The 1,153,433-nt window shown below is 35.2% G+C and overlaps 4 protein-coding genes and 1 long non-coding RNA gene across 9 annotated transcripts; 1 reads left to right on the top strand and 4 right to left on the bottom strand.

Moving 5' to 3' along the window:
* Positions 1-182,417: 182,417 nt before the first annotated feature.
* Positions 182,418-222,058, bottom strand: LOC145686370 (BRISC and BRCA1-A complex member 2-like). 3 transcript variants are annotated; one of them, XM_081759635.1, is made up of 5 exons: positions 221,460-221,898; positions 212,425-212,510; positions 207,879-208,024; positions 193,896-194,209; positions 182,418-183,548 (listed from the first exon to the last, which is right to left on the bottom strand). In XM_081759635.1, exons 3-5 carry the CDS (start codon positions 207,970-207,972, stop codon positions 182,799-182,801), a joined length of 1,158 nt encoding a protein of 385 aa, XP_081615761.1. In that variant the 5' UTR covers positions 207,973-208,024; positions 212,425-212,510; positions 221,460-221,898; the 3' UTR covers positions 182,418-182,798. The 3 variants fall into 3 exon arrangements, with proteins under 3 accessions (XP_081615761.1, XP_081615762.1, XP_081615760.1); XM_081759636.1 differs by lacking the exons at positions 212,425-212,510; positions 221,460-221,898 and adding an exon at positions 221,928-222,058; XM_081759634.1 differs by lacking the exon at positions 212,425-212,510 and having other exon boundaries at positions 221,460-221,896.
* Positions 222,059-254,242: 32,184 nt separating this feature from the next.
* On the bottom strand, positions 254,243-945,085 carry LOC145686367 (follistatin-related protein 5-like). The gene is made up of 17 exons (XM_081759633.1): positions 944,917-945,085; positions 793,154-793,235; positions 438,124-438,226; positions 362,545-362,778; positions 356,053-356,240; positions 347,884-348,024; positions 340,168-340,300; positions 336,965-337,249; positions 333,774-333,871; positions 302,112-302,307; positions 298,037-298,158; positions 292,340-292,477; positions 290,759-290,974; positions 283,854-284,004; positions 272,951-273,151; positions 271,219-271,365; positions 254,243-258,854 (listed from the first exon to the last, which is right to left on the bottom strand). Exons 2-17 carry the CDS (start codon positions 793,226-793,228, stop codon positions 258,625-258,627), a joined length of 2,658 nt encoding a protein of 885 aa, XP_081615759.1. The 5' UTR covers positions 793,229-793,235; positions 944,917-945,085; the 3' UTR covers positions 254,243-258,624.
* On the top strand, positions 447,976-1,134,531 carry LOC145686369 (uncharacterized). Its single transcript, XR_014131597.1, has 5 exons — positions 447,976-448,094; positions 506,733-506,813; positions 670,995-671,224; positions 810,779-810,951; positions 1,133,561-1,134,531. It is a non-coding gene; the product is annotated as an uncharacterized LOC145686369 (long non-coding RNA).
* Positions 1,008,715-1,083,597, bottom strand: ppan (Brix domain-containing protein peter pan). 3 transcript variants are annotated; one of them, XM_081759632.1, is made up of 9 exons: positions 1,083,580-1,083,597; positions 1,063,170-1,063,244; positions 1,058,693-1,058,854; positions 1,042,503-1,042,826; positions 1,037,034-1,037,218; positions 1,032,080-1,032,224; positions 1,027,962-1,028,071; positions 1,016,991-1,017,217; positions 1,008,715-1,009,118 (listed from the first exon to the last, which is right to left on the bottom strand). In XM_081759632.1, the coding sequence occupies exons 2-9, from the start codon at positions 1,063,191-1,063,193 to the stop codon at positions 1,009,027-1,009,029; spliced, it is 1,269 nt and encodes a 422-aa protein (XP_081615758.1). In that variant the 5' UTR covers positions 1,063,194-1,063,244; positions 1,083,580-1,083,597; the 3' UTR covers positions 1,008,715-1,009,026. The 3 variants fall into 3 exon arrangements, with proteins under 3 accessions (XP_081615758.1, XP_081615757.1, XP_081615756.1); XM_081759631.1 differs by lacking the exon at positions 1,083,580-1,083,597 and adding an exon at positions 1,083,113-1,083,433 and having other exon boundaries at positions 1,063,170-1,063,238; XM_081759630.1 differs by lacking the exon at positions 1,083,580-1,083,597 and adding an exon at positions 1,083,113-1,083,431.
* A 13,116-nt stretch (positions 1,134,532-1,147,647) lies between the features above and the next one.
* LOC145685373 (uncharacterized) lies at positions 1,147,648-1,148,406 on the bottom strand. Its single transcript, XM_081757762.1, has one exon. It carries the CDS (start codon positions 1,148,404-1,148,406, stop codon positions 1,147,648-1,147,650), a length of 759 nt encoding a protein of 252 aa, XP_081613888.1.
* Positions 1,148,407-1,153,433: the final 5,027 nt, after the last annotated feature.

Genomic DNA, 1,153,433 nt, shown 5'->3' with positions numbered 1-1,153,433 from the left:
TTGTTTTGTTCATTTGCTTTTTCCTTCTATTTCTTTTACTTTTTCCTTCACTGTTTTTCAAAGCAAAAATTCACATAAATACACCCAGCAAAAGATGAATACAAATTATACTCCTTTGAACATACACACACATATTATTGCATTTATATTGGTTCATTTCTGAAGAACAAAGAGAAGTTTAAACATTTATATTGATCAATCAGTCTGCGCGAGAATTTTCCTGGATTTCCTGTTAATTCGAAAAGATGTCCTTTTTTTCCTAAATTTACCTACGAAATGTCTATAAATTAGTGAAACTTCCATCAAACTAAAGACACTGATTGGTATATGTCTAGCATTTTAGGTGATTTTTTCGTGTTAGGATTTTATGATCCAAGGTCCTAACAAAATTCTTCTGAACGCAGAATTGTCCCGTAATATTTGGATTTATCTTTAACATTCTTAAATTTAAAAAAATGTAATTGTCAAGAAATCGATGACTATCATCATAAAAATGTCATACCATTGGCAATATTGTGTTCCAAGAATAGTGCCACTTGCGCACACGGTTATAGCTAAGCACGATTTACTTGATATAACACTAATCTCTTATAAATGGAAATTACTTTCATTCATGCGCCTTTTAAATTACGAAAAGAATATGTGTTTCCACAGAAATTCTGCAGATACATTTCCACAGAAGGTATAACACGCCACCGTCGGGTGGCGCTAGCAGACAACAGCTGAGTTTTGCATGGGAATGGATTACATCACTGTTTCTGGGATGAGCAATTTATAAACTAAGCACAACTTTTTGCGGTTTTCAGCGTTCAAAGTTACTCACATCCCTTGTGAGTGAAAGTAATAAGTGGGAAAGTTTCCTGCATTGGTTGATCACTTTTGATGAAAAATTAATCTCATGTGGCAATCGTAATCAGTTAGGCGATAACATGAAATATTTCTATGTACTAAAGATTAAATCCGTTTGGTGCGTTCAGTGGCATCAATGCCACATATGAACTTGCACAAAACAACATGACGCTTTTTTTCTTTTTTCTTAACACTACCATAACAAATCGAAATTATGATTCACCGAATACATTCACTTTATCTTTCCATTCGTTCTGTATTACAACTAAGGAACAATAAAAAGTTTGGTCGGGTAGAACACAAAGAACTTTCATATTGTTTTATCAGTGGCGTATTTAGGGGGTGGTTATCGGGCTCAATCCCCTCCAGAATTATTTTTGGCATTATATGTACAACACAGGTTATCAGGTTATCACTCCGCCCCCCCCCGAAACAAGATTCTAAATACGCCACTCTATTTTATAAACCCACGTCATAAATGACCTAGCATCTAGCTTTTCGCTGTAATAGTAGTTTAACTGAGTACACGAGCAGAGGTGCCGTAAGCCAACTGGAACCGGAAGCAAGTAAAAATTTTCGAAATCAGCATGCGATAGGAAGTTCAGCGCACACTGCCACTATTTGTCGGAATTTTTATTTTACACTAACAATTATCAACACGTAAAAATAGTCATATTTTGACGTGCATTTATTTTTTAGTATAATTATTTATTTTTATATAAGAAGTCTTTACTTTAATTTGTCTAATAAGTACTCTACTAGGTTTGCTGCTTTAGTTCCGATGCTATCGCTTAAGCAGAATACGCCAGAATGCTGTAAAATATGTTCATAATAATCTCAGTGTTTTGACTCCTACCACACTTCAAAATCTTCTCTCTCTTGTTACGTATATGTAGACCACCTATGCATGGGTATACACACACACCGATGATTCCTATTATTTATGGATTCATTTCCCTGGTTTGCAACCACATATTTTTGAAGCCGCAACGTGATTAGAGCGCCATCAATTGGGACTAGTCTCAACTAGCTGTAAATCTGGATTCCCTTGCCAGCGATCTCCCATTCAACACCACACAATCTCTGCTTTTCACTTTACGCTTTCCCTCCCTCCCACTTACAGCAATTTGGAAATGATTAATTTACTTTTTTTATATTATTATTTATTTCCACAAGTGGATATACCCTACAAGGAAGAATGCGCAAGGTCGAAACAAAGATAACAAACAAGGAACGCGAATACACAGTTGGTCAGACAACGTTTCCCTATTGTAGTAATTTTAGCACCACCAAACTGTGTTGTTTATACAGTATCACCCCTTACCCTATTAAACTTTTTCGTCGACACTTTAGTGACGGTAAAATGCGTATGTAAAATACGTTTTTATTTCCAATACATATTCATACGTGAGGATCTGCACACATGGTCAAAGAGCCTACCATTTATACAGAGTTTTAAATGCTGATGGAAGTCAGAATCGTAAATTTTACAATGTGAATAAAAACTCATTTTGTTAGGCAATTCTCTAGCTATTATTGAGACCAAATGATCATATTCTGGTTATAGGTTGCTAAACAACACCAATTTCATTCTGCCACAAACAGTGAAGAGCTTGTGGGTGATGTTACGTGTTGTTTTTCAAGTTTAATAGGAAAGCCGAAAGAAAAACAAATTACGCTCACACGAATTTGTGGAGGTGTAAATTTTTTCCATTAAAACACAACACTATAAATGTTTGTATAACGTCATTTTAAATCTACACAATGGGAGAAACCAATATTCATGGTAGCTTTACAAACAAAATGTGGGTGAAGATAACAACACATGTCAGATAAATGTTTTGTTCTATTTGTAAATTTTAAAAATAATCTTCTTTTTAAGCAATGTTATTATTGATTTAATTTATATCTATATAACGAAAATAGGAATTCTTCAAATGTATTTTGTTCTTTATTCTTTTTTTTAAAAAATGTCAAAAATTAAGATAAAAATTATGAAGACCAAAATTCATGCATTGTCTACTCCTATGAAACGTTATCCAATTACTCAGTATAGATGTACTACTACTATTATTACTATTACTATTACAATAATAACAATAATAATAATAATAATAAACGTTGATTACTTGGTGAGAACAGCTGTGAGCACAAATTTAGCGAAAATAAAGCACTTTGTCATATACACAGCCTTAAAAATTATTGTAACACTATAATGTAGGAAAAAAAGATAAATAATAATAAAAAGGTTCTCTCATAGTTTAGCCTGTGTCAATTCATAAAACACTGATATGTCAAAAATTAAAAGTAAAGACGAAAACACATCCCCGACTTACGCGTATTAAGTTATATCCTAACTATATTTAAAACTACATAAACTGACATAAATTAAAGGGGTACTTCTGGTTGACGTGAAAAGTTGAAATTTTGTATGATTGTAGCTTTCTGGGCTAATCTACAGGAAACTTGCCCAAAGTATACATATATATATATTTAATTTTTAGGGGGTCTAAAGGGGGAATGAAGAATTTCCCCATGTTACTTAAATGGGTCGTTTTTGGACCTATAATCTCATGTTTTAGGTACTTGGAATTAGAATAAAAACTTGAAATGCGGTAAGCTCGTATGTTTTCGTTAGCATTCATAAGTAAATCAGTAAAAATAAAAATTTTCCAACTTTAGAATGGTTTTATGGGAAACAGAAAATTTTTCCCGTGTTATTTATATGGGACACCTTTTACACCTCTAAATTATTGGGTACTTCCTGTAGAGCTACAATGATTAAATTTGATATGATCGTAGCTTTTCGGAATTAACCAACAGAAAAATTGCCAAAAGTGAATCTTTCTCATTTTTAGGGCGTCTAAAAGGGAGATGAATAAATTCCCCATGTTATTTAAATTGACCTTTTTTAGACCTACAATCTCACATTTTAGGTACTTGGAATTGGAATACAAACGTCAAAATCCATATGTTTGTACGTTTTCGTTATCGTTACCTAAGTAAATCAGTAAAAATAAAAATTTCCTACTTTTATGGGGAACTGAAAAATCCCATGTTATTTATATGGAACGTCTTCTACACCCCAAAATGTTTGGGCACTTCCAGCAGGATTAGAATGATGAAATTTGGCATGATTGTAGCCTTCAAGGAGTAACTTGCAGAAAAAATGCTAAAAGTTAATATTTTTAATTTTAAGAGGTCTAAAGGGGGATGAAAAAATCCCCATGTTAATTAAATAGGCGTTTGATTGGGGTACAACATCTTATCTTTTAGATAGTTGAAATAGTCAAAGAAACTTGAAATTCGGTAGAATTGAGGATTTGAGAGGTGCGAGGCCGTAGACCGAGCAAAGTCGGGGATGTGGTTGCGAAGTCCCCAGTAGGGAACATTCAGTAAATATGAAGAGCACATCAACGAAATTCACTGTTGATGCAAAGGTTGATGCGTAAGTGACGCGAGGCCGTAGGCCGAGCGAACTCGGGAGCTTGGGGGCAGAGTCCACAGCTAGCCAAGGGCTAGTTATAAATTATAAAGTCACATTCTAACAAAGAAGGAAACACAATTATCCTAGGCCTAACTCGGTGGGTAGGTAGGCCTTTACTCCAAACACTATAATCCTTTGAAATATTTTGCAACTTTTGCCTTGGACTGGAGTTTTAATTTATTATCGCGAAATTACTTAAGAGGTATTCCGATTGTTTACCTACAGGTGATTTTCAGTGACCCTGGGGTCAATGATTCTTAAGATACAGAATTCCAATATCTTATATGGGTTTTTATAAGTGGCGTTGCCTTGTGCAGTTCGCAACAGCACGTGAACCACCACGTATCCTGGGGTGTTTGTTGCTCCTTAAGATATTTAATAATATTTAGAATTGTATTATATTGTCTTCCGTTTCTATTCCTCGCTTGCTTTGCCCCTTGCGTATATGCACTCCATCATTACACGACCACGTTCAGAACAGAAAAGCGAGCGTGACAGGCTGCTCTGTGTGTAGTACGCAAGGGAAACGCGGGCAGCTGAGGGAAGGAACTGACGTTCAAATCAAGATTAATGATATATATATAAGAAATATGTTTTTTATTTTGTAAATTAAAATGAAATTACTTGTTGCTTTTAGAACGCAGCGCTAATAGTGCTGCTTTTCATGTTTCTTTTATTATTTTATTGGAAGAACAAATACACAAATCAGCTTCCTTATTAGTTATATTTTACTTTCTCTTCTGAATGAATATATGAATAAATAAATGTTTATTTCCAGAAAATGGTCAGTATTTGCTTTCATGAGTTACTTAAACTCGAATTTTGGGTAGTCAAAAATTTACAATAGGAACTTTATATCTACTTATTTATAAATGTTGCAGTATGTAAATCTATAATAGTAGTAAATCTTTGAGAAAACCGTCTCATGCGTATTAAACTGACGATATCTAATATTGTAACATCAAAGGTGGATTCTGAGGGAAGAACACATTGAAGTTTCTGAAACATTCTTGAAATTAAGAATCGTTAGATTTTCACTTCATGAAAATTTTTAAGACAATATTTATTACCAATAAATTTTACGGCTAAACAACGATGTAGGAATAAGTGGAGTATGTTTTTATGAATCGGAAAATATTCATGACTTTTAACAAATTGAAATTTTAAATAATAGAATGGGATATTTGTACTCTACGAACTCAATGTGTTTTCTGCACTTTGCATACACATGCACGCACACACACACACACACACAGAGAGAGAGAGAACGTTCCTTTCAGCAGCGAGACTATATAAGACGGGACCAACTGATTAACGTGCAATTCGAACTACATGAGCTCCTGCTGGGAATCGAAGCCAGATCTTCCATTCCAAAGGCGCGTATGCTAACCGCTTAGCAACGAAGGAGCTCGCAGAGGAAGAGAGAGAGAGAAAAACACTATGTAAAATTTTACTTCCCAACTTGAAATATTAGAAAATTTTCCGGTTGCCGAAAGCTAATTGGAAAATTATAATTTGTTGCTGACTAACTTTCCTCTACAGAAATTCAATTTTGTAGCTGAATGTGCTGTTAAATATAGTGGAAAATTTTCCACCTAACATCATTATACATAATATCCAAAATTGGCCAGATTATGAAAAGTTTTTTCCACTTGTTTCTACATCGTGATGAAAATTTTCCGATCTATGAAAATTCCTTTCACTTGTTTCTACAGAGCAATAAAACTTTCCGTTTGACAAAAAGTTGTTATACTTTTTGTTTCAAAATGATGACAATTTTTCGACTCATAAAAAGTTCTTCAATTTTTCCATATAAGACAGAAAATATTTCGATTCATGAAAAATTGTTTAACTTGTTCCTACATAGTACTGAAAATTGTCTGAGCCATAAAAATTTTCAGATTCTGTGTGGCCCTTGGTATACTTTTAGTTGTAGGTGCCAAATACTTTATATGGGATTCATTATTAGATCACAGCAGAGGCCAATCCGGAACCATATTTTGGCCTTTCTAGCTGAGTTGTCATTTTCTTCTATGGCACGGTTTCTAGTCCTCTATGCATTGTGTGGCGTCCCAAACAATTCTCCTGTGTCAAAGAATCTATTTTTTAACATCTCGATCCAGAATATTAACATGCCCTTTGAAAAAAAAGACCCTCATCTACAACATCCAACTTACAATTATATCCCACAACATGAAATTTACACCGCCGTATTTTACTATATAATGGTGGAATTGTTGTGATATATAATCTGTCGATGGCTGTCCGAAAATTGACAAAATTGGCTTCATCGGAAAACAAAACATGATTACAAAAGATTGTAGCTTGTTGAACATGACAATGGCTGAATTTGTCTCAGTGTCATGTATGATTTTGTAAACAGATTGCCTTTTGGGAACACATCGGTACATTTTCGACCTATGAAAATACCAATGAACGGTTTGCAATGACGTGCCAACCTAGGTTAATTAGCTGGATCCTTGCTCTCCTGACGATCTCACTTTCAGGTGTAAATGGACCCGATCTTGGTATTACTCATGCATTTCTGTCTTGTTTTTAAAGTGCACACTCTACTAAAGTAAAAAGAACGAAATTGTTAAGGCATTTGCTGCTAAAAATGTCACCGTCTGCAGTATAGCCCAAACCTAATATGATCAGAGATCATCTCGAGAAAATAAAATTTTCCCTCCCTTTTCAACTACTCTACTGACTTCTGGGTCAATCTATTCTTAGTGATCGTGAAAAAAGGAAAATTACCACACGACCTTTTCAAATAAATCTAATTTGGTGCTTCAAAACAACAATTAATTATTTTTTACAACATCGAATTGTGATGCAGCTGCTGCCGCCATTTTGCGTTTTCTCGATTTCAGACGTTTACATTATTTTGAATATCTCAGCATGTATTTATTATACCAAGCTGAAAATTGCTTGATGTCCCCAACTTGTGCAGAGCTAAAACTTTGATCTCTTAACATTTTTTATCTAAAACCACTTGAAAGGGGGGTCATTCCATATCAAATAATCTAATTTTAAAACATGACCGTGCTTCAATGTATGATTCTCTTCAATTTTTTTCATACATTAATACCAATGAAATTATGCTAAATTAATTTTTTCCGATTTTTTGGATGAGAAATGGGCAGGGGAGAAATTTTTGAAAAACTGCATTTTTCTTCAATTTCACTTTCCGGCACTCAGCATCATGGAACTAAAATTACCATTACTTTTGAAACTTTTTAAATAGAAATATCTCAGCTCATAAATGATATGATTAAAAAGTAAAAAGGGTGTTTTTGGTATTTTTTGTATTTCTTTTATTTTGCGTGTCGGGAAATATACAGTTTTAAGTTTTGTTAAAAATTGTATCATTGCTCATAAGTTACAACTATGACACTCTTGAAGCTTCTTTTTATAGAATCATTTTATCACATACATGATAGTCTTAAAAAATAAAAAGGGTGTTTTTGGTATTTTTGCAATTATTATTATTATTATTTCTGTTTTAAATGTACAGAAATATACAGATTTACTGTTGTTAACAGATTATGCCTTTCCTCCGAAGTAGTGATGGCCGATTCCGGAATTTTTACTTTCCGGATTCCGGAAAGTAAAATCGGAAAATTTTCGGAATGCGGAAAATTCCGATTTGGGAAAAATCTAGAATTCGGAAAAATTCTGAAAAGTAAAATTTCCGATTTCGGAAAATTTTGGCCATCCTTACTCGGAAGTGAACTGTCGCACTTTAAAACTTTTTCAAATAATCATCTTAGTAAATATTAGGTATGCTTAAAAATAGAATTGGTGTAATATGTAGTTTTGGTATTACCATAATATTATATTTTTGTACTTTAACTATGACTTTCAATTTTTTTCCCAATTGTACCATCCCTTACATCTATTAAAATTTTGTAAATTTTTATAGAATTAGTGTGCATTTACTAGGTATGATTAAATAACCAAAAGGGATATTTTTTTGTAATAAACTTGCGGTTTTATGAGTGGAAAATGTAAGGGTTTGAGTGATTATTACAAATCCTATCAACAGAAATAAGAAATAATAGACTAATGTACATAGATGAAAACAATAAACATACATACCAGTAACACTTCTTAAACTACATAGATTTACATACAAAATGTTGTGTCCTATATTTCACAGCTCATTCTTTTCATTGATGATATGATGTCTTCTTTTAATTTTTCTTGAGTTGCGTAAGTCCGGGCTGATTGGCTTGTAAGAGACGGAACAGAAACTTCCCAGATGATATTTTCAAAAGGTATCCAACAAAGATCTTCATTTTCTGGCCAGTAGAATATAGAAGGACCAGAGCGATTCATGAATTACACTATGACGTACAAAAATAATTATCACAAAAATACCAAGAGCACCCTTTTTATACTTTAATCATATCATGTATATGCTAAAATGACCCTATAAAAAAGGTTTCAAGAATTTCGCAGTTGTAATTTACGAGCATTAACACAATTTGAAACAAAACTTAAAACTGTATATTTCCGTATATGTAAAACACGAAAAAAATAATAATTACAAAAATACCAAAAGCACCCTTTTTATTTTTTTAACCGTATCATGTATGTGCTAAGATGATTCTATTTTAAAAGTTTCAAAAGTTTCATAGCTGTAACTTACGAGCAATGACAGAATTTGTAACAAAACATAAAACTGTATATTTCCATACATATAAAGTACCAAAAAAATAATAATTATAAAAATACCAAAAGCACTCTTTTTATTTTTTTAACCTTATCATGTATGTGCTAAGATGATTCTATTTAAAAAGTTTCAAAAGTTTCATAGTTGTAACTTACGAGCAATGACACAATTTGTAACAAAACTTAAAACTGTATATTTCCGTACATAAAAAATAATTACAAAAATACAAAAAACACCCTCTTTATTTTTAACCATACCATGTACGTGTTAAGATGAATGTACAAAAAATTTTCAAAAGTTTCGTAGTTCTAACTTTTGAGTAATGGCACAATTTGTAAAAATCCTAAAATTTGCTTCGTATGCCCAATAATGGGTGACATCAATAAAAAATAAATAACTACTACTGAGAAGTCTTGCTCGAGAATCGGAGTAACTAAGTAGATTCATATACACTTTTCGCCCATATTAATGAGGCAGTTTGGGCGATATTTCTGACATTTTAGCAGTTCCTAATGCACGTTTGAAAAATGGATACACCCTTTTCCGCATACTAATGACACATAATGTATGCAGGTGCGGCCGGAGGTAACATGACACATAATAAATGTTTCCGGTTAAAAGAAATGTTAATTGGATAAGCAGAATACAGAAAAGACCTTTCGGAAATAAAATATGCAGATCACACACGTAGAACAAGGTAATTCATTAATATGCAGCACATGTAACGCGGCAGCTGCTGCTGGAGAATATTCTAGAAATTTGGATCGTTGGAATGGGATATCACGTGATGGACGAAGCATATTAAATACCCAGTGTTTTTTAGTGAAAAGTAGTTATAGATTGGTTTTAAAGCATGGATTTACCGAAACCTTTGAATTTTAGTACAAGAGGTGAAAGTGATCTCGCAGAATCGTCATCTTTGCCGGGGGCAGAGGTTTTATCCCAACCGGTGGTGATTCCGCAACTTCCGCCACTGGAAACAGAAGTTACTCCGGCCAACTTGGATGTATTACCGGGAACAGAATTTTCATCCCAACCGGTGGTGAGCCCGCAATCTCCGCCACTGGAAACAGAAGTTACCCCGGCCAACTCGGATGTATTGACGTCTTTATCGGGGACATCCCAACCGGTGGTAAGCCCGCAACCTCCACCACTGGAAACAGAAGTTTTCCCGTTACTTGATGTGGATCATGAAATAGAAGAATATCCCCCTACACCTTCACCAACAGTGAGTAATTCCCCGGTGGAGAATTGGGAGTTGGAAGAATTTTTGAAGTTACTATGTGAGTGTACTGTGGAACGTACATCATTGGATTGTATAAAAGACTGTATAATATACTGGAAACCAGACGATATATGTATTTGTTTTGCTTGCGGGTTCGGAGACGGCAGTCAATGGACACACGATTGTTTGGTGTTGGATACGGAATCTCTTGAACGGAAAGCTATAGATGCTGTAACGAAATTTGAAGTTCGTGAAGAATTATTATCAATTTACAGAAAAAAGCATGGACAGCCTTTTGCGATGATATGGAATTTCATTGAACGTTTCCGAGATCTTGTGTGGGACTTTGAATACAGACCCATTCTATTAAAAATTTTACTGGAAAAAGATTATGGGAGATACGTGGACATATGGTAAATTGTGTATTGTTTGATTTCCTTTTATTAGTAATCATGTATTGTGATAGTGAGAATTGTGGACAAAACATTAGTGAAAATTGTGTGTTAGAAACGATAACTGTATACTTACGCTCAAATGGAATAAGTGGTATGCAGCATAATCCTGGAACTTTTCTTGAAAAGCACTTGTTGAATGATAAGACTTTAGTAGAACTCTTTGAAATTTTTCATGAACGGCATCGTGAAATTTCAATCACAAACTTTATGTTAAAAACTGGTGAATGTTTAAAAAATACTGAATTTATTGGACAACTTATTCCAGTTGTCATGGAACGTTCGTGTGAAATTTCAGTTTGCCATAAAATGTATATTGTAGACATACAGGGATTTAAGATTTCCCCGAATGAATTTGTGATACGTGAATTTTGTCTTACTGCGTGTGATGATACTTTAAATTTTCATTGTTTAGTAAAAGTACCATGTGAATTTAACGATTTACCAATAGGTTGCCAAAAACAAATCGATTGGCTTACAAACCACTTGCATGGCTTGTCATGGTCTAGTAAGACTGGCTATCTCGTATCACATATTCGGAATATTATGTATGATTTTTGTGCACCAGATGCAACTTTCCTTTGTAAAGGTGGGGAAAAATCCATTTGGATAAAGAAAATCTTTGCGTTAGCAAACGTTGTGGATCTGGAAACAAAAGGTTGTCCACCATTAACAGAATTACAAGGTACCGTTTGTAATGAAATTTGTTCATTTCATAAGCAAGTAGAATCAAAATCGGCATGTGCATATCGAAATGCACAACAATTGAATTATTGGTGGAAAAATGAGCGATCCACAACCCTTACTAAGGGCATAGCAAGTTTAATGTTTTCATTGTAATCTTAAAATTATTGTAAGGAAGATATATTTTATGGAGAAATAAAAATATAAAAGTTTAAGAAATTGGTATTTATTTATTTCTAAAAATCTACAAACATCTACTTTTTTTCTTTTTCATTATGTTTCCTACATGTTTTTTGACAAGCTTATCATTATTTTTTAATTTTTTATGATTAAACATTGCAATACATTTGTCAAATGAAACACCACGTATCATATAATACAGAAAATATAATACAAAATATCCACACATGATAGAATGATTATCTTGAACTTGTACAGTATTTACAAAATAGAGTTTACAATTCCTTTGTAGGAACTGTTGAATTAGTTTAGGCACACCCTGTGCCAGAGAATCAAAATAGTATCCATGTTTATTGTTATTGATATAGATCGCTACCCAATGGCTACCAGGTAAATCAGACTTGTCCAAATTAATAATCAGTCCTACAGGGTGTTGAACAAGTATAGGTAAACGATCAATGGGATAAATTCCAGTCACATTTGCAGCGGTAATACAGTCCTTTAGTAACACTTGTAATAATTGATCACTATACATGTTTATTAGTCTATTTCATCCTTACTTTCCTCCTCTTGTTTTATTTTTGATGGAGCATACGTTGCACTATTTGGATTTACGTATAAAACATAACCATAGACTTTTAAGTATTCGGCATATAATAAAGCTTCACGCACACAACACTTAAATTGTCCAAATCTATGTTTTAAATAAGCACAAGAGTAAACATGAAATCCCAAGGAAGACGCTTTTGGGCACTGTAAATCTTCTAAATTCACAACAGTCAGTTCCAATAGTTGCTGCAGATAGTCCTAACGTGTTTTACCATAAGTATACAAGGTACAGGTATTAGCACAATATTGTTTCAATATAGTAGGTAACAATGAGTAATCTACATCGCCATTGCACCAGTCAATACCATAATCATGTTGTACTAGATGTTTATTCGAAAGTATGAGCGGTACACGTAATTCATGTAATGGATATGGTGGTTTAAAAATCCAGCTTTGTACAAAGGGGATATCAGGATTTACAATTGCAAGTTCCTTAATAATAATATGATCATCATTATCGTTGAACGCGGAGAAGTGAACAATAACCCTCATGGCACTCAAATGACGAAATTTTACATTGTATGATCAGTATATACATTCCTGTCTTTATCGATTTGAATGAGAGAGTCAAATTGAGCGTACACAATACATGTAATGGAATTTTGTAGAGGTTGAGAAAATGATAATTTTAAATTGACAGGGGAATCACGTATGACATCCCACGTAGAATCATCTAATGTTCCTGTTGGAGATAGAATGAACGGGTACAAAGTGTATCCATGTCGAAATTCTTTACGGGAAATTGTATGTGAATGATCTTGATAATATATACCGGTACCGGAAAACAGAGTGGAATATGTTTGAACATATAATCCATTTTCAAAATTAGGAGTGAGGGGTGTCGGTGGAAATGATTTTGAACCAACTTGTAATTGCAGTTTGTTAACGTTAAAATGTTGAAATTCAAAAGGATTTACATGTGGTTGACCATTAAATGCAGCGTTTGATACAAAACCTATAACAACACCTTTTGGTACTTTACCCAAAAATAAATTATCGAGATTATATGAACTTACTTCTGCGGGAATGGTATAGGTACGAGTTTCAACACGAGTAAGAGGTATGCTGGCTGGAATGTGTTCCATGCCAGCATTGATTTGCATAGCTAAGTCGGCAGCAATATCTAGACGCCGCACGTGAAGTGTTACGTCTTCAAGTTTGACTTTATATGCTGTATTTTCAGCAGACATTAAACAAAACGTATCTTTTGTACGATGTAATTTTACACGTAAGCTTACTTTATTAGGAAGCATACATCCCACACCGGCAATATCAGCATGGATACGGCCATACATATCGAATGATGCACTATTTCTAACATACTGGGCACGATTTGTAAATCCAGTATTTGCATTACCTAATACAATAAATTGGTTTGCAGTATCTTTATACCATAATCCTCCAGTTAAATGGGTTCGAGCGGCATCACTACCAGAATTTAATAATGTTTCGATATAAGCCCGGTACGGATATGAACCAGATGATGAACTAATTAATTTATCGTTTAATAAAACATCAACTTGACTAAATAACGAATGAAGAAAATTATTTACAGGTGCAACAATATCCGCCGCAACTAAATTTGTATTATCGTTTTTTGTAATTTTACATTTTACATAGAGATACAAGTATGCAGTGTGAATAAAATCACCAGTTTCACCAGGTACAACAAATTCAATTGGTCCTTCTGACGATAAAGTAGAAACCGGACGATATTCAACAGTGGAAGATGACTCAATAGCAGTTTGAGTCATTGGAATAGTAAACAAATCAAGTTCACTTGTACAACATTCAGGACTACTTCCACTGAGTAAAGCCATGATTAACTAAATATATCACCGGAGTATTTTCGATTACGTTTGACCGGAGGACCGAATTGTACAATAGCAGGAGCCTTACGTTTTCGTGGACGTCTCTTACCACTACCGGTTAACAACTGACTAAGTTTATTTGCAGCTTTAGTTTTTAATGTTTCTCCAGCTTCTTCTACGCGAGCACGAACGGATTCTTTAAATGGACGGTCTTCTAGTACATCACCTGCAACTTGTATTCCTGTTTGTAACGCTTGCCGGCCTACAGCTTTGGCACCTTGTTTTAATAAAGGCAAGGCAAAACGAAATAAACCTTTAAAGAAACTACCAATCCCATGACCCCGTTGATAAACTGGACCTGAAAAGAAGGGAAGGCCACGTCCCCGCTGATAATACGTATGTTGCTTTTTCATTTTCCAGGAGAACGTTTAAAATGAAGTGTCACTGTCAATGTCCCGGAACGAAATGGTAAATTTCGTCCTGTGTGGTCCTTTAGTAGTATTTCAACACTGTTAAAGCAAAATTTAGAGAGTGGTATATAGTGAATATCTTGATATCGTAACGTTTGAACTTTTCCATAACTCATATTGCCAACAGTTGCAATACGTAGTAAGGGAGCTTGCGTATCTCCCACCAATTGATATTCAATAAGATCAGTATACACAAAAATTTGAAAAGGATATCCAATATCTAAGTATGGTTGTTTAAATCCCTGTTTTTGAATAATGAGATCATTTTTTTCATGAAAACCTAGTTGTATAGCCAAAGTAGGTGAAAGTGTTATAAATTCAACGTTTGGTTCAGAAGTAACATGAATAATATTGGAAGCGTTAAATCGTATAAATTCTGAAACTTTATTTAATTCTTCCAGTATGTGTTCAATGTTTGCATAATATCCAGGAGTAATTTTACTTTTCATAATTTCATGACCTTCTAATTTGTACCAAACGATATTTTCATCTTCGGTGACATTATGACACGTTAAAGGAATATGTATTTCACTTAATCCGACACACCAATCCGTATCTGTTAAACGTACAGTATTTTTCAAATTATTAATGAAATGGGTTGGACTATTTTTAGGATAAACGTCTGTACTTGCATTTGAAACCAGTGTAATGTAGAAACTGTCTTCGATGCTTTCAGAAATCATTTTCGTTTAAAGTGAAGTGTCAAGTTCGAAGTTCCAAAACGAAATGGTAAGTTTATACCGAGTTCATCTTTTAAGTTTACTTCTATCGTATCAAAATATTTCTTTTCAACTTTCACGTACTGCGGGTTATGAAATAAAATATTTTTGATTCGTCCATACCGCTCGTAAAATATACTAATTTTACGAAGTAAAGGTCCAATTTCTTCTTGTTGTTTTACAATATCCACACATACGTTAACTTCTGTTGGAATATTATAATCAAGGATACAGGGATATTTTCCCTGAGGAGCCAGAAATTGTTCCCTATGTTGATCTTTTATATACACCACTGAATTATAAAAATTTGAATTTTCATTCATAAAACCGAGTATATGTTGTAAACCTTTTGTTATGTCTAGAATACACCGATCACGTGACCGGAAGGAATGTTGAATATACACTTGATTCTTAAAATAATTATATTTTATTATACGTACTTTCTCGGGAATTAGATTTAAGATGGCTTTAATGGATGCATAATATCCCTCCGTTACTTTAACAGGATATCGAATATATTCACCATCAATAAATGTATCGATTGTAATTTGTTCACCCGGACCAACATTATAAAAACTCCACGGTATATTAATTTGTGTTAAGCCCACAACGCACTCTCCGTCCGTTAAATCTATGGCCCTTGCAAGTTTTACTCGAAATCAGGATGTTGTATTATCAAAAAGTGTACTACTTGCGTTGGAAGGTAACGTCACGTAAAATCCGTGTTTCAATGAATTCATTATGCAGACTGAATACTAGATACTCGAATCCACGAATTCATACTTTCTGGGTAGCCTAACCATTTTACGAAAACCCACCCCTTCTTACGTTGAAGAACTTTTTCAATTAAATAGGTTTTGTTTGAGCTTAGAAATATTTTTTGTAATTCTTCAGCATAAAATATTCCTTTAATTTCATCACCATTCCAGTCTTTTAATTTATAAGTTACAGGATTTGATTTTATACATTTATCAACAAGAAATATTTCTCGAGACCAATTTGGTAAATATCCTTTTTCAAGCTTATGTTTATATTTAGTAATACGAACATAATCTCCTGCTTGAAATTTACAAGTTAATTTCTTCTTATGTACAGTCTTTCCGTACAGCGTATTCCACACTTGATTGATATTTGAATCATTTACTTCTGCGGGTGCCATTTTAATAGTTGAATGATAACTATGATTATAATTGTGTACAATTTGATCCAACACATCAATGTACCGATACGTATTTTCTGCAGTAAAATAACGATATATTTTACTTTTAATGGTACGAATTACTCTTTCTACTAACGCACATTTCATTTCCGAATGTACACTATAATGATTAATCCCAAAATCTTTAAACACTTTCTTTACATGGCGATTATAAAATTCTGACCCTAAATCAGTTTGAACGTGAACCAATAATGGCACTTGATTTAAAATTGAAGTTATTGCATTAGCCATTTCAGGCCCTTTCTTTGTTTTCACAGGAATGCAATACAAGTACCGCGAAAAAATGTCAATTGCACATAAAATTTAGCGATATCCGTCATTATACTTTGCAATATTTTGCATGTCCGCCAAATCGCATTGTAATGTTTCATTAGGACCACTAACATAATATTGTTTCCGTGGAAATGTTTTTCGTATTGGAGCGTGCATTGTATATGCATCTTGTGATGCTAACCATTTTTTAATTTTCTCTCGGGATAATTTTGTTTTACGTTCTAATGTACTAACACTGGATAAAGATGCAGGATCTGAATACTTGTAATAGATTTTTGATAATTTTGTCATTTCTTATTTTACATTTTATATTCTTTCCAATACCGAAATACGTTAGCTGCAATTGCGGGAGATACTGCAGTCGAAGAAGAATGCCGTTTTCGAATTTTACTGCCAGTCACTTTCGGGGTTGTAAAAGCAGGTGAAGGCGGTCCTGGTGTACGTGAACTAATAAATTCCCGAGGAACATTAATATCATCCAATAACGTTTTAAATGACTGTAATCCTACTGGTTGTGTTGAATATTTCCGTGTACGAACGACATCATTTACTAAATCGATAATATTGGAACCGGGAATGATATTTCCATTGATAGCTACTGTACCTGTTTGATCCCACGAGATTTTCTGTGAATTAATGAGTTGTTTAAGTAATAAATCCGTTTTCCTTCGAAGTGTTTTTGGTACTGATTGTAATATGTCGGGTACAAGAGTTAAAATACCACTATCTGTACGACTACTTGCATTTTCTGAGTCAACAATGGGTAAGGCAATAGGATTTTCCGGTGTGGGACCCGATTTATAATGTAAATATTGATGTAATACTTGCTGATACAATTTCCATTTTTGTTCTCTACTCAAATCTGTACGATGTAAAATTTCGCTCATATCTTTATCTAGTCTTGATTGATGTGCTTCATGCGTCTTTAAATTAGATTGTATTCTATGAAGTGCATTTTCTGGAACTAATAGCATTTTACGTAATTCCGACATGTTATCTTCCAAAAATTGTTGAGGCTAAGGCACCAATGAGTGGCCCGAGAATTAATGGAAGTAATGCACCACCTTTCTGTAGTAATAATTTCTTTTTCTTTTTAAGAGAAAGTTTTGAGGAGAGAGCACGTAAGATCTTCTTATGTCTACGGAGCCTTTGCTTCTGAATTAATGATATGGGGATATTTCCTTTTATAGTATTTTTTGCTACTTGTGATATGGTACGAATCAAATCACCCGGTGCGTTTTGAAGAATAACTTTCCGATCGGATGGCTTGCATTTCGCAAGCGTGCAGAGCGTATTATAATGATGTTTTACCTTCAACATCTTGATGCTAACTAAACATAAAACGGTGTGGCCGCGTTTTTAACACTACTGTACACATGCATTATTTCTCCGGGAAATATATTTGTTCTCAGTCGTAGGGCATCATGTGTTTGTTGTGTAAGATCAAACAATAAATACGTGTGTGGTTTTTGTGTAATTTCCTCAAAGACATTTACGAGTTGTTTGCTTTCACGAGGCATAATTTGTCTTGCTAAATATTCAATTTGTAACTTATCACGTGGATTCTTAAATACCACTATATAATGTGCATTTAAACTAATATCTCGAGCATGACGGTTTTTTGGAAATAAATTTTGAACAATAAATATTACGGTTAATTTCTTGTGGTGAGCGTACTTGGTAAATAATTTGGCCACATCGTCATTTGTTTCTGACATTAAATCATCTAATATGAGTAATGAATTTTCACTTATATCAAAAGTATTTATATCGGGGATTCCTTCCAGAAAACGTATTTTTGCATCAACGTCCAAGTTTGGTATAACTGCGCCATAACACCATACAATTTCTTTAAAGGAAACATTAAACATATCATTTCTTTCTTTGATTAATCGATTCACAAAGTGAGTTTTACCAGCACGGGAAGGACCAGGTATGAGAATAGTGCACGGATGTTTAAAACGTAACATCTTCGTTGCAAATGACACAATGTGATAGAAACTCTGCTTTTTATTCCCCAAAAAACGAGTCTCTGGCCAATCATTTATGAGATCTATAGCCATACGGAACAGTAACATTTCTTGGTACGTCAGTCACAATGTCAGCGTCTATTCGTCTGCGTTTACTGGTCACCATTCGATGTGTCTTTAGTTCTCTTCGAGAAAAGATGCGCAAATCTGGTTTCCGAACAATTTTGGATGGCATTTCGATTACAGTTGCCTCCCGATTCCCCGTCACTAAATCATAAAAACTATCAAAATTAATTTTATCACTTGTTCTGTGATTTAATGTTATTCCACGTATTTTATAGACATATTTCATTTCCCCACTAGCATTGCGTAAAGCGTAGGCGTAATTCTTTGCACCTAATGCTATTACTTTACGTATTTCCCAACCTTCGGGAACTTCATTTGTTAACCCACCCAAATACGAACTTAATTTTAATGGGAGTTGCTCATCTTTTCTTTGTATAAACATGATACTGTCCGTATCGCAATAGATTACATTCTGTTCTCCAACACTTGCTAGTAGATCATACAGCCACAGTCGTGCCCATGAGGTTATAAATGCTGCCAGCACAACATTTGAAAATGCTAATGGGATATTTTCACTCTCACAGTCTTTATATTGAACAATTAAATGAGTTTCACCAACTGGTGTTACAGCTTGAATTTCATATTTAGGATCTGTTAAAATTTTCAAAAAATCCTCTGCTGTATCAACCATTGTGCACTGTGAAAGGTCTGTTCTTTGTCCCCATTTCCCATAGAGCGAATTCAAAAACAGTTTCGCTGTACTGCGCAGGCCTGGATTATATTCTATGTTCTCATAATTTAACTGTATTCCCTCATGCCTGAAATATTCTTGAATGTACTTTTCCTGCTCTTCTTTTGTACTGCATTCTGCAGGAAAGCCTGAAGCTTCTTGTTTCATTTGTAAAAAGGATTTCACATATGACCCAAATAATCCTTCACAAACATCTTTTTCCGGGACTAATAAATCAAACTCCCATATTTCATGAATTTCAATTAGCTCATATCCATTGTCTAATGCTTTGTGCAGTTCGGGGGTACAAAACGTACCGGTAATGATACGTTCAAGATCTATGTGCGTACATTCATCATCATTTTGTTCATCCATGCACGATTTACACAATCCAAAGATTAATCTTCCTCCCGTAACATAAGGGAGGATTGGAAAATATAAATCGGAGGGTGGAAGAACACTGCATTTTACAAGTCCATGAATGTTTCGCACATTGGGGAAATTGGGACCATTGTGTACTTTAGGTACATTCACAGGCATGCCTCGTTTACACATTGTTGCGGGATAAAGCGAGGTGACATCTACGTAAACTACGTATTCGTCCTCTGCACAGTCTACATATAACTTAAAATTTTCTGTTCTACCTCCTTGATAGGCAGATTTTGGAATGAGAGGATCACGAATATGTTTGCACCGTTGTTCGAGGATCTTCTGTATACGTTTATCACGTTTTACCATTGCATCCCATTCACATTCCCAAATTTCTATTAAATTATAACCTAATTTTTTCAAATAGTTGCGGCAGTGCACTGTTTGTTCGTATCTCTTTTCAAAAGTGTTGTACGCACCATTTTCTTTGCATAAAATGCTATTTCTATTATCTTTATAACAGTTTTTACAGGAATGCCAGTAACATCCCATGAACTGATATATAGTGTTTGTTTTAGCGTCAAAACCATCGACTTTATATCTGCCAAACCGTTCCTCCAACGCATTATTCGAAGTAACAATAGATCTCTTTGTTACGTGTTCCATATACTTCAACCATTTTAATGCTTTAATACTCTGTTGTTGAGTAAGTTGGAACCCGTTTGGAGGAATAACTGGAATTGTGTTTTCAATCAGGTGATGACACCGGTACGTCAACATTGCTAGACTAGCGATCGTCGTGCTGGAAATAAAACATTGAATACCATTTGTTTTCTCTTCAATCATGGAGGTAAATTTAATTACTGCCTCCGCCAATATACGCACATCGTTCCGGCAGTACTCCATCAATTCTTTCTGAAAATCAAAAATATCACCATTCCGTACTCGCTCTTCATGCCACAGCATAAGTTCTGCCCGGTCTGCCGTACTACGTGAGTCTGGGTCATAATAATACAATGCCGGCCATTGTCCAACATAATTTTGATGTTCCTCTGTATTAAAGAGGTATGGAAAATCTCCTTTTTTCAATTCCACATTCAATCCTAAGGTTTTCGGTAATTTGGATAATTTTACACCAAGATAAAGAAAAGTGTCCCGAAAATAAAAACGATTACTAATACTAATTTGAAATATCTTTTGACCGTGCATAAGAACATGTGGAGTTATTTGTTTCTCAATAAGTGTCCGCACACAAAATAGACCATCATATCGCGAATTATTGTGAGCAAGTGCCACAATAATCTGATACTCTGGTCTTTCCATAAGCACATGTTCAATAAACGCCTCCATGGTTGTGAAAGAAAACATACGGTTCCCGGATATTTTATCTCCGCACTTGAAACACAAACTATCTACTCCAGTATTTATGCAGTGAAAACATACATTCAAACAACAACATAAATTTACGGCATGCTCTCGTTCACCATTCTCATTTGGTGCTAATAGCATGGTTTCCACATCAAATATAATATACAAAAACCGTTCAGTGCGTTTTAGCTTACACTTTTGAACGAAACATTGATGGCCAACAGTTACGTGCACTTTACAAAGACTACAATAGTAGTCGCCGCATACATGAGCTGATTTTCTTTTTCTCACATCATAAATTACACCACATGAGTTACACAATTTTACGTAATCACATGTGGATTTCTTTACTTTATTTAGTGTTAAATGGTTATTAAAGCAAGTGCCTTCAGCAAAGTTTCTATTACATTGTGTACAATGTACCAATTTCGCGGTAGTTTCTTCATTATGAAAATGTTCACAGTACGAACATCTTATCAATCATTGATGAGTCGTACCTGATGCATTATATCCTTCCAAGCACGAAAAGCAAAAACTTGTCTTACCCATAAAGGAAGTAATATTCTTAATGGGCTGGAAATGGCCCACAGTATCCCCTCTCTGATACAGAATAAATATATTTTTCTCCGCATTTATTCCTGGGTAGCGTACCACAGGTGTTCTGGAATTTTCCGGTAGTTCGTATACTACAATTTGATAATTCTTTTTCACTAAATAATTTTGAAAAGCAACTACATCTTCTAAATCAAATCCCTGTTTCCGTTCAACGTACATTTTCGCATCGTTACACAATTTTTTGTGCTTTATTTCCCCAGGTTTTGCGTGTAGGCAGGGTCATATTGTATAGTACATCCTTACTCTCTTCATGTTTCGTAATCCAATATACTATGGATTTTGGCAGACAAAGAAAATCGCTAGCCTTTGTGGCCACCACATGATCCTTGAGAAAAGTACTCATTTCTGCATATTTTCTTACCGCTGCGCGTTTAGGTATACCCTGTCCGTGTAATCCATCAACGATGTCAAACCGGAATTCTAATTGATTCCCTAAAAGAAATGATTCATTGCTATTTAATACGTTTTCCACCGTTCTAAGAACCACATCGGTATTCAAATTTTGACGTTTTCTCCATGGAACAAACACTTCTTTATTCAGGAGATCTCGGTCGGAATTTATTCTTAAACCGACAAAATCGTGGGGACGTGTATCCCTCAGAACGGTAGAAAGCGCATAATCCATCATGGATGTAATATAATCCATGGGATTTGTAATTATATGTTGCACCGTTGGTTTTACAATAATTTCCACCCCTTTCATATTGAAACGCGGGTACTCTCTCACATTTCTCCCCACAATTTCAAACATATTACACTCTCTTTCATTCCCTCCATACCCTCGCAATGGAGGGTGCTGAGAAGTTGTGGGTCGCATATCTTCTGAATAATGTTCATTATTCAGAAGATCAACACGCGCATTTTCTTCCTCAATTTCTTGCAATTTTTGCCACAACATCTCTGTAAAGTCAGTTTCGGAATTTTGAATTTCTACTGGTTCATCCAAATTAATTTCATTTAATAGTGCCCAATCAATATGTAATGAGTCATCATCATCATCAACATCATTATGTTCTGATTGAACATTTTCTCGATTTGCCGTAAATGAAAAGAACGCGGATACACTTTTGTCACTCACTCGCTCTAACTGCCCCTTCTCAGTGGCCATATAATTTAAATATGACATAAATGCCGCATCATACAGTCGATCTTCACGGAAAAATCCGTGGTCAAAAAGCTCTATAATGTCCGCTGCTGAGCGAACATTATTCAGTATGATATATTGATTATTTTTATAATATAGGTACAAAAGCGATAGTAGATCACTTACAATTTCAGACGATCCAATATACCCTGCTGCTTGCAGGTCCACTACTTGTTGCCAAGTCTGTAAAACACGTTCAGCAGTATTCATGCCTCTCAGTCTTCCCTGGAAAATGGTTTCATCAATCACGTTAAATTCCTCAAAGTAAAACTCCATTTTTTCTGTAAAATACAAGACAAAAAGTGCAATCAATATATGTATACAATGACTAAAAAACCTGAAAACAAACAAAATTTTGAAAATAATAATAATAATAATAATAATAATAATAATACTTACCGAATATTAGTTTATCTCTGTTTAAGTGATAATCCAATTGAAATCCACGTCGCTCTCTGCTTTTTTCACGATTCTATCACTTATATGCTTCAGCACCTAAAACAGAAAAGAAAAAAAGTGTACTTAGTTACTGTATTACGACTTTTCAAATTACAAAATATGATATTCAACGTAACACTAACGCTCAACCATATTGGCTTTGCATGTAAGAGAGCCATGGTTCGATTCGCGGTGCAGATTCTGTTAACTACCTATCCAATATAAGTTTGTAAAATATACCATTTATAACTGAGAAAGGTCTACAGTACAAGCAAGCGTACGGTTCTCCACGTGGGACAGTCTTGGTTCGAGTTCCGGCAGTATCATGGCTCCCTGCTCAATAAAACTTCCCATATACTTTCTAAATACCAGTTATACGTCTTACACAATTCATAGCTACATATAAGTAACAATATCTGCTAAGCAAAATGTTTATCGTACGGCTTTTCACGTGGGAGAATACTCATTCGATTCCCGGTGCAATCATTAATGTTGATTCCCTACATATTACATTATACTATATCTTAGTCAAGTTATAATTCCATAAAAGTACACCGAGTCATATCATTTTTCAATGCCGGAAAATCCGCAATCAATTTCCGATAAAACCAAACACTTCCGTCCCCTTATACTTCCAACAATTACAATATGTCCCTTTCCCATATAAAAATGAACAAGTATAATACAAGAAAACTACAACGTTAGTACTTACCAATCTTCCAATCTCTCCTAGTAATAAAATATCTTCTTCGCAAAGTTAACACTTGTTCTTGGTGCCCTCTTCTTTCTAAATGTACACATCATGCAAATGCATCAGTATTTATATGCCCTTCAATCTTTCTAGAAGTTTCGAGTGTGTTCTTTCCCCTATTCCAACAATAATAAATTTAAAAAAAGATCTGGAAGTTTCCACTGCTTTCTTTCACTCATTCCAACGATCAAAAAATTTCTAGAATATTCTCCAGCAGCTGCCGCGTTACATGTGCTGCATATTAATGAATTACCTTGTTCTACGTGTGTGATCTGCATATTTTATTTCCGAAAGGTCTTTTCTGTATTCTGCTTATCCAATTAACATTTCTTTTAACCGGAAACATTTATTATGTGTCATGTTACCTCCGGCCGCACCTGCATACATTATGTGTCATTAGTATGCGGAAAAGGGTGTATCCATTTTTCAAACGTGCATTAGGAACTGCTAAAATGTCAGAAATATCGCCCAAACTGCCTCATTAATATGGGCGAAAAGTGTATATGAATCTACTTAACTACACCTGGAGTAATCTCCTCCCTCAATTTCGTATCAATAAAACAAGCCATTACTCAGGTCTAGACTACTTCAGATTTCAACGTTCACTCGTGTTTCCTCTGCGCGTGGCAGTGAGTCGTATCAATAAAAGAAGTGATTACTCATTTCTCTCATCCTTCGCGCTGTCACTTCGTTGTTTTTAACCTATGGTGTAGTATCCTAAACACCATGAAACGGGCAAGTAGCAACGACAGCTTCAATCAAAGTGCATTTGTGGATGTTATAAAAGAGTTTCCAGTGGTACTTTCAAAGTCACAGTTACCAGAAATAATCGAAGGAAAGCCGAAGCTTTGAAGGCAATTACGGTGAAATGCAACAAAATATCAAATACATCTACGACTGAGACACAAATCCAAAAGAGCATCTTTAATATTCGAGCGAGAATAAAACAAACAAAAAAAGAAAGAAAGAAAGAAAAAAGAAAAAGAAAAAACGAGAAAGTAACACTGAAACCATGAAAACGAACCTATTGGAACTAATGGGTGTTGATTCGAATTCAGCAATATCAAGATTAACACGATAAGCGCATATACCGTGTTGTTCAAGGTCTTTGTAGATTGTTTGGCTTGAAGAACGAAATCAGACACTTGGCCCCTTTGTTTCGTTTAAAAGTCCAGCCAGTCACATCATAAAGCACGTCCATCTGATTGCGTTTTCCACACCATGCGTGTCCGCTTTCGCCTTGGCATAAAAAAATACATTCTCATGCATACACCCTTCCTATCAACGTTGAGTTGAGTTGTTTTTGAGTTTGTCCTTTTCAGTAGCGAGGCTATATGAGACGGGACCCACTGATTAACGTGGAATCCGAGCCATATGCGCTCCTGCCGGGAATCGAACGCGGGTCTCTCATGCCAACGGCATGTACGCTAACCGCTTATCCACGAAGGAGGTCTTCCTATTAGCGTATTCGTCTCCAAAATACTAGTTTTTTTATTGCCACGTGTGTATAATCAAGTGCTCCGATAGCACTCGGAAATCTATATTGTTCTTGCCACTTTGCCTTCTGCTGTTTGAATATTACTCACACTTCCGGAAACAATCAATTTTCAGATTTCGCAATAATCGCATCCATTACACTTGTAGTAGTCATAGACACAGTACTTTGAGCCACACCAGAATCCCTTGACATTCCGACCTAGAATCCCGGATCACTCACGTAACGCAAGAAAACCCTCATCTTTTCGTCATTACGTAGTGCACCACCCCAAATTTCAGTTGATTCTCGTAAAAAAAATGTTGAGCTAACCACTCTACATTTTCTTTCATGAACCTATGTTTTTTGTAACCTCCATTTGCAACATTTCTATGCAGTTTATAAGTTTTGCTACGTAGCAAAACAATCATATACTCTGCCATATTTCGCACGGAGCACCTATTTAGCTTGCTCCACAAATTTGGAGAAGTTACTAGCATCACAGAGCAGTCTTTGATTTTTATTGACATCAAACACGGAGTAGTTACTAAGCTCGAGAATAGAAGTGTGGTTACTTCAAAAGGGCGGGGCTTCTCCGAGGTCAACCGAGACGATTAGTGTTCAGTTCTCTTTTTATTGATACCAATGCGAGTAACTACTACAAAATTGGGAATAATGAGTAACTTCTCCGTTTTATTGATATTACCCAATATTTAACAGTGTAATATTTTGCAAGGTTACTTAAAATCCACTGAAAGAGCAAAAATTAAGCTTTCATTTGACACCTGGGTGAGCCCAATAACTTCAAAAATAAGGAAGTTATAGTAATTTAGTTCCATGATGCTGGGTGCCAAAAAGTGAAATTGAAGCAAAATTCACATTTTCTCAAAAATTCTCCCCGGTCCATTTCTAATCCAAAAAATCGGAAAAATTAATTTAGCACAACTTCATTGGTAATTATGTATGAAAAAAGTTTGAAGATAATCTGAGATATTGAAGCACAGTGCTCTAGATGATTTGACATGGAATGACCCAGGGATGAAATCAAGACCTACAGTAGCAACTTTTTTGGACATTGAAGACATGTTTGGAAGAAGTAAACAACTGACGTAGAGGTCTGAATTTGAGTGTGCATATAGTCCGGAGTCATATAATTATACAGAAAATTTTGCAGACCTGTACTTGCTCCCGAAGGCCTGAAAAAATCGTACAGTTGGGGAATTACGTCAATTTGGTATATTTCGCTGTCGAATATCTCCAAAGGGCCTGGATTAAAAAATCTGAAATTTTGGGTATAGTTACTCCTTTAGTATGCCATAACACACAACAAAGCGCGTTTTGTGTTTTTGAGCAGGAGGAGGTCAAAGTATTAAAGAATGACGTCATACTCTAGGAGGTGTTTCGTTCACAAATTCAACTCGAAATTCGTTGTTGTGCCGTAAAATAAAGTAGATTGAATGGCTAGTCCAGTCAATTTTCTCAAGATCGTTTCTTTCCTCTAGTTGTGACTCACTGTCTTATCACACCCAGGTGAAGAATGCCGCTATAAACAGTAGGCGAGAAAAGTCAAAATGCACACTTGACAAAAAGTCCGTAAGTACTCATTGCTCTTGCTATATCAATGATATTCAATCATGTTTACAGCGTCAGTGAGCAGTGTTTACAGCGAGTGTGTGTTCACGGACTGGGGAATGTAGATCAAAGGAAAGGACAACCGTCTCCTGCATGAGTTGACATTTAAAACAAGAATAAACATGATTGAATATCAATGATATAGTAAGCAGCAAGAGCAGTGAGCACATCCGGACTTTCTGTTAAGTGTGCATTTTGAATTTTCTCACTTCCTGCTGATAGCGGCATTCTTCATTAGTGCTCCTGTGGGTGTGCAAAGACAGTGAGTCACAACTAGAGGAAAGAAACGAGCTTGAGAACCTTGACTGGACTAACCATTCATCCTACTTTATTTTACGGCACAACAACGAATTTCCAGTTGAATTTGTGAACAAAACACCTCCTATATTACGACGTCATTCCATAATACTTTGGCTCCCTTGTGCTCAAAAACACGAAACACGCTTTGTTGTGTGTTATGGTAAACTAAAGGAGTAACTATTCCCAAATTTCAGATTTTTTAATCCAGGCCCATTAGAGATATTGGACAGTAAAATATACCAAATTTTTATGATTCACCAACTTTACTATTGATATTTTTAGGCATTTGGGAGTAGGTACAGGTCTGCAAATTTTTTAGTATAAACGTATGACCGCAGGCTACATGCAAGCACAAATTCAAACCTCTACATAAGTTGTTTCGTCTTCCCAAACATGTCTTCATTGTACAAAAATGTTGCTACTGTAGGCTCTGATTTCTTCCCAATCAAGTGGTTTTAGGCAAAAATATTAAGAGGACAAAGTTTTAGTTTTGCAAAAGTTGGAGACGTCCAGGAATTTTCATTTCAGTAAGACTAACTCCTGTGGAGATACTGAATAATCCGTAAATGCCTCAAATCGAGAAATCGCAAAATTGCGGCAGCGGCTGCGTAGCTACGAGATGTTTCAAAAATACATTCATCATGGTTTTGAAGTATAATGATATAGGATAAACATGCATGAAAAAATTAGATTTTTTGGAGATGGTCGAGCTTCACGTACCTGATCACTTAGAATGGATTGACTCTTCTGGTTTCCAGGATATCCAATCAAGAATCAAAATAGAGGACCCGGCAGTAGTAGGCCCCCCCGTATGGCTCGCCGAGTCAGCAAAAATTTTAGTGACGTCATAGGTCAAAGGTCAATGACCTTGGCCCGGGGTCAATGACCTAGGGGTACATAGGACCACCCCCTCTAAATTCTGGCAGGGGTACCATGGCCCACCCCCTAAATTTTGGCAGGGGTACATAGGACCACCCCCCTTAAATTTTGGAAAAAAATTTGGTATGGTAGCCTAGGACCATAGTATGTACCTTTATCAGTATTGGGTGTCTATGTCGTTCCCTTTCATGGGTAAAAAATTGCCAAAAATTCAAATTTCGGGGTTTTTGACCTAATTTATCCCCTTGGATGAGGTGTTATTACCCTATATGGTTATATGGGCGTATACAGGGGTCCATTACCTTTCATAAGACATGGGTATATTAATGCACCCCTTGAAAAATTTGGGAGGGGTACCTTGGCCCACCCCTTAAATTTTGGAAATTGACCAATTTATATATTTGGTGTACAGGACCCTAATATGTATTATGATAAATTTGGGTGGTCCACCTCGTTCCCTTTTAGGGGTACAAAATTGCCAAAATATAAACGTAAGCAATACGTAGTACCACGTGTTTGGTTTTTGGTCGATTTTATTCTCTTTGATGAGGTGTTATTACCTTATATGTTCACATGAGCGTATACAGGAGTCTATTACCTTTCATAATGGCCCACCCCCTAAATTTTGGCAGGGGTACCTAGGACCCCCCCTTAAATTTTGGAAATTGCCAAATCTAAAAATTTGGTATGGTAGCCTAGGACCATAGTATGTACCCCTATCAGTATTGGGTGTCTATGTCGTTCCCTTTTATGGGTAAAAAATTGCCAAAAATTCAAATTTCGGGGGTTTTTGACCCAATTTATTCCCTTTGATGAGGTATTATTACCCTATATAGTTATATGGGCGTATACAGGGGTCTATTACCTTTCATAACATATGGGTATATTAATGAACCCATTGAAAATTTTGGGAGGGGTACCTTGGCCCACCCCTTAAATTTTAGAAATTGCCCAATTTCAACATTTGGTATTATAGTACTGGATCCTAACATGTATTATGATAAATTTGGGTGGTCCACCTCATTCCGTTTTAGGGGTACAAAATTTCCAAAATATAAACGTAAGCAATACGTAGTACCACGTGTTTGGTTTTGACCTAATTTATCCCCTAGGATGAGGTCCTATTACCTTATATGTTTATATGAGCGTATACAAGAGTCTATTACCTTTCATAAGACATGGGCATATTGGTGCACCCCTTTAAAAATTTGGGAGGGGTACCTTGGCCCACCCCTTTAATTTTAGAAATTGCCCAATTTAAACATTTGGTAAAATAGTATAGAACCCTATTATGTATCATTATAAATTTGAGTGGTCCACCTCGTTCCCTTTCATGGGTACACAATTGCCAAATTTTAGTACAACCACGTGTTTGGTCTTTTGACCTAATTTATCACCTTTGATGAGGTCTTATTATCTTTTATCGTTATATGGGCGTATACAGGGGTTCATTACCTTTCATAAGACATGGATATATTAATGCACCCCTTGAAAAATTTGGGAGAGGTACCTTGGACCACCCCTTAAATTTTGGAAATTGCCCAATTTAAACATTTGGTATTATAGTATAGGACCCTAATATGTATTATGATAAATTTTAATGGTCCACCTCGTTCCCTTTTAGGGGTACAAAATTGCCAAAATATAAACGTAAGCAATACGTAGTACAACCTGTTTGGTTTTGACCTAATTTATCCCCTTGGATGAGGTCCTATTACCTTATATGTTTATATGAGCGTATACAAGAGTCTATTACCTTTCATAAGACATGGGTATATTGGTGCACCCCGGGAGGGGTACCTTGGCCCACCCCTTTAATTTTAGAAAGTGCCCAATTTAAACATTTGGTATAATAGTATAGAACCCTAATATATATTACTATAACCTCGTTCCCTTTTAGGGGTACAAAATTGCCAAAATATAAATGTAAGCAATACGTTGTACCACGTGTTTCGTTTTTTACCTAATCTATTCCATTGGATGAGGTCCTATTACCTTATATGTTATATGGTCACGTATGGGAATTCATTTCCTATCATAAGACATAGGTACATTTGTGCACCCGGGAGGGGTACTTTGACCCACCCCTTTAATTTTGGAAATTGTCCCTTTTATATGTTTGGTATTATAGTATAGGACCCTAATATAAATTACTATAAATTTTGGTGGTTCACCTCGTTTCCTTTCATGGGTACGAAATTGCCAAATTTTAGTACAACCACGTGTTTGGTTTTGGCTCAATTTATCCCCTTTGATGAGGTTCTATTACCTTATATGGTTATATGGTCATGTATAAGGGTTCATTTCCTATCATAAGACATAGGTACATTGACGCACCCTTTAAAAATTTGGGAGGGGTATCTTGGCTCATCCACTCGGTTTTAGAAATTGTTTAATATAAGCATTTGGTATCATAGTACAGGACTTCAATATGTACCACTATAAATTTGGATGGTCCACATCGTTCCCTTTCATGGGTAAAGAACTACCAAAAATCAAATTTCGGAAGTTATTGACCCCTATTTAGCACGTTATATGGTTTATTACCTTTATATATTTATGTTCCCTTTTAAATTTGGGAATTATCAAATAACAAAATTCGGTAAACGTTTTCTAGGACCCATTGGTATTTCTCTTATGGCCAAGTATTCAAAATTTAAAGGTTATTGACCGGCTTTATTATTGAATAAGTACAGGATTTATTACTTTTTCATAAGACACAGGTATATTTGTGTACCAATCTTAAATTTTGGGAGGGGGTACATTTCTTATTGTCATATCAATAATTGGTAATTGTTCTTTGGGTAAATCATTGTGAAATATTAGTATGATCACGTGATCAGTTATTGACCTATGATGGGATTAGGAGTCCAGGACATTGGTACATTTAAACTTTGTAGGATAATTTGAGAATGCGTCATTGGTATTGATTATTACAGCCAAATATAAACGTAAGCAATACGATGTACCACGTGATTGACCTTGATGAGGTAGTGTACAGGGATACATAGCTAACCTTATTGAATCTTATGACTCATAGTCTTAAGGGAATACATGCTACAACACTGGCAAAGTTATTGTTGATGTAATTTGATTGGTTGATCACTATCTTTCGTGAAATCTGATTGGCTGATCACTATCTTTCGTGCAATCTGATTGGCTGATCACTATTTTTCGTGCAATCTGATTGGTTGCTGATTTTCAAATCTTTGCTGTATTCAGTTTTAAGTTTTGTTTAACATTTAAAAATCTTGGTTTCGTTCAACATTTTGGACTCACTGATAAATATGATCAAAACCGTTTATTTGTTAATCGAATAGTTAAAAACCGGATAAAGTTTGACGGTTAACCGTGAAACGTAAAATTTTTTGAAACTTTTTGTTTGAAAATTCTTGCTTTCAAATTTTTGTTTGAATTTTTTGTTTCAAAATTTTGTTTGACATTTTTTTGACAACTTTTGTTTCAAAATTTTTTTGTTTAAAAATTTTTCGTTTGAAATTTTTTCGTTTCAAAATTTTGTTTAAAATTTTTTTGTTTGAAATTTTTCGTTTCCAAATTTTTTGTTTGAAAATTTTTGTTCGAAAATTTTGTTTAAAATTTTTTGTTTGAAATTTTTCGTTTCCAAATTTTTTGTTTGAAATTTTTTGTTTCAAAATTTTGTTTGAAATTTTTTTCGCTTCAAAATTTTGTTTGAATTTTTTCGTTTCAAAAATTTTGTTTCAAAGTTTGGTTTGACATTTTTAAAAGTTTGTGCACTTATTAGTAAAGAACCGGAACTGTTTAGAACAAAAACCTTTGACAACATTGTGGTGCAATAGTACACGTCAGAACCTGGGGTTGTACTTGAAATGAAAAAACACAATTCATTGAAATGGATCATTTTATTACACTCCACATACATCCATACCAGATAGTTTTTCTGGATATTGTCGATACAATGTATTTTGAACTTCTTGCACTAGTTTATCTTTAGCATATAATTTTAATTCCAATTGAAGTCTTTTAAGGTCTATTGCAATATCAATTGGTGGAAACTCAATGTCCATTTGATCACAAATAAACTGTTTATCAATACAGGTATGCACCCACGAACGATGTTGACAACCATCACAATATCTAGATACATGTTGTACAATATGCATGATACATTTTTCAAAATAGTACTTTTTCAGGAATATACTTGTTTTGTTGCACACTTCCCCTGCATGTTTCGCACACTGAAATACGCTGATGAATTTGTTCCATCCCGTTTGTGTTAGATACACCATGTTGCGAGGGACATGGAATGTACTCTTTTTACGTAACCGCACCATCTTCTCTTCGAGGACTGTACGCAGCACCACTTCATGATTTGAGCCTAATGATTTGACTATGGTCACATTTAGCTCATCATGGAAATAATCGTTCATTTGGTCGATTCGTGCCATTCTTCACAGGTCAGTTGTACACCAAATTGTTCTGCTTTGCCCAATCGAATCACAGGTTCAAATGTTCTAGCACTGATACCAATCATCACATGTTTTGTTTGAAATATATTTATTGGATAATAGCTTGCGAAGAGGAATTCTTTATCGTTAGAAGTACACATCTTTCCTCCTGAAATGCACTTGCTCAAATGATTTCATGAGCTGACACTGTATTTGCTGGTTTATAGTTATTGCTGACGTCATTGGAAAGAAATGTGCTGACGTTTGAATTCATGGTTTCATCACAGTTGCTGACGTCATGCTGCCGAACCAAATTCATACAACAATGTCTGACGTGCTGACGTTTGAATTACAATTGCTGGCGAATCTGGCTGTGTACTAAATTCAAATTGATGACTTCGACCCAAGAATCCTTTGTAACATAAAGATACAGATCCAGTATTTAAGAAACGCAGCAGTTCTTCTTGTTTTGATGCTTCCATGGGTAAATATCTTGCTGGTAAAATTATATTCTTATCATTTTCAAGCTTCACTACGATTCTTAATCCAAACTTTGTAGGGATTTTTTGGCTAGCTAAGATTCTATAAGGTACATTCTGTTGTAAATCAGTAATCTTGGTAAATGATTTCATCACATCATGCGTGTTTAGAAACTGCAGACAAGTAGCCATGATGATGTTATCATGAATACTAACGCGAACGATGATGCAAAACTGATGACGTTGCATTATCATGTTCTGACGTGTACTATTGCACCACAATGTTGCCAGAGGTTTTTGTTCTAAACAGTTCCGGTTCTTTACTAATAAGTGCACAAACTTTTAAAAATGTCAAACCAAACTTTGAAACAAAATTTTTGAAACGAAAAAATTCAAACAAAATTTTGAAGCGAAAAAAATTTCAAACAAAATTTTGAAACAAAAAATTTCAAACAAAAAATTTGGAAACGAAACATTTCAAACAAAAAATTTTAAACAAAATTTTCGAACAAAAATTTTCAAACAAAAAATTTGGAAACGAAAAATTTCAAACAAAAAAATTTTAAACAAAACTTTGAAACGAAAAAATTTCAAACGAAAAATTTTTAAACAAAAAATTTTTGAAACAAAAGTTGTCAAAAAATGTCAAACAAAATTTTGAAACAAAAAATTCAAACAAAAATTTGAAAGCAAGAATTTTCAAACAAAAAGTTTCAAAAAATTTTACGTTTCACGGTTAACCGTCAAACTTTATCCGGTTTTTAACTATTCGATTAACAAATAAACGGTTTTGATCATATTTATCAGTGAGTCCAAAATGTTGAACGAAACCAAGATTTTTAAATGTTAAACAAAACTTAAAACTGAATACAGCAAAGATTTGAAAATCAGCAACCAATCAGATTGCACGAAAAATAGTGATCAGCCAATCAGATTGCACGAAAGATAGTGATCAGCCAATCAGATTGCACGAAAGATAGTGATCAACCAATCAAATTACATCAACAATAACTTTGCCAGTGTTGTAGCATGTATTCCCTTAAGACTATGAGTCATAAGATTCAATAAGGTTAGCTATGTATCCCTGTACACTACCTCATCAAGGTCAATCACGTGGTACATCGTATTGCTTACGTTTATATTTGGCTGTAATAATCAATACCAATGACGCATTCTCAAATTATCCTACAAAGTTTAAATGTACCAATGTCCTGGACTCCTAATCCCATCATAGGTCAATAACTGATCACGTGATCATACTAATATTTCACAATGATTTACCCAAAGAACAATTACCAATTATTGATATGACAATAAGAAATGTACCCCCTCCCAAAATTTAAGATTGGTACACAAATACACCTGTGTCTTATGAAAAAGTAATAAATCCTGTACTTATTCAATAATAAAGCCGGTCAATAACCTTTAAATTTTGAATATTTGGTCATAAGAGGAATACCAATGGGTCCTAGAAAACGTTTACCGAATTTTGTTATTTGATAATTCCCAAATTTAAAAGGGAACATAAATATATAAAGGTTATAAACCATATAACGTGCTAAATAGGGGTCAATAACTTCCGAAATTTGATTTTTGGTAGTTCTTTACCCATGAAAGGGAACGATGTAGACCATCCAAATTTATAGTGGTACATATTGAAGTCCTGTACTATGATACCAAATGCTTATATTAAACAATTTCTAAAACCGAGTGGATGAGCCAAGATACCCCTCCCAAATTTTTAAAGGGTGCGTCAATGTACCCATGTCTTATGATAGGAAATGAACCCTTATACATGACCATATAACCATATAAGGTAATAGAACCTCATCAAAGGGGAGAAATTGGGCCAAAAACCAAACACATGGTACAACATATTGCTTATGTTTATATTTTAGCAATTTTTACCCATGAAAGGGAACAAGATGGACCACCCAAATTTATCATGATACATGTTGAGGCATGTACTATGATACCGAATGCTCAAATTGGAAAATTTCCAAAATTTAAGGGGTTGGCCATGGTACCCCTTCCAAAAATTTAAAGGGTGCATCAATGTACCCATGTCTTATAATAGGAAATGTACCAATATATACATGACAATATAACCATATAAGGTAATAGGACCTCATCCAAGGGGATAAATTGAGCCAAAACCAAACACGTGGTTGTACTAAAATTTGGCAATTTCGTACCCATGAAAGGAAACGAGGTGAACCACCAAAATTTATAGTAATTTATATTAGGGTCCTATACTATAATACCAAATATAAAAAGGGACAATTTCCAAAATTAAAGGGGTGGGTCAAAGTACCCCTCCCGGGTGCACAAATGTACCTATGTCTTATGATAGGAAATGAATTCACATACGTGACCATATAACATATAAGGTAATAGGACCTCATCCAATGGAATAAATTAGGTAAAAAACGAAACACGTGGTACAACGTATTGCTTACATTTATATTTTGGCAATTTTGTACCCCTAAAAGGGAACGAGGTTATAGTAATATATATTAGGGTTCTATACTATTATACCAAATGTTTAAATTGGGCACTTTCTAAAATTAAAGGGGTGGGCCAAGGTACCCCTCCCGGGGTGCACAAATATACCCATGTCTTATGAAAGGTAATAGACTCTTGTATACGCTCATATAAACATATAAGGTAATAGGACCTCATCCAAGGGGATAAATTAGGTCAAAACCAAACAGGTTGTACTACGTATTGCTTACGTTTATATTTTGGCAATTTTGTACCCCTAAAAGGGAACGAGGTGGACCATTAAAATTTATCATAATACATATTAGGGTCCTATACTATAATACCAAATGTTTAAATTGGGCAATTTCCAAAATTTAAGGGGTGGTCCAAGGTACCTCTCCCAAATTTTTCAAGGGGTGCATTAATATATCCATGTCTTATGAAAGGTAATGAACCCCTGTATACGCCCATATAACGATATAAGATAATAAGACCTCATCAAAGGTGATAAATTAGGTCAAAAGACCAAACACGTGGTTGTACTAAAATTTGGCAATTGTGTACCCATGAAAGGGAACGAGGTGGACCACTCAAATTTATAATGATACATAATAGGGTTCTATACTATTTTACCAAATGTTTAAATTGGGCAATTTCTAAAATTAAAGGGGTGGGCCAAGGTACCCCTCCCAAATTTTTAAAGGGGTGCACCCATATGCCCATGTCTTATGAAAGGTAATAGACTCTTGTATACGCTCATATAAACATATAAGGTAATAGGACCTCATCCTAGGGGATAAATTAGGTCAAAACCAAACACGTGGTACTACGTATTGCTTACGTTTATATTTTGGAAATTTTGTACCCCTAAAACGGAATGAGGTGGACCACCCAAATTTATCATAATACATGTTAGGATCCAGTACTATAATACCAAATGTTGAAATTGGGCAATTTCTAAAATTTAAGGGGTGGGCCAAGGTACCCCTCCCAAAATTTTCAATGGGTTCATTAATATACCCATATGTTATGAAAGGTAATAGACCCCTGTATACGCCCATATAACTATATAGGGTAATAATACCTCATCAAAGGGAATAAATTAGGTCAAAAACCCCCGAAATTTGAATTTTTGGCAATTTTTTACCCATAAAAGGGAACGACATAGACACCCAATACTGATAGGGGTACATACTATGGTCCTAGGCTACCATACCAAATTTTTAGATTTGGCAATTTCCAAAATTTAAGGGGGGGTCCTAGGTATCCCTGCCAAAATTTAGGGGGTGGGCCATTATGAAAGGTAATAGACTCCTGTATACGCTCATGTGAACATATAAGGTAATAACACCTCACCAAAGAGAACAAAATCGACCAAAAACCAAACACGTGGTACTACGTATTGCTTACGTTTATATTTTGGCAATTTTGTACCCCTAAAAGGGAACGAGGTGGACCACCCAAATTTATCATAATACATATTAGGGTCCTGTACTATAATACCAAATATTGGTCAATTTCCAAAATTTAAGGGGTGGGCCAAGGTACCCCTCCCAAATTTTTCAAGGGGTGCATTAATATACCCATGTCTTATGAAAGGTAATGGACCCCTGTATACGCCCATATAACCATATAGGGTAATAACACCTCATCCAAGGGGATAAATTGGGTCAAAAACCCCGAAATATGAATTTTTGGCAATTTTTTACCCATGAAAGGGAACGACATAGACACCCAATACTGATAAAGGTACATACTATGGTCCTAGGCTACCATACCAAATTTTTAGATTTGGCAATTTCCAAAATTTAAGGGGGGTGGTCCTATGTACCCCTGCCAAAATTTAGGGGGTGGGCCATGGTACCCTTGCCAAAATTTAGAGGGGGTGGTCCTATGTACCCCTAGGTCATTGACCCCGGGCCAAGGTCATTGACCTTTGACCTATGACGTCACTAAAATTTTTGCTGACTCGGCAAGCCATACGGGGGGGCCTACTACTCCGGCCGACTAAAAAACGAAAAGATATGTTCAAATGGTCCTTGTCAGGTTTAAAGAGAGGCTAAGAATATTATGCTGACAGGAAACAGTTTCAATTGGCGAATAATACACAATGTCCCAAATCTAATTTTTCAACAATACACATTAAAATATTCAACAACTGTAACGCCCTTTCGGATAACGATTGAGACAATATGGAAATTAGCTCTACTTCTGTCAAAGAAGAATTTGCAAAAAAATACACTCACACTTGGATTTACATCTACATATTGTGCTCATAAGCAAACATATGAGGTATCTCAACTAATCGAGAAGGGCTTCCACTAAGCGCCAACGTTCATGTTTATGAAAAGATTGATCAAGATTAAGTGCCAAAGTGTATCAGATTATGATCAAGTTATTAAATTACGTGACCTCAATAAACTTACACAAATAGGAAAGCGGATCAGGTTCTGAGAAAAGTTACTAGTAATTTACCCATAGATATCTCGGGAAAAGACATCCTTGAAGTACACAGTATTCTCAGTGAAAACTACTGACGAGGAAGTTCCTTATCCAGAACTTTTTTTAAAGAAAGAAAAAAACACTATTGCTCTTGTTCTTACTTTAAGATGTATTACTTGTCACAAAAATAATGTACGTTTTTCGTGGAGTAGTAGCTCTTCTCTTTTACTACGAGGGTCACTACGAAAGTTTTGAGATGTGAAACAACTTACATACTTAAAATCAATTTAACACTTACATTTTCTCAAGGTACACTGTACACACTTCTGCATCCTCGAAAACCACTTTTGGAAACAGTGTTGCCAGTCTTTTTCTTCAAGTGTTGAAAGTTCATTCTCGTAGGCCACTACAACTTCTTCAGGGCTGCAAAATATCTTCCCATGCATGAGATCTTTGATCCTGGGGAACAGAAAAAAGTCACACAGGGCCAGGTCGGGGCTATACGGCGGACGAGTCATAAGTTTGCCGCTCGTAGATTCTAGATTCTAAAAACTGAATCGTGATGTTGGCCGTGTGTGAGGACGCTTTGTCATGATTAAGCAGGATCCCACGCAATCCAGTTCTTGGACGCCGTTCCCGAAGCTTTTGGAACACTTTTGTTAGGCAAACAGTAATGTACCACTGAGCAGTAACAGTCCTTTGTTCTTCAAGTGGAACAGTTGCAACATGGCCAGATTTGTAGAAAGAAAGTTGCGACCATCTTCTTCCCCACACTTCGCGGTTGCTTCACTTTCGTGGATGGATTTTCGTCTGGAAAGATCCAAACTGTAGACTGGCGTTTATTTTCAGGGTCAAATTGATAGATCCAAGCCTCATCGCCAGTAACAATGTTAGAGATGCGTCGAGAATTGCCTCCATCAAATCTTGCAAGCATTTCTTCACACCATTCCACACGCATGCGCTCTGTTGTTCAGTCAAAGTGTGAGGCACCCAACGAGATGAAACCTTCCTGAGCCAAAGATGATCATGAAGAATATTTGTTACTACTGGCGATCCAATGTTCACTGTAGATTCAATATCCTTGAAAGTTGTTCGAGGATTTTCTCGAATCATTTGTTCCACAGCGGCAATGTTTTCATCTGACACAGCTGTTGCCAGACGTCCAGCTCTCTCTTCATCTTTAAGCGATGTCCAGCCTCTTCTGAATTCACCAAACCACCGAAAAATTGTCGCACGGGAAGAAGCAAGGTCCCCAAATACCCCGTGCAAACGGTCAAGGCTTTGTGTCTCATTCAAACAATTTTTGAAATCGTAAAGGATCATTGCCCAAAAGTGTTCCCTTTCGAGCTCCATTTTAGACAGCCGAATACTCTCAGATCAACAAACAAGTGAAGGCGATACGGTCACGCCGATAAGCGAGGCGAGTTGAAACTTGCTTCGCTTCTTCGCTCTGGATACCACTACCGAACGCAATTGTTGGAATTCAAATACTGTGCCACAACAATATGCGTATCTCAGAAGTTTCATAGTGACCCTCGTATGAGTATAAAATTGGTGCGCGTATCTTTCTACCACCTGGCGATTTAATTAAATGTTTTAAAGGTTTTAAACAACCTACAGTATCACTAACAAAATCGATAAATGTATTAGCTTTCACTTTTCATACAAGACACTATAGAAATATCATAAAACTTAATAATAAGAAGAAAATTAAGAGCTCTTTCACTACTTGAAACTTACGGCTATTAGGCACATATTTACAGAGTGCATGAGCTCTGCTACATGTTAGCCGTGGTACAGGACTCACGTCCATAAACCGCTGTTCAAATCTTCATTGCGCTTTGCTTTTGTTTATTCATTGATCAGGTAGGACAACACAAAAAACAAAAATATGATTACAATTTTAGGTGTACTTCGACATTCTACAATTCCTTTTTCTACAATAAAAACAATGAACAGTTTACAACTGGAAATTAAATTGGGTTATCTTCAATAATAGTCCCGGCTATGATCAGCGAGATTGATTTCGGTTATTTTGTGTATGGTTAGCACGTTGACTTCCATCATCTTTAATTCTGGTACTAAATAATCTAAAATATAGTTTATCTTTGGAAATAAAATACTCATCCTTAGTTCTAAACAACACAGAGACCATAGATCAACATGTCACTACGCCATTACATTTTGCCACATAAATAAGAGGAGTAAATGAATACATTTGTACTTGAAAATGTCGAAAATAAACAAGTGCAAGGAATTGGAAGTTAGCAAAAATATTTGTTCTTGTATGTTGAAACACAAGTTTCTTGAATAGATACGGGAACTACATCTTGAACTCGATTCTCGAGAGAATCTGAAACATAAAGGTAACCAAGAAAGTACTGTCGTTTTTCCATCCATTACCTTCGAACATCGATGTGTCCCCTAAGACGTACCTGGAAAATTAAATATAGTCCCCAACAGCATCGACGACCTTCTGACAACGTTCTGGAAGGCCATGGATTCCATGGCGGTAGATCTTAATGGGCCATGAAGCGAAGAAGCTACTCATCTACTAGGGATTTGAAGTTTAGTCCTCTAAGCTGATTGTCCAAGAAATGGGACAAGTGATAATCGGACGGTGCAATGTCCGGGGAATATAGTGGATTAATAGTTTTCCCATCCAAGATATAGAATAGTGTCCCGGGTCATCCTAGCCACGTGGGGCTTAGAATTGTTCTGTAACAGAAGGACCCTTTTGCGATTCAGAAGTGCTGACTCCAGAGTTTTGAGTTTTTCTTGAACATGGCTCAAATGCTTACAGTACACAGTTGCGTTGATGCTCTGACCAGCTGGTAGCAGTTCTCGATGCACGATGCCGCGAGCACTCTACTAAACACACAGGAGGACCTTCTTCTGGTGCAGTGCTGATTTCGGCTGTTTTGGAACTAGTTCATGGGATGCTAACCAAAGATGACAGCGCTGTGGAGCTTTGTACAGGTGCCAATTCTTATAACATGTCAACACCCTGTCCAGAAATTTCTCCTTCCTCAGACGGGACAGCAAAGAAACACAGGTGTCTGCTCGCATTGCCTTCTGGCCCGGAGTTAAATCAATTGGGACCCATTGACCCAACTTGTAGTGCTTCCCAAGTTGATGGAGATGCTGCAGAATGGTTTCTCCACTAACACTGAATTGTAGTCCCAGTTCCTCACATGTCTGGCCACTGTTCGCCTCAATTCCTGCCTGAAGATCTTCGTTTTTTATATGTGTTGGTCTTCCGGCGCGTGATGCCTCATTGAGTGTTTCGTCACCATCCTTAAACTTGTCCAATCACCGCTGCAGTGACCACGTAATCAGGACACTCTCACCAAATGCTTGACATATCTTCCGCCCCGCTGCAGCGGCGTTTGATCCCAGTTTGAACTCATACAGCATACACGCCCTTATGACGCTCTGTGGAGGTCCCATGTTCACTCTTTCCCTATTCAAGTTCATGGAGTTAATGAACTGCCAGAACCAGGTAGTATGTTGGATATACTCACACCAACAACTGACCTTCACCTTATCTTCATTCTCATTCAACTCACGGTGTGAGGGCCAATTGAACACAGAAATCTACAAAAAGTAACAGAACTTTCTTAGTCACCTTTATATACAACGAACTTTAAACCTTGAGAAATCCAACACAAGCTTGACGTTTCATAACTAAAATATTGTCTTTAAAAACTGACTGAACTAGCGATAAATCTAGGGATAAAGTCAGTGAACCAACTCCTGTTTCCCGATTTCTTTATAAATTAACATAACTAATTACATTATTACTGCATATCGGATATTAGGTAAAAGTATATTTTTTCATTTGCATATATTTCAGGATGAACAAGTAACATCTGTTTCATTAGCAATTGTAGCAACTGATCAAATTTAATAATGTCAAAAATAGCCCCTTTGCTTGTTAGAACATATTTTTTGTAAAATCCTAATATATCGATCTCTTTCTTAAGGTTTTTGAATATTTCTGAAGTTTTGCGTTATATTTGTTGTCATATATAGATATTTATTCTGTTTGATACGAATAAAATTTTGTTATAAAGAAAATGGTCAGCAGAGTCCTTTCTAGAATAGTTTTTATTAGTTATTGTAGTTGATTTGAGCTTAGCGTCCCATTCAACAGCAAGGCTATATAAAATATGGACCTACAGTTCAATGTAGGATCCGAACCACATGAGTTTTTTCCTGGAATTGAACTTCGTTTTTTGGAAAAAAAATGTATCTGATCACAGTCAGTTATTAGGCGTTGGAATTGAAACACATTTGTATCATAGTTGGTATTGGAAAGCAGTGATGAAACTTTTTTCCTAATTTCATGGCCTGAAAGCAGTCAGACCCGTGAACCAATATGCCCCGAACAGACCTGGAGACGACGAAACAATGTCATACACACGGAGAATTCGTATGACCTATTAATGTACTTCTGACACTTTCTGTTGGTCTAGTGGCTAGCGCGTGCTTCTTTGGTGTATGTGGTCCCAGGTTCGATTCCCATTAGGGCATTACTATAAGTTTACTTTAACTAGCATTTATTTCCATTAATCATCTGTCTCCTCTAGCCTAAAGGGATTAACTGTGATGCGTTAAACTAATTGTTCACTAAAAACGTTCATTTAATTTTTAAATGTAGTTCTAGCAAATACGATTCTGTCCTCTTTTCTCACTAAATCTGTAATTCTCTCTCTCTCTCTCTCTCTCTCTCTCTCTCTCTCTCTTCCTCTCTCTCTCTCTTGATGTGTTCGTCTGTGTGTCAAAACATTGCAGTGAAAGATAACTATAAGTTCTATAAGAGTGTAAACACTTGAGAATTACTGAAAAGATAAGACATATGATTTTCTTATAAGGGATTATCAAAATTTAATCAAACAAGCCCTTGAAACTTGTCATGTAGAATATGAGAGTTACCGCTGAGAAAACTTTTTTTTTGCGTAGCACGTGTTTAAAACCGCTGCTGTTTGTATAAGAAAACAAACAAATGTAAAATTATATTTGAAATAGTGAAGACTTGGTAGAATATAAAATGTCACACTGGAATTCAAACATGTGAATATTCGAGCTAGGAATAGTGGCCATCATTAATCCTATAAAATGCTGTAGTGCTGACACTTCGGTTACTTCCAGCCTATCGGGTCTGTCCGAATAGCTAGGTTAGTTTGGGCTACCGAATCTATCTGAGTAAGACCGTGTCTGGAAAGTAACCCCAGACTCGCTAATGTGGATCCCCAAAGGATCCAAGTTGCAGCAATAGCAAATAATTTACTAAGAAATCAGAAAGTATGATAACGATGACAAAGAAGTTTTGCAAGATAAACAATCTAAAGTTTCCTTTTTATCAGAAATATTTTTCAAGTTATGTGCTAATGATACATTATTACATGAACAATTTTTAGTACTGAAAAGGTGATGATAAAAATATTGAACTAAATCTGAGAAAGTTGAGAAAGAAGTATGTAAAAAGTGTTGAAAGCTATGGCTGCTAAAAGCTTGGTTCCATTGTTTTGTAAGCTATTGACAAAATAATGACTGGTCAGGAAAGAAAATCTCTTGAGAAATTAAACTAAACAATGTTCCAGTATTCAAGTTTAAATGGATACTAGTGTGATAAATTATATTCAATAATCTTACAGACAGAGATAAATCTTACAGACAAAATTCACACCTTGACTGTTGATAAATGCAAAATGTTATATATTGTTCATCACATTAAACATAACAAATCATTTTTGTTATCAATAAATACCTTACGCATACAAGACAGTATTAATACCATCAATCTATATCTATATTATTTAAATGAAAACGACGTTGGCTATCATAACGAAAAATGGTTGAACCGCTTGAAAAGAATTTTTTTAACATAGTTAACACCTACCTTAAACTAGATTGTTGTCACGTCATTTTTGTTAAAATGTGTATCCTAATGGAGGAGACAGGGTTAAAATAAATGCCAAAAATAGAGTATGTCATGTTAGGGAGATGAAACTTGCTACATAAAATCCTTATTAAAAACGAATGAGAACGTGTCCAAGCGTTTTTAGAAATTTGTGTATTAAATTGAGAATAGGGGTCATTTCTAAAACTTTCTAACTTTTGTTCAATATTTAAGAATGATGAAATCTAAGTTATATGTCTTGTCATCACAGCAAAATGGATGAACCATTGAAATTCATTTTTTAGTGTATTATATTTAGCATTTGGCTCCTGTCTGTTTATCACGTTACATCAATTAATATGTGTATTGTAAGAGGAAGAGGTATTTAAAAGTTATGCCGAAAATAGAGTATGTCTCGAGCCCTTATATTAAACTAGGTATATAAAACACGTTTAAAAAAAATACTTCTATTTCCAAAAGTTGATCTAGTGGTTTGAAAGTTCATTGTCATTGTCTCACACTCTTAACTGTACACATTAACAATTTTGTAGGCATACATTTTATGAATGTAATGAATGTCCATTCTATTGCACTACGCTATAAATACAGAACTTTCTGCAACAAAGAGCTTTTCATGCCATTCTTTAAAAAAATGTGCTGTACACATTAGCAATTGATCATCACACATGCTATAAGATTTCGTATTATATAGTGTTTTTACTGTTTCGCTATATTTACACAAAGAAAATGCATTCATGGTCACTGCGGTGATTTGGAGCTGAAGAAAGCGATAACAGAGACAGACTACAGTAGTAGTACAGATGCTTAGGCTACCGAAAGAGCATCATGAACAAGAACAGTACTCGATTTTTTTTCTGACCTAGGCGTCAGTTTTCAAAACTAGGCACCGTATACAAATACAATTCGATACATGAGTCTTAATGTCTTGGATTTAAATTATGTGGGCGCCAAACTCGTATTTTCAGTCGCAACAGCTACCTGACGCCGGAGAGTTTTCGAGCCTGAACAGGGGAACATTAGCAGAAATTAATTATATATTGTATGTGTTATTACTTTGAAACTGTTTTCTTTTCAACATCATCATACGAAATAATATTGTAAGTATATAAACATATTTACATTTTTTCTCTCGTCACCTCCGGATTATGTTGGAATATGATGGTATACTTGCAAAGATTCAATGGTAAAGATATTGAGCTTTTTACGTTTTCTGAAGTTCAGAAAGGAAAAAATTAGGAAAGCAAATGCTTGAAGGATTTAAACCGTTTGTTTAAGTTTCGTTAGTGTGGATTGGTTTTCCTTATATTTCCTTAGTCACTGAAACAGAATATTGTGTATATTGCTCGTCATATCACAAGCGTTCGTACTTATTCGGTAATCATAGAACACGGTGGATAAGTAATGGAGTGCTCACCTCTGGTGTGAGGAGTTCCTGGTTCGATTCCAGGCCATTCAAGTTTATAATGGGCTAGTTTCGACTAGTTAGAATTAACACATAAGCGAAAGGAAGTGTTTTTCGTAATCAGCTATAACACAATAAATAACACAATAAATAATTCAGTGGAAATGTCCATTGTGTATTATGATCTTGTGTAAGTGTTCTTTCAAGGCTGATCATTTTTTCACACTATATACCTAAATAAAGTAAATATCTTGTTTCTATTTTTTGGAGCTAGAATTCGAAATATTATTTGACACAAGATAAACTGACTTGACTATTAATTTTGTTTACAATCAACTTTACAATCGATGAACATTGCGTTGTTATATTGGCTTACGGTTAGAGTCATAGTATATAGTTATATGTTCTAGTCATAGTAAAGACAATACAGTTTCAGATATTATTACAAGTAGCTAATAAACCATCCTTCTACTCTTCTTCATGTTGAAATTGGACAGTTTTTAAAAATCTATCCCATGACTATTAACGCTCTGAAAGTTAGTTTGTCTTATATTCCAAGGTCATTTATATGTTTCACTTTCTTAACCATCTTGTTCTGTAACCTGTAAGTTGTTACAGACTACTATTCTTCTTAAGTATTTCTTAAGAAGAATATGTGTTTACATTTATTAATGCTTAGGTTCATTCCGTTATTTATAGACCAGTAACTTATTATGCCCAGTCCCCTCTGCAAGATCTTTCAATCATCATCGCATCAATCTTTCATTGAACAGTGATGGATCTAAGGGAGGCTATACGGGCTATAGTCCCCCCCTTGACACTGAACAAAATGGGTTTCAATCCTGCTTTACACTGGATAAAACCGCAAACTATGTTTTAGCCTTTCCCTTGATCATATCCTGGATCTGCCACTGTTCTTGAATATATATATATATAATCAGCATACAAGTGAATTTCTATGTGATGTAAATTATAAACTAGATCACCCATAAAAATTGGAAACAATAATGGACCTAATCCTGATCCTTGGAATATCTTTTTCTACAAAACCTTCTATTGATAGAACATTACTTACTTTCTCTGTAAAACATCTATTAGGAAGAAAACTGCTGAGCCAGTTGATGAATTTAAAAGGTAGTCTACCGTTGGATAGTTAACAATAATGAGATCTCTACTGTGTCAAAAGGTTTAGTACAGTGTCAATGTATATCACACCTGCTTGATTCTTAGTTTGTATGGCACAGCTTATATATTTCGTAAATCCAACAAGATTTATGATGACTGACTTTTGTTTAACAATCTCATGTTGATTCATAATTATGTTGTAGTTGAAATACGAAGTATTCACGAACTTTAAAAAATTTTGCTAGGTAAGTTTAAATTTGTAATAGGCTTATACGTATTAAATTTATTCCTTTCTCCCCATTTAAATATTGGAATCATGGAAGACTATTTCCATGCTTCTGGAGAAATACCTGTTTTCAAAGAATTGTTGAATATATTTGCTAAAATAAGTGCAAGATGATATAACCATACGTTAATTACATAATTTAGAATATCGTCTGTATCTGGATTGTGGTTTAAGATTCTTTATAGCTTTCTAAACGTCAGAAGTAGTGATGAGTGCAATTACAATTATTATTATTATTATACATAGATGGCTTATATGATATCTATAGATCCTGAAAAGACTGTTCGGAAATGATCCACAAATAATATACAGTACATATTTTGCTTGTTAAAATATAAAGAATCTTCATATAGAATATTATCAACATTATTATTTGGATTCTTATTTTTAGGTTGTAACCAGAAGTACTGCAAATCACTTTGAAGACTTTTTTCTAGACCTGGATAATAGAGTTTGATGTACAACTTCTTTTTATTTTTTCTGTTTGATGTACAACTTCTATTCTGTACTCTAAGAATAGAATATACCTCTTTAGTTTATTATAGCAAGGAAAGCAAGTGTCAGTATATATGATAGCATTTTCAAAACTTGACAAAATAAATCAGGTAGGTTTGTTTGAATTTTGATATTGTCAGGGTGATAGTATTACTCATAATCTATAACGTAACATAGTTCTAAGATTTTTCTGTTTTAGAATATAACATTGTGAAATGCGTCATAAACAACAACAACAACAACAACAACAACAATAATAATAATAATAATAATAATAATAATAATAATATAAATAATAATAATATAGTTCTAAGTAATTCAAATTAATTTCTTGTTTTAATTAAATATTATAAAATCACTGACCTTTGATTGATTTAACAGTTCTGAAACTTTCAGATAGAAAATACAAATATCTAGAAAAACGTTACATATTACATACTTCCATACTATGGTTTTATGTATTAATGTTCCTAAATCGCTTTATCTCGGAAACTAACTACACATAGAAAAAAATTTGATATCGTTATTTTCGAATAAGTTCTATTTGTGAAAAACTCTCGGGCCCTAAATTAGACCTATAAGATTAGCATATTCAATCCTCCAAAGTCCTCATTTGACTTCGCTACAACCCATGTTAAAATTTTGAATGGCAATATTGCTTATGGTGAATATTGTTTAAAAGACGTTGCTTCCCTTTTAGTAAAAATATTTATTTAAATAAATGATTAGGTATTTAGATATCACGTCTCAAAAATTTTAAGCCTTTTAATCATCGTAACTTTATATGAGCTGAAAGAAGCATCTTATTCTGCAGGATAAGAGACATGGTGATTCGTTGGTAGAGCTTTCACTTTTGGTGCGAGGGATTCTTAGTTCGATTCCAGATTAAATGAGTTTGTAATGGACAGCATCGTGTACATGAAATTTCTCGAAGTTCTTTCGTTTTCTCCCACTTTCTCCTTCTACCAATTCCTACAGAATCATTCACTTTCCTTAACCATATGTCTCCTATTACCTAAAAGGCATAATGGTGGAATGTTAAATTCTATGTTTCTTTTTTTTCTTTCATTCTAGAGTATAAACTTTCAGCATTAAATATTACAATTTTGTACACCAATAAAAGAAGATTCAGTATTTCCCCAAGATTTAACTCTGTCATAAAGGAGATCATACCATATATAAAGTATTGTGCCAAACTTAAAATACTTGAAGTGCGTTCTCTCAGAAATTACTGCATATATTTCCAACAAATTAATAATTTCAGAAAGAGAAAAATATTATCATCTTTTAAATACATGTCACATGACCTAACTCGACCAGTATTTTAGAGAGGTTCACATTTATTGACGTCAAAAATACTCTAGAGATGAAATAACCTGCGTGTACTTATTCTTCAAAAATATAAATGAGTTGAGTTTAAATTTAGCGTTCCTTTCGACAGCGAAGCTATATGAGACGTGGACCTGTTAATCAACGTGAAATTCGAACCACATGATCTTCCGCTGGGAATCGAACCCGAGTCTCCCACATCAAAAATATGATATATATATATATATATATATATATATATATATATATATATATATATATATATATATATATATATAACTCAATTTAAACAATTTAACTTACTATAAGCTATATAGTCATTTGTGTTGATTCATGAATAAATCCTTAATTAGTCGAATAATAGTAGTAGCTTGTTTTCAGTCTTTTTTTCTTTCATGTTATTCAAATAGGGAGAAAATCGTGGGTCAAGGAAGCACGTCATATGTTTTGCAACACTGAAGAAATAAGTGTGATAATCGCAGAGGGAGTTAGCAGAAAGTTAGTATCTCCACCCAGTAGAAAACACGCCCATGGAAATCACAAGTGGGCGTGGTTTCACACAACAAGAGCCAAATTCTCCTCCTACGGGGAGGAGGAAGATGTGTTTGTTTTGCCCGGCGCAGTGGCTTCCGTACGAAATACCTACGCACACCTTCATCGAAGGAATAAGAAAGATACAGGTAAAAGGAACTGAGAAAGTAAACATTCGCAAGAAATTATTTGCTTAGTTAAATTAATCCTACAAAAGACATAAGCAATTTTATCTCTAATTTTATAATTTTTTTATCATTTTCGTTTTTCTTTACTCAGAAAATCGAAGCAAATCAATGTTTAATATTGTAGTGTTTCCGGCATATATATATATATATACAACCTGGTGTGTAAAACTTAAGGACTACATAAATAAAGTAACATAAAATATAGTCGCTGACAGGAGCGATTCCTGTGTAAGTTCATACTCGCATGTGCACATTCATATTAATTTCATTGATGTGCAATGCATTTCAAAATAATTTTCAAAAAATATTACTTTTGTTCAAAGGAATCATAACGCGTTTCTACGCGCAACGAGGGACGTTGCAAACACTGTTTGTTCGTTTAGACTATGTTTCCAAACTATGTTTTTCCCGTCTGTTGAGAGGTATCAGAGCAAAATTGGCAAGAGATATCGAGATGTGGTTTTCTGTAATCGATTCAATGTTGCAAGGATAATAATAATAATAATAATAATAATAATAATAATAATAATAATAATAATAATAATAATAATAATAATAGTAATAGTAATAATAATAATAATAAATTTTATTGCAGAAACATCTGAGAACATCAGATGTATTACAATCGTCAGAAATACATAGAAGTTGAAAATTTTAGGGTTACATATATAACATACCATAATATAAACAAAGATCATTGCATAACAGGCGCAAATACTTTAACTATCAATTTTGAGTTCAAAAAATTCTTCAACACTATATATACAATTATTAATAAGTAAATTCTGTACTTATTTTTTAATAGCCAGAAATGGAAGTTCAATTAAAAATAAAGGAAGAAAATTATAAAATGTAACTCACATATAGTAAAAGATCTTTTGTGTCTTACTATATTTACATCTACATAATTCTAAACAGTTTCTACTTTCATAAGTATGAGAGTACCCTAATTCATTGTAAATATGATTGTTTTCCTTGATGTAAAGCAAACATTGGTATATGAAAATTGCAGGTACTGTCATAATTCCTAATTTAACGAAGCTTGGCCTACAGTGTGCACAACTAGCGAGACCGAGCATCAATCTTACACATATCTTTTGTATTTTCAATAGGCACACCGATGGAGGACTGATGACCCCAAAGAATCGTGCCATAGCTTAAATGGCTGTGAATTTGCGCATAATAAACAGTTTTAAGTAGCTTTAAACTTCCTTAAAATCTTAATCTACGTATTAGATAAACTCCTTTACTAGCTCTAGATTCCACCTTAAGGATATGGTCGTCCCAGTTCAAATGATTATCAATTAAAAACTCCAAAAAAGGAGCGGAACATTTTTTAAGTTCTGCATTCGAATTTTTGTTATTGTAGATAAGCACCAAGTCTTTGATCTTATCAGAGTTAATACAAAGCAAGTTGGAAATACACCAGTCTTTAATAATATCTGAGGTGATGTTTAATATAGACTGAGCTGACTCTTTTTGTCGTGAGTTAACACAAATATTGAGATCATCAGCAAATAAATAACTATTAACGACGGGTGAAGCGACGTTGTATGGAAGGTCATTAATATAAATAATAGAAAGAATCGGACCAAGAATAAATCCCGGAGGTACTCCGTGTCTAATACGCGACAGGTTAGACTCTTTCCCTTCATAAACAACTCTCTGATATCGTCCATTTAAATACAAATGAAGAAGTGACAGAGCTGCATTATCAAAACCATAGAATTCTATATAGAACTAGAATGTTATATTCTAGTTTTTGTAACAAAATATCATGAGACAGTGTATCAAGTGCTTTCGACAGATCATATAGTTTTACATGAACAAAGTTTTTACTGCCCAACCCAGAAATACAATTTACCAAAAATGAGACAGCAGCCTTAACAGTACCTAGTCCGGATCTATAGCCAAATTGAGAATTACTAAATAAATTATTATATTCAAAATAGCCAACAATCTGTTCATTCAAAACAATCTCAAAAACTTTAGATATAAGTGGAGCCAGTGAAATCGGTCTACAGTTATCAAGAGAAGACTTATTTGCTTTTTTCATTATAGGTACTACTATCACTAATTTAAAGCATTCAGGAAAATAACAGTCTAATATACAAGAGTTTATAATATGAGTTAACGGTTCCTTTATGAAATTTACCCCATATTTTAACATAAAAGGACTCAGATTATAAATATCCTCACATCTACTGCTACTCATTTTAATAATATCTTTCTCAATATCTTTTACTTCAACTGGATAAAAATTAAACGTAGTAGTAGTTTAGTTTTGGACAATTTGTTTAAATAAAAAACTTGATTCATTATTATGAGGATATGATGAAACTTTCCTCAGTATCTCTTCAATTTTGTTAACAAAAAAGTTAATAAATTCAGAGGCATTCAGCTGGTTATCAGAGTTTTTTATGTTATTGTATATAGGGTTTTTTTTTTTTTTTTACAATATTCCTCATTGCTTTAGACTTATTGCCAGAGTTGTTGATGGTTTTATCATTAACCTTAATTCTAGTTTCTCTCACTGGTTTATATAACTTTTTCTTAGTAATTTTATATAAATTCTTTATGACACTTGAGTCAGTACTACTGTAATAGTCATAATAAAATTCACATTTTGTTTTGAGTCTATCAATTTCTTTACTCTTAACTTTAATAGGTTTCGGTTTAGTTGGCTTACCTATAACGTATTTCACAGGAAACGCACTTTCAGTTGAGAACGACATTACAAACATAAAAAATTCTAGTTTATCCTTAGCATCGTGCAAGGAGCTATACATAAAGTTTCAATCAAGTAATGATAGTACCTCTTGAAATCTTGTTATGTTTTCTTCTCTCATTAAGCCAACCCTTAACCTACATTTATTGTTACTAGTCTTATCTGTTACCTTGAGAAAATACACCTCAGATTTAAATAAGACCGCTCAGTGGTCAGAGACAGCAGTTTTTACGATTGAACTGTCAATAGACCTGTCGATAACAGTGATTATATTGTTAATACAACTACCACCTCCAATTTTAGGCCTGGTGAAATCAGTAGTAACAATAGCTAGATTGAATGAAGAGAACACATTATTTAACGTAATACTTTCTTTGTTCTCTAACTTAAAATCAACATTAAAATCACCACATAAAATAATATTGGAGTTAAAAGTATTTAAATGTTCTAGAAGATTATTCATTCTGTCAATAAATAACTTAAAATCTTTACATTCAACATTTGGTCTGTATACAGCTGCAACAATAGTGTTAACATCAGGCAAGTATGATGCTGTAACCTCAAAGACCATTTCAATATACATGGTATTTACACTAAGGATAGGCCTATGAGAATATATATTTTTTAATAAAGATAGCACATCCCCCATGTTTCCTTATGGGTCTACAGTAGCTGTTACTCAATTCATATCCCTTGAGGACGTAAAAATTAATTTCACTAGGATGAAGCCAATGCTCAACAAGACATAAAAATCAACATTCAGATTAGAAACATAATCAACTATAGCGAATTTATTAGATAACCCTTGCATATTCCATGAAAAAGTTACTACTTCATTAGGCCTAGATTGATTACTAATATTACAACTTTCTATATGTACAGACGTACTGAATGAATTTACATTTTGATCTAGATTTATCCTAAAAAGAATTGATTTCAACATTCAGAGGAATAGGGTCAGATTCACATTTGGCAATTTTGTTAACCGCCTCTAAGATCTTATCACTAACAAATCTTTTACCCAATCTATTAAGATGAAATCCATGGACAGTATCCAAGTTACTAATATATATGTAGGTAACATTTCTAAAGTGTTTACAAATTTTATGCATTTCATTATTTGCTTTGTCTACCTCTTTATTGATTATGGACCACGACGGCAAATCGTGCTGTCGAGGCACAGAAAAAAAACATACTAGCTTGGCATTTCTAAGTTCATACAATTTCCTTCTCAAAGAAGACAAAAGATCTTTAGTTTCATTTTTAGCAACATCGTTGGTTCCTGCAAGTAGTACTGGAATATCCGTTATATTCTGTATATTTGGATAGGTTCCGTCTTCTTTGTTAGTTCTCTTTTCAAAGAGGATATGCTTCAAATTTGTCATTTCCCGTTTCAACTTTATGGTCATAAAACGAAAATAGTAATAGATAGCGAGAAGAAGTAGCTCACCGAGCGAAGTAGCTCAAGTGGTAGAGCGTTGGCTTCGCAATCGGGAGGTCGTGGGTTCGAATCCCACTGCCGACCATCCTGACTGAGCTTTACCAGGGTTTCCCTCAGTCCTACCAGGCAAATGCCGGGATGGTACCTACTAAACAGGCCCTGGCTGATAGCTTCCTAAATCCTTTCCATTGGTATTGTTGTTGTTGGATATCCAGTGTAAAATAGCCTCTGAGCTGTATCTGGTGATTGTTAAATAAATAAAGAAAGAAAGAAAGAAATAATTTTCTCTGCAAACAATTCAGTATCCCAAAGCAACGTACCGTAACTACCTAACACACTCTACCAAAACCGGAAGTGATTCAAATATAATATTACTTCCGGTTCCAATACTTATTTCCGTAGAGCAAGACAGCAAATCCTATCAATATGCGGTCTTTTGCAATCAATTTAGCGTTCCAAGACTGCTCCGTTACCCTCTATTCAAACCGGAAGTGGTTTAAATCAGTAATTTCTGGCTTCAACGTTTGTCAGAATAGAACAAAAACAGCAATAGATAGTAGGAAGCAGTTTTCTGCAAAGGATTCAGTGTCTCAAGGCAACATATGGATATCCACAACACTCTATCGAAACGGAAAAAGTTTCAAGTTTACTATTACTTCTGGTATCAATACTGATTTCCGTAGAGCAAAAACGGTAGATGCTATCAAGATATGGTTTTTCAATCAAATTAGCTTCTCAAGGATACGTTTTATCTTCTCCGTTTAAGCTCTATTCAAACCGAAAGTCTTTAAAATTAGCCATTTCCGGTTTCAGTATTTATCATCACCTTTCAAACACGGTAATAAATAGCGAGAAGCGTTTCTGTGCCAATGATTCAGCGTCTCAAGACAACATATCATGACTACCCACAACACTCTACCAAAACCAGAAGTGGTTCAAATTTATTATTATTTCCAGTTTCAATACTAATTTACGTAAAGCAAAAATATAAAACATTTCAAGAAGCAGCTTTTCCAATCGACTCAATGCCCCCCTCTCTCAATGCCCCCCACTCAATCTCCTAGCTTAACCCTCTATTCAAACCTAAGTGGTTGATTTAAACAATTTTTGGTTTCAACCTTTATCGCCATAGATCAGAAACAGTAAAGGACAGCGAGTAATGGCTTTTTGACATGGATTCAGCGTCCGAGAAACAGGTTCTATCGTTGATGTTTTACTCGATTGCAAGCAGTACTTATGCATGCACTATTACAAGTTTGAGTATTGAATTCGTATAGTACGTAGTCTTAGTTTCACAGTGTGAAACAATACTCACTTTTTTATATTATGAATCAGCAAACTCTCAGCCTTGTGAACGAGTAATGAAATCTTGTTGATATCTAAGGGAATGGAGGAGCACACGCGTATACATTTCAATGCAAGCTACTCGCATAAGGTAAATTTTGCGAAACCTACTATACATCTGCGGTGGAGTTTATGTCGTCTTCCTTGTATTTCTGCAGTGAATGTTGCCATGTATTTGTTAATCTGTTCTAAAAAAGAGATGAAACCTGGATTTATAAGTGATTTGGGGACTTAAGTGTCTGAAGTAAAGGACACTTGTTTGGAGGGACATTTAAAAAATTGGAAATGGTATATTGCAGTGCATGTTGGTCGTGTATCATGATCCTATTAAAGAGGAAATAGAAGAAGCTGATTATGTTAGCGGATGAAACTTCCGATATAAGTTCTATTTTCCAAATGGTGATAGTGTTCCGATATGTGCGGTAGGAACATTTTTGGATTTTCACAAGTCGAAACAGCCAGGTGCATAGCTACTTGCAAAGGGTGATAATTACCCACCCTCAGACTCTCAAAGGGGTTAAGTTCTCCAAAATAGATATTAAAACAGATTTGTTGACTCTCTCAATATGGTATTGATCAGTAGCGTCATTTCAGATTTAGCCATGGGGGGAACAAGATTGCCCACCAACATAGGAGTACTTTTCAATCTCCTGGCTGAGGGTATTCCTGGTGACGGTTTGTGACTATGTGTGTGTGTGAGAGAGAGAGAGAGAGAGAGCTATGAGAGTGAAGAAGAAACTAAATTAATGGGTTTGCTTCCGAATATGAAGCATTTGGATGAAAGGGGCGAGGCAGTGTGTAACTATGAAGAATGCAAGGTATTCGTTCTCATGCTCCACACTGGCGCATCGACAGCATGGAAGCTGTCCTTTTGCTCTACAGCTATTATGTTGTATTGACACGTTGCTGCGGTGATATCCGCAAATTGGCGGCACCACTTGCAGTAGTGCCAAGAACGTCAGGACTGGACTGAGGAGAAGTGTGTCGCATTCTCTTCTCAGACAAAAGCAGATTCGGTTTGAGTATGATTCTAGACTACACTAATCAGACAGGAGGTGTGAATACACAATGAATGCAGGAACATTATGTACTTTTTGCTCAGATTTTTGCAACGTTCCCTCTCGATTTGATCTTCAAATGACCTTGAAACTGACACGATGGAGGTTAGTTGACCTCGGATTCGGAATCAGTGACCCCAAAAACCCTAGTATATCCTAGTGAGACTTGTTCATACATCATAGATAAAATGTCGTGCTAATTACTATTTTCAGTTTACGAATGAGCATATGCCTTTAAGTGATGATAATAATCAGCGGATATCTATAAAAAAAAATGTGGTTTTCGGATTTCGAGCCCATTGAGACTTTTCATCAGGGGGCCAAAATACACAACGTACTCCAATACCAAGCAAATTTAACTGAAACCGGATTTCCATAAGCTCTGAGCGAGGTCCTTTCTATCTTTTCCGAAGGAGTTGTATCCAAACAAAAGTAACTGCACCCAACCAATATCGTGAATATCGCTTCTTCGATATTATTGAGTTCAAATGTAATTGAACTCTCCAATATTTCTAATACTTTTAATAATTATTGCGGCATGAATTATTATTTTATGGATAGTAACTATTAAACAATATTAGCTATTGTGGTTCTATGTAGTTTTGCTTTGAGTGTAGTTAAGGGCAAAGTTGGCAAAAATTTTAACAGAGAAACGTATGTGTGTGTGACACAATTTATTTATTTACTTATTTATAATTTTAATTTTTCTTGAAGCTATGTTCAATCGAGGAGTGGTACAAATATGATTTAAAAGGAACAGAATGAGTAATAAACTGAGATATAGGTCTAACTTTTTCGAAGTCACAGGCGATTACTTTGTACGTGCTGAATGATGGAGCAGAGAAATCGATATAATAATATCATCCACTTTTATTTAAAAAAAAATCGTAACTATTAGTCCCTTAAAACTATGCTGTAATATTTTTAGTATTGTAAAGCAATGTTACTAACATTTCCGTGTTCCCAAAATCAAAATCATATTTATTTCATTTGAAGAAAAAAGGAACAATCAGAAAGAAATATAAAGTTGCTAATATTTTAAAGAATCGGAGCTTATGAGAGTCGTTCTGACACGTGATTAGAGCCATACTAAAGAGTTTGACTAACATATGTTTTCTGCAGTAGTCAAGCCTTTAGTATGACGCTAATCATACCTCGAAACGACTCTGCATAAAGCCCATCGTGTCCAGCATGATGAATGATGTGATTTAAATAATACAGGTAATAATAATGATGTTTTTACATATGACGCGTTGGACTGAAATTCTGTTAAAATAACAAACATTATTAATTTGAAATCATGGACAGTGAATTTTTATTATCAGATCGATTTTAAAATTATATTTTAATTTCTACTTGTTTCAGTATGACTTACAGTTCATTTACACGTTTAGACATAAAAGAGTTTCTATTTGTGTATTTCTTAATGAATAAACATACAGATTGTTCCTTTGTCCTCATTCCTAAAGATCACCTTATCTGATGTCAAACTACACATTTTGCATTTCATCAACCTGCCTTTGATTAATTGAATTAGGCATTCAATAATAGACAAAAGTACCAAGAGAAGATGTCGTTAGACGGACTTGACCAACGGCGGCGACGAGGTAGATACGAATTCTCCGCAATACTTGATTTTTGGTACCTAAACTTCACCCATGTTTATAAGGGTAAGTATATACTTGCGTACTCCTCTGTTTAGGCTGTCTAGCCATCCGTAATCAGACTTATTATACCTGAAGATGGACAACAGTATATCAAAAGAATCATCAATAGAGGATCGCCGAATGTTCCAGGCAAGTGGTGTGTATACTTTTATCTATCCTAAGTTCATTTTTTCTCTTTCACCTTCTTACATAACAATCTGTTTCAAATTGAGAACCCATTACTTATGCAGTATAAGTTATGCTCTGCAGTGATTCTCAAAGTGGGGATCCGCAGGACCTTGCCAGGGAGTCGCGACGCCTAAAAATTGAAATTTGTTGTAATAAAATGGAACTCACAGCTGTTATACAAGAAGTAAGTTTAAGATTAAGACACTTTAGCTGTGCGCAATACGGGTACAAAACAATAAGTATTCATCATTTCCAGTGCTCAAGGATTTCATTGATTCCTCAGCTGAAAAACCCTTTGATGCAATGCACAAAACACTCGTAGGACACTTGAGATCATTAGCTGCAAGTTTTCGATCACATTTCCCTGTCCCACAAGCTGGTAATGGTTGGAATAAAAATTCTTTCACTAATGTAGAAATACATGACATACAAGCTATGATTCTCTATAACACAGAACAAAAACAGCTATTGAAATTATCATGGAAAAATGTTTTCAAAGAAAATAAACTTTGTACCTTTTTGTTCCGTGTGAGTTGTGAGTACGAAGAGTTGTCTAAGAAGGCATTGCAACATTTGATATCTTTCCCTACCACTTACTTATGTGAGTAGACCTTTTCTGCTCTTTACAGTAATAAAACCTTAAAGCGAAATCGTTTTAATATGGAATCGGACCTGATTCATGGTGACAAAACATGGTGACATGGTGACATTTCAATGCAATTATGAGAACACAAAGAATTTCACTCCTCACATTAGTGACCTCACATTTGAGAACATTGTTTATCAAGTGGATTTCCTTTTTTAAAAAAAAGACAATGATTTTCAGTCCTTAAGGTTACTGTATTTTCAATTGAAATTTCGTTCATTAAGAAACAGTTCATCTTCAGAATAATTTACTTATTGCATTATTTTTCTTGACCTTTTTCTTGTAGCTGGTAATTGTAATAGTATACTTTTTTTAATGCCATATGAAATTTCAGATAATATTGCAAGGGGGCCCGCAGATGACTTTCCGAATGAACTGGGGGGTCCACGTTATCGGAAAGTTTGAGAACCACTGCTCTAAAGAGTTTAGTTTACAAAATCCTGGGATGGGCTTGTCAGTTCTAAATCCCAAAATTCTTAATTTTACTTCTGTTAATCTGCGTCGTCTTAATTTTACGTCAAGTTGCAAGAACAGATGACACTTTACTGCACAATAGAAATCTATTACAGTGGATATTTATTTCAATGTTGCTTCCAATATTTATATTCGTTAACTCACATATTTTGATCGTCATTATCTTCTGCAAAATTACTGCCAGATCACCTCAAAACCTTCGGCCATAGGCTTAGAACTTGAAAACATTATTCCATCATATACATTTAAAATAATTTAAAAATTATTTTCAATCAAATATAACTAACACAATAGCAGAATTAAAAAAGAAACATGTACTCTATTTTCCTAGATCCAGCTAGATATTACTCTGCTAGTTTGTCATGATGTTCGTATTTACGTACATCGTATTTACGATGTTTCCACCCTTGCAGAATGTCTCAGTCTGCTTTCGAACCTGAAATTTCCTTTAACATACTTCGAGAATTCAGTAAACCCAATTTGTAAAATAGCAACACTGTTCCACTAGAACAATATATTAGTTCATAAATTGAATAAAATACACTGAATTACAGAAGAGACTGTATACTGGATTATACAAGAGTCAATTATAAGATTACGAATTACATTGTTCGGTTCTAGAACATCTAACATACGGTTCTCATATTGTTACATGATACTCATCAGTAAGGCTCAGTAGAGCTTGAACTTTCAACATATAGAGCTTCAAGTGTTCCAACTTGCTAACTTATGTGGCGGACGGCGTATATCAGAGCAGTGGATTTCGTTTGGAGAGAGGATTAAACTTAAAAAGAAGTAAACTGATAAAAATGATTAGAACAAATATTGTATAATATTCATCATCAGTGTTCACCATTCTTGGGGTTTTCTCTTTATCCCTCTGAGTTTTGATGGGCGATATTTACCAAAAATTTACATATAAAATGATCGGCAGTAGTTTATTCAGTATTATTCATAAAACTGGAAAGTCGCAAAAAGAAGCAAACTGTATGTGCTCACTGGATATGTAATGAATCAGAATCGGTGTGGTGAGAAAATTCTATATTTTCTTAAAACTCAGCAACGCGGAAAGAATCCATGGATGAAACATCACAACTCCTGAGTTCCTGGTAAGCTAAAAATCTGGCAAATTTCAACTAAGGTCAAACAGACGAGAAGAACAACGCAACTGCCATGTAAAACTAGTTAAAAGTGGGTAATTTGACCAATTTCTAAAATAATTTGAAGTTCAAGTAATTTCTGACAAAATCGAGAAAAATCCTTGACATATCGCCGAAAATAATCTACACTCGACTGAGGTCAACGCTTGCGTTTGTCCGCTTAAGGCAACAAGCAATTCTTGATGAACCTGTATCGTGTAGCAGTCCAAGTTCTGCTTTTATCTTGCTGCGCTTGATACTCTTCAGTAACGGCAAGTGAAGCAGCTCTGGTTAGAAGAGTGACCCTATTGAATTTCACTAAAATTGTTCTGTTGTTCGCCAGAGAATATTATTGTCGAAAAAGAGCAAAAGTCAAAATAATTCTATCAAAACTAGTTAGCAAACCTCAAATTCCTGATCTCGTGGTATGTTCCAGCGGCTAAGTTCAACAACCAAGCTGGTTACATGATTGCAGAAAAGTCCTATTTCCGAGAACCGGCTTACACACTCACACTACAATGAATCTTCTGTGTCAACATTCAGAACAGATATTTTACCGAAGTTGATCACCAGAATATCTTGGGAGGCGAGGGTTCAACTTTTAAAAAGCTCCTACTTCCGGATCCACCCAAGAGGGGATTGTGACACATGCACTAGACTTGTGGACTATTTGGACGTCAATGTGTGAAACTGTATTGATTGATCTTATATTGATCATAGACGTTGACAGACGTTTGCAGCAAGAGATGGATCAACATCAAAACCAGAATAATTTTTAACATTCTGTCTTGGCCATACCATTAACTCGAAATGCACGAACATTGGTCAAATTGTAGTTCAGGCATTAAATATTGTTGTGATATGGTCCAGGATTTAAAGCTTGACCTAGAATTATCGTAATTTATTATTTAATTACAAGTTTCTTACCTGTTCCTGTCATAATGTTATTGCCATTGTCATACAATTTATACTCTTTATTAATTCTTATTACTCTCAAATTAGGCCCCAGAACCCTGCACCTGTATAGTCTTCTTACAAATGTCTTTTATATCAAGGTAACCAATAGGAGACTTGGAGAGAAATTAAAGAATTCTTAGAGATTCCCCATCGATTTCAAACACAATTTTCCCATCAGATTTACTGCAGAATTAAAGACGAGCCACAGATTTGGTAAGAAACTCATCCACACCGAGCTTGCAAATATATTAGTTCCTCAGTAGAGGATCGAGCCCACAAATTCCACCTTAGATCAACAGTTTCAACCTGAAGATACTAAGTTCATATGTAAATCAAAAGGCTTTTGCTTTCCGTTTCTGTGCTGTTTTTCTTCTTTATCCGCACATTTCCGTATCCGTGAATGCAGACTTTGACTTCCGTCTGTTCGTTCTACTTGTCTGTGAATTAAAATTCATGTCCAGGAGGTTCTAAAATGCTATTTTTTATGAGCGGCTCAGGGAAAGACAATAGTAAGTCACATTCTCTAAATTTCGAGTAAACTGCAAAATAAAGTTGAACATTCCCTATCCATGCAATTTAATGCAGTGACACATACCGAACAAGCATCCCCTGCCATCTGCAGGTACATTTCCGAAATTAAACTACCTACATACTACTCTGTGGTTCAATCCCAACCCATTCCACTTAATAACTCAATTTCACAAAAAGTGGTGTCGTTTATCATTGTCTTTATCCGAGGGAAAGCTTTAACCAGAAGCTAAATTAACCCTCATTGGGATAAATTCATTCTTCACTGATTCCTCATTCATCCTAAACAGTAAGGTTTGTGCAAAATTCTCAAAGAACACATGCACTACGTTATATTAAAAAGAATAGTTTTTATGGAAGTTATCAAGGGATGTTTTAGAATGAAAAATCGCTATTATCATGTGGGGAAAATTCAATTCTTCATTCTTGACTGATTTTAACAATATGCGGTAGAGATAATTCGGTGATGTCCTCTCATCATCCTTAGCGGTTTGTCGGACACTGATTTCTTTAAGATAAAAATTTCTGCCATTTTAGACGAGATGAGAATTTCTTGGTGGCGCGGGAATTTCTGTGCTAGATTATTAACCATTGTCACTAAAAATTGTGAACTCATAAAGCGAAATCATAATCATTCGATGTCCTTCCCGTTACCGATGATGAAATATCGCATACAAACCATAATTAAATAATTCAAATAAAGAATGTAACTCTTCGTGGAGCTAGCCCCCATGCTACCATTAATTAAAAAGTAAGTGCATGTAAAAAAAATTCACAATCTACAAAAACAACGCAACATTTTTAGTAGCCAAAAGGAACGTAGTTAAAATAATTACAGTTACAGGAAGTAATTATAATTGGACATATCAGTTAAGGTTTTTAAGTGCATAATACCAATTTACCTTATGAGAAACTCATTAATTGCGCTTGAAATTGTTCAACGATAAATTATTACAAGGATAAGTGGTATAGGACTAGCGATTATGTCCAACTTACTGTTTCTGAACTGTTTCTGAACTTACAAATTTCATATTTAAAAAGCAAAAGAACATCTAAGATATACAATTAGATATACTCTGACAATTACATACAATGAATTCTAATTTTAAAAATTAGGAAGTTTAAATGCAAAATTAACGCATCTACTGAATTTTAAAGTTAAATATTACATGAAATGAAATCTTTAAGTTATGCATCCTATGCTTATGCCGGTTAGGATAAAGGAGATGGTGATGATGAGAAATGAATGAATGGTGGAATGAAGAAAGCTGGAGGAAACGGGAGAACCCAGAGAAAACTCACGCACACATCAGAGGTGAAAGCACTACCACTGAGCCACCGCGGCCCCGCCAAATATTAATATATGGAAATCTGACCAAAGATTGTTCTATTATTTATGAAAGAAAGAGCATAGTTCTGATAAGTAATTGTAAATAAATAAGGCAAAATATTGTAAATAAGTAATCAAGTCTAGATATATAAAAATTAAAGTGACTATGTTTGTGACTTAATAACTCTTGAATCACAAGATCGATCTCAATCAAATTTTCAACATAGATGAGGTTCGGGCCTGTGATAGTTTTTAACATTTTACTTTAATAGTATAACTTAGGGGAGGGGGATAAAATGATCGAAAATGGCCGATATTAGTGTCGAATCAATAGTTTTCAGTGTTGCAGAGGTAATCACTACAACTTCCGATGCCGTTTAAATCCAAACTTCCCGCAACTTGGGGAGAGGGAGAGATACATAAAAATGATCGAAAATTAACGATATTAGTGTTGAATCCATAATTTTCGGGACCGCTAAGATGAACATACTCGTAACAAGTGAGAGGAGAGGCGTAAACGTAACGACAGAGGAGGAAGGCGGGTAAGCGTGGCGTATAGCGTAGGGGGAAAGTTCCATAGAAGGTATTAACACATACGAACCGGACTTGAGGGGAATAGCATGGGGCAACGGAATAGCAAGGGGCAAGGGGCAACGGCCCCCCACCTTCCTGAATTGATCTTTCAATGTATAGTGGTGTACTGGACGTTGCAGTGCATTCACACAGGGGCGTATATTGTTGTCTCACTTTTGTGTCATCATCATCATCGTCATAAACATATGAAAATGAATGCCTACATGTATACAACAGTCTATACACATCGGACGTTACGAGGGGAGGAGGTCCGGATCCTACGGACAATCCCCTCCATAGTTCTTTCTTTCATTTCTGCTTCACTGTGTCGTCTACAGGCTGTTTTATAGTTTATGATTGATTACTTGACCATGTATTATTACTGTACCATTCCCTGACGTCTTGCTTCTCCGTTTTCCTCAATTACCTAGGTATATGACAATTTTTACTTGCACTTACCCTCTCCCTCCTCTTTCGTTATGTGCTACGCCTCTGTCCCTACTTGTCAGAGTGTTGTCGAATATAATGTCACATTGTAGTATATGTTGTGCTTCTACGCATATTTTCATCGAAGTCGCTCCATATTTTATCTCATTATCCACAACGTCTTGTGTTACCAGTGCCCCTACTACCACCCATAAGTAAGAGACTGCGATCGAGGACCTATGGATTTTTCCCGCCTATGGATTTTCTTGTTCACTAACGCAAATCGATTCACCATAGTCTCGTTCCACATTTCGTGTGACACCAGAAAAGGTCCCTTATGAGGCAATTTTGAAATATGGGGGGTGCGGTGGCTCAGTGGTAGAGCGTTCACCTCCGGTGCCTGGGGTCCCTGGTTCGATCCCAGCTCGCGCCGTGTGGACTTTGTGGTGGACAAACACCGTGCTCGTGGGTTTTCTAGGGTTTTCTCCCGTTTCCTCCCACTTTCTTCATTCCACGAATTCACTCATCTCTCATCATCACCGTCTCCTTTAGCCTAACCGGCCTAATCGTGGGACGTAAAATTTAAAGATTTCATTTCATTTTTTTCAATTTTGAATTATAAATATAAGAAAAGAAATTTTATAAGGAAATAATATAATTTAATAGCATAGTCTACGAATCAGATAATATTTATGGAATATAAATAATGATCAATAATTGAGCCCTCGGAGGAAAACAATGGTAAGCCCCATTCCGGTGAAATTTTGTTATTTGATGGAATGGGTTTTGATCAAACAACAGAAGAGTATGTAGGTAGTTTAAATTCAGAAATGGGCCTGCAAATGGCAGGGGAAGAGCTTGTTAGTTATGTGTCATTGCATTGTATTGCTTGGGAATTTTGAACTTTCATTTTCAGTGTATTCAAAAGTTAGAAAATGTCACTTACTATTACCATCTCCTAAGCCATTCAGTTATAAGTAGCAAACAACTATTAGAATAATAATAATAATAATAATAATAATAATAATAATAATAATAATAATAATAATAATAATAATAATAATAATAATAATAAAAATAAAAATAATAAATGATGACAATATAATGCAATATGATGTCTAGGATAAAATAAAGGGAGAAAGGCCTTATTGGTAAGCAAATATGAAAACACTAAGCCCTATACCTAAGTTTCACGAAAGGTATGTGAGAAATATTTCTTATGAGTCTACATTAAATACATTAAGCAGAACGTCTATAGCAACTATACACACCAAAGGAAACTACATAATACAAATTACATGCGACTGATCTCGGAAGAGCGAATTTCTTCTGTGGTCCCTTTAAATTCTCCACGGGCATTAAATATTTTTCGTAAACAAAGAGTATCACTTTTAAGCTTACTCAATAATTCTGATAATTCATGGAGCGACCTTGTTAAAAGTGCTTTTGTTGTATAGGCTAATATATACAGTATTTATACAAATTTTTAGTTTATGACTGGTTTAAAATATTTCATGTATTTTTTTTTCATTCCCCTAAAATTTCAATGATCTACTTTGCCTCATGACCTACTCTTGTGACCATCCTTGATCAGGACAAGAGATTACACATGCCTAACACCACAGGAAACTTTTACGTTCATATTTGGTCTAGGAATTAATTCGTGGGGGTGGACAAGAGATGGCGCAACGAACGGAGCGTCCCACAGTTCCGTGTATCCACACATGTGTTGCAAACCCCTGTCATCGCGTATCGTTCGTAGTATAGGGCAGTGGATTAAAGCGTCAACAACACCAATTTGTAGTTAAGTGAACATGGCGCAATTTGTGCCTGATAAAGTGTTTTGCGGGGTGTCCTGCTGCATTACTTTAACATGCAGAAAAGTGCGACTGAAAGTCATCGTATTTTGGTGGAAGTGTATGGTGACCATGCTCTAGCTGAGCGAACGTGTCAGAAGTGGTTTGCACGGTTTAGAAGTGGTGATTTCGGCTTGGCAGACCAAGAGCGAGCTGGACAGCCAAAAAAATTTCAAGACGAAGAATTGACAGCATTGCTCGAGCAGGATTCGTGTCAAACGCAGGAACAACTTGCAGCAGCATTAGGCGTTGATCAAACAACAGTCTCCAAACGCTTGAAAGCCATGGGAATGATTCAAAAGATGTCACATTGGGTTCCACATGAATTGAAAGACAGAGACGTTGAAAGACGAAAAACCATTTGCGAATTGCTGCTTCAACGACAGAGCAGAAAGGGGTTTCTGCATCGAATTATTACGGGTGATGAGAAGTGGATCCATTACGAGAACCCTAAACGAAAAAAGGCCTGGGTGAAACCAGGTGAACCAGGTCCATCACAACCAAAACGAGATATTCACTGTGCAAAGGTTATGCTGTGCATATGGTGGGATATGAAAGGTGTGGTGTACTATGAGCTGCTGCAACCGGGTGAAACTATGAATGGAGAACGTTATCGACGACAATTAATGCGTTTGAAGCAAGCTCTGGCCAGAACACGACCAGAATGGGAGAACAGACATGATAAACTTATTGTTCAACATGATAACGCTCGCCCACATGTCGCAAAACCGGTCAAAACCTATTTAGAAAATGTCGGATGGGAAGTTTTACCCCACCCGCCGTATTCACCAGACGTTGCTCCTTCGGACTACTACTTGTTCGATTGCATGAACAACGATTTGATTGGACAGCGGTTTACTTCTTCAGAAGATATCGAAACATGGGTCTCTGACTGGATCGCTTCCAAGGATGAGGACTTCTTTCGCCACGGAATCCGTACATTGCCTGACAGATGGGCGAAAGTGGTGGCTAGCGATGGACAATATTTTTCTTAAGGTATTTATGTATTTTGTGTTTGTACTACAGCTTCAATGTGTGCGTACCAACCGCACGAATTAATTCCTAGACCAAATACATAAATTTAATATCTTACATTAAACGTTACATTTTTCTATATGAGAACTTAAGACATTCATGAAGTACGGTTACCCACGAAACGAGATGTTACAGAATTTTCGTGACAACATACAAGACTAGACGTTCTTTCACTAGGAAAGATACACTTTCCTAGACGAGGCAGCATCAACTGTTGTTTCTTAATTAAAGCTACTTATCTATTAATCAATACAGGTAATTATTCAATATACGTATTAAACTAGCTAAATAAATACTTACCTGTCAAGCAAGCTAACCAGGATGTTTCCCAAACGAAAAGCTGCTTCTACATTACCTGCATAGCTACGAAACCTACAACTAAAAGGAAATAGATGTTCTTACTCCCCTGGTTACTGGAACCTCATCATCATATGGAATTGGAATCTGCTTCTGAAAGAAAAGAAATAATATTCATGTACAAATGATATTCTAATGTTAAAACTTCTATACACTATGTACTAATGTATTTTTGTTTCTGATTTGATTTATAATATATCATACATTGTTTCAAAGTATTGTTTTAATCATTTGTAACTATTATTCTAACAATGTAAGTCAAATTAGCCCCTCTTCGCTCCAAAACTGGACATTTTGAATACAATTATAGCGCGTATTTTCCTGGTGGCGACTCGAGTGTATATTGCATATCACCGGGACGTTCTAACTGTCATCAAAGAGTGTCATTTTGTAAATATTACATATTTCTACACTTACTGTTCGTTGAAGTCTTCTACGTTTTCGAATCAGTCTTTCTGCAATCAAGGGCTGGACAAATTATTGCCGTTGCAGGTCTTGTCAATTTTTTATTTATTTCCAAGTGAATGTTACTGATAAGTTTTATTACGAAACAACAGTTGATGCTGCCTCGTCTCGAAAACGTGTGAAAATGACGTTTCCTCTCGGAAAATGTATCTCTTCCTATTTGAAGAACGTCTACTGTCGTCACAAAAATTCTGTTACGTCTCGTCTAGTGAGTAATCCTATTCATGAATCTCTTAAATTATCATATAGAAAAATGTAACGTTTTTTATAAAATATTAAATTTATGTATAAACGTAAAAGGCATAGGCGTAAGGCATTTGTAATCTTTTGCTGATCAAGGATGGCCACAAAAGTAGGCCAAGAAGCAAAGTGTCACTGAAATTTTAGGTGAATGAAAAAAATACATGAAATATTTTAAACCAGTCATAAACTAAACAATTGTATGAAAACTGTAGACATTATACAAGAAAAATACTTTCAAATAAAGCCGCATCGTGAAGAGGTCAGAACTATTGAGTAAGCTTAGAAGTGATACTACTTGATTATGGGAAAGGTTATACGTGCGTAAAAAATTGAAAAGGGCGTGTGACATAGACGAGAAAAAATCGCTCTTCTGAGATTACTAACATATTTCCAAAATGCTATCTGCTAAGATTAATATTCCTAACTATAATGAAATTTACAAATTAGCTTACAAAATTACTACTTTTGCAAATCCTCCATGATCAGGTACCTGGAATCAAAGACTAGAGACATCATACCAAATATCAAAACAAGGAATTAGAACTTCAAATGTTGTTATCTTAAAATTAATGTCTTTGAGGTTCGAAAATGTCAAAACGTATGCTCCACATTTGACAAAGGTTTTAAAATGAACACTTTTGGAAATGTAAAAGAATTACACTTGGGTATGGGGAAAGAAGAAGAATTGAATAACACAAGTGAAAAAGTTGAACGTAAAAGATCTATGATGAGCATAACTTTCAACAATAACAATAATAATATAAATAATGTTTTTGTTTCAGTGGCGTATGTGGTGATCTACTTAGAGAAAGCTGTTATTTTTAAAGCATAATTCTTAACATAGCATTATCCTCAAATCATTATTGCATTATTTATTATGAATTATTGTGTTTGTTCAAAGAAAGTGGTGCTTTCACAGCTTCCATGGACACTGCACCCCTGATCTATTTGCTTTCCGAATACGTTAAAAAAAAAGTTATTTTCCTCTTTCCAAGCAGATTCAAAACCCTTGATCCAAAACAAAATTCCACCATCTGCAACTGTTATTCACTTTTCTTACGTATGTATCAATCCCTAATTTAAATAGACTCATAGTGTAAATTAAAATATTGAATTTGATTTATAATTGAAATCTTTTTTTTTTAATATATTCTTGTGTGTCTGTCCTCCCCAAAGGTAGTTTCTAGTCTATTTCTTTAATTCAATTAGCTGGGGGCACAGAGTTACTAGAGCAGGGAATAGAAGAGTTGATTCTTTTCCTTTAAGGTTCAAAACTGTATGTAGGAAATGATAAGTTTGAAAGTTGAAATAAAGAAATAGATTAAGAATTAATATAAAGAATTCGGTATACAGACTAAGTAATTATGGCTTCATTCCTATTATATTCCTGCACAGAGAGAAAAATGCCCTTTTATGTTCTAGAAAACCAGGAGAGACGAGAGACGAAACATGGTTCTGTATCACACACAAGATTTTCTGTACCAGGTTACATACAGGTTTGTTGCTTAGCGAGGACAAATCTGTACAGCCGCAAATAGACGGAAATCTTATGTGTCTTCCGTCGGCACGTGCAAGATACAGAAAATCATGGTGATATACTTTGATAAACATTATCTGGTTGTTTACGGAACAGTACGAAGTCCAGAAAATCTGCATCACAACACGGATTGTATAGTTCTCTTATCGTCTTAGGAGCAGGGCCACGAAAACCGCCTGTAGCAGGAACCTGCAGGTTTTCTTGTAAATGCGCTCGATTTTTCTTTCCGTCTGAGATGTGTAATATTCTGACTTTCTATATGTGCCAAAACCTTGGCTGCAGTTTTCAAACTTATAAAAATTTCACAACAACTAGTAGACTAATGTATGCTACGTATACTACTAATGTATATATATATATATATATATATATATATATATATATATATATATATATATATATATATATATATATATATATATATATATATATATGAATTCAGGAGCTAAGGAGAGACTTCATTCTAGTTTTAATTCTTCTATTGGAACTTGAAGTTATAATTTATTAGATCTACTGCTTCTGGATTTTTTAAGTGTTGAATTCATATGATTTGGAAATTGCCATAGTTTCTAAACACAAGACGAAACTCACTTTTCATCAAAAACCCTAACAGAAGGAACCATTTATGGAAATAAACCAAAAATTTTACTTTACAAGTCATTAGGAGTCAATGCATTTATAAATTGAAAACTATGTTTTTGTTTAAATTATGACTATTTTATACTATCACTTCCTTGCTACGCATTTCACTTGAATTTTTCTTTATTTGTTGGTGAGATGCATGGGAGAGGTGCTTCGTTTCCTCCAGTTTTTGCAAACAAAACACCTTCCACATGAGCTTTACAACAAGCTTAATCTTGTCAAAGTCTCCTTCTTCCTTTGCTTTTTCCTCTATTCCTTTTGCATTTTCTCTGTTTTTCATTTCCTTCAGGCTTTCCAGTTCTTCCTTTCTATATTTTTTTATTTTCCCTTTTATTTTTCAGCAGCAACCAAACAAATTTAATCTTCGGCTAGGGACCTCCCAAAGCATTACGCTTGCTGCATCGAATTAGATTCAAGCTTATGATCAAAAGAAGACAGAGTGGGATTCAGTTTTGTATTGTTATTGGATTATGTCTGAGGGAGCCAAAGAAGAAGGTGATAGAAGGAAAAGATCATGATGATGGTTAGAGAAGTCAAGGCGAGAGACATGTATTGGGAGGCACTCGAAAAAAATTCAACTAAAACAACGAGGAATCCCTCCAAGACAAATTGCATGTTTAACTTCTCTCACAAACACACAAATGCATACATACAAATAACTTACTTTTTTGTGAATGATGAAAGGTGAATTGTGGCGTTAGAGAGTTGGGAAAAAGAACAAAGGAATATGAACTTTAATTTTCGAGTATTCTAATGTAAATAGAATGGGATTTGGATAGTAAAATCCAGCAACCTTTGTATTTGCTTTATTTTATTTATTTTTTGGGGAAGGCTTTTCGTTGCTTGTTAGCACAGTCAAGATATCAAAGGAAAAAGTGATGAAAGTTTTAGGGGAAAAAAGTCAGCCTTCTGCTTGTACATCCAAATAGGTTAGAAACAAATGACACTCTCAACTCACTTACACCTTTTGATCTTACGGAAGGAAAAAAAAAAGAGATGATAATGGAACGTAGCATATCCAAATGAGATGATTGCTTATCCTGTGCCACAATGTACAACGTATCTTCAATAATACCATTACACATATTGCTTTGGACAGAGGTTTTCCAGCTGGATATAGTTGCGAAGTTTCGAATAAACACAGAGTAGCAGTGAAATTCAAATGAGATTGATGAATTTACTGGAAACAAAGCCTATACTTTTGTTTTGGGGGTTTTGAAATTGTTCCAAATGCATGCAAAGAGTTTGAGGCATACACGACTCTTAAACAGGATTCCTGGACAGGTTAAAGCGCAAATTAGGAATTCGTATACACAGACCAAAGGGCTTTTTTTATTGATGAAACACTCTATTATAACAATCTGGAATAGAAAGATTAATTTATAAAAATGTAGTATTTTTTTAAACGTACAACACCACACGGTAAATTTCAACTCAGTGATGATGTACAATTTCAGTAAGAATTATAGTATACTGATGCTATAAATTGAAATGTACTTAATATAGTTTCATATTACCAGCATAGTTTGTATTCTTGTAGTTTAATATTGCCAGCACTTACTTTTATCAAATGTATACCTAAGTAGATACGCTTTAAGATTTTCAGAAAAACTGCAATGATTCAGTGTCAAACGGGCATCCATGACATAATTAAATAAACATATAATCATGCGTAACACAAAGAATTTAGATTATGTTGAATTAAACAATGAGTATTACTATTATTTACTATACTGTATATTCGGGTAAGCACTGAGGATATGTTCACCGACTGTAGTGGTAGTAAGAGTTTTATCTCTGCGTCGCATTGTCTCGCTTCTGTTAGTAATGAACGTAAATTGTGTACAGTTGTGTTGTATAGTATTCTTGCTGTCGATATTAATTGTGTTGATGTAAAAAAGTAGGATTTTTGGGGATGAAGGTTTCTTCATAAAAATCCAGCTTCTTTTGAACTGGATGGGACACGGAATTTTGTTTATATATATTGTAATGTACCGGGTGCTTGTGTTTATAAACACTACACGTGCTCCTGTTTGTAAACAACAACCATATGTATTTTACGATGGAGTACTACACCTCATGTTGGATTACTACAGAAGCAGACAAGGACCACCAGCATCATCTAAACTCACATGACGACAAGAGAGCAACAGCACCACCAACACCCGGAGCGCCTATATAAAAGAAGAATTCAACAGACAACCCCAATTTGCGATTGGTCACCCCTCTAGCTTGTCTGGAGTTCTAGAAGAAACTCAACCAAAACACATCTAGTTTCCTGCGATACTCTACACTTCCCTTCCCCCCGCCTTAGCTTGCACGACGGAGCTCTTTGGGATTCTGCCACGTTTCCTCTACCTAGCTTTACCTTCCCCTACAATGGGTAGAATTTTACAATATATATATAATTTTCTTATTCAAATATAATCTTTGATTTCCTTCAGTGGATAGTACATTTTACAAAATATCTTTAGAACATTCACTACTTAAGAGTTTTATGTTCGTTCTGGCTATATTAATTGGCTTTCGAACTGAAATTTAATTAGTGGCCAGCAAGTATTATGAACCTAATATATCACAACAATCATATTGGTTTTCGAACAATCTTATCAAGTTCCTGAAAGTTGTACATCTAGTCACATGTGAGATACGGGTTGCCTAAATTCCAACAGATAAACAAGAAAAGAATTCATAATTCAAGAAACATACAAGCACATACTTGTTTTTGTTCTTACATCTCGTTCTTCTTACACGAAACACTTCATTCTGAGCTTCAGGTATTCTATTAAAACCTAACATACGTTCTAAGACATCATATAAGATCAGTTTACAAAATTAAAGCCATAAATGGTCGTTTTGAGCATGGTGTTAGTTTAACTGTAGTAAAAGTTTATTATTTACAGAATGTATTCTTTCTTTGCTTATATCGTGTCAATATATCTCAATAGCAAATTGGGGTGAGTCATTTTAACCTTCTCCTACTCAAATTTTAACAGCCTCAATAAATGCTATTTATACAGATAAGTACAGTACATATGTTCTGCGTAATCTCCTGCATAAAAGATGTTTTCACCTGCAAAAAAGCTGGAGTTGTAAAAATGATTTAGTTTGTGCATAAATTCTAAATGATAATTTTGTTACTTCTACTATACTTCTACTGTTATTGCTAACATTATGAAATTTTCACTAAAATATTTCTGTTGTAGAACATTACTCTAATAATAACCGTACAAATAAATCGTTCAAACTAGAAAACCCATTGTGTTCTGCGATTTGCTCTGTTTCTTACCTATCGAGTGATCGATTAACTTTGAATATCTAATTTGTTCTTCAGAATACATAAATTAAATTATTTTTCGTGTTATAATGGGAAAAGAAAGGCGGAACTTACTGTAATTTCTTCACTAAAGGTAAGGTTGCCATATGTCCGTATTTTGTACGGCCTGTTTTGTTTTTGGATCCGTGTAAGGGTCCGTATCGTATAAAGCATGAAATAGGAAAATGTTCGTATTTGACAGTTTTTGGAGATGCCCGAAAATTCCCGAGTCGGGAATCGTTAAAATCTCGGGTGAAATTTATTTTTTTACTGTTGACGTTGTGGCAACACCGTTACCGTGACAGATCAGAACCGCTGTAGAGCCGTACGACCGCTTGTCATTTGTTTGTTGTTTGTGTAGGGCGCTCGCTCCCTTTTCCTGAGGTCGCGAGTATCGCTGTTTATATGGTAGCAGACGGTATTTTGCAGAGTTGTCAACGGCTTAAAGCCTTAGGAAATTAAACGTACTAGAGACAAAACCAGAAAGTAATCAAAAGGGAGAGGTAGTATTGATAGCAGATAATGCATGTTGTTAGTGCTCGGTATCTTATCTTTCTTAAACGATGAGCATACGAACAACATAAACAATGATTATTTCAGAAATGGTAAAAACTTGTGCTTTCTTCTAATATTAAACAAGGCGACATAACCATTTGAAAATAATTTATTATTATTATTTAATAGTTAATTTAATGACATGAAATGCGAACGTGAAATAAAAGCAAGGATAGGAATGGCGAAAGAAGCCTTTAAAAGATAGAAAAGTCTGTTTTGTGGAACTTGAACAACGAGTTGAGAAAAAGACCCATAAAATGCTTCGTGTGGAGTGTTGTACTGTATGGGGCGGAAACGTGGACATTACGTAAAGATGACGAAAATCGACTAGAAGCCTTCGAAATGTGGCTGTGGAGAAGAATGGAAAGAATTAGTTGGGTCGAGCGGGAAACGAATGAGAGAGTGTTAGAAATGATGGGTAAGAAAAGAACACTTTTGGATATTATTAGGAAGAGGAAGAGAAACTGGTTGGGACATTGCCTAAGAAGAGATTGTATCATGAGGGACGTCCTAGAGGGTATGGTGGCGGGAAAGAGAGGGAGGGCGAAGGAGACTACAGTTAATGGATGATATTAAAACAGAAAGATCATACGCGAAGACGAAAAGGTTAGCGGAGGACCGTGGAGCATGGAAGCTTCTCAGCTGCGGCAAGTGACCTGTCAATAAAGGCAGAATACCTATGATGATGATGATGATTTAATAGTTATGATGCATTTGTTGTGTCAGTGGCGTCGCAAGCGGTGGGTGATGATTCAGGGCCTCACGCTTTCAGAGACCTCACAAAACCAAAGAGCCTAAATACAACTTGACACAGATTTTATAAAGACCCATCAATATAATTTAAATACAAACAATAATGAATTCGAATTTGTTTACATAAAGCATTATACAATGGTGGCTTGAAACAGACTTATCACCTCTTCTTGGGATATTAGGCCACTAACATAGAAGACAAGCAGTGACCTTCCTTTAACATTACAATAGTGAAGCAATAGTTCATTTCTTTAGCACCGATAACTTCGTTGAAATTAATTGATTTCGAGAATTTATTATTATTATTAGCTATTTGAAAAAATGGAGGCGTTAGAAAATGTTCGTGCCCAGGGATCGGCGAACATTTCTCACCAAGGTCATCGTAAAACTTTACTACCACTTTAGCTGTATGTTGCGATAATAAATTGGAATTAATTTCTTTATAATAAGCAGCGTTGGAAAAATGCTTTTGTTCAAAGCAAGCGTAATGTTATACTGCAGTGTATCATTTTTGTAAACCTCTCAGATTTTACTATGATTTGATTGCCGACTAATTTTCTTTTCCTTTCTGGTTCATTAGGAAGCAAAGGAGATATCTGGGGTATATAAGACATGAAGCAGAGGTTGAAGGAAATGTTCAGGTAGTGAGGTCAATGGTTGAACCCCGCAGATTTTGGTAAACTAGAAACACCTGACAACTCCTTGTCATACTTTTCGTGGAAACATTCGAAATTCCAATACGATCAATCGGTTCGCACATTGTCATACTAGTGACAGAGTGTGAAACTACACGAGTGATTAAGCGGAACGGGTCGTCTGGTCTTAGTGAACTCTGAATATATATCATTAGTGTCCGTAATAGGTATCGAGTTGTGTTTTGTGTACTCGGTGTACTTGGTAGAACAAGTTAGCATTTAGCATTCTGGTTTCAAAGTCGCTGAAATTTCGGGCTCAAATCCTAGGATCGTCTATTTATAGTAAGAACTATTGTCCCGCGAACCACGGATTAAAATCAGTGTTTCTGGCAAAAAATCCAATTATTCAATTGTCCATCAATCACCAGTCATCCAAATAAATTTACCAAATTCCCTCTAAACACAGTATTAAATAATATTGCATAACATTATTAAATTAATAATGTCCTGAATACTATTTCAAAATTCTCGTACGTTTCACATGACATTCGATCAAACAAAAATGCGTGGATGGTATTTTTCTTGGGACGCAGATTACTGAAACATATTCTGTAGTTGGTAACCCTGCTGGCAAGGGATATTTTGATGTTAGTTTTACTTGTGGCCACGACCCGCTCACCGCTCTGTCGACCTATACATCAAGTTGGTTGTTATCATCTTATATATATCATGACAAATAAGCAGACGAGAAAGCGTAGTTTCAATGAAGATTTGAAGGAGTTTAATTTTATTAAAAAGGCTCGGCAGGAGAATGAACATGACAAAGAAGTGTATTGCACGATTTGTTATTATGAGTTTTCAATTGCATTTGGTGGTCATCGAGATTTAAGTAAACACGTCAAAATCAAAATTTATTCTTTCTTTAGGGACCTTATATTTGATCGATCGTCATTTTAATGCTTGTCCGTATTTTGGATCAAAAAATTATTGCAACCCTAACTAAATGTGAAATGTTTCCCAAAAAAATCCAAAATTTGTTAGGCTAAATAGTCGTGAAAAAACTTCATTTTTCTTTTCTTCTTCTTTTTTTTAAAGCCAGATTTCTCGAGCTCTTGCATCTGTTGATGCAAATGTAAATGGTACAGAATTGTATTGTAGGTTCTCCTGTCGACGAAAAAAGTATAAATAGTCGAGAGTAAGACTCTCTTTTATTCATTTTAATATAGACTGTATTCCTTGTGTCATATTGGATTGTAATTTAATAACAATACAAAGTCAGCATATTTGTCAGTCATACATTGCACTTTCACTAAATTCTTATAATAGAAAAAAAAAGCAGAATAAACTTAAAGAAAGTTACGCACTGTATAATTACTTAATATTTCTTGACGTATTCAGTGAAATGAAATGAAATCTTACAGTTTAACATTCTGTGATTACGCCTGTTAGGCTAAGGAAGATGATGATTAAAGCAAGTGAATGGTGATGAAGAATCGGTGCAATGAGAAAGTGAGAGGAAACGGTTTGCATCCCGAGAAAACCCACGGACACGATGTTGTCCAACACAAACTTACTTGGCCGGAAATCTTGACGTATTCAAGTTATCATCCTAGCTATTACGTAATGCGATCGATGAGAACAGAGTAAACCTCAAAATATACGGCGCTGAAGATCGAATTCAGAACCTCTAAGTTACAAGGGAAGTACGCTACTCAATGCTCGAAATTTTCGTTAATTTTTGAGGATGCATTGAAGTCTATTTAATGAATATTTTTACAAATCTTAACTCTGAATCCAATTTACGCAGACTCTTAAGAATAATAATTCTGAAAAAAAAAAGCATCTAAAGGATAAAATATCACTATTTTCTTACACTCAGAAGCAGGCCGGTAGCCAGCCCAAAAATGTAGGCGGTGCGGGTAGAAGTTAGGGGGGCCGATCCAACCATAGTCATAGTTCATCACCATATTATAGTTCATTTGCAAGCCTATTATTAAAATTTAAGGTGGCCTGGCCCCTCTAGACCCCCCTTGGATACGGGCCTGCTCGGAAGGTATTGACTTTGAATCGACAAGGGAGTAGAAATACTTCATATTTCAAGTTCAATATGATAGGGTTATTGTTAAATTTGTTGTGACAGTGCGCCTTTTGTGGAGCGCATATCAAAACGTGGAAAAAGCGTATCTCCACTCCATAATGTTGAAAACACAATTCAAAAGTGACAATCAATACTTTCATTACAACTGGTATCATTCTAGCTAATCGATTCTAATGTGATCTGAAAGAAGTCTTGTTTTCACAGAGATCTTATGAGTTAGTATTCAGTGAGTTAAACAGAGATTTTTGAGGGAGAAAGTGACTCATAAGAATAATGAGAATTGTATACGATTTTGATTTCGAAAGAAATTAAACACTTTTCGTTACTTGAAATTATGAGAAAATAATTATATTAAACAGAACTAAATTTCAATTTTCATATTTTTAAATTTTATTTCTATTTATTTATCATTGGAAATAAGTGATGAAACTAAGAATTATAGCTAAATCTGTTTTATTTATTCATTTATTTCTCATGTTACGAGGATATTTTATCTAGAGTAATTCCTTATTTACAAAAGACTATTAAACAGTTTGTGTTTGCCATTAGTATTTAAAAGAATCAGAATTTTATAACGTTGTAATATGCATTTTCTAAGGTGACTAAATTTTAACGTACTTTGTAAACGTGTTGTTATCGCTTTGAGATCTCCTATGGTGTAACATCCGGGTTAAGTATGAACATTCCTGAAATTCTCAAGTTATCATGGACTGATATGTGCATTTTAATCAACTTCAATAATGTGAAAACAAAATTAACAACACATAATTTCTGTATTTAATAAACGTTGTGTTACTATAAGATTGATAAATATTTTGAACCGTGATATAATTTCATACATTGGTATATATTTTCATTAAAACTAGAAAGGATCTTCTTTCTCATCGCATCACGGGAAAATAGGGTTGCCATATTTTAAAATTAGAAAAGCGAGGGATTCTAAAACGTAAGACTATTGACTTTGTGTGTTACAAATTCTGACTTGGGATTCTTCGGAATTTTTTTTAAAGTAATTTCTTTGTAAAGTGACACTTTCATTATACTTTTCTAACGAAACTAAAGTAACGCAAATTTAGTTTTTGCTTTTAATGTTTTATTAAGTTCAATAAATGTGAGTCTAGAATTGTAAAGTAAGAATAACAGTAAGATATCTGTAATTGTAACTATATATGTAAGGCAAGTTTCTCATCCCCCAAAAAAGAAAAAAGGAAAATGCAAGCGATATATGACAGATATTGTTCATAGGGTTTTCTCTAAGAAACACAAAATAATTTCTATTTTCTTTTCATAAGAAAGGTAAAACATATTTAGGAGTCTTGATTCATATCTTATAAAATTTCTAATCATTATCAAAGATTGCTAGTTGAAATCGTACTAACATACAAAATTACCATGGTTTCATAATGTATAGAATACAGCATAAAGTGAGGACTTGATGAGGACCACCCCTCAACAATTTCTCGAATTCGAAATAGGGCCTCTTGAAATTTAGCTTTTTCGTGATTTTGGACGGCTCTAGCTCTGAAACTATGCACTTTTTCCCACAGGTCCATATGAACTTTTTGACTTATTTTGATGTTAGGAATCTCCTCTTACAGTTTGTCGGTATAGTTCATTAACACCCTATATAAACTTTAGATTTTCAAGTAACCTAATACAAATACATGCGGTATAACCTGCTCTTCAATGTTATTCTGCCTGACCGACAAGAATATAGAATCTATCAATTCTTCTAGGTCAGTTTCATAAATATACATTACAATTTAGTTTGACAGTGAGATATTTACAATAGACATAAAAGAACCAACTAAATATTCATTTATTAAAATTTAAGCATCGAGCTCTACTTTGTAGATAATCATGGTCGCTCAGGGTGTTTACTTCTTCAAATACATTTCATGTTAATCACTTATAGAGACTTATTGAATGAACTGGATTTAGAGACATGATTTACAAAATTAAATTGTTTCGAAATATACCACCATTACGCAGAATGTCACTGTTCATTTGAATAAAAGTAGGTGGGCCACAAAATACTCTTTATTATTTAATGTGGGTCGCAGCAACAGCAAGTTTGAGAACAACTGTTCTAGCTAGTAATAAATTGTATTTACAAACTCCAATATATATTGAAGCTAATGTTTAGCAGGGGAGGTCTAGCAATTGTTTCTATAAAAAAAAAAAAAAAGTTACAGTTTCCTTAATTTCTGTTCCTTTTAGGTTAGGTTAGGTTAGTTTGATGAGTTTGGGTTAGTTTAGATGAGTTTTGGTTAGTTTAGTTTAGTTCATGTTAGATTATGTTAGTGTAAGAGTCCAGCATAATTTTCCAAAAACTCATAGAATTTCGTTAATTTCTGCTTATATTAGGTTAGTTCAGGTTAGCTTAAGTTAGTTTAGGTTAGATTTGGTTATGTTATGTTAGGTCTAAGTGCTTAGTTGCGCCATCCATTTCTCCTGTAAATTTTGTATTTTTTACGTGCTTCTGGGCCCCTTCTGCTAAACATAACCAGTGGTGCCCACCCCCCTTATGTCCATGACGCACTCCCCCCCCCCAATTGTCTACCCATAGGTGTTCTTCCATGAAAAAAAAAATCTTCTTTTCGATTAATTTTTACACTCCCTCAAACATGTTTATACAGATTTTTACCCCCCCCCAAATATTTCAATGACGCACTCTTCGTCATAGCCCCCCCTTGTGGGCACCCCTGACATAACCGTATATTGACAAATGAAATATGCTTTATGAGATGGGTAATTTGAGCATACTTAATATAGCTATAAAGATTAGTATATACTTATGAATATTTAACTTTGTTCTTAATTATTGTAGTGTAGAATTACTTACTGCTGAGTTTATGAAATGAAACTTCTTTTATGGTTCTTGTAATTCCTCACCTCTAGATCATTCTAAATCTTTATGCAGACTTCAGAAGCAGGTAGGAATTCATTTCTAGACTTATTTAACTTATTTAACATTGTGTTAGATATTATTTACAATTTAAATTCAGCTGATGCGCAACTGCAACAATAAAGTTTAAATTCATTTGATGAGCAACCGCAAAAATCAAACAATAAACGTCAAAATATAAACAATCGCAAAACAATTTATTTACGTTTTGAAATTTTTGAAGTGAAATAAATTTTAATATTAATGGTATTAATGAATTGTTACTGAAATATGACCAGAAATAAATTATGCCAATTGAGAGCTATTAATGAAATACTTATAAAGAATGATTAAAATTCTTAGTGCCAATTTCAAGAAAAGTATCTAAATAAAACCTACACTAACCACCAAATATCTCTTTTCGAAGTCTTACAAAAAATTTGATGTAAGAATTATTAATTGTTAATTATATACTTCATTATGAAAGATGATGCAATTACTTGGGGCCACTTTTGACAAATTAGCGTGATTAAAATCTGTCTCCATTATCGTAACTAGGATATTTCGTTAGGTGAGCATGATCCTTTACTTCTGAGAATTGAAAGAATCTTACCTGTGGTCCAACAATATTCTAGGGGAAGCTAACAATGTTCTAGGATGTCTTTCTGTAACCCTCCAATTACGCTTACGCCTGCCTTCACCACCATCGGAAAGCTTTTATTTCTGGATCTTTTTTATAGGAATTAATTATGACATAGTGTAGAATATTTAACCCTTAGATTCACTTGGCATTTTTCCTACGTAATTACACTTGGTGGGTCAAAATGACCCGGTGCTCTTTTTGATGTTTAATCCTTAGGAAATTGGAGATTTTGCTTCGGAAATGATGTTTGCTATATCCCTAGTTTCTCACATGGTTCTAATGTGCTTGAAGTTTGTACAAGGGTTTATGTGTACAAGAACTTATTTGTACAAGGGCATATGTGTACCTGTTCACAGGTTTACTGTTGTAATCAAAGAAGTTGGATTTTTTGTTTCAGAATTGATGTTTTCTTCATTGCTATTTCCTCACACGGTTGTAATGTACTTGAAGTTTGTACAAGGGCTTATGTGTACAAGAACTTATTTGTACAAGAGCATATGTGTACCTGTTCACATGTTTACTATTGTAATCAAAGAAGTTGTAATTTTTATTCAGAATTTATGTTTGCTTCATCGCTATTTTCTCACACGGTCGTAATGCGCTTGAAGGTTGTACAAGAGATTATGTGTACAAGGAAATTTCTAATTGTTCACAGGCATGCTATTGTAGTAAAAATACACTATTGATTGCAATTCAGAATAATATTTCATTATTCATATCGTAACATTTTGTACAAAGGTGAATTTTAATGCTATTAGAAATTATTAGCAACAAGTAATAACGTACTTTCACTACAGAAGTACTCTACATTCTCACCCTACGCACATTCTTCACACAAAGACACAGTATGAACTGTGCAGATGAATCTTTAACATTTATAGCAGACAGTAGACATTTTCTTATCCGCTGACGTAGGCCAAACTGAGCGTCCCTTCCTTTTCCTTGATTTTCTTATTGTTGTCCTCGTGTTATAACACATCTTCTCAAAGCATCCACTACACTCCTCTTCAAGTCAGGAATCAGCACACGCCTTTCCATCTGAGGTTCCAACATGTCATGCACAAGCTCTTTCAGGAATTTTCTGCGGCGGTCAGTAGCATTTTTTTCGTAGTCAGGATTGCAAGCTATGTACGTTATATATGCGTTATTTCCTCCGACATCTAGCATGTTGAAAAACAAGGTCACAGGCCACCGTGTGGTTTGCCTCTTTGTTGTGTATGTGCGTATCAATTTATCCATAGTATCGACACCAACCTTGGTTTTGTTATAAAATGTTATTATTTCTGGCTTTTTTTGGCACTATCAGAATCTATTGAAGCATCTCCATGCATAGAAGATAATAAAATAACAGCTTAATTTTTCTTCGTTACAAAACTGACCATTGTCGCTTGTGGAATGAAAACAAATTCAGACGAATAAATTTGTTGATTTTTAGCTGGTAGCATAATTGTAGGCACTTCCCTACTGTGTTTCCTAATTGTTCCAACTAAAGAAATCTTATTATGTATCAACTCTTTAGCAAGAGATAAGCTTGTGAAATGATTGTCTGTTGTAATATTTCTCCCTGGAAAGTTCTTCAAAGATTCAGATAGCTTTAGAACAACATATTGTGATAGGTTAGTTTGTACTTGCTGCCCAGGTTTGCGACCTGTGTACACCATTCCAATGTATGCATAACCAGATTTAGCAGAACACATCCAGAATATTTTGATTCCGTATTTCCCTCGCTTTAGGAGCATATACTGAATAAAACTACATCGACCTCTGTATGGCAGCAACTGTTCATCAATGGTTAGATAAATGGAATCATAGCTTCGGAACAATTCTTCACGAACATATCCCATACGAAACTTATGGCAGCAAGGCGGTCAGTTTTTAGCCTAGTATCCCGTGTACGCTTGTCATCAAATCTCATTACTCGCAGTATATTCAAGAATCTGTTTACCAACATGGTAGCTCGATAAAGTGGATTTGCATACATGTCAAAAAACAATTCTTTTACCGGTACATCCCAATTTCTTTCTAGGCCAGCAAGAAGAAGTAATCCAAGAAAAGCAGTAAGTTCCACCATATCAACTTCTTTCCACGTAGTTCTTTTTTCTCGAGCAACGCGTTTGCCTTCTAGATTTGTACACAGTCTAATTTCTTCCAACAAGTCTGGTGAAAAGAACATATCAAACGCAGCTTTAGGTGAAGTAAGATGAATGTTTTTGACAGGTCCAGGATTATGTCTTACAACATTATGTACAAGGGTTTGACTTGAAGTACGGGGATTCGTGTTCCAAATAGTACCGTCTTTAGAAATATATCGACCGTTTATATCATGACTACAAGAGGGAATGGGCACATCGTTAGTAGTTTCACTTTCACTGTCGTACGTAGATTCACTTTCATTATAGGAATCCTCTTCATTACTCTCGGGAATAACAGTTACTCTTTCTGCCTGAAGCTGTCCAGTATCTTCCGTGTCACTATCGCCATCCTCACTTGCATCTAACAGAAGTTCATCTCTTATAGCCTCATCTGAAAGTCCGCTCATTTTCGCAGTCTAAATTTCACCTCACAAATAGACGCACTAATACACAAGCTGACAACAATTTTCAATAAATCAAATTCACAGAAAAATATTTTCTTCTTCTTTTTCTTCTTTCTTCTTTTTCTTCTTCTTCTTCTTCTTCTTCTTCGTCTCTTCATTTCCGCATTTTTGACCTTATGTTGCTTTAGAGAATACAAGTGTTCGAAACTGAAATATATTACTGAAAATAAAGCAAACTAAATTACGGGGCAATTTGACCCACCAAATGTAATTACGGAGCAAAGAGAGAAATCAGTTTTCCCCCGCTCCATATTTGGTGATACTTAAAAACTAAATATCAGGTATAGTAGACAAAAGATGAATATGAGATGTCACAAAGTCTGGTTTTATAAAAACATCATTGACTCGTTTAGAAAAACAAAAGAAACAGGTACCGGGTCAATTTGACCCACCAAGTGTATCTAAAGGTTAATAAAATATTCGTTTATATTATAAAATATGAATGAATTTTTTCGAGAAAATTGTGCGAAAATACTCTCCTGAACTACATTTTTATTTTCCTAAGAGAAGATATTAATACCATAATATAAAGCTGATATTGATATACTTAATTACAAAATATGAAGAAAATCATTAGAGTCGTTTGAAACAGTGAGAGTTCATCGTCGAGACCGGTATATAGCTTTACACCTGTCTCACTCAGTATCGCTATTTATCCAGTTACAGTTTCCATTCCAATAGGGCTGATATTGCATATACAGTAAAAGCTCCTTATTCGCGCTCCCTTCATTCGCGTTTTCACTATTCGCGGATTAAACAAATGCGACCCAATTCCTATATTCGCGGCTAAAGATTTCTTTATTCGCTGATCTAATCAGTACGTACATACATAATAATAAAAAGGATTCCAATTGGTATCCAACCCAATACCCTTTGTAAACGCCGTCAAATGGACTAATACAATGTAAAATAGACCTTATTACAACTTTGCCTAAAGTATGTTGTTAAATGATATCGCCGCTGTATTAGTTCGGACTTTGACATAAGCCGCCTTCGCCGCGATCGGTGTTTTAGAGAATGTAAACAAACAGAATGAAAGCAACCTTATTACTCAATGAATAAAGTATATTTTAAAATGCCGCCACATTATTAGACGTTCCGTCCTTTGGTAAGAGCCGTTTTGTGTGTTTTATTGTTTCGTCTTTCCATCTGTTACAAAAATTGTGATCGAGTAACACGTCTTTAACGCTGTCTTCCTAATTTATATAGTAATGTCAACTAAAAAAAAAAGAGAGAGAAACGAGTTTCGACACAAAAAAATCTCTGTTACCGCTTAAAGTGAAAATAGAAATGCTTGATCGTTTACGCCTTGAAGAGTCGTTTGCATCCATATCACGCTCATTCAATGTCAACGAATCAACTGTACGATCGATAAAAAAAAAAAAATCCGAAGATAAAATAAGGTCGTCTGTAGCATCAACTTCACTGTCAGCGAAAATTGTTCGTGATTCAGCAATAGAAAAAATGGTACCATTCCGTATTCACGGTTTCTGTATTCGCGGCATATTTATGGAACATATGCCCCGCGAATAAAGAGCTTTTGCTGTACTAAAAGGGACTTTTCGTACATGGTACAGTCACCAGCATACGCATTCCCCTTCCTTTTACTCCTGTAACTCCATTAGCTCGTATCCAGCACATTTGTTCGTATCATAAACGCTTGGACAGATGCAACTCGACTTACACATAGCATTTCTCAACAGACGAAAGGGTTGGTGAACCTGCCTGAATCATGTCTTTACGCTGTACAGTTGATTATACATGTAGCATTTTGTTGTTCTAAGAAGAATCTCTATTGTTGGGAGTAGAGATGCAAAAAAGCCGGCTTTTTTGAATCGATGGTTTTTTTTCACATAAAAAGCCGGCTTTTTTGGAAAATAACCGAGAATTTTGGAAATTTTGGCTTATTTCATTTTCATGATTTTTCTATTTAAATAGCTTTCTTATAGTATATTCTATAGTTAGATAAGAATTCCATGACCTAAATGACATATTTCTATCTGAAATTCACCATCAAGATGGATGGAACACATGTTTTACGAATTAAAGCTAACATGAAGAATGTAGTATTTGAGGGCAATTTTAGAGGTTATTTAACTTTATTTTAACTTTTGAGTTATCGACATTTTTTTCTCTAGATCATTATAGTTTGTCATCCGTGTTTCACTTCTAAGAGCTTAGTACTCTAGCTTCTGCGCAAAAGTTAAACTTACGTTTCTTTATATATCCGTCAAAGCGTACGTTTTTCAATACACCCGTCAAACCGTACTTCCACATTTCTGTTATACTGTAGCTGTGCAACGATTTAGCAACAATTTTTCGGATACAACCTTGAATACTAATTTATACAAATAATCAGTAGCGGATTGAGAAAAGTACTTTGGGAGGGGTTTCTCTGATTGTTTCGTTTTCTAAAATGTCCTAATTTTATCTGGGAGGTGCTTCAAGTTTATGAGTACCGGCATAAAAGTTCGTTTCGTTTATATATTTAGAGATAATTTTCAGAATACAACCTTGAAGATCATTTTATACTGAGAATCAGTGGTGGATTTAGAAGAGTATTTTAGGAGGGTTTATCTTACTAATGTTTAGTTTTTCTAAACATTCGTAATTTTTATTTGATGGGAGCTTAAAGTTTATGAGTAAAGGCATAACTAATAGATATTTCATTTGTTTTAGACATTCCGTAATTTTGGGGAACAGACTTCAGTCCGAAAGACCGCCCCTCTAACCTTCGCAAATCGTCACTGCTGGTAATTAGTAATAATAACGATTTAAAAACAATAAGAAGGGAAGTCGGCCAACTCACAGTACACGCACTATTTCTACTTCACAGATGGAATGAAGAAAAGCTTTGTCAGAATGGTCGAATGCTGGGTTGATTCCCGAACTTCCCGATAGAAGTGCAAAAGCTCCACTCAGTCATGTTTGTTGTGCAGTTGTATTTATCTTAACTTAAATATATTCCGTAGTCCTTTTTTTTTTTTGTGGTGGTGGGGTGGGGAGAGTTCGGTAATGATATGAAGCTGGGTTGGCTGGTTTAAACAAAGGTGATTTAAACCGTGGTTTAAAACGGCTGTTTAAAAAAAAAACTGGTTCAAACAAAAAAAAAGAACGAAAAATGCTTTAAATCGTGTGAATTTCATGGTGATGTTTTCACATATCATACCACCCGCATTACGTTTATCTACTTTTCACCTTTTAATCAAGGGGTTCCGTGTTTAATTCTCGGTCGAACCACAACTCATCTTTCAAGTGTAAACCAAGTAGCGATTCGGATTCAAGGTGTCCCTCTAAGCGAAAGTCTTCTCCGTGATAACCTTGGTATTTCATAAGTATGTTAAGCTTAAACATACGAAATGAAACCAAATTATATATTTCTACTTGAATGAATGCCTGTTGTTTTATAAAGAAGCCAAGGTTACTTAGATATATTGGTAGAAATTGGCAAAATTTATCAACTGCCCACGTAGCTTCCAACATCACTTGGATTTGACTTGGTTTTTATTTTATTGAATGATATCTACATACCAAGTTTGTAATTTAATACCTCAGTTTTAGTGTAGTGATTATGATAGGTTGACCTTAAAATTTTACATACAAATACATTTAAAGTAATAGCAGGATTTTTCCAATGGCTAAGGCGGGAGTTTCCCGATTTGTATATAATTCTGTATAATGTTTTTACTTGTGTAACTGTTTATGTTTTTGTCCTTCTGAAATGACTCTTGACAATTATATTAACAAGTAGGCCTATGCAAAGATCAGTACAACGTATTTTTATCAGGAATCCCTCTTGAATGAGTCGGCGATAGCATTTGTGACCAAATAGTCCCAGTTTCGTGTCCAAATGGACAATTTCTTTTGGATGTAAGCCGAGAAACAATTTGGATTCCGCTTTAAGCTTATGTGACCCCTTTCAGCATAACCTTGTTGTTGCATAATAACACCAAGGCGAAACAAACAAATTTCTGTCCATATCTAATATAAATACATAGAGTGAATTATTTAAACCAAAAAAAAAAAACCATTTTTTTTTCAATAAGAACCATGGTTTTTGCTAACCCTGATATGAAGGGTGTGAGCCAAGAACATGGTAACCAACAAATTTTCAATTGCTGAGTTATGCAGCAGGTAGACAGCAACGCATACCGCTTCGTTTAGTCCTTCATGTATAGTCTTATGTGAAAAATCAGCTTTCCGACTTTCAAAATGGATTGTGCAGCAGAAAATCTCTAATTTCTTAAAATAGTAAAATTGTGGCTTACCATGTTCTTATCTCACACCCTTCATGTTCAATCCCTCTTGTTAAAAATACAGAAAACTTGAGGACTGAATAAACCGTGATGGTGGTTATACAAAACTATAGAATTTCAAGAATATACAGAACCAAAAGCTCTAGATGTGCAGCCTGTAAGTGTATTATATAAATCTAAGTATTTCTCTTATGTTTTATTTTAATTTTATTTTGTTCCAAAAAGAGGGTATGGAATATTTTGAAGTAAAAATACTACATAGAATTATGCTAGTTATTTGTGTATTTTATTTAAAGAAGTATTTACTTTTAGGGTTGGCTCGTTTACACTAGCTGTTTTTTTTAAATAAACAACTGGTTTAAAAAAAATAAATAAATAAAAAGAACGAAAAATGCGAATCGTGTGAACTTCATGGTAACGTTTCCACACATCAAACAATCTGCAGTAGTTTTATTTCCTTTTCATCTTTTGATCAAGGTGTCCCATATTCAATTCTCGGTTGAACCACAACCCTTCTTTTATGCGTAAACAAAGTAGCGGTTCCCGGTTCGGATGTAACTTTAGGCGAAAGTCTTCTCCTTGATAACCTCGGTATTACGTAAGGATATTAAGCCTGAACATACGAAACGAAACCAAATTGTATATTTCTGCATGCCTGAATGCCTGTTGTTTTATAAAGAAGCCAAGGTTGCTTAAATATATTGATAGAAATTGGCATAATTTATCGATTGCCTACGTAGCTTCCAACATTAGCTTGGACTAAACTTTCAATGATATGTACGTACTAAATTTGAATTTAATACCTCAATTTTAGCGTACTGATTATGATATGTTGACCTTTAAATTTTACATGCAAAGCAATAACAGGATTTTTTCGTTATTGTTTTACATTTAGAGTAATGACGGGATTTTCCCGATGGCTAGGGCGGGAGTTTCCCAATTTAAGAAATTTACTGACCGGACTTCTTTAAGCTTATGTGACCTCTTCCAGCATAACCCCGTTGTTGCATAATAACACCAAGGCGAAAGAAACTTATTTCCGTCAATAAGTAATATAAATACATAAAGCAAAATAACTAAACCCAAAAAAACCTGGTTTAACCCAAAAAAGCCTAGTTTAAACTCCCTCCCAGAAAACGAGTTTTTGGCATTTTCAAAAACAACCATGGTTCTTCTCAACCCTGCTTACTTTTGTATATAGGAGGTTAAAAAAATCTAATTATATACATTGGTTAATGCTTTGGAATTCATAATGTAAATATGTTGAAGTAAAATTGTATGAAATATCTTTTCGAAATTCATGGTTTATTTTCGAGGTTTTATATTATTATCGGCATCAACTACTAATTAAATGACTTTTTGTGTTATAGAGAAGCGAAAGAAAATCTGATTTATCAATTTAAAGCAGAATTTTGAAAAAAGCCCAAAATTTCCCAAGGAAAAAAGCGAAGCAGAAAAAACCGAGTTTTTTTTTTTCAAAAAAGCCGGGTTTTTTCCGAGCCCTTGCATCTCTAGTTGGGAGTGTGTTGTCCAATGAGCGTCAAAAATCAATGACATTATCACTTGTTGTGTGTATAATATATTATTTCACTACATACTGCATGTGAGAAGAAAGTGACAACACTGATCATATATGAGTTAGAAAATGGTTGAAATAAACTTAATAAAATTTGGAACAATTGAAGAAAATAAATGTGTAAATCCATATCTCTTTTCATTGACTTATTCCAATTTTCCATCATTCTCGTATCTCTTCCTCTCTCCACGAGAGATCTTTCTTATCACACTAAGTATGGATTGAAGTATGCTAAACAGTCACGACCAGAAGAATTCAAAACCAGGCCTTCTGAGAGAAATCCAACAAGTAACCATTTACCTTCTCCTGGCTTTCATTGGAACAATTCGAGACGATACAAAGTACTCTCTTCACAATAATATACAATTAGTACTTTACGAGTTTAAATATAAATCTCACAAAATTTGAGTAAAATTACATGAAGTGATACAAACAATAAGAAGATCATAAGAAATGCATCATGCAGGTTGAGGGGCTGAGGCAAAATTCCAGCACCATTTTTTATTTTTGAAACGGCTAGAGGAAAGACAACGAAACTTTTCATGTGGGTAATTGGAGTGGAGGTGCACCAGATGATACTATCAGCATCATGGTGAGCATCTTTAAATCTGCCATTTAGAATTCAAGTCCAATATTTTAAATGGGAAGGGAGCATGTGACACATAACACTATCCAGTATTTTAAAAAACACACAGAAAAAAATTGTAGGTAAATTTGTGTTTACTTAAAAAGGTAGATTACATGCGTAATTTCTGCAGTTTTTGGACTTAACATACAGCAGACGTATAATTCAAATGCATATTTTATAATGCTTTCCGTATTAAATGTTCCATCTTTACGTACTTTCCGGATAAAACAATATAGGCAGTCAGGATTTCACGTACAAATGGACGTATATAACATATAGCTGAGGAATGTAACATAAGTATATGCATGTGATATACGGAAAACTGTTAGATATCAGACATCCTCCAAAGGCATGATGTAACATCTAACAGCAGTGCGTATGTAGCATATGGATATCGTATACTCCATACTGATTTCTGTAGAAGCAAAAGGATTCCATATATTTGTACAATATACCGCTGTCTGGAGAACTGATTTTTCTCAGTGCATTTTCTGCGACAAGAGATGTGATACGAGTATGTAATCTTAACTAATTTGGGGTCACTGAACACGAATCCGTTGTTCGTTTCTACTTATCATGTCAGGTTTTCTCGTAATATATACACCAAGATAAGAAATATTGCCTATTATAATAAAAGGTACTGACTAAATATAAGTTTGGAAATATTTACAGAGAAACACAATGAAACGTTTAAACAGTCCCTGCATATGTATTCCATGTTGTGGATGTGGGTCAATAAAAAAGAGTTTCATGTATTATAATTTCCATATCTAGAATCGAACCCCAGTACCTGGAAATATACGTGACATTCGTGATTTCTGTGCTCTAGCAACCAAGTCTAAGCAAATAATTTACCAAAAAGCTAATTTATATGTAAAATAACACCTTGATAAAAGAGAAACTTGTACTCACCCTAATTTGAGCAGTCCTAGTTGTCCCCTTGGAATGAACGCTTGGTTGCCTAGCGTCTGACTGTTGTATGTTTGCTATCTCTTTTTAAACACCAATAGTAGTTGACCATCATGGATACATCCCATCTTCCTTGGTATCTTCTTTCTGCTTCCTTGATGGCTTGGTGAAACGTCTCTCCCATCTCTTCACTAACACCTCCAAAACCGGAAAATGATCGAGATGGGAATGAAGAAACTGTAGTTTGAGGCTCATTTTACACCCCAAAACTTTCATGTGATCCAACATAGTGTTCACTATTGTTTCATACTGCTCATCCTTGACATTTCCTAGGAACTTTGTCATGAATTACCTCATTGAATTCCATGCAGCATGCTCTACGGCATTCATCGCCTCTTCAAAGTTTCGGTGTTTCAAAAGTTTCCTAATTTGTGGTCCATCAAAAATACCTTCATTACCCTTTGGAAACTTGCTTTGCAATATATTGAAAACATCTTTGTCCAAGGTCTTCACAAACTGCTTTATGATTCTCAATTTGATGTGTAGCGGTGGCAGAATAACTTTTCGAGGATCAACTAAGACAACATTTGTAACATTTTTCACTGTCAACGCTTGTCTCTCCGACCAGGCAGGTGTAGTCCACTGTTTGTCTCTAGCCCTGCTGTCCCATTCACATAAATCACGAGGAAATTTAGTATAGCCTGATTGTTGTCCTAATAGAATACCACACACCTTCAAGTCTGTACACGTATCCAACTTGTACTCATGATATTTAATTTTGTCCGAAACAGTTTGCATTGTGATGTAATTTTCTTTCAGTGAAACAGAATGTGCAGCAGGTATCGAAGCTAGAATGTTTCCGTTAAGAAGTAGTACAGCCCTTAAGCTCGTTTTAGAGGAATCCACGAACAGTCTACAATCCTCCTGCTTATAATCACTCCCAGCTGTTCTATTAGTTTCGGAATGTCACAGCAGTAGGTCAAATTATTTTCCTTCCTTATCTCTATGCCTATACCAAAAAGTTAACGGATGCAAAGGAAATTTTGTAGGCTACACATAAAGAATTGTTTTAAATTAAAACGGGTTGTTTTAAATAATATTTTCCTCATATTACACGCACCAAAAGATTTTAAACTAGGTTAGGTAAGTTTAATTTTTGCGGGTACCACGGACTACAGAAACGCTGGACCTGGCGAGTGAAAAGTTAAATTGGCAACACTGTATTTCAGATGGTAGCAATTCAAAAAATAGACTGATACCGGACGAATTTGATGGATCGGGCAAATTTGGTGGAGAAATGTTGGATTGACAAACATGCCCAATAATAATACTAGTACGGTGGCCATACTAGTGACTGTCGATTCGAGTTACTGGAAAATAATACTTATATCCACAATGACAAGTTTGGAGACAGTAAATGGCGATTATTACGAAAGATAGACGTGATACAAGAAAACTAATGATACTTCTGAAATCAGGAGACCTTATTTAATTAAAAGTGCTTATCAGATGCTTTGCCACAAAAATCTTGCTGGGTAGTGTAATTTTAGACTAGAATTTCACCAAAAATACTAATCTGAAGTTTTTACGTTAATCAGTAATGAAAGTTTGTGAAACAAACATTGCATGTGGTATCCTACAAGATATGTTCTATGTGTTCTTCGTTGTGTGATACCTATAATGCAAGACGTTTTTTTCAGTTCTCATGAACACGTAATAACACAGAGTCACAACGTTCCTGATTCGTTGTTCCAGGTGTCGGAGATCAGTGATTTTTTTCTTGATAAACAAATGCTTTGACTTGGCTCCAGAAATAAAAGTCTAAGAGTCTATAAAAAGGACTTACTTTAAAATGCAATTCGAAACAGTACTCGAATTTTAATACGCCCGTCCGCCAAAATCAATATCATGCATGATATTTATAATAGGAACAACGAATTCTGCATTCGTTTCCACGAAAGTTATGATTTTGCCGTTTTAAAATGTATAACGAGAAACAAATTAAATATTGTAGAAAATTTTCGGAAAGATTTTATGTTACGAATCAGAAGATAATAGTTGGTTAATTGGAGGGTTGGATGCAAGAACCAGGTAAGTCCACTTTTAGAAAGCTTTCTGGAACTGCCTGTTTCTTGCTCTAACTTCACGATGAACACTGTAAGTAGGTACCTCCTTTGCATTATAACACTGAATATAGTCATCGGATCCACATGATTCTTGCACACAATATAGAGATATTTTTTTCTTCTGGAACGTGTAAAAATCTCAAATTCGCTAAAAATTGGACCTAGCTGGTTCTTGTATCCAACTCTTCAATTACAGTAGAGCGTCCCTTTCAGGAGCAAGCCTGTGTGAGACATAGATCCATAACTCAACGTGGGATTCTTTTGATTTTAGATGAATATGTTTTTGGTAGGTTGGCGATAAAGTTCATAAAGCTCATAAAATGTTGCACTGTCCTAATTGTGAAATGATAACTAGCGTTCAGATTTAGTCTAGTCATTTAACGAGAAAAAGAGGCCCAACCTAGAAAAAATTCCTAACAAACTAAAAGTGATGTCATTCGGTGCTATGTAATGTGCTTAATAACATACTAAAACTCCACCGTAATCCACCTTGGGGAAACTTCTACAGATACAGGTTCAAAAGTCACTGATAATGACAAGTTTGTTTTACACGAACGCTGAATGAAAATATTTTAACAGCCTATAGACATAGAAACCTGGAAATGGGGTAATTCGATTCACGGTAAAATACTAAATAATATAGTAAAACCCCACCGAAATCCACCTTGGGAAAACTTCTACAGGGTGGTTCAAAAGTTATTGATATAATCAAATGTAACTACATAGTCACTGACCAAAAACCAATATTCCCAAAACCCAGAAACAAGACCTAGAATGCTGGAAATAGCGGCATTCGATTTATATTGTTTTGCTAAATAACATATTAAAATTCCACCAAAATCCATCTTGGCAAAAATTGTACAGGGTGATTCAACATTTTGTGAAATCGAAAAACTATTACTTACGCTCGCGCTGACAAAATGGAATGAATAATCTAGAGATAAATTGTTAAACGCTAGAGATGATATGATTTTAGGATTTCTATTATGCTGGGTAATATATTGAAACGTATAGTCACCGAATCCATCTTGGTGAAGATCGTAGAGGGTGGTGCAAAAATAACTGAAATTGAAAAATTGGGCATATTTCGTATTTATTCATAAGCTAATTATAGTACAATAGTCTTATTTTTAAGGTTATTCTGCTTAAATTTTCATTTTATAATTTCTATTTGTAATACAGATAAATCTACTACGTAATATTAGTGTTGATGATATGTCTGATGCGTTTTATGCTACTATGTCGATGCTAATGCAACCATTCTTATTTGTTTTATATAAAACCATTATGAATGAAGTGTGAGACTCCCCACCATGGATACATTCAACTGAGACAATTCTAACCGAAGCAAGGATGTGTGCATAATTTGCAAGAATCAGAGTGATAAGACCAAGGATTGTCTCGTCACTGTCAGAGAAAAAGGACTTAGAACTATGAAATCATTTGCACAAGAACGAAATGACGTCAAGCTCCTGCATCAATTGGAATGGATGTCACAGTCAGAACTGCAAGTTAAAGTCCATGAGTCTTATAGAACGGATTATACTAACTCTTGACGAATGCGTAGTCCTGGAAGCTATTCTAAAGAAACTAACTCTCCAATTTAAAAGCTGTTGCGCTCAGAAGGTGAATCATTCAACTGGGAAACTGACTGCTTCTTTTGTTGTGAATCTTGTGTTAATCTTTGGCATTCAAATCATGTAAATTTTCGCAAAGCTTAAACCATACTTTATCGTGATCACATACTTGAAGTATGTACAGAAAGGGGAGACAAATGGGCAACCGAAGTTGCAGGAAGAGTCAATCAATTTGTAGATTTCATAGCCGCTGATGCTGTGTATCACAAAAATTGTCATGTAATATTTCTTGCGGAGCTACAAGCACAAAATCAAACAGGGACCCGTAAAGTGCCACCGACAACATGTACTAACCGTAAGCAGGAAAATGAACTTCCAGATGGCCAGAAATATTCAGAAATGATGAGTGCCTTTGAAGATCTGTGTGATTGGATGGAAAGTGATACTGAATGGCATTATATGACTATAAATGATATTCACGTAAAGATGTGTGAAACAGTGAGAAATACAAACGTTTATCCCCCTAAAAGACTGAAACAAAAGCTATTAGAGCATTATAAAGAACATATTCTAGTCAGTTCCAGACAGGGAAAGCCATACATAGTATGCTTGCGAGATATGACAACATTTATCGTAAATTAAATGTGGCATACGAGAAAACAAGATAGTCATGAAGACGATACCAGACGTATAATAATCACGACAGCAAAGATCATTAAGGCTGACATCCGGAAAATGAAATTTGACCTATTCATGTACTCAATTAATGAAGATATTAGAAAAACGGAAAAAGGAACTCAATACTGACCCCAATCATTGCATACCTTTCTGAAGTCAAAGTGAAAGAAGAGTCGATTGGCCTGCCATAGTGTACGCAAGCAGACCACGTTCTGTAATACCGTCAAAATGTTTGACTTCGGTGTGGAAGTGGACCATGTTTTGGGGTCAAAGTGGCTTATCAATGAATTGAATAAGCTGAGATTCTCTGTTCCTTATTCTGAAGTTATGAAATACAAGCAGTGTGTGTTGGCATCTATTCGTGAGGAGAGCACTGTGAATGAGTTCTTTCCTCCAGATGTTGTGCAGTGGTCAGCGGATAACATAGACCACAATATCCAAACACTTGATGGGAAAACACCTTTCATGGGATGGGTATAGTCGCAGCCTCAATTCCGTCTGCGACGTGCTTCAAAAAGCGTGAGATAGCAATAAAAAAGATTCTCAGGGCGCTTTCCAATTCAAGAATTAAGCAAAACCTTGGGAAGTCCAATAGAACAATATTCAGTCCGTGAAGTGTCTTCACGCAGTCCCTTAAGTTAGTTCCAGTCGTTACTCTTAATTTGGCTCAAACACTACCTCCATCAATAAATCTTGACATCATATGGTATATCAGCAGAGTAATTCGCGGTCCTTCACACCAAAGGCCTAGTTGGTATGGATACATGCAAGATCTTTATGCAACAAAACGAGCTCCTAAAGGTAACATCCATCTTTTGCCCATAATTGATTTGGCACCTTCTGATGAGACCTGCATATACTCAACACTTGTTTATGTAGAAAAGCAAGTACGTATGCTCAAAATTGACACACCATGCATTACTTTCGACCAGCCTTTATGGCTGAAAGTATTCGAAATTATAAAGTAAAATAACATGAAAATTGAATTTTGGTTTGGTAGATTCCATACACTAATGAGCTTTATGGGAAGCATAGGTGCAGTAATGAATGGTGCAGGTTTACAAAAAGCTTTTCAGATCAATTATGCAGAAAACGCACTAATCCACATTCTGAGTGGAAAATCTTTCTTCTGAGTGTCGAGAGCACATTTTCTGACAGAAGGCGCCCTGATGAACATACTGATTTGTAAGATATTGTCTCCATCACCTCAGATTCCTGATATCAATGAACAAGATACAGTGACTCAACAGGCAGCTCACAATATTCTCAAAGCAACCTGACAAAAATATTTCAACGCGAACCAAATCCAACAGAGACATTATTTCTCGAATCCATGCCTGTACAAATATCATCAAGAGCATCCTTGTCAGTCCCCCAGCTCACGGCTCTCTCCAACTCTGTCTCGCCATCCACATCCATATCGGACCACTTACTGTGCCTAACAGATGAAGATGTGAACGATCCTTCTTCATCGTGTGCCTTGATCGAATCCAAGGAAGTCAACCTTGAAGATGCATACCAAAGTCCCTCTTTTAAAAAAGTAAATGAGGTATTGAATGCGCTTATGTCACATTTGTCAGTTGCATCGAGGACAGCTAAGCTCCAGTATCTTAACTACTATGTTCAAATCATGAAAGTGTTTATCAGGGCCAAACGAATTAGGACTGGAATCTCCATCTTTATGCGATATCGCGAATGCTAAATCTTTTCGCTGCCACTGGTAATAATAATTATCTAAGTGCTGTCGACTGTACTTAAAACAATGATGCAGCTGCAGGAGGAACATCCATGGCTTCATAATCAGTTCACAGTCAATGGGCACCATGCAGTTGGTGACTTTGACGATTTAAGATTTTGGAATAATTTCTTTGTTCAACGTGAGTTTTCTAATATCAATGACTTTTGAGTCACCCTGTAGAAGTTTCCTCAATGCAGATTTCGGTGGGATTTTACTATGTTATTCAATATTATAAAATGAATCGAATTACCCCATTTCCAGCTTTCTATGATGTGTCTATAGACTGTAAAATTATTTTCATTCAGCGTCCGAGTAAAACAAATTTGTCATTATCATTGACTTTTGAACCACCCTGTAGAAGTTTCCCCAATGTGGATTTCGGTGAGGTTTTACTACATTATTCAGTATTTTACAATGAATCGAATGACACCATTTCCAGCTTGGTAGGAATATTTTCTACGTCAAAATGTAAATTTCCGACACTATTTATATACTGTATTATATAGTGCTTGGGTACTAAATTGTAATCTATTCGATTTAAATGAATAATATGTGGATTTATACTATGTTAATATTATAATTAAATTTCATTTAAACAATAAATAATGACGAATACCTTTTAAAAAGACTCTGCGTTCAAATGTTTTGAAAATTAAGTACCTAGTTTACAGTATATAGAAGTAGTTGTATTATACTTTTGATACATTTTGCGAACTGGTCATACCACAAAGCCAAAGTAGCCATATAAACTACAAGCAGTGATGGATGTATTAGTTTTCAAGATTTATTATATTTTTATCTAGTTTATGAGCTTTGATTTTACATGTTTCCGTTATGTTTTAAGAAGCATTATTACAAATACTTTCGACACGCTTAATCTTTAAACGCCCATTGACGCAACTGTTGCGTCAATGCTTAAACCTCAATAGTTCAACTTTTAATTAAGGTAAGAAGATAATTTTGGTATCAGTGTGTTCCTGAAGAATGCTTTTTGCTTTCTGCATTAGGTTTTGGAGGGAGGCATTTCCCTTAGGAGTACACTCATAAAATTTGGTATGTGAAGCAATGAAGTAGTCCACTACATGGTAATACCCTATATGTGTAATTGTTGCTTATATGGTGAAGAGGGGAGAAAAGTTAGTCATTTTTTAAAAAAATAGTTTTTTGACGTAAATTACATTCAGGGCCGTTCCATATAAGACAAGATATCTTTCCACAACTATGTATCAATCATGAATATGTGATAATTAGGGGAGTCATTAGGGTCCGGAACGCAAAGTTCTGCTACAGCACTTCGACTATGATATACAGGACATTTTCATAGGAATTTCGTTCTGAATTTTTATCTCGCTTTGTATTGCAGCAATGGCTACCAATTTTTCAACGTAACCAATCTAATTTTAAAATCAAATTAAATCAAATTAAAATTCAGTCAAATTTTTTTAACATAAGATTTTTATCTGATACTCCAGGGAAGCTTTTTGAATTTTCTTCCTATCCCTAAAAATAAGGGTAGTTTACTTAAGGGTAATAGTATAAAAATATGATTTTCTCACAAAACGGCTGTAATGATTTTGTTTATACTTCATAAATCAATTTTCCAAAAGCAAGCCCATCAAGTGTTATAAGTCATATCTCTGGTTAAAATAGAGAGAGGATAGCTTATTCTTGGGGATGAGTTTTCTTTCGGTCGATTTTATAAAAAAAAAATGAGATGATTTAGTTCACATTTCACAAGTAAATATTTCATTAATAACCTGACAATATAACATGTATTGAAAAAACGTTCGAGGGATAGTTTATTCTTGAAGAAGATTTTTTTCGGAAGATTATTTTTTCAAAAAGGACTCAGACGATTATGTTCATACTTTATGAATAAATATTTCATTAATGACTTGACAATATGACATAACTTACTTAATCTGAATAATGTACGAGGAATAGTGTATTCATGAAGGTATGTTTTCTTTGGACAATTTTCTCAAAAACAGCTCAGATGATTTTATTCATACTTCATAAATAAATACTTTGTTAATAACCTGACAATATGACATAACTCATTTATCCTTAAAAAATATACGACGGGTAGTTTATTCTAGAAGGATGAGTATTTTCCGGACGATTTTCTCAAAAACGACTGAGGCGATTTTCTTCATATTTCACAAATAATATTTAATTAATAACCTGACAATATGACAATATGGTATAACTCATTTGACCTGAAAAGATCTATGAGAAGTAGTTTATTGGGTGTGAGTGTTTCAGACGATTTTCTGAAAAATGACGCAGGGATTTTCTTCGCATTTCCTAAACAAATGTTTCATTAATATTCTGACAATATTACATAACTGATTTGTATTGAAAAAGAATGTGCAGAGGTAGTATTCTGGAGGTGATGTTGTCGGATGCTTTTCCCAAAAATGACGCCATGTTGTTCATATCTCATAATTAAATATTTCATTACTAACTCTATAGCATTGTGTAAATTATTCTTTACGAAAGCAAGAACTACAAAGGGTAGTTTGTTCTTGAAAGTGAGTTTCTTTACAGACTACTTTCTCAACAAAGACTCAGGGATTTTGGTCATATTTCATAAATACATATTTCATTATTATATTTATGATGTAGCATAAATGACTTTAATTATAATGTCCACAAGGATAGTTTAAACTTCTGGTGAATTTTTTTAACAATTTCTGTAAAATAGCACTCATGCGATTTTGTTATTATTTTATAAACAATATTTCATTAATTACCCTGAGATATAACATAAGTGATTTCTTATGGAAAAAATTTACAAAAGATAGTTTACTTTTGGAGTTGAGTTTTCTTTCGATGAAGTTTACGAAAACGCCTTATTATTTTGTTCGTATTTCAAAGAAAATATTTCATTGATAAGTGTAGCACAACATGATTTAGTTTAATGAATGAGAGGAAAAAAGTTTACTGTGGTGGCCTGTACCTTTTATTTTCTTATGTCACAATAACATGCAAAATAGGTTGAATCTGTGAAATGATAGGAGTATAATAATAATAATAATAATAATAATAATAATAATAATAATAATAATAATAATAATAATAATAATAATAATAATAATAATAATAATAATAATAATAATAGAATTGTAATTACAATTACCTAAACAATAAAATTTGGTGAAGAAAATTAAGTAATGATCATCTCATACGGACCTTAGTATGTTGTCTAGACTTACGTGAAAAGTTTGTAACTAGCTCAAAGTTGTTGTGCAACATCAAGTAACTGATTGGTGTAGGTAAGTGATTACTGCACTGTATTTTTATCCAGGAGGCTCGGATTTGAATCTTGGCAAATTGAAACTTTTTAACATGCTTCAATTTCAATTACAATCCATACTCAATGTGATAAGCAAGGGTTTTTTCTCGTGGTAAAGAAAAGAGAAATTCGAATGTTGAGAATGACGTGAAATTGGAATAGATCAACGAACGGAGATAAAGATTTACGAACTCGTCACCTCCTTCAATTGTTCTAGATTTGATATTTTCAGCTTATTTCAATTATTTTCTAACTCGTTTTTTCTTTCCTCTCGCATAATATATTGCACACAACGAGTGATAGTGTCGTTGATATATGGCGCTCATTGGACAACACATTCCAATTAATAGAGATGCATCATCAACTGTACAGCATGAAGATCTAGTTATTGAAGCCCTGAAACGCTTTTGTCGAAGAGAAATGTTAGCTTACATTAGTAACACCAGAAAGCACGCTGGATAGAGTCTAATGGAGATATGACAATCAAGGGTGGAGATACTTATGATGTTGACTTTAGAGTAATTCCAAAGGAATTTCACTCAAAAGTTTTGTAACATAATTAGCTTAGAACTGTGTGCATGTGTTACTTATGGAACTTGAAGTTTTGCACTCGTTGAAAACTTTAAGATTGGATTGCATGTTTTACTGATATTTTATAAACAAATATCTCGTTAGAACTCCTACAGTATGATACTATTTATTTCTCTCGAAAAACGTAGAAGTAATATTTTGTTAATTTGGTTAGTTTTGTTCGATGTTTTTTTCTTTTCTCGAAAATGGTTCTAGCAATTTTGCTCTATCACCTCTACTAGCTGGCGTAACTAATTTCTATCTAGAAAAGCTATTTAGTGAAAGAGTTAAGTTCTTGTTTGAACTTTTTAAATAATTGTACCGATTTCATTCATATGATATGAATAAAATTTTTCATTAATAATCGTATTGGTCTATCGTGGTTATTATATGGTGAAAAATAATTTACTGATAGAGAAGCTACTTGTAATTCCTAGGAACATTTTTTAAATCAGTAATAAAAGTTTGTTCATTAATAACAAGTTTGTTCACGATATTGCAGGACAAATGATTCAATTTAAAAATCTGAGCAAGACAGTAAATTCGTTTTAATTTTTTTAAAATAGTTTTCATACTAAATTTTCCTGTTTATAATATTGTGGTATATTCTCACTATTAGGCTATATATTGCATACTTGATTAGAAAGATATGTTTATAGGTTCCAATGTAGCTTTCTTAATAATAAATAGGTTTAAATAATTACATTTATTTTGTTGAAGCAAATCTTATATTATCATGCTACAATGCATTAGTTATTCTTTCAGGACAAACATATTACGAGTAATTATGATTATCGGTAATGTAACTACAGACACGTAGGCACCAGATATGCTTCAAAATTGATAAACAGATATGTCGCAAATATTTTAAGAAAATTAATTAAGTTAGAGTAATTAAGAAATTAAAACTATGTACGAATATACTGCTTGATATACGACCAGACGAAATTGTTATAAGGTAAAACCATATAAATGTGGCTCAATACCAATTCTTGTTAAAATTCACGATCTAAAAAAATATTACTGTGACAAGGGACTGGAAAGAATTATACAATGTAGAGTCATTTTCAAAAGTCTTGTACGACTCTTATTCCTCTTGTTCAGAAAATTATCCTCTTTGGGTACAGCTCTTACCTTGATTAAGGATGGCCAAAATTATCCGGATTCCGGAAAATTTATTTTCCGGAATTTTTTTCGATTGTACTTTCTGGATTCCAGAAAGTAAAATTTCCGGAATTGGCCATTCCCAACCGAGATTTAATACGCCTAGTGTCTCCGCAACCCTAAAATGTTAGATGACTTGTGGGTTGCATATACGTATGGGACTCAGATATTTCTTGGGGAAAAGTCTGAAAACATTGGAAATGTGCTAATCAGGATATAGAAATCCTATGTGGTTGAAATTCAGAAAAACAGTTGAGAAGAAAAGAGGAAGAGAAAATGAAATGAAATGAAATCTTAAGTTTTACGTCCCACAGTTACGCCGGTTAGGCCAAAGGAGACGGTGATGATGAGAGATGGGTGAAATGATGGAATGAAGAAAGTGGGAGGAAACGGGAGAACCCCGAGAAAACCCACGAGCACGGTGTTTGGCCAAAAAGAGGAAGAGAGAGGGAGAAAATACAATAACCAGCCAAGTCGTTATTATTATCCGCTACTTTTTAAACGAAGTTGCTCTAAGAATGAAGTCGATGTAAGAGTCACGGAGCTCAGCAGTCGCTCGCCAAACGGTGACAGATCTCACTCGACAAGTTAATGTGGTGTTTGTGGGTAGAAAAAAGAAGAGTGGCGAAATATCTAGTTTGATAGGGGCCAGAGTTTGATGACCGCATTGTTCTAGGAAAGAGCACAACTTATTGGGTTCGCGGACTGTGTGGTTAGCGTCCTCAAAAGGTGAAAAAAGGATGGTAAAATTAGCACCAAACAACAAAATGTGTAGTGGCCAAAGCTCATGAAGAATGTTGGACGTCATTCACAGTCGAGATTGCTAAAAGGGCTAGGCTTAACAGTGACACAACTAACAGCAGACTTAGTAGTGGACAAAGTACGGGTGTGTCTGAGTACATAGTCTTTAAAGGGAATAGCTGTCTGAAACAAGCACAGTGGGACGACGACATGTCGGTGGTGGCTAGATTATGATTATGATTTAGAAATGACGATAACGTACCGCCTTATCTTAGTGGATAGTAGTTTTGGAGATAAGCGTTGCAAGTAATAAATTGTAATGGCTTGGAATATATATGAAACATATCGAAAATGCTTGGAATTTATTCTCAGATCTGCGCCCTCGGCTGAAGAAAATTCTGAATATGCCCTAATCACATCGACTTGGCATTAATGAGACTATGTATGGAATCAGCTTAATTAATACACTGTGCTCTTTAATATCGTTATTCAAGAATAGTAAACAAAGACGGTAATCATTCTTCAACTTAAAAAATGACATTGTCACGTCACGCGGATCCGGCAGAAAATTCAAGCCTGAGATCCAACTTAGTGCCTAAACATTACACTATTCAATTTTCATCGATATTTTTTTCATGGTACTTCTTGCAATACTAAAAGTTTATATGTATGGGGAAGCTGAATATATACATAAAAGATATTTTGCCTCAAAGACTGTCATCCAGCGTAGCCAAAGGATTACATCACTAATGGGACGTTGAATGAAGACCATAAGCTCCACTGGACCCTCCAAACGTGACATCATAGTTAAGTATTTTCCTATCCTTTGTGACTGACGACACACTTTACTGAAAGCTAGCGATTTCGCGAAACACTTGTTAGACTTTTATTAATAATAATGTAAATTGTAATAATCTAAGATTATAAGTTTCCATTAGGTAGTGACTCACTTAATCTTTAAATGCTTCATGATTTTTAAATTCCAAAATTTTTCGACACATCTTATGGAACTGCGCGACACACAAGTGTGTTGCGACACGTTAGTTAAGAACCACTACCATAATTTATAATATAATCATGTCTTAGAGCGATAAATCTTTATCTCAAAACGCAATGGATTATGACTCATCGCGATATTTAAGTGCGATTTTTTTTAAAGCATAATTCATACGCTTTGTAATGGATTTTGACCTCTCTTACTACTAGGTTCTTGCGTTCTGACCGGTGGAGTTATAGGGATAACAACTCATGGCTGTTCAAGCTAACATTTCCTGCGATATTCATTATATTGTATATTATTAATTACTGTTTTATTGTTTCATGAGTATGTTATTTATTAAGTGACGATTTGTTTCTGCATTGATTTATTCTGTATGACAAAATCGTAAATTATTATGGTATCTTTAAATGCATTGGGTCTAATATAGAATAAGTAAGACAGGACAGTTTTTTTTTTCGTGTCTTGTTATTTCCGTGCCCTGAGTATTCATGAGACTTGAAAAAGGAGCACTGCTCAAAGTAAACACATACACTGTAAAGCATATCCTCGAAATTTATTTGTTTAGGATATATGGTCTGTAATTGGAAGAAAATTCCATTTCCCGAGCAATTTCGTGACTCTGATAGTTTCTTGATAATTACAAAGTTGACGATTACGAATTTATTCTGACAACAAGACGAGGGCAAATGGATTTTTATAGAGGATTGATTTTAGTTCATGTAATGGAAACCATGAAACGATAAAAGCTCTCTGATTAATTTTGAAGAAATTAATTCAACAGATAACATTATTATCATGTAATGCAAAGAACAAAGAGCAGTCTTCTTTTTTCGAGTAAATGATTTTGCGTTTGGAAGAATTTGTGTGTGCAATAATCTAAAATGTAAGTGAAAGAACCATAGTTTCAATTTATTTACAAGGTGCGTCTAGAAGGTTCGGTAAATGGTCTCCGAAAATAAAGAAATAAGTGTAACAAACACATTCCCCTAATTGACCTTCAAAGTAATCACCATTAGCAACAACACACTTCTGACATCGGTTATAAAGCTGTTGCAAAATGTCAGAAAACGCTTCTTGTGGATTTGCTAGAAGCACCGTGGTCACGCGTTGTTGGATGTCTGCAACGTCTGAGAAGCATAAGCCTTTCAGGGAAGCATAATTAAGGCAGGAAAACAAACAGAAGTCTGCTAGCGCCAAATATGTAGAATAAGGAGAGTGTCAAAAGACAGTCACCTTTCGTTGAAAAAGTTGAGCATGCGGATCGCAGTGTGCTGATGGGCGTTGTCGTAGAGGAAATTCGACTGTCCACTTCAGCACAGTTCTGTCCAAAGAAGTAATCAATATCGTATTAATCTTGAATTTTGTCAACGACTTTTTTGGGGGGTAGGCGGGGAGGACGATGAATACTATGCCATTGCCTGTCACTTGGTCTCCGTATCGTATTGATAGCACCAGGCCTCATCTCCTGTAATGATGGTTTCCAAAAATTATGGATTCCGGTCAAACATGTTGATGACATCTCCAGATGTTTCCATCTCCCGATGAGTTCGCTCCTGCTCGTCTGTCAGCGTGTACGGTGCAAACCGGCCACAAATCTTCCGCTTTTTAAATGTTCTTGAACAATAGTGCTTACAATGTCTTTGCTTATTGTCAGCTCTTCTGCTATAATTCTTAAAGACAGCCGTCAATCATCCCTAAGCATCCGTCGCACTCGTTTGATGTTGTCTGGGATTGTGCTTGTTGACGGGTCGACCCGAACGCGGTTCGTCCTCAACACTTTCCTTTCCGTTTTCAGCTTCAAACACACACCTTTTACTCACTGCTTCAACCCCATACACAGTCTAAGATTGCTTTAGCTAACTTGTTTTCTATTAATACTGGCAATAGAACAACATTTTGGTCATTAATTATAATGGAAAATTTTATCCCTATTCCTTTTCATGTGTTCTTGGTGTCTATGAACGAAATCCCTACATTCACAAATTTTACATATTTAAAGGACGTTTCGTTATCCTTATACTGACAAAAGTGACCACAGAAAGAGCATACAGGAATAGATGTTTCCTGAGATGGATAAGGTTGGTATTGTTGAGGCTGATTTACTGGAATGTAAGACGCTTCTTGAGTTTTAGGGAAGGATGTTTGAGGATGATAATTATAATTTCTGGAGACTGAATTCTTCTGATGAAAGGTTTTAGGACTATGGGTCACGTTCTTTACTCTTATAATTATAATATTGCTTGTTACGATAATATTTTCTATTGCCTTTTGAGTTTCTAAAATGTTTACTTCTGTTTTGTTTGTTTTTGTTGTCACAAGACTTATTTCCAATTCCTGTGCTTCATTAACCTTAGCTATTTGCAATGTTAATTTCTCTACTTCTTGCTCTAATTGTTCAATCTTAATTGTATTGCTAGTGTCTGAAACATATTGCCTGGTATTTTGTGTTGATTTTTTCTTTACTTTTGTGTTACTTTTCTTACTGGCGCCTACTTTTTCCATCTGCGTCATCAATCGAATCGGAATCTGAAGATTCAATTTCTTCCTTTTTCTTAACTTTTGAATTACACATTTCCAAGATTATAAATTGTTTGCTTCTCGTTATTTTACCTTTGCTTCAGTTTTCTTCCATTTTTACCAAAGCCCGAAGTAATTCTTTAACATTTTTAAACGTTTGCATTCTTACCTGTTCTAAAATATGACTGTAAGGCGAAAACAATAAGAGTGACAAATTTCTCCTCTGTTAAAGTGTAATCAAAACGTTTGATTAATAACATATCGCAAACAAAATTAGTCACAGATTCATCTGGACTTTGAACACGTTTCCTTGATTGATTTCTTATATCAAAGTAAATATTGGATTTTCCAAACTCTTCAATGATACAAGACCTTAACTGATCATACGACAACTGAGAAATGTCTCTATGCTCAAAAATATCTTCAACCATTTTTGAAAGTCTTTCCTAAAACCTAATGATAACATAACCTTCTTTCCCTTATCGTCCAAAGAACTGATACTGGCAATATCACCATATTCAACAAGAAAGTTTCTAGTATAATCCCCTGTTTTTACAAGAAGTGAACATGTTTCTCTAGGAATTTGAACTTCAATGTTTCTTGCTATGTTATAACTTCCGTGACAGTCAGCTATCTGACTTTGCGCTGATGTAGTGTTTGAGATCATCCTTGTGTTCCAATGCGTGCCGTGTTTGTGTAAGAGCATGTTTCTTCTTCTTTATCTTTAAAGCTTTGATTTTAATATTATCCAAAAATTGACCTAATTCATCAACCGGCAGGAAAAATAGTCTAATAAATCTTAAATGCTAAACATGTCAAAAAAAAACTAAGCACACACTTCTTATAGCCTAATGCAATAAAGCAATAAATGTGTATCAACCGTTTCGTGACCAGAAAAACACACATACACGGGAAAGAAAAAGCATCAAAGGAAAATGTGCCTAACTATCCATTAATTCTAAAAATTCCGTAGCTCAGAATCGTACCCAGAACACTACAAGTTCATTAAGACTCTTCCACCATGTTATTCTGTGAAGAACACTAAATACTTGAGTGTCAACTGAGAATCGAACCTTTGAATGTAGGTTCTCATTCTATCTAAATCTTAGGTTGATTTCTCACAGAATATTGCTAGAAATAGAGACAAAAATTATTTGAAAAGAATAGGAAACTGATAATTCAGTGATAAAGAGATTTTAATTTCATAATTTGTTCTCATAACGTGTATAAAGGCTGTGCTTTAGATACAAAGCAAGGAATCGGAAAAAATCAGAAAAGGTTAATATGGAAAGACACTTACATTGTGAACCATGTGGTAGTTGAAATAAACTTCGAAGTTTTCGTCTCTTCTTGACTTACATACTTATAGATGAATGGCAAGGTCCTTTTTGTATAAAACTGCGGAATGCAATCCGCATCCCCTTCATGTTTAGTTGTTTGGAAGTTCCACGTGTATATCTGATAAAATAAAATATGTTTTGGGCTTGCCTCAATTAACCGGATTAGATTTTGGAAACAACCCTGACTTAATTCATTCAATTTAGACAGTTGGTATTTGTACTTAGCCAGCCTTGAATAGTTCACCTAAATTTACAAAAATTTAAATATTGTAAAATTTTTGCCTAAACAAGTAAAAGGTAGAGCAAATATACAAGGAAATTGATATTTTCCATAATCAGTTTTATTATAAAACTTTTTGTATAAAACTGTATAATACAGTTTTACTAAACAATTGCTAAGTTTACTAATGATTAGGATAAGTAGGTATTTTAAGGTCTAGGAAACTAAGGGAAGGATTCCTCACAAAGCTCTACTACAAACTGAGTGGGATAGAATAGGATTTTTAGTGCTCCTCTGCGAACAAAGAGGGGTTGAAATCCCGCAGAGCTCTGCTGCAAGCTAAGCTGGAAAGGAAACCACGAAGCTCTAAAACTGTGTGGTTCATGAAAAGGAATTTTTAGAGCTCCGGTGCAAGCAAAGAGAGACGTTAAGTTTCTAACAGAGCTCCGCTGCAAGCTAAGTTGGAAAGGAAACCTCAGAGCTCCACTGCAAACTAACAGGTTTGGATTAGAATATTGCTCTTTTAGAGCTCCACTACAAGCTAAGAGAGAGAAGTTGACTAGCCAGAGGCATTTTATTTATTAATTTGTCAAACACAACATTCATAAGCTCATTATAGAGTTGATATATTACAAAATAAATTTATAATAGTTTTCTTTAGCTCATATTACATATGTCAATCTCTTTGTGTTCGAGACATGTATTATTATAAGAAGAGCATATTCCGAGATTGATGATTTCAATAATACGTTGGTCCTTGCATTTTTGAAATAGAATATGCCACAGTTATCAGCATGATTTTTAAGTGTTGTGACATGAATATTTAGTATCGATATCAGTGGTTTAGTATGCTACAGTTTGATTTGGTTTTAATTTTGTATACTACAATATATACGTAAGTCCCTAGCTATACAAAAATTGTACAGTGATAGACTAACCAGACTCACAAATAAAGGGTTCATACGTAAAAGTGTAATATGGTAATTAAACAAAGTTTATGTGAAAGTCCATCATATACAACAAAGGAGTGCCAAATACTAATCTTGGGTTCTAACTGTAAAACGTTTTATTTACATTGTGTCACAAAGGTATCATAGCGAAAAAATTGAAAGTTGTAATTTTAGTCGGGATCGGTTATCTACTTATTCAACTCTAACCTAATCGGCAGTAATCCAGTTATCCGACTTTCTTAGAAGCAAGATAATATGAAAAAGAGGCTGTTCTGTTTGAAATTATCTTCTATGATATACTGTTCAGCCATCGACTGCACCGAATTCAAGTTTGGCGTGGTTCCATAAAACTAATAGAAATAATAGGTGTTGTGCTCCTTAAGTTCTGTGTTGTATAATAGTGTACAATAAAAGCAATCAACCAAATCAGCTGCAACCGAGTTACAAGTAAATTACACATAAATGGTTATATGACGGAGCGATCATAACGGAAAAGTTCCTCATGAGGGCCCCGAGTCATGACGCAGAAGTGGTACAAGGAAGATCCAATGTAACAACGTAGCATTAAACTGGAGTGAAGAAAGTAGTAGATTCAATCGCTGATATAGGTGTCTTTCTAGAATACATCCCTAATCATATGACTGGATTGTTGTATATTGCAATTGCTTTCCAACGGTAAAATCGTGACTCCATATATATAGTCTTAGATCCGAAAATAAGACTCTGAAACCATAGGTTTTATATAAGGTATCATCAGGCCCGCAATTAGAAACTAGGGATAGACAAAACCAGTTTTTATCAAAACTGGATCGGTTTAGAAAATCAGGTGTTTTGGAAGTCATCATCACTTTGAAGTTACTACCATCTAAAGATGAAAACAAAAACTGTTCTTGTACCCACCACTATTAGAAATTCAAGGGTCCTAGTCAGTTAACAACACTAAGGCCTCCTTTTCAGTAATTTAGTAACAAAAACTACTTTTATGTATTTAACGTGTTTTGACTTTAGAAAATAGACAAGTAGACTTAGGAACGAAATAGAGAAGTACCAGCTTTAATTATTTCCACATTTGTAATTTTTACACTTACAATTGCAAGATTAAGTTGCTATGCATAGAACTTCCTTCTATGCAAAGGAACGGATGACCTCACAGTAGTTCACAGACTACAGAGTGTGACAGGTACTTGAGGACATATTATAAGTGGCACAATATCCGTACATCATAGCTACAAATACTTTCTTTTACAGGTAAGCATCGTGTCATTATCTCCTTGCCTGCAGACCGCTACGATTCAGAGATTACTGCATTACTGTATTTCTTCAAAGTTCGGAGTAAACTGGTAATGTGATCACCTTTCCTCACGAGAAACATCATCGGTGTTCAGGACTCCGACCTTTCATCGATGAGGATCCTGGGAAGTCCAAGCAAGCACACATCAGGTTGACGAGGACATCATTTCATGAGAACCTTAGTTACAAGTCGGATATGATGCGGAGATCTTTGTTGACCCAGTGAACAGGTCGAACTGACTGACCAGAGCGAGCGCCTTCCGAACAGCAATTTAGAGGAGCCAGGAATGCTTTGGTTTATGTACGATGAGAAAACCTTTGTCCAGAACCAGAAGGTGAACAGTGTAAAAGCCATGAGGAAGTTTCGAATGTACAGCAAACCAAATTTCCAACCTCAGAGATGGTTCTGGGTATCGTGAACAGTAAACGCTACCTGATGCTTCTACATTTTTCTTCAAGGCGCCAGGTGTTGAACACGGATCTGAAGCCTTGGATTACTGCTGTAGAGCGTGGGAGGTCATATGTTTTTCACCAAGACTCCGCTCCATCTCATATAGATCATACTCCCAAATAATGACTGGCCAACAAATATACCATGGCATTTTTATTTATTAGTTACGAACGCATTAAATCATTCTGAGGGGGCCGGGTGGCTCATTGGTAAAGCGCTTACCCCTGGTGTGTGGGGTCGGTGGTTGGATCCCCGGCCAAGTAACTTTATAGTGGACAACATCGTGTCCACGGGTTTTCTCGGGATACTTCCGTTTCCTCTCACTTTCTCATTTCACCAATTCTTCCTTCATCATTCACTTGCTTTAATCATCATCCCCCTTAGCCTAAAGGGCATAATCGTCCGACGTTCAACTGAAAGATTTCTTTTCATTTTTTGAAAACATTTTGTCGAAAAACCTTGGCTGCGACATACATTATACAATTATAAAGGTGACCAAATTAACTCTATACTTCCAAAATAAAATTGTTGCCACCCTACAGCAAGGAGAAGAATAGAGTAAACAGGTCAATCTTTTTAAAATCTAAGTTTAAAATATTCTACTACAAAACGACAAGTTTATCTCGAAAAAGTTTAGCGGCAAATTTCATTGCTGGGCAATAGATTTTGTTTCGCTGTTAATGATTAAGTAACGATTTTTTGGAAGATTTTGCACAAAGCAAAGTTTACCTAAGGGAATTTTCTTAATTGAAGTAATAGGAATTCCATTCCCATCATAACCCTTTCATATATCTAATACGCACACTAATTATCGTGATATTTCATGTACAAATTCGCGCCCTTGTACATTCTGTAGAACATATTGCTGATTCGATTTTTAATAATATCCGTATATAATGAAACAGAGAAGGGAGAAAAACACTTAGAACTTTCATCAAAAAGTATTGTAAAGACATGCAACTACAATGGAGATATTTTACATTGACTCACAAATGAAATGGTTGTACATAAAGACCAAAGCAAATGCCGACTTAAAAAAAATCAACAACTAAACTGAACATCTTATCCACACCTCCCAGTCAACAAATACTTCCTTCATTGCTTTTATTGTGATTCTCCTGTAGGTCTCCATCTGTTGGATTCCCATCTACTTGTGTATAAAACAGCATCCCAATAACGCTAGAAGTCAACCCTCTTGCTCCGCCTCTTTTGCGAAATGAATCCTTCTCGTAGTTTAGAAATTGACCTCAAGGAAGGTGCCCCACACCCTTCTGCAGCCACGCCTCACCTTACAGCATTATTCCACTCGCCTTAATTCCGAGCCCTATTCCGTGGAGATATCAGTAATATTGCTAATTCCAGATTTTACAAAGAGTATCGGATCTCTTTTATCCAGAAGAGTTTCAAAAGGCAATACAGCAGGCTTTGCGCCCAGAAATAAGAGCGTGCGATTAGGGTCTCTTTGTGTGCCCAGTGAGGTGTGAAGCCTTGTTACAATGTCAGATACAGTCTTGAGGCGGACTTGAATCTCATGCTGAGTGTTCTTTTTTTTCTCTCTCTCTCTCTCTCTTTCTTTTTCTATCTTCTATGCAGAGAGGAAAGCCCAAATGAAAATGCTTCTCCGCCAAAGGATAAAGAAAAAAACGGCGACGGTTGGAAAAGAGGTTCTTGTAAGTACAAAGAGTTGATAAATGAAAGAGAAAAAAGGAGAATAAAAAACAAACCAAGTGATGAGGCCCTAAAGGATTATGAATCCTTTGTATGCGTCAAATGCCTGTGATTACTCGCCGCTTCTTTTCCAAAAAAAGAGGAAAAGGAGAAAAGATTTGTAGAGAAGCTGTTTGATTTTCCTTTCCTTGCTGCCTGCCATCTCTTGGTTTGGCCTCCGAAACAGCTTCAGGGACCACACAATCAACCACTCCGCAGATTATTTTTTCCTCCACTCAAACACACGGGTGCGATTCAAACTCAGCAATTCGGCTTGTTCGCTTCCAGAACTCTACGAAGAAGAAGTTACTCCCAACTAAAAGAAATGCTGTTGGCCCTTTCGAGAGCTTCACAACCATCAAAGAACTAAGAAACGATTCCGTTCTCTGTAGAAAAAAAAAAGTTAGGATAAGAGTGGAAAACGATTGTGTGATGGTGTTGGAAAGCTGCATTTGATTGCTGTGAAGATCTTCACGGGCGGAGGAACTTCAGAGAGTCAAAATCCCCGGTTATGAATGACCAAAGCTCTCATTTCATCTTCTACCACTAACTTTGATCTCTTCATTTCATTTATGGACGATAACATCGTAACGATCAATACGCTGAATCATAGTACTCTAAGTTTTTCCTTATATTCAACGGTGCATTATACTCAACACCTTCATCAGGTTAAGTATTGATGTAAAGTGTAATCTAAAGTGTGTATAACTCCGTTCCTGGCAACATTGTGAGCTGTTTGTTCACTAATAATAGGTCATGGAGACTGAACTTCGTAGTCTTCCTTTTGTATTGCAGATAAGAAGTATGGTATACTTAATTTGAAATCTAATTAGTTCATCGCGAAATTAAATTTCAGAACTTCATTGAATTGAAGTTATGTTTATGTTTAAAAAAATGAATACTTGCCTTTCTGACAACTTCTCTCTTTCATTTGTGAAAACTATTGTATCTAGCAAAGGTATGTTTCAAATGATACAGGTATTTAGATAATTATATTCTTTGTCGCTGTGGATCACTTCTTGCAAATATGCACATCAAAATACATCTCCATGGACACAAAGAAAAAAGTTATTAAATATAATTTTTGATGGAAAAGTTATTAAATATCACTTTCTTTCTTTGCCAAAGTTATCAGCAGCTTACAACAAGCGCGTTGTCTGGCGCTATCTTCTACTTTCGAGTTCGATCAGAGTATATGGATGTTACATCTAATTATTCTGCTTTAGATAGTCGTGCTTCAGGCTTGAAGTAGAGGTCTGCACGGGCTCGGGCGCTGGACTCGGGCCTACAAAGCATATATCAATTCGGATCCGAGTCTTAAATTTTTAAATATGCAACCATATTTGTCGGACCTTTTCGGGCCTAAATTTGTAAATATACTGTACAACGATATGTATTAGACCGTTCTGTCTGGAGAACTTTGAAAGCACAACTGCAAAATTAAATCTCTAAGTGCTGTAAATAAAAATAATAAAAATAAGAGTAAGGGAAATAATATTGAGTTCTTAATAATTTTTAAATTTCTGTAATTCGGGCTCATTATGACACGAGCTCAGGCCGGGCTCGGGCATAAATGCTAAAACATACTTCGGACTCGGGTCGGACCTCACATTATGAATTCACGGGCCGAGCCTCGGCTAAAAGTTCTGGCCCGTGCAGACCTCTAGCTTGAAGAAAGGCTCATACAGCAACACTATTATAATTTTCACGACGTTGGTTGTTTAGCAAATTCAATGTCCATTATTAAGAAGTTAGGACTCTATAAAAATTGCTATGCTCGTAAAGATGGATCTGAATAGATCCACACCGTTTCATAGTATACAGAGTGGCCCAAAAGTAGGTATACACCCCTGCATTGATCAAGAATAACATTCTAGTTTATGGGTTTATTTCCTTCGGCTTTTCCAAGCTTAAGATGTAAGTAAAAACATATTAAGAACAAATAATAAAGAAACTAAGTCTACCTGATAGCTAACAATAAGAAATGATATCAAATGCAATGAGCTGATCAGTACAGCATTAGATACCTACTTTTGGACCACCCTGTATAATCTTCAAATTGCAGATGGTATTTTTTTTTTCTACAAATTAAGATACAATATCCCATAGTTTGCCCCTATTTCTTTCAAGCTTATGGATATCAATCCATAGCTGTTTTGCTGTTGGTTGACAGTATTAAGTTATGCGAAAAGTTATAGGGCTGCATATCTTCATTTGCTCTGGATTTTAAGATTCTGTATGTATGGCAAGTATGCACATAAACTTTATTGTAGAGTTTTATGTAAACAAAATCACTGGCCATTTACTTTCTTTAAAAGGTGAGGGAAATTTAATTACCATACTCAAATCCCGAGTTAGAAAAATCAAACAACAGCCCTACACTCGAGTGATCTGCATTTTCCCTTGGTGGAAAATGTCGCCCTTAGCTTTAATACTATAATCAGAAGGATGTTATTAACTTTAAACTGAAGATGTTATTAATTTTCAAATAAATGAATAACGGAGATTATAGATTCTGAGCGTAGAACATGTCAAGGTCAGTGGACATTAAGAAAGAAATATGAGCCATGCTATAAAATAGAATTCAAATGTCTTACTGATGAAAGAATGGCAATGAACAACTGCTGGTTAGTTGTGCTGTACTATCTATAGCACTTGTTAACAAGATTTCTATTTAAATGCCTAATTTGTTCATTTGTAATATATGCGTACAACATTTCGTGTTATAATTATGTTTTATGCATGTTGGCCGAACCAATACTTTCTATTATTGTGGCTAAAAAGGTCAATTTAATGGTTGTTATCTGATGGTTCTCTCAATAACTTTTGAATGTTTATTTTAAAACTTATAGATAGATAATTTGAACTTTAATCACTAAATATATTTTTGATAGAGAAACACAAGACAACTGAAAAGAGAAAAAGAAAAAAACGTTCACATCATTCTGCCCCCACACGGAAAGCTAAACACGAAAACGTCTTGAACCAACCACTATTTTAAGTACATATTTTCTATCACATAAATTATATTTATCAGAGTGGGTTATGCCCTGTAGAACCACCACTTTAATATGTATTTTCGGTCATCTAAACTATACTCAATATACTTGATTACGTCTTGTAGAACAACTACTATATGTTTTACATAACCTAATTCAACTGATTAATAAATTATTAAACTACATTCAACTTACTTAGTAGTTATACATTGTAGAACTGTTGTTGAGCACTATATTAAGACTGTCTCTCACTGTCAGTGTCTCTCTCAGGAAGTACATAGTCGCAAATGCGCCCCTGGTCCAATAAGAAGTGCAGTAAAGAACTCCTTGTATTTATTCCAGAAGGAAGCTTAAACTATCCAATCAGCATCAGGCATCCAATTTGCCTAGTCGTGATTCCCTGAGTATATCCAGTCAAGCTACGAAGAGTGTTGCTTCAATGAATACCATGAAGTAGAGAACTCTATGGGATAAAAGTGAAGATCATTTGATAGTTGATTAACCTGTCGCTATGGTAAACACATAGTGCAACTAGATTCAAGAAAGTGAAACAACAAAATCATATAAGTTATTTGAAAAATTTTGCACACTGTCTGTATAAATGGACAATTCCTGTAACGGAGCAAAACGGTCCGCTACATCATTACTTTAAGTATTTCTGTCACTTTAACTACATTCAGTAAATTGGGTTTGTCTTGTAAACCACTATTTTAAGTATATATATTTTTTGTATCACTTAAACTACATTCAGCACAATGTGTTATACCTTATACAGGCTGTCCAATATACAACGTAACCCGGAGTTTGGGATAGTAGAACTTTTGAACCTAAAGCGATACACAAATAATGGTTATACCAAAATGAAGCCTTGTTCATGCATATGTTTTGAAACTAGAAAGCAACGATTGAACTACACAAGGAAACAAACAGTGTTGCCAGATGTAACCAAAGGTGTAAATCAATTTTGTGCAAAATATGTAAATTGACTCATAACTCATACATATGGATGTTCTGTCATTAATTTTCAGTTTGTTTAGTTGTAGGAGGTTGGAAACTTTTCACCGATAACTAATCGCAAGATGCCTCTGTAAGGCAGAAATAAGAAAATCATAGTTTTCATGAATTAACACTCTGAATTGACAACTGTGCTGATGTTTCAATGCATCAAAAGGTGCGTTAAGGATCTGTCTACATTATGCAATTCTTGAAAACAACGAAGAAGAAACTTTGAAATTTGTAACCAACAGGAGTTCTGTTCGCTGTTCGGGCAGCCATTTATCTGTAATCGCCCTCAGTTCGTGGTCCATGTTCGGGCTGTCATTTATTTGTAACCGCCTGGATAATCTGTTCGTTGTCCTCGGCTCGTGGTATTACCAATAAGTATACTCCTGATACTTTAACTTACCTGGACAGGACGACGAAGACCTCTCCAAGAAAGGTTACAAACTGTTTCCCAAAAAGCTCGTCGGTCTCAATAATGAGATGAGCATTAGGCGCCGAGAGGTTCGGGTGTCTCGTCTCGAAAACCTCACGGACGATCAGACGGTCATCCAGACCATAACGCACACAAACATCACTCATACAAACAACGAAAACACACTGGATTAAATGACACTATACTTATTTATTAGAACACTATTTTGAAAAAAAAAATAACGAAGAGAAATGAACACAACACTGGACACTAATAAATTTTGCCGCTGAAATTACGTTTTGCCCTTTACGGGAAATATAGCCCTTTCTATATATAAGGTATCACTATAAATACTTTGCTCACACCATTAACACACTTGGGGGATTCGCACTGGGGAAAAGTTGTCTGGATCGTCCCACGATTAATCCAGTTGTTACGCTGAACAGTCCTGCAGCGTAAAGGTGAATCTTCAGCAAACACACAAAAGAAGATCTCCACAATGGAATACAGATATTGGAGGGCGCGTATGTAACATTTTAAACGCACAAGGTCTGAGGACCTGGGATTTCACTGATTGGGGCTAGCCGTAAGAAATCGTCCTTCACCGGCTAAATAGCTTGTGCCCCTTAACACAACTTATGTTTGAAGTTCAACGCGAGATGCGTGGTTGCATCTTCCAGACCTGGAGTCAAACTCCTCGAGCATCCAAGCTCAAGCTACGGGTTGCAATGGTCAACGGAAAAGTGTTGGCAGTTCATTTCAAAATTCACTCAGTTACTCACCTGTATGCACATACAAACAAAATATAGAAAACAATTTATGTTAATTTTAGTCAACTGCCTATAATGCACTAGACACGGCGATAACACTGGCGTGAGAAAGTACAGATAACGAACTACGAAAATTGTGAGGCTGGTGCCACTTTGGCTACTGGGACATCTGGTCAGCCCGTATTTCTCTAATCTATTGTAATGTTTCCATAAGCGATTAACGAAAGCACTTAATTCAGTTCCAAATAACTGCAGAATATATACTGTGCATATAATGAGTCAGGGAGAAACACTGAAATGGTTAGTCACTAACTGAAATGTTCTCACTAAAAGCAACGTTTTAAATATATATATGAAAAAACGATGAAAGACTTCTTTGTCCAATTGTGTGGGAAAGAAGCAATTCCCACCAAAGAAAGAACTTATATGCGTTGCAGAATAAAGTATAAATTGAAAATAATAATCACCGTCTTTACGAAATATACAGAGTGTCCACAAAAAATCCTTCTATAACCTGGTAGCGGTTATATATGGTGTCCGAAAGTGGAACGACCTGTCAAGTGCATACGTAGACAGGTTGAGAACCCTTGGCCGTATGACGAAATATGAATAAAATTAGGTTTTTCACCTGAAAATTTAAAATAAGTTAGTTGGCAACACTGTCATATGGTGTGAGACTTACGTGTATGAACGTTGAATGGTTTTTCACCTGAAAAAGGGCTATTTAAAATAGTTAAAGAACTGGCTCACTCACTACATGATGAGGTTTCTGCATGAGCAATGTCCAATCCAAGTGTTCCATGAAGTAATAAGATCCTCTTGAACAATTGGTGCAGTTGGGTTTCCTTATCTTCCGTTTCTTCACATGTTGAAACCATACTGTCTTCCTGTCTGAGTATCCTCCATTCCTCCATGGTTCTCCAACGAGGAGTTGATAAGGGGAGAAGGGGAGATTTTTTTTTAACACTGGTGTGAGAAACGAAGTACGGTTACAACACCTGTATGATAACTTTTTTTTTTAAGTTCGCAGAAAGCGTTTATAGGGCTATTAAAATTCTTATTTTTTTTAAAAAAAAAACAAATACTTTTTGTAAAATGTTTAAGTGTTCCGTTTCGATCACTTTATTTGATATAATATGAAGTAAATACGTTATAGGGCTATTTAAATGCTTTTTTTTTTTAAAAAAAAAGCACTAATAAATTCTTTTTCGTAAAATGTTTAAGTGTTCCGTTTCGATCACTTTATTTTGTGCAATATGAAATAAATATACACACACAATAACTATTCATGAAAACATCGACTTAAAGAATTATCAAATATCTCAATAAAAATTAGTAAATATACTGATATCTGTATTTAAAATATCAAAATGTGAATGAATAAGCAAATAGCAAAACATGTTAAAGGTACTAAAATATTAAAATTATTGTTAAAGTTTCGATATCACTCTAATATATTTGAAAAATATGAAAATCATTGAAAAAGTAAAATGAATGGAAATGTAAACACATGATAAACTGACAATATATAAACAAAAATAAGATTTTCACCTGTATGTCCTTTTTTCTTAACTGTGCCTCGTGTTGTTTGGCAGAAAAGAACGAAAAATCGTTTTTCAAAAATAAAAAAAAATAAACTTAAGTGTCAAAGATGACGTTCATAGTAATTCCAAGAAATAAGCATGATTCTGCATATCAAAGAAAAAGATTGTGATTTCGTTGACATGTATGAAGAAAATTTGGCACGCCATAAGATCAAATGCCATCTGCTCGTCGAGACTTTAGTTCGATAATGCTCAATACAACTAATGATTTTCGTTCTGAAACAAAGTTATTATTAGCGTTGGCCTAGAATAATGGTCGTTGTTCACTTCCATAAACGTAAACATTGTAGGGTTACCAGAATAGATGGGTATTATCTGCAAAAAATTTATTAATAAAGTGTTGAAAACTATTCAATATTGATCCAAGTTTTTCGAAGGTCTGAATCAAGGAAGTTGACTCGCTAGTCCAAACATTCCTGAAAATAAATGGTCATTATGCCATGAATTGACCAAAACCATAGGTGGGAAAAATGTGTAATACTACACGTACTTACACACACAATATGCCATCGACACCTGCGAGGCAAAAAAACTAGAAACGTGGAAAGGCCTGCGACCACAGGCACTTACAAAATGTTTCTATACATAACTGAAATATCAACACTAATATTCAGTAAAATACACGTATGTTCCCTGGAACATAACGTACATCATCCACCTGGAAAAAGATGTGTAAACACACGAAATACAAATGTTCTCCTAGCATCGTAAAGATATGTCTCTATAAGACAAAATACATGAGACCGGTGAAAAGAAAAACATGGGATACAAACAAGAGTATAGTCAACAACATTATAATTTTCTGGTCGATCTGAAACATCAAGATTAAATTCCCTACAAAACGGTTATGTAATTTCACGACAGTTAAACTTTCTTAGGCATCTTCACTACAAAATATTCAAACTGGTATTATTAACGCATTAAAATTCAGTCATCGAGCATATGAAATAATTGACAAAGTAATTTTTCATAAAACATTATGGCTTTATGCTGTTGGAAAGAAAATAAGTTTATTATTCGAGATCTATATCAATATCTCTAAGACGGCTGAAACCTCATAAATAATGGGCCATGTCGATTTTTGAAGAAAATCATCCGTCATTGGTAGTATGGCTGAAACCTAAAGATTTATATTCCAAAACCCTTGGCCATGTTGATTTAAAAAATCCTCCATAACAAAAACAATTTTACTAAAAAATTCCAAATAGTTTTGGGACATACTGTGACTAAAATATAACTTTCTCAGAATTAATGTATAAACTAAACATTATAGCACATTAGCATACAAGTACACAATATAGTTACGATTCATAAACATTAAAATATTCACTAGAATATTACTAGACAATAAAATATACTGAAAATATTTAACCTAAGAATACGCATACTTAGTTACGGATACCATAAAGGAAGAAGGGAAATGAAAACTATATTTTACGATTGATGGCGAAAATACAGTTAGCTATGGAATATCCAATGGATTAGCCACATCCATTTTTGCAACAGATCTGCAATTCCAGGAAAAATTGCCTCCCTGAAAAAAATATTTATCTTTATCCCCATAAAATATCCTACCCGAAGAAGTTCCCCTACGGTCGTTCAGTGGTCTAGAGAAGACGAAAAAAAAAATGTTAATTAGAAATTACAAGAAAATATAGAAGTTAAACATATTTCCGCATATATATTAATATGAGGGGAAAAACGACCGTTCACCATCAGAATATCTGTTCATATAGTTCCTTCTAAAATAAAAAGATTACTGCTTTCGTTCGGAGAATTATACTATTCACACGACATTCCTACACATTCTATTACCAACAAGGAAATGTCTGTTATCACTTGTTTAAGGCTTAGCCTACTTTCCGTTCTAAACTTTTCTCTTCGAACAAAATATATCATGTCACATCCTGGAAATTCAAATAAGTCAAAATCGGGTAAATGACGTAAATGAGGTTCAATAAAATTACAGTAAACACTTCAAAATGAAAACGAAAATCTAAGATTAACACTGAAAAATAAATTTAACATTGATTATAAATGTAAAGTTTCATATTCTACGCATGAGATTACATACTAAGTTTTAATCATAAATATACAAGTGTACATATAATGAATAACTAAAAAATTTCTCTTCCTGGGCATCTCGATGCATTATTTTAAAAAAAATCTAAAAGAAAATCAAACATTAATTGTGAGTTATACGTATGATAACATGTTTAAGGATTTGGAAAGTGGGAAGGGATTCTTAAAAGGAATTTTCTTAAAATTTTAAAACACAATAAAAATATATATTATAACGTCAAAACATCTTCCCACTAGCTAGGAATACGGAACTGCGCCACTAGTTCAAAATTGCTTTTGGATAAATGCAATCTCCCTACGTATGTGATTACATACTAAATTTTAATTATAAACATATAGCTATACACATATATATTAGTAACAACTAAAATATTCTGATTCTGCACATCTGGATACATTCTTCTTCTTTTTTTCTAAAAGAAAATCAAATATTTATTGTAAATAACATGTAGTAACATATTTGAGAATTTCGAAAGTGGGAAAGGATCCTAAAAAGGGATTTAAAATTTAAAACATTTAATAAAAATATGTTATAAGGCCAAAATATCTTCCCACTGGCTGGGGATACGGAAATCGCGCCAAGATTTCAAATTGCTTTTAAAATGCAATTCCCCTACGTATGGGATACTTTAATTATTTACTAAAAGATCTAAATTCAAACATCTGAAATGAAAACAAGAAAAAATTAATGACATTAAACTAATAGTAAGTCAGTGATAAGGTTTGCAACACAAATGCACAGCTGACTGAGGTACGAACTGCTACACGGAGCAAAGACAGAAAAAGAAAAGAATGAATCAGCTGTATACCGTCCGTTATTCGTCGACATTAACAGGTGATCGAAAATGCAGCGATTATCTTATCAAAATAAAGAAAGAAAAACGTGTTATCTGCTCATTGCCGAACAGTTAAAAGCTAGAAGCAAAAATAAGTTTGAGAGAAATGCGTAGTTCTTCTTTTCGCATCCAGGTGTTCTATCAAAAACTAAAAGCAAAAAGGAAGAAAAATGAATGAATGTTTATTGCCTAGAAATGAGTCGCTAATCCTGGGAGAAAAATTTGTATCAACATACAAAGTCTTGGTTACCTTTTTTTTCCTATGATTACTGTTTCTACTTTGATAATTACGGTTTGTTCGTCTATTCCTACAATGATAACTACTACGTACAAATCTATGCTTCATGTTGTCACACAAGTTGCGATTCCTGTCTAGTTTGTAATAATTCAGGTTACGTGGCCGTGATTTACGACTCCTTCTGTTTCTGTTACTACCTTTTCGAGAGTGGTCTTGGTTCTGATTCCCTTTAAATTTTGTATTGTTTAACATCTGATCTTCGTATCGTTGCCTACTGCTATAACTGTAACCTCGTTTGCGCTTTTTTACTCTGTGGTTAGTGGTAGTTATTCTTGTGCGCTTACGACCTCTGTCGTCTACAATCATATGTTCGTGGATTTCACTACTTCTACTACAAGCGGCGTCACTAGATACTGAATGAATAAAATCATTATCGGATTTGTTACGAGGTTGGTTGAGGCTACCTGTATCTGGTTGGAATTCAGATGTCTGCGTTTCCTTTTCATTAGGAATATTAGTCTCTAGCTCAGGTTTCAATTCCAATGTTTTGTTTACACTAGGAATATCAGTCGCTAACTGAGGTTCAATTTCCGGTGTTTCGTATCCAGTAGGAACATCTGACTGTAACTGGGGTTCACATTTCAGTATTTTGTTTTCAGCGCTCTCTGTTTCTTGGCTGTTTTCAGTATTTACTGTTTGCTGACTATTTTCACGAAACACATCCCGTAAAGCGTCTATCTTTTGACCTAATCCACTCTTTGACTCAACGAGGTTCTCTTTCAAGCGAGCACAATTCTCTTTAAACTCAGCACGGCACTCTTTACTTTGCTTTAATAATTTAGCAAAGTTAGCGTGATTTTGTTGCAAAAGTAAATCTAATTTCTCATTAAGTAAAGCTAGTTCTGCTTGCGTGTATGGCATTTTGAACAAAATAACCTAGACTATCACAAAAACATGATTAAAATCACCTGAAAGAGATTTTTTTAAAAAAAAATTCCTGGTACTGAGCTGAAAAAGAAATGATATATTAAAATATTGATTTTACAAGTATATTCGAGCACCAACGGTCTCAATTCGGGTCGGTAGTTCGGGCGTCATTTATTTGTAACCACTAGAGGTTGGGTCACTGTTCGGGCTTCCATTTATTTATAATCGCCTGGAGTTAAGTCGCTGTTCGGGCAGCCATTTATTTATAATCGCCTGGAGTTAAGTCCCTGTTCGGGCGCCATTTATTTGTAACCAACAGGAGTTCTGTTCGCTGTTCGGGCAGCCATTTATCTGTAATCGCCCTCAGTTCGTGGTCCATGTTCGGGCTGTCATTTATTTGTAACCGCCTGGATAATCTGTTCGTTGTCCTCGGCTCGTGGTATTACCAATAAGTATACTCCTGATACTTTAACTTACCTGGACAGGACGACGAAGACCTCTCCAAGAAAGGTTACAAACTGTTTCCCAAAAAGCTCGTCGGTCTCAATAATGAGATGAGCATTAGGCGCCGAGAGGTTCGGGTGTCTCGTCTCGAAAACCCCACGGACGATCAGACGGTCATCCAGACCATAACGCACACAAACATCACTCATACAAACAACGAAAACACACTGGATTAAATGACACTATACTTATTTATTAGAACACTATTTTGAAAAAAAAAATAACGAAGAGAAATGAACACAACACTGGACACTAATAAATTTTGCCGCTGAAATTACGTTTTGCCCTTTACGGGAAATATAGCCCTTTCTATATATAAGGTATCACTATAAATACTTTGCTCACACCATTAACACACTTGGGGGATTCGCACTGGGGAAAAGTTGTCTGGATCGTCCCACGATTAATCCAGTTGTTACGCTGAACAGTCCTGCAGCGTAAAGGTGAATCTTCAGCAAACACACAAAAGAAGATCTCCACAATGGAATACAGATATTGGAGGGCGCGTATGTAACATTTTAAACGCACAAGGTCTGAGGACCTGGGATTTCACTGATTGGGGCTAGCCGTAAGAAATCGTCCTTCACCGGCTAAATAGCTTGTGCCCCTTAACACAACTTATGTTTGAAGTTCAACGCGAGATGCGTGGTTGCATCTTCCAGACCTGGAGTCAAACTCCTCGAGCATCCAAGCTCAAGCTACGGGTTGCAATGGTCAACGGAAAAGTGTTGGCAGTTCATTTCAAAATTCACTCAGTTACTCACCTGTATGCACATACAAACAAAATATAGAAAACAATTTATGTTAATTTTAGTCAACTGCCTATAATGCACTAGACACGGCGATAACACTGGCGTGAGAAAGTACAGATAACGAACTACGAAAATTGTGAGGCTGGTGCCACTTTGGCTACTGGGACATCTGGTCAGCCCGTATTTCTCTAATCTATTGTAATGTTTCCATAAGCGATTAACGAAAGCACTTAATTCAGTTCCAAATAACTGCAGAATATATACTGTGCATATAATGAGTCAGGGAGAAACACTGAAATGGTTAGTCACTAACTGAAATGTTCTCACTAAAAGCAACGTTTTAAATATATATATATGAAAAAACGATGAAAGACTTCTTTGTCCAATTGTGTGGGAAAGAAGCAATTCCCACCAAAGAAAGAACTTATATGCGTTGCAGAATAAAGTATAAATTGAAAATAATAATCACCGTCTTTACGAAATATACAGAGTGTCCACAAAAAATCCTTCTATAACCTGGTAGCGGTTATAAATTATCATGATAAAACTGTTACTTACATGCACCCGGCAACACTGCTATTACCTCACAATGAGTTATCAACTCTACAACAGGTGCTGAAAGTATTCCCTGGATTGATTCAAATACAGGTTCACACGTTTCACCATGTTGGCAGCAACTTTACAAAGAGTAGAAGTGTTAGTGTTCTCAATAGTACTGCGAATGTTCGTTTCCAGGTCTTGTATAGTTCGAGGATTGTTCTCGTATACCTGTTGCTTTAAGTATCCCCATAGAAATGAATAGCAGTGTTGTCAGTGCATGTAAGTCAAAGTTTTTCGTGGTAATTTCAAAGTTTCTTTTTATTGTTTTCAGGAATTGCATAATGTAGACAGATCCTTAACACATCTTTTGATGCGCTGAAACATCAGCACAGTTGCCAATTCAGAGTGTTAATTCATGAAAACTATGATTTTCCTAGTTTTCCCTTACAGAGGCCTGATCCGATTAGTTATCGGTGGAAATTAAAAATTCTTTTTCTTCTTCATAGTTCCCAACCTCCTACAACAAAACAAACTGAAAATTAATGACAGAACATCCATACGTAGGAGTTATGAGTCAATTTACATGTTTTGCACACAATTGATTTACACCTTTGGTTACATCTGGCAACACTGTGTGGTTCCTAGTGTAGTTCAATCGTTGCTTCCTAGTTTAGAAAACATATGCATGAACAAAGCTTCATTTTGGTCCATTATTTGTGTATCGCTTCAGGTTCAAAAGTTCTGCCACTTAAACTACACTCAGCACACTTCGTAATGTATTGTAAAAACACTACCTTAAAATATATATTTTGTCATCTAAACTATATTTAGCACGACTCGCGTAACGGAAACTACTGGGATCCGACTGCTATAAGAAATCTCGGATTTCCTAAAATTATAATAAAAACTTACAGGATCTTAATGAATTATAGTTAGTTAATGATATCAGATATCATCATCATCATCATCATAGGTATTCTGTCAGTATTGACAGGTCACTTGCCGCAACTGAGAAACTTCCATGCTACACGGTGTTCCGCTAACCTCTTCATTTTCACGTACGATTTTTCTCTTTTGATATCGTCCATTAATTGTAGTCTCTTTGGAACTCTCCCTCTCTTTCCTGCCACTATACCCCTTAGCACGTCCCTCATGATACAGTTCCTTCTTAGCCAATGTCTCAACCAGTTTCTCTTCCTCTTCTTAATAACATCTAAAATTGTTCTTTTCTCCCCCACCATTTCAAAGACTCTCTCATTCTTTTTCTGCTAGACGCAGTTAATTCTCTCCATTCTTCACCACATCCACATTTGGAAAGCTTTTAGTCGTATTTCATCACTCTTGTCCAAGTTTCTGACCAAGCAGCAGACATAAAGGTAAGTTAATGCAGTGATTGATATTACTAGGTTATATTATTTGTGAGGTGTATTGAATTATTAAGCAGCTCTCACCTTTGGTGCGAGCAGTCCCGGGTTCGATTCCTTGTGGGAGCATTCGGTCGAAATAGTGTAAAACGCTTTTTCAGGCCAGTTACCCTGAATGAGGTTTTCCTGGGCTTTCCTCATTCACACCAGGCAAATGCCGGGGTGGTACCTAACTTAAAGGCCCCAGGCCGCTTCCTTCCTTCCCTTTCCCCGGATAGTGTGCTCGCCGAGGGACGTCATTCCTCAAAATGTGAAGGGCTAAGTGGCCTTAGATGCCGAAAGCCCAGAAATCTAAATCCTAAGTCCTAAATTGTTAAGCAAATAAATTATTAATATTTTATATTAATATATAAAATAGAAATTCAAATTACTTAATTTTAGAAGTACAATCTTGCTCAAAAGATCCTAGCCTTTTAAAAGATTCTAAGGATCCACCTCTCCTTAAAAAGTCTTGTGTCAGAGACGTACCTTGTGTCAGGGAGTGGGTTCCTTAGGCTCAGATCCCCGAAGTCCCGACTTTTCCATAAATTTAGGGATGATTTTAGAGATTCTAATTTTAGGGATGATTTTACAAATTTTAATATAATTCTTCCTTATATTGAATTTGGAGCCTCCTTTCCAAAAAAGAAAACAGAAAAGAAAAGAAAAAGAAAGATAGAAAGAAAGAAAAGAAAAAAGAAAAACTTTGGATCTCTCCCGAAATATATTCCTGGTACGTGCCTGCTGATAGATAAACGTCAAATTCACGTGTGTAATTTGAGGCTACTATATTATCCGATTCAATGCAGTTTTGCTGCCATGCGTCGTGTTGTTGTCTGTTAAGTGAATTGAATGAAATGAATTCACATTGTTTTTCCTTTTGATTTCAATAAATTCTAACGTTTGATTTATTGATTGCAGTTTAATGTCTCTTTCAGAACCGAGACTATATAAGATGAAACCTACTGCTTAAAGTAGAATCCATAAAAGTTCTTTTTTTTTTAATTAGAATCTTCGTACCTCCAGTAGGATCGAATCCTAAGTTAGACGAAGAGGAAACAACTGTGCTAACAGTTAGTCTTGAAATACAGTCAAAGAATAAAGTGAAAATTGAAGAAAGGATACAATAGGTAATAAGGCAATACTACAGTACTTATACATGCTTGGCTTTCTACAAGCACCGAGTTCGAGACGAGACAAGCTTCTGCAAGCCAAGATGATATGGAAATACAACTGACACAAAGACAGGTTCCTGTGAATAGAGTGCAACACTACATGGATATCGAGGATCTGCTCTTCGTTTTCTAAGAGCTTGAGAAAATCGGCAAGGAAACAAATGTTTCAATTGTCCATTTTCCTGTTTATTTCAGGGTGCGTTTTGTCAAACACTTGATAAAATTGAATCATGCTTTTTAGAACAACTTTCCATGCATGCCAAAGCACTAGACATCACTGAAAATGCAAAAGCAACAAAGTAGAAAAAGCTACTCACAGAGGATTCCTAGCTCTTTGGAAAGATGGTGATCAACATCATCTCACTTGATGGACTTATTGAGGCATTTTGAAAGCTTCAAAAATAATGTCAAAAGTCAATGATAACCATGATAGACATAGAGCGTGTGAAGAAAAAAAACTGTCATACAGCGTCTTACTTTAATGGAAAAAGGACCTCATCCTGGTGGACTAGAAGAAGGATTGCTCAATAACGATAATGCTGCAAGTGATGCATAATATGACCCATCTCATTTTGGCTTGGGAGCTCTTCCCCAAAGACGTGCTGTCAACTCCCTTGTCCCCACTAACAAGTAAGAGGTGCTGTTCCCCAATAAGGAGTGAAATGATTTTGAGTTGCAAAGAATTTATTTCCGAAAGACTTCATGATGAACAACAAGGCATTCTGAATTCAATAAATGCAGTCATCGAGGCAAAAAGCGTGAATGAAGTAGTTCAAGCAGCACGCGTCCAAATTGAAAATTCATTTTGAAAAAGTGCAGTTTCTTTGACAGACGATATTGTAAGTTTACTTGCTGCTGAAAAAACTTTCTGTTCCTTTGAATTTTAGTAACTTCACGGCAAAATTATATCATTATTTAAAGGTGTCTAGACTCCACTCTGTATTTTAAAAATTGGTGACCTCATATAGCGCTGGGCCCGAGAGTGCAGTATCAGTTCATACAATATTGAAAACAAGTCAGTAGTAGAGTTATTCAAGGGAAGCTTTAAATTCAAGAATGCATATTGCTAGGGATGAGCAAGAGACGAGTCGAGACAGGATTTTCCTGACAAAATTCGAGTCGAGACATGGCTCTTCCAATAAAGAAATATACATTTTTCGAGTTGAGCCATCACTTTTACAGCACATTTTCGAGACGAGACAGCCACAAATCTTGTCTCGTGCACATCCCTACATATTGCTCTTAATGGTGTTGGAACAGCATTTTATGATCGTAGACCTGCTGTGCAAAGCTGCTTCATACTTGTAAAATATGTGTTGTATGCAAAAAGCTTTGTATATTTTCTTACAAAAAATACAAAACTATATGTATCTGATATATCAAAGAGTGAATTCAAAATTTTGTTATGCAATCAAAGTATGAAAGAACAATAGGTAGACCATGTAGAAAAAATTCAGTGTTGTATTATATGTTATTTCGAAATATTTATTTGGTAAATAAAATTTTTGAATTTGATTTATGTGCGAATCATTGTTTTAATCATTACTTCTCTTTCAGCATTTGTTTCGACCCGTCGTGATTACTTTTGGTACTTTATACTGTTGGTTACCTTTAGATTAAGATTTTGACATAGTTAGTTAAAACTTAGTTAAGGGGATCCTAATTAGATAGTGTATCGTTGGCGATGCTTAAATTCGCCATGTTTTCCGTGTCATTTAGACCAGGGCTGTCCGATTACAACAATTCCGAAAACAATAACAATGTTAACCGAAAATACGAAGGGAGACAAATCGTTAAACTCTTCAACAAAAGTAATAAATTAAAGTGTCAATAAAATGTAATATTATATTAAATAACAAACCTTTGTGAGCCACACAAAATTGCTTGGCCTTCGGACCGATTATTGGACAGCCCTGATTTAGATCGTTGTTTTGTCTTCCACTGATTTCAAGATCCATCCTTGAATCTTCTAGTATTTTCTTCACTCTCGGACAAATGTGTGTTAACGCATTCTAATGCTAATATTTCATTACCCAATTGATTATTTTTAAGTTACTGTAGTTCCTGTTTCTACTATGCTAGTGTTTCATTGTTTCATTACAATTCCTTAAAAATTCCGAAATTCATTCTCGTTGGATTTCATACAAAAATTAGTCAACTTCATAGATAAAAATATGGAACATCCAAGCACTAAGGTTTTAATACGACAGAACCATTAAATGATTAACCTCCTTAAAGAAGTCACTTATACTTTATAAAATATATTACAGAAAGTGTAATACTAAATGTGACATTCACTGTTCACATATTCCTTCTAGGCGATGCGACTTGAATGTGTGACACAAAAAGTTAGCGTGTAATGGGCCCTTACGGAGACCTTTAATTTGATACATCAAATCATGATGCAAGTTGTTCTTAAGTTCTGTCGCCTAATGAAAATGTCTTAAAATATGCACTGGCATGGAATCTTATTTCGTCCCTATTCATACTGCACTGCATGGATTCTATATATTAAATGTGAATTGGAAAATTTTGGGAGTGTAGTGCTACCCTATACACCTTAAATATTTTGTGTTTTGTTATTAGTTTTAAAAAAGTATTTTTGTTAGTTAGAGCGTTGGACTCACGTTCGTGTTGTCCCAGGTTCGATTCCCGGCCGGTGTTTCCCAATTTTCGGTGTCCACCCAGCGTCGTGAGGCAAACTAGGGAGTCACGTAAAAATAAGACGTAATACCACTAGGTCTAGAAAGCTCCAGACACACCTGTTAGAAACGGGGCGTCGCAGCGCGCTAACCACTTGCTCGCCGCTGAGTTGGACGTAGTTCAGCCGGTCACTAACAGGTGGCGAACGCTCGAGTAGGCTTAGGCTCATAAAATGGGCTGTTACGTCAAGTGCTTTGATTTTGTTTATTTTTGTAGAAAACATTTTACAATCCTTCCTAACATATATCTGTTAAAAGTCTAACAACTTTAAACCTCGCGTATGTAGAAAATATAATTTTTGTTGTTTTGTTTTTTACGGATGTCTAAAAAACAAACTTTAATCTTAAAATTATCAGTGGAACTAGTATTCATGTAATGAAACATTCGAGAAAAGTTGTATGTTGTGTATAATGTACCTGAATGAGTGGGGAAAGAATCAATTTTGAAATCTTCAACTCAGCTGCTTAAATCAACAAATATTGTGAAGACGCATTTGCAATTAAGAGAAGAAAAGACTATTAACCTTTCCCATTTTCTTGAAAATCTTTTATCATAATTTGTTTTGTCATTTACGCCCTCATTATCCTTTCATTCCTCGTTGCTAATTATTATGAAGATCCTTCTCTAAATATTTGGTTTAATGTCGTTTTTCCTAAGAAAATCCAGCTTTGCAGAGAACTTGCTCCACACTAATAGAAATCGACTCTAAAACCAACTGACTCCCCTGTGCTGGAGCAAACAATGAATTCAAGTATAAAATACGACCACTCTTGAAATATAGTACACTTGTAGCAGTTTTCCTTGCCTTATCAGTAGCTAGGCTACTGCCGCACTAAAGTCCACATATATATTTAATAATCGTAATATCAAGTTTCCTCTCGCCGCAAATCAACAGAACGATAAGCAAAAATGTTAGGAACCTGTTTCACAAGAGGGAGGGAAGAAGCGGTAGGCGCCATGTGCAATTTCGGTTGGTAATTGCACGTCTTCAAACAAGGAAATTAGCAAACCTAATGCAGTAATATTCTCAGTTTATGAGGACAATATCAGTCAAGGACAATTTAAAAATAATTTACGCGAACATCGTAGTAATCGGGTGAATATAAAGGACTAGAGAAGTGGGGTGTAAAAATGGGTGGGAATAAAAAGGGCTGCTGCTGCTGCTGCGGTAGAAAAGCAACGGACTTGTACGCTATGATTGTTTTAAAATGCGTGTTATCTCTATTGCCTGGGATTAGAATAAAAGCCTAAGTTGTGGCATCACGTACCCTCCTCCCACTCACACATTTTCCAATAGAATATCAACCCCTTCTTCGCACCCCTTCCAAAACTATAACGTCATGAAATACTGACGTAATTTCAGTTCCGTGAAAATAATCCTGGAATATCGGCCGTTATGGAGACTCTTTGCATAGTAATGTTGCTGCATTTTCCAGAGCTGAAGAATGGGTTGAGAAAGAATGGGGGAAGAAAGAGAGAAAGAGAAATCTGGCGCATGGTAGTGGGGAGCGAGGGAGGGAGGACAGAAAAGTGGGGGCCAAAGTTGCAAAGCTTAACGAAGCCGAGCTGCCACCTCATAAATTCCTTGGTCTTCCAAGTGCAGCTCTCGCAACCGAGATCCCACACTTTTGTCAAACCCAGCGAGAAAATATGAGACAAAATGATTTAGACTCAGCCCCCTTTTCGTGTCGGCAAAGGAAATCTACGACCGCGCCACTTCCTACTTAAAAGCTCTTTCTCCTTAAAACTTACGTCTCTCTCTCTTCCCCTCCTGCCGAGACATTGAGTACGCCCGCAGGCATAATATAATATAATGCCTCTCTCTCTCTTCTTTCTTTTACTTCTTAATTTATTTCCGCGAAATGGTATCCATTTAGCACCGGACTACCACCAGAACTGGAACCGCCAAATCTTTGCTTTTCTATTTTTTTTTTCAAAAACAAAAGAATGGGGAAGAAAGATTTCTTAGAAAATACGTAGGCGAAATTCATTTCTGAATCATATATCACATTCTCTCCTTATTCAACATTGTCTTTAATATTTCTCTCCCCATTACGAAATGGTTTACTTCATAAACTTAACTCTCTCACACATTAAGTGCATACAGCATACATTTCAATTTAAATGATGAGGTTGCAATCAAGATGGAATAAATTTACTTTTTAATCACGCAATCTCAATCCAGGAAGTAAGCTAAGCTTACATCTGACAAAAAAAGTTAAAGGTCGGCTAAGTTGGACTTGACATAATATTTACTTAAGTTTTACTCATCTTTAGCTATATTGTCATTGATGCAATTTTTCTTCTTCTCAGCCTTTTTCCCACTTGGGGTAAAGACATACCGAAGAGACCTCGCAATCGAAGTCGAGGTTTAAGTCGCGGTCGCTACCTCGATGTCTAGGTCGCGATGGATGAAGGGAGGAGGTCGCACCCTCGCTGTAAGTTCTCAAGTTTGAGAAGAAACATTACTGTGACGCGTGTTAAATTATTCCGTCAGTGTATAAAAATTACTGCGAAACTACATTTTGAAATTGAAAGGACCAAACAGTTTATAAATAGGGATGGACTCGAGGCGAGACATGAGAAATGCCAAAGTCTCGTCTCTTATTTCGCAAAAATATTCGAGTCTTATCTTTTGTCCATCTCTATCAACAAATCAAAGACTTTTACCTTTTTTTCAACTTTCTGTGAAAAAATGCCCTCTTTTAGCACTCAGGCGAGAAATCATTTCCCAATAAACTTTTTTTAAAAAAGCAGGCGTCTTCAGATTTCGAGGTGAAGGGGGTATTAGCTTCAGCAAATGAAGTTTCATCACTGCAATTCCATTATTCGACGTTTCCTCCCTATCGACACATGTGTCTTTACAAGTATTTCTTTACCTTATATCAGTAACGAATTTAGAAGAAATCCTTCCTTATTAATCTCGGAATTGGAGGGGAGCGCGGCGTTTTTAAGTATAGATATGATTAAATATTTAAGCAAAAGTTTTGAAACACTTTTTTATGTAAACAAAGATTTAAAAGAATAAGTTTTCAGCAATGGCCATACCATTAGACTATAGTTGTGATTTAAGTTCAAAGTGTGAACAAAAATTAACAAATCAAATCTCACCAACGATATCATTCTACTAATTATCAACGCTCTGTTCCATGTTTTAAAATTTCAAATGAACACTTGAAGTTCATAACTAGAGACCGGATGTTTAGGCACTAAAAACCTAGAAAATAGGCAGGCAAATAGGCACTAAAAATTTAAAAAATAGGCAGTAAAATAGGCAATAAAATGTAGCTCGAAATAATGAAGATAAATACTCAATACCATTAAAAAATAGATCCAAGTCATAAATAATGCTCAAAGAATATAGAAACATACTTCTTTGTCAATATCTTCTTTTATTGCATATATAAAAACGAAGCTTGTTATGCATTCCATATATACTGGGTGAGCCTGAAAGATGTGCACATACTTCGGGAGGTGATTCGTGACATCAAAAGAATACAAAATCCTCTTGCATGTTGTGGAATTCCGCGTCGTATATGAGTGACAGGGGGACCAACTTGGAATCGAAAATCGAATCCTGACAATTGGAGCGAGACATAAAAGTGTGTACATACTTTGGGAGGTGATTCGTGACATTGAAGAGGACTTTTTATCTTCTTTTCATGTCACGAATCACCTACTAACGTGTGTGCACATCTATCTTTTCCGTTCCAATTGTTAGGATTCGATTTTCGATTCCAAGTTGGCACCCCTGTCAATCGTACACGATGCGGAATTCCACATACAACAGGATTTTTTATCTTCTCTTCATGTCACGAATCACCTCCCAACGTATGTGCACATTTGTCTGTTCCAGTCCAATTGTCAATATTCGATTTTCGATTCCAAGTTGGCATTATTATCACTCGCACACGACACGGGATTCGACAAACTACAAAAACCTAATATACGTATATATGTATGTATTATTTATGCTATATAAATTATATATTTTTCCAATGAAGGCTTATTTTGAACATTAGGCACTAAAGCAATTATTTAGGCATTAAAGGTCGAAATAGGCAAAATAGGCAAAATAAAATTGGCTTAAATCGAAACTATAACCTCCTATATAAACTTTAAAACATTATTTTTGATCATATCTTTAATATTAAAGAATAGGCATTTTGCCTAACATCCGGTCTCTATTCATAACACTTTAAATTCATGCAAAATAAATGGTGCTGATGTTGATTGAATAAAATAAAACTTTGAACATTCCTCTATCTATTGATGTATTGTATGTCTCTCTATCTATAGTCGTTCATTAGAAAAAGCTCCTTCGTGGCTAAGCGGTTAGCGCATGCGCCTTTGGCGTGGGAGACCCGGGTTCGATTCCCGGCGGGAGCTCACGTGGTTCGGATTGCACGTTAATCAGTAGGTCTACGTCTCATATAGCCTCGCTGCTGAACGGGACGTTAAACTCAAAATCAACTCAACTCAACTCGATCATTAGAAATAAATGTTCAATCTGTTTCTTCTTTTTGAATAGCCCTGTATACATATATAACAACGTTCATTACTTGGCGGGTGTCTGTCGCCAGATTTTTGCATAAAAACCACCTAGAGCCACCACATTTTGTATACAACTACATTTTCATCAAGTTTAATTGCAAATGAAGCCAATTTTCGGTTCTCAACTTGAAGGGAGATTGCGGATCAAAATTTAAAGTACGTATATGTACAATAAACCATATTGTTTTGTGAGGCACGAAACCCAACTTTTTTTTTTTTTTTTTTTTTTTTACATACAGGTTGCTGATCCGATATTGTTCGTCGTTATATATTTCATATAAGATGAAACCAAATCATTTGGAAGGGCGGTTTATGAAAATATGAAATGGGGAACTAAATTAATACAGCAATTTTCTACCCCATTAAAATTTTGACGTCTTGTACGGTAATAGCACTGGTTGGCTCTACATACGTACGGATTGGTTGTATTACTACAAATAAACAAAAATTAAAAAGATTCCAAAACTATAAACAATTCTAAGCTATGACATTTACCAATTGAAAGAAAAGAATGTTTTAAAATCTAAATTTATAACCAGTAATATTCCTCATGTGTTTTACAATCCTGTCGAATATAAAGGATATAAATAATTATTTATGGATATAAATAATTCACGCAATATTGAATATATGTTTACTTCTATCAATACACAAATCATATCAACAGAACGGAATTAAATTCAACGCATCTTTCATCTTTTGGAGACAAATGTATATCCTTTTCCTCTCCCATGCAATTTTGAATGTAAATGTTCTTCATCTCCCTTTTTGTTCGAGGGAATATTAGAGATCACAGCCTTTCCCTAGCAATTAACATGATTTATGAAGAGGTTGGAGTGGAGCCCTGACGTCAGGAGGGAAGAGTTATGAAGCCTCAGACAACGTATCAATATTCCTTTCCATCATAATCTAATTACAAGCTATTTGATAAATTACGCTCATTACTCTACCAACTTCTCAGAGAGGCACCGTTACTTGCTTTTAAAATGATCTGCCGCAATATTTATACAATGCTTCCCACGAAAACAATGAGAAGTGTTTTTACCTCAAGAATGTAGCCCAACTCCTGCAAATATGTTTAAAAAAAAAAAAAACGCTTTCCTATTGATGCATTCATCCATCAATCCAATAATAAAAGTCGAATACACATTTCAGCTATAGATTTTTATTCAATTTTCTAATTAATTTTATTTTTTCAAACAGGAAATCCATGCTTTAATCTACAGGACATTCACGCGTGGTTTGTCCCACTTTCAACAGCGCCAATTCACAAAATCAGATGATACAGACTTTACTGACATATTGAATAACACGTGAAGTATGCATAACACACAGTATATATACACATGGCCTCCAGTAATAGACCAAATGTGCATAAAATTTATGTACATAGCGTCTCAAATGTTAAATAGATATAGGTATTGTTGGAATGAATAATAATGCATTAACATAATTAAGTGTAAATGCGATGTTATATCTGGGGAAGTCATTTACAGCTACATGATGCACTGGAAGTATCAAATCGTGTAGGCATCATCTTGTCCATTCTCTTCAGACACTATCATGTTTGTTTCGTGTCAAGATATGGACCTTGACATGTCTATATCTATATTATTTACACTTCAGCTGTGACTAGGTGGCTTTCTTCCATAAAATCTTGTCTGGAAGTGGTCAGATCAAAATGTGAGAGAGCTTCACTAGGGCACCATTTGCTAAAGGGCGTGCTCTGTGCAAGAATGACATAATCGCAATTTATTTTAGATCCGGAAGGAGAGTAGTTGGGCAACTCCAGGGAGAGGAAAATTCCCTGAAACTATACTTGGAAGGAACACAGACCGAAGGAACACAGATGTTTATTCGAAAGTCCTGGATAGTACGTGGCTAGTATCTGTAGTTTCTGTCTCTGAGGTACCCTTACGAAAATTAATACACTGAAAATAATTAGGGGAACGAACAGGGCCGTGCCGTGGCAAATCAGCGCCCGGGGCGAGAGTATACGACGGTGCCCCCCATACATATATTCCAAGCAATTTTTCCTATCTTTTTTTTCTCCCGAATTTTTCGTCCCCTTCACTTCGGCGACCGGGGCCGTCGCCCCGCTACCCCCCTCCCCCTCCCGGCACGGCCCTGGGAACGAAGTAATCTTTCCCGAACATATAGGCTATACGTTATGGCACAAATGACGGTGCATTGTTCTTTCCTTTCTTACAGATTAATATATCAGTTGTTTTCAGCTTTTTCACTAAAATTAGAATTGCCAAGACCATCACGAGCACCTTACTCATCTCGGTAAACCATTTGTACGGAGGTAACATAGTTGGTCAGGAAAATCTTAACAATAAATTCACGCTGTAGAATTGTGTACTCCTTTTTAATTGTTACGTAACAACAAGGAACAATGATCGATCTGCGCAATATCGATAGCTCTATGTATTGAAATTAAAGCTCCTGACCGTGCATCATTTGAAGGACTATATATTTTACATTCCCATTATGGACGCTGAGTTATAGGCCTATTTAAAAAGTGACACACTCTGTATTATATAGATGGAGTTAAGCATAAATCACAACAAGTAGAAAATATGCTGAATAAGCACCTACCTATATACACTAGCGGATCCAGAAGGATCGTTTGGAGGGGGCGGTTCGCTTCCTGGAAAATGAGTATAGAATCAAGGTGACCATAATTTTAATTTGCAAGAATGGAACGCTTATGAATCCGGGGCTGAGGGGGGGTGTAAACCTGATTCCCAGATTTAATTTGGGAAACGAATTTGTAAGTTTTTTAAATGAAAGTATATTCTTTCCGAAGATTTAAAGTAAATATGCACTTCCGTTTCGGAGGCGTGGAGGTGTCATGATTCACTTCACAGATAGTCACAGCCATGTTATCAGATGCGCTGTCTTGCACAGTACTTGTACAAAACAAAATACTCTATTGACGATGGCATTCATTTTAACGAAAGAGTGTACAATTTACTCTAATCATTTATATTTTGAATAACAATTGCGGGACAACAGTTGGAAAAAAGAGGGATCGGTCTACGCAAAAATAGATAACGGTATACAAGCATAAAGAATAATACAAAATGTTAACAAATTACAAAAGACTTATGGTATTTCTATACATTTCTTGGTAACTTAAAAATAATACAATAATTAATTATAAAGTGATGTTCAGTAGTATATGGTACACAGTGTTCCAAGTGGGCCAAAACATAGGGGAGCAAACTTTATACTCGTATATTGCTTTCATTTCTATTTATATCACTAAACAATTCAGAGATTGAAAATTGAAAAGAAAAAAAATATAATATTCAAACTGAACTCCAATGATGTATTACACTGGTCGGCAAAATGAAACTTTTTTCGCTCCCACGAACAAAAATAGGTGATTTCGATAGGTTGCGACCTCCTGAGTTCGAATCCGTAACCCGTTTTTCTCCAGGACGTACCAGTTTTTAGGCAAGAGGGAGGGTGTTTCAATATCCGCCCAAAGATGCTATTCTTCACCCATAATAATTTGCACATTATAATTTAAATAATATAAATCATGCAGATAAAATTGCATAAAAAGTTAAACACTTACGATTTCCCTTGGATTTCCTACCCCTCTTGTAATTATTACAGGGTGTGTCTCGTGTCACATTCCAACAGAAGTCTGCCACCATATTCACTTTCCATTTACCACTGTAGCGCCTCTCCATGGTAGCTATTTGCTGGTGAAACTTTTCCCCGTGTTCGTCAGAGACCTTCCCCAAGCTGTACATTTCAGAGAAGAAGTCCAGGTGGCAATGCAGGAAATGTAACTTTAGGAGCATATTACATCCTATGTTACGAAATGAAGTAATTAACCTGCCCACACTGTCTTTGTAATCAGGTGATTTATGATTCCCTAGAAAGTTACTGCACACTTCTCGAAAGGCCTCCCAAGCCTCACTGTCCACTTCATTAAGCTTAGAAGAAAATGTAGTATCCTTAAAAGCGTCTCTGATTTGAGGTCCCGTAAAAACACCTCCTTTCAGCTTGGCATCGCTGAGTCTTGGGAATAGTTTTCTGAAATGATTAAATGCTTCACCATCCCGGTTCAGGGCCTTGAAGAAGACCTTCATGAACCCTAATTTGATATGAAGGGATGGTAAGAATATTTTCTCCGGATCCACAAGACGTTCGTTAGCCACGTTCGTCTCCCCCGGGACCAGTTGCTTCCTTGGCGGCCATTTTGTGATGATGTACTGATCTTTGGCTCGACTATCCCAATGACACAAGAAGCAGCAGTGATTCGTGTAACCTCCTTGTAAACCGGTGAGGATGGCAATAACCTTAAGGTCAGCGCATACAGACCACTGGAACTGTTCGTACTTTATTTTGTGCAATAGGTTTCGCATGTTCTTGTATGTTTCTTTCATATGTACAGCATGAGCAATAGGGATGGCTGGCTTTTCATTGCAATTGTGTAGTAACACTGCCTTGAGACTTATCCTAGAGGAATCTACGAATAGCCTCCAATCTTCAGTGTTGTAGTTCAACTTCAGTTGTCCCATAAGCGATGGAATGTCACTGCAATGCACCAAATCACCATCCTTTGTAAAATTAAGAACTAGGCTCACCTCTCTTTTCCTATATATCGATATATTCACATCTTGGTTTAGTAGATTCCACTGTTGAAGTCGTGATGCAAGCAACAGGGCCTTAGACTTGGGAAGGTTTAAGTCTCTGATCAGATCATTTAGCTCTTCCTGACTTATCACATGTGGTTAATTAGTGTCAGGCACTGGAGCATAATTGGGATCTGACTGTGTACTCGAAGATTGTGCAACATTCTCACAAGCAGCAGGTTCTTCATCGGATGAAACACTGCACAGGGTGTATGAGTCTGGTGGTACGGGTACAGGCAGACAAACATCATGTTTCACACGTCTCCTCGCGGAATCCAAGTTAGGATGCTGTATTTTATGCTTCATGCTTTTTGAGAAACCTTTTATATTAGACAGGCAGAAGTAACAGTCTTAAACATGATCACGGGGCTCGCGCCAAACCATAGGTACGACGAACGGCATCGATTTACGTGTATCTTTCAACCATCCTGTGAGAGTACGCGCACACGAGTTACAACTTTGTTTCGGTGCCCAAACGCGATTCTGGTCGCCGATTTTACACCCGAAGTACAGATAGTAGGCTGTCTTCAGGAACGGTGACAATGGCCTACTTTGTCCCTTGAAAATCACTACCCCACATATGTAGCAGAATGAATCTGTGGAATTTTTGCAAGTTCTCGGCATGTTCGTTTAACACAAACGTCAATATTTCACGCAGAAATATTTTTCACCTACGGTATACACAATCACAGCGTAACACCACCTTCTAACACGAAGATCAACTCGAAACTGAAATATTTGTTTCACGCGACAACGTGGTGTATGTCTTGGCGCCTTTTTCAACAATCCGTCTGTCGTCTAGACAAAATGGAGCAGACGAATGATCGCAAGTTGATTACGAAACCTTTCTTCGTCAATAACGCCTAGGTTTTAGTGTATGTAGTGTGGAACAACAATAAATCTTTGCAACCCAAGGGGAGGGGGTACGTTTCCGGAGGGTCGTGAGCTAGAGAAAAGAATGTTCCTGGGATATAGCCTAGTAACAGTTCTTGGGTTAAGATAAAAATTCAGAATTACGCACTCCAAACACGGAAAACACATATTAAATACGAAAAATAAGATTTTTCTGTCAATTATGGGAACAGCACCCCGCAAAAGAAAACCTTACGTGCTGGAACTTTCTCGATGAGATATTCGTAATCAGCTTCTCGAAATCTATCCGGTACACCCTTTCAACCTCGTAAAAATTCAGTATTATGCACTCCAAACACGGAAAACACATATTAAATACGAAAAATATAATATTTCTGTCAATTATGGAAACAGCACCCCGCCAGAAAAACACCTTACGTGCTGGAACTTTCTCGATGAAATATTCGTAATCAGCTTCTCGAAATTATCCGGTACACCCTTTCACCCTCGTGGGAGGATTTTCACGCCGACAAGTGTTAGTAGCACCGTGATTATTCCATTTGGCGATTGCTCGAACATGAATTTCGTGGTTTTTCCCGGAAATAATAATGTTATGGTTTCTCCCTTAAAAGAACTAGCCTGCTCACACAAGGAAACAGATCAAGTACAGGAGAGTGAAATGGATACATTGCATTTAAACACTACTGTACACTACTGTACTACTAACAGGAGCCCAGAGCGACAGTTTGAAGTCAAACTACAGCAGTAACATATAAAGAAATGAATTGTGAATATATATATAATTCATTTCTTTATATGAATATATTGCAGAACTTCTTAACCATATAAATTGCTAGTTACTACGAAGGTAAGTACATAATTTACTCAATAAAATACTGTAAATAATGTAATAACAAAAATATCAATACTACGTGTTCTCTTATAGAAACGCAACAGAAATTTTGTCAATCTAGCACGAAATGTGAATTAAAATTATACAGAATCACAATATAAGCCATTATAATGCATAAATTGTAAAAATAATGAAACCCTCTGAAAGATTAGCAAAGCCTGTAATAAAATCAACGAAAGATCAGAAATGTAAAACCAAAATGATGTTTCCGTTCATTACTGCGCACAAACCATACTTCTTTTAACATACAGACTGGTGATATTATTTGATAATGTCAGATATTTGAAAATATGCAAATTAAAATTTAATATAAAAAAAAATCACCTTTAAACGAAATTACAAATGGAGAATAAAGTACGTATAACTTGGTTTTCTTTCATCTCAGATAAAATATGAACTCCGTTCGGCCTAATGGCTAACACGCTTACCTTTGGTGCACGTGGTCCCGAGTTCGATTCCCGGTGGGAGTACAGTTAAACGAAAAAAATGTGGTTTGGATTCCATTATAATCAGTAGGTTCACGTCTCCTTTAGCGTCCTCGCACAATGGTGGGACGTTAAACAAACAAAACAAATATCATATGCATAATATATAAATGCTTATTAAAAATATACTATATAAACACGTCTTTTTACGATTGTAGTTGTGCTCTTTTGTTTCACTTAAAAATTTAAAAAAGATTCGTTCATCTTTCTTGATTTTCTTCTTCGATTCAGATCACAAGTTGAAAATAATTATGGGCAAAAACTACAACGGGCGGAAACCCACCGATCGGTCTTAGTCACCTTGCAGTTCATCTCTGTAAAAATTACAGCACAAAATCAAATCTACGTCCTTTCTTGTTCCTGGCAAACTCCATGTTTCTAACCTTCAAAGATTCTTAGATATTGATATCATATTATAATAATTGTAATCCTCGTCCCTTTTTTTTCCACCTCTTTTTCCCCATTTTATTAAAATATCAAAAAACGTTGAAACGCGTGTCAAATAATTTTAAATGAGAAATCCAAATATCAAATTTCAAGTCTCTAACCTTAAGTGATTCGGAGAGATGGCCATCTTATTAAAATAATTTCCATTCCATCGCCCCTTCCTTTCTTCGAATTTCCAAAAAATCCTTTCTTAGTGATACCCTACGTCACAAATCTTTTCTACTGTCCGAATTTTTCTAGCTTAAGCAGTTTGGCCTGTGCGAAGATTATTTATTCACTCAGGACTTCGTCTTTTATATATGAATTACAATAACAGCTAGCTTATGTTAGTTCCCAAGGAAAGATGAAATGCCATTTAAAGTCACAATGAATACCTGATCCCTTCCTAATGTTTCCGTGTTGAACCCCAAGAGTCACTGCTCTCTTTGTTGATCTAGTAGCTAGCAAAGCTATCTTTGATGCATGAGGTTCTGTTGTTTGATTAACAGTGAGTATGCATCGAACGCACTATAGTGGTTCAGATTCAACTTTAAGTACTATTAAGTACCACACATTTTGATTAGACTCTGCTAGGCTTGTCACACAGATTGGATCGGTCGGGAAAAGACCATATTTATATTTCTTAGCAATAAATGCTGAAAGTAAAATCAAAAACACCTTTGGGGGGGCGGTCGCCCCCTCCGCCCCCCACGTGGATCCGCCAGTGCCTATATAGACACATTATCAAGAGTTAATTATCTTGTAATTTTCTCCTTTAAGACTCAGGTGTCTTCCCTAAAGATTCAAACGTAAAATGGTACCTGGATTCATACCACTGGCGGATCCAGGGGATGATGACTGGGGTGACTGCCTCCCAAAAGATAACCATAAAAATATTGCACTATCATATTTTTGAACGCGACCTACCCCCTCCAAAAAACACTTCTGGATCCGCTAGTAATTCATACTGGGCTCCAACTTCAAACTATTAAAATTGAAAACTCATTTTAAACTTCGCTTCAATAATTTGCTTTCTTTTAGCCCTGTCTTTTAATCCTTCACGTATGAGGGATATTGCCTCAGCAATCACACTATCTGGAGAAGTGGGGAAGGAAAGAAGAAGCTTTGGACCTTTCTATTAGGTACCATACTGGCATTTGTCTGGTGTTAATGCGGAAAGCTCAGGAAAATCTCATTCAAGGTAGCTGGCTTGAAAAGGTTTTTACATTTTTCTGATCGAGTGCCCCTATTGTCAATCGAACCCGGGACTGCTCACACCAAAGGCGAGAGCGTTAGCGATTACAGTACGCTACGAGAGGCCATTTATTGTTTTCATGTTTGTCAAATTAAAGTATAAAAACTGCATGAAAATGTAAAATATTATTGTCAATTACAAATAAAAAAATCGATATCAATATTTGACAAGAAGATAGTTGTCATTTACCTTGTATGATGTGCTACCCGATTCACAGGGAGAAAGTACCAAAACTATGAAAGACCTCGTATCATTATGAATACTATATCACTAATCTCAGTGAATATATTATAAAAGTAAACAAGAATGTTCTGTCGCTTTTTGTGGAGGTCTGTGTTCCATTGGCCCTCACACCGTGAGTTGAATGCGAATGGAGAATAGGTTAAGGTCAGTTGTTGGTGTGGGTATCCAACATACGTACTTCCTGGTTGTGGCAGTTCAGTTACACCATGAACTTGCGTAAGAACAGAGTGAACATGAGACCTCCACAGAGCGTCATAAGGAAGTGTAAGAAGTGTATACTGTACGATTCAAAGTGCAATAAAACGCCACTGCAGCGGGGCGGAAGAATGCCAGTCTTTTGGTGAGAGTGTTGTGACTACGTGGACAGTGCAGCTGTGGTTTAACAAATTTAAGGACGGTGACGAAACTCGAAGACATACCACCAGCAAATGAGGCAAACAGTGGCCAGACATGTGAGGAACTCGGGCTATAATTCAGTGTGAGTGGAGAAACCATTCGGCAGCTTCTCTATCAACTTACGAAGCACTACAAGTTGGGTCGATGAGCCGCACATGGCATAACTCCAGGCCATAAGGCAACGCGAGCAGACATCTGTGTTTCTTTGCTGTCTCGTCTGAGAAAGGAGAAATTTCTGGACAGGGTGTTGACATGTGATAAGAAGTGGCTCCTGTACAAAGCTCCACAGCGCCGTCATCTTTGGTTAGCATCCCACGAACTAGTTCCAAAACAGCCGAAATCAGCACTGCACCAGAAGAAGGTCCTCCTGTGTGTTTGGTGGACTACTCACAGCATAGTGCATCAGAAACTGCTACCAGCTGGTCATATCATCAATGCAACTGTGTATTGTAAACAGTTGAGTCGTGTTCAAGAAAAAACTCAAAACTCTGGAACCAGCACTTCTGAATCGCAAAGAGGTCCTACTGTTACAGGACAACGCTAAGCACCACGTGGAGAGACTATTCTACGCCCGGAATGGGAAACCCTATTGCATCCGGCATACTCCCCGGACATTGCACTGTCCGATTATCACCTATTCTATTCCTTGGACAATCACCTTACAGGACCCCAGTTCAAACCCCTAGTAGAGGTGCAAACTGCACTTGATACCTTCTTCGCTTCAAGGCCCACCAAGTTCTACCGCGATGGAATCCATGGCCTTCCAGAACGTTGGAAGAAGGTCGTCGAAGCTGATGAGGACTATTTTTGATCTTCCAGGTATCGATGTACGAAGGTGGTGGGTGAAAGAGCAACAGAACCTTCTTGGTTACCTTTATATTCCAATGATTTTATAAGTAGAAACTAAATGACGGTCCGGGCGAGTCTTTTCAGTTTGCCAATTTTATTACAAAGTTTTAATTACAAATGTCTTTGATTACAAAGAGTAAATAGTGTCTATCTTCTTATTGACCACACGAAGGGAGACTGGAGTTTTGCACGGTGCCCCTTCTCTCAAACCAGTCTCCAAGACACCTGCAAGGTTCTGGTGAGTCTTGAAGTAAAGCCCTCTCAGCCCAAGGCAGCTTCGTGAAGCTTGGTTGTAGTGAGGATTCCTAGTCCAATGCGACCTCGGGTTAAGGAAAGGTGTACCCCTAGTCCAATGCAACCTCAAATCAGGTGTTGGTTAGTTGATCAGTTGGTCGACAGATACCAGGTCCCTCCGTGGTTGCGCTTTTATGTGTCCTCTTGGGGTCCTTTCGTGAGGTCCGTCTCCTTTCGTCTTCCTCCGGTGTCTTCCGTGTTGACTTCTCGTCTGCTTCATTGTTTGTAATCAATAACACGTGTTTTATTGGCATGTGCTTCTGTTATGACGTGGGGATTCGTACACCCCTACACTGGAAAAAAAAATCTGCAAGATTATTTTTGAGAAAAATACATAATTGTTATTAAGGAAAGTTATTTGCACCACAACACTTACACATTTGGAGACACTGTATAGACACTATGAAACATTATAAACACTATGATACACTAGAAAATCACTATCATTTCCCTCACTGTAATAATAAATGTATACCAGTTCACTAATTGTTGGTATTCGTCGAGTATGTTGGTCATTAAAATCGGTATTTATATTGACGTCACATCCAGTATTTGTATTCTGTATTTTTTGAATTTCGATTTCAGTAGTAGGCGCCTGTGAATTGAGTCTTTCTAATGATAAAGATAATTGTAGCCGATTGGTTAGGTTTTTGTTTTTGTAACGGGACTTATAAAAGATTAGGCACAAATAGATTATTATTGTTATTAGAACCAAGAAAAGGAGAATTATCGGTATTAGGATCTGGAACATTTTTCTGAAAAGGAAATTGTGTTATTAGTGTTGGCGTTCTCTCAAACGTTTACATAAGAAATGTAGAGTTATTCCAATAGCAAGTAGAACAAATAGAATACAAGAAATAATGAGAATAGTCCATGGAAAAGAGTGATGTAAATGTAATTCGGAAAAAATGATTTGGTAAATTGCTTCGTTCTTGCTGAAGTAAAGCTTGAAGAGATGTCACAGTTTGTTGAACATTTTGTAGGTTGAAAGTAAAATTGAAGTTATAGTTTGTAGGGAGTGTGCGATATTCTATAGTGAAGTTAGCTGTATATAGAGTAGGTAAACTGAGTGTCTCTGTTTTAATATATTCATAACATTCATATGGGAAAAAATAAGTTAGAGAGTGATCCATTTCATCTGTGACAACTATATGATTTCTTTGGTGAGCTATTCTTACTATTTTTCTTGTTGTGAGTAGAAGTCCCGTTGTAGTATACAAATAAAATAATTCTGCTTTTGATAATGTGGGTTTAATATGGCAAGTTGTTGTTATATTTCGAAAAATAAGATCATACAAACAATCCGTTTTCTGGGATCTAGCTTGAGCTTGAAATTTACAGATTTCCATCATACAATGTACTTGGCAAAGTGAAACATCAATTCAAAGATCCCTGATGATGTCCATATTGCGAATTCGGGTGTTTGTAAGCGAAGATATGAAGAATCCGTCAGAAATTCATTGTTTAATATTCTATAAAGAAAGTGATAATTACCGTCCCTTATGATAGGGATTTGTAATATAATATCTAAATTTGCTTTGTTTGAATCAAATGATACAAAATATGCCTTGGAACATTGATTTTAAAAAATCCCTCAGTCTTGTTCCATTAAAGTGCCTCTTAAATTTGCGTTACCCTATGTAATATTTTTAGCAAGTGTTGGCTTTATAAGTACATCATTGATTCTATTATCTAATATACCTTGTATTATTAAGTCGAAATGCTGCTCTATGAGCTGAAAGTTTAAAAGAGTTATCAAAAATTGCTCATTTGTTGCTGTAGTACACATTAGTTGTAAAATCTCATGATGTGTCTGAGAAACCAATTTTTCGATTGCTACTGTGAAATTTGAGACAATATGGGTTAGTCGAAAATTACTAGGTAATTCCACGGGAATGTACACCAAAAGTGTATTTTCTAAACTTGTTTGTTTCGCTTGTTTTTGTCACCCATATCTTTGATTGAGGCCTAAAATTGTGAATGCTATATAATTTACTGCAGTTTGTAAAGTGCTGTACTGACAACAGTGCTGATTCAATATGGCCACTCTGTGAGACAAGCTGAAAGGCATATCGAGTGGCATTTAATTGTCGATCATTCATTTTGTTGGGAAGAGAAGAAAAAGATGTTTACAATTTTGAGTACAGAATACTGTACTGCATATCACTGCATATGCGAATGTTGTCTACTTTCAGCTGTCTAAGTGATATTTCATATTAGGAAACTGGTCTTGTGCTGTAGTGTGCGTCGCGAAAAAAAAAAAATCCTGCTGAAAGTTAGTTATTGCATGTAATGGATTAATACTTTCAATTTTCCTTCTAGGTACATAAAGCAACGATTTGCCGTGTTATTGATTTGGAAATTGAAATAAACACAGACTTATAATTACTGAAGTGTATGTAGTGTGCGTCACGTGTGGTGTGTGTCACGTTCAAGCATGGCGAAAACTGCTGCACAACGTAAAGCAGAGCAAAGGGAAAGGCTCCTTACGTCCGGAAATTATGACGAATTTCAAAGAAAAGAGACTCAGAAACAGAGACTTAGACGTGAAAGGAGAAAGAAAAATATTACAATTGCAGAGAAGAAGCATATGCGAAAGAAGAGGGAAGGAATGAGACAATACCGTCAGAAGAAGAAATTATGCACAGCTACTGATGCTATGTTAAATAAACAAATATCAGTGCATCTTCACCTATCTAAGTGTTTTCATCTCGGAGTTTATATGGGAAAGCTATGGCTAAAGTTAAAAGAAGCCTACCTCATAGTCTCAATAAGCGTAAGGTTGTTGTTAAACAATTGTTTGAACAGTTTGTACTCGACAATACGAAGCCAGCCAAGACACTACATCAAAGTTCATCAAAAACGGCAACTGAAGAAGTAGTTATTCAGTTTTACTTAAGCGATGCAATATCCTACCAGACACTAGGACTTCGAGATTGTTTAATCATCAAAGATTCATTCGAGAAACAAAAAGTTCAAAAACAGTACTTGTTCCTAACATTCGGTGAAACAGTTCAAGAAATAGGATCCCGACATAGAGATTGGAAGATGTAAATTCTGTGAACTTCGGCCGAAACACGTCTGCTGAAGATCGCAAACATCACCAAATCTGCCTGTGTATCAATCATGAGAATGCTTGATTACTGTTAAATTCATGTTCATTTCTGTCAAACAGCACAAATGATCTGATTCGTCTCGTAGTGTGTGACGATGAATCTGAGACCTGTAGTTTCATACTTGTCAAGAATGTGGTGAATTATCAAAGTTCGTTTCGCTTCTCAACTCTACTCAACCGATGGACACGAATATGGAAATCACCTATTAACAATAGACTACTGATGAGACTGGCAAGTGCCAAAAGACAAAATGTCAGGAACATTAAAGGACGTGATGAAAAAACTATAGAATGAACTACCCCGTATTTTATAGCATGCATTTATACAGCGTCACCAGGCAAATTATTTTAAAATCCTGAAAGAAAATTTTTGGTTGATTTAGTTTAACGTCCCATGTTATGCCTGCTAGGCTAAAGGAGACGTGGACCTACTGATTATAGTGGAATCCTAACCACTTTGGTCGTTCAACTGTACCCTCACCGGAAATCGAACCCGAACCCGGGACCACGCTAACCGAAGTCAAGCGTGCTAGCCACTAGGCCAAGCAGGGGTTTCCTGAAAGAAAATGTACCAGAAAACACAATCATGCAAATAGATTTTAGTGAAAGCTCCACATTTCTAAAACATGCTAAATCCTTTTTCGTCGCTCAATAAGTATACTTGAGTTTGCTCTTTCATTTTTCGAATGTTTCGATATATACCTCAGTTACCTAATTTAAAAAAAAGTGTGTTTTGGTTTCTAACAAACATTATTGAAACGAAACTACTGCAGGCATCGATAAGCATTTGAAAAAATAAAAGAAACAATATGCTCATTGAATCACCAAAATGCGTTTATTTATTTAACGAACACCAGAAATGGCTCAAAGGCCATTTTACAATGGATACATAATAATAACAAACGAAAGTATTTGGGAAAGTGTCGGCCAGAGTGGATTTGCTAGGTACCATCCCGGCATTTGCCTGGTAGGACTGGAGGAGGCTCAGGAAGGCCCGTCAGGATGGTCGTCAGCGGGTATCGAACCCTCGACCTCCCTATTGCGAAGCCAACGCTCTACCAACTCAGCTACCTCAGTAGCATGTTTTGGAAATACATTTCACAGTTGTACGAGGTACGATGAATAACAAATTCAAAGAATCAATAAGATTCCAAACAATACAAAAATTTCAGTGTTGTCATTGAAGGAAGTGTAGTGTGCGACACAAGTGAAATGTAGTGTGCGTCACAGAGAAATTCCATTGTCATATGTTTACTACAGTGAAGTGCGAATGAAACGGTGGTTGTGAGAACACTGCATTCCTTCTGGAAAATGTTCATGTATATTTACATTTTGTAAAGTCATACGGAGGAAGATTTTCTGAATTCAAAATATGAGTAAAATTTTACTTCCCTTTCTGTAGTGTGAGTCACGTTTTAGTGTATAAATATAACTTGGTATTTTAATAATTAAATACAAAAATACCCATATGTAGAAATTATAATATGTCCTTTCCATAATCAAATTTAGTGATTTGTATTTAAAAATAATTACATTTATTACCATAGTTAAGGTTTGAAATATACGAGCATGTTCCCTTGTAGAGTGCGTCACGCGTGGAAATAGCCTACTTTCTTTGATTTCCTGAATCTGAGTATTAAAGTATTCCGTCTGGTCTTTAACAAGGTTTATAGAGTTCTTAAATTTATGTACTTCATATAGCGAAAAGCCACTAAATGCCAAATTCGTGAGTCGCATTAGAAGGCTTAATATCATTCTTTTATGCCTATGAGAACATCCTTGCCTAAAATCACATGGAATTATAGTATTAATTTTAAAAATAAATTGCACCCCTTTTTCATATAATAAATTAATCAAATCTTCATATCCAGAACATGATTCATTTTTGAGTCGGACTGCGGAAAAGTCTAAGTGTAGACAATAAGGTACGAATTAGGTGTCACCATAATTGATGATTAGTTTGTACCTAGCAAGTGTGAGTCCCAGCTGTCGAAATATAAGTTAATTCACATAGGTTGTAGAACTTAAAAGTATGCAAATGTAAATCGCTGATCTGGCTATTTGGTACATCCTACGAAAGAGAGAAGAAGCAATATTTTATTATATTGATTTAGTATTGCGAGAAAAATTGTCGAAGTGACTGCTCGTCTTACAAAAAAAGGTATAAAGGCTTTGAAAAAAAAACAAAGTAAAAAAATTAATCACAAAAAAATCATAAGTGGTTTGAGATACCTTAAAAACATAAAACAGGGAAAATTAGAAAAGTTATTGTCCAACTTTGCGAGGGAATATAGACGGGCTACTCGTGATAAAAGAAGGAGCCATTAACGGTTTGGCTTAATAAGAAGTTCCTAAACGGAAAAAGAGTTATCCATTTTAGTATTTATTAGATAAGTACTTAGAAGTCTGTTACACTGTTCTTCTTGTATTTGTGTCTCTGTCTTCTTAGTTCTGTATTCCCTCATTTTGGTCCTCATAGAATGGCTTCAAGCAGTCCACCGCAATTTCTTGAATTCTGTTCCGAAATTTAGGAGGTAATTCCACACGATATAAATTTGGATTAAGCTTCTCTAAGATTCTTGTTGGTCCTTCGTAATAAATGGTAAAGTGCTCAGCTAAACCGATCTTTCTTGTAGAGTAATATGCTAAAACAAGGTCCCCTAGATTATAAGATGTCTGTTTACAGCATTTGTCATAAAATTCTTTTGTTTAAGATATGCCTGTTCCAGATTATTTTGTACTTTCTTCCTGAAGGCTGCTAATTTAGCCCTATCACCTTGTATATGTTGTTTAGATTCGAACGTACATTCTGTCGGAATCCTAGGTTCGTATCCAAATAATAAGAAACTTGCTGAATATTTGGTCCCACCTTGTATGTAAGTATTAATGACAAAATTAACGTGTGATAGCCATTTTTCCCAATTCGTATGGTGTTCCTGTACAAAAAATTGAGACAATTTTGTATAATTTTATTGGTTTGATCTAATAATCCATCGAACCATGATTATATGCTGGCGAATATTTATATCTGAAATCGTATTTCTGCGCTAAATGTTGCAAACGAACCGCTCCATGCACTGGATGTTGGTCCCAATATAGTGTTGTAAATGCTTCAAATTTTGAATGATGTTGTATTCTAAAAATTTCTCTATATTTTCGGCATTTATTACGTCCACTGTCTTTGAAGTAGCATAACGTGTAGCTAATTCTGTGGCTACTAATATGTATTTACTTTGTCCCTCTGCTTGGGAATGGCCCCAGTTCATCATATACCCATGTTGTTGCTATATCCTCTATGGGGTGATGTAGTAATTCGGCCTGTTTCTTTTGTGGTAGCTTCTTTAGACGTTGACAGTCCTGGCACGTGCTTATTTTGTGGACAACATATTTTTTTAGATGCGGCATATAAAATTTCTTTATGGAGGTTTTATAGGATTTTGAGAAACCAAAATGAGGGTTGGTTGCTTGAACGATTTGGATATGCATAGAAGATATAATAAACCATAATCAGGATGGTTTTGTTTCCTATATAATATGCCGTTTCTAAGACAAAAATCTTGCTGATCTAACCGTGGGGATCTTGTCCGGTTCTTTCTCTTCTAAAACAGGAATGATGTTCTTCTAATTGTCGTCCTTACGTTGCTCTCTTGCGATGTTTGGTAGAAGGTTGTTATTTTCTACTTCTATACTATAACTTGAAGACTATTTGACCTAAATGCATTAATCTTCGCTATTTTCTTCTTTTTCTTCTTCCTTCTTGATATCTTGTGTTTGTTCAAACCTACTAATTATATATGCTGGATGTTTGGACCCAGGTAAATACTGTATATTGAAATCATAATCGGCTAAGAATAGTATGTATCTGCTATATTTCCCGACTTTATCAGGTTGTGTGTTCATCGCTGCTATGCATTTAGCGTATACGTAAAGATTGAATTTTCTATTTAGTAGAAAGAAGCGAAATTTTCGCAAGGTATAATGAGCGCGTATAATTCCTTTTACCAAATACTAGCTTTCTGTTCACTTTTTGTCAATTTTCGAGAACAATAAGCAACTACCTTCTCAGTATGTTTTTGGGTCATAGCAAGCGAGTATTTCAACTAGTTGCATTTGACTACTGTCGCTATATACGTGAATTTTTAGGGAGTTGTCAAAATGAGCGAATGAAGGAGCTTTTAGTATGTTTTCTTTCAATTATTCGAAAAGAACATCATGCTCCTCTGTCCATTTAAATTTAGTTGTAGAGGTTACTAATTGCTGGAAAGGTTCGATTTTTGTGAAATCTTTGATATGCGCTCCAAGATATGAACATAACCCGATAAAACTTTTGAGAATCCGCTTTGTAGTTGGCTTTTTGAAATTTCTTATTTTCTTGGCTATCTTTGGAGATATTTTAATAGATTCTCCACTAGTGAGGTGTCCTAACACGTTACGCTCTTGGTAACCTATGTGTGTCTTTTTGGGAGATGCCCGAAAATCGTGTTTTCTAAACTTCTTAAATAGTAATTCTAAATAATGTAACTGTTGTGGAAAGCTGTAAGCGCTAGAAATCATATCATTTGCAAAACTTGTAATCCTATCGGGTAACCCTTCCAAAATCATCCTCGTTGCTATACTTAGACTGACTTGAAGTACGATGGCCCATCGTGCACCTAAAAAATTCGTATGACTTTCTGTTCTGATTGAGCTCGAAGGTCATATATTTTCGGCTCTTAGGATGCAGCAAAATTTGGAAGTAAGAACTTGAAAGATCAATAATTGTTATGAAGGTTTTTCCGTTTATAGAAGTTAGAACATCTTCTGTAGATTGAAATGGGACTGATAAATACTTGGTTTAGCTGTTACACTTCTGTAAATTGAGAGCTATTCTAAATTCTTGTTTCCGGAGCACGAGAAGCGGAGAGCAAAATTCATTGATATCTGTGGGTCCAATTATTTTTGCCTTGATAAGTTCATGAATCTGCTTGTATACCTGGTTCATGATATGTAATGGAATTGATGGGAAACGGTCGTGAAATACAGCACTTTAAAATCCTAATTTTATGAACATGCCCCTAAAATTTCCGATGTCATTAGGGGCATACGTAAAAACATCCCTATATTTGAACAATAATTCATAAACTGCTTGTTTTTGCTTTTCGTCTAAATTGGGGTTGACGTCCTGATTTGGTTCTAATTGTTAAATATGACCTGTTATTTTCGTCTTCTAGTGACGTTTTCACTTCTTTCTGTCAATTGTTCTGATTGCTTTTCTATCACAGGAATTTCGGAAGTTATGTCATTGTGCTTGCTAGTTTCTCTTTGGTCTTCCTGTTTCGGATGCTCATGGTTGTCGCCCCCCTTGCCAAGGGGCGGCCTTACACGTTTTTTGGACACTTATAACAAATGGATGCACCGTGTCCCCGCTTCCGGCATATCGCGCATACTAAAATTTCATCTTCCCTCGATGTAGCCTGCTGACTGTTCTCGGCTTGTCCCAGTTTTTTCCTTCCTTTATTATTGTCATTTCTCTTCCTATATCCCTGATTTCTATTCTTCAGTTGGATTGTATAACTTGTCTGCGCTATCACTAGCGACGATTCTGGCATTTTATTGATTGAGGTGGATAGATCATGCTGTGGAGGATTTTGCTCGTGGTGGGGAACGATCTTTGGTTCTTGAGTCGTGGTTTCATATTCTTGAGGATTAAGTACTGATGGTTGAGAAGTCATAAATGATGGATTCGATTGATAGGTATTAAATTGTTGTTGGGATGCAGGTACATAATTGTTCATTGGTTGTGTGACAGATTGTGTCTGTATAGGATAGGTATGGTGGTATGACTGTTGTAACGGAAAATTCCCTTTGGCTCAGTTGGTAATGTATATGATATATTCTGTGGGTTAGGTATAGGATTTTGGTCGTATAGCATGTGCAGTTTTTGTGATAGCTCTGCATGCTCTCTTTTTCTTCAAAGCTCATTGTTGTCTTCCAATGTGTTCAATTTAATCTATAAGGCATCTACTGTTGCAAACCTTTCTAACGCTATCTTGTTAAGGAAATCCCTCTGTAATCCCAAGGATAAATGATGGGTCTTTTGTTCTTCTGTCGCCCCCGATAGTAACTGCCTGATTGCTCGGAGTTTATACAAAAAATATGAATCTATGAACTCATCTATTCCTTGTTGGACTTCGAATAAGCCCTGTTCCGACATATACAATGGGACCTTCGGTTTACTTAGTGCAACTAATTTAGATTTTAAAGCTTCACAATAGGACATCGTGCGGAATTGATTTTGGTTTTTAAGCTGCAACATGAGATCTAATGCCGTCTCCTGTAAGTATATAGGTAAAATTTTCTTCTTTTTATCTGGAGACCGTGATTGCAAGGTTGCCATATGATCAAATAGCATGAAAAATCTTTCCGGGTCCTCATACACGTGTCCCGAATATTTCGTCGAATGAGGCATGTTAAAAGATATAGTAGATGCACCCTCTGTCATATTTGTATTATTTCATTCTGACTTATATGTGTGTTTACCTGACATAGTTCCCGGCATAAAATTTCACTCGGGGAAGGTAAGAAGGGAAGGATAGTGAAACTTAGATGGATTTTTATACTGACCTCATCAGTCCCTGCTAAAAACTTAATAAAAAGACGGCCCCGTACAAAACTCTGGTGCCTACACTACGCAATGATTTTATAGGTAGAGACTAAATGACGGTCCGAGCGAGTCTTTTCCCTTCACCAATTTTATTACCAAGTTTTAATTACAAATGTCTTTGATTACAAAGAGTAAATAGTGTCTATCTTCTTATTGACCACACGAAGGAAGACTGGAGTTTTGCACGGTGCCCCTTCTCTCAAACCAGTCTCCAAGGCACTTGCAAGGTTCTGGTGAGTCTTGAAGTAAAGCCCCCTCAGCCCAAGGCAGCATCGTGAGGCTTGGTTGTAGTGAGGATCCCTAGTCCAATGCGACCTCGGGTTAAGGAAAGGTGTACCCCTAGTCCAATGCAACCTCAAATCAGGTGTTGGTTAGTTGATCAGTTGGTCGACAGATACCAGGTCCCTCCGTGGTTGCGCTTTTATGTGTCCTCTTCGTGTCCTTTCGTGAGGTCCGTCTCCTTTCGTCTTCCTCCGGTGTCTTCCGTGTTGACTTCTCGTCTGCTTCATTGTTTGTAATCAATAACACGTGTTTTATTGACATGTGCTTCTGTTATGAAGTGGGGATCTGTACACCCCCCGCACTGGAAAAAAATCTGCAAGATTATTTTTGAGAAAAATACATAATTGTTATTAATGAAAGTTATTTGCACCACAACACTTATACATTTGGAGAAATTTATTGCTTGTACACTTACAACAGGTGTTCCAAATTTGGCCACGTCAAAACGACGTACCATTTGTTGTCTTACAATGGGAATTAGTAAACCCTTACCTCGCATAGTGTCAAATACTCTTGACGCTCTGAGTGAGCTTATCTAAAGTGTTCACAGGTGTTTTGTATACAAGGCAATTCACATACTACCACAGAAAAATGTCTAGAGGAGACAAGTCCAGAGAGCGCGGAGATCAAGGTACAAGGATCACCCTTCCAATCAATCGCTCCTAGAAGAATATCAGGAGACACCCGCGAGCTTGGCGATATAAGTGTGGAGAAGACGCCGTCATGTTGGAACCACATGCTAGCTCGCACTGGCAGAGAAATGTCTTCAAGAAGTTGTAATAAGACATCTTGCAACATTGTAATGTCGCAGTATTTGTGCGAGCCAAGAAGGTAATTCCCGACAATTCCTGCCCAAACATTTACGGAGATTCGCTTTTAGTATCTTTGCTGCCAGACACTGTGGGACTATCCACGGCCCACACATGACTATTGCCGGAGTTAAATATACCCTCCCGCGTGAGATGTGTCATATCGTTAAACTAGATATGATACTTATCTTATAGCATTTTTTCGAAATAAAGCCTTTTGAAAAAAATAAATATTCAAGCCCTTGTAACTTCGTTGCTATTCATTCAAAACAAGTCATATCATGACGATAGTGTCCAACGATAAGGTACTTTCGATGTGCATTGTATTCTCCATTAAGTTGTGCTCTATGTGTGATAGAGGCTTCTAAACTTTGGATGTTTGTGATATTTTACTTCCTTCCTTTGCAACACTGAATAATAAATGTGATATTTTAAGTTTTCGTTTAACATGTTGATTTGAAATATGTAATAATTTGACGTAGTGCCATTTGAAATAATATAACTTTATACTGTGATGACAACACTTCACCGGGTGGTGTTGTCTAATACGTAAAACGACGTACCCCTTCTTATAGTTGCTTCATGCGAAGTTTCGCTTTTCTCCCTCTTCTGGTTTCTCCGTTATCACGAATGTTCCAGATAAATTGTCCACCCATATACCCTTAGCAAGCAGAACTAGATTCATAAGCACACTTCTCATAAGTTACTAAATAAACACGTCGGAGATACATATTTCTGATTGGAGTTCATAGAGATATGACGACAGTTAGTTGCTTGGAGCAGAATCAGTTAAAATTAGCAACTCACATTAACGTAATTCATAGCTACAATCAAGGGCGCCCATGTTGTGGTTTCCAAGGGGGGCAAGTATAAGCGACATTTCAAATGTAGCCTCAAATTTTGCGGTAACTATTCTAAAATATCTATTAGGTTTTCGATCTTCCGAAGCACAATTTCCTCTAAAGAGGGGGTGATCGCCCCACCTTGACCCCTCCTGATGGGCGCCCTTGGCTACAATATTAAACATTAAACATACGTGCTCCAAAATTGCTAATTATATTAGAATATCGTGACAAACTATAACAAATAAATTATTATCATCTTCGATAAACCAGAATCAATTATTGACGACGAGTAAATCGTCATAAAATTATTTAACTTCTATCTTCATGAAAATCACGGAGTAAAATCATATCAACAACATTTTTTATTTTTTTTAAAAAAAAAGAACGAAAATGGCTAAGAATTTTAAGTAATTCTTGGTCAATACCTTGAAACAATGTGCAGATAAAGTATATGGAGGTCAAACCGAATTTGTGAAAGATCATAATAATCCAATTCAAACATGAATAGACAAGGAATCAATCGAAACAAAAGACAATCTGCAACGTCCCATTACAATTAGACCCATTTGTTTACACGATGTTAAAAAGAATCACAGCTCTTTGCACGAAAGACACCACCAAAGATTACATTGGACTGCCGAAGGTAAACTGGGTGTGATGTATCGGACTCCACTCTAATACCGTGTTTCTTCCTCTACTCGCTCCCATTACTCGAAAATGTTATCTCTACACCACCAGAGTTCTCGCATGTCGTAGTGCTTTAGCTGTATATCCTTCCAAAAATATGTCCGTTCCACTAGATGAATTCCTGATTGATACGACTCTGGTTGTTACGTTCTTCCACCAGTGAGCCCATAGATGTCAGGTAGTCATATAGCAAATTAAAACCGCTATTTTCACAACATGAAACTGGTTATAAATTATCATCAACAAAGATATTCTACCATTATTGGCAGATCACTTTCAGCAACTGAGAAGCAGACACGCTTCACATTCTTTAGCTAATCTCACGGTCTTCGCATACGAACTTTCTGTTTTGATACCGTCCATCAATATTCTTCTTCGCCCCTCTATCTCTTTCCTACTACCACGTCTCTCATGATACAGTTCCTTCTTAGCCAATATCCCAAACAGTTCCTCTTTCCAATAATATCTAAAATTGATCTTTTCTCCCCCACTATTTCTACAATTCTCTCATTCGCTTTCCGCTCGACTCAGCTAATTGTCTTCATTCTTCTCCACACCCACATTCCGAAAGCTCCCAGTCATTTTTAATCCCTTTTGCGGAAAGTCATGTTTCTGTCCTATGTAGCACAATACTCCACAAGAAGCATTTTATGATTCTTTTTCTCAACTCTTTATTCAAGGTCCTACAAATACATTTTTCTTCGATATAAAGAATTCTTCGCTATACATATCCTTGCTTTTGTTTCATAGCACTGCATATCATTACTAATAATACTACCCAGGTATCGAAAACTAGTCACCTCTTCTAAATTATTGTCTTTTCACATTCCGCAACAAGCGCCATATCATCTTCAAACCGTATATACCTAATCATTCTACTTCCTACCGAAATTCCGTCTTCGTTATGTAGGCTCTTTTTCACTATCTCTTCTAGATAGATATTAAAGAGGTTATAAAAACATAGCTAAAATATCGATAATTCGTTGTGCCTGAAATTATATTTTCTCTGTGTTGAAACTCAGGTTTCGAAAAGGAAGTAGAAATATCTAGTTTATGTCCCAGTTATGCACTTTAGGTTAAAGGAGATGGATGATATTTGAAAATGACACTCAGTCATTGTGTCCCTCCCGAAATCCAGCTTCAGTTCCAGGATAAAAATCAATTGCAGTACTTAACATTTCTTTCCTCTCTTCATTAACTCACTAGGCGCTGGTTGCTCAAGTGCAGACTTTCCATCGAGGTTATGGGACTTAAAATTCCCCTGTTAGCTTCCTGATGGACATTGTCTACTAGATGTCTGAAGAGCGGGTTGCATAACGTGTTCGTACAATAACTAAGGTTCTAGTGCTCAATCACTACATTTTGGCACCTATAACTTTGCCCAGGGATGGCATACTGACGCCTAATGACAAACAAACGGCACAAATATCTAACAAGCCATGAAGTTACACCATGCTCCCTAAATGATCTCTATCTTATCCATGAGATTCATTGCATCTCCAAAACAGGCATCTCTTGTTGTTATGCAACCACGCAGAACATTGGAAATTTAGCTATGTTGAATCTTATTGCAATATCGGTTTGTCAACAACGAATTCTTATATCCCATTGATGCAGACTTCTGTTCATGTTTATTTCTACCCGTCTTTACTTCAGACTTTTGGGTAATCCTTCACGTCCTGTGGGGGAATTCCTTTCGTAGTAATTGTGCACGCTTTGGTTTTAGATAGTACAGGGTTACTTTCTATAACGAAATCCTAGACCATCAGGTGTATGTTGATGGCTAGTCGGAAAACTCCGTTCTAAAGATGCTTTTCTCTCGTTTTTGGCAGCCCCTCACTCTGAAACTGCAGTTTTTAGACATACGTTTATATGAACTTCTTACGTTTTTGGTATTTTGCTGTGCAGAATCAACTCCCGAATGTGGGACACTGAGTTCACAAATAGCTGTAAAGTATCCTTGAATTTTTAGGGAAAATCGACAGACGAAAGAGATTTGAAGTTGGATTTGCCTAAAAAGAATCAACGGTACGTATTAATGATTCTAATCATGAAAATGCCAGGCCCCATGCAGCTGCGAAAACACAACAACTTCTGCAGCTATTCAACTGGGAAACCTTCGTCCATCCACCGTATAGCCTGGACTTGGCCCCTTCGGATTTTCATCTGTTTACGAAGCTTAAAGACTTTCTGGCGGGAAAAAAGATTTGACAGCGATGAAGAACTTAAACGAGGCGTGACTACGTATCTCAATACGCTGGCGGCGGAGGACTATGACGCTGGAATACAAAAACTCGTCACACGGTATGACAAATACCTCAATTTACTTGGTGATTATGTGGAGATGTAGTGTAAAGTATGCTCTTTCCAATAAAAATGTGTATATTTGTTAATATGTACTACTGTGTCTTTATTGCACAAACGGGTACCACTTTCCGGATGGCCCTCGTACAAGAAACAAAAAATTAACAAACATGGGAACATGGGGAACAATTGTATGTAAAAGTCACATAGGAGGAGACCATAACTTATATAATTCAGGTGAAAAACCACAGACAGCAGTTATAAATAGGAACAAAAATATATATTAAATATTACGCAATTCGGAGATAATAGGACTATGTGTTTAGAGTTAAGATCTACTTTAGGAAATTTCAAACTAGTACACTGTTACTGCCAATATAGCATGGATATAGAGCCCTTTTTAAACAATATTGATGACTTCTGTCAGATTTACCAGGGAGACAGTATTTTAATATGCATGGACTCGAATACAAAATCAAATTTATGGCATAATAATAAAACAGATAAAAGAGGAGAAAGAGTGGAGGATCTAATAATGAACAATAATTTAATAATAATCAACGAAGAAGGAAACCCTCCCACTTATAGAAGCAGTCAAAGAGAGTCAAATATAGATCTAACAATAGCATCAACGAAGATGTATAGCCTAATAAAAAAAAATGGAAAGTTTTAGATGCGACTACTGAAAGTGATTACAATATAATAATCTTCGGCATAATAAAAACACACACTCAAGAAATAGTCAGAAACGAAGGAGAAGAAAGATTTCTATATAACCCAGATAAAATAAATTTGGAAAAATTTTGGAACGAAATAAAATTACCAAAAATAGAAGATGGGAGCAACCTAGATTAACTAGCCCAACAGATAGAGGAAGCAACAAAAAGTGCAATTAAAAAATAAACTCAAACTAAAACAACAAAATTAGAAATAAATAATAATATATTTTGAACAAACGAATTACAAAATTTAAAGAGGAAGACAAGAAAAGCGAGAAAATTATACCAAAATACTATAGATAATAATCTGAGAGAGAGAGAAGGTTAAACAAGTACAGAAATTTAAAACAAAACTATCAAAATAAAATAACAGAAAGTAAGAAAAGAAGCTGGCAATCTTATATTGAAAAAAAATTGAATATAGATCCTTGGGGAGAGTCATATAAAATAATAAGCAAAAAAATAAAAACACCTACCACTCTTTCAACCTTCAGAAAACAGGACGGGACGTACACAAAAAACTGGAAGAAAACAGTGGAATACCTGATGAACATCTTGCTGCCAAAAGACGATCAGCGGGAAGACAATGAAACACAGACACAACTACGAAATTTAATGACGGCAACTCCAATAAAAAATTTTTTAAAAAAAGTTGAGAATGAAGAAATAATAAATCACATTAAAAGATTAAAAAATAAAAGGCACCAGGTCCAGACTGCATAAAACCAGAAATTTATAAGAAAAACGCGGATAACTGGGCACCATACTTGTCAAAGCTGTTTAATCTATGTTTTAAAAAAGGACAAATACCCAGAAGATGGAAACAGGCTAACTTAGTAATTTTTAAGAAATCTGACGATAAAAATGACGACGATCCGAAATCCTATAGACCTATATGTTTACTAAATATTATAAGCAAACTGTTTGAAAGAACAATAACGGAAAGGATTGATCGGACGAAAGTTTTAGAAAATGACTTATTACAATATGGTTTTAGGAAAGAAAAAAACACAGAAAGAGCTATTAAAAGAATGATAAACCTGATAGAAGAGGGAAAAGTAGAAAAATATCAAGTAGTGATTTACGCTGACATAAGTGGAGCATTTGATAATTTATGGTGGCTAGCTTTCTTCAACGAATTAAAAAAATGAACATCAGTAAAACACTGTATAATATAATGTTAGATTATTGTAGCGGAAGACAAATACAAATACAAGCACCAGGAGAAACCATTAAAACAATAAGCACAAAAGGCTGGCCACAAGGCTCGATACTCGGGCCCTTAATGTGGGATGTTACACCACAGCCATATTTAAATCATTTAAATAATAAACAAGAAACAATCGGTGGTGTGGGTTATGCTGATGATCTGACAGTTGTATTTTCAGCATCATCAAGAAATGAATAGAAACAAAAGGGAAAATAGTATTAACAGAGTTAGATAATTGGTGCAAAGAAAATAAGTTAAATTTATCAGCAAGTAAAACTAAATACACCGTATACGGTCTTCGATCAAACTTTAAAGAGGGATTCAATAATAAAAATTAATGATAGAAAAATTGAACACGTAAATGAATTCAAATATCTTGGAGTATGGATCGATAAAAAATTAAACTTTCATAAACGTATAACAGAAATAACAGAAAAAGCAAAAAAGGTAGCCAACAAATTACTAACAGTTGCAACAAAGGACTTTAGATTGGACAAGAAGATTTTCAAGTTATATAACAAGACAATTTTAATGACAATCTTACAGTACTGCGTAGGCATATGGGGACACCGAATTTTTATGAATATTAAACTAAAAGAAACATTGACAAGAGTACAGAGACTTATTTTAATAAGGATAAATAACATAAGACAATCCCAGCCGAAGCACTGCAATTACTTACATATGAAGAACCGATACATCTCCAAATATTAAGAAAATGTATCAAGACCTGGATCCAAAATAAAGAAATGACGAAGATACTAGAAATCACAGGAGAAATATCAAGCTTCGATGAAGATATTGAAAGAATCATCCGAACAAAATGGAAAGAGAATGGAAAAATTCCAGGAAAGGTGCCAGGACTAGAAATATCATACCAGGTTTAAAAACAGGAGAAAGGATGGGAAATATAAGTAAAGATGTGATAAAATATATATCAGGACATGGACCATTTAAAACACATTTTAAACGATTAAACTTACGAAATGACGATAAATGCTTTTGTGGCGATCTTCACACTCCGGAGCATGTTTTCTGGTCTTGCGACAGATATATAACAAACGATACAATAAAAGAAATAAGAAATGAACTGAAACAAGATATTATAAAAACGATCATAAAAGAAGAACAAAAACTAGAAAAATTTAGTACTCTGGCTAGGCACGTTGTAGAAAACCGTTAAGTATAAGTAAAACCTTTTTTTTTTTTTTTTTTTGAAACGGCAGAAACTCGTAATTTCCCTTCATCACCAAATTAACACAACAAGCACCACAATATACAAATAATGCAAATGGCTGTCTGGTTTTAATTATAGATTGCACTCCATTCTAGATACCACTAATATTGGAAGCTCCATCTAATACTAATAATATTCATCTAACACTAACCTAGGCCAATCTGTTTATTATCTTCGATTCAATTTGTTACCTGTAATCTTACCTTCACGGACCGTCTGAAACATATCAAGAACTCTGTTATAATCGTTTTACAGTCTGAATATTATATTCCAAATGAATGTAATGATTATTATTTATATGTTATTCTGTCGTTAGTACGAGGGGCACACTGAAAGTCGCGAGCAACATTTTTTCATAATCGTGCGAAATGAAATATATTATCTCAATCTAGAGACCTTTCTTTCACTTTTTCACAGTCTCCGTTTTCTTACACACATATTCCCCATCGTTCTGCAAGTTTTAAAATATCCTTGCGATAGAATTCCGTTCCAGCTGCCCGTAGACACTGTAGCGATGGCCTCGCATCTGTTCCTTCACAAAATCGAAAAGATTGTAGTCAGAGAATGCCATGTCGGGGTTGTAGGGAGGATGTGGAAGTGTTTCCCACCCGAATCTGCTCCATAGTGGCACGTGCAGTATGCGAACGCACATTATCCTTTTGAAGGATGATCTTCTTTGCAGGACGTTTATCACGCAAGCAACGACGGAGCTTCGAAAGTGTCTGGATGTAGCGGGCAGAATTTGTTTGTTCAGGCTCAAGAAAGTCAACCAGAATGCAACCCTGTGCATCCCAGGAGACGCTCCACATAACTTTCCCTACCGATTGCACTGTCTTCGCTTTCTTCTTTGGTGGCGAATTCAAGGGGTGCCATTCCATACTCTGTCATTTTGTTTCAAATTCATAATGATGGACCCAGCTTTCATCTCCAGTCACAATACTCGTTAAACAGTCATCACCATCATGTCGAAACCTGAAGAAGAGTTTGGGCAATGGTTAGTCTCTGCGGTTTGTGATCCTCGGTTAATAAATGTGAGACCCAACGTTTACAAACCTTCCGATAAATTAAGCTGTGCATCATTTCTTGCGCCGCAGTATGTCCAACACCAAGTTTTACAGCGATTTCACTCAAAGTGATACGTCTATCTCTCCTAATCAGCTCATCAACTCTTACCTTGTAACGTTCCGTGGAGGCAGTTCAAGGGAGCCCACTGCGAGGCTCATCTTTGATACTCGTGTTTCTATCCTTAAAATGTTTCACCCACCTCCTAACACTGCTGGCACAAATGCACATATCTTCAATAGGCATGTTGCAGTCTGTGGTGAATTTCAGAAGCAGATTGGTCCTCTTTAACAAGGAATTCAATCACAGCACGCTGTCGAAACGAAACATCGCTGCCTGTCATTTTAGAAATGCTACCTGTGGTCACGTACTAGCAACAGTGTCAATGTCTGGAAAGAAAGAAAAAAGAAAGGTCTGTAGATTGAGATGATATACTTGGTTTCACTTACATCTAAAGATTACGGTTGTGAAAACATGTTGCTAACGACTTTCAGTAAACCCCTCATAAATAAATGAAATTAAATTAAATTATTGAATATTTTGTACTTCAAAATATTGGGGGGACGCGTCCCCCTCGTCAGACACGCCCGTGCTATCCACTACACCAAGAACGCATAACTGATTCTCCTTCATTTGTTTCTATTACTGCTTTGTTGACGGTGTACCCTCTACAGCCTTGTACGAGTATCTGCCATCATGCGGTATGCCAGTTTTGACTTTTATCTCCTTTTTTGCCATACATGCTATTTGTATATTTACTTTTTTAGTAGCAATGTCCAGATTGTTTATTTCTATTGCTTTATGACAGAATGAAGGGAAAATAGATTTGCCTTGTAAGCAGACTCAATGGACGTAAATGTCTACGTTCAATTTTTTGGAATTAGTCTTTGGAAAGTAGTCTAGATTTTTGTGAACAGAAGTGTAAAAATAAGATGACACTCCCAACTCAGAAGGTACTGGCTAGTTTTCCAGATTCACAAAGCCATAACTCTTCCTAATATTAAAGTGGACTTGGCCATCTGCATATGACTTTTACTTTTCACATGACTTGCTACTGCTTGCCATCCCATTTAATCAGCGAAAAGACGCTCCGGCAAATGTTGCAGCGAGCAAAGAATTTGTCACCTCGTACTTCCAGAATCCATGATTAAGCACCATCTAACAACCAGAAAGGATTAACCGTGTGCTTGGGTTTTCTCGGGGTTCTTCGGCTTCCTTCCATTTTCTTCATTCCACCATTTCGTTTATTTCTTATCATCACCGTCTTCTTTAGTCTAGTTGGCATAATAGTGGGACATAAAACTTAAATTTCATTTCATTTCATTTCAGAAAGGATTGAGCTTCGTCCTGGAATACTTGGAAACTGACATTCTTGTCATCTACACAGGAACATAGGATACAACGCACATCACAGCTACAACACCTCTTCACTTTCGATCTTCCTCCTATATCTTGAAAAACCACGCTAAATCACATGAAGCTGTTACTATGCCTCCTCCCCTTACCGCGTCTCGACTGCCATTTTATACAACAATGTACTGTAATAAATAAAAGCCTGTTGTTGACGACTGCATTAAATATTTTTCTTCTGCCAACCCGTAAAGTACACTGCCCCGATGCACTACATAAAGCAACTTGCATTTGCTATTTCTTTTCCTTTCTGGGACAAAACCAGCCTTTGCGTTTAGACCAGGCGTTCAAGCATTGTCAAGTTTCTAACAAAATACTGAATTCAAACATATAAACAATGACACACGATCGCGCAATTAACACAGGATTATAAAGCGTATACACTCATTCTCATGTTGCTATTTATTTATTTATTTATTTGGAATTTCTTGCAATTACGTCTATTACTTTGTATTAACTATTAGGTTCTCAGATTTGGGTCTTTACGAAATTTTATTTTCCAGCAACGCATACTATCGGGAAGGTTAATCAAATTCCCACACCAAAAAGGGAGTAGAGAACAGCTTAGTCCTGAAAAAAAAAAAATAATAATAAATCTTGTCGGAACATTATTTACATGGATGAAAGAATGAAAGAAGTCAATCAATACAAATTCGTAATTACACCATTCTCAAAGGCGTCCTACGGTTATGGACAGACGAAAACTGATTGCTTAACATTTATGCTTCACACTAAAGCAGTAGTCTAACATCCACAAACGAGATAGTAATTATTGAGTTAATGATGTAAGAACGAAAGGAATGAATAGGAGGAGAAACGAGAAAAAAAAACATCATGCACCCATGCTTGGATCAGTATTTTTCATTCGATGTAATACGTGGTAATGAATCGTCAATAAAAAGGAACCTATTTGCTCCTCTAGTTCCAAAACCTAAGGATTTTGGCGAAAAACAAGGTATAGAACAACAATATAGGACCATGATGGAGATCCCATTTACGAGTTTTTTTTTCTACAGTAAAATGAAGATGTCAAAATTAAAACAAGAATCACATATCATGAACTCTGTTACTTCCATAGTGTACTAGAAACAAATTAATATTATTTTACGATAATTCTGACAGTCCGTTTTTCGTGTCTTTCATTTCACTGTGAATTGCTAAATAATGAAGTTTAATCTTAGAGAGAAATTGAAACTATTCGAACTTATGTACCACAAATATTGTTCAAAACTGCTGCATCGTTTTTAATGTCAGAATGCTTTTAAAATAAGAATAAACAATATTTTTTTAAAAAAATCTTCTGAGATGAATCATAATAATTAAATTATTATAAATGTATAATTATTATTGATGGAAAATGATTAAATATGTACCTATAAATGTGTAACAATGAATATTGCAATAAAAGTACAAAGTAGAAAGTACGCCTTGGTATCTGTAGGCGTTTCCATATTTCTCAGACAACACGTATGTGTACGGCACATGTGCACTATCCATGCGTAAGCCGTACATGTGCACATGTGCATTTGTGTGGATGATGCATACATACATAACCCGTGCTTAAGTCGTACATGTGAATTTGCGTGGATGAAGCATAAATATATAACCCGTATATATGCACTGCAAAAGAAAAATGGTAAATTTTGTATTATTTTTAGTATGTCAGACTCTCAAAATCACAAATTAGCACCCATGCAGGACAGGATTGCATTTGCATGGATGAAGCAGACATTTATATAACCCGTGCTTAAGCCTTTATGTGCACATGTGCATTTGCATAGATGAAGCACACATTTATATAACCCGTGCTTAAGCCGTGCATGTACACATGTTCATTTGCGTGGATGAAACACATTTAAATAGGCTACTGCACATGTGTATGACACGTCCATAATACCGTGCAAGTATATAGTTTTACTTTCATTCTCCTAGTATTTAAAACATGCAATATGGCTATAGTATTTTTAATTGAAAGTTGTCGTTTTTCCTCCAGGTGGTGTTATACTTTTCGACGAATGACAGCTGAATGACTGTAAAAACTCCGTAACGTCCGCTGAGCTAAGGATATAAGATCAACAGTTGGCAGCACTGTACTGATGTAAATACTGTCAGACAGTTCATAGGTTTACAAAATTATTTTCGTGGCCAATTACAGCAGATTAATGTTGCTTTATTTGTTACTTAACAAACATGTCAAATATACTACCTAAAGCTTTGCTCATTGCAAATAATAAACTCCAAAAGTAAAATTCTCACTGACAATTATTAGTTACTTCTGATATACTTGGAAGGTGATGTCTTTGGTGTGAACTGGCCACCTGGAGCTCTAACCAGGTTTAAAAATAGGGTATCCGTAGCTGGCTGAGAAAAATAAGCTAGTCACTTAGGTATTCCATCCCAATTTGTGGAATCGAATCGCGATCTTCGTATATACGGTTGGATTACTTGCCTCTATGAGGTTAAGGAAACAACCATCGAATTGTTTTCTAAACCTCAACGGAGGTTGACACCCTGATTTGGTCTTAACTGTTGACAACCTTGCTATTCTCTAGGCTTAACGATTTATTTTGATACTCTCCTCTTCGGAGGTAGAGGTACCTAAAACTAGTTGACGACTTTGGCATCTCTACCGGCGAACGATTACTTTTTGGGCTTCCTCTCCGGAGGAAAAGGCGGCTTTCTAAATTGTAGACTTAGAGCACTGTTCTAAGAACATATCATTTATCGTAAACGTCACTGTCATCCTTTGTGGTACGCTGGCGCCATCTCCCACTCTAGCAATAAAGACGGCTTCTCAGAAGACATCAAATCTGAGAAAAAGACACAATCAACCAAGATTCCCGGCATCAGGGACAAAATAATAAGAGCAACATACAAACCAGAAGACTTCCTTATGCCTTTAGCTAAAAACAAGCAAACGACCGCCCCACCAAAGTCAAAATTGAAAACACCAACAGTTAAACAGACAAGTATTTCGCAGCCATCAACGTCGAATAACACTGAAGACATGGATTTTGCAGTAGTGGGAACACTTAAGCGGCGTAGTTCTTCTTTGGAAAATCTCAACAAGGCAGACAAACTATTTAATAGCACCCAAGAATATCCACCCCTTCCCACTAGCAATAAGTTCGCTATTTTGTCATCCGAACAAACAGACAATGCTAGTGCCAGTAACAACACTGCGCCGACTAACAAGCCTCAAGTTTCAAGCCTCCTCCAATTTTCATATACGGAATTACAAACACATATACCTTTATAAAGATCTCGTCACGAGCATTGAAGGAGTCTCCCTTAGCACAGCCCAATAAGGAGCGCATTGGACTTCAAGCAGTTAACAAAGATGATTACAACTCTATCAAGACTTATTGCGAACAAACAAAGACTGAATATGCCACAGGAGTAGCAAAAAATGAAAGGCCCATTAAGGTAGTTGTTCGAAAACTACCTACTGGCACTGAACTAGACGATCTGAAGGATGAATTTATCCGACTGGGCTATAAACCAACAAGTGTCCACCAAATGTCTCGCAAGAGTAAAAGGGATAACACGAAAGTAGTGATGCCACTGTTCTTGGTTGCCTTAGAACGAACTGCAGCTGTTAAAGAAATATACGCTATAAACAACTTGCTTCATTACCAGGTTCAAATTGAACCTTACAAGCCTCTCTCAGTCCTGAAATGTTATAGATGTCAACGCTTGGGGCATTCGCAAGACACCTGCCAAGCCCACCCGAGGTGTCTCAAATGTGGGCAATCACAGTTCACCCAGTCATGCAGCAAATCAGACACATCCATACCCGCCACCTGCGCAAATTGTCAGGGAGATCACCCAGCAAATTACCGTGGCTGTTCGGTATTTAAATAGTGCTCAGAAGCTCTCAAATTGCATGTTCAACAACCGAAGAAACACCCAGATATACCTAAGAAAAATTTCCACACACCATTCTCAGAGAAAACTTCCATTCCCACTGCTGATAATATACAACCCATGACTACGGATAACGAAGACGTTGAAGCTCCCACTTCTTATCACACTCAGCCAGTTACTGCCGTCCAACAAGAGAACTCTAACGAAGACCTTGATTTAAAGTCAGTTCTTTCATTATTCAAGGGCTTACATTTCTGTAAAATACACACATTAAACGTGCTATTACACGTTTTCGACAAGCTGCAAACTCAGCTTCCAAGGCTGCAGCTGTTAGAGCCCCTGTTAGAGAAATTCTAGGCATCTCTATCATAAGTTCTGGCATACTTTACCAAGACATGTTAATCCAGCTATAGCTACCATCGGCACCGAATGCGCTCTACGGAATGTTCATCGCACGCCACGTATTTAATATCTTTCCATAGCTCGTAATAACATCATCAGCTACTCTGCGACAGTTGCAGATGTAGACTTCCAGACATAACAAAACAATAGTAATAACCAACAAGCCACGTACACATCTGTATATATTCTTTATGCTATCTTACTCATGGAGTCAGGGGCTTCGGCCCGATACTCTTCACAAAACTTCAACATTACCGTGACCGTAGTGTTATAGATGATGTTACTGCGTAAGACACCAAATGTATGTTGCATCTCGAATATGCTTTTACATCCCTCTGCACTACGAGAAAAACACCTGTGTCCTACATGTAAGTCATCTGGGTACTGCGTATAAATCACCTATGTGCTACATGTAAATTATCTCTGTCCTACATGTAAATCACCTGGGTACTGCGTGCAAATCACATGTGAGCTACGTGTAAATCACCTCCATCCTACATGTAAATCCCTGTGTACTACACGTAAACCGAATACGTGCTACGTGTAAATCAACTGTGCGGGAGGTGTAAATCACTTGTGCAGGACGTGTACATTACACATGTACTGCGCACGTGAAGATGTTGAATAGGACCTGTGACGCTTATGTGCATCACATGTACAGGCGTGCATTTATACAGATGATGCACATGTTGCATCCGTGCAATTGTATATGTACTATACGGGTACTGTCTGGGTTAAGGATTATGGGTCCGATGAAATTACCTAGTAGTCCAATTATATATATTGACCATGACCCTATAACTATTTTTGTGAACTCATAAGCACTTCCAAAATAAACAAACCTCTCTGCGAATTAAAAGTACATTACAAAGAAAATACAAAAGCTCAAATACGAGTAACTGTATTCCAAAATCCTTTCATTTTTATTATAAGCTACTCTCCCTTAATACAGGACAGGAAAGTCTAATAACATCATAACTAGTAGTAACTAGTGGTAACAGGAAAATCTAATAACATAATAACTAGTGGTAACAAAATAGAAAAAAGGGTTGGAATTATACGTGCATCGAAAATGTATTTTCATTGGATCGATGATCCAACTAAATTTTGTGGAGGACTCGCTATGATATTCCACTGCACAGGCGAAAGCAAAAGATAATGCGTACAACTACAGAACGTAGTTACCCATCGTTTGACACACATTGTTAGTGGAAAAGACAGATAAATTTCTAATACGGGAGGGTCACGAAGTTGCTCCGCTGAGATCCGAACGAGACAATTGTGTTTGAATTTGATAAGTTATAACTAGACGAATCCTAAAGTTATACGTGCCACCGGGAAGGAAGTCGAGAGTTACAACAACATTTTGTAAAGTAAAAGCTACAAAAAATTACCTGGCAGAATAGTTTGAATCAAGTCATTTCTTCGGAAACGGTTGGATAAATGAAAAACTATGCGAACATAATCCCCATCATTTTCAAGAACATGCTTTTCAGGGTAAAAAAAACTTTGCCCCAGGGTCCCTCGCAGGCTCCCAGACGGGGTCCAACTAAAAATTTTTAAATGGCAAGGGGTTAAACAACACATCATTTGAAAGCTGTTATAAAATGAAAGAAAATGAAGCAATTCTCAACATTCTATGACAACCCCGTGCAAAATGGCGGCGGGTCAAAATGTAAACAAAAACTTAATTGAAAAATCCATGGCCATCCCTATAAACCGGAAACGATGAGACAAATGTGAAAACAAGAAAGGAAGTGTGGTATTATTTTCAAAGTACAACGATTTAAGTTAAAACGTCTTGTCCCAGGGCCCCCACAGAGTCCCAAGTGGGATCCAACTAAAAAGTTTTAAACGGCAAGACGGGTTAAGTAGCATATCGTTTGAAAGCTGTTGTTAAATGAAAGAAGATGGAGCAAATCTCGACTTTCTACGACAACCCTGTGCAAAATGACGGTGGGTCAAAATGTAAACAAAAGCTTAATTGAAAATCTATGGCCACCTTGAATCCAAAAAGGCCGCTTAAAACCTATATCGAAAGGATAGGAATACAAAACTGCTGAAGCTAGGAAATCGAAATTTGACATGAATGTTATCAGTAGATGACGAAAACATGGGAAATGTTCAAAAACGCGACATCTTGAGTTCAAACTACCGCACTATGTATCGAAGCCATGTCCAGCTCAAACCACTGGTGTTGTAGAAGCGAAATGTGGTATTTACGTTTATGGTTAATAGCAGATATCCTCAATATATCAAAGAGTATTATCATCTGTAATCCAAACTGGCTGCCAGCGTGAAAAACGAGTTTGTATATAAATATGCTATTTCTTGGAATATTGTGACAAACCAACATTTTTTTTTTTTTTTTTTTTTTTTTGTATATTTGGTATTGCTTGAAATATTGCGATCAAACCAACGAATGGCAAAGGTAACCACTACAAACACGTTACAATAGAGTCCCCAACCTGTCTGATGCAGCAAGTCCTTTATGTATGAACTACGTATGACAAAATCAGAAAAATACCCGAAGATATTCAACTTTTGCTTAGCAGTATGAATATAGGAAGTCAGAGTTGTGTTAATCGCATATTCGTTATATTCACGTAAAAGTGACGAACATGTATTAGGAACAAAACATATATGTGTTGTTACGGAATGAAATAATAGTTAAATTGAGTCGAAATTCAATTGTTCTTTAATCTTCCTATTGTTTTTAAATACATAATAGAGAAATTAGAGATTTAGACTTGTACTAGTATGAATGACAGGTTTTAAGCGGCCATCTTGGATTCAAGGTGGCCATAGATTTTTAATTAAGTTTTTGTTTATATTTTGACCCACCGCCATTTTGCACAGAGTTTTCGTAGAAAGTTGAGACTTGCTCCATCTTCTTTCATTTAACAACAGCTTTCAAACGATGTGCTACTTAACCCGTCTTGCCATTTAAAACTTTTTAGATGCACAAACCTGGGGCCCTGGGATAAGACGTTTTAACTTAAATCGTTGTACTTTGAAAATGATACCACATTCCTTTTCTGTTTTCACATTTGTCTCACCGTTTCCGATTTATAGGGGTGACCATGGACTTTTCAATTAACGTTTTGTTTAGTTTTCCTTAGCTGGCGTGTTTACCTGATCTCTTGTCAATTGAACATTTCTGGCCTGTACACTACACCAATGTTTACCTATAGATAAGGAAGTATGGAACTTAAGTTGGGAAAAAGAATGTCGTCCACTATCTTTGCACAAGTGTCCAAAATCTGAGAGAATGATCGAACATCTCTGTTCTGAGTCTGGAACACGAGGCAGATTTTACAATATCAAAAACAAAAATTTGACTGGTGGTTTGAAAAATTATAAAATTTGTTTATGTCTTCCCCTTCTTCAAAGTTTCCAGAGAAACACCTGGAAAAACGACCAATATAAGAAAGTAAATTACACATTTCAAGAAAAGAACACCTTTTATCATGTACCAGAAACTTTCCACCTGATTTTAACCCTACAAAAAGAAAGGTGATAAAAAGATATACCTATAAAATCAACAATGATCCCATCGGCAGCAACAACTTCTCTCCAATGCACGAACAGATTTCGGATCCCATGGTGTTAGAACTCAATGAATCTTGAATAAAGAAGTCATCAGTGTGTTACTAACCTTTCTTGAGGACTGAGAATCGTCATTCGTGCAAATCGTTGTTTAACAAATAGCAATACGACGCTGGAATGTCTGGGAAATATGGGGAATATACCGGCACTTCCGAGCAGGTTGGATAATGATGTCATGAATGATCTTAGTATGTGGATACGTATTGTCCTGGAGCAGAGTAACACCTCGCCGATTCATCAGCACAGATTCCACGGTTTTCAGTTTTCCATGCACACATTTCAATTGCTGCGAGCTTAAAGTTGCACTGATCGCCTGCCCAAGTAACAATTCACAATTCACAGTACTCCAAGCAGTCCAATAAATACGTACATAATCTTCTGCTAATGTATTGGCATTTTTAGTTCTTTTGGTTGCGTATAGTGCTAATCTATGGCAACAGTGCTATCAGATATCGGAAAGAACTGACTTACTGCATGTCAGCCCTGTTAAGAAACGGATATTTCTTCTGACGAGACAGTAGAAACACAGGCACTCACAGGTACTTCTGTCTCTTTCTTACCCGAAGAAATATGTAGGACTCATGTCCATTTTATACTCTATCTCAAGATGGTGGAGGTGTTGGCGACGAACAAATTCAGCGTTACAATTAAGCATTTCTCACAATGTATAACAAGTTTAGTCATTACCAACAATAACAGCTTCCCTGAAATCTTCGTTGTCATACATGGTGCACTCTGAGGGATCCATTGCCGTTCTTAAATTTGTTAAGCCCCATTGTATTCTCATCTCATTTACCACATTCCCTCCAAATGCTTGGTATATTTTCCTTAACTTTTTTAAAAGTAATTTCGATAACGTATTTGTGGAGTTCACATGTTTGACATATTCGATGTCTCTTCTGCGGACCAATTGTTGGATGGCGACTAAAGTATCATACTGTATACTAAACCAATACAATCCTTTTTGAGAAAATTGAATAGATACATAACTAAAGCGTGCGATCAGTCATTTTAAATGTACGCTTTGAAATCCGCACCATCAATTTTCAAAACTTATTAACTTCCATATACTTTGACAAATTCAGCTACACATCGTACATATTGTACATATATACAAGCAATGGAAAGAAAGTCTGGCATAACACTGTTTCCACATTGCGTTTAAACATGCAATGACGTTGCAGTTGTCTGCACGCATGTATTATTACCTAAATGTATTACTTGATCTTAGTGTTGCTCATCCTCGCTTAACTGAGGCAAACACAATGACTACAATAGTAAACACTCGCTAACAGGTTACTCTCTTTCTTCTTACCTCAAAATAAAAGTTGTAAAAAGTGATAGAAGTTCCACCACATAAAAACCCGTCGGAACTATTCTGGATACCTAATAAGTTCAGATGTATTTCTTTCTGTTGCGTTGCGTTGACTGAACTACTACTATTCGTCAACCTGTTTAAGATATTACAAATTACGAGGCTCCTTCGTAACAATCTGCGTTTTAGTTTACGATAATCGTAAGCAGTTGTTAACAGCTTTTTGCATGTCTTGTGTTGCGTACAGTACCTTAATTTGTCAAAGACCGTTTCGGAATGAACCCATGTATTTCCAATTGCCTTCAAATAAATTAATGTGTCCAAAACTAATTAAATAAATATTTGCTCTTTGCAAATAACAAGCAATACTACTAACTTATCAACTCCACTAATGAAGAATGAGGTGAAGGAGAAACTTAACAGAATAAGAAAAAGAAATACGTAGACGAAGAAATGTACGTGAGTAAAATAAAAATAAACGTACGTAGAAGACATGCAGATTAAAACTAGTAGACTTCAGCAGCTAGTTAAGTGTATCTGATGGTTACGATCTTTTCTGAGGGTCAAGTTTGAAAAGATTAGCCGAATTTGATGCAACCAAAATGTTTGTGACAAATTTGTAGCAAGAAGAGGGTTAGGAAGTGCATATATATCTAAAAATGTTTCTTTATGAAACTTTGTATGTTTCAGCGTGAACTGTACTATATTGTATACAATACTTAAGCCAGAAATCATGCAGAAGGCGAGAATGTTAACAATTTAAGAGATCAGCATGTCTGAAAAATTGACTAAAATCAATATACAGAACATGGTCCTTAAAACATATTCAGGCGTATTCAGATATGTTTTACCTTTTCAGGCGTATTCTTCTTGTACAGTGTTATTACAATGTTATAGACAGTAAAAAATTCCGATGAAATAAATGTATTTCAAACCATTATAAATATTTAACAAGATCACGAACTGATAGTCAAACTCCCAATGTACACATTTGCGAGCGGTAATATTTAGATTTACGGAAACAAAGAATGAGAAAAAGGTATGTTTAAACAGAGAACATATTACATATAATTATCTGAAAACTTCCACAGATAGGCAACACTTCACATTCACTAAAAGAAACACTGAAAGAACTTTTTTTCTTCTTCGTACTGTGCTACTTAGACAGTGATGTAATTTTTAACACTTTTAATCCTAGTTCAATTCCGGAACGACAGAGTGTAAACTTACGTTAAATCCAAGTGTCGTTCGGGAACGACACGCCATTTAAAATTTAAAATAACCAAAAATGAATTTTGTATGCTGTTTTATTTGAGAAAGTAACTTTGGGTGTTTTGTGAATTATCTAGTGGCAAAACTGATCCAAAAATGCCTTTCAGTCATTGTAGAAAGAGAAATATATTAGGCGTTATCATTATTACTCACAACACTGAAGTGCTTTGTGTTGCACAAGCAGCGAGGAGCTGAAGTAGAGGATGCTTATTGCACATTTGTACAATGTGCTTGTAAGAGCGCAAGGTCTATTTCCAAGCAGAAGCTGCCATGCATTTGGGTTGTACCCTGTCAGGTTTCCGAACATAATTATGCCTGAAATAGTGCCTTATACAAGCCCATTCTTTTGAATAGTAGACATGGCTCTTCCATCAATGAATAGGTACAGTTCCCCTTTTGATTTTTTTTTTTTTTTTTTAACGATATATTCGCATTCATAAGAAGTATGACAAAGAGGTATGCAAATTGCAAAGAAAAAGATACGTCACTTGAAATCAAATTCAACATTTACAAAATGGAAACCAGTTACTTAGCAAAAAAAAAAAAAAAAAAAATTTTTTTTTTTTTGCAATGATTATTTACATATTCGCATTCATAACAGATGAGACAAACAGATATCCACGACAGCAAATTGCAAAGAAAAAGATAGGTCACTTGAAATCAAATTCGACATTTGCAAAATGGAAACCAGTTACTTTGCAAAAAATAGTTATTTTTTGCAATGATTATTTACATGTGTCTTGTACGGAAGCCAGCACAGAAGTACTACTGGAATACAGAACCCATTTTGCACAATGCATATTCAACAGCAATTGGCATATCAAGGGTTGGATTTTTCTTTTAATTTTTTGCCATGGTGCATGTAAATAATAATAATAATGACACCCAAGTAACTAGGGATCAACAACATTATGACGTCCTCGATAAAATTCGATCATTATTGAACGATATTGGGGACAAAATGTCGGGAAATGTATATGCCAAAGCAAACTTTTACAATAGATGAGAAAATGTGTTGAGTTTCATTCAGTGTTTATATGAACGGGAAACTTCATAAATACAACAACAAAATATTTGAAGTTTGTGAGTCAAGCAATGGATTTGTTTGCAATCTGGAGGTGTATTCGGACCGCGAGAGATTACGTACAGGAAAAGGTAGTGAAAAACAGATCACAAATTACTGTACCAAATGTGACGTGGACCTTTGTATTGAAAGATATTCCAACGTTCTTCACACAAAAGACAAATATTTGGATAATTAAGGGTCGTGTGGTTAAAACACAGAACAAATTTGCATATGTTGAGTAATTTTTTAACAATTGTGAAGTGTTTATAGCATTTAAGTGCACATACATGTGTAGTAATTCAATATCTGAAGAAGTGGAAAATAATTTGTCAAATAGGGTTGTTGCTACGTGGTACAGAAAACCAGTACGTACATAGTATCTTTATCCTTTGGCAGATTGGTACTGCTACTTTCATTTCTGGAAGTTTTAACTGTTAAGAGTAAAAGCTTAGGATGATATGATTTTTTAGAATAATCCTTATTTTCTTCAGGACACAGGGCTTTGACAATTTGAATACCTCTAGGGTCGAAAAGTGTCAACTGTGAGTTGTGAACATCGTTTTCACTTTAACCATTTACTCATTGTCTTCAAAAAACACGTGCTTCGCTTGCTTCTAGGTATCGACCCTACATTACATTATAAAATTATAAACCAAGGTATAAGTTTCAAATGGCCATTTCCTTGCCCATATAAATGCGGATCCGATAAGAATCCTATATTTATCACATTCTACTCATGACTTCCAAATTTACTTCTACAAATGCTACAATAGTCTTCCATGAAACAGCCATTTTCACGATAGAGCCACAAGCTCCCTACATACACACATACTTTCGATGTGCCTATCTTTAATATGTTCAGGATGAAACGCAGTATAAGACAAATATCTACATACACACATACTTTCGGTGTGCCAATCTTTAACGTGTTTAGGATAAAACATGGTATAAGACAAATATGTTGTGACATGGTATTAGGGACACTAAATAAGCAGAAATACAGAACTGGAAAGCAAATGGACCAGATCGGACGAAATAGAAGCAGATTCTGACGGAAGTAAAGGCACGAATAATAGCTGTGATGTCGTAGATGAAACATAGTATGCAACGAAAAGCACTCTAATTAATCATGGTAGTCCACAAGATTATGTGATGATTGTATGTTAGAAAGATCTTGTACCTTGTACAAAACTGCCCAGGAGTACTCGTACAAATCGTAAGTTCTATGTAGAGCACTGGGCAAACAAATGCTTACACACTGTTAAAATTAAATGATGATGATGGTACTCATTCATACGGATGATAGTATTGTTAAACGTACGTAGTTCGTGCAGTGGCGGTATATGACGGAGTAAATGTAAATTAGTGTAATATCTAATGAATGAGATGTGAGGAGTTCGTTGTCTTGTTGCAGCAGGTGTATGTGTTATGATACTTTCAATGAAATGTTGCGCGGTGTGTTGTTATGAACACGAAAACAAAACACCGAGTAGCAATCAAATTTTGGATTAAACTTGGTAAACGTGCAGCAAAAACGGTGAAAATGATTAATAGTGCATACGGAGATGAAGCTCTTTTTGGGACCTTGTTTCTAAGTGGTATGTTCGGTTCCGTGATGGTCTCGAGGATGCCACAGACTTCCCTAGGAGTGGGCGGCCGACAACTTTAAACTGTATTGGTGAAACAGAAATTGTTTGAAAGTTGGTGCCAGTCACTAAGGATAACTAATAACCTGAACACTGGAAAATATACTGTTAGGAAAATTGTGGAACAGGATCTCCAAAAAGGACAACACTATGTCCGATTCGTGCTACACACACTGGCTGACGAAGTGAACAGAGTGGAGAGTTCCGCAAGTCGTCAATTGAAAGAAATGACAGACCCAGATTAGTTTTAAAAAAATCACAACTGGTGACAAGTCACTGTTTCACATGTACGAGCATTCCACAAAGCATCAATTAGAAGGTTGAGTCGGTAAAGTTTCTTCGCAGCCGAAGAAAACGTGCCTTCGGAAGTCATGCATTATGAAAATATTGATGGTGTTCTTCGACCAGAATGGTGTCGTTCACAAAGAATTCACATCATCACAGCACTAGTTAGAACGTAATTATGGATCGGTTGTTCAAGAGACTTCGATGTATGAAACCGGAAGTTCTTGATTCTCACGAGTAGCTCGTCCTCCATGATATTGCCAAGACGCTTCTTGTTGAGCAATTTTTGGTCAAGAGACAAGCTGCCTGCATAAATCAGCCCTTTTCTCTCGACCTAGCTCCAACACTTTTTTTTTTTTGTGATCACCAAGGTTCAGACTTTTTTTGTGATCCACTCTACCCCTGCCAACAGAAGAGGCAGAGGTTTGACTTATTTCTGATATCCACTGAACAAGGTCATACAAAGACTTCCAGAAGATCTTACACCTTTATGCCTGTAGTACTACTTGAATCCAGAGAGAAGGGTGTTGTTATTTCAAACATCCGAAATGCAGTTGTGCTCATTCTGTCTTGTATTTCATTTTTATGCCACCGATCTCGAAATTCAGTAGACAGACTGTGAATAAATGAATAATTAACCTCCAATATTATATAGTCCTTAAGGAAAACTAACGTAATATTATCCGTTGCAGAATTTCACTTAAGATGTTTGACAATACTGTAAGGGAGTAATAATATTAACCCTTTAATTGGCAAGCAATGATAGCATTGCCATTAAAATATTTAGTTTGCTTTTATGGTTGAACCACGTCTTCCTGATTATAATTTCATAATTTTTCAACCTAATTTCAAAATTTTCCTGTGTTTTGGTTACAAAATACAGGGTGTTTATTTCAAAGCAACATTACCATAAAATAGGTATGTGTAGCTACTGAGCAGCATTGCCCTATTATGGTCAAATATCATAAGAATACTCTCAGTAATTAGCAATAGTTTCGTTGAAATATTTTCCTACACTGCAAGAAACCACAAAAAAATAAATAAATAAATAAATAAATTAATTAATAATAATAATAATAATAATAAATTTCGCGGAACGCAGGAGAAAAAGCTTCTATAATACTAAATTTGAATGTCCCCTATTGACGAAGATTCGAAGTATCTAAAGAAGCGACCCGCAAATCCTGTATATGAATATTGTATGACAGCAATAATGCCAATTAAATGATCGCTGAAGTTATAATTCGTGCGGATAACATAATAGAATGCGATGTTGCTTGAGAGCAACAGTGCCAAATAAAGGGTTAAAGTCAGTAGATAAATATGCATTGCTGGAAGTAGTTGCATCACAAATATATTCACTGATAGAATACATCTCAACACGTTCAGTATCTTTTCGCTCTCTTTAACACCTGGCAACAATGTATCTACCTAAAATAATAGGTAAATCCAGTACCGGAAGTCTGAAATAAAGTTCATCTTATGTCTATACCTAGGTACACTCATGTCCAAAATTATTGTCGCATGTCTATAAATATGTTGTTGTAGGAATATAATTTGATAACGAATTCGCCCGATATTTTTATGTTAGTATATGTGTAATCGGCAAAGACATGTATGTGGAAAATTTCATGTCAAAAGAGCAATAAATAATAACAATAAAATGATAATAAAACTTTCTTGTCCATTTAGCAATATTTTGTTTCACTCATTCTAATTTTCGTATTTATAATTCTTTTCCTACGAAATTTACCACAAATATACATTTCCCGATTATACACATAGTATCAGTATTAAAAGTACCCTGCAAAATCATTATCAAATTATATCTTGCAAGAAGAGTTATAGATATCCGACAATCATTTTGGACATGAGTGTACATATTTATACTTTTTTTAACAACTAAATAAGCTTCCTTTTAATTCTACCTAATAAAGGTTTAGTTCCAAACCTCGTTTCTAGCATACAACTCGAAAAAAGTATCAGCCTCAGCTACCAAAAAATCAAGCTTGCATGTTCATATAAGAGGAAATTTGAAAGAGACAATTTTTTTTATGTTTAAAATTGTGTCATACGCATTCTTTTAAAAGAGAGCAATACTGGATACATTTGCTTAACTTTCTGCACAAGATTGACAATATCATGCAATCATTTTTAATTTTTATTTGAAATTTTAAAACATTCTATAACACTCAATGATATTTTTCTAGATTAAAAACAAAATTTCATTTGAAGCTTAACTGTTCGCCATATTCCGTTTCACAAATTGTTTCCACTATATCAAGTCTAGAAGGTTCTTCACTAAGGTCTAAACCACATGAAAAATGAGTGTTGGGAGCACCTCTCTTAATCATACGTTTTTAATGTCATTTTTGTTTCATGGGCCTAATTAATCATAAAATAGTACAGATTCTTGCTTACAAATCAAGAAAAACCTTAAAATTTTGTACTCTATTAGCCATTTCTTTTACATACATAGTGTAAGAAACAAGTTTTTGAAAAAATTGAAAAGTAGGTACGATACCTTGATCTTTAAATTGACTTGAAAATTTATTTGAAAATGAATTCTTTTAAGATATTTGTCTAGAATTTGGGTGCTGCTGTATAATATTTTTCATTCCTCTCAATTTATTTCTTATTTTGTACGGTTTGAAATCACAACGGAACATATTTTAAGTAGCGTTTTTTTTTTTTTTTTTTTTTTTTTTTTCAAGAAAAACGTTCTTACACCACGAAACCTGACTAACCAATATTACAAATTCTCCAGTGTGCTATGGATACGAACGTAAAAAGCTTCAAAATCTGCTGAAATACAGCCTCGCACATAAATCCAAGTATCCTTTTGAATCTCAGTTTAAAACGTCGCGTTCTTAATAACCCCGGCGTTGCACAATCACAATTACATTACCAATTAAATTAATTGCATCACCATTTAGCAGGAATTAATTTGTATCACATGTTGCTCAGTATTTTTGGTACAGATTTAACTTTTAGTGTATTTATTATCTTTATTTACAACCTCATTTATTATATTTACAACCTCTGCTTTTTATTTTAAAACGATGCATCTTTCACTACTATTTCTTTCCCCTCCTTCCCATTTTCCTTTCATTTTTCTACACATATAACCATCTATTTCATCGCTATCGCACTGAATTACAGTGACAGCAAAATATAATTATCTTGCCCTTGCTTTATTTATTTATCTTCGAAACTTCAACGTCGTAATGTTTCTACTTTGAAAATACTCTTTTTTTCTTTTCTTTTTGTATTGTCAACGCTATTCAATTCTTAATTCCATTACTTCTTGTTTTGTCATACCAAGTGAGACATAAGTATGGAAATGCGCTTATATTTTTGAAACCTTTGGGAAATGACTATGTCTGATGATGTCTAGTCTACATGATTAAATACAGAACAATTTTATTTTAACATTTCATTTTATTTTGAACTCTGCCCATGATTGATGTTAAATAATCCGTTATCGCTTTAAAAATCAGGCTGAGTTTATGAGGCTTTCACACATTACCTTCCCCAAAGTTTGAATTCGATTTCTGTTGAATATATCTCACGTGTCTCATCCTGTGTTACATATGAAAAGCATGGAGTTAGTATCTCAGTAAATATTATGTAATGTACGCTGTACATATGAGTACCAAAATAACTTTCCATATAAAATTTATTACATACTATAATTCTTTATACACAAAAACACACACTTGTATTTATATGAATTAATACGCCAGTAATCTCTTAAGTTTTAAATGCACAATTCACTTCATGTACACCGTTTTACAGCATATTAAATCTGACTGCTACGAATCGAGTTCCTTTGGAAAGTTTCGATATAATCTAAGATGAACAAATTAACTCGTTCTGCCATTTCTGTCATGTTCCAACGGGGACTATACGGATAATCATCACATTTCATACAATAAGGTTTTCCATACGACGCATGATATATTGATTGGAAAACAAATGTAGGTTTCTCCTGTGGGAAATATAACGGAAGTGATATATGAAAAATGAAATAAAAATCGTGCCATTCAAACATGAATGCAATTTTAGAAAACGTTTTCGTATCATATTCTAAAACACTTTTTCCAAACTGGCTTAAGAAAATAGATATATACTCTTTCTTCTTTTGGAAACCGGTGGACACAGCTTCTACTTTGTCCTGAAGTAGGTCAATAACACCGGGCACATAATCCATTAAACATCTTCCACTTGGGAACGCAGGGATATGAAGCACTGAGGAACCGCCTAATGCGTTTTCTACTCGAGGAGAAAGATACAGTTGCGGAGTTATTCTACTACCTTCTGGTGGATAAAATGTTACCAGCAACACAGCTGAATCTTCTCCTGGATTATCTCCTGTCAACACAGGAGGTAATTTACTGAAATCGATGGGAAGCTTTATCAGAAAGTTTACGGGATTACTTCTGGCTTTACATCTTAACTGAACTTCCACATCTTTCTCTTCTACTTTTGTCTGCTGTACTAAGGATGAATATTCAAACTGCAACCTTGAGAACTCTTCCAAAAGGGAGATCTGAAATGAACAAAAGACTAATAATTATAAATATTATATTGGCATTGATAAACACAAATTTTAAACATAATGAATGCGTATATATTTAACCATTATTTACAGTAAGATTTACATTCGCCACACTCTACAAAAATGTTGGTTTTTAATTTTGAAGTTTAATTTGTTACTAAAAAAATTTAAAAATTAAGAACTAAGTAATGGGCGCAAGCTAGAGTCACACTGTATACCGAAACCAGGGTGTCTACTAAAATTCCACAATGAAATATCGTGATTTTTCGTGACCTTTTCTTTACCAAATCATAAAATTTCCTAACATTTTCAAGAGCGAATTTGGGTGCGAATTAGGCCGAATTTTCATCCATGCAACAGAAACGTACTTTGCTTGCGATTTGGTAGCGTGTAAACCCAACCATGTATATTTTTGGTGGTGAATTTTGACATTTTATAGAACAAAATTTTCCAATCTGTACCTACATTTGTACAGTTAAAAAAAAATCGTGACCCCAAAGCTAAATTTCGTGACTTTCATGACCGTTTTCTGATTTCGTGACTTTTTCGTAACATTCGTGACTTTCGTTACCGATAGACACCCTGGAAACAATATAATACAATAGAAAAAAAAAATGAAATGGACTACAAATTGATACAACACTGAAAGCGAACAAAGTCTCCACAATCAAGTCTCAAAAATATTAGCTTTTATACACTTCGACAGTTTCAACGAATCGCGTTAAATACATGTATAATTTACAGATTCAGAATAACAGACTTTGTTCTGGGGAAACTTCCAAAGTACCCATAGTAGACGAGAAAAAATATTTTTGTTTACCTTACAACTCTCTTTACTCTAGGCTGAACATAGATTTCGGGGTACAATTAGGGATGTGTGTGAAAAAGAAACGTGAAATGCAGTGAGTCAATTCTAGTATATATTTAATGGTTTTAATGCAAACCACATACTACACACATATACTTAATAGAAATTCCTGAACAAGGCATGAAATTGAACAATTTCCCTAAAACTTGAATCTGACGTTAATCAAATGATGAAAGTTTTGTCACATATGAAAGGAAGAAGTCACAGTGAGATACTAACAGAAAAAGGGGCGGGTATACGTACATAAACTGGATATTCTATATTGACAACATATCTTTAGGACAAAAAATAAAATCAATAGTATTATGTAATTCATTTCACTTCTCCAAACGCTTTATTTTCTCATCAATATTGTGTATACTTTCCGTTATTTTAGTCTTTATAGCTTCAAGCTCGTCCAGAATGATCTTTATTTTTCTGTCTTCAGCTTCTTTTACTTTCTTCTCTTCCTCTCATCATTGATATGGCCGCTCTTCAAGGGGGCCCGGGGCCAAACTTTAAAATGTTAAAAAGAAACATGGGGCGACTGACACCTCGTTTGACAGATCTTTAAAAACTAAAAAGCGATATAGCAAAAGATTTTTCATATCGGTCACCGTATTCAAAATGGTCGTCAAGATATGTTACCTGTATCGGATAAACGTCCAGTACCAATAATATGAAAACGGCTGAACAGAAATAAACCAAACAAAAACTCAAGTAGGAAAGCCATGGAGCAAATCGAATGATGTCGCAGTGCCCCCCAGGGCCGCCTTTCATGGGGGCCCAGGTCCAACTTAGAAATTTTAAACGAAAATATGGGTCAAGTGATACCTCGTTCGATAGATCTTCATACACTAAACAGTGTTGTAGCAAAAGATTGTTCATATGGGTCAATGTTTTCAAAATGGCCGCCAAGACATGGTGCCTTTATCAGATAAAACGTCCAGTACCACTAATATGAAAACGTTTGGAGATAAATGAACAGGATAAAATTAGTACAGGAAATCACAGAGGATATTTATCATTCCACACCTCGAGAATAATCCAATGGAGAAAAAGATTATTAAAGTATAAGTGACATAATGCTAAAGAGGAAATCTAATTGTTAGAAAATTATCTTTCCGATCTCCCTCCGTAAGTGGGTGAAGCGGGAATGAAAGGTAAACTCTCAAATGAGGACCTCACTTTTACTTGCAATAGGTATGGTTTATCTGAATCACTTGGGTGTACAAGTGACTGGTACTGTAATGAACCAATATTGTGCAGACGACATTTGAACAAAACCAATGTTTGTACACATTGTTCTAAAATTGCATTGTTCAACAAATTGGTTTCGCATTTCAGTTGATTCATTTTTGTACAAATCATTGCCTGCAATCAAAATGGAAGGTACCACTTAACAAGAATTTTACCTATTTTTTTCCATTACAGACATCTCTCTCTTATGAAAACACAACTGAGATAATTTTGTTGTGTAGATACAATTTGCAAAAGCTAAGGTTCTTATTTGCAATTTCACCGTTCCTCGTTCCCATTTAAAATTTTAAAGTTGGGCCCTGGGGTGCACCGTAACATCACCATTCGATTTGCCCCATGGTATCTTCTATTTGAGTTTTTGTTCAGTTCATTTATGTTCAACCGTTAGAACCGTTCCATAGAAAGATTAAAATGGGCCACCCTGGATATACATATATATATAACGAATTTTTGATTCGCAAAACATGATAATGAAAAGAAGTCTGGCATCTAAGAAAGGTTTAATAGACATTTGTATAATATAAATTGTGGTAATGTAATCTATTTATCGTATATTTACAATCAAAAATGTACGGATTTGTCTGCACATCAACCTATCAGACACGCAGAAACTCAAAGATTCCTATGTAAATAGCACATTGTGTTTTGTTGTAAATTATAAGTATGCAACATAGATACAAGTTATTTTCCAAATTTTAATTTATACTATGCACATCTGCAAATCATTTTTGCAAATCGCTTTTTTGTGTTTCGAGTCTAGTAGATTGATTTGCTGGTGATAAAACTTAGGTATTCTTTGCTTTTAAACGTATTTGCAACAGTGCTTCCCTCAATTGTCTTTCTAATTGCGATTTCTCCTATTTTCAGATTAAAAAATGTCATTCAAAAATAAAAGATCAAAATTAGCAGTTGAATGAGCTGGAAATAAGTGGACACAGAATCTAACGACATATAGAAAACGTCGTCCCAGCATACCAGAAATGAAAACGGACATGAGTGAAATGTGTAAAATGTCTACAAATAGAGACATAGTTGGTAGATATTTGGGGTTGTACGATGAACTGAAAGGACAGTCGGACAAAATAAAGAAGATCTCTCAAGAACTGTGTACACTGCGAAAAGCTGAACTTTCTTTTGCTTTCTATTCAGCAAATTTCAGCAAAAGTTGACAAACTGATACAGTTGTTCGTAAAATATAGAAAAGGAGGAATGAGGTATTTGAAAAATCTCTCACTAGTGTCTTCGATATTACAAAAGTAAAAGGAAATTGGCTTTGCAGTGAAGACAAAGAATTGTATAGAAAACAAGTTGAATCCGGAGGCCGAGTCGGATACACTTACAGAGAAAGTTGCCTCTATATCAGCGATCCATCCCTCAAAAAGGCGAAGTAACTCAATTGGTCTGTGTACAAGCCAAGTGCAGCATGTGAGTATCAGTGATACTGAAGAAGGTAAGATCAACAGTGATTCTGAATTTTCTGAAGAGCCTCCCCCTATGAAACGCAAATACCAAGCAACAAAATCTGCAACCAAGCTCGTGTCAAAACTGTCTCTGTCTACAAGAAAAGCAGCGAAAGTTCTTCAGAACTCGGCAGAGGAAGAAATAAATGTACCCACACCTTCACAATCGGGGATTTGGCGTCGAGTGATCAAGCTAAAAAAAGTGAAGGACGGGCTGAAAGAAATTATCGGTGAAGAGGAATTCTGCTTGCATTTTGATGGGAAGAGAATAGGAAGTAAAGATTATCAAGTAGTCTGTCTGCAGAATTGTGCAAGAAGTCTTCGCCTTGGAGTTTTGGTTTGTGAAAGCGAATCTGCCGAGGACATCTATATCTTACTGCAAGCCTTGTTGGATGAGTATAATGCATGGAGGAGTATGAAAATGATAATTTCTGACACCACAGCGGTGAATATAGGGCACAAAACTGGTGCTGTTGTTCGACTCCAGAGACATTTTAAACAAATGGGTCTCGATGAGCCTGTTTATAGGATATCAGCACCATATTCTTGACCTGGTTTTGCGACACTGGATGGATTCAGTGTTTCCAATAAAATCACGATCACCCAACTTCAGCCATCAATTCATTGAAGATGTTTTGGATGGGTATGAGGACTTACAAGAAAACTATTCTAGCACAGGAAAGGTACCGTCACGTGAAAACCCAGGATGCAGAAATGATTTCCGGTTTCTATTTGAACTTTGTGAAGGATATAATTTCTACCGGGAGGAGAACAAGTGGCCTCAGTTGAACTGGCAGAAACAATACTAGATGGAATTCACGTGCAATCTATGCATTGGTTGCCTTTTTTCTCCTTCCAAAATGGAAGATCAACTACAACGTACTTGCGATTTCATCGCAACTACATGTGCAAAGGTATGGTTTTCAAATGAGCACTATACAGAGGGCACATACAATGAGCTGCAAGCAGCTATCTCCGACCTAAAGTGTCCTAAAGCTTTAAAGTGTTTTTCCGCTCACTGGATAAAACAACGTTCTGTGTTGGATGTGCCGCACTCAAATATGGTAGCCGAGAGAGCTGTGAAAGTGATGCAAGTTCATTCACAGTCACAACACTTGCAAAAGTGACAAATATCTCAACAGCAAGTTCATTCACAGTAATTTACAAATTTAAAAACCTTTTGCTAATGTACTGTATAAAATATTCAGTGCCAAATGCAGACTGTGTAAGTAGACGAATTTTCTTTTAATGCTAAAACATCAATGTAGGTGCGGGAGCTTTTTTTTTTTTTTTTTTTTTTTTACAATTAAACAAAATCAAAGACATTTTTGAGGTTTGCAATCAAATATTCATTGTTTACCACCCCAGGCTTTTAAATTTGAAAAAAAGTAATATACCTAATGTATACATGTTTATACAGTACCTAAGAAGATACGTTTTCTAACAACTGATCTGACATTAATGCTAACTCTACAGATCATTCCGAGAATTTATCAACTCTAATTATTATTATTATTATTATTATTATTATTATTATTATTATTATTATTATTATTATTATTATTATTATTATTATTACTACTACTACTACTACTACTACTACTACTACTACTACTACTACTACTACTACTACTACTACTACTACTACTACTACTACTACTACTACTACTACTACTACTACTACTACTACTACTACTACTACTACTACTACTACTACTACTACTACTACTACTACTACTACTACTACTACTACTACTACTACTACTACTACTACTACTACTACTACTACTACTACTACTACTACTACTACTACTACTACTACTACTACTACTACTACTACTACTACTACTACTACTACTACTACTACTACTACTACTACTACTACTACTAAATAATAATAATAATAATATGAAATAAAACAAATTTTCCGTAATATAAAGAATGTGAAATTATGCTTTGTAAAAAAAATTCGAAAATGTTAAAAATGATTATGATTTTTTTCTGATTTTCATACAAGTTCTACTGATTTTATCAGGATGACCACTGAAACGGTAAGATAAAATTCACGCATATTTCCAGGTTTTCCAGCATCATAGTAACATTTTTCAAGGACTTTTGTATGGAAGTTATTTCATAGATTCCACATTACTCTAGGGTCTGAACAGGTACATATATATAATGGCCCAAAAGTAGGTATACACCAATGTATTGATTAAGTATAACATTCTAGTTTATGGATTTATTTGCTTCGACTGTTCCGGGCTTAAGTTATAAGTAAAAATATGTTAACCATTTATATATATTACACCAAACGTATAAGACAGATTTAACAAAATCACATAACTACTAGAATATTCTGTCACATACACAAACAGAGAGAGAGACAAACAGACAGAAAGTTATTTCATGAGTTCCACATTACTATAGGCTCTGAATAAATAAAAAAAAAAAATTAAAAAAAATGCACTATTTATATCTATATAGGGTAACTGTCCCAGTAATTGACAGTGCACCAGTAATTGACACTGTCGTCTTTTTCTCGCCACAACAAGACTGCGGGGCTAGGTACGAGCAAATGCTGTCATCTTTTATTCCTTTGTAGTGTTGTCAATCCTACACTACTGCTAATATTTGCCACTCGGTAGTAGTACTTCAAAAGTAGCAGAACATTGATGGAAAGTGAGAAATGAACTGTTTTTTCAGACTTCTAGTGACGGTTTATTTTAAGGTAGGTTGTTTCTGTATCTGGTGCATATCAAAATGATCATAATAAAAACTGACGAGTTAAAGATGTTTAGAGGTAATTGAAGAACTAAGAAATCAGACTACACCAATAAATATAGCTTTTTGAAAGTAAAACCAAGTTTTCAGGGTGTGTGTGTGTCAATTATTGGTCACAGGTTATCTGCAATAACCAGTAATTGACATCCCCTGTCAATTACTAGTGATTTGCCTAAGTTCAATAAATATCAGTAGAAATTTGTATACCGCGTATTTCCTTGGAGTTAAGTTGACTAATAAAGTTAAAAACACTATTTCTTATAAAATCCCAGTAGTTGACAAGGGGTGTCAATTACTAGGCTACTGCAGAAGAATTGTACGAACTATTTACCAAGGCACACCTGAGTTGTTAGTGTGATTTGTTATAATTCGAAAGGTCCTTGGTTGACACCTTTGTGATTAATAGAGAACCGACCTTGCTTTTTAATTTTTTTCTGGAAGTGGTAAATACCTCTTGGTACGGGGTTAAGTCACCCTACGTCTTTTTCTTTATTTTTCTTTGTCTGTTTGAGCGTTAAGTGTGACTTTTAAGCAAGTGCCTTCCCTTAATTTGCATTACTCTTACTTGGCACGTTGCCACGGGTAGAGTAGCCTACAGTAACCATTAAGTTTAAAAAAATCTATGCATACTGTAAATGGTTTACACTGATTAAACTAAAGAAAGTTTCTACTTTGTTTCTTTACAATTGCCAACCATGGATAAGCCTAGAAGACGAAACCATCAAATGTAATTCCACGTAAATCGAAACCTTTCTTCGAATACTCAAAGTGCAACGTCGAAGGCAATCGCAACAGAGAGAGTAGAATGTCATATGCAACTGCAAGAAAACAGTTCGAGGTTCCTAGAACAACCTTATTAATACAAGTGTTCAGGAAGGACTCCAGAGGGTAGGAAAATGAGGCAACAGACAGTAGTTACTGAGACCGAAGAAAACCGTATTGTTGATTGGGTACTTTCGATTGCAAAGCGTGGTTTCCCGTTAACGAATGATCTTCTAGTAACAGTGCAGAAAATTGTCTTGAATTCTAAACGTCAAAATCTATTCATGAAAACCTGGCCGTCATTGGTATGAATCATTTATGGGGCGTCACCTCGAATTAGCTAAATGAATACCTGCGCAGCTCACAAGCCAGCGTGTGAATGTCTCCGAACAGCAAATTCGTAACTAGTGTAACGAAATACAACCATAAATGGAAGACAGAAAGCTGACTGAAGTTCTTCAGGGTTCCTCTAGTGTTTTCAACAGCGACGAAGCCGCATTCCAGTTGAATCCAGAGACTATTAAAGTGATTGAACCACGAGGAGAAAAAAACAGGTATAACATAATTTAAGATTCAGATAAAGACTGCATCACCGTATCTCTCATTGTGTGTACCAATGGTACTGTCCTGCCATTTATAGTGTTCCCGTATGCTCGCATTCCAGGTGAGTTGTGCAAAATGTGCCTGACGACTGGCCAATAAGAAAAACTTCGTCGGGATGAATGACTGGAGAACCCTTTTACGAATATATAACCAATGTGCCTCTGTAGACCCACAGACCCTGTGACGTGTGTAGCAGGACTGACAAAATAGACTCCAGTTGTGTATCCAGCGCAATGGAGGTCATATTGAGTATATGCTGTAATGCCGACTCTGACAAGTGTCCCAAATTTTAACAGGTCATAACTCCTACACAAATAAAGATTTCGCAAAACGGATTGCACAGGTCTATTCCCCAGAAAAAGACAATGTCAAATGATATTTGACATGACCCTCTCCCCATTTCAAAAACGTAACCCAAATCCAAGATGGCCGCCGCTGTCGCCATAACCCCTATAAGTTGTGGCTCCAATTATAGACACCCCATACCAAACGACATTATGATTCCTCATACCGTCTGACTTTTATAAGGGTGTATCCAAACTTTTGCCTGACTCTGTATTTTACCCATGGCTTCTTAGTCATAAAGTGAATTTTTCAGTAAATTTTCTTTTTCTGTGCTATGAATATTTGTATTATTTCAGTATTAACATCCGCTGTATACAAAAATACTGTAATAGCTCTATTAGAGAAAGAAATAAACATATGTTTATGTAAATATAAACTTATAAATCAGCTTGGAAAGTTAGTAGAAAATTATATGGTTCATTGGAATAAGATATTAAGAGATGTCAATTACTGGGTCACGATGTGTCAATTACTGGTGATTCTCTCAAATCACAGTGTCAATTTCTGGTACAATGAACAACCTTTCATATACATATATTAAAAAATAATAATTATCCGTCTATTATTTTCATGGCGGTGTGTATGCCTGAAGGAAGGATGCCTTCGTAACTATACGAGAGATCAGTAAGACAGGCCCATTTAAAGGGTGAAAGAACATGCAATTTGTCAAAGATTGTTCTTATACTGTCAATTAATGGGACAGTTGCCCTACTGTACCTTGAGGGCAGTATAACGAAGGTTTTTCTGTTTCTTTTCATAGGAAGATTTACTTCCCGAAATTTGTCGACTGACCTTTTTTTTTCTTCTTTCTTTCTGTTTTTCTTTCTTGACACCCGATATATCATGTCCATTCACAGTCTGATGATATGCTTATAGTTACACCAAATAAAACAATGTTTCATTTTCCACAATTTAAACAAAACGAAACAAACAAATACTGAATAGATTGCTTTCAGTGTTCCATGTATAGTTAAATTTATTATCAAATGAATATGCACAGATTCAACGAATTGCGTAACTACTAGATTCACACTCAAAAAAAAAAAAAAAAAATGTATTCTCGTAATAAAGGGAAGAATTGTAGAAAATAATGTCACTGAAACTTCTTTGACTGATCCATACACCTAAAATTCATGTTATGTGAGTTTTGAATAGGCCTTTTCAAGTTCAGTGTGAGTATCACTTTCAGCTTTCCTTGCATCTGCTTCTATCTCAGCCTTTTTACTTTCTGGCTCTTTGATTAACAACTTCGTTCTTTTCCTGTTCATGTCTTTTTTCATCTTCACACACTTTCTTCTTCCTTTTCTCATCCAAAGCAGCTTGATAATTCTGTCTAGCAGAACGGACAGCATTCAGAAGAGATTTTGTGATTTTTAAGTTCCTGACTTCCCCATTGTATCTGATGGTGTCATACACAGTTCCCTGTGCATCCAAAGTCTCTTTCCACATTTGCATTTCCGTGAGAGAGTATTAATGTAGAATGGAGAATCTTCATCAAGGCATCTGTCTCTCCTTTGTGGACAGAAATGACATTAGACCACAATCTGTCAAGCCTGTAACACTTTTTATCAAAAGATTCAAGACGTGTTCTGGTATTTGGATCACTGATTACAGAACAATACTGCCGAGCAGCGACATCAGCTGTGTGGTCATCAAACCAATTGCTTTCAACCAATATAGTTAAAAGTTCCTTGAAGCGGATCACCCCTTCCTCACATGCAGCAACCTCTGGAATCCAGCAAGTTATAGCTTTTGTCAACTTAAATTTCAGTCGTAATCGTTATTACACGTTGTCATTACTACACCGTATTACACGGTGAATTATGTAACACCGCTGTCATTACTTTTCTTATTCAAACTTTCATTCCCTATAATAGGTTTGAAAATATCTTCTCGCCCTACCTTTGCACTGAAATCCCCTAATAGAATTTTCATATAGTATTGTGAGAGTTGGTCAAATACTCTCTCAAATATCTCTTAGTCAACTAAACTGAATAAAATGTAAATATATTAAATAAAATGTGCTGGTTGTCGAAGGAACAGAATTGGCATCCGAAATTATTAGAAATATAAATGATTAGGATTCCCATGGCACATAACCTTAAATGTGCCAGATTGTATCCTTATCCAGATGTTAAGCCAAATCATGTTCTCTACCTTGCTATTACAAAACTAAACCTATTAAATACTTTGAATCCTATTTGCTTTCTTCTGGTAATTACATTCGAGAGAGGCATGCATGCTAAGCGAAACTAATGAAATGAAAAGGAAAAGTTTTACCTGGTGCTTTCTGTATAAAGTGAGCAATTCTCTTATCACTCGTACAAGAGACTTTGGATCTTCTGGATCCCAGTTTGCTAGGCTTGGAACATGTTCTTCCAAAATTTCTGGTTCTGGATCAGCTAAAAATGAGCTATCATCAAAGCAAAAATCTGGTGGAACCTGAGGCATATGACTGTTGAACAATACTTCCCAAGTGACAGACTGTCCAGCAAATGGTATAATAACCTTGAAACGATCACCATTTTGTACTCTCTCTAAAGTAGTCCTTCCTGTATATATGTCAACCATTCTGATGTTCCCAGCACAAATTCCTGAAAATATAGCAAAGTTAGTTTGAACTTTGGATAATTCGAACGAAAGGCTATTCACCTTAAAAATTATATTGAAAACAATGGCAAAAAAATAAATAAATAAATAAATAAATAAAAATAAAATAAAAATATCTTGGGCAAATGAAACTTCTGAAAATCTTGTTTGGATAATTCGAAGTGATACAATACAAGAATTTTCAGTGTTGGGCTGACTGCAAACGCAAAAAATGCTGAAATTGGTTTTCAATTATACAGAGACAGCCGTGGGGAAGAGTGACGTAAAAACACAGTCTCTCTGATGATTAAGAGGATAAAGGCGAGATCAGCGATGAAGCAAAGAAGCCGTGTGCCAACCTCGTCTGAAATATCCGAAATCGTTGAAAATTTTGGATGTGATGATCTACTGAATGTCACCAAATGTCACTCATAACGTAATACATGCAATAAATGAAATTTAAAGTTTTGTTGGTAGTGTAAAAGCAATCAATTCAAACCAATCGAAGATCACGGAATTCTTACGAGGCCTCATCGCAGCGAAATTAAAATATCGCTAATTTTACAGTAATTATGTGCTATCTTCAAATAGATAAAAGATCATTGAAATGTGGAACAAGAGCGCCCTGGACAATATTATTTTGCGTGAGGTACCGTTATCACGACTCACTTATCTGCTTTCGATTTCGAGCCATTTTGAAAATCGGCATTTATTTTCGCGTTTCCAAACGACTGAAAACGGAAAGCCACTAGGTGACTTGTGATAACGGTTCCTCACACAAAATAATATTGTCTAGGGCGCTCTTGTTCCACATTTCGATTATCTTTTTATCTATTTCAAGATATCACATAATTACTGTAAAATAAGCGGTATTTTAATTTCGCCGGGATGAGGCCTCTTAAAGTGAGAGCACACAAAGTCATTATTCGTGTATGTATTATATGTTTGTGTGTTAATTTAAGGTATGTGCTACTGCATTTTTCCATGGTACGTATGTCTTAATCTATGTACGAATACATGCCATTTGTTTGCTTGCGGTATTATTTCACGCAAATAATATGTTCCCTTAAAGCTAAACTGTACTGAATATTACTTTTATACGTAGGTACAATAGTTTTGTTCGCTAGGTATTTAATAATGTATATTTTTGGGTAATTCGAATTATTTTTCGTGTCGTCTTGAACTTCGAATTTAAAAGACTGTGCTGAATATGCCAATTCAATTAACTGAGTTTGAAAGTTTACATGAAAATAAACACTCACTGATCTTGTAGGGAAAAAAGCATTACAAGCAAAGTAAGTAAACTCACACAAAAATGACTTTTCACTTTCTCTTCTACTAGAACAAGCCCAAAGAAAATTATCAAAAGTAGCTGATAGACACTGTTCCATATGGAAGTAATAAAAAGGACATTTGAATATGAAATGAGACTTTAAACAGTAATTGATCATCCTTTCCAATCAAATATGTAAATGGTGAAATAGAACAAATACATATATTAATTTCCTACTTAATTACATGAAAACGTACATTTATTGCACCAGCACTAGTTATATTACAAAGTGAAAATAGCAGGTGGTTATTATAGTTTTCCGCGAAGACGTAGAGAAGCACAAAATTTACGAACAGCAACAACACAGAATACTTTTCGTTGCAATTTCTCGGCTTCCTTCTAAGTTCGAAGATGGCAGTCCCTTCTAAAATTTAGGCCCTCACTTTCTTATTTTCTCTCTCTTCGAATTTGCAAACCATTCCACGAGTTTGATAAATTCTCGTGTATCAAGTTTGTCGTCAGATAAGTTTCCACTTGATCCATCTTGGTTTCGAAATAAATTAGTACCTTTCATGGTTGATTCTTAAACTTTCTCTTTCTCCTAGCACGAGCTTCATTACCGTAATTCTGTCGCTTGCTCTTTTCACGTTCATCAATTTCTCCTCCATATTCTTATTCAAGACAATTCAAACGCCATTCTTTCTGTTGTTGTTCCCCGTGTATATAAGCTTGTATTTATTTCCTATTTCCTTTGATTTTGAACCCTTTCATTTAGTCTCCTGGATGCATGCTATGCTTATTCTTCTTGTCAGTGTTTCCGATAACTCGTAACTCCTACATGTAAAGGTCCCAACATTCCACGGGTTTTCTACTGTTTCTGGACTCGCTTCTTTAGGCCCTTCCATCCATTGTTAAGGAGTAGCCCTTGCTAACTTCTCACGGCCTTAAGACGATCGGGCTGCGCGTCCTTCTGTGGTACGCCCCAGCCTTTTTCTCACTCAAATTCCTTTTTCGATCCATATTTGATTTGACAATTGTTTTTACAACCGGTTGCCAACCTGACGTTAGGTCTCAACTTAGAGGACCAGTATTTTCTGTTGGGGTTTTCTCCTCTCATTTGAAACTACTGCTAAAATTTATCGAACTACTGTTAAAATTACAAAACTACTACTACAAGTTACAAAGTTAGTACTACATTCACTGATCTACTATTTAAATTTACTGAACTACTACTTGACTCAAATATATAGAATATAAAATCATCGTATAACAATATATTCATGATAATTATAATCCTCAGTGTTTACATTAAAGTTCGTAACAGATGCACTCAATCCTCATTTTAAATGAAATTTACTAAACTACTACTTGATTCAAGTATACAGAATATAAAATCTTAGTACAACAATATAATCATAATGTTCTGAATGCTTACATTGAAATTTACACCAGATGCACTTAATCCTTGTTTTAAAGGCTAAATAGGGGTTTGTAGTATTTACTACGGTTGTTTCAATGGATTAAAGTACAACCTAAGTGTTAAATAGCTATCAGGAATATTTTATTATTATTATAATTGTCAATATCTAAATGCACTTCACTACAAAATCCCGGAACTACGATTTTTCTCTTTCATGAAGCGGATCCTCCCTTGTGTACGAGGAAGTTCCAGTGAATTCAAACTTCCAAATGCAATTACAAAGCATTTTACACTAGAAAATATTAGCAATGATGCAAGGGAGAGAATTTTACAAGGAAGATATCCAATGATTATATATAAAGAGAAATCTCGTAAATACCTTAACCAGAATAGGCAGTCGCGGGATCCAAATGAGTGATCTGCGGATTGCTGTAAATTCTGCGGAGGGGGTCTATGAGCTCGGATATTTAAAAACAAAATCAATAGTATTATGTAATTCATTTCACTTCACCAAATGCTTTATTTTCTCATAAATATTGCGAACTGCATTGACTCATTTTTTTTTTTTTTTTTCTGAGCAATATGATCAAAGTTACTTCTCATTATTCGTGACACGAGGGTGGGAGAGATAAAATTAAGACGTGATGTGGACATATCCCCATGAATTCAAACATTCGGATATATAACACACACAAAAACACAAATGAGAAAAAATCCTTCGAAGCTATCAAATCGTAGGTGCTGAGCCGGTTTACTCTGATACGCTTGCCATTCTTCTAGGTTCGATTCCTTGTGAAGATTGATTTATTCATCTCCACGGCATAATCATGAGACGCAAAAACAATACACTATATAAATTACGAGTACGTTTTGTCTTGTAATTAGCGGTGCTCACGAGCGGATTCACAATGCAAAGTGGTCACTGAATCTTTAGGGGCGTTGAAAAACCAAACAAGCAGATGAAACATTTGAAGCATTTTACAGCTAAAAAGTATAAATTACATTCTGTATAATTTATACACGAAAACACTTTTAAATCATAGACGTACCAAGGAGAGGAGAGGTACTGGAGATCAGACCCATTTAGTAACCTTAAAAATTGTAATAACTTTTTTGTAGGGCATGTAAATAAGAATTTTTGTTAAGGAATTGCCTTATGGATCTTGCGGAAGAAGGGGAGATCTCTGTTATCATGATTAAAACAGTTGAAAAGCACAATTATGGTTAAAAATAAGTACGTTTAATCTCTTCAAAGATCATATTTCAAATTGGGGTACACACTGTATGTATTTGTGTGTGTGCTCTGTGCACCAGTGTAACACTCCTTAACGGACTCGACCTTGCTCCAACGCTATCTATAGCAACTGATGGAATTAAGTCTAACCTAGCAACGAACGCGTAATCACTGCGTTGCGTTGCGCTGCTCTCCTTCTAATAGGTGCATCAGGAGCTTCCAGACAGTGACTGTCACGTTTTTCAATCACGTGACTTCCCAGTTTGCCTCACGACGCTGAGCGGACACCAAAAATTGGAATATTGACCGAGAATCTAACCTGAGGTCACGCGAATATGAGTCCAATGATCTAATTACTAGGCTATGGAGTTGGGATACACACTATATTTGATTACACTGCATAATATCTGCAGATTTTAAAGAATGAAATGAAATCTTTGAGTTTTACGTCCCACGATTATGCCGGTTAGGCTAAAGGAGACGGTGATGATGAGAAATGAATGAAATGGTGGAATGAAGAAAGTGGAAGGAAACGGGAGAACCCCGAGAAAACCCACGAGCACGGTGTTTGTCCACCACAAAGTCCACACGGCGCGAGCTGGGGCAGATATTAAAGAGTTGCTTGTGTTCTTAAGATTATCATTTTTACGGCACAGGAGGTAAAATTCACACTCTTGTTTCTAACAGTTTATTATTATTAATTTCTTTGTTCATTTACAATTTCTATTTTTTAGTTATTGTTTGTTTATCTTCTATTATCACACACAACTGCACAATTTCCGTTATTTATTTTAGTTTCCTCGTGGCTATATGGTTAATGTACGCGCTTTCGGCGCGGAAACCGGGGTTCGATTCCTGGTGGAGCTCATGTGGTTTGTATCCCACGTTAAGTTGTAGGTCCACGTCTCATATGGCCTTGGTGCCGAATGGGAGGCTAAACTCCAAATTAACCAATGTGGACAAACACCGTGCTCGTGGGTTTTCTCGGGGTTCTCCCACTTCCTTCATTCCACCTTTTCATTCATTTCTCATCACCACTATCTCCTTTAGCCTAACCGAGATAACAGTGGGACGTAAAATTCAAAGATTTGATTTCATTTCATTTCCAAATCACCCAACCAACCAATATTTTTATCTCATACTCAATCATTGTGCCACCTGTACTTCTATCAATAATCCGTTCTACTAATTTTATGCTGCTTCACTAAAATAACTTCACTATCAACCTAGGTAGCACTCTCATATTCTGCATTTTAGCCGAACTGGACGCTTTGCACCTATTTTTCTATTCTTTAATTTTTCATCTTTTCCTACTTCTCTTCCTCCTTATTTCATTGGTTTGTTGATTGATTGGTCGTGGTTTAACAACAACGTTAGCAGCTAAGGTATTTCTGACCGTCACGATAAAGCTAATGGCCGACACTGCTGCACATTAAAAATTCGTATCACAAGTTCGACAAAGAAGTAGTTCATATAAACTCTATAAATTAAGATATTAAAAAAATAAAAGACTATAAAAATTGAAATAAAAGACTATAAAAATTAACGCAAAGGTGGTTAAAAAGGCTTAAAGAATGAAAAACTAAACAGAAAATACATAATAACAAAATAATTATTCAAAAGAAGCTCGAATAAAAAAAATATAGAACGTTAACTATGCCAATCTCATGAATAAAGGTAAAAATATGGTCAATAACGATACCATTGCCCCCAGATAACATTACGATTCTTATACGTTCTCTGTGGTTTGAGTATTCTCGACATTCTGCTAGTGTGTGTCGAATATTTGGTGGGCCATTCACAATACGGATGATTAGCGTCATGAGCTAAATAGGAATGTATGAACTGAGAATGTGTATACGCAATCAAATCAGGATTACTTTGTGGCCACGTCTGCCAGTTGCCAAAAGGTTTCAGAGAATGGAGCTTATTTTCGTTGGCCTGGTTCTAATTTGCTAGTAAGTAAGAGTACATCCGTTAACTGAAACAGTTACGGAGATCCGAGCAAGGAAAAGGGTGCTCCGTAGCATCATCTGCCAATGCACTGTGCTTGACTGCTGTGGCAGCACGCTCATATCCTCAAATGCCGATGTTTCTTGGCATTCAGCAAACAACAAGTGCTAGCTGTAGCTGATGACATATCACAAAAATGTCTTTCACTAGGGGATTTTAGAAAAAGAAATTTTGCAGGCTTATAATAACTCTTTGTGAGTCTGCGCGGATACGTACATGATGCAACAAAAACTAAAGCGCGTGATCGAGAAGCTTAACTGATGTTAATTCAGCAGTTCTCATCTGTGAAAAATAAGAACAGAAGAAGCTGAGAACCGTCCGGTTTGGCGCTATGTTAAAATGCAGGGTCACATTGTCATATGGTAGTATTACCATGCTGTAAGTAGATTAAATTTAGTGGAGGAATATTAACCTAATGTGGCAGATCAATCGGTAGGAGCCACGAAAGTGAAGTAGTAATAAATGAAAAGAAAAATGACTATAAGGGGGAAAGGATTGTAAATTAATTAAAAAAAAAAAAAAATGTTTAAGAACAACGCGCCAACCAGCCCTGGTTTTCTAATTTATTTTATTACTGTTTACAGTATTTCTTCTTAACGCTTTCCATTCCGCTTTAATTTCCATCTTTTATTTATTATATTTTCTTATTTTTTTTAACACCAACTTTTTGTCGCATGTGACAATCTGTTTCAAGAAACGCCTAGGTAAGCTGGTATAAACCAGATATTTTTTATAATACTTTAAGCCAAAATAAATAAATTTAAAATTAAAGATGTCACAAATCATGTGTAGTTCATAGTGAAATTTCCTCATATCTCAAACCATCTAGAAGGTCTACAAGAGAACTCACGAAACATGAATGTAAATGACAATTACAATTGTATGGGCGCATGAGAGGGTGATTCAAATTAACAAAAAATTGGCTATTTACTAACGAATACTCCCTTGGAAAGCCTAAATATTTTTCAGACGTTTCGGAACTCAAAGATGGTTCCATCATCAGTGGCAAGGTGAAAAGGATTAAAACGGATAGGAGATAAAAGGTGTGAAACAAGGAACACATACCACTAGATTCTGAAATGTGACGAGCAGAGCGAAGTGCAAAAGGAGTGATGAATCGAGATAACGCGGTGCCTATGTTACGTCACTCTTGCCAGACTCAAAATATGCATCAAAGGTAGGTAACCAAATTCTATCAATTTTGCCAGTATCCAGATTTAAAGCAGGTTTGTATTTATGAATAAAGAATGATGAATATATGATGAAGATATTAATGAAAGATGAATTATATTCCTTGTTTTACACCTTTTAACTCCTACCCGTTTTAATCCTTTTCACCTTGCCACTGAGGACGGAACCAGCTTTGAGTTCCGAAACGTACGAAAAATATTTAGGTTATCTAAGGGAGGATTCATTGGTAAGTAGCCATTTTTTTTTTTTTTTTTTTTTTTAAATATGAATGTACGTAAATCTTTTATTAAAATCAAAAGTATTTTCTGCATATGTGTATGTACGAATGACTGAAAACCAGAGTCAATTTAAATGACTTGTATCTCTATTCATTTCTTTTACTTATTTTTTAAATAAATAAATAGATAGATTTTCAAAAAACAGTCTCTCTACTTCATTTCAATCTTCTACCCTGTGTTGCGTTTTTATATATATAAACCTGATACCGGATTTTCCGCCTTCGAATCTCTAATGTGTTCCTTTACTCAGACTTTTAAATTTCTTTTCGTTTTGTCTATGTGACTCTCTTGGCAAATGCATTTTATTTCATAAATACCCGATTGCTCATTGGGTTCTGTGTAATAACTCTTAAATTGGGTTATATTCTTTTCTAAAGTTTTAGGTGGTTTTAAAGGGGTACGTAAACCGTATTGTGTGTAAATTCTATTTAATGCATTTGTCAATCTAGGAAAAATAGGTAATCCTATCTATCTTTTATCCTTGATGTCGGTTTCGGTTTATCAGAACTTACATTTCTTTTAACCCGATTATATCAATTATTTAATAATGAAGCTGGGTATCCGTACAGACTGCCCCGCTTCATCAGGTATTCAATCTCTGTGTGTAAATCTGGTTTTTAAGGAAGTAAGACGTATGGCTCGCTCAAAGAAACTCTTGAAATTATTTGCTTTATACCTGCTGAATATGTAGATTTATAATGAATGTACTGAGTACCTACTGTTGGCTTGTTGTGGACACTTGTAATGAATTTGTTGTTATACCTTCTTATATTAAGGTCTAGACATGTAAAATTGCCGTCCTTTTCTTTCTCAACAGTGAATTTCAAATTCTTATGAATGTTATTTAATTCTTATAATAAGTAATCCAGTTGTGAATCGTTCTTGTACAAGAAAAGTACATCATCAACATATCTATAATATCGTATCGAACCAAGTTTCCGTTCTTTCAAAATTTGCTTACAACCATATGAAGTACAAGATTAGCTAACAAAATGGTGATAATGGGTTTCCCATAGCCAAACCTACAGCTTGCTGATATATATTGCCTTCGAATGAGAAAATACTGTATTTTAGGCAACATTCAAGAAGGTTAAGAATTTCATTCGCTTCTGGAGTACTGAGGTTTTTACTGTACAGGATGTTAGTAACCGATTCATAAACTAATCGCAAAAGAATAGACGGATACATGTCAACTACATTAATTGATGCCATTTTTATGTTATTTGCGTTAACTAAATTACAAATTTGTTGTTTAACCTCAATTTTTTTTTTTTTTTTTTTTTTTTTTTTTTTTTACGCAATAAGCGAGGGGAATATTCAAGCACTTAAAATAATTTACAAACCATTTAGCTAATTTACACGTGGGATGGCGTTGACCTGATATAATAGGCCTAACAGAACTTCTACCTTACGTATTTTTGGCAGGCCGTATATAATAAATATTCCGGGATTAGATATTTTAAGAGTTGTCCTTGTTGAATCATCTAAAATTAAAGATGTGGTGATGGTCTTATTGGTATGAGCTGTAACTTTTTGCAAGGGATTAGACTGCAATCGGACAAAATCACTTCCTTGCACTTTGTCAAAGATTTCTTTCCTTGTACATATCTTTTGGGATAATGACGTATTTATTCCCTTTATCTGCCTTAATACACCAGTTGTTATGTTCTGAAAGCCAGTTCTTGAAATCTTTCATAAGTCTATTGTAAAAATTCTTTTCCTTTTCTGCTTTACGGGAACTAGGAGTATTTAAACCTGTATGTATAGCGGCTATACAGTCAAATCTGAATTGTTGCCTGAAATTTTAGTCTAACATTTTAGCACCTATTTCAATGGATGCAATGAATTTCCCTATTGGAGGTTTGTTCAGATTGAGGCTAAACCTAAGACCTATTCTAAACAGAATTCGAATTTCAGGGTACTGAGCTTAAATTTTGAACGTACATATCAATGTCTTTACTTCCGTTTTATTTTTGTTTTTAGGATTCGTGTTCCAATTACTGCCCAATTTCTCCATTTTCTTTTTTAGCCTAAATTCTTTTCCTTTAATTACTCTATCCACTTTATATTGAAAAACTGTAAAATTTTGTCCAAAAAGAAGTTTGGACACATCTTATTAATCTTCACCCAAAGCTTGTAACATTCCTGATTCAAACGGTTTACTAGGACTTGTTTTTCTCTGATTGTTTCTCTTATCAATTTCTTTTGGGCTTGCTGTACAAACTTAGTCAGTCGTTACTCGTGATAGTGTAGCAAGCTTTCACTTAGCGAAGTTTGGAACGACTTTCGACTTTATACAAGATTTAAGAAAAATAATATCGCGAATTGATATTTCGAACCTTATCCCCTTGCTTTCATATTTGCGTGTTTCCACTTTTATTAGTGGTACGTCGAATTCAGACATTGTAAAACCACGCTCAGGAATTGTAACTGACTTTTTTATATAACCATTTTTGATAGTAAATAAGCTGGATGATTGAAACCTGATATGTTAGCAGTTATAATAGTGGTTTTAAATATGTTGTAAAAAACAGTCTTGACGTAAAACAACAATTATCATCATTTCTAAATGCCAATACCATTTTACTTGCCTCCATAGACGTTGTTGATATGTATCCGTCCATACCACTGGAACTTACTATCAATAGTACTCGATCCTGGTTATTACAAAATGGCGTTTCTACCTATGAAACTAATTTTTTATTACAATTACTTGAGGTTTGTTTAACAACTAATATATTCCAATTTGAAGATCATTACTTTTCTCAGAATGATAGCTTAGCCATGAGTAACACATTATCCCCAATATTGTCAAATATCGTTTTAAATCAGATTGAAACATCTATTTTACGGCAGGACACATTTAAATACGTTAGATATTTCCGTTATGCTGATGATATTCTACTACTTGTTCGCAACGAAAATACACTTACACAAATATTTGAACAATTCAATAATCAAGCATCCTAGGCTGAAGTTCACCCTTGAACGTGAATCTGATAACGGCCTTCCATTTCTAGACCTATTGATTACCCGATCACATAATAAATTTATTACAAAAGTATACCGAAAACCCAATGCAGGCACTACTTACATACATCAACAGTCAGCTCATCCGCCAATGTACAAGGCCAATATTTGGAAGAACTTCTTTTGTAGAGCATTATTAATTTGTGACGGTCAAAAAGATCTCAACAAAAAAAATACAGTTTTTATATAAAATAGGACAAGAAAACGGTTATAAGCTGTGTACTTTACAAAAATGGTTTAATCAAACACGTAGATCGCTGCAAGTCCCCAAAACAGTAACTTCCAAAGAAGCAAAAACTTGGATTGGAATTCCTTATTTTCCACAACTTTCAACAAAAATTCAATGTATTTTTGCAAAGTATAACATATCTGCTTCAAGTATTCCCCCCAAAAGTTTACAAAAACATCTCACTGGATTTAAAAGCTATTTTGTCGATCCATTAAATAAGGCAGGTATTTACCGCGTCCATTGCGAATGTCATTCCTCATACATTGGTCAAACTAAACATAACATTAACCCGCGTGTGAAGGGACATGTTAGACAATCAAAAAAGTCACATGAAGAAGGCATGTCGGGTTTAGCGCTTCATCTAAAACAACATTCACATAATATAAAACAGGTTAAGGTAATAGGTTCAGAAAATAAAATAATAAAAAAAAGGGGGGGAAATTAAAGAATCGTTCTTTATTCATAAATACAAACCTGCATTGAACCTTGATACTGGCAACATTGATCGAACTTGGGTACCTACTTTTGATGCATACTTTGGATCTGGCAATAGTGGCCTAACATAGACACCACGTTCTTTTTTATTCAGTTCATTCTTTTATCATTCTGCTCTATTCATCTCAGGATCTTTTTTGTACGTTACTTTTATATAGTACTTTTGTATAGTATTACTGGTTTTATTTCTTTTTTCTCCTTTCCGTATTAATCCTTTTTACCTTGCCACTGAGGACGGAACCAGCTGAGAGTTCCGAAACGTCAAAACCTTTAAATTTTTCAAGGGAGGATTCATTGGTAAGTAGCCAATTTTTTGTTAATATTCTCTAACTAGTTCACAGCAGCTTCTGTTCTTCTCATCAGTGTATCATGATCGATCGAAACTGGGATATAATCGTGACGATAAAACCAAAATATTCTTTATCATAAAATTGAAGTGCCGACTAGATAGAAAGTAAAAACGCTACCTGTTGTATTTTTTCCCTAAATACTAACTTACATCGCTGGGTTGAGTTGTTTACAGTGTGTGAGAACCTAGTTTCTATAGTTAAAAAAATCACACTAACAAAATCATACATTTTTTTTTAATGTTCAAGACTATAATTGTCTTTATTTTTTAAACAAACGAAACAAATCGTTTTATAGAGAAAATAAAAAAGTATAACGTGCCAGAAAAGCGCAAAACTGGCAACCCTATTTGAGTTGTAGATTCCGTTCTTCATAACTATGTTGTTATATATATATAAGGATGTTAAAGACAAACAAACTTTTTGTATCCATATATAAACTACATAGGTAAAGTAAATGCAAACAAAAAAAAAGTGCCAATCCTATGAGACGTACATCACGTGGATTTTGTAGGTACACAGACACTTTCCTTTTGGCAATGAGCTGTGGTTAACTGATGTAGCACAATGCGGCAGCTTCTGATGGTTTTCCCAATTCGTGAAGGTGATACACTGGACATACCGAATTGGTTCGTGAAGATGGATGTATGACCTCAGAATCTGGTACTATGGGGAGGCGGATCTTGGCTGATTTTGGACGCTTTTCAAACCTGCAGGAAATTTCTAGAAGCAACGAGTTGTTGTGCTGCGCTTTATTACATATTCCCCTTTCGCATGACAAATGTTTTGGGTTGCTGCCGCAGCGTTATGTCCCAGTTCGAGCTTATAGAATAAAAGTTAAAATATCACATATTTTTGAACACTCATCGTCATTGCCACTAAAAACTGACTAAAGATACTGACAAAGTGGCGGCCTTCGTGTTAAATAGTCTGCTTGCCACACTACCTCTTTGGTCAGTTTGACGTACTTACGGTCGGTCACGGCGTATACATGCGCCTGTTGTTTGGGTTGAGAAAATATTACGAGTCTTATGATTCACTTTTGCATAAATATTTCAACACCTGGAATCTAGGATAACCATTTTGGTTCAACAAAAATGCACCTGAATCGTTATGAAAATATTGAAATATTTGTGATTGAAAAGGAGGATTTATTTTTAACAACATGATTTTTCTACTAAGAAGTAGAAGTATGACTACTTGAATCTCTGATAGTAGCCGTTCGTACCACATTAAGTACTTGACATGCACAATTTGTCTAGTGAGAACTAAACATATACGAGCACATATTACAAAATCAGTAGAAAATTAAGTACTATTTACATCTGAGCATTTTACTATAAAATCTACAAAAGAAAGCTATACAATCGGTCAAGAAGCAATAAAAACTCTTTTCTTCAATCTCAATGTTTAAAATTAATCAGAAGTTGGCTACATTGCAGAAGAAATATATACGCAGGTATTTCCTCTTCAGTAACTAAGGTCCGTTTCAAACTGGCACTCAGTACCTAGTTCAACAGCGAGGAGAAAATCTATACCAAGACTCTCTCTCTTGTAATTGTGTTTACTGTGACGTCTTCCATAAATCTTTCTGGCCTTAACTACAGGATCGCAATATTTTAAAGTAAATATTACCACACTAAATTATCGAACTTGAGGAGTTTGATGGAATAAGGGCATAAGCGAGTTTACGTCCTTTTTGCATCAAACGCATTTGTGGCTTTTGCCATGCTTGTTTAGCCTCCTGGTAACATTTCAATTCAATATCGGAATAAAATGCTGCATATTACATTGTTTTATGTAAGAAAAAAAAAAAAAAACACTACTTAAATTGTCAACATCGTTTTTCTCCAACTGCATGTTTCCGACTTACGCCCTTATTGCATCAAACTCCTCAATTGTCTCTTGTGAAATTTAAAGTTCGCATTTTTTTTAACGTATTTTAGTACGGAATTGTAGTATGTTGATAAAGGAAAAGTATTATGTGAATGTATTTTAGTACACAGGACGAGTTTCACATACCGTACCTAAAGAGCCACTTACGTTACACAGGCATTTAGATAAGTACTTTGTTTATATAAAATGTGTCTATCGACATTGTAATCTATTTCTACTTACAATGAATATGTCTGCACAGTATTGTAGTACATGATATAATACATACCAACTTTACCATCTCGAAGGATTTCCTTAACATATGGCTGTACACTTGTATGAAAAGCGCTCAGTAAGTCTTCATTTCTTACGAATTCATTCATTGTTCTGAAATATGCTCTTCACGAAAGTCTAAACTCCTTATAGAGTGAAAACCTGAAAAGGAAATAAAGGAAGTTTGAAATATCGTTTTTATAAATACTAAATAATTTAAAATCTTACGTCAATAAAAAAATCTAAATGTATGAAAATATAATGCAGATGTACTGAAATCATTAACATTATTTTTCTTAGCCACATACAGATTAGAGATACACTGAATATTAAATATTTCATACCATCAAAGGATGATCAAGGAGTATGGTATTGCGGAACAGGCCAAATTTTCGATACAGTCTTATTCTGTTTATGTTCATTCAGCAACTTAACTATGACAAGTACAATTTAAAACGGGTTACAAGCCATTGTATTAAATGCACCCCTAGCATTGATAGAATCCAGGACCTGCAAACAATTCAAGATACAAAGTTCCTTGAAATGAACGCAAGCATTATAATGCTGCCAACCATGTCACTTCCGTAACTACTGTAATGTCAGATTATTTAACTTAGTCAGTGTTCTTGCTTGAAAACTATGTGAGGAATAGGAGCCTATAACACAAACGAAGGTACATCTTCGATTCATCCAAAAGGGAACAAATCGTGATGATAAAGTTAAACGGAAACGTAGTGTTGCGACTCTCTCTTTTACGGCCCATTATATTTTGCATTTGAACGGTCTTTCCGTGTTACGGCAGTCCCCACTATTTCTCTTGCTATTTTAATCTCTCTATTATTCGCTTTATTCTCTGCCTCTTTTAGACGTGCGAATGCCTCAAAAGACTGAGATAAGAGAGCCATACTCGTTTTAAGGCGAATCCAGGATCACTATGTGTAACCATGGTACTTAAAACAATCGGAAATCAAGAAGGACAATGTCCTTAGGCAACATTCTGGTTGCGTATTCTTTGTGGCTGTGTAAAGAGCATGTTTCGACATCCTCATGATTCGCCTTTGTTAATGTTACGTACCCCTATTCAACTGATTAAACATTTAATCTAACTCAGATTAAGTGTAGACAGGTATGGACATATAATACTAACTACTACGTTATATTTTTCTACCAAGAACGATGTAACAAGTAATATTACGTAATAAAAATGGAGAAATTTTCACCGTCAAGTTAAAATAATAATAATTGCATAAAATGTACCAACTCCTCAACTGGTGAACTGGTGAACTCACATGCCATGTTAAAGAGTGAGAAGTAAATTACACATGGGAGATTAAAAGATAAAAGACAAAATTGAGACACTAGCATCTGTAGGACTTAAGAATGTGCAATATCTAGCTGTCACGGTTCGCATAGTCCCATGTAAGCTCAATATATATTTTTTAACGAAACTTCCATCAGCATTACTTTTCTTCCCACGCTAATCTCACATGGCCAAACCATTTCAGTCGTGTCTCTTGTAACTTTTCCTCCATGTTTACAACTTTTACTGTACCTCTTATTCGCTCACTCCTGATTCTATCTTTAGTTAATCCACACATCCATCTAAGCATTCTCATTTCGTCATCTTCTGTTTGTATGGCATACACCACTCCTGGTTTGACCATGTCTTAAATTTCCTTTCAGCTTAACTGCGATCTTATTACAAAAGTCTCCTGCCATTTACTTCCAATATTTCCACTGAATTATTACTAATTTCTCTATCTACATTCCTCATTAATCTACGATCGATCCTAGGTATTTCATATAGTCTACTCTTATAATGTGTTTTCTCCGGGTATTCAGGTCAGGTGCTACTTTTCTCTGTATTACACTTCATATACTATCCTTCTTTTGATTAGTTTTAATATTCTTTACTCTCGAGTTTTAGACCATTGTTCTTCTCGGTTTTCATTCTTAGCAAGGATGGCCAAAACTTTCAGGAATCGGAAATTTCACTTTCCGGAATTCGGAAAAATTCAGGATTTTTTCCGACATCGGAATTTTCCGAAATCCGGATTTTATCCGAATTCCGGGATTTTTCCGGTTTTACTTTAAGGATTCTGGAAAGTAAAAAATTCAGGAATTGGCCATCCCTACTCTTCGCACACAGAACAATGTCATCTGTGTAATAATACATCATGATGTTTCTTCTCTTATTTATCTTATTACATCAATCAACATACTGAATAAACATGGGCTCAAAGCTGAGCCTTGCCCTTCAAAATGTTCTGATTCCTCCACCACTGCTTCTAAGGCTTGCTCTTAAGACTCTGCACATTTCGTTTATTAATCTTCTTTTTTTATGCTTTTCTCTAAGGTTTCTTCATACTTCTTACCTTGAGACTCTTATCGTGCGCTTCCCACGTGTATAAATATCAGATGCAATTCCTTCTGCTTTTCTCCGTTATTTGCCTTCATTCAAAGATGGTATCGGTTTTCTTTTATCTGGCACAAAGCCAAACTGATCTTTTATTACCGCAGCTTCACCTCTTGAACCTCCCTTTATAACTCTTTCCAACATTTTCATAGTATGTAGAATTAGCTGTGTGTCTGTAATTCTTGCAAAACTGAGCACCTCGTTTTCCTTCATGAACTGGTACAATTGTACCTCACCATTTATCCGGAATTATCTTCTGAGCATATATATTCATCGCCAAGTGTCGTACTATTTCAACGCAATCTTCACCGAAAGCCTTCCAAGCGTCCACTAAGATTCAACTTAGCCACTAAATTTCCCGTTCTTTACTTTCCTTAAGGCTTTCTGAACCTTCCAGGTATCTCAAATAGTTCTACTTTGCCATCTTTACTCTTCTTTATTATTTACTTCCTTTGTTCTCTCTTTGCAATATTCCTCTATTTTTTCTCTTGATCTGCTTCAGTTGAGTATATGTCTTGTTGTGTTTCGACGTCTTGCGAAGTTACTGTATATATTTCTTCAGTCATTTCTTAGTTTTCAAATCTACCGTGTTAATTTGTTTCAATGCAGTATTTCAAACGCATGCAATAGATCAGGGGGAAATATTAAAGACTAAGCATACATGCATGGCAGTGCAGATAGTAATGTACATATGATTTATAACCACAATTAGTAATAAACTAAATCACTAATATGCTTTTGATTAGCTTTCTATTTTGTTTTCTTCTTTACCAGGTAGTTACGTGGTGCTTAAAATTTCGCACAAGATACATACGCATTGCCAAAAGAACAGTGAAAAGTGTAAGCATATGAAGTGAAATAAAAATGAAATTAAGTTTAAGTTCAATCTTCCACGATTATGACCTTTAGGCTAAAGGAGACAGATGATTAATTAAAGTAAATGCTCGTGAAATTAAACTTTTTGTGTTCTCCCACTAGGAATAGAACTCGGCACCACGTGCACCATTGACGCACGCACTAGCTACAAGAACAGTAGGGAGGACTAAGCATAAGAAGTATACACGAAGAAAGTGTCAACAAACATTCCCAAGATATAAAAATTCCGTAGTGTAAAGTAGATGCTAGTGTTGACATTGTAAAATGGACAAAATGTTTGTAAACTAAAACTTCGTGCTGGACAGGACGCTAAGCTCCAAATCAACACATACCCAGTAGAAGTGGAATGTAGAAACGTAAATCATAGTTTTTATGGAATGTAAATTTCCAAACATATGAAAATCTGTGCGTATTTGATGATCAGGCGCCAAGAAAATAAATGTACAGAAGATATTAGGATACTATTTTCACTAAGAAACGTGATGACGAAGTGTTGTATTAACACTCCCCTCCCCCCTCGTTCCATTCTTATTGTGCACGAAAAGGAGTGTTTACTTTCTTACTTCTAGTCGCTACCCTGTTCTTTCAAAAGTGGAAGGGTTCCAAGACTGAAAAAACAAAAAAAAGCGCAAAACAGTTGTAAAATCCATCATTGCAAATCTTTTCCAAAAGGTACACAGATAATTAGAGAAACTGTATTTATCCATCTCTTCTGGTGTGAGATCGTGTAAGTTCCGCACAGTTTAAAAATGCAAGGCAAATGTGTACAACAATGAAACCAAGGTGAATACAAAAGTTACGGGAAAGAATTTCCTGCTTATCCAGAACATATTTTCCCTGATATGTAGTTAGTCACAGATGTTAATGAAAAAGCAAGGCCAAGACAAAGTTACAACAATAATACATAAGTAAAATATATTTTTCCTGATCAATTAGAATTATGAATAGCCTGAAACCAAATACAACATATTTTATTATGGAATTACAGAACACTGACCTAATAAAAATTTCAGCACAAAGCACGAAATTAAACATCTTTTCCTGAAACTTTAATGCATAATATTAGTAGCATATGAAAACAAAAGGACATAGTGAAACACTTATCGAAAAAGGGTGTATGTATGTACATAAAAGTGGATGCAGTATATTAATGACAATCTTCAAAAAAGAAATCAACAATATTGTGTAATTCAGTTCACTTCGTCAAATGTTTTATTTTTTCGTCAATACTGTACGCCCAAATTCTATTATTTTAATCATCTTAACTCACTCAGAATGATTCTTATTTTCGTCTCTTCAGTTTTCTTCTTCTTCTTTTCCTCTTCCTCTCGTTGTTGATTTGTTGTTTCTGCAAAACTAATACAAGCATTTCGTGCATAATGAATAATGGATTTCCTTATGAACAGTTTCTTAAGGCCAGTAGAAGCAGCTACTGAATCGTACATAAATTTGAGTGCTAATAAAGGTTGTTCACTTAAACTATCTGCTACACATTCCGCAATTCGACTGAAAATCCTCTTTCTACATTTGAATTTTCATGAGAGAAAATGAAAATTTTAACCTAATCTCTTAAATCATTATATTTATTCTGAAGTACCCAAATTCTTTAGCCAAGAGTCATTCAAACATTGACATTCACTCCAACAGCAGATTCTGCAGAAACTTAAGATCCAAACACGAAAGACAGAAGTCAATTTACAATTTAAAGGCGACTTCTTCAGAAGTTTACGAACAAATTCCTGAAGATAATGTTTGCAATTTTGGTAAAAACCCAAAATATATACAGCCGTTATTGGTTGACATTTCTTAAAGGCTGTGTGTGTAGCGAACTTAATGTTTTTTTTTTTTTTTTTTTATTTTCTTTCTTTAAATACACGATCAGGATTTTCTTTATTTTTCACACCAATTTGTATATATGAATTCGAAGAACTAAAGCTGATTTTACAACCTTATATTGTGTCACACATTTTATCACGTCCAATAAAATGTTTCAAAGAAATGTACTAAGAGGAGAGTCAATCTGAAATCTGTAAGCCAGCAGGAAGCAAGGAAAGTCCTTCAGTCAGTAAGGAAAGGCTCTACTTCTGAAACAAGTGCTATTAAACAAACAAAAAGAAAGAAAAAAAAACTTTCTTCCAACTTATCTGATACGATTTGAGAACTCGAAGAGCTGGAAGCCTTCTTATCGTCTTTCCTGGCATCTTGAATACAAAACGGAAGATGAATATAAAACATATATAAATATCAATGACTCGCTCGGTAACACTACTAGTCACAAACAAACACAGAGCACTACTACAAAATTTTCCGAGCTTTTATACGATTGTACTCAGCAAAATGTGCTGGAACATCCTTAAAAAGCTATGCACGGCTCATAGATATTCAACGATACTTTCAGATCTTCACCAGCAGTGCGCATTCATGTCAATAAACTTTGAATACACCACAGTGTATTTTGTAGTGCCATCTTTTACTACGAATGACTGAAAACTATTTTGTTTTGTTCCCGAACTCGTATCCACTTGAATCGTAGAATCCAGATTTGAGCACGCAACATCACCAGAATCTTTAAATTATGTATAGATGAGGTACAAATAGTATGGCACTCCACGTCATAAGGTACTGGCATTTTTTGATGATTCACAAAGGCATAACTGTTCCTCATATTAAAGTCGCGGCTATCTGCATATGCCTTTTACCTTTCATGTCACTTATTAATGCTTACCATACAATGTTACTAAGCGAAAAGATGCTCCGGCAAATATCACTGGGAGCAGAAAATTCGTAACCTGATACTTCCTGAATCTATGATTAAGAATTATCTAACAACCAGGAAGGATCTTGGAATACTTGGGAACTTTCACCCATGTTATTTGCACAGAAATACTAGATACAGCGAGGACCACAATTACAACATCTTTTCACTTTCTACTCTGCCTCTGGAACTTGAACAACAATGCCAAACCCGCAGAAGGCTGTAACTATGTAGTCCGCTCCTCGACTGCCTTCCGATTTAACAACATGCTGTCATAAATAAAAGCCTGTTGTTAACGATTATATTAAATATTTTTCTTCTGCCACGTACAGCGCTTCGATTTACTGCATCAAGTTGCAGTTGCTACTTCTTTTCCTTTTTGGGGCACAACTAGTTTTTGTATTTAGTCTAAGCGTATTAGCACTGTTATGTTTCGAAGATACAAAATGAAAATCATGAACTAAAACACAAAACAGTGAAAATGATCACGCGCTTAATACACTAATTATAAAGTTGCTATTTATTCATTTGGAATTTCTTGTAATACTATTTTTATTACTGTGTATTAACTATTAGTTTCACACAGTTGGGTATTTTCAAAACTCTATTTTCCAGCAACGAATACTATTGCGAAAATAAATTAAATTCCTCACGAGAGAGAGCGAGCAGAGAACAGCTTATTCTGAGAAAATTAAAATTGCATCCCTAAACATTACACGGGTGAAGAAGTCAATCATTGCAAATTCATAGCTTCACAATTCCCGAAGGCGTTTTACGATTATTGATAGACGAAAACTAAATGTTTAACATACATACTTTACATCAAAGCATTAGTTCAATGTCCCACAGACGAGATAGTAATATCTGAGTTAATGATGTAAGAACGAAAGGAATGTGAGGAGGAAACGGAAGAAATCCGAGAAAACCCACCCATTCGGCGTTCATTTACCATAAAATCCATATCGTCCATCCATACTAGTAATTTGAATACATAAATGAAATATGAAATCTTTGAGTTTTACGTCCCACAGTTATGCCGGTTAGGCTAAAGGAGACGGTGATTATGAGAAATGAGTGAAAATGATGGAATGAAGAAAGTGGGAGGAAACGGGAGAACCCCGAGAAAACCCACGATCACGGCGTTTGTCCACCACAAAGTCCACACGGCGCAAGCTGGGATCGAACCAGGGATCCCAAGCACCGGAGGTGAACGCTCTACCACTGAGCCCCCGCGTCCCCAATTTGAATACAGAAACTCTGTTTCCAGACATGAACGCTCTACCGACTACACATAGGAATTCCGTGCCACAGAATTTGTTTTAGCATCAACACGCAAAATATTTCAAACGCCACTCTGTCGCCACTTTGAATATTAAATTAAAAAAAAAACATTGTTTTACCTAGGTTTTATTGCACTTTACCGCTGTAGTTCTTGATCTAACTTTCTTAGGCGTATATAAGGTTAGTATAGCTTAAGTAGCTTAGGTTAGCTCATCATATAGCACCGAGACTAGATATCGGGATATTCATCAGACGTTCCTGGATATCTTACGGAAATCCAGATATACACCCCAGATATATAATCCCTAAAGAACTTTCTGCTGAATTCCTGGAGAATATTTTTGTTCTTCTTGCGGGATAATAACAATACGAATTTTAAATTGCGTGGATATTTCCATTAGCCTTAAAGATTCTACTCTGATTCTGAATAGCCTGGGCAGATATGGGACCTGTAGAACATCCCATGGACATCTTGTACCATGCAAGGTAGCTTTGTTAAACCAAAAACTATCGTGCAGCTTCTCGAATACGACTTTTCAAAGTAATAACAATTTTTTTATTCGAAAATACGTCAATTATAGTTGTTATACTTGTGCATACATAAAGTAAATCTGAACCATAACTAGTTTACATACAACTTTGGCTTAAATCAAATTTAAAATTTCCTCCCTTATTACTAGATATGCGTACATTTTAATTAATAAAGCAGTGAGCTTTCAAGCCTGACAAAACGTACTGTACCGTTAGTGCACCCACTATGACCTCACTACGAGTTGAGTATGTCCCAACATTAAAGCTTGTAATTACTAAATCTACAGTGATTATTGTTAGTCTCATGCCTACATTTTCTATAATTCTGTTAATTCTCTGTAATTTTTTCTTGCCATTTGCGGTACTTAACCTTATATCATTTCTGGAATATGGTTGCATGCACATTATAAATTTGTAATACGTAATCGTTGGGTAGCATCCCTGTAAAGGTACAATCCGCGGCAAAAAACCTGCAACATGAGCATATAAGTTTATTGTGAAATGACGAAGTCTTTTGCTTCAAAATAAGTGTGCACGGGAGGAGGCCGACGTTTATCCTGGCGTGATTCGTTCCACTTAGACGTTATGTTCATTCTCTGTGCTGTTAGGCGTGGTTTCACAATAAACTTACAACCTCATGTTGCAGGTTTTTTGCCGCGGATTGTACAATCTTGTTATTAAAAAAAAGAAAAAATGGAACCCTATAATCTGGCAACTGTTCTTAGAAAGTTCTAACATGTTCACTCCAAATACAGACCTCAACTAGCCAAAGAAAATCCACATTTTTCTAATTTGATTCCAACTGTAGATGTAAGTACAGGGACTTTTAAAGAAAGACTGGTGGCTATGTTTACCTGAACAAAACCTTATAAATATATAAAATATATACAAGGGAGTCGATTTTGTGAAAAAGACAGAATGCATGTCATGAAATTCTAATAGGTCCCTTATTGTACATCCACACACGGAGATTTACAAGAGGGGTTCAACTGTAAATTTATTGCACATACTGTCTTTATCATTAAATCTACTCTATATATATCTAAGACTGAAGAAATAGGGTACATTCATAAGAAACGTGATTTACCTTATACTTTAATTGTATATTTCCATCCGAGCTAGATTTTTTTTTCTGCGTTACCGAACCCTTACCTTCTTACCTTTACATCTCCAATTATGGTTCCTATAAAACACAACTTTACGCAGATTATTCCGTAACTTTATTCTGGTTATTAAATTTTACCTATTGACTAGTTTTTTTTTCCCCGACATAGTGAGTAAACTGCTAAAATTTACAATGACAATCAATACGCGAAACTTCATAATCGAAATCAAACTATGGAATACTCTGTGCAAAATTATATTTTGTAAGAACGCAATTGGAAGTATAAAGGAGCTGGTGACTCTGAAAGAATTAATGAAAGAAAAAAAATGATGAATATGATCCCAGGGTGCCTGTAAGTCCTATTCTTACAATGTTTAAGATTCGCCTTTTATACAGGTGGTGTTCCATTTGGTGCAAGTTAATTTCATGACGATTTAAAGGTTATAGCTATAAATATAATGCTTCCTCAGTAAAATTAGACCTTACACATCCTTTAGAAAAACTGTTATCCCCTTTTACAAAATGCTACGCACCAATTGAGTATTAATTTACACTTGGGAACGTAGACCAAACAACGACAAGTACGAAAGAACAGGCACAGGCACCAACCTGTGCTGGGCAATCAATATAACCAAAAAATCAATCTATTCCAATGCAAGGCAAGGCGAAGCTGGTGAGCTGTCGCTAATTCAGGGGTGCGTCCATAGGCAGCAGACGCAAAGTGACAGTGGGTATTCGCATAAACGACGACAAGTGCGAACAATTCATGTTAGAAGACAAGTAAGACTTCATAAACCTGGTTCTGAAAGGACGAAGTTCGTGGGGCTTCCGGACAGTGCAGTAGCAAAGCGACCGTGGATATGTGCGTAAACTAAAATTTCTTTACAAACTACAATATATGTCTCCTCATTCCGCAAATAACTTCATGAAGCTATACACGATATCTCTTAGCTTGGTTTTATTCCCACATTCACTACTTGCAAACACAATCTTCAGGCAATATATGTGTAAATACCGCTTGGACATTTCTATGGTTCCGGTTCATGAGTTAACACAACTCCTCCAAGTTTATATACTATGTATAATAAGTTATCATATGGAAAATTCTTGGTGCTGGTCAAGGTTAGGCACGCCACATTTTGGAAAATTTTTAAAACTCAGTATGGGAAGACATATTTATAAGGAAATTACTGCAGGCAGCAGAATTAAAGACAAGGTATTAAAATAAAAACCGACATATGAACATACTTAAAATCTTGTTTCACTGTAGCGTCATCATGTACTTTATGACAACACTAAAACTCGCATCGGCACTGAATTCGAACACAACACGAAACATTGTGGGAAAAAATGCGGAACGAATTCAACAATTCTTCGCTGGATAGGGAGAGAATTAGGGCACAACATTACGAATTATGAGAAAGCAAATGGTAAACAAACTCAAACGTTTCGGATGTTAAGAGCAGGGTTGGCTGGTTTAAACCAAGGTGGTTTAAACCAGCTGGTTTTTTCAAAAAAAAAAAAAAAAAAAACTGGTTTAAACCAAAAAACAAAAAAATGTTCGTAAAAGTGTAAATGTTTGTAAAATCTTGATGAACACACATTTGTGGGTTATCACGTTTCACTCCCGTATATTATTCGTATTATATTCAGACCTAAATTCCCCATTCATTACTCAAAAAGATTATACATACAAAAGCAACTTTTTTTTATAAGTTTATAAATGTTTATTTTGTGATTTTTTTGTAGTTGTTATTATTATGTAATTGCAATCGAAGAAAAATTCTAAATATTGTTTCGTTTCAATGTTTACTATTGATAAAATACATCGAAAATGCCGTACTTTTTTTGTATGTGTGTGTGTGGGGGGGGTCATACAGATTCCACGAGAGGCATTTAGTGAAATAAGTATCTTTGGTATCTATTTATGTATAAATGAGTCTGAGCCAAAGTGGACTCAAATAATTCGTATCTTTATTCACTTTTCTTATTAATATGCAGATTAAGTCGGTGTATTTCTTTAATTTGGACCAATAAAAGTCGTTGTTAACTAACTTGAACTAAATTAGTTCTTCTGTACTCCGTAGTACTTTGAAATTGTTCATATGTAATTCTGTGTAATGGTTTCACTTGTGCAACTGTTTATCTTTTGTCCTTCTGAAATGATTCTTGACAGTTATATTAAGAAGCATGTAAAGATCAGTACAACGTTTTTTTTTTTTTTTTTTATCAGGATTCCTTCGTGAGTGAGTCGGCAGACGTATCGCATTTGTGGCCAATTAGTCCTGGTTCCGAGTTCAAATGGAGGACAATTTCTCTCGGATGTAACTCGAGAAGAGGTTTTTATTCCGCTTTAAGCTTATGTGACCCCTTCCAGCGTAACCCGGTTGTTGCATAATAACATCAAGGCAAAGCAAACTTATTTCTGTCCATATATGATATGAATATATAGAGCAAATTTTTTAAACCATAAAAACCTGGTTTAAACAAAAAAGAACGTTTTTTTTGTTTTTTGTTTTAATAAAAACCATGGTTTTTGCCAACCCTGGTTAAGAGTGCAGTGTTTGCGCAAAATTGAATACTAGAAAATTTAAAAAATGAACTAGTTAGCTGATATTAGCCTAGTTTCCATTAACATGTAAAATTAAAAGAAAACTTGTATTTTTCAAATGTTGAATAAAGCAAGTCCATGGGGAAGGCATTATCATAAAGTTTCTCAACACCGCACGAACCAAAGACTGGTAGGAAAAAGCTGCCATTCACAAAAGGAATAGGAGGGAAAAGGAGGCACTGACAAAGTATATAATTCTGACAGTGGCATTCGCACTGTATCGCCAGACCACACTTAAATTAAAAGAAAAAAAGTAACAAAATGTATTACATTTGGTTAGATTACATTACATTACTTTACGGTAGGTTAGCTTCAATTACAAGTCAGTTACCTTCAAAACAGAAGCGTGTAAACTTTGACAATTTGGAATAGAAAATTACTATTTGCGTATAAATATGTGTTCGGATGTATGACAAAAACAACAATGGAAAAAAATCAAACCAATATGTGCTAGTTGGACATTAAAAAGCACGAATGACTACTCTAAACGAGTCAGAGTAGTGCAAAGACAGAGTGCGTCAGAAGGAAGCAAACGAGTGAACAACGGTAGTGAAAAAATGTGGGATTTGACAATGATACGAGTTTCAATAGGACTTGTCATGGTTTCATACTAGTAACGCTCCACCTCTAAACAGTACACCGTGTCTTTCACACAATTTCAACAACCGACGTCACGATATGGCAATCTTGACCTAATGTGCCATTTTCGTAATGCCTTTCCTGCCAGTATCATAAATGAAGTGTACCTCTACGCCAAATAGTCCCATCCGCGTCCACATACAGTGCTGCGTACATCAAAAATAGCCTACAACAAACCACTTTCTTAACTTGGAACTATATCCCTCACCTGATTTCACTCACTTTTTCTTACAAATCAAAATAAATCCTCCAATTCATCCGGTAAATTTCCAAAAATTGGTCCGGCGATACAGCCATGTTCCGTTAAGGGGGTCCAGAACTAATCTAACCTAACCTGAACCCTCTTAAACTAATCTAACCTAACCTGACCTGACCTAACCTAACCTAATATGACGTTATATTATGTAATCAAACGAAAATCAATAGAAAGAAGTGGTGTCAAAGACACTGGACCCCCTTAACGGAACATTGACCCAGTATTTAACGGCAAGGTTCTAGAATACAGGTCCCCCTTCGCATTTAGCTGTAATAAAGACAGAAATAACGAGCCCTGCAGGGCTCTAAGCCGCCTTCAATCGCTGACGCTCGCTCGGCAATATATGAATTTATAAATATTAATCTTTGGTACAGAAAGGAACCAACCTAGCTACTAACCTATATGGGTGGGGAAACCTATGTTCTAGAACAAAAATGAAATGAAATCTTTGAGTTTTACGTCCCAGGGTTATGCCAGTTAGGCTAAAGGAGACGGTGGTGATATGTGATGAATGAAACGGGATGTTCTAGATCCTTCTCGTACGGTACTTAACCCTCTGATAGTAGTCATCTAGCAAACGTTGTCTTTTCGTATACCCACCTTCCACCATGCCCTTACTCTCTACGGACATAGGGGTGCACCCGTTTCTCTCTGACCTGCCTGATAGATATCCTTTGTGCATCTTAGGGCCCCCTTGAATTTCTTCTATGCTAAGTGGGTTATTGTAATGTCACCCACGAAAATATTTTGAAGGTCAATAAAAAGGAAATTTAGAAAAAGATATAATTTTTCAACAATTATTTCGAGTGGCGTGTCTAACCCTAACCTGCACAGGATTCCATTGATAATATCTTCATTTTTCTTCTCCTGTGTATTGGTAACTTCAAATATAATATTTTCAGATATTTATTTTACACAATGTTGTATCAAATTAATATTACAAATAGCTGGAAAAGTCAATGCTCCAATACCCGTCCTATTGTAATTAAACAAGAGCAAGTGCTTTACTTGGCCCCACAAAAGGAAAGCTGAACGTCATTTAATATACTGCAGCGTAAAATGATCATGGATATAATACATTAGATGTTAAATAATCTTATATAGAAATCACTTATTTAAATCCTTACCGGGACAAACTCATCAAAATACCATATTAATTCATTGAGCCATTTTCCTCATACTTCTTCCTCCTTTTCTTCTACTTCTTCTTCTATGAAACACCCAATATTTCTCTTACTAACTTGTATAAAATTGAGCAGTTCTACGTTTGCATAATCATACAAGCTACAACGTTTAAGGAAAAACTTATAACCTTGTAAATATATTAAGAAACCACCCACAAAACAGACACTGAAAAGCAGAAAAAACGTAATAAAACGCAGACGACTAACGTACTTATATAGCACACAATAATTTAATACTATTATATATTTTACAAATCTTGATGTCGTGCCAAGCTGAAAGCATTAATGGCTAATATAGAATTATTTTGTTGCAAACAAGAGAAGTACTAGAAATGATACGCGGTGATCTACATGTGTTAGCCTATATATAATTGAAAAGGAGACAGCAAGTACACTACACATGTGAAATACCTCACTTGAATGGCCTCTGTAGGAGGCGTGGCGATCATTTGTAGATCAGAACATAACACGCTCCGAAACACCAGAAAACGTAGACAAAATGGGAAGCTATCATGTAATTGCATTGAGGCGTGATATATATATATAGATTTAAAAAGTAGCAGAATACGAATCTGACATCAAATGTTTGAATATCAAAATGGCGAATCCAACATGGCGGTTACAAAAAAAAAACTAAGGATTTGAAATTGGGTATGTAGAGATATTTGGCGTCGCTAAGTATGAATCGGATACCAAAAGTGTAAAGTTCAAATTGGAGGATCAAGATGGCGGACAAAATGAAAAACACTGCTGGAGCAACACAACTGAAAAATTACAATGGCAGCGAAAAGGTGTGGGTCCTGGAGTGACAATATGTGTTATGCTTCGACGTATGTCTTTCCGGTATCACCTTAAGCAGTTTACACTTGTAGCCTCTAGGTATGTACTGGTGTGGGTAACATGCATGTAAGAGGATGAGAGAAAGAGTGTACAATGATTAATGATAATGGTATAGGGAAAAGGAACAGGTGTAACAGAGGATTTTACGACAAAATACATAAGAACATGCAATTCAGGATTCTTTCTGTTTGCAGTTATGGCGAATGGGCTCGTCAAAAGAAAAATTAATGTCCTTGACACCTTGAAATGGAACGTATGGTACATCAAAACCCACTTTGTACCAGGCGTGCCTAAACAAGAGGCCATAATAGGTCGACAGAAATTGACTTAACATGAAGCTATGAATTTTCAAGACGTTTCAAGAAGTGCTTCGTTTCCTGTAGGAAGGCATGTTCAGTGAACCGTTTCAAAAAAATCTTTCCACTTATGGAAGAAAAACACATCCAGTGGTTGGATGAAAGCAGTAGAAACTGGTGGAAGGATTTTTAATGTAATCGCAACGCTATCATCTTGGTACAGTGTTACTGACGTTTGAGCACTCCAGCCATCTGCAGTAAGAACAGCCTTCTTTGCTGTAAATCTCTCTAGACAATACGTTAGGTATGAGGACATTACGGAAGAAATCGCGAAGTTCCTTGTTTAACTTCCCGGAATGCGAATGCATCGAATGACAAGATTCTGGTAATTGGGAACTATTATGGTGGGAGGAAACTGTCCCCCAATTTCTTGCAAGCAAACAACATTAGAGATAACAACTCCTCTCCACAGACAGAACTGGTTGTAGTGTACGAATGCGTGCGAGTATTTAGCTGCGCAACTAATGCCGTTATTTTTGCACTTGTGTGCGATAATGTGCGGTTCAATAGTAAAGTATAATTAAACCCGGATTGATCGGTATTCAAAATCTAATTTGGACCAAAGTTTAGGTAAATGATATCCACAAAATCTAGATGAAATTCTATGCCCTGTTCGACAATGTCTTCTGTTTCGAGAAACACCTTTGTAGATGTGAAGACACAGATTCTTGTAGATGACGAAAGAAACCGTTTCTTAAATGTTCGTATTCTAGTATGTGAAGCTTTAAATCCCGTCAAACCAATAAGCTCGGCTTGATAATGGCCATAGAGGCTCGGTTCGTGAACTGATATCTCTCACTCTCCTGGTAGAATGAACTCTTGAAAACGGTATTTGGTCATCAACGAATACTTATCATACTGTTTCCTATTAGTCAACATAATTTTGATATCTACGTAAATACGTACGACTGTTTATTTTCGGAAACCTTGCCCTGATGGTAGAAAACGACCACTGAGGATATTCCCTCTGCGCCTGTACTACACGTTGTGCATAGTGCAAAAGTGCATTTGCAGAAGCCTGTGACTGTTTTGAAGCATCCATGTTGTCATAAGTTACATCAATGTCGTCACTATCGAAAGCATCATCAGTGTATTTCATCAATCATTTCGTAATCGAATTTATCCTCGTTGTCCATCGAATTGACCATAGAAATTATTCTCTCTACTGATTGTATCTTTTTCCGAAATGCATTGCCTTCAACAGTGAGGAAAGTTTCAAGTTTCTTTAAAAGCTGAAACACTTTCAATGCCCTAATTTTCATTTCAAACAATAAATCGCAGACCTGTAATTTTACACGTGAACAGAATGGAACGAAAATATAGCAAGTGCTGCAGAACCATGTCCTGTAAAAACGTACTTCTACAGGAAATTATGTACGAAATCTGCAATTATATACCAAATAAAACGTAACCACGACAGAATTTGTACAAATATTTACATCATACTAATGTGTACAAACTATAATATGTCAAACAAGTATTCTATACGTATACACGGTGAAACACATCTTGCTGTTTGCACCTTTAACCCTCTGGTAGATTATCCGAATGAAAAATGTGATTGTACAATTTAACACTCACTGTCTCGAGTATCGTAATAATAACACCGTGAAAGCACTCGTTCCCAAGGTGTGACTGCACAAATAATAGTTGCTGTGAAAATAACAAACTGATTTACTTTCCCATGGCTGCTACTGCCATATCCTTCCTACAGACCACAACGTACACACAGAACCATAGACGCGTTAGTTAACACAAAAATGCATAACTTTTGTGATTTCAGCAAAACGTTTAGATGCATAATTTTTAAGCATGCAAATAAATGCATAATGAAAACTGTGTTAATTGATTAACTTCTGTGCATAAAATTCATTATGCAGGTAAACGTTTTGCTGAAATCACAAAATGTTAAGCATTTTTTGTCTCCTATTGAAGCATATGTATGTATTAATTGAAACAGTGGTTTGTATCGCTGGTTGCATATTCCTTAATATATACAGGATTTCCAAGGGTGTGGAAACAATTTTTTTTAAAAAAATTAGAACACTACTAAAAAATGTGAAATCGAGGATTTTTGGTGTGATGAAGGACAGATTGCAAATATTCCATATTACATGAAAGCCTCTATGGCCATTTTGGAAGTTGCCATGCTGAATTTGAGTTAATTCAGTGAAATATGGACTCTACGATATACTACTATCTTTGAAATAAAGTGCGATTTTTTAAAGACATTAATAAGATTGTTTTTATATTCTTTGTTAACGAAATTTTGATCACATAGGTCTAGAACATATACAAAAACTTGTTATTGTAAATTCATGATCATAATTTCGTTCAGGATACAAACAGAGACAAAACTACCATATTGTCGTCACGAAATCACACTCTATTTCAAAAATAGTATCGGATCGTAAAGTTCCCATTTCACTGAATTAATTAAAATCCAGTATGATACCTTCCAAAATGGTCGCAGAGGCTCTCATGTAAAGTGGAATACTTTCACTCTGTCACGTATCACACCAATAAACCTCGAATTCATAGTTTTCGTAGTATTCTAAATTCATTAAATCGTTTTCCACTCTTGACAATCCTGTATATCAGATGTGCAATATACGTTTTAGGCCACTCAATTCATGACACCCATCTAAACTACGTCCCAACAATTATGAGAAAATAGTTACAAAGGCCTTCAAATAATATATCGTGCAAATCAAAAAAGGAAAAGAACTCAATTTATTATACATAGCTTTTTGTTTTACAGGTTGCTCTAGAAGAGCAGTTTTGTCATTTTCACTAAAGATAAAACCCCAAATTAGCTTTGGTAAAATAAAAGAGCTTGGGGCTAATGTTAGAAAAATCTCACCGATAGCAAATCAAGCGATGGGAGAGAAAAAAAACTATACAGAGTAAAATAAATGGAAGGTACCAACTCAGATTTTATTGTGTATTATAAATCAAACTTTGTATGTCTATGTTTTCTGAATCTTTCTGTCGCTTTTTATATGGATGTATTTTAGTATACTAATTTATGTCCGTTTGGCCTTTTCCCGTTTCGCCATATGCCCTCAAAACATTTTGACATACAATCAAGAAGGATGTTATCTTAACGTGGAACGGAAATTCCCGTTTGGCCTTTTCCTATTTGCCCTTATAACATACAAGGGGATTTTCATTCTGATTCTGTAACAAAGAGAGATTTATCTTATTCTCAAACGCAACGTTTCTTCTATTCCAGACAAATTAAACTCAAATATCTTACAAGAACATAAATGTTATTATCACACCCGAAATAGCATATCAAGTTTCTATGTGGATATAACATGAAACAGCATCAATATATGAAATTACATCAATTTGACTGTTCTTAAGTCTATCTTTTAGGCGGTGAATCCATAGTAAAAGTAGTAGTAGTAGCAGTAGTAGTAGGAGGAGGAACCGGTTAGAAGACCCGCAGAAGTTGCTTGGGTTCTGTTCTGGACATGAAATGGGCAAATTAAAGACTTACTCAAATTTTTCTGTACATTTTACAATCCATGGATCCGATAGTAAAACTTCACCAAAACTACTTGTCATATTGTACTTGATGATTACTCTGGTAGAAGAATGATGTCAGTAAATGATGAAACTTTTCTCTCTTTAGAGGTAGGGCTTAAGGGGTTTGCTCGTTAAGGCTGTTGCTACCTCTTTGTCAAGTCGAGTTTTCCCCTATCTAATAACATTGGAACTTTTCTCGAATTTTTCTCAGTAACCAATGAACAAATCCCTACAAAAATTTGCATGGAGTCAGGTCAATAATAAATGATTCCTTATATGAGCTTATTATTTTACTAAAAGCCTCCAATTAAGTTATTCATTCCCTCCCTTTTTTTTCATGTGAAGATTTGCAACAGTGCGATCTCTCTTTCTTCCTGTTTGTGTTAGCAGCGTGCGAGAAATTCGGGCTAGCCATTTAAAACAGGTTTTAAAACTGTCCATAACGCATCTGCGGAATGAATGTTTCTACCCCTGTCGCCTTTTTCGAGGACAGATTTATGGCACTTAGAAGAGTGGGCGCTCTTTATTTTCTTTGCTGAACCTATTGCTTTTAGTATATTCGTCCAGTCTTATTGGAAGTTTTTGTGGTTACTTTCAAATCTAGCAAGGTGCCTCTTGCATCTCGTGTATTTCATAGTCTTAGATTTAGTTATTGGTTATATAAATATAAATTAACAGACGGCTGTGATACCAGATCAATAATAATAATAATAATAATAATAATAATAATAATAATAATAATAATAATAATAATAATAATAATTAATATTATTATTATTATTATTATTATTATTATTATTATTATTATTATTATTATTATTATTATTATTATTATTATTATTATTATTATTATTATTATAGGGAATCCGTGGAACAAGAGCCTGTAAGGAGCAGGGAATCTCGGTGCGGCTTTGACAGTAGTAACCTAGTTAAAATGTGAGGTCACCACATTGGTTCTCCCTTGCCGGTAATGCTCGTTTCCCTTCCGCCTTTAGCGTAGGAGATCCTTATTCGATTCCCGGCGGGAGCTCATGTGGTTCGGAATCCACGTTAATCAAATCAGTAGTCTCGTTTCACATAACCTCGCTGCTGAAAGGGACGTTAAAATCAATTTATTGTTTCAGTGCCGACACCAGCTGGGTTTTCACATTGAATACACTAGCGCTCTTTCACTTTTGTAACCTCACGGAAACAGGTAAACCAGTTAAGGTAGCATTTTGGACTAATAATTATAATTGTAATATGTTTCGCTTTAACAACTTTGAATACTATTATAGAATTTTTATGCTAAATAGTAATATTTTTTTTTTTTTTTTACCACATGCGAAGAAAATTTAGAAATAAACCTTCTTTGTTACACAAATTTGTTCTTAGCGTGAATGCTGTCGAATTCTATTTCTAGTGATGATAAATTTTTCGGTATTGATTCAGTATCGCGAATCAATTGGGAAATTGAGGAACTGACCACACATTACCCTTATTACAGAGCGCATTTGTAGGAGAAAGTGAACTGTAGTATCAGGGATTCTTTTATTACACAAGAAAGACATATCTATACATAATGAAATAGGCTCCACTAGACAATGTACATACAAATATCATTTTCTATTATTATAACTTTTCGAAATATGAATAGGGATTTATTTCTTGGTTACAGGATATAGTGTAACCTGATAATAATAACCTTGAAACTTACGCATTCTACACATGGAATATTTATTTCCAAACGGTGGAAGTGAAATTTCATATATGGCTACAACACATACAGTATTATACTAATAGTACAACATATATTATTAATAGAATAATTTTAATTTTATACATTATCTTTTTGATGCTTCATTTTAAAATACAGACCTTACTTTTTATTGAAGTACACCCGTTTGTCAATGTCATACTTATTCAACTAAAACATTTTCGCATGAGTATAAAAATATGTGATGGAATACTGTTTCATCAAGCTACCACATTAATGAAATTCGAGTCGAGACAAAAAAATATACAAGTTAAAATATACACACACATCAGCGAGAACATTATGACTATCTACCTAATTGTCAGTATGTTCACCTTTGGCACGGATAACAACGGCGACACGTCTTGGTATGGACGCAATGATCCTTTGTAAATCGCTGGAGAGAATTGGTACCACATATGCACACAGGTCAACTGATTCCCGTAAATTCCGGGAAAGGGGCGATGCGCTCTGACGTCACGTTCAATCACATCCCAGATGTGTTCGATTAGGTTCAGATCCAACGAGTTGGACGGCTAGCACATCACTTGGACGGCTAGCACGCCACTGTGATCTTCGAACCACTCTATCCCACTCCCGACCTTGTGGCATGGTGCATTATCTTGTCGAAAAATGTCACTACCGTTGGGAAACATGGTCGTCATGAAGGGGTGTACGTAGTCTGCAAACAGTTTGACGCCTGGGCCGTTGTGGTGCCTTGCTCGAGCTCCACTAGACACATGGATGCTCCCAGAAATTGGTTTCAAAACTGTTTCTGAGTGAATACTTTCTTCAAAATAATATTACAAATTATAGAAAGATTTTCGAGACATTAGAGTCGAGTCGAGATTTTTACGAGTAGTCTCGAATCGAAAATTCGAGTCGAGAAATAAGTTTGTCTCGACTCGTCTCGAATTTTACAAAGTGTGTCTCGACTCGAATTCGAGTCGAGATTCGAGACATGTCTCGACTCGTGCGCATCCCTAGCTAGTGCCGTTTAAGTTTGTTTCGAGTGTTATTTATGAATACAGTTAGGGTTAACTTTCTGTTTAACTACAAGGAAGCCCGTTGGGGATGATTTGAACGTGGCAAGTATATAGCATCATGCTATTACCCAGAAATCACATCTATGGTACATCCTTTTTTCAAAGTTTCATTTCTTCCACGTATAACGCTACATGCAAATAAGATCTCTGGTTCAAGGAAAATTCCAAACAACATCTAAGTAGCAAAGTACGTAAAGCAGCGATCCCTACTGTGAAACATTTAAACTTTTGATAGATAACCAACAAGGAGCTATGCTGTTAATTTTTTTTTTATTTCGTTTTGCAATATGAACTGGCCCTTATTTGTTATAAATTTCCTGAGTTTTCCAGACGGAATTGTCTTCCAATAAGAAAATAATAGGTTATCTAAAGCTCAATAAATCCATTTCAACTGGAATACAAAATTATTTGCAATGTCGTATAATATTGGTAACGTTATCTTCAAAAATCACTTACAGTTGACATAGAAACCAAGGAACACTACTAACGTCTCTCGTATTTTTGGGAGAATTAGTTTTAATCAGCAGCTTTTCCCTCTTTCTACCTTTGATTTATTGACCTTTGAAAACAACAGTAATAGATGTTCTTCTCGTACAAGGTTTTTAAGAGATGAAGAAAATATTACAACGTGTGCCCAATATAAACGTAAATAGGAGCCCAAAGGTAAGGAATACCCGAAAATGAGACTGCTTCAATGCGGCCGAATCCCAAGATAGATAGATAATCAATTTACACGGTAGCATGTAATGCATGTCTTGATCAATGAGAAAATGAAACTTCTACAAAACTAAGGTCAAGTTGGGCAAATGGCCAATTTTAGGATTACCATATTCTGAAATGTCAAAATGTGAGCATACTTCTACGTGTACTCCCCTCCTTACCTGGGTAATATGCAGAAAGCTTATACTAAACACAATAGTAAGAAGTAGAGTCCCGGTGTGACTAGATTTAGCCATGTTCAAGACAACGAAACAATTTGGTCAGGAAATGTATGTGGATGGAAATTTTAACTCTCAAAATGCGGTCATGTCTGTAAAAATGCTAATGTATGGTAACCATACCCAACGTACTTTGAGATGTCGGCAAATTAACGGTTTTATTTCTGAAATATGAAATCTATGGTAGTTTCCATTAAGTTTCTTGGAGTTTAATTAGTATAAAAATGCGAACTTTTTTTTTTTTTTTTTGCTTTTAAAATAGTATACGAAGTTATGACTATAACTGCAAAGGCAGTTATTTATACATATGCAGTAATTTATATTATGCATGAAATATGATAATAATGCATTTGAAATTTGTTTCAGGTGGAAAGAAAAGACAAAGAACAGTTACCGGATATAGATATAGTGATTTTACATAAAAATCTGCTCCTAGAAACGCTTTAGTAAATAACGTTGTTCAATATAGATTTTCTAATGGAGTTATGAATAACCATTTTTGGACAATTTTAGAGTGCTAAACATGAAAATAGCACTGAAAAAGCGAGATTAGTTTTTGTTTTGAATTGTCGCGGAGAAAAGGGTGAATCTAAAAATTACACTATTCTCCAAATTTTAGTAGGTATTGTGTAACGGAGACATAAGCAGACATTATTGGATAAGGGTGCTGAAGACGAAAATGGCAAAGGGGTTTCTTGCTTTGATGTTACAGAGAAAAGGGAGGAAATGGAAGGTTTATGTATTTTTCCCACTTTCATGTGGGAACTTCACAAATTCTGCACATTTTTCAAAGCCACGCATATTATGGCCTTTGTATTATTTTTATATGTTTTGTATGCCACTTTATTCAAAAAAGTTATAATTATAATAATAATAAAGAGGTATTCGCTTTCATATACACTAAAAGTATCTTTATTCAATAGAGACAGTTCGCTTCTAATTGCTTACAACTGTCTATCCATGAACGGGGGAAAAGCTAATGTAAAAGAAGAATGGATTTGTTCTCATTGTTTTTATTTCTTTTTTTCTGCTTTCAGCAAAGAAAAAGTACTCCAACGCCTCCTCACTGAAATGCCATAAATATGTCATTCTTGAAAAGGGTCCCCTCGCAGCTGTGGACAATGTTCAACCTCAAAGTAACCCTCCGCAACCTGCTAGAACCGAGTGTCGTCAATGCGTTGTTGCGAATCTTCACATGATAAAAAAGGGGGGAATGAATAACTTAATTGGAGGCTTTTAGTAAAATTATAAGCTCATATAAGGAATCCTTTATTATTGACCTGACTCCGTGCAAATTTTTGTAGGGATTTGTTCATTGGTTACTGAGAAAAATTCGAAAAAAGTTCCAATGTTATCAGATAGGGGAAAACTCGACTTGACAAAGAGGTAGCAACAGCCTTAATGATTAGAATTGTCATCATTCGTTAGACCGAGATTTCCTCACGACAGTAAATGCAAAAATAGATTTTGCTCAGAAAATCACTTTATTGGGCCATAGCTGTAATGTCGTTAGCGTCTCTATGAAGAAAAATATTGACAGAGTAGATTATGACGCATCCTCTCTTTTTGGAAGAAGTAAAAAATTCTAGATAAAAAGGAAGAATCAGAAATTTGAATTAGTAAATAAAGTTAGAGTTAAAAACCTTAGTAATTTTGATGTGTTTAGCGAAAATGAGTGTGAAGACAGTTGTGTTCCACTAGAAACAGAAAAAAAAATCTAATAAAAAAGGATTAACTCCTTGACGCCGAAATTACTTAAAATAGTTCGAAAAAATATTAAGTTAACTATTTTACATAATTCAGGGTTACTAAAGTTGAATCAACTGATAAATATGTGGAAAATAATTTTTTTACTGTATATTTCCGGTATGTAGCGAATTCGAAATGTTCGACAGGTAGGTTACGTTTCTCTTTGCACACAGAAAATGACAATGCTTATACATTTTACATTTAGAATATTACAAACTAGCAGCGTTCACCCCGCTTCGCTGCGGTCACCCCGGAACGCAATAAACTTTGTTACTTAGATAATTTTTACTTTTTCGCTTTCAAATTGCAGTAAATGTTAACATTATAGCGCCTGTCATTTATGTTAACCCGCCGAGTGACACGGTCATGCGGGTTGCATATAAATACGTTTATTTTTATACCTATGATGAACTAACAAAGGATTTGTACGTTATGAAAACTTGAATGGTCAATTATCTCAAGACACTGGTAATTAAAAATTAAAGTGATATGATAAAAACCATCTAGGGTCCAAATCCTAATAACCCCCCAAAAATGAAAGAAATTGGTTCAGCCGTATTAGCGTGATGAGCTAACAAAGGATTTGTGCGTTCTCTTTTATATAATAGATTATTTGTAAATTACTTAGTCAGTTTTTGTCTGACTTCACAACTTTGTGTCATATTTACCACAATTGTATTTTCAACTGCTCATGGAGTTCCAGGAAACATTTTTTGATCTTGTTCAGACAAAGATGAACATTACATTTGGAACACTTATCACTGTAAGTCTCTTCCAGTTTGACTTCTTGCAACGCTGCCTTAATTTCATAACAAGATACTAGTGCGCTACTGCATTTGTGCGCACTTCAGTGGATGGAATTGCTTGCACTGGACCACGATGCCTCTTCTGTTGGGATTTTCTATCAATGGATGAGGATGTGTGCCCTCTTTTTCATTTGGCTAGGTCTTTTCCTTCCACACAAAGAGATGCTGCAACTGCTGTTCTGATGAAAAGGCCATCTTTCTACTTCTTCTTCGAGATCCCTAGGAATTCACAGTCACGACGGTACAGTAACCTGAAAGAAATTTTACGTTTTCAAAAATAATTCCCAAAATATACAAACAACCCACTAATCCTCCTTCAATCAGTGTACGAAATTGTTGGCGAGGGAAGCAACAACATACACATGTACAAGAAAATAGTTACTTATAGGGATTTGTAAGAAAAAAGCTTAAAGCGTGAGGAATCCTCTTTCTCTAGTGCTTCTCACCTTCCTCTCCCTCGGTATATTTTTTAAAACTTTTCTGTAGTATGGGCATGCAGTACAAGCTATTACTATGTGCGTATTATTGTATTTATCAAACATAAACATCATTAGTGATATTTATCAGGACCATCTAAAAATGTTAGTTATTACTGCCGAATGTCGCGATAAAAGCGACCTACCACATTTTTGTAATATGTCGAGAAACATTTCTTCCAAAATGGACATTTAACGTCCCTGTAACCGTTGAATATTCATAAGTGTTAGACACTTTTTTATATTACGAACACGTACCTGTTTTGCAATAGAGCAAAAGATGAAAACAGCAAAAAACACAAAAACACGTTGTTCTGCTACCGCCAAAACCCTCCCAATCAGAAGTACATAAAATCGTCGGTAGATGGTCTACTAAGCAAGGATAAGTTGATCGGTACGTCGCGTATTCGTTGCAATTGGCATCTGCGGCCACAGCCCCTCATAGGCTCGTAGAAGCACGCATAAGAAGTCGCGGATTCGTGACAGACGTCCAAAATGGGTTAAGCACAAGGAGCAGTGTGCAACTGAATCGTTGAATGAGATAAATGAAAGAAACAAAATATATAAGCATTTACGTAGTAAGTACCAAAATCAGGTAGTTAATGTTGAATCTTTAAAAGAATTAAATTTTAATATAGCACAACAAAAAAATTTTGCATGTGTTGTATGGAAAACACATAAATTACAAAATGAAATAAAAGAATACTATGGCATGTATAAAATAAACCTTGTTAACCAAATTAATCCAAAGTTTGTAGTAGAAAACGGAAGTTCAAAATTTGGATATTTCCCTTCTGCAAATTACATTAGTGAAAAGGTAGCTGAAATACACGATCCTAATTATCAACAAAAACAACAACTTTATGATTTATTGAAACATAGTAGTGATGTACAATCCGCGGCAAAAAACTTGCAACATGAGAATTAAAGTTTATTGTGAAACTACGCCTAACAACACAGGGAATGAACATAACGTCTAAGTGGAACGAATCACGCCAGGATAAACCTCGACCTCCTCCCGTGAACACTTATTTTAGAGCAAAAGACTTCGTCATTTCACAATAAACTTATATTCTCATGTTGCAGGTTTTTTGCCGCGGATTGTACCAGGCAAATGTAATAAAGTTGAGTATAATATAGGAGTAGATACTAACAAAGCAATTGTTAAAAGACAGTATCCATTACCGTTTAAATTTAAAGAAATCATTGAAAAACAAACAAATAAATAAATAAATAAATGGTTCGGATGTGAAATTATAAAAGAATATATATATATATATATATATATATATATATATATATGGCAGACATGGCAGACATATCAAAATTTACACTGACCACCATTCTTCGAAAACTTCCATAACATATGGAATTAAAACTCGAGATTAGCAACATGGAGCCTAGAAATACAGGGTCGCGATGTAGAAGTAATTTATATTCAAGGAAAACACAATCAAGGTAGTGATGTTCTCTCGTTAATTATGCTGCAGTTCGAAAAAGAAAAGCAGGAAATGAATAAAATTGAAGTTTTACTTTCATGCTTTGGAAATCTTACTGTTGAAGAACTTATAAATAAACAAAAGGAATATCCACAGTCTGAAAAGATAATCAAGTTATTGGAAACTTCTAATTATCCTACCTAAAGATGAAAGAGAGGAACATTGAAAATTTTAATAACAAATTAGGTAATGGCATTTTGTTTTAAAAAATATCATTTCCTAAATTCTTGGAAAATTTGTAAAAAATGAAATGAAATCTTTGAGTTTTACATCCCACGCTTATGCCGGTTAGGCTAAAGGAGACGGTGATTATGAGAAATGAGTGAAATGGTGGAATGAAGAAAGTGGGAGGAAACGGGAGAACCCCGAGAAAATCCACGCACACGGTGTTTGTCCACCACAAAGTTCACTTGGCGGGAGCAGGGTTTGAACCCGGGACCCCATGCACCAGAGGTGAACGCTTTACCACTGAGCCACCGCGGCCCCTTGGAAAATTTGTGTACCACCTTCTTTGGTATAGGAATTTGTTAAAAATTTTCATGAGCAGGAGCATTTTGGTTCGAAAAAACTCGCCTTTATTAAAGAATGTTGTTATTGGAGAGAGAAGAAGTGTTACTGATTATATTAGAGACTGTACAGATTGTAAGTTAACAAAAGTTAAAAAAAAAAACTTCTCCACCAGCTAAACCAACACAAACTACAGCAGGAAAAATATATGATATATATGCTTTCTTTAGATATTGTAGATCTGTACCCTGCTTCTCACAATAGAAATAAGTTTGCGTTGTCAGTGTTAGATGTTTTCGGTACATATGTAATGTTTCCCATCGGAAGTGTTATTGCCAGGTGTGTTCTAAAATGTCTAGAACAATATTATTTTCCGCTTCTCGGAGTTCACACTTTTTGTTTTGGTTGATCTTCAACCTAGTTTAAGGTGGATACTTAAATTAGCTGTGGATTTCATATTTCTTTTATTCACGTAAAAACTAAAGCAAAATTACATTCGTGGTATTCCTGTCACGACTTCCGACATGCAAGTTAACAACAGATAACTAACATAGACTATCAAATTTCAATCTGTTGTACTTCTCCTCTTCAGTAATCAGTCAGAACCGTTTACAACTGTTAAGAAACAACTTAAACACATCATAAATGTATATCGACTAGTACGGTGAGCTTATACTTCAAAGGTTAATAATGGTAGTTCTTTTATTTCTAACAAATTCAAAGGAAAAATAAAAGAATATAAAATTAAAATTCATTATGTTAGCTCATATCACCCAAAGAGCTCGGGAGTGGAAAGATCTATAGAGAAACGAATCGTTTGTTTAAATGGTTGTGAACGACGATCATGTATTGTGGGAAAAGTATACCCCTCAAATTATCATATTATTGAGTTACTCTTTTATGTGGTAGTTTAGGTGTAAGCCCAATATAAATTCATATTAATGTAAAACCGCAATATTCTGTATTTCGGCATTTTGAGATTGTAATAATTGACAAATATGATGAAAATGAACATTTAAATTGAGAAAATAAATTTATTATGAAAGACTTTCCTAGAAAGAAAAAACAATTCAAAAACATAATTAAAAGTACAATACGTCGCAAGAAAGTAAATATGTCATAAAAGGAAATGATTTGGTATTTTTACTTCAAAGACATCTTAGTTCAGCGAAGGATAAGAAAATTAGTAAAATCTTTCATTTATATAAAGGATCGTTGATTTGTAAACAAAAGGCCGACATACTATTTGCATTGGTAAATCCACTTACAGGTGATTCCTGCGGAATTTAGTCAATAGATCGTATCAAAGTTTGGAAACTTTCTTATAAAAGTAGACAATTATGGTTAGAAGTTGCTTAAAAAGATGTTCATGTTAAGAATTTAGGTCGGTAAGCCAAAACTGTCAAAAGACAGATTTACGTGAACCCGAAACAAATAGTCAATGTGAATTTCAGTCATACTATAAACATTATTTTTTATATAATCAACTGTCATAAGGAAAAGTCATAAGGAAAATCCTAAAATGTTTTAATGCAATTTTCAGATAGTGATCCACATTTGAAATACTTTATAGACGAGCTTAATTGTTCTAGTTATACGTTGCATTTTGTTTTAAATCATCTTGAACATTCCAAAGTTAGCAAACTGGGATGAAAAAAAGCCTTCATAGTGAAATTAACAATATGTGTTTTTTACTATTGATTTGAAATATATGACAAGAATGACTTTTATGTAATAGTAATGTTATCTCACTTATACCGCAAGCTATCGCAGCTGTTATTAATACCTTACACCACCCATTGTTAAGGGAGTCGTTAAATGCATAGTAAAAGAAAACATATCAAATATGTGAAAATAGTATGTAAAGTAAATGTTTTATATCGTTATATCATAATATTTTATATACCAAAAGAAGTTTTTGTTATAGAAGATGGAAACAAATTAAAAATGCTTTCCGCGGCAAAAGAGAACTCCTCCAAATTTTAAGTTTCAATGTCAAAGGTTTTCTTTTTTGGATCAAAAGATCCAATACATTTCAATCAATCATTTTCTTGTAGGCCTTATATCTGTAGAACTGCATATAGTGTAGCCCAACCCAAACTATCAGTTAACTCAGTATGGTGTGTTTATTCCATAGAAAATACGAAAATCGATTTAGGGTCCGTTCAAAAATTTTTTAGGCCCTGATCCAATTTGCCCAAAAAATCCAATGTTTCACTCAAAAATTTTCTTGTACGCCTTATATCTGAAGAACTACATATAGTGTAGCTAAACCCAAACTACCAGTTAACTTAGAATGATGTGCTTATTCCGTAGAGGATACGAAAACTCGATTTAGGTGCCGTTCAAAAGTTTTGCGACCCCTGATCCAGAAACTAATTGTAAAAATCGCAATCTTTGGATCCATTTTTGTTTTTTCTAAAATTCTTTTATATTATTTCTTTTTATAAAGACACCGCTCTTTAAGTATTGTTGCCATTTTCTAAGGGATAGAGAGTCAAGGATGTTAATATAGGTGGTTGACTTCTTGATGTAGGGAGTCACTCAATGACTGTAGTGGTATGACAACAGGAATGTTTGTAAGATATAATATGTGATTAAATTTTATCTATCTATCTGTCTGTCTATCAACTTATCTATCTATATCTATATATATTATATAGTTTGATGACCAATTCATTTTGCGTGATTTGTTATCATATAGTGTTAGTAATACATTACTAATAGAGTCTTTTTTAAATTCTATCTGACAATTTGATTGGATTTGTTAGGGTTTCTAACATAATATTATGAATGTTTTGTAATGAACAGTATTGTTGTATTGCTCATGGTATCATGCCGGATATCCTAGAATGTACTTAGAAGTAATTTTAAAAACAAATGATGTGATAATTTATATTAGTTATTCAGAAATTATATCTATATCTATCTATCTATCTATCTATCTATATCTATATCTATATATATATATACAGTATATATATGTCTTCAAGAATTGTGCATTTGGAATTATTGCTTAGTATAAATTTAGTAAAAACATTTTTCTTCCCATATAATTGTAGAATTTGAATTTTTTATTTAGTCATATGTTTTATTGATATTGTAACAATATCATATTCCAGTTATTTTAAATAACAGCAATGGTATAATGGCGTTCAATAATCATAAAATAAAAATGTTGAATACTGAAACGCAATTTTACTTTTAAAAATCTAAAGAAAAAGCAAGCGTAGCTCCAAAGGTTTTCTTATTATTACTATTATATGATTTATGTATTATTTACTTGTTTAGTATTATAATTTTTACAAATAACATCAATCCCTAATAGATTTGATAATAGATTTTTATCCTGGAAGAAATTACAAATCATTGGATGAAGTATCTAGTGAAAGTATCCTTTTAGTCAACTTCGATATCTTTCAGAAGTATTTGTGTGAATAGCGTTTTCCAAGATTTACTTCTAGTAAATATTGATATGTAAAACAGTGACGACCAATACCAAATTTTAAACTTTGAGTTAATTTCAATGCTTTGTGTTTTGTGACATAGTGGTTACCAATCACAGTAAATTTTAAATAATCATAAAATTGGTGGACCACAGTTCTTGAAAATTTTTTATAACTGAAAAAACCCTTCAGTCCTTACGACCGCCTATGTAACACTTTAGTTTTTCAACCATTATCAAAATAGTAAATTTTACACTCAGTTTCATGATTCTTTTACTCGTCCCTTGACTAGTGGTTCCATTTAGACTGTGCAAACGAAAACATGAAACTGTAAAATCGTGTGTTAGAGTTGGTAACTGTAAAGTAAAAAATGAAATGGTCATATATGGGAAACTGTGCAGTGAAATGGTCTCAGACGCGATCTACTACGCAATATCTGGAGAGGATAAATCAAAGTAGTGGACACGTTAAACGCGTACCTTAGTTAAACTTTAGATGAACATTATCTAATATTTTTTGTAAATTATGGAGTGCTAACAGGAAAAACTACGATTACAAATTTCTAGTAGTATAATATGTACTATTTTTGTTGACTAGATAATATTAAACCTTAGCATAAATTTCTCTCGTTCTGTCGTTCTCTCCCGCTGCGTTTAAACGAAATTGATCAACTATCGACCAAATATTTACCATTCGCCAAATACTCGAAAAAAAGTGGGAATACAATACCCCGGTACATCAACTATTTATGAATTTTAGAAAGGCGTACGACTCGGTTAGGAGAGAAACATTATACAACGTTCTTACAGAACTTGGAATACCGAGAAAGCTAATTGGATTAATTAAGATATGTTTAAATGAATCCCAAAGTAAAGTCCGGGTAGGAAAATTTTTGTCCAAAAGCTTTCAGGTCGAAAATGGCCTGAAACAAGAAGATGCGTTGTCGCCATTATTATTTAACTTTGTTCTGGAACACGCTATAAGGAAAATCAAAGATAAAAACCAGTGCCTAGAGTTGAACGGTATTCACCAGGTTATGGCATATGTTGATGATGTAAATTTAATAGGGGATGATAGGAGAACAATAGAAATAAATGCAGAGATCTTATTAAACGCTTGCTGAGACATGGGTTTAGAAGTAAATGCAGAGAAAGCTAAATACATGGAAGTGCGTCGGGACCGTAATACGGCAAATTATGGATGCGTTAAAATATTAAATAATACTTTTGATAAAGTGGATAGTTTCAAATATCTAGGATCAGTACTAACAGAGGAAAATCATATTCACGAAGAAATTAAATGTCGACTAAAAGCAGGGAATTCGTGTTACTATTCGGTTCAAAATCTCTTGTCGCCGTCAATTCTGTCGAGGAATGTGAAGCTTAAAATATACAAAACGATAATCATGCCTGTTGTTCTGTATGGTTGCGAAACATGATTGCTTACTCCGAGGGAAGAACATAGACTAAAAGTATTTGAGAACAAGATCCTGAGACAAATATTCGGACCCAAGAGGAACGGGAATGGCTAATGGCGGAAATTTCATAACGAAGTACAACATAATTTATATGGTTTGCCCAACATTGTTAGAGTCGTCAAGTCTAGGAGGCTTAGGTGGGTGGGTTATGTAGAAACGCTTTTAATGGAAGAAAGTAGAAACGCTTTTAAAGTCTTGACTGGAAGACCAATCGGAAAACGACCATTACGAAGACCTTGGCGCAGATGAGAGGATAATATTAAGATGTATATCGCAGAGATTGGAATACAAAGTAGAAACTGGATGCAGTTAGCTAAGGATAGAAGTCAGTGGAGAGCTTTTGTGAACGCGGTATTGAACCTCCGGGTTCCATAAGCCATAGAGTTAGTTAGTTAGTTAGTTAGTATCCGATTTTGTTAGATGTCGTAAGAAAAATATTTCAGTTGCCGGTTGGAAACATTTTGCTACATTGATAGTAAAAGCCAATATCCCCTTAGAGTACATCGGTATTCCTCAACGAATAAAATATATTAGAAAACTCACACAAGTAGAAAGGGAAGAGGATAAGAAGGTCGAAGAGGAGGGTCCTTCAACCCCGTAAACTTAAAGCTATCAACAAATGGCGTGCTTATAAACAATAAAATAATTTTACATAGTACTAATATAGTATTGTAAGCTATTGATATATTTGAGTATATAGAAAAAAAAGAAAAAATGAATGATCCTTATTTGCAATATTACAGTCTTATTATATTAGAGGTACACCATACCAAGATTCTGGCATTGGTAGTTTTCTAGGAGGTTTATTCCGTAGTGTATTTTCATTATTAAAACAAGGTGCAAAAACTGTTGGTAAAGAGTTGGTACGTACAGGAATTAATGTAGCAGGAGATGTACTAGATAATAATAGACCTATTGAAGAGGCTTTACAAAATCGGTGGCAAGAAGCTAAAACAAATTTAAAAAATAAAGCTCAAAGTAAATTAAATCAAGTATTCGTAGCATCGGGAAGAAAAAGAAAAGTTCATTTGCATTAACAATTTGTGGTGTGAAGCTGATAAAAAAATCTAGACATATTTTGATTAGATTAATTATGGAGCAAAGTGATAATTTTTACCTCACATTTCCTAGCAACAGTTCTATGGAATATTTTCCTCAAAATAATCTTGCCTGTTATACTACTAAATTATTTCATAATATTGTACTGGAGAAGGGAGTGTGGGAAACAGCTGTTGCTGAAGTACATAATACAAGTTCATTTCAGAATGTTTCCAAATATACTAATAATATTTATTACCGTATCATGAATAAAGACAACTGGAACATAACTAAAATCTTACCAGGATACTATTATCGTGTTGACGATATTTTATCTCAAATTAATCATAAGTGATATATTAAATTTACAATTAAAAGTTAAAGCATCGGTAAATCGAATTAAGGTGAGTAGAGTAAGAAAAGAGCAGGAAAAGCATGTAAAAGTATCTCCCGAACTAGCCAGAATACTAGGTTTTGATCATATACAGCAAGAAGATATTGCAGTTGTGCATCATACTCGTTATTCATCAGATTTACAAAAATCGCTACCCACACTTATGTATATTTATAGTGATATTGTAGAATCACAACTGGTAGGTGATACTATAGCTCCATTGTTACGTATTATAAATACAAATATTAAAGAGTATGGTATTAATAATGTACATATTTTTGAAAATCCTCATTATTGAGTTGAGTTGGTTTTGGGTTTATCGTCCCTTTCAGCAGCGAGGCTATATGAGATGGAACCTACTGATTAACGTGGAATCCGAACCACATGAGCTATCGCCGGGAATCAAACCCGGGTCTCCCATAGGCGCATGAATCCTCATTATATCTCGGTGCAACGTAAACAGTTTGATCAAATTATTATTGATTTAAGAGATAGTACAGGTAACCAACTTCCTTTCCAATATGGCAGTGTATGTGTAAAATTACATTTTCGCAGACGTAATACGGTATTCTAAAATTAACTTGTGTGAATATTAATAGTAAGAAAAAATGCAGTGTGAGTGTATGAAATCAGAATTGGATTTATTTGCGGGTTTACCCACTCAAACAAGCATTATAGGCAATAAAATAGTTCCATATAAGCCTGTGGCTTCAATATCTGATAATGCGCCAATAGAGTTTGTAGTCCCCGGTCATGGAGACGACTATATTGATTTACCTCATAAAATGTTACATATTAAAGGTAAAATTACTAAAACTGATGGTTCTAATGGTTCTAATTTAACTTCTGTCGAAGAAAATTGATCCTGTAAATTATTTTGTCAATGCAATGTTCAGCGAGGTGCAAATGTGTTAGAATAATCAACTTATTTCCTACTCCTCACATACATATCCATATCGATCGTATATTGAAAAACTACTAAATTATAGTGCTAATACTAAATCAACGCATCTTCAAACATATATGTGGTTTAAAGATACTGCAGGTCATATGGACAGTGCGGCCGACAGTAATTTAGGATTTAAACAATGTTTTCTACTCACTATTCTAAGTCATTCATTTGAATTATTGGGTTATACTCATGCTGATATTTTCAATAAGGAGAAATTTCTACTGAATGGTGTTCAACTGCGTATTAAGCTAATTCCAGCTAAACCTGCATTTTGTCTAATGGGTGAAGCAGTGAAGCAGATGCTGATGGAAAAGTTGTAATTACAGATGCAACATTGCTTGTGAAAAAAAGTTGATGTATCACCCGCGGTTAAAATAGGACAAAATAAAGTATTACAAAATTCTAAATTTAGAATAAAATATCCTATAACAAAATTGCAGGTGAAGACAGAAACTTTACCACAAGGAATTATGGATTGCACACTTTCAGATCTGTTTTCTGACATAGTGCCTAAACGTATTATTATTGGACTTGTTACTAATACTGCTTTCAATGGTACTTATCAGAAAAATCCTTTTAACTTTAAGCATTTTAGTATGTTATTTTTTACACTGTATGTTGATGGAACGCCTGCACCATGCAAACCACTACAACCAGATTTTGATAATAAGCTGTATATACAAGCATATTTTAATTTATTTACAGGTTTTGGTATTTATTATTCTAATCGATATTTCACTTGTCGAATATCCTAATGGTTATACTCTACTGGTGTTTGATTTAGCACCCGATTTTAGTGCTAGTGCTGCATTTCATACTAGTCCACAACGTCAAGGAAGTGTACGATTAGAGGTTCATTTTAAAGAAGCACTTCCATCTCCTGTAACAGCAATTATTTACGGTGAATTCTCCTCAGAACTAGAAATTGATTTCCAGAGAGAAATATATACGAATTAATTAAAAATGTTAAATACCCTTGAACTTTATAAGGCTCTACAACAAAATTTGCCTAAAAATCATTTTATAGGTGTATATGCTGCAGATAAGCAACTGCTGTTTATTCACACATTTCCGCCAGGCATAATTATAGATACTTATTCTAGTAATAAGCCTGGTGAACATTGAGGGGGTGCGGTGGCTCAGTGGTAGAGCGTTCATCTCCGGTGCTTGGGGTCCCTGGTTCGATCCCAGCTCGCGCCGTGTGAACTTTGTGGTGGACAAACACCGTGCTCGTGGGTTTTCTCGGGGCTCTCCCGTTTCCTCCCACTTTCTTCGTTCCACCATTTCACTCATTTCTCATTATCACCGTCTCCTTTAGGCTAACCGGCATAACCGTGGGACGTTAAACTTAAAGATTTCATTTCATTTTGATTTCCTGGTGAACATTGGGTTGCAATTTATATATCTAATATGCGTGTGGGAGAGTATTTCGTTAGCTATGGTATACCCCCCCTATATACAATATCATATAAGTTTTTTAAAACGAAACTGTTTGTATTATACATGGAATAATAGACGAATTCAAGGTGACTTATTTTGTGGACATTACTGTTTTCTATATCTAGCATGTCGTGCATCTGGTTATTTACTAGGCGATTTCTTAAACAAACTCTCACTCACCACTACTGATGCTAATAATATTATGCTTTATTCGTTTATGAGAATGTGATGGTCACTTGCGCGAGATGAAGTTCTCCGTAAACCATGTATGTGTGTTATGTTAAGGGTATTGTTATTTTTTAATATCTGCTCTACTATGCGATAGTCTATGCTTTTAACTCCGCCATTGCCGGTTCCAAGTCCTGGATGCGAAAGGAAGAGGATTGGGGGCAGCTACCCCATAAAAGAAAAAAAGGCTATGTTACATAAGGGTTGAAAAAGTGAACATAAAAGAGAACGAGTACACCCCTCCTATTGGTTCATAGTCTTATGTAATATATGCTGTGTTAAATAGGCAGTTGAAAAATAAGCCATACTTCTTTATCAGCTCTGCTATGTTACATACTATTATGTAATTTCTGCTATGTTAAAATAGGGGTTGAAAAAGTGCTCATAAAAGAGAACGAATACACCCCTAAAAAGTGGTCATAAAAGAGAATTAGTTTTCCATTTGTTCAATTTTCCATGGTTGGGTGGTCCGTGGGTCATGGCATATCGTGTGACATTGAGAAATTGAGTACATGCTATCGGAAATCACTATGAAAAAACGCAAAAACGTCAGACACTAGTCCAAATCGGGAATTTTTTCACTACTAACGTCGCCTGAATTATTCTGATTTATACTTTAATATTACTAATCTTTAACTTCAGCAATATAACTCAACTACTTGTTCAAAACAACATCCCTATATTATTCTCATAGACAATCTATTTAACCAGAAATTTGAATTATTCCTAGACACCAAATGCTTATCATCATTAAACATCCAACATGATAAAGTGAGAATATATACAAGCTATACACTTTTTAATAGCTGACTACTATTTTGATGTTTGTCATATAGAAGCTAAAAAGCATCCAGCCACATTAGTAGCCGTTTAGAACTACATGAAAATATTAAGAAGGATAAAAACAACCAAGATGACACGAACGCAAACGAAGCACCTGATAATTTGTATGCTTATTCCTCAAATATGTTGGAAAATCCCATTCTACAGATACATCACCAACAACTGTTACAACATTTGGGGGAAGAGCAACGCAAGTATGACTCATACGACGATATAATTTCAGCTTTAGAAAAGAAAGAACCTACAAAAAACTCTACGTTAAGAGCTGCTAAATATTTTCGCTTAAAAAACAACTTGCTTTACCATACCCAAAAATATCCAGAATTAGGATTACTCCATCTCTTATGTATACTAAAAAGTTCAGCAGGTAACTGTTATAGTTCACAAACATCCCTCATCATCCTATTTTGGCTTTAGTAAAACAAAACTATTCTCAATAAATATACCATAAACTTAAGCTTCAAAAATTAAGATGGTTCGGACATGAGAGAATGACGGACTACAGACTGCCAACGAAAGTCCTACACGAAAGAATGTATACAGATAGAGGTAGAGGAAGACCCAAGTTACAATGGATGGACGACGGAAGGAGGATCTGGAGCAGATGAAGATAAAAGGATGGGCTAACAAATTAAAGAACCGAGACGAATGGAGGCTAATTGTTGAGGAGGCCAAAGCCTATATAGGGTTGTAGCGCCGTGTGTTAAGGTAAGGTCCCCATGTGCAATTGTCCGCCGCACATCGGGCCGATCGCTACTATGGCGGTATATAAGCGGATTTCGAGCGGGAAAAGCCGTGACATTGACTCGGTTGAATAATTCCAACCACTGGCGGACCGATGACGGTTTTGTCGGAGTAACCCAAACGCGGTACTGGGACGGATGTAGCCATCGGACCATACACTTATCGTGGCAGCTTTCCCTGCTTACGGTCGTGTGGCGGGAACAGATCGACTTTGCATTACTTACAATTCTTCATTCTTCTCGTGGTGAAAGTCATTTGTTCTGGTTTTCATATGAACAGAAGATAACTCGGTAACGTCTGCTTACCTAGGATATAAGAGAAACAGGTGGCAGCACTGTACTCATGTAACTATTGTCAGACAGTTCGTTGGCTTACAAAACTATTTTCGTGAACGGTTACAGCAGAACATGTACGTTATTTGTTACTTGGCAAAAATGTCAAATATGCTGCCTAAAGCTTTGCTCATTGCAAAGAATCAACTTCAAAATTAAAATTTTCACTGACAATTACGAGATACTTCAGATATGCTTGGAAGGTATTGCCTTCTACAGCTGGCCAGCTGGAGCTCTAACCAGGTTAAAAAATAGGGTATCCGTAGCTGGCGGAGAAAAATAAGCGAGTCATTTAGGCATTCCATCCCCATTGGTTGAATTTAGTCGCGATCTTCGTATATACGGTTGGATTTCTTACCTCATCGAGGTGAAGGAAACAACCGTCGAATTATTTTTAAAGCCTTCGAGGAGCTTGGCACACCATATTGATATTCTGTTGACGACCTTGCTATTTCTCTTGGCTAAACGATTTATTATGTTACTCTCCTTTTCGGAGGGTAGCTTATATTTTTGACATATCATTTTCACTCATCATCTCAGCTAATATGATGGCTACGCCAACCCAGTCATCTCAAAAAAGAAGACAAAAATACCCACGAAGAAAGTCAGCAGATCTCAATACCGACTGCTGGGGCGGCCCACCACCTCCGGCGCGACTGCCGAGCCACGACCATCTTCAACTAACCTGTCAGCGCCTGACGATCCATCCATTCCTAGACCACAGGACGACAATGCCATGGACTTTACCCTGGTTACTACACCAGAGCGACGTCGCTCGTCGTTGGAGTCCACACTCGGCCAACAACATTCATCAGACTTCCCTAATTTAGCAATGAGCAACAAATTTGAGCCTCTCTCTACTCTCACAGCTTACGGGTCCCCTGTGATAGAACCACGACCCAAGCCCACCAAAGAGGTTAAACCACCTCCTATTTACATTTACGGCATCCAAAACATTTACAACTTTACAAAAAGCCTTTGCAAGACCCTCAGAGAATCGCCTCAGGTTCGGCATAACAAAGAACGTATCGTGATTCAGGTATCTTTTAGGGACGATTTCACAACTATAAAAACTACTGCGAACAGACGAAAACTGAATACGCTACTGGCATCGCCAAAAGTAACCGACCCGTAAAGGTTGTCATTCGCATATTACCCATCGATAGAGACGTCGCTGATATTCAGTCTGAAATATTCACTTTAGGCTTTAAGCCACTCACGATTCATCAAATGTCTCGTCGGGCCCCACTGGTGGAGATAGAGTTCTCATGCCACTTTTTCTCATCTACCTCGAGAAAACTCCAAATATACAGGAGATCTACAACATATCAGGATTGCTTCATTATAAAGCTACATTTGAGCCGTATCGGCCGCCGAGTGTTCCGCAGTGTTACCTCTGCCAACGTCTTGGTCATTCACAGGACACTTGCACAGCTCAACCTAAGTGTGTCAAGTGTGGGCAAAGTCATTTTACGAAAGCCTGTGCCAAACCAGATGCATCCACGCCAGCAACCTGTGCAAACTGCGGAGGGGACCATCCAGCCAATTATCGCGGTTGTCCCGTCTTTCGCTCCTACTCAGATGCTCTCAAGAAATCAACTCCTTCTGGTCGTCCTAATGGAACAACTTCAATGGACAATAAGGTATCCCGCAGCGACCGTCCTCCACCACCAAATCAGGATGCTCCCTCTACGTCCAGAGCACCAGATAGTGCGTGTACACCATCCTCCAACGACTTCAATCTACATTCACTCCTCACTTACATCAAAACCTTCAACTTTGGCCGCATTATCTCTCATCTCAAAAAAAGGATTTACTAGACTTTGGGAAGCCACAGATCTTGCGTCCAAGGCTGCTGTCGTCATAGAGACATTTGCTGACATGATTGCTGATGGCTGCTTCTAACCAACCACTCATTCATCACACTATAAGTATTGTAACCTGGAATGCAGATGGTCTTATCGACCAGAAGCGTCTCCTAGTTCGTTTCCTAGCTGAACATCACGTCAACATCATGCTTATACAGGAAACTCACTTCACTGCCCAGCTTACAGACTGGAGCTCGCCAACTACCAATTATTTCGCCTCGATCGAGTTCAACGACGAAAAGGAGGATTACTGATTGCCCTGAAACGAACTTTCAAAGCTAGAAAACTCATTTTACCCCCGTTACACACACTAGAAGGTCTTGCTATACAAGTTTTCCTCCCCGGGATTCCTCTCATATTGGTTACGGGCTACCATTCTCCAGCACATGACTTAGATCCCAATGATTTCGACGCAATCTCGACTTTGGGCCCCAAAATCATATTGGCAGGGGACTTCAATGCCAAACATGGGGAATGGCACTCCAGACGTTCCAACGAAAACGGACGAATATCACACCGGTATCTGCACACATCTCCGTTCATCGCTTATGGCCATCTGATCCAACTCACCATCCTAAAGCAGGCGGAGAACCGGATGTGCTGGACATAGTCCTAAGCAAAGATACCATCTTAGCTACACGTCCTTACGTGATCTCAGCACTTGACTCAGATCATGATCCGGTCCTTTTCAAAATTTCGCATCATCACATCTCCCGCCCTGCACCCGCTCATATCTCCCGAACTACGAACTAGGATGTTTATAAGCTGGAATTAAATTCTTTACTCGACATAGCCGCTCGTCCAAATTCTCCTGCGGAAATTGATCAAGCGGTCGCCTATCTTACGCTTGCTCTACGTACGACTGACTCCCTCAGCACATCAATAATTCCTGACTCGCAGTCCGATCCACACTGTGACTCTCCATTACTTCATCTGTATATCCATCTCTAACGCTGAACTCGAAGTAGTTGGCAGCGCACCAGACATCCACTCTACAAAACGCTATGGAATACCTTAAGCCGCAAAATCAAGACCATCACTCGACGACAAGCCCAGCAGTACTGGGAGACAGTTTTTCGTGGAGTCACACTTCATGACACTAAAATTTGGCAGTATCCCGCCTTTTCCAGCACCGAGAGACTTCTCGACACACTCAAATACTGCAAGCTCCGCATGGAGACATACATGACGAGCAAGGGCAAGCAGACTTATTTGCTGCATATCTAGAGCGCCAGTTTACACCTAATGCGACTCCTGTCGTTCCTCACATTCGGCAGGACGTTCGGGCCACTATGTGCATGCTTTATTTTCAACCAATACTTTCCCTGCCTGAGGTCGTAACACCAAGGGAAGTTGAACGTCAGATTTGTCACCTGTCCAACAACAAAGCACCTGGAGTTGATCACATCCGCTCGGAACTACTGAAACATGGAACACGGAAGCTACTCCTCTATCTTGCTGCTTTATTTACAGGCATCCTTCAGGTCTGCTACTTTCCCCGTGCTTGGAAAGAAGCGAAAGTCATTCTTCTCCCTAAACCAGGTAAAAATCCGACTCTGTCAGAAAAATATAGACCAATTAGCCTGTTCTCATGTGAGCAAATTCTTCGAACGAGTGCTTCTTGCCCGCCTTCACGAACACGTCACCACTTATGATGTACTCCCCCACCATCAATTTGGTTTTCGTGCTAACCACAGCACAATAAGCTAATTAGTGAGGGTAGTCGACCACCTGACTACCTGTTTCAGTCGACGACAATATGTTGTGGGTGTATACCTTGATATCTCGAAGGCGTTTGATAAAGTGTGGTTACCAGGCCTCATTTATAAACTTCGCTTACAAGGCTTCTCTTTACCTTATTTCAAACTCCTTGCTTCATACCTCTATCATCGTTTTTTCCATGTCTCTGTGGGACGAGCCAAGTCTGCCCCCAAAGCAATTCAAGCTGGTGTACCTCAAGGCGTGGTTCTTTCACCTCTGCTTTACACCTTATACACCGCAGACTTACCCATTGTGCCACACTGTTTTCCTGCAACATACGCCGATGACACTGCTTTCTTCACGAACAGCAGCAATCTTCGTCTTTCCTACCACTACATGCAACGCCAACTCAATGTCTTTCAACGCTGGACTACCAGCTGGCCCCTAAAAATCAACGCGGATAAGAGCGTTGCAGTCTGTTATAGCAAAAGATGCAGCAGAGCCATACATCGTTTATACTATGACAACATTGAACTTCCACACCGTCTGCATGCAAAATACTTGGGAGTTATCTTAGATCGAGGCCTTACCTTTGGTCTTCATATCAGGGACATTAAACACCGAGCCCTTCGAAAAATGTCTGTCCTCTCTACCATTCTGCGTTGCAGTGCCTTAAGTCATGAAACAAGACTCCACGTCTTTAAAATGGTAATTTTGTCCACAATCACTTACGCATGTCCAGCATGGCAACATGCGGCACTCAGTCACTTGCGCACGGTCGAGAGTGTAGCTCGTATCATAACAGGCCATGACCGATATACGCGTGATCGTCAACTTTTAGAGGACTTAAACATATATCCTATCCGGGACGTGTTACATCAATACCATACTCGTTTTGGGCCAACCTCCCCCACCACGCGAACCCCGCTATCGCAACAATTGGCACAGCGCATACACACCGACGAACTTACAGGACGCCAAGGTTGTAGCATAACTCTTTACCCACACTCTACCCTCTCACTGCGACAGTTGCAGCTGAAGGCCACATGACGTCGTTGTATCTCATATCCTAGGTCTAATCATCTTCTTTTCTGTAGCTGTCATCGAGTCAGGGACTTTTGTCCGATACTCGACAGAAAACCTCATTTTCAAGCTGAGCTGAAATCTACAGCCCACCGATCTCCGGATGGGAATGGAATTCTTGAAAAAACAAAAATGCAGTTACATCTTTGTATTTCAATCATGTATTGGTATAAAGGTTTCAGCGCTTAAGTGCCAATACGTTGTTGCTAAAATTGAGAGTAGATGATTAAAGGCGACATGAAGAGAAATTTTGGGGGGCAATCCGCCGTGGTTTGTGGTAGATCCGATTACGTCTTGCACATGGGGAAATACGTGAGGGGATATCAGCGGCTGGGTATCGGCTAAAGGCGGGGGAGCAACAGAATTATGGCGGATACCCCGCCGGCGGGACGAAGGCGTAATTAGTGTAATCGAGCAGTGCCCGGCGGCGACGTCCGCCACCGGCCCGCCATTCGCACGTCAATGGGCCTACGGCGGCCCTCATGGACTTATTATACCACTGATATGAAGTCATAGGGCCTTATGCAGAGTCGTTCTGACGCATTGTTAGTGCCATACTAAAGAGTTCGAGCAACATATGTTTCCTGCAGTAGTCATTCTGTTAGTATAACGCTAATCATACGACAAAACGACTCTGCATAAGGCTATAGTGTTTAAAATCAAAAAGTGTCAAGAGTGTCATCTACAAAAAAAAAAAAAAAAAAAATAAGAAAACCACAAGAAGTGTTGCACCACCCTGCCGATCTTATAGGTAAACAACGTATCTTTGTTGCCCTAGGGCCATTTCATACTAAGGAAGGAAAGTCAAAGTATGTTTTAGTAGCTATATAATGACGAAACCTGTTAATAACATGACAGATAAAATTGAAAAATTTTTACTCGAAGACATTATATTACGTTTTGGTGCCCTCCGTTACTTACATCTGGACCAACACCCAGTAAATAAAGCGAAGAATCTTCAAAACTTAGCAAAAATATACAATTTTGAATTCAAATTCTGCTCTGCTTTTAATCACCAAGACATAGCCTCGTGGAAGTCTCTAACAGAACTCATTAAAATACTTTGTTCAGCAGAATCACGAAATATGACCAAAACTATTGACGCATGCCATATTTGCTCTAAATACATTTGTACAGTCAGGGACGAAGAATTCAAACTTCTTTTTACTACATAGGCAAGAGCTACGCTCAATTTCAGATTGCTACCTACAAGTAACTTCTCAACTACATATTGTGTTTCATTGTCTTTTATCCTAGTTCGACATAAAAGGCAAATATGAACAATGCCCAAACCGTTATTATGGTTTCGCGACCGTAATCTTAAGATGAAACAAGAACCAATACAGAATTCAAATGTATGAAAATTTTAGAGACAAAATACATCTCAGTTGACAGAATAAAGCCTTACTATGATGACAACGAACAAACATCAGAAAAAGAGAAATAAGATGATCAACATAGCAGAAAGAAAGACGAAGAAAAAAGAGAAAAAGGAAGATGGTGCCTATGGAAATGATAAAGTGGCAACACGCGGTAACTATATTTTCCATGTTCACCGGCATCGAAAAACAACTGAGAAAAGGAGAGAACAGGATAAAACTGAAAGAAATTAAATATATGATATGGCTAACCCTTAACGTGATAAAAATCTTGTACTTAAACTAGTATACACAAAAACGTATATGCTCTTCCCATCTGCAGAAATAAATTTTTCATAACGAATAGTAATTTCATTCCTTGTCAGGGGCTCCCTATAAATATTCACTATGTTTTCTAACTGTTTCTACAGTTTAGCTTCATTCACACTTTTCAGAAATGTATATATTTTAAGAACTTTTCTCTTTTTAACAATTCTAATCCACGACGTTCTAAATGCTTCTCAATTTTCGATAATATATCGCTGTTCGTGGATAAACGAACCATTTCTCTTCTTTAATGATAGAAACTAAAGTAATATTTGTTTAATGAATTAAAATATAACAGCATTTTTCTTCTTATATGAACTGTAAGATCAACTAGTGAAATATGAATTCAGCATTTATTCTCTTGATGATGTTCAGTGCTTTCAACTGGACAAGTTAATGAACTCATCTTTAAACAGTATGGGCTGTCTATAGCAAAATTCAAACATATAATTAATTATGAAGCTCCCGAAATAAAAATTATTGCAGAATACAGTCTCCACCTCGACTTTTCGGCAGTACAACTTAAGGATCAATCTTGCGTTGGATATGAAAACCTCATCATATTACTACACGAAAAAACAACACAATTCATTAACATGGTTAAGGATATACCATGCGATTTTCAGGCAGGATGTTCTAAACAACTTATACGTTTTATTTTTACTTTGCTGCTCGGACTAGCAAATTTCAGCCTCGATGATTTGAACCTACACGAAATTCATAGATTGAAATCGGAAGTTCATTGATTGTTAACCAAATCCAAACACAAAATTAGTATTTAAATATTCAAGAGGTTCTCAGGCATCTTGGTAGCAGTACATTTCCATAAACTTCTTTTACAATCCGTTACTGTTCCAGAGGATAAAGCTAGACTTCTTGTTGCGTCATCCCCCCATGCTGGGGCATGGTTAAATGCGTTACCTTCCCCCCAATTAGGTCTTCACATGTCTAATGAAACCTTTCGAATCGCAGTAGCCCTAAGACTAGGTTCAGCTGTTTGTGAGCCACATCGCTGTCCAGCTTGCGGGGATCAAGTTACCCAACGCGGCCTGCATGGTCTCTCATGCATGAAGAGCATAGACAGAAACACCAGACATTCATCTGTTAATGACATCATTTTGCGAGCCCTCACGACGGCAGGAATTCCTTCGATTCGTGAACCGTCAGGCTGTTGTCGTTCCGATGGTAAACGACCTGATGGCATGACATTAATACCTTAGATGAGAGGCAAATCACTAGTATGGGATTTTACATGTTCGGACACATTTGCCCATTCAAGCCTCCCATTGACTGTTGTGAATGCTTGGGAAGTTGCTAGACGTAGAGAGGCAGAAAAGGAAAGGAAATACAATAATCTCCTCCATAAATTTATATTTGCTCCAATAGCCATCGAGACCAGTGGAGCATGGGGTTCTAGAAGCCTTGATTTTATCAGAGAGGTAGGCAGGCGCATATCTATCGTTTCTCGATATGTTCGTTCACCATCCTTCTTATTCCAACGTATATCCATTGCGGTCCAACGTGGCAACGTTTCATCAATTCTTGGTACGTTGCCACCTGGAAGGGAACTGGAGGAGGTGTTTCTTCTCTAGTACAACAGAAACAAGCGAACAATAGATTAATAAAAATAATATATCAACGTTCAGAGAAATTTAACAGTATTTTAGGTTTAAACTTTAAATGTCGATCCATCCACCTGTAACATAATATTTATTCAAATTGCGTTCGCTCCTTAGAAATCACGTTTAAATTTCATTGTTGTTATTGTTATAAAATATTAATATAGAGACTTAAATATAACAATGAAATTTAATCATTAAAAATATTAAATGGAAGGAATAAATTACTTTAAAAATTTTACTAATTGTTATGTAGGTTTGCACAAATAAAAATTTACAATTCCTCCACATAATACCTGCTATTCCTTTTCTCTGTCCTAATCCTGATAGAAACAAAGGTTAATTACACATTAAGCAGATAATGTTGGTACTGATAATAAAATACACGTAATTTTAATAGAGCTTTATTCAAACCAGTGGCTTGTTTTCAAAGGTACATAAATGTGTCAAAAGAAAATCTTTTTATTTAAAATCATGACCTTCTACATTCTTTTCGCGCTTTGAAAAATTTCACACAACCTTATATTATTAAATACATATTTAATTTTATATTAGAATAGCATGTTTTGGTTTTCAGTTCTTTTTGTTTCGTTTTAAGTCAAGACTTTGTTTTCCTATTACAATACATTATTAACTATTAAGAAAAGCATGATTTTGCGTTGCTAATTCTCAATTTTGAGTACTTAAATATTGTCACGCAAAACAAGGAGAAAAATCCAAGATTGCTTAAATTTTTTCTTGTAATAAACAATGGACTTAAATTAAACAAAACCTGATGCTTTATAGTTTTTTTTTTTTTTTTTTTTAAATATCCACAACCTTTCGGTAAGAACGCTTTTTATAAAAGAAATACAAAGTGAAATAATAATAATGAAAACACGTTCTTCAGTTTACAGTGAACTAGTTCGGTAACAATGTGACTAGACATATTTTAGGACATATTAAATTGATATAGGTTGTATAAGAAACGAATATTTTTGCTAGTTTTCTTTGCTTTTTGTGAGAGTAGAAGTGGCCAAGAATTATCAAGGAAAGCCATTGCATCAATCATTAATAGTGATTATAGAAGTTTACTTCAACATTCATTACTAGTAAAAAAATATATGTGGCTTAATGGTGAAGCCCTCTTAAGGGTAAAGTGTTAAAAGAGATTATAATAATTAAACAAGTTATACATTTCATATTATCTGATTGAATACTATAAATATTATCTGACTAGATTCCACTACAGTAGACTATATGTTGTGCTACATGCTATCTTTCTGGCCGCTCTCAATGTTTCAACAGGTAACATACCAATATCACTTTTGTGAGTGTTAGCAGAAATAAATATGTATATTTAAAAAAAAAAAGTTACTATGTCGGTCTGAATTTGCTTCATGAATTCTACTTACTTTAGGGCTAACTATAAACACAATCGTAAATTCATTGATAAATACATTAATTGTATCAAAGTTGCAACATCATAACAATAGATAACCTTCAATAATCGCAAACTGTGAGATCGCCTTGAGCAAACAAAACCGTTATATAAATATAAAAAAATTAAATATTATACAAAAGCTATTATCATACTCAACAGAAACAGCTTTAAATATTAAATTATGTATATCTGTCAATTCTGTAGTTCACCGTAGTTTAAATTAAAAAGTATGATGTAAATATTAGTCAGGTGACACTCAGAAATCCTACGAGATATACTTTCCTCAGTAATTCAGGCACGACACTCTGACTCACTGAGTTAGAACAATTTCTTTGTCTTATTTTGTTATAAAAAAGAAAATGTTAAATTTACTTCATAAATTAAGAAAAACATATTTCACTAACTAACATAACTTAGCTTTACATAATAATCAACTCCAGTTTAAAATAGTACGTCTTGTTTTAAATTGATTTTTTTCTTACCACATTTATGCTTTATATTTTATAAATAGCTTATAAATAGTTACATGTCAGCTGAAAGGCACAAAAAATGTAAAAAAAGTAGCTACGAGCATTGGCATTGGGATTGACAATTTCAAACTACACTTGAAAATCTGTCTACAAGAAATGACAAAACAATATTCTCACATTGAAGTTGGATAATAATTATACATGTTTATATACAATTTCACTGTTTTCTAACGAGTAAATTGCAGAAATTGCTTCATACTTACGATAACAACATATTTTAAGGTTGTTCTGTGCAATAAGACAAGATTTCAATACCTCTACAGTTTTGGTTTCTTGAATATGAATGTAAGAATCTTCAAGACTTCATATAAAGTAGTTTCCTAATACTATTTTTTCTCTTTTTAAGGTGATTAGATGAGTACAGAAAATAGTTTTTATTTCTTTTAATGAGATTTAATATTCCAATTCACTTCTAGGCAATGATCCGATGATTTGTTCAAAATTTTACAAAGTATTAGACACAATAAATTGGTTATTGAAAAGCTGATCCTTCTCACTTGTTATTAACCATACAGTTACAGTTTTAAAAACGATATTAAATAAAAAAAAAAAAAATAGAGATCAAAACTTTCATTATGCAACAGACAAAATTTAGCTTCATTGTCATCATAAGTTTTATTCACGAATGATAATCTCCTCTTTGGTACGTCTATGAACAGTAAATCAAATGATGAATGGTTATGTACACTATTTTATGTAATCTTCGAATGATTTTGTATCATATTCTTGTATTATTTCTCAACAGAATCGAAATGACCAAACGAATATTTAAGATTTTTCGGAGATTTGTTATATTACTGTATTAATTATTGCAAAGGAAATAAATTATTATACTACTTGAATTATATTCATATCTTAAATGAATAACTTAATTTATTGGAAGAAAAAGGAATATAGCATATATTAAAATTAACATATGCCTCATCAATTATATTGAAAACAAAAATGGCCTACGAAAATAGAGAAATAAAGTCAGAAATGTTAATGAAGAGAAATGTACATGGTATAATAAATGAGGTACAGAAGTCGTAAAGAACAGAAGCATCTGCATTATGTAATTAAAATAACGATGATTTCAAAACAATAATTGGTTGAAAATTACTTTTTTGAAAGAAAAAAAGCTATGATGTTCGTTACGAAGATATTACATCAAAAGAAGTAGAGAGGAAAAGGATATGACAATATTTTGAATGAGTTTTTCAACTTTTGATCAAAAAGAAACAATATCAGAAAACTGCTAAATCATTCAAATGGCAAAATAATGGAAAACTTATTAGAGAGAACCAAAACACAGAGAATGCAAACAATCTTTTGAAAAGCTAGATGAGGAATTTAGAACGAAGAGGATCTAAGAAGGAAAGAAATTAGTGTAAATATCGTTTTGTACCTTATTTCTTAGGAGTTCATTCGACAATTTATTGCAGTTCTTAAAAAATCATTGACCATGATACAACAACTTCATAAAATTCAAATGAAAATAATGTGACCAATCTAGATGTAATGTATTATCTAGATTAAAACTTTATGGATTCGATGCGATATTGTACCAAGTTACAAAACTATCTATTTCTATCCTAATGTCTGATGCATAACTCAAGAAATTTACTGGCAATGAACAAAGTTAAAATAACCTTAATAATAATAATTAGTTTACACAGTTATTGGCAATATAAATGTACATTTCACAATCCTTCAATACCTAGCATTCATTCTTGAACTTACCTGTATACGATACATTGCACTTACACTATTGTGCACCACAAAATACATCTTCAAGAACCAGCCCACCAGCACTTCCATTATGCAAAACATGGACAAGAGAAAGACAATTATCACCATTTAAGATAAATATTTGGCTTTCTTTTCATATCAAATTACCATAATATTTTTTTCTTTTTAACTTCAGGTTTTTTTTCTTTCTACACGAAGTGCTGCAAAGGCCTGGTTTGATTTGGTACGGACACATGCATAAACGATACAAAATCTGTACAAAAAATTTATTGTATATGTATGTATGTATGTATACACGTAAGAATTCTTACAATATATTAGCAAAGACTAAACACTTTATTTTATTTTATTTTCTTTGTCCAAACACACAACTCAGTTACGTGTTATGTCAAGTTGCAAACACATCAACCAACAAGCGTGCCCCATTCAGAATTGTACTTGCAACCTAAAAGGTCCAACGACATTTTTATTTATTCAGCTTTTGACTGCAATGGGAATTCATTCTGATATGTTCCTTTTTATATCAATTTTTATTATTAATATTACATTTCTGTCATAGAATCTTGCACGCTAGGCACAATTTGAAGAAAACACTTCTACTTTGCTACTTTATTTCTCAGAAAATTAAATATATAATGTGTATATATTCGTATTTGAAACAGACCCTGCAAACAATGCAGTCAAGAGCCAAATTGTTTTCTTATTAAATATGAGAACTGCCCGTATTTAGTTATACTTTCAAATTTTGGTATATTGAATTAAATAAGTTACTGCTTCACAGATTCAAATATTCTTAAAACTTTCGTGACACGTACAATGCTAAGCGGTTCTGTGATGTGTATTTAAAGCATGAACACTGTAAAAACAAGTAAATTATTCATACAGGTGCAGACTTATATGTCCTAAGATGGGCACCTATTAGGTGAAGACACATATCATATATATTATATATATGATTACAATAATCGTAATGTTGGGAGATATTCCTTCTGCTTTAACAGTACGTCTGTCATTTTTTGTTTTGTTTTATCCACTACCACTCTAAGGCTTCATGAGTAAACTCAATAATTCCTGAGTCTCGCATTTCTTCATTGCAACTGCATGGTCACCCACACTACAGTGCGTGGATGAACAAGTCCTCCAATTTCACAGTTCACAGTTCGTGTCTCTCCGTTCACAACAAACAAGGCCTCGTTGGCTGGAGTTACCATGTAATGGCCGAATATTCCAGATGCTGCGATTGGTCGATTGGGATTATCCCATTGAGCAAGGGATGGATGCATTGCTCTTCCAACTCCAGTGATCATTTCCACTTTTCCTACAAATAGGCAATTAAAAATTATCATATATTTTACACTTTAAAACAATATTAATTCATTTTTCCTAGAACTAAGAAGAGTACAGTTCTCTTGCATTGTCCTATTCTTTCAAACATTATTTCTCTCTCTCGATTATATTTGATTTAAATTATATGCTTTTAATGTTCACTCCAAATATAATATGATTCTCACTTTTCCAACTCATAGACCAAACTACTTCTTACATCCTTTACTATCCATCCACTTAGATTGAAATTCTGTACAACATACGAGATTCAAAATTTTCCTTTCCTCTTCTTTCTTTCTTTTGATAAGCATTAAATTTAGAATAACAGATCGCCTATTCTATCACTAATTATATTTCCTGTGCTATTTGCAATACTTGTATTTATTATAGGGCTACTATTATTTATTTTTTGATTCTACTTAGTTTCGTTGTTAGATTCTTTCATTTTAGAGCTCTCTCATGACTATGTGGATAGTGGACGCACCTTTGGCGCGGGAGACCCGGGATCGATCCCTGGCGAGAGCTCAGCTGGTTCGAATCTCAGGTTAAGCTATAGGTCCAGGTCTAATATAGTCTCGGTGCTGAATGAGACGTTAAGCTTAAATGCAATCCAATCTTTCATTGGAATTATTAATTTACATTGCATGTGATTAAGTTATACAAAAAAGTCATTCCACAGAAAAATAAATAAATGAACAATTATAAATACTCTGTCTACAGATATTTCAAGTAAGGAAAGAGTACAACGTAATTCTGGTAATCGTTTGAAGGAAAAGGAAAAAGAAAAATTTAGGGATAAATATTTTACTAGGTAAATAATATTTTCCAGGTAAAGTAATGTGAAAGAAGCCCTCAGTTTACTATTCACCTGTTTATCTGAAACATTATCTCAACAAAAGTAATATGTAGTAAATATTAATTGAGCATACAATGCAGAATGTTAGTAACTTTATGTGATTTTTCTATTTTTACTTTTGAGTAACAACAGGAACAGGAAAAAGATAGTGATCATTTAAAAAAAAAATCGAATTCTACGAATTTAACAAATTTAAACACTTTATCGCCCCTACATACCTAAAAAGCTATTTTTGGATATCTATACATTTGTTTGTCTATTTCTCCGTTCATGACAATGTAAACACATTCACTCACCTAGAGGCTATACCACTCAACATATCCATATTCATAATCATATTCATAATTATTTTCCTGTTCATAACTTACAATATGAGGATATTCCCCAGTTAAGCCTTACAGTTGTCAAATATGGTTACATTTTCTGTATGTTATCAGTAAGATAATTTCCAACATTTTTTTTTTTTTTTTTTTTTTTTTGTTAATGTTCTTACACTTTGTCGGTAATTTGTTATACAATTTTATACAATTCATATAGACAGTTTTACTAAAATTTGCCATGTTCTGCTGGCTGATATACATAGTACAATTCCATCTAATATTGTATGAGTGAATCGTATTTGCAAATCGATGCCAAATTTTAAAGTTAAGATTTTTTATATGATTTTTTAGTTTTTTTTTCGCCCAATTTTCTCCCTACTCCTAAAAATAAGAGTAGTTTACTGAAGGGTAATTTTTTTTTTTTAAAAAATGAAATTTTCTCAAAAAACGGTTCTAACGATTTTGTTTATATTTCATACATTAATATTTCACTAACAACCCTGTATCGTGGTTTAAGTAATTTCTTTTGAAAAAAATTCAGAAGGGGTAGGGCGAGTACTCTTAAGGGCGAGTTCTTTTCGGACGGTTTTCTCAAAAACGACTCGAACGATGTTGTTCATTTTTCATAAATAAATATTTAACTAATAACCTAATAATATGGTATAGCTTGTTTGTCCTAAAGGAGTCCACAAGGAGTAGTTCACTCTTGAAGGTGAGTTTCTTCACGGATGATTTTCTCAAAATCAACTCAATGATTTTGTTCATATTTCTTACCTAAATATTTCATTAATAACTCTAAAATAGGGCATAAAAATATTCTCAGTAAAAGTCCTTAAGGGATAGTTTACTCTCAGGGAGTGAGTTCTTACCAGACAATTTCCTCAAATGGGACTTAGGCGATTTAGTTAATATTTCATATATAAATATTTCAGTAAACACCCTAATGTATGGTGTAAATAATTTCTTATTAAAAGAAAAATCCAAGAAGTGTAGTTTACTTTTGTGAGTGAGTATTCTTCAGATGAAATTTTCCGAAAATGCCTTATAATAATTTTGTTCATATTCACAAATAAATCTTTCAGTAATAACTGCAGCAAAACGTGATTTAGTTTAAGAAATTCGAGCAAGCCATTTTAGTGCAATAGCTCATACATTTTATTCAACTTGAATGAATACATAGTTCAATGTCGTAAACAATGACATCGAAAACGCAACGGTACTTAATTAATTCTTTCTAAAACCAAAGACTACAACTTCAACTATGAAGTAAACATTTCTGGTATTTAGTTGAGTATTCGGTAAATAATAGCACATATCAGGAAATATTTTTAACATTATTGTTGAAATAATCCCGAAATAAACGGCACACGTGTCAGCATTGTTTACATCGCAATCCTGTGTTTTTTCTTCCTAATTGAGAAAACATTTGTGATGAATTGGCGATTACAGAACCGATTTTCCTCAATGACCTCAGAATCTAAGAATAATTTAGTTTTCCATGTTTGTGAATCACTTCCTTAGACAGAAGTGGATTTTGTTGTGCTCACGTTGCCATTCTATCTTTCTAAGAAAGCACAAACAAAGGATACGTGGAATGATACACTGAACATATGCTTATTTTTTTCATAGTCACACTGACACTCCTTTGTACAGTTATTCATTCATCAGATTATATTTGAGTCTCGCGACAGCCAGTTTCATCTTGCCACAGTCCAGAATGGCAACTATCATTAAAACGGTATATTCGTAAGTCTTTACCTTACACTCATTCACAAAGATATTACATTTTGAGAGTACATGAATAAGTCTTTTATAATGACTATTAACTTCGTTCTTCAAATTGGGAGGCATGTAGCTCAGTGGTAGAGCGCTCATTTCTGGTGCTTGGGTTCCCTGGTTCGATTCCCGGCCAAGTAAGTTCGTGGTGGACAACATCGTGTCCATGGACTCTCGGGGTACACCCGTTCCTCCCACACTTTCATTCCACCAATTTTTCCATCATCCTTAGTCGGAGTTCCCTCGTGGTTAAGTGGCTAGCGTATTCGCCTTCGGCGTGGGAGACCCGGTTTCGATTCCCAGCGGAAGCTCATGTGGTTCGTATCCCACGTAACGCTTTAGATCCACGTCTCACATAGAATCGCTGTTGAAAGAGACGCTAAACTAAAAATCAAATCATATCAAGTTGCCTTAATCATTCGTCTTCCTTAGCCTAAACTGGGCGTTAAACTGAAAGATTTCATTTCATTTCGTTTTTTAAATTAATCTCCCATTAACCCCATACGCTCTGTTATAAATTAGAGTAAGTGTCTACCCCTATGAAGCTATAAGATACGCACTTTTACCAGAAAATTTAAATTGTTAGTTTACTACAACTTACAAGGCAAGAACAAGAATCAAATAAATTTCTTTTTCGTACGTACTTCAAGAACGGAATAAAAGTATCTGTTGCTGGACTGGTGAAAAGTCAAACCCACCTCTTCCGTTTATCTGTTGAGTGCTCTGCACCGAGCTTTGGATGACACAGACTACGATTGTGTATATGATTAAGACAAATATAACACGCAGCATCAATTATCCTTTAGACTTTTACCTGTTCGAAAGGTACCATTATAAAGTTTAATAGAGCGAAAATAACTCGGATTACAAATATCCTAAAGACATAAATTATATTGAATTTTAAATTGCTCATACTGCCTATGAGCTGGTCTAGGAGAGGACAATATTATAAAACAATTATCAGCGCAATAGAAGACTTCACAGTGTTACGAATCTTTTTTCAGCACCTCATTAAGAAATATTTATTTTATTTAATCGGTGCAGATCTTGACCTTAATCATTCATATCATTATAGTTTTATATATATAAAACTTTGTATTTGCTTCCTTCGATTTTTCCTATTCTTCTATTTGTTTGACGAGTGTTGAAATCATTTCAAAAAGATTTCTTCAGATGATGATAATTATCTTGTTATAATTGTTACTAGTTGGATATTTTATTTATTTTTTTCCATAAAACGATGTTTTTCTTCAGTTGTTTTGGTTATATTATGTATACATATACATATATAAACTTGATGAATACTTGATAATGTCAAGGTTGTTCGAAGTTAATATTTGTTTTACACTGTAAGGACCTAATCTGTACTGAGTTAATAACATTTTGTATATTTTCGTTTTGTTTTAGCTTGAATAATGAGCATTGAAATGTTGTGCAATTAATAATTCCTTCTTCCTCATTGTACTAGCAAAAATCTAAATATGTACGCTTAATTTATATGGAGTAAGCACTATGTTTAGAAAAATTTTGTACAGTGTTATAATATTTAGGTGGGCAGTGAATGAGTACAATTCCATGAAATATAGCTGTAACAATAGGTTATAATAATAATGATTGTTGACAATTTTATGTCTCTATGGAAAATGTAAACCACCTTTAGAATGTGTGTCAGTGGATTATACTAGTGAAATTGTTCACAAAAATCAGTTTGGCAAATATGAAATGAACAGGAATGGTGTGACAAATGTCTTATCGTATTTTGGATTTATGGTATGTTATATTACTTCAGCGAAATAGTAATAATAATTATAATAATAACTGCTTTGGAAATTCATATGTAAAATATATTTCGCGATTTTCATTATATATTTTCTGAACATTAGGTACATCCATGATTTGGTGGGCCAAGAAATTTATTTATCGTCTATTTATTTATCGTTGAATAGAAAATGCATACTTCTATATATATTTATTTGATGCGGCACACTTCGTTGGAACTAGGGAATGTAACTCAGATTAAATGGCTAAATTGAAAATTAAGATTGTGCATGAAGTAATTCATTCTATATTGAATTTCTGATGTTGTGATCGAAATAGTGGAAGAAACGAAAGTTTCAAGATTATGTGACTCTTGCATTGACAGATCTATGTTCTAATACCAGATCAATGAAGTTAAGCATGCTTGAGCATAGATGTTTGAGGGGGGAAAAGAAATAGAAGGTAAAAATACAAAATAAGTCGAGAAACAATGAAAGTTCCTCCCGAAAGTGAATTTATCGTAAGTACTATGCTTGAGTAAAACCAGATAGAACATATATGTGTTTATGTGAACGTGGGAAACCAGACGAAAGTGTATCAAGCCATTCTAAAAAATTCATATTTTTCTTATTACAAGAAACGAATATCTCGTATTTTTTTTCATCTTGTTGTTGTAGATGTGTGACTACGCTAATTTAAATTCTGGGATTATGATTGACAATATTTAATAATTTTTATATGTATTTTATAATTTGTATTTAATTTTTATTTAAAGTATCGATTTGTGTTAAATTTTCTATATAATTTGAAGAAATATCATACGAAAACAACTTGATAGAATTAAGATTAGTTTTTAGATTAATTAGGTTGAGAATTTGGTGTATTTTGCAGTTATGTTTTATTTCTGTTGTTTTCAAGTATATTTTATTCCTAAGTGCTATATTTAAAATTTCTAATAATTTGAAATTATATTAATACATTTAAAGTTTTTAATTCGGTGATATTTTAGTAGTTCCAACTTTTAGAATCTTCTAAAGTTTTATTGGTTGAGATTTATCTTGACGGCTTCTCATTCTCTTACTGTTTATTATTATTATTATTGGGTGGTGTTTTTTGTGCCATCTCTGTCCATTTTTGGATTGGTCCTTACTTCTTGATTTCATCCATTCTTGGATCTCCATTTTCTTATTTAGTAGTTTAGCAGATCTCATTATTAATACTAGGCGACAATACACCATATAATGACGATGCTGACATTTATGCTGACGACGACATTTGTGCTGATCATATTTAAGTTTAACCAAACCCAAACCAAACCATTTGGCGTAACATCCCATTTTGTGGAACCAAGCCTGCTCCAGCGCCACCCGCTAGCGACCGGCTGAATTACATCCAGCTAGCGGCGAGCACGTGGTCGACGCGCTGCGACGCCCTGTCCTTAACAGGGGCATCAGAACTCAGAAGCTTTCTAGACCTAGTGGCCGCTACGTTTTGTTTTCACATAATTCTCCATTTTGCCTCACGATGCTGGGTGGACACAGAAAATTGGGAAGCGTCGGTCGGGAATCGAACCCGAGACCACGCGGACATGAGTCCAACGCTCTTGCCAATAGACTGCGGTGTCTCCTATTTAAGTTTAATAGTGTTCGAAAATCAAAATTTTACCGTATGAGTGACATAGTGATGAGAAACCAGTCTGCAACAGTGAAACAAACAACCAGTCTGCAACAGTTAACAGTCAGTCTGTTCCGAAACTTAGTGAAATATCGTTTGAGCCGAAGCATTGACTCTAAGCTTGATATGCTGTGGTTACGCACTAAAGGTAGCCATCCTATCCTGTGATTTAAATAAGAAATAAGCAGCACTTTTATGCTTCCATCCAGATGTGATATTCCAGCAACTTAGAGGTATTCCCGGAACGATATCTTAGGTGCAACTTCTATCAGTAACATATGAGGAAGATGTCACTCGTAGAATAGCTGTGTTTACTGACTGAAGGTAGTAGAATGGCTGTGAACAGTTTCGACACCGAATGTGAGTGAACTATTTTGGATATACGTAATTGGTGTACAAGGAAAGGGGCTGACTGTGGCAGTCCATTCGATTCCAGGCACTATGTAGAGAAAGGCATGATTTTCTTCTCCATTGTGGTGGGAAAGGATAACTGGATTTCCTTCCAAGTTTCATCTTCTATATTTCCCACTTCCTGCGTTTTTTCTATAGTAACTCTCTGCTCCTTTCAGAGGGGAAACAGTAGGGAGGGGAAAAGATACGACATTTTTCCTTCTTTCCTTTTTTACTTCTCTTCTCTCTCTCTCTCTCTCTCTTTACAGTCAAATAGGAAGAAAAATAAAATGAAATATTTCAGTTTTACATGCCACGATTATGTCATGTAGGTTGAACGAGACAGTGACGATAAGAATGAATGAAATGGTGAAATGAAGTAGGAGGGAACGGAAGAACCACAAGAAAACCCACTCATCGGTATTTGCCCACCACAAAGCTCATTTGGCGCGAGCTGGATCGAACCAAGGACCCCATGAACCAGAGGTGAACGCTCTACCACTGAGCCACCGCGACCCCGCCTTAGTTAGTTTATATAGAAATATTTTAATGTTTTTTTCAGCATGTTACTTACTATCCTGATTGAGCATATTGCCCAACCCTGAATACATGGCCTCTTGACTCATCGAGATAGAAATAAGACTAGAGGAAAATGGAAGTAAGCAGAGGCATATGATAGGAAGAAAGTTGGTAACCCATTTTATTAGCCCTTTTGGCCATTTGAACTTGATCTTTGTGGTCCTAACGGGAATCACGAGCGCGAAAAACCAGTTTTACGTATTGATTTTATCATAGACCTAGCTGAGTTAGCATGTGAAGAGAATTGGGCGCACGGGCTATCAGGGTTCCCAGCGCCATTATCAACGTAATTTATTTTAGGTTATTTCTATTTTCATTATGTGCCTGTCTCTCTATATATTGTAACATCCTCCCGTACCAGAATTCTATTTGTGACTTTTCAAAATTTTTAACAGCTAGATATTAAATAATTCTTAATTAGGAATTATATTTATATAATAAAGCTCCAATTACACAGAAGAGAACTTGTCAACTAAACATTGTCCTGTTGCAAAGCAAAACTACGAATACGTGGGCAAGAAAGACATAAGCATTTCGTACGTGTTCGTGTGTATTAACAGAAAGATGTAGTGAAAGGACTGTAATGATATCTCAAAATGATATATCAATATTATAAAAATGAAAAAGACCCCTCTCAGGTTAGAGAAAGGAGACTCGGTGTAAAAATTTCCCATTAAAAATAATCGAAAATGTGTCCCAGTGTTTTCGAGAATTTCCTATTAATGGGGGAAGGAGGGGGGAATTCTATATTTTTTTTATTCATATTCAGATCAACATTGTCTGTCTCATCATAACGGGAAAATGGATCGATCATTTAAAACGAACTTCTGAACATAGTATCGCTATCCTTGACCCGAGTTTTACCATGTCACTTCCATTAAAATGTGTATCCTAAGGAGACTGGAGGTCAATTTAAAATGTATATCAAAAATAGAATATCTCACAAGCCGCTAATGTTAAGGAGACAAAACTTGGTATATAAATTCCTCATTAAAAGCATGTGAATATCTTCTACATCGTTTTACAAAATTCCACTTTTAAGGGAGAAAAGGAGGACAAATTCCATAATCTTTTTTTTTTTTTATTTTAAATATAAAAATGGCATTGAGATTGTCTCTTTCATCATCACGAGAAAACGGAAAAACAGTTTAAAATGAATTTTTATTTATTTATTTATTTATTTGTTTATTGAACAAATTCCCAGTTGCAGCACAACTTTGCCATTTTACACAGGGAAATGTTAACAAAAGAAAGAAAAAACGAGACAACAATAACAACAACAACATAGAACAGTGTTAAAAAAAAGAGTGTAAAAGTAAAATTATTCCGTCAAAACTCGTTTAATTGCTCTTTCAAACACTGGGTAGCTCGAAAAAATGTTCACATCAGTTGTTACTTGATTATGACAGTTTGGTATTCTGTAAAAAAGAGACCTCTGTACAATAGCCAACCTAGGACGGGCAAAATGGAATAGGTGTTTAATCCGGGTGATGCGGGAAGGAACACGTAAGGATAGTTCCTGTAGTAATATTTCCGGTCTTAAGTTTCAGTTAACTATTTTATGAAGATATTTCAGGTCAGAGATAATTCTGCGTACTTCAGGAGTCTGAATATTAAGATGTCGCAAGAGCTCCTTCTTAGATAATATTCGAAGTGCAGGAACACGAAAACGGACTACAGCAATGAAGAAATTGAGGATAGAATCAAGTTTGGAGAGATGTGTAGGTGCTGCCATGGCCCATATAGGAGAGCAGTATTCGATCTTGGGCGCTATTAAAGTTTTATAAAAAGTTGCTAATGTAGAAACAGTGCGTAGTTCAGTGAATCGATAAAGAAGTCCCAACATGCGCATTTAATTCTTTAATATTCAGGAGATGTGGTCAGAGAATGTGAGTTTTGAATCAAAGATGGCACCAAGATCATTATAACTAGCAGAATGTGTGATAGGGGAATCGTTGACATGGTATGTGGAGGGAACAGGAGACTGTTTCAAAGTAATAGCAATACTGTCACATTTCTTACTGTTGAGTTTCAAGTGCCACATTTCACAGCAACCTATAAGGTAATTTATGTCTTCTTCTTGTAGAGCAATTGTGTCATGGAGATACGATATTTCTCTGTATAACTTACAATCGTCAGCAAAAAGCAGAAGGCCACTAGGTTGAGCTGATAAGTGCGCGTAGAGATCATTCATATATCCATATACAGACAAATAGCAGAGGCCCAAGTACACTCCCCTGAGGCAACCCTGAGATCACGGGTTGGGGGTTAGAAGTCGCCCCTGAAAGAACAACTCTCTGTTTACGGTCCTTCAAGTAGCTTGTGATTAAAAAGAGAAATTTGCCATGTACATTAAATCTATTGGAGAACTTATGAAGAAGATGAATGTGACTGACAGAATGAAAGGACTTCGAGAGATCAAAGTAGATAACATCTAATTGAGTATTGTTATTCATACATTTGACTGCACAGGAGAGAAGAGTACTTAAGTTTGAGAGACTTAAGCTTTTCGGTAGAAAGCCGTGCTGAGAACTGTGGATGTAAGGTGAGGTGAATTTAAGTAGCCTGTCTTTGATTATTTTTTCGCAGGTAATTGATATCAGAAAGAAGAGATATTGGCCTATAGGAGGATACATGATCTTTAAGTCCTGATTTATATATTGGGGTCACGTGAGCTAGTTTCCAACTGGTGGGATAATACCCTTCCTTGAAGCCTCTATTGAATAAGATAGATAGAGGAACCGCAATAACTGAAGCAGTTTTGTTGAGAAAGAGGGGACTAATGTTATCAGGTCCAAGTGATCTATGTGGAGATAACGATAGCAAGAGAGCCAGAACATCGTCCGGGGTGGTAGAGAGGTTGGATAAGGTGTCTGAACAGATGGGGTGAAGAGGGGGAAGATGGGTTGTAGAGGTAAGGGAAGTAAATGTTTTGCAGAAGTAGTTATTGAAGAGGTCGGGTCTTTGATCATCACTCGCTTCAGTATTTTCATCTTGAACTGCTGCCAGTATGCCCGGAGATTTTGATCTAGATTTAATTACAGACCAAAAGAGTTTAGGGTTACTAACAGTAAAATCACCAATTGAGTCCATGTATTCAAAGTACTTATGCCGCTGTACCTTCTTGGCAAGACTTCTAATTTTAGGAAAGTTTTTTGTATGTGTAGTCACTCGGATGTGATTCCCATAGAGTTCAGGCAAGCTTTTTTTAAAATATAATTACCAGTTTGCTCTGGCTGGGTTTCCATCACGTTAATTTCATTAAAATGCGTATACTAAGGGGAAAGAGGGATTCAAAATTTGTCAAAAATAAAGTATCTCATTAAGTTGGAAGATAAAACTCGGTACATAAACTCCTTATTAAAGGCAAGTGGGCACGTGCACAATCACTTTTAAAAATCTTGCATTTAAGGGAAGGAACGAGGGCTATTTCCAAAATATCTTAATTTTGCATTTTGTATTATAAAATGGTCAAAGTGAGGAAATATTTCAATCCTTTAAAATAAATCTTTTGAACATGGCACTTGAGTCGATCTGGAATTTTATCATTACAGTTTGATTGAAATGTATATCGTAGGGTAGGGAAGGATATAGATTTTTCGCAAAGAATAGTTCCATAAATGTATTCTTCCGTGCAAAAACGGATATTTCAGTTAGTATTTATCTAAATACAAGGAAATATCTACGATACGTTTAATTTGTCGAAAATATGTCATTAAGTACATTCAATTGCCTTTTGTAATTGAATTTTGTTTTGTTTTATTGTTCATAAACTTAATTAATGTACTATCATCATATTTTTCAATTGACTTTCTTTAAAATAAAGTACTTTGTTTTGTTTTACTGTTCATAAAATTAATTAATGTACTATCATCATGTTTTCCAACTGACTTTCTTTAAAATAAAGTACTGTCATATGTATGGACGGACCGCTGATGACGCTTGTCATGGTGTTCATTTAGCTTCATAGTATGGCATATGGCTTACATATTCAGATGCTTCCATATAAAGATAGCTTACATATTCTGATATTCAGATGAAGAAGACTAACGAAAACATAAATATAAGAATGAATATTTGCTATTTCTAAAATTCAATTAAGGATGCTTTGCCTAATGGTATGATAGTTTGGAAATGGCTTTTGAAAGTGTTATAACGCCAAAGGTCAATATAATCTACGCTATTTTTTAAAAAGAAGTTTTATAATGTACTTTGTAACAATTAATAACCAATGCGTGATGTGTATAAAAGATGTTGCATAGAGTGTATGCTAGACCTGATGGACAAGACAAGATATTAATAAAAAAGTATTTCATACGCCCACCAACATTCTCAACATATTCCCCCAGACGTTGCATTCTTCATGGCCACATGACTCGAGTCAAATTCCAGATGGAGATGCTTATCTTAAATACAAAGTCGAGTAATTATTTCCAATTTCATTTTAAGCAGTAAGTTCCGTCTCATATAGCCTTAGTGATGAAGAGAGGCATTAAATTCTAATCTAACTTAAATGCTGCATCATTTTTCTTCGAATTCCTTTTAATACAAAATACAGTATATTATTATTGTTAATTAACAACACCCGTACATTAAGATTGGGAGTTGTGTTGTTAAATGTAATACAAATTTTGTTACTACTAGTAACTAGCAACTAGGAAAGGTCATTCTTCGATTTTGAAGTTCAATGTAATCCTTTCTCATATTTAACCAGTTAGCGAAGTGGGGTTACCTTTCAGATGTTCAAACAATATTCAGGCAATGTTCACGATTTTTGAAAACTGGCCATAACTTGCGAAAAACCTATCAACGCCACCTATCAAGACAAGGTTACATAATACTACAAGGACAATTGAATTTTTATTATAACCAGCACGTCGTAATTTTGTAGTATCAAAAAACTGAAACTAAATTATGTGCAAATTATATGCATTTAAAATAAATACAAGAATAATACTCTTCCGTAACTAGTTATTATTATTTATAATGCAAAAAATCCATACCAGTAACTAGGTTAAGAAACAGAATGTCTTCTTTGTCTGTAGCGCTGGCATATAAATCATATCCATGAGTTGTTTGTGAAGGATAAAAAGTGATATCACTGATGTTAAGAGTCGTCTTCACATCGAATGAAAACTTAAGCCCACTCTCTGTAAAAAATAGCAAATGTCTTTATCATTCACTGTCAATATTGATACAGTAACAAATATCTTGTTTCTTTACCATTCCTTTTTCTATACTTACATGCACTAAAAAAGTCAGTAAAAAAGTATTACATTAATTTTAATCTAATATGTAAAGAGTAATATTCCACAAATGTTGAAAGCTTACACCACTGGAAAATATTGGCATTTAATCATTCCCTTTCTTCAAAACTTTGACTTTGTGAAGGGAAGGTTTGATATAAATGGTTGGAAGTTTAATAGTGGCAACACTGCTTTACAGAGCCTGTCAAATGTGGAAGACATGTAAGGGCCTGGTCGTCTATGTGTCAGTAAAAAAAGACATGAATGCTGTTACTGCGTTACTGAACACTGGTCGATACCATACTATTCGTGAGCTGGCCCACACAATTGAAAAGCCAATCAAACGAATGGCGTCATTATGGGTCACCATGAAAATTCATAACTTTGGCAAGCAATGTAAAAGTTACATTGATTCTCGTGTACGACTGGGATGATGTAATCTTCCTCATATCAGACTGTCAATGCACTGTAATTTTGTTCCTTTCTGGAACACAATTTGCGACCAGCCGTAAGAAAGAAGCTGTGAGATTTTTTTTTTTTTTCAGGGCTCACTCATCATTTTGGTGAACAATGCTCGGGTGCATACAGCGCAAGGTGTGATTGATTCCTCGATCGATGGGGGTGCTGTGCCATCCAACCTATTCCCTGAATTTAAGCCCTTATGAGTTTGACTTAATTCCTAAGATGAAGAAATCTCTTTGTGGTATTAGTTTCAGAATTGTTCAAGAGTTTATTCAAGCAGTAGACCGGGCCATTAGAACTATTAACACAACAGGTGCTGCTACAGGTACCCAATAACTTCAACTTCACTGGCAACGTGTTATGCTCGTGATAACAATGCTCGTGACTACATTGAAGAATTGTAAACCTTTGTACCATGTAAACATGTGCCTATTGTTATCATGGGCTGTAAACATGTATCTATTTTGTATCAGTTGTAAATCAATAGTTTGCCACCATTAAAGTTCCGACCTTCGAAAAGTAAAATAATCTTATTTAAATTCAGAAAATAAAATTTCGGCTAACAACAGACTTTACAAACCCTTTTCTCTTTCAATTTCTGCATGTAGAGTTCTGCAAGGTTAAAAATTATCAGAAAACTTAGAAGTATGACTGAACTTCCACGCTGTAATAGGATTTATGTGAATTCTCCAAGAAGAGACACTGGTATGACTTATAGAGCTAGAAGCGTAGAGCTTATTTTAAATATAATTCACAGGTAACATGTTCAAATTCTATCCTGAATAAACTATCAATAGTTACTATAGCTCGAAATTGACTTTAATATTAGAAGAAAACTACATACATACAAAATTATAGCATTGCAATAAGAATACGTGTCGTTTCTCTTGGATGAGAAGAATAGATTTCAATTAACTAATGTTTTCGATAAGCATTACCAACATTCTATTTTGCTTTTCGTTATTTTTCTTCAACAAACTACAAGTAGTTTCTCAAACGTAAAATCAAACCTTTTATAATAACCTACCTACTACTTCCTGAACGACCAGTGTAACTCCATCTTGTCCTCTGTCAAGAGTGACTACAGCTCTGCTATTGGGTGATACTCTTGGCTTTCCAAACAGATTGCTTTTGTGGCTAATGACAGTGTCAGTTAAATAGTCGAGCAGTATCTGTCCTGTAGGTCTTCCAGTTACGGGCTCTTCACACTCCATTATAACAAAACCATCTGTAGAAGTACGACAGAGTAAATTTAGAAAATAATTAATTCAAAATATAATGTTATATTTAGCACAGTACACAGATCAAATTTTACTCTTCTGTTAAACACTAATTGTACACGATAATCTATTTTTTTTATTTTGAATAAAGGAGACCACACAGTAGCAGCCCCTAAGCGTGTGACTTGGGCAGTGACCAATTTGTTTTTTTAAGAAAAATATTTATCAATTGTAACATTACTTACTTTATTATATATATATAATATATATAATAATAAAGTAAGTAAAGTATATATATATATATATATATATATATATATATATATATATATATATATATAAAGTAAGTAATATTACAATTGATAAACATTTTTAGATTATCGTGTACAATTAATGTTTAACAGAAGAGTAAAATTTGATCTGTGTACTGTGCTAAATATAACATTAAATTTTGAATATATATCAAAGATTTTCGTAGAATAAATAACTCCTATGATCGTTGCAAATATCGTGCAAGAACCTAATTTGTATACAACTTAGAACTGACGCAAATGTTAAATCTGCTTTTCCATATACCAATTGTTATGGAATCTTAACATTGCAGACTGAATTCAGCATCATAGTTTCCTGCAACCAAGACAGACACACACTTTGTAGTACCAATATGTATTGGAGCAAGCAGTGTACATCTTTTAATAGTAACAAAATAGTACATGTGTATCTGAGTGTCTGTCATAAGTTTTTCGCAAAGAATGCAGTGTCCTAGAGTTGTCAAGTTTGGTACACGGATACATCTTCACCAGATCTAATCACGTAAGAAGCTCTTTTTTCATTTTCAGTTCGGGGAGGGGAACTTTGGAAGGTAAAAATGTCTGTGAACACATATGCACAGTTTCTCGCAGTTTCTAATAATGCACTTGTGTATATGAAACCTTAACGTGGATTCCTGTCACCACAGCATGGCGCGTCCTCAGATTGCAGATTGAAAAGAAGGCTTCTAGATATAGAGGTTATCTATGAATATGTTGAGTAAGCAGTCGCAGACAGACAACAAGGGGTGGTCCTCAACTTTGGCCGTTTGGCACGAGGCTGGCTACCACATACTCTAAAACAGACACTTGTTCAGAAACATTCACATAAGAATAGGACCAGAGCTGATAACTTGGCACAACTTCAGCAAAGTAAAATGGACATGAGATTTGAAACATGGAATATAAGAAGTCTCTATAGGGCAGACGCATTCCGTAAAAAATGAGTTAGAGAATTATAGGATGGACCTGGTAGGAATTCAGGAAGTTAGATGGAAATGAAAGGGAACAGTGCACACAGGAAACCATGCGTTCTTTTTTATGGGAAAGGAAATAAAAATTACCACCTAAGAACAAGGTTTTTCGTTCGCAAACTAATATTATCAGCTGTTGAATTTGTTAATGATAGATATTTTTTAAAAATAACTTTTGAAGGTCAGTGATGTGATATTATTGTTCTCAATGTATACGTCCCAGCGAAGATAAGGATGATGATATAAAGGACAATTTTTACGAAGAAGTATAGTGGATATTTGACCGACTCTCACGATACCATGTGAAAATTCTATTAGGGGATTTTAATGCTAAATCTGCATAAAGTAATGACCACGGCGTTAGACTCATGAACTAAATATAACATTAAAACCTTATCGTGAAGAGTACAAAATTCCTCACATCGCGACATTCATAAATATACTTAGACCTCACTAGATGGAGAAGCATATAACCAAATTGATCACGTTTTAGTAGACTTAAATCCGATTTAAACTACTCGCTGAGCAAAACAATAAGTTTGTTGTAAAAATTATTAACCTGTAACAGTTTCACCAACTATCCAGTTGGCTTCATCAGACACTATAAATACACAGGTAATGATAGATTATATATATAAGAGATAGCTAAACAATTCCTGAATGCTGATTGGTTATTACAGGCTACTTTAGCCAACCCCCTTCAATCACAAAACCAGAATATAAATCAGAAACAAAATTCGCTAATTCCCTTGCCCCCCTGTTGACACCATATACATACATATCTAATATACAAAAAAAAAAAAAAAAAAAAAAAAACTTAAATATGAACAAATAAATAGTGAAGAATAAATAAATAATACTAAAATTTACAAAAATAGCTGTATAATTAACATTCAGTCTTTAAGGCTCCTTAACAGTTTATTCCACTGTTCATCAATTTTAAGTCCTGAATTCTAGTTCATGATCCTATCATCTTCTAATTCAATGAATCTTCTTTCCTTCCATTTTCTCACTAACCTTCTCTCCTCTCGGCCCAGCACTTTCAATTGACTTCAATTAATTGAATGTCCCGTCTTTTTTATGTGCTTATACACTGCATTTCTCTCTCCCTCTCCAATCTAACGTCGTCCTTATGTTGTTTTATTCGCTCCTTTAACCGCTTTCCCGTTTCCCCAATATAGCGCATATCGCACTCACTGCACTGGATCTTATATATTACTCTTTCTTTCTCCATCATTCTTTCCTCCTCTTCTTCTCCCCTCTTTCTTCGCTTCTCCCTTATTCTAGTAATCTCTTGCTTCCTTTTCTGTACGTGGAAATACCTCCTATCTTCTTCATTCTTTTAATGGCCTCTGTCTCTTTCCGCATACTCTCTATGTCCCTAACCACATCAGGTATGTATGTAGGGAGAGGGAAGGGAATTGCGAATTTTGTTTCTGTTTTATAATCTGATTTTGTGATTGAAGGGGATTGGCTGAAGCCAATCAGCATTCAGGAATTGTTTCGCTCTCTCTCTTATATATATATATATATATATAATCTATCATTGTTTTTCCCAGCGAGTAGTTTAAATCGGATTTAAGTCTACTAAAGCAAAGCACGTACAATGGAAAATATTACGTTCTAGTAGATAGAAGACAGTCTAGTGATGTTCGGTCATTTAGAAAAGCTGATGAAACACTGACCACTACCTGGTAACATCAATAATAAGAGCGAGAGAGATTATCGCTTTAAAAAAAAAAAAAAAAAAAAAAAAAAAACTGAAAATGGAAAAGTTTAATTTAAAGCAAATAGAGCAGTATCAGACGAGAGGGGAATACCAGACTGAAGTGTCGAAGAGATTTCCACTTTTAAAAAGTTCGGAATGCACTAGTGTTGAGAATTTTGGGGTTAAAATTAGAAATAGCGTTAACATTTCAGCAAAGGAAAAATTAGAACGCGCGGATATACGTAAGAACAAACCATAGTTCGACCGAATGCACTAAACTAGCAGGAAAAAGAAAACAGGCAAAATAGGCGTTGGCTACAAAATCCGAACGATAGAACTAAATAAAATATCATTGACATCAGGTGGAAAACTTAAAAATTTTCAGCAGAGAGAAACATAATATTTTGACAGCTAAAATCGTTGAGCTTGAATATAATAATAAAAACAAAAATATTCAGAACATGTGTAAAGACATCAATAAATTTGAGAAATTCTATCAATGTCGCACGTATATGGTAGAGAAAATGGACGTCATAACTCTCACTAAACGGATAGTATTTTGAATAGATGAAAAGATTTCTTTGACAATTTGCTCAACACGCAAATGTAGGTGGGGAAAGTAAAATGCATAAAACAGAACCGTATATACCAGAACGGAAATAGGAAATGCTATAAAGAAATTAAGAAAGACAAATCTGCGGGTATAGACAAAATTTTTGCTGAGTTAATTTTAGTTGGAGGTGAAAAATTGTGGAATGAGATATGCAAACTCATTCTTCACATCTGGAAGGAGTAATTGCTACAAGAATGTGGAAAATCAATCATTGTTCCAATTCACAAGAAAGGCTACAGAACAGATTATAATAACTAAAAAGGCACCTTTCTTTTGTCAGCATCCTCTCGAACATTCTGCTGGCAAGATTGATTCCGTACGCAGATGAAATTATTGGAGATTTCAGTGTAGATTGAGGCAAAATGATCAACTATAGACCAGATATTCACCATTCGTCAAACACTTGAAAAGAAATGGGAGAACAATACTCCGATACATGACTCATTTATTGATTTTAGAAAGGTCTACAACTCTGTTATGAGGGAAATATTGTACAACATACTTACCGAATTCGGAATATCGAAAAAGCTAGTTAGATTAATTAAAACGTCTTCTCAACATAAAGTCCGAGTAGGAAAATATTTTTCCACGAACTTTCACGTGGAGTATTTATAACTTCCATAGTCACATCGAGTATTTATAATAAGAGAAAATAAAATTAAGTACCATTGAAAAGTTTCTCTATTAAAGTACCGATACAATTGCGAAGTTTCAGTTTAAGGGGATCTTCTACCATCTCCGCTTAGGTTTCTAACTCTCCATTTGATAACATGTAAAATTTAATATGGTAATTTCTAACAAAGTATTGCAGGTAATAACTTAAAATTTTTAATACAAATACACAAGACCCATATAAATCCAACCACGGTCTCCAATTTACGTTACATACGTTAGATTAATTGCAATATATTCTTCAGTAAGTTTGGCAACAGAGAATAAAAAGTATGCTGCAGAGGAGAGAGGGCTGACCATCTGTTTGCTTGTTAGCTGCTTTTAAAAGGACGCTCTTACCAGAAAATTCACGTTGTGATTCTCACTTCTCAGTGGTTAGAATGGTCTGGACTGGAAGAGCCCAAAACCTCTTCTTTCTTCCTTTCACGGTTTGTTTGTTTCTTCCACCCCCTGCTGTCACAAGAAGACAACTTGTTTCGGAAAGCACTTTGAATTAGTAGCGAAAAGCCAAACTGAATGACACCACGGACGAATTAAAGGGAGGGGCGGTCACTTCCTCCGAGAACATTTGAATACTTTGAATAATCGGAGTAAGAAACTAGAAATTGCGTAATCTAATAAGAAAAGTTTGTTGAAGTATACAAATCAAGACGCATTTTAAGTGTCACAGCATTGTACTCTCATCCCCTCCCCTCCCAATTCCCTTCTGAAGAAGTTATCTTTTGTTTCTCTGTTCCATATTAGCCTTTACACTTACACTTTCATTATCCAGTATTGATTTTTACCATACCATCTGCACAGAAGGCGAATAAGGTTTACGAGTCCTTCCTGCCCCTTTTTTTAAAAATTGCTAATTATAATAAAATTTATCGAAAACAATTCATCTCAACGATAAAGACTTATACACATTCATTATTGCAATTTTAAAATAAACTCGCCGCCTGTCGCGTATGCTAGCGATCTAATATATACGAATAGATGAAAAGTTAGTTTGAAGCGTATTGTTTTTCTGTAATTAAGTCCGAATTCATATTTGTTTCTATTGTTGCATCGACAAAAGTGATTGCTAAATCGATTTAGGCTCGTTGGTCTTTGCGAGGTCCCTCAAGATGCAAGGCCGTGGGCAGTCGCCCACCACTTGAAACGCCTCTGCACTAGATGTCTGCACGTGCTCGGGCCTACAAAGAATGTATCACTTCGGGCCCGGGAGGGGTTCGGGCAGTAGCGTCATTTCAGATTTGGCTTGGGGGGCTAAGACCCCTTGATATATGTAAAATTTTGCGTTTTTCACTGATTTACTACTATGCTATTGATAAAATTATATAAATCTCAAGCTCGGGAGGGGGGCAAATGCCTCTCCCTGTCCTCCTAAATGACGCCCCTGGGTTCGGGCTGTGAATTTTTAAATATACAACCATATTTCTCGGACTTTTTCGGGCCTAACTTTGTAAATATAGTGTAAAACGATACAAATTGCACCGTTCTTTCTGGAGGACTTTTAAAACACAACTGCAAAATCAAACCTCGAATTGCTGTAAATAAAAATACAATTTTGCATTAATAATTAAGTTTCTGCAATTCGGGCTTATTTCGGGCTCATTTGATTATCACAGAGCTCAGTCCGGGCTAGGGCCTAAATGCTAAGACATATTTTGGACTCGGGTCGGGCCTCACATTGTAAATTCACAGGCCGGGCCCGGGCTGAAAATTCCGGCCCGTGCAGACCTCTGCTCTGCACCCGCACACATTCCTTCCTAGTCCAGAAAATCTCCTCCCCTCCGCATCGTCAATAATGGTAAATTTGTTCCTCGTATATTTGCTTATTATTGTAAGAGAAGTTCAAACCAGAACTCTAAAATTTGTTCGTTCTCTGGGGTAATGTGAGTAATGCAAATTAAGAAAGATATGCGTAATATACAAATGTCAGAAAAACTTGATATCAATTTGAATAACCTTTTACGTAATGTTTATTTTAGAAATAATAAACTTATGCAAGTATATCGAGGCATCTGTAATTTAATGTTAAATAGTGGCGAGTGAGCCAGAAGGGGCGTGTACTATTCAGTTAGTCAAAGAACTCATATATGTAGCTTGAAAACTAATACTATTTAAACCAATATCGAATTAGACAAATTTGATCACTCTGGCCACAGAAAAGGCGTCACCTTCTATGGCCCACCCATCGCATGATGGGAATGAAAGACAGAGGAAAAAAAAAAGACAAATTTGTAAAAAGTAGGATAACCATAATTGGAAATAGTGTGTGTATTTTTTAAGGAGGAAACCCAGAAGTACATTCTCGATATAATAATAATAATAATAATAATAATAATAATAATAATAATAATAATAATAATAATAATAATAATAATAATAATAATAATAATAATAATAATAATAATAATAATAATCTTTCTCACTTCAATCATAGGTTGATGCGCAAGAAGGAAATTTAAAACTTTTCTCTCCCCTGGGAGAGCTGTTTTATAATTTGATAAGGTCTCTTCTTCGTAACTGCATCTATCCCTGATCGGGCCGCGGTGAGTCAGTGGTAGAGCGTTCACCTCTAATGCATGGCGTCCTTAGTTCGATCTCAGCTCGCACCAAGTGAACTTTGTGGAGGACAAACACCATGTGTGGGGGTTTTCTCGGGGTTCTCCCGTTTCCTTCCACTTTCTGCATTCCAGCATTTCCTTCTTTTCACAACATCACTAGCTCCTTTAACCTACCAGGCATAACTGTGGGACGTAAAACTTATAGATTTTTCTATCCTTGATCTTCCACTTCCTGGTTTTTCTTCTGCCTTTTCCCCTATCAACATGGTGATCCAATCGGAGTGCCGAATAAGATGTCCAAGCATGCTGTTTCTTTTTTTTTTTCCTATTATCTTCATGATCTGTCGTCCTTCATTAGCTTCCTTTAGTACGTCTTCATTCCTTTTCCTTATACAGTATTATTATTATTATTACACAACCACACAAAATAAATAAAAATTCTGTGCACTGGACCCCAGGGTATTGATTCGATGTATTTTGGTACCCAGAACCCAAATTTCGAAACTCCAGGACGATTTGACCATGTCAACTTTGTTTTATGGGCGAAGAACATAAGTGCTGTTTTACGTTTGCTTATGTTTATCGCCCATTTAAAAAAATATCACGGTCAATCGTCCTGGGGTTTCGAAATTTGGATTCTGGGTACCAAAATATTTTGAATCCATACCCTGGGGTCTGGTGCACAGAACTTTTATTCTTTTTGTGTAGCTGTGTTATTATTATTATTATTATTATTATTATTATTATTATTATTATTATTATTACTATTATTATTATTATTATTTTCCATGCGTACATTTTCTCGAAAATATCCTCCCCCTAAGAGATGATCAACAATTCATTCCTGAATAGTACTCAGCTTCTTTTCCTACTAATGACTATTTAGGAGTTTTTCCTTAGCTGAATCTCGTTATATTGTGTCTCCATTGTACGTAGAATAGGATTCGATTGCCAGTGTAAGCTCACAACTTCCGAAGTTGAGTCAGCATCGTGAAAGAAATGGAGAACTATCCGAATAAAGTGGTAGCGATCTCTGGCCAAGAAAGACGAAAGGATTGTTTGATGTCATTGCACTGATCACGATCTTCTAGGTTGTGAATGTTTACCAGCTGGCATGTCCAGGCCCCTATGGGCTGTATTGCTGAGTTTAGATTTTAGACTAATAAACAGCTGTCTTTAGAAAATAACCTTGTAACACAAATATGATAGTCATGAGTTCCGAACCATAGTGTCAAGTGGTATAAATCTCACTTGGGTGGTAAAATTTGTTATTAGACGTTCGTGGAAATCAACTGCTCTGTTAAAATATTTCAGTTTTCTAACATTGTTATGCCTAATTATTATTAAGCATTAATAATTAATTATTATTAAGAAGAAGCTGAAAATCGAGAAACATGGAAGAAATATTTCAAGGTCCAAACTGAAAATTAAGAAGAAACGAAAAAAATCTCATCAGTCCCAGGACCGGCCAAAAGGCAGAATACTTAATAATAATAATAAGAAGAAGAAAAATTTTAAAATTTCGTTCTTGATTATAAGAATACATTATACATTATAAAAGTCGTATACAAAGAAATGTATACATCCTAGAAATAGTATATACATATCAACGAAATACCTTACTACTGTCAAACAACATTTGTACTGTGTATACATTTATATTAATTCTATAGACTGTCACGTCTTTTAATCACGTGGCTCCCCAGCTTGCCTCACAACGATGAGCAAACGCCAATGATTTGAGTATTCTAGTAGGGAATCGAACCTAGAATCACGCGAACAGGAGTCAAAAGTTCTAACCACAAGACTATGGAACCCCTTAGTATGACGTTATGCTTGAAATTCAAATGATTCTACCAAAAACAATTATCAACGAAATAGTTTATTACATCTCTAACACATTACATTTATACTGTGCATACATCTATATTAATTACATTATGAAAAGGAGTAGAATAACTATATGCCTGAAATTAAAATGATCCTACAAAAAGCATATTTTTCAACGAAATACCTTCCTATTGCCATGTATACGGGTAATTTTATTCGTGGGTGGAAGGAGGAGTCGCCCGAAGTAAGGAAGAAATACAATACTCTCCTATCTGATAATTGAAATCATGAATAAATTTTATTATTATTATTCTTTCTGTATATGTTCATTTTCGAGTTAATCATTCCATATCGTACTCCCGAAGAAAAAAAAAAAAACCTATCGAAACAACTTATTGATCGTGCTGATAGCGACTACTCCCCGTCACGACACCGTTTTTCAGTTTTGTTAGTGTTAGGAAAAAGAAGAGTGAGAAAGAAGAGTAGCAGAGGGAGGCAGAGAAGAAAAGAAAAAGAGAAAGAATGAAGAAAGATAAAGGATTGGAGGAGAAAGGATTACTGGATAATTCAGGAAATATAGTAATGAACTTGAATGGTTATTAACGAAGGATCAATTCCGAAATGATCCGGAAATAGACACATGTCCATAAATACGAGCCTGATCTGGGTCCAGGCGACTGCACAAGAGGGAGTTGCCCAAACCCAGCCCAAGCTAGGTGAAAATGGAATTTAATTGGTTGTAAGGTAATCCTGAATGGTAAATATTAACTATCCAGTCTCTGAACTCCATACTCTGAGATCGACCACACATATGAATTAGCTTGGCGAGACTTCTTTTTTGGAAGGAGAGAGTACCAAATTCTTTTCCTCTTTGATTCCTTCATTTTGTCACACTTCTTGCAACACAGATATTATAGCACAACGACAGTAGAATTTCCAGTAAGTGCACTATGCAGTTCGTTTCAAGACTATTCTAAAACTCAAGGGTCACAAAATCACCCTCCCCTCTTTTCCTTTTCGAAGGGATCTTTCGGGGGGAAAGGTAAAAAATGTGGAAACAATTGGATACAATTACTAAGAACATTTTCCTTCTTCCTTCACAAGTCTCTTGTTTATGGTCATTTCGTCTTGTGTGATAAGGCGGACTTCAGAACACAAAATTGCAACGCTCCAGATTCCCTACCCAAATTGTCACGCGGTTCGTATGTCAGTCTTCGAGTTTCTTCAAAGAATGTTACATTATCTGCTATGAGATCTGCAAACGATCTCCATTGTATAACTGCTATCTCGATAGAGGCAGTGGACAAAACTGAGGATAAAGCTTCCCAAAACAAGTTTTTGACCAAAAAAAAAAAAAAAGGAAGAAACAGAGACAACATTTGTTTTTAGCCAGAAGCGCTCATAAATCACTACCACGTGACGCGAAGACTATTAGGGCTAGAGGTTCAGCAGAGAGCTCTCAATTCCTGGAGAAATTCTATCCTCTACGTTGCCAAGTGTAAACGGAAGTATACATTATAATTAATCTAAATTGATCTGGGGCATTAAATCAAAAACAGAAACCATGAACATATAGGTATTGCTGTTGGAAAATATCATGGAAAATTTTGAGACGGTATCTTGTTAAATATTCACATAGAAATATCTACGTGTTATCTTATAGGGATCCTGAAACACTTGCAAGTGGGTAGACATCCCCTTAATTTCAGTCATAAAAAACCACAACACATTAGTTTCATTTATATGGAACAATGAAATTGGATTTATATTTTAATCATATGGAATAATGCTTAATTTAGATTTTCTCATATGAAATACGATGTACAATTTTTATCAAAAATTCCTTATCTATATATATAATGAAAGACGAAAAAACTACTAAATGAATTAGTCAATATTGTCAAAATACACATAGTTTAGTAACGTTCCCCCCCCCCCCCCCCAATTCTTTGTTTATTTCAGTACTTGCATTGTACAAGTTTCATACTACAGGCAACACTTAATACATGAAATTCGAGTGCAATCTACTATGATAAGATTTGTGACTTACAGAGCGCTGAAAATTGAATTTCCCGAGGCACACAATTATATGGAGTCAAATCGATACTTCGTATGTATCTCATGTTGGCCAAATCCAGTTTGTACAGTCCTCGCTGGTTGGTATGTGTCACGTAGCCATATTTAAATCTGTGACTTAGGTCCTGTAAAAACGAATAAAATACCTATATTTTTATATCCAAAGGTTAAAAAAGAAAAAAAAAATCATCTCTATTATTTATTGGTTTACAATTATCTAATTAACAAAAGTGCATGAATACATGATCTACATGAAGATAACATTTAAATAAGAGCAAAAAATTCCAAATTCTGCAATGCATTTTTTCTCTAAATCGTGATACTTTTAATTTATTTACTGAACAAGTGAGTCTTAAATTCCACAATCATGCTCATCCCCAGCCATTCGACAAATGTTTCGCAATTCCGCTACGCGTCGGATGTATAATTTCACGGTTCTTCTGAAATTTGAAAAGTGTTTCAGAGAATCCAGCTCGACAGACAAAATTTTGCGGACTACCTTGTAGAACGTTTTCTAAATACAATTCTTTGAAAAGACGTTCCAAAGAATATTTCTTCTTCTACTTGCTTAGGAATGTTTCACAAGTCATTAACTATTCGAAAAATGTCTCGATAACAATCAACTCATTAGAAAAATATACCATGTATCTATTGAAGCTTTCCTGGCGACGTATTGTGAACAGGTCTTCTCGGGCTAGCAGCCAGGTAAATACTGTTGTATCTTGCGACGTTTGGAGGGCTGACATCGTCCTCATCTTCAGGCGAATATGATGGTGCAATCAATCAATCAATCAAAATAATAACTTTACTCTGCCAAGCAGGCAGAGACGGGCCTCTATCAATTGTTGCTATTTTGCCCATGGCTTCTTCTCACTTTTATGGCAGGTTGAATTATGATGAAACCGAAACAACTCACACTGGAATTCTGTTCTTGATGTTCTTTGAGTGCGTTACCGATGTTGTGTTATGCCGATGTTCATGAATCCTCTTCTGGGGAAGTGGTCCTGTACCTGGGCTGATGATGTCTTCTGCCGTTGATCTGATTGTGATGCACTGACATCCGAGGAGATTGCCAAAGAAGGAAGCACTTGATATTCAGTTCAAAAACATTGAGTATGAATTGTATTAATGCTGAATGTGTTATTTGCTGGTTGGTATTTATGGCGTAAAATGCGTTTAAGTGATGGTAGGTGTAGGGTGATCAGAAGTGTTAGGTGCTGTAGTGTTCTTCTTTGTATTTTTGGTGGGAGTGAAGTTAGAACAGTTGATGTGAAGGTTACCTTTTGTAGTGGTTAGGATGTTAAGCTCCTTCCGGAAGATCTGACGGGTGACTTTAGAGATAGTTTGCTGAAGGGTTTTCTGGTTATGGGAATCAGTAATTGTGAAAAGGATAGAGGCTGCCCATATGAGGATGCATTCAGTGGCGTTATCGATGGCTTCTGAGATCTTGGCATCTATTTCTGCGTCATAGTTTTCTGGTTCGGATGATTCTGTGTCCTCTTCTTTACTTGTTTCTTCATTTTCTTTTCCTTCTATGGGTCCTGTTTCCTGCGTCTGACAAGGGCCGGAATCTGGGAGCGGTGGATATTCAAACTGGTTGAGGAGGTTAGGAATGGTCTGCTTGAGTTGGTTTATGTGAGGCCGCTGGAGACAATCACTGCTGCCCGTACGATGTCCGACACTTTTACAAGTGGCACAGAACCATCTGTTAATTGGTTTGTTGCAAGGCGTGCTGTGACTTTCTCCACATCGGAAGCATACTCTTGGACGTGTACAGGTCTGAGTGCGATGATCGTAGCCGTAACAATTATGGTATTGCGTAGGTCTGGCTGTCGAACGTGAAACTTCTACTTTATGCAGCTTGTCTTGGATACAAATGCCGTCAGCGATGAGCTTGTTGACCGTGGCAAAACTGTTTGTGAAAAGCCGAATCATGGGCAGTGGTCCTGTGGAATTCTTGATGCGAGTGATGTTGCAGAAGTTCACATTTTGATTGTCTAGATCGTCTTCAATGGACTATCTAGGTTCTTGTCAACGCCCTTGATCACACATGTGTATGTATGTTTTCTATTATGTGTGTTCTATTGCTTTCCGAGAGGAGGTAGCTTGCCATCAGCTCTGTCTATGTCTTCTTGAGTTGAGTTGGTAGTTAATCTAACTTTCGGTCCAAAATCTCGTGGTGAGAACTTCTTAGTGAAAGCTTCTATAGCTTCTTGGGTTTGGATAATGATATGAAAGCCTTCTCCGTTGTGTGTTGGTCGGCCACGCAGATATCGACGATATTCAGGTATGCCGTTCTTGATGTGATTAAAGAAAGCATCAGGTTCGTAGAAGTGGGCAGCGAGGTTAGTAAGGACATAGTGACGAGTGGGTGAAGCGGGGGTTTCGGAAGAGTCGGTGCAGGGGTCTGTCTTGGAATTAGGGGTGCAAGTAGTGGTTGTGTCTGTGGTAGTGCAACAAGTATTCTTCTCTGTTTCTGTAGGTGAAGAACTGGAAACTGGTTCTGTTTGCTGTGTTATTGTTAGTTTTCTTGAGTGTGGTTTTTCTTATTCACTTATGAAGCACCATGATGGCTGAGTCCACACACGTTCACTGTACGCGGTCTTCTTCTCGAATGAATTGCCGAATTGGTTGGTGCAATAGAGTATATGGAATATATATACTCATGTATTTATGATTGGACTCTTCTGATTGGTGCTTGAAATGGCGGGATATTATTGGTGTCCATGTTTCACTTAGTTGGAATCCTGTGTCTCTGTTAAGGTTCGTTTTTTCTTGTGTGATTGCAACAGCTTCTTTTATCCCCTGTCCCAAACTCTTGAGCATTTTGCTATTATTTTGGTATCTGTGAACAAAATCTTACGTTGCTGTTTGATGCTATGTTCAGCCAGCCCGGATTTTTCTGGTTGGTTTAGTCTGATGTAACTGTTGTGTTCTTTGCATCTGGCTTCAATGGTTCGTCCTGTTTGTCCAATATATGACTTACCACATTCACATGGAATGCGGTAAACGCCAGGAGTTCGGAGGCCCAGGTCGTCTTTGGTTGGTCGTATTAAGTTTTTTATTTTTGCTGGAGGTTTGTGTATTGTCTGATGTTGTACCTGGCAAATAGTCTGCTGAGCTTTCCAGAAGTGTTCCGGGTGTATGGGAGGCAGATTGTGTTCTTCCGTTCTTCATCACAGTTTCTTCTGCACTTTCTATGGTACAAGTCATGTGGTCCGAGTAAAAGAACACCGACTCAAGAGTGAGAGAGTGTATAGCTATTCAGGAAACAATCTGAGTAGTGTAATGGTTAACGCATCAGCACGGTACAGGTCCTGGGTTCGAATTCCGATCCAATCATGCATTTTTTTTTTTTTACTCTTTGTGTATCATTGAATTTTCATTTATGGAAGGGTTAGTGTATTAAAGATTGGTTCTTCCTTCCATTCAGATCCGGAAGAGAAAGATACTTGCACATTTGCTAATTGTAGATTGGTTGAATCGATTTACTATTTTTTTCTCTCTACGATAGTTTTGTTTCTATACAAACGATATTTTTTTGTTAGCATTCATTTACGAACAAGAGTTATGAAAGAATTATAAGTGATAACCAGATTGCTTTTATTAACCATGTGTTAAAGGGGAACGAGTATTCATAACGAGTACAAGAGAACAAATCAATAAAATATGTTAAAGAAACAACAAAAATGCATTACTACGTAGTGCAGATATCATTCAGACTGAACCAAAAACTTGAAATACATTATATATATTTTAAACAACAATGTGTGCTCTTCAATCAGTTTTACTCCATTCCTTTTACACTTGGGGAGGAATGTCAGGATCCCTTTTCAAGCCCTTCGAGAAGAAACTGAGGTGTTAAATAATGATTATACTAAATTACCACAATTTGCCGTAGAACGAACAGGAAGTGAGAAAAAGAAATTGATAGGGCAAACATATCCCTTCCCCCCCTAAGAAGAAAGAAAAAAATAGTTATCTTAAAAGGCTATAACAAAGTGACGAATCTCACTATTTTCCAGTAGGACAAGCTATATAACTCTGGGCAATCAAATTGTTAAATGTTCCGAAAAGATTCTCTTTTAGTTTATGTTGGGCAAAAGTGTATTGGAAAAGTGCACATCCTAATGTTAACTGTGTTGTCAGAGATGAGCCTATGCAAATAAAATATAGATTGTATTCTCTCAGTATAGATGGATATATAGACTAAAGTAACAAGATTTTACAATACAGATCCAGATACAATATCTGGATAAGATAAGTATGTCGCAAGGACACTGAATTACTATCAGTAAGAATATATAATATTAAATAGAATATCGGGTTTTTATTAAACGAAGAAAGCCAACTGAAATATTGTTTATATTTACTATAGAACATGATAGTTCAGAATATACTATTCTATTTATCAGTGTATAGGATTAAGTAAGTGACAATACAGAACTGGAACCGACTCCTCGACTAGAGAAAGCACCAACAGATATACTGATTATTATTATCACAGTTTATTACCTAAATATTATGATTCTTCTATAATAAAAGAAAGGCTGGTAGAAGACGCCTTTGAGGTGAAACATGTTGCAATTTAAAATAGAAAGAAATGCTGATCAAATTAAATCTATATTCAAACATCTTGCTTTCGCAAGAGATATTGGCGATAAACAACAAATTCCATGTTTAGTTCGCAATTAGTGATAATTAAAACGAAAGTTACCCATATGTAGTGTGTAATGGACATAAGCATTGACTAACAAGAGTGTTTTCAGAAGAAATAAAGGTAGAAGTTAGTAGAATTAATATTTCATCTATCACAAGGCACTACTTACAAATATTATTGAGTTTAAAAATTAAATTTCAGAATGATTTGTGTCTTCAAGAAGAGAAGCAACCTGAAAGGTGAGTATTCTGTGGAGCTAGGCCCAAGCAATAATACCTATAGAACGAGAACCGAAATTCAACAGCGAAATAATAGGGAAGATAGTGAGATTCCTAAAAACTTCAAGGCAGGAAAGAGTTCCTGCAGACATGTAGCTTCCTATGAAGAGGGATTTTTACTTTTCTATTGTTGAGCTTGTATTTTACAATTGATTATCTATTACAAAATTCGTTTACTTCTGACTCATATAAAGGAAGATAGATTTCATAGATGCATATTGAAATACACTTCAAGTTATGGAAGGATTCGCATTTAAGAGGAGAGAGAAGAACTACTTATTTGATCTCAAGAAAGTGTGGAATCTCAGATCGATGGAGTACCTCACCGTATGTGAGTCGAGAATTTACACACTCCCTAAAATGCCCTCTAGCCATCAGTAAATTCTTTTTTATTCTTACTTGGTGTCTACTGAAGGAAAGACGTAAGGTTCTAGAGTAGGATGAAATGTTTAAAAGCCGCTCTTCAGTTTAATTTTATTAGATCCTCAATTAGACTCTGTCATCAAACAGGACGGAATAAAAAAAAATCGGTAACCCAGAAGAAAGCTTATAGATTATTTCGTTCTTCAACCTTGAATGACAGACTCATCAGTCAAGATTTGTTTTGTGTTACTTAATAGAGAAAGTCTTCCACTCTTCATTGTTGGGAGTTTGGAACACCAGTCAGGACATATTCTGTTGGATTACATCGGATTATGAATACCGAAATTAAATTAAGAAGAAGAACAGAGAAAATTATAGGTGATCCTAGTGGTGAGTTTCCCCGCGAGATCTTTTACTATAAACCTTTGTTTTACTGAAAGTACTTCTAGCCTAAAAATCTTCCACCATGTGGTAAAGATAGACCTTCTAGGTATCTCTGAATTTTACCTAGAAGAGGGCACTACTACAAGAGAAATAATTCCCTCGAGTTCGCCGAAATGTAAATATGAATTATGGATACTTCTTTGTGTGGTCACGAACCTAAATGTGTAGGAATTAATTCCATTTTAAATTTAGTTCTTAATAGATTTGCTTTTAAGTAACTAATTGATGAGATGGAGCTATCATTCATACCTGTAATTGGTTAATGATCTAATAAAATCTGAACCAGTAAAGGCCCTTGAATTCAGTGTATCTTCTATTTAGGAGTAGAACAAACCTGAGTTTACATCGCGTACAATTGTTGCCTTGCCGTTGCTTAAGATCTCATACGGGAAATATATAAGACTAATCTTATTTTAAATATAGTTCCTTATAGATTTGTTTTTATGTAATTAATTAATGATATGAAGGTCTCATTTATACCTGTAATTCGTTAATGATCTAATAAAACTTGAACAACTAAAGGGACTTAAACTCAGTGTACCTTCTCTTAGGGATAGAACAGACTTGAGTTTATATCGCGTATAGTTGAAACCTTGTCGGTGGCCTACATCATCGTAAGGAAAATTATTATCTAACAGGAATTTAAATTGGGACTACTATATGAATTAGAGTTCCGTTTAAGGATTTATAATCATTAAAAATTCGAGCTAAGTATTACATGTCAATTTGAGTTTTAATAGCATTGGCATGTAAAACTAAAATATTCGTAACGATGTACAAGTAGAAATTTAAAAAGGTTAGGCAGTGTCTAGAATGAGCGGGTCTATTTTGATTCATGATTTTGTTTTTTACATACAATAAATAAGACGTAAAAGATGTGAGTATATAGGATTTTGTCGCAATATTTTAGAATGGATATAATACTGCCCAAATTTCAAGAACTTGGAAAAAGATTTTGAGTTAAGTATTCATTTAGTTTTAATGACATATCAACGTAAAAGATCAATTTTAATAGTTGGAGGAGTACCTAATTGTAATAACAATAAAAAAAAAAAACATTTCAAGTATTTTTGATGTCACTTACGAGAAAACTAAAAATAATTACTAAACTATTTCTTTAATCTGTTTACTTACTTCAACAGGTGGGATAAAAAGTCCTTTAACTAAATCAAATTGACCATCAATAGGTTCTGGATGTACAGTGTGATGTTTCCTCTTTTCAGAAGCGTTCCTTATAATTTGAATTGTCTTGATTCCTTTGTTGACCTCACTCCTCCAGTTGAGGACCCACACTTGGTCTAAATGTGGAACATAATGCAATTCTACGGGATACTTATCGGTTACTACAACCTGAAACAACAAATAATCGTATTGATGTTAGAAATTTTTTTCCCCTATTACTTGTAATTCTAGTTGAATTAATATTTTGTTGTTTCTTAACAAAAGATTTAGAGAAAAACTACATTAAAAATACTTCTACCACTGTTATTTATTCATATTGAGTTTAATCATAGACTAAGTACACGATTGGATATATTGTTCAATGAATCTGAAACATACATACATGATAACATTCTAATTTATAAAGACCGTGAATATTAAGTAAGATACAATAAGCTTTTTTTTTTTTCATTTCTATGTTTACGAATTATTTAGATATTATGCAAATATGAATTTTTATTAAAGGTACGATTTATCCATGGTCTTTTATTTGTGATCATCCAAAATACATTCTCATTGAAATGACAACTGAAACTTAAATAAACATAAAATCTGATTAAAGCAAAAAATTGATATTACTAATCTGTATTATAATTTCGGCATTGGCATGTTGCCGAAACTATAACACAAATTGCTATAATTTCGGTAATGACGTGTTGACGAAACTATAACACAGATTGATAATATTAAGTGTTTGCTTTGGTCAGACTTTATTTTTAATTAAGTTTTACGTAGTTCCAAAGCTAGAGTGAGCATCATTCTGACAGCTGAAGCGTATAAATTTTTGACTAAATAGTTACAGTAAGATCTTTATTTTTTTTAATGGAGTTAGAAATAAATTTAACATACTGAGAGTTTAATTGGTATATAGAAATTATGACTTTCAACATAAAATGAAATTTACATTTTGCAACTTCCGAATAGTATAAAGTAGGACAATTGCATTTGTAGCACTAGTGGTCAGTAGACTTTTACTATGCGTATGCATTGTTAAAGAGAGAGAGAGAAGGAAGAGAGTAATTCATATCTCCTCGAAGCTTGTTCGAAACCATACCAACACACACATTATGTTTAACATAAGCACACATCTTTCATGTTTAACTTCCACAGGGATTGTTGTCAGAGATATATTACTGCAGATCAAGACTCTTTTGAATGTATCAGCCACTAAGTTTTCTCCATTGAAAGCCAATAGTGAGTGCAATAAGGTAACTAATTATATCCGAACAATCCGATAGAAAATTTATTTCATAAAATACATTTCATTGAAGAAAATTTATCCCTGCACAACAATGCAACATTGTCCCTAGGACCTATGATTTGCGGATAAAAAATACTTCACATTCTGTAAATTTCATGTTATATTAACCTCGGAAAGATTCGTGTAATTTCTTCCACAACGTACAGTCAATTTTCAATTTACTGCAATTCGATACATGTACTTTTATTAACAAAACAATTTTCCTTAAAATAACAAGGACAAGAAGTACTTACATCAACAACAACCATTTGAATTTTGCTGATGACTAACACTCTGTCTTTTCGTGGCTGCGTAACATACACATAACGATTGGCAACATTAATGGCTTGTCCCCAACTGCAGTTTACTCCCTTGTCTCCGCAAACGTACTCCTGAAAAATAGATGAATTTACAATAATTGAAATATGCATTAAATATTTCCGAAACTGATATTGAAACTGTAGAATTGTAACTTAAGAAGATTTAATTTTGGAGACTGCTGAACATTAGGGTAATAAATTCTTAATTCTAATTAAGGTTTATATTTCAATAAGATCTTGCTCAAGGGGCAATTAAAACTCTGAACCCCCTCCCCTTGCCTACGGCACTGAAGCAGATTAACATATTAGCCATAAATTGGAAAAACAAATGAAAATGAAATGAAATCTTTCAGTCTCACGTCACACGGTTATGCAGGCTAGGCTAAAGGAGAGGGTGATGATGAGAAAAGAATGCAATGGTGGAATGAATTAAGTAGAAGGAAACGGAACCCCGAGAAAACCCCCACACACGGTGTTTGTTCACCATAAAGTTCACTTGGTGCGAACCGGGATCGAACCAAGCACCCCACGCAGGAGAAGTAAACGCTCTACCACTGAGCCACCGCGGCCCGTAGCCCTAAATTGGTTTTGATTTAATTGGTGGATATAACGTTCATTCCGTTTTCAATATGTAGATTTTCGTTTGAAACACATTATTGTATATTTACAGTTTCTAATAACTTACAGTACTTCAGTTGGAAATGTATTTTCAATACTGGAATGTTAACTACTTAAAAACTTAATAAGAAACGAATATGTTATGGAATATTATCTATAATTCATATTTAGTATTACTTATCCTTATCTTGGGAAAGGCAACATAAAATAGGTTTATATAAATTTCACACGATAGTAAAAGTTTTCTAAAATATAAGCTTTCGATTAAGACAATTTCAATTACATCAATACAGGTTTCATTACCTTTGCTTACATGAATCTTCTACAAGAAAATCACAATGACCCTTAATAAGACATTTATGTTATTTAATTCAATAATTGTACAAGTATATTGTTATTGACAAGAAGGTTACTATTAGAACTATATGTGTCACTACAATCTGCTACATAACAGAAAACTTTTTTTAAAAAACATTTACAGTACATAAATAAATAATCTGTTCCGGGAGAATGAAAACAATCAAACGGCATATTTTTAATGTCAAATAAAAATCCTCTTTCTCTAAAACTACTACTGAAACTGTTACAGGTATACCCTCATAAACTTTTCATTGTGATACCAGCAAAAATGACAGTTCACAGTATGCTTACGAGATATAGTCAAAACTGTGATAAAGTATTAAAATTTAATTTTTGTATAACTATAATAATTTCCATCTTATATATATATATATATATATATATATATATATATATACAGGGTGTTAAATGAACTGTACCGACAAACTATAAGACCTATGGCAAAAAGTGCATATTTTCAGAGCTAGGGCTGTCCAAAATCGCGAAAAAGCCAAATTTCAAGAGGACCTATTTCGAATTCTAGAAACTGTGGATGGTGGTCCTTATCAGTGTGAAGGAAGTCGCGCATACGCAATTCAAAAATGCATATTTCATTAATGTTCAATGGGTGTACAGAGTATTCCATACAGGGTGAAATTCCCAGACATGCCATCTACCGAATTTTGAGATATGCTCTGACTTTATGATTGATCCGAAGTAGGCAAACGATAGGCCCTGATAGCAGTGAACATGGAATCCTTTGGCGCGATGTCGGAAGTGTTAAGGATCGTCAGCAGTATGGTTTCTCGTACTCAGGAGAACGCATTCTTCAATGTTTTCTTCCATGATTATAAGTGAAGGAAACGTGAAATATACCGTCACGAAATACATCGCATCACACGTTATTCAGAATACGAAAATACATGAAGCTGCCGGTTTCTAACACTTCCGACTTCCATCCGAAGCATTGGATGTCCATAGTTGTGAAGGCTTACCTCCTGCCTACTTTGGGCCCTCGTTGAAATCAGGGTATATCTGAAAACCCTATTGAGGGCATATGTGAGAATTAAACCCTGTAGGGAATACCCTGTACACTTATTGAAAATTTACGAAATATACCCTTTCGGATTGTGTATGCGTGGCTTCCTTTACGCTGCTAAGGACCACCATCCACAGTATCTGGAATTCGAAATAGGACTTTTTGATATTTGTCTTTTTCGCGAGTTTGGACAGCCTTAGCTCTGAAACTATGCACTTTTCGCCATAGGTCCATATGAACATTTTCTGTTATATATAGGGTGTCCAGAAGAAAGCGGAAATACTTCGAAAAATAGTAGTATGGATGATTCTAAGCAAAAAAGTTCATATAAACATGGGTCCTAATCTCAACGGTTTTAGAGCTACAGGTTGTGAACCATTTTTGACTTCATGTTGCGTTTTGCTCACCCTGTATTTATTCTAAAGAGGTGAGACATAACGGATTTGTAAGGTGATGGAATGACCTTTCCAACGGTGTGCAACATGTGACAGTGGTGTCTTTGGAAGAAAAGTTATTGAGGGATATTTTTGAATTAGGGTTGCCATCCATTTTCTTTAAATGACCTTAACTTTTCCAAATTTCCCTTAATAGCTTCCCTTCCAAAGACACCACTGCTGCATGCTGCATACCGTTGCAAAGGTCATTCCATCACCTTTCAAGTCCGTTATGTATCACCTCTGTAGAATAAATACAAGATGAGGAATAAGCAACATGAAGTCAAAAATGGTTCACAACCTGTAGCTCTCAAACCGTTGAGATTAGGATCCATGTTCATATGAACGTTTTTGCTTAGAATCATTCATACTACTATTTTTCGAAGTATTGCCCCTTCCTCCTGGGACACTCTACATATACATATATATGAAAATTATTATAGTTATACAAAAATTAAACTTTAATATTTTATCACAGTTTTGACTATATCTCATAACTATACTGTGAACTGCCATTTTTGCTAGTATCACAGTGAAAAGTTTGATATGTAAGAGTATACTTCTGTAAGAGTTTTCTCTTAATAAGTGACGTATCTTCGCATAGCAACTTTTAACTTAACTTTTAGGTTTAGAAGACAGAAAAAAGAAGAAAAACTGCATGAAGATTTACACACACCCATATCATTTTCTTCAGTTTAATGAGCTCTATTAACGTTTTCTGTTTAAACCCTAATATTGTAGAATATACCATCGTCGTTCTGCCAGTAATAACGAAACCCAAAATTATTTAGTTTTAAGATATAGCTGTTTTAAAGTTTGAAACAATTGCTAAAATCGGCTTGCTAATATTAATAATATCAATATCAATATGTTTATGATCTTATTAATCTTACGTTACGGTCTTACATCTACGCATAATTTCACTTCTCTTAAGTGACTTCTGCTAGAACGACGACGATATTACCTAATATGGCAATTACTTTTTAACATCTATTAATGCTACAATGTATCATGTCAGTTTTCTTTGTTAACATATCTCTTTCATTTAAATGATTGTTAAGAATTAAAATCATAAGAATTACGGATTGCATAGCAACATTTAATTTGAAAAACAATTTCATTGATATTCAGAATTCCTGTGAAGTACTGCGAAATAACTAAACACAACATCTACTATATGAATGTAAGTTTTCCTATTTTTATTCCTTTGTGATTACTGTAAAAAGTAATAGAAGTTACTTAAGAGTTATGTCTTACATTAGTGGTTATTGGTGTTGATTAGACATGGATAGACGGGGAAAAGAAAAGTAAGGCAGGCAAGCAAGCCATAGCGCAGATAGTAAAGGGAAGGTAGGTAAGGCGTAGTAAAGAAAGCGACATATTAGTGTGGCTGTTTATTATTAGGAATTACTGTGATGCAATGAGACGTTTAAGTGTTATGGCTCAGTGATAAATGCATGTGAATAAGTAAGTACGGCATGGCTAAGGTTGCCACAACTTAGAAGAGATAGTACAATGAAGAGATAGTAAAAGCTGGCTCTGAAATCCTGACTATAATATATTTCTTCTTGAAATCTTTAGTATATAGTACTAACATCAAGTCTGATAATATTCTTTTCATCTCAGCGATAAAATATACAGGACATTAAAAAAAATAATTACTGATATAAGATATACAAAATACAGACAACCATTAGCAACTGAATATATTTTAGAGTTTCACGAGACCTGATGTATTTGTCATCGACATATTTCACATGTGAATATCGGTTTAGGTAACTTTAAACGGCTTCATTGACAAAAAAAAAAAGTTATTTCTTTAGATAATAACATAGCCTTACTTTTAGATGATGTTACTTCTACCTAACTTTTACTTCCATGTAAAATACAGACTTACCTTTAGTAAAATACTGTATAATACATGTCGATAGAATTATCCACATTTGGAAAACAATTTATATTTTATACTTATGAACAAGAACAATGGCAACTCCAGGGTCATATAAGAAGGAAATTACATTGGTAGTGACAGTGAAACCGGATTCCCCTCCCTGCAACATCCCCGGCTCTGATACCTATAGTGATTATTCACTTTGAAGGTATTCTTTATATTCAGATATGAGGTACAAATATTACAGAAGAAGTAACAACGTATTTGGTATGTATATAATTATGTATCCAATATGTGTCTTAGAGGACGAATATTAAACTTCATTTTTCGTACATTGCTCAGCACGAGGAATTCAATCTATTCAAGAAATGGAAAACAATTGATAGTGCCTACACTGCTGAGCTTACTTCTTCGGTTTGAATTTCTTAATAGAATGAAAAAAGATAAAATACAATTTTAGTTTAACGTTTCCCGATTTTTTTTTTCCTAAAGGAGATGGATCATTAATGAAAGTGAATAATTGTGAAATTAAATTTTTGTGCTCTCCCACCGGGAATTCAGCCTGGGATCACTACCATAGGCGGACGCACTAATCACTAGATTTGCGGAAAGAGCATTTAATTTCTTAATCGATTCTATAAAAATGGCTCGGTTACACTTTATTAATACACAAACTTATTAACAGTGTAACTGGGAACGCATTGATAAAACTAACTAATTATGAAAAGTTAACTAGCTTCATTTCTCGTATTTACAATTTTTATTAAATTGTAAAAAAGGGTATGATAATATTTACATAATACATTGAAATTCAGGTATGCATTTGATTTAGATCGTTCCTAAAGTAAATAAACATTTCATTCGACCATTCATTTTCAGCACTAAGATGTAGACCTAATGTTTAACGTAGAATCTGAATCACTCGTCCTCTTATCGGTACTGAACCCTGGTATCTCTTACTGAAGGCAACTTTGCTAATCATATATCCACGAGAAAGCTCCAAAACATGCACGAAGTTCCGCAAGCGTAGAGGGGACCGGATTCGCTGACCTCTGTGAGTATTCTCCCGGTTGCATATTAAAATAACTTAATAGCCATATGAATTCCATATTACAATAACTAAAATTTTTGTTGGGCCGTTCCTCATTTGTAAACAGGAATAAATGTCCATAATAGTTTCTTTTTTAAATATTTTTTCTCGAATTAATTTGGAAAACACGTGACTTTGCGATTACATTACAAGGCCGCCACTGAAGAAGGGGAATATAATTCAAATGGAAAGAAAATAAGAAATATACAAAATGTTGTACCTGAGTCCCTGGTATAATGTCAGTTGCTTGGATCTGATGATATAATCTACATGCAGTAGGCTCGTACACTGATACACCCCAGTCGTGAAATGAAAAGAAACGGCGTTCCTCATTTGGCGTGTCTGTAAAATGAAACATATATGATAAAAACGATATGATCCAACACAAACGAAACATCATATTATTTTAAAATTTTGCTGATTGTGGGATAAAAATAAAAGCTGAAAGGAATTGAATTTACATGTTTCATTGTTCCATTTTGTCCCTGTTTTAATACCATGACCATATTATAAACAATGGAAATTTATAGATTTACGAAGATTGCGCTCCATGTTTACCTTAAATGCCATTAGCAAATGAGAATGTTCCAGTGTTTCACGAGACCTGATGTATTTTTATCGACATAATTTTCATATGTGAATATATCACGTTCTGGAGTTACTATCGGCTTAGTTAACTTTAAACGGCTTCTTGACAAAAAATGATGTTATTCGTTTAGTTGATAATATAGCTTTACTTTTAGATGATGTTACTTCAACCTAACTTTTACTTCCATATAAATTACAAGTAATTATATTATTATTATTATTATTATTATTATTATCGTTTAAAGTTTAATAAAATAAGACTTTCAATGTACAGAAATGCTCAGATATGACAGGAAACATAATACACCGTATTTAGGGACGTTTTCGTTTTAACGATAACATCGAAAACTTGAAAAAGGCAAAGAAAAGTATATAGATATACCTAAATATCTGACAGAAGACCTTTTTTGGTGTTTTTAAATCGCAAAATAACGCGAATTTGGTACTTTTTTCAAAATAACACCGAAATACATTGCATAAAGCGATAGATTCGCGAAACCTCCATGTTGGCTGGTAATCTAATAAAATATCACAAGTTTCCTTTGCAACAAAATGTGATTCACAGATCATCATCAGTCCTGTTATTTTTATGCCGGTTGGTTAGTGAAAGTTTGCCCCTGAGATTTTGCTGCCTGTGCTCTTGATTCTGAAATATATTTTTCAGAATACAACTCCGTAGTTACGGTAAGGAGGCAAAACCTTAAAGAAGAAAATGTGGAAATATTGACAATTTTCTCCTTTGGAAAATAAAAAACATTGAAGAAACTATGAACTCGCCATTAAGTGAAAATGTGTGTTGGTAATATGAAATGCATTTTAAATAAATATATTATAGATTTTTTTTTTTGAAGAAACACTGTGCTATGACTTGCATCTTAGATAAGTGTATTGTAATAATTTTTTTAAGTGAAGAAATTGTTAAGATACCCTGCAGTGGGGTTTTAAGTCGATATATGTATTCAAATCATACATTAAATAAATCCAAGTTTCGGAGGAATATCGAGCCATTTTCTCTCAGATGGTAAGTCCAAAAATATAATTCATTCTTTTAAACTTAAAATGTCAAAATTTAAAACTATTCGTTTAATTTTAAAATTATACTTTATTTTAATTATCAATAGCTTTCACAGACCATTTTCTCTATGTTTACAATATACTTGCTTTTCAAATCCATTACAAAATAAAAAAAAAAACTATTTGCTTATATTAAATCGCGAAAAATAACGCCGATTTTAGGGATAAAATAAAACGTAAACTTCACGTCCCTAACAATATTTGATCTTGGGTGTTTGTTTCAGAATCACGAACACAATTGATTATTTTATATCACTCATACTTGGGTTAATTTACGTCCGCGATAATCTTAACACGGAAATTTTGGTTGAATTAGTACTATGCAACTATATTAATTCTCCAATTTTCAACTTCAGCAATTTTCGGTAATAATTCACTAGCGCTCATTCACAGAAAATTTAAGTGACGAAATAAATCCTAAAAGTTTGTTTTTTTCTCTTGATTTCAACCAACTCTATATCCACTGTTTTTCGAGGTTCCTCGTTAACTCCTTCAGTCCCTATATAAAACATTTCATAAGTCATGATTATTATAATTCGTCAATTTTAACCTTAAAAATTGTTCTTATACTTTCTATACGCGTTTATGACACAGCACAAATATAATTCAACTCAACAACAAATAACATTTCTTTTGTACTGGAGAAATTTTAAAAAAATGCGTTACAAGATCCGTTCTACTAACAAATATGCCACACAATATCAGTCTGGACTAAATTATGGCATTATTTTTAGGATATTATAATGAATGCATCAGTAAGTACTCTATAAATTCAAAATGATAATACGTTTCGGTCGTACTCTTTGTAAGGACTACTAACAAGCACTGAATTCCAACTAAATTTTACGTCTTCTCTAATCATGTTTGTATAGTGTAATATGTCAGGTTATTTATTATAATTATTCAAATTTCTTACTACTTTTCGGGTGAAAAATGTTTATAAAATTGAGTTCCCTTACTATAATTGTGTTATTTATGAGTTTAGTTATTCTATAATCGGGTGAAAAATGGTCGGGTTTATTTTCTTTTGAGCACGATTCTGTACTTAGAAAATAAGATTATGCATGTAAATATTTTTTTTAATACCATGATAATCAGCTGTTTTTAAAAAATGTTCAGTTTATATCATTTTTCAAAGATTACTATCTCAAATTTTATACAACATGACTGCATCTTTATACGTAAACAAGTATTAAATTTGAGTGCTGTGAAATTTATTAATATCCAGCGAGAATTTCTTATAGACATTTTGAATTTTAGTATGTCATTGCTCCAATTTAAAATGTGTAACTAAATATCAACCATTGTTTCCAACCTCTACATAATTTTTCAAATATAAATGTTAATTTAAGAAAATTCTCTGTAATTATGAAATCGATTGTCTTTTAATTATGTTATCAATCAAGGAAATGTAATGTTATACTGAATGTATTCTCCAAATGTTCTTATAGATATAAGTATATATATATATATATATATATATATATATATATATATATGAAATATTTATCTTTGCTTGACCCGCATTCATCGCGTACTTATTTTATCAATCTTGTGAAGAACTAGAAAATTTTGTTGTAATCGTTGAGTTTGAAATATAGGTAAACAAACATTACGTTACACTTGGACTTAAGTAATACGTATTGGAAAATAATTAAAATAATCATTTTGCTAAAATAATATTGGGAGAATGTCAATAGGACACAAAACTAATACATTAAAAACGAAAACTGATGACTTTCCCCATACTCGTTTGGTTTATTATTTTTATTATGTTGTTGCGCCTACTATAAATTGAATATCTGCAACGGGGATTATAAAATATCCTAGACAGTTTCTTATCTTTTTATTATTTCTGTTGATAAAGATGATGAAAGCCACCACAAAATTTTACACTCCCCTCGTTAGTTTTATTTAATTCACAATAAATAAAAAACATCTATTTTACTGAAAACAATAACATCATAAACTAGATCGGAAGTCTAATAGCATACATACTCCAGCAGAAAATTATCTTTTACTATTAAAGAAATTAATAAAAATTCATGAAAGAAAGAGAAGGAAAAACTTCCAGTTTGTAGTAGAAGCTTAACAAATTTACTATTTATATTGTGTTCATATATTTATAATTTTCTTCCCTCGCAAAACCTTTTCTCATATTTGACTAATTTACTTCATTATCCTTAAAATCTCTAACGATGATAATCATAACAAAGATCTTAAAAACGAAGCATGATACGAATCAGAAATATTCTTTTTAGAAAATACCTTAAGCTTGTATGCATTCTCTAAACAATAATAAAAATATATATTTATTATACTACTGTTGGAAAACTTTTGGTTCCTGTTTTTTACTTTATTATTTGTAATTTAATTCCATGTTTTACAATTTTTTCATCTGATTTCTAGTAACTTACAAAATACGTTTAAAAACAAAATATTTGTTTTGCAAATTGTAATATATAATTTTAGTAGCAAGTGTTACTAATACTATAATGTTTCTATAAATGACACCTTCAGGTCCAATGGATTACTAAATCATATTTCTCTTGATATATTAACACTATTCGTTAATTATAAGAGTTGGGATATACTGAGAAGAAGTAAACAGAATTGAAATGAAGAATTCTTACTTGGCGTCGGATCCTCTTGAACCACTAACGATGATATGTCGCGAGTCATTCCTCCAATATTCGCAGCTTGACACATGTAAGCACCAGTATCAGCATATGCAATATTATTAATTCTGAGTTCTGTTCCATTGCCAATTATTTCGTACTTGTTTACAAGATCGAGTTTAAGGGATTCTTCATTCTTCAGCCACTCGACCTAAAAACAAGAAAATAAAGAAAACTTGTTAGTTTATTAGTTACGAAAATTAATAAGTAATTAGATCAACAAACAGTCATTCGTTTAAATGATTTTGTTACACAATTAAGGATGCTGTTTACCATGACTAACTTCATATTGTCCTCTAGTTTTGTATAGTTGAAGGCTAATATTACATTCTGACACACACAAAACAATAGTAGAAGATTACAGGTATAAAGAGTTAATTATTAAGCTGCCGTGGAATTAAAAAAATGACTGTATCTGAACTCCGCTTTTGTAAGACTGAAACTGAAAATATTTCAACTATTTAGAAGCCTTATAGACAGTCTAAATAATACAATAAATATCTTTTGTTCTTACAATTGAAACATTCCATTCTACTTCTATTGTGGAGTTATTAACATTCTTCTTAAGAAATCCTAATATGATGTTTCTATGACACTATATTGTCATAGCATAGAGAGTTATAACGTGATTGTTATTGTAATAATTTGTTTACTCGATATTGTTGGCTTCTAATTATCAATTTGGATTTTCTTTAACATTTATAAACAACTTGTTCATAATCACAATGGAACAGAATAATTTTAATAGATTTTAATTACGAAAACCAAAACAGGCGGATTTTGGAGTACACTGAATCTGTAAGAGACTTTCTAAATTCCAGCAAAATATAATACCGTAAAAAAAAGGGAAATGAGGCCATTATCCACGCTACCAGAACATTCATAAAAGCAAATAAAGATTCAAACAAGGTAGTCCTCAAAATAGATTACAAAAATGCTTTTAACTCAGTCGAAAGAGACTCCATGTTAAAGGAAGTGAAACTAATTCTACCTCAACTATATCCATATTTATGGCAGAGCTATTCTAGCCCATCATTGTTATTTTATGGAAATAGAACTATTTCATCACAAGTAGGATGCCAGCAAGGTGACCCTGCTGGACCGATGATTTTTAGCTTAGCAATCCACCCAATAGTGCGCTTGCTTTCTTCTGAAATAAATCTATTTTATTTAGACGATGGCACATTAGGGGGCTCACCAGATACGGTTATACAAGATCTAAAGTTCTTATTGACAGAATCTAAGAAGATAGGTCTGCAAGTTAATCCTTCTAAGTGCGAACTGTTCTTCACGTCGGGTAAATCAGATCCAATTACAGAAGCCCAGTTTCAGAATTTGTTGCCTGGAATTCGGACAACACAAACTCACGAGCTATCGTTATTAGGAACACCACAACTTGAAGATAGCTATGAAAGTTATTTTGAAGACCATTTGAACAGTTTAAAAATGATAACACATAGATTAAAAGGACTGCCATCACATATAGCCTTCTTTCTCCTAAAAAATTGTCTAGGTGTCCCCAAATTAACTTACTTTTTGCGAACCACTCCGACATGGCTTCTCCCATCAAAAATTCTTCAGTTGGATAACTCCCTGAAAACATCTTTACAAACAATAATAAATCAAGTTTTAAATGAAAGTCAATGGGCTCAGGCAAGTTTACCAATACGATTCGGTGGTTTAAATATTCGAAGAGCATCCGATTTGAGCCTTCCTGCGTTTCTGTCTTCTTGCTGTGGGGTGTTGTCACTAGTCTCCAACATTTTGAAAATTTCAGTTGACGAAGTGAAAATCCCTCATCTGTCAGAAGCATTGGAATTATGGAAAGGCATCTATAACAATACCATTCCGGAGGCCAAGGAATCACAAAGAAAATGGGATGAAATCCTACTAAACGAGATAGCTGGGAAGGAGGTAATTTCACAAAATAGTTTTGACGTTGCCCGCCTAAAAGCACTTCAGAAAAAAGAGTCTGGCGCTTGGTTAGAAGCTACACCTTCAAAAAACATCGGAACTTTTTTAGACGATAATATTTTCAAAATATGTGTAGCATTACGCTTGGGACTAAATGTTTGCCACCCATTCACATGTGCGTGTCAAGATCGAGTGGACGAGAAAGGTTTACATGCTTTGAGCTGCATTAGAAGTGGTGGTAGAATTACACGACACACGGAATTAAACCAAATAATCAAACGAGCACTCGCCAGCATCGATGTTCCTAGCATCATTGAGCCACAAGGATTGTATCGAAATGATGGTAAAAGACCGGACGGAGTAACTTTAATCCCTTGGAAAATGGGCCAGAGTCTTGTATGGGATGTAACATGTGTTGATACTTTCGCTCCTTCATACATAACACTAACATGTTATAACACAATTGGATTGTGTTAGGTTCGGTTCCAGTTCGGGGCAGGTATTCTTACGACCTGTGGGACTCGTGTCTTGATCGGTACGCCTGTATTATGATTTCAATAAGTGCAATTATTTTATTTAGACACTGATAATTCCCATTTGTAATGAATGTGAATGATGGAACGGAGTGTAAGATCCTCTTTTGTGCAGTAGTGGTTAGAGATTGTGGGATGAATTGCATGTAGTCATTAATTAAGATGGGTTCGATCCAAATCAGTTTATCCGCGTACCCACGCTCAGTGACACGCCCGATGCACATCCGTACAATTTCTACACCAACCAAATATTCTTACCGTTCCAGTAGTGATTTGCGTGAGAAACTGGTATGGAGCAACTGAAACATAATGCATGTATGATATTGATTTACTTAAACACAAGTATTATACATACAACATACATACTTACTTCAACGTTTTAGTTTGATACCTCTGTAAATTTTATATTTTAGGATTTTCATTTGTCATTTACCATATTGAATACAAGCCCATGAATTTTATTGGCAAATTAAAAATAGTAAAAAAAAAGGTATTTAGAACACTTGAATTTGAATTTTACACTGTAACGACGAAGCCGGCAAATTACTTATCAAATCACCAATTCACACACGCACTGGGGCTTTGGAGATTTTGAAAAAGGGAAGGGGGAGGCCAATAGATGTATTGGAGGGCAGTTTTCTAGAATCTTCTTCCCATTTTTCTCCGAAGGGATGTCCTATTTTCCAACTTAGTTTCTATTTTCATTATTCAGCTGCGTAGTTGGCAATGTACTTGCTTATGTTTCCACTGATTGACAATTTACAAAATATATTGATCTCTTATTTTACCTATGTTCCTTTATCATAACATGAGTGAAACTCAACGTTAAACTTGTTATTTAGAGCTGAACAACAACGCTGTCACAAAACTAAAAAGGTGTGCTCGTACTTAGTTTGAGCTGATTTGAGGCATTTTGTATTATTTTCGTAGAACTTCACTGAAACTTACGTGAATTATAAAATAACACAATTTCTGCAGTTCACTCCGACTTATATTGATGCGATTTCACAAAGGATTAGTGAATTAACTTAGGATTTTGATGCTGTGCCATGTACCTCTTCTATTCATTACTGCATCCATTTTCGCGCACCCCGTTCCCGCCTTCTTCCTCTAGCGTCGGTTAGCTTACTCCAATCACACCAAAGAATTATTTTAAAAAAATATCCATAAGCAGTATTGTTAACAAAAAAATATGGATCACGGGTGTTAAATAATCTTGCCATTAACATATTATACTTAAAATTCTGAAATCAATTAAAACAACTTAGGATGACTTTTGAAACTGCGGCACTATTTTTTGGAACATCACCACATCACGTCCTTTTTGTTCGGTCAACCGGAAATACAAGTTACTGCTCACAGCACTGCCAACTCATAAAGAAGGATAAAACTAACACAAAGTTTGCGTCGACGTATAATCCATGCGGCCTCATTCCAATTCAGCCAAGGAAAACTGGGAGAATTTAAAATGGAATGGGAGTGAGGGGGGCCACACGCTCACAAATGGCGTGCGAGATGGACGATGATCTTCTTTGAAGATTATCAGAACCCTGGGACCTTGGGTTTCCTCTTCTTAGAGTTATTTTTCCGGTTATTATTCCTCTTCTTTCTTCCGTTATTAATATTTGATCCATTATGGTTCACTAACATTTTACACAAACGTAGATGGGCTTTTATTTCATGGGCTATATACTTTAAATGGGCTTTCCTTTTATATGTGTAAATATAAGATTACATGTGTTTTCATAATATAATATTTCTATACAAGTTGAATAATATTGATTATATATTACATTTTCATTTTATATTATATCCTATTCATATTCTATTTATTAACATCAAACCAATATATTTCTTACACTATTACTTAAATCATAAAATTTTCAATTTTTTTTTTTTTTTTTTTTTTTTGTAAGTATCTGACTCGTGTTTTAACATCTTACACTAAAGATAATTATCATACTGAATACATAAAACTTTCAATATTTTGAGAAAAATGACACATGAAATGCAAAAATAACCTTTTCATTAATATATGCTTCCTTATAACTAATTCTCAAAATAACTCCTAATAATGTAATATTTCCATTCTTCAAACCTTTAAACTACAACATTTAAACAACACTATTAATTAGTTAATTAACTTTAAACACAATGCAATAATACAGTAACACGAATATATGAAATGAAATCTTTCATTCGTAAACAAATTTTCAAAACATATTACATATTAAAAACTTTATTTCACACCCTATTGAGTAATATACGTTTTGTCGAGATTTAATTAAATTTATCGGCGCCTTAAAGATTCACAGCTAAATTTTTACAACGTAATAATTCAGTTATGACTCTCTCTGATCACTCGACGAGATCTGCCTGGCTAAATTTCGAAGGAACCTACCCACAATGAATTATTTGTTCTACCTCCCCGAGATGAGGCCGAATTAAAGAATACAAGGTTAAAAACTTAAAATAATAAAGAATGGGATTTACCAAAATAGCTTACTCCGAGCATTAAAAACATGTTACATTACCCAATACACATAAGGGGGGGGGGGACCTCATCTCCATGACTTGGCATATTTCTTTGCTGGTTTTTCCATTGCTTTGGAAAGGAAATATCAACGGCCATCTGGAACTCGCATAGCGGGTCACAGATGCCTGCATATATCATATGAAACGACTTTTTTTTTTTTTTTTTTTTTTTTACATTCCTTGCACTTGTTCATTTAGTGCCACATAAGGATTCTGTAAATTTACTAACACAAATTCCAATACATCAGATGAGCATAAATTTTTACAGTACAGAAAATTCAAATACTTATCAATATCTAGCAATTTCTCCAATATTTTATGTATTCGTTGGTTATTACTTCTGGATTGAACACTTTGAGATAAACATACTGGTGTTGTAGTTAATGCATTGCAAAGAACAGTTTCAACACTGCTTTCTAGATCTGAATTTTTAAATTCGTTTGAAATTACATCATGGTATTTCTCAGAACTATGTTTTACTGCTAAATCTAACCAGATTTTACGAGTTTGTTTCGTAGGTTTCCACACCTTGAGTCTATCCACTGAATGTGAACCAATTGATTTACCAGTTAAAGGATCTAACAATTCGAACACCTTTTCTGAATTGGAGGGTTTGTTAACACAAAGATAGGGTCCTTTGAACACATTGAAAAATTTGGAAATTTTCTTGTCTGTTGCGGAACTTAAGTTTGTCTGTTTCAAAAAAACCAAATCATTCACCTGTATTTTGTGTTTACTCTCCTGTTGTGAGTTATACCTTTCATTTCGCTTTCGGATCACTTCTTTTCTTTTAAAATCTGCCATTACCAATTTATTGTCCCAACTTTCATTATCGTTTTCGTTCGTATCATTCGTAAAAATGCCAAAATGTTCGAAGATAGGTTTTTCAGCCTGTATGTTCAAATGTAAACTAGCTGGACTCGCGCCAAGACTGCTAGATATAGAATAGTTCAGCAACACAACGACTTGTGGTATAAATTTCTCTCAAGACCCATGATCATCTTTACAAAATAGTCTAAACAACCTGTTCGTCTCCCGATGGATTCTCTCCACTGCGTTCGACGCCGGATGGTAAGGCGTTGAATAAAATATCTTAACACCATATTCCTCCATTTTCTGTTTGAAGTTTTTAGAGATAAAACAACTACCATTGTCCGCCAATATAGCTGAAGGTATTCCCAAGTGCACAAAGTACAATGTCTCCAAACATTTAACTACGCACTTCGTAGTAGCGTTCCGGATCGGATAAAGAACAAGGTAGCGAGTAAAGACGTCCAGAACTGAAAGTATAAATTTACACTTTGAGGGAGATGGCACAAGAGGTCCGATAATGTCAATCGAAATTAATCTCCTAGGGCCTTTCACCTGTATGGTTTCTAAAGGTCTCGCCGGGGGTCGAGTATCGACTTTAGTTCGTTTACACTCGAGACAATCGTTAATATAGTTCATCACGTCTCGCCGCATAGATTTCCAATAACAAATCTCACTGATGAAACTTACTGTTCTTTCGCACCCGAAATGTCCACGGTTATTATGCATTTCTTCAATTACCAGATTCACTAAAGATGGTGGGATGCAAATTCTCCAACTATTAGGAAAGTGAAAGTTCTTATACAACAATACACCATTTTCTAGTTTGTAAAATTTTTCTACATTTCTGTTTTGCATCTTACTATAGGGATCATTTGGTTTCTCTAGGAATTTAATGATTTTACTGTACTCAGGATGTTCCTTTTGTTTTTCGGTTAACTCTCCTAGTGTGAGATTTCTGAAGAATGATGGAAGTACTTCTAAATTGTTTATGTCCAAAATTTCACTAGGAGGAGCTAAAACTATCCTGGATAATGCATCACTAGCCACATTTTCACTACCTGAAATGTGCGTTATTTCTAAATCAAATCCCTGTAGTTCAAGGCTCCACCGAGCCAAACGAGAGTTCCAATGGCGAATTTTATTCAAAAACACTAATGAGTTATGGTCTGTGTAAACTTTCACGTGATGGCCATATAATAAATGTCCCCATTTACGTACGGCTGTAACGATTGCATACGCCTCTAATTCTGTAATAGTGAAATTTCGCTGTGCACTATTCAAAGTTTTACTGTAGAAACCAAGTATGTGTTTTTCACCGTTAACTTCTTGAAATAATATACTCCCCACTGCTACCAAGGAACTGTCTGTCACTAAACAAAAATCGTGATCTAACAGCGGATGATTTAACAACACTTCTTCAGCTAACGATGCTTTTAACTGAGTAAAACTTTGCTCACATTCGTCAGTCCAAACCCATTTTTTATTCTTTTTCAGAAGTTCAAACAATGGATTGGCTAAATGAGCGAAATGATATACAAATTTAGAACACCACTCGAACAAACCTAACACTCGCTTAAGTTCCTTTACATTTTTGGGACGAGGCAATGTTCGAATTGTTTCTACATACGACGGATCCTTTTTCACGCCTTCAGGTGTGACTACGAAACCAAGAAATTGAAAACTCGTATTGCAAAATGAAGATTTCTTTAAATTTACAGTCATATTGGCTTCTTCTAATTTTGTAAACAACAAATTTAAAATTTCTAACTGTTCATCAAAAGAAAATGTTGGTACAGAAATGTCATCGATGTATGTGACTAATTTATCAAATAATGCATGACCTAAAACAACCAAAAGACAAGCCATTAATCCTACACCTCCATTTGCATATCCAAAAGGGATAGATGTAAATCTATACATTTTGCCATTCCACGAGAATGCCGTATAATCTCTACAATTTTCAGAAATTGGAACTTGTGTGTAACTTCCTACTAAATCAATGTTTGATACGTATTTAGCACCCTGAAACTTTAACAACAGATCATCAATTTTATTTACCTTTAATTGTTTTATTTTTACATGCTTGTTCAAAACAGTTAAATCTACCACTACTCGCATTTTACTAGTGTTTTTCTTTGGCACGCAAAAGATTGGGTGTGAGTGGATTGACACACAAGGTTCTATTACGCCACATTGTAACCACTCATCGATTTGCGAATCAATATGCTCTTTAAATTTATATGGTAATGTATACTGCCTTTTAACCAAAGGTTGATCAGTGTCTACCTCAATTTCATATTCAAATTTGGTACAACGTCCGGGAATATTTTTAAAAATTTTCCTATGTTTCAACAACAATTTGAACAATTTCTCTTTCTCAAAATCAGACAATTGTGCTTCCATAACCCTTTCCCGTATTTCTGAAATTGGAACAAATTCACTTTCGATTTTACTATCAAATGTATTACAAACTGCAGCTCTATCTAACGATTTACAATGCGATTTTTCGATCTCACAGTCTATTTCTGAAATTTGCTGTGAATAGTAATCAAACAAAAATTTATCTTCGCTAGCAACTTCTAGATTTAACACTTTCATTTCTTTTTCATTACTACAAGAATTACGAACTTTATTATAAGCTTGATCAGAAAGAACAACATGATTAACCCATTCTTTTTCTAATTTTTGTTTTTCACTGACCAAATTATTTACTATGGGACACTCTACATTTACCTTTCCAATCTCAAATAAAATTTCTGATTCATCATCGCTGTCGCTAGTAACATTCATTTTAGTATCAATACCAACTTGAGATACAAAATTTACCTTCTTCTGTACATCACCTTTAGTCAGAATTTTTGTAACTTTTACGTTGTCAGCTTGACCACCTAGCATAGGTACGTTAACAATCTCTCCTTCCTTTTCAACCGTAATAGAATTATCACCAAAATCTATCTTTGCCTTGGATTGTGTGAGAAAATTTCTACCCAATAAGCATTCAGTATTCAAATCAGAGACAACTAGCACACGTACATCAAAACTAACTTTCCCTATTTCAATACACAATATTGTTTCACCTTGCACCTGTTTCTTTTTCTTACCTGAAAAATCCACCAACAAAATGTGTGGAGCTGGTCGCAAGTGAGGGTGTGATATGATTGACGCTATACGTTTCCATGTCTCTAACGACAAAATACTAACCGAAGCTCCAGAGTCACACAAGGCTACTACTGGTTGATTTAAGATCTGTACTTTTATTTCAGCTGACCTAGCTTGACTATTAAATTTCTGTTCTTCATCACTACTTTCAGATGAATCAGTGTCCCAGCTTACAACATTCACTACATTTTTTCCAATTACAACAAGCTCGCATTGCGAATCATTGAGTGCATTTTGACTTTCAGTACCAAACTTACCATTTACATTACCAACTCTGCCAACCGCACTCGCGTTGGAGAGCAACTTTAGTTTAAATGTTGATCTTTGTTTTGTGGAAACATAACTCTTGGGCTATAATACGGAAATTGTGGTGCCGATTGAGTATATGTAGACATTGGCTGTGTTCGGTTCATACCTTCATCATGGTTACTATTTACAAAACTCACTCTTTCGTTTTGATTTGAATTTTCATACTCGTGATCATCTTCGTAATTACTACGATTATTACCCTGACCTTCATTGCGATCATTATTCCTTCTGTGATTATTCTTACCTTTGTTCCAATGGAACTTTCTCTTATTCGGAGTTCCCTTTCTTCTGGGTCCGTCAAACTTACCTTTACCTGAGTTTTTGTGGTTTTCATTACCATAATTTCCCCTCTTATTAAAATTCTCGTAATTCCCTTGCACTTCGTCTACCTGATTGACACGTACAGTTCTACCATGAAAGTTGTTTCTATCGTTAGTATTTCTGCTGTCATAATACAGTGCTTCAAGATTTTGTATAGCGGTTAAAAATGAACTGAAGTCTAAATTCGGGAACAATGCTAACTGTCGTCGGTAAGAGATAGGGATTAACTGTTTAATCGTATTTACAATGAAAGTATCCGGTATATTAGGTGACAAACCCCGTATCTTATTGAACCTTTTGTGAACAAAGTCGGTAACAGTACCATCAGTTTTTGGGTTGAACGCTTGCGATTGCAACACTGAGAGTTTGCTTGCGATGACTTGTTCAGAACCAAATTGAGCTTTGAATTCTTTAGTGAAATCTTTAAATGAACGAAATGTACCTAATTTTGACTTGTACCATTCACGAGCGTTACCGGTAAAAATAAACCCTAATACATCTAAATATTGGGATTCAGGTACGTCTACAGCGTGCGCTGCGATCTTAAACTGCTCTAAAAACGAAGTTGGTGACTCATCATCTTCTAAACCAGAAAATTTCGGGAACATTTCGATGTCACCGTGACGCAATATTCGTCGTTTAGCCCTTTTTACGTCACCCCTATCTGATTTTCTTACTTTAATACGCTTCTTTAGTTTTGTTGTCTCACTAGCTGTCGAAGAACTACAATCTGTTTGGTTGTCACTACTAATTTCTTCCTTACTGCTGTATTTTGACTTATGGCTACTCCTATCATCACCGGATGTACTTAATCTACGCCAGTTACGTTCACTCCCCTCTCTGCTAGCATGTTCAGTCAATGAGGTTAACTTCGTTTGGGTTTCATCTACCTTAATTTCTAACCCTGACAACCTGTCACCTATCAAAGCAATATTTTGGTTCATGCTAACGATATCAATACCAGGAGGGATAGCGTTCTGTGACAAAATATCAACCCTACTGTGCAATACAACGATATTTCTTTCTAACTTGTGGGTCGTATCACTTAATCCCACTAGCATTTTTTCTTTATTTTCTAAATTATCTTCAATTTTATTTACTGACACCTCGATTGCTTCAATTTTTTCAAAAGCTCGGTCCGCCTTTTCTTCACATTTACCCAAATCAACCGTAATGTTCTCAAGTTCTTGATAATTCTGAAGTGTTTTCCCCCATATTTTCTCACATTTATCATTTACCTTCTCACATTTCTCGTCTATTTCTTTCGATATTTGTTCATACCTACCTACGCATTCTTTTTTGAATATTTCTAATTGCACCTCAAGTTTATCGTCGATCTGCTGTTTTGTTGCCTCTGAAATTTCTAACATCTTGTTTTCTAAGGAATCATTGATCTCAGCAATTTTGCTTTCTAAAGACTCATTAACTTTTTCAATTTTGTGTTCTAAAGATATATTACTTTTTTCTATTTTATTTTCTAACGATTCACGTAAATTTTGCATTTCTTTATTAGAAGCAACACTTTTAGTTTCTAACGACTCGTGCAAAGTTTGCATTTCAGCTTCAATTGCTTCTAAAAGTGACTTAACGTTACTTGCATCCATTTTTCACAATTCCAAAAAAATTTCTAAGTACGAGTCAGATACTTTATACCTTTACGTTTCTACACATAAATCACTACTTTTTACATAAACGGTGAAGGAGTTCTGTTCCTGTTTCGGAGCGCCATTTTTATAACACAATTGGATTGTGTTAGGTTCGGTTCCAGTTCGGGGCAGGTATTCTTACGACCTGTGGGACTCGTGTCTTGATCGGTACGCCTGTATTATGATTTCAATAAGTGCAATTATTTTATTTAGACACTGATAATTCCCATTTGTAATGAATGTGAATGATGGAACGGAGTGTAAGATCCTCTTTTGTGCAGTAGTGGTTAGAGATTGTGGGATGAATTGCATGTAGTCATTAATTAAGATGGGTTCGATCCAAATCAGTTTATCCGCGTACCCACGCTCAGTGACACGCCCGATGCACATCCGTACAATTTCTACACCAACCAAATATTCTTACCGTTCCAGTAGTGATTTGCGTGAGAAACTGGTATGGAGCAACTGAAACATAATGCATGTATGATATTGATTTACTTAAACACAAGTATTATACATACAACATACATACTTACTTCAACGTTTTAGTTTGATACCTCTGTAAATTTTATATTTTAGGATTTTCATTTGTCATTTACCATATTGAATACAAGCCCATGAATTTTATTGGCAAATTAAAAATAGTAAAAAAAAAAGGTATTTAGAACACTTGAATTTGAATTTTACACTGTAACGACGAAGCCGGCAAATTACTTATCAAATCACCAATTCACACACGCACTGGGGCTTTGGAGATTTTGAAAAAGGGAAGGGGGAGGCCAATAGATGTATTGGAGGGCAGTTTTCTAGAATCTTCTTCCCATTTTTCTCCGAAGGGATGTCCTATTTTCCAACTTAGTTTCTATTTTCATTATTCAGCTGCGTAGTTGGCAATGTACTTGCTTATGTTTCCACTGATTGACAATTTACAAAATATATTGATCTCTTATTTTACCTATGTTCCTTTATCATAACATGAGTGAAACTCAACGTTAAACTTGTTATTTAGAGCTGAACAACAACGCTGTCACAAAACTAAAAAGGTGTGCTCGTACTTAGTTTGAGCTGATTTGAGGCATTTTGTATTATTTTCGTAGAACTTCACTGAAACTTACGTGAATTATAAAATAACACAATTTCTGCAGTTCACTCCGACTTATATTGATGCGATTTCACAAAGGATTAGTGAATTAACTTAGGATTTTGATGCTGTGCCATGTACCTCTTCTATTCATTACTGCATCCATTTTCGCGCACCCCGTTCCCGCCTTCTTCCTCTAGCGTCGGTTAGCTTACTCCAATCACACCAAAGAATTATTTTAAAAAAATATCCATAAGCAGTATTGTTAACAAAAAAATATGGATCACGGGTGTTAAATAATCTTGCCATTAACATATTATACTTAAAATTCTGAAATCAATTAAAACAACTTAGGATGACTTTTGAAACTGCGGCACTATTTTTTGGAACATCACCACATCACGTCCTTTTTGTTCGGTCAACCGGAAATACAAGTTACTGCTCACAGCACTGCCAACTCATAAAGAAGGATAAAACTAACACAAAGTTTGCGTCGACGTATAATCCATGCGGCCTCATTCCAATTCAGCCAAGGAAAACTGGGAGAATTTAAAATGGAATGGGAGTGAGGGGGGCCACACGCTCACAAATGGCGTGCGAGATGGACGATGATCTTCTTTGAAGATTATCAGAACCCTGGGACCTTGGGTTTCCTCTTCTTAGAGTTATTTTTCCGGTTATTATTCCTCTTCTTTCTTCCGTTATTAATATTTGATCCATTATGGTTCACTAACATTTTACACAAACGTAGATGGGCTTTTATTTCATGGGCTATATACTTTAAATGGGCTTTCCTTTTATATGTGTAAATATAAGATTACATGTGTTTTCATAATATAATATTTCTATACAAGTTGAATAATATTGATTATATATTACATTTTCATTTTATATTATATCCTATTCATATTCTATTTATTAACATCAAACCAATATATTTCTTACACTATTACTTAAATCATAAAATTTTCAATTTTTTTTTTTTTTTTGTAAGTATCTGACTCGTGTTTTAACATCTTACACTAAAGATAATTATCATACTGAATACATAAAACTTTCAATATTTTGAGAAAAATGACACATGAAATGCAAAAATAACCTTTTCATTAATATATGCTTCCTTATAACTAATTCTCAAAATAACTCCTAATAATGTAATATTTCCATTCTTCAAACCTTTAAACTACAACATTTAAACAACACTATTAATTAGTTAATTAACTTTAAACACAATGCAATAATACAGTAACACGAATATATGAAATGAAATCTTTCATTCGTAAACAAATTTTCAAAACATATTACATATTAAAAACTTTATTTCACACCCTATTGAGTAATATACGTTTTGTCGAGATTTAATTAAATTTATCGGCGCCTTAAAGATTCACAGCTAAATTTTTACAACGTAATAATTCAGTTATGACTCTCTCTGATCACTCGACGAGATCTGCCTGGCTAAATTTCGAAGGAACCTACCCACAATGAATTATTTGTTCTACCTCCCCGAGATGAGGCCGAATTAAAGAATACAAGGTTAAAAACTTAAAATAATAAAGAATGGGATTTACCAAAATAGCTTACTCCGAGCATTAAAAACATGTTACATTACCCAATACACATAAGGGGGGGGGGGACCTCATCTCCATGACTTGGCATATTTCTTTGCTGGTTTTTCCATTGCTTTGGAAAGGAAATATCAACGGCCATCTGGAACTCGCATAGCGGGTCACAGATGCCTGCATATATCATATGAAACGACTTTTTTTTTTTTTTTTTTTTTTTTACATTCCTTGCACTTGTTCATTTAGTGCCACATAAGGATTCTGTAAATTTACTAACACAAATTCCAATACATCAGATGAGCATAAATTTTTACAGTACAGAAAATTCAAATACTTATCAATATCTAGCAATTTCTCCAATATTTTATGTATTCGTTGGTTATTACTTCTGGATTGAACACTTTGAGATAAACATACTGGTGTTGTAGTTAATGCATTGCAAAGAACAGTTTCAACACTGCTTTCTAGATCTGAATTTTTAAATTCGTTTGAAATTACATCATGGTATTTCTCAGAACTATGTTTTACTGCTAAATCTAACCAGATTTTACGAGTTTGTTTCGTAGGTTTCCACACCTTGAGTCTATCCACTGAATGTGAACCAATTGATTTACCAGTTAAAGGATCTAACAATTCGAACACCTTTTCTGAATTGGAGGGTTTGTTAACACAAAGATAGGGTCCTTTGAACACATTGAAAAATTTGGAAATTTTCTTGTCTGTTGCGGAACTTAAGTTTGTCTGTTTCAAAAAAACCAAATCATTCACCTGTATTTTGTGTTTACTCTCCTGTTGTGAGTTATACCTTTCATTTCGCTTTCGGATCACTTCTTTTCTTTTAAAATCTGCCATTACCAATTTATTGTCCCAACTTTCATTATCGTTTTCGTTCGTATCATTCGTAAAAATGCCAAAATGTTCGAAGATAGGTTTTTCAGCCTGTATGTTCAAATGTAAACTAGCTGGACTCGCGCCAAGACTGCTAGATATAGAATAGTTCAGCAACACAACGACTTGTGGTATAAATTTCTCTCAAGACCCATGATCATCTTTACAAAATAGTCTAAACAACCTGTTCGTCTCCCGATGGATTCTCTCCACTGCGTTCGACGCCGGATGGTAAGGCGTTGAATAAAATATCTTAACACCATATTCCTCCATTTTCTGTTTGAAGTTTTTAGAGATAAAACAACTACCATTGTCCGCCAATATAGCTGAAGGTATTCCCAAGTGCACAAAGTACAATGTCTCCAAACATTTAACTACGCACTTCGTAGTAGCGTTCCGGATCGGATAAAGAACAAGGTAGCGAGTAAAGACGTCCAGAACTGAAAGTATAAATTTACACTTTGAGGGAGATGGCACAAGAGGTCCGATAATGTCAATCGAAATTAATCTCCTAGGGCCTTTCACCTGTATGGTTTCTAAAGGTCTCGCCGGGGGTCGAGTATCGACTTTAGTTCGTTTACACTCGAGACAATCGTTAATATAGTTCATCACGTCTCGCCGCATAGATTTCCAATAACAAATCTCACTGATGAAACTTACTGTTCTTTCGCACCCGAAATGTCCACGGTTATTATGCATTTCTTCAATTACCAGATTCACTAAAGATGGTGGGATGCAAATTCTCCAACTATTAGGAAAGTGAAAGTTCTTATACAACAATACACCATTTTCTAGTTTGTAAAATTTTTCTACATTTCTGTTTTGCATCTTACTATAGGGATCATTTGGTTTCTCTAGGAATTTAATGATTTTACTGTACTCAGGATGTTCCTTTTGTTTTTCGGTTAACTCTCCTAGTGTGAGATTTCTGAAGAATGATGGAAGTACTTCTAAATTGTTTATGTCCAAAATTTCACTAGGAGGAGCTAAAACTATCCTGGATAATGCATCACTAGCCACATTTTCACTACCTGAAATGTGCGTTATTTCTAAATCAAATCCCTGTAGTTCAAGGCTCCACCGAGCCAAACGAGAGTTCCAATGGCGAATTTTATTCAAAAACACTAATGAGTTATGGTCTGTGTAAACTTTCACGTGATGGCCATATAATAAATGTCCCCATTTACGTACGGCTGTAACGATTGCATACGCCTCTAATTCTGTAATAGTGAAATTTCGCTGTGCACTATTCAAAGTTTTACTGTAGAAACCAAGTATGTGTTTTTCACCGTTAACTTCTTGAAATAATATACTCCCCACTGCTACCAAGGAACTGTCTGTCACTAAACAAAAATCGTGATCTAACAGCGGATGATTTAACAACACTTCTTCAGCTAACGATGCTTTTAACTGAGTAAAACTTTGCTCACATTCGTCAGTCCAAACCCATTTTTTATTCTTTTTCAGAAGTTCAAACAATGGATTGGCTAAATGAGCGAAATGATATACAAATTTAGAACACCACTCGAACAAACCTAACACTCGCTTAAGTTCCTTTACATTTTTGGGACGAGGCAATGTTCGAATTGTTTCTACATACGACGGATCCTTTTTCACGCCTTCAGGTGTGACTACGAAACCAAGAAATTGAAAACTCGTATTGCAAAATGAAGATTTCTTTAAATTTACAGTCATATTGGCTTCTTCTAATTTTGTAAACAACAAATTTAAAATTTCTAACTGTTCATCAAAAGAAAATGTTGGTACAGAAATGTCATCGATGTATGTGACTAATTTATCAAATAATGCATGACCTAAAACAACCAAAAGACAAGCCATTAATCCTACACCTCCATTTGCATATCCAAAAGGGATAGATGTAAATCTATACATTTTGCCATTCCACGAGAATGCCGTATAATCTCTACAATTTTCAGAAATTGGAACTTGTGTGTAACTTCCTACTAAATCAATGTTTGATACGTATTTAGCACCCTGAAACTTTAACAACAGATCATCAATTTTATTTACCTTTAATTGTTTTATTTTTACATGCTTGTTCAAAACAGTTAAATCTACCACTACTCGCATTTTACTAGTGTTTTTCTTTGGCACGCAAAAGATTGGGTGTGAGTGGATTGACACACAAGGTTCTATTACGCCACATTGTAACCACTCATCGATTTGCGAATCAATATGCTCTTTAAATTTATATGGTAATGTATACTGCCTTTTAACCAAAGGTTGATCAGTGTCTACCTCAATTTCATATTCAAATTTGGTACAACGTCCGGGAATATTTTTAAAAATTTTCCTATGTTTCAACAACAATTTGAACAATTTCTCTTTCTCAAAATCAGACAATTGTGCTTCCATAACCCTTTCCCGTATTTCTGAAATTGGAACAAATTCACTTTCGATTTTACTATCAAATGTATTACAAACTGCAGCTCTATCTAACGATTTACAATGCGATTTTTCGATCTCACAGTCTATTTCTGAAATTTGCTGTGAATAGTAATCAAACAAAAATTTATCTTCGCTAGCAACTTCTAGATTTAACACTTTCATTTCTTTTTCATTACTACAAGAATTACGAACTTTATTATAAGCTTGATCAGAAAGAACAACATGATTAACCCATTCTTTTTCTAATTTTTGTTTTTCACTGACCAAATTATTTACTATGGGACACTCTACATTTACCTTTCCAATCTCAAATAAAATTTCTGATTCATCATCGCTGTCGCTAGTAACATTCATTTTAGTATCAATACCAACTTGAGATACAAAATTTACCTTCTTCTGTACATCACCTTTAGTCAGAATTTTTGTAACTTTTACGTTGTCAGCTTGACCACCTAGCATAGGTACGTTAACAATCTCTCCTTCCTTTTCAACCGTAATAGAATTATCACCAAAATCTATCTTTGCCTTGGATTGTGTGAGAAAATTTCTACCCAATAAGCATTCAGTATTCAAATCAGAGACAACTAGCACACGTACATCAAAACTAACTTTCCCTATTTCAATACACAATATTGTTTCACCTTGCACCTGTTTCTTTTTCTTACCTGAAAAATCCACCAACAAAATGTGTGGAGCTGGTCGCAAGTGAGGGTGTGATATGATTGACGCTATACGTTTCCATGTCTCTAACGACAAAATACTAACCGAAGCTCCAGAGTCACACAAGGCTACTACTGGTTGATTTAAGATCTGTACTTTTATTTCAGCTGACCTAGCTTGACTATTAAATTTCTGTTCTTCATCACTACTTTCAGATGAATCAGTGTCCCAGCTTACAACATTCACTACATTTTTTCCAATTACAACAAGCTCGCATTGCGAATCATTGAGTGCATTTTGACTTTCAGTACCAAACTTACCATTTACATTACCAACTCTGCCAACCGCACTCGCGTTGGAGAGCAACTTTAGTTTAAATGTTGATCTTTGTTTTGTGGAAACATAACTCTTGGGCTATAATACGGAAATTGTGGTGCCGATTGAGTATATGTAGACATTGGCTGTGTTCGGTTCATACCTTCATCATGGTTACTATTTACAAAACTCACTCTTTCGTTTTGATTTGAATTTTCATACTCGTGATCATCTTCGTAATTACTACGATTATTACCCTGACCTTCATTGCGATCATTATTCCTTCTGTGATTATTCTTACCTTTGTTCCAATGGAACTTTCTCTTATTCGGAGTTCCCTTTCTTCTGGGTCCGTCAAACTTACCTTTACCTGAGTTTTTGTGGTTTTCATTACCATAATTTCCCCTCTTATTAAAATTCTCGTAATTCCCTTGCACTTCGTCTACCTGATTGACACGTACAGTTCTACCATGAAAGTTGTTTCTATCGTTAGTATTTCTGCTGTCATAATACAGTGCTTCAAGATTTTGTATAGCGGTTAAAAATGAACTGAAGTCTAAATTCGGGAACAATGCTAACTGTCGTCGGTAAGAGATAGGGATTAACTGTTTAATCGTATTTACAATGAAAGTATCCGGTATATTAGGTGACAAACCCCGTATCTTATTGAACCTTTTGTGAACAAAGTCGGTAACAGTACCATCAGTTTTTGGGTTGAACGCTTGCGATTGCAACACTGAGAGTTTGCTTGCGATGACTTGTTCAGAACCAAATTGAGCTTTGAATTCTTTAGTGAAATCTTTAAATGAACGAAATGTACCTAATTTTGACTTGTACCATTCACGAGCGTTACCGGTAAAAATAAACCCTAATACATCTAAATATTGGGATTCAGGTACGTCTACAGCGTGCGCTGCGATCTTAAACTGCTCTAAAAACGAAGTTGGTGACTCATCATCTTCTAAACCAGAAAATTTCGGGAACATTTCGATGTCACCGTGACGCAATATTCGTCGTTTAGCCCTTTTTACGTCACCCCTATCTGATTTTCTTACTTTAATACGCTTCTTTAGTTTTGTTGTCTCACTAGCTGTCGAAGAACTACAATCTGTTTGGTTGTCACTACTAATTTCTTCCTTACTGCTGTATTTTGACTTATGGCTACTCCTATCATCACCGGATGTACTTAATCTACGCCAGTTACGTTCACTCCCCTCTCTGCTAGCATGTTCAGTCAATGAGGTTAACTTCGTTTGGGTTTCATCTACCTTAATTTCTAACCCTGACAACCTGTCACCTATCAAAGCAATATTTTGGTTCATGCTAACGATATCAATACCAGGAGGGATAGCGTTCTGTGACAAAATATCAACCCTACTGTGCAATACAACGATATTTCTTTCTAACTTGTGGGTCGTATCACTTAATCCCACTAGCATTTTTTCTTTATTTTCTAAATTATCTTCAATTTTATTTACTGACACCTCGATTGCTTCAATTTTTTCAAAAGCTCGGTCCGCCTTTTCTTCACATTTACCCAAATCAACCGTAATGTTCTCAAGTTCTTGATAATTCTGAAGTGTTTTCCCCCATATTTTCTCACATTTATCATTTACCTTCTCACATTTCTCGTCTATTTCTTTCGATATTTGTTCATACCTACCTACGCATTCTTTTTTGAATATTTCTAATTGCACCTCAAGTTTATCGTCGATCTGCTGTTTTGTTGCCTCTGAAATTTCTAACATCTTGTTTTCTAAGGAATCATTGATCTCAGCAATTTTGCTTTCTAAAGACTCATTAACTTTTTCAATTTTGTGTTCTAAAGATATATTACTTTTTTCTATTTTATTTTCTAACGATTCACGTAAATTTTGCATTTCTTTATTAGAAGCAACACTTTTAGTTTCTAACGACTCGTGCAAAGTTTGCATTTCAGCTTCAATTGCTTCTAAAAGTGACTTAACGTTACTTGCATCCATTTTTCACAATTCCAAAAAAATTTCTAAGTACGAGTCAGATACTTTATACCTTTACGTTTCTACACATAAATCACTACTTTTTACATAAACGGTGAAGGAGTTCTGTTCCTGTTTCGGAGCGCCATTTTTATAACACAATTGGATTGTGTTAGGTTCGGTTCCAGTTCGGGGCAGGTATTCTTACGACCTGTGGGACTCGTGTCTTGATCGGTACGCCTGTATTATGATTTCAATAAGTGCAATTATTTTATTTAGACACTGATAATTCCCATTTGTAATGAATGTGAATGATGGAACGGAGTGTAAGATCCTCTTTTGTGCAGTAGTGGTTAGAGATTGTGGGATGAATTGCATGTAGTCATTAATTAAGATGGGTTCGATCCAAATCAGTTTATCCGCGTACCCACGCTCAGTGACACGCCCGATGCACATCCGTACAATTTCTACACCAACCAAATATTCTTACCGTTCCAGTAGTGATTTGCGTGAGAAACTGGTATGGAGCAACTGAAACATAATGCATGTATGATATTGATTTACTTAAACACAAGTATTATACATACAACATACATACTTACTTCAACGTTTTAGTTTGATACCTCTGTAAATTTTATATTTTAGGATTTTCATTTGTCATTTACCATATTGAATACAAGCCCATGAATTTTATTGGCAAATTAAAAATAGTAAAAAAAAAAGGTATTTAGAACACTTGAATTTGAATTTTACACTGTAACGACGAAGCCGGCAAATTACTTATCAAATCACCAATTCACACACGCACTGGGGCTTTGGAGATTTTGAAAAAGGGAAGGGGGAGGCCAATAGATGTATTGGAGGGCAGTTTTCTAGAATCTTCTTCCCATTTTTCTCCGAAGGGATGTCCTATTTTCCAACTTAGTTTCTATTTTCATTATTCAGCTGCGTAGTTGGCAATGTACTTGCTTATGTTTCCACTGATTGACAATTTACAAAATATATTGATCTCTTATTTTACCTATGTTCCTTTATCATAACATGAGTGAAACTCAACGTTAAACTTGTTATTTAGAGCTGAACAACAACGCTGTCACAAAACTAAAAAGGTGTGCTCGTACTTAGTTTGAGCTGATTTGAGGCATTTTGTATTATTTTCGTAGAACTTCACTGAAACTTACGTGAATTATAAAATAACACAATTTCTGCAGTTCACTCCGACTTATATTGATGCGATTTCACAAAGGATTAGTGAATTAACTTAGGATTTTGATGCTGTGCCATGTACCTCTTCTATTCATTACTGCATCCATTTTCGCGCACCCCGTTCCCGCCTTCTTCCTCTAGCGTCGGTTAGCTTACTCCAATCACACCAAAGAATTATTTTAAAAAAATATCCATAAGCAGTATTGTTAACAAAAAAATATGGATCACGGGTGTTAAATAATCTTGCCATTAACATATTATACTTAAAATTCTGAAATCAATTAAAACAACTTAGGATGACTTTTGAAACTGCGGCACTATTTTTTGGAACATCACCACATCACGTCCTTTTTGTTCGGTCAACCGGAAATACAAGTTACTGCTCACAGCACTGCCAACTCATAAAGAAGGATAAAACTAACACAAAGTTTGCGTCGACGTATAATCCATGCGGCCTCATTCCAATTCAGCCAAGGAAAACTGGGAGAATTTAAAATGGAATGGGAGTGAGGGGGGCCACACGCTCACAATGTGAGGAAGCAGAAAATGCAGCAGAAGCAGCGGTTAAACGTAAACATACAAAGTACGCCAGACTGAAAGAAGACCATCTTTTTGTTGCCTTTGCTACAGAAACGATGGGAGTTTTTAGCAAAGAAGCCAGTGAATTTTTGAATGAGTTAGGATCAACTTTAATTAAGAAGTCAGGTGACCCAAGAAGCAAACACTATTTAATACAACGAATAAGCCTAGCAATACAGAGAGGAAATGCAGTCAGCATTTTAAAATCCTTCCCATCAACACAAGAACTGGATGAATTTTTTTACTTAAAATAAGTAGTATAAACATGGTGATGGACAGCGATTTGCTTTCTAAGTTTATTTAGTAAATCCGTTCTATTACCCTTTATATTTCTTCGCTGGGATGATATTCTTATTTCAATTTTTTATCACTAATTCCGAAAAGATTTGCCTAAGATATTGAACTTAGACGGACTTCTTTCTTTTTAAAAAAATTATGGTGCTAAACTGTGGTCTCCAGTTCCTGTTCTGTGTTCTGGTAACATTGAATGTTTTTGTCGTTGTCGACAATGGAGTGCTAGGTGTAGAAGTGTGTAATTTTAATTGTTGTTTTTATATACAGTATATAAAATTTTAAATTTGTAATATGTAACAATATTATATAATTACATTGTTAATACATGTTAATTGTCGATTGTCATTGTTGGTTATAAATCATTGTAATTGTAAAATAAGTTATTGTTGAGTAAATTCAATAAAATAAGTAATAAATTTGTTAAATACCGTAAAATAAATAAATAAAAAATTCTTACTATTTTTCGTATATTTTCACGATATTTAATTGTGTGTACTGTGAGGAAAAACCAATAAATGAAAAATAGTTCATTGAGTTAACCGTCATTAAATGCTAAATGCTTACTTACAGATTCTGAATTCCAAAAATGTGCTTACTTCCCATCACTAACGATGCCAGCTTTAATTTCTTAGGGGAAGAGGCAGAGAAATTTGGAGGGGGAAATATTTTTTTTTGATATACTTAAAAGCAGTGGTAAAAGTGGATCTGAAAAGGTACGCGGACGGTAGGTAGTGGCATGAAGTCACACCGTCTCCCTTCCTATTTTTGCCCATTGTAATTTTTATGAACTGGGAAGACGCCGTATATATTTTTTGGATTCTCCTCATTTTTACCCTTGCTTAAAAGAAGAGCTTTATACTATTTGACCTACCTTACAATATATGTCTGGTTATGGAGGGGAGGGGAGTTAAAGGAGTAGAGTAGGCCGGGAGAATGTTTGTTCCCTTATGCCCCCCCCCCCCAACTTCTGGTGATGTTACTGTTTTCCACAAAAATGTTGTGTATTGTTGTTTACTGGCTATGGCTTCATTTTCTATCGTAGAGCTGATTTTTATAATAAGGATTAAGCAATTGCATCTAGATAATTATCTATGGAATGTTTTATACAATAATTTTTTATAGCACAACGACAGTATCAAGATTAAAATGTTGTCAGCTCTATGCATCTGTGTGAATATTGTACCAGTCATCATGGAGTCGTACATGGGTTCAGAGCATGTGCAGTGTTATTTGTGGTTTTATGAGTCCTGATCGGCTACAACCGTACAAAAAAAAAAAAAAAAAAAAAAAAAAAACTTTGGAACACATTATCATAGAGAGCCAACCCAAAAGGCTGTTAGTGCATAGTAGAATCCTTTTATCAATACCAGTTGTGTCACACATGACGAAGAGTCAAGATAAATCTGCAGTTTCTTAAGAGACAACCGAACAAGTGAGGCAGAGATTTCTGTGTAGTTCACGGAAATCAACTAGGTGTGTCAGCTTAGAGATGAACATTCTTAAACTTACATTATGAAAGGTATTGCATAAGCAGCTGAAATTTAAACCATATAAATTATAACTTTCGCAAGTTTTCAGAGATCATAACAAAGATAAAGTTAAATGTTTTGGGGAAATGGTGAAGGGTTGAAGACTGATAATAATTTTCTGAACAGAACTGTGTTTAGTGACGAGGCTACACTCCACACCAACAGGAAGACCAAGGAGTGAGACAATGTGTGGACAAGAGGTGAGAAGAATCCACATTAGGTGGTCGAACATGCATGGAACTTACCAAAGATAAATGTGTTTTGTGCCTTAAGTGTGAACAAAGTTTATGGCTCTTTCTTTTTATACTGAGTCAACTGGGATACGGACAAAATCTCGCGGCCGAAACATCGCCGCCCAAAATCTCGCCGGCCAAAACCTAGCGGGACAAAATCTCGCCGAGCCAAAACCTCGCGTTGCCAAAACCTCGTCGCCCAAATATATATATATATATCCCACTCCCCCCCCCCCTTTTGTTGTGCCGACAAAGTGAAATTATAAAAGACATCCTAGGCTCGAACCTCATCTATGTTGAAAATTTGATTGAGATCGGTAGGATGGCTCAAGAGGTATGATGTAACAAACATACTCATTTAATTTATATATATATATATATATATATATATATATATATATATATATATATATATATATATATATATATATATATATATATATATATTTCCAAAGCATGCATTAGAATTTTTCTTGTCATTATTTTAATGTAATTATGTGTTTTTACTAAATATATACATATAGTAATATATAGAACATTCTACATTGAGGTTTTATCCTGACGACACTCCTCGTCTCACTTAATTTAGACCAGGCGAGATTCTGTGTCGCGAGATCATTACAACGAGGTTTTGGTCAGGCGAGATTTTGGGTATGGCGATATTTTGGGGCGCGAGGTTTTGGAAGACGAGGTTTTGGCAAGGCGAGGTTTTGGCCCGGCGAGATTTTGGCCCGCGAGGTTTTGGGTGGCGAGGTTTTGGCCAGGCAAGGTTTTGGCCCCGCGAGATTTTGGCCCGCGAGGTTTTGGGTGGCGAGGTTTTGGCCAGGCAAGGTTTTGGCCCCGCGAGATTTTGGCCCGCGACGTTACAGGCGGCGAGGTTTTGCCCAGGTGAGATTTTGTCCCGCGAGGTTTTGGGCGGTGAGGTTTTGGCCAGGCGAGGTTTCGGCCCGGCGAGATTTTGGGCCGCGAGGTTTTGGCCAGGCGAGGTTTTGGTCCGCGAGGTTCTGGCCGCGAGGTTTTGTACCCAAACCAACATGCTTGTTTTCCCCTTTCCCAGAAATGTGGATGATTCTACGGGATCGGATAACACAGGCAATTGCCATCGTCGATGCAGACATGATTCAATGGATTTGGCAGGCAATGGATTACCGTTAAAATATCTGCCGTGTGATGAAAGGAGCCCATATTAAACACTTGTCATACAAAGATATGGTGATTTCAGTGCTGTATGAAACATTTCTGTAATTAATACACTTTCTTTACAATTAGCGGTTACTTTTATATAACCAATATATAGCCACCATGTATTATATAATAAGCAATAAAATAATAATAGTGTAAAAATAACGGAAGTAGCAAGGTAACAGCAAAGAAAAAAATACAGACCAAAATTAGGAGAAAAAGATCATAAATAGAAAACAAACAGCTCAAGCAAATGATTTCATCTATTATTTCACTTTAAATTCTAATTTCTGAAAAGGCACTTCCAACCTTTCAGCTCTCCCCTGGAGCCTTATTCGTGAAGTGTAACAAGGCACGTTGTAAAAGTTCGACTCAAATTGTGCATTCTTTTGTTCAGGCAGAAAAGGTTATCAATTCATGTTTCGTTTTTGTTGTTGTGTCTATATTGAATGTCTTCTTAATTACCATCTCTCATTCCTTACTTAACTTCCTTATATAAGTTTTTTTTTTAATTTTTTAAAGAATAAACAGATTTTTAAAAATAAGTCATACCATTTCTTTCTTGGCTCTAAATAAATTGTTGTGTCTGTAACAGTATTTTATCTTACAGACTTTAGATTTCTTATTAAGACTGGTGTAATAGACCTTAAATTCAGCAATATTCTTTTCCTAAGTTTTGGGGTTTTTAATGCTGTGTGTAAACCATATTAAGTAAAAATCATATTCAGTGAAGTTGTCAATCTAAAAGTTACATCTGTGACTTTTATTTCATTTCTATCGGAATGCAAATTACTTTTAATCTAATTATACCAACGTGGGTTCCTGTCACCACGGCATGGCGCGTCCTCAGGTTGCGGATCGAGGAGAAGGCCTCTAGATATAGAGGTTAGCTGCGAATATACTGAATAAGCAGTCGCGGACAGACGACTAGGAGTGGTCCTCCAGCTTGGGGGTTTGGGTAAGGCTAACACCCTCATCCTGTAAAAAAAAGGTACTTGTTCAGAAACATTCACAAAAGCCTCGGACAAGAACTGATAACTTGGCACGACATCAGCAAAAGGAAATGGACATGAGATTTGGAACATGGAATATTAGAAGTCTTTATAGGGCAGGCGCGTTAAAATCTGTAACGAGTGAGTTAGAGAAATACAGGATGGACTTAGTAGGAGTTCAGGAAGTTAGGTGGGAAGGAAATGGATCTGAGAATTCCGGAAATTTTACGTTCTTTTACGGGGAAGGAAATAAAAATCACCAGTTAGGAACAGGGTTTTTCGTTCACAAACGAATATTACCAGCAATTAAACGGGTTGAATTTGTTACTGACAGACTCTCTTTTATTACTCTTGAGGGACGGTGGTGTGATATTATTGTTTTAAATGTACATGCTCCAACTGAAGATAAGGGTGACGATATAAAAGATAGTTTTTACGAAGAAGTGGAACGGATATTTGACCAACTCCCGCGATATCATATGAAGATTCTATTAGGGGATTTCAATGCGAAGGTAGGACGAGAGGATATTTTCAAACCGATTATAGGGAACGAAAGTTTGCATAAGGAAAGTAATGACAACGGTGTTAGACTCGTGAACTTTGCAACATCCAAAAACCTAATCGTGAAGAGTACAAAGTTCCCACATCGCGACGTTCATAAATACACTTGGACATCACCAGACGGAAAAACACATAATCAAATTGATCACGTTTTAGTAGATAGAAGAAGACAATCTAGCATAATTGACGTCCGGTCGTTTAGAGGGGCTGATTGTGACACTGATCACTACCTGGTAGTAGCGATAATACGGGAGAGATTATCGTTGAATAAAGGTAATATTCAATGTCCGAAAACGGAGAGATTTAATTTAAAGAAATTAGAAGAGAGCCATGTAAGAAAGGAATACCAGATTGAAGTTTCGAATAGATTCGCGGTTTTAGAAGACTCAGAGTGCACTAGTGTTGAGGATACTTGGATTGAAATTAGAGATAGCATTAAAAGTTCAGCAATAGAAAAATTGGGACACGCGGAAATATGTAGGAACAAACCATGGTTCGACCAAGAATGCATTAAACTAGCAGAGAAGAGAAAACAGGCAAAATTACGGTGGCTACAAAATCCGAATGAAACAACTACACAAAATTTCGCAGATATCAGGCGGGAAACTTCCAAAGCTTTTAGAACAAAGAAACGGGATTTTTTGAAAGCTAAAATTAAGGAACTTGAAGATAATAGTAAAAATAAAAATATTCGGGACATGTATAAGGGGATCAGCGAATTTAAGAAAGGCTATCAACCTCGTGCTTATATATTAAAGAAATCTGACGGAACAGTTCTCACCGATACGGATAGCCTCTTAAATAGATGGAAAGATTTCTTTGACGATTTGCTGAACACGCAGTCAAAAACTAATGTGCGTGGAGAAAAGGAGATACACACCGCAGAACCGTATGTTCCAGAGCCCAATCTAATAGAAGTGGAAGCCGCTATAAAGAAATTGAAGAAACACAAATCTCCGGGTGTAGATGAAATTCCGGCTGAGTTAATTTTAGCTGGAGGCGAAAAATTGTGGAACAAGATACACAAACTCATTCTCCTTATTTGGAACAAGGAAGAATTGCCACAAGAGTGGAAAGAATCAATCATTGTTCCCATTCACAAGAAAGGCGACAAAACTGACTGTAATAATTATCGAGGCATTTCTCTTCTGTCAACATCCTATAAAATCCTTTCAAATATTCTGTTAGCAAGATTGACCCCATACGCAGGTGAAATTATTGGAGATTATCAGTGCGGATTTAGACGAAATCGATCAACTATCGACCAAATATTTACCATTCGCCAAATACTCGAAAAGAAGTGGGAATACAATACCCCGGTACATCAACTATTTATTGATTTTAGAAAGGCCTACGACTCGGTTAGGAGAGAAACATTATACAACGTTCTTACAGAACTTGGAATACCGAGAAAGCTAATTAGATTAATTAAGATATGTTTAAATGAATCCCAAAGTAAAGTCCGGGTAGGAAAATTTTTGTCCACGAGCTTCCACGTCGAAAATGGCCTGAAACAAGGAGATGCGTTGTCGCCATTATTATTTAACTTTGTGCTGGAATACGCCATAAGGAAAATCAAAGATAGCAACCAGGGCCTAGAGTTGAACGGCATTCACCAGGTTATGGCATATGCTGATGATGTAAATTTAATAGGGGATGATAGGAGAACAGTAGAAATAAATGCAGAGATCTTATTAAACGCTTGCAGGGACATGGGTTTAGAAGTAAATACATGGAAGTGCGTCGGGACCGGAATACGGCAAATTGTGGAGACGTTAAAATATTAAATAATGCTTTTGATAAAGTGGATACTTTCAAATATTTAGGATCAATATTAACAGACGAAAATCATATTCACGAAGAAATTAAATGTCGACTAAAAGCAGGGAATTCGTGTTACTATTCGGTTCAAAATCTCTTGTCGTCGCGAATTCTGTCGAGGAATTTGAAGCTTAAAATATATAAAACGATAATCATGCCTGTTGTTCTGTATGGTTGTGAAACATGGTCGCTTACTCTGAGGGAAGAACATAGACTGAAAGTATTTGAGAACAGGATCCTGAGAAGAATATTCGGACCCAAGAGGAACGAGAATGGGGAATGGCGGAAGCTTCATAACGAGGAACTACATAGTTTATACGGTTTACCCAACATTGTTAGGGTCGTCAAGTCTAGGAGGCTTAGGTGGGCAGGTCATGTAGCTAGAATGGAAGAAAGTAGAAACGCTTTCAAAGTCTTGACTGGTAGACCCATAGGAAAACGACCATTAGGAAGACCGAGGCGCAGATGGGAGGACAATATTAAGATGGATCTCGCAGAGATAGGAATACAAAGTAGAAACTGGATGCAATTAGCTAAGGATAGAAGTCAGTGGAGAGCTTTTGTGAACGCGGCACTGAACCTCCGGGTTCCATAGGCCATAGAGTTAGTTAGAGTTAGTTAGTTAGTTATACCAATTTAATAAAGTTGAAGTAGAATGTCCATTCAGGCAACCTAGTTTCAATAACTAATCGATTTCTGTCTATAAATCTGACTCAAATGAAGAAACTCTCATAGTACGAAGAAAAATGTTTTTCCGTATATGTGCTTTGGTCACTAATCAATGTGAATATCTATAGTATATAAACATTGTGTACTTGTATGTATCTCTATGAACTTGTGGTGAACAAACTTGTAATTATGACTTCTAATGTTAAATCTAAGTGCGGAGTTTATCCTGCTTTTCATGTTCCATGGTGAACTCAAAGTTAGAGTGATCTCATTTAGTTTATTAATTAAAAAATCCAGTTTCGAATGCTTTCTCACAAAAACAGTATGTCATTAACATATTTACAGTACGACACAGTACATGATTCTTGTTCTTTGAAAAGTGTGAAGAACTAAAATATCGAAGAACATAAAGGCAAAGATAAAGGATTGCCTATGGCTAATCCTCCACTTGATGAAATATAATGACTTCGAAAGAAAAATTTGTTATATATTAAACAGCATTCAAGTAATTCAATACTTGGTTAATCTTAGCGGTGTTAGCGGTCAGATACAAGGTGCAGCTTACGGATAGACCAGTTCAACTGAGACAGAAGACTACATATCCACTATGTCGATTGAAGCCAGTTTGATATGGTTAACATTGAATAAATTGTAAATTTGATGTTTTATTTCGTAATCATCCTTTGCGCAGAGCGAAAAGGAAGATTTAATCCCTGGAAAACTAGCCATTCTACCTTGTAAGTAGAATGGCAATGTCCCGATATGATAAATTTTAAAGGATCAGTCCTTTATGGACTCTTCGGAGACCATAGATTATAGGTAAACAAGGATCTGTGATTTTAAGTGACGACCTAGAACAGAATCATTCAGTATCTGACTAAGCTACAGTTCGATTTGTAATGTTACTACTTTTTGTAGAAGTTCAGTTGTTAAATTTCAATAAGAACTGCTTTGTCTTTTTGCAAAATCTTCCCCTTTATATTTCCTTGATGTTTTTATTACTTTTACCCTAATTTTATTTTTCGTGAACAAGAGTCTAGGAAAAATCTAAAAGTTTGAAATGAAAAGAATTTTCTCAGTATTTAAGGTAAGTAAATGTTAAAATTCCTTTGAGTATTATTTATCTGTTAAAATAATGATGTTCTTTTTCTAATTTTCTTAACTGACGAAACATAAAGATTTGCATCTTAAAAATCGTAACTATTATGCAAGGTTAAATTCCTTATCTGCTTGCAGCTGAATACGCTTATTACCAATTAACCAACCTTACACAGTTGTATTACAAAAGTGTATACCTGTTCAACATGTCTCTTGTCAAAAATTTTGAAAAGGTTTACTATTTAAAGACGGTTTTCGGTAGTCATTGAACAATTCACGATCTGGTAATCACTAATAAAAATGAATAAACGAAAGCAAAATACTCATGTGGTGGAAACAACGAAACTACAAGATCAAAACTACTGCAATAAATAAGTAAATAAATAATGAAATAAAATAAATAATATATAAAAATAAAAATAAAAATATAAATAAATAAAATATTTCAGTAAGGTAAGAGTATTTCCTTTTTACATAAATTTATCTTTTGAATGGCTCAAATTTCATAATTCATCCTTTTCAAGTTCTCTGATGAAGGTGAAAACTTAGTAAATCATTAAAATTATCCGCAAGATATACTGAATACAATGCAACTAAGTAAGTTCATATTGTCTTAGAATTAGAATTGTGTTTTTTGCTTATAGTAGCCTATTACAAATTTGCTGGAAGTATGGACATTCAAAGAGTTTTAAAAATCTGAGATTGACTGGGTATCAAACCTTGTCGTCGGCTTACCGCGCTAACCACTATGGTACCCAGTCACCTTCTGAACAACCACATATTTATCACTCTTGCGAATGTCCATACTCTCAGATTACAGTGAACCGTAACAGAGCTCCTGTTATGCTGGGACTAGTCCGTGTCAATATTAACAAATACCTATCAGGCTCTATGTCTATATTATATGAGAAGATGAAAAGAAACCAAAACGCAGAGAGTTCCGTTACATACTGATAATGTAAGCTGGGTTCTCAAGTTTGATTGTCGACCTAATTCTGCACTCTTTTATTCTTCGAATTGTCACTGAATTTGTACCTATAGAGAATACTTAAGGAAAATCGATTGATTCCCCCAATTCTCTTGTATGATTCCAATAATTTCCTGAAGTAATTTGACTAGTTTGATCTGCCTATTAATTTAACGTAAGCAATCATGACTAACTCACTCAAGACATATTCGATTGATTCTACTGTACGCATGTTTTAAATTCTACTTCATTTTTTTTTTTTTTTTTCATGAAACAACTTTAGCTTTCAGTAAGTTTGTTTACAATTATTTTTTTTCAAGCAACTGTGTTTTGTTTTGAAGTGATGCATATATAACACTATAATAATACGGCATACATACCTTAGGAAAAGGCTCTCCTACTACATGGCAGAACATCGATGCCTCTTCTCCAGGACGTCTGGACTGGATTTTTGGTGTTACTTTAACTCGAGGAATAGCTAAAAGTGAAACAAATCACTGGTAGATTAATATAAGAGTGATAAAGTAATATACTATAGGTCTAATTTTAAATTTAATAATAATAATAAATCTCTTAATAGAATATTTCTTGTTAAGAAAACAATTTTGGTAGTTGGGTTGCCAGTTATATAAGTAAAAGAAAGTATTTAATACAACAGGTGATCAATCTTATTGTTATTAGTGAAGATCTTAAATGAACAACAAAGGCAAGATTAGGAACCACACAAGAAGTCTCGAAAAAAAGATAAGCATATTTGTAGGTCTCTAAATAGAGTCAAGTAAAAGAATCGAGATTGTCCTCTGACACATAGATGTGGAGAAGCACATAGACAATTAGCTGGACAGAACGAGAAAATAAAATAGATAATAAAAGTTGGAAAAATAGAAGATAAAAGAACAATGTTAAATATAATTAGACTGAAATTAAGGATTGGCATTAAAGAGGACAATTCAAGAAAGAAAAAAATATAACTGGGGCTATATGAAAAATTACTAGCTTGAGAAGCGAGTAATCCGTCAGTATGACAGAATATTAATGATGCTATCACTTGTACATATTATCTTGAAACACATGAAAGAATAAACTTTAAGTTAATTTTCCAAAATGTGTACTACAATTTGATTTATTAATAACAAAAATCCAAACTAATTTCCACATTGTTCTAATTTGTATTTTTGTCTTCTTTTTCTGTAGAAACAAACAATTGATCTTTGGTTTCCCTTCAAAGAAACAGTAAAACAAATAAGTTTTGTATATACAGAAATGTAATGTAACGATATGTAATAACAAATGTAATTATTTTAGCAAATAATAAATGCAGATCAATTCAGGCCAATATTTTGATAAATAATATCAAAGAAGTTTATTTTTGTTTCTCTTTAAAGAAGGTGAATATGTGAAATTGCTTCTGGTACGGAAATAACTTAGGAGCAGAAATCAGGAATCAACCTCTGTAGCTGACTTCGTTAAATTAAAATCACTACGAAATGAACATCGCCGGAACTCGGCAGCAATTCCTTCCTCGTCCGACCCCTTTATCTTCTGTAGATTTTAGCATTACTTTTGATGATTGATTTTTCTTCCTACGACACAATTTCCACAGCTTGTATTTTTTGGGTACACCCAGGTTAGAATCAAGAATATTGACACCAACTATGAGCAAGCCACAAGGCGAAAACAAATGAAGCAGCAGCTTTGTCATTACCACGAGGAGACTCCGATTTTAATAGAGGCCACTGACTGGATCAGTTGGAATGAGAATAGTTTGTTACGCTAGGTGCCAACACAATAGAGTTTCAAAGAGTTCCAAGCCTGCGTTTTTGGCCGAGGACATGAGAACACTGGAGAAAGACCACAGGAGAAAGAAGTAGCGTGGACGTGTACTAGAAAAAGTTATACAAATCTTTTGCACTCGTAACTCCTGATCACTTGATCAATACAGCAAATCAGATTGTGATTATCATTTCATTGAAGTATTTCGTCAAATTGTTCTTGGTCAATCACTTTATCTTTTCACCATGGCCATTCTCTCAAAAGTCTGGAGTAGGATTTAATCGTGTAAGTGATGGACAGCTAGATACCCAAAAGCTTTAGCATCGAGTGTCTGCATGTGAATGGAACCAATAAGGAAAGAGGACTACGACAGAAAAGATATCTACATAGTTTTAACTGACAACATTTATTCTTAACCTCGTTCCAATGTTGATGCCGAAACTTTATAAAATCGAATGCGAGTCATGTTTCATTTCAAGAGTATTATTTACGGTCTACCATCTGTTGATATAAGTCAAGCGAGTTAATCTAAGCTGTCTAAAAATATAAATCAGGTTAAGTTTTTGATGTATTAATACCTAAGATTATTTTTTATTTATTTATTTGCAGGCACTCTTATGCCACAAAAGTGAAGGTTAAATTTTTGTTGTAATTCCTATTTTTATTTATTTATTTATTTATTTATTTATTGCAGGCACTTTTATGCCACAAGAGTGACATTTTAGATGATATCAATTCTGATTTAGCGTCCCTCTCTTCCATAATTTAATAATTTTACACCCTCACCTCTCTATTATAGTTTTAGTTTTCCCGACCCACCACCCGAATTGTTATATTTTTGGGTGCTCTTTTTAGTAGAGATGTAATTTGTACTTTCGGTTATTATTGAGAGTGTAATTTTCTTTTCTTTGTTGTTTGGTTGTTGATTTTCACTTTTTGAGTTAGACTGTAATAATGAGCAGTTGTTCTCATTACCCAATTGTCCGTCGAAATAGACGCCCTTATCGCACAATTTAATGTGCAAATACTTTCACATGGACCAATGTATTTTTGGTCGTTTTATACAATATGCCCTACATTATTACAGCATTACAGAAAGCCTGGCTAAATGCAAATATTTAATAGCGAGGCAGGCCAAATATTTTCTTGTTGAATTTGCGAGACGATCTGTTGATCAGAACGAATCTTTGTTACAGGACATTAAGTGTGACTTCTTGAGTATTATGACTGAGGTTGTTAAGCGTAGCTCTTTATTCAAACTAGGAGTTAGTTGCTTAAGTGGCGAACAGTTAAACACAATAGAATTTCATAACAAGTGGGTGCTTGTGAGTGGAACGATCAGAGCATATTTGGAGGAATGAGGACTACACACAGTTTTAGCTGACATTTTTTTCTAACCTTCATCCCAATATTGATACCAAAATTTTATAAAATCGCATGCGAGTCATATTTCATTTTTAGAATATAATTTACGCTCTATCATCTACTGATTTAAGCCAAGCAAGTTAGTCTGAGTTCTTACATTAGTATAAGACAGATTAAATTTTTCTTGTTTCAGTCTCTAAGTTTTATCTCTTTTGTTCGTGATTTTATACCACAAAGGTCTCGTTTACAAGATATTGATTCTGTTTTAACGTCATTATCTCCTACAATTTTGTCAATAGTAACTTTTTCTAAAGAAAACTGTGAAATTTGATTATTTTAATTTGACTATTTAATGAATTCTATATTATAATAATAATAAACTATAATATAAGGACAAAATTTAAGTAAAGAATGTATAGAATACATTACTTACTGTGCACTGTCAAGACGTGAGTTTGAACTACGTCTTTATTTCTCTGCGCATGGCATGTGTAATTGCCTGCATGGATAAGCTGAATTCTTGTCAAATACAGGGAACCATCAGAAAACACTTTAATTTCTTCTTCATTCAGTGTGGCCAAGTCAATATCGTATCTTCTCCAAACAATTGGTGGTGGTGGTGTACCAGTGACATCACATTTAATTTCCACATTATCTCCGACACGGGCAGATAAATGGTTAACCTCAAGAGCTTTGTCCAGCGACACTACTGAAACACCTACGACCAAAAAATTTCGATTACTACTATTGTTATTTGCACTTCACTTTACAAAATAACAGAAAAAGGAAATCGCCAACGAAGCTCGTGCGTTATTAGTACAAAGAACAAACAAATATTACAAACAACAGATTTCGTTTAATAGACAGATATAAAGAAGTAATACAAGTAACTTTATTAATAACTTCAAGCAGTTAATGATTAATCTTAAATGCTAACTGAGCTTATCTTAACATGTTATAATAAACCAAAGCAAAACGATATTATAATATCTTATATTGACATAAATAAAACTATGAACCTCACATGTTGTAAATAACACGCGCTTCATTTCTATATGTAGAGTATTAATTAGTTTTAATATTTCCCGTTCTCTTAAAAGTAATGCAATTACCAAGAAATACCAGTGAAGATGGAATTTAATAAAGATGAGAAACAAACTGTTTTTATGTTGCGTTCAAAGGAAAAGGGAATGGAAATAAAGAAATGATGAAGAAGAAATATCAGTTTCATAGTTTCACGTTCCGCTCCCTAAAATGAATTTGAATCTTGCACTACTTCCTTTATTTTGGTTATTTCTGCTTTTAATAATTTTATTTAATCTTATTGTTACTCACCTAATAAGATCTCAAAGAATGGGGTGAAAGTTTTGAGAAGTTATCAATGCAACAGAAAAGTGACAAGTATGTCACGGATTTATGCCCCGTTCAGGGCAATATTGTATATTTTTCTTCCCCCATTCATTTCATTGTAATCGTTCATTTCTCATCGTTTCCTTTAACTGAAACGACAGAACACTGGGACGTAAAACTAATTAGACGAGAATCATTCCATAAATAATGCACACTAATTTTTGTTTACTTACATGCTTATTTTTCATATCTCTTTACAAGCCTTTAATCTAGTCTCTCTGTTTTTCACTGACAAAGTCCCAACGCCCAGGAAACTTCAATATTTCATTCAAGATGCCATCAGTTGTCGAATGGCTCGGATAACAGCGGCAGAAGGCTCTTCTAGAGATGGAAAACGACGTCCACACACAGGTTGTTTCAACTTTGGGAATAGGTCGAGATCTGATTGACTCATGTCCGGACTATAGGGAACATGAGGTAACATCTACCAGCCGTGTTCAGGTAGCTTTTTACTTACGACATTCGTGACGTGCAAGCGTGTATTGCCATCAAGAATGAGTGGCCTAGCCTCGAGCAACTCAGATGTATTTTGTGCATTTCTCTGCTCATTTTTTAAAAAATGAGTCACGATAATACACTGCTTTGATACATGGAATTCTGCCTGTTATAATGATTCTTTGGTGATCGTTAGCAAACTCATAATTTGTTTGACATTATATTGAATTCTTTGAGTTTTACGTCCTACAGTTATGCCGGTTAGGCTAAAGGAGACGGTGATTATGAGAAATGCATGAAATGGTGGAATGAATAAAGTGGGAGGAAACGGGAGAACCCCGAGAAAACCCACGCACACGGTGTTTGTCCACCACAAAGTTCACTTGGCGGGGGCTGGGATCGAACCCGGGACCCCAAGCACCAGAGGTGAACGCTCTACCACTTGACATTATATTGAGTTTATCGACATTTTATTGGCTGTGATAAAATGGAGCTCTCCATTCATTGCACTGTGATTTCAACTCTACCTCTAAGACTCCGATCCACGTTTTATCAACAGCAATAATATTATTAAACAATGCCTCACTTTCAATATGGAATCTTTGTTTGAGCAGGGTAGCATTGTTCAGGCGTGTATGCTTCTGTTCAGCAGTCAACAAGAGGTAGATCCATCGAGCACAATTTTTACTTATCTTTAGATCATTTATCAGAATTTGGTATACTGATTAGGTGGAATCTCTGTGGTTTTACTCGCATGTCGAACGATCTTCTTCAAGAGCATCTGCCATAAGATGTATATCTTGTTCATCAGTTGATGATTTTGACTTTAATTTTAGTGCATCATCTTTTATGCTCACATGACCACTACGGAAATGAGTAACTGAACAAGAAACTGTTCTATGGTCTACTGTTAACTCAGTATAAACTTCACGTAAAGCACTATGGATTTTTATCGGGCTTTTGCCACGTAAAGCTTCAACCTTAATGTACGACCTTTGATTGTCAACATACACAGTACTCGAAAAATCAACTTGCAGCCTCCATTTCTAACACTTGTCACGGTCAAGTTGTGCACACTACAGAGCTCATAGGTTGAAGTTTTGCTGTCCCATGAACTGAAGTTTAAATGACGAAAGGTTTACTTGCGAATGCATCATCTACTACACTATACTGCCAAACTGCACATTATTTATAAAATCACCCTAATAATAATAATAATAATAATAATAATAATAATAATAATAATAATAATAATAATAATAATAATAATAATAATAATAATAATAATAATAATAATAATAATAATAATAATAATAATGTGTAACTTATAAACGAAATACCAAAATTAAATAAAAGTTTACAAAGTCTGATAATTTTTTGTTATATTCAGCGTTGCAAGGACAGGAGCAATCCATTGGTGGGAGAGTACCCTAATATATAGTCTTTTCTATTTACTTTTTGTAATAAAAAGAAATATCCAAATGTGAGATCTCCTTATTAATTTAAAGGAAACACCAAAATGCGAGACTTTCTCATTTCATTAAAAGGACTATCAAAATGCAAGACTTTCTTATTTAAATTGAAAATCAAGATGCGAGATTTTTATTTAATTAAAGGGGTAATCAAAATGTAAAACTTTTTTATTTGATTAGAGGAAAAATCAAAATAAAGGGCTTTCTTGTTCAATTAAAAGAAAAATGAAAATGTGAGACATAATATTTACAAAAGTGTAGATTTAACATAACGACTTCCATATTACTCATTAATATATATTTAAAAAGATAAACTTACTGTAAAGCTTGCTGAATGCCATATAAAATTCGTTTATATTTAATTTTCCGTCTTTGTCGGAATCGTCATATATTATCATATCCCCAAGACTACAACCTTTGGCCAATTGATTTAAATTCTCCTTCTCAGCAATCTGAAATTTAAAATAATAACATCATCAAAAGAATTCTGTTTATTAAAAGAAAATTTAATTAAATCCTACGTACAACTATAGAACACAGTACAGACCATACTACTTTAGTTATGAGTAACTCATTTTCGGTATGTTAAGTGAAAAGGATAACTTTGTTGTGCAAATTATATTAAGAAAGACGTATTATTATTTTTTTTTTAATTTAGTAGAATAAAAATGATTAATTTTAGATTGGATTGTATCAATATTTACGAAATACAAACTTAAAACATCTTTCCACACACAGATAACCTCACCTGCTAAAAACAAATTTCACAGAAAAGAGGTAAAACAAAAAAAAAAATATATTACGTTTAACATGTTTATTCTGCGAGAATCCAGAAAAATTTATTCAAGAGAAGAAATTTGAATACTGTCATCTCTATAATTTCTCCTATGTATTGCTTTCTTCAATGCTTTTACTTGAAGTAAATTAATTAATCAAGAAATTATATGCATTGTTTCTGATATTTTCTATGTGATCTAATTTTATTTGTAAATTAAAATAGATTTATAAAACAAGCATTCAATTTTAGTGCAGTATACTCAACTGTATCTAGAATTACAGGTAGTTTGATGCAAGGCAAAAATATATTCTATTCTAATAGTGAAACTACATACGTAGAGCAGCTTAATTTACAATAAGATAAAAAATAATCAATTATATTGTTATTAGCGTGAGTAGGTTATTTCACAGATGAACATATAGTTCTGTAAAATAATTACTTCAAACATATGTCTGAAATTAGCAGATTAATTATCGTAAATTGCAAAAGTATATTATTTATTGTTTCATCTTTAGAATGAAGTTCAGTATAAATAAATTCTTCCTATATTATGTAATGCAAATTCTTCCTATATTATGTAATGCAACATAATTCTCATGCAACAGAAACTATTACTCCCAATTGATTCAGAAGCATGAACAATAACAGTGCATCATACTGTACATAAATTAGGCGGAACTACTTCTATAACGTAGTCACAAAGTGACGTGGTAAATCTCAATTAATATATATATTTCTGTATATAAATGAGGAAAGTAAAACTAACCCACACTATGATTTACGGAACCCGAAGGTCCAATGCTGCATTCACAAACGCTTTTCATTGACGTGTGTCCTTAGCCAATTGGATTTAGTTTCTACTTTCTATTCCTACTTTTATGAGATCCATCTTAATATTATCCTCCCATCTGTGCCTAGGTCTTCCTAATGTTCTTCCAATTAGGTTTCCAGTTAAAATTTTGAAAGTGTTCATATTTTCTTTCATTTTGGCTACATAACTTGCCTACTCCAGCTTCCTAGATTTAATGACCTTAACAAAATTAGTTAACCGTATAAATTGTGCAGTTCCTCGTTATGAAGATTACACCGTTCTCCATTCCTGTCCCTCTTGGATCCGAATATTCGTCCTAGGATTTTATTTTCAAGTGTTTTCAACGACCATATTTCACAATTATATAGCATAACAGATATAATTATCGTTTTATATATTTCAAACTTAACTTCTTCGACTGAATTCGAAAAGACAAAAGAATTTAGACTGAATAATAACTTAATTTCTTTGCTTTCAGTCCGCATTAATTTCTTTGTGGGTATAGTATTGGTTTGTTTATATTGATTCTAGATATTTGAAGTATCTACTTTGATATTACCTGATATTTTAACGTATTCATAGTTTGTAGGATTACGGTCACGGCGAATTTTCATGTATTTAGTTTTATCTGCAATTACTTCTAAAGAACAAAATTAAATAATAATGTCGTCAACATATCTCTTTGTTTCAGGCTAACACGAAAGCTCGTAGACGAGTATTTCACTATTCAGATTTACTTTGGGTTTCATTTAAATAGATCTTTATTAGTATAACTAGCTTTTTTATATATCAAATTCGACAAGGATGTTGTAAACTGCTTCCCTCCTAGCAGAGTCGTAGGCCTTTCTAAAGTCAATTAAAATATTGATGTAGCGGGGTGTTGTACTCTCATTTTTTCGATTATTTGATAACTGGTAAATACCTGGTCGATAGTTGATCGATTTTGTCTAATTTGAATTGATAATCTCCAATGATTTCAACTACGTATGGATCAATTTTGCTAACAGAGATTTTGTAGATGTTGACAATTGAGAGATGTCTTAATAATTATAATTTGCATTGATAATCTTCAATGATTTCAACTACGTATGGATCAATTTTGCTAACAGAGATTTTGTAGATGTTAACAATAGAAAGATGCCTTAATAACTAGGTGTATCTATCAGTTTTGTCGCCTTTCTTGTGAATTTGAACAATGAGTGATTCTTTCCACTTTTGTCGCAATTCCTCCTTGTTCCAGGTTAGCAAAATAAGTGTGTATCTCGTTTCATAATTCTTTATCTTATATGTAAAATTAACTCAACTGAAAATTCGTCTACACCAGATTTGTGTTTATTTCTTTATAACAATTACTATTTCTGTTTGGTTAGGCTCTGGAATACCAGGTTCTGCTTGCTGCATGCATTTCACTTTCACCGTCAACATTATTTTTTAGCTGCGTGTTTAGCAAATTGTCAAAGTAATCTTTCCATCTTTTAAAATACTATCCATATCCATGAGAATTGTACTGTCCTCTTTCCTTAATGTATAACCGCGAGGTTCATATCCTTCCTTAACTTTATTCGGCCTTTATACATGTCCCAAATAATTTTTTTTTTTTTTTTTTTTTTTTTGCTTTTACGTCAAGCTCAATAATTTTACCTTAAAAAATCATGTTTGTTTGTTGTAGAAGCTTTGGAAATTTATCACCTGATACCAATTTAAGGAATAAATGTCAATAAGATGCAATAAATATTATAATCGGACAGTAGAAGACAGTGTTTACTCTTTTGATGGAGTGTAAATCCGATTAGGCACTGATTAGGCATCAAAAGAGTAGCATCGATGCAACTCTCGTCCTTGTGTCAACAGTGAATATAGGTCAACGGCAGTAAGAGTGTGGTAGGTTTACATTGCAAGTACTAAGTCATCTGATGATTACAGACGAACGTATAACTAGTGTCTGGTATTGCGACATCCTGGTTGACTGAGTAAATCCTAGCATGTTGCATTTCTTTCTCCATGCCGAAGGCATTTTCCAACACGACTACAAACCTAGCCATGTCGCATGTCCTCTTCAGGAATGATCCAAGGAACATAGTACAGACTTCGGTATCTTGCATGGACTCTGAACTCCACGGATCTCAACCACATTAAGAACCTGTGGGACACCATGCAATGAAACGCCCAATCTCTCGAGACATTCCCCAATCTCTCGAGACATTCCATTCTGGATATTGAAGATGCATTATATACAGCTTGGTTGTCCATACTAGCTGATAACAACCGACATCTTATTAAATCCCTGTCAAGTCAGATTGCTGCTGTACAAAGGACGAAAGGATACCCCACAACCTACATCGTCACAATTTAGTGATCGGTCGATGTCTATAGAAACATAAAAAAAAAAAAAAAAAAAAAAAACAATGAGTGAATTTGAACAATGAGTGATTCTTTCCACTTTTGTCGCAATTCCTCCTTGTTCCAGGTTAGCAAAATAAGTGTGTATCTCGTTTCATAATTCTTTATCTTATATGTAAAATTAACTCTACTGAAAATTCGTCTACACCAGATTTGTGTTTATTTCTTTATAACAATTACTATTTCTGTTTGGTTAGGCTCTGGAATACCAGGTTCTGCTTGCTGCATGCATTTCACTTTCACCGTCAACATTATTTTTTAGCTGCGTGTTTAGCAAATTGTCAAAGTAATCTTTCCATCTTTTAAAATACTATCCATATCCATGAGAATTGTACTGTCCTCTTTCCTTAATGTATAACCGCGAGGTTCATATCCTTCCTTAACTTTATTCGGCCTTTATACATGTCCCAAATAATTTTTTTTTTTTTTTTTGCTTTTACGTCAAGCTCAATAATTTTACCTTAAAAAATCATGTTTGTTTGTTGTAGAAGCTTTGGAAATTTATCACCTGATACCAATTTAAGGAATAAATGTCAATAAGATGCAATAAATATTATAATCGGACAGTAGAAGACAGTGTTTACTCTTTTGATGGAGTGTAAATCCGATTAGGCACTGATTAGGCATCAAAAGAGTAGCATCGATGCAACTCTCGTCCTTGTGTCAACAGTGAATATAGGTCAACGGCAGTAAGAGTGTGGTAGGTTTACATTGCAAGTACTAAGTCATCTGATGATTACAGACGAACGTATAACTAGTGTCTGGTATTGCGACATCCTGGTTGACTGAGTAAATCCTAGCATGTTGCATTTCTTTCTCCATGCCGAAGGCATTTTCCAACACGACTACAAACCTAGCCATGTCGCATGTCCTCTTCAGGAATGATCCAAGGAACATAGTACAGACTTCGGTATCTTGCATGGACTCTGAACTCCACGGATCTCAACCACATTAAGAACCTGTGGGACACCATGCAATGAAACGCCCAATCTCTCGAGACATTCCCCAATCTCTCGAGACATTCCATTCTGGATATTGAAGATGCATTATATACAGCTTGGTTGTCCATACTAGCTGATAACAACCGACATCTTATTAAATCCCTGTCAAGTCAGATTGCTGCTGTACAAAGGACGAAAGGATACCCCACAACCTACATCGTCACAATTTAGTGATCGGTCGATGTCTATAGAAACATATATATATATATATATATATAAAAAAAAAAAAAAAAAACTGGATTAAGACTTTCCAAAGGATTAGAGTTATTGATATTGGAAGTTAGATATTAGCAAACAGGAATCCAGGAATGGAATCTGAGGCCCAAACTGACATTTCACATGTAGAAGCTCTGAGATCCACTGCAATGAAACATTTATTTTGTACTTTGAAGCTAGTGGTAAAGAAAATGTATATTATTAATGTGAAGTTATTGAACTTGTAAAATTCGACAATAAATAAAGGTCTCATTTTTTCCTTCTTTTTTGCGCAGATTGTTGTACATCAAATATACAGGTATATGTAATCAATGAGCCCCTTCTCCCTATGACTTGCTAGGTTAACTATTCAGTTAACTGTTGCTACGAAATCGGAGCTGCTGTTTTATCTAAAGTGCGTTGAAGTCGAAGAAAGATGTAAAAGTGTTTCAAATAGTCTGTTGGATGCAACATTGATCAAAGTTTACGCATTATTTGTGTATCTATGTGTTTGCGCTTGTTTGTTTATTAGGAGAATGGAAAATTAAGTGCAGTAGTTTGGTTACTCTTGACTCCTACGAGTTGTTTAAAATGTTTAAACTCAAATAATGTTACATTTAAATTCTCAACCGACTCCTAAAACTGAAACAACCTTGAAATGATCTAATAAAGAAACATCAATACTTATTTCTAATTATTTAATCGATAATATTAAAATCGAATAATTAGTTAATTTAAACGTTACCTAAGATAAACAATAGTAGAGATTTCAAACCACGTTGCTCTAGTAACATAACAATGGACAGTTAATATATTGATATAAGAAAAGAAATTGTTTTTTTATATTTCATACTGTAATTTTTGTTTCTATTCCTACAAAAGCCCTCTTTGCTCAGTTTCAATGAAATCCAGAAACTAATAATAATAATAATAATAATAATAATAATAATAATAATAATAATAATAATAATAATAATAATAATAATAATAATAATAATATAAAAGTAACCAATAAAGTTCTGTTGCTTTTTCACCCACCACCTTCGAACAGAGATATGTCACCTAAGCCGTATCTGGAAGATCAAAACTAGTCCCCATCAGCATCGACGACCTTCTGCCAACGTTCTGGAAGGCCATAGATTCCATCGCGGTAGAATTTGGTGGGCCGTGAAGCGAAGAAATTATCGAGTGCATTTTGCACTTTTACTAGGGATTTGAACTGGCGTTCTCTAAGGTGATTGTCCAAGGAATGGAACAGGTGATAACCGGACGGTGCCATGTCCGGAGAATATGGCGGATGCAATAGTGTTTCCCATCCAAGGTGTAGAATGATGTCCCGGGTCATTCTAGCCAGGTCGGGCTTAGCGTTGTTCTGTAGCAGGAGGACTTCTTTGTGATTTGGGGCTTAGCGTTGTCTGTAGCAGGAGGATTTCTTTGTGATTCAGAAGTGTTGGCTCCAGAGTTTTGAGTTTTCCTTGAACACCGCTGACAGTACGCAGTTGCATTTATGCTCTGACCAGCTGGTAGCAGGTCGCGACGCACGATGCCGCGAGCACTCCCATCAAACACACAGGAGGACCATCTTGTGGTGCAGTGCTACTTTTGGCTGTATTGGAACCAGATCATGGAATGGTAACCAATGAGGACGGCGCCATGGAGCTTCGTATAAGATCAACTTCTTATCACATGTTAACACGCTGTCCAGAAATGGCTCCTTTCTCAGATAAGACCAAAAAAAAAAAAAAAAAAAAACACTCACGCACACACAATTGTCTGCTTGCACTGCTTTCTGGCCCGGAGTCGAATCATGTGGGACCCATCGACCTAACTTGTAGTGCTTCCAAAGTTGGTGGAGGTGCTGCCGAATGGTTTCCCCACTCACACTGAATTGTAGTCCCAGTTCCTCACATGTCTAGCCACTGTTTGCCTAAATTGCTATCTGCAGATCTTCATTTTGTACATGAGAGCTCCTTCGTGGCTAAGCAGTTAGCATACGCGTCTTTGGCGTGGGAGATCTGGGTTCGATTCCCGGCGGGAGCTCATGTGGTTCGGATTCCACGTTAATCAGTAGGTCCACGTTTCATATAGCCTCGCTGCTGAACGGGACGTAAAACTCAAAGTCAACTCAACTCAACTCATTTTGTACATGTGTTGGTCTTCCGACACGTGGTGCATCTTCGAGTGTTTCATCACCGTTCTTAAACTTATTAAACCACCGATGCACTGTGCGCGTAGTCACGACACACTCACCAAAGGCCTGGCATATCTTCCAGCCCGCTGCAGTGGCGTTTGACCGTAGTTTGAACTCGTACAGCTTACATGCCCTTATGACGCTCTGTGGAGGTCCCATGTTCACTCTGTCCTTACGCAAATTCACGGTGTAACTGAACTGTCACAACTAAGTAGTATGTTGGATATACCCACACCGCCAACTGAACTTCGCCTTATTTTCGTTTGTATTCAACTCACAAACCACCACAAAAAGCGACAGAACTTTCTTAGTTACCTTCATAATAATAATAATAATAATAATAATAATAATAATAATAATAATAATAATAATAAGCTTAACTTACACTAGTTTGAGTACTAAGATCTGAATTGTAACTATTATTTTAAACATTAAAATGAGTATTTTAGATTTCAATAGTGAAAGTAATAGCAAACACAATGTATTCTAAAATCACGAGGAAACAGGTGAAGGCATATACTTGGTTCATTGATTTTCTTGTTGCTTAGATGTTTAATCCTAACTATTAAGCTCCTAACTTCTTGGAACATTGTATATGTAGAAACTTTATTGTCACTCATTGTTAAAGAGTCTGAAAAGCTGAAACTTTGGCTTCATACCTCCTCTAGCTCATCTCCTTCCAGAGCTCCATTGTTATTTTGGTCATAATGGCTGAACATGATGCTCACTAAATACTCTTTTCCAGAACTATGGTTGTCTTCAGCCATCAACTTAGCATGGTTATACAGTAGCAAATTATCCTACAACACAAAGGAAACATTATTTTAGTTTGTTCATTTGCACACATATAAACAGTTAAACATAATGAGGTGAAGAATCAAAAAATTAAATTAAAATAGAAGAAATGTAAAACGTGTAAGATTGATTCTGTCTGATCATAAATATTGATATAAAAATCATCATAATATTACTATATACATTGATTAATTTTGTTTAACTTATAATTTCTAGGAATAATAATGATTTTAAAAGTCACTAAAGCACTTTCTACATAAAATTCTGTTCACAATATATATATTGTGAGCTAAGAACCAAAAATGTCTTTAGGGTAAATTTTAAAAAACATGTAGTTAATGTCAGAAATGTAACATTAAATGAAAAGGTAAAATTACTGGTTCGTGGCATGGAAACATAATTATTTTATTTTCATGCTTTACAGTTTAAGAAGAGCTGTTGCCAATTATATAGTCAGCGCATCAGCTCTAATGAACGTTTTATCTGGCTTTCTAGACAGAACTATATAATTATAGTTTTATTTTTGTAACAATACTAGCAGAATTGTCATTTGTCCCACGGAAAGAATTAGGATTATAGAAAATATTTGAAAGGTAACATATACAATTTTGTCTGTTAAAAAAAAAAAAAAAAAAACTTATTAACGAAAGTGCAATCAGAAGTTACATAACTTAAGAGTATATGAAGCATATTTATACACAGTTTCAAGGTCTTATGACTAATAGTTTCAGAGATCTGGTGAACGGCGAAAGAGAAAGTAATCCTCTTCTCCAACTTTTAACCCTTAAGAGTCATATTTCGCAATATCCCATCTTATCTACAGCCTAGGGTGCAAGGAAAACGTTCATTCAAAATTTAAAGATTTTACGCCTAATAGTATCGGAGATTTGTTGATGAGTAAATCAGTAAGTCAGCCAGTGCATTTACTCTTTTATAGATTATTCGTATCAGCCAAAGGGAAAATATTGTAAAAGTACTTTGCTGAGGCAGATTCGGTACAGTAATAACGTACACGGGATTGAACTCTCTCCCACAACTTTTTTTATTAAAAAGTTCCGTTATGTACAATATAACAGAAGTATTTTTACAATTGTAGTCTAGGTACTAAAATAATGTGCTCTAATGACTTGTTGGTTAATGGAGGTTCCTAAGGCCCAAGCAAGCTAAGGAAAAGGAAAATCCAGAACCTGAGAAAGCTAAGGAGTTGCGATGAAGTTCCCAATGCCCACACAAGCAAAGAAAATGTGGTTAAGTATTCACAAAGCTCAGGCAAGCTAAGTGAGCGAGATAATCTCAGAATTCAGGCAAGCTAAGAGGTTTCAGGACGGGTAAATCCCTGAGAACCCAAGTAAGCTGAGAGGGAAATGTACTGTAGGTGTGACCAACCAATGACTGTTAAATTCTGTACTGCAGTAGCCGTTTTTAAAGCCAATCCTCTGTGATCCTCGGCGGTCCTCCTGTAGAGTGATGTAGAGGGTCCTTTTCGTGTCAAGTTGATGGCGGTGTCACCCCTTGTCTAGTTGCCTGCAGTAATAGCAGAGCAACACGTGGCTTTGTTGACAAATGTGAGGCACGTGTAGAATATCACTCCTCTGACCCGTTAAAAAATAAGTCAGAGCAGTACTTTATTTGTGAAATTGCACTGTAAAGGAGTGATCTGCTCTGAGAAGATGCACTTAAAAAATATTTCGTTGAACACTAAAAAAAAAAGTAGCAGTATTATGATTGCAGCACTGGATAAACACTAACATAGTTGCGATAAATGAAGTCAGTTATATTGTGATGAGGGATGGGGGAGAAGTACACATAACTAGTATACATAACTAACCCACTGATGGTGATATGAGGAGTACTTGTTCGTGATATTTAAACATCAGTAGTGGTACTGTTATTAAAAATTTCCAATGGAACTGGCCCGGATATATCAAATTTCAGACATATTTTCTCTAGCCGTCGTGAATATTATCGACGATAAAGCACATATAGAAATATTAAAGATAAAATCACTACGAGGGTTGCCAAGGTGACTGATATTATTAGCCTATACATACTGGAAGAGATAAAGTTTCTCAAATATAGTTTTTGTTAAGCACTGTTATTAATTACATATTTATAGATAATATTTAAAATGATTCCAATGCCAGTTGATAAGAGAATAATTAAAATAACAATTGCAATCACAATCCATGGGAAAGTATAAGAAAAACGAAAGTCTTGAAATTTATATGGTAGGAAATTTTCTTCGTGTTTTTGCAATGAATTAATTGATATAATTATTTTTGTGTGTGTGTATTTTGCACGTTAAAGGCAAATTTAAGGTTTGGATTGTTAGCCAGTTGCCGTAATTTAATTGAGTTCACTGATAATCTTGTCGAGAAATTCAAAGTATCGGTGATTACTCTTTCAAAATTGTCATATTCGAAGAAATAAATCATAGAATGATTATGCCATCAGTTGTCAAAATATGATTCGTTTTTCTTGTAATTTAGGCCTATACAGATTTTCGTGTATGTTAGGTACAAACCGATGGGTGAATATAAATAAAATTAATCTGTTTTCGAAAGAGTGAATTTTATTGACCTTATAGTTGACAAAATTATATAAGTAATCTGTTTCTTGTGAACGTGCTTGATCCTGTATTTACATGTTGAATACATATTATGTGACTGGCATATAGATAGATCAAATTCATATATTCCTTCACTGGTCCAGATTGTATAATCAGGCGTTTTAAGACAAACGTATGTAGTTTCTGTTAGGAATCTCTTTTATAAAAAGAATAACATATCATCGTATCAAGAAAAAATATCTTATAAAACCCTGTAATTGGAATTCTATTATGATAGTTTACACAATGGAAGGAAAATTGATTAATCACACGTTTGTCTACAAAATAGTTAATGGTTTGCTTGATAGTCAGGAACTCTTACGTCCATAAAATTTTAATATTAGGAAACACATTCTACGATTACAATTACCTTTCCACTGTTGTAAATCTAATATTCTTTTACATGAAAACTCGCCAAAATTAAAGATTACTAAAAGGCATAACCTGTTAGTAAAAAATGTTGTGAGTCGACTTTGCGATAAAGATTAAACATTACAACTATAGTTAAAAAATATACATTAACAAATGAGATAATGTATTTCTTTAAATAATGTTGAACTACTAATTTACAAGGAAGAGTGTGCACTATTCAACTGTACACTTCATAAAAGTACGTAATTAAAAATAAATATCAATTGTTATATACGTAGAGCAACGGTTTATACTTTATTCGTAAATTATTTACAGTACTTGAAATGAAACTATGCATTTATTCATTATTATGTAATGTTTGAATGTACGGTCATCAGAAGTATGATATACTGATTTTCAGAATTTTCCAAACAAAATACAATGTATCCATACAAACCCTTGCAAAATAAACATAACTGACCACATAAGAAAATAAAAATACATTGTCCTGTTTCCATTGAGACAAATTAATTGAGGAAGTTTGCGTTCATGGAAGTGCTGATCCTTAATCTTAATAAGAGCTTTACAAATCTCAAGTATTTGATCAATTTATCCAAATTTTGTGAAGCTATCAGACTTCACAGCTTTGAAGAGCCTTCAGTATTCGTTAGCATGTGTTCACGGACTGTTGTGTAAAGTCCATCCCACAAGAACACGATGGGTGATAACTCCTGAGCCTCTGACGGCTATTCCATTTTTGTGATGAAATGAGCTTTATAGATAATTACTGCATAACTTGGGAGAATGTTTAGGATCATTGTAATACAAAGTTACGGCTCAAACTCCGTGATCCTAATGGAATTGCATGCCTCACTTAAAGTTGTGATACATGTTTTCTCTATTATTCTGTTCATTTGAACTAAATCACTGATTATCTGTAAAAACATCACCACACAGTGCGTACTACAGGTATTGCATATCGGGATAAAAGCGCTTTTTTTGGAAGGGCGACGCACAAACTTCTGGCGTTGGGAACCGAGAAGTTGAAATTTAGATTCTTCGCTGCAGAGTACCCTCTTCTATTGTCCATCAGTTCAGTATTTATGTTATGGCACAATAGTACCTTTTTGCAATATTTCATGCTGGAGGGATTAGTTTCTTTGCTTCAACCGTATCCCCAAGACCATAAATCTGCAGACTTAGGACCACTGTCCTAGCTGATACTGACTAAGAACGGCTCTTCTGTACTGAGCTATTAAACGTCTACGCCGTTTGCATGTAGCTCTAATGAACTTGTCTTTACGAGAAGCTATTATTTCAGGATGACCAGTTTGTTTCCGTGCAATATTTACACCAGGTTGTGAATGTCTTTCAAGAGTCCGACGTATTGCCGCAACATATCTGCAACCACTGAACGATTTTTCACACAAAGAGCTCTCTTCTTTCAAAACAACAACTTAAGCACGTGATTCAACACTTAGTTCATAGTTTTTCTTCTGCATTTTACAGTACTTGCACGTTCTTTATACTAATTTATGCGAGTGAAAGCAGCACGATCATATACAACATACTCGCAGTCAACTTGACCTACATACAACACGATTGAATAACACACATAAACAACTGTTCGTTGTAACAAACGGGAAACTAGTGATAAAGGTTCGTACAAACACCAGTAGATGTCGTTAAAACAATGCACCACCAGACAAAGCATGACGTTAGTTATCTGCTCGTTATTTATCTGTTTACTGCAAAGTAGTTTCCCTCATTAAATGTATCTTAATGTAAGAAAAGTATGCACTTTTTTAATGCTTATATGAAACCTGTTGTTTATTTTATAAAACAGTACCAATAAACACGGTTTTGTATTGTTTGGAAAATTCAGTAATGTGCTCAGTTCTTTGGCAAAGACTGTATATACGATTTTGTTTCATTTTTCTGTATTGTTTTCTTTTCTTTATTGTTTGTTCTTATTAAATTAACTATGTAATATTACCAAAATAACGTTAACATTTAACTGTCATTTCTATTGTAAAGAGAGCAATAAAACTCTGTAATAAGTAATAATGATAAATAAATAATCCATTCCAGATCTTTGGACTTATGCCAAAAAGGACGTATACCAAACGAAATTTTCCCGTAAGAAATAAAGGACATGTGATTGATTCCCATGAAAAAAAAAAAAAAATATTGTTATTGGCATTTTATACATCGATGGGTTTGTATAAAATACATTTAAACATCGTTTAATACTAAAATGCATAAATACAAAAGCAATTAGATGAAATAACTGAAAATTTAATCTCACTTTATCTTACTGACAATTAGTCGAGTACCTACTAAGATGGCGCTGAGAAGGAAGGAGGAGGAGATGTTATTGTTTGGAAGGAGAGTTCTCTTTCAATAAAACTTCAGGAATATGATATTCTGGGGTTTTTCTTTTTCTCTTTTCTGTCTCTTCTCCCTACTTGGACTTAGTTGAGGCTCACTAAGCTTGGGTTTTACTAAAAATTTGTCCAGAGATCATTTTGTCTGCCTTCTCCTTAGTATATTTCAGAAATATGACATTATGTAGTCATTCATGAAAATGTTGTTATGGCTGGTTTGGCTTTTTGTTGGGGTAATACTTCTCTTTAGTATTTTTGATACCCATGCATTTGGCAAAGATTTCCTTGATTAATGAAGTAGGGGTATTTGAGTCGTATTCGAAACAAAGGTCGTACATCAAGAAAACTTTTTAGTGTTTAAACAGGACGTACCAAGTTGCACTTATTCCAAAGTGAACGCATATATAGGAACCACTGTATAGTAAATTTCTTTGACTTTCAGCATATTTTGAAACATTTCCCTGACTCATTTTAATTTCCCTAATTTTCCTAATCTACCCTGACCTTCAAGGCTAGTGTGAACCCTGTTATATGTTCTGGTCTTCTGGAGTAACACGTTATGTAACTTTCTCCATGAACGCGTTTGATCGTCCCTTTCTGGCTCCACAATTTTTCCTTTAAACTTTCTGAATAACTTATGAGTAGTTTTTGTTCATTATGTCGTGTTTATGACTTGGGTTAAAGAGACGAACTAGACAAAATTTTTTTGACGAGATACGAGATGAGATTAGACGATTTTTTTTTATGAAATAACAGACAAACCAGAATAAATAAAAAATAGTTATATTTTTTGAGAAGAGACATTATTTTATTTTTTTCGAGAGAGTGAGTCTCAACTCTTTTTTTTTTTTTTTTTTTTCGTAAGTAACTTTATTTATGACCAGCTTTCACATCCATAGAGAACTATAGGCAAAACAATGCTCTTATAGATTTTCAGTTGTACACATTACGTTCGTTGATGCACATTACTGTAACGAGATACAGTTTAAGGACCCGTCGATCTTTATTCATCGTTTGGGAAACATTTGGCTTGCACAGTGAGCCTGCCTGTATGGACAGTAACAACTGCCATTCGCCTTTGACGTCATTTGAACCCATCAACATTGTGATATCAAGGAAATAAGTTAGTTTTCTATTCAATGTTTATTATCTACAAGGAAATCCTTGTAATTGCAATGAATTTGTGTAATAAACTGTGATAGCAGTTTCTAACTTTTCGCTTCTGCCTTTTACCTTCCACTTTACATCGTCAAGCTTTACAAATTTTCACATGTACCGCTTCGAAGTTTAATTGTTATGAGATTAGGCGCTTTCTCAATGGATTTGTATCTTACTGGTTTCTCGCAATCACATGTCAACATCCAGACTCGTCACATCTACAAGGAAGCATTGGTGGTCATAAACAGGAATTTTGACTAAGATGAATATCTGGGTTCCTGGGTTTCGGTATTTGACAAGTATGATTACATCTAGCAACGCCAGCAGCTTCGTTCTTAAGGGCTGGCCCGTTTATGTCGGGTAAGTGGGAGGTTGTGGTAAGGATTTTGTCTGCTTCGACTTTGGGTAATTGACCACCTCTGTGTGAGGTAGGTGCACATAGTCATTTTGTGTACACGTCTATGGCGTCAAATGGACAGTGAAATAAAAACAATTGAGAACGCATGATCGGGGCTTTTTGATCAGAGACTTTTAATCGAAACCATGCGTCGGAGCCGGATTGCTCCTCGTTCTTCAAGACGTGGATGCTATTCTCCAAGACCAACCTGAGGGAGGATCCCGCCCATGGACAGCTGATATACGGTGAGACCGTTTCTCAAAATTAAGTTGCTTTTCCTAGCTCTACCTACATCTCTATTGCTACCTGTAACTTAATAATCTGAATAATGCTTTTCTTTTAACGAATTTACACTTACAGCTCTTCCTCATACTTTTTCTTCTGCCCTGTCATTATCGCTAAGGTAATATTGTGACGTCAAACAACAATGTCTGAAATATTAGATCCGTAATTGATATTTTGGAAAATTATCATCGTGGATTTTTGAGTTCAGTCACAGCATTCAAACAGAAACATGTAACACCACATCTGTCTAAATATTTCAAGATCTTTGGATAAGTTGAAATGAGGATCTTAAGAAGCCATTGCTGCAATTTATAACGCAGGGCGTATTACTGTTTATGACAATGTAGGAAAGAAAAACAAATTCAATAATACGCAAGCCGAAACCCATGACACATGCCCCTATTTTCCCTATTTCAAGACGCATGTACTAGATTAAAAAAAAAAAAAAAAAAACATCAACATTTTCGGTACGTTATTTTGTGCTACATTTATCTGTGTTCAGTTTGAGTTACTGAGTTGAAATTTGTTATTAAATCTGTATTGTGTCGTGTGTTAAATTGTATTTGCACTATGATGTAAGACATGTAATACAAAATGTAAATACAAAAACTTGAAGTACTCTCAGTAATTCGGTACTTTTTGCACTAATTTGGCACCTCTTTTTGTAAGAAATAGCCGGATTACCCACAGTGTAATGTACCATATTTGTTGCGAAGAGTATTTGTATTGAATAATATAAATATTTGCATTTTTAAACATTCTGTATAGTTATAAATTTTTCCTTACAGATGGAAAAGTAAACATTCCGAAATGATTAACAAATTCTTACATTAGAAGATAAACTTACCTTCATTATTTCGTATTCTTGGATAGAGCAATCTGTTTTGTCTTTAGTCATGTAATCGTCCTCTTCTTTCTGGGCGAAATTCTCATCTATCTTCTCTTCATATGCCAGTGGAGGAAGAGTAGCACTAGAAACTGTTAGTGGCGAAGTATCTGGAGGTGTAGGCTCAGTTGTGTATCTTGCCAGTTTCTCTACATTAAAAAGTTTATGTTATACGACATCAAACTCAGACAAATAACATTAGAAACTCAATATACTTAATTTTAAACACAATAAGTTACAATCACTATTTTCTGTCAGCTGTTATACCAGTACTAGTAAATAACTCGCTCCTAAACGCCTAATTTCAACTATTAAGTAGGTGTGAATGAAATATCTGCATTGTTATCTGGTGAGAAACTCACCTCAGTAATACAACACGGGGATGGACTAAGGTCACGCGTCCAGCTAACAGGCTGGGGTATTCAGATAGTCATTAGATAATGTCTTGCGGCGTCTCGATCACTTCTTGGAGGGAAGACTTTCCTTAATGATTGGGTGGTGTAACGTACAGTCGAAGACTTCTTCACATTGCAGACTCCAGATTTCTTTCGACAGGGAATCTAATTTTCTGGATAAGCGACAGAAAAAGTGTGTGGATGCAGACGGCCACTATTTTGATTAACCGAGTACTGTACTTTTCGTTTATGGTCTTTGGAAATGACGCATTTTTCGACATCTCATTCGCACCAACTTAATACAAAAACTTGTCTTATCAAATAACTGAAATACAATCCTAAGTGACAAGGATTTTACATGCAGTCCCGTACTTTCTACGTACTTTTATTAAGCAATAACAATATACAGAATAATTCATTTAAGTTCAAAAGATGGATGTTGAGACTTTACCGAAAGAAAGCTAAACTATCATCAGGATACTTTGTTGTAATTTTAAATTATTTTGTTTCTTACATTGTTGAAAGAGCTTTATTTCACTCCTAGGCGACATGCTTTTAATATATAATTGAAAAGAACGAACAGTTACAGTGTGAAGAAATAGTTAAATTCAATCTTACGGTAGGGACATGCCGAAGATACCTCGCGATCGAGGTTGAGGTTTAAGTCGCGGTCGCTACCTCGATGTCTAGTCGCGATGGATGAAAAGCGCACATACACTGAGAAAAAAACATTGTAGGTGTCATACTTAAAAAGATAGGTTACATGCGTAATTCCTGTAGTTTTTGGACTTATCGTACAGAAGACGTATAACTGAAAACGCATGTTTTATAATGCTTTCTGTATAAGTGTTCCATCTATACGTACTTTCCGTATGAAACAATGTAGGTGGTCAGGGTCTCACATACAAATGAACGTATATAACATATAGCTGACGAAGGTAACGCAAGTATATGCATGTGATATACGGGCAACGGCATGATGTAACTTCTAAGGGTAGTACCTATGTAGCATACGGATAACGTATGCTCCGTACTGATTTCTATAGTAAGCAAGAGGATACCGTATATTTGTACAATAGGCTATACCGCTGTCCGGAGAACGGATTTTTCTCTGTGTAGCGAGAAGGTCACACCCTCGCTGTTAAGTTCTCAGTTTAAGGAGAAACATTGCTGTGACGCATGTGAAATTATTCTGTCAGTGCATAAAAATCTCTGCGAAACCACATTTTGAAATTGAGAGGACCAGTTTATAAATAGGGATGGACGCGAGACGAGATATGAGAAATACCAAAGTCTTGTCTCTTGTGTCTTATCTCTTGTTCATCTCTATCAATATTCTTGATAAATGACTTTTGCCTTTTATTCAATTTTCTGTGAAGAAAATGCCCTCTTTCAACACTCAGGCGAGAAATCGTTTCCCAGTAAAATTTAATAAATAAATCAGGTATGTCTTAAGGTTTTGAGGTAGAGGGGGTATTAACTGCAGCAAATGAAGTTTCAGCACTGCAATTCCTTTATTCGACGTTTCCTTCCTATGGATACGTGCCTGTCTTTACAGGTATTTCTTTACCTTATGTCAATAACGAATTTAGAAGAAACCCTTTTTATTAATCACGGAATTGGGAGGTGGGTGGAGTTTTTAAGCATAGATATGATTAACAGTAGCTTCTTTTTTTCTTTAAAAATTCTACAATTTACGGACTTAAGTCCAAAAGCCCCTTCCCTGTGACCGCCACTGCCTTATATAATACTAAGCTACAGTATAATTCTCAAATAAATAACTTATCTGACATTCCCATTTCAGTTGCTATTTTCTTCCATTCTCTATTTAAAACGTGTCTGTTATGATGTTGTTTGTTTCTTATTCCATATTGCTGGAACATTCGCAATTAGTTCTATTAATATGTCTTTCATAATCAAATATAATAGTGCAACAAAACCTCTCGAGCATAGACACACACAATCCTCTGCAGACGATATTCTACACAAATGAAGACTTTATTCCGTGTAACGTTTCAGGGAGAGCCAATGAGAACACGAGCTACAGCGATGCTTCCGCGCGACCACTAATTCACCCTCGCGGTCGACGTCTAGGTCGCGATGTAGCGTACATCTTCGGCATACGCTTACACATTTGAATACATGGGTTTGTGCCAGTATCGAGGGTGCGACCGTGACTTAAACCTCGACCTCGATTGCGAGGTATCTTCGGCATGTCCCTATCCTTAGGCTTACGAAAATTTCCACTAGTCCCCTTTCTTGTGTGTGTGGCCCTGGCGGTGAATGATTAACATGGCACACAATTGCTGCCAAAGAATTTTCCAAAATTCTATATGGAATATCTTCAGAAGAAAGAAATACCCATACATCTCCGATAGCCATATTTTAAGGAAGTTTTAAATCATTATCATATCAGTGATAATAATAATAATAAGAATAATAAGAATAAGAATAAGAATAAGAATAAGAATAAGAATAAGAATACGTATGGAAGAGTTACTATGCACAAGAACTTAAATTTCATTGCACATATTTTCTACGTATATCGATAGAGTTAACACACAACAGACTTTTAAAAACATATATTGCACGAAAACATTTAGTATATTTGTTACAAATACCTTGATAGCATAGCGAGAAAATATAATTTATAAAACTCAACTTTTACTATATTGATTATAGATAAGAATTTCAACACTTTTTTTTAAACATTTACTAGTTTCAACTGTCAGCTGTCAAGTTACATTAGCCTTGACCCGTCTCCGACTCATATACTCTGAGATAGTGCTCTCAACTGGTCGGATCGGGTCGGGTTGAAGACCGACTCGACCCGTGACCCGACCCGATGATCCGACCCAACCCAACTGACCCGACCCGTTATCCGACCTGATTGACCTGACCCGACAACCCGACCCAAGTTGACCCGATTGACCCGACCCGAATAACCCGATCCGAGCTGACCCGATTGATCCGACCCGACCCGACAACCCGACCGAGCTGACCCGACTGACCCGGCCCGAACTGACACGATCCGAGTCGGGTCGGTTCAGGTCAACCCGACCCGTTTGAGAGCACTATAGTCACGACACTGGGTGAACGCCAAAATGCACTCCCATTGGGAATTAAACCAGGACCACGTGTACCGAAGTCTTACACGTTAACCAAGTAGCTAGATCAAGCGGGGGATTTCTATATGCATCTTAATGAATATTTGGTACTTTTGAGATTTGGTTATTTCTTTTTATAACTGATACCAATGTCCGACGTGGGAGAAATTTATTTTTTTCTTGCTTTAGTTCTATGTGACGAAATTTTTCTTCAAGGTCAGTGTTCTCACCTGCTTGGACGGCAGGGGGTCTTCTCGGAAGGCAGTAGCAAGAGTTTCTTGGCAGAGACAAAAGGAAATCGTTTAACTACAATGATAAGGATTGAGGAAACAGGAGAACACGTGTGATTTTTTTCCAACCCTTCAACTTTCATTCCAAAATAGGTTCCTATGATTCCGAGACCCGTACCACTTTCATTTTTCTTTCTCGGTAATTAAAACATCTTTTATAGTATATACAGTTGCAAGTAAGAAGATACATAATATGAATTTTGTAATTTAAAATTTAAAAATACAGTATGACAATTAATTATAAAGTACTAATTTTATTTCATCATTTTCAGCCCAACAAATGGAATTCAAACAATTCGTACCCTGGGTCTTGATCATCAATACTGCGTCTTATTCTTTGTCTTGCAGTCAAGTCTTGGTCCTGCATTTCGTAGTCTTGGTGGTCTTTCATGCTATACAAGAGCCAAGAATGCTCGCCTCATCGGTACAAATGAAGACCAAGTGTGATTTTTATTATAGTCTTTCATAATATACGGAAAGCAAGAAAATACGCTCATCGCTACTTGGTGATCACCAAAACAAGGCCGAGAGCAAGATTACTATGCACTTCGTTTTGCATATCCAATCTTTACCTTGTTCTTGTATCGATGTCCTTGGGCTTGGTGAAATAAAATGAAATATTCAGTTTAAGGTCCCTCGATTCTGCACCGACACTAAGGGATATGGTGACCATGAAAAATGAATGAAATGGTGGAGTGAAGAAATTGGGAGGAAACAGGAGAACCCCGAGAAAACCCACTACACGGCGTTTCTCAACCACAAAGAACACTTAGCACAAGCTGGGATCGAACCATGGACACCATGCACCAGAGATGAATTCTCTACCACTGAGCCACCGCGGCCCTGCTTGGGCTTGGTCGTCCATATCCAATCTTTCTTTTGGCCTTGCTTAAACAACTTCTAGTTTTGTTCTAAATCCAGACTCTATATTGGCGTAGATATTAATATTACAGTCAATTGGTAAAATCAATCTTCCACATTTAAAAATTAAAGTACACAAAAGTACAAAAATAAGCATTTACCATGAAAACACTAGCTGCAAGTGTTCAAAATAGATTTATGGTTTCTATAAAATCAATTGAAAATTGCTATTTTTAATTAGACAGCTAGTGAAAAACAGCAGCTTTCGACTCCAGCCGAGTTTAAGCTCAACCTAAACTCAGTTGATCAAAGTGAACTGACCCGACTGACCCGACCCAACAACCCGACCCGAGCTGACCGGACTGACCCGACCCGACAACCCAACCCGTTTGAGAGCACTACTCTGAGATTTGAGACACTAACACCGTCTTATTCGCCAACGGTACAATACCTTTTAGATTCTTCACTATACAGCTACTTATCAGTTTAGCAGAAGCACCTGCGATTTGAAACATGTCAGATGTCTGCGTGTCTTGGTTGGCAACGGTCAGGCGGAGACCGCAGCACCGAGCTGTAGGTGGTGAAGTACGGCAAACTCTCTACAACATGAAGAACAGTAGAACGAAAGTATGTAGTGAACTGACCAGATGGTGATGATAGTGTCAAGTGGGCAAAATCTCTGATTTCCATCGAGGGCAAATTGTGTGTGTTGTATGTGTCACGAAAGGCAGTGCCCAAGTTGATGACGGCATACAAAACTCACGGAAAAACCACACTGGAGAAGAGAAACAGTAGTCGGAAGAAAACTCTGAATGACAGGCCCGTCAAACATTCAGAACCATTGTGCGACTACGATGCAAGTGACGGAGAAACTTAAGTAAAACCTCCCACAATTTGTATGGGCAATCACAGTCCGCCGCAAGTTTCATGACATGGAAGTATGGGGTTAGATTGATGTGCGAAGCACCTGATAAGGGTCCGTAACGCTTTTGTACGATGTCAATGGTACCAAGAACATCTGGAAAGTGCGATATGGTCGTGCCATTGTTTACCTTATTTCAAACCATGGGCCGTATTTATGTGTGGCGGACGCCCAAAGAATTGTGATGTGAAATGTCTCCGCCCAACCGTGAAACATGGCGGCAATTCTGTGATGCCGTGGGCAGCAATATTCTGGTTTTCAGTGGGTCCAGTGCTGATGCTTACCGATTGCGTCACTACCCGAGATTATTTTGCCATATTAGATTACCATGTGCACCATATGTTCCAGATGATGTTTCCCGGCAATGACATCGTAGACGATAATGTGCCATTTCTACAGCTGGAGCTGGAGTGGTATGAGTTGAGGAACATCACAATGAAGTTTAACACCATGACTACTACCGAGTACGTGGGCTATTGGGAGGTCAAGATTTCGAGCAGTGGGGCCTAACTCCCAGGCCCTTTATAGCTCTAACACTGCCGAAATAATATAAACTTGGGACTTGAATCCTCTCTTGATGCACACGGTATTGTTGCAACTTACTTAAACTCACTTCTCTAATTATGCAGTATGGTCAAAGGTATAAGTTCTCTTTACACCACAAATAATACTTTAAATGTAGACTTGATTATGAAAATACATTCTTATAATAGATAATAAGTAAATTTTCCGCTTTAAGTTTTCTATAGATACGAGAAATTCAAGAATTCCATTATAACTGTCTATGTTGAGTTTGGAAATTTGCCAGTCTGCAATTTCTGTTCTGAAATCGTTTTTATGCATAAAACTTTATGAAATGTAGAACTATATAAACTTACCTTCTTTGCTCCTTGTCTTCTTCATACAGCTGTACGTGTGATCCACTGTGATGCTCTTCTCTGAAAGACAGGCCGTGCGGTGAAGTTCGCAGTGATTTGTATACAATTGACCGTCAGAGCCACACACTAACTTCTGATGTTTCTTGCAGCGACTTTGGCAAACACACTGAGCGTTTCCCTCATCCGTTACTTTACATTCTCGGCCTTTGCCACAATATTTTGCTAGGCAAGGATCTGTAATAAAGAAGTATTAAATAGCAATTGTTCTTTAAATAATGAAAGCTATACATAATCATTGTTTTATCATCTGAATATTCCTAGAAGTTTTTCTTAATATTCCTAGAGCACCGTCAAATATGAGTTAATTGTGACGAATTTTCTCTGTGTTGAGTTACACTGAAACAAAGAAAAACGAAGTTGGGGACAGAGCTTCTAAATTCACTTTTATTTATAAATTCATTCTCGAGTAGAGATGCAAGGGCTCGGAAAAAAACCGGCTTTTTTGGAAAAAACTCGTTTTTTTCTGCTTTGCTTTTTTGCTTGGGAAATTTTGGGCTTTTTTCAAAATACTGCTTTAAATTGATAAAACAGACTTTGTATCGCTTCTCTATAACACAAAAAATCATTTAATTAGTGGTTGATGCTGATAATAATATAAAACATCGAAAATAAACTATGAATTTCAAAAAAATATTTCAAACAATTTTTCTTCAACATATTTACATTATGAATTCCACAGGATTAACCAATGTATATAATAAGAATTTTTTAACCTCCTATATACAAAAGTAAGCAGAGTTGGCGAGAACCGTGATTGTTTTTGAAAATGCCAAAAACCCGTTTTTTGGAGGATGTTTAGACCAGGCTTTTTTGGTTTAAACCAGGCTTTTTTGGTTTAAACCAGGCTTTTTTGACTTAGATTTTTTGCTTTATGTATTTATATTACATATTCACAGAAATAAGTTTGTTTCGCCTTGATGTTATTATGCAACAGCGGGGTTATGCCGGAAGAACTCCCATAAGCTTAAAGAAGTGCGGTCAGTAAATTTCTTAAGTTGAGAATCTCCCGCCCTAGCCATTGGGAAAATCCCGTCATTACTTGAAATATAAGACAATAACGGGAAAATCCTGTTATTGCTTTGCATGTAAAATTTAAAGGTCAACGTACCATAATCAGTACGCTAAAACTGAGGTATTAAATTACAAATTTAGTACAGGTACGTAGATATCATGGAAAGTCCAATCCAAGCTAATGTTGGAAGCTACGTAGGCAATCGATAAATTTTGCCAATTTCTATCAATATATTTAAGCAATATTGCCTTCTTTATAAAACAACACGCATTTAGGCATGCAAAAATATACAATTTGGTTTGTTTCGTATATTTAGGCTTAACATCCTTACAAAATACCGAGGTTATCAAGGAGAAGACTTTCGCTTAAACTGACATCCGAACCGCTACTTGGGTTACGCATGAAAGAAGGTTTGTGGTTCGACCGAGAATTGAACATGGGACACCTTGATTAAAAGGTGAAAGGGAAATAAAACTATTGCAGGTGGTTTGATATCTGGAAACGTCACCATGAAGTTCACATTCGCATTTTTCATTCTTTTTATTTTTGTGGTTTAAACCAGTTATTAAAAAAAAAAGTTGGTGTAAACCAGCCAACCCTAAAAGTAAACACTTCTTTTTAAAGAATACACAAATAACTAGCAAAATAGTATGTAGTATTTTTACTTCAATATATTCCATACCCTCTTTTTGAAACAAAATAAAATTAAAATAAAACATAAGAGAAATACTTAGATTTATATGATACACTTAAAGGCTGCACATCTAGAGCTTTTGGTTCTGTATATTCTTGAAATTCTACAGTTAAGTTTTATAGAACCACCATCACAGTTTACCCAATCCTCAAGTTTTCTGAATTTTTAACAAGAGGGATTCAACATATCATTACGGAACTCCCCCCTCCCCCCAAAAAAGACTACGGAATATATTTAAGTTAAGCTAAATACAACTGCACAACAAACATGACTGAGTGATTAGCTTTTGAGCTTCTATCGGGGAGTCCGGGATTCAACCAGCATTCGACCATTCTGACAAAGCTTTTCTTTATTCCATCTGTGAATGTAGAAATAGTGCGTATACTGTGAGTTGGCCAACTTCCTTTCTTATTGTTTTTAAATAGTTATTATTACTAATTACCAGCAGTGACGGTTATGCAAAGGTTAGGGGGGCTGTCTTTCGGACTGAAGCCCGTTCCCCAAAGTTACGGAATGTCTGCAACAAACGAAATATCTATTATTTATGCCTTTACTCATAAACTTTAAGCTCCCGTCAAATAAAAATTACGAATGTTTAAAAAAACTAAACATTAGTAAGAAACCCTTCCCAAAATACTTTTCTAAATCCGCCACTGATTCTCAGTATAAAATGATTTTTAAAGTTGTATCCGGAAGATTATTGCTAAATCACTTCAGAGCTACAGTATAACAGAAATGTGGAAGTACGGTTTGACGGATATATTGAAAAACGTACGCTTTGACGGATAAATAGAAAAACGGGCAAGTTTAACTTTTGCGCTAGAAGCTAGAGTACTAAAAGCCCTTAGAAATGAAACACGGATGACAAACTAAAGAAGAAAAAAGATGTCGATAACTCAAAAGTTAAAATAAAGTTAAATAGCCTCTAAAATTACCCTCAAATTCTACATTCTTCATGTTAGCTTTAATTCGTAAAACATGTGCTCCATCCATCTTGATGGTGAATTTCAGAGCGAAATATCACATTCAGGTCATGGAATTCTTACCTAACTATAGAATATACTATAAGAAAGCTATTTAGATAGAAAAATCATGAAGTTGAAAAAAGCCAAAATTTCCAAAATTCTCGTTTTTTTCCCAAAAAAGCCGGCTTTTTATGTGAAAAAAACCATCGATTCAAAAAAGCCGGCTTTTTTGCATCTCTATTCTCGAGGGAACAAGAAAGAGGCTGTAGAATTTTCGACATAACGGATCAGCACATATTTCTCCAAAACCAAAGTATTATACAGGGTACTTGTTCTTCCAGTGGTACTGGAAGAGATTATGTAAAATGTGAGATGTCTTTCAATGTTTTTTTCTTTTTAAACATAATGAACAGGAGAACATCAGCATGCAAAAAATTAAAAGATTTCTGGTGAGTAAGTACATATTAAGTAATTTTATGTAACAAAGTTATGTATTGTAATGCGCGGCCATATATTCAATATTAATATTGGAGCTTAATTTTCTCCGCAGAGACTTTTCAGTGAAAAGTAAGGACATTTTAATTTAGTTGTAGAAACTTAGCCAAAATACTGCTGACAACACCGGAGCAGGGCGCGAATGAAGCTCGACTTGCAGCTATTTGTGGTAAGATCTGGATCATTTTAACAAGAATTATTTTACGAAATAAGCGAAGAGCTACAAGCTAATGCTTTCATTTCAAATTTGAATATTTAAGATCACTCTCAAAGAAATAAATGACATGACGATTAATAAAAATGTCTTAACGTCCCTACATACAGGGACATGTCCCTACAATTGGAAACATTATCCTACTCAAATATCCAACCATTCAGAGTTTGCTATATTATTATGTCGAATGGTTGGAGTTTAGCATTCCTTTCAGCACCGAGACTATATGAGACGTGGACTTACAGCTTAATGTGAGATCCGAGCCACATGAGCTCCCACCGGAATCGAACGGGGTCCACCACACTGAAGGCACGTATGCTAACCATATAGTCACGAAGGAGCTCTTAAATCATGTTACTTCACCATTATCAGTCAAGGGCGTCATCATGAAATCGGATTTCTGGAAGATTTTAGGCATCAAAGAGTATAATGTTGTTCTAATATAATCATCTTTGTTACCTTGTCCGCACAGTTTTCCAGCGGATTTTTTTTTTTTTTTTTTTTTTTTTTTTTTACATATCTATCCACTGTTTGTATGTGACAGAGTAAATTTATAAGTTCAAACTCAGAGTTTTATTTGCCATAAATGATAAAATATTTTCTGTTGTTCAGCTTTCTATTATTGGAGAAGATAACAGCTTACATTCCGCCGAAGCAACCAGCTCAACGTAGTCCTTGGTTTCAAAATGTAGGCCTATTGTGGGAGGCGTAAAGGTCCCTATAGATTTTCCCTTCGTCTGTTGATTTCTAGCTGTCAGTATTCTACTATAACCCAACGCTCGTGTATAATCTCTCTCAGCCACTATTATCACCAACGACATGTTCTCAGAATGACAGAAGAATGCGTTTCTCCTAATCCCTGGATCAATGGTTTCTTTGACACTCTTCGACATATTCCTCGTGGTTCGCAAGACCTTAAAGATGTGCTTTCTACCGTATTTCACTGAGTGATACCCTTTAATCCCTCAAGCCGGAATACTACCTACTTCCTTACACTACTGGCAGTAAAACTCCATAGCTTGCCCCTCCTTTTTTTATTATTAATATTCTGCATTGAGCGAATCCGTTCCCGGGATCCCACCCATAGGGTAGGCATTTAATAACGAGTACATACTTAAGCTTTTGGCATGAACGGTTAATATTGAATCAATCAGCAGTACATATCTTCACAATGTAAGTGGCTAATATCCTCAATTCATTCATAGGACTCGTTTGAGAAATAAATATTTGTAAGACTTAGTGCACATGTCAACCATCGAAACGATTGGACCCATCAGTTCAGTACGAGAAAAACGTCATCTTGAGAATATATTGTTTGACGATGATGGTGGCTGACAGACATTATACACGAGAGTTGGGTGACTTGAAAATACCGAAATCTAGGAATCAACAGACGAAGGAGAAGTCTCTAAGAACTTATATGTTTCCCTTAATATATATTGATATCAAGGACTACATTGGGCTGATTTATTGGACGAAATGCAAACTGTCATCCCATCAACGATAGAAAGAAAGATTGCCAACATAAAATATTTTACATATTTATTAAAAATAAAACTCTGAGTTTGAGTTTATAAATTTCGCTGTCACACGAAAATAGTACAAAGACCTGTTAAACTTGTGACAGAGTCCGCCGGAAAAGTTTGCATACAAGGTAACTGAAATGACTATGTTAGAGCAATATTAAAATCTTTGATGTCTAAATTAGATCGGAAATCTGATTTCAAGATGATACTCTTGATAGATAATAATGAAACAACATAACTTAGCATGTCTTGAACGGTTGGATGGTTGCATAGGGCGTCGATGGAGCTCGAATTGCAGCCATGTCCCCGTGGTGAGGTTTGGGTCATTTTAGCAAGAATGATTTTATTAAATGGGCGAAGAGCTGCAAGTTAATGTTTTCATTTCAAATTTGAATACATAAAATCACTCTCTAGAAAAAAGGAGGTAAAAATGTCCTTGTATATATTTTAATAGAAAAGTGTCTCTCTTTGCAAAGCCTTTTTTTAAAAAGAAAATTTTCACAGAAATTATCTAATTTTACACCGTATACGCAAACTCTAAATGAATCACTGTAATTTAAAAATATTTTTATTTGCCATTATTAAAAACTAAAATAAAGCAATTCATTCTATTAGAAGTCGGAGAACTAAATCTTTAAAATTTGAGCGTTAAAGGAATAATTGACGTTTTTAGTATTTTTTTAAACTTTGGCACGGTGGCTGAGTGGTAAAGTGCTTACTTCTGGTGCGTGGAGTCGTCCCTGGTTCGATCTCAGTAAAGTAAGTTTGTGGTGGGCAACATTGTGTCCGTGGGTTTTCTCAGGGTACTCCGTCTTCTCGCACATTCTCATTTTACTCATTCTTCCATCATCATTCATTTGCCTTAATCATCTGCCTCCCTTTAACGGGTATAACTGTTGGACGTTAAACTGGAAAATTTCATTAATTTTATTGATGTCATCATAATTCTAACGATATTCCCATTAGACAGATAATTATTTATTTCTAATTATTTATTATTTTCCCTTTACTACAAACATAATCACGAAAACAGCAGTCAACTGTTTCCGCTCCTCCTCTTGGGTCTCTACCTTCAGTTTGTTATCAAAATAAGCGTTATTCCAATATAATTGTATTAGTTTTTAACTACAGTACAATTTTTATCAGTAGCACCGCAGCCAAACCTAATTACCAAATTGGCAACTCGTAGCAATTAGAAATAATTTTATAATAAGCAGAATTAGTCTTAGAAAACAACTTGTATCCTTCGATGTCATTTACCTGTTGCCGTTAGTAGAGTGGACATTCAAGTTTTATTGCAAAATTGTGCTGAACGTTTTATCTTAAAATTAAATAATAATAATAATAATAATAATAATAATAATAATAATAATAATAATAATAATAATAATAATAATAATAATAATAATAAATCAATTTGCTATTCCATTCTCTTGTTCATTTTGTTTTTCTCTCTCTAATTTTTCTATTGCTTTCCTATTTTCACAATGGCGTGCTGCTATACAAGGTATATAATATTGTTTTTGTTGTTCATATTCAGCAAAATTTCAATTTACTAGGTACTTAATTTGATTTCTATATTTATTATTCAACTTCTATCGCAGCTTCCTCGAAACTCAATTTTCGGTGGTTTGTATCTCACGTTAAGATGTAGGTTTACATCTCATATAGCCTCGATTCTAAAAAAAAAAGAATGTTAAACTCCAAATTAAAATGAAATCTTTGAGTTTTACGTCCCACGGTTATGCCAGTTAGGCTAAAGGAGACGGTGATTATGAGAAATGAGTGAAATGGTGGAATGAAGAAAGTGGGAGGAAACGGGAGAATCCCGAGAAAACCCACGAGCACGGTGTTTGTCCACCACAAAGTCCACACGGCGCGAGCTGGGATCGAACCAGGGACCCCAAGCACCGGAGGTGAACGCTCTACCACTGAGCCACCGCGCCCCCAAACTCTAAATTAACTAAGCCAAGACAACTTTTAGAATTACTGCAGCTAAGGAAGAATTGCTCCGTGTTCTATACTATACTTGGACGGTTCCTTTCCATGTTCTACTTCCTTCAGTGCTTCAAGTACAGAAAGTCTTGCTTGCAGATTTTTTCCCCTTTGTATGTTCTTTCAAGTATTCAGACTCACGAGGTCACGAAATAAAACCTCCAATTTTACATCAATCTTTACATTTTGTTATATAATTTATTATTAACATTATTTTAACCTTTTCTTTATAATGAAAGATTAACAAACCTCAAAATTCTAGTAACTTCTCTTCCAATAACAAAATGTAAAATGTAGCATGTAGAAAATAAATAATAAATAAATAAATAAATAAAAATAAACTAGTTGGGGGTAAATTTTACAACCACGCGCCTACTTACGGGCTAATGATGACGACTTGTACAAGTGTAACAGCCAAGTTTTGAGCTGTTACAAATCTTAAAAAAGTGTTTGCAAATATTGAGAAAATTGGGTCCTAATCATTTCATTTTTTTAATTAAAAAAGGCATGTTTATTATTTTCCCATGTTTGTTATTACTTACATTTAGGATCACGCAAATAGGTTTTATAATACTGTAATGGTAATATATCTGTTCATTGTTTCTCGCGATAACTCTTGAGCGGAAAAGAATAACTGGATTTTTTCTTTCTTTTTTTTTTTTTTTTTGCAATAGATAGGTAGAATGATTATCTCTGCAGAATTCGTAAATGGAGTCTATCCGTTATTATCTTAACGGGTAACGGCGATTCACGTCCGTCCGTTAGCCCACATGATAACTCTTAGGCGAAAGTGAAGTTTTAAATTCTATTTGTAGCAATAGATAACTAGAGAGCGATTCTACCTCAACCGAGTTCGTGAATGGAGTCAATCTATTAACATATTAATGGTTAATGGTGACTTACGACTCTCCGTTACTCTACACCTTAACTCTTGAACAAATGCGAATTTTTGAATTCTGTTTTCTACAATAGCTAGCTAGAGCGATTACTTCGATTCAGTTTGTTATGAGGTCCATCCGTTAATATCTTAACGGACATAGGCGACGTACATCCGTTAGTTAGTTTACCGATAACTGTTAAACGAAAGCAAATTTCAGAAATATGTTCTCTGCAAACATAGTTGGAGCGATTATCTCAACCGAGTTCTTTAATGAAGTCAATCTTTTAACATCTTAAGGAGTGAAGATGACTTACGTCCGTCTGTTACTCCACATAACTTTTGAATGAAAGTTTAACTTTTGAATTAATATTACTTCTTTTTTTAAACAATAGATGGCTACTTCGATTACCACTGCCAAGTTCGTTAATGAAGCCAATCAGAAACACGGAATAAGAACCAATCTGCCATGGCAATTACTATAGGAAATCCTGGTTACTTCGAATATTTCTGGTTGTAACCCAGCAATTTATGCCAAAGATATCTCAAAGGACTTGAAACTGTTATGATGTCAATTAAAGAAAAATAAACATCTTGAAGCAACCGAAAACACAATGACGGCACGAGGATTAAAGTGAAAGGAGATGATGGAAAGTTAACTTGCAAAGAATATGAGTAACTGACATTAGTCCGTACCATGTGATAATGTTGCACGTTCCTATGAGGACGTTAAAATAAAGGTAGCTCGATATTGGGTCAATCCATCTGAAGTGGTCCAAAGATGGGGAAAATGGTTGCTCAAACATCTCCGAAAATTATAGAAATTGGAGTGTGATGAACCTTGTGCATGAGAAGGTCAATAATATCATTCACGTTGTTGTATGTAGTTCCTGAATGGCGGCCATGTTAGTTGTCGATGGAGTACCATTTTTTGCATTTGCAAGCGTTTACGGAAACTACAGTTGCTCAGGATGTGAGATGAATTCCAAATGAAAACGGATGTTTAGAGGAGAGACTGAGGTATACGGAGAATATATACTCTTGCTTCTAAATAAATATACAAGGTTGCAAAATCAATACATGAAATCATTACAAAAAGTACAGAAAATTACACTTTTAAAGGGCTGTATTTTGGAATGGCATAAAGTGGGGAGTTCATAAGTTTTGTGCTGAATACTATTACGTGTAAAGAGCCTGCACAAATATCCACAGCTATGATACTACTGGCACCATAAATTTATGGGAGTCCGAAATTTGAAGTTTCTGATTTTGATGCCATGTTTGGGGCGTAATATCTCAGGAGGGCAAAGTGCTTAAAAAAAAAAAACATTGTTGCTTAGGCCACAAAGAGATGCTGTATGTGAATAAACTATTGCAAAAAAAAAAAAAAAAAAAATCGTAATTGATATTACGTGGAGAAAAAAGTGAGGACATGTTAAGAACGCGAAGAAAGTACGCGCGTAACAATGGTCGTAGCCTGAAATATTTAAATGTTTTAACGCGTTTTTAACATGTCTTAAGCAAGAGTGTGTTCTTCGTGTACCTCAGTCTCTCCCCTAAACATCAGTTTTTGTTTGGAGTTCGTCTGATACGTACGTCTTGAGCAACTGTAGTTTTCGTAAACGCTTGCAAATGCAAAAATGGCACTCTGCCGACAACAAAGATGGCTGCCATTCAGGAACACTTGTACATACGGCACTTGTGTATGTTATTGACCTTCTCATACACAAGGTTCGTCACACTCAAAGTTTTATAATTTTCGGAGATGGTCGAACAGCCATTTTCCCCATCTTTGGACCACTTCGTATAGACTGACCCTATTATATTTAGTCTATGAGTATCGTAGGTCGAATGTGTGAATAATTTCCAAATTTCTAACAGGAGAGATAAAAGTGACGAGAGAAGAACTGAAAGCAGATATGGAACGGGAAGTAAACTTGTGGATGGCGAAACAAGTTCAGACCAAAAATTGATGAAATAGGGAAAAGGAAAAGAGTGATACCAGTGAATGTATGGAAGAGGAAAAAGAAAGTCAAAGGAACAGAGGAAAAGAAAATAATCAGAACTGAAATGGTGTAAGGAACGTAAAAGAAGACAAAAGTCGTAAACCCTGTAACCGGAGTCAATGGAGTCCCCGTTCGATCCAACCACCAAATGGGCTTTGTGGTGGACAAACACCTTGTGTATGGGTTTTCTCATAGTTCTCCTGTATTCTACCACTTTCGTAACCCACTTTCGTAATTCATCTCATCATCTCCGTCTCCTTTAGCCTCGTTGAATCATCGTGGGTCGTTAAACTTTAAAAAAGCGAGGAACATATATTGTGAAAGAAAGACTAACGGAACATAAGAAGTGACAAGGAAGAATTGAAAGAAGAAGCTACGGACGAAATAAAGGAATGGCTTAGCCAACGATGGAAGAAAGGAACGGAAGGAAAACGAATAAATGAAAATAGAAAACATTTTTGACCAGAGAAAAGTTAGGGATTGCGTACCATAAAACGAGAAGTTAAACATATTGTAAAAAAGAAAGAATGAATGAAAAGAATATGTTCATCTTGCTTTTGATATTGTGATCTCTAACGCTACAATTGCTGTTATGTTGTGTAATTCGTGTTTCAATTTTATTTTTTCTTTTCTTCTTCTTCTTCTTCTTCTTATTATTATTATTATAATATAAAGACTGGGAAATAGGTAGGTTAAAGTACGTTCTAAATTTAGGATATAAATTAATTTCTCTGGATGAGCGGAATCCGAGGAATTTAGATTAAAGACGTTTAAGTTGTTCAAGTATGTTTTTGTGTGTTCAGATTCCTTTGCCTCCTTCATTCCACCTACTTCCTTTCTCTGTCACACCTGGTTGCTTTGATTTCCTTTTACCCATTTACAGTGGAAGAAGTTACGTCTCTTCTCATCATCTTGCCTATTTTTGAAGAGCTTTATCTTCGTACAACAAATATACAATATTTCCCCGAAACACTGCTACCTTTAAGGTGTATCGTTATCACAGTTATCAAACATAGTTTCTTCTTGAAAACAGATCTGGTAATACAAAAGAAAAAAATCCTCTTATATAGAGCAAATCCATATGAACATTTTTATCAACTGTCTGCAAGATAATAATAATCAAACACTGAATTTTCAACTCCACCTCATTTTATATTAATTTAGTGCAACATAGGTTTTTTCCTGGTAGTTCTTGCTCAACAAATTTATTAAGTTTTACTCTCTCACGCTGTTTTTGTATATCAAGTAATACCACATGCATATAAAGTGTATATCTAGATAAGCAAAGCATTTGATTCCTTTGTATAAAGACACTCACTTCCTTTGTATAAATTATTGACAATTTAATATACAGGTCACATTAGTATAGTTTATTGCAAGCTATCTTTATAATAGAAAACGTGTAATTATTTCTGGCGATACATCCGTTTTTTTTTTTTTTTTTTTTTTACTTTTTCGGCAAAACCTGGTGTTCCACAAGGGTGTGTCTCTGGTTCTTAAATTTTCCTCTTGTTCATAAATTACCTTATCGATTACCTTCAATCCACATCTAGTAACATTCCTTTATTTGCTGACGATTGTAAACTCTCCATACGAACCTCGATACAATAAGGCTTTGCTTTTCTTCAAAATGAATATTCATGGCTTATTTATTGGTGTGAAATGTCGAAATTGGCAATTTAAATTAAATCCCAATAAATGCACTTCCCTTACAATTTATTTCAAGAAAAATGTACTAAACAAGATTACACTAATGGCAATTTAGTTGTTCAAAATGTACGAACAAACTTAACATGATTTTGGTGTTGCGAGATCATTGATGACAACCATAGTTTCAGTGAACATATTGTTGCTATTACAATATATATGATTCTATCCAAATAATAGAAACACTTGACGTTGAAATTACTTCAGATGTCTTGGTTGGTAACGGTCATTCGGTGACAACAGCGCCGAACTGTTTGTGGTTGTGTGTTAGGGCAAATTCTATACTAATGAGAAGCAGTAGAATGGCAGTGTACGGTGAACTTAGCATACGATGATAGCGTCAAATGGGTGACCTCTACGATTTCTAAAGACGGCAAATTATTAGCACTTGGTTATATGTGGTGGGAGCGTGACGAAAGTAGCAAATGTGTTGGGTGTGTCACGAAGGACGTGTCGAAGGTGATTACAGCTTACAAAACTTATGGCAAAACTACATTGGTGAAAAGGAACAACGGTCGGAAGAACCCCTCAGTAACAGATCCCGCCGAGCATTAAAGTGCATTGTCACTTAGAACAGTCGCGGGACTGCGGTGCAAGTGATGGAAGAATTTAAGCAGCACTTCTAACACCCTCTGTTGACAATCACAGTCAGCCACGAATTACGTGACATGGACTAACGAGATAGGGTTGCACGGACGGAACCGGTGATATGTAATCATCGTCCATTTGCTGATAACTACCTGAGCAGTACCTGAGCATAAATGAACATCTATGTTCTATTTTGATGACATGAATCTGGCGCAATTTCTGCCTTCATACTCTCGCACGGAACTGACATGATTGATGCATCGCACGCAGAATGGTCCAATATTCCATTTGCTGTCATTCCTTATCTTTATGACTTCATTCTACCTCACACCACAGCCTACTAAGGGCGAAAGTTGGTTCAATGCCATAGTAATATAGTAAGTTGCACTTTTCTAAGGCATTTCTATTATTTTGATAACATCTATATATGCGAATGTTAGGAGTCTTGTGTATATTTACAGAATTAAGAATTTGACAGCATTAGCAGATTATTACAAAGCCTTGCTTTCTCCAGTAGTGGAATACTGTTCTGCTGTTTGCTCTATGGCCTGTCATACCCAAGTCAGACACTGTTCTCAACTCGTTTTTAGTTATTCTTCGTTACATAGCTTCGTATCATAGATGTTTCTACCATGAGAAAATTTACCAATACTCATTGTGCAAAATTTGATTTGATTTTGAGTTTAGCGTTCCTTTCAGCACCGAGGCTATACAAGACGTGGACCTACAGCTTAACACGAGATAGGAACACCATGAGCTTCCACCGAGAGTTAAATCCGTGTGTCCCGTCCAAAGGCGCGCGAGGGAGCTCTCATTTATTATGCAAAATGATATCGTAAATATTAGTAGTGGCGGCGCTACATGGGGGCAAGGAGGGACGATCGCCACTCCAAAAAATTTTCTCGCTCCCCTTCGCCCCCAATTTTTCTATGTACAACCAGTGAACTCATGATCACGAACTGCTGCTGTCAAATTTGCCACTGAAATGCATATGACGTTGAAATCTTTGTTGTTCATTGACATGATTACAGATAGGCCTGTAGAAGCTACCTTTTTTTTTAATTAACGCATTCTTTAAAGCTAATTCTGATCCCTAATTAACTAAGCTCTTCTGAGCATGATTAACCACCGACTTTTTCCCATGTTTTAAGTTGAACAATTTACAATCTTTTTGTACTTCTACCTATTGATAACTATTGATAAACTGCTGCCACATGTGTGTTATAAAGTTAAATAAACACAATATTTATATTTCTGCAAATAACAGAAGTTCATGATTGGTTTTATGTATAGCAAAAAGAATCATGAAAATATTTGTTATATATTACAAAAAAAGTTACAGTGTAACTCACTTAACACGTGTTCTGCGACGTTCTTGACACCCTGAAGATCCTATCAGATTACCTGCAAAAGTCAGACTGTGATCTAGCAACAACAATCCCGCTTGTTGAAACTCAAGTTTCCAGTTCAGTGATCTCAGAAAAAATATCACGATTATACAATTGCGGAATATAATGGCATGTTTCGGGCAAAGAGCGTCCTGCTGATCGTGCTTGAAAACTCTCCAAGAAGTTTGAAACCTTTATTACGGAGCTGGTAAGCAGTGAAAAAAGAAAAGTGAGTACTGACGACGATCTGAAAACAAGGATTTATTTTCCCGTATTAGACAGAACAATTAGTGAACTAAAAGCCAAGTTCACTGATAATGGTTCGATTTTGAAAGGAGTAAGTGCTTTGAATCCCGATAGTGACTATTTTTTAAAACTTGTGATCCTTTTGCCGTTAGCAGCACACTATAAATGCGACATAGAGACTTTGGAAACGGAGGTCAAATTGCTTCCAAAAGTAATCGAAAAATATGAAAAGGAAATCCAAATCAAAGTTTCCACCTTGTTGAAACTGCTGCTTATGCTGAAATCCTATTAGCTCGCCTTCAGTAAAATTCACAAACTGTGCATAAGATTCCGTGCATTTTCACACGGTGCAATTTCGCATGGTCCTCATTATCGAGCAATTTCACACGGTCTTATTTATCGGATTAATCATTCTGCAGGTGTCTTGCATTTTCACACGGGTACACCTGTCAATTACGTGATTCACCCTGAAACTGCTTTCACTATAAGGGGAGGGAGGACAGCAAATATGAACTAAGTAAGAACAGAAAAAAGAACAAACACAAGTTAAAATAAATACTAACAATTGCAATTCATATTTGAGAAGCTAGGAAAAAGAAAAAATAGCAACTGCCATTACCATTTCAACCAGAGCATCTGGCGGAAGGTTCAGAGTATAGGTCTTGTCGAAGAATGCCTCCACAATGAAGGTGTACGCCGTCATGTTCGTATGTGTAGTGCATTAACATTAATACCGGCAAGCAGAATCGATGAAAATTGGCTCATCGTCATGAAGGACTGTCCATCTGGCCAGAAAATCGAAGAGTTCAACGATTATTTCATTGAACAATGGATAGACAATCCAAACATTCCAAGAGAAATATGGAAGTGCAATGGTCAAAAGACACAGAACAACCCAGTAGAGGGTTGGCACAATAAGTTAAACCACAGCGTACACCACATATCTTGAAGCTTGTGAGTGTACTAAAAGCAGATGTTTTCATTCGTTTACGAGATAGAGCTTATATTGTAATCCAGAGAAGTGTAGAAAATCCACTTACACCTGTCTTGACGGAAGTTTGCAATTAGTCCTGGAGGAACTAGGAAATGGCGGAACTTTAAAAAATGCTTGAGAAGCGTTACATTTCTTCAAAAGCTGGAATAGTGAGCTATGAATTTTATAAAATGGATTGACGATGTACAGAAGTATGAATATTGCATCATAACGACGACGTGCTATTCGCTCGGAGAATAAAAAGATGACAAGGTTGTTCCTAGAACCGCCTTGGAGTGTGGAGCTAATGTTGTGTTTCACAAATCAGAACGTTTGTTTATGCTCTGAAGTGGGCATATTTTTATTCGATTTTTAAACTTCGTGACTGAATCCTCTGATGTGCAGCTTATTTTATTCTTTATTTGATTTAATTTGTGATTATTCTATTTGCTGTTCCTAATTATTTTGTTTTTTTATTATTCTTTTTCTGTTCGATTTATTTTCATTTGCTATTCTTTCTTATCTATTTCAATTTGCAATAGTTTTTTGTTATTTTTCACTTATTTATTCCAATTTCCCATTCATTATGTTATTATTTTTCTCTTCTTTACTATAACATTTGTTTGCTCATTTTTTGTTCTTTGTTACTTTAATTTCTGGTTATTTTCATTATTATTCTTTTTGTGAAAGTGAAACATTTTCCAAGCTCTCCTCTAGTATTAATTGCAATTGTTACCATTTATTTTAACTTATGTTTGCTCTGTTTCTATTCTTACTTAGTTCACATTTGTTCTGTATCATTCCTCTCTCTATAGTGAAAGCATATTCAGGATTAATCAGGTGATTGACAGGTGGATCGTGTGAAAATGCACGACACCTGCACAATGATTAATTCGATAAACAAGATCGTGTAAAATTGCTCGATAATGAGCACCGTGTGAAATTGCACCGTGAGAAACTGCACGTCACCGTACATAATCTCAATGGGCATTTCTCCATCAATAGTAGGGTGCGAAAGGACTTTATCTTGTCTAAGAATCCTGAAGTCATATTTGAGAAACACGATTGATGATATTAAGCTAAATTCACATGCTGTTCTTTCAATTGAAAAAATAATTTCTAAAGTTCTGGATTTGCAAAAAGTTGTAAAAGAATTCGCTGCTGTATATAAAAGCAGAATTTGGTTTGTAGCAAAGGTCCATACCAATTTTTAGATATGTTGTGAGTTTTTATTTTTTAAATTTCCCATTACAATGAACAGAACATTATGTAAAAACTGGAAAACTCTCACAGTAGTGGACATTAATGTTTCTTTAAATGTAATTGCTTTCATAATACTGTTACATCATGCCTTTATAAAATCCATATATGTTACTTCATGTTTCATGTAGAGCCATGTCCAAAATGATTGTCGTATATCTATAACTGTCTTGTTGTGGGTATATAATTTGATAACGATTTTGCAGGATACTTTTAATACTGTTACTATGTGTATAATCGAGAAATGTATATTTATGGTAAATTTCATACGAAAGGAATTACAAATACGAAAATTAGAATGAGTAAAACAAAATGTTTCTAAATGAACAAGAAAGTTTTTCTCGTTATATCGTTTTTATTTACTACTCTTTTGAAATGCAATTTACCACATACATGTCTTTGCCGATTAAACGCATACTAACATTGTAAGAAATCGTTATCAAATTATATTCTTACAACAACATATTTATAGACATGTGACAATCATTTTGGACATGACCATGCATTTTTAAAGCATTGTAGGCTGTAGGCATACGTGCTTCTAACATTTACAACTCACTTTACTGTATTTGTGGGATAGTGTGATATGCTTCTTTCAATATTTGTTGTAAGTTTATGTTCCTGTGTTGTGCTTACACTGAAGTGTGTCCACAAACGTGCCGATGTTCATTTGTTACCCACAAGCATAAAACTGCACAGTAAAAAATGGTTGTGTTAATTCAACTCAATTTTAACACAGGGCAGTGGTTCCAGCGTGACTACCACTATGCGGTGTTAGTTCAACACAGACCACGCGGTGTTGACGTTTAACACATGGGGGTGTTACATCTTTAACACACAACCGGTGTTGAGCGGTGTTGAATTCGGATAAGTGTGAGTATTTTCGGTGTTGATTCGACACCATGTCAGAGTCGTTAGTGTGGAGAAAAGTGTTGAGTGTTACATGTGGCGGTGTTGCACCAACACGAAGATAGTAACACAGTGTGTAGTGTGTTAATTATTTTGTGTTAATATTACACCATGTCAAGTGTCAATATAACACGGCCCCTGTGTTACTTCAACATAATTTTCTGGTTATTTCAACACACAATCTGTGTCGTAATTCAAGGTCAAAGCCGTTAAGTAACACCGTTTTGGTGTTAATTCAACACTTCCTGTGTTAAAATTCAAGGTCAAACCGGTAGATTAACACCATTTCTGGTGTTAGTTCGACTCCACTTCTGTGTTACTACGACACCTATTTCGGTGTTGAAATAACTCCGTGTGTGGTATTGATGTAACCATTTTTCTGTGTTGGAAAACCATGTAGTATGCATGTTTACGCTTACTGAAGATTCTAATTTTAAAATAAGAATAGTAAACTACAGAACACTTCATATACGTAGAAAATCTTCATAAAAATTTTTGTCGTCCTCTCAAACACTTATTGTGAAGTATTTCTTGATGGCGCGAAACACAACCTTCACCAACATATTGTTCAAGAATGATAGAAAACTCTTACCTATATCCTTATAATATGTTTGACCCTTAATCGTTATTTTACTTGTTTTCCGCCATTTTTGAAGCAGTCCTCGGTGCTGAATGGTGAGGTCTAGCGCAGTGTAGAAGTGACATAGTAATACGATGTTGTTTCTCGCTGTTGACATATTTCTTCAGTAACATTATGTAAAACAATTGAAAACACATCGCGCGGTTTGCACGTTGAAAATTTGCGTATACCCGGATTTGTTTAAGTATTTCTTTTTATTGTGTTTGTTTGTAGCTTCAATTCATAAGCCTTTATAATTAGACGCCCAACATATTTGATAAACACGTAGAAAACAACACCGAAGATTCTACACTCGTGTTAATTTAACACACAGGCTCTGTGTCATTTCAACTACCGGTATTTGACACACAACTCCAAATGGAGAGTGAGTTGTTCTAACCACCTGTTTTTGTTATAGTTTAACACAATCGTGTTAACACATAGACATGTCCTTGAAATAACACAACGATTTTTTACAGTGTACGTTTACAACTTGTTATTTACACTTTTTTCTGGAAATTACGAGATAGAAAACTACCACTTACTCAAGTTTTTCATGAGCGTGATAGTGGATATATATTTTTTGTCTAAAAGACTGCATAAAATTAGAAAATAAAATCATACTAGGTTGCAAAATTTGTTAACCCTTTACAAAAGTTACAAATATTATCTGCGCCTAGAAGAAATAGTACACAGTAAAAAATGGTTGTGTTAATTCAACTCAATTTTAACACAGGACAGTGGTTCCAGCGTGACTACCACTATGCGGTGTTAATTCAACACAGGCCCCGCAGTGTTGACGGTTAACACAGGGTGTGTGTTACGTTTCTGACACACAACCGGTGTTGAGCGGTTAAATTCAGATCAGTGTTGATTCGACACCATATGAGAGTCGGTAATGTGGGGAAAAGTATTCAGTGTTACTTGTGGTGGTGTGGCACCAACACGAAGAAAGTAACACAGCGTGTAGTGTGTTAATTATTTTGTGTTAATATTACACCATGTCAAGTATCAATATAACACAGTCCCTGTGTTATTTCAACATCATTTTCTTATTTCAACACACAATCTGTGTCATAATTCAAGGTCAAAGCCGTTTAAGTAACAACATTTTGGTGTTGATTCAACACTCCGCTGTGTTAAAATTCAAGGTCAGACCACTATATAAACACCGTTTTTGGTATTTGTCCGATTCCACTTCTGTGTTACTACGACAACTATTTAGGTGTTGAAATAACTCCATGTGCGATGTTGATGTAACCATTTTTCGGTGTTGGAAATGCTTGGGGTGTGCATGCTTACACTTACAGAAGATTCTAATTTTAAAACAAGAATAGTAAACTAGAGAACACTTCATTTAGAAAATCTTCATAAACCTTTTTGTAGTCCTTCCCAACATTTTCTGTGAAGTATTTTTTGATAGTGCAAACACAACCTTCATCAATATCTTGTTCAAGAATGATGGGAAACTCTTACCTATGTCCTTATAGTATGTTTGCCCCTTAATCGTGTTTTTACTTGTTTTCCGCCATTTTTGAAACAATACCCGGTGTTGACTGGTGAGCTTTAGTACATTGTAGAAGTGCCACAGTAATGCGATGTTGTTTCTCGCTGTTGACATATTTCTTCAGAAATATTATGTAAAATAATTGAGTTGAGTTGATTTTGAGTTTAACGTCCCTTTTCAGCACCGAGGCTATATGAGACGTGGACCTACTGATTAACGTGGAATCCGAACCACATGAGCTCCCGCCGGGAATCGAATCCGGGCCTCCCACGCTAAAGGCGCGTACGCTAACCGCTTAGCCACGGGGGAGCCCTGCAAAATAATTGAGACCACATCTTACGGTTTGCAGGTTGAAATTTTGCGAATACCTAGATTTGTTTAAGTATTTCTTTCTTATGTGTTTGTCTATAGCTTCAGTATATAAGCCTTTATAATTAATGCCCAATATATTAGGCAATCACGCAGAAAACAACACCAAAAATTCTACACTTGTGTTAATTTAACACACAGGCTCTGTGTCATTTCAACTACCGGCATTTGACACACAACGCCAAATGGAGAGTGAGTTGCTCTAACCACCTCTTTGTGTTATATTTTAACACAATCGTGTTAACACATAGGCATGTCGTTGAAATAACACAACGACTTTTTACAGTGTAGTCATATGAGACAGGCTATCAGATCTGATATATGCTTCATAAATTTTGTTGAAAACATGCAAATCTTAGTATAAATAAATATTTTAAGAAGGACCTCTAATCTTAAAACATTCTCAGTACTGCTGAAGAGTATACGCTACAATTGTGAAGACATTCGATTAGTCCCGCCATATGCGTAATTTCGTTACTTCACTTTCAAGAACTTTTGGAAAACGTTTATTTAATTTGTTCAAGACAATTACTTCAATTTCGAAATTTTTTATCTCCGCTGTACCCAGACAGCTAAAGAACATAAAATCATTCTTCATTTAATCAAATTATAGAAAATCAGAAATAAAATATCAGACTGACCTCTTTCTCTTCCGAAATTGGATTCTGTTGAAATACACGTCAATTCTACCCAGACGCAGACCTCTGAAAGGTAATTGAACATCGACACCACCAGGGGCGGGTCCAGGGGGAGGAGGGCGATCGGGACGGTCGCCCGGCCAGAAGAGGAAACTTTCTTATTTTATATATAAATACAACCCATCTCAGAGTTTGGAGCTCTTAAAAGTAGCTTTAATTAGCAGTTTTACAACCCACCGCCCCCCCAGAAGTCCGTCCTGGATCCGCCCCTGGACACCACACGGATAGCCAAATAAAGCCAATGGACTCAAGCAGTCGCGGCTGAATAAGGACTATTCATTAGATGCACAAATGCACCATTTGGAGACAAGTAGTTATCTCCAGGCTGAGGAACAGTGGACCATCTGTTTTAATAAGAACTTATAATTTTTAAACTAATGGACAAAAACGCTGAAATTTTGTACCATTCAAATATCGAAAAAGGGATGTCGTCTGACATACCATACCACAAGGTGAGCAAGTTGTCAACTCAACCCAACATAAATTTATATTTTTTCAAATGATACTACGTCAGGTTGCTACATGTTTCAAATCCGCATGTTACGACGCTACAGTACCACAAATATCCAAATTTGGAGGCCTCTACAACATTTATAACGCAAGTGAGACAAACGCGACAATGCACATCCAAAGTACTTTAGTGTTTAATACTATGATCCACGAATTTCGGATGGATACGAATGAAGTAACAAGGGATTACAACATCAAGCCTTTATGCTGAAAATCTGCTTAGATAACTAATGGTTAGACTCAGGTCAGATTCTAACCAACATTTATTTTTTTAAATAGAAGATTTTCCGAAGACGAAATAGTATTTACCAGTGACAAAGCCTCAACTATGATTCTGGAAGAATATTTTGTTTTGACCTGTAACTTATCTCATGAAATTCCAGAGTTCATAAGTGAAGAGAACGAAGATGAGATAGACTGATATATTTTTATATTAGGAAGAATTTTGTCAAATTTTTGAGTCATGTTTTGTTCTTTCATACTTAATAAAGTCATATATAAATTCAAAACATTTTAGGTTTCGCCAGAGACGCAAGAATGTCCACCAACACCATCATTAATATATTAGTATACAATTTATGTATCTCTAATTCAGGGTAGCAATTGCTCCCTGCCCACCCCAAATGATGCCCTTGATTGAAAAGCTTATTTATTTTTATTTTAAACTTTAATTCGCTAAAATAATATAAATCATTATCTGTGGAGACTTAATTTCAACATGATTAGGAGAAACTCGTCTAGTCCATTTTTAAAACAAAAATTTGTGTATTACAAACAAAAGGAAATCATTTAATTTAATCAAAGGACTTCAATAGCCTCCTATTCAAAGGCATTGGCGAAGCGTAATCCAACAAGTAGAGTAGGCTCGACAAACTAATAACACAAATAACATTTAATGTATCATAAAATGTTTAAAATTGCAGTCAGAATTCTATTTTCCTTATTGCGTTAAATAATAAAAAAGTTACCAAATTTATTTATTTTAAAGAACGTTTCTAGCTGTATTTCTAACACTGTTTAGGGTTGAATTTATGTGCGTGTATACGTAGTAATTTTTGTTGTTGTTTAATTTAACAAGAAAGAGTAAATATATATGCAAAAGTGGACAGAAAGTAGTATTTTTTATTATTATTATTATTATTATTGTTATTATTATTATTATTATTATTATTATTATTATTATGCAACAAATATTAATATGAGGAAAACACGCAATATGTATTAATGGAATATTCCCATTTAGCTCCACTACAAATATTTTGAAGTGCAGTTCATATTTTATTTTGCCTCAGAGGGGGATGAAGGAAATTTTTCTCCTCAGTTGCTATTTTCATTTCCAGAATACTTGAAAATGAAGGGAGAGAAAAAGAGAATACATTCTTACAGTTAGCTGTCAAATTTCTTGGAAAAGCCTTTGTTAGTTGCATCTCTCACTTTAAAGTAAGTACAATACTGTATTTAATTAATGCATTACGTGATAATGACTTCACTAGAAATATTAATTCTCAGAAAGAACTTTATTTGAAACAACGCAAGATATTTAATATTGTATTCTATGGAGTGGCATATTTAAGGGGGCGGCTTCCGGACTTAAGCACTCGAAATTTTATCGCAACTTTATATTGTTATATATATATGGCAGAATATTCACTTTTCCAGGAACAAAGTTAGCAAAGTCCCTCTCGAAACAAGCAAAGTCCCCCAAAACAAAATCGTAAATACCCCACTGATTCTATGAAATGTAAACTCGACTAAAATTAGACACAAATATAATTATTTTATCCCGTACGGTAGCGTTTGGTAAATTTATACATGTGTTTAATGTATCTGACTTATACTCAAGTTATTATAGACCAGGCCCTATAGGGAGGAAAACATCTATTCTGAATAACACCTGAGAGTATATACCTAAATTAAACAAGTTATCACTAATAGAAATACATAATTCTACATAGAAACTTTTTGCTCTGTGTTAAGTAAATTATTTTATAACATTAGCATTGAAATATGTCTTCAACGCTAAAACTAAACTCCCAGAGGTGAGCCTTCGCACCTTCTCAAGAATGCATGCAATCCCTAGCGATAATAGCTTCGCTCCCTGAGCAGCATAGCCCGTAAACCTGTCTATAGTGCGCCACAGACGACAAGATAGATGGAAATATACGAACTAAAAACAGTGTTGCAAATTTATGAACTCTAGATACTTATACTGTTGTTATAAGAATTATATTGTGCTATTAATGTAGAAAGAAAAAATGTTTAATTTTCTTTTGTTCATGTTATCCCTTTCCATTTCATTGTCGAGTCGTACTCGAGAAATATGCCCTTTTCTTTGTATATAATAAATATAAATACAATTGGTTATGATATGATTTTTTTTTTTAGTTTAGCGTCCGTTTCAGCAGCAAGAGTATGTGGGCCGTGGACCTACAGCTTAACTTGAGATCCGAACCACATGAGCTCCTGCCGGGATTCGAACCAGGGTCTCCCGCGCCACAGGCGCGTACACTATCCACATAGACACGAGGATGTTCTACAGTGAGTTATGAATAAAACTAATTCCTAAACTTTTTTAAACCCTCTTAATCTATAGGTAACTTTTTATTTTCATTTAGTATGCTTCAGCAAGATCTGTTTTTTAGCTACAGAAGGAACTGACCGAGCGTTATAGCAAAGGAAGGCAAGCGAGTATTATCAAGCAGCTGAACTTAGAATTGAAAACTTAAGCTCCCTTAAGGAGTCAACCCATTACCTATTAAAACAATGGACAATCCTTTAACCACGATGGAGTATATTGCTTCTCTGGAATAGTTATTTAAGTAAGTGCATTATATTACACCACAATTGAATGATTCTGCAAACAATAGGATTTTGTTATGTCAAAATAAAGACGCTGTGGTTATAGTAATTTAAGATTTAAGTTGATTTGAATTTCGTGTTTCTGTGTAGCTACCTATCTTCCACTCTGTGTTTTATTGTTTTTGTAAGATAAAATGAAAGAATGTCCTACATGATAAAGGATTACCCACAATCTGCACTCACAACGAAAATACGATTTTTCATTAAAATAATAATTATATATATTATAGAGGTAGTAGCTACGTCGTGCCTAAGCGGTTATCGGCGGGAGCACATGTAGTTCGGATTCTTCATTAGCCTGTAGCTTTACGTCCCATATTGTCTCGCTGCTGAAAGAGACGCTAAACATCAAATTAAAAAAAAAAACACATCAAAAATGTAGGCTAGTGTTAGCGATCTTCTTTTGTGATGATCCCAGGTACAAATCCGAAGACTATTTATCCTGTCTGAGGTTCCTCCAAATGCTTTCCTCAAGTTCCATCAAGCAAATAAACTATATTTTGCAGTGCAGCCACTGGCCAGCTTCCTTCAACTTTGTCTTATATTGTTATAGATTGTTTCTGTTTTCAGTATAAATTGGCGTCTCAGGCTGTATCACGAAGTTGGTTAGCGTTCTAATACATGCTCAATATACACTAGTTTAAAACATATGAAGCATTCCGGGTAATAATGGTGAACTCAACAAAGAGTTACTTCGGGGAAGACGCATTTTAAACTTTCTTCACAATGAAGAACTCTACAGAACTTTCTTCTTTCAATTAGTTATTATTATTACTATTATTGTTGAAATTTCTGTTATGATTATTATCCTTTGGGTAAATAAAAAAAGTTGGTCAGATGTTGAGTTTGTCCTTACTATTTGAAATGCCTCATACTGTATGTACTAAATTTGTATGAAATTAAAATAGTTGTTGAAAATAATCTAGTCTTTCTTCGATTCTCAAAGATTATTTGTAAATGCTATGTTTTCTTAAAAAACACGCAATGCTCCGAATATGTTCTGAAATTCAGAGTAAACTTGCTTTATAATATTGTAGTTCTATCCTCATCACTCCGTCAACGTAGAGAAATGTTCTCAACTTTGCAACACTATTTTTCGGACTACAAGAAGGTGTCAACCAATAGGAGTTGCAAACACACTACCCACCCCAACACGACTATCAACAAGAGGTAAGTTGCCACATTTAACATTATGATACTCTACACGGGACGGTTGCCGACGAAAGAACAAACTATGTGCGTGGTGTTTCTCAGTTTCTCTTCGAAGTCCGTGGTGCTCAGATGACACGTTTACCTCAAACGTGTACGATTCATTTTGTCCTTCTCAACAAAGAAAGAGAGGGGAAAGAAAGGAACTCCGTGGTGTATATATAAGTTATTGCAAAGAATATTAATATAAATATATTACTATGATTATGTGAATATGTGTCGCTAAGATACAAATGAACACGTAATTAACATACAATTATTAATATTAATATTAATATTATTATTACTAAATAGAGAAAAATAACCATGGCGGAAAACTTATTTGATGTACAGAACATAATATTCGTTCCCCCTATCTCATCATCATTGACTCCTAACGGTATAATAAGAATGTTGACAGTTTTTGAAAATCCTGCCTTTAGTCCAGGCCTTTTGTATTATATCACATGCATATTTCACTATAGATCCCTATTATTTGATATTAAAATAGCCCTTCCCTCTGGTCTAGTAGTTACCGCGTGTGGCTTTGTTGCACATAGTCCCGGGTTCGATTTCCAGTGAAAGCACAAAACTACATGTAATTTTGTAATTCACTTTTATCGATCATCCGTTTCATTTAGCCTAAAGGACAGTCGTGGGACATTTTTTTTTTCATAATAAATTGTCCACTTTGTCTATTGCGAGGTTTCTCAACCTTGGACTCACTAGAATATGAAGGTTAAAAAAAAATGAAATCTTAAGTTTACGTCCTACGATCATACCGGCTACACTAAATGAAACGGTGATGATGAGAAAACAATTAAATGGTGAAATGAAGTAGGAGGAAACGGGAGAACCTCGGGGAAACACATGCACACGATGTTTGTCCACCACAAAGCTCACTTGGCCCGAGCTGGGATCGAACCAAGGACCCAATGCACCATAGGTGAACGCTCTACCACCTTTTGTATTTTTAAAGTTCGTCCCAACCGGAATACTGTTCGCCATAGACAGTTCGTGTAATTTCTGCTTAATCCAAACACGACAGGGACGCGAACACAAAAAGGTCCAGGACAGTTAAAAAGCCGACCACGCTCTTCCAGAGGATATGAAGCCGAACGCCCGAGACCGCTCGACTATTGCCATCGGCTTACCACTGAGCCACCGAGGGCCGATATGAGGGTGCGAAGGAGATGTAAATGATAAATGTAATTAGGGTTTAGTAGCAGACAAATATTTTTAAAAAATATTTTGAACTTCTTTTGATAGACATATTTTTATTTGTGCACTTGTTTCCAAATACAAAAAAGCATATTGAGGGATTACGAGAATCGTTTTAAAAACAACTGGAATAAAAGAGGAATGAAACTCGTGAAAATCTGCAGATTTAAATACAAGAAAAATACAAATAGAACTTACAATTGTAAGTGATGAACAGCAATAATCAAAAAACTTATAAACAGGAAATTAATTGTGAGGCTCGCAGCAAGAAGGCGTGATAGAAGGGGGTCGTGATATAAAATAAATAAATTGAGGAAGCTCAAGGGCGCCGATTTCTCTGTAAATTTGGGGGGGGGGGGGAGCATTCAGATGCAGAAGGTATATATATGAGGATTTTAAGATAATTTGCATTCAAATTATGCCAAATATTGAATATTCATAAATACAATAGGGGGCCCACATGAGCTTTGGGGGGGCCCGGGCTTCCCTCGGATCGGCGCCCTTGAGGAAGCCTAGTCTATTGCATCATTATATAGTAAGTCTTTCGTAGTCTTTTATCTTCCGTTTTAACGAAGTGCAAGAGAATTTACGTAAATCAATTATATTAATGGAACGGCAGAATGCATACCTAAACGAAAACGTGCCGATATATAGGCCTAAAACGAGTAAAGAACTCATACAAATGCCTACACGGAAGCTAGATACTAACAGACACGTGGTAGTCTGAAAATAGTTTAACAAAATAAGGAAATTTTGTATCCACTAAAAACACACTTAAATAATCCTGAGTAAAAAAGACTTTTTCGTCCTACATTTTGACGTTTAGGTAAAATGAAGAAGTAAGGGGCGGGGAAGAGGGGTATTGTGAGAACGTGACAACAACGACTTGTCAAACAGAAAGTGGAATGTGTTCTGACTGCCTAGTTGCTCCTAGCGCCACCACTGAAATTGGAGTTCAGATATCACGTTATCTGTGTCTTGCTATAGCAAGCTGGTGAGGCTCAGACGGAAGGGGCTCCGAGTGTTTCCAACCTACTATTTTGTTAAGGAAAAAAAAAAACGAAATGTTGAAGTATTGACTTTATTTTATAAGAAACCAAAGATAAAGAAAATATACGGTAGAAAACAGAGTAGGCCCGACCTCAGAGCCTAATAGTATCCTTGGCCACCGTTCAAAGCCTCAAATCACTTAAATGACGAAAAATACGATTCAGCGAACATGAAACTTTTTTTTTTCATTTTACCAAAAAAAAAAAGATCTTTATGGACAAATCGGATTCTCAAACGATTGTTCCAATTATTAGATTATACAGCACATTCTTCCAAGTAATAACACTCGATTTAATATATTCAATGACTACGTAAATAAGTGTAGTTTAGTTTGGACTATCATCTAGTATACATAACAGATTATTATTTTTTTAATAATAGCTAGTAAATTTGCTTGACACCAGTTTTGTGTATTGTTTTAATTTGTCTGTATAAAGCCACAATTTTCCAATGGGTTTATCTCTTTAGAACTTGAGATCAATCACGTAAATACCAAATAGTAAATATCTGCAGATCAATAATGAACATGTTACACAGGAGTTGTCCAAGGTTGTCCAAGGAATTTTATAAATCATATTAGGTCACTAATTATAATCGCATACTGATTGTCTATGCTTGCCCAGGTTTAATGTACACAATGTGTTGGTAAGTACAAGTATGAAGAAATTGCATGATGACGTTGACTAAGGTTATTTTCTAAATTTTATCATAATATTCTCTTTTCAGCTGATTTTACTAGTAAAATTTAGCTTTCATTTAGTAATGTGCTACAAGTCCTTATTAAAGATTTCTCTTTCAACCTTTCTGAAAACAAACTCCTGGATATATTCCTACATATGTGTACCGTCAGAGAAAGAATTCCTTATTCAAAATAAGAGAACTACCAGTAAGAACTACCAGTACATTACTTAGTAAAACGCCACTGGGCACTGTATTATTTGATCACTATGAACGCTTATATTTTCATATTAAGAATTAAATCTTATTTACTAAAATATTTAACATATAGAAATAACCCTTATTCCCGACAGCAGCAAATATTGTGTAAAACAATGCAAAAATGAGTATGTGTCGATATTGTAGTCTATCAATATCAAAGATGGTATTGTATCAATATATGTGTGAAAAGAAACACAAGTGATTCTGGAAGTTAAGGATAAATAATTAGGTGTATACCGTATATAACATATGACTTTTAGAGGCAAGAGAACTAATAAACTCTATTACACACAGTTTCCAGTTCAGCGCCCCCTGGGTTATATCTCAATCACCCCACAAGTTTAAGAGCTATCGTTCATGGGCCTCATTCCGTAACGATTTGCGTAAACGTAACCCAAATTTTGCGTTTTAGTTGGCGAAAGCCGTCATAGCAGTTATAATTATTTTCATTGTGGGGAGGAGTGGGCGCGGTGGCTCGTGTTAGTGCGTTTACCTCTGGTGCGAGGGGTCCCTGGTTCGACCTCCGTCAAAATATGTCTGTGGTGGACAACATCGTGTCCGTGGATTTTCTCGGTGAATTTTCGTTTCCTCTCATATTCTCATTCCACTAATTCTTCCATCATCAGTTACTTACTTTAATCATCCGTTTCCCTTAGCCTAATGGGCATAATCGTTGGGCGTTAAACTGAAATAAATGTTTTCGTTGCGTTGCGATTGACAAATTTTGCGAAGATAGATAGGAATGAGGCTTCATGTCAAAATGAGTTGAGTTGATTTTGAGTTTAACGTCCCTCTCAGCAGCGAGGCTATTTGAGACGGACCTACTGATTAACGTGAAATCCGAACAACATGGGCTCCCGCCGGAAATCGAACCCGGGTCTCCCACGCCAAAGGTGGCCTCATATCATATTATCAAGTCTGGTTTTAACAATATTTGGTACATATACAATAGTTCACTATTCGAACACATTGAACTTGCTTAGTGAAACTATACACTGTATATTCGAAATTGAATTCTACAATATTATTAAGGTCTAAAGAAAAAGCTGTCCAAAAATGGGCTATATCAATCGATAGAGTAGGTTGAGCTAAACAAAATTATATGCTTGAGTGCAAAACCTTAGGAGTAGTTTTCGAAAAAAAAAAAGACAGAAATTAATTTTTTTATATGTTTAAACATGCATGCGATACGTGAGTTATTCCACTTCTTAAGGAGAAATTGATACTGAAATACACTCTCACTGAGTTCTTCATGCTGATACTAGACAGACATAGTACATAGGGCCATAGTATGGTTAATCAGATATATAGATTAAAATTAGGATCAACCCTTTAATTTTAATTTCTGTTTAACTAAAATATCGTCCAAAGAGAGTACATTATCTACACAAGTCGATACAAGGTTTGTCCCAGAAGTAATGCGTCACACAATTCCCTGACGCGAAAATCCGACGCAGACAGTTTCCGCCAGATTGGGTGTAAGCTGGAGGACTTTAGGAACACAATGCACTGAGTGGCATTTGGCTTTTGGTTTCTGGAACGTAATTGCAGGCAATAGAGTGAACCTGTGTTTGGAAGTGCCATCGAAGTCGTGATGGACCGATACGCTAAAAAAAATTTACGTCAAACTGGAAAAGATCTCTGGCGAACTATTGCATTCGGATCATTTACTAGGCCTTCAGCTATGATTTTTGACTAAATTCCAATTGGAGAGATGGCAAAAGATGTTACGAGAAGGCCGAGGAGAACCTCACTGATGAGGTCTGCTCTGAACTTCCTGCAACATAACGTGACAACACTCCCTGACTTTGTCGTGCGCGACTACTTGACCCGAATAGGGATTAAAACGGTCCCGCTTGGCCCCACCAGACTTCTTGCTGTTTCCGAAAGTAAAAACAAAATCCCTGACGTCATTTGGACACCATTGGCAACATCAAAACAACTTCGATGAGGCTTTTAAGACATCACCGTTGAGAACTTCCAGGGGGGCGTACACCACAAGGGAATGTCAATGGCAAAAATCTATTGACGTAAGGACAACTGGGTTGCTTTGAGTTTAACGTCCCTTTCAGCAGCAAGGCTATATGAGACGGAACCTACTGATTAACTTGAAATCCGAACTACATGAAGTCATACTTTGAAGATTTTTAATTGATCATACCAATCTAATCAATAAACACTGAAGATAACGTTCCGTCTCATTACTTCTGGGACTAACTGAATAAAATAACATGTTTAAGGCTAAACTTTCATGCGTAGTTTTCGAAAAAAAAATAGAAGGAAATGAATTTATGTGACGCTAAAAAAATTACATGTCGTTTGTTGCAAGTAATAACTAATACGAAATTTCAGTTTTCATTTTGCAAAAGAAATTCCTATTTATTTATGTACTGCATAGTAGCAAAATGCACTGTTCATTAGCATATTGTTTCTGTTGTTGTTGTTTGTGGTTTCCTCATGGTGATACACACATACTCTTTTACGCACATACTACTAACCATGGTATAAAACAAATGGTCGGATTTCATAAATAAAACAGACAGAGAACAGTAAAGATAAAATATTTGACTGAAATTAAAGTATCTTCATTCACATAGAGCCTACATTAGCCACAAAAGTAGATAGACAGAACATTCTATTTGAATTCTTAAGAATTAGATTTATCTTCTCTCCAGTTATTAATTGGCGAATAGGTCTGTATGAAATTTCAGTACACTTTGTACTTCAAGCACAACATAATTTAAGTTGCATGCATGTAAACAAAAGTTGAACTCGGAAGATACTTAGCTAATTTCCTTGTAATAAAGCGTTTTCTATTCACATGGATTATTTTGATATTTAATTATCAGCATTTAATGAATCAAATCTTTGAAATGTCCAACCCATGTTATTTGCATGACATTAGTTGCAAGCCTTATTGCGAAGCACAATTTTGTTGGACACCCTGTTTCAAATCTGACTTTATTTTAATTGTTAAAACAATCAGTGTTTCAGACAATCAAAAATTAAAGTTACAAGGAATTAAAAGTTTGACTTTTTTCAAAGGACTTTATTTCTAAAAAGTGTTGATATAACTGTCACATCCAATTACATATATGGTTTCCAACAGACATAAAGATTATAATGCTGTTTACAACAATTTGATATCTCAAACCATTTGGGTCATGCTACTTCCAAAGATGAGGAAGATGGATTTACTCGATCTTCTCAATTATGAAGTTAATTGTTCTACCTAATTTTGTTTTTAATTTTTATTTATTCGAGAAAAAAATAGTAAGTTGATCGTGTTAAGGTATTGAAACAGTTACACTAATAGCGAACGTTACCTGATGTAATATATAGCAGTAATATGATGACAGAATCGTTCAATTCATTCGTTAACTACGATATTTACATAGTACGTCCAGAAAGTAAGTTCCGTTTCAATTTATCTCCCTACAGTGCTGCGATCGCAGTTTCGCACATGCGCGGTAGACGCTCTGTATCAAGGAGAAGAAACCTGCGCCATTTGGAGATCTCTGTCAGTCATGTACGCTTTGTTGTGCTTGTTTACAATGTCGGTGTTGATTGAAAATCCCGCCGCTTGTGAAATCAGAGCGGTGATTCGTTTTCTGAATGCGAGGAAAGTGAAACCTAGTGAAATTTATCGGCAAATTTGCGATGTTTACGGACAAAATGCGATGAGTGATTCAATGGTGAGAAGATGGGTCCGACAATTCAATGAAGGACGTAGAGACGTGCACTATGAAGAACGAAGTGGGCGTCCATCTTTGGTTACAGAAGAACTGGTTCATGCGATTGATGACAAGATCCAGGAAAACCGCAGGTTTACAATTAGACTTTCATCTGTTCTTACATCTCAAGTCTTTCCTTGGCGGTCAACACTTCAACAGCTGAAAGAAACTGTTTCCAATTGGTTGAAGACACAGGCGGCAAACTTCTATGAAGAAGGTATACAAAACCTTGTGCCACGCTATGACAAATGCCTGTAAAATTTCGGCAGTTATGTGGAAAAGTAGTTTAAGAATTGTAGAATTTTGTGCAATAAATATTTTTTCTGTATCTGTACACAATTTAATTTTATTACCAAACGGAACTTACTTTCTGGACGTGCCTCGTATTTACGTATTTTCTTTTATAAATTTGACGAAATATTAATTGAATTGTAATCTTTCTGAATTTATTGTCACTTTTAATGGTTTGAAATTCTGTGCTGCTTTCAAAGAATTTTTATTATTTATTTATTTATTGCTATATTTTTCTTGTGTGACAGTCAATTTTAATGTGTTGTAGTATCATGTTCAGTGACTATAGAACAGCTCTGACAATATCTGTAAGTATTATTAGTGTGATTGAATGCTGGCTCGCTGTAAAATAATAATAATAATACACTTATAAATTAGTAAAAACACAAATTTGGAAGATATACGTACAAAAAAACGAAGGTAAAATTTTATATATTATTTAAAATAGTATTTATGGAAACTTTCTGAAACAATTTTTTATTTACTTTGTTTCTATGACATTATAACAATACCTATTGATAAGTGTAATTATAATAACTTCTCGAGATTACACAATTTTAAGCAGTTGTAAACTTTAACCGTTTTTACCATATTTCCAGAACGGCTTGAGTTATCACATTGCTGTAAATGGCATTGTGATCTTCACATCTATATTGAAAACGGTTAACTTTGAAATCGATGCAATTGGATAAGAAGCAATTTTCAAAATAAAGGCTTTTGAAAAAAAAAAGTCAAAATTTCAATCCCTTGTAACTTTGTTCCTACTCATTCGAAACCCGTCATATCATGATTATAGTGATAGACACTAAACTACTTTGGATGTGTATTGCCACTCGGGTATTTCGTTAAAACTTCTATAAAGGCTACGAAAATTTGAATGTTGGTGATACTGTAACACCTTTAGGTTACAACACTGAATAACAAATGTAACATTTTTTTTTTCATTTGACATGCAATTTGATTTGATTTTGAGTTTAGTGTTCCTTTCAGCAGCGAGGCTGTGAGATGTGGACCTATAGCTTAAGGTGGAATCCGAAGCACATGAGCCCATGCCAAAGGCGCGTACGCTAACCGCTTATCCACAAGGGAGCTCTCATTGGACACGCAAAATTTCAAATGTATAATAAGCTTACGTAGTGCCATTTAAAATAAATACATCTTCATGTTCCGTTGAGAACACTCCTAACCTTGTGGTATCACAGAGTAATCCAAACAATGTCCCCCTGTCGATATTTGAATGACACTAAATTTTAGCGTTTTTTGTTTATTTTAAAAGTTACAAGGGCATTATTAAGATGGATGGTCCACCTTTTAGCTGAGCTAAGGCACCTTGTAAGTTTGGAACGACTAGAGGGAGTAACACAATACCTTGAAAACGACTAATGGAGGTAGAATCATATTTGTTGCTGTATACTACCATCATGGCCACCATCCTGAAGTCTACCATCTTGGTTTCAGGTCCAAAATTTGTAATAGCAAGGGGGTCATGTGATATATCATTTTGAGATTTTCTTGCACCACAAACACACATTTGATGTTATTTCCAGTCAGAGCCGTAGCTATGGGGTATGGAGATGGAGCGGGGCCTCCGCCCCGGGCGCTGATATAGAGAGGGTGCCGAACGAGCAACAAGAAAGAAAAATGTTGAAAAAGAGTAAACGACGTGGTGCTTCGTAAAAGTACGGTATTGGTGCCTTTGTGAGCTCCGCTCGCAACCCAAACGCTTTAATAAGTCACAACAAGTTTTTACTGATTAGTCGAAAAATAAGGACCATATTATTTATATATATATATATATATATATATATATATATATATATATATATATATATATATATATATATATATATATAATGTGTACCTCTGTGTGTGTGTGTGTGCAAGTTTTCTTATACAAATTTTCCGTCATTCGTGCAGGAACTTTGAAAAGACACCAATAGATTTATAGAGAATGCATTTGCATATAAAAGTACACTCGAGTAATCATTATATTATGACCAGTGTAGCATGAAATATGAAAACGGACCGAAAGTGGCTTATGTAATGGCAGGATTCCAATATTTCATAAAGAAAAAGTCCAAATTAAAAAAAAAAATCATTTTTGTACAATAAATTTAAATGCAAATTCCGCCTCCTCTCTCTCTTTATAAATCATGCTTCTTCTCATTCTTTTGAATTTAACTATTTAATTTTGTTTTAACGGTTTCGATTTTCTTTTTTTCTCTTTCTTAAGTTGTGATTTGTTTCTTACAGCACAACATACGAAACGGAGAAAGAAGATCAAATGAATTGTAGTGAATCTTGAGAGCAGACATGATTAAGCTACTCAGAGGCTAAAGGAGGAGGATCAGAAAGAGAAGAAACATCTTTATTTGTGCTCATATACAGGATTTTATTTTGGGGTGGTCAAAAGCTGTTAGTGAGGTACAAATTCAATAGGAGGATGAATTATACTAAAATTTGTAAAATAACATCTAAAATTAGACTAAATTTACAGAAAAGTCTGAATTTCAGAGGGTATACAGACCCCCAAGATCCATCCTTAATACATCCCTGCTCATATAAATTGGATTACGTTGTATTCAATCTTCACTATAGCCCTCCGCCTATTAGTCAACATAAGTATAAAGGAAACTATTTTTCCCTCCAGCAGTTCTATAGAAAATTTCGAAAAATCTTGCACTCGAAAAAACTCACTATTTTTCCTCCAGCAGTTCTATAGAAAATTTGAAAAATATTGCACTCGAATTAAATTCTGTTTGACATCCATTTTATTGTAGAAAAAAACGATCTTTCTACGTGAATAGTACCGTGTTTTATGTTTATTTCTGTGTAATGAGATGAGGTTCATATCTTTTGAACAGGTTGATAACAACATCTAAAGGTTGCACAATATCTACCTTGGTGCACTGTATACACCATACGAAGATAACTCTAAAGACAAAAAGAGAGATTTTAAGCGATTTTCTTTACTAAGGTTCAGATAGGAAGAAGAAAGTCTCTTGACTTCTTTATTATAATTTTTCGTTATTTGTACGTATATTTGAGTTTTCTAGCAATTCCCAGGTTATCAACTTTCTAAAGGATGTTTGTAAAGTTCTTTAATAATTTTCGCAACTAACATTTATTTGTTAATAAAAACTGAAATACAACTAAGTTCTACGTTTTTCATTAGAAAAGATACGTGTGTGGAAGTTTACTGTTAACATGTCTTCTGTTAAACTGAAAATTGAGAAAGCAAATGATTCAATCTTTCCTATTTTGATTACAGTGTTTATAAATATTCTTAGACGTGCTAAAGAAATGGCGTAATCAAGCTTTTGAATTTATTTCTGGAGTACAATAGTTAGCGTGCATGCATAGTTTGTGGTCTTCAATTTCACTTGCGGTGAGAGTACAGTTTCCAGAGCTGACTGCAATTGGGGAGTTAGGTGAATCGAAACAGAACAGGTCTGAAAGCCAAAAATAATAATGTTAGGTAAAAGTCGATGTGTTGACTACACAACAAAGGAAAACACTGAACTATCAAGCGTTTTATGGAGAGTTGCTAGTTGCTGTTTTGCTTTACGACTGCTACCAAATAATAGCTACGATGGTGTAGTATATTTGTATTTCATTATTAGTTTATGGAAATATCCTAATGCTCAGATAATGTTATTCATTTAGTCACTCATGACAGGTATATCAAGCTAGAGAATGAAGATAATACCACATATAAAAATAGTTCTTTGGTGTACCCATGCCCATCTTACGTTAGCAATGGATACTGGAGTGCAATTTGAATTCTCATTTTTGGGGAAAAGATACTGACAGTTTTAGATTGTAGCTCACCTTTTTCTTTTACACTTTCGAGCGACAACAGGGTAGCAGAAAGTATGTCAAGTCTGAAAATAATCGAATTTGAGATTTCTACGATGTATACGTTTCGTACCACTTAAGTGCTGAGAAAGCGATTTCTGGATATCTATCTGTTTATTTGTCCATCCCAATGCATGTATACTTATCAATAGGACATAGCTTTCAAACTAATTCAACCAAATTTTAAACTTAAGACTTTTATAACGTTCTCCAGAGGGAAGGGGGTTAGAATTTTGTTTCTACTTTCAAAATAAGGGAACTTTACTGGAGGGTAAAAATAGACAAAAAATGGTACGAACTTCCTGAAACACGGTTCCAAAGATTTCGCTTATTTCATAAATTAGTATTTTATTGGATCAAAGGATCCAATGTAGTTCAGACAAAAATTTTCTTGTAGGCTTTATATATCGAGAACTACATATAGTGCAGCCAAACAAAAACTAACAATTTACTCAGTATGATGTCCTTATTCCATTAAAAAAAAAAACGAAAACTCGATTTAGGGATTATTCAAAAATTTTGTGGCCCCTGATCCATAAAATTCAATATATTTCATACAATCAAACATTTTCTTGTACGCCTCACATTTCGAGAACTACATATAGTGTAGCCAAACCAAAAGTAAAAATTTACTCAGTATAATGTGCTTATTCCGTAAAAGATTACGAAAACTCGATTTAGTTGCCGTTCCAAACTTTTGTAGCCCCTGATTCAGAAACTAATTATTTGCCAAGATCGCAATCTTTTGATGCATTTTTGAATCATTCCTAAAATTCCTGGCCAAGATCGAAATCTTTTAGCCCATTTTTTTTTATCATTCCTAAAATTCTTGTTAATAATCCTATAAAATGATATGTCATTTTTCTGAAAGAAAAAAGTATAAGGCGGTAGTTTTACTCTTGAGAGTAAGTTCGTATTTAGACAATTTTCTCGAAAACAACTCCAGCGATTTTAATAATTTTTTAAAAAATAAATAAATGTTTAATTAACAAACTTACAACATAGTGCGAGTATAAATCACTTCTCTGAAAAATCCATACGGAGTAGTTTATTCATGGCAACATTTATTTTTTCTTTGTTTTCGGAAGGTTTTCTCAGAAGCGGCTCATGCGATTGTGTTCTTATTTAATAAATAAATAGTCCAGTTATAATTGGATCATTATCATCATCATCGTCATAGGTATTCTGCCAATATTGGCAGGACGCTTGCTGCAACTGAGAAGCTACTATGCTCCGTGGCCTTACGCTAATTTCTTCGTTTCCACGTACGACTTCTCTGTTGTGATATCGTCCATTAATTGTAGTCTTTTTCGCCCCCTCCCTCTCTTTACTGTTACCATACCCTCTGAAACGACCCTCATGATACAATTTCTTCTTAGCCAATGTCCCAACCAGTTTCTTTTCCTCTTCTTAGTAATTGTTCTTTTCTTCCTCACCATTTCTAACACCCTTTCATTCGTTTTCCGTTCGACCCAGCTATTTCTCTCCATTCTTCTCCAGATCCACATTTCGAAAGCTTCCAGTCGTTTTTCATCATTTTTGCGTAATGTCCATGTTTCTGATTCATACAGCATAATATTTATCCACACGAAGCATTTTATGAGCCTTTTTCTCAACCCTTTTCTCAAGATTCCACAAAATACTATTTTCATCTTCCTAAAGGTTTCCTTTGTCATTCCTATCTTTGCTTTTATTTCACGCTCACACTCCATATCATTAATAATACTACCCAGGTATCGAAAACTAGTCACCTGTTCTATTTTCTTTCCTTCTGTATTTGACACCGACCCGGTCGTTCCAATCATAACAGGATTTAATTTAAGAAATGAAAGCAAGAAAGTTTAACGTTTTAGCCCATATTTTTTATATTTCCCATTGAAACTGGAGCAATAACCTCCGAAGAGCAATAACTGTCCTACAATGACACACACCAACTGATATCTGAATTAATAACTTCACTTCTCAAGTATGAGACTCAATGGGAAGACGATTATTTTGGGAGGTAAATTAAAGTATGTTTATGTAGGTTGAGTAAACCATTTCACGTAACTTGACATTTCAGAGATTAGAGTGAACAATGATTTAGTAATAAAACTCTATCTCTCCTGGCGCGAAGGGTTCTTAGTTCAATCTCAGGCCATAATATAAGTTTCTGGTGAATAATATTAACTTTATATGTTATATAGCATCAATTACCTGCTTCGCTGGGTTAAATTAAGAAAAAAATAGTAATATGTATCGTTAGTCAGTCACTTTTTACTATTACTAAAGCGCGCCATGATATTGGTCAGTTTTGATGATTTTTTATATATCCTCTCTCCTCCCCATATTGCGGGCCACGGCATCGGAAGTGTCATTGTTCATCTCAGCGACCCCAAAAAGTATGAATTCGACATTGATATTTGTCATTTCGATTTTATATATATATATATATTGCCTCCCACAATCTTTGCGGGGTTAAATTTGCATTTAAATGGCATCAGAAATGTCACAGTTCATTTCAGCGACCTCAAAAACAATAGATTCGACACTAATGTCGGTCATTTTCGATCACTTGTAAATGTATTTCCCCTCCTTTAAGTTACATCGTCAAAGTGATATGATAAAAATTATCTTATGTCCGAACTTCATCTAGGTTGAAAATTTGATCGAGATCGGTTCAGTGGTTCACGAGTTATTAAGTTTTATTTATTTTTATATATCTCCCCCTCCTACCTCCTCCCCTAAGTTGTATCGTTAAAGTTAATAGATAAATACCATCTCAGGCCAGAACCTCAGCTATGTTGAAAATTTGATCGAGATCGGTCAGGTGGTTCAAGAGTGAAGTAACATAGACAGTCACTTTCATTTTTATTTTAATTTTTTCTTGCATATACCTCCGCCTCCCTCTCCCCTCCCCTATGTTGCACCGTAAAAGTTAAATAATAAAAATTATCCTAAGCCCGAACGTCATATATGTTGAAAATTTGATCGAGATCTGTTGGGTGGTTCATGAGTTATTAAGTTTTATTTATTTTTATATAGCTGTCCCCTCTCCTCCCTCACCCCTAAGGTCTACCGTCACAGTGATATGATAAAAACCACCCCAGGTCCGAACTTCATCCATATTGAAAATTTGATTAAGATTGGTCATGTGGTTAAAGCGTGATGAAGTCACAAAGACGGTCACTTTTATTTTTATTTTTTTTGCATATATATCTTCCCCCTCCCCTAGGTTACACTGTAAAAGTAAAATGAAGAAAACATCCAAGGCCCGAACCTTATCTATGTTGAAGTTTGATCAAGATAGGTCTGGTGGTTCAAGAGTTATTAAGTTTTATTTATTTTTATAGATTTCTCCCCTCTTTTCCACTCCCCTAAGTTTTACAGTTAAATTTATATGATAAAAACCACCTCATATCTGAATCTCATTTATGTTGAAAATTTGGTTAAGATAGGTAGGGTGGTTTAAACGTAATGAAGTTACAAAGACAGTCACTTTTATTTTTACCTTTTTGAGATATATCTCCCCTTCCTCCTCCCCTTCGTTGCACTATAAAAGTAAAATGAAAACATCCAAAGCTCGAACCTTATCTATGTTGAAAGTTTGATCCAGATCGGTAGGGTGGTTCGAGAGTTATTAAGTTTTATTCATTTTCATATATTTCCCCTCCTCCCCTCCCCCTCTCCTAAGATCTACTGTCAAAATGAAATTATAAAAATCTTCCTAGGTTTGAACTTCATATAAGTTGAAAATTTGATTGAGATCGATCGGGTGGTTTAAAAGTAATTAATTCACGAACATAGTCACTTTTATCTTTATATTTATTGATTTTTGTATATCTCCCCCTCCACCCCTCTTCTACGTTGCTCCGTCAAAGTGAAATGATAAAAATAATCCCAGCACGAATCTAATCTATATTGAAAATTTTATCAAGATCGATCGAGTGGTTCAAAAGTTATTAAGTTTTATTTATTTGATTCTATGTCCCCCTTCTCTCCCACCCCTAAGTTCTACCGTCAAAGTAAATAGCTGAAGACACTACTAGGCCAGAACCGCATCTATGTTGAAAATTTGATCGAGATCGGTCGGGCGATACAAGAGATTAAGAGTCACAAACATAGTCACTTTCAATTTTAGATTAAGGTCTCCGATACTTACTTACTTCATTATTTTTCATCAGATTCGTCTCTATTTATCACCTGCTTTCTTAAGCGGTCACAACATAGCTATGAAATGCTAAAGTTAATAATTTCATTTTGAATTATAACTTCATGATTTAAACTGCAGTATAGCCGAATAGTTAGTGCATATGTATTTGATATAAGTGATTCTGGATTCGATTCCTGGTGGAAGCACGAAGTTTCCAGTGTTGATCCGACATTATGAGGTGATTGGAGAACTATTTTAAGTTAAACTAGTTGAAACTATGGAAGAATACAGGAAATAAAAGAAAACTATTTATTTCTTATCAATAGGCAGTAACCTTATTTTCCGACTAAACACTTCGTTTATTTGGTTCCTAACTTCAGAAAAGTTGTAGTCACAGAGCAAAGTAGTTATAGATCTCTAAATGGGAATTGAGTAAAGAAAATTAGTTACATCAGTATGTTTATGTAGTCGTCGAAACACACTTCTATTTCATCTCTTTTCTGTGCTGAAATTAAAATGTATGAATTACTTATTAAGACCACGCACTGGGACTTATAACATTGTAGTGTTAGTCTGTTACTTCACACGATAACTCTTAAATGAATGAATTTTTAAATGTTGCTTATTACAATAAATGGATAGAGTTGATATCTCGGCCGGCTGACATCAATGGTAGCTATCCACATTAGATTTAAAAATCTATATTTCCTAGCTTTTATGCAATTTGCATAGTAACAAAGAAATATTGGTTGTCTATAATAACAGGATATAAAGAGGAGACATTTTTTTATTGTCTTTAGCAGAGCTTTTTATTCTGTAAACAAATCTCCATATTGTGTTCCAACTTGTTCGAATAACAGCGAGTTTCTTTTAAAACGTTATATACGTTTTAATATTTTTACTTTGAACAGTTAAAAATGATGTAACGTTATTGTTTGTACTTTGTATGTTGAGCTTTGCAAAGTTTTGTCACAATGTAGAGTGTTTCCTAGGTTTCTCTAACTTCAAGAAAAGTATTCCTAAGACGTCTTAGATTATTTCTGTTTCTGAGAAAGTCAAGAAGTGGAACGACTGTATGTACACATATTTTTATTTATATCTTCTTGCACAAGTACATAAACATGTCGGCATCTGTTCCGAATGGAAAGTTTCTGCATATTGTCTGTAGTTTCCAAGACGAACCAAGGATTTCTTCATATGGCAGCCTCTGCATACTACGTCCTGACTAGGTTACGGAAAAAGTTCATCATATCATCACTCTAAACCATTTTACACAAGGTCATAAACCTTGACGTAACTAAAGTGGGCAATAATTATGGTGGATACATTATCTGCTTGTTATTTAATTGTAATTTAATTCTTACCTTTCAAAGTTCAGAAGTTCTCATTAGAAGGAAGTTTATACAACGAAAGGGAAAATAAATCACAATCAGAAAATGCAAGAATCTCTCTCTTACGAACTGAAGTGGATTGCGATTTTTACCTACAGCAAAAAGGAGATACTGTAAGTTAATTTTATTGTTTGTGGAAGTTTAGCGTCCCATTTCAGCATCAAGACTATAGGAGACATGAACCACAAGTTTAAGATAAAATCCGAATCACTGTAATACGTTAACATTTTAACTGCATCTGGAATCGAACCCAGGAATGGTACAAAACGCGCACAATATGTAATAGATCAGTTTCGAGGGTTGTAGGTAAATTATAGAAAAATACTGTGGTGAGAAAACAAGATAATTTGGGTTAGTTATAAGGTTAGGAGATACCGAAAAAAGCTAAATCAAGTGAGTTAAGACGTTCCTGCAGTAAAAGTATAAATAAATATTTTTAAAAAACTAATTTTAATACTTCATATTTGCCTTTAGTGAAAGAGTTAAAGGATAAAAAAGACTTTATTGACGCAAATGAGGTACAATTGACCAGTAACGGAAGGGTAACAAGCTATAAATACAGAAAATTAATAATTTAAGTGGATTACTACATTCGTACTCATAATGTTAAATTACGAGATTAATTCGTACATTTCTAGTTGGTCGAATATAATTGAGTATGTGTGGGTTTTCTCGGGGTTCTCCCGTTACCTCCCACTTTCTTGATTCCACCATTTCATTCGTTCCTCATCATCACCGTCTCCTTTAGCTAAGCCGGCATAACTGTTGGATGTAAAACTTAAAGATTTGATTTCAAATATAATTGAATTCTTAATGTTGCTATATGGATTAGCACACGAAACACATTGGTGGCAGCACTCTTATAGAAAAAAAAAATATAGAACTCCATGCAAGATGTCATGTAATGAACAGCTAGTCGCTGTCGCTGGTACATAAGAGAGAGCTGTCTTGGTACAGTGTATTCACACTATCGAAGTAATGACAGATCGAGCAATTGAGTTATGAAAGTCTTGAATCAAGATGGAGATGTCCCATGTCCCTGATGATGTATATTCTGACAAATGACATATCCTGAAAGTAGAAATATTCAAATAGAATGGAAGCCTGAATGTCTCAGTATCACAATCTCCAAAGGAACTGTTATCCTTTGTGTCAGCCGTCCGGAACGAAACCTAATAGGGAAGCTTGAGCACGCACGATGCTGTATCCACGTGGAAAGATCTCGGAGCCAGATTTAGATCTTCAACAGTCGATGGTGATGGGAGGCATGGAATTGATAGCCGATATGCCATAACAAGTATTGCGACAATTCTGAAAAGGTATATGTTCAGCTTTTCGAAGTGGTTAGATCATAGCTCCAGTGTATGGGCGAGAATGCATATCCACATAAGGATGGAATGAACATTAACACCCTTAGTGTATAGCTACAAGAGTATACGTTTCCGATGCGTTACCCCCCGTAGCGAACGCGACCTAAGTGGCTACTCGGTAATTTTACTTTCGCTAGTTATAAATCATACTGTGAGCCAGTCAGGGTTTCCAGGCTTTACTGTCACACTCTTATTCTCATTCATGCAAATCACGAAAAATAACCCTATTGTGTTACATATATTTTTCTGTGATTAGCTAATTTTTCAAAATTTCCTTTTATTTTGTAAATTTTCTTTTGTTATACATGCACATACTTTATAATAGCAGAGTTTAAATTCTCTGAACAAAGCATCTTCGAAGCAACTGTTTCTTGCTAAAATCCCTTTGCTTGCCAACACGTCTTTCCCTTTTTCCTTCCTTTTAGACATCTTTTACTGATTCCGAAACAGTAGGCGGTCTATTGTTCCGAAACGCACAAAATACGCTCGAGCCGACGTACTCTGCGCGTTTTTATTGCTTTCAAGTTTGCAGTGCATTGTGATTAGCCATCCACATTAAATACATGATCAGCATATTCCAAGCTTACGCATGAGCTATAAAAACACGTTACGAACGCATTGAATAGCCGTGTACTTAGTTCTGGAAACATTCAACGTATGGATTGGTCAGCGTGACTTCTGAACAATCAAAACAGGAAGAAAAGGAAAACGTGACGAGGAAGACTGAAAAAAGTCTCTGGTTGGCAGCTTCATTGGAAGTTTCTTTAATTCCTTTGTGTCGAATTCAAGTGGCTTATTGTTTACGTATACAAAAAAGTTAGCAGATGTTGAAAACTTATTTTACTAATTATTAAAAGTTAAAGTAAATGGTTAATCTCGAATGAGTATCCTGATGAAGATATAACAGCATGACTTTCATTGGTCGTAAATCTTCTTCACTGAATAAATGAGTATGCTTGATACATGGACGAGTAAATAGAACACCTTGAATACAATACGGGCACTTCCTCATGACAGGGTTATTCTTGGTGATACTATCAATTTTCTTCAGTATATTTGGAGAACAATTCATAGTAAAGTCTCTCATTTTCCCCTCTTAGAATCTCTTATTTCCCTTCTCTCCTCTCCTAGATTTCTAATCTAAACTTTAAAAATTTTCTCATTTAAATAAAATTTTCTCATTTCAAGAAATTCTCTGAAATAACTATATTAAGAAATATGCCTGGAAACAAAGTTAATTTTTTAAATAGATATATTTACCCGTCCACCTTCTAGCTACAAAAAATACACCACGAAGCAAGATCTGTGCATCACAATATTGCTTCAATATTGGCTATTTTGTGCAAGTTTATTGAACTGTTCATGAACTATCTTTACTTTATCCTACCTACTTAAAAGGTACCTACTTTATCCTACCTTACTTTACTTTACTTTATCCTATCCTGCAAAAATTAAAGGATAAATTCTATTAGTTGTTAGAGATGACTCTTTTCATTTTCTGAGATTTTCACAATGTAGGCTGTATAACGTGTAAACTTATTTATTTTTTAAAAATTATACGTAACTCTCAAGCTGGAATAAACACTGTCATATTTTATTTAGTAAGTTAGACATCCGTGTGAACAATGTTTTAAAAATATAACTGCTAATAGGTAGGTGTCATCCTACGAGATAAAGTCTACTTAACTATTAAGTCAATGTAGTCATCTGCAAGATTAATGATGTAATATTCGTTGTTCTATTTTTTAAATGAACTTTATATTGCTTCTTTTTTTTTCTGCTCTCATCTGTACTACCATACAGCTATTTTGAGGTTAAAACGCTATTTAATTTCTTTAGTATAATATATATTAAATATTCTTTCTGCGGTGAAAACCTGAATAGCAGAGAACGAACCAGTGAAACGCGTGGCGGATTGCATACAGAATAGGAACTTTTACTCCACGAAGGACATAAGAATACGAGATGAAGCAGGTTCATATTTAAACTAGGACTCCTTCCTCCCACGTTTATTGACTAGCACATGAAATGAAAGAGTGCAGCTAGGAAGGAGGCAGCAAGCGGTAAACCAACGATCCTTGCGTCATAACTCCTGTGTACGTGCGTCCAGTGAGTGTGGTTGCTTTCTTTCGGATTTCTCTCTGTCTCTCTCTGTCCCTTTCACTGTTCCTAGCATCTGGTCTGCTTGTAATAAAATATAAATATTTAAATCCTATTCCCGCTTAATAACAAATTCTCCAATATCGCACACAAACACACACATACATAGCATTAGACACTGGATATATCTAGCTGAAAACACTGCTACCTAAACACGCAGCAGGGACAAATTTGAGTTAGTATACGTGAAAGGGCCTACCGCAATAGCGTTGTCATAAATACTAACGAATTGAATTGTACAATCTCTTTGTTTCTGGGGTTTTAAACATGTGGGGCCAATTTAATCATATTACGTTACGTTTTAAATTAAATCAAACGATTTTCATCTCGATTGTCATTCAACCTTTTGATTTATTTCATGAGGGTTTTCTAATAAATTAAACAATAATTTCCATATAATCGCTCTAATCCGCTCTTTTGTTAACTAATTTACCCAAATAAACTACTATACCACAAGTGTTGGAGATCAAATGTTTAATAAATGTTCTCTGGCTATTAAATACAGGGACATCTTGGGACAATTAGAATCCAGATACATAGAAATATTAGACAAAGTTCTTCCTCTGTGATAAAAATTTTAAGAAATACAAAAGTATTGGATTCGAAATAGTGGAATTATATCAGTCAGGGGGAATTACTTTTGCTGGTGACTGTACATAAGATAAGCTAATCTTTATGTAGTGAGTTTGAGAAATAAATATGTAGTGAATTCGAGAAATAAAGATGAAATAATTTAGTTTTAGTTGATATTCTTGTGTTATCCAGAAACTTGTTTTTATTTAGATCTACTCGTTACTTGCATATACATACATTATAACTTTAAAAAATATAGAAGCTTTTTCGTGATAATATTATGAAACGTATAGGATAAAATAGATGATAGTTATCAAATTCATCTTTTTTTACAACTATGAAGACTCTGGACGAAAGCATGAGCAGAAAGTATTAAAAAAATAGATTTATTTTCTACGTAATTTAATAGAAGAGAGACGCTCTAGAACTGTAAAAATTTATAGCAATTTATCTCTTGGTTTATGGCATATGGAACGAAGGATCAATCACTGTTCTATTGTGATACTTTATTCGTATCACTGTATCTGAATGAGGAAAGAAGGAATAAGATAGAAATGAACGAATACTTTGAAAATGATAAATAGGTAAATATGACCCGGAAAATGTTAATAATTAGACTCACAATTTTTCTTCACTATAGTTCTGCATTGAAGGATTATGGATAACCACTCTTCCTAATAGTACTGGTTGCACCCATGTATAGTAGTAGTGAACAGTTTTTTTTTTTTGTTTTTTTCATTTCCGAGATATCACCATCCTCTTGTGAATATCGTGAATTAAATGGAAGTTTCAAATTAGAATTCATTCCCTTTATACACAATAAACACTGAAAGTCATAAGACCAATCACAAGCGGATGAAACCAGATCTCAATAAGTTAGAAAAAAAAACGAGAATTGCAGAACCATCATTGATATCTACATAATACCTCTGCGTGCAAGAGAATCAATGCTGGAAATTTATCTGGAGATACTTCTGGAAACTGCTGAAGCGCTGAGTATGCAACTGGTCTTTCGGAAGAGGATTTTGTTCCACTAACTTAGTTCCACACAAATTATTTCTTCTGATCGTTCTGGATCAGTGATTACAGTTTCTATCCTCCCAAATCATATTCGATAACAGTTATATCCGCTTCCTCAATTTCATTCTATTAAATTGAAATATATATTGGATATATACATTATATTTGGTCCTGTTCTGTTCTTCACTTTTTAACCAATAAAACGCAGCATAAAAGATACAAAACAAACGAAAAAAGTGGGCTTTTGTCTCTAACGAGTAACAACAAAAATGATTCTGTATTTATGCAAGGTTCCCTGTGGTAAATAATTTCTGATCAATTACAAGTAGTGCACCGAAACCGTCGTAAGAGAGTGATTCTTTGACTAGTAATTAGACTGACGATGGGTACAGCATCTAGTGAAATTGGTTAATCAGTAAAAAATTATTGTCAATAAAAAATATTTGTTTTTTAAACTGATATTTCAAAACAAAACGAAATGGTTTCTTTAGTTTAATGTGTCACAATTAAGGCTCACCTGCAGAATAAACTAGATGGATTATAAATCGAAATGAATGATGATATATATCAAATACATAACATTTATTTTTAGCTCCCGATATAAGCATAGGAAAACTTATATCTAATTTCACTCCGTGTAGGTATGTGGCAATATACAAGGTGTTTCAAAACAATACCGACAACGTTTAGGTGATTTTCGACAGCAAAATAAGACAAAAAGTAAACTGGTTGCACAAATCTGTCATTTCGGAGTTATAAGCTGCCGAAAACATGAAAAAATGAACTTTAAAGGAGGTTCATAACTCCAACAAAATGGAACCTACCGTAGTCAAGTCAAGACTTCACTTACGAACTAATATGTGCACTATCCAAAAATGCATGCTTCAGAATCCTGCGGTACTCCGCACCAACTTTTATAGAGGTAGTTGGTGAGTGCTTCAAATTATATGCCCGTAGCCGAATTCCCTCTATAAAATTGTTGGGTGAGTACCGCAGGATTCTGCAACATGTATTTTTGGATAGTGCACATATTAGTTCCTAAGTGAAGTCTTGACCTACTACGGTAGGTCCCATTGCATTGGAGCTACGAACCTTTAAAGTTCATTTTCCATGTTTTCGGCAGCCTAACTCCTAAATGACGAATTTCTTCACCAAGATCGGTCTATACTTTTTATCTTGATGTCAGGAATCACTCCCGAACGTTGTCCAAGTTGTTTTGAAACACCTTGTATATGTGCACTTCACTAATTGGTAACTACTGGATAGATCTAAAATAAAATATGGTATGCAGGCAGCCCATCGATTAAGGAATGAAGATCGCTACATTTGGTGACGGAACTTGGTCAGGAATAGGTTCGGTTCGGCTTGAAGATGGTACTCTATTTCTCAGTTAGAACTGGGCGGATCTGAATCAAATTTGGTGAGCAAATAGCTCATTGTCTAAGGAATAAATATCTTTATATTTGGTGACAAAGCTAGGTCAGGAACTGGCTTGGCTCAAGAACAGAGGCTGTGCTGCATAGCTTTGCACGCCGGGAGCTTCTAAATTTGGTTTATCTCGTTTTGTGATGTTTTAAAAATGACATGAAAAAATCTTTTATTTAATGTCTCACGTAGTCTAAAGGAGACGGATGATTAATGCAAGGGAAAGATTATAAAAGAGTTAGTGGAATGAAAATACAGGAGAAAACTGGATCAACTCTAAAAAATCCTAGTACATGGTGTTAACCGCCAAAAATTCACATGGCCTGAGATCGAACCAGGAACCTTCTCACCAGAGGTGAATACTCTGCTGCTGAGCTTCATTATTTTCATATTTTAAACATTAATAATAATAATAATAATAATAATAATAATAATAATAATAATAATAATAATAATAATAATACGTGTATAGAAGAAATAAGTCGAAATATAAATAATCCATCTGAATACATTTACGAGGTGCACACCAAAAGTACGTGTCGTTTCTTTCTAATTTTCAAGAACAAAGAAACACAGGGAACTAACCTGCGTTTATTTCTCAACAAACTCTCTTTGTTTATTGATACACAGTTGCCATCGCTCCGTCTATTTTGTGTAGCATGCAGTACCGTCAGCTTTGAAGGCATGTTTTAGATAATGTAAAATAGGATTTCCCAGGGATGATCTACTGGCAAACTGGAGTCCATGAAGAGAATGCTTGAGGTTTGGGAACAACCACAAGTCACTAGGGATTAAGTATGGTAGGTAGGATAGGTATGGCAGAAGTTTAATACTGTGGTCAGCCAAGAATGAGGTCACAACATTAGCACGGTGCTGCGGTGCATTCTCTATGTGGAGGATGAAATTGTAGTTTGTCATTTGTGATCTTTCTAGTCATTTTTGGCAAAAATTGTGTATTCAAAAGTGTTTGAAAATACTCGCCCGTATGACCTCTCTGAACAGGGTGGGACAATATCACTCCCTTGGAATCCCAGAAGATAGCGTACAGCACTTTCTCAGTGGATGCCACCTGACAATTTTTTTGGGGTGGGGGAGGGAGAAGTGAATCTGTGTTTTCATTGCATCGACTGCCTTTTTGTTTCGCGGTGAATAATGGAATCTGTAATTCAACCATTGTCATAATACTTTCCAAGAAATTGGGTCCCTCTCTTTCAAAGAGCGTCCACTTTGAAACACTTGATCGAATACTTGTCTTCTTTTGATCATAATTAAGCATTCGTGGAACCCAGAGAGAAGGAACTTTCCTTAAGCCCAGTTCACGTGTAATTGAGGAGGTTGACGCAATAAGGGCGTAAGTGTGAAACATGCAGTTGGAGAAAAACGATGTTGAAACTTTTAGTTTTTTTTTTTTTTTTTTTACATAAAACAATGTAATATGCAGCATTTTATTCCGATATTGAATTGAAATGTTACCAGGAGGCTAAACAATCATGGCAAAAGCCACAAATGCGTTTGATGCAAAAAGGACGTAAACTCGCTTACGCCCTCATTACATCAAACTCCTCAATTATTCTTTCTATTGTTACCACTGTTAGCCCCTGTGTATCACAAATCTTCTACATAGTGACATTTCTATCTTTCATGATGAAATTTTCAACATGGGCAATGTTAGCATCAGTTGATGCTGTTTTTGGGCATCATACCTCTGCTCATCTTCCACACTTGTTCGTCCTGTTTTCAACTCACGCACTTTTTTTTTTTTTTTTTTGCAAGAACACTATTACTACACGCACACTTCAATTTGTGTTGAATATCAGCTGCACAACGTCCAGCTGCGGTAAAAAATATCACAATTACCAGTTGATCTTCAATCTAAAATTTCGTGTTTCCGGGTAGTATGAGGAACACGGTTTACTCATTTAGGCACTGTCACTCAACTGCTGCCACTTACTAAACGAAATCTGCACTGTTTAGAGACAAAGAATGCAGTTACTTTCCTGAAATGACAAAAAATGTGGAATTTGGAACAAAACGGCATATACTTTTGGTATGCACCTCGTACATCTATTAATTTTGATTTGGTCTTTTAGTAGAAATAAATAGAAATAAAAAAAAGAAATAAGAGAACAAAAGAGAGTATTTAATAAAACCGCTGACACGGCTATATTTTATTTAACACTACATAGTTTATTGACCCTTGCCATTGCAAATTATCTTTAAAAAAAGTTTTAATACAAAATTTATTGCTCAAGTATTTTTATTCATATAATGCTGGAACAGTTTTAAAACATAACAAGAGCAAATTTATTTCTTGTCATTAGCTAATAGTCAATAGCTGTATCAAAAAAAAAAAAAAAAAAAATCAAAACTGGAGAAAATAAACTTTTACATTGACATTTCGGAAGATAGTCGTAGAAACAGTCAAAATTTCCTACTCTCCTGTTTCTAACATACGCGCCGACTACGTGGGTGTTCCGGGGCTCGGGCACCCACGAGATTTTTAGTTTGGACACGGGTTTGAACCCGTTTCTCTTGCGTTTAAATCAGCCGTGTTACCAACTGTTGACTATTAGCCCCAACTTATTCTTATATACTATAAGAATATTTTACTTTATAACAACACAGTCCTTTATGACAGCGTTCACAAAAGATTTTAACTAAAAATAAATCAATCAAATATCGAGAATTCCCCAAAAACATATAGGCTAACACGTCTTGCCATTGATATGCACCCATATAAATTTTGGAAAGTCGGCGCCGTTGGTTACTGAAGGTTAATGGCAACATTACAGACGAGATTTGACTTTGAATATCAGGCATACTCTCTGGGCAAGTGAGCTTTTTATCCCCGAAGCTAAGATAAATTAAATACAAATAGTGTTAAAGCGAAAATAGTGTTCCAGTGCTGCCCTCTCATATTCTGATTTTGACACACACACACACACATTATTGTGAAGTAACTGTGTATTAGAAGTAACTGTGAATTTAATTCATTAAATTCGATTATTATTAAATCACTTATGAACGAAAGAACCATGAACTCTTGAAAACTTATTGAAAGAAAACTTTGATTACAACTGTATATTCTACATTCTCAGACAGCTTTTGTAAACGCATATTTGTTAATAAACACGACTAGTTTCCTCATTGCCTTTCCGCATACCTTCAAGCACTGCCTGAAACTTCCCGATTCATTGGACTCTTAGGTCATCATTCTGCAGCGACACAAAACCGAGAGGAACACAACAACAAGGGGTATTCGACACACGATTAGGATAGGTGCAGGATCGACGAGAGAAGCGGATCGCACCGTTGGGGAACCACCGACTCCAAGTCAAGAGTACCATTCTGTTGGTTTATCACCGCAGACTCATTAAGCTTCAGCAGACTAGTAGAATGAAGGTGTAGGAGGACATAATCGTAAAGACGTATTATCGACGCCCCTTGCAGATCAACAGGATAGAGATTCAGATGTTGACTGTCTCCAGCTTATCCGGGCTCTTCCAGGGGAAAACCATTCATCATTCCAGATGACTAGGACGACGCCAGCTTCATTGGATTTGTCAGGCTAGTCCTTTATCTTTTAATCATAACCTTTCTCTCTCTCTCACCTTTTCCCCAACTAGTCATTTTTCAAAATTAGAAACATTTGAATTTTATTAAATTCAACCACAATTTATAACAAAATACTTTGGATAGTGTAATAATTACCTGTACCTTGGGCAGAAAGTGCTCATACATATGCACTATACTTCATAGAATGTTAATTTAATAATAACAGAAGAAGAATGTTTTTAAGATATGTAAAAAAGATTATTATGGGATAGTTGTTGCTATATAAATGTTTATGGATACCGAGTCAGCAAGTTTGTGTGCTTGACAGTGTGAAGGAAAATATATTATAAAGTATATCAGCTAATAAACCATTTTAGCAACGTTCATCGACGTTATCATTATAATAGAAAAGGTGAGAATAATGGTACATAATTATTAAAGATATTTTTTTACTTGTCAATGAGTACTACCACTCAAGATTTATATATCTTACTTTATCGAACCAGGTTGACGACTACCCTTGGTGAGTCGTTATAAAAATTTTGGTGCCTTCACACCGGGATTAGTTAAAAATTTTGGTTTACCTCACCAGGGACCATACCGCAAATTCACATCCCGAAGCAGAGTAAGGTTGAATTTACTTTTTGTCATATAGTTAATGAGTACAAATTTCACCATATTGAGAAGTGGTAGAATAATTATAAGGAAAATGGACACTGAAATAATGGAGAATGAATCCACTAATAGTGACAACGGTGAGCCTAGTGTAACATCAGGATTGACATCAGAAGACCGAATCTTGCTAGTCTTACAGCGGCAATTGATGCAAATGTCTACCGAGTTAAAGCAGACGATGAAGCATAACTCTGAAGAATTAAGTAGACGAATAGAACAGAAGTCTGATGAATCTAACAAGCAATATAAAGAATTAAGTAGACGAATAGAACAGAAGTCTGATGAATCTAACAAGCAATACGAAGAATTGAAGCAGACGATAGAACAGAAGATGGAACAGAAGTCGGATGAAACGAAACAATTAATTATCCAGACGATGAGCGATATCACCTCGCAGTTCGAGGAAAAATTAAAAGGAATATCGGAGCAATACCAGAGTAATCACAACCACCTGAGCCAAGAAATCAGTAATATAAAAAAGGATTTAGAAGTAACCGAATCTTCTGTTCAACAACAAAAGATCCAAGTCATCAGTAATGCTAACAACATACGTACAAACACGCAATTGTTAGCTACGTTACAGGAAGAAATTAGAATGCTACAGGTTAAGGACCACACATACTACAATAACCCGTGTGATGGTCGCTTGGAGTTTCCACACTCACCAGAGATGAACCCACCGTCGCCAGTATCTGATGAGGATATCATTTTAGAAGAAAGTCATCCGAAGAGTACAGATGGACAAAACATAGATGGTGTAACGACACATCACGTCATGAATAGGAACTGTCACCCAATGGGTACATGGAATGATAAAAGGAAGGTAAAATTAAGTGTTAAGATGAGTGAAATACGAGCCATGAGTAAATTCAGTGGTAAGTGTAACGAGAATGCTACTTCTTTCTTAGAGAAATTCCAGGATGAGTGTAATATAATGGGTATAGATAGACCACAATATATGAAATTAATCCCTCATGTATGACTCCCACCTTGTTCACTATGGTTTAAAGCAGTACGTGATCACATCAGTACATATGAAGAATTCAAAGCGGCACTGATCGCCAATTATGAAAATGACTTTTTGCTTGCGAATAGAGATGCTACCATTAGAAATCAACACTTCAATCCTCGATTGCATAAATCTGTTGTAGAGTTTGTTGTAAATACATACAACGAATTAAAGGTCGTTAATCCATTGCAATCGGAATCGAGAATAATAGCATCGATTCGAAATTTGCTTCCATTTAAATTACAACAGATCTTATTTTCCACACAGTGTATGAGTTTCAACCATTTATTAATGCTTGTCCAATGCTATGAAACTCAATACCATGCCATGAATCAACAAGCAGGAATGGGTAAAAATAAGAATAATTCAGATCATTTGGTGCCTGTTCGGAATTTCAATATCCGAAGTGTGAACAATACGGAACATAACCTAAGCCGAGTAAATTCTAGCAGTCAAAACGAGCAAAATAGACAAAGTTATGTAGGGAATCCGCCTAACCTAATTAATCGTAGCAATTCATATGTTAGACCATATAATCAAAATAGGTTTAAAAATAGACGAAATGTATGGCGAAATTCCAGGAATACAGCGAACTACGTGGATAGACGTAATGGGAGGACAAGAGATGGCACTTCGCATCAAGATCCAGGTATTGAAGTAATTTCTGTACAGAACAATAATACGGGACATAATCATGATTGTGCTGTGCAATGTACTTTGTTAGAACCATACACCAGTATGAATTTAAACTAATTACGGCTGATGTGGTAGGGGTTAAACCCATATCAGCTGTAGATTCTCTTGAACATTTATCTAAAAATTTAAGCGATAAATTCTTATGAACATTTATCTTCCAATTTACATGTTCATGTTAATGATGAAAATGATCTTTCACATGACGTCTCTGTAAATAATTATTCGGAAATAGCAATTAATAGATGTCAGTACCAATTTATACCTGTTGTAAATCGTTGTTGGTTCGAAGATGATACTGTCAATGATGGTTTTAATATTGAAGAAAATTTTGTATTTTTAAAATCTTATAGTACAGCTAAAATACCTATTAAAGTCAATGGGTTAAGCACCGAAGCTTTACTTGATACAGGAGCAAATGCCTCTCTATTATCGTATTCATTGTGGAAAGCAATTACTAGTAATTATTCGAATCCTAAATTACAAAAGGCTGAGAACCTTATTATAGTTGATTTTACCGGTAAACATAAAAAGAGAGTAGCTGGAATCACTCGTGTGACGATAACTATTCAAGATTTTGAAATATCAATTCCTATTCTGGTAATAAAGGAACTTAACGAGAAATTAATTATGGGTTTAGATTTATTATCTCAATTACGTGTCATGCTTGATTTTAAAAACCAAACGTTGACTATACCGGGTATACCTCAGGAAATTGTTCAGAAACTGCTTCCAAAATTAGATAATCTTGCTTGTCAATATAATGATATTTCTCCTGTAATGAATAATGTTTCTGTTAGTGCAGAAAATGGTAAATTAAATGATCAACGAATGGAAGACACACAAAATTTGGTGGATTTAAAGGACGATGTATTGTTTTCTGAGCGTGTTAAATCACTCGAAAGCAGCCTTGACTTTACTGATAATACAGTAAAAGCTAACTTTAAGGATATCTTATATAAACATAGAAATGTCTTTTCAGAACGTCCTGGGCGTTGCAAGGATTTTGTTTATTCTTTTAAAGTTAAAACAGACAAACCCATAGTAACCAAGCCCTATATAATTCCATATAGATACAGGGAGAATGTACGTCAGCAAATTACAGATATGTTAAGAGATGGGATCATTAGGCCTTCACGAAGCGTCCACCTTAATCCATTACATGTTGTTCCAAAGAAAAATGGTTCTCTACGTGTGGTATTAGATTTGAGACGCACGAATAGTCACATTGATCTGGAACAAGTGAGGTATCCTCCAGTGGAAGAAATACTAGCTTCTTTACAAGGGAACACTGTATTCGGAAATTTAGATCTAGTGATGGCGTATAATCAGGTCGAATTACATGAAGATTCGAAACCGTACACAGCATTTAGTTTTGAAGGTCACTTATACGAGTACAATCGTGTAGTCTTTGGGCTTATTAATGGTAGTGCGGCGTTAGCATCCTGCTTGAACAAAGTTCTAGGTCAAGACTTACGTAGCAACGTGATAACTTATGCTGATGACATCTTAATCATGGGAAAAAATCCACATGAATACTTGAAGTACTTAGATATAGTTTTAGACAGATTGGAAAGTTCGGGCCTTACTATCAATCTACAGAAATCCAAATTTCTGCAGAATTCTATAGAATTTCTTGGGTACCAAATTGATGCCTCTGGTTTACAATTCAGTCAATCTAAAGTACAAGCCATAGAAGATCTGCCTGCTCCAGTAAATGTGAAACAGACACGACAAATATTAGGACTCTTCAATTGGTTTCGCAAAGCCATCCCGCGATTCGCTGAGATAGCCCAGCCTTTATTTATGATTATAAAGAAAGGAGTACCATGGCAATGGGGTCCGATCCAAGAACACAGTTTCAATAAGTTGAAGGAATGCGTGAAGCAAAATATCCATTTGAACCACCCCAGATACGACGTTCCTTTCTATGTTCAGTGTGACGGTTCTCAACTTGGAATTTCTGCAGTACTCTGGCAACCTAACCCAACTATTCAGGAACCGGCTGTTATTTATTGCGCTAGCCGTACTTTAAAGAAAGCCGAAAAGGGATACACCACGACAGAAATCGAACTTTTGGCTGTACGTTTTGCAATACAAAAATTTGCTCCATATCTTAGCGGATGTCATTTCGTAGTACTTACCGACCATAATTCATTGCGATACCTTAACAGCGTACAGGGATATAATAACCGATTACTTCGCTGGTCGTTAGATCTTCAAGCTTATGATTTCGAAGTACAACACATTAAAGGGGTAGATAATGGACCCGTAGATACCTTATCACGTCTGTTTCCTGGAGAAGAGCAACATATTTTGTCCATTAACGAATTTAAGATCTTACAGGATGAAATAGCTACCATTTCAATAGAAGACTTACGAGAACATCAAATGAAGTATCATGAATATAAACAAATCATGGAACATTTATCTTCTTGCGGTGAGGGATGTAATTGTCCCAAGCACTGGAATTCCAGATTTAAATTAAACAACGGAATTCTACTTATTAAAGATTTTAAGTTCAAATCTAGGAACAAAATTTGCATTCCACCTACGTTAACAGCACGCATATTAAAGGCCTACCATGACGATTTCGGACATTTTGGGAAAGTAAAGGTATGTGCCTTGGTTAATAAATCCTTTTACTGGAAGGGAATGAGAGCTCAAATCAAAAATTATATCAATGACTGCATTGAATGCATGCGAATTAAACATAATTACCAGGCTATACAAAAACCAGTGCTCTCAATAACGCCTGAGAGACCACATTCATTTCTGTCGATCGATTTATATGGACCTTTACCAAGAGCAGCTACTGGAGAAACTTATTTGTTAACAACCATGGATATCTTTTTACGATATGTAGTAGCCTATCCCTTGCGTAGAACAACTTCCGCTGCTATCGTAAATAAAATTCTGAATGTATATATTCCACATTGTGGCCCTATCGAACATATATTATGCGATAACGGTTCACAATTCAAAAGTGATGTGTTCCTCAAAGCCATGAACAAGGCTAACATTAAAATTCATTTTGTAACTCCGTACCATCCTAGTAGTTCTGTGGTAGAAAATGTACATCGCAATTTTGGTATGTTGTTTCGAGACACTTTTGTAAAGATAAACATGCCGAATGGATTAAGCATGTCAACCAAATTACGTACCTTTTGAATCATTCTATATCAGATACTTTAGGTGTGTCTCCTGCTAATGTGCATAATGGTTCTGATTTGGTTTTCCCTGTGGAACAACATTTTGATGTCAAATTAGAAGATTCGACAATTATAGATTCTTCCAGTTTAGTGAATATGGTAAAAATTCGAAGACATAACAAATTTTTGAAACGTAATTCAAAAGTAGAGTCCTTGCAAGAAGGAAAATATCTGATCAAGGTCAATGACTTAGTTTTTGTTAAACAACATCCACAAAGTAATATGTTGTTAAAGAAGATTTATAAATTTTGCGACATTTTCTCAGGTCCTTATTTATGTTTTAAGGAAATAAATCCTAAAGTTTTCGAATTGTTGAACGCTAAAACGGGTACGTCAATTGGACTTCGTAATATAGATGAGTTAAAGGTTTGGAAACCTACTCAGTATACAAAGGAAAAATGGATGCATCTAGTGAAAGAGTTAGTTGCACCTGACATTCTTGCTCAAATAAATAGGAATGAAGAAGACTGAAAGAAAAAAATATATATATATAATACCAAAAGGGTGTTTTCTGTTTATGTAAAAATAGACTTATTTTCTTCCTTTTTGGTTATTCAAACGTAGGTTGTGTTTAAATTTTGATTTTTGTTCACTTTAATTTTCTTTGATTTTCATTAACTAACGATAAGTTTTCAATGATTTGAATTCTTTCTTATTAACGTGAAGGATTATAATTTAATTCATGATTGATTAAGCACAAAAATTGTTTTCATTATATCAATTTGTGTTGAAACTTTATTGTTAAAAATAAATATTAACGAAATTAAAGATTTGTTATAAATATATATATATATATGAAATGTAATGAAGATATATATGAGGTGCGATCAAAATGTGATGGACATATGCAATGTAAGAACAGTATTGTAAACGGACCAGTGGTTCTTGAACATAAAAGCCAAATTCGCTTATGACTTTTATATTCAGTCCATTTGTCGGGCGACATTTTTATATAACAAAATACTTTGGATAGTGTAATAATTACCTGTACCTTGGGCAGAAAGTGCTCATACATATGCACTATACTTCATAGAATGTTAATTTAATAATAACAGAAGAAGAATGTTTTTAAGATATGTAAAAAAGATTATTATGGGATAGTTGTTGCTATATAAATGTTTATGGATACCGAGTCAGCAAGTTTGTGTGCTTGACAGTGTGAAGGAAAATATATTATAAAGTATATCAGCTAATAAACCATTTTAGCAACGTTCATCGACGTTATCATTATAATAGAAAAGGTGAGAATAATGGTACATAATTATTAAAGATATTTTTTTACTTGTCAATGAGTACTACCACTCAAGATTTATATATCTTACTTTATCGAACCAGGTTGACGACTATTCTTGGTGAGTCGTTATAAATTTTACAGTTAAGTACCGTGTTGTGCATCAGTTCTATCCCCATTTGGTTGCATTTATTTATTACGTATTCCGAGCTACAACTGATGACACAGCACCGGCACAATATATATATATATATATATATATATATATATATATATATATATATATATATATATATATATATATATATTATACATACACCCAAACAAAATTTTCTGGAAAAAAGGCTGGTTTTATTATGATAAAACAAACAAATAAATAATTTATAGCAAACAAAAATGATAAATTATTTCTAGTATTCATTCAAGCAAATATCATGAAGTTTTCGTTGTCGGGTACTAGATAGTAAAGTTGATGAGCTTGTTCCGCTGTGCCTTTTGTTTTTCATACAATTAATTAGTTTGTTCCTTAGTTACTGTTTTGCATGCAATTAATCATATTGGTTCATAATTATTCTCTTTCATACAACTAATCAGCTTGTTTCGTAATTAGTGTTTCTGATGCAACTAATCTTTTTGGTTCGTAATTACTGTTTTTATACAACTAATCAACTTAACCCGTAATTACTCGACGCCGGAATTTCAATATCTTCTATTCTGTAAATCTGGATTTTGTATCAGGGTTATATTTGTGAATCCATAACTACCTCTTGTAACATACTAAGTTTTAAAAGTCCATTAGATCATTAAAGATTGTTTCCAGTAAATTTACGTAGTTCTTAAGGTAACCAAATTGGCTCGAACACTTTCTGCGCAAATCACGTATAATAGATTTATCTAAACTCGCTGTGAGATTTGATCTTATAACAACAATTTTATTAGTTTTTTCTGTAAACTTCTGTAAACTTTCCTCAAACTCAAGTGGATCAATTCCCCCTCTTGCACACCGCAAAGGGCGCGACTGAACTAAATCTATCGGATGAAAATATGATTCCATTTTGTAAGAAGTTTTTTTTTATAACGATTAAATTTTGTTTGTTTAATCACATCATACATTCTTTTAACTGGGTTTGGTATTTGTCGGATATTCTTGTAACAATGAAACTTATATAACAATAATAATTCAATGTTATGAAGATAACATAACTACTATACGTACATTTTGATATTGTTAACTTTCTATAAATCATTGTTTAGTTAAGGACAGTAACTATCTATAATTTAGAACATATTTGATATTTTTTTTACAGAAAGATAAACAGCAAATTCTGAACAGTTAGTTATAAAAGAAAAACTTCTAATAATTTTCCAGGAGGTAATACACCTAAAATGGAAGCCACATTTCCTCGCTGAACTGCTATGCTGATACGTTGTATCAGAAAAGTAGTAGCCCGCTTGTCACCAGTAAGGTGTGCACTACGTTGGCCTACTTCTTTGATGAAATTGAGCCCTTCGAGGCCCCAAATGCCGCTCGATTCAATGGCTACGGGCACGAACATGTATCTATTGAGCAGATCTTTATATTTTCTTCTTTTCTCGCATTCTCTGCGGGCTGCAATAGCTCCTTCTCGAGATGAAGAAAGGGCCAGATTAGATGACGCGAAAGTGTCAGAGCAGGTGAAATCCCAGAGAAGAATCCTTCTCCCTTTTCCATGGTACCAGCGTCATGCCATCTGTTCTTTTGCCATCAGATCTGTTAAACCCCACAGGTTTACGAACAGATGGAACTTCCGCCGATGTGAGTGCTCTCCAGATAGTCATTCACGTTCGAATGCCTCACATGTCTTCCGGAGCTACTTATTCAAGACAGACCGTGTAAAACCATTCTGCTTGACTGATGCACCACACTTAGAGCAGTTGTGTGATTCACAGATGTCCTAGGCAAAGTGCAACTGCAATACGAAAACTTTCGTTTGGAAGGTGCAGTCCTAGGGTGTGTGCAGGTAATGCCTGTAGCCAAGCACCTAAAATTGGTGATGAGGAGGTGAGAAGTCTAGCCTTATCCTCTTGACTGTCTGCTTCTTGTAATAACACTAATTGATATAATTTGATGATTGGCTTGTCCCAAATTGATTGCGAACTTCTGTCTGTTATTTCAGGAGGAATTAAACCAACTAGGTTAGACCAGTCAGATATGCAGTCTTGGACATTAGATTTTATGTGAGGCTCATTCAGTTGGTTGAGGAGTATCTCAATTGTATGCCGAGAGCCATAGAATGACGTTAAAAATGAAGGATGCGGCAAATCGACAGCCCGACTAATACCAAGACCTCCAGAATCAACTGGAAGGAAGACCTGTATCCATGCGTTGCAATTTAGGTTACAGTTGAGTAACGATTCCAGTCCACATTTCAGAACGGTGTCAAACTTCTCTAGTAAATCGACTTCACGCTAAGTAGAACAGCGTAAAAAATAAATTATTCTTGGTATGGAGAACGACGCACGAAGGAGATAAAAAGCTGAATGTGCTGAGACTAGGGCCAGACGTGACAATAAAAAATCTAACTTCTTAGTTTTCTCAACTAACAAATTACGTGTTGCCTCAGGTGAAAGGGTGCACCAAGTAGAAAGGCTGACGAGGTTGTGATAAGGTGTATTCCCGGTGTTGAATTTTTAAATTGTGAATATAACACTTTCCTTTTGATCGTGCGAAATTCCTAAAAATCCTACTTCACACTATTGTTTAATAAAGATTGGATTGTTGAATTGTTTAAGATTGAATTGAAATATACTGAATATGTTACAAGTATTAAATCTTATAGGAAGAACTTATCAAAAAGTTGAGTGTCAGATTTAAATGGTGCTCTTTCGTGGCAAAGTGACTAACGGAGTCCTTTGTGTGTGTTTTGTCCTGGATTCAATTCCCATTTGGAATATTTGCCTCAGATACAAACCCGAGAAGAAGTTCGAATTCCATTTTAGCCAGTAGGTACTGTCTTACATGGCCGCGATATTGTAAAGAGACGTTAAACCTTGATAAAAAAAAAAATCAAACGAGTGTATGCAGGGATAAAGAATGAATACGACTTCTCATGTTTTGGTAATCCGTATAGTTTGAAGCTGTACATTCAAACAGATTTAACATTATATGAGGCATTCAAGTAACCGATCCAATTAACTCTTATTTTCTGTTGTGTTTTTAGTTCTACACATTTTTGACTTGGAAAAGATACATTCTTTTCAGAGGCAAAATCAATTATCTCTATAGTGTAAAATTTGCCACTTGAACGCGTAAACGTTCTGATCGCTTTCATTCAAATACATTGTATGTAAATTACTACAATTCTCAGTACTGAAAAATCTCGTTTCATGTAGTTAATTGGTTTGGCTCATATATGTCAGGAGCGTCATTTCAGATTTTTCTTGGGGGAAGACCCTTGATATAAGTAAAATTTCGCGTTTTTCACTGACACTACTATTCTATTGGTAAAATTTATATAAATCTCAAACTCAGGGGGAAGCAATTGCTCCTCCCTGTTCCCTAAATGATGCTCCTGATATTATATATATATATATATATATATATATATATATATATATATATATATATATATATATTGTTACAAGCAAGATTTTGCTCTTCCCTGATCAGCAAATATGCACAACCTTATGTATATTTATATTATACACGTAGTGATATAAACAATTTTACCGTATTTTAAGTTCGGTTGAGAATTGACAAGAATTGTACATGAGAAGCTCTGAATAGTACACATGTACAAGTATGTTCAACATGTACCGTTAAAAAAATAAAACATGTAATCTAGCGACGTGCTAATAATGGTTACGAGGTTGACCGCAATGGTTGTGATATAGGTTTGGTTGCACACCTATGGCTTCAGTCTGTTGCTTTTATTTTGCTGTGTAATTAAAAGAAGAAGCACATCTATGACTCTGAACCAAAACATAATTTACAAATAAAACATACAAAGATCAGAGAGCTTTCTCTAATCTAATAATCCCACTGAGTTTTTCCTTTCTAAAACAAAATCTCCTCAAAAGGTGTCGTCTTTATATACGTATTCTGTTTCTCTTTATCGAAAGAGACTGGATCAAGGTTTCTTATACGAATGTTGGCGTCATGTTTAGCAATCTTCTATCACTTTTCGAGATTAAAAGAAAAAAACAGGTGAAAGTCTATAATTAAATTACATTAAAGAGAGTTCTTTCAACGAAATAAACATTTTCAATGTATTCTGTATAGCTATGTTACACTAGTGTAGGTCGTAACCTGAATCACTACGTCGTGATCTGCGAAGAAACGGCATAGACTCTCTGTAGTAGAGAAAAAAATACGGACAAAGTAAACGAAAGTAGAAAATTAGATATTAGAAGATTAAGTTCGAAAGTTAAGAAGAAACATCAGCTTTATATTTGTCAGATTTCGAAGGATTGAAAGGAAACTCAAGTCACGAAGAAACTGAAGATAAGAAAATAATGAAATTTACGAAATGCAAAACATGACTTATACTATAATGAATAAATAAATAAAAGAAGTGAAAAGGAAGCAGCAGAGAAAACGTAAACCTTCGACAAGAAATATTAAAGTGTAAAGAAAGAGCAGCAATGAGTTAGACTACAATGAATTCAGAGTCCGAGCTCTACAAAGACGAAAATTGACTTCGAATATAGTGAAAGCGTGAACACCAACAATCAAATTGTTGCTAAGAGTTAAGTTTTTCTTATTCGTATGGCAAAATTCAGTGAGTGTATTCAGGTTAGTATTTTATTCCCCTATTTCCCCATTTTTTCTAGTGGCGTTGAGGTTAAAAACGTTACTAGGAATGAGGGAACAGCATATATATACAAGAACTAGCATGAATGTTCAATCAATATGCTAGTTTGTAACTTGGCTGTTAAGATTACTTAGGGGCAACAGAGGGAAGGGGAACACGCCCTGGAATAAGTCCCTCTATGAAAAGGAAGCTTCGACCTCAGGTTCCTTTGCCCTTTGTAATTTGCAGGCCATGGGCGCTGAGGGCCTATATACAATCAATTGGCATCTTTTCAGGCCCGGCAAATTCCCGAAAGATGCCTGGATGTTTATGTAAATGTAACAGTTATCTTTATATTTCTCAAACATTAGTATTTTAAAACATGTCGATAATATTTAAGAGCACTGAATGATTTATTATTATTATTATTATTATTATTATTATTATTATTATTATTATTATTATTATTATTATTATATTTAAAAAATCCAAAGTTGGCGCGAAGGTGCTATTTTTTAAAAGCATTTTATTCTTTCAGCAACTTCTGTTCTTCATAGATTCATGCAATCCATAAGATACTAAATCGAGAGTATACATTTCTGAGTTTTAAAAGAAGATCTGTTTTGTTTGAAACTATGTTTCCTTTTGTCACAGCCAGCGGCGCAAATCTATCTTCAACATTGGGGGGAGGGGGACGGGTAAGATTGTTCCCATCATATTTTTTTAAGCGATGTTCGAAATATTTATGAAGTTGAAAAACAATGCTGTGGGGGTCAGGGGAGCAGAATTGTCTTCAAGATTGGGAGGCTGGCAGATTTGAGGCTTATTCTTGGCGGGACATCAATTTCATCTTACTTTCCTTTGTAACAATCGGACACATGTCACCACATTTCTCTCCAAAAGACACATTTCAAATCGGATTATTGGGAGGAGGGGACAGTCTCCCTAGTTCCAAGATTGAAGGGACATATCCTCCTAATCCTCCCGAGATTTGCGCCAGTGTTTATGATAATGAACAGAATAGTGGAATGTACAAAGTGGGGGAAATGGAACAACTCTGAGAAAACTAATGCGTACGATGTTTGTCGACCACAGAGCAAACTTGGCATGAGCTGCGATAGAGCTAGGGATATCACACACCAGAGATGAGGGCTGCACCACAGACCCACCGAGGTCTTGCTAAGTTATTTGTACTTTACGTAAAAGAAGAGACAACGTAAAACGTAAGTCTGTAAAAGAAAACAAGAAAATTGCGAAGTTAGAAGCATAACATATGTGTACGATCAAATGAGCCTAGATCGAGTGAAATTGAATGGGTTTGATGTCGGAAACGAAAGTTTCGTACCGCTCTCTGAAGTATTTTACCAGTAAATAGGTATAAATGGTATTTCGACATATTAACCCTTTCGCTGCGGAATTAATTTTTCGTGTGATTCCTGAAAAAAAAAACGCAATTATCTAGCAAAAAATGAAAATTTTTATTTTCTTGAAATTTGGTTTTCAGGCATTGTCCAATAAAATTTATATAGGGTATTTAAAACAACACAAACAACGTTTGGGAGGTGATTTCTGGCACCAAGATAAGACAAAAAGTATAGACCAACCTGGGTGCACAAATGCTTGCTTTCAGAGTTGTAGACTGCCGAAAACATGAAAAAAAATGAACTTTAAAGGTCCATAGCTCCAAAACTATGGGACCTATCGTAGTCGGGTCAAGACCACTTAGGAACTGGTATGGGTCCTATCCCAATATCCACGTTTCACAATTTTGTGCTACTTGCGCAACAATTTTTTATAGAGGTAGTTGGTGAGTACTTCAAATTATATGCCTGTAGCCGAACTCTCTCTATAAAAATTATTGCATGAGTACCTTAGGATTGAAGGTACTCGAACACGTATAAACAAAAATAGACGTTGTGAACTAAAGTCGAATTGCGCAGGGAAAGAATTAAATATACATTCGGAATGCAAAAAATGGACAGTGAAGTACCACGGTTGAGGAACCATGTGCCCTAGGTATGGAATCACCTTAAAGAATAGAGAAACACCAATCTCCGGAATAGAATACTAATCCAGTTGAACTACTAAAGGCAAGAAGAACTACCTTATTGTGTGAGAGCCACAAATTAATATGATCAATATGGCAAAAGGTGTGGATTACGGAGTGGAAGTTATCGTTAATGGTCCGTCTATTGAAAGAAGACAATAAAACAGATTAAAACCACAAAGAATACAGTTGTTACCACTATCTTAACAACATCTTATCTAACATATTAGAACAAGATTAATCACGCACGTATATGTAGATAAAGTAATTTGATAGAATCATTGAGGACTCAAAAGTATTAAGTCAATACTGGACAAAATATACTACATCAGTCAGACGTTGGACAAAGAGTGAGAATATGATAGGGTTCGTAATTATTTATCAATTTTACAAAAGCCTCTGGTTCAGAAGCGGCTTCTGATTCACACATGCGCACTCACATTAATTCAATTAATTTATTAATTATTACTTAGTCGAAAAAAATTAAAAATAAAATTTCTTAAAGTGTGATTTTTCTTCAAGTGAATCACAAGCGTATTCCCTTACGCTGCGAAGAATATTGCAAATAGGGGAATACTGTTTGTTCCTCTGTGGTATATTGTGAGTGGCACATTTTGAAACTTTTGAGTAGTTATTCGTATATGAGGGGAACAGAGGCAAAGGGGGAAGGGACTATATATTTCTATAAAAACTGGTGGCACATAGGGAATTGTTAGTTCTCTCTCTCTCTCTCTCTCTCTCTCTCACACACACACACACACACACACACACACACACACACACACACACACACACACACACACACACACACACACACACATATGCGTTTTTAGCTTATATTACGCTGAGCAGGTTTTATGCAGTCAGTGTTACAAAGTGTGGGTGAGAATCTCACATCAAGAAGGTATTTTTATATTCGTGTGAAACTAAAGTATGCATTATAATGCATTTGCATGTGACGGCTGTGTCCTTATTTTTTAATTAATTTTCTGTCAACATTTTCGTGATATATTTAGTCTCACGTCGGAGAGACCGTTCTTTAAAAAAACGTGTTTACGCTCCATGTAACAGAGAAATATAATGATACAAAAAAAAAAAAATTAAATGTCAGGTGTAAAAGCACCTTTACGTGTCCCTGTTTTTGTGTTTTGCGTAGGAAGCCTTGGGGTCAATACGAAAATTGTAAACATGAGAATTGCAATAGAAAATTGGATCATAACAAAGTACAAGGTATTGTTCCTTGTGCATCTGCTGTGTTTTTATTTAGAAACTTGCGCAGGTTAATTATATTGATTTTTAGTGTTCTTTCAGCATAAAGGGATATGAGACGTGGACATACAGCTTAACATGAGATCTGAACTACACGACTTCCCACTTTGAATCAAACCCGATTCTCCCACACCAAAAGCGCGTACACCAATCATATAGCCACAAGAATGCTCACAACCTTGTATACGTTTTACATGATTACATTTGTTCACATTGAAATCTGTGGAAATAGGCGATACGAATAATGTTCTAACTAATTCTAACTTTATGGCCTATGGAACCCGAAGGTTCAATGTCGCATTCACAAAAGCTATGTATTCGCTTCTGTCCTTAGTCAACTGGACCCAGTTTCTACTTTGTATTTCTATTTGTGCGAAATCCAATTAATATTGTTCTGCCATCTGCGCCTAGTCTTCCTCATGGTCTTTTTCCAATTAGGTTTCCAGTTAAAATTTTGAAAGCGATTCTACTTTCTTCCATTCTGGATACATGACATGCCCACCTGAGCCTCCTGTACTTAACGACTCTAACAATGTTAGGTAAACCGTATAAATTATGAAATTCTTCATAATGAATTTTCCACCATTCCCCATTCCCGTCCGTCTTGTGTTCGAATATTTCGTCTTACGATTTTATTTTCAGATATTTTCATTCTGCATTCTTTCTTTAAAATAAGGGACTACGTTTCAGAACCATACAGTTCAACAGGTATAATTATCGTTTTATATTTTACGTTTCGAGTTCTTCGACAGGATTCACAAGGACAAAGATTTTGGAGTGAATAATAAGACGAATTCTCTGGTCTCAGTCGACATTTAATTTCTTCGTGGATGTGGTTTTGGTCTGTTAACGTTTATTCTAGATATCTGAAAGTATCCCCTTTGTCGAAAATATCAGTTCATATTTTAACATATCCATAATTTGTAGTATTACGGTCACGACGGCCCCCATATGTTTAGTTTTATCTGAATTTACTTCTAAATCCATGTCCCTATAACATTTAGTAAAACCTCCGGATTCTCTCTGCTGTTCTCAAATCATTTCCTATTAAATTTATATATCAGCATAAGCCATAACTTGTGAGTGCCATCCTACTTTAGAGGGTAGTTGTTGTCTTCAGTTTTTCTTTTAAAGTATTCTAGAATAATAATGAATAATAATAGAGAAAATGGAGCTCCTTATTTCAGGCCATTCTTGACGTGAAAGCTCGTGGATAAGTATTTCTTATCCGGACTTTATTACGGAATTCATTTAAACACATCTTAATTAGTTTAACTACCTTTTTCGGTAACAATGTTATAAAATGCTTCCCTCCTAACAGCGTCGTAGGCCATTCTGAAATCAATGGATAATTGATGTACAGGATTATTTTATTTCATTTCTTTTTAAGTATCTGACAAATTGTATACATCTGATCGATAGTTAATTACGCATAAATCCACTCTGATACATTCTAATAATTTCATTTGCATATGGGGTCAATCTGCTAACAGTATGTTTAAAAGAATTTTGTAGGATAGGTACCTTAATAATTATTACAATCAGTTTCGTTGCCCTTCTTGTGAATTGGGACAATGACTGATTCTTTCCACTCTTATGGCAATCCCTCCTTGATCGAATGAGTTTGTGCATCTCGTTCTACAGTTTTCCCTCTCCAGATAAAATTAACTCAGCATGAATTTCGCCCACAAACGGAGATTTGTGTTTCTTTAATTTCTTTAAAGCAATTTCTATTTCTGTACGGTTAGGATCTGGAATAAACGTTTCTGCTGTATACATTTCACTTTTTCCACGTACATTAATTTTGGACTGCGTGTTGACAAACTGTCAAAGAAATATTTTCATATATTCAAAATACTATTCATATCCGTGAGAACTAACCTATCCGCTTTCTTTAATATACGTAATGTTATATATTTTCTTAAATTCATTGATGCCTGGTATCTTCTGTTGGGGCATGTACAGTACATTTAGAACAATAATATCATACCACTGACGCTGAAGAGTAATAAAAGGATCTATCATTAACAAATTCAACACGTTCAGTTGCTGATATTATCCGTTTGTGAATGAAAACCCTGTTCCTCGTTGAAAATTTTTATTCCCTACCCCATAAAATAACATTATACATTTTAATCTAGACTTACAGTACGGAGTTAGGACAATGAAAAATAGCCGCAGAGGACTGGCACTGAATAGACTGAAACAGCTATGTGTGTGGACGATGTAGACACTTGGTCATACAAAATTCTTTTAAACATACTGTGTGTCCGTTAAAGTAGGTAGGAGACGAAGTAGAATCAGTGCAAGAAAATCTGAACATCTTTATAAAGATGTGTAAGGAAATCAGCCTTAAAGAACAGGTAGTTAAGACAGAACGTGATGGCAAGCTATTTATAATATCATATGCATGGGAAATATTGCAATATATCTAACGCAATCTCTCTCTCTCTCATTTCTCGAATACAGTTTCGAGGAATATATATATATATATTTGGGAAGTTACACAACACGGAAGTTTACAATAGTTACAGGCCACTACAGTTATACGGATAATAAATGAGACTCTAAGAATTCCGGAAGCATGTCGCTCGCATGGAAAGTAGGCAAGGAGTAAACAGAACTTTAGTCGTCAGAAAACCTGCGGGGAAGGCTCATGGGCAGTCTAAAACGACATAGATAGAATCTTATAGAGTAGGATTTTAAGTGAGCACGTAATAACAATCCAAAATGGACATATTAGGTACAAAATACGAATATGTTAACCTGTAGAATTATTTTTATGACATGTCACTACTAAGTCAAAAATGTGAGGAATGTCCTTTCATTCGGGACATGGAGTGTGTAGATTCCAGAGTTCAGCATATGCATGATGGGATGTAGTCATACTAGTGACGTTCTTACCCCCATTTTTTCCCAGGCGGTCATTTTACAGAGGCTGGATGGAAACAAGTGTAGAACGAGAATTCCTCTTCCTCCACCGGGGATAAAGCCAGGACCAACCAGTTGGTAGATAGACACTAATACTACTAACATTATTATTATTATTATTATTATTATTATTATTATTATTATTATTATTATTATTACCTTTCAGCTCATGAAGCGTGTCGATCACCCAACTAGTGTACATTGAAATTTGTGTTAATGGCCATGCGTTGACACACCTAACACCCGTACTTCTGTGTTATTTGTGATGTTTTCTTCTGGTATGTTTTAATATTATTTTATCTGAGATAGTTCCCAACTATCCAAGGACAACGCTGCAAATTTTGTTGTCATGGCAGGAATTGAACATGCGTACCAACAGATCATGTGCTAGACATTTGGCTTTATATGCTCACATTCCTCAATTACAGAGATAAAAAAAAACGTTATATTTAAAAAAAAAGCACGAAGAGTTCAGGGCGAAGTTAGGTAGAATATTGATGGGATATGTTGAGTCGAGTAACGTTAACGTAGTTACACTCATTTTTTTACTGCTCGGTCCACTCACTTTGTAGTGGTTGTGATTTTTGAAAAGTGAACCACACAAGTGAATCACGGAGAAACCGCAGTTGAAACACCGAGCAGTGATAAATTATTGATGCTTAAGGGTTACCTCCTAAGGATATCCACATTCGTTTCATCAATATGTACGAGGATTCTTCAACTACTCATGTCATCGTTTATAACTGAGTTAAAAAGAGTCTAGTTGAATCGTGTTCATTACTGCAAAAAAACTGAATTCCGAAAAAAAATATTCCAAGAATTAGAGGAACCAATGATGTCATACAGGAGATACGAAGTAAATACGATAATGAACATAATGAGCATTCCGAAATCGATAACTTATAATGAGTGAGAAAAGTGTTCGAGGGGCAGGGCCGGATTAAGGGGGGCTTAGGGGGTGCTAGGCTCTGGGCCTCTGATTAAAATCTCAACTAACTATTTAAAACGAATCATGAACATACAATCATCATCATAAAATAAAATATGACCAAAAATATGAAACATATTCCCTTAACTTTTCTATTGTACTTTCACATCAGCAGGGGCCACATTTTTTTTCTAGTCCCGGGTCTCTAGATGGGTTAATTCAGCCCTGCTGAGAGTTAGGTATCAAAGTTATTCATATCGCTTCAAATACAAGTATTTCAAACGAATATTTATAATTAGGGAGAAATGAGAAAAAAAGTTTTATCTACCTCACTGACAAGGAAAGAACTGTGAATATATTAAGATCTACAAACAAAAACGTGCTGCAATGCAGTGAAATATAAAAATTTCTTCCAGTCCAAAAATTCAATCAAAGTCCAAAACTGAACACCAAATCTGTTGTTTACCTCTTTTTCGGGACTGCAAAGAATCATTGCTAATCAAGCTCTATCTCACCAATACCACGATTAATGGCGAATCATATGCGGCACCAGAAGAACTACACTACAACAGATTCACTTGCCAAAGCTCTGCAAACGAAAAGAGTTAATAATTTTCAGTAACAGTCCCTTATTTTTCACGAACTTTCGACAGTGTTGTTTTTTAGTGTGCGAAAATTTGAAATCTGAATTAAAGGAATCGCTTCATAACTATGCATCAAAAAATGATTGTGATAATACAACTCAATTTTAACACAGTCCAGTGGTGCCAGCATGACTACCATTCTAGTGTGTTATTTAAACATCAAGGGTTTGGTGTGAACCTGCACAACCACTACACAACATATTATTATTATTATTTGTACAGGTATTCGAAACTCGAACTTCACCCCTCCCACTTGTAATGAGTTCTGGATTATGTCCAACATCCATGTTTGGAAATAAGTGAAGAGCTGCAGATGCAAAAATAAAACTACAGTTTCTTGTCTCATTACCTGTTCACAAGAAACTGAAATATTTAAAAATAATTTTACAAAACAATGAAAAGAAATAACATTTTAGACATTTTTGTCCAAATTTTAAGCCACTATTGACACCTGAATGATTTTACGATCAATCTGAGATTTTGTAAACGTAAAATATATACTTTTTTTTTTAAAAAAAAAGTATTACTAAGGATAAATTGATTTCACAAAAGTAAATATTTTAATTCGTTTTACAAACATGTATTTTTTAACTTTTTTGAAATTTTTGGCTGTTGGTGGCACCTGAAGAAATTGACCAATAGACCTGCGATGTTTAAACGTTGTACGGAGCTAATTTCGCACAAAAAGGAAATACCTGTAAGGGAAGCTGATTTCAAAAAGAGTGAACGTTTGACATACTCTAGTGGTCAGTTATCTTTTGTTCAGAACCACAGAATCCGAAAAATGTGTTATCAATTTTTTTTCTTGATGATACAAAACAAGGTTGAAAAAAACACGTTTTTTTAAAAAAATGTTTTTTATGTTTAAAACGTTATTTTTGTTTAAAACGTTTTTAACGTTTAAGACAAAGTACTTTGTTTTACACACACACAAAAAAAAAACACGTTTAAAATGTTTATTTTGTTTAAAACAATAATCTAAATAGGCATATATATATATATATTCCATTTTTACACGCTCACAGGTATTGCTTGCCATCTATATTCAACCGTTAGATCAAATTTCTGGAAGGGGGCGCGGTGGCTCAGTGGTAGAGCGTTCACCTCTGGTGCTTGGGGTCCCGGGTTCGATCCCAGCCCCCGCCAAGTGAACTTTGTGGTGGACAAACGCCGTGCTCGTGGGTTTTCTCGGGTTTCTCCCGTTTCCTCCCACTTTCTTCATTCCACCATTTCACTCATCTCTCATCATCACCGTCTCCTTTAGCCTAACCGGCATAATCGTGGGACGTAAAACTTAAAGATTTCATTTCATTTTCAAATTTCTGGAACTTCCCTAATCTCGATCCGTCCAAATGTTCAATTTCGGAGAAAGAAATCGGGATTTTTCCCAATTTCTGTTCACTGAATATGTAGTTTCTTTGTGTTACGTTGCATTCTGGTGCTGGTCGTCAGCATTCTTAATCATTAAACGTCCATTGACGCAACTGCTGTATCAGGGCTTTAAACCTCAATGGCTCAGTCCCTAATTAAGGCTGGAAGATGATTTTAGAACCAATTTATTCCTTAAGGATGCAGCTTTCCGCTGGTGTGCATCTTATCTATGTGGGGGCACCATGTGACGGTGGGAGGAGGATAAATATCGTGTTCTTTTGTTTCTTTTTAAACGGTTTTTTGGGAGCCATTCACCCTCTTGGGGGATAGATTCATAAAAATTGGTACATGAAGCACTGAAGTAGGCACTACATGGTAATATCGTATATTTGTACTTCTTGCTTATATGGAGAAGCATGGAGGGAGCAAAGTTAGACAATTTTTGAAGTGTCAGTTTTTTGACGTAAATTACATTTATTTTTACAACAAACATTAATAGCTCAGCCCCTAATTAAGCTAGAAAGATGATTTGGCACCAAAGTATTCCTGAGGAATGAAGCCTTCCGCTAGTATGCATTTTATTAGGGATGGGCACAAGTCGAGCTAAAACTCGACTCGACTCGACTCGAAACTCAAAGCAAATTCGAGTCGAGTTTCGAGTCGAGTCAAAGGTAATTTTCTCGAGTCGAGTTTCGAGCCAAGTCACTGTTTTGAGGTCGAGTTTCGAGTCGAGTCGAGTTTGATAAACGGCTCGCTCTTTTAGCTCGTTTTAATTCGTTTTGAAATCATGGCCTGATTAGACTGGAAAGCGAAAGTCATAAGAAATATAAGCAGTAATATGGAACATTTTTAGTGTTCCTCAGAAGATGAGACCTGCTCGCATCTCGTCTCGTCTCGATTAACAGGATGATTATGGATTTTTATAACGAGTCAGCCTCAAATGTGAGCACCAATGTAAACACCGATATATATTGTAGTCCTTACCACCAAGGCTGGGACCTGCACGATCTAACTTTTGAGCCGAAGCAGAAGCCCAACCCAGGTAGTGATGTTAACTGTCTCAGTTCGGTTCAACTGAGGAGCAGCTCGAGCCGGCTCGGTTGAGATGAAGCACTGACTCGGCTCAGGTGAGCCATCCGCTCGAGCCGGCTCGGTTGGGTGAGCTGTTGGGTCGGTTCGATAGTGAATGAGCTGAACCGAGCCGCTAGAGCCGTTGAGAACCCGAACCGAGCAGGTTTGAACATGTTTGGCCGACGCAGTCTAACTTTTAACGATTTTTGGTTTGAGCCTGGATAATTGCTCCTCCGGAACTGAAACCCAGAACCTCGTGAACGATGTTCTTGCCTCCTTGACTTCACCTTTTCCGAGGTCAACTGTCAACTAGTTTTCATTATTCAGATACAAACCGCCTATCATTCATGTTTATACACGCCGTTGTTGCTATAATAATAATAATAATAATAATAATAATAATAATAATAATAATAATAATAATAATAATAATAATAATAATAATAATAATAATAAGTTGTAGTAATAGTAAGTATCATTGATAATACTAATTATATTGTCTATGTAGGATACTTGAAGAAAGTACTTGAAAGTACACACAGCATTTGGCTCGATTTGGCTCGACTCGACTCGAAACTCGAGTCAAGTTGGATGAAATTTTTCGAGGCGAGTTCTCGAGTCGAGCTCAATGATGTTGGTTTCGAGTCGAGTCGAGTTTCAATGAAAACTCGCCCGAACTCGCTCGTGCACATCTCTACATTTTATGTATGTAGTGGGTATTTATGTACAGCCGAGAGAGGGAGGATGAAGTTCGTTCTTTAATTTTTTCATCAGATTTTGGAGGCCATTCCTCCCCCTTTGTGGTACATCCACAAAAATTAGTATGTGAAACAATGAAGTAGTACAATGATAGTAACCTGTATATTTACTTCTGTTTATAGAGAAGAGGGGGTCAAATTTGGCTAATTTATATTTAGTTTCAGAACGGTTCCATATAAGGCAAAATATATTTTACTGAAGTGGTCTAGAAGCACAATTTTTGTTCGTATACATGATGTGTGCAGCAAAAATGATTTTCATATGAACGTGGTATTGTCGTGGGGGAGGGGAGAGAATGTCTAATTCAATTAATGCTTTTCTGCGCATTTTTAAAATACTTCCTACATAAAACGAATTCGTTACGCAATGGCAGCACTGGCTACCATTTCTTATATTATTGTCACAAGTATGTGGCCTACACATTAGCATCATTTTGTAAGCGCAAAAGCATACATTTTGCACGTTTTTAGCAGCATTTTGTCACAGCATTTTGCGGTGACTGCAAGAGTTGCCAGGGCCCCGCAAAGTCAATATTTTCATATTTTTAAAATGATTTTTGTGTCTGTTCGTTTCTACAAATAGGGCGGGAATTTCACGAATGTTAACTCGTTGGAATCTGTGGTCTATAAGCTTTCCAACTTTGTATAAATCATGACTCTATAATAAATGGGAGAGTCACCAGAGCCCCGAACGTGAGAGTATACCATTTTGTTAAAATCCCTTTCGGGCGTCTAAAGGTTAATTGTGTTATGCCGTACACACTAATCACTGTTAGCTATCCATGTTGCAGATGAAGATGTATCTTGAAAACTTTAGTTAAAAGATGTCATTTGCTCCTTGTAGGCTAGTCACTGCTCTTTTCTGCGAGTTGTATTGTATTTGTCAGAGTATTTCTTCTAACTTATGATGTGAGAACTGTTCATTATTATGGAAACGATAGTGACCAAAAATACTCAAGTTTTGAATTTGTGAATTTGGATCTTAAAATAGTATATAGTGTGTTTAACCTCAATTATTCCTGGAAATTAAAAAGTGTTCAAATACTTCACTTGAATTTCTGTTGGTTTAGTTATACGCACATTGGTGTACAGAATTTCGTTCAGTAATTGCTGTTATAATAAGAATATAACTCTGCTTGTAATTTACTTCATGCACAAATCCTGCGGAGGCTGGGTTGTTTGTTAGAAAATTAAATTAGCTTCTTCAATCTGATATTTTAGTTGTTTTAAACATGTCCAACGACCATCGAAAAAAAACCACGTTTAAAACAAACTGAATAAAACAACAGCCTTCGTTTAAAACATGTTTTAAACATTTTGTTTTAAACATATCAACCGTGATACAAAATGAAACAACGGTGAATCAAAATCGAAACAGAACAACACCGAGCTTGAAAAATAAAACAAGGATGTGATAAATATGTTTAATTTTTATACAAACATAAGCACAACAGCAAAGGGAAAGTGAACATCCATAGACATTTTATTTTAATATATATACATATATTTATTAGAACATAACACATAGTTAATAAAATGGGCAAGAAATTCAAATACTATTTATAATTATATTTTGTATCTTACTTGGTTTGGCGAGGAATTCTTCTTCGTTGTCATCATAATCAGGCGGGTATTGGTAAGGCTCGGAATCTACTCCTGCCCGAGAGTCTCGATGATGTCGAGATTTCTGAAATAGAAAGGAGAATAGCTTTGATTACAGAGTTAAAATGTATTTCGTAATTAATTTGTTATATCTAATATTAATAAAAAAATATAAGATATATTGAAACATTAAACTTCCAGAGACTTGTTCGTTTTTGTTTTAAAAGATGAGCTTGGTCTTCATAGAACGAAACAATATGTACTGTATGGGAAACAAGATGACACAAATGTTGCAGCCACATGATAAAGAGACACGGACCTCGGTGAAAAATTGCCTAAAAATTCCGCAAAAGAAGATAATACTTATACGAGGTGTTAGAAAAGTAATGATACTGGCAACACAGTGCACGAACTGACAATGCTACTGTCTCCACTTTCATACGACAGTTGCGCTCATCTTTGCCGTTAACTCAGTACAAGTTTGAAGTTGCTCCAATTCTTGAGAGCGTCTGAAGTGATGTTGTGTTTATGAGGTGCGTTACAAACATGGACGGATAAAAGTTTGATAAACGTTGTACCATCAAATTTTTTATAAAGCTTGGAGAATTCGCTACTGTGACTCATTAGCCCGGGAGTTGGTACGAAACTTTTCACGTCATAAACATTTAAAAAAATCATTAAAAGTAAAAACGAAAGTAAGAAAAGTAACTTCGTTTTATTATATTAATCAGATAGAAAGCTTTAACCAATCATGGGATAACTTTTGATCCTCAATACTCTTTAAAAAAAATGATAATATACAGTATATAACTAGGTTTGCAGTATTGGATGCGAAAATTGTTGCTGATCACCACGGTAGCAAGTAAGACAAAATAATTGGAAGCATCTGTGAATAAGACACCTCCATCTACCGCAAATTTGACTAAAATTTATGTCACAAGATATATATGGACCAAAACAATGTTAAAATGATACACTGCATCTGTAGTGACGACATACCATCAATAAGATAAAGAAATAGAAAACATCTGAAATAAGACGAGGGTCAAAGATACCTAAGTAGGCGTGGCTCTAGGTTTCATCAAAACTTACATCACAAAATTTTTTGTGATATATATACAGAAATTACTGCTAATCATTACAGTAACAAGTAAGACAATATTCGGAAGAGCCTCTGAATAAGATACGTCCTTTCTCCCTTAAATTTGATCAAAATTTTCGCCACAAAACATATGGATCAAATCAACGCTGGGGTATTGTAATGATTTTGCAGTGATGAGATACTATAAATAAGTCAAAGAAATAGGAAGTTCCAAAAATAAGAAATAAACGTATATATTTGTTTCATAATTGGTTAATTTCCACTTCAGTCCCGCGCTATACAGAAAAATACTTCCTGAATATTAGGAGTCATAGTGAGCAACTCAGACAGGAACTTACGAGAAACTGTTGGAAAGACGGTACTATAGATTCGGAAAGCCGATAAAGGGAGTTAAATTATCAACTTTTGCATCTAATGGAGTTAAGGTGAAATGCATCAGAGCGCATGAGACAATTCAAGAAGTGGAGCTTACGAACGGAATAATTTGATCCTCTTACTACAATCCCACTCTCATTGGCACATGCATGTGGTATGATGCATAAAATTACAATTACTCAGTTACTTCATGTTTTGAAGAAGAAAGCTGAATCTGCAATTCCCAGCGTAACAAATGTCCCAATAATCGATGGGATGTTTTTTCTTCACTGCTGTACTTCTTCGATTTTTATCATTTCATTTTGACAATAGATCTTAGGGAAGGGGAGAAGGAAAATATATGAAAATGAATAAAACTTAATAACTCTTGAACCACCAAACATATCTTGATCAAACTTTCCACATAGATAAGGTTCGGGCCTGGAATGTTTTCGTTATTTCACTTTTATGGTGCAACGTAGGGAAGGGAAAGATATATGTAAAAAGAATGAAAATAAAAGTGACGTCTTTGTGACTTCATCACGCTTTAACCACAGGACCGATCTTAAACACATTTTTAATATGGATGAAGTTCGGACCTGGTGGTTTTTATTATATCGCTTTGACGGTAGACCTTAGGGGAGAGGGAGGAGAGGGACATATATATTTATAAAATAAATAAAACTTAATAACTCTTGAACCACCCAACCGATCTCAATCGAATTTTCAACGTAGTTGACGTTCGGGCTTGGGATAATTTTTATCATTTAACTTGGACGGTGCAACGTAGGGGAGGCGGAGGTATATATATACGTAACAAAAATAAAAATGAAAGTGACTGTGTATGTGATTTCACTCCTAAACCACCTGACCGATCTCGATCAAATTTTCAACATAGCTGAGGTTCGGGCCTGGGATGGTATTTATCTATTAACTTTGATGATAGAACTTAGGGGAGGAGGTAGGAGGGGGAGATATATAAAAATAAATAAATCTTAATAGCTCTTGAACCACCGGACTGATCTCCATCAAATTTTCAAGCTAGATGAAGTTCGAACATGAGATGATTTTTGTCATATCACTTTGACGATGCAACTTAAAGGAGAGGAAAGACATTTACAAATGATTGAAAATGATCGATATTAATGTCGATCTATTGTTTTCTATCACTAATCTATTGTTTTTGAGGTCGCTGAGATGAACAGTTACACTTCTGATGCCATTTAAATGCAAACTGAGCCCCGCAAAAATTGTGAGAGGGGAGGGAGTATATACGATACAACCCCTCAAATCTGAACTAATTGGGGCTGAAGCCTGTTTGGATTTCGGGGGGTTCGGATTACCAGGGAAATAATATGACGTACTTATTTCCTCACTGAATTGGCGACAAAACAATGACTGAGGTTAGACAGTGTGTCCCAGTGGTCGAAAGGGTAGTCCCAGGCTGTGAGAATGAAGGAGAAGGTTACTTAGAAGAGTGGGCAACAGTTGATGTAAACGAAGAATATAGTGACCAAGACTTAGTAAACATGGTCCAGGGGCAGCGTGACGGCGATGTAGGTGGCAGTGACAGTCAGGGAGAGGAAGCTCCTACGGACGTCGAGACGTACACGGAGGCTGCTTCTGCTCTTGACGTTGCACTACGCTTTGTGGAACAACACCCGTCAGCCATTCCGAACGACGTGATGTTCATGCGACGCTGGCTTGGAATTGCCTCCGCGGGAAGATTTTCTAATCTTCGGCAGTTAAAGATAACTGACTTCAAGTGAAAAATCAGTGTTTGTTTAATCTTGTGTTGTAATTTTTCGTGTGAATCGTAATCCAGTTAACATAAAATGATTTCATTGTTTTGTATTTTTTTGAAATACGTAAGTAGATGTAAACTATTTCCTATTTTATCTAAACTTAACTGTATTTTATAACGTTTTGAATAAGCATTAAGTCTAAAAATGTTAAAACCTAAAAAAAAACTAAATTTGTGTGATTAAATCTATTTTTTTTCATTTTCCAGCTGTAGTTAATTTTTTACCTGATAACGTGTTCGGATTTGCCGGGTTTTTGGATTTCCGGGGTTCGGATCTGAGGGGTTGTACTGTATATATCTATATCTATCTATCTATCTATCTATCTATCTATCTATCTATCTATCTATCTATCTATCTATATATATATATATATATATATATATATATATATATATATATGTATGTGTGTGTGTGTGTGTGTGTGTGTGTACAGGGTGTCCATAAAGTTCTTTGCCATCCCTAAAATTCTGAAACGGTGAAATATATGTCAAAACGAGAAAACATGTATTTCATCATTTCAAAAGTACCACGTATTGAGGTAAACAAAGTTGCCACAGGGTCCCTCGGAGGGTAGCAGACGGGGTCGAACTCAAAATTTTCAAATAGCAAGAGGGGTCAAGTAGTTTATCGTTTGAAAGCTATTTTCAAAAGAAAGACGATGGGATAAGTTTCAATGCTCTATAGTAGGAGAGAGGTGGGCAATGTCGATCACCTAAGAAAAATTGGTTATTACGTAGTTTCATTTGCAAAATATATTGAAACAAATTTGTAAATACATATTCCAATCCTTCTACAATAAGTATGTAAAATAAAAAGAGGATCATTTTTTCAGTTTGGGAACACGATGGAAAAAACTCAAATTGCTACTTTGGTTGCCATTCCCATCACATGTTGGTAATGGTGATCACAGTAGAAGCTTAATAAACACGCACAATTCCATAGGTTTTTTTTCTTTTTTTTGCTAAACTGCGCCTTCGAAAGACTGAGAAACGCCAACTGAATGTTTTATTGACGTTTTTTCAAAGACACGTCACAGATATATCCACGTGGTGAGTCCATAACAGTACAGTCAGCATGCATCCACGATCCACAAAGGTTACACCGATACCAAAGTTTCAATGTTTGACTCAAGTAGGCGTATTACCTATCTTAGGTCTAGCCTCTTTTATAATTTTTGGCAGGAGAAGTATTCCAAATGTTTGTTAGGAATGGCGATCACCATGATGGTAAACCGATCACGTTGATCGGCATTTCCAACATTGCGCCATTTTGAAAATTGAGCTGGTTATACTGTAAAAAGTAGTTTATTTGAAATATAACTATGTGTCGTGCATTAGACGTAAATATAACTTTCTATGAATCTTAGTAATTTCAAGATCTTTCAACTTAAAATTGTACGTATCGTGAGTTGAAATATGCAGATCCTTATAAGAAAATCAACAGAAACAAGTTTAAGCACGCTGTAGACTACAGTCTTCTCTGACAACTTCCTCGGCAATAGACAAGAAACCTTGCTACAAGAGGCAGGTGACAGCACTCGTTTGACTTCTCTTCAGCTCACGCAAGAGGGCAAAGTGGGCTGATCGCCATTCCCTTCCTCTCCCCTAAACCTTTACAAAATGGCGGCAGGTCAAAAAGTTAATATAGTTTGCATTGAAAAGTCTTTGGCCACACCTAGAAATCTGAAATGGCCAACAAGTATCAAAACTGAAAAACACGTATTTCATCATTGAAAAAGTACCACGTATAGAGGGAAACAAAGTAGCCCCAGGGTCCCTCAGAGGGTCCTAGACGGGGTCCAATTCAAAATTTTCAAATAGCAAAGGGGGTCAACTAGTATATCGTTTGAAAGCTATTGTTAAAAGAAAGAAGATGGAGGAGGTCTTAAGTTTCAATACCAACCCTGCGTGAAATGACGGGGGGATTAAAATGTTAACATGGCCTTCATCGAAACGTCCATGTCACTTCCAATGATCCGAAATGGTAAAACATAAGATGTCAAAACGGTAAAAGGAGTGTTTCCTTATTTGTAAAGTACAGATTTTTGATGTGCAAATATTTGTCTCAGTGGGAATAGGAAAAACGTCAAGTACGTATTGTTTGAAAGTTATTCGTAAAAGAATGAAGACAATACAAGTTCGGAACGGCTATGCAAACCGTGTCCAAAGAACAGGGATTGGGTGAACTGAGAGATATGTAAACAGTCACATCTATTGAAAGGTTTAACTAACTGGGTGTCATGTCTGCATTACTAATTGAGACAATACTATTTCAAGTGGAAGTGTGCCTACTACTACTTCTGACACTATTACTAATGTTCCTATTACAAGTACTAATATTTCTGTTCCGTCTTCCTTCTTTTAACAATAGCTTTCAAACGATATACTACTTGAGCCCCTTTGCATTTTAAAATTTTGAGTTGAACCCTGTCTGTGACCCTCCGGGGGACCCTAGGGCAACATTGTTTCCCTTTATACGTGGTACATTTGAAATTATGAAATACGTGTTTTTTCAGTTTTGATATCTGTTGAGCCATTTTAGATTTCTAGGGGTGGCCAAAGACTTTTCAATGCAAGCTGTATTAACTTTTTGACCTGTCGCCATTTTGTAAAGGTTTACTATAGAGCAACGAAACTTATCCCATCGTCTTTCTTTTGAAAATAGCTTTCAAACGATGTACTACTTGATGCCCCTTTGCTATTTGAAAATTTTGAGTTGGAGTCATCTGGGACCCTCCGAGGAACCCTGGGGCAACTTTGTTTCCCTCAATATGTACTTTCGAAATGATGAAATACACGTTTTCTCGTTTTGACATACATTTAACAGTTTCCGAGTTTTAGGGGTGACAAAGGACTTTCTGGACACCCGGTATATATATATATATATATATATATATATATATATATATATATATATGAACAACGGCACTTTCGACCCCATTGCTCGCAACATGGGGAGGAGACGGGATATATAAAAATCATCGAAAATGACCAATATCCAGAGACGTTATATCTTCTGGACTATAACTTTCCCTTCAGTATGTTGAAAGAACTCTATATTTATGAATGAACGAGTAATGTTGCTTATTATCATAAGTCCCTGTGTCTATCATCATCTAATAGTTTTCATGCATGAATAATCAAAGTTTTCTTTCTTGTAATTCGTTATGGATGATGAGTGTACTACTTTCATGAGTGTTTAAAAATCCCATTTGAGTGATGTTTAAAAGTACAATATGGGTGATGAGTGTTTTAAAATACCATATTAGTTAAGCATTACTGGCATATACTAAAAATGTTTATTTTGAATATGGACACATATCAATTGTACTGTTATTTATTTCGTGCCGATTATACTCTGAATTTCAAACAAGGTAAATTCATACATCTTTATCAGTTGATTCTTCAATTTATTTTTGTATGCTAATGTCAATTTCTGGAATGCCACTTTCAAATGTGTTCATGAACAATTTCTTTTATAATTTCTGACGTCTTACTTAACACTATTCGATGATATTTTAAAAATAATATATGGTATATTCGGGTGGGTCGTCTTAAATAATCTTTGGTTCTTTAGAATTCTTCACGTTCACATTTCTTTGTCTTATTGATGGTATTGCATCCTTACAACACAATGAAACATTTCAGCTTTGGTTTAGTCCATATATTTTGTAATGGAAATTTTTGTCACGTCTGGGAAGAGAAGAGTCTTATTCATAATACTTCCAATTATTTTGTCTTACTCGTTACTATAGTGATCGGTAACAATTTCCGCAATCAATACCACATACCTAATTATATATTTTATGACGTAATTTTCTTCAGAATTAAGAGACAAAGGTCGCCCCGTGATTGGTTGAATTTGTCGTCTGATAATTGACAAATTTACTTTCTTACTTTTGTTTATCAGCTTATTGCTCCATAGATAAAAATTGTTATACTTATGACGTTAGAAGTCTCATGTTAGCTCCCGCTCTATGTGAAAAGTCACAAAGGGCTTATAAAGAACATTTCTTATCCAGAAAACAAGTGTTCGCTTTCTAGAAGGACGAAAACAAGCGGAAGACAAACCTCGTGCAAGAAGACACCTTGAACCTCGGAAATAAATTAAATGAAGCATTTCAGTTTAACGTCCCACGAATATAACCTTTAGACTAAGGGAGACGGATGATTAAGATAGGTGAATGGTGATGGAAAAATTGGTGGAATGACATTGTGGGAGGAAACGGAAGTACCCAGAGAAAACCGACGGACATGATGTTGTCAACAACAAACTTACTTGACCGGGGATCGAACCAGGAACTCCACATATCAGAGGTAAGCGCTCTACCATTGAGCCACCGTGCGCCTTGAATCTCGAGAACGAATCACAATGTGAAAAGAGTAAAGTCTATTTTGAGGTCAGATTATAGATTGATAGTGAAAATGATCAGTAGTGAGTTACATTTGAACGTATTTACCATCCAACACGAAAAAGTGTGCACGAAGATGGTCCAAAGAACCAAGTCACAAGGCAGTCTCCATCAATGTCGTTTTCAAAAAAAAAAAAAAAAAAAAAAAGCATTTATGTGGTTTCTGGGCTCCCTATTCACAGATCTCAGTTCCTGTGACTCCTTTTAACTTATCTTGCTCAAAAAAAACCCTTGAAAGGTACTGTTTTGGTGCTTTGGCTAATATCCAGAAGAGTGTAAGCGACGAGCTGAAAGGTTTTAAAGCAGAAACCTGGCAGCACTGCTAAGAAAAGTAGTACAACGCCTGCATACCTGTATAGCTACCCAACGGGACTAGTTTGAAAGGGACAACCTTCATTTATAAAAATAATAATATTCATCATTAAATGAAGGTCAATCTCATTACTTTTCTAACACACCTTGTATTAATGGAAGATACTTGTTGAAAGAAGCAAAATGATGTAATTTCATGTGTCCTACATGATGTGAAAAGAGTGAAACACCAACTAAGGAAATCATTTAAAAAAAGACAAATGCATCAACGGCTTTAGAAGATGGAAGTAAGTCAAATATAATTTAGCAGATGTATGGAACAATTAAGATGTGGTACCTTATAAACTGGCTCATAGCCAGAATATTAACAAGACAGAGGGACCGAGACCATTTTTGAGGAGATGATTTCAGTTCCCTAACATTCATACATACATACCAACAAACAACTAAAAGCTTCCGGGAAGCTGAAGGTTGTCACAGGAGAAGCTCAGTCACCCCTGGCTAACCCCTAGCTACGGACCTGAAGATAAATATGTACGAAAGAGAAATCATTACAGAAGTATTCGCTAACAGTTGAAAGCCAAACATATCCCCAAAGTGAATTTTATATTTCAAACCGTTCTTACCGAACTCCGCACCCTAAACTGAAACTTGTGACAGTGTCTGAGATTATCTTTCGGTCCCCGACTATAAGTGGCAAATTAATATTTAGAAAGAGCTTAGAAGTACGAAAGTTGTCGATATCTTGGATATATTATTTATCACTTTGCAACGTAACTGTCCGCTGTAAGACGTAATAATTGGTACGATCAAATTGTGCAGTGGTACGTAAACAATACATCCAAGACAATGACCATTTATTTCAAAGTTTTCTTTTTTTAAGTATTAGCCAGCTTTGAAACTCAAATTTTGATACTGTTCTATGTATTTCTGCTACTTTGGAAGTTGAGAAAAAACTTGCTAGATTTCTTCTAGACAGGAAAATTATTTTACTGTTGAAGATTATTATGTTTCTATTAATACTTTTACAAATAAGTATCAAGTACATATGTTAAGGGTTTAACGTCCTTGTTTACTGAGATGCTACATGAAACACAATTTTCAGCTGGGATCTGAACCACAGATTCTTTCACTGGAAATCGAATTAAAAATCCCCCTATTAAATCCAGAAGAGATACAGACGATAATGGTCACACTTTGCAAACAAGATGTCTCAGTTTCGAATCCAGACTTTATCCTATTCTTTTCCCCAGCCTCACAGATGAATGTTTCAGACCCTGGGCGACTTGCTTGCAGAATTTCTTGCCCTAATTTGTTGTTGTTTTCGGTGTAAAATGACATTATATCTGTATCTCGAACTTTGTTAATAAATGAGTAAATAAATGATCTTGACTCAGTGGCATAGCTTTCAGCTCCTTCAAGAGTGCTCTTCTCTGGTTTGATCCCAGGACCACGTGACTCTATGTTAGCATTGCGTTCGTGATTTTTCTTTCTGTTCCTTTATAATCTCCCTTTACCTTTATTATACCAATTCTGCCATGGTGATCGATTTTTATTGTCTGTTTCGTTTACCCTCTAGTGTATAATCATTGGTAAAAGCAAAGATCTCATTTCATTTCGTTTTGCTAACCATTTACGCCCTACACGCCAGTCTGGTGGCTAGGGATATGTGCTTTCGGTTAATGATATCCCATTTTTGATTACCGGTAGTAATCAAGTCATTAGATCTCAAGAAAACGCAAAGTATTTCCTTAACATTCTAAAAATCATTAGTAAATAATAATAATAATAATAATAATAATAATAATAATAATAATAATAATAATAATAATCCTTTCTCGTATTGTTTTAGATTCTCTGTCAAGGACCAGGCTTCGTGGAATTTCAAAAAGTGAGAATATCCAAAATTGGAGGAACATTATTGATGTGACTAAATGATGTACCAAATCCATAGTCACGAACTTCTTGTGTAAGTAGTATTCCTAAACATAATTTTCAGTTTGTTCCTTCATTTCCGAACACTAATTTTAAGTCTTCTCTATCCCTTGAATCACAGTGAAAGGAATTTGTCATTCTACCTCTGCTGTATTAGCATAGTAGATCCATCAACATACATTAGGTAAATAGACTAGAATCTCCCTGTGGGGAAGGGCTAACAAACACACACGAGGTTAGACGAAACAGAATGTTCGTGAGGTTGTGGAAGACTAGGCCAAACTATTCCAATAGAAAAAGTCACATTTTCACGTGACAGAGATATCACTCTTACGGCATATTTTCGGAACGAGATGGCCTAAAGTTTTAGTTGTTGGTGCAATTGATGTTTTGTGTCTCCTTTTAGCACCGAATTTTATATCAGACATTTACTTACACTTTAAGGCGGAATGAGCCTCCAAATTACAAGATTTTCCCACCGAGAATCGAACCCGAGACCACGTGTACCAACTATGCACATTCTAGGCACTAGACCACATAAGAGAGCAGCGTCAACTTTTATCTCGTAGGCAACGTTTATACAAGACAAAACCTTCTTTAACAAACAAACAAACAAAAGATACAGTGCCCCTTCAAATCTGACTCAAAAACTGTTAATGGCATTTTGGCTTCCTATTCTTCAAGTGTATTATTACTCACTTATGCTACTTTGGGTGAAACGAGCAAAGATGAAAAGAGAAACAAGCTGAAACACAAAGCGAATATCCACAAAGGAAATTAGTCAGGCTTCAAAGCAATCATTTGAACAACAAGCAAAAGGCAACAACAACGTCTTTCGCAATTAATGTACATGTACGAAAACGATAAGCAAACCAGTGACGACCATGAATGCTTTCTCACAATTGCCAGAACAGTTTTCCCTAAGTTTCTAATCCAGTTTCAAAACTGATTTACGTGCTACTAACGAACAGTTTATCGAACGTTTTAGTTCCCAGCATATTCATTGAGAAAGAGTTTTCTTTTATTCAATATTACAACTGATTCTTGAGCTAGCATTGTGTGTTCTTCACAACAGAGTGAAGATTCTGTCAGTTAACATATAAGTTATTGAATATAGAATATAAAATAGTTTACTCTATACTACTAGTAATAGAGTTGAGTTGATTTTGGGTTTAACGTCCCGTTCAGCAGCGAGGCTATATAAGACATGGGCCTACTGATTAACGTGGAATCCGAACCACATGAGCTCCTGCCTACTAATAATAGAGTAGAATGTACCGTATATAGACCTACTGAGTCTCGTAGTGGAAACTTTCTAAGGTTAAAGGGTTTATATTCTTCCCTGAAACTACCTTCACACTACCTTTTAATTTATTCACAATATCAATTTTCAGCTATTGAACATGATTTTAAATATAGGCCAGGAATATCCAATCTGTAGCTTGTAGCCCGGAAGCCGACCTTCGGCGGTCCGAGAAATTTGGGGTGTAAAATGTCGAAAAGTGTAGTGAAGTACATTGAAGTATACGTCACTACTGAATAGACGTGAATTTAAATTAAAAACCTGTTCTATGATGAATAAAACTAGGAATCATTTGTTGCAATAGCATAGTAGCATGTAGAGGTACTTGCATTTTATACTCATAAATACTAGCGATAGTGCTATTTTCAGCATGACCCGACAGGTATGCAACCTGCAATGTACCACAACTATTTGGGTTGTCTAACTTAAGTGCCGCAGGGGTAGAAAATTAAACTTCTACCCCTGCTCTGGATGTGCATTAAAAAATCTAAATAGCCTACGGTTTCTTCCTTGCAGTTTCCTAGAAGTGTGCAAACAGAACAATGTGAATTTGTATGAAAGGGAAACCAAAAACAAACACGCATTCACCCTTATATTGCTATAAAATTACGGTATCTTAAAATACAGAAGACCAAATGGAGAGCTGCACTTGCAGAACCATTTACATATCTTAATACGATCTACTGACAGAAATAAAATCTGGTGTATTTCCACAATCATGAGGTCATTGAAGAGCTATCAAACTCTTATTTATTAAATTACACGTATTGAGGGACGGAGTGCCGAATCTATTTATAGCACATTGATTCTAGTGTTAGACCATCTATCTGAAAATTTAATGAGTCCATTTATATCAGAACGCTATTATCTTCCACTTGAATATCCTAACATAAAAATTGTATGACACGGCAGTAAATCTTAAAGTAAGACTTTTAAACGCGAATATTCCGTATTTATCATTTGTAGTAGATAATGGAAAACAAAATATTACTAACGATTATGTAACAGGTACGAAGAAGTGTGGTACACAACTCAAGAGCCGCATTACAATTCAATTAATTAAAATATTACATATCATGTGTTAAGATGTTCAGAGCTCATGTGTTTGCTTTACAAAATTACGTTTCGGAATATCATGATAACATGCTCTTTGAATAATTATATTGACCAGGAAGAGTATAAAATATATTGAATCTCAACTTAAAATTGTATGCTGTTATAACATTTTCAAGATATTGGTCGATGCAAAAGCGGACGCCATTCTTTATTGGTTTGGCAACACTGCATGTGAAGCCTTTGTTTCTCGTTATCCAATTGTTTCTCTTCAGTTAGGAGTTTGATTGTTGCAAACAGGAGTTTGTATGTTGTTAACAGTTCGTTTAGGCTATTTTCGAGGCTAATCAGTATAGAGTGTGAAGTAGAGAAAAATGAACACTTCCGACACATTTTACGTACTCTTCGATTTTAATCTAGGACCTAGTGCTGCAGAAGCCACGAGAAGAGTTAGTGATGTGTACGGGAATGAAGCACTTGCTGAGAGGACAGCATGAAAATTGGTTTCTCGTTTCCGAGAAGGAAAATTCGACTTGTGTGGTGAACCACGTTCTGCAAGACCTCATTTTGATGAAAACCGCCTAAATCAGTTAGTTCACAATCATCCTCGGCAAACAACGCTGGAATTGACACAGATTACACAGTCCATTATGTGCCACTTGCATTCAGTGGGGGGACGAAGGCTAAGTGATAGGGTGCTTACTCCTGGTGCGTGGGGACCCGTCCAAGTAAGTTTGGTGGACATCATCGTGTCCGTGTGCTTTTTCAGGGTACTCCCTTTACTCCCACATTATCATTCCACCAATTCTTCTACCACCAATCACTTGCCTTAATCATATGTCTCCCTTAGCCTAAAGGGCATAATCATGGGACGTTAAACTGAAAATTTTCGTTTTCACATGTGTTAAGCGATACCAAGTAAAGCCAGCGAATAACCACACGTTCGTCTTTGTTGGTCCGTTATCGTTTGGCTTGTAATAAACGTAAATCATTCCTTGCGAATATTGTTGCAGGTGACGAGAAATGGTGCTTGTGTGTGAAGTTAAAGATGAGGAAAGAATGTCTCAGCCCATCGAAAAGAGCAATAACCCATGTGAAGGACGGTACATACCCTCAAAAATCATATGTGCTTGGTGGAATCAAACTGACATTCTTCACCATGAATTCCTACGAAAAAAAGGAACGATCAATGCTGCTGTTTATACTTAACAGCTGTTGCTATTGAAAACAAAACACCTGGTAATCCTGTGTTGTTACTTCATGATAATTCACGCCCGCATATGGCTTGAATGACCACAGATGTGATTGTTGAACTTGGTTGGGAACTACTTCCTCACTCTCTATATATTTACTAGACCTCGCACTTTTTGATTTCCTCCTTTTCCGGTCTTTTTAACAACATTCAAGGACGAAAGTTTCATGATGAAGCTTCTCTTAGCAACTGGCTAAGAAATTTCTTCAACTCGAAACCACAATAGTTCTACAGGACAGGTATTAAACCAATACCTGGACGCTGTCTGTCGGTCATTGACAAAGATGGTGACTACATCACAGAGCGAATGAATGACTGAGTGATTATTGATTTACGACATATTCTATTAATGTCTCGTTATTGTGTATTGTATTATATTGTTTTGTAGTGTATTGTAGTGTAATTACTAAATAATAAAATAAATAATTTAATATTACTTCATATCATAGCATTGTTAAAACGGCACGAAATTATGCACCGATCTAGTCAATATGAATAACGAAATACACCACCTTTATCTTCTGTTATGTAAGCCCGCATAACAAATATGTATTATTGTTGCATACAAGTGAATGTTCTAAACGGCATAACCAGGAACATGCATAAGTTTTGACCACCTCTGCCAATTTTCCTTTGAGCCAAAAATAAAACAAAAACAGCTTAATACGGGATTAGATCTGATGTACAAAGTTTGATGGCTCTAGGCGAGTTTTTCTATATGAAAAGCTGATGACAGACACACAGACTTTTTTAAATTAGCACACTGAGAAAAATCCGTTATCCGGACAGCAGTCTATTGTACAAATATACGGAATCCATATGTTTACTATGGAAATATGAATGGAACACATGTTATGCATATGATACATACGTAATGCCTTTTTCCCGCTCAGATGTTACGTCATGCTGCTGTAGGATGTCTGACATCAGTCTTCATACGTTACATGCATATATGTATGTTACATACCTTAGCTATATGTTATATACATCCATGTGTATGTGAGATCCTGACTTCCTATATAGTTTTTTTCTTTTGTACAGAAAGTACGTTTATTCGGAACACTTATACGAAAAATATGTGTATAAAACATACGTTTTCAGTTATATGTTTGGTGCGGGACGTTACACATAATCGTACGTCCAAAAACTACAGGATTAACGCATGTTGTCTACGTTTCTACGTAAATCACATGTTTTTTTTCTCAGTACAGCATAGGCATGATAATTAATTTCACCAACGGATGAAACTTATGGAAACCCATGGTCAGGTTATGTTTCCTCCTTTTGGAAATGATTGATAGACTTATACTGCATAGAAGAAGCATATGAAATTATAAAGGCTTATAAGAATCTGAATACCTTCCTAAAATTATTATTATTATTAATAATACTAGTATGCCTCTAGTCTTAAATACTTCGACACTATATCTAGTGGATTTATTTTTATGAAATATGGATAGCCTTTTAAGGAAGAGTCCAAAATTTCGTAAGATTTTGGGGGTTACATGAAGTGCAAAGTCATATCTAGAATTTTATGCTTTTATTTTCGAGCGACGAAAGTAGATAAGAATGTATGCATGGTAATCGTGAAAAAAATATAATTCGAGATTTTATACGGATTTACATGTTTTATAGCCTGTACATATCGAAAAACTGATTTTTCGATATCTGTCTGTCTATACGTCCTGATGTACATTCGTATAAAACCCACACTGTTTAACACATCGAAACCAAATTTTTATACTTAAGGTTTCTATGTGATCCTCTAGGTTTTGTTTTCAAATCTTCTTCCTACCCCTAAAAACAAGGGTAGTTTACTTAAGGATGAAAATTTTAAAAAAGAGAGGCTATTTTCTCAGAAATGGCTCTAACGATTTTCTTTATATTTCATAAACCAATTTTCCAAAAACAACCTTCTTATGTTGTACAGTACAAGTCATATCTCGAAGAGTAGTACTATATTCTTGGGTGTGTGTTATCTTTCGGACGATTTTCTCAAAATCGACTCAGGTGATTTTGTTCATATTTCATAACTAAATAAATATGTCATTAATAACATCACAACATGACATACCTCATTTGCCCTAAAAAATATAAAGGAGGTAGTTCACTCTTGAGGATGAGTTTCTTTTCACACTACTTTCTCAAGAACAACTCTGGCTATTTTGGTCGTATTTCATAAATAAATATTTCATTATTATTCTTATAATATTGCAAATCGTTTCCATGAGAATATTTACTCTCGAGGTAAGTTTTTATTTTATTTTATTTTATTTTATTTTATTTTTTTACAATTAAAGAATCGCAGTAGAAAACATTGTAACTGCCAAAAACAATAGTTACTGTAACAGTAGAGACAACAGATAGTAAATTGTGCCCAAGCGTCACAAAATAGAAAATACTATTGCTTAGAAATACAACCTAGCATATAACAAAGTGAAGCTATGTATGAAAATCTAAGGCATAATCGTATTAAAAACAAAATAAGTGAAACAATTTCAAGGTGGCATTTACATTGTTTTCTTACAGCGAGTCTTCAATTTTATTATTCATGTGATTTTGTTATTACTTTATTTACAAACATTTCATTACTAACTCTAACATATAGCATAAATTATATCTTATGGAAAAATCCACAAGGGAAGTTTACTTTTGGGAATGAATTTTCTTTCGGTGAAGTTTTCCGAAAATGTAATAAACTTTGTAATGTTTCATTAACAGTTGCAGCAATACATGATATACTTTAAGGAATCTGAGAGAGACATTTTAGTGCGGTGGCTCGTACCTTTTATTTATTATTCCAATTACGATTAATATTTATGTTATTTTGTAAATTCCTGATAAGTATTAACTTCTATGTAATGTGATTATACAGGGTGGCCCAAAAGTAGATATACACCCCTGGATTGATGAAGTAGAACACTCTAGCTTATAGGTTTATTTGCTTAGGCTGTTTATTTACAGTATATACGAAACCAAATCAACACACTTCTGTTACTCTTTCATACTGACTGAAATTTCTCACTGAAAAAAAGCCCACACGGCTATTCAATTGTTTATTATTTATTTTCTTTTTACCAGACACTACAGATACTGCACTTACCAGATTATACAATTCAAATAATATATCCAGTACATTCTCATGAAATACACTTACACTCAAGAGTGCTGCTACCCGGGTTGGGGGGAAGTGGGGTTAAATGCTGCCCCAAAGAATATCCTTACACTTACAAATGCGGTTCGTCTCTCACGTGTTTATTAAGCTTGTTTAAGACTTACAGCAAACCAAGAATGTTTAAAATAAAATTATTTTTTTTAAATAAAGTTTGAACCATGTCAACATTAAAATAACTACTACTACAACTACTACTGAAATCATCCACTTTCCTATTATCATTTGGATAACTGGATGTGCATTGGTGCGAACTTATTACTGTAATATTGCATAACAACGTCTGACTTTAATCGTATATTATCTCCGAGTTCTTTTCGTTTATGAACCATTTATAGCCACATAAACGCAAAATAAAACAAATGTTCTTTTATAAACAAACTTTATTCCCTCATGAATAGTCTATTGCTACATTTTCTACAACCTATGAGGCCACTTTGTGCACTGTCTAGATCCATGCTTCAATAAGGTAGATACTGGAAATATAAAACTGGAAATATAATATGTATGTGTGTGGAATAGACATGTATATATAGTGACTTATTGATGCTTTCATATTCTGAAAGAACGTTTCTGGTTTGCTTCTAGCATGTGAAAAAGCGGTCCATCCTGAAAAAATTATAATCTTCCTTAGAACAAATTGCTGTCTTCACCACTGCTATACCTAGTCATGTAGCATCACGGTCTTCGTAATACCATTACTTCGACCCTATTACCCACAGATCCCAAAGGTCACATTCAACTTTCATAGCTCTGAAATTGCTAAAATCATGTTTTTTTAAACTTGTTTCATACTTCACGATGAGCAATTCATTGAGCACTGGTATATGTTACCAAAAAAATGAGATATATAAAATCAAACTCACATTTTAAAGAAAATTTTTGGAACGTATGTAGAAAGAAACATTTCTATAAGCTACAAAACGCGAATCACATTCGATAATGTATCCTAGTACATTAATATGGAAAATTGCTTTTCTGTGGGCTTGTACTCATTAGGATAATCAAAAAGAAGCAAATACCTTTTCTATCTTTTCTAATTCTTCCCCTCGGAGGTATAGAATACTATGTCCATTTTTGTCAAAATTCAGTTTTATATACACCTATGTTCAGAGACGAGTTTAGGGGGGTTCACAGGAGAACGTGCACCCCACTCCGTTGTGAATATACACTATTTAAAGTGAGAAGCTAGCAGTGAAAATAGCAATACTTCCCAAAATTTCATGTTTCTGTTTCGGGCTTAAAAGAAAGCGGAATTTTGCAAAAAGCAATAGTTTAAGCCTCTCATACACATCAGAGACGCCTAAAGGCATTTTTTAAAAATAAATGTGATTCTAATGTACTGGTAGCTATTGGTGCACCCCCCGTGAGAAAATCCTGGATCCGACCCTGCTTATGTTTCCTTTTTTAAGCTCCACACAGAAGTATACGACACTACGTCCTACACTTATTACTAAGGACGTTAGGTAAGGGGAAAAACAAACTAAGTCCATTAATGTGTAGTGGTAAAGAACACTATGTAAATACTCTCCTATAAACTTAGACAAATGTGACATAGTGTCGTATACCTCCGAGGGGGAGAATTATTTTTAATTCTTTTCTTTTTACTTAAATACCTTCCTTGTATTATTTTTTTATATTTTAATTATCTGTAGCACTGTAAAATAATTTGAATTTCATTATTTTTGTTATTATTATTATTATTATTATTATTATTATTATTATTATTATTATTAATATTATTATTATTGCAATTCTTAGAATACTGTCATTATACTACTGTCATGATAATAAATCAAGTACAGACGTAAAAGTAATCTCTTAAAATAGTTCCGTCACATCTATAAATTTTAAAAATGTTCTCAACAGACAAAAGGATTATTTTGACAACATTATCAAGTAGGATGTTTCTCTACTACACTTTAGATAATCTAGTAATCAGTTGGAATAATTAACTTGTGGTGTGTGAAACAAATACCATGAAGCTTAATGCTGCAATATTTCTGAGATTTCTTTTTTTCCTTTTTTTAAATGTGGTTTTAAGTTCAAAGTGATAAATAACAGTTACTGTGACAGCTATAGTACAAGAACCATAGAACGCCAAAGCCTTCATTTTACTGAAAAACATAAAAAATATCATGATGAACATTACCATTAGACTAAAAACATCCTGTTTACATTTCGAGATCATTTGTCAAAGAGATGACAGCGTAAATATAGGTCTCACGTAAGATATTCTTTCACGTCTCAAATGAACTCGGTAGACAGATTCCTCAATAAAATTTTTTTCTTGTATTTTACTGAGACATTTGGCTCCGTAGTGCCTTAATGGTAAAGTACTCACTTCTGGTGCCCAGGGTTATGCTTTCGTTCCCACGTTATGTGAGTTTTAAGGTGAACAAACATCATACTCGCAGTTTGGTTAAAACACCTTTTCCTATTACTTTTGTCCTTTGAGAAATTACTTCATTTATTCGCTTGGATTTGTAGCATGTACAGTACTAAGAGAAATAACATTTTGTACATGCTGTTTCTCTTAATATTGTAATATTCTGATTATGTGTTGGCTATAAAAGTAGCAGAAGACACCTCAACCATGAACAAGTCATCACATGACCCAGCAACGAGGAAGAATGACAAACCCGGAATATCCCAACTAAAAACAGGTGAACCAAACAACTCGAGTTCGGAATAAGAGTAAGAGTAAGGTATTTTATGGGTGCCCGAACAGCGAGGTCTTTTTGCACTAGTGCTAAGACAGAACTTAAACAATTAAAGGCAATGCAACCGAATTAAAATGCAAAACTCTCAAGTAGATGCGACAATATGTTCGAATGCATTATATGTCATATTTGATCCGTGATAGACTATTCATTATGAAACTTTTCTAGCGATCAAATCATCTTGAAATGCCCTTTACGTAACTTTCGTCATACAACAAATGAGAAAATGATTTTAAAAAGCTCATCCAGAGCAAAATAGCGGCATATTTAGACATTTTTTGTCATAAGTATAATTTCAAAACGGCTTGCAGAAAGATACTTTAACTTCGAAAATCTTCTGTGCCTTCTATTACTCACATCTAACCATTGGTGTTTCTGTTTGCAGTGAATTATGTGGAAAGTGTATCTTCATGTCTCTTTTGGGTGTAAAGGCCCATTTTAAGAATAATGTGCACCTATTTACAGTATACGTAGATTTTACTGAACAGAATTCTATGTTGATTGGTTGATCTGAAGTTGAGGTTTCATTCAACACTGAGGCTACATAAGACATGGGATCCAAACTGCATGATCTCCCACCACAAAATGAACCTGGGCTTCACACGCCAGAGGTGCGTACGTTAACCATATATCACCAAGGGAGTTATTGATCTGTGTTGAATCCTTTGCTCAGTTGATCTCCAACTGGGACTTTCTTCTTCCGCAGTGGCCAGTAGTAGTGATTTCATTCTCCTAGATTTTCTTGTGTCAATAATTTTGAAAAGAATGGACCAACTTGAAAATGGTCTTAGATATCATAGAGAGCAGCTTTTCTCAAACTGTAGCAAGCAAACCACTTGTTCTTTGTAATCCTTTTAGATTGAGCATAGTTCAAAAAGGACAGAAAAATAAAATTATTATAATTAAAAATAGGTATAATTAAGAACATTATAATAAACAATATAATTAAGAACAGGTATATATTATGAAAATTATAAATTTTATAGTCTGAAAATTGTATAGATTATTCAAACAACAGATTAAACAAAATAATAAACAAAGATTATACAAATTCTATTGGCTTACATAAATATGTTATTATAAAATATTCTAGGCACCTTTGAATTATTCACAATAAATGTATTTCTTCTATTGATTCTATTGATGAAAAACAGAATGCTGATATATGCTCAAAATATTAAAAAATATATATTTGCTTTCAAAAGGGATAAGAGTAAGATTTTTCGTAAAACATTCTGAATAATAAAACTTGTTCCCGCTTGAGAAAAAGTTTGAGAAACGCAGATGTAGATAATTGCGTTTTTTATGTGGCAAACAAACTACTATTCAATAATACCAACGCTGTCGTCAGAAGAACACGTAAAGGTGGATGTGTACTTTTTGCCGGCAAATGTACGTACATGTGTGAAACAGCCTGAGAGCGGGTTCGATCATCAATAAACATGAGAGATCCAAGAAGCAGTTGCAACAGGTATTGGACGTTGTCTGTATACGGAATGATTTTTCGCAAGGCAGCAGTAGATGTTCCTATGACTGCACATCATAACGTTGAACGTATTCACACTTCAGGATGCATCTCAAATGTATTGACTGATCTGATAATATTGACTTGTAGTCTTTTCTCACTATTTAGTTTTCCAAAAGGACACCATTTGCATCGTTTGGCATATGACTTCTGCATATAAAACAGTTCACAGAGAAAGTATTGCACTATCGGTAAAGCAAACAGGGTGAATTTTTGCTATTTTGTATAACTTTCTAATTGCGCTAGAATAAATTTCTAATTGCGCATTTTATACTAATTTGAGGACGCTGAGTCCAATAGAAATACTTTTAAACATGATTTTGAGATTACGTAAAAAATGACCTCAAAGTTAGGATATTTAAATTGGTTTATATTCCTCTCATGATCTTATAGAAGGATATGGCTAAAATAGCTCTATTGGATTCACTAACTTAAATTAGTATAGAAAATCTAATTAGAAACTTATCCAAGCATGGCTGGTTTACCATTGTTATGACCCGTACTTCTTTCCTGAAAAAAAAAATGTATATCGAAATGTATGCACCGAGAAAAAAATGTAGGCGGCGTACCTAAAAAGGTAGGTTACATGCGTAATTCCTGTAGTTTTTGGACTTATCGTACAGCAGACGTATAACTGAAAACGCATGTTTTATAATACTTTCTGTATAAATGTTTCATCTATACGTACTTTCCGTATGAAACAATGTAGGCGGTCAGGACGAACGTAGATAGTCGCTAAGGTGATGTATAAAGCCTTGAAATAGACGGGTGTGATAAGATAATACGGTAGGTTGTGAATAGGGGCGTGGAAAGTACGATAAGGTATCTGAGAGGCAAAACAAATGAGTGCTCCGCCATTGGCACGTAGGGCTGGTGTTTGATTGTCAGCTCAAAGGATCTGATATCCTGGGAACCTACAAGACAGGCGTGGGGTGAGGTGCGTTTCGTTGAGTAAGAAAGCTGATGCGGATTCCTCCAGAAGAAGTTGTTCGAAGAGGGGTTTGTGTTGGATGAGGGAACTGATATTAAGAAAGATGATAACGATATCCATAATGAAACTGAGAACCTTAAACGGATGTTTCCAGACGGGTGGTATGAAAGTGTTCTCGTTGGCCTGTGTAGGTGGCATGAATGCAACATGGAAGATACAGCGATCAGCATACTGTACTTGTTGCAGTACATGCGACCGTAGAAAAGGATGCACGTTTTGCAGCGTTAAGGCAATGAACTGTAGGAGCTGAGATACTGTAAGACTGGTTATCAGATGATATATCGGAGGACGGAGTAGAATCGGTCTGAGGTTCACTCTGAGCTCAAAGCGGAGCCACTAAGTGAGGTTTATCTGGTGAAGGTGCCGGTCGAGCTTGGCATTTAAAACTGTAACTTGGATGTTGTTCGGGGCAAGCGGAGCACTGCGGTGGACGAGTTAAGTTTGGACATATAAGTGGGACCGCGGTCGTTGCGAATGCGGATGCATTTGGAGACTTTATGCTCTTCCTCCGTAAGCTCTTAAAGAATATCATCGTCCGTTAGATCAGGATGTACACCTCGTATTACATCAGACAAAGTAGATGTGCGAGGTGGTGGAGACTGCTGTTTGATTCTCCGGTCAAGCATTTTTGTAAGCTGGGCATTTTTGCCAAAAAATCTCCAAACTGAATTTGTTACTTGTGTGAATTTGTAGCCAATTGTGGATTAGGGGATTTGATGATCATCCCATTTCTTGTTGCGACAATTTGGGTGATCTGAGCTCGCTGATAGTACTTGGTGAGCTGAAGATAGATATGCTTTTCATTCTGATATTTAGTGCCGAAGTTTGTGAGTAAGAATGAGTAAGTTTGCGGTTTTAGGGTTTGTAGATAGCGGCGGATAGTCCTAGTCGTCGATTCTAAGCTCGTCACTATCAGAATCTGAAATGCTATGTAGGCGATGATATTTCGGAGATGGTGTATTTTGTTTGCCTATGACTGGAGATCGTGATCGTTCGGGACTATTGTTGGTACGATGCGAGTCGCGGTGCCTACGTCTTGTATTTGTATCTACAGAGGATATGGTAGGACAGGCTATGACCGTAGGAAGTCCGACATGTTGTCCACCAGTCGCCATATTAGGTCAACCAGTGATGGACCCCGGGCCCACTGGTCGATATGAGAGATGACCAACAATGAGATGTGAAATGAAAATATAGAATGAGTGTGATGAAGTTCAAAACACAAGGAACCCTCCGAAAGCGATACCTTTCGTCAATCCTGTAAGTGTAGTATGTGTGTTATGCTCTCAGGTACGTATTACAATACCTGGTCCTCGCTGACACACTAACAAACACAAGACAGGTTAGGCTTCTTAGTTTGGTAAGTATCCTCTATTTCTTATAATCCGCCACGAAATTATTAGTATGAATGTATGAAGGTTTTGATGGTAGTTACATGATTAGCAGTGCTACCATCTAGTGTTATTATTTGTACTACAGACATGACTCTTCAGAATATGTTCTTTTAGATATTAGAAAATGCATAAACTTCCGTAAATAAACTTTCCTTCACATTTCTCTATTAATTCATGTAGAATCCATATTTTAATAACTGTTTTCCTATTCCTTCGAACGCATTCACAATTGTTAAGATTTTGGTTCGTAAAATTGCAAGTGGCGATGTTGCTGTTTGTGCTTCTAGTAATCTAGTGTTACCGGTAAACAAGATCTGAAGGGTTAAATTTACCTTGTGTGAAACTCGGTTGCTAACAAGAGAGTGTTTTAAATTGAATTAACCTTTTTGAATTGGTTACCTTCTTCTAACCTACTTTATAGGTTAATAATAACCAAATACTGTATTGAACCTACCCATTTTTCAGTAACCTTATACGATTGATTACCGGTGACCTCGTAAAATTAACCTTCTTAATCTCAGAAGGGTTGTTGCAAATTATTAACTGGTTCTAGCAGCTAAATTGGCCATTAACCTCCACTAGGTTACCGCTTATTTTTCTCAGTGTGAGATGATCAGTGACCCTCCTGATGCCGTTTAAGCTTAAATTCACCACCAATTTGTATCGGTTTAAAGAGTGTTAGGAAGGAGACGACCTATAAAGATAAGTTAAAACGATCGATATTTGTGCCTAGCCGATAGATTTCGGGTCCCTAAAATAAACAGTAAATTGCAGATGCCGTTGAAGTCCACATTCATCCACCATTGGCATGGGGGTGGGAGGCCGGGGTGAAATGTAAAAATAATTAAAGATGGGCGTTAATTATATCCAATTCATAGTTTTCGAGATTGCTAAGATGAGTAGTGACGCTTTCGGTACTGTCTATGTCCAAGTTCAGCCCTCATCAGTTAGAGGATGAGGAGTGGGGTGGGAAGAAGGTGAGATATATATTTGGAAAAAATACCTTGGAACATAACTTACAAATTAGAAATAAATAGCGGTAATGGGGGCCTTCATTTTCACTAACTTCAACATCAAGTAGTGACGATTGTTTCGTGGCCCCCCAAATAAATCCATATTGTGTCAAAATAGTAACTTAAAAGTTACTCTTCATATAATCCAAATAGTTGAGATTATAATAATATCTCGTAAAAATATGCCATAAGTATTGATGATCGGAATGCATTAAAGAAATAATATATATGGTTTATAAAAATCGAATATCTGTTACGTTGTTTATAGACTAAATTGTTTTGTATATGTGCAACATGGGGTGGATTTCACCCCTTTTTACCCTTTAACATTTTATGGGTTACAACGTCCAATAACACACTTACTCCAAAAGTTTAGAAGAAAGAACATTCCATGTTTTATTATTATTATCGAATAATTTTTATGACTTCCCTCTTCTTGCATATATGCCTCTCGTGCAGGTGGCCCCGGGTTCGATTCCCGGTGGTTGAGACTGAAAATTGAACAAATATTTGATTTTACAATCGTCACTTTAATAATCCATTCCTTAACCATGGGACATTAAATTAAACAAATTTCATTTCTTCGGACTATTCTTATCAGAATTATCGTGCAACACCCAGAAAGACAGCGAGTATATGAATATCCGGACGAATGAACAGATATAGAAATAAGGATTGAATCGAATGGTAGAGGCTCAGTAGTCTAATAATAACTACCTTCGACTATTGTTATAATACAACGTAAGGATACGCAACCCAAATGACAGTTTGGATAAGCAGGTTGCATAGCTTATGCAAGTTTACATTTTTACCGGGAAGGGGGAAAGGTTAAGAATATGACATCACATTTATACTTCCCGATAAAAAATATGACAGCTTACAAAAATCTCACAAATCCATGTAATATTCTTACCCTCGATATATTTATTCTATATTATACATCGGAGGAGCTCGAAAACCCACTAAATATTGTAAGAGACAAAATCTTATCCTTCGCATACAAAGTGATCATTTCTTTAAGCAAATAGGGGGTTAAAGATATTTCCTAAACTCCTACAATGTTCTTAATTTCCTACATATATCTCCTACACTAAAGGTTAGATGAACTCTAAAAGCTACAAAATATTAATATATAACAAAAGATTTCTTTTACATAGCAATTGATAGTCCCTTTCTAATACATAGTATGTTAAATATATCTCCAAAATTTGTATAATATTCTTACTGCCAACCTGATTCTGCTTCACTTACACGTCACAGGAACAACAAAACTACCAAATATTAACAATGAGAAAATATTTCCCCTTGCACAGCAATTTGTCACTCTTTTAAAATAGATAGCGGGTTAAAGATATTTCCAAAATTCCTGCAATATCCTTAATACTCCCACACATGTTTCTGCTACAGTATATGCCAGAAAAATACTAATAACCATTAAATATTAGTATAGGACAAGATCTCTATTTTACATACAGAATGATCATCTCTTTGCAATAAATGGAACGTTAGAGATATTTCAAAAACTCCTGTCATACTCACACCGCCACACGTTTCTCCCATAGTATACTCCAGAAATACATTAAAAACTACTTAACATTAGTACATAACCAATTCTTGCCTTTTTCATATAAAATGGCCATTTCTTCGAACAGATGGTAGGTTAGAGATATTTCAAAAACTTGTATTTTATTCCCACACACACATTTCTCCCATACTATACGCCAGAGAGATACTAAAACATCCTAAATCTTAGTACATGACAAAATCTATCCTTTTTCATACAAAATGTTGATCTCTATGCAGCAGCAGGCGGGTTAGAGATACAGTATATCAGAAATTCTTGTTATATTCTTACACTTCACACGCTTCTCCCATACGATATGCAAAGGGGACACTAAAAACCACTAAATATGAGTTTGACATCTTTCAAGAGAAACATAAGAGGATATGATGTGATGGGAGAGATGGGATGAGAGATATGATAAGAGTTTTTGATGTATCTCCAATTCACCATCTGTTGCGAAAATATGACTCTTTTGTATGGAAAAGGAAAGATTTTGAAATGTACTAATATTTAGTGGGTTTTAGTGCCCGTTTGGCGTACCGCATGGGATAAACGTATGAGGGTAAAAATATTATATGGGACTTTTAAAAGAACTCCAAATCACCGTATGTTCCAGAGATGACGTTTTGTGTGGAAAAAGAAAGATTTTTTTCGTGTATTAAAATGTAGTGGGTTTTAGTGTTCCTCTTACGTATAATATGGGAAAAATGTGCGGGGAGTAAGAATATGACAGGAATATTTTAAATACTTCTACCCGCAATCTGTTACAAAGAGATGACTGTTTTGCATGAAAAAGAAAACATTTTATCATGTACTAACATTTAGTGTGTTTTAATGTCCCTTGGTGCATAGTATGGGGAAAATGTGCGAAAGTAAGAATATGAAGGGAGCTTTTAAAATATCACTAACTTGCCATTTGTTGCAAAGACATGATTTTTTTTATATGAAAAAGGAAAGATTTATTATTATGTAGTGGGTTGTGTTGTGGTATTAAATCGGTTATGTTCTATATGAAAAATGTTTCGAAGAAACTATACTAAAATATAGTTAATATAATAGTTTCTGATAATTATTTAATACTTAAAAAAGGCACACACATTATATATATATATATATCTATATCTATATCTATCTATCTATCTATCTATCTATCTATCTATCTATCTATCTATCTATCTATCTATCTATCTATATATATATATATATATATATATATATATATATATATATATATATATATATTAGTTACGCACATACGTTCTAAAATCCTCAAGTAACTTTGGACCGTGTTTACACAAATATAACTTTTTTGCTAAGGCAATCAATATATTGTAAACAACAACTAAAATTTAATTCAACTTTATTCTCTTTGCTTTGTTAAAATGTTTCCATAACAACACAGTTACGAGCACACGTAAAACAAGATTACCCGAGAAAATAAAAAGAATTAAAAACAAAAAAAAACTGTGTTGCTTTTGATAATAACATTGTAAAATCCTCTTACCTTGAAGCATATTTTCTGATAATTATTTTAATCTATACTAAATTGAAGTATTTTTCCTTCTCTAATTGTCAAATAACTATTTGAAAAAATATATAAAAAAATTACTCGTAAAAGAAGTGTGGTTTTAACATTACCGACTGCTAATGAAACGAAATCCACCTGTGTAGCTCCTCCATCATCACTTAATTAGCATTAATTTGATTTAACATTATTAAATGGCGCTTACAAATGCAATTAATTTAACAATACTAAAGGAAGTATTATAGTGAATTTTAAACAAACAAGTAATACACTCACCATAGCAAATATACTGCAGTTAGTGGTAAATCACTTATCACAGATGAAGAAGTTTGAATAATGATGGATAAAGTGATTCCTTTTTGGTCGAATCAATTCATTTATTCTGATTTACAAATGATTTGGTTATTTGATTTGCTCGTATGAATCACTGAAACTTTCTGCACTTCATTTTTCTTTCGAGCAGGTAACACTTCGATCACACGGAATAAGTTTGGAATGATTCCGATCATATGAATCGTTCAGTCTTCTGCTTTTCTCTTACCCAGATGAATCCAATAGGATGAAAACAATTCATACGAATTACTTAGACTATTGTCTGTATATTGCTGTGGTTATAATATTTGCTACATATTCATCTCGTGTCAGTCTCCAGATAAAGTTTCCAACAGTACCAAATTGAGTTATAGAGAAAATACGATTTATAAATTACTTTAAATACGATTAATGTAATTATAAAATAGTATGTATTAAATATGTAATATTAAATACATTAAATAAGATACGATTTAATAATATACATTGAAATGCTTATTTTATATTGTTATTACACGACTTGCTTTCTTTCCTTCCCTCGCTCTATGCAAAAGTAGACAAGTTGTTACTAAGTTTTCTCTTATTTCCCTAAATCTCTTCTGTGCATAATGATACAGTATGATGCATGTACAGCTCTAAAAAGAATATTGATTCGCGCACACATTTGATGATTAATGCTTGACAAGTCTATAATGATAATCAACTCGTTGAATAATGATTCATTATAATAAACTGATTCAATTATGGAATCATGATTCATTTGATTCAAATCATAATTTGATCATACTGGTCGATTCTTTCATGAGTGACAGGATTACTGTTCTGCACTAACATGACCAACCGTTTCTCAGCTCTTTTTAAAACCTTACATCACACCTTCTATAACATCTATCTTAAAATACAATTCCTTTTGGTTTTATGAAATTTCCTATTCTATTTTCCTAGCAATTAAAGCTAATTATTTTTCCGTTCCACTGACATTTTGAAGGGTTCTACTACTTACTTCTTCGTAATGAACATGTTTATATTCTGCATAATATTTTAGCCCATACAAACATTTCATACATTTCTTTTAGCCCTGAAGTTATACGAGGCGCATGTTAAAAAAGATATGTTTTTTAGAAAAAGAAAACAAAATGATAGAATAAGAAATTTATTGTTATTGATATACAAATACATACCTGGCTATTTTTCGACGTAGTCGCCATGAACTTCCAGACATTTCTGATAACGCGCCACAAGCTTCCGTATACACTCCGTGTAAAAGTCTGCTACCTGACAATGCAATCCAAAACTGATGTCTTGAGCAATTCATTGTCGTTGAAACGCTTCAATGCAATCCACTTTTTCAGGTGATGAAAAAAAAAGAAAAAAATGCTTTGGGGAAAGGTCAGGGTTCTAAAGATGATGATTGAATATTTCCCATCGAAATCTTAGAATTGCTTCAACCACACCAACAGCTGTGTATGGCAGGATCAGAACTTCAGCGCGTAGCATTCCTCTCGGCCGGTTTTGTATGGCAGGTCGCAGTTATTCAATGGCAATACATATCTGCTGTAATTATTTATCCTGATTCAAGAATTTCACAAGCATAACCTTTTGCCCCAAAATATGGTTGCCATAATTGTTTGTACTGATGGTGTTTAGATGTCTTCGCTTTAAAAGAATCATTGTATTGGTTGCTGTTTCCACTTTCCAGTTTGTGATAACCCAGTTTCTCAGTCACAATTTGATGCATTGCTTTCACATCTTTTGGAAGTTCAGTTATTGTTAACCGGCGATTGGATCAAACTTTCTCGTTAATGCGTTCCACCAGATTGTCCACTAGATCTTCCGCTATGCGCATAGTTATGAAACTTTGAACGCCCTTCTCACTTTCTCTTCTCTCATTACTTACAGTTCGCAAATCGCACACAATCCCTGATGGATATAAGCTGCATTCTGTTCTTTGGCGTTCAAAAATCATATGACAATCTCACTTTACATTTGGCGGGATTGTGGATCACGGCAGCCATTTCACCTTATTGATACTCGCACGTACACAACTGCACTCAGATGATTCTATCTATGTTGCAAGCACAGAATACCACTTACTCGATTTTTTTAAAATGGAAGCATATGCTATTGTTCGGAAATATCATATGAAATAAGAAAGATATTTGTTGTTTTCATCGTCAAAGAAGACAATTACGAAAAGTTACTAATTTTGTCATGCGCGCTATGATCTAGCTAAGTGGTTCTTAACCTTTTCGAGCACACGCCCTCTCTTGGTTGAATGCGGTTGTCTTTAGCACCCCTTATAATTTTAACCCAATACAGCATGTACAAAGGCTGAACGCAAGGTTTGGACGAGCAGATAAAGTGAAAGGAAATTTTCTTTCTATAAGTTGTCTTATATAAGCCATCTTTTCCTTTAGATCCCTTCCATCAAACGCTCCTTAAATAATCTATCCCCGTTTTTACTTGCAACGTCCCCTTTGGAAACGAGTACTTCACTGGAGGATGTTGAGAACCAGTGATCTAACTGACTGACAGCAACAAGTACATAAACAGTAATGCTAACCTTCAAATAACCAATAACAATCATCAATGTATACAGATAGGAAGAGATGCTTAGCGCAAAACTCATATGTTCTTTACAAAACGGTTGATAGCACGACAGAAAGACCTATGCAGCACGCTTAACTATTTGCTCAAGGACACACAGGATACTTCTGTCTTCATTCAAAATTCTTCTTCCATCATTCTTCTGATTTTTCGAACCCTATCATCATGCCGATAACTAAAAATGACTTCTACATTTTCTCACCCTTATAAAGTTCACTTAGCTCCTATCATCTCCATTGCCATTATTTTTTACTCTTAAACACTTAATTTCATGTATATTCTTTCCAGATTCTTTTCAAATGTTGTTACATGTTACATTTAAATGAGATTCCCCGAAGAAGGAAATAAACAAGTTAAAAAGAACGAAAGTTTGTAATTACAAAACACTGGATGCACCATTCACATGGTTCAACAATTTCTGAGAAACACACTAATCCCCCTAGAGTCCACGCGTGTTCTTTTAAAACAGCAAGCATGATATCCTCTGTGCAGTAATTCATAATTCTAGTGAGACAGCAGTTTAGTAAACTACAGCGAAGTCCACTCCAAGCCTCTGAAAGGGACTCCATTTTCTCCATTTAGCAGTTATTGTCGATGCACTGACTTCATTAATTTACACCATGTGTAAGATTTATTCAAAGTTAAAAGAAGAGTAAAATTAATCATAATCATTGTGATGTTGATATCTGTAACGTAATAGAGTAATAATTTATATAATATTCTATAGTTACCTTTCGTAGAACAATTAAAGTGTAAATACGGACAACAAAATTAATTCATGTAATTACAATTAGTAAAACATGTGACGAGTAATGTCCTAGTTTTTTTTAATGCTTCATCTTGAAACGTAAGATCTTTTCTTTCATACCCTTAATTGAGATTTTAGGAGGCACGGTGGCTCAGTGGTAGAGAGTTCACCTCTGTTATGTGAGGTTCCTTGTTCGATTCCAGTTCGCGCCAAGTGAGTTTGTGGTGGACAAACACCATGTTCATAGGTTTTCTCGGGGTTCTCCCGTTTGTTCCCACTTTCTTCATTCCACCATTTTCATTCATTTTCCATCATCATCGTCTCCTTTAGCCTAGCCGGCATGCAAAACTGAAATATTTCATATCATTTTATTTTAATTGAGATTTTAAATCTTATTATGCAAACCTATAAGTACCAGTAACCTATATTACTGACTTCATTATAAAGATTTTTTGCAATATGGAAATTTTAATGGAAAAATTAATGAAATGATGAATGATTATTAAAGATGGTGGATAAATCTTGGTCTCAGGAAAAAGTAACTTCTGTAACGTATGTAACTCGTTCGTTGACGAGAAAACGCATTTAAATTGTGAAGTAATTTGTGGATCAACTTAGATACATTGCTCAATGCTAAAGAAATTATCAGAAGTTCTTAATTCAGAGTACTAAAGATTAATCCTTTATCTGAACCAAAATAATTTATACATAGACTACTCACACGTTTTCTGACTGAAGATTTTGAAAGTTTATAGCGTTTGTATTAAGAACCACTTAAGCTGTAATCCTTGGAGAAGCTGAAGTTATCGAATGTGACTCTGAACTACACAGAGGGTGAACAAGAGCTAACCGATTTAATGGTCTTCACTGACATTTTACTTATTTTGCAATTAAAGTCCCAGTTGTGGGGATTCCATCACATAAATTTCCTGTGTCGCCAAACAATAAACCCAGCCCATGATTCAGAGGCACTCTAGGGTCTCTTCTGCAAGAGAAACAAGAGGCAAGGCGGTGAATAGGGACTTCTATGTTTAATTACGACCGGCTAAATATACAATGCCTGTCGGAAGAGCGGAGTTCAGGGCGACGCCCTGCAAGGCGAAGGGAGCCTATGTGGAAAGAATATCTCTTGAAACGCACAGCGTCTTCTTCATCATCATTGAAATTTTAAGCAAAGAAACTTGTAATGCAATGCCTTAAAAGGGAGAGACAGAATTCTCAGTGTTCTTTTCTTCCAAGCTTTTCTGCAAGTGATCATTCAGAACTCAAAATATATCATGCTAAATATTAGTGTCAAAGGAAATGATAACGTCATCATAGCTTTCACATTTAGCACAAGATTTGGAAAAAAATAAAATTATAATTGTGAGAGTTTTCACAACACATTTTCTTTTTACTTAATCTACGTAAAATCCGTTGCGCGGCTTTTGCCCATGGTGGGATTTGCTCTTAATTGTTTTCTACTCGTGGCTATTCACCGAAAGTTATGAGTCAGATTCTAAAGGTGAAGAAATCCTTGGCTCTGATTGACTCGAGAACAAAAACAACAAAATCAAATAAGATGAAAACTATTTGAATTTATTTTTACTTATTCTTGAACTGAAACAAAGCGATACTCCATAACCGAAAATATAGCGTATCTATTATATTTTAGTTAAAGAACTATGTTTTTGGTTCTCTGCTGGCTATGTGACATCCTTATCGGAATTGTTACTTAATTCTAAAGAGATGAGCAAATAGTAATATGCGATATTGTTTTCCAATTATCTCAAATTTCTTAAGTAATACTGCTAGTCAGTATGCTAAAAGAAATTGCTTCATAGTTTGTGTAGAATATAGAGAAATATCATTTTTATTCTTTCTTTCGTTTCTTCCGTGGTTTCATAAATTATTTTACGATAATTTTTACTAATCTTTCAGAGTATTTCATTTCAGTTTCAATCAGCTTCTGAATATTCTGGATATTCCACATTCACACCAGGCAAATACCGCGATGGTATAGTCCGCAGCAAAAAAAAAAAAAAAAAAAAAAAACTGCAACATGAGCATGTAAGTTTATTGTGAAACGACGAAGTCTTCTGTTCCAAAATGAGTGTGCAGGGGAGGAAGACAAAGTTTCTCCTGGCGTCATTCGTGCCACTTAGACGTTGTTGATTACCTGTGCTGTTAGGCGTAGTTTCACAATAAACTTACATGCTCATGTTGAGGGTTTTTGCTGCGGACTGTACATAACATAAAAGTGATGCTTCTTTTCTTTCCAATTCCTTTCTTGTTTCCCCATTCACCGGATAGTATGCTCGGCGAGGGACAGTATCCCTCATACGTGACGGCCTTAAGGCCATAGATGCCGGTAATGATTAGAAATATGAATGAATAAATAAAAGTACTGGTATTCGGAATCTGAAACATGCAAAACTGTGATCAAAGTGAATGGTTTTCTTAAAAAAGAAAAAAAAAACGCTCACGTCTGCAAGTTGCTTGAGTTTGGCTAATACATCAATGAACCACTAGCAAAGGAAGAAGAATATTGTATTTCAACTTCGAGTAACCACTTAGGAATTAATTATTGGAAAGCTATTAAGAAAATCAAACCAAAAATCATTCAAAAAGCGTCCTTTAAAACTATCAATCATAAAATTTGCGTTATCTGGAGAATTTCATTTTGACTAAATTATTATCTCCAGAATATTCGTGCAGCGCAAAAACCTCTAGAAATAATTTAAAACTTTAAAATATTTTGCGTTATATGAGGCTAAGATCATAGGTGTCTGCTAGGTTATGCTATTATTCAATTAATCAGTATTAGCTGGTATTTTGCAGTAGAGACAATTTCTCATTCACTGTACTACGATACCAATAATAGCACATTTGCAGTGTGTTAAAAAAATCTACTTAGCTACTTTTTAACTCTTCAAAATAATACCATTTCGTGTTTTTTTTTTAAATTTTGCAATAAACTCAAGTTAACGTCTACTAAATTTTTGCTCATTGTTGCGCTGGGCACACGCTATCAGGATGAAGAGTGACAGCTACACTGACAGAGAGGCTCTGAGAGTGACATGATTTGTGAAGATAATGATGCCTCTGATAATAACTTATCCAGTATGAGAAAATTGACAGAAGTGAACCTACCTGGAAGACCATCTCCACCATTTTCGTTCATGGAAAATTTCAGCGTTCAAGTACAATTTCATACTGGTCTTTGCAGGACGTATATATTCGGGATTTTAATATTTTGTCAGAAAAGTTTTGAGCTCAAATTTGATCAGCCAAATTTTGAATAACTTTATGAAACGGTATAAAATGTGTTATAAACTTAATTTTAATTCAATTTATACAATAAAATTTCTAAAATCAATACTAAAAATGAAGTATGTTTACTTCCGTATTGCACGAATATATTCGGCGTTTTAAAACACATGTAGGTTATTTTTCAATGCCTACATTGTACTTACATTTTGTATATTTTTAAAAGCAATTATTGTGATAATTCGCTTATATTTACAACATTTAACACACACACACACACACACACACACACACACATACATACATACATACATATATATACATATATATATATATATATATATATATATATATATATATATATATATATATATATATATATATATATATATATAAGTAGGAAGTCGAAAATCCGAACTAATTGCGAGCACACGTAGTTCGGATTTTCGAAAATGACCAAGAAAATCCCATTTAGGCTTAAATATACTGTACAGTATGCTCTTTTATCGATACAGTGGTTATACAGTACATACAGTAATTACAATACCGTACTACGGCTACTTACATTTAATGTTTCTGAAGAACCTGCTCGTACACTAAGTTACACTGTTCTTGTAACTCACACTTAAAACTTAACTTATATAGGCCTAAGGGAAAATAAAAACAAAAATATGTATGAGAAAGAACTACATATGAATGAGCTTCTGTAAAAAACTGACTTCACACGACGCCGACTGACAACCCTATTGTTTGTTTATCGCTAGCGCTAGGACAAAATGTAAAAAAGCTTCTAGGGACCGCGTTCGGATTTTTTACGTTGTGATTATCGACGTCCTACTATATTTTATATATATATTATATATATAAATCATGAAGTTTATTAGTTTTACGTTCCATTATTATGTCCTTTAGATGAAAGTAGACGGCTGATGAACGAAAATGAATGATCATGAAATAATTTATGAAGGAACAGGAGAATCCCGAAAAAAAAATAACTACGGACACGATGCTGTCTATTACAATCTCACTTGGCCAGGAATAGAACTAGATACTCCTAGCACCAAAAGTGAGCATCATAACCCCTGAGCCACCATGGCCCCTAAAATAAAAATGTTATTGCATTGTGAGGAGTTCCCCTTCTGAAAGAATAATTATTTCCAAAATTGTAAAAAATGGGGAAGTAACTCATTGCTAAATCTTTCAAAGTTGGAAATTTTGATTTCTTTTTAAGCAATAATGACTGTTGATACAAGTACGAAACATAATCGTGGGACGTAAAACTCAAAACTTTAATTTCATTTCATTTTTCACAAGTACGAAACAATTTCTTTCGACATGGATAGTCTGTGTCTCATTAGCTTTTGACTTATACTCTATCTCCCGTCTATTGTTAGTTTGTAGAAGGAATTTTTTGAATGTTGTTAATGCAGAGTCGGGAAAGAGAGAAAATTTCCAGTGAGTACTTTTTCTTTCTGTTGGTGTTGTTTGTACTCCTTTTCCATTGTCCTCTAACTGTGCAATCTACGACTTAAGTTTCTTCAGAGTTCAAGAGCTTATCCAAATCCCTTGTCTTCTCCTTCTTGCTCGCCTCTTGTATTAGAAGGGGAAGACAAAAAAAGTTTTTCAGAGAGAAAGGAAGACGTTCTACCAAAGAACACCCGAATGTAAATTGTCGTGGCACCCAAAAGGGATTTGGTGTTCGGGTTAAAGGCGGTGTCTTCGAAACGCTCGCTGCTGCTGGATTTAGTCCAACAAGTGGACCGTGTTCTAAAATACGAAAACGCAAACGTAGCTCGAGTTTTCATGTGAAAGATTCCCCACTGCACTGCAGCTGAGTGTGTGTGTGTTTGTATGTCTTGTATGTCTGTGTGTGAGAAAGAGAAAGATGGCTTCAGAAGCTTCTGCAGAAACCACAGGCACGAAGACATAGGATAGATTATCGATTTCCATCATACAAAAACAAGGCACGTAATACTTTCTCTGTGCGAAACGGAAATGAGATTCTCGCACTTCAGTTTCTCTCACAGCTGTTTATCACATCTTTCAACTACGTCCTCCAAGAATACAGCTGCCGCCCGCTTTTTCCATAGTCCCTCACGATGCATAAAATATTCTGTTTCCTTCTCGCCAACAATCCAGCCTCGATTTGGATACAATAACATCTAAAAAGAGAATATTGAAAAAAAAAAGTATTTAGAAAAGAAAGGAAAGAATACATTTGAAAGACGAGGAATTTTTTAATATTATTTTAGAATTTCAATTTTTAATCTTTTTGTGTCTATCAAGTCGCTATTTTCATTGTTGCTTTTCTTTCAAAGTTATGCAGAAGAAATAAGTATTTACTGAGCTATGTGCTGCCTCTGCTAGCTATAGTAATATTTTAGAAAACAGAAAAAGGTCAAAGAATGGAATGTAGGCAAGAGAATCCATTTGCAATCTTCAATTGTTTAACCGTCGGATACCCAAGGGGGTTCAAATATACCCATGCATAGTTTTACTGTATATTTTATGTTACAAACACTTGAGGGTCACTAGCGTTCTTTACATTGTGGACCGGACTGTAAGGAAACTTATTCCCTCAATAAAAATCTATATTGTAAGGTGATCGTCTGCTTACATATGTGACTAAAACTACACTGGGGTACATTAGTACCCTCCTTGAGTATATATGTTACCATATTTGTTTCAAGTATATTGTAACCTAACATACTAATATTGTTAATGCCACAAACAATGATGTTTCTAATTGCAGAACTTTGTATTTAGGATATACCTGTACCCCTGTTGAGAACCCGGAGTTTAAAAAATATCATGGGTATACGCAGGTTAATTCGTTAGGCCTTACACTGTCATTTGTGAGTAGTATGACTCGCAGGATAAAGCAAATAATAGTACTAATAAATCTACCATGTTTCCAATTTAGCTCTGCATCTGTGCCTGCCGAAATCTGTATAGTTTTAAAATTCCTTTGATGTGAACTGGTTGCCATATTTCACAAATATAAATATTTTATTAATATAATTTTCTGGACGATACACTTTCAAATTTATCAATTCACACATAAAATAATGATAAAATTATATAAACGTACCGTAGCAGTGTAAACCTATTTCAATAAAATATAAATTTCGACTATGATAATCCCATTCTTTGGTCTACAAGTGGGGAGATCAACAAATATTTCTGTGATACCAATACTGGAGTGCCAACGTCATCTTTCATCAGTGTGTTAAAGTCATACACAATAACCTCTTCTTCAGACACTTGTGGTTTAATCTGTTCTACAACAAAACAGCCCTCCTACGTTAGGATTTCCAATTTCACAACACAATTCCAATAACGATTTCCAATAACACATTTCACAATTACAGCTTGTCGTATTTTGTACACACATGATGCACGTTTACATATCAGCCTCCAAAGTACCGCCGCGCTCTGCTTTCATTGGTACTACCTGACATTCATGATCGAATGTTTACCGAGAAACATCAGTATTCGTTCGCACTCACTCCTATCATCACAACTACCGGCACTGGTTCCGTCTCGCATCGTTATATGGCATGTTCACTGCGCAATTTCTATGTACTTATGGCTCATCTACTTCCGCTCCCTGTGGTTCACAGCATGACACAATACATCATACCTTTCTTTATTTTGTAGCACACACACGTCAACTGATTCTCTTTACATTTCTGTGCCAACTACGCGAGTAATTTCTTTCAGCTATATATACTATATATAATGAAATTTTACCACGGAAACTTATTGTTCCTGTTCCACACACTATTTCAGTTTAAGACAGTTTTCTGTTGCAAACAAGTTATACTGAATCATGCGCGCCGACTACGTGGGTGCTCCGGGACTCTGGCACCCACAAGATTTTTAGTTTGGACCCGGCTTTGAACCCGTTTCTCTTGCGTTTAAGTCAGCCGTGTTACCGACTGAGCTAGGGCAGCCCCAACTTATCCTTATAGTACCGAAATATTTTACTTTATCACAGCACAGGCTTTTATGACAGTGTTCATAAAAGATTTCAACTAAAAATAATTCAATCAAATAAAGGGACTTCCCTGAAAAACTATATGCTAATATGCAACCACATACATTTTGGAAACTCAGTGCCGTCGTACTGAATTATCTATTCTTGTTATGATTCATGGACTATTTTTTCTTTGTTTGCTTACTTTCTCTCTTTGCAAGATATTCAGTTTCAACGCTATTACTGCTTTTCTCTCATTTCGACTTCATTCAATTCTTTTTTATTCCCTAGCTAAATTCCCTATGATTCATAGCACTCAATTTTTTTTGTAATCTTCGTTTGTTTTCATCCTCAATCAGACGCCTTATGTTTGCATCGGATTTGCGGGACAACTATATGCACCTAGGTATTTTCACTTATAAGTAAAAAGAGCTCTCTTCGTTTTGCTTCAGTTTTCAATAACATATTCGCCTGAAAGTGCTTTTTGTATTATGACTAATACAAAGACAGTTTTAATCCTAGAAGTTTGAAAATATTATATATCGAATTGCTCATACGTTTGTCCTTCATCTGATTTGATACAACAGATTTGTAACGTTCGCCAAGCCAATGTAAGTTATTAAACTGTCACATGAACATGTAACTTTTCAGCATTATTGTGAATGTGTAAACGTAAAGTTTTGTATCTCCGGAAAAATTAGTTTAATTCTCACATTTGGGAAATCTAAAAAATAAAAAAAAAAGAGCATTTCCTTAAAATATACCGTCTTGGTTGCAATAAACTATGTCTTATATTCAATATCAGTGAATTAGTGTTGTGTAAAATTGAATGTAATAATAGGATATTGGCATACGAGAAAGATCGAAAGCTGTTTTATGGTGCTGAGGGGAAAATATCTTAAGTATATAAGCCAATTAGCACCAAAAAATGTATAAAAGCCGTTTAATTTATTCAAAAAAATAGTAAAGTAAAATAAAATAACTAATCAATGTAGCACTGGTGGGATGGAGTTTGCATATTAGAACAATATTAAGCAAGCTTAAAAGAGTTGTACTAATTCTTTGAGGGGGGAGGTACTGTATCAGTAGCTGAACTTTTACTTTATATAGATCTTCCTGGAAGGGGAAGAGGAACGGGAAAGTGAATGAGAACCAGGCTTTTGATTAACGGAAAAAACTTCTGTTGAATGGAAATTGTAACTTCTCTGTACTCACTGTTGTCACCCCCCCCCCCCCGAATGTAAGTTTATTCTTTTGTAATTTTTGTTCCTTTGTGAATAGTTAATAATGTCGTCGTCTTTGTTTCTGGAGTTTCTTGTTACTCGCTTTTGTGACACGTTTACTAATGTTACTATTCTCTTTTGTTGCTAGTACCGCGTCTTTGTAATGAACCTGGCAACCCTTTAGCAATGGTTGTCTACGTGTATTACTTGACATTCTTGTCAGCACGGGTGGAAAGAGAGGATCTTCCGGATGAACACACACAGACCCCCCCGAAGCAGATGACATAGGATAGCGTAATGACTCTCTCTTCCCCTGGGATTGGTTTGTGTGCTCAGTTTCCTTCAGAAAATTACTCGAAAGAAGGAATATTATAGGAAAGACAAATGAGTTTCTTTTTATATTAAACTCCCTGGCACTAAAAACCACGATGAGTTGTGATGGGCTAGATGGTACACGTTCAGCTGAGTGATGGGTAGTCAGTGGATTACCTTCCCACATAAAAGAAAGTTTCTTTAAATTAAACAAGAAAGAAAAGAAGTTTCAGTGCAATAAATAGTGTAAATCAATGATTCCCAACCTGGGAAGAGCTAGCAAGGGGGTGCAAGCTACTCACAGAAATAAACTATATTGCAGTTACAAGTGTAACGAATGTTGTAACAAAGAGACGTTAAATTAAATATCTTACAAGCACCCAGATACACACAAACACAAACTATCCTACGCAAAATAACTTTCCTGGTTCGATCCCAGCTCATACGAAATGGTCTTTGCGATGGACAAACACCGTGTGCGTGGGTTTTTACGAAGTTCTCCCGTTTCCTCCTACTTTTTCATTCTACCATTATCAATTACCTCGTCATCACCATCCTTCTTAGCCGTATGCATAATCGTGGGACCTATTTTTTTTAAAAAAAGAAAAAAAGGTATGGTTCACCGCACTAAATTTTCTCACTTCAATTTCTTAAATTAAATCATGTTAGGCTGCAGCTTTTTATGAAACATTTATTTGTGAAATATTAACGAAATAATAAAGGGTTTTCGGGAAATTTACAATTAGTTTGAGGAAAGCTCATCTTCAAAAGTAAACTACCTCTTTTGGATATTTTTATAGGAAATAATTTACGCAGCATCATTCCTTTAATTAAATAAATTTGTGGAATTTGAATCGGAGTACATCTGCCGTAACAATGGGGAGAATACTGAGAATCAACAACCAGAACTTTTTGTTTATTTAAACTCTGAAAAAGTAACCAAATTACTTAAACTATCAAGTTACATTTTAACCAAACCATTCTCTTTTTTGCATTAACTCAATGATTTATGAAATAATTTATTCTACTAAGAAATTCTCCTGAGTCGTTTTTGAGAAAAACATTTTAAAACACTAACTTAAAGTAAACTACCCTTTGTGAGTTGTTTAATGATAAATGACTTATCCCGTATTGTGAGGTTAATGAAATCGGTAGAAACGTTTTTTCAGAAAATCGACTGAAAAAATTCGTCATAAGAGTAAACTGCCCTTTCCATGCAGGACAAATGAGTTATGCCATATTGTCAGGCTATTACTGAAATACCTATTTATGAAATACGAATAAAATCATTTCTGTCGTTATTGAGAAAATTGCCCGAAAAAAACTAACCCCTGAAGATAAGAGTAAACTACGCCTTATGGAGTTTTTCAAGACTAAGATTATAATTAAATATGAGCAAAATAGCCTAGGTTGCTATTGAGAAAATTGTTCAAGAATTCACCCCGAAGAGAAAACTAGCCATTCTGAATTTTCCTAGAGAAATGGCTTATACCACAATATAGGGTTGTTAATCAAATATTAATGAATGAATTTTAAACAAGTTTGTTAGAACATTTTCGCGAAAAAACAGCAATTTTTCTTTTCCAGCCTTCAGCAAACTACTCTTAGTTTTGGGAGTAGGTTGAAAACTCGAACTCTTTCCATAGAGAATCTTATCACAATCCATAAAATTTGATACTTATAAGTTGACGGTACCTCTAGGCGACTGAACGTTTTTACATCGGGACAAACGAACGACGGGCATTCAAGAATAACTTTCTTGGCATGTTGAAACCATGTAGTTAAGTTGAAATTTCTAATTCGTTTCTATTTTTTCCACGATCGCTGTACTTTTTCTCGTATATAGTCGCTCAAAAGTAAAAATAAATAAATAAATATTCCGTAGTGGTAAGAAATAATACTTTACTACAATAGTATTAAGAAATTTTGCTGGAAATAAATGTCAGTTTATTATTATTATTATTATTATTATTATTATTATTATTATTATTATTATTATTATTGAAGATTCGAGGATTTAATGCTGCATCTGAAATCGTATAAGTTTGAGCCAATGAGCAGCAAGGACGGGAACGTGAAGTATACAGGATTCGCAAAGGTGGTGCGAGGTAAACAAGGTTGGAAACCACTAGTGTAAATACTATTGCCAGGGCCAATACTAAAACTTATTAATTGTTGGTAGGGTCTCATAGTTTGATCAATTAAATTGGTTGCTACGAAGAATTTCTCCGCTGTCTCTTGAACCTTCTCTTGATAAAGAAAGAAACACATATTTGGCAGAGAATCGGTAACAACGATGTCTCAGTTGAAGAGCAGTTATTTCATGTGTGAAGGTTCCGTAGTTCGATTCCATACCATATCAATTTGTGCTGGTAAGCATCGTGTTCGTGGCTTTTCTTGAGGTTCCTGCAAGGGTGCCGATCCTGGAGAGGCCGAGGGGGCCGAGTCCCCCCAAAGCTCATGTAGGTCCCCCTATTGTATTTATGAATATACAATATTTGGCATAATTAAAATGCAATTTGTCTTAAAATCCTCATATTATATATATATATATATATATATATATATATATATATATATATATATATATATATATATATATACCTTCTGCATCTGAATGCCCCCTCCTCCAAATTTACAGCGAAGTCGGCCCTTGGGTTCCTGTGTATTCTCCCACATTACTTTTCAACCAATTCTGTCAATCATCCAATCTCATTAATTATCTATCTTTTTTAGCCCACATAATATAACCATGGCAAGTAAAATAGAAACTTCATTTGAACAATGTAAAGATGGTGACTCAGCGGAGAAGTGTTGATCTATGATGCGACAGGCCCATAATTCGATCTCAGATAGGATTAGGATTTAGATATCTGAGCTTTCGGCATCTATTTGGCATGATAGCCGGTCACGTATTAGGGATGACGTGCCTTGGCGAGCACACTATCCGAGGAAAGGGAAGAAAGAAAGAATTGGAGAAGGAAGGAAGCGGCTTGGGACCTGTGTGTTAGGTACCATCCCGGCATTTGACTGGTGTGAATGAGGAAAAACTAGGGAAACCTCACTCAGGATGGTTTCTCTAAAAAAAATCGACACTTTTCGACCGAGAGTGTTCTCACCGAGAATCGAACCTGGGTCGGGTCGCATCATCGATCTGATATGAGTTTTTAGTGAACAATAAATTTGCCCACGAGACAATATTCACAAAATACGAAACGAGACAAAGCTGTTCTAATCAGGGTTGTTTTGTTTAAGACAAAATGTTTAAAACAAATGATTAAAACTTGTTTTAAACAATTGATTTTGTTTTAAACAAATTTCATATACGTTTTAAACATTTTGTTTTAAACACGTGTATTTTTTAAGACTTGTTTTAAACATAAACTTATTTTTATTTTATTTCATATTTGTAAAAAAAAAAATGTCAGAGAAAGAAAATTGTCAAAAAGTGCTTCTCATTCAAAAGACTGTTTTCTTCCCATGTGAATGTTTTTATTTCTCGTGGCTACAGCAGGTCAATGTGCAGGTAGTGATCTACAATTTCTTTTGTCTCTTTTTTCCCCCTTGTTTTTGTTTATTGTATTGTTTAAATATTTATCAGTTAACTTGCGAGAAAGTGTCGTAGTCGAAGGTTGGACTTCTTATAAAACTGATATTAAAAAATAATAAAAGAATTATCATGAAAACAAGTGTTGTATTCAGAAAACAAACAAAGAGTTCTTTGCTAAACTGTGCTTCTGAAATATCGCAGGAATTCGCTGATACAGTGTTGGTTCTCAGTCTTCATATATACATCTTTAGAGAAAGAAAGAATTCGAAATGAAAGAAAGAAAAACTACATGACAAGGTGCAATCTAGAGTTTTATATGATTGCCGCTGGAGAGGGGCGTCTGTTTCGAGTTCATCCACCCTCTAGCCTCAATTTCAGATGTTGGGAGCTGTAATGCAGATTTAGAAACCCTTTGCTGAGCAAAATCCACAGAAAAAAATTGAAGTCTTTATACCGAATAAATACGGACTTTGATCACCATTTCTATTGACCGTAAGGAACTATAGGCCTAAATTGCTCTCTTGTTTACTTTTTGGCCTAGGATTTGGATCTATTTTCGAGTTTCGGGCCTGCTTAAAATTCTGGAAATTGGGCCTAAGCAACGTTCCAGTTTTGATAATCTATATTTCCTCCGTTTTATTCGGTGTAAGGACCAGGGTTGCCAACTTCTCTTAAGAAAAAATCGGGACGGAACAATCGGTGTTGGAACCCCCCTTCCCCGAGAAAACTACACATACGCCGAGTCGTTGAAAACAATGTAAATAATCAGCTGAATGACACGAACCTGAATGAATGCGGCACATTAGTTTTTTTTCCCACCCACTGCATCACTAAGTATAAACAATATATGCAACATTCCCGGCGGGAGCTCATGTGGTTCGGAATCCACGTTAATCAGTAGGTCTACGTCTCATATAGCCTCACTGCTGAAAGGGATGCTAAACTAAAATCAACTCAATATATGCAACAAATTTAAACCAAAATAATTGTAATTTGTTTAATATAAACAAAGTTTAGAGAGAAAACTGTATAGATTTTTTAAAATCACAAATGAGTGCATAACATTGTTAAGACATTACTGACAAAAAGTATTACTGAAATCAAAAAATCTTATTCTTTGTCTATTATCATGCAAAAAATTCAAATCAGAGTAATTGTAATTTATTTAACATAAACAACGTTTAAAAGAGGTTGCAAAAACAATATTTTTTAGTGCTGCATGAAATATACTATCATCATAATCGGCTGGATTATCAACTCAACGCGAAGTGTGCTCCAAATATTACTTTTCGAAAATTTATTATTTTAAAATAATTTTATTAGCATCAGTGTTCTGAAATAGTAATGAAATTTTGCAACTAAAATCTCACCCGCCTCACGATACATGAGTTTAGCCCCTAAGGACATAACTAGGAAACTTTCAGAAACAGTAACTTTGAAATGACTTGTCTTAGGGCTAAAATAACCGTATAAGCGTATTTCGGGTAAAATTCTAACCTTAAAACATGTAAAATGACTCAATTTGCATTTGAAATTTCGAATTGCAATCAAAGATGGCCGCCATGATGCTTGATAGCACCATCTGATGTGTCAGACAGACCACTTTCAAGTTTCATCATTCTCCCTCAACCCATTCTCAACACCCAAGAGTGGTGAGGATTTTATTTCACCATGTATATTGATAGATGGTGTGAAATCTCCATGGTAGGTAGATTTTAAAATCTACCTAAGAAGCTTATTATAACCAAGAAAGTACTTATGAAAGTTACTGATAAGAGGGTGTAATAAAAGGGGGTCATGATATGAAAAAAGTTGAGAATTACTAGTCTATACTGAAATATTCTGTACTCAACATACTGTAGTCTTAACAGGGATAAAAATAAATGAAAAGATCAGTTACAAGCAGTGGTGCTATTCAGCCGGTTCCGATCGATTCCCTAGAATCGGTTGTTAAATATTCCGAGTTAGCAGAACTGTTTGTTATAACCAGACATAACAGTAAATTTTACCTAGTTATACTCAGAAACAGTAACTTTTAGTTTAGTTATCTTTGTTTTTAGAAATTTCACAGCTAAAGGGTTAAACATATGATTCCGAGAAACAAAGTATAAGCGATTTATTTCTTTATCTCAAATGCTCAGATATCAAGAATGAAAACTGGGATCACATGAGTGTAGTGATGAGGGTTGTTTAGGTCTATGTATATTTGAAACGCATACATATATTATCAACACTTACCGATCCATTACTGGATTAAGATCTTTCCAATAATTTTTGACAACCATCCATGTTGGGTAATTTGTTTCTATATATTTGCAGTAGTACCTAATTTCGTCACACCACCTTGTATTAGAATGTTGTGTAGGTCGCTTCTTGTCACTGGTGGTATCCAGTAAAAAACTGCTTTTGTCTACCTTGTACGGTTTGTTTCCTAAGAGAGTTATATCTATTTATCTACCTATCCCTCTCTCTACACACACACACACACACTATATATATAATGATATGTATGTATATATACAGAACCGGTTGTTAAGGAATTAGAATAACATCACTGATTGCTAGTGAGGAGCAAGAAATCTTAACAAGTAAGTTATTACCCGATTTAAAAATTTCGATTCCCGGCGGGAGCTCATGTGGTTCGGATTCCACGTTAATCAGTAGGTCCACGTCTCATATAGCCTCGCTGCTGAACGGGACGTTAAACTCAACTCAACAACCGATTTAAAAATATATGTTTAAAATCATGTTTTAAACTGTTCAAAATGTTTAAAACATGTTCTTTTTTGTATGCGTTTTAAAACATGTTTAAAACATTTTAAACACCTTTTTCATGTTTTAAACACGTTTTGTTTTTTTTAAAAAACTATTTTTTCTAACCCTGCTTCCAATAGGCAAAAATACATTTTCCGAGACGACGCATCATTCTTATGATACGTTTTTGGTACAAGACAGCCTCGTCGTGAACAACACCGTATCCGTGAGGTTTTCTCGGCGGTATTCTGCCGTTCCTTCGTATATGCTCATTGCAATAATTCTTTCATTATCATTCATTTTAACTTACTATTCGTCCCCTCTAGTTCAAAATGCCTCGGTTTAACATATTGAATACAATACATGAAACCACAAAATCATATTCTCTGTTGATTTTACTTAATATTTCCTTTTATAGAATTTACACCTCACTAGTTTTCTTTTAACAAAATGCAAAATGAAATATTTAACAAAAAACTTCATCCTTATTTTTGCAAAAATAAATCAGTCATCTTAATAGTTAGGAATTTTATTGACTTTTCTTTTCACATAAACGCTAAAGATTTTTAATCACGGTTTAAGTTATGATTTGTAGCACCGAAGCTACTTAAACCGTGTAAATGCAGGGGAATCTGAACCAGAGCTACATCTACTAGACCAATTGGAAGAATACTGAGAATCAACAAATAAAACTTTTTGTTTATTTAAGCTCTAAAAAAAGTAATCAAATTACTTAATCAAACTATCAAGTTATATTTAAACCAAACCATTCTCTTCTTCGTATTAACTGAATGATGAAGTTTGGATTTGTGACCGAAACCAAAACTAAAAGCGAGGTGATGAGAAAGAAAGAAAGAAAGGAATAAATCGTACTGCACATGACCCAAATCGGCTTTTAAAAAAGTTTCTGCGTGAAAGCAGTAATTGAATAGAGATCGCGGTGTGTGGAAAAAGAGCAACAGAAAAAGTCTTTTAGTTCAGTAAATAAGACTTAATATCAGTTTGGTTCAAGTTCTATGGGCGCTACCTACGCAAGATACAAATGTAATATCTGACCATATGAATTTTACGAGAAAGAGGGAAATATTATTCTTAGGAAAGTGTTTTTCAGCTCGGGTGTTGACTCTCAATAAAGAAACTATGAAGAAAAGGGGAAAACTTTAAGGTTGATCTGCGTAGAATCGTGTTTGAAAAGTAATAACGAGGGTTAGGATTTTTTTAGATGTGTACTTTCTTTTTCTTTCAGAGCACAATCGAACTCTCAAAAAGAACTCCACGTGTCAAATGCTGCTTCCAGTTGCAAATAGAGATACTTTTTTCAGACCTTCCCCCCTGTTGATCTCTTTATTCAGTTAATCAGCCCCCAATCCCCTTTTTCCTTCTTTTACTACCGTATTCAAAATTTTATTCCAAATTTTCCGGTTATCGAGGGTTGAGTGTGCTGTTTCTTGTGCGAGAATATTGACAATATGAAGCAGTTTGTGCATACTCTGGATCCAAACTCTGCAGATACAATTTCCAAGGCACACCAATTTTTTTTTTTTTTTTTTTTTTTTTTTTTTTTTTTTTTTTTAGTATTTGGAGAGGATTCACGATTTGGAAACTGGACTAGTTTACATTTACGCTTACAAATACGTAACAGCTGTTAACAACTTGGAGCAATAATGCTTAGAAAAAGAAATACGAGGTTCATCCAATAAGCCCTTAAAAAAAGATAAAAAAAAAACAAATCATTTTGTGTAGACTTCTTTTAATTTTTCTTTTCACCAGTATTTCTTCAGCTTTTTTAAACCATCTAAAAAGTAGGATTTTGGAAGTTCCTCAAAATAGGGGTCTGTTTGGGCAATGACCTGCTCGTTTTCCGTCGAGCCTGTTTTTTTTTTTAATTTTGAAATAAAACAGTCATTGGGGATCAAATTTGGTGAATACGGTGCATGCTATAATAATTCTAATTTTAGTTTTATAATTTTCTCCATCGAAATTTGTCTTGTTGGAAGAAATTTTTTTCTCTGAAAAATGAGAACGTTTTCTCTTGATTTCTTCTCTCAACCAGTGCAATATTGGCGCATAATACTTTCCACTTATTGTTTGTCCTTTTTCCAAGTAATCGAAGTAGATGATTTCGCGTGCATGCCATAAAACTGTAGTAATCACCTTGTCGGCTTATTTCACCGTCTTCGCTTCTTCAGAGCTGGATTGCCTTTAAAAACGAAATGTTTCGACTGTTCCTTAGTTTCTGGAGAGTAGCAGAGTTTCCATGTCTCGTTCGTTGTTATGTATCGACACAGAAACTCGTCGTGATTGCGACTAAAAAGCGCCAAACCAGCCTCCGAATGCACTTGGACGTCTCAAACGATGCTCATCATTTGTGGATGTACGACCACATTTAAACTCATTTACTCAATTGTAAACAGTTTGAAACACAGGAGAAGATGTGCCATGAACCTCATCTAACTCGGCATTGAGCTCTTTCAGTGTTAAACCTTTTAAATAGAAGTGTTTAATAACTACACTAAACTAATTTCTTTACATTATTATTATTATTATTATTATTATTATTATTATTATTATTATTATTATTATTATTATTATTATTATTATTATTATTATTTGCCAAATTAAAGCTTAAGGCTGGTCTTCAGAAAAATACTGAATATTGTCGAATTTACATCTACATACAGTATTGCTGTTTCCAGTGAATGTGAAGTTTCTCTTCACTGTTCTCTGTGGATGTGAAAGAAGCTATAAGATAAAGTCAGGAGAGATCGTGCTCTAGTGGAGTTCGAGCGGAGGCCAGATGGAGAGAAGGAGGAAAAGGGTTGACGAGTTGTAACGAACGAATAATTGGCAACTTTGCAAACAGAGTCGCCATTGAAATTCATGTGTTGATATAAACTGTTCGCTGAGAAATATGTTTCACGTTTTGCACGAATAATGAAAGTGAGTATATTTTCCGAAACGTTCGGTGCAAATTCGTAAGAATGCTGTGGTGTCAAATAATCAAACGGTATATTTAAATGAGTTCATCATTGAAATTATCGTTGTACGTAGTTTAACGCCAGAAAATGTCTGTAGTTTAACGTCTGGAAGATTCCCTACCAAATAGGACAGTTTGTGCAATCATGAAATAGGAGATCGTGCAGACAAAATAATAGGACAGATCGTACAAAATAATACAGGTTCGTGAAGATCATACTAGAGAGAGTAATGAGAAAATTTCACTGGAACAGAAGAGTTGATTTCTGTAGGTACATCAAGCCTGTAACTGGTCCACTTTCATTCCCCGGAAACTTTCTAAATTTTTGGAATGTAGTCCCTATACATGAGGGGCCAAGTCAAGTCAGTTCCACCCTAAAATGTTCTTCGTTCCCCCTGTCTTAGTACTCTGACTACAGGCACTCAGGTAATGTTTGTTTCAATGCGATTTTATCCGTTAAATAACTGTCTATGTCGAAGGTTGCTAGTTATTTTAGTGGCCCTGTTTACAAGTATGTTTTCCTAGTACCGATATTAAAAATATATTAGTAAGTAATATATACAGCATTTAAATGTTCGCTGTCAGTTGACTCATGTTTCTAAAACGTACTTTATATTTTCATAATACCAGTATTACCATCGTGCATAATCTCACCTATCTATCTCCATTCTCTCTGTAAAAGAGATTGCGCATAATACAGGTTTTGAAAACAGGCCACCACTAATAGTACAATTACTCTTAACCATGAATGCGGATCTGGTATTGTGCACACGGTACTTAACTAGGGTGAGTCAAAAAGAACTTGTAAAGTTTTTATTCAAAATTAAATACAGCCTAGTCCGGAAAAGTTGTGTACAGATCTATGTGACAAACGTACAAAATTTAGTTCAAATCAAACGTGTACTAATTGACGTGCAGTGGTACCTTGACGTGCTACTGGCGCTTTTTCTTGACCGCAAGCAAGACAAGATTTTTTTTTCCACGTTTATAATTTTTTATAATGTTGAATAAAAGAATTTTAAGTGTAGGTAGTATGCTGAAATTTTCGTTGTCTACTTTTAAGCTATTTAAAAAAATGTCATCTTAACTCCTTCTTTTCAGTAAAATTGAATCCATAAATCAACAATTCTTTTTAAAAATATTTACTTTACTAGTTCCAGATAAAACCTGTTTGTTTCTCGTATAAATATGTATGTTTTACTTTTATAATACAGTACAACCTCGTTAACACGAACTCGCTTAAGCCGAACACTCGGTTAGGACGAACAAAATTTCGGTCCCGGCATCGATGTACGTTATCTTATAGGAAGTTTTATCGGTTAACACGAATTTCGGTTAGCACGAATTACGAACTAATTTTTAGTCCCTTGAGTCAGTAGAGGTTTTCATTTAACACGAACTTTCAATCCTTTTTTTTTTTCAGATCATTTTTCTTATTTCAGATTTCACTCCAGACCAGTTTTTGTCATACAGTATTTATACAGACGAAAATTGCCTTGTAAATAAGAGAAAAACCAGAAACAGGCATCTTTCCTCTCTTATGAGGTGTTGATTCTGTCCTCCGTCAAGCGCTGAACATGCAGGTGCTTGGCAGACGAGCTGGCGACAGCTCGAGACAAAACCTCTTCTCCCCCTGTAACTCCAAACTGGTGACAGCTGTCATAAATACCTTTCCGTTACTGGCGGTACTCACCCTGCTAGCGGAGTTATCAATTTTATAACTTGACCTGGATTTTCTGCGTAGAAACTTTTTTTTAATCTTCGAAGATAGGATAATAAATTTACTGTAGTGTTTTCACTTTTCAGAGGATGGTACCGAGACCGAAACTAGTCTCGATCTCGATCTTAACTCGAATTTGAGACCGAGAAGTGCTTTCCGAAATCGAGACGAGACCGAAACTCGGTCTCGTCTCGATACAATTCTGTGGATTGTATCAAGACAGAGAATAGTCTTGGTCTCGTCTCGAATTTTGAACCTAGACGAGACCGAGACTACTCAGTCTCGTCTCGATACCATCTCTAGTGTTTCCTATGACATACCTAATATACTGTAATGGTATGTATATTCTGTATACTGTAGTGCGTATGTATGGAGAAAATATATTTGAATAATAAAATTTGTGTCCCCGGTTAACACGAATTCTTTTAACACGAACTCCTGATTTTTCAGTCCCTTGGAATTCGTGTTAACGAGGGTTTACTGTAATAATAACAGTCAGGAAAAATGAAATTACTTTTAAAAAAATTACATCGCACGGTTATGCCTCTTAGATTAAAGGAAACAGTTGTATATTGGGAGTGAATGGTTATGAAATTAAAATTTTTGTGTTTTCCCACCGGGAATCGAACTCGAGATCAGATGCACCAAAGGCACTCGCACAAGTCACTAGATTAGCGAGAAAGACGTAATTATCAGGAGAAACAAAAAAAAAAAAAGAAAAGAAAAAGAAAAACCGAACCTTTGGATTATTTTGTTGTCATACGGTGCGTTCAATTTAAAACTGGCTATAAAGTACAGGTTTTCACCACTTCGCTCTCTCTACTTTCACTTTCTCCTCTTTCCCCTTTTCTTGTATGCAGTCCCTCAAATCCATCCGCTATAAGTATATATAGAAGACTGACACAATGAACAAATGAACAACAATTGAGTTATGTTAATAAAATAAATGGGAGCATGTTTAAAATGGGGGCTGTTAATCGACACGTTAGCAGAAAAGACCGTAACTTCATTCACTTATGTTGTGGGTCCAGGTAAATGACAACGTTGCATTGTCATTGAACGTTGGGTATATAAAGAGGGTAAAGACCAAACAGCCCATCCAATAAAAAAATCTTCACTTTAGATTGAAAACATATTTGGAAACGGTTTCCCCTCTTACATTTTGTTGTAATTCTGATAATAACAGAGTTACCCTATGTCAAGGAATTTTGAGACACCCTATATATATATATATATATATATATATATATATATATATATATATATATATATATATATATATATATATATATATGTGTGTGTGTGTGTGTGTGTGTGTATCTACAGTATGTGTATGTACTACCATGAGCAAAATAAATGACGCGTCTCTTTATTTTGAAGTTTTTTGAAAATATCTCCGTTCTCTTTATATGTTCGAAATTTCGGAAGGTTTCCCCAGCAGGACAGGTTAATAACAAACCCGTTTTTAATATTTGTGTTAGATATTAGCTTAAAATAAAGAAATTAGAAGCAAAAAACATTAAATCGACAGAAATCTCGAGAATTACCAACTCTGCTAAAGTGGGAAATTTTCAAGAACGCGAGGGAATTCTGCATTTCAACACGAAGCAGCGACATCTATGTCATTGAGAGAAATGTGGATTAAATCTACAAACTAAACTTTTAACGAATATTTCTAGTATGTCTTATTATATGCATTATCTGCAAACTCCAAATATATGAATATATGCTAAGTATTAACATAAAGATAGAGCAAATAGTGGAAATTGTCTATGGAAAAGGACGAATTGGTAGGACGATCGTAATGAAATATCGTCTTTACCGGAACAGGCTCAGTTCACGTAAAAAAACAAATAGCTCAGTTAGTTAAAGCAACGAGTCTGTATGCTGAAGGTAGCGGGTTCGATCCTGCGGAAGTGCCGTTATCATTTTTATCACTACACTACGGTTATTTTATTTATTTTTTTATGTGGGAAATAATCAAATTGTAACGTATGTGTAAAACTCATAACGATACCAAAAAAAGAAAAAATGCCGTTGTCGCACTTGCATTAGCGTCCCTAATTTTGTTTGCAAACAGTTTCTTAATTATTTCCCCTGTGCTCACTGCTCACCATATGCTCGCTGGCTCATAACGAATGTTTCCCAGTAAATGTTAATTCTAATTTGGAGAATTTTATAAAGTTTCACAATATTTCTCACTAAATAGTCTTCTATCTACGTGTTTGGATATTTTGATAACAGATTTCCCTATTATATGTTTAATTTTCCCTAGATGTTTAATTACGGAAAAGTTTTACAATGTATTTGTATTGAATTGAAATTGTTTTGAATTTACTACATAAGGTAAGTAGACCGAAGGAGGAGAACTCATGTAATTGATATTCTACGTAAAAGCAACCTATTGTAGAATGATGATGCTTCTTACCTTCAGCACATAATCTTTACGTTAGAGAGTCAGACAGAGAAAAATCCTGGTTTTTCCTCCTCTATGACCACCCATCTTAAACCTCTACATATCATTGTTCGTCTCACAAAATTTCGGTGCTCCAAAAACATTCAAATAATAATAATAATAATAATAATAATAATAATAATAATCCTGAATATGCCATCCTTACATAATGTAAGGATATCTTAGTTTCCTAGTTTAAATCTTAAATATCTAAGTTTAAAATGCTTTCTTTAGTACTTATTTGAGCAACCATGTAGGAGGGGGTACGACTTTTTATTTTGCCCCTCTCATTTCAGTTCCCTTCCAACAGAAAGTAATTTTTGATAAGCAGGACAGACAAAATGAATAAGAAATATATTTACAGCATCCTCTGCCCTTTCATGATTGGAATATCACGTAATATTTTTTATTCTACGAAAGATGGCCCTGTGCGGTTAGGGGTAGGTAACTAAAAAAATACCTAATATATAGCGCTCCTTGATTGTAATATTACCGCTTCTTTATTTGTACGAGGGAGCCCCTACACAATCAAGGGTGACAAAAAGAATAGGAAGAGTGTCTATTGATTCCAGTGGTGGATCCAGCACGAACTCCTGGGGGAGGGGAGGGGAAGTGAAACATTCTTTTGATGATGTGAAGCTGTCACAAATTACCACTTAACTAAACTAAACAATAGTGGGGGGAACCGGAACCCAGTCAGTTTAAATTGATGTAAAAGTTTAATTTTTGGCTTCATATTAAAGTTTTGGTTTCAAATGAGAATTTCAGTCCAAGTGGTCAATGATCAAATCTCGTGGGGCTCTTCAGTGTAGGCTAATACGGCCCCCTTATGAGAAAAGGCAAAATTATTAACATGTTTATAACTTTCGAATTTTTCGTCTATTTTAAAGAAATATTTTGCTTCGTATTAAAGTGTTGGTTCCAAATGACAAATTCAGTCCGAGTGGACAATGATCAAATCTCCGGGGGGGGGGTGTCTTCAGTATAGGGGGCTACGGCTCCCTTATGGGAAAAGGCAAAAATATGAAAATGCTTATAACTTCCGAATTTTCCGTCTATTTTAAAGAAATTATTGGCTTCATATTAAAGTCTTGGCTTCAAATGACAATTTCAGTCCGTGTGGACAATGATCAAATCTCGGAGGGCTCTTCGGTGTAGGAGTTTCGGCTTCTTTATGGGACAAGATTTACGTAGTTGATATTGCAAAATTGTTTTGTATATATAAGTGGAAACTTGCACCATTTGGTTAATTTTACCTCTTATGTTTTGCAAATTCATATTCCAAGCAATAGTTACTTCGCAGAGCTAAAAGAAGGCACTTACTAGTTTCTTTAAAATGAAATGTGTTTTATGAGAGGAGCAGACGAACGAACAGGCACCCAAACGTTGGTTGAGTCGTACGGTTGAAACTCGTTAAGCTCGCTTCAATTATTATTATTATTATTATTATTATTATTATTATTATTATTATTATTATTAATAATAATAATAATAATAATAAAGCATTGCAGGGACCTTTGGTGCAGGGGGTCCGTGGCTCGATTCCACTTCGTGCCAAGTGAAATTTGAGGTGGACAAATACCGTGTGCATGGGTATGTGTTTTCTTGAGATTTTCCATTTTCCTCCCACTTTCTTCATTTCACCATTTCATTCATCATCATTCTCCCTTAGCGTAGGTACATAATCGTCCAACGTTAAACTAGATATTGCAATTTCAATAATAATAATAATAATAAAAATTAATTCAATTGAAAGGACTGTAATTTATGTGGACAGCAATTATCATAAATATGCAACCATTATAAAAACAATGCTTTGAGTAGAAAGATAATCCTTCCCAAGTGTTAACGAATGCGAACGAGATAAGACATGTCTCGAGAAAGAGACAAGACGCGCTTTGTGACATCCAAGATAATACGAGGCAAATGTTTTGGACACGAGATAGCTTGTAAAATGTCTCGTCTTGTCTTGAATGTCTCGAAAACAAAAGTCTAAGTTTTAAAATTATTTTTCAAGATCTATTCTCTCAGAAGTAGTTCTCAGCCTTAAAATTAATAACGACATTTGTGATTTAAAAAAAGATAAACAATGCCTAAAGTTAATAGTTAACTTTTCGAAAAGAAGCTTCATTAAGGGTGAACCTGAAAGATGTCCACAAACTTCGGGAGGTGATTCGTTACATCAAAAGGAGACAAATGGTCCTCTTGCAGTTTTCGAATTCAGCTTCGTTGTCGAGGTACAGGGTTGCCAACTGGTCGTGTTTGAGAAACTCACTGGGAATAAATTCAAGTCCAAGAATAAACTACTACTCATATATTTTTCAGGTCAATTGACTTATACCATGTTGTAAGGTCAAATATTTATTTATGAAGTGTGTACAAAATTCGCCAGGGTCTTTTCTGAGAAAATCGTCGAGAAAAAGTCACCTCCAAGAATAAACTACCCCTCGTAAATTTTTCTAAGAGAAATATCTGATACTGCAATATAGGGTTGTTAATTAAATATTGATTAATGAAAAATAAACAAAATTGTTAAAACCATTTTTGAGAAAATAGCGTTTTTCGATTTTCGGCTGTTTGTAAACCACACTTATTTTAGGTGCTAGGAAAAATGGAAAAGCTCCTGTAAGAATACTAAGTAAACCCTTAGTTTAAAATTTGGTGTAGATAAGTTGAACGGTATGGCCTCTAGGCGAGTGCATATAAAAGTGTGCCGAACGGACGGACCGGAAGGACGGGTGTCGAAAAGTCACATTTTCGGTATGTAGACGCCATGAAACATGTAAATCCGTTGAAATCTGAATTTGATATTATTTTCACAACCACTATATTTTCTTCTCTCTTTTGTCGCTCGAAAAAGAAAAGCCTGAGTTTACCACAAAAAGCTAGGGAGTTTCTAAAAAAATATTCAATTACAGGGCCACCGCACTAAACTTTTTCAATTCAATTTCTTAACTGTGTTAGGCCGCAGTTGTTACTGAAGTGTGTATTTGTATAATACGAATAAAATTATCGTATTATTCAAATACATCGAATGTCAGATTATCGAATAAAAAACTTCGATTGAAGAAAATCCATACTACAAAACTAACTCACACTTTGAGCACATTTTCATTAGACATATAATAGACCAATTAATGCAATCATTGTTTATGAAATATGAAAAAAATCAAATGAGTCACTTTGGGAAAGTCGTTCAAAAAGAACACGTCAGGAGTAACCTATCTCTTGTGAATTGTTTCGAACAATGAGTTAAGATATACTTTTGGTTATTAATGAAATATTTATTTGCGAAATTTGAACAAAATCGCCTGTCGTTCGAGAAAATTGTCGGGGAAATAACTTTGACCCCCAAAATAAACTATCCGTTGTAATTGTTTTTCATAGAAATGACTTATACTAAAATATAGGGTTATTAATGAAATACTTATTTATGAACTATCAATAAAATTGTCCGAGTAATTTTTGAGAAAATCGTGAGGGAAAAATAACTCCCCGAATAAACTATCTCTTGAGGATTCTTCAGGGTAAGCGAGTTATTCCATATTACTAGGTTTTTAATGAAATATTTATTTCTGAGTACGAACAAAATTGCTTGACTCATTTTTGAGAAAACCGTGGAGGAAAAACATCCCCAAGAGTAAACTACCCCTCGCATATTTTTTCAGGACAAACGAGTTTTGCCATATTGTTCGGTTATTAACGAAATATTTATTTTTGAAATATGAATAAACTCTTTTTAGTCGTTTTTGAGAAAATCGCCCAGACAACACTCCACCAAAAATAACCTACCCCTCGCATTTTTTTAGGACAAACGAGTTATGCCATATTGATAAGTTATTAATGAAATCTTTATTTATGAAATATGAACGAAAACATTTGAGTCCATTTTGAGAAAATCACTGAGAAAAAACTCACCCCCTTGGTATAAACTACCCCTTGTAGATTTTTCTCAGATAAATGCCTTATACCACAAAATAGGGTTGCTAATTAAATATTGATTTATAAAAAAAGAAAGAAAACAAGATCGTTAGAGCCAGTTATGAGAAAATATCTTTTTTCTATTTTCATCGTACAGGAAACTACCCTTGTTTTGGGAGTAGGAGGGAAATAAAAAAACTATAGGAAATACTATGAAAATCTTAAACTAAACTTTGGTGCAGATAAGTTGAACGGTATGGCTTCTAGGCGAGTGCACAGAAAAGTGTAGCGAACGGACGGACAAACAGATAGACATGTATCGAAAAATAACTTTTTCGGTGTTAGGGGCTATAATACGTGTAAATTCGTCGAAATCTCAAATTTGATTTTTTTTGAACACCATACTTTCTTCTCTCATTTGTCACTTCAAAGTAAAAGGAACTCAGAACTACAGATAAAAGACACCTACTTTTACACATAGACATTTATTGATTTAAAACTGTTTTAGTTTGTGTCATTTCACTTCCAATTGAAAGGTTTTACAATGATTAACGGCATACCAATGACGAGACGAAGTTTTCAGGAAGTAAATGCATTCAGAAGTCTAGACTGCATTACAGCTATCAGCCTGTTTTTATTTCTGCAATTGTTAACAGCTGTAATTTCGTCCAAACGTTACATGAAATAATTTTTGGTTGACATCATTGTGTTACTATTTTAGTATTGTTCTCTTCAGACTTGGTTGAAGTTTTGTCTTAACGGTTATACATTTTTTCTTTCTTATTTCATCGTTACACATAAGAACAAAATGTTATGGTGAGTGGATAGATTCGAACCTACGAACATTGAGTTTATATTCTTCCAACACTTTACCAATGGACCAAGCTTTGTCTTCACGTTAACGCCCGGTTCCAGGGTTTACTACGATTTAAATAAAATGGCTGGCTGTTAGAATTGCCTGCTCACATATTTCGATAAATAATTTTCATTGCTTCGTAGATACGTAGAGCAATGTTTAGATACACATTTTAGGAGAGTGAATTTTGGTGTATATAATAATTTCATGCCAGGTAAAAGCTAGATAAGTTTTGATAAAATGCTTCATATGTAGTTCTCAATAATAGGCTTGCTGTTCGGAGTGAAGTTCCAAGGTTCAGCATTGCCTAGCAGTTTTTGCTATTAATATCCCTTCTAACAATATTGGCAATGGACAAAAGTTAGCCCGTGTTGAAGCTTTTTGCTCCTAATTTAGTTATTTTACTTTATTATTTAACGAATATATTGAAAATTGTCAGCAGGCACGTATGCAGTAATTTATTTTGGGAGAAGTCCGACTTCAATATTAGGATAAATTATAATAAAATTTAAGATAATCCTTAAATTTAGGCTAAATTTACAGAAAAGTTGGGATTTCAGAGGGGAGTCCGGACCACCTGGACCCACCCCTAAATGCGTCCTTGTTTGTCAGTAATGTTTCCTCATTTTGAAACCCTCAAAAACTTCGGATATATAAAGGAAAACGAGTTATTTTCGATAAAATATCACTTCAAGGAGACGCGACAGTTTTATTGCACATGGTGTTATCCCAAGTTCACAAGGGCAAGAATTCATTAATTTTGGTTCTCTGTCATTGTGCTCTATCGAAAGGTTAGGTTTGTAACATATTACTCCTACGAACAAGCATGACTGGCAGATAGGAATACTGAACACAACTCCAGAGAAATGCATGCTGAACTTACGTTTATAGCTACGCTTTGGTGATTTGCCCTCAAGGTCAATCGAGTGGTAATTCAGTTCCGTCTCTGTTCTTAAGCCATGTTCGTATTACTTCGAACAGTTTTGATAATGAAAAGCATGCCTCTTAATATAACAGACTTCTTTCGCGTAAGAAATCGAAACTCAGTTGGTCAGAGCAACTAGTCTGTAAGAATTAGGTTGTTAGTTAGTTAGGAGCCCAGTACGAGTAAGGGTTTTTATTACTATTGTTTTTAGCTTTTTTATGTGAGGAAAAATCAAATTGTGACATCGCGATATCAAATGTATTTGATTAGGTAGCTTTGTCTTAGCTAAACTTTAAACATCAGTAACCGTCGAAATTATTTCACTAACCGATCACTTACTGAACATTTCAAACACGTCAAACCAGTGGCATAACATGAAATTTAACCTCTCCTCCGCAGTCCTTAGTTATGCGTCCGTACTTTCAAGGGCGGACTAAGGGCCGGGCGACTGCCCGGGGCGCCAGAGAAAGAGGGGCACCAAAACGAGCTTCAAAAAGTAAATTTTATAATGTGCTTTCTACTGACGTTTTTGGTTTATATTCTTGTAAAGTAGTGGCAATTATATGATCTTTTTCCATTTCACTATGGAAGAAGAGAGTTTCATAGTACTAAGGGGGCTGTATCGAAAAATTGAGAGATGGCATGTAGAATAAAGAGTGCCGGGAATTAAGTATTGTTTGTTTGCTTGAGTTTAGCGTTCCACGGTTATGCCTTAATGGGCAAGGGAGATGTGGATACTAATTATAGTGGAATCCGAACCACTTTTATCATTCAACAGTAATCCACCGGGAATTGGACCCGGTACCACAGAAGGCAGGCGTGCTAGCCAGTAGACCAGGGGGGGTGGAGTTGGTATTGTTTATAGCGGTCCATATTCTTTGTGAAGTTTTCCTAGGTAATGGATTTCTTTTTGAAAATGGGTTTAAAACAGGGGCGTCATTTAGGGAGGGCAGGGAGGGGCATTTGCCCCCCGTGAGTTTGAGATGTATATAGATTTTATCATTAGAATAGTAGTAAATCAGTGAAAAACGCGAAATTTTACTTATATCAAGAGGTCTTTCCCCCCCCAAAGCAAAATCTGAAATGACGCTCCTGGTTTAAACTATTAAAAACACTATGATAAAATGTAAAATATAGGCTACTACTAGGGGAAGGGCGCCAAGAAGTCACTTTGCCCGTGTGAAAATTTGGCCTGCTCCGCCCCTGCGTACTTTCTGTATATTTTTTGGCCTTGCAGCTTGTGCGGTCCCCACGCCACATTGTTGCGGGGACGCTATTTACGCCTACCCTTCGAACGTAATTCAATAACTGTTTAAGAAATTCTACCATCAGCGTGAAAACGGGAATATATTTTTCTAATAGTCCCATAGAACTTTCACTCAGAACGCCAGATGCAATTTTTCAGAGTGGGCTCTGGCTAAGTAGAAGGAAGATCTGTTTCCTAAGTAAGTTCCTTTCAGAAAGTTTGCTATTTCTTTAACAGTGATGTAAATAAACATACTCATTGTTATTAGCTCGACACCAAACCATCCTGGACAAATCCCTCTAGAACAATGATCGGCAAAAGTTATTCTGCCTAATTTTATAAGCGACTCAAGGGTGAAACACTTGTTAACGAAAGCAATGTTGTGTATATACTGCCTTGTTTCTGACAAAAATCAAATCTTTTGTGATCTTTAAACACTTTTCCTATTCTTTTTGTCACCCTTGGTTGTGTAGGGAAGCCTCGAACAAATAAAGAAGAGGTAATATTACAGTTAAGGGGCGCTATAAATATATTAGGTATTTCTTTTGTTACCTAACCATAACGGCCTAGGGTCGTCTTCAGTAGAATAAAAAAAATGCTACGTGATATTACATTCACGAAGGAGGAAAGGATGCTCTAAATATATTTCTTATTCATTTTGTCTGCCCTGCTTCTCAGAAATTATATACCTTCTGTTGGAGGGTGCTGAAAAGAGAGGAGGGGAAATAAAACGTCGTGCCCCCTCATACATTTTAATAATAATAATAATAATAATAATAATAATAATAATAATAATAATAATAATAATAAATATGAATGTCTTTGGAGAGCCGAAATTATGTGACACGAATCATTATAGGTAGAGCTTTAAGATGAGTGGTCATAGGGGCGGAAAAACAGGATTTTTCTCTCTCTGACTCTCTAACGTTAAGATTATGTGCTGAAGGTAAGAAGTATCATCATTCTACAATAGGTTGCTTTTACGTAGAATATCTATTACTTGAGCTCTCCTCCTTCAGGCAACTTTGCTTATGTAGTAAATTCAAAACAATTTCAATTTAAGACAAATATTTATAGAGAAAATTAAACATTTAATAGGGAAATCTGTTATCAAAATATCCAAACACATAGACAGAAGACTATGTAGTGAGAAACACTGTGAAACTATAAAATTCTCCAAATTAGAATTAACATTTACTGGAAAACATTCGTTATGCATCAGTGAGCACAGGGGAAATAATTACGAATCTGTTTGCAAACAAAAATTAGACACACTAATGCAAATGCGACGATATTTTCTCTCTTTTTTTTTTTTGTATCGTCATGAGTTTTACACATATGTTACAATTTGATTCTTTCCCAAATAAATAATAAATAAAATAACCTTAGTGAAAAAATGACAACTGTTCTTCCACGGGATTCGAACCATCTCCCTTCGGTATACAAACTCGTTGCTTTATCTAACTGAGCTATTTGCTCTCTTACGTAAGCTGAACCTGTTCTACAGTAAAGACGATTTTTCATTACGATTGGGCTAACAATTTGTCTTTCTCCATAGGTAATTTCCACTTTTTGCTCTATCTATACGTTAATATTTAGTATAGATTCATATATTTGGAGTTCGCTGATAATGCATATAATAAGACATACTAGAAATATTTCGTTAAAATTTTCGTTTGTAGATCTAATCCACGCTTCTCTCAATGACATAGATGTCGCTGCTTCGTGTTGAACTGCAGAATTCCCTCGCGTTCTTGAAAATTTCCCACTTTAGCAGAGTTGGTAATTCTCGAGATTTCTGTCGATTTAATGTTTTTTGCTTCTAATTTCTTTATTTTAAGCTAATATCTAACACAAATATTAAAAACGGGTTTGTTATTAACCTGTCCTGCTGGGGAAACCTTCCGAAATTTCGAACATATAAAGAAAACGGAGATATTTTCAAAAAACTTCAAAATAAAGAGACGCGTCATTTATTTTGCTCATGGTAGTACATAATAAAAATGAAAGTAACTGTCTTCCTTACTTCATCCTCTTGAACCAACCTAAATAATATTTTTGAATATAGTAGATGAGGTTCGGACCTGAGATGCTTTTTGGCCCATCGCTTTGACGGTGCAACTTAGGGGAGTGGAAGGGGGATATACATTTAAAAATGATCAAAAATGACCAATAATAGTGTTGAATCTATAGTTATCGGTGTCGTTGATTTGAACAGTGTCACTTCCGATCCCGTTTACGTCCAAATTCAGCCCCATAACATGGGAGACGTAGAGGGGGTGTTACATGAAAATGACCAATATTAGTGTCAAATCAATGGTTTTTGGGATCACTAAGATGAACGATGACACTTCTGATCCCGTTTAAATTCAAATTTAGCACCGCAACTTCTTCGGGGAGGGAGATATATAAAAACGTTCGAAAATGACCATAGTCAGTGTCGAATTCCTTGGGTTTTGGGGTCACTGAGATGAACAGTGACACTTCCGGTGCCGTGCCTCGCAACATGAGGAGGAATATATATCCTCGAAAATGACCTCGAAATATACAATCCTCGAAATACACCGATTTTGGTGCAGAATCCATAGTTTTCGGGGTCGCTGTGATGAACAGTGAACCTTTCGAAGCCGTTTAAATCTAAATTCAGCCACCCAACATGGCGAGAAGGAGGAGAGAGAAATATAAAAATAATCTAAAATGGCCGATATCAAAGAGCACTTTGGTAACTAACGGAACATGTCCTATTAATATATACATTTTTTAAATATAATTCAGTGAAGCAGGTAATTGATGCAAGTTAATTATATATGGAGTGTACTACGAAATATTAAATGAAATCAACTGAGGTGCAACATTATAGGTTTCTAGGGCTCGCTTTAAATTGAACGCACTGTATTATGTGGTGCATTTACTGCAACATTTTGTTTTCGATATTTTCGAAGAAATTTTGTTTGCCTGTCGCTTATACTCAGCTTCGTCTGGTCTTACATTCCTACATAACGCAAGGTAGTAATTCTATATTCGTCTTCAATCTTTAAATTAGATTTTGTACTTTCTGCGACCAAGCACTACTAAGAAGGATGTACGTAGAAATTGCTTACACATTTTATGGGAATCGTAGAAATTTCAGTGTTTACATGTACTTTTTTTGTCTATAAATTTGTCTTTCTCATCCTTGATCCGGCGGGAGTTCATGAGGTTGGGATTCCACGTTAAGCTATAGGCCCACATCTCATATAGATTCGCTGCTGAACGGGACGCTAAACTAAAATGAAATGAAATCGAAGATCTTCCACCTTGATTTGGTGAGTTTACTTAAGAATGGCTAATTCGGCTGAAAAAGAAAGTTCAAAGACGAGAATAAAAGCACAGTTCCAAATTTTTGTAGCATTAGATCCCAAAATACTTAATTTTACCTACATATAAAGGCACGATACACTACTTTCAGTTTCTTAGCTGTAGTGTTGCAGTTATGAAAGAACCGAGTGTTGCGGAAACTGCGAATAAGTTTCCAAAGAAAATCAAGGAAATTTCGGAAAGGGCATCACTATCAATAATATCTCAGGAAAATCGTGCAAATGATTCTTTTATACCATGATAACTTCAGAAACCTAAAGAAATTGAAGACCAAGAACTTTCAGAGTTATATAACTGTCTTCACAAGTCAAGCGAAAACCCTCTTTGACGTTTGAACTTGCAAATGTAAAGTTCTGTTAAAGTGCACTTATGAAATTAATAGTAGATTTCCTGTAATTGAGTGCAATTTTCTTATGAATCAGACATAGATAGTTTTGTCAGACATATAGAAATGTACTACAAAAAGATACAAGGAACAAATAAAAAGGAAAAGAAAGGTATAATTTAATGTCAATCAACCGGAAATTTGGCCAGATAAAGAGTCTACCTGTTTTATATCTTCGTCTTCTCAATCTGAAATGGAATTTAAAGACCTTGACTTCGTGCCTAAATTTAAAGAACAAACGTCACCAGAAACTCAGAAGGAAATATGTAAGTCAGAGATATTCCCAATTCCACATCTCAGATGCGAATTAGGTTGTCGGGATTTGCTATTGGATGCGACTCAACTTTCGGAAATGCAACTAAAATTGCTAGTTCTCTGCTAAAAGACTAGCGTGGTTACTGAAGAAGATGTACCGAAAAACACGAGAGAGAGAGAGGGAGAGACAAACAGACAAAACGTTGTGAATTTCGTAGAAAAGCAGTTGATAATATTGTAGAAATTGATCTTAATAATGTTCAGGCTCTACCGATCAACAGCTTGAATCACACCAGAAACTACCGAGAGTAAAATTCAAATGAGCAGTTTCATTTTGATCTCGGTCTTGGTCCATCTTGAGAAGTTGTCTGGTGTGAGTTCCAAGTTACTCTTCTATTCTGGGCTCTTATGTGAGATAGTTGATGATGTATACCTGAGACACGTTCTACATGATCTACGTACAGCACTTCTTTGAGATATTCCCACTGTTAGAAGTGGAGAGTTTGCCTTGACTTTGGCCGATCCACGGAAGAAAGGAAGTGGGAAAATTCGTATCAAAAGGATTTTTATTACGACATTGGACTACGAAAATTAAAGATGTGTTCAACGTTTGGGTCGTTGGGCCGGGCAGAGATGATACTCAACATACATCTACTTTCCTGTGGCCAGTTCTGGATTGTTTCTGGAACGTGTAATATAGGTATGTATCTAGAGACAGGTACAAAAATGTATAATGAAAGGTTTATACAGACATTTATCACTCTTGGTTTCGACAAAAATCAAGAATTAAGATGGCAGAAGCTTTGAAAATGGTATTTAATCAATGTTTGGAACTAGAAGTCTAAAACTTTAGTGCATTAACTATGGTTATACCGTAACTCTAGTTTTAACGAAAATATGGAAGAAATACCCTTAAAAATTTTCTTTTTTAAATACTATTTAGTATGGCCCAAAAATTTGCACCAGTAGCACGTCAAGGTGTTGTCTGATTTCAAACAAATTTTGTACGTTTACTACATACATCTGTACATAACTTTTCCGCATTTGGCTGTTGTCAATTTCGAAAATGTCATTTTCGACCCTTTACTAATACACATTACTCATTCTTTACATATTGCTTCAATATTGGCTATTTATGCAAGTTTGTTAAATTGTAAGCGAACTATTCTTATATTACATTACCTTAGCATCTATCAAAACGTCTTATCTCGAAACGGAAACGAATTTACATTTAACAACTTAAAGATCTAAAATGTTCCTAAGTACAATAGCTTCATGTTTCTCGTTTATAATATACTGTGGGTACGTAGACTATTCAATATTCAATAGCACACCTTTTCCCTTTTTTTCGCCTCATTTTTGTAAATGTTTCTTTCCTTTTCTCCTCTGAAAACCCTGTTAATAATAAGGCATTATAAGCATTAAGGTCTGTCAGAAAAATTTTGTCTTCCGTGTGGTTACAGTCAACAACAAAAATGTCTCCATAGTAAATTACTGCTTTCTTATGCTTAATTCTTAGTTTGGAGCTATAGTTCCTTTCTTTTAAAGCACGAACGATATATGAGAATGTACGTATGTAGAGAGTAATGTAGAATCTGAATTACACTACAAATCAAAAATAACCTTCCGCACCAAGGACGAAAACTTTTCATGAGTTGTTGGAGGTCGCTAATTGTACAAATTAAACGAAATGAAATAAAATTCAAAATGAACTGTCTTTACATACATTTTCTTATGTCTACATTTTCAAAAATTTCTTTGCTCAGAAATAAGAAAAATGCATGTTCAAAAAAAAAAAAACTAAGCAATTTTTACTCATATTTGAGACAAAATGTCTCATTATTTTCAAACGTGTTTTCATTTGTGAGCTCAAGGCAAATTTTCAGGTTCCTATTTATGAGATTTTCTCATTTCTTAAAAATGAGACTGAAATAGTGCATGATTTGTAATATCATAGATGATTTAAAAGTAATGGTAACATTCTTACCGAAACAATATTACTATGATTTACTAGGGTGTAATACTGCTAGGGCTTAATTACTATACAGGAAACGAGATAAAAGATTTCAGTTGTAGCAGAGTGTGAACGCATATCAGTACCCAATAAGGTGATGCGGCGGAGGTGGCGTATGAGTACACCATACTATTACAAGAGTCGAAGAAGTCAACAGCATGTGAAAATAAACATATAGATTTGATCAAACAAGATTCATAGAAGTTATCAGCTGTGTTAATTAAGACTAACAGTGTAATGTAAGTTCATGTAGTTTATTGGTGAAACACTATTGTAGTAATTGAACCGAGTTTACGGTAAGAGCACAGATAAAAAATATATGGATCAATTAATGTAAATACCCCTTTTGTTATGTAGCAATAAATAGAATGGAGAGCCATGTCAATATTTTACACTCTTTCCAATTCGTTATAAAGTGCACGTTTGTGGCATATAGTCACTTTGCGAATTGAATATTTCGTGCAGATTGATTATACGGATCAATATGAAATTCATGAAATACATAATACTTTCTGAATTCACTTTCTGTGCGTTCAGCAATCATTTCTGTGGTGTGCATTTCCATTCCCCGGTGCAGATTTACTTTAAAAGTATTGTTCAAAAACACATACCAACATGTGCTAGATGGTCATTAAAAACCACGAATGCTATAAAGGAGGATTCTGGAAAACCACTGCTTGTACGAAGCAATGATTTATTTTTGTAGGTCACCTGCTTCTTACATTGAGGTGTGCGCTTATATTGCCCGGTGCAGATTCACTTTAGGATGTCTTGTGCATAAACACCGAACAAGCTGTGCTAGTTGGCCACTAAAAAGCACGAATGCTACCTAACCGAATTAGGGCAGGAGTGCAACAGGGGACCCGCGCAAGTTTGCGTCCGTAGGAAGCAGGCGCGTTAGCGAAGGGGAGTATACGCGTAAACGAGGGTTCTGTAAAACCACTGCTTTCACGATAGAAAGCTATATTCTTGTTAAAGTAATTTGCTCCTTACATTCGTCGCAAGTCATATTTCTTTATCAATCTGCCACTACTTACTTTCTGCGTGAATACGTGCATACCAGGTTCGACTTTCACCACGATGCAAAAATACATTTTTGCTCAAGTCATTTGCTTGTTACATTGAGGTGTGCACTTATATTCGCCAGTGCAGATACACTTTAAGAAGTCTTGAGCAAAAAAATAACCAACGTGTGCCTGGTGGCCACAAAAAGGCTCGAATGCTACCTAATCGAGTCAGGGCATGAGCGCAGCAGGATGCCGCGCGGAGTTCTGTCCGTAGAAGGAAGCGCGTCAGCGATGGTGGGTATACTCGTAATTAATGATTCTGGAACACTGCTGCTTGCACGATACAAAGCTATATTTTTATTAAAGTAATTTGCTCGTTACTTTCGTCGCACGTCACATTGTTCTTTGTTAATCAATATTTACCAATATTACTTTCTGGGTGAATAGGTGCATACCATGTTCGACTTTCATTAATATATTTTCGCGTAAATAAACATCTCACAGGTAAGAGCACACTATATTTTGATTACTTACACATTAGTTCATTCATCATCATCATCATCATCATCATAGGTATTCTGCCTTTATTGGCAGGTCACTTGCCGCAGCTGAGAAGCTTCCATGCTCCACGGTCCTCCACTAACCTTTTCGTTTTCGCGTATGATCTTTCTGTTTTAATATCATCCATCAATTGTAGTCTCCTTCGTCCCCTCCCTCTCTTTCCCGCCACCATACCCTCTAGGACGTCCCTCATGACACAATCTCTTCTTAGGCAGTGTCCCAATCAGTTTTTCTTCCTCTTCCTAATTATATCTAAAAGTGTTCTTTTCTCACCCACCATTTCTAACACTCTCTCATTCGTTTTCCGCTCGACCCAACTAATTCTTTCCATTCTTCTCCACACCCACATTTCGAAGGCTTCCAGTCGATTTTCGTCACCTTTACGTAATGTCCACGTTTCCGCCCCATACAGTACAACACTCCACACGAAGAATTTTATGAGTCTTTTTCTCAACTCTTTGTTCAAAGTCCCACGAAACAGACTTTTCTTTCTTTTAAAGGCTTCTTTTGCCATTCCTATCCTTGCTTTTATTTCACGTTCGCATTTCATGTCATTACTAAGAATACTACCCAGGTATCGAAAACTATTCACTTGTTCTATTTTCTACCCTCCTACTTTTATATTTGACACAGACCCCTTGGTTCCAATCACCATGGCTTTTGTCTTTGTAACATTTATTTTCATCCCATATTCTTCAAAGCCCTTTCTAATTTTTTCTAACATTTTATTGATTTTCTTTTCAGATTCTGCAACAAGCGCCATATCGTCTGCAAATCTTATGCATCTAATCATTCTACCTCCTACCGAAATGTCATCATCATCAGGTAGGCTCTTTTTCACTATCTCTTCTAGATAGACATTAAATAGTGTTGGCGAGAGAGAATTAGTTCATTAAAATATTATTAAAAATTTCTTCTATAATTTTACTCGTATAATCAATCTGCACTGAATATTTTTCCCAGGGGGAGAGAGAAATTTCACACATATACTAGAGGTCTGCACGGGCTCGAGCCAAGTCCGCAAGCTTAGCCCCGACCCGACCTGCGGGCCGGGCTCGGGCCTACAAAGCATAGATCACTTCGGGCTCGGGCCGTAAATTTTTAAATACACAACCATATTTCTCGGGCTTTTTCGGGTTAACTTTGTAAAAAAATACTGTACAACGATATTTATACGACTATTCTTTGTGGAGAACTCTTAAAGCACATCTAAGTTTGTAATTTCAAACGCTCACACAAAAATATCTCATCATCATTGTGCAACTGAGAGTAAAAGTGTGTTGTGGAGAGAAAAAAACTAAAAGTAACAGAAATGAACAGACTTAGCTTATCTGTGAGTGAAAGCTTGAGCAGCAGAATATGGATTCCGTTCTTTTTATTCCACAACAATCGACAATGATTGCTTTGGGGACTTTCTGAATGAGTCCAGTACACATCCATTTCATACGATTTTACACACATTGACATGTTGTTTTAAAGATTTGAAGTATTCATGTTTCCATTTCATAAGATGTTATATAAATGAATGGAATTAAATTCAATATTTAGATTAACGTCCCACAACTATGCATCGAGGATACGGGAGACAGAATTTATATAAACTACCAATTTCTTTAGGAAATTCATATAATAAGTAAGTGTAAACGATAACCTTCATTTCGTTGTTCTCTATGAATGATGTAAACTTTTAAAATGCAAAATTAAACCTCCAAATAAATAAATAAACAAATAAAAACGATTTTGAATTAGTTATTAAGTTTCTGTAATTCGGGCTCATTTGATAATCACATGAGCTCGGGCCTAATGGCTAAAACATATTTCGGTCCCGGATCGAGCCTCACATTATAAATTCACGAGCCGGGCCTGGCCGGGCTAAAATTTCCGGCCCGTGTAGACGTCTACTATATACGGCATCTAGTCGTCACACACGTATATAATATAGAGAGAATTTGAAAAGTTATCCCTGCCAGGAATGAAAATTTTCTTTTCCATGGCGACAATTTTTTGTTAGAGGGGGAAATCCCTGGCATCCCCCATTAATTCGCATACTACCTGCGATAGCTCAGTGGTAGAGCGCTCACCTCTGGTGCGTGAGGCTCTTGGTTCGATTCCAGCTCACAGCAAGTGGACTTTGTGGCGGAAAAACATAGTATGCTTAGGATTTGTCGGGAGTCGTCGTTTCTTCCCACTTTCTTCATTCCACTATTTCATTCATTCTCATCATCATCTTCTTTAGCCTACCCGACACAACTGTGCGACATGAAACCCAAAGATGTCTTTTCTTTCTTTTTTTTTTAAATTTAACTTCCCAAGATTGTACTTTAAGGCTAAGAGAGACAGTGATATAGATGGATAATAATGGTGTAGTGAAAATGTGGACGGTCGTTCCTTGGCAGTTTTCCAAAATTTATCTGCTTAATTTTTTTTGGTTTGTTGTAAAAAAAAAGTTTCATTATTTAAAAAAATGTAATATTCTTACGTTGAAATTAAGGTTTAAATGTATTATATTTTAAACAATATATAGCTGTAGATATTTATTTACTATAAATTCTGTATGTAGCTACTAATAGTTTGAATTTTTTTGCATGTTTATATTATGTTTATACCTTTTCCCTTCTCCTTCTCGTATTTAAGAACCCTGTTTCTGTGCAACGTTTCTCGCTTTTGTGAAATACATTTCTCAAAATTTTTGAAAGCGTGTTCCTCAAATTTGGGGTTATAGGCCTATGTCTCATTTCCTCAGATATTCCATTTTCAATTTTAAGAAAAATACATTCTTTTTTTAAATTTGAGAAAGCATTTGCACCCTCAGAGATGAGATAATTCCTCGCATTTGAGTCATTATTTCTCAAAATGATTTGACAAAATCGAAATCCCAACTTTAAGAATGTATTACTCGGTGCACAGATAAGAAAGGGATGTTCTGAAATACGAGGATATTTAATGAACAAACTCCATGGCTCTGGATAAGTAGAGTAACAAATAAAACACAGTTCTGACCAGAGCAGAATGAAATATATTAAAAACTATACTTACAATGTTACAGTTTCAAGGACCTAACGTCCTCTTCATCAGACACAAACACTCTGATGAAGAGGACGTTAGGTCCTTGAAACTGTAACATTGTAAGTATAGTTTTTAATATATTTCATTCTGCTCTGGTCAGAACTGTGTTTTATTTGTTACGAGGATATTTTTTCTCGAATTTAAGAAACCATTTTTAACAGTGTGCATACCCATTCTTATGATCAATACGCACTATTGTAAACTATGATAATTTATTTATTTCCATTTTGAATAGCATTTGAAACTTCCAAAAGAAGGAGAATTTAATGCTGAAACAATCAAATGATAGTATTATAAGCTTAAAGTGCAATTCATACCTATAAGGACAGCTGGAACTTACGAGTGAAATATTGTTAATAAAGGCATGAGAAATTTCCTTCTAATTCATTATAAAAATATATATTACAAATTATACCTGTATCTACAAGTACAACCTTTATCATTGAACTTGATTTTTTTTTTTTTTTGCTTTATATAAAGTGGTTTTAGCCGTCCTCACGGGTTTAGTGGCTAGCGTGCGTGCCTTTGATGCACGGGATCCCCGGTTCGATTCCAGGTGGTAGAGGTTTGAAATTTGAACACATTACGGGTTCACCTTAAACTTCAGGTCCATTTCTCATATAGCTTCGGTACTAAATGGGACGCTATTGAGCCTTTTGGCATAAGATGGCATTACTGTCCCATCTCAGGGTATATGAATTACAGCGAGCCAGTCCTAACGTCTTTTGACAGCAGACAGTTGAAGCTAGTAGATGTGCAGAAAGTTCTAGAATTCTTATAATCCAAACGTAAAGATAAGCTAACTTTCCGCAAAACTGCGCCACATTTTATAATTTTATTTCGATATTGGCTCGAATAGAGCGCAGGCCTGTGAAGAAATTTGTCTATTTGGAGCCAAAAGATGGTTCAATCACTTTCATTTTGGAAATTTCCATATCCAAGATGCTCCTTACAGTGAAAACCAAACAAAGAAAAAGTAGAGAAGTGGAGCAAACGGGCTAAAATCAACCAAGACTGGCATGTAAGCAGTCATTACATAGCCAATGATGAAAATAGTCATAATCAAACAGTGTTAAGCCATTTGGAGAAAATCATCTAGGTAACGATCTCGAGCTATTTCTGAAGCGGTTGATCACAAGTGATAAAAAATGAATAATTAACCCACGACAACAATGTGTGTAAAAGACTGTGATCAATGGAAAGTGAGAAAATCTACACAGTCTTTTGTGGCAAAACCCAGGACGGTTATGCTGTGCATGTGATCTGATTGAAAGAGCATCGTGCATCACGAGTTGCTGCTTCCGGGTGAAACGATAAATTCGGACCTGTACTGTTGTTTAGCGCAAGTGTACGTAGTAAATCAAATGAAATGCCCGGAATTGGTCAACAGAAAGACTGTCGTACACCAAACTGACAAAACCAGACGAAATACATATTTAATTACTCTCACAAAATGAGATAACTCGGCTGGAAATTTTCATGCATCCATCATATATCCCAGACTTGTCACCATCAGACTTTTATTTGTTTATGACTCTACAGAGCTCCTTGAATAGTGTTAAGTTAGTTTTATAAGAGGCTTGTGAAAAGAACGTGTCACAATTTTTTGACCAGGGGCCACAGAAGTTCTATAGGGACGGGATTATGGTGTTACTGAAAAAATGGCAGATGGTCACTGAATGAAATAGTGCGTATGTGGTTTCATAATATTATTTTTAAATCACAATAAATGTATTCTCAATTTTGACCTCCAAATAGAATAATAGATAGTTGAGTCGTATATCAAGCGAGCTTCGTTTTATTAAAAAATCTCGTTATCTGTTGCTATTGAGAGAGATAGAACGGGCAATAAATCCTATTATAGTAAGTTACGTGTTATGAAACGGGTCCGTCAGGTGTTGCTGTTGGCTGAGACGGCATGGTAAATCGAATCGAAAAAATCAAGTAAGTTAAGTTCTGTGAAATAACTGTTGATCCGTCGGATATTACTGTTGGCAGAGAGAGTGGATATTTGAATCGTATATCAAGTGAGTTAGTTTTATAAAACAGTTCCGTGATGTATTTGAATAACAGAGACAGAAATTATAACTGAATCTGTATCAAGTAAGTCACCTTTTGTGATACGAGCTCTGCCAGGTATTGGTATTGGCAGAGATATAATGACTTATTGAATTATAAATCAAGTTAATCGCATATTAAGTGTCAGTTGTGAGTTAATCTATATGATTTGCCATGTCTCGCTACTCACCACGACACCCTATAATCTACCCAACATCAAACCACTTCAACTGCACAACGTAGTATTGGAATATCATACAACCAGTCCTCTACTTCCTGGATTATCGAGACAATGCATCCTGAGACAGCATCAATTTAGCAGTTGTTTGGCGGACTGAACCCTTTTAATAATACGTACGGTCTTTATCGTTTTATTACCTTTCTTTTCAGTCGGTGCTTAGTGACTCACTAATGTTTAGATATATTTGTGGATTAAGTCTATAGTTACATATATAAACATCTTTCTTTGTAAGGTTTAGCGTGTTCAGAGCATGTCCTCAAGTAATGCGATGTAGAGCCCCCGAAAAGATTTATGTAAGGAATTTAATACTCTTGAGATGAAGCATTATACTGTAGAGTAATAACTTTTGTCTGTCACTAGGATCTTAGCACAGTATTTTTATGGAAGAAAAAAAATAGACTAGATCCTTAATAATCTCAAGTGGAACATATGTTATAAAACAGCCATATGCAAATCATCAATGCATACAATACTCTAATTGTACAGCTGCACTATTTAATACTTAATAATGGTGATATCAGGAATTTTTATTGGAGATAAGCCAACTTGTAGACAAACACAAACGCATTTTTAACGATATATTTAAAATAAACTACTGTTTTTTAAAGTTAGAAAATGCTATGTCCGTCTGTCTGTTCATTTATCTGTTTCTCGGCAGGTATCAGAACAAAAATGTTGGGCGTTAACGAGAAGCGATGTTTAACGAATCGATTCAACGTCCTTAGAAGGGATAAAAGTGGGGCTGAACGCGGGGGACGCCGTTACTCCACTTTCAGAAAATATCCACGGCGTTCCTCCACTTCCTAAAAAAAAAAAATACCATGGGCAAAGATAAGTACGGGGAATGGCGTGACGTTATGCGTCCTCTTACCTTTCCAGATCCACTTTTACCTCTGCCTAAGAAGATGTTCCATCTCCTTCATTAACCCTGTAATCAGAACGGAAGTGGTATAGAAAACAACCATTTCGGTTTCAATGTTGATCGCAAGAGAGAAAAGAGAAGCAGTAATAGATAGCGACAAGAGGCTCTTTAAAATTGATTCAGCGTCGCAACAAAAAAAAATCATCTCTACCGTGTCTGTTTACTAAAACCGGAAATGGTAGAAATTTACTATTTTTTCCAGTTTCAATATTAATCTCCACAAAGCAAAAAACGGTTGGAAACAGCGGGAAATGGCTTTCTGATATAGAATCAACGATTCAAAAATAGTGAAACGAAATTTACACCCCACTTTCCTTATCCTTATTAACAAATATCACAAACGTAAGCGTCTTTATCGCACTCAAAGCACTGTTCACAAAATTTATGGCCGGAAATAATTTACTTCATTTAGTTATTAGATAATGAAAAATTCTGTGGCATGGTAGGTTTTTATTGAAATTTTAAAATTTTACAAAGCCTAAGGGAAGAAATTATGGAATATCTACAAGGTGAAATGGTTTATAGCCATCTACCATACCATTTTTTTTATTTTCATATGTTGCACAGACAAAATTCGACAAGCATGCCAATAATTAAGTCGTTGCTTTGAAACTTAACACTGGACTTTAAAACTACACTAAAGTTGAACATTGAGTGGAAAAGTAAATTCATTAAAATTAAATAATGCAGAAGTGTCTATAAAAGTGTCTGACGTATTCATACTTGATTTTTTTCTCACTGCAGTACTTTTACAATATGATGCATGCACTGTCATCATAGAAATAGTTATGACGATCTTGACGACCACCGTAAGAATGCAATATATAGAAGAGCAGATACACTGTTATTCAATAACCTCTTCAGTTTATCTTTATTTTTATTATTTTTTTTCTCATGCATGATTCTACCAGATAATTCAAATGGATGACGATAATGAACTGATATTAAATGAACAAAATATCTTAATATGATTGTCTTTAAGATATAAAATACAATAAAGTTTTTTAGTAGTATTTTAATGTTAAAACTGTAATATAAAAATTTTAAAAAAGTAAATACACACAATATTTGCTGAGCAAAACCATTATTCATTAAAAATTTCATTTTCAATAATATTAAATACTTATAGTAAAAAATAATAAAATACAACAAATACGACATAAAATACAATAAAATATGGCAATAGGGAAATCGGCTTTTTACAATTAAGAACACAACATGTCAAGAAAATAATTCGTAAATACATTTTGATACTAGTTGCATACACTTTGTCATAATCGAGTAGCCTTTTCCTTATATATGAGATGAGAAGGTAGAGAAACAACAGACAATATTAATGATGTAAAGAAAAAAAGCTAAACGTTTAAATGTTGGCAGGCATCGACACACTTCATTCAGGTCTACGTGAACAAAATTGTCAAAAGAAACCTCTGGAAACTTCCAAGAATAGTAACTATGGTACCTGATTTGGGGGAATGAATCGAATTATTGTGATGGATAGTTCTCCTTCAGGGACAGGGAGAACCAGTGATGCGTGCAATGAAACACTGATACTAATTAGGAGCGAGACATATAAAAGCGGAATGCGACGGCGTTCATCGCCAAACAAGAGAAGCTCCTATGTTCAAAACATCCACATTCACTCCTATGATTGTATTGTGTTATGTTGGGCGATTAATTGAACAATTGCAGTATTGAATGTACAATTTCAAAGTTTCATGTAAAAAAAGACACTAAAAAACGCCCGTTATAACTAATTAATTATTTATGGACAATACTATATAAGTTTATAGAGAAATAGACAAATAAACGGATATATGGACATAACCGTTCTCTAAGGCTTCTCCATAGTTAGTTTGAAAGTATAATAGTTTCTTTTAAACATATATAGATCTTGGTTTGTCTGTAAATTGACTTACCTCCAATGAATTCCTGATATCATCATTATCAAGTATTAATTAATGCAACTGCACAATTATAGTACAGCAATACAATTTGAGTACTATGAGGATTGATGATTTGGTATCCTACTGTTATCATAACATATTCCACAAGAAATTATTAGGGACCTTCTCTATTTTATTTTCTGTTGCTGCAGAATTACTATATTAAGATGCTAGTGACAGATAAAAGTTATTACTCTACAGCATAAGGCTACATCTCAAGAGCATCAAATTCCTTACATAAATAAGGGCCGCGGTGGCTCAGTGGTAGAGCGTTCACCTCTGGTGCTTGGGGTCCCTGTTCGATCCCAGCTCCCGCCAAGTGAACCTTGTGGTGAACAAAAACCGTGTGCGTGGGTTTCCTCGGGGTTCTCCCGTTTCCTCCCACTTTCCTCATTCCACCATTTCATTCATTTATCATCATCACCGTCTCCTTTAGCTAACCAGCATAACCGTGAGACGTAAAACTCAAAAATTTCATTTCATTTTTTTTCCTTACATAAATATTTTCGAAAACGTTACATCGCATTACGTGAGGACATGCTCTGGACACATTACACCTTGCTGAGAAAGAACCTTAAAACTACAGACTTAATGGTGAATGAAAGTCTGTATAAGGAAAGTAATGTCAACGGCTTTCGACTCGTGAACTTTGCAAAACCCAAAAGCACTATTGTAAAAAGTACAAAATTTCCACATTGCGACGTTGTTAAATATACGAGATTGGGTCTCACCAGATCACATAATCAAGTTGATAATGTTTTAATAGATAGAAGAAGACAGTCTATCATAATTGATGTTTGGACGTTCAGAGGAGTTGATTGTGACAATGACCACTACCTGATAGCAGCAATAATAAGAGAGAGATTATCGTTGAATAAAGGAAGTATTCAACATCTGAAAACGGAGAGATTTAAGTTAAAGAAATTAGAGGAAAGACAGGTGAGAGGGGAATACTACATTGAACTGTAGAATAGATTCTCGGTTTTAGAAAGATCGGAGTAAACTATTGTTCAGTATATTTGAGTTGAAATTAGAGATGGCATTAAAATTTCAGCAAAACAAAAACTGGGACACGCGAAAATATATAGGAACAAACCATGGTTCGACCAAGAATGCTGTAAACTAGTAGAGAAGAGAAAGCAGGCAAAACTGCGATGGCTACAAAATCCCAGCGATATAACTACACAAAATTTCGTTGATATCAGGCAGGAAACTTTCAATTATTTTACAACAAAGAAACGCTGCTAAAATTAATGAACTTCAAGATAGTAATAAGAACAAAAACAGTAGAGACATGCAAGACCGAGACACTTGTACTCGTCACTATACGAAATCATATAAGATCTTTGGGTAGATAATATATACAAGTATAGTGCACAATTTTTCTAATGCTAGGATTGATTTAATTATTTTCTTATGAACACTAGTTTCGACATCACCGTGGGATGAAGAAAATGTAGTTTGAGGTTTTAAATGGGACTTGTTCTATGTTTAAACAAACTAACCTCTAAATTTCAAATATATATTCAGATCAATACTATAAGGTATAATCGTGCCCTGCTCTTCTTATTCAAATTATCCGTGACATTTATTGGCATCCTGCTTTACACACTGTAACTTCATTCACGTCTGATGCCCTCGGCAAATACTATCGTTTACTCAATAGCTGCATAATTGCATTATTTACGGACACATTACAATAATTCTTTAATCAATATTTACATCTAGACTAATTTCAAAACAATGCATCTTACAACGTAAGTATATTTACTTTTATTAAACATTTAAATCTAATTAGTAATACTTCAATTGCTATGTCCTTGGCCTATAATTACAATACAACGGGATTATTAAAACAGCAAATGATAAAAATTGAGCGTACAAGTGCTACTATATATATACCGACAATTGTCATAAGCGAAGGTTAACAAACAATGATTAGTAAGTGTTTGAATCTTTTCTGAATGTAAGAAGGCCATTTAGATTCAGCCGTAATCACAATCACGCACCGATAAACAAAAGAATCATTCTATAATTTATGTCTTTTAAGTTTCGGTAAAATAGTCCATCAGTTGACGGATATAGAAAAGTCAATTGTGTCACATTTGGGAAAAGGTTGTGATGTTAAGAGATATTACACCTCTTAGCGTCTTATCTTTGGATAAAACAAAATGTCATATAAATTAAATTGGTTTATTTGTACCTTGTGCAGATGCAGGTATGTTTATCGTTACCATGTTACCACTTCGAAGTTCCCATATTAAGTGTTCTGCATCAGTGCTGTGCCTATCTCCATCAGCTGCTACGTGCACCGTATATGACTTTCTGTTATGTTGACTATCTGAACTTCGAATCTTATAAAGGTCCTTCTTGGTAACTGACAGCTATTTTTCTAGAGTGGTTGTGGGCTTCGAACTGATATCATATCCTGTATTATCTAACAGCTCCTGGCTACACAGTCACTCGTTACTTACACATAATCACTTCGAAAATGCACGGTACGTGCGTGTGTGATAATGTTAATAGCTAAGTTTATTCTATATAAACAATAAGATAGGAAAAAATATTTGATATAGAACAATATCGTCGTTACAAGTAACCTGATTACTCAGCAATGAAGTTAGTAACCAAGCTATACATGATTACTATTGCAAGTTCACATCATGAAATAAATGCGAAAGGTAGTAGATGTGTGTAAAATGCTTTGTCCCCTGTTTTCACTCGCGAACGCAGAATTGCAACTAACTTTAGCGTTTTTTTTTTAAGTATCTTGTCCGTCTTTCGTTGTTCATAGATTTCTTAGTACGTTAAAAATTTCATTTCTCATTTGTTTTCGTGGGTATTGCTCTCAATTCTAGAAAAATCGATTGATGTATAATCGTCTTCTCTAATGGCGAATATATCTGACACGGGAGGGTCCCACAAGTTGTCGCTAAAATCTGATTGCCATATAGCACATCTGATAGAGCATCATGAGAAATGAAAATGAGCGAAATTTAAGGTGCTATGGACCAGAAGGATACGAGCTAGGGGGCTTCAAAATTTGAATATCCGAAATATTATATCATGGAATTATGTACGTTTAACGTAAATATCTTGAAAGCCGTTAAAACAATCAAAACAAAAGTTGCCCAATATAATGAGAACAAAATGCTCTATCGAAGACCACAAACAGTGTTGCCATAGGTGAAGTGGTGTTGCCAACTCAGCATAAAAATATTTTGTCTGAAATAGCACCATATACAAGTGTGCTCAGATAAATGCACTATTATCACTAAACATAACAGTGAAGTGTAGTAGTAGAGTGTAGCACACGATTGGAGCTACGTGTGCTGAAAATGTACAATAGAGAAATCTGATATATGGCAACAAAGGGTAATAAAGGAATGCACTAGAAACAAATGAGGATTTTGCATTCTACTTCTGCAGCCCCGCTGAATAAGCAGACAACTCGCGAAAACGAAATTATACACGCAAGGAAAGAAGCACGTGTTTTCAAATTCTGTAAATTGGATCTCGATTATCTTATCAATATTTGGAAGAGTACTTTCTTGGTTTCTGTCTTTCGTGTTAAGTGACATATTCTTTTACTTCCTCTCCTACATACAATATGATTATGTTTGTACACTGTAATATTACCATATTCACATTGGAAATATAATTGAGGCGCCTAGTACCGGTATCAAAGGCGCCAAATCAAATCTTTTACCGAAATTGAGTTGAGTTGAGTTGATTTTGGTTTAGCATCCCTTTCAGCAGCGAGGCTATGTGAGACGTGGACCTACTGATTAACGTGGAATCCAAACCACATGAGCTCCCGCCGGGAATCGAACCCGGGTCTTCCACGCCAAAGGCGCGTACGCTATTTACCGAAATTGAGTTATATCTCGCTTGTTATATGTTTGATCTAAAGGAATTCCATGAAAACATGATTTTGTTTAAAAGCTTAATATTTCATGCAAAAAATCTAGTTCAAATATGTGCCTTTGTAAGCGTGTATATGGAGTTTCACTGCACGTTTTGCAAGACAACTCGAAACTAAGTGAAATGTATGTGGCGGATTTTGATACTAGGCGCCTCAATTATTTTATTACTACCTCATTTCGTTTTTAGTCGGCCCGGATAGCAGTGTGGTCTGGAACGCTAGACAGCCGACATGTTAGGGGTCGAGGGTTCCAATCTAGCCTTGGACATGTTTTTGTTGCACTTTTCACCTTACATTTCATTGTTATCCTCTTTCACACTGGTTCGGACCCCACTTTACACTATAGGTCCCGTCCTATATAGCTTCGGAGCTGACACAGGACGTAAAATGGCATCACTCAATTTCATTTTTCAAATCCATCAATATTTAGTGACACTGCTGACAGTTTGCTATGCTATACTATCGGTGTTATGCATTTGAAATAAATTCACAGTATGAGACTCAGATTCCTTTATTACCATCTGTTGCCACATATCAGACTTCTCTATTGTACATTTTCAGCACAGTGTGCAACATTGTACCACTACACTTCATTGTTATATTTAGTGGTAATAGTGTATTTTAAATCTGTGCACACTTGTGTATGGTGCTATTTCAAACAAAATATTTTATGCTGAGTTGGCAACACTACATCATCTATGGCAACACTGTTTATGGTTTTCGATAGGGCATTTTGTTCTCATTACATTGTGCAACTTTTGTTTTGATTGCTTTAACAGTTTCAAGATATTTACGTTAAACGTACATAATTCCATGATAATTTTTCGGATATTCAAATTTTGAAGCCCCCTAGCTTGTACCCTTCTGGTCCATAGCACCTTAAATTTTGCTCATTTTCATTTCTCATGATGCTCTATCAGATGTGCTATGTGGTAATCAGATTTTAGCGACAACTTGCAGGACCCTTCTGTGTGAGATATGTCATTACAAAATTGCATATGTTCGTCAAAATCTTGACAGGCCTTCTTGACGACAATCTGTCTAGCGTGTGTGGAATAGCCATTCCACAGTGTTAACTTCGCGGAGGATTGCTTCTCAAATATAATTAAACTGTATTATAACTGTAGTGCGAAAGAAGCTGCCTGCGTGCGGTCAACCAGGGAGGTTGCCTTCTCAAAATTCCGTTGGCTTTCTTGCCACAAAAGAACACAACGCAGAGAGAAATAGAATGAAAAACCAACATGCCGTTTAAAAATATTGATGAAGTAGAACAACTACAATTTTGAATATCACAAATAAATAAATAAATAAATAACGGAGTAACTGTTATAAATTTACTGTTTAATATCAACAAATGATCTACTACTATCTACTAAGCAAAAGTTGTTTTAAAAATGGTTACAGTATCAATGGAACTTAGACAAGAACGATTTGGGTATTTCACTTGATGTTAAACTAAGATTTTATCTGCATTTGAAATACTTAATTTCTGAATCGCCTTGGTTTCATTATAAGAACGACGAAACCTGTGACTAACATTTCTGCAATCAAAATGTCGTATTACACATTTTTAGGTAGTAAATTGGAATATACTTTTAAATCTAGATACCTTATTTCCAAGTTATTTTGTTAATATGAAACGTATTCAATATAAGTTTCGGGGGCCGCGGTGGCTCGGTGGTAGAGCGTTCACCTCTGGTGCTAGGGGTCTCGGGTTCAAACCCTGCTCCCGCCAAGTGAACTTTGTGGTGGACAAACACCGCGTGCGTGGGTTTTCTCGGGGTTCTCCCGTTTCCTCCCACTTTCTTCATTCCACCAATTTATTCATCTCTCATCATCACCGTGTCCTTTAGCCTAACCGGCATAACCGTGGGACGTAAAACTCAAAAATTTCATTTCATTTTCAATATAAGTTTCTTTGTTATTTGTATTTTAAAAAGAACAATAAAACGTTTAAAATAGATAGGATATGTTACTGGAATTTTTTATTGCTACGCTAATTACACTTAGATTGTATGCTCAAAACATTCTGTTGTGTAAAATTATTATTTGGTTGATGTACAAGACTTTGTGCAATATGTTAAACTAAATGTAAAATTGTGTGAAAGCAGATCAAATACTATTCAACATCAATTAGATTATGCAATCTTCACAATCAATTAATTGTTAAGGGGGAAAATATGGCCTTTTCTCTTTGCGTATATATATATATATATATATATATATATATATATATATATATATATATATATATATATGTATACACTATACACAGGGCTGGATTAAGAGAGGAGCTTAAGGGGTCTATAGCCCCGGGCCTCCAGATGGGTTAATCTTGCCCTATATTTATTTATTTATTTATTTATCTATCTATCTATCTATCTATCTATCTATATATATATATATATATATATATATATATATATATATATATATATATATATACATAATTCTTAACACTTTCGACCCTAAGCTCGGATTAACTTATTAATATTGTATTAATTGCACCTAACACTAGCAGTAAATGTTGTATTAAGCATAAAATAGTGTTCAAAGATTTATTTGTCATGTACTTTTCATGTCTATCTACTGTATTATCTACACCTGATACAGCACAGTGAGCGGACAGCTTCTATGTAAGTTCAGAAACGAAAATGTTAATTGAAATTTTCAATGTATAGCTACGTGCGTGCTTTGCAACCTAAAATATATTTCATGTTATTATTGTATCTCCATCATTACCTCGTCATTTTTCATATACTCATACTTCATTTGCACTTGAGGCCGCGGTGGCTTAGTGGTAGAGCGTTCACCTGTGGTGCTTGGGGTCCCTCGTTTGTTCCCAGCCCGCGCCAAGTGCACTTTGTGGTGGACAAACACCGTGTGCGTGGGCTTTCTCGAGGTTCTCCCACTTTCTTCATTTCACCATTTCATTCACTTTTCATCATCACCGTCTCCTTTAGCCTAGCAGGCATATTCGTGGGACGTAAAACTCAAAGATTTCATTTTTTCATTTGCACTTGTTATTGTTTCTTTGCCTTGCAATTTATCATTACGTATTCTTTTGTCGATAAATTGATATATTGGGTATAATGATAAATGAAATATACTGTTATGTCAAGGGCTTTGACATAATAAATAAATAAGTAAACAAATTATGCTTTCTGAAAGTGATTCTCTTGAGTTCGATTCTCGGTAGGTTAATATTATTTGGATGCAAAGATAACTTTCAGTGTTTTTTTCATATTGCACCAGTGGTTTATTTTTGTATATCTTCTAGATGCTTGTGACAGTACTTATGGAGATGTGTGCTTTATTTGAAGTAATTAGCAAGATTTAATTTACGAAAAAAAGTAGCAATCTTCCTGATTACTAACTTGCAAGTATCTCTTGCACGGTTGCTTCTGTTTTTGTGGCTCGGAATGGTGGGGCCTCAAACCGTTAAATTGGGTAGAATATTGAATAAATTACTATCTGAATGAATGAAATATTAGGTAAACAAATAGTTCATTTCTGTCCTATAACGTCTTTATATTTTGAGAATTATATATATTATATATTCTGAGAATTAGTGTATTTGTTTGACACTGTGCTATTGAAGAAGCAATGGTTTCAATTGTAAATTTCGTTGCTTACTGAATATTACTCTTGTTTGTTTCCTAGGACAAAAGCAATGTACACAAAAATATTCCACTAAGCAAACTTACAATCCCAGCTGGGGATTTATATTCAATTATTGATCCAGAATTTCGAAACTCCAGAGACGTTTTTTTAATTAAGGCGTGAAAGCGACAGCATGCAGCGACAACAGTTTTTATTAAGCTTTAGGTTTTGAAAAAAAGAACTAAACAACACGTGTTGAATTTATATTAGAATGATAAATCACTGTTTACAAAGATGTTATTTCAATAGAGTATCCGCTACATCCATATATCATAATACGGGATAGTGCGCACAGTTTGCAGATAGCCTCAGACTACTCAACTACGCTAGACGGTATTTTCATATTGTTTTGATATGTTTCAGATTGAAAAAAGTAGAGAGAACATATGCACACAAGTTACACTAGTACTTTTCAGTTTAGCATTTAATTCCATTCCATTCGACCTGAGACCAGGGTTGCCAATTTAGTTTACTTCAAACTAGATTTAGACTACAGCTGATTGTCAATAATCCAAGTCAACTCAAAAAGATTCGTGCCTAACAAATGAGAATTCCGTTCTTATGTGCAGTCGATGTTTCTGACAGATGTTCTTAATAAAACCCTGTCCCGGAATTCTAACCATGTTAGATCTTTCTCTCTAAAATTGTTTATTAAACTTATTTCATTCTTCCTGATCGCTCCAGTCAAATTCTGATTGTTTCTAAGACTTTTTCTTTGCTTTTGTTTTCACTCATATGTTGCACATGTTTTGAAGTAACATATGATGCACTTATATGTTACTTCGTGGAATATTTTGCCTTCCTTCTTGCGAAATGCGAATGCCTTGTACGGATATCTTAGTATCTTAGTGAACAACCCCCATTCCATTCTCTTCTGTACTTCAAATACCAAAAGAACGCTTAAACGCGTGCTTGTTCCTAATAATTTTAAATGAAAAGTCCAAACACCAAATTTCATGTAACATATCTTAAGGGATTCCGAAATGTGGACATCTCATTGTAATGATTGCAACTCCCTTCTCATTTCACTTCTTTTATACCGAATCACTCAGCATTTTTCTTTCCTTCTAGGTAAGATTATTAAAAAAGAAGAAGAAAAACCCGCTGAAATACGTATTTAATTATTTTAAGTGAAAACCCTAAATACAAAGTTCGTGTCTTTGGACTTAAGTACTTCTGCAATCTCATTTCTCTTTCCTTCCCTTCTGTCAAATATATTTTTTTTAAAGTGCTGAAACATATCTTTCATTATTTTACATAAAAAGGCCGAATATCAAATTTCATGTCTAACTTTAAGAGATTCCGAGATGAGGACATGCCATTAGAATAATTGTAACCCACATTTTACCCCTTCTACGTCGAGTTTCCAAAAAAAAAAAAAAAAAAAAAAAATCCTTTGTTAGTGACATCATACGTTCCGTCCAAGTTTGAGGTTCTAGTCTAAGCAATTTTCCCTGGCTGTTGATCAGTCAGTCAGGACTTTGTTCAATGTGGATATTAAGTAAGTTTTAGGTCTGAGAGTTCGATTGAAAGAATAAGTGCTAAAATAAATAAACAAATTAAAGATATTTGTTTCTATAAAAGCCATATTAGGGGCACTTCGGAGACTAGACTGAGGCAAAATCATACAAAAAGTTTCCTGCTAAATATGATGCGAGATAAGCAGTATTAGTCAAAGTAAGTAGAAAATAAAATAGTTTTGATATAAGCAAAATCAATATGTCAAAGATTCAGTACACAGTTTAAAAGTAGTACTACAACGCTACATTTTGAAAGTCTCAATAATTAATTGTTTTAAGAACAATATAATTTACCTATGTTATATTTGTACAGAATCTCTAAAATTAAAAATTACCTTTTCTCGCATAATCCAAGTTTTTGATGACCCGAGGTTGCCATGGTCCCATCCAACTCGCATACCGAACTCTACTGTATATGCTTCACTAGTCGGCGGCGAAAAATTTTGTGTTCGAATTTATCTCTGTACTATAGTCAAATATGTTATCTTATTTGAGGTACTACTTGATTAATTTGTTGATTTTAAATTTAACGCCCCTTCTCAGTACCGAACCTATTTGATACATAAATCTACATCTTAACTTGGGAACCGAATTACATATGCTCCTACCAAAAGTTGAACCCTTGATCTTCCATGTGAAAAATGTGAATGTTAACCATGCAGCCAGGAGAAAGTTTAACTGTAGTACTGTGTTGCGTGATTTTTTCCTGCGTATTCCAGTTCTATCGGGTTAATTTAGAAATATCTACGTTATCACAGGCACAATCATCCATCTCATGAACGCGAGTCTCAGGTAAAAGAAGAAAGTAGCGAATGGGATGCTAGGGAAAATAAATCTTGCCACTTCATTACCAACCATCTCTGAGGTCCTTTTATATTGTCAGTGTCAAATTCTATTAAATACCGGTTTCCTGCAGACAACTTCTATGTTTGTGTTTTCATTTTGTATGTTCATGATTAGGAAAGAAGCAATTATATATATGAGATGTTCTAAAAATGGCGTCCATGAACCACAAAGCACTATTCTACAAGTCAAAATAAAGCGATCTTTCGAGTCCTCGTCTGGAGACACAAAATGCACTATATGGCAACGTCGGATATAAAGAACCATAGAGTAAATCTACCAATCCATCAAATAATTCCATCGATTTTTTCCAGATGACAATTAAAGTCGATATAGATCGACACTACCATCACTTGTTAGTGTAGAAATCAATGTAACTGTTTGATGCATTCGTAGAGTAATGCTATTGGCTCCGAGTTAATCTGCGACGTTGCCACATAGTGAAAATTTGATTCGGCATAGCGGCTGGAGGAGGCCAAGAAGGATATACCATATAACATTTTCGCTTGTTCTATAGGTCACAATTAACATTTCCTTTTTCCAAGGCCTAAAATAAAATAAGAGCAGTGTAGGCAAGGTGTATTGAGTGGTAATTTTCAAATAAAGTTAAAAGGAATTCATTTTGAATTCCGATCTAACAAGGTCCCTGAATATTGTATAGGCAACCATGTAGAATAGGTATTAAGCATTTCTCTATTTCTCTTAATGATATGCATTGCAAAATAACCTATAGAATTGCATTTAATTCACTTCGAGCTCATTCCTAGCGGTCGAACCATTAATACCGATTTTTATTCCGAACAGTTGTACCAGTTCCGAACAGTTGATCAGTCATAGCTCAGTTATATGCTGCGCTATGCCAAAAATATACTGCTTTGGTGAACCGAAAGCGCGTCCTGCTGCAAGAAGATAAGGTAAAACCAGACACAGTTCGAAAGACGCAACAAAAATTAAGGAAGTTGATGGGATCGAACTGAACCAAATATAAATAGTTCTGATATTGCTCCTTTGGATTACTACCTCTTTCGACCCATGACGCACTTCTTGAAATCACGATGCTTCACCAAAAACCAGGAGGTGGAAACAGTAGTCTTCTTTGCCTTTAAGGACAAGATGTGATATCGAAGTGGAATTGAACAATTAGCAGGAAGGGGCCTAAAGACAATCCAACACGAGGGAATATACCTTGAATGTTAACCAGTTTTCATTGTACTGGAATAAATACAGGTAAGTTGGGTACCTAAATATTCCAAGATTTATGACTTAGTCTTATACAAGAAACATACAAATAGAACAACAACTGCATATTAAAATTCGATTATAATTCAAAATGAAGGTTACACACGTATACAACTGTAAGCGATAAGCAGCAATAATCAAAAGACTTTTTGCAAACTGGGAATTAGTTAGGTGGCGCTGGAAAGATGATGTGATCAAGGGGCGTCGTTATGTTAGAAAGTATGTTTTAGTGCAATCCTGTATATCTTTATGTTGGAAGTTTCACTTTTAATATTTCTATATCGCTGCCAAATATTTTGTTAGTACATTAAATGCAACACACACACACTTAAAACTCACAGTGCACGGAACGAAGATTTGAAGTATAGACATTCGTCACATATTTTCTTGAATAAAATAAGGTAATTTAATTACTTGTCCATCATAATAGGTTGATGTTGATTTAAAAATAGAAATTAAGGTATCGAGCTATTTGCAACAAAAATGTGTAACGGTATCTATCAATCAAATGAATGTATGGTAAACACTGAAAACAATGTAGAAATTGACATATTCACAATCATTACAGGTATTTTAATTCAGTTTCATTTGTCATATGACCAAACTTCGGATGCAATGCAACTAAACACTAAAAATTGCTTAAAATGTGCACTAAAGCATGCAATAAAGTAATATATATATATATATATATATATATATATATATATATATATATATATATATATATATATATATATACACTCTGTAAAGAAAAAATAGCGACACTTGCTCGGATATGGTTTTCGCAACATACTTTAATCAATATGATTTTTTTACATAAATTCCTGATAATATTACAATGCATATTCTTAATGAGCAGTTCATTCTTAATACTTGCGCCATAATTTCAGGTTTTTGATATGAATTTATATGCGTATATAAGTAGCTGTGTGTGTTTTGAGCAAAATCGTTTATAGGAAGAGTTATACATAAAACTGAAAAAGATCAACAACAATAGCAGAAAACAAGAAATGGAATTTCTTGAGGGTAAGACATATTATGTGCAAACATCGGGAAGTACCATACACCAAACTAGTATTTTGTATGTGCACCATGGGCTTTCTGCAGTGCAGCGAATCATCGGAGCCCTTTGGTAACAAGGCTATTGCAAAACGCAACCTCGATTTCACGGAATAACACCCGGATTATCTGTTCCTTGAATTCCATTCTGTTTGAGATAGTTGTCTATTTAATCTTCTACTCATATTGATCCACAAATTTTCAACTGGATTCATGCCAGGTGAGTTTGTAGGCCATATGAGTTTCTAAATAGTCATATTCTTGAACCACGTATTAAGGATTTTCGCTCGGTGACATGAAGCATTATCGTCCTGGAAAAGGAAGTAGTCCAAATTTTCTTCAGTAAAGTCGTCTTTAGCTGTTGTAAGAACTTTACATACCAGAATTTGAAGATATTTTCGTGCATCAAAAGATCCTTCACATATATCCGTTGTTCTGACGTCTTTAACGATGAACCAAGCCCATACCATCACTCAGTAACTGAGTATTTGCATCTCTTAAACAAAATCCTTGTCAAGTTCCTTGCTTGTTCGTATCCACAACTTCACACCACCATCGTTTCCCTCTATTCTAAACTTCTTTTCAACGAAGAAAACGATGTGCTTCCAGTTGTCATAAGTCCAAGTTGCATATCAACTCACAAAACTAGATGTTGAAATCCTCTGTGTTTTGTCAGTTTGGACTTTCTACGCGGTTTCTTCTTTGTAATATACTCTTCATACAGTCAAGACAATACAGTTGTACGAGTAACTGCAGTCCCAAGATCATGTCAAACTACAGAAGCGATTTTTGGGGAAATCACTCCTGAAATCGCCAGTGCTATTGATTTCATTTAGCAATCTGCTCTGGGTGATGCTTTCATTTTTCTTGCACACTATTGACGAAGGGACGATTGTTATGCTGTTTCCACTTGTGGATTACTCTTCCTGCCGTAGAATCATGGATTTTCAGTATTCCATCTATTCCCTTACAGATTTGCCTTAGCTGCGCAAAGCAATAATTATGTCTTGTTCACATGGCAACAAGTCACATTTCTTACCCATCTTATTTGTTTACAGTCCACATGTAGCAACAATATCACATACAAACAACACTGCACAACAACAATTTTGTCACTTGACAAGCAAAGAACAATCATAAAACGCTATTTACCTCAGCCTATAGATCACAAATGAAATACAAAATTCTCACTACAATAATTTACGAGACGCACTCAGTGCCATCTAGCGAAAATATTACTGATACACAAACAATTGGCAAGCGATGTCGAACACCACAGGTGTCACAAATAACGCAAATGAACTATCCCACTCTTCATTTTCTTCTATTCCTCTTCTAACGGGCTGCAACTATGGTTTTCTGTGTAAGTTAGCTTGAGAATTGAGGTGTCGCTATTTTTTCTTTACAAAGTGTATATATATATATATATATATATATATATATATATATATATATATATATATATATATATAGTAAAATATGCAGTACAGAGGTAAATATCCATAAATATCCAATAATTGTATGCTACCTGAATGTAAACTAAATAGAACTATTTTAGGCTAAAATTACGAATGGGGTCCAAACTCACGCCCAAAGTTACTAAATTTTTGATAAACAACTATGTATTTTTCACTATTATGTGACTTTTCGCCTGTCACTTAAGACACTTTATATGCACATAATGTTCTTTCCGTATCGTAAGTTGTTAAAGACCATTATTTTAATGATGAGATTTCGTTTACTCAGAAATTGGAAATTATTGATTCATTACTCCTTTAAGTATTTGAGTTACGTCTAATACAAATTTAGCCCCAAATATTTTGCAACTATTGACTCTGCCTTTCATATGCATCTTCCTCCAACTGCATCTGCAGAAATTTAAGTTCCAGTATGCTGGAGAGTTCTGAGTCACATCGCTCTAATTATCATATTCCTTTTGGGAGTTGATTGAAGTGTAACTCAATAAATGCAAACCGACTTTTATACTACCATCATCGTACACCTCTACTGCTTCTGAATACACTTACCTTATCCGATATTCAAACAACTCATTGCCTGGAGTGTGAAAAGTTATGTGGGACGAGGTTTCGTTGGAGTTGATTCCCGGTGGAAGAGTCTTAAAATTGTGCATTAAACGCATTATAGAGATATGTAATCCACCTTAAACGTTAGATCTACGTCTCACATAGCCTCAGTGCTGAAGAACATTAAACTCCAACCTATCAATGATGCAAAATTGCACTATAAAAGAAGCTCATTCTTCAAGTAAGACAGTGATTTGGACTGTATGAGGAAGAGAACTCCCATCACAATACTTAAGAAAATTTGGTCAGTAAAAATGGGTGCGTAAAGATTACTATTGTGCTGCCAAAATGTCTTGAGCCGTGGCAAAAATGCGAACTAAAGCTCACACGCTCGCACACCCACGCGTTGAGCCAATAAGGGTTCAGCTGTTGCTAAGCGAGAGAAAGCGAGTGGAATTTCTTCAGCCGATAGCAGCGCTTGCAACGGAAGAATAGGGATCAAGTCAATGTGGTATATCTATAGACTTGAACAGATAGGAGGAGAGAAGTAGGATCAAAATCGGATGAAAATTTGTTTAAGAAGTGACTGTAAATGTTTTGAACACAGTCATAGACAAGAAACATAAAGATAAACTAAGCTAAATAAAATTATTTATTTCAAAACTTGACAATCTTTTTTTTTTCAGATTATTTAAATGTTTGCTCTAGTACAGGATTGATTTTATTTGTGTTTCCCACAGAGTTAATATTGGCTCAAAAGGCAAGGATGTTCCGGGCATATCTTTGAACAATTCGTAAAAGAAAGCCCTTTCACAAAGACCTTTTCACTGTAGAAATCTGCTTATTTACATCTGGAAACCGTGATCGTACCACTTCAGCCATTCTGTGGAGACCATGCCAATACAAGTTTTATGTATTAGCTTTCGACAAAATGTCTGTGAGCCTACAGTTCTTCCTTCTAGGAAATGAGTATAATGAACGAAGTTTCAGAAACAAGTAAATGTGATAATTCTATGAATTATGCATTTATATGCAATGACAGTAGAAACATGCTCGAACTTTCCAAATATGCATTATATGTACTGTAAAACTTCGTTATTCCAGTTTCAAACCATCTGCAACGGATATCTATTATGGCAGCATATCGATATATTACTTCTTGGTTTTACAAAGAATAATGTCACTTACCTGTTAGCGTCAACATTTTATGGTATTGAAAAGAACATTATACATCAGAAAAAACTACAGAATGCGTTTATGAAACCACTCGACGAAATAAACAAATGGAGAAATTAATAAATACAAAAACAGAATACTGAAACTTGATAATCAAGTGTTTTATGACATTTTTATTGCTCATGTATGCGATGTATGTTCACAGTATTAGTTAGAATTGCATTGCTTTCTTTTTGTTTTAATATTTTATGCAGAAACGATAAAAGATATTTAATTATTTTCATAACTCTAGGTTTGGTTCAACTGTATATTTCGTACTAGTTCTAATTAAAAGAGCGTTTTGAAAAGACCTAACTTATTTTCTGTGGAGAAGGGAGGAGAGGAAGTCAATCGGGCTACGGATGGAGTTACATTATATAGCCCTGGAGAGAGAATTTTGAATGGAAGCAGCACCAATCAGATACACAGAATAGCAGCAGCAAGTTACTGAATATTTTGTGTTTCTGAAAGGATATTAATCAATTGCTCACTCTTCTCAAAACAAATGTATTGGCTGCAGCCAGCAGAAATTTTCCGAATCAATATTGGTTGTAAATATCAATATTTATATTTGTCGTAAGTTACTGTGGTTTCTGAAGGCTATCGTACTGCACAGAAACAGTCAACATATGAGAAAAAAGTGATTTAGAAATAAGTTATGTAAACAAGAAAAAAGAAACGAAAAACGAAGACTTCAAAATACAAACAAAAAGTTATTAAGAGCACAGGCGTAGCCGAAAAGGAATTTACGGAACTCGGGCTCAACATACTCATAAAAAATAAAAATGAAAATGAGTACTTCTATTTATACTTAATATTAATGTTAGAGGGTACTGAAATGTTTTGTTCGGTAGAGTCTAAATGGTAAGTCCTGCATTTAAACTATGTACCTTTTATTACAAAATAAATCTTACATAAAATTTTACGAAGTACTTTTAAGTATTTCAAAGTTTATAACATGCATTTTCAGTGTGGAAAAGACCTTCGGCACACAAGATGGCCTCTGATTTGAAAGTTGTATTCTTAGCCCAGAGCAGCACGGAGATAGTGCAGTTAAGGATTACTCCTTTTCTTCATCGCAGTCTCAGAGGTAGGTTGATTAAAGGAATACTCCCTTGCTTATCGTAGCATCAGGAGTAGGGATTAAAGGAAATCTCCATAACCCATAGCGGTCTTGGGAGAGAGTTTAGGTAGGTTAGCAATCAGCACTGGCACTGATGGCTCTGTTCTCTTAAGGTCCTCTTTTATAGATATAATCTTGAAGGAAAATCCTTGAGGGTGGTCAGCCGTCTTCGTTTTCCTTCCGAAACTTTTTGTGTCTTCCTGGTAGCCTCCTTCCATCGTCTGCTGGTGTTTATGTTTGTACACAATAACACGTGCTCGTAGTAAGAGCACGTTTTTTTTACAATAAACACACAGTTGCTTACGCGTGAGAGTATGGAACCTTACAGTATTGATTGTACTAGAAATTTTCCAAAGTTCCCTGAGTTTTATTACATAGTACAGTAGTTGTTTAATATAATTTCCATTTAATTGTATACATTTATCCCAGGGTGAAACTAGCTTTATAAGAGTTTCTTCAAAAAACTCTTTGTAGTGGCATTTATTCACTTAATTACAGTCCTTTTAGATCATTCAAGTTAAGGAATCACATCCCATGTAAAAGCTTTTTAAATTCAGATAACAGATGCTACCTAGGTACCAGCTTTGCAGTTATGCAGATTTCTGTATAACCTTTTTTAAGGGGGGAGGGGCGAAGAGGTGATCAGCTATGTGTGTTTCGTTGTCATATGTCCTAGCAAAGATCCAAGTAAAATATCCAAATTCTAGGAGTGTCTGAAACAATATTTGGAGGCAGGATCCTTCACCTCAACAAGATCAGTGCCGATGCAGCTCAGGTGAGAAGCGAATATTTGGAAACGTGAATTGTGTGATGGGACTAATTGTCTTGTTGCAGTCAATATCTTGGATGCAAACTTCCTGGACAATTTTTGCCAAATGCTTGCCGTAATGAGCTTGGCAAAACTTTGAAGTAGTGATTTGAATCGATTACGCTTCCGTTCGCTATGTAATTCATCAAATTTATATAATTAATAATAATAATAATAATAATAATAATAATAATAATAATAATAATAATATTAATAATAATAATAATTACTACCTTGCGTACAGAACAAACTGCGCCGACTTTTAAAGGGGGATGGGAAAAGGGGAAACACTCTCTTTAGTTTGCGCAATTTCGTAGATTGACTTATTGTTTCTGGGTTAAAGTACGGAATCCAGATTTCGGCTGTTGTTACTCTATAACAAAATTTGCATTTACAAAACATCTTGAAGTTGACAAGTTTCTACTCTATTCAGATGTTATGGCCACATGAGTCGAAGTATTCAACGAGCTAAAAATCATGCTCACGCCTAAATTATTGCGCAATATCTCACAATCTTGCCGTGCGTACAACCAAATTGATAAGCCAAAAATCCACTTACTCCAGCATATGACAGGAAATATTTTTCCTTTTGAACGTCATTTAACACTTTTGACATTAACTTTGCACAGATCTTGCTCATGTTCAAATTTTCACTAACAATATCGTGCACCACTGTTTTGGGTAGACTCAGTTCTTCGGCTTCCATTCTCACACTTAAACGACGGACTTGGTTCAAGAGTTCCTTCCCTTTTAGGAAATTTTCTACCACACGATTCGGCGAAGGGCGTCCAGAACGTTCTTCGTCCACCTCGTTTTCGCGTCCGTTCTTGAAATCCCCATACCAATGGAAAACTAGGGCTCTTGGAAAAGCTTGCTCCTGGTAGGTCTCCTTAATCATGGTAAATGTCTCTGAAGCGGTTTTTCAAAGCTTTAAGCAAAATTTAACGGCGTATTATTGCTCAAAGGAACGCTACATTTTAAACTTCTAAAAATCTGGACGTCGTTTTAATCATGGTTTACACGATAAGCGTCCCTTTCTCTACCAGACCTCGGAAGAGATTGAGATATGATTCGGGTAGTTTTGTTAGTTAAGACTCCACCATCAATCCCACTCGAAGCGGACACATTGTTGACGACTGAAGCTCCGTGCGGTGGCCAGTCTCATTACTTTCCGGACAAACTCTGTACTCACGGACTGCTAGAGCAGGAAAAAATCTGGAATCAATTACGTAGTGCCAAATGTTGGGAAATCATAGAGTGATATCGTCACTATGTGATACAAAGAAAGATCTATTAAGAATAATAATACATTTTCCTTTACTTAAACATATTAACTTCACATAAAGTATACACAATTTTCCAAATGGAGTTAACTCTTAACTACCATGTATATGATGGCTCGATTTCTAGTAAGAAGCAAGACAGCTTATTGCAACGTATCGAAACGGTAGGATAATAAAACTCTAATAAATTTCTTCAGATCTAAATGTGTGGCAAATTATAATTTATTTTTCATGGCGAAGTTAAGGTTAACCATGTCTTATGTTCCACTTAACTATGTTTAGTATATACTATTACAATTAGATATCTACAGATATATATATATATATATATATATATATATATATATATATATATATATATATATATATATATAAGAATTGTACAGAATGCAATATACATAAAATATGAATGTTTACGCACTATTGTAGTAAATAGTGCGAGAAATACACATACAGGCTACTACAAATAAATATAGAGTAAGCCTAGATTGACCAATAAAGGGCCTGCTCAACCGATTTCTTAAATAGAGTAAGTGATTAAGATTGTCGTGTATTGGGTGAAAAGTCATTTCATACACGGATGGTGGACGCTGGACGATGTTATGCATCAATTGACCAAGCGCCATTTTTCGATTTTCGATATTTTTACATCAGTGTGTAGAAGACACTGTAAATAATGTAAAAAAAATGTTTGAAACCCTACTATGTGCTAAAACGTTCAGGAAAAGCTATTCGACCAAGCGCCAAGAACTGGATCGTAATGGTAACACGTTTCTTTTACTTTCAATATCTCAGGACCATGTTTTAGCGCTTGGTCAATTGATGCATAACACCGTATTTCGAAGAGTGTAGGGGAAGAGAAAGTTTCAACAGGTCCAACTATCTGTGATATGAATAATGGTTCTGTAACTAAGAAAGTTGAATAGAATTACAATATATTATATCCTCAAGATATTGTATTGGTCCTGCTATCTATAGTAGAAGCGAGACAGGGTCGATTCAATGTATCATCACAATAAAACAATGTGCTCGGTATTTCATTATGCGTAAACTTCTATGATGAAGCTGAATTTATCCCTTTACACCTGGCTGATTTAAACCAAAACTAATAGAACTGCCGCAAGTCTCTGAGAAAAGACACGCCATGTTTTATCAAAACTGGTCATTTTTTTATCGTGGAATAGATAGGAAAAAATAAATTTGGTTGATAATGTTTCAAGTTGGGATGAAAATTACTCCTTTATTCTTGACTGACTGAACTGCAAATAGCAATAATGATTATCAAACCGCAAAGACTTATCAACCGCCAAAATGATTATCAACCGCCTTGTTTATGGGAATCGGCAAATATTTACGAAAAGTAGAACAAACACAGCGAAGTAGCTCAACTGGTAGAGCGTTGGTTTCGCATTCGGGAGGTCGTGGGTTCGATTCCCGCTGCCGACCATCCTGACTGGGGTTTTTCAGGGTTTTCCTCAGCCCTACCAGGCAAATGTATGGATGGTACATACCAAACAGACCCTGGCCGATACCCTCCCAAATCCTTTCCATTGTTATTGTTGTCGTGATATCCAGTAATAAAAAATGGCCTCTGAGCTGGTGATTGTTAAATAAATAAATAAAACGTATTTATTCGTATGTGTCCATTGGTTGAAGCTAGAAAAATTCAATTGCTTAACAAGAAAATCTTCCAATTTTAAAAGCACAGAATTGCTTGAAATGAACATATCATTTTTGGTTAAATTTTAAACTATTTCATACACATACAAGCTTAACATATCAAGTGTATGGTATAAATCCAGAACAGGTTATTAGCATTAAAATGAATGTGTGCAGTGTTGATATTTCCGGACATACCGGTAATAGCCAACTTAATTACGGAAATTCATAACTTCTGACTTTAATACATCAATTAAAACGACGACATTAGAAATGGTTTCACTGTATCCTGTTATGATAGACAAATGTATATAAATTTTAGTAACAGCAATTGAGATTGTAAAGTCTTCAAAAAGTCTAAGAATTAATGGCGGTTTACTCTATTCTATTTAAGAGTAATTTTATTAGCTATCATTTGAATTACTTAAACTTCTTTCTCCTTCATAAATTCTCACGACCATTTGAATCTCCTTCAGACATGTTATTAGGTCTTAGAGACGCAGCACTAGAAATGATAGTCTTGCAAAAAAAAAAAAAAAAAGGAAAATTATGATGTCCATAAGCTGTTTGGGGTGGAAATTAGTTTAAAAAAAACATTAGTGCTTCTTCTCTCTCGTTCTTAAATATAAAATTAAGTATATTAATTCAAAGACAATTTTCAATATTCGTTGAAAATTACCTTTGAATTAATGAAATCGAGTACATTCTTCGAGAATTAACTTGAAAGTAAATAACGACACACCAATTTACTCCTTGAACTTATACTTACTTGACACGCTTCAGTTTTGGTTCTCTTCTTCAACCGAGTTGCAGGATCTGCAAGTCCATATCTCTCTCAGTGTCAAGAGTACCTTTGCGTAGACCAAAAGAAGAAAAACAGCATCTTCGCAAGGTTATCTTTAACAAAAGTCCTGACTAGATTGGACTTGCAGAGTCCAGTGCGAGCTTTTATTTCTACAGGAATTATCATTTGGGAATCTATAAATAAGTTATTATTATCACAAGGATCGCGATTAGGGCCAATCTTATTCTCTTTATTTGTGAATGACTTACTAGAAAAAACTCAGATATTCAAACATGCTAACATGTAACGTACAAATTTGTATACTAATGATATTAAATTGTTTAGTGTAATGTGTAATGAGTAAGATAATTACTTGCTACATCAAGGTTTAAAACACTAAGACCACAGTGTGAAAATAATTAGCTAAAAATTAATGCTAAGAAAACTAAATGTATAACTTTTGCAAATAAAACAGAATACTGTTACTAAATATGAGGTTAATTATATTAAAATAGAGAAATGGACATTATTAATGATCTGGGAATCAAATGTAATATTATGTTACCACTTTGTCACTATATAATACAACGAGCAAGATGGGCAATAGATTTAATTTTCAATGACTGGGTTGTTTATCAAACGGTAGGGCGTTTGTGTAGCTATTTTTCCCAGCTACTTGTTAGATTTAAATCTGTAACATGGAATAGCATTTCTATGACTTAAACGAACAGAACTGAGCCTATACAAAGTATTCATTAGTTTATAATGTTCTCAAATGAAAATGAACTGTTACCCTCATACTTATAAGCATTGGGATTAATACGGTATTGACTTTACTAACAGAAGAAGTTTCAGATAATGTTCTCGTGCAAAAAATACTGGATAATACATTAGTCTATTATAGTGAATACTGATTACACAATATTGGGTTGAAAGTGTTAAATAAGATGATAAACTGTACAGTTTTGTTTCCTGAAATTGTGAAATTTAAGATTTATAGTTCTATGGTTTACCCAACATTGTTAGGGTCGTCAAGTCTAGGAGGCTTAGGTGGGCAGGTCATGTAGCTAGAATGGAAGAAAGTAGAAACGCTTTCAAAGTCTTGACTGGAAGACCAATCGGAAAACGACCATTAGGAAGACCTAGGCACGGATGGGAGGACAATATTAAGATGGATCTCGCAGAGATTGGAATACAAAGTAGAAACTGGATTCAGTTAGCTAAGGATAGAAGTCAGTGGAGAGCTTTTGTGAAGGCGGAATTGAACCTCCGTGTTCCATAGGCCATAGAGTTAGTTAATTAGTTAGTTATAAACTGATACAGGGATATTATTTTGTCAATCTTCGTTAAGCCATCAGAGAATCACATGAAACGACAAGACGAGGATAAGATAAATTGTTCATTGGACATCGCCTATTCTTTGCACCGAAAGAAAGGCGTGACAACATACTTAACTGCAATCAAAGCGCCCGCCAAGTGTGTACTACGTTATAGAATTCGATTTCTCCAGACGAAAGGGCATAAATTAACGTAGTCGCACAGTTGAGAGAACTAGCCTCAGTTCGTTTTCTACTAAATACAATAATGACAATATACTAAAGAAAATATGATAATTGCTTAAATCGACTACCTCTCTCAGGATAATGTGGTCCTAGGTATGTCCGGCGTGAAATTTCCCTGGGATCTCCTGCCCTATCCGGGACGTTCCGTGAACATCCTACGTTGAAATCCTTAGGACGTCCCACGCAGGATATCCATGGAATGTCTACTCATTATTCCGATAATCCCGGGAACTATATGGGATAATTTGATCAAAATGGGACGTCTGAGGGACATCGTGTGCTATGTGGGTACAAGGTAGGAAATTGTTTATTTATTTCCGGATCTTCAAAACTCGTACAAAAAATACAAGAGAGAGATATTAATCCTCTAATTGGTACACGAGTGAGTAAGATTGTAAGTGAGGGCTGTGTGCACGAACGCTGCAGAATTTAAAGAATTTATAAACGTACACAAAGCGTGAGGAAGGCATGAATCATGTGATTCGTAAAAGGCGTAAGTTAAAATTACTGAAATATCTGATCTTGGAATTCCAGGGAACTCAGCAGTTGTCTAAAGAAATTAAAATACGTTATGTGATTTACACTTGGCAGTCGCATTGATTGCGCTCGGTATGTCTTCACGCTCGTTATTGCACAATGATTGAATGACAGAATATATGTTTTAGTGTGAGAGATGGGCGATATCCAATTAACAATATTTCTTATCTCCATTTCGTCATTTCACGTGGTTCTCCTATGGTGGCGGCTTAACGGAGGCTGAAAAAATCGTCATCTCCTGTAAACATAGACTAACAAGTAGTTTAAATACAAGTATAATTTAGAGATTTGATCGACATTTTTAATATTATATAATGTTATTATAATTATATTATAACATTTACCAAACACTTGGGTAAATGTAATTTTAAGAAGACTATTTTTTATTTTATTCTTTATTTGTTTGTTCATTTTTAAACAGATTAAACGTGAAAAAGCTTGAACATTTCAACAACGTGACAAGGCTAATTCATCCTATTTGACTTCCATTCTTTATTCCATAAACATGTTATTTAGTTCCCTCCCTTTTCTTTTCTTTATTGACTGTGTATATTTGTATTGTGATGCCATACAAGTACACAACATTCTTGCTCATCCTGCCTCTCAGTAATCCGGTCGTCAAATCTGATTTCCTTTTCTTTTTCTTCTACATTGTTGAAGAGACTGCATTATAAAGTATGAATCGAAAAGTACTTTAATTAAAACAAAGAAAAAATAACGACATGTTTCAAAATGTCAATACTAGATATAGAATCTTAATATTTTGTACATACCAGTTACTATACTGTAAGATACTTGAGCTCATTTGTATTATTATACAGACTATTTGAGGTGAGGTGATTTTGAGTTTAACGTCCCTTTTCAGCAGCGAGGCTATATGAGACGTGGACCTACTGATTAACGTGGAATCCGAACCACATGAGCTCCCGCCGGGAATCGAACCCGGGTCTCCCGACAGACTATTTGAGTTTTGTCAATTCCGTGATATTCCTCATGCTACTTCCGAAGATGTAGAAGATGGACTATCTCGCTCTTCTCAATTATGAAGTTACTTGTTCTACATAATTTTGTTTTTAATTTTTATTTATTCGAGTCTTAACTCAAAATCAGATTTGAATCGAATATGTAACAGTTTTTTTAACATCTTTATTATTGAAAATGTCAACATAATCAGCTTTTACTTTTTAATTGTATTGAGTATTTATCTTCATATTACTGAAAAATACTTTAGACAGTTCCTAACTTCTTTTTATCATTTCTAACCGGCTAATGTCGTATTAAAACTAGAATATCACAACCCTAACACAACACTTTAAAATGAAATTAAATGAAATCTTTAAGTTTTACGTCCCACGGTTATGCCGGTTAGGCTAAAGGAGACGGTGATGATGAGAGATGAGTGAAATGGTGGAATGAAGAAAGTGGGAGGAAACGGGAGAACCCCGAGAAAACCCACGAGCACGGTGTTTGTCCACCACAAAGTTCACTTGGCGGGGGCTGGGATCGAACCCGGGACCCCAAGCACCAGAGGTGAACGCTCTACCACTGAGCCACCGCGCCCCCCCACAACACTTTAAAAACTGATGTGTAAGTATGGTAGTTATATTAGCTTCCTTAATCATTGTTGTACAAAAAAATATATTCAGATTCCAAAATATATTGTAAGAAATGTCGTGTGACATAGTGTAAAAGAGTATAGTATTATCTATACAATCTACGAGCTGCATTTAGCAGACAGGTATTCATCTACTGAATAAAAACAATTATCCAATAGATATTATACATGATATTTCTAACTAAATCTTTTTGTGCAAATGTGTATTAAGTTGTACTTGCAGTATCATGTACTGTACATAAAGATTATAATCTAAATATAAAAGTTTTAAGAGCTCTCAGTAATCCGGCACCCTTCTATGTTAAAAATTGTCCGATTAGTGAGAATGTAATGTACTGTATTTTTACTTAACACGTTAGCTGCGGCAGTGTAAACCTGAGTTTGGATCTCAATGCTATACGAGTCACCGTGTGTCTCGTGACTCGTGTAGCGCGTGGATGCTAGTAATCTTCAAAATCTGTACAAACGAAAATACCACAAACGAACAGAGGTAATAGAATGCATAAAACGACACAGCACAGAAATGAAATATTGCACAAGCCACCGGTGACTCGTAACGCAGCGAACGTTAAAGCTTATTATTATTAAAATATTATCTCCTTTATTACTTTATTTTGGACCACCACTATTATCCTATCAATGCTCACATATTCCTCATTGGTCCCTCTTACTTTCTGAACAGTCTTTGCTATTGTGCACTGTCTGTTGTGTCAGCTTTGCTTTCCCATTGCCTTTTTTATGTTCTCTCTAAACGACAGAATATACTATTACTTTTTCCTTGATGTATCTCTTTTCTTCTCTGTGCTTGCCTGAAGATGGCTTTGACAGTTCAAATTCTTGCTTGTGTAGTTTATGTTAAAGTATATATTGAATATTGTATGTACCAAACAGCGCTTTAACAGTGACTGAATAACATTGAATTAAGGTGTCAGTGGAATGTTAGACTCGTTTCAATTTTTTAGTGCACTCAGGTAGGAGTTGGAACCCACATTAAACTATACTACGATACCTCAAATAATCTCGATGATCAAAAGAATTGTTGAATTCCAAACAAGCAAAACCAAACGAAGACTTGATATAAAGATCAATTTATCTATATTGCTATGTAGAAAACGAGCCTTTTACTTCAGTGAGATGGTTAATCTCCACAAAATACTAGGAGAGACTGCACGGTACACTATACCCGGTAGTTTAAAAAATATTGAGCCTCTTGTGCACGAGATGGCGTTAGTGTCCCATCTCAGGGTATGAGCCACAGCAAGTCAGTCATAGTCAATAGATGATTTAGTTGCAATCATTCTGGAAACTTCAATGTCCAAGATGCTTCTCGAAGTACGTAGCGACCAATCATAGGAAAAGTGGAGATATTCTCGCAAAAGTCTACTAAGATCGGCATATAATCAGTAATGACATCGCCAATGACTTAAACATCAATCACAGTGCTAAACGATTCCAAGTAAGGTAGCTACAAAAAGCTCGACAGGACATGATCTGACTGAAACCATCTACTAGATCGAATTTTTATCTGTGAATTTATACTGAAACGTAACAACCTTGAGCCATTTCTGAAGCCGTTGATCACGAATTATGAGAATCGGATAACCTAGAACAACAATGTGTGAAAAAGATTGTAGTCGAAACAAGAAGCTCCACAACCTATGGCAAAGCCCACATAGACGCTATGGTTATTCTGTGCGTTTCGTAGGATTGGAAGTGCATCATTTATCGCGAGCTGCTGGCGATGGGCAGAACAATACAATTGAGCAAAAACATTTACACAATCGAATTTCTAACTGCGAATCTCCGCTGAAACATAATGGATTCGAGTCATTTCTGAACCGGTTGATGACAAGTGATTAAAAGTGGGTAAACTAAAGTAGATGTGCGAAAAAAATTCTTGGTCGAAGTGAGAAGATGGTCTGTGACAAAACCCGCACTGACGCCTAGGAAGATTATGGTGTGCTTTTGGTGGGTTTGGAGGGCATCATGCATCGCAAACTGCTGCTCCCGGGAGAACGACAGACTTAGATTTGTACTTCAGGTAAGCACACCCAACAATCCAAAAGAAATGGCCTGAACTGGTCAACAGACAAGGCGTTGTGTATTACGTTGACAACGCCAGGCTACACACATCTTTAACGATCTGTCAGAAATAGAAAGAACTTGGATGAGTTTTAATGCATCCACCGTATAGCCTGGTCGTTGCACCAACAGATTATTATTTGTTTCAGTATCTATACAATTACCCGAATAGTATGAAATTAGTTTCAAGAGAAACCTGTTGAAACCAAACGTTATAATTTTTGGACAGAAACAACATAAGCTCTATAGTAATGGTGTTATGATATTACCGAAGTGATGGTAATGTTATTTTCAAATAACAATCAATGTAACCTCCATTTTGACCTCCAAAGGCTCAATACTTTCTAGACAAACTAATAATATATCTATATAAGTATTTAAATGCATTAATCTTTTGAATAAAGCACTTTTAATGTGCAAGATAAATAGTATGCATTACGTAAAAATGAAATAAATATTGCATTTGATTAATTGACGCATTTACATATTTTGTGCAAATATTTCCTAGTTTTATGCAAATGAAGCGTGGCAGCGAATTCAAAGGATAAAAGCTTAATTTTACACAGAATACGTGCAAGAGATACCCGATGAAGTTAGAAGAGAAATTCCTTCCTTGATTCTCACGACTCTTCTGCAGTTAGGAGCGGAAATTACATTCCATGATATTAATTGACGCTTATCAGTGCATCATGTCATTATTTGATACACTTGTGCTGTATGTGTAGTTTCAAATTTGTGACTGGTTTCTTTTGCGAATATTTATGAAAGGTTTTAACATGTCCCAAGTTCGAAAGGTTAACAACCATAATAAGGAGTTCTTATCCTCAAAGATGTCTTTGACAACTTGAGTAGTATGTCATATGTCTTAATATGTATGCACTTTTCCCATGGCAATTGTGTACACACTGATCTTAGTAGTAGCAACAAAAACGATGCAAAGTAATTCTCGTTTGCTAGATGAAGAGTTACGAGTATCAAGGAACAAGTTCCTCTTCTAAGCTCATTGGGCAGCTCCTGCACGTTTCCTTACACACGAGAATATTAATCATTGTATATAAGGCGAGACCTCCTGCTAAACGAAGCACCGCTACAAGAGCAAGCGACAAGTGATTGATGACACGGGCTTCCTTTCATGCGATTCTCATCACAACCATTCAATTCCACTAACCACGAAAAGAGGAAAAGACACGACCTGCAGCCAAAAGTACTAGGAAGCAACGCGTCAACGTCAATGCGCATAATTTTGTCAATGTCAATAAACAACGCTTTTAATAAGAAAACTCATTGGAAAAATGTGTAAGACAGCAAGTCTACACGTGACTACACTTAGACATTTTATTTCAACATGAAAAGAACGAAATGATAGATATAAGCAACCAGATATATTAAAACAAGTATATTATAAAGTGATGTGACATATTGCACCATTGTCCGCTATTATAATCCGAATATGATCTACATAAATTTCGTACTGAGAAATGGAAAATAGTCTAGTGTGGAAGTAACCGGTTAGAGTTCTCATGTGATAAAAGATAAGTGGGTTCAAATCCAGTGGTCAGCCATCCTACTACGTTTATCGTCCAGTTTCGAATTTGACCACCTTCGTAGCAACAGTCATTAACACCGTAAAACATCTGAAACCAATGGGAAATTGGCTGAATCGTACAACATTTTAACTAATTGGATATGAGGTTCCAATCATCATCCAGCTGGCTAACGATTGTGACGTATGCCGCGTACATCATGCAATAAGGGCATGTTCATATTTTCACTGAATATGGTATCATTCAGTATCTAATGACTGTTTGGCTATTGTAATTTATTTACAGTACGGTAAATAAATACCTAAACTGAGGCAGAGGACCAAACAAATGGAAACTAAAATCAACAGTGTTACGTAGGAAGAACTCAGGCTCCAACCACTTGTGTATCGAACAGATTTGTATTCACTGACAATTTGCTTAATTTTTGCGAATATTCACAGTTTAAATAGCAACGTATACGAGCCATATGATGGTCATATCGTTAGCGTACGCAATTTCTGTGCCGGAGACCCCGTTTGATTCTCGTTGAAAGCTCGTGTATTTGTTGGAATCCCATGTTAAACAGAAGGTCTATGTCAAATATAGCTTAGATGTTGAAGAGAACGTTAAATTTCAGTCCAATCTAAGGAAAATAACGTGTAAGTAACAGCTGATGGTACGAATAAGAAGACTGGTGCAAAAATCTTCCTGATGACCGCTAACACTTTGAAAATTTTTACGCGTCCCATCAAGTGCCTCTGAATTCTCTTCAACATGTGACGATCCAGATCAAAAACTACAGGGGTTGTCCTTGGTAGTTCATTTATTTAAAAAAAATAACTTCCAGACAGAGATATTTAAATGGAATTATTATAGCTCCTTACTAAGTTACCTCCACTTTTTTTGGAAGTTAATGAATAAATTAAAGACTAAAGAATATTTGTTAAAACCCTAAAAAGTAAACCCGAGAGTATCTCCGAAACGTTATTACATGAACTAACAATTGTTTTCAAAACCTTTTCTATAGTGTATAAATTTGGATGTCTAACAATTATGAATCAGAAACAGCGCATCCAAATTCCTCACCTAGAAGAAAAGGTTGGAGCCTGAGTTCTTCCTACATCAACATGGCTTTCAACTGAATTCGAACTCTGAACTTTCCCCGCTTGCGAAGTACGATCGCTAAGCAATAGATTATGCCTGCTCACCAAAAGTGATCCAAATCCAAGATTTTCATTATATGCACTTCAAATTTTAAAAGATTCTAAATATCGCAAAATTCACCTGAGTTATCTGGACGTGTAGCACATATCATATACTCTTCTTTTCTAATTTAGTGTCTAGGAAATATTTTGTTTAAGACAGTGGTTCTCAATCTATTTTCTCTGAATGCACAATGTACTGAACACCAACAGCATCGTAAAACACTTATAATCAAGTATTGCAGCTACCGTTATAGGCGTTGACTAGTACAGCCTGACTGAAAGTTTTTCTTAAACTTATTTTTAAAATCTTTGTAATAAAAGTAAAATGTGGAACATTTGAAAAATGGATTTACTGGCCTTCTTGATGGTATATTAATTATTTCTAACAGTTCGCGACACACCCTATGGGGCTGCGAGACTAGTCATCAATTGTAGCCTCTTTCGTCCCCTTCTTCTATTCTCTTCCACTGGACTTTCTATCTCGTCTCTTATAATGTAGCTTGTTTATGATACAGTACTCATGATACTGGGAATCAGGAGAGTTAAATTTTACCAATTGATACGACAGCTTGAATAACATAGGATAATCTGAACAAACACTGTCTATTATAGCAGACAAAATTGTGAATATATATTTTTCTATCCATTCCGATCTCCGGGAAAGATATATTGAATGCTAGAGCATCCGTGTAGAAAAAATAGCTAAATGGTAGAGGAGAAGGATGATATAACAATTAAAATAGAAACATGAAACCTACCTACCACTTATATTAAGTGCGAAATCTTAAATATGAGATGAAATCAAATAATTAAGAATTAATAGGAATTTTCTGAAATTAGCTAGAAAGTTACCTGAAACTGCAGAGCGAAGGATATTGGGTACTTCATTCAGGCTATGTGAAAGGAAGTCATAACGGTGAGAGTAATTCTCTCACCCAGAGAAATGAGAGTAGAATTTGTATATGATAGGGTTATGATGGTAAGTCTTTACGACGAACAGAAGGATTTGACACAAACATTCGCATCGACTACTAGACAACAACTAAAGTTATATGAGAAATTACTTTAAAAAATACGAGGAAAATCATAAACATAGAGAAATGAAGTGAATGAGTCACTGTGATGGGAGATTTTAAAGCTAATGTTAGGGTAGAATAAAAGAATAATATAGTAGGAAAATATGGTTTGGCCGAATCCAATCAATGAGAGAAGAACCAATCAATATTTGCAGACAGGCTTCATACGTAATTCTGAACACTTGGTTCGAATAGCATAAGAGGAATATAGATGGGAATTCCCAACGTAAAAATCAAATAAATGTGATTTATCTGAGTCAGAAACGGAAAGGGAGTCTCTGAGACTCAGACCATAATTTTGTGCTGTCCGAACTGGATGTCCAACTTTGAAAAATGTCAGATCAAATTATACTCACAGAAAATAAACAAATAAAGTAATATAAACTTGGACAAAATAGGTTATAAAGGGCGGCGGGGACATACAGCAGACACATGGGAAACAGTAAAGTTACTACTATCAGAAAATGGATTAGATGGATGGGTGGATTAGAACTTAGTGTTCATTTCAACAGTGAGGCTATATAAAACGAAAATATACAGTTTAACGTCGAATACGCAATACATGAGTTACCACCGGAAATTGATCCCAGATGTCTCGCGATCAAGACGGTGCACTAATGATTCCACGAGAGAGGTGAAAAATGGATAAGAAGCCGTTAGTTAGGAAGCGATGTTAAAGACAGCGAATAGAAAGAAAAGCTTGGAAATAGGACAGTACCGAGGAAGGTAAAATGATGCACAGAAAACTAAATAATCAATTATAAAGAGTAACGGGCAGGAGAAGAAAAGAATTGAATATGGAATATGTAAGCATATAGAAAATGAGGAGGAGTAAGGAACTATGAAGAATGCACGGGAGGTGAAATCAATTGAAGGTAATAGAAAATATAAGGCCATAAGGATAACAGTAGCAAACAAGAATAAGAACACAGCAAGCAGATTGATGTTTTAGGGAGATGGAAAGAACAACTATATGACTTGCCTGGATACCAAGTGTTGTAACTCCAAAATCGAAGGAGAGAGCTTGAACTTAAACATCTCACGTAAATCACGGAATACGGAAAACTCTCGCGGCCGGAGCATCGCTGCCCAAAGTCTCGCGGGGCAAAACCTCGCCGCTTCAAACCTCGTGTGGCCAGAACCTCGCCGCCCAAAACTTTCCGTAGACAAAACCTCGCAAGGCCAAAACCTCATCGCCCAAACCTCGCGTGGGCAAAACTTCGCCGCCAGAACTTCGTGTGTAAAAATCTCGCATAGTTAAAACCTCAAGGATGAAAATCTCACTTGGTCAAACCCTTGCGGGATGAAACCTCTTCTTAAAATTTAGCCAATGAGTTTCTTAATTGCAATTCCATATTACAATAATAATAATAATAATAATAATAATAATAATAATAATAATAATAATAATAATAATAATAATAATAATATAATAATAAGAAGAAGAGGAGGAGGAGGAGGAGGAGGAGACAAAGCATCGTGTGGGTTAGTTTCCTCGGGATATTCCCGCTTCTGCCCACTTTCCCCATTCCACCCGAACCATCTATGTTGAAAATTTGATCGAGATCGGTGGGGTAGCTCAAGAAATATGATGTCACAAACATAGCCATTCCATTTCCCGTTAGAATTTCTTTCTTCTCATTATTTTAATGTAATTGTGTGTTATTACTATATATATATATATATATATATATATATATATATATATATATATATATATATATATATATATATATATATATATAAACAATATATAGAACATTCTACATAGAAGAAATCGCCGTAACGAGATTTTATACTGACGACATTTCTTCCCAGGCGAGATTTTGTCCTGCGAGATTTTTGCCAGGCGGGATTTTGTCCCGCGAGGTTTTGGACTGGCGAGATTTTGGCCAGGAGAGATTTCGGCTGGGCGAGATTTTGGGCGGCGAGGTTTTGGTCCGCGAGGTTGTCGGCGCGAGATTCTGGCCGCGAGATTTCGTACCCAAACCGTAAATCACATTAAGAGAATGTTATTAGAAAATAAACTTCATAATTATATTTTTGGTTGCAACCATAAAATAAATGTAAAGGTTTCATGAGATACTGAACTTTAAACTTATCTCCTGATAAATTTCCATTTTGAAGTTACACCATTTGGTTCATGTGTTCATGAATTGTATGATAGTAAGAATTTTCATAATGTAACTGTTCAAGAGGAAAACGTGTAAGCAAGGGTGAAAAGGGCTTACGATATTTTCAGACAAGTTTTAGAAAGCAATATCCGAGATTAGAAATGAAAAAGCAAAATAGATAGACAATATTTCATAGATTTTATTTAAAATATAGCAAAAGAAGGAAAAATGAATTGTTTCTACACTGTAATGAAATATATGAGACGGAAGAGTGACCAATATTTCCTATCTCATGCTCTAAAATTATTTGAATAATGAACAGATTGTACAGAGGAACAAACAGAAAACTTACAAGGAACAACTTGTGTTTAGGAAGGATAAAGATACAGGGGATGCTATTGTTTACTATAAGTAATTGGTATAAGATTTATGGAGAAAAGCAAGATTTATGTGGTATTTCTTAATCTAGAAAATAATTTTGTTTAGTGGATCTGAGAAATGTTGATAGTAGTGCTGAATAAGATTGGGCTGATATGACAAGAGAGAAGACTCACAAAAAGTTATGAACTATCAGTAAGAATTAAAATAAGGAAGGTATGGAATTGGAAGAGGAAAGCAACACGTATGTTTCCTTCCACAAACCTTGTTTAATACCTATTTAGAATAATGAATATAAGTCTACATAGAAGAAACATTATTTCAGTAGTAGATAAACGAACTATATGTATATATTCTGCAAATGATATAATTCACGTTAAAGAGCAGAACTGCAAATTGTCTAAGTGTTAGAAAATTGAAGAAAATATGTGAAGAATACAAGAAGAAGAATAACTATTGAAAGAACGATTCGAACAAAGTAGTTTGTCAATAACAGAAGTAGGGAAAAAAGGAAGTAGAAAGAGTGATTAGTTTCAGCTCTCTATGTGTAATTACCTAAATATTTGAAGAGTCAAACAGAAAATCAACGAGGAGATGCAAGGAATGGTAAAGAAGAATGTCACAATATTGGAAAGAATTAAAACGGGGAAAGAGAAACCGGTTAACGTATTGCTCGAGAAAACATTATATTGAGGGACGTGATAGAAACCAAGAAGAAGAAATGGAACTATCGATAGAAGATACAGGAGGCATTCCTACGTCAATACAGAGAGGTTAGATAAAGATCGAAGTTCGGGAAAGTTTCTGCACAAAAAAGAGTATATTACGCCAAAATAAACATCTTAAAAAACATTGACCACTTCGTCTGGTAGTGTTTTCTAAATACGAGTCCAATATGTAGTTGAAACTTTTATAATATATTTTCTTTTTTCTTTAGTTTAAAAATCGTAGAAAAAAGGCAAATGCAGAGATGTTTCCTACTTAACATTTCTGTTTCATCAAATATTACCAATCGATTAGAAGGAAAATATAATGTTGCTACTTACTTTTATTGAAGCAAAAGATTGTAAAAAAAAAAAATCTTTCGTGGATGAGGTAGAGAGAGAAGAGAAGAAAGGTTTTTATTTTCTCTAGGAACGAGCTCTCCATATACCTCGGTTTCTGACTTATTTTTGGCGTTCTTTGCTCTTCAATACTCTGTTCTTCTTTCATGTGATCTCGACTGTCTATAAATACAGGCTGAGGGAGAGAGAGAGAAAGAGAGCTGGTAGAGCGTAACATGAGAGCTTCATGATGTGAAGGGAATCTACGAAACAAAAATAAAAATTGTGTTTTTTGTTAACAAAATATAAATGAAAATTTAAGCATACGAATCTCAAAAAAGCAGATGGAGAAAAAGAGATTTTTAAAACCTGATATTTGAGAACAGAAACGCTGTATTCTGAAAATAAAAGCATGAATCTATTTGAAAGAAGATCGTTGCTTTAATTCAACAGGATCTGAAGAACTTCCAAAGCTCTTTTTTAAATGTTGGATGCTTTTGATTGACCTTTCTACGAAAAGTTTTTTTAAGAGCCATTTTTAATTTAGAAACGTTTTAAACATTAATTCTCTTTAAAGTTATCTCGCTGGTGATAACGTGACACAAACAAAGTGCATATTACGAAAAGACCAATAAAGTCTTTCTAAAAGTCGGAGGAACTTTAATTGGCCGCAGTCAGTCTTTAATATGAAGGACCATGCTAGAAGTAATAGTCACCATTTTGTGTAAGTATATACAGTAAATTTAAATACCACATCTTAATCCTAAGGTATTGATTCAAACTATTCATAAACATGTTTGAAATATTACTAACTGATCAGGGTTGTCACCTTAGACCGGTACGGGAGACCTGTTTGGCAAGTATCAAAAGAAAATTCATGATTCCTTCGGACACTCCTTTCTTCTTGGTTCTGATTTTTTCAACTGAAATCGGAACGCGAAAGTGTCTCTATTTTACTTAAGGAGTCAGCTATTTTATTCTACATAGTCATTGTTATCTTTTTTTCTTACAAAACTTATAAGGTTCATTACTAACACATATAAATAATCGCCTACGCATATTCTATCCAAAAGCACTAATATTTTTTTTTAAATATAAATGTGATAACTAATCTGAGATGGTCATAATGAAAGTCAAAGGAGACTAAAAAACAAGTCATTATTTGTAATTTTTAATATGGCACACCAATTCCTTTAAGAGTTTGAATGAAAATTGTAAACAGCAGCTGTTCGAAACACATGTTGCAGTATCCTTGTGCTATGGCATCATAGGAGTTGAATTAAATTGCCAATTCATAACCAGATTATTTATATCTTATATAAATGTCTGGTAAGCTCTTTAGAGGTGGCGTCCGGACTCTGTAGAACATAATTTCTGTCGAGCTTTTCAATGAGAGTACATGTGATTCAGATCCCATATTAAACGGTAGGCCGGTCTCATAACACGCTGAAAAGGAATATTTTCAGAAATTTGAAACAAACTTTCCAATATTTGTTAGATGGATATTTTTCTGGTTAATATTAATCTCTTTGCAGATATTTACCTCATTATTCTAGAAAGTTTAGATAATGTTTCTAGTAAAGTGAGTTGTGCTCTACCAAAGATGGTGGCGCTAACTTCCTGGACTAATTTTAAATTTTTATGATCAGCTGTGATAATAAAGTCGGAAGGAAGCAAGATTGCATTTGTTTACATCATTCAAAACGTTTGAATTACTTTACATTAAATTTAGGAGTTTGAAGCAAGTGTGTGTCCAACATCAATAATTTTTAGAATCCTCTTGAAGTGCACTGTGGTATAACTTCCAACTTATTTATTTATTTATTTATTTATTTTTTGCTTAGTTTATAGTCATATATCCGTTATTGTGAATCGTAATAACCTTTTCCTTACTAAGTCACTGGATTCAGTTCGGCCGACTGGTAATCCAAGTCTAACTGCATAAAAAGGGTTATTTTCAACCTTAATTTTTCTCGCCCGTTCTCATACTCGTAACTTCGTCAGGAAAAACAGTGGAGAAGCGTAACCTGCCACAAATTTGCTGGGAGATGGGTAGACTTGAAAATCGTGTGGACGAAAGAAAACGGACGAATTCAAAAAGTTCTCATTGGTTTACTTAAAATGAATTAACTCGCATAGCAACGTTAGAATTTTTTTTTCTGACTTCCAATATGGCCACGGAGTAAACCTTCACTTAACAAAAAGAGGATGTATGAAGAAAAACTAGGGAAAGGGAATAGTATTAGAGATAAAATAATTTAATTCAGAACTGACAGTGCAAGTTTATTGCCCATAGCACACCTTTTTCCCTTCGCCCACCCAACTCTTGCAACTCCTGGTTGCACGATTGAAACCATATCATCGCTTTGTCTTGCAAATACTGAAATGCACCCGATGTCTCGACTCGCAATTTGTAATGAATTCAACGAAATATGTCAAAGTTATGCAAAATTTAAAATAAATAGATCTAGAAAGACGAAAAGAAACTATTATCGGAGAAAATTCTTGCTAAAGATATTAGCAGGAAATGAAACAAGAAAGTCATGAAGACAAAAACTGATTGACAGTACTAAAAAGGATAATTCTTACGATAAAAGTAAGGAATTCAGGTAGAATTTAGGTGATACATGAAAGCTTCTCAATTTGTGAAAGGTAGCTTGCCAAGCAGAGTATTCATCATAACTATAAAAGATCAATCTCAACCAATCTTAACAAGCATTATCACATTTCCAAGTGTCCATCAATATGCAACCCACTTATTTATTTATTTTGTAATAATTCAAATATCACACAAAGTCCTATTTACCGAGATATTAGGCATTGTCAAAAGAAAATATGCGTTTAAGTCAAATCTGACGATATACTATTCGTTTTGGAAATAAGATGCTCAACTAAATCTAGTAACTCGGAATAAACTAAATACTACAATATTATTAGCATTTAAGGAAACAAAAAGATATTCAAAAATTATATATATATATATATATATATATATATATATATATATATATATATATATATATATATATATATATGCTGTAGATCTTATTGAGTTGAAGAAAATGATATGGGTAAATCCATGTAGATAGTTTCCAAGAAAATTGAGATTCAGAATAGCTCAGGCGAAGAAGGCATTTGAATAAAAAACAGAAGCTTTTAACTAGAAGCATCAACGTAAAACCGAAGAAAAGGCTTATTAAAATACAGGGTGTTTCAAAACAACACGACAACGTTTGGGAAGTGATTTCTGACACTAAGATAAGACAAAAAGTATAGACCAACCTGGGTGCACAAATGTTTCCTTTTGGAGTTATAGGTTGCTGAAAACATGAAAAATGAACTTTGAAGGTCCATAGCTAAAAAACTATGGGACCTACCGTAGTCGGGTCAAGACTTCACTTAGGAACTAGCATGTGCCCTACCCAAAAATCCATTTTTCAGAATCCTAATGTAGCCACGCAACAATTTTTATAGAGGAACTTTGCCTCCAGGCATATAATTTGAAGTACTCACCAACTCCCTTTAAAAAATTGTTACGGAAGTACCGCAGGACTCTGAAACATGGATTTTTGGATAGGGCACATGCTAGTTCCTAAGTGAAGTCTTGACCCGACTACAGTAGGTCCCATAGTTTTGGAGCTATGGACCTTCAAAGTTCATTTTTCATGTTTTCGGTAACCTATAACTCTAAAAGGAAGCATTTGTGCACCCAGGTTGGTCTATACTTTTTGTCTTATCTTGGTGTCAGGAATCACCTCCCAAACGTTGTCGGTGTTGTTTTGAAATACCCTGTATATGTGTGGAGTGTGATGTTGTAGGGACGTGAGTAGAGATGCAAAAAAGCCGGCTTTTTTGAATCGATGGTTTTTTTCACATAAAAAGCCGGCTTTTTTGGGAAAAAAACGAGAATTTTGGAAATTTTGGCTTTTTTCAACTTCATGATTTTTCTATCTAAATAGCTTTCTTATAGTATATTCTATAGTTAGATAAGAATTCCATGACCTGAATGTCATATTTCGCTCTGAAATTCACCATCAAGATGGATGGAGCACATATTTTACGAATTAAAGCTAACATGAAGAATGTAGTATTTGAGGGTAATTTTAGAGGCTATTTAACTTTATTTTAACTTTTGAGTTATCGACATCTTTTTTCTTCTCTAGTCTGTCATCCGTGTTTCATTTCTAAGAGCTTTTAGTACTCTAGCTTCTAGCGCAAAAGTTAAACTTGCCCGTTTTTCTATTTATCCGTCAAAGCGTACGTTTTTCAATATATCCGTCAAACCGTACTTCCACATTTCTGTTATACTGTAGCTGTGAAGTGATTTAGCATTAATTTTCCGGACACAACCTTGAATACCAATTTATACAAATAATCAGTAGCGGATTTAGAAAAGTACTTTAGGAGGGGGTTTTCTGATTGTTTCGTTTCCTAAAAAGTCCTAATTTTATTTGGGAAGTGCTTGAAGTTTATGAGTACAGGCATAACTAATATTTCGTTTCGTTTATATGTTTAGCAATAATCTTCCGGATACAACTTTAAAAATCATTTTATACTGAGAATCAGTGGCGGATTTAGAAAAGTATTTTGGGAAGGGTTTCTTACTAATGTTTAGTTTTTTTAAACATTCGTAATTTTTATTTGACGGGAGCTTAGGCCTAAAGTTTATGAGTAAAGGCATAAATAATAGATATTTCGTTTGTTGCAGACATTCCGTAACTTTGGGGAACCGGCTTCAGTCCGAAAGACCGCCCCCCTAACCTTCGCAAAACCGTCACTGTTGGTAATTAGTAATAATAACGATTTAAAAACAATAAAGAAGGAAGTCGCCCAACTCACAGTACACGCACTATTTCTACATTCACAGATGGAATTAAGAAAAGCTTTGTCAGAATGGTCGAATGCTGGTTGAATCCCGGACTTTCCGATAGAAGCTCAAAAGCTAATCACTCAGTCATGTTTGTTGTGCAGTTGTATTTAGCTTAACTTAAATATATTCCGTAGTCTTTTTTTTTGGGGGGGGGGGGGAGGAGTTCCGTAATGATATGTTGAATCCCTCTTGTTAAAAATTCAGAAAACTTGAGGATTGGGTAAACTGTGATGGTGGTTCTATAAAACTTAACTGTAGAATTTCAAGAATATATAGAACCAAAAGCTCTAGATGTTCAGCCTTTAAGTGTATCATATAAATCTAAGTATTTCTCTTATGTTTTATTTTAATTTTATTTTGTTTCAAAAAGAGGGTATGGAATATTTTGAAGTAAAAATACTACATACTCTTTTGCTAGTTATTTGTGTATTCTTTAAAAGGAAGTGTTTACTTTTAGGGTTAGCTGGTTAACACCAACTTTTTTTAAATAACTGGTTTAAACCAAAAAAAAATAAAAAGAATGAAAAATGCGAATCGTGTGAAATTCATGGTGACGTTTTCAGATATCAAACCACCTGCAATAGTTTTATTTCCCTTTCACCTTTTAATCAAGGTGTCCCATGTTCAATTCTCGGTCGAACCACAACCCTTCTTTCATGCGTAACCCAAGTAGCGGTTCGGATGTCAGTTTAAGCGAAAGTCTTCTCCTTGATAACCTCGGTATTTCGTAAGGATGTTAAGCCTAAACATACGAAACAAACCAAATTGTATATTTCTGCATGCCTAAATGCGTGTTGTTTTATAAAGAAGCCAATATTGCTTAAATATATTGATAGAAATTGGCATAATTTATCGATTGCCTACGTAGCTTCCAACATTAGCTTGGATTGGACTTTCAATGATATCTACGTACCGGTACTAAATTTGTAATTTAATACCTCAGTTTTAGCGTACTGATTATGGTACGTTGACCTTTAAATTTTACATGCAAAGCAATAACAGGATTTTCCCGTTATTGTCTTACATTTCAAGTAATGACGGGATTTTCCCAATGGATAGGGCGGGAGATTCTCGACTTAAGAAATTTACTGACCGCACTTCTTTAAGCTTATGGGAGTTCTTCCGGCATAACCCCGCTGTTGCATAATAACATCAAGGCAACAAACTTATTTCTGTGAATATGTAATATAAATACATAAAGCAAAAAATCTAAGTCAAAAAAGCCTGGTTTAAACCAAAAAAGCCTGGTTTAAAACATCCCTCAAAAACGGGTTTTCGGCATTTTCAAAAACAACCACGGTTCTTTCCAACTCTGCTTACTTTTGTATATAGGAGGTTAAAAAATTCTTATTATATACATTGGTTAATCCTGTGGAATTCATAATGTAAATATGTTGAAGAAAAATTGTTTGAAATATTTTTTTTGAAAATTCATAGTTTATTTTCGATGTTTTATATTATTATCAGCATCAACCACTAATTAAATGATTTTTTGTGTTATAGAGAAGCGATACAAAGTCTGTTTTATCAATTTAAAGCAGTATTTTGAAAAAAGCTCAAAATTTCCCAAGCAAAAAAGCAAAGCAGAAAAAACCGAGTTTTTTTTCAAAAAAGCCGGTTTTTTTCCGAGCCCTTGCATCTCTAGACGTGAGGCAAGGATATTAGGAGAAGAGGAAAAACGGAGAATGAAAGCCTTTGAAATGTGGTGTTATAGAAGAATGATGAAAATTAGATGGGCGGACAATATATCAAATGAGCGAGTACTGAAAATGGTAATAGAAGAAAGGAGTATATTGAAGAATATCTCGGAAAGACGGGGTAGGATGATCGGTTACAATGGCAGAATTGCGTTAGTAGTTACGGAAGGAATTACAGAAGAAAAACAAATAATCATAGGAAGACCGCAATTGAAATATACGGATCAAACGATACAAGACATAGGGATGGGAAGCTACTAAGTAATGAAAAGTCTGGTCCACGATAGAGAACGACTGAAAGCTGAGTCAAACCAAATCGAGAGATTACTGACTTGAGATGAGATTATACAAATTTATTCGCCATGCCTTCCCTGAATATGTGTGTCTTTTTGAGTACAATGTTCAAATCAATTTTTAATCTACTTCTACCTATGCGGTTTTCTTTAAATCTTGTAAATGTATTTGCCTTCGATAATAATGCAATATTTCTCCTCAACTCTAAATGTTAACTACGGCATTTTTAAAAAAAGAAAATGAATGAACATAATCACAAATCCATACAATAATTTAATAAATTGTTCAGGAATAATTGTTATGAAGGATCTGGTCTGTAAGTCATTATACGGTTTACACTCGAAGCTCTATGGCTTGATTATGAAGTTCAGATCTCAAACTAATCAAGTAGGGGTGGTAAAACATGCATTAAATAAATATAACGATAGTTCTTAACATACATAAATTTCGTTTAAAATTGTGTTAAAAATAAAGTGTTAGTGACATAATGTACAGTATTTGGTCATAAAATCGTGTGATATTCACAAATATAATTATAATTTAATTCAACTAATACATTAAACTTAGGACACATGTAAAATCGATTCTTAACTATGTTATAAAACATATAAAAATACCTTTTAATGCAGTTTTGAATAACATTTTCATTCATAATTTTTACTTACTTGAAAAGAAAAACAGCAAGAAATCAATTCACGTTGTTCTGATATAACAAAATATGAAGAGCGGTAATACCCATCATGTATGTGTGTTACCGCGTGATAGACATTTATGACATGAGTCTGTGGTCGGACAGGAGATGGAATTTTCTATCTAGCACCATCTACCGTCTATTATTCTATCTGTTAGAGATTAGCCCATAATGAGACACTGCTTATTACTTTTGACATTGGTGTGGATAATTATTTTCTTAAAGCAGAAAAAAGAAGATATTCAATTGTACGTGTTGTTTTTAAATCCGCTGTAATGATACATCACATGATGAAAATTAATAAATATATAAAAGTCATACCAGCATTTTAATTACGAAACACGTGATTGAAAGAGACGTAAAGCATTTAAATTTGATCGTGTAAACACTTTTTCAACTCAATGCTTCCAGCCTTTCAAATATGTGCAATTTTGTGATATAAAAACATAATGTTCTTTCTCTCTCTTTTCATTATACATATGTTTATTTGTTTACGTAAAATGATGTCAAATAAGAAAATATAAACTAATGCGAAAATGAATTACTGGACTCTACTTTGATTACTTTCGTAAGTTACTTTGCATGGATCAATGTATGCATTATAAAAAAGTGTTCAAGTTGTATGACTTTGTTATGTGCTCACAAATTAGTATACGCGTAAACCGTTCTTCATAACCATATCGAGTGGAGCTACTGTATAACTTAAACTAACTGTCAATTACATACGTGAATACAACTAGTAAACTTTTCTCATAATTGCTTTTCGTGTATACTCCTGATAATTAAAATCCAAAACATTGGTGTTGAGATGGCTTACTTGACGAAATAAATAAAACAATGCCTAAAATATTTGTCGTGTTGTCACCCGTTATTGGAGATGCTGGGTACAATAATAAGGTTTTCATGAATACACGCTTGATGGTCACATATGCATGGTATTAGAAATTTGAAATGAATATAAAATATAAACATGCATGTGTGGTACACTTTTCACTCTATCCGTAAGATATGTCATTGTACAGCAAAGCAACATAGAGAGGCTAGTATCGTTGATAGAGGATAGCTTAACTAAGTTTTGAAGGTAATCACTTTAACGTTATCTAATACTGACGCCATATTTGATTTTTTAACCCCATTGATTTACTTAGGGAATTATTTTTCTTTCTTTTTTAAATGCACTGGAATTTTATTGGTATGATTTTACTCATTTCTTCTACAAATATGTTTAAAAGTCCCTTACTTCGTGAAAATTAAATTATCTTATATCAGGAGTTCTGAAAATGACGTCCATGGACAACAGAGCGCCATTCTTCATGCCAAAGTGAAGCGAAAATGCTATAAAATGGTATACCCTTAGGAGCTTTATTCAGCCCTTATGGGGAATCAAAAGTTGCAACGTTGCAGATTAACTTGTAATCATAGGCATTGCTCTACGAATCCATCAAGAAATTACATCGATTGTTATGATAATACGTGATGCTAGAGTCAACGTCTATCGACTTTAACTGCCATATGGAAAGAATCGATGTAACTATTTGACAGATTAATAGTTGTACTCTACGGTTCTTTACCTGCAACGTTGCTACATAGTGTAATTCGCGTCTCCAGATAGAAATTTGAAATATACAATTATATATGTACATCTTTTGCTTTAATTTGACTTGTAGAATAATGTTCTGTAGTCCGTGAGCGCCATTTTTAGAACACACAATACATAATTTTAATATGTAATAATTTATTTTAATTTAAGTAATATTAAGTTTATATCTAACGAAAATTCACTTTCAAACAGTAAGAGACATTTAATTAGATATGAGGAAAATATCAGTGAAATTATATTAAAATTCCCATACACTTCTTCACCTATGGTGCTTGGGGTCCCGGGTTCGATCCCAGCTCCCGCCAAGTGAACTCTGTGGTGGACAAACACCGTGTGCGTGGGTTTTCTCGGGGTTCTCCCGTTTCCTCCCACTTTCTTCATTCCACCATTTCATTCATTATTCATCATCACCGTCTCCTTTAGCCTAACCGGCATAACCGTGGGACGTAAAACTTAAAGATTTCATTTCATTTCATTCACTTCAAAGAAAACAGAGATAATTTCTCATATATGAATTAATGGGTTACGAAACAAGGATAGCGTAGATGTTCAACTCCTGTCTTTCATTTTATAAAGAACTGGTCGATTATTTAAGTTACACGCGTGTAATAATTCAATCAAAGGTTTCATACTTCTTTTTAGTCAATTCTATAAAAATAAGTAAAATTATGAATCACACAAAACTTCGTAATTAATTTAAATCTGATTTGAACTACTCGCTGAAAAAAAAATGTTTATTGTAAAAAAAAAAAAAAAACACCGGACATTCAATTAATATGAGTGAAGTGAAAGTGCTGGGTAAAGAAGAGAGAAGGTTAGTCAGGAAATGGAAAGATGCAAGATTTATTGAAATAGAAGGCGATAGAGTCATGAACTGCAATTCAGGATTTAAAATTGATGAGGAGTAGGGTACATTATGAAGGAACCTCAAATATTAAATCAGTTAATTGTACAGGTTTATTTAGGTAAATATATTATTTGTATTATTGTGTACTATTTAGTAGTATTATTTATTTATTTATTATTTATATTTTATTCTTTATTTAGTATTCATATTTAAGCTATTTGTAAATTAAATTATTTTGTAAATTAAATTCGACCTAGTTACAAGATATGGATGTATATAGTATTACAGGGGAAAAGGGAATTAGCAATTTTTGTTTCTGTTTTATATTTGAGTTTCTGATGAAATAGAATTGGTTGTAGCAGCCTATTGTATCAATAAGGAATCAGGGATTTTTTTCGCTGTCTCTTACTTTAAATCTGTTACTACCTGAGTACTCATACTGTCTGATGAAGCCAAAGTGGATAGTTGGTGAAACTTATACGTTAATTTTGATTTAAAATAAACGTATAGTTTTGCTCAGGGAATAGTTTAAATCAGATTTAAGTCTGTTAAAAGCAAAGCTTGTACAATGGAAAATATTACGGTTCACAATTGTTTGTTTATCATTACATTCATTTCTTACTCACAAATAAATGATAAAACCTAAATGATTTCACTGTACAAGTTTTATGCCGAGCGAGATTGTGCATGTTCAACTGAATGGTGCTTAATTACCATGTAGACTCCCAACGCGAAAATGCCCGATCTTTACTCACAGTTACTTTTTAACTTAAGTAGCCCTTGAATGTCTCATGTTGCTGGGATCACATAAAAAGACTTTCAGTATTCACACTCCGGACCAGGAGCGTTAACCACTTGGTGACACTGGAGCAAAGCACAATAATAAAGCTTTGATTAAGTTAAATAATTTTCTGGTCACACTTTCTGAACATTCGACAAACATAGCCCATCATTCAAATAGTTTTCAATGAAATGGAGGATGGATATATTCATCATTTACTATTTCTCTAAGTTCATTCGATGCCAAAATATTATAGTGTATAATTTCATTTCATTAATTATATATATATATATATATATATATATATATATATATATATATAGATAGATAGATAGATAGATACAACTTTTTAGTCTACACGGTGAAATAGGGTATTTTCAAATCATTTCTGATAGTGTTGACAACTGTTTGTTTACACAATGAAATTTGTGGAACGTTTTCTCCATCTATCTTTCCATAACTTTTATGCGGGTACATTCCGAAACGGTTTCATAGCAGTTATAATGACTTCTTGCATTTTTGTGTTGCGTTGCAGTATGCAGAATGTTGCAAAGACTGATACTCAATGCTCTTCTTGGTTATATATATCTATATATTTTTTTATGATTTTGCAGTTGAAATGTTGAAAATATTTGTTGAACACAACCATATTTCCATGAAGACTTCTCTACTTCCATTCATTGTGCAAACACAAAGTCCATAATTTGGAAGATACAAATTGGTTCAGCTGTTGTTCCCTTAAGCACTGCTCAACGAAACGCACTCACGAATTCAATCCTGAACTTGAACGCGAGCACAATGCTACCGACAAGGAATTTTTGAAATGTTTTGAAATGTGTAATCACTCATGGCACATAATTTTCGCGATTACACTAAATACTTACTCAACTTAGATTATTCGCCCAGTTTGCTAGTGAATGATAACGCATTTGATGCAGTTTGAAGCTAAGTTTATTTTTATTTTTCTTCATTTTACGTTTTCTTTTTTCAAAAATAAGCTGGTAATTTAATTTACGAAAGTCCTCCTAGCTATACTAGTTAAGGTTGGCATCCGGCCGGACTTTCGGGAAAATGTCCCGCGTCCCGATGTGGCTCTGTCGGGACTTAAAATGTCCCGACTTGCATAATTATTGAAGTTTGGAAACTATTATTATTATTATTATTATTATTATTATTATTATTATTATTATTATTATTATTATTATTATTATTGAAAGTTAGTTTGCACATTGTTAAACAGAGCCTTTAAAATTAGAGGAAACCTCACAACAGCGGTAGGAAGGTAGCATGTGCCTGGTAACAGAAAATATAAGCTGATTTTGTAACTGGTAAAAACTGATTTATCAAGGCAGTAACAGGTAATCAAAAATATATATTTAAGTGTGAGTAGCAGCACAAACAGTAATGTTCCTACAATAAAAATTATATTAAAGTATTGGAATAGTAAATTATTACATTTTAATTTTACATGTATTTAGGTATGCAACATATCACTTATGGGTCTATACATATCTACAAACTATTCGAATTTTACACGTGTTTTATTATATATATTTTATAGGGCGTCTATGATTTAAATTGTATCGTCTTCCTTTTATCAATTAGTTATATTCGTTCTTGAGTAAAGACTTAGAAAAAAGAAATACTGGAACTTCTCCCCTCACCGAATAGCTGCGTAAAGTGGAAAGGTGTTTACTTTGTTTTGAAAAGGTGGCAAAAAGCATGAAGTGTCCCGACATTTTGCTCTGGAAAGGAGGCAACGGTAGTTACAGTAGCTAGTGCGTATTCCTTTGGTATATGATATCCCAGTTCGATTTCCTGTAGGACAGCATCGAACACAATACACTGTTCAGATACTACTCTAAACTATAGATCTAATCCTGTGTGGTCTGGCTGCTGACAAAGGACACAAAAGTCAATCGACCAGTCAATAATCCACGGAAAACTATAGCCATCCAAATGCGACACGTTTAACTAGGCGATGAGCGACAGCTGACTGAGTCTCTACTAGATGATTTCAGTCTTTTTGTGAGAGTTCACTATCTTTTAATTTAAGCATGCTATACTGTCCTTAAACTACGATTTCCAAGTTACTTTAGATAACAAATCATCGTAAGGGGAGATCATCAAAACCCACTTAGTCATTTGTGTATAATATTAAAGGTAAACAATTTAAATTTTGTTAGTCCATAAGCATGCATGTATTCTCGTACATATAACACATGAGACTTTTCGTTTTCTATATATTAAGCTGTGATAAACTTTGTTGATATCTAGACAACAAGAAAGTTGAGTTGAGTTGATTTTGAGTTTAACGTCCCGTTCAACAGCGAGGCTATATGAGACGTGGACCTACTGATTAACGTGGAATCCGAACCACATGAGTTCCCGCTGGGAATCGAACCCGGGTATCCCACACCAAAGGTGCGACACAACAAGAAAGTGTATAACAACAGTTATATATCTAGCCTGATTGGGTACTGTGATCAGATATATATATTTCATTTAGGTCTGAGGTATGGGAGATAAAATTACTTCTTTTTTTTCTTCAGATAATATTCTGATACTTAAATTAAGCTTGTTATAATTTTCAAATGAAATGGTCCCAGTTAGTCCCAAGGAGGGGAGTGGAGCTTCTCAGACCCACTACTTGTTTTCTAAGCTAAACTAATTTTTTATACCACTATGGCAAATTGTCAAGGTAATCATAACTAGCAAATAATTATAATTAAGAAAGAACAATAGGTTGATAATATTGTGTAGGAATTTTAAAACAAAAACTGCTTTCTTGGTTCGAGGGGACCTCCTTGGGATTTTAAAGATTAATCTTGTCTTCCAGTTTATATATATCTGACAATAAACTATTATACAATGATGTCAGCCTGAAGTACTTTATAAGGAACGTTGTATAATTTATAATCTGGGTGTTACATATAAGTAATGTATGCATACGAGTAAGGCGAGAAGGTACGCGAAAATTGAAGAACGGAGACCAACCATTCGGAGTTAATTTTCCCATTGATAAATACAAGCATAAATGAAGCATTCTCAGTAATCCTGCACTTTATATATATATATATATATATATATATATATATATATATATATATATATATATAGAGAGAGAGAGAGAGAGAGAGAGAGATAGATAATGACCAACACATATCTATATAGTTAGTAATAATAGCAATGGAAATTGGCGTAATGACCGCGCATTATGAAATTATAATCTATTTGGCCGGCTATTATCCCTCCAAGGTACAAAGCTTGAAGTTTTAGTTATTTCAATGCATATTAAGATAATGACGTTCGTACGGTGTATTATATATAGTTCGTCAATGGTTCCCATTAGTGTTGGTGTTTACAGCTACGTTGACGTATCTAATACTTTACGTAGATACAGCAGAGAAACTTGTTTAATCTTCATCTTAACATCTTAACATATAAGGATTTATCAAGACATCTACATCCTTACTATAACAGCAAGAACGCCTCAATCTGTCAGTTACACTCCTAATGGCTAATATTTGTCATTAGCTGCGCTGTTTCTTACCTGATACCAATAGTTGTCGCCAGCGTGATGGCAATTCGCAGATAAGCCGAGGATTTGGGAAATACACAGCTTGCCAACCATACGATAATTTGTGGTGATATACAAAGCCTTAATCAACATGCACGGCAGTGCATGGCAGCCAAGTTCCGCGAAGAAAATGAAAACTGGCCTGCACTGCCGTACGCATATTATACACGAAGAAGAGTTTTGGGTAAAGTTGCCGATTTCGAGGCTTTGTAAAAACGATTCTATTAAGGGTAGAAACATGAAATTTAGAATGTAAGGAGATACCCCACAGATGTATTCATATGCCAAATCTCACATTCCTACCTTCAACCATATTCGAGTACTGGACCCCCAAAATATGCAGTTTTCAGTCTCACTGATTCACTGACTCACTCATCAAATTGATTAGGTACTTCTCAATGAGATATAAACTTGAAACTTTGCATAAAGGTACCCCATAACGACTTGAGTATGGAAAAAGTCCGAAATCTGAGGAATGTGTCGCTGTCTGAAGAGACCCATTTAAATAACATGGGGAAATTCTTCATCCTCCTTCATCATTTCAACTTTTCACGTCAACCGAAAGCAACCCTTTCATTGATGTCAGTTCATGTAGTTTTATATACAGTTAGGATATGTTGGTGGAAAATATTATTAAGTTTACAAGCTATTTGAAAGGTGTATATCATTGGAAGAAAACCCGAGGCAGTATGAAACTGCGCAACATGCGCGTCATGTAATGAACTCCGTAATTTCGCAATGTGAAAAAGTAGAGAACAATTAAGTATATTGAAACACCAGCTATGTCTGGTGATGTAGCAGCGAGGATTCGGCATCAAGGGTTTTGGGCCCTGTTGATACTCTTCGTATTTAGGTAATGAAAAAAGAGATGTTAGCGATCGTGATTTTGTAGTTCGGGTAAATGAATTAGAATCTCGTTTGGACATAACTCTCTGACAGATATTTAATAGAATAAATCCTCCCCACTGTTCTAGTGGCTAGCATGTGTGCCTATCTTGTACAGGGTCTTGGGTTCGATTCCCGGTAGGAGAGCCCTTGGGAACTAATGTTGCATGTGACACATTATGCCTCCTTTAAAAATGTACAATTTTAAATTTAAATCCAGCAATATGCCTCAATTCAGAATCCCAATATACGATATTGACATAGTGAACTACAAAAAGTAAAATATGAACAAAAACACCAGAGGTGCAAAAAGTGCAGCCAAGTTCGTCAGCCTCAAAAAGTGTTGAGATGAGGATGGATGAGCCAAGTTCCTTGGCCACTGCATCTGAAAAGAACCCTCGAACTTGGCGCGAGGTGTCAAGGAAAATGATGTTAAGGAATCTTAGGGATAGTGGTGGTGGGCGTGGTGGGTTTGGGACCACCACCAATCTTAGGAATATCAACTTTGCTAAGGCGCTAAGGCACATATACAGTATACTGCAGTAAGATTGGTGGTTCGAAACCCAGACAAGGAAAACTTATATTCCTCCACGAAATGTCAAAATAAATTATGTTAACGAGCCTTAGGGATGGTGTTTGTGAGCGTGGTTGTTTGGGAGTCACCACTAGCCTTAGGGCTGAAATGTCCAGGCCGTGAAACTAGGAACAGACATCTTAATGTATTCGAATATGTTAGACACCTCACGCCAAGTTCCAGTGTTCCTTTCAGATGCAGTGGCCAAGGAACTTGGCTCATCCATCCTCATCTCAACACTTTTTGAGGCTGGCGAACTTGGCTGCACTTTTTGCACCTCTGGTGTTTTTGTTCATATGCTATATACGATAATGCCCTTGCGATAATAGGTGAATATACGATAATTAAAAAAAAAAAAAACTTTTTTCAGTTTTTGAATGTGCAAATAAATTGCAGATGTGCATCAAATAAAGCGCTTAAAGGATAAAGGTATTATATTACATTTTTGAAACGTTGAATTCTGGCGGTTCATGCACGTGTTATATGGTAATCATGCTATGTAACACATTATTTATGAATCTTCGTTTGATTGCAGATATTTAGGACGATGAAGGACGTATGTTAACGGACAAAGTTGTGAAAGTCAATTTTCCCGTCATATTCAATTTGTTACATTACACCTTTATCCTCTAAGCAGTTCAATTATCAAACGCACAGACTGAGGTTCCCACATTCCCGCTAAAATAAATTGATAATGATTTGAGAAATTGGCAAATGTCAACTTTACATCCATTCTTTAAATTAAGTTGCGTTTACGAGGGGTTGGATATATTGTTCTTCATAGCATTGTTACGAGTTCGAAACTGAGGATTACTAGATAAGTTTATTACATTATTGCTGTTATTAGTAGTATTATATTTGATCCTACAATTATCACGTGCATAAAAAAATATATGATAATTTTTTGTAATACAAAATAATTTTAAAGATGAATATCGATAATTTTGTTCTGTGGGGTTGGGAACTCTGGAAGTACGTAAGAATTAGTCTATTTACTAGCCAAACAAACAACTATTAATAACACTGTCGGAGCCCACAAAATTCAAATTCTTGAGTAAAGAGGGACTACGTAGTACACAGGAGTCAATATTCACTAGCTAGGATAAAATTTCAGATTTTCACATTTCATAACACATTTAAAAATAAAATAAAAATTACTTTTTTATATAAAAAATGCTTGCTTTAAAAACAAACATATAAAATAAAAGAAATCGAACAGAAAATTTTAAAAAATAATATAAAATATGCTTTCCTTTGAAAAAACAAAAGAAAAGAAAACATACTAAAAAGTCAAAAAATAATTGTTTCCAAGAAAATTACTTCTTTAAAAAAGTTTTTATTTATTCATGACTAAAAAGAAAAGCATTGGGGAACAGAATAATTTATAGATCGACTGCATATGAGACCTTCTCTTTTTGGTCATATGAAAATAGAATTTAAAAAGAAATAATAATTTTCATGGAAGCAGAATACATTTTCTTAACTTTTCAGTATATTGTTTTTTATTTTATGTTATTTTTAAAAAAGAAACCATGTTTTAAAAATAGTTTTTAATTTTATTTTTGTAATGATTGGAAATCATTTTTGACACACCATGTTTAAATATTAGTCTATATTAGGAATAAATTAATAAATGTCAATAAATGTTCGGAAATAAATTTTGATAGAAATGTTTGATAAGAGTTAACATTAGTTATGCAGGAGCGAATAATTTTATTGAAGGGGAGGAGAAACACGTGCAACGAATGTCAGTTCTAATTATCCATTATAAAAGCTAATAATATTCATGATATAATGCCGTAGGGAGAAGGCTGCCATGGCGTTGTCTGTTGGCGCTTCCATTGATGTCATAGCCAAATGAAACAATTGCATTACTCAAGTTGATGTTGATCCTCGCCACCTACACGCACAACTCCATGGAGAAAACAAAACACACCGTTTGCGTCGCTGCTTAAATACCATGTCGGTCGGCCTGCATTTTGATTGAATCGACGAAGGATTGATCTCGTCAGAATTGACTTGATTCATTCTAAACAACTATTCAAACAACGGATTATTATGATTAACTGCGGTGTGTAATGTATCAAATACTCTCAGAACAAGTAGCGTAAACAACACTATACAACAGAAACGGGCTTTAGGCTGAATAATAATCAAGGCATGTTATTTTTGGGTCGTAGAATTACTTTGTTCGATATTTCAAACAACACTATTAAGGGCATATACTCTCAGCTTCGGTTAGTGATTCTGTATTTGATAGCATCTTTTTATTTGTTGACGGATCACAATTTGTGAGAGTAATTGGTGGGGAAAAAAAGCTACTCATTCGCTAATGGACGAATGCCAATTATAAAAATGAATGGCCCAAAAGAGTATTACTACTGCCAGTTAACTCAATTACACCTCTTGCTTTTATAATTTATGAAAGGCTACGACCTATACCAAATGACTTTTTGCTGGAATAATGAGTTGTCAACATTTGTTGCTAATACCATTATTTCTTGTCTCCTAGTCTTTACTTTCTTACTTCTTAATTAAAGTTGTCATCTAATCTCCACATAATGTTGCTTAAATTTACACCAATAATTCTGTGCCCAAACTGGGAATCAACCCCACACACCAAACCAAAAAGCACTAATTAACTCCTTGTCTGCACTACACAAAGGTGTAGCCATGACCAGACTTAGGAAATGAAATCTTCCAGTGTAACGTCCCACTATTGTGCCCCTTTGGCTAGGGAAGACGATGATTGGAGGGAAGAATTTGTGAATGAGAATGTGGAAGAAAACGGGAGTAACACGGGAAAACCCACGGACACGACGTTGTCCACCGCAAACTTAACTGGCCAGAAATCGAACCAGGGATCCCACGCACCAGAGGTACACTGTTAAAAATGGTTTCTTAAATTCGAGGATAAAATCCTTGTGTTTGAGAACATCCATTTCTAAGCTGTGCACCGAGTAATACATTCTTAAAAGTGAGATTTGGATTTTCTCAGATCATTTTGAGAAACAATGACTCAAATCCGAGGAATCATGTCTCATTTCTGATGGTGTAAATGCTTTCTCAAATTTGAGAAAAAAAAAGTTTTCTTTCTTAAAATTGAGAAGGGAACATCTGAGGATATAGCCCCAATTTTGAGAAACACATTTCTTTTTTCTAAAAAAAAAAAAAAAAAAAAAAAAAGAGAGAAATCTCTTTCTCGAAAATGAGAAACAGTGCACAGAAACACTTTTCTTAAATACAAGAAGGAGAAGGGAACGGGTACAAACAAAATATAAACATACAAAAGAATTCAAGCTATTAGTATATACAGAATTTATATTTAAAATACATCTACAGTTATATTGTTTAAGATGTAACACATTTAAATTTTCATTTCAATGCAAGAGAACTGAATTACATTCTTTAATAACAGAACGCTTTTTTTTTCTACAACAAACCAAAAAATAAGCAGATAAATTCTGAAAAAACTGCCATGAAACGAACGTCTATATTTTCACTACACCATTATTATCAATCTCTATCAATGTTTCCCTTAGCATTGGAGCACAATCTTGGGCCGTAATCTTTGAGTTTTACGTCCCACAGTTGTGTCGGGTAGGCTATAGGAGACGATGATGATGAGAATGGATGAGATAGTGAAATGAACAAAGTGAGAGGAAACGGGAGATATCCCGAGGAAACCGACGCATACTTTGTGTAACCACCACAAAGCCTACTTGCCACGAGCTGGAATCAAACCAAGAGTCTCATGCACCAGAGCTGAACGCTCTACCAAATGAGAAAATCTCATAAATGGGAACCTGAAAATTTGTCTTCAGCTCATACATGAAAACACATTTAAAAATGACAAATTTTGTCTCAAATATGAGTAAAAATTACTTATTTTGTTTTGAACACGCATTTTTCTCGTTCCTGAGCAACGAAAGTTTTAAGGGTGTAAGCACTCTACCACTGAGCCATCGTCCCCCCCCCTCTTCCCCGTAATCAAGCTTAAGAATTTTAGGAGTACTTCTGATAGCAAAAAGGAGAGGAAAAGTGCTTAGAAAAAAAGAAGGAAAAAAAGGGCAAAAAGATGTTATTTTCTTTAAATATTTTGACAACTGCTCTTATCTACGAAGGCTATTTTTTCAACACCCTTTAAGCCACAAGAAGAGAACCAATGAAATAACGAAACCAGGATAAGACAAATTGTTCATTGGACGTCATTCATCACTCACACCGAAAGTTAAACTCTGGTATTCAATCATTTTGGAGTTGCAAGCGTGAAAATATATCAAGTGCAAATGAAGCATGCGCCAAGTGTAAACTACGAGATATAATTCGATTTCTCCAGGCCCAAGGGCATAACACAGCCACAACATTAGAAAAATATGATGTAAGGAAAAGATGGAAAGTAGCTGGGAAATGGTATTGAAAGGAACTTTACATCAAGTTTAAAAGATTTCTGAAGATTTTTTTTTAAACTTAGGGTCAAGTATCCAATAGATAATAACGATAACAGTAGCACAGAGAAAAAATTGATTTAAGTGATACTGTAACTAAATACAGGGTATTTCAAAACAACACCAACAACATTAGGGAGCTGATTCCTGACACCAGGATAAGACAAAAAGTATAGACCAACCTGTGTGCACAAATGCTTCCTTTCGGAGTTATAGGCTGCCGAAAACATGGGAAAATTAACTTTAAATGTCCGTAGCTCTAGAACTATGGGACCTACCGTAGTCGGGTAAAGACTTCACTTAGGAACTAGTCTAGTCCTATTCAAATATCCAAGTCTCAGAATTCTGTGGTACTTCCACAACAATTTTTATAGAGATAGTTTGAGAGTACTTTTACATGCCAGTAACCAAACTACCTCTACAAAAATTGCTTTGTGAGTATCTTAGGATTTTGAAATATGTATTTTTGATAGCGCACATATTAGTTTCTAAATGAAGTCTTGGCCCAACTACGGTAGGTCCCATAGTTTTGGAGCTATGGACCTTTAAAGTTCATTTTTTCATGTTTTCGGCAGCCTATAACTCCGAAAGGAAGCATTGTGCACCCAGGCTATCTATACTTTTTGTCTTATCTTGGTACCAGAAAATACCTCCCAAATGTTGGAGTTGTTTTGATACACTCTGTATAGTACTAAAATACTTAAGAGTGTTCAGAAAGTATCAACAAAGGTTCTTTGAAGAATCTTCGATTTTATTTTATGCACTTGAAGGTTATCCTATTGATCCATGCATTTAAGTATCCTATTTTTTTTTTCAAACTTCAGTTTGTTACTTTTGTCCTTTCTCATTAACTGGGCAAAACTAAGAATATTATCTTATAAACCGAAGTGTGCCATATGTCAATATTGAAGTATCAAACTTGAGTGCATTCTGTGTTTGTGTCGTTTATCTATTACTATCAGCTCAGTAAGTCATAGATATATAAGCTATTGTGGATTGCTGGTTACAGAAGTTCCGGGAATAAAGTATATTTGGGAACGAGTTGACTGTTCTACTGTAAGATCCAATAGCTAATTACACTTGAGAGAGGTGGTTAAGTGGAATAGCTACGATTCCACTTAAAAGGGAATTCTTGCGGCTGACATGTAGTAAAAGGAAAGTGCTTTTATGTTACATCGATTCACTTTAAAACGATAAGCAAAACTTTTGAGAAATTTTCTCACTCAGTTGAGTTCAGTTCATTGGAGAAATTTCGATTCATTTTAACGCCAGCATCGAGAACAAGGTTTAAAAAATAAAACTTCCACCGTGACCTACAAACACATTCCAATGTCATCAGCCTTCAGGTTTATTTAATTAGAGAGCAAGCTTGTCTGAACAATCTTTTTTTACATCGTAAAAAAAATAAATAAAAGAAAAGCGGGGTAGTTAAATAACAAGAGGAAGAATTAACAGGTTCGTTTATTGGAAACGACATTTGCCAATAACTTCCATATTACGAGAGCACGGGTTTTCAATATTCGATCAAATCTGATTAATTCCCTCTTCGAGGTGTTTTCCATGTACGTTTCCATTTTTTTAAAATCTACTCTCTTCGAGGTGTTTTTCGTGTACATTTAAATTTTTTTAAAAAATCTAGATCTTGATAATATAAAGATGTGAAAGAATACTTCATTCGTTTTTAAGGTGTTCGAGAGAAAAGGATGAGATTTTTTTTTTTTTTAAATAAATCTCAGATCTTTGAAAGAAACAGCTGATAATTTTGAAGAACTTCCAGGAACAGCAAGTATTCTGTTTCTAATTGTAAAATACAGGATGACCCTTTTAATACTAATCTCAAGAAAATGTAAACTTAAGGAAATTATGAGTGTACAATTACGAAATTTGCGTCAAAGAAACGTGAAACATAGGAAAAAGGAGATGGCAACGACTGGATCTGGCATGATCTGCACTACACTACTGGATCTTGTCTACACTACTCTGTCATTATGCTTTACTAAAAGAGAATGATACACATAACAGAGGAACATATATTTATCGTACGTAACTACTAGGTAAAAGGTTCCTTTACACAATATAAGGCCGCATTTTTTAGGAATTGCGGAAGGTGGAAGGCATCAACAAAGCACACAGAATTGCTACCACTGGTGACGGTGTGTTATAGGCCACGTTCGCAAATATATAGAGTCGCGTTCAACTCTGTGTGGACAATGCTGGAGATATTTTCAACATCTCCAGTATCGATACTTTCTCATAAAGTATAGTTTGTAGTTACATATGTATGCTAAAAATCTAATGATTATTCTTTGAGATACTTACATTTTCTGAACTTACTAGGGAAGATCGCGGGGTGTTACTCCGATTTCATATTGATACTGTGCTCAATCGATTCCTTTTTTAATATGAAACAATTGGGCGGTCCTTGATCTCAAGCGTGTTCGAATTACAAGCGTTAAAAGTTCAAAATTGAACAGATATTGCTAAAAGTTTGAAGTAACCAATTTTCAGATAGACGCTTAATTTTTGGTATCAGGTTTTCTTGGGTGCCCAACACTTTGGTGAAATCAAAACTTACGTATTTTGCAAAATAAGGGTAATTATTGGATAGGAGGTGAAGGGTAATGGCGACCTACAACTTGCAAGTTGCCTCTCGTTTCGCACATCAGGTCGTTAGGCTGATAAAAATGTCATTTAAATGTAGCTTTCCTGTGCATCCTTCTTCAAATTGAAGAATGACATTTGTCTCCGAAACGCTTTGTCTGGCACGCTAAATTCAATGAACGCCTTGGTATTCATTATTAATCTTACCATAATACATATTGTCAATCAAAAGATATAATAGCTAACAAATCTAGTAACGTAAAAAGTAATTACAAAAAAAGAAAAGAAAAAGGGAGAAAAAAGAAACAAAGAAAGAAAGAAACGCATTGAACAATCGGCACTTTGTCACTATGGTACTGTATACAAATTGTATATGTTAACAGCCGACTATTATTACTAGCAATTCCATAAATAAAGAAAAGTTGTATTCAATAATTACTACTACATCAGTTTTGATTTAATAAAAATTGCATACTGCAAACAGTTACGTTTCGGTATAAAAAAAATACAAGAAACCTTTCTTTAAAATACAAAACAAAATGTCAAAAGTATTGGACAGTTAGTTCACTAGTCGTAATTCCAAAGATATGTTATATTTTTAACCGTTCTTGGTTCTGAAAAACGATGTATAAACAAATACAACGAAAATAACAATAAAAGAACATTTACGTTACAAGAACTATTACATTATTTGTAACTACAGTTATGGTACATGTCATGCTTAAAAAGGAAACGTTCTGAAAAAACGTGATATTTGAGTGGCATTTGATAGACAGTACAGTCAAATAGCGGTGGCCAATACATTTTAACAGCCTAACGATCCAGTGTATCAAATAGGAGGATATTTGAAAATTGTAAGGCGCGATTACCCTTTACTCCCTTCCCAATAAGTGTCCTTATCTTGCAAAATGTGTACGTTTTGACCTCACCACTGTGTTGAGCACCTAAGAAAATCAAAAATGAAGCGTCTATCTAAAAATTGGTTACTTCAAACTTTTCGCAATATCTGTTCAATTCCGAAATTTTAAACGCTCGTAATTCGAACACACTTGGGATCGGGGATTTCTCTGATTGCCTAATTGTTTCATATGTGAAAAAAATTCGATTGAGCACAGTATAGACATGAAGTCAGAGTAACACCCGCGACGTTCCCTAGTTAGTGCTGGAAGAAACATTCTGTATAAAGTTGAAATATTAACACCACACCATGGAATTACATTTGATTGTACTTGCAATTTATTGAAATGAATCAAGAGACGATACGCCTAATTTGTCTCCAGGGGTATCATTTGGGGAAGGCGGGGGCAATTTTCCCTCCTAAATTTGGGAAATACGTATGTCTTAATCAATTGTTTAGTAATACACTAATAAAAAGTGTGTAATTCCTATATAAGTAGAGAATCCTGGCCCCTTTTCGAAATATCTGAAATGACACTGCTGTTAATCTAATTTGGTTACAGCCTTAATTAATCATGAGAATGGAAGTTATGTGCCTATTGGACACATACTTAAAACAACGTAGATCAACTCTTATGAAAGTAAAAAATAAAAGAATACTTCTGGAACAACACAGGATGTTGCTGCAAATTTACTTTTTACACTATCATCTCATTTACCTATTTTTCGTGAGCCGAGGATACGCGAAATCATCAGCTTGTTCATTAAAATTTCGAAATCAAGAATTTCTATTTTCAACAATTAAGCAATAACAATTATTTTTCAAAATGTTTTTTTTTTTAAAAAAAATAGGCACATTACTTGCCTCTGACGTGGATTTGACACCAGTTCAACAACATGATGAAATTAGAAAATTCATGATTTCATGTCTTTCGTGAGATAGGTATGTTATTTAATTAATACAAAAATTACGCTAAAGTTTCGGCAAATTCACAAAATAAACAGCTTTGAGCTTATTATACAACTTGCCTACAAATAAGCAGTTTTCTCACATTCGCCTTAAAATACGGCATTCTTTGATCAGGATTGCACATTCTAAAAATGGGTAAAGTAGATACAAGCAATGCAAGGTTCAATCAATTCGAGTACTAGAAAAATAAACACAGTTTCGCCAAATATTATCAGAGTTACATTAGTCTTCTGTTGCGAAAAAGAGCTATGTAATTAATGTTAAACGCAATGAGCAAACAATGCTTTGCGTTTGTACACTCCGCATCAAAAAAATTGCGACAGCTAATGCCGTGCAGTTATGCCACCCAATATACACCTTCTTATCCCATAATCGTGTCAGGTAAAGAGATTCCCTCTCTCTCTCTTCCTTTCTTCTCTCCCATACTAAAATTAGCTAACAACATGAGAGCAATTCTAATTTCAAACTACACATGTATTAGTTTCGATAAAATGAAATAACAAAACCAAGACGAAACCAGTTTTATAAGTTGATGTAGGGAGAAACGGGAACACACACAATGAAAAATTGAAACCAATGGATGTCTATTACACAGAGGTTCAGAAATGAGGCAGAGAGTGAGAGAAAGAGAGAGAGAGAGCGAAGAGGAGAGAAGAAGGAAAAGAAAAGAGAGAACATAAAAATGTGGAGTTCAAACGCAATAAGGAAAGAACTTATCATTATAAAGTTCCGTTTCCAGAAATCCAACAGTAATATGGAAATAATGCTTACTTTTACATATTTTTTTCAGAACTATTCGAATATATAGAAGATGATTTAAACTTTCATTATGTCACTTTCATAAAGGATAGTTTACTTAATTTCCAGTAGAACTGTAGATCTCCCAGACACATCTCGGATGATGTCAAAGTTTAACACACATGCTTTGCTTCCGCGGTAGTGTTCATTGGATGTACTGATCCACAATACATTCTAATAAACCAGTAGATAGCCGTGGTCATATCCTCCATTTCAGACTACTAATGCAAACTGAACAAAAATAAAAAAGAAAAAAAAGAAAAAGAAAAGAAAAAGAAAAAGAAAGATAGAAAGAGAAAATTGAATGATGCTATTTTACTGCTAAATTTCTATCAGAAATGCCCTATATTAAAAGTCCAAACTGTATCGTAATGAAAAGTTACAAATGTTAGAAAGGAAAAGTTTATGTTCCTAATAGATATGGCATGTTTCAAATTTCAACGTGAATAAAACACATGGAAATTATAGGATGGAAACAAATTTTGTGTCGAACTAATATAAATAAAATTTTGTTTTCAGATAACCAAAGAGGTTACCATTTTCTATTTTTTTCCGAAGATTTATCTGTTCCGAACATCCAGCATTGATTTCATCTTTTGCGGATATACTGTAATTTGCACAGATAGAATGAACACGCTAGAGCTCAAACGGATCATCGTGTCAGTCGGATGATGTTGGTTAGGTTATAGAGCACCACTGGGTTGAGGATTCATATTCGTAGTGACCCGGTAATTCGACTGAGACTCGGTAACCCAGAGGTTAAAAAAGAGATTTTACTTATTCACTTGGGTTTAAACAGTATTTCTGTCAGAGATGACCAGGACTGGAGATGTTATCCCCAGAGCACGAGAAACACGACGCCTTAGTTCTCAGTTAATTAGATTTTCTTGCTCCTTTTTAACTTTGGAACACGCACATCCACATGAAGTGTGTGTGTGTGTGTGAGGGAGAGAGAGGGTGAGAAGTGAAAGATGCAAAGACATTATAGGGAAACGTCAAGAAAGAGAGAGAGAGGGGGACGAATATAAATATGAAATATACTTATCATTGCAGTGTATGATATATAACGCACACACTGTTTACTCGAGTGATCGCCAGTGATACCTTGTAAGTTCTCCACCACAAGATAAATTTCTGTTTGCAGCCATTATATTATACGGAAAAATCATACTATATGATGGGGAATCGAACCATGATTTTCCATTTGGAAGTCTAGCACGTTACCATTACACCACCGATTGCTTTACCTAAATGTTATTTAACAAATGGTATAGTGTTTCTTTCTGAGAACGATAACACGTAAAGTGTATATTCCAGATCAATGATGTGTCTGGAGTGTCTGGAATGTCCCGGTAATTCCTTTGCCCTTTCCAAACCATTGTTCGTAAATCGCCTCTGTCATGATATAGGTGTTTGCTTCAACATTCTTACGTATTGCTTGTCCACTATAAGTCGATTCTTCACAATCAATTTGTAAAAAATTAACTTTGGCGTGAACAGGGTTTGAACCTATATTAGATAGCTGTATTTTTATAATGCCATTATCTTACCCGCACACTATCATGCCACCTGAAATTACAACCCAAATATTACTTACTTTAGCCCTGATCTTTGGAACAAACCGGCTTCTTCCTGTAAGGTTATTTGCACCAAATTACACGAAATTCATTTATTTGACGGCCTAAATTAGTGCCCACTAATAAAGGAAAAACATACAATCCAGGAAAAATTACAGAAATAAAACGTATTTTGCAGTAATTTCGACGTGCAAGTTCAAAAGTACGCAAATAATAATAATAATAATAATAATAATAATAATAATAATAATAATAATAATAATAACAATAATAATAATAATAATAATAATAACTTATAAAATTGAAAGTAACTGTTTGTGGCTTCTAATCTCTTGAACCAACCGACCGATTTCCATCAAATTTTCAACATAGATGAGGTTCGGGCCTAAAATATTCATTTATTTACTTTGACGATATAACTTCGGGATGAGGGGAGGGAGGAGTTATTAAAAGAATAAATAAAACTTGATAACTCGTGAACCGAACGATCAATCTCGATCAAATTTTTAATATAGATGAGGTTCGGGCCTGAGATGATTTTTATCATTTTATTTTCACGGAGAACTTGAGGAGGAAAATGGGAGAGGGATTAATAAAAAAAATAACACTTAACGACTCTTGAACCACCAAACCAATCTCGATCAATTTTTCAACCTAGATGAAGTTTGAACCTGAGATGGTTTCTGACATATCACTTTAGCGGTGTAAAATAAGGGAGGGGGAGGGAGATAGACATTTAAAAAAGAACGAAAACAGTCCGGCATTAGTGACGAACCTATAATTTTTGGAGCCGCTGAGATTACAATGGACACATCTGATGGTGTTTAAATCCAAAGTCAGTCCCGCAACTTGAAGGAGAAGGGAGACATAAAAATGACCGAAATAACGAATACCAGTGTCGAATTCATAGTTTTCCGGCTTGGTACGATGAACAATGACAGTGCAGATGCCGTGCCCCACAATATACGGTTGGGAGGGGATATATAAAACTCATCGAAAATGACCAATATCAAAGATCACTATAGTAATACTAAAAAGTGATTGAGTAACGGAACATATTACTATTTTTTCCCAATTTAATCCAACGAACTTGATAATTGATGTTAATAATAATAATAATAATAATAATAATAATAATAATAATAATAATAATAATAATAATAATAATAGAGAACTATACTGTGAATGTGAACAATTATTATTATTATTCACATATTTTGAACTTGCACGGAGAAATTAAATGAATTTCGTTGTGCACTTTGGTTCGTTCCAAAAATCAGGGCTAAAATAAGTAATATTTGGATTGTAAATTCAGATGACATGATAGTGTAGGGGTAAAGTAATGGCATTATAAATAATACAGCTATCTAACATAGCTTCAAATGCTGTTCACGCCAAAGTTAATTTTTTTTTAGAAAGTCATTGTGAAGAATCGACGTATCATACTGGACAAACAATACATAAGAATGTGGAAACAAACACCTATATCATGACAGAGACGATTTACGAATGTTGGTTTGGAAAGGGCAAAGGAATTACCGGGACATTCCAGACACATAATTGATCTGCAGTATACACTTTACGTGTTATCGTTCTCAGAAAGAAACACCATACCATTTGTTAAATAACGTTTGAGTAAAGCAATCGATGGTATAGTGGTAACGTGCTAGACTTCCAAATGGAAAATCATGGTTCGATTCCCCACCAGGTAGTATGATTTTTCGTATAAAATAACGGCAGCAAACAAAGATATCAAAGATATAAAGGCATCACTGGCGATCATTCGAGTAAACAGTGTGTGTGTTATATATCATAAATTGAAATGATAAGTATATTTCATATTTATATCCGTCCCCCCCCTCTCTCTCTATTTCTTGACGTTTCCCTATCCCGTCCTTGCATCTTTCACTTCTTATCCCCTCTCACTCTCACACACACACACGCACGCCATGTTCCAAAGTTAAAACGGAGTAAGAGCCCGATATACCTTGTCTGGAGAATCTAATTAACTGGAAACTTCAGCGTCGTGTTTTTCGTGCTCTCCAGTCCTGGTCAACTCTAACCGAATTACTGTTTAATCGCAAGGGAATAAGTAAGATCTCTTTTTTATTCTCTGGGTTACCGAGTCTCAGTCGAACTACCGGGTTACTACCGATTTGAAGCCTTGACCCAGTTTTGGTCTATAACCTACCCAACATTATCGGACTGACACGATGATATGTTTGAGCTCTAGTGTGTTCATTCTACCTGTGCAAATTACAGTATATCCGCAAAAGATGAAATCAATGCTGGATGTTCGGAACAGATAAATCTTCGGAAACAACTAGAAAATGGTAACCTCTTTGGTTACCTGAAAACAAAATTTTATTTATATTAGTTCGATAAAAATTTGTTTCCATCCTATAATTCAATGTGTTTTATTCAAGTTGAAATTTGAAACATGCTATATCTATTAGGAACATAAACTTTCTAACATTTGTAACTTTTCATTACGATACAGTTTGGACTTTTAATATAGGGCATTTCTGATAGAAATTTAGCAGTAAAATAGCATCATTCAATTTTCTCTTTCTATCTTTCTTTTTTCGTTTCTTTTTTTGTTTTGTTTTTTGTTTAGTTTGCATTAGTAGTCTGAAATGGAGGATATGACCAAGGCTATCTACTGGGTTTATTAGAATGTATTGTGGATCAGTACGTACTAACGACACTACCAAATTTGCAATCGAACCACGCGGAAACATCCCATTTGTGTTAAACTTTTGACATTATCGTAGATATGTCTGGGAGATCTACAGTTCTACTGGAAATTAAGTAAACTATCCTTTATGAAAGTGACATAATGAAAGTTTAAAGCATCCTCTATATATTCGAATAGTTCTGAAGAAAATATGTAAAAGTAAGCATTATTTCTATATTACTGTTGGATTTCTGGAAACGGAACTTTATAATGATAAGTTCTTTTCTTATTGCGTTTGAACTCCACATTTTTATATGTTCTCTCTTTTCTTTTTCTTCCTCTCTCCTCTTCGCTCTCTCTCTCTCTTTCTCTCACTTTCTCTGCCTCATTTCTGAACCTCTGTGTAATAGACATCCATTGGTTTCAATTTTTCATTGTGTATGTTTCCGTTTCTCCCTACATCAACTTATGAAACTTGTTTCGTCTCGGTTTTGTTATTTCATTTTATCGAAACTAATACATGTGTAGTTTGAAATTAGAATTGCTCTCATGTTGTTAGCTAATTTTAGTATGGGAGAAGAAAAAAGGAGGAGAGAGAGGGGATCTCTTTACCTGATACGATTATGGGATAAGGTGTATATTGGGTGGCCTAACTCCACGGCGTTAGCTGTTGCAAATTTTTCATGCGGAGTGTACCATACTAACAATTCAGTATGATTACATTTGCATTCAACTATGGATTTCGAACTAGTGACGACGTGATTTAATTTTTTAGAGGGAAGGCGGAAAGGCAGATAAGTTTCTGTGTGTGTGGGGGGGGCTTTTTTATACCCAAAATAATTATTTTAAATTGTTTGACTAATTACAACATAACATGTCTGGAGGCGGTCGGGGGGAAACATGATGTTACCGTGGCGAGGGCGCCTCGTTTCCCTTTCTAGAGTCGTGACCGGTTACTACAATTTAGAGGTGGTTGAATCGTTGTTTTCGAGTTTAACATCCCTATTCAATCCAGTAGCTAGAGGATGGCCGGGGAAGTAGCTGAGCTTCTTCTAAGACCATATTTAACTCCCTGAAATTTCCAGTTGATCCCTAGTATGTATGTATGAATGTAAGAAAACTCGAGTTAGTCTCAAAAAATTAACTCGCCCACCTGTTGTAGTGTCCTGGCTACAGGCTTGCTTCAGTTTAGGCTCATAACTTTCGTAATCGATTTCAAAACAATAAGTGGTATGGTTTTATTGAGGTTTTCACATAATTTCCACTCTTCCAGTTGGAGTCATTTAACTATCAGGACTCCCTTAACTCCCTTCCCCCTCTTGAGGATTTAAACACACATTTTTGATAACTTTCTTTAAAATACATAATACAATTTTGTCGGATATGGCTACAACTTTAGTAAGAATTTCCAATTATCTCAATTGCTTGAATTAAAATGGGGCAATAATAACGAAGCACTTTCTTCCCGATTTCGTATAACATATTTTCATGAATAGGTCTATTTATTAAACACACTCAGTAGGGATGCGCACGATACGAGACGAGATGAGACAGGATTTTCCTGACAAAATTCGAGACGAGACACAGCTCTTTCGATAGAGAAATATACATTTTTCGAGTCGAGGCATCACTTTTACAGTACAGTTTCGAGACGAGACAGCATCAAATCTTGTCTCGTGCGTATCCCTAACACTCAGATTTATGAAGAACAATGTGCATAGTTTGTTGGGTTTTAAGCCTTATTGCTATTGTTTGGGATTGAAATTAGTGAGAGGGATCGTTCTGTTCAACTATGTACAGGGTCACTAGTATATCATAGTGTCATAGTGTCACTCCAATAGTGTCAAATGACGTCTTTGCTTCAGCATTGGAGCCACATGAGATGCAGACGTACAGTTTGATGTGGTATCCAGAACAGATAATCTCCCATTCAGTATTGATCCTAGATCTTTCGCATCGAAGGCAGTAATGGTAACAATTCAACCTCGAAGGCGCTTTGTAGGGTTATAGTGCTTTCACACCATACATGGTAGAATATTGAAGCGATGTATCATGTTTTTTTTTTTTTTAAGTTAGAAGCTATTATTTTAATACGTTATTTTTAATATTCTGCATTATTTATAAATCACTATTGCATTATTTACATTAACGCATTATTGTGTTTACTCAGGGGAAGCGGAACTTGTATAGTTTGCATTGACACTACCCTGTGTATTTTTCTAAAGGATCCTAATTTTCAATATTAGACGTGATTTTAGAGCAGCTTGTATGGCTTGTTAAAGGTAGTCGGAAATCATAACGTGTTTCTTAACAGAAGTTTTTTTCATTATTTATAGAAAAGTAGTGATGAACTGCGAACTTCGTTAATTAATGCGAATGTTCCGAAGCATAACGTAACAGAAGGTAATAATGATAAATAAACATCACAGCTGCTTCTGTAGAAATAGCATATTATCTTGTTAAGAATGCATACAGACGGAGCGCGTAAGACATTAGTGAATTGATTGTTCTTTGTGGGTAAAGTTCTCTCCACAAGGGAAATATATATTAAGTTTCTCGTTATCTCTCTCTGCAAATAGCAACGGTTGACTAAGAGATAAATCAATATTGTAATTGAAAATGCCGTTAGATATTTCTATTAGTTCCATAAATTTCTCTAGAAGGAATCACAAAACATAACGATAAAAGTTCTTTCTCAACTTTGACTTGTATCCGGAATTGAGTAGAATAGTGCATACAAAGCATAAGGTTTTTACAAATTAAAATTGATTACATTTCCCTGCATAAACTACTAATGATTTTGTTGAATTTCGATTCAACTGGTAGGTCACATCGCATAATGTAGGCATAATGTAGATAGAATGTGCAATAAATATGATGCAATTAAATTATTCGTACGATTAAACATCCTTGAAATTTGGAGCTGTATTATTTGACATATGTGTGCACTCTTTGCAATTTCAGCATATGATCTTCAAGTATAAGAAGCGGAAATGCGTACATTGGAAAACTGACTTACAAAATAGTGTTGCACACGAGACGAGATATAAAATCTTCTAATCTCGTATTGTAAGTTTTGTAGAAGTCTCGTCTCAATTCTCAACTTTTCTAATCTCATCTGAATTCTTAACTTTTCTCGTCCCGTCTCGATTCTTAACTATCTCGTCTCTTCTCGATTCTTAAGTTTTCTCGTCTTGTCTTCATTCTTAACTTTCAAATCTCGTCTTAATTCTTAATTTCAAGTCTTGTCTCCATTCTCAATCTTCTCGTCTCTTCTCGATTCTTAACTTTTCTCGCCTCATCTCGATTCTCAACTTCTGTCGTCTCGTCTCGATTCTCAACTATTGTCGTCTCGTCTCGATTGTCAACTTTTCTCATCTCGTCTCGATTCTTAACTTTTCTAGTCTCGTCTCGGTTTGTAATTTTTCGTGCAAAACTTATTCCCTGATCTTTTTCTTAATTCGATCTAGAAGTTATTAGAATCCTTCCGTGTTACGAGAGGTCCACGAAGGGTGTGATATAACAAAATTGAAACCATATTTATTACTGGAGTATATTGAGTAATGACTGAGTATATTTAAATGTTGATAAATGTTCTTCATTATGTTCATTCTATCAATTTATCAATTTATAGTTTTCTACTATGAATTCTGTATCACTAAAAATATGTTTGAGATCTTAGACTTGGGTGAACTAGTGTTGCTCAAAAGACTTGTGACATTTCACGCCTCGTCTCGAATTTAGAAGTACTTCGTTTCGTGGGCAACATTACTTACGAATTATTTCGTTGCAGAAAGCCATTCCTATATTGAAAATCTGATATCCAGAATCAACTATTCCCTCATTAATTCGTTCCCAATCAGAAGGAAATATTATTACTTAAAAATATTTTGCAATACCATTTTACTCACAATTTATTTTACAAATAACAATAATGAATACAGGTCAGTAAATCGTATGATGCACACACTGTTAAAAATGGTTTCTTAAATTCTAGAAAAATATCCTCGTATTTGAGAACAGCCGTTTCTTATCTGTGCACCGAGTAATACATTCTCAAAAATGAGATTTCGATTTTCTCAAATCATTTTGATAAATAACGACTCAAATGCGAGGAATTATGTCTAATTTCTGAGGGTGCAAATGTTTTCTCAAGTTTGAGAAAAAATGTATTTTTCTTAAAATTGAGAATGGAACATCTGAGAAAATGAGACATATAACCCCAATTTTGAGAAACACGCTCTCAACAAATTTTGAGAAATGACTCTCAAAAGCGAGAAACGGTGCACAGAAACAGGGTTCTCAAATACGAGAAGAAGAAGGGAAAGGGTATAAACAGAATATAAACATGCAAAAAATTCAAACTATTAATACATACAGAATTTATATTAAATAAACATCTACACCTATATATTGCTTAAAATATAACACATTTAAACCTTCATTTCAACGCAAGAATACTACATTTTTTAATAACGAAACTTTTCTTTTTACAACAAACCAAAAAAATTAAACATACAAATTTTGTAAATTTTGTAAGAACTACAACGAAACCAACGTCCACATTTTCACTACACCATTATTATCAATCTCTATCACTGTCTCCCTTGGCCTTGGAGCACAATCTTGAAACGTTAATTTAAAAGAAAATGAAATCTTTGAGTTTTACTTCCCACAATTGTGTCGAGTAGGCTAAAGGAGACGATGATGATGAGAATGGATGAAACAGTGGAATGAAGAAAGTGGAAAGAAACGGGGGACTCCCGAGAAATCCTAAGCATACTGTGTTTATCCGCCACAAAGCCTACTTGCCGCGAGCTGAAATCGAACCAAGAACCAGAGGTGAGCGCTCTACCACTGAGCTATCGCGGCCCCTACGTTAACTTAGAAACAAATAGGTATTATACTATATGTAGTATGCGTAATAAAGGGCATGCCAGGGATTTCTTCCTCTAAGAAAAAATTATCTCAATGGAGAAGAAAACTTCCATCCCTGGCAGGAATAACGTTTCAACTTCTATATATATTATATACGTGTTTGACGACTAGATGCGTATATAGTAGACGTATGCACGGGCCGGAACTTTTAGCCCGGCCCGGCCCGTGAATTTATAATGTAAGGCTTTACCCGGGACCGAAATATGTTTTAGCCATTAGGCCCGAGCTCATGTGACTATCAAATGAGCTCGAAATAAGCCCGAATTACAGAGACTTAATAATTAATTCAAAATCGTCTTTTTTAAATTTATTTGGAGGTTTAATTTTGCATTTTAAAAGTTTACATGATTCATAGAGAACAACGAAATGAAGGTTATCGTTTACACTTACTAATTATATGAATTTCCTAAAGAAAATGGTAGTTTATATAAATTCTGTCTCCCGTAGCTTCGATGCATAGTTGTAGGACGTTAAGCTAAATATTTAATTTAATTTCATTTATTTATATATCATCTTATGAAATGGAAACATGAATACTTCAAATCTTTAAAACAAAATGACAATGTGTGTAAATTCGTATGAAATGGATGTGTACTGGACTCATTCAGAAAGTCCCCAAAGCAGTCATTGTCGATTGCTGTGAAAAAAAGAACGGAATCCATATTCTGCTGCTCAAACTTTCACTCACAGAGAAGCTGAGTATGTTCATTTCTGTTACTTTTAGTTTTTTTTCTCTCCACTACACAGTTTTACTCTCAATTGCACAATGATGATGAGATTTTTTTGTGTGAGTGTCTCAAGTTACAAATTGAGATGTGCTTTAAGAGTTCTCCACAAAGAACGGTCCATAGGCGTGCCCACCAAAAATTTTCTGGGGGGGGGGGGAAAGTACCCTTCACTCCACATTGTGGGCCAAATTTAAAGAAAGGCTGATGTCATTGCAACCCCTTAATTTTCAAAATGTCACATAACATGAATTTAAGTGCCGCAATTTAAGATAGATAAATCCTATCAATGGTGATAACAGGTTCTATTCCAGCGATACAAAAAATCCTATTTATGGTACTGTTGACAATATTTATTATAATTAATGGGATTTCCAGGGCGATGATATTAATTTGTAGGTTTCATGACAGTACAATTAACTTATGATCAGTGACTAAGCATAATATTTAAGTTCATGTTTTCATTTATGATTTGTATTATTTCCCATTTTGACACTGAAATTGGGTCTTTAAGTGTCCTGTTAAAAAGGTCCAACCTCTGATAATATCTCTGGTCATATGAGCCCAAGAAACTTAGATCCTTCTTCAAAAAGCCGCGAAAGCCCAGCTGCTGATCCTGAAGACGTATTGACAATTCCGTCAGTCTTCATCTTTCCCACGTAGAGAAAATTTCTTCATAATGTTAAACAACTCCCGTTATTAGACTAAGTCTACAAACTCACCTAGTGGGACATAAGGATTTAATGCTTACAATGTTTAAGACGAGACCACAAGCATTAGCTTCGATTAGAGCACAAAATCGTGACCTCACTGAAAGTGACTGCAACAATAGTACTCATAATTCGTGCACCCACTGCACAGAGTTTCTCACTACTTCTGACGCACTACAGGCACCCTTAATCACAAGATTAGTACTGTGAGCTCCACAATGTACGTACAAGGCAAGAAGTTGCTATTTACATATAATACTAATTCCACTAATGGAACACTAATTCCAGAGCCATCATAACTGGAGCTTGTCCACTGGGTTGAGCAATGCAAAGCTGCAGTCTCACCATCTCATCCAGAATAACTGAAGCTATAAACTCACCGGTAGTTTTTTGATATACTGTAGAACACAAGAAAACTTTCATGTGAACAGAGATCTTCATCAACTCCCCTGGCACAAATATCTAATTGTTCTTCGCCATTCACATCACGGGAACCATCAGACACCATAGAGTACAGAGAAGAGTTTTTGAGATTTGATTTTGTTACATATATGAAATGCAATTTCTTGGCCCATGGTTTCCAGATTTCGTTCTGGATTTTAACATCCATAAAATTACATATCTTCTTGTTTCCCTTTCTCGGGCTTTTCAATTGTGGAAAATCTTCAGAACAAAGGCTCATCAACTGAAATAAATTCCTGAACCGGGAATCATGTCCTCTAAATGTGAGTCGTTGTCTTGCAAGATAACGTATACTTGAGATCACATTTTTTAAAGGAATTTCCTGGTTTTCAGTTGTTCATCTAAAATTTGTCTGTTTAGTTAGTTGGTTTTGTATTGGAATTTTTCTCTGGGTGCAGTACAGCCAGTTTATGGCATTCTGAAGTTTCGTATATACTTAATTTCTCTTTAGCTTTCTTCCAGTTGCAAAATCCTACAGTATAGAAAGCGTCTTCCATGGTTTTAGTAAGAACTTTATTAAAAATGTTTTTCAAGATGTCCTACAGTAAAAACAGAAAATTACGTTAATTTTGTTTGGATCGACGTGCAGCCACGCAAGGAACCAAGTTGGCACGACCTTTTCAGAGCCTGTTGTGGAAAATTTGTAGGTAACACTAAAGTCTAATTGGGCTTTGAAAGGTTCGAAGGGTGGGGAAAAATCTTAGCCACTTGCTAGACATGGAGATTGATAGGTTTCTTCTATCGACACTGATGGTGATGGTGACCGATACAAGATTTGAATTTCTGTGGTCAGTTTCAGGTTGTAATCCATCAGCTGAACTATCATTTGAATTAATTTATCTCTTCTTTTCTTCAACAATGGCACTGCTTTGGCCCACGTGCTGTCTTCTTTTCTTTTTCTATAATAAATTGATCAATTTCAAACAATAAAACAACACTAAACAGAAACAAGAGTTGAAAAACTTCATATCAACGTTATATTCATAGTAACGCACATAAACACAGCTGTTTAAATAACGTTACTGTTAGAGAAAACGCGCTGCAAAACATGTCCTTTCATAAACAGTGGCGCACTTGCGCACATCCCAGTTGACGAAGTTCAACCATACATTAGAAAGAACACTCAAAGAGACCTACGTTACCCGCACACGAAGAAAAAAAGGCTTTTTAGGCAGGTTTTGAGTTATATTTCCGAAGCTAAACAGTGTTGTAAGTCTTCCATCGATTGTCCAGGTTGGCACAATAATGGTATTTTTACACGAAGCCGATACAACAAGAGTCGGTACATTACATAATAAAAAAAAATCATTCCACATTTTCTCTTTTCTCTTTGTAATGCTATAAGTGTAGAGGGAAAAGAATCTTTTTAGATACTAGGAAAGCGACATTTTTTTTCTTGCAGCTACCGCTTTCTAGGAAGACTAAAGATAAAATCTCAAGGCAGAAATATTTGAAACAGCATGAAACTTTTGATAAGTACTAAGTCAAATTCGAAATATTTTTGCCTTGGAACCAAGTTGTAAATCTTTCACAAAGTGGTAGTTGTTCAAAATGAAAAGACACACTAAGAATTGTGTACTTTCAATTAAAATCTACTATTTTCATAAAGATACTAGCCCACACACAATTAATTATATCAGTGATAGGCTATATGCTGTTCATTGGGCCAAATACTCCAAACAATAAAGATTCATCTTACACTGGAGAAATAGTTATGCTTCGTTTTTCATTATCATTTGACCATGAAACAAATGCCGGAGAGATATACTAACCTCGTATACAAATCTGCGGTGTTTTGATGTATAACTCGTTGTGATATGATGCTTTACTTTTTAAATATTCAATACTTCCGCGTACTCCTAAAAAATGTAATAAAGAAATAACGCCCATTAAAAAAAATATTCAATTATAACTTAACAATCTTCACAAAATTTGCAATCGATCAGTGAAACCGGCATCTTTCCAGAGCTTGTAGTTTCCGAGATATCATTGTTAAAAGAATTTGCCACAAACATACAATATAAGCTTTTCTTGACCACAAATATATAAACGTAGCATTTTAATACTGCAAATGAATGTGTGCACGCTTTATGGTAGTTTTCGACGTAGCTAATAGTGTCGCTACTTTCTGTACTTCATTTATATACTTTGGTAGTTGTTACAGAATTTTCTTCAATGAAACTGTAATTTCTTTCAATTCCAGGAATTAGTGACAATCGATGTTAACATTCCAGTATTTTATCATTTTTGCTGAGATATTTGGGGAAGAATTCCTGCTATACAATTTTCTGGGAAGGAGACAATCGCATCCTAGAAAATTTCTGGGGGGACACGTCAGTAGTAGGGACCGACATATGGCCAGCCGAGTCAGCAAAATTTTTGTGACGTCATAGGTCAAAGGTCAATGACCTTCGCCCGGGGTCAATGACCTAGGGGTACCTAGGACCACCCCCTCTAAATTTTGGCAGGGGTACCTTGGCCCACCCCCTAAATTTTGGCAGGGGTACATAGGGCCACCCCCCTTAAATTTTGGAAATTGCCAAATTTAAAAATTGGGTGTGGTAGCCTAGGACCATAGTATGTACCTCTATCAGTATTGGGTGTCTATGTCGTTCCCTTTTATGGGTAAAAAATTGCCAAAAATTTAAATTTCGGGGGTTTTTGACCTAATTTATCCCCTTTGATGAGGTATTATTACCCTATATAGTTATATGGGCGTATACAGGGGTCCATTACCTTTCATAAGACATGGGTATATTAATGCACCCCTTGAAAAATTTGGGAGGGGGTACGTTGGCCCACCCCTTAAATTTTGGAAATTGCCCAATTTAAACATTGGGTATTATAGTATCGGACCCTAATATGTATCATGATAAATTTGGGTGGTCCACCTCGTTCCCTTCTAGGGGTACACAATTGCCAAAATATAAACGTAAGCAATACGTTGTACCACGTGTTTGGTTTCGACCTAATTTATCCCCTTGGATGAGGTCCTATTACCTTATATGTTTATATGGGCGTATACAGGGGTCCATTACCTTTCATAAGACATGGGTATATTAATGCAAGCCTTTAAAAATTTGGGAGGGGTACCTTGGCCCACCCCTTCATTTTTAGAAATTGCCCAATTTAAACATTTGGTATTATAGTATAGGACGCTAATATGGATCACTATAAATTTGGGTGGTCCACCTCGTTCCCTTTTAGGGGTACAAAATTGCCAAATTTTAGTACAACCACGTGTTTGGTTTTTAACCTAATTTATCTCCTTGGATGAGGTCCTATTACCTTATATGGTTATATGGTCATGTATAGGTGTTCATTTACCCTATATGGTTATATGGGCGTATACAGGGGTCCATTACCTTTCATAAGACATGGGTATATTAATGCACCCCTTTAAAAATTTGGGAGGGGTACCTTGGCCCACCCCTTCATTTTTAGAAATTGCCCAATTTAAACATTTGGTAATATAGTATAGGACGCTAATATGGATCACTATAAATTTGGGTGGTCCACATCGTTCCCTTTTAGGGGTACAAAATTGCCAAATTTTAGTACAACCACGTGTTTGGTTTTTAACCTAATTTATCTCCTTGGATGAGGTCCTATTACCTTATATGGTTATATGGTCATGTATAGGTGTTCATTCCCTATCATAAGACATAGGTACATTGGTGCACCCCTTTAAATTTTTAGGAGGGGTACCCCGGCCCACCCCTTCAATTTCAGAAATTCTCCAATTTAAGCATTTGGTATTATAGTACAGGACCTCATTATGTATCATGATAAATTTGGATGGTCCATCTCGTTCCCTTTCATGGGTACGAAATTGCCAAATTTAGGTACAACCACGTGTTTGGTTTTTGATTTAATTTATTCCCTTGGATGAGGTCCTATTACCTTATATGGTTATATGGTCATGTATAGGGGTCCATTTCCTATCATAAGACATAGGTACATTTTTGCACACCTTTAAATTTTTGGGAGAGGTACCTTCACCCACCCCTTTAATTTTGGAAATTGTTCAATTTAAACATTTGGTATTACAGTATAGGACCCTAATATGGATCACTATAAATTTGGGTGGTCCACCTCGTTCCCTTTTTAGGGGTACAAAATTGCCAAAATATAAACGTAAGCAATACGTTGTACCACGTGTTTGGTTTTTGACCTAATTTATCTCCTTGGATGAGGTCCTATTACCTTATATGGTTATATTGTAATGTATAGGTGTTCATTTCCTATCATAAGACATAGGTACATTGGTGCATCCCTTTTAATTTTAGGAGAGGTACGTACCTTGGCCCGCCCCTTAAATTTTGGATTTTTTTGATTTAAGCATTCGGTATTATAGTACAGGACCTTAATATGTATCATGATAAATTTGGATGGTTCACATCGTCCACTTTCATGGGTACGAAATTGCCAAAATATAAACGTAAGCAATACGTTGTACCACGTGTTTGACATTTTGACCCAATTTATCTCTTGGATGAGGTCCTATTACCTTATATGTTTATATGGTTATGTATAGGGGTCTATTCCCTATCATAAGACATAGGTACATTTGTGCACCCCTTTAAAATTTGTTAGGGGTACCTTGGCCCATCCCTTAAATTTTAGAAATTGCTCATTTTATATATTTGGTATTATAGTACTGGACCCTAACATGTATTATGATAAATTTGGGTGGTTTACCTCGTTTCTCTTTCATGGGTACATGTTATATGGGTATGTACAGAGGTTTATTACCTTTATATGTTTATGTTCCCTTTTAAATTTGGGGAATTATCAAATAACAAAATTCGGTAAACCTTTTTTTTCTAGGACCTATTGTAGATGTTGGTGTTCCTCTTATGGCCAAATATTCAAAATTTAAAGGTTATTGACCGGCTTTATTATTGAATAAGTACAGGATTTATTACTTTTTCATAACACACAGGTGTATTTGTGTACCAATCTTAAATTTTGGGAGGGGTACATTTCTTATTGTCATATCAATAATTGGTAATTGGATAGTATCTCATTCATTGGGTAAATCATTGTGAAATATGAGTATGATCACGTAATCAGTTATTGACCTATGATGGAATTAGGAGTCCAGGACATTGGAACATTGAAACTTTGTAGGATAATTTGAGAATTGCGTTATTGGTTTTGGTTATTCCCGCCAAATATAAACGTAAGCAAGACGTTGTACCACGTGATTGTCCTTGATGAGGTAGTGTACAGGGATTCATTTCCTTTGTTGTGGTACTTCTTAAGTTTGAGTACACACACACTTCTAGAAAACAGTTGGTTCTACTCAGGTAAACAATTGACGGACATTATTGACATTATTGAACATATTAACTCTAAGACTTAGGTATATCAAGAGAAGTATTCTTTAAATTTGGGAATGGTGATAAACAGAATTTTAACATAAGGTGCGAAATTTGAAACAATACATTGAACTTTAGTCACAGCTCATAGTCTAAGATCATTGGTGGTGATTGATTTGAAATCTGATAGCTAACCTTATTGAATCTTATGACTCATAGACGAAAGGCAATACATGCTACAACACTGGCAAAGTTATTGTTAATGCAATTTGATTGGTTGATCACTATCTGTCGTGCAATCTGATTGGTTGATCACTATCTTTCGTGCAATCTGATTGGTTGCTCATTTCCAAATCTTTGATGCATTCAGTTTTGTTTTGTTTAACATTTAAAAATCTTGGTTTCGTTCAACATTTTGCACTCACTGATAAATATGATCAAAACCGTTTATTTGTTAATCGAATAGTTAAAAACCGGATAAAGTTTGACGGTTAACCGTGAAACGTAAAATTTTTTTTTAGTTTGAAATTTTTTTGCTTGAAATTTTTTGTTTGAAAATTTTTTCGTTTCCAAATTTTTTTGTTTCAAAATTTTGTTTGAGATTTTTTTTCGTTTGAAATTTTTGTTTGAAATTTTTTTCGTTTGAAATTTTTTGTTTGAAAATTTTTGTTCAAAAATTTTGTTTAAAATTTTTTGTTTAAAATTTTTCGTTTCCAAATTTTTTGTTTGAAATTTTTTGTTTCAAAATTTTGTTTGAAATTTTTTTTCGCTTCAAAATTTTGTTTGAATTTTTTTCGTTTGAAATTTTTTGTTTGAATTTTTTTTCGTTTCAAAATTTTGTTTCAAAGATTTTTGTTTGAAATTTTTGTTTCAAAGTTTGAGTTGACATTTTTAAAAGTTTGTGCACTTATTAGTAAAGAACTGGAACTGTTTAGAACAAAAACCTTTGACAACATTGTGGTGCAATAGTACACGTCAGAACCTGGGGTTGTACTTGAAATGAAAAAACACAATTCATTGAAATGGATCATTTTATTACACTCCACATACATCCATACCAGATAGTGGTTCTGGATATTGTCGATACAATGTATTTTGAACTTCTTGCACTAGTTTGTCTTTAGCATATAATTTTAATTCCAGTTGAAGTCTTTTAAGGTCTAATGCAATATCAATTGATGGAAACTCAATGTCCATTTGATCACAAATAAACTGTTTATCAATACAGGTATGCACTAGCCGGAACTGATTGAAACAAAAACCTCTGGCAACATTGTGGTGCACGTCAGAACATGATAATGCAACGTCATCAGTTTTTCATCATCGTTCGAGTTAGTTAGTATTCATGATAACATCATCATGGCTACTTGTCTGCAGTTTCTAAACACGCGTGATGTGATGAAATCATTTACCAAGATTACTGATTTACAACAGAATGTACCTTATAGAATCTTAGCTAGCCAAATGATCCCTACAAAGTTTGGATTAAGAATCGTAGTGAAGCTTGAAAATGATAAGAATATAATTTTACCAGCAAGATATTTACCCATGGAAGCATCAAAACAAGAAGAACTGTTACGTTTCTTAAATACTGGATCTGTATCTTTATGTTACAAAGGATTCTTGGGTCGAAGTCATCAACTTGAATTTAGTACACAGCCAGATTCGTCAGCAATTGTAATTCAAAGGTCAACACATTAGACATAGTTGTATGAATTTGGTTGGTCGGCATGACGGCAGCAACTGTGATGAAATCATGAATCAGCACATTCCTTACCAATGACGTCAGCAATAACTATAAACCAGCAAATACAGTGTCATCCCACGAAATCATTTGAGCAAGTGCTTTTCAGGAGGAAAGATGTGTACTTCTAACGATAAAGAGTTCATCTTCGCAAGCTATTATACAATAAATATATTTCAAACAAAACATGTGATGATTGGTATCAGTGCTAGAACATTTGAACCTGTGATTCGATTGGGCAAAGCAGAACAATTTGGTGTACAACTGAGCTGTGAAGAATGGCACGAATCGACCAAATAAATGACTATTTTCATGATGAGCTAAATGTGACCATAGTCAAATCATTAGGCTCAAATCATGAAGTGGTGCTGCGTACAGTCCTCGAAGAGAAGATGGTGCTGTTACGTAAAAAGAGTACATTCCATGTCCCTCGCAACATGGTGTATCTAACGCAAACGGAATGGAACAAATTTATCAGCGTATTTCAGTGTGCGAAACATGCAGTGGAAGTGTGCAACAAAACAAGTATATTCCTGAAAAAGTACTATTTTGAAAAATGTGTTATGCATATTGTACAACATGTATCTAGATATTGTGATGGTTGTCAACATCGTTCGTGGGTGCATAACTGTATTGATAAACAGTTTATTTGTGATCAAATGGACATTGAGTTTCCATCAATTGATATTGCATTAGACCTTAAAAGACTTCAACTGGAATTAAAATTATATGCTAAAGACAAACTAGTGCAAGAAGTTCAAAATACATTGTATCGACAATATCCAGAACCACTATCTGGTATGGATGTATGTGGAGTGTAATAAAATGATCCATTTCAATGAATTGTGTTTTTTCATTTCAAGTACAACCCCAGGTTCTGACGTGTACTATTGCACCACAATGTTGTCAAAGGTTTTTGTTCTAAACAGTTCCAGTTCTTTACTAATAAGTGCACAAACTTTTAAAAATGTCAACTCAAACTTTGAAACAAAAATTTCAAACAAAAATCTTTGAAACAAAATTTTGAAACGAAAAAAATTCAAACAAAAAATTTCAAACGAAAAAAATTCAAACAAAATTTTGAAGCGAAAAAAAATTTCAAACAAAATTTTGAAACAAAAAATTTCAAACAAAAAAATTTGGAAACGAAAAATTTTAAACAAAAAATTTTAAAAAAAATTTTTGAAAAATTTTCAAACAAAAAGTTTTAAACGAAAAAAATTTCAAACAAAAATTTCAAACGAAAAAAAATCTCAAACAAAATTTTGAAACAAAAAAATTTGGAAACGAAAAAATTTGGAAACGAAAAAATTTTCAAACAAAAAATTTCAAGCAAAAAAATTTCAAACTAAAAAAAATTTTACGTTTCACGGTTAACCGTCAAACTTTATCCGGTTTTTAACTATTCGATTAACAAATAAACGGTTTTGATCATATTTATCAGTGAGTGCAAAATGTTGAACGAAACCAAGATTTTTAAATGTTAAACAAAACAAAACTGAATGCATCAAAGATTTGGAAATGAGCAACCAATCAGATTGCACGAAAGATAGTGATCAACCAATCAGATTGCACGACAGATAGTGATCAACCAATCAAATTGCATTAACAATAACTTTGCCAGTGTTGTAGCATGTATTGCCTTTCGTCTATGAGTCATAAGATTCAATAAGGTTAGCTATCAGATTTCAAATCAATCACCACCAATGATCTTAGACTATGAGCTGTGACTAAAGTTCAATGTATTGTTTCAAATTTCGCACCTTATGTTAAAATTCTGTTTATCACCATTCCCAAATTTAAAGAATACTTCTCTTGATATACCTAAGTCTTAGAGTTAATATGTTCAATAATGTCAATAATGTCCGTCAATTGTTTACCTGAGTAGAACCAACTGTTTTCTAGAAGTGTGTGTGTACTCAAACTTAAGAAGTACCACAACAAAGGAAATGAATCCCTGTACACTACCTCATCAAGGACAATCACGTGGTACAACGTCTTGCTTACGTTTATATTTGGCGGGAATAACCAAAACCAATAACGCAATTCTCAAATTATCCTACAAAGTTTCAATGTTCCAATGTCCTGGACTCCTAATTCCATCATAGGTCAATAACTGATTACGTGATCATACTCATATTTCACAATGATTTACCCAATGAATGAGATACTATCCAATTACCAATTATTGATATGACAATAAGAAATGTACCCCTCCCAAAATTTAAGATTGGTACACAAATACACCTGTGTGTTATGAAAAAGTAATAAATCCTGTACTTATTCAATAATAAAGCCGGTCAATAACCTTTAAATTTTGAATATTTGGCCATAAGAGGAACACCAACATCTACAATGGGTCCTAGAAAAAAAAGGTTTACCGAATTTTGTTATTTGATAATTCCCCAAATTTAAAAGGGAACATAAACATATAAAGGTAATAAACCTCTGTACATACCCATATAACATGTACCCATGAAAGAGAAACGAGGTAAACCACCCAAATTTATCATAATACATGTTAGGGTCCAGTACTATAATACCAAATATATAAAATGAGCAATTTCTAAAATTTAAGGGATGGGCCAAGGTACCCCTAACAAATTTTAAAGGGGTGCACAAATGTACCTATGTCTTATGATAGGGAATAGACCCCTATACATAACCATATAAACATATAAGGTAATAGGACCTCATCCAAGAGATAAATTGGGTCAAAATGTCAAACACGTGGTACAACGTATTGCTTACGTTTATATTTTGGCAATTTCGTACCCATGAAAGTGGACGATGTGAACCATCCAAATTTATCATGATACATATTAAGGTCCTGTACTATAATACCGAATGCTTAAATCAAAAAAATCCAAAATTTAAGGGGCGGGCCAAGGTACGTACCTCTCCTAAAATTAAAAGGGATGCACCAATGTACCTATGTCTTATGATAGGAAATGAACACCTATACATTACAATATAACCATATAAGGTAATAGGACCTCATCCAAGGAGATAAATTAGGTCAAAAACCAAACACGTGGTACAACGTATTGCTTACGTTTATATTTTGGCAATTTTGTACCCCTAAAAAGGGAACGAGGTGGATCACCCAAATTTATAGTGATCCATATTAGGGTCCTATACTGTAATACCAAATGTTTAAATTGAACAATTTCCAAAATTAAAGGGGTGGGTGAAGGTACCTCTCCCAAAAATTTAAAGGTGTGCAAAAATGTACCTATGTCTTATGATAGGAAATGGACCCCTATACATGACCATATAACCATATAAGGTAATAGGACCTCATCCAAGGGAATAAATTAAATCAAAAACCAAACACGTGGTTGTACCTAAATTTGGCAATTTCGTACCCATGAAAGGGAACGAGATGGACCATCCAAATTTATCATGATACATAATGAGGTCCTGTACTATAATACCAAATGCTTAAATTGGAGAATTTCTGAAATTGAAGGGGTGGGCCGGGGTACCCCTCCTAAAAATTTAAAGGGGTGCACCAATGTACCTATGTCTTATGATAGGGAATGAACACCTATACATGACCATATAACCATATAAGGTAATAGGACCTCATCCAAGGAGATAAATTAGGTTAAAAACCAAACACGTGGTTGTACTAAAATTTGGCAATTTTGTACCCCTAAAAGGGAACGATGTGGACCACCCAAATTTATAGTGATCCATATTAGAGTCCTATACTATAATACCAAATGTTTAAATTGGGCAATTTCTAAAAATGAAGGGGTGGGCCAAGGTACCCCTCCCAAATTTTTAAAGGGGTGCATTAATATACCCATGTCTTATGAAAGGTAATGGACCCCTGTATACGCCCATATAACCATATAGGGTAAATGAACACCTATACATGACCATATAACCATATAAGGTAATAGGACCTCATCCAAGGAGATAAATTAGGTTAAAAACCAAACACGTGGTTGTACTAAAATTTGGCAATTTTGTACCCCTAAAAGGGAACGAGGTGGACCACCCAAATTTATAGTGATCCATATTAGCGTCCTATACTATAATACCAAATGTTTAAATTGGGCAATTTCTAAAAATGAAGGGGTGGGCCAAGGTACCCCTCCCAAATTTTTAAAGGGGTGCATTAATATACCCATGTCTTATGAAAGGTAATGGACCCCTGTATACGCCCATATAAACATATAAGGTAATAGGACCTCATCCAAGGGGATAAATTAGGTCGAAACCAAACACGTGGTACAACGTATTGCTTACGTTTATATTTTGGCAATTGTGTACCCCTAGAAGGGAACGAGGTGGACCACCCAAATTTATCATGATACATATTAGGGTCCGATACTATAATACCCAATGTTTAAATTGGGCAATTTCCAAAATTTAAGGGGTGGGCCAACGTACCCCCTCCCAAATTTTTCAAGGGGTGCATTAATATACCCATGTCTTATGAAAGGTAATGGACCCCTGTATACGCCCATATAACTATATAGGGTAATAATACCTCATCAAAGGGGATAAATTAGGTCAAAAACCCCCGAAATTTAAATTTTTGGCAATTTTTTACCCATAAAAGGGAACGACATAGACACCCAATACTGATAGAGGTACATACTATGGTCCTAGGCTACCACACCCAATTTTTAAATTTGGCAATTTCCAAAATTTAAGGGGGGTGGCCCTATGTACCCCTGCCAAAATTTAGGGGGTGTGCCAAGGTACCCCTGCCAAAATTTAGAGGGGGTGGTCCTAGGTACCCCTAGGTCATTGACCCCGGGCGAAGGTCATTGACCTTTGACCTATGACGTCACAAAAATTTTGCTGACTCGGCTGGCCATACGTCGGTCCCTACTACTCACGTCCCCCTCATCCCCCCGCCTGGCACGCCCATGAGCGGTCCGATAAATATCGTTGTGGAGTATATTTACAAAGTTAGGCCCGAAAAAAAAAACCGAGAAATATGGTTGTGTATTTAAAAATTTACGGCCTGAACCACAAGTGATCTATGCTTTGTGGGCCCAAGCCCGGCCTGCGGATCGCGTCGTGTCTAAGCTTGCAGGCTCGGCTCGAGCCCGTCCAGACATCTAGTATATGTGTGAAATTTATCCAACCCCCTGGGGAAAATATTGAGTGCAAATTGATTACACGTGTCCACATATTTGTAAATTTACAGAAGAAATTTTTATTAATATTTTAATGAACTAGTGTGTAAGTAATTAAAATATAGTGTGCCCTTACCTGCGAGATGTCTATTTCCGTGAAAATATATTAATGAAAGTCGAACCTGATATGCATGTATTCACCCAGAAAGTAAGTAGTGGTAGATTAACAAAGAACAATGTGAAAGAACAATATGACGTGCGACGAAAGTAACGAGCAAATTACTTTAACAGGAATATAGCTTTGTATCGTGAAAACAGTGATTTTGCAGAATCTTCGTTTACGTGTATACCCACCTTCACTGACGCGCCTGCTTCCTATGGACGCACACTTGCGCAGCTACCCTGTTGCACTCCTGCCGTGATTCGGTTAGATAGCATTCGTGCTTTTTAGTGGCCAACTAGCAAAGCTTGGTTATTGTTCATGCACAAGACATCTTAAAGTGAATCTGCACCGGGGAATATAAGTGGACACCTCAATGTAACAAGCAGATGACCAACAAAAATATATCTTTGCTTCGTAAAAGCAGTGGTTTTCCAGAATCCTCCTTTACCCGTATACCCACCATCCTTGACGAGCCTACTCCCTACAGACGCACCCCGCACCAATGCTCGGCACCCTGCTGCACTCTTGCCCTGATTCGGTTACATTCGTGCTTTTAATGGCGACCTAGCACATGTTGGTTGGGGTTTCTGAACAAGACATTTTAAAGTAAATCTGCACAGGGGAATGGAAATGCACACCTCAGAAATGATTGCTGAAGAGACAGAAAGTGAATTCAGAAAGAATAATGTATTTCATGAATTTCTATATTGATCCGTATAATCAATCTGCACGAAATATTCAATTCGCAAAGTAAGTATATGTCACAAACAACCTGCAAACGTGCACTTAATAACGAATGGGAAAGGGTGTAAAATATTGACATGGCTCTCTATTCTATTTATTGCTACATAACAAAAGGGGTATTTACATTAATTAGTCCATAAATTTTTTATCTGTGCTCTTATCTAAACTCGGTTTAATTACTAAAACAGTGTTCCACCAATAAACTATATGAATTTACATTACACTGTTAATCTTAATTAACACAGCTGATAACTTCTATGAATCTTGTCTGATCAAATTTATATGTTTATTTCCTTTCCTTCTACCTCAAACGAGGTTTTTTTTTTTTCTTGAAGGCACAGATCTTGCATCCTTGATTGCCTATATCCTGAAATTGAGATAATAAAATTTATTATTAAATAGTATGTTTAATTTTTAAGGTTGAACACTATATGACTGTTTCTTTTTTTTTTTCCATTTGCTCTTGACTATCTTCTCAGGATTGTATAATAATATCTGATGAATTCCTTCATTGTTATATATCTTCCTTTTTTTTTATAAGTTTAAATTGTTCTGAATCATGAATGTGATGAGATGGCTTAATATATCAACATCTTTTGAATATAATATCATACTAATGTTAACTGGCAGAGTTTGCATAATTTTTACTACTTGTTGACAAAAAATAATTCTATTTTTATTAAATAGTTCGCACTGAAATATCAAATGATTGATCGAACCATGATCTTTTTCACACCAACATAGATTATTCTCTTTTTTTTTAATTTGATGTAATTTTATAGGAGTTAATCTATTATATAAAAGAGAACGTACAAATCCTTTGTTCCCTCACCACGCTAATACGGCTGAACCAATTTCTTTCATTTTTGGGGGGTTATTAGGATTTGGACCCTAGATGGTTTTTATCATATCACTTTAATTTTTAATTACCAGTGTCTTGAGATAATTGACCATTCAAGTGTCCATAACGTACAAATCCTTTGTTAGTTCATCATAGGTAAAAATAAACGTATTTATATGCAACCCGCATGACCGTGTCACTCGGCGGGTTAACATAAATGACAGGCGATATAATGTTAACATTTACTGCAAGCATATTTCACGGGTATTAAACACATGAGATATGGAGTTGTGCATTTAAATTTTCATTTCAACCCAGCGAAGCGGGTAATATATGCTAGTATTGTATGAAGAAACATTCGGATGAGTAATATCGTTTTGTATCTTGACCATTTTTCTAAGATATTGTATAACGGTTTATCGTTAATCTCCATTAATTCCCAATAGTGTTTTCCAGGACCAAGTCTAATTTTGTTTTTCCATAAGTCTATTTTCCTTTTTTGTTGTTGTTTAACTATATACTTTCACATGCTGTTGACTTCTTCGACTCTTGTAATAGTATGGTGTACTCATACGCCACCTCAGCCGCATCACCTTATTGCGTACTGATATGCATTTACACTCTGCTACAACTGAAATATTTTATCTTGTTTCCTGTATAGTAATTAAGCCATAACAATATTATAACCTAGTAAAACATAGTAATTTTGTTTCGGTAAGACTGTTACCATTATTTTTAAATCATCTATGATATTACAAATCATGCACTATTTCATTTTCATTTTTAAGAAATGAGAAAATCTCATAAATAGGAACCTGAAAATTTGCCTTGAGCTCACAAATGAAAACACGTTTGAAAATAATGAGACATTTTGTCTCAAATATGAGTAAAATTTATTTATTTTGTTTTGAACATGCATTTTTCTTATTTCTGAGCAAGAAAATTTTTAGGAGTGTACAATGTGAAATATACCGGTAATCTAAGAAATAAATGAAAACCAACCACGCTAGGAGAGTTGATTCACAAATAATGGCAATTATTTTTTCCTTCGGAAACTGAGGTATAAATTTTAAAATGTGTGGTATATATATGTCTGAATTTTGCTGTCAGATCCAGTATGGATGCAGGAGGTTCTGATAGGAAGAAAACAAAATACACAAAGCGCAAATACATGAGTAAAATGTGATACCACCGTACTACTAAGTAAAAAAGGTACAACCACGCTATACTATACACAGTATTTAACAATCCTGAAATAGTCTCCATATTATCCACGGTTCGTTGTCAGCAATGGGGAAGGCATTGTATACCATTGCTGCACGACACGTGGAACTGTGTGCCACTTCATGTCGAAATGCTGTTAATGTCCATATTGTTGGCAAAACGTTTACCACGAATAACTTCTTCACTTCTGGGATAAGATAGTAGTCACATGGACTGAGATCAAGAGAATAAGGTGAACGTGGCAAAATCTTTCATCTATATTCCAGTAAACGATACCTAACAATGTATGTTGTAGGATCTACCCATTTATTGTGTAGGATAATGGCATTATCGGATAGTTCTGGACATTTGTTTCTTACTGCACGCGCAACAAGGACATTAAATACTGTTTGCTGAACTAATTCCACCGTTTTCCATAACTTGTCCTCATTTAAACACTGTTTGATTGCTATAATACGTACATCTTTGTTTTCAGGTATTTCAAGGCTGATCGGTACGGCAACTCTCTGTTCCATTTGAAGAGCTCTACCCAGGTCGAGACTGTTCGATACGGCAGGCAACCTGCACCCACTGATCTCTGTATGCCATTCCCGTGCGGATACTTGCTATCTTGACGCACACACGTGGCTCGCGATTCGACACCTTCATTTCGGAACACTGCCAATCAACGACAGGTCTTATGTACATGTTCACGTCCACCTCGCTCCTACATTATCTATCTGATGGCAACATTCGGAAGTACGTGCCATATCTTAAATTTTTTCGTGTTGTTCCCAGTTTGCAAGAAAAATAGTTTTAAAAGATTTGTGGCTGCCTTGAGGAAGACGATGGACGCACAGAGAAAAGTTATTCTTTAGAGAAAAATTAACTCTCATGAGAACTGTTGGTAAATCGATTTCAGGAGCGCTCCCTCTTCTCGAATGTTCTAACTCATCAGAACCTACTTGTGGATAACTCGACTTGCTTGAATTTAGACTTACTAAAATCTATCTAAAGACAGTATTTGTGATTTTCTTTAATTCTTTTCTAATATGACGCCGCATCATCATTGTTACAGTACTACAGGCTGAGAGTGAATGAGGAGCAGCTTTCTAGGCTTGTGTAAAACGCTGGGTGTCGACGCTCTCATTTTCGATATGTTTCTTAAACAGTGTTTAACGTTAGATAGCCTTATTACAAGCTTTTGTCATACCTATCTCTCTTGTTAGTCGAACATTCATTCATAATTTTAATTAATTTTTATGAATATATTTCACTCACAACTAGGATTACTTGCAAGATAAGATACTCGAAAGTCAGATGATTATACATCATATAAGAGGTTCCGGGAGAAAACCGACAAACTTAGCACATACGCTACTTATATCAAGTTTAGTTTTTCAATCACAATCTATCTTAATTTACATATTAGTGTATTTTACTATATAATTGTGCTATACTGCATCATTAACTATAGTTTTTACTGTATACAATATTTAATGAAGTTGAAAGCAGCATGTGTTTCGTGGGTGCAAATGTTTTGCTTGTGAATGTACAAAATTTCATCAGTGAAGCATATGTGTCGAATACAATGCAAAATGCATAAATTATTTTTAATTAAAGTATTGCAGAATTGTATGTTTGGATATGGTTACTGTAAAAATAGAAAATCAAATTTCACCTTACTTTTATAAGAGAAATACACCTGCAAAGTTTGTCGGTATCTTGGTTAATTTTAAAGGTACTATTTTTAGTTGACACAACTTTCTCGCGCTCATGGCTGTACAACTACAAGTTTTTTTTTAAATTTTTTTAAAGCAAAGTGTGAGATAAATTTCTTCTTGCTTAGATGAGAGATACAGTTGCACAAACTTTGGTAGTCTCCTTCAGAAAGACCATTTATATTTGTTCTTTATAACTAAGAACTCTCTGTAGTTAAAGAAGAAATGCTTGTGACTCTCGTCTTTCGTGCTCCTATTTAAGATGAACAGCAATTCACGGCACTCAATGTTATTTCTTTGAGATCTAATTTACCAGTAAGAGAAATACGTCTTTCATTCATTGAAGCTATAACTTGCAGCACTGAAGCATCAAATGATAAAGTTTAACTGGGCGGTGTGAGTCCAATTGATACGCATCATGGTGATTAGGGTTGAATGTTTTCCAGGTAACAGTTCAGTGGATCTCAATTTGCTGCTGAAATTATCGTCATTCATGTTCTCCTTGAAGATCTTAGTTACAGCGTCGTAGGCAGGTAGATTATAAACCTTAGTTCGCAAATGCTGGAAGATTTCGTAGCTTTCTGTCCATTGATTTATCAAAAATCTTGATAACCCTTAGTTTCATACGCAGGGGAAGAAAGTTTATCATTTATGAAGAAATCGTTAAGTTCAGCTTCCCGAGTTTCTGTCCTGTAGACTAACGAAGAGAAAGGACCAAAAAAGTACAATGAACGATGGCGTGAGGAGAAACTGAAAGGGGAATAGACTCTGGGGCTATTCGCATTGTAGTATTGAGCAATAAATTTACCAAAAGAATGTTCATTATGTTGTATTTTCCTGCACAAGTTTCTCGCTCCATAGTGCTGTTCCTACCACCTGTAGTGGTTGTTCCCTTGATTGGATCATGTACGTAGGAAAACCGGTGAATTGAAAGGAAGGCGGTAAGGTAGAGGAGAAGGGTCGCTTTTCGTATAGTGTTAACTTTCATGTCCAAACACGTTATGTTAGACTTGTAATAAGTTATATCTTATAACACGAATAACGGAAGAAATCATTAGGAAGAAGATATTTGTATTTAGGGAACCTTTCAATATTGAGCTAAGTAAGTACCTAACAAATGTTTCATATATTGTAGCTAAAAGGTGACAAGATGAGTATTGAGAGAAAGCAACTATCTTTAAAAACAATAATAATAACAATAACAATAACAATAATAATAATGTGTATTTGTTGTAAGAGTTTCGTAAGTAAGGAGTCACCTACAACTACCGAAGTTTTCTACACAGATAGATCTTCATCAGTTTTAATTGAATGTGAAACCATTTTCTCGAGGGAGAATTCGCGAGAGGACAAAATTTATGCACGTTTCTGTCTATTTCTAAGAATGTCTAACGTGCACGCAACGAACAATACATATGTCTTACGTGGGCTTACATAACAGGATAAGTTAAAGGTGTTCCTCTTCGTTATTTCACTCATTTCTATGATTTCAGACATCCGTCTTTTTTGATTTTAGACTCGAGGGAGGATTGGAAGTCATGCTTTCTGAAGGTTGAAAAAGTATAGAGTATCTCCAATGCCCCTCAAGCTAGAAAACCTAAACTAATCTGCTTTGTAAAAGGTTGCATACTTTTCAGTAAGGTGAAAAACAACCACATCTGCTAGTTATTATTAAATGATTAGATGACGTCACGCGGGTTTGAAGTAGAACGAAGCAAAGTAATGGAGTTAACGAAAATTAATGAGAAAGTTTTGAAGGGAAGGGAGAAAAGATAATACATCGCCGTATGGTCGAAATGCTAAAGGATAAGTTTTGTATAGTGGAAATTAAAATAAAATAAATACAAAACACAGAGAAGACTACAGTTCATGGTCAATCGCAAAAGCGAAAACGATTGTAAAAATGAATAACCACTACGTTAAATGAAATGGAATCTTTCAGTTTTACGTCCCACGCTTATGCCATGTAGGTTAAAGGAAATGGTGAGGATGAGAATGAATGAATGCTGGAATCAAGAAACTGGGAGGAAACGGGAGGACCCTGAAAAGAGCATGCATATGCTGTTTGTTTACTACAATGCCTATTTGGTGTGAACTGGATTGGAACCAAGGACCCCACGCAGCAGGGATGAACGCTCTACCACAGAGCCACTGCGGCCCCCAACTACTACGTTAACAATAAAAGATAAGCTGAAGTCTGTGGTGTACGAAAGCGTCTCAGTATTTGAGGTAAGAGTTTTGCCGGTGGTGGCAGAATCATCAGGTGACAATGATGATGAAAATTAGTAAATAAGCTCCTTTGCACTAATTTAGCATATTTCTGAAAACATATAGTGTGCAAAGCCAACTTAGGTTATAAGACAAACACGAATGGGCATTACAAAGCAGCCCACCCATGTTTGAGAGAATACTTTTCAAACCTTCAAAGACACAATTTCACACTTCACGAAATTCAATACAATCTTATGTTATGTATGATGTCTCTTAGATTAGAGCTGATTATGCTACGTCAACTGAACTTCGATTACTACTAATGCCATTGTAGATAACATAAAACGTCATTATAGAATTAGTATTTTGAATACAGTATTTCGTATTTAATATGAGAGGGATTTCTCTCCTATGAGAAAACAAATACTGGATGTCTTTAAGTCGAAAACCTGAAAACTTTATTAATAAAGTCTTATTTATCACACTCAAAATAGTTCATTAACATATGAAGCGACATTGTGGTTCAGTGGTACAGCGCTCACCTCTTGCAAAGGGTCTCTGGTTCGATCCCAAATCAAGTGAGTTTATGATGGACAAAATCGTGTCTGTAAGGTTTCTCGGGATCCTCAGGTCTTCTTCCATATTTCTTATTCTACAAATGCCTTCACAAACATTTTCTTTTGTTAATCTTCCTTCTCCTTTAAGCTAAAGTACATAACCGTGGAAAGCTAAATTACAATATTTCTTATATTATGATAGATAACATTATAAATAACTTGGCATATTTTGAATTGCTATAGAAATATTAGTTCATTTATTGCATGTAATGTAATATACATACTTTAGTTTAGCTCAGTCACTTAAGTTATCATTATTCACCGATACAAAATTGCGTTTGTATGTAAGTTGCAACAAAAAAGATATTTTTAATGTTAGTTACCTTCCATATTTTCTGGTGACTGATTTCGCAATTTTCTCTAAAAAGAAGTAGGAAGTATAATTCGTTTTACACTCCCTCCTTCATCATGAGGGAAAAAAAGAAACATGGTTTGGGAAACACAGAAGGGAGAATAGTTTTTGCATAGGATGGGGAATTCCAACCCCAGCCCTTACTTCAGGCAGTGCGTTGCAGGACAATGATGATGAGGAAGAGCAGCAGAGGCCCGACAATCATGTACGATAACGGGGAAATTAACTCTCTCTTCTTTTCTCTCACACATTATATATATACATATGCCACGGGCAGGAGAAAATTGCTCAGCGCCGTTTTCCGCGAGGTGTGTATCTGGAAAACGAATGGACGTAATAAGCTGTAGTTAACCTTAAATGAGATATCCATCTATGTGGAAATGGCTGCTGACTTTGGGTGACGTATAATGGAAGTGCAAGGGGGTTGGGAGGAGAGGATGAAGATATTTCCATATTGCCACTTTGTTGGTAACTCGCAGCGGTGGGCAACATTATCACGCGTTTGTTTCGGAAACTACTGCCGTCGAAAAAAGTCCTCGACAATATTCATTCTTTCAAAATGTACTATCAACTAATAAAAAGCGATTACAAGTACGAACATGAAATTGTCCCTGAACATACATTAAGTCGTTTAATTTCCATTTGTTTTTTCCAGTACGATATTCATTATTTATCTTATCTGTCATGGTTATTTTGAGGCTAAAATTGTTATGTATTCTACATACAAGTTTTTATATAGAAAATTCATCATGCCAAGGCCAAAACATAGGTTTCTGGCTTCCATAACTTGTTATTACGCATTCGAAACACCGTATGTACTAGAAACAACGTATGTACCAGAAGCGTTTAATGAAATAAATGTTTATGGTTTGCTTTTTGTTATGCATACTATTAAAATGGGATATTGTTTTTATGATATTTTGTTGTCATATTTTTAACATGTAGAAAGATAACCATTCTAACAAAAAAGTATTAGATGATTTCAAAATTACAAACAAAAATTTCAATATTAGCAGCGCAGTAACTTAGATTTTTCTAGATAGGCAAGCATTAATATTTGGGCCCCTTCGAAAAAGTTGTTTTGGGCCCTCCAGCAAAATTCGAAAATAGGCCCATTCTTTCAGTTTTTCTTTTACTCTTTGTGGGCCTACGTAGTCTATGGGTCCTCCCGCACGCCTCTGGGCCCGTTCCATACATGACAAATTAATTAAGGAGACAATACTGATAAATCTCAAAGCATAGGAATAAATATATTTCTAGAACCCCTAATAGTAGGCATTTTTTTTTTTTTACTGAAATGGGCCCAAGACTCATTTTTGTTTTATTTACCTTTTGGGTGTTGTTTTGTTTATGTAATGTAATGTACATGTTTGGTGCTCCATTTATAATTTCATGTTTGTATCGTATATGGAGTAAGAAAATTTTGTCTTAAAAAGGGGTCCCCTCGAATGGCGAGGAGCTTCCCCTGCTCCACACAAGTTACGGCCCTGAATATTAATTATGTCAGAATAATAATATTCAATCACGTAACATCTGTAAAATTGTTATTCTCATTGTAACTTCTCATAAAATGCATTTAATCACTATCAGTGTCAATCTTATATCCATAAAAGGTAAATATTTTAATGACAAATTATAAAAAGTGAAAAATATCATATCAATCCTTATTATAAACCATTATGAGTTGCATAAATGTATAGACGAAACTATTCAGATATTCTTAATCCTTAGAATAATAGAATCCTTAGAATAATAAGAAAGTGCTTCAGTCTGTCACTCACGCTAATTCCCAATAATCCAGTCAGGCTAGTAGCTGCCGTTAGCTGCGCTGCCTCATGCCTGATGCCAAGATAGCGTGTAGGGAATTTGCCGACAAGACAAAGGCTTGGGGGAAACAACAATAGTGATCGCCAGGAGTAGTGAAGCTTGACCTCGATTTACCAATTTCACCACTCAATAGAACGTGATGATATGTCCCGGTCGTCAACCCTCACCCGTGAAATTTTGCCAGTGTTATCTCTCGCGCTAGGCGGAGAACATCTCCTGAGGCTGCAGTGTTGTCAGATTATCGCCGAGTTTCATTTTGTTGTTATTGTTGCTATCATTATTTTATATTTTCCTATTATTATTGTTACCGTTCGATTCGAATAATTGTTAGTGTTCGTGTTATAGTTCTTTAAGTCCTTTTTTGTTGTTGCTTGTTTGCCATGTCTTCTAAGTTTGGCATCGTTGTTGGTACCCTTATGCTGTTTCACTTTTTTTTAAAGTATGCGTTCGAAACTCAGCTCCACGAATCATACCGAATTCTTCCGATGTATCACACGTGAAGGAAAGCAGTATTATGATACGTGTAGAGCCCGGGATTCAAGAGTCGTCATGGTTATTTTAGTGTTGTTAAATTGTTTATGTGCTACTCAACTAAAACCTATTGAAATCACTAATCGAAAACATACATATATCCTTATTCACTTATAAGTAATCACTATGCCTCGGATATCTATGACCTAAAACATACAAAATATGCATACCCTTATGCCCTAGAAAAGTGGCAAAATATGACCTAAAATATAACCTAAAACACAATGACGTTTTTCGTGTTGCAAGATTAGAAACAAATATCTTTCCTAAATATATTCAATCAATGAAACAATGATATACTAATGCTGACACACTACTTATATCGGAGAGACTCCCCATCCCCTGAAGCAAATGGTGACAACATGCTACAGCTAAAAATGTTGATAGTGCACACTATAGAGCACATAACTTTAGACGTCTTCAAAATATACTCAGTGATGACAAAAATCATCCCGAAGAATGTCAAATGTCCATCATAATTGGAAAATATCCGTACGTTCAATATAAAAGAAGAAAAAGTTAGATCTTATCATAAGTACCAGTGATGACTTCAGGAAGTTGGGTCGAGAGAAATTCTCCCTCTGTCATATTTTTTTATCCTGGTCAATGTAGATTACCAATACTACTTGCATCTCCCGCGTATTAGACTCCTCTCCGGAGTGGATGGACATATTTTCCAGTAATACACAACAAATAAACTGAATTTCAGGTATCACTGCAGCAAAAAAGAGAGAGACAAACGTACATACAGAAAAAGAGACAGACGGAGCACGGCTGAGATAATTTCTCTTTCCAAGGTGATTGGTGCTACACCAGGTCAATCACCTTGCCCCCTCCCCCCTCATACTGTACAGTATTCCTTAAATCCCGTTACACAAATCAATCATTTCCAACAAAGAAGTTTTAAACTAAATGGTTTCCAATATTGGCGAAACGACAAAAATATAACCAAAAATATGCTTTAATGTCATTTTTACCCTAAATAATTATGACCTACAGCTAAAACATCGTTAAAATGTACATTTATATGACTAATGTAAGCCGTATTTTCATATTTACAAGAACCAGAAATGTGTTTTTATCTAATTAGACATGTTAAAAAGATGCCAAGATAAAAATAAAACATCTACCAGAAATCCAACCCTCAATACTTGACAATGTATCTTATAAGCTGACCAAAACTATTCATTATTAATAATTATTCTCAAGAATTTTAAAAAACTGTATCCTGTTTAATATATCATTATCACTGTAATTTAAAATTACTCTATTCCATATATATATATATATATATAAACGTTGTGTCTTGATTACAGATGCAAGGGCTCGGTAAAAAACCGGCTTTTTTGGAAAAATACTCGTTTTTTTCTGCTTCGCTTTTTTGCTTGGGAAATTTTGGGATTTTTTCAAAATTCTGCTTTAAATTGATAAAACAGACTTTGTTTCGCTTCTCTATAACACAAAAAGTCATTTAATTAGTGGCTGATGCAGATAATAATATAAAACCTCGAAAATAAACCATGAATTTCGAAAATATATTTCAAACAATTTTACTTCAACATATTTACATTATGAATTCCAAAGGATTAACTAATGTATATAATAAGAAGTTTTTAACTTCCTACATACAAAAGTAAGCAGAGTTGGCAAGAACCATGGTTGTTTTTGAAAATGCCAAAAACCCGTTTTTGGGGGATGTTTAAACCAGGCTTTTTGGGTTTAAACCAGGTTTTTTTATTTTGATATTTTGTTTAATGTGTTTATATTACATATTCACAGAAATAAGTTTGTTTCGCCTTGGTGTTGTTATGCAACAACGGGGTTATGCTGGAAGAAGTCCCATAAGCTTAAAGAAGTCCGGTCAGTAAATGTCTTAAATTGAGAAGCTCCCGCCCTAGCCATCGGGAAAATCCCGTCATTACTTGAAATGTAAAACAATACCGAAAAAATCCTGTTATTGCTTTGCATGTAAAATTTAAAGGTCAACGTATCATAATCAGTACGCTAAAACTGAGGTATTAAATTACAAATTTAGTACGTAGATATCATTGAAAGTCCAATCCAAGCTAATGTTGGAAGCTAGGTAGGTAATCGATAAATTTTGCCAATTTCTATCAATATATTTAAGCAATCTTGGCTTCTTTATAAAACAACAGGCATTTAAGCATGCAGAAATATACAATTTGGTTTCGTTTCGTATGTTTAGGCTTAACATCCTAACGTAATACCGAGGTTATCAAGGAGAAGACTTTCGCTTAAAGTGACATCCGAACCGTTACTTGGTTTACGCATGAAAGAAGGGTTATGGTTCGACCGAGAATTGAACATGGGACACCTTGATTAAAAGGTGAAAGGGAAATAAAACTAATGCAGGTGATTTGATATGTGGAAACGTCACCATGAAGTTCACACGATTCGCATTTTTCGTTCCTTTTATTTTTTTGGTTTAAACCAGTTATTAAAAAAAAGTTGGTGTAAACCAGCCAACCCTAAGTTAACACTTCTTTTAAAAAAATACATATATAACTAGCAAAATTGTGTGTAGTATTTTTACTTCAAAATATTCCATACCCTCTTTTTGAAACAAAATAAAATTAAAATAAAACATAAGAGAAATATTAGGCTGCACATCTAGAGCCTTTGGTTCTGTATATTCTTGAAATTCTACAGTTAGGTTTTATATAACCATCATCACGGTTTACCCAATCCTCAAGTTTTCTTAATTTTTAACAAGAGGGATTCAACATATCATTACGGAACCCCCCCCCCCAAAAAAAAAGGACTACGGAATATATTTAAGTTAAGCTAAATACAACTGCACAACAAACATGACTGAGTGGTTAGCTTTTGCGCTTCTATCGGGAAGTCCGGGATTCAACCCACATTAAACCATTCTGACAAAGCTTTTCTTCATTCCATCTGTGAATGTAGAAATAGTGCGTGTACTGTGAGTTGGCCGACTTCCTTTCTTATTGTTTTCAAATCGTTATTATTACTAATTACCAGCAGTGACGGTTTTGCGAAGGTTAGGGGTGCGGTCGTTTGGACTGAAGTCTGTTCCCCAAAGTTACGGAATGTCTGCAACAAACGAAATATTTATTAGTTATGCCTTTACTTATAAACTTTCAGCTCCCGTCAAATAAAAATTACGAATGTTTAGAAAAACTAAAAATTAGTAAGAAAAACCCCTCCCAAAATACTTTCCTGAATCCGCCACTGATTCTCAGTATAAAATGATCCGGAAGATTATTGCTAAACATATAAATGAAACGAAATATTAGTTATGCCTGCACTCATTAACTTCAAGCACCTCCCAAATAAAATTAGGACTTTTTAGAAAACGAAACAATCAGAGAAACCCCTCCTAAAGTACTTTTCTAAATCCGCTACTGAATATTTGTATAAATTGGTATTCAAGGTTGTGTCTGGAAAATTATTGCTAAATCACTGCAGAGCTACATTATAACAGAAATGTGGAAGTACGGTTTGACGGATATATTGAAAACGTACGCTTTGACGAATATATAGAAAAACGTAAGTTTAACTTTTGCGCTAGAAGATAGAGTACTAAGTTCTTAGAAATGAAACACGGATGACAAATTGAAATGATCTAGAGAAGAAAAAAAATGTCGAAAGCTCAAAAGTTAAAATAAAGTTAAATAGCCTCTAAATTGCCCTCAAATACTACATTCTTCATGTTAGCTTTAATTCGTAAAACATGTGCTCCATCTATCTTGATGGTGAATTTCAGAGTGAAATATCGCATTTAGGTCATGGAATTCTTATCTAACTATAGAATATACTATAAGAAAGCTATTTAGATAGAAAAATCATGAAAATGAAAAAAGCCAAAATTTCCAAAATTCTCGTTTTTTTAAAAAAAACGGCTTTTTATGTGAAAAAAACCATCGATTCAAAAAAGCCGGCTTTTTTGCATCTCAAGTCTTGATACATCTTAAATGTATTTTACAATACATCAATATAATAAAATATTTGATGTATACAATGTGTAATATCAATAAGTATAGCAGTCTTATCTCCAATTATTAACAACTTACTAAAATTTTAACTCCTTCGAGTATACAGTACAACACAATTTTAGTTGGTAAACTTACTTTGTTTCTTGGTTCATTATTACATTATTTAAGTGGAATTTTTGTTTCAATCCTTCTGAATACAGTTTCCATGTATAGACATAACAATTTTCTCAATGTTATCGAAAATAGTCCTCTATCAATCTTTAGTTTACGTGATGTAGAATAAACTGTTTTCTCGATGTTATCGAGAATGGTGGTCAATCAATCTTAAGTTATTGTGAAAAGTAATTTTAGAGCGGGAAAAACATTTTTGATTCACTGTATCACATAATGTAGTATTATGGTACGTTCTACATACTTCTGTATAGCAAGTTCTATATATAGCAAGAAATTTAGTTTGTTAAGAGTTGAACTACACCAGATTTCTCCAAAAGCAACGAAAAGAATGTTTTCGAAATTGCTGATCTAATTTCAGCTAAACTAGCGAGAAATACTAAACATTTATCTTAGATTATAACTAACACTCTTAATATTCTTTTAGCAATACCTGGCTAGTGCTTGAAAACGTTTGGTACTTTAGAATACGTACATTTTGAATAAGTAATTTCTCGGTGAAGTTACGGATTCCATTATTAGAACCTCCATTGATTCTTATACACTTCACATTCTAGAGATCAACATGTTTCTTTGAGCGAAGTAAAAAATTCCAAAGAACGAAAAGTATACAGACGACTCCAGTGGAAGAACTAAGACTATTAGTTGAACGTGAAACTCATAAATCTGACAAATGTTGAAATCTCCCTAAAGGGGGCGAAATGAAAATGTATTGGTTACATTAGGGGAGATGGACAAAGATTCTTGCCGGAAGAGACCAACCGGAAATGGAGAACGAGACCGTATAAAAGAAAGCGCTGTAGATGGGAAGACGAAATAATTTCTTTGTACGAATGTGAGTGAAAGAAGGGAGAAGAACTAAGGGAGAATAGCTACAATGATAATAATGTTTTCGTAAGCTTAAGGGTAAAATAGCAGACAGTATCAGAGTATAAGGTTGTCCGAAGATCATTACAACTATGGAGGAATACAAAGGAAACAAGGACTGCCATTTGTACTGAGTTTTCCGTCAATTTTCTCCAGTCTTTTCACGCAAAGACGCACATTCTCTTCAAGACTCAGTTTATTCGTAAACGTAAACAGCAATATGTCCTATATCAGTGTCCATTCATATGAAAAATAGACTCATACTTGGAATGCGCTAGAACTTATCTGCTAATGGTAACAAGTATAAATTTACTTACTTAAAATTAAGTACCTTTAAAATAATTCTAACTTTTAAAGAATTTCCTCCAAATACAAATACTGTGTACGCTTTTGTCCCCTAGTATTAAGGTATACTAAAAATTAAATATGTCTTATACTACATTTTTCGGCGTATTTAGAGATCATACGGATTTAGTGAAACAATACTCACCTCTGGCGAAGGAAGTCCATGTTTCGATCACAAACGATATTAATTTGTGGTGAACAACGTGTACTACTGAATTAAATAAAGGCAACAATACACACGATGGCCATCTCAATGTTTCTTCTCAGTGAGTTATCATTTCACTAAACACTTAACTTTTTATCTCAAAGAAGAAGCTTAACATAATATAAAGCAAGTGTGTAAACTCCATGATATTTCATGTCATTAAATACATCGAAAATCTTACCTAGTTCTACATAGCAGCTCGCTTTCCCAATTCTCAATCAACTTCATCCTATCTTGTGAAATAATCTAACGTCATACTTTGATACGTTAACTTTGTTAAGTTAGTGAGGTTCATACTGAACTTCAATTTCCCAGGACATTTCCCATATAGGTATTGTACTAATGGTAAACTGAAAGAATGAAATTTCGATAGTCGCCAATTCGCGAAAATTGCAAGAACAGAAAATATTAGGAGTAAAGGAGACTCGCTGAAAAATTAAATAGTAACTTTCGGAACCAATGACACACTCATAAGAACAGTGGCTTTTTAATGGTAGTTGCAAATGTTCAGAACAGTTAACGAAATTTAGCTAAATTCTAAAGTTTAGTCACGGAAACAGGTTATAAAATTGATCTTAAATGATCGATATGACATAGAAACGTTCATCAAGCAAATTATGCAGCACTTGATTACAGACAATCTTTCTAGTGCGTATGTTGAATTAAGAGTTGCTTCTGAAAGAATAAAGCAAAAAATGCATGAACATGATGTGTTGAAAGTCCTAGAGAGTGAATTTCGTATGTTCGGTGATTGTGCTTTGAGATTGTGCGCTGATTGTGATTGTTGAAAGTTCGCTATATGAAATGTTAGCTGTTGAGATTATTTTCAGAGTTTTCGTGTGTTTCAACAAATCGACATACTAATCTCATTACTTACTACAAGGTTTGAGTTTTGTTTTCATATGCTCTTGAGACAGAACATTGGAGTATCAACTTGAATTGTCATTGTCGTGTGTACCGTTTGTAATATTTTCAGCGAATTGTACTACTATCCACACAAATTAATTAATATTTTGTATCTATTCAGTGTTATTATTATTCAGTATCTATCCGGAATGACGTTCCGGTCAAACTAAACCACTGCGTCTATCCAACGAACTTTCTTTTGCTTCTAGTACTTGCGAATGCTAGCCTCGTATTCACGATACTTATCTTATTTTTGAGATTTAAAAAATGTATATAAGAACTTTGGGCATATTATTTAAAAATTTTACTATTTCTAACAATAGATTTGAGACTGACAAAACTTTCTAAAAATTTGGAACAGAAACTCATACCTCTACTACACCCTTGTTGGCATGAATTATCACATTCATTTACCTTTAAGTTAAGAGGAAGCAGAAGTGGATACTACAAACTTTGATTTAACGTAGATAACAAACTTACTATTAAATTTCCTGAAGAAAAAAAGTCATAATAGTTCAATGTGATCGACACATGACTTACAAGGAGAAGGCCGACTTTGGTAAGTAAACTTCGGAGCCATTTTTTGGGAGGTGGTAGTGCACATTTAAAGAATTAATAGTATAAACTGGGAGAGCGCAATGGCCAAAAATAACAACAAAAAACCGTTTTAAAGTTTTCTACTCGCCGCATATATCATACGACGTATCTCAAAATTTATCAAGCGAAGGCGTGGCAGAGTGAGGAAAATTTGCGACTCATGTGCAAAAATGTCCCGGGTTCGATTCGCGTTCGTGTCGAACTTCTTTTGTTTTTTCGTTCAACCAATAAAGTAGCCATTTGTAACTATAAGTAAAATACTAATTCACCATATGTTTATAATGAATAAAACAATAGAAATTTTCAAATCACTTGTAAGATCTTTCAATGTTTCATGTTAATTAGTAAACAAAATGTAATCTATTCAGTAAATATACTGATATCACGAGTTATATTATGGTCACGACAATCGTTGTGTAATAAATGTTCTTGAAGTTTCGTGTCTACATCTGTTGACAGTGTGCGAATTACAAAGGAATTGAGGGGGAAATCACCTTTGCTAATACTGGATGTTGCTATAACCAAAGGAGATTTCCCCCTCATTCCCTTTGTAATTCACACATTGTCTGCAGATGTAGACACGAAGTGTCAAGAACATTTTTTACACAACGACTATGGTAACAATAATATTTACGGAATAGATTAAATTTTGTTCTAAGTTAACATCGAACATTGAAAGATTTTACAAGTGATTTGGAAATGTTTATTGTTTTATTCATTATAAACATATGGTGAATTAATATTTCACTTACAGTTACAGATGGTTAATTTATTGGTTGAAGCAAAAAACACAAAAAAGCTTGATTCAAACGGGAATTGAACCCGTGACCCTTTGCACATGAGTCGCATGTTCTCCTTACTCTGCCAAGCCGTCACTTGCTAAATTTGCGCGTCGTATGATATACACCGTATGCGTCGAGTACAAAACTTTAAGACGGTTTTTCTCCGTTATTTTTCGTCATTGCGCTCTCTCAGTTTGTAATATTAATTCTTTAAATGTGCACTACCACCTTGCAAAAAATGGCCCCAAAGTTCACTTACCAAATTCTGCCTTCTCCTTACCGGTTAGTGCTGCTGTACCGATGGAAGGTTCATAGTGACACTGAAATGACACCTAGCTAATTTATTAAGGAGATTGTTTTACCAAAACCCCTTCATATATTTGTCCTGTTTACGAGTGTGTGTATTCATGTGTATATCAGTCTTGGAGACAAAAGATCTCAAGAATTAACGGATGGACCACCATCAATTTTTTTCAGATGTAGAGAAACAAAAGTTAGGAATCGAATTCGTTGATAGAGGCGATCCAATCACATCGAAAGCAGTAGAAATCAATCATTTCCGGTTTTAACATTAATCACTATAGAGCAGAAAGGCGATAGATAGCGAGAAGTGTATCCTAAAATCGATTAACCGTTCCAAGAATATATTTCTTTTCTTCCTTAACTGTACACTAAAACCGGAAGTGACTATACTACAGCTGAACGAAACTACAGCTTCCGGTTTCAATATTGATCTGCATAGAGCAAAAACGATAAGAAGTAGAGAGAAGCGGTTATTTTTGGACTCGATTTAGGGTTCTATGAATATATATTATTGTCTCTCTTAACTATTTATTCAAACCATAAGTGGTAGAAATCAACGACTTCCGGTTTTAACATTAATCTTAGCGAGAAATGATCAATTAATTGTCTCAGGAATATATTCCGTTTCCATTTCAACATCTCTAGTAATGCCGCAAGTGGTAGAAATATACTACAATTTCTGGTTTTAATACTTATTGAGAAAATGTCACGCCATAAAAAACAAACTCTTTTACGTGATATACACGTGACACTATTACTTGTTATCTCGTATTGATAATCGAGAACTCCATAACGAAATTGAAATCATTATTAATATAAAAATTACAACTTGAGTACGCCCATGATTACATTCTACAATTGCATTAACTATTCTGTCATCTATTGATTATGCCATTTTTAAAAGGAACTTCTAATATTATATATATATATATATATATATATATATATATATAGATATAGATATAGATAGATAGATAGATAGATAGATAGATAGATAGATATAGATATAGATATAGATAGATAGATAGATAAATAATGGTATAATATAATGAAAAGTACTTTACAGCCCATGTTAAGTAGACGCACTTAACCAACTCCTACTCCCACTTACCTTGATAACACTTCGAATTTCATTCAATGTCGGAACACTTTTACCCAACAAATCTTAATCAATTTAAATCTCAAAAAAGTTTTACTCGTATATATAAATATTCAATGTCACACATTGACATCAAAGATGAGTGATGCTGAGGTGTAATTCTTCTTTACTTCTAATATTTTAATTGCACTTTAAATGAAATTTTAGTTAAACCTGTAGAAATTAATGTTTACAGAACTCTATGCGTCTATACATGTTAATTACAAAGACTAAAATGATCTTAAAAATTTACAAATATTTTATATTCTTAATTTACAAAAGTGTCACTGTCTACTGTAAACTACGACTTGCTGTCACCCATTCAACAACATATGAAAGCAAAATCAACAGAATACTGTTAAATTACCATCATACAAATGACCCTTCAACAGAATGAGGAACAGAATAGAAATCAATACTGAAGAATGGGGTAGAAAATAGTCATTAGGAGAGATGGAAACAACACAGCAGCTGCATACGTGAATAACCACAGTATGCAGATGTACGCACTACGCAATACAATAAGACACTCGAGGCAAATTTTGTTGGGGATGGTTTCTGTTGGATTTCTAGCATTTATTGATTCATTAGCTTCTCCATCCAACTGCATTTTAAACTCTAGACCCATAACAGCCGACTTGGCATTAGGTTTGAACCCAATATAATGGATACTAAGTTAAAAAGATGCCATTCGGATCCTTCTTTTGGAATTCACTAAAATTATTATTTAAAAATATGTCATTGTTTGAGTTGCTGCAGTATCACAATTTTTCTGCTAGGAATCTTAATGAATCAACTGGGATGTTTAATATATAACCCCTTACACAAAAATATAAATGCTGAGAAATCAGTTAGTGTGAAATGAAGAAATTGTACTCTAAAACGCATCATGGTGCTTATAATAATTTGAACTAAATACTCTTTTTACTGCATTTTTCTTACACAGCAAATTATGACATTTTAAAATTTAATGCTGCCCGTATATAGCTGATAAACAAAAGAAAAGGTATTACAAATTTATCTAAATAACGATAGACAAATAGAAGGATAGAAAAATAGATGGAATTGCAAAAACTCATGAATATAATATCGTACATCACACATTTACATTATTTGAGATCGAATAGACTATACATCGTCAACACCAAAAGTTACTACTGACTTCATTGCACTATTAATATTTTTCTTAGTGTACACTTTTGATTTGCACAAGTGCTTCATTTAGCAGAGAACCACATTTATATGCATCACAGTCTGATATCTTCTTCCCCTTCGACTAACTAAAGATTGGTAGTCAACATGAAACGATTTAATTTTCTATTATATTCGTGCTTGTTGTACTGTATGATATAGTGATATAGTCTTGCCTAAATACTTCCTTTTCGCCTGCCACGACTAGTTTTACCTTCCAACAGAACGCTAAGTCATTATGGGTAAAGAGTTGCATGGCTAATCAAGCTATCTTTTCTCTCTCTGTCTCTGTTCTGACCAAAATGCATTGGTTTTTGTTTCTTCTTTTTAACACTTTTCTGTTACTTCTAATTTATAATTTCTATTCGCAGCATTCTCGTTCCTTCGCTTTTCTTCTTTCAGTTTCTCAAAGTATTCGCGTCCCTAATATATACAGGAATACACTTAAATCAAAGTTTTTAATAAACATTTTCCTTACTGTCGTCGATAAACTTCTAGATACCACATTTTTTTATTATTTCTTTAAAACATGTCCTTGCTACACTATTTTAAATACTATATTATACGTTGGTGAACATCTTCATCCTTGTGCTTTTACGCTCTTTTCTATTTTCACTTCACGTTCTTCTTCTTTCTATATAATTCCACATTGGATCGTCTAAGCTTGTATATAATTCTTTTATCTTGGAGGTCAAAGCTGAAGTTTGTCTAAACTCTAAACATAATGCTCCAGTCTGCATTATCGAACGTTTTCTTAATAGACTATGTATGAAAGATGAGTGCTGATTTGGAGTTTAACGCATTGTTTAGTACTGATGCTATACGGGAGGTCGACCTACAATTTAATGCGGAACCTGAACCACATGAGCTCCTACTTGGACCCGAACTCAATCCTTCTGTGCCGAAAGTGCGTATAATAATAATGTACCACTAGAGAACTCTGCTCAGTGTTAGGATAGAGTTAAAGTAGGAGGGGTTTTGATTGATTATAAGAAACCTTGAAAATTATAGTTGTAATGATTAATCTGTCTTCTTGTCGATGTAAGTATTTCATGAATGTAGAAAGTTAAAACTACAGTAAAGATTTTTTTTTTTTTTTTTTTTTACAAGAAGAGTCTGTAATGAGAATTTGTTAAGTATGCAAGAGACTTTCTAGATAATATGATAGTATTAAAGGGTTGTAATAAGGTGAATATAATAGTTTGTGAAGAAGTATAGGTTTGTGAATTGTAGCTGTGTATGCAATAAACCAATGCAAATAGGAGAAACCAAAGATGTTTTTGACATGTTAACTCAGTCAAATTAACCGACTATCAATTGTACAGTCAATATTGCTTCTCAATTTCTTTTTCTTGAGGAATGCATTTATTTCAATGAGATTCCTGGTCGAAGAGTGATTCCATCAGCCACCCAACAATATTATTCTAAAGCAAGCAGCTAAAGGAAAATATTTCAAAAATTTGGATTTGAAATTGTGAACTTGGATGCAATAGTGGTCAATCAACAACTTACAAATGAGAAACACAAGCTTAAAGTTTTCCATTATCTCCCGAAAATTATTTTATAGAGCTTATATTTGGTAACAAGTACAACGAAACTCAACTGCTATGCTGCACTGCAGATTTGTACTTGAAGCTGAGATGTATTTTATAATTTGTTTTTAATTATGTTGTAGACCTAGAGACCTAGATGCTGATTAGACCACTATTGCACCTAGATCTATAATTATGTCAGTTTTTGTAATGATATGTAAATATATTTTGTTTCAAGAGACAAACGTCCAAGAGCTATTTACTTCGTTACTAATTTAAAAGCAAATTACCAATGCTGAGTTGAAGTGTAACTAGAATTCAACAGACTCACTCGTGTTCTCACGTCTCATATGAATTTTCAGAACTACTTATACTAATATCAATTCTGATTAAGGAAAATAGACAGATACATATAATGTAACACTTTACTGTCCAGAAGTTCAAGTTATTCTATTGAAAGCGCGTCTTTTGCCACTTTAAAAGTTTTAATGTAACCACACCACCTGACACTACAAACCTCGCCATATGTTGAACTGGGTGATGTGGTTAACACATCCGCTTCCAAATTACATTATTCTGCCTTTTAAGACTGGAGTCCGCTAGGCGTTGATTCAAGAAGCTCTCTAATTTGCTGGCGATACTGTGTTAACGTCAAAAATTACGTACCTCACCGAGAATAAAATTTATACCACGTACAAGCAAGGGAACACGTGCTAATCATTCTGGTTTTTACTTACAGACAAAATTCGTCTTGACTTATTCTGAATTAAACATTTTTCTAATTTTTTTTATAACAAAATAATATTTTTTCATTGCTTTCCGCAAAATGAAAGTTGAAAAATTTTTGACGCCTTTCACACACTTCGTAAAATCATACTACCTAGAGTAACGTGTTTCATCATATTGATCAAACGTAAGCTAAATTACGACCTTAAACAAATTTTCTTTACTTACATAGCTACGAAAGAACGAAAAGAAACTATTAAATAAATAAATACTTGTGGAAATAAACATTAGAAGATAAACAACATTGAGGAAAATGCTCAGGCAGAAATTATCGGATCAGATTCCAGTAAAGGACAAGATTTAATTAGAAATGCACATTTTTATAACGCGATTTTGGAACGAAAAATGTTAATCGGTTCTGAAATATAATACCAGCATTTGTGTAGTTTAATTGAAAGAGAATTACTATACTTCCTCAAAAAGAAAGAAGTTTTCTTTCTTCTTTCTTTATTCAGTAAGTGAAGAAATAAACTGTAAAATACAGACAATATTGATATACTGTAGATAGAGGCACAGCAAACCATATGTTCTGAGGAAGAGTGAAAGAATCGAGTTAAATCGTTTACTGTAATGCATATCAATTGATACAAAGCTTCAGCACATGACGTGTCAATTTGCGCCAACATACACCAAAAAATTGCGTTTTATTTTGTGATTTTCGACATGTAAAAAGAGATAAGATATACTTGGCGTCCTGTATATCTTGCGTTGCGTTACGATCCGCAAATTTGGTAAGTAACGAGCCCCTCAATTAAATACGCATTTTGTTTATTTACTAGTTTTATGAAATAAGAAATGCAGAGACTCGCTACCCAAGACAGAAATCCTGTCATTGGACCCTCTCTTCCAGTGGAGGGAGGGCAGGTAAATCACAAAATATAGGAGATTTGACTTCAAAGATAGCGACAAAAAAGTCACGTTTCCGATTGGCGACTATTTGTTTATGTCTGCATGTGAGATGTGAGATATGTGTTTGCGTTTTTATATGCAGATTCAGAGATTTAACAAATCTAGTGACTTTTATGCTGCGAAAAACTAGTCCTTTTGTAACCAGGCACTTTCAGTTCGAATGAGTCTTTAATTATCTACATAACAATATTACGTCAAAGAGTTCATAGGATTGTTTTTAAATTGACTACAATGTTTCCGTGTCATTTTTAAATTTCAAGTTACCCTTTAATGTTACGGAAGTCTATGATACTTGTCTGTAAAGTAAAGTAAAGGTCATCTCCTTTCGGGTCAGGTTATGAAGGCCTAAGAGTTAAGCATGGAAGTAAAGGTTTCACACGTTTTTGATTCCAGTACCCATGAAGATGATGTAATCTGCAACACGCTTGTGGGAGACCCGGGCTCGATTCCCGGCTGGAGCTCATGTGGTTCGGATTCCACGTTAATCAGTAGGTCCACGTCTCATATAGCCTCGCTGCTGAACGGGACGTTAAACTCAAAATCAACTCTGAAACACGCTCCTGCAATCTTTATTTCCAAATTTGACAAAGACACTCATTTTAAAGAGCTAGTGAATCTCACAAGTCAGAGCCGTATAGGAATAAGGGTAGATCGAGAAAAAATTTTCGCCCTTATGAAAATCGAAGTCAGGCCAGATGATTTCGACCTAAAACAAAAATGAAATTGTTTAGTGCCCTTTAGGTTAAAGAAGTAAATGATTGATGAATAATTAATGGGTAAATAATTAATAAAACGAATGATTGTGAAATTCATTTTTTGTCATCCTCTATCGGGAATCGAACCCAAGATAATGTGCACCAAAGACACACGCGCTAGCCAGTAGACCAACGGGAAGCTCCCCGGAATAAGAAAATCCTCTCGTCGGAGGCCTATCTCCATCTATGCTTACTGTGGGCTAACTAACTAACTAACTAACTCTGTGGCCTATGGAACCCGGAGGTTCAGTGCCGCGTTCACAAAAGCTCTCCACTGACTTCTATCCTTAGCTAATTGCATCCAGTTTCTACTTTGTATTCCTATCTCTGCGAGATCCATCTTAATATTGTCCTCCCATCTGCGCCTAGGTCTTCCTAATGGTCGTTTTCCTATGGGTCTACCAGTCAAGACTTTGAAAGCGTTTCTACTTTCTTCCATTCTAGCTACATGACCTGCCCACCTAAGCCTCCTAGACTTGACGACCCTAACAATGTTGGGTAAACCGTATAAACTATGTAGTTCCTCGTTATGAAGCTTCCGCCATTCCCCATTCTCGTTCCTCTTGGGTCCGAATATTCTTCTCAGGATCCTGTTCTCAAATACTTTCAGTCTATGTTCTTCTCTCAGAGTAAGCGACCATGTTTCACAACCATACAGAACAACAGGCATGATTATCGTTTTATATATTTTAAGCTTCAAATTCCTCGACAGAATTCGCGACGACAAGAGATTTTGAACCGAATAGTAACACGAATTCCCTGCTTTTAGTCGACATTTAATTTCTTCGTGAATATGATTTTCGTCTGTTAATATTGATCCTAAATATTTGAAAGTATCCACTTTATCAAAAGTATTATTTAGTATTTTAACTCCTCCACAATTTGCCGTATTACGGTCCCGACGCACTTCCATGTATTTAGTTTTCTCTGCATTTACTTCTAAACCCATGTCCCTGCAAGCGTTTAATAAGATCTCTGCATTTATTTCTACTGTTCTCCTATCATCCCCTATTAAATTTACATCATCAGCATATGCCATAACCTGGTGAATTCCGTTCAACTCTAGGCCCTGGTTGCTATCTTTGATTTTCCTTATGGCGTATTCCAGCACAAAGTTAAATAATAATGGCGACAACGCATCTCCTTGTTTCAGGCCATTTTCGACTTACTGTGGGCTACCAACATATTTACAGTACTATTTTACTCTTGCGTATTAAAAGGCCCCTCCATTGGAAACCTGAAATCATCACTGCTTGCAATGGATTAAATCGTAGAATATGCTAAATGTTCACGAGAATGAATGTTTGAAATAATAGAATTACTTGCAAAGCAACCAGTCACGTTAACCCTTTCTGTGGCAACATCATTAGATCCTTCTGTAACAGCATCAACAGGTATATAAGATAATTTTTACGCAGGTAATGATGAAGTTAAGGTTGGTGAACATGAAAACCCTTTTTTTTCATATATTTGCTCCACTTCATACTTTATGATTAATTGAATTTGTTAAAAAGATATGAATGTGCAGCAGCTCTATGTTAAGAATGGGCCTTGTAATTCTTTTCTGGAATGTTCTGTTATGTGGCTCTTTTCAGTTTTTGCGAACTAATTTCTTGGAACGAGGAGACGAGAAAAGCGGTTAGCGTCCAGAATGGGGGAGAAAACTGAAAAAAAAAAGAAATAAAGTCTCTCCCCTCGCACTTTATTTCCCAGTCACGTGCTGCTCCCCCGTCCCGTTCTCACACTGAGTCAGCGCTTCCTTCTCTTCTGTGGCTCCTATAAACAATCGAACATGATCTTCCCTTCGATGTTCGACCCACGCGCCCAATGTTGCTGGCATCGATCTCAAAACACGCTTTGGGGGTTTCCCAGCGTACGAAAACAAACTCATGTATCATGAATCTCGAACCAGAAAGTGGCTGTATCAAAGCATCCGCAACAACAGCAAATGTTGAAGGGGAAATCTAAGGAAGAGTAATATTTAGAAATAATTCTCTAATGCAATCGACAGCATCAGCAACCGTATAATGTAAAGGAATATACAGGCATCCATGGATAACAAACATTAATTTATAGTTATATTATCTGAAAATTTAAAAAGATCTTTGATCTTTGCTACGATTCCTTCCTCTCTCTCTCTCTCTCTCTCTCTCTCTTTTTTTTTTTTTTTTAAATAGTGAGTAACTTAGCGAGATTGAGTACCTACGGCTCTTTCTTTCTCAGCCCACTGATTTACATGGAAAATTACTTTTACTGATCTTGAAATAGATTAGAATTTTAATAATGTGATTTTACTTATTTGTTCTTCAAGTGTATTTAAATGTCCCTTACATTTTTAAAAACATAAATTTGCATTTACAGGGTGGCACAGGAAAACAGGGAAGTTTCAATTGACGTAAAATGCACTAATCGACACAGGAAAAAATACATTTAATGATAGAGATGCATATAGAGAGTATGCAATTAACATTGACTTTAGCTATAATGCTTGCATGTCAATTTACTTCTTGAAAGCGACATCGGAAAAATGTGCCCCATCTCTGCATGCACATTACGATACGAGTATGTTTAGAAAATTCGCTGAAATGCTGACAAGGAATGGATATGAACGTATCATCCGGACATCCGAATCAAACCTAGTCCATTCGACAAAAGTACCAAAGATTTGTTCATGCACAAAAAATTAGGCGCCACGGACAACGGAGTAAGTTCCTGGGGTCCATTAATCCTGTTAGTAAAAAGAAAATTGTAGACTCACAGTGAAATACGTATTGCATCAACACTGTTCATTGGAAAGTCATACTTTATAGTTCATTCTCTTCAGTATAAAACAAGCTCTTCAGATATATTATGTTATGTATTATATTTTTTATTTCATGTTCTCTTTACAGGTCAGGTCGTAGGTTCGGTTTTCTATGTACAGTGCGTATTGGTATACAAATTTTCTCTTCATTCCTATTCTGTCTATCAAAGCAAAACTTGATACATTCACTTATTATCATTTATTATCCCCTATAATATTCTTTGAGATACATTTGCATTGTGTGCTTTTAACCGGGGCCACTCCAGAGGGGCCAAAGTTGACAGGAGGGGTTTCTGGAGTGAATTTTCCAGACATTCTCCCAATTTTCCCCATCCAAGTACGTTATAGACCCCAATACAAAGCACCTCTGGATAGCTAGTTTCATACTGAAGAGAATGAACTATAAACCATGACTTTCCAATAAACAGTTTTGATGCAATAAATATTTCACTGCGAATCTACGATTTTCTTTATACTAACAGGGTTAATGGGCCCCAGGGACTTACTCCATTGTCCATGGCACCTATTTTTTGTGCAGGAACATATCTTCGTTATGTTTATCGAATGGACTAGGTTTGATTCGGATGTCCGGATGACACGTTCATGTCCGTTCCTTGTCAGTATATCACGTCGTGGGAAACAGTTTAACACTCAGTTTCAGTTCAGCGATGTTTACAGGACGTATACTATACTTTTTGTTCTCGAGATGTCCTCATAGATTCGCCACAGAGAGAAACCGCACACACTGAGTTCAAGGGATCTCGGAGGCCATAGAATATCACCGTTCTTATCAAACGCTTTCACAGCGAACATACATTCCGCACAACTTCGTTGCTTCATTATTACTAAATGGTAAAGTCTTCTCAATGTTGTCTTATCTGCCCTAAACAAATGCTATCATTACAGTGAAATTCAAAATTTCCCGTAGTTATTCATTAAAAAAAATACAAGGAAAAGTCGTAAAGGCCCTTAAGAAATGCATACGAGTCTTACTGAAATCATTCTAATTCTCGCTTCTTACCACCAATTAATATCACAGAAGATTCCTAATGTTACCAAAATGTAAATATGTTTGTAAATGTGCAAATAAATACAACAACTTACATTTATAACATTTACGTATTGATACACTATCTCCGACTCACAGACAATCAAATGATTCCTACACACGGTCATTAGAGAGAAGGTTCCTACAATAAATGAACTAAAACCAAGGCAAACTGGTCGCAAACACAATAATTTGGAAGAAATCTTATTTCGTAACAAGTGACAATTACCTCTTGATTATTTCCTTCATTACTAACAGCTGAGAGCAGAAGACTTATTGATGGGAATAAGCAAATGTTGAGTGCGTCGAATTTAATCTAAAATCTATACCCAGATTCATATATTGTAATTGTTATCAACGGGAATATAGTTTGTGTATTTACTTGTTAGTTTATTTTATTTATTGATTCTGAAAAAGGTTCGAGAAGCAGCTACCTAATCTAGTCACTATTTTATAATTTGATATTGTTGAGTTTTATTTATGCATTAAAGTATAACCTTTCGTAATATTAGTTGCGCGTGAGTTGTCAGTGCTAACACTCATCTGCATCCCTTTGTTTGAGTAATTTGTGGTAATTCACAAGAAATCCATGAGTCAATTTCTGAGCTAACAGAACTGATATTCCACACATGGCGAAGATTCGCATTGTTCCATTTCAGTTTAAGAGCAGACTTAGAAGCATCAAACCTCCCCGAATTTCAAAAGCTTTGTTTTCCCGGAAGGTGCCCTTCGAGTGATTAAAAGATCTTTGGAACATTCCAAATGCACTTATTACATTCATCGTTAGAATTTTACTAATTGTAACAATTAATTTTTTTGGTATTAAGATATTTTACTCTTCCATATACAAGTCTATCAGGTACTGAACTGACTCAGCAGAGGTATGAAAGAAAAACCTCTTCTAATAATTTGCTAGGAGGTAATGTACCTAAAATGGAAGCTACATTACCTCGCTGAATTGCTATGCTGATACGTTGCATAAGAAAAGCAGTAGTCCGATTGTCGCCAGTAACCTATGCAATACGTTGACCTAATTCTTTGATGAAATGAAGACTTTCAAAGGCCAAAAGTCCGCTCGATTCAATGGTAACGAACATGTACTTATCGAGTAGGCCTTTATTTATATTTTCTTCTTTCCTCACATTCTCTGCGGGCTGCAAAGATGAAGAAAGAGTAAGGTTAGATGACACGAAAGTGTCAGAGCAGGTGAAATTCCACAGAAAAATCCCCCATCTTCCATGATATCAGCGTCATGACATCTAGTCTTTTGCCATGAGATCGGTTACATCCTTCTGATTCACGAATGGATGGAAATTCCAGGGCTGTAGTCGAGGGTACACGGCGGTACACACCGTATACTCTCTGTTTTATCTTAGTGAGTAGAGTGTACCTTTTCCTTCAAAGCATATAAAACCTTGAACACGTAGCCTCAAATCACCGTGCTGACAGTAAATCAAGAGTTTGTCCAAAACGCGCTAATAACAATTGTTGTGAAGAATCAAAAGATCACTTTGGAGTGTTTTTAAGTAAACCAGTGCAAATAGCTCTAGAAGAAAACCGTAATGTTGAATGTAAATAATAAAATCTTTAAGGTAACGTTATTTGTTCAAGCTTTTAAAAATCTTTACCATTTTTATATAATTATTAAGAGTTTTCATGTGATAAGTGTGGAGTAGGTTTGACTTAAGAGATGTGAATAGTTCAAGAGGAGGAATTTATTGTTCCAAAGGAAGTTAATAGTAGGTGTTCAAACTGTTTTGTTCGAGTTTTCTATGTTTCGTGTTGTTATTAACGATATTTAAGGCATTTAAAAAAAGGTGTTCTCGTGACAAGTGTGGGAACAATTAAAAGTTCTATTGAACAAACGGACGCAACTGGCTTCCGGAGAAGACCTTATTAAGGTTAGTGTCATGTCTTACATTTTATCCAAAGTTTTCCTTGTTACTGTTGTTACTAGCTACTATTATTTCGATGTTATTATACAGGAAGGAATCAAAACATAAAATCGTTAGTTTTAGGATGAAGGGATAAATCGATGCTAAATAGCGCATTTTTGTTCTGATTGTGAGAGGATATCCAAGCGTCTTGAAGATCTATGGCTGTGATATTTCAAATGCTTAAATCCTATTCTCTGCTGAAAAGAACGAAATTTGTTTCATACTTTTAAGCTAAGGTATATGAATATTTTCAACATCACGTCAATGTTAATACATAACTTTGAGTAATACACAACATATTAATTGAAATATCATTTCATGTCTTAATGATTTTATAGAGATAAATTTGGGCACATTTTTCTTACTTCTGGCAGATCGGATGCAATTTTTTCTCTCCCTAAGGAGTGAGATGGTTTCTTATCCATACCTACATCCATTTATGTTATTAATGGTGCGATTTAAGTAAGGAGTGTCATAAAAAATAGCATGAACTGCTTTTAAACTATAAAACAGTAATGTATCCTTTGTATTTTAATTGAATTAATACATGTGTTATACATGATTTATTTTTTAAAATGATGACAATCATAGATGATCACAAAACAGCGTGTACCTTCTGAAAATTTTAGAACTACAGCACTGGAATTCCTCTTATATCAGAGCTCTCCAGATAATGTCATTCACGTTGGAATCCCTCACATATCTTCCGGGGCTACTTACGTAAGAGAGACCGTGTAGACCATTTTGTCGTGACTGATGCACCACATTTAAAGCAGTTGTGTGATTCTCACATGTCTAGCCTTAGGCAAAGTGAACTGCAGTACGAAAACTTTCGCTTGAAAATGTGCAATCCCTAGGGTGTGTGATGGTAATACCTGTAGTCAAATATCTGTAATTTAAGATGAGAACGCGAGAAGTCTCGCTCTGTTCTTTTGACTGACTACTTCTTATAGTAACATTCATTAATGTAATTTCATAATCAAGTTGTCCCAAACTGATTGTAAACTTCTGCCCGTTATTTTAGGAGGACTTAAACCAGTTAAGTCGCACCAGCAAGACATGAAGTCTTGGATATCAGATTTTATGTGAGGTTCATGTTCTAGATTGAGAAGTATCTTAATGGTATGTCAGGATTCATAGAACGACACTAAAAATATAGGACACGGCATTTTTTGATAGCCCGATAGATAGTTATTTTTCGATCGATAGCCCGACGAATACCAAGACTACCAGAATCGACTGGAAGGGAAGCCTGCATCCATGCGTTCCTATTTAGGTGCATTTAAATTGTATTACAATAACTGTGCAACAATTCTTCAAATTAGTAAAACTAACAATTAATGCAATTAGTGCGTTTGAAACGTAAATTGGGAAATAAAATCAAATAAAACACGGAAACGTCAAGAAACGTGTTTATTTAGAACCTACTCTTATCTATACGTAATTAAACTGTGAAAGAGAATAAGCAGAACCAAGTAGAACCGTTTTCGTTTAACACAGTCCAAAACTGCACATGCACATATATATCTTTCTCTCTTATGCTAGTGACATGTTAATTGAGGAAAATCTGTAAATTATGCACTGAAATCATATCATACACGTCAGTGCTCTAAAGTACCTGTGATAGTTTGAATTGTGTCGTGCTCTAGGCTGGATATTACCAGAACATATATTTTATAAAGTAGAAAGATTGTCCATTTGCTTCATAAATGTTTAAAATATATTACAGTAATGTGAAAATGGGTAGAATGTTGATTTTTCTGCGTTCATTCGTCACGAGGAATTTTAAGATATACAAGAATCAAGAACCAATGAACTCTAAGCCAAGAAAGCCAGTATAACTGATAATGTTTGTTGATACATCGTCTGGTCTGCAGAGCCATTCATTGACTGGAAATACTAAATTTATTTTTATTATTACTACTGCTACTATTAGTACTAGCATTGAAATTTAGCTTGACATTTACAATTAGTTAGTTGTGTCCAGTGTGCACAATGACTCAGTGGTAGACTTCTTACTCCTAGCGGGAAGAATCCGTAGCTCGAATCCAGACCATGTGAGTTTCCAAGAGATGATAGCGTGTCTATGGGTTCTTTCAGAGTATACCAGTTTTCTCCCTCATGCTCATTTCACAATTTCCTTAGAAATCATTTACACTAGTCGACAGGGTATCACCGTAGGACGTAAAACTGAAAGATTTAATTTAATTTTATCTAATAAGTATGAAAAATTCACTGTAGCCAAAGCTCACACGCCCATTGTTCAATTCTTCATTCGAGCCATTTTATGCTCAATGTGTACGTTTGAATATGACAATATTTTGACGTTATAATCAGTTTCTCCTCAGTGCAGATGTAACCAACATTAATGATGACCTCAACAAAAAATCAACCTAAACTCAATAACTTCGCCAATTACTTAACAAGTATACTAACCACATATGCTAAGATTTATATATATAACACCTAAACGTAGTGAAACATTAAGCTAGAAAATCGCAGCAAGTGATTTCATGTATATCCTGACTCAAGGAAGTACCACTCGATGCTGAAGAATAAAGTCGTATTATTTTAGAGAACAAGAAGGAGAATGAGTTGGAGAACCAACGACGTCAAAATACTGTAATTAAGATGATAATTTACTACGAACATCCCTCTTCTCATTTCCGAGAGAAAGTGCTCCTAAAAGCTGCTGTTTCCTGTTCCTTCCTTACAACTGGATGTTTCAATTACCCCTGCCAGGCATTGTGGTTTTTCATTCACACGGAGGAAACAACCAACGAGTTGTGTTCACCGTAAAGGTTTCTCTTTCTGCCCGCGTTGAATACATTTACACACTAGAATTACTTCAGGATTTTGCACACGCGGTTTTTTGTTATTTACCGTAAATTTTACTCACGATGTCAAACAATACAGGTAGTAGATACTGTTCATTTTATTAAAAATGATCGATTCGTAGCACCCGTTAAACTTGTATTGATGAGTGTTCGGCGTTCATTATTTATTTTCAGTGTGCTATACAAAACAAAGATATCGAAATAGTCTGTGCACCAAAGAGATTTTAACTATTCAACTAGAGAGAATTCTACCAAACGTTTAGATGCTAAATACCCGCAGCAGGACTCAACTCTCAAAGCTTTCGAGAAAGACATTTTAGTTATACAAACAAAATATGATAATAAAACGCAGGATCTACAAGACATGGGTTATACCGATTTAGAATAGATTTGTTTGGCAGAAATTACGATACGATGACGAGCTTTCCTGTAGTGATGAACCCTCAAGTTCATTATAAAAAAGTTAGTTTATTATTATTATTATTATTATTATTATAATAATAATAATAATATTATTATTATTATTGTTATTATTATTATTATTATTATCCTGGTGTAAGCGTAGGAACATTATAGTTTCACCTCAGGTGTATGTGGTATTTTATTTATCCGTTCCTCCGTAACTATTGGCGAGATCTGAACCAAATTTGATTAGCAAATAGCCCATAGCTTAGGAAATAAAATACACTATATTTTGTATTCGGTTTCGGCTTGTTTCCTGGTACTTCATTTCTTGGTAACTACTGGCCATGTTGGTTTGGCCAAAATTCGGTGACCAGTGGCCCACTGCTTAGGATCGCTATACTTGGTGGCAAGGCTCGACTCAACAACAGAGAGACTACGACAAATCCCACATTCGCCTTTGACATATTGTGTACTGATAAGGCAAAGTTTTACGTATTGAACGAGATTAACAAATAGAACGTGCGGTACTGGTCGGATAACAATCTGCAATTGTTTGACGCACCCACAGATGTTCCCGCCAAGGTGCCGGTGTGGAGGATACGAATTGTGGGTGCATTCTTCATTGACCGGATCCTAACGACGATGGTCTATCAGCGCATGTTAGAAGACATCATCTTCCCATCATTGCTGTCGGAGGATGCGTCGTTCCCTAAGTTTTTCCAAGACGTCAACCGCTCGTACCATACAGTACCTGTGTCTGTGAATATCTCGATCAGCAGTTTCTTAATGCGTGGATTTGTCGGTGAAGTGCAATGAAATGTCCATCTCATTTTTCTAACCTGACTCCTCTGGACTACTACAAGTGGCTCATGTGAAAAATGCTGCATATGCGGTGTAAATAAGGGATATGCAGCATCTCAAAGAACGAATTGTGGATATAAGTTCCAACTTTACATTCGACACTTTATGACACGTTTTGCGTAACTGAGAACTCAGAGTGCATCTGACAATCAACCGGAATGGGAAACAGATTGAACACAACCTGTAACATGGATGGCTCTTGCCGTATGACTAACTTCCTTTGTTGGGGAAACAACAAAGAAACAGTCATGACTTCGTGATGGTTGGTGATAGAGCAAAAATAACAGTGCAATTCAATTTCTACGAAAATTTACTATGTTATGATATGATACTACGAAAACAGACGTCTGCAGCTCTACGATAATTTAATGATTAAGTTTGAAGAAGATAAACATTTGTCGAAAAGGATTATTACCCGTGAGCCTTTTTTTGATGACACGAATATAATCTTCGTTCTTAAAGAACAATTTTCACGCTACACTTTTACAGACACAGTCAGTACTCGAAGGCGGATCCACGATGTCACTCAAAACATGCTGCAGAATACTTTGTAAGAGTGGGAGTACAGACTGGATTATTATAGAGTAAGACACTGGCCTCACATTGAATGTCTGTGAATTCACTAACTTCACAAACACACTGCGAACTTCATTCTTTCCAATACTGTATATTTTACTTTACTCTCCTTAGTATTGGTGAAAACATATCTGCTCAAAATAATTTGTTGCGCATCCTGTGCTTGTGGTATAATTTTAATTACAATTTAATAATATTAAAGCTTAACTGAAAATGAAAAAAATACGATAGTTCAGTTACTTACCACTTGACACACACTAATATGGATTTTTTTTGATTTCATGAAAAAAGTATACTTTAATTATCGTTAATGCATAATTCGTTTTCTTCGTAGATAAAAACGAATTCTTATTTGTGACTGTACTTGTGACAGACATATGAGGCAATACTGAATTGAAGGGAATAAACTCAGCGAAATAAAATTCAGATATTGCAAATCTCGAAGAGTAGACTAGATTTTAGCTGAAGAAGCGAGACCCCTCTATATTTCTTCAGCAAATTTCATGAACTAATCAGGACGATATGGAAAAGGGAAGAATTCCCGAAGGACTGGAACGGATCGATAACCGTACGTAGTTCCAGCTCAAGGGAAGACTAATATAAATGATTAGAATCTGCTCTGCAGTTCTTTTTTCGGTTTTCAACATGTTGCAAATTCCAGAAAACATTATTATACACCCTTACCAAGAAATCAGAGACGGAAAGTTTCCAGATTCGAAACAGGACAGCCGGTGCTACAAAAGTCAATGATTACTCTTATCAAACAAACGTAAATTAGAAAATACTCTCTATTTTTCAATTTTTCTTTGATGGATTTCTTTCTAATTAACATTTGTCAACCATCTAATCTCAACCAATGATACATAGTGAAGAGCATCTTATTATTCATTGTTTTTTTTAAATTCCAACACTTGATTATAAAACCTCTGGTGCGTGGAGTCCTTTGTTCGATCTCAGTTCGCGCCAAATGGGCTTTGTGATGAACAAATACTGTGTGCGTGAGCATTCTCGGATTTCTCCCATTTTCTCCCACTTTCTTCGTTCTATAATTTCGTTCTTTATCATCCTCGCCGTTTCCCTTAGCCTCGGAGCTTAGTCGTGGAAAAATGATCTTTAAAAAATTATTCTTAAACTTATCTTTATTGTTCCTTTGAGGAAAGCTTAGGTTGTAACAGATGCGTGAAGTTTTGAAGTAACATACTCTGTAACCATACGAGTTGATGGATTCTGTTTATGTTGATCTTGATTCTCATTCTTGTTTAGTTAAGCCTGAGAACATATCGAGTGGTTTATTAATACAGAATATTGTGCTTTGTGTTAACTATACATGTCACAGGGATATTATGTTTACAATGTTTTGATTTGTGTTGTGACATTAGTTGATTTGACAATATAGTGATTATGTACAACAAACAACTGTATTGAGCAAAAGTAACAGTATATTTAAATCTTATTAGTTGTTTACTCATATTCAGATCCAATTCCTGGACAATACTCGTTCTGTGGAATTTATACATAATTACTGAAACTTTTGTTATAGAGCAATTAGTATTATTTTGTAGCTATTATGACCATTTTAACTTAACAATTACTTTACATTAAATAATTTTACAGTGAGGAACAAATGATTGGAATATTGACAAATCTTCGCAGATTTCAATTGTATACTAATGAAGTTTCGGCTTTCATAAAGTTATTAACTGTCCGTGAACAGTTTTCTAACTTTATTCTCATTATCAATATTTACTGCATATAATAGCTCGAGGTGCTTAATAAATCTAGGTTGGGCCAAAACTCAGGTGTCTAGTCATTGTCCTGTTCAGAAAAGAGAATCATTTTATCTAAAATATTATGACGAATCTTACGATGGTGTTATCGTAATGATAGAAGGGTGGCGAGGACGTCTAGCCCGAGTCTAGCGAATCAATCTGTTAACATCTTACTGGGTAACGGTGACTAACGATGTATATCTGTTTCAACATGGAAATATTTCGCGTAATCCTTTGTACTGTCTTGACCAGTTTATTGTTGTAGTTACAGCTGTTTCGCAACCTGTCTTTAATCCAAAATCCAATCTTCAAAACCTTTGAAGAAGTTTCACCACTCAGGTGCGTTAAAATAGTTTTTTTTTTTTAAAAAAAGAAAAGTAGCTGCAGTATTTTTTAAAGTTGTGCCACTTAACACCGGAAGTAATGTGCGCTTTACACAATTTCTTCCTCTTCCTTTAGAAATTGTTCTACATTCAAAAAAAAGATAGAAAGAAAGATAGAAAGACAGGTAGATAGATAGATAGATAGATAGATAGAGAGAGAAAGAGAGCGGAAATTAGACTTTATTTCTTTTGTATTGCGTATATATTGACTTTTTTTACAAGTTACTCGTACAAGGAGAGTGTGAAGTTACTGTTTAATAATTTATATAAGACAAAAATGAGTAAAAAAACGAAACACTGCAACATCAATCAAGAAGATCAGTTCATATTCTCAATTTCGGAAATTCCAATTTATTTTGCTCATTCGGAGCATTTGATTTTGACAATTTTCATCTTTTCTCTGTGCATGGGACAGATGTGTCTCTGACAGGTGGTACAATGCATCTTGTACTTCCTGTCTGCTGAGCGGGAATACAAGAAACATCTGCCCTTTTGCGGAATCTTCTGCTTCGCTTGCCTTGTTTTCTTCCTGACAGCTCACTTGTTACGACTCCCCTGGTCACTGCTTCGATCTGCGACTTGCATAGAAATCTACACAGAGCAAACACGGTTGTGTATGCTTGGAGAGACCAATTGGTTTATCGGAGCGAAATTTCATGGAGGTTTGACCGATCCACTTTGCTAGTCTGTGTAGGAAAAGCTTCCTGCATGAATTCTTTTTAGGGAAGCTTGACTATACTTTGGATAAATTTTTCATTAATTTCCAATTACAGTACAAATACTTTTAAACATCCAATGACAAATTAAAGTTCCACAGTTGACGTCATTTCTGAGACGGGAAATGAGTATAGTCTACATGTGTACAACGTATATACAGCCAAACAAACACATAAACACTATAAAAAATTTTAATAATGTTTCCTAGTGCTAAATGTATAAGATAAAAAGATAAATGAATATTATAAAATCTATTTGAATTTATAGAAGTTTTAGTATTCCGGAAATAATAACTGAATGTTATGAGATGTATTATACCATTATATAGTAGAGAGATAAGCTTATGGATATACGACTGATAACTCACTATACACTTTAACAAAATGAATTTGTCTTTACTTTCTTTCGAATAGCATCCGAGACTTACGACCGGTTGTAAAGGTTGAATTAGGTGGTTATTATTATCAATGATCTATAATAATAATAATACTAGAAATAATAACAGTAATAGCATCATAATAATAAATATATCCCTACTATAGAGAAACTACTGTTACTAAGATTATAATCTTATAACACTTTTGTAGATGAAAATATCGAATACTGATATATCTCAGCCTAAATTATCGGTCGAATTATCAAAGTGATATTTTATACTGTACTATTTAGAAAGCTACGATTTGATCGAAGTCGGTCGTAAGTCGCTCTTCTTCTCTAAACAGTATCTTTCAAGCAGTTCTTATTAGGTATGGTATTATTTTTTAAAATTCATGTAAGCTATTAGTTAGAAGTAAACACATAGTATTAAATCTGTTAAGGTTCAGTACCATTTTGAGGAATATTTCAGCAGAAGATCTTAATGTCTAACTACAAACATATCTAATTTTTGTTGATGACAATGAAAGAAAGAACATTTTCTTTAAGATGTTATAGTGGGGACATGTGACGAGTATTAGGCCTTGTAGTAACAGCAATAACAGATGGAAGAATTGTGAGATGCGTAATTTTCCCATCTCCTAGTCACGTAGTTCTTCCTACATGCGTACTTAAAGATTGTATAAGTGCGTTGGTTAGTTAGTAGTGCATGAATAGGCTTTTTAATATTAATATTTTATTAAGTAGGACAATCATTATTGCGCTCAGCGGTGTCCAGCAAGTTGTTCTAGGGGAACATGACAATTTTAGGAGAGTTTTTACAAAACAAGAACAAACCAAAAGTTTTCTTTCAGAATTTGAAAGCACTAGTAATAGGGACCTTTTAACGATAACATTGAAAAGTTTCGAGAAGCAAAATATTTACATTTACATCAACAAATACATCTAGAAATATTGAAGGTATAGTTTCCTGCTGTATCTAAACCACGAAATAACGCGAATACAGTAATTTGTCAGAATAAGACCGAATTTTACTTAATAAAGTCGGTGAAGACCATTATTCTGTTAAAAATCTAGTGTTCTAAGAGCAAAACAAAATGTGGAAGCACTAAGAATTTTGTCTCTCGAGAAGTGCGGACAGCAAAGAAGCTGCATGTACGAAGATACGAAGTGATGTGAAGCAGTACGAAGTGAAGCATATAAAAATCTGTTTATCTGAAGTAAAAATTTATTGTTGTTGTACGAATACTTGTGAATGTTTCTTTGTGGATTTGTAGATGGGGGAGAAAACTTAATATTTTCCTATTTTTATATTAACTATGCAGAATAATAAATTATACTCTGTAAGCACTTATCCACATTTTCCCTCAGAATTCAAGTGAGAATCATGATGAAGTTTGTATCAATGGTTGTACTTGTGTTGATGCTGGTTAAGGTATGTTTAAAAGTATATTTTTATAAGAGACAAAGAAAATTATTTCTTCGCAAAAATAACACCGAATTCGGGCAAACAATAAAATTTTATTTCAGGGGAAATCAGATGAAAAGTTGGTCACTACTAATAAGTCCCCAAACAAACATGTCTATTAAACACATGCATGTCATATCTATTATAGTAGTAGTCCCCGACGTATATGCAGCCGAGTCAGCAAAATTTTTGTGACGTCATAGGTCAAAGGTCAATGACCTTGGTCCGGGGTCAATGACCTAGGGGTACCTAGGACCACCCCCTCTACATTTTGGCAGGGGTACCATGGCCCACCCCCTAAATTTTGGCAGGGGTACATAGGACCACCCCCCTTAAATTTCGGAAATTGCCAAATCTAAAAATTTGGTGTGGTAGCCTAGGACCATAGTATGTACCTCTATAAGTATTGGGTGTCTATGTCGTTCCCTTTCATGGGTAAAAAATTGCCAAAAATTCAAATTTCGGGGGTTTTTGACGTAATTTATCCCCTTGGATGAGGTGTTTTTACCCTATATAGTTATATGGGCGTATACAGGGGTCCATTACCTTTCATAAGACATGGGTATATTAATGCACCCCTTGAAATTTTTGGGAGGGGTACCTTGGCCCACCCCTTCAATTTTGGAAATTGACCAATTTAAACATTGGGTATTATAGGACAGGACCCTAATATGTATTATGATAAATTTGGGTGGTCCACCTCATTCCCTTCTAGGGGTACAAAATTGCCAAAACTATAAACGTAAGCAATACGTTGTACCACGTGTTTGGTTTTCGACCTAATTTATCTCCTTGGATGAGGTCCTATTACCTTATATGATTATATGGTCATGTATAGGGGTCCATTACCTATCATAAGACATAGGTACATTTGTGCACCCCTTTAAATTTTTGGGAGGGGTACCTTGGCCCACCCCTTTAATTTTGGAAATTGCCCAATTTAAACATTTGGTATTATAGTATAGGACACTAATATAGATCACTATAAATTTGGGTGGTCCACCTCATTCCCTTTTAGGGGTACAAAATTGCCAAAATTTTAGTACAACCACGTGTTTGGTATTTGGTACATTTTATCCCCCTTTGATGAGGTTCTATTACCTTATATGGTTATATGGTCATGTATAGGGGTCCATTATCTATCATAAGACATAGGTACATTGGTGCACCCCGGGAGGGGTATCTTGGCCCACCCCTTAAATTTTGGAAATTGCCCAATTTAAACATTTGGTATTAGAGTACAGGTCCTCAATATGTATCATGATAAATTTGGATGGTCTACATCGTTCCCTTTTAGGGGTACAAAAATTGCCAAAATATAAACGTTGTACCACGTGTTTGTTTTTTGGTCCATTTTATCCCCTTTCATGAGATCCTATGATTACAAGGGGTCCATATCCTATCATAAGACATGGGTATATTGTTGCACCCTTCTTAAATTTTGGCAATGGGGGTCCACTGAAATTGTACAATTTAAGCATAGTACAGGACCTCAATATGTTTCGGTGGTCCTATTTTTAAATTTTTAAGTACAACCACGTGTTCGGTTACTGACTCAATGTATCCTCTTTGATAAGGTATGGACGGTATCTCCTTTCAATTTGGTAGGACCCTTCGGGTGTAGTACGGTCACGTGATCAATGATTCGATTTTGATGCGCGACGAGGTCCCTGGTCAATGTTCTCTAGGAAAGATTCTTGGCATTTAAAACTTTTTTTTCAACTTTTCAAACTAAAAAAAATGAAAACAAAAATTGAAACGAAAAAATTTCGAAACAAAAATGTTCAAACAAAAAATTTTAAACAAAAAATTCGAACATTTTTTAAACTTAAATTTCAAACAAAAAGTTTTTTAGTTTGAAACAAAAAAATTTTAAACAAAAAAAATTGGAAACGAAAAATTTCAAAACAAAAATTTCGAACAAAAAAAATTTAAACAAAAAATTTTGCAACAAAAAAATTAAAAATTTTCAAACGAAAAAAATTTCAAACAAAATTTTGAAAACAAAAATTTCAAAACAAAAATTTTCAACAAAAAATTTGATACGAATCATTTTCAAACAAAAAATTTTGAAACAATAAATTTACAAACAAAAAAATTTCAAACAAAAATTTGAAAAAAATTTGAAACAAAAAATTTTCAACAAAATTTTTGAAAAAAATTTCAAAACAAATTTCAAACGAAAAATTTTCAAATAGAATTTAAATCAAACAGTGATCAGCTTTCACGGTTAACCGTTAAACTTCATCCGGTTTTTAACTATTCGATTAACAAGTAAACGGTTTTCAACTATTCGATTAACAAATAAACGGTTTTCAACTATTCGATAAACAGATGAACTGTTTCTTTCCTTTTCACACCAGTGAGTGTAAGAATTGTTGTACTCGCTTTAAATACGCATCATGTTTGAAACAAGGTGTTAGTGTTCATCATGGATACACAGTGGAAACATCCATTTACCTGTATTCTCGCAGGGCCTAGTGGGTGTGGAAAAACGTATTTTGTGAAGCGATTACTGTCACATCTCCCAACCATGATCAATGCAAAATTTCGTAAGATATACTGGTATTATGCAGAATGGCAAGACGTGTATGCAACAATGCCAGTTCCAGTAGAATTTCACGAAGGACTTCCACGAATGAAAGATTTTCAGCCTCAAGATGGACCACATTTGATTATTATTGATGACCATATGCGAGAAGTGAATAGTGATATTGTTGATATGTTCACAAAAGGATCACATCATCGAAATATTAGTGTGATTTTTATAACACAAAATGTATTTCATCAAAGTAAAGCAAATAGAAATATGAGTTTAAATTGTTCGTATTTGGTGTTGTTTAAAAATCCACGTGACAAGTCACAAATCAAGCATATGAGTTATCAAATCATGCCTGAACATCCACTGTTTCTACAAGAAAGTTATGCAGACGCCACAAGAAATCCACATGGTTATTTACTGATGGATCTTAAACAAGATACACCCGATGAAATGCGATTTCGTACAAATATTTTTCCCGACGATTTGCATCATTATGTTTACGTACCAACAAAACATGTTTAAATTATTGTGCATGTGAAAAGAATGACTTAGTCTGTCACGATGTCTCCTACAGTGAAACACGCTGATCTGCTACGTGCTCTGCACAAAGCTAAACCAAGATTGTGTAAAGCTATTATTGCCAATGCAGACGCTTCATTAATTCATAGTATTTGTGAATGTTGTTATAATGTCTTAAAGGCAATGTTCCACTGACAAGTGCGCAGAAGTTAAGATTAAAGCGTTACAAGAACACGCTCCGCTATCTCGTAGACAATACAAAATCATTGGATAAAAAGAAGAAACATTTAGCCGTACAACAAGGAGGATTCTTACCTGCATTACTTGCACCTATTGTAGGAAGTGTGTTATCCAGTATTTTGTTTAAACAATAAACTTCATGGAACATAGCAAGAAGATGGTTTTAGTGCCACCAGAAATGCTTCAACGAATGCATGCATCATCATCCCGTGTGAGTGAAAATCGAGAATCTAATCTCGATCGTGAAATGCAATCTATATTGAATACATCGTATCCAAGTGATGAAGAAAAATGGAATCAGTACAATAGAATATTACAGAAATATCTTTATGTGATACGTAAACAAGAAGAACCAATACCACTTACAATTACATCAATGAAACCTGATGGTGACGTCCCGGATGTTGACGATAGCACGAAACAAGAAATTTTAGCCGCAATACCACAAATGTATCGTAAGAAAGCCGAACTACTATTCCGTCGTTTAAAACAAGATGACGCAATTACGTGGGATCATAAAGGAACAGTGTACATCAACGATAATAAACTACATGGATCCAATATTGTAGATTTAATGTGCGATGTGACTCGACCGAGGAAACATTCTAATCCTCAAGGCTGGGAATTGTTTTGCAACTACCTTGCATCGTCAAACACACCTCAAGAATTGATTGGTAATCCACGGAGATTAAACTATATTGTCAAGCATAATAGTACAACAGCATCTGAAGGATCTGCACCACCAAAACCGGCACCTGAATTATTTTCTTCCGGAGAAGAAGAAGAAGAAGAAGATGATGATGATGTTTTAGAAGTCCGACCAAAAAGAAAACGTATCATTCCACAATGGTCAACGTACAAACCATGAACAAAAAGTTGAAATCCATTTATTACAATCCAGCACACCCTGCATCATTTTCTACTGCAAAGAAATTATGGCAAGCCACAGGAAAATCTATACCTCTAGCCAAAATAAAACTTTGGTTAAACAAACAACCTACCTACACGTTACATCGTCCTGTACGTCGTCGTTTCCGTAGAGATTTTTATCTTGTCAACAATATTGATGATCAATGGGAATGTGATTTAAATGATTTACAATCCCTTCAAAACTATAATGACAATTACCGCTATATTCTTACAGTGATTGATGTGTTTAGTCGGTACGGGTGGGCTGTACCACTAAAATCAAAAAGTGCCGAGGATATAGTGAATGCATTTGAAATGATTTTCCAGGACAGGAAACCAATTGTACTACGTAGTGATCAAGGAACTGAATTTACCAACAAGACAGTACAAAAGTTTCTCAGGAAACACAACGTGCAACATGTTACAACAAAGGATCCAGATATTAAAGCCAGCATCGCAGAAAGATTTAATCAGACATTGAAACATCGTATGTGGAAATAATTTACCAAATATCAAACATACAATTACATCAAAGTATTGCCTTTACTTGTAAAAGCATACAATGAAAGTCGGCATTCCAGTATTAAAATGGCACCTGCAAACGTTTCTCAGGACAATTTACTGGAGGTGTGGCATAACTTGTACGACAAAAAGCTACAATGTTCAAAACAAGATACGGATTTATCTGTTGGTGATACTGTTCGTATAAGTAAAACAAAACGTATCTTTGACAAGGGTTACCTCGAGAACTGGACTTGGGAAATATTCAGAGTAAAAGCCATTGTACCAAGAAACCCACCAGTGTATCGACTAGAGGATTTAAATCATCAACTCATCGATGGTGTTTTCTACAGAGAAGAATTACAACCAGTACCGCTCCCTTCGATGTTCCTCATCGATAAAATATTACGTACAAGAACAAAAGGTCGCATAAAGGAGTATCTCGTCCAGTGGAAAGGATATCCTTCCTCATTCAATTCGTGGATCCCTGCAACTTCATTGAAGAAGAAGAAGAATGGAACCTGATCAAGATTTTTACGTTACACTTCCCAGTAATAGTTCCATGGATTATTTTCCAGAAAATACATTGACTTCATATATTACGAAATTACAACGACGTGTAGAGTTTCGCCAGAAATGGGATGTGGCAATTGTAGAGATTCATTATCCACATTCTTTGCTGAACATTAACAGTGAAAACAATAAAATATATTACAAATCATCAAGTAGTAATGATCAAGAACCGTGGAAGGTTGTAACGATCCCTGTACGCTATTATAACAATATACGGGATCTTATTCATGCAATTAATATACATCATAAAGAAACCAATTTATTTATATCCCATGATGCAACTAATAATATATGCCTCATAAGACATCCCAAAAAGGAAATCCATACTTCTGTACAAATCTCACCAAGTGTTAGTTTAATGCTTGGATTTGAACCAAAAAGTGATTTAAAAGATATGGAAAAGGGACAATATACACCGGATGTACGATTAGGCTTACCATCACAAATGTATGTCTATTGTGACATTATTGAATCTGTCATTGTTGGAGATACAATGGTACCCTTGCTACGAATTGTCAACATGGATCCTGTGAATCATACTTTTGGAAGTCATGCAGTACAAATCTTTAATCCTGCACATTATGTTCCGGTGGAAAAAATGAATTTTGAGCAAATACAAATCGATATAAGGGATAGCACAGGTCATCGTATGCCATTCACCTTTGGAACGGTGTGTACAAAACTACATTTCCGTCGTCGTCGTCATGACTGATCCGTATTTGCAATACTACCAAAAACAAGCGTTGTCCGGTATCGGCAACGTCTATGTAGGAAGTCCCTATCAAGCAGGACATGGCATTGGAAGTTTCCTTGGTGGCTTATTTCGTTCAGTGTTACCACTTGTGAAGCAAGGAGCTAAAACTGTGGGAAAAGAATTATTAAAATCAGGTGCCAATATGATTAATGATGTTGTGATCTCGAATCAACCGCTGGAAGAATCGTTTCATCAACGGATGCAAGAGGCAAAATCAAATTTAGAAGAAAAAGCTAAAAATAAGTTGAAAACTATGCTGGGAAGTGGATATCATAAACGAAAATGGGATGACTGCTCTCAGTTTGAGGTTGACCTTCCAACGATCAACAACACCATCAATCCTACGGAGAGACGTAAATTATCACATAAGAAGAAGAAGAAATCATTGACATCGTCACCAGATATTTTTGATTAATTCAACGATGGCTTTCTTACATCATCAATCCTGTGAATGTGTAAAAAGTGAATTGGACATTTTTTCAACATTACCCACGCAAACCAGTGTTCTGGACAATCGTATTATTGGCTACAAACCAATTAGTTCAATAGCTGAAAATTCACCAATAGAATTTGTAGTGAGTGGTAGCAGTGATGAATACATTGATTTGCCACAAACCTTATTATACATCCAAGCACAAATTGTGAAACCAGATGGTTCCCCCTTCATCAATACGGATAAAGCAATTGCACCTGTCAATGATTTTCTAAATGCTATGTTTAGTGAAGTACAAATCTACTTGAACAATAAACTGATTTCATTTCCGTCACATAATCATCCATATCGTTCGTACCTGTAAAAACTGCTCAATTATAGTGATGGAGCTAAAAATACACATTTACAAACAGCAATGTGGTTTCAAGATACGGCTGGTCATATGAACGCAACCACAAGTGAGAACAAAGGATTTCAACAACGCTATGAACTGACAAAACAAAGTATGAAATTCGATATGATTGGACATCTTCATTGTGACATTTTTAATCAAGATAAATTTTTAATTCATGGAGTGGAATTACGTGTGAAACTTATTCCTGCAAAACCAAACTTTTGTCTCATGGCCGGTGAAAGTGGTGTCAGTGCAAAAATCAATATTCTAGATGCATCGTTGCAGGTGAAAAAAGTCAGCATCAGCCCTAGTGTTAAATTGGCACACAATAAAATTTTACAATCTACACCGGCAAAGTATCCTCTGACAAGGGTTCAAATGAAATCATTTACCATCCCGAAGGATATACAATCCAAAACTATTGATAACCTGTTTATGGGAACATTGCCAAATCGTATTATTGTAGGATTTACATCGAATGAAGCATCCAGTGGAACTATTACCACCAATCCATTTGAATTTCAACATCTAAACATTAATTTCTTTACACTGTACGTGGATGGAAAAGCTGTACCTTCAAAACCATTGCAACCCAACTTTGAAGAAAATCTCTACATTTCATCGTACCACACATTGTTCTCAGGCTCTGGCATACATTTTACCAATACTGGAAATACAATTTCAAGAGCCGACTACAAGAATGGATATACACTGTTTGTATTTGACCTAACTCCCGATTCTTCTGCTGGAGATTGTCACTATTGGAATTTACAACGACATGGCGCCATCCGATTGGAAGTTCATTTCCAAGAGAAATTAGCAGCACCTGCAAACTGTATTGTGTATGGGGAGTTTTCCTCACTCCTAGAGATCGACCACCAGCGCAACATTATCCTGGACTTTTAAATTACAAGGTACGTATACGTTATGTATCATTTCCATTCACGATGTTGAATACATTACAATTAGCTAGTGCTTTACACGGTAGTCCATTGTTCAGAAATCATTTTACCGGGGTATTTGCAAGCGATGAGTTGCCCTCACGGATTTCTCTTCCTCTGGCAATGATTGTAAATACAGATCCATCCACGAAACTAGGAAGCCATTGGATTGCAATTTATATTGATCATCGCGGTGTTGGAGAATATTTTGACAGCTATGGCCTTCCTCCTTATGTACCACAACATGTTGCATTCTTAAAACTTCATTGTATGTACTATAAATATAATAATAGCCAAATGCAAAGTCTTGGTTCATCCGTATGTGGCTATTATGCTTATTTTTATTTGTGCTGTAAAGCCCAAGGAAAATCTCTGCGTGAAATTCAATACTTGTTCACAACAGTACCCACGGTTAATGATCGTAGACTGCTGCAATATACCTTCCAGGTAATTTTATCATATTTATCATTGCAAATGTATTGTTTAATCATCATCTATTTCTATACTAATCATCTTTTTCCTCGTTCTTTTTTACAGAATTCACAATACGAAGCTTTGCAAACGGGTGCTATGCTGCAAAACATGGAAACAAATCATTACAATCAAGAAGAGGAGGCGGTCTAATGAAGAAACCCAGCTCAATATACAAACATTGTCAATAAGAAAGAAAAAGAAGAAACCAGAAAAATGAATAAAATACAATTTATACTTATTTATGTGTTTTTATTGTCCATTCCATATACAACGTTATCAGATTCTCCTAAAGAAGTGTGCGATATAAGACGAGAACCCTGGACAAAGTTTCCACCTAATTTCTAGAGAACATTGACCAGGGACCTCGTCGCGCATCAAAATCGAATCATTGATCACGTGACCGTACTACACCCGAAGGGTCCTACCAAATTGAAAGGAGATACCGTCCATACCTTATCAAAGAGGATACATTGAGTCAGTAACCGAACACGTGGTTGTACTTAAAAATTTAAAAATAGGACCACCGAAACATATTGAGGTCCTGTACTATGCTTAAATTGTACAATTTCAGTGGACCCCCATTGCCAAAATTTAAGAAGGGTGCAACAATATACCCATGTCTTATGATAGGATATGGACCCCTTGTAATCATAGGATCTCATGAAAGGGGATAAAATGGACCAAAAAAACAAACACGTGGTACAACGTTTATATTTTGGCAATTTTTGTACCCCTAAAAGGGAACGATGTAGACCATCCAAATTTATCATGATACATATTGAGGACCTGTACTCTAATACCAAATGTTTAAATTGGGCAATTTCCAAAATTTAAGGGGTGGGCCAAGATACCCCTCCCGGGGTGCACCAATGTACCTATGTCTTATGATAGATAATGGACCCCTATACATGACCATATAACCATATAAGGTAATAGAACCTCATCAAAGGGGGATAAAATGTACCAAATACCAAACACGTGGTTGTACTAAAATTTTGGCAATTTTGTACCCCTAAAAGGGAATGAGGTGGACCACCCAAATTTATAGTGATCTATATTAGTGTCCTATACTATAATACCAAATGTTTAAATTGGGCAATTTCCAAAATTAAAGGGGTGGGCCAAGGTACCCCTCCCAAAAATTTAAAGGGGTGCACAAATGTACCTATGTCTTATGATAGGTAATAGACCCCTATACATGACCATATAATCATATAAGGTAATAGGACCTCATCCAAGGAGATAAATTAGGTCGAAAACCAAACACGTGGTACAACGTATTGCTTACGTTTATAGTTTTGGCAATTTTGTACCCCTAGAAGGGAATGAGGTGGACCACCCAAATTTATCATAATACATATTAGGGTCCTGTCCTATAATACCCAATGTTTAAATTGGTCAATTTCCAAAATTGAAGGGGTGGGCCAAGGTACCCCTCCCAAAAATTTCAAGGGGTGCATTAATATACCCATGTCTTATGAAAGGTAATGGACCCCTGTATACGCCCATATAACTATATAGGGTAAAAACACCTCATCCAAGGGGATAAATTACGTCAAAAACCCCCGAAATTTGAATTTTTGGCAATTTTTTACCCATGAAAGGGAACGACATAGACACCCAATACTTATAGAGGTACATACTATGGTCCTAGGCTACCATACCAAATTTTTAGATTTGGCAATTTCCGAAATTTAAGGGGGGTGGTCCTATGTACCCCTGCCAAAATTTAGGGGGTGGGCCATGGTACCCCTGCCAAAATGTAGAGGGGGTGGTCCTAGGTACCCCTAGGTCATTGACCCCGGACCAAGGTCATTGACCTTTGACAAATGACGTCACAAAAATTTTGCTGACTCGGCTGCATATACGTCGGGGACTACTACTATTATTATTATATTTGCAATATGCTACCTTATTGAAGCATGGGTCTTCGGGTCTTGACAGCGCGTGAACTTAAGAATTACAGTTTGTAAGAAATGTACTAACAATTATATTCATGAGAAAACAAAAATTGTGTATAGAAGACAATTCGTTTGAGTTTGCGTTTTTATGGGTATAAATGATTCCAAAAATTCGAAAAGAAATTACTATTAAACTCAGACACTATTACAAAATAGTATAGTATTAAAATTGGATCGCTGTACATTAAGTTAGGTAATGAGAGTAACCAAGTGGATGTTTAATTGCAGTTGTTTCAATTATTTTAATGTGTTAACGTGGTTTAAAGTGTATTGCTTCAAAAACAAATATCTCATGTATTAAAATATTCTTTACTTGCTGCAAATATTAAAAAATTAATAAATACATAGCAGACAAATCTATTGAGCACTATGTTGGAAACTGGCTCTTTTTTTTTTATTACGATTCTATCCGGTGGAGATGGGCATTTTTCAAATGGAGCTCATGTGGGCTCAGGAAGCTATCCTTAGGGGGTTGTGCTAACTAATTTCAATAAGACTTACGCCATCTCATGCTTGCATTCCTTTGAACTCCGGCTCACAATCTTCAATGAGGCTCATGCAAGCTCGTTTTCACATTTACTTCATTAGGAACGCGCTAGCTCGGTCTCAGGTTCGAAACCGAGCTAGCGCGTTCCTAATGCTATTGAGGTTATAGTGCTTGGTGCTCACACGTGAGCTCGCTCAATTATTGAAGTCAAGGCCGATTGAGTCTGAGACCCGGACTCGTAGTGACCTTCCTCACAAAGATTTCTGAACATATTTTTCTATATCACATTAGACGTAAAAAAAAAAATTCTAACGATGTATATAACATGTCCTTCTTTCTATTAAAAACAAAAATAATATTAAATCCCTCAGTTCTCACAATAGAAATACATCAGTATGAGATAATAGCTAAACAAGATACTCTACAATATTTTACGAAATAAGCATTTTTAATGAAGTATATCGGGTGTATTAAAGTTGTTAGACTAAACATTGACTTTTAAAACAATATACATACACACATTTGCCTTGATTCGCCGCAAGGAGCAAACGAAGAAGATTGAAAATTACGGAAATTGTCCTTAAGCAATTGATTGATTTTATGAAAAACAGAACTTAATTAATATGGAGAAAAGAAAGAAACAAAAGAAAATAAAGAAATACAATCACGTACGCTATTAAAATTTTAAATTTAGATTATTACAGTTGGAAGCATGTTAGTTTCTTAGTTTTTCTTTTGGAAGAAACATTGTAGGGTGTATTGATCATTTGACGCACTGAGAAGCAAAAACTTATAGCATACGTAAAAACGTAGGTTACATGCATAAATTGTGCGATTTTTGGATTTAACGTACAATCCTATGTAACATCCTGAAGTAAACGTATAACTGAAAACGTATGTTTTATAATACGTTCCGTATAGGTGTTCCAAATAAACGTACTTTCCGTATGAAAGAAAGAACTGTATATAGGCGGTCAGGATCTCAGATACAGATGGACGTAATATAACATATATCTGATGTATGCAACATACGTACACATGCGTAACATACGGAAGACTTAGATGCCAGACATCTTGCACCGGCATAATGTAAAATCTAAGCGGGAAAAGAGCAGTATATATGAATAACATATGCTCCGTACAGATTTCAATAGTTAACGTAAGGACTCCGTATATTTGTACAATATTCCGCTGTCCGGATAACGGATATATCTCAATATGTTTATATCATTTGGATTCGTGATAAATATACAAATCAAGTAAGCATGGGAAACTAAAGGTAACATATTCTGTAAGATTTGATGAATTTAAATTGGGAATTGGGTTGGGTGATATAGTTTTTGTGACTGGCATGAAGTCTTGATATACACGTAAGCACTTGTCTTCTCCCTCCCTCTGTCAAATAATAAAACAAAAAATTGCAGTTAAGAACTTTTGATAAATTCAATAGAGATAAATTTTCTACTCATCACTATCTGAGAAAAATAAATAGTGAGATCGGTAATCTTGACATAGCTTATGACACAAAATTAAACCAATTCAAATGATGTGATGTTAGTATTTTATAAATCATGTAGATGTGTTTTATAAACGGCTAATATAATTCATAAACATTTTCTAACGCGATTAGCAAGATATACTAGAGAGAGATGCAACACATTATATGATTTTACACGATTCGACAATTTATATTGAGAATTTTTAGATCTAATTGGTGAAATAAGTGATGTTTGTGATAACCTAATGCGTATTTAACAATAACTGTGTTGACAGATAGAAAGAGTAGCAGGGATGAAATCGAGAGTTCTGTTAATTCATTAATTCACAATCATTCTACGAGTAAATGGCTGCAAATAATTAAGTGCGGTATATTCTATTTATTGAGGGAGTGAATATATTAAAGAATAAAATTACTTTCTACTTGAAAAGCAAGACTACACAAAGCCATTGTAATCATCATCTGTATTCTGCCATTATTGATACAGTTCCTTCTTAGTCAATGTCCGAATAAGTTTCTCTTCTTCCTCCTAATAACATGTAAAATTGTCTTTTTGTTCCCCAACATTTCCAACATCCTCTATTCGTTTACCGCTCGACCCAGCCAGTTCTCTCCATTCTTCTCCACATCCATATTTCGAAAGCTTCTAGTCGTTTATCATAATTTTTGCGTAATGTCCATGTTTCTGACCCATACAGTACAACACTACACAAAGAACTTTATGAATCGTTTTGTCAACTCTTTGTTTAAGGTCCCACAAAACGGAATTTTTTTCCTCCTAAAGGCTTCTTTTGCCATGGCTATCCTTGCTTTTATTTCACGTTTACACTTCATATAATCACTAATAATACTACCCAGGTATCGGAAACCAATCACCTGTTCTACTTTCTCCCATATTACTTCTATACTTGACATCGACCCCTTCGTTCCAATCACCATAGTTTTTTGTCTCTCTAGCATTTATTTTCATCCTATGTTCTTCACAGCCCTTTTAAAGTTTTCTAACATCTTATTGATTTTCTCTTCAGATTCTGCAATAAGCGCCATATCATCTGCAAACCATATACACTTAATTATTCTACCTCCTCCTCGATTTCGGTAGCTCTTTATCATTATCTCTTTTAGATGGATATTAAATATAGTTGGCGAGAGACAGCATTCCCATCGAACTTCCCTTTCAATTGCACTCTCCTCTGTCCTTTCCTCTCCTATTCTAACAGTTACTTGTTGGTTTATATATAAATTTCTTGTCAATGTATTAATAATATTAAAATATTGTTCAACGAAAATATTTCATATTGTCAAAAAATAAATAACATACGAGTGACTTAATAGAACAAACCCTAAAATGACACCCTGATCGTGCCATGTGACCTTGAAAGACTTAATCAAATTTCGTGGAATTATTCTGGGGGTATTAATATTTTAACTTTATCATTATATACAAACTACTTGGGGCTTCAACTTTCGCCTATTCAAGATTCGCGTAATACCTCCTAGCTATGCAAACGTCAATCAAAACGATGTCACAGAGTTAATTTTCTTCTTAGGCGAAAGTTAAACTTTTTTAAAAACTTGGTTTAGCTCGCATACGTTGGCAGTCCTGCACCCCATTATTAGTTAACATTTCCTCTTGAAACTATTTTTGCGCTCTTATTAAATAGTCCACCATTTAGGGGAAAATTTTGACAAACCCAGCAAAAATTAGTAGCTTAAAGAAATGTTTAGGATAGTTTCCTTTTATCAAATATAGTATATCATAAAAGTCCCCGAACATCCCTCTTGAGTTTCATCCAATATGGCTGTCATATCCAATTTAGCCGCCACCGTCTATAGAACAATCATCTTTTCCTTGATCAAGCCTTACCTTAGGTTCAATTCTGCGGTATTGGAACGAAATATTTTGTAAGTAATATTAACTTTGATACATAATTCATCTGTGTATACAAATGATAGAGTAGGGTTGTATCGCTTAACCTTGTACATGTTTTTATAAGCGTAGTTTTCTGTTTATAGGCTACATACATATAATATTTACATAAGTAAAACAATTAAAACAAAATATGTCAACATGCCGTAATTACGATTGATATGTACAAAACACAGTATATACATTTCAGAATAATGGGACATTATACGAAAGTTCAGGGGCGGATCCAGGGGGTGATCGGGGCGATCGCCCGCCCAGCAGAGGAATTTTTCTTATTTTATATATAAGTAAAACTCACCCCAGAGTTTTGAGCTCTTAAAAGTTGCTCTAAGTAGCAGTATTAGAACCCACCGCCCCCCCCCCAGAAGTCCGTCCTGGATCCGCCCCTGCGGAAGTTTCTGTAAACTTATTTACTAGCAAAATAATCCGTAGGTAAAACGTTATTTAAGTAAAATTCAATTTTTTATATAAAGGATAGAAATAACTTATAAGACATAAAAGACACAAAAATTAACCCAACCCTGGCACATACATTGCGGGGATATAAATGATATGGTTGGGTTAGATTAAACCCACTGTTGCTTCAGGTGAAAATTATCTGTGAAGCAACGAGTTTTAAGGAGAGCGTTTATTTTAGTAATCTAGGTTTCATATAACAAACTCTTGTTTCTTTCAGAACAGGAAAGGTATTTTATACATATTACACTCAAAAGCTAAACAGAAAAAGAAAGAAGGAATTTCGAAAGATTCATAAAAGTAATGTACGCATAGTTCATTCCTAAAGGGTAGTTCAAACTAAGATAATGCTAACATGTTACCTTCATCCTGTTGTTTTTTTGATTCCCAAAATATGATTCCCTATAATTAATGCACATGTCTGAATAAAACAATCTAGAATATGAACAGTTGAACTAAGCACATAAGAGTTTTACATTTGCAATTGCAATGCACCAACTTCAGAAAAGAATTTGAGGCTGGTATGTCAGTACAAGTAATTCAGTAGCATTCTTCATTCTCTCCTCCAATCTCCAATCAATTGCGGAAATATCTTGCTCAAGCCAAGTTTGCTCCTGATGATACACCTTCAAAACAAGGTCGTCTGCTCGCACTTGCCCTTATAGTTAAAACTGAGGGATGAGTGACTGATGTGAAATAAAGTCTTCTGTATGTAAAATATCGACAGAAAGCCAGTGCGTCACAATCATGCGATACATAAAAGTGTAATTGGAAATGCTATCTCACTGTTACTAGTTCTTGAGGATTCGCAGTAGACTTGTTGAATAAACTCACAAACTGTTGCAATTGATTGCCTATCTCTCGAGTAGTTTCTAAGTTTTCTTTCTTTTCTGGAACAGAGACAAAGTCGTGTCACTTCCTGAAAATGCATGTAAAACAATATAGCATCATCCATGTGTCCTCCTGTATTTTCATGTATTTAAACATTGCCTTCTTTATGCAAGAGTTTTTAAAATAATCAGAAAAATACGCTTGAAAGAAACAGATACAAGATTAAATGACTCAAGTCTACTCTATCATTTGTAATTTTATATATACCTAACCTACAGGGATGTATCATCTATCAAACAAAGAAAATTTGATGTACAAAATATTTTGTTATAAGTTTCATGAGCGTATAATTGAACCTAAGGTAAGAAATCAAGGTAAATGTGATTGTTCTATAGATGGTGGCGACCAAATTAGATACAGAGAGTCATATTGGGTGAAGCTTAAGGCAGATATCTGGGCATTTTAGGATATGTCTGTACTTGATGGAAAGAAGCTGTCCTGCAAGTTTCAATAAGTTAGGTCTACTATTTTCTTCTGGGTTCAGACCCGTACATACTGCATTAACAAGTTTCCACTTGTTAAAAATTGCAGTTAAAAATTAACATTTATAATGTCGGTGCTCGATGTCAAGCGTATACTATCTATTCATATAATGTAACAGTGCTTATACTGATTCTTGGTGCTTTGTTTAATTTTATTTTATGATTTATGCAAAGTCTCGTAGAATTTGTTCTTCATTTTATATTTTCCGTAATACATTTTGTAACTTCATGTAACATTTTCATATCTCGATGTCAAACATGTATCACCTTATGCAGAGTCGTTTTGACGTATGATTAGCGCCATACTAAAGGCCTGACTACTGCAGAAAACATATGTTAGTCGAACTCTTTAGTGTCACGCGTCAGAACGACTGCATATGGCCCGTAATATCTAGTCATATACTATAATTCTGCTTATACAGTTTTAATATGTACTTTTCATATATATATATATATTTAAATTTAAAAACTACAAATTTTTGTGTCATGTCTTGTCAGTGCTACCAACACAATTTCGCATTAGGCAAATCTTCAAAGGCGAATCTTGAATCCAAGATTCGCCTACACTTTCTCTTGAGTTAACATCTGTAAATTTCATTGCCTGCGATTATTAGGCGAATCTTGAATAGGCAAAAGTTGAAGTCACCATTACTGTATCCTCGTTACCCGTCTACAATGTCTTATATTTTCAAATTATATTTGAAGGTCTCATCTCCAAATTGCCCTGAAGATTTTACTTCCTTCTAAAGAAAATACAAACAAGGACGCGATTTTTAAACAAATGATATAGCTCTTAAGAATGATCGAGAAATTCTCATTTTTAGTATCTCGAGAACCAGATTTACGAAACGTGTAACGTTATATCGGTGATCTTTAATATTCGAAACATAAAGAACTCTAACTTAATAATGAAATAGCATAATGTTTTAGTTATAGATCATCAAAATGACTCAATTTAAAATTACTCATCCCATTTCAATGGACATGGAATATTAGAAGTCTTTATAGGGCAGGCGCGTTAAAATCTGTTACGAGTGAGTTAGAGAAATACAGGATGGACCTAGTAGGAGTTCAGGAAGTTAGAGGGGAAGGAAATGGATCTGAGAATTCCGGAAATTTTACGTTCTTTTACGGGGAAGGAAATAAAAATCACCAGTTAGGAACAGGGTTTTTCGTTCACAAACGAATATTACCAGCAATTAAACGGGTGAATTTGTTACTGACAGACTTTCTTTTATTACTCTCAAGGGAAGGTGGTGTGATATTATTGTTTTAAATGTATATGCTCCAACTGAAGATAAGGGTGACGATATAAAAGATAGTTTTTACGAAGAAGTGGAACGGATATTTGACCAACTCCCGCGATACCATATGAAGATTCTATTAGGGGATTTCAATGCGAAGGTAGGACGAGAGGATATTTTCAAACCGATTATAGGGAACGAAAGTTTGCATAAGGAAAGTAATGACAACGGTGTTAGACTCGTGAACTTTGCAACATCCAAAAACCTAATCGTGAAGAGTACAAAATTCTCACATCGCGACGTTCATAAATACACTTGGACATCACCAGACGGAAAAACACATAATCAAATTGATCACATTTTAGTAGATAGAAGAAGGCAATCTAGCATAATTGACGTCCGGTCGTTTAGAGGGGCTGATTGTGACACTGATCACTACCTGGTAGTAGCGATAATACGGGAGATATTATCGTTGAATAAAGGTAATATTCAATGTCCGAAAACGGAGAGATTTAATTTAAAGAAATTAGAAGAGAGCCATGTAAGAAAGGAATACCATATTGAAGTTTCGAATAGATTCTCGGTTTTAGAAGACTCGGAATGCACTAGTGTTGAGGATATTTGGATTGAAATTAGAGATAGCATTAAAAGTTCAGCAATACAAAAATTGGGACACGCGGAAATACGTAGGAACAAACCATGCTTCGAACAAGAATGCATTAAACTAGCAGAAAAGAGAAAACTGGCAAAATTACGGTGGCTACAAAATCCGAATGAAATAACTACACAAAATTTCGCAGATATCAGGCGCGAAACTTCCAAAACTTTTAGAACAAAGAAACGCGATTTTTTGAAAGCTAAAATTAAGGAACTTGAAGATAATAGTAAAAATAAAAATATTCGGGACATGTATAAGGGGATAAGTGAATTTAAGAAAGGCTATCAACCTCGTGCCTATATATTAAAGAAAGCTGACGGAACAGTTCTCACTGATACGGATAGCCTCTTAAATAGATGAAAAGATTTCTTTGACGATTTGCTGAACACACAGCCAAAAACTAATGCGCGTGGAGAAAAGGAGATACACACCGCAGAACCGTATATTCCAGAACCCAATCGAATAGAAGCCGCTATAAAGAAATTAAAGAAACAGAAAGCTCCGGGCGTGGATTAAATTCCGGCCGAGTTAATTTTAGCTAGAGGCGAAAAATTGTGAAACAAGATACACAAACTCATTCTCCTTATCTGGAACAAGGAAGAATTGCCACAAGAGTGGAAAGAATCAATCATTGTTCCAATTCACAAGAAAGGCGACAAAACTGACTGTAATAATTATCGAGGCATCTCTCTTCTGTCAACATCCTATAAAATCCTTTCAAATATTCTATTAGCAAGACTGACCCCATACGCAGATGAAATTATTGGAGATTATCAGTGCGGATTTAGACGAAATCGATCAACTATCGACCAAATATTTACCATTCGCCAAATACTCGAAAAGAAGTGGGAATACAATATCCCGGTACATCAACTATTTATTGATTTTAAAAAGGCTTACGACTCGGTTAGGAGAGAAACATTATACAACGTTCTTACAGAACTTGGAATACCGAGAAAGCTAATTGGATTAATTAAGATTTGCTTAAGTGAATCCCAAAGTAAAGTCCGGGTAGGAAAATTTTTGTCTACGAGCTTTCACGTCCAAAATGGCCTGAAACAAGGAGATGCGTTGTCGCCATTATTATTTAACTTTGTTCTGGAATACGCTATAAGGAAAATCAAAGATAGCAACCAGGGCCTACAGTTGAACGGTATTCACCAGGTGATGGCATATGCTGATGATGTAAATTTAATAGGTGATGATAGGAGAACAGTAGAAATAAATGCAGAGATCTTATTAAATGCTTGCAGGAACATGGGTTTAGAAGTAAATGCAGAGAAAACTAAATACATGGAAGTGCGTCGGGACCGTAATAGGGCAAATTGTGGAGGCGTTAAAATATTAAATAATACTTTTGATAAAGTGGATACTTTCAAATATTTAGGATCAATATTAACAGACGAAAATCATATTCACGAAGAAATTAAATGTCGACTAAAAGCAGGGAATTCGTGTTACTATTCAGTTCAAAATCTCTTGTCGTCGCGAATTCTGTCGAAGAATTTGAAGCTTAAAATATATAAAACGATAATCATGCCTGTTGTTCTGTATGGTTGCGAAACATGGTCACTTACTCTGAGGGAAGAACATAGACTGAAAGTATTTGAGAACAGGATCCTGAGAAGAATATTCGGACCCAAGAGGAACGAGAATGGGGAATGGCGGAAACTTCATAACGAGGAACTACATAGTTTATACGGTTTACCCAACATTGTTAGGGTCGTCAAGTCTAGGAGGCTTAGGTGGGCAGGTCATGTAGCTAGAATGGAAGAAAGTAGAAGCGCTTTCAAAGTCTTGACTGGAAGACCCATAGGAAAACGACCATTAGGAAGACCTAGGCGCAGATGGGAGGATAATATCAAGATGGATCTCGCAGAGATAGGAATACAAAGTAGAAACTGGATGCAATTAGCTAAGGATAGAAGTCAGTGGAGAGCTTTTGTGAATGCGGCATTGAACCTCCGGGTTCCATAGGCTATAGAGTTAGTTAGTTAGTTAGTCATTTCAATGGACTGTAGTATTAAGCTTTTACGACAAAAAGGGATAACATAGGATATCAATATAAAAGAAAATCAAAGAAGTTAATACCACGATGCTTAATACCACTACTTATGCTTAGCTCTGCCATCGTATTCAAAGAAGAATGGCAAGCCAACATCAGATGCCTTTCTGATTGTTACGATACTCTAAGTACAAGCCGTGATAGCTATGGTTCGTGTGTTTCTCAATTGTACAGAATTCAGTCACTGGAAGTTCGACGTACGCATAGATGAAGTATTGATAGTTTGACGGCAAAGGACGCAAAAATACAAAGCATTTTCGCATATCTTAGAATAAATTGATAGAACAGAGGGAAATGCTTTCAACATACTCAATGTAAATAATACTAATAAACAGTGTACTAGTTTAATACCGGAGACTGCCCAGTTTAATACCTAATGTATTTTGCAGTGACGATTGAGTACTGGAATACAGATTAATGCAGGAGTTTCTAATCCATTTTGCTGCAAGTGTCCAGGTTAGAAAGATTAGAAAAGCTGTATTCATTTCAAACGTTTGTAAAAAGCATCAAATCATCATCTAGTATATATTGTAGAAGTATTGTGAGTATTTTTTTAAATCTAATTTCAAAGAAGCAAACAATTAAAGAATAAAGTTTTTAATTATTTTATCAACACTTCAAGAGCGGAATATAAGACATAGTTTTAAAATATTGTACTTTTTAAACGTGAGGTTGGACACGAAATATATTAAAACTTTCTCCGTATTTTATATGTTTTTAATATTCCTCTGAATTAAAATTTGAAAAATAATATTAATCTTACTATATATACTACGTACGGAATATTTTTAAATGACCAGGTAGAATGCACGCAGTTATTATTCTGAAATAAGCGGACAAAATGTTTACCAAATTCATGTATTTGCCGTTATGGCATAGCAATCTAAAGTATTTGGGCTTGAATCTTGTGGCTGGCCATCCTTACTGAGTTCTTCTTAGTTCTACCAGGCAAATACTGAGGTACCCATTTTCTTCCCACTTCCAATCTAAGGTATGTTAATATCAGGTTGTCTAAAAGCTATTGAGCGTTTGGAGGTCAACATTGAGGATGCATTTATTGTGATTTGAAATAACATTATGAAACCACATACACACCATTTTGGTCGATAACCTAATATTTTTCTAATAACAAATATGGTCAAAAAAAATGACAGGTAGTTTTCACATGATTCTTTTGAAAACAAATTAAGACTATTCAGGAAGCGTTTCAGAAAACGAAACAAAGTACCATCTGACGGTAACAGGTTCGGGCTATACAGTAGGTGCAATAAAAACTCTACCGAACTTTACTTAACTTAATTACAGGTCGTTAAAGATGCATGCGGTCCGGCGTTGTTAGTATGGTATACGATACCATTTCTGTTAACCGATTCTGGCCATTTCTTTTAATTTGCTAGGTGCACTGGCGATAAATTATAGTTAGTACTTGTCCAAGTCTATCGTTCTGCCTCGCAGCAGCAGCTCATATACAATGGTCTTTCAATCCCTCCAAGCGTCAATGTGGGCTTTGCAACATACTGTGGAACTTCTATTCGCTTCGACCACGATCTTTTTCGGATATTGTTATCATAGATTATCAACTTTCATAATTCGTACGCAGTTGCTTCAGAAATGGCTTAAGTTCGTTACGTTTCAGTGTAAATTTGCAGATACAAATACTGTGAAGTAAAATTGTTGAGACAGATCATGTGATACCTTAATTTCGGGATTCTTATTGAATTGAATTGACTTTCAGTTTAGCGTCCCTTTCAGCAGCGAGGCTATATGAGACGTGGACCTACTGATTAACGTGGAATCCGAACCACATGAGCTCCCGCCGGGAATCGAACCCGGGTCTCCCGCGCCAAAGTCGGGATTCTTATTGTAGTTATCTTTCTCCACATTGCTTAACACTGTTTGGTGATGGATGTTTGGGTCCTTGGTGATGACATGATTACTTGCATGCCAATCTTGCTCAATTTTTGACAGAATATCATTCACTTTTTCTGTGATTTTGTTTACTGCAAGCAACAGTAAATTGGACTTGGACATTGGAAATTTCCAGAACGAAAGCGAGCGAACCATCTTCTGGCTGTTATTTTAGATTATATATCCTTGTCATAAACAACACAAATTTGTCCACGAGCATGCATAGAATTTGCGCTTTTATGAAAGTAAAATTATAAAATATAGCACAGTTTTGCGGAAAATTTACTCATCTTCACAGCGCAATACCTTACGTCTGCTAAATTGTTACCTTAAATGCTTTGTGAAATAAATAAGACCATTTAAAATATATACGAAAATGTTCTTCATGACTCACATTTTTTCAATTTGTTGTTTGCTTTTTCTCAATATTGAACATTAAATAATCTTAAGAGATAATACAGCAACTACCGTGCCTTTCCATATGAACACAAAGAATGCACTACATACGATTATTTTAAATGATACATACAATTTTTTCATTATATTCTACTCACTTTTTGAATAATATATGCTAATAATTTCTTGGATCGTTTACACACGATCCTTGATAATTATTGCCACTTTGATCACTAGCATTGTGTCACTTCAATTCTGTACAATACACTCAACTTCAATTACGAGGTATTAGATATTAGGTATTAGATATAATGCCAAACTTCAATCTAAATTCGAAAAATCAACATTTTTTTTCACACTGGAGAACAAAATAATATAGTTTGTCATCAGACTCATTATTTGCACGTATATTCCAGTCAACGGCTAATTTCATTTGCTTTCACAACCAAATGAAGCAGAGCAAACAAAGTTACCAATATGATTCCTGGAATAGTATCCACTATTCGCAAATAGCTACTGTACGTGAATACGAGAAAGTCTTCTATTATGATTCGAAAAGCCAACAAACACAATTCTAGTGGTTTTAAAAGACATGAAAGTTTGTTGAAGATGGTTTTGTGTGTTACACACCGTGCTACTTGATTATTGTTTAGAGAGTCTCAGAGCGGTTGCCGTAGCAACCATACTGTGTGACGTCATGACTTAAAGGGATCATTTGTAAACTTCACAGAAGCGTGCCTAACCGGAACGAAAAGATAGGAAGCTCTCAGATAGATTCGAAATTCACAACAGCTTTCTTTGGAGGGAAAAAGCGACGTTGCTTTATCTTCTTCATTGCTCAATTTCGTTTTAGAATTCGCGACGCAAAAAATAGATCAAAAAAGAGAGAAGTATTCCATGTCGAATGTTTAAATCAACTGCACGATCTACTAGTGTATTCAGACGATTGTTACCCAGCCAGGCTTCGCAAACTTATTGAAAATGCACAACGAAATCATTTCTTCGAAAATATATTATTCTATCTGGAAATATTTAAATTCTATCTGGAAGAAAATAACTCCCAAATACTGATGCCGTCCTATTCGATCTTCAAAACAAACAATACGCTTTGCTATCGTACTCTTGATTGATTTATTCTTATACCGTGATGCATTCATACTCAGGCGCAGAAATACATCGCCTGCTATACGCAACATACGAGTGGTGATTAACAATTTCAATAATATTTTTCAGATTGTTTTCTGGACAAACAGGAGACCCGGGTTCGATTCTCGGTGGAAGAGCACAAGTGGTTCGGATTTCTCGTTAATCTGTAGGTCCCACCTCATATAGCCTAGCTGTTAGAAAGGACGTTAAACTCAAAATCATCATCATTCTGGACAAACACGGTGATAAAATAATAGAATGTTTATTTCTAATCCGACGAATACCTTATTCGAGCTCTAGGTCATATGAACCTACATGTATTGTAGTGGACGTCATCATGTGTGTTGTTTTTTCTTCGAACTCTTTATTCTCCTTGTTTCTATCCTATAATCCAAACCAACTCATTTACATAATAGTCACATCTAATTATCATGAATAGAAATAAATGTTATAAATTTAATTTCTACATTAATCCTCTTATAGATGAAAGAGTTTGGTCCCACAATAAATCAAATCACAAAAAGGTTAGCTGAAAATTAATTCTCGTTAGTTGAGATGAAAATTAATTCTCGTTTTAAAACAGTTTGCTCCAATCTCTAACTTGTTGATAACAGATTTAATGGTATAGGCGAATATATTTGCGAAATACATTTATGTTTTTTTTTAATTATTCGCTTTTAATTTACCCTGAGTATATGGCTTTCTGTAACTGTAAAGAAGTGATCGATTTGTATTTTGCTTTCCCATTCAGGAAAATTGAAGCGTAAAAGGTTTGTATATATATAGTCAAACCTTTACAACCATTCTACGCGGACAGTCTGCAAAAACAAATATTATGTGATTTATCAGTTCCATTTATCAAATGTACCTTGGTGGAATAGATAAAAATGCTCGCTCGCTCACTAACAAATTTAGCAATGGTTTCATGGACTTTTTCTTTGGCAAAAAATTTTGCTCCAGGAAAGTAATACAAACGCACCCGCATGCACATACACATATATATTTTGACATGCTATACCTATGAATTTATAATGATATTATATATAATGTAATACTGTACTCGTTTAAAGTTTGCGTTTCTTCTAATATTACTTAACACATTTACACAAAACGTATTTGTCTTTTCTAAATGTGCGTTGCTAATTCAGTGTTTGATTTGTAATATATTCGTAAATGGAAAATACGATTTTCCATATTTTCAGTTAAACAAATTTCTCTTACCAAGATTATTAGTTGTTTCAATATTGTACCAAGATTATTAGTTGTTTCCAATCCTTTGGCCCACTGTATACTAGTCCAAAATCGTCATTAATTAAATTCCTTAATTGTTTAAATTTAACAGTTATTATTATTTTGAGTTTTCCACTAACCAACTGCATACCACATTAGATCAATTATTTAAAGACTTCGTTATACACATTGTGTTAACTCATTGAGTCGCAAGCGAAAGTACAGGCAACACCACCTATTAGTGATATTCAGTCAAGCGATATTATAGGTAGTGGGGTGACTGTTTATTATGTATAAGGGCGGAAGTTCATGACCTATATGACGTGTAAAACATCCTAAAACATGGAAAAATGACTTAAAATTGTAAAAAATGACCTAAAAATTGTGAAATTGGTGATTACATTTGTAATTATAACTTTAAAAGAGTACAACGAACACATGTAATGATGGGTATCGTATCCGCGATACCAGAAAAAATAAAATAGCTTCTTGAGTTGAAATATGTAAGTTCGATTTTACCAAATAAAATATACATTTAAATAATTTAATCGTTATTAAGACAAATACAGCAAATTATTCAGCGTAAAATGCACTTATTTCCCGCATCTCGGTCTACTATATAGCATACTGTACTTCGTGTCCTGCTCGTTACTACAACAAAGAAATGGTAACTCCGCGTAAATCTTGTAATTATTTAACGTATTAGAATCAACAAATTGTATACGAAAATTTGGAAAGTGAAAATCAGCAAACATTCGGACCAGAGAAGAATTACTAGGCACACTGCCTCTTTCCGCCAAAGCACAGAGCGTCCAAAAAGTAGCAAGTTTAAACGTCAGAAATGATTTTTTTTTAATCTCAAATTAATTTTCGAAATATTTAATGAAAACGAAAACTTCCAAGTTGTTTCCACTTACCTTATATATGGTTGCAATACCCCACCATTGTCTTCACAATATAGGAACAAAGACTAATACCTATACTTCAGATTCTCTTTCGTTTGCTTGTAAATATTTTATCTTATAAGAATATGTGTTTACCTCGGTACAAACTCTCGAGCATATTACCAAAATTAAAAGAACTACAAAAATAATAAAATATTACAGAAACACACCAAAAATGGCGTTTAAAATCACCGAAACTTCGGAAAAATAAGAGAAAAAAAAAGACAATTGAAAAAGATAATATGACTTGAAAGTTGAAAAGTTGGCGAAACATGCGAAACGAAAATGCACTTCAAAATTGCCATTTTCTGTCTGAGAACGAAGTGTAATACTATATGTATTTAATGAGAATTCTGTCTACAATATCAGAAAAAGATGGTATTTCACCAACTTCCGCCTCATAATCACCAGGAATTGGTGTAACACACACAGTAACACAGAAACGCTTCCTCTTATTATTAGAATTTCTAGTATTCATGAAATCGTTTGAAGCCTAGTTTGCAGGCAACCAACTCTACATCAGAGTTGTGTGTGATGCATAAGCGTCAGTAAGCTTTATATGATTTCACGATCAAAGGCAATGATTTTCTTAGACGAAGTTTCTACAACAAAATACACATTTCCTCGTCCTTCGGTCCTTCAATACATAACCTTAATGGAAAATATCTAAAACACAAAAAGCATCACATACTCTCTCTCTCTTAGGAAATTTTCGATGCAACTTCGAATTTCTCTAACTCGAAAGTCGCTCTTTTGACTTCAAAGATAAATTACTTGATCGCATTAAAAGAAAATATCCACTTCGTGAAAATTGTTAAATTCATATGAAGTATATTTTCCAAGCTTGTCTCTAAATGACTTATTTCATAGTCAAGAATTGAGTTGGTCATGCTAAAAAAGGAAATGTTTCATTTGGAATACATTGCACATATCCTCTTTTAACAGTGACCGAGTCAATTAACTAAATTATTTTTCACATTTAAATAAGTAAACTCCATTACTCTTTTAGAAACTAAGCAATAAAACAAATAATAAAATAAAAAGTAAGCGAAAACAATCTTTACTCATGTAATTTGTATACCTGGATGCATCTTTTATACTTTAGTTGATTCTCTGGAATTCAACAGTTACAATGTTTATTCTAAGTGAAACATTGGTGAGGTTTTTCACTCATATTGGTCCAGTAGCTTTTGATTGATTAATTCGTTGAAGTTTACTTCCGTTTCCAGTACTTAAGCTATGTGAGAGAATTTACTGTTTGAACTGAGTGAAGTTAAATAAACACATATTTTCATACGAACCGCTTGGATGCCAAGTGAACTAAACAAGAAAATGAGAGAATGAACTATTGCTTTCATTCAACTCTAAAGATGGGTATTTTTAAAAAATATTTTCGTAAATAGTAAATTATAAAACCATAAACTACCTAGTAATGGTTTCGGTTGCTACGATAACAAAAATATGAATTGTCCATGAGATATTGAAGGTCAAATTTCACTCCTGGAAAATTTCAATTTTGTAGTAAGGCTACTTGGCATCCAAGCTCCTAACTCGTTCCATATACACTCCTAACTCGTTCCGTAAAGAGGCAAAATAGAAAGGCTGTTGCTCCGAACGGGTGTGGTGAGAGACCTATAATTCCAGAAGTTAATGTGAATTTAATTTCCTCACCCGTGGTTGTCAGAATATTACTCATTGTCAATTATTCATTAAAAACGGTGCAGAAGTCGTTTGCTTGAAATTTTCAAGTGGATTTTTGTCAAGTTTTAATCGAAAAATTTAACGAGACAATTTGACTATATTTGATTAATAACCATTGATTATCATTTCATGGTACGAGATGCTGTTTATCTAGTAAAGTGGTGCTCCTGGAGAGAGATTATTATTCTGAAGAAACATTCTTTCTTCCCGTCTTCTCTATTTCCATAAATTTTTGTGCTTCTTCAAATGAATTAAACTTTTCTCATCTTTATGACAGCAAACCGATGTTCATACTTATTCTTCTGGTTGATTATTATATCAATCGAATTGCTTTTATATACTAAATTTAGTCCTGCATTCATCACCGAGAAAGTAACATTTTATTAAGGAGAGAACGGTGGGGAATGAGAACTTCAGTCGATTTTTGCCTACTTGTTTGAAGTTCTCTGTACCACAACTCGGATCGTCCTAATTGGAACGTGCTAAAAATCAACAATAATTGCATTTTTTTAAAAAACAAATACTAAATTGTGAGGTCTGGGATAAAGACATTACTACCTATGAAATGAAATGAAATTTTAGTGTAACGGCCCACAGTCATGATCTTTCGAACAAGCAGGAATGATTAGTGAAAGTGAATGATTGTCTTTTTGTGCTCTCCCACCGGGAATCGAACCTGGTACCACGTGCACTACAAGTACGCGCGCTAACAACTAGCCCAATGGGGATGGCTATTAGTTATTATATAGTATGTGAGGCAATTGAGCACAAAATACGAGTACAAATCAATTTGTAAAGCCCTCAATATGAATATTTTTTTTATAGAATACAGAAATAGGCCATATTATAAACTCACCAAAAATATTTTGAAGTAGAGTTGACCATTTGTTGTCGAAGATCCTTATTGCAGAGAAAATTAATTTCAAGTCTAATTGTCCGGTGGGTTGCTTACCTATAAGTAAAGAAAAATCCATATTAATACAAAAATGGCAATATTAAAAAGGCACAATCACATTTTAAACTACCAGTGTAGAAAATAAACAAATATAGAAACAGATATTTGACAGATTGAGGAGGAAATCTTACTTTTAATTTATTAATGACCGCAATGAATTTGTTATTATAGAAAACAAATATGAAATTGCTGACGTGTATCAAGAGATATATAATGTTACGAAAATTTCTTTGCTTCTTTCAAATGAAATTTAAAAATAAGAGTATACGTCACAAATATTGAATACATATACCAATACACACTATATACAGAGTGGTCCAAAATTAGGTACACAGAGCTACATAAAACATACAGGACTGTGTACCTACTTTTGGGCCAATTTAAATCATTCCAGCAGCTTCCGAGTAAGAAAGTACCACACACAAGGTGAGCCGAGCCTAGCCTGTTCCTAGCTGAGCCTGGACATCAAATAAAACATTTTATTTCCTCGACCATGAGCTATTTACCCACCAAATTTGGTTCAGATCCAACCAGTAGTTACCGAGAAATAAAATGCCACATTCAAGGTAAGCCGAGCCGAGCCAAGCTGAGCCTATCCCTTGCCGAATTTGGCCACCAAACATAGCAATCTACATTCCTTAGACATTAGGCTAGTTGCTCACCGAATTTCGTTCAAATACACTAGTAGATACCATGAAATAAAGTATCACATACAAAAATAGTTACGCTTGTTCCTGGCCGAACCCGGCTACCAAATACTACTTTTTAATTCACTTGGCCATAGGCAACTTATATACCAAATTCGATTCAAATCCGGCCAGTAGTTACCGAGAAATAAAGTATCACACATGCATACATCTAGAGTGAAACTATGAGCTCCCTATGTTTACGCCAGGAGTTAATAAATAAATATACAAGAAAATATAAATTTAAAATTTGAAGAATAACGTCCGATTGCTAAGGTATAATGACGTAGAAAATCAAGATTTCTTAGTATATTGTTTATAGTTAGAAAATACGACATGAACAAACTTATTCAGAAATACTTATTCCATTTTGTTATGCAACAAACGGTATTTCAATTGGCCATCAATGTATTTAAAGACAATTGTTCAATCTGCATATTACGAAATTAATGCTTATAGTATGCTAGCTTCGTTCAACCCGTTATGGTATGATCAGCTAAAGATATCATCTTCACTGAAATTGCAATACATTGCAATCGCAATGTTGGGCGACATGGTAAGGTTCCTTCTCGTACTATATTGACTTGGGTAAAGAAGTTTGAAGAGATTGGTAGTTCGTAGGACGTAAAACATGGAGCTCCAAGAACAGTGCGAACGTCTGAGAACGTGAAGAGATCAACATTAAAGTTTCGTCTAAAACAAGTTACACTTCTGGCACAGACTTAGTTTCGTAATAATTATGAACGGAGGTAACACGATGTTCTGTGCTTCAATGCTCCATTCCGTCTCACTATATAATCTGGCGTGTTTTTCTCTTTCGGTTCCCGCCCTGTCAACTAATGTAAGTTATTAAACCTGTGCAATATTTAAGTTCAAAATGTGCCAGTCAGCTCGGCGCCACCCTGTGCTAGCTGAAATTCTCATTCTTCGAATGGAATGAATGAAGTTATGTCTGAACGGTGAAGGATATAAATTATATATGGCAGGAGGATAATGAAATAACTAATAAAACGTGAATAAGTGAGAGAAAACTAGAGAAACCATATAAATTTCACGATGATGTTCACTACAAACTAATATAATCAGGAATCGACCTACTATTCTCAACATGAGTTGATTGTTCTACCATTACACCATATAGCTCCCTACTTCATGAAGATCTATCATCACTAATAAGTTAACACTTTCGCGTCAAGAGATTCTACACCACATTCGTATCTTGTGTATATTACTGCATCAAAATGTGATCTATTGCAAACAAAATCCTGCGTTGGATTTAAAGAGGTGATACACAGACTGATCAGAGATGATTGACTTGTGATCACTTAAATGACTTTACAGAGTAGTGCACATTCGATTCAAGTCTGGCCATTTAGTGAAAGATCAAAGGAGTACGGTTTCAGGTCAAAACCGAAGTTTCAGGAGCATAAATGTGAAAGACCAAAACTACAATAGTAGATCCTTGAAAGTTCAACTCTCGAGGTCGAGAAGCACTATAATGGTTTAAATTTGAAAACAGAGAAAAACGTGTAAAAAAGAAAATGTTTACATATTAAACATAAACTACTATTTAAAAAAAACTCGAGGTACTGTATAATGTACCTACCCAGTTAGCTTTGTCCTTAGACAAAAATCTAACTTTTTTAATGAGATGAGTGAAAAGCCTTGTATTTTTCTATTTTAGCCAAGAACTCTTAGTAGACCGAATGTAATTATATTTACCATTCCTATGGCATGAATATAAATTACCATGTCATTTCTTTATAACCGAAATGTAGCTCACAGGCTCCTGGAAATAAGATATTTGTGGTGTTTCTCTTTCGTCAATATTCGCATACCACTGTTAGTATAAGAAATCGAAATACATTTTTATAAGAGAAATATTAATCGACGCGTTTAAATGAATAGAGTTATGATGAAATTATAATTACTTAGTTTTTGTATACCCAACATTCCTATTCAAATTTTCAATCTATTCATCTATTTTAACTCGATTTCTCGAAGTTTTCTTATACTTGATTAAACTATAGGATAAGATGATTGATTGATTTCAGTTTAGCGTCCTTTTTAGCACCGAGGCTATATGAGACGTGAACCTATAGTTAAACGTGGGATTCGAACCACATGAACTCCCGCCAGGAATTGAAGCCGGATCTGCCGCGCCCAGTATAAAACAAGACTATTGACAACTCTACCCCTATTCTTCTAGCTTAGTAGCTTCACTCAGCTACGTTGCGGTAAATGGGTTAGAACATAAATGTGGGCAGAATGCGCAGATATATTCAAGACTGTCACAGAACACACCACCATTTTGTACGATTACGCTTGAAATTATGTTTTGCGTATAAAATTGAAGGTTGGTGAAACTACTAGTGGGAGACCCTAGAACACTCTCCTCTCTCCCTGCACACGAACCCCTAGTGATTTTGTTTTCGGAAATAAAATGCGGAAGCAGCTTTTCCAAACCAGGAAGATATAATCCTCGCTGTGAGGCGGTCGATTCAGACGATCAAAAGAAGGCGTCTGTCTTCCAAGGGTGTGGAGGAAGGGACGAACTACAGTATAGTTTGGGATCTGCATTGGGGAAAGTAAGGATTAGTGAGGACGTAAATAAAGTAACTGAGCCATGACACGATTGTTGCTACTACTTGAAATCCAACCGAAGTGCTACTAAGTTTACTTTAAAAAAGTGAAAATGTATTTTGTGGTGGTTAATTCCTTATAGTTAAAACATCTGTTCAAACGCTAAATAGAAACACATCTAACGTAGTCAATTTATGATATTTTTACTTGTGTGTCTTATACTTGGAGGCAAGTTATAAGTGATGAAACGAAAGTTAATTTGTTTATCTTTTATAATGAGTTCTTATTGTTATTTCGTTGATTGGTTGAAGTTCATCGACCCTATTCAGTGCATATATAATACACAACTTTTAAAAAAAATTATATCTATGAAGAGATCTTCGTTCATTTTCAACCAACAGAAACACCAGACTATTATTTTCAACTATCAATTTTCTTCAGGCTATGGAAAAGTGAATGATGCAAATCATTTGTCGTGATGATAGATTTTCTCCTAATGTATACCCAAACGCGAATCCAAGCTTTGAAGGAAGGAGCTATATAACTCATTTGTCTCTAGCCCATTATGAAATCTGAGCAAATGTCAAAACTGTCGCTTTATCCAGTATAAATATGGAGGTCAAGGGAAAAAGCCTTCTCATATTCTTGAACATATTTTTGTTGTTACTTAAAACTGCATGTTCACGAAATTGGTATTGAGAAATCTAGAAAGCTATTCCCTCTTCAACTGAATAGTAATTTCTATGTTTGTTTCTGGCAAACAAGTGCGAAAATGTGGACACCTACCTAATAGGGTAAACCTACCTAAATTCGTGATGTAGCTTATTTCCTGATACGTGATATATTGTTAATTACAGAACAAAGCATAGAGTTGTACCATTTGTCAAGAAATGGCAAGGTTATAGCAAAATGGGCAAAAGCATTTGCGGTGATAACACAACACTGCAACACTGATATCACTTAAAATGTTAATTGACGCATGAAGTATACGTATAAAATGCTTTTCAGACAAACAATCTTCCAAGAAGAAATTATTTTGTGTGTTAATAAATTCACTGTTGTAAATTTTTTGACTACATTGACTATAAAAGTGATTAAGCAGTTAAAGTATGGTGCAATACACATAAAATTGCATCAAATTCTTACGAATTTTGTTTCAAAGTGACTCAACTCAAAACAAGATTTTTTTTAAAAAAAGATACAGCAAGAAACAACAATAAACCGGTTGAAGAAACAAAATAAGGAAGAATATGGATAGTGTTCAAATGTGTGTAGAAAGTATTAGATGAAAAGTTGACTACAAACAGATCAAACACTTCTCTATTTCGCAGTCATATTGAATGACTATGAGAATTATGCTTTACAAAAGCAATGTAAGCATTGAACTACTCACTCATTTCAGCCACTAGCAATAGATCAAATATTGATAGCTTTCTCTATGTGCAGTATTAACTTTATCTGACAAAAAATAGGTCTGTTTCTGGCAGAAAAAACAAGACATGAATTGAATGTGACAGTTCATCTTCCTGATCAGGCCAAATTTTCGACCGGAATAACTACACTGCCATGTAATCCTACAATTTAAAAGAACAAAACAAACGTAGGGGAAGGAAACTTGTGATGAGAGCTTCAGTTTCGTAAAGAATTACAGTCCTTTAACACTATTTGCAATATCTTCACTAGAGCTTCCAGCAATTTGATTCTTTCGAAACACTAATCTTTGCTGTAGCAAATGTACGAAGTGAATAGTTTGCAGTATCACGAATTTAGGTACATGCATTCACGAAATTAGGTATCCTATTACGAAGTTAGGCAGCTTACGATTATTGTACTATATAATACGTTTTTTTGGATGTTTTACATTGTATGGGTTAGTTTTGTTTTACCATAGCAGCTTTGGTTTGTGTATACCTTCCTAATACACAAAATACCTCTTACATGCCTATAAATGCGTTTCTTCATTCATAATCCTTAGCATCACGAAGTTAGGTAGGTTTACCCTATACGAGCTTGGTATCAGAATCCTTGTTGACTGAAGTTCTATTTCACTGGAATTGCTTGAACCCCTTACATAATTGTCGCGAAATAACCTTTTACAATGTGAAGACCGAGTCAAATGTATGCAAATGGTTAGGCAAAATTCTTAGTAAATCCTCACGCCTCCCAAAATGCATTTTCTGTGGAAGGCGCTAAATGAGTTTTGGCAAAATTGCAACCAAATATGAGGGCGGGAGAAGATTTTACCTCACTATGATAGAGATATGCTAGAAATTTTTAAAAAAAATATATATACAATGATCAGTCGGTACCTCACTAATATATATGCTAATTTCTGTCTATACAGGTCCTGTTGAATTAATGTTACAGCCAGAAAAGTAGGCGGCAACAGCATGTTGGACAAAATTGAATATTGAGCTGCGATTAGATTCCTCTACATTTAAGATACATTGGTAGCTGTATATGGTAAGGAATGCCCATCTTATTGAATTGCACCTACTCACACACACTGGTAGATGTTCCATTATAAAATTGGAGATTCGATACGCAAATGAAGAAACTCCTACAATGAAGAAGGTAAACTGTTTCTCTCTATCAGATGTAGTACATATAAATTAATGATCGTTCGTATCAGGCTGTGCATGAAATTCTATTAGATGTTAACCAGATTATGCAATATTTTAAGAACAACATTTGAAGCTGTATATAACGTTTTAATTGAGATCAATTCTATAACTTTTCTCAACAGCCTTTTATCAAGTTATATACTATATTTATAACGTATTCATAACATTTTATAATCTTCCTTTATTCATATATAATTCTAACATCTCATTATATTATTAAAATTATTCATATTTCATCATATTATTTCGTTGAGGGTTGTTTAATAAAGCTAAATTCTCGATCATGTATGTATATAGATATAATTAGTTATCGATCATTTTATGTCTTTAAAACTGCACATCGTAGATAGACAACTACTAATATAACTGCCACAGCACGAACTGAATTTATATATATTTAGCTTTCATCTGGTTATCATTTTTTTATAAGATCACAAACACAAATACAATTGAAGAGCTCAATTCCAAAAGAGCCGAAGTCAAAAAAGTAAGTTTTTCAGGAGACGATTTTGTCTGTGTGTGTTTCCATCATTCTATTTCTGTGAAATGAAAGTAATCTACATAAAAGAAAACTGTAATTATCTACTTTTCGTAAGATAATGGTGAAATTATCTATAGCAAGAGTTTTATAAGTGTTTTTAGGCGCGAGACAGAAAATAACTTCAGTAAATACTGTTGACTAAGGACATTTTGGAAAACAATGCTGTTTTCTTTTCCCTACAATTAATTTGATTTATGGAGTTTTGGCATAGAACTCAGTTCAGTACGGAGATACTAAAATGGAACTTAACAAAACCGGTATCTCAAACGCTAGGAAAAAGAATTTAAATGTGGTCGTACAAATGTACATAATGACTAGAAAATCGATCCTCAAAGATTACAGACCCAATTGTGCTGGCAAAAGTTGAATAACTGGTGGCTAATATAAACGCGTGACTATTAATTGTTTGGCTAGGGAAGTGACAATAGTAGAAGGTCCGTTCACACCAAATTACATCAGATTCTGCATACGAGCAAAGTGGCAAGTACATGAGTACGCCCATTGTTATCACCTTTTTAACAGGTTGACTGCCATGAGCATCATATATGGTGCTCACCTTATTTTTCTGTGAGGCCATGAGCACCATATATGATGCTCATATTTAATATCACAAATTACTAACTTATCTAGGTTCTTGAGCATCATATATGATGCTTATTGTCACAAATTACTGTGAGAGACCATGAGCATCACATGGTGCTCGGCTCCCATTGGTACATTTTCGGGAGAAACAAAATATCGCGACAAAAATGTGATGTGACTATCCATAATCAATTCAAGGTTAATAAGAAATTTATGGCCTCCTGGGACCAGTACCCTCAAATCACCTTGGCCAGCACCATAAGCAATGCACGAATCATTTTGGATCTACACTACACAAATGTTTTTGTAAACAAAATAGTGACTAAGGACGAATGCTGGGTATATCTATTTGACCCTAAAACTTAAAAAACGACTAAATTATGGAAACATACGTCCGCCAGCCTCAAAAGGGCTAAAAGCGCATAATTCATATAGCAAGGTTGCTCGTGGTTTGGGTACATAAAAATGTGGTCTTAACTGATTAGTTACATAAAAAAAGTAGGGGGATTACGAACACAAGAACATATTGCAGGAATCTGCTGCAAAAGTTATGGTGAGCTACGTATCAAAGTAAAGCGACAAGATTTGCTCTCCAAAGATCTGCTGCTGCTATCAGACAATGCACCGACACACCAAACAGCACAAACGATCACTTTTCTGCGCCAATGTAGCCACAAGCCTTTGCTCTATCCGTCATACTCACTGGTTCTATCCAATTACTGATGCTTCCCAAATATGAAGAAACATTTGAGGGGGTAAGCGTTTTGCGGATTATGAGATCATAAGTAAAAACCTTTTTTGACTTCAACTCCGGGGACGATTATGCGAACAGTATTAACGGCCTGATCCATAAATGTGAGAAATGTAGAGAACGTGTCGTGAACCAAACTGCAGATCTCTAGCTCATCTTTATCATGGTGAGAATAACTTTATGGCCTCCCCTCGTAAATAGCTTCTTACACCTTGAAGCAGAATATTTTACCCTTTTCATGCAAATTTCTCAAACCGTTTCACTTACAGTGTAACGTGTAAAAAATATTTGTATAAAATTCTTATATCCTAGGAAAACGTTTTCGGAACTTCGATGAAAAGCAAGAAACCATTTGAGTCATTTCCCCCTCCTATCCCTTTTACCGTTTTAATGATAAGTTTCACAATATGTCATGTTAGATGTAGTTTACAATATATATATATATATATATATATATATATATATATATATATATATATATATATATATATATATATATATATATATATATATATATATATATATATATATAAACTTGTGAGATAGTAATCTTTAAACTTATGGATCAGTTGTATTAAATACAAATGAACAACACTTCCAGTTTTTGTTCTCTCCCATAGAGAAAACAGAATGAAAAGCTTTTATTTTGTTGCGAGACGCTGTTTCATGGTACCATATACACTATTGTTATTTCATTTGTTTATATTTAATTATTTTGCTATTTTATTTATTTATTTTTAAGTTTTATATATCTCTGTTTTTTCAGGTATATAGATTTTTCATCTCTCTTTAATATTATTTAATATTATTTTCTCTTTTTGTATTTCTTTCTTCGTCAGGGACATACATACAATTTGCTATATTATTACATTATTATTTGTAAGTATAATAACATTTGCACATTGATTTTTATCATTATTCAATGCTAATGAAGTTTTTAACGAATATTGGCCTTGTCCCACTTTTTTATATACAGTTTTAACAAGTTCTCTCTGTATTTTGATGTTATTTTACATTGAAATATTATATAATTGTTATTTTCGTCTGCTCACACTAACACATCGGATATTTCTACATCATATAAGGTAATTGAGCTAAGTTCTGTATGCAGTTTTAATCTCAGTAAATTATGTAACGCTTTTAATATCTCGGAGTTTATCTCAGGGTTTTGTATCTTTTATTTGTGATACGTCCCAGTAAAATCTCCGTGCTCCTGTTCTACTACATTCCTTTTAATGCTGCACCAGTTTTCTATTGTGAAGTTAACAGTTGTAATTTTAAAAAAGTATGTGTGTGTGTGTGTGGAAGTTTGAAACTGCTTTAAGTGACTTCAGTTGCCGCCTGGTAGATTGTTAGGTCGATTAAGTTCACTAAAATATGTTATTGTGTGCTTCGACACCAAACAATTTAGAGTGAAATTATTATTTTTTTTAATTGAGAGAATACAATTTTGATATTTGATATGTTCCATGTTACTCTTTTATTCCAGTTTGGAGTGTTAATATTGACTAAAACACTTAATATATCGGTGCATATACATGTCTTTAACACATGATGCAATTTTAAATATAAAAATCTTAAAATTATTTAATTTTCTATTACCATGACTACACATATTGTAGTATAAGACATGATACAAGAAATCGAAATAATAAGTATGACCGAAAGTGTAAATCTAGGTATTAGATACAGGGTTAGCCAAAATGATTCATGGGGATTCAAAGCACTTTTTAATGGCAAGTATACGACGTACAAAGATGGGTGATACATGAAAATATAGATACACTAACCAAGTTGACAATGCTCGCATACACGCTAGATGGCAGGGCTGTGATGGCACTCTACAAGATGGTGGCAATGAGGAGAGCGATTACGAACGTTCAGCGTGAATTAGTACGTAAATACGGGAAAAGTACACTTGGTCGCCAGAGCATTTTGCGTTGGACAGTCGTCTCGTCGCTGAATATCAATATTCACTCAAAGTCAGCATCATCTTCCATAGCTTGCTGCATTTGGGAACAAAATTCCAATCGGCGGGCACAATCATCTGGAGTCAGGTGTTGTAATAGTTGCAAACGGTAGGGTTTGAAAGCCACAAAGCTCTGTCTCATGCGCTCCACAATTTCCTCTGAGACATGCTGTCGATCCGTGCTTTTTCCTGTACACAGACAACCAGTATCACGAAACTGGCAAAAGTATGACCACACACCAAAAATCTAGATAAAAACTATTACCACATATAAGTATTAGTGTAAGTAAATAAGAAATGTATATATCCTACATAAAGGACTTCAAAAGCGTTTTCTGACATAAGGTAAGTGCCAGAAAAAATATTTACTGTATGTGCTGACAAATTATAGTCCCCCTGAAAAGTTGTTAAGGAACTTCGTTACAAAATTTCCTCCATGTGCGTAGATCTGAGATATCAGAAACTACAACTATCTGAAAACACGATCGTTTGATTCTACACAAATATACTTTTATTCACTACCTCACCTAGAGGTATAATTCTTTATAGTGGTGCAGGTTTTCTTCGACTCCCATATCCTCTAATTTGTAAGGTCTATTATGTTGCTCTTATTAATTATGTATCCGTTTATTTACTTTTTCCATGGAAATTTGTATGTTGTATTTATTATAGATCTAGTCATTATCGTTGATTATTGAGGAATTTAATCAATCTTTTCCTTTCTTTCATCTACAACTGTCTTCCTTTGGTTATCTTGAGCAAATGATAATGCAATTTGTTATTATTATTGTATATCATTTATTATTATTAAATGAAATTTATTATCATTATTACAGATAAAGAATATAAATATGTGGTTTGTTATAGTTGAAGTTTTTTATATATATATAAAATGACAGTAGGCATTTGATGACGTCTAAGTAGGTCGAAAACATAATTTGATGCTTTAAGGTCTATATTCATATTTTTCTAATAATTTATATAGTTTTTCACGATTTAACTGCAACACAGGACACTGAAAAATAAGATAATTAATGGTTCCTTGTTTTTCATTCCACCAACAAAGATTTGAGTCTTTATATTTAATTTGATTTAATTTACTTGACGTAAGTGCCGCATTAAAACGAAGTCTGTATAGCAATATCAACATAATTTTAATCTAAGCCAAAATTTCACATCCTTACGATCCTATTGTTGCGCTCGTATATTGGAAGTGGTCTTACGCTTTAATACCAAAGAATCATAGAAACTGATATCATATGGTGATTGAATAACAACAAATTCTGTCTTGGGATTTTTGCGACTTATTTATAATTATTAGACTTGTTGGCAGAGCTTTTAAGCCATTTTATACAGAAAACAATTAATATCGAAAGACGTAGTCGAATTTTGAAAGGTACTTAGGAAAACCTTGAAAAAGCCTAACTTCTTATGGTCGGATGCAGGATTCGAAACCAAGACATACCAGTACTTGGCAAGAATGCTAACTGTTCATTTAAGGCCGCTCGATTGAGGCCACCATTACTGACTTGTATCTATTATCCATCTTTGGAAGTCTACACAGCACAACCGTGGAATAATTGAATGACAGACAACAATCCATTCAACGTTTTATCTTAGTGGCAATTACGTATACTCAAAACAGTCAATTAAATGTATTGGTAACTCTGTTCCTTATTAGGTTCACGCTAGTTGACCTTAACAAGATTCTAATGTTAATACGTACGATATTCCTCACTATGACTCTTAAATGAAAGCGAATTACGAATTCTGCTTTTTGCAACATATAGCTACAGCGATTATTTTTTCCTTACAGCGATTATCTCGGCCCAGTGTTTGTAGGTTTTCTACAGAAAATTTCCCTCGACTGACACAAAATTTTCCCATTTCTTATAAAATTTTACCTAGTGTGTTGAGCGTTCAATTCCTATGACAACAGTTATCTGATACAATTAATTTAGCTATATTGAAAGAAGTGCGAACCACACTTGTTTTATTCATTTGCTTTTTGCTTCTTTTTTATTTCTCCACATTTTTTTTTTCAAAAATACACACAAATACACCCAGTCAACAATGGGACGAAATTATGCTACTTTAAACATACACACAAACTATTGCTTTTCTTTTGGCTTATTTCTCAAGAACAAAGGAAAAAATAATCATTTATATTGGTTAATCAATCAGTGTGAGAATTTCCCTAAATTTTCACGTTTTATCGAAAAAAATTAGCTTTTTGCTCAATTTACCTATGAAATTTCCCTAGATTAGGGAAGTTTCCCTCAAACCACAAACACTGTCTCGGTCGAGTTCATTAACAAAGTCAATCCGTTAACATCTTTCCCTCTTAATGGTGACTTTAACACTGGCTATCTAAACCTCTTTCACTCTTAAATATTCGTTCCGTGAAAAGTTAATATCAAGTAGTGTAAAAAATAGAAGGAGCGATCAACTGAAACCCGTTCAGTGGTCATAATTCATAAAATAAATTTTATCTCGAGCGGAAATTTGTACACTATCTACAGACGTCTATGGTTAGCGTGTAGTAAAACTATTGTTCAGGAGAAGTCACCATGAGCGTTGAGACACTTGTCCCACTGTCACTAACTTACAAATGCCGTCCGTGCAAAATTTGGATCCACTGCGCGCACACTTTATGATACCCCAGATCTTTCACAATTTTCTGAGCAGTACCATAACTCATGTTTAAGCCGTTCGCTATGGATTGAATACTAATGCGTCTATCCGCAGCTATAGCAGCATTCACCTTTTCACGCGTGTCTTCTGTGACAACAACATAGGCTTGACCAGGACGGGGAATAATCAGTGGTTTGTTCACACCCCTTCCGAAACATTCTGGCCCAGTCCATCACTGTTGTTTTATAGATGCATACATCACCATACACGTCTTTCATACGCCGGAACACTTCAGCTGGTTGACAACCTTTGACACTCAGAAACTGGATGACAGCACGCTGGTCCTGTTTGGACGGATCGGGGGATCTTGAACGCCATCTTTCACTCGTTATATACCTGCAAATGGAAACACGTTCAACAACATTCCTACACCCAACACATAGGGACATTAGCCATTACACTCTATTAAACAAACAATATCCTCCTACACACTATACCAATAATACATGGAACGAACGGGTTTCAGTTGATCGCCCCTTATATTGAGTCTTTTGCTCACGAAATGGAGTTAGTGTCCTAAATCTCTTGGTAAACGAGTCTCATCGTGTCAGACCTAACATCATTTGATTAGTTGACAGTTGAAACTAGTTCAGAATTAAGGTATTGCGCAATGAACAAGAGTTAAAGTTTCCGCAAAATTTGTATTTTACAATTTTATTTGTATAAAGGCGACAAATGCTGCACAAACCTGCGAAGAAATTTGTGCTATTTATGGGCAGCAACCCGTTATCAAAAGTAACAGCCAAAACTTGCTTCAGTCGCTTTCGTTCTGGAATTTTTAATATCCAAGATTACGCTCGCTTTGGACCACCAATCACAGAAAAAAAGTGGATGATACTCTGGCCAAAGTCGACCAAAACCGACATGTACGCAGTCGACATCACAAATGACCTAAACATCGATCACTACCTAACAGTGTTAAATCATTTAGAGAAAGCTGACTACCAAAAAGAATCTCGACGTTTGAGTATTACATTAGCTGACTCAAAAACATTTACTCGATCGAATTTCCATTTGCAAATCTCTACTGTAACGTAACGAACTATGAGCAATTTCTGAAACGGTTGATAACTAGTGATAAAAATTGATAATCTACGACAACACTGAGCAAGAAAGATAGTGGTTGAAGTAAAGACAAGCTCTAAAATCTGTGGCAAAATTCATAATTGCGTTCAGAAAGTTTATGCTGTGCGTTTGGTGAAACTGAAAGGCCATCCTACGCCATGATCTAGTACCAACGGACAGAATAATATACTCGGATCTGTACTGTCCACAAGTAGCCGCAGTGCACCCAGCAATGTAAAAGAGACGGTGTGAACTGGTCAACACAAGGGGTGTCGTATTCCACGCTACCAACGTCAGATCGCATTTATATTTAACGACATGTGAGAAATTAAGAGAACTGGCTGGGATGTTTAAATGCATCCACTGTATAGACCGGACCTCGCGCAGTCAGAGTATAATTTGTTTAGTCTCTACAGGATTCCTTGAATGGTATTAAGTTAGTTTCAATAGATGGCTGTGAAAAATCACGTGTCACATTTTCTTTAACCAGAAACCGCAATTCTATACTAACGGGATTATGATTTTTACCAGGAAAATGTTAAGCCATCGAACAAAATGGTCATGTGTGGTTTAATAATGTTATTTCAGATCGCAATAAGTATTCTCAATGTTGTTTTTAGACAACCTAATATATAAATCTCAAAACATTTAAGAGGGCCGCTATTTGGCTCAGTGGTGGCGTTCACCTCTGGTGCACGGAGTCCATGGTTCGATCCCAGCTCGCGGCAAGTGAACATTGTGGTGGACAAACATCGTGTGCGTGGTTTTTCTCGAGGTTGTCCTGTTTCGTTCCACTTTCTTCTTCCTGCAATTCTACTATTTCTTTCATTTCTCATCATCACCGTCTCCTTTAGCCTAGCAGGTATAACCGTGGTACGTATAAATTAAACATTTAATTTTTCAAAACATTTAAGAGTTACAAATTGCAGACACATCTAGGCAAAAATATTTAGGTATGATTAATTCTTATTACAAAAGCAAGTCTATTTTGTTTAAATGTATGCTTCATATTTTCGTATTTATGTCTTCAAAAGAGTTTATTCCAACTTTATGCTCCACATGTGTGCGTTAAATGAAAGGGTGAAATACACGTGTATAGCGAATGGAAGTTTAGATGGGTTTTGTTGGTGTAGATAAATTATTTTTTAAAAAAAAAAAAATCACCACTTTTGTTTTATCTCTAATCTTGGAATAGTATGACAAAAAACCACAAATGTTAAAAACTTCAGCTTTTTTTTCTTTTACAAATGATTGACTTTCCAAATTTAAACACATCGCAGAAAAGCGCGAAGAGGATGTACATACATATATTGGGAAGTTCCGTTGAAATTCATCGGAACTGAACTACATCCACAAGCCGTAACTTTTTTAATTACAGCATCCGATGCCTTTTTCAGACAGTTTATGAAATGCAAATCAATATCCAACAAGTGCAGTAATAGAACGAACGAGGCCATACTCACTTAACAAGTATTTCTCATCATCTCATACAACGTTCACAATGGCCATGAAATGAATAGCTTTGCCTCAGAGTATTGGGTTGCTATTATTACGTCATACTAATTCAATTGCACTGGTATTTAATTTTAAATTCTGATGGTGAGTGGAAAATGGCGAGGAAAACTTGTGTTTTATTTATTTCCTTCTCTATTTCATTATGTGGATCTAGGAAAGAACTATTTCAATAAAAGTAATAATTTAATTTAAGTTACTCTTTTATTGTTTCTCGACATTTAAAAAAAAAATGAATAATTAAGTTCGTGTTATTATCTATGTTTTCTGAACGTGATCTCTAGATCTCCACATGATTAAATTATTATTATCATGTAATTATTTATTAAATGTTAATAATTATTTAAGTGAAATAAAGTTTCTAGTTTTACTTTCAACGATATTTTGCAGAGTAATCGAATGATTCATGAAAGTTAAATGGAATGAAAATGTGAGAGGAAACAGGAGAACCCTGAGAAAATTCACGGACAATGTATTGTCCACTGTAAGTTTACATCTTGGGATCGATCCAGGGACCTTGTGCACCAGTGTTGAGCGCTCTAATACTGAGCCACAATGTCCCATTGTTTAAATACTACAATATTGTTGGCGCTGTAGTGGCTCAGTGGTAGAGCGTTCAGCTCTGGCGTGTGGAGTCCCTGGTTCGATCCAAACGCACGTCAAGTGAACTTTGTGGTGGACAAACACCGTGTGCGTGGGTTTTCTCGGGGTTCAACGGTTTCCTCCAACTACTTCATTCCACGATTTTCATTTATTTCTCATCATCACCGCCTCCTTTACTCCAACCAGCCTATTCGTGGGACGTAAAAGTGAAAGATTTCAATTCATTTTTTTTTACAACATTGTTGACGTATACCGAAAAACAAATGTCCGGAGATAGGACATATACCAAGTCATAGGTCTCATTGAGCCGAATATAATTATATGTATGCATGGATAAAAATTCTCAATGTGGTTTCCGATAAAATCAAGGGAATTTTTTTTCACTGTAAACCTAAGCATTGACGCTGCACGAGAAGCACATCACCTATTAAGGGTCTGAGGTAAAACTCAATCTGAAGTATATGCTTATTAACCTCTTACCGCATCCCGTGCCATATATGGCACATACCCTTTTTTCACTTTAGCTTTTGTGTGATTTATCAAAGGCACCAAATGATATTGACGTGTATGAATAAGAGATTTTGGTGTCATCTGGCATGTTCTTTGAGTTGTAAATGTGTCAAATATGAGGATTTCGACGACTTCCTTATTTCTCGTCGGAATTAAGGGAAAAATCTAAAATTCAAGTTTTAATTCATTTTTCAAGTTCCCATATGAGGATTTCCAATACAACTATGAAAATATCAATTGAATAATATCTAGTATTAAAGTTTAAAAGTTGATGACAGTTTTAGGTTATTGTATCTCATTAAACTTAGTGTGTATTGTTGTATTTTGTTTCCAAGGCTTTAGAAGGTATGTTTTAATATTAACGTCAGTTCAGAGGGTAAAAGTGTGGGGGAACGCGGGGGACGTAGTCTCCCCACCTCCAAAAATTATGTACGGCGTCCTCCCAATTCCTAAAAAATTATAAGGAGCAAAGGTAGACAGGGGAACGGCGTGACGTCATGCCGATATTCACCGTTCCTCTACCTTTTCAGATCCACTTTCACACCTTCAGTTCAGTTTAATATGTGGCATTCTCTTATTGAGTCTCTTATTGTTGGGGACAAATACATTTCTCGATCTTAAGCGACCAAAGGAGGGGCCTCCGTTCAAAGTTTTCTTGGGCCCTAATTACTTTGCTTAGATCTTTGCTCGGATATCTGACAATGAAACAAATACACCTGCCTCAACGGGACATCTAAAAATCTACAGAAATCGGTGCAGCTGGGCACGAATAACATTTACCGCCATAAAAATGAGTTTTTTTTTAACTACATAGGAGGATTTACTCTCCATCACGTCATTTTATTCAACACAACGAGATTTACCCATTAACACATCTTAGGACATGTTTCTCTTTTGTGCGCTTATATTGTATTATTATAGAATTTATTTTCACCTATATATAGCTACTATTTCAACGTGTATTAAGTATTCAATGAGCTTATTAAAAACAATTTAAGTATTTAAAAGAACAAGAATGAAGAAAATAATAATTTCATACCTAAATATTTTAAAATATTGAGTGATTACTACAACCGTCAGTAAATCTATTTTTTTTGCTATGTTATAAATAATTGTTTTTTCTCGTTCTAATTCATCTGATTGCTAATATTGTTACATACGAATTTAATTGCTTTCTATGTGAATCTCACTGAGCCAACCATGGCTTAAAAATACATGTAATGATATATTTTTAATAATAGAATGTCTCACGTTTCAGCATCATATCAGAGTCTTCCTCAGACATTTCTTTCTTCGCAAAAACTTAGATATTTTTTTTCCGTATACATAATATGTATACTCTTCCTCTTCATTGGTTACACTTCCTTACTTTATCGCTTTGCAGGTGTGATCGTCTACAGGTGCGCCCTCTCCAGCTGTGTCTCTGAAAAGTGTGCTTCTTTGCATGGGTATTCAGTCGCTTTCTCTTTCCTTTTGTTTGTTCCGCCTCCTTTTTCGTTCTTCTCTTCCTTTCTTCCTTAGTATTTTCTTAGTATTTCTTAGTATCTCTTCTTCCTTGCTTATGTTCTAGCACTCATTCCAGTTCATTGTTAGCTGTTTCATTCCTGCTTCTTTACATTTTCTCTCCAGCAAAATACTTTATTTTTCCTTTATCTCTGTTTCCTTCCATTCTCTCTCATTTCCTGACGCTTTGTGGCGTTTATATATTTGGTTGGTCTGTCTTTTTTAATTTTCTATAATCTGTATCTTGTTTGATTCTCTCTTACATTCATTCTTTATTTCTTCTGATACTACTTCTCTTTTATTCTTGCTTATCCTCTTTTTCTTCACAAGGAGAGATATACTGTAAAGGACTCTGCCGAAGTTATTCAAAGAATAGGACTGTCTGAGAAAGGGTCTGATACGGAATTGAAACGTTATGCATTCATTTACAAATGGCATGTATTTTTAAGCTTTGAGTCAGTTTGATTCACATAAAAATGTGAGGAAGGTCAGATCATAGAATCTAACAGATATGCAAATAAATAATTAAATATGTGTACAAGAAGAAGATTGAAGTGAATTATTTATTTCTCAATGATTTACAAAAACACAAAATAACTCGAGGTGAAACAACAACACATTGCTCACAATTTCCAAATAATTTCTGAAATAAAAGTATTTAGTACTTGACATGTTGATTGTGTTATTTAAGTATACTACAAAAAATGAGTGAAATTTGACCGATTTCAAGGGCTTAGAGTACGTTTTACCCGAATTGCTGTAATATAATTTTAATGAAGGGTTTCAGTATAGAAAAGAATACTCTGCATGACTATATTCCAACCTTACAGCAATTTAAAGCTCTAAGGAAAATCCTTAAAATTTAGTAGAAAAGTACCCTAGTTCTAACTGCTCTTATTGTATGGGAAACCGATAACAGCACTTCTCTTACTGACATAAGAATTCAGGTGTTCAAAGATGTATATTTTTATGTTTAGAGCACTTTTTTTTGTTTGTTTTTTGTAAGATGAGCAATAACATTTTTACAACGCTTTTAAAGGGAAAATAATGTCACCTTTATGACAACTTGATTAGTCATGAGCTGGACAGAAATTCGTTTTACGTTTATGTCCTCTGTGTTTCACCATTCACAAAATGAACAAACAAAAATCTTTCTATGTTTGTTCTCGTGTTCTAACCAAATAAAGCCTGTAATAGGTTCTATTGCACTCACGCCGCCCGTATTATTATCTGATGGTCAATACGAAAAATCCAATCGCGTTGCAAATACCGAAAGATATAAAGGTTACTAACAATGCTTTTGAATATGCTCAAAAGCACATTTTCTGGTTTCTCTTCAGATCCTCATGGATGCTGCGCTTGCTTTTGCTGCATGCGAGCGCAGATTCAACCCTTGCTGAGAATACAACAACTCGGACACAAGACCCAGTAGAGATTCAGCTTTTACTTTTACACCTCAAATTTGACTTGAATATTAGATTTCGTCCTTCATAGCCTCGATTTTGCATAAATCTCACAATTGAATTTCCTGTGATCAAACTTCTCTCTCTCTCTCTCTCTCTCGCTCGCTCGCTCGACAGTACAATGCAGTAATCAACTACAACGTAGTTTCCTTACCTGAAGTTAGGTAACTCTTCCTTAAGTTGTGTTAAAAAAATAAAAGAAAGAGCTGAGTTAATTTTGAGTTTTACGTCCCTTTCAGCAGTGAGGCTAGATGAGACGGGACCTACTGATTAACGTGAAATCCGAACCACATGAGCTCCTGCTGGGAATCGAACCCGGGTATCCGACACCAAAGGCACGTACGCTAACCGCTTAGCCACGGAGGAGCTCGAAGAAAACAAAAGAAAATCAAACGCCTTGTCAATGGAAACGATACGGAGAGTTTTTTCCTAAAAGTCTAATTTCCTATAGAAATATCTAGAAAATATTTAAATCTGTAAATACAATGCGAAAAATTACACACACCTGAGGCAGGCAGAATACTCTGCTTAAATGAGCATTATGAGCTGGAGTGCATATCAGGCTAATTCAAAAAATCTCATTTTATTTTTTAACAGTTTGATTTACGGGAATTGAAGAGTAATAATTATGTTTAGAGTGGCTTGGCATAGCATCGGAGCAACTGATGAGCTTTTGTTTTCGTGGGAATGAAGCTTCAGGCTTCTGAAGTCATAGCGCGAGTTATTATTGATAGATATGTGAGTATCATAAAATGTTCCTATTGCCTAAAATTTCTTCCTACTTTTACAACGTACCGTATATACGGTAACTCAGCTGTAATGCACATTTTTACAAGGAAGAATCTATTGCTCCATATCAATGTATGTACATGAACTTACGGACGACATTGTGTTCACAGGATTCTCGGTTTTCTGCCGTTCTCTCCCACTCCATTGAGCTCAGTAACTGTTTCCTAATCAGTATTTGCTTCCATTTACCATCTACAAAACTCGTGAAGGCAAAACTTAATCAACTGCATTTCACTTTCCTTTAAAACTAGAAAGGTAATTTCTCATAACAATTCATTGAAAGTTTCTTAATTTTAGTATGCGCGTATGGTTAGTCTTGGGTTACTGTATGTTCTTAAGTTTGTTTTGAGGGAGTTTAGATGTTCCTGCTGTCCAACTAAATCCAGCTCTAGAGAAGTGAAGGCAAAGTGTTGTGTTTGAATAGGAAAGCAAGGACTTTACCTCAACTGAAGGATACTAATGAGGTCGACGGAGGAAAACTTCGTCTTATCCGAGAACATCAGACGTTAACCGTATCTTGACTAAGATCTTTCACTTGTATTCCCATCGGCTCATCCAACAGCTCGCTAGCGATGTCAGACTTTTCATCAAGATTTTTCAAGTAACCAGTGATGTTCCGTGCATGTATTCACATGAAGATCAAACGGAAGAAATGTCCAAGTCCATTTCCTGTTTATTTTCTATTTCTGAACAACTTTGAACTTTCAACCTTATTCCCAGGATAAAGGGAGTAATGTCACTTGAAAATTTCAAATGGCAAAAGGGTTTCATATGACGCGTCATTTGAAAGATTTTATTTCTATTTTCTACACAAAATAATTCATTTTAAAAGGGTTTGGTTTATCAAAACTCCTTTATATGTATTTACCATGTCCGTCCGTCCAGAGGACGAAAAATATCGAGAACTATTTGAGCAATCATCATCAATTTTTTTCAGAATAAAGAGGGTCAAAAGATAGGGTTCGAGTTCATTTTTAGACCCGACTTTCAAACCAGAAGTGATAGAATTGAACAATTTCCGGTTTTAACGTTAATCACTGTAGAACAAAAACGGTAATAGACATAGAGATGCTGTTTTCTGCAACCGATTAAGTGTCCCAATGAGACATAATAGGCCTTATGTAGAGTCGTTTTGATGTATAATTAGCGTCATACTAAAGACCTGACTACTGCAGGAAACATATGTTAGTTGAACTCTTTAGTATGTCACTAATCACGCGCCAGAACGATTCTGCATAAGGCCCAATATATTCTTTCTTAAAGCTTTACTAAAACGGAAAATAGTTGTTACCCACTGCAACTTCGGTTTCAATATTGATTTACTATACACAGAGCAAAAACGAAAAACGGTTATTTGGAATCGATTTAGTGTCCTAAGAATAAGTACCAATTTCTCTCTTAACCCTCTAATCAAACAGGAAAAGAGACAAATCAATCGTTTCCTGTTTTAAAATTGATCGCTCTAGAATAAAAACCACAATAAATAGCAAAAACTAGATAATGTAATTAATTAAGCGTCCCGAAAATATATTCAATTTCCACTCTAATATCTCTACTAAAACCGGAAATGACAAAAATTAACTACTTCCGGTTTAAACGTTGATCATTATACAGGGTGCGGCACGTAAAACCGGCCCGTCGTAATATTCTGGTATATTGTGTTCTTGGCAACACTTAAATAATCTACCTTCCTACCAAGAGATGGCGTGTCGAGGTTGGGTCGACTTACGTGACCTGCAGCAGTCACGTCCAGCCGCAGCCAGTGAAACTTGTCGAAACCAGTTGAGAAAAAGGCGAGTGTCAGTGTGTGATAATGCCGTATTCGATACCCGAGCGTGTTGCCATTGTTGAAGGGTTCATTCTCACTGGATCTTTTGTGAAAACAAAGAATTTGTTTCGGGAGAAATTTCCAGGACGTTCTGTGCCAGCAAAACGCACCATTCAGGAATTGATTGAAAAATGGCGACGTACAGGATCGGTTCAAAATGCTCCCAGGAACAGACTACCATCTGTCTGCACACCTGAATTAAAGATGCAGGTGGAGGAGATAATGACAAGAAGTCCTCGAAAGTCAATCAGGAGATTGAGTCAACAGGTTCATGCGAATGAGAGAAGTTGCAGACGTGTTTTAAGAGGACTGAAGTTAAAACCGTACCGGATAAGTGTTGTGCAAGAACTGAAGGAGCCTGACCTGCAGAAGAGGGTGCATTTCTGTTCATGGTTGTTGAGCAATGTTGCCAGTGGTTTCTTGGATCCACTAATGCTCATCATGAGTGACGAGGCGTGGTTCCACCTGTCTGGGTACGTAAATTCCCAAGAACTCAAGACCAGGATCCAGGATGTCACCAATAGTATTACAACACAAGAACTGACAAGGGTATATATGAATCTCCTCAATCGTGCTCACATGTGTGTTGAAGTGGGCGGAGGACACTTTCAGCACCTGCTGTGAAGGCTGCTGTGAAGGTGAGTAGTCATATTCAATACATTACATTTCATTTATGTGTTATAGTTAATCATATTCAATACATTACATTTCATTTTATGTGTTCACTTTACGGGCCGATTTTACGTGCCGCACCCTGTAAAATGAAAACAGCAAGAGATACGAAAGGCTGTTTTCTGCATTCAATTAAGTCTCACAAGAACATATTCCATCTCCACTCTAATATCTCTACTAAAACCGAAAGAAGCAAATATAAACCACTTCCAGTTATAAAGTTGATCGTTATAGAGTGAAAACGGTAACAAATAGAAAGAACCAGTTTTCTGCACTCAATTTAGCATCGCAAGAATATACCTCACTCGAATCTCTCTACTGAAACCGGAAGTAATAAAAATATACTATCACTTCTTTTAATAATATCCTGCTTTTTTTTGTAAGTGTAATACCACATCCTGTATCTTGTTGTAAGTGTAATGCCATATGCTCGAAAAATCAGTCAATTTCTTTTAAAATTTACGATTTATTTAATTGGATTACTTGAAGTTTTCATTTCATTCATTTTAAAATAGTTACCATTGTAAGAAATGCTAACAAATGTAAATTTCCTTTTTCATACTTGGGGGCCGCGGTGGTTCAGTGGTAGAGCGTTCACCTCTGGTGCTAGGGGTCTCGGGTTCAAACCCTGCTCCCGCCAAGTGAACTTTGTGGTGGACAAACACCGTGTGCGTGGGTTTTTTCGGGGTTCTCCCACTTTCTTCATTCCACCATTTCATTCATTACTCATTATCACCGTCTCCTTTAGCCTAACCGGCATAATCGTGGGACGTAAAACTCAAAATTTCATTTCATTTCCTTTTCCATACTTGGAGAATCAAGTTAGTAATCGGATAAAATAAGTGACTTTTTAACGAGAACAAGAGCTCGATTTGTTGAGATATAAATTGCAAGAATTGTACATTTTCAGAAAGAAAAAAAACGTTTCAGTCAATATATTAGGTCAGTGGTTCACAACCTTTTCTGACCGAAGACAGTTGACTGAACACCCATGGCATCACGATACACTTACTTGATTTTTATTAATATAAATTATAGTAGTGTAACACTATACTTTTCTATGAAGTAGTGGCTCTTTGTAATACTGAGCATTGTCGATGTTGTTGAAGATGTTGACTGGTAAAGTCTATCTAAAAATCGATATTAACTAATTGTTAAATGCTTCATGATTTTTAAATTCTAAATTTTTGTGATACATCCAATGGAACTGCGCAACACACCAATGTGTTCCAATACACCAGTTGGAAATCATTGTAAATATTGTTGTCAATGAAATTTCCGTGTTATCGTCTGGTGGAGAACTCTGCAACACAATATAGGGATGGACGAAGATCATGCATGTAATGAAAGAAACTCTGCATGCATTCAGGAAACAGGCGTACAGTCATAAGCAGTGTGTTGTTGAACAGGTCTTATGAAAGCACACCATGGAGAACACACAATAGCGAATTCTTCACGAATTTAAATGAGGACATTCTACATAACATAAAAACACATTAACAGTGCATGTAGGACAGGAATGGTGAATAAACACACCATTAGCCATTGATTTGTGCAATTTCGTTGCGGTGACACAACGTTGTATATGAGCTAGGCAGGTACCGATCAACATCATATTCGGATGAGCTCCTTAGAATCACTGTGAAAGCAAACCCTCGGAAAAGCGATCGTGTCATTGAAGACGAGTTAAGTATATTCCATACTATTGTCGTTTGGTGACTTCGTGCAATTGATAAGGTGAAAAAGTTAAAATTATAGATGTCACAACAGACCGGTCAATAAGAATCGGTGTTAGGCGGTATTATCTGAGTGAGCATAAACAATAACCGATGAAATTTCCTGCATCAAATTGTCACTTCAGATATGAAATGGATCTGTTATAACAATTGTGAAAGATGAACAAAAATTGAATCGTGATCGATGTCCAGGTTTCCTAAATCACCCCTCCACTAACAGAAGGTGCTGTTGCTGGTATCATGATTTATGTAAGAATGGCCCATCATCTTTCTCTCAAACAAAGTAACATCATCAATGCAGATTATTAAAGAGGCGAACTTCATTAAATACACCGCAAACTTATCGCAAGTATTCAGCAATCGTCAACAGACATGGTATTTTCATGTTAACCGACAGTGCTCGCCCACATGTTATACAAAGAATGGTACAGGCTCTCCGTAAGTTGCAGTATAGAACCTTTCCTCACCTACCTGTACTGTATTTTCCTAACATTTCTCGTTTGACTACTATCTCTCTCGACATCTCGATCACTTTTTGGGAGAGGAGGCCTTCAATGATGATCAAGCGATGCAACGTGCGGTTAAGGACTTCTAGCAGACTCCAGATTTCTTTCACTACAGAATCCAATCTTTGGCTGAACGATGATAAAAATGTGTGGTTACAGACAATGACTTTTGATTAACCAGGCATGTATTTTCACTTTTTCTTTCCTTTTTGTTGCTTTTAGAAACGACGCACCGAATATATGGATGAGATGTTAAATACATATACATGTATTCCCTTTTCGCAAATATGCTAATTCAATTTCACATAAATAGGATAATAATTTTAAGCAATTAATCCCGTATATATGTAGAATCACTCCTTGAATATGTTGTAACGTTTACACTCCTTCTTCTTAGATTACACTGTTTTTTGCTTGTTAAAGCAAATATTCAACTGCAAAATATGAACACTTTTCTCCTAGTTATGAAAAGGATCTAGGAGAAAAGCTGGAACCAAGAAATTGGATATTAACAAATTCGAAGATGGGAAAGTGTTACATGAATTCGCTGCAAAATTTGAGGTAAAGCATTCTACTTCAGAACATACAGAATTAGGAACTAGTTTAGATGAGACATTTCAAAGTATAAGTGGTAGAGGAAACTGTAGGGTGTCGTGTAGAGATCCAACAGAAACGAACAGAATTACTGTACATAATTAATGTCTTGCTTGGTTTTACTTTTATATTTAAGTGTCCTGTAGTTGAAACTATCTAAAACACCGTTGGAGATGGAATAAATGGAGTGCTGAACTGATTAATACAACTGCAGAGAACAAGCTAAATAAATCAATGAACTATCGTCATTAAGGAAAAGTAGGCTTTGAAATCCTCTTGGCTTAAAGGAAATTACCTAGAGATTGTGCTTTACCTACAAAGGAAACTCTACACCATGACGTGTAACCACGAACAAGAACAAAAGAAGGATATTTGTTAATGAACAAGGAATACAAAGCTCTATCTAAGAATCCCACATAACTAATCGAATGCCTAGGGAATTACGTAATAGAATCCAAACATCTCCCTCCACTTTAATTACAGAAAGCTAAACTACCTAGCGTTACAGTTCGTGATGGAATATAAGCGCCAAATTGCACATGTTTAATACAGTGAATGGTGGCCAGGGCAGCTCTCTACGAAAGTGTCTTTTGTTTTATACACTGGGCCCTTATTACGAAAAGGAAATCATACATATATAAATTTACCATTTAGACCAATGATATTTAACCTTTTCATTCGCGTATCCCCAACGATTTTTTTTTTTCACTCAAGCGTACACGTTAGTCTTAATCCACTCTTAATCCAAATACAAATTCTCTCTGACAGCAATAGTTTTCGTTATCATTCACGATATATACACGTATTATACTTATTTTAAATTTTACGTACCCTCTACCAGTCATCGTGTACTTCAGGTTGAATAAAACTGATCTAGAAGAATTTGTAGTGCCATAAATTTGCTTACGCGCATAATAGTATAAAATTTACATGGATAAAATCCCTTGGAATTAGAAGTTTCCCTTAGTAAAACCGAAAAAGAGGCTCTAAAAGCAGGAGCGAATTAAGGGCGGAGCCAATGGAGCCCAGGCTCCGGGGCCCCCAGGCTCCGAGGGCATCCCTAAATCCCTGTCCTTAGTACTAAAATATAGCAATCAATTTATTATACATTACAGGCTTCAGACCTATGCTAATTTTTTTTCCTGCTCGCTACGTTCGCGGTATCATCAGAATTAAGTCTTCTTCTACCAGCGTCTTCATGATACTTATTTTGTGAGTAAGTGAGCTTTTTTGTACCTCTATTAAAACCAAATTATTACCTTGTGGTGACAATTCCTTTGATATATCTCTGTTATTACTTATAGCAAATCTAGGAAGGTTTCCAAATCTCCTTTACTTTATTAGTGTTTTTTACAGGGACTGTTGACCATTTGGCTTCTATTTGGTATTTGTGTGTTACACTGCAGTATATGAGCATTTAAGTGTTAATAATGAATGTAATTAAACTAATCATTGTAAACTTGGAGCACATTAAAATATTACAACTAAGTTCTTGGTGTTTCGATAAGCCTATGAGGCTGTGCAAGGCAGCAAAGAAAATTTATGCGCTGGAATTATTCGTAACATAGGGCCCCCTTGAAATAGTCGGCTCCAGGGCCCCAAAAGGCTTAACCCGCCCCTGCCTAAAAGTATACAAAATCTCCTGTATAAATGACACATTGCTCACTGGGCCACCAGATTGCAGCTTTCCCCTTCCGCACAATGAAACCTGTGTTTCTCTTATTCAAGTAATTCACTAAAGTGTATCATTACACATATCCTGAAAGATATCAGAATATGTGAAACAAGATCACTATCTTTTGTTACAATGATTTCTTTCTAATAGATTATTTTACGATAAAACCAAATGCACTATAAAAATTCGAGTTCAAGAACTACTACTAAATTTAACTTACTCCCTTCATTCACTAAAGACAATCTTAAACACGATTATATGTGTATATCGTTGTTTCATTTAAAGTTATTCTTATGGCAATTTAGTATTAGAGTAATTGGGGGCAAGTGACCATACGAGTGAAGTGAATAGAGTTAAGGTTATTGATATGTGACAACAAAGCATGATCGGAGCTGACCTAGCAAAGCTCCTGTGTGAGCAATATTGAGTATGGGTCTGACGAAGAAGGTAGTGTACAGAGGAAAGAAGTGACTCTTGAATGCAGCGAGCACCGACAGCAGGGAGTATATTTGTAGCCTTTTTTGTTGCTATTGTAATGTGGAACAGTAAGAAACTAGGACAATTCTTTCCTGAAGCAATTGTGTTGTACCCAATAGTTCCACAGCAGCATGAAGGGATTATTAGGTACGGATGTATATAGATGTGCCTCAATATATTGCAAACATATTGAGGCACAAAACATGTTTTGAAGAAAGACAACGAGGTGGGGTGAAGTGACTAACATATTTTGGGGTGGTGTGTATAGTCCTATTAACCATTCTATACATCATTAATCATTAATCATTCCATGTATACAGCATGGACCAAAGAACATATTTACATCTATTTCTTGTCTGTCCTCCAAACCACAGCTTTGTATAGGAAAAACTTGGGTTCAAGACCCACTGAGAACTTAAATATTGTGCCCTTTCTAGTAAGGTCAAACAACTCAATGCCCGCGAGACGGCACTTTGGACACTCGACGGGTCTCGGGTTGGTGTGTCTATTTGCTTTTTAAGCATTTCTACAACAATAGCTTATGTACCTTTACATCATGTAGGTGTTCTTCGTTAGCTGTATACTCAATGTTTAGCAGTTTATATCTTGTTATTTACATTATGTCAAAGACACTTCTCACCACTTCACCCCTATATATATATTCACTTCAACCCCACGTGTGGGGTAAAGTGAATAATTAACCTTGCATGATTCATTTCTTTTTGTACACGTTACTTGAAACATGATATGAACCATGCTTGTATTTTCAGAATGCAAGTCTTTTCTAGTCATATACTGTATAATTGTCTATCAGCCGTGCTACCATTTCTGTGTAAGATTTTTTCACTTTCTTGTTTACTATGTTCACTTCCCCCACGAATTACTTTATGTACAGAAGTAAATTGTATAATGATGAAGTTGTATTAATGGTCTAAAATGACTGATTTCTACACAAAGTGTCGTAAGCAAAGGAAAATTAAAACCAAAATTTTGTTTTAGATATTCGGATTATATATTTCGATTTTACTATATGGTAGCGGTGAATTAATTAAATTTCAAAGAAGATAAATCTATACTAACTAACTAACTCTATGGCGTTTGAAACTTGAAGGTTCAATGCCGCATTCACAAAAGATGTCCACCGACTTCTCTCCTTAGTCAGTTGAATCCAGTTTCTATGTTGTACTCCTATTTCCGCGAGATCCATCTTAATATTATCCTCCCATTAGAGCCTAGGTTTTCTTAATGGACGTTTTCCGATTTGATTTCCAATTAAAACTTTGAAAACGGTTCCTACTTTCTTTCATTCTGGCTACAAGACGTGCTTATCTGAGCCTCCTAGACTTGATGACCTTAACAATGTTTGGTAAATGGTAAATTATGCAGTTCCTCATTATGAAGGATTTTAAGAGAAATACATTGACTAACTGTATCATTGTATTTTTTCACACATCTAGGGTTACCACCTGTTCCGAATTAGGCTAGACATCCCAAACTATGCCTAAGAGGGACATATTATATGGCGGGACGCCAAATTATTCAAAACATTTACAAAATATGCAACATAAATTCTTAGTTATTTGTAAATTTCGATCCACTATGTGTATCTATGACTATCGAGATATGAATGCGGTTCTATCCCTAAAATTTTTCGTGTTGGTAGTAGTGAAATCACAGGCATTGAAGTTACGTTATCCTATGTATTGAATTAATGACTCATATTTTTTTGTTTAACTAATCGCCAACAAGCTGAGTTACTAGTCATTTATTTTGAATGTATTTAGTTTAAATTTTTATTCACGGATATGTGTTTCTCTATTACTCTTAATAAAATGTTCTATGGACAAATTTGAGCATGAGGAACTGGTAATTTGCCATGTTTAATAAATATGTGCTGCTTTGGGCGTACCGAAAGGTGGTAACCCTAAACACTACCAAAAAATTAGCTAAATTTTTCAATTATCTTTTCATCTATTTTAGTAAAAATTTTTCTAGTTTTGATATTCTTTGACACAGAAAGACCACTCAATACACTATACAACGAAAGTTTATTTTTTAAAAAACTAAAATATCTTCTTCCACTAACTTATGTGCTGTTGATAGACAATATTTTGTATATGTCAAACTTTTGCTCAGAGAAAAAAGCCACACGTAGGCTTGATATTTTCAACTATGCGTGAGGTTGTAAGGGGCACTTCCTTGTAAGTGCCCAAATGCCAACCTCACTTCCTCGTAGTGCACTTTGGATACTGTGTTCATTGTAATGCAGGCTAATGAGGTTCTGGCGACTGGTAACACCAGGATAAATATGTTCTAATGAAAGAGGGTGGGGATATTTCTTGGGTTTGTTTTGTTTATGGCAGTCTGTATTTGTGCAATTGTGTTGATCATGACGATTACAAGTGGTCTCGATACTGACGTTTCCACTAAATGATATAATAATAATAATAATAATAATAATAATAATAATAATAATAATAATAATAATAAACTATGCGCATGTGTTCAGAAATTCCCATTCTCTTTATTTATATGTTTCATATTGCTGATATGCTTCGACCACATTACCCAATTTGCAGATGATTCTGGTTTCCTTGCATTATGATTCCCAGTTGCCTCCTTTAATGAGCTACTGCAACCTGCTTTACATAACCTAATCAATCTTTGAGTCAAGTCAAAAACCACTACGACACAAATGAATAATTAGTCTCACGCGGAGTTCATGTTGCACTATTGGAAATCTGGAACAGTTACATTTACATCTTTAGATTCTCGTACACTTCTCGAAAATGTCAACTCTCCTCATTGATGTAATGGCTACACAAGTATTTTTCTACACTAATTTCTGGGTTTGATTCCCGGTGGGAGAATCATCGAACGCATCCAATGGTTCAGATCCCAGTTTAAACTATAGGTCTTCTTCTATATAGCTTCACTGCCGACAAAGGATATAAATACAAATCAATCAGTACAGAATAGTGACAAATACCTGGTAATCTTTGACACACATCTACTTTGAAAATCTCATCTAACACGCTCAGAAACTAATGTTCGATTTCGATTTAATCTATTCGAAATATCTAATGAAACCTTATACTGTGATTTAACTGCTCAGTAACAAGACTTTTGCGCACCTAGTTATCGATTATGGCCATTTAGCGTGTTTATCAGCATAACTAACCTTAACGACAGACTCCGAGTCTTTTAATGTTACGTTTTATTGCCTTTCCTTCTTTATTTCTGCAAACATTCTAACCCAGGAAATCTAACATTGTATGCTGGTTCACTTACCCCACCGTAACGCAACAACGTTGATCTCCGCTATATAACAAATAAATTCAACAACAACAACCTTATAACAAAAAACAAAAAAAAAACAAAAAAAACTCAGATCAAACTCAAACTCTACCTCGTTATGTCTTCCAACAATTGGATATATTTCCTTCTATACATAAACTAAATTATAAATCGAATAGTACACAAATTTGCAAGCAAGCTACAGCCAGCTCTATCTCGTTTTGCCTACTACCTGCTCGCTATATACGAACGTAGCTTCACCACAAATCAACATAATCCGGGCCGTCGCATATATCAGCGTCCTCTTCTTATAAATTGTTTATAATCATGAATTTTTGCACACCTAGCTCGTCATTAGCAGGTCTCAAGTTGTATACACCGGCCCTGAGCCACTGCAGGGAGAACATATTTGTTTCACTCTAATGGATTTGTCTTTCTAACAGTTTCTCTGTGCCTCCTTTCATTTTAACGCACTTAATGATGCTCATTTCAGATCACGAATCTAATTTTACTTTCTCCTCTGTTTTATTTTGGAGAAAAAATTAACAAAACTGCTATGCTGTAACATTTCAATTTTTGCTCCTCTCTATTGCTTACATCTTTGGCGAAAGAGAAGGTATTATTTTCTACAGTCCGCCCATCCTACGATGGAAAGAAAATGAAATAAAACATCAAACCAAAGTGCTTATCCTTCGCGTGATAGAGGATAAGACTACTGAAAATATTACAAATATATATAATTAAATAATTTTAGTATGAAGTTCAAACCTATAGTCAAATGAAAAGTCTTCGGTATATGTACCAAGTTTTATGCCTACATAACCAGTGGTTTACACTGATTTCCTCATCCATTGCGTCTATATTGTATGTATATAAGTCAACAGTATATTCGTATTCTAACTTAAAAAAACTTTGATGTTAAATTTCGTATTTTATGCCAAACGGTTCGAAAGAAACATGTAATAATAATTGAATCTCCCATCCTCTGGAATGGCATTTAAAGATTTCGTGGAAATGAATATTTATACTTTACATATCGAAAACCTTACATGCATCAAACGATTCATTTAACACAAAAAGTTTAGACGAAACGGAATTGATGTTAAAATAATTTTCTTCGTGTCTTTACTTCGAAAATTCGTGTTTTAAAAGTACAAGATAAATCTAAGTAGTGGCGTATGCAAAGAGAGATTCCGGGTTTAAGACTCACTTTCAACAAGATATGAAAGATATACATTTAATATATTAAGTTATATATCAAATAATCCTGACAAAACATGAATTTACGAACTAGAAATCTCTCTTCCCTTGATGGAATTCTCTTGACGCCACTACATCTAAGATTTCAAAAAGGCTTTCTATTTCTTCTTGTGTTTGTCACATAAAGTTCGTACTTTGTGGAGCAAAACGTTTACTTACATATAATTTTCGCAAAAGAGAAATCATCAAATAGAGGTGAATATGTTCAATAATTCAAAACACGAAATAACAGTAAAAGTTTCTATATTTCTAAGTTTTCATACAGTTTGTTTCATCATTTACGCGATTGGTCAGCTGCATTATATCAAATTGTAATGATAGGCATTCTATAATAATTCTGAGTCCTCACTGAATCGACTCAATCATTTCTTTTATTCATTAATGGTCATACATATCTCACCGTTAATATTTAATTATATTAATAAACATAGATAATGGAAAAAGGGTTGGCAGCTATTATAAGAGAGATATAGTATTTACAAGAATTTTAAAACTTTCTTCCATTTTTCAATTTAACTTAGTCCAGAGACTCATATCTCTTATATTTAAAAAAATAACATCATAATGGAATTTAAATTTGTCGCGTACAAGTATTTTTGGAGAAAATATCAATGCAAAATAATTCTACTGCTGGTAATACTGTGGAAACTTAGGTATCTGTAATGTAAGAAGCAAAAGAGAGAAGAATTCATGCTCATTTTGTTCTGACTATTACAACATCTAAAGCTCACACAGAACGCATTTTTCTTACATGTACAAGTGATCTGATGATAGGAACTGATGTAATTTAGATTTAATGAAAGCTGAATTATAAGCCACTTTGAATTTTAACTATACTTGCAGAGAATTTATAAATCATGTAGGGAAAAAGTCTGAAATTCAGGTTGCTGCTAAAGATGTAAACAAATACAGCTTTAAATAAGAACATCTTCACCTTGCAAACATTTTATAGTTGTTTTGTGTAATAGAAAAAAGTTGGCAACCCTAAAAGGCAGTAGCAGATAAATTTGATGTAATCGAATAATCTATGGACTGTTAAATAAGAACGAAAACTATCAATCAGAATAGCAAAAATTTATTCTATTTATGCGAAGCAAATTGATAAAAAATCAATTAGTGAATCACATAAGTACATAAAAGAACTTGATTAAATGTATAAAGGACATATTGTAAGTCACGCTTAGAATGAAATAGTGAATGTTGAAGCAACTTCTTGAATGTTGGTATTGATTTTTAACTGCCTGACATTGGGAGGAAGGTCATTCCACGCCCGGATAGAGGAAGCAGTGAAAGATTTATAGTGAAAGTCAATTGTGTGGAGAGGGATAGACTCGCACAGCTATTACGATCATGATGGGCATTTAGAGGCTGGAAACGTGGATGTGAAAAGTAAAGAGTCGGTTCAAAATCCTTAATCTTGCTAAAAACGTCTTGGCATCTGTCCTAAGACGTGTCGTTCCTGAATTAATATTTCAGTTTTTCTTTTCTTAACGATTTGAGATTCTCTCGCCTGAAAGATAATGGAGACAATGGGAGATAAAAATGAATATTGATGACACAGTTCATAGAATAATGAAGTGGGAAGAAATGGATACAGTGTTGACCTACTTACCACAATTTATGACCAAGGGAATGGTGCGTCTTTGTGTTCAGCATATCAATACTTTATATAAATACGTATTTGTTAGAGGGTAGTTATCTATAATTATAATAAATTAACCGAATCTTATAAATAACGGAAACTAAAGTCATTTTTACTCAAACTCTATCATATCCTTCAGATCAAATTTATTAGTCAAAACGTTCTATGAACCACTATTTTTCCCTTCGAAAGCAAACACACATTAAAAAAAAAAAAAGAAAACAATATTTCACTATAGTAGGAAATAGTATACTAATATGTAGTTTTGAAATAGTACTAATTAAAATTCTCTTATTTTATGATGGTATTAATGGAAGAAAGTACATATAACTTTTCTTAAAATATCTTATAATAAATATATTTATACGCACTAGACTTTCTATCATATTTACCTTATTAAATCGTACAATCCACTATTTGAATAACTTATATTTGTTTGCGATTCTCAACTGTAGTGTGTAATATGCAATTCTTGACTTGAATTTTTAGAGGAACAAAGTCAGATCTCAAGGTTTACTTGCGCCCACAGATCACAGTTTGAGAAATACTGCTTTAAATGCTCACAAGAATAATAAAAACCCATTATTTAAACACTTTAGTACAGTACAGGATAATTCTATAACTATTCAATTAGGCCTTGTTTCATTATTGTCAAACAAAACACAATAACACACTGAGCAAGGCTATGTGATAATATATATAAAACACAGTCATGTAACAGTTTCAACACAATAATTGTATCTTTATCAAACTTCCACTCCTTCTGGCTACTTGGGAGTTGGTCACCTCTTATATACTTCCCGGAGATCATCTTTTAATCAGGCTAAGTACCTTCGTTAAAAGTAACACTGGTGTTATTCACTTTCAGTTGTACAGCTGCGCACCTGTCCAATTAAAAACATACGTCATTGCTGGATACATTCTTGTCCTCTAATTGTCCTTGTTATGTTCCCTTAATAGTTTGTTCTCTTATTTTGTTCTTCCTTTTCCTTTCTTCTTCAAGTACAATTTTATCCCATTCTTTATTTATCGCCAATCCTGCATTCCAACTCATCACCTTATCTCCTGCTTTCACAATTTCCCTGGCTTCTTTCCATTTTCTCTCCAATATCCTGTTCTCTGCTTCTATTACCTCTGCTCCTTCCCACGCTATCTTGTAGTTATTACCTAAAATTATATTATATTAAATATATATATATATATATATATATATATATATATATATATATATATATATATATATATATATATATATATATATATATATAAAACTAACCGGACCCTATCAACAGCAGAAACTAAAGTTATTGTTACTCTCACTCTGCCATTAGACCAGCGTTTCTCACACTTTTGTTCAAATGAGGACAAAATTTATTAGTCAAAATGTTTTTGGATCGCTTTATCTTTCTTTTCGAAAGCAAATTTACACATTTTAAAAAAAGAATAGTTCACTATAGTACAAAGTAGTATACTAATATGTAGTTTTGAAATACTACTAATTGAAATTTCCTTAATTTTATATTGGTAATAATGGAAGAAAATACAAACCAGTTTTTTTTTTTAAATAATTGAAACTTATCAAGAATATATTACAATAAATGCATTTATATGCATTAAAATTTCTATCATATGTTCCGTATTAAAACGTATAATCCACTAGTTGAATAAGCTATACTTATTTGCGATTCTCGACTGTGGTGTGTGATACGCAATTCCCGACTTCAATTTTTAAAGGAGCAAGATCAGGACCATTTGTGTCCGCTGGCCACAGTTTGACGAATACTGCTTTAGGTGATTTCAAGAATAATGAAATCCACTAGTTAAACATTACAGAATAATACTGCACGAAAATTGAAAGGAAAAACTTGAACAATAGTACCAACAAATTATTAGATACAAACGAGATAAAAGATCACACATTTTTATTTCTTCATCACTCACACAGAGAAGCTGGCTGTCAATTTACATAAGCATAATGAATAACGTTGTGGAATGACTTTATTTATAAAATTTTTCTTTCGTTTATATTCACACGGTTAGCACTGAATTGAGAAGCTAATTAAATCCAACTATTCCATAAAGTTTTCTAATCCCTGAAAAATAAATCTAATTTACATATTTTTCGTTTTTACCCTCTCTGCTACTTCCCTCCCTAAATAATATATATCTTACATATATATTTCGAGATATCACCATCTGTGGCAGATAGAAATTTATGATTTATTGTTTCCAACAATGACTGTATAGGCATAGTTTAACTTATTTGATGAGTGAATAGAAGTTTCCAGAAGTAGATTCTATGGAACAATACACTTTTCTCGCATTTTAGAGATTTCAATAGAGATACGAAGCTGAGAGTATTCTGATAGATTTAATATGTAGTTAGTCAGACAATTGCAGTGAAGTATAGTGAGTAATCTGTTTCCCAGGAAATTATTTAATTTTTGTTTTGTTTGTAATTTCTCAATCCATATTTCTGGCCAATGAATAAAAAGTAAAATCTCCATTGTTCGATGTATTTTTGTCACCGCTAGGAAAATATATATCACTTTTATGTATCATTTTCAGGAGAAGACAAACGACAATAGATAAAATATGCTACTTAACAGTACACTTTACTTTTTTATATATATATGACAAATAAATAAATAAATAAATAAATAAATAAACAACCCAGCGGAAGAAACTAAGGTTTTTTTATTGAAAACAAATGACATTTTTAGCACCATAAAAACTCTCTTTTTCTCAGTCTTCTCGAAAACTAAGCATCTCATTTTGTTGAGGTCGATGTCATATACCGACAGATACACATCTGAAGTTTAGATGATATTATCATCATCATAGATATTCTGCCATTACTGGCAGGTCACTTGCTGCAACTGAGAAGCTTCCATGCTCCACAGTCTTCCGCTAACCTCTTCGTATCCATGTATGATTTCTCTGTTTTGACATCGTAAATTAATTGTAGTCTCCTTCGCTCTCTCCCTCTCTTTGCTGCCACCATACCCCTCTAGAACGTCCCTTATGATACAGTTCCTTCTTATCCAATGTCTGAAGCAGTTTTTCTTTCTCTTCTTAATAATATCTAAAATTGTTCTTCTATCCCTCACCATTTCTACCACGCTGTCATTCGTTTTGTGCTCAACCCAGCTATTTCTTTCTATTCTTCTTCATATCCACATTTCGAAAGCTTCCAGTCGTTTTTAATCATTTTTGTAATGTCCATATTTCTGACTTATACAACACAATACTCCACACGAAGTATTTTATATATCTTTTTCTCAACTCTGTCTTCATGTTTCCACAAAATAGTGTTTTCTTTCTCCTAAAGGCTTCTTTCGCCATTCCTATCCTTGCTTTTATTTTACGGTCACACTTCATATCATCGCTAATAATACTACCCAGATATCGAAAACTACTCCTAATTACTTGTTCTATTTTCTCCTCTCCTATTTCTATATTTGACACCGACTCTTTCGTTCCAATCACTACGGTTTCCGTCTTTTTAACATTTATTTCTATCCTATGACATTATACGCTGGTGAAGTAAACGTCATTTCCGCTTCCTGTTCAGCTAGCTGGTTACAAACAAACCAGCTTTGAGCGGGTTATATGAAGGAGTTTACATGGTACTCGCCTATGAAAATGATTTGTTTCGTTTTCGGATATAACCATAACAGTTTAAGAGGTATATGCAATGTTCTTTTGTTTTCCCAAGAATGAAATTAGAAATATTGTACTATATAACATATTAAAGAGAAACAAAAACAAAGCCACACTGTACAACAAGCGATATAATGATTGATTACTTATTGGGCGAACAGATATAAATCTCAATCTTTTTTGAAGAACACTTTCTCTCCTCGCATATACTGCCAGAAAAAAATAAAAATACACATTTTTTTACCAAAGCTCCCTTGCTCTATCTTTTTCTTTGTTTGTTTGTGACATTTTTAGGCTATTTTTTCTGTTAACATATCAATACTCAGAACACTGTAAAATCGTTTCTTAGTAAACTGTTAATTGAATCACACGTTTAAAGACATACTGTAATCTTCGAACAGTGCCTGCCCCAGCATGGAGTGTGATACTCGCCTGCCTCCGCTCTTTCCGATCCTCACCAGCGTACTTTCGATAACAATTTTACCTTTGTGATTACATATATGTGTAAAAAGTTGAAACTCTTGATACAATTGAGATTTGCAGGCAATTGATGATTTTAAAATTGATAATTCGGCATTACACATATATGTAAGACAACCGCATTTAAGTAATCACAAGCCAACCTAACCGTATCTTACCGCATATGAATTTTGGTAAGAGTATAGTAAGGCAATATAGTAAAGTTTAAACCGGACTTGTGAATTTATCTCATCCTGTTTGACATAAAATATAATCGTTCCATCCTATCGATCTACACTAAGTATGAATGAAAACTACGGGATCATTATTTGAAAATTAATGTATAAAATTTGTCTAACCTACGAAAATACTTCTGTACAAGAAAATTATTTATGTAGAGGGAGAACATAGAAACAGCGTTAAAAATGTATCATTGTTACTAAGAAATTGAAATGCAAATCCACTTGCAGTGATTACTAGCTCCTTCTAGTGTACGCATACCCAACTTCACTGATCCGCCTGCTCCCTACAGATGCATTTTTACATGCGCTCGAGCTTCAAGCTGCCCTTAATATCATAGACGTAGTGTTACGTGAAGTGACCACCCAGCGTATGTTGGTCGTGTTCTCCTTATGAATTTTAATACATGTATATGCTCGCATGTTACAAATCTGTACTTCGTTTGTGGTAGACGCAAAGAAAATAATTCAGATAACATTAGGACATTATATAGGATAGTTAGAGAGTTATACCTTTTAAAGTATTTAATTATTTCTGGTGACGCATTTCAACTTTACCAGTGCCAAGCAAAGAATGGACACCCGCTAACAAAAGAATGAAGAATAAATTAGGAAATTATTTCCACAAAGATGCTAAGTTTCTGAGATTATGTATTCGTAATTGTATGCTTTAAAATGCATAGGTTATTCTAGCGCTGTACTCCTTTGTTCCGAATATCTGATCACTAATTTTATAAAAATCAAGTTTCTTCCATATTAAACATTTCCACTGAAGCTAAACAAACAATATGACAGAAGTATATAGCATAACAATTTTCAATAATTTTAATTAAACTCAATCTAAAATTATTATTAAGGGGCGCTCATGTACATGCTTGGGATTCTCACTCACTTGTTGTCCAGCAAGTTATTGGCGATTGAAGGAATTCAAATGTAGAGTAATTTTGTTTCATATTATGATAAATATAGCCTTCCTATACGTATAAAGTAAACATATTCACTGCTATTCGTGAAAATGTAGACTTTTTTCATAATTTTAAGTTCGTCTTTCACAAGACTCACAGCTGCCACATACAACACCATTGAAACTGCCTTAGCAACCACCTTAGCAACAGAGTGTTTGTAAGCAATATGGCTGCGCCCAGTAAAATTCACAGCAGACGACTTCAGCAGCGTATAGTTGAACAAGAATTAAAATTTTAGAGTTAGTTACGATTTTCAGCTATTTCTCATTAACCATACTGAGTACTGTCATCTTGCTAGTTTTACAATGAAAAAAAAAAAACTTGAAAACAGGGTACATACCACGATCAGTGTCATTTTAATAGGTGGTTTGGTTATCGTATACCATCAATTTTTAGATTAAAAACAATTATTCTGTTCATTTTTTTTCAAAAACTACGCATGAGGATTTAAATTCACCCATATCATTATGTTCGGTTCGATTAGATCTATCAATTGATATGGCTCTCATATTTAGACATTTCTTTATTCATTAAGCTCTAATAATATTCCAGAATGAAAATAAGTACCGAACTATAAATATACCTAGAGATATATTCTGAGAACTTCAATTCAAGAAAAAAATATTTAAGTATAGCGTTCCACAATTATGCTCCTGCGAAGACAAATAATTAATGATACTGAATGATTATGTCATAATTGATGTAATGAGAATGTGTGAGGAATTGGGAGAACCTCGACCACAAATACACTTGGACTGAGATCGAACCCAGGACCCCAAGTCTCAGAATTGAGTGCTCTATCTCTGAGCCAACGTGCCCTTTCCTATTTTAAGTTTTTTAAAAAAATGTGCAAATCAACTGTGTAGAATACACAAAATAACAGTTGAGTTTCACAAGTTTGAACATAATATGTTCAATATATTATATTATATTAATGCCTCATCTATATATTACATCAAATTTACAAAGAACATTGTTTCTGCTCATTATCAACTGGAACACCAATTCAGCCCCGTAAATCAGTGCTGGTCTGCTGTACTATGGAAATCCCAGCTTATAGCCTCACCTATACTCTCCTTGAAATTAGATAAGTTAAAAACTACTCTCTTGCGAACAATAAAACACGAGTTTCTTTAACCAACATACACTTCATTCTTCAATAAACAGATAGGTCTACTTCTATTTTTATGTAAAACTCACAATTTTATTGGTTTTACTTATAATTGTTTTCATTGTTGCTAAGTAGATTACAATCTTTGTTTCCTCGTACTTCAAAACTTGTAGTTATTAAATAAAAACCTAACTTGATCTTCATTTGACCCTCCACCCAAATAAAAACAATCAACAAGGACGAATTCAACCGAACTCATTCGATTTGAATTAAACTTGCCATGTTGGTAGACCTTCTACTGTAGCTTAGCTTTATAATTTTCCTTGCCATACACCAGTTCGAAATGTTAACACAAGGACTTTCTGGGTATCTTTTTATCAATTATCTTTGTGCGCTCTTAGTGTGATCGAACGTAAATGTGAAAGGAATTCATTATTATTGTCTCAAAGTCTGTCTGTTGAACATATATTAAGACTATATAGTGACGTAACTAAGGGGAGAACGGGGTTTGTGCCCTGGGCGCCGGATTCGGGGGCGCAAAACTGGGCAAATATTTATTTTCAGTAAAGGCAAGGAAAGGAGTTTTAGCAAACTAAAGATCCTAAAAAATTATCTCCGAAACTTAACAGGACAACAACGACTCACCAACCTTAGGATCATATCCATAGAGCATAAGTTAGCTTCAAAGCTATGCTTTGAAGACATTGTATAAAAAAAAAATAATAAAAAAAAAACTTTGCTGTGAAAAGAGCTAGGAAAGTTAACTTTTAGCTCCAGCTTTTCGTGTTTTCATTTAACTTACATCGATTTAAGAGATTTGCAAAATGTCCGAATATAATACTCGAGACAATAGCTTGATCAAGTGCGCCGATCCTGGGGGGACCGAGGGTGCCGCCCCCAAAGCTCATGTGGGGCTCCTTCATTGTATTTGTAAATTTATAATATTTGGCATACTTTGAATGCAAATTTTTCTTAAAAATCCTCATATATGCTTTCTGCATCTGAAATACCCCCCCCCCCCCAAATTCGCAGAGAAATCGGCGCCCTTGAGCTTGACTGTGTGTCATGACTAAATTTTCTATTCTAAAGCAACATACTGTTGATTCATTCTACACATATACACATCCCAATATAATTTCAAAAACATTGTGATTTGTAGTCAAGATGATAAGATTATAAGAATATGTCAAACATACTAGTCCCAGATTATTTGGCAATCAAATACTTATTAGTTTGATGTTTTATCTTGTACTAGAAATTAAATTATGTACTGCAATTTTGAAATCAAGCGTTACCACTTAAAGAAAAATGGAAAAGGAGAATTACTGAGTAATGCCAATATCAGGTGTAGTCGGGGAGCCTTTTGATTTGGTTGGCGCTAAGGCGAGTTCTTGCTCGGGCGACAACTAGCCTAGTTGTGTCGCTGATACTATATCTATATATTAATCAAATTTACAAAGAACGTTATTGTTTCTGCTCATTATTGGAACATGAATTCAGTCGTAAATCAATGCTGATCCGCTGTATTATAAAAATCCCAGCTTATAGCGTCACATATGCTCTCCTTGAAATTAGTTAAGTTAAACGCACTAAACACTACTCTCTTTCGAACAGTAAAACACTATTTTTTAAATAAAAAAAGTACATACACGCTTACCGAAATATTTCGTAAATTAAATTATTGATACCAAAACTCATGTATTAATAGTCTGTCAGCTAAGTTTAGAAAAAAGTAAATAAAAATCTCACAACGTTTAAAACCAACTGTTCATGTAATTCCGTAAGCCTCTCTGTGTCATAAATACTTTATGCTTTTGGAAAGTTCATTATTTGATATTTCTCTCCTGATGTGTATAATAGCTCATACCACGCCCTTAAAAATCCTTTCGTTTTATCCGCCAGTGGACGCGTGAAACCAGCAGATTTCCAGCAAAGCTCACATAAAATTTATTACGAAAGAGGAAAAATGCTTTTCCCTTGTTTTCAATCCACGAGCAAATACGAATACTATATTCTGTTTACATTAAGGTTTCATGTATATCGTAAATCTCTTTCGCACTTATGAAATATTTCAGGCTATATCTCAATATACACACATCTTCTGTTTAGAAGCTCTCAGAAACAAACCAAAAACGCGTTAATGTTGTAGTATATAAAAACGTACGATTCATATATAGAAGCATAAGAGGTTTTACGTGTCACATACTTTCAATAAACACTTGTTTATTTATTAACTGCAACAAACACGAATGTCTTCAATTATAGTAGGCTTACAGTATCTCTTTTACATTTTAAAACAGAAAGAGTAAGGAAAATGATTATGGTAAAAACCAAGGAAGAAAAAAAGGATGTAAGATTACACTAAGAAAACACAAAAATAGAAGTACAATTAATTATGTATCACATTTTTCAGCATTTATACCTGTTTTTAAGTACATTATAACATCTTCCATGTATTTCCTGCAATATTCAAATTTTGATAGAGAACAGATTCGTGTTTCTCGCCTTCTGATTAATTTTCCCGCTCTCAGCGCGCGAGGCCTGAGTTCGTTTATTGTTATTAGATTTCATGTATTTGGAGCTCCACATAAAGCTACTGGTCCATGTTTTATAGCAACAATATTAAAGATAAACGTTAAACTTCAAACAAACTAACAACATCATTCTTCGATAAATAGATGCTTCTATTTAAGCGGAACTCACAATTTTATTGGTTTCACTTATAATTGTTTTTAATGTTGCTAAGTAGATCACAATCTTTGTTTTTTCATACTTCAAAACATGTAGTTATTAAATAAAAACTTATCTTGTACTTCGTTTGACCCTCCATCCAAATATGGTGGGGTACTCGGTCGGAAAAGTGTCAAAAGCTTTTTCAGGCCAGCCATCTTGAATGAGGTTTTTCTCATTCACACCAGGTGAATGCTGGGTTGGTACTAACTTATACGTACCAGGCCACTTCCTCCCTTCCCTTTCCACGGATAGTATGCTCACCGAGAGACGTCATCCCTCGTACGTGACGGGCTAAATGGCCTTAGATGCAGAAAGCCCAGATATCTAAATTTTTAAATCCTAAATCCCCCATCCAAATAAAGACAATCACAAGGACGAATTCAACCGAACTCATTCGATCTAGATTAAGTTAGTTATGGTGGTAGGCCTTAACAAATGTAGTATGCATATAAAATATTACGGTGTGTAGGCCTTTTTGATTTTCGAGTTATGGGCCACAACACTTCAGGTTTGTACTTATTGAACCTTTTGCGAAAAAATCTCTAATTGCTATTTAAAACAAAAATACATGGAATAAATCCCACATTAAATGTTAATTTAAAGCATAAGTAACTAAATAATGACATAGTAATACATTACCTCTGTTGTAAATACAATGTGTACCTATAAAAAGATTTTCTTAGAAATCTACAAACGGCGATTTTTTCCGCAGTAAGAAAACTTAATGGTCTATCAATATTTGCTGCAAAATGTTATATTTACTAACGATGAACTAAACTAAAACTTCCTGATGCTACAGATCGTGACGAGCTAGGGCAACTAAACGGCACACGTTCAACTGGATGATGTGTGATGATCAGCTTATGTGCTCCTAACGGTATTTGTTTTTCTGATTTTCTGAATTTGCAGTTCATCACTTCGTAATTGAAGAAGCTCCAGGCGTCACATGAAACTGATTCAACTCAGCCATCATCGGGAAATGAATCCAGGATTACACTAGTTAACTATTCTTGCTACACGGGATTGCATTAAGAATTCTCATGTAATTAAGCTCTTTCAATTTCTAGTGTGATGCTTTGCATATGCAGATAGACCAATTGTTTCTCAACGTAATATCTCAGAGATATGTTTTGTATTGAATAAACTTGGTTGTAACTAGTAGAATGTCCCTCTTTCGAAAAGTCCGCTCACTCATCACCAGATCTTCAAAACTATTATGCGTAGAAATTCCATATTTTCTTTATCTTTCGTGCACCCAAGACTGCAGATAAGACGAGATTTTGCGAAATGCGACCTCTGATGGAAAAAGGATGAGCTTGAGAACTTTATTGTCGTTCACCAGATCTTGACATTTTGAAGAATAAGGCAACTATCCTTTTTCCTAGTCTACATAAAAGACAGGATTTTGTGAATTGCGGTCCGCAAGGAAAGAAGGAAGATTTGAAAGTTTTTTCTTTTCTTCTTTCTTTTTCTTATTCATTTCTCAACATCTTCAAAACTATTATGCATAAAACATTGAAAGTTTGTAAAAATATTTGTCAGGTACCCTATATACTAACTATGGAGTTTTATGAAATGTAACCCCTAAGGGAAGAAACAAGGGTACAGTACGTATGTCGGAAAATTAACGGAACTTTCCAAATTAAACAAACCGAAATAGATATTTTAATAACCGTAGTTCCTTTCATTCAAAATTCATCCTTTCCGCATCAATACACCGTTGGGCACTTTCAACCAGTGTTAGCATAGAGTTTTAATGTCCTTTTTCGAAATCGTCTCAATGACCCTTGTCACAAAACTGGACGTGTGTAACATTGTCGTAAAATGTTAATTTCACAGCCAAGTTTAATTTTGGGAATAGAAAGTCACACGGTGATAAATCAAGCAAATACGGAGGATGTGGAATCAACATATTTGATTTTTAGAAAAACAGTTACGAATTACGATGATTCTGTGACATAGTGCATTGTCGTGCAATAATGACCAACTGCCTGGCGCTTGATACTCGGGTCTTACGCGAACGATTCGCTTCTACAAACACTCTATAACACCCAGATAATTATTCTCCATTAACCTGTGGTACGAATTCCCGAATTATAATATATTTGAAATCGTAAAAACAAAAAAACATGTCTCCTGACGTGACTTTTGCAAACGCAATTTTTCGCTTTTGGAGAACCTGGAGACTTCCATGTAATATTTTGGCGTTTTTTTGCGGGTCGTACTTGAAGCAACAAGTCTCATCACCAGTTACAATCGATTCCAGGAATGTTCTCTTCCACCTGGCTCTTTTAATCAGGTCCTTGTAATGTTCAACGTGAGCAAGTTTTGGTCGCCAGTTAAGGTGTGCGGAACAAATCCAGCACACTTTGTTTCTTTAAATCCTTTGCCAAAATTTCGTGAATCATGTCCTACGTCGTATTTAATTCCTTCTCCATCGATCTCACGGTCGAATTCGCATCGTGGGTGATCATTTCACGCACTTGTTCCACAAACTCATCTCGATTTTTGTTATTCGATCTGCCTGGCTTTGGGTCGTCTTCCAAGGACTCACGACCGTCCCGGAATCGCGTATACTCCTCGAACACATTTGTACGTGATAAGCACTCATCACCATACACTTGTTTTATCATTTCCAATGTTTGTGTAAATGTTTTTCATAGCTTGAAACAAAATTTAATATTTGTTTTTTGCTCCATTGTGGTGTTCTGATGAGGTGACACCAGATACACTCACTTTATTTTTGCTATAACTTGACACTCCGTTAATCGGTTCTCATGATTGTGGTCTCGTTTCGTTGAGCAGATATCCAACTTTTCGATGGTATGTTGCTTCAATAGATGGAGCTAGTAGTTATCTTAAAGAAAAAAGTTCCGTTACTTTTCCGACATACCGTATATACATAGGGTGTATAAGACAATAATAAACCTAATCTCATATATTATTAGTTAAACTACACTTCACGTATTGCTTCTATTAACGAAAATTCAATGAGAGTTCGGGATTATGATCGTCTTGGAAAAATAAATTCTTCACATTTCTTGCAATGCATATGAACGAAATACTGTTTGCATGCTGAAAGGTGTGCATGGAAAGACACAAAAGCAGGTAAACCACTACCTGGTCTCTCTTAATAACAGAAAATTGAAATTTATGAATTCCATTTTCGTTGTCCACACTGTGCAGCCGTTTCCGCGGACATATTCAAGGGATATTAATGAGTCTTTTTGCACTCTTCCTTGTTGTAATGCCTTCATTTGTTTCTCCAATACGTCCGTCCTTAGCTCTAGAACGAAGCGCTCCACGCCCTACGTTATATTAACAAGTTTTCTCCCGCTTTTATGGGCACTATTAACCGTCAAAATGTAAAGTTCTTTTTCGCTTTCTGTGCAAATAGAGAAAGCGTATTCTGTTAAACTTCTTTCCAGTTTTATATATTTTGTTATGTCAGCATTTACAATATAATGGTCTACACGTCAGTGAAATCTTTTCAAGAAAACCAACTGCAAGAGATATTAAGATTTAATGATGTAAGTGTGAATGACCAGCTTATCAAAGCAGACGATTTACTAAGAAATACAGAAAGTATGTACAGAAGTTTACTGTATCTAATGAAACTATCTTTTAGTTTCATCTGGTAGTAAATTATACTGTATAAAACAATTCTTTTTTTCTATTTCTAATTGTTGCTTCTTTACAGGTCAAACACAAACTAGATAGGATTGTACAGGGTGTTCAAAAAGTTACGCATCCTTATGAGAAAATATATCTTATTATTGTTTCTCATCTTTTTTAACTGGAAGTAAATGCTGTTTTGTTCTTCACATAAGTGGAACCGACGAACCATGTTGTTGAAAACCCTTTTCAATGTTATCTGCTAGATGTTTTTTCAATTCCGGAATACTGTGCGGATGAGTAAGGTAGACAGAATTCTTAACATCACAAGAAAAAAGTCTTCAGGTAGTAAATCTGGAAATTCTATGAATCACCAATAGCCTTTTCGGACATCCGTGTCTTGAGGAGCAGTTGCTGGACTGTTCTAATCCATTGAAAGGGTACACTAGCAAAAATTTTCGCAAGGCCGTGTATACACTGCCAATGGAGAGCCCAAAATAGCTCGAAAGTCATTGCACTTTTTTCACTCACAATATATGCAGCTTGCACATGATTAACTGTTTTGTTAACAACGACCTTGGCCGAGTGCTTCTTAGTGCATCCATTACAGTACATATCTTCTGGAAATTGTAAAGTGACTTGATGGAGGTTTTGTTTGCAGCATCTGTTTCCGTACTGCTCAGTGCACACCGTCTGGTTCAAAGCATAACTGTTAACGCGGATGTCCTCTGTCACAATGAATATACTGTTGCAATATATATCCCATGGCTACTCAATTATTCAACACCCACAACCAAGCAAAAAATTCATGAGATTCCCCATAAAGTTACGTAAGTTTTTGAACACACATATTAGAAGCGTGGAAACCTTACCACCTCCTACTACACATGAATATTTGTCCAATTTTCTGCCAAAGCCACATATTAAGAGTGTTAAGTACCTGCGGCATCTTTATTTTCATGCCCATTAAAGTGAACATTCCTTCTTCCAATCTATTTTCACCGACCCTTTTGCTTTCTCAAAATCAATTTGTATCGTACAGAGTGGTCCAAAATAATGGAAGCACACTAATTAGAGGTAAACGCTGCAACACATAACCAAAGTAACAACAGGAGTGGAGGGAAACGTTTGAGGACAGATTACCATGACGTCTATCAGCTTGATTTCTACGTAATTGTAAATGAAAATCATAGCACGTGATATGTTATTTTAATAGGAATGTTAGTAGAAATTGAATGACTCTTTTATTTTTTGCCCTAACGCTAACTATTGTGAAGTTATGATTATTCATTGTTGTCTTTCCAACAAAAGAGGCAAGGACTACGCACTGTTACATGACGTATTCAATATGCTTCCCATCCTATTCCGGTCGATTGTCAGATGCATTCTTAATTCCCAGTCACACAAAACCTTGAATAAAGTGTAGACCGTAATACTGGAACATGCATCCACAATCCGTTTCTTCAGAGTTGAACATCTTCAATTTTTACCGCATAACAAGCTTTACTTGGCTCTACATGTTTCAGGTCACAGGAACTGGGGGTCTCTTTCACAGAACCTCGCCGACCAATCTAGGTATTAGGAAACTGCTGATCGAGGTACTCACGACCACAGACAGATACCGTAATGAAGTGAAGCGCAGTGGTGCAGGAAAAACTTAGGGAACGACACATCCTCAAACAGCAGTGATTTCAAAATGTCTTCTAACATATGATGACAACACATCGCCGTTAGAGTAAGAGGTCTGCACGGACCGGAATTTTTGGCCTTAGCCCGGCCCAGCCGGTGAATTTACAATGTGAGACCCGACCCGGGTCCGAATTATGTTTTAGCATTTAGACCCAGGCACGGCCCGAGCTCATGTGATGATCAAATGAGCCCGAAATAAGCCCGAATTACAGACACTTATTAATCAACGCAAAATTGTATTTTTATTTACAGCAGTATAGGTTTAATTTTGTAGCTGTGCTTTAAAAGTTCTCCAGAAAGAACTGTGCAATATATATCGTTGTACAGTATATTTACAAAGTTAGGCCCGAAAAGACCCGAGAAATGTGGTTATATATTTAAAAATTTACGGCCCGAGCCCGGCCCGCGAACTCGGCCCGAGCTCGTTCAGATCTCTACATTAGGGATTCATCGATGAAAAACGGATTCACAACGCGAGTCCTCCAAACGCCAACATAATCATCTAGTTGTGAATACCTGTGGATCCACCAAAAAAAAAAAAAAAAAAAATGCGGATTGCTATCCTACCAATACTGCATGTTCTGTTTGTTAACCTCGTCTGACACTAAAAGCTTGCGTCATCAGTAAACAATATGTTAGAGGCGATTGTAAGGTTTTGTCGTAGCTCTCTATGGCAGATTAAGCAAGTTCCAGACGACGTTTTGGATCATCTTCTGTAAGCGTAAAACCTGCTGTGCCTTGGAATTTGTAAGGTGTAACTCATCAATTGGAGTGAAAAGTGAATATGGAAGTGGTCTTTCATCGGATAACGAGATCTGAAGGTGGAACATGCCATTTAAGAATACTGGAAGAGCTCCAGAAGATCGCGTGTATCAGATAAGCAAGAGGAACAAACCAGATCAAGTTTTGTTCAAAGTTTCAGGAAATCTGTAAGGCGGACGAGTCGAGAACTGGTAATGTCGACCACGACTGCTTAGAGGGCACCATGAAATATATTGCAACTGAGGTCGTACGGTCTGAAAACTGTTTCAGGATCCATGTCAACTTCTGTGAAAAGTGATGGACATGGAAGATTATGATGTTCTTAAGCGTGTAGTCTATAGTGATGAAGTCTCATTTCATCTTAGTAGAACAGAGAATAATGTGCATATTTGTGGACCTAAAAATCAAAACGAAATAATGCAGTAAATGAGGGATTCGACAAGAGTGAGTGTCTTTGGAACAATATCCAAATAATAAATGTATGAACCTTTTTTCTCTTTCTTTTTGGTATTGAATATTTGGATATGATCCAGTAATAATTCTACTCTCAACTGGATTGTGAAATAAAAATGATCATCATCTGGGAACAAGACCCCTTTCTTCCTCTTTTATCGTGAAGTATGGAATAGATTGAAACCCGTTTTCCCCAACGACGGATTGGTCGTCATTGTAAGAATGATATAGTTCTTCAGCAATGGCCTCCAAGATCTCCCGCCTATCCATTGTGACTTCTTAATGTGAGGATATGTAAAAAATCAAATTTACATATCCCGCTATCAACAGATCTCCCTGAATTGCAATACAGGGTTATTGCAGTAGTTGAGTCTGTTACATCAAACATACTATCTTCAGTGCGAAAATAAATTGATTAAATACTAGATGTGTGCTGTGTCACAAAGGGATCCTAGATTGAACACTCGTAATTTGTGACCAGAAACTGTTTGAGTTACTGCTCGTTTTACCGTACCTTTCATTTCTGTATTGTATATGTAGTAGAAGATACACCTAACCTATAATATTCGCGCGGGCTATTATAGCCCAGCTTTATAATTTTCCTTGCCACACAGTAGTTCGGAATGTTATCCTTGTGGGTTTTTAGTGTGTGATCGAATGTAAAACTGAAAGAAGTTCATTGCTATTCTGTCTGAAACTCAAGTGGGCTACCCCAAGCGAATATTGTTGTCATGAGTGTTCCAAAAAGTCAAAAGTTTGGTAGTTTCAATGCGGACTCATAGTCAATAAATTAGGAAATTGCAGTTCTAAGGAGGATGGTTTGGTAGATGGCAATAGTGATAAAAGTGAAGAAAACTTACAGACCGAAGAAATTTACATTTCTATGACACAGAATAAATTAGTGAAAATCCAGAAGTGACGGAGAATTCCAAACTTCAGGCATCAATGACACCTGTTGATGATAATGATAGCGAAGATGGTTGTGAACGAAAGTATTATGTAGCAAAAGGCATTTTCAGATGGAAAATAGAAACTTCTACACGTAATAATCGAACATGTGCTTATAATGTTGCACTTCTTTTGCAAGGACCTAAAATGAGGCTAGGTCTGAATTGTTGCAACCTGAATGTGTAGAACTGTTTTAGATGCAAAGATTTGAGACTTTAAGCTCACGATAAAGGGAACTTCAAAATACGGAAGAATTTTACATTTATTGTTGAATACAAACAATCTCTGCAGTTTTGTTCTTCTAATACTTCTGGAAACAGTAAAATTGAAAAATAATAGGTTTTGTTCTTTTTCACATAAAAAATCTTTCAAATGAAACATATTTTTTTCAAATTGTATATGAAACTGTTAAAATTATTTGTAAATACAATTCCCAAAATGAGCCATAAAAATATTCACAAAGTTAGGGTATAGGCCTGTAATAAAATAAAACGCAATGGGGTGCAACCCGCTTGAGTATCCCTGACACAAACAACTGTGTGAGTACTGCAGGCTTAATTAAAATCCCGATATTCATTTGGGAACTCCCTGTATCTGTGATTCCACTGAAAAGTTAATTACAAATCTATTTTAATAAAGTGTTGTTTGTCATCAAATGCCCCCACGTGTATTGCAAACAATATTTTGCACTCATCCTTATCCATCTTTCATGTAAAAGTAGCCTGAAGTCGAAGTCTTGTTATGAGGTTCCAGCATCTCGTATGAGAATCTTAGTAACTTCCTTGTTTTTGTTTCTTCTCTTCTAGGTCAAACACCATCAAATAACACTGAAACACGTGTTTAGTTATTTTAGATTAGTGATTCAGGGATTCCGAGATATGGATATATTATTGTACAGGATGGTACAAAAGTAGATTTGCATTTTATTACACAGGTCGACATGGGTTATGGGGTTTGGAAAGTAAGGGGTTTTCTTTACTAATTTGGCACCCCTGAACACAAGAATGACATTAGTTTCTTTCCATCACCTTCAGTTTTCTCTGCACACCTACCCCCTCTCCCAACCTATTCAAGGTTATTACCACAGAAACAGACTGTGAAATCGACTTTATAGTTTCATTTTTAAAATGTCGCAACATCGGTTATGTGTAGGGAGGGGAAGGAAAGGGGGAAACTACGACTGAACACTGTCATTGCTGCGTTATCGACTCGGAAATAAACAATGTAGTGTGTATGAGAGCGGGAAGAAGGTGCTTGCGTTACTGATTGCCAGCGGTGTGTTTCGTTTATCTAGAAATTGCTTGTGTTTCGAAGTGCTGTTTGTAAAATGCCAGGACGACAGTGTCGTAATAGCCCTGATACATTTTGTTACATATGTGGAGTTTACGTGATAAGTTCAAGACGCCGACAAATATCGGCATTTGTTCGAAAAGAATATTTTGCTTATTTTGGAATGAAGCTCGGACATCAGGACAAGTCGTTTGCTCCACACACCGTCTGTCATACATGCGTGGAGCAATTACGGAAGTGGAGTGCTGATAAATTGAAAAGTTTGAATTTTGCTATTCCCATGGTATGGCGTGTGCAGAAAAACCATGTGGATGATTGTTACTTCTGTATGACCAACGTAACGGGATTCAACAAGAAAAACATGAACAAAATCGTTTATCCGAACTTAGAATCAGCGATTAGACCTGTGCCTCATGGTCCAGGGCTTCCAATCCCCTCTCCACCAACATCAATGAATACATGTGAAGTTTCTGAACCGGATGTAAGTTTTGAAAGTCGTGATTCTGACGTTTCCGAAGGTGGTAGTGATAGCAACCCGAAACCTCTTAATCAAGCAGACCTAAATAATTTGGTGAAAGACTTGGGACTCTCGAACGACGCAGCACAACTTCTAGGCTCACGTCTCAGTGAAAACAACTTACTTGCACCCGGCACATCTTATTCATTGTACCGAAATCGTGATAAAGACTTCAGAGATTTTTTCTTGAAAGAGTTCAATGGTGTTCTGCAAAGACATCGTCGGACTGTTGAACAAAATGGGTGTTCAAACGTATGATAGTAAGCAATGGATGTTATTTATAGATTTCTCGAAGAGGAGTTTGAAGGCGGTATTGCTACATATTGAGAACGAACTAGCATCAATTCCAATTGCGTATTCCGTATATTTAAAAGAGTCATACGCTACCATGCAACTACTTCCTGAAAATGTGAAGTATGAAGAACACCTTTGGCTTGTATGTGGTGACTTCAAGGTGATCGGAATACTTCTCGGCCAGCAAACAGTGTACACAAGGATGCCGTGCTATCTGTGTGAATGGAACAGTAGAGCGTATGATGACCATTGGAGTAGAAGAGAGTGGCCTAAGAGGGAAAATCTGCTAGTGGGACCAAAAAACATCGTGAATGAGCATTTGGTGGACCCAAAACGCATTTTATTGCATCCACTACACATAAAACTAGGACTTATGAAACAGTTTGTGAAATCATTGGAAACAGTTTGTGCAATAGCTTTCCGATTCCGCCGGTTAAAGATTATAATGGTGATGATGACTGTGAAAAAACCTGACGTGATGTAGGAAAATATGCTTCATTTTCGTGATCAGCGTACTCGATTTATTCAGAAAATCATATTTTTATGGAATACCTAGAAAAAAAGTGAAAATTTGTCGATCTGTGTTATTTTTCAGATACTCATGACTTGTAATTATATTTATTTCTTTTTATAAATTATTATTTTTCAGATAATCATGGATAGTAATTTAACCACCGACCAACGGAAATGGATAATCAAATGATACTGAAAGACAAAGAATGTTGAAAACGTACAACGAAAATTGGCTACGTAATTTGCGACACCTCTACCAACTAGACTAACAATTTACAAACTACGCAATAAACTTGATGAAACTGCTCCAATTATAACATGCCAAAGAGTGTTCGACTGATCAGTGTTACTATTCACCAGAATGAAATGTTAGTTACACAGATATTTATCCAAAGCCCCGCTCCCAGAAAATCACAAGAGGAGAGTTTCTCGTGAGTGAGTGACATTTCATCGTAGATCTTCGTCCGTCTGATGCAACTTTTAGGTTTGAAAATGAATCGGTCCACATTATTTCATGAATTATTAGAGGATGATCTAGATCGCCAATTACAATTTTGGAAGGTAATGTTGAATGCAGAAAGGCAATGTGATGGCATCATTCGGAAAGAGTATTGGTCAGAAGAAGGAAATATTAAACTTTCAGGTGCTGTTAATAGGGGTAATTGTGCCTATTGCTCAACAGAAAATCCTCATGTAACACTTGATCAACAATTGAATCAGCCTGGGGTTACAGTTCGGGAGAGCTCTTTATGTCAGGGGTCATTGGGCCTCTCTCTTTTAATAGAACTATTGCCCACGACCTGTATCTTAACATGCTACGAGACATTGCTATCCCACAATTATGGCAACAACATGATAATGACGACTTCTATTTGTAGCGAGATGAAGCTCCGCATTACTATGTTGTAACAGTGTGCGATTTTCTTAACAACAAATTACCCAATTGTTCGATAGGTCGACGCGTGCAAGTTGAATGGCACCATAATCATCAGACCTCAGCCCAATTTTGGGGATATTTTGGGACTTTTTCTTTTGGGGTATTATCAGAGATAAAGTATTTTCGTGAAAACCACGCACTACTGATGACATGTCTAATGTCATAAGGGAAGCATGGAAAGAAATTAATAACAATAAAAACACTTGTGCCAAAGAGTGCTTGAGTGTAGAAACTAGACTGGAGGAATGTGTAAATGGTGAAGGCTGGTACTTTGAGATTGTGCTCATTTATAATTCAGATCATCCTGATTATGACCTCATAAAGTTATTCTTTTTATAATCAAGAATTCATAATATAATACATATGTACTAATAAACAAAACAAGAACTTTTATAACTATATGCCTATTTTTGTACCCCGTTGTGCATGCAGCCTCCTTAACCGCTCCTTTTTTTACTTTGAATTTCCAAAAATTCTTCCTTAGTGGTACGTTAGGTACAAATCCTATCTACTATCCAAATTTCAAGTTTCTACTTTAAGCAATTTGGCCTTGGAGTCTATTAGTAATTCATTCATTCAGTCAGTCAGTCAGTAATTCTTTTATACGTAGACATAATGGAATCTCGCCGAAACTGGAGGGCCACAGTACAACATTGTTTCACTTAAACGCCCAATTTAAACAACACATACAAGCATGGGCGTCTCTGGTGGGGGGACGGGGGGACGCGTCCCCCCAATATTTTGAAATACGAAATATTCAATATTTTATTTTAATTTCATTTATTTACTAACAACAGAATAACATCTTTGATGTCCCCCCCCAAATTTTACATGCCAGAGACGCCAATGCATACAAGTAACACTTAAAATTTCAATGCGTTGCAATTTTTTCCAACATTTTGCATATTAAACGCAGCAGAATGGTAATTATTATCTTGCTTTGAAAGAGGGGGTCACGAGCTTAACTTCCGGTCGGGGCATAGACGCAGTATCATGAAACAATTAGAAGAGCAGCGATTAGTGAGTAGCGTTCTGCAACGTCAAGAAAAGTAGTAGTTACCACATACTATGAAACTCAAAATTTGCCTGATTATGTGGAATCACTTGTAAACTGTACTGTTATACAGCTTTTTCTACTACCAGTATTAAATTCAGCACTGTACTTTATTCTATTCTTTTATGTTTGTATCACAGAATGTCTAAAAAAACTAAAAAAAGAAGAAAGAATTGAAAAGGCAAGCAAACATTTAGCTGAAGCTGAGATTCAATTTACTGCATGAAAAGTCTCGACAAGAAACAGCAGATAATTTTTAGGGAAGTAAAGGACAATGCGAATGGAACTTCAAACAATGGTCTGAATAGAAATGTCTTCCTTACAAAGGAAATAGAAAAGCTATGCGCTCGGCTTCGTGTGCTGTATGTTCTTAGTTTTTAATACACATACAATAAATTATTGCAAAATTTAAATACACGTCTTATATCTTACGAGATTTTATTAAAATCACAGATATCCACAATCATAAATAAATAAATAAATAAATAAAGAATAATGCATTTGTTTTAGTCGACGTTAAACGTAATTTTTACAAAACAAGAATTACCCTCAGAAAAGGACAGTTTAGCCACCAAACAATTGCAGTAAATCTGTGTAAAAACCTAATGAAGCTACGCGCTAATCATAAGCACTAATTATATCAAAAGAAGAAAATCTATTATACTATATAATTAAGATGTATAGTACTAAAGACAAGTTTCAGACATCTTGAAAAGATATTATTAAGTACAAAGAAGTTAAAATGGACATAAACATATTTCCGTAAATTCAGATTACCGCAAAGATTTCTGCTTTGAAGATGGCAATCACGTTAGTGACACATTTCAGACTAAGTCTCTGTATCCAGTATCCACTGGTTTCAGCTCTACTTGAAGTCTGTTAATTATCTTGTAAGCTTTGCGTTACTCTGTGTAATGTAAGATGAAAAAAGAAATAGAAAAAAAACAAGAATAATTTTGTTCAGTATGGTTGTTCCCTCTTCCGTAAGACTATAACATTTTGTGTTAATATTCCAGATTTAAAAAGAAAATGGTAATCGTTGGTATCTATACCATTTTATACTCTAGTTCATCTTTTAATGATTTATTTATTTATATGTACTGAACAATCTATCATTCGATATGATTTTATTATTCATACATATAATAAATTTATTCTTTATATCTACGTATATATATATATATATATATATATATATATATATATATATATATATATATATGTACATAAATGAAAGTTGCTATGTTTGTGACTTCGTATCTCTTGAAGCACCCGACCGACCTCAATCAAATTTTCAACATAGATGAGGTTCAGGCCTGGGATAATTTTTATCACTTCCCTTTGACGGTGCAACTTAGCGGAGGGGGAAGCGGATATATATATATATATATATATATATATATATATATATAAAATGATCGAACATGACTGATATTAAAGCCAAGTCCATAGTTATCGGGATCGCTGAGATGAACAGTAACACTTCCGATGCCGTTTAAATCCAAATTCAGCTCACAATAGTAATACTGATTTTTTTTTCATTTATATAGATTACTTATTATTTTCTGATTTTTCATTACATTTTCTTTGTTTTTATGGATTTGAGGAGCTTCAGCAATAGTAAAAAATGACTGACAAACGGAACATATTACTAATTTTTCTCATTTCAACCCAGCGAAGCGGATAATTGACGCTAGTTTTATATAAATATCAGTTTCTGATTTACAAAAGAATCCAATCCTTCAACAAATACAAAGCTACAAATCTCGTACGTACAATTTGTAACACAATTACCATGTGAAACTTCATAAAGAATCTAGAATACTGAATTGACATATTGTATTATAATGAAGAAATACTTTTTTAATTCTTTGATTGACTTTTCAAAAAGAAAAAAATCAATGTAAGAGTTTACAGACATTACAAAAATAATACAATACAATAAGAACTTAATTAACTAAGAAGTGCAAACCAATTACAATTACAGAGGAGGTCTCAGGGAAGAAAATTCTTCCGTGGCATTTCTCTGATCAGTTTCCATCTGGGTTACTAGCATTTTCGCAGTACTGCTTTAAAATCCTACTTATTCAAAGTTCTTCCGGGAAAATCTTTTGAAATATCACTGATGTAAACTTCTTGATTCTTGAGTCTAAAATGTAGTGCTGAGAGGATTTCACAAGTAATCGACACTTTTCACTTGTTTTTGCAGAAATCATGTAAATAGTCTGTAATTTTAATTATAATACAACAAGAATTTATTTAGTTTTAAACTATAGATTCCTCTTGGTTCCCTGAGTTCGGAAAAGTATGTGATAACTAATAGATTTGGTTAATGTTATGAAAAAGAAGTCCTGAAAATCGTCTGATTTTTTGTATGAACTTCTGAAGGTTTACTGAGGAGTGGAACTAATAGTATAGATAAAGGTTTAAAAGGCAAAATAAAGCAAAAGTATATACATTTGTGTATCTTTCGAGTCATTATCTAGAAACACAAATTGCACTATGTGGCAACGTCGCAAATAAAGAACCATAGATTAGAAGTACCAGTCTTAGTACTTGATACTAGCATCATTTATTAGTGTAGCAATCGATTCAACTGCTTTGTTGTATTCGTAGAATAATGCTAATGGGTCCAAGTTAATCTGCGATGTTGCCGCATTGTGAAATTTTAATTCCCCATAGCGGCTGAAGGAGGCCCCTGAGGGCATTCCATCATATAACATTTTTGCTTTATTTTGAAATGTAGAATAGTGCTCTGTGGTCCGTGGGCGCCACTTTTAGAACACCCGATATATATATATATGTAGCACGGTGCTAATGGTAGAGTATTCATTTCCTATCTTAAGGAACCCTTGTTCGATTCCAGATCAAATGAGTTTGTGGTAAACATTACACAACGGGTTCGTAAGTTTTTCCGTTGTTTTCTCGCTTCCTTCCCCTCACATTACATCCATTCTCCCATCAGTATTTACCATCCGTCTACCTTAGACAACATCACATAGTCATGACACGTTCAACCAGTGGGGTACGCAGTATTTCATCAAGGTGGTTAAAGCACTAAAGTAAATCTCATATCCTTTCAGGACAAGTGTAATCAAGGATATAGTAAATGCTTATTCTTCTATAAAATCTTGCTCAAAGGGAAGGGGGTTAAACATTGAAATATCCCTTACGTAGACCACCGCGTTCAACATTTAATTTCATTTATATCAGGCCGTAGATTTCACGAAAACCACGAGGGAACATCCCAACACGATCTTGTTCTTCACGAAGTGCCTGGGATTGAATCGGGATTCCTAGCTTTAGATTGTAGCTGTTATACCATTGAGCCATCATACTTCCAAGTAGAGATCGACGTCACGTTTTTATCGTCTTACACATTTCAATTTCTTCGAATGGCAACTATTATATTCTATACACAGTGTGCACATTGACTTTTGATATATCTAAGTGAAATACATATACGGCTACACTTTTTCAAGTCTATGCATGATGTATTTGAAAATTTATTGACTTTCATTATTTCTTCTTACGTAATCACGTAATTTTAAGTGTGATTTGAAATTAGTATCGGATCCCGCTCATAGTTCATGATTATTACCGTGCATGAACAATGAAGATCATGACATTCGTAATACTGTTCTTTCAGTTATTGAAAGAAGTCATGAAAAAAGAACTAAAAGCTGAGCATGTTTGAATAGTTCTGAGACCTTTGAAGGCGGTGCTCCATGTTCCCTTTAAATGTTGTTAGCAATTGAGAGGGGTGCGGTGTTGCTACGTCTTTTATTTGGTCCTCTGTCATCTGTTCGCATTGTAGTGCGTTTGCTCAGCCAATCTCTTTACCATACGGCAACATCGCATTTCATTCACTTAGGCCACACACCATCAAGTTTGTCCCACGTTTTAGTTAAGGATACTAATGAATAGATCTTATTTCTTGCTCCATGTTCATAAGACGTCATAAATCTTCTAGAGCACTAAATTGTCATTTTCATCATTGACGCTCATGAAGGCTTTTTAACCAGAAGGCTTTAAAATGCCATGACATTAAATAAACAGACTAAAAAACATTCCTAATTTGCCAATATTACGAGTATTAGCACATAACGAGAAAATCCAAAGATGGAATACACATCAATCGATAGGTCTCATTGCAGGGGCGGATCCAGGACGGACTTAGGGGGCAGTGGGTTGTAACATTGTTGCTTAAAGCTACTTTTAAGAGCTCCAAATTCTGGCATGGGTTTTATTTATATATAAAATAAGAGGGGAAAACAATCGCCCCGATCGTCTCCCCCTGGATCCGCTCCTGTCCCATTGAGTTGAACAACATGATATGGATGATTGTAAATCATCACTGGTAGTTCTTGAGAAACTGCAGAGAAACGTGTTGTTTCATAAATCTAGAAATTGATGCTGTACAATAACAGCGCCACCTATTAAGATGAAATTAATCCTGAACTGTGTCCTTATCAAGCTTTTCATTTTGACACTAGCATCACGACAATATGTTGTATTGTTAAAAGATATACCCCAAAATTATGATTAACTAAAACTTTATTATTCTTTTAAACTATAATATTGCGCACGGATGAGTTGTATATAAGTCAATAGATGCTGAAAAGATGAGCAAAATAACATGATTGGGAGTAAATTTTCATACGTTGTTTCTTAAAAAAAAAATAATTAAAAATAATGATAATAATAATAATAATAATAATAATAATAATAATAATAATAATAATAATAATAATAATAATAATAATAATAATAATGCGATAAAGAATATGCTGTTCGTTGCAAACAGTAACTGATAACATTTATTCATTACTTTATATGAAAAGAAATGCAATGTTAACTATCAGATTTTATCTATTATTGATACTTCTAACAGTGACACACATATTATACAGGGTGAACCTGAAAGATATGCACAAACTCCGGCACAAACACTCGACTCGTGCCTTTCCTTAAGTAACTCGCAAGACGTTAAACTTACGGAGCTGAAATTCAGTATATTAACTCTTTATTGAAAATGAACAGAAAGTGTCCTAGCAGTTTTAAAAATTCTCCTTTATGGGGGGGGGGAGCGGCACTTTCTATATATGGACAATTGGTAGTGGGTTGGTTTGTAAAAATAATCGAAAACGATCGATATTAGTTGAGAAACAAATTGAGAAACAATTATTAACTGACAAACAAAAAATACAGTGCTTTGCTTCATATTGCTTTCTACTATACAATACATACATTGCTTTCTACTATAGTAATTGCTGAAGCTTATGTGTATTATATGGAGCGCTTAGGGCACAGGGGAATCAACCCATAAAGTTGTGAGAAAACTAGGCATAAAATTTGTACTGTAAGCTTAATTACACGAAAATTTTAAGTTTGGACTGTACGCTTAATTAAATTTAAAAATTACAGTTTTTTCTTCCTTTACATTGGTCTACTTACCTTGATTTGGGACTTTCAAATTTCATCTTTTTTCCACTGAAAAGTATCGTTAATTCAACAAGGAAATAATTATACCATGAATATTTAATTAAAATTCATCCTAAAAAACATTTTACCATTTTATATTGTAAAGGTCACATCCACCATTATTGTAACAGAGCGGTGCTTCAGCAATTGATCATAGAAATTCAAATTCTGATTAGTGGTAATTTCACAGCCTTGTTTAATTATAAGTCTAACTCTTTAGTCAGTGGCGAGAAGGGCGTGGATCATGTGCCAGAATTGATGATGTGCTTTAGTGGGTCAGAGTGGTCCAAAGTGGGTGAGTGGATCACGACGGGTCGTGGGTCAAATTTTCATTGACCCACACCATCTCTGCTGTTAAGCTCTTGTTATTTTACTGTGCTACACTGTGAACTAAAAGCACACTACTATTACAAGTATCCAACCTTTTTTTTATGAAAGTATTACTTTATGACAAAAAACATCAATAGATGAATTAAGCAGGTTATGGAATACCATTTTATTTCACAAATAAATTGGTAAGATTACATGTGAAATAACTATTTTTCGTACAGGTGACAAGCAAATTAATTTTATATATATAATATACAATAAACAAAAGTTCTACAAATCCTTGGAAAAGAAATTATAACTAAGAATGTGAAAGATGGTATAAGGGTGAGATTTTGGAATAGTAGTTTTTATCATTATACTCTCCTGCTTGTGAAAATTTCAACATCAAGCATGACATATATGAGTAAATCTAAATTTGAACCACAAATCCATTTAATTTATTAACAAAAATCACAAAGTAAACGCCTTCCGCACAACTAGTACAGTCTCCATGAGCCCACATATTTGAACACATTGCTCCTTATTCACGTTGAACACCTTCAAGAGCATTACTGCTGCGAAAGACTGTGACATAGACTCTTCTTCCTCATTGGAATCTTAGATTATGGAATATCCGCAAAATGAAGTCGTCCAAACTTCCTTGCATAGCTACTTTTCAAAAAATTTCGTTTACAACGCAAGAAAGTTGAGAAGAACGAGAACAATATATCACTGATTTGAAACTTAACACAAGTACTTACAGTTAGATAGAAATGTAACATTGTATAAAGTACATTCATTGAAATAAAATATTGAAGACAAGTTTCTGGCATATCCACAATCGAATTTTTCTTACTGGAGTACTTTCAGAGATTTAATAAAATCTTTATGTGATGAAATCATTCGCTATCTTCATAGAAATACGTAGTTTCGGTGATCAGCGTAAGAATGGAACAAGAAACAAAACAGATATACTGGTATTCTATACCTCTTCCTGTTCCATAACAAACTCGATTCTATTACAATAATTGTCACATGAATATCTGAGAAACTTGACTTAAATTGCAGAAATCATTTGCAATAGGATGCACACAAGTGAATGTGAATATATTCAATAATGATGATACACCTGTATAATGAATATGCATGCAACATAATATTCGTGGATATGCATCAAGAGATTTCCAAAAAGTCAGAAAATCCTCGGATTTCAGTTAAACTATTCTATGCTCCACCTTAGTTTTAACGATCATAAACAAGCCACGAATAACTAAAGCACGCTGATTTGTTGCTGAATTACTGACACAATACTCCAACACAAAATATTACATCATCGCTACAAATATAATTTTCGTCTAAAACCAGGCACGTAGCCAGGATTTCGTAAAGGGGGGGGGGTCCGTGACATGAAATACTGTGGTCATCACACCAAGGGCTCCATCATTCTAAACTATTTTACTGGCAACATATATTGGTTCGTTTAACCAGGATTTAGTAATAGGGGGAGGCGTGACATTAAATACTGTGGTTATCACCACCAGGAGCACGATCAATCTAAACTATTTAACTGGCAACATATATTGGTTTGTTAGGACAATAAAATGAGGATAGATAGTAAGTATTTTAATAACAAACTATGAAGAAATCTCGAGTAAAATAATAAAAAAATATATTGAAAAAGATTTTGCAATATTTATATTCCTTCCTTTGTTCATTCAAATATAACAATTTTCCTTTCATTATGACCTCAATTATTATAAAAAGTACATATCCAATAATGTCTTGTAAAATATTTTACAATATCTGCGTTCCTTTCTCTGTTGAATCAAATGTTAACAGAACTTTGACAGAAATGAAATGAAAACATACTGTTTATTCCAAATGACAGGTTAAAGGAGCAGTAGAAAACTGTTTCTGAAAAACATGTTTGAAACTGCAGGGAAGCAATGACAAAAAATTATGATAAAATGATGATAAAAATTATGATAAAAATGTCCACACTATTACAGAACGGCACATTGCTTTCGAAAGCTTGAAATTTCCGTGACTAGTAGCAGAAATTCTGAGAATTCCGTAACTTTTATAGAAATTTCAAATTACCTGACTTTTCCAGGATATCCCACTCTTTCGCCACCATGTATTGCAAGTAATACAAATCCCCTCATAAGAAAGAGTAACCAAAAGTTTGGTATAGCTTTTTTATTTTTAACGCCCATTCTTCTTTTTCTAGTTTATTTCTGTTTCATCCTTCCTTAATTTTTTCCATTTCTGATGTCGAACGGAGGATGCGGACCCCCCCCCCTTGGCTACATGCCTGTCTAAAACAACGGTAAAGTGTGAGACACTATAATGAGAGAGACAATAACAAAGTAGAAATTACTTAATAATACAAGTAACGTACTAAAAGGGTTGTTTCGTGTTTTAATCACCTCAACAAAATATTATGAAAAATGAACCTTTACTATATTAAAATATGCATACAGAAACCGCGCATGCCCAAAGCCGATCTGAAATTTGGAACTGAAGTCCTGATGAAAGCCTGCGGACGCCACTGAATACTATAATCAGGTATACTTAAAAGAATAATAGAAGCATTTCATTTAAGTTTGAGCAGTAATAAGACTTGTAGTTCAACTGTGCTAGTTGGAAAGGTGACTTACTCCTGGATCCATAAGTGTTGTGGTGAGATAACATGAGAGGTCATTTGCAGACTAACAAAACAGCACATGCATACGTGTAAAACATATTGATAATCATTGGTTGCTCGAAAATATTTAAGAAAAGAAAATTGTTTAATAATGCACTGCACTTGCTGACTCAAATTTCGTCGAATAAAAGTACATTATTGCGTCCTCTGAGTGTGAAGGAAGAATCAATAACCAATCAGTTTTTTTGAATAATGTACGATTAGAACTATAGAAGTTTTTGCTGTTTAGAAGTAAGAGGAAACAGTATAATTCTACTTCTGAAATAAGTTCGATACCAGAAAGAGACGCTAAGCTCAGAATAAACAAAAACAAAGATTAAGCATAAATATATCATATCCGGCTTTGTGGCTTATAATATTTCATTTTCTAAAAGGCTGCATTGAGATATTTCCTTCATTAAATCTAATATACGGGTGTTATGCTCATTTATTTCACGACTGACTACAATGATATTTCACATTTGTTCCTGTGGGTTTCCAGCTTCCACTAGCCTATAGCGCATAGCCGTAGGGCACAAAACTAAACAAACAGAACAACACGTGTTTCCAGCTCTATTAGGAAAATACCAATCAATGTTATTTTCATTAAGTAAATATGTCTGCACGAAAATTGTAACAATTGTTGGAGGTGACATTAGCGGCGGGTCAAGGACTCGAGCATAGATGTGTCAGTGAAAATATCTTGTCATACTCGTTTGGAAATGGTGCTCAATATTAAGAATTTTCAGGAATTCAACTGGTGCAGATTTTTCGTGAATCTCGTTCATTAAAGATTTCCAAAGATGGAGCAGTAGTTGCCATGATAAGAATGATAACACAGCTAAGTGGTCACTACTACACTAATCAGTATTATTTGTCATAACTTCCATAATATATTAAAAATAAAATGAAGTAGGACATACAGAATGATTTCTTACTGACAGAAGTTTTGTCAATAACAAGGGAGAAAGAAAACGAAGTGTACGTGAGTTTTTCAGTATGTAAATACACTACATTCTCATTCATCCGGCCCTTAATACTGGCAGTCAAAACATTGTTTTCTTCTTTTACATTGTCGTTATCACTAACTGTAAGTTGTGAAGGGATTATGTGACAAAGCATGCCTCAACACGCATTTTCACTGAAATAAAGAAAATTAGTAATGTTTCTAAATGCTGAGTAAGTAATTCAAAACTTTGTGTATTTAACCCTGTAGTGATGTATACTAGGGTGTGGAGATTCAAGCTTCCAAGTATCATATTGTGTCTAGATTTGTATATCTATCTACTATATATATACGGTAAATATTTATTTTAGCATAACATCTTATTGAAGGGAGGGATGAAACCCGGAGCACCCTTTTTGCGTACACCACTATTACTCTGCTCTGTTAGGCAGATGTATTCAATTTATGTTATTGTATACATTTTTGACAATTTGTGTTATTTCAATTTGTATTAAATTGTACTTGTAGTATCACTAAAAAAATAAAGACATACTGCTACAAAATTTTAAACATTCTCAGTAATCCGACAATTTCGCAAATTAGGAATTTCTCTGTGTAAGAAAAAGCTGGATTAGCGAAAGTATAGTGGATAGATCTTAAGGTAATGATAAATTTACATTTGATGTTTTTAAATTATCTATTTGTTTATATCTATTAACTAGTAATATCTTTCCAACCTAACGATTCAGTTTACTTTAAAACTGTGTAATACGAATATTTATTATTTAATAAATATTTGTGTACCGATTGAAATTATTTCTTACTACAGTTTAACCTCGTTAATCCGAATATTTGTTTGCTAGAGCTGTTCAGATTGTCAAAAAGTTCGGATTACTAAGGAATGCTAAAAAAAAAACGTCATAAACAAGCTTAAAATACGTATATAAATTTACTGACGTATGTACGTAGGTACAATAAATTGAAAAATTATACAATAAAGACCTACTACAAAATGAAACTTTGTATGTTACTGTTCTTTACATACAGTACAGTAACGTTATGTAAAAATAGTCATCTCGACTAATCCCGGCAGCTTTGTTTACGGTTGCATTGTTGTGGCATGAAAATCTAAAAATACAGTACACGTATGTACAGAAGACGACTGAAGGCCGTTCGGAGTACTGCGGTGTTCGGGGTGCCGTGCGTGCGGATTAACGAGTTTTTGCTGTAGTTGAAATGCCTGTTCTTTGCACGGAGGGAATAATCTTCATCCAGAATCTTTGAAAGTAAAAAAGTGTGAAATTTACAACGACGAGCAATACCTTTGGCATTACCTTATCGATTTTAAGGCCAGTTGACATAACCATTTCTTCTCACGGGAAGAGTTAATGCAAAACAATTCAAATATCTGAATGGTATGCAACCTGGACGACAGGAAAACATTTGGGTTATATTCTTCACAGGTAGTATGGTTCACTGTGTATATACACATATTTTAAATTTTGAAATCCAATTCCACCTCGAGTCGAAAATCGAAGAAAATTGCGATTAGATGTGGTAAAGATACAAAACTTGGTGGCTCTAGGTGTCTCCTTTCTATGCGAAAATATGATCACAGAAAGAGACACACATATGTTATTTTGCATATTAGTATAGACGCGTATAGATTTGTTTGTGACATATGCATCATAGTACCCATAATAAACAAATGCTAAAACACGTATGAAATTTGATCGATCTAATGCACTGGAAGAAAGTCTTTGCTTGCAAACACAACATTGTAAAATTAATTTTAGTAACTGAGAAATTACCTCTACTGTACATGTAAGTAGTATGTTAGCAGAATTAATTTAAGACAGACAATACCTCACAAAAAATGAAAGGAAGAAATTTATCATTGTTCATTAAAAACAGACTGAATTTTATCTATAATTCCTGTTTTCAGATTGTTGATTTGTGTGACTCTACTATTACGAATATGATCAATTTCATTAAAAGTACAAAAGTTACTTTGGTAATTTACCATTCCGCCTCTGGCAAACCTTTTAGAATATATTTATGATTGAAACCATATATTCACTCATTATTGCAATCTGATGTTTGGCCTTCCTCTTGATTCCATTCTGACTCCTCTGACTAGCCTCGTCTGCTCCCTCGTCAATCACACAAAAATTAGTGAGTATATTCTCAACGTAATTTTCATAGTATTTCCTGTGATGTGACTTTGGTACGTCTGTCTTCGCGGATTTTCATAGAAAACGCGGAAAAAGGAATTTGTTGACCAGAGCATGAGTGACTTTTTTCTCCTTTTTTTTTAGCAGATGTTCGTATTCTACCTACTGCTATGTTATAACATTTTCTAAGTTTAAAATTGTATTTTATTAAACAAAATTAAAATATGAATCTTCGACCTCTAATCCCTTATATTACTACATTATGGTTTTTATCTTCTTAACTTTTTAAATCTAATAAGTAAAACGTTAAACTCCATTTTAAACGTTTACTTTTCAAATTTCAGAAAAGTGCACTAAAAGTGTTCTGTACATTTCAATTTTTCGTTCCTTGAATTTACTAAGCTGGTATTAGTACATTTTTGTCAACTTTATATCAGTCATTTCCAACCGCCAGATGTGTGGGCTTTTACAACCATAACAAGGACAGAAAGAAAAAGTTCAGCAAAAAAATAAATAAATAAATAAATAAAAAAGAGGGGAACGAGATATGTGGTAAAAATTAATCAAATATTGGCAGAGTACGATTAATTATGAAGCCACACTGTAAAGAATCGTTGTGTTATTTCAACGACATACATATGTGTTAAAACAATTGTGTTAAAATATAACACAAAAAGTGGTTAGAACAACTCACACTCCATTTGGGGTTGTGTAACAAATGCCGGTAATTGAAATGACACACAGCCTATGTGTTAAATTAACTCAAGTGTAGAATCTTCGGTGTTGTTTTCTGCGTGATTGCCAAATATGCTGGGCATCTAATTATAAAGGATTACGTACTGAAGCTACAGTCAAAGACAGTAGAAAGAAATACTTAAACAAACCCAGGTATTTGCAAAATTTCAACGTGCAAACCGCGCGATGTGTTCTCAATTGTTTTACATAATGTTTCTGAAGAAAAATTCAACAGCGAGAAACAACACCGTATTACTGTTCACTTCTACACTGCACTAGAGCTCACCAGTGAACACCGGGAACTGTGTTCCAAAAATGGTGGAAAACTGGTAGAAACTCGATTAAGAGGCAAACATACTATATGGATATAGGTAAGAGTTTCCTATCATTCTTGAACAAGTTGTTGGTGAAGGTTGTGTTTCGAACCATCAAGAAGTACTTCACAATAAGTGTTGGAGAGGACGACCAAAAAGTTTATGAAGATTTTCTAAAGGAAGTGTTCTGTATTTACTATCCTTATTTTTAAAGTAGAATCTTCGGTAATCGTAAGCATGCACGCCACAAGCTTTTCCAACACAGAAAAATGATTCCATCAACACAGCACACAGAGTTATTTCAACACCGAAATAAGTGTCGTAGTAACACAGAACTCGAGTCGAACTAACAACAAAAACTGTGTTAATCTGGTGGTCTGACCTTGAATTTTAACACAGAGAGTGTTGCATTAATACCAAAGCGGTGTTACTTATACGGCTTTTACCTTGAATTATGACACAGATTGTGTGTTGAAATAATAAGAAAATGATGTTGAAATAACACAGGAACTGTGTTATATTAATACTTGACATGGTGTAATATTAACACAAAATAATTAACACATTACACACTGTGTTACTTTCTTTGTATTGATGCAACACCGCCACAAATAACACTAAACACTTTTCCCCACAGTACCGACCCTGACATGGTGTCGAATCAACACCGATAATACTAACAGAGATCCGAATTTAACACCGCTCAACACCGGTTGTATTAAAAACGTAACACACCGTATGTGTTAAACTCCAACACTGTGGGGTCTGTGTTGAATTAGTTAAATTAACACAATTTTTTACTGTGCATGAGTAATGTACAATAGCTGGAAAATCATCGATTACGTGTTGTTTGCCAGTCACCATTATTTGTAACAAGCGCTAAGTTTCTATTTCTCCTTGTTCTCTCTGTATAATTTACTGAGAATACAACCAACAAAATTGTGACATCACAAAGCTTCCCACTTGCAAATGACTGGTTTATATCAATCACAGTTTTCGTCTGCTATGTATCATTTTTGTTTAAAATAAAGCTCCGAATTATTTTATGTGCAATATTTTCTTATCATTTGATGTAATGTTGATACTTTAGCAAATTAAAAACAAACTTTTATTCAATATTAAACTAACTTCGTCAAAAGGAATGTACTAAACTTAATCGCGAGATCATCTCTCACAAATACTGTTGATAAGAAGCTGAGAATAAACCAGAAGACGTCCTTAACGTTTCTCCCCTTGAGAACCAATATTAATTTTACGAAGAGCAAGCAGGAAGCATTTAATTATTGGAACCAAAAATCGAAAGCTATTTTAGCTACTTAATTTAATTAATAGCAGAAAATCAATTATCAAAAAAAATCTCATAAACTTTCTCTTAGGAAAAAAGCTTGTTGCAAAGCTATGCCTAGGCAATTAGACTCATACTGCTTCCTTCCATTCATCAAGTTTCGAAATAATTTCTATGTTTATACAGTAAACGAAGTTCATAAAAAGAATTTCAATACTACAGTGGATACCACTGATTCAACTGAAGAGTGGCCAATTAAATAGCTCAACTGACATAAAATCATGGTATTTTGAACCAAAACTACACTCTAAAAAATCACTGTGTTATTTCAACGACATGCATATGTGTTAACACGATTGTGTTAAAATATAACACAAACAGGTATTAGAATAGCTCATTCTCCATTTGGAGTTATATGTCAAATGCCGGTAGTTGAAATGGCATACAGCCTATGTGTTAAATTAACACAAGTGAGGAATCTTCGGTGTTGTTTTCTGCTTGATTGCCAAATATGTTGGGCATCTAATTACAAAAGCTTATGAACTGAAACTACAGAAAACACAATAGAAAGAAATACTTAAACAAATCCAGGTATTCGCAAAATTTCAACATGTAAACAGCACGATGTGTTCTCAATTCTTTTACATAATGTTTCTGAAGAAATATGTCAACAGCGAGAAACAACACCATATTACTGTGTTACTTCTACACTGCACTAGAGCTGTCCAGCCAACGCCGAAGACATATTATAAGGATATAGGTCAGAGTTTCCTATCATTTTTGAACAAGATGTTGGTGAAGGTTGTGTTTCGCACCATCAAGAAATACTTCACAATAAATGTTGGGGAGGACGAGAAAAAAGTTTATGAAGATTTTTTAAATGAAGTGTTCTGTAGTTTACTACCGCATATTCTTATTTTAAAATTAGAATCTTCGGTAAGCGTAAGCATGTACGCCACAAGCTTTCCCAACACATGGTTACATCAACACAGCACACGGAGTTATTTCAACACCGAAATAGGTGCCATAGTAACACAGAACTCAAGTCGGACTAACAACAAAAAAAAGTGTCACTCTGATCGTCTGACCTTGACTTTTAACACAGAGAGTATTGAATTAACATCAAAACGGTATTACTTATACGGTTTTGACCTTGAATTATGACAGGTTGTGTGTTGGAATAAGAAAATGATGTCGAAATAACACAGAGACTGTGTTATTTTAATACTTGGTATGGTGTAATATTAACACAAAATAATTAACACACTATACACTGTTACTTTCTTCATGTTGGTGCAACACTCCCACAAGTAACACTCAACACTTTTCCCTACCGCTCAACACCAGTTGTGTTAAAAACGTAACACCGCATGTGTTAAACGCCAACACCGTGGGGTCTGTGTTGAATTAACACCGTATAGTGGTAGTCACGCTGGAACCACTGCCCTGTGTTAAAATTGAGTTGAATTAACACAACCATTATTTACTGTGTAGTATATACTATAAAATGCGTATGAGAGTTTATTATTACGAATACGTTAATGGCTTTTTTCTTTTTTGTAATAGATTGCTGGAGCCATTATCTGGACTGAGTTTGTTGTTTTAGTCAACCCGTTACCATCTTTATGTGAATCGATGATTTTAACGATAGATGCCTATATCCCACTTTCTATTGTTGGAACAAAGGTGTGTAATTATAGAATGCTGGAAATTACACATTGTACTGTTAGACGCAACAAATATTCTCCAGTGGTTCGCATCTACCGGGCTAATTGAAACTTCTATAAATAGAAATAAATGTAGTTCCTCGTGATCTTCTTTATTGTCTTTAACCAGAGTTTATTATTATTTTTATTCATTCATTCTAAAACCATTTCCCGAATCAGCAGAGAACGGTTTATATGTGCTTGTAGGTGTGAATAAGTGAGGCCACGAAATATCGACAAATTGATATGTGTCTTATTGTTGAAAGTATTATTAAATAATGTTAGAAGTAATTTATTACTTATAGATTGAACACTGCTAAGGTACTGCTTTACTCTTTTTTTTTTTTAACAAATATGGTACCCCCTTTTTTTATCTGAAACTTGTTTCTCATACGTCTGAAGAATCGAAAATTCTGAAAAAACACATTCGAGAGGAAGAAATTGCTATGTTTTATATTGATTAAATTATTTAACTAACTACCGCAACAATAATGGAGAAATATTTGGAAGGAAGTGGAACAGAGTAAAATGTTTAAAGATATTATCCCTGTATTTTCCTAGTACAATTAACAAAATCTTAAAAACACTTAGGATAATTGGCCATCCGGTTCGAACACAGAACCTTCCGAATTACGATCGTATATCAAGAATAGTAATCAACGCACACACAGTAAACGTGTTTTATAACACCAAAATCTATCTAGTTCGATAAATTTGCTATAAATCTGAATGAAGACAGCCTGTGTTTGCAGAACTTCAACAATGAAAATATCTTAATTACTGCATTTACAAGTATACGGTGTTAGACACTGCATCCTGAAGCTTGAGTGCTCAATTCATTATCTAACATTCATGAGTATCATATTTGAAACTTTACAAAATTCGCTCTCTTTTGTTGCTTTAACAACCACTAATTTTACTTGCAACGTGGAAAGCAGCATGTCGTAGCGGAAAGCAGAAACTAATTTGCAAGGTTTCGAAACTTCTGAAGCCAGAAATACGGAGAACTTTCTAAACTTTACTCATATATGGTGTAGGTTACTTTGTCCTAACATCTCAAAAGCTAATTCTTAATAAAATTATAAATTGGGAGAACACGTTAATAGTTCACTACAAATTCATAAAATAATAACAGTAATTACCATTTACTTATACCAACCAGCTAATTATCTACAAGTACTTGTTGCGTAATTTTGTAAAGTAAACATTGTCAGTTTTTGACCTTGGTATATCATATTTACGCACTGTCACCACTGATGCACTTGGAAGTCTGTCTACATTTCTAAGAAATGACTTTTTTTTCTAATTTGTTTCCCAATACTTGTAACCCGTTAATCATTGCAATACAAATAAAAATGTATCAATTTCTGTTGATTTTAATAAAGGTTTAGAACTTATAACATTTACTTAACCAATTAGTTAGGTATACAATACTACTATGAATAAATAACATCTAGGCTCAGAACAATGTGTCTTACACTATACTCTGAACAAAACACATACAAGACCTAGTGTTGCCCCCGAGATTTAGAATCTGTCTCGTCTCAAAATGATATTGTGAAAGCACTCTCTCGTCTCGGAAACTATATCTGCTTCTATTGAAAAACATATTTTTCGACTAGTATCTTGTCACGAAAATTCCTCCTGGTGGCGTGGGTAATGTTCATTATAACTCGAAACGATAGGACTCCCAGCAGCATAGTCCATGGTGCACTGAGGAAAAAAAAAAAACAAAGAAACAAACAAAAACTATGTGACCTACGTAAAAACGTAGGTTACGTGTGTAAATTTTATAGTTTTTGGACTTAACGTACAACAAACGTATAACTGAAGAAGTATAATTAATACGTACTTTTCGTACAAGTGTTCAGAATAAACGTACTTTCCATACGAATGAAAGAATGTATATAGACAGTCATGCTCTCACTCAGATGGACTTATGTAACATTTCTGACGTATGTAACATATGTATATGTATGTAATATACGGAAGGCTGTTAGATGTCATATATCATGCAACGGCATGATGTAATATCTAAGCGGGAAAAGTATGTAGCATATAGATAACGTACGCTCCGTACTGATTTCCGTATTAACCTAAAGATTCCGTATATTTGTAACGGATAACGGATTTTTTTCAATGTGTGCTATGGATATCCGCAATTTCTAATGGCAGCACTATCGCATTAGTTCTGGCTCCACAGACCCGAATTAATTACCCCTTAATAGGTAGCTTTCAAGTTTCCCACAATATCGGAAATCATGTGGCCCCTTTGGGAGGAAAATCCGGCACAATATGTATCAAAACTCAACCCACTAATAATTTTCATACATAAGAGATCCTGTATACCAGGATGGTAAGGGAGGAGCTTCTTATGGCCTACTCAGAACTACTTTCAATTTCACTACTTTCGATTACGTTAAAATGTTCTAGTTTCGTTTACTTTCCATGTTTCTTCCAAACTATGACATTTTCTAGACATTTTTAGCAACTTCTCCTACTGGATAATATATCGCAAAGAATGTGGCACTTTTTATTTGGTGTACAAAGAATCCAAAAGTAGAAATTTAATATTACTTCTTACCATTCGTAAATTATATTTATATCTGAAATATCATATGTAAGTATGAATATGGTGACGTCATCCAACTCGGGGATTGAGTGTACATGTTATTCTAATTAAAACAATCACGTTATTCCTTTTTGAACAATTAGTAATTGTTCAAATAAAGAACAATTTATTCCAATAAATTGTTTGATCTATTATTTAATAATTTCTTCTTCGAATTTTAAATGCAATAGAAAGTGACAACATAAACCATCATGATAGGAACAGACTGAACGGTTTTTTCGTAATACAGATTGGTTTACAGAAAAAGAATTTTCATTTAACATGTTGACAAATATTGTTCTTTAACATATACAAATAACATATTCGAAATTCTGTATCTTTTATTTTTATTTATTTATTCTTTTTTGTGTATATACAGTGTGACAATGAACTAAATGAAATAAAACTGAAATTTGTGACAAACTACGTAGTAGACAAACTGTATTGCACATATAAACTGCACTACAGACATTCGGATTTAGGTTATGACATGTTCGATATGTCTGCCATCTCTGGCGATGATACGGTGCTGACGAACAGCAAAATTCTGCGTGACCCGCTGAAGTATCCGAACAGCGATGCTGTCGATGACCTTCTGAATGGCAGTTTTCAGCTCGGCAACGGTTTGGGGATTATTGCGGTACACCTTGTCCTTAACACAGCCCAACAAAAATGAGTCGCATAGGTATAGACCCGGGGAATATGGCGGCTAAGCGAGTCCCTTCCAGTGGCCTCTGGATACCCCGAGCCAGAATGCGGTTCCCAAAATACTCCTCCAGGACGTCAAACACTCTCATGATCTTATGGGGTCGAGCTCCGTCTTGCATGAACCACATCTTGTCGAAATCAGGGTCCCTTTGATAAGTTTCCAAACCCGTCACGTATCGTGCAGTAACCACCGTGATGTCAAGGAATATCGTACCGATTATTCCATGGCTGGACATTGCACACCACACCGTCACCCGTTCAGGGTGGAGAGACTTCTTCATTGCAAAATGCGGATTCTCAGTCCCCGAAATGTCCGACATCACTTGCAAATGGACATCACCACGTTGCGTGCGCATGGTCATACGAATTCCCATCATGCCCTGTGGTCAGCCACGCAGTTTGGACGTCATCATGCGAACCGTTCAGAAATTATGACGGTTTTATTTCATATAGTTCATTAATTGTCACCCTTGTTACCCTCTTCTCCTGGGGAGATTCTTTTGTTTCGACTTGCATCTCTGATACAAGCAGTACACGGATCTCAGAAATCAAATAGTCAAATCATCAACGAAGATTCCCAGTTCGTGGAAGGTACTGTAATTGCGTCAGGATACTCGTGTTCAAAGTACAACCTATCAGCCTACAAATAAAATTGTACGCTTGCTTTTCATCTGTTTTATTGTCATTTTCCCTCTATAAAATTTTCCTAGTAATGTTATTTAGCCAGTACAAAATTTGACATGTCTTTCTAGAAATATCATCAGAATTAATATACGTTTTCCTGCGACTGTTCCTCGTCAGGATATTCACAAAACAGTAAGCAAATTTACATGCCTCACATTACGTACAACATATATCTATCTAACGGCAATGAGATCCGCGGTACGTAAGTATATTAACTTAATAGACATATTTTTGAAATATACAATTACCTGGCTAAATACCTGGTTAATACATATATCAATAAGGAAACACATGCAAGGAAGATTGATAGGCATTTCACTTTGACGGAATTTCGATCCGGAGGATCCAAGGCAGGACGACTCTTACTTTTCCTTACTCTTACTTATTAACGTTGTTTTCTAACTTCTACCATATTATATTTTATATATATATATATAATGTAATTCAGATATGTCACAATCTGTTTGTTTTCTAACAACAGGAAGAACTTTTGTGTACACTACATGTTTTATATATATATGTATAACAACGAAGAAATCTGCTTCCAGAATTCTTCTCTGAACGCGCATATGATAAATAACCTGCGTACAGATAGTCTTATGGGGGCAAATTTAATATTAACACTTATAACAACAAATTGACTCAATATTTCATGTCGAACATAAATATGGTAATCTTAAGGCAACAAAATTAAAACAATAAGAGTAAATAAGAATATTCCCTTAGGGAATACAAATAATAATACTGCAACGACATGACGTTACATCCTGTATTAATTCGATTTAGCTGTACCATTATCATAGCTTGATTAATATTGATTACGAAATTCAGAAGGCAAACACAATCACATTTTTAAAAGCTTATTGAATTTTGTGTTGTTTAACAGAGGAATCTCTAGGGATAAATAAATATGGTACTCAAATTATGGGGTAAAAGTATTTGAAAAATCGGCCCAAACGAAAAAAAAAAAAACTCCCCATGCATACGTATTCAAACAATAATAACCATAATTCCGAACTTTTTATGTGAGAAATATTAATTTCCTACAGGACAATAGTTCTAGTATAAAGGAAAAACGTTTTAACAACATTTTCTATTTGGTAATTCTTGGTTAAATATGTTCACTATAACATGATCTGCAAGATCGTCACAGTAAAATTAGAGTTATGGATATAATTGTATTTTATTAAAATATCTTGAATGGTAAATATACTAATGAATGAACTAATTATTTAAATGAACCAGATTATATGCACATGAATGTAAGTACAGCTGATCTCTTCATGCTATTTAAGACACTGTTTGTTTATGCATTCTAATTTATCATTTATAACATTGAACTGTTACAGCGAATATATAATCTATAGCTCGGTAATATAGTTTGTAAACAGAAACACAAAGGATACATGTAACACAGGACAATTTGATTACAAAGGTAACAGGAAAGCTTAATTGGAAGTAATAAGCAACATATCGCTTCAATACTAAGAACTTAATATTTAGTTAACTTATATTAGATACTGGTGTCCACCAAAGGTATTTGATTGCCTGAAACTCAAGTTGAAAAGATGAAAAGCCGACTTGGAACCTTGTGGAAATTGAAAACAATTCCTTTTTTTTTATCTTCTTTTGGTTAGTATTTCGAAGTCATTGCTTTGATGCTGGTTCTCACTTAAAGATAAATTACACAAAGTTCTTGCAAGCAGGTTCTTGAATACTGAATAATTTTTTTGTCTTGTATTTGTGTCAACCACTATTTACAATTTCAAGTGTGTTATTCATTTTGTCTTAAACAAAAGAACTTAAAATGATTGAACAAAAAGTTTGTAGGTGTAAATTGTATGATCACCATCGCGAGCTCTTTTGTATTCTTCGTGACAAAATAAAAAAAAAAAAAGTGTTGTATTATTTTGAAGTGTGTAATAACCTATATATTAAAATGCTAGGTATATAATGTTTGTCTCCAAGGAAAAGTTTATATGTTTGTCTCCAATCTTTTCGACAATAAATTCTCGAAAACCACAAGTGCTAGAAACGTGCGGTTTTCGCTGGTCGATTCCAAATTTTGTGTAGATTGTTCAGTTCTAATTAAATATTTAAAATAATGTGGTCGTTATATCTTTACTACATTTTTAGAGAGTACACTGAAACTGTTGAAATTTTAAAAAAGTAAGGCATCAATAAGCTATGGGTTATATATTCCAACACCAACTATTTGTATACAAGGGGTTGTATATCTCTCAGGAGTTTGTTTCACGGTTAAATGATAATGAAAAACGAAGGATAACCATTTCTCCATGCTAAAATGAATCTTTATTGTTTGGAGTGTTTTGCCCAATGAGCATCATTTATCACTCGCATTATAATTAATTGTGTGTGTAATGTATTTCCTTATTACATACTGTATGCAAGAAGAAAGAAAACACTAATCATACATAAATTAGAGACTCTAACCGGAAGTAGGCTCGATCTTGCAAACGGTGCGAGTTACACTCTAGTGCGGGATCTGATTGGGGGCAATCGGCTTAAATCAGGCACTGCTTAGAAGAATAAAATTAGTTTCAAAACAAGCAGAAAAACAATCCAGCCACTTGAAGTGATCAACTAAGTTCCTCAAAATGCATGGACGGAAAAATACATAATTAGATTGATATGTTTGGAGTTTGTCCATATTTAGAACCAAAGCTACGTAAGACTGGAACTACTGTTTAAAATTTCATCCGGACCACTACCCGAGTTGTGTCCAAGGCAACGTATTTTCCCCGTGGATTGAAACAGGGACCAAAGGAAGAAACATGCACGGTAACCACTCAAGCACGAATAGAACTATTTGACTGACAAAAAATTGTTTATGATACAGCAGGTGATTTCTTGGCAAATTGTCTTCCTTTGCAGGCACATAACATACAGAAGTACAGATTAATATTTTAACATTGGGCAGCAAATATCTGAGAAAAGCAAAGACAAAGTCAAACGATAAATTTCAAATCAAAACCATAATAATGTGAAAACACTTATGTAATTATTTTGAAGTATAAAGACTTTTCACTGATGTTACAATTGGATTGAAATGCAGTTATGATATGAGTAGAGTGGATTTTTAGTGCTTTCCAAAATGTCATATTACTTCTTTCACTATGGTCTTGTTCTTTGTTTACACATGTGTCGCACTATTTTTTAAGGAAATAAAGATATTTAATGTGCGAGACGGTGAGACAAAAACATTAACGCGAGGTATAAAGGATGGTATTTAATATTTATAGAACTTGGAATTGCTCCTGATAGAAAACGTTACACTCTCTTCCTTCAGAACACATTTCATTATGCTAATGTTTTGATGCAATTCTCCATTTAATTTTTATTGATTTTATCTAATATTTGTACTAATTATATACCATCCATTAAAATTTGTTCATATAGCACCCTTGGTAACAGAATTCAAAAAGATTACTATGAACTATTCCAGACGTATATAAGAATTTCAACCTTTCTCTTACATCAATTATCATTCGAAAGTAAAAGAAGAAAAGTTTACATACTTTTAACCATAAAAGGTCAAATTCTCGTATATTACATACTTAGCTACTACTATAACTGCAGCATAGTTATTCTAAACATCGTTCCAGATTTGCTTCTCACTGTGGTAATCTATATGTTTACCACATGATCAATGATATCTTCAAGAGGAGACTAACATTACTTTCTTGCTCTCGAGTATATTTAAGGACTATCATCTCTTATAACTAGCATTGCCTAAGAGTTCAATACAAATCAAATGAATTTTAAAGAAATAAAAGCTATCATGTGCTGAAGTCTATGAAGCTATATATCGGATTGGTGTGGTTGAAATGTATAATTTTACGTCTGGTAGAACATCACAACCTGTAATACAATCAATCGATGGACCGAGGTCTCATGTACAACGTCACAAACTCCGAAGATGTTTAGATACAGACAACAGTGACCAATCTTTCAGGGTCGTATGAAAGTACACCATGGAGAACTCAAAATTCCGAGTGACAAGTTCAAACTGGGACATTCTGCACATCAGTATCTAGCCACGGAACACAATCAAGAGTGCATTTGAGACTGTAGTGGTGAATTAAAGCATTGTTTACCGTTTGTTTGTGAAATCTCGTGTCCGTGAAACAACATCGAAATATGAGCTCTGCAGCTACGGTACTGACCAACAGCATGTTCTGAGAACTCCTCAGAAATATTGTGGAAGTTGGTCCTTAGAAAAGTGTTCGTGTGATTGAAAACTAGTTAACCATACACTATAGCATTGGCGCAATCGGTAAGGTGACAAGTTGGGACCAATGAGCGCCATATGAATTAACACTGGCCAACACGGGTCGCTGCCTAGAGATGTGCAGTTCTCTGAGTGTAATGAATAACCGGGAAAATTTCCTACATCGATTGTCAGTTGTGATTTTAAAATATGGATCTGCTACTGCAATGGTAAACGGCCAAGGTTAGAATATCATCAATGCCCAGGGATGGTTTCACGAACCATCCCTTCATACCCAAAAGGTTATTTTTCTGGTGGGTCTTTTTTTCTCGGGGAGTGATCCATCACGCTTTCTCCGTTCAGACAAAACTATCACTGCGAATCGTTACAGTGTTTACCTCCACAAAATTCACTGAAAACTTGTCCCCAAGAATCTAGCAATGGAAACAGACAGTGTCATTCTGCACGCCCACATGTCGATCAAAATAATGTGCAGACTCACCATGAGTCTAATCATGGTACTCTTCTCAATCATCATACTCTTCTGACGTCTTTTCCTCCAGTACCACCTTCAGCATTTTGGTCATTTCTTGGCAAGGAAGAATTTCCTTACGATTGGGTAGCGCAGCATATGGTTGAGAACTTCTTCACATCGCAGAATCCATACTCCCTTCGTGATGGAATCCAATCTTTGGGTAAGCTATGGCAAAAAGTATGTGACTGCAGATATTGCAGATTTTAATCCTTTAGGTTTTTAAAGGATAGTCATTTGCATATTTCAATCGCATCAACTCAACAATTGAATAAAGTGTTCACTCATAAAGAGTCTGTGGTAACTTAATTTTCACGTTTTTGAGCTCTTTCTTAAAAAAAAAGTAAACAACTTTTAGGATTTTGATTCTTTAGAAACACCACATTTAGCTTTTTATTCATCATAAAACAGTTCTATTATTCATTTCTGACGTACTTTCCTGGTCGCTACTGCATTAAATAATCTAATTAAGATCATTGAATAACTGAAAATAATCCCACAACTTCTAGCTGTTTTTTTCTTTTTTTCTCTTTCAACACTAACCCCGTATGAGATGTGAACTCACAGCTTAATGTAGGATCTGAACGGTATTTACTGCTACAAGGAATCAAACCGTAGTCTTTAGTTTCAATACAAAAAAAAATTAACTGCAAGAAACTTTTAAGCCGTGAAGTATAAATCGATAATAATGTTAGTACTAGCTGTATTTCATATGTATACTAAGTAACAAGAGATTATCCTCTCAAGATTATAACAAAACTTTTAGAATAGTTTCATAATATAATTTCTGGGTTCAGATAGCTAAATTATTTCTTTTATTTGAACAATACAAAAACATATGGTGAAAATCATTCACTGTTTTACGCAGTGATTAAGTCTAAATTCTTTGTTGTATGCATTGGAGCACTTACTGAATGGAGTGGCCACATGTGGCATACACTGAGACTCCATTTTCCAATTAGATCTATGTCTCCTTCGGGAAACGTTTCTGGGTTTGTTTGCTACATCACGCACACGTACTTTTGTATCTACCATTACTCACAAAAACGGAACCGTTTCAGGTCCTCTTACTGTTCGGTTGTTGCATGAAACCAACAAGGTGCTATTTCAAGCTATCGCAGCATTAATAGCGACAATTCACTCCATGTCACGTACTCTTCTGTGTTAAAAACACTTACAAATCCTCACTGTCAACGACTAACACGGGAAACTAGTTCTGCAGTATGTGTCTATTTCTTTCCTGATTGGGAAAGGAAATTGTAATTGTAAAATAATTAAATTGTGAAATGTTAAACTATTATAAGAATTATCCATTGTTCTCTTCACTTTTAAAAAAAATGATTAATTGATATTAGTTTCGAAAATGGTGACTGCTGACTTCGTCAAGTTGAACTCTATTGTTTCTTTATTACAAAGCAATAGGAATAAAAATGAAACCTACATAGTTAAAGGTTCGACGATTATGCCCTGTGAGCTAAATAAAACGGATGGTTAATGAAATCGGTTGATTATGGAAGAATTGGTGGAATGAGAATGTACGAAAAGAGGGCATGTAGAACATTGAGAATACTCAGTAAAATCATATTATGAAGCAACAAACAATACAATGTGTCAAAACACTAAATTTGTTTATTACGAGTGTTATATTTTCAACTTTGTATTGAGGTGCAAGTACCGCTGCAGAATTTTTTATCCCAAAATTGAAATGTATTAATTGGATAAATTAGTTGTACTCGTATTAGTACTTCGTTATAACTGTACAACTATGTATTCATTGTCTCTCTACTTAGAACTTCTCCATTGCACTTTCACACACTACGTCGTTACTCTAATCCATCTTGTAGTCTTCGCAGCGAATTTATGCGTAGATAAAGTAGGATATTCTTTCTAAGTTTAAGGAAACATAGCTTTGAAATAAGAAATATGGCACTTCTGCATAGAGCAGACAACTGTTACCTTAGTTTTTAATGCTCTGTATTGTGCAACTATGGAGCTATTAACCTTTTAGCTCGTCTCAGGTTACAGCTAAGGTGGTGCTTGGGGATATGAGCTGACAAACGATGCCTAAAATTTAACAGCTACGACAGAAATATACGAGTATGTCTAGGATGTGAGTAAAACAAAAACTCAAAAAGTGACAGAAAACAGATAGTTGTCGTGGAGGATAAAAAAGAATAAGATAGAAAGGATTGTCTTTTAAAGGAAGGACCATAAGCACAGTATCTTAATGCATATTGTCTTCTGAATCACTCTCTGCATCTTGACGTTGGAGTCTAGCTGATTGCATCTCCTGGGTTCGGGCTGGATGGACGATTTTGACGACTCACTGAAGAACCTTTCATGGGACTCTCGACGGTTCTGCCTTTGCAATAGACGACGTAAAGAGACTACAAATGGTCGGATAGCGCTGGGCTTCTGATTCTTCTCGACACCTACATCTCGATCTTTCTTCCACCGCGATGAACTTATCGGTCGCCTACCTTGGTACCTCTGCCTGGTACCTTTCTTCTCGCAGTCGGGCACGTGCTCATTCTACTTCCAAGTCCAAATTATCCCCCGAGCCATACTTTCTTGTGGTTTTCATTTATTCGGAAGGTTTCCATATAAAACTGACTATAAGAAAATTCGCTACTGTACTATGAGGAAGGGATGAGATATACATGTGCGTCAGGAATGCAGTATAAAAGGGAATTTGTTGTTTATTACCATTCATCACAAAAATTATTTAAAAAATGGGCTTACAAGACTCTATGAATTCGCATATGTCTCGACGATTCATGAGTGGTGTTTCCAAGGTGACATCATGAAGTAAGGTCCCAAATATATATTTCTTCACGGTACGTTGAACTGAAGAATATTTACTTTCCTCCGCACTCATTCTCCTATTAATTGTTTTTTGTCCATAACAATGTAAGAATTTTTGAAAGTAGGCAATTTAAAATCTACAGAACTACTGTTAAATGCACCATTACTGTTTTCAAAATTTTTCATATCATGCTAGATATTTGAATGATGAACAATTATGACGTCACAAATTGAGGACCTACATTTCTGTCCTACAACAAAGACCTGACGCAGTTGTTAGTTCTCCATTGAATACCATTTTCTAGATATTATTTGTCTTAGTTTGATATTCCTTAATATATTTAAGTTGTGCCTAAAGTTCAAAAACTTGGTGAGTACCACACAGAAGACCCGTAGATGATATTTTAGATTGAAGAAATTTTCCAGTGACTGACGTTGTTAATATGGCGAATTTTTATTCGAGTAACCTTGTTATCTGATATCTGAGAATTAGAGATTATGATACCCTCTGAGTTTTGTAGTAATTTATAATAAACCACAAAGCAATTATCCGTCTACAAATATAAGTGAAGATTACCTCGATTGATAAGTTGTCACTTCCGTGGCATAGGGACAATTTAAATAAAATAGACTCGTCCAAAGAACGAGCAAGAAACGTACTTTAAAAATTGTTCTCTTGTAAATTTTAATTCTGTTATTAATATAAACACAACAGAACTCATAAATCTCGTTTCAAATTTTTAACGTTGGAATACAAGAGTAAGTGTAATCTGAGAATATTGGGATCTATATGAACCGTATTACACAGATATCACCGTTTAAAGTTTTTCGCACATTATGCATGCCAGCGCTGTAACTTGGAACTTTTCCTGGGGCAAATGGATTAACATTTGGGCACACTAGAGAAATATGAAACATGAGATTTGTCTCCCTTTATAATTTAAAACCCTAATAGACATTTTTCTTTTCACTTCTAGGGGCCTCAGTTGGCATTTCACTGAAGTAGGATCAGTTTACAATTAATTATCTTAGAGAAATATGTTCTGCTCAGATGATGGGGGCAGCTGTAGCACCTAAATTAAATTCAGTTGTTTTGGAAATGATATAATGGACACATTCTATACTTCACTAGTTAGATTGAGAGGACAATACTTGACACTCACTTCCGTATCTTAACATACAAAGTAGGAAAGCTTCATTTTGAAGTATGTCTCCCATTCGAACGGCAGAGAGCTTAAATAGGGGTAGTTGCCACTGACTTCATGAAATTACAGCACTGATGTATGTCTTACTTTATACTACTTCAGCCTCTATACTCGTATTCATCATACTTGTTTATTCATGAACTATTTCCTGCTATTCAACACACACAGACACATACAGTAAAAAAAAAAGGATCTTAATTATTAGAAAGCACGCAATTCTAATGCAGAGAGCAAACTCGGAATGTTACAGAATGACATAAGTAACAGTACAGTTAATTTGATAAATAACGAGAAGAAACACAACATTAAACAGGAATCACTTTCGGATGCTTGGAGAAATAATAATAATAATAATAATAATAATAATAATAATAATAATAATAATAATAATAATAATAATAATAATAATAAATGTACTTACGTAAAGGTTGGGTGTTATACGACTCTTGTAGACTATAAAAATAGATTGCTTGACCTCATGTTTTTGGATTAAAGGATTGAGTGATAATTTGATTTCCTCTATAAAATAGCGAAGTTAGTTGTAGATGTTTGTAGACTGAATATCAAATCAGTCCTAAATGCCAAAACGAAAATATTCAGATGTTACTTCAGAACTGATAGAACATATCGGCACGTGCATTCTTCTGGGGATTACTTGAACTACTTCCACAGTGAATACTAGATAGCCAGTGTTTCACTGAGTGGTGTTAGGCACATAGGCCTCATTTTTACATTAAACCGAATTTTTCCATTTTTGGCACTTAGCACGGATTTTATGTTCTGTCTACATTTTTATTTGCTATTTTTAAATGAAAAAAATGAAATGAAATTTTTGAGTTTAATGGTGCTCGGTTTTGCTCTTTAAGCTAAAGGAGAGAAATACTGAAAGTGCATGATTGTGAAATTAAATGCTTGTGGTCTCCCACCGGCAACCTAACTTGGGACGATGTGCATCAGAGGAATACGCGCTAGCCACTAGACCAACAGCTAGAGCGCTATATTCACTATTTGTCTGGCTTGTGTAAAGGAGACTCAAGTGTTTGAGATTAGTCTCTCAGAGACAAATAGGAAATAAATAAGGAATTAGCGAAGATTAGGTGTCTGTTTTTGAGGTATCGATTTTCTGCTAATCTATTACTACCTTCATTTCGACACTGTCTAATTTAGATCTATGATTATACAGTATAATCTCGACTGATGCATATAGTATGTTCTTCACAAGCCAAGACGAAACTTGTTTTGGAGAATAATTATATAATATAAACACAATGCATCAAAAACTAACAAGAGCACGGTAAGATGATTGAAAGGAGGAATCTGATATTACTGCTCTCGGAAACTACTTTCGCCAGTATGGACTTACTATATTCTCTGGCAAGTTCTTATCTTCTATGAGTGTTTCCAATCTTTCAAAAACTGCGATGTTACGCAGATACTATAACGAATTCACATTCCCATTATTCTGAACGAAATCTAGTTTCCGTTTTCGTATTGAACTGATTCCAAGCTAATTTAGGTCGAATCATATTAAGTTATATCTGAAACTTCATGAATCCGAAATCTATTCCATTAAATTTCAGGTTATTGCTGGGAACAGGTTCAGCTACGAAAAAAAAAAAAAAAAAAAAAAACTTACTTCGGGATTCTTTCAAAACAGGGACCTTTAGAAAGTGAAAATTCTGAATAAGGGCTTAGTTTTAGGCAGAGACAAACAAAAATTGCAGCAGTAAAAATAAAGGGAATAGTCCTATTCGAATTCAGAAGAAACTGTGATTTACAAATTTTCATTTTTGTCAAATCTCTATACAATAAAAAGACGAAGTCTTGAGTGAGTGAATGCTTTATGAACGCCCAGACCAAATTACTTTGCTAAGACAGTACATAGGATTTGTGACGAAAGATACCACTAAAGAAGAACTTTTCGAAATTAGACGAGGAAGGGAAAATATACCGGTTACAATAAATTGTTCATATATCGGAATCTCTGAACGTTAGATACATGAACTTTGGTATATATAGACTTCTCATTTAAACAATTAATCACCTGTTTAAGGACCGGATTATTCACTTAGTATTTCAAGTACGTTTACAGTGGAATATTAAAATATAGTAATGGGTCATTTTGACCCATCCGGTCCTTCTAGTGTTAAACGTTTCCTGATATATGACAACTAGAAGGAAGGAAAAGGAATCGAAAAGAATTACAATTATTACGATAAGAATCCATAACTCAGAAACTCTTAGGGTTAGGAACAATCAAGTAGGTATTTCGACATTAAAGTGATAACACACGTGTTTCAGTTTTTCTTTTCATATTTGATCTACAAAAGAAGAAAAGAGGGTGAGAAGAAAAGGGATAAGGATTACGATTAGAATAATAAAGAGTCCTCAACTTGGGGTCTCTTAACGTTAAAGACAAAGTTTGATATTTGGACATGTCATTTAAAATAATAAGACACGTTTTGCAGTGTTTTCTTAATACTTATTTGACCTAAATGGGAAGTAAATGGGGTGGACAGGAAAAAGGGCAGATTACAATTATTATATTGAAATGCCCATATTATAAGAGAATGGCCTCCTTGCAATCCTTTAACTTTAGATATATTAAATTTGGAATTTGAACATTTTATTTAAAATAATATAACACACATTTCAGAGTTTTTGATATTTGTTCTAGGAGGGAAAAATGTGGGGAAAAAAGAACTGTGGGGTTGCAATTATTATTATTATTATTATTATTATTATTAAGATATTGGATTTCTCAGAATCTCTTAGAATTAGAGACATGAGAATATTGGTGTTTAGACCCTTCATTTAAAATAATGGAGTACATGTTGCATTGTTTTTAAGATTTATCTAAAAGGGAAGTTCAAAACAAAGACCTTTAGAAATTGGAAATTCTAAAATAAATGCTTTGTTTGCGGCAGAGGCAAACAGAAATCGCGGTACTACTAAAATAACTAAAAAGAAAAAGAAATGAAATTAATCTTTTTCTTTTTTTTTTAAGTTTTACGTCCCACGGTTATGCCGGTTAGACTAAAGGAGACGGTGATTATGAGAAATGAATGAAATGGTGGAATGAAGAAAGTGGGAGGAAACGGGAGAACCCCGAGAAAACCCACGCACACGGTGTTTGTCCACCACAAAGTTCACTTGGCGGGAGCAGGGTTTGAACCTGGGACCCCAAGCACCAGAGGTGAACGCTCTACCACCGAGCCACCGCGGCCCCGAACTGAAATTAAATCTTGGAGGTTTACGTCCCACGGTTATGCCGGTTAGGCTAAAGGAGATGGTGATAATGAGAAATGGATGAAATGGTGGAATGAAGAAAGTGGGAGGAAACGGGAGAATCCCAAGAAAACCCAAGCATACGATGTTTGACCACCACGCGGGATCTGGCGGTTAGTAGAACTTAATCGCGAAGGAAAACGAATTTATTTGAACGTTTTGTACTATTTTCATTTGTTAAATTTATATTATATATATATATATATATATATATATATATATATATATACCTTTCCACCTACACTTTAACATATAGTATAAGAAATATTGTTAACTGTAAGCTTGTTGGCGACATTTGCACACACAGACAGACGTGACATTTAATCATTGTTGGTATGAATTGTAACGTCCTTTTGTAGCACCGAGGCTAAATGAAATGTAAACTTACAGTTTAACGATGAAATCTAACTATATTCTCAAGCTCCGAAAATCTAGCCGGAGTCTTCCTCGCCAAATTAAGCTAATCATATAGTCATAAAGGAGCTCAATCAGTGTCAGAATAATCAGTAACAAGTTAAATATTTATGGTAGTTAATGGTGCATTGCTGAAGGAGTTTACGCGTAAGCTTATATAAGTACTGAATAGCAAATTTGCGAAAATGTCCCAAACTAGCGTAGGTCTAAAAGAACGAGTAAATTAATTTGAAGATCAAAGACTTTACGTAAATGGATGGCATATATGTATTGATGTGACGCTGCACCAGCTTATCAATCATATCTTTTGCGCAAATGATTGTATGATTTAAAAAAAAAAAAACTAAACGTAACAAGAAATGGAATAAAGGAACTTAATCATTAAAGTGATCTGAAAAGAAAAGAGATTAACTAGAAAGCACATTAAAGTGAAGGAGTGTAGTTGACGAGAGAAACAGATTTATCTTCGACATTGTTAATGCTTTCTTCTAATAAATGTTCAATCAGAGAAACTTGACAATCTTACTATGTATAGAATACTGTTAATTTATATTATGCTTATTGACACGGAATTTAATATATTTAGAAAAAAACATAACCAAATTGAAATTCTTTCAATTCAAAAAAACTGCAGTATTTTCACAAAAAAAATAATGTTTTTTTTTGCATGCCTCTCGTGACAGGTTTGTCAACTACGAGGGCTATTTTTAAAGTAAGGTTCAAGTTGTCAATAACAACAAAAATAGTAAAAATGGTGCTATACACTTTTGGTTATTTCCTATGTACACATTAAACTAGTTTTCTATATAGTTACCATGCATATTTCAACATTTATCATAGCATTCGACAGGTTTTCGTATACCAGCGTTGTAGAAATTACGCAACTGTGACCGAAGCCAATCTTCAACTATTGTTTTCACTGTAGCTATTGGGTATGTTCGTTCTTTCTGTCGAAATGCGTACGCGCGCTGTCTCCAGCATGCCTTGGGCATGGAGCGACAGTAGTTGCAGTTATAGCGTTTGTGTGGGCAGTTGAACTGTTTTGTCAAATTGAGTATCCTGTCAAGTGTGAAATAAGGTATGTGATTCCATTTTTGACAGCAACGAATGTGTCGAGAGTGGACACTCATTGCCAGGTATATGACATGTATGGTCCGAATGCAGTGAATGACAAAAGGTTGCGTGAATGGGTACATCGTTGAAGGATGAGCCGAACAATGTTCATGATGAACCGCGATCAGGCAGACCATTTGTAATCGCAGACGAGTTGGTGCGTGCAATTGACTGAAAAATCTATGAAAACCGGCGTTTCATTATTTCCACGTTGTCATTTGAATTTCCACACGTTTCACGATTGATGTTGTACACAATCGTTTCTTAAACCTTGAAGTACCGAAAACTTTTCGCGATGGGTCCCCAGATTGCTTACTGAGGAACACAAAAACACAAGACTGTTTTGTGCTTAGACTTTTTGACCGATACAATGACCACATTATCACAGTGGACAAAACATGGATTTCCGACATGTTTCCACGATCGAAGTTGCAATCAGTGGAATAGCGATACACGAGATCTCCAGTCAAAGAGAAACTCAAACAGACAATGTCTACACACAAGATTGTGGCTACTGCAGGAATGGAAAAAAGCAACAACGTTTTACTAGCCCAAGACAAAAGCTACTAGCCAACATCCTACAATAGAAATAATTTACTTATCTTCGGTGTGATACTGAATACTCGCCTGCACCGATGAACCACTCGCCCCGGGCGAGTGGTTATTTGCACCCTGAGTTATTGTATTCTGCAATCGTCATAGCATTCTGTTAATCGAGTTTACGTCACGAAGAATAACCATCAACTCAGCTGCGTATGTCGAGACCTTGAAAAAACTTCGACGTGCTATACAGATGTTAATCGCCGTGGCGTTTGAAGCAGTTAAGGTTTAAGAGATCCGTCGAAATTCGTGCCAGCTGCCGGCCTACTATTATCTAGTGTTTTGTTACTGCATAACAATGCACACCCTCATTCTGCTGTTTAAACCTAAGAGTTAATCACATAATTTGAATGGGGGCTACCGGACTACCCACCTTACAGCCTGGATTTTGAGCCGAGCAATTAACATCTGTTACTTACCTAAAGCAGTTTCTCATCGGTGAGCGGTTTGGCACCAATGAAGAAATGAAAACAGCGGTTGACGATTCGCTTCGGTCACAGACAGCTGATTTCTACATGGGCATATATAAACTTGTCGAACAAACATGGTAACCCTGTAGAAACATACTTTAATGTGTACAGAGGAAATAACTAAAAATGTATGGCACTATCTTTACTAGTTTTGTTTCTATTTACAATCGAACCTTACTTTAAAAAAATAGCCTTTGTATATATACGAATTTAAAGTATCGAACTATGAGGTAATAATTTCAAATCTAAACATCATTTTTCTATGGAAACTTTACACTTCCAAAATATACGGGTCTTGAATGATTCCATGAAATATTCTGCTTACAAAAGCACTTCCGAAGACGCTGTCTCTAAACGGGATTGTTTGTTTATAGTAAACACAAACGAAGAGAAAGTATCTAAAATCGAAGAGCACACAAGGTTTAGGTTATTTCTTTTTTCCATTTTCTTCCTGTTTTTTGCGAGTGCATAAGGAAAAAAGGAGCAGTTGGTTTCTATGTAAAAATCGATAGAAACTCACGCGCAAAAACAAACTATTTCCCTCGTCTTTCGACCGACGATTCATCACCCTGCAAATCTTTCTTTTTCTCCCACTCCTCATGGCATTGTCTCACGCAAGCCCCAGCAGGTAGCTCCTCGAATAATGAAACGTGATAAAGTAACTCAAAGCGAGAACGAGATTAAAGGGAGGCAACTCCAAAAGAACATACTGCAACGAGAAAATGAGGTTAAAATGGGACGTTGAAACTTTAAGTACAGGAATGGAGTTGGCTTATATACAACAAAAAGCAAGCGTAGAATATGCACTTCCTACAAAGTATACTTTGTCATAAAGAAGCCATTAAAACACCAAACTTTTATTAACATTTTGCATTAGTATATTCTTCGCTATGTTGTTAATAACACCGGTCTATAATTTTTTGTTCTTTCACAAGAACCAAAGTGTTTATGTGTCTTCATTCTGACTTTAAAATGTAATCAGAATCTTTCCAACAGACAAGGTTTTGTTGTGGAGATAATTTTTCTCGGACTTATAGAAGAAATGGGCCGTATTTTCTTCAAACATGGATGTGTCCGTAGCAGCAAAACCTTCAGCTGTTCATTAACATAGAAGGGTGGTTTAGGTGTCAGACTATCATGGAAGAATAAAGTTTTCACATAGTATGAACTTTGTCGACATCGATCCCACACGGAGACTGAGGGTCACTGAATTTTCGGTAAAATATTGTGGAAATAGTATATGTTCAATTGCGTAATTCCCCCCATAGCTGCAACCGAACAACGGGCGACAAAATTAGACAGCTTGTGGGACACACAGATGTCATATAGGTATTCGATTTGGCAAATGTGTTCTTGTACGAGAAAAAGGGGGAAACTGATGGCGAAAAATTTGTACATGTAGATCAAGGTCAGACGTGTTTAGTCCGTCAATGTTGATCGTGTGGTTAGCCCGTCAAGTGTTCTTTCCACCAGGGTACCACCGGATTGCCACTTCAGATCAAAAATGGATATACTATGACAATCGTAAATGTTCAAGACAGTGGCTGGATCGTGAGCACAATGTCCAGAACGGTTTCCTAAATCACCTCTTCATTTATAGAAGATACTGTTGCTGGAATGCTGATATATGGTGGATATCTCTCTCAGGCGAAGTGAAACCATCAATGCAGATAGTTACAGTACTGAACTTCATGAATTGCGTTGCAAACTTGTCCGCAGGTATCCAGCAATGGTCAGCAGACATGAGCAATGCAGCAATGCTCATCCACATGTCGCGTAAAGTACGGCACAGGCTCTCTATGAGTTGGAGTATGAAACTCTTCTTCATCCGTCGTATTCTACCGATTCTCTCCCACTGACTACTATATCTTCCAGCACGTCGACGTCTTCTAGGGAGGAAGTAACTTCCCTGATGACCATGCGGTGCCATGTGTGGTCAAGATATTTTTGCATCATCGACTAAAGACTTATTTTACCACATAATCGAATCGTTAGCTGCGTGATAGCAGGTGTGTGGTCGTAGATCAGGGCACAAAATTTCCGGTCGCCAGGTCTCCATTGGCGACTAGAAATTTAGAGCTGGCGATTATTGTTAAGTAGGAATTTTTTGTCGAAACTCACAGGGCTGCAGAGTTTATTTTGCACGAAAACAATTGTCAGTGCATGAGAGAAAACACGGAATGTGTAGTCTTCACAACGAACATGGAAAGTGAAGTCTTCACAACGTTTTAATTCACCCCTCCTTTACTTGAGGACTTAAGAACTTTAAAAATGCAATCAACAACTGGTACTTCAATGCAGAGAGAGAACGTTACACAAGCGAGAAGTCTTAAGGTAAGATATTTTTTAACATGTATACGAATTGTCCAATTCAAAATTGATTAACCGGAATCTTATTGTCTGGTTTTGAAATTTTATGCCCTGATGTAATATCTTTGTCAAACCAAAGGCCGTGAATGGGAGGGGCGGACCTCTCATAATTTGTACCTGAGAGATACTGGCAACTATCATTTTTGGATTGGCGAGTGTGTCTGACTTGGAAATTTTGTGCTTTGTCGTAGATGGTGATTATTTTGATTAACAAGGCATTGTACTATTAATTTTTCATTTTTGTTCTTGTCTTTAGAAAGACACACCATGGGCTGACATTTCATTCGCATCAACCTAATATCATACAGTGGGAAAGTAAAACCTCCACTGCTATTTATTTTACGAAAAGTAAAAGTAGTCCAGCCTTCTCGAAATCATGCACTCTTTGTCACATCAACCTGCACATCTACAATATAGTAGCACTATTTCTTGATAAAGTAACCAATTTTAATCAAAATTTTGAAATTTGTGAGCCCATATTCCACAGTAGCACTAAGAAACCCAATTTTCTAACCTCTCGAAATTGAAAAACAAAGGTACTTACACCAACGCTGTCTTGAAAAGAAATTCTTCCCCATTGCATCTTATTGAGTTCTCAACAAATTTTCATTGGCTAGCTTCTTAAAGTCCTACTCACGAAGAACATTCCCAATTTCAACTGGAATTCTGGAGTTTTGATGCCTGTTTTCTATTCTCTCTGACGCCTTTTTCTAAATTAATCTCCATTTTGTGTCGTTCTGCTTTCTACCTTACTGTCATCCAATTCCACTCGCTAATGTAATGTATGACGTCAATGATGAATTACCAAAAAAATTATTTAAACATTTCTCTGGAAACACCTCAATCACTCATTTCTAGCTATTTTCCATATTTCTTCATGTTTGTATTTCTTAAAGGAATTAAAATGAACTCAAGCATCTCTCAGAAATATTTAAATTTTACTTTTGTTTATTAATATAGGCCATAATGAGATATTGTAGTCTGGAGGGCCGAGGAAATTTTAGTGGGAGGGCAGGCCTCCCTATCACGACTGTATATGGTGGAGCATCAGTAATTTTCGTTTACTAGAGAGCAACAATTTACTTAAATAATCACATTCTTCATTTCGTATATTTCTTAGTGTTATAGCAGAATTTTTCAATATTCTAACTACATAGTTCTATTCATCACTGAAAACAAGCAATTCAGATTTTGCCTCGAACTTATGCAGTATATAACCAAATGTTAGTAATAGCTTTCACCTAACTCGTGATCTTCCTAAAAGAAAAAAATAGGTACTCTGATCAGGAGAATCAACAACAAAGGTAATGGCTCAAGTTCTTTGCGGATTCGAGTTTTTCTTTCCTCTCTCTTTAAACATTATTGAGTTTTTACTCTTGTGAAATGGCGCAGCAACCTCGATACCACTCGGACAAAGAAAGAAAGAGAAAGATCTTCAAGAAAATAATAGCACTTTCCTTTTCCAAATTCATTACCACCACAATCACACAATGTAGACAATATCTTTCTCTTAAATGCACTCTACCTAACTCGAAGCACGTAGAAATCATATTCTCCTAAGATCTCATACATGTATAGCAACGGACCACTACATATAGAGGTCTCACGCGACTGCACTCTTGTTATCCATTGCTTTCCTTCGCACAGGTCACAATAGTTTCTCCAGGGAATTGTATCTTGGTCTAATGTGTACTGCTACTACACACACGTACATTGATCTGCGTAACGGCCTCGTCTCTCACCTTTCGCGTGGGAGACTCGGGTTCGATTTTCGGTGGGAGCTCCTATGGTTGGGATTTCCACGTTAATCAGTAGGTTCCGTCTCATATAGCCTTGCTGCTGAAAGGGACATTAAACTTCCATTCAACTCAACTCAACTCGTCTCGCCACCACATATTCTTTACCGATTCATGTGTCATTTTAGAAAACTCTATTAACATTAGAGAACAATTTCCAAGTGGAACTACAACAATTAAGTAAACAATATTTTATAACTTTTAGTAGGAATTCTATTAATAAATGACAAACGTCCCAGTCTATGGGTCGCGCTAATAGATGTCGATACCTACAATATCACTTAAGTAGTATGGGGGGTCGATTGATCGCACTTTTACTCCCTTGGTTTCCTGTACCAATGCCATGGTCCAAGGGTGTTTAGGACTATCCCCAGGGGGATATAGGACCACCCAGGGGGTACATAGGATCACCGTGAATACCTTGATCCACCATAAGAGGTGGGAATAAGACATCCAAAGGTCTATCTCGTTCCCTTGCATGAGTATAAAATTATCAAAAAAATACATTTCGGAGGTTTTTGACCTATTGTATCTTTTTTTATCATGTCCATAAAAGTGAAGGAAATGGACCTTCAAACTTTTAGACGCCAATCTTAATACGCCTCTTCCCAGACGCCAATCGTCTTCTGAGTGGATTAAGGCACCAATTGCTTTCGAACGTGATCCTATATACACCTGGGTAGTCCTATGCACCCCTGAACTAGGGTCCGTGATCCAGTGGCACAAAAGTACGATCAACCGACCCCACATTACTACCTACCTGTATAATGAAGTTCATGAACAATTGCAATAATATGGTATGAAGTTTGAGGTGGTTGGAGTGTACACCCAAAATAAGTAAATGTGTTAAATGTAAACGATTAGAACTTTTAATTAAACATTTCAATCTATAAAATACAGTATGCAGAAAACTCTGGCGGAAAATTAGTTATTAATAACTTATTTTAAACTTTATACCGTACTTTATCAGAAATCGGTATCCATAACCTATTAAGAGCATTATGAAGATGGCATCTCTTGGGAAGTATACATTTCGCTCAACGAATAAGACCTCTATACAAATTAGAGTAAATGCAGGGGGAAATAGTAACACGGAAAAAATAGCGTCAACGACATTGCCAGAACAAATTTTTAAAAAGAATTAATTTTCTTCATTAATTTCTACTGGCTCTACACAAATTGTTCTATGTACTTTTCGTTACATTCATTATACAATTCTTGTAATATATCTATTCATTTATAATTTTCTTGAGTTTATTTAAATTTTTCCACATGTTTTGTTTAAGAGTTCTGCTAAAACATTCTGCGATATGTTGTTTTACGAAGACAAATGCTCGAAATGGAGGGCTTTAAATTGAAACATTCTCAAAATATTATCTATCTATGAATTACGGTTTCCGAAATATGGCTCCTTAAATCTCCCGAAATCGGAACTTTTTTTAGCCAATATCTCGAGAACAGTAACAGTGAAGAGAAAAATTCCATCACTTCTTTGAGATAGTTTTTGATGTTCTATCGAGTGGAGGGCTCAAAATAGAAAAAGTCGTATATAACAGACACACACACACACACACACAGAGTAATAGAGAATTCAGTAACAAATATTTTAAGATGGTTGAAATGTAATATGAAAACTAGAAAGGAAACTAAAAAAGGGAGAAACAGTATTCTTGATCTACTGGCAAAGACTACTGTAGAACGCAGACAAATATTTCTTTGTTTGAAGTATTCTTCAGTGAAATTGCATGGAACAATATATACGTGAAATAAACCATATTTTTCCTCTTTTTCTTCATTCTTTCTCTTTTCATTTTAGACCTCCAAACTACGCTATTCATAAGTTTCGGAAGCCTTACAGAAGGGGCATGTCCATCAGTCCGTCTATCTATCGACAGGTATTTAAAGAAACCATTCGAGATAACGAAAAACGGCTTTTCGATATGGATTCAGTGCCCAAAAAATAAACTTACCTCGATATTTATGCATCTATTTAAAGATGAAGTGGTAAAAGCCCATTATTTCCGGTTTCAATACTGATCGCCAAACATAAAAGAAACGGTAAAGGATAGTGGGAAGTAATTTTTCTTTATTTTTTTAAAAAAAGATGAATTAATACTGCAAAAATAGATTTAACTTCCGACTTTATTTCTTTATTGCAACTGGAATTTACAGATCATCTACTTCTGGTTTCAGAACTAAATTAACGTAGAATGGAAAAGTTCTAGGTCCAAACCGCGCAAACAATAACAGAGAGGAGCGAAAATACCGCGTATAAATACAGCGTGGACAAAAACAGCGCATGAAAATATCATGTGGATAAAGACAGTGCATGAACAAAAACCGCACAAGGACAAAAACAGCGCATGAAAATACCGCGTGGACAAAAAGAGCGCATGAACAAAAACCGCGCAATGATAAAAACAGCGTATCCAAATACTGTCTGGTAAAAAACAGCGCATGGGCAAATCAGCGCAAGGACAAAAACAGCGCATGCAAATACCGAGTTTACAAAACAGCGCATGAACAAAAACCGCACAAGGACAAAAACAACGCATGCAAATATTGCGTGAGCGGAAACAGCCTGTGGACAAAATCATAAATGAACATTTTGTACTAGGCTCGCTGCGCTCGAGCTCACTTCTTTCAACTGGGCTCGCGCTCAAACGGACTCGCGATTACTTACTTGGGCTCGCGCTTCCGACTACTTCGCTCAACTGTTTTCGCAATCGCTCACGCTCGCGGTCATTTGGGCTCGCACTCAGCTCTCTCGACTGGGTTCGTACTCACTCGGGCTTGCACTCACACAAACGGGTCGTCAAGATATGAGTAGGTTGAGAACCATTTCCACAGAGTGTTTAAATGTTTATAGACATCCTTAGGAAATATGAGTCTGGAACAATTACAGAAAAGTCCCTTAAGTTTGACAACCCGAATGTCTTTACTGTGTTTCAGGTTGCATAATTCACAAACACACTTCCTAGTTAAATAGATATAAGGACAAAGACAGCGAATCGACAGAAACCGGGCTAGGACAAAAACAGCGAATAGAAATACTGCGTGGACAAAAAAGCGCATGGTCAAAAACCGTGCAACGACAAAAACAGCGAATCGACAGAAACCAGGCAAGGACAAAAACAGCGAATAGAAATACGGCGTGGACAAAAAAGCGCATGGTCAAAAACCGTGCAACGACAAAAACAGAACATATAAATACCGATTTTACAAAAACTGCGCATGAACAAAAACCGCGCAAGGATAAAAACAACGCGGCATTTGCATGCGCTGTTTTTGTCTTTGGGCTGTTTTGTCCATGCGCTGTTTTTGTCCTTGCGCTGTTTTGACCGGATACCGAATGGAAGTTTGCCCTAGTTTCACATCGTAAAACAAAACTCATTTGTTTGTTGGAATCATTGGGTTTACAACTTCGTATGTAATCAATTTCAAGGTAGAAACATAAAATATATTTTAACAGAAAATATACATAGAAAGAACTTGATTTATTTTCTTTTATTGCGTTTTTAATTCTACTGTATGATTAATCTAAAAGAGAATTCGATATTTAGTTTATGAAATAATTATGGTCGACTATAAGTTATTTCAAACCACGTCGTTTTATATTAAACTTCACACACTATATAGAAAGGAAAGAAAACTATAGCCCTCGTGATTGCTCCTAACGTTCCATTTCAAAAATTGTGCACTTTTTTTGTCAATATTTTCAAGCTTAAGAAGCCATTATCGCACAACTAACTGGTCTACTGCTGCAAAGGTTTGAAGGTTTTGGCGAAACCTCATTCGTCCTTTTTTGTGTGGAATAAATGTTAGAGAAAGATACTAATGCCATTTCTTTATTTTACTACGGTATAATAACTTCGCGTACCAATATTTTCTCTCTACGAACTTTGCCACTGCACTGGTAAGATTTCATGAACCATGTCATTCCGACATTTTCCCTAATAAATGTAGTAAAATCTGTTAACTTCGACACATTTCTAAGACCGCCACCTGCTTGTTGTCCACTTTTCTATAGAACCTACATTCTGGAAATTGGCCACCTGCCTATCGTAGAACTTGGCCACATTGAAGCAATGTTGTCCCTATGCTGTTAATGTTAAATCCACGTCTGTCTGTAGGATATTTACGTGATTTTCTTTCTTAGAAACCCTTTTATAACATATTTTATGTTGTGTGTTTCAGAAGGTCATTAAAAAGAAAGTAGAAAGGGAAAAAAACTTGTCCACTGAAAGCAACTTTCAAAAATAGAGCAATCAATTATTCCTTATTGCTTTTATTGATATTGTTGGTGAATGTATCAAGGAAGTATATTGGTGCTGTTTAAGGCTTCCTATTCATGTTCTATATTGCAAAACCATTTTGTGGTTCAGTCCAGATGGATTTGAGTGTTCTTTCTTTTCTTCACGTCTTTGAATCCGTTTCTTCCTGAGGAATTCGCAGGAGACTTAGAACAAATGATGGTCGAATACGGGTTGTAAAGTTATGAAAAGAAACACAAATGCGATAATACAAAAGGGTTTCTTCTTTGTTACTTGCTGGTAAATAATTATCAATATATCGCGTTTGGTTTTTCACTACTAAAAGCGGCGGGCGGCATAGTATAGATGTTTGAGTATTTCCTGGACTTGACATTTTATCATATTTCCTCTATTTTACAAGTAGAGAAGGGGAAAGGAAAAATGGTGTACCGCAGCGTTTTGTAGTTGATTAGCATGTTGAACTTATATATAATTCATGGTATGCGAATGAGGAACTGAGATAGCTATTTATTTCATAGTACGTTTCTATACGAGAGCAGAAAACTAATATATTGATAATAATTGGTAGTTGCATTGCGAGTGCTTATTACGATCTATAATTGTTTTTGTTTGAAAAAGAAACATTTATTTTGTTAGTTAACCTCAATGGATCCGATGATAATGAACATAGACAGGTTTCATTATACGGAATATATTCTCATGCTATACTCTTTTGCTGCCGGTTCGTTAAGCCAGGCAGTCACTGCATTCAAACGAAAGACCGCTCACGCATTTCCGCCTCGCAGGTCACTCTTCTTTCTCTTTTCAGGGTCAACTGGCTTCCGTAGTAACTGTAAGTGAAAATTTGAAGTCGCCTGTATACAGTTTGGGTGGTCAAAATGAACTGCGTGATTGAAAATCCCGCCGACTGTGAAGTAAGGAGTATAATATTCCATTTCTGAACGTTTAAAAGGTGAAACCGGCAGAAATTTAACGGCAACTGAAAGCAGTGTCTGATGATAATGTAACGAAGGAAAGAAATGTGAGAAAATGGTGTGAAATGATTTACAATGGACAAACAAATACGTACAATGAAACTCAACCTGGTCGCCCATCACTCGTCACAGAAGACCTGAAGACTGCAGTGAACAACAGAATCTTGCAAGACAGGCGCGTAACTCTCGACGAATTGTACATTGTGTTTCCAGCCATTTCTCGTTCTTTGCTTGGTGAAATGTGTCACAATATCTCGGCTACAACAAAATTTGTGCATGATCGGTTCCACGGCAACTGAGTGACCAACATAAAACTCAGAGAATGGGTTCAGTATTGACATTCTTGACAGGATATCACACAGATGAAGACGCATTTCTTGATTGGATTGTGACTGGTGATGAGACCTGGGTATCTCACATCATCCCAGAGAGCATCACCAGTTATGTGAGTAGCATCATCCCTCATCACCCAAAAAACCGGGAAAATTCAAACAGACTCTCTCTCGTAAAAGTGTTCTTTTGGTTGATTTCGTACCAAAAAGCACTACGATCAATGGAAATCGTTAGTGTGAAACTCTAAAACTACAGCGAGCCATTCCAAACAAAAGAGGACGCGACAAATGCTTTCTGGAGGAACTGTGCTTTTTCGCGACAATGACCACCCTTACACTGTAGTTGCAATTCAAGAATCGCTGTATCAATTCGCATGGAAATTTTTTTGATCATCCACCCTATAGCCCAGACCCGTTGCTCCTAACAATTTCCATCTTTTTCGCAAGCTGAAAGAGTTTTTATACGGTAAACGGTTTTGGAAGTGCTGAAGAGTTGGAGAATGGAGTGACCACCTGGCTTAATGAACTGGTGATGGAAAAATATAATTTCTAAAGCTCGTGAACAGATTTAAACAGAAAAATGTTTAAATGAAAGTGGTGGTTACGTAGAGAATTGAGTGAAGTTCCATGTATGTAACAGATATGTTTTTCCCATAAATATTGTGTTTTTCATTTTGTATAACTGCATCGTCTTTACTTTCTGGATGACACTCGTATATATATATATATATATATATATATATATATATATATATATATATATATATATATATATATATATACATATATATATATATATATATATATATATATATATATATATATATATAAATTCTACAGATGGAAAATTAAATATGTTTATAACACAAAGAAATAAAGAGGTTCAGGAAACCTCAAAAGGGACAAATGTCCTTATTGGTTCTCCCTTGCGGGTAAAAATGGCACTAGTATAGAATTACATTGATTTTACTAGTAGTGTTAAAATTATTTGAATGTTCGTATGTCTCTTATTGGAATATTTTCCTCTATTGTTCTAATATTCCAAAATTCGTTTTCACCTTTATCCGAATTTTCAAATAATGATTTATTCGAATTTTAACAATAGTAGTTTTACACAAATTACCATGTTAACTGGAAGTACAAATGTGTTCTGTCTGTGAAAGCAGTAGCTTACTTGTCGCGTAACCGACATATTTCAGGCTGAATCTTCTTCCTCGATATTTGACGGTTATTTGTACAGAACACTTTGCTTTCGAAAAAGAAAACTACGTTCTATTTACAAAACATATACGTTTAAGACGTAACAAGAATGCTTCAAAGTTAAGAGAAAACTCATGAATATAGAAAAGTAAACAAACATAAAATACCTTGAATAAAGAATACTTCCATATCTATAATCCCACCCTCCATACAAATAAATTTTTATATCGTGTCTATACTCAAGCATGAAGAAATAATCGTATCTCGTATATTCAGAGTATCTTTTTCCGTGCACTAGCTTGAACAGCTCTCATTAAATTTCGCTCATTAATAACTCTCATTAAATAATTTTTCAGTAATTTAATTTTCGTATCGATTGAACGCCTGGCCTCATTAAGCACAATTTGCACACAACTCAAGCTGTTATTACTGCTTTTGCTTGAACATCTACTTTCAAACCCAATATTCAGCTCAGATGACTAAAGTAAGTAAGTAAGCAGGGTCTCAATTAATTTCCGGTTATAATTACTGGTTAAATGGAAAAGAAGAGAAGGAACAGAAAATACGTGGGAGTTAATTTATGTACATTTAGAGTTTCTGGTTATTTAACTCATTAAATGTATGCTTCTGTATAAAATAAAATAAAATATTACAAAGAAATTCTGTTGCGACTTCGTTCACCAAATGATCAAGCAAAATAATAAAACAGAACCATTTTTCTAAAGTGAAAAATGATATGTCACTAAATTCATTACTTTCGTCTAATATATTGCGGAGTTTCGTGCAAGCTCTTGCATGCAATCATTGGATCATGGTATATTAGTATCTCAAAAACTTGTTTATGAATGTTACTACCTCTTTAGACAGAATCGCATGTGGATTACGATAAAAGCATCATTAACATTTGAAATTAGAACGGTCTTGAACGGTTTATTCTCTAATAAACTATACATTAAAGTACTCACTAAACTTTCACCCATTTTCTTATTTTAACACTTATTTACAGTATTCAATACCTCAGGTAGTCTAAAAAGTAGTGAACCTTTTGCGCACGAGATAGTGTTAGTGTAACAATCTAGAGTGTTTGAGTTGCAGCGGGTCAAGCCTAATGTCATTCGACAACCAACAGCTGAAGCTAATAGATGCACAAAACATGATGTAATACGTATAATCAGACGTGAGGAATTGCGCTGAGAGGATAAGTGAAGTTTCCGCAAAATTGCGCTACATTTTACAGTTTGACTTTGATAAAAATGTGAATGCTGCGTAGGCTCGTGAAGAAATTTATACTGTTATCAAAACGGTACGTTATCAAAACGAACAGACAAAAGATGCTTCAGTCACTTTCGTTCTGGAAATTCCGATGTTTAAGATGTTTCTATCAGTGAGTGAGCGGAATCGGAGCAAAAGTACATGAATTCTGGCAAAAGTCGAGCAAGACAAGGATTTAAGAAGTCATGACATCGCGAATGACCTAAACATTAATTACCAAACAATGTTAAACCATTTGGGGAAAGCAGGCTATTAAAAGAAGCTCGACGTCTGAATTCCACATAATCTGACTCATAAACATTTACTCGATCGAATTGCTATCTCCAAATCTCTATTATAACGTATGAACCATTTCTCAAGCCTTTTCTGAACCATTTCTCGAGCCATTTCTGAAGTGGTTGAGCACGAATGATGAAAGGTGGATAACCTACAACAACAATGTATAAGATGCATCATGGTCGAAGCGAATAGAAGCTGTAAAATGTGTGGCAAAACCTACACCGACGCCAGGAAGAATATTGTATGCGTTTGATGAAGCTGGAAGTGTATCATGAGCTACTGCCACCGGACAGAATGATAGCCTCAGACCTGTACTGTCTACAATTACTGTAATTGTACTTAACAATTCAAAATAAACTGACAGAACTGATCCAAAGTTTCCTATTATACATAATCAAGTTAAAATTGAATACATATTTGAACTGTGGAATTTGTGTTTATTTAAAAAACTGAATTCTTTAGAAAATCGGTAGTTATCGATGCCAGCTAGGAGATAGAGCACAGGGTCCTAGCGGATAGACACTGATGTGAGCCGCCGCAGGTGACAAAAATTTAGGGGTCCAACTCCACAAGGTGCCAGGGAACTTGATCCCTGTTCCTACAGAATGAGAGTTTCCTTATAGTTGAATATTTGTAGATATAGAGCGAATTCTTACTGAAAATGATCCTGGCGGCTCACTTTTAATTAAGTGACAGTCAAGAGAGACTGAAATATTGGTGATAGGATCCGACGTACTGACTACATGCACCCAGCAGATCGTGTGCTATGATGTCGACCACAATCCTTCATGGGCTGCAATTCAACGGAGTTTAATTCATGACAAAAGCTGCTAATTGGCTTCTGTAAACGTTTCAAAATGCTACACGAGTTGTTATTCAAGAACACGTGTTTCAATCAATATCCATTTATTAATATACTATTAGAATTATCATACTTGAGTCAGAGAAGGATCGTTAAATTAAACTTCAATTTAGGCCTATTCATTCTGCTAGTTTCCATAACATTATACCTAACATTCTGTGTTTACATCAATTTTCCATCTACATATAAGTAGTATATGCATATCCGACTATAGATGGTGATGACGCTTGTATTTACACTGTATAAGATTGGATATATACATATTCCTCCACAATGTTATTTGTTACTGAAAGGGAATATAAGCCTAATACATGCGATGGAGTCAGATCTAATAATTGGCCACATTAATTACAACTAATTAGGTATAATCTCAATCGATATAATCTCAGTTAGCGGAATACTCAACACTATATCTAAAATTGATCATATACAGAGTTCTTGTTGAAAAGGTTTAGTAGTTCACTCTGAATTTCCAAATCGCAAGTTGTGACTCAAATTTTAACTCGTAAGTTAAATTACGTTTTCTGAATACATGTGTGAGTTTCTTTTCTCAGAGGGAAACAATATTTTGGGGATCTGCTGCTCGAGAACTACGAATATTGAATACCTCTTAACTACAGATTATAGTTTAGTTTATCGAAATAAGATGCAAGGTGGCCACAAACAAAATTCTTGTTTCCATTCTATCACCATTCAAGATGCATGGAGAACTATTTATCTTAATTTCGGATTCATGATGAGGAGAAGATGGAAACCTAGTAGTATGAGTAAACAATATTGCTACAGTTAAGAAAAACTTTAAAAATATATATATATACTATGTAAATTTTCTTTCAATGCAGTTGCACAATAAGTAAATACGAAACAGGGAAAGAATATTCACTTAAAATTTTGTGTAACATATCTCAGCAAAATAGTGAGTACAATACAGTAAAAACATTTTCATGTAACTAAAGCATAAGTTGAACTTTAATCATTACTGATTACCATTGATGCAATACGAGAATATTTGGTAAGCATATGCTAGTTCTTTCGTAAATTAAAGGTGATTATACCCAGAACTATAAAAATGTTAGTGAGTGTGTTTTTAGTTTAACGTCCCACGATTAAGCCTTTTAGACTAAAGAAGACTAATTCATTAACGAAAGTGAATTATTCTGAAATTAAATTTATGGTCCTCTCCCATCGAGAATCGAGCCTGGGATAACGTGCACCAAAACCACGCGCATTAGCCACTAGACAAGCGGGAGAACTAATACGTTATATTACGTCGGTGTACTCCGTATATTTCCATATACATCCATTACACTCGGGAGCGAAAAGCGATAATGCAATTAGAGAATATTAGTAATTCACTGAAATCGTCATTACTTTTAAGATGTCTAAAATTATTGGAACAGATTCTTCGCACAGAAAATGCGCGAGATGTACATGATACACTTGTTGGTAACTTTTGCAAGAAGTATGAGTAATTACAATCATGATTGGTTTGAATTCGAAGAATAAAATTACATTAACTAATCTGCCAACAATTCGACTTCTGTTCATTAAATTCTCTGTCAAATTTTGAATCATTTTAATATCAATAAGTTTGTGTATACTACAAATATATCAAAAGCTAACATTCACTGTGACATTTTTGATTATTGCAAAATTACATATCGATTGTGCCAGTAACAATTTCAGTTATATTACCAGACCCCCGCGTTTGTTCGCCCTACGGTCTCGCATCTCTTGTGTGTCAGCCTTTCCATCAAGAGTGAATTTCGTACATTTGTTCTTAATACTTCCGGTACTCAGCCAGCTGGAAGCTTTGTCCCAAACCCCAGTTTTTGCTCGGCCTATGGCCTTGCACTTCTCAATCCCACAATTCTATCGATTTTCAAGTTTCTTTTCCTATTTTAACTACGTAAAAGATATAATTTTGTATCCCAAGAAAATGCCCATTTTAATAGCATGGAAATTTCTCCATCCCCATTTAGACCCATTAAAAATTTAAAATATTCACTTTTAAAATGTTTCCTGAGGTTAGACCAAATTTCATCATTCTAATCCTGCCGGAAATATCTAAACATTTTGGGTTGAAGAAGATATCCCATTTAAATAACATGGGAACGATTTTTCAGTTCCCCATAAAATCCCTCTGAAGTTGGAAACTTTTGCTTTTGGTGATTTCCTGGGATAAGACTTACAAAAACGTACAAGCACACCGAATTTTAAGATTTTATTCCAGTTCCAAGTACCTAAAATATGAGATTATAAGTCCAAAAAAGCCCATTTAAATAACATGGGGAATTTCTTCATCGCCCCTTTAGATCTCCTAAAACTTAAAAATACTTACTTTTGGCAACTTTATTGTAGTTTAGTCTCTAAAAGCTACAATCAGGCTAAATTTAATCATTGTAGCCCTACAGGAAGTGCCCAATACTTTTGGGGTGTAGAAGATACCTCATATAAATAACATGGGGAAAAATTTTTCAGTTCCCCATAAAACCACTCTAAAGTTGGAAAATTTTATTTTTGGTAATTTTGTTAAATAATCCTATGGAAAACGTACAAGCATACCGAATTTCAAGTTTTTATTCCAATTCTAAGTACCTAAAACATGAGATTATATGTGAAAAAAAGCCAATTTAAATAATATGGGGAATTTCTTCGCTCCCTTTTTACATCCCCTAAAAATTAAATATATCCACTTCTGGCAATTTTCCCGTAGGTTAGTCCCGAAAAGCTACAATCACGCTAAAGTTCAACTTTCCAGGTTAACCGGAAGTACACCTTTATTTTATGTCAGTTCATGTAGTTTTGTATATAGTTAAGATGGGATAGGATTTCATTTATTCGTGAATTTACTATCTAGGTAGACGTACTCCCATTTTTTTTCTGATGGCACTACCAGTACCCTTTTCTGAAGTGTTTTAAGTGTAAAACTAAAATCTGACTAAAACAAATCATCTTTTAATAAATAATAGTGTTACAGTTTAGGAAATACATCATTACCGAAATTATAACACATTTATTAAAAGTGATTTACTTTTGTCAGATTTTAGCTTTAATTAAGGCAAAGATGTTTTAAGTGCTATTTCCCTAGCATTTTTTAAAGTTGTATTTACGGTATAAATATTTCAACTTGTATCGGTTTGATGACTGACACAATAGAATATTAAAAAAGGTAATACTATCAGTACATTGGAGCACACGCTAATTCTTCTAATTGTATTTGCTTGGATTTTGATGCTTTCCTATATAGGCCAACATTCATCTACAGATGTAAGATAAGTGCTTCTTACTTTTTATAAGTGTTATTGCAGACTCACGTAACTAAGGAGGAGCACTTTTCTTACTATTTCTAACTATACCAACTTCTCACTTATGGAACTATTTGTCGTAGAATATCGCTCCAAAGAAATAAAATACAGTTGAGATAGTTTTTACAGAATATTTAGATTGTGAATTCTTTTTAAACCTCACCTTGTTGAATTGTACGCAACATTGTGTTTTACGTTAGAAATCTGAATTAAGTTCTCCGATACCACTGGTTACATTTTCGACAACGTGTTGCAAGAAAATTCCCTTAAGCTTATAAGTTGAGCTACTAAAAAGAAAAACAAAATGGTTTGCAACAGTAGCAATATATGTAGAGCTCCTATGTATATTTGTGGTGAGATTCCAGGTACTTTGCATAGAAACAAGGCCACGAGATTTTCCAACATCGATAAACATGCAAAAGCTTAATCTAGAGGAAGCATTTTTCTAAGTCGTTTGGAATTTGAGTTATGATGCTCCTCACCAAACAGCAATAACGGACGAAGGCGAAACCTGTAATATTGAAATTTTATGCTTTTGTTTGGCGGAGATTTAAGACGTAGCTTTGTGATTCTTGTTTATAGTTCAAAATTCCATTCATAGCACACTTTCCATTCCTACTGAGTTTTTACTTTTAACCGAAAATAGGAGTGAAGAAAGTATTGTCATCAAGAACAAATACAAAATATGACATTCAAAGAAATACATACTATGTTTGATGACTCCTACATGACCATAGGAATATATACAGATCGGAAGCCACATCATTCAACGTAACGAGACCAAATTTTAAATTTATGAGATTCTCTAGAGGTTTAACGAGCTTCCCCTGATCCTAATCCAAAGAAAGACATTTTACTAGAGGCTGACATCGAAAATTACGTCTTTACCGAAAAGGTACGTTTTTCTTTTAATCAATATTTTATAACCAATCTCACAATATAGTGTAAGTTAATTTTCTAGAAAAGTCTACTAGTGGATGGGGGTTAATTTTTCTTCTGATTTTCTCAAAAAACAACTGAGATGAGTTTGTCATACTTCATATACCGTATATTATTGGCCTAGGAAATCTGTAGAATAGGTAATAAGCTGGGGAACATATTGTTTTGTTCCTTTCCTTTTTAATTTCTTTTTTCTTTTTTAAACGAGTCTTTCAGAAATGTCTCTAGCAATTTTGTTTCTACTTCATACATGGAAATTCCATTAAAGCAACAGTAAGGCACAAATTCACTATTTCACAAAATTATATTAATTGGGGGTAGGTACTTGGACTTTGGACTGTTTTTTTTTTCTTATATGAAAAAGCTATAACCATTTTATTCATGTTTCATACATGCACTTCCATTTAAAGTAATGTCATATTGCAATATGGCACAATTTTCTATAATTTTTATCAATTTTGTTTGTATTTAATAAATAATTGAACAATTAACTACCATACAATAAGGCAATTCTTTTATCATAAAATTTAAGAAAAGATGGTGTATTGTGAGGGTAAGGTTTGTTTACATAAATATCATGAAATTGCCCCTTGAGATTTTCTTCCTAATTCCGTAAATGTTTTATTAACAACTTTCTAATATGGCATAAATCATTACTCTTGACAAATGCAGAAAGAATAATTTACTAGTGGAGTGAGTTCCTTCTGTGAGAGCATCAACAATAATTTTGTTTATATTTCATACACAAATATTTCATAACTAACCGTAAATATAAAATAATTGATTATATATATATATATATATATATATATATATATAGAGAGAGAGAGAGAGAGAGAGAAAGGGGGGTCTCAAAAGTCTCGTGACATAGGGTAACCCTGTTTTTATCAGACTTATAACAAAATGTAAGAGGGGAAACCGTCTCCATATGTGATGTTTTCAATCTAAAGTGAAGGGATTTTTTTAAATCGAACAAGCCGTTTGAGCTGTACACTATTTATGCGCCCATTGTTAAATGAAAATGCAACGTTGCCATGTATCTGGACCTACATCGTAAGTAAATGAAGTTACAGTCTTTTACGCCAACGTGTCGATGGCCAGGCCCCATTTCAAATAGTAACTTCATTTACTTATGTTGTGGGTCCAGGTAAATTGCAACGTTGTATTTTCAATTTAACATTAGGCGCATAAAGAGTGTACATACCAAATGGCTTGTCCGATTTAAAATATTACTTCACCTTGGATTGAAAACATCATATTTGGAGATCGTTTCCCCTCTTACATTTTGTTGTAACTGTGATAATAACAGTTACACAATATCAGGGGACTTTTGAGACACCCTATATTATATATATATATATATATATATATATATATATATATATATATATATATATATATATATATATATATATATATATATATATATATATATATAAGAACATTAATATCTGTCTGTTTGTCTGCAATCAGGTTTTCACATAGAAAGGAGTCACGTAGAATCAGCAAATTTTGTATACAGATGGATGTTCAGCAGAACTATTCGCGCACAAAGCAGTTTTCTTCGATTTTCGACTCGATGTAGGGACTAGGGGTGATGATCAAAATTTAAAATAGTATATGAACATGAATTGTATTGCCTGTGAGGTTGGCAACCCAATCGTTTTTTCCGGTTCAAGTTGCTGACCCGAGAACCAATAAGAGGCAACGCCATTGTTCGTCCTTATATATTTTACGCATTTTTTCCTTTCAAAGCTTTTGCATAAACATTAGTCTTAGCGTACGATGAAGGACACTTCGGCTAGTAGGCTAAATAAATGTTACAGTAATACCTCTAAAGAATAGCTTGACTCTTGGTTCAATTTAAGAAATGAGAGCAAGAAATTATTCTACTTGTTTTATATTACTATCGGGACGACTAAGTCAAGTAAGTATATTTGTTATCCAGAGAAATTAATGAAGCAATTATCAAGGGCGTATGTAGCCAACAAGTTTCCATTAGGTAGGGGATACTATTTTAGCAAGGAGCATAATGTTTCATTAATTGCAAAGAACAACTTTGTCTTGCTGTTGTGAAAAGTTCCAAGTGCAATAAATATTAATTCTAGGATATTTAAATTTCATCTTCCTTAAACTATATTCTCACGACTGTCACTAGCTAAAACTGGACACGTTATCAAAGAAGAATCTAGTCTATGAACTATTTTAGGGAAAAATGGTCCCAAATGTCTCCCCATATTTACACACCCCTTTGTCATCAATTATGCTAGTTTATTTTAAAACGAAATGCAAAGAAATGGAAATACAATTTTGTTAAGATTTTCATTTTGTCAAAAATGAGAAAATAGTTTTTCTCTGCTACCTTAAAAGTGAGGAAATAATAATAATAATAATAATAATAATAATAATAATAATAATAATAATAATAATAATAATAATAATAACAAAAATTACATTTTGTATGATGAAGAGAAAACACTTTGATAAGTCAAATAAAGCAATGGTGTGTTTTAAGGCAGACTCATTATACAGACTACAGAAAAGGCATCAGAAGGTGGGTGTATTTGCCATGGTTGAACTTATGTTAGAGCAAAATGAAAGTAGTTTGATTATAAAAAGAATCAACATTGTGAATGATTCTAACCATAATCCTTTTGTAATAGGGATAATTTGATTATATTTCTAAAAATATAATGATATTATATAGTCTTAGTATCGTTACTTCCACATTAAGCATTTATATCTTGCCATAAGCTTTCTTGTTAACGATTGGCCACTTAGGCTGTGAGAAAACCAAAATTACGTGGCCTCAGCAACCGAAGAAACAAGGAAAATACTGAAGATCTTCTTACGGTGCCCTTCCTATGTCTTGTTACAGTGTCAGATTAGAGTAAAAGCTAAGGGCGGTTTTCTTTCTTTGTTAAGCTTCTCAACTCACGTCTCCCAGCTGAGGCTTTTCTAGATGGTAAAGGAGGGATGCTAAGAAATCTCGTTAATCCATTCATGCGCGTCACTAATTAGATTTTTCCAATTTTCTTTATTGAAGAAGGCAATGTTCAACTAACAGATGTTCTTGCAACTACTACCTTTCATAAGGTTGCAACGAAAATCTTACAAACCATGCTTACGATAAGAAAAAGGAGTCTCCTGATATAATAGAGATAGAAAGCTAATTTTAAAATTACGTTTTTTTTTTCGCGATTAAATCAACCTCTTTTTGCTACATAAAATAAGACGACTCTTTGAAAAGAAGGAAAAGATTTGATTCTGAATTTCAATGTGAAAAGTACATAAATCTGTTTCCTCTTCAGTTTACTAATATACAGAAAGAATTCTTTCAATTTCTGTTTGCAATAGAATTCTTCTAAACGTGAGTTAAGTTTACAATATTACAAGTATATGGTTTACCGTTAAGATAAATCATACTATAATAGATTCAATCTGCTATTTGATAGTGTACATTTTTTGCATGTAGTGTATAAATAAATAATAAAAAATCAATTTCAGCTGAACAGAAACTGTGAATTACGAGTGTGATTTGGAAAGTAATACCTCCAAGCCCACTACTTGGTCAATAGTACTGCAAACATTCTGAACTGTTTATCATTAATGCACTGATGTTTAAGTTATAAGTGTCATTTGTTTCACCTCCCTATCTCTTCTCGTTCCAGTGTAATGGAGCAGTCCATGGCATCTATTGATGACGTCCGGTTGAAACGACGGCTGTCATTGAATTTCTGACTGCGGAAAGTTGTGCGTCCAGGGATATTCATCGCCGGCGACGAGTCGTGGATATACCATTATTACACGGAAACGAAGCGTCTGTCGATAGAGTACCGCCATACGTCCTCTTATCTCCCCAAAAAAATCAAAGTTGTCCAACCTACTGGCAAAGTGTTGTTGATCTTCTTCCTCATCCAGCCTATAAACCGAATTTTGAGCTCTGCGACTTTTGACTCTTCCCCAAACTTAAGAATCACCTTAAGGGCCAACGCTACAGTTATGACGCGGAGGTGGAAACAACAGTTCGGCAGTCGAAACAGCAGCCACCACAATTCTTCGCCGACGGCATGAAAACCTTGTTTCGCTTTGGCGCAAGTGTGTTGCCCGTAATTGGGACTACGTTCAAAATGATTCCACCATTTGTAACTGACATTGCAAGCTTTCCACTGACACCCGTATCCGTGCTATCTGTCAACATTGGAGACAATATCTGAATAACCCTCGTACATTATGTTGGCAAAGAGTGACATACATTTAACGCCATAAAAAATAATTTCATCCGATTTTCTCGTAAAGTACTGCTCAAAATGTATCCACAAGTACATCAATTAATTCAGCTCGTTAAGATCTGACAATTCATACATGTCTAATCTTTGCACAACATTATAGATAAAAACAAAAAGCAAAGACAATCATAGTTTTGTGCGATATCTTCTTAACTATACTGTATACTGTCATCTTGCTAGTGTCATAATTAAAAGCTTGGTGAGTGTACACTTCAGTGTCAGTTTCTTATTGCCAGATGGCGTAGTTATCGTTTTGTATCAATTTTTAAATTTACGAAACAAGCAGTGATGAAAAATCCCATTTTGTGGCATTTTTTGACAATTTCCCGAAACTCGATAAATGGACTTCCCATCGCGATTGGTAACATGTTTATGTAAGCACTATTTGTAAGCCTTCTTTAATTACTCTGTTGAAGGGATAAATAAATAAATATGGGATTTCTCACATTTCATCGTCAGCAACCAAATTCTCTATTGTCAGGAAGTAGACTAAATGCACACTAGTGCAGAAGTAATTTTTGATTTTCACAAAACAGGCTCTAAGAAACGTAAATTGTGCTGTGATATCTAAGAACTTAAATTTCAAAACAACTAATTAACAAATGAAGTAAAACACGAAATGAAAAACAACTAACTTAAGAAATGATTCACACAAACTGACTGGAGAATAAAATTCTTCCAGTACGTTTAAGTTTGTTAAAAAGTGATCTCATAAAAGCGTCACTGGGAAAAAATGTACTTGCTTTCGTCCACATTTCAATTTTCTCTTTCAATTAAGGCAAGTATTTATTCATAAACTATTTGATAAATGCAGAGATCGAAATTTACGAACAGGACAGTTCACTCATATATTGAAGTAAAATGAGTACCATACAATATTTTTCATATACATATATACTAAATTGTGTAATTAGTTTAACATGGGAAATTCAAGAGCAAAATGGGAATTTCTGCCTCTTCAGATGCGATTTTGTAATGTTTCAGGTCGGCATCACTGAAAACAATTCGATTTTTGTTTTACATTTTCACGAGCGTATGCGGACTTATAATCAACCATATTATATTCTTACTTCAATGACATCTATTGATTAGTAAATATCTCAATTTTGGACGCATTTTTCCTCGTTAAACCTTATAAATAATATTGTTAAATTATTTTATTGGATGTCACTGCTTACTTGCAATTATAACTAACACCTGTTGACTACTGCAGAAACTTCCGCAAAACTTAGTTTTAAAGGTTAAAGGAACATAGGAAACCACAGATTGCATAATAAGGTTTGTAAGCTCTGTAATATGACCTGTTGTTAAAGTTATTCACTGTTTCATATTAAATTCTCTGCTTCAAGCTCTATAAGTTAGACACATTGCTTTGGAACCAAGGGAGATCAACTTACGTAATCATGTAGCTGAATAAGGTATTTTGAAAATGTTTGAAAGGTATAGTTGAACTCCCCTACTAATCTTTTACGATAAACATTTTTTTTAAAATCTACGTAGCCTATGCCGCGGCTAAAGATAGACCAATGGTGTAAACAACAAGTTTTCTAGGTGCCAGGGGACCGTGACTTTTTCAAGACGACCGGGCTTCTTACACAATAAAAGCAAACCGGAAAATCTTTTTTCAGAATATAAAAACTTTTATTATTATTATTATTATTATTATTATTATTATTATTATTATTATTATTATTATTATTATTATTATTATTTCCAATATCTTCTCTTTCAGAAATATGGATCTTAATAATGTACGAAGTTAGAATTACAGGTTGTAGGGAATTTACGAAAAAGTTATTTATAAGGAACCAAAATGCTTATCGAAGTTTATTTGTTAGTGTTTATATTAGTATAAATGGTGAAAAAACCTTTAAGAAAAAACCTCTAAGAAAAAGTAAGATTAAACTCGGACATTGTTTTGCAATAATATAGGAATGAACTTTCAATTGTATGCGTCCAGTTAGGCACAGGCGGCCTTGAACTTTGCGGGGTCTAGGGCGAAGGATTCTCGCGGGGTTTTCGCAAGTTACATGGTACAATATCAAAAGTAAAATTATCGACGACAGAATATAGCCCAAGATATCGTCAGAAAATATAGAACTATTTTCGATTTCAGAGGTGTCTTCGTTTACAAATTGCAATATTATAGAGAGCTGCTTACATAAACAATATCTCATTACAATCAAGAATAATGGAATATAGTAGCTATTTAGTTAGTTTTTTTTTTTTTTAGCAACTTTTCTTAAATTTTTGCTTTTGCTTGTCATGAGTTTTGTAAATTTACTTTGAAATTTTCATTCCAGACGACCCCTGAATGTTAAATTGTATGAAGTTAGAAACTGAACACTCGCTAATTGATGCCTCTCTGAAATGTGTTTCCAGGGCTGTTGTTCTACTTGAATTGAATCTGGGTATGCAGTTGATAATTGTTCCACGTTTCAGTTACTTTTCAAGATCAAACCCATACATTTTGTAACGCTTGCTGGCTAGTGTATTAACCTTTAGTCCAGGATTCGATTCACTGTGAGAGAGCAATACTGTTTGAACGTGTTGCGGTTCAAATTCTAGCTTAAACTGTAGGCCCACATCTCACAAGGCTGGACTTAAGAGCCTGCCTTACTAAAAATAATACAAAATTTACCATTTTTCTTTTGCTTGTTTATTCATCAGTGAAAGTAGATAATGAAATGCAAGTCATCACAATCATAGATAATGCTATTCTACAACAGAAAATATGAACTTGAAGAATGTTCAGTGTTGCCATCCATAGAAATTACAGTGTTGCCAGAAAAACAATTTCCCTAAAATCTAAGTTAAGACAGCGAGTAGAGGAACAAACTCAACTGCATTTGATTACGTATCATGTTGTTTTGGTTTCCTGTGAACTACTTTTTAAATAATAATTGTGTTTAGTTTGCAATAAACAAAATAGTTTTAATATACAGTTATTAAAACTAAATAATTATGTCAATTAAAAAGTAGTTCACAAGAAACCAAAACAACATGATACGTAATCAAATGCAGTTGAGTTCATTCCTCTACTCGCTGTCTTAACTTAGATTTTACGGAAATTGTTTTTCTGGAAATACTGTAATTTCTATGGATGGCAACACTGAACATTCTTCAGGTTCATATTTTCTGTTGTAGAACAGCATTATCTATGATTGTGGTGACTTGCATTTCATTATCTCCTTTTACTGATGAATAAACAAGCAAAAGAAAAATGGTAAATTTCGTATATTTTTAGTAAGGCAGGCTCTTAAGCCGGTTGCTCGGAGTCGGGCCCCGCACTAGAGTGTAATCTACTCTCGGTTGTCAACTACATATAACGATAGATTGCAGTTCTTTTTTTTTTTTTTTTTTTAACAATCACAGTGATTATGATGTCTAAGGAAAGTAGCTTTTCTAGGCTTAAACTGATAAAAACTTATTGAGATCATCAACTCAACAAGAATGTTTCAACAGTTTGGCAATTTTCTTCATTGAATCTGAAATTAGCAAAGTTTGAACTTACACAAATTTCTAAAAGGCCTTGCAGAGAAAAAACAGGCAAGTAAATTACTTGCATAAAAAGGAATATTAATGATACATTTATTAAATGTTAAATGATTTTTAAAAGTTCAAAAGAAATAATTTGTATCCAATAGTGTATCTAAATTTTCATTTTTCTTTTCTGACGATACATTTACTACTACAGTTACTTGTAGATTAACTATGTTACAATGGAGCTCACATCTGCTTGATATACTACCTTGATCAAAAACTTCCTGGAATTCACTCACAAAATTAAAAATACAAGCTTATTTCTGAAAATTGATGTTGTCCCCTTCGAAGTAATCCCAATCAACTTCAAAAATTTATGCCACGCTTGATCCAGTTCTCAAAACATTTGCAATACTAGAATTTCGGTATGTCTATCAAAGCCGTCTTCGAGCTTTGTATTATTTTCTCTCGGCTGCTAAAACGCGTTCCCCGTAATGGTTTCTTGAGTCGATCAGACAGGAACAAGTCTCAAGGAGTTAAATCCGGTGAAGACTGTGGCCGCGGAATGGTATTCGTTACGTTTTTGGTGAGAAACTCGCGGATAATGATAGCATTGGACGACGCTGCGTTGTCATGGTACAAAATCCACGGGTTGTTTGTTCAGAAATCTTATTTTTTAGACAAATTGCTTCACGCAAACGCTTCGTAATGCCCAAATAACAATCCTCGTTGATTGTCTGACTTTCTGGCAGAAATTAATTATGTACAACACCATTGTAATCCGTGAAAACCGTGAGTATCAATTTCTTTTTCAACTAGAAACGACGCTTTTTTTTTCGGTCTTGGCTCATTGGGTGCTCGCCACTTGTAAACCGTTATATTTTTTTTCAGAACATCATTGCCAAAACACTTTTCCCATAATTCCAAGGTTTTGCACCATTGAATCCGTTTTTAACGCATAATTTAACACATATTCGTTGTTGCAAAATTAACTCCATTGCAAAAATCGAAACATGCACAGATGTACTCAACCCTGTGTCACTTTCATAAATGGCAAACTAGTATGTTCAGATTAGAAGGGAATATCGCTGACAGTTGTGGCAACTCACAAGAAAAGAAAAAGTCAAATCAGGTGACTAAAAGCGCCACACGGTAGTGATTCCGGGAACTTTTTGATCAAGGTAGTATAATACTGTAGACCTTGACGATCGGTGGCTCAGAATGTACCCCCGTCCCACAGCGGGACCAAACCAGGCAATTTTGTGCAAAAACTCGAAAAATGAAGTAAAAGATTGACTCGATATACTGTATTTTGTTATAATGAAACCTTAATAGCCTGTACATAAGATAGCGTGCAGGAAAAGAAGTGATAGCAGCTTACAATGAGCTTATGGCACGTGTAAACCTGGTTATCCGCCAAGCCGGAGAGGCGCTGCTTAGTGACAGAAGATAGGAAGTTGACTTTGAATGCGACTATCCCTACATTGCGTATAGATATTCAGTGGCTGATAAACATGGTGATATGTCCCACATGTATGTATAGTTTTATATATTTAGAATGTTGGTGTGATGTGTAGTAGTACTACTTAATATCATATTTGGAAAATGCTGTGATACTGAAAGCATATAAACTATGGTTAAACGATAGAATGGCATTTAGTAGAAAATATGGCATATCATGTATGTGATTTTTTAATATGTCGCAGTGGAAACATTCTTCTTACTGTATGCAAAGAGAAAACCGGCACATTTACACTTTTGGGAAATACAGCGCAAGAAAATGTTTTAGGAAAAATGCATTCTGGATGTAGTTCTGCTTTTGAATTGAGCTGGAATGAATGCCAGAGCAAGTGTTAGGTTATTAACGTGTGATCCCCATGAACGCACTGACAAAGTTGACAAAGTTGAAGTCGATTCTGGGAATTTTGCCCCCAGGCCCCATCTTATCCCAACATCTAGTCATACTTCTCTGGCATTCACCAACAGAACTAAACTTTAGTCAACCATATTTGATTAATGGTGGCGACATTTTGAAGCGCAAATGTTTGCTAAACAATCTACAGACCATAAGGTAGCACCATATTAAAAATTGTGTTGATCAATTCAGTGTTTTGTTTTCTATGACGCGTGCACAAAAGTAACATTGGGAGCAACTATAATGAGCCTCCGCTCGTTCCAGCTCAGAGTGTTCCAATCAAAGCCCTGAAATGAGCCCACATATTGCACGATGCAATATATGAAACAACATGAACAGGTTACCGATGGGTGTAAATCATAAGATGTTTAATATATCTGCTAATTTATTCATATCGAGAACATATGATGAGATAATTTTTATGTATTGAAGCGTCCTTACATCATCATTGTCATAACGAATCCTCCACAACTCGAAATAATTTGAAGCAAGAAATTTTCTTTAATTTTATTAGGGTCGATTCTTCAGTTGTGAATTGTATAATTACACTTTTTCCTTTCACGCGCAAGAACGTAAGCGAATACTAAATTGAAAAATCAAAGTATATTGCCTACGCGCGTGGAGAACATAAGATGGTATCACTTAGAAAATAGTGTATTCAGGACAGATTTAAACATGAAATCGAATTGCTCGATGATCAACCAAAACCACAATTTGGTATAAGCAATGATGGAAATACAGTGAGACGTTTCTTTGGTAACCACGAATTGTCAGCAAGTATTACTGATGTTGCTGTTGGCATTATATAGAGGTTCAAGATTGTGCTGAAGACACTTGCTAGTGGTCATCATGACATGCATGTGGAAAAAATTTTCAGATACGTTTACGACACTTCACAGGAGCTCATTACGTAATACCCCTGGTACTCAATGCCACCCACTGTGCATAAGGTGTTAATTCATGGTGCTCAAAACATGTCCTCAGTGAGGAAGCGCAAGAGGCACTGAATAAAAAATTTAAGCAAAATAGGGAATACTTCGCTCGTAAAATGTCACGAATGAAGATAAATGAAGATGTGATGTATTTACTACTAATCACATCAGCCTTCGGAAAGCATCACAGAGAAAAAGGTCTCATTTTCATAAGGATGTACTGCGCATGTTCCGTCTTAGAATGATCCACTGGAAAGAAGTGATGAGTCGGATGACATAAATATTTCGGACCACGGATTTTCTTTTGCATTTTCAAAGACATGTTCATATGGTGCATCTTGGTGCGTGCCACCTAAAAAACTGTACTTTTTTGTTTGCTTTTCAATTTATGTCCAAATCTTTCTACTACATATTGAATACATTATTGTAGGGACTGCACACACTGAACTAATTGGTTTTCTTACAATTTTCTGCTTCATATTGCGCATTCCTACTTTTTGCCAAGAATTCAGTGCTTGGCCCCCACTGTGCGTCCCAAGAAAAAAATGTTGCCAATTGGGTTCCACACCTCTTAAGGTCTTATACAGCTTTGGTGCTGAAAGTGGGTGCTAAACTTCAACAAACAAATATTAACAAATTAACAAAATTAGACATTCGCTGTCTCCGGACTCAGAACTAAAGGTGAAGGGATGTACACTGAAAATATACAAAATAATCACATGGATAAAAAAAATGACAAAAGTGGCAGATGACATCATGGACGAAATGATTCTTGACTAGATAACAAGAGACATGGAGAGATACTGAAGCATGCGCGAGGCCCCGGGCAATTGCCCGGTTTACCCCACTTAAAGACCGCCATTGCAGTTAGGCAAACGAGAGTACAAACTTAATAGTTAATTTCAGTCGTTTTTTTAACCTGTAGACCTGTTTAATTTTTTATGAATATTTTTCTATCATTTTCTATTATAACATTTATCGTTTTCCGTAATTATTAAACAAATTAATCGTCATATAAAAGACGAACCCCATTAGGAGAGAGAGGCAATTATCCCTCCTGGTCACGCCCCCTGATCTTCCAAATTTGATATCAAATCGTTCATTTCAAGTATGGATGTATACATGAGACAAACAAACAAATATTCAGTTCTTTTCATTCGTATGGACTATATCGTTGTACTATAATAAAACAGAGAGAGCAAAATCAATTCGTCAAAATACTGTCATTGAACGTAAAATGTTCAATACTTTTTTAGTTAATTCAATTTGTTTTGAATGTATTTGAAAAGCCATGGTGGCTGAGACGTAAATGGGTAATTTTTGGTGTTTGTAGTCCGTGGTTTGATTCGAGCTCACGCCAAGTGAGCTTTGTGCTAAACATCATGTGTAAGGATTTTCTCTGGATTTATCCATTTCCTCCCACTCTTTTTGTTCCAACATTTCGTTCGTTATTACAATCATCTTTCTTAGACTCGGTGCATAATTATGGGACGAAAAACTCAAAAGAAAAGTGTGCATTTGAATTTCGGAGCACGTTCAGGTTTGGAAGATTTCACTCGACGTTAACTTACTTGAAACACAGATACAGCGTGGAGTATAAAATTGAATAGCTTTGATTCGTTTCTGCATACAAATCCCTGGTCTATATACTTTTTTATTATTATTTTGTAAGAAAGATACAAGAACAAATTAAAACCAGTATGGTAATTGCCTTTCTTCTTTTGTTAAGTGTTACAACGTATTATTCTTTACCCTGCAAACGTGGCAATTAAAGCGATATTAAAGATAACACGAAAATTGTCATTAACAGAGAACTATAATGGCTCGGTTCTTTTATTTTGTTATTGGGCTGAGGCTTTCATCTACATGATTTTTGGCCCCAATTTGAATTCGTGAGAAAATTGGTTTCATTTGCTGTTCAGTTGGAAAGAGAATGTTCAACCGAAAAGGTTATTACTAGCTTCATTCCCTGGACACCTTTTGACTCATAGTCTGCTGAGTTCACGAGAATTACAAAAGGAAGACAGTAGATATGAGTTAAATTTTATTGGAAACTAACAGCTGGTTCTCTTTCTAATAGATGAAAAAAAATATTATTAAACTACTATTACTCATTACTTACTTTTAATGGTGTTAAATTATTACAGATTTTTCTTCTAGAAATGTTATTGCATAAACAAGAATTCGCCATGGACGGAAAATAAATGTTTGCCTCTAGTGACCTTAGCCAGCTCACAAGAGAAATAAAAGTGAAATTATATATTTTGCTGCACTTTTTGTTAGAAGATAACATAATATTTTACGTGCATAACTGTTTAATTTAATTGACTAATGTAATTACATATGTCACAAGCATTTTAACAAATTACAACAGTATGTTGCTGAAATCAAAACTAGGAGGCGAAAAATTTCAGTTTTATATATATAAAAAAAAGTATACATCACACCTGGATGAAGTACAAAGTGAACAGGAATATCAACTATTTTGTATTGGAAAGTGCCTCTTCGCTTCTAATATCTGAAACCATATACGAACACCCTAAAATTTATTTTGATAGTTAAGGTTTAAATTAAAGGATTAAATCATAAACATTATAACACATCTCGTCTGACTTACGTAGTACAGATTGGACAGAAATTTTCGGTATTGCTAAAATATAGTATATCGATAAACTAAAGAATTATAAACTTACATGAATTAACCTACACTCCTAATCTATTCCAGTGCCTCCCAAGCTTTTTGTTAGCCTAGGATTCACCCTGAACGGTATTTAACTTTAATTACTGAACTCGTAATTAGTACTGAAACTAGACTATATATATTACAGCCGTGGAATTAGTGAGGCTGGTGAGCTACTTCTGTTTCATAAACCAAAGAGATTTTACCTCAATGACAACTTAAATCATAATTCTAAAAATGTATTAAACCTCTGCCCGTACTGGTTTTCAGTGAGAAGTGACTACAGTGAAAAGTGACATAAGCTAGTTAATGTTTCATTCGAAATTTCAGAACACATATGCATACGTATATCTACCTCTATACCCCTTACTTATATCTTCAAAAATGTTTAAGCTATATAAAAAAGTTTTACTTCTGTAAAAGGTTTCCACAATCTGTCAAATCTCGTCATTAACCATACCAGTGGAAAACGACAAACGGTTTGAGAATCGCTGATCCATATTATTATTATTATTATTATTATTATTATTATTATTATTATTATTATGTACACGACTAAAACAATATTATGTTAGTAAATATTATATTAACGGTTTGAAAATATTGAAAACAAACAATATGAAAGATATAGAAATCAGATTGGACAGTTATCGCCATATACCTATAAATGCTGTCATGGAAGAAGCAGGAAGGATAATGAGTTTTATTTTGAAACAATAGCCTGATTTTCAAAACAGCAAACGTTTGCGGAACTAGTTGTAGATATGACCTAAACTAAAATTTTTCATTTCATTTCATTTCGGCCTCCCACTGGACGCCTTCTTCATAAGCTCGGATTTATAATACAGAATTTCATTTCTATAGTTTTGACAAACAGAATTCAATCTTCACAAAAGTGTATTATTAGATACTTCTATTTTAAAATGAAAATGAACTATTGTTCTAATATTTACGGCCGTTGGAAGAAGCATTGTTGTTTAGAGAGTCGTGCTGGTGTGCAAAATCTATATATATAAAAGAGAACGCACAAATCCTTTGTTCCCTCATCACGCTAATACGGCTGAACCAATTTCTTTTATTTTTGGGGGGTTATTAGGATTTGGACCCTAGATGGTTTTTATCATATCACTTTAATTTTTAATTACCAGTGTCTTGAGATAATTGACCATTCAAGTGTCCATAACGTACAAATCCTTTGTTAGTTCATCATAGGTAAAAATAAACGTATTTATATGCAACCCGCATGACCGTGTCACTCGGCGGGTTAACATAAATGACAGGCGATATAATGTTAACATTTACTGCAATCTACTATGGTAAAAATTATCTAAGTAACAAAGTTTATTGCGTTCCGGGGTGACCGCAGCGAAGCGGGGTGAACGCTGCTAGTTTAAGAATAAGATAGATGAAATAAAATATTGCATAGTAGTTGAAATGAATGAAAGCCCGGAACATGTTGCCAGAGATCTACCACACATACATAAATGTTACACTTTTTCAACCGAGTCTGCTCATCGAACAAGGAATTCTCGCTCCAAAATCGAGAACATTAGTTGATAGAAACACATTTAAAAGGACTGTAAAGGCGCCCGATCTCACCCTACTAAGTGGCATGCTGACTGCATGGAACTAGTCTCGTTGTCTTACGCAGTTAGGTTGTATTTCGTTAACACTAGTAACTTGGAGGCACTATTTGGAGTGGTGCCAAGAACTGGACCGAACAGAAGTGAGTAGTGCCCTCATCTCAGATTCAGTCTTGGTGGTGACTCTGGACTTACATTGCGAGAGGTGGAAATGCACAACCCAGGAACCTTGTCGAACATGATCGTTTTGGTGATCCAGTTGTCCTTGCTCACGTGCGTCTTTTCAGAGGTGCAGTAGGTTCATCCTTATGGATAATAATGCACGACTACATCGAACAGTGGAAATGGCGTAGCTCTTACTTACCGGTTAGAACGAGTGAAAATTCGGCAGAGGGATGCTATGGAAAGACGTCTTGTAGCACGTTCCGACGTCCCGAAGTTAATGCAGCAATGGCCAACAGAGCTGGTGAAGATATAGAACTCTATATCATAACAACTCATTACCAACTTTGTGAGCAGCATGGGAAAATATTCGAGTGCACTCTCCCTTCTAAGGACCATCTTACTTATTCTGTAATATTAGGGGGGACATCATAAGTCACAGTGCCTCATTGTAAATTGTCTCCATATGAAAGTGTCATTTTTGTTCCTCTAATCGCGATTTATGACTGCTCTTTCCTGTATCATATAGCATTACTTTCTACAGAAGTTTCAGTGATCTATGCCACTTGAGTGTGATACAACATACGAAAGTTACTTTCATTCTTAAGTTTTACAAACCAATATATACAGGTATATTAGTGACTAGTGTTTACATTGGATTGGTTTCAAGTGCTAAGACAAAATTGTACTATATGTACTGTACAATTATAGTTCCTCACACTGTAAAGATGAAGTTTTAAGAAGATTGATTCATTCCTTAAATAGCTAAATTCAAATCAAATTCGTATTGATTTTACGTAATTTCACTGATTTTTGTAAAGCGATAATTCTAGTAACATTCTGTAAAATAGAATTTTAAAACGACTACTTTTCTTTTTCTTTTTTGTTTGTCTGTACGAAACATATGTTTAAATAATTTACAATCAGAAACTCTTGAATGTGTTACAGGCCCGCAACCAGAAGGGGCTAGGGGGCCCTGGCCCCCTAGACTTTTCATGGCCCCTTCAGATCTCAATACGAAAGACACAATTTAGATATTTGTAAGAGAATTTATAATGACTTGGCTTTCCCTAACATATTCATGGCCCGCTCAAACCTCTGTGGCTGTTTTTGGGTCTGATGTTTTAACAATGCAACTATCAGTGATGAAAAGTTTCCGGAAAATTTTCCGATTCATAAAAACATACTCCACTTATTCCTACATCGTTGTATAGCCGTGATGTGAGGTGGAAAATTTTCTTCTATACTTTTCCGGAAAATTTTCCGTTCTTAACAAATATCAGTGATCAAGTAACAATTCCTCAATATTCATAAAATTGATTGAAATCCTGTATAACAATGTTAAAAAGTGAAAGATTGTTTAAAGAATCTGAAAATTTTCATGGCTCAGACAATTTTCAGTGCTATGTAGGAACAAGTGAAACAATTTTTCATGAATCGAAGAATTGTCTGTCCTGTACAGTGATGAAAATTTTCCGGAGAATTTTGAAACTGAAACTTTTCCGATTCATAAAAACATACTCCACATTCCTACATCGTTGTTTAGCCGTGATGTGCGGTGGAAAATTTTCTTCTATATTTTTCCGGAAAATTTTCCGTTCTTAACAAGTATCAGATCAAGTAACAGTTCCTCAGTATTCATAAAATTGACTAAAAATGTTAAAAAGTGAAAGATCGTTTAAAGAATCTGAAAATTTTCATGGCTCACAATTTTCAGTACTATGTAGGAACAAGTGAAACAATGTTTCATAAATCGAAATATTTTGTGTCTTGTATGGAAAAATTGAAGAACTTTTTATGAGTCGGAAAATTTAATCATTTTGAAGCAAAAAGTAAAACAACTTTTTGTGAATCGGAAAGTTTTATTGCTCTGTAGAAACAAATGTAAGGAATTTTCATGAATCGGAAAATTTTCATCACGATGTAGAAACAAGTTAAAACACTTTTCATAATCCGGACAGTTTTAGATATTATGTATAGTGATGTTAGGTGGAAAATTTTCCACCATATTTAACTACACATTGAGATATACAGTTCCTGTAGAGAAAAAATTAGACAGCAACAAATTATAATTTTCCAATTAGATTTCGGGAACCAGAAAATTTTCTAATATTTCAAGTTGGGGAGTAAAAATTTACATAGTGTTTCTCTCTCTTTCTATTATATCTACTTATTTATAAATGTTGCAGAATGTAAATCTATAAAAGTAGCAAAGCTATGAGAAAACCGTCTTATGCGTATTAAACTGACGAAATCTACTATTGTAAGATCATAGGTGGATTCTTCGGGAAAAACGCACTGAAGTTCTTAAAACATTCTTGAAATGAAGAATCGTTAGATTTTCACTTCATGAAACTTTTTAAGGCAATATTTATTACCAATAAATTTTACGGCTAAACAACGATGTAAGAATAAGTGGAGTATGTTTTTATGAATCGGAAAACATTCATGACTTTTAATAAATTGAAATTTTAAATAATAGAATGGGATATTTGTACTCTACGAACTTATGTTCTCTGCACTTTGCATACACACACACACACACAGAGAGAGAGAGAGAGAGAGAGAGAGAGAGAGGAGAGTTGAATTGAGTTTAACATCCCTTTCAGCAGCGAGACTATATAAGACGGGACCAACTGATTAACGTGAAATCCGAACTACATGAGCTCCCGCTGGGATCGAAGCCAGGTCTTCCATGCCAAAGGCGCGTATGCTAACCGCTTGGCAATGAAGGAGCTCGCTGAGGAAGAGAGAGAAACACTGTGTAAAAGTTTACTTCCCAACTTGAAATATTAGAAAATTTTCCGGTTCTCGAAAGCTAATTGGAAAATTATAATTTGCTGCTGACTAACTTTCCTCTACAGAAATTCAATTTTTTAGCTGAATGTGCAGTTAAATATAGTGGAAAATTTTCCACCGAACATCACTATACATATTTTCCAAAATTGTCCGGCTTATGGAAAGTTTCTTTCACTTGTTTCTATATCGTGATGAAAATTTTCTGATGTATGAAAATTCCTTTCACTTGTTTCTACAGAGCAATAAAACTTTCCGATTCACCAAAAGTTGTTTCACTTTTTGCTTCAAAATGATGAAAATTTTCCAACTTATAAAAAAGTTCTTCAATTTTTCCATATAAGACAGAAAATATTTCGATTCATGAGAAATAGTTTAACTTGTTCGTACATACTACTGAAAATTGTCTGACTCGTGAGCCATGAAAATTTTTCAGATTCTTTAAACGATCTTTCACTTTTTTTACATTTCTGTACATGAGTTCAACCAATTTTATGATTGCTGAGGAATTGTTACTTGATTACTGATATTTTTTTAGAACGGAAAATTTTAAGGAAAGATACAGCGGAAAATTTTCCGAAATGGAAAATTTTCCGCGGAAAATTTTCCACCTCACATCACTAGCAACTATAAACTTACTCTGCTTATCTGACTTCCATTACTCATTATGCGTGACGTAACTTTTTTCTTCCTTTCTTTATAATGTTACTGTATATGTTTATATCCCGATAACATGCAATGTGCTGTATATTTGCTCAAAGCCATTCGCGGCACTAAAAACATTATTATTATTATTATTATTATTATTATTATTATTAATAATAATAATAATAATAATAATAATAATAATAATAATAATAATGTTTAGATTGTCGTCCCATCTCAGAACCAAGACTTTATGAGACGTAGACCTACAGCTCAACGTGAGATCAGACCTTATGTACTTCCGCCAAGGGCTGCTGCACCATTGGTGTGAACACTACTCATTTCAAAAAGAGAGATGTTACTCTATCGAAGTAATTTCATCTGTTATATGTGACCGCTGGTTTCTCGGCATAGACATGCAACTTTACATACCCTCAGGGAAAATAATCTAATGGCGTCAAATCACACGAACGAGGTGGCCAGTTAACAGGTCAATTTCATGAAATTAATCGTTCCATGTCAAATATAAATTAATTGTGGCGCGCACTGTGTGGCATGTGGCCAAGCCCGTATTTAGGTAAGTGCTATTCTGTGCTCGAGCACAGGGCGGCAAAATTTTGGATTTTTTAAAAGATTCACAATAAAGTAATATTTGAAACTAGCAACCCGCAGAGTTCCACGCAAGCGAGACAAAATATGTTAATGTGTTTAATTCGCTCTAATTACGGTAGTTACTAATTAGCTTATCTGACTATTTTTTTAAAAAGTCATCCTCTTGCATCTCCACTCTAAGGAATGAGGATGAACTTGAACATCGTGAGAACTGATACCGTTAAACTCAGTGACCTCGAAAACTATGAATTCAACACTAATATCTGTCGTTTTCTATTACTTTTAAAATGTCGCCCCCTCCCTGGGAAGTGAAGTATGACCTTTAAGTTGAATTGGATTAAAACTCTCACTATTTATCTCAGTGACCCCAAAAAACTGTGATTCAACTCTAATATTGGTCGTTTTCGGGGCAGGGGCAAATTATTTAGAGCACAGGGGCACACAATATATAAATACTGGCCTGCATGTGGCACCGTCTTGCTGAAACCACACATCTGCAACATTAATGTCTGTCAATTGGGACACGAAAAAGTTAAAAATCATGTCTTTGTACCACTCACCATTGACTGTAACGTTCTGACCAACATAATTTTTGAAGACATCAATTGCTTGTTGTGTCCGCAATGTACAACGTCTTACGGGATATGTATTATCGTTTGGAGTAAACTATTGCGAAAACGATCCATAGTTTCTGGAATTAATCGCTCTGATGGACGATTATGAGCACCGTAAAATGCACACAATACCCGATGAGTTTGTCGAATTGAACCATGGTTTTCAAAATAAATTTGCACAATTTGCAAACGTTGCTCCGGTGTGAGTCTATACATGATGAATTGCCAAACCAAACTAACCTCAAAACAACCGAGAAGTGTAATATCAGCTGCCACATAAAACAGTGTTGCTAGTTTAAAGTTATTCGTCTTTAAAAGTTTGAAAAATATCTTTATCTCGACTAAGTATATCATCGTAAAGAAAATATCGCTATTCATCCGCGCTGGATTGCCGATCAGAATCTATTCACCACATGTCCACGAGGAAGATTTTTTAAAAATCTACAAATGGAAGAACGTCAATTAATTGAAAAACCCATGAAGTAAGGAACTACAAAGTCTGCAAGTAAGTACAAGTAGATTGACCTATCCCGCAATATTTCCCTTCTTTACCATGTTCTTCCCCTTAAGGGTCTTCACTACAGCGAAATTAAACCACCGCTAATTTTTGAGTTTTTCTGTAATATCTTCATAACAAATAAAAATATTCGAAAAGCAGAAACGTAGTGAACTAGACAATACGATTTTGTATATGATACCATTATCATAACTCATCTATCTGCTTTCGATTTGCAACTGTAGATAGATTTAGGATCTTTTGCGGATTCTGTAAATAGCGGCATACCAAAAGCAGATAGGTGAATTGTGGTAAAGGTATCACATGCAAAATCGTATTGTCTAGTTCCCTACGTTTTTGCTTTTCGAATATTTTTATTTGTTTTGAAGATATTACAGAAAAACTATAAAATTAGCGGTAGTTTAATTTCGCTGTAGTGAAGGCCCTTAACATCACAATCTGTTTCAATTTTACATGTGTTCAGTTTCTTTGAAAAGCAACCCAGATCCAATTCCATTATCTTTAGCTCTACCAAATTTGATTTCTAAATCCTGAGCGCAACTTGTCAGTTCAAATATCCCCAATGTTTCAATTTATTTTTGTTTTGTACAGTACAATTGAATACTCGTTAAATGACTACTTTTAAAATAAGTTATGATTCTAAATGAAAACAACCAAATGTAGTAGAACAGAAAAAAAAACTTGCCTGAAATAATCTAATAATGTTTTCCACTTTAACAACAATAGCTTATGCAAATTACTTTGTTAATGAAGTTTAATTAAATCAAAATAAGTAGACAAATACATTTAAAGGATCGAACACTTCATCGAAGAGTAATGAAAAGAAGTACTTACCTTAGCTTGTGCGATGACAGAGAGGCATATTGATATAACCATCAAAAGAACCAGCGATGCATGTTTACACAGCATGGTGAATCTAGAATAAAAACAGAAAATTAATAGAATAAAACAATTGAACATGCTTAATGGACATAAAATGTTTTATATTAAAAACTGGGATAAAAAAATGCATTAAAAAGAACAGAGCAATCATTTTTCAACAAATGTGTGTGTGTTTTTTCTTTCTTTTTTTTTTTTTCGAGAATTTCATGAATCACTCTATTCTATATTTGAACTGGTTCAAATAAGCTATAAATGTGCAATTATTCAACAACATTCATTAACAAGTTTTTTTTTTTATTCTGCTAGTTCTTGGTGTTGAAATTGCATATGCTGTTTCAGGAGCTACAACATTAAAGGTTTAATTATTGGGAACAGTAGAGTACTATGAAATTAAATCATAATAATAATAATAGAAGAACAATACTCGGATTTTCCTCTAATTATTGATTCCGTTTGTCTTTGGGCAAAGTTCTGTCTGACTCTTGAATTTTACTAAATTTTGTAAACAGTCTTCTTCTTCTTCTAGCCATATTCCCAGTTACCTGGAGTTGGTTTTTCGGATCACTATCCTTGATCTGTTTCTATCCTGTGTTTTATTCACCGTAACAATACACTGCACTATATCGTTTTTCAAACAATGTCTCCACTTCTTTGGCCGGTCTCATGCTCCTTTCCCTTCAGGTCTATAGCATCCACTCTATGAGCTGCATATCCCGAAGTTCTCCTTGTTACGTGACCAAACCATCTCAGACTACTTTTGGAAAATTTCAACTGCTAATTTTACATTTACTGTTCCCCTTTCCCGGACCACTTTATTCTTAATTCTGTCCATCCCTGTCACTCCTCATATCGACTGCAGAATTTCCATCTCCACTACAGACAACTTCGGTTCCTCTCTCTCTTGTAGTTTTGAAAAAAAAAAATGGAAATGGGTGAAACTATTGCCCTCTATTACCAGTTGATTCTTTTTCACACATATCTTATATTGTAAAACTTCAGCGATATTAAAAATTTATTAAAGCATTCATTTCTATTAAACAGAAAATTTAGTTTGTTGGTTGGCTGGGGTTTAACACAGAGGCTAAGACGTAGATATACAGTTTAAGATGGAATTAGAACTACCTCAATGTGTTCAAATTTCAAGGCTCTCTCACCGGGAATCGAACCCGGTACCCATCTACAAGAAGCGAGCACATTAGCAATTAGATAAACAAAAAAATTGTAGCAGGCATCTCAAAGGTTCATCGCAGAAACAAATTGTAGCCCTGTGTATGTTATTTTTCTTCGAAAACAGGAACGTGGTACAACATCTTGAAGCTAAATCATACACACATATTCTCTTACAAACCACTTAGACAATTTCCCCATCAAATCAATTGAGATTTTATAAAAACATTGTAATATTGTACCGGTATAACTTAAATTCCCAAAGAAGTAAAAAGTGAGAATAATGTAAATGAGATAAAAAAAAAAAACAGTAAGTTTGTGATCATACCAAATTTTCGATAAATTTTACCGTGAGACGTTTTTGTTTTTAAAATACTGCCGACCGCCCGCAAGTGTCGAAAAATCAGGTTTCGCGAATAAATTCAGCTACTCGCCACCACTGTCCGTAGCTTTTTCATGAAAGTACTAGTTTTAGGTGTATAAGTATAAAAGTATTTTAAGCCTTTGCGATAAACAAAAATTTTACAAAGACATCTCTGTAGCGTCGATTTAGAGAGGATTGTATGCTACAGTGAAATTTCAAGCTGTCATCCGCATAATGCTATGTCATAGGCCATCTCTGTCGAATTGATTGAAATGAAGTACCAGACAAAAATGCCCTTGAGGAAGGCAGCAGTTTGTCCAATATAAACTTGACGAAATTCATAGTTGTGATATGGTTTAGGGAAACCACATGACAAAGGGAAAGTAGAAAATTTACAGAAAATTATTTATATCTTCAAATAATAATAATAATAATAATAATAATAATAAAAAGGGGCTAACGGGTTGGAGCGTTTAAAACTACGCAAACATGACATCGCCGAAAAGACTAGCGTAGCATGGAAAGAATAGAGTTAAAAAGATATAGGTTACAGAAAACGCGTTGAGGAGAATGAAGGAGAAGAAAATGTACAAAGAAAGTTGCACGGAAGAAAGACAAACAATATATATCAAGTCAAACATCAACCTGCGAGAGGAAACTGACAAAACGAGGAAAGCTCCTAAAGATATAACTGTGAAGATATAAAGAATTTTAAAGAGTAGGAAAATAGAAAAATAAAAACCAATAGAAATAGGAAGAAAGTTAGAAAGAAAGAAAGGGAGAATGAGTATGATAGTTGAACCTAAAAATAGAAAAATAAATGTAAAGGGGGCGAAGTAAATGTTCAGCTGTTGGAAGGGATACATTACATACTAGTATGAAATTAAGAATCGATCATGCAGTTTAAGTATTGAAGAGCAGAACGAAGTAAGTGAGACGACAAAGGATTTCCAATACTAATGGTTGGGTAATTTTTTTAGAGGAAGGAAATGAAGTGTATATAATACTACTCGATTTAGGAAAGGCCTTCCACCGGATGGCCCGAAAATCATAATGCTGAAGAGAGTTGGGGTGAAATAAAAGGATGGACACTAATAAAGAACTCGTGTAAGAACCATGAGGCAGAATAGAGAACTTGACGGAGTGTTATCTTTCGCGAAAATTAAGACCTAATTAATTTCAGAAAGCTTGAAGTAAAGCTGTAAAGAACATGAAGATAAATACAAAAAGGACGAAAATAACGGTTATTGTAACAAAAGATATTGTAGCAAATACAAAATTCAAAGGTGGGAAAGTTGAATAGGCAAGTAATTTTATACATATATATATATATATATGAAGAAGAAAAAACATACTTTGTGGATCTGGATCTCTTAATGAAACAACTAGAGGTTTTGAACTGTGCATCTATAAGAGAATTGAAAAAAAAAAATACAGTATAACCTCGTTAACACGAACTCGCTTAAGACGAACACTCGGTTAGGACGAACAAAATTTCGGTCCCGGCATCGCTGTACGTTATCTTATAGGAAGTTTTATCGGTTAACACGAATTTCGGTTAGCACGAATTACGAACTAATTTTTAGTCTCTTGAGTCAGTAAAGGTTTTCATTTAACACGAACTTTATATCCTTTGTTTTTCTTTTTTTAGATCATTTCTCTTATTTCAGATTTCACTCCAGCTCAGTTTTTGTCATTGGCTCAGTGGTAGAGCGTTCACCTCTGGTGCTAGAGGTCTCGGGTTCAAACCCTGCTCCCGCCAAGTGAACTTTGTGGTGGACAAACACCGTGTGCGTGGGTTTTCTCGGGGTTCTCCCGTTTCCTCCCACTTTCTTCATTCCACCATTTCATTCATCTCTCATCTTCACCGTCTCCTTTAGCCTAACCGGCATAACCGTCGGACGTAAAACTCAAAAATTTCATTTCATTTCATTTCAGTTTTTGTCATACAGTATTTATACAGACGAAAATTGCCTTGTAAATAAAAGAAAAACCAGAAACAGTTATCTTTCCTCCCTTATATGGTGTTGATTCTGTCCTCCGTCAAGCGCTGAACATGCAGGAGCTTGGCAGACGAGCTGCTGGCGACAGCTCGAGACAAAACATCTTCTCTCCCCTGTAACTCCAAAGTGGTGACAGCAGTCATAAATACCTTTCCGTTACTAGCGGTACCCAACTTGCTAGCGGAGTTATCAATTTTATAACTTGACCTGGATTTTCTGCGTGGAAGCTTTTTTTTAATATTTGAAGATAGGATAATAAGCTTACTGTAGTGTTTTCACTTTTCAGAGGACGGTACCGAGACCGAAGCTAGTCTCGATCTCGATCTTAACTCGAATTTGAGACCGAGCCGTGCTTTTCGAAATCGAGACGAGACCGAAACTCTCAACCTCGTCTCGATACAACTCTGTGGATGGTATCAACACGGAGAAGAGTCTTGGTCTCGTCTCGATACCATCTCTAGTGTTTTCTATGATATACATAATATACTCTAGTGGCATGTATAGTCTGTATACTGTAATACGTATGTATGGAGAAAATGTATTCGAATAATAAAATTTGGGTCCCCGGTTAACACGAATTTTTTTAACACGAACTCCTGATTTTTCAGTCCCTTGGAATTCGTGTTAACGGGGGTTTACTGTATTTGGATGAAACAGAAAACCAATGAGAACCAATGAAAACCAGAGTTTGGGAAAACATTGTATTCCAAAGAACGTGACAGTAGGTATGGTGCACAAGGAAAACAAGGGGGTGGCGGTAAGACTACAATTCATGGGTAATATTAAAGCTATTAACGTCTACGAGAATACGAAATGGTTCTCTGAAGAATGTGGCGCAAGGAAATTTCTCTATTTATATCAAGCGATCTGCCTGAAATGACGGAGTACTTATGAAGATGACTTTTGAACTAAATTCGACCAGTTGGGTCAACAATGAAGGCAGATGGCGAAAACTCAGATTTTTTTTTAACCCATCAAAGGGATGAATGAATTGTTATTTGAAAAGCTTTATCAAGATAAACATGTTATTACTTTTACGACGTTTCTTTGTCATAGGGATGCATTCGAGTCGAGTCGAGTCGAGATTTAAGCCTGTCTCGACTCGTCTCGAGAAAATGTTGTCTCGACTCGTGTCTCGACTCGAAAATATGTTTCTGTCTCGACTCGTGTCTCGAATCGACAGTCTCTGTCTCGACTCGACTCGAATTCGAGTCGAGACATCTCGAAATTCGAGTCGAGACAAAATGTACGAGTTAAAATATACGCACACATCAGCCAGACCATCATGACTACCTACCTAATTGTCAGTATGTCGACTGTTGGCATGGATAAAAACGGCGACACGTCTTGCCATACACGCAATGATCCTTGATAGGTCGCTGGAGAGAGCTGGCACCACATGTGCTCACTCAGGTCACCTAATTCCCGTAAATTCCGGGAAGGGGGGCGATGTGTTCTGACGTCACGTTCAATCACATCCCACAAGGGACATCACTCAAATGTACGGCTCCAATTTCAATGAAACTTTTTTTTTTTTTTTTTGCTGATAGAAGGCATGTATGCATCCTTACTTGTGATGACAAATTTTTGCCATGGTGCATGTTTTCTATTTTTTTTAATAACTTTTAAGAGTTGTGATGTGGTTATTAGAGATTACTACAGAATTCCTTTACTACCCTTTGTAAACGGAGCGTTAATGAAGAAAAGTGAAGAAAAACCATGTGGATACATATAAGTCCTGGGGGGAAGTCGTATGGTAGATATGACCTTGATGGCAGCCATCTTGAAATCCGCCATTTTGAATTAAGGTCAAGTTTTCAAAATGGGAATAGGGAAATATGATACATAATTTCGGGCTAGAATTTAATTAGAAAAATAATGGTGAGGTTAGTTTTAAGATACACCCATTTGGGGGAAAGTTACAGGCATATTAATTGTTTTTACTTACTGTGTGCGTAAGTCCCTTCTTACTTTCGTCTCAAGACCTGTAAATCGATCGCAACGGCAGAGCCCGGTTTCGCACTAGTGTTTAGAAATCTTTAAACTCACTTGAGGCAATATTTGTGGATTATTGTATTGTATTTTGCCTTTAATTAAATTTGAACCCACTTCATGATCTTGTGTAAAGTACCACTAAAAGAGAATTTCTGTTTTTATGGAGAACGTAAGCATAGCAATTATAAAAGGTGAGTAAGGTGCGTATGTATTTATAAGAAAGTTTATTTTACGAGTCTTTTGTGGTTCCGCCAACCTATTCTTTAGTTGTTGTTTTTTTTTTCAAAATACTCATATCTCATAAATAAAAGAGCTATTATAAAATCTCTTAGCACTATTCTTTAATACTTATAAAATTTTATTTATTGTAAAAGCACTGGCGAAATATTTCTTATCGCCCACTAAAATTATGGTGGAGCTCCTTCGTGGCTAACGGTTAGTATACTTGCCTTTGGCGTGGGAAACCTGGGCTTGATTCCCGGTGGGAGTTCATGTGGTTCGGATTCCACGTTAATCAGTAGGTCCACGTCTCACATAGCCTCGCTGCTGAACGGGACGTTAAACTCAGAATCAATCAACTCAAAATTATGGTTTTCAATTTATTATGATGTCATTAGTTTAAACGCCCAACTGCCCAGTAAAATGAAATGAAATCTTTTAAGTTTTACGTCCCACGCTTATGCCAGTTAGGCTCAAGGAGACGATGATGATGAGAAATGAATGAAATGGTGGAATGAAGAAAGTGGGAGGAAACGGGAGAACCCCGAGAAAACCCACGCACACGGTGTTTGTCCACAACAAAGTTCACTTGGCGGGGGCTGGGATCGAACCCGGGACCCCAAGCACCAGAGGTGAACGCTCTACCACTGAGCCACCGCGGCCCCCAACTGCCCAGTAATTATAAACATTGACTACATTATAAAATTGTAATTTGTGACGACTAAAATATCATAAATTAAAGATTATTCTTTGGGTTTTGGAACATTTTGAAAAACGTGAAAAACTGGTACTGCACTGATACAACACACCTTTTAGATTTGTCATTGTGTAAAGTGATACAAACTAAAGAAGAATTACAACTTTATGAAATTGTATTAGGACTTATTATTTAGAAATAAACACCAAATAAGTGTAATAGTTCATATCCGTATCAAATACCAAGTTTATGATTAATCAACTACACAAAGTAGGATCCAAAAACGCTCATTGCAATTTGTTCCATTCTTAAGTCGAACCAGGAACTGAAACATAAAGAGTGACATTTTCTTTTTAAAGATACTTTGTCCAGCTAAGTATTGTGAAGGTTTATGTCAGTAGAAGGAAAAAAATGAAATGAAATCTTTAAGTTTTACGTCCCACGGTTATGCCGGTTAGGCTAAAGGAGACGGGTCAGTAGAAGGAATTGCATTCCATTATACAAGCGCAATTTCACAACTTTATGTACACATTACTAAATATCGAACACCCTTGTCCATATGATTAGCGTACGCGTCTTTGGTGCGGGAGACCTAGGTTCGATTTCCGATGGGAACTCCTATGGTTCTGAACCCACGTTAATTTGTAAGTGCACGTCTCATATAGCCTTGATGCTGAAAGGGACACTAAACTCTAATCTAATACTAAATACAAATATTTAAAGAAAAATGATGACGCACCAAGATGACGTGAATTTGGCTATCAAATCCATTTTGTGTTTTCAGTTATTTTCTAGTAGTATTTTTTTCTAGGCATCCTTTCAAAAGACAGTGATGCAAATTTCGTAACTGCGAATTCCTGTTAGAAGCCATGAAATTATCCGATTAGATGCAAAATTTCCCGTACACTAAAATAGATACCGTAAATTTACAATATCTAACAATAAATAATTTTGAAAGATATCGCTTTCGAGGGAAAAAATGAAGTGAAATCTTTGAGTTTTACGTCCCACGATTATGCCGGTTAGGCTAAAGGAGAGGGGTGATGATGAGAAATTAGTGAAATCGTGGAATGAAGAAAGTGGGAGGAACGGAAGAACCCCGAGGAAACCCACGCACACGGTGTTTGTCCATCACAAATTTCACTTGGTGCAAGCTGGGATCGAACCAGGGTCCCCAACCACCAGAGGTGAACGATCTACCACTGAGCCACCGCGGCCCCGCTTTAGAGGGGCCATGACGTATAGTTGAACTCATTCTCGTAGTATGAAAGGCATTATTTATAATTATGCACGATAGGATCACAAACAAAATTTTAAAATATTATGTGCACTTCTTGTTGCTACACACTGCATGTTCCTATCCACAGAAAAGATGCAGCGATAGGTAGGCTATTTTTCAATTGCTTTACATTAGCTTGATGTTTCAAGTCTTTTGTGTGTTTCTGAAGTTCACTTTTACCACAAAAGAGCTCAATATTAACATGTCTTACATAGCTTTGGTTCGATTCTCAACACGGACTGTAACTACCCGTTAAATTGTGCATCCGAAAGGCACTCTTTGTTAAACCTCGCTTACCACCGCTCATCTTAATAATATGTATAACTTCACCTCGAAGCAAATGTTGAATTTCTCTCTTTCATCCTAACACAAAACAAAACTTACCACAGCTGTGACACGAAGGAGCTATTTCGAAAAGAAACAAGCTGTGCTTCATAGAGATGTGTACCAAATGATAGAAGTATAAAGTATTGTTTTCTTTCCTGTTTATTGATATCAGTTAGTGTTCTTAATGAGTTTACTCATTAGTTTAGAAAGAGTATATATGGAATTTGGGCATATGTTGTACGTATTCTCCTGAGAAATTGATGAGACCAGAAAAATTATAAGGACAGATGGAATGGGTTTAAGCGCATCTACGTGACTTTATCAAATATTTATTCTCCATAATGGTACCACGCGGAAAACTTGGTATAGGCCTACTTTTATCTTTGCCTCCCTCTGTTAGCTGTTTCGTATCATATATATCGGATGGTTTTGATATTTCTTCTGATCATTAATACAACAATGGTACCTGTGTGCGTGCAGAAATGCAAAAGCACAAGGAAACTTCCTATTTGTTTTGGAAACAAACCCATTTCACGTGTGCGAGAGAAATTGAGCACAGCGAGATCGGGTGTTTACTCACGGTCAGTTCGCAGCAGGAGTCCATGGTAAAAGATTTGGATATCTCGAAAACACTCGCAAAACCTTACAAATACAAAAGACTGCGCTTCAAAGAAAGTTTAGACACAGATGTTTCAATTTTCTTTTAGCATCTTTCTTCAGCAAAAGAGTCGGTTCATTGTATTCGAAAAAGGGAAGGGAGAAAGGGTGAATTTATATTTTATGTGGGGGGTAAGGTTGTAAGTAGTATAAACAATACATACCGCTTCCGACTCTGTACTGAAGCACTTCCTTTAGCGGTATATCACTAGATCTATTCTGACCCTCATCCCACCTCAAGTTGTAAAGTAGAAAGGGACAGAAGTATTCTACATGACTGCGCACTTGAGTTTCAGTTCACAATACTAAAACCAGTGAGCAAGTAAACAGTCTTTTGTAGGATCGTGTTTTACTTCTTGAATTGATTTTTGAACATTTCTGTGAATTCAACAACAGAACGCAGTAGAAATACGGACTAGTTTTTACTCCAACCATTACTTTTGCTCCAACCCAGGGATGCCACATTTATGATTTCGTACTAGATTTAGTGATTTTACTGTTGAACTAGTGATCTAGTACGTACTTTGGGTAAATAGGCACATTCTAGTGAATTTTTTGCATTTTTTTCTGATGCAGACAAATGAGAAGGAAATGGTTCTTAAAATAAAAGGAAGAAGTATAATGCAGTTCAAAACAAATGTAGAAACCTTAAATTATTTTTCTTTTCCCTCTGACTGAATGAAACCCCTGCTGTGTAACGACCTTAGGTAAACAACGGCTATCTTTGGTCCGCTACCTCCTTTTGTTAGCCGACATGAGATGGGTTACTTTTTTTTCTGGAAGAAAGTGAAGAAATAATTATCCAGTACATTTACGTTTTGTCAGGCACACAGGCGCAGTCTGTACTTGTTTCCTAACGAATTTTAGCAACATAACATAAATTAAACATATGTACCAGAAAATAGAGGCAGTACAAACGGAAATTTTCGTCTGTGACACATTTGATGAGAAATATAGTTAGATGTCACGTGCAAGCACTCTAAACATGTCCTGTCCTGTAATTCTATTCGTATGTTTATGTAGGTGAGACTGAGAAATCAAGAAACAATAATAACTGGTTTTCTTCCAGGGGAAAAATCTAAATGTGAAGGGGTGTTACACTGGGACTTTAATTGCGTCCTTTGTACAAGATTAACAAGTAATAGCAATTTTTTAATTTATTTTAGTTCTTGGGGAGAGGAAGATGGAAGCGAACCCTCGTAAGGACCTCTGCAAGGAAACATGAATACTATCCGCCACTGTTTGTTACATTACACAAAATAGTTATATATATATATATATATATATATATATATATATATATATATATATATATATATTGAGTTTTAGTCAGGGTTTTCATTCTGCAGGAGAGGGGGGCTAGTAATGCCTGACGAACATTTTTTCTATTCTCAGAGTGTTGCAATGATAGCATTTCCTCCATTATAACTTGGCCAAGCTAGTTGCATTATATGTAAGGATTAAGTTAGCCTAAAAAGCTTAAATTTCTATGGCTGTTTTACTCTGTACCCATGTTTCTCATTTTCGGTCTACGGGACTCTGTGTCCGGAAATTTTCGACACCAAGTCGGAAAATAAGTGTATGAAAGGCATATATATTATATCTATGGTTATATGAGGCATGGATCTACAGTTTAAAGTGGGATACCGGTAACAACTTCATGAGCTTCCACCGTAAATCGAACCAGAGTCTCCCGCGATCAAGGCGTATGTGTTAACCATACAGCCACGAGGAAATTCACATAAGCACACACACATATATATTGTTGAGTTGATTTACCGTCTCTTTCAGCAGCGAGGATATATGAAATGTAGACCTACTGATTAACGTGGAATCCGAACTACATGAGCTCGCGCCGGGAATTGAACCCGAGTCTTCCACGGCAAAGACGCGTACACTAGCCGCGGAGTTCCCACCCACACACACAGAATCAGAGTCCTCACACACCAAGGGTGAGAGCTGTACCACTGAGTCACAGCGGCCACGGGGCTAGGTCGAGTCCACTTTACGTTCATAGTTTCTTAGTACATAAATGTTACGATTATGAAATAGATTTTCCTTAATGAGCTGCATAAAAACAAAAGCTTTCGAAATGCATTAAACAATTAGCTCGATTTGAGTGTGAACTTAAGTTATATCAGAGTGTAAATACGGATACGCACCAAAGCTCGAAAACTTAATACACTATTTCTCCTATATAGTCAGCATGTATCAAGCAATCGTTCAGCTTTCATTTGAGAGGATGGAAATCGAAGGCCCCTGAACAACTATGTTACTAATGTGCGGAATGTATTTATCTTACAGTGAACTGCTTTGATGCCAAGTGGCCTAACTCCAAAATTGAAATTTTCCAGGAGTGAAAGTTGAAGTTCAATATCTCATGAACAATCCATATTTCTTTTATGTTGGGAACCAAAACCATAACTACTGTATGTAGTTCATTGTTTTATAACTTAGTGTTTACAAAAATCCTTTTAAAAATACCTATTTATAGAAGTGAATGGTACTTATCTGTACTAGTTCTTGGCATCCAAGCAGTCCATTTATTGTAATACTAGCTTAATATACCCATTCTTCGCATGGGGGCTGTATTTGGAAGTCAACACCTGTGGAAGTATCACCATTCATTTCAGTGACCGCGAAAACTACGGATTTGACACTAGTATCAATCAATATGGGCTATTTATACATGTCTCGGTATTCCTCACCCGCTGACACCCGGCCCGCATACAGTAGTAGCTGAATTTGCAAGTCATCGCTGATGGAAGTGTCACAATTGATCTCAGCGACCGTGAAAACTATGGATTTGACACTAATGTCGATCAATTTGGATTACTTTTACTACATGTCTCGTTAAACGCCCCCCTGAGACCCCCTGGTTCCAATTTTGACAAAAACGCTTCGCCTTAGACTCGGACCTGGACCAAGGTATCCGTGACCAAAATTTGGTAACTCTCGGTCAACTTGTCTGGTCCCCAGGTCGGTCCCAGTAAACGTCCCCCCCGAGACCCCCCTGGTTCGAAATTTAAAAAAAAAAAACGCTTCGTCTTGATCTGGGGCCTGGACTAAGGTACCCGTGACCAAATTTTGGGAACTCTCGGTCCACTCGTCTGGTCCCCAGGTCGCACACAGACAGACAGACAAAGACACAAACAAACTCTTTATTTTATTTATATTAGATAAGATATACTATGTAAAATAGTCTCGTATCATAATATGTGATGTACAACAAATGTTACATTATATATTATCCGTAGCTCGTGATATGCTGCAACATATTAAAGCCTCAGAATAGTTGGGCAAGCGAATAATCCAGAAGTTACGTAACCCTATTGCAACGAAAACACAATAATTATAACTATGCTAAATTACTATAGACTACCAACTGCTCATTCAGAGAATTTTTGAAGTTCACTTTATCGCAATAGTTTTATACAAACTAGATTTAGACTACGGATAATAGTTTTATACAAACTAGATAATCAATTATTATTATTATCATTACATTTGCAGTACAACCAAATACAACGACATTAACTATTAGTTCTAATTAACTGAATTGAGCTGAAAATTAAATCTTGATATTTAAAGATTAACTATTAATTTTATGCGTTCTGTACCTTTCTGAAGGAAAAAAAGCTGGAATTGGTTTCAAGGCTGTTTCTGAGTGAATACTTTCTTCAAAATAATATTAAAAATTATAGAAAGATTTTCGAGACATTCGAGTCGAGTCGAGATTTTTAAGAGCCGTCTCGACTCGACTCGTGTCTCGACTCGAAAATTCGAGTCGAGAAATACGTTTGTCTCGACTCGTCTCGAACTTTACAAAGTGTGTCTCGACTCGAATCTCGACTCGAATTCGAGTCGAGTCGAGTCGAGATTCGAGACATGTCTCGACTCGAGCGCATCCCTACTTTGTCAATATCTAACGTCATAAATCTAAAACTGAAATGTTATTGTTCATTTTGAGTATGTAAAGGCGTCGTACTTGTAACAAAATTTTTGGCTTTCTAGGACCTTCTAAAGGGTAAATTATATGACCTCCTTTGCAATTTAAAATCATTGATCTGATCCTTCTGTTCACTCTGGCGTCAATCCAAATTCAATTTTCTTAGCTCATACTTTTTAATTAATAGGGTATATATTCGGCAGTTTTCTGAAATTTAATCCCTACTGAGAATGCTGAAAGGGGTTTCAATCTTAATTGCAGGTCAATTTTGAAATTTGAAAGTAGTCCATTTTTAGATAAACGTTAGAAAGTAATTTGTGACAAAGATAGCTTGTTAGCTTTCAACTTCTGGTTTGGTATATTTTTTTTATGTTAGCAGTTACAAGAAAATGTTTGCCTTGCAAAGACATTTTTCTAAATGATTGACAGTGGAATATATCCATGTTTGTTAGCTTTGATTCCATTGTAACGTGTGCAAGTTAGACAGTGTTCAACTAAGAAAAAAAGTAATAAATTAGTTTGGTTTGTTGGTAACAAGTTTAACTTACTTTTAAAAAACAATGGTATATGAGATACGGATGTACAGCTTAACGTAGAATTCGAATCACATAAGCTCTCATCGGAATCGAGCCCGGGTCTCCTGTGCCAAAGGTTCATGTGGTAACTGCACAATATTGACGAAGATCATAAACATACTTTTTTGTTATAATAATAATAATAATAATAATAATAATAATAATAATAATAATAATAATAATAATAACTTCAAAAGTCTCATTTTAATAACTAAACAGTTTTAGAAAGAGGTAAATAGGTAAACAATTTTTATTATACAAATACAGTAATTCATTGAAATAACATACTGTATAAAATAATAAATATATTATATTGACATAGGATCTAATTTTAGTACATTCAACACGCTAATAATTTTATTTTCCACCGAGGTCAAATGATTAATGTACATTTACAACTTGCAATTGTCACTAGTTAGCGACCCACTGGAACTGTACAGTCATTTGATAAAATACTCCCTTGGGAACCGCAACGAGTCAGTGCGAAGCCAGGAAGATTATTCACAGCAGACGTCAATCTGAGATATTCTGATGACAAATGTAGACTAAAAGTAAACTGCCTTTTTTTCTGTTTTCTTTTTTATAAACACTGCAGCTTTTCATTAGCAAGTCCTATCTGCTTTTCTAGTCATTAACTTTTAAGGAGTACTAGGACGGTTTTGGAAATGAAACTCATAAAGTTTAATAGAAACGGTAGCTGTTTACTGTTATACTCGCGTTAATATATACTCATCATTTAAATTTTGCATTTCGTCATATAGAGGCAACTTGAAGTATGTAGAAATGAAGTTCCTTGAGTTTGACCAAGTTCAAGAAGTTAAACGGGAAACTTATAAGGTAATTAAAATGATGATAACCCAGCGTAGATCTGACGGTAAACCAGCGAAATTATTGTTAGGAATTATTTTATCAGAATATACACTAGGAGCAGATCCAGGATGGACTTCTGGGGAGGGCGATGGGTTGTAATACTGCTACTTAGAGCTACTTTTAAGAGCTCCAAACTCTGGGATGGGTGTTATTTATATATAAAATTAAAAAACTTTCCTCTTCTGGGGGAGCAATCGCCCGATCGCCCCCTGGATCCGCCACTGATATACACGATATTCATATACCGTGGGTTCCTTTCAACACGGTATGGCGTGTCCTTGGGCTGCAGATAGAAGAGAAAGTCTAGATATAGAGGTTAGCTGTGAAAATATTGAATAAGCAGTGGCGGACATATTACAAGGAGTAGTCCTGCAGATTGGGCTTTAGCGTGAGGCTGTCAAATATATCCTTAAAAAAATGTACAGAAACATTTCCAGAAGCTTCGGACCAGGACTGATAACTTTGTTCGACCTCAGCAAAGTAAAATGAACATAATATTTGGAACATAAGAAGACTTTATAGGGCAGGTGCATTAAAATCCGTGACAAGAGGGTTAGAGAAATATAGGATGAACCAGGTAGGAGCTCAGGAAATTTGATGGGAAGGAAAACGAGTAGTGCAAACCGGAAATTTTACGTTCTTTTACGGTAAAAGAAATAAAAATTATAAACTAGGAATAGTGCTTTTCGTTCACAAACTAATATAATTGACAACTAAAAGAGTTGAATTTGGCTTTATTTTATCATTCTTAAGAGTCGGCGGTGTTATGTCATTGTTTCAGATGGACATGCCCCAACAGAAGGAAAGGATAATGATACAAAGGACAGTTTTTACGGAAAGGTAGAAGGTATATTTGACCGACTCCTGCGATACTATATGAAGATTCTATTAGGAGAAACGGGAAGGCAGAACAAGGGGATATTTTCAAACAGATTATAAAGAATGAAAGTCTGTATAAGGTAAATAATGACAACAGTATTAGACTGTTAGTCCAAAAACCTTTGCAACAGAGCAAAAAACCTATTGTGGAAATACAAAATTTCCACATCGAGAAATTCATAAATATACTTAGACCTCACCAGATAAAAATAAATAAATAAATAAATACTTAAATTGATCATATTTTAGTAGGTAAAAGAAAACAGTATAGAATAACTGACATTTGGTCGTATAAAGAAGTTGACTCTAACACTGACTACTACCTTGTACCAACACTTTAAGAAACAAATATCACTGAAAAAGGAAGAAATCATATTCAAAAACGGGGAAGTTTAAGTTAAAGAAATTAGAGGAAGAAAAGGCGAGAGCAGAATACCAGATTGAGGTGTCAAATAGATTCTTTGTTTTAGAATGCTCGAAATGCACTAGTACCGAGAATACTTGAGTACAATTGTGGATTAGGGACAGCATTAAACTGTAAGCAAAAGAAAAATTATGGCATATGGTATGAAATAAATAGAAACAAACCATGGTTCGACCAGAAATGTACTGAACTAGCACAGAAGAGGAAAAAAGTCAAAACCTCGTTAGCTACAAAATCCGAAACATAGAACTGTATATAACTATATTGACATCAGGCGGGAAGCTTCCAAAACTTTTGGAACAAAGAAAGGTGATTTTGTGAAAATAAAAATTGTTGAGCGTGAAGATAATGGCAAAAATAAAAATATCCGGAACATATACACATTTCATCAACAAATTTACGAATTTAAGAGAGGTTATCAAACTCGCACGTGTATATTAAAGAAAGCAGACAGCACAATACTCACGGATACGGATAATATTTTGAATAGGTGGAAAGACTACCTTGACAAGTTGCTTAACACACAGTCAAAAAATAATATACGTGGAGAAAGTGAAATGTATATAGCAGAACCTTATATTCCAGAGCCCATCCGAACAGAAATAGAAACTGCTATATAAAAAATAAAAAATAAAAAAAAAATAAAAGAAACAAATTTTCCGTTTGTACACGAAATTTCTGTTGTGTTAGTTTTTAGATAATTATGATTGCTGTGTTCATGGTTTCAAAACACAGTGGCTTTGAGGGACGAGCGCAGACTGAAAGCATCTCAGAATAAAATCCTAAGACGAACATTTGGACCAGAAAGGGACATAAATGGGGAATAGCGGAACTTCATAATTTACATTGTTTACCTAACATCGTTAAGGTAATTAAGTCTAGGAGGCTCAGATGGGCAGGTCATGTAGTAAGAATAGAAGAAAACAGAAACACTTTCAAAATTTTCACTGAAAGTTAAATCGGTAATTAGGAAGACTTAGGCACAGATGAGAAGACAATATTAAAGAGATCTCGCAGAAATATGTATGCGAAGTTGAAATTAAATCCAGCTGGATATGGACAAAAGTTAATGGAGAGCTTGTGTGAATGTGGCATTGAACCTACGGGTTTCACATGTTATAGAGTTAGTTAGTTTATATACTTGTACACGACGCAACAAACGACAGTAAAATGTAATATTTTTATTTCAACTATCGTTTTTTCCTTTGGTTGGAAATTTACCGATCTATTTATTTTTTGTAGTAGCCTACTCAACGGAGAACCAGTACCATGTTTAACTAATCGTTTAACTTACGAAACTCGAAGATCCATCGTCTCAGAAATAGTACATTGGCACTAGATTTTTACTGTAACAAACAGTCCAGTGAGGACTGTTACTGTTATACTGTTACGATCCTTTGTGATCATGCATAGTGTAGTTGTTAACGTTATAGCGGTTTGGTCGAGTAGTTCCGGATTCGATTCCCAGAGAGGACGTTCGGTATAAAAGATATAACAGCTTTTTTAGGCCGGCTGCTCATTCACGCTAGACAAATGCCGAAATTGTACGTGGTATACAGATTCCAAACCACATCCTTAATTTCCCATGTCTTTCTTCCTTCCCCCTGCTCCGGACAGTGTGCTCGCCGAGGGACGTCATCCCTTATAACGTGACGGACTTAAGGTAATGCCCACAGATACCCGTAATGCCCATTAATGAAGTAAGTAAATAAAAGATCCTTTGTGAATTTACGAGGCTTGAGTTCAGCTCAAGGTTTGAGCCAAGAAAGTTCATATGCAAGAGTTCATATCACTTTCTTTTCGTCGCACCAAAAACGAGCAGCGTAACTTCTGAATGAGATTGCTGTGAGGTTTAGCAAGTCAAAACGTAGTAAAAATTTTTATTGAACTAAATTAAAATAAAATAATAATACGAAGAATTCATATCATGAATATTAATGGTTTGACGTAATTATGTCTATCTCTTCCAACTGCACTAGAGTCTTAATTTCGGTATTGAGTACAAGAAGAGCAAGTACAGGATAAACATGATAATTATATTACTCTGTTTGATATAACTTAAGTTGTATAAACATTCTCACCCAGACTAATTGTTTTAGTGTCTAAGTCTTCCTGAAAGGTCGATTACAAAATTTACTTGTCATAATTCTAAATTTTAACGTTTGCTTTCAGGATCGAATGATAGAAGTACACATTTGCTGACGACACAAACTAACATCTCGTTGCCAAACCGATAACTGTAGAGGTTTCATTAGAGTAAGGTTCATTATTTGTTTCCGACATCTGGATCAACCTTTGGAACTTTCTATTCGATGGGTGGAAGCAGCTGCATTTTTAAAAATAAGGTAATTATTAATTCTAAGAGATATTTTTGTGATGAATCCTTGCAAACACTCGGAATACTTGGATTTTGTATTGTAAGGTATCACGCAGGGGTGTACTGGCCAGGCGGGAAATTTCCCGGTGGGCCCTAGACAACGAATTTTTTTAGTGCGCCCTCCGCCTCATATCTAAGTAGCGGTATATGTACCAAAAGGCACACGTCACGCATTCCTTGCATATGGTAGTAACAGACCGGAGGACGATAATACATCTAGTACCAGCAATACAGTCAACTAATCCCAGGTCAGGGTTGCCAGCCCATGATGTTGCGAAAAAAAAAAAAGCTTCACATTTTTCGTAATTCAACCCTCGAAAGGTTCCTGATTTCCCACTCTGCCTTATAATTTTGCTAGTATTAAAGTTTTCAGCTAAATTGAAATCTCAAAAGATGCCATAACTTGAAACTAAATAATAATTTACATTTTACAGTACCGTTGTTTTAGGTATAGAAGACATACAGGGCCTGGTTAAGATAATTGGGGACTTTGCAGCTTGAAAATACAAGGGGTGCCCCATCAAAAACTTATATGATGGACCCTCTCTCAACAAGTTCAAAAGGGTCCATGAATTATATATGAGTGACTCATGTCATGGTTTTTTTAAACTTTTATGGTGAAAATGTTTTCAGTATATATATATATATATATATATATATTTCTACAATTTTTGGGGTCTCTTTGGTTACAGTCTTGGAGCAAAACATGAAAACTCGATCCGAGTGACACTCCTGGACTCCCTTTTATTGTCGGGGGAGGGAGCATTACGTACATGTGAGTGGGCCCCCTAGAAAGTACCTTCCCGGTGGGGCCCTGGGTTGCAGTACGGAACTGGTACAACGTGCTTGTGTTTATAAACATTACAAGTGCTCCTGTTTGTAAACAACAACCACATGTATTTACAAATTAGATTTGTCACTCAGCCATTCCTACAATATGTTTTCAATTTTTAAAGTACAAGCACAGCCACGCTCTCAAGAAATAGATTGTTTGTACAACTTAGTTTTTTTAAAAAAAAATCTAACCACTAGTTGTCACTTAAGACATATTCTCTCACGAACTGATGAATTTTCTTTTATACACCCAACGAACTTCATTTACAATTCACAAACCATTGAAAATAGCTCTCAGAAGAAACCACACGCTTGCTGCCGACGCTGTTAACCCTTTCGGGATCCTATGGTACAATTTGTACCATATGCACTTTTCATGGTACATTGCGTTATTTCTCTTCTATTTGAGCTTTTTCGTCCGGGTTTTTTTTTTTTTTTTTGTTTTCCAAGTCTAGAGTCCTTGTAGAAGACATTACATATGGTTTCAGACCGTCCTGCGTCCAGACATAGGTGGTGATGACGTCATAAGTCAAAAATTTCTCTTCTCATTTTTTAAGCCTATGTTCAATATTTTTCGGCGGGCTTATTTTTCTACGTAGAAGATTGAAGTTTTGCACAAACATTCAGTCCACCGAGTAGTATTTACCAGATTTTTTGTTCCGATGTCAGTGCTAAAACAGGGGGGAAATAGAGGGGAAAAGGGGTAAAAACAGAGATTTTTTTACCCCCAAAATCCCGTTTCTCGTCATTTCCCCGCCTCACATACATGATAGGACCACGTGAGTCATACCGTCTGAAAGGCCGTTCCATTGTAAAGAGAATGACGGTCGAATTATTATTCTAGGGTAATTAGGGACGTCTCAGGGATTTTTTGAAAAATATACTTCTATATAGGGAAATATGGGGCATTGTCGGTATATATATTTTTTGGCGGGCTTATTTTTGAACGTAGAAGATTGAAATTTTGCACAAACATTCAGTCCACCGAGTACTATTTACCAGATTTTTTGTTCCGATGTCAGTGCTAAAACAGGGGGGGAACCAGAGGGGCAAAAGGGTAAAAATAGGGATTTTTTACTCCAAAAATCCCGTATTTCCTAATTTTCCCGCCAAAAAAACATGATAGGACCACGCGAGTCATACCGTCTGAAAGGCCGTTCCATTCTGAAAAGAACGACGGTCGAATTATTATTCTAGGGTAATTAGGGCCGTCTCAGTGAATTTTTATCCAAATATACTTCTGTATAGGGTAAAAGTGGGGCATGGTAGGGAAATTTTTTCTGGCGGGCCTATTTTTTCACGTAGAAGATTGAAATTTTGCACAAACATTCAGTCCACCGAGTAGTATTTACCAGAAGTTTTTTTTTCCGATTTCTGCGTAAAAACAGGGGGGTCCAGAGGGGCAAAAGTTGAAAAACGGGAAATTTTGCCCCCAAAAATCCCTTTTTTCAGGAATTTCCCGCCTTAGATACATGATGGAGACATATGAATGGTACCGCCTGAAAGGCAGTTCTATTCTGAAGAGAATGATGGGCGAAACATGACCCTAGGGTAATTAGGGATGTCTCAGGAATTTTTTTGCCTGAGATCGTAGTGTTTTATGGTACTTTGGGGCACTGTGGGAATTTTTGATAAAAATTCTCCCGCCCTTACTATTCAAGATAGAAACTTGAAATCTGGCACACACATTCAGTATACTATGTGCTATTTATCAGATTTTTTTTAGATGGCTACTATCACATAGGGGGGTCCAGGGGGGGGCAAAGTTCGAGAAAAAAAATTTCCCTCCGAAATTTTCACTTTGACATTTTTTCCCGCTTCTGGTATATGGTATGAGCACGCAAGTTGTACCATTTGAAAGCCAGCTCTATTCTGAAGAGAATGAGGTATGAACCATGATCCTAGGATAAATAGTGACGATACAGTAGCTGCTTGACTGAAAGTCTAAAAAATGGCCCAAAAAGCCAGGATCCGGAAAGGGTTAACCATTCATTAACTTATTTCTTCAGATATGAGAATTTTTCAGCGTATAATCATTGATACTTTAATTCTTCCCACCAGAGTTTCTGTGAACTTCTCAGTAATATTTTTTTTTCAATTACCAAATAATCCAAACTTCAATTCTTATAATTTACAAAATTTACTGCGCACTATCACGTCCATGCATTCACTACTCCAACATGAAGAAAGTTATTTTTATTTTATTTTATTTATTTACTTTTTTTTTTGCCAGATAATATGCCTGAATTTTATCTATTCAGTGCATTGCCAGGACTATTATTGATAATGCTACTTTGATTATCATATTGTTAATTGGTCTCGGGATATTTTTGTATTTCATGTACAAGCGTTTCATTCGTGCCAATGCTACGTGAACATTTTACCTTATACAGATTGTCCAACAAGTCTCGCCATTCATAACATAAATTCTCTTATTTTTCAGTTTGGACTACATTTTCAATACAGTGCTTATCACAACTTTACTAGTGCTTACAATTTTGTTGATTTTATTCCTACTATATTATTGTCTTCACTCGACGGATCTTCAAGCGACGTAGACTCGTCATATCTCCTCCGATCTGATTAGATACTTTTAACTACAACACTACTCCTGATGCGCAAACTGTAACACCATCTACTACATCTCTTACCGTTAGTGAGCTAGTGTACGTATACTGATATTTACGCCAAAGCTTAAAACAGCCTTGCCTTTCCTCGAGGGAAATGACATGTACCACCGATCCTGCCTGCGTTAAAGGATTAACTCTTTAGTGCTTTCTCCCCTTTCATCCTAATGTTCAAGTGTGATTTTTCAAGTGCTTAGTGTTTCCAGTGTTTTTTTTTAATGGTGTGTTCCCCAAGTGTCTCTCTCCCAGAAGAAAATATAACCCTTCGGCTTATTTTTTAAACTTGTCTGGAGGGTGAAATGTACTACGTGTTTGTGTTTATAACGTTGGATTGCTACTGAAGCAACAGACAGTCAACAGTTTGCCATTGGTCACCCCTCCTCTAGCTTGACTGGAGCTCTAGGAGAAACCCAATCTAAAAGCTTCTAGTTTGCTGTGGCACTCTAAGCTTCCCTTCCTCCCGCCTTAGATTGCACGGAGCTCAGTTGGGATCCCAGCCTCAGTTGCTTAGCCTGGTTCGGAGCTCTGTGACTCTTAACCTCACTGCTTGCTTCGGAACACTGAGGTTTCCTACTCCACTCTGTTTAGCTTACTCGGAGCTCTGTAGAGATTCTGTCCTAAGGCTGCACGGTCTTGAGCCAACTTTTCTCTACCTTACATTAGAGAAAGTTATATTGTAGTATTTCTTTAAATACTGTTGAATTTTATTAGAAGACTTTTATAATAAAAACCAGTGGATTCCGGACTCTAAATTTACTCCACCTTGCTCTACCTACCCCTACAAATGGAAGAACTTTACCATATCTTTACTTATTCATCATAAAATAGTCACTTCCATACATAAATTAAGATATAAAACTAGCTACTTCTTTTCTGACGAGTAAACGAAAAAAAAAAAAAAAAAAGCTAAAGGTGGTCATGTATTTTAAAACTGGAAATTTTACTATCAATTAACCACAATCAACTACCCTTAATGGTTTATTCAATGGCTATTCTCAATAAAAGTCCCAATTACAATCCGATACATCCTGCGAAAATATTAATTTTATACTATGTTAAAGTTTAACCCAATTAAATGTTCATCATGATATATATATATATATATATATATATATATATATATATATATATATATATATATATATATATATATATATATATATATATATATAATTGACACAATTATTAAGTTGCGTTTGTTTGTTCTATGGTGGTGTATTTTCGGTTTTACTTCTAAGCGTATGTTAATCTATATACTGTACATATAAATGAAAGTCACTATGTGACTTACTCGTAATAACTCTTGAACCACCCGACCGATCTCGATGACACTTTCAACATTGATGACGTTCGGGCCTGGGATAGTTTTTGTCATATCAATTTGACGGTGCAACTTGGGACAGAGGAGGAGGAGGGGGAAATATTTAAAAATGAACGAAAATGACCAATATCAGTGTCGAATACATAGTTTTCTGAGTCGCTGGGATGAATATGACACTTCTGATGCCGGTTAAATCCAAATTCAGCCTCGCAGCTTGGGAAGGAGAAGGGAGAATATGAATATATATATGATCGCAAATGATCGATATTAATGTTTACACCATAGTTTTTGTTATCTCTGAGAGAAACAGTTTCACTTCCGATGCAGTTTAAATTCAAATTCAGCCCTGTATGTCCAAAATGAAACGTAGTCTCCTCGTGTGAAGAATGGTTAGTCAGTAATAACTATGAAATAGTTGCATATAGTTTACAGATATGTAGAAAAGCTTGAAGAACCAGATTATTGGAAAAGTTCGATTATCTGAAGAAAAGATCAAAAATAACGGAGACAAATTAAACAAATGATGGGAAATTATTTGACAAGAAATTGTGTTTTGATGGATATAATAGAATATATGATTGAAAGGAAAATGTGAGGGAAGAACAATATTACAATTAATGACTTATTAAACTAAATTAAACTAACTTAACCCCAAGAGGAAGAGTTATCGAGCGGAAACTTTTCAATTACGACACATAACAACTAGTATTTAAAAGGTCAAAGTATTACATGGAATACAAATTAAATTAATATGCTCCATCCCGTATGTAATCGAAGGATTTATTCATTTCGCATGGTTTTGAATTTTCTAAATAGTTTTCTTCTACTGAAAAAAAATATTCCGAAGGATCAGACAGGAGGGAGTGATGGAAATTACAAATTTCCAGCTTCAATACTGAATTATTGAAAGCTTAATTAGCATAAAGTCTGCAGATCGTTAACAACGTCACCCATACAAAATGTGGCCAACAAATTATGTATACATATTCATATTTACTCAGCTAAAACGAAATTAATGGCAAAATTATGATATTATTTCACAAGCCATGAGCTAGGGAATATGATCGACTCCTGGGAAATGTCTCAATGGATTAAAAATAGATTGGTGTGGTAGTTGCAATATATGAAAATGAGGATATGACTGCGATCAATAAAAACATTCTAAAATTGTTTTTGTACTTGGATCATGAATAGGCTTAATTAAAAACCGTAAAATTAGTTTCCAATAAAGGTTTTAAAATTCTTTATTACAGTCCATATCAATTTCCATAATGTTAATGAACAGTGCTAACACAATTAAGAATACAAGGCGTATCAATTTAGTACTTACTGTTAGAATTTGAAAGTAATACGAACATCACCATCCAGTTAGTATTATTATTTTTAAATAAGAATTTTACTGATATTTTCTACGGTGTTTGAATTTCTCATAATCTGGTGTTGAGTTGAGTTGATTTTAGTTTAGCGTCCCGTTCAGCAGCGAGGCTATATGAGACGTGGACCTACTGATTAACGTGGAATCCGAACCACATGAGCTCCCGCCGGGAATCGAACCCGGGTCTCCCACGCCAAAGGCGCGTACGCTAACCGAATCTGGTGTCGAGAGTGCAATACCAAAAACATCTATCCCCGTAACAATATCTACGCAGAACACTTGCATTCTCTTTGGTGCTCCCAGAATATTCTCTACAAGAAATACACTTCTTCCACACAACGATCACATATACAAGGTGTTAACACTTTTATTCGTATCTCTGTACATATTACACAAACCCTGATTTCATTTACGTAATTCGAGATTTTTTTTTTTTTAACTCGTAAGGAGTATCAAGCAACCACATTCAAAATCCTTTCAGCAAAAATCTTTAAAAAGAAAGTCTGTAATTTTGACCATCAGTTTCTTTTTCTAAAATTTTAACCAATATTATGAAAGTTCCCCGGTTTTATATGCCATAAATCTCAGAGCGAATAACTGCCGAACTCAAATTTCTGTGCTATATAAGAGATCTCTAAAACAGCTTATAAAACTTTTAAGAACATTTTATAAGCAATAAACGTCTTATTTTTCGCAAATAGATACTTACACACATAAAGATTACAATATGCACCGAATCAATTGAATTCATAGTCCAAAGACTCCATAAAAATCGGAATAGACCCCAAAGTATATCTATAAAGATTAGGAAATTGGCAGAATGTTCATCTCTGATGTAGGGAGTTACTAGATTTTCTTTCTTTCTTTCTTTCTTTTTTCGTGTGAATTTGTTTGTGGTGAACAACATCGGTGCAAGGGTTTCCTCGAGATTTTTCATTTCTTCTCAGATTCGTAATCCACCAATTATGTCATAATAACTCACTTTTTAAATCATGCTTCTCCTTCAGCCTAAACATGGGGCGTTAAATTATTTTTTAAAAATATAAACGTTAACTTAAAAAGAAACTAGCTTAAATAAAGAAGAATGAAAAATTTAGTACTATTTAAATTAGGTATCAGGTTGTTATTATCATACTCCAAAATTACATATAAATACAATAAACACACCTTTGCAGCAATTTCTATTCCAATATGTAAAATGGACGGAACACATGAGTGGATGTATAAGGAACAACTGTCTTCCAATTTTATCACATCAATACGTATTATATTGAGTATTACATATTGAGTATTACATCAATAATCATCAATAATGTGCAAATTATGAGATATTTCATCCAGCTTTAGTAGAAAATTGCCGTCCATAATACTTGCGGATTCTTGAGAATACACTTGTACTCTTTTTCCGATGCGACAATTATGTGTACCGAAAAGTTAACTACATGCACTGACGTACAAGAATTTTATTCAAAATATAAACATCTAGACCTAGTTCGGTAGTTTGAATTTCCGGCAACTCTGATATAATCTCTTAGACATGAAGTCTCGTTTGTTTGTTTGGAGTTTGATATCCATTTCCAGTGTCTATATATGACATGTAGACGACAGTTCACAGTGGGAATTAAGCCACATGTGGTTCCATTGGGAATCGAATGCGCTGATGCGTTTCATTTGCAATAAAACTTGCACACATCAAAGCACATTTTAAGTAATAATAATAATAATAATAATAATAATAATAATAATAATAATAATAATAATAATAATAATAATAATAATAATAAATGTACATCAATCTGCGTAAAATCAACAACGTATGTACAGAGACACCTTTATACAAAACATCCAGATACCCTGATACTCATTACGCGAGAAACTGTACATATTTTCTTGTTTTATTTTTGTTCATAATATTCTAAGTCCTCTACTTTGTTCAGTAATGGATTTGCTTGTTTAGTGTTTTTCGATGCGTTTATCTTGATTTATCGAGGGTTCGCGAAATGCGGATTTGGCAGTGTAAGTGAATATTTGTGTTAGTGGAGCCATTATTGTCGAGTTCTTATATACGCCTTGTTTCTAATCGCCTACCTTTTCAACCTATTGTTTTATTCCTGCTACATAATTTCAAGTTTTCTAGGTCTTCTTAAACTACAGGGAAAATAAACTATCATGTTCCTACTTTATTGAGCAAGTGGACTCACCGAGTTCCACTAGGCAAATCGGGTAGTACGTTCCCTCTCATTAGGTACTAACACGTACACATACACGCACTCAACCATAGCTTCAATTGTTGACTTATTTTGTGAGAGTTTTATATGAAATATTAAGAGAAGAATAGACCTTCACTCTTTTGTTATATATGTGAGGAATGTACACTTAATTCTTAGTACGGTATTAAATGAGACACATCTCCAGATTTTAGTCTTGTTTGTGAACATCGGTGATTCATTAGCACCCAATGTGACCATAGTACGGGAACTTATAGTTTTATTCGAAGTATATATATATATATATGTTCCGTTTGTTTAGATGTCTCTCATTAAAGTATTGACTTCAGTGGGGCTTACAAGATTCAGAGAAAAGCTCCAAATTTGAACATGAAAATATTTAATAGTGTAAATATAAATTAATGCAGGATAACTTTTTTTTAGAACAATGTTTTGAGTGATACTGAAAAGACTCCATGTAATAAGTTCTTTGAAGATCATAACACTACGATCAATAAGAGAGTCATTAATAAAATGTTAGCCAGTTTTCAAGCAATGAAGTGGAGCATGTCGCTTCCGCTACATTTCAGCCGTCCCTTCCCGACATTTTCTGAAAAAAAAAAAAAAAAACTCTATGAAGTTAGAACGTTCGGACAAACATGATAAAAATATTGAAGACATTTCTATCATACAAAAATGACAGTTTCTGTCGTAACTATTCATAAAATAATTCTAAATTAGCACGTCTTCACTCGTATCATGAAGTGTAATTTATATGTCAATTTCTGATGTATTCCTTCAGTGAAATTTTCGAATTAAAATTTTCTGATCTTTTCAGTCTAATGATTTTCGAAAATGAATGGTCCTCCTCTCTGGTCTAGTAGCTAGCTCATGCGCCTTCGGTGCACGGGGTTTCGGGTTTGATTCCCGGTGGGATATCGTTGAAATCTGAACGCATGAACAGTAGTTCGTATTTCGCCTTACACTATAGGTCTCGGTGGTGAAGGGTCGCTGAACTTCCTACTTTATTAAACTCTAATAAACAAACAACACCAAAAATTCATAAAAAAAATGCTCTAAAGTCTAGTTGTGTAAATAATGCTGACTTTATATGTCAACAAGATTTTGAGCTAATGTTTTCCATATTATAATACTACCGAAAAATTCTCCTAATTTTGAATAAAAAATTATTGAAAATTTAAAGCAATTTCTAAATTTAAGAAAAATTGATTGTGTATTTACTTACTCTGAACATCAGAAAATATTTCATACGTTCATTGTTTATAAGTTTTCAACTATTATTGGAAATATTTGTAGAAAGTAGTAACTAACATTAAACACGTGTAAAAACACAGTAGAAAGAAAACACGGCCCTATGAAAGTAATGTAGGCCTACCCAATTGCTCCCAGTTGACTCCTGTAGTTACAGCCATGAAAAACGACGCCAAGAAAGGTCTCGTTAATTGACATTGCAATACCATTCATGCGCAGTGAATAATAGCAATCTACAGTTTATTAAATCATTGACTAACAATTTGGTACCGTTTGCAAAATGTTTCAACGAAAACTTTTAAAAGACTGTTAATTGATATAATAGGTAAATATTACTTGAGAACCAAAGAGAATAGACAAGTAGACAGTACATTAAGAATTTCCTTCGCTAAAAGATAAGAATATGCCTACAGAATAGGCTATGTATAGAAAGGTCAAATTACGCAAATAATGTTAGCTTAGAATAGGCAAACAGAAGTAAAAGCGGGAAGAAGCTGATGACGTCACAGGCAGCTGTTGTTGCAAAAGATCAATGAATTTGCGTGTTGACTGAATTATAAAAAAAAAGAAGAAGAATAGAAGAAAAAGGGAAAACTAGAGGTAAGTTCACGCCCAACTGCGTCGTATTTTACTCGGAACCTTGTAAGCAGCATCATAATAAGAGAACATGTATTTACTTTCCTAACGTTTTATATAGTGAATACAACTTAACGCTTAAAAAAATATCAGTGATACAAATGCACCTAATTGGATTTCTACAACAATTTCCAAAATAACCGCAGAAGATTAAAAAAGAAAAGAAAGGAAACAAATGAGATCGTTTCACACTGAGACCACAATACACTTGCAAGCTATGCGAATTCGATGGGAAGTAGACATATAACTTCCGGTCCAAATAGAGACTCCGAGACTTTCCCTAATCTTTCTTCAGAGCGGAATTCCCACTAAAACAGTTACTCGCTATCTTTTCTATTATTATTATTATTATTATATAATCATCATAGGTATTCTACCATTATTGGCAGATCACTTACCACAACGGAGAATCTCCTTTGCTTCACGCTCTTCAGGTAAGCTTCTCTTTACATTCGAATTTTCTGTTTCGATATCGTCGATCAATTGTAGCCTCATTCGCCCCTCCCTCTCTTTACTGCCACCATACATTCTAGCACGTCCCTCATGATACAGTTCCTTCTTAGCCAACGTTCAAACCAGTTTCACTTTCTCTTTTCACTAATATCTATTTTTTTCTCCCCTATCATTTCTAACACCTTCTCATTCATTTTCCGCTCGATAGAGCTCTCTCCATTCTTCTCAATACCCACACTTAGAAAGTCGTCAATCCTTTTTCATCACTTTAATGTAACACCCATATTTTTGCCTCATACAGTATAATACTACACACAAAACATTTTATGAGTATTTTTCTCAATTCTTTATTCAAGGTTCCACAAAATAGATTCTTCTTCCTCTTCTTCCCCTTTCAACTGCACTCTTCTCTGTCATTTCCTACTTATTCTAATCCTTATTTGTTAGTTCATATATACATTTATTATGAGTCTTCGACCTTCCCATTAAAATCTCACCTTCTTTAGAACTCCCAACAACAATTTCCAATTCATGTGGTCAAAAGCCTTTACTAGATAAATAAATTCAACATACACTTCTTTCCTTTTTTTCTATAAACCCTTCACTGACTACCCTTAATAATCTAGTTGCATCTCTTATACCCTTACCTGACCTGAACCCGAACTGTTCCTCCTAAACTTTTTCATTTTCTTCCATACAACTTTCTGTTCAGTATTCGAAACAAAGTTTTGCTGCATGTGATATGAGACTAATAGTTCTATAATCCTCACATCTCTCTGGGTTCGATTTCTTAGCCATCGGTATCATGATCGTCTTCAGGAAGTCTTTTGGCTACTCTCCTGTTTCGTACATTTCATTGCAGAGTCGGAACAATTCTTTCTTGCGCTTGTCTCCTACATTCTTAACGAATTCTATCGCAATTTATCTATCCCAGTTGCCTTTCCATTCTTAATTTATTTTCTATCCGTATATCTGAAATGTTTCCAATCGCTCATGCATCTGTCTTACAACACTCCGCAATACAGTATTTGTACTTAGTGAGGTGTTAATATTATGAAAAACAAATGATCAGTGTGTTCAAATGGTTTTACTGTAAGTACTTTGTCAGTTAGTCAAATTGGGCATAATAAAAGAAAAATTGCGTATTTCACTAGTAATGTGTTGAATATCTTGGCAACTTGGTCTCACAGTTATTTTAAGTAATAGGTCTATACACCAGACATTTTGGTTCCATAACTATCTACGATTCTCTCTGAACTACGATAATAATTACTAAATCAAGGTCCTAATATGAATTAGCTTTAATAACGCTATACTTTTTTTTTGGTCAGAATCCGTAATTTTGTGGTAAAATCAACAGATATCCACATGACTTTCTGCTGTGTTAGAGAGAAATAAGAAAACTTCCGATGTAAGGAATTAAATTACCAGCAGGTTTCCCCACGAGGCAATAATCCAGATATGCGTTTTCAAGGTTTTCTTTTCCTTTGATTTGAAAATATTTGTTAAAAACGATGTGCTTCTAATGAAGGATTTATTTCTATTTTTCTGTCTCTAATTCTTTCGTCAGTGAGGAACTAACTTGAGAAGGAGAGATGAAGATCGGAACTAGCTGCTGCACAATGACGTCTGTCAATATTTAGTGTATTTAGCTCATGTACTAGAGCGGGTATTACTAGAATTCACAAACGTATCCAGGAAACTAACTGATACTAACCGCTCTACCGTCTTCTCCCAAAGGATGACATCTCACTAGTACAAGAAAGTGCTCTATAAAGATATTTTTGTCATGCTACATACTAAAATGAAATGTACTGATTTTTTTTAATGTTCCACCATTATATCCTTTAGACAAATGAGGAATGATAATTAATGATTTAAAAATATAATATTTTGTGTTTTTCTACCAGGAATTGGGATCACGTGTATCAAAGGCACACAGGCTAGCCACTAGACAAGCGGGGAAATCATACTTTATACTGTGCTTACGAGTCAATGCACAGAAACATACGACGCAGCGAGAGATAAGAGCACCTACAAAAGTGGATGAGAATGAAAACTGAAGATGAATTACATAAAGCGAAATAAAAATAAATTTTGAAGCGACTTCAATAACATAATTTGTCATAAATGAAATGAAATCTTTGAGTTTTACGTCCCACGGTTATCCCAGTTAGGCTAAAGGAGACGGTGATGATGAGTAATGAATGATATGGTGGAATGAAGAAAGTGAGAGGAAACGGGAGAACCCAGAGAAAACCCACGCACACGGTGTTTGTCCACCACAAAGTTCACTTGGCGGGGCTGGGATCGAACCCGGGACCCCAAGCACCAGAGGTGAACGCTCTACCATTGAGCCACCGTGGCCCCATAATTTGTCATAATTTCATGGTATATACATTTATACAATATTTGATTTTGAAAAATTTCACACTAGTATTACAATACTAGTAGTTTTAAGAAATAGGCCTCTGATAGGCAACTGTAGTGGCTCACCAATATACATAAATATCCATCGATGTTTTAAGTATTCAAGTAAGCTTTACTTCAATTATAAGTTTCACATGATAAATAGAAAACATTAATTTAAAATAAATTTTACCAGAAAAATCGACAAAATAAGAACTTCATAATAAAAATAAATGAATATATTCATCATTTGTAAATTCTTAGAACGAAGTCCTAGAGAGAACTTCGTTACAATTTTAGAATAAAAAATAAAATTAGTTCGAGTTTTCGTGTTTTACGTCCTTTTCAACCGAGGTTATGAAGGACGGACTTTGAACCACGACCGGGGTTTCAAACCAGTGTACTTGATGAGTGCAAGCACAGATTACCATATAAGATTAACCCACACATCATTTTCCACCACACTATTTCGTCTCCATGAAAGCAGAATTACAAGACCATGTTACTTACTGCCCACACCGGCAATATATATATATATTAAAAACATAGAAGGCAATAACGGAATAAAAAACAATTTGGTAATTGTACCAACATAGATGAACTATATCATACATGAACAGATGTTCCACATATTAATAAAACAGTCTCTGTACCAGGCACGAATCCAGAAACTTTTGTTGAGGGTCTAACACTATAAGCTACTACGTCTATGTAGTATTGAACGCGTATTATTCTGTACCCGATAAGTAACTGTAATATACTTCCACCTATATTTTCAGAAAAAAATGATGAAACTAGATTGTTTTTAAAAGAGAAAGAGTACAGACATAATGCGAAATCAAATATTCATGTTACATCAATCTTTTCCTTGTTAAGCAAGTATAGTTTTAAGAAAGCATACAAATGTATGTTGAGTTAGAAAGTTTTGATGGGAAGTCCGGACCCAGTAGACTCTCCCGTGAGTGCGCTCTTGAACGATATTAAAACAGGGGTATAGACGCAAAACCTGCTAAATCCATTTTTCAATTTTGTCAGGAGACGAAACAAAAGTAACTCCCTTATGGTTCAGGATTGTTGAACAATTTTTGTTTGTTTAGTGGTCATTACTTAAGCCAGATGAAGTGAAATCTTAAACTAAAGGAAAACATTCGTTCAACAATTCTGATACAAATGGGTGTTACATTTTTCACGACCCGCTCGGGAGGGTAATACTCAAGGAATTATGTTTTTCGCGCGCTACTCTAGCCAGCTGATTTAACAACTGGAACAAAACGAGCCCTGCGGGGCTTCTAACCCATTCCTCCTCTTACTACTACCACTACTAGTAGTAGTCATAGTACTGCTACTACTACTACTAATCTGCACAAAAGTAAGAAAATCACTTTTTTGAGTATTATTTTCATCTTATTTTAATGAAAAAAAGGTGTTATGAAAATTTAAAAAGAAATTAATAACTTTCCTTAGGCCAGGTTTGAACCCACGCCAAAAGCGAGTGCCGTTAATAGCCCGTAGCGCTAGCACGCTCGGCTACGAGAGCCGGTGGCGGAAGAGTTTTGATTTCTGCTATATGTTTGTTACGTGGCAGGACACGGATAACGCCAATCAATCAGGACCGTGTACTTAGTTCCTACTTCCGGAAGTATTGTTCTCCCGAGCTAGTCCTTTGTTCTTTTGTTGTTGTTGTTGTTTTTTTTTTTTTTTCGTTTCCTGACAAAATTGAAAAATGAATTTAGCAGGTTTTGCTTCTATACCCCAGAACTTCCGGTGTTAAGTATTGTATAGTTAAGGGAACCTGTAAAACAGCGAAGTCTAGTAATAGAAAGTTTCGCTCGGTTATTTGTGCTACATTTCAGCATAATGAAAGTTTAATTCGAATAAAAGTGAATTCGATCCGAAGTTATCATGGACTATTTTAAACAGAAATGTAGAAAATAATACAAGTGATTTTCTACAGATTATTTTGTGATACGTAATTAGATAGTGATGGCCTATGATAACATTATCCTATCATAAATAATATAAGTACCGGAAGTTTCAAATAAATACTAATCATTATAATATTCTACTTCTTAATAACGTGCAGTTTTATTTAATCTTACATATACATATCTTTGTACGATTTCTGTTTATTAGTTAGACTCACATTAACGTACTAAAAACTCGAAGTAAAAATACAATTCTATTCAGGTGAACATATTTCAACCCAATCGATACGCCACCGTATTCACTGTTCCATCGTTCAATGCGAAGTTCATTGGTCGCACCGAACGACAATCAATGACGGATTCAAGGCTATTGTTCATGTCATGCACACCTGGATTTATCGAAAGCAGCAGACATCATACTATGTCCCTCTACTACTTCAGTTTCAAATGTAAAAGCTCAAAACAATAAATCATTCTCGAGTCTGCCACTTGTCTTTCATCTGTCACTGATTATTTGATGAAGATAATGTCTGTTAAAATACAAAAAATTCAGTCAAGTATTTGTAATGATTCTTAGTTTATAACGTTAATTATACTACGCCAATTACACACCAAGAGAGAAAAGAATATAAATGAGTTTCGTTTCACAGTGTGGAACTACGATAGACTGCCAAACTTTGCGAATTTCTTGAAACAACATCTACAACTATTGAATGTAATAGAGTAATGAAATCAAAGGTAGAAACTATTCTTGAGATACTGTATCGATTGAAAGAAATAGTTTGTTGTTAATCTATTGCTGTCTGTGTTCTATTGTGACGAATGTAAAATCGGAAGTAGTTCATTAGAATCACTTCCGGTTTGAATAGAGAGTTAAAAGATGGAACATATTCTTGACAAGCTGAATAGATCGCAAAAAGGCAGATTCTTTATATCTCTTACCATTTTTCTCTATGGAAATCAGTATTGAAACCGGACGTAGTAGTAAATTTCAACCGCTTCCGGTTTTGGCAGAGTGCAAGTGGTAATGATCTTGAGACTTCGCATCGATTGCAAAAACCACTGGTCACTATCTATTACAACTTTTGTTTTGTGGCACTAGACAGCAGAGAGACTACAAAGAGAGACAGCAGAGAAAATCCAATGATTTTTGGCATCAAAATTTCGCTAAAAGTAAGGTAAAATTCACATGGATGATCGTATTGTCTGCAGTTAACTATGATCAGTAGATATGTATATATTCCGGTTTGCGATCAATCTAGTTTACGACTATTTTAATTTTCTTCCACTTAGCGAACGAACTCTAATTAACAAATAGATAAGATTTGTCAGCTAAGATAAAATATTCCAGTTTGCGACCAAACGATGACCGATTCTTTGAATGAAATTTTGGGAAGCAGCAATCACTGAATTCGTTTGTTAGATTCTACTATTTTTAATTGTTAATAGGAATAAACTAATCGTCGTGCTAAACATGAATGAAAACAAAACATTGCTTTGTGTTTTATAATGTTGTTACGCATAATAATAATAAAATAATGACGAAAACGGTATCTGACAAGGAACGGACATCAACTTGTCATCTGGGCATCCAAATCAAACCTAGTTCATTCGATAAACATATGTTCATGCAAAAAAAAAAAAAGTGCCATGGACAATGGTGTAAGTCTCTGGGCCCATTAACCATGTTAGTATAAAGAAAATCGTAGACTCACTGTGAAATAGCTATTGCGCCAACATTGTTCATTGGAAAGTCATGCTTTATAGTTCATTCTCTTCAGCATGAAACAAGCTTTCCAGAGGTGCTATGTATTGGGGTTTATAACGTACTTGAACAGGAAAAATTGGGAGAATGTCGGGAAAATTCTCTCCTGAAATCCCTCCCATCAAATTTGGATCCCTTTGAGTGGCCCCGGGTAAAAGCATAAATTTCAAATGTATTTCAAAAAAATAATATAGGACATAAGAAGTGTGTGAACGAAGTTTTGTATTGATAGATGGAATAGATATGAGGGAAAAAGCTTGTATATCTATAGACGCTTTCCCCTCATACCTTTCATTTATGTAATTCCAGGTTTCAATCGCAGAGGAGCGTAGAATTTTCATTCTTGGCCCAATTTCATTAAGCAACTGAGCAATTAATAAGATGTATTGAACTGCGTTATAGAATAACAATGTTGATAGGCAGTAATGATTTCAAGGGGTGGCCCCGAAGAAATTTTCCTGGAGCCATATCTATGTTCACGCTCAATATCTGTTACCATAATCTACTGTATATTCATAGTACTAGTTTTCATTCCTGAATTGAAAGCTTTTCCGGAGGAAATATGAAATTACCACTGTTGATAGAGGTCGATATATACCACCAATCCAAATCACCAAACCACAGTCCTTTGTCTATTGTTGTGTCTGGGATCAATATTTCATGATGTATTAAATACACTGAAATATTATGGAAACAGGCTTGAAATCAGTCAGTTCATTCGTGAAAGAATTTATGAAATGAAGATTTTAAAAAAGTAAAAAGAGCCCGTCAACACAATCATAGTTAATCATGTTGTCCAGAATAAGATCGCATGATATAGGATTGATGCCATCAAAATTATCTGGAGATGAGAGGAAACTAAATTCGATATAAAGTTTCGGAATTCTATGATGTTGAAAGTGGTCATAATCATATTTAAATAATTTATTGAAAATCACAGAGATCATACATTTCTGTAGGGATTGCTTGGAACCTAACTCATAGTTGAGTAAGGAAGTTACTGTTGGGATTCGTACTTTTTCGTTAATAAAGATCGAGAATTAACATGTTTTCTATTGAGACAGTTTCGATTGACAACTTAAATGGAAGAAAAAAGTGGAGAAACAAAATTTGTTTCTTACTTAAAAAAATGATATTGTAAGTTCTACCAGTTTCATCGAATAGTGTGAAAAGAAACCAGCAGTGTTTCTTTCTGACCCCTCATTATGGTGATGGTATGCTACCGCCAAAGTAAAAAGCTTATATACTTAAACACTAGTTAAGTATCCCCTTTGGAAGTGGTGTATTCCATAATTTGATATTTTTGCATCTATTTCCAAACAGAACAATGGCTAAATTGGATTTTAAATTAAAATTAATTATATATTTGAACTCAAAAAAATTTTAAATTGTGATTATGTTTTTCTTTGTTCTCTATTCAATAATATGAAGTGAGTTATACAAAATATCCTATTTATTGTTCTACTAATGACGTTTCTGATATGCAAAACTAGGATAGATTCACGCCATGCTTTCAAAATTAGTGAGCATTATCATTATCATTATTATTATTATTATTATTATTATTATTATTATTATTATTATTATTAATAATAATAATAATAATAATAATAATAACTTTGACATTATAGCATACAAAGAGCTCTGGTAACGTTATTATAAAAATATCTATCCACGTTTGTTACCCTTTAATTCAAGTAGAAGATTGATTACTTCACCATATTGAATAAACACCAACAAATGTGCTCCCCACCGTGAATGGAACCCAAAATATTTTCAGTAGAACCGTCAATGGTGTTTTATTTACTTAAGTTCTGGAGGTCAACCAGGAAAAACAATTCTCTAATGATAAGTGTCTGATATTCATAGTTAGAATAGCTCTAGTGATACGCACGAGACAAGATTTATGTCTGTCTCGACTCCAAAAAGTGCTGTAAAAGTGATGTCTCGACTCGAAAAATATATATTTTTCTATTGGAAGAGCCGTGTCTCGACTCGAATTTTGTCAGGAAAATCCTGTCTCGACTCGTCTCGTGCGTATCCCTAAATAGCTCAAATAAGTCTTTAAATTGTAGAGGATATTAATTGGAAATGTAAATGAAAGGTAATCATTAAATTTTGCTGCTGCCCTTTAAACACGTACAAGAGGAGCTGTTGATTAAATATCATTAATTTTATAATTAATCATTTATGTCTTGAGTCGCCCTTTCAATCCATCTATGCATAAAGATTATCAAAGTCATTAATATGAGAACGCATTGAGAGATAAGATCTGCCGAAGCGGTAGGAAGATCAAAATGTCACAGAGAATCACTTTCATTAATACGTTAGAGAGGGTAACCTAATTCATTAAAATGGCAAACAATGGAAATATTTTCTCTCGGTATATGCAAAAACAAATACTTAAAGAAGTTCTCATATTCTACCCGTATAAATTGTATTTTGTATATTCTATTTTTATATATTGTACTGTACCTAACGATAGCTTTCGACCAGAATTACCGATTATTATTATAATAATGAGTATATCATCATAGTTTGCGCCAGTGAAAAAAGCAAGCTATGTTTTATTTTCTATGTATTACTTACAAGTACCGATAATGCTGCAAAAAAATAGAAATACTAGAATTGGTTCAGTGATTCAACCTTTCTAGAGTTTTGTTCAAAGAACTGATTGATCGCAAACTTTTTTCTTTCTTGTCATTCATATCTTATGTCAATCAAAGTTGGTCGTTACATGGACGATAAGAAGGTTAGTCTCAAACAGGAACGATCGCAAATCAGACGGAACAAGTAAATAGGAGTTTATGTCTAGTTTCTAACGTATAAAATTTTGCCAGCAAGATTGATGCAAGACCTTTGGATTCCTTACAGTTTTAAAAAGAAATGACAGAACTTATAACACAGTAGCTGAGCAATTTTGTAGAAATAAATATATTCTTTCTTTTCTTGCAACAGATTTTTTTCTGTTACCAAATATGGAGAAAAATGTTACAGTTGGAAGCCAAAGAAGAGGTGCTTAGATCGAAATTGAGTTCGAGACACAGCGATTGGAGTAGTTCCATACACCAAAAGCATTACATAACCAATCCGGAGGTGGGAGAAGGATATAGTCTATCCTCCAGGGAGAGTTGCATAGAGATAGAGAAAACACTTGACCAATTTCCAGATGGCTAACACAACCAGCTCATGCCAAGGGTAAGAGCTTATATGGACGTTATTTCGCAACAGAGAAAATGAGGGAGAAACCTCACTGCTTTTGTTGTGTTCAAAGTAGGGATCTTCGATCGTGATGCAACCACATTACCGCACAACTATGCCGCTAGACTTAAAGTGTGTTTCTTACAATGGCATCTAATGTGGTAAACCTACATCAATACTGGATTTAACACGTACATAAACTATACAGTAATTTTCGATGAAAATGGTTTTACTCATTACTAACATGAATGGAAGAAAACTATAAAAAAAACATGCAGCTGTTTTCGTTTAACTCTTTGTAGTTATTTACTAAATTGAAGGATATAAAGAAATTGATATAAAGGAAACCCAAAATTCAAGCAATAAAACTTTGCAGGTCAAAATAATCTTGTACGTACCACAATATATGCGAGTGTAGTCAATATCTTATCAATCTTCAATAACTTGATACACAATTGGTTATTTGGTTTTACAATTTGCCTTATATATATATATATATATATATATATATATATATATATATATATATATATATATATATATATATATATATATATATATAATTCTTTTTCCCTCATTTTCAATGTTTCTGTCAATACCATTAAATACCTTTCGCGTATCTTTTTCACATTTGAAGGACATTAATTAGCTGCACAACTCTACAGCTGACCAGAAATGTTCACATTTCCAAAATAATTACTATAGAAATAGTTTAAATTACTGATATATAAATTAATTGAAAGATACACGCACAATATATTATTGCATAGTACCTATTAATAGTCAAAGGAACAAAGTTCAACTTTACAGTGAAACATGAGTTTAATCTAAGGCGTAAACGAATAGAAGCAAATAAGATCTACAAAGGAAATTTTACTCAGTGGAAGAAAAAGAGCGTTTCTGAACCCAGACAGTTTTCAGAAACCCAAGTTTCTACAAAAGAAACACAGAGCTGTAGAAAGAATATTATTGTATATTATGTACGTGCATTCTTAGCAGAAAGAGAGAAAATAGCCAAATGATTCATTAAAGAGCGTCAGTTAAACGACTACATAGACAGTGGTTCGATAATTGTCTTCGGATTTATTATTACTGCGCTCATGGCATTCTCAGAGATTCTAACCTATGTAAGCTCTCAGCGAAAATTATACTTCTTCGATTCTTTGAAAAAACGTGTAATATCTTTCCTTTAGAAAGATCAATGTTTGTGGCAACTTTTTCATCTTCTTTAAACAGGTTATGGCTTAAATACGTCCGTTTCCAATCTTTGTAAATGACATAATTAATTTATATATTGCCAAATTACCGGCAACTGAATCCGGATTTGAATTATGTTACTTTCATATAGAATGCTTGACATGTCAACAATAAATATGTTATCTTTTGGTTTAGGGAAATTTGTATAATATTGTTTCCCTATTTGTCCTCTTGTGAATTTATTGTATTAATTTGGCTTTAAAGATACTAAACAATTTAATGCCCATCTACTACTTTGCTATTCATTTACATTATTTAATAATGATTTACATAAATTGGTTCCCTTTGCACATGAATAATTAACGTATTGCATATTTAATTAGAGGTCAACTCTTAACTGTTTGACTATGTAGAAAGTATAGCATTCAAACATTATAGAATACATACATACATACATACATACATATATATATATATATACACACCTTGGACTCTTGAATCATCATATACGAGTATATACGAAGATAAAAAAAGAGAAGCAGGTGCAAAACTTCTCAGAAAAGGCACATGAAAGGAAATAAAATAGTATTAGATGGATACAGTGTTTTCATTGCCATGATAATAATTTGAAGAGGTGATAGAATAAGAATTGAAAGCTTTTACTAAGTATAGATCCAACATCACTTCCTTTAAGAGCTGGAGATTTCAGAAATAAAGGAAAATGAATTTCGGAGCTGAATATCTCCGAAACTACATATTGCCGTCTTAGACCTGTAACTCGCTCTATGCAAAAATTCACATTCCAGAATCAGTCAACGCCAGCGCAAGGGATTTCCGCAAATGGCGTAAGAGATTTTGAGAAATAAACGTGAGTGAAAATTAGCATATACATATGAACCAGAACCAGAAAGTTTCTTGTATGAACCAGAAAAGTAATAGTACAATTACAATAAATTCCCATTTCAAGTACATGTCGGAGAATTTATACAAAACGATGTGTAATTGTAGAGCTCCAAGGATAATATTCTACCAATTCAAAAGAAAATTTTATTTAACTACGAAAAGTAATCAAATTATAACATTTTTCAGTCAAATAATGATGATTCGTTGTATAGACCAAGTGTTTTTAAGTGAAAATTACATAAAAACACACAAAATTTAATAGTATAAGCTTGCAAAGGGAGGACTGAGTACCAAAATGGCTCAGTACCTGAGTAATCATTTCTGGTATAAGAAGTCCTTATTCAATCCTAGATTGTATCATGGGAATATTGTGATGACCAAGCACTATATACGATATATTTGTTCCATAATGTATGTCTTTACCATTAAGTTTATCGTCCGTCGACATCTCAAGATCGGAAGAGTAGGAGATTAAACTTCAAAATTTCTTTTAATTTCATTTCGGAAACAACTCGAACCATTGCTTGGATTATTCTAATCTTCCATGTTTTCAGTGGGAATATAACCAGTGATAAAAACCTCGATAAATTTTGTCTGCTTTGAGATCTAATGATTAGTATCATCTTGTGTGACGTCTTTTCTCTCTCAGCTATGCTTATGTTTATTACATCTGGATACAATTGGTATTATTTAGATGATAAATTTAACTGAATGATTAATTTACAAAATACCTTCCGACTTTATATGTATTAAATTTACGAACACATTCGCCCCATTCTTTCGGAAATAGAATGGAATGAATGAATTCTTATATTTGAAACGATGACCATATACTTTAGATGGGGTTAATGAAAGAAAGTGGATGGTTATGAATGTCACACACGATGGGAGGAAGAAAGTGGGTGAAAAATGGAAGGAGTGCAAGAAAATTCTCATATATTTTGTTTGTTTCCTATAATGTTCAAATGACATGACCTAGAATCAAACGAGGATTTCACATATTGGCAGTCAGTGCTCTAGTACTGAAGCTACCGTATAATCCTGCTCTCCATTTGCAAGTTCATGCTACTGTATTTTGGTTGTTATTTGCGTGGTCTTCATTTCAAAATTCAAGTCAGTAATTCTGAAATCTATTTAACTGAAGATTGTTATTCTTCAATTGCTTTCAGTATTTTTTTTTTAACTCATAGACCGCAACAAATCGTTGTTTAGCATAAGTCCCTCGTTGTCTTTAAAATATTTGAAATAGCAGGTTTTCAGAACCGTATTATTGCTTCTCGATAGTTTCGCGATCCATACATTTATTTGCCTGCTCGTTTCAACTTCCCTTTACTTCAAGGAATTTCCAATAATTGCTCAAGTCTTTAGAGGAAATCCCTTGCGAATTATTCTGGAATGTGTTTTTTTTTTCGCTTTTTATAGATTGGATTACACGTCTAAGATGGAACACTACACGATAGGCCTACGACTAATATATATATTTCAGGAGTATTTAGTTCATTTTTCTACTTTCAGGAAATCCTTAACTCTATTACGTAGTTTCTAGCTCTTAAAGGAAACGATATTCGCCTTATATTTATTAACAACTCGTTTCTCTCTTTCTCTCTCTCTTTGACAGCAATTCTTAACGTACAAAACTTCATACACATCAGTTTCCCATTCCAAAGACATATTATAATACTTTCGAACTTGCGCTCGAGGTATACGCACATCTGTATGCAGCTACTACGTTGGCGCGAATTAAATGTCTCCTTCAATTACATTATTTCCAAAGAAAAAATTAAAAACTTCAATACCTGGTTAATCAAAATTGTCGCCACCTGAAACTGGACATCTTGCCAATGCTCAGCCAACGATTGGATTCCGTGGCGAAAGAAGAATTGAGTCTGTGATACGAAGAAGTTCTTATTCTTGTTGGCCTGTCTCAATTCATGTGGCACTCATGAGTTCAACTTTTTCAATAAAACGAAGCATCTGGACGACTATGGCAGGGTGTATACTTAAATGATTTGTAATGGTACGAATAGTTTTCTGAAGATCTGCCTCCATGGTGTTCTTAAGGAGCTCATCCGAATATGATGTTTGTTGGTCAGTGCTCACGGGGCTCACTTAGCAATGCTGTGACACCGGAAGAAAATTTGACAAACCAACGCTGAGCCAACGATTGGAGTCTGTGATACGAAGAAGTTCTTATTCTTGTTGGCCTGTCTCAATTCATGTGGCACTCATGAGTTCAACTTTTTCAATAAAACGAAGCATCTGGACGACTATGGCAGGGTGTATACTTAAATGATTTGTAATGGTACGAATAGTTTTCTGAAGATCTGCCTCCATGGTGTTCTTAAGGAGCTCATCCGAATATGATGTTTGTTGGTCAGTGCTCACGGGGCTCACTTAGCAATGCTGTGACACCGGAAGAAAATTTGACAAACCAACGCTGAATGATACATTCATTCACCATTTCTGGCCGAAATGTACTGTTATATATTTATTTATTGTAATTTGCTGTGCAGAATGTCCCAGTTTGAATTCGTAAATAAAAATTACTGGCAATTGTGTATTTTTATTGGCTCAGTCTTATACAATCCTATTCAACTGCAATATACTCGTACAATCCGTACAAACGTATACAATCCACTGCAACCTGACTGACTTTGTACCCCCAACCTGTTAGCTGGGCGTGTACAAATTTTGTGATGTTAGACACATAATCTTACTCCATATCTATATTGTGTTGCTGACGTTTCTCATTAGACATCAAAGCGGACATTCAATTCGCACCAACTTAATCTACAGAACACGCTGAAACACGTAGTCTCTTATTTTTAATTATGAGTTAATATATAGAATTTCACAATACTACTGAAGTAAATCCTCAAATTGAGTATTTTCTGAATAGAGTCGGAGATATGAATATTATATACAGTTAGTTATTAAAATAATAGAAACACTTGTAAAGTGCAACTTAACGAGATTAATATGGTTTTGGACCACCTCTCGTCTTCAGTAAACTCTGGCGCCACGTAGAATTAAATTATAGAGATCGTGGAATACTGCACCATTCTGCGTGCATGGCATCACTCTGTTCCACGACAAAGGATGGAGGCGGAAATCTGTGACGGATTCGTACCTCCGAAGAGACCATATGTGTTCAATTACGTACAGACCTGTGAATTGGGTGGGCGTGGAAAATGTTTAACTTCATCTCGAATTTTCTTAAACCACGTTACAATAGCTACAGATATCTGAATAGGCGCATTATCATCCTCAAATATGTCGTCATTGCCCGCAAGCAACATCACATTATAGTATGTGTGTTGTACCCTGAAATTGTGACATAATCATGAGCAGTGACACAATCGATAAGCGTCAGCACAGGATCCACTTATTTAGTCTATAGCATCACAGACCCACGGCCATATTTCAGATTAGAATCAGACACTGCGGAATACAAGCGCTTTTGGGCATCAGCCATACATTAACACTGTCTGTCTGTGGTTTGAAATAAAATGAACGATGTCTCAACCGGCCATATTACACGTTTCTAGTCATCAGTAGTCCATGTTTTATGTTCGCGGCACCATTGGTGGCGTGCTAAAGCAATATGGACATTTATGAGTCCATGTATCCTGTATGTCCGTATGTCCTGATCCCGTATGTCCATGTAACGTAGCTCAAGGTGGACTGTGATTATTGATACAGGCTGTAGGAAATGCTGTTTGAGTTCTCCATCATTTTCACCGCAATTGCACGATGGTTTCAAGTGAGAATCTGTTATAATGCTCGGCGCAACTTATAGCTGAGTTTTTTCTTCCAAATACTGTCCCTGTTCGAAGATATGGTTTTGCCATGAGTTTTATAGGCCGTTGTAACCTTGGGCACTGATCTCCCAACACACCCAGCATACTTACAACTTTCGTCACGTATGCACCACATAACCGAGCGTTAACAACTTGCTCTCTTGTTACCCGTTTACACTAACACCGTTTGCTTAATTCACTTCACCGTGTCGTTCTACTGCTCCTCATGTAGTATGCGGTTTGTCCTAACACGTCATCACTACCAGTTCGGTGCTTCGGTCACCACCTTACTGTTCCCAATCCACATATATGGCGTGTTTCCAATTCCAGATGTTTGTGTTATTTTCATAACCATGTGTATATTACCCGTGTCCTCTTTCAGAGCAGAATTTTCTAAAACGCTATATACAAATGCGCTCATATGCCGAGTTTCACTTCCCTAACTGAATTAATTTGTGATATACTCTATTATATTTTTTAAAAAAAAAATACCCTTACGATACTGATTTCCACGTATCCTTTCTAGTCCATTGCTTCCGTGAGAAAAGAAGTGTTTAACGGGGTATGTACTGTAGTACGAGTTGGGTTTTTATGGACGAGACACTTATACCAATCAACTATATTTACAGTGAAAATAAGGTTACTTTCATAATACAGACAGTGTATGTATTATTATGAGACAGAACTTTCCTTTATATATATATATTCAAATAACATATAACGAGAAAACGACCAAAAGTGAAAGTGAGACACATATAAATCGATAGATTTTGCCGAGGTCAACTAAACGACATGCACGAGGGGAAATCCAGCATAGTTATAGTTATATGAAAAGTAATACTATGTGAGAACCTACCGCTTCCAAAATAAAACTGTTGCTAAAACTTTCGGAGGGGTGAGAAGACATAAGGAACACGGACAATCTTTTTCCCGACATCGTTTTAGGTTTTAGTAACATCTTCATAATGGACAGAAATTAATTATATGCTAGTTCATATGTGTTCAGCACAGAAAATACTACTTTTTGCAGTTTTGAAAATTAATCTGATATAGTACAATAGACAGAATATCACTTCTCCATTGTTATAAGTCAATGATTAGGTAAATCATCACACCATTGAAGTTGCAATGAGTACTGTAAAAACAACCGACAAATCAATCAAGTGTTAAGTATTCTATGCAGGAACTTATTCGAGTCACTGATAAATTCACTTATCTTTTTTCGTAATTTCAAAGGTAAGGAGCAAACTTAATATGTTTTACAACATAAAATTTCAATTAGGAAATCTGTTTAAAAAATATCACTAGTAACTCGAAAATTGAGTACAGTACTTCCATATTATCTACAAATTAGATTACTTACAGTTCATGCGGTAATCCTAACTAACTAACTAACTAACTCTATGGCCTATGGAACCCGGAGGTTCAGTGCCGCGTTCACAAAAGCTCTCCACTGACTTCTATCCTTAGCTAATTGCATGCAGTTTCTACTTTGTATTCCTATCTCTGCGAGATCCATCTTAATGTTATCCTCCCATCTGCGCCTAGGTCTTCCTAATGGTCGTTTTCCTATGGGTCTACCAATCAGGACTTTGAAAGCGTTTCTACTTTCTTCCATTATAGCTACATGACCTGCCCACCTAAGCCTCCTAGACTTGACGACCCTAACAATTGAGTGTAACTACTGTGTAGTTACCAGGGTTGGACTGAATGTTTCGGGAAACTGACAGAAAGACGATAACCAAAACATATATTTTATTTTATTGTTTTTCAACGTATTCACCTGAACAGTTAATGCTACTTAGCAGTAAGTACTTCAGAAACGTGTGTTTTGTATATTTGCACTGTCTCTTCTGGACTTAGAAATCTCTGCTCACATATTTTATTTTTAATAGTTGGAACGAAGAAAATATCGTTGATCTCATAAATAAACAGGGGAGATATGAGTTTAAGATTTTGACTGCTCAGAAATTACAGTGTTTGAGCTACTATCTGAGAGCTTGCATTATCATCATGCAAATATGATGCAACATTTAGAGTTGTCGAATCCAAGTGTATTTGTTACTTTTGGTAAACAAATAGTATTATACTACTCAGTATCAACTGTTCTGCGATTGTCTGAGCCAATAGTAGAGATACTTCCAGATTTCCTGAAGAATAAACAATGAAGCAACAATTTGCTTCGCAACATTGCGTGAACGATTAACTTTTGTTGCTGGTTTTGACTTATTTTGAAACACCAATACCGGAGATTGTCATTCATAATAGTTTCAGGTTCATATGAGTAGATTCATGTTTTATTATCTGTGATGGTGTAAACAAGATTTGGCGCTCCTGCTTTGAACCATTTGAGCATGATCTTGTACCATATCACACGTATATCCATTTGCTCTTTAGTTAAATTGTGGGGGGATTATACGAGAACTTCTTCACATATAAATAATCATAAAAAAATGTTTGTATTCAACTCATGTCAATATGTAAATGCGTCTAAATTTTAAGTATGCCACATGTGGGTCATACTCAATTAGCTCACGCACAGTTTCTATATTTATTTGTAGTGTGGCTGTCGCAGGGTGACCTTCATGAACTCCATCACTGAGACTGTGTCGCGGCCAAATCTAAACTCCTCAAACCAACGATAAATGGTTCTTTTAGATGAGGCTTCATTACCAAACGTAACACTCATTCGACTGATACATTTTCGTTCCGTTAAACCTTGTGAAAAACCACTATGAATCATTAGCCAAAAATGCTCTCGGATTAAATCCATTTTTTTTTCACTGACTTCCTCACTTCAAGCTATTCTTGTAAAACAAAACAATTATTGTTGGTTGGTTGGGGTTGATATATTTAACATATATCACACTTCACAAATAAAACAACTTTCCACATACGGTATTGCAAATTCTCCAATACTAAATACCCGAAACTTTCAGTGCAACCTCGTATAAATGTGAATATAGCAACCTCTCTGTTAGAGTATCTCTCATTTACGGACAAAAAATCATGTCCCATCGGTATCCCCTATTCAGAGGTTTCACTATGCATATACTATTATTTTTAAACTGTGTGTTTTTTTTTTTAATGGAGTATCACAGTAGTTTGGTCACTTTATGTTTGTTCATCTAAGGAAGATAGTTTCATTTATTTTATTACATAGCTTGAGTTGACGAAGAGGCTTAATTTAGTATGGATGACTGAAAAAGAGGAAACACATTCATAAGGCCAGTGAATGCAAGCTAAAAGCAACATCGTTCGAAAAGAGTGAGTGGACTGAATGACCACGAGATTCATAAATGGCAGCCTTTGTACCCAAAGAGTAGATAGTCAAAACTAAAAGCAATGAAACGTTATCAGCAGCGAAAGAGCCTTGCAGTTTACAACGTAACAAAACAGTTTGTACTGACGTTTCATTCAAATAGAGATACATTTTCCAGAAATGCACTATCCACTCTTTCAACAAAGAATCTGGTATTACATTTTCCTTCTCAACTGCAATTATGTGGTATATCACAAAAGAAAAAAAATCGAAATTTTCTACTCGTACACAAATGGTTGCTTCGTTACACATAATTTCAACTACGAAAAGATATAAATATTATTAAAAAAAGAACTGTTGTTTTTATTCTTGATTCCAATTATTTACTCAATATCGGTTTTCCGTTACAATGTTCCACAACATGATCAAAAATATTCTTTCTTCACGTTTCATTACATCAACTATATGCGACTTGTACTGTTCAATTTTATCAAAGCTCGAAAGAAATAAGGAACATTTTCAGCTTTGTCATATTATATATATATAATGTGTTAGTTCGGTAGGAAATAAATACCCTGTTTGTAGGTTTTACCAACCTACTCTGTCTCTTCCTATTTTTGTCCTACGTTCCACCAAGCTCTTTCCTATCATTGATTTGAACTTTTTCGTAATACCGATCGTTTAAACCTATAACGAACAATTATTGATAAAAATTCCCGCTTGTCTAGCGGCTTGCACACGCGCCTTTGGTGTAAGTGGTCTCGGATTCGATTCCCGATAGAAGAGCATCGGAAAAGTTTGAACGCATTACGCTGGTTCGAATTCCACCTTAAATTTTACGTTCATGTTTCATATAGATAAACAACTATTGAAAAATAAATAATCTTAATATATATATAGGGACTCAAAATTTATAGTACATATATGTACAGTGAACCATACTGCCTGTGAGATTGGCAACCCAACTATTTTTTTTGGAGTTGCCGGTTGCGTATATGTCAGGTCCGAATTCTTTTGTATTAACATTCTTCTTCCCTTAAGCAAAGAACGAGCACGTTAACTGGCCCGAGAATCAATAGGGGCAATGTGATGTGATGTTTTGACTTTCGCATCCCTTTCGACAGCGAGGCTGTATAAGACATGGATCTAGTTTAACCATATGAGCTTCTGCCGGAAACCGAACCCGGGTCTCCTACGCTAAAGGTGCATATGCTAACCGCTTAGCCATGAGGGAGCTCGGTAGGGACAAAGGCATTATTTGTCGTCATATATTTAATGTATTTCTTAACTTTCAAATACTTTGCATAAACATTATTTCTTTTTGTGCACAGAACGGGGACTTCTGCTAGCAAACAATGAATAGTTCTATAATATTTCTAACATATAATGTAGAAATGTCCAAAGTTGAGACATATGCGTACATCAGTCAAAAGGTATCATTAAGTTCAGCCAAATGGCATGTATTAAAGGGAATCCTCATGCGTAGTTTTCGAGAAAATTGACAAAACCGAATTATTTTGTTAACATGAAAAGTGATGCTATGCGAGATCCAAGTCATCTTTTAAGGTAAAACTGATACTAAAAGATACCTCTGTCGAACCTTTTGTTATGACAGACATCTTAGAATATTGTTTTTAATTCGCAAACTACAAACAGCAATTACTGAAAGCGTGCTTCTTACAGCACATTACGTATTTTATTATTGCCATTTAGAATATCGCATAATTATTTTGAGGTAATTTACTGGGTGGTCATATTCTCTTAAAATTACAGGAGAAAGCTATAAGTGCAATAAGAGGTTTATCAGATAAAGCATCATATAGACCATTCTTTAAATGCAGACCATGACAGTTTCTTCTTTGTATATTTATACATACCTTATGCACTTTAGAGAAAATCAGGATGATATTGGTTATCACAGTAATGTTCACTCATATAATACAAGACGTAAAGATAGCTTAATACCACACGTTAGGCTAATACAACCCAAAGAAGCTATAAATATACTGGCATAAAACTGTATAATATATTACCGGTACCTATTCGACGGATATGTAATGTCGATTTCGAAAACCATTGTAAAGCATTTATTGTAAATAATTCTATTTATAGTATTAATGAATTTGAAGAAAACTGATCTATAACAAATAATCTGATTTGTTGTTTATTATTGACGCTGTCTATTGCAACATTCCTTGTTTAATGACAATAAAAATTATTCCATTCTAATCTATACGTATATTCAAGAGGATACAGTACGCATTATGATTAATGAGAGATAATACACAGAAGAAAATGTAATTATCCAAGATTGGATCTCTGCGGTACACCAAACTAAACACAAACCCGAGATCATGTGAGTATAATTATTACAATAATAATAATAATACAAAGAAACGAGAAAGTTTTGACATAACTTTGAATAAGACTATAGTGGTTCACCTGAACTGGAAATTTTTTTGTTTTGTAATTAAATATTACCAGCTTTGACTAGAAGGGTTATACAGCATGGCTGGATTCGAGAGATCCGATCCTTTTGGAGTGTCCATAGTGCTTGATATTCTGTTTTGCTTTTCCCTATTTTGCTCTATACAACTTCTGTACTTTCTCCATTGTTGTCAAGATAATAGTAACATTAATGTAAAACTGTGATGGTCAAATTGAAATTGAAAAATTTACCTATGATTTGTTCTTTTTTATTATTTAACTCTTAGGTGTAATAGGATATGTGTACCTCATTATCATAATACTTTATACTTGAACCGAGGCTTGATTTTTATCTTTTAAATAATAATTTTTTACCTTTTAGTTACCGGTCATTTTGTAAGATAGAGCCTTTAGTACTGAGCAGTTGTTTAGATAAATGCATATTTCTTAGGCTCTATTTGACATAGACATATGAAACGGGAACCAGGATGTAAAGAGTACAAAAAGATTCGCAAAATGGACTTACGCACATTCAGTGAATCCCAGACTCTGGGATGAGTACGGGGCGGCGAAGGAGTGTGGAAAATGGCCGTGAGGTTTGATTCGTATTTTGTACTGACCCGCAGTGCATTAGAAATTGACAATACTGATATAAAGCATAATAATAGGTTTGCTTTGTCATTCCCTGCTTCGCCGTAGAACAAAAAGGAATTGTTTTAACTTAGAAAAAAGGGAAAGAAAAATAAGACGTGGAAAAGACGTCTCTTATCAAATTATGAATGTTGGTCGTCTTAATATTAAGAAATGATGTCTGATTCTGTTCAATACGATAGTTTTCTAATCTAATTATAGTTCCTATGATATTCATTAGTAACTTTTATAACGTTCGATTCAACCCTTTATATGTGATGTGTATGTTAGATGCTTATTTATCACAAGACTCTTTCAATAGCATTTAAAAAAATCACTTAAATAAAACATTTTCAACGGGATATTTATGAAGTTTACTTAACATTAGTTCTGAATTATCTGTCACAACAAATAATTACATGCAATTATTAACTAATTGATTAATTACTTAAAACTTAAAGTCCTTTCCAATTTCGAAGCTAGACCAGACGGATTTTACTGCTTAAAACGAGATATAAATAAACTCGTATTTATATCCAAGACACATAGCCCAATCGGAAATTGCATCCAGGACCATGTGCGTAAACCAGTCTGCCACAAAACTTCAATTAATGATAATTCTTTCTAGAAGAGTAGGTAAATACAGTCTTGGGAAGTAACGTAACGCAAGTAACGCGTTACTTGTAACGCGTTACTTTTTAAGTAACGTTTCCTAGTAACGCGTTACATTTTTTCCAAAGTAACTGTAACGGTAACGCGTTACAAGTTTTTAAGTAACGTACCTAGTTTGCGCTACTTTTTTCGCGTTACATTTCGGATGAGTAACTACAATATATGCATATTATTTTTTTTCGGAAACAAATGTTTCTTTCCTGTAAGTGACTTTCTCAGAATGGAACAATGGTACATGAACGATATCAGTGGCCGACGATTCCTGCACTGTTCGCCTTTTCCTGTTTCGCCTTATGACCTCTAGCAATGAAAGTTGCATGTAAAAACGTTTAATCCCTTTTTATCTTAATATACGGCGGAACGGGAAATCTCGATGTGCATTTCCCGTTTCGCCTTACGAACTTTATGTTGGTAGGCTTGCAAATTAATTCATGGATACAATTTGATTTGTTTATATAACAAAATATAGTGCCACTTGCTGTTTTTGGAAGATGAGGACAGCCTCAGGGAAATTGCGTGTACTGATTGCAAGCAACTGGAAGATTATGTCTTAGATTTTGACAGCTACAAATCAATACATTCAGTGAGTGAACTACGAGTGCAATGGTACTGGTAGTGTACGAACTGTGATTGGTGTTGTTTTTATAAAGATGGGGAACGAAAATATTTTATCGTTTGAACATTTGAAAGAATACTTTTTCTTAAAAGCTGAAGATGATGCTGAACAGAATTTAAAAGTAAAGTGGTGCCCCGGCGGGAAATATTTATCTACAACTAGGATGCAATAATTAATGGCATACAGTAAGAGGTTAATATGAATAAACTGTGTTCTGATGAGCAGACCTACTTTATTGATGTGATGTTGATGGTGTGTAATATTAGAGTTCTTTTAGATCAGTTTGCATATCTTAAAGTCCCGTTGATTATAGAGTTTGGAACAACTAGCTTTAAAAAGCATATTTCGATTTTAGAGTTATTGGCAAATTTTGATTCAGCCCCAGTTCGTGGGTTCTCATTTTGTCAGTTGTAGTGTACGTAATGTTTCTCTATATTCTGTATTTTTAATTGTACATAGCAACATTGTTATTATTATGTAATTAGTTTAGCAGAATAATAATAAGCAACCGTTTTTTCTAACGCATAGAGATGGTCACGAGTCAAGCTAAAACTCGACTCGAATCCAATTCGAGTTTCGAGTAGAGCCAAAAGTAATATTCTCGAGTCGAATTCCGAGCCGATTCACTGTTTTTGGCGTCGAGTTTCGAGTCGAGTCGAGTTTGATAAATGGCTCGCTCGTTTTAACTCGTTTTGAAATCATGACCTGATTACACTGGAAAGCGAAAGCCATGAGAAATGTAAGCTAAGTAGTAATATGGAATACTTTTAGTGTTGCTCATGAGAAGGGACACTGCTCGCATCTCGTCTCGTCTCGATAGCGAGACTACAAGAGATTTTTTATAAGAAGCTTAGATCGGTTCGGCTTAACTGAGCCAATGGCTCGAGCCGGCTCTCTTGGAATGAACCATCGGCTCGAACTGGCTTGGTTGGGATGAGCCATCTGCTCGGTTCGACTCAACTGAGCGAAGGGCTCTAGCCGACTCGGTTGGGTGAGCTGTTGGCTTGGCTCACTTCTCGGTTTGGGCCGATAGTGAATGAGCTGTGAGTCGATCTGCTCGAGTCGTTGACAATTCTAAGCCCGGACCGAGAAGTTTTTAAGATATTTGGCCAGTGCCCTATAATTTTTACCAATGTTTGGCTCGATCCCGAATACTCAACCTAGACCCTCAACCCAAATTCAGAAGCTCGTGAACAATGTCCTTGACTCCTAGACTTCACGACTACCGAGGTTGGCAATCATCTACTATTGTAGTATTCAGATATAAATAATAATAATAATAATAATAATAATAATAATAATAATAATAATAATAATAAGTTGTAGTAGTAGTACTATCATTGATAATAATTATATTGTCTATGTAAAATACTTGAAGAGAGTACTCGAAACTATACACCAGATTTGACTCGACTCGACTCGAAACTCGACCCGAATTCGAGTCGAGTTGGAAGAAATTTTTCAAGCCGAGTTCTCTTGTCGAGCTCAAAGATGTTTGTTTCTAGTCGAATCGAGTTTCAAAGAAAACTTGCTCGAATTCACTCGTGCCCATCTCTACGAGTAACGCAGTATTGCATTTTAGTCAATGTTGCATTACATTAAAATGTTCATATAGCTGTCAAGTAAAAATTTGTCCTTGCATTTACATAAATCGATTCAGAACGTGCAATCATAATAATAATAATAATAATAATAGCGGTAGTAATAGTAGTACGGAAAACTGAAGTAATAAGATTTTTTCACATATTCAAAGTTTCGGACCTAAAAGTAACGCGTTAGTAACGCGTTACTTTCGAAGTAAGGTAACAGTTACTTTTTTAGGCAAGTAACGCGTTAGTAACGCGTTACATTTTAAGAGAAAGTAAAGTAACTTGTAACGCGTTACATTTTTACAAGTAACTTACCCAACACTGGGTAAATATACGTTTAAGAACTTCCTATATCAAGACGAGATAACAGTGGGCAAAACGAAGTAGTATGTAATTTATATTTTAATCTCCAAAATGAAGTCCAAATAGTTAAATCCTTTACAAAAAGCATTTTAATACATACACCTAAGAACTGAATAATGGAAAACAAGAAATCACTTATTTTTTTTTAACAAATTGCCTTCTTTTTTCCAATTGTAGTAGAAGTTTGTAACAAGAGTACGCAAATATATGTGATATTGCATAACTATTATTAGTTCATAACATACTACATGTATACATGTGACTCCAAGATAAGGTCTTATTACAGTTATCGGAGCTTCCTAGTCTACCAAAATGTAACCACGCTTTATTTGCATGAATTAGCGTAGTTGTTAGTCGTATTTACTTATTAGTAATTAATTACAAGGAAGGTGGGCCTTGAGAGAAGTGAAATTAGCGCAGTGGTTTGTGTAATTTCGAGTGCAGGTACAAGGGGTTGAGTCTCTCATCTTGCACAAACGTTATTGAGAAAGATACCGGTATAGAATAAGAGTTTACCAGCTAAGTATAGAGAGAACCTTGATGTGAAAAAATCGATCAGAGATTAGATGGCATTCTCAGTAGTGACTGTGACAATATCTTACTTAGATGTTCTGTCCGCGTGATTAAAAGACTCAGGAACGAAAATAAATTATACAGAAGGGTAGTGCGATGGTATTCAAAGATTCGGATGTAAGCGCCGAGAGTAATTTGGACAGATTATCTTTCATTTACCTTCTGAAGCATGAACAACAGGAAAACAATTTAAGGTGATCCTGTTTGAAGCGGGATTTGTTCATTAGAAGAAAATCAAGGCCAATAGTCTAGGAAGTTTCTGAACTTAAATAATGGAATACATGCATGTGTTAGATTACGCATATACTCGTACGTAGATATATTTTATTTACGATTATCCACGAGACAAGACATGACGAGACACAGCTTTTCAATAGAAATATATACATTTTCCTAGACAAAACATCACTTTCATGACACCTTTTGAAGACGAAACAGCCTCAGTTATTGCCTTCAATGCAACCTTACTTTTGTTTAATTTATATATGGAGAGAGTCGTTAGTTCTATAGATTTCACTAGACTAGACAATTAGACATTCTCTCTCTTTGATATACATTTCTATGATAACATGCTGTTAATCTATATCGCAAGTAAACTGCGTTATTTTTCTAAATATATGTGGCTTCTCTCGACTTTTTAAAAAATATTTCTTTTAGAAGCACTCTCAGAAGTAGAAGAAAAATATCTCTATGTGGAAACCGTATTTGCACTTTTGTTCAACTCTGTGTCACAAATTAAAGCGTCACAGAAATCCCAGTTTTCTAGTAAAAAAGATTTTTCCCAATATACACTATGTGATCAAAAGTATCTGGCTGAAAATGACTTACAAGTTCGTGGCGCCCTCCATCGGTACTGCTGGAATTCAATATGGTATTGGCCCACTCTTAGCCTTGATGACAGCTTCCACCCTCGCAGGCATACTTTCAATCAGGTGCTGGAAGGTTTCTTGGGGAATGGCAGCCCATTCTTCGCGGAGTGCTGAACTGACGAGAGGTATCGATGTAGGTCGGTGAGGCCTGGCACGAAGTCGGCGTTCCAAAACATCTCAAAGGTGTTCTATAGGATTCAAGTCAGGACTCTGTGCAGGCCAATCCATTACAGGGATGTTATGGTCGTGTAACCACTGCGCCATAGGCCGTGCAGTATGAACAGGTGCTCGATCGTGTTGAAAGATGCAATTGCCATCCTTGAATTGCTCTTCAACAGTGGGAAGCAAGAAGGTGCTTAAAACATCAATGTAGGCCTGCGCTGTGAGAGTGCCACGCAAAACAACAAGGAATGCAAGCCCTCTCCAAGAAAAACACGACCACACCATAACACCACCACCTCCAAATTTTACTCTTGGCACTACACATGCTGACAGATGACGTTCACCGGGCATTCACCATACCCACACCCTGCCGTCGGATCGCCACATTGTGTACCGTGATTAATCACTCCACACAACGTTTTTCCACTGTTCAATCGTCCAATTTTTCACCTCCTTACACCAAGCGAGACGTCGTTTGGCATTTACCTGCCTGATATGTGGCTTATGAGCAGCCGCTCGACCATGAAATCCACGTTTTCGCACCTCACGCCTAACTGTCATAGTACTTGGAGTGGATCCTGATGCAGTTTGGAATTCCTGTGTGATGGTCTGGATAGATGTGTGCCTATTGCACTTTACGACCCTCTTCAACTGTCGGCGGTCTCTGTCAGTCAACAGACGAGGTCGGTCTGTACGCTTTTGTGCTGTGCGTGTCCCTTCACGTTTCAACTTCACTATCATATTAGACACAGTGGACCTAGGGGTATTTAGGAGTGTGGACTTTTGACGGATTCTACGGAAAAAAGTTCGTATGAAATGGGTCCTAACATCAACGGTTTGAGAACTAAAGGTTGTGAACCATTTTTGATTTTATATTACATATTGCTCACCCTGTAGTTATTCTACAGAGGTAAGACATAGCGGATTTGAAAGATTATGAAATCGCCTTTCCAACAGTATAATATGTGGCAGTGGTGTCTTTGGAAGAGAAGTTATTGAAGGATACTCTGGAATCAGTGTTGCCATCTAATTTCTTTAAATAACCTTAACTTTCCAAAATTTCCATCAATAGCTTCCCTTCCAAACATACTACTGCTACATGTTGCATACCGTTCGAGAAGTCATTTCATCGCCTTTCAAATTCGCTGTCTCACCTCAGTGGAGAAAATACAAGATGAGCAACACGCAACATAAAGTCAGGTTGTGTATCTCTCAAGCCGATGAGATTACAACCTATGTTGCTTAGAATCAACTATACTACTATTTCTCAAATATTGCCCCTTCCTCCTGGCACTAACTAACTAACTAACTCTATGGCCTATGGAACTCAGGTTCAATGCCGCGTTCACAAAAGCTCTCCACTGATTTCTATCCTTAGCCAATTGGATCCAGTTTCTACTTTGTATTCCTATCTCTGCGAGATCCATCTTAATATTGTCCTCTCATCTGCGCCTAGGTCTTCCTAATAATCGTTTTCCGATTGGTCTTCCAATCAAGACTTTGAAAGCGTTTCTACTTTCTTCCATTATAGCTACATGACCTGCCCAGCTAAGCCTCCTAGACTTGACGACCCTAACAATGTTGGGTGAACCATATAAATTATGTAGTTCCTCGTTATGAAGTTTCCGCCATTCCCCATTCCCATTCCTCTTGGGTCCGAACATTCGTATCAGGATCTTGTTCTCAAATATTTTCAGTCTATGTTCTTCCCTCAGATTAAGCGACCATGTTTCGCAACCATACAGAATAACAGGCATGATTATCGTCCTCCTGGGATACCCTGCATATATATTCTAACTTAAAAAGATAAAGGCGAAACGAAAATAAACGAAATACGCGTAGATGCATTATGTAGGTAACGTATAGATTGTATTTGTTTGTGGTCAAGAGGTCATACGAAAGAGTGTTCGTCCTGATGTGCAAACTGTCATGTTCAAAAAATATTGGCCACCCACCTTGCTTTAGAAGGCCATATTCTGGCAAGGGAATTCTAATATTTCAGCTGTAAATGAAGATCTCAGTTAGGAAAAGAAAATCTACATTTGTTGATTTAACACGTTAACTGCAATGTGAGTCCGATCGGACTCAGTGGAATGGTCTAAGACAATGTTCTCGTAGGTCCAATCGGACCCACAATTTCTAATTCGTCGAGTTGTCGTAAGAGTACTTGTATTTTAAAGTGTTGCCTCTAGTGTTAATGAACTGTAGTGTTTCTATTACACAAAATATAGGAGATATTTATGCTGTAGGTTTTGTTGTTAGATGTTGCTGGTTAACACCGAAAGAGGCGCTGAATAGCAATTAACAAATATTTGCTGTTTCTGTAGGACTGATAGGGTCTACGCGTTGCTTTTTCAGTGACTTTCATTTATTTTGACAAGATGCCAGTATTGTGAAGTCCCCGTCAATTTGCTGAATCTTCAGAAAGGTCTAGATCACTATACTGTTATTACAAATCCGATCAAGTTCTGCACATATTTCTTCGTTTCTTATTGCACAAAGAAACTACTTATTAGAACTAAAAGCAACAGGAACTCATCTATACTTCTGACACAAAGCTAGCTTGTTCATATAATGTTGATCATTATGTTTCAGCATTAACATTATGTTAAAAAATATATGAGCAAAACAAAAATAATATAAGTAAGTACGTTTGGCAGTCTACCGGTGTACAAAACAATTCACCGTTGACAGCTAACACGTTAATTATAACTGTAGGTATAAGAGTGCAGCGATTTTCAAAGAGAAATGGGTGGCAATTTTCTTTTGAACAAGACTGTACATTCGCATAGGCTTCATACCTTTCAACATATCCGTACTAAATATAAGTTATTATAATATTTCCCACGGAAGTCCCAATATTTTCCCTACTCGATAAGAAAGGATAGTTTATTGGAGGGTAAAAACTAGAAGAAGTCATTTGCTCAAAATCGGTACTAACGATTTCATTTATATAGGCTATATCAACATTTATATATCAATATTTTATCAAGAAATCTGTACAATGTGGTGTAAATCATTTCTCATCAGATAAAGAAATCCATTTTAACTATGGGGTTGAGTTACTTCTTCCTCACTTTTTTTTTAAATTTTCTCAAATATGACACAATTTTGGTGATTTTATTCATATTTTATAACTAAATATTCCATTAATTACCTTTAAATACAACATAAGTTATTTCTTTTTTTTTTTAAGTGATGGTTTACTCGTGGGACTGAGTTTTCTTTGGAGGAAGTTGTCCGAAAACGTCTTAAAATTTTATTCGTATTTCATAAATAAATGTTTTAATAATAATTGTAACATAACAGGATTTAATTTAAGAAATAAATGGAAGAGAAGAATATGTAGTGCGATCAATTTTAATTAAAGATAAAATCTCAAAGACAAACTGCTAATTTCGCTCCCGGACTCTTAAACTGGACAAACTCTTTCCCCAGACCTGTAATTTGGGGATTTCTGGAACTCCTGCAAAGCATGTTCCCATTAGTTTTCTGTAAATAATTTCAAAGGGGATCCTATATTATATTAATGACGAGCCCAATGATGTTGCCGTTTCAGCCCAAAAGCTTTATCGTAATGGTGAGAGAAGACATCACGCTCAAACTTGCTGAAGTTGCAAGTAGTAACTCATTTTATGGTTCAATTTGTGTTTATAAAGGGCACTAGGAAAGTTTTGCAATACCACACAACCACATGCGCAGAAATCTGACTCTTGGTGCATGCTGAGACATGTTCATACTTGCACATATGACAAGTCGATGGACTAAATTATTCATTAGCAGTGATAGTCTAAAGTGCTTGCTATGGCATCATGATCACCAAGTGAGATACGAGCAGTTCTCAGGCATAACTTCGCGCATGGTTTAACAATCGCTTAGAAGGTAGAACAGTTGCGCGCGCCGCTAAGAAGAAATGACTCTTCCACTGGGTGGTGTCGGTTCACATCGTGCTACTATATTCATCTGGTACAGAGAATTTCAATGGGGAAATTTCCCTCTGAAGGATGCTGAGAGAGAGGGAAGGCTACGAAGCAGGAGGAAAACATTACTGCTGCAAGGAAAATAATTGACGAAGACAAGCGAGAACTTACCAGCAGATTGAGGATACCTTATGCCTAAATGCACCAGCAATTCGTTCGATTTTGCGTGATCATTTGCATGTGAAGAAACTTCGTTTTGTCTGGGTGCTGCATAGTCTGACTGAAGAGCAGATGACATGACGTGTGACATGGTACTGGGAGATGCTGCAAATGTTTGATAAGAGACAATCTCGATACGTGAACAATATCATGATAGGTGACGAGACTTGTTGTACTATTATGATGTGCCGACCACGACTCAGAACAAAGTTTGGGTCTTTGATGACAAGGATGCACTTGTAGCTGTCAGAAAATCCCAATCAGTAAAGAAGAAAATATCTATTTTTCAAATCAAGTGGAATTGTGGAGCGTGTTGTTTCCGACACATAAAAAACAGTCACAGCTAAATGGTACACTGAATAGTGACTGCCTAAAGTCATCGAATCTATGAAGAACCTACGACCAAATTGAAGAATGGGCACCTGCTTCGTCCATCATGACAATGCTTCAGCTCACCCCGCGAAAGTCTGTATCTCCTATTTTAGCTCCTGATATAAGTGAATGTGAGTGGTAGTTAATTAATTTCTAACTACTTCCCGAAACTAAACCAAATTTGGTGAACAAGTAGCCCATCGTCCAAGGATATGTGGTGGCCGAGCTCAGCCAGGGACAGGGTCGGCTCGGCTCGGTTTATATTGATAGGTTTACTTTATTTTTCGGTAACTACTGGTAGGATCTGGAGGAAATTAGGTAAAGAAGCAGTCCATTGTCTAAGAAACAAAGTTAGCTATATTTTTAAAATGAGCTCGACCAGAACCAACCTCGGCTCTGCTTATATGTGGTACTTTATTTCTCGGTAACTATTGGCTGGATCTAAATGAAATTTGGTGGGCAAGTACCCATCGTCTAGGCAATGAAGATCACTATATTCGGTAGCCGAGCTCGGCTAAGGACAGAGGTGTTCCACAGCTCTGCACACCGGGATCTTCTAAGTTCGGTACATGGATTATTTTCCTCTCTTGTTATAATTTATCACCCAAAAGGTACTGTGTAATCAAAATAATTATGTTAAAAAAGAAACTTCCCAGATGTTTTATATTTAATCCTAACACTAAGTAGGACTGTAACATGTTAGTTATATGCAGTATTCTTCATGTTTCTGATATCTTTCTCTGTGACATATGTATCAAAATTTACCAACTTCAGTTGCAAATGGAAAGCATTAAACAAGAAAATGGGTGTTTATTTTTTTAAAATCTGTATTATATATATTACTGAGCTCCTGCTTAGCCGAGTTGTTAACTTGCCCAACTTCGACATACAAGGTCCATTACTCCCAGTGGGACCACTGAAATTATCCTGTGTTGTTTCAGCGTCATGAGGCAATTGAAGAGCTATCTGAAATAAGTGCCATCTTTTCTGTTCAGGTAGCCAGAAATACTAGCTGGCGTTTGAGAGGCGATAGACTGACCATGAATCACTCAGTTGAACGAGTGCTATCTACGCGACCATAGATCTGTATTGACTATAGCGAAAGGGATTTTAATAGTTCCCTCTATCTGTTTGTAAATTTTGTGAGTTTCTCAATACTGTGAAACTATAGAAAACTTACAAGAATGTAATCCTAGCCAGCCATATAGAGAACATTACTCCCGATGATAGGGTCAGGTCCAAATTAACACCTGACGCAGAATAGGCTGGATCATAGGATCACATATTTGACTCTTTCATATTTGATCTAGTTATTTACATATTATAAAATAAATTGATTTATTGTGCTAGAAATTTCCCATGTGGGCTGTTCTGTATTAGATATAATGTGCTTTTCTCTTTTTGAGTAATCCTGTCTTATAAACGTGCATTAAACAATGAGATTTTGTGTATCCCCGACTGAATACTAAACCCGTTGCCGAAGGTAATTTGGTCATTGTATGGTATTGTTGAGAATTGGGCATTGTTGAGTAGTTTCCAATATATGAACTACATTTTGTCTGAGGGTGGTAAGAAGGTCCGGAAATATAGTCGTGGACGCCACAGTGCGTTGATTCGGCCCTGTATGTGACTAGTTATTGGCTTCAAGCGCTATATTTGACTTTTCCAGGCCAATATATGTAACGTCTTCTAAATTATGTTTGCTATATATTATGGACAGGGCACGAAATTTCAGATCTGAATTTAATAGTCAGATGAGAGAATTTAGTCCCTATTTGTTAACATAGATGTAATTTATGCAAATGTCTTTTGGCAAAGTAAAACACAGTCACCGATGGCGACCTGGCAACCAATTTGATTCATAATCGTACATATTTTGGCCTCAAATTGGCTAGGCGCCAGACTCATAATTATGGCGACCTAGAACCAAGGATTTTTGGAGCCTAGATAAGGGAATAGGCTTCTAGGAAATATTTGAATCCCTTTTCCTCTTAGAACATTGATATGACTTATAAAAACTCAACTTGAAGTGAGGATGAGCTTGAACTTAAACGGCATTGGTAGTGTCATATATATATATATATATATATATATATATATATATATATATATATATATATATATATATATATATATATGTGTGTGTGTGTGTGTGTGTGTGTGTGTGTGTGTGTGTGTGTGTGTGTATGCAACAGGGGCATTTCCTTGCCTCTGTAAATTTCCAATACACCCTAAACTTGAGATTAAATGTCATCACTATTGTAACCTAACAGCTTGACAAATACAAACTATGTATTGATTGAGATTTTTATTTTTACCCATTCTCACTCTCCATGCCAGTGGCAGCGGACTGAACTTGGATTTTAACGCTATTGGGAGTGTAATTATTTACCTCAGTGACATCGAAAACTATGGATTTAACACTAATGTCGGTCCGTTTTCGATTATTTTTATATGTCAATCTCTTCCCGTCACCGCTAATGGAAGTTAAATGTGAACTTCAACAGCCTCAATACCTATATTAGTGATTTAACACTTGAATGCCAATGCGAGTGAGATACAGAACATCATTGTTACTCCACGTTCGGGATTTGAAACTTGGATCTAACTAGACTATTATTACAATAAATTTTAATGTGTTTTGAAATCTTAACGAAATATAATTGCAAGAAGTGGCACAAACTATTTTTGTCCTCTTTATCTCATTCTCTGTTCCATTTGCCCTCATGTTCTCAGTCTCTGTTCTAGTGGTTTTCTTCCCCGGAGGAGACTGAATAGGCGGTATTCAACAAATCTTGTTACGTTCGATGTTTGATGAAGCAATTCAAGTGAGAGCGGAAGCACAAGGTTTCCTTGAACATTTCAATAAGTTTTCTCGACAAGCTACTTAACATCTACTTTAACAAGTTTAGTTGAAGCTTTCCCTAAGTGAGTAATTACTTAAGGTGAATGTAAAAGTCGCAACTGTCGATAAATAGCAGCGCTTTCTGCTGTTTTTTTAAAAAAGTTACAATATTCCTGATAATTCAGTCAACTTCAACGCATCAATGTTGAAAAGTCATTTTGTTTCTTTTTGCTTTATGCAGACGATTACACCATCTCTATGTTAGTGAAATTTTGATTTGCTAGTTTATCCATAATTCCGTTGGTTTAAGGAATTTTGTGTTAATTTGCTGGAAAGATAGAATTCATAATTATCACAAACATAGGCGTAGCCAGAACTTTTCATATATGTGTACGCAAAAGTTATTAAATTATAACTTTTCATATGCGCGTACACAATGGTAATTAAAGCAGATACTTTTGCATACGAGTGCGCCCACAGGTAATTAAAGTATTAAATTTTCGTGTGGGTGTACACATAGGTAATTAAAACCAACGCACTCTATCTTACAACACGTTTAGTGTATTTTAAATATATCAAAAATAAGATAAAATGTTCTTTCAATGAATTGAAGAATTATTTATAATAAAATCATGGAATGCCCAATAACTGAAGAAAAAATCCAGTAACTTAGTGTGCACATAGGCACATCCAGTTACTTCGCGAATGATCACAACTAAATGAATTTTTCTCTTATTAACATATTTATTATGTAAACAGAAAAGCTTAGTAATATTAGAATGTGTTTTGATGATCGAGATGTAGGACACAATAACAGTGTAAATTAGGTGAATACATGCATAGTTAATAGTTATAGTAAGATAGTAAGTAAGCTGATGTAGTAACGCAAAACAAAGAATAACAAGAGTTTGGTACATGCTTATAAAAATGGTACATGCTAATAAATAAGGAGACAATGAGATCACAAGATGAATCTAGTTTATACTGCCAAGAGATTGTGGATGCTGAAAGTTAGATTAGATGTGTTAAGGAAATAGAACGCATACACAGTTTATAAATGGGACAACTTATCACAAGCGGGTCAGATGTTTTGTGCAATAAAATGAAATGGTGTTATTGTGATCCTTGTAGATTTGAGTAAAGGGATTCAAATATGGCTGGGAAGTAGTGAGAGGGCTATGTCGTATAAGACGATAATGCTATTTAGTGATGCTGTAGTTCTTAGTAAGCTAAAAATAAAGGTATTAACTGACTAATTCTATGGCTTATGGAACCCGGAGGTTCAATGCCGCGTTCACAAATGCTCTGCACTGACTTCTATCCTTAGTCAACTGGATCCAGTTTCTACTTTGTATTTCTATTTCTGCGAGGCCCATCTCAGTACTGTCTTCCCATCTGCGCCTAGGTCTTCCTAATGGTCGTATTCTGGTTGCTCTTCCAGTTAAGATTTTGAAAGCGTTTCTACTTTCTTTCCATCCTGGCTACATGACCCACCCACCTAAGCCTCCTAGACTTGATGACCCTAACAGTGTTTAGTAAACCGTATAAATTATGTAATTCCTCGTTATGAAGTTTCCGCCATTCCCCATTCTCGTTCCTCTTGGGTCCGAATATTCGTCTCAGGATCTTGTTCTCAAATACTTTCAGTCTATGTTATTCCCTCAAAGTAAGCGACATTGTTTTGCAACCATACAGAACAACAGGCATGATTATCGTTTTATATATTTTAAGATTCAAATTCCTCGACAGAATTCACAACGACACGAGATTTTGAACTGAATAATAACACGAATTCCCTGCTTTTAGTCGACATTTAATTTCTTCGTGAATATGGTTTTCGTCTGTTAATATTCATCCTAGATATCTGAAAGTATCTAGTTTATCAAAAGTATTATTCAATATTTTAACGCATCCATAGTTTGCCGTATTATGATCCCGATGAACTTTCATGCATTTAATTTTCTGTGCATTAACTTCTAAACCCATGTCCCTGCAAGCGTTTAATAAGACTTCTGCATTTCTTTCTATTGTTCTCCTATCACCCCGCATTAAATTTATATCATCGGCATACGCCATAACCTGGTGAACACCATTCAACTCTAGGCCCTGGTTCCTATCTTTGATTTTCATTATAGCGTTTTCCAGAACAAAGCTGAATAAAATGGCGACAACGCATCTCCTTGTTTCAGTCGATTCTCGACATGAAAGCTCGTGTACAAAAATTTTGCTACCCGGACTTTACTTTGGGATTCATTTAAACATATCTTAATTAATCTAATTAGCTTCTTCACTATTCCAAATTCTGTAAGAATGTTGTACAATGTTTCTCTCCTAACCGAGTCGTACGCCTTTCTAAAATCAATAAATAGTTGATGTACCGGGATATTTTATTCCCACTTCTTTTCGAGTATTTGCCGAATGGTAAATATTTGGTCGATAGTTGATCGATTTCGTCTAAATCCGCACTGATATTCTCCAATAATTTCATCTGCGTATGGGGTCAATCTTGCTAATAGAATGTTTGAGAGGATTTTATAGGACGTTGACAGAAAAGAAATGCCTCGATAATTATTACGGTCAGTTTTGTCGCCTTTCTTGTGAATTGTAACAATGATTGATTCTTTCCACTCTTGTTGCAATTTTTCCTTGTTCCAGATAAGGAGAATGAGTTTGTGCATCTTGTTGCACAATTTTTCGTCTCCAGCTAAAATTAACTCAGCCGGAATTTCATCTACACCCGGAGATTTGTGTTTCTTTAATTTCTTTATACGATTTCTACTTCTATTCGGTTAGGTTCTGAAATATAAAGTTCTGCGGTGTGCATTTCCCTTTCTCCACGCACATTAGTTTTTGGCTGTGATTGAAGCAATTCGTCAAAGAATTTTTTCCATCTATTTAAGATGATATCTATATCGGTGAGAACTGTTCCTCAGCTATCTTAAATATATAAGCACGAGGTTGATAGCCTTCCTTAAATTCGTTCATTCCCATATACATGTTTCGAATGTTTTTTATTTCTACTATTATCTTCAAGTTCCTTAATTTTAGCTTTCAAAAAATCGCATTTCTTTGTTCAAAAAGTTTAGGAAGTTTCCCGCCTGATGTCTACGAAATTTTGCATAGTTAATTTATTCGGATTTTGTAGCCAAAGTAACTGCCTGTTTTCTCTTCCCCGCTAGTTGAATGCATTCCTGGTCAAACCATGGTTTATTCCTACGCATTTCCGAGTATCCTAATTTTTCTTTTGCTGAAATTTTAATACTACCTCTAATTTCAATCCAAGTATCCTCAACACTATTGCACTACGAATCTTCTAAAACCGAAAATCTATTCGAAACTTCAATTTGGTATTCCTCTCTTACCTCACTTCCTTCTAATTTCTTTAAATTAAATCTCTCCGCTTTCAGACTTTGAATATTTCCTTTATTGAACGATAATCTCTCTCTTATTAACGCTGCTATCAGTGTCACAATCAGCTCCTCTAAACGACCGAACATCAATTATGCTAGATTATCTTCTTCTATCTACTAAAATGTGATCGATTTGATTATGTGTTTTTCCGTCTGGCGAGGTCCAAGTATATTTATTAACGTTGCGATGTGGAAATTTTGTACTCTTCACAATAAGGCTTTTGGATGTTGCGAAGTGCACGAGTCTAACACCGTTGTCATTACTTTCCTTATGTAGACTTTCGTTCCCTATAATCGGTTTGAAAATATCCTCTCGTCCTACCTTCGCTTTGAAATCCCCTAATAGAATTTTCATATGGTATCGCGGGAGTTGGTCAAATATCTGTTCCACTTCTTTGTAAATACTCTATTTTATATCGCCATCCTTATCTTCTGTGGGGACATGTACATTTAAAACAATAATGTCACACCACCGACCCTTAAGAGTAATAAAAGAAAGTCTATCAGTAACAAATTCAACCCGCTTAAGTGGTGATGATATTAGTTTGTCAACGAAAAATCCTGTTCCTAGGAAAGTGATTTTTATTTCCTTCCCCGTAAAAAAAATAAAAAAAATAAAAAAGTAAAATTTCCGGAATTCGCAGTTCCATTTCCTTCCCACCTAACTTCCTGGACTCATACTAGGTCCGTCCTGTATTTCTCTAACTCACTCGTTACGGATTTTAACGCGCCTGTCCTATAAAGACTTCTAATATTCCATGTTCCGAAGCTCATGTCCATTTTCTTTTGCTGAGGTCGTGCCAAGTTATCAGTCCTGGTCCGAGGACACTGTGAATGTTTCTGAACATTTTTTTTTCAGGATGCGTTTGTTAGCCTTACCCCAACCCTCAAGTTGGAAGACCACTCCTTATCATCTATCCGCGACTGCTTATTCAATATATTCGCAGTGAACCTCTATATCCAGAGGCCTTCTCCTCGATCCGCAACCTGAGGACGCACCATGCCATGGAGCAGGAATCCACATTACATGGAAAATATAGAATGGATAATCTTTTCTATACGTTATATTGAAGTTAAGTTTACTTCAACATGAATATTTTCGTATATTTAGATTGTGTGATGCTTTCTATAATTTGAGAACAAGATTGTAGACCACTACTTCCCTATTACTTTAGCTCATCATAATTGGATTTTTACAAATAGGTGTAAAATTAATTAGATCATAAAACAAACATGCTGGGCTAAGACGTTTAATTTGAGTTTGCTGTAAAAGACAATGGCTGTAAAATTGTATGTTACACCGGAACAAAGAAGCTAATTTGAGTTATTGCTTCGGTAATAGAACATTTATTCGTTGGCTTTGTAACAATCTCCTTAATATCTTGTATTTGAGTTATCACTTCAAATTAAGAATAGCCGGAGGGGACGATAAGATTTTTTCTTCTCAATCACATTTTGATATGCTCCCGAACAAGCTTACGGGAACATCCCTGCCGGCTGTTTGTCTTCTCCAAAACCATGTTTAATGTTTAAAAAAAAGTTTGAATAGGCCTATATTGTCAAATTCCACTGGTTTCCGTTCTTTCATGTAGTTTTGACCTGTTAGCTGTATTCCTAGATGAAAGATATAAACTATCATTTTTGGTTTCTTGTAATTTTACACTCACAGCTAAGCTACCTCAATATACATATTCGCTTCCCCTGTTTTCACCGTCGCTATATTTTTGTATGTTACTGTGCCTTTAGTTGCCACTTGGCAATCGTGTCCTCATATACTTTTCAATTCGTCGTAGCAGATGAAATCTAAATGACAATATACTACGTATAATGAACTCAAGTATGGATTTGCATGTACATTATACATGTACAATGTAACGCTTTTAATCTTACACTCAAACACGTTCGGAAAGGTTACCTGTGGGTACTTTATTATGTACGCCTGTAGCCAATACATAGCTAATTTAGTTATTGTTGCTATTTATTGATTTAATAAATTTATTGTTTATTACTGTAGCCAGATATTTATATTTGCAAGAGTTGAAAAATCTTGTTTGCAAGTACTCGCCAGCCAAAATATCTACTAGCCAGACCATTTTGTAGTCACAGTGTTTATACAAATAAACAAAAGTCACTTTGCGACACAGTAAACATATCAATACATTTTTATTTTGTTTATTTTGTTCTTACAAATAAAAAAAAAGAAGTGACTTCTGCTATGTATTCTTGAATTCACGTTTTTGAATGATCGGATTTTACTCGTCAATGTAAAAAAAAAAAAAAAAAAAAAAAGAAGGGTACTCGCCACTGGCGAGCAGGCGAGTGCATTTTTCAAGCCCTGAATATTTGTATGTGTTGCGGGGTAGGGGGAAATAGCGCCATTATCTAATTTGGACTGTTGCACCTTTATACCCTGTGTAACGTGGGTTCCTGTCACCACGGCATGGCGCGTCCTCAGGTTGCGGATCGAGGAGACAGCCTCTAGATATAGAGGTTAGTTGCGAATATACTGAATAAGCAGTCGCGGACAACCGACTAGGAGTGGTCCTCCAGCTTGGGGCTTTGGGTAGGGCTAACAACCTCATCCTGTAAAAAAAAAAAAAAAAAAAAAAAAAAAGCATTTGTTCAGAAATATTTACAAAAGCCTCGGACAAGAACTGATAACTTGGCACGACCTCAGCAAAAGAAAATGGACATGATATTTGGAACATGGAATATTAGGAGTCTTTATAGGACAGGCGCGTTAAAATCCGTAACGAGTGAGCTACAGAAATACAGGATGGACCTAGTAGGACTTCAGGAAGTTAGGTGGGAAGGAAACGGAACTGCGAATTCCGGAAATTTTACGTTCTTTTACGGGGAAGGAAATAAAAATCACTTTCCTAGGAACAGGATTTTTCGTTGACAAACTAATATCGGGTTTTTCGTTCATAAACGTATATTACCAGCAATTAAACGGGTTGAATTTGTTACTGATAGACTTTCTTTTATTACTCTTAAAGGACGGTGGTGTGATATTATTGTTTTAAATGTACATGTCCCAACTGAAGATAAGGATGACGATATAAAAGACAGTTTTTACGAAGAAGTGGAACAGATATTTGACCAACTCCCGCGATACCATATGAAAATTCTATTAGGGGATTTCAATGCGAAGGTAAGACGAGAGGATATTTTCAAACCGATTATAGGGAACGAAAGTCTGCATAAGGAAAGTAATGACAAGGGTGTTAGACTCCTGAACTTTGCAATATCCAAAAACCTAATCGTGAAGAGTACAAAATTCCTACATCGCGACGTTCATAAATACACTTGGACATCACCAGACGGGAAAACACATAATCAAATTGATCACGTTTTAGTTGATAGAAGAAGACAATCTAGCATAATTGATGTCCGATCGTTTAGAGGGACTGATTGTGACACTGACCACTACCTGGTAGTAGCGATAATACCAGAGAGATTATCGTTCAATAAAGGTAATATTCATTGTCCGAAAACGGAGACATTCAATTTAAAGAAATTAGAAGAGAGCCAGGTAAGAGAGAAATACCAGATTGAAGTTTCGAATAGATTCTTGGCTTTAGAAGATTCGGAGTGCACTAGTGTTGAAGATACCTGGATTGAAATGAGAGATAGCATTAAAATTTCAGCAAAAGAAAAGTTGGGATACGCGGAAATACGTAGGAACAAACCATGGTTCGACCAGAAATGCATAAAACTAGCAGAGAAGAGAAAACAGGCAAAATTACGCTGGCTACAAAACCCGAATGAAATAACTACACAAAATTTCGCAGATATCAGGCGGGAAACTTCCAAAACTTTTAGAACAAAGAAACGCAATTTTTTGAACGCTAAAGTTAAGGAACTTGAAAAAATAGTAAAAATAAAAAAACATCCGGGACATGTATAAGGGAATCAACGAATTTAAGAAAGGCTATCAACCTCGTGCTTACATATTAAAGAAATCTGACGGTACAGTTCTCACCGATATAGATAGCGTCTTAAATAGATGGAAAGATTTCTTTGATGATTTGCTTAACACGCAACCAAAAACTAGTGTGCGTGGAGAAAAGGAGATACACACCGCAGAACCGTATATTCCAGAACCCAACCGAATAGAAGTAGAACCCGCTATAAAGAAATTAAAGAAACACAAATCTCCGGGTGCACATGAAATTCCGGCTGAGTAATTTTAGCTGGAGGCGAAAAATTGTGCAACAAGATACACGAACTCATTCTCTTTATCTGGAACAAGGAAGAATTGCCACAAGAGTGGAAAGAATCAATCATTGTTACAATTCACAAAAAATGCGACGAAACTGACCGTAATAATTATCGAGGCATTTCTCTTCTGTTAACATCCTATAAAATCTTTTCAAATATTTTATTAGCAAGATTGACCCCATACGCAGATTAATTATTGGAGATTATCAGTGCTGATTCAGACGAAACCGATCAACTATCGACCAAATATTTACTATTCGCCAAATACTCGAAAAAAAAACTGGCCTGAAGCAAGGAGATGAATTGTTGCCATTATTATTTAACTTCGTTCTGGAATACGCTATAAGGAAAATCAAAGATAGCAACCAGGGCCTACAGTTGAACGGTATTCACCAGGTTATGGCATATGCTGATGATGTAAATTTAATAGCGGCAGATAGGAGAACAATAGAGAGAAATGCAGAGATCTTATTAAACGCTTGCAGGGACATGGGTTTAGAAGTAAATGCAGAGAAAACTAAATACATGGAAGTGCGTCGGGACCGGAATACAGCAAATTATGGACGCGTTAAAATATTAAATAATACTTTTGATAAAGTGGATAGTTTCAAATATCTAGGATCAATATTAACAGACGATACTCATATTTACGGAGAAATTAAATGTCGACTAAAAGCAGGGAATTCGTGTTACAATTCGGTTCAAAATCTCTTGTTGTCGCGAATTCTGTCGAGGAATTTGAAGCTTAAAATATATAAAACGATAATCATGCCTGTTGTTCTGTATGGCTGCGAAACATGGTCACTTACTCTGAGGGAAGAACATAGACTGAAAGTATTTGAGAACAAGATCCTGAGACGAATATTCGGACCCAAGAGGAACGGGAATGGGGAATGGCGGAAACTTCATAACGAGGAACTACATAATTTATATGGTTCACCCAACATTGTTAGGGTCGTCAAGTGTAGGAGGCTTAGGTGGGCGGGTCATGTAGCTATAATGGAAGAAAGTAGAAACGCTTTCAAAGTCTTGACTGGAAGACCAATCGGAAAACGACCATTAGGAAGACCTAGGCGCAGATGGGAAGACAATATTAAGATGGATCTCGCAGAGATTGGAATACAAAGTAGAAACTGGACGCAGTTAGCTAAGGATAGAAGTCAGTGGAAAGCTTTTGTGAACGCGGCATTGAACCTCCGGGTTCCATAGGCCATAGAGTTAGTTAGTTATTTAGTTAGCACCTTCAGCCTCATTCTATCCGTGCCCACCAATATAAAAAACACCTCATTCTCACACTGACTACCTCAGTACCTCTAAGGTGGTAGAACTTCTTTTAGGCGGTGCAGCTCCTTCTTATCACATGTAGTGTCTTTCGAATTGGCATGAATATTCTACCACCTACTTGTAATGTATCATCTTTATTTATTTTGCGTTTTGAGCAGCAAAGTTTAAGAATGTTTGATTTTATTTACATCTGCTTAAGGTTTTCAGTTTTCTGTTTGTGTAACGATTTATTTTGAATGTAATTTAAAGACATCTGCTGACTAAATCTACCGTATATGAATTGTCATGTTCGTTCATTATTGGGAGAGTTTTGATATTAAAAATCGTAAACTGTTATTAATTGTGAATAAAGCAAAAAATGCTTAAAATTGAATAAAGTTATCTGTGATTATTGAGTTAAAAGAATGATTCGTAAGTTTTCTGGTACAAACATACATGTATATTTATTACGGTTCAATGAAACCAAGTTAATATTCAAAGTATACGTATAGTGGATTGTCTGTAGCTCCTTCCTGAAAGTTTCTCGATTCAATGTCAATACAACATTTTGTCCTTAGAGGTAAAGAAGTCAGTCACTGCTGTTGTTACCTCTTGAAGCATCGTGATTTCATAAAGTGTGCCATGAACCGAAACAGCTAGTAATCCGAGGGAACAAGGTCAGGACTATATGCTGCATGTGACATTAGTTCGACACCAACAAGTAATGTATTTTTTGTGCATTTCTTGAGCCGAGTGTGGTTTTGCGTTATCCTGTTCCAGTAGGACGAGTTTTTGTTTCAACAATGTGTAATATTTTTGGCTTAGTGCAGCATATAGTCCTGACCTTGTTCCCTCGGATTACTAGCTGTTACAAAATGAAACCTTTGAGTTTTACGTCCCACGGTTATGCCGCGTTGGCTAAAGGAGACGGTGATGATGAGCAATGAATGAAATGGTGGAATGAAAAAAGTGGGAGGAAACGGGAGAACCCCGAGGAAACCCACGCACACTAGCTGTTACAACTGTTAAGAATAAAGGTCGACATTAATGGTACGACTGTTAGGGACAAACTTGAAGTAAATTATCCCTTCGTAGTTCAACCACACACAGATAATGACTTTATGTTCAGAACGGCGCTACTTGAGATCTGTTCTAGAAATTCGCTTTTGTACAATCACTTCTTTTGCAAATTCATATATCTGAAAAACACCTACTTTTCGTGGCATATGATAATCCGTTTCAGGAGAGACACAGTCGTCGGTATACATCTACTCTCCTCTGAGTTTGAGCTGGAGGTCAACTCATGTATCACAATGCGGCTGCTCCTGGAGGTTTTCTCGAGTTCGTGAAGATGATGCATGGCAGTGGACCAGGACATGCTAAGTTGGTTTAACAAACGTCGTGTAGTAGTGAATAGATTTTTCCTCAATGGCATGTCATACGATATCAGAATCTGCAATCCTAAAGCGATATATCTTGGTTAGTCTTCGATATTTTTGTAATCTACACGAAATTCCTGGATCTAACGAGTTGCTGTGCTGTGGGTCACAGCAATTTTCCTCTTTCGCATGACAAATATTTTGGGTTGCTGATGTAGCTTCGCATGCAACTGAAAAGGCTATATCCGAAATTAGGAATGGAAAGGCAACCAGGATAGATAATATACCAATCAAATTCATTAAAAATATAGGAGACAAGGGAAAGAAAGAACTGATCCGACTATGCAATGAAATATATGAGACAGGGGAGTGGCCAAAAGACTTCCTGAAGACGATCATGATACCGATAGCTAAGAAATCGAACCCAAAGTGATGTGAGGATTATACAACTATTAGTCTCATATCTCATGCAGCTAAAATTCTGCTCCGAATACTGAACAGAAGGTTATATGAAAGAACAAATAAAGAAGTTGAGGAGGAACAGTTCGGGTTAAGAGGCAAGAGCACAAGAGATGTGACTGGATTATTAAGGGCGATCGGTGAAAGATTTATAGAAAAAGGGAAAGAGGTGTATGTTATATTTATTGATCTAGAAAAGGCTTTTGACCGCGTGAATTCGGAATTGTTGTTGGGAGTTCTAACGAAGATAGGGTTGGAATGGAAAGATAGAAGACTCATAAGAAACTTGTACATGAACCAACAAGTAAGCGTTACGATAGGGGAAGAACTGAAGAAAGAGAGTGCAATTTGAAGGGGAGTTCGACAAGGATGCTGCCTCTCGCCAACACTATTTAATGTCTATCTAGAAGAGACAGTGAAAAAGAGTTTAAATGATGATGACGGCATTTTGGTAGCAGGTAGAATGATTAGATGCATAAGATTTGCAGACGATATTTTACTTGTTGCAGAATCTGAAGAGGAAATCAATAAAATGTTAGAAAACCTGAGGATGGGCTTTGAAGAATATGGGATGAAAATAAATGTTAGAAAGACGAAAACCATGGTGATTGGAACGAAGAGGTCTGTGTCAAATATAAAAGCGGGAGGGGAGCAAATAGAACAAGTGAATAGTTTTCGATATCTGTGTAGTATTTTTAGTAATGACATGAAGTGCGAACGTGAAATAAAAGCAAGGATAGGAATGGTGAGAGAAGCCTTTAGGAGGAAGAAAAGTGTTTTGTAGGACCTTGAATAGAGAGTTGAGAAAAAGACTCATAAAATGCTTCGTGTACTGTATGGGGCGGAAACGTGGACACAAAAGTGATAAAAAACGACTGGAAGCATTCGAAATGTGGGTGTGGAGAAGGATGGAAAGAATTAGTTGGGTCGAGTGGAAAACGAATGAGTGGGTGTTAGAAATGTGGGGGAGAAAAGAACACTTTTAGATATTGTTAAGAAGAGGAAGAGAAACTGGTTGGGACATTGCCTAAGAAGAAATTGTATCATGAGGGACGTCATAGAGGGTATGGTGGCAGGAAAGAGAGGCAGAGGGCGAAGGAGACTACAATTAATGGATGATATAAAAACAGAAAGATGATACGTGAAGACGAAGAGGTTAGCGGAGGACCGTGGAGCATGGAAGCTTCTCAGCTGCTGCAAGTGACCTGCCAATAAGGGCAGAATACCTATGATCATGATGATGATGATGATGATGATGTAGCTTCATTCCCAAGTTCGAGCTCATACAGTAACTGTTCACGTATTAGATGTCGTTGAGCACTCATCGTCACTACCACTAAAAACTTACTTAAAATACTGACGGAGTGGTAGAATTCGCGTGAAATAGTTCGCTTGCCACACTAACTTTGTACTTAAGGTCGATTACGGTGTATATACCCGCCTGCTGTTCGGGTTGTGGAAATATTGAAAGACTTATGACATCGTTGTATTTTATTTTTGGCCAACGTTTTATATCCATGTCTTAAATTTAACTAAATAACTGAACATTGTGGTAGCTGTGAAAACTTTTCCTTTTTTAAGTGGGAAGGTAAAAATGAATGATGTATGGTGCTCCTTTACACTAACTTTACGTAACTTTTTTATGTAGAAAAAATTACCAATCAATACGAAAATGTATTTGTAAGAAATTTTCATTTAAAAAAAAGAGAGAAATTGAGTACAATGTCATTTTTGTCTCCATAGGCCTAGCCATAATATACGTTTTATATTATCTTGACATTGTATTCTTTCTTTATAAGTAAAAAATGTAGATAGGGGATAAGTTAAATTTATGAGCTGTTAAATAATATTTTATATGGTAAGTTTCCTTTTGGAAATAAAATGTTATTTCTTGAAAGTTCATTTGTCATTGTCAGTGAAGAGAAGAGTGCTGAGAAGAGATAGCAGACGATTGATCGAATAGTGAGGGAGGCGTCTTTCCAAGTATTTCACTTCAACTAGAATGGAAGGCCATAAATTTCACTAATACCTTCCACATACATCCATTTCTTTCTCTTCCCCCTTTTAGTACAATTCTTTTCGCTCCGATTATTTGTGGTTCAATTCACTTTATGACATAAACTGCTCATCGAAGAACAGGGAGTTTTCGTTTATACCTTTATGAGTAACTGTCTCTATGCCCTTTCCCAGGCGATTGATGGCCTTTTACATTTTCAAAAAGTTAACACACTGATATGAGCTGTATGGTACATTTTCAGCGGTATTTCTAAGTAGGAATATGCGTTACTAAAGCAGTGAGTTATCGTAATTATTATTCGGGGTTAGGAAAGGAGATCGACTGATGGTTTCGCGCTAAAAACACTATATAAGTAAAAATAGTAATTTTCAATAGAATCATTAATATAGAATCATTAGGGGTTATTAATGATTCTATTCAAAAGTACTATTTTTACATTATTATTATTATTATTATTATTATTATTATTATTATTATTATTATTATTATTATTGGTAGTTTGTTGCGCTTTTTCTGCCCCCAGATTATAGGAGATATTGCCCCTCACATTACGTTTTTTTAATGACAATCGAAGCGAGTAACACTACTCACAATCATAGAAGAAGCTCACAATTTTAAAATGAACACTTTTGTATCGTTTTAATACACACCAAGTTTATCCTTTTTGTTTATAAACATGTTGCTCAGTCAATGGAATAATTAATGGAGTCATTATTTTCTACAGATTTCATTTCTTGTTGCTAACGCGAAGGACAGCTTCCCCCCTCATACTACCTGTCAAGCAGTTAGGTCAATTTGAAAATTTCCATTTTAACAACACACAAAGATGGATTCATCTTTGAAAATCTCATGACTTTCATAATTATCAATTCAATTATGTAAAAGCCTATCAGGTTACCAGTTAATGACAATTTGTTAATTGATTATTATGGTATTACTCACCCAATAAGACAACAATTAATGCTTAATGACATACGGAAAGCAAAGTGATTAATCTTCTGTAAGTATTGAAGAAAACAAAGAAAATGTTTAAGCAATGAACAGCCTTCGTAGACTATCTAAAGATTTGATCTCCTTTAAACCTTGTTACATTAGACTCCACCAAGAGAGTATTCCCCTGATACAGCTTTGGTTGGGAGGTACGTGCGGACACAGATCAATCCACGTGAGTGAAGTCGGTAGTGATTTGGACTACCGATGAGGGTACGCTTAGCTTTTATCTTAGCATTCTGTTTGGCGATCCGACTCCAATTTCCATTGATTGTTTTCCTGTTCTCATTCAATCAAGGATCCAGCACATTTGGATATCAAGGACAATCAGGCAGTTCTTGCAACTGGAACACTTTTATGGATCTCACAAACAAAGCCCCTCGTAAAGTCACTAATTGTCTTCACTAACGATTCAACACAGCCTCCGTACTTTAGAACAAACGTCGTTACCTGAAAGCTTCTAATTGGGTAATCGAGCGGTTTCAACTCCTCCTCTGGCCAGCCTTCCACAGTGGTTTTCCACGTGTTCCTTTATTCAAATTGCGTTTGATGCATCTTGTGTTCTCTGTAGAAGCACAAAATATTTTTTCTTAGTTTAACCAGCTAAATATATACGAGAAAGAGTCCTGAAATTACAATAAGAGTCAGATCGAGTAAAACTGGCACTTCTTAAAATCTTCAACAATAGCATAGCATTACAAAACAAAATTGTAGCGTGAATACGCTCGCTACACTCAGGACCTTCTCGAAATGCCGTCATATACTTTAAACCCCTTTCCCGATTAATGCATTTTGCACAATTTCCATCATAACATCCTGTTATCAACTATTAGCCTTTCTTGAAAGAAAATCTTAAGTAGAGACAAGTTTGAAACAGAATGCAAGTATTTTAGACATATTATCCTCGCCATGTTCATACTAGGGTGACTGTGATTTTTCCAGCTGCAAACATCATCAAAGTAAATAATTATCACCGTTTTAAATAATGATACTTCTAAATTTTAGAACGATATACTCAGAGTTTTAGTTGTAGGTCTGAAATTCTTAACAATTTGCGAAAAACAGGATTTTTTTTTTTTTTTTTTTTTTTTAGCACTTTCGATTTCTCTTTGCCAACTTTAATAATGTTTGTGATTATCTATATTAGAATACTAGGTTTATGTTTGTGGTCAAGAAAAGTTCATATATTTGTCTCCAATCCTTTCGATGACAAGATCTCGAAAACCTCAAGTGCTAGAAACGTGCCGTTTTTTTCTGGTCGATTCCAAATTTTGTATAGATTGTCCAGTTCTAATTGAATATTTAAAACACATGGTCGTTATTCCTTTATTACATTTTTCAGCGACACTGGAAGTGTTGAAACAAAGTATCATATCCTACGAGTTATATATTCCAACACCAACTACGTTTTTGTATACAGTGGTTGCATATCTCTCAGGCGTTTGTTTCATGACCAAATGATACAAAAACGAAGGATAACTATTTCTCCAGTCTAAGATGAATCTTTAATGTTTGGAATGTTTTGCTCAATGAACACTATATATCACTGACATTATAATTAATTGTGTACGTAATGTATTTGCTTATTACATACTGCATGCAAGAAGAAAATTAGAAAACACTGATCATACATAAATTTAGAAACTCCAATCGGAAGAAGGATCAAATCTTGCAAACGGTGCGAGATATTGGAAAAATAATCGAAAAAAAATTCCCCTTTATGGTTTCCCTTGCCGATTTTTAACAAGTCGTCTTTCACTTGTGTCTGTAAAGTGTCATGTAAATATGTTATGAGGAATCACAATGAGATTCATACTCACATGTGAATGATGCGCTGTATAGAGAGCGCAGATTCAGCTAGTCTGTTATTATTATTGAGCTTCAGATTTCGTATTTTACGTCTTTATGCAACACCGAGGTTCAACCTACCATTAGACTAGGATCCGAAGGATGACCGCAGAGTCAGTGCAATTAACGAACGCGCAGACCATCATGCAAGATCAACCTTTACAGTAAAGGTAGTTTCTCACCACACTATCTTGCCTCCAAGAGAGCTGGATTACAGGGCCATGGCATCGGTCACATCCATTTATTATTATTATTATTATTATTATTATTATTATTATTATTATTATTATTATTATTAAGTATTGATAGTACAAATAAATTTCATTTTCCTTCATTTTGTAAACATAGAAGTGAATATATAGTTTGTTTATAATCTAGTAGGCCTATAGCTTTGTAATTTCACTTTTTTATATAATTATTTATAAAAAAAATAACAGCATTACGTATACACTGCGTGAAGGAGTTTGTTTTGTATGCCGTGATATTTTCTCAATGTTAAAACCAGAAATGGCAGTACTACTTCTGGCCGGTTATAGTAAAGATATTAGAATGGAGGTGGAATTCTTCCGTGCAGAAAACCAGTCCTTGCTATCTATTACCGTTTTAACTCTATAAAGATTAACGTGAAAACCGGAAGTGGTTGATTTCTGCTACTTCCGGTCTGAATAGATTATACCCGTTCGTCGAGCGCTAAATCGATTTCAGAAAATCGTGTATTGCTCTCTCCTATTGTTTCTGTTCTATGTAAATCGATATTGAAACCGAAAGTTGTAATGGATTTCTATCACTTCCGGCTTTATTAGAAAATTACGGACGAGCAAGAAATGCATCCTTGGGACACTTAATCGATTGCAAGAAAGCACTTCTCGCTATCTATTACTGTTTTTACTCTATAGTGATCAACATTAAAACCGGAAATTGTTTATTTCTACCACTTCCGGTTTGTATATCATCCCCATTAACAAACTCGGCTCCTAACTTTTGACCCTCTACATCCTGGTCAAAATTGATGATGATCCACCAAGTACTTTCTAAGAGTTTTATGTCTCCCGGACGGATGGACGTACAAAAACGTGTGGGTAACTACTGAACGGATCTTTATTTTTCGGTAACTACTGAATGGATCTGAACCAAATTTGATGGGCATGTAGCTTATGATCTAACGAATTGAAATTGCCAAGCTCGAGCTCTCCCATGGACAGGCTCGGCTCTACTTGTATATGATACTTTATTTCTCGGTAACTATTGGCCGCGTCTAAACTAAATTTGGCGGACAAGGAGCCTATGGTCTAAGGCAGTGTTTCTCAAGGTGTGGGTCGCGACCCGTTGGTGGGTCCCGGCCCGCTTTTTGATGGGTCGTAAGAAGTTTCTCCTTTTAATTATGAAATTTTATTTTGATGCACAAACATATGTTATGAACTACTATTCAGAAAATGAAAATTGGAAGTGTTTGTTAATGAAATGAAGAGTTAGTGGGAACTCAGAGCTCTGCTCTCTTGTACAGTCAGTAGAGATGCTGGGTTAGGATGGAAAAAGTGGGTGAGTCAAGATCTGTCACAAGGTCGCGAGTGATGTTAGCTCTGTGTTATCTTTCTATGGCAAACACTTTAACTCTCTTTGCGCATGCGTACAATTTCATATAACAGTTACAGTTATTGAGAAAGAAATTTACATTAAATTTACATTTATGATCGTCACCGACTGATATTCTCGTGCTGACACAGCCACTATATTCATAAATTTACATTACAATTTAGTTTGCAAGTGAGATATTTGAGGTAAACATAAAAGAAACAAACTAAATTTTGATTTATTAAGATTTAAGCATCGAGCTCCACTTTGTAACATTCGTTGTCGCTCGGGGTGTTCCCAACATCCCCCAATAAATTTAATGTAATTAGTTACGGACGAACGAACTGGAATTAGAGATATGATTTACAAAATTTGTTTTGAAACACATCACCATTACGTAAAATGCCAATGTGTATTTGAATAAAAGTAGATGGGCCACAAAATACTTTTTATTATGCAATATGGGTTGCAGTTACAAGAAGTTTGAGAACCACTGGCCTAAGGGGTAAAGATCACTATATTTGGTGGCCACGCTAGGCCAGGAACAGGTTACTTTATGGTACTTTATTTCTCGGTGATTACTGATCGGATCTAAACGAAATTTGGTTTCGAAATAACTCGTCGTCTGAGAGACACAGATAACTATATTTGAGGGCTTGGCTCGGCCAGGGTAAGATCAGCTCGGAAACAGAAGCTGTGTTCCACAATTGTGCACGCAGGAAGCTTCTGAGCTTGGTTCACCTCGGATTGTTATTTGGACAGAGTCTTTAGAAGAAAATGGCCTTACAGCATAATTCAAATACAATTACCATCATTACGACTAGTATTCTACCATTAAGAGGTTACTTGCCTCACATTGAGAAGCTTTCATCAGCTAAGGACTTTCATATCAATCTCTTTCTCTTGACGCTGCAGTTGCCTGTTTAAATATCGTCCATCAAATGTAGTCTCTTTTATCCTTACTGTTTCCTTTCCAACTTTTCTTCAATCACGTGTTTCATTATAAAATTTCTTCTTGAAACATATCCTAACCAGCTTCCTCTTCTTGATTATCTCCATTATTGTTATTTTCTTCCCTATTATTGGTAACATTTTCTCATTAGTTTTTCGTTTGAGCAAACTAACTTTCCCAATTTTCTCTTCATCCTCATATTTCCAAAGCATCTAATCGCTTTCCGCACGTTTTGTGTAATAGTTATCCATTTTTGCATTTTATATAATACAATATTCCAAACGACACATTTTATGATTTTTTAAAAACTTGTTGAAAGATCCACAAATAACCTCTTTAATAACTTCTTTCTTCTATGCTCTAAATTAGATTAGTTCGCTTTGTCCTTTGTTATATTACACTTTTCTTGCTTTTGGGGGTGAATAGTTCAAATAATTCTTTGCCCATCTTTAGATATTCCTATAACACAGTTTAGGGATAAAGTAAAACGACCGTCTGACTTGAAAAGATGTGAAACGACAATTGTGGAAAGAAATGTGAAATTACATACAAAACAAGAGTAAACTTTTACATGATTTTATTTTTCAATTTAGATGATTGAGCTAAGAATTATTGTAGTTTTCATATATATAAAAAGAGTTCTGTTGTATAATTTTTAATTTTTTCAATGTACTGCGAAGTTTAAAGTTTATCTTTGAACTCGATAACATTACTTTGCTATTGTTCATACAACCATCTTCAATCATTTTATGTGGGAAGAGAAAAAGAGAGAAATGTAAATTAACAATAGTTTACTAAGAACTCTGCCATGATCTACGAAACCAGACAAAAAAAAAAAAAAAAAAAAAAAAAATCAGCTTTAAAGCTCGCTTGGTAATTTACACTGCTAATTTTAAGCCTTAAGCGTATTCAAACTATTTGCTGCTTTTACAGTATTAATTAACTTCGTTGAAGAACATATAAGCATTTGTTACTAATGAGCACCTTGCTTCAATTAATGCTTCAATGATTGACATGAAAGAAGCTCTTCAAATGATTAAATGAGTACGAAGCAGCATGGCTAAAGCAAAAAGGAAGCTGAGACATTGCCATATAAATAGATACGAGGCTTTGAACGAACTAAGAACTACAGGACAACTCAAGCAGAACGGCATATGGTCAGAGCTTAGAGGAACATGACTGTCAATTGTCTTGCCTTTCATTTCATTCTGTGATGTCCTTTTCAAAACATTAAGAACTTGCTGCCTTCTCAGCTATATAATTTTATTGGTCTGTATAGCATTTAATCGTATATCAAAGTACGTTATATAGCACTTGAAAGTTTATAAACAAGTAGTACAGAATATGTGTTTGCACGTTCTTAATTCGTAATACTCAAGTACATAGAAGTAAAAGCATTGATTTTTTAATTCTACAGAAGTATTCTACCTCCTAACACAAAGTAGACACTTAATGTGCAGATGCATTTATACAGTATTGTAAATATCGCCAACTTAAGACCGATTCGATCAGCACCTTAATTTTCTCCGACACATGTCAACAACTTGATTTTAGGTTCGAAACATCAAACGAGAAAAAACTGTCATAGATTAAGGGTAAAACTAAAATGTCCCTGCATAATGTAACGTTGCATGCTGCCAGAAGATGACATTGGTTCACAGCATTGTTGGATACTACCACTAGAATAAAAAGTAATGTCACTTAATGGATATTTTAAAAATGAATTCCTAAATTGGCAGAACTATGAGCTCAGAAACACGAATCAGATATTGGCTAAACGCTGTCGGTATCTACCAACTGCTAAGGAAATCGGAAAGTTTCGATGTGAATACAGAAATTCATAATTATTATAGTTAACTTAAATTTCAATCACTCCAAAAATATTATCTTTATAAGAATGATTCACAGAATAAGCATATGTTCCCACGTTATACACCGTCAAAATTGGAATTAAAACTTAACAAAAATTTTCGCGATCGTTGAAATATATCTGATCTTAGTTATACTTACCATATGAAAGGGTACTAGGAAAGTTTTGCAATAGGACAAAACCATTGTGCGGAAGTAGTCTGTTTCTTCGTGCTTGCTGAGATATGTTCATACTTGCACAGTAACCGCTGTGCCAAGTTGATGGGTGGAGTTATTCATAAGCAATGATACTCTAAAGTGCTTACCGTGGCATCTTGGTTACGAAATGAGATAGAGCAGTTTCGCGGTATAACTTTGCGCGTGGTTTACACATAGACCACTGCTTAGAAGAAACGATTCTTGCACTGGGTGATATCGTACGACTTATTCAGCTGGTACAGAGAATTCCAAAGGAGAAATTTCATTCTGGAGGATGCAGAGAAAGCGGGAAGGTCACGAACGTCAATTACGGAGAAAAACATTACTGTTATTCGAAAATGCTTGACGAAGACAAGTGAGTGACCTACTAGCAAGTGAGTGAGTGACTGAGGATGGTTTAGGCCTAAATGCACCAACAATGTGTTCGATTCTGCATGGTTATTGCACGGGAAGAAACTTTGTTGTGTTCGGGTGCTGCATAGTCTGACTGAAGAACAGATGACACAACATGTCACATGGTGTCGGAAGATGCTACAAATTTTTGATAAGGGAAAATCTCGATATGTGAACGACATTGTAAAAAGGAAGAAACTTGTACCTAGGTATTATTATGATGTGCCGACCAAGACTCAGAACAAAGTTTGAGTCTTTGATAATGAGGATACATCTGTAGCTCTCAGAAAATCCTGATCAGTAAAGAAGAAAAAGATATTTGTGTTTTTCAAGTCAAGTGGAGTGGTAATTGTGGAGCATGTCACTTTGGACACACAAAAGACAGTCACACTTAAGTGGTATGTTGAACAGTACCTACCTAAAGTCATCGAACTTATGAAAAATCTAGGACCAAATTCAAGAATGGACCCCTTGTTGCTCCATCATGACAATTTCCCAGCTCACCACGCGAAAGCCTGCACCGAATGTTTCACCACTACAGAAGTGAAACTTCCTGAGCACCCTCCTTACAGTCCAAACATTGTTTCCTGCGACTTTGCACTGTTTCCGTATGTATAAATGAAGCTGAAAGGGATGAGGTTTTCCAGTGATGAGGATCTTATGAGGGCTTGGGACTACGATTGTGCTTTGCTCTCTAGTGAAACTTGGCAGAACTGGTTTAACAATTGGTTTCGGAGGATGGAAATTGTGGTATTGAATGTGTGTTGCAAAATTTCCTAGTACCCTTTGCAGTGTCTTGTGTAGACCTTTGGTTTCCAAGTATAGGCCATCAAAGTTGGGGTTTAAACTTAGTTGTTTCCTCAAAAAACTCTAGTTCCTATTTAGAACAAAAGTATATAAAACAAACCTGTAAAACATGAATTTATGGCTTAATAAAACAAATGATGTTGTACATACATTAATTATGTTGTAAATACAGCATACACATAATTATGATTCACTACATATATTAATGAACGGTTTTTGTTTCTGTAATAGCGAAACCTACTAGTAAAGGTGAACAGGAAGTATATGTGGAGTCATTGCAGTAAGCTCTGAAAGTTCGATATGTTTAAATGTTCTGGTTTGAGAAAATTACAATATAATTACCCCAGAATTATATTATTGTCATGTTTTCACGTAAGAAAGTAAACTTACTTTCCTAGCACTAGGATACCACGAAGAACTATGGAAGTCGGGTTGATGTTTCGCAATAGAGTATTACATGATCAATACATAACTACCCTTTGACGCATCATGATTTGGATTTTTCTGTGGTATAGTAGGAAATATCATGATCAAATGCCTTTCAATGAAATTAAAGACTTCTGACATATATGACTGTTCAATGTTACACAATGAATGTATACTTGAATATGCATTGTATATATATTTACCCACTTGTTGTTGTTTATTCATTTGTTTTTAAAAAAATGTAAAACTGTTTACAATGCATTTACATTTCTTCGTTAAATAAATAATGAAGTGATGGACCAACATTCAACAGCTTTAATAATAATTTTATGGAAATTCTTCTCAAGAGTGAAAACAAACAAACCAGCAATATATATATATATATATATATATATATATATATATATATATATATATATATATATATATATATATATATATATATATATATATATATATATAATATGCAAATCTAAATTGAGAACTAATCTTGAAACAGGAGTAGTATATTTTATATGAAATTAGTAACATTGAAATCACCATTATTCAAGATGATTACATTTATCCTTTTCGTATGACACTGACATGATATATAGTTATCACTATTATTATATTTTATCATCTTTACTATATATAATCTATATATACATAATATAAAATATATATTATCAATATATTTATCTATACATAATCTAAAATATTTGTCCTACGTACAAATATATAATTAACAATCAAAGAAAAGTTAAATAAATTACATTGATAATTTGTTTTTCAATTTTGTGATATTTTAATTTTATTTCAATTAATTCAGTTTTGTATGAAAATAGTAACTTTTCGATTAATATTTTAGATTACTAAAAAAATAATCGATTTTTTCATTGTTCTCAATTTTATTCATTCAAATACCGTGGTGATGATGGTAGTACAAACTTAAAAATGTGATTAGATAATACGAATAATAATAGGCGTCTAACATGTGTTGGGACACACAAGGGAAATAAGCACGGAGAACCGTGTGAAAAGGATATGTTTCATTAGAGGAAAAAGTGGTTGGATTGAGATATAAAGATGAATTTTATAAAGCATAAGATTACCAAAGCCAAAAAGTGCTAGGTCTTTTATTACTTTTGATGGATGACAGTAAAGATAAAACAGATGTTGAGAATGCGGCGTTCACCCACAAGTAGGGAATTACCTGAAACAAAGAGGTAACAGCAGACACATAGCTACAACCAATGTTTCTTCCAGGCACACTTCATAGGACCTTTTCTCCTCTGGACTTCCGAAGCCAATATATTGCACCTCCGAATGAATATAAACTAAATTGCGATTACGTACACTTGTGTACAGTCACGAAAGAAATAAGTCAGCCGGGCAAGAGGAGAAAATATTCCCAACCCTGTTCACGTGAGTTAACTTTTTCGAGAGACTTGCTGCTTTCACGTGAGGTCTGTGAGCAGCTCTTCCAAACAAATCCAGTATCTGCTGTATGCATGAAAAACAAATTATTCATGCATAGTAGTTTACAAGTGCCAGATTACCTATTATAATTAATTTATAAATCTAAATAGTCATGATCTACTCATAGCTAATTGAGGAATGAACAATGAAAAGTGATTTCGGAAATTCAAGACTGCATTATTGGTCTAATACTATAAAATGAAATGGGAATTTTAACATCGCACGATTATGTCCTGAACGCTAAAGGAAACAAATGATGAGTGAACGAAATGATTAATGAAAGGAACTGAGGAATGAAGTGGAAGACAATAAAGAACTCTTAGAAACAAATGGACCAATGCTGTTCAACACAAACTTGCATAATATACCCTTTTGACATTGAAACCAAAAGTTAGTGCTCTATCATTGAGCCACTATACTCTAATTATGACGGAAAGGCGCTCCCGATTCCGACGTCGATTGGTTGGGTGGTGGATTGATTTGGAGTTTAGTATTCTGTTCAGCGCCGAGGCAATTTAAGACGTGGAACTATATCTTAACGTGGAATCTGAACCATATAAGCTAACACCAGGAATCGATCCCGGATCTCCCGTGCCGAAGTTGAGCACTGACTATTACGAGGGAATTCCCCGCGGTCCGGTGGTGCTATTCAGCCGGTTCGCTAGCCAACAGTAACAGTAAATATTACCCTGTTATACCCAGAAACAGTGCATTTTTGTTTAACTATCTTTGCTTTTAGAACCTCTTAGAGCTACAGGGTTAAACATATGATCTCTCAGAACAAGGTATAAGCGCTTATCTCTTAATCTCAAATGCTCAGATATCAAGAATGAGAACTGCGATTACATCAGTATAGTTGTGAAGGTTATTTATATTCGAAACGCATACACATCATTATCAACAACGACATGAACTTCGTGGTCTTTCTAGTGTTGTTCACGACGGGTGGCTCTCTCGTCTCATGAAGTATGATGGAGAGTCAATTTCGTTTTCAAAAAGGTTTAATTATTTCTATTGGGCTTTGTCGTCTTGTGTCGTTTCCTCAGCAACACCACTTTCTGTATACAATAACACACATATGAGTAAATAGCATGTGCATCAGTCTTCAGTATTATAACGTTTCGTTTACTCGTCATACATTTCAATTAAAAGATCATATAGTTGTAGGATCTATGCCATCATATAGGTTGTGTTTTAAATATCCTAATCTATTGCGTAATTGTGCTCGTGAAATTTTCACCAATATTGTTTCAATCGTTTAAGGGGAAAGTTTGGATCACAAATTCTTTATGAGATTAGGAGGTTAAGGAAGAATCGTGCTTAGTCTTGAAGGAAGTAGTAGAAAAAAAAAACATTAGGTAACAGGAAGAAGATCCTTAGGTAACAGGAATAAGAAAGACTTTGTAGTTGAATATTATGCTGCCCATACCAAACGAAAAATTTTATTTTCAGGTGAACAATGACCCAGACATTTTCATCTTCCATTAAATAATCAAGGATCAGATCTTATATAAAACGCTTCAACTGTTGATTGAAAGTGTGAGAAATAAGATGTTTCATTCACAATGTGTACGGGGACACTTGGTCTAAAAGGTGTAACAGCTTTTTCAGTCCAGCCATTCTGAGTGAGGTTTCCCTTCGGTTTTCCTCATTCATACAAGGCAAATGCCGGGATGGCATCTAACATACAGATCCCAGTTTACTTCCTTCCTTTCCGATTTCTGTTTTCCTTCGTCACTAATTGATTCAATGCCTCCTCGAATCAATGCGGTGATAGATAATCATGGTTCGTGGACACGCTATTAGATTTAAAATTATAAGATGTTTATGTTTATTGAAAAGTGTTTTGTTCAAGACTAATATTAGTTTGAAGATATGAAGTGTTCACGAGAAGAAGGAAAAAATAGTTCTAAGCATTTGGAATTGCCAAGGCAGACTGAAATATTTTAACTGGATGTAAATTGGATGTATTTTCAACTTGGGCATTTGGATGTAAATACAAAATTACGCTCTGTTTTATAACTGGAAGAAGGAAGCTGAAAGAATGTTTGAAAATATGTATTTAAACGTACGTAGTTTTTGTATAGTTAAAAATTCATTTCTTTTATTATTTGTATAGATTTTGCTGATGTTATTTAGTTATATGTGTTTACTGAGTGCCCCAGAGTGTCCATTGCAGGGATGCGCCGAGGGCTGAATCCTCAGGACCAGGCCTTTCTCGAAATCTTTAACTTATACGTAAAGGTGTAATATATTTTTACATATACGTACATAATTGAATGGGTTGGATGAAGAATGAAAAACTTCCGTATATAAATACATGGAATCTTTTCTTCCTTATCTCACTTATTCAATTGCAGTACAAGAATTAGTTCTCCCAAATCATGTGTAAAGTCCCGGCCAAAGATCTCAAAAGTGTTTAAAAGGGTATTTAGAAACTAAAATAAGTATCATCAGTAGTTGTTCAAAGAGTGTCTGTAATGTGTAAAGTATCGTAACCTCTTTAAAATTAATTTCTTCCTTTATGTACATTAAGATAAATTTTCAACATTCTTAGGGCAGTTTATTTTAACCATTTGCATTCTAATAATTTTTCGTTCACTGATACAATATTTCAGGACAGTTTTGAACAGGCTAAACATGACTATCAAACTAATTTCTAAAAGAATGTCCAAAACATGTTCAAATATTGATCATATTTGCACTATAGTGTTCCAATGTAGAGCCACACAAGTTTATTTCCCTTCCGGACAATATTTCTCTAAGAAGATATCTAAGACAAGAAAAGGAGGAGAGTTTTCTGGAGGTTAACTTCAGTTCACCTTCAGTTCATAGTTATTTAGCACAAAAATACTTCACCATGAACTAAGATTTTCCTTCTTGAGCTATGTAGAAAACTAAAGTCTTTGAATTATTTGAACAATCAACACAGTTTAATGTGGCTTTAAAACAGCTTCCGAAAATTGAAAATTGATTACAAGACGAATATCGAGTGAGTATAAAGTTACAAAAGTACGCCAGGCAGCAGAAGACAGAAATATTTGAAAGTTTCGTGAAAAGAAAGAGGAAATGACGGAGAAGCCAGATTAGCACACTAAATGAAATGCTGCTTCCGACAAAATACTTGAATTTCTTGAAACAAGAAAAATACTAAATCCGTCTAGGCTCATTTCTAACACTAACAGCGCCTTGGACACAGAACATAAGAGCGTCCCCAATACCGTAATATGAAACTTTTGGAGAGCTTTTCCATTAACCATTACATATGGGTCAGCTGTGTCCTGATATTTCAACAAGCAACTAAGTAAAAACCATACTTTTTAATACGTCGATAGTTAGCGCGTAACAATTAGTTAAAATTATGATTTTCTACACAAACCTTCCACCTTCCACATTCTATTATTGAGTTACTTCTGTTACAGAATTGACTTATTCGTCAACGATATCCGCAAAATCCATTTTGATAGGAATTCTACTCTCAATATATAACATTAAGCTTCGCTTCGTCTACTGTTGACCTTTACTCGTTTTCTTTATTACATACCGAGAAATCTCTCTGGCTGCTATGCAATTGGTGACAGACAAAGTAAAATAAATTCTCACTGCAACTTCTAAATGGAAAAGGATTAATACTTTCTAAATGGTTACTCTTGATATACTGATATACGTTTTGTATATACAGGATTGTCCTGCACTTTACAATCAATTTTCCTATCATATAGCAGTGTGTCTATCGATCACGAAAGTCACGAAAATCACGAAAAAGTCACGAAATTAGAAAACGGTCATGAAAGTCAAGAAAAAGTCACAAAATTTACCTTTTGGTTCACGATTGTTTTATCTGTACAAATATAAGTACAGACTGGAAAATGTTGTTCTATAAAACGTCAAAATTCACCACCAAAAATATCTATGGTCGGCTTTAGACGCTACTAAATAGCAATCAAAGCATGCTTCTACCACATGAAAATTCGGCCTAATTCGCACCCAAATTCGTTCTTGAAAGTGTTACGAAATTTTATGGTCTCGTAAAGGAAAGGTCACAATATTTCATTTTGGAATTTTAGTAGACACCCTGCATAGGAACGTTTATGTAGTTTACAAATGGCTTTACTTCAGATTGAATACTCAGTACTGTATTTACAGTAGAAAAATGCAGCGGTTGATTCAGTTATATAGCCGAATTTGAATTCACCAGTTACCGTGGAAATAACGTGTTTCCACCATCGGTTGTGTTCGATCTGCAGGTTACCTCTACTGACTATTGCCCGGCATCGGAGTTTCCATAGCAGGAGACTGAGTTGCATCTGGGCCATAGGTATCACATCCTATTCTTCTTTATAGACCTTCTACAGGCCAGAGACGGTGCGGACTCGACAAAGAAACAGGTGCAGCTTGAGGAGCCCAGAAAGCACAATAGTCCATGGCATCTGGACTTTTGACACGGATTGTCAAATTCCAGCTTACTGTTCCACACGGCGATAGAATTTCTGCAAGTTTTTTTTCGCTTAGCCACATGACACGGTTTCAGGGCGTCGACACTGCTCTTGCAAACGATCATGAGGCGTAAATCCACGTAAGTGAAGCGGTTGTCGCCTGCAAGATAGGACATTTGTTGGCCATCGCACACTGTGTGAGGGATTTTCAGAGGTTGCTATAGGCCGAACCACACGTAATAGCGGTGGAGTCCTCCTCACGGGAGGCAAGCTACTCGCGTCAGTTTGGAGAACCTAGAACTCTGTGCCGCATACTTTCGTCTAATACGATTCACAGTGGCATGACCTACAAGAAAATTACGCACTTGACGCATTTCTACGATGCGCGATGCCGTGAACTTTGTGTCAGAGACGGCAACAATTAACCCTTCCCAGGATCTGTTCAGTTTCGGCAAGATCAGACTATGCTCGATCACATTCCTGAACTGTGTGACTAACGATATATTGTTGCCTGCCTCGTGGCAACCTCACAGCGATGGGTTGTGCATGCGTGGTACAGTTCATATTGATTTCAGCTCAATATAACAGACTCAACCTCTGTATGGCACTCCTAGATATGCAACTCACAAAGAACGGTTTTCAGTTCACATAGGTTTGAAAAAGCAAACATTTTCCAGTCAAGTTTTGTTCATCAACATCTTGTTAATAGGAATATACGTACAAGTGGTTTTGTTTGAATTTCTACGTTCTGTAGTTCTTTCTTGTGGAACTCGAAACATCTCTTCGTTTCTTGAGTTGTACTACAAGATTGTCAGCAATAGGTAAATTATACTCCAGGTCATAATCTGTTTCTCGTTACAATTTTTGACTCAACTTCTTTTTTCCTCATCAGCAAGCGTCGTTCGTTTCCTTTTCCTATCATAGTCAGCAATTTCAGGTCTACAAAATGTCCGTGCTGAGCGTTAGTTTTTTTCAAAGGTTTCTCTGTATTCTACAATCGATTGTAAAGTCTGGAGCTCTTTTGATACCGAGAAGTGCAAATCTTGTTTTTAAAGCATTCTATTTGTTTGTTCCATTCTTTGTAGGATACCATTCCAGAGAAAAGCAAGTAGAACCAATTTTCATGTTACTAAATATCTTATTCATTCCTTCAGCTGATAGTTGAGTATTGCAAGTTGTAAACCATGTTGAATGAAAGTCTCAACAGCGTGTCCGGTCTCCTTGTAACTCAAATCCAAAGCACGAACAGCATCTACTATATGGAACTCATACAGTTTACGTTGCTTTCATGAAGACTATTCTGAGGTTTTCTTCAAAATGAAATGTTCCTGTCCTAAGAGAGGAAGATAGTAACTTTTGTTGACACCGAAGAAGGGATAGTAGGCAAGAATTCGTTCAAGATAGTTTTACTTTTTCTTCGTGCTTGATATCTGCCGACGACGTTACTTATACATTTATTTTCAACCCATTAAAGGCTGGTTTATACCAAACACTGTTTTTTCACTTCTTGATTTTGTTAAGCATAATTGGTTTTTGGTATTCAAAACTTCGTATTTGACATAATTAGATTTCCTCATATAATATCACATTAAATACTCATTTTTGTCTGGTTTTCAACTTCTAGATTCTAAAAACCTTATTTGGTACGCATGCTTAAACCATTTCGTGGCTACCTTTGCAGCATGAGCTCTTGAGTATTTGCCCAGACTGCCAATTTACAAATAAGGAGGTGAATCTATCTCTCATTCAGAGATACAAGGTATCGTTGTCAAGTCAATAAGAACAGAATGCTCTATGGTAACAGAACGGCCAAGTTAAAAAAAGGAAACACTTATGTTCCCTCTTTCGCTATCGTTCCCTATTCTTCCCTCTATTATATTCTCTACAATTTCAAACTAGGTTCTGTATTCCACCCCATAACAAAATCGGATTTTTTTTAACGAAATAAGGTATAAAGGTTTTTTGATTGCCGACTGTTTTCAGCACATATTTATGTAAACAAACAAGTGAAATATTCATGAACGATGAAGGTGGTCGCAAACGGAATAGAACTGAGCTTCCCTGGACGCTTATCTTGCCCACGAGATGAGACAAGACAAGAAATAAAGTTATCTCGTCTCATAAATTGTTGTCAAATTTTTTGTCTCGTGTCGATTTTCGAGAAAATATTTATCATCTTGTCTTGATTCTTGGAAACCTTTCCTCGTCCCATCTCGAAATTTTTCTCCTCTTGTACCGTAAATGAATGTACAAAATTTATGCTTCTGACTGTTTTGTTAACTTTATCTAGAAATTATCAGAATCCCTTCGCGTAATGGGAATTCCAATATTACACCATTTAAACCACATTTATTGTTAGAATATCTTGTGTAATGGATTGAGTATTTTTAAACGTTGATAAATGCTCTTCATTATGTTCGTAAAATCACTTTATCAATTTGTGGTTTTATATTATGAATTATGTAACACTAAAACAATATCTGAGATCTAAGACTTGGTTGAACTAGGTTGCCCACGGGACTAGAAATTTATCATTTCTTCTCAATTCGCGTCTTAAAAACAAGACAAAATTTGTTTCTATTCTCGTCTCGAATTCAAACATTCACTTCTCATCTCGTTTTCGAGACCAAAATCGTAATTAGACGCTAAAATTTTCGTTTCGTGTTCAACATTGCTGTACATCCGTGGCCCAACAAATGTGATAGCAGACTCCTGTGTAAAAAAAAAAATAATAATAAAAAATTAAAAAAGCACAACTAGTAATGGAACAAAGAATACGCTGAACACACACATCCCAACTTCCAGTCGTCGGCTAGCCTTTTGTGGATTCATGGCAGGGAGTTTACTCAAATGTCAACTATATTCTCCGGATTGGCTTAGCATAGGAACGATCCAAAATAGAAGACATGTTTCTGCGCTGATGAATCTTCCAATTGCTTAAGCTATTGTACTAGATTCCTTCCTACGTTTGAACTAACTGTAACAACGACACTTACTTAATAATGATAAGCAAATGAACTATTCTTTCTGCTTCGAAGACAAAGTTGGCAGCGCTGAGAATACCAAGATGTCTTCTGCTTTTCGAAATGTCGCAATATGAAGAAAGTTACTCAAGAGATGCTAATTAGCATTCAACTCAATAAAGATGTGACAATTTCCATTCGACTGGAATCCAGATGTTAACGGGCGCCAGAAAATCGTTAAAACCCGGGAGAATTGCCAATTGCTAGCGCCTCCACGAATTAGATATAATGTAGCCACTACTCTGAAAATGAAAATTGTTTTGAATTTCAGAACCTCCATTCCTATCGACTGAATAAATTTCCGGAGCAAACGATCATCTGAAGGATGCAAATAAAACAAATGTTCGCAATGTTCGCAAATAATGTCTTAAAAAAGAAATGTAATGTAATTATGAAATACAAAATCATGTAAACTATATAGTATGCTCATCTTATTTTACAGGTATTTTGGCTGGACAGTGATTTTAGACCATTTACCTTACACAGCTAGGCGGGGCCTTTAGGTCAGTAGAATAAGATTAAAATAACTAATTTCTTTCTCCTGTGGTTCAAGAGGAGATATGAAAAACTCGAAATTATGAAGATGGAGTAAAAGGCTAGATTAGAATTTAGGAACACCAGGGACCAAAAATCGATGAGTCTGTCCATATTAAAAAAAAAAAAAAAAAACTTACTATAGAAACTTTAAATCGACTTCTGGTTTCAATAGATGGATAACGGGGAAGATGGAGTTTGAATGTTTCTCCCTCTCTCTTCCTACGTTTTATATAAAATAGAAAGAAACAGAGATAAAAGTAAAGGAAGGAAAGGAAGATAAGATAGAAAATAAATAAATAAATAAATTAATTAATTAATTAATAAATAAATTAATAAATAATAATAATAATAATAATAATAATAATAATAATAATAATAATAATAATAATAATAATAATAATAATAATAATAATAAAGGAAATGAGGTGTTTTTAAACATCTATCATCATCCCTTAGTGAATACAAAATTATACAAATTGCGAAGTCACCACGACACGCTGACAGAGTTTCTGCGCACTATTGAGGCTGTTATGGACAACAGGTGGCAAGCTTTCAGTTAACAACAAACGCCGCCACGTTCAAATGCATCACAGGAAGAGGTAAATTCAATTATGTGTAATCAAGTCAAATATATATATCTTACAGTTTTTATCCAAGTACACAGAGAATTAACGTAGGTTACATACGTAAATCCTGTAGTTTTTGGACTTAACCTTCGAATATATGTAATACCCTGCAGCAGATGTATAACTGAAAACATGCTTTATAATATGTTCCGTATAACTGTTCCGGTTATGGCGTACCTTCCGTATGATACAAAGAGCTGTATATAGGCGGTCAGGTTCTCACATACAGATGGACATATATGGACATACGTATTCATATATAATATACAGAACACTGTTAGATGTCAGACATCCTGCAGTGACATGATGTAACATCCAAGCGGGAAAAAGACAGTACCGGTACGTATGTAGCATATGGATAACGTATGCTCCGTACAGATTTTCGGAGTAAATATATGGAATCCGTATATTTGTACAATATACACTGTCCGAATAATGGATTTGTATCATTGTACTAAAACTGAAAGCCACAGATTTCTGTTAACTGTCGGTTTCAATAAAGGAATAAAGTCGAGGTTAAACCTAGTCTTTTAATACTAAGTTCCAGTGAATTTCAACCATTTCCGGTTTTAATAAGAGCAGAGAAGAAATCAAACCTTGAAATGCTCAATCTATACTAAATAACTGTTTCTCGCTCTTCTACCGTTTTAGTTCTATTGTGATTAACATTGAAACAGCAAATGGTAGATTTCGGTCATTTTCAGTTGTGGTAGATAGATAAGGATGAAGATACAATCTATTCTTGGGATGCGGACTTCATATGAAGAAAGCGTCTCTCGCTGTCTTTTATCGCACTTTTGCCCTGAAACCTGTCGACAGACTAACGGATGGATATAGCTTAGTTTGGAAGTCTGATAACAATGTTCTAAAACTTTTAGTTGAATTACATCTACAGGAAAGCTGTTTGCGCTAAAGAAGGTGAATGGAAGACGAAAGAGGTAATTGAATGAATATAGAGAAGGAAATAAACTCACAAACAAGCAATGTCCACTATAAACCTACATTGTTTGGGATCGAGGAAGAGCCTCGAAGGCGTGAAAAGCAATCGCTTTATCACTGAATATTGTTCCCTCCCCTTTTTCTTTCATAATCTATTACCGTTTATAGTTCAGCTTTATTTATTTTTCCTTTTTTTCTCAGAAGACATGGGGAAAACGACAAGAGAGAGGAACAAAAGGCATATTTTATGTTTATTATTAGCAATTAACTACAAATATGTGAATTGTGGGAGGGGCCGCTATTCGGGGCTTCTATAGTGCACTGTATTCGATGTAAACGTTCTTTTCTTTAGCACGTTCTGTGACATAATATAAAACCAGCACGTTCATTGAGGCGTTCAACAACTGCCTTTAGTGTCTGCGTATATTTTCTTAAGTTTTTCTTCCTTCTATCGTTTTCCTGTAGAGATAGCAGATATCCCTTAGTCCATCGATTCCGGGGCGTTTAGACCCTCCGTTCTCTTCCGCTGAAGCCATCAATCGATCTGACCCATTTGAGACTTGCTCAACTGTGAAGAAGATTCCTTCCACAGATTCTTTTCTAAAAATAAGACTGGAGCTAGTACATTGCATAACTTTCTCATTTTTAGACTATTATCATCTCTGAAATCATCCTGTAATACTACTTTTTAAAAAATGCACACTCATTTATTAATATCAATGAACTTTATGAACTTAATGACATTTTTAGTGCTATATTCTGTTGATAGTTCATCTTCGTAATTGAGATTACTCCTATATGAACTTTGTGGCGTGATCAAACACTAACTGTAGTATTTCTCCAAGCTTCGTTGTCTGTAGTTTTATGTATTTTGCAACACATAGGTTATAAACGACAAAATCTCTTAGTGTAAGCTTCTAACTAAAAGTAAGATTTGAGCTTGAATCCGGAGCAGTTTGCAGGAGTAGAGACCATCTTAAAAGATCAACCTTCATAGTATAGGATGTGTTCCACCACACTATCTCGCCTACAAGACAGCTGGATTACAGAACCACGCCAGCAGCCCCACCTTATCACTTTTGAATTGTAATCACTCTGAAACAATTATTTAACCCTTATAAGATCCTCGCTTTTTGAGGTAAAGTTTAGACTTTCAGTCAAGCAAGTACTGCTTCATTGGATCATGATTCATCTCTTATACTCTTCAGAATAAAGCAACTTTTCAAAGGTACAATTTGCATGCCCATATCATACACCAGAAACGGGAAATTAGGGAAAATGCGGGAAATTTTCCGATGAAATTCCTGTTTCGAAACCTTTGAGCCCCTCGGGACCGGATCTGAGTTGACGTAAAGACAACAAAATCATTGGAAAAATACGTCGTTACGTACACAATACGTGTGCAAAATTTCAATGTGATACCTTGAATACCATATTTACTCGCGTAATTTTCGCACTTTTTTAGACGAAAAAAGTAGGTCCATTTAGTTGTAGTGCGACATCTTCAAATTCGAATTTTAACTAGCTCAGAATTTTGTCCATTTTTGTCCACCCAAGAAAAAATTTTGTACCATTAAAATAAACGAGACAGGGCCATTTCAAAATTTGGCCGAACCATTTAGCTGTAGTGCGACATCTTCAAATTCGAATTTTAACTAGCTCAGAATTTTGTCCAATTTTTGCCCATTTTTGTCCACCCAACAAAAAATTTTGTACCATTAAAATAAACGAGGGAGGGCCATTTCAAAATTTGGCTGAACCATTTAGCTGTAGTGTGACATCTTCAAATTCGAATTTTAAGTAGCTCAGAATTTTGTCCAATTTTTGTCCATTTTTGTCCAGCCAAGAAAAAAATTTGTACCATTAAAATAAACGACGGAGGGCCATTTCAAAATTTGGGACACTTCGATCACCTGTAGTGCATCACCTTCAAATTCGAATTTTAACTAGCTCAGAATTTTGTTCAATTTTTGTCCATTTTTTTCTACCCATGAAAAAATTTTGTACCATTAAAATAAACGAGGGAGGGCCATTTCAAAATTTGGGACACTTCGATCACCTGTAGTTCGACATATTCAAATTCGAATTTTAATTAGCTCAGAATTTTGTCCAATTTTTGTCCATTTTTGTCCACCTAAGAAAAAATTTTGTACCATTAAAATAAACGAGGGAGGGCCATTTCAAAACTTGGGACACTTCGATTACCTGTAGTGCGACATCTTCGAATTCGAATTTTAACTAACTCAGAATTTTGTCCAATTTTTGTCTCTAGTGCCGTTTCAAAGTTTTTTCACTTACATCACTTGTAGTGATAAAGTTCAAATTCTAATTTTAATTATTCAAAATTTAGTTTAGCTTTTGTTCATTTTTGTAACACCATGAAAAAATTTTGTACCATTCAATTTAACAATAGAGGGCAATTACAAATAGTGGCCAGTTCGTTCACCTGTAGTGCGATATCTTTTTATTCGAATTTTGACTGACAAGTGAGAACTAAGTACATTTCTCTTACCACAAAGAACTTTGTATCATTCAAATAAACGACAGAGGGTCATTTCAAGATTTAGCCAATTCGATGTCTTGTAGTGCGACAATATTTAAATCCTAATTTTAATTAACTCATAATTTTGTGCGATGCGTGTACGTTGTTGTAGAACCGAAAATAATTTTGTAATATTTAAAAGAACGAATTAGGCACATTTTTAAATTTTAGCCACATGGATTATTTGTAGTGCAACATTTTTAAATTAAAGCTTTTAACAAGCTTACAATTTTGTCTAAATTTTGTACTTTCTTCTATCCCCAGTAAAAGTTTTTCTACAATTTAGATAAACATCAAGGGGTCATTTCAAAGTTTGGCCAGTTCGAACACCTGTAGTATGACATCTTCATAGCGATGTCAACCTGTTCGGCTCGGAAGGAGCCATCTCGGTTGCGATAAGCCATCGGCTCAGCTCAGGCGACCCATCGGCTCGACTCAGGTTAGCCACGGCTTGGGTCGGTTCAGCTCACGTGAGCCATGGGCTCGGTTTGATTCGGCGGAATTGAGTCATCAGCTCGAACCGACTCAGTTGCGACGACCCACCGGCTCAGTTCGGCTCGGCTCAGGTGAGCCATCATCTCTCTTTTTCTCGGCTCGGCTCAGCTCATGTGAGACATCGGCTCGGACCGGCTCGGTTTTGAGATCTGTTGGCTCGGCTCAATTCTCGGTTCGGCTCGGTAGTGACTTAGCCGTGAGCCGAGCCGCTCGAGCCGTTAACAACACTATCATATTCGAATGTTATGTAGCTCAGAACTTAGTGAATTTTTACTATCAACAAAACTTTTGTAAAATTCAAATAAACGTGGAAGAGTCATTTCAAATTTGGCCAATTAGATCACCTGTAGTGTGACCATCTTCAAATTCTGAATACAAAATGAATTCGTATTAAAGAATTAAGAACAACAGCGTCCTCTACGAGTTTTGCACCTTCAGAAAATGTAGATATTTTATTTTATACCCTCGCCGTTAATGAGAAATTCCTAATTAAAAATGCGGAATTACCATTAACTTGGAACACCACCAGCGTCTTCTACGAGTTTTGCACCCTCCGAAAATGTCGATATTTCATTTTGTACCCTCGCCGTTAATGAGAAATTCCGAATTACCATTAACTTGGAACGCCACTATTTTATACTAAAGAATTAAGAACACCAGCGTCTTCTACGAGTTTTGCACCCTCAGAAAATGTCGCTATTTCATTTTGTACCCTCACTGCTAATGATAAATTCCTAATTCCAAATGCCGAATTACTATTAACTTGGAACGCCACTATTTTGTACTGAAGAAATAAGGACACCAGCGTCTTCTACGAGTTTTGCACCCTCCGAAAATGTCGATATTTCATTATGTATCCTCGCTGTTAATGAGAAATTCCTAATTCAATATGCCGAATTTCCATTAGCTTGGAACACCACCAATTCGTATTGAAGAACCAAGAATATCAGCGTTTTCTACAAGTTTTGCACGCACAGAAAATGTCGATATTTCATTTTGTAACCTCACAGTTAATGAGAAATTCCAAACTCAAAATGCCGAAATAACATTAACCTGGAAAGCCAACAACACATTTCGAAGAAATTAACAACATTAGAGTCTTCTACCGTTTTAACATTTTCAGAAAATGTGGATAATGAGAAATTTAAAGTTCAAAATGCCGAATAATCATTAATTTGGAATGCCACCAATTCGTATTGCAGAACTAAGAACACTTCTACGTCTTCTACGAGTTTTATATTCTCTGAAACTGTCGATATTTCATTTTGTACCCTTACAGTTAATGAGAAATTTTCAATTTAAAGTGCCTAATTATCATTAACTTGAAACAGCATGAACTCATTTTGAAGAAATAAGATAAGCTCAGAAAATGCCGTCCTGCTCCGTCAGAAAATGCCGATAATTCGTTTTGTGTCTTGTTAGTTAACGAGGAATTCAAATTCAACATGTCACAAATCAACATTTTGTCTACAGTAAAACAACATATTTTAGCAAAAGGATAGTTTAGTAATGAATAATTAATTAAACTGTACTAATACGTAGATATTATGTTACAAGATAGTTCAATTAATTACATTAAAATATTACTAAGTATACTGATAAAGTACATTATTTTATTATTAGCATAGGTGAAAGTGGATCTGAAAAGGAAGAGGACACATGAGGTCTCGCTGTTCCCTGTGCCTATCTTTGTCATTTTTTTTTTTTTTTTTTTTTAAGTAGAGAATGGCATAGATATTGTCATTAACTTTTAACGCCATAGATAGTTTTTGGAAGCGGGGTAACAGCGTCCACTTACGTTCCCCTTCACTTTTACACCCAATTGTTTGCTCGAAGTTATTTCGATGTGCAAAACTCGTAGAATAAGTTGGTGTTCTTAATTCTTCAAAATGAGTTGGTGGAGTTCCAAGTTAATGGTAATTCGGCATTTTGAATTTTGAATTTCTCATTAACTGTGAGAGTACAAAATAAATTATCGACATTTTCTAAGGGTGCAAAACTCATAGAGGACTACCGATGCACACGAGTCGAGTCGAGACAGAATTTTCCTGACAAAATTCGAGTCGAGACACAGCTCTTCCAATAGAAAAATATACGTTTTTCGAGTTGAGACATCACTTTTACAGCACATTTTCGAGACGAGACAGCCTCAAATCTTGTCTCGTGCGCATCCCTATAGAGGACGCTGTTGTTCTTAATTCTTTAATGCGAATTGGTGGCATTCCAAGTTAATTGTAATTCGGCATTTTCAATTCGGAATTTCTCATTAACTGTCAGATACAAAACTACATATCGACATTTTCTGTGGGTGCAAACCTCGTAGAAGACATTGGTGTTCTTTATTCTTCAATACAAATTAGTGGCTTTCCAAGATAATGGTAATTAGGCATTTTGAATTTTAATTTTCTCATTTACTGGGAGGGTTCAAAATGAAATATAGACATCTTCGGAGGGTGCAAAACTCGTGGAAGACGCTGGTGTTCTTCATTCTTCAATACGAAATAGTGGCGTTCCAAGTTAATGGTAATTCGGCATTTTGAATTCGGAATTTCTCATTAACTGTGAGGATACAAAATGAAATATCGACATTTTCTGCTGGTGCAAAATTCGTAGAAGACGCTGGTGTTCTTAATTCTTTAATACGAATTGGTGGCGTTCCAAGTTAATGGTAATTCAACGTTAGATTTCTCGTTAACTGTGAGGGTACAAAATGAAATATCGACATTTTGTGAGGGTGCAAAACTCGTAGATGACACTGATATTGTTAATTCTTCGAAACGAGTTGGTCAAGTGCTCCAAATTTTGAAATGGCCCTCCCTCGTTTATTTTAATGATACAAAATTTTTCTTGAGTGGACAAAAATGGACAAAAATTAGACAAAATTCTGAGTTAGTTAAAATTAGAATTCGAAGATGTCGCACTACAGGTAATCGAAGTGCCCCAAATTTTGAAATGGCCCTCCCTCGTTTATTTTAATGGTACAAAATTTTTTCTTGGGTGGACAAAAATGGACAAAAATTGGACAAAATTCTGAGCTAGTTAAAATTCGAATTTGAAGATGTCGCACTACAGCTAAATGGTTCGGCCAAATTTTGAAATGGCCCTCCCTCGTTTATTTTAATGGTATAAATTTTTTCTTGGGTGGACAAAAATGGACAAAAATTGGACAAAATTCTGAGCTAGTAAAAATTCGAATGTGAAAATGTCGCACTACAGCTAAATGGTTCGGCCAAAATTTGAAATGGCCCTCCCTCGTTTATTTTAATGGTACAAAATTTTTTCTTGGCTGGACAAAAATGGACAAAAATTGGACAAAATTCTGAGCTAATTAAAATTCGAATTTGAAGATGTCGCACTACAGCTAAATGGTTCGGCCAAATTTTGAAATGGCCCTCCCTCGTTTATTTTAATGGTACAAAATTTTTTCTTGGCTGGACAAAAATGGACAAAAATTGGACAAAATTCTGAGCTAATTAAAATTCGAATTTGAAGATGTCGCACTACAGCTAAATGGTTCGGCCAAATTTTGAAATGGCCCTCCCTCGTTTATTTTAATGGTACAAAATTTTTTCTTGGGTGGACAAAAATGGACAAAAATTGGACAAAATTCTGAGCTAGTTAAAATTCGAATTTGAAGATGTCGCACTACAACTAAATGGACCCGAAGAAAGTTGTTTTGAAACAAGGGTGCGTAAATTATGCGGGGAAAAAATTTAGCCACATCAGTGAACACAATCTATTTTTTCCCCAGTCAAAATAACACGAAAATACCGGTACATATTTTCTTTGTAGCAAGAATTGACAACAAACAACTAATTCTTAATTTGTAGAAAAATGACATTAAACAATTGATTAAGAAGTCGTGTGGTTTCTTATCTTACAACAATGGCTTTGCTGTGTTGCCAATTGTTCATTAGCTACAGTAATTGATTCCTGGAAAAATGCTGTTTCACAAAAAGTTTCCGCGTGCGCAAATTACGCGAGGAAAATAAAATATACAGAAAATGCCCTTCCAAATTCGGATGCGAAAATTATGCGAGGGCGAAAATTACGCGCGTATTTACGGTACTAAAGGCTAAAAAAAGTTTTGAAAATTGCCTGAGGAAAAAGTATGATGTCACGGTCCCCCGCCCCATTTGGTGCCACCAAGTTGACCATCTGGTAGAGGTCTACACGGGCTCGGACCGAGCCCGCGGGCTTAAGCCCCACCCGGCTAGCGGGTCAGACTCAGGCCTATAAAGCATATATCACTTTGGGCTCGGGCCGTAAATTTTTAAATATACAACCATAATTCTTGGAACTTTTCGGGCCTAACTTTGTAAATATACTGTACAACGATATCACCGATTTTTCTGGAGAACTTTAAAATTACAACTGCAAAATGGAACCTCTAACTACTGTCAATAAAAATACAATTTTGCGTTAATTATTGTTTCTGTAATTCGGGCTTATTTCGGGCTCATTTGATTATCACACAAGCTCAGACCGGGCTCGGCCTAAATGCTAAAACATATTTCGAACTCGGGTCGGATTCACATTACATATTCACAGGCCGGGCCGGGCTGGGCCCGGGCTAAAAACTCCGGCCCGTGCAGACCTCTACCATCTGGTTCCAAAACGCGGCTTAAATGTCTGTTATAGGACCTAAATAAGCAATTAAAGACAAGACAACACTGCATTTTGGTACGAAAAATGTACCATGGATCTTCTAAGGGTTAATATAAATTTTACAAGATATACATTCATAGCAATGAACTACATACACTTAATGAACATTTTTGGTATTATGTTCTGTTGATGGTTTATAATCGCAACTGATATTATGTGAGCCTTGTGAGGTAATCAAACATTGACTATAGTACTTCTCCAAGCTTCATTTGTTTTATCCCATTTCATAATTTCAACATAGTACAGGTATTATACATCACATTATTAGCTCGTTATTATTTTTTACCCCGAATTTATTGCTAATATAAAATATTTTTCAATTGCATGCAGAGATAGTGATTTCTTCTATATGTTCAGCCCAAAAAATACTATTTCTATTTGAATATTAAGTACGACCTTTCAGTGTGCTCCAATTCCTTAACAGTTCAAACACTGTGCATTTAGATTCTAGTGTTTAGTTGCTGTGGATTGGGTTATGAAAGTAACATCGTCAGTATTGAATAGTTTGTGATGTGTTCCAGAAACTGGTGTCACTTTTTATCGCCTATGGAGGATACTGACATCGTATTTAAGATACGAAAAGGTGCAGCGAAAATGAGAACATGTGCTTTACTTTAATATTCTGTCGATAACTTTGAAACGAGTCGGTCGATTTTAATTGAATTTGTTTTTCGTGTAGAGACAACATATCTGAACAATACTTAAACTTGTGTTCTAATCGGTCAATTTGTGCGGAATATACAAACATATTGTATATCCCCTTTTGCAGGTATTGTACAATTATTTTCCTTACCAGAGATACTATAGTTATTTATAAAAGTTTATTCTAGCTGCTGTTCTAAAACTGAGGGAAATCAGGACAAGTGTGGAGTTATTATAAAGGTAATTATGTTGTTATACCTTAATTAATACAGTAAATAGTACAGTTGAGAGAGTAGTATTGATTACTTCAACATCTCAAGCACACATATCCCAATACAAACACACTACTTTCGAGTGACGTTATGGTTTCATTCTTGCAAAAAGGAACACGGTAGTTCAGCGATAGAGAGCACAGTTCCGATCTGAAGTCATTAGTTCAAAGATAACCAGGGATGTAGAGAGGTGTATACCGGAGTATACGGTGTATACTCAAGTCATGGAACATGTCTCAAGGATTATGTTCCATCTTCTTCTTCATTAACTCTCTATTCAATCGGAAGTGGTTCAAATTAGCCCTTTCCGGTTTCAATACTGATTTCCATAGAGCAAAAACGTAAGTAATAGCTAGATGCGGTTTTTTGCATTCCATTCTGCGTCCCAAGAACAAGTCTCACATCCTCCGTTAAGTCCCTATTAAAACCCAAAAATGGTTCAAATGAGTAATTTCCGTTTCAACGTTTATCGCCTTTTTTTTTTTTTTTTCAAACGATCCACCGCCTCAAGGCAGCGTACCACGACTATCCCGAATACTCTACAAAAATCTGAAGTGATTCAAATGTAATATTACTTTCGGTTTCAATATTGATTTCCACAGAGAAAGAACGGTAAGAGATATCGAGATGTAATTTTCTGCAATCGATTCATTGTCTCAAAAATAGGTTCCATTTTTCAGTTAACCCTCTATTGAAACCAGAAGTGGTTCAAAGTTTTCATTTCCGATTTCTTCATTAGCCATCCCAATTCAAACTGAAATTTGTTTAAGCTACTCATTTAACATTTATCGCCGTAGAATAAAAATTGTAATATATATCGACAAGTGTCTTTCTGGAATCGATTTATGGTGTCAAGGGAACGCATCACCACAATCCGCAATACTCTACCAAAACAAGAAGTGGTTAAAATTAATTACTACTTCCGTTTTCCATAATGATGGAAATTACCGTAGAGCAAAAACAGCAAGAGATATCCAGTTGCAGTTTTTTTGCAATTGATTCAACTTCCCAAGAGTACGTTCTATATCCTCACTTCACCCTCTATTGGATTCGGAAGTGGTTAAAATTAACCATTTCCGGCTTCAACATCTATCACCGTAGAACAAAAACACCGTACGGAATAGCGAGTAATGGCTTTTTGATACTGATTCAGCGACGGAGAAACTGGTTCTAGCTTTAATCTCATTAATCTATTGTAACCAGTACTTGAAGATGTATCACTTCAAGTTTGAGTATTGAATTTGCATAGTTTGGAAATCTACCGTAGTCAGACGCTAAGAAACGAAACTCACTTGTTTTATTATTATAACTCACATAGATACATATTGAATATATAAAACAAGTTGTCATTAGGAGAAAATTTTGGTCGCATTGTGGAGTCATAATTAAATATAATGTACTGATTAACGGTGTAACTTTTAGAATAATGTTTCATAGTACTTTGTAATCGAAGAACTGAATTCATATGAAAGTCATAAACATCTTGCTATTTTCGTCTAAAAAATGTAAAAAGTGTATTTCGCGAGATGCTGCTCCTGATTGATTGCAGAAAACTGTTCCGTAACTTCCATGATATTACAGTGAAAATTTTGGAGCAAAAATTGAGATAAAATGTAATGCTAAGTCTTGAGGTCTAGTAGTAAATTTGTGACAAGTGGGTTTCGTTTCACACAGTTAAACTACGATATAAGCTTCTAAACTGTGTGCATTTGATATCGAAACAGATCTATAGATTCTGGATCCAATAGAGGGATAATACAAGAAATGGAACTTGTTCATCTGAGGCTGTATCCATATCAAAAACAGTTTTTCTCTCTTAATATTTCTAAATAGAAATCAATATTGACACAGAAAGTTATACCGTAGAAGAAGTTATACCATAGAAAGCACAGTAGAAGAATAAGAGTTGAGTAGAAATCTATTCTTGGGATACTAAATCCCATATCAAAAAGCCACATGTCGCATTCTATTACTCTTTTCGCCCTATGGCAATCAATATTGGAATCGGAAGTGGTAATATATTTCTACCACTTCCCTTTGCAACAGAAATAAAGTAGAAAATGGGCCCTATCCTTGCGATACTGAATCCACATAAAAATTTACTGCTATCTACGAGGGTAATTCGAAAAAAGAACTCAGTTTGCACATGTGTGAGAAATGGCCCGAAAGAGCGACCTTACTCTATGGCGACGACAGTCCTGTGGCGTTGTGTGCGCTAGTCCAGTGGATAGTGAGCAGCTGAAGGACAAGGTTATGTTGCAGTTCACTCATCCGCTATAACAACTGAAAATGAACGCTCAAAAAAAAAAAAAAAAAAAAAAAAAAGCGAAATGTGAAGTGCGTGCAGTAATACAAGTTCTGAGTGCGAAAAGAACTTTCGGCACTTGCGATTCATCGCGAACTGTGTGGTGTCTACGGACTAAACATGAGTGAAGGTGTCGTACAAGAATAGTGTCGCTGACTTGAAGATGAACAAACTGGCGTGCATGATGCGGCAAGAAATGGGCACCCATCTGTAGTCAGCAATGAACTCGTACTGCACCTCTTCAGACACATGAAACAATGGCTTGCGATGCATCGCTCGGACACTGACAATGAGTTTCACAATGCTGTTAGCGGATGGCTTCATTTTCACATGGGAGAGGTATATATATATACACGTATATATAAGGAATTTCAATCCTTGTACAACGTTATGACAAGTGTCTCAATTTGAATGGTGAGTATGTTGAAAAGTAATTTAATGTTGCTTTTCTAATGTGTATAATAAAAGTTCTGTATCTGCGAGTGTATGTCATTGATAACTAAACGGTGTTTTTTTTTTTTTTTAATTGCCTTCCTATTACCATCTTTACAAAATGCCAATTATTATTGAAACCAAAAATCGAAGTAAATTTTAGGTTTTACTATAGAGAAATGGCAGGGCCGGCGCTAGTAGTTTTACCGCCCTGGGCGATACTTTCACATGCCGCCCCTTTAATCCGCAAACTTTATTTGGACAGAAGACGTTCAAGTGTCACGAAAAAGTAATATGCTCCATTCAAAAACATGTACGAAATGGAAAAGTAAACAAAAAAATGAACTACTTCTTTCGAATGCTTACATATTTAAACGACTACATACATGACACAATATTCAGTATGCTCGATATCGCTGTATATCTGTAATGTACAGCAGTGCATACAGAAAATAAAATAAAAGAGCTATGTTTTAGTCACGATTAAGAATTTTAAGTTTATTTTATATCAAAAGGTGTTTCCAATAGAGTATGGAACATGAAGATAATATAGTGAATTAGATATTACGGCAAAACTAAGTGATTAGCCTAAACCCTATAATGTACTAGAACACAATAGACAGACACAAATTTAACACACCTTAATTGAAAGAAACTTTTCTTGCTTTGTTATGAGCAAATTCTTTTATCACATTCGCATAGTCCAATGTTCCAGCCAATTCGTGTACTGTTGATATCATCGCTAGACTACTCAAGTGTGTTTCAAACATGAAAGAACGTATATAGTTTTTAATAAGCTTGAGTTTCGAAAAACTTCTTTCCCCACTTGTCACTGTTACCGGTAAGGCTAACAAAATCCTAAGTGTAACACTGACATTGGGAGCACAGTCATGTGCCTTAATTAATTTTAAAGTCTCTTTTGGTGAACATTTAGGCTTAATTATAGTGGATAACACTTCTCTCAGTTCGTCTTTCAAAGCACTGGGGTTAATATCTTTAGATTATTCGTGTGTTAAAATGCTGGCTAGTACACTTTTCAGACAAAAGTTCAGATGGCATATCTTTACGATTACTTATATCGTAAAGAAAATCGAAATACTTGCTGTGATGTTTAAGTTGCTCAAACCTTTATCTTAAAGCTAACAAAATCATTTCTAGAATTTTGTAATAAAAACCGATCTTGTATCTTGTTTGTGTATCTTCAATAGCTCTGCCTTGTACTGAAATTGTCTCTTCTTCTTTCGACCTCGAGCATGCACTGTATTACCTATCCGTGGATCATCCATATCTAATGCTGATACCAACTTCATCACATCAACTAAGTAAGATTGAAACTTTGCATAATTTCTTTTCTCAAAGCACTCAAATACGTTTTCAAGAAACCCGACTGCATCAACACATGAGAATCAATGCTTTGGAGTGTGGGTTCCTGTCACCACGGCATGGCGCGTCCTCAGGTTGCAAATCGAGGAGAAGGCCTCTAGATATAGAGGTTAGCTGCGAATATACTGAATAAGCAGTCGCGGACAGCCGACTAGGAGTGGTCCTCCAGCTTGGGAGTTTGGGTAGGGCTAACAACCTTATCCTGTAAAAAGAAAAAAAAAAAAAAAAAGCACTTGTTCAGAAATATTCACAAAAGCCTCGGACAAGGACTGATAACTTGGCACGACCTCAGAAAAAGAAAATGGACATGAGATTTGGAACATGGAATATTAGGAGTCTTTATAGGGCAGGCGCGTTAAAATCCGTAACGAGTGAGTTAGAGAAATACAGGATGGACGTAGTAGGAGTTCAGGGAGTTAGGTGGGAAGGAAATGGATCTGAGAATTCCGGAAATTTTACGTTCTTTTACGGGGAAGGAAATAAAAATCACCAGTTAGGAACAGGGTTTTTCGTTCATAAACGTATATTACCAGCAATTAAACGAGTTGAATTTGTCACTGACAGACTTTCTTTTATTACTCTTAAGGGATGGTGGTGTGATATTATTGTTTTAAATGTACATGCCCCAACTGAAGATAAGGATGACGATATAAAAGACAGTTTTTACGAAGAAGTGGAACGGATATTTGACCAACTCTCGCAATACCACATGAAAATTCTACTAGGGGATTTCAATGCGAAGGTAGGACGAGAGGATATTTTCAAACCGATTATAGGGAACGAAAGTCTGCATAAGGAAAGTAATGACAACGGTGTTAGACTCGTGAACTTTGCAACATCTAAAAACTTAATCGTGAAGAGTACAAAATTCCCACATCGCGACATTAATAAATACACTTGGACATCACCAGACGGGAAAACACATAATCAAATTGATCACGTTTTAGTAGATAGAAGAAGGCAATCTAGCATAATTGATGTCCGGTCATTTAGAGGGGCTGATTGTAACACTGACCACTACCTGGTAGCAGCGATAATACGAGAGAGGTTATCGTTGAATAAAGGTAATATTCATTGTCCGAAAACGGAGAGATTCAATGTAAAGAAATTAGAAGAGAGCCAGGTAAGAGAGAAATACCAGATTGAAGTCTCGAATAGATTCTCGGCCTTAGAAGATTCGAAGTGCACTAGTGTTGAGGATACCTGGATTGAAATTAGAGATAGCATTAAAATTTCAGCAAAATAAAAATTGGGACACGCGGAAATACGCAGGAACAAACCATGGTTCGACCAGGAATGCATAAAACTAGCAGAGAAGAGAAAACAGGCAAAATTACGCTGGCTACAAAATCCGAATGAAATAACTACACAAAATTTCGCAGATATCAGGCGGGAAACTTCCAAAACTTTTAGAACAAAGAAACGCGATTTTCTGAAAGCTAAAATTAAGGAACTTGAAGATAATAGTAAAAATAAAAACATCCAGGTCATGTATAAGGGAATCAACGAATTTAAGAAAGGCTATCAACCTCGTGCTTATATATTAAAGAAATCTGACGGTACAGTTCTCACTGACACGGATAGCATCTTAAATAGATGGAAAGATTTCTTTGGCGATTTGCTTAACACACAACCGAAAACTAGTGTGGGTGGAGAAAAGGAGATACACACCGCAGAACCGTATATTCCAGAACCCAATCGAATAGAAGTAGAAACTGCTATAAAGAAATTAAAGAAACACAAATCTCCGGGTGTAGATGAAATTCCGGCTGAGTTAATTTTAGCTGGAGGCGAAAAATTGTTCAACAAGATACACAAACTCATTCTCCTTATCTGGAACAAGGAAGAATTGCCACAAGACTGGAAAGAATCAATCATTGTTCCAATTCACAAGAAAGGCGACAAAACTGACTGTAATAATTATCGAGGCATTTCTCTTCTGTCAACATCCTATAAAATCATTTCAAATATTCTATTAGCAAAACTGACCCCATACGCAGATGAAATTATTGGAGATTATCAATGCGGATTTAGACGAGATCGATCAACTATCGACCAAATATTTACCATTCGCCAAATACTCGAAAAAAAGTGGGAATACAATACCCCGGTACATCAACTATTTATTGATTTTAGAAAGGCGTACGACTCGGTTAGGAGAGAAACATTATACAACGTTCTTACAGAACTTGGAATACCGAGAAAGCTAATTAGATTAATTAAGATATGTTTAAATGAATCCCAAAGTAAAGTCCGGGTAGGAAAATTTTTGTCCACGAGCTTTCACGTCGAAAATGGCCTGAAACAAGGAGATGCGTTGTCGCCATTATTATTTAACTTCGTTCTGGAATACGCTATAAGGAAAATCAAAGATAGCAACCAGGGCCTACAGTTGAACGGTATTCACCAGGTTATTGCATATGCTGATGATGTAAATTTAATAGGTGATGATAGGATAACAATAAAAAGAAATGCAGAGATCTTATTAAACGCTTGCAGGGACATGGGTTTAGAAGTAAATGCAGATAAAACTAAATACATGGAAGTGCGTCGGGACCGGCATACAGCAAATTATGGATGCGTTAAAAAATTAAATAATACTTTTGATAAAGTGGATAGTTTCAAATATCTAGGATCAATATTAACAAAGGAAAATCATATTCTCGAAGAAATTAAATGTTGACTAAAAGCAGGGAATTCGTGCTACTATTCGGTTCAAAATCTCTTGTCGTCGCGAATTCTGTCGAGGAATTTGAAGCTTAAAATATACAAAACGGTAATCATGCCTGTTGTTTTGTATGGCTGCGAAACATGGACACTTACTCTGAGGGAAGAGCATAGACTGAAAGTATTTGAGAACAAGATCCTGAGACGAATATTCGGACCCAAGAGGAACGGGAATGGGGAATGGCGGAAACTTCATAACGAGGAACTACATAATTTATATGGTTTACCCAACATTGTCAGGGTCGTGAAATCTAGGAGGCTTAGGTGGGCGGGTCATGCAGCTAGAATGGAAAAAAGTAGAAACGCTTTCAAAGTCTTGACTGGAAGACCAAACGGAAAACGACCATTAGGAAGACCTAGGCGCAGATGGGAGGATAATATTAAGATGGATCTCGCAGAGATAGGAATACAAAGTAGAAACTGGATCCAGTTAGCTAAGGATAGAAGTCAGTGGAGAGCTTTTGTGAACGCGGCATTGAACCTCCGGGTTCCATAGGCCATAGAGTTAGTTAGTTATGTTTATGTGGAGTAAAAAGTCATACCAGATAACGAGTGAGCAAAGTAGCCACACAGCTGGTTTGCTATACACAAAGCATCGTGGGTGACCATTCTATCTGTTCTATTGTCATTACTTATTTGAAGTAAGGCATCATAAACCTCCCTATTTGATATCTAACCAGTAAGTTGAGTCAGAGCATCAATTCTGCTCTCCCACCTTATGGTGCTTAACAGTTTTAAAGTTAGACTGCTAATATGTTCCTTTAGTATGGCCCAACGTTGAACTGACGCAGAAAAAAAAGTCATCAACTTTTTTAGCTGTAGAAAAAATGAAACGGTGTACTGAGATGCTGTAATTGCATCGTTTAGGCAAGATTTAGTGAATGACTACTACAAGGAGCATAGAAGACTTGGGAATTTATTTCTTAAATTCTCTTCTGAATACCTAAATGTTTGCTTTTCATATTGGAACCACTGTCGTACCCTTGGCCCCTCATGTCTTCGATAGGAATGTTTATTTCCTTTAGCTGTTTAATTACTACTTCTGTGAGTCCTAGACTAGTGATGTATGTTACCGGTACGAAACCAAGAAAATGTTCGCAATTTTTTACAAGACATTCTCCATTACTGTATGTAATTTGTACAAAACGGAAATTGGTTATTTGCTCAGTAAATTGGTTAACAACTTCTGCTAGAACCTAAATGTCTCTAGAAGCTGTGGGCTAGAACGGCCTGCCTCAAGTGAAATTGTACCTTTTGCAAACTTGGAGTGGAGCGTTAGAACATTGCTGAATAGAACAAATATAAAAGAAACTTTGATAGTCTTATCCACCCTAGCTGAAAATCTTATCTACGCCATTGCAGGAGAAATATTGAACGAGATATCTGTGGCTAGTAGTTTGATAATTGAAAATGAAGCCGAATTTCCTGAGTGAGTATTATTTCGAATGTGAGTGAAGTAAGTTCAATTAAATTCTCGGGTGAATACAATTTTATTTCTCCATGTGGGCCTATTACGAAGCATTATATTTTGATAGTATACTTTTCTTTTTCAAATTTTGCCGCCTATTAGACTTGCCGCTCTGGGCAATGGCACGGCTTGATCCCCCCTCGCACCGGCCCTGAGAAATGGATGGATATAGAATCTATTCTTGGGACGTTCAATAAATTCCAAAAATCCACTCCTCACTATTACCATTTTTACTATATGATAATCAATCTTGAAACCGTAAGTAGGCCTAGTTAATTTCTATTACTTCCAGTTTAAACGGAGGATTAGTAGAGGAATTCTAAACGCTAAATCGATTCTAGTACATATATTTTATGACATGGCTATGAAATACATAATTTTATGTAATTTAAACAGAAGATAAACATAAAATTTGCAGCGCTTATGAAAACATATTGAGTCCATCTGTACATAAAATAGCCTAATAGAAGTATTTGTAGTTAATGATGTAGCGAAACAACTTCTGTGCCTCATTTTAAAACCTTACCCAGTATGCATAATTCATAAGATTTGTCCATTACCTCTAAGATGAATTCAACTTGTTCGCAATTCCTAAGGTAATAGCCTGACTACATTGAAAACCTGTAAAACCCACTATCTTATTGATTGTGATTCATATACGTTGCTTTCACTACCCTTCTGTTTTCTCCTGACTCGTTATGGAAATTAATGTTCTAATGGTCCCTATACATTTGTTCCATTCAGAGGAGTGAAAAAACAGTTTAACATCCCATAAAAGGAAGTGATAACGTATTTTTCACCTTTTTTAATGTTGAAACAATAAACAGGGAAAGTGAAATATGAATACATGATTATGTATTCATTATTATGATTACTATCTTCCGAAATTACGATATTATGGGCGTAAATATTGGGTATTTCTTGTTATTATGTGACCATGTTATATGAAATTACACTTACAATATTCAAATATCAAATCCCTTTCGGGCACTTTCTACCTGTCTCCTGTGCTCACTCAAAAGTAATGGATATTTCGTGAGTCAAATACACACATAGCGCACTCCCATGTGTAACTGGAACAACACAAATTATCCATTACATTTCTTATTTATTAAACTATTGGGAACAATAAATCGAAAGTGGCAGTTCTGCATTGGAAAAGATTTTAAAGAAGTATATTTTTCTTTTAACAGAATTTCATTAAATGACAATTTTAATGTTTTATCACTAACTGACAACCATTTCATAGATATTTTGATGCAAATTGCAATTTAACGAAAAATCCTTTAAAACATGTATTTCCACAACGGTCGAACTTAGATCTCCCACTCTAAAAGTGACAATGTTAACCACTTATCCACAAATAAAACTATCACTAAAAGCATATTAAGACCTAATCAACGGGAAATAATTCCTATAGCGGAGCCATTCGAGAAACTAAAGTATTGTCTTTGTTTAAATTATCTAAGTTTATATATATATATATTGTTAATACGATGTTTGCAGCATGGAAAGATAAATACGATGTTTGCTTGTGTCACCACAAAGAACATTTAGAATGTACTTCTTCTCTTACATTTTGCCCTAGTTTCGAATTCAGTTCATTTTAATCTGAAAAGTCAGGCAAATTCTTTCGGAGCTTATTTAAAGAGACCGAAAAAAGAACTTCAAGAAGTTCTACATACCCGATGTCCTATACATCTCACCTTGTCTCGTTGGATTATGAAGGTATAGTAACTTCAAATGCGTCACAGATGTAAACTCAACCGAGTATAATGTGAATAAGACTACATGTGAGCCAGGCAGTTGTAGAAGTGATTGCATCGAGTACAATGTCAAGTACGAAAATACTGATGCTTCTGACATTTTGCCCATCAAGTATGTGTGGGATGTAGTTGATTGGTATGTTGTGCGTTACGGGCCTACAGCAGATAGTATCGAGATGTCCTGTAAACCCTCATACAAGCGGTGTTTCACGCGATTTCCCCGAAACACATTCCATATCTGTTTGATTCTATGCCTTGATATTTCCACGTGAAAGCCTGATGCCATGCTGGTTTATAAGGGTTTCAGGTATTGTTTAGGTTTAAGTTGTAATTAATTCTGTATAATTACGTATCATTTCTGGTATTGATTTAATTTAACGTATTTTGATTAGTGTTGTAATTTACAAACACACACACACACATACATATTATATATATATATATATATATATATATATATATATATATATATATATATATATATATATATATATATATCCCCTTGTATATGTATTTTGTAGTTTGTGGATGTATGTCAGAATATGTGCAATGACATTCCGCTAAATTACCTCAAATATTTTCAAACTTATTGAAAACATTTGAAGCATGTCATCCCAATGCTCTCAAGTGATGACAACGTTCGTTTGTAAACAGCGAAAAGGTCATTCCATAAAACTTCAAAGAAAGAACTTTCTTTTCTCCAAAAATAAAAATTACTCTTTGGGGATTTGCCTTTTAGGCAGCGATAGAGTGGAATATTTCACTTAAATTGTATATGTCAACATTAAAGGTGAGGGGAAGACTCGAGTTAAGTATTAATGACATAACATGGGCAATCCAAAAAGAAAGATATTAAAAAGATATTGAGTTTACTTTTAAGAACTGAAGATAGCTAGTTTCTTATTCAATAGTAAAGTTTGAAGACGTGTCGTAAAACTAGTAATTTTCACACAGTCTTATTTGTACTCAAATAACACTCATTATTGATGTACTTATAATTATTAGCGACACATTAAATTCTGTAAAAATAAGTGGCAGAGCTACTATAGTGTAAAACTCAGCAATACCTGGGGCCCGACCTTCTAAATTGCTCTTAGCAGACATCGTGTTAATGCAAGAGAAACGAACCAATGAGAAGAGGTTTGATGGGTTGTGTGACCGTCTCTGTGATTAATTCTGCATCAGAGTTAATATATTTAAGTTGCTTGACAGTAAGTACTTAGTTGGATGATTTATTTCTCTGTGTGAAATAACTTCTAAATTATTTGTTCTACTTCCTTGTAATTTAATTTACCTAATTGAGGATAACACCTTCAGGTGGGTAGAAGTTTTTCAAAAACATAAAAAGAAAAAAACTTCCACTACTGATATTGGTTTCTCATTTTCATTTGAAGCAGTTTGGTATATAAAGCAAAGAAAATCTGAAATAAATGTTTAGATGAATGTATGATTTGCCAAGAATATTTATTCTAAAATACTCTTACTGGTTAGACCAGAATTTATTTAGAGTTCCTCTGAAAGATCATTTTCCTAAAGTTAAATTAATAAAATATACGTATATTAATATATGTTAGGAATACAATAAAGTAGATTTCGCTTCGTTTAATAGACGTTGAAGAGAATAACTTAAAATAACTTACACATATTAATATAAAATCACAAAGAAAATAGTTCAGTTAACAACACGATATCAAAAACATCGAGCCATCCGAAATCGCTAAAATGCTAAGTAATATATACTATATCTTTTTCTAATAAATTTTGTTTATGAGTGTTTATTTTTATTTGTTTAAATGTACTCACGATAAGGAATACATCTGTTCGGAATATGTCTAGCAAGAACAAATTTGGTGGGATGCTTATGTAGTATCTGCATAGTGATACTCAAGAATTCTTTGGGCTGTAAAAGCTAGTATCACATCATAACATCTTTGCATTTTCAAAACAATGCTATATTTCTTCACATTTTAGTACCCAGTATAATTACACATATTTCTTCATAACAAGTTGATGGAAAAGGACATAGAGTAATGGGTGGGAAGTAGAAAAGATGGTTAGTCCATAAACTTGGACAATTTTTTGTTGTGACACAATCTTGGATGTGACACTATCTACTCAGTGCTAGAAATATGCTATGTTTAGAAATCTAAAAGAGTTATTTCTTTATGAAATTGGCTTTGAACAAATTTGTGATCCTATTCTAATATTACAAACAAGAAAATAATATTGGGAAAAATACTTTTACAAACAGTAATAGACTAATATCCAAAACACTATTAACACTTGTCCTTATTAAGGCTAGGATAGTATCTACCTTATATCCCCGGTTACGGGTTGAAGCGATATTTTTATACGCATTGCTCGATAGGTGGGGGCGCCACTATAGATAGAAATGCTAGGTTAAGGAGATAATAAATTTACAGGTGAAATGGTTGAGTGTCATCTAGAAGAAAAGTTATTAACACAAGTTGTTTTTCGATATTATTATATTTCAGACACTTGAAGTGTGTTTCATATTTACTACACATGCGATTGTCGTAACAAGTATGGGCTCTTGCAGCGGGGCCCAATTATCCTTTTGGGTTTCAGTTCTTCTAAATACATGCCAAAACATATTAGATTTGCTTACCAACCAAATACAGACTTTAATATATTTACTGCAGTTAATAAAGTTATACAATCTGCATCAATAATAATTATTTCACATGAAGTATATTCGCGACTTAGCTTATGTGCCGGTCTTCCTTCCCCCCAGGGAAAATTATAGGACGCTTCTAGTAACAAGAATATCTCAAAGTTCAAGAACATTTCACTCGTACCATTCATCTAGTTCATTATCATGTTTTGTAAATAATGGTGGAAGTACGTTTTAAGATGTTGTGCAGTAAGATGGCACACTGCGTTAACTTTCTTGCAGTGAAGTAAATGCCTGCAGCGCTTTTGTGATACACACAAAAACACGATGCACATAAGTCAAGCAGAGTTCAGAGAGACTAGAACATGGAATTTTAAGAAGTCCGATTTCTGAAATGCTTGTATTTATATTGTTTCTTCACAAGTGACATAGCCTCCATTTTTCATTAAAAAAAAAAAAAAAAAAAACTGGATGATAATAAAATTCCAGAAGAGCATGAACCAAATACATTTCGTAGTATTTCTCAAAACATAACGGATTATACCCAACACTAAACAAGTTCGCTTTCACGGGCACAAGAAACTGCAATTTCTTATTTTGACAAGTTGTACAATCAAACAACAAATACTAGAGAGAAAAAGAAGTAATGCAAAAGGTAGGGATCAGTCTGGCGTAAGTAAATTTTAAATGTGCAAAATATATTAAATTCTCTGAAAGGAAAGAATTGAATGTATTTATGTCAATTCTGTGGAGGAGTATATAATGAACCATCTATGTAAGACTGAATTTTGCGTAACACATGTGACAGTGGTGGCATGAAGAATGCACTGGTTATGAAGAGCGCGGTGTTTACCGGTTCTACTTGTACTGAAGCAAGGATTTTACGTTAAGATTAAAGTTACGTTCTGAGTACCACTTCAATTAAGATATATTAAATAATGTTTCAATTATATTGTTTTGTAACTTTCTATGGAACTATATATAACCTAGATTTTTTGAAAAAAGAAAGAACGGATTTCTCTCTGTAGAAACCAGGAAGAAAGGTATTTGCCAGTAAACTGTACGATAGTTTTGAGGGCAAAGAAGATGTACGTAATATGCATTTCATCCCTTGTATTGTACTGTTACCCGTGAAAGGTAGTAGAACCTAAGTAATTTAAGATCATCAGAAATCGATATTAATTGTACTTTTCGCAAATGTGTTTGCCCCCAATCCATTAGTCTACTTATAGTTCCGTTTGTAAACTTGAGATAAAAAAATAAACCTGAAAAATGTGGTGTATCAGGGGCGCCCGAAGAAAATTTTAAAGAGGGGGGGCATCTCCATGTTGTTATATTACGCCTGGTATTTCTGGTATTTAATATACGTAGTTTACTATATTACGTATACATTTTCGTGAGCCAGGGAGGGGCCTTGCCCTCCCCTTCGGACGCCTATGTGGTGTATGGTATTTTAAGTGATTTGTAGTATTTTGCCTAATATATTGAGGACGATGATTATTTTAACTTGTGGATAAATATTTCTTATTATTTAACTGTCTGTTGGATTGTAATGACAGTTGGATATTACATACTGTAGTATAGATATACAGATTTATTTCATAAAGAATATTGTTTTATTTCTATTTATCTCCTAGACTGTTAACTTCTATTAGAGAAAGCTAGAATTAATTCAAGCACCTAATATTACGAAGTTCGAGAAGAATCAGAACTGCTACTTTAAAAAAAAAAAATGTACGAAAGTAAACTTTTATTTTACCTTATTTCGACTTGGAAACTTTCAAGTTCTAAAACAAATTCGTATTTCATCTACCCATCAAGGAGTGAAGAGTTAATAAGGGATTCCCCATCATTGCACATGAGTAATTTAAACATTCAGAATACAGAATGTATTTGGATGTTAAAGGGAAGATTAAAGGTTTAGCAGGGAAATGAATTACACAATTTATTCTCCTCACCACTTTACCAAACGTAGCTTTTGAAGATTTCCGGCTGACAAGTAGGAAAAAAGAAAACTTATGGCTGTTTTTCCTTTCTGCTTGTGTTCCTCCTTTTCTCTCTTCCTTTTCTTTTGAAAAAAAGTTTTAAACTTGTGAAAATATATTAAAAGGGGAAATTTTGCTTTTATTATATGTCTTTTATTGAAACTTAGCGTCTCATCTCGAATTCGTTGCAGTCATTGCAAGAGAATACCTTTTTAAAATGAATTTTTACACGTGGCGTGGAATGAATGCTACATATACATACATACATACAAAAATGATTTTTAAAAGTTAGCAAGAAATTATTTATGTCCAATAAAGTATCTATATTAAACATAGGTCATGATTTTTACACCTTGTAATGAAAACAAGGTAATTTTTTTCTACTATTTACTTTAATTTCATTATGATATTATTTCACCACAGAGAAAATAATGGCATAACCTTCTTCTCTGTGATTTTAGTCACCTGCACAGGTTAGGAAAATCCAGAAAATGGATTGAAGTATCTAGCGAAATAACCGTATTTTGAAAGTAGAAACAGTATAACTTTCATTACAGACTAATAAAATATTTATGGAATCTGAAGAACGTTTCTCGACAGCTCTTTTCGTTCAAAAGCGTTACAGATTCCATAACGACTGAAAAAAGTGAATGTAGATTTTTTTCTTTTAGAACTGCAAACAATATTTTACTTACACTTTAGTTCATTTTCGGCGCAGAAGACACTGCAGAATATTGGTGCTTGCAGAATAATCATGTCTAGAAATATAGACAAGTGTTTCAGAAAGAAATAGCAGATTCACAATGCTACATGAAGGAAAGTACCACGTATTCCAAACTCCTGCGAAGGGGAGATACATGCTATGAGGTATTGACACTTCTGTACCGATTGTATAGCCTGTTGAATGAAAAGTATTGTATACACAAGATGATACCCCTCTTAGCTCTTACCACAATGTAAAAAGAAAACAGCGAGTCAAGGGTCGTGAGATCTCCTGGCTCAATGGTAGAGTACTCAAATTTGATATGTTTCGCTTGGTTCGATTCCCGACTACGCAAGTTTGTGGTGGACAGCACCATATCCATGGATTTTCTCGAAGTTCTCCTGTTCCCTCCCACATTCTCAATCCATCAATTATTTCATAATTCACTTCCATTATTCATTCATCTCCTTTAGCCTAAAGGACATGACTGTGGGACGCAAAAATAGAAATTTCATCTTCATTTCTTTTAAGAATTGAACTTAATATAAATAAATAAATAATACTGTTATAGTTATTAAGTGTAAGGGAATAATTGAGTTTTTCCAGCTGTGATTTCTCTAACCTCTCATCCTCTGCAGGGTATCGATTTTTTAAATAAATAAATAAAAAAGTTGCCTTTCACTTGTCTCGCTCAATTACAGTCACTGATCCCAGGATTGAATCAACTTGTTGGAAGTAATTTTCAGATAATCTTGTGATCGGTAGAAATAAAACAGAAATCATGTAGCTTGGCAATTACTTTAACACGAGCAAACTGAAGTAATTTTTTGTTCTTGTTTCGATTCCAAGAGGTCACTGGCTGTGATTACTATTGGAGTTTCTCTTGTTTTCTTTCATCCCACGAGACAAAAAACGCGATGCGTTGCAGTCAGGCAGAGGATCAATTCTTTTTAACAACTCGGATAAATAAAGAATGGAATTTAGACACACTGAACTGTCAGTGGAAAAGTTCAACATTACTCATAAAATTCATGGTAGGCGAATTGACACAAGTAGATAACAGACAAAGAAAATGTTATAATAGGTAATACATATGTAGTAAAAAAATTCTAACAAGATCTAGAATTCTAATTAGATCACATTCTAAAAATTCTAATTAGATCACATTTAAAGGATAACAAAAATGTGAATTATTTATTATTGCTTTCAACAATTTTAGCATGTTCTATAAAATAACCAATGGCGGTCTATAAGGGTCTTGCTGATACTGCGATGCTGGTAGGATGTGCGGAGAAAGAAATGTGGCCTCGGAGAAATGTTTACAGATCATATACTATATAAAAGAGGAATTACGTATATATTACCACAGAATTTTTCGTTAGTTTTATTTATCTGTAATAAACTTACTGCATGGCTTTGTGATTAAGACAGATAAGTGTTATAAAAGCTAATATAATGAGCTGTTCATTTCAGCCATTATTTCTCACTTCGGTGTTTCATTTTTGAAGTACACAAGTAATATGTGGAATTGGTAGAAAGTAGGAAGCTCTTCCCTATTATGTATAGATATGTTAATTATCACCACCGATTTGATATGAGATATTTTGTGCAGCTCAGCTCAGGATATGGTATTTTTTAAATATATATTTTACGAGTAAGAGATTACATATGCTGTAGATTCTTCAGCATTTCACGAGAATAGACTTATCTATAGATATACCACGTTGACTTGACACCTAGTCTTCCGTTTCAAGTGCTGCTATTTGCTGAAGGAATTATACTCCCTTTCGTTAAGGCTCTTTCGCTTAGCAAAAGCTGAATCCTTATTGGCTCAACGCGTGGGTGTGTCGAGGATGTGGGCTTTAGTCCGCATGTTTGCCACGGCTCAAGCCATTTTGGCAGCACTATAGCACAAATAAATTATACAGATCTAAGGTTTAAACGAAAATGAAATATTGAATATTAGATTAGATGATACTTCCAAAACTGCGGATTTAGTGAAATTTAGAAGAAGCATGTTTGACTAAACAGAATTAGCAATATTGTATACAGAAGTGACAATGGAGTATGAGTCTGACCTTTAAAGTTAACATCATTAATTCACTCATCAGGAAATTAGTACTCAACACAAACTTTCAGATGGAGATTTAGCGGTTATTGTCACTAAAGATTCCATTTAGTGTTGCCCATGAGGTGAAAAATGTATCGTCTCAGTTCTATTCTAGTCTCAAAAATGAGACAAGAACAACCTTTTAAATTAGAGACAAGACTAAAATACGACAACTCTCGTCTCGATTTCGAGACGAGACTAGAGATTTCATGAGTCCTATGGGCAACTAGTTCTCCCAAGTCTTAGATTACAAACACTATTTTAAAATTATATGATTCACACATAAAAGCTATAAATTTACTAAGTAATTGTACCAACACAATGAAGAACATTTATCAACGTTTAAAGTTTGCAAGTCAATAATAAGTACTATATTCCAATAATAAATACAGTTTGGATGTAGTTATATTACATCCTTTGTGGGCCTCTCGTGTGAATAGGAATAGGCACGAGCGAGTTTTCTTTGAGACTCGACTCAAAACAGACATATTTGAGCTCGGCTCGAGAACTCGGTTCGAAAAATTTCCTCCAACTTGATTCGAATTCAGGTCGAGTTTCGAGCCGACTCTAACCAAAATGAGCCAAATTCTGTGTGTAGTTTCAAGTACTCTCTTCAGGTATCCTACATAGACAATATAATGATTATCAATGATACTACTACTACAAATTATTATTATTATTATTATTATTATTATTATTATTATTATTATTATTATTATTATTATTATTATTATTATTATTATTATTATTATTATCACCGTTTATAAACATGTAAGATAGGCTGTTTGTGTCTGAATACTAAAAACTAGTTGACTGCTGACCTCAGTAGTCGGGAAGTCTAGAAGGCAAGGACATCGTTCATGAGGTTCCTGGTTTGAGTTCCGGAGGGGCAAGTATTTGGGCTAAAGCCAAAAAAAATATTAAAAGTTATAGGGCACCGACCAAACATGTTCAAGACTGCTCAGCCCGGGTTTAGGGTTGTCAAAACAGCTCATTCAATTATCGAGCCCAACCAAGAAGTGAGTCGGCTAATAGCTCACCCAACCGAGACGGCTCGAGCCAATGGCTCACGTGAGCTCAACCGAAATGAGCTAATGGCTCACTCCAACCGGGCAGGCTCGAGCAATCGTCTCAGTTGAGCCGAGTCGAACGGAGCCGATGGCTCACCTGAACCGACTAGAACCGAGTCGGTGGCTTATCCCAACCGAGCTGTCTTGAGTTCTCGGCTTAATTGAACCAAACCGATGACTCATCCCAACCAAGTCGACTCGAGCTGTTGGATCAGTTGAACCGAGACGAGCTGGTTGGCATCACTATCCATGTCTGCTTCTGCTTGGGCTCAAAAATGGACCGAGCAGGTCTCAACCTTGATGGTAAGAACTACAGTAGTCTATATATTTATATTGATTCTCACGACATTTCAGGCTGTCTCGTTATAAGAATCTACTGTCGTCTCATTTTCAAGATAAGACGAGATGCAAGTAATGTTCCCTCTTGTGAGCTACACTAAAAGTATTCCACGTTACTGCTTACATTTCTCATGGCTTTCGCTTTCAAGTCTAAACAGGTCATGATTTCAAAACTAGTTAAAACGAGCTGAACGAGCGAGCCATTTATCAAATTGTAATTCAAAAAAAGTGTCACAGCTCGAGAAAATTACCTCTGACTCGAATCGAGTTTTAGCTCGACTCGTGCCCATCTGTATGTGAGAAATTACGAAAAAATATATATATTTTTTGATTTGGATATAAATTTACAAAACGGGACGAGACGAGATTACAAAATTTACAAGATAAAACAAAGGAAAACCTCGTTTGTCATCCTGTCTTGTCTCGTGGGCAACTCTGTGTGTGATATCTTGTGATGGCAACAATTAGTCTTTTGTCTTTGTTTCAAGTCCTGCTTACTCTTTTATCTCTCTTTTTCCGTCTTGTTTTTAGCCTGTCTTTATTTTTTCAATCATCAATGTCTGCATACTGTGTGGTTTTTTATCCCTAGATATCCCAAAAATCCTTTGAGCATAAAGACTTTTGTGTTTGTGTGTTTTACTTCTTGCTTAGAGATAGGTAATATGACTGAACATCAACATAGGTAATATAACATCAACAGAAGATCATTTATTTATGTGAAATTCCAAAATGAATTCATTTTACAAATACACTAAACAAAATTCATAAATATATATTAATGGGTAACCGCTTTTAACATGTAAAGTAGAAAGACTTCAACATATCTTATAATCAGTGAAGAAAGTTTAAGAAACTACTGTTCTCTTCTTCTTCTTATATTATTATTATTATTATTATTATTATTATTATTATTATTATTATTATTATTATTATTATTATTATTGTATTAGAAGAAGAAACCATTTAAACTCCATGATTGAAATGTGTCACGGAAAATACTAAAGAAAGCCAACAATTGCAAGAAGTTACATGGTATAAAAGTTTCTATGTTAAATTAGTAGGGTTAAGTGTATATACACACATATATTATTATAAATTTTCTGAAGTTCGTACTTTACTTCATTTGAAACCACAACATCACTGAAATTATTTTTTCCTACAGAAATTCGTAATTATTATATGCCAGTCCCTATTTAATATATTTTTGATATTATTTAGTAAATTTTGAGTAAATTCAGCATTTTGATATACTCATATTAAATGGAATAATAGTACAGGTTTATTGCATGGCCAATCTAATCCGCTTAGATTAATTAAGCCAATTACAATCAACACATAAATCTTGGTTGAAATATATCAGAGCAATTTAATTGAAGCAAGTAATAGCGAAGCTTCTTTTATTCAACTCGATTGACATTTGTGTGTCTGTCTGTTCATCTGTCTGCCCACCTGTTCCACGATAATCTTATAAAACTTATCCAATTTAGATGAAAATTGGTATGTGCCTTCCCCTTCACTATCAAAAATATCCCTGGTGTTTGAGGTAGCAACTCACTAAAATATAAGAGGGGGAAAGGGGTAAAAAACCACTCCATGTTGCAAATTTACATGTGTACATGCAAGGCAATTTTCCAGCATAATCCACGTAAAATTTTCTAAATTATGACAAAACTTAATATATATTTCCTTCATGGCATTGGGAATATCTGCACTGCTTGGAGTTAAATCTGCGAAGAATGAAAATGGGAAGTCACCTACCCACCCGTATTTCAAAATATGTTCCATGATAAGTTTCGTTAAGAAAAATGTTTGATTCTTTCATTACAAGTTTCTCATATTTTTAATAAACACTCTACTTAGGAATTTTACATATTTGGTTCTCTCCAAGGTCCGTTAGGCATGATCAAAATTTTTCCCCATCTCTTGTCCCTAATTTTTCTTGTATGGTAGTTTGAAATGATAAGTTAGGTGAAACATTTACAGGTTTTGTAGATTATCAAATATTTTAAAAAATAATAATAATTGTTACTAACTTTATAAAGGACTATTTCATCATTCAACTGTTTGTTTAGATAGGTAATTCCATATAGTTTATATATAAATAAAGAAGCTCTTGCCTATCTCTACATTAATACCAAAGTAAAGCATCAAATGTATCGAGATTACGTTATTCTTATGCATCTCACTGTATTAATCTTTTGAATTTACTTTATCCTGCGTTAGAACGCTGAGAACACTTTTCATGCTCTCAGTACACGAATAGTATTTCTCATGAGCTTTATCTTTGTTACATAACAACCACCACTCGGGTAATAACTATGTCAATGGGAATAAACGTAACGAGAGTGTACATTTTAGTTCAAAAATGATTAGTGCTACCGCAGTGTTTTTTTACTTGTTTTATTTAGGATAATGTTGAATGGAAATAGAACGTTGCATCAAATATTGCACAAAACCCCTAAATTACACACAACATAGCGCTGTACACGTTGAAGTTTTTAGTGTGATGGGATATTTAATACACTAAACGATGGAAGCTTAAAACGTTCCTCTCCTCTTTCAGAAGGTCTCGAACTCATTTAATGGCTTTATTATATATTTAATGTGTATTATAAGTCAGTATCTAGCGGTATGCCATAGCGGTTCCATGCGCTTCACTCAACGATAAGAAGGAGCCTTCCTTTAAAATTCTGATTTCTATATCGTGAGTGGGGAGGTTGGAGCAATGTTCATTTAACATTTCCTAACATTTAGACTTATAAAGAGTTAGAGAAGTAAATCGGTCATTATTAAATGGGGATGTGTTTCATTACATTCTAATAGATGCTAATGATATTCCCTTTTAATCCTTTAAAAAATCACCAACTTAACTTTAAAGTCTTGTTGGAAAAAGACTGGACGCTCACTTTTCTTTTCAATGTCATACCATCTAAATCGTACGTAAGAAACTTCGACGTTTTGCTCTGAAAATAATCAATTTTCCATTAACACAAGTATAATAAATCATGCCATTACGGTACGTATATTAAATCTAACCACAAGAACCCTGGAATGGAAAACTGAGACACTCTGTAAAAACATAACCTACTTTATTAATAGTAACTAAAATATAAGTTATATGATGAAAATGCAATCCTTTTCGCCAGAGATTTTAGCGATTCCCGACTCGGAAATTTTCGGGCAGCTCCAAAATTGTCAAATACGGACATTTTCCTGTTTCATGCTTTGTACGATACGGATACAGGCCCAAAAATACAAAGAGTCCGTACAAAATACGGACATATGGCAACCCTACTTAAAACATTTAAAGGTTCTTGATTGTGGTTACTTTGGAAGTAAGTTGTAAGCCATCTATTTTGTGAACCAGAGAGACTTCTATTTTGTATAAATTACTTTTTACGTTTTTAAAAGGTACTACATTATTCAGAATTTAATCTTGCCTACTGTTCTCAAACTAAAAATAGTTTTACACTTATCTACATATTAAATATATTTCAAGCATATGCTTTATATAAAACATGTAGAGGCTATGTACTCGACGACTACACATACGACTTGAACAGCCTATGTTCTATAATGCTCGATGACAACACATTTTTAAAACAGAATTTCCGTTAAGTATAGTCGGAATATTGTGAAAGTGTTTGAGGTTAATGAAGAAAACGTAGATTGTACCATTTGTACTGACTTGCCTTTTAAAATGCGAAAATTAAAGGTAAAAATAACATTGAATAAAATAAAGTAAAAAGATATTTAAAAAGAAACATTCTTTCTTTAAAAAATAAAATAAATCGTAGGCTACTAAATAGTAAAAAAATGAAATTAATAGTAATGCAAATTTAAAAAAGAACTCTGTTTTAAAGATAATTGTTTTAAAAAATCAATTTATGCATGAAGTCAAGCATGAATAGTTTTTAAAAGTAATTTTCTCAAAAGCAGAATTAGTTTCTTTTATTCTTTAGTACAATAAGTTTTAGTTCTTAAAGTGAAATGTGTTTTTGAGAAATAGGTTTTATTTTATATTATACGTTTTAGTATGATTTTTTATTTTTTTTAAAAAACGCGTGATTTCAATAAAAGTTGTTTTATTTTATTTTTTTTATGTTCTCACATTCAATCAATTCGTGAAGTCTGTCGTATTTGCACAATCGAAAACGTAATTTACGAAGTTTTTCTACATATTATTATGCATCTTAACACAAGAGAATTTTCGATTGGGCACTGTAATAGGCTACATTGTTAGTAAAGAGCAAAATAGTCGAACCTGGATAAGTGGGATCTGGCTATCTAAGAAACCTCTGTTTCTTGTAATTTTGTCCTTAGACATTATCTTTATGAGATATCGGCTATTTCAACCTGCTAAGTACGAAACTGGATAACTGAGATACCTATGTAAGTAGTATATATAGGGCGTTTCGAAACAACACCGACAATGTTTGGGAGGTGATTCCTGAGACCAAGATAAGACAGAAAGTATAGACCAACCTGGGTGCACAAATGCTTCCGTTCGGTGTTATAGGCTGCCGAAAACTTGAAAAATGAACTTTAAAGGTCCCTAGCTCCAAAATCGGGTCAAGACTTTACTTAAGAACTACTATGTGTGCTATCCAAAATATATGTTTCAGAATCCTAAGGTATCCACGCAACGATTTTTATAGAGGGAATTTTTCTACGAATATGTAATTTAAAGTACTCACAACTACCTAATTGTGAAGGATTCTGAAACTTGGATATTTGGATAGGGCACATACTAGTTCCTAAGTAAAGTCTTGACCCGACTGTGGTAGATCCCATAGTATTGAAACTATGGACCTTTGAAGTAATGTTTTTCATGTTTTTGGTAGCCTATAACTCCGAAAGGAAGCATTTGTGCACCCAAGTCGGTGTATACTTTTTGTTTTATCTTGGTGTCAGGAATCACCTCCCAAACGTTGTTCGTGTTGTTTTGAAACACCCTGTATATAGGGTGGGAAATTTATCTTGATACGCCCTTCTAACTTCTAAACTAATATACGAAACAAATTGACAATTTGTAACATACAAATATCAGCAGGGTGACATTTTCTGACATGCTCTGCGTACCACTAGCTTAAATGTGTTGCCAACGCAACGTAATTTTCTTTTCAAATGACACTACAAGTTATTACAAATGTCAAATATATATGTGAAACAAAGACATTTAATATCACATTTGTTATTCAATGTTGCAACCTAAGAACACTATAATATTAGGAACACCCACACTTTAGTGACCTCTACAACAGCAATGACGCAAGTGAGAGGGGCCAAATAAGTTTGTGGTGGACAACATCGTGCTCGCGGGTTTTCTCGGTGTACTCCTGTTTCCTCCTACTTTTTCATTCCACCAATTCTTCATCATCATTCACTTGATTTAATCATAGTCTCCCTTAGCCTAAAGAGCATAATCATTGGACGTTAAACTCAAAGATTTGAGAAATACAATATTTCGACGCTGAAGAGAGAGAGAGAATGGGAAGAGGATATCACGTAAAATATAATAATAATGTTAACATGGATTTATCAAAATATAGGCTACGTAGAAACTAAGTGAATTGTGTAATATAGTTCTTCCTAATGTATGTTTAGCAAGTAAAACGGGAATAAAAGGCTTAGTATATTTCGGGTATGAATCATGTTTTGCCCCAGTAAAATTAGACTAACTTCGAAAAAAATCCGTACGAGTTGCATTTTTTTTACAGAGACCTTTATTTTGGTGTACTCAGCATATCCTGGACAGTATGCTCAATCTGAGCCGTGGAATTTTTGTTCTGAAGTTAAAGGGGGGAATTATAGCTTTTGGAACTATTTTGAAAATTATCCATTTTTCGAGGAAAATTGTTACGAGAAAAATTGTAGTTTACAAAATTCTACACCAAAAAGGTCCTATGACTATTTTTCATAGAACCCATCGTTTCAAAGACAGAGTGAATTATATCTAAACAGAAATAGTGCATACTGCTATAATCTTATATATAAGAATGAACGTTTGTATGCTTGTTTGTCTGGTATACAAATCCAAGCCGTTTTGTTTGGCCTACTTCTAACAAGTAATTGTATCGAAGAAACGATGGTCTGGAAGAACTTGTAGACTATTTAAATTTCTTGATGAGTGTTCTAGGGGGAGGAGTGGACTCAAAGGGGAAGAGGCAATTATATGAAACGAATATTTATTTGTTTACGAACATAATTTCACACACAGCTGAACGCCAGTTTATACTGGAATATCTAACCAATAATAATAATATAATAATAATAATAATAATAATAATAATAATAATAATAATAATAATAATAATAATAATAATAATAATAATAATAATAATAATAATAATAATAATAAAGTAACAAGAATAATAACAAGAAAGACTGACAATAGCAGACTAAAATTTATCCACTAAAATGACGTTGTAGTGCAGTTATATGCAACTTCAGAATAAAATAAATCTACAAGTGTATGTGACATTTCGTTACGTAACTTAGGAAGCCTGTAAAACAGAGAACGTAGGACTATTAAAAGTGTACATCGTACTATAAGAAAAAGATTGTGCTACATGTTTGTCTGAATGAAATTCGGAAATACAGTTCTGATAGTAACCTTTCGGACCTGAGTTTATGAAGATATTGTTTGTCCGGTATAAAAATTCAACACTTTGCTGTTTGCTTTGACATACTTCTAAGTAAACGAAGAGAACATAGTGTAGATACATTTTATTATGCGTACTCTGATTGGGGAGGAGAAGGACTTAAGGGGAAGAGATGCTTTAAGATTTATGCCAAAAATAGTGTGTCTGTTTATGTTAGAAAGATGGAGCTCGTTTATATGTAAATTTATTTTTAAAACCTTGTGGACATAAACATATGCATGCAATCTGAAAAACAAATAAATAAACAAACAAAACTGTGCGGTAAGACCCTAACACCGAAGATGCTGGAAAGGGTGTGACGTAAAAATAATCGAGAACAACTTACATTAGCGGTGAATCCTTAGTTTCCTGATACCATTTAAATCCAAGTTCAGCCCCCATCTACATGCAAGATGAGAAGGGATTAAAAATAAAATGTCCAAAATAACCAAGATTAGTGCCGAATCCATTGTGTTCGGGGTCTTTAAGCTGATTAGTGACAGTCCAAATGATATTTAAGCTCAAGCTTAGCAAAAAAATGTGCATGTCCTGGCAATCATGTTTAAGCGTCGAGACTGAAGAAAGAAAAAAATTATGGGGTTTCGTGAAATACGAAAATTTCTGGTAGCGAGGTAATTTTTTTATATATGCTTGAAAAATTATGGTGGCTATTTCATGAACACTTTTTTTCATGACTCTTTGAACGATGTGTCAAATTACATACGTTAATAATTAAAAATTTTCGGATGGTTACTCTAGGCTCCATGACAGAAGGCTATGTGCGCCAAATAGAGAGCCCACTCGATGCATCTTACGATATTTTCCTATCTCACCTTTCCTTTCATTCTTTTACCTACAGTCGTTTGCGACATACGCACTGGACGTTTCATCTGAGTTGTAAAATTCACAATTAAACGGAAGCCATTTCTTAAATGATACCAAACATGAAAAACTTTTTCCTATATAAAAAAATGTGTTTCCATCGTCTTTTCACAAACTATCTATCTCATATTATTTAAAATTTTCGGGTGTCAAAGACAGAGGGTCTTATGTGGGAAGTAGTATCTATTTGATGCACCCTTTGGCATTTTTCTATCTCACATATTTGTTTCATCCTTTTATTCCTGGTCGTTTGTGATTTATAAAAATGACCTTTTATCTGAAACATCCGGTATACATATTAGGCAGAATGAGTTTCAATACTATTTACGCATTTAATTGAAGTTGATAATAAACAACAGTTGAGCAAGAAAGGGCCCTTTCAAACTTGATCCAATGTTGTGAATGCGGATAATTTTAAGAGCACCTGCGGCGTGTTCTATCAATCCGTCATATTGATTTTAGTGTTCCATCCACGTCTTTCAAAAGTTCGGAAGATAATAGAATATCCCCCAGTTTCTTTGTGGAAGATCCTTATTTAGTGAATCAAGAAAGAAAAGAATAGCTAGATTTTTTTTCATCCTGTCAATAGGATTCTTATGGTTTAGCTGCTCCACTCTTTACTAAGCTCATCAAGCAGAAAATTGAGGTTCAGTATAGGGTTCACCCATCAAGTAAATAAACCACCAACAAAAAGATGTAGTTTTCTGAAATGAATTACCTCCGGCAAACTAAGCTTTTCGTAGTGGAAAATCGTTAAGAGGTCAAGGGGTAGGTTCAACCAGTTAGTGAATTAGAAATCTTCATCAACTTATGTGAGCTTTCAAGCATAAGATGTAGATCATGAGCATCAATTATTTCGAAGAGGCATAATAGCAGAACGAGTGCCACAATTGCTGCGAACAGTACTCTTAAAAGACTATTATGATTATGTATTTTATACTTTCTCACTTACTTGCATATGATATTACTATTGTGCAATATATAATGTACACTTTCCTTATTTTTAAAAGGGAAAGCATCTGTATATCTTTCTTTCAATTTTCAAATAAACTGCATAATGGGTTATATAAATATTTCATTTTCGTATAAAGTACAACGAAACGAAGAAGCTAGTGACGTAGTTCGTGTGTACCGAATTCAAACGCCCAGTTCATGACGTCCTAGTTGGCAGACAGTCCAATTATATGTCAAATTTTACAAAATGCCGTAGAGATACTGGTCAACTTCGAAGTGTTATGTTTACACCGGCCAATTAGGCCACTACAAAATCCAAATCTTGATACTGTTAACATATTTTTCCGTATTTTGAAAATCGATGAAAATGCGAATAATTCAGGGAGATCTCATCTTAATCTATTAGAAATGTTGACAAGTTTTGACAATCATGTGGCCACGAAGTTCAATGTTTTAACAGGTTAGGCCCGTATAATTAAGTCTTAAGCTATAATGGGTATAATTAAGTTTTAAGCTGGCCGAGCGAACTTCTCACACGTTCACATCTTGCTTCCCGTTTATCACATGAAACAAGAAAACGCAGATAATGTCCAACCTGTTCATGGTGATATTGAATAAACACATACAGTACGTAGGCTATATCTGTGATCATCCCGTCTCTTCTTGCTGTGAAATAACTTAAGATATTTCTTTTATTTCCGAAATTTTGTGTAAACATACAGAATGCTTCACACGCCATATTTTTTCTCCTGAAAGATACAACGTTCAAGTACTATTATAGGTAATGAGTCGAGTGAGACTTGTCAATAATGCGCACGCAAATTGCAACGCCATGATGTTAAACTCATCAGACGGATAATTCACCGCTAATTCTCAAAGGGAACGGTGGATTCCGTTTGGATTTGTTTTTAATATTTTCAACCTCTAAGGTAAAACACTCTTTATGGAGAAATTAGCAGGAACAACGCAGCAGCTTGTTGCCATAGGCAAAAGAAACGTGTAATAATAATAGAATTTATTTCAACAAATTGAACGTTTTTCAGGGAAAAAGAAAATGATAAAAATTTTTGTTTGCTTTGCAACGAGTCGGAGCGAAATTCCCACAAGCTAAGTTCACTACCAGTGAAGATGTGAATAAATAGTGCATCTCCCCACTGAAAACCATTTGTATCATATTTTTACGTGTAACATTCAATATAATCACGAATGTTTCACCATTAAAGGATGGTCTTTAGTGTTCATATTTGATTGAAGGACCTTGAAACAGTTATTACGTTACAAAATGTAAATTGAAAATTTATTTCTCACAACAATTTTAAAAAGTAACCATTTTGAATTTTACCTCCGTAATGGTCTTAATTTCGGATTTGTATGAATCATTTCGGAAAGTAAAGGATGAATATACAATTTGACTTTTGTTTTATTTCATTCTTATTAATACAATGCAAATTAAAATGTTACAAAATTGTCGTATATTATATATAAACTCCTGTCGCAACAACTCTTAGGAACCAGAGCTTACCAGCCGAGTTGTAGTACTCATGCCTTCGGAATGATGTGTGATCAGCACATCAGGTCCTCTTACCACATCTTAATGCTGGCTTAGAGATCTAGTTCGTCACTCCTTTCTTCAAATGAAAATGAAATGAAATGTTTGAGTTTTACGTCCGACGATTATGTCGGCTAGGCTAAAGGAAACGTTGATGAGAAGACATGAATGAAATGGTGGAATGAAGAAAATGGGAGAAAACGGGAGAACCCCGAAGAAACCCAGGCGCACGGTGTTTGTCCACCACAAAGTTCACTTAGCGCGAGCTGGGACCAAACCAGGATCATCACACACTAGAGGTGAATGCTCCACCACTGAGCCACGGCGGTTCCCCTCCTTTCTTCAAATAGCTCCCAAATTGTCCTCATGACACTGGGCGATTAACGCAATGCCAACAATATCTGGTGAGTACCAAGAGTTGCCCAACTTCCTCGGACCTAATTTTCATTAAAATATTGGTATTGCGAGAACTTGTAATCACAACTATCAAAAACTATTGCTGCAATTTTATACCAGCAGATGAATTTTTCACAACTAAGTCATTTGACGCAGTATAACAATCTCAAGCTATGTTTTTCATATCTCCGGAACGGTTTGAAATATCAAATTGCTGTAAGCAGCAATATTATTTTAACGTTTATTGGAAAACATTAATGTAATTGGATCTGATACCTATCTCAGCACTTTTCCGAAATAAAACCTTCTGAAGACAGTAAAATTTTCAATCTCTTGTAACCTGATTTCCTACTTCTTAGAAATAGCCATATCATAGTTATCATATTCGACACTAAAGTCTGTTTCAGGCAACCTGATAGGAAACTCCCCTACCTCCCGCTACTTTCTACTACAGAAGGGAAAAGCAAGTAGTTGACCTTCACAAGGAGGGAAGCTTTTCTAATAAACAGAATCGTGTAAACTCTGAATTCGTACATCAATTCGCTCACGCCTGATGTTGAGAAAGCACTGCTGTTCCTTTTAGCTATCAACTCCGAGTAACAAACAATTACAGTTTTTAATTTTTGTCTTGAAGAAAAGTATTGCATATTATTTATGTAATAAAGTTTATCCTACTATAAAACATTTTATTTTCTTAACAAATATCGAAAACATTAAAATCAATAAAAACTCAATCCCCCAATTTTGTATGAATATGGAAGTTGAAATGAAATGAAATATTTGTTTTACGTCTCGCGGTTATGCCGACTAGGCTAAAGGAGAGGACGATGATGAGAAATGAATGAAATGGTGGAATAAAGAAAATGGAAAGAAACAGGAGAACCCCGAGGAAACCGACGCACACGAAGTTTTTCCACCAACAAGTTCACATGGCGCGAGCTGGGATCGAACCAGGGACCCCATGCACCAGAGATGAACGCTCTAACACTGAGCCACCGTGGCCCCAATGTGAAAATTGTTCCCTAACACGAATACAAGAACAGAACTGCGGAGTTTCGAAAACAAAATGTTGATAAAAAATATTTGGACCGAAAGAGGCAAAGATTCAGGTGAATTAGAATTCTATACAAGCTTTTATTTCACAACGACTACACGTCACCGAGCATTATAGAAATAGTAAAATTAATACGTATAAGATAAGCATGATACGTTGCTTGTATGGGAAATACGCAGTAAGTCACCAAGTCCAATCAAAAAGCTTAGGAGAAAGAGACTATTAGGTGGGCGAAAGAGAAGGCTTCCGTACAATGCAGGCCTCCGCAGGATCTTTGAAGGATGGTTGATAACAAACATGGTACATTGACTTTGACAGGATTAAAATCTAATGGAAAAATTTGTTTCTGCTACGATGAGTCTTTAAGCTCTCTAAGTCAAAGCTCGTTATTTTTGTATAACTGAACGAACTAATGTTTATCATTACTCTTTCTTTCTTATACAATAAAGAACTTTTGTTACAACAGCAGGCCACGGTGACTCAGTGATAGAGCGTTCACCTTTGGTGCATGGGGTCCTTGGTTAAATTCCAGCTCGCGTTCAGTGAGCTTTGGTGTGTCAACACCGCGTGTATGGGTTTTCTCGGGGTTCTGCCGTTTCATTCTACTTTCTTCATTCCAACATTTCATTCATGCCCCATCATCACCGTCTCCTTTAGCCTACTCGGCATAACTGTGGAACGTAAACTTAAAGATTTCATTTCATTTTTCTTGTTTCAACATAAGATAATCCTGCACGCCATAACCGTCTCTCTCTCTTGCAAGTTAATTATTGCAAATGATTATTCCGGAATATGAGGCTGATAATCTTTCTAAGACAATGAAAATATATTGATGACAATGATAATATATATATATATATATATATATATATATATATATATATATATATATATATATATATATATATATATATATGTGTGTGTGTGTGTGTGTGTGTGTGTGTGTATGTGTGTGTGTGTGTGTGTATGTGTGTGTGTGTGTGTGTATATATATATGTGTGTGTGTGTGTGTGTGTGTGTGTGTGTGTCTCTTTTTTCCTTCTCGTTCTTTTTAATGTAAGGACATCTGTTTATAAGTGAGGAAACTAGAAGTGTTTTTTTTTCTATTATGTTTCATTTGTTACCATTTTAATGCTTTGATAATTTACCCATATATATTGTACTTGGTTTTCGATTTTATATTATTATGAAATTATTGTATCAATAACTAAATACCCATTCAATTACCAATCCTGCCATCCCTTGCCATTCCAACATTATGTCACAATCCCGACATGCAAAAAGAAGGAAAATAAACAACACAACTATTTAATAAAATTTCCATTATAATAACACATGTGTTACTTACATAACTAATACAGCTAAATGTAATTGTTTTAAAATACGTAGTGTTATTATGAAAGATGTAATTTATTATTTAGACGTATCTAGATACATTCTACACCTCCGTGTGCGAGAACTGATCGTGGAAGACGTAACGCCAACATTCACCTGTACTGGAGCGTGGTGGGGGTAAAAACTTCTTTTTCCTATCAGTTTATATGAAACAGATTATAATGTACTTCCAATGTGCAATGACACACACATCTTACTTGCGTTATTACTGTAAAAGCTCCAAACCGTAGATGGTTACGTATGTTTGATACTGTAGCTTCCTCAGTGTGTAACACTAAATAATGAATGCGATATTGTAAGCTTTTGTTTAATATTGAGATTTGAAATATGCAATACCCTGATATAATATTATTTCTTGAAAAAAGAAAAAAAAAGAGTTGTACGTTGAAGTGGCAGCATTCTTAATCGGTTGGTATTATGGAGTACGTCAGACAATACTCCCTTGTCGATATTTGCATAGTACAAAGGTTTGTGAATTTTATCCATTAGTTGAAAATCTCTTTCAATATAAATGCTCCACCCAATATATACAGTGGGTTACTCCGTTTTCGTTTTTACTTAGCCTGTAGAAATTCATTTTCTTAACCAAAGAATATTAATACTATGTATAGATAGGAAATACGAAGATACCAATACGTTTGCTTTTAGGTTTTGCCAAACTCATAAATTAATAATAAAATCTTAAATCTAATACCACTCAATTACTCTATTGGCTGGGTTAAAAAAAGAAAAAAATAGTAATATGTTCCGTTAGTCAGTCACTTTTTACTATTACTAAAGCACTCTCTGATAGAGGATGTTTTATGTCTTGCATTCTTCAACCAGAACATATTTTCGGGATTTCCAACTCGAGAAATTGCCACATAAAGTTGGAAGTGCGAATAGCAAGGAGTCACCCTCCCTCTCTCAAAAGTTGCGGCGCTGAATTTGGATTTAAGCGGCATCGGAAGAGTCACTGTTCATCTCAGCGACCCCGAAACCTATGGATTCGACACTAATATCGGTCATTTTCGATCCTTTATTTATATATGCACTGTCAAAGTGAAATCATAAGAACCATTCCAGGTGCAAACTTCCTCTATGTTGAAAATTTGATCAAGATCGGTCAGGTGGTTCAAGATTTATTACCGTCGCAAACATAGTCGCTTTCATTTTTATATAGGTCTATATAGAAACGTGAAATGAAGAAATAAGCAAAAAAGGAACTTTAAAAAAGGAAAAGGAAGAAAAGCAATGAAAAATGGACTTTTTAGTTTTACACTTCACGATTATGATATTCAGGCTAGAGAAGATGGATGATTCACAAATTTCAACGATTAAGGAATAAACGGCGGAATGATGATGTGGAAGGAAAAGGGGTTACTCTGGAAAACCCACGGACTCGATATTGTCCACCACAAACTCACTTGGCATCGGATCGAACTAGGGACTCTCGCAGTAGAGCTGAGACACTGTTGTCTCCGTACTCTCAGGAGGAAAAAAAAAAGCTTTGCTGATCCCGTCTTTAAGGTTGTCAGTAAGTTTCGGAAAAGGAAATAAATTACTTGGCTACTCTTTGTAACACTACGGCAACCTTACCATGGCTTTATAGTGTAGTATTTGTATCAAAGGGAGAGAAGCATTGCTTTTCTTCTGCCAACAATCTGTAGTCACTGCTCACGAGAAGTGGCATACGAGATGTTAAGGTGTATTACTGTTTCAAAATTGTAACTCTCTTTAAAATAAAACTAGGTCATGATAATGGGGAGTCAGGGATCAACTCAAACGTAAAACTCAAAAATGCTTATGTTGCTATCTCAAAACCAAAGGAAATTAATACATGATCCAACTTCCTTAACACTATTTCATTTTCCCTTTTTATCGTTGCAAAATAGTTTCCCATTTAATTATATACATCGGTATCTTATCATGTTAGCATATAGCATACAGTCACGGGTTGCTCTATTGGAGATTTTATTTCATCTTATGAATCACCATCAATATGGAAAAACCCAAGGAATCGAACGGTCTGGAGTAAGCAGAGAAGTAGCATCCACTTTCGTAAGAAGCAAATCTTAATGTCAAATCCAGTTTAGCCAACTTTCCCCTGCTCACACGAATCATATTTAATAGTAGGGCTGAATTTCCAATTTCCCTGTTGGGGAAAAATCAGATTTATTAGAGATTAATGTGCAAACCATTAATGAAATTAAACTAAAACAACAAGAAAACAGACCTCTACGTCTTTTGTAGAAATTAAAAAAAAAACTAATTAAGTGTCCATATCAGAAGCAATTTGGTTTGAAGTTTATAGCAAAATGTGTGGAATATGACACGAAAAACCAGAACCGAGTACACCAAAAGAGTATACTACTCATTTTGAACGCAAGAATGAATTAGTAAAATGGAAATGACATATAAGATAATGACTAGTTGATCCTGCGCTGTCTACTCAGCGCATCGTTCTATTATGACCATGAATCTCCTTCCACTGTGCATATCTCCTTACTCACACAAGTAAAAGATAGGAGACTCACAAAGGAAGTGAATTGCTATGTATAGATGTTCCAGTGAGTTTGTAGCAAATTTGTAGTAGTAACACGATATCAAGTGGAAATATATTTTTTTGTAATATACCCATATCCGTCCGAGTACGCCTCATTGCGTCTCTTAAAGCCTTTGAAGTTTCCAGCATGCAATAGGTTTTGCCATTCCGATTCAAGCAATGCACCTGGAATGTCCGTCAACACGCCATACGTTGCTTCTCAACTGGTTGCCTAACACCGTAGTTCCGACCTGCAATAATGTTAATCTTATGGGCACGAAACGGACGCTAAAATGTTGAATAGAAAAAAAAAATGAAATGAAATCTTTGAGTTTTACGTCCCACGGTTATGCCGGTGAGGCTAAAGAAGACGGTGATGATGAGTAATAAATGAAATGGTGGAATGAAGAAAGTGGGAGGAAACGGGAGAACCCCGAGGAAACCCACGCACATGGTGTTTGTCCACCACAAAGTTCACTTGGCGGATGCATGTTGAATAGAATAATAACGATAAGGTTTTTACAAATTTGAATGACAACTGGACATTTGTAACAATTATTAACTTCTTATATTTTACACGTTACATTCAGCCCACAGTCCGAATTGCAATATAAGTCAACATGGCTAAACATAAAAACTACTGATTGCATGCATTGAGAATTAGACACATCAAATGCAGAACACCATTTACCTTTTATTCTCAAAACCTTCATGAAATTTATTATTCTGTTGTCATAGCAAATAAGCAAAATAACTATCTTCTTTTTAAGAACTCACACTATCCGATTATCAATATAAAATCAACAACATATTATATTATTATTTCTTCTTCTTCTTATCAGCAAATTGTGCACTTTTAAGCACCGTTGTCCAAAATAACTACAAGAAAATGGAAGTAATTTATCGCATAGATATACAATATCGTTATACACTCTGCACAAAATTTGAAATCGACCAGCGAAAACGGCACATTTGTAGCACTTTTGAGTTTTGAGATCTCATTGTCGAAAGGATTGGGGACAAACGTATAAACCTTGCATTTTAATATACTAGCTGAACCTGCGCTCTCTACCCAGCGCATCATTCACATATGAGCATGAATATCCTTGCCATTCCTCAAAACATCTGTACATGTTCCTTTACAGGCAAAAGTTAAAGACGTCGTGATAAAAAAAAAAAAAAAATCGGCAAAGTATACTATAAAGAGGAGATTTTTTTAGATTATTTTTTCAATATCTCGCACCGTTGCAAGATTTGAGCCTACTTCCGGTTGAAGTTTCTAATTCATGTATGATCAGTGTTTTCTTTCTTCTTGCATGCAGTATGTAATAAGCAAATACAATACATACACAATTAATTATACTGTCAGTTATATATGGTGTTCGTTGGGTAAAACAGTCCAAAAATAAAGATTTATCTTAGACTGGAAAAATGGTTTTCCTTCCTTTTTCATTATAGTTTGTCCATGAAACAAACGCCATGAAACAAACGCTACATAGTTGTATACAACCCTATACACAACTATGTAGCGTTGGAATGTATAATGCGTAGGATATGGTGCTTTAGTTTTCTAAATAATTTCAACACGTCCAGTGCGTTGTAAAAAAATGTAATAAAGAAATAATGGCCATAACCGGACAATCTATGCAAAATTTGCAATCAATCAGTGAAAACGTCATCTTTCTAGAGCCTGTAGTTTCCGAGGTCTCATTGTCGAAAGGATTGACCACACACATATAAACGTCTACAAACATATAGTTTAAAACAAATCCAAAGATGGCAGCACAATTCATTTGCATTGATTTTGGAGAAGGCTTATTAAAATACAAAGGCTTTGAAAAATAATTTTAAAATATAAAGTTTATAAAAACTATGTACTTTAAATAATTTATTTAAAGTACACACGCTTTAAAATATTTGTCTTTTTTGAACGTGAAATCACAAATAAACGTAAATCAAAGGTTTGAAATTTAAAGTTAGAGGTTGGAGTTCTGGTGCTTTAATTTCCATAAGAGAGGGCGTAACCCTCTAAAAGGGTGCTAGTCATTATGACTAGCTCGAACGAACGAACACGTGTTTTCATTGCTGTTGTAGCATTTTAATAGATAGACTAGCTGAACCTGTGCTCTCTACATAGCGCATCATTCACATATGAGCATAAATCTCCTCTCATTCCTCACAACATATGTACATGTCCCTTTACAGACACAAGTGAAAGGCGTCTTGTTTTAAAAAAAAATCGGCAAGGGGTATCATAAAGGGGAGATTTTTTCGATTATTCTTTCTCAATATCTCTCACCGTTTGCAAGATTTGACCCTACTTCCGGTTAGAGTTTCTAATTCATGTATGACTAGTGTTTTCTTTCTTCTTGCATGCAGCATGAAATAAGCAAATACATTACATATACAATTAATTATAATGGCAGTTATATATGGTGTTCATTGGGCAAAACACTCAAAAAATAAAAATTTATCTTAGACTCGAGAAATGGTTATCCTTACTTTTTCACTATTATTTGGCCATGGAACAAACGCCTGAGACATATACAACCCCAATATACAACAGTGTGGTGTTGGAATGTATAATTCATAGGATATGATGTTTTTTTTTATTTCAACGCTTCCAGTATACCCTAAAAATGTAATAAAGAAATAATGGCCATGTTTTTTTTTTAAATATTCAATTAGAACTGGACAATCTACGCAAAATTTCCAATCGATCAGTGAAAACGTCATCTTTCTAGAGCCTGTAGTTTCCGAGATCTCATTGTCGAAAGGATTGACCACAAACATATAAACATAGTTTAAAACAACTTGGAAGATGGAAGCACAATTCACATGCATTGATTTTAGAGAAGGCTTATTAAAATATAAAGGCTTTGAACAATAATTTTATATCATAAACTTTATGAAAAAGATATATTTAACTAATTTAGACTATTTAAAGTACAAATACTCAAAATGTTTGTCTCTGTTAAACGTGAAATCACACATAACCGTAAATGAAAGATTTGAAAGCCAAAGTTATAGGTTGGAGCTCAGGCGCTTTTAATTGATATTGTAGCATTTTAATAGATAGATAGACTAGCAGCTGGCAAATAAATTTAAATCTGGCCAGAGTTGATAACCTCCGAGAAAAAAATATCAATTTTAGTTTGTAAAATTATCGTATATTACAAAAAAAAAACGTATATTTGTTGTGCACGTGATAATTGTATAAACAAGTATAATACTACTAGTGATATATATAATAAACTTATTTAGCAATCTTCAGTTTCCAACTCCAAATCGGCGTCACTGTCTTCATTTTTTCTTATTTAGATCCTTATTAACACTAATGTACTTTGAACAACAACAATATTTCCATCCCCTCCTAAACATTGTTGAATTTAAAGAATGGATGCAGGGTTGCCATTTGCCAATTCGCAAATCGTCATCAATTTATTTGATCGGAAATCACTGTTGAAACACCTTAGTGTGGGTGTTTTATTATTAGTTGGTGCACATCTGCAATTTACGTGGCCATTTTCTGTTCCCCTTTTTTCTGATAATAATAAATTCTTTGGTAAGGTATCGCAGCAAAATCTTTGGGATTGAAAGAATACCAAAGAGTTTGCGTCGTTTAGGAATTTGCGTTATCTAGGAATTTGTTAGAATCTGGTTCTCCGGCGTAAGATCGTATGCTGCATATGAGCTTACGTCCCTCTCCAGTCAAAAGTAGGTCCTCACAGAGGTAGAGACCTTGAGGTTGTATGGCTTTCAACTAACGTTCCTACTTTGCTTTGGATGAAAAATAATATCTTGTTCTTTTCTTTGCAGGAGAACAGAAGTCCAGAGATATTTTAAGGATAATTACTCGTGGAAGACACAAGCAAAATATAGAACAGACCTGTGCTAAATAGAAGGAATATTACCTCTTTGAAAGTTATGGAATAAGATTATGGTATCTCTGAAGACACCGTGTCAATAAAAATACCAAAACATCTAAAACTCCAGAAAATTGAAGAATGAATACATGGAACAATTTGTGACGTCAGTAAAATAGAGGTGCTTGAAAAGCGTTTAGAATTGTCCAGCTCATTAGTTTGGAATTATGATGTAGTTCAGCCCTAATTTATGAAATGGTACAACTTAGCCAGTTAGTGGATAGAAACTTAAGTACCTGAAGTGCTTGAAGAACACCGACTTATTCACTCAGTCTAATAGTAGGTGGTTTATTTTAAGATGTAAAGGAAAAATGTGCTTAAGAATCGATAGTTATCGAGAGACTGGAGCTTAATCCTGTAATGATACTGTCGACTAGCGTGACATTGCAAGTAAAATCAGAGTGGTCTTCAGGTTGCCCCAGAAAGTATTTTGTTCCTTCCTTTCAAAATTAAGAATAGTTTATATAGAAGGGCAATTTAAGTCAGCAGTACGAAGGATAAGGAAAAACATACAAGTTCTCACTCAAGCAGAAGTGTTGACTATAAGGAAAAACAAAGAACTTTCATGGAAATCAAAATTCTTACATTTAGCGAATTTATCGTATTAAAGAGTTACTTAAGCAATTATTTTCAAAATTTACCAACATCCCACCCCGAGACACAATATATTACAAAGGTAACCAAGAAAGTTCTTCGCTTTTTCACCCACCACCTTCGAACATCGATATGCCACCTAAGACGCACCTGGAAGTTCAAAAATGGTACCTAGCAGCATCGACGACCTTCTGCCAACGTTCTGGAAGGCCACGGATTCCATCGCAGAAGAACTTGGTGGGCCGTGAAGCGAAAGAAGGTATCAAGTGCATTTTGCACATCTACTAGGGATTTGAACTGGCGTCCACTAAGGTGATTTTCCAAGGAATGGAACGGGGAGTATTTTGAGGAGTATGACGGATGCAATTGTGTTTCCCATTCAAAGAATAGAATGGTGTATCGGGTCATCCTAGCCACGTGTTGGCCCCTTTGCGATTCAGAAGTGCTGGCTCCAGAATTTGAGTTTTTCTTGAACACGGCTCAACTGCTAACAGTAGACAGTTGCATTGATGCTCTGACCAGCTGGTAGCAGTTCCCGATGCACGATGCCGCGAGCAGTCCACCAAACACACACGAGGACCTTCTTCTGGTGCAGTGCTGTTTCGGAACCGGTTCATGGGATACTAACCAATGACGACGGCGCCGTGGAGCTTCGTACAGGATCCACTTCTCATCACATGTCAACACCCTGTCCAGAAATGGCTTTTTTTTTAGACCAAGTTATGTATTGATAGACAGACAGTGTAAATCTTGTATAACAATACACGCTTCCCCCTCATACTTATTTTGACTATCAATACAAAACTTGGTACAAACATTTCTTACCCCCAAAGAGTATTTCTCGAGATACATTTGGATTATATGTTTTTACCAGGGGCCACTCCAAAGTGGTCCAAAGTTGATGGGAGGGATTTCTGGAGGAAACTTTCCCGACATTCTCCCAATTTTTCCTGTTCAAGTACATTATGGGCCCCAATACATAGAACCTCTGGAAAGCTTGTTGAGGTTTTCTCGTCTTGTCTCGTCTCGATTCTCGAATAATCTTTCTCGTATCGAATAGTATCGTAAATTTATGCCCTATTTTTGTTTTAATTTAATCTCGAAGCTATGAGATCATTCCACGTCACGAGAAGACCATGAAGAGTAGGATATAACATTTACACTAAATGAACTGTTGGAGTATATTGCGTAATGACTTGCATATTTTTCAACGTTGATAAATGCTCTTAATTATGTTCATAGAATCACTTTATCAAAGTATAGTGTTTATACTATGAAACATATAGCACTAAAACAGTGTTTCATGTCTAATACTTCAGTGAACTAGTGTTGCCCACGCGTATCGACAAATTTCTTATATCGCCTCAATTCTTGTCTCGAAAACGAGACGAGATTTGTCGTGTGTTTTGTCTCGTCTTGTTTTCAAGGTGAAAAATGAGGCGAGAAAATTCTTGGCTAGTGGACAACACTATTAAAATGCAGGTGTAAGCACTAGGAGCGGACACAAGTAGGTGTTCGCGGATGGAACTGGTCATATAGCTGTGGCTGGGGGATGATCATTATTAGACATAGGTGGGTAATCAGGCTGTGTCCACATGTTCTTGACAGAATTCAGGTTCAAACACCTGGAAATCTAGAGAAGTGTATACGGAGTAGAGCTAGAATATGCTGGGTTAGCCTAGTATATGGACGAGCTTTAACCTGCTGAATGAAGGAGTACCGCAAAGTGTTCAGATAAGGTAGGAAAACTGAATTGATAATGTCTCGAATATATGAAACACTAACCGTACTCTCCTGAATAATAAAAAAAAAAAACACATTTTACGTGCCAATTTCGTTCGACTCGGACGAGGTATACGGTTTATCTTAAATTAGTTAACATCAGTGTATTTATTTTTGATTGAAGATATTGTTTATTGAGGATATTATTTCAGAAATTAAATGACCAAAGCTATACTCAATTGACTTTCATCATTAAATAATATGCTCAGGAAACTAATCGTTCCACTGAAAGCAATCACTCAACCGGAGAAAGCTAAATATAGAGTTTTTACACTCTATTCAATTTCTTTCTTGAATATGGATTTTGTCCGTTATGGTTAAAACTAAATAAATTATAAATAGCTAGTAATTCATGAGTCATTGTCCTTTTCTAAACTCATACCTACTTCACAGGTAATTCTCCCCTGATGCTTTATGCCCTACCACTATCTTACGTTAAAAGAAAAGTGAACTATACGTGAGATTCACCGCTATCTCACCTTAGAAAGATCTTCTGTTTTGATCCATTTTCAGTTTTATGTCTTACGCGATGAATGGAAGTCTGTTTTATCGATCGCAAAAGAAAAAAAAAGTTTTGGAAGGTGGGAAATAACGTTTCGAGTTGCCCACTCTTTACGCCACATATGACATAAATCTGAAAAAGTACGAAGATGAACTAAGGCTACTTTCTTTTTAATTTCTTCTTTTCAGCACATAAAATACAGTATAAAATCGAGAAGCACAATTTTCTTTGCAGTAAGAGATTTCAAAATAACGGAGAAACAAAAACTTGCATCACTTGGGCTTCAATGTTGTCAAGGACCCTAAAAAATTAAATGAAATGTTTAATTTCAAGTCCCACAAAGTCGAGGATATCTGATACAATCAAGCGGGAACATGACATCTTACCTTTACTCGTACAAGTCTATTTTTTTTTCTTAGTGTGTTTTCGTGAGTTATAAATAGAAAACGAGTTTAAAACTAAGAGGCTTTAGACTTCATTTCGTTTGTGTCATCCATCTAACCTGAAAGAAGGAAGTCTTTACGGAGGAAGATCTCTCTCAAGCAATGAGAAGGGAACACCGTAAATGGAATACTGTGGATGATCATTTGAATTCATGTAGAAAACTTCATTTGCAATGACAGTAGATGGAGAAACAGTGAGAAGGGACACACGAGTTTACCATCCGCCAACGTTGTGATAAATTTCGCGTATCATAGGCTGTTCATGTGGTTTCTCATCTGAAAAGAGCTGTAGAGTGCCTGTTGCTTTCATAGTCTTAGTTCCATTTCTTCATTTTGCACCACTAGGGAAAAAAACGTTTGTATAATTTTACAGTAGCCAAGCATGTAGAAAAAAATATACACAATTCTTTAATGGTAGAAAATGCATTTAATTATGGCTAAAAATAGAAAGTAGAACAAAATAAATATTTTTAAAGAATGCTTTCTTTTTTTAAAAAAATAAGAAGCAAAATAAAACACTTCCTAGTAAAAACTACTCTGTATTCAAGAAAATTAATTTTATAAATATATATATATTACGCAGAACTAAAAAGAAAAGTATCGGGAGCACTAACATTATGATATATTACGTCAGATTTTAAGAATTTATCAATAAGAATCAAGTTGTACAGGGTCCGGCAAAAATTCCTGACGGTTCTCAAATTGAAATTGTGACCAGACAAATTATTTCCCATATGATGATTCTTTATTTTTCAGTTTTCAAAAATGTAAGTGCGCCATGTTTTATCACTTACTGTTGTAAGCAAAGGTGAAAGTGGATCTGATAAGATAGGGGGATGTTTGACGTCACGTCGTCCCACTGCGTATCTTAGCCTATTGTAATTTTTAGGAAGTGAAGGAGAGGGACACGATAGATATTTTTGGAAGCGGGAGAACGGTGGCCCCCGCGTTGCCCCGCACTTTTACCTCTGGTTGTAAGCAAACGACTTTAAGTTATAGTTCAATTGAGAAATAAACGATATGTAGAATAATCAGTCTAATACAAATTTTAATTTGAAAATCGTCGGGTTTTTCTGGTGTACCCTGTATATGAAAGCGTTCCTCATGTTTTTCTTTTCTTGATCATCCATACATAGATTTTTTTAAAAGAAAGTAATTTTGTTGAAAATAGATTTTTTTTTAACTTTTTAGTAGGAATTGCTTTATTTTGTTTGATATTTTAAACGAAAGAGGTTTTATTTTTAAAAACTATTTATTTTATTTTGCAATTTTTTCCCGATCTTCTTGAATGACTTGAACCAATCATACATTCTAGAGCAGTCATTCCTTACTGCCACTATAATTACGAGTACGGTTTTAGCATCGGGGAAGAGAGAGAGATAACAGGTGGAGCAAATGAGGAGGAAATGACAAAGATAGGAGATGAGAATTAAGTGTTGACAGTGTACGAATAGCCATGGATTCAAGAGTAGCGTATTTCCAAAACCAACGACTACGTCATCGATGTTCTTAGTTGCCTGCCAACATTCGTTTTTATAAATGCCAGAGTTTCTGTCTGCTCCTTCTGCTCTGTGTGTGGTTTTCTAAGAATGGGAGTACCAAACGGTGACATCATTGAGCATTCAGTTGGAACTGACTGCCCTGAGATCAAACTGCTTTCAAATTCTCGCGTACTAGTGTGATAGACTAACACTTATTTTAGTGAAATCTAAATTTGAGACTTAAGAACCCGTTGCAATTACCAGTACAAGAGCTAGTGGATTTTAATTCTTCAGAACCATACGAGGAGAGTAGAGATTAGAGAGCCACTCCTCCAGTTATCCGATTTATTTTTGGTATATCAGGAATGGAATAATTTTGGTTCTGTAGGCCTACACTTTTTAAATCTGAATCCACATATATATCTACCAGTCACCAGAACAAATAATGCCTCTGACTCAAACATCTTGTTTATAACTTCATGTCGCTTTACAGCACTATGTTTATATAAGAAAGGGATACGCTAAGACTGTATTGATGTTAGATCTCCAGTACAAAATGCGAAAACGTTACCTAATTATTTAGCCATGAGTAGAGCTGCTAACTCTGGAAAATATTATTAATAATAATAATAATAATAATAGTAATAATAATAAAAAGGCACCTCCTCAAAATCCCCTATGATACGAGAGGTCTGTTCGGACCCATTCATGGGAAGAAAATATACTATCGTGAACAAAAGTGCATTAGCGCTTGTATTCTTCATATCCTTTAATAAGCTTAATAGATATATTGTGCTATAAATGAAAAACTGAAATCGGCATTGATCATTTTGTTGTATTTACCAGTAGCTGTTATTTCTTTAAAATTATCAAAACATGAACAAAAGTATATTAATCTTTATGTGAGAATTGTGGATTTGGGAAATAATATTCATTATTTAAACTTATACTTTAACTAGAAGAAATTGCTTTAAAAAGTCCTTTTTTCACTCTTAATAAATGTATAAAATTTCTTACAAGTAAATTCCAAATTTTCTCTGATACACTTTCTGCCATCTCTTTAAACTTATCTAAACAGATATCGTTGATAGATAGTGAAAGGTGATAGTTTTGGATTTACAGAATGAAAGTTATTTTTTAAATCTATACTTCTCACTAGATTAAATTGCTTCGAACTAAATACAAATTTGAAAAAACCGGTCATAAAGGGGTTGGTAAGAAGTTTGTACCGGTCACCAGCTTTAATCAAAATAACAGCAATATTTCCGGCCAGGCCGGTGAAGAACCGGTCAGTTGGCAACCCTAGCCATAAGAAAAGCTGGCTTCTGACTCCTATTTCCACAGCTATGAATATGTAAAATTACGATTCATTTTTAAGGAGTATATTTACCCAGTCTGTCCGTCCGTCCGTCTAGGAAACAAAATATTTCAAATACTACTAGACAGTGGTGCTCACCTCCCTCATGTCCATGACGCACCCCCCCCCCCTCAATTGTCTATCCGTAGGTGTTCTTCCATGAAAAAAACTTTTCGATTAATTTTTACACCCCCTCAAACATATTTATATAGATTTTAACCCCCCCCCAAATATTTCAATGACGCAGTTTGCGTCATAGCCCCCCCTTGTGGGCACCCCTGCTACTAGATAAATTTGCGTCAATTTTTGTCAGGTGTAGAGGGTCAAAAGCTAGGAATCGAATTCGTTGATGGAAGTGATCCATCCACCGGAAGTGGTAGAAATCAAGCATTTCCGGTTTCAATATTGAACATTATGGAGCAAAACGATAATAGATAGCGAGAAGCAGTCTCCTGCAATCGATTCAGCAGCGTTCAGAAAATAAATTTACATTTCATCTCCATCTTTAACACTCTACTAAAACCGAAAATATAGAAATCTAATACAACTTCCGGTTACAATATTGATCTAAATAAAGCTTAAAATATAAGAAATAGGGGGAAGTGTTTCTTTTTTAAATCAATTTAGCGTTCTAACCACTGGCGCAAATCCCGGGGGAACGAGGGAGATATGCCCCTCCAATCTTGGAACTGGGGGACTGTCCTCCGCAATAATCCGATTTGAAATGTGTTTTTTGGGGAGAAATGTGATGATTTGTGTCCGATTGCCACTAAAGAAAGTGAGATGAAGTTGATGTCTCCCCAGAATAAGCCTCAAATCTGCCCACCTGCCAATGTTGAAGACAACTCTGCTCCCTTGATCCTCCACAGCACTGTTTTTCAAGATCATAAATATTTTGAACATCACTTAAAAAAAAATATGGGAACAGTCTTATCTGTCCCCCCCCCCCCCTCCAAGACAGATTTGTGCCACTGGCTCTAAGAATAGGTACTATCATCTCTCTTAACGCTCTATTAAAACCGGAAATAGTAGAAACCAACCACCTGGTTTTAACGTTGATCTTTATAGAGTAAAAACGGTATTGGACGGCGAAGAGCGGTTTTCTGCTATCAACTAAACGTCCCAAGAATATACAGAATGGCTCAAAAGTAGGTATACAGTCCCATACTGATCAATTCATTGCTTTTTATGAATATATCATTTGTTATTGTTATCCATCAGGTAGACTTAGTACCGGTATCTTTATTATTTGCACTTAATCTCTTTTTACTTATATCTTAAGCTCGGAACAGCCGAAGCAAATAAACTCATAAGCTAGAATGTTATACTTGATCAGTGCAGGAGGTATACCTACTTTTGGGCCACCCTGTATTTCATCTCTATCCTAGTTTCTCTCCTAAAACCAGAAGAGGTAGAAATCTACTACTACTTAGGTTTTATTATTAATTGAGAAAATATCAATTGGAAAATTCAAATTCCATCACGTTGTGTGCACTCACACTGTTATTTGTTTAAACTATATAGACTTATTACTGTACATGCTTATGATAGGGAATATTAGGAGTCAGGCCCCTCCTCACGGATGTTTAAATAGTGGGTTGGATTGGGATTTAGCGTTCCTTTCAGCAGTGGGGCTATATGAGACGTGAACTTACAGCTTAACGTCGTATCCAATCTACACGAGCTCTCGCCAGGAATAGAATCAGAGTCTCCCGTACATACGTAACTTATATAACCAGCGGGGAGTTCCAGAAACGTTTAAGTTTATGCAAGATAAAATTATATTATGAGTCTGTTTGATAAGTTTTTGTTTAAGCTAATAACCTCTTCTGTGCAGTGTTTCTTCCGGGGGGCTTTGCTCCCTTCATATGGAGGTGAAATAAAATAAATTGAGATTACACGTCACTCTTGTGTAGGATACGTCTTTAAGCAATTAATGTCCCTAAGAAAGTAGTATAGCTCCTTCACATTGATTTGACCCCTTTCCCCCCGGATAAGCTTTTTTTTGGGAGAGAAGGACTGCTCCCGTGTGTGGTTTTGTTACGTGACACTGAAGAAAAGATGTCGCATGATTATTCATATCCGTTATTCTTAGGATTATGAACAGGGGAAAACCATTATACCTGAGCTACTTTCTTTTGAAAAAGGTTGCATTTTTCAAATCGTTGAATATAATCTGAATAGACTATCAAAGGGTTAGAAAAGTCATGTTCCCCCCAATATGCATGCCTGTGATTTCATCCAGATCGATCATAATCATGCCACAAAATCTCACCTAGTCTTGACTGAGGTTAGAAATGTATATACGTTTGCAATGTTGTATATATATATATATACAGAGACGTACACAGGAATTTATCTCGGGGAATCCAAATTTAATTGAATAAATTTTATTAAAAGTTGTAAAAATCAGCATAACATTAGACTAAATTTACAGAAAAATTGGGATTTCGGGGAGAGAATCTGGATCCCCATTATATACACCAGGGTCTATCCAGGGGATCTAGGGGGCCGAGCCCCCCTAATTTTTTGCTGCCCCCTAAAATTTTCACCGTAGGCTTGCAAATGAACTATAACATGATGAAGAACTATAATAAGGTTCGATCGGGCCCCCCTACATTTTTGGGCTAGCTACCGGCCTGATATACATCCCCGTACGTCCCTGAATATATACAGTACCAGTATATTGAAATTAACATATTAGCGAATAGGCACGGTGGCTCAGTGGTAGAGTGCCTACCTTTGGTGCCTAGGTTCCCTGTTTCGATCCCCAGCCAAGTAAAATTGTGATGAAGAGCATTGTGTCCGTATGTTTTCTTTGGGTACTCCCGTTTCCTCCCACAATATCATTCCACCAATTCTTCCATTATTCACTTGCCTTAATCATCCGTCTCCCATAGCTTAAAGGTTTCATGTCATATTAAACATTTTAGCGACTAGATACAAAACAGATTCGCATTGCAATTAATACAAAATAGATTCCCCATTACTATTTTATGTATATCAAAACTAGTCTAATAGAACACTTCTCTTTTATATCTGTATAAATCGATCTACTTACTGTATTTTTTCATTCGTTTTTAAGTTATAAGAATTCATAGAAGGGGCTTGAGCCCCGAAATCTCCTCCTTTATGTTGGCGATAAATAATGTTGATTTGTAACATTTTAATACTTAGAGATCTTAGTTCAAAGATAATCACATAGGAAATCCTTGAATATATTCAAGAGTAAACAACTGTTCTAAAATTGTAATAGTAAAACAGTATATGATTCCCAAGAGGTAGAACATGCTACTCTACTCCCACCACACCAATGTTGTTGTAAACAAACAAAATCATTTTGTCTCCCTTTGCTAGTCGTTCCTTATTTATTTTTCATTTCGTCAATAATGACACTACGCAATTCATACTGCACCTAAATATTTCAAGAAAAGCAAGAGAAAGGAAATTCTAAAAATATAAAACTCCAGCAGAACCTCGTTTTCTGAGAACACTTCGATCCATTTACTAACTGGGGAACCCCACTGTGCGAAGACCAACCCGACAAGTCAACCGGCAGGGGGTTGACAAAATATTCCGACATTGTGGAAATTTATTTTACGGAAATGTTAGCAATATATACTCAATATACTTACGTGTATTGATAGCCAAACCGTCACCTACGATACACCACCTTCAGCTCTCCAAATAACGTCAAAATAACACACCAACACTTTTTTTTACTCCCGAACGCAAATAATACAACACAACAACCACTCTCGTATGAACTGCTACTGCACACCCTTACTGTTTTCCATGCTTGAACTAACTTCGGCTGCTACGAGCAGATGGCGCTCACGACTTGCAAAACAGGATGCGATATTTGCGCCACTGACGTCCATATGTTGTACTATCAGGTTTGCGCAGAACTGACAGCTGTTATTTTTTGGCACGCTAGGATAAAACGGGAGTGGAGAAGAGAGTCATGCTACTAATTTTTATGCGAACTTTTCAAATCAAATCAACCTTGAAAGAAAGAAAGAAAAAAGTAAAATATATTCTACTTAGTAGCATAAAAAAGGAAATTAAATCCTGAATATGTATAGACCTTATGCACAGTGATGTATTCTAATCATTTTTGTTCATAGCTTTTATACATATAAAATGAATGTATTAATTTACGTACAAAATAATACCTTGCTGCTGAGAAAGAACATAAATGCAAATCAACGAATCATTTTAAAAGTCTCAGTTTTTGGGTGTGGTTTACTATAAGAAACACTAAAAATACCATAGCGCTTTTTTCTTTTCTTTTCTTTTTTTTCTTTTCTTTCTTTTAATGAAAGTCAGAGAAATCCGTATCTCATGTTTCGGTACCGCATCCCTTTCCTGTATCCTTTCCTGTAACACAAGGATAAAATATAACATTTTAGTTCAAAGTATTTCAATCGTTTTAGACTCCCCCCTATACCTGTCCGTGTAAAAGATAGTCTTATCGTGGCTGGCCAAAAAAAAATTAGAAACAGAAATGTTTACATTTTGGATGATATGCCTGCATAAGTACCACATATTCTGGTTAGGCTCTCCCAGATTTGTGTCACACAGACTGAATCGATTGAGAAAATCTCGTATTTGAATTCCCTAACAAACTGATCTGCTATTGTGTGAGAGAACATTTCATGCACAAGGTCCCGTATTCGATTTCCGGTGTCAATTCAACAAACCACAAGTAAATTATGCAATAGAAGTAAGTGGTACAGATTTCACTTTAAACTAAAGAACGTATATGGCGTGCCACTAACTAGTTCACAATGTTTGAACTATAATAAGTCGCACCAAAATAAACAAAATATATATATTATGAAGATTAACATTTTCTAGGAAGATGTTAACCTAGGAAGATTAACATTTCGTTCTTGCATAACATGGGGATTATCTCTTGTCCAGTAGGGGGCCGCAATGGATCACTGGTAGAGCGTTCACCTCTGGTGCATGGAGTCCCGGGGTCAAACCCTGCTCCAGCCAAGTGAACTTTGTGGTGGAGAAACACCGTGTGCGTGGGTTTCCTCGGAGTTCTTCCGTTTCCTCCCCTTTCTTATTTCGCCCTTTCATTCATTTTTCATCTTTACCGTCTCCTTTAGCCTAGCCGGCATAACGTGGGACGTAAAACTAAAAAATTTCATTTGATTTTTTCTCTTGTCCAGTATACACAGTTGTGGCGATTGATGCTTTCCTTCAATTTAAGAGTCACCTTATCAGGCCAAACAATAAATCAGTCAGCTATTCATTATCGTGAATCCATTCACAAAATTGGAAGTGCCTATACGGATCGTCCTCACTAATTGCGTGAAGCAACCTGGGAATATAGTGTTTCCACTTTGCTTGCTTTAAAATGAGGGAACATATGATTTGCTTACACATGATTCACGCGAAGCTCGCCGTATGAACTTCTGCAGGGATCTTGCCTCACTGTCTTTTCTTCAGATCACTCATAGTTCTTTCCCTCTCAAACTTGCCGCGCAATTTCGTAATTGTTCCATGTAACGGTGACGCAGTACCAATTCTGCCCGCCATCGTCTCTGCACTTCTTTTATGTCCTCACATTTCCAGAAAGATTTTAAAATCTACTTTTGTTCCTCAAAAGGAAAGGTTCCCACCCATTTTGTCAATCATTTGTCACTACTGGCAATTGAACTGAAAATAAAAGAAAAACACAACAAATGAATGGGAAAGAAAACAGAAATAAATTAATGAATGACTATACACAATAGTCACGAGATTGTTAATTTGTAATAACAATTTGCTTAGAAATGTTTTCTTTGTTATTAATATTCAAACAGTGTAAACATCTTTGTGAGATACTCTTATAACCCAGCTATTGACAAAGACGTAAATACAATTCAGTTAATCAATTATTGTCGAAAGTAGAGCTCTCAGATTTTCTGGTTAAAAAAGCAGGACACCCTATGAAAATTTATGGTAAATTCATATTTGCAGTTGCTTTTTACTCAAATATCAGAATTAATGAGATGTGTGAAATTTAAACTGGTGTAAGTCACTTTGTCGAAAAAAAAAAAAACTTAGAAAGGAAATCTGGATAAGCCAATCTGTTAACAGAAAATGTGAAGTAAATCAGAACTTATTCTGAATGATGGCACTTTTCAACAGATGGTTGAAAGTTTTGGTAACGAAGAAAACAACTGCTTTTGTTTATCGGAAAAGTGGTGATAGTTAGACAAGAAAATATGATTCATACCACTTTAACTTTCATCCGTCCAATTAAATGCGTAACCAGAGTGTCATAAGAAACATTCTTCCTGCTGAATGACCACATGTAGGGGACAGGATTGAGCAAATATATCAATAATAATTGTAAGACAATAATAAAAAGATAAATTTGACTTTAATAAAACTAAAATTGCTTTGAATTAAACTTTCATAATTCCTGATCTCCGATTCTTATTTAAAAAAAAAAAAAAAAAAAAGGAAAGAAAGTTCAGCTGTCTCTTAAGCTGAAACATAGTTTATTATAGTGTTTGTGAGTAAATGTAATAGTATCAGTGACAAGATATTCTATGCTTAGGAGTGGCATATAAAAGGTGGAAATAATTTCAGTAAAACTGTTTTTGGTTCTTGTTTTAAATGTATCATTAATATCTACTGGCTATTAATGAAATGCTAATTTGTTTTCCGAGAAACTAAGAATTCGCGTTTCTTCTGTTATCTTTTAACTTTCCACAGCGCACTTGTATTCCTCTTACGTGATTATTCTCTCTGGAATAAATTATATTATATCTGCTTTATCATTTACCATCGTTCTCAAGTAATGAATGATTTATGAAATACGACAAGAAGGGAAGAAGGCTAATTGATTGATTGACATTTTCGTCCTTTGTGAGCACTGAAGCTTTATGAAGTTAGACTTACAATGCGATGCCGTGTCGCAGCGTTTCACCTAAGCAATTGTCTCACACAGTCTGACGGACAAATAACAAGATTTTTGTTCATCATTTTAGAGGAAATACGGAGCCTTGTTTGGTCTAATCTTCGTTAGCCTGAAATGGCGAACAATAAAAAAATAATAATAATAAAAATTGGGGGAATGGAAGGAAATTAATGAAGAAAATTCTCTACTATGTGAAGAGTTAAGGTATCGGTTCCCGTCTTATATCTTTTTAATTTCATTATTTTTTAATTTGTGGAAAGAGTATTATTTTTCAGCTAAAGGAAAATGATAAAACTATAATGTTTTTTAAAATAATTTAACCCAATTTCATATTCCATGATCTCATATAAAACTAGCCTTCGGTTAGCTGGAGACTTTGCCCCCAGACCCCGCTTTTGAAGGTCTACGGCCTCGCACTTCATATTTCAAAATTTTGCTTCTGTTCTTCTCACGACAAGAATATGATTATGGCATCATTCTTTGCGAAAAAAAATTAAACCCCTTCTCCTTTAGAATACCGGTACTTTTTACAATCACAATAAAATGATTTTAAAAAATCTCGGTCTGTGATGTCTTCAAAAATTTATTTCAAATGGTTCAGCCGTTTTTTCGTGATGATGAGACTGGCAACATTGAAGTCATTTTTTAAATTGTGGGGGGAAAAGTAGAAATTATCCTCTTTCTGTCGTTAAAAGCGGAATTTCCGGAAACGCTATAGCAAATACCCACTTGTTTTGAATAAGGAGTTTATGGTTAAGATATGGTTATTTTATTATAACAATTGTAGCTCCCATGATTTCTTCCGTCATTTCTAGGGAAAATATTAGAAAACGCTAAAACACTTCTTTAATTATTTTAAATGAAAAGTCTAAATACCAAATTCCACGTCTCTAACGTTAAGAGATTCTGAGATATAGCAATCTTGTTTTAAAAATGCAACTCCTACCCTTTTTCTTCCCATGTAGGAAAAATATTTTTAAAAACACTTAAACACATCATTAATTATTTTAAATAAAAGGTCTAAACACCAAATTTAATGTATCTAACCTTAAAAGGTTCCGAGATATGGCCGTCCTACTGCAATAATTATAATCCTACTCATTTTTATTTCTGTCTTTTTTCTTTCCTTCTAGGGTAAATACAGAAAACAGTGAAACACATGACTATTATACATGGGAAATCCATATATATCGAATTTCATGATTCTACCCTTCAGAAATTTGGTTATGGGCATCTTATTATAATAACTGTCATTCGTATTACCCTCTTCCTCGTCGAATTTCCAAAATATCATTCCTATGGTACTTTACGTCGTGAATCTTGTACTCTGTTAAAATTTCAAGTTTCTAGCTTAAGCAGTTTTGCCCGGACGTTGATCAGTCAGTCACTCAGAACTTCTTTTATATAGAGAGATAAATTAACGCACATCAGTATCATTAAGCATTAAAATTCAAGAATTCAATTCGAGAAATACGAGTAAATAAGTAAATTATACACATCACTAATCTACGAGTAACCTTCTACACGAATGCAATATGATACAACACGCAAACGTGAAACTAAACTTATCTTCTTCTTCTTCTTCTTTTTGTCTTTAACTCTGCATTTTAAAACACCAAATCCATTATTCACTTGTTTTTACTTCTCTTTTTGAGCTGTATACTGGTGACCTAATTGGAATATTCTTAGGAGTCACATTCTCTGTTTATTGATGTTTCATTTGATCAATAAGTGTGTTTGGATAATTTGGAAAATCGCCTAGCCACTTAAAAAGCCATGCTCCACTTTGTTAGTCACCATGGGCGCCCTTAGCAGGAACAGGAGTGGGCAATTGCCTCTCTGGATTTTTGAAAAGGATTCAGTTTTCTCAGTTTTTCGAAACACATTTCAAAACTAATTTGCTTACTCATCCACTATAGTATTTAATATATTTACTATAGTTAATAAAGTTATGCAATGTGTCAATAATTATTACCGGTATTTTAGATGAAGTATCGTTTGTATTAAAGTGCGTTCATTCGCGACTTCGCTTGTGTATCGGTTTTCCTCCTCCGCCTTGGAAAAATCTTGCTGGATTGTCTGTTGGTCATCCTGTCTGTAATTCCACATCACCATATAAACAAAAACGATCAACCATTTATAAAAGCATTAATAAGTACTGAGACATTTAAATAAAACTTTCAAAGAATGTGTTGAAATAATTAAAAACGTTTCTTGAATTGTATAATTAAATTCCATGAAAAGTACCTATAACAAATTTAATGTAAATTCCCATAATGTTAACGAACTCCAAATGGAAATTGAAAATAGCTGTAACGCAAATGTCAAAACTTTTTCCAACAAAAGTATAACAAATTGTTTACGGAGAAAAAAGCTTCATATTCGTCCATCCAGATTTACACTACATATTCATCTGCTATACATGTAGTACGCCTTTTTTTTTTTTTTTTTTTTTTCAAAGGTATGGATGATTCGCTTACACTATCCGGGGGAACAAGTTGCAGAACTGTTAAACAACAACGAATACACTTCCGAAAATTTCCCTTGATTTCTGTAACTTGTTATTGTTCACCATTTTAGATGAAAAGAGGATTAGACAAAAACAAACACACCTATCTCGCCTAAAATGGTGGATACAAATCTTATCATTTATCTTTCACAACTGTGTGATACAATTTGTTAGGTGAAATGAGAATTAGGCCAAACGATGCAAGTCGTCCGAACTACTGTAGTGCGTTCGATGCTTTACCATCCAACCAAAGATACTTCATGCACCAAAGACACGCGTTGTAGACACTAGACTAGGAAGGAGAGCTTGAGTTTTCAGTAAACATTTCTAGGCTAAGATACTACTACAGAAATAAAACTAGAGGGAAAAAAAAATAAAAGATGGGAAATCTTAACATATTGCATTATACTGTATTCTTATTACATGAATATCTTGTATTTACACTTGTTGCACATCCTTGTCAAAATGCCCCTCTTCTCTACTATCCACGCTTCCTCTTCCATTTATAACCGACTTAGAAAAAAAGATTCTGTTTGATTGTATGTGTGTATGTTTGGGATTATATTAAAAATCATTGCTCATATTCGATTTTGACTAATCGAATAAACTGTCCCCACGGAAGATTTTTATGTATAAAATATTTGAAAAATATTAATTATTAATTAATTATACAAAATTCAAATAATACTTGCAAAGCTCGATGAAAAAAATTATCCTATAATTTGTGAGAACCAGATAATTAGAGCAACCCACATTATGCTTTATTTTTTGTTTAATTATGCTTTATTTTTCCCAAGTTATGCTTTATTATGTTTTACTGTTAATTTCAATCATTGTTTTACATTAATCTTGTATAATGTATAATATTTACTGTATATTAAATATTCTAAATATCTTGATCTATTTATTAATATTTTATGCAATCAGTTTCTTTCATATTTAATGAACTTTCTACTTAATGCACTGTAAGGAGATATGCTTTACTCAGTGGGGTATTTAAGATTTTGTTTCGGTAGGGCTATGCACAATACGTGAATAAGTACTTATATGTTTCCTTTTGGGTGCCGACAAATTTTAATGAAGTTTTGCATATAACAAATTTATTTCGGGAGCCTTGAGCCCGATAGCCACCCCCTAAATACGCCACTGGCTTTATTCGAGTCAGTTTTTTTTATCACTTGTGTACGCTTTAGAGGTGCATATATACAGAAGGGAAAAGTAAAAGATGCCACCAAAAAATACAGAAAGTGCTCAAGTTCAACAGGTACACATGACCATATAGTGTGAAGTTCTTGTGCACTTTTTGTACATTTCGAATCATTCATAACTGCGTAGTTACACTTAGAAGAAAACTATTGTTTATTCATTATTGGCGGGAAGTTTTCTTCTTCTTTTCTCCATTCCAAAGGATTACCGCGAAAAGTTTACAGAAATAAAAATAAACTCTTCATTGTGCATTGTTATGTTCTCAAAGATTTTGCATTGTAAATACGTTTTAGAAAAATATTAATACAGTATGTGAAACTTGCATTTAAACAGAAGTTTCCAAGAATTGTGCTATATGTTTTAAATTATGCTTTATGCTTTATTTTCTAAAATTATGCTTTATTATACTTTTAAAATTATCCTGGACCCTTAGACAACCACAACCATGTTCAAGGTACCAACCATGTGTAAAATGCCATTATGTTTTTTATGCTTTTTTATGCTTTTGGGTTGCCCTACAGATAATTAACAAAAATAAAGTTGATTGCGTATTAACAAGGAGTTAAGACCCCCTCCCCTTAGCAAGCTTTGTCCCAGTAGTTTAACAGTGCTTGGTGATGAATGCTTAGATCATCGTCTATGTTATGACGTCATGACAGCTTACATGCCGATCTTGCTCTTAAGTTATATATAACTGAGTTCTAGAAAGGCACTGAGCTACTCAGTGACTAAGCGGTTAGCGTACACGCATTTGGCGTGGGAGACCCGGGTTTGATTCCCTACGGGAGCTCATGTGTTAATCAGTAGGTCCACGTCTCATATAGCCTCGCTGCTGAACGGGACGTTAAAATCAACTCAACTCTAAAAAGGCACTGAAAGGCCAAAAATAATGAAAACAGAAGTAGAAAAGAATTTATTACTATTATCTATATATATTTTTTTAAGTCGTGCTAAGCCAAATATGGTAATACATCATAAAATTACCATTAAAATAATTTTATATTAGGTAATAATTTGTTCGCCTTGGTGCGACTTCAAAACTTTTTTATATATAGATAACAGCAATAAATTGTTTTACAGTTTTAGGTTCTTTCATTATTTCCTGTTTTGCAGGGCTTTTAAACGAAATTAAAAAGTTCATTACTGAATTTTCTATGTCTGTGTGTGTCGGGGGGGGGGGGTACTCACGATTTTTTTTTTTTTTTTTAATTTGAGCCCTCCATTCGATAGAGCATCGAATATATATCTGAAAGAAGTGATAGAATTTTTTGCGTCACTCTTACTGTTCCCGAGATATTCGACAAAAAGTTCCGATTTCGGGAGATTTAAGGAGCTATACGAGTATCTCGGGAATCGTAAGTCATAGAGAGATCATATTGGCGTTAATCAATACCTAAGAAAATGATGATCGTTTTCGTACCAAATAGTAACTGGTGGCCACTGGCCAACTGATTGAAAATAAGTTTATACATTTTTTTAAGGTTTTTTATTATAGATGATTTTATTTATTTCCTATATTTGAGATCTACTATATGAAAGTAACTTACTTACTTTTTCTTCTGTCTTACAATTTAAACTTGTACAGTTGACACTAGGGTCCATTAAAAGGAAAACGCGGGTTTAGAATACTGTAGCTCCGTGCTTCGGATCTGTAGGGATTCGAGCCGAATTAAAAATACAGCCGAAGTTAATTCCATCACCAAACACTCTAAAGCGAAATACTTTTATTTACAAGTAGTATATGCGCCATTGTTGGGAGAAGTTAAGCAACAATGGATAACATCTTTTAGCAGAATATTAATAACAAAGAAACTATTCTAGCACCATAGAAACTATTAATTATTAATATTATTAGCAATGAATGACCTACCTTATAGTATAGGGCCATAAACGTTTGCTGTTTTCTAGAAAACTACGCATGAGAATTATGTAATTCTGTTCTGCTCGATGTCATCTATCAATTGATATATATATATATATATATATATATATATATATATATATATATATATATATATATATATATATATATATATATATATATATATATATATATATGACAATATAGTTAAACGAAGATTAAAGTCTAGGAATAAATCATAGTTTTGGGCTATATCTCGTTAGCCGTACTGTTTTCTGTCATCTTGCAGATATCATTATTAAAAACTTGATGAGAATACCTTTGGAAAGCAGCTTCGTCTTCGTACAGTTGACTCCATGTTAACTGACCACCATGGTGCCGGATTCTGGTCGGATAGAAAAGACTCGCTTAAAACGAAAAATCACTATTTTATAGACCTTAAATTGTATAGCATCTCAATAAAGGTTAAAAAGGATTACAGTACGCGTATTATAGTTCAATAAATTAGAGTTACCAAAATTATAAGCTTCGACCAAAGTTACTCCAGTGATACTCAACTAAACGAAATACTGTATATTGAATAAAGCACTGTAGATTATCACAGAAACCACGTACTTATTTAGGGTGTATGTTTATTGCTGCAAGAAAAATACAAAACTGAAAAAAAATATTGAGCCTACAATAATATATAAAGTACAGTACTGTATTTTGTAAGATAGAATCCACTGTAGGTGGTGCAGTTATTGTAAGCATCACTTTTTTGGGTTTACAAAATAATTAGTTTTTCTCGATTTTATCAAAAACTACACATGAAGATCTAGATTCATCCATGTAATGTTGTTGATCTTAATTGTATCTACCGATTGATCAATGTCTCTTCGAATATTTTCTTTGAACATTAAGAATATTTAAGAATGTATTTATTAGTGCTCTCAAACGGGCCGGGTTACGGGTCGGGTCGGGTCAGGTCAACTCGGGTCGGGTTGTCGGGTCAGTCGGGTCAGCTCGGGTCGGGTTGTCGGGTCGGGTCAGTCGGGTCAGCTCGGGTCGGGTTATTCGGTCGGGTTGTTGGGTCAGCTCGGGTCGGGTTGTCGGGTCGGGTTATTCGTGTCGGATTATCGGGTCGGGTTATCGGGTCGGGTTGTCAGGTCGGGTTATCGGGTCGGGTCAATCGGGTCAGCTCACTTTGGTCAACTGAGTTTAGGTTGAGCTTAAACTTGGCTGGAGTCGAAAGCTGCTGTTTTTCACTAGCTGCCTAATTAAAAATAGCAATTTTCAATTGATTTTATAGAAGCCATAAATCTATTTTGAACACTTGCAGCTAGTGTTTTTATGGTAAATGCTTACTTTTGTACTTGTGTGTACTTTAATTTGTAAATGCGGAAGATTGATTTTACCAATCGACTGTAATATTAATATCTACATTTACGCTAATATGGAGTCTGGATTTAGAACAAAACTAGAAGTTGTTTAACACGTTGCTGCCAAGGGTGAATTTTGTTGTTCACCGGTAGAGTGCCAAGCGTACTTACTTACATTATTCTTGTTTTGTTCATATTTTTTAAACATAATATCAATATTGAAACATAATCTAAGGCATGGTAGTGAATCTGCGTGCATAAAAGTTGGGGGTCCGATCGGACCTACGTGTGTATATTTTGTTTATGGGCAAGGGGATAAATTACAGTTGAACTGGCAAACTCTGTTAGAAAGTTATTTGTTTATTACTACATGAGCAGAAGTGAGAAGTGTGGATATATTCATCTTGCTTTTAGTGCTAATAAGTAATATCTTTGTACAATGAAAAACGAAGAAATATGCGCAGAACTCGATCTTATTAGTAATAGCAGTGTAGTGATCTAGACTTTTCTGAAAATTCAGCAAATGACAGGGACACTGACATCTTGTGAAAATAAATTAGAATAAATAATGAGTCCATTCTTAAACGTTTTAACATGTCACTGAAAAAGCAAAACATAGGTCCGATCGGGTCTACAAAAGCAACAAATGCTTGTTACTTAGTATTTAGCGCCCCTAGCGGCGTTAATAATCAATATCAAAGACCAAAACCTACATGTGTAATAAAAACACTACAGTTCAATAACAGTAGAGACAGGATTTAACAGTACAAGTACTCTAACGTAAATTCGACGAATTAGATAGAAATTGTGGGTCCGATCGGACCTACAAGAACATTTTCTTAGATCACTCCAGTAGGTCCGATCGGACCCACATGGCAGCTAACGTGTTAAGCAAGGCTAAAAGAAAGATTGGATATGGACGACCAAGCCCAAGCAGGGCTGCGGTGGCTCAGTGGTAAAGAGTTCATCTCTGGTGCATGGTGTCCATGGTTCGATCCCAGCTTGTGCTAAGTAGGCTTTGTGGTGGAGAAACGCCGTGTAGTGGGTTTTCTCGGGGTTCTGTTTTCTCCCACTTCTGCTTTCTCCCACTGTTTTCAGCCGTGAATTCCACCATTTCATTCATTTCTCATGGTCCCTTAGCCTCGGTGCAGAATCGAGGGACCTTAAACTGAATATTTCATTTTATTTCACCAAGCCCAAGGACATCGATACAAGAACAAGATAAAGATTGGATATGCAAGACGAATTGCATAGTAATCTTGCTCTTGACCTTGTTTTGGTGATCACCAAGTAGCGATGAGCATATTTTCTTGCTATCCGTATAGTATGAAAGACCATAATCAAAATCACACTTGGTCTTCATTTGTACCGATGAGGCGAGCATTCTTGGCTCTTGTATAGCATGAAAGACCACCAAAACTACGAAATGCAGGACTAAGACTTGACTGCAAGACAAAGAATAAAGACGCAGTATTGATGACCAAGACCCAGGGAGCGAATTGTTTGAATTTCATTTGTTGGGCTGAAAGTGATGAAATAAAATTAGTACTTTGTAATCAAATATCATACTGTATTTTTAAATTTTAAATTACAAAATTCATATTATGTATCTTCTTACGTGCAACTATATATACTGTAAAATACGTTTTAATCACCAAGAAAGAAAAATCAAAGTGACACGGGTCCCGGAATCATAAGAACCTATTTTGGAATGAAAGTTGAAGGCTTGGAAAAAATCACAGGTGTTCTCCTGTTTCCTCAACCCTTATCGTTGTAGTTAAACGATTTCCTTTTATCTCCTCCAAGAGACTCTTGCTATTGCCTTCCGAGAAGACCCCCTGCCGTCCAAGCAGGTGAGAACACTGACCTTGAATAAAAATTTCGTCACATAGAACTAAAGCAAGAAAAAAATAAACTTCTCCCACGTCGGACATTGGTATCAGTTTTAAAAAGAAATAACCAAACCTCAAAAGTGCCAAATATTCATTAAGATGCATATACATATCCACCGCTTGATCTAACTAGTGGTTAACGTGTAAGACTTCGGTACACGTGGTCCGGTTGTCGGGTCAGGTCAATGAGGTCGGATCACGGTTCAGGTCAGTCGGGTCGGGTCGGGTCAGTCAATTCGGGTCACGGGTCGGGTCGGGTCGGTCGACAGAAAATGAAAAACTCGTACTCGTTTATCTTTTGCTTATTGTCCCTACACAAAGTTTTGTCCCAATTTCTCATGTCCTTTAGGCATTTCTGATATACTGCTATTACCACTTTTGATATATCATGATCAAAGGTTTGGAGGGGTCAGTGAACCACTCAATCGTTTTATCCATGAAATTACGAAACACGTATTCCTCATTTTATGTCTACAACATCTGTGCGCAATTCGTTAACTTCGGTCCACTTCTTTTTAACTTTCCGGCGTCAAATTTCAAAATTTTGGGTGTGGTTTTGTCCCTAAAACCGTTTTTCTGCTGAAAATGAAAAATCGTATTCGTTTATCTTTTGCTTATTGTCCCTACACAAAGTTTTGTTCCAATTCTCCATGTCCTTTAGGCATTTCTGACACACTGTTATTAGCATTTTTGATATTTCGTTATCAACGGTTTGGAGAGGTCCATGTACAACGATATTTTTACACTGGTTCTTCCTTTTTATAATAATAAAATTTGAGCCATTAAAACAACGCACACTCTGTTCCTTATTTCATTCCATTTATTTATATATTATTATTTGGTTGCCCTGCCAACCACGTATTCACAATCTCATTATTTTTTGACATCTGAATATATATTAACATTATATTTATTTTCTTTTTCTTCTTCTGATATTAAAAATCAGCCAGCCTAGTACAAAATATACAACGTACCGTTGTATATTATGGCGTCCGACGGACTTTTCCTTTTATTCATTAACTTTATAAAAAGGAAAAGAATTCTGGACCGTTAACATATACATGGGAATCATTTGAGTTTTCAAATGCACCTCGTATATTTAAAAAATTACAATTCATATAATTATACATACATATATATCATATTTAAATCTATAACAATATTATTATCATATTTAGCATCATATTTATTTATTATAATTTTATCATCATCTTCATATATTTATACATTTCAACGACGATGAGGTACATTCGAAATTAGATTAACAAGTTATTTAAGTCCTTTTTCGTGTCCATTTGCAAGTTATATTAATTTTTTTTCGGGCCCATAAAATGCTTGTTACAATTCAATAATTATCTATTTAGGCATCATGAAGAAGGTTTTGAGAAAGATGTATGTGATATTCATATAGTTATTCGGATATAACATATAGTTAAACAAAATATAGATTAAGATTGAAATATCGATACGTCTTAATTACATCATAACATGAATAATGAGATTGATGTTATATGTTAGCAATCATAAGAAAACACATAAATAGTATGGAACACAAATATTAAGTAATACACATAACATTAAGGCATATGCTGACATAAATTGAGTAACTGCGATCATAGACATGAACTCAAGATTAAATAACATAAAGTAAAATACAATAAACCGAGAAATCATAATGATAGTTAAAGCAAAATCAATTGAGTACGGCCTCTTCAGACGCCGCAACTCCAATCTAAGTTGCATGTCCAGCGAACTTGTTTGGATTGCATCGAATATCACAAACCGGGATACAGACTTGCGCGTTATTTACATCTACAGTTCTTTGTTTCTTACGTTGAGAATTTTCGTCATCTACGGGATTTCTACGTAATCTACATCGGACGTGATTAGATCTAATGCTTGCATGCTTCTTAGGCGAACATAATCGTACTAGGCTAGGATTAGGTCGAGTCACACAATCACATTTACCGTCACTATTAAAGTTAGGTTCGGTTATCTTACCGGTAACACTAGGTTCAGTTCTTCTTCGTTTCACTGGAGGTGAAATATTGTGTCTCCTGATGGATCCGTATTTCTCCTTTACATGACATCCAGGGTAGTCTGTCCTGCCATGGTTTCTGTTTCTTCTGTAATTAGGCTGCGTTATGTCACCGGTCCAATTAGGTTCCATTCTTCTTCGTTTCACTGATATCGAGATATCGTGTCTCTTAACCTGTCAGTACCTATTCTTTTCACAATGCTCACGGTACTTTGTCCTACCATAGGAGTTTTGTTTCTCCTATGGTTAGATTTAGTTGCAACACCGATACACATGAATTTAACATCTTCCTGCACATTGGGATCACACTTCAATCGCACATGAATACATCGAAGTTGGTCTTGATTAATGTTAGCCTGCTTCAAGTTATCACTACTTTGTACCATTGAAAGGTTTTCGAAACTTTGCAACATCACACTTGGATGATGGAAACCAACGCACTGCATCACGTTCCGTGAAAGCCACATCACTCTGGTCTTTTCGTTGAATGAACAATTCAACAAATTCGCCTGTGCGAAGTTGCGCCCCCCAAAAGTTTGGGCTACACGAGATCTTTATTGGGACAGAAAGTATTTCATTTCGGCTGTTTGGGCTGGCAACTTTTAGCGTTTGGGCTACTCTGCAAACAAAGCTACAGCCTCACAAAGTTTGAGGGGCCAACTTCACGTTAGCCCCACAAGTGTTTCGGCCAGACGAGATTTTTATTGGGCTGGGTAGTACTTCGTTTGGGATGATTGGGTCAGCAACTTTTAGCATTGGGATATTATAGTTTCCGAAATATGGGCTAATAAACTTTTTGAAAAGTGTTTTTCCTGCTTTCTTTGTCGGGGCCAACTTCACTAATATGACATTTCTGACAAAAACGTTTACTAGAATTGGCAGCACTTTGTGTCGACTAGCTGTTTAGGAAGTTTCAAGATTTGGACAGTATTTGAAACAGAATTAGAGCTTCACAAAGTTTGGGAGGCCAACTTCACATTAGCCCCCAAGTGATTGGGCCAGACGAGATTTTTATTGGGCTGGATAGTACTTCGTTTGGGCTGATTGGGTCAGCAACTTTTAGCGTTTGGGCTATTATAGTTTCCGAAATATGGGCTATTAAACTTTTTGAAAAGTGATTTTCCTGTTTCTTTTGTCGGGGTCAACTTTACTAATATGACATTTCTGACAAATACGTTTAATAGAATTGGCAGTACTTTGTGTCGACTAGCAGTTTAGGAAGTTTCAAGATTTGGGCTGTATTTGAAACAGAATTAGAGCTTCACAATGTTTGGGGGGCCAATTTCACATTAGCCCCCAAGTGATTGGGCCAGACGAGATTTTTATTGGGCTGGATAGTACTTCGTTTGGGCTGATTGGGTCAGCAACTTTTAGCGTTTGGGTTATTATAGTTTACGAAATATGGGCTATTAAACTTTTTGAAAAGTGATTTTCCTACTTCTTTTGTCGGGGCCAAGTTCACTAATATGTCATTTTTGACAAATACGTTTACTAGAATTCGCAATACTTTTTGTCGACCAGCAGTATAGCAAAGTTCAAGATTTGGTCAGTATTTGAAACAGAATTAGAGTTTCAGAAAGTTTGAGGGGCCAACTTCACATTAGCCCCAAGTGATTGGGCCAGACAATATTTTTATTGGGCTGGATAGTACTTCGTTCGGGCTGATTGGGTCAGCAACTTTTAGCGTTTGGGTTATTATAGTTTACGAAATATGGGCTATTAAACTCTTTGAAAAGTGATTTTCCTGATTCTTTTGTCGGCGTCATATTCACTAATGTGATATTTCTGACAAATACTTTTACTAATTAGTACAATTTGTTCTCTCTCTCTCTTTTTTTTTTTTTTTTTAGATCTTTGAATGTTATTTATAATGGAGATGATACTTGTGCCAATTAATTTGAGATAGATTAAGATACCAGTTATTATAAACTCAAATAGACTATGTTTTCTTCGTCTTCATGTAATTCAATTTGGAATTCTTTTTTTCATAAGATTTTGTCTAATGCCGTCCAATATGCAGATATCCAGATTTTAGTATTTCATGGTACGAAATTCGGATTTCGGCTTTCGTTATTTCATTATCCGAAGTCCGTTTTCGGTTCTTGACATTTTATTATCCGAAATTCTAATTTCGGTCTCTGACATTTCATTATCGGAATCCGGATTTCGGTTTCAGTTGAAATTCTAAATCCGGACTTTGTGAATCTCAATTTTTGACAGCGCTAATTTTGTGTAAGTAGTTATCGGCTTTAATCCCCTAAATTTATTTTACTGGAAAACAATTACTCTCTTAATAAACTGTAAAAGCAATAACTTTACAATTGCAATGGTTATATATAGTAGACTAACCTATGAATAAGACACTGGTGAAAGTTATATATACTACATACATAATTGAATTGCGTCAAACCTTGAAGAATTATGTCCAAATAATTTTTATATCCATTCATTCTTTCCTTTTTTTACGTAAGCCTTTTGTGAATACGTGGATAATATATACGTACCTGTGTTTGATGCAGAAAGCTTCAGATTTGATTCCCAATGGAGTCTCAAGGAGCATACGGTACTCTAACTAGTCTCCTTTATATTATTATTATTATTATTATTATTATTATTATTATTATTATTATTAACAATCCTTTGTAATTTTTAAGCCGAATATTCATCTACATTATATTGTATATAGGGAAAGCAATAAGAAAGCAATATTTTTTTCTCAGTTTGTTTATTTCAAAAGATTATGATGAGCACTTCATGTTTCTAGGGAAGTACTTGAATCCTTCTGCTCCACCTTGCTGAAAACGAAATGCAAAATTATGAATTTGAAGTATAAAGCTTTTCTATATTTTTCGCCTATTTATAAAAGTATCAACGCAGGTGGGTCAAGTTTTTGCTGGAGTCTTGGCAGTCTTGGTATTTTTACTCATTTAGTCTTGGTTTTGGTCTTGCATATGCATCCTCGGTCCAGGAGCGTAACAAGGCTGGGGCAACCGGGGCGATGCCCCCGTCCAAAGGCAATCACGGTGCCCGCACGTACAGTTCTAAATAAATGGGAGTCGTAATTACATGACCTACATTTTAATGGTGACGTGTAATTTCTCACGGTGCAATTTCACACGGTCCTATTTATCGGATTAATCATTCTGCAGGTATCGTGCACTTTCACACGGTCCACCTGTCATCATTTGATTCATCTTGAAAACGCTTTCACTATAGGAGGAGTGAGGATACAGAACAACTGTCAACTAAGAACAGAAAAAGAGCAAACACAAGTTAAATATGAACAATTGCAATTAACACTACAGGAGCAGAGCTTAGGAAATGTTTCACTTTCACAAAAAGAATAATCAAAATAACCGGAAAAGAAAATAACTTAAGAACAAGACAGAAGAAAAGATAAGCAAACCAAAGTTATAGTAAGGAAGGAGAGAAAATAATGACATAAACAATATGAAATTGAAATAAATAGGAAAAATAATAATAAAAATTATCGCAAAAATTGAAAATAGATGAAAACAAAGAAGAATAGCAAATGAAAATAAATAATAACAGAAAAGGAACATAAAAATTATAATAATTTGAAATAGGATATATAACAATCACAAATTAAAATAAATAAATAATAAAATAAGCAGCACATCAGAGAATTCAGTCAGGAAGTTCAAAAATCGAAAAAAAAAAGTGCCCGCCCAAAAGCATAGAAAAACTTTATTTGTGAAACATAAAACATTAGCTCTATACCCCAAGGCGGTTTGAAGACGAACCTTGTCTTGATATTTTCCGAGCGAACAGCACATCGCTGAGGTGGAACATTCATATTTCTGTACATCGTCATCCATTTTGTACAATTCATAGTTCATTATTCCAGCTTTTGAAGATGGGTAGGAGCAAGTTCGAGCGAGTTCTTTTGAAACTCGACTCGACTCGAAACCGACATCTTTAAGCTTGAGTCGAGAACTCGGCTCGGATAATTTCCTCCAACTCGACCCGAATTCAAGTTAAGTTTCGAGTCGAGTTGACCCAAATCGAGCCAAATCTTGTGAGTAATTTCAAGTACTTTCTTCAAGTATCCTACATAGACAATTTAATTATTATCAATGATATTACTATTGCTAGAACTACTTCTTCTTCTTCTTCTTCTTCTTCTTCTTATTATTATTATTATTATTATTATTATTATTATTATTATTATTATTATTATTATTATTATTATTATTATTATTATTATTAACAACACAGCATATAAAGAGGAAAGGCGGTTTATATCTGAATACCAAAAACCGAGGCGAGTCTAAGAGGCAATGACACCGTTTACGAGGTTCTCGGTTTGAGTTCCGGGGAAGCAAATATTCGGGCTCGAGCCAAAAATCGTTAAAAGTTATCGTTAAATCGCTAAATCGTTAAATCGCATCGGGAAAACATGTTCAAAACTGCTTGGCCCGGACTCAGGGCTGTCAACGGCTCGAGCTGCTGCCCAAACATTGTGAAGCTCTAATTCTGTTTCAAATACAGCCCAAATCTTGAAACTTCCTAAACAGCTAGTTGACACAAAGTGCTGCCAATTCTAGTAAACGTTTTTGTCAAAAATGTCATATTAGTGAACTTGGCCCCGACAAAAGAAGTAGGAAAATCACTTTTCAAAGAGTTTAATAGCCCATATTTCGGAAACTATCATAGCCCAAACGCTAAAAGTTGCTGACCCAATCAGCCCAAACGAAGTACTACCCAGCCCAATAAAAATCTCGTCTGGCCGAAACACTTGTGGGGCTAACGTGAAGTTGGCCCCTCAAACTTTGTGAGGCTGTAGCTTTGTTTGCAGAGTAGCCCAAACGCTAAAATTTGCTAGCCCAAACAGCCGAAATGAAGTACTTTCTGGCCCAATAAAGATCTCGTGTAGCCGAAACTTTTAGGGGGTCAACTTCACATAGGCAACAAATTCAACTCATTCGACCAATCAATACATGCACTAATAGGAACACACGTCTTCTTCCTGAATTTCACAACTATTGGAAGCAACTTATCTTCTGCTACATGGACCATAGGATTAATATCATGTTGGACATACGGGTAATGTAGACAGTTAATAGCATTCTCAAGATGAGGATGGTCATAACTTCTAGCACACTGATATCTACCAGAATCTTCGTTACACACAACATCGGCAAGACAATCAAAAACATTTGAATGAAAAGAAAAATTAGGACAATCTGATCCAACCAATACCGCAGTATGCTTCTGCGAACATTCATCTAATTTTATCCAAACATTAAAATCAATAATATCACATTTCTTCATCGACGTAAATTTAGGAATTGTAGAACGTTCAGGTTCCTTTGACACGTCCCTGCTGACTGTTGATCAAGTTTCTTCAGCAATTGTTTTTTTGTTAATTCTTGCCTCAGTACTGTTCGTTGATCCATCGTTTGTTCTAGTTTTTTACAGTTGTTGGTTCATTTTTGCAAATTGTTCATCAGTATGTTGTGCTTAGTCCTGAGCCTGTTCCTTGATTTGCTGGGACAGCTCTTCGTTACGTCGTGCTTGATCCTGTGCCTGTTCCTTGATATGCTGGGACAGTTCTTTTAGGAATTCCAACATGTTATCTGAATAATTCATGGCCCAATGTTGTTCGCTTCTACTCTTCTTCGAGCCGATACACTTCAGTCAGTCCCGGGTTTCGGGTACCATTATACAACGATATTTTTACACTGGTTCTTCCTTTTTATAATAATAAAATTTGAGCCATTAAAACAACGCACACTCTGTTCCTTATTTCATTCCATTTATTTATATATTATTATTTGGTTGCCCTGCCAACCACGTATTCACAATCTCATTATTTTTTGACATCTGAATATCTTTATATATTAACATTATATTTATTTTCTTTTTCTTCTTCTGATTTTAAAAATCAGCCAGCCTAGTACAAAATATACAACGTACCGTTGTACATGCCCCAAATATTCGTCACAGCGGTTATACCAGTCGCTCAATTTGGAAATAACCCTATTATTTTGTCTTCTGACGCAAATGAATCGACTGAATTTTTATTGCGTATAAATACTTCGCAGTATTAAAGCCAGACGAAAAGGTACTTTTTATCTGAAACTTCAACAATACGAAGTGAATACAAAACATTCATTTTGTAGCAAATTCCGGTACGGCGATAAACAATTATTTACGTGTAACTTTAAGCATAAATGAAACTAAATAAGGACAATTCTGTATTTACCGCCAGGTGAGGAATTGCAACTAGTGTGATGGGATATGCAAATCGGTTCGGTTGAAGCGGGTAATAATAATTCTCATCTTAACGATGTCTGGCTTTAGAGAATTTTCTTTCATTTTCATAAAGTTTAATCTTCTAGTTATATTTTAACTATCTGAACAAAGAGACACCCGATAAACGGCGAATGTTTATCAGTGGCACTTAAATACTTAAAATGCATAAGTCTTGAAACATGTTTCAGGTAGTGCAATTTTAAAACCAGTCAATATTTAACAATGAAAAAACTTTAACCTTAATATAGTTACACAACAAAAATTCTGTTATTTAGCAAGTAAAGGACGTCTTTAGGTGCGGATATAAAGTGATGTTATTTGAAATGAAATATTCTTTCAGAATAGAAATAATGTTATTGAAACAAAACTAAAGTTACAGTATGCATAAAGGCGGTTATCCGATTTGTTTACTTTGGTATTATCCAATTATTTTGTCTCGAAAATGCATCGGCTTCATTTTAAATTTGTTCAAATTTGTAAACATCGCAAAATAAAACTAGATAGAAATATAACGTTAATAATTAATATAGATTGTCTTGCATATTGTGAATGTATATAAAATATTATATATCGTTAAATATCGGCAGTTCGAGAAACTCTGATACTATCGGGAACATATTTCAAGTATTATGGACTGTGGATATTAGCGGACAATAATACAAGCTCCATAATACAATATGATGATAAAAATTCAATTAAAAATAAATTTCAGCACAATCGTAAAACATATGAATTTAAACATAAATGAAACTACGTACAGATTTCTTGATTTACCAGCAGGTGAGGCATTGGAGCGTTGTGAAAATCACCGTCATTCTATAAACAAATTGATTAACGATGATTTTTTCGTTTAGGAATTCTCTTTGACTTTTGCAAAATTTAAATATAAAAAGTACATACGCGTATTAAGGAAATGGAGAAACTAAAGACAAGGGAAATATCCAATGTTTATCAGCAGTCCGCTAATACTCACAGTCCATAAGACTTCAAATCTGTTTCCGATAGTAGCAGAATTTCTCAAACTGCCGAAATTTAACAATATATATATATTCGCAATATGCAAGACAATCTATGCTAATTAGGAAAAGCAAGTTTTTTTGTTCGGATATAAATTGATATGTTAGATGAAGTTAAAATAGTTAATAAGTTAATATAGTTCCGTACAAATATACTGAATGAAAATGTATCTAAATGAAACTTAAAATATTCGTCACAGCGGCTATACCAGTCGCTCAATTAGGAAATAACCCTATTATTTTGTCTTCTGACGCAAATGAATCGACTGAATTTTTATTGCGTATAAATACTTTAACTTCGCAGTATTAAAGCCAGACGAAAAGGTACTTTTTATATGAAACTTCAACAATACGTAGTGAATACAAAACATTCATTTTCTAGCAAATTCCAGTACGGCGATAAACAATTATTTACGTGTGACTTTAAGCATAAATGAAACTAAATAAGGAAAATTCTGTATTTACCGCCAGGTGAGGCATTGGAGCGAGTGTGAGGGGATATGGAAGTCGACTCGCTTGAAGCGAATAATATTTTTTATGTTAATCATTAAGTTTAATTCCGGTAAAAATTTAGAGTACCGAATTAGGAAAATTGTCATTCCCGTAAAATCAAGTTGGTAAGCGACGATGTTTGCCTTTCATAAAATTTAATTTTGAAATTCTATACTAACATATCTAAAGAAAGAGACAGTTGAGAAATATGGAATGTCTATCAGAGGTACTTAGATATTCAAAGTGCATATGTAGTGAAAAATTATTCAGTTACTGCAATTTTATAACCTTTCAATATTGACAATGCAAATATTTTAAAAATAATAGCGTTGCATAACAAACATTCTTATATTTGTCAAGAACAGTTTGTCTTTAGGTGAGGATCTAAAGTGATGTGTTAGTTGAAATGGAGCATGCTTTAATAATAGGAATAACGTAAAGTGGATCTAAAATAAAATTTCAACATGCATAATAGTGGTCCAACGATTTGCTTACCAGAGTTGGCGTGGGTCAATGAAAACTTGACCCACGACCCACCATCCAGCATGACCCACTGTGACCCACGGCCCACCGTGACCCACTCTGACCCACCACCCACCATGAACCACTCTCATCCACTGTGACCTACTCTGACTTACCAAAATCCATCGTCATCAACTCTGAACACGATCCACGACCTCTTCTGTACTGACTAAAGAGTTTACACTTGTAATAAAACAAGACTGTAAAATTGTCACTAATCGGAGTTTGAATTTCTAGTCAATCGCTCCAGCACCACTATGTTACAATAACGGTGGACCTGACCTTTAATAACGAGGTGGGGGGAAATTAGTGTGTGCCTAAAATATACTTGTACTAAAAGAGTATTCTTGCAAGTGTTAATTTCTGAACGCATTCCAAAAGAAACCTTTATTCGCAGGAAAATACCCCTGTACAATATGGAAAAGGTTATGGTTTCTCAGTTCACAGTATTTTTCTCACAAAAGACTTGAAAAATCAGTTTTTCATAGTGTATAAAGGTGATCGAGTACCCTATGTGAGAGCATCACCATAAAGTATGGTCATAATTGTAATTTGTGTAATCACTAAAACACCACATTAAATTTAAGTTACAAATATGCATAATTGCAATTATTATGAATATTTATTCAAAGTAGTTTACCTAAAGCAAAGAAGAGACTTACTAAAAATTAGGTACAAAGTGAATAACACAAATAAGTCATTAGTAATACAAGTATACATTTTACATAAATCGTAATTTTCCACCTTAAAACAAATCTGAAATCGGGTTTGTATCCTGTTGGTACCTTTTTCGTGGTAAATCATCCGCAGCGGAATGATGTCCATCCTTCAGCCAAGAAATAACTAGCTCGTCTACTTTGAGCTTGTCTAGCGGTGGGCCATTGACATTGATGAACAACAAGTTAGACAATGTTTGAGCACTTAGTCTATTTCTAATATCAGTCATCTGTAAATTTGTAAGGGTAAATCCCTGTTCGCACTCTGTCGTGGAAATTGATAATATTTCTACCCGATTTCTGCAACTCCTCATCGACAACCTGCTTGTTAGACTTAAGTCTGATAACGATTTTTCTTGGTCAGTTTTGAAATACTCAGCAAGAAGTATCATCTCTCTATCACCACAAAACATCTTTTCCACTTCGACCATGTCAGTTGGCAATGTCGACTCATGGAGAATAGAAACTTCAACTACCACGCCTTCGATAGGGAATCTTGTGAATAAATTATCAGTAAAACTGACGATTTCTTATTTGTTTATAAATTTAATTTTTGTAATTACACATGAAGGTTTGATGCCATCACCAAGTTCTCTCCTCCGTCTAGAAAGCAAAAGAGAACGAAGTTCCTGGAAAGTGTTCAGAGGTGAATGGGAATTTCCCTCCTTCTTCCCCTTCAATTACCACACTGATGTTTGCCATTTGCCAAATTACGAGGAATTTCAATTAAATTATTATAGTATAATTATTTCCTTGTTCAATTATCGATACTTTTCAGTGGAAAAAGGATGAAATTTGAAAGTTCCAAATCAAGTTAAGTAGACCAATGTAAAGGGAATTTTCCATATAATTATCCGTACAATCCAAACTTAAAATTTCTGTGTAATTAAGTTTACAGTACAAATTTTATGCCTATTTTTCTCACAATTTTATGGGTTGATTGTCCTGTGCTGAAAGCGCTCCATATAATAAACATGAGCTTCAGCAATTATTATACAAATGGATATATGTATTTTTCGTTTCTGATTTTTTTCTTAAATAACATCGATCGTTTTCGATCATTTTTACAAACCAACTCACTACCAGTTTTCCATATATAGAAAGTGCTTCCCCCCCATAAAGGAGAATTTTAAAAAATGTTAGGACATATTCTCTTTATTTTCAATAAAGAGTTAATACACTGAATTTCAGCTCCGTAAATTTAACGGCGTGCGAGATACTATTTTTTTTTTTTCGTAAAAATTCGGATCCTCACTACCTCCTTAGGATATTATGCATAAAGCAATATAACATCCCAGTTTGGATTAAGGTCTAACTATATACCAAAAGTAATTTGATTTGACTTTGCAATTTTACTGTGATGATCAGGCACACATAGTTACATTCAATTTTTGTATAATAATTTATATATTACAGTGAATCAAAAATGTATTTTTTCCAGTAGTTAGCTCCTCTAAAAACTCACATGTCTCGAAAGCCAAGTAGTAGTATAAGTCTTATTGCTATTATTACAATTAAAAATATCAATATCCAAAAGTGCCTGAAGTTCTTTTTTCACTTGGTTAGATATACTTGCCTCAGGTAAGTAGACAGAAACAAATGTAAAAGGAAGGGAAATGAAGGTCTTGAAAGTAAAACGAAGACAAATTTACCAGTCTTCAGAAGATACAGTCTACAATGAAGTGAGCAGAGTGGGTCGGTAGATCATACTGTGTCGGTGGTTCGCAGTGGGTCATGGTGGGTGGTGGGTCGCAGTAGGTCACGGTGGGTGGTGGGTCATAGTGGGTCATGGTGGGTGGGGGGTCGCACTGAGTCATGGTGAGTGATGGGTCAGTGGGTCGCATGCTGTTGACCCACGACCCACTGACCCACTTAGAAAACTTGACCCACTTAACCCCCTGACCCACCCATCTCTGTTGCTTATTTGCTATATCAAATTATTTTATTGTGCCTCGAAAATGCTTCGCTGCATTTTAAATTCGTAAAAACTTTGTAAATTTTGCAAAATGAAAACTAGATAGAAATATAACGTTATTCTTAAAACTCCAATAATAGAATATGATGAAAATACATCGAGTTTAGAATATTAACATGTGATTTTAAACATAAATGAAACTAAATAGTTATACATTTTTTACATTTACCTCCAAGTGATTCATTGGAGCGAGTGTGAGAGAATATAAAGGTCAATTCGCTTGAAGCGTTCAATATTTCTTAACTATATATAAAATTACATGAGCTGATATAAATTATTGAGCATTTCCTATAGGGCTACAATGATTAAATTCGGCATGATTGTCAGTTTCTGGAACTAACCCACATGAAAATTGCCAAAAGTGAATATTTTTAATTTTTAGGGGGTCTAAAGAAGGAATGAAAAATTTCCCCATGTTATTTAAATGGGCATTTTTTTTTACCTATAATCTCATGTTTTAGGTACTTAGAATTGGAATAAAAACTTGAAATTCGGTATGCTTGTACGTTTTCGTTAGCGTTACCTAACTGAGTCATCAGCAATGAAAATTTCCAACCATAGAGTGGTTTTATGGGGAACTGAAAAATCTTTCCCATGTTATTTATATGGGACGTCTTCTACAGCCCAAAATATTTAGGCACTTCCGGCAGGATTAGAATGATGAAATTTGGCATGATTGTAGCCTTCCAGGACTAACCGAAAGGGAAATTGCCAAAAGTGAATAATTTTAATTTTTAGGGATCTAAAGGGGGATGAAGAAATTCCAATGCTATTTAAATTTGCGTTTTCTTGGGGTTCAAAATCTTATCTTTTAGATAGTTGAAATAGAAAAGAAACGATAGAATTGTGGGTTCAAGAGGTGCGAGGTCGTAGGCCGAGCAAAGATTGTGTCTGGGGGCGAGGCAACCGGATGGGCAGATTCAGGAAATATGAAGAGCAAGTTCACGAAATTCACTGTTGATGCAAAGGGTGATAGATAAAAAATGTGAGGCCGTAGCCGAGCAGACTCGGGGGTTTGGGGGCGGAGCACCCAAATAGCCAAAGACTAGTTTCTGATATAAAATCCTACGTTTAAAATGATAAACGTTAAAGAACCTAATTGTGAAAATCACCGTTATTGAGTTGAGTTGATTTTGAGTTCAACGTCTCTTTCAGCAGCGAGGCTATATGAGATGAAACCTACTGATTAAAGTGGAATCCGAACCATATGAGTTCCAGCCGAGAGTCGAACCCGGGTCTTTCACACCAAAGGCGCATACGCTAACCGCTTAGCCACGAAAGAGCTCTAAAATTACCGTTATTCTACAATCGAATTGATAAACGATGATTTTAAGGTTTAGAGAATTCTCTTTGACTTTCGCAAAATTTAAATATAAAAATTACATACCCCTAGTAAAAAAATGGAAAAGCGAAAAAGACACGAAATGTATCGATTTTGAAGTAAATTTCGGTATAATCATAAAGTTATCTACGTGTTATTTTAAATTAAACGAAAGTAAATGCGGAGAATTCTATATTTACGGTCAGGTGAGGCACTGGCGCGAGTGTGAGGTGATATGGAGGTCAACTCGCTTGAAGCGGTCAATAAGAACCTAATTGTGAAAATTAAAGAACCTAATTGTGAAAATCATAATTATTGTATAATCAAATTCATAAACAACGATTTTTAGATTTATAGAATCCTCTCTGAATTTTGTAAAATTTAAATTTAAAAATTATATTTAACAAAATTTGAAAAAGGAAAGAGACGGGAAATTTTGAATGTTCACCAGAAGTCCGTTTATATTAGAATCAGTGAGATTTGAAATAAATTTCAGATAGTAGCAGGGTTATTTGAACAGTCGACATTTAACAATAAGTAATATTTTAAATATCTTCACAATATGCAAAACAATCTGTATAAATTAGAAAAACCAGGGTGTCTAATATAAATATAAATTGATATGTTGGGATATAAGTTGATGTGTTACACGAAAATTAATATAATTTCGTATAAAAATAATTTTAAAAAATGGTTCCAAATGAAACTTCGAATATTCGTCACAGCGGTTATACCAGTCGCTCAATTAGAAAATTATGAAATTATTTTATATTGTGACGCAAATGAAACGATTGAAGATTTATGGCCTATAGATACTTTAATTTTGCAATATTAAAGACGAACAGAACTGTACCTTTAATCTGATACTTCAACAATAATATGTACCTAAAATATTTTCATTTTCGAAAAAATTTCAGTACAATCATAGAAAATTATTTACGTGTGATTTTAAGCATAAATGAAACTAAATAAGGATAATTCTGTATTTAAAGCCAGGTGAGGCATTGGAGCGACTGTGAGGGATTATGGAGGTCGACTCGCTTGAAGCGGGTATCTCATCTTAATCACTACGTTTAATTCCGGTAAAAATTTAATGAACTGAAATAAGAAATTAATCATCATTACTGTAAAATCAAGTTGGTAAACGATGATGTTTAGCTCTTTGGTTTTCATAAAATTTAATCTTGAAGTTATATACTAACATATCTAAAGAAAGAGACAGCTGAGAAATATCGAATGTCTATCAGTGGTACTTATGTACTAAAAATGCATACGTCTTGAAGTATGTTCCAGATAATGCAATTTTAAAAACAATCAATATTTAACAATGTAAATATTTTAACATGATATGGTTACAAAACAAACATTGTTATTTTTGAAGTGCATAATTTCTTTAGGTAGGATATGAAGTGATGTGTTGGTTGAAGTGGAACATGCTTTAATAATAGAGATAATGTAAAATGGATCTAAACTAAAATTTCAACATGCATAATAGTGGTTAAACCATTTGCTTACTTGACAATATCCAATCATTTTATTTTGTCTCGAAAATGTATCGGCTAAATTTGAAATTCGTGAAAACCTTGTAAAGTTTCCAAAGTGAAAACTAGATAGAAATGTAAGGTTGTTCTTGAAACTCCAATAATACAAGATGATAAAGATACATCGATTTAGAATAAATTTCAGCAGAATCGTAATAAAAATGTTTCATATGATTCTAAACATAAATCAAACTAAATACGTACACATTTCTACATTTACCGTCAGGTAACAGTTGCGCACAAATTCAAAGATGGATCATAGTTTCTTCACCACCATAACGCTCCAGGGCACCTTTCAAAAGTTTGCTAAGAATATTTGGCCTGCACTGGACTAAAACTGTTAGAGCACGCTCTGTAGAGTGCAGATCTTGCTCCCTGAGACTTCGAACAACTCCCCAATGTGAAGATCAGACTGAAAAGAAGATGTTTCACAAGCGACGACTATCTATTACGGCTTGGGACGATGAGTGTGCCTAGACCTCTGCAAAAAGATGGCAGAGTTTCTTCAATGACTAGTTTCGAAGAATGCAAAAATGTATAATGTGTAGTGGAAAGTGCTTTGAAAAAGTGTAAGAAATAAGGTTGTATTGCATAACTTGCCTAGTGCTCTTTATAGATTCGTATAACAAGTATTGTAAAATAGATCTAAATCAAATCTAGAATATGAATTACAACAGCTATACAAAACTTAGACTTAGGAAATTATCCAATTAATCTTGTGACACAAGTGAATCGACTGAATTTTAATTGCGCGTAAATATTTTTAACTTTGCAATACTGAAGCCCGAATGAAAGGTAACCTTAATCTGAAAACCTCACAATACGATGTGCTCAAATGTATCCATTTTGAAGTAAATATCAGTAAAAGCATAAACAAATATTTTTGTGGAACTTTAAGCATACTCGTAAGTGAAACTAAATACAGACAACTCTGTATTCACCGCCGGGCAACGCATTGGAGCGAGTGTGAAAGAATATGGAGGTAGACTCGTTTGAAGCGGGTAGTATCTTTCATCTTAGGAAAATCATCATTACCGCAAAATCAAGTTGGTAAACGATGACGTTTAGCTCTTTGGCTTTCATAAAATTTAATCTTGAAATTCTATACTAACATTATCTAAAGAAAGAGACAGCTGAGAAATATCGAATGTCCATCAGTAATTCTTAGATATTCAAAATGCATAAGTCTTGAAACATATTTCAGTTACTGCAACTCTATAACCTGTCAATATTTAACAACGCAAGTGCTTCAAACATAAAAGCGTTGCATAACAAATATTCGTTCATTTAGGAAGTGCAGCTTGTTATTAGGTGCGGATATGAAGTGTTGTGTTCGTTGAAATGGAACATACATTAATAATAGAAACAATGTAAAATGGATCAAAACTAAAGTTACAATATGCATAACAGCGGTTACCCCATTTACTTACATGTCAATATCCAATTATTTTGTCTCGAAAATGCATCGGGTGCATTTCAAATTCGCAAAATGAAAAGTAAATAGAAATATAATATTATACTTAAAAGTTCAATAATACAGTATGATATCAAATACATCCAGTTGAATATAAAAAGTACGTACGCGTATTAAGAAAATGGAGAAACGAAAGAGACAGGAAATGTGTCAGTAGTCCTTTAATACTGACAATAAATAAGATTTGAAATGTCAGTTAGAGGCAGAGTTTTTCGAACCGTCGACATCAAACAATACAAAATGTTTTAAATATTTTCGCGATTTGCAGGACACTCAATGTTAATTAGTAGAGCAGCTTGTCTTTCTGTGTGGATATAAATAAATGTGTTAGACGGAAGATGATATAGTTTCGTATAACAGGTATCGTAAAATGGATCAACACGAAATCCACAATATGCGTCACAGTGGATATAAAAATCACTGATTTAGGAGATTATCCAATTATGTTATCTAGTGACGCAAATTTATCGACTGAATTTGCGTGTAAATATTTTAACTTTGTAATATTGAAGCCCGACTGAAAGGTAAACTTAATCTGAAAGTTTCAACAATTCCATCTCCTTAAAATGTACCCATTTCGGAGTAAATTTGAGTAAAAGCATAAAAAAATTATTTACGTGGATCTTTAAACATAAACGAAACTAAATAAGGACAATTCTGTATTTACCACCAGGTGAGGCATTGGAGCGAGTGTGAGGGGACATGGAAGTAGATTCGCTTGAAGTGGGTAATATTACTCATCTTAATACTTCTCACTTTACGTTTAATTCCGGTAATAATGTAAAGGACCGAATTACGAAAATCATCATTACCGTAAAATCAAGTTTGTGAGCGATGATGTTTAGCTCTTTGGCTTTCATAAAATTTAATTTCGAAATTATATCCCGACACATCTAAAGAAAGAGAAGGCTGAGAAACATGGAATGTTTATCAGTGGTACTTAGATATTCAAAATGCATAAGTCTTGAAAAACATTTGTTACTGCAACTCTATAGCCTGTCAATATTTAACAGCACAAGTGCTTTAGACAGTATAACGTTGCATAACAAACATTTTTCTATTTAGGTGCGGATATGAAGTGATGTGTTAGTTGAAATGGAACATGCTTTAATAATAGGAATAATGTAAAATGGATCAAAACTAAAGTTACAATTATGATAGGAGTTGGGTTCGACTACCATTTGTTCCTGCAATATAAGAGGATTTGGTTCCCGTGACGAAAGCCAGATATAATAATATTGGGATTCGAACCTTGGATCTCTTTTGGAGTCTTCCTTAACATCATTCATTTATAAAAGACTAATAGATCCAATAAGGAACTGGCAAGTAAACAAATAGTCTCACTCCCACGGTCCTAGGATTCGGGCGTTAAACGTATCAGAGGCATAAACCGTATACCCACCGTCGCTGTTACGTCAGCTCCAAGATACGCTTGGCAGTACCTGTAAAAGAGTGCAAGGTAGGACAGTCATGCGTAATTCACGCCAGATGAGTGGTGAGAGACGAAAGTAATGTTTGCCCTCCACTGCTTAGGAGTACCTTACCTGTTTGGTTCTACTCTAAGCCATGTATACTATTAAAAGGTAATATTCTCCATTTGCCGAGAATGAGACAATATAGGTCACACACTTTGAAATCATTAAATATTATTTTCACTGCATATTAAAAAGAAAAAATTAGCGAAACACTTATATTTAACTTTTCAGTTCAATGAATATAAAACATTTACAAATATATGAGAACACAAACACAAGATTTCACTTAAACGAAAAATGATGGCCCAATCACTGCAATACGCGAACCGACACGTAAGCGAACTAATACGTGAAATTTTCGATCGAACGAAGATGATGAATCGGTTAGTGGTTACGCAGTTTAATACCGGCACTTCACTTCATCACTGTATGAAGATAAGTTTATTTGATGTCTTCATGATACGGCTCATAATGACATTCTTCTCTGCGTTTGTTCATTCAAAAAGTCGACTATAAATGAGGTGAATATGTATCCCTTATACAACAAAGTTATAAATCACTAATTTTGGCAGTTGTACCATTGTAAATGTTCCGTGAAACTTATAAGGGAACTTAAAATCACAAAATTTATAAAATATACTGAATGTTTCACTTCATATGTTTGCTAATATAATTTCCTTACTAGAGAGCTGGTATTTTTGCGTTTATGTTGATTAGTAGGTGTTGACGCTCTTCTCTTCGCATCACATCGTTGCCAGTTCACAGCGCAAGAATACGCTAACTAAACTAAAATATAGTTCGTAGAAAACATTAAGTTTTTGCTTCATAATATTGCTAATAACATAATAAATGGTTCATAGGTTAATAGAAAGCACATTAAAATACTGATAGTTCCAATAAGTCGTACGATTGACGATTATTAATAGTTTTTCCACATTGTCACGTAAAAGTCTGTCATCGTCATGAGGACTTGTGCGTGGGCGTTTAGGACGAGAGTAGCAAAATTTTTCTTCCAAATATGGGCTGACGGGAGGAAGCAAAACTGTCTGGAAAAATGAGGCACCTTTTGGGTGACAAATTCTTAAGCATTGTTCTCCTCCAACTGTTAGCTGGTTGCATATCATTTCTAAGAACTGACGTTGGAGAAATACGAGGGTTGATTTAAAATTTCAAGCCACTCCATCTTGTTATAGATGGCGCCGAACGGAATGTCCACTGAAGGTATCACAGAAGTGGGCAAGAACCCTGGAATCCAAGTCTTCATAATCACACTGCAACATAACAGCAATCACAGCACTCCATTAGTCCATAGAGGGTTAATGTCATTTTAAGTTCGTTCACACTGAAGAATAACAGTTTATAGCTTCACTCGGACGCACATAATCGCGAAAGTCGAAGAATAACGAACGCGAGGGCCATTTACGATAACGCGAGGGCCATTTCGTAAATATCTTTCAAGTCCTTTTGTTTTTATTATTTATTTATATTTTCCATTTATTTCAATTATTCCTTGAAATGTAAACATAAAGATAATTTCACTATTTGAATATAAATCAATAGTTATTTGTAATTCAAACTACTATTCAACATTGTACTTCATAATGTTTTTCAAAATTCAAACCAAGTTATACAAACATATTAATATATTCAATGCAATAATGTTTTCAATGAATAAACATCATATTCAATAAAAGATTACATTTGGTAAGGTATCGTATTCAATAAGATATTGTATTCAATACGATATTTGAAAATACACAACAATACAAACTAAATGTATACTACTAAATTTGAAATGGTAAAATTGTTTTAATATTTTGCAATAATGCTTCTTAATTCTAAGATAAAACACAATATCACTCAAGAATAGCATATATCACTAAGTAATTCAACACATCATGATTTTATTTTTCATGAAAATAAAATATTCCTTACGGCTAAACGCATAAAATTTATTATATTTGAAGGATCAATATTACTCATAAAATTCAAAAATGTACTTTCATTGACATGTTAACACAAAATATTTATCAAGAATATTCAAAGTAATTCAACACAACTAAAACATATGATATAATGCACACGATTGATGCATTTTATTAAGATTACACATTAAAAGACACATAAGTAAATATGACACTAAAAATATTTCATTTACTATGAAATGAAAGACTGGGCACATGTGAGCTCGTCACGCTCAAAGTATATAAAAATATACTGCCTGCATTAAATTTGCAAGACCCTACCCCAATTATTTATTAATATCTTTCCATCCCAAAGCAAAGTGAAAAAATAGAATGGTTAAAATTCAAAAATAATATAGAGGGGACTAATAAGAAAATTGCCTACTCCGGTCATTACATAATATGAATAACCCATAATATTGGAGGGACCTTTGCTTCAATGTCTTCAAGGACTACTTGAAATGTTTTCGTATTCAACGAAAAGATTAATACATAGCAAGTGTAATAGCAATTGCTAATAATTATTACAAACTCAACTTATTTGGTACTCATTTATAGTAAGATGTCTCATTGTATATTCTTTTCAACTGAACAACGCGCCAAGAAGGTGGGTACAGGTAACTACCGTAATTTACCACACCAAACTACAAGTATCCTCAGCTGATTAGTAATCCCAGAGGCATACTGATTGGTTAAAACAAATAATTTGACATAACACATCGTAAGTATACGTTACTATTAATTGACGCATGGTTGTTATTTAGAAATTGAAATATTTAATTAATTAATTTAAAATGTGTTTATTCAGGTTTAACACCAAATGGTTTCTCACCAAAATATTTGAATTTGTGATTCAAAACATTTTTAATTTTGTAAAATTGCAACACTGTGGTGGAATATTTTGTATAGATTTTCCAAATCTTCACAATTTAAATTTTATTTCCTTTCACTATATTTGGAAGTTTTCACTGCACAAATTCACTCTTGCACTTCGAAAAGAAACACTATATTTTCCATAATTCGAAAAATTAAATTTCGTTGTAAATGCATTAACGAAAAAATACACTATTACAAGTACTTTCGTATCACATATATTTAAAATATCAAGATTTTTTTTGTATCTCTCATCCAACATTTTCAGTATTTAATGAGGTGCAACAATATATGAAACAAAAAATTAATATTCAAAATTTTCCTGAATGTATTGGCTATAGCCATTAACGTGATACACACAATAAAATCTTATTCATTTTATTTGAGCATTCAGAATTTTGTAAAACACTAACAGTGTTGAAAAATATTTATAGCATGAAAAATAATTACTAACACCTGAGAATTTTGTATAAAATAATTTTGCAATGGATATATGTATTCATTTTTCATTGCAAGGTCAAAATATGGAAAATGGGCAATCCGGCTATGTGTTAATGTCGTTTACCCAATTCCTTTTCGTATTGGATTTATTACAACATCGTAGAGTAAAATTCTCATGCATTCAAAGACTTTAGTTTTAACTTCCATACTCGGCAACCATTGGATTTTGTTAGTACAAAAACACAACATTCTATAAGCAGTAGATTTTTGTACTACCTTAACATGAGAACTAGCAGTTACCTTACGAATTGTTTGTACACTCGGGACATTTACTATTTGTGTGTCATTGCAAATGTTGGCAGCGAAGAATTTACGCTTTCTACGTAGGCATAATACCTTACTTACTTTACGCACCTTTTTGCAAAATTTCAGATTATTTTTCATTTTCGCAAGGTGGAAAAACCTTTGCTTACGCTTTTTGCTTTCCAAGCAAAAATTTCTGTTTCTAAATTTCTTAGTAACATTTCGAATTGAGTACAAAGTGTTGGTTGGTGGATAATCAATCTGAACGTTCTGACTTAGTTCAATATACTTTTCCTTACCCTTTCTGAACCTAAATTTCATGGATTTACTAGTTGCTCGATGTATGCCAGTCGAACATGGGATGGTTTGATTTTTACTACAACATACAATTACGAGTGTACATACTGTACCTTTTAGCAACACTAAAGATATATTACCACTGGAAAAATAATGCAACTCATTATTTTGAATTGGTTGCCTAATGCAGCTTACTCTAGGATAATTCATAACATGCCGTGTATACACCACAAAAATCACAGGACTTATAGACAAACATTTTTTACGAACAAGTAGCATTGAGCCGGAGGGGGGAAACAGCTGATCCACCCACTTCCTTTCACATAAGGGACAAGTGCAGACTTTATTTTCGTCTAAAAATACTACAACAGTATTACTTTTTATTTCCCTAGTGGTGGTTACGTTAACCACACTCGTACTACTATTGGAGGTAGCCTCCATGAAGTCAACCTGCACGGTGTTTACATTTATACTGACATTTTCATTACTTACATCATTTCCCTGAGCAAAGACATCATTACTCTGTAGAACAGGTACATTTTCCAGCTGGGTTGTAATGCTTTGTAATTGTACAGTGTTATTATCCAACAACTGAAACAATTCATTCCACTTCACATTTTCACTTTCATTAATTTGAACAAAATTCGACTCTTCGACTTCAGATAACCTACCTTTTTTGACAGGATTTGGATATAAATCAGTAACATCGGCAACATTTTCCAATTTCCTCTTACAACTTTTAGTTCTAACCTCAGAAGGACAACTATGGCGAACATGTGCTAACGAGTACACGTTAAATTCATCAGCAAATTTAACTCTTTTAGGAATTTTATTTTCCTTTGCGGTTTGACCCACATTACCTGACATAGTATTTAAACTAACATCCTTACTACGTTTTTTGAGGATAGATTTAATACCATTGGAACTAGTTTGAGGAGAATTTTCAACATTACTTGAAAATAATTCTTTCTCCTGTCCATTAAAGATACTATCGTGATCGCTAAAAGAACTAACATCAGAATACTTTTTCTGTAGCCGTTGAACTATTTCAATAACTTTATTCTTGACATTAATGTCATCACATTGAAGTTTCAACTTTTTCGCTACATAATTAAAATCTATATACTTGCCGCGAGCACACTTCTCTTTCAATTTTTCGTACTGAATTGATTTCCTAATACCACGTACGCGGAGATTGATATCCTTTTCTGCATTTTTCCTATATTCACAATTAAAATTAAATACAGATTCACAAATTGCTAGTTTCGCTACTCTATTGAGACTGTGAGTTTCTACATTGAGACCTAGAACATTTTGAAACTCTTCTAAGCAAAATGGAACAGTACTATATTTATATTCATTTATTGCATTAGCGTACTCTAACTCTATCTGTGCTCTTACATTCATTAAATTCAGCGCTAGCATTTTGTACGTGGATTTATGAATTATATATTCTAAAACGAACACAAAATATAAAAATGTAAATAACATTACATATGAAAGAATGCAAGGAACTGTTTCTTTCGCAAAACATTAATTGCTAAATTTATAATTTGCCTTTTCAGTAATTGTTTCGCATTCTTGTATGCATAAACTAGGACCTACCTGCTTTTATGCAGCAATGTTTGGCTGATTTAACAGCTCTTGAGAATTACTTTCAACCTTTTCACGTAATTCAACCAGTTGTATTTTCAGATTCTCAAATTGTTTGGTCAACTCTTTTTGATTTGCTTTTAATATTTGGTTAGTTGCAGCCATATCTGCGGACACCTTTTTCACTGCTTCAAGCAGTGTTTCCATTTCATTAACTGCTGACATTGTAAAATATTATACTACAAGGCACAACACACAAATCATTACAATGGCATTGAATACGAAACAGTGGAGTTCAAAAATTCGCTTTCTTCCCACTAAAACATCTGTCCCTGTTCGGGCGCCATTTTATGATAGGAGTTGGGTTCGACTACCGTTTGTTCCTGCAATATAAGAGGATTTGGTTCCCGTGACGAAAGCCAGATATAATAATATTGGGATTCGAACCTTGGATCTCTTTTGGAGTCTTCCTTAACATCATTCATTTATAAAAGACTAATAGATCCAATAAGGAACTGGCAAGTAAACAAATAGTCTCACTCCCACGGTCCTAGGATTCGGGCGTTAAACGTATCAGAGGCATAAACCGTATACCCACCGTCGCTGTTACGTCAGCTCCAAGATACGCTTGGCAGTACCTGTAAAAGAGTGCAAGGTAGGACAGTCATGCGTAATTCACGCCAGATGAGTAGTGAGAGACGAAGGTAATGTTTGCCCTCCACTGCTTAGGAGTACCTTACCTGTTTGGTTCTACTCTAAGCCATGTATACTATTAAAAGGTAATATTCTCCATTTGCCGAGAATGAGACAATATAGGTCACACACTTTGAAATCATTAAATATTATTTTCACTGCATATTAAAAAGAAAAAATTAGCGAAACACTTATATTTAACTTTTCAGTTCAATGAATATAAAACATTTACAAATATATGAGAACACAAACACAAGATTTCACTTAAACGAAAAATGATGGCCCAATCGCTGCAATACGCGAACCGACACGTAAGCAAACTAATACGTGAAATTTTCGATCGAACGAAGATGATGAATCGGTTAGTGGTTACGCAGTTTAATACCGGCATTTCACTTCATCACTGTATGAAGATAAGTTTATTTGATGTCTTCATGATACGGCTCATAATGACATTCTTCTCTGCGTTTGTTCATTCAAAAAGTCGACTATAAATATGAGATGAATATGTATCCCTTATACAACAAAGTTATAAATCACTAATTTTGGCAGTTGTACCATTGTAAATGTTCCGTGAAACTTATAAGGGAACTTAAAATCACAAAATTTATAAAATATACTGAATGTTTCACTTCATATGTTTGCTAATATAATTTCCTTACTAGAGAGCTGGTATTTTTGCGTTTATGTTGATTAGTAGGTGTTGACGCTCTTCTCTTCGCATCACATCGTTGCCAGTTCACAGCGCAAGAATACGCTAACTAAACTAAAATATAGTTCGTAGAAAACATTAAGTTTTTGCTTCATAATATTGCTAATAACATAATAAATGGTTCATAGGTTAATAGAAAGCACATTAAAATACTGATAGTTCCAATAAGTCGTACGATTGACGATTATTAATAGTTTTTCCACATTGTCACGTAAAAGTCTGTCATCGTCATGAGGACTTGTGTGTGGGCGTTTAGGACGAGAGTAGCAAAATTTTTCTTCCAAATATGGGCTGACGGGAGGAAGCAAAACTGTCTGGAAAAATGAGGCACCTTTTGGGTGACAAATTCTTAAGCATTGTTCTCCTCCAACTGTTAGCTGGTTGCATATCATTTCTAAGAACTGACGTTGGAGAAATACGAGGGTTGATTTAAAATTTCAAGCCACTCCATCTTGTTATACAATATGTATAACAGTGGTTCAACCATTTGCTTACTTGGCAATATCTACTTATTTGATTTTGTCTCGAAAATGCATCGGTTGAATTTTAAATTCGTAAAAGGATTGTGAAATTTGCAAAATGTAAACTAGATAGAAATATAACGTTATTTTTAAAACTCCAATAATACAATATGATGAAAAAATAAATCCAATTTACAATAAATTTCAGCACAATCATAAAAATATTTACATGATATTAAACATAAATGAAACTAAATATTTACATAGTTTTATATTTACCGCAAGGTGACGCATTCTAGCGAGTGTGAGGGCATATGGAGGTTGACTCGCTTGAAGTAGGTAATATTTTTGATCTAAAAGGCTACGTTTATGACGATAAAAATTAAAGAACTTAATTGTGAAAATCACTGCTATTCTATAATTGAGTAGATAAACGATGATTTTTAGTTTTAGAGAATTCACTTTGACTTTCGCAAAATTAAGTATAATAATTACATGCTGGTATGGAAAAGTGAATGGGTCGGGAAATGTCCCATGTTTATCAAGTCTGTTAGTATTCAAAATCCATAACACTTAAAACATGTTTCAGGTAGTGGCAGAGCTTTCCGAACTGTTGACATTTAACAATACAAAATATTTTAAATATTTTCGCGATATGCAGGACACTCAGTGTTAATTAGCAAATCAGGCTGTCTTTATGTGCGGATAAAAATAGATGTGTTAGACGGAAGGGAATGTAGTTTCGTATAACAGGTATCATAAAATGGATCTACACGAAATCCAGAATATGCGTTACAATGGACATAATAATCTCTGATTTAGGAGATTATCCAGTTATTTTCTTATGACGCAAATGAATGGACTAAATTTTTATTGTGTGTAAATATTTTTAACTTCGCAATATTAAAGCCAGTGGAAAGATAAATTTAAATTTGCATAACAATAAGATGTGCAAATATTATATCGATTTTGGAGTAAATTTCAGTACAATCATAAGAAGTTATTTACGTTTGATTTTAAAGATATACGAAACTTAATACGGACAGTTCTGTATTTCCCGCCAGGTGAGGCATTGGAGCAAGTGTGATGGGACATGGAGGTCGACTCGGTGGAAGTAATATTTTTGATCTAAAAGGATATGTTTATAATGATAAAAATTAAAGAACCTATTGTGAAAATCACCGTTATTTTATAATCGAATATTGATAAACGACGATTTTTAGGTTGAGAGAATTTTTGGATTTACAGAAGCCTCTCTGACTTTCGTAATATTTAAATTAAAAATTATATATTAAGAAAATTGAAAAAGGAAAGAGACGGGAAATGTCGAATGTCTATTAGTATTCGCTAATCCTCAAAATTTATGACTTGAAATGTTTCAGATAATGGCAGAGTTTTTAGAACTGTCGACATTTAACAATATAAAATGTTTTAATTATTTCGCAATCTGGAAAAACATATTTTTTGCGGATATAGATTGATATATTTGACGGAAGTTAATATAGATTCGTATAATGTATTGTAGAAGTATCTAAATGAAAGAATATGCTTTACAGCTGTTATACCAATCTCCTAATTAGGAAATTATCCAATTATTTTATCTTGTGACTCAAATGAATCCACTGAATTTTTATTTCGTATAAATATTTTTACCTTTCCAATATTAAAACCAGATAGAAACATAACCTTAATCTAAAAACTTCACCAATGCCATGTGCGAAAAATGTATCCAGTTTGGAGGAAATTTCAGTACAATCATAAAGAATATTTACTTTTGATTTTGAAGATAAACGAAACTAAATACGGACAATTCTATATTTACCACCAGGTGAGGCATTGGAGCGAGTGTGAGGGGATACGAAGGTCGACTCGCTTGAAGGGGACACTAATTCTGATCTTAATCATTACATTTAATTCCGATAAAAGTTATCCGGTAAAAATAAGAACCGGAATACGAAAATTATCATTACCGTAAAATCAATTTGATAACCGATGATGTTTAGCTTTTGAGAATTCTCTTTGGCTTTCATAATATTTAAACTTGAAAATTATATATTAAGAAAACTAATGAAACTTAGTGACAAGAAATGTCGAATGTGTGTGTGAAGTGCATAAGTATTTTAAATGCAGATGATGAAGACTGAAAGATATTTCAGATAGTGGCAGTTTTGAAATTTGTCAATATTTAACCATATAAAATTTTCCAATATTTCTTTCCCTGATTACAAACATTTATAAGGGATAAAATATGACAGACAAATACTTTGTACCGTGAATTGAACGTAACATATTCAAGTGTTTCTTGAACACAATTATTAAATTTTTATGTGTGGTCCTTTCGATGCCTGAAGGATATCCACGCGATATTCCAGTTCTACCCATGTGTAGTAAAGGAACGAATATTATGACCTCAGTAATTTTGCAGCATAATTCTGAGATGTCGTTCACTGGTTTTTGGTAAATCTAATTCTTGGCATAACCCCAAAGGAAAAAAAAACAGTGGTGTTATGTCCAGTGATCGCGAGTCCGCTTTATGCGGCCGTCAAGCCCGATCAATCTTTCCGGAAATATATCAAAATAGGCACGGACATCTAATTCCCAATGAGGTGACGCACCATCTTCTTGGAAAATTAAGTCTGGAATATCCTGAATCTGTGGCACAACAAATAACTGCAACATATCAAGATAAGTATTAGTGTGATCATTGTTTTACTGAAGTAAGAGATCCTATGATTTTTATTGTGCAGAAGACTGCACCACACTTTCAGCTTCAGTCTATCTGTGACGGTCTCAAACAGGTGTGAAGGTTCTCGGATCCTCAGATCCTAGCATTATGTCGATTGACAACACTGTTCAAATGAAATGTGACCTCATGTGAGAAAAAGACATGTTTCAGATAGTCAACATCTTCATCAATCTCAGACATCGCGGCAACAGAAAAGTCATAACGAGCACTGCAATCCTTTGGTTGTTAGGACTGCTAGATCTAGACTTTGTACGCATGGAAAATATGTTTGTGTAGAGTGCAGTGCACTGATGTCTTAGGAATTTGCAACTCACGTGAGGCTCTACGGACTGATTTTTTTTGGGGAACTCTCACGAAGGCATCTTTCAATGACCGAATTGTCTACGCAGTATGTACAGGCCAGCCTGTTCTAGGAAGATCACTCACTGGTGATGCCTGTTTCCATCAAGTTAGTATACCACATCCTGATGCTTTTAACATCTAGTGACTGTCTATAGTATGCCATCCCTGGAATTGTCTCTGGACTGTTTTTAATGACTGTGTCTCGTGATACCAGAGGACACATATTCTGGAAAAATTGTAATCAAGGAAAATATTCTGGGACAACTAGTACACGATAAACAAGACATACTATGTTATGTTGAAAGATCAGCTTGTCTCTAGATGCGGATATGAATTGATGTCATAGTTGAAATGGAATACGATTTGACAATAGAAATAATGTAAAATGAATACAAAATAAAGTTACAACATGCATAACAGCGGTTATCCCATTTTTTTTTTTTTTTTTACTTCTGTAATTATCCAATTATTTTATATTGTGTCGAAAATGCTTCGGCTGTATTTTTATTTCGTATAAACTTTGTAAAGTTCGCAAAATGAAAACAAGATGGAAAACTAACGTCATTCTTAAAACTTGAATAAAAGGTGTTAAACATACATCTATTTTGGAATAAATTTCAGACAAACTTAAAAAAATATTTATATATTATCTTGAGCGTAAATAAAACTAAATAGTACATTTATGTATTTATCGCCAAGTGAGGCATTGGAGCAAGTGTGAGGGGATATGGAGGTCAACTCGCTTAAATCGGGTAATAATTCTGATCTAATAACCTACGTATAAATTCGATAAATATTTAAATAACCTAAGTATGAAAGTCATTGCCATATAATCAAGTTGATAAACGATGGATGTTTAGCTGTAGATAATTCTCTTTGTCTTTCATAAAATTTAAACTTAAAATTGATATATTTAAAAAAAAAACTAAAAGAGAGACGAAAAATGTTGAATGTTTATCAGTAGAGTGCGTAAATGCTCAAAATTCATGACTTGATGTACCAGACAGTGGTAAAGTTTGTCGAACAGTTATTATTTAACAATATACAATGCTTTAAATATGTTCCCTATATGCAGCACACCCCATGTCGTTTAGGATTTTTTTTTTGGGGGGGGGGTAAAGATATAAATTGATGTGTTAGTTGAAATGGCATATGGTTTGATATTAGAAATAATATATAATGTATCTAAAGTGTTACGATTATTATAATTGTCACGATAGGATATTGGAAATGAAACCAACCACCTTTCAATGGCTTCTAAGATAAGACAGGTTACAATCCTGTCAGTGAGTCTGTTGTAATATGTCAGCAACTGAAACTCAAAATAGATAGCGCTGGTAGGACAACCTAACTCCATCGTTTTCTTCCAGCTACCCAAGTGCTGCTCCGGGTAATTCGCCTCGGGTATGTACTGGGAGTGGTCAAGAAAGAGAATTGTGAATAGTAGTAGTAAAATGGAAGCAAGTGATTGTAAGAATATGGGACCTAAGAAAAGGTTCTGCTTTATATGGAATCCAATTATGAATGGGAAAATTCCTTGTTGAATCTGGCTTTTTGGCTACTGGAGAGAGATATTGCAAATGAATGACAAATTTCTTTTGTGAAAATTATTTTTAAAAAGTTGGAGAAATTCGTAATTATTAATGGGAATTTTGGAAGGGTCATCTAACTCTGTTATTACATTGTGTACTTTATTACCTTGTGTACATTGTGTACTTTTCTCTTATGTTTTGAACTATGTATTACGACTATAACATGTACCTAAATGTGACCTTCTAGTGGCTGTATCTCCTAAACACTTTGAGCTTTGCATCTAAAACTTTCCTGACATATTGAGCACACTTAGTACTACTCTGTCACATATGTCTCGGACAGCAACTTAATTCACCCAAACGTAGCCTTTACTTGTAATTAAATATTTGAATGTAGAAAAGTACTAAGCAACACCAATTAATGATAGAAGGGACTGATTAGCCTGATGTATCCATCTCCCTTTAGTTTCTATTAAACAGTTTTTGTCCGATTAAGTTGCATGCTACATATGTTTGGTGTTCTTTATTTAATTATTTGTAAGAATGAAATGCGAATAGAGGCTTTTTTTTAACAAAAAGGTGCAAAAAGATGATGGTATTGAGGAAAGGTGCAATAAAGTACTTACATTGAAAAAAATTGCAAAAATGTGCAACAAAAACATAGTTAGAAATGCTTATTTAATGTTTTATTTACAAAACTAGGTAATTTGGGCTTTTAGTTTTTTAAAAAAGCCTAACATTCATAGCTAATATAATTATAATTAAGTTTGACAATACATAAATCTCTGTTCTTAAATTTTGGAGAAACGCACAGATCTCAGAAGCTATTTGTTCTTGTGTTTCCCACTTGAAATGAATATTCAAGAAATTAATTATACATAATCATGCAGTACAAATATTAAACTTAGCCAAAGACCATTGTACTCAGTACCAGTAAAATTGAAAACCTTCTTATCTTGCAACGTACTTTTTGTTCCAAAGTCTATTTTAAATTACAAAACCATTTCTCCGATATAAAAAGACAGATAATTTATGTAACATAACTATAAACATTACAGGAATATGCAGGTTTAAATAAGCTCTGGTTGGATTGTTTGCTTATCTTATACGTGATGTATTTCAACGCACACGAGGATTCTATAATCGAAAAATGGGTATTATTCTTTCGTTATGTTTTTAGCAACCGATGATGTACAAACAAGTCTATAAATGGGTTTCTTCGATGGTTAACCAAAACAGGCATGAAGATTCTTAATTTCACACAAATATGGCCCAACTATTTTCAAAGATGATCCAAGACTACTATACGTTCAGATGTTTTTGACAGAAATTAATATTAGAAGTCCGAAAAATAGTATATAATTAAGCATGGAGATTATACACACGCAAATATATTCAAATATTCTACATATTCACAACCACATTTTGTACATTCAGTTTGTTCTTAATCTGTACGACAAATTATCAATATACTTGTTTATTACATTTATCAACATACCTTCCTTATTAACATTATAAGCAGTAGATTGAATCTAGGAGTCTAGGAATCTAGGAGTTACTAAAGACCAAGTTGAAAATATTCCCTTAATAATTGACATAAGTGGAAATTCTGATATCTAAGAACGATTTATTATTTAAGTGATTGCAATATATTCCACAAAAGTGGTTTCCTCTTTCAGTAAGAACCTTGGTGTGTACCATTGTTCCAATATTCTTATTTCATACAATGTTAGTTACCATTGGTATCAATAAAGTATGAGAGTTCTATAATTACATTCTAACTAGTAGTATACCTACTATTTCGAGAGTATATCTCTGTTGCAGTTTCGGCTATGTAACATAGCCTTCCTCAGACACATTATGAGAGAAATATCCAATTTTAACAGCTTATATACAAACTGAATGCAAGACACGCCCACTTTCTCTTTACAAAACGTAAACTTGTAATTGGTTCTAAAAAGTAAATTTTTAATTAGATGTTCTCACTTTTCTTCTTGCGCACCTGTTTATAACCATTTACACTTGTTATGAAACTTTTAAGAACTAAACTCTTAATTAGGTGTTTGTCACACTTTCTGTTCGCTGTTGTTCACCTGCTACAGTATTCTCCATTATCACACCTGTTCTAATAGCTCGTGTTAATCCTTTAATTCTTTTTTCTATTTTATCTACGATCTTTTCCCATAATTCATATATCATAAGTCCACTACACCAGTTCATCAACTTCTCCTTCCCACATTTCTTAATCCACTGGGCTTCTTTCCACTTTATCACACTCCATTTTTCCTTTTCTAATTCTTTTATTCCTTCCCAATCTATCTATGTCCCGTTTCTTCAATATGTTTATATATTACATTGTTCTCTCTTTTTGGTCTGGCATCGTTCTTATGTTGTTTTATCCTTTGTTCTAATTTTTTTCCTGTTTCCCCTACGTCACACTCTTGGATGCGATATTTCTCTCATAATGTGTCAGAGGAAGGCTATGTTACATAGCCGAAACTGTAACACAGATAAACTCTTATATATATAAACTGCTTTGGTCAGTTGGAGTTTTATTAGCAATCTTGAATTTTCCAAAGCTACAATGAATAATTTACTATTATTTCGCTATATGAACCCCGTTAGTTTTATTAAGTTATTATAAAATTATTATAAAACATATTCTGAGTTATTGAGAGCAAATAAGTTAAGAGCTTGTTTCATAACAAAACTCCAAGTTACATATAAGATATTCAAAAATTTATTGTTTTATAGAGCTGAACAAATAAAACACTCAATACGATCTGAAACACAAGTAAACCATGCTAAATCTTATTTTGGTTATGTTTTCCACTATGAGAGATACGGATTTCCAAGGATAAACGTGCAGTAGAATTAAATGGAGAGTAGTCATAAAGTGATAAATGGAATATTCATTGTATGAGACAAATAATTATATGTCTAGGTAATATCTGGGCATGATAGTCGAAATGAACTTTTTTGAGGAAGCTTATAATTCTTACGAAATTGGGAAAGCAGTTGAACACTACGGCAGCAGCTAAAGAAATCAACGCAGTATAGGGTTAATAGATGGTCCACTTAGCAGGAGAAAAAAAGAAGACATCCAAGGGATCCGATTTAAGACGACATTGTTCACAAGGCGAGACATAGGGCAAGTACCACAAATACTATCACCAAACTTCAAGCTTTAGAAGAGAAATCAAACACTAACAATCAGGAAAGAAGGTACATATCTAAAATCAGTGTTATGCACTACGTCCGTCAGCTTCGTCTTTACCAAGAAAGACTACGAACTTCTGGCTCATCCTGTTGATTTAAAAATTGTCTGTTACTCATGTTGTGTTCATTATCTTTTTTTTATACACAAATTTATATAGGTGAAAGATACAACATAAAATATACTTGTAATAATTATTATGTACATTCTGTGCAGATTGAATTATTTGTCACAAGAAACATTATTTAAATTTCACCGCTGAATAAGTAACAAAACAACTTGATACAACTTATATCTTACCTTATCTGTGTTTGTCGCACAGCTTTATTTGGTTGCAATAGTATTAAGCAAAGTTTATTTTGAAAAGCCCACAATATTATTTTTGTTTTACTTTGTCACTAATTTAGATATAAAATGATAAGCTACGTAAGTCAGAACTAGTACTTCAGATCATTATAGACTCAAATGCCAGTAAATTAAATATTTTTAGCTTGCATTCAGTTCAGATGGATGACATGTATACGTGTTATGGTCATAAGAGATATCTGGTAACCTGGTAGTGTTATCAACAGAACTTATCGCTTTAATTATGAACAGGGAACACAGTGGGATAGTTAGAACACTGTTATCTCCGAGGTGAACAATGTTTTTGGGTTTTTTCGTTTTAATGTTCGATGAGTTTACAAGAAATACTTAATAAAATGAATCTTCAGCTTATGATAGTATTTTGAGATACAAGGGCTCGGAAAAACAGGCTTTCTTTTTAAAAAGAAAATTTTTGCCATTGCTTTTCTGACTCGGAAATTTCTGGCCTTTTTTGAGTGTTTCAACTTTAACGAAAGAATAACAGTACCTTTATGTTTCTGTTCACATTATAACACCAAAAATACATTTTATAACTGCATTCTAAAAAAATATATGAGAAGTTGTTACTAGGAATAATCAGTCACTTGATGGAACGAAAAAGAGCAAATCAGTGGACGCAATAGGTTTCTAGTGCGAATTATTTTTAGACAATGTTCTACGACAAAAATATTTCAGTGAAATTTTAATATTAGCAATAACTGTTCTGAAAATGTAGCTAATTATACTTAGTGGAACGAAATTGTCATTTATTTATTCATAAGTTAAACTTCAGTTGGTAGGTTTTAGGAGCTAAAGACATGTTATGTTGGGGGTTACGCGAAACAAATTCATATGTAGGTTCTATTAAAGTCGTTCCCGCCCATTAAAATTTGAGCGGGAGAAGGTTATCCAAGATTTCCATTTCAAATATCTTGATATGATGCAACACTACAGAAATAAAAAATTCTGCAAATAATATAATGTACTTTTACTACTGTTAACCAACACAGGTTTTAATAGAATATCTGAAGCTAACAATAACGTGCTTCCCGAACGGAGAACGAGATGTGAGCCGAGTTCTATATCACAACATAAATAGGTTTGTCGTGGTTTCTTGGTTTATAATACACTTTTCTTGCCAGTTTGAGTTTAGGCAACAGCCAGTAAAATATGAAGATGTGTTTAGAATTTTGAGGCACCTTGTAAGGTGGTTAGGCAACCAACATGACCGTTCTGGTTTGTTAGGTTGCATAACTTAATGCAGTTGAGCCTCAATTCAAAGTTATTTTATTTATGGTGCCTTCCATTTCAACTCAGGCAAAAAATAAAAATAAAAATAAAATAAAATAAAATAAATAAATAAATAAATAAAATTGTACCATCACCATCTCAGATATTGTTGAAACTTTTTTATAGCAACTAGACATGTTTTTAGGAGACCCATATTTTTTGTTTTGTCGAAAAAAAATTTTCCCGCCAAGTAATGGGCCATCAAAGACGGGGAGTACAATTTATGAATTGTAAAAGACATGGAAAATAGTCAACTTCGGAGCCCCACCATTCAGCTATGGAGACAGGTAGAGTTATAATTCTTGTTGTGGTATATACATAGGGATATAAATAAACTATATTTTATTGTAGTTCGGTTTGCGCATGCGTATCTTTTTGTACATAAATTAAAAAATGAACGTTAATTTATCTGAAAAGTCGAAGTTTGCGAATTTTTTTCGAGCACTTCCGGTTCGAATTTTAAAGTTCTGTTTTCACTGTTGGTAAGACCTAGTTACCCGCTTTCCGAAAAAAATTTTGTGTCGCTTTTGTGTGCAACCGTTTTGTCGCAAAAAATTCGAGAAATTGTAAAATTTTCAAAAATTGCCATTGTTGGGCGCCATTTTCTCGAAAACACCATTATTTAAAATTTTGAAATTTTGTCAGATGGTTTAACTTTACATGAATAATAAACACACCAAATACCATTCTTGACCAACGCTTCATGAATTAACTACAGCCTTTTGAATTTAGCGAAGTTTCGTTAACTTTGATGTCACAGTTAGCAACACTGGAAACAATGAAAATTCAATGATTTGATGATGTTTGTGCTTCACATTAATTAAATGAAGAATAAAAGGTTTTCCTGGCTGTTTTTTTTATTATTTTGATCAAAAAAGCTCTCTGAAATAGTAAAATGAGCCTCCCTCCTTCTTCGTTTTTTTAAAAAAGAAGTAATCTGAGATGGGAATTACAATTACGAAACACACAAATTTTAAGTTCACTTACTTAAAATGGTTTTCGGAAGCAAAATTTCACTGATTTTGTTTTTCACATGGACCAATCATTTGCTTGCTTGGTGTCTTCTTCGCTAATAGCAGTAGTACACTCACAACTCGTCCAGAGGTGGTTCCAAGGAGTCGATCGCCCTCCCAGAAGAAACTTTATTTTATATATAAATAAAACCCATTCCAGAGTTTGGAGCTCTTAAAAGTAGCTCTAATTAGCAGTATTACACCCCCCAAGAAGTTCATCCTGGATCCGCCCCTGTGTAGCACATTGTAGATAATCACAAAACACTTATTTTCACTTCTCTTACGATCTTCTGGAAACCTGTACCCTGCTGAAAGTCCATGTGGAAGCATAAACAGCACTTTAACTGCACGTAATTCATTATTCATAATTCTGCTACGCACCACTGGTTATCATAAGTATATGCAAGGGCGCCGATCCTGGGGGGACCGGGCCCCCTATTGTATTTACATATATACAATATTTGGCATAATTTGAATGCAATTTGTCTTAAAATCCTCATATATATATATATATATACCTTCTGCATCTGAATCTCCCCCATCCCAATCTACAGACAAATCGGCGCCTTTGCGCATATGTATGTAACAAGAGTTCCTTTTTGCAGACTTCCTAAATCTACACTTTGAATTGCAGAAGCTCGATTTTGGGGAAAGCATGAAGTTAGTTTATGCTGACCCGTTACTGCCATAAAAACTTCGCCATTTTCCGAAAGCCAAAGGTGACTTCGTTGAATACCAGTTACCGGTCGCATACTTTTCCATTCTTGCTTTTTTTTTCTCTCTCTCTCTTCCGGAAGTTGTCGAATTCAGTTCCAGGCAACAAAACGAGAGTAATACCCGGAGTTTGTACTTGCACTATACTCACGAATTGTGCGATTTTAATACTGTGTATCTGTTTTTGCCTAAGGTTATGCCGCGTTGCCACATTCTTTACAACCCCCCCCCCCCCAATACTGCTGCAGAGACCATAGCATTGCCAGTTTCACTGCAAAACCACTGCTTTATCGGACCTGTCTGCATCTCGAACATCTGAAAGCGATTTTTACAGTGGGATGCAGCACCATCATAAATCACTGACACGGTTTGCGAAATTGTAGACACTTATTTCCACGTGTTCGAACCTTTTTCTATAACCTATATTTTCGCTCTTCTTCGAGTATTTTTAGAATCTTGTCAATGGCTATGAGTACATGAGCCGAATCGTGTGTTTTGTCGTCGCTTATTACAACAAAACTGTCAGTTGTTCCATATTCCGGTGATATAACTGAAAACCTTTGAGTTTTACGTCCCACGGTTATGCCGGTTAGGCTAAAGGAGACGGTGATGATGAGCAATGAATGAAATGGTGGAATGAAGAAAGTGGGAGGAAACGGGAGAACCCCGAGGAAACCCACGCACACGGTGTTTGTCGGTGATATAACTGAATTTCACTTTGCAGAATAACAGCCCAGTTTTCAACGAAGTATCTTGAAATTTTATACGATGCTTTTCGGTAGCAATTAATTCTCTTTAGATTTTCTTGATGTAGTCATGAATTACAATTCTTACAGTTAAACCAGCAATGTACGATACGAAAACGGAAAGTGGCACAGTTTTTTTTTTTTTTTTTTTTTTAACGAGATCATTGTTTTGCCATATGGCATACACTCTACACTTTTCCTTTCATTCCAGGACATTCACTACATTCTTGAAGAAGACAGCTGTCATTTTCAGCGGATCATACTACTAAAGGAAATAGGTCACTTATGAAAGCTTCAATACAGGTTGCACCTTTGATTTGTTGCAACGCAGTAGCAGATAACTTAAAATTTGCACAATACACACACACACACACTTCTCTAGCAGATTGCGGACTGACCCACTTTAGTCGAATACTATAAAATTCCAAGTGACCCATTCTTATGCTGAGATTGTTCTGTTTAAAAGAAAGTCCGTAAATTTCTTTGATGGAACGCGTAAGAAATTGTTTCGATTTTTTAAAAAACTTTTTGTCCTTTTTCGATCACTGTAATGTCATCGCACTTAATTGAAACTTTGTCTGGATCATTCCAAGTCATCACTGAGGTAATAGTTCAGGCTTTTAATAGATCATCAGAATTTATTGGATGGCCATTTTAAGTAAACTTAAAATTTGTGTGTTTCGTAATCGTAATTTCCATTTGAGATTACATCGGTTTAAGAAAACGGACGAGTAAGGGGGAGGCTCATTTTACTATTTCAGAGAGCTTTTTGATCAAAATAATAATAAAAAAACAGTCAGGAAAACATTTTACTCTTCATTTAATTCATGTGAACCACAAACATCATCAAATCATTGCATTTTTATTGTTTCCAGTGTTGCTAACTGTGACATCAAAGTTAACGAAACTTCGCTAAATTCAAAAGGCTGTAGTTAATTCATGAAGCATTGGTCAAGAATGGTATTTGGTGTGTTTATTATTTATGTAAAGTTAAACCATCTGACAAAATTTCAGAATTTTAAAAGATGGTGTTTTCGAGAAAATGGCGCCCAACAATGGCAATTTTTGAAAATTTTACAATTTCTCGAATTTTTTGCGACAAAACGGTTGCACACAAAAGCGATACAAATTTTTTTTTCGGAAAGCGGGTAACTAGGTCTTACCAACCGTGGAAACAGAATTTTAAAATTCGAACCGGAAGTGCTTGAAAAAAAATTCGCAAACTTCGACTTTTCAGATAAATTAACGTTCATTTTTTAATTTATGTACAAAAAGATACGCATGCGAAAACCAAACTATAATAAAAATATAGTTTATTTATATCCCTATGTACATACCACAACAAGAATTATAACTCTACCTGTCTCCATAGCTGAATGGTGGGGCTCCGAAGTTGACCATTTTCCATGTCTTTTACAATTCATAAATTGTACTCCCCGTCTTTGATGGCCCATTACTTGGTGGGAAAATTTTTTTCGACAAAACAAAAGAATATGGGTCTCCTAAAAACATGTCTAGTTGCTATAAAAAAAGTTTCAACAATATCTGAGATGGTGATGGTACATGCTCTGCCTGAATTGAGATGGAAGGCACCTTATATGATGTAAAAAGAGAATGCACAATATATTCTGTTTCTGGATTTATGGGTCTCACTTTGTTTTGTAGGTCATTATATATTTTCCATTCATTATTTGGACGTAGACAACAAGCAGTGTAGTGACTTATGCTATTTCGAGCTTTTCCACCAGTATAGTGAACCCTCTCAAATAGTGTACTACTGGGTCTCTTCTACTGTTAAGTATTTTTGGAAACTGCGAGTTTTGTGGTGGGCCTAATATTGTCTTCAATTACCTCGACAAATATGTGATATAATGAAGACACTCTCTTGATTTTGTCCCTCTGCAAAGTGGTTACCTTAATTCCCCAAGATGAAGATAAGCATCTTTCTCTCGAAATTCTTCAACGCCTTTCAGTTCAGTGCGGCACATGGAATAGCTTGTTTGGGTAAGATCATTTATAACATTTTGCTCTATGGCTGGAAGTCCTTCCCCTGGTTTTCCTACCCTCGAAAAGGCGATTGGCAATGCAATATTTTTTCTGGTGCATATGGCTGAACTACACAAATGTACCTCTTCTCCTCAATGCATTCCATAATAAGAATGTAAAATGACTTGTGTTATTGGTAGTTGTGCATCAATAGATATAATTCCAGCAAGCAAAATATTGACATTGGTAACGAATTTGCATTATGCTTTAGCATACACGCGACAGACATTTCTGGAGCTACCGTTTTTCAACATCTACTCACAAGTTGAGCGAGGTCATTAGTTCTCACGTTACGTTCAATAAATTCTTGGTATCGTGGACTGTTGCAACATGCAGCACAAGAAAGTTGTATCAGGAAGTCATTATCATATGTGTTAGCTACTAGCATGTGTTAACCGCTGATTTTATAATTGGTCGCAAGTGCGTTTGGTTTACATTTTTAATAATACCAATTGGAACTGACTTATTAGATGTTCTTATGTTTTTTGCTCTTTTATTTTATTTTATTTTATTTTTTTTTTATTTTATTGCTTTCACTTCTCCAGTGTTCCTGTGTATTGCCTTCCTCAAACCTATCGACACTTTCTGTGATAGCTTCTCTTATAGAAACATCTTCTCTCCACTCTTTCACTTCTGATGTTAGATTTATTACATCTATAGATGTCTTTAGTTTCAGAATGTTCCTCTTCTGAAACTGATTGGAGGAGTCATTGACCCCTTTATGATTGAAAAGGAATACATTAAGTCTTGTTCTGGAATACTCTATGCTTTATGTTACTCATGTTGCTTTCAACATGTGCACTAGAAGCTATATGAGACCCATAGTCGAAGTGTGCCACCATGACTGCTGTCCACAAAAATTTTAAGTGGCAGAATTTTAGGATATCTGGTACAATATTTGGAACATATTGTTGATTTCCCCTATCTCTATTTGAACTAATACCTGTTCTAACGTTCTCATTATTTTCTGCCCACACAAGGAACGCACTTTTTATTGTATTCTTGGGTTATGTCTAAAGGGATTGTTTCTTCTTCCAAACGTTTTCATCTTGGAGTTGCGTACTAAGTGCTGCAATACGGTGCTGAAGGTATGCTTTAATATATTCATAAAATGTTTCCTTTCCTGTAGCTTTATGTACACTCTCTGTTTCACTTAATGCAACCGTAAACTTGTGAGCGAGTAGCATCTCAATATCACTCAAACTTGAAGACTGTATAACCTGATCCAAAGACCTCAAACAGAAATGACATTCTTCTCAGTTTTCCACTTTCAAATCTAGTTATCAATATTACTACATGTGCCACATCAGATCTTAAAAAGCACTTGGGAAGATCAATTATCCTCTCTTCACTTCTATATGTAATTATCTAGGTATTTCTGAACATATACTAAAATAGGCCGAGAGAGTTGAAAACTTTGTAAAGGCTTGTACATATGCAGACATAAGCGCTTTCGACATATCTATCACAATTTCTTTTGGTATGATTTTAATATCAAGAGCTCATTGGTTTAATCAGTGTCTTATTGTTTCTGTATCATGACGTTCACTAAGCATATTGAATGCAGAATACTGTACATGTTCTTGTGGATATGAAACAGTTGCTTCATTCAAAATATATCCGAAGATTTAGCATGTTCTGCTCTTACGATTTCTTCAAAACGTTTCTAGTAGCATCAATAGATAATCGAGATACCTGAACTTGTTTGGAAGTTTCCTGTGTCATATATACTTGCTGAAATGACCAATAATGAACTATTATTGTATGTCACATCCTTCAAGAATGCGTTGCAAGATTCTAAATATTTTGCTTTACATACAGCTAAACTAGGATCATCGTCTAATCTCTCTTTCTTTTATAGAGGCATTTTGCAATGCGAAGTGCATTTAATGTTGGAACATGACTGGGTTTTGTTTCGTCGTCATCCATGATTTCATCCACTTCCACCTATTTTAGTGTAATTACTGATACATTTTCTTTTCATAGTTTTTGTGTAAGTTGTTTTCTTCTAAAGCCAGAAATATGCCGGTTTTCATGTTTGAGATGGTTTTTGCCTGAAACACCCTTTTAAACTACATATCATGTGTACAAGAATTCCTTCCTTTGATTCCTTTTTTTCTCTCTCTCTCCTCTGAAGTAAGAGCCACAATTCTGCATTTATCGCTAACTCTAACATAGGATTTACCATCAATCTTGGAAATCTTTCCTCCGAATATGCCATTTTGCAGGGACATCTTGTCTGTTTGCAAAAATGTGTTTGAATAACATGTGTCCAAACATTCTTCTTCATTACTATATAAATTCTCGATTATCTGTCCATAGTATTTTGGAATTATAAGTAGTATTTTTAGGTTTCATTTTCGACCATTCATCCGGTAAGAAAGAAATAACGAAGTCTAAAGAATAAAATCTCGACTTCTTTCAATATTTGTCGTTTCTTCTTTAAGGTGTAATGGTTCATTTTAGCTTGTTCTGGAATCACCTGACAAGTTTGAAGTTCTACCTGATGAATCGCATGAAGACTTTTCTGATGAATTACAATCATTTTCAATATTTGTTGTACAAAGAGCCTACTGGGAACTCAAACGGACGTCTTCGCTTCCTTGGTGCTCCATTCTTTGAAATATTTAGTGTAATTAAAAATTTACAATGATTGGCATACTAGTATTTATATTAATTATACATATATTGAAATTATCGAATATAGATGATTTCGTTTCCAGTATCTAAATGAGCTTCGCTCCAGATTGTGAAATAAGATTTCCAAACTATGGAAATTTAGTATCCAAACTTGAAATAGTGCATCTATAAGTATTAGTTGCGATTGATTAATAAGATCAAAGATAGAACCTGTTCTTCGGACGCTAAATCCATAACAAGAAGGCATTACTCGCTGTGTCTTAGTTTTGTTCAATGGCGACAAAGGTTGAAACAGAAATTGTTGATTTGAATTAATTCCGAATCGAATAGATGGTTAAGGAAGGAAATAGAGAACTTACTTTTCGGAAGCCGAATTGATTGCAAAAAAACAGCATCTCGGTGTCCTTTATAGTTTTTGCTTTATGGAATTAATATTGAAACCGGAAGTAGTAAATTTGAATCAATTTTGGTTTTGGTAGAGTGTTGTGGATTATGATGATATGCTCTCTTGAGACACTGAATTGATTGCAGAAAACCGCTTGCCACTATCTATTATCATTTTTGTTATGTAGCCGGTTTCTGACGACTTATAATAAAGAAATTGTGCCGTTACACAAACGTAAGAAGAAAAAAGTTCCGGTTGAAGTTACGTTCACGCTTACCTCACCCACTCCACTGATTCCACAAAACAGCGCTAATTTTCTTTTTATACAGTATCATCAGCACTAACGATGACCATAGTCTACAAAATTAGTGCTGCGTTATTAAAAGTGTGTGCGGTTGTCTTCGCTTGAAGATATCCTAACCTACTTTTGTTAACGTAGCACTAATTTTGGAAAGTACTCCAAAACTTAGTACTAAAGTAGTGCTGACAATACCGCATAGAAATAAAATTAATACTTTTAGCAGAAAGCAAAAAGATGCGAAAAATCTAATGGTGGCATTATTAAAACAAGAAAATATTGGACGATCATTTTTACGATGACATGAAGCAGGAATTTTTCTTTAAAATAGGCTGAAATTCTCTCAAGTTATCTTTAAAATAGATAATAATAAAAGTGGATTCTGAATACATGCCGTTGTGTGGTCTCGTATGATACGACGTTCTTTCATGAATTTATGGCAATGAAGTATTATCAGTCATGTTTTAAAAGTCTTAATACTAAATTTTGTCTCGCTTTTTATTCCGATCACTTGGTTTCCATCCTGATCCCCCGCGAGATTGCTTGTAGCTGTGTGGATAGCATATGCGCCTTTGGCACTGGAGACCCGAGTTCGATTCTCGACGGGAGCTATGTCGTTTGGATTCCCCTTCAAGTTGTAGATCAACGTCCTATATAGCCTCGTTTATAAAGAGGAAGCTAAATTCAAATCAAAACAAATTCATTCAAATCGGTTAACTGAGTGATGTCAGGTTCACGCTCCCCCTCCGTTCTTCCAAATTTTGACACCAATTTTTCTGTTGTAATATTATCACTTTTTTTGTATGCTCATTGATCAGCATAATTTCAACACCAATTTTTGCCCTTGTTTCTCCTCAGTTGAATTAGTGGGGTCAGGATCACGCTTCCCCCTCCCCTCCTTCCAAATTCTGGTCGAATTTCTCCGTTGTATAGCGGCACAAATCTTCCTTCTATGTTTATTGATCAGCACAATTTCAACACTTTTGTTAAACATTCTTTCCATTTTGATCGGTTAAAACGGTGGGTAGGTTGGTGCTCTCTCTCCGCTCCTTCTAAATTTTGGTGTATATTTCTTCGTTATAAGTCCAACACAAATTTTAACTTTTTAAATCCTTCATTAGCACAATTGCAACACTATATTATATATATATATATACAGGCGGTGGACAAAAAAATCTAAAAACATTTCATACAGGACACGTAAGTTTGGCCTTCCACTGTACAACACGTGTTGCGGTTGCCGATCATTTTTAATTTTCAATGTGTCATGTGGACCTTCCTCTTCCGTCAGCAGTAAGCAGTTCACCTGTGAGTGTCATGGTGTGAAAGTGATGTGGTAAAATGGACGACCTGACAGATTTCCAAAGAGGCATGATCGTTGGTGCCCGTCTGGTTGGAGCTTCAGTGGCAACAGTGACAAACATTGTGAGGGTATCGAAAGGCACTGTATCCAATGTCACGAAAGCATACACAATTCATGAGAAATATGACGTCTACAAAGCACAACAGTGGTCGAAAGACAATCTTGTCAGATAGGGACCTGAGGGCATTAAAACGGATTGTAGCAGCTAAAAAGATCACTGCAATGAAAATTACGTCTGAACTCAATTCCAGCCTACAGAACCCGGTTACATCGAAAACAGTGCGACGGAAACTGCATAAAATGAAAATTTATGCCAGGGCACTATCGCCAAACCCCTGGTCACAGCAGTAAATGCGAAGAGGCGTATCCAGTGGTGCAAGGACTACAAGGCGTGGATTCATGAGCAGTAGAAACAGGTAATGTGGTCCGATGAATCAACCTTCACCTGGTTTCCAACAACCGGTCGTGTTTACGTATGAAGGCCCATGATACAGACTGTCTGCTACCAACTGTAAAGCATGGGGGTGGTTCTGTTACAGTATGGGCATTGATATCGTAATTTTCTGCAGGTCCCATCATAGCCCTGCATGGAATGATGAATGCTAAGGGGTATGAGGCCATTTTGGGGGACCAGGTTCTACCCATGGCCCAAATATTGTTCCTTGATGGTGATGGCATCTACCAAGATGATTTAGCACCCTGTCACACTGCAAAAACGGTGAAATCATGGTTTGAGGAGCATGACCAGGAGCTGCCACGCCTTCCCTGGGTCCCACAATCAAAAGATCTGAACATCATTGAGCCATTGTGGTCTGAGTTAGAAAGGCGTGTTCGGTCTCCTTACCCTCCAGCAGTACACACACCACGATTCAGGAGCTGTATACGTCCATTTCACGTCGGATTCAAGCTGTTTTGTATGTAAAAGGACGCCCCACACCATACTAAGTATGATTTTCACACTTTTGCAAACGTTTTTTTTATTTTTTTTTATTTTTGTTTGTCCAATCCCTATATATATATATTTACAGGGTGGAAGGTAACAACACCGAAACCTTTGAGAGGTGATTCCTTATATGAAATGAAAGAAAAAAGTTCTAATAAACATGGGTCGAAAAACGTCTCCTTTCAGAGTTATGAACCACTGAACATTCGACAAATCACGTTTCAAAACGCCCTGGCTTAGAAACTATAGGGGCTATCTCAAGCGGTTAAGGAATTACACAAGAACTAGTATGCGTTCTGTCTAACTATCCATGTTTCAGAATGCACCAATACCAGCGAAACGAACACACCATTAGTGCTTCAGGAGTATCCCTATATCTCAACTTCCTTTTTACAGTTCGTTTCGCCGATAACGGAAGATGCTAAAACATGGATATTTAGATAGAGTGCATATTAGTTCCTGTGTAACTCCTTAAACCGCTTGGGATAGGTCCTACAGTTTCTAAGTCAGAGCATTTTGAAACGTGATTTTTCGAATTTTCGGCGGTTCATAACTCTGTACGGGGACGTTTTTCAACCCATATTTATTAGAACTTTTTTTCTTTCATTTCATATACGGAATCATTTCCGAAAGTTTCTCGGTGTTGTTACCTTCCACCCTGTATATATATCACATGATTTGCATTTTAACTAGGTAGCGATAGTTCACGCTCTCCCTCCTTTCTTTCAAAATTCTGGTCGAATTTCTCTGTTGTGAGAACTGTATAGATTGTATTTTTATGCTTATTGATCAGCATTATTTTAGCACTAATTTTTGGTAAATGTTTTTTCACTAGTGCCACTCTGTAGGACTAGACTCACGCTCCTTCTCCCTTCCTTTTAAACTTTGGCCCCAATTTCTCTGTTGTACGAACGGCACAAATTTATTTTTCTACTCCTTAATTAGCATAATTGAAGACTCGCTGTAGAAAACAATGTAAGTGCCGAAAGCAATAGTTACTGTAACAGTAGAGACAAAAGATAATAAATTGTGCCCAAGCGTCACAAAATACAAAATACTATTGCTTAGAAATACAACCTAGCATATAACGAAGTATGAAAGTCTAAGACAAACGTATTAAAAAAAATAAAATAAGTGAGTCAATTTCAAAGTAGCACTTACATTGTTTCCTACAGCGATTCTTCAATTATAGAGGAAACGCTACCTCAAGAAGTAAACACAACAATAATAATATAAAAATAATAAAAGACAGGGAAAAAACTCAGAAGAAACTTGTACAAAACCAATATTTCTTTCGCATTGTGTCTCTTGTGCCTATTTTAATATATTCCTTTTAGTTTACTTTCATGTGGTGGTAAAGGAAGCTGTCCAAAAGAGTGCAACTGATGAAAGTTTTAATAAATGACAAATGAAAAAGAGAATTTTTATCTTACGTACTAATTGTATTATTCTTTTTACAGTGTTATACATATATATAAAATAAAGAATAAAAGAAGGTATATAAAAGGGCATGGTTTAAAGTATTAGATGCCATGCTACAAAAATATGCCTCACCTCAACCTGCTGAGGAGTAAAAGCCGAACGAGAGAGAGAGAGAAACAAAAGTAGAAGAGAGAAAATAAAGGCAACGTTGCGACAAAGTAATTGGCAATGACAGGGAAATGTGGAGGCCTTAAAACAAAAACCTACTGAATTGGAAATGTTGCTTTTTCATTTAACATAGGGCACACTACCAGTATGGGGCCCAAACGACTGATGCGATTGGAAAAAATTCTACCATTTTAGGTTGAAAACCATCCATTGCCAACAACGACCCTCTTTTTCAGTTTTCTCGCATTTTTGCTCAGAATGCAGTTGGCCTATGGCCCTGGACTTTTGATACCATGAAATACCATAACGGTACTTCTGACAGTTGAATAAAAAAAAAAACTATTCACAATTCATGCTGCAGCATCCATTGTGGTAAGCATAGTGCTGGTGATTGTTACTGAGAAACACAGAAAACCTATAACAGCAACATTCCGGAAAGGATTGCAAATACCACCATAAATTAGAATTAGTGCTAAACTCAGCGTAAAACTCAGAATTAGTGCTCTATTAACAATATTCCAATATTATCCTCTCCCCACAAAAATGTCCCGAATTCATGCTCTAAAAGTATTGTTGCCTGAACTATAATAGATGCTCGCTATTAAAAAAGTAACAAGAAGGGGACAAGATAACAGCACCAAAGTTGTCAGACAGAGACGTGATGATTAGCATGAGTTGCAAATGATTTAATTTACTACTCTGTACGACACATGACAACGTGGCGACGGTCAGTCGCCTGTGGGCCTACAATGGGCACTCAGAACGACTGCAATACGGTGAGGTATCAAGAGGATTCTCCTGAGGCATGACAAATCATTCATTCTTGACACGACGACTGAATTCATCAACTGTAGCTGACGAAGTTTATAGGTGAGATGCACTGCGCACCCATTGATCACGTGTTTTTAAATCGGCGAGAGATCAGGAGAACACACCAGCCAAAGAAGGAGACGAACCTTGTCTCCAGCCAGAAAGTTTAGGATAGTACGAGCAACACGATGGGTCGCATTATCCTGCTAAAATCTTGTTCCGGCACGATCTGCAATAAAGGAACCACAATCGGGTCCAACACCTCGTCAATGTATTGTTGCCTTGTCAGGTATCCGTCAATACGTAGGAAACACGAACGGGTACAGAATCCAATGGCATTTCACTGCCATGATAGCGACAGATATTGATGTGGTCATTATGATACTGTACACAGAAAATGGGACTCGTCTGAAGAAAGAATGTCCCGCCATTGGTTTCCATTGGAAATACATACATTCGCCAAACCATTCTAGTCTCCCACACTCATACTATGAAGTCAGCGAAAGCGCAGCAACGGGTGCTGTGCAAATATGACCGGTTCTGTCACACGACGTAGAACTATTAGTGATGGCGCTGGACGAAGTGCAACAGACTCCAGAGTCCCTACTAGTGTGCGAGATATAGCTGTCCAGTGCCACATCGTTACGAGGAGGGACACACCTTCGATCTTTCCTAAATTTTGGAAAATAAAAATGTCATACCCATTGTATCATTTACACATATTACCGTGATGCGCTGCTTTGGTCTCAATAGCAGGCAACGAGAAGCATAGAAATTATTCCATTTTCCTGTAACTATACTATTTACTGTGTCGTTGTGATGTGAGACACGCCTTTGATCTTTCTTTAATTTTGGAAAATAAGAGTGTGATGTCCATTGTATTGTTTACACTTCTTTACGTGATAACGCTGCTTAATAGTCTCAATAACAGGTAACGAGAAGTCTATGAATTATTTCATTTTTCCTATAGATATAATATTTAACGTGCCGTTACAACCTGAGTACGTATTGAAGTAGAAAGATGTTCCGAAAAACAGTTGCATTCACTACTGGAAACAATAATGATAATATTCATCGGCTTCTTATTGACAATAAGGGAATGCATAGAAATTAGATACCTTCGTAAGATCAGATGGTAATAACAATTATATCCAATTCTCTTTGAGGCGATATAGTACGGTTGGAAACGGCTTATATTGTGAGAAGGTGATTACATAGTGTTCTACATACCTACCACCTGCACTGGGTCGAGTTTGGAGCCTGTGCTAATAGTGGGTTCTGTAATTATAACTTCGGTCGTATGTTGGATTCTATTCCGGTTGGGACACTACTTCGACACGGTGTAAAAGGTTTTCTTGGGCCACTCATTCTTACTTTGAAATTTTATCTTTGTTTTCCTTCAATCATCATACAAATCATACTTACGTCCAAATTGCAAATGATTAATCTACCACTTCCAGTTTGAAGAGAGGGTTACGAATGAGATGGAGCCTATTCTCTTGTGATGCTGAATCGATTGCAAAAAATCACTTCTTACCATTTTTGCTTTATGGAGATCAACATTGAATCTGTAAGTAGTAATAGGTTTCTATCACTTCCGGTTTTGGTAGAGAGGTGCGGGTAATTATGTACTATCTTCAGATGCTATCTTCAGCGATTCCAAACAACCGCTTATCACTACATATTATCAGTTTTGCTCTAGGGTGGTCAACGTTGAAACTGGAAATTTTAAATTTCTAACCACTTCCGTTTTGACCACAGGGTTAACAGAATAGATGGAATCTATTGTTAGGACGCTGAATCGGATCCAAGAAACCACTTTAAGATGTCTCTTACCTATGGAGTTCAATACTGAAAGCAAAAGCAGTCGTAAATTTTTACCACTTCGGTTTTAGTAGAGACACGAGCGTCTTGAGACGCCGAATCAATTCCAAAAAGTGGTTTCTGGATATTTCGTACCGTTTCTACTCTGATGTTCGTTGACAGATAGACACACGGACATAGCTGTTCTATAAGAACGGCATAGTTTAAAACTCTAAAAAGTGTTGATGAACAGGAGAAACATGTATTTCACTAATCTGCGAAACTGTCTTTCATAGAATGATTTTACGTTTTATTTCTTATGAGCTGGTATCTTGCTGACCCGCAAAGAACAAGAAAGCTATGTCTGGTACGTGCCCTGAGGTGTAGGTAAATTTACCCCTTCTTCTCCTTCCTTCCTCTGTTTTGATCTTCATCAAGGTAGATATTTCTACAAAAAAGAATGAGTGCATTTTCATGACACCATTGACGTTGGTCAATGGGCCTAGTGGGAAAAACAGATTCTCAATTTAGTATCTGATTTCGTTGCCTTTTCACACGACATTAAATATTATACGGAAATTAAAATACATATTGCAACGCTGTAAAATTACTTATTATATTTCTTATTTATCGTAGAATGTGAAAAATACCGGAACTATTTTTTCCACTAGTAGATAGGTTGTGAGTAAATAATTTTATAACCTATATTTTCTGTAGTTTATATAAGTCTTCGAGCTCAGTCTACGTGAGTATTTCTCTTGATTTATATCGAAGTGATAGGAAATCTTAATGATTTTTATAAATGGTATACTGGACTATAAGAAAAGATGTTGAAAACGAAAGGAAATAACCGCAAGTTTATTTGCGAACGGAAACGTAAAATACTGTACACTTTCTCCAGAAGAGTTAAGCCCCGGGATTTCTCTGCCATATTCAGTTTTTTACGACCCAGTGTGTAATAAGAACAAACAATAAAACCACTAACTATTAAGAACTTTAACAAAAATCTCGCTGCACAGAGCAAAAAAGAACTATCTCGCCGTACAACGCCACGAGACACACTGAGCTTCTGCTGGGGAAGGGAAAATTGCAAGTGGCGCGCTAATGACTGACGTCATCATCAGGCTTCTCACATTTTTATGGTGGGAACGGCGCTTGACCCCGTTACATGGATTTTGCATGTAGTTTTTTTTTTTTTTTTTTTCTTTAAACCACACAATGTAAAGATTTCTTTGCCGCCCCTGTATAGTCATTGCTATGCCGTTATTCATGCCAGTGAGGAAGATGTCTCTTGCTTTTCAAAGTAACCAGTTTGTATTTATTTAAACTTATTCCGAGTTTAATTTTTGTATTTAACAGGAACCAGAAACGACTTCTCTTGAATTCATATTTTTTTGACGATTTTTCTTGTAAAAGGATTGGTCCTTTCTTTCAGACACTAAGTCACAAAAGTTACTAATATACTAGTATTAGTTCGAATCAGAAACAAAACGATATTTTAAGGAACAGGACATTTTAAGTCCCGTTTGCGATTTTCTCGGAACACTGAACGATTTTCTGAAGAAAGGGACAATTTCGTTATAAATCTGGTCATCCTACTTGCTAACAAAAATGTCTATTAAAACAACATACCAATCCACATTTTGAAGAATTGACACAAACTGAATCTCCTTTGGATCATGCTTTAATAACTGTTTCGTCTAACAGTAAAAGTTGAACAATACAGACGGAAATAATTTACTATAGTCAGAGCGTGATTTTCTCAATTTGAAAATCAAAATTCTAAACTGATCGTTAGCTTATAAAAGAGAAAATTACATATTAAATCAAATTTATTAACTTTTATTCACAATAAATCTGCATGGACACTTTAACACCTGTTTCCATTTCCTCCTCTGGCCTTTTCATAATAAGACTTAATGCATCCGAATGTTGAAACGCACTTCAATCTGTCCATTTTCATTAGTTATTACAGAATCTTCTCATCTAACTCGCTGTTTCTTTTTCTTTCGAAAATTACCTGATTTACTTCTCTTTAGTCCTTTCGAGTTTCCAGAAGAAGTAACGAACAAATCTAAAAAAAAAAAAAAAAAAAAAAAAAAAATACAATTTATTAGCTGAAGAGTTAAAAAAAAAGCATAAACACAGCGTTTATCGTGGAAATACAAAAATAAAATGTTAACAATGTGCAAAAAAACATTCATCAGGATACACAATTAACGAGCGTTACCTGCCTTCATATGTTTTGAGGACAGGTGTTTGATACTACTGCAACACTTTATTTAATTTTATTTGCATCATACACAATTTCAAGAAAGCAAATGACTAATCTTCCAGGTTCTAGATTCTGTACTATAATATATAGATTTACGATAGTTATTCCTCTTATAATTTTATATTTCAAAAGGTATCTTTCCATTAGTTTTTGAATTCTTATTCGACAGACCCTCAGAAAACAAATTACTTCCGCCTCAGATGCTGCAGCCAATTGATTTGTAATTCGGAAATATAATTTTATATTCTGCAAAATAATACACCACAATTATAGTTCTTGAATCTATGAACTGGAACCAATGACTGAAGTGTTACTAAAACAGAGTCAAGTGTTGGAAAATAAGTTTTCACAAAATTCAGACTTTCCCAAGCAGATGTATCAAAGAAGCTTTTCAGAAGAGCTTGTAATTGGTCAGTAATTTATAGCATGTGTGTCTTTTCCATTGAGCTTCTTAACTGTAATATCAGCAAAATGGAAGTTTTTTTTAATTATTATTGCTAAATGATGCCACATGTACGTGTATTCATACTCCTTGTAGCTTCCTTTTGATTAACAACAATTTGAATTTCTTATCAAGACAACATTATGTTGTTAGTGATTCGAACATATATTTCTATATTTGCTATACATGTATATACTTATCTCCTCAGGCATTCCTTGATATTCATGAGCGTTTTCATTTTTTCCGATATTTACACTTCTAAACGTTTCTCTTATTTTCCCAAACAAAACTAGGATTAGCTGACTTTTCTCAATTTTCCGAGTCTTTAAAAACCTAACAACTTACATAATTCCCCCTTCCTTTTTACTCTTCTGGAAGGGTTATATCCATTACTATAATCGTTTAGTGAGTCGCCCCTCTTTGTATCACCTTCGTTACGAAATTTTAATTTATACTAGTTGAAATGCTCCTTCTTCGAACGACAGGAACATATTTATGCAAAATATTTGAACTCTCCCCTACTTAGGATACGAATTACAATGAAAATGTAATGATGAAAATTAGTAACATTATTTCTCTCCATCCCCTCCCTCAAACCCTCCATGCTCGTAGGAGATGAATTCAAACTTTATCAGGAGTGTTACTATTTATCTTATTCCGAAAACTATGGGTTGGACACTAATATTGGTAATAATGTAAATAAAAGGCTAATAGTCACCGCAAGAAACAAACCTTATCTCTAGGAAGTACTTTCAAAGAACATCGTCTTCATCGTCAGCCTATTCTGACCTATAGCCTGACGATGTTCTTCGAAAGTACTTCCTAAAGGTAAGGTTTGTATCTTGCGGTGACTATTAGACTTTTACTTACATTATTTCTAATCATTATCACCGCTCGCAATATAATGATAACTAATATTGGTAGTTTTTGATTATTTTACATAATCAAAACTCCCTTCCGACAATACTACCGAATTTGGACTACTTTCGGTTTTGGCAGAGTGTTGTGGATAGTCATGATATGTTGTCTTAAGAAACTGAATCGTCCGCAAAAAGAAAGAGCTTTTCGCAATTGTTACCGTTTTTGTTCTATAGTGAAAAATTTGAAACCGAAAATGGGTAATCTGACCCACTTCCGAATTGAATGCAGGGTTAACGGAGGGGATGGAACTAATTCCTGGGACGCTGAATCAATTGAAAAAGCTTTTCGATATCTTTTATCGTTTTCACTTTAACCTGTCGACATACGAACGGACAAAGCCGTTCTACAAGACTTCCGACACTTATGAATAGCATAGTTTGGACGTCTAAAAAGAATGATCTAATGATGATACAGATACACGCACCGACCACCTCGTATATAACTAAAATAGCGGAAAATTATGAAAAAAACAGAATAAATTAGACAGGGAGAAAAGAGGTGAATGCGTAATTGTAATGGAAAATTTTAATACAGTTGTGGGAGAAGGACAAGAGAGTAGTGTCGTAGGCAAATATGATTTAGACGAAAGAAATGAAAGAGGAAAGGGACTGGTCAATTTCTGTAGACAGAATTCACTATTAATTGAGAACACTTGCTTCATCAGTACAAGAGAAGAAATTATACATGAAAATCCTTGACAAATGGCCGAAGATATCACATATACACTTGTTCAATCACCACAAGAGAAGAAGTTACTTATGGAATCCTCGACAGACGGACGAAGATATCAAATATACTATATTATGAGTCAGAATAGGTGTCAGAGGAGCCTGAAGAATGCGAAGCCCTTCCCAGGGCTGACATTTTCTTTGATCATAACCTTGTACTCGCCGAAGTGGATACTTAAGTGAAAAATGTAGCCAGAAGAAAAGTAGAAACAAGAAATCAAATACTGAAAGGCTGAAAAACGAGGAAGTAAGAAATCTTTACATTGAAAATTTCTAAGATAAGTACACAGAAGAGGAAGGATAGGTGCAAGTAGTAACAGACGGTGAGAGTGTAATAACTTTGCACACAGTAGGCTGTAGAAGAAGTAGTAGCTTACCAACAACGACTTTGAAAGGGGAATAGAGCAAGGAACGAGTTTTACAAAAGAAAATGCGAGGTCATAGAAGAATTAGAAAAAAGTTAGGAAATATGAGCAAATATACAAGAAGGTGAAATGTATGGAACTGCAGAAGAAACAAGGGATACTAAGATGGCAGAAGAAAATAAGAATGGGAAGATAGTCAGCGAAAGCAATGATGTCTTGGAAGGTGACAGAGTATGTTGAGGCGAGAGTAGGGATAGTTTATGTGACCTAGATGATAAAGTAGGCGAATATGATAAAGGGTTTAGTATTCTACGGGATGAGTTTGAAAAAAAAAAACTATATCAGAGATTAAGAGTGGCAAGGCAACCGGGATAGATAATACACCAATCGAATTCATTACGAATGTGGGAGATAAGCGCAAAAAAGAATTGTTCCGACTTGTCAATGAAACACATGAAACAGAAGAGTGGCCAAAAGACTTCCCGAAGACGATCATGGGGGCGCGGTGGTTCAGTGGTAGAACGTTCACCTCCAATGCTTGGGGTCCCTGGTTCGATACCAGCTCGCGCCGAGTGAACTTTGCGGTGGACAAACCCGTGCTCATGGGTTTTCTCGAGGTTCTCACATTTCCTCGCACTTCATTCATTTCTCATCATCACCGTCTCATACCGTCTTTTTTTAAAGACGATCATGATATCGATGGTTAAGAAATCAGACCATGAGAGATGTGATGACTATAAAACTAGTATTAGTCTCATACCGCGCAGCAAAAATTGTACTCGAATATTGAACAGAAGGTTGTGTGGAAGAACAAATGAAAAAGTTGATAAGGAAGAGTTCGGGTTTAGGAGAAATAAGGGCACAGGAGATGCAATTGTATTATTATGGGTAATCAATGAAAGGTTTTTAGAAAAAGAGAATGAGGTGTGTGTTATATTTATTGATCTAGAAAACGCTTTTGACCACGTGAACTGGGAATTGCAGCTGGGAGTTCTGAAGAAGGTCGGATGGGAATGGAAAGATCGCAGACTCATAAGAAACTTATATATCAACTAACAAGTAAGTGTTCAAAAAGGAAAAGGGGGAATGACAGAAAAGTACGATTGAGAGGGTAATTCGACAGCATATTCTCTCTCGCCAACATTATTTAACATCTATCTAGAAGAAATAGTGAAAAAAGAGTTTGCATAATGAAGATGGCATTTTGATAGAAGGTAGAATGATTAGGTGTATATGGTTTGCAGATGATAGTGCTTGTTTCGCAGTGCGTAAAGAAAATCAATAAGGTGTTAGAAAAAGCTTGAAGGAGGATGGTGAAGAATGTGGGATGAAAATAAATGTTAAAAAACCAAAGCCGGTGATTGGAACGAAGTGGTCGGTGTCAAACACAGAAGTACGAGGGAAGAAAATAGAACAGGTTTCTAATTTTCGATACCTGGATAATATTTATTAGTGATGATATGAAGTTCGAAAGTGAAACAAAAGCAAGAATAGGAATGGCGAAAGAAGCATTTAGAAAGAAGTCAATTTTGTGAGTTTGAACAACAAGCTGAGAAAAATACTCAAAAAATACTTCCTGTAAAGTATTGTACTGTATGGAGCAGAAACGGGCATTACGCCAAAATGATGAATAACGACTGGAAGTTTTCGAAATATGTGTGTGTGAAGAATCAGCTGGGTCGAGAAGAAAACGAATGAGAGGGTGTTAGAAACGGTGGGAAGAAAAGAATAAATTTTAGATGTAATTGTGAGGAGGAAGAGAAACTGGTTGGGACATTGGCTAACAAGAAATTACATAATTAGGGACATAATACAGCATATGGTGGCAAGAAAGATAGGGAGGTGGCAAGAGAGGTTGCAGTTGATGGACGGTATTAAGAAAGAAAAATCATACGTGAAGATGAAGAGGTTAGCTGAAGACCATGAAGCATGGAAGCTTCTCAGTTACGGCAAGTGGCCTGCCAATGATGGTAGAATATCGATGATGATGAAAACAGAAAGACGCATGGAGCAAGGTCTGGTGAATATGGCAGATGATCTAACACGGTGATACCATGGTTGGCCAAAAATATCTTCACTGACAGTGTCTTGTGAGCACGAGCATTGTCTTGGTGCAGAATCCATGACTTATTTGTCCACAAATCAGGTTGTCAAGTACGGTTGCCAGAATATTACGGTCATAATGTTGGTTCAAAATTTCACCCTCGAGTACCCAATTAACATACATAATCCCATGGATGTTAAAAAAGTAATCATTGTTGCTTTGAATTTCGATTTGTTCATTCGAGTTTCTTGTGGCGTGACGAACTCGGACTGTTCCAATGCATTTATTATTGTTTGATTTCAGGATCATTGTAAGAGGATTGTACGTGTAAAACCACGATTCATCACAGGTTATCACCCTCTCTAAGAATGTATGGTCTATTTCAAATTTTGCCAAAATATCAGCACAAATGTTCATCCGAGTTTCCTTTTGTTTCAATGTCAGGATCCGTGACACCAATCTTGAACACATTTTCTCCATATGAATGCCGTTCATTCTAGCTTTGGAACTTCTCTGCCTTTATATGAATGTGTCGATGAAGGCAATGATACATTGCCAAAACTGTAATACTATTATTTATTAAAAATGGTTTGCTTAAGTCAGATTTTAGTTTTATTTCTTCATGTTCATGTAAAATTTGACGAACAATTTCTCTGTTAAGTCTTGATTTCAGCAACAGGTCAAAGACTCAAGCAATGATCTTTTCAAATCACATCGCTAACTTAGTTTTATTCCGTTTTCGACATGCAAGGTAGTCCAGGACGCGAGGTGTCTGTAATCACTTCTCGTTCCTGTTTAAACAGTTTGAACCACTCAAAACTTGTGTGGGTGTTAGTCATGTCCGTACATTTATTTTCTGTCGCGGAAAAGAAACCTCACATTAATATGCTGTTCCATTTTAATACTAAGCATTTTTATGATGGAGTACAAATGATGCTTCACTTCGTCCAATGGCCATAGCGGGACTGAACCGCTTCCAACCTTGCAACCATCCATTCGATAGGCAGGGTATGATGGTATACACTCATGTATCGATTAACATTCACGCGCTCGTTGTTCACGAATGGCAAAATCAATTCATTTTTTCCTAATCACACCTCGTATGTTAGGTTGGCAATACTGTTAACCTTGGTAGTATTGCTGGGTATGTGAAGCAATGTTCCTCTATCGATATTTGCATCATGCATTTAGCCTTTTTTTATCTATTAGTTTAAAAGTTACAAGAAGGAAATCAAGATAAATGATCCACACCTTATATATATATATATATATATATACACCCGAGGCGCATTTCAAAAGAAAGGGCCGATATTTTAGTGATCGGATCACGCTTGCGCAGTCACATCACTTGATCCATTGGCTATCAAACAACCATAGTTTCGCCAGTAATCTGTTTGTTTTCGTGTGTGCTGGAGCGTGTTAAAATGGCTGCGCGCATACACAATCCCGCCAGGTGTGAGGTCCGCTCTGTGATTAGATTTTTTCATGCCAAAGGACAAAGTGCTGCTGAAATTCATAGAGAATTATATGCAGTGTACGGCGACAGTGTAATGAGTGAAAAAAAGGTACGGCAATGGTGTTGTGCGTTCAAAGAAGGCCGTACAAATATCCACGACCAAGAGAACAGTGGAAGACCAAGCATTCAGAGTGACGACTTGGTGCAGCGAGTGAATGAAAAAGTTGAAGAAAATCGTCGCTTCACCATTACCGCTCTACACATCGAATTTCCAGAGGTTTCTGCACCTAAAAAAGTGGTTTTCATCTCAACGATTTGAAGAACTTGATGAACTGAAAACGGCAGTGTTGAAGTGGCGGCGAACTTCTATGCACAGGGTATAAAAAAAACTTGTGCCACGGTACAGAAAGTGCTTGGAAAGTAATGGTGACTACGTTGAAAAATAAAGTGGATATGTACTTGTTTTTACCCAATAAATCAAAGTTGCTAAACTTACTTACCTGTTTTCAATTGAATATCGTCCCTTTCTTTTGAAATGCGCCTCGTATATAGAAAGGTAAATCAATAAGTAACTGCAGTACTTTTTATTTCTTTTCAGGCTGGCTCTACGGCATTATGTGCACACCAGACGCTAAGTGTCGCCATTGGCTTCGCCTGATGTGGCAACCCATATGCAGATTAGTTATGGTTCTGCATATGAGATCATGCATAACAGGTTCAATTTTCACAAAGTCTGTGCGAAATGAGTTTAAAAAAAACTTGATGCGAAACCGTGTAAGAATCTGTCAGCATCTACCCGACCGTTATGCTACCGAAGGTGAAGCGTTTCTCAGGCGAATCATCACTGGAGATGAAAAGTAGATTTATCACTTTGAACCAGAGAGCAAACGCCAGACCAAGCAATGGAAGCACCCGGATCTTCCGTCGAGAAGAAATTCAAGAGTCAACCTTCTGCAAGGAAAGTCATACTCACAGTGTTTTGAGACTCAAAAGGGCCAACTCTGGAATATTACCTGGAAAAGGGATCAACAATAAACAGTAAAAGGTACAGTGATAATGGTTACAGCAAGTTGAAGCCTGCAATTCGTAATGAACGCAGAGGTCGATTGTCAGAAGACGTTCTCGTGTTGCACGACCATCTGCATCCACATACAGCCGCCCACACCGCTCAAAATCTTTGGACGCTGCGTTTCGAGGTGTTTGAGCATCCTGCATACTATCCCGACCTCACCCCGTCGGATTACCATCTCTTTGGTTCACTTAAAGATGCACTCAGAGGTCGTCGATTCAGCTTTGATCAACAGGTGAGGAAAATGGTGCATTCGTGGTTTGCTGCGCAAGCGAAAATCTTTCTTTACATAGGGTATCGGAAAGCTTGGTAACGGTGGACCAGATGCATTGGAAAGGAGGGCAACTACGTTGAAAAATGATATGAATAAAAACATTGTACTCTTGTGGCAATAAATAATAAATTATTGCAGATACTTATTGATTTACTCTCACATTTAGCTGCTGACTGTGAATTGTCCCATAGTTCTGATTTCTAACTCCAAAGATTTCTACGATTTTAAACTGCAACGTATTCCCTTAACCCCTACTAAAAATCAGAAATACAAATACAACCTATTTTACCACGCAAAATTCCGTTGAAGTGGGTCTCCTTTCTCAGTATCTGATTATATTATCAACATATAAATTATACATGAAAATAATACCTTCATCTGGATCTTGACCAACTTCTTTCCTGTACCACTCGCGATCATCATCCTCCTCCTTATCCAGAGTTTCCTCATTGGCTTCCTTGACAGCCCTTTCCATCATCAGCTGATTCTCCGATTGCTTCTTCATGCCTACCAGGGACTTCTGTTTCAGTCGTTCTTTTTCTTCTTCTTTCTTCTTTTTATTCTCTTCTTGAATTGACTTACGCTTTTCTTTCAACTTCCTACGAAGGCAAGGAAAAGTATTATTGTAAAACGGAAATACAGACAGCAAATAATAAAATCAATGCTCATAATATTTTCGTAACTTCTGAAATGAATATATTTATTTAAAAAATCATTGCACATTGAAAATTAAAACACTAAAAACCTCGGCAGTACCGTTGACGTTCATTTGTCCAGGAGACAATCCAAATGAAATCGACCGATTTCCAGGTGAAAGGTTGCTGACAAAATTTATTTATTTTTTAATCTTTTACCAAAGATTGGTCCACATTCAGGGGATTGGAAACGGGTATTCATTTATTTTTCAACCGCGCAGGTTTGTTTGTAGCGGCCATTTTGTATGGGCGCGTGTGTGCAGAGGTTGTTCAGCCTACGTTTGGCCGGTTTCGTTCCTTCCCTCTCCGGGCACAATGGACTCACCCGACCTGGCTCGTGGCATCCTGCAGTGTTGTGCAGTGGCTTCCTGGGAACGGAGTTGTTTTTCCGCGTAGACGACAATAACGCACAAAACAGGACCATTATTGCGAGTGTTGTTTTAAATTTGTTTCCAAGTGTGTGGGTTTCCGCTCTGTGACCAAAATGCCGCTCAAACTAAGCCGGTTTGGGAAGGCTATGTTGCGGCTCTTTAGGACATCCACTTTAGTGTTTCTGTCATTAGAAAACAGCAAGAAGAATGGTTGCAACATCAGTTTAAGTGGAATAAAAAAAAAATGTTATTAAAAAGTACAATGGGCAATGCAAGAAAATCCGCCAACACAAAGGTGTATGGCTAATCGTCTTGACGTGTCTTTGGGGACAGTGAGCCGGACGTTACACCATCAACTCAAGCTGGAAAAGTCATGAAAGCTCGCGGCCATCTTCTCACGAATGCCCACCAAAAGGAACGAAAGTGTAACGTCCGGAACGGCATCTGGCAAAACAAAGGTGGATGTACGTCGTAACGCTCGATGAAGCATGAATTTACCTTTCCGACTGCGGCAAACCGAGAGCCATTATGTACCGAGAGAAAGGCGCCAAGAACTTCAGAAGGTGGGTCCGTGTCTGTCAAGAATCCTTCCCAAAAGGGTTCATGGTCGTTACTGGCTACTGTTACCGAGGTAAACTGAAGATTCGTAGGGTGGCGAAGAACTACAAAATAAATTCGCAATATTTTCAGGAGCAGATCATGCGGCCGATCTACGAGCATGAGATTCCAACAATGTACGGAAAGGACGCCAATCTGGTGCGCATCCACATGGACAAGGCCTCATCACATACCTCACGATCGTTCCTCGCATTCTACTGGGAGATGGAGGAGGCAAGTGGTATACAGGTGATATCTTTCAATGAGGTACCTGTTAAATCTCCAGATGCAAGTCCTATGGACTATTGTGGATTTGGATTGCTGAAGCGCGCTTTGGGAAAACGGCGTGTGACAACTCTAGAAGGACTTTGATAAGCTGTGCAAAGGGAATGGGACAAGATTCCCCTCCCAGTTCTTCAGAGAAGCCTATTACAGTGGAAATTACGCTGTCGGGCTATTGTTAGGAACCAAGGGAAACACATCGAGCACTTACGGACCTGGCGCCATGGATTCTTCTAAATTTTTAAATAAGTCGAAATTGGCCAAATGTAGACTGAACAACCTCTGTATTTTACACTTTTCAAAGGATTCTGTTAAACCCTGTAACGTTTTAGGTTTTAAAGATAATGAGTTCAAACCAAAACCATATGAAAGATAATGGAATGAACAACATTCTGTGCTCTGTGCACATTGAGACGTACTTGAGAATGTCGAAAAAAAAAAAAAAAAAAAAGCTTTGAACATCAAGGTTGTAAACCTAGAAATGGTCATTTTGGAATGTATATTTTAAAACGAAATAAATAAGACTCACCTTCAATTATTTGTCTACATAGTAAACAACGTTCCGATCTGAGAACCATATACTTGACTTTTTGAAAATTTTTAAACATTGAGGATTTTCGAAAATCGTGTATTTTCACCATCAAATAACTCAGGAAGGACACAAGTGAGTAAAATTGCATCACTACGACTTGAGTAGTTTCTGAGATAAGTTGTTGCAGTGATGTGAAATTCACGATTTTAAGAGCTGAACAGATGTACAGGTTTTGTGTTGATATGGTATTTCAGGCATACAATTTACCTATGTTTCATCAGAAGTGCAGTCAAACAGCAAGAGATTCGAGATTTGCTGCTTGTAAAAGAATTATCAATACCAGATCATGTCATAGATTTGTACCTCTGACGCAAACAGAAATCAGATGTTATGAACATTTACAATCAGATGAATTTACTGATTGCAGTACTTCAGTACTTCCAGAACATAGCATGTTATCATTTGCACCTAATGATACCGTAACTTGTATTTATGACGAGAAATGGTGGATTGGGGGAATTGAAGACATTAGTCAGGAAAATAACAATCTTTTTGATAACTTTTTCCATCCCCATGGCCTAAGAACCTCTTTTAAACTATCTACGAATGACAAAATGTGGGTACCAATCACTAAGGTTCGCCGGAAACTCTCACCCACAGAGTCCACAACTACAGGTCGTAATTTCAATATCAGTGCCAAATTCTGTACACAAATTAGTCAACTATTTACCTCACCGATGTCTTAACAGCAGCGCTATAGACAGAAAAGAAATAACAGACCCGTTTCGTTTCTTGTACAAGATATGATTCATAAATTCTGCACACTTTACCCATTTAACATTACTGTCGTGCTATTTTGACTTTTGCTACAAAGTTTATACCCACGTTTCATAGCGCTTCATATGTTAAGTCCCAGTGAAAAAAAAAAAAAAAAAAAAAATCTTACAACTCAGAAATAACTCGAGTCTCAGTGATGCAATTTTACTTACTTGTTACTGCATAACTATCGTGTATTTTGTGCAAATATGAGATTTTTCACTTTTGTCCTTCCTGAAATATTTGACGGTGAAAATACACGATTTTCGAAAATTTGCAATGTTTAAAAATTTTCAAAAAATCAAGTATACAGTATTCAGATCTGAAACTTCTTTGGGACGTTGTTTATTATCGAGTCTCTACGTAGACAAAAAAATAAAAGTGAATCTCATTTATTTCGTATCAAAATGTACATTCAAAACCGGTCATTTCTAGATTTAAAACTTCAATGTTCAGAGCTTCTTTTTTCGACGTTTTAAAGTGCGTCTCAACGTGCGCAGAACACAGACTATTGTCCATTCTATTATCTTTCATGTGGTTTTGGTTTCGAACTCATTAACTTTAAAACCTAAAAGTTACAGCGTTTAACGGAATGCACTAAAAAGTTCAAAATACGGTCGGGCACCTATACGAAATGGCAGCTACAACAAAACCTGCGCGACTAAAAAATAAATGAATACCCGTTTTCAACTCCCTGAACGTAGTACAAACTTAAATACAAAAATAATAAAAAACTAAATTTTGTCAGAAACCATCATTGGTCGATTTCATTTGGATTGCCCTCTAGGTTAGTATTATGCACATACTTATGCTTCTAGTGAGCAATACTGTTGATGTGTATTTAAAATTCTCTGTTACTAAACAAGTATTTCTTTATCCACACAAATTTACACACTGAGACATTACATTTGCAGGTGCTGTGTGTGGACACAAGTTCCTGAATAACCCATTAATATATATATATATATATATATATATATATATATATATATATATATATATATATATACCCTCCATTCCAAAAGAAACCGAACGTTTAAAAAAAAAAAAAAGCAATGTACATTTTGGAACAAATCATTTTTATTAATCAATGTATTCCCCTTCTGCATCGATACACATATTTGCACGCTCCAACAAGTTGTCAAACGACTTCTCCATGTCCTTTATTGGAATGGTCTTTAGGACGGCGGTCGTCGCCTTCTCAATGGCATCAATCGATGCGTGCCACTTTCCTTTCACCGCCAAATGCAGTTTCGGGAACAGATAGAAATCGCACGGAGCGAGATCTGGTGAATAGGGAGGATGATGCAACCGAATAATGTGATTTTTGACCAAAAATTCAGTTACAAGTCGCGAATGATGGGATGGTGCATTATCGTCCAAAAGAGTCCAACTGCCGATTTCGCGATATTCGGGCCGAATACGACGAATTCTTGCCAGCAAACGCTTCATGACGCCCAAGTAAAACTCTCCAGTGACTGTCTGGCCGGGCTGAACAAATTCTTTGTGGATAATTCCTTTTGAATCGTAAAAACAAATCAGCATCACCTTAACTTTTGACTTCACCAAGCGACTTCTTTTGGGTGTTCCTTCATCCGGCGCTCTCCATTCAGCACTTTGCCGCTTTGTTTCGGGCTCATATTCAAAACACCACGTCTCGTCACCAGTTACAATCGATTTCAAGAAGTTTCGATCCTACCGAGCACTTTTAACGATGTCTTTGCAATGCGAAATTCGATCAACTTTTTGGTCTTCGGTGAGTTTGTGTGGTACAAACCGCGAATTAACCTTCTTAAAGCCCAAAACTTCGGTCAAAATGCGGTATGCGGTTGTTTGAGGAATGCCTAATTCCATTTCAATAACTTTCACCGACGATTTTTTGTTATGTTTGATGAATTCAAGCACTTTTTCGATGTTTTCTTCCGATAATCCGGTTCTGGGACGGCCTGATCTTTCGTCATCATCCAGTGTCTCTCTACCCGATTTGAATCGCCTGAACCACTCGTAAACTTGCGTACGGGATAGACACTCATCACCACATGAATTTTGTAGCATTTGATGCGTTTCACTAAAAGTTTTACCTAGTTTAACACAAAACTCAATTGCAGCTCGTTGTTTGAAACTCATTTTCCGACCGATGTACACAACACACTGACAGTTGAAACGCAATAACTTTGTTGCCGTACATCCAAATGTCATGACATTTATACCAGTTGTCAATGAGGGACTACGCCATCTACCGGTAAAATATTACAACAGATGGCACTAGTGGTACTATTTGTTTTCAAAAGTTCGGTTTCTTTTGGAATGGAGGGTGTATATATATATATTTGTAGTTTCCGGCGCGGGCTGGGATCGAACCAGGGACCCCAAGCACCGGAGGTGAACGCTCTACCATTGAGCCCCCGCTTTGTGGCATTGAATATTTCTTCTTTCGTTCATTTGTAATTTCTTCCTTAAATTACGTCTGAAGTCTTACGTCAAATTACGTCAGTATGTGTCTGAAGGCATACTCATTTAGTATCGATTTATACATTTTGTTGTTCATTCTCCTAATAAATTTTGCTATTACACTATTTGCTTTTAAATACTGTACCGTAATATATTTACCCTTTACTGACAATAAGCTTCGCGTTTTAATTGTTTAATTAACACTGATCAGATATTTTGTTTAACGACATACTATGTTACAGTAAAGAAGAGAGTTCATAAAACTCAAAAATTGTAACTGTTTGATGCTTAAAAAAGTTAGAGAAGCTTAAGCTTAGAGTTCAGTCACTCGCAACATCATTTCGGCAGTAGCTGCAGAGCTACTAACTTCAGATAATTGCTTTCCTATATTTTATACATTCCACACAATGTTGTTCTCTTTTCGTTTTAAAAATCTGATGCTCTTACTTTTTTTTTTTTTTTTTTTTTTTTAATTGCACGATTAACCATTAAATATTGTTCCCCGGTTCACTACTTGTATGTCTATTTACACTGAGAACCATAAGAGGCGGGTGTATGAGCACATTCTGGCTCTTTAGTTCTGTACCTACCTTGTAAACAGAAAGAGGAACGAATGATGATATTTAGGAGTTAATCGGAAAAGCTGTAAATAATCCATCTTCCTTTAGAGAGGGTAATCACAGGTGAAGAAATTTATTGTTGTTGGTTCGTACTCAATCCAAAAGCTTTTCTTTAACATTACGTCACAGTTGATAGTACGTCATTTAAACATTCACTGCATTACATACCAGAAGCATACATACTGCACACGTTTTGTGTACCTTAATGATACACTAGTTCGTAAGGTTTTCATATTTTATACAACAGTCCTGACTCAAGTAAAACAACTGACACGATTAATTGTGGCCTGTAGCAAATAGTGTGGTATTTTACTAGTCTAATTAGTAAGTAGGTGAATTTCAACTTATTATAGCTATTAACTTAGTCTAGGATGTGAACAATATAAATTTTAATCTGGCGATGAATGGTTCGTGACAGGTTTCGATGTGAATAAATATTTGAACTGTGAGTGGGAAATTGTAGAAGAATAGGTATAGCAAAATAAGTGCAATACCTATATGGGAAGTGTGCTTTTGTGAGTCACTGAAGACTTAAATATTTAGTGGTGAGTACTGGGTGAACAGAACAAAAACGTAAATTACGAAACGCTGAGGATAAACGACTGAAAACATTTTAAATGAGCTATGGATAAAGGACATTGGGTAGATGGGAAATGTGAGGTGAGGTGATTTTAGTTTAGCGTCCCGTTCAGCAGCGAGGCTATATGAGACGTGGACCTACTGATTAACGTGGAATCCGAACCACATGAGCTCCCGCCGGGAATTGAACCCGGGTCTCCCACGCCAAAGGCAAGATGATGGGAAATTAATGCGAAAGTGGTTAAAGAGGTAATTGAAATGAGGAAAAGGAACTGGTTAAGACATTATATCTTAGAAGAAATTGTCTAATAAGGGACGTAATAAAAAGTATAGTAATAAGTAAACCAAGATTGAAATTGATATTAAAGATGATGATTCTTGCGTAAAACCAAAAATATTGGCAAGAACCAAAACATGGAAGCTTCTGATTAGCGGCAATTGACCAAGAGAATACTATGTGTCACTTGATGTACATACGTATTATTGATTACAACTTTTCCGTTGTTTCTTTGAAATGGTTTCTACTCGTTAGCTTGTATTTCTCTTCTCTTATCTATATTAATTTTCAGACCGATTCCTTCACATCGTTATAAAGATGTTAGGGTTTTTTGCACGGACTATATATATAAATCAATCTATCTACATCATTTTTTCTATGCAAGAAGAATGCTTTGTAGGGAAAGGAGAGACTATTCAATATGATTTTGATATGTTTAGTTTTTCTAGTCGCGTACTCTGTAGTAAAGTTTACACAGTGACGAGAATAAAGCATCCTCCTGCTTTACATTATTATGGATTCCCAAAAACCAAAGTATATTTTTTTTTTCCATTCGCATCTTACTACTTATTTTAATACAGAACACCTTAATCAATCATACTTGGAATTATACATTCCTTCATTAACTGAATCACAGGCCTTCTTCAAAATAATAAGTTGTGAGCCGTGTCCTAATACTCCTATTTTTCTCTAGAGCCTGAAAAGATTTGTAGCAGGCTGGCAGATGCAGATATTACTACGATAAGATTTACTTCTCTTTCTTAAATAAAGATACTATTGCCGATTCTTTTCATTCCCTACGAATTTTCTCTTTCTATTATATTAAGCAGATTGAATTGTTCGATTGGAATAGGATCAACTTTCAGAAAGTTCTGTTTCTTTAATATCTAAGAATGTCTTTAATTAGAGGTTACTTGATGAGTACTTCATTACCCTTTTCTTAGTTTTCTCCGTATGCATTTAGAAAAACATTGAAATACTGTTTTAACCTTTTTAAAATGTTTCCGTTCCCATCCTGCACTAAGTTCAATATAGCACAATGAAGGAAACCAATGTTTTCTTCTCTAGGAATAAGCAAGAAAAATGTTTACAAGACAAGCGTGTTCTTTCCTTAACTCTTACAATCTATAATGAATAATACAGCCGAAATGTTTACGAATGTTAATTGTTTTTTATATTCATGATAGACTGAAGGAAAACAATATATTCCCTTGTATGACATTTACAAGTCATAATAATTGTCTCGACGGCTTAAATTCATTAAAAACTCTATGGTGTTACCTGTTCTAAGCTTTCGATTCTCTGCCATGTATCTTTAACTCTTTAACGTTTCAAATATTACAGCCTTAATGTTATTTTATTTCATATTAACTATGATGTCAAAGCCTGAAATTCTATGTATCTTCCGTGCACTTCTCAGAGATCTTGTGATACCGAAAAAATACACGCATATATTATTTTGGGAATTGAGTCAATCCCTATCTTGGCGTTTCGTGCAACTTTGCAAATTTTAACAAATTTTTCAAATAACTGATCTTGAGTTCGAGTTCTTTTTTAGTAACAATGGTTTATATAAACGTAGCAAGTTGCTTCATTTATCTATGTAATGTCCTTAAAACTAAGGGAACACTCCCCCCCCCCCACAGTGGCGCTTCACAGTTCATAAATACTACTGCTACATGGTGTTACCAGTCAAAGAAATATCACATGTAACAAGTCAACTTAGGATGCTGTCTAGTCTAATAGTTTGTTAATTGTAGTTGTTGCTTCTATAATGGAAAGCACATAATTTGTTACGAAAAATATACAACATTAAAAAATGACCCGATTTTGGCGTTCCCTGGAGTGCAAATATTCTTGGTGTTTGAATGATTAATATTCTGTGTACAGCCGTAATATCATGACATATGTTTAATATATCCTTGCCAAGGAATAACTAGCTTTATTTTCAAAAACGCATTACTCTGATTCGTATCATTATTGCTATTACATTTTACAAGTACATTAGGAGCTCCTTAACCCGGCACTCTTTATGTTCGGCACATTCTGTGATCCAGCACCGATTGAACCTCTCGGATGAATTTAAACAACAGCTACAATTCTACAGAACTCATAAATTTGTGTATAATCTGTATCGATTTTTTAAGGAAGGGATTCAAATTACGGAAGCAACGTGATACCGAAGCCTGTTTTAAACAGTAATGTTCATTTGCATTTTTTTGCCATAGAGAAGCTCATTACAACTTTTTTTACATTTCGTTGTACTATTATTATTATTATTATTATTACATAAATTCTGAATGTGCGTAAACATATAAAATACGTGTTTTACATTTATATATATATATATATATATATATATATATATATATATATATATATATATATATATATATATATATATATATATATATCTTTGGTATTCTCGTTAAAACTATATTGACGTTTCGATAATCCGGAATGACCGTGGTCCCGAACATGCTCGATTGAAGAGTGCTTACTGTAGCAGGCTCTTGTCTTTCTAGTTTTCTCTTCCACAGCAACGCACCTCTTTAATGTACATTTATTTACCAAGCACCCTGTGTCAAAGAATGATATTATATATCATGACATTAAAAATATGTTCATGTGCAATTACAGTGCAGCCCACTTATAACGAATTAGAAATAGAATTCGAATTGTTGGATATTACGAACATAAATGAAATCCTCGTCACACCGCCTGTTTAAAACATGGAACCTGAACTAAACAACAGGTATGTGGAAGAAATAACCGTATATTACAAACAATATATTCCGTAAAGACCGCTTATAACAAAGTTTTCAGAACTGGATCATGATTTCTTTTCTTCTCTTCGTGCATAACTCAGGTATCGCAAAACTGGTATTCATAGCTGTTGTCGCTGTGCAAGCCAGGCATGACTCACTTCTCCCCCTCCCACTCGGATGACAGCAGAAATCGCCCTGGATGCAGATATTTCGGGCAACGCACGTCGACCAGAGTTCAAGGTCGAGGTTAAAAATAAAGCTCTGTTTTCACTGGAGGTCACTGTGTTAGAGAGAAAGGAGGTGTTTTTTTCGGTAGCTGTAAGGTAAGAACACGCAGCAAGTTGATTTTCTTAACTCATGTCTGTGCATCGCTAGATTCAAAGATGACATACAAAAGGAAAGTGGAAAGCGTGAGAGAGGCTACAAAAAAGGAAGATGAAGCAGATTCCAATGATGAGGGAGAAGTGGAAAGTGTGACACAACCCGTTAGTTCCAAAGAAGCCATCCAACATCCAAAATTTGGAAAACTTGCAACGCTGTCTTTTCGAACACAGCAACACGGTGCCGAACAATGAATTTCGGCCATTTGAGGAAGTGGAAGCGGCGGTGCTACGAACAGGGGCAACAGACACGGTTCAGAAGAAAATTACAAACTGCTTCAAGCGTGCTTAAACATGTAGGAAGAATTGCAATATGTACGATAAGAACAACCCAATGAATAAAATTATGTTCAGATGTAATGCTATACTGCTGTATATTCTTTTTTAAACGTATCTGCTTGTTATCTAATACTTTTTTTTCTTCATAATTCCGAAAAATATATGAGTTTGGTTATAACGAAGTTTAGATATAAAGTACTCATTGTATTGGTTCCTTGAAATTTATTATACGTGGGTTTCGCTGTATTATTACGACATGTATCAGTAAAACGGAATACATAAACTTCTTTGAGATTAAAATTGATAACACTACAAAAAGAATGAATTCTAGTTTAGTTTCCGAAGTATTAAATGACATACTACAAAACAGAAGTAGTTAAAACTTTGACTGTCACCATATCTGTTTACTGCTATCACCTATGCATCACTGGCAATAGTTTACCAGTAACGTTTTGTTTTTCCTTTTGTTTTAGACGCATAAATGTATGATTTCCTCTGTGTATGGTTTTGCATATACGCGGCGTGAACATTAAATTTTGACTTCTATGCCATATGTATATACTGGCATGCACATCTATAAAACAAACGAGACAGAAGTGCAATATATTGTATCATGGAAAACCATATACGCGGCCCCGCGGCAGAGCCGTGTGTACGAAATTCCATACACATGACATTCTACGTATTAAAACACACCTTCTCTCTTCTCTTCTTTTCCGTATTAGCTTCTTTTCTTCCTCTGTCTTTTCAATGAATTGATGGAATAAAACCTCTCCATTAAGCACTCCATTTTCCACTTTTATAAGCTGAAATAATATAAAAATTTCACATTAAAAGAGCCATTCGATGAACAGCACTGACTAAAATGTAAATGCAAGATTTTTCGTCTTTGCTTTTAAAAAATCAACATGCACTCTAAGGGGGGAATTCATAGTACTAACTCATGCATAAACGTTTGGAATATAATGCTGCTCTAGAACAAAAATAATGCGATTCCGATTACCCAAACTGAAGTTGGAAGTAAACTGAAAATGAAATATTTTACTTTTACGTACACGGTTATGCCATGTATGCTAAAGGAGACGGTGAGGATGAGAATGGATGAAATGGTGGAATGAAGAAAGTGAGGAAAACCCAGCAAAACTAACTAACACAGTGTTCGTCCATCACAAAGCGCACCTGGTGCATCGAATCTGGCACCTCACGCACCACAAGTGAATGTTCTACCACGAAACTACCGCAGCCCCACTGGAAGTAAACTGAGTAAACGAAAATTCCAAAATCAGTAAATAAAAGAAGAAAACAATATTGTACTATCGTACAATTTACATCGCGTCAGTTTTATTTGTGTTTTGGAACTGGATATACTTTTTTTATAGCATCAAGGCTATATAAGACAATCTAACATTGGATTCGAACACAGAAGTTAAACTGGGAAAAGAACCTAGGGTTCCATGGACCAGAGGCAAGAACGCTAGCTACACAGTCATGACGAAAGCCATATGATTGCAGTTGCCATTTATTTTCATAACAAAAACTCAAATTTTTTAATCTTAAAACAGTATATTTTAAATATTAAATATTACAGGAGCATGCCTTGTGTAATATTAATAAAAAAACAGTACTAACATAGTCAAAGTAGTCCTCCATGGCATCCAGACATTGCTGGTGAAGTTTGAATCTCGCGCTGAAAGTACTACTGTTAACCTCAAAATGTCATTCACTTCATCATATGCACCTTTCGGTCTGAAACAGTCTACTCCATAGAAAGTGATGATACACGGCGAAAAAGTGATGTTGCTCATGTGGGAATAATTCTGAGGAATGTAGATGGCGAAGAAAGATTTCATATCCACTCAAGTAGCGTTAGTTAGCGGGATCTTCGTGGTAAATAGAAACGAGCGTTACACAATCACCATATCTATTTGTCATGATGGTTCATTTGTAGTTCGGCTCAATAAAGGCAGAAAATCATTATTTCCCTTTGCCTAAGTAAAACGCGATATATCATTCTACCAACAGATTACTACCAATACTCATTTTCTGATGAGGAAAAAGAATGGCTGAATCTGGACATCTGAAGCCCTGAATATCCAATGACTTGAATCATCGTCTACGACTGTTGTATTAAACTAACTTTTTATTGCTATAACGATTTGATACAAAATCCCATCCTAATTATTCCCTACTATGAAAGAAACGCAATTGTTTCAAACAAAAACAAGGAATGTATAAAAGCAACAAGTCAATACGCATAACAATTATGACTGCTACCAAGCTGAAGTCATCACTTGAGATACTGCGTTCACTAACATGCAGAGGAATCCAACACCAGCTTGCAGCATTGCAATTCAAATGTCATATGAGTTATTAGCATCAATAAAAGTATTAAATAATGCAATAAACCAGTTTGAATAAAAATCGGAGTTCCGTATGAAGAGGTCTGGATAAATCACGTTTTCAATAACAAAATATATTCTAACCTCCCTCCCCCCCATCACAATTATACTTCTACGAAAAAATATACAAATAGCAATAATAATAAAACGCTTCATAACTTCTTGTGGAGTTTCTGCAGAAATACACAACAGACGAAATCCCCTTACGCCTCTACGCATTGTAGAACCCCTACACGTTTTATTTACCATCTTCTTACAGACACTAGTAACATCTTGATATTATTTACTTGCATTCAAAACAACAAATATCACTTTTAATGCGTGTTCAATACTACGAAATAGTCATGAGAGATCTATAAAAAATAATACATCTATAACAATATAAATGAGCTACCCTCTTTTTCTATAATAAAGCCTTTTTTGACAAGTTATACTTCTTCGGACACTATTTGCCTACTTTACATTCTTACATACAACATCTTTTCTCACTATTTTTCAAAGGCCCGCAATTTCTTAATATATCATAATTACTTTCAACTGTTTTCTCTGGTACATATTTAAGTACTCCAATCCTATTTTTCTACCTTTATTGTTAAACGAAATACTTCTTAGGATTCCTCTCTGGTAGGACACTCTTCTCTCCTCAACTGCCTCCGTGCTTACACTACCATCTTAAGTATGTATTTTCTCAGGAATTTTCTTGCCAATTGGAACCTCTTTCCAACATTTTTCTTGGAAATCCTCTCACTGACGAGCCTCTTCAGATTACCATCATTCCATTTTATAACTGCAATTAGTATTCTTCAGAGACTACTTCTAGCCTTTCCTTTAACCATTCCATCTCTAATCATATTCATCTACATTCATCTTTTACAGTTTTTTCTTGCACTTCTCTATTTATTTCTTCTATGGATAGGCTACCTTCTTCCGACTGGAGGTCATCCTATAGACCTGCCGAACTCCCTCGCGGATATATGGTACCGTACGTACATTTAGCTTGGGAGATCCGGGTTAATTTCCCGTTGGGAGAACATGTGATTCAAATCCCACGTGTACATTCACAAAGTTATAGCGTATAATTATTTGAGACTTTTATACTATTTTTACTGTAAGATTTATATACTGTTAACTTCGTGGGTTTTCATCGAGTAGGCTTTCACTTATAAACTGCGCCTAAATATTGAAAACAAAATAGATTCAAACTAGGATGAAATGTGACTTATGATACTAATTCTTTATGCACTCATATATTATTTTTATTTCACACCTTATTGTAAGCACTAATGATCTCTTGCTATTGCTTCCGTCAAATAAAAAATTTAACATTCTTGAAGAATTTTGTCTAACTCAGCTAGCAGTATACTAGAACTGAAAATCACACAGTATTATTTATTTATTTATTTTTGGTCGTTAAAGTTTCGCGTTTGCATCCGCGTCCCTATTCAGCACCGAAGCTATGTGAGATATGGGCCTCCAATTTAAGGTGGAATGTAAGGATCTACACTAAGGACACTAAACGTGCAGGTGCTAGCCACTAGACAGTGGAAAGTGTCTCTCAACTTATAAGCATTACAACACACAAATCGATCATATACGATCGTGCGATATTGAGATAAAATTTCTACATTCACTTATTTACTTAATTTTGTCTGAAATCAGCGAAAACCTACAATTCACGAACAAACAGCATTAATCGAGAGAGGTTTGTAAACGTAGGTATTGATAAAACTTCACCGACAGAGTGCTTGAACTTGGCCCCAGAGACTTTATCAATCCAACTATAAGCAGAAACAATTCAGGAAAACTTTCTAAATAGTAATTTTAGGTTTTCTCCTAATTACATCCTACATTATAATTTTTCCTACATCGAAGTGAATGCTCAGAGCACATTTAAGTATTAAGCAACACATATACAGTCAATTTATAACATCCATTTTATTACTTGCAGCTTTTCACCTTTCCGGAGTACATTTACAGGTTCCCGAAGAGCAACGCATACAGCCAGGTTCGAACTCCACTTTGAATCCCATAGGAAACTGAAAAATTCATGTTCCATACTGTCTCGGTATGTAAGGGTCTTCTACAAAAATATTAATACTTACAAAAGCGAAACTTTTGTATTTGCGGTTAAAAAATAAAATGGATTTCATTTAAAACATTACGGAAATATGTTGTTTTCAACTTGATTTATGAAATTAGCCCTTGGAATTTAGAAAAACCACTTAGTTTCGTTCAACGAAAATACACTATTATAAAAGAGTATTTATACATTTTTTCTCTGTTTTGCATCATCTTGACTTCTCGACAATTTCACTTACTTCTCTCTTTCTTTTTATTAGCACCTTTTCAAATATATTACTATATACCAGTTTACTACCTTCATTAAGTTAAATCTCATTAATACCCAATATTTACCTGAAGAGTCATTCTTGGTCCCAATTCAACAAGTCTCACGGCAGACCGCTTATTCTGCAAAGTTCCTCGTGATGATAGTTTCTGTGGAAGAGTGACATGACTACTAGGATCATCCTCATACTCACTGTCCGACAACATACCGCTTCTGCGAAGAAAGTTTGTCACAAGTAACATTTAATATATTAAAGTAGTATACGTATAACTGTTAGGAATATCTGTATCATTACTAGGATTACGGGTATCACCGTTAGAAGAACAATCTACGTTTTAAATATACAATAAACAAATATTTTTTTAGTAAATAAGAACTTCCAATTAATATTAGCAACGAACAACATACTTTCAGTGCTATCAAAATGAATTTCTGTCAACTTCCCCAAAAACTACGCAAGGAAATTAAAACCTCAAACATGTCACCTTGTTCCGCTTGATACCATTTATCATGTATCACCTTTGGATATCACCATTTATCACGTATCACCTTTGGATATTTATTTAGCTAAACAGAAATCAAAGTTTAATAATCAATCGTAATTTAAGACACTAGCTCATTAAACATACCATGCACTACTATCTGGCTAATGACATACTGAAGAGCTTGATGATGGTACACTTAAGTGTAAGTGTCATCTTTACATTATTGAATCATCTAGTTGCAATAATATAAAGTTGAAAACAACATATTTCCGTTATTATTGCAATGTGGTTCTCGTACAACATCCAGTTTTAAACCGAAACAAATTCGTTTTTCTCGAAAACTACGCATGAGCTTTTACACTGACATATATAATATTTTGTTCAGCTCAGTGAGATCTATCGATTGGTATATGTCTAATCTCTGGACACTTTTTTATCCGTTAAACGCTAACAATATTGTAACTTCCGGCCTCATACACTACGTCTCGACTATTTAGATGCAAAGACTGGAACATAGCAATGTCTATTATTATCAATCAGTACCATAAGCAACAGCATGGATCCTTTATACGCGAACCTATTCATGAGGCACCTGGAACAAGAAATACTCCCCTCGAACCTTTTTTCTGACTTAACTCCATACACAACATTTTCCTAATATGAACTAAAGGCCAGGAACTATTACTACAGTATCTAAACAACTGGCTAGTGAAGTCAAGCTTATTCAATTCTTCCGCTACAGTCAACTTCTCTGAAGTAGAAGTCAGACCAGAGAATGGATGTCTCGAAATTGACATACACGTCAAACTTACCAATCTTATGCAGTAACTTGGTTCACACTGAAGTTATGGTAATGACTTTACTGGGTTTCTTCTTATTTTCATGACTGGGTATGTAAAGATTTTCTCTGATCCACGACACTACATTAACAGTGAGGTTTAGAACAAAGTATTTTTTTTACAATTAGCCTCCACCGTTCCTGTAGCCATCCAACGCTCGCTTTTTTTTTATTGTTTAAAATATCGTGTAAACTTACTTTCTTACTGTCAATACAAGTCAAACTTCCTTTATTTGAAATACAAAAAACAATAGTACAATACCAAATAATAATTATACACTAATATAATATCTCGACATTCTGAATGTTCATAAACAACGAAACATATATATATCACAATTTAGCTTATCTATTTAACTATATACAACAAATCTATCTTGTTTTTTTCTTCTATAGCTTTTTTATTTATTTATTTATTTGCAAGTAATTGTTCTTCTTTCAAAGCCTTAACACTTGTCAGTGCTTCTTACGATTCTTTATTTCTAAAAATAATCATCATTTTATAGCCTTTTTTATCGCCATATTTTTGAATATGTTTTGATTTTTCGAGCTGTTCTTCATATCTTATGTGAGCAGCTGTAATGTTTGTTAACAACGCTTGAGTAACAGGGACACTCTAAATACTATCGTGAAAGCTGATTGAATATTTCTTGACTCTTTTGTAAAATATACCATTTTCCCTGCCTTTCAGCACATTTTGAAGCATTTCTCGACTTTCCATGACTCATGACCTTCCCTGTCTTTCAAAGTTAGTGTGAATCCTGAATAAGTTCACTTCACGAACAAATACCCTCACTACATCAACATTCGCTATTGCATGCATTATTCATTCGAGGAATCCGCTTCTATTCCAGCACATTGTCCTCATTAACTGTTTCAAGACCATCTCATCAGCACTCGCCAATCCAGAATGTATCTCCCAACCTTAACCACAAACAATTCAGTCGTGTATATCATCCACCTAGGACGGACTGTGCACGTGTCCAACTTCGCACAAACAGAAAGGCTCTAGTAATTACTGAAACACAGAAGAGGAAGTCTAAATTCTCATGTTCTACTGAAAATTCCAGCCTTGCTGAACTTGGAGCGTGTTTCGATGTTGTGTAAAATTTAATTTCGGTGTGATAGTAGACACACTACTGTCGTATTCTTTGTTTCAGATGCATGTATGGAAATTAATGTAGTACCTGCATGGAGTTTTCCCTATGATGTTGAAATATTTCTTTATACATGCTTTTAGGTTTTTGTTTTTTGTAAACCTACATTAATGGAAAATAATTTCAATATTTTTTATCATATGAGCAACTGTAACACGGTAGCTTTGGAAATTTAGCTATCCCGAGAATGAATATTTTATAAATCCATGGTAATCGTTCGCAATAAACTATTATTGTATTCCTTAATTCTACTTTGTACAATTTGTTATCTATAATAGAAGTGGATAAAAAAAAAAAAAAAAAAAGTCTAGAGAAATGAATTTGCATGCTCGGTTATAGACTTGTAAGATGATTAGTAAGTGTTTGTCACATGATTATGTTGTTGGGATAAAATTTTGGTTACGACAGTACAATTTTTAACAAATCATGTTGAGTTTTTGCTATTATCTCGAATTATAGAAATAAGTCACTTTGAATGAGTAAGATATACCCTCACATAGCACAGGGTGATCGGAATCCCTTTACACCTGCGAAAAGCTTTCTTCTACGTGACCAAGATATGACAACTTGATGGCTTTTTACCAAATCGTTCACGAAACATATCTATCACCTTCGGCATATTTTCGTGTTGTTCTTCCGTTCATGTACCCACACACTTGCCACTAAGCGATCCTCCACAGTGATGTCACTGGTGTCTGCCACTGATGTTAACCAAATATGGAAAGGCGAGACATTGAACTGGTCAACGCGCACACTTTATTGTCCTCCCTCCAAAGGTAGTCCTGTGGGTTTCACGGCAATCTCGTGCCAATTCGCGTGAGGATGAGCACTGTTGCCATATTAATGATCAGGATAAGAGATCGAAATCTTAACATCTTACATTTTTACACCCACTTAGTTCGAGTGTGTGTAAACGGAATTTCTGGCCAGTTTGTATTCTGGCTTTATGTGTTCTTTGAAAACGTTATATAGAATTCATGGGTTTACATTTCATTTCTTCGCGTTTAAGCTGGATATAATGTAATGTACTTTTTTTGTAAGTTTTTTTTCTTCTTTTTCACTTTACCCTCGAGATGAAGTTAACTTCTATAGTAGGAAATTGTCCTTTTTCTCCTTGTGAGTATGATACGAGTATAGTTCGGTTTCTTCTTTCAATTAATTTCTAATCCATGCTGTTCAAACCATAATATGATTACCTACAAAATATTTTAAACTATTTTTGCTGAAGGCAAATTTTATGTTATACAATATTTAGCAGGCCATCAGCAAGGATATATTACGATATTTTTCCCTCTGAACTTAAGAAATCTAGTATATACACATATTAAATAGAGTTGGGATAATTTACTGTCTTGAGTTACTCCCAGCGAATTTTGCCTTGAATAACTGTATTCTTGTATCTTAATGTAAACTTGCCTATAAATGAGCATATTAGTATAATTCGTATGACTGATGAACAAATTTTGATACTTGCCATTTTTTAACTGTTTACCTAAAATTACGAAATCATATGGTTGCTTAACATTTTCACTTATTGCTGGGTATAATAATATTTTATGAACTTGATACGATTCTGAAGTTATTAGTGCGAAAGATCAGATTAGAGTACAGTTGAAATGTACAATTAGCACTGTGTCGTACTGTGGAAAAAATCAAAATATTACATGAACAACTAGTAATAAGCTCCTTCGAGGATATGTAGATAGCGAACGCGCCTTTGGTATGGGAGACCTGGGTTTGATTCCCGGAAGGAACTCATGTGGTTCGGATCCTACGATAAGCTGTAGGTCCATGTCTTATATAGCCTCGATGCTGAGCGGGACATTAAACTCAAATAAATTCAAAATTCAAACAATTACTAATTACTTCTATTCCTTTAACGATCTGTTTGCATTTTCTATAAATCTTAATAAATAACTCCGATTTTTCTTCGTAACATTCATATCACATTTGCCTGATCGTTTCTGTTCCCTTTTCCAATCAATTCTAAGATGTAAGTAAAACATGTAATGTTTGCGAATTATTGGCTGAGGGAAGATAGGAAAATAAATTGAAACGGAAGTTTTATAAATTTAAGTGGCTATCTAATATTGGATAATAATAATAATACGAACAAAAATTATGTCAATTCGTTACCCAAGTAATGTAATTGGATGATGCATTAATTTTGCAACCTGAGAAGTTGAGTACAGTTGTTTACCTCTATTTTCTAAAGTCTTCTTACTGCTGGTAACATGCAAACCTATGATATAACTATAGTTTACAATGCTTTATAAAATTGTTTCTCACTGAAGACAAACTCCGGACTCAACCAGCAAATGCAATAGCAGCCTCACTATTTATTTCGTATAAATCAGGATACTGAGAGGAGAATACAACTATATAAATAAACCAAACGTTGACTTTGATACTGACTTCATGTAGATGTAAACACAGGAGACAGAAACGTAAAATAGCAACTTGTTATTTTTGATGCGAATGACAACGGGTATGCTTGCATGTATGCATATCTTACTGTTGTAAACTATTAATAATAACTTACTTGGCCACAAAATCTGATATGTCATCAAATTTGGACAAATCTGGCACTTTGTTCTGCACTATTTTCTTCACTCCACGAGAGACATCTATAGGCACAACTTTGATAGCGTAATGACGGAAGTCAATAAGACTCGTGGCAGGATTATAATTCAGGAGGACACACCGTCGCAAGTTGCTTAAATTCACCTGAAATAGATTTTGTTTAATAGTAAATTACACGAAGAAGGAAAAAGAACGCGAAAAGAACGTTAGCAACATTAATACTAATTAAGAATGCTGGAAAAAGCAAATAATATTATTTCAAAGAGTGCTAAAATTGTAAATTGTAACTAATAAAAGTACATTTTATTTCCGAATCCGCAAAGTTACTGTAGCAAATTTAAATAGTTCTGTAGTAAATATATAAATATGTATTTTGTCAGGATTTTTATAATCATTAAGCAACTAATTACAAAATTTAATTGTAACAGAATATACATATTACTGCTCAAAGAGCTAGGGTAACTCAAAAGTTGAATATTCACACCGTTTATTGTTTTGTGCTGCCAGACTATATATGTATGTATAGTCTTAAAATGAAGATAAACGAACTGTTTTTTACAAAATATTTTTTTCTGTAAATTCAAGGACTTTGCCAGGATTCGCTTTACTTCGCATTTTTTTTTTCTCCGTAGCTAATTAAGTGTTACTTATAGATTTTGGTAAGTCGTCGGAGCATACATAGAATATTTTGGTAATAAATTCGACATCCAAGTGACTGTGGTGTCTCTGTAAGCGAAAAGAGAAACTCAAAGGAACGGGAAAAATGTTTATTTCCGATACATTATTTCTTCTTTCTTCTCTCCTAAACCTAAACAAATATGAGGACAACAATATATGCTCTTAATTGCCTGTTATATACCAAACAAAGCAATGTATGTTCTATAATTCTACTGTTGTTAATTTTCGTTCTGTAAATGTTTGAAGAAAACAGTTATTTTATACGTAAAGGATGTTGCGGCTGGCGGCCATCTCGAATTTTCACTTTTCGGAACACTTTCATTTTGTGTTAACATCTTAAATTTGATTCACGGATGTTTGAAGCTCCCAAAAATACTAGTTTCATTTAGTCGTGGGAGGAGGGGTCCATTGGGGGCTAACCTAGCTCCCCTACTAATAATTCTTAATCCTAATTCTAATCCGAATAAGCTATTGAAGCGTACGAATTTCTGTCGACACTTTCTGCAATTTCGGCGAAAATGCAAAATGTCCAAATTTGTTATTGGTTGATACTTCTTACAGAAGTTTGTGTACAAAATCCAATATTAAAGGTTTTCACAAGTTCTACTTCTACGCAAGTGCTTTAAAAATGAAAGATTAGGAATAAGCATTTTATCTTCTTGCAACATACCTGACACGATCTGATAGCTCGAAGAGCTCGGAACTTTCTCATCTTCCTGACACATTTAATATACAAGAGAATATGCAGATAAATGTCAATAGCTGGCTGGGCAACACCACTTTTTTCAAGCGAACATACAACAAAATTTCACTGAGAAATTTTCTGAGCCTCTATAGGAGTGTACGCGGCAAAGCGTGCTGGAACATCCTTAAATAAGTTATGCAGAACTCTTATAAATTAAACCTAGTTACCTCAGTTGTACGCAGGATCATATGTAAGAATACTACTAATCCAAACCCTACTTAACTCTCTAACAGAAATAACCGCCACAAGACACAACCGGAGACACACAATGCTTTTACTCAGTAACTCACAGTCTAAGAAGCTTAATTACCGCTCACGCCTTCTCAACCTAACCTGAGATGAAGTCCTGTATTTTCAGATTAACCCTTTTGTTCAATCAACCAAGCATAATTTCATACCCACTTTCTCTTCTTTGACCACAACTTACATTTGCGATATTATTAGTCCATCCACCCTGATACATTCCTCTATACTCGTCTCACGTGTTAAGAACAAAACTATCAGCTATTGTTTTACCAACTACTAAGTAATGCCGAGTTTCTTATCTTAGTTCTTTATTAAATACTATATTTACGCGATTCTAAAACCTAATTTTTTTTGTCAATTTTTTCTTGCCTCTAAAATCAAGGTGCGTCTTAGATTTGAGTTATGCAAATTTAGGCAAGACTAGATGCAGTTTTGCCAAAAATTGCTAATCCTGTTAGAACGATTCTGTAAAGAATGTGTATTTTGTGTGTACGAACAGAATGCAGAACTAAAATCGCGCATTTTACAGAAATTATATTCAAGGATTTAAGAGATGCTGCATTTCGAACAAACTTGATGGTTCCGAAGATGATCTCGTGTGGAATGTGGACAGTGAGAAGGAAGATAGTGATGCCGATGAGGAAACAGATGATGAGCAGTAATGTGTCAGTGTTGTTTTTGCGAGTGTGAATGCAAAACAGAAGAAAAGAAACATGTTTAAATAATTGCTGTGTGTGTGTGTGTGTGTGTGGGTGTGTACATTCTGATATAATATACCAGTGTAATATACATACTGGTATGATACCATGGATTACTACAAAACTGACGCAAGCAAGTGTTGTACCGTAATTACGTTAGGGAAAAAAGTACCAGCAGATGAACATGAATATACGGTAAATTCCAGCAGTAAGTTCAATGCTTTATTTTCCCATAACATTATTTGTTTTTCCCTGTTTATTATTATTTTTTTTTTTTTTCATTCTTTAAAATCAATGCAGTGTAGGTATTTTTTCATTTTCGCCAAGGGTGCGTTTTACGTTCAAGGATTTTTTCAATTTTTCCTTCAAAAATTGGGGGGTGCGTCTTACATTTGCGTAAATACGGTGTATATCTTCCAATAGAGACTTTCACCATTATACACGTACTCTACCTGTAATTCTTAAATAACTAGTTTGCATATTTACTAAAATATACATATATTACTATCTTCCGATATTTCTATCTGTAACTCTGAACAATAAATAAACAACTTCGTTTTTCATACACTTTGTCCGATCAATCAGTTAACTTCTTGTAACCCTTTTCAACAATCCTCTACTATACGGAGATCCATTCCAGTTTCCAGAAATTCGTTTCATCTTCCTCTATGGATTTACTTCCTAGAAACTATGCCCTAGAAATATCCATTTGTTTACCCCCAAAATTCATCCACATTTCCGAAACATTCTCTAAGCACATTACAATTTCAAACTTGCAGTACAAAAGTTAATCTGTTTGGTACGTTCTGCTACAATTGTCACTATCCGCCTCGTAATTAAGGGCTTCATCACAGTGCTTGTGAATTATATAAATCCAACAGAAACTGAAACTAAAGAAAGAATCATTGTGATTTCCTAACTAAAATCTAACCATACCTCGGCAACAATGGTTGTCTCAGACGGTCATTTTACTCCTTATTCCAACATTACATAGACAACTGCTACGAGACCAGATGATCGTTTCCCTGCTTTATTTCTTTCTTCTCTTTTTCTTATACTGTTTCGAAAAGACGACCCTTCACAAGTTTTGCATACTTACTTGGTTTCTCTCAAGTGTTCTTGCTCACATATATCATGTAGTTACTTATATTATCCCACTAGGCGTTTTATCTAAATATTTTCCTAGTAGTCTAGCTCAATTTCCATTCGTCCTATCAAGAGGATGCGAGTATTAATTTTCTAAACAAATATATAAATTATTGCGAAATGTGATTTATATCTATGGTTTACAAATGATTTGAAGAACATTTGGTTGAATTTTAAGATCGTATGAATCTAACAAAATTAACATTCAAACATATATTAGTTCAAACATATATTACCAGTTCAAACATATATTAGTGTGCTTATGCTGAGATTTGAATCTTTACTCAAGCCTGATCTTTCTGGCACTCAAATTGCTGTTAAAATAAAGTTGTTGTATTGATGTATGAATGTTACATAGACAGAGTTATTTAGGACAAATTGCGGAAATTTGTACAAAAATACTCATACTTAAGAATTGGTACTTATAGTTTATACACCGTCAGTAGTCTGCAAATGATGACAATAGTAGGTAATAAACACATAATTCACTATAACTGTCTTGGCGGGATCCAACAGTTTTTACACTCACAAAGGCGGATCTCATCTTCTGGTAGGCTGAGAATCTGCTTAAAGTTCTGCATAAAAGTTTAATTTCCATTTTCAGTAGCTACCAACACCAAGCTGTTGATAATCGGAGCTCGCTGGTTGAAGTGCACTCTCCTTTACGCTACTACATGTCATCTTATTGAAATTGGGTAAGTCCTGGTATCGATCAGATGATCTTCGTTCTTGGGAAGTTCTCTATTCTCTTGGGTATTAACCACTCATATAACAGAAATCTACGTATTCTGTTTTACGTTGGTGCTGTGTCTTAAAAATATCAAAAGTTCGTAATTATTTCCCGAGGTAAATCGACGACCACTCACATCAAACTACGTGTTGATTGAGTTTTGGCGCGAAAAAGCTTCGATTTCTGGTTATCAATCATACTTCTAATTTCGGTAGCTTGGGAATGAAACTCCCTTATTCATCTCTGAAATTCTCCTTCTTCTGTGACTGCTTGCAGAAATATTGGTTTGCGGTGATTGGAATCTGTCTATTTAATTGTTTAAACATAGACGTTCAACAACTATTCAATGAGGGCGGCACTTCTTATATATTTTACACGACTATTATTTTACCAGATCCATCTCTATCCTGGATTTATTACAAAATAGGATTTTAGAAAATTATATTCATTTATAGAATACTTATACACATGCATCTGTCTTTCTTAATCCAACTATTCGTTTTTATTTTTCTACATTATTTTCTTATATTCTGCTAAATTTTGACATTAATTTTTTTATTATTACTGCTTCCCTTACTTTTCGCAAAGCTAAACAATAGAATAGAAAGACAAATTGACAGATCATTCTTTAGCAAAAGTAGCAAATCTAGGATAAATCCAGCTAAAAAAAATGTTTAAATAAAATATGGTATCCTTTAAATAATTGTTTTCTTTTTTAGCTTAATGTTCAACAATTTTGCTCTTTAGGCTAAAGGACTCTTTTTAATTAAAAAAAAAAAAAAAAAAGAATCGATAAATATGTACAAAATACGTACCGATGTAACTTTTTGAACTAAAATATTTGGCAATATTTCATTATTTTAATTTGTAACGCTGGCTCATTGTCCACGTAGTTTGGGATCAATATTATGTAGACTGAGCCAGCATCAGTTTTATCCTATACATAAAAAAACAAAGAAAAAAGATAAATTTTTATTTTGATTTTAAACTAAAAACTTAAGTTAATCAATTCGATTCATAGAAAATAATATAAAAATACGTCGATTTAATACGTACGTTTGCTGGAAAAGGTGCATGTCAAAGTATATTTTCATGCTTCACGCTTACATAAAGTTACATCTTAATACGAAGGTTTTAGTTGTGTTTATATCTTGTGATACTGAACAAATCTACGCATTCCCTTACCTGCATAATATTAATGGAAGGAAACATGTTTTGAAACAAGGAAGCCATCAGTTTCATTTGCAGCCCTTCTCCGCTAAAGGAATTCAAAACAAGAAGAGGGGAATTCTGAAATTGTTTTCCGAACACCAACTGCTTCTTCAACATTGACACAACGTCCGTAGCTAACGAATAGTTATGCACTTTAAAAGTAAGCGTGGGTCCTCTTGGGAGACGAATAATTTTAAGATAAACACCTAACTGCGTTTGTGTGAACATACACAAATGTGTCACGTGCAGAATACCAGCTACTGACACATAATCTCGAACAGTGTTTCTCCTCCGTACCTGAATAAAAGAAAGAACATATATAAACATTTACCAAAAAATTTCTTTATTATACATACACAAAATAATTTCCTTATTATTATCATTACTGTACAAATAAGCCATTCCCAACTGTGCTCCGTGGAGCCTTAGAGTTGCGCGAGTGATTCATAGCAACTGCATCACGGCACTTATGAAAACGACAAAAATTGTTAGCTACTAAACTAAACTAAAATGACAAAAATTAAACCATTGTTCCGTTTAGCGGAAAAAACGAGACGAGACTCCTTCCATTACATGAAAAACACTTTCTGTAAAAGATAGTTTGGGCTCTTTTAGCTAGCTCGCTAGGTGGAACCAGTAGTCTAGTCACTGTAGCTATCTCGATCTTTCTTGGTTGCAAAGTACAACTTTCTCGATAATTCTCAAAATCTCTCTACGCTTTATATACGGTGCACGCAGAGTTTATTATTCAGTTTCTTCAGTTCAAACGTCGTGATACGCCAAAACCTGTAAAAATTATATTTACTTTGATTTATTTGTTTGTAGCAGAAGTTGTTAGCGGCTAAATAGAATTCTGGCTTAAAACGGGTTTCGTAAAATCGGAGAGTAGTCAGCCATTAACCAGTCTTCAGTCAAAGGGGGATAACAACAGCTGTAACCTCAGCTTAGTGATATTAGCAAATTGCATGGTGGACGTGAAAAATGCAAACTTGATTTCCTGTGTGCCCTTATCAAATAATACTGTGTGTAATCGAATCCAGGATCTATCGATGACGAATTCATGGACGTTTGTCGGATTATTTGTGTTAATGACGTTTAAGCAATACGAATTTTCATGTCCTTTTCATGAACATATTGTGTTCTGCAGCCACTTCCATCCTCTATAAGCGATAGTGAATTTTTTCCCCTTTTTTATGCATTTTCTTTTCAGAGAAAACTCGATACTGTGGGACAATTGCACTGACGTGTGCATAGCCATGGTAGGTCGTATTGCTGACGTTGTTGCAAGAATCATATTATATATATATATATATATATATAACTTATACAAGTAGTCATTGTGCTACATCGCGACATACTCTCTTAATGAAAATATTTCCACTCGTTTCTTTTCTAGACAACGCCGTCAAAATTATGAACTTCGTCAAAAAAAGAAGAAGAAAAAAAAAGAAAAAAACGAGCTTTGTCATGAGGTGAAGTGCCACTTATTTCAAATTCGAACAGAAATTTCTCCACTTTTGAATGACCGAAACAGTTTCCTACAGATTATTTTTGTAATGATGAAGGATGGTTGTGCATATTATATTACTTAAGTGACATTTTTAATTTTTTTTTCAAGAACTAATTTAGCACATATATATATAGAGAAGAACGGGATGATATTATTCTATGTTAATGACAAAATTGTCGCACTGAAGAAAAAAAAAATAGCAGCCTACACAGAAAACATCGAGAACAAAGATCTGACATGTTTCACGTTGACAATAAATCTGTTACGAGAAAATAATATAACAATGGGTGAATCACTGCCAGCAATAATAAAAGAACATCTTAACAATTTGCTTCAAAATTTTCAGGAATCAATTCGAAAGAATTCTGAGTGGATTGTAAATCCAATTTCAGTGATGTCAAAAGCAGAAGCCTTCACTGCGACAGAATCTGAGGTTCTTCTAGACATGATTTTGGACAGCCACTGTCAGGCATCATTTGAAAGAAAACCACTTTCCGAATTTTGGGCTTAGGTGGAGGAGGATTTTCTGATATTAAGTTCGAAACTTAAATTGCTCTCAATACCTTTAAATACTACACACCTCTGTGAAACGGGCATCTCTTAAATATTGAGCTCATTTAGACGCAGAACACGGAACTGTCTTCAACCGTCATTAGAAATTGACAAATTCTGCCACAAGAAGCAGACACACCGTCACAATAACTAAATGTACATATAACGTTTTAACATTTTTACGTATCTTAAACTAATTCTTATTGTTGTATCATTTTGTAGATTTCAGCAACAATATTGTCTCCAGTTCTTGTTTAGTATTGCTTTTAATAAATAAATGAATAAAAATACATTTCTACTTTATTCATACTACACATAATAGACTTTTTATTAAGAAAATAGGCAGATAAAACTAAACACTCCTGGGTCTCCACAAGATTTTTTTTTATTTTGATTAAGAAAAGGTTCCATGGCTGAAAACGCTTGGAAACCACTGGCATAAACAACAGAAAACTAACAGTGCAAAGCACAAGCAATTTTATTAAAAGGATACGACAGGAATTTTCACTTTATTTTACTAAGTGTAAAATTCACAATTCTGATTTCATTATAGCATAGTACAAATGACCCATGAGCGGTGGCTCAATGGTAAAGCATTTATCTCTGGTCCATAGGGTCCCTGGTTCGATCCCAACTCGCGCCAAGTGAACTTTGTGGTGGACAAAACACAGTGTGCGTGGGTTTCCTCGGGGTTCTCCCGTTTCCTCCCACTTTCTTCATTCCACCATTTCATTCGAGTAACATTTATAAGTTCTAAACGTCACGACCTAAACGGCATAAGACCTAAATTTTAGGTCTTGTGCCGCGAAATGATTTTTAAGTCTTGTGTCTTTTTCATTCACTTGCCTTAGTTCTGAAATTTGCCACCACCACACGAAATTGCGACAATGCAGTAACTAGTTGGCAATAATGTTACGAACGTAGCTAATTCCAACGGTAACAGCTTTATTTGTACTACTAAAATTATTATTATCATTATCTGTTCTGCAATTATACATGATTTACATTATATAATCTATTTCATTCTAAGAATTAAGTATATAATTGGGTAAGAAATTAGTTTCTTTCAAATGGAGAGATTAGAATCCCATTTTCTGTAAATGGACAAGAGCGTTCTTGGAACTGGACGATTCATGTTTCAGTGTCTTGAAAATTACATTTCTAAGAGGGAAGGAGGATCAATTTCTATAATATTAAAATTTTCCACTGCTTATGAGATTGGGGCAGAAAACTCTTTTTCCTTTAGGTCTCGGTTCATCCAATTAAACAAATGAGAATACAAAGTGGATTATTAATTAGTTTCTTTTAAATATTTTAACATGTTGAAGTAGTTTAATTTTTTTAAAAAGTGTTTTCTTTCACATTCTATTATAAACACTCTTAATTTGCTGTAATTATTAAGCACGTTTAATAAACATAAAACAGACTAACCCCCATTTGGGGGCCCAGGAGTTTGTTTTGGGTCTTAAGTCATTATTTGTCGCCCGTGACATAACCTTTGATTTTAACTTCATGGCTCAGGTCTCAAAAATGTAGCATATCTGAATTATTATTATTATTATTATTATTATTATTATTATTATTATTATTATTATTATTACTAATAATAGCTAATTCCAACGGTAACAACTATGCTAGTAATACTAAAACTATTATTAATAATGGTAACGAGTAAGGGTAGTTAATTACGAGTATGACAACTGTTAGCTACATAAAGAGTTGAATAAGAAATATATGTGAGAAAATAATTTACTTCAAATAAACACAAAGAAAGTAAAATTTATGACGTATATAACTAAAATACAATATTACGTTACTAACACGAGGTCAATGGTGTGAAAACAGAAAAAAACAGACGTTATGAAAAATCTGGGAATCACATTTTATAGGCAGTTAATATTTTGTAACGATACAAATGCTATCATGCAAAGAGCAAGGAAAGACAATAGGCTTTATTTATTTATTTTTTATTTCAGAAAAATAGGATATGTACTTATACAAATTATTTGTAAGAAATAAGCTAGAATCTGAAAACTTTGACTAACAGATTAACAGAATTCTTGGCACGGATGAAATGGTAGCGCCAGAAGAAATTTTTAGGTCTAGTGACGTTTAGGTCTTGTGCTGTTTAGATCTAGTGTCTTTTAGGACTTGTGCTGCGAAATGATTTTTAGGGCTTGTGCCGTTTAGGTCTTATGCCGTTTAAGACTCCTGCCGCGTCCCCTTTCATTCATTTCTCATCACCGTCTCCTTTAGTCTAATTGGATAAGGGTAGAACGTAGAACTCAAAACATTTCATTTTACAAAGATCCATGAAATACACTGACAAAAGTCATTGTGGCATTGCACTGACAAAGGATTTAGTGTGATATAAAATCGGTTATTTCCTAACTTATCGCACACAAAAAAAAAAAAAAAAAAAAAAAGTGTGCTGTTAAAAGTATGAATATAGTATACCTTGATTAATGAAGTTTAGATTAACGGATGAGAATCTACATATGCAATGCATTACAGGATTTTTTTTTTTTCTTTTTGGTAATTTATACAAGAGATGGAAGATATGTCATAAGATCATGAGTACTTTATAAAATGGCGAAATATACTTTTAACCTGAATTGTACAAAGAGATTGGACAATAGCTGAAATTTGAATCTGATTTTTTTGTGAGAATGAGTGTAAATATTTAATTTCATTTCATCTTACATAATGTTATATTCATTAAGGTATGCAAAAAGAAACTTATAGCATGTTCTACAGAATGCCATTCAATTCTTAAGTTTTAAATACAAATAAACCATAATCATCTTTTCTGTTCAAGTTCTTAGCTGTCTAAGTAGCACTGTTCTACATCGATGTGTTTATAACTGATGAAATTTTAATCCTGATTTTCGGACATTCGAATTTCGAATTCAAGCCTTGAGGGAACTACATTCATCGCTGATTGACGCTAAAATTTTTAAGGATATAAATACGAGATCTGTCTAGAAAAAAGTCGAACATCTAAAGAATACGACCAACGAAACTGTCTTTCACTTTCTGCTTATCATTGTTGCGTACCGAAAGTTACTAGAGTATTTTAAAAATTAAAATAAACCATAGTACTTAAATGAGTGATTTGGGTGAATGGCGTTAGTCATAATCAGCTCAACTGTCTCCAAAAAACACTAATATTATTGAGATAAAAAATAAAATAAATAAATAAATAAATAAATAAATAGAGGATTACTGAGTTAGCAAAGGTAAAGAAGTTGTTTTGCATAAATGACAACAGTTAGGAATTTGATAACGGAAATAAACTTTTAATGACTAAAGAGAAACTCGAATGTGAATATTAAATGGGTTAACAATAATTTTGATTTCCTTTTTCTTGAAAGAACAACAAAACACAGAAATTTAGAGCTAAAAATAAATATGGTTACATGACAGGAATTTTGTTTTAGAAATAACTATCGTGACTTTGAAAATGGTAGTAACAATTATATTCTTGCAATCTTTCTAATTTGTCAAGAAAAATGAATTTGTTATCTTGTTTCAGTACAAGAATATTATTCAAACAACATTCACAATATCAGGCATTAAAAATCCTCTTTTACACCTTATTGAATTGAACTTACTTTGATCGACCTTTTACGAGATAGCACATTGATACCCAGGTAATCGAGTTACACGTAAAATGATTTATTTCAAACCAAGGTGTTTTAAACCAGCTGTTTTTTTTTTTTTTTAAAAAAAAAAACAACTGGTTTATACCAAAAAACGAAAAATGTTCGTAAAAGTGTAAGTGTTCGTAAAATCGTGATGCATACGAATACATATTTGTGAGTTATCACGTTTCACTCCCGTAAGTTATTCGTATTATATTCAGATCTACATTCCTCATTCATTATTCAAAGAGATTATACTACAAAAGCAACTTTCGTTTTTTTTTTTTAAGTTTATGAATGTTTCTTTTGTGATTTGTTATAGTTTGTTATTATTGTTATTCAGTTGCAATCAAAGAAAAATTCTAAATATTGTTTCGTTTTATTAATGTTTACTATTGATTAAAAAAAAAAAAAAAACCATCGAAATGCAGTACTTTTTTTAGGGGGGGGGGGTAATACAAACTCCACGAGAGACATTTATTGAAATTAGAAGTATCTTTGGTATCTATTTATGTATAAATGGGTCAGAGCCAAAGTGGACTAAAATAATTCGTATCTTTATTCACTTTTCTTAGTGATATGTAAATTAAGTCGTTGCATTTCTTTAACTTGGACTAATAAAAGTCGTAGTGAACTTACTTGGACTAAATTAGTTCTTCTGTGCTCTGCAGTATTTTGAAATTGTCCATATGTAATTCAGTATAATGGTTTCACTTGTGCAGCTGTTTTATCTTTTTGTCCTTCTCAAATGACTCTTGACAATTATATTAACAAGTATGTAAAGATGAGTACAACGTATTTTTATCAGGAGTCCTTCGTGAGTGAGTCGGCAGACGTATCGCACTTGTGGCCAATTAGTCCCGATTTCGAGTTCAAATGGAGAACAGTTTCTCTCGGATGTAAGCCGAGAAGCGGTTTGGATTCCGCTTTAAGCGTATGTAGCCTTTTCCAGCATAACCCGGTTGTTGCATAATAACACCAAGACGAAAACAAGCTTATTTCTATCGATATGTGATATAAATACAAAGAAAAAATTATTTAACCCCCCCCCCCAAAAAAAAAAAACTGGTTTAAACAAAAAAAAAAGTTTTTTTTTTTTTTCAATAAAAGCCATGGTTTTTGCCAACCCTGATATATATTAAAAAGAGGAAAATGATGAAAGGAGAAAAATACTTGAGTAATTTAGAGGTTGTGGATACTTCTGAATTTCTATGCAGCAGGCACATAGCCGGGGGAGGGGGGGCGGACCCCCTCGAGACCAGAAATGAAAAAATTACGGAAGGATGAAACAAAATGAAATGAGAAAAACAAGGATCAGCGTTAAAATAAACTACAGAAAGCTTTTGGTTACTCTTTCTTATGAGGAAATTTGTATTACTTGCAATACGGAAGAGTCAGGGAAATTGAAATTTGTAAAAAAGCAGCGGAATTCTCAGAATTTCTGTTACTAGTCAGGGAGATTTCAAGCTTCCGAAAGCATAGTGCCGTTGTGTAACAGTGTGGACATTTTTTATCATAATTTTTCGTCATCACATCCTTGCAATATCAAACATGTTATTTCAAAAACAATTCTCTACTGCTCCTTTAATCTGTCATTTGGAACCGACAGTAGTTGACGGAATAATAAAAACAAAAATATATGTGGAAAGAAAGTTCTGTTAACATTTGATTCAACAGAAAAAGGAACGCAGATATTGCAAAATATTTTACAAGACATTATTCAGTATGTACTTTTTATAATAGTGAATATGTACTTCTTACAATAGTTGAGGTCATAATGAAAGGAAAATTGTTATATTTGAATAAACAGAAGAAGGATGTAAATATTGTATAATCTTTTTCAATACTTTTTTTTTTATTATTTTACTCGTTTTTTTTTTTTTTTTTTATAGTTTATTAAAATACTTACCAACATATCCTCGCAAACCAACATATGTTAATAGTAAAGAAGTTTAGATTGATCGAGCTCCTGGGCCTCCCCCCTCCTCCTCCGTTACGAAATCCTGGCTAAACGAATCAATATATGTTCCAGTAAAATTATTTAGAATGATCGAGTCCCTGGTGTGATGACCACAGTATTTCATGTCACGGACCCCCTGCCCCCCTTCACGCAATCCTGGCTACGTGCCTGTACGTAGTCATGACTTGCTAAATGAGCGAAGCTCGAAGATATATGAAGGATGGATAGAATAGAAGTGCACTTACGAAGTTTAACATAGGTAACGTTGTGTTTGTATATGATCATATGAGTAAATACATCTACACAAATTAAACATACGAAATAATCATTAATATATATATATATATATATATATATATATATATATATATATATATATATATATATATATATATACAGATGGTGATCAGAAAAATGGAAACGCCTGTAGTTGGCAACACGTTAGATGTATGGGTTGGCAGTGGTGTCCTGGTGCCCGCAGCACCGGACCGCTGGTGGTGGTGTGTTAGGTCGGTCTCCATACTTCGTCAGGCGCAGTGGAACAGCAGTGTCCAGTGGCTGCAGCAGACGGAGGTAGTGTAAAATGGGAGACCTCTCAGAGTTTCAAAGAGGGCAAATTGTTAGTGCGCGGTTATGTGGAGTGAGTGTGACGGCAGTGGCTATTGTGTTAGGTGTGTCGCGTGGGACAGTGTCGAAGGTGATGACGGCCTACACAACACACGGGAAAACCACATCGGGGAAGCGGAACAGTGGGCGGAAGAAAATCATGAGTGACAAGTCACGCCGGGTATTAAAGCACATTGTCACGCAGAACAGTCGTGGCACTGTGGAGCAAGTGACGGAGGAACTCAATCAGCACCTCCCCACCCTGTTTCGACAATCACAGTCCGCCGTGTATTACATGACATGAACTTACGGGGTCGTGTTACACGGGCCAAACCGCTCATCAGGGACCATAACGCTTTCGCACGCCGCAAATGGTGCCGCGACCATGCAACTTGGACCGTTGAGGACTGGAAACGTGTGATATGGTCGGATTAGTCATCCTTCACCCTATTCCCAACCATGGGCCGTGTTTATGTGTGGAGAACGCCCAAAGAAGCTTATGATCTGCAGTGTCTCCGCCCAACTGTGAAACATGGCGGCGGCTCGGTGATGCTGTGGGCCGCCATATCATGGTTTACATTCACGCTTAGCGGACGAATCACTGCCAACGATTATGTCGCAATTTTAGGAGACCGTTTGCATCCTATGGTCCGGATATTGTTCCCGGACAATGACGCCATCTTCCAGGATGATAATGCACCCATTCACACAGTTGGCGTTGTTGCAGCGTGGTTTGAGAACATCGGGATGAAGTTCAACACCTTCCCTGGCCCGCCTAATCCCCAAATCTCAACATAAATGAACATCTGTGGTCCGTCTTGGAAACACGACTCCGGCGACGATTTCCACCTCCATCCTCTCTCACAGAACTGGCCGATGCCCTGCACGAGGAATGGTGTAAAATTCCACTTGCTACCATTCACGACCTCTATGCCTCCATCCCACGTCGCATCAAGGCTGTTTTGAAGGCGAAAGGTGACCCGACACCATATTAATTTGGTAAGTTGCAATTTCGTTCAGGTGTTTCCATTTTTCTGATCATCTGTATATTCTTAATACCAAATAATTTTCATCTTCACAATAATATATAGGCTATATGCACAGCACATAATACACAAAACTGCGTCTAATAATACACATAGAAATATTCATACTTGTAAATAAAAAATATTGAAGTTTATTTATTACTTGGTGATATTTACAGGGATTAGACAAAAAAAAATAATCTAAAAACACTTCATACAGGACACGTAAGTTTGGCCCTCCACTGTACAACACGTGTTGCGGTTGCCGATCGTTTTTTGTTTTCAATGTGTCATTGGTCCTTCCTTTTGCGTCAGCAGTAACCAGTTCACCTGTGAGTGTCGTGGTGTGAAAGTGGTGCGGTAAAATGGGCGACCTGACAGACTTCCAAACAGGCATGATCGTTGGTGCCCGTCTGGTTGGAGCTTCAGTGGCAACAGTGACAAACATTGTGGGGGTATCGAAAGGCACTGTGTCCAATGTCACGAGAGCATACACAATTCATGGGCAAACGACGTCTGCAAATCACAACAGTGGTCGAAAGACAATCCTGTCAGATAGGGACCGGAGGGCATAAAAACGGACTGTAGCAGCTAAAAAGACCACTGCAATGAAAATTACGTCTGAACTCATTTCCGGCCTACAGAACCCGGGTTTCATCGAAAACAGTGCGACGGGAACTTCATAAAATGAAAATTCATGGCAGGGCCTCCTGGCCACAGCAGTAAATGCGAAGAGGCTTATCCAGTGATGCAAGGACTACAAGGCGTGGACTCATGAGCAGCATCGGACGTAATGTGGTCCGATGAATCGACCTTCACCTGGTTTCCAACAATCGGTCGTGTTTACGTATGGAGAACACTGACGCAGGCCTATGATACAGACTGTCTGCTTCCAACTGTAAAGCATGGGGGTGGTTCTGTTACAGTATGGGCAGCGATATCGTGGTTTTCTGCAGATCCCATCATAGCCCTTTATGGAATGATAAATGCTAAGACGTATGAGGCCATTTTGGGGGACCAGGTTCTACCCATGGCCGAAATATTGTTCCCTGATGGTGATGGCATCTACCAAGATGATTTGGCACCCTGTCACGCTGCAAAAACGGTGAAATCATGGTTTAAAGAACATGACCAGGAGCTATCACACCTCCCCTGGGTCCCACAATCACCAGATCTTAACATCATTGAGCCATTGTGGTTTGAGTTAGAAAGGCGTGTTCGGTCTCATTACCCTTCACCAGCTTCCCTTAAGGAACTGGAGCATATTTTGGAGGATCAATGGTACAGAATTCCACACACCACGATTCAGGAGCTGTATACGTCCATTCCACGTCGGATCCAAGCTGTTTTGGACGCAAAAGGAGGCCCCACACCATACTAGGTATGATTTTCACACTTTTGCAAACGTATTAGATTTTTTCATCCAACCCTTGTATAATATCGACATTTATTGAATGAAAATTGACTTGTGCACAACCTTTCGTGAACTTAGTCCTGGTAATAGGCTCAACGTTGTATTTCCTTAACAGTAAAAATTTAATTGTTTAAAATACATCTGACTTGATGTCTGATAATGATATAAATCATACGATATTAATTGCTACTCTGATTATAACAATCTCAGATGAACTGACGATTGTATTAATTTTATAAATATCCTGCGATGTTATCAATGACATGGGTGATAAATAAGGAAGTGATTTTACAATATTTTGTGAATATTAATCTACAAATGGTCTCAATTTTACGAAATACATATATGGTATTTAACTTATAGCCACTAGCAACCCTAGATCATTAGAAGACCGATGTAAGTAACACCTTAATTCAATCCAACAAAAAATAGTTATTGTTGTTATTATTCAAATTTGATCATAAGGTTAGTTTTTATTGCTGTAGAAAATAGTTTTAATTTCGCACACAACAAAAATATTAGTCACATCTCCTTTCGTGAACTAAACATACATTGTCGGTAAGCTTTCAAAACGACGAACGTTGAAATTAAAGTTCGTTGGGATTTCCCCCAACACAGAAGCCATGAATAGGTGCGGCAAAAGGTAATAAAATGGATGATAACCACAGTGGCCATGGAACCGTGATGCATCGTACATCCAACAGTCTGATTATCAAAAGATTTAAACAGCCTACCTCAGTTTTCGTGTGTGAAAATCCTCGATCTCTTACTTCACTGATACACACTCGAGAAGAGGCTGGGGGTTGAGTCCTTTCCTTCCCTCTGCGACAAGCAAGCCGTAACTTCTGGTACAGACGTCTTGTTGAAGCTTATTCGCCAAGTCATGTTACTACACAAAAATACACTGTTCCACACATACATCTTTGAAATGAGAGAGAATCTAGATAATAAAGGACGTTCGGCACACGACGACGACACTATCGTCGGTAAATTTATCTATACATGATGATATTTAGAATGATACAGAAACTCAGTTTTCGTGTGTGAAAATCCTCGATCTCTTACTTCACTGATACACACTCGAGAAGAGGCTGGGGGTTGAGTCCTTTCCTTTCCTCTGCGACAAGCAAGCCGTAACTTCTGGTACTGACGTCTTGTTGAAGCTTATTCGCCAAGTCATGTTACTACACAAAAATACACTGTTCCACACATACATCTTTGAAATGAGAGAGAATCTAGATAATAAAGGACGTTCGGCACACGACGACGACACTATCGTCGGTAAATTTATCTATACATGATGATATTTAGAATGATACAGAAACAAACAAACAAACCAAAAAAAAAAAAGTGCACTACGAACGAATAGAAGGCGCTATCCACAGTGGTGTCTGTTCCAGTTCTTCCGTACAACTGACTTAGTTTTTCAAATTTTGTCTTTCTCTCTGTTCTGTTAATTTTGAAATTTGTGTGTGCGCGCGTGTGTAGTTCGTTAAGATGGCTAGGATTTCTTCGCCACCCGAAAACAATAAATTACCCTAGTGGCAGCAAGGGAGTCCTGCTGGATGCTGAGCGCGATGACCACTGCCTAGTCTCGCGAAAGAAAACGTGGACAAAAAATAATACATCCAAAATGAAACAAAAATTAAAGAAAACAAAAATACAAATTTTTATTTAATAATAATAATATATATATATATACTGTATATATAATTGTGGGAGGTGACGACTGTCATAATTACCCCCCTCCTAAGATGAAGTGTAACGGAAGATCTGCTTCATCTCAACGGAGTCTTTGTAAATGACAATGAGTCACCGACAGCAATTATGCAGAGATGTTTTACATGAAAATCCTGGCCCTAGTATTGTTCCCACTATTCTTCATTTAAGGGTTAGCTGATAAATTCTTGTTGTCATACCATAACACATTGTAGGGTTTCGAGTCCGATCACAGTTGGACGAGCCGCCAGAGTGCTATTTATGTTCGCTTCATTTTGCATATTTTTGGCGCCATTTACGATACATATAGGTGTATCGCAACAAATTATTATTACTTTTTCAGCACAATTTTAACATATTTTGAATGCAACGTACTTGGCTCTTTAGTATTTACCCATTGATGTGGTGCTGATATATCATAATTGTATTGTTTTGGTTCTTCGCAGATGCGTCCTGGCATGTCCGGAGGGTGCTATTGAAGCCTTTGCTTTCTTTGCGATGTTAATATCTTTAATTGTACTTAGCTTGGAACTCCTGTTATGCTCTTCTAATCTTACATGATCCACTTGGACTTCATCTATACAAACAATTAATAAAATAAGAGGACTTCTTCTATCTTCTACCATACTGGGTAGGAATAAACTTAAAATATTGGTGGACCCTGAGGAAGTTCGCTGTAGCTTTACCGGGGTTTGAGTCCGACCGGAGTCAAAGCTCGATTCAGCTAACCGTAAAACTGTCACTAGGTCAATATTGTACAGTTGTTGATTGTTTTCGGATACAAAAGAAGACCCAATTAACAGTGATTTGTTTATTCATAAAATAATATTATCTGAGTTTCGTTTCGCTCACATATAAATATCGAATAAAGATTTAAAAATCGAAATAAAACTCATTCTTGAGACGATGGATCCACGACAAAAAAGCAGTTTTTTGCTATTTCTTATGTTTTTGATGTATGAAGCTCAATTTTTCTTTTAAACCAGAAATTGTTAATTTCTACCATTTCTGAGGGTAGAGAGTTGTCTGGACCGAGAGTTAACTTACGAGAAGAACTCTTGGCATGCTGTTGATTCTAGAAACTGCTCATCACCATCTATTACCTTTTCCGGCCTATGAAGATCAATAATAAAATAGAAAATGGTTGAATTACTCCCATTTCCGGTTTCAGTAGATAGATGAGGTAGAAAACCATATTTTTTCTTGAGCCGCTTACTCGATACCTAAAAACTGCTTGTCGGTATATATTACTGTTTCTGTTCTATAGAGATCAACTTTGAAACTGAAAATTGTTAATTTCTACCACTTCCGGTTGGAATAGGGAATTAACGAACAAAATGGATCCTATTCTTGGGACATTAAACCTCAGACAAGACTGTTTCACGCTATCCCTTACCGTTTTTTTCTAATCAATGTGTTTCCCTTTCGTGTTTGGCGATCAATGCTAAAACCGGAAATGATTAATTTCTATTACTTTTGGTTTCAAAAAAGAACTCAGGGACGAAATGGAAGACTCCATTGTTTTGACGTAAAACCGATTCCAGAAAGTAACTTGTCGCTATATTTTAATTTTTGCTACATGGAGATCAATAAAAAGCAAAACTTCTGCTCTTTTATATAGCAGTAAATTTCAACCACTTGTGCTTTCAGTAGAGAGAAAAGATGCGAGTAAAAGTGGAGTTCTTTCTTGAGATGCTCAATCGATTTCAAGAAACCGCTTCTCGCTATCTGTTGCCGTTTTTGTTCTATAATGATAAACGTTAAAACAGGAGATGGTTAATTTCTACAAATTTAGGTTAGAACACAGGGTTAACGTATGAGATGGAACCTATTCCTGTGACGATGAATCGATTCCAGTAAAACCACTTCTCGATATCTTTTGCCATTTTCACTCTGATACCTGTCGACAGACGAATGGATACAGCCATTCTATAAGACTTCCGATACTTACGCATAGAATAGTTTCGAAGCCTAATAAAGGATGAGAAGTGATATGGTAAATGCAGGAAATAACGGATATTCTCTCATACGAATTCCTCTATGAATGCGAGCCCATATTGTTTCGTGTTTAGTGTATGATCGTCTAGGAAGCTTACTGAGTAGCGTAGTGGTTGACGCATCGGCACGGTAAATTAAAAATCTGGATATGATTCCCGATCCAGTAACGCATGTTTTTCACTCTTTGTACAACATCAACGAAATATTTTCAGATGTATTATTAATGTAAGCAACCTGAAGAGCTGTATCATGTAACAATACCACCAAGAAACTTGTTATAATCTGTGCACTAAGAAAGACGATTGAAAAAAAAAAAAAAAAAAAAAAAAGAGCAGAATTTTCGCTGAAGCTACTTTCAACAATATTAAGACTAAAGGTGTTTGCGCACTCAACACCACGGCTGGTCGGGTTGCATTGGCCTGATACGACAGCACGGATTGGCCAGGTAGCACTGAAACCAGTTTCCGTTTTGATCTTTGACTATCGCTTCGGATCAAAATCCAATTGGAAAACAAGCTAATGCGGAAACATAACTGGGATAGTTCGTCCGAACTTGTGCGAATAGACGTTGCCTGAAAAAATGAACCACGATTATGTCCATTAGGCTAAGGGAGACGACGATTAAAGCAAGTCAATGATGATGGAAGAGGTGGTGAGATGAGAAAGTGGGAGTATTCCAAGTAAACAAACGGGAACGATGTTGTCCAACACAAACATACTTGGCCGAGGATCGAATCAGAGACCCCCGCGCACCAGAGGTAAGCTCTCTACCATTGAGCCACCGTGCTCCCCTCTTGTCTGTAATCGAAGTGATGCAGTTTGCAATGCGAGAAATGCCTATAGAAACAGTGTTTACGACAAAAAAAAAAAAACGAGTAAATAAAATGCAAATATACATTTTAGAAAATGCAGGAATAATGAAAGCAATTTTCTATTTTACTATGTCTGTATAACCAAAATACTTGAGTCTTATTTCACTACTGTTCACATTCATGAAAGAAGATTCCTGCTCATTCAACATTAAACCCACGACTACGCATTTGTAATAAACTAACCGACTTGTTAAAATTCTAAAATTTTATAACATTTTCACTCTATATTATATTATATTAATTATCTAGACATATTGTAACGTAAGATAATATGACTGAAGTGAACAGTGACGTCTTCTTGGCTCCCTAGAGGAAATTTACTTACCCCAAAACTGATAATGAGTATAAAGTTATTATACTGATCAGATATGTGTGAATATATATGGATTGTAACGCATCTTACATAGGTATGACTGAAATATATTTTCCTCGCTGTCCAGTAACATTCGCCTAATTATTCTGCACAGTGACTAAGTTTACATTTTAGTATATATAAGAATATATAGGAATAAAGGACCATGTAAGAAATGCTAAAAGTAATACTTCCATCATCACAACTCCTTATTTGCTTCTGAATAATGACTCATATAATGAACTGAAACATATTAGATTTTTGTATCGTAATGGAAGGTACTAAGCCAGTTTCAATGGTCACTGATTTTTCATTTTGATGTTATATTATGAGAATACATATATCTACTTGGTTAGTTGTTTTGATTATTTACGTACATTTTACATCATAACAACACTATACTTAAGAATTTTTCTGCACAATTTCTAAAGAACACAAAATAAATCCGAAATTTTTAAATCCACATGAACAATATCTTAGATAATGTTATACTTATTAGGATACCACAAACCTGTAGCGAAGAGGCTGTAAAAGGTTCCATAACCCTCCTGAAATCCTTCGTTAACTGCATAGCATGCTTTCCTGCACCACCATGATAGACAACAAATGAGTGAGGAGCTCTCTTCAGTTCTTCGCTTTCATTGAACGCCATCATTTGTTTCAAAGAGCGATTCTGGAAAATAACGTACGTTCAGTATTCAGCTGTATTTATTGCAATGAACATATAGACTTATCAAGTTAAAAAATAAATACAAACAGAAACATTAATTTGTTATAATTATTACTGCATATTTTTCTCTGTTCAAATAGTGGTTAGTATATTGTCCGAAACAGCATAGGTAGAAGTTTTAAATCACTTAAACTTTTACAGAGGTTGTTTACAACCTAAAGTGACGACTGTGGCAACACCATTAAGCGGAAAGAAAACGAAGTTGTCAGTCGTGGGTTTGATTGAGCATGATACCAGTGATAATTTGTATAGTCAAGAATGTCAATAAAACTCAGTAAGGAGACACAACAGCACTTTCTGACGTAAACTATAGTTATACAGGGTGTCTGCTGGAGTTGATTTGGGGATACGGACAAAATCTCGCGGCCGAAACATCGCCGCCCAAAATCTCGCCGGCCAAAACCTCGCGGGACAAAATCTCGCCGGGCCAAAACCTCGCGTGGCCGAAACCTCGCCGCCCAAAACCTCGCGGGACAAAATCTCGCGTGGCCAAAACCTCGCGGGACAAAATCTCGCCGGGCCAAAACCTCGCGACGCCAAAACCTCGCCGCGAATGAAACTTTTCTTTAAAATTTACCCAATGAGTTTCTTAATATGCAATTCCACATTACAAGTAATAATAATAATAATAATAATAATAATAATAATAATAATAATAATAATAATAATAATAATAATAATAATAATAAGAAGAAGAAGAAGAAGAAGAAGAAGAAGAAGAAATAAAACATCGTGTGCGTGGGCTTTCTCGGGTTATTCCCGTTTCCTCCCACTTTCTTTATTCGATCATTTCCTTCATCCTAGTCATCTACGTCTCCTTTAACCTACAGGACATAATCAAGGGACGTCGTAAAAACTCATATATTATTTCATACTTTCATAAATATTATTAGATTTTTGCTAAAATTTTAAGTTTTTGGATGTTCTAAAGTTCACGAAACTAACACCGCTAGTTGTTATTACTTTCCTTATGCAGACTTTCTTTCCCTATAACCAGTTTAAAAACATCCTGTCGCCCTACCTTCACATTGAAATCCTCTAATACAGAAATAGAATTTTCATATGTTATCGCGGGACTTGGTCAAATACCCGTGATACTTCTTCTGAAACAGCGTGTTTTATACCGTCATCCTTATCATCTGTTGGAACATTTACATTTTGGTCAGGCGAGATTTTGGGGCGCAAGGTTTTGGAAGACGTGATTTTGGCAAGGCGAGGTTTTGGGTGGCGAGGTTTTGGCCCGCGACGTTTTGGGCGGCGAGATTTTGTCCCGCGAGGTTTTGGCCAGGCGAAGTTTCGGTCCGGCGAGATTTTGGGAGGCGAGGTTTTGGTCCGCGAGGTTTTGTACCCAAACCGTTGATTTGGATATTTCCAGTGTCCTGCTGGAAAAATTTCCAGTGTACTACGGTGAACTTAAAAAAAGGCTACATACAAATGTATGTTGTGATATTTAACAACCTTTAAAAGATTATGAGAAAACAAAGCAGTCTTTAATACTCTAATGGAAAGAGTACACAGAAATTAGTGGTTTCAATCCAAGGGAAAAAGAAAAGGAAAAGAGAGTAGTTTTCTTGACGTTATTTCTTCCAGAATGCCTGTCATAATCTATACTCACCTTCTTGTGTGCAGGTTTCCACTCACCCCTCACAGCCAATCCTTTCCTCACTAGATTCACAGTATTACATATTTTTAGGTTTCTTTTTTAGAGTGGTATTACATTTGGTACAGAAAACAATGTTGAGTAGGAGACCAATTAATTACAAATATCAAAGAGTAACATGTTTAATGTTCATGCATATACTTTTAGATGTAGTACTGGTCTTGACACTTCACAAATATTAAATGAACATAAACTGCGTACAAAATAAGTTAAAAGATACCACTTTCAGGTTATAATTTGACTATTTCTCTTAACCTGTTTATTTCTGAAGTAATGCTGATCCAGACAGAAAAGTTTCAGAACACAAACTAAAGTATCTCTGAGGGAATCTTCTAACGTCATGCTCAGAACTGATTGATGTCAAAATTAATTATGGTCTTGTACTATAAACACTATCCATTTTCTTTCTTGAACTAGCTGCTTGTTTAGTGGTTAGCCACTTAGCTGTATTATCACCTACACCCAGATAATGACGCTGCCATCCTCAAGGGTCTCACAAAGGAATTTTTTACATTTTTTTCGGTCTTACACAATAATTTCCAATAATTTTCAGTGTATCCAGTATTGATATAAATTTCTAGTAGATTTTCAAATTTTATCTACTGTCTCGAATCCTAAATTATAACAAAGCAACTCTCGATAACCCGCTATAACAGACTATTTCATACCAATTATAGTGTATTGTTTCAGTGCGCTTGATGTTTTAGTGCCCTTATTGTCTATACGCGCCGTGTTTCTGATTTTAATATTTAATAATTGTATGCAAGTAATAACAACATTAATTTAAGGATCAATGCTGTTATTTTCTTCATCTGTGCCCACTATTATTTACCGACGTTAAACTTCTGCCTGTTTCGTTGCTGTCCTTCAGATAATGCTGAAAAACGATATATACAATATGTACTACTAACGAACGTTAGTTTTACAAGTAAGTCAAACTTCGTAATTTACTTGTTTAGTGACAAATAAGTGATCGAAGGCATCGAAATCAGTAAATTACTGTTTTAATTCAGTTGAATAGTATAAATCCACTTACTCTTCGAGAATTATTCTTGTAGGTATATGACGTTTTAAGTACTAATCGTCCGGGATCCGAGAGAATTCTATGAATTGGGTTTCATAATTGTTTATATTACTTCTTCGACCAAATAAACATCATAGTCGTCACGAATAATCTTACCTCAATGTTATACATAAACAGAAACTGTTCATGTTAGTTCTTAATATTGTATACATAAGGAATGGGGAGACGAACTCATGAAAATGTCGCAAGATGCTGTCTGACTCAAATGTCTTGTCTATGAAAGGATATATCTTTCTAATCCTCTAAAACGAATTAATATATTGATAAATAAATAAACGGAAGAATTATTTCAATATCGTAGCCTATATGATGAAAACGACGAATTGTGCTAATGTATATTTGATTATATGTATTACGGGATTGATGTTCACTGAAGCAGGTCTGGATTGTAGGTTATATAAGCTTTCGATGGGATGAACGGCACGAATGTTTGTACGAATTTCTGTTACTGTCGATGTAATGTACCGTGCATCTCGAGGATTTCTGTACTTGTTTTTCTATTCTGAGTTTGGCAGTGGACTGAATCTAAAGCATAACTATCGTAATAAAGTGAGCGCTCTGAAATATTGCATTTGATTTCATTATTAGCACATCGCCTGACGTTTAACATTTGTCTCCGGCTATCATGCGTTGTACTGCTATCATACGCCGGGCTTCGGATCAGTAATCATGAATCCGATGTTTACATCGAAGAGAAGAATCAACCGTTAATCTAGTGCTTGGTGTTATCCGAGTGACACTCAAAAGTGCAAAGCACACCACTGCTTTAGGGTTTTATAACAAGTTTTAGAAATTCGACCTTCAGGTAAACTGTTTTTACACCGCGTTCAAATTATTACAACTCAGCAGACAAATTAGTCGAAAGTTACAGCAAAGAAATGAAGTGTACGAAATGATAGATTGGTCAGCTTTGGCTATGGTCTTGTTTCTGGCGCTTCATACTTAAGTTAATGAAACTTATAGTTTCATAAGTAATTGCTCTAAATGTGTACCGTCCTTCTGTTGTCACTCCTGAAGAGTCTTTCAGCAAAATTTTAAGTTTTGTTTCTTTCTTTCTCTTTTTCCCTTTTTTTAAAAATACGTTAACTGAGAAACAAAGAACACAAATAACAAGATATCAAAACTAAAATCTGGATCACAGTTTACTACTTAAGAACTATCATGAAAGTAGTCAGTGTCTCCAAGATACTACCACAGTAATTTGTCAACGTTTGTACCATAGAATGGGGACAATCCATCATGTATTTTTATCTGTTCCTGCTTTTGCGTGTTTTGGAGAAGGAAAGAAATTCCTGACCTCATATTAACGAAATGAGCATGTCACTTCTAGTTATTTATCTGATATATTAACAGTATCTCAGTAACATACATTTATGCTGAAAAAGTAAGACAGAATAAAGGTATTGTATCATAATTTTTAAACCTCTTTCAAATGATAACAGCTCATTTAAATTGCACCTTTAATGCAACATAAATCTGAAAAGTGCAACATACATATAAAACACTTCACTCACCTTCTTCGACTTTTTCCTGACCATCTTGAAGCTGCTTGTAGTTGATTATATTAAACCAATCTTCAAAAACTGCAACTACAAATTTTAAAGAACTTTAATTTCCTACAATAATGTTTACAAGTAACAACAAAAAAACATCAGCTATGTATTTCATATTACGTGACTCAAAGAAACAACATTTTTCATACATCGGCAAAACGCATCGAAGTTACATAATCAGTGTACTATGGCCACAATAACAAGTATTATACAGATTCGATACCTTCTTCCCACATATCCTAGACAAGTCACAACATTTATGGTGGAGAGCATCTTGTTCATTCATTCACCTGCAACAAAGGAATAATCGATACCAGTCTCTCAAATGAGGACTTTGCGTGAAAGTATCTTCAATTTTCAGCAAAGATTTTTCTTCTTCTTCTGTTAATTAGAACCCATATACAGCTTGAGACAAGTATTCGTGCTATGTATATATGATGCACAAACGCATTTTTTATCAGGTATTTAATTTTCTGAAGGGTTTTATCCATTGCACATATACAGAACCTCCTCGACATGAACACCAACTTAAATGTTACATTTAATCATTTAATTATAAAACATGACAAATTAGGATTTGCTCTACCGGCTAATCCGTCTGAAATCATTCGATTGCAAACTAAAAGATTGCTGACAAAATTCATTATTTTTTAAATTCTTGTACACGACGCTGTACTATATTTAGAGGGTTGAAAACAAACTTAAAAAAAAAAAAATGTTCAGACCTTTTTCGAGAAACCATTTTGTATTGGCGCGTAAACCTATTTTGCACTTTACAAAGTTCTGCACAACATTTGATTAGAATTAGAGGTACGATTCTATGAAATGATATCACCTGTGGAATTTGCTTTTAAAAATCAAATCTCCTCTGGAATGCCATGTTGTTTGATTCACTTCTTCTGATGGTACTACCATGAGCAAAATAAATGACGCGTCTCTTTATTTTGAAGTTTTTTTGAAAATATCTCCGTTTTCTTTATATGTTCGAAATTTCGGAAAGTTTCCCCAGCAGGAAACGTTAATAACAAGCCCGTTTTAAATATTTGTGTTAGATATTAGTTTAAAATAAATAAATTAGAAGCGAAAAACATTAAATCGACTGAAATTACGGGAATTACCAACTCTGCTAAAGTGGGAAATTTTCAAGAACTCGAGGGAATTCTGCAGTTCAACACGAAGCAGCGACATCTATGTCATTGAGAGAAATGTGAATTAATTCTAGAAACGAAACTTTTAACGAAACATTTCTAATATGTCTTATTACGTGCATTATCTGCAAACTCCAAATATATGAATCTATACTAAATATTAACGTATAGATAGAGCATATAGTGGAAATTGCCTATGGAAAAGGACGAATTGGTAGCACGATCGTAATGAAAAATTATCTTTACCGTATAACATGTTCAATTTGCGTAAGAAAACAAATAGCTCAGTTAGTTAAAGCAACGAGTCTGTATGCCGAAGGTAGCTGGTTCGAATCCCCACAGAGGTGCAACTGTCACTTTTATTACTGTGGTTATTTTATTTATTTTTTATGTGGGAAAGAATCAAATTGTAACATATGTGTAAAACTCATGACGATACCAAAAAAAAAAAAAAAAGAAAAAAATTTTGTCGCACTTGCATTAGTGTCCCTAAGTTTTGTTTGTAAACAGTTACGTAATTATTTTCCCTGTGCTCACTGCTCACAATATGCTCGCTGGTGCATAATGAATGTTTCCCAGTAAAAGCTAATTCTAATTTGGAGATTTTTATAAAGTTTCACAATGTTTATCATTAAATAGTCTTCTATCTACTTGTTTGGACACTTTGATACCAGATTTCCCTATTAAATGTTTAATTTTCAGTAGATGTTTCATTACGGAAAAGTTTTACAGTGTATTTGTCTTGAATTGAAATTGTTTTGAATTTACCCCACGAGGTAAGTAGCCCGGAGGAGGAGAACTGAAGTAGCTGATATTCTACGTAAAAGCAACCAATTTTAGATTGATGACGCTTCTTACCTTCAGCACATAATCTTTACGTTAGAGAGTCAGAGAGAAAAATCCTTTTTTTTCCCTCCCCTTTGACCACTCATCTTAAAGCTCTACATGTAATGATTCGTGTCACATAATTTCGTCTCTCCAAAGATATTCATATAATAATAATAATAATAATAATAATAATTATTGGCGTAAATGGCGCCCCCACAACCCTGTGGCGTGGGGACCGCACAAGCTGCAAAGTCAAAAAATATATAGAAAGTACGCAGGGACGGACCAGGCCAAATTTTCACCTGGGCAAAGTGACTTTATGGCGCCCTCCCCCCTAGTATTAGCCTATATTTTACATTTATCCTAGCGTTTTTTTTAGTTTAAACCCATTTTTTCAGAAAAACATTCATTACCTAGGAAAACTTCACAAAAAATATGGCCTGCTATAAACAATACGAACAACGCCCCCCCCCTCCAGCTTGGTCTAGTGGCTAGCATGCCTGCCTTCTGTGGTCCCGGGTCCAATTCCCGGTGGGTTACTGTTGAACGATAAACGTGGTTCGGATTTCACTATAATCAGTATCCACATCTCCTTTTGCCATTAAGGCATAACTGTGGAACGCTAAACTCAAGCAAAGAAACAAACAATACTTACTCCCCCTCCACTCTTTATTCTACATGCCATCTCTCAATTTGTCGATACAGTCCCCTTAGTGCTATTAAACTCTTCTTCCATGGTGAAATGGAAAAAGATTATGTAATTGCCGCTACTTTACAAGAATATAAACCAAAAAAGTCAGTAGGAAACACATTATAAAATTAACTTTTTGAGGCTCGTTTTGGCGTCCCTCTGACTCTTGCCCCGCCCAAGGTCCGGCCATGAAAGTATGGACGCATAACTAAGGGCTGCGGACGTGAGGTTAACCTTCATGTTATGCGACTGGTGTTTGAAATGTTCAGTAACTGATGGGTTAGTAAAATAATTTCGACAGTTAAAGTTTAGCTAAGACAAAGTTACCTAACCAAATACATTTGATATCGCGATGTTACAATTTGATTTTTCCTCACATAAAAAAAGAGAAAAACAATAGTAAAAAAAACTCTTACTCGTATTAGGCTCCAACTAACAACCTAATTCGTACAGACTAGTTGCTCTGACCAACTGAGTTTCGATTTCTTACGCGAAAGAAGTCTGTTATATTACGAGGCATGCTTTTCATTATGATCGTGCTGTTAATTTATTCTTTCGATAGGTAATTTCCACTCTTTGCTTTACCTATATAAATAAATGTATGGATTCATATATTAAGTGTCTTTGGATAATGTGTGAAATAATTTCGCGACATATATACTTGCTTAAATGTATTGTATGCTATGATTTGCCCTGATTGTCTGTTGATATGGTGGTTGGAAAACACACGTCAAAACTATTCGAAGTAATACCAACACAGCTTAAGAACAGGGACTGAACTGAATCATCACTCGATTGACCTTGAGGGCAAAAAACACCAAAGGGTAGCTATAACGAAAGTTCAGCATGCATTTCTGTGGAGCTCTGTTCAGTATCACGGTTCTCTGGCAAACACGTTTGTTCTTAGGAGTATATATTACAAACCTAACCTTTCGATACAGCGCAATTGCAGAGAACCAAAGTAAAGGAATTCTTGCCCTTGTTAAGTTGGGGTACCACCATGTGCAATAAAAAATATCGCGTCTCCTTGAAGTGATACTTTATCGAAAATAACTCGTTTTCCTTTATATATTCGAAGTTTCTGAGGGTTTCAAAATGAGGAAACATTACTGAAAAACAAGGACGCATTTAGGGGTGGGTTCAGGGGTCCAGACCCCCTCTGAAATCCCAACTTTTCTGTAAATTTAACCTAATTTTGGGGGTTATTTTTTAAAAAAAATATTATAATTTATCCTAATATTGAAGTCGGACCCCCAGATAACTTTGGACCCCTCCCGAAATAAATTCCTGCATACGTGCTTGCTGACAAAGATATTTTCAATATATTCGTTAAATAATAAAGTAAAATAACTAAATTAGGAGCAAAAAGCTTCAACACGGTCCAACTTTTGTCCACTGCCAATATTGTTAGAAGGTATATTAATAGCAAAAACTTATAGTCAATGCTTAACCTTGGAACTTCATCCCGAACACAAGCATATTTTCGAAACACACTAAGGCCTAGCCAGAAAGCATTGTAAGCGAGTTACGTTTGGCAACATCGCACGGAAACAAATGAATGCTGAATTGCATTGTAACCCGTTTCTACTACTACTATTTTTATTACTAACTTCGCTATGGATCTGTGGAACTGTATAGTACAACTTATTTTAACGAAAATAAAAAAAAAATAATTGTTAAATCACTTTTTGAATATTATTTTAAATCTTTTTTTTAAACGAAAGAAGTGTTATAAACTTTTTTTAAAAATAATAAAAATAATCGTCCCTAGTCAGGATTTGAACCCACGCCAAAACCAATCTTCCTTACTAGCATGCTGCGCTAGCTCACTCAGCTACGAGAGCCGACAGCGTTTATCGTTTATTTTGTGCTATATTCACGTCATGACTCGTGATGTCACCAACAGGATCACGATATAGACGTCATTATTTTTCCTACATTGCAGAGTCCCCCGAGAATTGATCATTGTCTACTCGGACTGGAATTGTCATTTGGAACAAACACTTGAATATGAAGCCAAAAGTTCCTTTAAAATAGACGAAAACTTCGAAAGTTTTAAGAATTTTAATATTTTTGCCTTTTCCCATAAGGGGGTCATAGCCTCTACACCGAAAAACCCCCAAGATTTGATCATTGACCACTCGGACTGAAATTCTCATTTGAAACCAAAACTTTAATATGAAGTAAAAAATTAAACTTTTACATCAATTTGAACTGACTGGATTCCGGTTAACCACACCATTATGTTTAGTTTAGTTAAGTGGTAATTTGTGACAGCTTCATATCAACAAAAGAATCCTTCACTTCACCGCTTCCCCCCACTCAGGAATCCGTGCTGGATCAGCCACTAGAATCAATAGACACTTTTACTATTCTTTTTGTCACCCTTGGTTGTGTAGGAGCTCCCTCGAACAAATAAAGAAGCGGTAATATTACAATCAAGGGGAGCTATGTATTAGGTATCTCTTTAGTTACTTACCCCTAACCGCACAGGGTTATCTTCAGTAGAATTAAAAATGCTACGTGATATTCCAATCATGAACGGGGAGAGGGTGATATAAATATATTTTCTTATTCATTTTGTCTGCCCTGCTTATCAGAAATTACGTAACGTTGTCCCTGTTTGTCAGTAACGTTGTCCTTGTCTGTTGGGAGGAAATGAGAGGGGCAAAAAACCGTCGTGCCGCCTCCCACATGGTTGCTCAAATTATTACAAAAGAAAGCATTTTAAACTAAGATGTCTAAGGTTACTACATTAGGTAAGTATGGTATCATGGGCGGCATTAGGGGGGGGCAAAGGGGGCATTTGTCCCCCCACTTTTTTGAAGTAACCCATTAATGTATATAGTTTCATTTGGAAATGTAATGTTTTTGTATGTATTACGGTCTCATAGAAAAAATGGTGCCATATAATATTTGTCATTGCGTGAGTATATATTGGTTGTTTTCCCGTGAAGTTAAGAAAGCAACAGGAATTGCGTTTTAATTGCCACGGAAAACATCCCCAAAATTAACCTATTGAAGCACAATAATTCCAGCATACTTTCAATTCAGTGGTATAGAAGCAAAACCTGATAAATCCATTATTCAATTTTGTCAGGAAACGAAGAAGTGACGCCCTTATGCTTCAGAATTGTTGAACATTTTTTTGTTTAGTGATCAATAATACAAATGAGTGAAATCAACAACTAAACAAAAAAGTTGTTAAGAAATTCTGAAAACATGAGGGCGTAACTTTTTCTTCGTTCCCAGCCAAAATTCAAAAACGAATTTAGAAGGTTTTGCTTCTATACAACCTTCTTACAACGGCTCGATATGTTAGTCAGCCGCTTTGAAACTAATTGAGAGAACATTTGCAAAAAAAAAAAAAAAAAAAAGTATTTCACAAGGAATTCTTTAATTGCACAAAAATTGACAGTTCCTAAAATGTCTTTTCTTCTTTCTAAAGTAAGGAATATTGATTAAAAAGAGCGTAATAAGAAACAACTTCTACCTTTTCCATTGTTTTGTAGTGTAATATACGAGTGAAGTGGTGTGTTTAGGGGTGTACGAGTTTATACACAATTAGATTTAGTAAATTCAACATAATTCTAGGTTTTAGAATTATTTTGTATAACTGGAGTGTGAAATGATTCTAAGTGTGGTTGTGTTTTGATGTATTCCAAGTGAGTTAAAACTGCACCTAATGGCAACGAACATGTTTCGAGAAGCTGCACAAGCAAATACATGTATTGCTTTAAATGTCGTAGCAAATGTTTGTTGTATTTACTGGCTTTCATTTTCCAAGAGTAATAACATTCATTTAAAAGCATATGTGGAATTAAAAATTAAGTTGTTCATTAATCCCCAGTTTCAATATTACTTCTACATAGCATACCTCATTATTCATTACTATGATTAATATTATCCTTTCTATTCATTTGTTTTGTAAATTTGTTATTAAATAATCTGATTACACAATTTTCTAGACAGAATGTTAAGAGAAAGAAATGAAATGAAAGTTTTGAGTTTTATGTCCCACGCTTATGCCGGCTAGGCTAAAGGAGACGGTGAAGATGATAAATACTGTAAATGAAATGGTGGAATGAAGAAAGTGGGAGGAAACGGGAGAACCCGAGAAAACCTACGCACAAGGTGTTTGTCCGCCACAAGATCCACTTGGCGGGAGCAGGGTTTGGACCAGGAACCCCATGCACCAGAGGTGAACGATCTACCACTGAGCCACCGCGACCCCCAGAATTTTAAGATGTTCATGAGCAAGTAATCAAATCTCTTCTTACACCTTTGTTGTTTAAGAATACAAAGGGCTAGTGCCTACTTCTGTTGCTCTTGTCAATTTATTTAATAAAATATAAAAATACGATATACGGTATTTTAACTGAAAAAGATAGTATCCTATTAGTTATACAACCTTTCGTCAAACAAAGTGTTGGAAACAACCAGGGAAACTAACAGTGATATACAAATATTCAGATCATGTCTTGCCCCCCCACTTTTAACGTCCAATCGCCGCCACTGTATGGCATATTCAGGATTATTATTATTATTATTATTATTATTATTATTATTATTATTATTATATGAATGTCTTTGGAGCACCGAAATTGTGTAAGACGAACCATGGTATGTAGAGGTGGTTTAAGATGGGTGGTCATAGAAGAGGAAAAAACAGGATTTTTCTCTCTGACTCTCTAATGTAAAGATTATGTGCTGAAGGTAAGAAACGTCATCATTCTATAATAGGTTGCTTTTACGTAGAATATCAGCTACTTCAGTTCTCCTCCTTCGGGCTACTTACCTCATGGGGTAAATTCAAAACAATTTCAATTTAAAACAAATACATTGTAAAACTTTTCCGTAATGAAACATCTAGGGAAAATTAAACATTTAATAGGGAAATCTGTTATCAAAATGTCCAAACAAGTAGATAGAAGATTATTTAATGATAAACATTGTGAAACTTTATAAAAATCTCCAAATTAGAATTAACGTTTACTGGAAAGCATTCGTTATACACCAGCGAGCATATTGTGAGCAGTGAGCACAGGGAAAATAATTACGAAACTGTTTGCAAACAAAAATTAGAGACACTAATGCAAGTGCGACAACATTTTTTCTTTTTTGGTATTGTCATGAGTTTTACACATATGTTACAATTTGATTCTTTCCCACATAAAAAATAAATAAAATAACCACAGTAATAAAAATGACAGTTGCACCTATGTGGGGGTTCGAACCAGCTACCTTCGGCATACAGACTCGTTGCTTTAACTAACTGAACTATTTGTTTTCTTACGCAAACTGAACATGTTATACGGTAAAGATGATTTTTCATTACGATCGTGCTACCAATTCGTCCTTTTCCATAGGTAATTTCAACTATTTGCTCTATCTAAACGCTAATACTTGGCATAGATTCATATATTTGAAGTTTGCAGATAATGCATGTAATAAGACATATTAGAAATGTTTCGTTGAAAGTTTCGTTTGTAGATTTAATCCGCATTTCTCTCAATGACATAGATGTCGTTGCTTCGTGTTGAACTGTAGAATTCCCTCGAGTTCTTGAAAATTTCCCACTTTAGCAGAGTTGGTAATTCTCGTAATTTCGGTCGATTTAATGTTTTTTGCTTCTAATTTATTTATTTTAAGCTAATATCTAACACAAATATTTAAAACGGGCTTGTTATTAACGTTTCCTGCTGGGGAAACCTTCCGAAATTTCGAACATATAAAGAAAACGGAGATATTTTCAAAAAACTTCAAAATAAAGAGACGCGTCATTTATTTTGCTCATGGTAGTACATAAATAAAATTTTTTGCGAGTTGTGGTCAACGGAAAAAGTGAAATGAAATCTTTAAGTTTTACGTCCCACGGTTATGCCGGTTAGGCTAAAGGAGACGGTGATGATGAGAAATGAGTGAAATGGTGGAATGAAGAAAGTGGGAGAGCCCCGAGAAAACCCACGAGCACGATGTTTGACCACCACAAAGTCCACACGGCGCAAGCTGGGATCGAACCAGGGACCCCAAGCACCGGAGGTGAACGCTCTACCACTGAGCCACCGCGCCCCCTGTGGTCAACGGAAGATCTCAGCTCCAACACAAAGACAACCGACTGGGGATGTTTGACCGCGCAGTCTATAAAGAAAGTGTTTTTGTTTGTATTCATGTATTTTGCTTAAACAGTAACCTAAATAAGATCTCCTATTAATAAAGATGTTTTGACTACTTTATGAATTGCATAAGGTCAAAAACAATATTTATTTCTTACAGCGTTTATTTTTAATAATTATTTCCTTTAAAAGATGATTAACAATTAGTTTGTCAGAGTAAAATATTATTACAATTAAACGACATACACAACTGAATTGAAATGTACGTATGTTAATACCTAACATATAACATTTATTTGTAAAATGAATAATCAGTTTAGTTATACTGTAGTTCTAATAAACCGAATTTCGCTTTTTTTTTATTTTTTTTTTTAAGTCAAGTTTTGGGGATCAAATATTTACTATTTTTACTACGCAAATAGTAACTGTTTTGTGCAAATTTGAAATTTTTCAAATGTGTCCCTTTAGAGATATTTCTAGTATAGCACAGCCGATTTTCGAAAAATTGTAATGTTTGGAGACTTATAACAAAGAATGGATGAGACTCTCAGGTATCAAATCTTCTTTTTAAGAAATAGTAAAACACATACCTAATAATAAAAATAGTAACAACGTGACTCTTAATTTTTGCTTTACAATTTTTAATTTCAAAATTGATATTTTACGTTCTTCAAACTTTAACATTCTATAAGTTCTTTCAGTTATTTGTAAGGTAGTACAGGCTTAAATGTGCACTGAATATATAACACACATACGGAATACCACTATTTCTATTTATCACATTGGATTCAATCATATTTCATTTAATTGAAACATAAGTTGACTCAGCATGTACTCATCGAAATCAGACATTTTCGACACTCGAGAAGGTTTTGTTCTTTCGTCAGCAGTTTTTTACCCAATGGACAAACCTAGAGGAAAAATAAACAAACGTCACTTTCTATCGTATAAAGAGTGTGCACTTAAATATTTGAAAAATACTTTCGTCAACCCTTTGGTATCAAAATACTTTAACAGTTGGTTGCATACAAAAGCAACTTTACGCAATTATAGGAAGCTGAGTTGTCGACTGGATATAAGAAAATTGGACAATTAATTTTTTGAAAATACGTACGGTATAGTAACGAAAGAAAGTATTCTTCAGTTGACAAAATTCTTTTCTTAATAACTCAGCAATAAATTAACCTATTACAGTACCGATTTCGGCAAGTTATCAAATTATAACTATTCTATGAATAACAACAAAAAGATTCAAATTAATTCATTTGTTCCCGAGTTATTGGCAAAAGAAAATTTGTCAACTGTCAAATACTTTCTTTTCCGTGTGTACATTCTATAAATATTTACCAAAATTCCTGAGAAGTAAAATACTGGTAGCATCCACAGTTGCATGTTTATTTGAAGTGAGTTTTCCGGTGGGGACACTCACTCAAAAAGGTCACTCAAATAGTTTTTTCAAGCCAGCCACCCTGAATGACATTTTTCTGAGTTTTCCTTACTATCAGGCAAATGCCGGGATGGTGCCAAACAAATAGGTTTCAGATCGCTTCCTTTCCATCCCGTATAATGTGATCGCCGATGTACGTCACGACCACATACGTGACGGGCTTAAGGCCATACATGCCGGTAATACCCAAAAAATTATACGGAAATATGAGAGCCATTTGCATTGATCACCTCCTCTCAAGACTAAATCCAAAAAATAACATTAGAACCTTACGAGTTTTTTTAGGCAAGTTTCTGTGTACCTGCATTTTTGCTACACTCAGGGGTGGAAATTCAACGATAACGTTGCAATATACATATAACAATTTCGTTGTGGAAAAAAAAAAAAAAAACTACAATACAGAAAATTATGGTAATCCCAAGTCACAAATGTGATACATTATATATATATATATATTTATCTAGAATGATTAAATAAGTGATGGGAGTAAGGGAAATATCGTAAATACAAACAGACTACAATGCTTAACCATCTGCTCCACCCGATTTGCTAATTGTTTCACTGCCAATTTGAATGTTCCCAAAACATACCTTTGTCCAATTACCTTCTTTTGGAGCCAAAACTAAGGAGTAATCTATGAAAAACCCCTTGGTGTCAGCAGGGTAGAAGTAAGAATATTTGAAAACATTCCGTTGTGAAAACATGAGAGTCTAAAGGAGATTGAGAGGGAATTATATTTCGGGAAACAACGTAAAATCACATTTACTTGCAATATCAGTATTACAATCTAGCAGAAAATAAGCCACAACTTGAAGAATTTTATTGCATATAAGACGAGTTACTTTTCTTTCCTCTTTTAAGCTGAGCTCTTAAAACGATATTTTTGTCAGGAAACAGGAAGATTATTATATTTATTTTCTGTAAAGTCCTTCAGCAAGTAACTCTGCAATTAGTATTCAAAATAAAGATACAAATACCATGAGAAAAATCTTTAATATTATGAATCTTTACAAAATATATAACGATTTCTTTGTTACTTCTATCTTCCCTGGTGCGTGAGATCTACGGACTTTGTGGTGGACAAACACCATGAGCGTGAGTGTTCTATCATTTCCTCCCACTTTCTTCTTTCTATCATTATCTTCCAATTCATTATCACCGTCTTTTTTAGCCTCGGTGTATAAACGCGGGATGTTAAACTAAACAAAAATGTTCTATTTTTAAATTAGACTGCGAACGAAGCCTGCTGCCACATTTGGCAAGTGTATGGAAAGATGCTGTTAACGGTACCACATGTCGACGCTGGTTTCGAAAATTCAAGGACAAAAGGAGAAGCTGTCAAGATCAACCAGCAGCGTTTTCCCTAGAGGATCTTGACAAAACCGCGAGAATATCTGGAGCCAAATGTAGTGGATTAGGCAGACAGAACAACAATCAGAAGATAGCTCCAAGCCCTGTTTCACGACAGTTTGATTGCTGCGTTTCAGAAAGCTGAGTGTAAATCAACAAGAAAGGCGTATCACGATCTGCATTTTGTTGTTTTCATGATATAGAAATAATCAGTTCTCGCCACGTATTGTCACGAGCAATGAGAAGTGGGTTATGCACCAGAAAGTAGCGTCCCAAGACATGTACGTAGTGTTTCTGAACTGCCCCCATCGAAGTCTAAATTGGAAGGTCATCCAGAAATGTTGTTGTGTGGTGGGATGTTATAGGACATTCACTGGGAGATCCTGGATCCTATTTAAACGTGTAATGCCACAATCTGCTATTAACAGTTGGAAAAACTATGGTCAGTACTTCGTCGTTCCTGCATTGCAGAACTCTTTCGTTCGGAAAATCTTTAATGATGTGAAGGCTGTGAAATTCATTGAGTTACAACACTTCTTCCACTTCAAACCTTAGGACTTTTATTCATTGTGCTATTCACCTTTTACCAGCAAAACAGGAAGATGTCATCGATTACGGTGGCAATTCCGCATAGTCGTAGGCTAGTTACAGTTTCTTTTATTCGTATTTTTATCAGCACATCCAAAAACGAGAACAACATTTGCACTTATCCTCTATTAAAAGTACGTTAGCACCTCTACTTGTAATGTTGATAGGGACGAAGGGAGCAGCACGCCTTTTTAAGTATAACTGTGAGGAATTTTAAATGATCGAGCATTTCAACACAAGCTTAATTTGATTTAAAAACTACAAGAGTGATTCAGAAAATAATGCCTCCAAGCCCACTACCTGGCCAATTGTACTGCAAACATTCTGAACTATTTATCATTAATGTACTGATGTTTAAGATATGGAATCACTTGTTTCACCTTCCTATCTCTTCTCGTTTCAGAGTAATGAAACAATGAATGGCGGGCTGCCTCTGAATTTCTGATTGCGGAAGGTTGTGTGCCCAGGAACATTCATTGCCGGTGACGAATCGTGGACACACCATTACGACCCGGAAACGACGCGACAATCGATGAAGCACCGCCACACATCCCTTTCTCCGCCAAAAAAGATTCAAAGTTGTCTCATCTGCTGTTGGCATTCTGCCTCATCCTGCCTGTAGTCCAGATCTTGTGTCCTGCGACTTTTGGCTCTTCCCCGAACTTAAGGATTACCTTAAGGTCTAACACTACAGTTGTGACGCGGAGGTGGAAGAAGAAGTTTAGCAATGGTGTCGCCAGCACCCACCACAATTCTTCGCCGACGGTATGAAAAACGCGTTGGTGCAAGTGTGTTGTCCGTAATGGGAATCACGTTGAAAAATGACGCTACTATTTGTAGCTGACACTGCAAGCTTTCCACTGATACCTGTATCTGTGCTATCTGTCAAACACAAATCAAGGTATCACCGTGGTGGTATTACTTTCTGAATCACCCTCGTACCATATTAAGCTTCACTTATTATGCAGACCACACGGTTTCAACGGATAGCCTCCCTGATGAAAAACCTTAAGCTGCAAAAACTTAACATTACATAATGTTGCTTTCAAATTCTTTAGACTACCGTTGACATGAATAAAAACTTGAATTATTTGGTATTGATGGCAACAAAAGAACATTAAAATATGAACAATGTATGCACTAACTGATAAAACTATGGTTAATTGGAATATTAATTTTTTCCAACTGGAACATTTCACACACTATGGAAATAACGAATTAAAGAGTTATTTCCAGCTCTGTATGTTAGATTGCAGCAAACTCATTTAACAAAGAAAGCAAGAAGAGAGGGTTTATCTTCATATGTAGCGTACTTTTTTTTTTTTTTTTTCATGAATGATAAGAGAACTTCAGGTGAAAGTCATGTGACGAAAACTTTCTGTTCTTGACAAGGTATACTGCGTGCATTCATTGCCAGTTCTACACACAGCCGCCAGTGATCTCCCTAAAGGCATAATGATTTTAGTGACCAGGGTATAACAAATTGTTAGTTACGAAAGTTGTTAATTTCACTTGCAAAATGATCAGTCACTTTTCCCTATTAATCATTTTCATTTCTACTACTTACATTTGCCCCACTATGAAATGACGGCAAGTATGCTATTCCTTTATACAATCTGTTTTAAAACTAACGACTTTTCATTTTTGTTATGTACAAAAGCCAATGAAATTTGTTTTTTAAGAGATGGAAAGACCGAAGGTAGCCAATTAACATAGATAATTAGGAGCCCGAAGGCACAACGGCGAGTAAATTGCAGCCATCGTCAGTTACTGTACAGTACATCCACGATAGTTATATGTTTGAGAATATAGAGTATGTATTGTTACTTTTAAAAGCAGGTACATGGTAAATACGTTGACAATATGATTTAACTTCACATTATATGCTTTAGTTCTGTTTTTCATATGCCTTGAAAAGTAGAATTGTAATAGATGGCGTTGTTGTATCTTTACAGTACAACTGTGCGGGAAAAAATAGAAGCAATATGTGATACGTGATTACTAACAGGTCTCATTGCACCTAATCCGCGTCAGAGCAAAGCGAAGTAACTCACTCACAAGATAAATATGCATATAAAGGAATATTTGTATGTTTCTTCATTTTCTTATACGACTGTTTGTTCTCCCGGTCGAAAGTAGTACCACTGTTCGTGTCTGTGTAAGGATATCAAATGAAGCGGCGAAATGTAAAGCTGACATAAAAGTATATACCGGTATGATCATTACTTTAGTTGGAAATAGTGTCGTTTCTATAAATAAGTTATTTAGGTCATTAGTGATTCTTTGTTATGAAGATGCTCTTAACTATAAGCTTTCGAAATTTTTGTAACTTCATTATTAAACTAGTTATTTCAGAATAAAAACTCTTTAAAAAGATATTTACATTCTTTCGTGCAATGTATCCTTAATCTGTGTGTCACTAAGATTCTTTATGTATATAAAGAAACATATATCGTGCGTTGCACAGTAATCGACAAAAGTAAATAGCATATTTCATCAGTTTACTTCTTGGCAGCACATCCAAGAAATGTTAAATTTATTTAAGAGGTAATATAGTCAATCCATTTTAAGTAACTAGATGAGCAGTCAAAGTTAACAGATAAAATGTAAAATACTATTTATGTTTTCCAGTAAAGATGTAGTACATAATCTAACACAAATGCATCTAAGCCGCCGCAAAATAACTTTGGAACTCATGTGAATTCGACTTGGAAGACCGTCTAATACTGTGTACCTTCCAACACAGGATTATTTTGCATTGAAGGGGAAAATGTTTATGCATTGGCGTATGTGGCAACAGTATATTGCTGGTGAGGAAAGATATCACTTCATTGCTAACTGTATGTTGACTTAGCAAGGTTGACGACTTTCTGCTGTAATGCAAGTGATATTTTGTATCTTTTGTGTGCTTTGTTGCTGAATATTTTTGCAATGTGCACTTGATATGCTGGGAAAATTCTGTCGAAATGAGGAAAATCTGGTATTCATGCTTGGGGAAGTGAAAACGTTCCTATAAAGAAGACATTTGAATGTACAAATCAAGGAGAATCAGAAGCTCTGAAGTTGATGGCAGCTTCCAGAGAGCTTACTGACGTTCCAAAGTACATACTCTTTGGTGGGAGGCACATCTATAAACAATCTTGGAGTAAGAGAAATAAAACCTCTCGACTGACAGCGTCCGAATTTGTGCGTTGAAGAGAAAATAAGTCTCACCCTTCAACATGACATTTTCTCACTGCAACAGAACTCTCCCTCATACCAAAAATGAAAATGAAGTCTTTGAGTTTTACGTCCCACGGTTATGCCGGTGAGGCTAAAGGAGACGGTGATGATGAGTAATGAATGAAATGGTGGAATGAAGAAGGTGGGAGGAAACGGGAGAAGCCCGAGAAAACCCACGCACACGGTGTTTGTCCACCACAAAGTTCACTTGGCGTCCCTCATACCAAGTACACACTACAAAAACATTTAGACACTAAACAAAGGCACACAAATATCACGCACATTATATGAGAAAGTAAACCTCCTTACGTAAGTGTTAGGGTTCGTAATTATATAATCTGTATTCTTATAAATCAACTTTCTTAGTTAAGTACACCATTTACTCAAATCAACTAGTTACCATATTACTCAAGACTGTTACGTCTTTAATATAACTCTGAGTTTTGCATAATATTCTTTATTTAACGTATTAAGCTAAGCACAATCGATCATCAATATCTTTATGTTCTTTTTAACCGAAATCCAATCAACTTCCACTACATTATTTATACGCAAACTCATTAGACATTTTCCTAATTATGTCTACCACTTCCATCATCAATACAGAATAAATCTACTTAGCAACGCTTTTCCTTTTCTTTGTATCGGTATTGTACAAACTTTAAACACTTCCCGCCCTAAACTACTATTCATGATCCCAACAGTAAGCTTACAATCCCCAATGACAAAGTATATAAAATTACAGGTAGCCCCACTTCGCGTTTAAGGTTCTGATTGGTTCTCTGTCCGTGACGTCATGTGGAGGGACTTTTTGCCCATCTTGAAACAGTATATACCAAATATCGTAATTGCGTATGCAGTATTTCACTTGTTGTCTTGAACGATATCTCGCAACACCCAAGGATGTTATAAATAGAGGATATGCCCATATGTATCTTCATCCTATTAACTGAATGAAGGCAAAAAAAAAAAAACTCTAGCATTGGCACGTCTGATTGGTTACTCCTTCTTCCGCTATATATGTTGGCTCAAAATATTGCAATCCTCATATGTAGACGTGTAATGTGTCTGTAGTTCATTTCTATTTAAGTCACTGCTTCAAATTTATATTATAAAAATGGTTACATGCTGCACGTATGGGTATACAAATAGGAGTGAGAAGAAATTGCCCGAAATAACCTTTCACAGATAAGAAAATCACCAATCATAGGATACGTATGACTATGACATGTGGCTTCACGATTTTGTGGTATGGGCAGATCCCCTATTTTATAACATTCTTGGCGATACCTCCACGTGACTCACCGACCACAAAGTATCCTGGGAAAAATGAGTGCAGAAAGGCAGAATCAAGTCCCCTGCCACAATGAAGAGATCTTTCTCCTCAGCAGTAGTGCAATGTTGCCAGATACGTGCGTGTATCCATGCATATTTTCGTCTTCAATACAAAACAAAACTATGTACGAAGGTACAATATGTTAGACTGTCTTTTATGCCAATTTCACTAGGCTGAGGAGGCTGATGATTAATGAAAAAGAGTGATATGAAATTACATTTTTGTGCTCTTCTTCCGGGAATCAAACTCAGGGTCACATGCACCACAGACACCATGCGCTAGCCAGTTGAATAGGGCTTAATTCTATCCAAGTAACCTAATCTATCGTATTGCATCAAAAGTAACACAATCATAATCACTATTATAAAACTATTATATGGACTCGAGTTAAAATGAGCGCATGACTGCGTAACATAATCATAATCATAATTTATTGCATCCGTTCATCGTCATACAACGAAATTGGACATGTCATTTATATATATACCAGTATATATAAACATACATACTATTATTACATATAGATTCTTATGGTTTCACTAATTTACTTACTATACATTTAATTTTACGTATACGAATTATTTTCTGCATATTCTTCAACCGAGTAAAAGCAATGTTCTATCAAGTATCTTTTAAGTTTGGATCTAAAGCTATTCACAGAGACCTGATTTTTTATACATGATGGAAGCATATTAATTTCCACTGGCGGAGTTCTTCTGCACGATGTAGGTAACCTGTATATTATGATTACAAGTAAAGAATTAGTAGTGTGAAACCATTACAAGTGCCCTAACCTATGTGATTTTATACGATAACAAGTCCTGTTTGGATACTATCGTATTTTAGTGAGACAAGCTTACATTCATGAAACTTCTCTTAGCACGAAATGTACTGCCTTACTGCCTTAGGAAGTGTCTCGTATGGAAGAAGTTGCATTACTAGGTGCAGATTGACATTAGAGAAGTTCAGTATAACACACGAACCAACTTAAAAACACCAACCAATTTATGCTAGATGGATACTCCAAAGCACGAAAGCTATTTAACAGTCAGGGTAGGAGCGCAACAGAAGAGGGGAAAAGGTAGCACGGTCGTAGGGAGCAGGCGCTCGATGACAGTGAGTATACAGATAAATGAGGATAGTGAAAAAACACTTCATATGGATACAACCTCATGCACTGCGCGTGGCACTGTTATACAACATCCTATAATCACTTTGTACTACTTGGTAACGAGCACAGTTTGCATATTATATTAGCGGTCTTGACTCGGTTAGATAGCATTGTGCTATTTTACGGCTACCTAGCACAAATTGGTTTATATTTTAAAGTTAATTCGTATTTTACACACTGCAGTTTTTATGCAATATATGCACACGCTGTAGCTACACTCGTCTCTCCTTAACTTAATCTACACCTACCAATACAACTTACCCTTAAGAACCACTTTCTAAGGGAGTAAAGTCAAAAGAATCTTGAACACTTCAATGCCCCAGTTACAATAACACACACACACGTCAAACGACTTTAAAACTCAAACAGCAGAGGGCTTTGATCAAGTACATAACACACGTTATCCAATACTGTAACAAATCATCAATGAGTACAACGCAGTTACAAATAATGAACCGTAATCACTACCAAGTGATTAGTGGGTGTGAAATCAAATAACATATCTTTTACGTAGAGTTTACAAATTTACACACCTCTACAATAGGGTTAAGTGTTGTATCGCGGACCAAGTTTTGGAAATTTACTGGGTGAACTGGAGAATTTATTTTAGTTTGTGAGGAAAAATGTGTAAAGTCAGGTGAGAGGAATACTTGAACTTAACACGTCCGTTGTTGTTGTAAAGCGTTTTTGATGTAAGCGGCACTGTATGTGGAGGTGGAAGGGACTACTTGGCGGAGAGGTACATTCGTTATTAATGGCGTGAAAGACAGTGTAGTAATGCCGCATATATGCCAAGGTTGTGACACATCGTGTTTGAGTTTTATAGAACTATACAAAAACAACGAGCGTGTAAATAACCTAACATGCTAGGTGGTCACCACAGCGCTATACTTCTGCACAGTGTACAGAAGCTGTATTTTATGCTTACAAGTGAAGTTTTACTAGTATCAAACTATAACAATTGCTATTAAAATTCATATCATTGCCAGAACACACTTATTTATACTATTCTCGCATACGCGTGAACCTACCGTCGTTGATGTGCCTGCTCCCGTCGGCTGCACCCCCTGCGCGGCCCACTAGCTTTGCCGTTCCCTGACTCGGTTAAGTAGCAATCGTGCATTTTAGTGGCCACTTAACAAGATGTTCGTGCTTTTTGCACTGTAGTTTCTATGCCATACATAGGAAAACAGTAATTTCTTACTTCAAATTGTAAAAGCTTACACGCCTCTTTTCTGAAGGTAACTGATGTCTAACTCAACCTAACGTAACGTAATGTAATACAACCAAATGTGATACATTTTGGTACTTTTTTCGATTTTTGTGTGGGACACCAATATAGCACAAATGGCCTAAAATAGGACAACACCGGTTTTTAAGCTATCCTCACTTGCACACAATGGACACATCACCACTGATGTGCTCCTGCCATCACTCAGATAACTTTATCGCTTTTAGTGGCCACCTTACACATATTAGTTTGTGATTTAGCACAGCCGTTTTTAGTGTGTAGTGTACGTCAGGACGTGTATTTATACTTGCAAGGGAAGCACACTGTGTGCATGCATGATTACCGATCTGTACGGCAATTACTAGAGCATCTGTCTGGGGGTAATAGTTAAGAACAGCTACTTCTCATCTCCCGTGCACGAGGATACATCTTACTGTTGCACTACCTAAACACCCTAAGTACAAGGGCAAGAACTCAGTCTATTACCTACTTTTTAATATCCTAGATAGTAATTGAATTCCTGAAAGTATGGCGTCTCTCGTCCTTCCCTAAATGGGAAGTACGGCTCCTTAACTATAACCGTTAGTAAATTGTGCTTTTCGTTACATCGAAATATTGTGATGATTTAACCACGAATGGAAGTAGGGGTACAAGGTGAGATTCTGAGTTTGAAGGATTGTTTTTAACATGGACTATTCTACACCTCCAGCGAAATATGAGTTTCACTATTATATAACTTTCCTTTACTCTTAATCTGTACATAATACAATACTTACATTAGTTAGCAGCACGAAATACGTGTTAAATCAAGACAACGTTACCCACGTTGGTCGTCTTTGTCCTTGTACTTATATTGTAACATAAAATACACATTGCGCAATACGCTACTCTTCTGTCTCTTTTTCTTCTTCGTCTATATTAACATTTACAAATTGTGTAAGAGATTATAAAAGGTATGAGGCAGCCTTAGAAACCCAGTCCTCTATTACAGTGATAAATTGGTAGAAGATGAATAAACTTGAAAATTGTTTGCACTAGCTAAAAACGTGGTCATGTCACAGTATGGCCAAGATGGTGCGAGTTAGAAATCCAAACTCGCCCGTGTTAATCGAAATTGTCATAAAGTAAAACCATTGTTTAAAAAAAAAAAAAAACGACGACAAAGATGTTCACACACTAAAAATACGGATTTCAACACAAAGGAAAGCAAAAACAGCGCTTGTATTAAACAAAAATTGTATACCCTGACGCCATCTTGCCCCAACTTCCTTCGATATCTGCCCCCTCGATATCTTCTTGCTTCTGAGAAGATTATTCTCCCGACAATTATCCCGGTTATTTCAAAAGACAAAGAAGGATTAACGGGATATATCTTTAGAGATGTTTCGCGATATAAAGCAGAGTGTAAATATATAAATATAAATTATAAATATAATATAAATATAAATATAAATTATAAGCTTGAAAAACAAGTGACGGTAGTGTAAAAATTAACAAATCCACTTCAAAGGGTAGAACCATGAAATTTATTGAACATGAAGACAAAAAAAGTGGCTATGTTACTGGTAGAGTGAACATTAGAAAATGAGATAATTGATTGTGTCAGCATCCTGACCATAATTACAGAGATAAGTACTGAGTTTTCGAAGTAGAAATAAGCGTTGAGGAGTTGTTGTGGAGAAGAAAATTGCAATAAGAGAGAGGGAAGTCGTGTTGGATAAACCAAGATGGGGGACGAAAAAGACAAGAATGATACCAATACAAACGTAATGTTGTACTGGAAGCATTATAAGTAGTGCAACGTTGAAAATGAAGTATATTGAGGAGTGAGAAAAGATCGATAAGAGATACTAAAGGATCGATATAAGTACCGTGAGGTTCTCCCCATTGTGCAGCGTTGTCAGCGATGTAGTATCGGAGGGTAGCAACTTGACCCTTCGACCAAATTGAATCAGCATATGTATAAAGGTGGTATGTGACATTTTTTACACAAATAAGTACGGTTTTGGATCCTATACGGGGGGAAAACATATACTCTGCAAGAACATGTGATGCAATTCCTTCTGGGTGAAACAGGGTGTAAATATTTCGTGGAGGATGCAAAAAGGTGGCATGTGCAGCACATAACTCCTTTATACAAAGTTCATAGGTTGGTAGACCTGAAGTCACGTTGTTTTGCTTTTAGTACTGAGCCACTTAAGGATGAAAGTGGTTCATTGTTAAATCTGTTAAGTCATTTTTATTACTACGTGTCAATTTCTAACACAATATCCTCTAGCGAAGACGAAGCTAAAATAAGCTGCAAGAAGAGAAAAAATAATAGTGAAAACTACAATAGAAATATTATCAAGAGGTGCAAGGTGAAAGAAGAACATGTGAACTGGAGTGGTAAAGTTATTTCTGCAAGGTAAACCGGTGATGATTGCTCATGTAAGTTTCGGTGTTTTGTTAAGTTTGAAGAATGTGATTTCGTGATCATAATCAAGCAGTTCAATCAGTAGGACAGTAAAGACATGCAGAATGTGTATTTACAATTGCTGATCGAGTCGAGAAATATTGTTCGCAGGAGAAAGCAACAAGCCATATCCACTGACGCAACAATTTCCAGTAAAAGGAAAGAGTGTATAGTGTTAAGGTGATAAAACAATAGTAGAGTGGTGACATTTGGTAGCGTTTTTGACCTACTGCGCATGCGCAAACTGTTCCAGTTCATGTTCCAGTTCCGGCTCCTGTTCCGGTTCCTCAGGAGCAGACTACGCGCAACGAGTAGCCTTTTACGATTATGAACACCACCGGGCCACACATGCGCAGAAACTACACGGGCAGTTGACATTTCTTCCATTCTTTGTTTCCCATATCTTAAGATGTTTCTCCCCCTCCGTAATCATCTGATGCACTCAACTAAGTTCTCCACTTGAATTCAACAATTGGTAGTGAGATGCTCTCAAGTTCGGGTGAGCTTTTACCTGTCTACTTACAAAATCAAAATTTGCGACAAAATATGGATGCTATCCGATCATTTCGTCTCAAATTATAACTTTGCACATGCGATTGTATCTCTCTTTCATCATATTTGCATCTCTCGTTCTCCAATGTCATCAGCTATGACATAACATGGCACACATAAAACTTCAAATCATAAAAGTGCTATACCAATGGGCTCACTCTCACTACGCATTTGATGAAATGTATGTGTTTTCACACTGAAGGAGGGAGGTATCCGCTCCTCCTACCCTCCTGAAGTGAAGGAATATTGATTCAGGCTCTGCAAAGTCATTTCAGATCAAACGGCTGAAAGAGTGTTTATTCCAACAGCAACAGGATTGACTTTCATTTTTTGTTGCACTTTATCTTCACGAATAGGCCAAATATCAAGTAATATGTTTGTCCTAAGAACTACACGTCTAAGATTCATCTCATTTTGGAGAAATTATTTTGTTGATGGTAGTGGGAATTTCGTCCAAGTGTACGGGAATTTTCACTGCCTGGTGATTATGCCACCCATCTTCCTTTAAAGCTAATTCGGTTGCAATACTTCCTTGCAAATGCTTCGGACTCAACTGGTGGAACACATTTGCTGTAAATATCCATATGGCTGTACCATCCAGAAGTGTCCCTTACTATATATATATATATATATATATATATATATATATATATATATATATATATATATATATATATATATATATATATATCGGGGGATTCCGTTAGTCCGTAAAAGGCCTTTTAAATCGAAAACGGTCCGAGATATGTACAAACTGAAAAACACGTATCCCATTAGTTGCAAAGGGCAACAGAGCGAAGTAAAAAGTTTTGTCCCAGGGTCCCAGACGGGGTCCAACTCAAAATTGTCAAATAGAAAGAGATGTCAAGTAGTATATCGCTTGAAAGCTCTTGTAAAAAGAAAGAAGCTACAAGTCCCGATTCTCTACGATCACCCTATGCAAAATGGCGGCTGGTCAAAATGTCATTAAAATGTGCATTGAAAACAATATGGCCACCCCTACAAATCTGAAATGGGCAGCCAGACGCAAAAACTAAAAAACAAGTTTCTCATTATTTCAAAAGGGCAACATATCACGGTAACCAGTTCGAGATATCCAGGCAGGGTCCACCTCCAAATTAGCAGTTGTTTGATTGTGCTGGAGGGAAGACCCTGAACATTTTAAACAGCTATATTTCCTTGGTAGCATACGTTTTCTGGGTACAATACTACAAAGATTGTTCAGTCATCTTTCGTGACACTACTGAAAAGTGTTGTCTTGTCTCGTCTCGTAGTCAATACTGGTAACATACACAGTATGGAAATGGAAGCGTTATGGTGGACAGATAAGCATATTATATTGAAACGTCTAACGTTGTTCTAAGAATTAATTTACCATCGCATAACGTACAAAGGATATATCATATTTACCTTGAAGACGGCTGCTGTTCGTTATGTAACAGATGTGCACTTCACACAGCACGTTTTACATCACGTTTTACCGAAATTGTCGTCTATGTACAGCAAGACAACGGTCCAAACGGCGATAATAATTATAGCCCCCAGCTTCAAGCTCTGCCTCTGCTATGCTTCGAAATGCGGTCATTGTACGTTGCCTCATATCTTCTGGTGTAGTTGGTCTATATCTTCTGGTTCGTGTGAACAAGCTCCTTGAGTCGACCCCAGAAAGAATGCACGTAAGGTCTGTAGAGCGAGAAGGGAAAGGAGTATTGGGCCCTTTTTCTAAACAACGGTGCGGAAATAAAGTATGTAATGCACCTCTGCATATACGAGCAGCATGTGCTGGACAACCATCCAATTGCATCCACATATTACGCCGCACATGAAGTGGGATGTGTTCCAGCAGTTGCGGTAGATGTTCTGTCAAGAATTGATGGAACAGAGCCGACGTTAAATTTCCATCAATAAACCAGGGCCCAATTACATGTGTTCCAATGATACTACCCCACACATTGATGCTCCAACGTCTTTGTCGGCCGATCTGTAGTGTCCAGTGCGGATTCTCCGCAGCCCAATAATGCGCATTGTGTAGGCTGACATGACCATCACTTGTAAATATTGCTTCGTCTGTCCACAGCACGTACATACTGAAAACATTGGGTTTGTCCTCAATTTCTGACGGGCCCAATTACAAAACTGGAGGCGCTTATTACGGTCGGCATCTGTTAGCACCTGGCACAAGGAGATATGATACGGATGGCGTTTATGCTTCCACAGTATACGCAGTACACTTGTTTGACTAATTCCGCGATCCCGGGCAATATCTCTTTAGGATGCATTAGGACGTACTTCGACAGCAGCCAAAACATCAATAACGACATCGTTGTCATCTACAATTGGAGCATGTTTGTGACCCCCATATTGAGGAGGTATGCACCCTGTTTGTTTCAGACGATTTGCTAACCGTCGAAGTACATTATGGGAAATTGATTGTCGCTGTGGGAACCTTGTGTTATAAATTCGGGCTGCAGCTCTATAGTTTTACCTACATTCCCCTAATACCATTAACATGTCAAATGCCTCCCCGTTCGTATATGACATTGTTCCAATACAATGCTATCTTTATCCGACACTGCACTAACACACGATATTAGGGTAGTACGTGCCACATTCTACAATGGAATGGAAGCCTTCTGACACACACACACACACAACTCAATTCGTAGCGTGCATTACTTTTGCACAGCAGAAGTACTTCACTACAATTCGTACTAACGACCCTTCAGCAAAGTCTGCTCGACTTACTGTTGAACAAACTGTGTTCCAGCGTACCTCACGTTCGTGCCTTTCAATTCAAGGTTGTCTACGACTGTTTCTCTCGAAAGGCGTATGTTTTGTACAACAAACATAAACCAGCAAACAGCACAATCCAGTTGCAGTAATCGTTATCAAAGATGTGTATGTTTATTCATTTCGGTATTTCATTTGAAGTTATGCGTTTCACGACATTAATGTCTAATGAATTTCACTTTTACACGACGCATAGGGAAGAAAAGAGCAGGTAAGGACAGGGCTGGAACCTTGCGTCAATCCCATTATTCGCCTGTTGTTACTGAGGAACACTGAGCTTAAGATAGATATACAGACGAACCAGGCTGTGATATCATTCAAACCTAGGTCGGGAATTGGGCGGAACATGCATTCTCGAACGGAAATAACAGAATAACGCGGAGAGGGTCGCAACCTGACACTCGGGGATTGGCAAGATTTATACGTCATTGGATAGCACACGGCAAGTCCAGAATACAGATCTATTTATACCGCCGCTTTGGGTTCTGGGCTGAATCAGGACAAATGGTGCAAAACAAAATGTCCCAGGAGAATGTTCCATATAATTGCTGAACCCTGGAGAGTTATGGTGTGCATCGTGGAAACAAATCATCGCGTAGTGCACACAGCTAAAATATTTCGTCCGTTGCACTAGCCAGTCGGGAGGATACAGTATTCAATTTCCTTGATCCCATAGTGTCGGAGGTCTGGGAGGGGAGAGGCCACCCTAAGAAGCAACTACCGACTACCGACAAAGGGCTTTCAAACAAACATCCTGTGCGGACACCAAGGTCAAGATCTGGGAAAAGCCCCAGACCTCTTACGAAACAGATGCAGGAAACATTGGTAGAGCATGCTTGCCTCGTTCCACATCTCGAAGAATTCTGTGCAAGCAAAGTGAAAACATTTGTTCTCACCCGACCGACTAGTGTCATTGACTCAATATTTGTGTGCACCACTCGATGATGTGTTTTTATGATGAACACCACAACTCTCCAGGGCTACCGACCACTGTCCAGCAATTTTACCGACAATTCCACTGGAATATGTGTTTTTTCACATTCATTTCAATGCAACTTTTGATAACATTTTGACCAACCGCCATTTTGCATAGGGTGATCATAGAGAATCGGGAATTGTTGTAGCTTGTTTCTTTTTACAAGAGCTTTCAAACGATATACCACTTGACCCCTCTTTCCATTTGACAATTTTGAGTTGGACCCCGTCTGGGACCCTGCGAGGGACCCTGGGGCGAAACATTTTACTTCGATCTGTTGTCCTTTGAACATCATGTGACACTTGTTTTTCAGTTTTTCCGTCTGGCTGCCCGTTTCAGATTTATACGGGTGGCCATATTGTTTTGAATGCACATGTTGATGACATTATGACCCGCCGCCATTTTGCATAGGGGGACCGTAGAGAATCAGGAGTTGTAGCTTCTTTCGTTTTACAAGAGCTTTCAAGCGATATATGTGACAGGACACGCTGCCCCATCATCATTTGTATACGTGTTGTTTTCGTAGTTTTGTGTTTCGCTCACTTCGAGCGGCGTGACTGAGCGCTCCGCTCAGTTACCTTCTGAACACCACTGTTGTCTAAACTTCACTGGCAACATTGACAACACATGATCGGGGGAGCAGCAGGTTGAATCGACAGCAGTGTGAGAAGAGGAGCAGGTGGCAGGCAGCTGGAGAAGAATAGAAGAGAAATGCAGCTGAAAAATCATTTTAAGTGATGTAATAGTAAAGTGAGAAGCATAAGAGGTACGATAAAATGTAAATACGTGCTTCAACCTGCCGGTGAAGGTAAGAAAAACGAATGTGCTCGAAAAATAACAAGTAAGCCATATTCGTGAAGAAACAAGACCCTGCAAGTAAACATCGCATGTCACGTACTAATGTCAACGAAAAGAATTAAAACAAGTGATATGTGTATACGGTATACGACACATTAAAGCATGCTTTGCACTCGTAACCTTATAGAATTCTTTTGATATTACCGTAATAACATATGCGCATATAAAAGGTAAATCTACAATATTGATTCATTATTTATGTAAGCCGATATAATATTATTCATTTCAAATACCTCACTCATAGCCTAACCTATTTTACTGGATACTAGTAGTAGTCCCCCCGTTATGGCTCGCCGAGTCAGCAAAAATTTTTGTGACGTCATAGGTCAAAGGTCAATGACCTTGGCACGGGGTCAATGACCTAGGGGTACCTAGGACCACCCCCTCTAAATTTTGGCAGGGGTACCTTGGCCCACCCCTTAAATTTTGGCAGGGGTACATAGGACCACCCCCCTTAAATTTTGGAAATTGCCAAATCTAAAAAATGGGTATGGTAGCCTAGGACCAGGGTATGTACCTCTCTCGCCGAGTCAGCAAAAATTTTTGTGACGTCATAGGTCAAAGGTCAATGACCTTGGCCCGGGGTCAATGACCTAGGGGTACATAGGACCACCCCCTCTAAATTTTGGCAGGGGTACCATGGCCCACCCCCTAAATTTTGGCAGGGGTACATAGGACCACCCCCCTTAAATTTTGGAAATTGCCAAATCTAAAAATTTGGTATGGTAGCCTAGGACCATAGTATGTACCTCTGTCAGTATTGGGTGTCTATGTCGTTCCCTTTTATGGGTAAAAAATTGCCAAAAATTTAAATTTCGGGGGTTTTGGACCTAATTTATCCCCTTTGACGATGTATTATTACCTTATATAGTTATATGGCCGTATACAGGGGTCCATTCCCTTTCATAACATATGTGTATATTAATGCACCCCTTGAAAAATTTGGGAGGTGTACCTTGGCCCACCCCTTAAATTTTGGAAATTGACCAATTTAAACATTGGGTATTATAGTACAGGACCCTAATATGTATTATGATAAATTTGGGCGGTCCACCTTGTTTCCTTCTAGGGGTACAAAATTGCCAAAAATATAAACGTAAGCAATACGTTGTACCACGTGTTTGGTTTTCGACCTAATTTATCTCCTTGGATGGGGTCCTATTACCTTATATAGTTATATGGTCATGTATAGTGGTCCATTATCTATCATAAGACATGGGTACATTGGTGCACCCCTTGAAAAATTTGGGAAGGGTACCTTGGCCCACCCCTTAAATTTTGGAAATTGCCAAATCTAAAAATTTGGTGTGGTAGCCTAGGACCATAGTATGTACCTCTATCAGTATTGGGTGTCTATGTCGTTCCCTTTCATGGGTAAAAAATTGCCAAAAATTCAAATTTCGGGGGTTAATGACCTAATTTATCCCCTTTGATGATGTATTATTACCCTATATAGTTATATGGGCGTATACAGGGGTTCATTACCTTTCATAAGACATGGGTATATTTGTGCACTCCTTTAAAAATTTGGGAGGGGTACTTTGGCCCACCCCTTAAATTTTGGAAATTGACCAATTTAAACATTAGGTATTATAGTACCGGACCCTAATATGTATTATGATAAATTTGGGCGGTCCACCTTGTTTCCTTCTAGGGGTACAAAATTGCCAAATTTTAGTACAACCACGTGTTTGGTTTTCGACCTAATTTATCTCCTTGGATGAGGTCCTATTACCTTATATAGTTATATGGTCATGTATAGTGGTCCATTATCTATCATAAGACATGGGTACATTGGTGCACCCCTTGAAAAATTTGGGAAGGGTACCTTGGCCCACCCCTTAAATTTTGGAAATTGCCCAATTTAAACATTGGGTATTATAGTACAGGACCCTAATATGTATTATGATAAATTTGGGTGGTCCACCTCGTTTCCTTTTAGGGGTACAAAATTGTCAAAATATAAACGTAAGCAATACGTAGTACCACGTGTTTGGTTTTTGGTCGATTTTATCCCCTTTGATGAGGTGTTATTATCCTATATAGTTATATGGTCATGTATAGGGGTCCATTACCTTTCATAAGATATGGGTATATTTGTGCACCCCGGGAGGGGTACCTTGGCCCACCCCTTAAATTTTGGAAGTTGCCCAATTTAAACATTTGGTATTATAGTACTGGACCCTAACATGTATTATGATAAATTTGGGTGGTCCACCTCGTTCCCTTTTAGGGGTACACAATTTCCAAAATATAAACGTAAGCAATACGTTATACCACGTGTTTGCTTTTGACCTAATTTATCTCCTTGGATGAGGTCCTATTACCATATATGGTTATATGGTTATGTATAGGGGTTTATTTCGTTTCATAAGACATAGGTACATCTGTGCACTCTGGGAGGGGTACCTTGGCCCACCCCTTAAATTTTGGAAATTGCCCAATTTAAACATTTGGTATTATAGTACTGAACCCTAACATGTATTATGATAAATTTGGGTGGTCCACCTCGTTCCCTTTTAGGGGTACAAAATTGCCAAAATATAAACGTAAGCAATACGTAGTACCACGTGTTTGGTATTTTGGCCCAATTTATCCCGTTTGATGTAGTCTTATTATCTTATATGGTTATATGGTTATGTATAGGGGTTTATTCCCTATCATAAGACATAGGTACATTTGGGAGGGGTACATTGGCCGCCCCTTAAATTTTAGAAATTGCTCATTTTATATATTTGGTATTATAGTACTGGACCCTAACATGTATTACTATAAATTTGGGTGGTTCATCTCGTTCCCTTTCACGGGTACGAAATTGCCAAATTTTAGTACAACCACGTGTTTCGTTTTTGACCTAATTTATTCCCTTGGATGAGGTCCTATTACCTTATATGGTTATATGGTCATGTATAGGGTCTATTTCTTATCATAAGACATAGGTACATTGATGCACCCCGGGAGGGGTACCAATGCCAACCCCCTTAAATTTTGAAAATTTTTCAATTTAAGCATTCGCTATCATAGTACATGACCTCAATATGTATCATGATAAATTTGGGTGGTCCACCTTGTTCCCTTTCATGGGTAAAAAAATTGCCAAAAATATAAACATAATCAATATGTTGTATCACGTGTTTGGTTTTTGGCCCAATTTATTCCGTTTGATGTGATCATATTACCGTATATGGTTATATGGTCATGTATATAGGTTCATTTCCTATCATAAGACATGGGTACATTGATGCACCCTTTAAAATTTGGGAGGGGTATATTGGCTCATCCACTGTTTTAGAAATTGTTTAATATAAGCATTTGGTATCTTCGTACAGGTCTTCAAATATGTACAACTATAAATTTGGATGGTCCGCATCGTTCCCTTTCATGGGTAAAGAACTACCAAAAATCAAATTTCGGAGGTTATTGACCCCTTTGATAAGTATTTAGCACGTTATATGGTTTATTACCTTTATATGTTTATGTTCTCTTTTAAATTTGGGAATTATAAAATAACATAATTTGGTAAACGTTTTCTAGGACCCATTGTAGATGTTGGTGTTCCTCTTATGGCCAAATATTCAAAATTTAAAGGTTATTGACCGGCTTTATTATTGAATAACTACAGGATTTATTACTTTTTCATAAGACACAGGTGTATTTGTGTACCAATCTTAAATTTTGGGAGGGGTACATTTCTTATTGTCATATCAATAATTGGTAATTGTTCTTAAAATTGGATAGTATCTCATTCATTGGGTAAATCATTGTCAAATATGAGTATGATCACGTGATCAGTTATTGACCTATGATGGGATTAGGAGTCCAGGACATTGGTACATTGAAACTTTGTAGGATAATTTGAGAATGCGTCATTGGTATTGATTATTACAGCCAAATATAAACGTAAGCAATACGATGTACCACGTGATAGACCTTGATGAGGTAGTGTACAGGGATACATAGCTAACCTTATTGAATCTTATGACGCATAGTCTTAAGGGAATACATGCTACAACACTGACAAAGTTATTGTTGATGCAATTTGATTGGTTGATCACTATCTTTCGTGCAATCTGATTGGCTGATCACTATATTTCGTGCAATCTGATTGGTTGCTGATTTCAGATCTTTGCTGCATTCAGTTTTAAGTTTTGTTTAACATTGAAAAATCTTGGTTTCGTTCAACATTTTGCACTCACTGATAAATATGATCAAAACCGTTTATTTGTTAATCGAATAGTTAAAAACCGGATAAAGTTTGACGGTTAACCGTGAAACGTAAAATTTTTAGTTTGAAATTTTTTTGCTTGAAACTTTTTGTTTGAAAATTTGTTGTTTAAAATTTTTTCGTTTCCAAATTTTTTTGTTTAAAATTTTTTGTTTCGAATTTTGTTTTTCAAAATTTTGTTTAAAATTTTTTGTTTGAAATTTTTTCGTTTCCAAATTTTTTTGTTTAAAATTTTTTGTTCGAAATTTTTGTTTTGAAATTTTTCGTTTCCAAATTTTTTCGTTTCAAAATTTTGTTTGAATTTTTTTCGTTTGAAATTTTTTGTTTGAATTTTTTTTCGTTTCAAAATTTTGTTTCAAAGATTTTTGTTCTAAATTTTTGTTTCAAAGTTTGGTTTGACATTTTTAAAAGTTTGTGCACTCATTAGTAAAGAACCGGAACTGTTTAGAACAAAAACCTCTGGCAACATTGTGGTGCAATAGTACACGTCAGAACATGATAATGCAACGTCATCAGTTTTGCATCATATATCGAGGTAGTATTCATGATAACATCATCATGGCTACTTGTCTGCAGTTTCTAAACACGCGTGATGTGATGAAATCATTTACCAAGGTTACTGATTTACAACAAAATATACCTTATAGAATCTTAGCTAGCCAAATGATCCCTACAAAGTTTGGATTAAGAATCGTAGTGAAGCTTGAAAATGATAAGAATATAATTTTACCAGCAAGATATTTACCCATGGAAGCATCAAAACAAGAAGAACTGCTGCGTTTCTTAAATACTGGATCTGTATCTTTATGTTACAAAGGATTCTTGGGTCGAAGTCATCAATTTGAATTTAGTACACAGCCAGATTCGTCAGCAATTGTGATTCAAACGTCAGCACATTAGACATAGTTGTATGAATTTGGTTGGTCGGCATGACGTCAGCGACTGTGATGAAATCATGAATTCAAACGTCAGCACATTCCTTACCAATGACGTCAGCAATAACTATAAACCAGCAAATACAGTGTCAGCTCGTGAAATCATTTGAGCAAGTGCTTTTCAGGAGGAAAGATGTGTACTTCTAACGATAAAGAGTTCATCTTCGCAAGCTATTATCCAATAAATATATTTCAAACAAAACATGTGATGATTGGTATCAGTGCTAGAACATTTGAACCTGTGATTCGATTGGGCAAAGCAGAACAATTTGGTGTACAACTGACCTGTGAAGAATGGCACGAATCGACCAAATGAACGATTATTTTCATGATGAGCTAAATGTGACCATAGTCAAATCATTAGGCTCAAATCATGAAGTAGTGCTGCGTACAGTCCTCGAAGAGAAGATGGTGCTGTTACGTAAAAAGAGTACATTTCATGTCCCTCGCAACATGGTGTATCTAACACAAACGGAATGGAACAAATTCATCAGCGTATTTCAGTGTGTGAAACATGCAGTGGAAGTGTGCAACAAAACTAGTATATTCCTGAAAAAGTACTATTTTGAAAAATGTGTTATGCATATTGTACAACATGTATCTAGATATTGTGATGGTTGTCAACATCGTTCGTGGGTGCATACCTGTATTGATAAACAGTTTATTTGTGATCAAATGGACATTGAGTTTCCACCAATTGATATTGCATTAGACCTTAAAAGACTTCAATTGGAATTAAAATTATATGCTAAAGACAAACTAGTGCAAGAAGTTCAAAATACATTGTATCGACAATATCCAGAACCACTATCTGGTATGGATGTATGTGGAGTGTAATAAAATGATCCATTTCAATGAATTGTGTTTTTTCATTTCAAGTACAACCCCAGGTTCTGACGTGTACTATTGCACCACAATGTTGCCAGAGGTTTTTGTTCTAAACAGTTCCGGTTCTTTACTAATGAGTGCACAAACTTTTAAAAATGTCAAACCAAACTTTGAAACAAAAATTTAGAACAAAAATCTTTGAAACAAAATTTTGAAACGAAAAAAAATTCAAACAAAAAATTTCAAACGAAAAAAATTCAAACAAAATTTTGAAACGAAAAAATTTGGAAACGAAAAATTTCAAAACAAAAATTTCGAACAAAAAATTTTAAACAAAAAAATTTGGAAACGAAAAAATTTCAAACAAAAAATTTTAAACAAAATTTTGAAAAACAAAATTCGAAACAAAAAATTTTAAACAAAAAAATTTGGAAACGAAAAAATTTTAAACAACAAATTTTCAAACAAAAAGTTTCAAGCAAAAAAATTTCAAACTAAAAATTTTACGTTTCACGGTTAACCGTCAAACTTTATCCGGTTTTTAACTATTCGATTAACAAATAAACGGTTTTGATCATATTTATCAGTGAGTGCAAAATGTTGAACGAAACCAAGATTTTTCAATGTTAAACAAAACTTAAAACTGAATGCAGCAAAGATCTGAAATCAGCAACCAATCAGATTGCACGAAATTTAGTGATCAGCCAATCAGATTGGACGAAAGATAGTGATCAACCAATCAAATTGCATCAACAATAACTTTGTCAGTGTTGTAGCATGTATTCCCTTAAGACTATGCGTCATAAGATTCAATAAGGTTAGCTATGTATCCCTGTACACTACCTCATCAAGGTCTATCACGTGGTACATCGTATTGCTTACGTTTATATTTGGCTGTAATAATCAATACCAATGACGCATTCTCAAATTATCCTACAAAGTTTCAATGTACCAATGTCCTGGACTCCTAATCCCATCATAGGTCAATAACTGATCACGTGATCATACTCATATTTGACAATGATTTACCCAATGAATGAGATACTATCCAATTTTAAGAACAATTACCAATTATTGATATGACAATAAGAAATGTACCCCTCCCAAAATTTAAGATTGGTACACAAATACAACTGTGTCTTATGAAAAAGTAATAAATCCTGTAGTTATTCAATAATAAAGCCGGTCAATAACCTTTAAATTTTGAATATTTGGCCATAAGAGGAACACCAACATCTACAATGGGTCCTAGAAAACGTTTACCAAATTATGTTATTTTATAATTCCCAAATTTAAAAGAGAACATAAACATATAAAGGTAATAAACCATATAACGTGCTAAATACTTATCAAAGGGGTCAATAACCTCCGAAATTTGATTTTTGGTAGTTCTTTACCCATGAAAGGGAACGATGTGGACCATCCAAATTTATAGTTGTACATATTTGAAGACCTGTACGAAGATACCAAATGCTTATATTAAACAATTTCTAAAACAGTGGATGAGCCAATATACCCCTCCCAAATTTTAAAGGGTGCATCAATGTACCCATGTCTTATGATAGGAAATGAACCTATATACATGACCATATAACCATATACGGTAATATGATCACATCAAACGGAATAAATTGGGCCAAAAACCAAACACGTGATACAACATATTGATTATGTTTATATTTTTGGCAATTTTTTTACCCATGAAAGGGAACAAGGTGGACCACCCAAATTTATCATGATACATATTGAGGTCATGTACTATGATAGCGAATGCTTAAATTGAAAAATTTTCAAAATTTAAGGGGGTTGGCATTGGTACCCCTCCCGGGGTGCATCAATGTACCTATGTCTTATGATAAGAAATAGACCCTATACATGACCATATAACCATATAAGGTAATAGGACCTCATCCAAGGGAATAAATTAGGTCAAAAACGAAACACGTGGTTGTACTAAAATTTGGCAATTTCGTACCCGTGAAAGGGAACGAGATGAACCACCCAAATTTATAGTAATACATGTTAGGGTCCAGTACTATAATACCAAATATATAAAATGAGCAATTTCTAAAATTTAAGGGGCGGCCAATGTACCCCTCCCAAATGTACCTATGTCTTATGATAGGGAATAAACCCCTATACATAACCATATAACCATATAAGATAATAAGACTACATCAAACGGGATAAATTGGGCCAAAATACCAAACACGTGGTACTACGTATTGCTTACGTTTATATTTTGGCAATTTTGTACCCCTAAAAGGGAACGAGGTGGACCACCCAAATTTATCATAATACATGTTAGGGTTCAGTACTATAATACCAAATGTTTAAATTGGGCAATTTCCAAAATTTAAGGGGTGGGCCAAGGTACCCCTCCCAGAGTGCACAGATGTACCTATGTCTTATGAAACGAAATAAACCCCTATACATAACCATATAACCATATATGGTAATAGGACCTCATCCAAGGAGATAAATTAGGTCAAAAGCAAACACGTGGTATAACGTATTGCTTACGTTTATATTTTGGAAATTGTGTACCCCTAAAAGGGAACGAGGTGGACCACCCAAATTTATCATAATACATGTTAGGGTCCAGTACTATAATACCAAATGTTTAAATTGGGCAACTTCCAAAATTTAAGGGGTGGGCCAAGGTACCCCTCCCGGGGTGCACAAATATACCCATATCTTATGAAAGGTAATGGACCCCTATACATGACCATATAACTATATAGGATAATAACACCTCATCAAAGGGGATAAAATCGACCAAAAACCAAACACGTGGTACTACGTATTGCTTACGTTTATATTTTGACAATTTTGTACCCCTAAAAGGAAACGAGGTGGACCACCCAAATTTATCATAATACATATTAGGGTCCTGTACTATAATACCCAATGTTTAAATTGGGCAATTTCCAAAATTTAAGGGGTGGGCCAAGGTACCCTTCCCAAATTTTTCAAGGGGTGCACCAATGTACCCATGTCTTATGATAGATAATGGACCACTATACATGACCATATAACTATATAAGGTAATAGGACCTCATCCAAGGAGATAAATTAGGTCGAAAACCAAACACGTGGTTGTACTAAAATTTGGCAATTTTGTACCCCTAGAAGGAAACAAGGTGGACCGCCCAAATTTATCATAATACATATTAGGGTCCGGTACTATAATACCTAATGTTTAAATTGGTCAATTTCCAAAATTTAAGGGGTGGGCCAAAGTACCCCTCCCAAATTTTTAAAGGAGTGCACAAATATACCCATGTCTTATGAAAGGTAATGAACCCCTGTATACGCCCATATAACTATATAGGGTAATAATACATCATCAAAGGGGATAAATTAGGTCATTAACCCCCGAAATTTGAATTTTTGGCAATTTTTTACCCATGAAAGGGAACGACATAGACACCCAATACTGATAGAGGTACATACTATGGTCCTAGGCTACCACACCAAATTTTTAGATTTGGCAATTTCCAAAATTTAAGGGGTGGGCCAAGGTACCCTTCCCAAATTTTTCAAGGGGTGCACCAATGTACCCATGTCTTATGATAGATAATGGACCACTATACATGACCATATAACTATATAAGGTAATAGGACCCCATCCAAGGAGATAAATTAGGTCGAAAACCAAACACGTGGTACAACGTATTGCTTACGTTTATATTTTTGGCAATTTTGTACCCCTAGAAGGAAACAAGGTGGACCGCCCAAATTTATCATAATACATATTAGGGTCCTGTACTATAATACCCAATGTTTAAATTGGTCAATTTCCAAAATTTAAGGGGTGGGCCAAGGTACACCTCCCAAATTTTTCAAGGGGTGCATTAATATACACATATGTTATGAAAGGGAATGGACCCCTGTATACGGCCATATAACTATATAAGGTAATAATACATCGTCAAAGGGGATAAATTAGGTCCAAAACCCCCGAAATTTAAATTTTTGGCAATTTTTTACCCATAAAAGGGAACGACATAGACACCCAATACTGACAGAGGTACATACTATGGTCCTAGGCTACCATACCAAATTTTTAGATTTGGCAATTTCCAAAATTTAAGGGGGGTGGTCCTATGTACCCCTGCCAAAATTTAGGGGGTGGGCCATGGTACCCCTGCCAAAATTTAGAGGGGGTGGTCCTATGTACCCCTAGGTCATTGACCCCGGGCCAAGGTCATTGACCTTTGACCTATGACGTCACAAAAATTTTTGCTGACTCGGCGAGCCATAACGGGGGGACTACTACTATACTGCATATCAGTGCTACAAAAAGTAAATATAAAGTTTCTTGCGCCAGTCAATATTAGTAGAAGTTAATAATTTGTAGACACTCTAAAGGATCGGTAAATATAGAACATCGTGCATATAATGAGCGCACAATATGAACGCATTCCTTTGTATTGAATTATTTTAGTCGTAAACTCAAGTTTGAAACATATATACATAAAAAGCGCTTAAAACAAAATTAATCTATATTTGATATAGGCCTATATAATAGCGGAATATTACTTCAATTTATAGCTATAAAAATATCCAACAACCACAGTAGTACTATAAAATCGTTACATAACTGCATTATTTCTGGAAACTGCTAGCTAACATATTTATCTGTGAAGAATGTTTAAAGTATCAGTACTAAGTTGAATTCAATTTAAATAAAAGTTTTCCAGTCGCGACTATCAAGTGTCAGTCAGTTAGTCACTTTGCATTCAAATTAGTATTTCACTAGTGAATCATCTGTTCAGGCAAAGACAGAACTGAAGATAGAAACAATAGTACCAAGCGGCAAGTATAATGTAATAGTTTAGTGCATCCGTAAAAAGGAAATAATTAAAAATAAAAATAAATAATAAATATAGAAATAAATAAGAGATCAAGCTTCTCTAAAACAATTCTTTCTGGGCTTGTGAATAACATAATTTGCTACTGTCGTCTGGACTTTCATTTATTCTGAAAAGACTTTTAGAAATGTAGAGAAACCTTATTGCATGTATTATTATTATTATTATTGCATATAGTATTTTGTGTTTCCTTGTTCTAAATATCATGTTTCTTTTAATTACTTGTCAATCTCAGTTTTATGTTGAACGGTATCAATAATTAAAGTGAGTGACGTTATCAAATCATTATTGAAGCGACTGTTTACGTCAAAATATTGTTCATTTGTGGTTAGCACTATCTGTTGTGTATATGAATACTATTTTGTGATAGAATGTGGTATTATAGAAACAAATATAGTAAATAAATACGTATGGTTTTTAATAACAAGTCTACGCAAGTGTATTCTGAAACTTTAGAGTCTAGATTGCATCATCTCTCCACGTCCACGCTACGTCTGACAACTTCGTGAATCACAACATTGTGGAGATTTATATTGAAGGCTCGAATGGTAAGTTGTCGATTACGACCCAAGAGTGTTGTAGTATTAATATTGGTATTCTTATTTGAGTTCACTATTTCTTGATACACTGTTTTCGGAGCGTGCGCTCCTGCTACCGAGATTCCGGATAACAGGAGGTTATTAAAATTGTGTTTCATATTTTAATCACTAATACCCTCCACCGTTACCGTCACCGTTACATATACCACTTGACCCCTCCTTCCATTTGACAATTTTGAGTTGGACCCCGTCTGAGACCCTGCGGGGGACCCTGGGACGAAACTTTTTACTTCGCTGTGTTGTCCTTTGCAACTAATGAGATACGTGTTTTTTAGTTTGTACATATCTCGGACCGTTTTCGATTTAAAGGCCTGGTACGGATTAACGGAATTACCCGAATATATATATACACAGGGTGTTCCAGGAGGAAGGAGCAATATGTTGAGAAATGGTAGTATGGGTGATTCTAAGCAAAAAGTTCTATGAACATAGGTCCTAATATGAACGGGTTGAAAGCTACACGTTGTGAACCATTTTCGACTATATTGGGTATATTTTTCGTATTGCTCACCCTGTATTTACTCTGCAGAGATGAGACATGGCGAATTTGAAAAGTGATGGAATGGCTTTTCGAACGGTATGCAACATGTAGCAGAGGTTATCTTTGGAGGGGAAATTATTGAGGGAAATTTCGGAAAGTTAAATTTATTCAAAGAAATTGGATGGCAACATTGATTCCCAAATATCCCTCAGTAACTTCTCTTCCAAAGACACCACTGCTACATATTGCATACCGTTCGAAAGACCATATCATCATCTTTCAAATTCGCTATGTCTTACCTCTGTAGAATAACTATAGGGTGAGCAATATGCGATATAAAATCAAAAATGGTTCACAACCTGTAGTTCTGAAACCTTTGAGATTAGGACCCATGTTCATATGAACTTTTTGCTTAGAATTATCCATATTACCATTTTCCGAAGTATTGCCCCTTCCTCCTGGGACACCCTATATATATATATATGTCTGTGTGTATGTGTTCAATTTACATACGCAATATGGTATATAATTTCTTCACTGCCTGCCAACTATGTTAAAATCGGCAGTGCCCATGCCCGCCAAGTGTATGGACGCAATCACCCCAAAGTTTCCATTATCCCCAGTGAAAAAAAAAAAAGTAGTAGAGGAGAGCAGAGTTGATTGTGACAAAATCAAGATAATTTACTTTATTGACTACAGTTAATTCAATTTCGCCTTCTTGAAAACATAATAATGTAGACAGGAGTGCAAAATTGTGTACATTTTCGTTGAGGTTTCCTAATTATCGTTAGTACTTGAAGTTAAAATTGGTCAGTAATGAAGGAAATAATTTACCACTCTTGTCTATAGTAAAAGAAATATTTCTGTTATAAATATCGTAAAAATAATTCAATTTTTGTGAAACAATACGCGTATGTGTTGTTTGCTTGTTATAAGAGGCTTAAACCTGTTGTTTGAAGTTGAAGTTACTCATAGGGAAGACGGTGAATTCACTCAAACACATAAAGGCATGCTAATAGTAATTCTCCTTAAAAGTACCCCATTTTCATAAAACATTGCGTCTGATTTTACTCATGGTTGCTAATAAGGCATGTCGTTTTTGGTTTACATCAGTCAGGAACAAAGAAGTAAATTCACCCCACTTTGAGAACATGTGAGAGTGTAACTTTGTTAAAAGTAGAAAAGACAGAATAAAAAGGGGCGTGTTGTGTAAGTTAACGAATTATTCCTGCTGGTTAGAATAGAAATTGGTGAAATGAAATGTGATCAAATCTCCAACTTACAAAAGAACTTTGTTAAAAGTAGAAATGACAGAATAAAAAGGGGCGTGTTGTGTAAGTTAACGAATTATTCCTGCTGGTTAGAATAGAAATTGGTGAAATGAAATGTGATCAAATCTCCAACTTACAAAAGAAAAGGAAAGAAATAGAAAAAGGAACGAGAAAGAAGGTATTCATCGCTCCCATTGCGCACAGCATCACTAATGTTAATTGTTTTCATTTAAAAGTTTTGTATAATTTCAGTTCTGTAATTCGAATTTAGTGCAATTTTATTTTCATTGTTTTCGCACCTCATTTGATTCTAGTAGCCTTTAAGCATCATACTCTATTACATAGTACACTCCGCATCAAAAAATTGCGACAGCTAATGCCTTGCGGTTATGCCACAAAATATACACCTTTTATCCCATACTCCTTTCTTCTCTCCTATACTAAAATTAGCTAACGACATGAGCACAATTCTAATTTCAAACTACACATGAATTAGTTTCGATGAAATATAATAAAGCCGAGATGAAACATGATTCATAAGTTGATGTAGAGAGAAACTGAAACACACACAATGAAAAATTAAAACCAATGTATGTATATTACACAGACATTAAGAAATGATGCAGAAAGAGAGAAAAAGAGAAGAGGGGAGAAGAAGGAAACGAAAAGGGAGAATAGATAAAAATGTGGAATTCAAACGTAGTAAGAAAAGAACCTAACATTATAAAGTTCCGTTTCCAGAAATCCAACAGTAATATAGAAATAACGTTTGTTTTTACATATTTTTCAAAACTATTCGAATATGTAGAAAATGCTTTAAACATTCATTAAGTCACTTTCATAAAGAATAGCATACTCAGTTTCAAGTAGAACTGTAGATTTCCTAGACACACATGCTTTGTTTCCGCGTTGTTCGATTGCAAATTCGGTAGTGTTCATTAGACGTACTGATCCAAAATACATTCTAATAAACCCAGTAGGTAGCGTTGGTCATATCCTCCATTTCAGACTACTAATGAAAAAGGAACGAAAAAAACGAAACGTAAAGAAAAAGAAAGAAAGAAAGAGAAAATTGAACAAATGCTATTTTACTGCTAAATTTTTATCATATATACCCTATATTAAAAGTCCAAACTGAATCATAGTGAAAAGTTACAAATGTTCGAAGGGAAACGTTTATGTTCCTCATGTTCAGTGGCGTATTTAGGGGGGGGGCTTCCGGGCTTAAGCCCCCCCCGAAATCTTACTTAGTATAGTAAAGTAAATGAAATATCTTGCAGAATTTTCACATTTCCAGGCAAAGCCCCCCCCGAAAGTTAGCAAAGCCCCTCCCGAAACAAAATCGTAAATACGCCACTGCTCATGTTCCAAATTTCAACGTGAGTAAAAGACATTGAACTATAGGATGGAAATAATTTTTTTGTCAAACTAGTATAAATAAAATTTTGTTTTCAATTAGCCAAAGAGGTTACCATTTTCTACTCTTTTCCGAAGATTTATATGTTCCGAACAACCAGTATCGATTTTCTCTCTTGCGGATATAACGTAATTTGCACAGATAGAATGAACAGGAGGCTAGAGCTCAAACGGATTATCGTGTCAGTCGGATGATGTTGGTTAGGTTATAAACCACCAGTGGGTCGAGGATTCAAACAGATAGTGATCCGGTAATTCGACTGAGACTCAGTAGCTCAGAGGATTCAAAAGGGATTTTAATTATTCCCTTGCGTTTAAACAGTATTTCTATTAGAGATGACCATTACTGGAGATGTTATGCCCAGAGCACGACAAAACACGACGCCGAAGTTCCCAATTAATTAGATTTTCCAGATCAGGTATATCGCGCTCTTGCTCCATATTGACTTTGAAACACGCACACGCACATGAATTTTGTGTGTGTGTGAGAGAGAGAGAGAGAGAGAGAGAGAGAGAGAGAGAGGAAGGGAGAAGTGAAAGATGCAAAGACAGGATAGGGAAACGTCAAGAAAGAGAGAGGGGGACGAATATAAATATAAATATGAAACATACTTATCATTGCAGTGTATGATGTAGAATGCACACACTGTTTATTGGAATTATCGCCAGTGATGCCTTGTAAGTTTTCCAATAGAAGATGAATCTCTCTTTGCAGCCATTATTTTATGTGAAAAAATCATATTACCTGATGGGGAATCGAACCAAGATTTTCCATTTAGAAGTCTAGCACTTTACCACTACACTACCGATTGTTTAACCCAAACCGTGTTTTATAAATTGTGTAGTGTGTCTTTCTAAGAATGATAACACAAAAAATGTATACTGCAGATCAATGATGTGTTTGGAATGTCCTGGTAATTCCCTTGCCCTTTACCAAATACCATTCGTAAATCGATTCTATCATGATACAGGTGTTTGCTTCCACGTTCTTACGTACTGCTAGTCCAGTATGATAAGTTGATTCTTCAGAATCACTTTGTGAAAAAGTCAAGTTTGGCGTGAACAGGATTTGAACCTATGTTAGATAGCTGTGTTACTTGTAAGGAAATTACCTTACTCCTACACTAGCATACCACCTGTAAATTCAACCCAGATTACTTACCCTATTTACAAGCCAGATAGTACTTAGAAGCCATCCCTGGTGTTTGAAACGAATTGACTTCTTCTTGTAAAGTTACTTACACCAAACTGTATAACGAAATTAATTTATTCGACGGGATAGAGAAAAATTAGTGGCCACTTGTAAAGCAAATAACATACATTCCAGGAAAAATCACAGAAATAAACACATTATGCAGTAATTTCAGCATGCAAGTTCAAAAGTACGTGAATAATAATAATAATAATAATAATAATAATAATAATAACCTATAGTATTAAAATTGAAAATATCTATGTTTGTGGCTTCTAATCTCTTGAACCACCAGGCGATCTCGATCAAATTTTCAACATTGATAAGATTCGGGCCTGGGAAGTTTTTTTTTTATCATTTCATTTTAAAGGCAGAACTTAGGGGTTGGAGGGGGCAAGGAAGGGAGATATATGAAAGTGAATAAAACGTAATAACCTTTGAACCACCCGACCGATCTCGATCAAATTTTCAACATAGATAATGTTCGGCCCTAAGATGGTATTTATCTATTTACTTTGACGATATAACTTAGTTGTGAGGGGAGGGAGGAGTTAAGAAGAATAAATAAAACTTGATAACTCTTGAACCAAGCGATCAATCTCGATCAAATTTTCAACATAGATGATGTTCGGGCCTGAGATGATTTTTATCATTTCAATTTCACGGAAGAACTTGGGGAAGGGAATGGGAGAGGGAAATACATAAAAATAATAAAATTTAATGACTTGAACTACCAAACCAATCTCGATCAAATTTTCAACCTAGATGAAGTTCAAACCTGAGATGGTTTTTGTCATATCACTTTGATGGTGTAACTTAAGGGAGAGGGAGGGGAAGGACATTTAAAAAAGAATGAAAAATTACCATTATTAGTGACGAATCTATAGTTTTTGGAGTAGCTGAGATTAACAGTGACACATCTGATGCTGTTTAAATCAAAATTCAGCCCCATAAAAGGAGGGGGAGACATAAAAATGATCGAAATAACCAATATCAGTGTAGAATTCATAGTTTGCTGGTTCACTGAGATGAACAATGATACTACAGATGTTGTGCCCCACAACATAGGGTGAGGAGGGGATATATAAAACTCATGGAAAATGAACGATATCAAAGAGCGCTTTAGTAATAGTAAAGTGTCTGAGTAACGAAACATATTACTATTCTTATTAAATTTTTCTCAGTGTAGCGGGTAATTCATAATAATAATAATAATAATAATAATAATAATAATAATAATAATAATAATAATAGGCAATTATACTGTGAATGTGAACAATTATTATTATTATTATTATTATTATTATTATTATTATTATTATTATTATTATATTATTCACGTATTTTTAAACATGCACGGCGAAATTAGTGCAAAATATGTTGTATTTCTGTAATTTTTCCTGGTTTGATGTTTTTCCTTTATTAGTGGGCACTAATTTATCCCTAGCCCGTCGAATAAATTAATTTCATTGGTCAATTTGGTGCAAATAACCTTACAGGAAAAAGACGGTACGTTCCAAAGATCAGGGCTAAAGTAAGTAATATTTGGCTTACAATGTAAGATATCATGATAGTGTAAGGGTAATGTAATGATCGTATGAATAATACAGCTATCTAACATAGGTTCAAATCCTGTTCACGCCAAACTTGATTTTTTACAAAGTGATTGTGAAGAATCGACTTATCATACTGGACTAGCAGTACGTAAGAATGTGGAAGCAAACACCTGTATCATGATAGAGACGGTTTACGAATGTTGGTTGGTAAAGTGCAAGGGAATTACCAGGACATTCCAAACACATCATTGATCTGCAGTATACACTTTTCGTGTTATCATTCTTAGAAAGTAACACTACACAATTTGTACAACACTGTTTGGGTTAAGCAATCGGTAGTGTAGTGGTAAAGTGCTAGACTTCCAAATTGAAAATCTTGGTTCGATTCCCCATCAGGTAATATGATTTTTTCACATAAAATAATGGCTGCAAAGAGAGATTCATCTTCTATTGGAAAACTTACAAGGCATCTAGCAATAATTCCAATAAACAGTGTGTGCATTCTACATCATACACTGCAATGATAAGTATGTTTCATATTTATATTTATATTCGTCCCCCTCTCTCTTTCTTGACGTTTCCCAATCCTGTCTTTGCATCTTTCACTTCTCCCTTCCTCTCTCTCTCTCTCTCTCTCTCTCACACACACACACACACACACACATACACACACACACACAATTCATGTGCGTGTGCGTGTTCCAAAGTTAATATGGAGCAAGAGCGCGATATACCTGATCTGGAAAATCTAATTAATTGGGAACTTCGGCGTCGTGTTTTGTCGTGCTCTGGGCATAACATCTCCAGTAATGGTCATCTCTAATAGAAATACTGTTTAAACCCAAGGGAATAATTAAAATCTCTCTTTCATCCTCTGTGTTGCCGAGTCTCAGTGGAATTACCGGGTCACTACGGGTTTGAATCCTCAACCCACTGGTGGTTTATAACCTAACCAATATCATTCGACTGACACGATAATCCGTTTGAGCTCTAGCCTCCTGTTCATTCTATCTGTGCAAATTACGTTATATCCGCAAGAGAGGAAATCGATACTGGTTGTTCGGAACATATAAATCTTTGGAAAAGAGTAGAAAATGGTAACCTCTTTGGCTAATTGAAAACAAAATTTTATTTATACTAGTTTGACAAAAAAATATTTCCATCCTATAGTTCAATGTCTTACTCACGTTGAAATTTGGAACATGAGGAACATAAACGTTTCCCTTCGAACATTTGTAACTTTTCACTACGATTCAGTTTGGACTTTTAATATAGGGTATATATGATAAAAATTTAGCAGTAAAATAGCACTTGTTCAGTTTTCTCTTTCTTTCTTTCTTTTTCTTTATTTCGTTTTTTTCGTTCCTTTTTCATTAGTAGTCTGAAATGGAGGATATGACCAACGCTACCTACTGGGTTTATTAGAATGTATTTTGGATCAGTACGTCTAATGAACACTACCGAATTTGCAATCGAACAACGCAGAAACAAAGCATGTATGTCTAGGAAATCTTCAGTTCTACTTGAAATTGAGTATGCTATCCTTTATGAATGTGACTTAATGAATGTTTAAATCATCTTCTATATATTCGAATAGTTTTGAAAAATATGTAAAAACAAACGTTATTTCTATATTACTGTTGGATTTCTGGAAACGGAACTTTATAATGTTAGGTTCTTTTCTTACTACGTTTGAATTCCACATTTTTATCTATTCTCCCTTTTCGTTTCCTTCTTCTCCCCTCTTCTCTTTCTCTCTCTTTCTGCATCATTTCTTAATGTCTGTGTAATAGACATACATTGGTTTTAATTTCTCATTGTGTGTGTTTCAGTTTCTCTTTACATCAACTTATGAATCTTGTTTCGTCTTGGTTTTATTACATTTCATCGAAACTAATTCATGTGTAGTTTGAAATTAGAATTGTGCTCATGTTTTTAGCTAATTTTAGTATGGAAGGAAGAAAGGAGGAGGAGAGAGGAGGTCTCTTTACCTCACACGATTATAGGATAAGAAGGTGTATATTGGGTGGCCTAGCTACACGGCGGTAGCTGTCGCAATTTTTTGATGCGGAGTGTACATACGGAACGAAAAATACATCAAACAAGTATTTCAAGCACAGCACTGTTTGCGTCATATAGATCCTTTGGCGTGGGAGACCCAAGTTCGATTCCAGGTATGCTCTCGTATAGTTCGGATTTCACGTTAATCAGTAGGTCCACGTCTCATATAGCCTCGCTGCTCAATGGGACGTTAAACTCATATCAACTTAACTCACTTGCATTATATGGGACATTTTCACTGATATGTATTTTAAATTTTACGAAAGTTGATATTAAAACAAGGGTAAACGAGCTTCTATCATTCGAGTTGACCAGCTGAAACTTAACTTTGTCTTACTCCAATCTAAGGAAGTAAATTGCTGTTTGGGGTTGTAATCCCTCAAGAATAACTGAGTAAAACAGTAATAAAATTAAAATTAGAAGTTAGCACATACACAATGTACCGAAAAAGATTAAGTATATTTGATAAAAATTATTCGATTTTGAAATATGTTGTATATTTAGGAGAAAGAAAAATATTTTTTGTGGGTCCTTGAACAAAAAGTTCAAAAAAAGACTCATAAAGGATTTCGCGCAGACCGTTGCACTATGTGGAACAGAAACTTTGATACTACGCAAAAGCGATTTAAAAATACTGAAAATTTTTTAAATAGAGGTGTGGAGGAGAATGGAGAGAATTAGATGGGTCGAGCGAGAAGCGAATGAGAAAGTGTTAGAAATTGTGGGGGAGAAAAGAACAATTTTAGATGTAATTGAAAAGAAGAAGAAAATTTTGGGGGGACATTGGCTGAGAAGGAACTGTATCATGAGGGACGCGTTAGAGTGTATGGTGGCAGAAAAGAGAATGTGGGGCGAAGGAGACTATATAGCTGATGGATTGTTTATAAACTAATGGGGGGCACAAACATCAGGAAAACCGAAACCTTGTTTTGAAAATAATAAAAAAAAAACAGTTTTCACCAAAACTGGTTTCGGTTTTCTTCAAAACCGGTTCCCTTTTTTCCAAAATTTGTTTCTATTTCTGACCAGAATAGTGTTTTGTTGTTCTCCGGAAACCGATTCCGTTTCCACAGAAATAGTTTTATGTGTTTTCAAAAGGTTTTTACCGAAACCAGTTTCGGTGGAAACCGAGCTGGTTATGGGGAAAACCGAAATGTCGGTTTTTCGGATTTCGGCTTTACTAGAAACCGGTTTCCGTTTTTTTATAAAAACCGGTTTTGCCCACCCCTAAGAAAAATAGAAAAGTCATACTTGAAGATGAAAAGGTAACTGAAAACAATGGAGCCTGGAAGCTTCTCAGCTGCGAGAAATGACCTGCCAATAAACAATACCGATGGTGATGATGATTAGTTTGAATTTAGCCAACCTGTACAACACACATGACGAGATGTAAAACTTTCTGGAAATTGGTAAGGTTATTAGGCAACCAACATAACCCTTGTAATACGCTTGGTTGCATAACGGAACATTGCAGATCCCCAGTTAATATCAGTCCTAAAAGCAACGTAAATAACAAGCCCCGGACTGAACATTAAACTCATAAGTATTAAATGTTGTAATAGCACTTTTTAATTGTAGAAGAATAAATGTGATACTCATAAAACTCAAAGACACTCATAGGACGTTAGAAAAACGGAAATTCCTTTTTTTTTTTAAGCTGGCCGGCTTTCTGAGTAAAAAGCTCCTTCCCAAAACTGCTGGCTTTCTTGTATCTCTAGCTACTACTACTACTACTATTATTATTATTATTAATAGTAAAATAAAAGAAGATCGAAAAACCCAAAAATAAAGAAAGGAGAGAAAGTAGTCTACTATAATAACAGGAAAGTAGTATACTAATTCCTTGTTGTACAGTGTTAAAACGTAGGATGTTAAACGTACAAGTATATACATGAATGGCGCGAGAAGCGCTCGCCAATAATTCTACTACTGTATATCTACTTTTGGACCACTCTGTATATATATCAACCCCGACAACGTTTGTCAAGACTTCACTTAGGATATAATATTGCGCTATATAAAAATGCATGTTTCGGAATCCTAAGTTGCTCACGCAACAATTTTTATAGAGGGAGTTTGGCTAAGGCATATAATTTGAAGTACTCACCAACTACCTCTATAAAAGTTGTTGCGGAAGTACCGCAGGATTCTGAAACATGGATATTCGGATAGGGTACATATTAGTTCCTAAGCGAAGTCTTCATATGACTACGGTATGTCCCATAGTTTCGGAGGTATGGACCTTTAAATTTTATTTTTTCATGTTTTCGTCAGCCTATAACTCCGAAAGGAAGTATTTGTGCACCAAGGTTGGTCTATATTTTTTGTCTTATCTTGGTGTTAGGAATCACCTCCCAAACGTTGTCGGGTTTGTTTTGAAACACCCTGTATATACATACTTGTTTTTCTCATATACAACCTTGTGATTAATATCCCATTTATAAGGATAATTTTCATAAGGAAAAGAGCAAAGATATACTTACTCTTGCTTTGGATGTAATATAAAAAATAGGAAATAAAATTAAATGAATGAACAAAGAAATAAAGAAAGTAAAAAGAGAAGGTAAACCGTATTGAAAGAAGAAAGTGAAATCTGGTGTAAATAATCTTTTCCGTCTGCATTAAGAGGAAGCCATGCATGTCACATTAAGGTCACTGCTTTGTAATGATGTCGTAAAAGGAGAAAACTGTAGTACAACTTCTCTAATTCAGACATTAATTTGGGTGCTTCAGGATAAAAGTAATTCACAGTTTCATCCGGCTTGTTTATCGTCAAACTAAGGCATATTTCTTCTTATTTTTTTTTAAAGTGTCACACATTAATATGGAAACTACCAATCCCTGATTGACTAGTATTGAAGGTACCCGGGAAGTTGTTTTAAATAAAATCTGTATAATGTTTTTATTTATCATGAAAATAAACCAAATTAGAATTTTGATATTTAAGTAGTACGATGCTGTAAAACTATAAAGAAGGTGGTAGAGTTTTCTGATATATTTTTTACGACAAAACTGACGAAAAAAACAACCAGAAGTGTTCGGGAAAAGAATGGAGAAACTCATTTGAGTAAAGTATATATATATATATATATATATATATATATATATATATATATATATATATATATATATATATATATATATATATATATATATTGAGAGAGAGAGCAGTATAGAGTCAGATGTATACATATAAATCTATTAATATAGATAACTTAAAATTAATGGAAAAAGAACTTGAAATTAGTGCTGTCGAAATCAGTTTTTGAAAAAACCGAAATGTCAGTTTTGAAAACCGCTTTTGCGGTTTTGGTTTTGAAAACTCGAAAACCGCAAATGTCACAGAAGTTCGACAGCACTAGTTTACACCCTACTAAATCTCAGATACGTTTTAATTCCCGTAACTCTCTGACTGCAGTCTTGCCAACAATCTCTGAAGAAAGTAGGCTAGATGGCATCAGGAATAAACTTTCAAAAATATATAAATAATAGCTTAGCTTCAATTATTTTTTGTCACTCAAAAAACTAGAGTCGCCTAGGCCGTTCTGGCCCTGGGTTAGATCCGCCAGTGGTGTAGACTGCCATTGTCCCAATTTTCAGTAGCACTTCTTTCGGCAGGCCATAGTCCTCACAAACACTTCTTATTTCTCCGTACAGTCACGCGAATCATCTTGATTGCATTGAGAGTTTTCAAGCTAATTAGATATTCTATTTGTTTCCTTTAATAAACAAAAACAATCTCTGTGGCTTGAAGGACTGAACAGTTTACTAAATTTGTATTAGAAAACTTTCATTCTTGCAATGAAATGCGAGAATTAAAATAATAAAGTAGCAAACGGAGATGTTACGGGAGGGACATTAAAATTCTTTCTGAGTCATTAAGTATTGTTAACTAGCTGTAAACTTATGGGTGTGGAGCAGTGCCGGATTTAGGTTTAATGGAGTCCTAAGCTATTGAAAAGAGCCCTTTATACGTGAAGTATTAGGAGTCCTTTATAGGTTGAGCTTTCTTTATCAACGACAAAATGTCGTCTCTTTTAGATTTGAATATACAGTAGAGCGTCGATTATCCGAAGTAATTGGGTGACATGGGTGTTCGGAAAACTGGTTTGTTCGGATAATCGAACTGTACATGTTTATTTGCCATGCGCGGAGTGGCACGCCTCAACTCTAAGCTGGCGCAGCTGTTGCTGTGAACAGCTTTGATACTGCCGCTACTTCTACAGCCAGTGCCAAACCGACAGAAGTGTGCTGATTGTGGAAACACAGCGACTGGCGGCTTGGCCGATCAGCAGCGCCTTATGAAGGCCCCATTAGAAGCAATGTTCCGCCAGCGGTGGCTCAGTGCGGCGACTACTGTGGGAAACTTGGTTTGGGAGTGAGGGGGATGATGGACGGTACGGTGGGAGAGTAACAGGTGCGAGCGAGTACACAGTTCGGTTAAACGGTTGTTCGGTTGACCGACGTTCGGATAATCGACGCTCTACTGTACTGTATGCTATATGATAATTTATGGACCTAATGAGTATCTATGGAAACAAAGGCCCTTTACAAGCAGGTCTGGGAAACGAGGGCTCCACCATAAGCGTAGCTGGATAACAGGGGCCTCATCACAAATGGGGCTGAGAAATAAAGCTTCATAAAAGCCTAGTACATGACAATACAAAACACCACTATTGTATGTGCGTTTTATTTATTTGCTTTTTCTTGTTATTTGCAAATTACATTACAATCAGTTTTTTCTTTATTCTTTTTGGTGGCCCCAAGCAAGTGGAACCCTAAGTTATACCTTGTTTAGCTTATACGTAAATCTGGCACTGGTGGGGAGAGAGAAGAAGAATGAAAAAACATGTGTTTGTTGCGTAATAAAACATCCTCTGACTAGAGAAATCAATTAAAACGATATTATATAAAACAAATAGGCTAATTTTAAAAATTACACTTTATTTTCAAAGATAAGGTATTTTTAGAATTGGTTTTACGGCTAATAAAAAAAGCCAAAAACGGCAAAAGAATTTCATAAAATAAGCTATGTTTAAGGCTATAAGCACTTCGTGGATTTGTATGTCTAAATGCCTCTCCAAATAGTCTGCATTTAGACAAAAATTAAAAGCTAAATTGGCATCACTGTCTGACTGCAACTCAAATGGGGAATCTCAGAAGAGCGTCCATAATTATCGAGTATACGGCAACCCCTGATTGTCGTAGTTGGTTTTCTAGTTACACTCGGTGGTTCCGAGTGAGATCGCAAGGGTATTTGGTCGACGAAGAGCTCAAGGAACAACAGATATTAACGAAAGACCTACACTTGTAGTCGAGCATCACCTACACATGACGCCCACACGGATTTGAAAACCAGTACTGTGATACCAAGTAGGATCATGTAGAAGGTGGTAAAAAGACGCCGCGCTTGCACCGCGATGGGTAGACATCACAGAATGCCGACGACTAATAGTAAAGGACTTTAGCGCCACGGTGGGTATTCATGAGAGAATAATGGCAAGGAATATAAAAAGAAGTTAAACATCACAGAATACCGACAACGTATTAGAAAAGAAGTTTGCCATCATGCTAGGTGAATATTAGAGGTCACCGGCGAAGAATAAAAACAAGTTTAACACCACAGAATATCAATGGAGAATAGAAAAGAAATTTGACGCCATGTTGGGTAGACATCAGAGAATACTGAGCTAGAATAGAAAGTGTGTTTTATATTGTAAATAACTTATTTGCACCTGAATAACATTAATGCTGGAATAAAATAACATAGATTTCCTTTTTGAAAATATGTGAACCATTTATTTCCAAATAGATGGCATCCGAATGATCAGGTGAATAACATTATTGATGAAATATTGTTGGTGTTGAAAGTAGGTGTGAATGAACGGTATATGATATGATTATTTGAATTACATTAATGAAGGAATATTCTTGTAATAGAATAACAAGAATTTCTATTTTGAGAAGATGTGAATGACCAGAACATAATGATACATTGTTGTTTTAGGAGAATAAGTGAATGACCTTGATCTCGTGAATAACATATGATGACATGTTAGTGCTCTCAACGGGTCGGGTCGAGTCGGGTTGAAGACCGACCCGACCCGACCCGACCCGTGACCCAAATTGACTGACCCAACCCGATGACCCGACCCGACCCGAACCGTGATCCGATCTGATTGACCTGACCCGGTTGACCCGACCCGACAACCCGACCCGAATAACCAGACCCGACAAACCGACCCGAGCTGACCCGATTGACCCGACCCGACAAACCGACCCGAATAACCCGACCCGACAACCCGACCCGAGCTGACCCGATTGACCCGACCCGACAACCCGACCCGAGCTGACCCGACCCGACAACCCGACCCGAGTAGCCTGACCCGACAACCCGACCCGAACTGACCCGACTGATCCGACCCGACAACCCGACCCGAGTTGACCCGACCCGTAACCCGACCCGAACTGACCCGATCCGAGTCGGGTCGGGTCGGGTCGGGTCAACCCGACCCGTTTGAGAGCACTATGGTCACGACACTGGGTGAACGCCAAAATGCACTCACATTGGGAAACTAGTTTTAAAAGTATAATTTTAGAAAATAAAGCATAAAGCATAATTTAAAATATATAGCACAATTCTTGGAAAATTCTCTTTAACTGAAAGTTTAACATACTGTGTTAATATTTTTTAAAGCCAATATTTACAATGCAAAATCATTGAGAACATAACAATGCAACAATGAAAAGCTTATTTTCATTTCTGTAAACTTTTCGGTGTAATCCTTTGATGTGGAGAAAAGAAAGTAAAAGAAGAAATTCTTCCGCCAACAATGAATAGTATGCAAGAACTCCATACTATATTGTTTCAGTGACGACGCCAGCTTTAAGTTCTTAGGGGGGCAAAGGGGGGGCAGATACATTTTCGGGGGCGGCTATTTGCCATACCAAAAATGACATATTTATTACGTTTGACTTATTTTACATCACATTGTGTATTTCGTTGCTGTTTTTATGTTAGATCTATATGATTATAAATTAAACTTATTTCAAATAAAATTTGTAACTAACAAATAAGTAACGTCTGCACATGAAATATTTTTCAATGAAACTTTTGAAGCCTAAACATAAATTGAATTACTTTCGCGTATACTACAAGTAACACATTCGTCTATATGCTACGTATCTCTCTCTCTCTCTCTCTCTCTCTCTCTCTCTCTCTCTCTATATATATATATATATATATATATATATATATATATATATATATATATATATATATATATATATATATATATATATATATATATATATATGTAGAGAGAAAGAGAATTTACGAGGAGTTGCTGAAAATGTCGTAGTCCAATCCAGGTAGAAAAATGAAACCGTAGTTTAGAAAAACATATCTCTGTATGTACAAATATAAATTTTCATATTAATAATGAAATTCTTATTGTTTCTCAGGCCTCTGAAGTGGTTATGTGTGCCCAAACAGATAATTTCACGAACATCCAGATCCTTACTGTTATAACATTTTTGTTCCACCAAGGAAAGTCACCGAAGTAAATTAATTAGGAAATCAGTGAAACACCACGGGACTCTCCTCCGTTATATATAGTGGTGAAGAAGTAAGTGGCTTAGTATAAACGTAGCAATTTCTCAACAAATTATGCTTTACATCCAGGATGATTAAAAGCAACGACTCTTCCTGAAATTATGGATGAAATTTGTGACATTATTCTTGAAAATTGCAGCATTTCAGCCAGGTGGATATAGCCCGGGGCCGGAGGGCCTAGGCCACCCCAGTTTTTGTGTGACAAAAATAATTTAAGCTATTTATATTTTATTATAGTCTGAGGTCTGCATCCCGCTTTCTCAGTTTTTACCTTCTCAGCAAAACTTGTGTCAGGGATTCTGGGCATTTCTTTGGAACTCGTCGGTAGCATAATTCAGAATGGCTTGGGTATGCGCAAGTTCTCGGCATAATGGGTTCCCTAAATATATGTCAGGAGAATAAAAGGGTAACGGCATTAAGAGAAGTATTTTTCCAATTTGACCGTAATGCTGATCAATTTCGCTGACGAATAGTAACCATAGATGAAATATGGTTGTACCACTATGATCCTGAATCGGAACAACAGTCAATGGAGTAGTAGCACTCATTTCTCCATCGCCCCAAGAAGTTCAAGACACAGAAGTAGGTTGAGAAACTGTTTGGAACATTCTTCTGGTATAAGTATGGAGTGGTAGACTACCTCCTCAATGGTCAGATATTTAATCCAGAATCTCTACATTACTTACAAAACTGAAAGAAAAATTCAAAGTACAACGCTGCGGAAAATGAAAAGAAAAGAATTCTGTTCCTTCAGGAGAATACACCTGTCCATCAAGCCCCTGCGAACATAACTGACATTGCATAATCTAGGATTTCAATGTCTAGATCATCATTCTTATTCTGCAGATTTAGCTCCGTCTAACTATTACGTGTACTTATTTTCCAAACTTAAATAACACTTGAAAGACGCCATTTTAGATCTGATAGGGGTAGTGCTACGAACAGTGGTGCGGGGAAATCTAGATTTTTTTAACTTTTCTGCAAAAGCTGGAGCACTGTACAAGGTAGTATATTGACTCTCGGGGGAAGAGAAGAAGAAGTAAAACCTCACCAATCCACGTGCACTCCTTCTGGGTTGGGCTACGAATTTTTCAGCAGTTCCTAGTCAATGTGGTAGACGTCACGTCAGTATTTTGAAACAAAATAAGTAAAGGAGCACTAGTATAAACCAACTACTAACTAAAGATCAGCACTCTGACAATACATTTTATTGGGAATCAATTTCATTCCATAATTTTATTATTATCATTTGCAGGAAGGGAAAACACAACTCTTTTTATTTCCTTCAAAAAATTAAGCCGTGGTAGTTGCAAACTAAGCTGTTATAAGCACATCCTCTGAATATTGGAAGCCAAGAATAATGTTTCAGAACAGAGAAGTTTTAAATAAAACAAAATATGAAACTGAAAACTTCAAACCTGGACAAATACAAACAAGTTACGTAACTGGTTTTACCTTTCTTTTGTTTCCAATCGAAGTTGATCCAATGAGAAGAAAACAAGTCGACCAAATCTACTATTGTTCGCTAGGCACAATTATTAAAAATCATAAGAAGAAGTATAACTAAAATTTACCTCAAAAGGGGCTAAATTAGAAAACAGAAATATGCGTGCATACCCAGACGCTCAAAGAAGAAAGCTTGAGGATTAATCTGCCACATAGTAAATTCATTGAAAGTAGACTCTAATTTGTCAATGAGATTGGTTATGATACTGATATATAATACTACATGAAGAATGTTTAAAGATTGTACGAGTCTGGGGGGGGCAGTCTAGGTGGCAGTCAGGGGGGCAGAAGTAGCTACTAGGGGGGCGCTCGCCCCCTTGCCCCCCTCTGGCGTCATCACTGTATTGTTATGTTTACTTTTTGAACTTAAGCACTTTCTGTACTTTTTGGTGGCATCTTTTACTTTCCCTTTCTGTATATATGTACCTGTAAGGCGCACACAAATGATAGAAAAAAATTGTTCGAGCCAAGCACATCTCTTTACAATGAATTAAGTAGAAAGTTCATTAAATATGAGAGAAACTAGTTGCAAAAAAATATCAATAAATAGATCAAGATATTTAGAATATTTGATGAATAATAAATATACATTATACACGATTAATGTAAAATAATCATTGAAATTAACAATAAAGCATAATTAAAAAAGCATAATTAAACAAGAAATAAAGCATAATGTGGGTTGCTCTAACAATCAAGTTGTATGAAGACGAGAAGAAACCGAAAGCTGATTCCTTAACGAATTTCGTTGAACTTCTTTGTGTCTACAAAAACGCATTCCTAGAAACCTACAAGCTAGGTATCATCTCTGTGATTATATCAGTTTCTAGTGCTACATGTGAAAGGTCATTCTCTTCTTTGAAAAGATTAAAGACTTGTATACGCATGTCAATGACTCATGAATGATAGGTTGAAAAACTTAGTGTTACTTTATATTGAGAAGAAAATTGCTAAATCGTTAGATCTTTAACAAGTTGTGGATATGTTTGCTCCTGCCCACACGAATAGAAAGATCCTCTTCAAGTAGAGACATGAACCTATAAGTTATTTTCTTTACATGTAAAAGTGTGTTTGCTTCCACTTAAGTCAACCAGCTACACATATTTTAAACGCCATGATTAAATAACTATTTACTTATATTAGAAATCAATTGCATTAATGAATCGTAGTTGTTTGAGGTACTAAATTCTTATATTTTCACTGTTTTCCAAAGAGTAAAATCATGAACAATAAAAATGGAAACATTCACCTTGAATACACACACACACACACACACACACACACACACACACATATATATATATATATATATATATATATATATATATATATATATATATATATATATATATATATATATATATATATATATATATACAGAGGGTTGATTAATTCGTGTGTCAATTTCATTTGTTCACTGTACAAAAGCGGTATGAGGTAAAGCCGTGCAATTTGATGTAACTTTAAACGGAGGACATAAATTTGTTTCGCCGTAGAAACATGTCACTTGTACTAAAGATGGCAGAGATAAAGGGTCAAAGGTCAAATTTCAATTTTTTCCTTATGTAATTGCAATGGTAAATTCTGAAAGAGTCTGAAAAAACGTAAATCGAGGTGATAACAAAGAAAAAGCTGTATGGTATGATTCTATGTCGCAAGCCGACCAAATATGCGTCAATCAAGTGCCATGGTCAGAGGTCACTGTCAGATCAAGGTCACAGGTCACCTTGAGAACCAATTTGACATGATGAAGTATGAACATTGCGTTGTTTTCAGTGTATTCAGTTGCTACGCTACTGGACACCATGCACCAGAGATGAATTCTCTACCACTGAGCCACCGCGGCCCTGCTTGGGCACGTCCATTTAGACAGCCCCCCCACCTTTTCAGATTTAATCGGAAATGGTCACAATCGTTTGTACATCGTTTGTACAGAAATGTGCAGGCGAAATTTTCGTTTGTACACAATTAGGGGCGCCGCCAGAACGAAAACAAAGTGGGAGGCTGTCTAAATGGTAGCCCCCCCACCTATGCAGATTCAATCGGAAATGGTCTCAATCGTTTGTACATCGTTTGTACAGAAATGTGCAGGAGAAATTTTCGTTTGTACACAATTAGGGGCGCCGCCAGAACGAAAACAAAGTGGGGGGCTGTCTAAATGGTATCCCCCCACCTTTGCAGATTCAATCGGAAATGGTCTCAATCGTTTGTACATCGTTTGTACAGAAATATGCAGGCGAAATTTTCGTTTGTACACAATTAGGGGCGCCGCCAGAACGAAAACAAAATGGGGGGCTGTCTAAGTGGTAGCCCCCCACCTTTGCAGATTTAATCGGAAATGGTCTCAATCGTTTGTACATCCTTTGTACAGAAATGTGCAGGCGAAATTTTCGTTTGTACACAATTAGGGGCGCCGCCAGAACGAAAACAAAGTGGGAGGCTGTCTAAATAGTAGCCCACCACCTTTGCAGATTCAATCGGAAATGGTCTCAATCGTTTGTACATCGTTTGTACAGAAATGTGCAGGCGAAATTTTCGTTTGTACACAATTAGGGGCGCCGCCAGAACGAAAACAAAGTGGGAGGCTGTCTAAATGGTATCCCCCCACCTTTGCAGATTCAATCGGAAATGGTCTCAATCGTTTGTACATCGTTTGTACAGAAATGTGCAGGCGAAATTTTCGTTTGTACACAATTAGGGGCGCCGCCAGAACGAAAACAAAGTGGGAGGCTGTCTAAATGGTATCCCCCCCACCTTTGCAGATTCAATCGGAAATGGTCTCAATCGTTTGTACATCGTTTGTACAGAAATGTGCAGGCGAAATTTTTGTTTGTACACAATTAGGGGCGCCGCCAGAACGAAAACAAAGTGGGGGGCTGTCTAAATAGTAGCCCACCACCTTTTCAGATTCAATCGGAAATGGTCTCAATCGTTTGTACATCGTTTGTACAGAAATGTGCAGGCGAAATTTTCGTTTGTACACAATTAGGGGCGCCGTCAGAACGAAAACAAAGTGGGGGGCTGTCTAAATAGTAGCCCACCACCTTTTCAGATTCAATCGGAAATGGTCTCAATCGTTTGTACGTCGTTTGTACAGAAATGTGTAGGCGAAATTTTCGTTTGTACACAATTAGGGGCGCCGCCAGAACGAAAACAAAGTGGGGGGCTGTCTAAATGGTAGCCCCCCTCACCTTTTCAGATTCAATCGGAAATGGTCTCAATCGTTTGTACATCGTTTGTACAGAAATGTGCAGGCAAAAGTTTCGTTTTTCACAATTAGGGGCGCCGCCAGAACGAAAACAAACTGGGGGCTGCCTAAATGGTAGACCTCCCACCATGTCGAATTCAATGACAAACTGTCGCACTTGTTTGTACGTCTTTGTACAGAAATGTGCAGGCGTAATTTTCTTTTGCACACAATTAGGGGTGCCGCCAAAACGATAACAAAGCATATGCTGCCTAATTGGTAACCCCTCCCCACGTCCGATTCAAAAGAAAATTATCATAATTTTTTGTTCATCCTTTGTACAGTAATGCAAAGTCGAAAGTTTTGTTTCTACGCTATCAGGGGCGTCGACAGAACGAACACACATGGGAGATGTCTAAGTGGTAGCCCCACCATGTTCGATTGAACCACAAATTGTCGCGATCGTTTATACATCGTTTGTGCGAAAATGTGCAGGTAAAATTTTCGTTTGTACTAAATAATATACGGATGTGAGTATTTTTAATATTTGACCTAGAATGGAAGGAAAGGAATGTGGATTGCAATTATTATAATTATGTATATATCTCAGGATTTGCTCAAAGTTAGAGATATGAAAGTTGTTATTTCGACTTCTCATTTCAAATGTTAAACCAGTGTATCGTGTTTTAACGTTTTTTGATATTTAGCCTAGAAAGTAAAAAAGGGGATTGGGCTACAGCTGTGTATTACTGTTTTTGCAGTTTAGCGATCAACGTTAACCGGTTGAATAACGATTGCTGAGATTGAAAATGGTACCTATTATTAGAACGCTAGATTGCAAAACACCAGTTCTCGCTATCTCCTATTCCAATAATCGTCAATATACTGTAAATGTATTAAGTGGAGTGGGTGAAACACGTAAGGACTTTAGAAATACCGTAGTTGGAAAGAGTAGAAGCTGAGGGACAGTGTGTGAACCGAACTCAGAAGCTCTCGATTTGCAAAGCGTGAAACACAAACTGTGTTGGTCCTTATTATTCCCATTTAAACATTAATTTGATTATTTCTATATGCCACTCTATGTCGATAACGGCTGAACTTGAACTTAATACGGCATTGAATCTGTTACTATTCATCTCAGTCATCCTGGAAACTGTTCCTTCGACACTAATATCGTCTGTTTTCGATTATTCCTCCCTCTGAACCCCCATGACGGTGGGGGCTAAAATGGTATTTAAATGACATCAGAAGTATCACTATTCTTTTCAGACCCTCTGAACTATGGATCCGACACATTACTTTTACATGTAACCCCTATCACTCCTCGGAGGTCAGAGAGGGTTCGCGGAATATAGCGATCTTTATTAATTAGACGATAGGTTACCTAATCACCAAATTTGATTTAGATCTGAAATTACCAAGAAATAGAGTATCGCATACACACATATCAGCACCCATAGAAGGGTCAGAGGAAGTACCAAATATAGCTATATTCTATTGACTTGCTCACGAAATTTAGTTCAGATCCGATCAGTATTTACGGAGAAATAAAACATCACATTCACACAGAGAGAAAGAGAGAGATAGACAAACCTACAAAACATCTGGTAGGAATCTATAAGCTCCCATATTCATACGGTGGGAGCTAAAAATTATTCTTAATATTTACGTCATTGCTTATCCATATCAATTTCTATCTATTTATTAAATTGTGTTCATATTGTACATCTATGAATGTAGTACATTCATTTAATCGAACATGGAGCAAAAATTCACTAAGACATTCGTTTAAGTTAAATTACAATAAATTTGAAGCAACAATTATTCAATTGAATATTATTTCCATATATTTTCCTACAGTTCCGTATATTTTCCTTCACATTATACCTTGTTATCATTTTTACTAAATTTCAAATTCAAGAATAAAAGTTACAGGGGATGGACAAAAATATGGATTCCCTTCATGCACATTACCTTCACTAAGAGCAAGTAGGACGGTGTGCAGAACGCCCTGTAGTCGATGGGGAATGGAGAAATACAGGTCGCGTATGGTTGTCAAAGAGACCTTATACCATTCTTCCGCCAAAGTAGCAGAACGTTGTTATAGAGAGGACGGTGGTGGGTAGCGGGTATCCAAAACTGACCACAAGGACCCGATGATATTGAGGTGTGGCGATTCTGGGGGCCATGGAAGTTGCGACACTTCATATTTGTGCTCATCGAACCAGTTCTGGACGATGTGAGCTGTATGAGCCGGGACTCTGTCATCTTGGAACATGGCATTACCATCTGGAAATAAGATTTGCATCGTGGAATGCAGCTGGTTACTCAAAATGGTTACTTGGTCCTTGGCAGTGACATGTTCATGCAAGGTGATAATGAGTCTGGCAGAATACCAGCATATGGCTGCCCAAATCATCACTGGACCACCAAAACTGCCGAAATCATCACTATTGGTAACAGAAGTCTGTATTGGACGCTTGTGCCGGCGTTTTCCACACGTAAACTCAACCAGCACTTGGAAACAATGTAAAGGAAGACTCATCCGACCAGATGCCAGTCTTCCACCTCTCCATTGTCTAGTTTTTATGGGCGTTGCACCACTGTCTCTGTATAGCAGCATAGTCAATAGTAACGAGTGGTTTGGAAATGCAAAATCTGGCATAAATTCTTTACTTGTGGAGTTCTCTTCTGACTGTTTTAACACTAACAGGCTTTGTAAGCACAGTATTCAGCTCAGCATTGACTTTTCGCGCCATGGTGATCTGCTTCGTCACAATCCTACCCAATGTGCATGTCTCTGTCACGCAACGCACACTTGCGCCCACGCTGGTGCTTCGCTGAAACGGTTTTTCCGAAACATTCGTAGGCAAACATGATCTTCGAGACTGTACCTCTTGATACACTAAAAATTTCCGCTACTTTCGTTACGGAAACTCCCACAATACGTACACAAATAATTTCCCCTCTTTGAAACTCTATCAGTTCAGACATGATTCACGATAACCTGCACGGACTGGTCATTGAAGTGTAATTGGCCCTTCTGTTCGATTGGCCAGGCTGTTTACCTCAAGGGATGTGCCGGTGACCACAGCGACACCATCATGTTCAGACTCAAATCGTGTTTGGAATGGCTCAATCTTTTATACCAGGTGTTTCCACTCTTTTTGTATATCCCCTGTATTTGCATCCCATGTCTTGTTAGTAAATACTCCATAGTATATGACACATTTTTTAATGTTCCACTAACCAGTACTTCCAAAGTTAATTGCTTCTACTATATTATTATTATTATTATTATTATTATTATTATTATTATTATTATTATTATTATTATTATTATTATTATTATTATTATCTTAGGACTAGCAGATGGTCCAACGTGCAACTGTGCGCAATATTTTGTCTTCATCCTGAGTCTTTAATATAGAATTAATATAAAATCAAAAATCGCGAATTTCGTGAGCATTTTAGTGAACCCTCTTTCTTACATTTCAGGTTAAGTATCAGAAAACGTTAAACCATAATACACTGGTTTAACATTTGAAATGAGAAGTCGAAATAACAACTTTCATATCTCTAAATTTGAGCAATCCCGAGATATATACATAATTATAGTAATTGCAATCCCCAAACCCTTTTCTTCAATTCTAGGTCAAATATTAAAAATACTCACATCCGTATATTATTTAGTACAAACGAAAATTTTACCTGCACATTTTTGCACAAACGATGTATAAACGATCGCGACAATTTGTGGTTCAATCGAACATGGTGGGGCTACCACTTAGACATCTCCCATGTGTGTTCGTTCTGTCGACGCCCCTGATAGCGTAGAAACAAAACTTTCGCCTGCGCATTACTGTACAAATGACGTACAAAAAATTGAGATAATTTTCTTTTGAATCGGACGTGGGAAGGGGCTACCAATTAGGCAGCATATACTTTATTATCGTTTTGGCGGAGCCCCATTTGTGTGCAAACGAAAATTTCGCCTTCACATTTCTGTACAAACGATTGAGACCATTTCGGATTGAATCTGAAAAGGTGGGGGGATTGTCTAAACAGTAGCCCCCACTTTGTTTTCGTTCTGGCGGCGACCCTAATTGTGTACAAACGAAAATTTCGCCTGCACATTTCTGTACAAACGATGTACAAACGATTGAGACCATTTCCGCTTGAACCTGCAAAGGTGGGGGGGGCTACCATTTAGACAGCCCCCAGGTTGTTTTCGTTCTGGCGGCGCCCCTAATTGTGTACAAACGAAAATTTCGCCTGCACATTTCTGTACAAACGATGTACAAACGATTGAGACCATTTCCGATTGAATCTGCAAAGGTGGTTGGGGGGCTACCATTTAGACAGCCCCCCACTTTGTTTTCGTTCTGGCGGCGCCCCTAATTGTGTACAAACGAAAATTTCGCCTGCACATTTCTGTACAAACGATGTACAAACGATTGAGACCATTTCCGATCAAATCTGCAAAGGTGGGGGTGGCTACCATTTAGACAGCCCCCCACTTTGTTTTCGTTCTGGCGGCGCCCCTAATTGTGTACAAACGAAAATTTCGCCTGCACATTTCTGTACAAACGATTGAGACCATTTCGGATTGAATCTGAAAAGGTAGTTGGGGGGCTACCATTTAGACAGCCCCCCACTTTGTTTTCGTTCTGGCGGCGCCCCTAATTGTGTACAAACGAAAATTTCGCCTGCACATTTCTGTACAAACGATGTACAAACGATTGAGACCATTTCCGATTAAATCTGCAAAGGTGGGGGGCTACCACTTAGACAGCCCCCCATTTTGTTTTCGTTCTGGCGGCGCCCCTAATTGTGTACAAACGAAAATTTCTCCTGCACATTTCTGTACAAACGATGTACAAACGATTGAGACCATTTCCGATTAAATCTGCAAAGGTGGGGAGGCTACCATTTAGACAGCCCCCCCACTTTGTTTTCGTTCTGGCGGCGCCCCTAATTGTGTACAAACGAAAACTTCGCCTGCATATTTCTGTACAAACGATGTACAAACGATTGAGACCATTTCCGATTGAATCTGCAAAGGTGGGGGATACCATTTAGACAGCCCCCCACTTTGTTTTCGTTCTGGCGGCTCCCCTAATTGTGTACAAACGAAAATTTCTCCTGCACATTTCTGTACAAACGATGTACAAACGATTGAGACCATTTCCGATTGAATCTGCAAAGGTGGGGGGCTACCATTTAGACAGCCCCCCACTTTGTTTTCGTTCTGGCGGCGCCCCTAATTGTGTACAAACGAAAATTTCGGCTGCACATTTCTGTACAAACGATGTACAAACGATTGAGACCATTTCCGATTGAATCTGCAAAGGTGGGGGTGGCTACCATTTAGACAGCCCCCCACTTTGTTTTCGTTCTGGCGGCGCCCCTAATTGTGTACAAACGAAAATTTCGCCTGCACATTTCTGTACAAACGATGTACAAACGATTGAGACCATTTCCGATCAAATCTGCAAAGGTGGGGGGCTACCATTTAGACAGCCCCCCCACTTTGTTTTCGTTCTGGCGGCGCCCCTAATTGTGTACAAACGAAAATTTCGCCTGCATATTTCTGTACAAACGATGTACAAACGATTGAGACCATTTCCGATTGAATCTGCAAAGGTGGTTGGGGGGCTACCATTTAGACAGCCCCCCACTTTGTTTTCGTTCTGGCGGCGCCCCTAATTGTGTACAAACGAAAATTTCGCCTGCACATTTCTGTACAAACGATGTACAAACGATTGAGATCATTTCCGATTAAATCTGCAAAGGTGGGGGGCTACCACTTAGACAGCCCCCCACTTTGTTTTCGTTCTGGCGGCTCCCCTAATTGTGTACAAACGAAAATTTCGCCTGCATATTTCTGTACAAACGATGTACAAACGATTGAGACCATTTCCGATTAAATCTGCAAAGGTGGGGAGGCTACCATTTAGACAGCCCCCCACTTTGTTTTCGTTCTGGCGGCGCCCCTAATTGTGTACAAACGAAAATTTCGCCTGCACATTTCTGTACAAACGATGTACAAACGATTGAGACCATTTCCGATTGAATCTGCAAAGGTGGGGGATACCATTTAGACAGCCCCCCACTTTGTTTTCGTTCTGGCGGCTCCCCTAATTGTGTACAAACGAAAATTTCTCCTGCACATTTCTGTACAAACGATGTACAAACGATTGAGACCATTTCCGATTGAATCTGCAAAGGTGGGGGGCTACCATTTAGACAGCCCCCCACTTTGTTTTCGTTCTGGCGGCGCCCCTAATTGTGTACAAACGAAAATTTCGCCTGCACATTTCTGTACAAACGATGTACAAACGATTGAGACCATTTCCGATTGAATCTGCAAAGGTGGGGGTGGCTACCATTTAGACAGCCCCCCACTTTGTTTTCGTTCTGGCGGCGCCCCTAATTGTGTACAAACGAAAATTTCGCCTGCACATTTCTGTACAAACGATGTACAAACGATTGAGACCATTTCCGATCAAATCTGCAAAGGTGGGGGGCTACCATTTAGACAGCCCCCCACTTTGTTTTCGTTCTGGCGGCGCCCCTAATTGTGTACAAACGAAAATTTCGCCTGCATATTTCTGTACAAACGATGTACAAACGATTGAGACCATTTCCGATTGAATCTGCATAGGTGGTTGGGGGGCTACCATTTAGACAGCCCCCCACTTTGTTTTCGTTCTGGCGGCGCCCCTAATTGTGTACAAACGAAAATTTCGCCTGCATATTTCTGTACAAACGATGTACAAACGATTGAGACCATTTCCGATTGAATCTGCAAAGGTGGGGGGATACCATTTAGACATCCCCCACTTTGTTTTCGTTCTGGCGGCGACCCTAATTGTGTACAAACGAAAATTTCTCCTGCACATTTCTGTACAAACGATGTACAAACGATTGAGACCATTTCCGATTGAATCTGCAAAGGTGGGAGGGGCTACCATTTAGACAGCCCCCAACTATGTTTTCGTTCTGGCGGCGCCCCTAATTGTGTACAAACGAAAATTTCGCCTGCACATTTCTGTACAAACGATGTACAAACGATTGAGACCATTTCCGATCAAATCTGCAAAGGTGGGGGGCTACCATTTAGACAGCCCCCCACTTTGTTTTCGTTCTGGCGGCGCCCCTAATTGTGTACAAACGAAAATTTCGCCTGCACATTTCTGTACAAACGATGTACAAACGATTGAGACCATTTCCGATTAAATCTGCAAAGGTGGGGGGCTACCATTTAGACAGCCCCCCCACTTTGTTTTCGTTCTGGCGGCGCCCCTAATTGTGTACAAACGAAAATTTCGCCTGCACATTTCTGTACAAACGATGTACAAACGATTGAGACCATTTCTGATTGAATCTGAAAAGGTGGGGGGGCTGTCTAAATGGACGTTGCTTGGGCTTGGTCGCCCATATCCAATATCTCTTTTAGCGTTGCTTAAACAACTGCTAGTTTTGTTCTAAATCCAGACTCCATATTGGCGTAGATATTAATATTACAGTCGATTGGTAAAATCAATCTTCCACATTTAAAAATTAAAGTACACACAAGTAGAAAAATAAGCATTTATCATAAAAACACTAGCTGCAAGTGTTCAAATTAGATTTATGGTTTCTATAAAATCAATTGAAAATTACTATTTTTAATTAGGCAGCTAGTGAAAAACAGCAGCTTTCGACTCCAGCCGAGTGTAAACTCAACCTAAACTCAGTTGACCAAAGTGAACTGACCCGACTGACCCGACCCGACAACCCGACCCGATAACCCGACTGACCCGACCCGACAACCCGACCCGAGCTGACCCGATTGACCCGACCCGACAACCCGACCCGAATAACCCGACCCGACAACCCGACCCGAGCTGACCCGATTGACCCGACCCGACAACCCGACCCGATTAGCCTGACCCGACTGACCCGACCCGATAACCCGACCCGAGTTGACCTGACCCGACCCGACCCGTAACCCGACCCGTTTGAGAGCACTAGACATGATATATATAATTTTCCTTGTAGCCTATAGTTATGAAAAGTGTATACAGAATTGGGCATTTCTAATCAGCACAATTTAATGGCAATGCATTAGAATGAACATGAAGCCTAGGTACAAATCGGAATTTCAATCTATGTCTGCAGTATCCCAGAATCTATGTAGATCGCATCTTGAATTTTTATTCAAACAATATATATATGTAATCTCTTATTTTCACTAAAATTTGTAATATTTGAAAAGTCTGATGTTGCCTGAATTTTTGAAGAGGAAATGTTAAGTAATGCCGGATGAATGATCCCTCATTTCCTTAATAAAATTTCATGAACACTGAGCTCCTTCTCCTTTCCTTATATTTTGATATTAAACTGTGCTATGCAGGTGTGTATTAACGACCTTTTGTGTTTTTTTTTCATCACCTTAGAAGATACATGTAAGTCGTTCTCCTTTTTGTAACTTGTTATTTTACGGTCTTCTTTTGTACAAAAAGGAGTTAAGAGGAAATTTACAGTGTTTGAAAAAATAGTAGAATAATAATGTGGGCGTAAACGTGAAGTCTCCGGGAAATACCATGTTTACAAACATATTGTGCACTATAAACCTAGCATGTTGAGAATTATTTTAGTCTTATTTTATATAAAAGGCGTTAAAAGAAACTTGTTTTGATGTAATAAATAATCATAAGTTATAATTTTGAAAATAGTAGAATGATAATGTGAGAATAAATGGAAAAGCTCCGGGAAAAACCACAAGGACAAACACATTGTGTACTATAAACCTAGCTTGTTGAAAGCCAGCCTTGCATGAACTTACACAGTAATAAACTATAATTTTGAAAAAAATTAGTAGAATGATAATTTGAGAGTAAACGGGAGAAACCCAAGGAAAACCCACGGACAGTTATTGTATGGTAGAACTTAGCTTGATTAGAATTATTTTATTTTCTGGTTTTTTATGAAGAGGCGTTAAGAGGGAGTTTAACTTCTATGAAAAAGTAACAGGGAGAATTTAGGAACCAAAAGTAGAATTATTGTTATATGTTGTTGTTCAACACCACGGATGATGAGACGTGGACTTACACTTTTTTACTGACCAATTTTCAAGTTGTTAATAGCTAATTACATAGTTAAGAAACTGAGTAAGAAAAGCTATATTTTTTTATATTTTCCCAACACTTTGTAGCATTTTACCAACAATCCGAAGCAGATAATTTTTTGGTGTTTAACGTTTGAACCCGGGTCATTTCACACCAGAGGTGTGATTCACGAAACGTTGTGTGCAAGCGAGTTTTAACGTTAAAGCCGTAAATTGCTTGCGGTACTACACAGGGGTCCGATTCGGGTTTTGAAATCGGGTCTTTAAGGCAAAGACGCTTTTGCCCGCATTAAAACCCGAGTTTCATACGGTAGAGGCGCAAACGATACGCGTTATTGCCGGGGTTCTAACGCACCTCGTCCCCGCAGGGATCGATTTACGGCATAAATGCTTCCGCCTGGATTTGAACTCGAGTTTTCAATGCCAAAGACGCGATGAATAGACGCTTTTGCCGAAGCACTGAATTTGGGGGTGCGAGTTCGGGAGGTTTTACCGCAGAAAATGTGTATATTAAAAAGTTTTTGTTTTCTTTCGTATCTTTTGAGTTGATTTTGAGTTTAACGTCCCGTTCAGCAGCGAGGCTATATGAGACGTGGACCTACTGATTAACGTGGAATCCGAACCACATGAGCTCCCGCCGGGAAACTTTCGTATCTTTTATTCACTCGCATCATTTCTCAATTGAATCGTTTCCCCTGAAAACTTGTTGTTAAATTTGAGTGTGAGCATACTAATTATTTACGGATTGTTTGGATACGAAGCTCAGCATATTCTTTTTAACAGAACACTTAATAATTGTAAACATACTAAAAAATTGTCGTGTATCCCTGAATTTTCGAGAGGAAAGTAATAAAAGAATTTGTTGGGAGGGGTCCAAGCAAATTAATCGCTTTTTGCTACTAGGATCAAGCATCCCGGAATTTTGGAGAGGAAATGAATAAATGAATCATTTATCTTGTAATAAAGTACTCGAACACTCAGTGCGAGCGAACTAAAATTATTGTTGGGAGGGGTCAAATATAAGTGAAGTAAGAAATTACTACCCTCAATTATTCGAAGACTCAGTGTGAGCATATTAATTATTTGCTGATTTGCTTGCCGAAGAAAGCTCAGATTATATACTAGGGGCACCGCTCCCCGTAATCAACGCAAGGCGCATTCATTATAAAATGCCTGTATTTGTTTCTTAAATGATCGTTTATTTACAATAAGTTAAAAAAAATGGTCATTAGGTATAGAACTAATTTACATACCTGAACATTGGAATTACACGTACAAACGTCCGACCTGAACGATACTTAGCAGTAAACTAAACAGTATTTCAACAATTTGACACCAGGTGTTGCTACTAGCAGCGCTGTCGGCATACATGACAGTTTTATTTATTATTATTATTATTATTATTATTATTAAAGTATTGACAATATTTTCGTAGGAAACATTAAAAACGAACAAATTAATGAGGAAAAAAGAAGAAAGTGCGAAGAAAAGTACGAAATATAGGCTTGTTGGTAAACAAAAATAAGATTTATGTTGCAAGGTGTTAAACAAAATAAAATCTTTGAGTTTTACGGCCCCAGTTAGTCTGAAGGAGACTGTGACGGTTTTTTATGAAAGCTCTTGAAACTCTATATGAAGAAGAAAGTGGTAGGAGACGGAAGAACTCTAAAAAATCACGTATACTATGCTTGATCACTACAAATTTATACAGATTGAAAAAATGATTGTTGGAAGCTGGGATCGAACTAAGAAGCCCAATTATATGAAGTGAATGCTGTAGCACTACACCACTTGTTATTAGGTAATTTTGTATCAAAGCGTGTTATAAACATACGAGTTTCCGTTGGAAATTAAACTTTTGGGCGTCTTATACTATCAATACTTTGTTGGGGAATAATCCGAATTATATGAGTTTTTACTAGAATTGAAATATATATATATAGGATTTTTTAAATCACTAAACTTTTTTTGTTGGTACTAAGTTAACTTTTTTTGAGTTTAACGCAATGTTGAACACCGATTTTTTTTTTTTTTTTTTTTGTAGATTTCCACAAAAATATTGTTTGTAAAGGCAAATCGAATTACATGAGCATTTATTAGGAATTGGGCATAGGTTTTTCGCAAAACAACGAAACTTTGTTTGGGGATGTCTTATTGACAATATAAATTAATTGAAGTATCGCTGGTAATTAGGCATAGGTCATAGACATATCATCGAAACTATTTTTGTTGGGACTAAGGTAAGTTGATTTTGAATTTAATGTCCCATTCAGCAGCGAGACTATATCTTGTGAATTCTTATAAAACATTGTTCGTGGCGCTGCAATCTGATCTAATTGAACTATCGCTGGGAATTAGGTTTAGGTCTTACTCCAGTAACGCTCTATATTGTGTATACCTTCTATATTGTTCGTGCTGATTTATTGAGAATTCAAACCATATGAACTTCCACAGGGAATCAAATCCGGATCTCCCATGCCAAAAAAAACATGTATGTTTATTATAAAGAAAGCAAGGGAAAAAACTCTGATATTCTAAAACTGCTATTTGTACAACATGGTTTAAAAAATAACAAGGTTTTATGGAAAATTAATCTTAGGAATTCCTACTGTGGTAATTTTATTAGTATTAGGTGTATATTGTACACATTAAAAAATAGTAATTATAATTTGTACTATCATGTAGAAAAATGTTTTACTAATAATACTTTTTAATTTTTTTAATTTTAGAAACATGGAGCCACAAGCAACGACCTCAATATATAACCACAATGATTGGTTTGAAAAAATGGAAAAACTTCTTAGGCAATGTCGAAGGAAAGATAAGAAGAAGAGAGGAGGAAAAGGGACTTAAAGAAGAAAAGAACAAAAGGAAGAGTAATTTGCCTGTTGCAAAAGTTGTAGGATCGGTACCAAAAGTACCAACAGTGGAAGAAGTAGTTATACCACTGGTACCATAAGCTCCACCAATGGAAGAAGTAGTGATACCACCGTTACGAGAAGCACCACCAGTGGAAGAAGTAGTGATACCACCGGTACCAGAAGCACCAACAATGGAAGAAGTAGTGATACAACCGGTACCAGAAGCACCAGCATTGGAACATGTAATGAATGCTGAACCATCAACATCATCAGTGGGATTGGTGGGGAGGGCGTAATAATGTAATTGATATGTGACTGAATGATGGGGAAGATGACATTATAGTGATGGCGTGGGAAAAATATGAAAGACTGAAGAAGATAGAAATATTAAGAAAAGAACCGATTGGAAACATTCTAAAATACTTGTCAATAGTTGTATATATATTGTAAAATAAATGTGTGTTGTGCTGGTGTTGGTTTGGGCAAGGGAAAATTTGTCTTCTGAATTTCTTTTGTCAATTTTTCTTTTCTGAATTTCTACCCTCTTTTAAAACCTAACGTAATACCATTATTCAACTTTATCACTTTGATTGAGTTACTTAAAATTATGAGGTATTCTGATAATAGTGCGAAATAATGTGTGATGAAAATTTATTCTACACATGAGACATACAGTTTTCTTTCATAGACTGAAAAGTGTAGAGTCTTACTTGAAATCATAGTAGATATTTTTTGATGAACCGAGGAATGGATGGGTAGATAAATTTTCAGCTTATTGCTCCTTTCAACACTAAGGATATATTTTTTTGTGTATCCTCAGAAGACTGTACGTTACGATTAAAGCAGCGAGGCTATCGTGGACCTACGGATTAACGTGAATCCGAACCACATAAGCTCCCGCCGGGAATTGAACCCGAGTCTCTAACGCCAATGGCGCGTAGCCGCTTAGCCACTACGGAGTTCGGTAAATATTTTTAAAATGGATTTTTTTCTCTTTATTTTGTTGTTTTACAGCTTTAAAATGAGCTTTTTATATGAACGCTGAATGCAAAAGAGGGAAATCCGAACCATATATTACTTCAATAAGAATTAAAACAGCGTTTACGAATGCTTTCCTTCTTTTTTCTCTTGTTGTTATTGCAGTAGTAGTAGTAGTAGTAGTAGTAAACTATTTAGAGTTTTCAACCATTGATAAGAATTTAACTTAATGCTGGTTGTTTAGTATACCGGCTATTTGGTATATGTGAAAAACTGGTTTCAAATACGGTATAATATAACACACTTTAAGGAAAGAAAGAAATCTTTCAGTTTAACGTCCCACGTTTAGGCTAAGGAAGATGATGATTAAAGCATGTGAACGAAAACGAAATAAAATGTGGAATGAGAAAGTGAGAAGAAACAGGAACGCCTGAAAAAACGCATGGGGACATGGCTGTCCACCACAAGCTTACATTTACCAAGGATCGTACCAAGGACTTTATGCACCAAAGGTCTACTATTTTTAATCGAATACAAATAAAGTTTTCTACTGTTCACATTTAAAAGAATTAGTTGGAGGGATCGGGATTGAACCCGGGATATCATACACCAAAAGTGTACTATGCTTAAACAACTAGTTTGAAATATATATATATATATATATATATATATATATATATATATATATATATATATATATATATATATATATATATATATATATATATATATATATGTGTGTGTGTGTGTGTGTGTGTGTGTGTGTGTGTGTATTAGGAGTAGATTTTTTATATCCATAAAATTACATGACCATCGTTAAGATTATCTCTTATCTTCTCAAGAAGTGTGAGCACCTGTCTCCAAGATATTCTAAGCTATTAATAACGTTATATAATAAAGAAAAATATGTGATACACTATTGATACTCAAAACAATGTCTATTACTTGTGTTGAAAATGTCACCTTGGGATATCTGGGTTCGATTCCCGTCCGCGCCAAATTCAAGAAATCATCATTAAATATTATTATTTTTAGAGTAAAGTATATTGTAGTCAGAAGGCTCTGAGAGCACTTTGTAATATTCCTTTTTTCTAACGATGTTAGTACAATAAACTGGTACATTAAGCAAGCTTCCTTCAAACTCACTTCTGCGAAGTTTAATTTTCCTACTTCTCTTCTGTCTTTGTATTGTTGCCTGTTTTACTTCCTCATATGTTAGCATACTTTAGAAATGCTGAGATATAGAATTAGAGGTCCCTCCTCGTTTAAACAAAACGAAAACAAACGAACTGAGGTTTGGAAAGCCAGAGGTTTTCCTTTTGACAGGATTCTAATTGGTTCGTCACATCCTAGTGAGGTTCATTGACGGCATTACCTTTTGAGGGTTTTAACCTGCCTAAACTACGTCGTGTGACGTCAACCCTAGTAGAAATATGAGAAGCGCCAGTGAAAGGAGTGTGAAAGGAGACAAGAAGGGGAATTGAGTTGGATCTCGGAAATTGGAGAGCATCAAAATCATCGGACTGGGTGGGATCGAGAGATTTACGCAGAGAAACTACACAGAGAGAACTTTGAAAATCTACCTACGTATGTAGACAGACATGGAATATAGATAGACGGACACCCATAGACGATGAACGCTAGCCAACTGCAGAAGGTAATTTACTATTCCAACTTTGGAGCAATTACACCAAACAGTGTAATTGCTCCTTACGGAGAGTGTTTAGATCGAAAAATGAAATGAAATCTTTGAGTTTTACGTCCCACGATTATGCCGGTTAGGCTAAAGGAGACGGTGATGATGATTAATGAATGAAATGGTGGAATGAAGATAGTGGGAGGAAACGGGAGAACCCCGAGAAAACCCACGCACACGGTGTTTGTCCACCACAAAGTTCACTTGATGGGGGCTGGGATCGAACCCGGAACCCCAAGCACCAGAGGTGAACGCTCTACCACTGAGCCACCGCGGCCCCCAGTGTTTAGATCGAGTTAAACAAAATTTGCAATATGCACAGTCTCTTTCAAATATTGGATATTTGTCCAGTAGTGTTTCATCATTTGCATTATCAAATTCCGAAAAGGCTGGAGGTGGACAACAGGAAAATATGGGCTTGTTTAGCCATATACTTAGACCAGAACTTATTTTGGGAGATGTTGCTGCGCGCTATGTCAACCAGGTTGAGGTGCTAGCATAAGTCAACAATTGGCGTGATATTAAGAAGTGGATTTTAATTTCTCTTTTGAGAGGTCTTGTGTTCTATTAGTTCGATAGTTTCTAAACAGCCTGAGGTTCCGGATATCATGTATGATCAGTTTAAGACTAAATTCAAGGATGCTTTAAGAATGCTCTTTTGTCCTAACTTACAGAACATAAAATGCGAAGTGGAAAACAAGCTTCTGAAGAGCCAGTTTTGCCATTCGCAAAACACAACTTAATTTTCAGGATTGATAATTATGCACCCATTCATATACAAATTCAATTAATTGTATATGGCTTTGTTCCGGACTATATAAAAGTATCAATTAAAAAGAAATATTATAAGGTAGAACAGTAGTTCAGGACTTTTTGGATGAGGAAAAAGCTCGTGTATTATTAGAAAGCAAGGCTATAGAAAAATTGAGGAAACAGAATCATTCTCTTACACATTTTGCTTTTCAGTTAAATCTACCAGAAAATGCCGAAGGCCTGGAAAATGCAGCTGTGCAAAGTAAGGAATCTGAGCCTTCAACTCGGACTTTGTCTTCAGCTATTTCCGTTCTATAAGTACCGGACGAGGAGCTTAAAAATAAATTCTTCGCTATTCAGAAGCAATTGACCCAGTTGTCGTTGAAAGATCAAAATGCTAATAAAAGCAATAGTCAGCGCAATAACTTTTACCATCATGGAAAGAACAATAATAATAGAGATATACGTAATTTTGTATGTTGTCAAAACAATGGTTAGCACGTTTAACAGCGTCCACACAGAGACAATCAAAACAGTAGTAGTAATGCTTGTCAGAATAATAGGAAATATATAGTTTGTCACTGTGTAACGTGGGTTCCTGTCATCACAACATGGCACATCCTCAGATTGTGGATAGAGGAGAAGGCTTCTAGATATAGAGGCTAGCTGCGAATATACTGTATAAGCAGTCGCGGACAAACGACAAGGGGTGGTCCTCCAGCTTGGGGGTTTGGGTATGCCTAACAACTTCATCCTGTAAAAAGAAGGCACTTGTTCAGAAACATTCACAAAAACCTCGGACAAGGACTGATAACTTGGCACGACCTCAGCAAAAGAAAATGGACATAAGATATGGAACATCGAATATTAGAAGTCTTTAAGGGCAGGCGCATAAAAATCCGTAACGAATGAATTAGAGAAATACAGAATAAACCTAGTAGGAGTTCAGGAAGTTAGGTCGGAATAAAATGGAACTGTGAATTCCGGAAATGTTACGTTCTTTTACGGGGGAGAAAATAAAAATCACCAATTAGAAACAGGATTTTTCGTTCACAAACGAATAATATCAGTAATTAAGCGGGCTGAATTTGTTAATGATAGACTTTCTTTCATTACTCCCAAGGGTCGGTGGTGTGATATTATTGTTTTAAGTGTACATGCATTAACAGAAGATAAGGATAACGATTAAAAGATTCAAAGATATTTGACCAATTCCCGCGATACCATATAAAAAGTCTATTAAGGGATTTCGATGCGAAGGTAGGACGAGAGGATATTTTCAAACCGGTTATAGGGAACGGAAGTCTGCATAAGGAAAGTAATGACAACGGGGTTAGACTCGTGAACTTTTGCAACATCCAAACACCTTATCGTGAAGAGTACAAAATTCCCACATCGGACGTTCATAAATACACCTGGACCTCACCAGACGAAAAATGAACATAATCAAATTGATCGTTCTAGTAGATAGAAGAATACAATCTAGCACAGGGCACAAAATTTCCTGTCGCCAGGTCGCCATTGGCGACTAGAAATTTAAAGCTAGCGACCAGTGTTCAGTTGGAATAGTTTCTGCCTAAACTCGCAAAAACTGTGCAGTTTCTGTTTCGCACGAAAATAATTGTCACTAAGTGAGGGAAAACACAGAATGCTAAGTCTTCACAACGTTGTAATTTGACCCTCTATTTCCACCCTCAATCGAAATGGTTTGCCTTAAGGTAAGAAATTTTTATATGTATATGAGCTGTCCAATTCAAAATTGATTATCCTGAATCTAATTGTCTGTTTTGAAATGTATGCCCTGATGTAGGCCTAATCTCTTTGTCAAACCAAAGGCTGTGGGGCGGGGGGCACCTCTCATAATTTGTACGTGAGAGAAACTGGCGACCTCATTTTTGAATTGGCAAGTGCATCTGACTTTGAAATTTTGCGCCCTGATCTAGAATAATTGATGTGCGGTCGTTTAGAGGGGCTGATTGTGACACTGATCACTACCTGGTAGCAGCGATAATAAGACAATGATTATCGTTGAATAAAGGAAATATTCAGTGTCTGAAAACAGAAAGATTTAATTTAATCAAAATAGAAGAGAGCCAGGTAAAATAAGAATACCAGGTTGAAGTTTCGAATAGATTTTCAGGTTTAGAAGATTCGGAGTACAGTAGTGTTGAGGATACTTGAATTGAAATTAGAGATAGCATTACAATTTCAGCATCAGAAAACTTGTGACACTCGGAAATACGTAGGAACAAACCATGGTTCGACCAGTAATGAATTCCAGAGAAGAGAAAAGAGGTAGAAATTACGGTGGGTACAAAATGAAATAACTACACAAAATTTCGTAGACATCAGGCGGGAAACTTCTAAAACTTTTAGAACAAAAAATGCTATTTTTTGAAAGCTAAAATTAAGGAACTTCAAGATAATAGTAAAAATTAAAACTTTCGGGAAAGGGGATCAACGAATTTAAGAAAGGCTATCAACCTCGTGCTTATATATTAAAGAAAGCTGGCGGAACAGTTCTCACTAATACAGATAGCATCTTAAATAGATGGAAAAAATTCTTTGACGATTTGATTAACACGCAGCCAAAAACTAAAGTGCGTGCAGAAAGGGAGATACACACCGCAGAACCGTATATTCCAGAACCCAACCGAATAGAAGTAGAAATCGCTGTAAAGAAATTGAAGAAACACAAATATCCAGGTGTAGACGAAATTCCGACTGAGTTAATTTTAGCTGGAGGTGAAAACTTGTGGGACAAGATACACAAACTCATTCTCCTTATCTGGAACAAGGAAGAATTGCCACAAGAGTTGAAAGACTCAATCATTGTTCCAGTTCACAAGAAAGGCGACAAAACTGATTGTAATAATTATCGAGGCATTTTTATTCAGTCAACATTCTATAAAATCCTTTCAAACATTCTATTAGCAAGATTGACCCTATATGAAGGTGAAATTATTGGAGATTATCAGTGCGGATTTAGACAAAATCGATAAACTATCGACCAAATATTTACCATTCGACAAATACTCGAAAAGAAGTGGGAATACAATATTCCGATACATCAACTATTTATTGATTTTAGAAAGGCTTACGACTCGGTTAGGAGAGAAACATTGTACAACTTTCTTACATAACTTGGAATACCGTAAAAGCTAATTAGATTAATTAAGGTATGCTTAAATGAATCCCAGAGTAAAGTCCGGGTAGGAAATTTTTTTCCACAAGCTTTCACGTCTAGAATGGCCTGAAACAAGGAGATGAGTTCTCGCCATTATTATTAAGCATGGTCCTGGAATACGCTATAAGGAAAATCAAACCAGGGCCTAGAATTTAACTGTGTTCACCAGGTTATGGCGTATGCAGATGATAAATTTAATAGGGGATGATAGGAAAACAATAGAAAGAAATGCAGAGATCTTATTAAACGCTTGCAGGGACATGGGCTTAGAAGTAAATGCAGAGAAAACTAAATACATGGAAGGGCGTCGGGACCGTAATACGGCAAATTATGGATGCGTTAAAATATTAAATAATACTTTTGATAAAGTGGATACTTTTAAATATATAGGATCAATATTAACAGACGAAAATTATATTCACGAAGAAATTAAATGTTGACTAAGAGCAGGGAATTCGTGTTACTATTCGGTTCAAAATCTCTTGTTGTCGCAAATTCTGTCGAGGTATTTGAAGCTTAAAACGATAATCATGTCTGTTGTTCTGTATGGTTGCGAAATATTGTCACTTACTCTCTAGGAAGAACACAGACTGAAAGTATTTGAGAACAAGATCCTGAGGCGAGTATTCAGACACAAGAGGAACGGGAATGGCGAATGGCAGAAACTTCATAATGAGGAACTACATAATTTATACGGTTTACCAAACATTGTTAGGGTCATCAAGTCTAGGAGGCTTAGGTGGGCAGGTCATGTAGCTAGGATGGAAAAAAGTATGAACACTTTCAAAGTCTTGACTGTAAGCCTAATCGGAAAACGACCATTAGGAAGACCTACGCGCAAATGGGAGAACAATATTAAAATTGATCTTTTCAGAAATCGGAATACAAAGTAGAAACTGGATCCAGTTGGCTAAGGATAGAAGCCAGTGAAGAGCTTTTGTGAAGGCGGCATTGAACCTCCAGAATCCATAAGCCATAGAGTAGTTAGTATAATTTGTCATAGACGTGGTAAGGAAAATCACTACTACTCACTACATTTACTGAGCAACTTAAAATAGTTAGAAGAGTTGATGAGAAAGAATCATCGATTCTGAAGTCCGTGTTTACATTGAGAAAGCTTTTCCTTATGTTTTGGTACAATTAAATGGTAAAGAAGTCCCTATTCTTGTGAATAATGGATTTTAGATCTCTTGTACCTCTTTCAATATCATCCCACGCAAGATGAAAATGGTATCTGCCGCCAGTGTTTTAAGAGTTGTTACGGCAAACACTTTACCTGTTAGTAGCATTGCTTCTGTTCTATTCCGGCTAGAGTCGGAAGTGTTTTGTCATACTTTTAAGATGATACTAAGTTATAACAAACCCTCCTCTTTTGGAAAAAGATTGAAATTAAAGAAAATACATCGAATAACAAAGGTTGAACAGTCAGATTGGTTAAGGAATTATATCAATCTAAACACAGAGATGAGAACAATAACAACAAATAATTTTGAATGGTGGGGGAGACCCGGGTTCGATTCCCGGCGGGAGCTCATATGGTTCGGATTCCACGTTAATCAGTAGGTCCACGTCTCATATAGCCTCGCTGCTGAAAGGGACGCTAAACTGAAATTCAACTCAACTCAAATAATTTTGAAATAGATTTTGATGGATAACTTGAGTTTGGGAAGACAATGGAAAATGTTAGAAAAAGGATTAACAATTAAATAGGAAGTGATGAAAGGAAATATGAGAAGCTTGTAATGAAACAAAACTGTAAAAGCAGCAGTGTATGCAGTTAAGATACTATTTGTGTACATGAAAACCTAAGTAGTATTTAATAAATCAATCTATGTAGGTATGTCAGTTTTTGATTGGTCAAAATAATCAAATGTATTACTTTCATTATAATGTGATAAAACCAAAGTACCAAGACGAATCACAAACATGCTTTACAAGTATTTATAGTTATTTTTAACACATTTAGAGGAAGAAGTGTAAGAAGATATGAAAAGTGAAGACAAGAGTGATTAGCCGCAAAATTAAAGATGCGACTACCCCAAATAAACAAGGACATTTTTGAACAAAAGAGGATGTTGGATGTCAAATGAACGATTATAGAAGATTTTATCGGATTCTAGGTGCAAAAATAAGCCCGCTAAAAAATAATGAACATAGGCCTAACAAAAAATATATTGTTTAAAGTTATGACGTCATCACCTTCAATGTCTCGACGTAGGAAGGTGCGAAACTATACGTAACGTGTTCTACAATGCCTCTGGACTTGAAAAACAAAAAATAAACCTGGACGAAAAAGCTCAAATAGAAGAGTTAAAACGCAATGTAAATTAAGACATCCGTATGGTACAAATTGTACCATAAGATCATAAAAGGGTTATTAATTATGAACAATTGAAAACGAAAATAACAGATGTTAGTCGACCTAAATTATCTGGTTATGGGACAGAATTTGAAACTTTTCAAACACAGCAGGGATAAAATGAACCCATCTATGCATATTCTTTTATGCAAATTGAGAGTAATTAGGTAAATAAGCTCCAAGCAACGAAATACAAGAAAATTCACTATTTACATTAGAATTGAAGAAACATTTCCTGCTAAAAATAATACTAAAAACTTTTGGAAATATACAAACATTAAAAACACGTCTCCATGCATAAGAAACTGCGCAGTATCTTATGAAGAAAAGTATGTGGAGTTATCACAGGCTATTTATTACTTTTGTGGACAAACTTTCAGCATTCCATTAATCCCCATTAACGACCTGCATATATCTAAATTGGCTAGTTCCTCCTTACATTTAGACAGCATTATAAAACTACTAACAAACACAACCTTTACAAATTCTTCCTCCCGCATTCCCGCTACAGGGTGCTCCTTATAATAAAACACCAACCGTCCCCCCAGCAGTCTCTACCGTTACAAACTCCTCGCAACCTCCCAACATAGCCAATCTGCAACAAACAACACAGCAAATATTAGCAGAGTTGCCAATCAGATGGCAGAACTTTCTCTATTAGTGGCGCAGAATGCTATGAGGAGACAAGTTAAAAAAAAAAAAAAAAAAAAAAAAAACAGGGGCGGCCGAACTTATAACCAGCAAAGAAAAGGAAACAATGGGAGAAATAATAGAAAAGGCAGGAAGAATAATAATAGCAATTCAATCAACAACAATCTCACACTGAAAAGAACAGCAGTATGTGGAACGTATTTCAGGAAAGGCTATGGATCTCGTATCTATTTTCAAATCAATAAACAGGGAAACGCGTAACTGGACCTCATGACACATCAACCGTTCTGCGGGTCACCACACATTAAAAAGATAAACAATTAGTACTGCATTCTTGGGCAGGAATTCGCACTTCATTCCCCAGTGATAGATCTTTAATTGAACGAAGGTAACACGCAAATTTAAACACTAGAACATAAATTACTTGTTAATGTACGGATCAATACAGAAAATTTTCCAGTGATTATTGACAAAGCTATTGACATAGTCTTTCTCCATGGCCAAAGCAATATTTACCACCAACTACTCAATTGCTACTCTTTCTACTAATAAGAGGAATTGAGAGTTTAATTGTTAAACTTGAATATATAGCCTTAACCCTTTGGGGATCCTATGGTACAATTTGTACCATATGCGTTTTTCATGGTACATTGAGTTATAACTCTCCTATTTGAGCTTTTTCGTCCGTTTTTTCTTTTTTTGTTTGTTTGTTTGTTTTTCAAGTCCAGAGGCATTGCAGAAGACACTACGGATGGTTTCACACCTTCCTGTGCCGAGACATAGGAGGTGATGACGTCATAAGTCTAAATTTTATATTTTCGTGTAATACTTTTTGGGGGGGTTATGTAAAGTATTTTTGGCGGGCTTATTTTTGCACGTAGAAGATTGAAATTTTGCACAAACATGCAGTCCACCAAGTAGTATTTACCAGATTTTTTTTCAGATTTCTGCGTTAAAACAGGGGGGATCCAGAGGGTCAAAAAGTTGAAAAAAGGGATATTTTTACCCAAAAATCCCGTTTTTCCTCATTTTCCCGCCTTAGATACATGATGGATACAAGGGAATGGTACCGCCTGAAAGGCAGTTCTATTCTGAAGAGAATGATGTGCGACACATAGCCCTAGGGTAATTAGGGAAGTGTCAGGGAATTTTTATCAAAATATACTTCTGTATAGGGGAATTTTGGACATTTTCGGTACTATTTTTGTGTTGGCTTATTTTTGCACCTAGAAGATTGAAATTGTGCACAAACATTCAGCCCACCGAGTAGTATTTACCAGATTTTTTTTCAGATTTCTGCGTTAAAACAGAGGGGTACAGAGGGGATAAACGTTGAAAAAGGGAAATTTTAACAAAAAAATCTCTTTCAAGGGATTTTCCCACCATAGATACACAATGGGGACAAGTGAATGGTACCGCCTGAAAGGCAGTTCTACTCTGAAGAGAATGATGGGCGAAACAAGACCCTAGGGTAATTAGGGATGTCTCAGGGAATGTTTAAAAATTTCCCTCTGTATACGGGAATATGGGACATTGTCGGTATATATTTTTTGCCGGGCTTACTTTTGCACCTGGAAAATTGGAATTGTGCATAAGTTGAGTTGATTTTGGGTTTAACGTCCCGTTCAGCAGCAAGGCTATATGAGACGTGGACCTACTGATTAACGTGGAATCCGAACCACATGAGCTCCCGCCGGGAATTGAACCCGGCTCTCCCACGCCAAAGGCGCGTACGCTAACCGCTTAGCCACGGAGGAGCTCCTTGTGCATAAACATTCAGCCCACCGAGTAGTATTTACCAGATTTTTTTCAGATCTCAGCGTTAAAACAAGGGGGTCCAGGGGGGGCTAAAAGTTGAAAAAAGGATATTTAGACTCAAAAAATCCCGTTTTTCCTCATTTTCCCGCCTTAGATACATGATGGAGACACCTGAGTCATACCGCCTGAAAGACAGTTCTATTTTGAAGGGGATGATGGGCGAAACATGACCCTAGGGTAATTAGGGATGTCTCAGGAATTTTTTTACCTGAGATCATAGTGTTTTACGGTAATTTGGGGCATGGTGGGAATTCCTGATAAAATTTCTCCCGCCCTTGGTATTCAAGATAGAAACTTGTAATTTGGCACTCACATTCAGTATACCAAGTACTATTTATCATATTTCTTTTAGATGGCTACGTTTACACAGGGTCGCTCCAGGGGGACCCAAAGTGCGTGAAAAAAAATCCCTCCAAAATGTTCCCTTTGACATCATTTCCCCCGCTTTTGGTATACGGTATGAGCATGCAAGTGGTATCATTTGAAAGCCAGCTCCATTCTGAAGAGAATGAGGTATGAACCATGATCCTAGGATAAATAGTGACGATGCAGTAGCTGCTTGACTGAAAGTCTAAAAAATAGCCCCAAAACCCCGGATCTCTTAAGGGTTAATCAAATTCAAATTTAAACCACAACCTTTTCTCACTATTTCCGAATTTTGGAACATGGTTACCTTGGATATAATGATGGATATAATTTATGAAATCATCACAATAAGCTCTAAGCAAACGCGTACTACTGATAATAGACATGGAAATAAAGAAAACAAATGGTTATTTAATATTCTTCTTTGCAAAGAATTTTGTTGATGTGCTTCATTTGAAAGAATAACATTTGGTAAAGCAGTTTGCACGAGGTTATAATAAAATAACAATTCTTATGTTACGAGATTATCTATGGCATACTTAATTGTTTACTTACATCGAGGTTACACTTTCCTAAATTGAATACTTACCTGTCTTCCTAACGTAACCTAATCTAATATAGATCGAATAAATAATAGATTACCTCCTCCCATAGCTTTATCTAATTTAAATAAGATAGGAGGTACTTAGATGCGAATGGGTTGTGTCTCATCGAATAAAATTGGTAGTATCTATCATTCAGATTTCCTATTACAAGATATGAAATAAAGATTGTACAGAATACTATTTTTCCTATGCAAATTAATATACTTACCTGTTGTGAAAAATGATTGTATTGTTTTCAGCTTATTTATGTCTTAATTTTGTGTAATGTTTTGCCTTCATATTTGCGGAAACATATAACGTTTTTGTTCATTTCTTGTAAATTAATCTACATTGTAATCTCAGCTCATGGATAGGCACGTTCGTCTCAGTGGATCTGTAATGTGTTAGAATTGCTTTGTAAATATTCAAAACTAGGTTTTGGAGGTGACCAAATACGAGTCGGTATCGCCACACGTTTGTATCCTATTTTCTAATTCACGTATGGAGGTGTCACAAAGTGAATATATTATCGTTGCGCGAATACTGACCATCATGGAGACTAAAAGATTGTTATCCGACGGATTATCTCAAATGATTGAGGTGAATGAATATGAGAGAGAGAGAGAGAGAGACAGCTTTGTTAAGATGCACTAAAATGTTAAAGTAAGTATACATCTATTTTCTAAAAATTGCATACCTATGTTTTAAAATATACAATAAACTATGTACTATATAGGTAAGTATCCAATAAGAATGTGTTAGCTTTTATTGGACCAATTAATTACATATTCTTGCATAAGCGAACACTTCAATGTGAATATTTTAGTACATAAATCTTGTGTTGAAAACTAATACACAAATCTGTGACTTCATTTATATTGAAAAACAACAATTTAAAAACTTAAGCACACAATGACTGATCTTTAGAATTGGAATAACCAGCTACGTTTTCTTCAAAACTTTCTCATAAACATTCATAATCCATTGCTTCACGAAGAACTAGATTTACTTCTGTTACGAATTTAAGTTCCGGATTTTTAGCGATAATTGATCCTGTCTTAGGTCTTTTCAAATTCCCTTGAGAGAACATGCGGTTATTAATGGTGATAAAAAGATTGCCGATTCTAAAATATGATAATTTAATTTAAGAAAATTTGAAACCAGAATTTTGGCAAATTTAAAGAATTTCCATTGCGATGTTTTCACAAATACATTTAGAATACAAATTATTACCAAAAAATATACACCTTAATATTAAAAAATGCAATAACAATGACTAAACACGCTAAAAGAAATAATAATAGTAACAATAATAATTACAAAGTTTATTATATAGTTCTAACATTGTAAAATTTGGAAATCAACTCCGTCTCTTTAAATTTACACAGAATACTAGTACACAATAGTTAATATTTTGAAACATTGGTATCTTAAATATAAAACACAATACAGGGTGTTCCAAAAGTCAAATATCATGATACATTAGCAATGTGTAATGTAACATATTAATAAGTAGAAACAGTTCGTCGGATGAAGCGTCCTCAGGAACTCTAATCTTAATGATTACTTATTATTGACATTTACTTTTCTTTTAGAAAACAGTTGAAAGGAAAGTTCAGACACAAAAAGCAGAAGAGCTAAACACAAACCAAACAGAAGCAACACAAATGCAGCTTTTAGATTCTCCAGAGAAAAAACTATGGGAGAACTATTCTTCGTGGTTCTTTTGTATTTACTTGTATAATTGTATAGATAATAATAGGCATCCTTCTTCCATTTCTGTGGAAGTCCAGCTTCTACGCAAGTGTCAATAACATGTCTGAATGCAAGTGTTAGAGGCGAACCACGACGAAGGTAAAACATCGTTGTATAACCATTAATTATATCAGAATCAACGTGGAATAACGGATATCCTTGTGAATCGGAATATTTACGTCCAAATGTCTCTACATAATTGTGAACAAAAACGAAGGCAAAATTCCCATCCATTGTAGTTTTTTTCATCCGTTCTCCTGCTTTTTCTACAACAATCCAGCGTTTGACGATAGTTCTGGAAATGGCATCATTTCTGACTTCAAAGAGCTCTCGTTCATATTTAGAACCTCCTAATATTAGATCGGATGCTGCAAGATCTTCTACACTCTTAATAGAAGGATATGTTTTGGGTTGAGTGGTAAATCGAAAAAGGGCACCTTGATAACCTGTATTGATTACTAAACAGGCTAAAATCCATGTCGCTAAAGCCAATCTTAATGGTAATTTCGATGGCACTGGAGAAACTGTTAGATTCAACAGAATTGAAAAGTTATAAAATAATAGCATTCTGTATCTGTTGTGATTTTGGGACTCACTTAACATTATCATTATTTTGAGTGATATTGTAAATACTAAGCAAGAAGAAATTATGCATACCCAAGAAAGAGGTGTAAAAGGAAAAAATATGTTCATCCATTGAGGATATTTACGAGGAAGAGGAAATATCCAAACGTAATACCAAAAATCACGTGAAAGAAGATAGTCAAAGAAGAGTTCCTTGAGATGACCTGGCAATAATATACGAAAAATTGCATCATAATTCTTCACATGTAACTCCTTGAGGTATCCAGTGACAGTTAAGTTGGTGAAGATTTTGCCTAAATGTGAAGAAGTTTTATCTTTAGTAACCAGAGTAAAATTAATCATTTCTGCAGCGATAGTGACAAATGTTCCGTATGTCCCAGCAAGAATTGACAGTCCGTTAGTGTGATTTCTTCTATAATAAAAGTAAGGCCTGTTTGGAGTTTGTATATTTACGCTGCATCTGTGAAAATTCTTTACTTTGCTTGGGAATAAATCTCTTCTAAATAAAAACGTATCGTTTTCCCATACATCAAGAAGAGATTCTTCTTTCACAAGTCGACATTGATGTTCAGAGAATAGGAAATATGTATACACGAAAACGGAGTAACCATTAGATACCTGATGATTTACATTATGCTTGGGCTTATTACATAGAACAATAGAGTTCACCAGATCAAAATCATTTACGATCTTGAAAGTATTAATAACATCCTGACGATTGCAGTAACTGTTCATTATTATCATCACCCGACTTGGAGGATTCCAAAACCTGAAAAAATAAAATTTTGAAAGAATTGTCTGAGTTTGCGAAGGTTGGTGCACATGAAGTAAATAATCAACACTTTCTCGTGGTTTGAAGGGTGTATTATTGAGATTTTGTAAGTCACAGCGTGTTGCAGAGCCATGGTGCATGATTATCAGAGGTAACATGACACCCTTTGCCAAAGACCGAGCAATATCTTCTGTTTCATCCTCTCGGAAAAGGACTATGGATCTAGAACTATTAAAATAATTTCTTGCAACTTCGTTTACACATTTAAGAAGATCATCTGATGGATGATTGATTCCGTTAAACGTGAGACTTTGACTCTTACGTGCCACAAGAGAAAATAATATAATGTAAAATACTGAAATTAGAGAAGACATATTCCTGCAAGTAAAAATACAAAGAAATTAGTCTGAAGTTTTAAAACTTTTATTACTACTGGTATTGTTACGGTAACAGAAAAGTCTTCTAGTATACAAGTTAAAAATAATTTACGGTTCAGCATAACTCTAAAGTTCGAGAAATAGAAATCATGTTACATGAATTACAATTACATCAAGATAAAATACAAATTACTTTCGAGGTGAAATGCATTTCAGAGCTCCTGTTTAAATCATGTAATATTCATTCTCAAGATTTAAAACTTCTCCCGGTGTAGTTACCGTACAAGGAGAAATAACGAATAAATTCATAACTAGAGCATCTCGTTAAACTTGCAGTGTATATTTAAAACAGTATTTCTTTACTCTGTAATGAATAGTGAATAACAAAATTTCTCTATTGTCTTCATAACAATACAGGAAGGTTGCAGGAATATCGACACTGATGTCCTCAGTTGCAATATTGTGCAACTGCCTTTTTAGACTTTCCGCAAGTTTTGAAAGTATTAAAAACATTATTTGAGAAAAAGATTTCAATTGATCTCAGAACAGAACTGTATTGCAACTTTCAAAAATTCCTAAACACAAAGAAAGGGAGTGTTTTTTGTGTTCATAATTGCATGAAGGCTGCAATCTGAACTAATAATAATAATTTATATCTGGCAAATAGTTTCGAGCTTTTACTTCCTCGCTAACATGGGAAAGCGTATTTATGCCTACATCGTTCCATCTAATCACATTGTCGATAAGTGATTGCAGTCACTTAACAACCGTAAGTACGTTTCCCTAGTGGTTAAATTGAATTGTTTTAAAGAGCATACATAACTCACGTTGAAATTTTTTTATTAAAATTACTTAAAAACTTACTAAGTGCAAAGTTCCAGGAAATAAATATAGTTTTCTATTTACAGCATATTGCTCACATGCAACATTCAATTATATTAGCATATTTCGATGTCAAGATGCATATTAGTGTTTCTGTGCGGTTACAAAATTGTATATGTAGCATCCTGTTCATAAGTACTATCTATTATGTCAAAAATTTAATTAAAAAAGTGAAGGTAACTAGGGTATGCATTTTTCAAGTATGGTTATATGAGGAAACTGAAATGTAATTGGAATTAGTAATGTTTTCATTACAGGAAAATATGACATTGTACTTAGTATGATACCAACATTGTAGGTAGATAATAATATTAGGGAAACATGACGTCTCGGAAACATTAATAGTAAATAAAGAATACTCAGAAATGTTATTCTTTGATGTGTCCTCCTTCAGCGTAGTGGTCAAGTTCTATTAACCAATGAACTAATTCCAAATTAAAATTCTAGTACTTATGAGGAATATAGACCTGCCTCCTTATCAAATTCTTAGACTTCGCTTGCTTGATACGGAAATGCCCAATATGGTAAGCAGATGATTAGAGTTGTTCTGGTAACACTGGTCTCAATGCTATAAAAATGTGTAACAACTAAACCATTAATTCGGGAATTGTAGTTGAGATATCATTTTCTATCATGACTAAACAATGATAAAAAGCACTAATATGAAGGATTACTCTTTCGTTTCTAGGCTTTAATTATGTCTACTCAGAAGTTACATATTTTTTGTAATACTGCAGCCACCACGTTCTGAAGTTTAGAATGTCTTCCTGTAAACCACTCTGTATAATGTGGAGAGTAACATCCTGAACTGCATGATTATGTTGTGGTTTTGCAGGCGTTTGGATGTGATTCGAAATTCTGATCACGTGATAGGTAGCTGTGATCTCTGATGGGAAAATACTGTTGTATTTTATGAAACTGGCCTCTATCTGTTAGTGACAGAAGACAACGATAATGAGTTAGATTTTTATTTTAACCTACGCAATTATATGAAAAGGGATGGAGTTTGTAGCGTAATTTACCCGCATACATAGGGACCTCGGTTCGTTTAATTGAGACTCCAAGAATTAGATTCATTATTTCTTTTTTTTTTTTTTCAAAAATGCCAATTGAACAACAATAAATACGTATATATTTTTGTATATAAATTTCTAATGTAAAACCAAATAACTAACAAGCAACAAGAAATGATAAATCTCAATATAACTTCCTATATAGGAGCAAAAAATTTTATATCGTATGACAGGAACATGGATTGTAAAATTGCAGTAATTGCACGTTTCAATTATAATGGTTATATCGAAGAACTGAATGGAATTTAACAAATAAACACGAAGACAGAAAATACATTGCAAAAAAATAATGAATTGTATAAATGTCATCCACCACGTCGTACTAGTAAATTTCTAATTGAAGTCGCCAAAAATATTTATGTTTATTCCAAGATTTGAGCATAAAATCACGAATTTCCACTAATCACAGGAGAAAAATAATAGGTTAGAATTTAGTAACTTTAGCCAAAACAAAAGCCTCCTATGATAGTGAATATCCCTAATTTTACATTACTCCATTTTTAAGTTTTCAATTTAACTTAATTTAAACATAATCTAAAGGGAGTAAAGAAAGGCCCGACTTCCTCAGTTCTTACCTGTACCAATAACTAACTAGTAAACGCCCTGTCGACCAGGTTTACGATTCCGCCAGTAGATGTCAGGTCAAACGGTGAGATCTCAGTCAAGGCTTAGACTCAGCTCACCCTAGCGCTAAAAACGCGAACCATATAACCAAAGCGAGCATTTACTGTCACAACAGATGGAATACAATTTCTTTCCAAAAAACATTAAATTTTTTTTTCTAGAGACCAACGAAAATTCACGTTACAAGTTCTGTTTTGTCTTCTGGTATCTCTTTTATATATTGTGCTAGGAAGGAAAACACTTCAGCCGGAAATTTTCTGTCATTTCTTTCAATGATAAATATACACGGTACAGTTTTTGCCTTAATGTCTGCAATACTAAAATCATTCACCGTAACTTAGTCTTAAATAAAACATGTCTTACACAAAGTTACATTATGGATGAAATCAGTCACCAGATATAAAACAGGATTTTTTTGGCTTGTTCTAGAGATGCTTCATACTGTAAGTAAGATTAAAAGGTTTTGTTTTACGTTTGTGAACTAACAATTCAACTGCATCTCTTCACTTTGCTACATCAGTTAGAGGGGAAGATTTTATTTTGAGCTTAAATTCCTCACACACACATACACACCCACATGAATCGATGTCATGTCAAATCTGCGGCCGAAACTTGTTCTGATATTATTTCAACATGTATAGTGTTTGGTCGAATAATACAATTTTTTGTAAAAAGTTTATTGTTAATAAAATATCCATAGTCAATGACAATAAGAGTATCAGCTTTAAACGCTGTGTCAGTTGGCCTTCAGTCACCTATCGCTGGAAGTTTTCATACATCCCGCTGCATGGCGCTAATTTTGCCTTTACGCTCTTCTGGAGTGTGCAGCAAGCGAATGGCATAATATGCTAGGTAACTTTTGGGTGTACTTCCAACGGATTTTGCTGCGACAGGATAATGCGGACGAGTGAAATGGAATTGTGTTAATATGTGATTATGGATTGGAATTGACTTGAAATTTGGTTTAAAGGAGAATTTTGGCAAAACTAACCACTAAAATAGTTTTCTTTTTTTCAAATTTTGAGACAAAAATAAGAGAATGAAAATGTAATGGAAAGTGAATGATTCAGTGGCGTAGCAGCTGCCCCCGCAACCCCCGCAGTGCGGGGGGCCCCGAGGTATAGAGGGCCCCGAAGTCTTGCGATGAATAAATATTTAAAGAAGTAGAACTTCAACCTTACTTCTATCGGCTTTACAACTAGGGCCCCTTCACTATACTTTGCGGGGAAGCCCGCAAAATGTGCTACGCCACTGGAATGATTCGTATGGGTTTGTATGGTA

The sequence above is a fragment of the Thermobia domestica genome, chromosome 5, assembly GCF_964235325.1.
Source record: "Thermobia domestica chromosome 5, izTheDome1.hap1.1, whole genome shotgun sequence".
Taxonomy (NCBI): domain Eukaryota; kingdom Metazoa; phylum Arthropoda; class Insecta; order Zygentoma; family Lepismatidae; genus Thermobia; species Thermobia domestica.
Note: the sequence above shows the minus strand (reverse complement) of the source record. Positions and strands in the feature narration are given on the sequence as shown.

Coding starts and splice junctions, on each gene's coding strand:
- LOC145686370 (XM_081759636.1), bottom strand. CDS start 207,972: ATGAATGAATTCGTAAGAAATGAAGACTTACTGAGCGCTTTTCATACA. Junction 194,210..207,878: donor CCTTCGAGATGGTAAAGTTG/GTATGTATTATA, acceptor CTATATTTTCAG/GAATTTGTGCTGGGAACATC. Junction 183,549..193,895: donor CTTTATACAGAAAGCACCAG/GTAAAACTTTTC, acceptor TGTTCATTTCAG/ATCTCCCTTTTGGAAGAGTT.
- LOC145686367 (XM_081759633.1), bottom strand. CDS start 793,228: ATGCTGTGTAAACATGCATCGCTGGTTCTTTTGATGGTTATATCAATA. Junction 348,025..356,052: donor AAGAATACGAAATAATGAAG/GTAAGTTTATCT, acceptor TTTGTGTTGTAG/GATAATTTGCTACTGTATAA. Junction 284,005..290,758: donor TTTTTATCCCACCTGTTGAA/GTAAGTAAACAG, acceptor TCGTTTTTACAG/GACCTAAGTCACAGATTTAA.
- ppan (XM_081759632.1), bottom strand. CDS start 1,063,193: ATGGTCAGGAAAAAGTCGAAGAAG. Junction 1,017,218..1,027,961: donor AAAAGAAGAGAAGAGAGAAG/GTGTGTTTTAAT, acceptor TTGCCTTCGTAG/GAAGTTGAAAGAAAAGCGTA. Junction 1,009,119..1,016,990: donor TGGTCAAGATCCAGATGAAG/GTATTATTTTCA, acceptor TTTTTTTTTTAG/ATTTGTTCGTTACTTCTTCT.
- LOC145685373 (XM_081757762.1), bottom strand. CDS start 1,148,406: ATGCTATTATTTTATAACTTTTCAATTCTGTTGAATCTAACAGTTTCT.